The sequence below is a fragment of the Eretmochelys imbricata genome, chromosome 6 (genome assembly GCF_965152235.1).
Source record: "Eretmochelys imbricata isolate rEreImb1 chromosome 6, rEreImb1.hap1, whole genome shotgun sequence".
Classification (NCBI taxonomy): domain Eukaryota; kingdom Metazoa; phylum Chordata; order Testudines; family Cheloniidae; genus Eretmochelys; species Eretmochelys imbricata.
Window position 1 is genome coordinate 26,738,594 of NC_135577.1, and position 997,959 is coordinate 27,736,552.

The 997,959-nt window shown below is 42.0% G+C and overlaps 6 protein-coding genes, 1 long non-coding RNA gene and 1 pseudogene across 19 annotated transcripts; 5 read left to right on the forward strand and 3 right to left on the reverse strand.

Annotated features, from left to right (window-relative positions):
- Window positions 1–102,074: 102,074 nt before the first annotated feature.
- On the reverse strand, window positions 102,075–102,815 carry ASCL2 (achaete-scute family bHLH transcription factor 2). The gene has a single exon (XM_077820150.1). The coding sequence runs from the start codon at window positions 102,813–102,815 to the stop codon at window positions 102,075–102,077; it is 741 nt and encodes a 246-aa protein (XP_077676276.1).
- A 22,206-nt stretch (window positions 102,816–125,021) lies between these two features.
- TSPAN32 (tetraspanin 32) lies at window positions 125,022–197,761 on the forward strand. 6 transcript variants are annotated; one of them, XR_013346321.1, is made up of 9 exons: window positions 125,022–125,129; window positions 130,672–130,786; window positions 133,007–133,104; window positions 145,201–145,251; window positions 147,496–147,570; window positions 167,669–167,770; window positions 169,193–169,285; window positions 172,102–173,458; window positions 175,628–176,683. XR_013346321.1 is itself a non-coding variant. In XM_077818270.1 (9 exons), the coding sequence occupies exons 1-9, from the start codon at window positions 125,064–125,066 to the stop codon at window positions 197,063–197,065; spliced, it is 801 nt and encodes a 266-aa protein (XP_077674396.1). In that variant the 5' UTR covers window positions 125,022–125,063; the 3' UTR covers window positions 197,066–197,761. The 6 variants fall into 6 exon arrangements, 5 of the variants coding, with proteins under 5 accessions (XP_077674396.1, XP_077674400.1, XP_077674399.1 ...); XM_077818270.1 differs by lacking the exon at window positions 175,628–176,683 and adding an exon at window positions 196,949–197,761 and having other exon boundaries at window positions 172,102–172,185; XM_077818274.1 differs by having other exon boundaries at window positions 172,102–172,185; window positions 173,282–176,683.
- Window positions 197,762–198,782: 1,021 nt separating this feature from the next.
- On the forward strand, window positions 198,783–277,451 carry CD81 (CD81 molecule). Its single transcript, XM_077818275.1, has 8 exons — window positions 198,783–199,018; window positions 230,369–230,483; window positions 261,305–261,402; window positions 266,515–266,589; window positions 269,613–269,729; window positions 270,672–270,773; window positions 271,475–271,573; window positions 273,064–277,451. Exons 1-8 carry the CDS (start codon window positions 198,953–198,955, stop codon window positions 273,124–273,126), a joined length of 735 nt encoding a protein of 244 aa, XP_077674401.1. The 5' UTR covers window positions 198,783–198,952; the 3' UTR covers window positions 273,127–277,451.
- On the forward strand, window positions 224,625–224,829 carry LOC144267177 (small nucleolar RNA U3; annotated as a pseudogene).
- Window positions 277,452–289,256: 11,805 nt separating the features above from the next.
- Window positions 289,257–299,794, forward strand: TSSC4 (tumor suppressing subtransferable candidate 4). Of its 3 annotated transcripts, XM_077818278.1 has the most exons (5): window positions 289,257–289,397; window positions 290,162–290,288; window positions 293,889–294,007; window positions 296,924–296,996; window positions 297,643–299,794. In XM_077818278.1, exon 5 carries the CDS (start codon window positions 297,728–297,730, stop codon window positions 298,772–298,774), a length of 1,047 nt encoding a protein of 348 aa, XP_077674404.1. In that variant the 5' UTR covers window positions 289,257–289,397; window positions 290,162–290,288; window positions 293,889–294,007; window positions 296,924–296,996; window positions 297,643–297,727; the 3' UTR covers window positions 298,775–299,794. The 3 variants fall into 3 exon arrangements, with proteins under 3 accessions (XP_077674404.1, XP_077674403.1, XP_077674402.1); XM_077818277.1 differs by lacking the exon at window positions 293,889–294,007; XM_077818276.1 differs by lacking the exons at window positions 293,889–294,007; window positions 296,924–296,996.
- A 3,190-nt stretch (window positions 299,795–302,984) lies between these two features.
- TRPM5 (transient receptor potential cation channel subfamily M member 5) lies at window positions 302,985–357,917 on the reverse strand. The gene is made up of 24 exons (XM_077819948.1): window positions 357,801–357,917; window positions 350,315–350,495; window positions 348,327–348,493; window positions 345,852–346,032; window positions 342,330–342,394; window positions 339,172–339,363; window positions 337,687–337,789; window positions 335,314–335,432; window positions 334,336–334,686; window positions 333,075–333,206; window positions 332,106–332,229; window positions 329,333–329,478; window positions 328,043–328,155; window positions 327,118–327,213; window positions 323,700–323,958; window positions 321,919–322,037; window positions 320,977–321,109; window positions 316,289–316,463; window positions 313,589–313,754; window positions 312,590–312,768; window positions 309,714–309,846; window positions 306,001–306,073; window positions 304,409–304,499; window positions 302,985–303,088 (listed from the first exon to the last, which is right to left on the reverse strand). Exons 1-24 carry the CDS (start codon window positions 357,915–357,917, stop codon window positions 302,985–302,987), a joined length of 3,519 nt encoding a protein of 1,172 aa, XP_077676074.1.
- A 35,789-nt stretch (window positions 357,918–393,706) lies between these two features.
- LOC144266602 (uncharacterized) lies at window positions 393,707–406,039 on the reverse strand. Of its 4 annotated transcripts, XR_013346485.1 has the most exons (4): window positions 405,796–406,039; window positions 405,377–405,592; window positions 402,474–402,591; window positions 393,707–394,219 (listed from the first exon to the last, which is right to left on the reverse strand). It is a non-coding gene; the product is annotated as an uncharacterized LOC144266602 (long non-coding RNA). The 4 variants fall into 4 exon arrangements; XR_013346484.1 differs by lacking the exon at window positions 405,796–406,039 and having other exon boundaries at window positions 393,707–394,216; window positions 405,377–405,773; XR_013346483.1 differs by lacking the exon at window positions 405,796–406,039 and having other exon boundaries at window positions 405,377–405,773.
- KCNQ1 (potassium voltage-gated channel subfamily Q member 1) lies at window positions 405,917–940,642 on the forward strand. 3 transcript variants are annotated; one of them, XM_077820034.1, is made up of 16 exons: window positions 405,917–406,732; window positions 494,368–494,458; window positions 552,438–552,564; window positions 555,241–555,319; window positions 556,402–556,498; window positions 557,579–557,719; window positions 572,627–572,737; window positions 574,633–574,728; window positions 575,853–575,981; window positions 580,159–580,297; window positions 591,930–592,050; window positions 784,268–784,343; window positions 794,970–795,064; window positions 795,736–795,782; window positions 796,899–796,960; window positions 940,067–940,642. In XM_077820034.1, the coding sequence occupies exons 1-16, from the start codon at window positions 406,026–406,028 to the stop codon at window positions 940,265–940,267; spliced, it is 2,319 nt and encodes a 772-aa protein (XP_077676160.1). In that variant the 5' UTR covers window positions 405,917–406,025; the 3' UTR covers window positions 940,268–940,642. The 3 variants fall into 3 exon arrangements, with proteins under 3 accessions (XP_077676160.1, XP_077676161.1, XP_077676162.1); XM_077820035.1 differs by lacking the exon at window positions 574,633–574,728 and having other exon boundaries at window positions 406,291–406,732; XM_077820036.1 differs by lacking the exons at window positions 552,438–552,564; window positions 555,241–555,319; window positions 556,402–556,498; window positions 557,579–557,719; window positions 574,633–574,728 and having other exon boundaries at window positions 406,291–406,732.
- The last annotated feature ends 57,317 nt before the right edge of the window (window positions 940,643–997,959 follow it).

The window sequence follows — 997,959 nt, forward strand, 5'->3', positions numbered from 1 at the left end:
GTCTATGGTATCAAAGATTGCTGCCAGATTTAAAAGAATCCAATGAGGCATACATCAGCGAGCAAGGGAAACCCATACAATGCTATCAGCTCCACTCTCCAGAATTTCATTGCTCATAAGGTGTGAGGTGTTTTGAGAACGTTGTTATTTCAGAGCTCCCAGCCTAAAGGCAACCATCCTTACAACAACTCTCCCATTCCCTCAGAAATCTTAACTCTACCCCACCACCTGAAACTAACTCTCAACTGGGACTTGAATTGGGGGAAGAAAATAAGTGTGCTACTTTCATAAGCTCCACCCTACAAGCCAAGCTCCTCCTCCTTGAATCACCAGAATGAGGTTGTGTGCAAATGTTCAGCATATGATCATACCAGTTTATGCTGGGCTATACTAGGTTCCTCTGGTTTGGAACCTCCTCAGTGGGGTTCAGACACACCAGGGGCTCAGTTTGCCACCTCTTTCACTAGTCATTGACATTGGGATGGTTTCTAAAGAAAGAAATGACTTCCTGAAGCGACAGGGGCTTGGCTCCAGTCCCTTTCTTTGCAGTAAATGATAATTTGCTTAATGGAGAGAGGTGGGGGGGGAGGGGGCTGGGGAGGCTGTAGCCATGTTAAGGCCATCTTGTTCCCTCGTCAAATTTACAGGAAATTCAGCACATTGACCAAGGCTGGATGCCGAGTCTGAGCCCAGCGAGGCATCCTGTCCCTTGTCTGCTAATGACAACACGTTCTCTTTTTCCATTTCATTTGGCTGCTGTCTGGCCTCAGGGCTCTCTGTAAACTCTGCCAGTGAGTACCTGCCTCTCCCTATCCATTTCCATCTCATCCACCTGCAGCCCTGGAATATGTCACAGAGGGTGGTGGGCAACAGCTCACAGTCCAAATGTGCCCATTCACCTCCCCCTGCTCCCTAAGGCATAGCGGGGCTGTTGCAGTACCTGTGATGCCCCCTCCCCATCAGATCGGCTCTTATCAGTATTGGTCGGTGAAGCTGACACAGCCCCCAGTGCAGCAACAGAGGCTGTTTCATCAGGGGTTCCTGTCCTTCTATCCCCCTCTCTCTCGCTCTCCTTTTCTCTGTAATCTGTCCCTCTGGGGCATGGTATTTTCTGCACTTCTGACCTTTCCTGTTGTGTATGTGTGTGTATGAAGCAGCACACCAGCTCAAATACCTGCTGCCTTCTGCACTCATGCCCTTTAACAAACTAGGGATTGTTTGCAGCATGGTGAAAGGCTGGGGGGAGGAGGGAGAGGAGCAGTGGCTGGGGAGACGAAGACGGGGTAGAAAATAAACTCTCCCTCTGTTTGTCTGAACCCAAAAAATTGGAAAATAAGTACTAGGGGTTAAAAGCAGCCAGTGACAGCAAATTGGACAACAGAGTAATGCTAACTTCTGTGGCATAGAATAGACATAAGGGGCTACATTCTCACCTGCATCCAAACTCCACTTGGTTTAGGAAGTGGAGGGGGATCAAGGGGCAGATTACAGCTACCTGATCCCAGAGGCTGGTCTGGGCCAGTCCCAGCATAAATTAGGGTGGCATACAGGCTGCTGTAGAGCATGGGAGTCACTCTAGTATGTACTGCAGTGTCTTCACTCATGATTAGAAATGGAATGCCAATAGAATGGAAAGCACCAATGGAACCTATGTCACTTCCTAGTGATAAAAACTAAGAGGTTACTTTAAAACAAAATGTGTAAATCGTGAACTGTAATCTGACTATTACTTAAAATAGACACTCAATGGGTAAAATTCGAACAGCAAAGGAATTATTTAAACGTATTATGAATGGCCTCTGAATTGTGAGTGCTGAGCACTTTTAAAAATCTGGTCCTCAGAGAAATAAACCTGAAAACAACTCATCCAGTTTTTCACTATTTATGCTGCGTGTTTACTTTTTGTTTTGCACTGTCCTCCTCTTGGACTGCGAAACTAGACTGGACAGTGAAACTAGACTGGACAGTTTCCCTTTGGGTTTATAGTTAGTGTCACTTTCTGCCTCACAAGTTGCAATGTTTGGAAACAATGAATTCTCCCCCAAAGCCTTAGGACAATATATTCCAAACAGGGTGCCCAAAATTAGGCTCCGGAGTCCATATTTAGGCATCTATATAACTGACCTGGTTTTCAAAAGTACTCAGCATTTTTGAAGATCAGGCCACGAAACTAGGAGTTTCAATTTCAGCACCCAAGTTTGGAAAATCTTGTGGCTGATTTTCAGAAGAGCTAAAGCCCCAACTTCCCAATCAGATCAGCTGTTTTAATTAGAAACTCTTTATGAAAGGCCATGAAATTCTTTCTGTTCCTATTAATTTATACAGTAAAACCATCACTATTTTTTCTTTTGCAAACCTATTATTTTAGGGCAGTGTCTCTTTAACTACCCTGAATAGAAACCTAGTTAAGGATGACCTTCTAAAGGGAACCAGGGATGCTATGATACTAGTCTTTTATTTGGTATCAGTCCACATAGTAATGCTGAAGGAGCTTAACCGGTGAAATTGTCAGGAGGCGAGGAGCGGGGAAGGAAGTGTAATTGAGCTTTTAGACAGTACTTCACTGTGCGATGCATCTGCCATCAAAATCAGGCTGGTCTATTGATTTGTTTCTCAAGTGGTCTGTATTTCATATTAGTTATTTGGTGGGTGATGCACACATGGCACTGAAGGAGTATGGATTTTTGGTAATGCTTTGTAACGACATAGGAGGCTTCTGGAATCTGCCCAGCCTAGAAGCAATAAGGAGGATGAGATTTCTCTACAGGAAAGATACGGTATTGCTGCTGTTGTCACAGAGAACAAGCTCAGAGCTACGCGCACCAGACGGAAAGGAGCTATCACCACACTTTGAACCTTGGGTAGCCAAAGTCTTTGCCATTCATAGGGGACTCTGAAACCTGCCCAGGAACAATATGATCTTCATCTTTTCAAACCAATAGAAAATATCCAGCTGCTTCAGGAGTAGTAGACTAGTTACAGGAGGGGAGGACAAATGCATATCATATAGTGAAAGGACATCTCACCATTTTGTGTGATGGGACAAGGCATGGCGAAGAGAACAGGGACAAGGGACTACATGGACCTGAAAGGAGCTCATATGCTTAATCAGCCCTATAGACAGCTAAACCACTCTGTGTGTGTGTGTGTGCGTGTGCATATGCACAGAAGATGGTGCTGTGCAGGTGAATATCTCTTTTGCCCCAATCCATACCCATAAACTCCACTATGGAGTGCTGAGAATGGAATGGAAACTGGCAGCCCCATTCCATTTCCCCAGGATTCTGGCTAGGAGAGGGGAAGCCAGTGTTAAGGTCTTCTTTGTCTCCAGAAGTGAAGGGAGAAACTAAGGTGAAAGGCTTTTCCTTTTTACCACCATGGAGGGGAATGGGAAACAGCAAGGGGACAGATCTTCTGGTAGAAGAAAGATTGTAGATAGGAGAATCCCAGCATGGACAATTCTTCTTCTCTCCCATCAGGTGTTTATGCTGCTACCCAGTCAGACAATAGCTCTTCTTGTTACCCCCACTTCATAATTTGGAGCAAGAGTTTTAAAAGAATTAGCCGAGGTATTGTCTGAGCCACTGAAGTTGATATTTAACAAATCTTGGGACACTGGGAAAGTCCAGAGATCTGGAAAAAAGCTGATGTAGTGCCAATATTTAAAAAGGCTAAACAAGATGACTTGGGTAAATATCGGCTGCTTAGCCTGACACTGATGCCAAGCAAAATCACGGAAAGGCTGATACAGGATCAGTAAAGAATTAAAGGATGGTAACTTGATTAATGCCAGTCAACATGTATCTATGCACAACAGGTCTTGTCAAACAAATTTTATATTGTTTTTCTGATGAGATTAAAAGTTTGATTGACTAGGGTTCCTCTGGCAAAATGCTTAAATTTCTGTCCCTCAATCTGTGAAATGGGGGTACTAGCAGTTCCCTACCTCACAAAGGTGTTGCGAGGATAAATCTATTAAAGACTGTGAGGTTTTTCCGATACTACAGTGAAGTATAAGTATGATAGATAAAAAATGACTGCTGACAGAATATACTTAGACTTTTGTAAGCCATTTGACTTAGTATCACACAACAGTGATTAAAAATAGCAGTATATAAAATCAGTGTAGAACATATTAAATTGATTAAGATCTGGCTAACAGGTAGATCTGGAAAAATGGAGAATCATCATTTCTAGTGAGGTCCCACAGGTGCCGGGCCCAATGCTATTCAATGTCTTTATCAATGGTTTGGAAAAAACATTCTAAAAATCACTGCTGGGAAAGCTTGCAGATGACAAAAAATTGGTGTGGTGATAAATAATTATAAGGACAGGTCAGTTCTACAAAGTGATCTGGATTGTATGTTAATCTGTGCTCACTAGAACATGTGTTTTAATACAGCTAAATGTAAAGTCATACAGCTAGGAACAAAGAATGTAGGTCACACTTACAAGATTGGAGGCAGTATACAGGAAGGTAATGACACCAAAAGGTTCTTAGCAGTCATGGTGGATAACCAACTGAATATGAGCTGTTAGTGCAATGTGGCAGCTAAGGGTATGTCTACACTGCAATGTAAGCCCATTCTGGAGCCTGGGATCAAGACTAACTGCCCTTGCATCTGCACTGCAATTGTGGTAACTCAGGGCTTGGACATAGGGTTCCAGGAGGGCTGGAGAGTCCAAGCACGAGTCAAGCCTAGACCCAGGGTCTGAGCCCTATTGCTCTGCAGCATAGCTGCAACCCCACTTGATTCAGGTCCCAGGAGTCATCCAGAAGTATCCCACAATTCCATAGGACAAATTCCTTAGTCCTCTCTATCCCAACAATCTGCAATCTATACTATTGAAAATGGAAGCCACCCTCCTTTTGCAAACGGCAGCAGCTCAGACCAGCGTTAACCCATTCTGTTCTCATCACTGATCTGCAAGCACACTATCAGAGAACCTCCTGGGTGTGCAATGGAGAGAGAACCCGTCAAGCCTTTCACAAAGCGAGCTGCTGCTTCCTGGTAACATGCTGGGCATGCAGTAAAGTTTTTCCATGGAACACCATGGTCTTAGGGCTAGAGTGGCCACATTTTGGAGGGGCGGGGGGCGTGGGGGGCATTAGGGGCCCTGGGATATGATTATTTTGACTAGGGTCTGCACACTGCAGTGTGGAGGCCAGAGCCCTCGGTTCAAGCACGGGTTAGAAAATTCTTAACCTAGGGTTAAAATACAATGTAGATGCTCATGCCCAGGGTTCCCTAACATGGGTCAGCTGACTTGTGTTCACTAACCCTGGACTTACGTTGCAATGTAGACATACCTTAAGACAACAAAGACAATTCTTGGATGTATAAACAGGGAAATATCTAGTAGCAGTGTGTGTGTGTGCGGTGGGGAGGGGGGTGTTACTGCTGTATACAGCATTAATGAGACCATTACTGGAAAACTGTGACCAGTTCTGGTGTCCACACTTCAAAAATGATGTTGTCAAATTGGAAAGGGTTCAGAAAAGAGCTACAAGAATGACTGAGGGACTGGCAAATTTGCCTTATAGGGAGAGATTTTAAAAGCTCATTTTATTTAGCTTGGCCAATAAATGGTTAATAGGTGACTTGATCATTGTCTACAAGTCCCTACATGGGGAAAAGATTTCTGATAGTCAATGGTTCTTTAATTAATCAGACAAATGAATAATAATTCAATGTCAGGAAGATGAAGCTCGACAAATTCAGTCTAGAAATAAGCCACAAATGCTTAATATTGACTACAATTAACAATTGAAACCATTTACAGAGGGATGGGGTGGATTGTCCATCACTTGAACTCTTTAAATCAAGACTGGGTGTCTTTCTAAAGGAGATGCTGTAGCTCAGCCAGAAGTGGTAGGCATGATGCAGGCATAACTGGGTGAAATTGTAGTGTCTCTGTTATGCAGTAGGTCAGGCTACATGATCATTATGGTCTCCTTGGCCTTGCAGTCTATGAATCTATATTCTCCTGTGTGGTGTCTCTTTAGGTCACCAGCATGTGATAAGGCAGGAGGAGGTGGAGTCCTGAGGAGCTCCCCCAAGCTCAGGTGGGGGAGAGGAAGATGAACTTCATTCCCACACACTTTAACACCTGTTCAGCAACTCCAGGTTGCTCACTGATGTTCACTCACAGGCCACTGTGAGGGTACTAGCCAAGCAACTGCATTTGCTGGTCTGATGTAGAGGCTCAGCTTGCTCTGAGCTCGGTACCTCTGGCTTGCTAGTCCTGAGGTCAGGGTAGAGAACTCTCTGGGGTTACTGACTGAACTTCTTGCTTGCTGGATCAATGTCAAGGCATGGGTCTCTGTGAGCTCACTGGCTTAGCATCTCTAGCTTGCAAGCCAGATGTGAACACTCAGGTCTCTGTGAGGTTGTTGGCTCAGCAGCTGTATTGTGCTAGGCTGATGTCAAGGCCCAAACCACTCTGAGAGTAACTGGCTCAGCTGCTGCAATTGGCTGGGCTGATGTCAAGGATGAGGCCACTGTAAGTGTCACCAACTCAGCCCTTGAGCGTGCTGTGGCAATGTGAATGCAGCTATATCTTTGAGGTCTGTGGTTTTGCCTTTCTGGTTTGCTGGGATGATATCAAGGTAGAGGCTGCTGTGAGGTCACTGGCTCAGCCCCTTTAACTTGCTGGGCTTGTGTGAAAGCCCATGTTACTGTTAAGCGTCTGGCTCAGATCATCTGCCTGCCGAAACACAGATATTTGTGATGTTCCTGGCTCAGCAGCCTTAGTAGTTAAGCAGCAGAGGGAGCTCTCACCCCATTGTGGAGAGTAATTAACCAGGGGATTCTCCATCACTGACCATTCGTAAATCCAGATTGGATGTTTTCCTCAAAGATCTCCTCTAGGAATTATTTTGGGGAAGTTCTATGTCCTGTGTGCTACAGGAGCTCAGCCTAGATGATCACAATGGTGCCTTCTGACCTTGAGGTCTATGAAACCGACCAAGGAGAAGGGGGAGCTTTGTTTATACCAGCCAGTGGGAGGAGGGTGAACCACTCCCCATTGCTTTACCTCTTAGCATCCCTCATTTGCTGGGCAGATATGAAAGCACAGGTCTCTGTGAGGTTTGTGCTCAGCCCTTTCATGCTTTGCAGTGCTCTGGGGTGGAGTGAGTCACATACTTGCCCCTGCGATTCCTCTCTAGCTCATGGCAGCTGAAGTGTCACTCATGATGAGTAGGGATGCAGGCTGTGAGCAAGGTATCCCCTTCAGCTCTTCCTCCAACTACTAGAGGTTATTCCTGGAGATTCTGAGAGAGAGGGAATGAGAGGGAAAGAAATGCCACAGGGACAAATAGAGGAAGGATGCTTCTGTGGCTTCCGTGCAAGACTGCGAGTCGGGACTCCTGGGTTCCATTCCCAGCTTTGACACTGACTTGCAGTGGGACCCTGAGGAAATCATGTCACTGCTCAATGCCTCAGTTTCTCTCTCTGTAATGCTGACCTACCTTGCAGTGATGTGAAAGAACCTTAAGGTCCTCTGATTAAAGTGTTGGCGTTTATTTATTGCTACTAGAAAGGAGGAGTCAAGCTGAAACACAAAAAGACTCACAACCCACAAAAATGTCACTGAAGTAGCTGCTTTGAAATTGGCAGCAATATGTGCAAGGGACTTTAGATCAAGGAAGAATACCATTCCTCTTTGCCTGGTGCTTCTAAAAGTACACAGAGATCTCCTCCATGCTAGTGCCCCCTTCTTGTTTCACCACTTCTTAGATCCAACCCAGACCAGACCAAACATCTAAACACTTCAGGATCATTCGGATTCAGACCCAGATCTGAATTTTGCAGCCTGGGGCCATCTCTATGGGGAACAAAGGCCCAGATCCTCAAAGGTATTTAGATGCCATAGGAGTTAGGTTTCTAAATACCGCAGAGGATCTGGGCCTAAGAGCCCAATATCTCAGAATAGCTATGTTGGAAACGTTAGAAATGAAAATAAAGTTTGTGTTACAGGATATACTGAGAAAGAACAAGATTTTAAAAGCCGAGGTTGCTCATCAGAAATCTGGCAAATGTTGCCTTGTCCCTGAAACCCTAAACATTTTAAAACTGGCAGCTTGAGTGAAATCTTGGTGCCATCAAAGTCAATGGAAAAATTCTTATTGACTTCAATAGGGCCAGCATTTCACCCCAGGTGTCTAAATTTGGCTGATGGCACAAGCAAGGATAGCAAATTTCCAAAACCGCAGGGGCAATGAAGACAAACTGCCACACGATGGAGCTGTTAGGACTGTTTTTACTTCAAGAAAGTTCAGGGCTACCCAGCCCAATACTGCTTTGAAATTGCTTGTTCTGAAGCCCAGACTGATGGGAGTTTACCACAAAGTTTGGTACCTTTCAATTCTCCTTTTACCCTGCTCTTTCTCCTTTGCTGTGCCAGCAAAGACAGGCTGAGGAGAGCCCTTAAAAAAGCTCTATGTGATTTCGAAGCAAGATTTAAAAAAGCCTTTCCCCCATTATCTGCTTTAATAATGAAAGCTAAGGGCCTGATCCACTGAAGTCAGTTGGCTTTGGATCAGGCCCTCGTTGCTTTGGCCTTTGCTGTTCTTTTCATCTGAGGAACAGCAAGCGCCTCACAACATGAATTAAGACTCACCACATCCCTGTGAGGTAGATAAATGTTAATGCCCCTGTTTACAGATGGGGAAACTGAGGCACAGACCAAGTAAGCGATTTCGCCAACATCCCACAGTTAGTCAGTAGCAGAGCCAGGAATAGAAACCCAGGAGTCTTGACTACCAGTCCCTGCTCTCACCACTAAATACTCAGCAATATAGAGAAATGCTTCTGGGATAAAGATTCAAAAAAAAAAAAAGTTATCAGGCACTGCAGAGACCACAACAGGACAAAGAAATGTACCTTATGAAAAAATTATAAATCAGCAAGAGGGAAGCAAAGTCAGGGGTAATAGAAGTGGCACAGGGAGCCAGGAGACACATCCCACTAATATTAAAGTATAGAAGAGCTAAGCCCATCCTGTTCTTCCTTTATTACATCGGTCTCTCTATCAAGATCCTCTTTCTGCCCCAAACCTCTCCCAGTTTTCAGTAACCAAAAATGCCCTTGGAAGAAGGGTAGGAGGTTGCTGTCCAGAAGCTGAAACACACAGTAAGAGTCAGGAAATGCACCGTACAAGGCAAGGACTAGGGTACTATGAAGCTCATTACGGGTAGGTAAGGGCAGGTTGCCCTTTACACAGTCTTGCACCTTACCTTCCTCTGTAGAGCGCTCTGAGACCTGGTGAAAGAAAGTGCCTTAGAAGGGCTACAGTTATTATGATTAAAGCACGCCATATTCCAGCCAATACTTAAGAAACTGTCACTCTGTGCGACTGACTTTTCCATTTACCTCCCAGTTTCTCACCTCCCATTCCTAAGTGACCCAATGGAGAAGCTCACCAAGCATTCCCTCTGACTCTACCTAGAAGCTGCCAATCTCCTGATCCCTTCCCAATCAGTCTTCAGGCTGGGACTTGACAGAGATGGTGGTGGAGGTACTAGTGGATAATCTCCCATTGGCCATGGATGGTGCCTGCTCCAAAGAGTTTACAGCCTCTGTGATAACAATAATTTCCAAAGTAATGATAGTTCTTAGTTATTTAATGTATTACTTGCCCTCCTCTGTGGCACTGTTCAGTAATCCCAACAAAAACCCTAAAACATCACATGAAAAGTAAAATAAAACCCCCACCATCTTAAAATGTCAACCATATAGAACAGCCCAGGGAAGGAGAGGTCAGATAGAGCAAAATCAAATAGGGAGAAAGAATAAGGAGAAAGGGGTAATAAATACAGAGCTAACAACAGTCTTGCTAAAAAGCACAGGGGTAGCAAAGTTTAATGTGTTAAACATGGAGAGATATGAACGTAGGTGGCTGTCTAGTGGAAATGAGTCCTAAAACACCAAAAGCATGACCTCAGGCCAGGTTCTAATAGCTGACTATAGTATCTTCCTGTGGGACTTCTTGTCAATTAAGGTGCTATTGAACCTAAGTAAGAATGTCAGAATCTGACCCTTAATTGTGAGTTCTCTAAAAATCAATGGGGTCTGCGCATGGTTACCCATCAGGGTGAGGCTTAAGGAGGTCTCAAATACTACTTCTATTTATGTTATGGGTTATAAAAATGAACACTTGAAAAGATCTCAGAGCACATGTGCTAAATAACAACACACAAAAAATATTCCCTACCTGTTGTTGGCCAATGTCAATTCCAAGGAATTCCACGAAGACACTATCCAAAAATTCCATTGAAACATCACCCTCCTCAGGCAAAAGTGTGGTGACTTGATCTAGAGAATCCACAATTCCCATGATAACCTGGATAACTCCAGGTCCCCCCGACACCAGTCCCCCATGCCTCAAATTTATGGACTGTGAATAGAAGTGTCCCAGTGTACCTCAATTCCCAGGATGGAATGTAAGATAAGAGACAGTCTCCAAACCAGGACTACACCCATCTAACCAACAAGGCCAATTTTATGCTTGCATATTGTGTATCTCACCATGGATTCATTACTCTTCATCTGTACCACCTGAAGGTGTGGAGCAGATACCACTGCAGTCAAAGGAAGAAGAGACTAATCGTAATCCCAGAATCCAGGGGTGTAAAAGTTTAGTTAATTAGTTTAAGACTTTTTGTTGTGGCCAGTTAGCTACTAACTTGTGGAATGCTATTATCAGCACAGAAACTGAGGCAGAAATGCTTTTAGATTCTAGAAAGGTACTTCACAATGACACACCTTCTAAGGAGTTACAATTATTGAGCATCATGATCATTGGATTTGTATTGAGGTGCTCCTATTGAACACTTGTGTCTTGTCTGCATTATTAACAAAAATTCTACCATTTCCATCTATTAGAACCAATACCATTGTTCCTAATATATTTTAAAAACTCCTTCTAGTGTCCTTTCCTCAGCTGGCCTTGTGTCCCTCTGCTTTCCCTGTCAATTTTCAACAATTCCTAACTTCTGATTTATATTAATTACTATCACCTTCCCCTTTTTTCCATTGGTTGTATGTTTTATTTTTTATAGCTGCCTTCACTTCCCCTCTAAAACAGGTTGGCTTTTTAACCAGCATGGCCTTCATCCTCAATTGTGGAATAATGGCTGTTAGGGCATTCAGTAAGGTGTTCTTAAATTATTCCCAATTATCATTCACATTTTCTGATTAAATTCTCTGAACCATCAGGACAGACATGTTTGTGGTGGAGATTTATCAGGGACGTACATTGTCAGGATCTTTAACTTCCCCTCCCCCCCACACTCCGTGACCCCTAAATTAGCTCTGAAAGGGAAGATGTTCTTTTCATCACTCAAAGTCTCCCAAAGCGGCTGCCTCACTTCCCTCCCTCTCTCCCCAGTTGTCTTTGAGGAGCCAGTCGGAGGCAGTGACACCATGACAGTCAGCAGATGGTCTCCCAGCAGGGGGCAAATGTTAAACAGAGAGGGGAGAAGGATGCCGTCCCCCTCCCCCCGCCCACCATGCCGTCTCGCCTTGGAATCTGCACGGTCATTCTGAAACCCAGGGCTGGCAGCCACCTCCTGAAAGGTTGCTGGCCCAACTAGTCAGGATGATGCAGGTATTTCTAAGTTATCCCCCTTCTTCCCAGGGGTGGGTAAAGACTAAGTCGAAATGGATCCACCAAAAGCTGAGGGGCAGTGTGGGAGGCAAAACCAGTGGGCTACTTCTGGATGCTTTGATTTGCCTTTCTCAGGTTTCCACCCCAAAGGGAATCTTCTCCCTGTGTCCCACAGACACATCTTCCCTCCCTCTCAATGGAATCAGTTTTCCCACCATGTCCCTCATTCTCACTATTGTGTCAAGCCTCTTTAAACCAGGGGGCCCAGATCCTCAGTCTAAAACTCCTCTCTTAGTCTGGTCCAATCTGGGGCATGCCAAAATTCTCTTGACACAAGGACTTCTAGGGTACATCTACACAGCAATGAAACATCTGTGGCTGGCCTAAGTCAGCTGACTCAGGCTCGGGCTGTGGGACTGTAAAATTGGTGAGTACACATTTGGACTTGGACTGGAGCCTGAGCACTGGGACCTTGCAAGTGTGGGGCGGGTCCAGCACTCCCGTGCAAGCCTGAACACCTACACAACCATTTTCACTCCCGAGCCCTGTGAGCCCAAGGCAGGTGACCCAGGCCAGACACAACCCTGCCATGGTCTTTTATTCCAGGGTAGACATACCCCTACTTTCCCTACTGCAAAGGTTAATGCTTTCGGCTGCACACTGAAGGCGCACTTTCACTTAAGTCAGCGACTGAAGTGACTATCCTGAGCCTGTCCCATCATGTGCAATAGTGACATGGTCACATACTTGAGAGATGCACATGGAAAGAGGGGTAATTTCCACCACACCTGACATCTCATCACAGTCACCTTCTCCCACCCACTGGGGGTCCTTCCAACTCCTCTTGAAATCACATTTCCCCACTTTACTCCCTCACTGACAGAGGTCCTGCATCATGACCAAGCTCCCTCTTGCCTAGCAAGCTGGGCACTTGCTCCCACTGGAGCCAAGCACCACTGTATCACGTGACCAGATCCACTAGCAGGTGGAGGATCACCATTCGGGACCTCTCCCGGGTCTCTATTAAACATGCCAGCCTAATGATCCCCCTTGTTAATATCAGGCACTCCGCTCCCAACCTTCGGAGAGTGGCTGCTGCAAGGTAATCACCAAGTCATTCTGCCTTGGAACAACAAAATGGCCTATGTATTTTTAAACCTATAGTTTAGAGGTGGGCTCCTTTCTTGCCTCTCTTCTGCCCCTGCCTCCCCTTTAACTGGAAGATAAAGCTGCAGCTGCCTATTCGACTGTCCATTCCCAGGCTTACAGTCCTTTACGCATCTTCAAACCTATCTCATTATTCCAAAATGGCCTTGTCCTGGGGAGGGCATAGACACTAGCAAGGTGTATGTGGTATACAGACATTCTTGTATTGTTCCCTCCTTTGGCTAAATAGGATAGTAAGAAGCCAGTGTCACACCTTTTGGAAGATCTCCCTTCCACTAAAATAGAGATCCATACAACTGTCTATGCCATGGAAATGCATCAATCCAAACCCAAGGAGCATGTTTTCATTGATGCAGGCAGAGGCATGAGGGGAACTGTCTGCTTAAACAAACTGATTTCAATGGTATCATAAACAAACATGCCTGTCTGTGGTTGAGATGTTCGAAGTTCTCGAGAAGGGCTGGATGGGAACTGGGTGTCCAAATCCAGTAAGCAGCTTTGAAAATCTATCTATCTGGCTCTCATTACTATAAGATCTGAGCACCTTACACTCATTGGTGTATTTATCTTCACCACATTTCTACAAGGTAGGGAAGTGCTATATATCCCTGTGTTACCAACTGGGAACTGAATGCCATGCTGAATTTCAGCCTACATTACTACTAACACCACAGAAATCCCATTGGCTTTTCACTGTTAGGATGTTTCTTTACTTTGCATTTCTCTCACTTTATGAAGATCAGCAAAGTCAGTTTGTTTCGTTTATCATTTCAGTGCTGCAAAATCTGGGTTTCAAACATTCCAGGGGGAATATTTATTTGCTTAAAAAGCAACCATTCCCACTGGGATTTTTTCTGACTGCCATTATTTTCAGGCATGGTCACACACACTTCTATTAATCTTTGGGTTTATGACAGATTGTTTTTACAAAATCTAAATCAGAGGCCAAATTTTGAGTTCCTTTAAAACAAGTCCTCTGCCTTCAACAACTGCTTTCTTCTGGGCTCTCCAGAAAGGGAAAGAGGGGAGATGCTCAGAGAGAAATTCTTCCAACCGAGGAGAATGAAAAGAAGCAGGGAGTTGAATGTAGCCGCAGCAGCAGCAGACAACAACAACAACAACAAAAACCCAGAAGAAAGGAACAAAGGGGAAAGAAAGTAAAAGGAGTTGGGGGTGGGAGGGGAAGCAAGGAAGGGAAAACTACTTAAAGCTTGCCATGAATGCAACAGTGTCACGGTCTTTTATGCAGACCAAAGGGCCTGCTGGGAAGCATGCAGCTCCATTACCACATGCCGAGGAGGGGTGATAAATGGTCACAGCTCGGCATTGACTCTGGCTGATAAATGTTCCGTTCCTTTGGGAGGCGAAGCCAGGGGTCCCCACTACACCATAACCATTCAGGTCACTGACAATAGGAGGAAATTACAATGCATCTGCTTCGAGAGTGTGCAGGGAAGGGCGGGGTAGGGGCTTCCTAGCCTTTTCCTCCTCTTCTTCCTCCCTCCCACGTCAACGCAGTCTTTCCCCTATCTGCTTAGATGATGAAGTTCTTGCTGGGATTTCATGCCTGCCACATCCAGCTGCTCCTGCTCTGAGGATGATGACGTACACACAGTGCCTTCCTTGCATGCTCCCCTCAAACTCACTTTTCTTTCTCTCAGACATTGGACCAAAACTCATTGGAGAACAAAGAGCTCAAGTACTGCTGACAAGCTTTATTGACTGGGGCTTGGGGAGCCATGGCAAAAGTCAGTGAATTATACCATTGGCTGTGGCGCTTTGCTTTGCTTGGAACAGAATAGAAGAGTGGTGGGTTCAAAAGACGGCCATTGCCTTAGTCCTTCCTCTGCAGCAATCTGCATAAATACCATCAGTACCTTTCTGAGGGGCAGCTGAAGAAGAGCCAGATTAAAATTGCGTAGGTCTGGAAATACTTGGTTCCTAGGGATAATTTCTTTATTCCCCGGTGTACTCATGACTCATGGTGAGAATTCTGGGCTGGGATAAAGGAGTCATACATGTGGAAGACATTGCAAAGGGGGCCTCCAAAACAGGTACCCTCAACAAGCTGCCTTTAGGAATGAAGAGAGGTGAGAGGTACACATCACCACCCTTTCTTTTTCTAGACTCAAGACTCTCAGGCAGAGACTACATCATCCTGTGACTTAATACGTCATGTGACACAATGGATCCCTGCTTCTTGAAAGAGGCGTCTAGGTGCTACTGCAGTAAAAATAAATATTCTTGTTAATAATGATGATTAACCAAAGAAATAAATGCGATCCTAGAGTCTGAGGGAAGATGAGGTTTTCAGTCCCACAAAGGCTGAATGCATGGGTGACGGTGCAAGGCACCAAGAGCCTGATCCAAAGTCTATTTAAGTCGAAGGAAAGACTCCCACTGACTCCAGTGAGCTTGGAATCAGGCCCCAGCTTTTTATCTCTGGGTATCTGGATCCAAATTCTATTTAGATAATAAATAGAATGAGTTTGGGTGTCTCCTCCCAGTCCCCACGTGCCCACTTCACAAATTCATGCCACAAAAAATGGCAGGTTTTTTGCTCACGAGACAAGCAAGCCTGGAATTGTCCGGGACTGTCAGGATTGCGGTACCTTGGAAGAACTGTGTGCAGAAAGCTTTCCTGACAGCTGTCCCAACTTTGCTTGGATCTTGCTGTTAGACTTTTACTTACACGAGCAACATATTGACCCAAACATGCTAAGAAAAGACAAATGAAAGGCGAGAGGAAGAGTGATGCATGTGCATAGATGATCTATATGGTAGGAGCAAAGGGAGAATGTTTCAAAACTGGTCACATTCTGCAGCAGTGTGGGAAAATGAAATGGAGGAATGACTGACTAGAGAGATTGAAACCCATGCTCACCCCAGCAGCAGAGTGCCCCCTTTTGGTCAGGATAGAGGTACATCAGGAATCCTTAAACTGAGGGCAGATGTTCAGTGAAATACACTAAGAACTTCCTAACTTAAAGTGTGGATCTGCTCTGGAGAGTGAATATAATATGGGAACCCACATTTACTGAGTCACGATGAATTTCAGATCGAACACACCCACGTTATTAGTAACAAGATTATTTATCTATCCAACAGCCCTGCAAACTCAGCCGAGGATCTGAAGGTTAGGCTGGGTTATTTACAACTCCAACAATAGCAACAGGCCATATTAAGTCCTCCACTGCATTTTTGCGACCCAAATGTCTTCTAGTGCTGCCTTCACTTATGCCCTAGGCAATGCAGTTGTCCTCAAATTTTGCACCCAGTTACAATCACCTATTCTCTTTGTTCTTGTTGGTGTGCGAGAAGGAATAGAACCCAACTTGTCTTGTTTCTGCAGGACGAAGAGGAGTAAAATGTTATAAAGAATGATTTGTCACTAAAGTGAACAGCTCTGACTCTGGCAAACACTGGGAGCAAGATCTGTTGAGTAAGAAGGTTCCATTTTCTCACAGACACTTTTTCAGAGTGGAAATGCAGCTGAAGAAGGAATGCTGTAAACTCCCTGGAGTCTCAATTGGACGCTGGGGTGTGGGAAGGGGGGGATGTGATTAATATACAAATCTTGTCACCAGAGGAGAGAGATTGGGAGATAATGAAGATAATAAATGCACGAAGAAGCAAAAACAGGTTTTCCTTGCCTCCCTCATACGGTTTTTTTTAATTATTATTATTATCATTTTGTCTCAAGTCACAGTGACCCTATCACCTCTAAGTATGTCTGACATGGAGGAAAGGAAGCAGTGGAGGGAGGCCTTCCTAATGGACTGATTCAGAAATTCTCAGAATCCATGCTTCAAGCCACAAGGAATTAGACCTCATTGCCCTATTTATAGAAAGCTATACGGACTGAGCTCTGCTCCATGAGGCCTGTATGGGCAGCCGGACTGGCTAAGGAAGAAGGTGACGTTACTCTAGGAGGCAGTAGGAGAAACCCCTTTTTGTAGCCCCCTCCCCTCAGGCTCTTGTAAGCAGGAGGAGTTAAAGGTAAACTCAGTGACCTTTAGGGATCAATGGGAGGCTTGCCTTGAATGACAGGCCTTAGCAGGCCACACAAAGCACTGGGCCTTGATCTATTGTCCAGCTTCCAGGCTCCCAGTGAGGCCAAGGTTTGCTTAGCAACCAACAACTAGAGAACAGAAGGTCCGGTCTGGCTGTTAGCAACAGCACAGCATCATCAGAACCGACACACCCCCTCCGCTCTTAACAAACGTTTCTGCGCTCTCCATGGGACCAGTGAGTGAGCGCCTCGCATCTCCATCGCTAGCCAAAGTACTGGAGGCAGCTTGTCTGAAGGCAGAAGCCCGAGTAAGGGTCCGTGTACGCGTTTCAGAATTTGCACTTGGGCTTGGATGGATGAGGAAGAAGAAGCAGAAACTTCAGATGAGTTTTGTGTCAAGGAAAAGTGCCAGATTGTCAGCTGCAGATGAACTCCTTTATTACATTGCAGGGCAGCTGCAGCACACAAGGTGGAAATTTCCCCACCTCCCCAAAGTGATCCAACCCTGACTTGGAGAGGACCAAGAGGGTAGTTCACTCTCCATGCTATGTTAAGATACCATGGTGATGGGCCCACTATAAATCCATAAGACAAGGTAAATGGCCAATGAGTCCTTTGTTTCTCTGTTGACATAGCCAATAAGGTTGCCCGTTTGTGATGGCAGTCTTTGTGACATGGACACATGACCACTAAAGACTGGGTTGAGACCAACCTCATTTCACATGAGCCACCAGTTAAGATGTAGAGGGCAGCGACGTATTAATGCCTAGGCCGACAAGGCCTAGGCCTAGTGCGGCAAATTTACAGGCACGGCAAATTTATAATAGCAGCCAAAGGCTGCTTCCCCGGGTGCCGGTTCGCACCCGCCGCCCCCACCCCAACTCCACCCATTCCCCGCCCCCTCCCTGCCCCTATTGGTCCCCTTCCCCAAATCCCTGCCCTGGCCCGCCTCCTCTCCTGAGTGCGCCACGTTCCCCCCTCTTCCCCCTCCTTCGCGAAGCTGTTTTGCGCACAAGCACTGGCAGGGAGCGGGGAGAAGCAGGACCCGGGGGCGCGCTCGGGGAGGAGATGGAGGCGGAGCAGAGGTGAGCTGGTGGGGGGGCGGCAATTATTTCAGGGCCTAGGGGTGGCAAAATTTTTAATCCGCCACTGATAGAGGGGAATTACTTTCAGCCACAACAGTCCTGATGACCTATGTTAGGCTCTGATCCAAAGCCCTCTGAAGTCAATGAGAGTCTTTCAGTCTAGACACAGCATCACATACAGGTGGAAATCCTGTGGCTTGTGAGGTCACTCCAGCACCTGTAATAGATTCATATCCTGTTTTTTGCTGGCTTACACCCTGGGGTAAACCTTCATTTTGCTCAGAGAGTTTGTTAAAAGATTTTTCATGGGTTTCAGATTGGTTTTCTTGTTCACTACATTCTAATAGCCCAACTTGTCAGGTACGTCAGAGTTCCTAGGGGAAGGTGACTTGGAGCCATCTTTGTGCGCCCCCAATCCTGAGGGCAAATTCACTCCCCAGTGCAAAGTAAAGCAGACTTGGAATGGCTCTAACTTGTGTTAGCTTGAACGGCCCCCTTGGGGGCTGGTACACTGGTTAGGGATTGTACTCGAGCCATGCCCCCTCTCACTCCCCCACTCCACCATGATGAGCCTCACAGATACCATGCAGTGATTTCTCTGTACAAGGAGAATCCTCTGGTGCCATATAAGGTAGCTTTCTGGCCCATTTGCACCACTGGGACAGACCTAGAGCAGAGGATCTGGCTTATTACTTTTCTGGTTGGTGAAAGCAGCACTCTTGTCACCTGAAAGTGGACAGACAGACAGACACGTAAACCACACACACACACACACATTTTATATATATATATATATATATATATTAAAGCCTCATACTGAGATCTTGTGTGTGAAACAATCAGTCAAGGAAGAAATGTTTCTGTGAATCCTTAGAAATAGAGGTTAAGAACAGAATTGCTGACACATCCCTAGCTACAGTGACTCTTCTGTCTTCTGTTTATGAGTGATCCATACCTGTCATCTCTCTACAGCACTTTTCTTGGCTTCTTCCTACTTTGGGGGGTTGTTACACCAGCACTGACGATACTAACAAGGATCTTCATTTAAATTCAGATCTGTTCAGTTCCTCCAAGGGTTCTATGAAGCTCACATCTTGCATGGTGCTTTCAAGAAAGCTTTCAAATCATCTCTGAACAGCACTGTGCCAGCGTTCTTCCAACAGACTGCCTTCCACATGCATTTAAGCTCTGCAGGAAACCCACTGACCTCCCCTGCTCCACACAGATATCACACATTCTCCCTTTGGATCACTGTTCTGGAGGATTCCTTCAGGACTTGCAAATGCAGCACTGCAGCAACACTGCATGCGTAGATTGCCCCAGCTGCACTGTATGGAAGAAAAGAACATACCCATCCCCGGCTGGTTTGATGAGAGGGAGACCTGCTCACAGTTCACCTGGTAGACCATTTACCTTTGGATTTCAAGAGTTTCAACTGAGGTGTTGTACACATTGTGTAATGAGTGAGTCCAGCCAAAAAAATAGAGGGGGCTTTGTTAATTGGTTACACCTTTTCAGAGTGTCTAGTAGCTGCCACTTGACAAAGAGAACAACTACCTCAGTCAAAGGCACATTTCCTGAGTCTGTATGTTTCCTTCAGTTTTTTCTTCCACCTGCTGTAATCCAATTCACGTATGCAGTTTCAGGATCTGAGTTCATGAGTGCAGCTAAGGTTTAATTCAAAAGGACTTGTTTTTGTCTCTCTTTCTCCTTAGACCTGACCCAAATGAGGAGTCACTCCCTTTTTAGTCCACAGTATGTTCCCCAGCCACACCAGTCCTTTCTCCTTAGCATACATAGGGTTTCCCTAGGGACTGTCTCAATTCTTTCCCTTGATAACATTCCCATACTCTCCTTTCTCCTTCAGGGATTTCTTGATGAAACTGCAATACTGAGTCCCAGCTCCCACTGACTCCCCAAGCAGATATTCTGAGGAATGAGGATCTGTTCCTCATAAGAAAGAAGGGTACCATACAGTATTTTTTCCTAGAGCGATGGGAAGGTTTTAATAATCTGTAGATTGGGGAGGGTTATTTCACACATCCCACCAATCCAATTCTCTCTGGCCTTGACGCTTAAGACCTAAAGAAACCAGGAAGAAGGGGTCTAACTGAGACACAGAGAAAATATGTGCACTGAGATCTTGAGATTGGGAAGCCAGGGGCTTCTCTTACTTCCTTCCCCCAAGAAAGCAGAGAGGAGATTTCAGTGATGATGTCCATCCCTGAATCTTGCACCAGAGTGCCACTACAGGGTTAAATTCTCAGCGTCCTCAGAAAGAGCCCACATACTTGCCGAGAGTGCAGCATACACAGAAAATAAGATTAAATTAGCAAAATGACAGCTTGGTACTCGAGGGCTTCATAATGTAGAAGAACTGAAAGAAAAAAATGTAGATCCAAGAAAATGTTCCCAGAGTGACTCAGAATGAAAACCTGATTTGTTTGCAGGTTATTATTGTGTGTGTGCTGCATTCCCCGTCACACTCATTCCTAATGTCTGCGTTTGAGAAATTGTCTCCTTCAGGGCTCAAAGGCAGCTATCTTGACTGGTGCCCACTTAAATACCACAGGGGGAGTTGGAGCTTGGCAGCTCCTTGGGTATGCTAAGAAGTGACACTTGGGGAAAGAAAAAAAGAAGGGGAAAATGTCACCATGTCACCCTGTCACCCTGATGAGCTCGGGGACCCTTCAGCCAGCACAAGCCTCATCTGAAGGCACAGCTCTCTCCTTCAGGGAGAAGGGCAGAAGGAAGGAGCCAAAGCAGAGGTGCGGTTTTCCCTCTGCTTGCTCTTTTTATGGCTGTGGTCTAAGACAATCCTGGGGGCTCAGTGGTTGTTCCTGAATCAGGGAGACAGCTCTCTCTCTCTCTCTCTCTCTCTCTCTCTCTCTCTCTCTCTCTCTCTCAATAAAAGAGCTTTCTGTTCCAGGGAAACTCACCATAGAGCACACTTGACATTTCAAAGCCCAGAGTTATTGACTGTGAGCCAAGGACGCCCATCAAAGGAGAGACCCCTACCAGACCCTCTCTCCCCTCCACACCATCCACTGGCTAAGAAACCATCTTGAGTAGCCAAGCCTGGAATGATAAGCATTTAGTGAGCAACCTCCTCCTTCATTCTTACGTTTATCTAACTTATTCCTCTAAATGTTTCCATCCATAAGAACTCTCTCCCTCACTCGCGCTCTCTCTCTTCGTGGATGGCCTCCAGTGTGCGCCCTGCTGGAGGACATCAGTGAGGCTGAATCAGGATGACAAGGCTCTCAGACGATGGCGGGGCGCACATCGGTGTGGAAATAGGATGTCATTATGAAGAGTGAGTGTGCCAGAGGAGTATAGGGCACAAGATCAAGGGCCAAGTGCCTCCAGCACCTCCATCCTCCTCCAAACGCTTGAGTCACACAGATGCTTTGGCTTGGCTGCAATGCTTTATTCAGGAAGCACTTGCAGTCGTTTGGATCAGGGGCCTGGCTAGACATTCCAACTCCGGCCATTTTGCAGAGAGGGGCCTGGTGCTTTGGAATTCTCTATTCTTAGGCCAATCCTATGCATCTTGCTCAGGGCTTCTCTGTGCTGGTGTCATGACGTCACAATGGAAAAGTCGTCACATTCAGAGGCTTTGATGCGTGGCTCAGACTCTGTCCAGCCAGCGGGAAGTGAGCCACCCAGCCTGGGTCGAAAGACTTGGGCTAGTGGGACTCACACTCGTACCTAAAAATGGCTGTGTAGACAGTGGTCTGAAGTTGTGGCTCACGCCGAAGCTTGGGGAGAGGGGTGGGCTTCAGAATCCGAGCTCCAGCCCAAGCCACAACTTCACCGCATTATCTATGCAGCTATTTTTAGGCGAGGCCTACGCCATAGCTTATGTCAGCGTAACATATGTCGCTCAGGGGTGTAAATAAACCAGTGACATAGCTACTACCTCTCGCGGAGGTGGCTTTATTATGCCAATGGGAAAGCCCTCTCCCGTCAACATAGCGTGTCTGCACCAGACACGCTGCAGCGGTGCAGCTCCGTCAGTGCTGTATTGTAGACAAGCCCTTAGGGTGCTAGCCTGAGTCTGTCGACCCAGGCTGGGAGGCTTGATTCAATGGGCTGTGTAGATGTCCCGGAAGGGGCCCTAACAGCCATGTCGCACCCCCACACTGCTGTCTCTAACAAAGGGAAGTGACAGTGAGACAGACAGTGGGAGCCAGGGAGCGTCTCAGGCGAGATAAGAGAGAACAGTGGAGTCCTGCTGGAGCCTGCTTCATTAATGACATCAGCACTTCATTGTTACAGAAGGGACCTATAAAAAGGGGGAAGACCCTAACTTTCCCTCCATTCCCCTTCTGTAGTTTGTGGGAGGCGGTCCCTAGCCATGAATGACAGCCTTTTGAAGAAGGATGGTTAAAGAGTGGTTAAAGAGCTAGATGGGGATTCATGAGGTCGTGCTTCAGTTGCAAGTTCTGCTACAGCTTGATTGTGTGACCTTGGGCAAGTCACTTAATAATCTTTCTGTAACTCTGTTCTTCACCTGTAAAATGGAAATAAGAATAATCCTTCCTTTGTCTTGGCTGTTTCAATTGTAAGCACAATGAGGCAGGGACCGCCTCTTAGTCTGTGTTTGTACAGAACCTAACACAACAAGACTCTGGACGTAGTGGAGGTCTTTAGGCACTGCCATAATAATATGCTATGGATTCATTTCACTTATTCTTTGATTTATTTGTGTAGCCCTGGGCCCTTCCAATCTCTGTGTCATTTTGTGGGGGGTATTTTCTAAACTACTAACTAAACGTCTCTAAGAGAGTGGAATTATTCTGCTTCAGATAGTTCTTTGGTGACTTTTAGTGGGGGATTGGACTTTCACTCTATCCACAAATGCAACATCACAAAGTTCTGCCTGACAAGCCTGAACTCAAACAGATGGGTTTGTTCAGCCCATTTGAACAGGGAAGGTTGGGTTTGGATTGCATTCAAATCACTTACCTCGCTCTATCTTTGTCTCGACTATCTCAGCTATGCCTAGTATGCTCACTTGGCTATCATCTCTAACGCTCCCCCGCTGCCCCTCAGGGCGTTGTTTTCAGAGGAGTCAGGTTGTAGTGATGCCACAATGCCCAGTTTGTGAAATCATCGTCAGTTGTACATCGGTACTGGTGTCACAGTTATCACAGGCACTATTGGATCAAGCAAACTGAACAGCTAGAGCGGTTTCATTTAAACACTAAAAGCAATACAAATGCAGGAGAAACAACGTATTGGCTAACTATTCTCTTAATTTAAAATCGGCCAGGGGAAGTCCCGTCCTTCAAAGCACAGTCTTGTCTTGTGTATGTACAAGTGTGTACAAATCCTGTGCTTGCCAATCACTGTATCCCTTTGGTCCCTATAAAGTTGATAGTCTCTTTGTATGTAATGTTCCAAATGCGGGAGGGTTTTTTTTTTTCCCCCATTTGGCAGCACGACTGTTTACAATCCTGAAACTTTTCATTTTAATTCTAGCATTTAGGTACAAGTTTGGACTTATGCCCCTTTCCTGGCATCTGAGCTGGCATGAGAATGAGTCCACACCTTGTGCCCTAAAGCAAATAAAACCTACGACAGAGACATGCTTATTGTAACACCTTGCCTCCATTCCCTGGGCCTGCCTGTTATTCTTTTCCTGAGTTTCCTCTGAAACAAACTGCTCACTGTCCAAAGGGTATAGTCCTTGTTGTCTGGTGCCATGAGGCAGAGAAGTATTATAAGGCCACCACCTCACTTTACATGTGCGTCTTCTCCAGGGTCCAGTCACGTAAGTAATGGAGCCATGCCTGCGCGGCTCCACTAATTAGGTGGGTGGCCCTTCATTCTCTTGTGTGGCCACCCAGGTGCGTCCCTTAGAAGGAACTGTCGGACCACCGTTTGAGAACTTCTGCTCTAGAAAGATACAGTTCATGTTCAGGTTTCAGAGTAGCAGCCGTGTTAGTCTGTATTCGCAAAAAGAAAAGGAGGACTTGTGGCACCTTAGAGACTAACACATTTATTTGACCATAAGATTTCACTGAATGCATCCGATGAAGTGAGCTGTAGCTCACGAAAGCTTATGCTCAAATGAATTTGTTAGTCTCTAAGGTGCCACAAGTACTCCTTTTCTTTTTGAGTTCATGTTCAGACAACCATCAGCAATGTGGAGTGCTTACTCAGCAGCTAGGGCTAGTCAAAAACATTTCCATTGAAACTATTTTTTGATGGAAAATTAGACTTTCAACGAAACAAAATACAACTGCCATGAGGCACTGCGGTGGCATTTCCAAATGGCATTATTGCTGTTTTCAGCAGAAATACTTCATTTGGGGGTTTTGATATTTTTTTTAGTACAAAAAGCTGAAGTTTGCCATGAACGTTTTTGTTTTTTTTCCATTTTCATCAAAATTTTCCACAAGGGGAAAAAATAGTTTCTGACCAGCTCTAGTAGCATCCCTTAGTGTAAACCGACAGCTGGGTTTGAACCTGGCAACATCAGCACAAACTGCTATCATTTGAGCTAAATGATTGAGTTAATTAACAGGGTTGTTACTTTTACCAACAGGGTTGTTACCATTACTAGTCAACTCCCCCTCTGGCTCAGACATGGAGCTGTGGAGTACAATTGAAATAGCAGGTTACATTTGTCCTATACAAACCCAAACTGAAAACATTTTGAGCTTTGCTCTGCACTAGTTAAGACTAATATGAACATGCTTAGGTAATGATTTTTCACCTACTGTAGAGCAGTGATTGCAGAGAACTCCCTTAATGGCTTTTACTTTATTTTATTTGCCTGAACTGGATTCCACCCACTCTGTATATGCTGTGTAAAGTACTAAACATAAGTACAACCTGAAGTGGCTTCCCCCACTTGCCTCCTCAACTTGATTGTTTGGGCTGGTAACTATTAAAGCTCTATTATTCCATAGTATAAAGTTGCATCTTGCCTCTACTTCTTCGGAAAAGCCAGAAAAACAATCTGTAAAGTTTCCAGGTTCCTCATACTTTTCAGTCTCTCACAGCTTCAGCCTGTTCTCAGACACTAAGGGCCTTCATGCATTTCTCTCATCCAGCCAGGCCCAAGATTGTTGGCTGCAAATAACAGAACCAATTGGGTTCAGAGCCCCTGAACTATGCTGAGATCAAATTTGATTCACGAAGACAGAACTATTCTCTTTGGGAGATAACTAAACAGAGTAAGTGAGAGACATGCAGGTATGCATAGGTGTGGGAAGAAGCAGGGAAGACAGTGATTTTGAATTGCATTTGCACCTGCTCCATGTCTATGAGCCAGATCCTCAGGTCCATCCCAGGCTGTTCTGCTGGCCTTGGATTGTCAGAGTACAGTGTGTGCTTCAGACATGCCCAGCGAAATGCCCACTACCCAGTGTTGGGGACAGGAACAGTGCAACAGTTTGAGGGGACTAGGATATTGCTTCTTGAATACTGCCATGGCTTGTCTTCCTCTTAAAACTTTCTTTGCTTAAAATTCCGTGTAGGTTTTGGTGCTCATGCCTTCAGTCTAAAATGACTTTTTATTTTAGAGTAAGGAAAACTTACAAGAAAGGACGAAAATAAAGTCTCCAAGACAGGCCTCTCTGAGCGTGTATGTGTGTCTCCTTGTAACAAGTTGTAGCTACTTTGAGAACAAAAGGGCTACTCTTCTGCAGACTGCAGGCTCCTAGAAATGTAAAGGTGCAGCACACAGAAGAAGTTAATCATACAGAGTACATTCCTACCTACCCCACAGGGCAGACCAGCTTCCTCCACACCCACTGAACCTCGGCCTCAGCATCAGTGATTTCTCCAAGTCCTGGGCAACGTACCTCTCCCATTGACTTCCTTTCCTTCCAACACAGACACACATAACACTTCATTGTGCTTGCCTAGCCTGCATGTGCCCGTGAGGTTGGAAGGAGAGTCCCGGCACTAATGTCACATGGTGTGAATCCTAACATGGTAGGGTGCTGGAGCTTTGGTACATACACTATGGTCAGGGCTATCTGTGCATTCATCTTACTGCACACTCAGGCTAGGAGTGTAAATCACGACCTTTGGGATCTCATATGTATGGTTTTCACTGTGCTCGGAGGCAGGGGGTGTGGTTCCTGGCGCTGACAAGCTGGCCTGTGTGGATTCTGTTGCACTCAGTATGAAATCTGGCATGAATGTGAGGATTTTTGTTCATTCAAAGCCGTCCATTCTGAACCTGGATTAAAACCCAGCCCAAATCATTCAGGTTGTGGTAACAGAGAAACATGGCCTGGGGCAATGAGACTTCAGATCTGGCTACAGGTTGCCATGAATAATGAGCCCTGTGGCTGCCAAGATACAAAATTTCTCCAAGTTTGGGAGAGGAGGAGGGTGGAGAAAAGGCTTTCTTCTGAGCCAGCTGCTCTCCCGATCTGGAGAAATTCTGTCTGTATCAAATGTGAAAACATCCACTCCCCTTCTCTGGAGGCCTAAAGTGCCCCTGCATTAACCTCTCCTCTATTAGGAACCCCCCAGGTTTTGAAACTTTTATGTCATAACCTGTTTGTCCTGTTTAAAAGTGCAGGGTAGGGCTGGGGAGGTGACAGATTCTGACTAAGCTAAGCCTGCAGCAAACCAGCTCCTTTATGGCTCAACAAGGGGGGGTGGGGGGAACAACCCTTAAAGCCTCACATTTTGGTGTCTCATTTTCTTCAGAAATGGTGCTATGAAGCTTCTGCTGTTGGTGTGCACTTGTCTGTATGTGGGTACTTGTGTTAGCTGTGGGTATATGAGCTTATGAGCATATGTGTATATTCCGACTTCATGCATGAGTGCTTGTTACAGATGGTCCTGAGAGGCAAAGCTTTTATCCGCAGCTCCAAAATGCAAGGTACTTGGATCCGAGGTTATGGTTCAGGCCCATAACTAGTGTTTACATATCCTTGTTTGGTGCATGTGTGTGTTAGTTACATGGGTGTGAGTGTGTGTTAAACTATGGCTGTGTATGCATACGTGTCGGTGAGCATGTATGCATGTTCACTACTCGGAGCACGTAAGCATGTACAAAGAGGACAACATGATTCAGTAGCTGAGGTCCCGAGCCTGGAACTTGGAAGACCTGGGTTCAAGTTCTTGCTCCATTGCTAACTTTGTTTCTCTGAGCCTGTGTTCCTCATCTGTAAAATGAGGATAATAGCACTGCTGTATTGCCCTGGGTGTTGTGAGGATAAGTAAGATTGTGAGGTGCCATAATAGTGTGGTAATGGAGAGCATATAAGTACCACAGCTAGCTAGATACTTTGTGCATGTGAACATATGTGTGCGTGTACTGTATTCTGCACATTTGTTCTGGGTATATCTGTGTGAGCACCTGTAGAGTGTCCGTAAGTGTCCAGGCTACCTGCCTGAGTGTAAAACTAAAATAACCATTTGAGGGTGCACTCAGCCTTCCCCTCCCCTCCCTACACACGAGTGGTACATGAAACTCCTCATAGTTCCTTTCCCTCCCCCTTGAAAAATGTTGATCCCATCACAGGGAAGCCCATTCCTCTTCTAGAGAGAATCGAAACCCTGCAACTCCTCGTGCAGTATTATCCCAAGTGGTAAAAGGCTTGCTGAGGTGTGCTCTTGTGCAGGGATATTTCAGTCCTCATCGCTTTGCCAGATTAGCATGGCATGACAGCTGAAGCCAAGTGCAGGAATCCTTAGCTCTGAAATGAGTACACATGTAGTCATAAAAGTTGATTGCAAAGCAAACAGAGAATTCACTTGCATACAGGAAGGATAAAGAATGCCATGAGCCTGAGCAAAACAGAGCTGTCAATATAACAGAAGGTAAAAGCCAGACTGGCTCTGTCTTGTACTGGTGTAGAAAATGAGGCAAGGAGCTGCCCCTTCCTCTTGTGGTTCTGTAAAGTGACTGCATAAAATGAGACCTACACAAGCTAGTGCTGCTGCCCATGCTAGACCCTCTAGAGTGGATGGAAAGGAGCAGGATGAAGCTCTGAATTCAACCACGTTATTCTGGACAGACCTGCTGAGTTATTTTGTCCAGAAATGCTGAATCTCTGCAGAGTGTTTCAGTGACCATGCTCCTCCTATATTCCCGCAAGTGTCAGGTTCAGTCCATTACAGAAATAGGTCATCAATCACAATGTTCCAGTCCAGATCCTGGATTTTGGTTTGGCCCCAGATAGGTCTTGTAGCAGCTCCTTGGAGAGAAATAATTCCTCCAGGTTCTTGTTCCCTGAAAGGGTGATCTTAGTCATGATGACAGATGGGACAATCTCCTGCTTCCATCCCCTTTAAAGGGGGAGAGGGTCTCATCCTTTCCAATGAAAAAAGAGAGTCCTTTGGAAGAGGGTGATCCCTGATAAAGCTAGCTTCCCCAATAGGAATGAAATGGGAGTAACTTCAACCTAGGCCTAAGAAGTATAGTTTGGCATTTGGTGTGGTGGGGAAGATTAGACACTGAGAAGTAAGATTACAGATTTCGTGCCACCTGGGCCAATTAATTAAAAAAAAACAGACGTGAGTCATGTTTTTTTTTAAAACATACTAACTAACATATTCTGTATTCTAAAGTAACCTTAGACAATTTGGTAATACTTTATATAGCTACAGAGTTTGATTCTTAAAAGGGCTTTGAGCTAACCTCTTTTTGGTGGGTACATTTTTTTTTAATGGTGAATGCCTGAAGTGGCTCAGAAGTCTGAAATATCGTAAATTGCAGGGAAGATGGATTAGTGGGCAGAGCACAGGTGACATGATCCAAGTTATATGATATGGGCAATTTATCACATGGTTCTGCTATTTAAACCATGCATCTCACCCCCACCTATCCATGAGTATGAGTGTATATTTACACATACACAAACACACACACACCGAGTATATATTTTCCAATAAATTTTAAATATCTGCAAAATATACTTTATACGACAAAGCAGCAATTAACAGAATAATAGAGAGAGTTTTGCACATATTTAAAATTTACTGGAAAAATATATACTCGTGCGTGTGTATTTGTGGTGGTTTTTTTTAACTAATGAAAATTGTACCAGTTTAGTATTCTGTATCTCGTCCCTGGTGCCTAGACACACTACAGTGTGCTATGCTTTAAGCAGTGTGTAATTAGGCATGGTTATGCTTTGGAATTTTTAGATGTGTAGTGTGGGCCAGAGTCTGCTACCCTATGAAACCATTTTGGAGTTGGTACTGTTCACTCTGGGTATGAGTATCCGAACCCGGCCCTAACTTTCTATGAAGCAGAAGAGAGGGCCGTTAACCAATATATAGAATAGAAAACACGCTTGAAAAGGTGGGTTCTACTGCATAGAACTTGTGCTTACTTTTTCTAGCAGCTGCTGTGACTTTTGGATACCCTTCTTAGCCCCTGCAGCCTATGTGCAGATATGAAAATCCATTTCACCTCCTCCCAAGGGAATGCAAGCAAGGTGAATTCTCCCCAAGGGGCTTCATGGAAGCACCGGTGGCTCAGAAGTCACTAGACACATGCCCAGAGCAGTACTAGTGCCGACTGCTTCAGCTTTGCAGCGGAGAGCAGGGCACCACTGCTTCCCAACAGGAAACGTGCACAATCACTGAATCATAAAGAGAGCCGGTCATGTTTTATTCCTTTTTTATGACAAAAATAAAACAATAAGTTCACTTTGAAACTTGTTCTCCTCTTTAGTGCAGAGGAACTTAAAACAAACTAGTTTATGACCCGCCTGCTATCTTTGATTGCAGGTGGCAAAGGCAGGCCAAGCCTGATAAGATTACTGATATGGCACAAGTTGCCCCGCTGAGCGAATGTGCTCATTAAGCAAGAATCTTAAAAGTAGGGGACATTTGTCTGTGTTGCTCCTTCACTCCCCGCCCCCCTGCCCCCTTTCTTAGTGGCCACTACTTCAGCTGTACCCATCAGAGAAGATAAGCGCCGGCATAAGAGTCTGGGTGAAATCCCAGCTTCATTGGAACCACAATGGGAGTTTTGCCATTGACTTCAATGCGGGCAGGCGTTTCTCCTATTGCTGGTCTCTCTCTCCTCCTGAGCTCTCTATATTGTTCCACTCATTAACCTGCCTAATGCGAATACAGTGTGACTTCTGAGAGACTCTAAATTACGGGACAACTTATGAGGCCAACACAAAGAATCCTCAAATTTAGGGCCCTCCCTGCTCACACTGCGTAGTAACTTGGGATTGCTTGAAGAGTAAGGTACTAGTCAACATGATTAAGGATGGTAGAATTGGGCTTATTACAAGTACAGTTCTGCTCCACCTTTATTAGATCAACTGTGTTAAGCAGGAGGGAAGTCCTTCCTGTGGAGGAAGATTATTTCACAAGGAGAACTAATTTCACTGAGGTTCCTGCCTTTGTTCCCCGCATTTTCAGATGAGTGGATTAGGAACTTCCTGGTTCCTTATTTATTGTTAATAAAATAATAACTGATGGAAGTGGAATGGGGAATGACTGCCAGAGCTCACCATAAGGGACTGTCTCCTTTTTCCTTTCTGAACCCCCACCCAACAGTTCCTCTCACTGAGGTCTGGGACATTGCTGAGCACCTTTCACTTCCCTCCCCTCCACCTTTCCCCCAGTCTCATGCCTACTTGTCTCAGTAGGTCTTATTAAGTGAAGTCTTATTAAGTGAATCCCACAGACTCATAGACTTTAAGGTCAGAAAGGACCATCATGATCATCTAGTCTGACCTCCTGCACGTTGCAGGCCACAGAACTTCACCCACCCACTCCAGTAATAGACCCCTAACCTCTGGCTGAGTTATTGCAGTCCTCAAATCATGGTTTAAAGACTTCAAGTTACAGAGAATTCACCACTGACTCTAGTTTAAACCTGCAAGTGACCCATACCCCATGCTGCAGAGGAAGGCGAAAACCCCCCTAAGTCTCTGCCAATCTGACCCGGGGAGAAAATTCCTTCCTCATGCCAAATATAGCGATCAGTTAGACCCTGAGCATGTGGGCAAGACCCACCAGCCAGACACCTGGGAAAGAATTTGCTATATTATAATGGTACTAACACTTCCCTGTCTCTTTTGGAAATCCCTTAACTGCTGCATCCTAGGACTCTATTAGCCTTTTACACGGTTGCATCATAGAATCATAGAATATCAGGGTTGGAAGGGACCTCAGGAGGTCATCTAGTCCAAACCCCTGCTCAAAGCAGGACCAATCCCCAAATTTTTGCCCCAATCCCTAAATGGCCCCCTCAAGGATTGAACTCACAACTCTGGGTTTAGCAGGCCAAGGCTTAAACCACTGAGCTATCCCCCCCACCCCCCACATTAATGGTTCATCGTCATCCTGTGATCAACCAATACACCCAGGTCTTTCTCCTCCTCCGTTGCTCCAACTGGTAAGTCCCCACCTTATAGCAAAAATTCTTGTTGTTAGACCCTGAATGCATGACCCTGCACTTTGCACTATTACATTTCATCCCATTTCTATTCCTCTCCCCACCGTCCAATCTGTTGTGGCCATGGGAGTTCCTAGCTCTCTGGGGCTATCTGTGCCTCCCTTCCCTTTAAGATCTTTTTGTTCCCTCTATTAGTGAGGATCCTCTTTCTGCTGCCTCAGACATGTGCAAGGAGACCCACAGAAGGAAAGGCTCCTGAAGACAGGGAGCAGGCTGGCAAAGGAGCATGGGTCTTGGCACCCCACCCACTCTGGAGCACCTCATGCTGCCTGTCACAGTGAAAGGGCAGGGTGGGGGAGGGAGAGGCAGAGGAGGAGGAGGGCCCAAGGACAGACTATCCTTGGTCAGAATGAGAGGGAGGAGGGCAGAACTTCCTGCCAGCACATCCCGTTGCAGTTCTGCTACAATTCCAGCTCTGGCCATTTGTGCGCTCGGTGCTGTATACGCCCTAAAGGAAGACACTGTACCTGCACTGAGGAGTTCATTACACTGCAAGCCCCAGGGAGAATGGACTTGTCAGCTGTGGGATCTTGCACAACGTTAAGCACACCAGTATTCAATAACAAAGGAGTTCTGTGACATACCCAAAGTCACAAGAATGTCAGTGACTGAGGCAGGATTAGAACCCAGGGTCCTATGGCTATTCTACTAGGCAGAGGAGATAATGCCAGGTTCGACATACCTGGCTTCTAGGGAACCACAGCTTCAGAATCCCAGCAGGATTGACTCAGCCCCTTATTATTCCAAGGCAGTTGAAACTGAATCCCTGCATGGGCCTTTGAGATGAAATCTCCAGAACCAAGATCTCCCTGTCTGTTGAAGTCCAAGTTTTCAAAGGGGTCGTAAACTAATCTCTACATTTTCACTCACAAGTTTCCCCTGACTTTGCAGATGGCATTTGTCCTGCAATCCGGGGCAGTGGGCACCTCGCTAGTGGAGCTGGTGGGAGACACTTCGATGGAGCCATGCTCTGTCAGAATATCCCCTGTAGGTATTTTTGGCACAAAACATTTAGATTTTTCATTCTGAAATGACTTTTCAGCGGGTTACTTTTGCATTACGATATATGTTCCCATGTAATCGTACAAAACGTCCAGCGTGGAATGAAACGCTTTGAGTGAGACCTGATTTTTATTTTTTTATTCTCCTTTGTGGAGAATTGTGAAATTTTCAGGTTTTCACATCAGAGACACATTCTGAAAACTTGAAACCCTCTGTAAGGACAGAGCTTCCATCCTCTGCACCACCTGGCTCACTTCCCCATCTGAGCGCCCAAGGACAATAACCGCACAGCATGCAGGGGGAAAAAATGCATATGTAAATCTAGAGTCTGGTTTGTTTGGTTTTGTAATTTGGCCCTTGACAAATTTCGTTAAAGACAGAAATGGCCCGATTGTCCCTGCCCCAGATGTCCCCTCCCACCACCATAGGGCTGTGCCACAGTGCCTGCCACCCCCCCTAAATATGGTTGGTTGTGTGTGCAAGAAAAAGTGATTGCTCTCCATATATTGTCTTTCAAGTCCACTCAGGTTCCTTAGTGTGAAAGGTACTATGCAAATGTGTGGTTTCGTTATTCAAAATAATTGAAATATCAGATCACTTAACTGCTCTCCACCATGCGCACAGAATGCAAGCTATAGATAGTCACACTGACCATTAACTAGACCAGCCAGTTGCCCTGTGAAGCAACATGGCCTGTAAACACGGCATACAGAGGAGATAGATTTAATTAGCATATTAACTGATCAGCCAAAAGAATCATAGAATAGGTCAGGCTAGCTCTACATCCTGTGATTCGTCTGAGTACTCTAACAGCTGGCCCTGTGGGGTGTTCTGATTGATTTCTGGTGCAGGGGATTCCATCCTCTATGCTCTGGCTAAATTCTAGTGGGGGAATATGCCTCCTAATTCTCCCAACTGGGAAGGTTACTGAAAGCCAGCTGATGTCTGCGGTTATTTACAGGCATTTCATCTACTTGCTGTCTCTAGCACAGGATCAACCCCACAAACCTTGTCAGCGCCACCATCCTGTCACCATGTTCAACAGACTATATTATTCATGTCCATTGGCAATACATAACCTGACTGGGCTTATGTGATGGTAGGGAAAGACGCTTTGCCAAAAAAGCGGCATTTCCTAAAACGCCACGCGGAGTAGGATAATGAGTATCACAGATCCACAGGACAGGATGCCCTCTAGCATAACAGGATTCAATATCACAGCTACCTGAAATGAACAGGCAGGGAGGAGGGACATGTTGAAGACAGAGGGTAGGGGAGAGACAGACTTACATGATTGAGAGGGACAAGAAAAGAGATACAGAGACATAGAGAGATGGAAGGGAGAGACCAAGGGAAAGAGCACAAGGCGGAGCAGGATAGGCAGGACATAGGGGGAGGAAAGACTGAAACAGACATCTTCTCTTTTAATAGGTTCTACTGTGTCCTGTACAGATAAGGGCTTCTGCAGAGAAAAAGAAAGATACTATACTTCCTGCAGTGCAGGAGCAGTGGGGGCAGAGAGGCAGAGAAATAGAGGCATTTCCCATAAAAGAGCGAGCCGTCCTGGCCATAAACCTGGTATCAATTGTGCCTTTTTGTTTTGTAACAAGTGAAATTCATTGGACATTCCAGAAATAACCCAACTGCATCCCTGAATGTCTAAATCACAAGGCTGCGAGCTGAAGCGTCACAAGCTGCAACATGCTGGTTGCTTTTCCCTCTGTGCTGCATTTTAGCCAATTCTCCAAAGCAAACGGAAAGCATCAGCTCCTGCTAGCAAGGAGGCTAACAGAAGCAATAAGGAAATACGCCCTAAATTACTGAGAGAGAGAGAGAGAGGAGAGTCTTGCTCAAGGCAGCACTTTACATGAGCCTGGATCCATGTAAAGCAGCCAGCATGAGAGGACATGACACAACCTGCCGTAGGAATTGTACTAAAACTCCAAGCATGTCAGAGCAGGAAAGCATAGGAACAGTGACTGATGAAGATTAGTCTAGATAGGGAGGAGGAATGGTATGTAAAAGAGGGAGGGGGTAACTGTATGGCTATAGGGAAGGAAAGGCAGGGTGGAGCCAATGATTCTGCTTGGTGACCTGCCAAGGTACATATATGTTAATTGAGCAATCCTGTTTCACTGCTTTCCTTGAAGGTAACAAAAGGCCAGACTGTTGGGGGGGGGGCGGGGGAAGGGGGGGTAGTCGGGGGCGGAGATTAGGAATGCACCACTAGCAGTGTGGAACTATCTGCAACCAAAGTCTTCACCAGGCATAAGCCTGACTGCACTGGAATATTCCAGAGTTCATTTCAAAGGGCTCCAAACAATAGTACGTCTGGCTGAAAAGACCAGAAAACAGAGGGTCACACTGGTGTTCTGAATGACAAGGGTTTAAGGTCTCCCGCAAAAGATACCGAAGGGGAATGGGTCACCAGGCGTTTACTGAAAATGAGGGAGGATGCAGAAAGCGTCTCAAAAATTATTTTCTCTCATGCGCACACAGGCTGAAATCCCAACTTCATTGGCTTCATCAGGGCCAGAATCTTTAAATCAATATCCTCCTCCCCACACCCCAATACACCTCCACACCCACATTGTAAACCTTTCCACCAGTACTCCATGCCTCACCTGGTTTGCCCCTCCCATTCCCCATGCCACACTCCCCCCCGCCCACCCCAGCCTTTAGACTCCAAGTTTTTGATTGGGTGTATTAGGTTTCATTCACCAGCTCATAGTCAGGCTGGAAAGAACATTATTTTGATACTTCAAATTGGAAGAGGAAATGAAGACCATTCCCTCTGAGAACTAAATTAGGGCTAAATCCTCACTCTGCTGAAGAAGATTGATTAGATACTGTCTGTTGGCATAAAGCATGCTATCCTACAGGTTTTAGATATTGTGTTCCCTGAATTATTTGCATACATAAAAATATCTTGCCTTACAGAAATATCATTATCCAGAGTGTGCAGATGGGGAAACTGAGGCACAGAACAGTGAAGTGATTTGTCCAAGGTCATCCAGCAGGCCAGGGGCAGAGCCAGGAACAGAACCCATGTTTCTGGAGTCCCATGCCAAGGTTCCCTAGGCCAAACTGCCTCTCTTACAGTGTATGCCTTTATCTGTATTTTATTTCGGAATACGTTATTGGGAAATTTTAAAATGTGCAATTGCGTGTGTGACAAATGCAACCATTGGAATAGATGGGAATGCCCATAAAGCAAGCATAGGGCCAAAATAAATTTTATTTTCATCTTGATTTTAAGTGAATACTTAAAGGACGTTTTTAGTGGTTTTGCCCAGTTCTGGTTTTACATAGATGTAGGATATATAGTATTTGTGCCAATTCATCCAGTACAGAAGCTATGAATCTGGAACTGGTGACAAAACTGTGATTTGCAGCTGCTTAACAATGCACAGCAACTCCACAAACCAGTTCAGGCCGGGAACCAAAAGTAAAGAAGAATAAAGTCTCCCGTTGAAACGGCAGTGTGAATAATCTACATTTCAGTTTTTATGGGACTTTGGAGTTAGTCTATTCTTGTGCAATTTCAAAAATAACACCTCAGACACACAATGCCCCTGAGTACCAGGCTGTGCCACTGGTTCACACTGACTCAGAAGGAAGAGTGGTTTCAACTGAATCACCAATTTTTCTGGGAGGTTGTCTATCCAAGTACTATTGGCCCTGCTTTGCCTGCAAGAGCTGACTAGAACATGGAAAGGAAATTCTAGACAATAGAGATAAAATAATAGACAGACTGCAGAGCATGACCAATAAAGTCGCCTGCCCAAGCTTTGGAAATTTGATCTAGCAATAAAGATTCACAGATTTTCAGGTCAGCAGGGACCATTAGGATCATCTACCTGACCTCCTGTGTAACACCAGTACTGTCAACCCCAGGCATTCAAAAATCATGAGTCAGGTCAGAAATATATCATGAGGTTGGCTGCAAAAATGAGGGCTCTTTTTCATTTGCCTTCTGATTTTTCAGATGTTAGAGTGCACTCAGGTCACTTTTCCAAGTTTTTTCTGCACAATCATGATGAGGGCTAGAATAATATTTTGAAATGAAAGCTGAGATTCTTGTGTGATCACAAGATTCCAGGAGCTGGGGCTTTAAGGAAAAATACCAAATACCGTGAGATGCATGAGAGCTGGCAGCACTGTTACTCAGCATGTCACCCAGTGAATCCCTCTAGACACAAGGCCAGATCGTTGAGTTATACCCAAAATGCAGAGAGTGCAAGTTGGGGTGGTACTCAAAGCTGGCTTATGGTTCTCAATTGGATTGCTATAATACAAGGCTCCTCTGGGCACTTCTTCCTTCCCATGCTGTCTTAGAGCAGCCCTGAGGCTTTAATGACCGTAGAGGGCCAAAAACCTGGTTTGGGATTGGCCAGGTGTAGGAACATACTGACCATACCCCCATCTCCCCCGTGGGCAATAAGGAGGATGTGTGGCATGCAAGCCCATATGTCAGCTCTGTGACAGTACAGCCCTTGCACTGGGATGATCCTCACTTCAACTTAGCAGCACCGCACATAGTGGTTACATTGCACCTGGGCACCTGTCACATACGGGAAAATGGAATATCTAGAGCTGTGTGGCACATATCCAAGCTGCTCTGGTCTAATAATGCACTCAGGAAAAATATTACTGTTTGTATTATGGTAGCGCCAGGAGGCCAGGGCTCCATTGTACTAAGCATTGTGTAAACATATTGTTTGTTATTGTCCGAAGATGTCCCTGATGACAGTATTATGTCTTGTGGGTATGCCTGTGGCTGAAAATGCCATTGTGCGAATGGCAATCCTTTCCGCTTTGAGGGCATATGTAGCTCAATTTCAAGGAAGGGATTATAATTTGTGCCCACTGAATCTGCAACCATTTACGACTCAGCCTCTGTGCCTCAAGATCCACAGGGGTGATTAATCTTGAAGTGTGTAGACATATAGGACCTATTAACAAAGAGATCGTCCCTGCACCAAAGAGCTTACACTCAGCAAATAGCTGAGATAGCTCCATCACGTTCTTGGCTGGGAATTAGCATCCAGGAGAAGGACATAGCAGGAAAATTTAAGTGGGCACAAACAAGAGAAAAATAGGCAAGGGGGAGGGAGGGAGAAAAGGCCTATGTCACAGGCTTCTGCGTACATTTCACTGCCCTTCCCACAATACACTGCATACACATGTTTCATGCATGGGCTTAAATGTCTTTACTGGAAATGAGACCCTTGCTTGGACTGGGGCATCCCACACTGGTTTAAAAATATAAACAAATACAATTCCTTGTCATGGGAAACAAGTAAGGAATCAGACAAGACTATTGGCAAATGAGTCCCTCTTTAGTCTCCCTCGCTCCCAATCACCCCTATTAGCTTTCATCGTGCTGCTCAAGCATGGGTTTTAGAAGAGAGAGTGAGGTATAGGAGCAGAGCTCTCCCCACAGCCTGTCTCTTGGAATCTTGGGGCTTCACCTATTCGCTGGACTGGATGGAATCCAAGAGTTACTGATCCCCACACACATGTACACACCTACATTCCACCACAGAAAGCTCTGCCCTCCAGGGAGACGGGGAGGGAAGATGCTACAAACATGCAGCTGGGTGTTTTCACTCAGCCAAGTGTTTGGATACATACCCAAGGGGGCTTCCTCGTTTTATTTTAGTTTTTTAAACACAAACACTGATGACACCACTTTGGACCTAAGATGCTTTGAAACACTCATCCCTTGGAGGCAAAGAGAGGAGAGGAGAGAAGAAGTATTAATCTACTGTGTTATTTGCCTGCAGTCCACCCATAATAATTGATCCTTTATGATAGAAATACACCACTCCAGGCCATCATGCAATCCGGGGCAGGTCATTCTGTCAAGCAGCAAGCCACTCTGCATAATAAGTGCTATTGGGGCCAGCTGGTGGTTTAGCAAGAGTGTAAACCCTGGAAAGGGTCTATGGAACTGGACTCAAACTTTCATTCAAAAACTGGGGAGCCCTAACCATCTTATGCCGTGATCAGGAATGACTATGTGTGGGGTGGCATCCTTGAAAGTAGTCTAAGGATGCGGCAACACTGGTTGAAATTTCCCGTTGGCATTTTCATCTGGTATCTACTGGTTCTAATTGGCAAGTAGGTGCATTTAGCAAACAAGATGCATTTGTCACTCTCAAAAAGAGTGCCAAAGAAGAAAATCTACTCCCATGCTCCTATGTGAGCTTGGGGGGAATGTAAGGAACTATGCAGGTCTTACTGCCTTCTTTGGTGCCCTGTAGGAAGAGCCAGGCATAGTCTTTGAAGAGAGAGACAGAAAGAGGTGGTCAAGATTGCATCTCATCCTTGGTATGTTTCCCTCCAAAAGCAGGATAAAAGATTGTGAGCAAAAAATACAGGCAGTTTAAATTTGCCATGTTCCTGTGCTATACATAGTACCCAAAGCCCCTATAATAGGATGAGACAGCTGGTTGTAATATAGATGTCACGGGTGGAAGGATGGTCTCATTGTTACAATACTGGACTGAGACTAAGGTGATCTGGGGTCAATGCCTAGCTCTGCCACGGCTCGGTCTTTCTGTGTGACTTTGGGCAAGTCACTTCATTTTATGTGGCATCAGTTCCCAATCTTCTCTTTGTAAGTCCTATCCCTTTCTTTGACCCTTTCTCTGTCTTGTCTAGTTGGACTGTAAACTCTTTAGTGTAGGCCCTGCCTCTTTCTATGAGTAATACATTGTCTAGCACAACAGGGCCCTGGTGTTGGATGGGATCTCCAGGACCTACCATACTATTACTAATAAATATCTGGTGTCATGCTGATAATAAGCCTATGGTGGAGCCACAGTGGAATATGTGCTGAGGTTTAGGTGTATGGGACTGTATCTGGGGGCACTGTGTCCATGACAGATCTGTCTCCCAATGGGTCAGATGTCCACAGTGTATCTGATACAAATGTCACCATTAAAAAAACCAACATTGTCAACAGCAAACCAGTTAAATGTGTTTAAATCCCATTGATTTCAGTGGGCGTTAGTGTGTGAATTGGTGTTTTGTTGAATGTAGGCCTCGTTTCCTATCCTAAGCATAAGGGGATATTTAGTTCCTTGGATCCCGCTGTAGTAAGTGTTGGTTAATCCTGGTGACCACACTAACTGTTTACTTTTCTGGAGTGCCGCAGAAATTTATTTTAAATTTTGTACTGAATATGCCGTGTTCCCACAACATGTGCGTCAGTGAGAACTCCATTCCGGAGCTGAGAGGCATGCATGGGTGCAGTAAGACTGCTACTGTGTGACTACTGGACATCCGTCATAGCAGCTACTTTTCTCCATTGCCATCTGCGTCCGGAGAACATTTCTTCTCAGATAGCCCTGACTCACCCCAAACATTCAGAGTAATGAGCCTCCTTCAGGACTATGGACCGCATTCCCATTATCTATCCATCAGAAATGCACACGCTCCCTGCCTACCTGCTTCTGCTGATACCATCAGCTTCTCCCCCCGATCCGGGCAATGCAAAATAGAACTCTCACACACCTATTCCAATTGCTATGATGGCAGGCTGGTTCTTCGTGAGCCATAAACTGCGGGCACTTCCACACATTTAGGTAAACATTGCCTTGTCTGTACATGGAACAGCTGCCCTCACTGAACCCATTATACACAGCTTGCTGCTGACGCTGAATATTTGCATGGATTTGATTAGGTGACAGATTGCTGTTTGCACATTCCTGTTTAGAAGGAATATGGGGAGCATCTTTGTGCCCTGCCTGCCTTTTCACACTGGCTTCATGAGTTAAGGACCCACATTTTGTGTGATCATACAATGAAAGGTCTTATTGTAAGGTATAGGCAGGAGGGAGTTAAGATTGTTATGGGAATCACAATTCTGTGTTTCAAGACATTGCTTTAACATAGTGAGTTTTATTGAATTTCCTTTGTGATGGTCACAAAATAGCACAGCAGGGTTGAAACTAGGGTTAGAATGCAAGCCTCCTGGATCCTAGCCCCATGTTCAATCCACTAGGCCACATGCCTTCCAGGCAGCAGTATCTGCACTTCCTCCTTATTTAGCAGCAGATCACTGAGAAATTACTAGCCACAAATAATTGCATGAATTTTCATGAGTATATTTTTCCCTCCTCTTTTGCCCAGATCCAATATTAATCCTTAGGAAGAAGAATAGATGAAGTTCCTTATGGCACACGCGTCACTCTGATGAATCAATTCTGCCATCACCTCAGAAAACACGTGCTTTTGCATTAAGGGCAGTGAAATGCATTATTTCTCTTGCACCTCAATGAAGGAACAGAGCCCTTTTGAGCCTTCTGTTTTAAACAGCTGTACAGTATCAGGTGAGATAAAGTGGAACAAGTCCCCCGCATTGTCTATGCAAATTATGTGATAATGGTAAAACAGAAATGATTGTACAAGAATATAGTAACGGCTTGGCATAGCAAGTTACATGAGTAAGCATGTGCTGCTTGAGTAGATTTTGTGTGTGATTGTTTTTGTATTGGAGGGAAGTTTGTATGGTAGGGTATGAGTATGTGGCTGCAAAGGAGTATATGTAGGAGAGAGGATCGCTGTGTGAGTGTTTGTGTGGATGGTTGTTATGTGTTGTTATGTGAGAGAGAGCATGTAGAGGAGTATATTTGTGGGACTGCGGTCATATGAATTAGTGTATATGGTTGGAGCATGTTTCTGTAGGTGATTATAAGTGTGTGACGGAGAGAGGGCCGGTGTGTGACTGTGCAGAGGGACGCAAGTATGAGACTTCTGTGTGCAAGCTTCTTTTGGGTAGAGTGAGTGCATAAACACGAGCGCAGATGAAGGAGAAAGAGCAGGACTGGGAAACAGAAGCAGCTGGTGAGCCAATGGGTTGTGGTTCCAACTTCAGCCCTGCCAATTGAGTGTTTGGTTTATTACACACACACACACACACACACCCCTTTTGTTACTGCCCAATTTTCAGTTAAGATAAATAATGGCAAACGGTCATAAACCAACAAGGTGGGTGTGTTGCCGGGGGGGGGGGGGGCGGGGAGGGGATGATGGACCATGTAGGGAGTTACACGTGTGTTTGACTCATCTTAGAATGCAGGTACTTTTTTACAGCACTGAAGGCAAGCGGTTCAGCCAATCAGATTGCTGGGATGAGAAAACATTCTGAGCCCCTCTCACTTTGAACAGAACATGTGTCACTAGAGCAATAAAACAGCTGCTGTAACAAGGGATTGGTGAGTGCTGCTCGTAGCAGGGAAGTCTGTTCCAAATGTGAAACCACAGTACTTAATTAGTGTGGCCATCACAGCAGGGGGGGGTTCTGTTGGAATTAGAGGGAGTGAGGGGCCTTAGTCACAATTCTGACACAGAGAAACAGTTCAACATCCCCTATCAGTTTAGGCCTGGAAAGAGTTCACAAAGCAGCCCCTCTGATTCCTCAGTTCTAAAGTCCTCCCATTGCTACCCACACGTATCCTATTAACTGACAAAGACATGGGACTGAAGGAAGTGAAATAGCAGGTTTAGAACTCTCCTAGCAGCTACGGAAAAAGAGACGTGAAAATTAAGGAAGCTAATGTAAGAGGGATCACAGACTAGAGGGTGATCTTCAAATCAGAGAGGTTTTCTCCCAGTGCAGATAAGAACAATTCCAGCAAGCCATAGGTGCACAACACAAAGCACTCTGAGGTCAGCATTGTGAAAGTAGAATGAATTATATTGAAATTATAATTCATTCAAGAAATTCTCCTTGAAGGGTTTGTTGAAATATAGTTGTCAGGAAGAGAAACATTAAGGAGTGTGAGACAATGGGTCCTCAAACTAATTAACTTAGAGCGCCTACTGAGCTAGGAGATTGGTAAACGTTAGTATGCAAATAAGATATGTATGTATATTTGTTAGTTTCTGCTTCCTTTTGTCTCTTACGTTAAATTGGCTTTGGCTTATCTGTATAAATAAGTTAGCTTGAGCTTTTGCAGGGGCCTCACATATCTGGGTGCATTGGCAAAGCGCTTTGCTAATAAACAGAGTGGTCTGACAAATTATGTGAGTCCTGAATCTGACTTTGACAGCATGTAGGCTCTGGACTGTGTGAACATTAACTCTTTTATTTTGCAGGTAGAGAAGACATCTTGCTGTGGCACTAGTAGCTCTTGCACTGCTCTGTTACAGACCTGGTCACACAGCCATCTTCACCTATGCATACAAAACATATGGGCCTCCCCTAATGGAAATGTGGTACTGGGAGGATGAGGGGATGGCAAGAAAGAAGCCTTCACTAGACTAATATTGAACAAAACAGCACATTTTGAAAGTAAAGACATCTACACAGCAACCCGGTCGAGCAGCAGCCTCAAGCTGATTCATAAACAGATATTGGGAACAAAATTTCTGTAAACACAGGAGCCTAAATTGAATCCACAAAATAAGTGTGCACATGCAAACAAGTAATTGCACATGGAAACATGTATTTATATTTGTCATGTGAAAAGAGTACTTCTGTGTACAAGTCTTCATGCACATCTTTCTTTTTTTTTTTTTTTGGATGTGCATATTTTGTGGACATAACCTAAGCACCTGCATTTTGAAAATGTAGCCCCAGGCATTTATTTTGTAGTGGCATTAAAAGACAAACACTAACTTCAAACAGCATCAGAATACGGTTAGCTGTTATGTTCCTGCTAACCCTGCAGCTAGCAGGAACATAATAACTTATACATGCTCTTTATAGAGCACTTTTTATCCATAGATCTCAAAGCACTTTACAAAGGGGGCCAGTATCACCATCCCCATTTTACAGATGGGACAACTGAAGCACAGGGAAGTGAAATGACTTGCCCAAGATCACCCAGTAGGAGAGCTGGGAATAGAATCTAAATCTCCATCCAGGTGACCACTCTGCCTCACTTGTATTCCACACACATACAGCCAGCCAGCCATGAGACTAGAAGTGCAATCAGTATTCCAGCTACTATGGTTGGTAAGTAGGCTCTTGCTCTAACCATTTTCGCCATGCTCACCATCTAATGAAGGTAGCATATTACAGACACTGACTTTTCACCACCAGTTTACCCCTTTATATGTAAAGGTGCCTCCTATCAGAGCTTCGTTGGTGTTAGGTATGTTTTGAATTCAAATCCTGCAGTGGATAAGCTTTGTTGTTTTTTTCAGCTTTAATTACTTTTTAAAATTCTTCCCAAGAAGACATGTGACTGGAGAAAAGAGAGGGAGCTGGTGGGAGTGGGGATTGAGATACAGAATGGATTGTGGAGTACTGGGGTCAGTGAGGAAAGGGCCTGCATGGCTACCTTGTTAGCAGCTGGTCTCACACTTGGCTTCTGGAACATAAGTGACCAGATTCTCCAGAGAGTTTAGCAGCCACAATCAGGGCCAGATTTTCAAAGGAACTCAGGTCACATTTAGGCACCAAAATAAATGGGCATATCTGTCCATAAGTGTCCCAGGTCCTGAAAATTAACAAGGACAAGCTAAACCAATGTAAACCCATGCAGAGTGTCCACACGCAAATTGGCTCCAGGATCCAAATCTTTAGTTAAATGGTGCAACTTTGTGTGTAGACCAAGGTTATTTCAAACTCACCCAAATCAATCCAATTTAGAACTTCATCTCCCCTGCCCTTTAATTCACCATGCTGTGCCTACTTCAGATATGTGAGTGTGCACACGTCTTGCTTACCCCAGTAGTACACACACACACACACACACACGGAAATTTCATGCTTTTGTGTGGTTAAATGTCTAGCGAATATTGTTTAAAGTGTATCTGTTAATTGCGTAAATCTGAGTGGGGTAACACAGTATTTGTTGCATGGCAAACATGTGGAAAGGAAAAATCAACAATAGGAGAAGCATTCAGTGCATTGCAAAGAGACATAGGTCCAGATATTTAAATGTGTTTAGGCAACTAGTGGGATTTTCAAAAGCCCTTAGTTGCCTGTGCGCTTTTGAAAATACTACTGAGCACCTATCGGCATCTTTGGGTGCATAAATATATTTCCAAATCTGGCCCTTTGCCAAAATTGTACAAATTGGTTTACAGATACCTTTTTAGGTACACTCAGAGGAAATGCATCATATGGCTACTATAATGAAGCGATCCATTAAGGAAAGGCACTACAAGAATCAGAAAAATGTGCATATTATTGCAAAACAGAAAAACACAGTGTTGTGTAGTTTTAGCTGTCTTTCTTCACTTTCAATCATTGTCCATGTCAAGGTTGCTCAGTTTCCAAGGCAAAGGGCTATCTTTCTCACTGCCAGTGCTGCAAACATAGCTGAGGACCTGGGTTCCTCCTGCTTCTTTGATTATCTCCTGAAGTAACAAAGAGTTTTACAATCAGAATTTCAGGTGACATTTTTGATCTCAATGCATGAGGAAGAATAGAATTTGACCTTCATTTCCACAGATGTGGTTTGCTCTGCAGAGTTGTTAACAGGAAAGAGGTCTTGCTTTGGTTGGTAGATATGACTGAACAACACACAGGGAGTAAGAAAGGGCCATATTTCTGATCTTAATCAGGTTTCATGTGATTATTCCGGATGCAGAGAGGGCTCCCCTGATAGGTCAAAGTCCTGGGGCTTTCCATGAAAGTTCTATTTCACCTTCCTGAAGGATATGCAGACCTATATTTCCACGAGGGAAGCACAAATGATTCCCACTGGACTTGGGTGGACAGGCCACTTAATTGCATAGATATTCAGGTGAAGCAAATGCCAAGTAGCCCTCCTTTAGGTATCTTTGTTCAAGTTATGAGGTTGCCATTACTGTTATGTCATAAAGAAGGGGGATGCACTCAGAAGGTATGGAGAGAGAGAGAAAGATCCCTTTCCAACATAAAATAGGGAAGATTTGGTAGGATTTGTGGGAGCAGAAGGTTAGTAGTACAGAAAACAAATCTTCCCATTTTGGAGCAGATGCAGTTATGAGGTTAAAGTTGTGACAGAAGCCCCCTTCCCAAGTAATACAGGAGGGAGTTCTGAAGGTAAGGAGTATGAAGATAATTCCCCACTCCCAGTGTGAAACAGAGGGAAGGAAGGTACCGGGGGATGAGGGGCATGGAGAGAGAACACCCCCCCTTCAGAGTGTGGGACAGAGGGGAGCACTGTGGATTTAGGGACACCTGCCTCCTTGTGGGGAACAATGAGGAATGTGGGGGTTAATAAAAAAGGCACATTCCTCCAAACTAGAGACAGCTGGGGAGGGGAAGTTGATCCCACAGAGAATGGATGAACAATAGGAAGGTCAGAGCTAATGAGTTAAAAATATACATGCTCTCTCTCCAGTTTGATTCTGTTTCCTGGAAGACGTTTTATTGCCACTGAAACGCTGAGAGCTCTATGAAGCCTTTGCCAGCTGGAATAGCCTCTTTGCACCTGTCTTTTTGTTTACACAAATCCCTTCTCTAATAGAGCTAATCACTTCGCTTTGATAAATCTGCCAGGGCCCCCGATAGGAGTTCCTTTCTAGCTCTTGGCGCTAAACAAACAGACCATTGTCTCCATGGGGCTAGCCAGCCTGTTAATGGTTAAACTGGGGGGTCTTAGGACATGGCATCAGACTGCAGTTTGTCTGCAAAAGAGTTGGCTTGTTCATGTTATAATGTTTGCATGATGTCTGCAGTTTTATTATAACACATTAGGGCACCAGTGTACTCCTATGAGCTCATTCCGCACTCCTCACCTTGTGGCGGAAGAGTGGACACCTGGAGTAAGGGAAAAGAGGGATTGCGGGAAGGATGAATTCATTGGGAAATGCATTTAACAACCCTGAGCAATCAGGGAGTGACCCACATGAATTCACTGGGATTTCCCAAGTGTCTCCAGTGTAAACTATAGACTGACAACAAGCCCATAGTGGTTTGTAATTCCGTAGCCAAAGCAAATGCTGTGGAATCAGCCTCAGCTACAGAATCCTTTTGAGGCAGAAGCAATGATTCTGGAGGATGGATAGGGGCTTGTTACACACATTGGCTGTTGAATCCACAATTTTCTGCCATGGGGTTCCATTCGAACCTTTTACTGCAATGGACCTGCAGATTCCTTGGCGTCCTGACTGTCATTCTGCAGACTTTAACTGGAGGATCCAAGATGTCCTAAGGGAAGTCTTTTATGAATTATACTGAGAAGTTTTAGATGTAAGAATCTAAGGTATGATGTGAAAAATAAGGGCATCGTGCTATAGTGACCATTACCCAGCTAGTCAGAGATCATGTTCTAGCATCCTCTTTAGCACCTAGGCAGCACTTCTAACCCCTAGATCATAAGGCACTTTACAAATGGGGATTGCTCCATTTTTATATATGGCGAAATTGAGGCACAGAGAGGTTTTTCAAGTTGCTCAAGGTAACACAGGAAGTTAATGGCAGAGCCAGCGGCAGAGCCCAGTTCTCCTTAGGACCATTCTGGTGCCCTGTTCATTGAGTTCTGTTCACTGCTCTCAATTTGCCATCATGACTCAGGGCATGGCAGGAGGTTTCATTATAAAGAGTGAATTGGGGATTTCTTTGTTTCTTTTACATCCTGCAGACTAGACCAGCCTTACAGGGTGCATGCCAAACCCAAGAAAATGAAGACGCTAGACCATATCTCTCACCCTCCACACAGACATCACTCATTTTGTACCAGAGTTTATCTCCCGCTCACATAGACCTAGGGACATCTCACTTTGTTGCAAATTATTTTAACCAGCAATGCTGAATTGTGAAAATGAATTTATAAAGAATGTGATTTTAGGCTACAGAAATGAGTCCCTCATCATATTAATCTTCTGGTTTCCTTATAATTTTCCCACTAGCTTCTCTCTTGGGTCTTTGCCCGCCTTGTGTCCCACATCTGAGTCTCGGAAGCTTTAGAGAGATGATTAGAATTCCTCCACTGAATTCGGGGCTGGAGGATGCTAATGGCAGGCAGACTCCTAAAGGTCTGTTGTGTCATTTCTGAGCTTTATCCAATAAGCAAATTCTTTACTTTAGAAATCAAGTGAGAATCTCTTCTTGTGAGATTCCCTGAACTTTGATTAGCTAGCGGACTTGGGTTAAAATAGCAGTGAAGTCATGGCAACTCAGCTTTAACTCGGCTTAGCTGTTTGAGTTAAAGCCTACAGAGGGATCTGGGGTTAAATAAAGCTGCTAACCTGAGTTAAAAGCCAAGAAGCAATGTCATCACTAATATTTTCAGCTGAGTTAGCTAATGTGGATTAGCTAAACCGAGTTAAGAGCTCACCCCTTTTTTGCCATGTAGCCATACCCTGAGTTGAAAGTATCATTAGAAGAGTCTTTTCCTTTGCGGCAGAGAGATGGGCTGACCCTAATATGGCCACGTCTTCCTTCCTCCTTGCAACCTTTTAAGAGACCCTACAAGAGCCTTTCATCTCTTCTCAAATCTTCAGTAGGCCTCACCACTCTCCATTAACCTAGAAGATCTGGTTGCAGGGCACATATTTTCTAGCAGCTTCCAGCTAGCCCTGATTGCTTTTTGAGGGGGAAGTAAGGGGTATGCAATTCACTTTGGAGCATATAACCCCAGAATATATGGTAGGAAAGGTGACTATTGAAGGAAGAGTAAGAGAGACCAGAAAGGCATTACAAGGATGTGAAGAGTGCCATAAGATAAGATTAAAGTTCAAGCAGACTAGGAAATAAACCAAGAAAAGAAGATTTAGAGGATCCCAAGCATGAAGAGGGGGTAAAGTCGGCAAGGGAAGGGGGAGTTTAGAGTATGTCTCTTCAGCCAAAATACAGACCAGGTGAAAGAGAAGTGAGTAATAAGGAAGTTGGTCATTAAATCCTGGGAGTTTGTTCAAAGCAAGGGACAGGATACATTTGGTTTCAGCCACACAGTAGAAGCTCAGAGTTACAAACCCCAGAGTTATGAACTGACCAGTCAACCACACACCTCATTTGGAACTGGAAGTACGCAATCAGGCAGCAACAGCGACAAAAAAAAGCAAATACAATACAATACCATGTTAAACATAAACTACTAAAAAAAAAAAAGGAAAGCAGCATTTTTCTTCTGCATTGTAAAGTTTCAAAGCTGTATTAAGTCAATGTTCAGTTATAAAATTTTGAAAGAACCACCATCATGTTCTGGTCAGAGTTATGAACATTTCAGAGTTCTGATCAACCTCCATTCCCGAGGTGTCTGTAACTCTGAGGTTCTACTGTATTTTCCTTTGGCAGCTCTCTTCCCATCTCTAAGGTCTGTGATTCTATGCAAGGCCAGGTTTCCCCCCTAAAGTTTTGTTGTAGTAATATCAGTTAGGGGTGTGATTTCCTTTGAAATGACATAACAATGCTGGCAAAAGCCCAACAGTAGCCACAGTTATGCCCGCATAAAAGTGGTTTTGCTAGCATGCCTTATTTTGCTCACAGAACTGGTATAATCTATTCTGGCATTTTTAGTTGGTATAAGATGAATCCACACGAACAGGGGTTTGCCAGTATAGCCATAGCTGGCGGTATATAGCTATACTGGCAAAACGTAGAAGCGTACACTAACCCTAGCCTCCTGAAGGCCTGGAACACAGAGGGCCAACTCTTCAGTTAGTGTAAATCAGCACTATTCCATTAAAATCAAAGGCGCTACCCCCATTTCCAGCAGCTGAATGGCCTATAATTGTTGTTGGATGATTTCTGAATCTGGTACACAGGCTAGCTACTCACATACGCTGTACCTGCCCCATGTTATTCACGTTCTGTAGGAAGCCTTGGTGTGCCTTATGAGAAAGCTCTGTCTGCTCGGTTGTGTTGTCAGCTCTCCATAAACCTAGGTATTTTCCATGGTAATATGTTCAAAGTCAGAATTCAGTTTCATTTTGCAGTGTGGTGGATGGGACACCAGTTCGCAAGTCAGGAGACCTGGGTTCTGGTGTCATTTCAGTCATTGACTCACCATGTAACCTTGGGCAAGTCACATAACCCCCTCTGTGACTCAATTTCCCCCGCTGCAAAATGAATACAATAGTACTTAACCATCTTTGTGGGGTACTTTGAGATGGCTAGGTGCAAAGTGGTACAAGAATGCCAAGTATTTTATTGTCCATTGGAATCCCCTCTCCAGAATCTGCTCTCCATTGGAACCTTTCCAAGCGGACCATCATCATCTAATGAGACACACCTTGTTTGACTTCACCCTGTTATCACTGAGGGGGCCTTTTCTAAAGCAACTCATTTCTTTGGCAAAGCACGATCCCACCTGCAGACCTCCATTTTTTCAACAGAGGTGGTCGCTGCTTGATTCCACTTCACTTTCACGTACTCTTCCTGAGCAGCTTGGAATAGTTGGGTGCTGGATGAAATAGCAGAAGGAAAAATGACTGATTTCAAGAATTGCCCCCCACCCCAAAAGGCCAAATCTAGTTGCATATCAGGGGTCCACTTATGTGGAAAGGGCTATTGTCTCCTGCTGCAGCCTATGACATCAGCAGCAGCAGCACCAGCACCATACTGAAGTCTCGGAAATCACCATCCTCTGTAGACGTGCATGGGTGGATGACCTTTCATGGCTAGCCTTCAGAGTGATTCAAGATACAGCCAGCAGGAAAAGCAGCTCCCAAATTATTATGGCTTGGGAAGGCCATGCATTGCTGGGGCCCTCAGGGTTTCAATCTTGGAGTGAAGAAATGTGGATGCTCTCATCCCTCCCAGAAAAGCGCATCACAGATGATCAGAGCCCAGGGTATTAATTACAGGGATGGGAGTCCTTCTGCCCTTCCCCACCCTCACTCCTTGATTTACAGCAGCCTCTTTCATTATATCAAAGCCCTTAGGCCCCATTCCCTGAGCAGATACAGTATCTCAGCCTTGCTGTGCAATGCTGGCTCTCGGAAAGGCTGCCAAAGAATTATCTCCAAAAGGTGATTTACGCCCTGCCCACACTGGAAGAAGAACCTACCTGCAAGTATGTCTATAAACACACATACTGTCAACAAGGTTAACACTGATTCCATGACCAGGGTGGCCAGAAGAATTGTTTTTAGTCAGAGAGAACCACTTTAGAATTTCATTAACCGACAAACAGCTATGTTCAAATGCAGATGTAAGCTATCATGTTTCTGATCCCACTGTAGAAAGGATCTTCTTACATGCCTTGAGATAAAGAGAGAAATTGTGCCAGGTTTTGATGCGTATCCAAACACTAACTGGCCAAGATGTGCAATTGAAATTCTTGATGGCTAATGTTGCTCAGCGTGGAGCTCCAGAGAAGGAAACTTGCTATCCTACAAAAAGGTGAACAGATGAAACCTGGAGCAGAATTATCTATATCTGAAAATCCCATTTGCATTCTACATGGATCCCTGAAAAGTGCATTCCCCAGTCAGATAAAGCCCTAGAGAATGAGGTGATAAGCCTTGTGGTTGTCACTGGACTTGTTCTCCCTTGGGCTAACTCCTCTTCACTTATTTTTGAGAAGTAGGGACCCTCCAACTATTTTATTTCCAGCACAATTATAGGAAAAGTCTCACAAGTAGCCTGTGGAACTCATTGCCACATGATATAATTGAGGTCAAAGGCTTAGCAGGGTTCAACAAAGGATTAGACATTTATTCAGATAACAAGACTATCCAGAGTGATACTTGTAGGGATTTAAAAGAGTTTGGAAAGGGTAATAAAACCTCATGTTTTCAGACATAATCCAATATTTAAGTAATGGAGAGAAGGAAGAAACTTTGCCTGTGAGCAGGTTATCCCATACCTTTTAAAGGCACTGGGCTGACGCTTGGGATATCTGAGTTCAATTTTTGTTTCTGCCACAGAATTATTTCAGCAAGCCACTTAATCTGTGAGCCTTAGTTCACCCTCTATAAAATGGGGATAATAATACTTCCTTTGCCTGTCTTGCCTATTTAGATTGTAATTCTTCAGACTGGGACTGTCCATTACTACATGTGCATCAGCACTTAGGATAACAGGGTGGTGATCTTAGTTGGGATCTCTAGATATTACTGTAATACATAAGAATCCAGTATAACCATAGCAGTGCAGTCACCTAATAGTGACAGGATGGTATCTGTATGAAGGCTGTACCTGCATGACACCTCTAACTAGGCAGTGAGGACTGTGCTTTGGCCATTGAATAAAGGACCAGTTGGAACTGCCTACACTATGCCGTTCTATCACTGCAGCCAACCCCCCTCGACTCTCTCTCTCTCACACACACACACACAAATATACACAACAGAACAAAAGGGATTTTTTTTCTTCTTCCCCCAAACAATTAATGTCAATGCAATGAGAGGCAGGTGCTCCTGGCGTGATGCCGTCCTTTTTGTTTACAGAACACTCCTTGAAGATTATTTGTGTTGAAATCTTTTGCTCCCCCCCCCCCAAGTCTTGTTAACATTCTTTGAACCAGTTTTAGTGCCCTGAGGGCCCTCTGTGACAAGCCCAACTGCAGTCTGCAAAGTGAACTGGAGCTCAGGCAAGACCTCATCCCCCTGATCCTATTCCACCCCCTCCACACCGGAGCCACGGGGAAACAACAGTAGCATGCCGTCAACCTCCTGGTGAAGAATGGGGGCTCTCTCTTCCAGCAAACATCTTCTCTTCTCTCTCTTTGTCACTTGCTCTGAGCAGAGCTAACTGTGCATTGCCCTGTGCTGCTGACCCCACTATTTCCATTCGAAAAGCAGCATTAATGTGAAAAGGAACTGTATTAGGAGTCATGTTTAACTCTTCGTCTCCATATCTCTTGGTCCTCTACCCCTCTGTGACTCCCCCTTTGTTTCCCTCCAGCCTCTTCTGCCTTCTCCTTCAAGTTACTGTTCACTCTTCTTCTCCCCTTTCCTATTTTCTGTCCACACCTTTTCCTCTCTCCTCCTTTCTTTCTTGTTTGCTTTCTCTCTCTCTCTCTCTCTCTCTCTCTCTTCTCAACCTTTCTTTCCGTCTCAAACCTCTCCCTCTCCTTTTCTCCTTCTGTCTGTCCCTTCACCTCCCTTTCTCTGCTCCCCTGCTCTCCCATCAATACTAGTAAATTGTGCTCAGTATAATGTTTTGTGTGCCATTGAAAGTAAAAAATCTCTCAACCTGCAGAAGTCCTGGTAGTGTCCAGATAGGCAAACAGAGGAAGAGAAAGGAACATTGCAAGAATACACTGCATGTTCACAACCAAAATACTTATGAGAAGAGTACAACCATCTTCCCTCAGGAGTCTTGTGTTGTCCTCTGAAGCATGAAAAACCCTCTCATTGACTCCATTCAATCCTGCAATTCTTCTTCACATCCTATTTAAGCCTCATAAACATTTGAGTAACATTCCTAGCAAAAAGAAAGATAGGATTTCAAGTAATGAAGAGTTAATGTTAAAATGTGTTAGAAGTTGGACATTAGAGTTCATTCCTTTCCCCTTCAATTTTCCAAGGATTACATATATGAAGATTAGGGAATTATCAGAAGAATGGTCACAAATAAATTTTTTCCGTTATAATTACTCAAAAGCCATTTTCACTGAAGTGCAAATTTCCTCCTATTGCCCCACCAACCCACCCCAACCAGGGTGGGCTACCTCTTAACGGTCATTCATTCTCTGTCCATGTTCATACCTTGGCCTCTCCCCTGAGTCTGCTGACATGGGTACTAATTATTACCATTTATGGTGGTGTTTTCTGTTCTGTAGATACTTATCCAGGAGGAACTAGATTGAAAACAGCTCATTTCACAAAGGCCACCTAACAGCTCTTGCAAATTAACAAATTTTGGTCACCATTTTCCTGGACTGGATTTGAAGCAGAAACCTAAAAGTGAAAGTCTCTATACTCCATTGTCGATTCCTTCAGCCATGTATTCCAGTCAGACACGTTCATTATAACATGAACATGATTCTTAGCATCGTTGCTAATGAGTGAAATATTTCTTATGTTATACAGAGATTTGGCTCCCCAATGAGTTCGATTATATTTAACGAGAGACACTCTAACATTAATATTTGTAAATATTTTACCAAAACCTTATTTAACTGTCATGTAGATTTCCTGTATTTCCATTCATGCAGCTACTGCTGCTCACCTTGTTTGTGCATAATTGTAATGTGAAATCGGCTTCCTTCTCGTGCCTGATTCTTGAATTCAAGTCACAATCCAGGTCCATGAAAGTGATTGTGAAATCACAAATGCCAGATGATGATATCTCTGAATGAGTCAGGGAGGTGGAGCCAGAGCTAGCCGTAGAGAGCATTATAAAAGGTGACCATAATTTCAAAATCAATAAACGGGTTTGAGACAGCATTTTTTAGAGTTGCAAAATATTCAGGCAAAAGTTCACTTTAAAAAAAAGAAAAGGAGTACTTGTGGCACCTAAATTGGTTAGTCTCTAAGGTCCCACTAGTCCTCCTTTTCTTTTTGTGAATACAGACTAACACGGCTGCTACTCTGAAACTTAAAAAAAAAATGTCTGGCAAAATCCTGGTTCCCAAAGGTAATTTTACCATTGATATCACTGACTTCAGTGCCAGAATTTCTGCTGGGATTGCTACTGCCAACTTCTGACACAGTAACAATATTTATGTCTTTTTTGGAGTTCAGCGTTTTTTTGTTTGTTTGTTTCAAGTAAGTCTGAATGAGTCTATCATGAAATGCTGACTGTGTGTCATTAACATTCACTTAAAGCAAAAAAACACAGCATTGAATAATATCGACACTCATTCACCTTTTTCTTTTGACTCCAAACACTGTTCATTACCCTGAACTCTCATTCCACTGAACAGTTTGTTTCTGGTAAACAGAAGAAATTCTACTCAATAATGCAATATGTCTTGGCCAAACATTTTGTAGTCCCCTCCCACACCCCCACCCCCAAAAAAGCCCATTAAATGAAAAACTCGGACATTTCAGGTGTTCCACAATAAGTTGCTGGGGCATAAGGCATTATATGGAAAACTGTCCTGGTCACATTAGCTTTGTGCCATTTATACACATATCACAGGACACAGTAATAGTGGGGAAGAAGCTATGGGAAACATACATACAATTCAGCTGGGTTTTCATACTTTTAAAACTTGTGTGTGACAGGCCCATTAACAATTTTTTGTCATTTGTTTATAATATTAGTGTTAATGAAACCATCATTGCTGATGTCATATCTTTGATCCAGGAGCCAAAATCTCAGCTGAAGAAAATGGATTCAGCTGTATTGACTTCAGTAGCATTTTCTCCCATTTACACCAGCAGAGAATTTGACCCAACAACTAGAGCAGGTTGAATACTGCAAAATCATTTTCTGCCACCCCATCAGAGAACACCAACACAATATGTGACATAGATGACCTACCACGCACTATAAAACAACAAGTAGTGACGAGAGACGTCGAAGTGAAGAGTTTGGTTATTAGTGGCTAATTGCTTGTCCAAATGAGTCACTGGATGCTTATTCATAGCAAATACATTTTCAGAGGTCACGGTCAGTTAGCAAGTGATTCACTGTCAGGAAAAAAGGGTTAAAATCATCAGGACTAACTGATTCTCAATGAATTATTCAACCTGCTCTAACTGTAACCAGCCTGGTTGAGCACTAGACTGGGACTCAGTAAACCTGAGTAAACTCAGGGCTCTTCCTGGTTCTGCCACCAGCCTGCTGGATGACCTTGACCAAATTGCTTCACCTCTCTGTGCCTCAGTTTCTCAATCCATAAAATGGGGATATTGATACTGACCTCCCTTTGTAAAGCACTTTGAGACCTATTTATGAAAGAGCTAGTTATTATTAATAAAGCCAGTTTGGTCAAAGCATCATCCCTGCTTTTCCCTTGTGATTATAGGCCATGATCTGCCCTTTCTCTATAGTTCCCATGGGCTGCATGCGGTTCTGCTGTGGAAGGGGAGAGAGCATTTGAGGTCACCCCTTACATGCTGCGGTCTCTGCGTTGCCAGGGCTCCCTCGCTAGCAAGCACTAATAGTTTGGTCATTGCTGGTTTTTCTGGAGTGTGGACTCCTAAAGGGCCATACAGCAGCTGGCAAAGGAGAGAAATGACAGCAGTGCTCTGCCCTTGAAATGGCCATTCGCAGCCCAGCACTGTGTTGGGGATGGGAAGCAATTAGCACAAGAACTCTCTGCGCCAACTTTATGGGGAATTCTCAGCTAGCTACAGCCAGATTCCAGCTCCTATGTGCGACCTGGGAGTAAGAATCTGGCTCCACCTATTATCCTCCAGAGGAGTGACTACAATAACGCCTTCACACTGAGCTTCCGCTTCGTGTAGGCTTCAGTTAATTTTCAGAGCACATGGCAATATGAAGGGACGTGACTGGTGAAGACATGGCTACGGAATATTTCAGGGACAGTTGGAGAATTCTGATTGGCTCGTACTGAGGTTGCGCAGCTTCTAGGTGTATCATTTCAAGGGTCTGACTATTTTCCTTATTTTTAGATATGTTTCATTTCCTAATCGCAACAAAACCCTCCAGGCTGTACATTTGAAAAGGATTACTGAATGTCTCAGATGATAAAGTCACCCCCGTTGGCCTTATGCCTTATAACACCACCTGAGGCATGGTACAATCATCCAGCAATGCACTGCTTGTCAAGTCATATTGCTTACACAAAACATGCTGTGTTTTACCCGTCATGAGTGAATTTCCTTTAGCGAGATCAACGGTGCTTGAAGACACTGCATTCAGAAGCAAAATCTTTTCTCATACTGGAAGCGAGAGCCAAAGCTCCTTTCAATATATAAAAATTTTAAATAAGGTCAAAACTCATCTCATGGAGTGAGTTTCAACAGGACTGTAGCAACCTACAATTGCCTTGGCCAATCAGAAGTCACCGATGGGGACTCTCTGATAGCGTTCAATTAACCATGCAGGGCTCTGTTGTGTCTTCAAGGTACAGTCCCACACTGGAGGAGATATAGAGGCACAATCTCCAGTAAAATGCCTGTGTGGCATTATTTCTGAAACTAGCACAATGCCTCCCAGGGCTCCCGGGAGCACAGAAAAAGTGCAGCCACTGTGTATCCGTTCCTGTCTCTACCCAGCTGGTTGAGTGCGAAGGGAAGGTGAAGGCCTCGAAGGGCCCAAGAGAAGGGAGTATCCTTTCCAGCTTCTTCGTTCCCCTCATGGCACATCCAGGTGGGACCTAATCCTGCCCTCTGTGTACCAGAGCTAGCATGCTGACTGGCTAACTATGTATTGGTTTCAGTCCCAACAATGTGTACAGTCACAGCACTGGTCAGCTACCTGCCCTCAGAGCTGACCATAAACATGCACACAAGCACTCCGCCTGATCCCATAAGGCGCTTCTGGGGCAAGTAGCCGTTTGACTCCTTTTCTGTGTATATGTCTTTCGAGGAGAGGTGTGGTGTCTCTCCCTCTGCTTTTGCAGTGTGGGTGGGCAATGCTGTGAGGCATTTCAAGGTGGTTGCTCTTTCCGATGGAGAGGCTCACACCATGCTCTCTTCTAGAACAGGGGTTCTAATCCCCTAGCTCCTTGTAATACAATGAGAATAGTGGAAGGAAACATATCCCCTATTTTTATTCTGTTTGTAGGCAGATAGAATAAAGGTCCTGCTGTTCCCTCCTCTCTTCACTGCTGTAGGCATCATCACCACTGGGCAGGGGAACAGATTCAGGTCAGGATGGGGAGGGAGTTCAGGCGATATTCGTGCCGTCCCACCTCTTATTCCAAGTCCTAATTTCTTTTTGGGCAATTTCACCCTGGCCCCATATTCCGTGCTACTCAAAATTCTCATTAAATTCAATAGGGCTTTTGAGTGAGCAATTACTACAAGATGGCTTCGTATGCTGACCGTCTCTGCAGCAGCGGTTACATCCGCCTTCCTTAGATGTGCTGTGAAAAGGATGGAAATACTCTGAGGGTGACTAGAAGATGCTTCCTGTTTTCAAGATAATGAATCACAGCACATCTAAGGAAGGCGGATGTAACCGCTGCTGCAGAGACGGTCAGCATACGAAGCCATCTTGTAGTAATTGCCCACTCAAAAGCCCTATTGAATTTAATGAGAATTTTGAGTAGCACGGAATATGGGGCCAGGGTGAAATTGCCCAAAAAGAAATTAGGACTTGGAATAAGAGGTGGGACGGCACGAATATCGCCTGAACTCCCTCCCCATCCTGACCTGAATCTGTTCCCCTGCCCAGTGGTGATGATGCCTACAGCAGTGAAGAGAGGAGGGAACAGCAGGACCTTTATTCTATCTGCCTACAAACAGAATAAAAATAGGGGATATTTTTCCTTCCACTATTCTCATTGTATTACAAGGAGCTAGGGGATTAGAACCCCTGTTTCCAGAGCCTGCACCAGCTAACAGTCCCACATCACCACCAGGAGGCTATGTAGACTCTAGCCAAGGACCCCTGTGGCTATTAGGCATTGCAGGAAGTCCCACCCAAATGGTCCAGAGTGACACCACCCCGCAGCCCTCTAATTGGCCATGCACACTATTTAACCTTGGAAGGTAGCCCAGGAAGTTATTTAAGCACCCACATATATTTTTGGCTTGTGACTCCAGACCACACCTTGCATTTGATACCCAGTCTCTGACCCCAGCCTGACTCCCACCCTGATTCTTGCTTCCTGATTCCAGCCTGATATTATCTCTGACCGTGACTCTTGCTTATCAGTCCCAGCTTTAGTGATTGCTCTGATCCCTGCTCGCTGACTACTACGTGGCGGCTGTCTTTGACTGGTGGACATCAACCCAGCTGTGACTGCTAGGCCAGACCACTTATGCCCCAGTTCCTTACATACAGGAACCATTTACCCTCTGCAGACAGCTGGGGGAAAATTCCCTCAGTGGTACAGGCAGTTCATGGGACAGCCTATGGTTACACAGGCCTCCATGCAAGCCGCAGCGCAGGGGGCAATCCAGGAGTGGGACCATGGGCAGTACAGAAGTCCCCATAATGGATGCCCCTATGGGGATTCTGGGTTGCGGAGTAGCCTTAGGCAGTCCTAAATAACAGTCTCTGGCTGCGCTAACTTATGCCGAGAACAGACTACATCAGTCCCTGGAGCTGCCAGAATCCTGGGACTCCCAGGATGGCATAAAGCTGTTCTAGCTCCCCTACCAGTCCCCTCCCATCCCTGGGCTGTACTTTTCTATGCTGTGCACCCAAGGCATCCAATAGCTGTTACCGTGTCCACCCAGGTGCCCTCACATGCTCTCAAAACCCACCCCACCTGCTGGGGGAAATTTTGTTCTCTCTCTTTCTTGTTTCTCAAGTGTTTGCTTCTCCCCTTCGGAATCCCCTGGGAGATGAAGCTTCTGGATGGCAGATGGGAGCAGGCCAACACCGTCCCTGCAGTGAGATGTGCATCCGAGCTCTCCCTTCCTTTGAGCCGGAGCTGCTGAGGGAGGCTTCTCCACACCCCATCGCCTCCTGATTATTCCTCTTGGTTTTAGGCTCACATTCGACTAATTCAATGTTTTCTGACTGGTTTCTTTGTATTAGAAATGCCCTATCCAGAAGCAGAGAGCAAGGGAAACAATTTCTACTAGGGAAGTGGAGGTAGTATGGTTTCCAGGTTTTTCCTTAGCTATTCTTTGCTATGCTCTGTGTTGGGGCCTTTGCAAAGGATAAGGTTATTTTAGCAGTCCTTCGGCGTGGCAGAGACTTTCTCTAGAGATTAGAAAGAGGTTCATAAAAAAATCCCAAAAAATAAATACACCTTGCACACAGGGCCAAGCTGTTTCTTCTCATCTTCATTATGAGCCTGATCCAAGGGCCACTGAAGTTAACAGAAGAGCTTCTACTGACGTCAGTGGACACTGGATCAGACCCTGTTTTAGAGCCGGCTTGCATAAACGGCACACTCTGCTGACTGAGAAGCAGTGCCTACCTGCACCATGAATAGTCTCAGCTGCCTTGCGTATCCTTCTGGTCTGATTCGCTGTCTCAGGAGTTCTCAACCCCTGGAATGCTGGTTGCTGTATATGGGCAGTGGGTCAAGTTGCTGGTACAGGGCTGGTGAGGGTTGCTGATGCTGTAGAAGAGCTAGCTGCTAGGGGGCTGGCAGTGGGGTCTGAATGGAGGCCAATGCTAAGTTGGAACTGGTATGTGAAGTGGTCATTGGAAACAGCATGGAGCTGGGGGCTGGAAGTTCTAGACAATGACTGAGTTAGTGTAATATTAATCACAATTTACAATTTTTGTGGAAAGGATATTTTGTCAAAGTTTTGTAATTCTCTGAGCCGGTCTGACCACAGTCTACCCAGGGTGAGCAGCACACAACACATTTCTGGGCTGCACCCCCATAGGTTAGGCTATACTGCTCCACACACAAAGTGCAGAGAGCAGTATGTAATGACTGCAAAATTCATACTTCTTTTAATAGGTGCCTATACCCTCTCTCCTCCCCACATCTCCTTGTTCCACTGGGGGAGGGAAGGGAAAGAGCAGGAGACGACAACCAATGCCCATGATATGATATAGGGCTCCCAAAATAGGGAAATGATTGAGGCATATCCATAAACAATTTTCTTTTGAAGCCAAAGAAAGGGCACTTTAACTAATCTCTCCTTCTCCGTGTGTAAGGGGGAATGGTGGACAAAAAACAACAAAGCAAAACAGAAAAACAATCCTCCAACAGACAATTGAGACAGTTGGACAGTTGTTAGCTGAGCGCACTTTGCGAGATGAAGGCAGCTTTGCAAAGGACTTTAACTCGCAGAGTCCTAAGCATTCCATGTAAAAGTTTGCCAGGCTTGTTGCGACCTGCCCCTGGTGTGTAAGTGATGCCCTGCTTTATGCCTTTCACAGCTCAAAGCCCGAGGCTTAGGGGTGAGCAGGGAGGAGAAAAGAGAGGGAGAGGTTAGTGTGCTCAAATTAAATGGAGCAGAAAGAGAGAGCTGGAATCCGCACTGCCTCAGGCCCCTCTACCGAACAGGTTCAACCTGATACCAGGACAGCAGGGGCACTGGGAGAAGCCAGAGTGATCTTCGGATATCTAGACTGCAGTGTTGTGCTGATATTCAAGAGCATGCAGAGGGAGGCTCAGGAAATCAAGTTTGAGAAGCCAGCATTAAATTAATAAGGAACTGATCAAAGGGATATTGGGGGTGAGAGAGCATTTCAAATGAAGGGGCAAATTCTCTCTTAAGAAGACAGAGGGGCTAATGAAACCTGCCGGGGCCAGCCCAGAATAGGGGAATCACAAAAGTGGCAAAAGTCACCTATTATTAGTATTATTGTTTATTTGTATTGCAGTAGGACCTAGGAACCCCAAACAAGGGCCAGAACTCTACTGTGCTAGGAGCTGTACAAATACAGAACAAAAAGATGGTTCCTGCCCCGGAGAGTTAACAATCTAAATGTAAGCTTCCTCCCCCTCTACCCCCACAGCCCACCCTTGGGTCCTCTGCCAAACTGATCTTGGATGCGGTGATGCCTTGGCCCCCATATCTTTACTGTCAGGATGCACACTAATACACCATTGCAATCAGGGTTAGTCAAAAAGAGGATTTAGAGAGATCCGCTCTAGGGAGGATCGTTGTGCATTCTTTCTCCCAGAAAGCTTTAGATAATCAATGGGGGAAATAGAAAAGTCTTTGCCACTTTCATTTTTTCCCCATGAGACTTCATACACAGTCCACTGCTTTCTATAACCCCCTAAAGATTTAGGACTCACTTCATCTCTGAGCATACCCAGCGAGCAAAAAGATTAATTGCACTTTTCTGAATCTAGTTACTGAGGAAAGAGAACACAACATTTCCCTGCCCCTTGTTGATATGGAGAGTTAGAGTCAGGGCTAGAGTGAAGAATTCTGGTCCTTTGGGGAGAATACATTTGTATTTGTCTCAAAGTGGAAAATTATTATCACTTTTTACCATTTAATATATGGTGCTAGCCTCATTCATGATGTCATCCCATTCTGCAGCTGCAATTCCCATTGGTTTGGATGAGATGCTCCTCTCTGCACTCCCGGAATGAATGTTAAGTGGATAAGATGGTTCTTCTCCTATGATGTTAACCTCTGTTGCTGTGTCTCAGCAAGGTGCAGGGTAGCAAACTGGTGGTGGGTGTATGCTAGTGAGTTAAGTAGTGACACCCATAAAATTCAGTCCCCATTGTGGCCCTGTTTTGGTCTGTTGCTTAACTGCAATGTCTTAGGATTGTTATTTCTTGTTGTCTCCACTCACTGTGAAATTGCAAATTGACATTCTGCTTCTGGCCCTACTACCAGGCTGTGTCTTCTCAAAAGCTGTCACTGGTGGTATCAAATCACTGCCTTGAGTAGCTTCACATTCCTAGGTCTCCATTTGAACATGGGGTGTAGGGATTCTGGAACCTCTCTGAAAGCATCTGGATGCCACCATCATTCCAAGGGACAAGCAGGAGAGCATTCCTGAAAAGCATGAGATGCCTCCTTGTCCCTCACCACTCTCTCATGAAGAGAATGCCTGCACTTGGGCTTTTCTCCATAGGCTTTCAGCAGGAGAGGCCCCTCTTTCAACTTACAGATCACTATATTCCCACCCCAAGATGAGAGCTGGTGTCCAGCGATGTCAACTATTTGATCTGAAATGGTCTCCTGGAACGCTGGAGCCGCTCTTGTTTCAACTCCCCAGCCTTCGGCTGAATTTAGTCCTCACTGATAATACTTGGTGTCCTTGACTGTGACAAATGCACAGAATTTCAGCGTTTTTTCTCTATGAGCACCACAAGCTACATGTGATCAAAGTGAAGAGCTCTGTGGTGTATATAAAGAGTGATGTGGCATCAAGAAATGTAACTGCACTCCTTTGGGAAGTGCTGATAGAGAATCCATGGGACTGCCATGAAAGGTCTCCTTACCTAGTGGCAGCTTCCAGTGTTTTTAGCTGGTAAGCTCTTCAGGGCAATGACTGTGTCCTTGGATACACTTGTTCAACATCTAGCACAATGGAGCCCCAGACCTGGGCATAACTGCAATATAAATGTGAAATAACCATAATAAATAATACACATGCCACAACAAAACTTTCTCCTCATTATATTAATTTTGTTTTTTCACAACTTTAACTCCTGTATGCTGCAACTTTCTCAGGTCTTCTTCCTCCAACCCATATTTTACCCTCTGCACTGAGGATTGCAAATCCTTTCCATGCTACTTTGAAAGTCTCTCTTGATGCAGTTTCTCATCAAACCAATGGTGGTCAACAGCTTGCAGACTGCACTTATGCCTGTCTTAAAAAAAATAACACCTCTCTGTGCATTTTCTAGAGTGTATGGATCTGTAGCTGGCACAGGCAACCAAGAAGTCACCAAGCCTTTCTGGAGAGGCTCATATAGAATATCAAAAAGAGATTAGCAATGTATCTTACCTTGGTAGGGGGAAAAAGACAGAAAGCCATTAACCTGCTTGATTAGTTTCTGGACTGCAAAACAAAATTTTAGAGAGAGATGACTACCAACAGCAAGACTTCGTGCAATTGTCCTGTATGTTTGCCCACCAGACTGGGACTCCAAGACAAGTGCCCCAGCTGTATCGGTGTGTGACCCAGAGCCGTCTGCATGAAAAGTGGCATATGGGAGAAAGACAGGCTTCTGTTCAGGATACTAATGGCACGAGATCAGGTGTAACTACTCCTTAACTTTGAACCTAATCCTGTTCCAGATCTGAATGGTGCAGTTTCTCCAGCAGAGTACTAAGAATCCTCCAAACATGTAACACAACCCAGCCACATGGATCAACAACCTATTTTGGAGCATCACCTAAAAAAGAGACATTCAACTGTTTAATACAAGACGTTGTCTTCAAGACGGGGATGAAGTTGTGATAACGTATCTTGGTCAAAAGTTTCATACTTACCTATTTACAGATACAGGCACCTAAATCCATACTTAGACTCCAAAATAGGTGGCCTGATTTCAGAGGTCCTGAGCACTCTCAGGTCACACTTAAATCAATGGGAGTTTATGGATATTAAATTCAGAGTGCATGAGTTCATAGGTTCCCTTTCTAACATTTTCTGCAGAGCGCTAAACATAAGACAGCTTGCAGCAGACATGCAGTAGTAGAGTAGTTTTCTCCACATTTAAAAAAGAAACCTTTGAAAAAGAATTAACATGAGTTTAGAGAACATAATAACAGCCATACTGGGTCAGACCAATGGCCCATCTAGCCCAGTATCTCGTCTTCTGACAATGGCCAGTGCCAGATGCTTCAGAGGGAATGAACAGAGTTATCTATCTCCTGTCATCCAGTCCCACCTTCTGGTAGTCAGAGGTTTAGGGACACCCAGAGCATGTAGCTGCATCCCTGACGATCTTGGCTGGATGGATCATGGATGAAAATTTAATAGTCACAGAAAAAGAGAGTGAAACAGTGTGATTATTTTGGTTCAAAGAAAAGACAGAGGGAACGTGACTGAGTTATATAAAATTCTGAGTGGGATCAAGATGGGAAATCTGGCCCTCTGTTTTACCTTTTTTTATAATACATGAAGGGGACAACCAGTGAAACTGAAAAGCCATACATTTTAATATGGTAAAAGAAACAATACTTTTTTACACCATGTGTAATTAACCCATGAAATTCAGTGCTGCAAGATATAACTGAAGCCAAGAGTTTAATGGCATTTACAAATGGATTAGTCATTAGACAATGAGAACATCCACAGTTGCTTTATGATATCGGGCAATCATTTGCTTTTAAAAGGGATACAAACCCTCATTCTTCAAGGCAAGCCTGCAACAAACTGATGGGATTTAGGAAGAAGCCGGTTATTCCATAATTGTCCCTTAGAAGTTTCTTGCATCTGGTGCTAGCCACTGTTGGAGACTGGACTAGACAGACCATTGGGCTGATCCAGCATGACACATCCTATGTTCTTCTGTTCCTAATCTTGCATTGCTCTCCTGGCATCTCTAGTACTTATAGCTGGGACTTTCAAAGGAGCCTAAAGGAATCAGACATCCAACCCCACTGGCTTTCAACAGGTGGTACCTAACTCCTTTAGGCCACTTTGAAAGTGCCAGCCAAGGCGTCTTTAGTGGTTGGTACACACACAAATTTCTCTTTCTGGCTGTTTCAGGTTAGTATTGCAAACTAATTATGGCTGTGCTGATGTGAAGAAACCTTCAGTCCTTTCATTTACAAAGAAGAAGAGGTGAACTGGATGTAAGTCTGTTTGTCTGCTTTTATAAGGTCACCCATTACCATGATATCTGATCACCTTCCCTGAAAAGTAAACACCAGCATGTGCTTTCCCTGGAAAGGAAAAGAGCTGGAACTGGATTTCTGTGCCACTTTGCTCGCACCATTGTGGACTTCTGGGGGCTGCTTTTCACAAGGATTTCCCAGGTGTAGTGTTTAATGGTCTCAAACCCCCACATGCCTAACGGGTTCTCCTTTGCCCACCCTATCTTGTAACTCGCTGGTTGGGTATGGATGGTGTCTGTAACTTCCCAAGGGAGTAGCAGTGAAAGTGGAAAAGCAAACAATGAAACCTCACCCAAGTGAAATGATGGCACAATGCATCAGTGTGAGAGAGCCTCAACCAACAAGGCTCACTAGCAACCCCAGCTCTGCTTGATGAACACGCGAGCAGACAGCTTCGTCCTGGATCACCTTCTTAACAAAGGCTCACCCTGGGATCTGCCCAGAGCCAGGCCTGGCAGACAGATAACTGCACTAAGAGAGAGAAAGATTTTCTCTCTTTTACATCCTCAGCAATTTTCTTTCCATGCTCTTCTCCCAGCACCTTCCTACACAGGAGGGTGTCTGAATGGTTCCTCCCCTCTCCACCAGTACTAATCTGATAGTTTAAAAGAAGACTGTGAATGCTTATGCTGAGGCCATAAGGGCCTGAGGCCTTTGTTTACTTTTATTTAATCCCATTTATCGGCAAATTCCCTGCTATACTCAGGGCCAACTTTTCATGTATACACCCCACTTTAGAGCTGGATTTGCTAAGGGGATCTATCCAGGTTGAGGTTTTAGTGTGTGGATTATTGATGTATGCCCCTCTGTACGCTCAGCATAGGTGAAGGCTCCAGATCTTCATTAAGGGCTGAGTAAGTGTGTGTGTGACTGCACCATAAGTGTAAGCTCTCTGTCTGTGACAGCTCTGTATTGCTCCTAGATTGTGCAAATAAATTGTGCAACGCTTCCTCAGCTCTTGTCCCCTAACGCCCCTACTCTACTTGTGCTACATGGATGACATCTTCATCATCTGGACCCATGGAAAAGAAGCCCTTGAGGAATTCCACCATGATTTCAACAATTTCCATCCCACCATCAACCTCAGCCTGGACCAGTCCACACAAGAGATCCACTTCCTGGACACTACGGTGCTAATAAGTGATGGTCACATAAACACCACCCTATACCGGAAACCTACTGACTGCTATGCCTACCTACATGCCTCCAGCTTTCACCCTGACCACACCACACGATCCATTGTCTACAGCCAAATTCTACGATACAACCACATTTGCTCCAACCCCTCAGACAGAGACAAACACCTACAAGATCTCTATCAAGCATTCTTACAACTACAGTACCCACCTGCTGAAGTGAAGAAACAGATTGACAGAGCCAGAAGACTACCCAGAAGTTACCTACTACAGGACAGGCCCAACAAAAAAAGTAACAGAATGCCACTAGCCATCACCTTCAGCCCCCAACAAAAACCTCTCCAATGCATCACCAAGGATCTACAACCTATCCTGAAGGACGACCCATCACTCTCACAGATCTTGGGAGACAGTCCAGTCCTTGCTTACAGACAGCCCCCCAACCTGAAGCAAATACTTACCAGCAACCACACAACAGAACCACTAACCCAGGAACCTATGCTTGCAACAAAGACCTTTGCCAACTGTGTCCACATATCTATTCAGGGGACACCATTATAAGGCCTAATCACATCAGCCACACTATCAGAGGCTCATTCACCTGCACATCTACCAATGTGATATATGCCATCATGTGCCAGCAATGCCCCTCTGCCATGTACATTGGCCAAACCAGACAGTCTCTGCATAAAAGAATAAATGGACACAAATCAGACGTCAAGAATTACAACATTCAAAAACCAGTTGGAGAACACCTCAATCTCTCTGGTCACTCGATTACAGACCTAAAAGTCGCAATATTACAACAAAAAAACTTTAAAAACCGACTCCAATGAGAGACTGCTGAATTGGAATTAATTTGCAAACCAGACACCATTAAATTAGTCTTGAATAAAGACTGGGAGTGGATGTGTCATTACACAAAGTAAAACTATTTCCCCATGTTTATTTCCTGCCCCCTACTGTTCCGCACACGTTCTTGTCAACTGCTGGAAATGGCCAATCTTGATTATCACTACAAAAGGGGTGGTTTTGTTTGGCTTTTTTTCCTCTCCTGCTGATAATAGCTCACCTTAACTGATCACTCTCATTATAGTGTGCATGGTAACACCCATTGTTTCATGTTCTCTGTGTATATAAAATCGTCCTACTGTATTTTCCACTGCTTGCATCTGATGAAGTGGGCTGTAGCCCACAAATCTTATTTTCAAATAAATTTGTTTGTCTCTAAGATGCCACAAGTACTCCTGTTCTTTTTGCATGCTGTATGTGTCTATGGGGGCTCCGTGTGCTTTCCACATAATTGAGCATTCTCCTGATTAGGTTGTGATCTCCATTACACAAATAAACATTTGAAGCATCTCCACTGAAATTAGTGGCAGGACACCATATTTACAACAGTACAACTGAGATCAGAATCTGGCCAAGGGATCAATATCTGTGTTTGGAAGCTATGGCACACAGTGTATCGCTGTGTAACTGTTAGCTTGGCACCTGTGATAACTTCATGGCCTCTAGCATATCAGGTGCAATGTCCACATGGTCTAGGTCAGTGGCTCTCCCTGGGGATACTCAGAGGTCTTCCAGGCAGCACTCAACTCATCTAGATCAATGTTTCTCAACCTGGGGGTTGCAGCCCCCAGGAGGGTCATGAGACAGGTTTAGCGGGGAGGTTGCAAATTCAGGGCCAGCATTAGGGATTTGCAAGCAGGGCAATTGCCCGGCGTTCCACACCACAGGGGGGCCCCACAAAACTAAGTTACATGCTTCAGCCCTGCCTCCTGAGGCTCGAGCTTCAGACAAGGCTCACAAGTGAAAAACAGGCTCAAGTCTCATGCTGACATGTAAGTACAATATTTATATTCCAACTAATTTATTTTATAGTTATATGGTAAAAATGACAAATTCAACAATTTCTCAGTCATAGTGTGTTGTGACACTTCTGTATTTTTATATCTGATTTTGTAAGCAGGTAGTTTTTAAGTGAGATGAAACTTGGGGTAGGCAAGACAAAACAAACTCCTGAGAGGAGTACAGTAGTCTGGAAAGGTTGAGAACCCATGGTCTAGGGTGACAGCAGTGTGACCTCCAAAACGCTCCCACATAATGACAATTCTCTATATGTGTAATATCTCTTTGGCCCACACTGTCAATGCTGAACCCAACCCAGGCCATAATGGCACCCTGGGTTAGCTCCCCCACTAGTGAAGAGGGAGCAAACCATCATGCCCCTATGCACTTGCTACCTGTCTGCATTGTCCCCACATCTTGTCTTTAGGTGCGTGCTACTGGGACTGTGCCACGGTAGAGATTTACTCTCAGCCTGGAACGGAGTGTTCGTTGTGCTATGTGGTGTGTGTTTTGGGAGATGAGCAAAGTTCAGTTTTATTTGAAGCATTTAATAAGCACCAGCCTCACTAATGACTCCCTCCCACCCTATTTATCGCGTGTATGAAGGCCCAGCCCTTGACCCTTCATGAGCAGATGGATCTGAGAGGCCTCTCTGTGCTTCCGCACAGCCTTAGTGAGGGAGGGTGGGTGCGCGATTTCCCCACACTCCAATCTCTGCTGCTTTGAAGAAGTACATCTGTAATCTTTACAAGGCCTTGGAGATATGGGAGCTCTGGGTACACACACAGCAATGCTAGCCAGCTGTTGTGATTTTTTTAATGTTCTTTCCCGCCAAACCCCACCCCCTCCTAGGGACCCAATCCAAGTTAAAGTAATTTCCTTCACAGTAAAGATTTACAGAGTTTACCTGTAGCCAGAAAGGCAGCTAAACTCAAGGTCCTGGGTTCCTTCCAAAAGCAATCGGAAGAGAGCTAACGAAAGCAAGAGAGCGGTGCTATTGTTCTGGTGCCCAATAAAGTCCACTTTCAAAATGAAACAGGAATTGCTAACTGGAGAAGTGAGGACAAGAAACTGGTCCTTGGAGCTGAGAGAGAGAGGGGAGACCCCCCAGATTATTATTATTTATTATCATTCCACTAGCACCTGAAAGCCTCAACAGACATCAGGGCCCCCTTGGCTATTTCTTGCAGGAACACAGAGTAAGAGGCAGTCCCTGCCCTGGTATGTCATCAAAGCTGAGCCCAGTGGTCTCTTCCACAACTAGTCACTGGAGTGTATCTTTATTGCACAGCAGAATGGTAGTATGAAGGCATCTCAGGTGCCAATCCATACCTCAAGTCATTGAAGGCTGAGTGGGGAGGTGAGAATTTAGCATAAAACTAGGGATCTCCACCCAACACCATATGCATGCTCACGTTCGAGACGGGGCCTAAACCACAAACCCCAGGCTGGAGGCTGTAGACCCAAATCCTGGCACTTGTTCCTGTCACTCCAATTGATCGAAAACCCATTAAATGTAAGGAAATTGGGACCTTATCTTGTGTATACACTCATATGTACCCAAAACACATCCAAACACATAGGTACAATATACACATCTACAGGTATTTATACTCTTAGGGACAATGATGACAGCAGAAAGCCTCCTGACTGTGGAACTAGTGTTGGACAAAGGAAGGGTCATTGCAGGATTGTGGAGAGGATGTCACCGCACAGAATCTCTGGGGTAGGGGCACAGAAGCGGTGGAGAGCAGCTCAGCAGGCCTGGGGGAAGGATCCCATTCCTACTGATCCCCTGCTCATTTTAGCTCCCAGCCTAACTAGTCAGGCTAGGTGCTGGCAGGAGGGTTTTGGTATTGCTACACACATATATGTACATTAAATATACAAGCATACATGCACACACTTGCAGAGTCAGACATCTTGGTTTTACCTTGGCATCATTCTTTCTAATGGTTATTCTGAAATCTTCCCAGGATACTTGGAATGGGGGATTATTAATGTTTTGTTAATGGCTTTATTTCTATGGAAGCTGTAATAGAAGATCTGATGTATTGGGTTTTCTCATAAAAGCAGGAAATTGTCTGTAACCTGAAATAGTGCAGTCAAATGCTGTAAGAGAATCTCCCCCATGCACACACCTCTGACTGCCTGGCCTCAAATTCCATAGCCAAGACCCTCTGCAGGAAGGTGCCTGGTTTTATGCTGGCCCTTTAAGAGCTTTGTACCTGTGCCCAGTCAGTAATGCAGGAATGATAGCAGAGGTGCAAAAGTCCCTTCTGATGATTAATACACCTTGTGTACAAAGAAGCTCTGTGGTGAATGGAGGCCAGAGCCTGGATTAATTGCATACCTTGAAGTGGAAAGATTTATGTAAGGAAACAGACTTGGCAGGCTGCCCTACCAAAGGCTGTGTCTACCTGACAGAGTCTCCACACCTGTTGTGCTCCAACAGCAAAAATATTATTTCATAACATTTTAAGGGAGATTTTTAATAGTTAGGCTCTCCCTCACCCCCACCCCCTTCCACTGTGCTATGTCAAAGAACGAGTTTATTTTTCAGTTTCTTTGTAGGTTTCTTTGCATGTGCCTTTGAGATGAGTCAGCAGGCTTCATCAAAGAAGTTTTGATAACTTTGGAGGTTTCCACCCACTCACCTGGAGGACAGGTATCTGACTGCCGGGTATATGGCAACTGCTGTATGGCACAAAACGGATGTATCCAGCGTTTTGAATGTTGCCACTGTAGAAATGGGACTATTTTCAAAGCTACCTAAGGGATTTAGATGCCCAGGTCCCATTAACTGGGTGTCCAAATCCCCTATAAGGCTTTGAAAATCTCAACACAACCCCACAAGAAGGCTGCTGCCAGGAACCTTGTCATCACCGTGACAGATGTTGATTGGCTAACACAGCAACCTCACTTACGGAATTATCTCCGTCACAGGGGTGTTGTGCATGGAGTCAGTGTAATTAAAGAGTCCGGAGGCAAGCTGTGGTGGTAGGGGGAAATAACAATTGAGTTTATTAAAAGATGAAAGAGTCTGAACACAATTGAAATTGCATGAGCAGGCAAGAGCTATCTGCTGTGTTGCCTGACTCCACCCACGAAACCACACAAACCAGGATTTCGGGTGCCAGTATTCTGTCATCAGTAAGCACTCACGCCAAAACACTGGCAGAGCATAACCTGAGGGCATATCACACTGTTGCCAGCTGTCTGGGAGAGAAATAGCCACCCACAAAGACTTACATATTGTCCCTGGTCTTATACATGCATCTGCTGAAGTGTGGAAAATAAGGAACTTCCCCTGCTTACAAACACAGAAGAGGTCGGGCCCTTGGTTCACCCTTGTATCATCCCACAGAACTCTCTGGCCACTGGTAGGGAATTAGCCAGCACCACACCAAAAGATGATAGATCCTGCTCTGTCCAGCCCTGAACTCCCCAGAAGGCTCCACTCCAGCTCTGTGACTACCCTGCCACAATCTAATGCTTTTCATGGGTGCTATTTACAAAACAAGCTGGTACCTTCTGTCAGGAAGCCATTATCTGAGATGTCAACCCAGGTACCTTTCTGACCTCTGCACAGGCTAGAGATGCTTAGTGGGATACAGTACCCACAGGTAGCTGTGTGAGTTTATTTTCCTGTCCCTCAGCTCTTTGTCCCTGCAGCTTAATTGGCATGGCGAGTGGCAGGTTTAAAGCACCACATTAGAGGAGGCAAAGAACTGCCACTCTTTTTCCACGTGGTGGTAGATTTGGCAAGGTGAGGGATGGACGTTTGAAGGGAATTCTGCAAAAATGTAAGTGGAAACTGAGCCTTTGTCCTTCTCACACACACACAGATCTCCCTACTTGTCTCCTTTTCAACCCTCACCTCCTATTTTGGGCCCAGTTCACTGGTAAATGTTCAAGGAGAAAGTATGTCAGATTTCACCTTAAATGTGAATTTTGTTTTCTGCCACCTTCTCTCCACGTTTCCTATCCACCCATCCTCCTTTTTTCTCCTTTTGAGATTTTCAGCTTGTTCTGTTTGCTGTGACTTTCTCATATTATGGTTGGACTATCGAATAGACTATGGCTTTCAGTGTGCATCCTGGAAACAGGACAGGCAGTGTCTGTGCAGAGCAAGTGTCTCTTCACAGGAAGCACTTTGTGGAGTGCATCTAACGTACTGAAGGGCTCTGCAAGGTCCCCTATAATTGTCCCTCCCCCAGAAAAGTCCATTAGCCACCTCAAGGAGTCATTTTTACCTCACAAAGGGTTTGTCTGGAAACTCATTGACTTCAATGGGAATGGGATCAGGCCCTCGAGTCCTTAAAAGACTCTTGGGTTCTTTGAGAAAGAGAAATAAAAAACAGTTCTGCTTAACCCTAGACATTGAAAAAGCTCAGCTCTGTATACCACCCCATCCATGAATGGATCTCTGTGTCATACAAAGGCTCAGCATGTGTATGTACACCACAATGTGCAGCAGTAAAATAGGCTTACCCTAGGGGTGAAGGGTTAAAGGGTGATTTCTATAGTATGGTCTAGCAGATAGGGCATAGAACTGGGACTCAGAAGACCTGGATTCTAGTCCTACCTCTGCCACAGACCTGCTGTGTGACTTTGGGCCAGTCATTTCAGGTACATCTTCACTGCAGAGTTAACCTGGGTGATTGACAGCCAGGTGCAAGTAGCCATACTGTAAAGCCCTCGCTGAGGTATCGTATCCTCACTGGAGCTGCACTTCCCTGTGTGTATTGTAGTACTTCTCAGGGCACGTCCCATGGTTCTTTGCGTGGCTCCATGATTCTTGCCCAGTGAATTTTGGGACAACTTATCTGTACTTCTGGGCACACGGGGGAATTGTGGGAAGATGTTGGAGGACTAATGGCACTCACATGATTTAGCTTGAGTCTTCGTTGTGCAAAGTTGGCAAAACTGATGGTGAAGAGTTACAAAGGAATCTCACTAAACTGGGTGACAGGGCAACAAAATGGCCGATGAAATTCAATGCTGATAAATGCAAGTGATACACATAAGTAATGGAAAACATAATCCCAACTATGCATAAAAAATGATGGGGTCTTAGTCAGCTGTTACCACTCAAGACAGAGATCTTGGAGTCATTATGAATAGTTCTCTGAAAACATCCACTCAATGTGCAGCAGCAGTTAAAAAAGTGAACAGAATGTTAGGAACCATTAGGAAAGGGATAGAGAATGAGACAAAAAATATCATAATGCAACTGTATAAATCCATGGTGCACCACACCTTGAATACTGCATGCAGTTCTGGTTGCCCCATCTCAAAAAAGGTATATTAGAATTGGAAAAAGTACAGTGAAGGGCAACAAAATGATTAGGGGTATGGAACAGCTTTCATAAGAGGAGAGATTAAAAAGACTGGGAATTTTGCAGAGCTGTTCAGAGCACTCATCAAAGAGAAGCAATTAATACTCTCTGGATTCTGTTTTCTCCGCTGAAGAATGTATCCAGAATCCAGTTCAGATGGGCACAGAAATTCTGGTATATGACCCAGGGAATAGAAGGGATTGTTCCAGACCAGAATGAAGATCCTTTGGCTGAACTGAGATGCACTGGAGTTCAGAACTGGATTAGCATGGGTGTGGAGGTCAAAACTAAGATGCATTGGCAGAGCTCTAGGATTAGAATAGAAGGTAATATTTCAAGTCAGGACCAAGAAATGTTGGAGAACTGAGTGGAACCCAGTCTTGGACTTTAATAGCAAAGATGTGAGGTTGACTTAATAGAATTATTAGGGGAAAAGAAAATGAGAGAGACCCTACTGGTCTGAACTAGCATCGCTCCATCAGAGGCAGTGGAGCTATTACAATTCACAGCAACAGAGGATCTGTCCCTTTGTTAATTTTAAAACACAAACACCCACACAGCAATACACACCTCAATGTATGCAATAGTGACTGTCAACACATTTTTGGCACAGTTCAAAATGCTCTGAACATCCAGTAAACACAAGGCATTCAAATAAGAGAGAAATATTGGAAGCTGATAAAGTCGTAGTTCAGAAACGATGGTGTGTTCAGGCATTAGGGCGGCGATTTAATTGCTTTGGGTATTAATTGGATTTCGTTTGATAATTTGCATACTGATGAATGAGGTTCATGACTGGAAAGAACTCCATGGGCAAACAAAGCAAGCACATAAAACTTCATTTCTTATTTGAGACAAAGCATTTCAGTGATTATTCAGCAAATGAGAGGGGGCGGGGGGAAAAGACATTTATAGAGGGCAGGGTGTAAAACTGCTCTTCTACCTGTGTAGCAAAATCTCACAGCAAAGGCGTCACTCCCATTAAAACAATCCTGTGGCTTGATCTTGAAAATATTTGCAGTTTCACAAGCTCCTCTGGTGCTATGATTGGATACCTGAAGTGCTCTGACAATCAGGCAAAACCAATCAGTTTGCCTGCCTGTTTAAAGGAGAAATTCAAACAATGACAATGAGCTGAAGCCAAACACAAGAAAGAAAGAAAGAAAGAAAGAAAGAAAGAAAGAAAGAAAGAAAGAAAATTTTCTTCAGCACAGGTGTAAACTTTGGCCCTGTTCACTCTACAGTGGAAAATGTGTTAGGCAAAACCAGAGTTTGATAGCAACAAGGCTTGTTTAAATACAATTGTTGTTCACACATTCTAGCATGATTTCCCTGACTGGTGTAGCCAGGGAATATTTTTTAACCATGCTATAAAAGTGCTGTATAAGTAAGGCCCTTTGTTTTCCATTTTTACCAAAAATTTCCTGAGTTTTACAAAGCTATTACTTGGTTTTTACTGATTTTTCATCTGAATTTTGGACCCAAGTACTTGAAAATACTGATTATGTTTAAAAAGATCCAAAATATTACATAGGTAGATGTATTTATGTGAATATTAAATTAGCCTAAATATAAATGCAAGGCTGCCTGTTAAAGTAAGGCAATTTATTGAAAGGTACACACCCATGCACATGTGCGTGAATGTATATATACTGCTAATGTGCAGGTCGTGAAATAAACCACAGCATTAAACTGCTTTTACTTTGAATACTCTTTTCTCTATTCGTTGCTCTTCTCTGACCTCCCATCCCCGATGATTAAACCCAATATTTACCCAGAAAACTGTTATCTTTTCTGCCAATTTTCACCCATATTTTAATTTTTGTAATAAACATCAATAAATTCCTGGGAAATTTTAAATAAAATAAAAACTGAAAATGAAGGACCTTGTCTATAGGCTGTTGGCTTTGTATCCAGGGAACATAAGGATAATGGGGAAGAAAAGAATAAGAATCTTCCAGTGTTTATCCTTATTAATGTTTATTATTTGCATTGAGGTAGTGCCTAGAGTTACCCATCAAGATTGGTTTCCCATTCTGCTAGGTGTTCTACACACCAACAGTGAGAGACAGACCCTGCCCCAAACTGCTTACAATTAGGGCTGGGCAGGAAATGGTTTCCCATCCCATGAAAATTTTCAAAATATCGACAACAACAAAAAATTCCTGTCCCAAATTGGGACAAAAAGTCAAAATCTTGAAAATTTCCATGAACCAAAAATTTGAAAAATCATTTTGGTAGGGTCAGCTAAAGCATTTTACTTCAGATTTGACCATTTTTAAAAAAAAAAAAAAAAACATTTTTGTTAAGATTACACTTCAAAACCAAACATCATTTCAAATTAGAAAACCAGAATTTTTCATTTTGAAAATGTTGAAAAGAAATAGTTTGACAATTTCAAAAAATCTTTAAGTTGAAAAACTTTGTTGAAACTGAGCCTTTCCCACAAAATTATTCGGTTTTGACGAATTAGCATTTTCGAACCAAATACATTTTCATCAAAAAACTTCCTAACTAGCTCTACTTACAACCAAACAGACAAGACAGCCAAAGCATGGGAGGGGAAACAGACAGACAAAGAGGTGAAGTGATTTGCCCACAGTCATACACCCGTCAGTGGCAGAACTAAATCTAGAATGCACATCTACCGGGGCCCACTCCAGTGCCCTACCCACTGGACCATGCTCTGTATTCTCTGGTTAGGATTGCCCTAATAGGGAAAACTTGGCTGGGAATAAATCTTGTGGTATTTATTTTAGCAGTTCTTTCCCGCTTTACAGTATGGGCCCTAGGGGAAAGACCATTGGGAGAACCTATATTACTAACTATTATTTGTATTGCAGTAGTGCCTAGGAGTGCCATTTGTGCACCAGGACCCCACTGTGCTAGGCATGGTATCAAAGCAGAACAAAAAGATGGTCCCCGCACTTTCTATACTCCCCTTCCATTGTGAACTTCATCCATACTATGAGCCTGTCTGAACTATAAGAACCGCCATGTTCGGGAACCAAGTTACAGTTTGGCGTAATTCCTGGCCCATTTGAAACAGCCCCATCTTGTAATACAGGTGAGGCCTAACAGTGTTATAACTGTGTCCCCAAACTACACCAAAGCCTTGGACCACACCAAAGTCCAATAGGTCCCATTATGGAACCCTATTTTTACTGTGTGGAGAGACAACTGTATAGTAACGAGGTCTCCCAACACTGGTGTTCTTGCAGTGTACATGGACCAGTGGTTGAAACCAGGGACAGCAACAGCCATTTTACACTTATGATTCCCTAATGAGTGAGGACAGGAAGTTATTAATAAAAGAACCATGCTTGACAAATAATGCTATGAACTAACTCATAGGTAATCCCCACCATTGGTCCAACCGGAGTCCCTGTTCACCAGGGAATAAAATACCTAACAAAATCGCATGAGATTTTTATCCACCCATCTTTAACCTGGTAGCCCAGTTTTAGTCCCAGCTAGAGACTGAACTGACTGAACTGTTGGCTAGATTAGGGAAATCTGCACCTATGTAACTACATCAGCAAGGCAGGCCCCTTACATAGACATGCTGGACCAGTGCAAATTGGAGCTTGTGCTAGTCAGAGCTGAAAGTAAGCTGGTACAGTGTACCAGTAAGAAAGTGCGGCGGCGTACCAGTAAGAAAATGGTAGAAGCATTCAGTACCAGCTTACTTTCATCTCTGCTTAGCTTTTCACTTAAATTTAAAGTATCATTTTTGAGAGATCCATACATATATATACATTTAGAACACATATGGATCAGAGAGATAGATATATAGATCTGTCAAGCAAGAAGATTTTGTTTTCACATATGTCCATTTTTCACACTCAATTCTTTAAACAAATTCCATCCAAGACTCAGGACAGATTTTCTCATGCCTCCTTAACAAGAGCAGTCACTGATTTAATAAGCACTTTTGCTTTTCTGGCTTAGTGTAGTGCCCGCTTTTCAATGCTACTTTCCTTGGTGTTTCAATGTTCAAACTCCTACCAGTCTTGTTCTTTCCCTATGGCTTGCAGCGCTGAGCCAGTCCAATGCTGGGGGTCCCATTACAACTCTGGTAATTAGTAACTTGGTTGAGGGGGAGAGAGAACCCTTATTAGCAACCCCTAGCCTTACCCCAGCCATCCCTTCCTTACTGCTGAAGCCAACCCCATGAAGCGATTACCGCAAGGAGCAGTTTGTCAAAGGCTAATACACAAATTCCTAGCGAACACCTCAATGAGCAAGGTTCAGGAACAAACACCCAATTAAGAAATGTGGCTCCTGGTTGTTTTTTTGTGACAGTGGAAACAAGCTGGTATAGAAAGGGGGCTATTCAGCAAGGGCTCTAACTTCTAAGAGGTCTGTTTGCAGCTGGGCATTGTTGTCAGGGGCCAAATAAAAGTTCAGCTGGGGCGGGGGGAGGATGGAGGGGGGAGAGTGATTTAAAAACATTTCCCAGTGTTTCTCTCTCTCTCAATATACTATAAGGGTCATTGAAAACAATATATTTGTATCCAAAAGATGCTGAGTGCATTTTTTCTAAGCAGCAATTTTTTTTAAAAAAATGTAAGTTTCCAAATTATGTTAATGAACTGATTAACCAGTTTCCTGTTGCTTAATATGCCCCCTATGACCAATGGTGGCCTGACTCACTGCAAAAAGACATTGAGCAAGAAGCATTTTACTTCAGTATTGAAGAGGGCAACAAAATGCTCCCCTTCCGTTTTCAGTTTTTACTTCTCGTCATGTGGAAGCTGTTCACGTGGTTGTTCGGAACGTTAGCTTTTGAGTGCCATACTGCCATCATGTTAACCACGCTTGCTTCATATTGGTCAAGTCTGTCTTGTCAGGCACGCAATTTACAGTAGGACAATAAGTGAAAAAAAAGCCACCTAAGAAGATACACGTTCAACAGACCCTAAGGGCTACGTTTAAATGTAAAAGTGAGGAAATGGGGGATTGTCAGTCAAAAAGAACAGCAACACATGAAGAAGCTGAAAGTCATCCACAGGGAAAAAACGCACACACTTTTACACCTTTGTCATGCGGTGAGCCGCAGCCGCCACAAAGAGAGGAGACAAATGAAACTGCTGAATTGCCGGGCAAGAAAAGTGAAACTCAACATCACCTGCTGTGTGGTCAAAAATGCAATTTGAGGCATTCAAAAATAAAAACTACTGGCTTTTTGCTTCGGGCGGTAAACTTGGGTCCACAGTATGCCATGACATTTCCAATTTGAAGCTGCGTTCTGCAAGAAGGGTTAACTTCTCTCTAAACTGGGCCTCTTGTGAAGTATCCTCCTACGGAAAGAATAAAGAGACAGAGCTGTCTTCCCTTCGCAAAAAAATAAATGAACATAAGAAATCTGCAGCTCACATGGAGGCTAAAAAATTCAGGCCAGGGCTAAAAAAGAAACTCTTCTTAATCTGACTGCTAAAAGTGAAGAAGGGGCATTTGAAACTACTGCTCGTGTATTCTGAACAGCCTACTACATTGCCAAAACAAATCGACCACTCAGTGACCGCAAGAGCCTCATTGACCTACAGCAAATCAACGGAATTGAAATGGGGTGTTTATGTCTACACAAACTGTTCTACTATGCAACAAGCAATCGTATATCCACTGAAATGAAAAAGAGAATTGTCAACAAAATCATCGATAATAAATCAAAAATTACTGTACTTGTCGATGAATCGACTATTCTCACTGGAAATTCGACTCTCATCATTTTTTTGAAAGCCAGTACAGATGGAATTATGAGGCCACTTACATTTCTTCTGGACTCGATTGAGCTGCAAACCGCGAGAGCGGCAGCCATTAAAGAGGAAATTTTAAAATGCTTGCTGCATTGTGGGTTCACTAAAGACTATTATTGGAAGTATTGATCAGCTTTTGTAGTGACGGTGCAAATGTGATGTTAGGAGTCAAGGCTGGTGTTGGAAAACTACTCCAAATGAACTTTCCTAATGTGATATTATGGCATTGCCTCCACCATAGACTGGAACTTGCTGTTGATGAAGCTTTAGAAGTCACCAGAGGTACAAATGACTTTAAGGCGTTTTTGGATGCATTATATTCCTTGTCCAGTCAATCATCAAAAAACTCTAGTGAACTGAGTGCTCATGCCAATCAATTACACATTGTACTTCAAAAAATTGGCAAAGTGTTCAATTTCAGGTGGGTGGCGTCAACATGGAGAGCCATCAATGCAGTCTGGCAAAGATACCCTGCTTTGACAAAATATTTCAAGACCGCCTCACAAGACCCGTCGAGAGTCAGATGAGAACATCTTAAATTTGAAGAAGTACACTCAAAGCTGTGTTCTGTAAATTTTATCAGAAACCTTTCTTTAATGCTGGACGTACTGACAGAACTGAAGAACTTGTCTGAGATGTTACAAGAACAAGACATGAGTATTCCAAAAGCAGACAACCTAATGCAAATATACATCAAGAGAATCTAAAGTCTAAAAATAGTCCCAGGTCTTCCCTCTGAACAAGCTCAGAAGGCTGAACAATCCATGATGTTCCAAAAACAACATACTAAAGGGCACTGGAAAAAGCCCCAGAATCAGCTTGTCTCAAGTCCTTCAAGCAGCCGTTGACAACATGAAGACAAAACTATTCACAACTGCCTCAAACAAAGCCAATCAAAGCACACACGAAGAAAGGGCTTTTGATTATAAGAACTTAATTAACAATTTGTCAGTTTTGAATCCTGAAAAATGGCAAGAGAATCCCCACTTTGGAGAAAAGGAAATAAGAGCATTGGCTGATCAACTGAGAATCAATCAACAGGAAACACACTTGGGATTTGTGGAATTCAAGGCTTCTGGAGGAAAAAACGTTCCTGGAAAACTTAAAAAACTCATCCTTGCAGTGGACACCCTTGTTGCAAGCAACGCTGACTGTGAAAGGGGATTCAGTGCGATGAACAACATAATTACAGTGAAACGGACTGTACTTATCACTCGTCATGTAGCCGACTTGCTATTCATTTCATGTGTGGGACCTCCTTATACTCAGTGGAATCCCATGCCATATGTGAAATTGTGGCTTGGAAAGGGCCGACGTGCAGCACATTCATCTTGAGGCATGGCACGACAACAGGGAGAGTAGCGATAACAGCTGTACGGGCCAATGTGGGAGTTTCTATAAGGTTGCTCCAGTCTCTCCCCAGATGCCCCCGCTCACATCTTTCACGCGCCAGGACCGAGCCACTGGAGTGGGGCTGGGGCGGCTTTGCTGTGGGTTCCCCTTGCAGCTGCAGCTCCCACCCGCCACCCCCCATCACTGTGTGTGTTGCTGTTGCCCCCGGACCCTCCTTCCCTCCTCCCTCCCAGGCGGCTCTCGTGCACCTGGCAGAGCAGTAGCTGCTGAAGCTGTAAGTTTTCCTGGCAGCGCTGGGCTTCTCCACCAGCCAATCCCACTCCTCCCCGCCGCAAGCTGGAGAGGAGCTGCACCCGCTGCTGAGTGCGAGGCAGGGGTGAAGCATCGAGCCTAGCCGCCTTCCGCAGCCTGGCTGGAGGAGGAGGGAGCCACCAGCCGGAGTCCCAGCATGCTGGAACAAAGTCACCATGCCCTCCTCATCCTCCCTCCAGCTCCTCCACCAGGGGCAGGGCTGGGGGAGCAGCGCCATATTCCTGGATCAATGGCTCCAACAAAGACACCCTAGCTGCTAGCCCATTACTGCGAGCTGGAATCAGAGCTGGGATGGTAAGGGACAGACTGCTGCCACGGGCAAGGGGGCATTTCCTGGGCATCCTCTTGTAGCTAACCCGGCTCTGTCCCACAGCTGTGCAGAGTGGTGGAGCTGGTGGCTTTGGCCTGTGGCCACGATCGGAAAGGGTTGGGGCCGGGAGGACTGGCGCAGGATCCCATGCTGTGCAAACCAGTGTCAGAGCCTGCGGGGACTTTTCTCTTGCACCTGCAGAGCTTGGTGAGGTTGGCTGAGGCTCCCTCCCCCTCCCTCTGCCTGCTGCGTTTCCTTTGAGTCTGGTTCGTACACAGATTCTCTTCCCCTCCCCCTTATGCGGTCTTCTCTCCATGGGGGCTCCCTTCCATTGGAGGAGAGGAGAGAAATGTGACAGTGAGTTCAGGCTTTTATTCCAATAGAGACAGTATTGGTAGTAGTAGCTTTAATTTCTGTATTGAAGTCATGCAAAGGGATCCATGAAGTTAAGCGTGTAGGAGTGGAGGTGGGTTGCGATGCAACCATACCGCTAAGAAATTTAAGTTACTTTCACCGCTGGTGCTAGTGCAACATACCCCGAATAACTACACCAGTGCAAATTCTAACCTAGAATCTCGGCAGGCCCTAAATGAATAATGACCTGATGATTTCTACTCCGCCATCTCTGCTCCATTATCCTTATGCTCAAACAGATTCAAAACCAGTGAAAGAAATTCTGAGATAGCTCTTCTTTCTATCTCCCTGATATTTCATGGTTATTAGTACAAAGGGGGCCCAATCTTGGTTAAGACCTCTAGGCAGGATTGTAATACAATTAATAAGTCATCATCATGACCCTCATAAGCTCTTCAGGGCAAGAACCATCCATTACTCTGTTTGTATAGTGCCTGGCACAATTGGGGTCCCCAGGCTCTACTGTAGCACAAATAATCATCATAGTTCAGTGAAACACTGAACACTTTAATAGTCCTATGAAGAATTTGCACATGTTATTTTCAGTTATAATAAATTCCCTGTTCTATGCAGGGACCTTTAAGCAGGTTAATAAGGTTCCTTATGAGAACACAATTCCCTGTAACTCAGACTGTGCCATTAATGGTTCTCTTCCACGTTATCCAAAGACAATATTTTTGCCCTGTGGAACAAACTTCAAAGGAGCTATTGATACCTCCCCATTTCAATATGAAAAGAACAGGAGACCTGTTCTCCAGACACCCTGAATGAATCCTGGTTTATTTCATGCTATAATCTCAGCATGAGGTTTTAAAGGGGGAAAGGCAGGGGGAGCAGGGCTTTTAAAGGTTTATCGCAAACTGCCTATTGCATTTGTTGCAGGAATGGTTGATTGATGGTCACCATTAATCACTGACCAAAGGGGCTGGAGGTAACTCAGAAGCACCAGGGGGCCTGAGGAAACAGAGCGAGGGTTCCAGGACGCGAGCCAGGACCCAATCAGAAGCAACTCTGAACCTTAGCTGACAAAGAGACACGTGGCTACCGCATCTGCGCTCTGCTGGAAACTCTGAGATGCTGGGTAGTATATTTTTCATAGGGTTTTTTCTTCTTTTCTTTTCTTTTCTTTTCTTTTCTTTTCTTTTCTTTTCTTTTCTTTTCTTGTATTATTAATTCATCTATTCCTTCACTTCTCATGCCATATACATGATTGCCTTCAATGCAAAGAATAGATGGATAGACAAATAGAAGCAGCTTTATCTTGCATTTGGAAATCCACTATATACACACAGAGATCATGTGGATTTTAAATCTGGGGGTATGGCTGTGTGGGATACTGAGCTGTGGGGGTGGTGATTTTGTTTTGGTTTTTGTATTTCAGCTTTAAGGCAATTAAAAGAGTTTCCATTTAGTGTGTTGAATGAAATCCACTTGAGTTTTAAAAGGAACAATGAGGGCAGTAAAAGCCACCCAAGTGAGGTCAGGTGATGTGTCTGGGTGGGCTAGTAGGTCAATGTGGAAACTGGAATACAAGCATGTGTATTTTATCTCTTTCCTGAGGATTTAATCCACTTTTCCCATTTTCTGACCCATCCCAGCTCTGAGATTTCTGAGGACATTGAGGCCCTGTCTGCACTTGAGAAATCTGCACTAGTGTAGCTGCCATAGTGTTCTTACACCCCTGCAACCCCAGAGGCAAATAGGCGAACCAATATAAAACAGAGTTTACCCTAGATGTAATGTAATTTGGTATGTTACAGAAGCAAACCCTTCTTCACATTGGAATGACTCATCTACATCAGAGGTTTGTATTTTGCACCAGGGTAGCAACATTAATGTAGTTACACCTGTGCAAATTTCTCAGGTTCACTGGTTCTCAGGTTCACTGAATTATATATGAATCCTGACATTCCTTTCACTTACCCCTCTGCAAATCAGACGTGACTCCACTGTAGTCAATAGTTACACTGGTGTAACACCAGTGTAAAGGCCAGAACCTCAGCTGGTGCAAATGGGAATTCAATGAAGTCAATGGAACTATACCAATTTACATGAACTGGGAATCTGGCCCAAAGGAAGGGAACAATCAGATGTAGTGTTTTTAATATAATGGGTCTAATTCATCCCTTATGCAACCCATATAACTTAAGCATCAGCGGAGTTGCACAAGGGATTGATTTGGTCCATTGTGTTTCACTTTGTATCACCTGCAACACTCTACTTTGTCTCAAGAACACTTAAAAAATCCACCATAAAGCTTTCCTCCTCCTCCTGCCCCCCCCCCCAACCTTCCCCACTCCTTAATATCCCCATTCCAGGCCCACTTCAGCCGTCACTCACTATTCAACAAAGCACTTAAGCATGGATATAAGTCCCATTAACCTCAGTGTTCCCTTGGCCGGGGAGCAGGAATGGGTCGCATAAAGTCGGCCACACCAGCTTTACACCATTCAGGGATTTCCCTAGTCAAGAGGAATCCTCAGCTGCCTGCTTAGGGGAGCTTTCCAGCTGTTTAATGCAACTTGAACAATCAGCAAGACCGCAGTCCAAGGCTCTGGCCTATGGCTTTTAATGCCACCTCACTTGGCAACCCTTTCCCATGACCCTTCTTTCCCTATACTCAAGGTGCTAGACTCTCAGAGTCCTGTGCCCCAACAGTCTTCTTGAGCAGATCTTGGTCCTTTTGCTAAATGTTTTGCACAATGCAATGAGAAGAGAGGTTTAATTTAAAAGACCTAATATCCTGAAGCTTTGCTTTTCAAATTGTCACACATAAGATGATTGTGTTACGCATCCAGGTTTTATAGCTCTGCTGTCAAAATAATGGGATTTGAGTTTAATATGACCGCCAGAGGGAAAGACATGGCAATGCAGTTGTGGAACACATTTCCCTCTTTTACTATGTGAATTTAGTGCTTGTGAGAGGTGCGGGATTGACACCCATGGAAACTGAAGTCTGCCATTTATCCACAGAACAGATTCAGCACCAGGCAGCAATAAAGCAAGGTGCCTTTGGACCACCATTCAGAATGCCTCATTATGGGCTTGATCCAAAGCTCTTTGAAATCTATGGAAATGTGGACTTCAAAGGATTTTGGATCAGGTCCCTACAATTTGTAGAGACCAGCTCTAGAGCAAAATCGTGGTTCACTCTCCATGCCCTTTCAAATCAGTTAAGGCCCTTTGTGATGGGGATTATTTCATGGCAGGTCTGCCCAGTAGTAAATGGATTACAGCAACAAGCTATTATTTTGCCATTGGCAACTACTTTATCCTTGTAAGAGGAAGCTGCTGGGACATCCATTATTAGGAAAAAATCTAAATTAATTATTAAAATCTCCTGTTTTAGATCGATTTTTCAATATTTTTCCAGTAGTCAATACTGTAAATGTATATAAGGGGTACAGTTTGCTTTCCCGCAGCGGAGTGAATCCTATATTCCTGCAACAAGCTTGTGTTTCTCTGCTTGGTATTTGTTGAAGTGGGTTCCAGGGTGGATTAGCGCATGTGCACACGTGTGTGTATTGTGTGTGTGTGTTCACATAGGGACTGATCTAGCTCTCACTGAAATCAGTAGAAAGACTCCCATTGACTTCAATGGGCTTTGAATCCAGCGCACATTGGTGTGATCAAATGGCCTGACCCTGAGAGGTACTGATGGCTTCCTGAAATATACTGAGTACCCTCTATTCCCATGGAAGCCAATGGAAGGGGATGGTGCCCAGCAAAAAATTGCTAGTTTGGGGCCCAACACAGGGTCTTTTACATGCTTTGAAACTAGTTTTTATACATGCTTGGAAAAGGAATAAGGTAAATCCTTCTTAGACTGGAACCTGTCTTTACCAGATCAGATTGCCTTATAAAGAGGTCACCTTTTCAGCACTACTTTCTGTGTACCTTTGGATATTGTTCCTGCCTTTTGATATTTGTATGTTGAACTGAATCAATAGGGATGGGAGGAATTGGGGTTCCCTGAGCAGGGCAGCCACTGTATATAAGGGGCTAAGGCACAGTTCTTGGGCATGGAATCAGCTTTAACTAAAGATTGTTTTGCCATTCTGGATGCATGCTTCACCTGTAACATTATTGTAAAACAGTTTTGTGTTTACTTTGTGTACAGAAAAGATAAAATCAGCATTTATATGCAGACGTGAACCAACGAGGTATTTCAAAATCCTGCTATTTCACTCCTCTTAGAAAGAGAGCCAGAGTTATTGTGTAACCAGGACTGTCTGAAGGGAGGGAATTTTGTGGGTCTAAATTCAATTTTGATTATAAGTGCCTAAATTCGGTTCTGATTCTGTATCTGTTGGGTACCCAAAATGGGATTATAAACTCCTTCAGGCAAGGAATATTTTCTATATAAATAATAATTAATAATGGACAGATGTATTTCCTGAAAAATAAAAAGTGGTCCAGCTCCTCAGCTAGCATAAATCAAAAGAGCAGTATTGGAGGTAAGCCAAAGTACACCAAGTGAGGAACTGGACCAATGTGTTTGTTTATGTGCCATTAAGAAAAAACAGCACAAAATGCATATGACACTATTCTTCTGTTGGAGATGTTGGTGTTTTTTAAGTACCCTGGAGAAGAGTCATGAGGTCTTGGATGAGGTCTTGAACTTATAACATTTATTTCATGTAAAGCCCTTTTAGATATGAATTCAGCTTTATAAATAGTCAGGTTAATAATGTCACTGAAATAATAAGACACTTGTGTGTGTCTCTGTACCCCCAATATAAATAATATTATATTTAAATAACACCTGTCATCTCTAAGGATCCCAGAATGCTTTCTTAAAACTATATATAGGGATTGTGTCCTTCATGACTGAAGTTCAGACCCTGTTTGGGGTGAAAAATAACAATTAGTGAGGGCAATTCCAAAGTAGGTACATTTTGTTATTGTGTTTATAGCAGTGTAATTGAACTTGGTATTTGAGATGACCTACCTTCTGTCCAAATGGATATCTGCAGTCGCCTATGGATAGGGAGTTGCCTAGGGCAGCAAAATGTTTAGTGACTGTTTATTGCCAGAGTAATGGCAGAGCCCTGGGAGGACAGCGTGTTTCAGAGGCAGCTAAAGCTCTTGTGCTGGAACTGCTGGGTAGTAAAGAAGTGCTGTGTTCCTCCATGGAATACCTCTCCCACAGCACCTGCTGCATGGGAAATGAAGTAGGATCCATTGTCGTTTTTCTTAGAGCAGCAGCTGCCATGGGCAGAAATATGGCCCATGGATCTACTGCAGATGATGATCTGCAAAAGAAGTAAATAGAGACCAGAAAGAGAGACAGACAGGAATTAGAGGGAATCAATGAACAGAGAGAGAAAATGGAAGGGGACAAAGAGGAAGAAGGACATTACAGGGACAACTCTAGGTGTCTTGCTACTGTAGACAGCCCAGCAAATGTCCACCCAGTCTGCAAACAGCTGCTGAATGCTTTGCTATTTTAGGCTATAGGAGACTCTAGTCATGGTCCATAAATGTTCATGACAACCTAGTTAAGAAGCATTGGTTTTGCACCTACATGATTGTCACCCTAAGGAGAAGGCTTCTGCCAGCATTTACAATGAACAAAGTTGGGCTATGTTCTGGGGCCAGATGTGCAAAACACATCAGCAGCCCGCATCTCCCACTGTTCCCACGGGGACCTGCAAGTACTGAGTACCTTTGAAAATGTGGCCACTTATCTAGGTGGCCTAAATGGGAGCTGTTGAAAATCTCGGCTAATGTGCCTAAATTGAGATGTGGGCCAGTTCTGTTCTGTGGTGAGTGCTTTGAATTTATTATGGTTCCCAAGTTGGTCCTGACCCCTTGCCAGGAAATGGCTGCCCTAGGTCCATTGGAAAGTGCTCCACTGCCTGTCGCTGAGATTGCAGGTAGCCACAGCACAGGGCATGTTTGCAAACACACACACACACAGAGCTTTGTTATTATGTCCTGGACTGGTCCTCCCTGTACTTCCCTCCCTCTTCTCCCTTCCCATGTGTATTTGTTCCTCACTTTCTATTGCTGTTTGCCTAAATGACAGGTGGGGGGCAAAAAAAAGGCAAATCCCCCACCCTTCTCCTCCCAGCATCCCCGCCTCTCCCCTCCCCTTCCCATTCTCCCTGCCTTTCACTATAGAGTTTATTTACCAGAGGCGGGGCGGAATAATGGGGAACCCACAATGAGGATAATGAGGTGCAAAAAGCCACAACAATGGCTTCCACAAAAGGCTGCATTGTGCTATGCTGAAGGGGGAAGGGGAGCTGTAAGAAAGGGTAGGGGAGTGACTGGGGGGGCACTTTGATCCATCTTGAAAAAGAGAACTTGGGCGGGGTGGGGTGGGGGCGACGACAACAAAAAACAAAACACAACAAAACTTCTCCCAGCTGGGACACAAGTCAGGATTTTCCCTTCATTTAGATGGATAAGAGCCTGGCACAATGAGTATGCTGACCTGCTTTTATTGTTCCTCAGCTTGCTCTGAACTCTTTCAAACTCTCCTCCTCCTCCAAAGAGTCTCTCCCCTCCTCCCTACTTTTCCCCCCTCCCTTCCCTTCTCTCTCTTGATTTGTGAAAGGAAAAGAAAGAAAGATAAAGGGGGATGTTTTGGGGGAAAGGAGGGCGAAGGGTGATATATGATGTGAAATAAATTTAAAGGTGTGGGGGAGGAGGAGATGGAAGGCATCAGTGGAAAAAAATGGGATCTCAGAGGGAGAGCCAATAAAAGAGATCCCCTTTACACATATGAGCCACGGCTGCTATTGTGGAGTCCTTCAGAAAAGGCCTGGAACTTCATTGTGATCACAAGGGCTTTTCTTTAGGGCACAGAAAATCAACAGCTCCTGTCTGGTTGTTGTTGTTGTTTTTAGATATATTCCTATAAAGGATTCACTGTTGTAAATATATATATAGTATATGAGCCCTGTCAGGCTATTTATAAGGGAAGCCAGGAATGAAGGCAGGTGTTGTGCATGCAAAAGGGGGCAGAAAGAGGGTGGAGAGACAGAATGGAAAACAGGATACCTCATGGAAGCGGGCTGCCAGACAAGAAGGAAAGATACATGTAGGGGACAAAGGCAATAGGACAGACTGCTTTGCAGGCAATGGGTCTGATACAAAGGCCACTGAAGTCAATGACAACAAGAATCTTCTAAGCTCTGGATCAGGCTGTCGGAAAAAAAGAAATGTAAATGTAAAAATGCCATTGGCAGGTTAAAAACACAAGTGTTTACTAACAACAGAAAAGTGATATGTTTATTGCTATTATGCTAACTGCCTTTCCCCAGGACTTTGGGAAGTATTTTATTTATGGTGACTGGCTAGCAAGTGTACAAAACTGGGATGGGGGTGGGGGGGTAATAGGTGCCTAAAAAGAAAAAGCCCCCCAAATTGGGACTGTCCCTATAAAATCAGGACATCTGGTCACCCTAATTTTATTTGATGCAGTAAGATATTCATGGAGAATTTTAATTAGTCTTTGTCTTTCTAACCCTTCAGTGTATGCGTCTGTCATGTGTCGTGGGGGCTGTGTGATGGCTAGTTTGCAAGATTTTATTTGTATTCTGTTGTTTAAAACATATGAAAATATGAATTAGAAAGGAAACGCTCTTGGCCTGCATTTTGCGACCCTTCATGAGGCTACATTAACGCTTTTGCATCAGCCTTGGTACTGAATACATGTGCAATCTGGAGGAGCAGCACGCTGTTAGAGCCCCTGGCTCACACTGATCTAAGCCAGAGGGAGCCAAGCACCTCGCAGGATCAGACTTTAGATCTTATGCTTCTTGTTTCCATAGCATCCTCCAGTTCGTTTTAGACCTTGGTACAGTCCACGTGCTGTATAACCCACAGCATGGTCATACCCCACAACAGAGAGTGCTTGTGAATATCGTGTGTATTAGAGCAGTACCTAAAGAATCCAACTGAGATCCAACCCCAAGGCACTAGGTACTCGGCAAACTAATAGTAAGAGATAGTCCCTACCCCATTGAGCCTGCAGTCGAAATACACAAGACAAAAGTTGTCATTTCACCCATTTGCAGTGTTGCCAACCCTCACATTTTTCTTACATGCCAGCTGTTGCAGAGGAGGAATTATGTGACTGTCTCAGCTTTCTTCTTCTTTTTTAAAAAGTCAGTTTTCAGCCCTCTTTCTTGAGATTTAAGACTTGAAAACATGAACCCTGATGAATCAAAACCCAGAAGACAAAGAAACCGCAAACTTATTACTTGTTAAAAATCTGATAATGTTTAAACCAATTTCATAATTTTCAGAGCCTGAGTCATGATTTTTCAACGCTCGGGGTTGGTAGTATTACAGAAGGTCAATGGTGGAGCCAGGAAGCAAACGCCGGTTTCTTGGTTCCTTGTTAAACCACAAGAACATTCATTCTAACCACCTGTTCATTTCAAACAGGTTGATGCCCATTTTTAGTGACTGACTATGAACAGATTTTCTTTTGCACACGTTTTCTTTTGCACAGTTGAGTATTCACTATTTGTTATTCACTTGTTTGAAAAGAGTCTGTCTTTCAGCCACGGAGCAGAAACAATACCATGGGCTAGAGTCTCCGCAGCACTGGGGCAGCTTCGTGCCTGTCTGCCTCTTGGAGGATCGCCCTAGCATAAAGAGATCCTCAAGTGACATAGAGTTGTTGTAGTGACTCTTATGCCACCCCTACAGCAGGCTGTCCTCTCAGGGGATGTGGCTGGGATTCCTATGCCCTAGTAATCCCTCACTGCTGAAATGGCCCCTTTGCCAGCCACATCCCCCATTTCAGTGCTGAAATGGCCCCTTAGCCAGCCTTTCCGGAGTTTCAGCTTCTATAAATTGTCTGAGGGGACTGTGCCAAGATCAGAGGAGCATAGAGGTGGCTGAGGGCCATTTGTGTAACACTGCTCCTTCCTCTGCAGGCTGCACTGACCACTCTTCACATACTCCGCAGCATCTGTGCCCTTGCGTCCTAAAAGAGCAGCCACACCATGAATAGTGATAAGTGAACACTTTGTGGGCAACCCACCGATTGCCAAGTACCTCAGGTGATAGCCTCCCAGCTGGTTTTATTACAACCTGGGATTCAATTGCTTCATCTGTTGAGCTTGGAGGCATGCTTTGCACGTCCAGTGGCTTCACCGAAGTCTGGAAGTGTCTTTAGATCCACAACTCGTCTGCTGGAACCCACTAGCATTTTTCAGTACCACAGGCAGAGCCAAATTCAGCTTACACCAGGTCTGAACTTGGCCCATACATTTTTTCACCAACGGATCACTATGTTCGACCCCAATCAATAGTGACTCCCCATGATCATCAGCAATGGCTTTTCAGTAGTGTATATATGTGAAATGAATTTCGTTGTCTCAGTCCGGTTCCCAGCAAATGGGTGCCCACATCTCAAAAACCACTGTCACTGTTGGCACCAGTTCATAGCCTTGCTTGCTAGCTCTGTAGCGAGACCAAGGAGTGAATGGGCATAAAATATTCCTGTATTCTCCTGTAATGGTCCAGCGCATTGCAGTAACATCAGTGTAAAATGTTTGGGACCATTGATTTACAATGCTGGAGTGTTTTCTTCTGATTTAAATTATGTATGATTTCAAATCCTTACAAGGCACATATCGTCATATTATGGGGTGTATGCTTTCCAATGGTGCAAAACAACATCTTCCCCAGAATAACATACATTGAAACCCTCTGCAGAAACCAACCTAGTGTCCCTGGGAGGATCCATCACCCCAGTTCAGCAAGCTAGTGAAGCACGTCTCACTTTAAGCATAGAGAGACAAGGTGGGTGAGAGACAAGCTTTCTTACTAATATATATTGGTCCAATAAAAGGTATTTCCTCACCCATCTTGTTTTTCTAATATCCTGGGACCCACACGGCTACAACTTCACTTTCAGCATGTAAGTAATTCCATTGAAATCAATAGGCCCATGATAGGAGAGAGTGGCTAGTAGATTAAATGAATTTTTTTACATTTAATGTGTTGCTTGGGGTAGAGCAGGAGGGATTGTATCTACAAATACTTCTTTGATGTATGTTATTAATCTATGGGCAGCACCTGCTTCTGTTATAAATCATTTTGCCAAAGGGAATTTAAATCCTTCATAAAATCTTTAGGGAACTGTGTGTGTGTGTATATGTGCTAACGTGAAACCCCTTTCAGCAGATGTTATCTCTTTTAAACAACACAAAAGTGATTAAACCACATTCTCTTGCCAAATTAATTCTTTATTGTTTTTTTAAAAAGGTTGATACTGTTTTGCGTTATACGAGTGTTAACATTTCACCTATGAACTGGCCAGCTTGTGGCAGTGACTTTGAAGGAAAAAAGCTCACCTGAGGGCTATAATAACCATACATACTGTGGGTTTGTTTCTAGAGAAAGCCAAAGTTAAAAAGAAAGTACAATTTACTGTGTGCTATGATTGGATAATTATTATATTTATAGCTTTTAAATAGCTGAAGCTCAGTCCCTGAGGGAAAAGAGAACGAGGAGGAGAAAGACATGAGGATGCAAGAATGTTGAGGTAGATGCACCGAAGGGTCACGGCTTTTCTATAATTAAATCACAGACAATGTTCTTGCAAAGTAGTTCTTGCATCATGAGAACCAGAGTGTCTCTTCTTTCAGCACTTTGGACACATATGTGCTTATGTACTCCTGCTGTCTGGGCTCTAACCCTGCAAATACACATATCCCTAAGCAAGTGTGTAAGTGATTGGAGGATCAGGGTTTAGGGTTCTTTTCTTCCAACCTTCTACTTGTTCCCCTGGTTTCTACCCTCCCCATTCCAAACTACTGAAACAGCACTGGTCAAGGTCACTAAGACATCCTTCTAGCTAGTTCAAAGGGTTTACAGAATCATAGACTTTAAGGTCAGAAGGGACCATTATGATCATCTAGTCTGACCTCCTGCACAATGCAGGCCATAGAATCTCACTCACCCCCTCCTGTAACAAGCCCCTAACCTATGTCTGAGCTACTGAAATCCTAAAATCATGGTTTAAAGACTTCTAGGTGCAGAGAATACTCCAGCAAGTGACCCGTGCCCTATGCTGCAGAGGAAGGCAAAAGAACCCCAGGGCTTCTGCCAATCTGCCCTGGAGGAAAATTTCCTTCCCGACCCCAGATATGGTGATCAGCTAAACCCTGAGCATGTGGGCAAGACTCACCAGCCAGACACCCAGGAAAGAATTCTCTTTGACACTGTTAACCATTTTTTCCTCCACTTCCATCCCTCTTTTGACTCCAGTGGCTTTCTGCACTCCTCCATCTCCTCCTCCCTTTCTGAATGCTCCTTTAGTGTCTACTTTGGTGGCTCCAACCTTCTTTTCCTGTACCTGTTGGAGTTGACACTTCCTACAACAATGGAGGGGGGGTTTCTGTCCATGTAGGTAATCCACCGCCCCAAGCAGCAGTAGTTAGGTTGATGGAAGAATTCTTCCATCAACATAGGCATGTCTACACTAGAGGTTAGGTCAGTTTAACTATAATTAACTAAATTTTTCACACCTCTGAGAGTTGTGGCTATGTCCAGTTAACATTTCAGTGCAGAGGAGGCCTCAATCTTTCCAGAACTGGGGTACTTATCTATCTTCCTAATCTTTGTCCACTGCCCACCTTCTATAATACCTTTGACAATTCCACCCTTTTCCCCATTTCCCATGTTTTTAGCCTCAAAAGTGTCATCCTTGACTCTCTTTTTCACAACCTGACTCTCATGTAACTTAGTCCCAAAACGTAGGTGTTTTTAACATTATTTTACAAAACCCATTTCAAACAGACTCACTCCAAAAAAAGTGTGTATGTGTGCTGGAGATAAATAATAATAAATAATAAATCATGAAGATTTTTTCAAATTATTTTATGGCCTTTTCCAAATTTTGAATTTTTGTCAAAATTTCAAATAATTTCATCTTGCACTCTAGTAAGAAAAAAAGTGTTTAGAAAGCGGAGTCACTTTTTTCTAAATTTTGAAATTCCGAAATTAAAATTGCATCAAACTTTCAAAATTCAAAATATCTCATTAGAAATCTTCTCATGATTTTTTTTCATTTCAATTTAGAACTTTTTTGTTGTTACCTCAACACTGCAAGGGAGTGCTTGCAGCACAAAAGCAATGACAATAGGCGACATAATGAAAACTAAAAAGAGAAAATGTTTATAAATCAAAGTGAAAATGACCTGTCTCATTTGATTGTCTCAGCTGAGTGAAATGCAAAAAGTAAAAAAAACATATCCACACAGAAAAATAAATAAGAACATTTAATTTTTTCTCTTTAGCACTTCAAGTTATTATTCACACAGGTAGAGATATACTTTAATATACAATCATAGACCCCAGTCCTGCAATCAGATCTGTATGAATGGGCCTTTATGATCATGTGAAGGCCTACTGAAGGATCAAGGGTTCAGCAGCATGGATTGGGCTACGTGACCAGGACATGAACTGGTTGCAGTGCAGGGCTGTGGAGGTAGCTGTGGCCTTATGCATCGAGTGCTGTGTGGGGACTTGAAAGACCTGGGTTCTAATGCTCTGTTATGGGTTGCTTGTTGACCTTGAGCAAATCAGTTCATAAGGTTGTTTTCCCCTCTAACACCATCTCTAACCCAAATTCCCAATGATTTTTCTAATCTGCTTCACCCCAGTTACAAATTAAAAATCATCTTCCTTTTGTGCTTTTTTTCTTTAATAAAATTGGATCTAAAATGTCCACCTCACATTGATGGTGTTTCCCACCAACTGGCTGTGGCTTCCTTGAATATCCCTGTTGCCTGCTACAGCTGAACTAGGTCTCCCAAATTGTTTCACTTCACTAACAGCTATATTTATTTATGTATTCTGTGACAATGGTCATGCCCCAGGTGGAAGAGGAGTGGGAACAGAGATATGAGGTTATCAAACAGCTCTCAAGTGAAGGCTGAGTAAATTTTCTTCATGGCGATCCGTATCTACAGGACTTACATAGCACAGTGTAGTCTGCTGGGTTGCTCTAACTTCTCAAGACCAGAGAAAACTCTCTATCCAACATCCATATAGACTGAGACAGATACACCAGCCTCTAGTGACCCTTTCCTATAGCCCTTATGTTAGCTAAGGGTGGAACACAGGTGCTTTCCTTGTAGCTCCGCCTCTTGTCAGCCATAATAAAGGGCTAAAGCAGACCACCTGCCTCTCCCTAAGAGAAGATGTAGTGCTGGTTACATTGTTGCCATGACAGCATTCTCACTCTTTTCTCTCAAGTAAGGCTTGATCCTTTTCCTAGATGGGTCCCCTATGACCAGTAAGTTGGAAGAAATTATTTAAACCTGTTTATATATATAAAAGGGCTGCTGGTCACTTGTGGGGAGGGGGCATAAATAGACCACATCTATAAATCCAACTAAAGGGGTAGTAGCAGTTTCCCATAAAGCAATAAAAATTCCCAGTGAAATATTCAAACTGAATTGAGCTAAGGGTCTGCTGAATTCAGTCTGAGCATACCCTGCAGGGAACTCTTTAGTCACAGCTGTGCTGTGGGTATTATGGGCAGCCTAAAATGAGACTTAGGACAGCATCTCTAGAAGCCTTCTTGGCTGGATTTTTCAACTAGTTAATTTCTTTGTCACCTTATTGTATACTAGACTGTTAAGAATCATTTTTCTCATAGAGATCATAGTTTGTGGTCACACTCATTTCTGTTGTAATGTAGTTTGGTGCAGTGTTTCTATGTATGATTAACATACCCACTACTAAAATTTCCTTTGGTTCCAGAGCTAGAGTATTGTAGGTTGCTAGGCAGAAAATCAAATCCCCAGTCTCTGTTGATACCAACAAAGTGCTCAAAATCATTGGGAGAGTGCTTAAAATCAAATCCAATTTTACTTAATCTTGACAGTTCCAGGGAGTGGATAGCCCAGAGGATTAGTAACAAAATATATTTCTAGTCTCCTTGCTTAAATCCAGCCCAGATAAGTAGTGATTGAAAATTGTTATCATCCAGCTATTCAGCAGCCTATGTGAAAAGAATTAATGACCTCCGGTCTGTTCCTAGCATTCTGGTGTCCATGTCCCACAAACCACCACCATAACTGAAAGTCCTCAGCAGACACACCATTAATCTCCTAGAGACCATTTCTTTCAGGCTGGAGTAGAGGTAGAGGCAAAGTGGTGCGTGGGATCTTGTGTTGCTGCTTCCTGTGCCCTGCCTGGTCTGTAAGGAGATCTTTATTAGGTGTTATATAAATGGAAGTCATTGTAAATTGAAACCAACAGTTAATCATTCTCTGCAACAGACTCATTTGTAAACCAAATATTTACTACTTTGCAATCTGATCGGGACATGAGGAATACTATAAATCCCCCCTATTCTGGAACCTTTCTGGACTATTTTTCCAAAGTTTTTCCAGGAAAGCTCTATACTGAAAGCTGTTGTCAGAATCTTGGTCTCCTGCAGCACTCCATTCCACTTTAAAAATCTGAGGCACTGCAGAAGATTGCACTTTGTGTGTATCTGTTGTGGAGTAAAACCATGTGATTGTTTGAAATGTTCTTTGACTGGTAAATCTTTGGAATAGCCTGTACATCCTTTTTCTTACAAAGTCATTACTTTTCATTGGACATAGAAATAGTATTTATGGATTTTTCTCCTCTAAAAGGCTTTTTGGAGGGAGGGAGGCAGGCAATGGAGCCTGACAGCAAGTTACCCATGATATGTTGTAGTAGAACTCCAGAATTACAATGAAGTACAGTCTGTTGTGAAGGTATTTTTAACATTTATTAGGACTAATTTGCTTTGGGGAGCAAGAACAAAGCCCCATGCTGAGCAACTCAAAATGCCAAAGGAGAAGAATATGGGTGGAAAAATAGATGTTTCTCAGACCAGGAAGCACAAGCTGGGTCTGACATGGTCTTGCAATATGTTCCTGCCTCATTCCTAATTAGAAATGAGCGGGAGACATGTGAAATGCTGTGGAGGGGGTAGGGGGGAGGATGGGAACTTTGAACAACTTTGATGTAATGTCAGGGATGGAGAAGAATAGAAGGCATTTCTGTAAAAATTACTACTCTATAACTCACACTGAACAGAAGGAACAATATTGAGACCAGAGCAGAAGAAAATAAAATTGAATGTTTTGATATCCCATTCCCAATTGCTAAGTCCTGGTCCACACACAGTTTTCGAACTGGTATAATTATGTTGGTTAAGGATGTGAATTTGTTTTTTTACCAATGTAGTTATACCAGTACAACCCTTAATGTGGACACGATTGTATTGGTACAATGGTGCCTTTTACTCGTATAGTTTAGTTATTTCCCTTCCTGTTTGGGAATATGCTGTAAAATTGAGTCTAGATTATTGGGACTGTACCACTTTAACAATGCCAGTACAGTTGAAGCACCACTATATTTTTGTGTGTAGACAAGGACTAAGCCTTCCTGGACTCCTCTGTTCAATTCTCTTGCTTGAATCTGATTGCCTAAAAATCAATCCTTTGCCCTGGTGCTTTATTCCCTTGGTATGAGCTCTGAGCATTGGGTGCCTGAAGTTTGACGTCTATATTCCTCTTTAGAAACTTAAATAACAGTGACCTGCTAGTCAGAGAGGCACAATGCCCACAATTGCCATTGCAGTCCATGAGAATTGAGGGTGCTCATGGTGGTTATTTAGGAGTCTAGTTTTAGGCACTTACATTTCAAAATTCATAGAAACACTAACCAAGAGAATCAAGTATTGGGACAAAGGATTGAGATTCTGGGCAACTGGATTGCAAAGAATTATTATTATTTGTATAGGAGCCTAGTCATGGCCCAGGACCCCACTGTGCTAGATGTTGTACAAACACAGAACAAAAAGACTGTCCCACCCCAAAAAGCTTACAGTCTTACGGAACAGAGGTTGGAAGGCTCACGGCTTTGCTGATGGGAATATCCAGTCTCCTCTCTACATTGTCAGTTCAAGTCTAGCCCAGATCTGCAGTGACCAAAAGTTGTTTCCGAATTGTTCTGGGCCATTGCTGTTTCAAATACTTTAATGATCACAGTTCTATTTACAATGGACACAATACACAGAAGCACTGCACAGTTGGCACTAACTGGCACCCTTGATAGCAGTTTCAAGAGAAAAGCCAAATATTGAACTAACATGGAGACTGAATTCCCCCTTCACCTACAGAGATGAGACCTCCAGACTGGTGAGGGTGGGAGATTTTGTGCTGCTGCTACTGCCTTTGCCATGGGTGTCCAGTTTTCTCATTCTGGCACCCCCTTTCACTTCACATATGGAACTTTCAGGACCTGTGTTGATCTTTAAAGTCTAGAACACTCTGGGCAGGCAGAGTTCCAAAGACTTTCTCATTGGCATCAGAGCCTGAAATGTAGAATCAAGTGTGGTTGTACATAGCTAACAAAATCCCTTCCATTGTCCAGTTTACGTATAAATCACGTACACTGTCTTTTTGCCACCCCTGGAACCATCAGAGAACAAGAAATCTATTTTGTTCCCTCTCCCACACTAACTGATGACCCATGTCTTTTCAGTGCCTACGTAAAAGAGGGCAGATACAATGTATGGGACATATAAAGCTGTTAACATTTGAGTGAAGTCATCTTAGTACTTTGGTGCTTTTATATTTCCTGTATGGTTTGTGCATTTAAACTAAAAAGTACCTTGAGGTCTCATTTGAGATTAAAATGGCTGGCAGGAAAAAGGCTTAGAGGTGGCTTAATTTAGTTTGTTTGTTTGTTTTTTAATTTGGCACATTCTTTCCATCTTATTTCTTCAAAAATCTTATAAATAAAAGCATTCTTTAAAATCTTTGTACTACCCATAGTTCTTTCAAAATCAGTGTCTGATACTTCTTTCTTCTAATGCTGTTTTCTCAGCTTGCTACAGTGGGAAGTAAACTATACTCTCTTCTAATGATTCACATACTCTGACGCTGGGAAGAGAAATCTTTTCTCAATTCCCTGAAACTTTCTACAAGCCAGCAACAATGTATCTTTTTCCTCAACAGTAGAAAGACTTAGAACTATTTAGTTTGTTCAAGTAGCTTTATCTGGAGTTTCTTTATAGTAGCCAAACATAGAGGGACCCTTCTCACTTCAAATTCTGGCTCTTTCTTCTGCTTTTCATTTATGTTCAATATTATCTTCAAGATGGTTCTGTTGGATCATCTCGAAAATTACACGGGATGATTCTTGAGTAGATTCAATCATAGCTTACCCAGAAAATTGCTTTCTCCACTTAGTAGTTATTCAAATATTGGCCGACGGTATAAAAGTGAATGGGAGGTTGACCAAAGGCTCCGTTCATAATCCATGCCATTGAACAGCTACAGACTGCCTAAATAATTCATCATTTTAGCATCTCACCAGTTACAGTTTAAATAAATGTTGCTATCGTTACAGTTGATACAGCTTTAATACAGCTGCAGCAGTATCTCTGTGATCTAGTGTTTTAGAGGCAATGAATGACTTAATACTAAATTAACAATTCAAATATAACCTTTTGGTATCAATCACTTTAATGGCTGAGTATTATTTTTCTTCTTTAAACAGTATTAAAGTTGTCTAGACCAGTTGTTATCCACATTTTCCATGCTGGGACCCCTGCCAAGGATCTAGCTGGGACTCACCTTCCATTTAAGTAATATGAGGAGAGCAGGGTGTCTGTGATCCCCCTAAACCTGTCTTGGAGTTATTGTTTCAGGCTGTTTACAGGCATCCCTGCATCAGTTTATGCTTGGCTCATATTTTTGCGCTAACTGTAAGAGTTAGACATACAATTCTTTTTAAATGAAAGAGAGGAAAAGGGATGGAAGTTGTAAACCTTGGCCCTACAACTGATTCACAACCACCAGGTCTAGTTATGGGATTGGCGTGCCAGGCAAAGCTCTATTCTCTGTTCTACCACTGGTGTGCTGTGTGGTGCTGACAAGGCATAGGGGAAAAATTTCAAAAGTGCTTTAGGGATATAAGTCCCATTATATTTCCATGGTACTTAAGCTCCCAAGAGACTAAAATGTTTTTGAGATTTTTACATTAGGACCTGTTTGCTGTTTTGTTTATAAAAGATGCTAAAATACCCTTAGCTGTTGACTTTAAAAGCAGTTGTGGGTGCTCTGGCCTTCTGAAAGTTTAACCCAGGGATCGGCAACCTTTGGCACGCAGCCCGTCAGGGAAATCCACTGGCTGGCCGGGACAGTTTGTTTACCAGCAGCCTCCACAGGTTCCGCCGATCGCAGCTCCCACTGGCTGTGGTTCACCGTCCTAGGCCAATGGGGGCTGCGGGAAGGGGTGGCCAGCATATCCCTTGGCCTGCGCCACTTCTTGCAGCCCCCATTGGCCTGGCAGGGCGAACCACGGCCAGTGGGAGCTGCCATCAGCCCAACCTGTGGACGCTGCAGGTAAACAAACCATCCAGGCCCGCCAGCAGATTTCCCTGACAGGCCACATGCCAAAGGTTGCCGATCCCTGGTCTAACCCTTAACTTCACTGGGCTTTCATCTATTAGGACTGAGAGTAAAAGCACACATAGCCTTGGATGATGTGCTGTATGATACAAAGTATCCTAGTTAGTAGTTGAAATAAAATAGGGGAGAGGTGGAATGGTATCCTCCCATTGCTTTTTCCTTGAATCACAAGATGTATGCACTACTTACTCCAGTAGAGTAAGGAGGATCTATACACGTGGTCTTTGGAAAGTAAGTTAAATTTCTGTGGTTTGTTCTGTGTTCACTCAGCATATCCTGTTCCATTTTGCTACAGTTCGCTGAATTAAATTAGCTACCACTATATTTGGGAAATAAGGGCCTTTGTTTTCCCATTCATATTCTCCCTTCTTTTGTCATTGCTGATCCATAGTAATCTTCCCCAATAGCTGAAGGGAGCTGTAGCATGCTCCCACTGAAACATGCCTTTAGCATAAACCCAGAAGTCTTAAACCTCTTAAATGAGGTTATAAGAACCTGCAATACTTACTCAGCTGAAATTCTTAAATAATGGTGTTTATTACCTCTGAATAAGAGTATTAAGTAAATGGTATATTCATCCTTTTACATAACTTCAGTTAACATTGGGCCAGATTTGGATACCTCCACCCACCCTGAGCAGTGATTTCAAAGGTACTAATCAACCTGAATAAGGATATCAGATTCTAACCCTGAGAGTTGCAGGGTCAGGACAAATGGAAACCTCAGAAAACCACTGTCTCCAGTAGTTGCTTAGAGCTGTATTGTGCCTTTAGGCCAAACACCACAATGAAGGCTAGGCAGAGCTGCACCACTACATCTTGGGGAGATGGAAGTCATTCAGAGAGAACCCCCTTTGTATTACTTCATAAGAGGGTGGAGCACGCTGGCCCCTTCGTAATCTCACTTCCTTCCCATGCATGTTTGGCTGGCTAGTTCTCCTAGCAATATTAGTCATACAACATTCTTGCACTCAGCTGAGCACAAGGACTGTGAATATGTCTGGCCATAGTGTGCGCCATCTGGCCCCATATAATGATTTGCTACCATAAAAGTGTTCTCATGCTTAACAGGTCTTCCTCATGCAAAATGGAAAGAATTTGTAAGTAGACATGGTTGGAATGTGCATCCTATAACTAGAGAAGCCATTTATAAATAGATTTTATTTATAAAGTCAATTTACATAAAATACTCTTTAAAAACTGCATATGTACAACTTAAGAAACCCTTGCAAGTGCATACAAAATGCCTTCAAAACATTAAACTTCAGTTTTCAGATAAGTGAACCTTCACACCAGACAAGACTTGGACACCACATTTAAGACAAAACATAATTTTTACAGTCCTTAGTAGTATTGGAAAAAATATTCTCTAAATTGTATAAGTTCTCAAAACATTCTAGCTGGCAGTGTTAAGGAACAAGGGGATTGGATTTACTAGAACAACTCCTCCTCCCTTTCCCTGTTTCTACAGTTTCTTGTACAAAAATAAGTCTTCATATTGATAGCGTTCCCATAGGCAGTTCAAGTTACATATAAAATAGAATCTTTGACATTACAAAAATTCCCTCCCCCTTCAGAAAAGGAAGCATCAAGTGTTCATTTTTCACCCCTCCCAAATAAAAAAACAACAACATATGTGTTAAAAGTTGGAAGCCTGGTAGATTTCCATCACTTGAAACATGCGTATACCAAACCATTTCATTGGCAATTAAAGCCTTGGAGGGCACCATAAACTCCTGTACAACAGCAGTTAAAGATATTGGTCCCTATAACCTATTTACATAATTGCACTTTCAAAAAAAAAAAAATTAAGAGCCACAGTCTTTTGTTCCAAGTAAGAACCCTGCTAGGTAGGTTCCAAAGCCCAGTCCCTTAAAGACCTTGACAATAGGGCTCCTTGAAGGTAGAAAACATGTTGTAGTAAGAAGAGTCCGTTTTGCTCTTCTGCTGCATCATAATAGGCATCAAGGACAATGAGGTACTGAGGTCCCGCACATCTCTGCTTTCAAGGCTGCTACAAAGAAAAAGAAAAGGGCTATTAGCACTGCAGCATGTGACTAACAGACTCTGCCCAACCTCTGGGAGAGATGCACAGCTTCCTCCCTTGGCCACATTTCTACACTAATTAATGTCGGTGCAGTTTAAATCTCTTCCACAAAATGATGTGCCAGTGATTTATTGTCTTTATACTGTTCAAGTAGAACTTGCCCCACATGCCCATGTAGCTTCTCCACTCCACCCTTCCGTCCGAAAATGACTGCTATACATTTAGTTTCCTCATTTGTTTTGGGTTTTTGCCACCCAAATCTGAAAGTTTTTATTCTCTACTCCACCCCCAACTTTCAAAACCAGCCAGGTGTCTTATTCAGGTTGCAGCTATTTCCAGTGGTGACTCACCTGGGACCTAAAAGTTGGGGGAAAGTTTGTATGCAGTCGAACTCAAGGACAGCATTTGATTAAACTGGACTCCAACGTCTTCGTGTTAACGAGATGGCTGAAAGGCCACGTTCATTCACTTTTGCGACGAAACTTTATTATTTTTTGGCAGTGCAACCCAATCGCTCAATTAGATCATTCAGCCAGTGCAACCGACTAGCGTAGGGCAACTGATTCTTGCAACCGCGTAGGGCATTTGGGGCATCGCACCCACTAGCTCTTTGCAGCACCACTGCACCTATTGCAATGGGAGTGGGGGGAGGAGGGTACAGGGCAGGACACGCACCGGCCGCTTTACCTGCGGGGAGGGGACGCGGCGCGGGTCAGTAGCTCCCGATCCAGCTAGTGAAGTCCAGCAGCTCGCGCTCCTCGGGGCTCAGCGCCCCCTCGTAGCCGCTCTCATCCGAGGAATAAGCCGAGTGCGGGGAGCCCGGCACGGAGCTGCCCTCCCGGCCGCCGGAGGAGGAGGAGGCGGAGGCGAAGGAGGGCGACGCGGAGGAGTAGGAGCAGCCGCCGCCGGGGGCGGCCCGCGCGGGAGGCAGGAGGCCGTCGTGGAAGGCGGCGCGGACGGCGTCGTGCTCGTCCAGCAGCTGCTGCAGGGCTCGGATGTACTCCACGGCCGAGCGCAGCGTCTCCACCTTGCTCATCTTCTTGCTGGCGGCGCCGTTGGGCACGTGCTGGCGCAGGGTCTGGAAGCCCAGGTTGACCAGCTTCACCCGGTTCCTCTCGCGCTCGTTGCGCCGGGCCACGGCCGCTGCTCCCCCCGCCGGCGGCTGCGGCTGCCCGGCCAGCCCCGGGAAAGCCAGGCGCCTCTTGCAGCGCAGCAGCTCGGGCGAGCCGGAGCGCCGCTTGGAGCCTTTGCAGCGCGCCGCGGAGGAGCTGGGGTTCTGAGCCGGGCCCTTAGCGGCCACCAGCAGCTGCTGCTGCGGCACCGAGGAGGAGACTGCTCCTGGCATCGGCTGGAACTTCATCCCCAAGGAACCGGCGCCGCATCCGTGCAAGGGAAAACTTGTGCAAGGCGGGGGTGGCTGTTGCATGGCAGCTGCTATTGGCCCGCCGTTCATCTTGGGGCATCTACCCTACCTCAGCCTCCGGGGGGCAGGTGACCGGGGCAGGGCTGCAAGTGGGGGAAAGTTTGCAAGGAAGAAAAAAAAAACTTGCAAAAATAGTTTTTTGGGGGGGGAGAAAAAAAACCCCTGCCAAATATTTTCCCCTTCTCCTTAACTGCAAACAGTGGGAGCGTGCCCAGCGCGTGGAGCCGGGCGCTGCCCGCTCAGCCACAATCCCGGCCGCGGCTGCTTCAGTAACCCACCCCCTCCCCTTCTTTGCAGCCCTGCTCCCTTGCGCGCTGTCAATGCGCCTCTGCAGCAGGTTCCTCTGAGCGCTGCCCCTTATCAACACGCGCTGCTGCTGCCGCCGCTCGCGAGCCCCCGGGAACAGCACGCGACGCGCCGCGCGCCACACACACAACAGCCCCCCCCCGCTGCTCCCGAGCCTCCTCCCACCCAATGGGGAATTCGCTTGGCAGCTTCGTACGCCCGGCGCGTGGCTCCCGGCGGAGGTTCCATAAACAATCCCTCCCCCCGGAGAGGAGCACGCGCTCCGCCTTATTTGCATCCCAATGCAGCCAGCTTGGGGCCTAGGGAAGCTCCAGCTCTTGCACCTATGAGCAGTAGGCAGAGAAGGAGACCTTCCTTTCCTTCTGCCCCTGCACGCTTGCCCTGAGTGGAGTGTATCTCTCTCCCACACTGTTGCCCCAGAGAGAGAGAGAGACAGGGGAAGACCTTCCTTACCCTCAACTCCACCCAACACATGAAGGGACCCCTTCCCTAACTACCCACCCCACTGCACCCGCACTGTGATTCTCAGAACTGCTAAACAGTGATGCGCTGTGAAGCCACAAATATTCACACAATGCACCACAGCTTTATTTTATATACACAACAATGTTGTTTTTACAACACACTCTGTTTTGCAGCAGTTTCATAATAAACCCCCTTCCCCTCCCCACAAGCTGTGTAAATTTAAATGCTACAATATAAGATTATTTTGTATACCCATGTTTGTAGAAGAACAAACACCGTCTGTAACATGTTACCTGATTAACTGTCCTTTCAAACTTTCTACCCAAACATCACCTTTGGCCTGAGACCAAGAGTGGAAAATGTCAGCTCAGAAGAAATTTGAAAAAGGTATGAGGAAAAGAAGAGGTGGTCATGGAAGTCAGACTGTATTGCCAACCCCAAGCACTGGGAAATCATGCATCAGTCCCAGATAATCATAACATTAACAGTGAAAATCCTGAGAAATGATTTTAAATACTTTTTGGTTTCTTTTTGTCTTTTGCATCTGTTTTCTGTGCTTTTCAGGTGTATGTTTTCAAGCTTTTCTCTGCAACCATGAAGGCTACAAACCATTTTTAATGACCACTGAGATTCTCATTCTCTAAGACTAGATCTTTAAAAAAAATCCAAATATTGCTAGACTCGGAATAAAATTGTGAGAACTGGCAATACTGTTTGGCTCTCAGCCTTGATCAGCGCATGTGCTAACTGTGTCTGTTTAGTAAGTGTTTCTATAGAATCAGCTATATTTTCCCAACACGCTTGGCAGACAGATTTAAATGATACAGTAGAACCTTTTGAATTCATAATGCATTCATAATCTATGTAATGGTATAGCTATAATAAGCTACCATACAGTAGTTATAACAAAATGTATCCCTCAAAATGTTTTGCAGCTTTAAAATGGTACAACAGAACTTAGAGTAGCAGCCGTGTTAGTCTGTATTCACAAAAAGAAAAGGAGTACTTGTGGCACCTTAGAGACTAACCAATTTATTTGTGCATAAAGTGAGCTGTAACGCCCAAAAGCTTATGCACAATAAAGTTGTTAGTCTCTAAGGTGCCACAAGTACTCCTTTTCTTTTTACAATAGAACTTAGTTTTCTATAATTAACTTAAGAAATTGATGATATGGCAGTAATATAAACAAATTGCATATTGAACTCATTTGCTATATAATAAACTGCATCTCCCACAAGACACATTTTGCAGAATTGCATAATAATTTCAGAAATAAACAGTGCGGGGAGAGAAAAATGAAGTCCCTGGCAGTGCAAAGACCTATGCTCCTGTTTAACATTAAACCTGCAGTAGTTCCTTTTGACTACAAGTTAAGCATGTGTGTAAGTGATTGGAGGATAAGGGCAGGAGGGGAAAGATGATTTCAGAGACCTGAAATTAAGAGGTGGAGCTGATAAAATAGAGATAAAGAAAAGCATTTCTAGGTTCATTGGCGCTTCTGACAAGAAGGTCCTTGCACTATTAGTGTCAAGACTGTGTAAAGGGATAGAAGACTAGACAAGTAGTCTATAACAGAAACAATAATCTTGTGTTTAGGGAACTGGATTGGAAGAGAGGAGATTGTGGTTCTGTCTCCAGCTCTTCCACAGACTGAGATTTTGGGCAAATCACTTAATCTCTCTATGCTTCTGTTCCCCCTTTAAAAAAAAAAAAAGAGTGGGTGAGAGAGAGAATAGAAACTTCCCTACCTCACAGGGCTGAGGATAAATTAAGATGATTGAGTTATACATCAAAGGAAAATCATTATATATAAAAGAAGCTTCATGTGTTATGTTGGAGCAAGAGGATGGAAGGGGTAAGTGATTTTGAATTGGGCCCTGAAATGAAGGAGAAAGCAAATGGCAATGGCTGGGAAGTGTGATATGATTAGTCCTATTCTTCACGTAGTGGAATTATGATAGCTTTGGATGAAAGGGAAAGCTTTCAGGGCAGAAGGCAAGAACTCCCCTCTCCCATCTCTCTCTCTTCCTTCTTTTCCCACATACGCATGCTTTCTCTCAAAACAGTCTTCTTCTTTTAATTTTTTTGTACTGAAGCTACTTAACTAAAACCCAGTAGCCTAAATCCAAGCTCCAACCTTGGCAGCTTGGCAAATTTCAGAAAGATCATTATTTTCTGCAATGTCTAAAGAATATGAGCTTAAAAGGGAAGAAGTCAAAAAGTGTTAAAATTAGTAGCTAATACTCTTTAATACAGTAAGTGACTTTTATGGAAAAACTCTTCTGTTCTTGATTAAAACATAGTACTTAAATAAAAACATTTTTTTTCCAATCCTACCTTCCACTGGTTGAGAATCAGGAATTTTAAATAATTAGTCTATGCTCACTAATAGAACTAGATAAGTAACTTTATTCCATTTCACAATAATCATATATAGTGTCCACTTTCCTCTTTGTGATGTCACCATAATATTTTGCTTGATAGAGATGTGAGCACTACACTTCCATCTCACAGGCCATGGAAACCTGGTTCAATGCAGTTGCAACAAAACCAGTGTATAGCTTTGACTTTTATGCACTATTTGGCTGCCCTGTGTGGAGAGGGCCCACATTAAGGTCCATGTTAAAAAACAATGTTTGAGATTAGGTCTTCCAACATTTACCTGTGAATGATTAGAAACACTGTAGCAGTATGATCCATATTTAGTTCAGAAAACATAGAGGATGCTAGTTCTTTGGGAGGAGGATCCAGAAGAGAGATCAGGGATAGTTCTGTTCCCATTACTGGAGTATGCCCCTTCGTCCAAGAGATTCACAATTTGGGAGTCCTCTTGGTACCTCGTTTGCTTATAGAACTATAGGTGGCAATGTACTTTTAACTTGTATATGAGGCTAATTACTTCAGATTTTTTTTCAGATCTGCACCTTGCCATGTTAATCCTTGCCTTTAGCCTCCAGACTGGATTACTGCAATGTGGTGTAGATGGGGTTATGCTTAAAGACCACTCAGAACAAGTGAAAGCTGGTGGAAAATTCTACTGCCTGTTTCCCAGTGTTAGACGCTGGAAACATGTTGCACCTATTTGACAGCTGAAATGGTTTCCAGTGGCAATTCAGGTGCTGACTTTGAGCAGTAAGGCCTTCTGAGCATGATAGAAAGCCCATTGAAGTTTATGGGAGCTTTTACATTGACTTCTGTGGGATTTACTTAGATGCTGTCTGTCCGGTTCCTAGCTGTCTCATAGAGCTTTCTCCATATGCCATCACAGCACCTGAGATGGGATGCTTGAATTCATGGTCCTTAGATTTAGGCTCATGGGAGATGGTTTCATTGGGATCGTGCTCATCTGTTTTAGGGGTTTGTTCTGCTATCCGTCACTGTAGTATCTGAACACCTTCCATGTAAAACTATGAACATTTCTTTCCTCACTGCTCCAAACTCACTCTTGTTGTTGATCTTCCTAGCATGGTGCAGCATTTGACACCATGTTTCCCAGCTGTTTGCCAGAGTAAGGAGTGATGGAGTTCAATACTGGGTTCTATCTTTTGGGTAGGCCTTTTATTTGCTGTAGAAAGGTACTCAAGATTGTGTTATAGTAGATTTTGTATGTGCTCCCTGGAGCATGTTGTCTGTGGGATATACTTCTATAAATATTTGCTGTGAAGTTTTTTTGAGGGTGGGAAGGAAGGGGGCTGGGGGTTAGGGAGAACTGTGAAGAAGCCAGATAATGAAATGTGTCTTTCTTTACCCTTACACACAAGCCTGAAAATCTTAGGGAAGCACATTCTGAAGTTGACTTAAGGTACTGATTTGCCACTGCCTTACACCTTATGTCTTCATTCACACCTGTGTAAAGTGGGTGCGCAATGCTGCCAAATCACAGCAGCAACATTTTACACCCATTTGGCAGAGGGGCAAACAAAAACACAAAGTGGTGAATCAGGCCACAGTTTTCGCATACTGCCATTCTGGTGACCTCTTTCCCACTCGTGTCCCTTACATTTATGTCTTTATTTACAACATGCTGGGATACATTACATCTGAAAGATATTATGCAATATACATTGTAGGATCTACGGGTCAGGGACCATCTTTGTTATGCAGCTGCTAGTAGTGTGGAGTCCCTAGTCCACACACTGGGGCTCCTAGGCGCTACCATAGTAAAAATAATAATTTTATCTTGCTCTATGTATGGCTTCATTATTATTTATGATTTGTATTGTAGTAGCACTTAAGAACTCTAGTCATACACCACGACTCCAGAACGTAGCTGTAAAAAAACCATATTTTCTTTCACATCCTCTGTTAAATACTCACTAATACGTCCTACAAAGGGGGTATTCATAGGCATTATGGACATCTAGGCCAAATGCTTCAAAAGTGGCCACTGAATTTGGATGCTGAATCTGACACACCCTGGGCTTGACCTTTGGAATTGCTAAGCACCAGCCATCTGTCAGTTGGAGCTGCCAATGCTCGGCATTTCTGACAATCCGAGGCAAGGTGTGTCAGGTTCAGCGCCCAAACTCAGTGGCCACTGACGGACATTCTGTGCATCTTGAAGAAGCAAAGAAAGAAATATCACATGTGTTTAAGAGATTGGGTACTGTGAGCCACGTGAACAGCCCCCACTTGCAGCCCAATCTTGCAAATGCAAACGCATACGAGTAACTTTACTCATCATTAAGGCTATGTTTATGTCACGGAGGTCATGGAAGTCACGGAATCTGTGACTTCCAGAGACCTCCGTGACATTCTCTGCTTCGGCCCCAGGGAGTGCGGGGACTTCAGCTGGCAGCCAGCAGGGCCCTGGCAGGGTTACGGGGACAGAAGGCCCCCTGAAAGGTTCCAGCAACAGGTGACAGACTCTTGAGGGGGCCCTCCTCAGGGTTCCAGGGATGGTCGACAGCCTCGCACGGGGAGGAAGGGGAACACTTTGGGCGAGTGGCTGGGGGTGTTCCATTTTCTCTTTGTGAAATATGGTCACTCTGTGGTCAGCTCCCAGCCGCCGTTGGTGGAGGGGCCCCCCATGTAGCTTCCAGCTGCCCTGGGCAGAGGGGGAACCCCACAGCTCCCAGCCACCACGGTGGCAGGGGAAATCATGGAGCTGCAGCAGTAAAAGTCACAGACAGGTCACGGCTTCTGTGCATGTTTGTTTATTGCCCATGACCTGTCCCTGACTTTTACTAAAAATAACTATGACAAAATCTTAGCCTTACTCATTAATAGTCCAACTGACTCCAGTGGATCTACTTGCATTTGTAAAGTTACTCATGTGCATAAGTGTTTGCAGGATCAGTCCCTTAGGCCGAGCTGTTTGGAGCAGGGACCTGTTCTCTTACATGGTTTGCAAAGCTCCTAGCATGCTGTAAATAATTTTGGCTAATGTTGGGAGCATTATAGCTAGTATCTGCATAGAAATGTTTGCAGTATAGCAAAGTTTTATTTAAAAATGGGTTTCAATGCAAAAACAGAGCTTGTATTGAAAACTTTAGCTCTTTAGGAAAGAGGAAGGTCCTTTCTCCTGCACTCTGCCAAAGAGAGCCTTGTATATGAAAATTAATAACTCTGGATTTTTTTATGGTTTCCACAGGGAAATTAACATTAAGAATGCATATATTCAAAATTCAGTAAGTAGAGTGTTAAGGAAGGACATGCAACCTTAGGCCCAAATCATGCAAATCCTAATGTCCATGCTTAGCTCTACCCACAAGTAGATCCATTGACGTCAGTCCTGTTGCTCACAGTTGGTAAAGTTAAACAGATGTGTAAGTCTTCACAGGATTTGGACCTAAGTGGTGGGTACAAGTAAATTCAGTACACATTCTTATAGTAGTGAAGTTAGGTTCACAGTACCTTTAAGAAAGTACTTCCAGTGCTCTGAAACATTTCAATTTTAAATCTCTTTATAAAGTTGTAATATGAAAAATAAATTAGTTACACTGTAATGTAAGACATAGTAAAACAAGAAATCATAAAATACAGTATATTCTTATAATACAACTCCCTTGAATAATTAGCTGGAAAGACTGTTCAGAGATGTACTCTGTCTACAAATGGGGAAAATATTTTCCTTAAATAAACAGCAGATGTAAGATAAAATTAATATTTATCACTAGTATTACACTACACCTGGAGGTCACAAATAAATCAGGAGGTTGTTGTGCTAGGCACTGTACAATCACAGAGTAAACAATTGTGTACCTTATAGAGAGGGAAACTTATCTAGTAGAGGGTCTGATTCTCCATGAGCTTTCACTTTGTGTCATCATTTGCACCTGTCCAAAGTGAATGCACAACGCCACCATGTCATTTTGCACAAGTGCAAATGACAACATGCTGGGGAAGAGATCATGGGGAACCAGGCTTGCAATGACCTGATCATTATTTGTACTATGGTAGCACATAGGAGACCCAGTCTTCATGTAATACAAGCTCCTCAGAGTAATCCAGTTCACTTCAGCGGGGATCACTTGCATGAAAATTATTTGAGTTACTAAGGGCTGTAGAACCTGACATGACATCAGTAACAATGTACTGGACCGTTGTGATGAGACATTAGTTTAAGTGTCCAGGAATGAAAACAAATATAGTGCATGCTGTCAATGGGACTGTCAGTATGCTCAAAGTTAAACACATGCGTAAGTGTTGTAGTATTGAAGCCTATATTTCATGGTGCATTCTTTTGAGGGAGCAGAGTTAAAATTGTGCTCTCAAGTCTATCATTTGCATTTCTTGACTTTTGAGCAATTACATTTGTAACCTTAATGTTACTTGAATGTTTATCTATTTTAACAGGTGCTTGTGTTCTTATGGCTTTGGGGGTCTTTTTTCTGATTATATGTTTTTGTCCTTTACAATTTCAGCAAAAAAATGTTTTGTGTTTTTTAATTCTTGCCCCCCCCCAAAAAAAAAAAAAAAAAAGAGAGAGAGAGAAACATGGTTTGTTGTTCCACAGATTATGGTCTCTGAAGTTGATGAGGCTTTTAGCCATTTCCCTAGCACCCTTCTTACTCATTTTAAATTCATTTGAAAATGCCTGAGACTCAGTTTAGGGTTTCTAAGACACGTTTTGGAAATTTAAAAAAAAATCCTTTTGGAGGTTTTGTGGTTTCTCTTTGGTTTTGTTTCTTTTAAGACAGCTACAGGCAAACATTTCCATTCACTGCAGAGTCGCATCGTGAATTTTAAGCTTGGCAAACGCAATGCCCTCCCCCTTCGCTCTCCTCCTTCCCTTCCTGGAAAGAGACAGCCTGGGTTTAAAAGTTTATTTTAGCTTTGATTGTGTGTATGTGCTATATGCATGTTAATCAGCCTTCACAAAGCATCCTTCTGATGAGCCAAAGAATACAGACTTTGGCTGTGGGGTTTCTTTGTGTTTTTGTCCTCAGGTAATTGTGATGGGTGAAGGAGAGTTTGCTCTAATTAATTTAGCTTGTGTGTGTTTTGGTGAGGGCAGAGTTGGGTGATTTACAGTGTGGTACTTTTATTTACAAGCAAGTTCTAAAGGGAATATAACCATATTATAGACAGTAGGTGAAAGACTGAATGGGTTGAGCCAGAGCCAGCACCCTCTGTAATTCTGTCACATTTTGGGGCTAGTTTCTACAGCAAGGAGAAAGTATTTTGAGGAAACAATGCACTGGTTTGGCTGCCTGCAGTTCTGCATACAGAGCGTCTCATAATGACCATGAAATTATTTTTCTCCTTGTTTTCACTCCTGAAAGGAAGCCTAAGAGTTTCAAGCTCATGTTGGCCCCATAAGTAGTGGTTGTTCCCACTGGCAGCAAAATACCTCATTTGGGGGTGATGCCTCTGCCCCCACAAAAGCAAATCATTAAAGGAATAGGAGTTGTGTCTGAGGAGACAGGAGGCTGTAATCTCTTAATCACCCTGTTTGCTGCTTATATTAGGGGCAGCTTGACATAGGCCTTGATTATGCAGGGAAGGGTTCAACAAACCATCTTCCTCTCCTGCATGAGGATTGTTTTCTCCATGCACGGCAGGTGCTGCAGCTGCTCATCTCCTCTTCTGGGCCCTCTATCGCCAGCTCACAGAATGGCCAAGAAGCCACGGGGAGCCCTGTTTCACTCTCCCTGCGTCCCAGAGAGCTTGGTGAGGGATTGTGCCTCTCTGAAGTCCAGTCACTTCCCGAGCTTGCCTTGGAATGGCATGGCTCCTCCTTGTTCCCTACTGAGAGCAGTGCCCATGAGGCAGGATTTACCTCGTAATGTTAGGTGACATTGCTCTGGGTGACTGAGCTTCGTTTTCAGAAGGTGATGGCTGTGCCATTTATGGGTAGCCTATTGGATGTGTTACATGACCATGCCTCCAACTTCCCCCACACATATGCATGCAGTTCTTATCTGTGATGCCCTCTTTCTTGGCCGGCCTCCTTGCAGAGCATGAGCTGTCCTATCCTGACTTGGCTTTGCCATTCAGCAAGCCACAAGTAACCAGAATTCAATCATGTGCCTTTTGTCCTTATCTCTAGTTCCCAGTCTGAGTGGCACCATTCTACTGCCAAAGGCTAAAATTGCTACGGGGATCCTCCAGCTCCTCTTTAATCATTTCACTGCTACCTTGGACAGGGTGCAGCAGCCATTTTTCTGTTGAACCACCATTCATATAGAAGTGCATTCCTGGTAAGGCCAGCTGCACTGGAGTTGGAAGTATTTGCAACAGTCTCCAGCACAGAAGACCTAATTGTCTTTTGGTGTGCTGGTAACCTTTGAGTCTCCTGTTAAGTGTGTGAAGAATGGACACTGCCCGGACTGATGAGGTGCTATAAAATGCCAGTACAAAAGGAGGTTTAGTATTTCAGATACTAATGTTGTATTGGGAGAAGTGTGCCTCACTGACAATACATGCCTTTTAAATGAAGTTGGCTGCATACACTGACCTTTAATATCTTTTAATTTCCATTTATACCTTTACCTGTACAGTAAACTGTAACACACTAGAAGTGGCAGAAGCACCATCCATTGAGTCATTTAAAGTTAAATTGCACCACGGACTGGAGAATATAGTGTAGGGAAGAACCCTTGACAGTGGGATGGACAGGATAACCTCTACTCCTGCAATATGTATCACTGGCAGCCATTCTTTGCTAGTCCAAAGCACTGTCAACAACTCCTCACCAGGGTCCAGTCTCATTTAAACGCTATGTTGCTCAGATTATCCTCTGGTGGTTTATCAAAGAGATCAATTGGTGACTTATCCTGGTATGTTAGTACAGTGATTTTCAACCTGGGAGTCTGCAGACTGTCTGAGATTTCCAAAGGGTTCCACACCTCCTTTTGAAATTTTTTAGGGGCCCACAAATGTAAAGAGGTTGAAAACCACTGTGTTAGAACCTTCCGGGGGTGAAAATACTGGGTACTAAAGGGCAGAGAGAGGCAGAACAAGAACCAATGGCTGGAAGCTGAAGCTAGACGAATTCAAATTAGAAATTAGTCACACAGTTTTAACACCGGGGTGATTTAACCACTGTAACAAACTACCAAGGGAAGTGGTGGAGTCTTATCCCTTTATGTCTTCAAAAAGACTGGACGTTTTTCGGAATAGATGACCGAGTCTCACAAATTATTGGGCTCAATACAGGAGTGGGTGGGTGAAATGCTATGGCCTGTGCTGTGCAGCTGGTCAGTCTAGATGATCAAATGGTCCCTTCTGGCCTTAAAATCTATTAATCTAGGCTACATATGATAACTGGGGCAGATGTTATTTTTTATGTTTCCTCTTTAGCCTGAATGACTGAAGATGAAATTTGACAACGTGTTGGGAGAACAGCTCCTGTTGCTTTACAAACTGAAGCTACTTGTATTTCCTACTAATTGCACTGTGTAAGTAAAGCATAGCTGTAAGCCATAAGGGGCATCCATATTTTACAGTTAACCTGCAGGCCACATCTTTCTACAGCCCCACCCTCACCCGTGTCTCTGCTTGCATTTGAATAAGATGTGGTGCAGCTTCCCTCCCCCCCAATAGCGAATGAAGCACCTTATGCAAATGAAGCACCAGGAGTGCCCCAAAACTGCCAACCAGGTTAAGTAGCAGTCGGTGTTTCAGATGCATTTGAGGAAACAATAATAACTTTTCCCTGTGCACGCGTTTGAGGGTAATGTCCGTACAGCAGAAGCTGAGCATGGGCTGGAGTACCCACACTAGCTTGGATCCACTGAGCACAGGGAACAACAGCCGTGAAGACAACGCAGCGCAGACTTCAGAGCAGGTAGCACAAGCCCAGCAAGAATCCTGGGTTTATATCCGGTTTCTTGTCTGCCCTGAAGCCCATGCTGCTCTGTCTTCACTGGTGCTGTTACCCATGCTAGCTGGAGGCTAGACCATGCCACAGCTTCTTTTGTGTAGACATCCCAGAGAGCCTAATGCCCCAGTAAGAAAAGGAGGACTTGTGGCACCTTAGAGACCAACAAATTTATTTGAGCATAAGCTTTCGTGAGCTCCAGCTCACTTCATCGGATGCATACAGTGGGAAATACAGTGGGGAGATTTATATACACAGAGAACATGAAACAATGGGTGTTACCATGCACACTGTAACGAGAGTGATCAGGTAAGGTGAGCTATTACCAGCAGGAGAGAGAGAGGGGGGAAAAACAAAAACCTTTTGTAGTGATAATGAAGATGGGCCATTTCCAGCAGTTGACAAGAACGTGTGAGGAACAGGGGGTTGGGGGCGGGAAATAAACATGGGGAAATAGTTGTACTTTGTGTAATGACACATCCACTCCCAGTCTTTATTCAAGCCTAAGTTAATGGTGTCCAGTTTGCAAATGAATTCCAATTCAGTGGTCTCTCGTTGGAGTCTGGTTTTGAAGTTTTTTTGTTGAAGAATTGCCACTTTTAGATCTGTAATCAAGTGACCAGAGAGATTGAAGTGTTCTCCGACTAACATTTTTGAATGTTATTATTCTTGACGTCTGATTTGTGTCCATTTATTCTTTTACCCCAGTGTGAACTCTAACTGTTGGAGTGCTTTGGCATTTGAGCTAAGAGTTTCCGTGCACAGACTGCATGGTTGGTTTCTAGGCAGCTGATGAAATATTGCTATGCCACTGAGGCTAAGCATATCACCTTCTTGCTGTGATCCCATCAGCTATAAATTGAGCAAGTTCATACTTGGTTTTCTTTGGAGGTCTTCATCCCAGTTACTACAGGAAGTAGCATTGAAACGAGAGACACATTTTCCTTGTAATCTGGTTCTGGATGGCTAAGTTATACTGTGCTCAGGAAGGTGCCATCTCAGATGTAAAATCAAGATCCTTTCCACTGTGGCAATTTAAAATCCATGGCACTTATTACAAGACTTGTGCTGTTCACGCTAATGTCCTGACCAAAATTGCAGCTCTGATCATTACAAATCATTCTGCTCTTTTTAAAGATGATATACAAAAGATTTCTTTAAAATTGGATTTTGCCTTTTTTATGATGTATAAAGAATGCCTGGAAAACTTATTTTAGTGTTGGTTTAAGTTTAAAGCAGAAAAAAATAAAAAAGCATCTGTTTTCTCTGCTGGTTTTGCAGAAGAACTTTTTGGGTGGTATTGCGGAGGTCTAAAAATGTATGTTGTGGGCTCTAATACTTAATTCAAGGTTTAGGGGTTCTAGGTCTTTAATAGACCTCTTTCCCCCTGGAATCTGCATGCAGTGTTGGAGTTAAATAAGTGTTGTAAATGTCTGAAGAAAAATCCCTTCCCTTATCAATTGTTCAAGTTAAGTCCAGCTCATATGCTTAAATCCTATTGACTTCAATGGGATTTCTGCATGTGCTTAAATGCTTTCCTGAATCGGGGCCCAGTCCTTTGCAGTGTTACAATTTCACTAGTTCTCCAGTCAATAAAGTCTCATCCAGAATAGACATTTGTAATTTAAAAACAACCAGTAGAAAAAGCTTCTTGGACAAAAGCCTTTCTAGAGAAGATGGGATGGAAAAAAGGAAGTAGCCTAATCATTTTTATTTTATTTATATATAAATATATATGCACACTTGAGGATCACCTTTAAAGTTAGTGGAACAATTGATCAAGATAGCAAACATGGGGTTCATGCCAAACTCTGAAAAATAGCTAACTATGGTCCTTGTGTAGCAGAATCACTGGTGTAAGAGTTCAATTATTGGTACCAACTAGCACACCTAGATTTCTTCTTAAAGGCTTGAACTGATAAGCACATAAATGCCAGTTTTTACATCTCCTTATATAGATCTGGCAAACTTATTAAGGTGTCTACATCTGAAAGTCTGATTCAAAATATTTGATTTGTAGTAGCCACTCTTTTAATAGCCTTCATTTAAAAAAAAATACACACGCATACAGTACAGATGTTTTTGCTAAGTTCTGGTGCCTCTTGGGAATAGCCCATGAAAGAACAATACAAAATGATGTAGACAAAATATGGATATATTTCTGTTCAATAATTTAATTTCCCTCATGCCCTATTTGCAGTGGGAGAAAAAGCATATCTGAAGCAAAAGAGAGGGACAAGAGGCAATCTATACTAGAATCGCCGTTTGCAACAAAAACAAATTTCAATAGATTAAAAAAATCCAGGTGTTTGAAGCTCCGTCACTGCTGAGTGCTCTGAGGAACCCTGTGAGAGGTGTTCATGTGACTGTTTTAATGAGTGGAGATGGAGCATCTTCTCTGAAGAGACAAGGAATGCTTCAAAGGCAGGAGCATAGAAATGAATTAGTGACCTCTCAAGGGGCCTTTCAGTAAGTTATACACTCCCAGATGAACACAAACCTAGGTGGAAGGGAGCCAAACAGATGTATGATGATGTGGAAGCAGTGGGAGAGAGTTCTCAATCTATTCCAGGGGTCTCAAACTCAAATGACCATGAGGGCCACATGAGGACTAGTACATTGGCCCGAGGGCCGCACCACTGACCACCCCCCACCCGCTGCCCCGGCTCCGCCCCTACTCCACCCCTTCCCTGCCCCCATTCCAACCCCTTCCCTGAAAGGTACCTGGAGGAGCGGCCAGGGCAATACACAGACCCCTGTGCCCCCCGCCCATCCCCAGGTCCCGGCTGCTTCCTGGAGTGGCACGGGGGCAGGGCAGGAAGGCAGGGAGCCTGCCCTGCCCCTGGTGTGTGCCGGGCTGGAGCCTCTCTAGGTAAATGCTGGTGGGGGCAGGAGGGCTGCTCGGAGCTGGAGGACTGCAGAAAATAACCCCGCATGTTTGAGACCCCTGATCTGTTCTATGTAGGTTCTTATACCATGTTCATCACTGTAGTATCTAAGCATCTTCCAGTTGTGCATTAAGCAATGTGGCTAACATCTGTCTTGTGTGTGTTCTCTCATCCTCATCATCTCCATCCAGGGGGAGAATTGTGTCAGGTGTTTTGTTTTTTGATATTGTATAATACACAAACACATGTTACTATCTTTCTTAGAGAAGGCAGGTCAAAGGAAGTGCACCTGGTATTTGGAGTGGAAGGTGGTAGGGTTAATGATGGACCTTAGTTCCTGGGGGAGTTCATTCCACAGTCTTGAGCCAGCCCCTGAGAAAGCTCTGTCTCCTGCATGTGAGTTTTACCTTATGGTAGAAAATTCCACTGTGCCACAGGAGCAAAGGTGTTGATCATGGTCTTTATCCCAGAGCTTTAGTTGATCTTTTAGATACCTTGATCCAAGGCCATCGAGCATCTTAAAGATAAGGACTGAGACCTTGAAGCTGCTGACAGGAGTGGAGGACAGGTCTGGGGTGTCTGGGGTAGTCTGTGTGGCTGAGCAGACATGCTGTAGCATTTTCAGGATGCTATTCCCATGTGAGCTAGGTCAGGTGATTAGAGAGACCAGGTTAGAAATGTGTTAAATCGCCATGCACAAATCCAGTAACACACTCCCTCTTCACATCTGCTGTGCAATGTGTCATGGAAAACCATCATACCTTAATCAGTTGAATGCTTGAATTCTTAACTACCTCTGGTTATAAAGGACATCGCTCATTTCAGACCCAAACACACCTAAAATAAGCTAAGGTTACAGAAACATACTGATATGGTGAACAAAATAGTCACTCGTTATTTCAAGCCTTCTCTAGTACTGTGGTTTACAAATTATGGGTCATGACCCATGAGTGGATCATGGAATGTAAGGCACTGGGTCACGGCGGCTCTGATCAGCACCGCCGACGGGGCCATTAAAATCCCGTCGGCGGTGCTGCCCGGCTAAGCAGGCTAGTTCCTACCTGTTCTGACACCGTGCTGTGCCCTGGAAACGGCCAGCAGCAGGTCTGGCTCCCAGGTGGGGGGCCACGGGACTCTGTGCGCTGCCCCCTCCCGAGCACGAACACTGCACTCCCATTGGCCAGGAACGGAGGGCTGTGCCTGTGGGCGAGAGCCGCGTGGAGCCACTTGCATGCCTCCACCTAGGAGCCAGACCTGCTGCTGGGCCAGGGTACAGTGCGGTCTGCAGTACCAGGACAGGCAGGAAGCCTGCCTCTGCACCCCGGCTGCGCCGCTGACTGGGAGCCGCCAGAGGTAACCCTGTGCCCCAACCCCACGCCCCAATCCACTGCCCCAGCCCTGAGCCCCCCCTGAAACCTGGACCCCCCTCCCACACCCCAAACTCCTCATCCCCAACTCCACCCCAGAGCCCTGACTCCCTTCCGCACATCAAACCCCCCATCCCCGGCCCCACCCCTGAGACTGCACCCTCGGCCCACAGCCCTGTCCCTCTCCCGCACCCCAACTCCCTGCCCCAGCCCAGAGTCCCCTCCCACGCCCCAAACCCTTCATCCCTAGCTCCTTTGGGTCATGGGCATCAACAATTTTCTTCAACTGGGTCACCAGAAAAAAAGTTTGAAAACCACTGCTCTAGTACTCTCTGTCTTGGGATTCTCATTATGATTTCATTGCACAGTTGGACTGTATCACTTTATTTGGTGATAGGGTATACAAGATGGATAACACGAACAATACTTTATTCAGTATAATGTATAATAGGGGTGTGCATATATCTGTGTGGTATATCTTTAGCTAGATATTCAGCTGAAGTTCCTTAAGGTGCTTGTTACTGTCTTTCTAAAATGGGCAGCTCCAAACTTTTTAATCAAAACTCTAAGGACAGATTATGACTGTGCATGGTTATAACTGAACACAGCATTTTGAATAGAAGTTAAAATACTATTTACTGTAGACAAGCTAGGAAGGTATATGTTCAAGTATTCATGCCTTCTGTTTTGCTGGAATTGATCTGGTAGCAATGAAAGGCGTCCTATCTCATCTCAATCCCCTAAAGCCCTTTTACAGGAGCTGAACTGAAACCCTCAACTAAACTCGTATAGGCCACCAGTCAGCCAGTTGATGGTAACAGTTTTTATTAGTTTCTAAACCTGCAGGATTAGCCCTCCCCGATTCCTTTAATGTGGGAGGACAGAAGTTCCATTTCACAAAAGATTTCAAAACTTTGGCTTCAGTCCAAATTTGGAATGAAAACTGAAGATTTTGAAATTTGTCCAAGGAAAACTAAAAAAAAAAAAGTTTGGGTTCAATTGAAACATCTCAACTTCTTTATTTTTTGTGATCTCATAACCTATAATGCAAAATAAATTTTTTTCAAAACAAAGTAATTTCTGCATGAAAAATCAAACCATGTCATTCTGAAAATGCTTCAACCAAAACAAGAACCCCAGCAAGCCAGAGGGGAAAATTAAACAAAAAGCATTTTCTCTTTAGAATTTATATATTTTAAATCAACAACTCTAAGCTTCCGTATCCAGAATCAGAGAAAGAAAAGTGCACAAATCCCCTCATTTCATAGTTAATCCAGTCTTCATTTTTCTCTAGGGTTTAAAGCAGATTTCTCTCATTTCTCTCCAGGGCTGGAGAAAAAAAAGTACCAAACTCTTTTCCATATGACTTAAAATAAATAAAACTCACATTTGTTTCAGAAAGAGCCCCTTTGCAGGCAATCTTCCTCAGAGTTGTTAGCTTACCAGGCAGTTGATCATGTCTTCCTTGTTATCTTGTGTGCTCCGGGCTGGCTTCCTTGGGGGCTAGTGCTCCTTGCCATTAACCTTTGCTTCCCAGCATAGAACCTGAGCCTTGAACCCCAGGGCTTCTGGATTCCTAGGGAGGTAATAAACCCCATGAGGCCCAGTAAACTGGAGGGGGCTGAGTCAGGGAGCTCTCAACTCTGGTCCTTCACACAGGATCTGTAAGCTAGAACTGTTGAATCAGCAGCATCACAAAGGCCTATACCTTGACATCACCTTTAGCTTGCTGATGAGTCCGTGACCTCACAGTGGCTGTCCCTTGACTTCAGTTTAGCAAGTTAGAGGAGATGAGCCATTAACATCACAACAGCTTGTGCTTTGGTATCCTCCCAGCAAGCCACAGTTGCTGATGGAATGAGCACACAAGCTGGCCTCTCCCTTGAGGTGAATCCAGCAGGCTAGAAATGCTGAGCCAGTGACCTCACAGTGGCTTTTGACTTGTCATCACCTTGCAAGGTAGAGATACTGAACACAGGTTAATTAAGGGGGGAAGGTAGGAGTGCTGCTGCTCCTCCTCTGTTAAATGCCGAGGGAAAGTTCCTTTCCCCTTTCCTAGGCTTAGAGAAGCTCAGCTTCCGCTTTACTAACTGGTGCAATGAGAATTTATCTGGTAAGAGAATATGAAGCAGGAGTACTTGATAGCAGTTCTCGACAGCAGAGTTCATGGATCTCTGAGCCTTTCCCACCAATAGGCGGAGCAGCCTGGGAACCTGATGAGACAAGAAAAATGTCCAACTGGGATTCCCCTCTCTGCTTCCCTTCTACAGGAAGATCTGTTCCCCTGATGATTTTCCCCGTCTCCCCAAAGAAGCAGAGCCTTCTGCCTCCTGTTTTCCTTTCCGTCTGGTGGGAAAGGAAGATTCTGCCTTTGGCTTCCTTTCTGCAAGCCAGAATCCAGGGGAAACAACCAATTATTTCTGTCCTGTAAGAAAGTGTCTCTCTCCCTTGCTATCTTGTGGGAAAATCTAGTGGACAGGGGATGTGAATAAGGGCAAATACCTGCAAACTATCTTGTGCAGGAGCCCCACTAGAATCGAGATCAAGGATCTGTCCATGCAGAATGCGTACAGGATTTGGAGTCAATTGTCTACATAGAGGAAATGATGAAACTATCTACAAAATGCTCTCAAATGCAGAAAGTAAAGATTGAAAATAGCAGATGACAGTGTCCCCTCCCCATCTCATCCAGTTACAGTAATTGTAGGTGGTCTGTGACAATAGAAGGTAAGATTTTCACACAGGATTTTGACTTTTTTCCTCTCCTCTAAAGGGACACCACCAGTTTAAATGGATTATTTTTATATAATATATTAAAATCCCTGGTCTACAAGCAGCCTGCCCAATTGTCTGTATTTTTTAACTTTGACGTGTCTTTTGGCAGGTGAGCATCTCAGGCTCGTTTGTTAAAGACCCTGAGAGGATGCAGGTGCAGTGTCCCTTCCTAACCCAGGATGCTGCCACCTGCAGGACTTCCACAGAGAGACAACGTGAGCTGCTGGCTGGGTAAGCCACAGATAAGGAGTCTTCAAATAAGTTGTATGATTTCCATACTGGCCTGTATACTCCTCCCCTGTGAGATTAGGTGAAAGCATCAGATGGGTCAGGACTTCCCGCACTGCTGTGGGATGGGGCCAGGGAGAAGAAGAGGAAACTTACAGTAAGCTTTTGAACAAAAAATCTTGTGTGGTAGATGGAGTATAGATGCTATTGCAGGAGACCCTCTACCTCTTTCCCCAAAAGAAAAGGCTTTCTTAGGACAGGGCAGCCCCCAAAAGCTATTGTTGGGCAGGCTTTCCCAAAAACAAGCTATTGTGGGGAATCCCCTTACAGAACAAAGCGCTGTTGCAGTAAAATGCTGTTTCATAGCGACCTAGTGTAACATAATCGCAATCTAATGCCTCTTCTCACCTGCCCATCTGCAACACAAAGGCCTTGTCTACAGTAGGATATTTGAGGAAAAATTCCTACCAGCGCTACCAACTATTCAGCTGCAGTGGCCCCACGGCAGCCCTAATGTAGACAAAGCTTCATTGGTTTCTAGCATTTTTACCACGGTGTCATCTTGTAATTGAAATGCTGCATAGAACTGTGGGCAGCCAGCAAACCTCTCTCTATACTAGGGCTCCCAGCGTTAATAACACCGGTTGAGCTGAACCAGTATTAGCAATGGTGGGAAAGCTTTGAGAAATTGCCATAGGATAGATAGGGCCTCGGAAACGTCTTGTAGATAAAAGCAGTGTCTGCGGATAATGGAGGAAAGCAAGCAAGTTCTGTGTCAAGAAGTGAACTTGAAACCTTGGTTACTTCAGAATGCCAACCCATTCTCCTAGCCTGTGAGGACCTCTAGTGGGCAATGTGAATTTGCTGCTGGTTTTCTCTTTCTGTCCTTAATATGTATTATGGAATTTTGGTTACAGAAGGAAACTAAAGGATAGACAGGAAAAGCAGAGGGTTTTCTTTTTTAAAAAGAATAATACTAACATTCATTACCATGTAAAGTGCAGTTGGTTTGAAAAGTTACTGTGTAAAGATGTGTCAGAGGGGTAGCCGTGTTAGTCTGGATCTGTAAAAGCGGCAAAGAGTCCTGTGGCACCTTATAGACTAACAGACGTATTGGAGCATAAGCTTTCGTGAGTGAATACCCACTTCTTTGGATGCAACGTGTAAAGATGGGGTTGTGCGGTCCCTTATTGTCTCTGCATATTATTCTGTATTAAATATTTCATGATGTGTTAATCTCTAGCTGCCGTGCCTGTAAATTCAATTTGGGATGTGGCAGTCAGACTGGGTGCTATCCTTCTTATTCATTGTCACCTGCAATCAAACTTCTGCTGGTTAGATTACACCTGTGTGCAACTAAGTCTTCCAGTTATGCCCTCAAAGACATCTGTTTAACTGCCTTCAGTGGCTTTGCAGTGGTTGTATCATAGTAGCCATTTCTTTTGAGAATGTACAAGAAGGAATTGGAATAAAACTGTCTCTCTTTTGGCCCTACAATACTAAAAGGAATCAATATCAGTAAAAAATTAAATTTGGGTACCACCCACATCTTGCCTTAATCTTTTCCACCTTGTAAGTTGCTATATGTAGAGCTGGGGAAAATTTTCCAGCCAAAGCTCTTTAGCAAAAAAAATGCAATTTGGTGACATCAAAATGTTCCACAAATGTTCCAAACTGTTTTGGCGGGGGGAAGGGGGGAGAAATTAAAAATAAAAAAGGGGGGGGAAATCAATACATTTTATTTCAAAAATGTTGAAATGAACTGTTTTGGTTTTTCAGTTCAAAACAACTTTGTTTCAAAATTAATTTTATTTTAAAAATGTTTTTAAAATGGTCATAATCAAAAGGAAACATTTTTGATTTGGTCAAAACAAAATATTTCATTCAAACCAAAACAATTTTTTTGCTCTTTGAATCACCATAAATTTCAAAAAAACTTTGTTTGCAGTTCAACCCAAAACCAGAATTGCCAGGAAACCGAAAACTTGTACAGTTCTACTTATCTGGCCTCCACTAGCATTGTATCTGAGCACCAGGCAATCTTAATATATCTATCCTCACCCCGCTGCTGGCGGGGAAGTATCACCCCCATTTTATAGATAGGGAATGAGGCACAGAGAAATCAAGTGACTTGCCCAAAGCAGAGAATTAAACTCAATCTCCCACGTCTCAGTTTAGTGGTCTGACCACTGGACTGTCCTTCCTCTTGCAACCGCTGTGGTAGGAATGTCTTCTGATATAGGGAGTGCCCATATTTCCTCCAATTTATTTTCTTTCTCCAAAGATCATCTTCTCACAAACAGTGATGCAAGATTTGAATTAAATTTACCAACATTTCCTGGTTGCAAACCCACAAGAAAGCTTTCACTTTACTAAATACTGCTGCACTTGAGATGGTGTAACATCAGGTTGTTTTCCCCTGCAATCATTGTACAATCTGTTTTCTCTTTGATGTTCTTTCTCTTTGTATCATGTGGTTTCTATTCTTTCCCTATTTTGGTTCCTCCTCTCTGTCCTTTTCAGCCTTACCAACCGACGTAGATATTGTGCCACCTGTAAAACTAATGAGTAGAAAAGGAAGACATTGATTACATTCCCTTCTCTTCCATCAGTCTGGTCCTGAAGCTAAGGATTATTGTGAATGTCTGTGTTAATCAGTAAAGAGGATTCCTCTCAGACTCTCTGCACATGAGTCAATTTTATTCTGAATGCTTTGATTCCATCCTCTTTTGGTGTCACACTGCATCTAGATTGTCCTTACGGCTCATTATGATTTGCTTAGGGAAAATATAAACTTGGATTTACTGTTCGAAGTGCAGCACAACTGAGAGGTAACTCTGTGAAGATGGAAGTTTGTAGGGGGGAGTCCATGCTTGTCTCTAATTTCCATATCAAGTGTGCTCTGTTTTCAATTAGAAAGATATTGTGTATTTCTGCCAGCCATGCAAACACGACCACAGGTCTGAGAGTCAACCTGGATTCTTTCCTTCTCCCATATCATCAGCCCCAATAAAGGTTCTGTAGTTCAAATTCTACCCTCAGACATACTTGGGTAATTCTGTTTTTTTGGTTTTTTTTTCATATTCTGTTTCCAGTGACACCTCTGCAACATCCATTGCCTTCTGAGGGTTTGCACAGGTGCAACTGATTACAAAATTGTTTACCAAATTCCAGACAATGCACAAAAAGGATTAGAACCCAGCTCGCTTTCTCCTAGCTGTGTATGGGTCTGCAGCACTAATGGGAGTAAAAGAAAGTAGTCAACTTGCATTAGACACTAAGATAACCAGATATTACTCTGTATACACAGACAAAAGGTCTTTTGCATGAGACGGTACCACTTTTACACAATCACTTCTCAGAATAGAATTGCTCTTAAATGTTTTTCTCTCTCATTCAGAAATCTGGATGTTAATAGGTTCTTGAGTCAGAGAGGATTGTATTTTTGGGGCAAGGGAAGTAATATCTTGTTATCCAGAGCAGGCTGACATTTTTCATACAAAATGATTTTCTTCAATCAATGGATTTTTTTTTTTCAAAAACGCCAAAGCTTTTTGTGAAACTTTATTTTTTCAAAATTTTCCTTTTCCTGGTGACTTATTTTTACCAAAAACATTATAAAAATAGCTACTGAAAATTTTAATTTATCAAAGCACTGTATGTCAGTAAAATGACAAATTTCAATCACCATTTTTATAAGTATTTCAATAAATTTGACTTTAAAATCTCACGAATTTAAAAAAAAAAGATTCATTTCAAGCTCTCATATTCATAGCTAATAATAAAACTGTTATAAACACTGAGAGCCTTGGATGAAAAGTGCTGTTAATAATAATCCATTTTGCGGTAGGTGTGTCAGCGTGTAGTAGGACTACACTTCCCAAGATGCACTACTGACAGCTTCTCCTGTGAGCTGCCCCAGCTTAGCTGAAGCACTGTTCTCCAGGGACTGACTGCCAGTACTGAGTGAGAAGAGGATAACATGGGACAGAGACACTGGGTCAGGACCACCAAATGCCAGCTGATAGTGACCAGCCTCTTTGTCATGGTAACAACCAGAAGTGGAAACCTGGGATAAGTAAACTGACCACCTTAAAATTCTTTCTTAAAAAGGAACTGTAAAAGTTGTTTCTCTCATTTCAGTTTTAGGACAGAGAAAGTCTAGGGTGAAAGAAGCAGACTGTATGAATTACTGCATCCTGAACTGTTATCGCTACTCCCCAGCATTGCCTTCTGTCGCCGATAAGCTTTTGGTTTCTCAAGTGTCACTGTAATGCAACTCTTTCACAATTCTGAGCTAGCCTTTAAGTAAGAAATTTGTTGCTGCCATCAGACATGGTAGTTTTAAGATGAGGACAGGGATATCTTCTCATGCTTCTCTTTTTTAAAAAAAAAATTATTGCACTTGGATGAACAATTTCTTGAGGTGCGTGTGGTTTTAAATGTGTTGGATAAGCTAGAGCATCTTTGTAGTCTGACAGAAGCCTGTCTACTGGTACAGATATTGGATAGAATGTAACTTTTGGAATCTTCTGACTCTGTACTACAAACTCTATAGTTCTGGTTGAGCGGCTGTGGAGAAGCAAACGTGAGGAAATTTGGTGAACTCTTCCAAGGAGTTCTGGGAAAACTGCACTACAATTTGCTCCCCTTGAAAAAAAAGAGAGAGAGAGAGGAAAACAAGTGAATATTTAAGTGAATATAGCTCTATAGTTGGTTAAAAAGACTGGAGGGGGGGAAACGTGGGGAAAATTTCATTGAAAAAAATGTAAATTCAAAACTTAGTTGACTAGCTCTAATTGCAGTACATTGTTCTCCCTTCAGAGAAGGGCTGCCATTGTGCTTATGAAGTATACGACTTATTCAAGGTAGAATTGCACTCAAACCTGTTGAAGGGGGAGGTGCTTAGCTCAAGTTTAGTTTATTTGTATCCTTTACAAATGGATACAGACAATAACATGCATCAATAGTGAGGCCATGAGGATTTGTTTAGATTGGTATTTCTGCTGGAAATCTGAGCTGAATGAAGCTGGACCAAACCTTTTACTGTGTATGTATAAGTGTTTTAAGTTCTGTGGTACTGAAATTGGGCAAAACTACTACTGTCTACGTGGCACTCCCTCATGGCACCAGAGCTGTGAGACACCTCACTGCTACCTGCCCTTAGTGTGAATCAGCCTGTGCCTGACGTAGCTCACCTCCCTGAAATCACCAGCTTCTATCAACCCAAGCACTGCCTTGCAGGCCTTGCTGTCTCTGTGCAGGTTAGTAATAAGTACACTTCAACCCCTGAGTCCTTGGAGTACTCGCGCAGCGTCCAGCCCTTAACTAGTGAACACTCACAGAAATAGCAGGTTTGCTAGCCAAGGGGACAGTGTGTACACTAGCTTGTTCGATTCAGCTGAGGATCAACTCTTCTGTAACATCACAGCACTGAGATAGATTTCTAGTGAAAATAGTCATGAGTTTATTATCAAAGATTAAGATTTAAAAGATAACGAGTAAGGGTAATAATGGAAACAGAAATCGTTACATATTAAACAAAAAGTGTAACACACTTCTTAGAGTCTAAACTTAACAGACTAAATCCTTGTCTAAAGTAGTTTATCTCACCTAAAGTAACCTCCCAGCATCTCCAAGCAATGTGGCTGGGATCTCTCTTTCATGAATACAAAGTGTACTGCCTTTTGCCTTCTTCTTATAGTCCCCCAAAATCCATTGTTTCCTCCCCAGAGTCAGGATGACCCTTTGTGGTTCAGTTTAGTTTCTGGTGTCTTTTTGCAGTGTTTTAGTACCATGTTGGTCCCAGGATATTAGACAAGGTGGTCTCTTATGGAACCAGCTACTGTTGTTTGTGTCTCCAAAACCTGTTTATCAGCTCTACCTTGGACACAGATTTTAAAACATATTTTCAGTATTTATACACCACTCTGTGTCATCTCTACATACATCTCACAACGATTGAGGATCAATATGACATAAGCTTTTATTAGAGACCTTGCATGATATTCTTTACGGATAAATACTAGAAAGCGGTGTGCTAAGTGTAATGAGTGTGTCAGGACTGCTAAGTTGTTGTTCTAGAAGAGTGAACCCTTTACCAGTTGGCATTGAGGGGTTCTTAGGCTCACAGTATATTTAATCTACCAAACTATGCTTCTTAGGAAAAATCTGTTGGTCATCATCTGAAAAGGTAATAAGGTTACACTTAGAGGAATAGTTAACTGCAATGTTTAACACATACATGGTTACTTCTGATTCTCCACTATAGAGTTTGAATTTCCAGGATGTCCTTTTATGAGTGGAGGATTCTTCTCCTTGTGAATATGGAAAATATTGCAGATTCTAAAGGTTTTGTATGCATGTAATGCAGTTGTTGATGCCTCCCTAAACAAAGTTAATTGAACCTGGAGAGGAGGCATTCTGAGGGAAGCCTGAATTTAGAGGACCCCACCTCAGGAGATCAGGATGAATTCATGTCTTGCCTCTTTCAGATTTTCTACACTAGGGTTTTGTTTTATTTTAAATTTCCCCACTGTTGATATGCCTATTTCAGCTCTACTCTTGGTAGCAATGGTGGGAGCACTAGCATAGCTCAGACAGCCACTCAGGGCCGGCCCACAACATTTTGGCACCTAAGGCGGGGAGCTCAAATGATGCCCCCGTGCCCCCTCGCTTGGGCCAAAACTTTGAAAGGTCTCAATTCTGCCTTCTTCCTGCAGAGAAAAATACATAGATGCTTTGAATTACATTAAAGAATTCAGCAGCCTCACTGGAAGCTGATGCTCCATCACTGACCTGACCACCAAGTTCAGTGAATGAGAACTGCATGGGACAAAAAAAGCTTGAGGGTTTAACTCTCAGATCCGTGTCTGCACTCCTCCGTTCTTTCCTCTTATGTTGGCACCATTATTGTAGCCCTGACCTCTCATGTCAGCTATCGCAATTTCTGTATCTTCCAGTTTTTTAATAAGCACATTTGTCATACCAGCTCCTGTAGTATCATCAATGTCAATAAATTCTAGAAAATGCTCTCTGACAGTCATCGTTGCAGGGACATTTTCACTAGGTTCTGTCATTGTTACAAAATGCACCATTAAAGTCATTTGTTCCGTATGGCTGATGTCAGGTGTGCAGTCCAGAATAACAGAGTAATATCTTGCTGACTTCAGACCTGCCACAATCTTCTGTTTGACTTTTGTTGCCAGTAACTGTATGATCTCATATTGAATTGTTTTTCCAAGGTAGTGGTGTGTGTACATTTCTTGAGGGGTGACTCTTCTTAGTTGCTCCTGGAGTACAGCATCAAATTCAGCCACCAGCTCCACAATTTTAAGTAAGTTTCCATTGTCTGGCACATACAGCTGATCTGAAGTGCCACGCAGTGCTAGGTTTTGAGTAGCAACCATTCTCACAATGGCAATGAGCCTTTTCAGAGCATTTTGCCAGTAAAGAGACTCCGATACAATCTTCTCTTGTTGCTGATCATCTATGGTGGCCTTTAACCTTAGTCTCATCTCAAGCTCTTTCCACCTATGGAATGCTCTCTGGTGATGTGCTGTCTTCTCATGGCATGCCAGATTTCTAGCCAGATTTTTCCAGTCCTTTGTTCCTGTAGAACCCAATGTGGCTGGAACATTAGACTGGAAGAGTTTGCAACAAAAACAGTATGCAGCATTCTGGGTTTTTGAGTACATAAGCCATGGCCTCTCCACTTTGTCACCATTGGGGATTTCACACCAGTAATATGTTGGATGGAAACTTCTATTTTCATTGTCTTTGGGGAACATGAAGTTTTTCACTTGCTGTGGCCCATGCACTACAAGGAAGTCCCTCAGGCTCAAGTGGGTCCACAGTCCTGGATCATCTAGACTTAAGGAACTAAACTCAGCAGCAGCTGTTTCTTGCGCCTCCACCACACTCTTCTCTGATCTATACTTTCCTTCAGGAATGTGCATGGCTACGTCCATTTAAGATGGAGATATGGATGCCGCAGTAGCTGCCAGGTCACCTGCATTCTGACTAACTGGAAGATCAGGCATCTCCTCACCACTCACATCCTCACTGGGGCCGGAAGGCTCACCGTGGACATTTGTGTCTATGTATCTCAGGAGAGCTCCTTCCTGCTTAGATAGAAAAGCTTCCTTTGCTTTCTTTCTTTTTCTGAATGCTGCCCCAGAGGGGGGTTTTCTTCTTTCACTCATGGCTGCTGTTCTGTGCCAGCTATAGTGGCTCTCAACACTCAATTGAAGGGGACAAATAAGCAGGCTGGTAGCAGGGCCTGAGTGAGGGAAGATATCAGCGTCTTAAGGTATGTATCTGATGAAGTGAGCTGTAGCTCACGAAAGCTCATGCTCAAATAAATTGGTTAGTCTCTAAGGTGCCACAAGTACTCCTTTTCTTTTTGCGAATACAGACTAACACGGCTGTTACTCTGAAACCTGTCATTAAGGGCCTAACTGGCTCCTGTTACTTCAGCTGACTGCCTGTTCTCCTCAAGTGGGTTCAGGGAAGCAGCAGGAAACAGGAAGCTCCCTGAGAAGCTGGTGTTAATCAGTCCAGGATCCTGGGGGTGCCAGAGAGGTACATAAGAGGCTCCTCCTCTTCTCTCTCCCTGCAGCTCCTGCTGCTTTCTGTTATTCCCTCTCACCTTTTTTCTTGCCTGCTTGATATGTCTCTTGTGCCCTCCTTCCTCCAGCACAGCACTCCACCATCTCTGTGCATCTAGAGCAGAGAGAATACATATGCACCAGCAGCAGACACCATTTTCTACACTCTGGGTCCAAGTGCCCCCTCCCCGCCCCCCGTAGTCTGGCACCTGAGGCGGCCGTCTCAGTTCACCTCATGGTAAGGCCAGTCCTGCAGCCACCATCTAACAGGCTCTGAGCAGGTTAGACAACACAGTGGTTAAAACGTTGGTGGTCACTCAGTGTGTCGTCTACAGTAGCCCTATCATTGATGGAGCTGAAATGACAGCAACACTGGGAAATTTTAGAGGAAAAAGGCTAGTGCAGACAAAGCCTTAAAGCACAGTGCAAGACTCATCTATTTACACTGCCTTTTCCTTAGCAGAGATAACAGTACACCTAAGCCACCCTCCACTCCGCAGAAAACACTACAAATTGTTCAAGAGCAAGAGCAGAGAACGCAATCTGACCCAGGACCATTCTTGAAGTTAATAACATCCCTCTCACGCACACACGTCAGAATTTGCACCAATTCCTGTAGTATTTAGATATCAATGTTAATACATTGAAAGGGACGTCCGTGAAAATATGATTCCTCTGGTTTTTCCCAACGATTACAATTTCCTCTGGTAGCAGAGTCCAAGGGATTGAGTGAGTGGTTTTATATGCAGTAATTATACAGCATTGTCCAAAGAGTTTATTAATCTGCCCAGGGGTTCCCTTCACATGTGACTTTTAGGTATATACTGTAAACTAACTCTCTCAGGGAACAGGTTATTTTCCTTCGAGCATGGATTGAAGTATCTGAGGGTACCTGATAGCATTTCATAAGTTCTGCAGTAGTTTTTTTTGTGAATCCTGCACTTGCTACTTTCCTTCCTCAGTAAAATCTCTGTTTTTCAGCTGCTGGGGCTGGCAGTCACCATACTGACCATTATCACCCACTATGGGGCTCACTTCAGTGTAATCAGTGGGGTCTCCTCTGAGGCTAACCCCTATAGAATCTTCCACAATGTCGGTAAGTGCCGCATTTTTTAGACCAACTGAGATGTCCTGTGAGGGCCAGCAACTTTGGAGCTATGTAAAATTAGGATGCAGTGAAAGGAAATTCAGAGACTTCACATGAAGTGGGATCCCAGTTAGGTGTGTAGTGTGGCCACTACAGAGGCAAGGTACCTCTTTTCTGTATGAGAAACACTTGCTTGGCCTTTTGGTGGGGGAACACTGTTCGTTGTGCCTCAGCACTGCTGAGTCCACTGTTGTCCCCCATGCTTCTCCTATTACAGACAAAGCAGAGAGAGTTATAAATATTCTATAAGTAGGCCCAAAGGTATGGGAGGAGCTTAAGAAGAACTCACAGTGGAAGTGAGAGGCTGGATAGGACCACAGAAAGGAGCACATTATAAGACACAAGCCATGGGGCCCTTTAAAAGTGTGGACATTTATATTTGTGTGGGATAGAAGGGGGACATAGGTGAACAGAAAGTAAGATGTGAGCTCTGGGTTGAAGAGCTTTCAGCATCAGCGCAGCTCCTGAACTCTCCCATTGGGTGTCAGCTAGACTCTGCTCTGGCCAGGAAGTAGGAGGCGACTGTTGCACAAGATTAGCAATGCGTAAGCTCCTGATAGTGGGTACTGGAACACATGCTCCTGTTCAGCACTCTGTGATTCAGTAGGATCTTTATCTGAGCACAGAGATAATTGTAAAGGGGACTTGTGATCTTCTGGCAAAAATAACAAAGTGGCCTGGCATGTTTCCAGGGCACATGGTTCTGCTGGAACTATGGGAGCAAAGGGCGGGGATGACGACACTGCGCAAAGGTTTATAAACTTGGTGTGGTGGGGCAAGTTAGTCATATAAAGATGAACACTGGATAAGGTGAAAGTCTCTTGCATTCTCCTGCAACCCAATCCCTTTGTATCTTGTCCATTTTTAGACCCTGATCTAGCAATGCACTTAAGTATCTGCTTAGCTTCACATACAAAAATAGTCACATTGAAGTCAATGGAACGACTCGTGTGTAAAATTAAGCATATAGGCAAGAGTTTGTGGGAGCAGGGCCTTAGATTGTAAGGTCTTTGGGGCAGAGACTACCTCTTATTTTGTCTGTTCTGTACCCTGCAGAGCGAGGGTCTTCCATGATCTATATTACAGCCACATCCAATATGAGCATGCAGACTCCTTTATACTGCAATAGTTTAACTCCGATTAGTCTTCTCTGCACCCACAGGGCTTATCAATACGAATACTTAGTTCATGGCAAACTGGGGTATAAATCTACTCCATACTAATCTGCTGCGCTCTAAGTGTCCATGTGGACCCTGTTGCTGTGCACTAAAAGTTTCCTAGTGCACTATGATCTATCCCATTTCAAAGTGGCGTAGATCAAAGCTTTTAAGTGCACAGTATAAGAATGGCCATATTGAGTCAGAACACAGATCCATCTAGCCCAGTAACCTGTCTTCTGACAGTGGCCAATGCCAGGCTAGTGCTGAGTAGATTTACACCCCAGATTGCCACAAACTAAGTGTTCATACAGACAAGCCCAGAGAGAGGGCATTTTTCTGTTTTTTCTTGTCATTTTAGTATTAGAAAGTTTTAATAAAAAGATTAACTCAATTTACCAAGATTACTTCCATTACCCAAGATGGTCAGGGATGCAACCCAATGCTCTGGGTGTCCCTAGCCTCTGACTTCCAGAAGCTGGGAGTGGACAACAGGGGATGGATCACTCAGTTGCCTGTTCTGTTCATTCCCTCTGAAGCACCTGGGATTGGCCACTGCTGGAAGACAGGATACTGGACTAGATGGACCATTGGTCTGACCCAGTATGGCCGTTCTTGTGTACACCCTTTAACACAGTCCTTTCTTTTCAGGTTCAGCAGAGTAGAATGTCTTCAGTTTCTATATCTTAAATCTCTGTCCTGACACAAAATTATGTCACCCTCCTTAAGATTTCAGCAGATTTGGGCAGGATGGGGAAGGTTATTGTGCTTTTGCTGTGAGAGGGGACTGGCACTACCTGCCAAGATTTTGAGCTCTGTGGTGTTCTCAGACTTGCCAACCTCATAGCTTGAGAAGCAAAAATTCAGAAGTTCCTCATGAAAGGCAAGCTCTTCTGAGAGCTTTAGTTTATAAAGCTTGCTTGTCAAAGGGAGCCCAACCCTGCTTAAGGTGAAAGAAAGGCAGCTAGGGCTTCATGTCTTGCTAAAACTCCGATGTGCGTCTTTCCTCCAGCATTCTACAGCGGGATATGTCTGACCATGATTCTGGTCCTTGCAGCCCTGCTGAGTACTGTTGCCACAGTGAGAGAATCGGTGTGCCTCATGGCAATGGTAAGTGTTTGGTTAGACAGGCATGGGTGGGCAGGGAACAGCGTTTCCAAATTCAGTGATAACACCAAGATGTGGAGATACAGGGAACAGCCTTTGTCTGGATCCAGCTTGCTCCCCACACTTGGTTTATCGACTGTTAAATGTGGTGTTTGTAGTGTTGCCTTAGTTGTTTTGCTTAGTGCCCCAGAACACATGGGGGAGAAGACAGCCAACACTGAATGCACATCATGCCACAGTGGGGTAGAGGTTGCCTGCTGCTTTTCAAGGCATGGCTATGCCTAACCTCTCAAAGTGACTCCAGGTGATGATTTATCTATATGTGCCCTGATTTTTTGAGGTGCTATGTATATATGCCTCTGATTGGGGTCAAGGGGAGGTGCTTATCTGTCAAGATGATGCCAGTTATTGTTGGTTTGCTTTTGTAATGCCAACATTCTTCTTTGTGATGTTCTTAATGACGTATTTCTTCGTTTTTTTTCTGATATTTGGGTCAGATTTTGAAATCCCGTGTTCTGCCCCACGATAGCAACCTTAACTCCAATTTAATGAAGTATTTTGTAAATATATATATTCACAATGATTGTGAGCTTAGAACATTTGGTGGCACCAGCTCAGTTTTGACTGCATTACCAATTTTGGCATGCTGTCGAGGCTAGCTTTCTATCTAGCTCACGCTTTTAAGGAAAACTAATTGGAGTTCATCAGCTGGTATATGCATGAAATGGGTATTTTCTCCTCAAAATGTGTCAACTACATAGCCATATCGTTTGGGGCATTCCTGCCAACCTCCTCGAGCAAAACAACCCCCATCAGGCGACACATTTGAACCATCTGTTTTGCTTCGTTTGGGATTCCCAGTACATCCACTGTCTGCCTTTCATCTTTCAGGCATTAAGCTCTTCAAGGCATTCATCTTGTGTCTTGTAAAGCACCAAGCATATTAACAAATAACACTTCTGCACAAGGAGAAGGGAGGGAGACGAGAAGGCAGCTTTTGCCCTGGTGGTGGAGGCTGTGTGTGTTTCAGCAGCAGATTCTTAGACCCTCCCTTGTTGTTTGTTTTAAGCCTCACGCATGGAGTTGCCTTGGCATCAGACAGTCCTGCAGTGCTGGAGGCGAGAGCGGGTTGTGTGCATCTAGGACAGGGAAGAGGAAAGCAATGGAGTAAGTGCCTCGTAGAGTACAGGGACAGGGGGATGTGCTTTTTCTCCTGTTGTAGTAGAGTAATATAGTCGGTGAACTCAAGGGAAGCCTGAATGTGAACTGCAAAGGCTGGGAGGCACCAGTAAATTGGAGTAATCGTGTGTGTGTGTGTAGTAATCGCGTGCGTGCGTGTGTCTGCTGCTATAAGCCCTGCAGTGTGGGTGGAGTCCTTTGCACTACCCGTTCTCTCCTTGGAAGACAGAACAGCCCAGGGTCAGGGTGCCTCTTTTTACCTAGATCCACTGTGAGTGTGTCTGAAGTGGGGGAGGGGAGAGGTAAGGTCTAAGCTTCTTGTTGACCCAAACAAGAAACTAGAAATGCGTCTTCTAAGGAAGAAAAACTCCGGCAGTCCTACAGGTTTCCTTTGAACTGAACAAACTATGTACTAATCCTCTCTTCCCTGCTGCACCACTAGAGGGTGTCAAGTTCTCAAAATAAGAGAGAAGCTGCCTGCAATCTTGTTATGAGCTGCAGTGTTTTCATACACATTCTCACCACCATTTTGTCTGTCTTTCTCTCTAGTTGTCCCCCATAGTTCTAGTAGGAAGAACATTATCAGACAGGTCAGGTCAGATTGTTCTGCCATCCTTCTTGCCAGCCTCTTACGCAGCTACCGCTCTGCAAACCAGTTTACTGCTGTTCATTCTGTGGTGAACTTAAACTTGTCCTGTGTTTTAATTGTCAAAGTCTGAGTCCAGAGCCAGCTGCACTGGCCAGCATGTCTGCTGACTGACAGAAGGTAGGGGGATGTCATGTTCAATCAACTTCTTCAGATTTCGTACATTAGATACGTTATTTGTTATTTTTATTATGTTAGTACCTATGGATCTCGGAAGAGGGTTAGGACCCTAATGTACAATCTAATAACACAGTCTCTGCCCCAGAAAGCACACAATCTTGGATTTAGACAGTAAGCAGAAACTACTGGAAGCAAGCACAGGAGGGACGACGAGGGAACAGTAGAGACAGGTATGAGTGCATGGATTAGAAATCACAATAGTTTTTGTAGACACAGAGGGTTACCAGCCTAGCCAATGCCAAACTCTCAGTGCTGATCTCTCAGTCCTGCTAAATCTGCAAGAGCTTGGGAGCTCATTACTAGCAGCTAAGCCTTGAGGTCCTCTCGCTGAAGAAAGCCTCTATGACAGTAGCTAGTAGAAGAGTTTTCAGAAAAAGGTGCAAGAAATCCCCTAATAGTCAACCGTGGAATTATCTGTCCAAAGGGGAAATTCCTTGCTAATCCCCATAAATTAGTAGCTAGCTAACACCCTCCAGGGTTTGTGTCCCTTATACATTTTTATTCCATATGTATAATGTAGCAGGGGACGCTGTTGTTGTTTGTATAAATGTCCTATCCTGGTTTGAATGTTGCTTAACTGTTGGCCTTTATATCTTGTGACAGTGAGTCCCACAGGCTAATTCTCTGTGTGTGTGTGTGTGTTTGGTTTTTTGTTTATCCATGCAAGTGCTTTTCGGGAACTAATCCTCACAATACCTCTACTGATCCCAAATTTACCAGTAGGCAATTAAAGCAAATAGATTAAATGATTTACTTGTATCAGTAGAGGAGTTGTAAGGACTGGGATTAGAACTCAGGAGACTCTGGCTCCCAGACATGGTCTCAGAGCGCTGCAGCATGTTCCTGTGTTACAGTGTGTTTCACAGAAAGCCTAAAGTCCCTTTTCTGTAGCTTTTTTGTTGATGTACTGGACTTTTCTTTTTCATTAATTATTGATGTAAAGAGGTCTCTGTATAAAATGGATCTTGTTAAGAGTATTTCATTATGTAATCAAACAGATAGAGGAGGAAGCTATAGTATTGGTGTTCTTATAGCTGTGAAAGGCAAAGAAAAGGAATAGGGACCGCTCTACACATGCCCATTGTAGATGAACTGCTTTGATAGAATACTAACATGTGGTCCATTGGATAGCATGCTGGACTGAGAGCCAAGAGACCAGAGTTCTGTTCCTGTCGCTGATACTGTGTGACCCATGAGCAGGTCACTTTACCTCCCTGTGCTTCAATTTCCCCTCCTATGCTTTGGCTGTCATTTCTATTTAGATTGTAAACCCTGTACAGAATGGGCTGTCTGTTAGCATGTGTGGGTACAGTGCTTAGCATGATGTGGGGCCCCAGTCTTGGTTGGGGGGCCTCTCGGGGTATGTCTACACTGCCATAAAACACCTGCGGCTGACCTGTGTCAGCTGACTCAGGCTCGCAGGGGATCGGCTTTGGGGCTACAAAATTGCAGGGTAGATGTTTGGGCCCTGAGAGGCAGGAGGGTTCCAGACACAGCCTGGACTCCAGCTCTAGCCTGAATGTCTACACTGTAGTTTTATAGCCCCCCAGCCTCAGCCAACATGGGCCAGTTGCAGGTGTTTTACTGCAATGTAGACACACCCTAGGCTGTGGTGTAATACAAGTAATGATACAGGGCTTGCAGTAGTGTGGTTACCCTGGTTTGAAACCAGGGTAAGTCACATTGAAGGGAAGCCACATTTTATACTAGTGCAGCACATCTACAAAAGGGGTTTCTCTGTTGTATTTACATTACAAATATCCACAGTGTAGACAGGCCCTATGTAAGATACCCACTGACATTTACAAGTAGCGTGAATGAATCCTACAGCACAGGGTGGTGGTCAGATCTTCAACTAGGAGCTGTGTATGTAATTAGGTGAATATCCAGAGGCTCCTGTGATACCAGGGAACTGGAAATGGTGGTCTGAGGTACTGCACTAGTGTCCAAAAATCTTCTTTGACTGAGCGGCCTGTGAGAGTTTTATGGTCTGTCTCATCAACTGTGAGGGATAAGAACGGATACAGTATCCTTGGCAAAGCTTGAATTGTTGCTTTCCAATGGCATACTGCAGATCAGTGAATCTAAATGTCCTGTCATTCTGGTAGCGTCCGAAGCCATGTCAGAATTGAAATGAAGGAGGAAAGGAAATAGCAGTCTCTCTAGAAGGGCTAGTATAAAGTAAAAATCTCTGACTCTAGCAGTTCGAGATACTGGGTATTGAAGTTTTGTCAGAAGTGCAGAGGAAGGGAGAGAAAAATAAAGAAAGTAATATGGCAATGAGAACAGTGCATCTTAAAAATCCAATAACTGAACGTTCTAGGGCTGGAAACACTGCTAGACCAGAACAGAATGTTTTCAGGACCAGTAAACTGTATTCCAAAGACTGGTTCCAGCCCAGTGATCAAGAAGAAAAATCCTCAGTCCCTATCTGATCCAGCTCAGCTTTTCGGTGTAGTTCAGAGTGACGTACCACTATGGCAGGCATTTAGCATAAGCTGTTTGCTTTACTGCTCCCAGATGTGTAATTGTAGGCAAGTGTGTTAGGGATTCATAACAGTACAGCAGTGCACTTCGATGCCTTGCTTTAGCAGTCATCTGCTTCCTAGGCTGAGCCTGTACTTACATCAATTATGCACCAGTCAGCAATAAGAAATCAGTCTACCTGGGCTGATTTAAAGCTGCACAGCCTCCCTAAGAAACTGACACAGGTAGAGCCAGCACTACACAGAATTCTTGCTGCATTCAGTCGGAGAGCACTACATTGATTTCTCATGCAGACAGAGCTCATCAGCTTCTTAGGAGATATGGAGAAAGAGAAAAACAGAATACTGCTTCCTGTCAGTGGAAGAATGGGGGAGTAATTTTTTTCTTTTGCACACATTAAACAAGTCATGAAATAAAAGTCCGGTTAATGTAACTGTACCGTAAATATAGTGACTGTGGTCAAGGAGTGTTCAACCACAGTGCAGGAGGAAGAGTGCAAGGATAGTTTGAAGGCAGCCTACCCACTCCCCTGATCCTGGGCCACTGTGTTGGGCCCGGTCACCTGGCATAAGAGCAGCCTTCACGTCTAACTTACTATAGCTTCCAATATCCCCAAGGGGTTGTTACAGCTCTTGGGGATTGCTAGGGCATGGGGCAGCCCCTCTTCTGGCTACAGTGGGTTGTAGGAAGTTGAACGCAGTCTCTGCCACCAGAGGATTCTCCTTAATCCAGAGTGACCGTCCTGAGGCTGGTTCTGCCAGTTCTGGTGGTGTTTTGCGTTAGCTGAGTGGTGCAAAGCAGCCCCATCACAACTGAGGACAGGGCCACTAATTGTATGCAGCATAAGATCTGAGTTTGACTGCACTGAATGAGAAGTTAAGGTGAAGTCCAGTAAGCTTTGTATTTGAACGGGGAACGTGAGAAAGGTAGATAAAAAGATAGGCCAGTCAGGGGACTGGAAAACATTTCTATGGATTCTGCCAAGTCTACAGAAGACAAATTGTTCCTTGCAGCAAGAATGAAAACAAGGTAATTCATAAAGGAGTAATTGATTATTAGCTCAGTGACAGCATTTGATGGGGCTGAATGTGCTACATCTCATACAAGAAAATGTACTGCATCGTCTTGCAACAAGCTCATAGCATTCGTCTTAGATTCTGGGGGGTGTGAAGAAGAGGCAAACTTGGCTGTTTGTATTTAAGTACAGCTACTTGTTTTTAAGAATACCTTCTAATACAATTATAAACCCTCAAACCCTCTGGCTAGGAAATAAACAAGCAGCCTGTAATTCATTTACGAGTACTTCTAGGAGTCATGTAATTACAGATCTAGCCTGGATGGAGGGAGATCTCCCAACAGGGTACAAATTTCAGTACTGGCAACAAATTACATAAAATAAAGACTGGTAGAGCAGACACAGACAGGCAAAGGAGTGGGCAGACATGGTGGGAGATGTGGAGAAGGGTGTTAAACTACAAAATAATCTGATACATTTGAGAGATTTTTATGAGTAGTATAATAGTTTGGGGGGAAAGCAGAAACTGATTTTGTGCCACATTTTGAAATTATTTCCATTTGGCAGCATGGAAAATGTACCAATTTTGGCAGGGGTGGGGAGGTTATGAATTTTTTTCAGTATCTTTATTGAAATTTTTCATGAAACCTTTTTCATAATCTTTTTTTTTTTTTCATTTTCTGAAAACCATATTTTCATATTGGTACTGAGTAAAAATTTGAGTTAAAATACCTTGGAAAATGTCATAAAAAACAGGAAAAGCTGATAATCTTTCACGAAAAGTGTCGGTGGGTTGTTTAAAAAAAAAAAAGTGTCCTTTTTTCATTGTGGAAAAAAATGTGGAAAATGTGACCAGCTCTAGTGAGTAGTAATCGGAACAGGTCTTGGAACAGCCTCTCAATCTCTCCTCTAGATTTCATTCCTGACTTCGGTTCTCTTATACTTTCAAGGGTTAAAATTTCACCACTGTACAGTCGGTTTGTTGCTATGATCCAGTTGTGGGGAGTTGTGGAGAATTGTCCCTTCAGAAAGGAGAGCATAGAGGGGCAGTGTTGTCTTTGGCTCTGTCTCACAGCTATGACATCACTCCTCCGGGGCCCTACCCACATATTCTGCACACTGTTGCAGTTCCTTGGAGCCACTGTCAACAGATAGTGCAGTCACTGCTGTGATTCCCAGCTTTGATTCCACTAGCAAAGGGACACGCGTGGGTCACCCTCCCAGTGCAGGTTCTCTTGGCTCCTCTGTTAAAGCCTACAAAGAAATCAAGAACTAGTGGTGGCTAGTCCATAGGGAAGTTTAACTGCTATAGCTGAGCCTCCTTCTCCAAGCTATCACATTGTATAGCTTTTTGTATTGACACATGACAGCATTTCTGTCTACTTGCCTTATAGTTTTAGGCTTTGAAAGTCAGGTGTGTTATAATATTTCAGCGGCTTATTGGACACTGTGTGACCTCACAATCCATGGTGTCAGATAGTTGCCCTGGAGAGCCTGAAATATTGTCAGTAATACTGTGCATTTTCGACCTATTCTCATAGACTCATAAACTCTAAGGTCAGAAGGGATCATCATGGATCATCTCTAGTCTGACCTCTTGCACATCACAGGCCACAGAATCTGACGCCCCCCATTCTAGTAATAGACCCATAACTCTGGCTGAGTTACTGACATCCTCAAATCATGATTTAAAGCAGGGGTGAGCAAACTACGGCCCGGGGGTCACATCCAGCCCTCCAGATGTTTTAATTTGGCCCTCGAGCTCCTGCCGGGGAGCGGGGTCCGGGGCTTGCCCCGCTCTGGCGCTCCAACCAGGGAGCAGGGTCAGGGGCTTGTCCCACTCTGCGCGGCTCCCCGAAGCAGCAGCATGTCCCCACTGTGGCTCCTATGCATGGGGCAGCCAGGGGGCTCTGCATGCTGCCCCCGTCCCAAGCACTGCCCCCGCAGCTCCCATTGGCCAGGAACCGCAGCCAATGGGAGCTGCAGGGGCGGTGCCTGCAGATGGGGCAGTGTGCAGAGCCGCCTGGCTGTGCCTCTGCATAGGAGCCGGAGAGGGGACATGCCGCTGCTTCTGGGAGCTGCTTGAGGTAAGCACCACCCAGAGCCTGCACCCCTGACACCCTTCCACGCCCCAGCCCCCTGCCCCAGCCCTGATCCCCTTCCCGCCTTCTGAACCCCTCGGTCTCAGCCCACAGTATCCTCCCACACTGTGGACTCCTCATTTCTGGCCCCACCCCCGAGCCCTCACCCCCTCCCGCACCCCAGCCCCCAAATTTGTGAACATTCATGGCCCGCCATACAATTTCCATATCCAGATGTGGCCCTCAGGTCAGCAAGTTTGTCCACCCCTGATTTAAAGTCTTCAAGTTACAGAGAATCTGCCATCTCTAGGCCTGAAGGAGAAATGCAAGCAATTTGTGCAATATCCACTGTCCAGACTGACTCTAACTTGATCAAAGTGAAACATATAGATTGCATTTGTCCTATATCAAATTCTTTCAAAGTCCACTCCCTTCATCATCTTCTGCCATATTCATCCAGGTCAGTAGAGCACTGGATTGGTTTACAGAGGTGCATAGTCCTACCTGAACAAAGGTATGTACCTGTTTCTTGGAAGCCTTATTAATAACAAAATCAAGCCTCATCTGGCCAGTTCAAAGTGTGCTTGTTCCCTGAAAACTGACCATAAAACAGTGCATGAGTGATTCTGGCACTTTTGGGGGGAGCCGAAGCAGCATTCCAATACTCGGATAACTGTAAAGTAAACCAATGATTATTCATGCTAAAAATATTGGAATTTTCCTAAAAGCCTCTTTCAGGTACTGTTATAACGTATTCTTGTTGAAATCATGAGTTCTGGCTCTTCTTTTTTAGTGCTTGAGCCCTGCTGCAAAAACTGCTTTGAGGGCCGTTGTAGTCAACTGACTAGCTATTGCTAATGCACTGCATGGCTGAGGTTTAGAAAGGCTGGCTATCTTTCCCCCCCTTCTCCCCCATGATTATCGTTTAATTACTTAAAAACAAATGATGGCCCAGATTCTCTGCTGTACTGAATTTTCGCTCAGTGCAGAAGAGGGGAGGAAGCCACAATTGAACTAGTTATGGAAGGCTGCTCTTTCTACTAGCAGCTGGTAAGGGTCCCCAACGATGCTCTGGCCACAGCCTTCCCTGCTCACAGTGTGGTGACTGGCATAGGAACAGTTACACCAGCTCTGTACATACTGAGGGCTCCCCTACAGTCAAAGGGAATCTATTGTGTTGTAATCAGATTCCATCCCTGCAGCACAAAGCTAATGGAGTAAGCCAGAGAATCCAGCCTGATGTCTCTGAACTTGAACAGGCAGAGAAGAGTTGCAAGTCAGGAAACATAATCTCGTGAAAAACATTCCTGGGGTTATAACTGTCAAGCTGTCCTGCAGTAATTCAAAAGCATGAGTGCCAACCTCAGGGCAGACTCTTACAAACCAGGGCACAAACCCCAAATTTGATTGTAAGTTCTATACAAGATTTCACCAACCAGTGATCATGTGTAAACTCCTGAGGTGCTGTAACAGCCTAAACATGACACAGACCATTCCATACAGTACTCTTAACTGTCTTCACAAAAAGAAAAGGAGTACTTGTGGCACCTTCGAGACTAACCAATTTATTTGAGCATAAGCTTTCGTGAGCTATAGCATCCGATGAAGTGAGCTGTAGCTCACGAAAGCTTATGCTGAAATAAATTGGTTAGTCTCTAAGGTACCACAAGTCCTCCTTTTCTTTTTGCGAATACAGACTAACACAGCTGCTACTCTGAAACCTGTTAACTGTCTTGTCACTCAGGTAAGAAGCTTATATTTGTGATAGATGGTCACTTACACCAAGTATCACAGCAATAGTCAGGTTACTCCCAATCCCAAATGACCAGCCACTTACCCCAAGTCAATTGCACTTTAGATCTCACACCAGAGACAATGCTTGTAGCCAATCCTGTAATAAACTATCTAAAGATTTACTATATAGGAAAAGGAAATGAGAGTTATATACAGTGTTAAAGCAGGTAAACATACACACACACAAATGAGTTCCAATCTTAAATTTCAAAAAGAAATAGAAGTGTCTATGAAACCAAGCTCTATATCAGGGGTCAGCAACCTATGGCACGTGGCCAAAGGCGGCACTCAAGATGATTTTGAGTGGCACTCACACTGCCTGGGTCCTGGCCACCGGTCCCAGGGGCTCTGCTCTTGGCCTGGGGTCCTACTGCTGGCCCCCTGGCACCCGGGGTCCCGTCCACCGGCCCCCACTCAGCCCGCCTCCAGCCCCAGGTCCCAGACACTGGTCCCGGGCACTCCACTGCTGGCCCCAGGTCCTGGCCGCCAGCCCGGGGCTCTACAGCTGCCCCCAGCTATGGCCCACTGCCCCAGCCTGGGGCAGTGAGGGGTGCAGACAGGGGCAAGTGGGGGCGCAGCTCAGCACCCCCACCTTAAAATTTGCTGCAGTGCCACTGTACTGGGATATTTTTAAGTCCTGATTTGCTGCTTACATCACTATCACGTCACGTGGAACAGCCTGTTGCGTTTGATGTTGTGCGTGCCGTCTGTCACGATTTTTTTCTCACTCTAAGTTGAGGGGAACATTTGACAAAAAGTCAGCTCCTAAGAGAGCAAAGTTAGATGTCCGTTCATTTCACGTCACAGCAACATTTGGTGGCTAAGTTGTGGGCAAGGGTTTGGTGCGCTTTGTAAACTGTTTTGATGCAATCAAGGCCTTTTTGTCAGAAAAAGGACAAAACTACCCCGAACTGGATGATGACAAATGGCTGTGTAAGCTCATCTTTCTAACTGACATCACCGCTCACTTAAACGAACTCAACCTCCGTCTCCAGGGTTCAGGGCAAACGGTTCTGGATCTTTATGAAACCTGGAAGGCATGTGTTGTAAAACCAGCAGTTTTTTCTCGGGATATTCGAACTTTGACTTTCTGCTACTTCCAACACATAAAAGAGCTATTGACATGTTGCACTGTCAGTGTCGATGAGATTGGAATGTACATGCAAGAACTGGAATCAGAATTTTTTGACAGATTTCAAGATTTCCAGTGATTTGGCCCAATGCTTTCTTTTCTAATTAAACCTGAAAAGTTCAACGAAAGCCACTTGGATTTGTCTGTATTTGAGTGGAAGGGTGTTGAAGATTTTGAAATGTAGCTCATTCAGTTAAAAAGGTCAGAATTGTGGGCATCAAAGTTTGGAGATCTGCAGACTGCACTTAAAGCTACTGAGAGAGATCATGGGGCCGCTCTTCTGACCTGCTGAATGTCCCTGCCAGTGAAATTTAACTGTTTGAAGAAAATTGCGTTTGCAATGCTTTCAGCATTTGGATCCACATACCTGTGATAACAGGTATTTTCACACATGAAATCTGTCCTCTGTCCCTCGTGGAACCGATTAACAACTGATCACTCAGAAGCCTGTGTGCAACTTAAAGTATCCAAATACATGCCAGACATTGAAAAACTCAGCAAGGAAAAGCAAGGGCAAGGATCGTACTAAACTGATAAGAACTGCATTTGAATTTCCTTTTAAATGAAACTTCTGAAACATTTTAAAAACCTTATTTACTTTACATACAACAATAGTTTAGCTCTATATTATAGACTTATAGAGAGAGCCCTTCTAAAAACATTAAAATGTATTACTGGCTCACAAAACCTTAAATTAGAATGAATAAATGAAGACTTGGCACACCACTTCTGAAAGGTTGCTGACCCCTGCTCTATATAGTCCTTTAGGGCTAACCGAGGTTTTGCTTCTACCTAGTAATCCTTGCGCCACCCGCCGCCCTGAGTCCGAGCAGCATAAAGATACAGGCCTCATCTATATTAGGAAATTAGATCAGCATAACTGTCACTCTAACTGTGTCACTCAGGGATGGATTTTTCATACCTTTAACAGACCTAACCCACGGTGTAGACAGCGCTAGGTGGACAGGAGAATTCTCCTATCGATATAGCTATCACCTGTTTAGGAGGTGGATTACCTACGCTGATGGGAAAGTCTCCACTGAAACACCACGGTGGTGCAGCTGTAGAGGTGCTGCTGTAGCAGTTTATGTGCAGACAGGCCCAGAGTTCCTTCTTGTTAGGAGTTTTTATTTATTCCCTACCTTCTCTCCTGCTTTGAGCTGCAAACTCAGCTGATGGGAGGAATTCACTTGCAAGACTCATCTTCATGGTGGGGGGGTGGGGTGAAGGGATGAGAGTTAACAACAAATTTTTTTGTCCTCTTTAATGTTCCACTCTAATCCATCTGGTGTTGATGGGCCTCCTTGTTGGCCAGGATGTAACACATTCTGTTAGAGATCAGCACTTTACACTAGTTAATGTCTCTCTCCTGTCTGGTGATTGATACAGTTGCAGGGTTTACAATGCAACACTCAAATATTAGGTTATATAATATGGGATACAGATGTTAAGTGAAATTAATGCATGCAGTCAGCAATTGACAAGCATTCCATGAAGTCTAAACACATTCTTATAATTCTAATACCTGTTTTAACAATACTAACAGACAGGTGAGCCAGTCTGATTTCAATTATGTATTTGTCAGGATTCAACTGAGGCGGGGGACCTTGACTTAGGCTGTGTCTACACTACCATGGTAAGTCGACCTATGCTACGCTTCATGAATAACATAGCTGGCGTCGACGTACCTTAGGTCGACTTACCGCAGGGTCTACATCGCGGGGGGTCAATGGGAGAAAATCTCCCATCAACTTACCTTACTTTTCTCATTGCGGGTAGAGTACAGTGGTCGACTGGAGAGCGATCTGCAGTCGATTTGGCAGGTCTTTACTAGACCCGCTAAATTGACTGCCAGTGGATCGAGCTCAGAGCATTGATCCCTGCTGTAGTATAGACCTGCCCTTGGTCACAATAACAAACATATGAACTGGTTCACAAACCTTTAGTTCATTTCCCACAATATAGAAAAACAGACTTATGTCAACAGGGGAGGAAACAAAGGAAGAAACCTGTTCCTTTATGTCTATGTTGGTTTGAGCTTTTATTAATTTAGACAGGAGTGGCTTGGAAGAGTAGATACTCATGGTCCAGAATGAATTGAACTAAAAAGCTGGAATAGGAGGACAATATCCAAGTGCTGGATGGAGTTATCCCATAGTGAAGGAATTTTGGGGGAACCTGGCAAGCTCTAAGGTGTAGGTCAGTAATATCAAGTTGTTAGCACCAAAGCATACCACATATAAATAAGCAGGAAACTTAATTAGTTTTTTTGGCTTTTGTCAAAAACCAGAATTTTTTCATTTATTTTACAGAAAGGGCACTTGTCATCAAAGAAAACGTTTTGATCAGTTTTGAGTACAAAAAGAGGAGACTGGGCATGCACTAAACACATGGACCGTGTAAAGACAGTCCACATAGTCACTTTTGTATAACTGTACATAGAAAAATGCAAGCTGTTTCTTAATAATCTACGCCAATGTTTTCCTGGAGTCTCTCATACCCAAACAGGCCTAGCTTGTAAACAGGGAAATCTTGAGTCCAGAAACACAGGCACAGAAATCCTGTTCTCGGAACAAAACCCTGAGAATGTATGTGGTGCTTTCTCAATGTTATAGCATGAAGTACTTCACGCTAGAAAGGGTCAAAACACATGAAAATGATTTTGCAGAAAATGTCAGTGTTTTCATTTTTCAGGGTTCAAAATGGAAACATATCCCATTTTTTGCAAAAGTTTGTGACATTTTTAATCAATATTTTTTATCACATTGTATTGACAACATCGACTTTTTTTGTTTCTTCCTGAAAGCTGGGTTTTGGTAAACTAAAAATTTCAACATTTTTTAGGTATATTTTATAACATTTCAATTAAAACATCCATTTAATGAAGCCATAGAAAAATTTCCAAAAAAGAGAACAAATGTTTAAAATGTTGACAATTTTTCACAAAATGTTAGCTTTCAATGAAATTCTGGATTCAGCTTCAGGATCCATTGGGCTTTAAACATTTTACTGTCATGTTCCTTTTAGGTAAGCAGGATCCATTGGTCTCATCCTTATGACAGGCATCCCACATTTCACTCAATCTCCAAATAGTGTTGGTTTGGTTTGGTTTGGTTTCTACAACTAAAGAGATGGCTTTTCTAACAGCCAGCCCTGTAAACTTCATCAAGAATAGGAAAACCAGCCTGCATTCTTTCTGGCTTCTTTATCATTATCACTAGCCATACTATTCTGGGTCAGTTTCTGACCTTGATTACACCTGTGCAGTCCTACACCTGCACAACCCCGACTGAAGTCAGTAAGAATCAGCTTGGCTTTGCAGTTGGAACTTAGTTAACAACTCTGAAGCACAAGCCAGAATAGAATCCAGCTCATTCTCTCATAGCTGTTGGCTCTGCAGTGTTATTGAGGCAAAAAAACTGTTAATATTTTTCTCTCTCTACTGAGCGGACAGGCTCTGAACACACACGGGGAGTTTGGATCTCTTGAGTAGGAAGGTGCAGTTTTTCACATAGTCCCACTTCAGAATAGAACCATGTTTTAAATCTAATTTCTTAATTTCACTTTTTTTTTGGTAGAACCTAAAGCAATAGGTTAGCAACTTTATAGTACACAACATGCTCTTCCACTGAACATCCTTTAAAGGCCCTTGTGTAGTTATGGTCCCTGCCAGGGAATTTTAAAACCATTGTGTAGCTGGCTCCCTTTAAGTGACTGAGATTTTGAGGGTTGTTTAAAAGAAGTTAACTTTTAACTGTGACTTGCATTAAACCTGCCAAAGCCAATATAATTAACTATTCTCCTACTGCGTTTTCACATAAATATTTTCAGCCCCTAAGAGGAAATGCTGCAAGTAACAGTGCATTCTCTTTATCCTCAGGGATTCTTCTGTTTTGCCATTGTTTTCTGTGCACTGATACAGGCTGCGTTCTGGAGATACACCAACAACAGTGAGGTAAGTGTTTCTTACTAAGAAATACCAAGAATCAGTCATCAGATAGTGATCCTATAGCAATGACTGCTACCAAAAAGAAACACCTTGGGGGTGGGGGGGGGGAGGGGAGATTTTGTTTCAAATAATTTCTTTAAAAAACATAGACGAACATAAACATTTTGCCAAAATGTTTGCTCCTTTCAAAACCCATGTTTTGTCTCAAAAACTTTTCAATTTCAGCCAGTTCTACTTCCCACTAATGTCAATTGGGAGCTTTGCAAAAAGATTGAGGATAGGTTCTGGCCACTCTGAATTTTCCTTTATCGGCAATGATAGTCAGGAGATGGAAACATCCAGCTAATGTGTTTGTTAAAACTGTCAGCAATGAAATAGTGAAACCATCAACTTGAATATCATTCTTGGGTCGCCACCACATTGAAATGAATGAATCAGGGTCAGTTCACAGCTCTTGGAGTCGTCATTTCATGTTATCTGTAAACTCAGGAAGATATTGCACTGGGTCTCATTTGGAAGACCATCTTTACAAGAACAGTTGTTCTCAGACTGTGGACCATGAACCCACAGTGGTCTATGTGGAATGTACCATTTTGAGAATCAAGTAGTGGGATTGTCAGAGGGGGGAATGAGATCATCTTTCCCTTGCAAAGTGGTCTACTGACTGAAGAAGCTGACGAGTCAGAGTTTGATGCTTAGTTCCCCGTGGTACCTTTCACCTCTGCTTAATCCTTGTAATCCTGAAGTGCTCTAGACTGCAGTGGCACCTGGTCAATGAATTGAATGTGGGTGATATTAAACATTACGTTTTGTGGATTATGATCTGGTTGATTCTACTAGTTCTTCCCTTTAGGGCGATAATCATGGTGGGTGGTTTTAAAACTAGTTTGCCAGGAGAACAACACAGGATGAATGACCATGAGACTTTTTCCTGTAATGAGAGAGCACAGTTCACTCTTAAAGCAACAGAACACTTTTTGATAGATTATAAAGGCACGAGGGACTATTGTGATATTCGTCTAGCCTGACCTCCTGTAAACTGCACCACAGGATTTCATTGAAGTATATCTTTTTGGTTTTTTTCTAAATCTTGATTTTAAAATGTCTAGGTATGGAGGATTCACCATGATCCTTGGTAAATTGTTCCTGTGGTCCCTCACTGTTAAAAATTTGCACCTTATTTCCATTCCTTATTTGTCTAACTTCAATTTGCGGCCATTGAATCATCTTATACCTTAGTCTGCTAGACTGAGGAGTCCTCTATCAAATTTCATTCCCCAAGTAGGTATTTACAGACTGTGACCAAATCACTCCTTAACAGTCTCTTTGTTAAACTAAACAGATTGAGCTACTTGAGTGTATGCTTTCTTAATCCTTTAATGATTCTCGTGACTCTTCTCTGAACTTTCTCTAATTTATCAACATCCTTCTTGAATTGTGGATACGAGAACTGGACACAGTATTCCAGCAGTGGTCACTTCAGTGCCAGTTACAGAGGTAATGTAACCTCCCTCCTCTTACTGGATGTTCCCTTGTTCATATATCCAAGGATTTCATTAGCCCTTTTGCTCCTCATGTTGCACTGGGAGCTTTTAATTATCCACCGTGACTCCCAAGTCCTTTTCAAAGCCCACCATCCTGTATGTGCACCCTACATACTTTGTTCCTGGATGCATGAATATACATTTGGCCATATTCAAATAGATATAGTTTGCTTGAACCTAGCTTGCCAAACAATCCAGATATTTTAAAACCATAGTAATTAAGCTGTTAGTAACTCTATTTGGAACCAGCCTTTATTTCCTTAATGATTAAAGCCAACCAATGAAATGCAGAAGCTTCATTAAGAGTTATTGCTACCTGTAACATGAGCTCTGAAGAAGTCAAATGGAATAAGACTCCAATTAATAATTTCCCAGAACCTGGGTACGCAGAGTAATCATCAAAGCCTTTAAGTTAGTTCCATGTTAGAGATGAATGATTAGAATAATTCTGTGAGCAATCTTTTAGAGAACTCGTATGGTATTGGAAGAAATTGTTACCCTTCTGATGTGACACACAGAACAATTTCTTTAAATCCTGGCATGGTTGTTTTCTTCAGACCTCAAAATAGGACTGAAAAACTACCCTTTTTGGCAGGATTAGACTAGAGGGAAACAAAGACCCACGCTAGGTTAATGCAGGTTACAACTGGCCTGGGAAATGTGTTCTGAGCATCCCAAGTCTGCAGCAGTTCAAATTCCTGTGAGGGTCACCTGGATGGGTCATTAAAAGATGATCTATTAATATCACCACCCATTTGTCAGCCTGTATTTGAGAGGCCATTGCCTGCAATCGTGAATGTGTTGCCCATCAGTACTGAGTGCACTGAGAAGGCTGTAAGAAGGATTTTTGCATGGTCTTTGTATATTTTCCGTAGCTCTAGCTAAAGGTATTAACATTGCCACACAGTGACTTTTTCGTAAGAAAATGTTTAGCATTAATCAACGCAGAAAGGAGGCCAAGATCACAACATCCCAGCTTGGATGCCTTTGCAAAATATGCTTGTGATAAGAGATTTTAAAAAAAAACCAGTGTTATGAGACAAGAAATCATTCAGAGATGCATACCGTTGGCCTTGAGTAATTCCACTACATAAATAGGGTATTTTAAAGACATTTTTTATTTCAGACATAATGGGAGGGGGAAATTTAGATTTACAAGAAAAATAGTATATCAAATTAATATAGATATTTGTCACAAAAAAAACCCCAAATTGTTTTGATGAGCGTTGTGATGGGGTGGGGGGATTTTTCCTGCATATTTTCATGTCACTCTGTCACAGGATGACATGAAATAAATTAAGTAGGTCCAGCTCCCCTGTGCTAGAACAGGAGATCCCATTTGGCTATTTAAGAGGTCCTGGCAGTACATGGGGCTATACAGGACCAGAGAGAATCTGAGGGGCGAGACCCAGTGAGAGAGAGAGAGACAGGGACCTGCTGAATCAGAGCTGCCTCACTGGGAATCAGGGGCAGGTGAGAGCTGCCAGGTACCAGGGGTCTGTGGAAAGTCCCAGAAGGAAGCCGAAGGTGTTCCTTGGAGGAAGGTTGAAGGCACAGAGAGCAGCAAAAGGGTTTGTTGGCTGATTTCCGCAAGCCAGAGAGCCAGGGGCTGGAGGACATGAGAGGGCTGAAAGCAGGGAAGCAGCAAAGGGGCTTACCACCGGACATCTCCACACCAGAGAGCTGGACTCAGAGGAACAGTGAGAGGGCCAGAGGGAGTGAGGGATGCTCCCTAGTAAAGATGATCTCCCGGCAGAGAGGCAGAGGGGATTCCCACTGGGAAGAGTGGAATTGCACTCCAGCTGAATGGGCTGAAGTGGCTGCCCTGGCAGAGCGACAGAAGAAGAGGACAGATGAGGAGCCTAGGTGTAGTGGAAGATACTGGAGTGTGATATGGAAGAACTCCCGGCAGAGAAGGTGGTGGGGGTGCACTCTGGGAAGGGGTTTAAGGACTATATACGCTGGATGTGGGAAATGGACTATGTCTGGAACTTCTATCAGGAATTTAATGAACTGTATTTTGGTAATACACTGACCCCAGGGAGGGGTATTATTCAGGCAAGACAGCCTGAAGTGGATTTACTGGGGATTTTGCAAGGGGAAATTGAGATAGGTATGCATGTCATGCTGTGGTGTGGTGAAGGGGGTATGCCAGGCCAGACTGCTCTGACACACTTATCTTTTTTTTGCCCCAAGCCACCCTTTCAATAGGAATTGCCAGGCTTCTGCTCTGATGTCTGCTCAGTGAGGATTTTGAACCAAAAATGTTTTCATTGGATGAAATGACCTATTTTTTTTTCAAAATAGGTAATACATGTTTTCAGGAATTTTCAGTATTTTCAGATCAAATTGGAAAATGAAGGATTCAGTCCACCGTCCCCCTGCCCCCCCCCACCCAATTTTCACTTTTCCTCTGACCCATTTTCAGTAAGAAAAGGAATAGAAGGGGAGGTTGAGGGATGAAATGAAACAAAAAAAATCTCAAATGTGGAAAACATGCAGACTGAAAACTACTTCAGATTTTCTGAAATTCTCCCCTCTTCCTCTCATAGTTTGACCAGCTCTAAATTGTCTTTTCAGTGGTGTGAAAGAAAGGATCAGTTCCTTCTTATCAATCTAATATCTTCTCCATCGCTGAGACAGCTAGGCATAGTTGTTGCCAGGTAAGTTTATCTAATTGGCAAGTAAGAGAGCAGAAAGAAAGCATAGCTCTTTCTCCTCTACTAAAAGCAGTGAGGATCTACCCCTACTCTTCCTAGCTTGGGTCAGCACGCTCCCCCACGGCTCCCCCGATTCCTTGTCTGATGTAGTGAGCGTGCCCCCTCCTCCTTCAGTCTGTTATAATCACATTGTGAGGTGGCAGCTTCTTCTCTTTCCTCAATGGGCAGAACTGAATTTGTCAAAATGAACAAGTGTCCTAGGATAATGTACTGAGTCTGCTACTAGTGAAGTTCTCTGCTTTATGTGCTAATCACACAGTATCTGTGAGAAAAGGAAACAATCCTGCTTCCCACACAACATCCTTTAAAAAGCTTGGAGAGCTGAAACCTGGATTTACCAGACTCTTTATCCTTATAACATGGCCTTTCACACAAGACACATTGTAAAATCGTTCAACTGCACTGGCTTTGGTTTAATATTGAAAAGTAGGTGGCCGCACCATTTACTGTGCTCCGTGCCTTTCCCATCATACACAGCTTCCTACACCATTAAGGGAGAATCCAGTTTTCTCAGCAACACGGTGTAATCTATGGTAAATTTCAACATTTCCAAGATCCAATCTTGCTAGCAGTTTATGCATCACTATTGGATAACCTGTGCCTTAAAGGTAAAGATAGGTAAAGCAGCTGTTAAAAATGTGGAGTTGGTAAAAGGGATATTCAGGATAAAGGACATGACACATGGTAGAAGAGCGTCCTTTGAATGTATTTGTAACGAATACATGGTCAAATAGCGCTCGCTCTCTCCCAACAGTTACCCCCACAGATATAGTTACAGGTAGGTAGAGACTTTGCCTTCACACAACATACACTCCATAAGAGGACTTATTAAGAAATATGGTAACGCAATCCACTTTGTAGAAAATCTCCTAAATGGGCTGTACTTCCTGCAGTAGCCCGTTTGTGATGAGTATGAGAAAAATGGAGAAAAGAGCTCAGTCTGCCTATTTCAATGACAGACTGAACACAGAAGATACTTCGGGCTCATTCTCTTTCAGATATTCTCAAAACAAAATTTTAAATGGGTACTATTTGTTTCCTAAGAGCCTAGTCTAGGCTGATCTTATCAAACAGCAGATTTTGGAGGTGCAGACAAAAAAAAATGCCAAACCCAGATACTATGTCCATTTGTAAAAAGTTCCACAACTATTTAGAGCTATATTAAAAGCACTTTCCTCAAGGTTGGGCACTAACCTTTTATCCTTGCCCAGTTTGTATGTGCTTGGGGTATTAGATGAGTTGGTGCTACCGGTCAACATCAACAAATGGGTGTCAGAATACTTTAGTGGATAAAAGTAGAGCTGGCTGGAAAGTGGGGATTATCCACAAAATACATCAACTTTTCAGGGAAAAAACAAAATATTTTGATAGAAAGTCAAAATAGTTCAATTTGAAAAAGCCACAGCAGTGTCTCATGGAAGTTGTAGTTGAGGTACCTCACCCTCCTATTCTCCTTCATGAGCATGGTCAGACTACGTTTGCTGTGATGCACATTGGTCTCTCCTCTGCGTGAGGGGAGGCCATGCATCATGAGAGATAGTCTTCAAGAGGGGTACTTCAAGAGGGGTATAGAGAACTGAATTACAATTCACATGAGGCATGGTGACTCCATAGTCAAATCTAAATATTTTGGGTTTGGGGCCAAAAACTTTTCAGTTTTTAGGCATGTTGATTTTTGACAAAAAATTGAAATTTTCTGCAGAAAGCAGACACTTTACGTGAACATTTTCATTTAATAGAAAACTCCATTTCCATCGAAACATAGTTTCAACAGAAAATTTTGAAGCAGTCCTAGACAGAAGCCTCTTTCAAAGACTATAAAAAGAGGATGCTTTTTCTCCCTGTGCATCTTAAAGATCCATCTACAGAAAATGGAAATGATTCACATGTGATCAGGGAGTATTGTATCACCACAGTAACTCAGTTTGATGAACCTACCTCTTCCATATCTGCTTGGTTTTATATTTTTTCTACAAAGGATGACCCATACCTCTGAAATGTCCCTTATTTTGTCCCAAAGTTACATAAATTCCACACAGATTTGATGTTCCCTCTGCTTTTAAAGTTAAATCATTTACAAGGGTAATGTAGAATCATGAATCTGAGTTTATAGTGATTTATACTAAAGGGACGAATCCCTCAGTATTTTAAATTTCTTTCCTACATTTGGGTTGCCTTAGAGCCTTTCCGGACTGAGGTCTCTAACCTGTTTATATTCGTGTACTTCTAACAAGGAAAAAAGGAGTGTGAGAGAAGAAAACTGAAGTAACCAATCACCATAAAAATCCTCATGATGGACCCTCAAATACTAAAATCTTTACCTTGCTGCTTGCGCACTTATTGTAAATTTCCTGTTCCATGATTGCATAATCAGTAGTACTTAAACCATTGGCAAGCAATCCTAAAGATTGTTGGAAAATGGGAGCCGAATAAATCGCAGCTCTGCAGGGTTGTAGACTAGGAAGTCCTAATTATGACTGAAATAGGAAAACAGCAAAAGTTGATCCAATTAGCAGGAGATCTGTAAGCAAGATAAAGATGTATATGTCAGCCACACTACTGTCGATGGTATGTGGCTGTTTTTCTGTCTATGTTATACAAAGCGAGGGAAGGAGGGCCAGGAATGGGGATGAACTCCCAATCTGAACCTCATAAAAAACACCCATCTTTCTGAGAGCTCTACGAATTAAAGTACAGTATGTAGACCCATTATCTAGATTAACTCATACATGTTAGTACAATACAGACCCATTTTTTCCAAACAACTTCAGAGGAGCTCTGAAATCTCTGGGTGGAAATAAGGCTTTTAGTGAGCATGGATGCCATGCATACTCCATACGACTTTTGAGGGACATGACCAGGCTTTGGTTAACAAGCGAGTGGATGAGTGGTGGTATCCTGCATAATGGCATCTAGACTACAATGTCATGTGCTGAAGCTGCAGCTTTTCATACTTGTGACTTTTGAGGTCTTCCGCCTGGCAAAGGACTGCTCTGTCATTAGCCAATGATGTTGGATAGCCAGGGATTCTGATTTGCATAGAGAATTAGCTCCCAGAGGTTCCACTCCACAGCATCCCAAGTCATCAGTGGACTTTACGGCCCATCCCCACTAATTGCTAGGGGTTAAGAAATAGGCAATTGCTGTTGCCGAGCTGGGGTTTTCCTTATAGGGGTGCAACCTTTTCTCTACTGTTCTGCTGTGCAGCTACTGCTTGCTCACATGCGTCAGTACTAATGAGCCCTGGAAGGCTTTGAGTCTGTCCATCTCAGTGGAAACAGCACTTGGAGGCTTCTAGGTGTAGCAGCGTGCTTGCAGGGATCAGTCAGAGGACAGTAAAAAAAGGCTTGGTAATCATGGAGAAACAGGTAGTTCTCAACTTTGGCAGCTCCATTGTTGGGACTCACTTACAGGTTGGGCATTATTCTAGAATTTAGACGAGAGTTTTTTTGGTCCCTTCCCTGGCAAGTCGATAATATTTTGTCTGGGTATTTCAGTGTCTATCTTTTTTTTCAGATAATTCTCTTTTGAGTTGGTGGAAGGGGCTGTATGTGTAACACGAGCACAATGGAGGCCCTGAGTGGGGCCTCGGGGTGTTTTACCATGGCATAAATTGATAACAAGACATTGCATTAAAAATCTCCTCTGCTTGTTTCTGGTGGCTGTCCAGACAGAAGTTGAAAACTACATGGCCCTGTTCAGAAAAAGCCCTGCTGTCCTGCCCAGTATTTTGACTTTCAGTGACCGGTTCTGATGTAGCTGAGTATGAACTATTACTGAGTGCATAATGGCTGCTGTTTTGACTTATACAGGAACTGCTCTGCTAGGCTATAATTCATTATCAGTGGGCACTTTGAGTTAGAGCATGAAAACCATGTATATAGCAGAACCACATTAAGCCTCTTATAACCTATTTTTGACTTATATTAGTTCTGAACTATGCCTACCTTACAGTATCTACATGGGTATGTATTCTGCGTGTATGCATATGTAAGAAGGTCCATATGTGGGGGTGAGTCTGGAGGGAAGTATGTGTGTAGATATTTGTGAGTACTGTGACAATATTTTTCCTGTCACACTAGGGTGTTGAGGCTTAATTCATTAATGTGACTGAGCTGGTCAGAAATTGCACCAGGGTGCTGAGCACCATAGAAATGCTTGTAAAAATTAAAGCCTAATCCTTTTCAAATGTCACGAGTGATTTTGGGTGCCCCAAAATTATTGGTTGCCCAACATGAGACACCTTAAAGGGGTCTGATTTACAGAGGGCAGGTGGTGTTCAGCACTTTCTGAAAATTTTCTATGGTATCTCAGGTTAGACTCCCAAAAACAGAGGTATCCAAAATCACTAGTCACATCTGAAAATGGAGGCCTAAAACTAAATAGCATATAAGTGCTGCCTGTAGATATTGAGTGTGTATCTGTGGTACTGTCTGTGGAGGGGGGAGGGGTGGTCTGTATTTGTGTACATGCATATTATTACACTTCCGTTGATGGTGGCTATTCAATGCTGTTACTGTGTTCTTGGGAAGTCGGCTTGATAATTTCCAGTTTTTTCAGAACTCACTACCCTGTATCTTCACTTGAAAGCCTGGAAGTTCAGAGGAGACTTGCTATGGCTGTGCTGGTTTCCAGTGACTGTAAAGACCCCACATCAGACCATGTTTGCTCATTACACTTTTCTAGCCACTTACACAGTCCCAGAGTTGGATTTAAGGCTTTTGGGAGAGCCAGCAGCATGAGATTTTTGACCCACACCCCTAAACTTACCTGACTGGTTTTAGGTTAAAATAGTGGTGGTAGGGAAGGAACTTGAGACCGCCATAAAAGCTGGCCATAGAAGGGAAGTCCAGCTGTTTGTATCAAGGTCTCTGCCTGCATAGTGGCCAGCATCATTTTCCAGTGCACAATTCTCCTGTTGACTCTAGAACCCCCATGTGTTATCGGGTCTCGTGAGCCAAGGTGAGTGAGGATGGGTAATATCTTTTATTGGACTAACTTCTGTGGGTGAGGCCTTGTCTACACTACCACTTTACAGCGCTGAAACTTTCTCGCTCAGAGGTGTGAAAAAAACCTTGTGGGGGTGGTTTTTTTACAGCACTGGGAGACCTCTCTCCCAGTGCTGGTGCCATGACTACACAGCCACATTGCTAGTGAAGACATGCCCTGAGAGAGACAAGCTTTTGAGGTTTGGTGGGTGGGTGGGCATTCTGGTGATCCTTAGGACTTTTCTTTTCTTTCCTATTGTTTCATCACAGAATCTAGAGTAGTTAGTGATATTAACATAACAAGCACTCAGAATAACAATCCCATTCTTTTCTCTCAAGGCTAGGGAGGGAGTGGGGCGGGGATGTGTGCCAGGGAATTACAATATAATATAGGGAAACAAAGAGAGTTTTCCAACTTAAAAGTTGTTTTGGTCATTTGTTCCCCCCGGCCCCATCTTCCAATTCTTTCTCCTTGTTTTTTTTATTTTCATCTTCTCCCTCTCCAGATTATTTTCTCTCTTCCCACTTTTCCGCCTCCCGTCATCTGTCCTCTTCTTCTTTTTTAGAAAAGCAGCATCTTTCCTCTCATTCTTTGTCTCTTCCCCATTAGCTCCTTTTCACCCACCTCTTTCTCTCCTCTCTTATTTTCTCTGTGTCCTCCCATTTTTCCATTCTCTCCACTCTAGGTTCCTGTTTCTCCCCTCACCCACCTCTTTCTCTTCCCCACCAAAAGCCAGCTATTGCTGTGCGTGCTCATCCTCCTCCCTTTGTGAGGCTAACCTTTCTTCTAACTCCCACCTCCTGAGAGAACCCACTGTTCCTGGGAGAAGGGGGCCAAGTTCTTCCTTCCTCTTTTTCTGCCTACATTACCTCCTCTCTCTCACTACAGGAGAGCTGATGCCACTGATGGTAAGGAAAGCAGCATTCTCTCTCTCTCTGCACCCCCACCCCCAAATCCCCTCACTCGCCTCCACTGCACCAGGATCTGAACTAGCTCCTCTCTGAGATGTGACTTCTTGTGGCCAGAGGCCACACTGACAGTTAGGAGCTAGCTGGTAGCTAGGAGGGAAATCCTATTGGCCATGCAGTATAATCTGCAGAAGCCCAAGTATTAAATCATTCATGGCATAATTAAGGAACTTCTGCCAGGGACTTAGCAACTCTTGTAGATTGGCCCTGAGTGATTGCAACATGTGCCATGAATAGCCAATACTTTTCAAGAGATTCTTCCATTACCAGCTCCTGCCACAATCCATCAGTGTATAATTTGAAGGTGCTCTCTGCAGGAGAAGAGCTGGACTTGGCTTTCATTAAATGGAAGCTAAGATTAACATTAACCCTTACATCATCCCAAAATTCCAGGGGCCTGTGATCAAAATCTTTGAGTCCCAAAGGCCTATTTTAACATGTCTCCTGGTTTTCTTTGGATCAGTGTGTTGCTTGAATATGAACCTCCTCTCTTTATGTGGCAAACTCCTTTCATTGTTTAAATCAAGACCTGTATTTAATAAGTTGCTAAGTGTTTTCATAAGTAACAGTTTTCCCAAGTGCCTTCAGGTAGGTGAAAAGATTAGACCACTTCATTCTGTACTGTATTTTGCATATCTAGGGGATAAATTAATAGGTTAGCTTTTATAGAGCGGTGGATGCAGTACACACAAGATTTTTCACAGGAATTTGCACACAAATGCCTGTGATCTTCCTTTTCACTACATGATGACAAGAGATGCTGAACCTTTTACACTCCAGGACTTATAGCCAATAATGTAAGATTGTCCTCCCCTCCATTTATAAGATTTATAAGCCATCTTGATGTCTGTCCTCAGGAATATTGCAATCAGCTAACAGCCATCTGTTAATCTGTCAGCCTGCCATTCACTCCCCAACTCCCTCTGCCTACTGCATCCTCCTTTGTAGCTCGGGGGACCACTCAGCTTTTCTAAAGGGCAGAATCCAATTAAAGGCATCTCATAATAGATCAGCAGCTGATTACTTTGTTATTGAGCAGGGTGGCATATTTAAGACTGAAGCTTTAGGACAGCAAAATCCTGGCGTTTCAAATGTCAGAGCAAAGGCAAAATTAACGATTATATATAAATTTTGCAAATAATTTCCTACATTTGGGGCTTTTGATCAAAAATGTTCTAACTGGAAAAGAGCAAAGCCATTGGTTCCCTCTTCAGTTCATACTGGATTGAAATTAGCCTTGTTTTAGCCAAAACTTCAAGTGTAAAGATCAAATTTTCAAAGGAAGATGCAACAACAGGTGTATCAAAAATGTAAAACTGAGATTTGCATGCACAAAATAATGCTCCTTGCAGGTATACATGCTGGGACTGAAGCAGCTTTGAATTATCTGTGAACTCTCTCATAATTCCCATTTAAAGGCTCAGATCAGGAAAACAGTCCCATTCAGGACAGCACTTAAGCATATTCTCAAAGTTAAGCATGTTCCCTTATATTCATCAAGACGTGGGTTTTACATTTAGCTCTGAATGTAGCAAGGTTTTGGGTTTGCTGTGATTCCTTCTGGCAGGGGAATTTATACTCTTGGTCCAGCTACTGTGAAGGTTGAATCTCCCCTGTCAGAGTGTAGAATACTGTACTATATTTTTGAGAAGCATAGTGCCTTTCTCTGCTGCATTCCTGGGCATCGTCCATATCTTCTGTCACTAGACTGGATTTTTGCATTCATATACTTGGGCATTACCTCTTTCTCAACTATTTCAAATGTGGGCTGAATGTTTTTTAGAGAATTTCATTGACATGTTTGAGAAACTTCAGAATTTTATTTTTGCAAAAATGTTGCTGGATTTTCTTTCAACCAGCTCTATAACTGGTGAAATTTTTGTAAATTTTTTGTTTCAAGATTTCAATGAATATTTTCAAGTTTAAAAAAAATGTTGATTAAATATTCAAAAAAGGTGTGTATTAATTTATTTTTTATTTAGGAGTTTTTGAAGAGCTCAAGCTGCGTCTGAAGCTTGTGGCTGAAGAACATTCTTCCACTACTCAATCTTCAAATGTTTTTCATTCTGCTTCAACTTTATTTTTGGCTTCCACAGAAGCCACTGGACTTTGGGTAGGGTTCTGGGATCTTCCTGCATGGTGAGCATTGCAAGATTGGGCCTGAAATATAGTGCACCTTTCATCTCCCTGCTGCCTAGTACTGTATATTATAGCCACACCCATGGTTATGTCACTGCCATCTAGTAGGCATAAGAGGTGGGGAGGGGATATGTTCAATAATGGTTAAAAATCGTGTGCTATGCAAAGTCTCTGTTCCCTCAGTGGAAGGCAAAAGGAGTATGTGAGAGTAGAAGCCATGTGTGATTTCCTAGATGTTTAATTCCAAGTAGTGTTCTTAGACTGCGCCATTCAGAAAATGGAGCTGTATGTCTCAGCTGGAAAGTGATGCGGGTAACTATATCATGGAGGTTGGTGTCTGCTTAAGCACTTAGGACAGCTAGGTTGTTCCAGTTGTATCAACTGGGGGAGCAGTGTGCATTTTTTTGGAAGGAGGGGACGTGGGGAGACTACAACAGAAATGGCACGGACGGCAAAAAGGTGAACAGTTAAATTGGCTGCTGCTTATTTTCCTGCAGAAGATTTAATAGTTTCGTGCAGGAACCACTTGGAAAAAGCAATGTATAGTTACAAGACAGAAAGGTAGGTGTAAGAGAAGGTGAGCTGAGGGCCTTCTTTAATGGGATGCCTCTTTGACAGTCCCAAAACAATTGTTGCAGATTGAACACCATCTAGCCCGTTCCCCTTTGTGCTCCCATTAGTGGTGGCATGTGCCAAAAGGTGGGTTTTTAAATTATTTAATGTTTCTCATTTGTTTTTGATAATGGAACCAGTGGATCCCCTCGTCTTCCTATCAGCTGGCTCCATTGATTGCATGGCAACCTGGGGAAAACAACACCTGACTTCTGCAGCCTTTCACACGGGATGTGGTGCTGACCAGATTGCTACTGCTGCTGCTATTGACTGCCGTTGAGCAGAGCTAAAGCAAACTCTAAAACTCTAAAGCAAGAACCTATTCACACCAGTGGGAGAGGCGTGAACTCTTTAAAAGCAACCGGGAGCCTGATCTATGGCCCACTGAAGTCAGTAGGAGTCATTCCAGTGGCTTCAATGGGCTTTGAATCAGGCTTATAGATCAGTCCTTTTCCTCCTTCCTCAGCTGCGCTTTCCAATTCCTTGCTTCTGCTCCACCCACTCCTCTTATTGTCCACTTCCATCTTACTGTCTCTTATTCCTACCTTTCTCTCCCGCACCATTCTGCTTCCCGCTCCCTGCTTCTTGTCTCACTTCGCTTTGTGCTCCCCATTCCCTGCCTTCCCTGCTTTCTTCTCGCCCTCCCAGCCCCAGCTTTTGGAAGATCTTTTCTTGCCTGCTATACGTGAGAGCACAAGAGCCTGGGGAAAAAAAGAACCATTCCTTAAATAGAGCACCCTTATTTCTTTTCCTACAGCCCTCCACTGACAGACTCCTAATGCCCTGTCCACTCCGGACAATAGGAGTTTTTCCACTGACTTGAATGGGAGCCGGATCAAGTCCTTCAACCAACATTTTCAATACTTCTAGCCTAATCTAGATGCCTGGATAGATATATAGATTAACAATGTGGTAATTCTCAAGACCCCCTATATAAAGAATTCCTGTTGTGTTTCCATACAGTTGAAAATGAAGTACACTCGTGATACTATGTACAAAAGCCTAGGACTGAATAAATATAAAACCTTCCAAAGAGAAAGCTTCCTCCGCAGATTTTGTCTGGGGTCGATCAGTTAAGGCTGCCTGATCCCCAGGCTGCTTTAACTTACTGCAGCTGAGGACTGACATAGTGTAACTGCTCTACCAGACCCCTGGCCCTGCTGCTGGGCTCTCACATATCCTCTGGAGGGGTGGAGAAGCCAACTCTGTCCATGCCAGAGATAAGTCCCCTTCCACTGGGGTGATCCTTTGCTGGCTAGTTAAATGAGATTCTGGTCTGTTATCTGCTGTTCATAAACAAGGAAACTTGTGTTTAAGTGTACTGCTGCTGTAATTTATAAACAAGTCTGCTCACAGAGATGGAGCAGGGACTTTTCAATGAGCTTGAAGCTACGATTCTTGTGTGGGCCTCAGGTAGCCCCAGAGTTCTGGAAATCGCAAAAGGGGCTTTGTCTACTTCCTTCTTTTAAGCATTGTCAGAAACATTGGTGGTCTTTCAATCAGATGGCCTCGCTATTAATTAGGGCTCTGCTTGAATGATCAAGATCCATTATCCTAGATTCTCATCATGGCCTATCATGCATGACAATAGTAATTTCTGTCATTTCTGACTATGCGGGTTTATCAGCGTGAAAGATCAGTGCAGGACTACAGTGCTCCCATTGTTTACTTCTGTCTTCACTAACTCCTGCTTAAATTCCCTACCATCCTTCCCACCAGGTTCGGTTATGTTTTCAATCTACTGTAATTAGATCGTAAGCTCCACGGAGCAGGGAATTGGCTTTTTTTAATGATTCCAGGATTCTAAAGTGTCATGAATACACATGGCTTTACACCTTAAAAAACAGAAAAGATAAAAGATTGAGTCAAATGAAACTGTAAAAATCATTCACTTATTCAGATTATGAAGGAATAGAGTTGTTATCTGTTTATGACTTGAAAATGCAGTAAAACTGATAAACGTGCAGGTTAAAAAACCTGTGCTAAAGACAACTATGAGCTTGGAATGAGCATATCTGTTGAGGCCACTATGAATGATCTCAGTTGTGGCATATCAAAGACCCCCCCAAAAAGTAACCACTTTGTAGCAGAATGCTTCCATAACTCTGCCTTGGCACAACTTTTCAGATGAAATAGAAATAAGTGCAAGATCATCTTTTTAAATAAAATGGTCATTCAATTGATAATAAAACGTCTTGTAACTGCCCTCAAATTGCAGGTTTGCTAACAGATTATTTACTAAACAATCTTTGCTGAATGTGTTAGCTAAATTTAGGCTAGAACCATTCTTGGTGCTGTTCTAAACACATTACCTTTCCAATAAGCCTTCAGTTGACTTGCTTAGGTTGCCTAAATACTGATGTTCAGAGGCAGTTTCCCTTGACAATCTTTGGCATGACGGGGTGGGTAAACCAAGAAGGTAGACAGTTTTGTCTAATACATATATTCCAAATTTACCTAAAGATAAAATCCTCCTTTATAACTAACTTAACACTGGGAAGGTGCAATTTTTGACTTAGAGAAAGTAATAGATAAGGATGTGATTTAGTCTCTAGATGAGACAAAGAACTTAAACTCTAAAATTTCTAGGCAGAGTAAAAGCCCAGTTGTATTTAAACATCTTGCTCACTGGGGCAGCCTGATCAGGCCTGAGGGACACAGTGATGGGAGGGAATCTTGGAGAGTGGCAAGTCTGAAAGTGCAGAAAGTTTCAATAACATGTACCTCTTTGCAGTGAGCAATCTAGAAAGTGACCTGACCCCACTTGTGCTGATGTGTGTGCTTTTTGAAGCCTTTAGAATAAAGGCTGATACAAATCCATCCCAGGGATCTCTTCTCCCAATTGATCAATCCATTTTATGGTAGCTCCAGTCTGTGTCAAGGCGGTTAGCACATTTGTGTTTTTCTTAAAGCACATTACTAACAATATGAACATAACCACTCAAATAGGACATTAAAAGGCATCCTGTTTGCTGAACTGTGAGTGACTGCCTTGACTTCTCAGCACCTGGAGTGGGAAACCGAAGGAGGCTAATCATTAAGTTTAAGGTAATGTAATGGACCAATTACTGCCCTTCATTGCAACTGTCCCACTACTACGAATCCAGGGATCAAGAGAGAACAGTGCAATGGAAATTAAGCAAACTAGTTCTCCAGCATCCATCACTCCTTGCTTGAGAAAAATCCAGGGGTGAAACTCTGGCTCCATTTACATCAGTAAACTCTCATTGACATCAGTGGGTACAGAATTTCGGTGTGGTGTCTCAATCTCACATTTTCTTTGAGTCGCATTTTGTTTATTTTTTTTTATTTTTGTTCTTACACTATATCTTCCTTAGAGGGGAAGTTTCACATCTAAGAGTTTGCATCCCATTTTGAGCTGGATAGGAACAGCAACGCAGGACTGATATTTTTCAAAGCTCAACTGCATGACCAATTGCAAACAAATTTTTCAGCTACAGGAGCAAGGTGTCAAGTGATTGATTTCTCCTTGTCCAGTAATGGTATAGTCTGTAACTAAACAGTCTCCTACCCTAACACAGCTCCTTTTTGTTGGGGTTTATATAGTGCCTCCGATACAAACCATGACATGGTGCTTTAGAGGAAGAATGAATCCGTTCTCTATGCAGCTGTGACCATCATGTACCAGCCAACATGGCAGCAGCTGTACAATGTGTTCAGCAACAAATAGCTGTGAACATCTGGACTGCTGCACTTATTCTATGCTAGAATTGTTTGCATGCGGCATGAGTGCATGACATTCTGAAAAGGACTCTAGGGGTAAAGTTCATCACCAGTACAGAACGTGTATGAATGTCAATGTTACTTTTGAGCTGCCTGCATAATGCCACTCTTCTGGAAAATAACTATGGTCTGGTCACAGATTGTTCCATTGTCACCTGAGGTGCAGAGAGAGTTGGGGAGTTCTTTAATGATCCGTGCAATCTAAGCATCAGTTCATGCTTTCTCGTCTCACTGATGGTTCAGGATACACTGACTCATCACTATGGTAAACAACTAGCAGCTTTAGAACCTGATCCAAAAATAATTTAAGAGTCTTTCCATTGACTTTAATGGGTTTTGGGTGAGGCAATGATTGACTACATCCACCCAAACTGGAAGCCTCAGAATTAACTAAACTTCCCAAAGTATCGTCTCCAAATATTTACTAGATCTTAATATTAACACTTCTGGATTTTTCAGAAGTTCCCGGGTCAGTAACATGGATAGGATCTTTCCAGAACAATTAAGCCAAGATTTTCAAAATATCGGAACCTAAAGTTGAGTTTCAGTGGGTGTTGAGTGCTTAAGTCATTAGGTCCTTTTGAAAATCCCACTCTTAGAAGTCTCACTTGTGGCTCCTTTTTTAAAAAAAATAATAATCTTGGCCTAAGTTATTAAGTACTTACCTACTAAACTATAAATAAATATTAAATAGCATGATTATTGTATATAATACAAATTACATATACAGCACCATAAACCTACACAAGACTATGCAAATCTAGTTAAATACATTTTCTGTCCCAAAAATATAATTCATAGAGATGTGCTTCAGAGGGCTAGTCAAAGTCCAGGTTTCAAAAATAAGAGGTCACCATAGTCCCAGACCAGTTCTATATCTGTGTCTAACACTTGGTTTGGGAAAGTTCAGAAAAAGTTAACACACTTCATGGTATGAGAAGCAATTGACTTATATGGCTCTTCCTTCTCCTCTCATTCACGTCTTTGGCTTTTCCAAAAGTGTAAGACATTAATTGAGTGGGTCAGGAAATGAATGGAAGTTTTTTTTCAGGATTTTTGTTTTAAAATGTCTGATTTTCAACAAAAATAGGACCCTTTTCATGAGGATTTGTTTTGTTGAAAGGCCACTAAATTTGGGGAATGTAGACAAAAAGTTTTGACTAGCTCTAGAAGTCAGTATTAGAGGGCAGGCCAGGTAAAGGACAGTCGATATAGCCACTAATTAGTGTCTCATGTCAGGCTGCCAGTGGGTGATCTCTTCCTTTACGCTCACTGTTTGAAATCTAGTCTTTCCAGAGTAGCATGTCTGGGACTAATATACAGTTTGCTTAGGAAGAGCAATTGGTTGCTGTTTAGACAAGAGACTCAAGTTAATGGTCTGTTGATGGAGAGGCCAGTCAATCCTTAGGACTGTGGTAGTACTGTAAAGTAGTAATACCAAAGTCACAAAATGACCAACCTCCCTCAACTTTTCTGTCTTTGACAGGCAGACACAATGTGTGTCCCATGGTGCAAGTGGCAATTTTTAATTTCCTGGGAGCAGCTTGTTTTACTGCATTTGGCAGTTTTGTAACTTCATCAGACCATTTACTAGTGCATTGCTAGGTCTCTCTCTAATCACACCCGTTATGTTAATTGATTATGTTCTGTGTAACAGCAAAGCCCCATCACCCCAAGGAGATTAGAGGTATTCTGTGGATTAGAACCAATGGATCAACCAACTGGACTACAAATTGCCAGCTATTCCCTCTGCAACTCTCTGAATTCTGTGGCAGTGCTCACATGAAATTCTCTCATTCTACCACTTCTCGCTTTCAAAGGTCTATCAAGCCATTGCTACAAAATTAACAATCTCCTTAAAACGCCCTGTAACAACAAAAAGAGTCTCAAACTCCCTTTATATCTATTCCCTGTTTGATACTTATGGAGAAATATTTTGATACAGTACCAAAAGCCTAAAATCCATACCTACTGTGAATTAGGGCCAAAATGAAGTCATCTTTGCTTCTCCTCCCTCCTCCTTAGTTATAAGCCCCTGGTAGAGACTTTGCAGTTGGGACAGCCATGGAAAGTGGAATAATGTTACAGTAATGGCTGGCTAACACTTTCAATTGATCCCTGTTTCATCTCTGAGCTGCAAAGAATAACACACACAGTCTTTTTCTAAGTAACTTTCTAAGCAGAACCCTTAAGAGTTGATGTAAAACCTTGCTGAGAGATGGGTTTGCTCCAGCTGCACTTGTTCCCTCCCCTTCCCCTTGCTGTCTGTCTCACTGATTAATTTTCTGTTCTAAGTGCTAAGATTTGGTCTCAGACCCATTCAGATCAATATTGGAAGAAAAAGAGAAAATGAAAGAAAGAAATAGAATTTTACCAGCTGCCGGCTAGAACCAAGGCCAATTGAGAATTTTTTTTTCTTTTGAAAGCTGAACAAAGATTGGTTGAGATTTCTGAAGCTATGAGATTTCATATTTTCAGTGAATAGTTAGGGCCTGATTCACCAGTGCATTACTCTGGTTTTACACCAATGAAAGTCCATTGATTTAGAATAGAGTTACTTTTGTGTTATGCTGGTGTAACTATCTACCTAAGGTACTTATATGGCACCCATTATCTGAGTGTTTTAGTATCTCACCATCATTAATGTGTTTATCCTCACAACACACCTGTGAGTTGGAGAAGTGCTGTTATCCTCATGCTGCAGAAGGCAATTACAGGCTGTGAATTCCACTGGGTGGCAGGGTACCTAGGAGTTAGGCATTGCATTCTTGTGTGGATTTAGCCCTAAGTGACTTGTCCAAGGTCACACAAGAAGTCTGTGTCAGAGTAAAGAAGGGAAGTGCCTTAACCACTGGACCATCCTCCTTCTCTGGATTACATGGTAGTAAATTAGGCTGTTTTACTCAAACAAAACAGCTTAGAGCTGGTCAAAAATTGTGAACATTTTTCAAAATGTTTTGGGGAAATAATTTTGTCAAAAGACTTGTAGTAGAGCTAGTTAAATACTTTGAGTATAAAAATGTTGGTGTATAAAAACAAAAAGGCCTTTGTTCATATGGTTTAATGGTGTCACATAGAAGGGAATGTAGGAATTAAATATTCCTACAGTACCCATGTTCCATGTTAGTCAGGTAACTAAAATTAATTGTAGTAATGGAAACCAAACAGGTAATGTGCCATATATTATACTGAATATTTACCTCTTAGTACTAATCCCAGAAACAGCTGCAGTCTATTCCATGGAAGGTGTTCCAAAAATGTCCTCCCTAGAATTGTAGGAAAAATTCATTCCTGGCAAAACAAGAAATGCAGTTCAAATTCCTCTTGTCTATATTTGAGTTTCATTAATAGACCTGAGGTAGCCTGACCAGACATGTCTTTTTTGTAGGTAGAAGATGCCATGATGGATGTGTATGATTCTGTGTACGAGGAAGTGAGGAGGAACTTGTCCAGCTTCAGGAGGCAGGAACTAGCTACCATCCATGAAACAGTAAGTTACTTCCAGTCTTGGTATATCCAGGCTCAGGAGATCTTGCTCCAGGGTGTCTTTACATTGGCTTCAGTTAGCTTTGGATCAAGCCTATATTCTTCTATTGTCTGTACTTCCCAAACACCATAGTGGTTTTTTGTTCCTTAGGTCACAGAGCTCCTGCTCAGTTCTCCTGTGGCCATTTCTTTTCTTTTCTGAGCTTGGCACTGCCAGGTTTGGCTGGCTGAATTAGCAGCAGGATGAAAGGATTAGTAGGACTTGCATAGGACTATAGATAATGATGTACTACAAATATTAAAAGACTTCCAATCATCGTGCAGTGATTATGACATTTTCCCCCCCTTCACCTGCCACCCCCACCCAGTTCTCACTGAGGAGACCCGGGTTTCTGAGCATCACTTTCACCCAAATACCAAGAGGCGATCTCACCTCCCTGAGAGAGCATTTCACACCACACACCGTGTAGTCCCTTTGCCATTCCATGCCGGTTCCTTAATGGTGGCTGAAAGGTAGGAGCCCGCCTCCAACGTTGTTGTTGCCATTCCAGAATCAATAGCCTAGGGGTGCTCCAGAATGTAAATATGATTGAAGGCACAACTTCAACAATATGGCCAGCTGAAGGTAAATTTCCCACTGTGGAAGCATCAGGGCAAACAATGTCTGGTTTTTTGTTTTGTTTTTATTTTTCAAAGTTTTAAGCTGCTAACGTGACAAAGCAAGCCACGCAGCTCTGAGGAATCCTGACCTAGCAGTGCAGCGTGTAGGTATAAAGGAGAGCTATCATCCCAATTCTGTGGTGCAGTAGGTAGATTAATGTGATTGCACAGAGCCTAGGGATTGCTTCGCTTAGTGTGTGCAAGATGAGATAACACAGTGGCAGAGAGACTGTTTCTTATGGAGAGAAACACAGGAGTCCTCTCTAGACAGCTGAGTAAAGGAAATGCCGTATCCTTGCACAGCCAGGTCTGTTTGGATAGTGATCTAATGTCATGCTGTGGGACTAGAGGGGAAGGTCAGTACTGCTTATTTGTTTCTGGACTCCTCCCTCTAGCTCTGTATTTTCTGTCCTGATTTCTCAGCAGAGGGAATGGCAGATTAATTTATGGCTCTGTGAATGGACAATTTAGGGCCCAATACAAAGCCAATGGTAGTCAATGTAAAGGCTCCCACAGGTTTAATGGGGAATGGATCAGGCCTTAAGACGTTTTAACCTATGTTCTTAACTGCTAAAATGATATATTTATAATGCTACTTGCCCTCTGGAACCAGGGGATCATGAAATCCTGGCCCAGAGCAAGGAAGACAGAGAAAAATGTTCATCTCCCCCAGATGCAACTCATCCTGCAGCAGTCTGCCAGAGAGAAGGTTGGTAAGGGAAGAGGAACCCAGGCAGTGATGTAGTTTTTGTTTCTTCTGTTTCAGTTTCTGTGCTGTGGAAAGCAGTCACCCTTTGGAGAAACAGGAGGCATTGAAAAGGAGACATGTCCATCAGAACCTATGGGCACAGCCAGAGCGGTAAGGGAATCATCCAGGAGCCATTTGTACTGTCAGATGTCAAGGATGACCCATTAGCTTTTCAGCTACTACTTAAACTAGCTCAACTGACCTAACTCGAGTGTGGGGGGAAAGCACCTTTTGTCTCAGTCTAGACAAGACCTAAATGACTACATGTGGTGCAGAGAAGCAGTGAATTTGGGTCTCACTCTTTACCTTGGTCAGCATTTTCAACCCCAATCCAGCCCTACAACTGCTGCGGCTCCCATGTTGTTTCCTTCCCTCTGGATAACTGGATTGACTGGCCTCTCCATCAACAGACCATTAACTTGAGTCTTTTGTCTAAACAGCAGCCAACAGCCCTTTGGGCCAGTGCAGCAGCAGTATGATCATTATTCCCAAACTCTTTCCATGGAGATACTGACAAGACCTTCTTCCGTCTCACCTGCGCTCCAGGCTCCCAGCTCAAAGCCAGTTCCCCCCTTGCTCTCACCAGCGACCTCCATTTCCATTGCACCTTTGACTGTGTCTATTTGGAACTTTCTGAGCCATATTTTCACTTGCATTTTTGCCTACTATTGAAGGGAAACTCCAGGTGGGATGAGAGAAATGATGATCTTTTGAGGGATAAAATGAGGAAAGATTACTGCCCACGTCCCTTGCCATCACGCCTACTTCTACTTACTGGCTGCCAAGAGACACCTCCTCACATGTATCCATTAGAAGAAGGGCATTGATTTTTTTTTAATTAGAAATACAAACTGGCGTCTTGCTGACTGAAAACAGCAGCTAGGAGAAACTGCAGTAGATCGGTGGTTCCCTGAGCCACAGATACAATTCTATAGCTGTTCCTTTGCCCGGTTTGATGTTTGCCGCTCTAGAGAGCCTTGAAAATGCTGGATCTCTTCAATTTGTCATTTCTCAGATGCTTCTTTTCTTGTCCTCTGACTTTGCAGTGGACACATGATGTCACGCTTCTGTGTGATGTCAGATGCCCATCGGTCCAATCAGACATCTCTATTTGCAGTTAAATTATGAAGTTGGAGGTACTTTGCTTGCTGATAGCAACAAGCTGAGCATGCAGATTTTCATGTGTAAATTATACATACTGCCCTTTTCCAGGGTATTAGAGAATTACTAAGAATTCCCTGGGAAATACCCAGCTTCTAGGAACCCAGAAACCTGGGGTTTTTTCCATTCAAGGGCCTAAACCACTTTTCAGTAAGCTCTTCAGTTTTTTTGAGAAAGCAAATAAACAGAACCAATACCAGATGATCTCGGCTGCGAGACTGTAACTTGGATTTTTCCCAATAGATTTGCCTGGACTGTGTAATTTTGTTCTCCATTTGACCAGTTGTACTAATGAAAGTTGCCATCTTAATATGTGTATTTGTCCTAGGAGACAAAATGATTGTGTTGCTATGGTTCTGCAAAGACATGATGTATTAGTGCAATGTCAAGGAGGACTTGTGGCACCTTAGAGACTAACCAATTTATTTGAGCATAAGCTCCCTTTTCTTTTTGCGAATACAGACTAACACGGCTGTTACTCTGAAACCTGTCAGAGTGCAATGTCCTAACGCAGACTGTATAAATTCAGAACTTCTAATTATCCTGCTTGTCAGTTTGCAGGACCTGGGACAATTTCATGATGATTCAGGGTATTATGGGATAGCAACCTTTCTGGTATGTCCGCCTTTTGAAAACTGAATTCTGAAGTGTAACTTTCAAAACAGACTGCAACTGGTAATAATAGGGCTACAGGAAAAGAAGTGAGGGGAAGAAATGTGTCTGCTGCCTGGTAGTGCAGGAGCAGGGTGCTTACGTGGCGATTTATGCTTTGAATTCCCTCCGGCTGATGGTAAAGGGAGATAAACTGCAGTGATGCATTCTGTAGAATGTATGGGAATGGAGGAAGTGATCTTGTGTCATAGCAGCTGTGGCTCATTTTATCTTTGGGTTCAATTCTGCAAGGTTCTGAGTACTCTGGCCTGATCCAGCAAAGCATTTAAGCAAGTGCTTAACCTTAAGCATATGAATAGTCTGTCCCTCTGTCTGTCTGTCTCTCACTCACACTCACACACAGACTTCAGTAGGACTGTTCATATGCTTAAAATTAAGCTTGAGCTTAAGTGCTTTTGCTAGTTCCAGCCGGAGTGCTCAGCATCTTGCAGGATCGAGCCCTTTACTAGCATCGCATTGCAGACTTAAAGCACAGCATGTCAGAAGACCTGCGACAAACATTATTTTGCATTTCACATGCCTCCATTCCATCTTCCTTTTTTCTTCCCCTCTTTCCAAAATTCTCTCACTCACTCACACACACACACTCCCCAGAAATCTTGAAATATATTTTACCTGGCGCAGTTCCAAAAATATCACTGCAACGGCAGGTGTACTATAGGAACTGACTGTGGAGAGCACAGTAGGGCAACAGAACTAGGGAGACATAGACCCCATTCACTACCAAGCCAAGGCTCCATGGCTCAAAGTATAACACAATCTGCAGCAGAGCGCAGGTGCCAGAATTCATGCCGCATACAGTGACAGGTAAAGTCAAGAAGGAGGATTTGCACTATAGCTGCAGCTCTCTGCTGGTTGAGGAGGAGGAAAGCAGGATAGAGCAAACCTAACTTTGATTCCTGTTGTTTAGACAGAGGCTGTCTCTACAATAGAGGGTCTGTAAGAGACAGGGCTTGGAAACTGCTTCTGCTGTGAGGGATGATGATGATAAACCCTGTCAAGCAGAGAGAGATGGGGAAGCCTCTGCAGGGATAAAAGAGGTGAACTCCTCCAAGTTGTCACTGTGCTTTCATGGAATATCTCTGTCATTTCAGGATTGCCTCCAAGAGATCCAAGACTTCCTAAAAAAACATATGGACTTCGTCTCTGTGCTGCTGATCATCACAATCTGCTTCATGGTAGCTACCTTCCGTCCTTTGGTACCCTAATTTTCTGAACAAGCTGAGGCAGGGACAGTTCAGTGGCTTGAGAGGGCAGGTCACATTGAAAACCTTGCGTGCAGGAGTCAGGTTTCTTGATCTGGCGGTGATAAGCCAGCAGCCTGGAGTTTAGTAACAAAGGAAATAACCTTGATGATGTGATTCACCACAGAGACTAGGGGAGGAGCTATCCAGTAGGGCTGCCAGTCAGACTGAGGAATCACAGCCAGTTCTCTGCTGGAACAAGCTCGGTAAATTCCTGGCAGCCATAGGTTTTGTGCTGAGCTTGGGGAATAGGTCTGGAAATTGGCTTCCTCAGAATTTGAATCCCATTGTCTAGGGTGTTGAGTCTAAGCATTTTGTCCTGTGGCTGAGGATGTGCCATGGTCTAACCACCACATGATCTAACATTACTTTGTGGTGTTTAGAGCTGGTCAAAATATTGTCATCAAACATTTTTGGACCAAAAATATCTTTTCAACCAAAGGAAACATTGCCACAGAAAATGTTCATGTTGGTCAAAAATTTTCAGTGTTTTAAAGGAAAAACCAAAATTATTTTGGTAAAAGTTTGATCTCTTTGAAAACTTATATGAAAACCCAGATACTTTTACCAAAAATGTCTTTTTTTTAATGGCAAATTTTTTGTTGTTTAAAAAAAGTATAAATTGAAAACTCATCGTGGGAAATGTCTTTAAAAAAATTAAAATCTCCCAAAATCAAGTTTCCTACAAAAAAATAATCATTGGCAGTTGTAGCCAGCTGTGATGTTACTGTTAGATATGCAAGACAGCAGCTTCCTGCAGGAAGAAGTTGTGGAAGCTCGGCCTGTTATACACAGGACGTCAGCTGCCTCCCAGCTGAGGCAACGAGGCCAGGTATCAGGTGATAACTTGAAGATCATCTGGTATTAGGTGAGCCAGCAAGTAGCTCAGTTGAGCTGGAGAGCTGCAGGGAGTAGAAAGGCTGCTGCTGAGGACAGAACCCAGTTCATGAGACACTCTGGCAGATGGCCTGTGTAATCTTGTGGGGAACAGGCTAGGAAGAAGAAACCAGAGACTTGTCTTGACTCCCAGGCATTCTGTGAAGTGTAATCCTGTACGGAGTAGACTGGCCTCTGCAGAAGACCACAGGTCAGGAGAAAAGACGTGATTGGTGTGCTGAACAGTTATTTATTTTTGAATAACACTGAAGTCCTGTAGAAGAAGGGGCAGGAATCCTGTGGCTGGAGAGTGTTATTGGTGCATGAGCAGGTGAGATGGGAACCCACTGCCTTACAGATATGCAGACATGGTGCATCTGGCCAATGGTTGGAAAATGCTGCTAATAGAACAAGCCTGTTCTAGTGTCTAGTCACCACTTGGCAGACACAACATACATTAATTACTTTTACACAAAGGTCCCGCACTTGTAATAAGATATGCCAGAAGAGAATACTGACCTTCAGACCTGTTCCATGTACAGAATATTAAGTTCCACCTGCTCTAATAACTCTCGAGTTGAACTTCAGTTATTGAAGCAAGATTTTTCTGACCAGGTCTGTACGTATAGTTGGTTTCAGACTTGTCACGATCACCCTTAAATCTACCGAGGCTCACTGTGCAATGCGGAGTTATTATAGCTAACTTGCTAGACATGAGTGGATGACTCTGACCTAAATACATGGTTGTAATACACTCCAGGGGTCGCCTGGACTGTGAATGCTGTATGAAAGCAGCAAGAGTCCACAAAGTGAATCACACCTGCCTGCCAACTCCTGCATTGAATATCAGTTTGTCTTTTTAATAATGATGGAATAAATATTTGCCCTTTCTAAAGTTTACTGATTTGCCCAAGATGTTAGTCTTAGCTATTCTCCTCTGAATTGCTGTGTCAGAGGATGGAAGATCAGCAGCGGGTAGAACTTTGATACTATTGCGGGAAGATGGCACATGAAATCGTGGCACAGGAGCAGATGATGCCTGACCTGCTGAATTCTGATAGGCTGAGAAAACCCTTCTACTTCAGCCAATTAGAATACAAACATAACCATAAAATTGCAAATCATAAAGGTTAGTGTGCAACATTTCTGTTTTAAACTTTTATCGTTATGTTGGGAACAGCTGCTAAGCAATCTGACTTATAACAATTCCATGCAGGGTATTTCCTGATGCATAGAATTACATAGGAATATAGAATTCTAGCACTAATATTACAGTGGTTATGTTGATTCTCAATGTAGATTAGCTCCTCCCATGGAAGTATGCATGAGACATACCAGATGCATTATACAGTGTCACATCTTGGAATATTTGGGGTAGTGTTTTCACAGTTTGGGTATAGGAAAATCTCACTCCAACTCTACTGAAAGAAAGTTGTGGTTTTTATTTCATAGCTGTGAAATGGCAGCTATCAACTAAGACTGGTTTTGAAGAATATGGTGGGAGGAGCCTAGTCTATTTCTAAAATATTTTTACCATTATGATTGCAGGATGCAAAGAAAAGTGTACGATGGCTGCCTTAGTTATTGCAGGTGTTGCTGTCTTCCAGCTACCAATGAGCTGTTCATAAATGTTCAAAAATCAAACTATACATTCAAAGAGGCACTTTCATATTAAGGCAAACTTTTATAAGGAACATATTGTTACAGCCACCATTATTCCCACAGCAACCTGGCTTCTGATATGTTGCCCATGTAGGTTCTGATACAGCCTTCAATTATACGATCACACAGTTCTGGGCAACGTGATGTACCATGCAACAAATTAGTATACTACAGAACAAAGGAACTTCATTCCTTTGAATACGCAGAGGCACATATGTATGTGATGTATGTTGTATTACTCCAAACAGTACATACTGAGATTTTTTTCAATCAGAGACTATTGTAGTACAGACTGTTCACACACAGGAGCAGACTTAACTTGGTTGTGGGAATCTGAACCTTGCATTTCCTGACTTATTCTCACTTCTGATGTTACGGTATTGGAACTGAAATGAGAGCCCCATTGTGCTAGTTGCTGTATATTACACAGTCTCTGCCCCAAGTAACTTAGTCTAAGCAGACCAGACAGAGGATGGGAGAAAGGAAGTACCATTATCCCCATTTTACAGATGGAAAATTCAGGCACAGACAGATAGTGACTTGTCCCAGGGTCACACAGGAAGTCTGTGGCAGAGCAGTAATTGAATCCAGATCTTCTGAGTCCCAGTCAAGTGCCTCAATCATGATATTGTTCTCTCCCTCTCTGTTGAAATTTCAACCTTAGTATTTCACAGTAAAGTAACTTCTTTGTGTATACAACAGCCTGATACAGTAGCTCATTGATACCTGTGAATTATTTTCAGTATTGATATGTGTGTATCAGTACCTTTGCACTCAGGTGAAGTAATATCCAACAATCAGTACTGATATTTAATTCTTTGCCTCTCTGATTCCTTAGGTTTATGGAATGATTTTAACTTCATTCCTTTGGTTCTCCATCTGCTTCAGCAACAATCTGGACCGGAAAGGCAAATATATTTTCAGAGAGACCTAGAAAACAGTCGCCCAGCTTCCCCACAAGAGCAAGGATTTCCAACCCTTGAATTGGGAAACCATCCAAAAGTTATCCACAGAGTTCCCTGAGAAGCTGTGGCTAGGTGACTGGAGCTGGGCCTTAGACCTTCATGTTTCCCTTTACTGCATTACCTGCTTCTTCTGCATTGCCAGCTGACTAGTGGGAATGATCATCGGGCAGCACAGGAGAGGAAGATGTGACATTTTCTGTAAAGACCAACAGAGAGTGTGACAGGCAGCTAGCTGGAGAATCAGGGCCATGTAGAGACACAGATAGGCATGTTTAGCATTCTTGTGAGATGTGGATGGTAGCAAGGAACCAGCCAGCCCCTCACCCAGAAAACCACCCATCCCAGCTAGCCAAAAACCAAACCCTGATCCAGTCACTTCTGCCACTGCCTGAAAACTGACAGTTTAAAACTCCGTCAGAGTGCCAAAACATATCCCAGCAACAAAGAAACTAAAATACCATCAAGAAGGAAAAGAAGTCCAGTTAATACCCCTCAGCCAGGAGAATGTCCTCTCAGCCATAGCCAAAACAAATGCACCATGCCAATCAATCCCTCCACAAATCTTGGCAAAACAGCCACTTACATTTAATCCCTCACACACGCACACACACACAATCCACACAACACCACCAAATAACCAATTGCCCCTGGGAGAAAGAAATGCATTAGAGGACACACAGGATAAGTAACTTAATTCAACTAATTATCCACCAAGTTTCCCACAGTCCATTCTGTTCCTGAACTACAAACTGGAGAACTAATGTAAATTTATAAATGTGTTTGCCAAAACAAAATTTAAAAAACAAATAAGAAATTACGGAAAGCAAAATAAAGATGGTAGCATTTAAAAGAACTTCAACATGGGATGTTACAATGTATCACAAGATAACCAATCAAATAAATAAATTCATGCGGAGTACTCTGAAAAACTGGGCACTAGTTCTCTCAAAGAGGGCACCCAAAATTAGTTTACATTTCTGACAATTTGGCTTTAATCTCTGAGACTCAGTTAACTCAAGGTCCTATCAGTCATGTTACATGGACAAACTTTATCCTAAATCTACACTATTCTCACCATGTGACTACCACTGTGGAACTATGGATGCTTAAGTAAAGATCCTTATCAATCCACCAATATGCTTATGTGTCAATGAGATTATGGGACTGCCCATGGCAGTTCAACCAAATCTCTCTAGAGTTAGAATATAGAAATTTAAACAAGTTACGTATCAAAGTCAATTTGATTAAAAATTGCTTTGCCTTGGTGATATTCATAGCTAAACTCTTTCCATTATGCACATATTCAATTTATAATGCACCAAATCCCACATATATGTTTCATGGAATAATTTTAAAGCTATTTGTAATTTCTCTGGAAGCTCACAAATACTGTAAACCCTTTAACCAAATATTCAGCGGTGGCAAAAGTCTTGAGCTTAACTAGACAATTCAAAATTCTTTTTCTCTTCTCTAAGAAGTTGTCAGTTTCTTGTGACTGCAAAAGATGGACTAGGGCTTCTCCACATGACGACTTAGTGCACGGTAAACTGGGGTGTAAATCTACAATGGCACTAGCCTGCTGCTCACCAACTGGGTGTGTGGACACAGCTGCCATGCACTCTTTTTGCTGCGTGTGTCAAACAGCAGTAGTTCAAAGCACACTGCAGAACTTTTAATGGACGGTAGCAGGGTCCATACAGCCGGTTACTACACAGCAGGCTTGTACCCTGTGGATTTACACCCCAGCTTGCCATGCATGAAGACCTGGTCTACAGTGAAAAGTTACATCAGTATAGCTATGTCAGTGAAAAAAACCACACTCCTGATGGACATAGCTATGCCGACATACCCCCACCCCCGTGGACGCCACTAGTTGATGGAAGAGGTCTTCCATCAACATCACTAGCATTGGTTGGGGAGGAGGTGTTCCTACACCAGCAGAAAAACCCCTTCTGTCGCTGTAGGCTGGATTACATGACGAGGCTATGGTGCTATAGTCTGCGTAGTGTAGACATACCATCGGTCTCTGTGTGGACAAGCACCTAGGCTGATTGCTTTAACATGCTCTTAATCTTTCTGAGAGGCATCTTTGCTGTACCCAGGCATGATTTCCTGTTACAAATAATACTATGCTCAGTGTAATGAGTTCTTCTAGCCTCGACATTCTCAGTTACTTGTTGACTTAGGGCCAGATTTTTAAAGATAGTTAGGAGCCTAAAGATGCAGATAAGCACCTAGCGGGATTTTCAAAAGCACCTAGGTGCTGAATGCCCATTGATTTCCCATCTTTTGTTTCCCAAGACATCAGGTGTTAGCAAAGAGGGGGTGCTCTCAGTAGCCACCTGATGACAGTCCCACTCTCATGCAATCTCATCCAGATGTTTCGGTTTCTGTGAGCAAATTGCTGAACAGAGCTGTTTTGTACAGTTTCTGATGAGCCATGGGGCCTGGCTCCTCTTCCAGGTAAAGTTGATGTGGGCTAATTAGAAAGCAAACCTCATTTCTGATAGGTTTCAGAGTAGCAGCCGTGTTACTCTGTATTTGCAAAAAGAAAAGGAGGACTTGTGGCACCTTAGCGACTAACCAATTTATTTGAGCATAAGCTTTCGTGAGCTACAGCTGAATCAGATGAAGTGAGCTGTAGCTCATGAAAGCTTATGCTCAAATAAATTGGTTAGTCTCTAAGGTGCCACAAGTCCTCCTTTTCTTTTTGCTCATTTCTGATGACATTCTGAAACATCCAACCAGACAAGTAGCTTGGGACATACCAGTTTGCACTATACATTTTAGGACATATATCAGCTTGCAAGATCCTTTGCCACCAATTATGCCTTTAGTGTGATACTCTTTTAAGACAATTGTTAGTCCAGGCTCCAGTCAGCAATCTGCTTCCACAAACTGCTTTTGTAGGTTCCCCTTGCGGTGTATCTTGAACAACTTTGCACAGCACCACCTTCTTTCCCAGGCCACAGTTTCTCCATCAGCATATTTAGAAGTCTGCACAGATACCCACTTTCAAACTCCTGTCTTTATAGAGAGTCTCATGACATTCCTTGATAATTGTGTAGTTGTTTAGTTGGTCATTATGCAGCAATGTAAACTTACTTGACCCATTTTCTTGGTTCAACACCAATAATTTTGATGGTAATGAAACAATAAGACAAAACAGCTGTACATGTCTCTGTACCAATTTGTGTTTATTTCCCACACATCAGTGATAAGGTCGGTAAGGTCACTTTATCTGTTAAATCATTTCAGTTTATCTACTTGCTAAACTGTTTATCACACTTCTTGGTCATTTAGTCCTTATAACTATTTGGACAGGGTCACCATAAAGATTTTCACTTCACCTTGGCTGTTCAATATGCTAATTGACTGCATCATCTTTTTTTAGCATAAAATAACAAGGTGTTTGTATGTTTGTAAATTATTAGTTAGATATTTCTTATTAATTACATTCCTAATTTAAAAAGGAAGCATTGTCCTAACTATTTGAAATATCTTGTGATTACAGCTCCTTTTGGCAAGGAACTTGCTGAAACTGCAAGGGTCAATTTCAGAATGCTTTAGATTACTTTAAAGCTACAGATGGGGGCGTATCCTCAGCTGAGGATTTGCCCCATTGTTTGTTTCAGTCAACCTCTGATCTGTATGACAGACAATTATAATATTATGCTACCAAATTAAACATAAACTGATGTACTGTGTGTGTCACTGTCAAAGCTAATGCTATGGTTATCCCAAAGGCCAGCTGGAAAGTCATATGACTCTTGACTACTTCAATAAAAATTTATGTCATGGCAAAATGCTATCTTCCCCCACTCTTTCTGTGTGCACACAAGGCTGTTTGGGTAGCTGTGGTGTTTGTATAATGAAGTTTGGCAGTAATTCTTTCAGCGCTGGGAAGATGTATTCTACATACAGCTGGCAGTCGCTCTGGCATATAAGCATATCCTAGCAGTGAAGGGCAGATATGACTGAATCAAGCTTTGAAGAAGGGGAACCTACCAACCTGCTCATCTTCTGTTCCTTGTTGCTGCAGTCATCAGCCTCCCCTCACCAGTAACCAACTAGGATTAGATCAGGAACACAGTTTGCAAGGAATAAAACAAGGTAGGAAAGAACAAGTAAGCATCTAATCTATATATAAAGAACATGGTGTTCGGGTAAAAGAAATAACCAACATTTAACAGAATGCCTGAAAGGAAGGTTTCTGGGGGGGTCTGTTTAATTTTGGCTGCAAGACTCTGTGGTGACTGGAGAACTAGTGAAATTCTGACCTCACAAGAGGCTGAGCAAATGCAAGGGGAAGAGATTTTTGATTGGCCTACTTGTGTAATGAGCGGGATTAGTTCATTACTTGTTTTTTCACATCTATTTAACTCCCATATTTAATGAACATTTGCGTGTAAGGATGGCCTTATTAGATTCAGCACTGCCCCCAATCCCCGTCCATTAAGGTGGGAGAGTAGATAATGAACATCTCTGAGAGCCCTGAGAGGTCCTCCTGCCTACCCAGGGGGGACCAGTCTGGTATTTCTAATGTAAGGGGCTGAGGGTGAAATCATTTCAGGCCTTCTTTATATACCGTAAAAAAGCAAAAAAGGGCTCAAACCCAATGTTTGTTAGAAGTCTTTTACTGCCCACTAGATCTACATCGGGGGAAACAGGCAGGTATCCAGTATTTGTCACATCTGCAACTGCTGTGACACCTGTGCCTGGAAGGTGGGGAAGAGGAGTTGTCTGTGTTTTGGACTTTGTTGAGGCAGGAAAGAGGGCTGGTTGGGTTTTTTTGTTCTTTCTGAACAGTGCATGTTAAGCTTTTTCATTGTTGTGGTGGTAGAAGTGGGAACCTGGAATGCATCCTTTGTACAGCAAGCTAGTGCATCTGGAGTCCAGCCAGTTATTCGTCCAGTCAAGAAGCAGACTTATCGTGTAGACTTTCTTGCAATGAGGTGGCCAGTTCTCCCCTCCTTTCTGAGGTTGTGACATTCAGCCATGAGTCCTCACTGAGTTTTGCCCAAAATCTAGTATGACAAGAACAATATTTTAGATACACATCACACCAACAGCCTGGACAACCAAAAAAAGAGCATCCCAGCACCCCTTAAATACATCAAAAATACACTTTGGGGGTCTTCATCACAGCCCTACCAGTGCTGATAAAGTGATTTCCCCTGTTCCCAGCTTTTACCCAGCTTTAAATACCCCCTACTTTGCAGTCACAGTCTTCTATACACAGAAGAAGGACAGTAACTCCCTTTGCTGCTGCTCTTCATTCAGCACGTTGGGGTTAATGCTGGACTAGGTGTTTTTAAAAGGCAATGTCTGCTAGTGGTCCAAGCAGGTGACTGGGATTAAGGGCTCTTGGACACCCATTCTGTTCCCCCACCCTGGCCCCTGGATGCTATTCTGGCAACACACAAAGACTGTAAAGGCACTATAAGGGGCCAGGGACATACTCCTCAGTCCCTAAATGGCACTATGTTTCCTCCGCAGCACACGGGGGCTTGGAATGGCACCATCGCGGACATGCCTACACTGCAGCCCATAGGAAGCCTATGATGGGCTACTGTAACTTACAGCAACCAGTGACGGCTCTAACTTATGCCAGAGGCTGTTTTGGCCCCCAGAGTAGTTTATAATCTCCCCTTGTCCCTCAATTGTACCTACTGGAGACTCTATTCCTGGTCCTGGTTACCACTGACTTGGCTGGGTAGGGTTGGGCAAGTCATGTGATGCAACCCCTGTGTGCCTCAGTTTACACATTAGTATAATGGAGATAAATAACGCCTACCTCCCAAAGCTGGCAACTGGGAAGTCCTGATTGATTAATGACTAGAAAAGGCTTTTATATCCTTGGCTGAAAGACACTACAGGACAGCCCATTATTATCATTTATTAAAAAGCTTTGCACTATGAACTGGCTGTGCTGTGCACATAACAGAATCAATTTTATTTTTATGAGTGGTGATGAAAAACGGGAAGGCAGGATTATGAAAGAAAGTGATGCTGTGATTATAATGACTTTGTTTAGCATCCCAAGGGACAGAGTCACTTTGAGAACCCAGGAAGTGGTAGTGAGTGATAAAAGAAAGCAAGATACAAAGCACCAATTAATTTAATCATTGTTAATTATTAAAATGGCATTTTTATTTTAGGCACATGAAATCAGAGAACCTATTTAAGGTTGATTTTAGATATAAATGCAGGTGCCCCAGGCACAGAAGCAGAGAAATGAAATCAGATCTTAGGAGCTGCGAGTCTGCTCCCATCAGCCTAAGAGGATGTGCGGTTAAATATATCTGTCCTGTTTTGTGAATAAGAAAGAGTAGAGCAAAGGCAGTGCTCCAGTATTTGTCTTCACAGTTTCAGGGGTACAGTATGTGTATTCCCCCCTCTGAATTCTCATGTCACCTGTCTCTGGACAGGAACTCCTGTCCCCCTCCCTTCTGACCAGGGGATTATAATGCTGCACAGCCCCCGGCCTTACACTGTGATATTCGCAGCAAGCCAGTCTGCCTAATGGCTAGCAGCTGTGAATTGCTTTTTCTCCAAGGGCTATGACCAGGACCAGCTCTAGGCACCAGCAAAGCAAGCACATGCTTGGGGTGACACAATTCCAGGGGTGGCTTTTTTTTTGCTTGGGCAGTTGCGCTCTCAAATCTTGGGGTGGCAAAAAACATAGAGCCGGCCCTGGCTATGACCAGCGTATTGCCCGCCATCACCCATTATCCCATAGCTCTTTCAAAGCAAGCGCCTTGATTAACAGGGCAAAAGCATTACAGAGAAAACATATAAAAACAATAAACAGATTTAGACCCATACTAAACATACCAGAAATCACCCATGATCCACCTGGGAAGTCTGATAGACCACCATCCCTTCCAACCCTTCAGCGAGAGTTGGAGCTTCCCCTTGGACGGACAGTCGTGTCCATTTGCTGAATCAAAATGAAGACCACTAGTCAGGCCAAGCTCAGCATTTTATATATTGCTTCCAAGTATCTGGAAAACCCAGCCTGAACCAGTATATGCAAATCACCCCAGGGTGGAATACAATGTCAGGGGCAGTCACCCCCTTCTGTTTTAATTCCTGTAAGAGCTGTGGTAACCCTCCCCCCGAGAGTAGAATGCAATCACACATAACCGTTCATAAGTTTAATACCGTGCTCCCCAAAAATACTGCATGGGGTTGCAATATCTGTCACACTTGTCACTAGGGCCATGTCTGCACTGGCAAAAATGGGACCTAGAGTTACTGGTGCCAAACAGTGCAGCTCTCATGGTGACGACAGTACAAGCTATAGTGTGGACAGAGTCTAGACCTTTTGACCTCTACCGGTCATCAACGTTCATCAGCTCCATCTGCATTAGAGCCTCCACCCTTGTTGCTACTAGTCGCTAGTTGTGAATTACAGCTCCCGTTTTTGCCAGTCAGCCAGGCCTGGGGAGTTCTGACCCATTTGCAAGTGCTGCAGAAACAGACTCAGTGTTGTTGGGAGCACCAGAAAGAGCACGCCCCAATGTGGAGATGGGGATTAGAGCTTTCTGTGGCTGAAGAGGACAACGAACAAGGGAAAGCAGGTGGGTTAGATGGATGTGGTGTATGGCAGATTGCAGCTCCTGGACATGACTGGGTCACAAAGCTGTGGAGCTCAGTAATGGAAAGGCAAGGGTTAACCAGCAAGGCCCGGAAACAGCTGTGGTCTGTTAGGCTTCCTGGAGCCTGTAGGTCAGAGGAAGTCAGCTACTAGGAATGGATCAATCTCCAAACTGCTAACTGAAAGGACTTCCCCTTTTTGTGAGTTTCGGCTTTTATGCTATATTTCACCCATGCAAAACCAAATACGGGTTTAAAAAATAAAAATATTATCAAGGTTGCAAAGCCAAGCACTCCAAGTTAGGAAATGCCAGAATGAAGGTTGCCTGTGCAATCTTAATTTGGTCCTCTTGTGTGTATTCAGTCTTTAATTACATGATCGCATGCTATTTTTTTCCACAAGACCCCTGCCTCTTTCAGTGCATCAGGTAAAGTGTAGCTAGTCAATCATTTGTTTTCTCTTTGTTTTTCAATGTGTGGCTTTAGGCCTTATTAGCTGCATGTTATTCAAACCCTGCTCTGAATACAGAACGATTAATGTCCTATGGTGTTCATCACCAGCATATGTGAGTGCATCGCAAATGTTAATATGTTTATTTTCACACACCCCTGTGAGGTCACAGGATATTATTTTCTCTGTTTTTCAGAGAAGGAACTGAGGTACAACAAGATTAAGGTGCCTAACAGAGATGCTTAGGATCTGATTTTTCAGAGTATTTTGCATTATATAGCACTTTAGATGTTCAAAGCATAGCTTCCATTGACTTTAGAGACAGCTGTGAGCTCTCAGTGATTCTGCGCGTCTGGTTCCGGGGTTTCAAATCAGGCACCCAGAAAATGAGAAAAACATAAGTAGTGACCACCTGTGAAAGGTTTGGTGACTGACCCAGCATCACACAGTAACTCTCTGGCAAAGACAGGGATAGAATCCAATTCAGCTGTCTTAACAATGAGCCTATCCTTTCTCTTTCTGCAATCTCCTGTCTCATTCACTATACACCTTCCAATTTCTGCAATGAATGAAGCAGGATTCTACACACCACAACCTCCTACTCTATGCTTCTATATTAATTCCTAGAGCAGGGTCTCTAAAAATATCTCTGCTGAACATGTGTGAACTGTGATTTTTAAAAGGCTTATAACTTGGCCATATTTGGGCAGATTTTCAGTGGGATGACACAGGCCACCCCTGCCAAAGTTGAAGTCCCTGCTTCAAAGTATGGGGGAGCTAGAGCTTTTCAAAGAAAAGGCTGCCAGAGTATTTTTAAAATTGTAAAACAACATAGTTTTCCCCAGCCTTGTTCTTGGAAATAGCTGCACTGTTTTGGCTGAAATATTCCAGAAGAAGTCAGCCTGAGGCAGACACCAGGAATAGGAAATTTCAGCCCTAACAAGTAAAGTTTGGCAAAGTTATAAGCAGCTGAAAATGGTCTTGTAAAGGGAAATGTTGGGCAACCTTAATAACTGTCAGTGCTACCAGCTCCATCAATAATAATTGTATTTATTTCCCTTCTGGGACAAGAAAGGGTTTAAAAGACAAAACCTTCTCTGGAAGGATTAGCAACTAGAAGTAAATATCATATCTTCCGATCAGATTGTTACATCAGGTAGAACAGTGGAGAAGAGTGCTGGGAAAAATGGTGGGGTGATGAAGAAGTTTGAAGAGAGAGAGTCCACTTTGGAAAAATACACATAGCTTTAAGAATTGGCTATCCAAACCCACAATTAGTTGTAGGTAACAGGCCTACTGGGGAGACATTATTGACTGTACCCCAGGACAGCATGCTCTTTAGAGTGTCTTCTTCCCTCTCCCAACTACAAAATTTGGGACATACTACAAATGCACTGAGCTCCTAGGAAGGTCTCAAGGAGAACAGACCTTTGGATAGCTTGGTCTCATTTATCACTTATGGGGATAGGAAATGCTTTACACAATGAAGATCAGATTTTGGGAAAAAAAACTTTAGGGCAGACTTACGTTCCAATTCTGTGCTATCTTTAGCTCACTAATCTTTAGTCTGCTGACATCCTCCAGACTGCCGAACAAATGTGTGCTTAGGGAGAGCTTGATATATCCAGCATCAAAAGGGTTAAACGTAAGAGCACTTCTCTTTATATGGTAGACATATAAGACCATTGATCAGTCTGTGACAGTTCTGGAGTAGAATGCTCCTGAAGGAATGTATTAAACTGACCACAGACCTGTCCACCCGTCAGATATCTTTTCTTGTATAAAAGGTGCTGTCTCTTTGAGACCTGGGTAAATATAAAGGGAAAAGTGTTAATGATTATTCTTACCAATAAAATGAATATTCTTGTTTCACTATTTGCTTGTGATTCTCTTTATTTGCAGATGTCCGAGTGAGATTTTTATTTTCAGTCATGTTCATTGAAAGCAAAATCATCACCAATCCGAGCTCAAATATTTGTATGAGTATTTGGAGCAGATGTGTCTTCACAGCCACTTTGAAAAGGCAGATGGCTTTATTTGCACAAGAGTTATTGAACAGTTGTCAATGGTGAACATATTAGTGAAAATCACAGTTTCTTTGGGAAGCCTACTGTTTATAAAGCTTAGGTCCAAAAATTATACTAGATATTTAAAAAAGAAAGGAAAGGAAGAGATTTTAAGATACGATCTTCCTCTTGAACTACTAGTGCACTTTATGGTAGCCTTTTATATCAACTGCAAACTCCTTCGCACAGGGACTGTTTCTTTTTCTTGGACAAGGCTGAACATACTGCTTGTGCTTGCCAAGGAATAAACTTATATTCTTGACATCTGCTGTGTGTCAAATTCCAGGGTGCAATCTAGACCAGTCAGCAGTGGTGTTGCTGCCTGCCCCACAACCTAGGAGGCTTCACAGTGCTTTGCTGTTGTAGCTCCCAACCTGGGCTGCACGCAAATAGCCTGACAGCATGCAGCTCACACCCTGAGTGTCTGGGTAAAGGAGCAGCCCTGGTCTAGCAACTCTGACCCAGCAGCCTGTCAGCAACACACCAGTCACACTCTGGCTTCTACCAGCCTTGGTTGCTACTTGTAGGGTTTCAGAGTAGCAGCCGTGTTAGTCTGTATCCGCAAAAAGAAAAGGAGGACTGTGGCACCTTAGAGACTAACCAATTTATTTGAGCATAAGCTTTCGTGAGCTACAGCTCACTTCATCGGATGCATGCAGTGGAAAAGACAGTAGGGGGATTTTATATACACAGAAAACATGAAACAATGGGTGTAACCGTACACATTGTAATGAGAGTGATCAGGTAGTGAGCTGTAGCTCACGAAAGCTTATACTCAAATAAATGTGTTAGTCTCTAAGATGCCACAAGTCCTCTCCTGTTCTTTTTGCTTGCAGGGTGACTCCAACACTCTCTCAGTCCTGAATTTCCCCAAAACCTGTGTTCTACACTGTCCAGCCTTTCGCTGGGCAGTTCAGATATAAAAGGTGTGTTGCCCCTGTAAAGGGTCAATATTTAACAGTTTGCTATTTTGACTGGAGTTACCAAAGAGTTCGGTTTAAACACAATACTGGATTACTTTAGATTAAAAATAAAACAAGTTTATCTAACTACAAAGGGAGAGCGGTTTTAAGTGAGTACAAGTATAACATATTAAAGTCAGAAATGCTTACAAGAAAAATAAAGATTAAACCTTCCTAGTAGCTGAAACTTTACAAGCTAGACTTGGTTCAAGATAAAATCCTCACCATAGGGTCCCAGCAACAGAAAATGTTCAGGTCAGGATCCTCCCCAAAGTCAAAGGGTTGGTTCCTTTGTCATCATAGGTGAAAGAGAGAGCGAGAGAGAGAGCACTATAGTTTGGGGTGGTTTTGCCTCTCACTGTTATAGTCCAGTCACCTTTTGAAACACATTTTCCTGAAGGTTCCCCCCTAGATAAAGTTCATTCCAGCTGTGGGGACGGGGATGCGGAGTCCCCTGGTGAAAGCGGTTCCATGTTGTTAGCTAAAATGCAGTTGGCCCTGTTCCTGCGAATGGCCTCTTGACAGGTGATTGCCAATCGACTTTGATGACACCTAGCTAGAGGAGTCAGCTTGTCCTTTGACTTTGAGAAACCGGTTTACTCCCTCCCCAGACTTGTCTGGTAAACATTGTAGTCATAATTTCAGTTTATGTTCATAATTCTTAATATGTGTTTAGTACATACTTTAAATAAGAATATTGATTATCAGTGTGGTGTTAGTTTTTAAATAATACCTCACGAGGCATATTTTGCACAAAGATTATTACAATAACGTGCAGGGAGAGACTACAGGGGGTGCTTTCAGTCACTTTGTCTCCCAGAAATCCTCATATGGGATAACATCATGACACGCCTCCTCAGGTCAGCTAGTAGGAATAATGGACTGTGCTCTTGGCACATTTCCCTGCCTCCATGCTGACTCTCACTTTAACCTTCATTTAGATTATTTATATTACAATAAGGAGAAATCCCCTCCTTCCCTCCAAAGCATATCAGGAGTGTTCTCGTTTAACTCCTAAATTATCCCTAGTTGTTTGTGGGCATACTAATCCCTTTTTCAGCCACAACCTCTCTACGGTTCTGACATCAGCAATGATGACATCCCCTGTAGCCCTTAACGCCTACTGATTATACAACTGGGTTCCCTCCCATCTGGAGAACACTAGTGTTTTGAGTAGAGAAGGGTGAACCAGTTTGGATAATTTAAGAAACCCACATTGGATCCAAACCTTTGCTGAAATAGTGATGTAAGTGTTTCTCCCCCACCCCCTTTCTCCTTTCAATTGCAACTGGAATTAGAAGTGCCCGAGATCTCATGAGAAAGCTTGTGCTCCTGGGATTTCCAGCTTGATTTGTTGTTTTTTTTGCCAGACTCAAGCAATTCAGGTAGTTTTAGAGACTCGTCTGACCCTCTGGGGGTTCATTTCTCCCAGTATGGCAAACCACGGCTTTCCCCAATGGCCACTGCTTACTGAAAGCAGTTCTCCATTCATTTCAAAACTATCAGACGCAGTTTGTGACAGTAATTATACCTTAAAAAGAAGCCTCTAACCTCCTCCACCTTCCTCCGGTTGTTCTTCTCCAACACTCTCCCACTATTCATTATATAACTCGACTGGTCACCATAGAGACATGGATATAAATATTTAAATATAACTAGAGAGACAGATTGCACAGACGGCATCTAGTTGTTGTGTTTATTAGAAACCGAAAAAATTAGGCAGAGCGATGGGTTTTTTTCTTCCAAAAAACAATGCTGAAGATCAAATGGGGAGTGAGCTGAATGTGCAGATGAGGAACAAAAAGGGTTTTCCAAGCTCAGCTTGTGCTGAGGGAGGAACCAGCTGCTCCCTAGGGTTCACAGAAAACAAACTCTGGAAACTCCTTCCCGTTAGACACGTGAGGAGATTTTCCACTTGAAGGGAAAGTGTCAACTGAATCATGACAGCTGATGCATGCATGTAAAACATTACCTGTGCTAAGTCTCTGGTCCCTTTGTTGTTGTTATTGATGTCTTCATTCACCCTAGCTCTGTTGCTTGGGTGAGGATGGATGTAATTTTGACGGAATGTTATTTCCTAGGTTATCAAACAAAGGGCAGTTAGGTTTTTTGTTCTGTTTTGCTCTCTTGGCTTTCTCTTCAGTGTAACAGGTACTAACAAATTTGCCTGGCACTTACATGTGTGTGCAGGAGGAAAGGTTCAAGGCTTCTCTCCTCCCCCACACCCCCAACCTGTCTACCTTTCTGCACAGGGACCAGGCATAATTGGAACAGGGTCTACTCCCTGCCAGCACCCCAGGAGCAGCCAACTCCCCACAAAAGGAGGCGGCCACAGATGGGGTGAGGCAGACTATAGGTTCCTGATCCTCTGAACAGACACAAGGGCTGTGCAGACCTACTGAAAGAGTGTGCTGTGATGGTGCAGCAGGCATGCTCTTTAGGTGTGGGTGTGATGAGTGGAACTGGAGAAAGAGCGTCAGATTTCAGGAGGGATTTGGGAATGTAAACTGGGGCAAAGCTGCTACCAGAGAACCACAGGCCTCTCTGCATGTAACATTGACTTCCATGCATGCTCATAAAGATCTCTTTCCTATAATTCTGCCTGTTCACTGAATCACTTATTGCAAATGAAATAACCTGTGTATCTGCCCATTGTGGGATTTGTGATGCTTCCTAGATGTTATGATTTATGAAATCACAGTCTGTTTTAAAGCAGAGGCATTTATTAAAGAAAACCGCTACAACTTCAGACAAGCAAATAGGTTCCCCCTGACTCAAGCTCCAGCTTTGTCTCCTTTGTTTGCCAGTGACCAAAGATTATCTGGCACACAGGAACCCCTGGAGTCTGAATAATATATTTCAAGTAAACAGTAAGGCACCCTCAGTCTACCTTTAATGTCCAGTGTGTATCCTGTACAGTTTGCTCCTTGATATTAATCTCAAGCCTACTTACTCTGGCCAGACTCCAACATCTTAGTATTCTCTGCCTAGGTTCATTAGACTTTCTGTGGGATTTAGATCCATTTATTGCAATGTGAATTTCTGAGTCCAATACACACTCTTCTGATGTGATTCCAAGATGCCTTGTTTAAAGCTTTTCTGTGTTTGTGCTTTTTGTAAGATTGAAGGTAAATTGGAAATCCAAGTTATTTCATTCAACTTTCCCATAGCAAAGAAAATGTGACAGTCAAGCTAGTTGATTAGGAATTTAACCAAAAAGTCATCATAAATTTTATTCAGAAATTTTGCAACCCAGAATAGGCTTTTTCTGTGCAGATTAATGAGGGAAGGAAGGACAGAGTAAACAATGAGACTACCATCTGAACAAACAATGAATAATCATAATGTATTGCATTGAATTAGAATCCTATAATCTATAGCAGCCATGGAAAAGAATTTCCACCTGATGGTGCAGATCACCACGTTACATAGGCAAGTTTTCAATGTTTTGTGTTTATAGCCTGATCTTTGAGGGGCTTGATAATAGCTGGTCACATCCAGTTTCACTCTCTCTTACCCACTCCTCAGATATACACATGTGTGTGTATGTATGTGTGTGTGTGTGTATATATATATACACATACATGAGAGGGGAAGGGAGGAAGGCCTGTCCCTCTTGTCCATCTATGTCCTTGCATATTTATAATAGTCAATAATTTTCACAGATATTTTTGGTGTTGACTAGGAGGCAAAATTATGTTACCATCCGAAAATCATCAAGATTTTCAGAGTGACTAGTGATTTGGGCACCCAATTTGAGACATCTTAAAGAGGTCTGATTTTCAGAAAGTGGTAAGGACACACGCCCTGAAAATCAGGTCCCTTAAGGCATCTCAAATTGCATCCAAAATCATTAGTCTCTTTTAGCAATTTTAACCCAGCTGTTGCCAACACTGATCAGAAATACGGGAGAAACTCAGAGGTCCAGGGGCTGTATAGGCATGATGGAGAGGTCGCTGGGCCAAATTTGAGTGGCATTGTGACTCTGTGCACCAAGTCAAGTTGCAACCAATGGCACTATCCTGGTTGAAAAATATTGGATAAAAGGTGTCTTATGCTGATTTAGTGTGGGACAGACTATAGTTTATTTAAATAAGAAACATCCCTTATAATACGGGACTGTTGGCAACCCTACGTAAAAAGTGGGGTGCAAAGACTGCTAAACTCAGTGTTTGTTTTAACAGACGCTAATGAGCCATCACATTCATGCCAAGGCCCACATATGTGAGACTGGCTTTTGAACTCTAGCATAGAGGCCCAAAAATAATGGCAGAGGGGGGAATATTTGAAAGGTCTTAGGCTTCACTTCCTTACAGTGTTTAAAAAACATCAGAAGCACACTTTCAACTGCCATTAATTGTACATCTTAAATGTTTAGACTCTGGGCCTCAATGGAAATAGTATTTTTATACTGCAGGAATGAGTGCAGGGGTATGTATTATATGTAAGCTTCTGACAGAGTGCAGGGAATGATTGAAGTCCCAGGAGGGTCTTGCACCCGCCCACATCAGAGGCCCCTCCCTCAGCCTAAGGAGAGGAACTACTGAACCCAGTGCTCAAGCAGGTTCAGGGGGCAACAAATGCTAAAACAGGGACAGGAGTGAGGGTCACAGAGTCATAAGCAGAGAACCAGAGGGGGACACTGAGCAACGAAGCCCAGACAGCACCTGCTGCTCCTCGAAGATGTCTAGGGAGCCAGCAGACCCTGCCCAGAGGAGCTCTGCCTGGATGTGTGAGCAAAGCAAGGAGTGGAAATAGGTCTCACAGTCGCAGAGCACCTCCCCGTCCAACATCCGTTTCCTGGTATGATGGACGGCCACCTTGGACAGTGCCAGGAGGAGGTTGACGAGGAGGTCTCGCAACTTCGTGGGGCCATGGATGGGGTGTGCGTCAATTAGGAGGTGTGGGGAAAAGTGCATCCAGAACCTAAGGAGAAGGTTCTGGAGGAGCCAGAAAAGGTCCTGAGACCTGATGCACATGAGGTAGATGTGCGCCAGGGTCTCCCTCACACTGAAGAAGGGGGCATAGAATGAGCAGCCTGCACTCTGATTACTTCGAGGCTGATTAGTGCTCCAGTGGAAACTGTTTGGGGGTAATGATCTAATCAGGCTGGTGGGCTGGGTGTGGGGGAAAGCTTAATTGGCCCCATCAGCCCAACGCTGATAAAAGAGGCACAGGAAGGAAATACAAGAAGGAGAGAGAGAGGGCGAGGACTCGCTGAGCCTCGCTATAGAGAGACCTCAGAGTAGGGAGCCCTCTGTTCCCCTCAAGTCCTGCTGAGAGGGCCTAAAGCTTGGCAAAGGTTGTAAATAGGTGGGAGCATGGGGGACGGTGGTGATATCGGTGAAGGGAAATAGAAATAAAGTGTCACTAAGCACACACCTTGTGAAGCATGCGCAGTTTCTGCAGGGAAGAGGCCAGTGGCGGAGCTGGGCCTCTGTTACAAAGCCTTTGTGTACAGTATTGCCAGAATGTGCCTTAGTTGTAAATGTACGTTCTAGAGCAGGGGTGGGCAAGCTTTTTGGCTGTGGGGCCACATTGGGGTATGGAAATTGTATGGCGGGCCATGAATGCTCATGAAATTGGGGGTTGGGGTGTGGGAGGGGGTGAGGGCTCTGGCTGGGAGTGCAGGCTCTGGGATGGGGCTGAGGATGAGGGGTTTGGGGTGCAGGAGGGTGCTCTGGGCAGGGACCGAGGGGTTCGGAGGGTGGGAGGAGGATCAGGGCTGGGGTAGGGGATTGGGGTGCAGGAGGGGGTCAGGGGTGCAGGCTCCAGGCAGCGCTTACCTCAAGCAGCTCCCAGAAGCAGTGGCACGTCCCCCCCATGGCTCCTACGCAGTGGCGCGGCCAGGCAGCTCTGTGCACTACCCCGTCCGCAGGTGCCACCCCTGCAGCTCCCATTGGCTCTGGCCAATGGGAGCTGCAGGGGCGGCACTTGGGGTGGAGGTAGCGTGTGGAGTCCCATGGCTACCCGTACGCGTAGGAGCCAGAGCGAGGACACGCCGCTGCTTCCAGGAGCCACACAGAGCAGGGCAAGCCTCCGACCCTGCTCCTCGGCTGGAGCGGGAGCGAAGCAAGCCCCAGACCCTGCTCCCCAGCGGGAGCTCAAGGGCCAGATTAAAACGTCTGGAGGGCTGGATGCAGCTCCCAGGCCATAGTTTCCCTACCCATGTTCTATAGCCTGCATGTTGAGGAAAGAAGCGGTAAATTTGGACTGTAATTAGTGGCACACATATGTCTCAAAGAGGTTTCTGACATCCTTGCTACATCTGCCTGTTCCAAAGAACTTAGTTTAGTAGTTGTTATTTCAGAAAAGAGAACCCAAGCTGAACTCTTGAACCAAACTAATCAGAAATGACAGTCCCTTATCTTCCTACAGAAGGAATTATTGGAATTGAAAAAAGGTTCAGAAAAGGGCAACAAAAATTATTAGGTTTCAGAGTAGCAGCCGTGTTAGTCTGTATCTGCAAAAAGAAAAGAAGGACTTGTGGCACCTTAGAGACTAACCAATTTAAAAATGATTAGGGGTATGGAACAGCTTCCATGTGAGGAGAGTTTAATAAGACTGGGACTTTTCAGCTTGGAAAAGAGATGACTAAGGGGAGATATGATAGAGGTCTATAAAATCATGACTGGTGTGGAGAAAGTAATTAAGGAAGTGTTATTTACTCCTTCTCATAACACAAGAACTGGGGGTCACCAAATGATATTAATGCGCAGCAGGTTTAAAACAAACAAAAGGAAGTATTTCTTCACATAATGCACAGTTTACCTGGGGAACTCATTGCCAGGGGATGCTGAGAAGGCTAACACTATAACTGGATTAAAAAAAAAATTAGATCAATTCATGGAGGATAGGTCCATCAATGGCTATTAGCCAGGATAGACAGGGATGGTGTCCCTAGTCTCTGTTTGCCAGAAGCTGGGAATAGGCAACAGGGGATGGATCACTTGATCATTACCTGTTCTGTTCATTCCCTCTGAAGCACCTGGCATTGGCCATTGTCAGAAGACAGGATACTGGGCTAGATGGACCTTTGGTTTGACCCAGTATGGCCATTTTTATGTACATAGGGTGAATAATAGCATGTGACACAAATTGCCAGAGTAAATTTGTATACATTCATTTTACTTATTAATTCCAAAGTATTTTGCAGTGAATCCACAAAGCTGCAAAAGAGACTTTAAATCACATCTGATGGGATTAGATGCTTGCACATAGGTGGGAGCCGCCATGTACTGTACAGCAAGTTCCCTGACATAACTCATTAATACAACACATCACAAACTAAATGTAATTCTGGGAAACCATTTTTGTCATCTGTATCAGGCTTTTATTCTGTACATTCTGGCTAGAGGCAGATTAAGATTTACTGGGGCCCTGGGCACAAAGAACATTTGGGTCACCCCATTAAAAACACAAATGTATCAAAAATGCATCAGTACAAAGACTCTATTCAGTGTTTACACACTGTGTTAATAATAAAGCAAATCATATTACAGTTCATTATGCCTAAATTAACTGTTCAATTTTCCCACATAGAAATGAATTTTGCTAGATATTATCCATGCCATTACACAAAGGTGTTCACTGATAAATCTGGACAGCACTGATGTTACAAGAATCAGTGTTTCACAGGTCAACAAGTGGTTCTTTCATCTCCCCAATTTTCTTAACCCTGACCATTACAGCTTTTTCCCCACCTATTGAACCTCTTACAAAGTCCAGTTTTTTTACTGTGGAAGTAAAACTGTCTGAAAGACAACAGCTATAATTCCAGAAAGTAACTTAATTAAAAGAAATAATCTTCGCATGAAGTTAAATTACTCTATTATTAAGAACTTTGTTTTAAGCCAGTTCTCAACATTGGCTGAAACTTAAAGTTTGCAACTGATCACATAAGCTATGAAAAAATGTTGAAAGAATCTGATGTGTGCCAAAGTAACTCCTTTCGCTTTCTGCCAAAGGCAATTCATGTCAAACCACAAGAAAGTTTATATTTTATCAGTTAAGTTTTAGGACTAACTATTTCCCCTAATCAGAAACTAGCTTATAGATTTCAGAGTAGCAGCCATGTTAGTCTGTATTCGCAAAAAGAAAAGGAGTACTTGTGGCACCGTAGAGACTAACAAATTTATTTGAGCATAAGCTTTCGTGATTAGGCCCAATGATGGTGTCCCCTGAATAGATAAACCGCATTTGCTCCAACCCCTCAGACAGAGACAAACACCTACAAGATCTCTATCAAGCATTCTTACAACTACAATACCCACCTGCTGAAGTGAAGAAACAGATTGACAGAGCCAGAAGAGTACCCAGAAGTCACTTACTACAGGACAGGCCCAACAAAGAAAATAACAGAACGCCACTAGCCATCACCTTCAGCCCCCAACTAAAACTCTCCAACGCATCATCAAGGATCTACAACCTATCCTGAAGGATGACCCATCACTCTCATAGATCTTGGGAGACAGGCCAGTCCTTGCTTACAGACAGCCCCCCAACCTGAAGCAAATACTCACCAGCAACCACGCACCAGAACCACTAACCCAGGAACCTATCCTTGCAACAAAGCCCGTTGCCAACTCTGTCCGCATATGTATGCAGGGGACACCATCATAGGGCTTAATCACATCAGCCACAATATCAGAGGCTCGTTCACCTGCACATCTACCAATGTGATATATGCCATCATGTGCCAGCAATGCCCCTCTGCCATGTACATTGGTCAAACTGGACAGTCTCTACGTAAAAGAATAAATGGACACAAATCAGACGTCAAGAATTATAACATTCAAAAACCAGTTGGAGAACACTTCAATCTCTCTGGTCACTTGATTACAGACCTAAAAGTGGCAATACTTCAACAAAAAAACTTCAAAAACAGACTCCAACGAGAGACTGCTGAATTGGAATTAATTTGCAAACTGGATACAATTAACTTAGGTTTGAATAGAGACTGGGAGTGGAAGGGTCATTACACAAAGTAAAACTATTTCCCCATGTTTATCCCCCTCCCCCCGCTCCCCACTGTTCCTCAGACGTTCTTGTCAACTGCTGGAAATGGCCCACCTTGACTATCACTACAAAAGTTTTCTCCCTCCTCCCCCCCGCTCTCCTGCTGGTAATGGCTCACCTTACCTGATCACTCTTGTTACAGTGTGTATGGTAACACCCATTGTTTCATGTTCTCTATGTATATAAATCTCTCCACAGTATTTTCCACTGAATGCATCCGATGAAGTGAGCTGTAGCTCACAAAAGCTTATGCTCAAATAAATTTGTTAGTCTCTAAGGTGCCACAAGTACTCCTTTTCTTTTAGCTTATAGATATACATTAAATCACACTTCTAAGAATAGGCCAGGTTCTGATTAGCCAGAGCACACAACAGGATGTTCGGTTATTACTAAGCCAGGGAGAGAATAGTTTTTCTCATAATACTGCAGAGAGAAAATATTCATCACCCCATTATACCAGTGCCTCATCTTCAGTGTAATGGAGGGGAAAAAGTCATTGGAACTGAAGGTCCTCACAAGATAAATTTCTCCCACTTCTATAATTATCTGGGTTTGTCCTTTATGTTTTGTCCCCCAACCTGGCTGGGTTTTGGCAGTCACATAGCAACCGATCACTGTTAGTCCATGACAACAGTTGATTCCACTGACCATCTTTGTTAAGTACATTCAGATTTCATTTGTGAAATCCATAGTTGAGTCAGTTGGGTCTGGAAGCTGTGGACCAGTGTAAACAGTGCCACCTCAGTCCCATGCTGGATGAGGGGGAAAATACACACAAAGATCTTAAAAGTATGGTCTGGGGTAAATAGCACTATAGTCTTTCATCCAGTGCTAAGGTGAATGAACTATACTATGAAAGGCCTCATAGCAGCTGAACAGGTGGGTGACAAGAATCCACACTAAGATCCAAAGGCTGTGAACCACGTGCATGGGGAAGTAGAATCCACAAAGGTCTCAGGAGTGCAGGTGGGGGTAAATAGGGCTACATCATGATGTATTAGGATGGTGTAAATAATGCTACTTTGTGAGATGCAGGTATAGGGGCATCCAAAGGCCTTGAAACTGTAGGTGTATGATAACTGTCCTTTTTTTTAGGGAAGAGAAGTTAACAGAGATGGGCTGGAGCTGTTGTTAGAGTCCAATCCCATTTCCCAAAGGACAAGACAAGATGAACAGGCACAAGATGGGGAAAGAAAAGTACAGCAAAGATAGAAAAATGAAGCTTCTGTCACTTGCTGCCTAACTGCTGGAAAAAAGCTCCTGTATAAGAGTATGGACATTCTCGATGCATTCACAGTGAACCAAACCGATATCAGGCTAAACCTGTGGAAGGCTCTACATTGCAGTTCCAGAATACAGTGTCTGAAATGTTCATAAGGCAATACTTAATTCCAATAAAGCCAGTATCAGAAGACCAGATGAAGAATGTTGTTGCAGTTAAAGAACTGGACTAGGATCAGAGGTGTGTGAGTTCAATTCCTGGCTTTGCGACAGAATCTGTGTGTGAGAGGAGGATAGTCACTTGATCTCTCTGTGCCTCAGTTCCCCATCTGAAAAGAGGGATAATATTGCCTTTCTACATCTTGTCTAAATAAACTGTAAGCTCTTTGGAGCAAAGACTCTCTCGCCTAGGAATCAGTGGGAGGTACGTGTCCAAATACTTTTGAGGATCTGGATCTCCCTTACTATGTGTATGTAAAGTGCCTAGAACACTGGGACCTTGATCTTGGTTGGCACCTGTAGGTGCCCCTTTAATAAATAATTATTCTGTCACCTTCACTTTGAGAATTACTATTCTCCCTACACAGGCCCAATGGAATTCACAAACCTGTTTGCAGAGTACGGTACTCCTCAACATGAGTAAGAGTGGTAGGATCAGCACCAGAGCAAGAAATACATTTTATTAGGGATGAGCAAGTCAGCAGAACTTGGTTTCGGACAAAATTTTATTAAATTTAAAAATATGTATGTTGTCTGTTTTTATCTTTTTTTTTTCTGAATTTCATGTGCTGAAAGGTCAAATATAATTGTAATTCAGATCAAGTGTGTTTGCAGTTCAAACACAGCTGAACTGGATCTCTTCCTTGGATGCATTAAGGCCCAGAATCCTGCAAAGGTTTATGCAAGTGCTTAACTTTACTCCCATTGCTTTCAATGGGATTATTTCAGACAGTATAGTTTAGCATGAATATTAAGTGTTTTCAGCATCAGGGCCTAATACAAATTATACAGATTAGATGAGGGATGGGGAAATCGGTTTTTCCAAATTTAAAACTGCCGCATGTAAGCTGAAATCCAACCCTCTTACCCAAAATTCGGTGCAGCCCTCGAACTTCCAGTAGGCCCCCAGAAGAATCCCCAGGCACGGTAGCTGCTCCGCTGTTGAATTCCATGGCCATGTACACTTGAGCCTTTAAAAGAGCAATATATTTTTTTCAGGTTTCAGAGTAACAGCCATGTTAGTCTGTATTCGCAAAAAGAAAAGGAGTACTTGTGGCACCTTAGAGACTAACCGATTCATCTGAGCATAAGCTTTCGTGCATCCGATGAAGTGAGCTATAGCTCACGAAAGCTCATGCTCAAATAAATTGGTTAGTCTCTAAGGTGCCACAAGTACTCCTTATATTTTTTTCAGTAGTCACTTGTGGTTTGTGAATCTGGACATAGAGACTTTTAAGTAAGAGCTACTTACTTACATCAGTCTCATCCGTTAATAGTCGCCCAGTCGCTTGAGAACGTTGAGAACAGCTGTGCCCGGTATGATTGATGCCTGTTTCTGGGATCGTTCAGAAATGGTATAAAAGGCAGTGGGACGTTGGGGCCGCCTGCCCCCAGGAGGCGGTAGCCTCCTCTGTAAAAATGACCGGCTGCGGCTGAGTGGGAGGATCGTGGCTTAGCGACAGAGCTAGGGGGTGGGTGTCTGTAATTGAATGGGGGAGGAGATAACGAAGAGAAGCCGCCTAGCACCTCACCAGTCAGCGGAAATCCCAAAGGAAAACATAGAGGCTACCCTCCGCAATAGCTGCGGCTCCTTGTTCACACGCGCTGATTTAACAGGCCACCCCTCGCAGGCAGCTCTGCCCACAGAAATCCGCAGCAATGGGCGTGGAAGGCTGCACCAAGTGCATCAAATACCTGCTTTTTGTCTTTAATTTTGTCTTTTGGGTGAGTTGCGCTTTTTTTCCATTTCTCCCCCCCCCCAGGTCTCGGGCACGGATGTGTGTATCACACAACGCGGGGCGGCTGTGTTCGCTTTTCCTCCCCCTGGCTGCAGAGGGATTCCGACCCAAAACAATGCAGCGGGGAGCGGAGACTTGGCTTCCTCCCTGCACGAGAGGAGCAAAGCCCCCTCCTCTGAACAGCTGTGAGGGACGGGAAGGACGTTCGGTTTGGAAGATGGGGGAGGCTGAGCCCAGCGTAAAATGGTTGTTGCATTGAAAGAGCTTAAGGGCCTGAGCAGTGGGCTGATCCGCAAGCCCAGGCTGCGAGCTGTTCTTACCCCCCCCCCAGGTCTTTAAATTTTTTTTTAATTAAAAAAGAAAAGCAGCCCCATAAATCTGACGTGGTTCTTTAAATTCTGAAGGATTGCGTTGATCCCGGGTTAAAATGTACAGACGCTCGCCAAAGTTGATAAACCACCTGTAAACCGAATTGAAAAATGCTTGGGAGGCGCGGAGTGAGGAGCTCTGTCTGTCTGTCTGCGGGGTTGAGCGAGTACGCCTGTGGGTACAAATGCTGGTGCGTAGTTATATAATAGCTGAGGTGGTCAGCTGTAAAGGCATCTGCAGGCGGTGAAAGTGTTTTCTGGGGTTCTAGCAGGTGGGAACTAGAGAATTACTAAAACATGTAAATCCTGTGGTTAGACGCTGGAAATTAGAGTGTGATGTATTCTCTCCCCCCCCCCCCTTCTTTCTTAAAAATAAAAAAATAACTCTTCAGTAAACATACGTTTTTATCTTTGAAATTTGTTTTGATGCCAAATTTTCTAATATGTGCAGCGAAGTTGGCTCTGAAAACAAGGGTGCTGAAACAATTTGTATAGTGGGAGTGCTGAGAGTCGCTGAATCAAACTGTAAACCCTATATATGATAGACCCCACTTCAAGAAAAGGATTGCAGCAGCACCTATGGCCGAAAAACAAAAATAGTTAAAAATGAGGAGACATGTAAAACTGGATTTTTTTTTAAAAAAAAATTATTCACTTTATTTATTATTTTGTCTAGTGCTCCTGCTTCTCCTGTTTTACAAGTGGGGAATCTGGGCGGAGTTTGGGGGGAAATGTTAGGTTTCCCAGCCTTGGGATATGAATTGAAAACTCAGTGTTGCTGTTAGGTTAAGAAAGATGAGCTGATTGCTTGGAGAAAGAATGTACATGGGGAGGAAGGGGGAGTTAAAACATACTTGCTTAGTAGATGTCATAGACAAATGAGGACATTTAAAAGATAGGCGATGTGCATGGTTTTTCACACTCCTCCCATCATCTCATACTCCCTCCCTGCTTGGAGAATTTTGCAAGGACCACACCCTGAATCTCAGAAAAGTCTTTGCCTTAGTTTCTACAGCTCTGGATTTTAGAGGAGATTTGGTTTTGATTTTTTTTGGTTCTGTGGAGCTCGGACTTCCTGACTGTACAATTTGAGCACTGTTGCTTCATAGAATCATAGAATATCAGGGTTGGAAGGGACCTCAGGAGATCATCTAGTCCAACCCCCTGCTCAAAGCAGGACCAACCCCCAATTTCTGCCCCAGAACCGTAAATGGCCCCCTCAAGGATTGAACTCACAACCCTAGGTGTAACAGGCCAATGCTCAAACCACTGAGCTATCCCTACCCCTGAAAAAAGAAAAAGCTTCCATACTATTTAAGAAGCAAATCAAATCCTGTATGTAGTAAGAAGGTCTTCTAGCAGCTGCCTGCCATGAATAGTTAATCAGCTGTATAGCTGTATTAATTTAACAATAGGTTGTGTAGGCTAGCTTTCCCCTGTGTGTGTAATAAGGTCAGCCTGTTTGTCCCAGTTATGAGTCCCCCCAGGGTGACTGGGGTTTGTGCGTGAAAGGCAGTGCCCTTTGTTCTGTTTGGCTGCTTATTTCTCATGCCTTTTCCTCCCTGAGATGGAGCTGGTGTGGCTAGTTATCTTGCTGGACATTTTAGGGGCAGACAGTGATGCTTTGGTGTTGGGTTGGCCAGGCCTGTCTCGGATGATATGTGGTTCTTGCAGCTTTTTTAGAGACCAGAGTAGTAGCTGAACACCACTTCCCTGCCCTGCTTTGGTTACAGTTAATATTTTGCTGGCAGTTGAGAACGCCCGAAGGCTATATCAGTCTTCACCCTACTTTTAAACTGAGTTGACAACATGTATTTACACTAATCAGACACCAGAGTAGCACCATTTCAGAGAGGTGGTTTTAGATGGGGTAGCAGGAAGCCTCCCACGCTCAGGGCCTTGAACTCCTTTCCATTTCCTTGGAATTCTAGGTCATGGTCCCGGGTCCCTGCTGACTGCTAGAAAGAGCAGTGCTGGTGACAGTGAAGGAGGAGTTCAGTGAGGGTGAAGTCTGATGAAGGGAATATTTTTGCAACACTCAGTCCTCCTTGGTCATGAACGCACTGACGGCAGAGAATCTGTTTACATGAATGAACCCCCATCCCACCCCAGCTAGTGACAGATGATTATCTAAGAATGTGTTGTGTACTGATTTGCTGGTGATATAAACAGGAAATACCAATAGCTTCAACCAGTAGCTGATTCCGGTTCCTCAGAATTTCCTATTTTCTTTCCTGGGCTCTAATTCTCCTCACCTCACTGAGCCGGCAGCACTTTTAACTCAGGCCATGTCTACGCTAGGAGTGCTTGGCTGGTATAGCTACACCGCCAGAGCACTCCTAAAGTACATGCAGCTAGAGTGGAAAAGCTCTACTTTTATCAGTATCGCTTATTCCACACACCCGCACTACCCGAACAAAACACTATACCGGTAGAAGCACAGTTTTGCTGGTGTAACTGCATCTGTAGTAGGGGCTTCTGCTGGCATAGCTATGTCTGTCAGGGATCACGCCGCTGACTGACAACGACACCAGCAGACGCCTGTAGTGTAGACGTGATCTCATTTTGCAATGCAGTGAGCTTCTCTAGCGCCTTTCCTCAAGAGATCTCAAGCATTTACAAGCATGGATTGCTTAAACCTCACAACACCAGCATTGGCCATGTAAAGTATTAGTGCCATTTTACAGACAGGTAAAGTGATACCCAAGGGCATCCAGGGAGTCGGTCATCAATCTGGGAGTGGAACTCCAGACTCGGGGCTGCTCCAGCTGCTGGACCGTGTGCCTGCCCTCTGCTATCCACCCCCACGTATTCAGTACTCCTGTCTGGTCACCTTGGGGTGTTCTTGATTCCAGTTTAGAATAAGTTCAACTGCAACCACCCTTGCTGCACTGCCCCTTCTCCAGTCTGATGATATCTCCCTATGAAAAACATGACCAGAACTGAGGACAGTAGGCCAGGTTCATCCCTGGTGTAAATTCATGTTTAAAGAATGAGCGCCACACAATATTTCTCACATTCTCATTACCAACTCCTCCCTCAAAATAACAAGCAGATGTTAGAAAACGGTAGCATCTCCATCTAACCTCCTTACTTCGGGGTCACTGCACTTTCCTTCTCTTTGCTCCTTCCCAGTTATCTAGTTCATCCAGGAGCTCTCTTTCCTTTTTGTCCTAGTTTCCTGACTTTTTTTTTTTTTTTTTTTTGAGTGGGGGGAGTGGTTCTTTGTGGCGACACTAGGATCTAGCAGGAAGGATATATGGGAACTATACACACGCAGTTGCAGAGCAAGCCTGCCTGTTCACATCCACCCCTGTCTCCCTGGTAGGAAATGACTGTTTTCCTATCTGCAAAAACAACGAGGAGTCCTTGTGGCACCTTAGCGACTAACAAATTTATTTGGGCATAAGCTTTCGTGGGCTAAAACCCACTTCATAAGATGCATGGAGTGGAACATACAGTAGGGAGGTATAAATACACAGCATATGAAAAGATGGGAGTTGCCTTCCCAAGTGGGGGGTCAGTGCTAATGAGCCAGTTCAATTAAGGTGGAAGTGGGCTAAACTCCTACATGCCACAAGGGGCCACAACAATTTTTCCACGGTATGCATCTGATGAAGTGAGCTGTAGCTCACGAAAGCTCATGCTCAAATAAATTGGTTAGTCTCTAAGGTGCCACAAGTACTCCTTTTCTTTTTTCACCCAACAATATTGTTAATCTATCCAGCTATACTCTTAGGACAGACTCTTCTGCTGGGCTATCTCGGGGCCTCTCCTGCCCCACCACCCCCACGAACATGATACAGTTCTGCGGTGATCTAGAATCCTACTTTCAACGTTTCCGATTCAGGGAATATTTCCAAAACACCGCTGAACAGCTCACTAACCCACAGAAACGTTCCTACCAACACTACAAAAAGAAGGATTCTGCGTGGACTCCTCCTGAAGGTTGAAACAACAGACTGGACTTCTACAGAGGGTGCTTCCACCGACGTGCACGGGCTGAAATTGTGGAAAAACAGCATCATTTGCCCCATAACCTCAGCCGTGCAACAACGCCATCCGCAGCCTCAGAAACAACTCTGATATCCTAATCAAAAAGGCTGACAAAGGAGGTGCTGTCGTCATCATGAATAGGTTGGAATATGAATGAGAGGCTGTTAGGCAACTCTCTGACACCACATTCTACAGGCCATTACCCTCTGATCCCACTGAGGGTTATCAAAAGAAACTACACCATCTGCTCAAGAAACTCTCTGAAGAAGCACAGGAACAAATCTGCACAGACACACTCCTAGAGCCCCGACCAGGGGTATTCTATCTGTTACCCAAGATCCATAAACCTGGGAACCCTAGATGCCCCATCATCTCAGGCATTGGCACCCTGACAGCAGGATTATCTGGTTATGTAGACGCTCCCCTCAGTCCTGTGCTACCAGCACTCCTACCTATCTTCGAGACACCACTGACTTCTTGAGGAAACTACAGTCCTGAAAACATAGGCAGTGACTAGAAAGGAGGAAGACTGCTTAAGAGAAGGAATAGTAAGCCATCCTGTTTGTTCCATGAATAACAGAATGTTCAGACTATCAAAGGTGATCATGAGGGCAGTGATCTCTGTCCGAACTATGGGATGTCTAGTCTCAGAGCTGGAATCTCAGCCATGAAGAGAACACTCTTGTGTGTAAAGGGGCAGAGCAAACTGATCTGCACAAGTGTCCGCAACAGTGATTCTTCTGGCTGATTTGAGGAGTGGCATGAAGGGTTCAAAGGGTCCCTAGTAATTCTTTAGTGGAATGATGACCGCAACAGCATGGGAGCCTCATAGGTGGCAGAAGCTTCACCATATGAGCTGTTTCTAACCCAGTGCAGATGATAGACTACTTTTGGGACTGCTGGGCATCCATCCATCTCTGCCACCCCTGTTCCAGCTCAGGCCTAAGATTTGAGTACTACTCCTACCCATCATTCTGAAGGTTTTGGCGGGCATCTTTCCACAGCTAGCCAGTTGTGGCTAGGATTAGCCCATCAGCCATGTTGGACTCCACTAATGAACCTTGTTATCAAGCAGTTTCATCCCAGATGATGCTTGCTTAGAGGCTTCAAAGCTGGGAGGCCTTTTAGGGTGTCTCTACTCAGCCAGGAAAAAACCGCAGTGGGAGCAAGTCTCCTAGCCCTTGTCAATTGACACAGGCTTGCGGGGCTAAAAACAGCCATGTAGATGTTCAGGCTTGGGCTGGGCTCTGAGACCTGGGGAGGGTTACAGAGCCTGGGCTCCAGCTGGAGCCCGGGCTCTGAGACCTGGGGAGGGTCACAGAGCCTGGGCTCCAGCTGGAGCCTAAACATCTACCTGGTTATTTTTAACCCATGGCCCGGGTTACTGACTGAGGCACCGAGATGCACTGCCGTGGGTGTGTGGATTTTTGATATATAATTTTTTTTTAATTTCCTGTATAGACATACCTTTAGTCACTCCCCCTTAAGGGTATCTTGCAGCTTTCATAGCTGTGTTTTATTGGAACACTCAGGCTTGATATGGGATTAGAGGGATATCTTTAATTACCAGTTGAAATTTGAGCCTAGGCAGGAGGTAGCTAGCAGTATCTTAACATAAGGTGTCTTTACATTTGTATCTGAAGTTCTGCCACTCAGTCTAAGTCACTAACCCCTTGAGGGTGTCCATTCTCAGTGAACACAGGGCTAGATTTTTCAAATTACTTTTTAGAACCTACAGTTGGGGCCAGATTGTCAGAAGTGCTCCGTACCAATATGCTGTGTTCTCTTGAAAATCCAGCTCTAGTCGGGGGTGTGGAACCCTTGAAAATCTAGGTCAATATATACTGTAGTTTTTAGGATTTGTTAAGCTGTGGGAGGCACCAGGGCTGACACCAGACTAGCTTGTTAGTATGCAGAGCTGCTCGGTTCTTGCCCTTCCCTAGCGCCCTAGACTCACTTGCATATCTGCCCTGAATCCAGGTCAGGAGTTGTTGGCACAAAAGTGTGAGGGAGAGCAAGAAGTTTGGCAGAACTCTGCACTGTCATTGCATGTTAAAGAGAAGCTTGTTCTGAGGCTTCAGAAGAAGGAAGGAAGCAGTTTAAGCTTTAACTTAATTCACCAAACAAGGGGAAAAACTGTGTTATCTCTCTCCCCCCCCCCCCTTTAATGTTTGTTCCGCTGCAGTGTAAATAAATGACAACCTTCTTGACCCCCCAGCCACCAGTACATGTTGGAGTCTCATAAGGCAGCTATGCTGAGGAAATGGATGGAGAGACCTTCCTTTTCTGCCAACTTACCGGAGAGTGTCATACCAAAAAGTCTCCTCTTCCCTGTCCTTTTTCTTATTTTAGGTCCCTTAGCTCAAGACCTCATGTAGAAGATGCCAGACCAGCTAGTTATCCGGTAGGGTAGGCTAACAGGTTTGGCATAGTGTTAGTCTTCCTAATTATGATGGATGGGCACTATAAATTATAGTCCTAGTTTATATATGCATTGTGTATGCCATGTACACACAGTCAAATGGCTATATACCATTTATAGTTTGTAAAAGGTACGTGAGGTTCTCTCTTTTTGGACCAACAGAAGTTGGTCTAGCTGTGTAGGTGAACATTTGTCACAAAGTGACCATTCTATATTTGACCTTTCAGTCCTCATCCTCAAAGGAAACATGACCAACACCTTCAAAAGAGGAGTTTAAATTCACGATTCTGCTACACACCAAAAATCATGGACTCAGTAGAGACACTAGTTGTGTGTCTCATTACAACAATCCACTAACTCTCCTTTGTCCTATAACTGCAGAGATGTTAATTGTCCATTTTGAATGGTTTCTTGCAAGATTGTTAAGCATAAGGAGTTAACACATCTGCTCCACCTTGTGTGTTTCATATCCTGGGACCAGCATGGCTACAACAACACTGAAAACATTTATAGTTTGTAGGTATCATACATGGGGTTTCTTATGGGGATACATGTTTTGGAAGGGATAAGTGTCAGCATATTCAGTTCACTGTGCTTCAGAAAGGATTTTAGAATCTGCAGCTCCTTTTCTTAAAAAGAAATAACTCAAACCCTTTAAACTCTTGGTGTGAGATATGGGCGCTCTCACCAGCTCATGCTTGCATGTGCTGGTTTTTCTGGCAACATGGTAAGTGCTCCTTAAATCTGCAGCGAGGCTAGTGTCACTGAAGTTGATAGAATTGCATCTGCTCTTGTAAGGGCTGAATTGAGACAGAAATCCTTTCTCAGTGGTGGTCTCCTCAATTGGATTGACTTTCATTGTTGCAGCTGCAGATGAAACCAAGGCCAGAAACTTGAATGAATTGCCTAAATGTTGAAGCACAGGACTTGGAATTGGGAGTTCAGGGATCTGTTCTTAGCTTTGCTACGGACTTGCTGTGTAACCTTGGGAAGTTGCCTGACCTCTGCCTCCATTTCACTACAGGAAAGTCATAAAGTGCTTTGAGATCCTCTGAAGACAGGTATTCCAGAAGTGCAAAGACGTGTCTGGGCATCAAAAGAGACTGATATTGGCTACGATTAGATTGTGCCTTATTAGGTCATTAAGGGCCAGACTGCCAAATGCTCAGCACTTGGAGTTGGGGCAGGAGTTTCCAAAGCACTCTGCACGTGCTTCTCTGACGCTAATGGCCAGGTCTGCAGAGGAGCTCAGCTGCTGATGTTCTGAGCTCTTCTGAAAACCTGTCTCTGAAATGTGAAAGTACACAGTTGGTAATGCTAATTCCAATAGGCGCTTTGAAAGAAAAACAACTCCTCCTCCTCATATCGAAAGATTGGGAGTTACCGGCATCCGGTTTACTGAACTGAGCTTTCAGTTTTACTTGTAGATATGGCAGTTTTAGTTCTGGGTTTTTTTGTTTTTTTTTTAAATGACAGTTCAGTCATGGCTTGTTTTGGCTATGCACTTCATTGAATTGTGATTTACTCCCTCTCCTCCTTCCCCCTCACAACCTCATTTCTTGAATCTTGAGCAGACAATCAGATTTCAGCTTCTGTGCTAACTGAGCTGAATTGAAAGCAGAGTTCAGTCCAGTGTTTGGAGCTGTGCTGCCTTCATCCAGAACTGGATTGGCCCACACCAAGAAGTGACCCTGGAGAGACTACAGGAAGCCAGATAGCTTCGTTTAAAATATAATTAAACATAAAGAAGAAGAAATTGACTTGCTCTGAAAAGGATCAACCAACTTGGTGTCTAATGCAGCCTATGGCAGCCTTCCAGATCTAGAGCCCGCACTGACTGCATTACTAGGGAAGTGTCTAATTAGAAGGCATAACAGAGTTCCCTTTTAATTCCATTTTCCACACAGCAGATAGCTATTTTCTCTTGCCTGTGGTGGGTAAATATGGTATGGTTAGAGGTAGGGGAAAGCATGGTGAATGTATTATATGAAAGATCGCTTCTCTGTCTTGGGTTAGTAGCACTTTAGATTCTTGTCTCTAATAGGTTAGGGGATTTTTTGTTTGTTTGTTCTGTATTTCGTTTCCTTGGATGCTTCTGGACTTTCCTCCTTCCTTTGGTCATTTCCCCTCCAGACGTGGCTTAGGTTCCTTATTTATTCCTGTTTTAGGAGACTCGGAGTAAAATGAGAAACCACCTGGCATGGAAAGGATCAAGTTTAAAACAAACGAAGTGAAGTAAGCCTCCCATAACAAGCTGCCTATCTACCCTCATGCCCTTCCTTTCAAACGAGACATGAACCATGGCAGTCGAGTAAAGCAGAAGAAGAGCTGGCTTAAAAGGCAGAGGAATACTATTTTATTTGTGTACTGATGGCATATAGTGGTGGTGTAGCAAAGTTGGTCCCAGAATATTAGAGAGAGAAGGAGGGTGAGGTAATATCTTGACCTGAAGAAGAGCTCCATGTAAGTTCGGCAGCTTCTCTCTCACAAGCAGAAATTGGTCCAATTAAAGATATTACCTCACCCTCCTTGTCTCTCTACAGACATAATGGTCGGTATTGTTCCCCGAGGCTTCAGTGGGAGTAGTTTCTGAATGAGTGCAAAAGGCACATGCTGAGAGTTTTGGGGTTTTTTTCTTTCAAAGCAGTCTAGGAGATTTAGATGTATGACTACCCCTCAGATTAATGAGTTGTCTCTTAACCGTTTAGGGTTTTTTTAATCCTTTTTTTCATAATCCTTTGCCCCAAGGAATATACAGTAGAAACATGCTCTAAGATGCTCTGTGATATTAGTGCAGAGGGCCTATATTTAATACTCAGTTGGGTTCATTAGCGAGCCCTGTGTGTTTCTATTCTTGTCGTGGTGGCATCCGTTACGGTTAAGAGGGCTTTGTGGTTTGGCGTGACACAGGAAGGTAGAAAATGTAACTGCCTATGGTTATGTCTATACTGGCAATTGCATGACAAAACTTTTGCCTTTCAGAGGTGTTAACAAAGACAAAAGTTTTGCCTCAACAACTGCCAGTGTGAGCAGCGCCTTGTCGGCAGGAGAGCCAACAAACAGCAGCTACACTGCCCGACTTTTAGTGGCACGGCTGTAGCGACACAGACATGTTGCTAAAAGCTGCGTAGTGCAGACAAGCACTATATTTCTACTTCTACACCATGTTATGGAAACAAGGTTAAAATTGCTTTAATGTGGTCTGCGTCTGTGTGCCTTTTTGAAATGGCTCTGTAGATAATGCAAAACAGCTCGAAATCTGCTCAGGTTGCGGTGTTGTGCATGCACCTGTTGGAAACAGTTTGGTTTAAATTAAATTGCAGTATTGAAGGCAGCTTTACAGGATTTTCAGAGGGTGTGTGTGTGTCATTCTCCCTGAGAAATTCCACAGTGCCCGGCAGACACCTGCCAGGTAATAAAAAAGATTTGGTGTGATCAGATGCCAGTAGCTGTAGGTGTGGATATTTGAATAATTGTACATTCATACTGGCCTATGTATTAGAACGAGCAGTCATTTAATGCTCATTTTTGAGGGGAGGGCGGGGGAGGGAAATTCCCATAGCAGATGGTCCGTATAAACAGCTGAAACCAAAACCCAGTTCCAGGTACCCCTGAAGTTTGGTGTTTGTATCCAGCTCTGAATTCAGTTTCTGGGGCTTATCTCTAGTGAACGTGGTCACAAGTAGGGAATGTCATTTAGCGGCTGGAAGAGGAGAATGGATCTCTGTTTCTGCCTCTGGCACTGAATCATTGTGAGTCAAAGGAAGTCATGTGACCTTCGTGCCTAAAATTATCTTTCTGAAACACTTATCTTCCTCAGTGTTAAGATTTGGTGTATTATTTTGTAAAGAGACTTGATCCTGTGGTGAAAGGTGCTATATAAGTGCCAAGTATTTTGTGTGTGTTTAAAAGTAACCGCAATTATCTGACCCTAGTTAAATAAATACAGTTAAATGAAATTTTAAAGCAGTCTTTGGGAATACTGATCACTGTTTTCACTATATGTCTGGTGTGGCTCTTTATGTCTCAGTGATAGGTCTTAATTATATTGATACTTCCCAGCAGAGCAATTCTGCAAAGCAGGTGTGAGACCTAGGGAGTGCAACTCCTATTTGAATGCATGGGAGAATAGGGGACTTCCACAGAAATTGCCATATTGGGTCAGATCCAAGGTCCATCTAGTCCAGGTCCTGTCTCAAAAGAGTGGCCAGCAGCAGATGCATCAGAGGAAGGTGTAAGAGTTTTTTGCAATAGGCAGATGTGGGATAATCTCCTCCCTTCCTCCTCCTCCTCTCCCCCCAGGTTCAGTCTTATCCTGGTTTTTAATAGTTGGGGTTTAAGCCAAACTCTGAAGTATGAGGTTGAATATCCCTCCATATTATACTAGTTTTCCTTTTAAACTGTTTTCCAAACTAGTTAAATATTGTGTGCTTGGTGAGTACGGGTTCCACCTAAAACTCCTGACCTGTCCCTCTTGTTGTCATCCTGACAGATCCTCCTGATGCTCAGATAGCAGCCATCAGCCCTGGAATGTGGTGCTAATGAAAACAGCTCACCCAGCTCTAAAAGCATGCCATATATTTGCTAAGTTTAGCCCAATTTTCTGTTTGTGAATAGACTGATTCCCCCCCCCCCCCCCGAAAATATTCATTCTCTTTTTTTCTTCACTAATAGTGTCTGCAGACATTTAATCCTACGTGTCCTTGTAAGCTATTCACTGCAAATACTGCATTAAGTATTTGCAATGCGCTACATATGTGGCCTTTGGTCTCACCTAAACTTCCTTATTTCTGCTCTCTGAAGGGATGACTCTGAAATCTGAAAAGAGCTTTCAGGATGGCCATGCAAATACTCATGTGGCTGCACACCTGCACAAGTACTTGTATTTGAATACATGTTCACTTGCATAACTGTAAGGCTTTTCCTGTCCCCTGAATGTTCTAAAATATCTGTGCAAAGGCAGTCTAGTTCGTAAAAAGCAGATGGGAAATATCCACACGCCCTTTTAAGAAAATTTATTTCTATCCTGACAAGTGTTTTCAGATACTCAGCTCTACTCCTGAAGAAGAATCATTATTCTGTAGTATCTGGCTGATGAATCTTGCCCCTATGCTCAGGGTTTAGCTGATCGCCATATTTGGGGTTGGGAAGGAATTTTCCTCCAGGGCAGATTGGAAGAGGCCCTGGAGGTTTTTCGCCTTCCTCTGTAGCATGGGGCACGGGTCACTTGCTGGAGGATTCTCTGCTCCTTGAAATCTTTAAACTAAGTTTTGAGGACTTCAATAGCACAGATATAGGTGTGAGGTTTTTTGCAGGAGTGGTGGATGAAATTCTGTGGCCTGCGTTGTGCAGGAGGTCAGACTAGATGATCATAATGGTCCCTTCTGACCTAAATATCTATGAATCTATATAGCACGGTGTCTTCACCAGCCAATCAATATCCCGATTTCTTTGTTCATCTAAAGGACTCTTATTTTAAGTATAATTTCCTGATGGTTCTCAAAGCCTTGCATGACTCCTGATGGACTATTGAGGAGGTTAGCCTTTCCCATTATAACAAAGTGGACCTAAATCATAGTTGGGTGAAAAACAGGGACAGACTGAAGGGAGACCTCTGAGGCCATGGGAGTGATGGCTGTGGGAGCGGTCCATGAGCACTTGGGACGGAACCTTGTGAACTTGTTTAGTCTAATTTCAAACCTGTCAGAGTGATACAGACCTGGGAGAACTTCTATTTGAGAGAGGCTTTAGCTTATCTTGATCTAACAAGTGAACTTTGTTGGCATAAAATACTTTTCCTCCATGAAAATGTTCACTAATGTCCATTCAGATGCTAAAAACAACGAGGAGTCCTTGTGGCACCTTAGACTAACACATTTATTTGGGCATAAGCTTTTGTGGGCTAAAACCCACTTCATTAGATGCATGGAGTGAAAAAACACAGTAAGGTCTGTGTGTCTCTCTCTCTGTAATGTTATGTATGTATAAATATACACACACATACAATCACAGCACATGAAAAGATGGGAGTTGCCTCACTAAGTGGGGGGTCAGTGCTAATTAGGCCAATTCAATTAAGGTGGAAGTGGCCTGTTCTCAACAGTTGTCAGGAAGGGGTGACTATCAAGAGACAGGAAATTACTTTTGTAGTGCTAACGAGGCCACCTTGGTTGCATTGGCCTTGTTAGCACTACAAAAGTAAATTTTCCCTCTCTTGATAGTCACCCCTTCTTGACAACTGTTGAGAATAGGCCACTTCCACCTTAATTGAATGGCCTCGTTAGCACTGACCCCCAACTTGGTAAGGCAACTCCCATCTTTTCATGTGCTGTGATACACACACACACACACACACACACACACACACACACACCCCCCCCCCCCCCTTACTGTGTTTTTCACTCCATGCATCTGATGAAGTGGGTTTTAGCCCACGGAAGCTTATGCTCAAATAAATGTGTTAGTCTTGCCACAAGGGCTCCTCCATAGTCTGTATCAGCAAAAACAAACACGGCTACTACTCTGAAACCTGTCATTCAGACACTGTTATGGTTTCCTGGCATTTCCTGTCTGGTACATCTCTCTCAGAGCATTGTCCTTTCATTTCCATTGCCAGATTCCTTTACCCAGGAGATATTTATAGGCCTATCCCACATTTGTTTTTTTTTTTTTAAATCTGGGAGTGGCCAGCCCTGTGCATGTCTGCTGTCGTTTAAAATTTCAAACTGCTCAGCTGAGAGTGACTTCCTTCCCTTTCAACAGCATCTACGGTGGGGGCAGGGGGAAGAACTTGATGTAGCAGTTCGGAAGAACAAGAATAGGGATCCATTCACTGTTTTTTGCTCTGGAAGGATGCACACAATACCCAACATGGAGTAAGCATTAAGAGAGCTACTTAGAAAAGGAGACTGTACAAAACAGATCAATCTCGCAGTCTAGGACAGTAATGATCTAAACACAAATAGGCAAGTATGAAAAACACGCATTCTCTCACTGCACCTCCCCTCTCCCCCCCCCCCCCCCCCCAAAAAAAAATCATGATGCTTCACCATAAGTATCTGAGAACAAATTATGGAGTTCCTTTAGTCTATGTGATGTATGCTAATATTTATTTAGCACCTTTCTGCAGAAGCTCTCAAATCCCTATACAAACATGGTATAAGCCTCCAAACTCCCTTGTGAGGCAGGTAAGAATTATCCATTCCCATTTACATGTGGATAAAGTGTGGCACAGCAAGGCAGTATGGTGTAAAGCATTTGCCTATGTCCTCCAAACAAGTCTGTGGCAGAACCAACAATAGTAGCTAGGACTCTTGGCTTTGTCCTTCAATTTTAAAACCCTATGCATTCCCTCTGCTTTCCACTCTGGGTGCAGCTCAGCTGAAATGCTGCATGAATTGTTGAAGGTTGGCTTTCTGCAGCTCAGCCTGCAGCAGTTGCCGGGAATAGTGTGTTGATCCAGGGGCAGTGGCTGGATTCTCTTGGCAAATGCGGCATAGTCCAAAGATCAAGCCATATCTGTTCCTTTCTGGCTATATTGTGTTGGGTTTTTGTGACGGACTGTTCCCCTATATTCACCCCTGGCACCCTGTGTCGTAATAATCAATAGTGTACAAGATATGCTTTGTGCGGTATCATTTGAAAACTCAGTTCGATCGTTATTGTCCTGGTAAAATGTGTGGCTGTGTTGTATGTAAAGTTATAAAATTTAATTGCAGGGTGTTATGTAGGCTGTGTCTATCCTGCACTTTCGTCAGTAAAACCTTTTGTCAGTCAAGGGTGTGGGGGAAAAAAAAACCCACCTCCCTGACAAAAGTTTTACTGATGAAAAGCACCGGCATGCACAGCGCTTTGTCGGTAGGAGACGCTCTCCTGCCAACAAAGCTACCGCCCCTCGGTGATGGTGGTGGTTTTATTTTGTCTGCAGGAGAGCTCTCTCTTGCTGACAAAGAGCAGCTACACCGCTTGCCTTACAGCAGTCTGGCTATAGTGGCACAGCTGTGCTGCTGGAAGGTGCACAGTGTAGACGTAGCCTAAAACATGCCCCAAGTCCGGGGAGTGACCAAAGCAGATCCTCAGAGACAAAAGGCAAGCTGACACCTCAGCCAGGTGTAAACAAGATCAATGGGCCATTGCCGGCCAGTGAGTAGCCACTGAGCAGGAAAAGGGGCATGGGCAGACAATCTACCTTTTAGCAAAGAGACAGCATGGGCTTCCCGTCCACACAGTCTGCCTGTCACCATGCTCCCAGCTGGAAATACTTCTCAAAAGGACTGTATGAAAAGAAGGGCTAGTCACGCCCATGTACTCCTCCTCCTCCTTCTGTCCATCGATTCACTGCACAAGAAAGAACAGAGGAAGCAGCCATTACACAGAAGGGGTCCTAGCCTAAGGAGTTTGGCCAGTAAGACTGAGAACATGTGGTGAGAGAAACTTTGCTTTGAATTTAATATAGTGTGTTAAGTTAGGCACTTTATTTTTCTTTCAGAGTAGCAGCCGTGTTAGTCTGTATTCGCAAAAAGAAAAGGAGTACTTGTGGCACCTTAAAGACTAACCAATTTATTTGAGCATAAACTTTCGTGAGCTACAGCTCACTTCATCGGATGCATTTTTCTTATAACCATTTTTGGTTTTTATGCCTTTTTACCTATATTCACTTAAAATCTTGTTTTATTGTTTTATCTAAAGCAGTGTGTTTGGGGAAACTCCATTTGAGATAACAAGATTTGTGCTTCTAATGACAGACTTTATCTGACTTTATATGAGCTTGTATTGTCCAGGAGAGGGTTGGGAAGTATGAGATGTACGTTTTGGGCAAAGTCTGGGAGTGGGAGTGTGCTAGTGTCTCCCTGCAGTGTAATTCAGGCTCGTAAACACTTAAGTGTGACTGGCAGGTTACAAGTGCACACAGATACAGCTGGGAGCAATTTAAGTGCTGGAGGCTGTTTGTGAGCCGTCCAGGAGTGGAGGCAACAACAGTAAAGCAGTGTAAAGGGCAGCTCAGGTTAGACGGCAGGGTTGACACAGCTACTCATTAGTCTAAATCAGTGGTGGGCAACATGTGGCCCGTTAGAGTAATCCGTTGGAGAGCCGCAAGACCATTTGTTTGCATTGACCGTCCGCAAGCACGGCCGCCCGCAGCTCCCAGTGGCCGTGGTTCGCCGTTCCTGGCCAATGGGAGCTGCTGGAAGTGGCATCCAGCAGGTTGCTCACCACTGGTCTAAATAAATGGTTTTCAACTTTTTTTTTTTTTTTATTGGTGGTTCTCTAAAAAATGTTGAATGCAGAGGTGGACCCCTTTGGAAATTCCGCCAGTGGTCCACGGACCCCTACCATAGAAGTCTTGGGTTGAAAACTGGCTGAACAGAATTTAACGATAAATGTTTCACATGCTTGGCACGGTATTTGACGTAGCGTGAGAGAGAGTGCTAAACTGTGGGCTTCTAATGACAACACTTCCGGGTTTTGGCCTGTAGGTAGGGGTATTCACATACTTTTGATCAGCAAAAGGGAATGCCTTTTCTGGGATCTGAAACTTTATTTTCATTGTCACCTTTCATGGACCCCTTAGACCAGGGGTGGGAAAACTTTTTTTTTTTGGCCTGAGTGCCACATTGGGGTTCCGAAATGGTATGGAGGGTCAGGTAGGGAAGGCTGTGCTCCCCAAACGGATGGGGCAGGGCCCAAGCTGTTTGGGGAGCACAGCCTTCCCTACCTGACCCTCCATACCAACCCCTGCTGCTCCTTGTCCCCTGACCACCCCCTCCTGGAACCCCACCCCCCTACCCCGACAGGCCCCCAGGACCCTCTGCCCCCTATCCAACCTCCCCATCCCCTTACCATGCCGCTCAGCACCAGGACTGGCCGCCATGCCGTCTGGCCAGAGCCAGCCATGCAACCGCACAGTCTAGAGCACTGGGGCAGGCCGGCGGCTCTTGCAGCCATGCTGCCCGGCAGGAGCTCGCAGCCCCACCACCCAGAGCGCTGGCGGCACGGTGAGTTGAGTCTGTGGGGGTGGGGAGCTTAAGGGCCAGGCAGAACAGTCCAGCCTGCGGGCCGCAGTTTGCCCACCTCTGTCTTAGATGTTGCCTCCAGACCCCCAGGGTTGAAAAAGGCTAGTCTAGATGTACCTTAGATATGTCTTGCTCCAATATTCTGATTAATAATGAGCCACTTCCTCAGCTGGTATAAATCAGTATAGCTCCATGGACTTCAAATCTATGATGATTGGCCTAGTGTGTCTAGAATCTGTATCAAATAATTTCAGATGTGTATTCTTTCCCATAACAAATAGAAAAGTTTACTAACCTAAAGGTAGTAGTTAGCGTACTACTTAGTTTCTTCCTTTGGGTTTTTTGCCAATATTTTTAGTGCCTTGTTTTGGTTTTGTTTTATTCAGTGTGCGTAAATCGAGATTTGTTTCGGTGCCAAAGCATTCAACATGCTAATGCTCAATATCTATATTGTGGCCTAAGATCTCTTCCCATTCATTCTTTACTGGGAGGCTTCTCAGTTCTGCTTTCGGTATGTTTTGTTTTATCTGTTTTGGCAGAAATAACAGGATCTCTGTCTTCTTATTGTATTTTAATATACAAATAGTGTACTGTCATTTTTGAGATCTTTATGCTTTTAAATTGTAGATGTTCTCTGTATTTGATTTCCTGGTAAATTGCATTTGCCTTTCAGTATGGTTCAGTGCAGATAAATCACTGTTTCTCATGGGATAAACATAGATTACACTTGAACAGTCTATCCAGTATTGAAAATAGATCTGTCATGCATGTAATAATCTTGGGGTTCATTAAATAACAAACCATTGAATGAGTAAGGAATAAAACAAACTGGGGAGCTTCTGTAGTGAGTTGCTGCATGCAGTCAGATGGTGTTCCCAACCCCTGCCTTCAGAGCACATCTCCCAATTTCTATGTTCATAATACTGTCCTGTATGAGGGAGTATCTCTAAATTATAATCTTCTACAAACATCTCTTGACAGTGCTTGAGTTATCCTAAACTACTATAAAGCCCACAGCTATGTGTCAATGTCCTAGCTTTTGAATGGCTTCTGTGGTTTACCATTACCATATATGTTTGTTTACCCATAGAGGCTCCATGTGGGTGCACCTGCATGGAGATCATTGTAGAATCAAGGCCTTACGTAACTCCGTCCACTGTTTTCTGTGTATCGTGGGAGTAGTGCTTTCTCTGTGTGTACGTGAGGGAGGTACTTTGTACTGTGATAAGCAAACAGCTATCAACTGACCGGCCCAATAATGTAGTTCAGTATGTGGTTGTGGTTTCTGGTGTTTGTGTGGTAGCATTAATGGAGATGGTTTAATATAATGGGAGTTTTATCACTTGGTTGGGGGGGGGAGACTTTTTTTTTCCAAAGGCACAAATGCAGGTTTGGGTGTCCAATTCATGACTTTGAAATTGATGTATCATAATACTCGAACTAGAATGGTCCTGGTGACATTAATATTCCCTTCTGTATCTGCATTGGCTATGGCAGGAGGCTCTTTATTTTCTGTCTGAGTTCTCAGACCTTAAAATACAGGCTCTTCTTTGCTTAGGAGAAATCTGATGGCTCTGGGTGCACCCTGATAGTGCTGAGCATGCACCCTCTGAAAATCAGGCTTCACTCTGGAATCATGCAAAAAGAACAGGAGAGGACTTGTGTCACCTTAGAGACTAACCAATTTATTTGAGCATAAGCTTTCGTGGGCTACAGCTCACTTCATCGGATGCATGCAGTGGAAAATACAGTAGGAAGACTTTTATATACACAGAGAACATGAAACAATGGGTGTTACCATACACACTACAACGAGAGTGATTAGTTAAGGTGCGCTATTACCAGCGGGGGGACCTTTTGTCGTGATAATCAAGATGGGCCATTTCCAGCAGTTGAAAAGATCATGTGAGGAACAGTAGGGGGGAAAAATAAACATGGAGAAATAGTTTTACTTGGCACAGGCATCTTCCCTGGTGCTGTAGCATTTCATTGATGGTCCACTGAAATAGCAGTGGAAAGTTGTGATCCACCTGTTCCTTAAAGCAAGCCGATCCACAGGCTTGATGTGTCTGCCAGGGATGTAAAGTAGCTTATGAAAGTAGCTGACCCAGAAAATGGCTCTTGGTGTCCATCAGCTCTCATGACAGAGAGGCGTATGTCCACTATGAAAAAAGCTCAGTCTCTGCCCATGAAGCACTTGCAAATCCCTATAGTGGGAATCTTGCACTGTTGTTGGCCCACACGAGTCTTAAGTTACCAGTCTAGTACACAAGGTAATAAATAGCTAGTTTATCCCCTTCACTCCCACCATGTTTACTTTTCAGAGTGATTCTTGAGCTGCTTACTGGGGGGGGCGGAGAGTGTGTGTGTGTGTGTGTGTGTGTGTGTGTGTGTGTGTGCACGCACGCGCAAAGAGCATAATTGAGGGTCTGATCCTGAGAGGTGCCAGATCACTTGAACTGAAGTTAAATGCTGGGGGAGTAGTGGTGGTGGTATATTTTATCGTTCTCACTGGATTCTTTCTCTGCTACGAGGTGAATGGACTTCAACTCTCTGGCAAGTGTCGATGTCATTTAGGGAACATCTTGCTGCTTTTCCTGGAAGACATTTGCCCTCTCGGAGTTTGAGCCTCAGGGCGGGGAATTCACTACCTCATTCCATGCGTGATCTCAAGGGCCCTGTTAATTGCTTGCCCTCAGAAGAAATGTCGCTGGGCAACTTCTGCATTTTGTTGGCCTATCCAGCCCATGTAAACTGGGTGAATTTTGGATGGGTCACTGAAACAGTCAGTTAACAGCAACCCTTCAGCAGGTGAACATATCCAGTCAAGGTCCTACCAGCGGTCTGTGGCTGTTGCTGTCCCCAGGATAATGATGGGGAATCTGCTTAGCCTAACTGCCCAGGGTCACCCATAATAACTCTTGCAATTTTGCATGCAGCTTGAATCTCAGCTGGTTTGAGCCTTAATGGTAGGCATCCACGTAGGACACTTGAAGTGCCCTATCTCCCAAGGTTATGTGTCTGGGTGTAATTGAATGAGTAACTTTAATCTTTACAGCATATGGACCAAGTTTCTCTAATGAGCAGAACTAGGACATTACCGTCAAACTCCCACCCCCAGGCATCTGTGTCTGACATATCCACATACCCCAAACAGTCTACTTGGATTTCATGAAATAGGCCAAAGAACACACTACACCCTTTTTTCTTTAATAATTGGATCACAGCTGATTTGAAGTCACCTCACCAGACAACTCCTATCTTTTCAATTCCCACTGAAGCAGCTGGCACTTAGGTAGCCGGTTTTTATCCAGAATAGCTTTTGGTTTGGCGCCTGCTTCCTGGTCTCTGTGTACTCGCCAGGATATACATCACGTATTTGTCTGCCTTTTTTGAAGAGGGGGAGAGCAAAAGATACAAGCAGCTCACTAGTTACAGTGCTGACTGACTGGTATGTCACTTGCAAATGAGACATCCTGCTGGCAAATCAATTTTTAGAAACACTCCTCAATTTCCTGTGGATGAGATCAGACCTTGCTCAGAGAACTAACTTTTTCTGTCAGTGCCTCACATTAGCTCTTCTTGCACAAAGGCCCTGTCTACACTTCAGGGACTATACTGGCATTGCTAAGGCATTGTAGACTCATCCTACATTGGCAGAAGGATTATTTCCATTGCTGTAGAAAAACCACCATTCCAAGTGACAGTGAGCTAGGTCGATGGAAGCATTCTTCCGTCCACCAGCTGAATCTACGCTGGTGGTTAGGTCACCCCTGAGCACCATAGATAAGTAAACATAAATTTTAATTGTAGACCAGGCCAAAGACTAAAGCGTTGAAAGGGCTGCATTCCATCCTTGTTTTGTGGTGAATGTGCTGAGCGCTGCCAGTAGCTAACCTTAAAAAGACTCTCTTCAGGTGAGCATCAAGAACTTCCCCTTCAGGACACTTGGAAGCTGCCTCCCTCTTGTCATATGCATGGGCACATAGTTTTGTAGTTGTCATCCCAGGGCATGGCAACCCTGACAACCTCTCCCTGCCAAGGGCAGCAATGTCACTGAACTCTAATTTCCTGACTTTCAGGACGATGCACCCTGGAGTGCATGAGATTGCACGCTGGCAAGCATTGCGGTACTGTAATAGCTTATCAGCCATGTTTACTCTGTGGCTGAGACGTGCTAGCCACAAATGTGTCTAAACAGGACTGCTGCTAGCAGGGTTCTAACATGGCTTCCCTAACCAGCGTGGACAGGGACTTCAGTTTCTAGAAAACATGTTTTCTAACATGGTTATAAACCTACTTTGAGCCTAGTTCATGGTGTTCAAAAAGAAAAGTCTGCAACTTCAACACTGTCCTACCACTCCAAGCACCATGGCGACTCCACTGATGCTAGAGGAATGGTGGAGGAAACTGAAAATTCTGAACAGCACAGAGCATAGGACAATAATCTCTAACATAGTTTGACTCTGTCTGGGAGTAGCAATCTCTGTCCATGCTGGCCAGGGAAACTATATTAGCAATAGTCCTGTATGAATGTTATTGCTTGCACTAGACAGAGCCTCTGGGGTACGGTAAGTGAGCAGTGAGCCCCAGAGATGGAGCCCACTGAAGAAAGACGGGAATAACCACCACAGAGGTTTCCAAAGGCACTTTTCAGTTCCTTTTGGAGGGAGAAATAGGGAGTTCTTACCTAAATCTAAGAAAAGGCTTATACATACATTTTTCAAAAGGGGCCCCTGATTTTGAGGGGCTTCTCATCATGGATCTCCAGCCCTGGGCCTAACTTTGAGACTTTTTCTCAGCCCCAGCTACTATCAGACTTCAGCTGTTGAGCACCCAAAATCAGTGGCTACTCTTAATTTCTGGAACAGGAGAAAGACCCAAGTTCAGACCATTGTCTTTTTCTCCTTCCTCATCTCCCCTTTCCTCCCCCTGCCCCTCCCCCAATATATCTGTGCATCCCTCAGAATGTGACATGGAAATCCTCTTGACTAGTTGGCTTCAGTCTTCTGGGGAGTTCTGGAGCTAAAAGATGTTGAAAAATTGGAGACAGAGCTCAGAGAAGCTGAGGGATGCCTTAAATGAGGGATTTTGAGGAGCTCAATGTGCAGAGATTATTGAGGAGACGGGTGAGATGACTCGATTGGTCTAGCAGTATCCACACAGGAGCAAGAGTTAGAAGGATATTTACTCTAGAAGGCAAAGGCATTAAAAGATCCAACATCTGGAAGTTGGCACTAGAAGTTGTCATACTGGAAGTAAGATAAAAAGTTCTTAACCGTGAAGCTAACTAACCATTGGAACAGATTACCAAACAATTGGGTGATGGAGAATCTACCATATCTTGATTCAATGACTCCAGGTATCTTTGTAAAAGATGTGCTGCAGCTCAACCACCAGCTGTTGGGCACAATGCAGGGATCATTGCTATGCAGGAAGACAGGCTAGAATGTCATCATCTCTTCTGGCTTGAAAATCTATGGAAAAAACTTGTCTTGATCTCACTGATATTCAGTATGGTAACAGGCAAACTGTAGTTAAAATTAGAACCGTTCTGAACTAACATAAGATGAGTTCCTCTTACCAAATCCCAACTGTGAGCCTCTTGTGTACGCTGGGGAAAGGCATAGATGGGGCACGTTTTCTAGGATCAGGCACTTCCTTGTCCTGGATAGCCCTGCACTAATAATGTAAACGTGGGGGGAGTGCAGCAGTGTAGAATGGAATGTTGTAAAGTAGACTGGATTTCCCTCTGAATTTATAAAAGGGCGAGTGTAGGGAAGGGTAACTTTGAAAGCTGTTTGGCTCATAGTGGGGAAAGCTCAAGGTTATTTAAGTAACAATAAGAATAACTGTACTTTAGAAAAAAAAATCTGACTACAACAAATCATTCTGTGAACTCTTGTTCTAATTTTGAATAGTCATTCAGTTCAACTATGTCCACGACTAGTTTGCAAACATTTGTGCATATGACCTGGGATCATCACATGGTGCTGTTACAAATAGCTTTTACAAGTTATGTTCAACTGAATATATAGGCAGTTGGATCTAGGAGGAAACCGAGCACCAGCTTTGTACAACTCCTAATTTCCATTAGCATTTTTATTTGTATTACAGTAGTGCCTGAAGGTCTCAGCTGAGATCAGGTTCCCATAATGCTCGGTGCTGTGAATACACATAGTAAGAGACAGTCCCTGCCTGAAGAGCTTACAATCTAAACAGAACAGACAAAAGGTGGGAGGGAAAACAGATGCACAGAGAGGTGAAGTTTGGGTAAGTCACATTGTTTGTATTAAGCTTTCTTGGTTGTTAGATAGAAGTTATAGCAAACAGTCCTGATAGAGGAGCAACTTTCAGATATAGTCTAGTGCCATCTAGCTAACTCATCTGAAACACCTGTTCTGTTGCTCCACCCATTTCCAGGTGCTGTCACAATCCAGGTAGATCAGCAAAACTGGCCACCCCTAAAATTTTTGGTGCAGGACATAAGAGAAATGAACTGTTCGTACAGTCCTTGTCCCCTCAAACAGCTAACTGCAGCCTTGGTCTCCATTTTAAGTATCTGAAATAAGGATTCAATTTAGCTTTCATAAGTGCTATAATATGTTACGTTCCAATTAATTATTAAAAACATATTTTGAGGCCTAATTGTAGTCGGTCTCATTACAGAGAGATTAAAGTCTGTAAATATGCTTTTAGAAATTGGCTGCTAAAGTAAAATAGCTCTCCTATTAAGCTGAAATAAAGTGTGTAGTCTGATACATTGAGGTGTGTTTAATGTAGTGTTTGTGTGGTTTGCAGAACATCAGTCCAACAAGTGCTTGCATTGAAGTACCACTACGAAAGTATTCTAATGCAATACAGAACCTGGAAAGAACCTTCACTGTCGGAAGACAGGATACTGGGTTAGATGGACCTTTGGTCTGACCCAATATGGCTGTTCTTATGTATGAACTAGGTTAACCCCCAGTGGTGGATTTCTTGCCCCCTAGGAAGTGAAATGAAGGTTGTTTCCCTGCTGCTAACCAAATTAAAGGAATTGTACTCATGCCTCCCCGCTCCCCGCATCTCAAACTCTCATGAAACCTGGCCTTTTAAGGTCCAGACACGAGTACTGGCAGGAAGTTAAACCAGGGGGGAGGGGGAGGCTTCCTCTCTAAAGTTGATTAGCCAAATTTCATTCTGCATCTCCAATCTAAAAGCCATTCATTCAGTACCACAGGGAACGACACGTGGTGTTTACTGCTTTACAGACCACAAATTAATACCTTAGAGATTCAGTTTGATGAGAGGTGTGAAAGCACTTTCTTGTCCTCCATTAGTTTGCCCATTTTAACTGTGAATTAGGAAGTGCTAGACACAGCTTAGATTCTTCCCTGCCTCCACCCCGCCCAATTTACAATGTGTCTTTTACTATGTCTCCTATATAGTGACTAGCACAATGAGACTCTGATCTTGACTGGGGACTCCAGGCATTATTGTAATATAAATAATAGATAGCAGCTGGCTCACATCTTGGGCACTGTTGGACTGAAGTTCATATTTGAAGGCCCTCTTTGTTCTAGTGGAAAGGTAGAGAGAAACAGGTGGTCTGCAGAAGAAATGCTGAGGGGGCCGGGATAAGACCCAAACCTTCTTGAACCTCTTACATTTTGGATGGACTTTCATCCCTAGATCCAAATTGCGGTTGATGATCAGAGCGGACTTGGAACATAGCACACATAGGGAACAAGATGGTGGAAACTTTGCGAGAACAGCTTGCCAGGTGTTACTGAGATCAGTACTAGTCAATCCAAACCTCATCCAGGTTCATGTGCTGCTTCTAGGTCATCTCTGAGAGAGTGACAGTTACCACTTGCAGCCAGCTTACAGTATGTGAGTGAAGGTGCTACCGTGGTGGTGGTGGAGGACTGTTTACCATACTGGTGTTAAATCAGAGTGCTGAGGAATTGAGAGCAAGAGATGGCCGTCAGGGGAAGTGGTGAGACAGCAGGAGCAGTGCAGTGTGTTTTTGTTTTTCACTCTGCCAAAATTCCACGAACCCTGAAGGAAAAAGCAAATGGAGAAATTGCTGTCTGTGGAAGTGTCTAGCTCTCCTTTCAGGTTTTATGAGCTGTCGCTGGGCTGTTCTTTTAAAACTTTTTTTTTTTAAAAAAAAAAAAGGTTCTTCTAGTGGAAGCCAGGGTTACTATGGCAATCCAATGAGTTTTCTCCCTCCCGCTTCCTTCCCTTTGGAACCACAAGTGACCGGATTCCTCAACTATGTTTAATATATTTTTGGTGGTTATGAAGGATGTTTTTCAGGGAAATGATGATCCATAGTTCTGTCTTTAACTTTATAATGGGGAAAAAAGTGTTTAGAATCCTCTCTCTCTCGGTCTCACATAAGAGAACACTTTAAATACTCCCCTTTCTGTTCTTCAAAGCTCTGAGACAACTTGCTCCTGGACTCCTCCCAAATGTGATCTCATTTGCTGGTTCATAACCATGGTGAGATGGGTGAAGGCAGGGACTGAGCCAGCCAAAAGAGGCACAGAATTTCAACAGTCCAGTCAAAGTGAGCGCAGAAATCTTCTTTGGATGGTTCTCCTCCTAGGGGCTGCACACAGATTCCTGCTTTAGGAGTGGCATTGATTAATTATGGGCCCTTCTCTTTTTTCCAAGTGAATAAACAAATGTGGATTTTATTATCGTCCTAGACAACTAATGAGAAACTCCAGACTGGATTCTGGTTTCCCTTTTTTTTTTTTTGTTAAAGTCAGCTCCTAGCTACTTTACTTGGAGCTGAATTGGAAGACTATACTTTCAGGGATCATTTCTATAGTTTGTAACTAGAGAAGTGTAGCCGAAAGTGTCTGACCTCTCTTACCACGAGGAGTTAAAGTGTTCTCTTCTGAGCGTGAAGCCAGCAGACAGTGTTGCTTTAATGCAGCTGCTGTCTGTTATTGATGACTGTTACTTCTTTGCTTTTGGGAAGCTGGAAGGGAGAGAACACTGATTTTTTTCATTTTTTTTTCTTTTCCCCACAATCACTTTTTCCATAGCAAGTACTGGGAGATTGTTGGCCTGCCTGAAGCAAGTTCTGAGAGGGGCTTAGGTGCAATGTTTTTCCCTATTCATAATAAGCACTGAAAGCTCAGCTGAAGGGGAGGAGGATCAGGAAATTGACTTGGGCAAAATCTCTAGACCCTTACTGGGCTAAATTTTCAGAGGATCTACTTCCATGCTTGCATAATTTCTTTAATTGTATGCACAGATTGAGTGATTGTGCATGTGTGGACATAGGCTCTTAACTAGCAATTTACATGTGCAGTCATGCAGTTTGCATTCATAATGGCGTTTGCCATTGCACACCTGTGGTTCTGTGCGCTTTATTGTGCATTCAAGCTGACTCCAATCTCATTGAAAACTTGGTCTGCGTTCTTGTAATGTAATAAAATTATTTTGTTCTTTGTGTGGGTTTTTTTAATCTTGTCCTGTTATAAGAAGGCATTCCACTAAAACTGGCCAAAATGTTCCAAGTAAAATCATAAATTCTGCAGTTGTTAAAGGAGCTGGGGAGAAGCAAGTGATTAAGGGACCAGGCAAAGAGAACTGGAGAGGCAGCAAGGACAATTGACACTACTGGGGATGCTGGTACCAGTAAGTGGACAAGTCAAGCTTTCTTTAGTCTAGAGTACTCTTGTGCTATACACTCTCCCTATATGTTTGAGTCTAAGAATAAGTGGCTAGTTCCTTAAGAACCATAATGGCTGAGCTTTTCAAAACGACTCCATGTTGGTCTAACTTTCCCACTGAAGTGAATGGTAAAACGCCTATTGATTTCAGTGGGAGCCAAATTAGGCCAGTGCTGAATAACTTGAAAAAGCCCAGCTGACATTTGCTTATGCAGTGGTCCCAAGCATTAGACTCTGCCTGCAAATGTATAACTACAGTCTTCTGAACTATTACTAAAGAATCTCTTTATGGGACTGTCATATAACCTGTAGTCGATCCCTCATGTACTTATGACTAATTTAGGGATCCTGTCAAAAATCAGCCCTCTTTTTAAGAGCTGCTGTCTTTTTTTTAAATAAAAGTCATCCTTCTTTCACATGTATCCTTTAAAACAAGTTGGTACGAAGGCTATGACCTTTAAGATAAAATGGAGTTTGAGTAGGCCTCACCAGTGAAAGTGCCTTGGAAATCTCCCTTTAAATATATTAGATTTTCTTACTTCAGAAACCAATGTCTTATTTAAATAAGATTCTATTTGTTACAGTAGAATGGGTATGACTGTGTCAAATGGGTCAGAGAAAAGTCCTACTAGGAAACATTTAGCTTGAATAAGTCACTCCCAAAAAGAGAGGTTTGAAAAGGAGTCATTTAAGTAATCCCCCAGTTTTGCAGTATGAGTATTTCAATTCTATTGTATTTCAGTCTTAGCCGCCACCTTTTCAAGGAAGCATGTTGTGTTTTTTGTTTATTTATTAATTATTCCTCTTACCCCCAATAATACTCTTATCCAAGAAGGTTTTGTTCAGAGAATTGTCAGTGCTATAGTGGCATTAGGACTGGCACATCTTCCCTGTTAGCACAAAGTGACTACAAATGGTACCTCAATTCTAATGCAATCATGTGCCTGTTTATTTTATGGAGGCATGTGTTTATGTTACACCTTTAAACCCAATACAGCGAGTCTAGCTTTGCAGTCCACTCCTAGGTTCAACTTTTAATCCAGAGAATTTCATAGTTCATCCTCGGAGACCAAACAGAAACCCTTGGTGAGAGTGTGACAGGACTGAGTGCATTATTGTGCGTACAGGAAAGTGACTCCGCCTGTTGGCTGCTAATAAAGATTTCATAGCTGGAACTTGTGTGTGTGTGCATACATATGCATGCTCTAGTCCCTCTACTCTGCTGCTGTATAGTAGGCCTTTTTAGGTAGGGCAGCCCTTTCTGCCTAATCAGCTAGTTGTGCTGTTCCAGGGATGGTGTCCCTATCTAGCCTCTGTTTACCAGAAACTGGGAATGGGCGACAGGGGATGGATCACTTGATGATTACCTGTTCCGTTCATTTCCCTCAGGGGCACCTGGCACTGGCCTCTGTTGGAAGACAGGATACTGGGCTAGCTGGATCTTTGGTCTGACCCACTATGGCAGTTCTTATGTTCCTCTTAGTACGCACTTGTGGTGGTATCCATAGAAGCACTGGAGATTTAATGGCTTTTTTTTTAAAAAAAAAAAAAGGATCCCTCAGATTAGTTTCTTAAATCTATATTTAGGCACCTTAGAGCTTGTCGAGGCTGCGAAATTGTCAACAAAACTTTTGTCTTTCACGGGTAAAAAAGCTTCCTCCCCCCCACTAAAGATGAAAATTTTGCTGACGCAAGTGGCAATGTGAATGTGGCTCTGGACAAAGCTAACGCCGCTTGCAGGGCTGGAAGTATTTTGTTGGCAAAAGTGCCGAAAAAGAGCTTTACACAGCCTTGTCACTAAAAGCTGTGTGGCGTAGACAAGACCTAAATAAATGGCCTGATCTTCAGTAGTGCTGAGCATCCAGCAACTCCAATTGAGTTCAAACCCTCAAGTTAAGTACAAGAAATGCCTGTCAAAGAGAGAACTTGAGTTGATTTTGTTTGTCCAAACTGATTATTGTGATCTCCTGAATAAACAAGTAGTACGGATATAATAAATTAACTGGGAGATTTGCGTACTGCCCTTCCCTGCAAGGTGGCTTCATCATCCCAGAAGATTTTCTTCAGTGAAGGTGAGCATTGGACTGTCATCCCGTGTCTTGCCCTGTCCAATTAGTTACCGCTGATTCTTTTAAAATAAATACATAAATATATTTATTTTACTGAAATTCTCAAGGAACAATTGATGCCGAGTCATGTTTTGATGCTACTACGAATTAGATCAGAACAGTTTCTGAATAAGCAGGGAGGTGGCCTAAGTTACTGTCAGCCAAGTGCCATATTTGTTAAAGATGCAAGCTAACAAATGTTTTGTTTCTGATACTCATGGAATTCTCTATATACTTCCTCTCTGAATAACATCCATCAATGGGTTATGGGTCCTCAGGTTGCCTGCTGAACAAGATGATCTTCTTGTATGTGTTGAGGTAATCGCCATCTCTGTGGAGAAATGGAGTTGTTAACCATTATGTGTTTTGGAATGGGCTGAAGGAACACCTGATGCGGTTTTTGTTTGTTTTTTTTAAAATTACCTTGGAAAACTAGTTGCTAGAGAAATGACTATGGTTCTTAACAAAGACATTCCACAAGGGAGTGGGAAGGTGAGGAGTAAACAGGACTCTGGCTATCCCTGCTGGAGATCAGATATCCCAAAAATCTCTTGAAGAAAACAATGTCTGCTGTTTAGTGTGGCTACAGTCGGATCGATGCACAGGAAAAGCCTGGGGGCGGGGGGGAAGAGAGGGATTTTCAGACATACCTAAGTCACTTAAGCACTCTTCAAAATGCTACCTTAAATGCCTAGAGGGATGCTTACAGGGGAATATGCTTTTTGCCAAGTTCATATGGATCTTCTGATAACGTGTGCTACGCATGTGCAGGATGTTGGAGTTTTTGTTGTTACCTAGCATCAATATGCACCGGTTAAGCATGCTTCTATAAGGCTGATTGTCATCAAACCTTTTTCCTGTGGCAAGTGGTTTTTGGGAGTTCTAGAAAACTTGCTAGGCTGTGTTTGGTCAAATTCTAGATGCCACAAAACTAGATAAATGCAACTGTGCATTGGGAGTAGGAAAAGAATGCAGGTCTGAAGGAGAAATTGACAAACCTTAGAAACTGTTTTCTCGTAACTCCCTGTCACAACTGGTACACAACCAAAGGTGATGTGTGAAAGCATAACACATCCCAGTGTAGGATAACTTCACTATAAGCACAATGTTTAAAAATAGTGAATCCTGGGATGTGTAGCTAAAGATATCTAAAATAAACCTGGTTTCTGTCCCTACGTCATAGATGAGCAATACCATGTGTCTTCAGACTTACTACCTCCACTTCCAATGAGACAAAACTTAAATGGTACCTCAGTCTAAAAGCTACCTTTAAAGCTTCAGTTGCAGATGTTGCTCTCTTCCCCTCCTAAAAAATAATTTTGTAACAGCAGCCACTGCACATTAGCAATATTTTACCCTAGAATCCTCTGCCTGTTGCTAATAGGAAAGTGGTCCCTACAGACAAGTTGTAAAGCACTGTGGATATCTTCAGGATGAAAGGTGCTGTATAAAATATAAATGAAAAGTCCAAACAATTACACCTGCAATAGTGCGCACACGTCTGGTCTGGTCAACTTTATTGAGACGGAGATTGGTGCATTTTCCAGTTTAAACATACAGGAATGTAAGGAGCTAAATTATTGAGAGGTTGGAAAAATTACGCCTTTTTTTACAAAGAGGCGTACAACATTCTGAAGGGGCTCCAGAGGATTGTATGAGGCCAAACCCATAGGACGCACCTCTAACTTAGAGGCTTGGTGCTCTTGGGGATTTCTTATGCCAAATAGCTAACATCCAGGATAAATGTAAGGACAGCACTGGGAACAAAGTAATCAGAGGCAGGATGCTTCAGCTGCACTGAGCAGGAGTTAGCGAGGCAGAGAGTGAAGGAACCAGAGCTGGTGGTGTAACAAGTTTCCCGAATCTTCCTATCAAGAGCAGGATGGCTCAGAACTGTTGGGGAAATGTGCTGTGCAGCGCACTTTGCCCCTGTTCCTAACAGGAACCAGAGAGAGACTCTCCCTAGGGGGCACAATGCTAGACACCCCATTGTGACAGATCCTGGCCTTTGTGGCTTTGGAGAGCCAGAAGGCATGTTTGTCATTCTCTGGCCTAGCACTCAGGGAATCATTACACTGAAATACTACCCATGCGCTGCTGGGGTGGGAAATTCTCACTTCTCTTTTTCCTTCCAACCTCTAGCAAAAGAGAGAGCAGGACTTAGCCCATAGGTTTTGAAAAGTATTTAGACAAACATAAAAAGAAATGCATGGCTCTTGAGCAGCTACTAGTTGTGAGATGGACTGGGATAGGTATTCTGGAGCCACTCCTGTGCCTGGAACAGACCTGTCATTCAGCCTTGAAATCTGTCACTCTGCTCTTCAAACTTAGCCTGGATAGCCTAGTAATGAAGCCTATTGGAGATGAAGGGCCTTATTCTGCAACCCCTCATGTGTAACTCTCAGGGGATCTGGGGGAAGATCTATGTGCAGAGAGGCTGCAGAATCAATGGGAGAACTCATAATTGGAAACAGACAAGGCCATTAGGCGGGGAGGGTATGGTCAATATATTGGACAAAGGGCACCCAGAGTGAGCTGTTTTGATGCATTCTGTTTCTCTGTGTATATATGAGCCATATATTGGACAAGCTTAGTAGAAAGCGAGATGTCTCCTTATATGATTTGCCAGTGCCCTGCATGTTGGGTAAGGCCTCTGGAAGGACTTGTCTTCTATGTAAATAGACTGTATGATGGGACATGTGATGGAATGAGTGTTGCTAATTGTGTCCCCTTCTCTCTGGTTTCTACCCAGCTCGCAGGAGGAATCATTCTTGGTGTGGCACTCTGGCTCCGTCATGATTCGCAGACCACAAATATCCTGTACTTACATCTAGGTGACAAGCAGGCCCCTAACACATTCTATATTGGTAAGTAGTGCTGGGAGAGAAGTAGGTGGGTGGGTGTAGAGGGAGTGAGGTTTGTATGCATCTCCGTTGGTGATGGTACCTGCACAACTTGTCCTGTTCCAGTGAAGCATGACACACCCAGAAATGCAAACGGAAAGCATTGTTCATACGCAGGTGTGACCGGGCTCCTAGTGGAGAGCCAGCTATGGTCACTCAATTAGGGTGAACTGCAAGAATGGGGCAGCCAACCTCCCCAAAAAGCTGGTGGATATTCCAGTACTTAAATTTACCAAGCCAGCATAAAACAGCTTCTTTATTACCTTACTGGTTACTCAGAAGTCCAAACAACACAGTTCCCTTAAAGTGATCCAGCCTCAGGCCTCCATCCAGGTACCCACATCAAATATGATGAAAATTTCTGTAAATCTTCTTTAATCATATAAAAGAAAAGGTTCTATCAGTCCCAAAGAATCGGACTCATTACCTCCCAGGTTAATGAATGTTTCAGATCTTATCCAAATACATGCTACAGCCAATTCTTACTAACTAAACAAAATTTTTCTAAAAAACATAAGGGTATGGTTAAAATATCAATATACATACAGACGTGAGCTCAATTCATTGAGGTGCAGATTCACAGCAGAGATGGTGAGCTTCCTAGTTGCAAAGTGTTCCTTTAGAATTCAGTTCATAGGTCATAGTCTAATGACGAAATCTCATATTCACGGTGTACCAGCATAACTGGGACCTCAGTCTTGCGACTCAAACTTCCCCGATGAAGTCTAAGCAAATCTGAGATGACAGAATCAGGACCCAAGGATCTTTTATACAATTTCATGTCTTTTGACAAGTTGGAATTCCTCAGGGAACAAAAGGTAATCAGGATGACTTTGAAGGAGGTCCATCACTAGCACTTAGCTATATGAGTTAACATAAGGCCATTTGCTTGTTCCTCCACCATTCACAGTACATTTCAAAGAGAGATGAATACCAAGATATCCGGTGCTTACAATTCATTTACATAATAGGATGTTCTTTTGACCTCTGAATTATAAGAATACAGAACAGACAGGGACTGTTTTACATTGTCCACCCTACTCATACATATGTAAATACACAAAACCACAAGCATTATCTTCCCACATGTCTTCTCTGGGTTATTTATTTTGCAGGATGTTTAACCCTTTCTAGCCATGCATCACAGCAGGTGTCCTAAAAACATAATGTATGCTCATTATGGCAATATATGGAATAAAGTATAGACTAAAATATCTCATACTAGCAAGATATGACCTTGATGTGCAAATCCTGTTTGCTTAAATGTAACCTGTGTTGCATGTATCTCCAATCCTAGAGTCAAAGGGGTTAAAATGAAAAGCATCTTTAAAAAATATCCAGCTTTTCTGTGCAAGCAGTAAAGAGAATTTCCCCTGTCCCATTTCCACTAGTCTCCTTTAAAAACCTTTAATTTCAGGAGGGAGTTGTGTGGTGGGTTTGGACATAAGTGGGAGGAGGGATTGCTTGTTGTAGCTGTTTTTTGGGATTGTTGGTTCTCTGCTGCAGGGATATGGAGCAACTGAAGGAACAGTCGGCAATGGAAAATAAATTGTGGAGACCAGCATGACTCATGTTTTCCAGGCGTGTGAGGTTTAATGTGATTTCAATAATTGGTCAGCATTCTGACTTGTTGGAAATGGAAGACCCTTATTTGGCTGTGCTCGTCTGCACTCGAGCAGCAGCTCAAGCCTTGAAGCATTGGCTTGAGCAGGACGTCTGCTTTCCAAGGTCCCTTTTTTTATGAGGTTTGACCTCTGCACTGTGTATCTGAAACCAGCTGTCTCTCTGCAAGGGGAATGCTGAGGATGCTGTGTGCGGGGGAGGTGACGATTGCAGGGTACTGGGTGTGGACCAAGAATTCCTGCATTCTCAGGGGTAGACACAGGAAAGAAATGCTGTCATGGATGGGGACCTAGGGGAGGAGGACATCTGGAAAAATTATCCTCCATTCCTGTTCAAGACAAAACTGCGTATGAGTCTGATTCTCCACAGCTCTGCTCCAGTTTAACTCTGTTGATTTTAATGGAGGTTTACCTGATTTCTGCCTCCCACTGGTGTGAAAGGAAGATGAGCCCCATAGCTTCTTCCCCACCACTATCCATTCAGACCAGATGTCTTCAATATCTGCATATGCACTTCTCCACCAGGTGGAGACATTTTAAGGGGCAGTCCCCTTCCAAATGCTGAAGAAAGGGAAGGGTGAGGTGGCTGTCACCAGTATGGGATACTCGTAGAGCTCTGGGGTTTAGAGGTATGGAGATAATCCCTTCCTGTTTTGAGAACGAGAAGAGACTTGGAAATAAGAATGCTGTCCCCCTGTAGGTGGAGAATTGCTCCTAGAACCGCCATCCACTTCTCTCACAAGGCCCTCAGTAGACTGCATGTGACAACCCCAATATAATGGCAGGCTGTTGATCTGTATTGATTCAGTGAATACTAAAAACAGTCTCTGGTTGTGTTGATAAACTTCCATAACACCAGCACACGACTCTTCCTTGTCAAAACAATGGGTCATACAATCGCACTACAGCCATCTGGATAACTGGTGTACACTGGGACAATGGGGGATGCCTGGATTGTGATAACAGCTGCTCAGACTTGTGCTAGAGTTCATAAATGGATCCATGCACCTGGATATACGCGATACATGTGCCCTCAGTGCGCCCGCCTTTTCATAGAGCTCTGCAACCGACATGACATTCACGTTGGGTGCTGAGCTCTCTTGAAAATCTGGCCTGGTGTGCCCGGAGGCTGCAGAGATAGATTGGTTGTAAATGCGTGTAACAATAGCTTCAGTGTACTTGGATCCTTTCCCTTTCTACTGCATGTTGGGGGAATATTAAAAAGGCAGAACCTGCCATGCCAGGCTGGACCCAGTGGTCCATTTAGTCAGATATCCGGCTACCAGCAGTAGCCAATATGATCTGCTTCATAGCAAAGTGTCCCAGTTCAATTTCCACTCCCCCACCAAAATGACACACTTAGTCAGTTTGCTATTGATGTACATAGGGGTGGGAGGTGTTAATTCCTGAATCTACAAAGGGCCCTAGTCTTCCACCAGGGCCTCTATTCAGAGTATCCCCTCTTTCAATGTAAACTCCAACAAGGTGAGACTGAAAAGGCAGAGAGCCCAGGTCTCTAGATACCCCAGGGATTGGCCCAAAGATCAACTTCCTTCTCAAGGCAAAAAGTGAGTCTCTCATCTGCACTTCTGCCTGAGGTGAGGACCCAGAGGACAAGGAAACTGGGAGGAGCTGTTCATCTTCCTCCAAAATGGGAGAGAATCGAGCAATTGGACAGCTAAACTGTTTCCTCCAGGGTTTTGTCTCCCTCTTTTGAGCCTTTCTGCAAGGATGCATGTGCTCAGGATTGGCTCCAATAGCAGGTGCTTGTAATGTTTTAAAGTGACAGAATCAGCAATTCAACTTGGGCCTATCGGACTTTAAAGTAGGAGCACCTTACCATTGGCCTTCCTGACACTCAAGAATGGATGTGATCTCTTATTTAAAATTTCATGAATTATATTCAGAAACAGATCTGCCTAGCTTCCCCGTGATGACTGTAATTCCCATTCAGTAATATTAGCGGAGCATTTCCTTCAGCTGCTCTCTGCCACTCCCAGAGTCTGGAGCCTGGGATGACTTTTATAATTAAGACACATTCCCTTCTCAGTACACCATACCCTGCTTTTTCTCCCAAACCCTTCCCCCACAACATTTCCATTTCACAGTCGGGAGCTTCTGTAACGTGCCTTAGACTGGCTTGCTGTGTTCTTTCCCTTGCAGAATATTTTAGTGTCTAGTGTAAGGGTTTATTCCCAAAATTTGCTAGGGTATTTTTAACAAATGTTGGCATGACTATGGGACTGCAGGAAACCGTGGAGTTGTCTGGGGATGAAGCCCTGCTTAGTTGGTAGATCTGGTTAGGCTGCAGGGATTGGTAGGAGGCAGATAGGCCATTTTGTCTGCCTATGGAGATCTGTTCTGCAGAGGCCTTTATGCAGGGGAATGCATGTGAAGGAGGTAAAGTGACAACCAACTCAATCAGTTTTACCAAAGGTGGGGAGAGTGCTGAAACCAGCAAGGAGAGACTGTATGGGAAGCTGTAAGGGATATGGGGTGTAGCACTAGACATCTTTGCTCTCTGGGTGTGGTATGCCGGAAGGCTCCATTTTTCCTTCCGAGAAATGAAGCTGCTTTCCCCGTGACCAGGCTAGCGTTCATGCTCATTCCCAGTGTTTTGTTCTTCAAGTTTCTCCATTCCATGTTGGCAGAGGGAGTGCAGCAGCTGGATGTTGTTTTAATGTTAGGAGAGGGGAGAGTTTTGGTTGGGTCCCCCGCCCTTCAGTTGCTGCTTTGATTCAGTGGTGAGGCCAAAGCTTCAGAGTGCTTGTTAAACATCAGTTAAGAAAAGAGCTCCCTGGGGTGCTGCTGTGGGGAGGGGAGGAGCCTGCAGTGAAGCACAGTGGAAGGAGGGGGAGATTCTCACATGATGAAGGCCCTGGACCTTGACCGTTGGATGCACCTGTTGCTACAAATTCATGTGCCAACGGGCAGCTGCTGTCCCCATTCATGTTTTCATTCCTTCTTGAAAGCCATTTGAAGCTGGGGTTTTCCACAGGAAATATCCTTTTGATGTGCTTTAGCTTCCCACTGTCTCCAACCAGTTCAGTTTATCTGCTTGTTTTGAACTGGCTTCCCAGGACATGACATAAGCTTTTATTTGTTGGCTCTTTCGGTTTGTTGCTTTAAATCTATCTAATTGTGGCTGCTTTCTGCAACCTTCTTCATTTTGAGCCGCTGTTCTGATTGTGGACTTGACCATCCAGAAAATAGTGTTAACACTTTCAGCTCTTACAAAGATGACGAGGTTGTCTTTCAGCAGCTTAATAAGGCGGGGGGCACTTCCTGGGTAGCAGTTTGATACCTCTGTTGTGGAGCGGTAAGGCAGTATTTCTTTGCATTAGAGCTGGGCACACGGTCTGCCCATGCATCATATACACGTGCATGCCAGGCCTGTTTCTCCCTTACCTGGTGCTGTTTTTAAAGAGGGTGGTTGACTCATACCATCCTTCTCTGAAGAATAAAAATGGTGTGGGAGGTTAAGGTGATTTTCTCTCTCACATCCTCTAGTAGGGAAATGTTTCCATGAGCACCTACCCACCCAGTTCATAATTATAGTCTCTCATAGGGAGATTTTTGCAGCTGCATGCACTTTCACAAATCTCCTAGCAGTGAGATTTTTTTTTTCCAAAGGCGTACCACTATCTTTTGATAGGAGTTGGGTGCCTTGATTGCCTTCTCTGTCTTTCAAAAATCTCCCCCGGTATCTTGAAGGAGCAATTGGCTTGCTCCCAAATGCATCCTCCCCCCCTGCCCCCCTTATTGATAGCTGCAAAACCAGAAACACTGCTGCATGCCACCATTGCATCTGAAATGCCCCACTCTACACTGCAGATATAATATATGTTCATAGATAGTACAGATTAGGGCTGTCAAGCAATTAAAAAAATTAATCTCAATTAATCACGCTGTTAAACAATAATAGAAAACCATTTATCTAAATATTTTTGGATGTTTTCTACATTTTCAAATATTTTTATTTCAGTTACAACTCAATACAAAGTGTACAGTACTTTATATTTTATTACAAATATTTGCATTGTAAAAAAAAAATAGTATTTTTTCAATTCACCTAATACAAGTATTGCAGTGCAATCTCTTTATCATGAACTTACAAGTGTAGAATTATGTACAGAAAATAACTGCATTCAAAAATAAAACCATGTAAAACTTCAGCACCTAGAAAGTCCACTCAGTCCTACTTGTATGGCCAATTGCTCAGACAAACAAGTTTGTTTACAATTGCCGGAGATAACAGGAAGCTGGCAGCATTTACAATGTCATTTTGTTGGGGACACTGGGGCATGGCCACTAGGTAACTCGGGGGGATGGAAGACCATGAGTGTCAATGAAGCCCCCTCGCATAGGCCCAAGTGTCCTTTCCCCCCCACCTCCCCCCCGTTGCAGTTATGCTGAGTATCTGCAACAATATGTTGAGTCAGACTGCCTGAAACTAAACAAGGCCAAACAAGACAGATGTGGAAGAACAATGCTGATTAAAGCAGCTTTATGTATGGTTTAACAAATGGTACAGAGAACAAGGGAACTAGCTGGTAACTGGATTGGCTGGCTATATGGATACTTAGGGCAGCTTGCTATTGGATAAGTATGCTGAAGAAAGGATGTATAAAAGCCTGTGTAACTTCCTGCTCTGTGTGCAGGATTTGAGATTCTATTCTCCCTGTACCTTCTTTGAAGCTTCAAATAAACTTTTCTGCTTCTCCACTCCGTTGTGATTATTGGGTGACACACACCGGGCTGCGAACCCCTGCTGTTGCTCGCCTCTAGCACTGGGTGCCGGCAACAATTTGAAAGTGAGAACAGGCATTCGTATGGCACTGTTATAGCTGGCATCGCAAGATATTTATGTGCTAGATAAGCTAAAGATTCATATGTCCCTTCATGTTTCAACCACCATTCCAGAGGACATGCATCCATGCTGATGACAGGCTTTGCTCGATAACAATCCAAAGCAGTGTGAACCAACACATGTTCATTTTCATCATCTGAGTCAGATGCCATTAACACAAGATTGATTTTCCTTTTTGGAGGTTCAGGTGCTCTAGTTTCCACATCAGAGTGTTGCGCTTTTAAGACATCTGAAAGCATGCTCCGCACCTCATCCCTCTCAGATTTTGGGAGGCACTTCAGATTCTTAAACCTTGGGTCGAGTGCTGTAGCTATCTTTAGAAATCTCACATTGGTACCTTCTTTGCATTTTGTGAAATCCTGCAGTGAAAGTGTTCTTAAAATGAACGTGTGCTGGGTCATCATCCAAGACTGCTATAACATGAAATATATGGCAGAATGCGGGTAAAACAGAGTGGGAGACATACAATTCTCCCCCAAGGAGTTCAGTCACAAATTTAATGCATATATATATAATATATAATATTTTTATGAACATCGTTGGCATGGAAGCATGAAGGGACATATGGATGTTTAGCATATCTGGCACGTAAACACTTGCAATGCCGGCTACAAAAGTGTCACGTGAACACCTGTTCTCGTTTTCAGGTGACATTGTAAATAATACGCGGGCAGCATTATTTCCCGTAACAGTAAACAAACTTGTTTGTCTGAGTGATCGGTTGAACAAGAAGTAGGACTGAGTGGACTTGTAGGCGCTAAAGTTTTACATTGGTTTGTTTAGAGTGCAATTATGTCACAAACAATCAATCTACATTTGTAAGTTGCACTTTCATGATGGAGATCACGCTACAGTACTTGTATGAGGTGAATTGAAAAAATACTATTTCTTTTATCATTTTTACAGTGCAAATATTTGTAATAAAAATAATATAAAGTGAGCACTGTATTCTGTGTTGTAATTGAAATCCAAAATATTTGAAAATGTAGAATAACATCCAAAATATTTAATAAATTTCAATTGGTATTCTATTGTTTAACAGTGCGATTAAAATTGATTAATCATGACTAATTTTTTAAATCGCGATTAATTTTTTGTTAATTGTGATTAATCAACAGCCCTAGTACAGATACATAGTTTTTAGAAGCAACCTGTTGACCTGTCAGACTCTAACAATGGATTAACAATTGATTAAAATATCTATTAACCCTTAATTCAAAGTGTGACCAAACTAGTTACCAGTGCTTCTGGATAAAGAACTTTGTTGAGAGACACTTTCATCTCTCTACTTTGGCCTAGAGACTGTGAATGGTAATGTAATGGCAGGGGTGCTGGAACAATTTGTGTAGTGGGGGTGCGAACTAAACTGCAGACCCTGTATATGATGGAAACCACTTCAAGCCAGGGAGTGCAGCTGCACCCCTAGTTCCAGCGCCTATGTGTAATGGTGTTAATGTGTCCCAAGTTGCATACGCTGTAAGTACTAGAGTGACAGCATGTTCCTGCTGTTGCTGGTCCAACGCTCCCTCTCCTAAACTTTAGAGAGGCAGCAGTGCAGGGATGGACCAGAGGCAGACTGCTGCTGGGGCTCTTGAGGGGTTAGCTGACAAAGGGCTCATTGTTTAGTCCCAAATGAGATTAATCGGAGCTCGGTCCTGCTTGGTTGACTTAATCCAGCGGAGTAAAGCTAGAAGCCCTATCCTGCAAATATTTCATTGTGTGCTGTACCAGTAGTTCCACTGAGGGCAATGAGACTACTCGCAGGAGGAAGGATTTGTAGGGTTGGGCCCCCAGGTTGTAATCTTGTGACCCTGGCTGCCAAGGCTCACACAGTTCCTCTCCTCCTCCAAGCCCACCAGGGAAGGGATGCCGCAGTGTGTGAAGCGAAGCTGCTAGGAGTTTGCAGGGGAAAGGACTGTAAAGGAAGGGAAAGTGAGGGGCTCGCTCCTGGAGAAGAGCGGTCCACAGAGGCTGTGAGCCTTTAGCCATCTTTCCGCAGGCTTGTGGGGGTAGAGGCAAGAGGCTCGAAGTACGGAGGATGCGTCCCGCCTTCAGGGCAGGAATGGCTTGTGTGGGCTGTGGGGAAAACTCAAGGCCAGCGGTTGTGCTGCTGTGGGAGACTGAGCTACCTCAAGCATCCAGTACACCTTCAGAGGGCGGGAGGAGGGGACTAGATGTTTGGCGGCCCCTTAGGGGCTTGGCACTGGTTAAGTGCTGTGGAGGGGCTAAACTGAGACACCGATGGCATTTGGCATGGGCTGCTTGCTATTCCCATGTGCTGTGTGGGGCCGGGCTGGCTGCGGCACTGCTAGAGTTGGCTCTCCCGCACTGTTGGCTAGCTTGTAAGAGGCTATCGGGATCTTGGCAGATAACGTTTGTTTTTAAGGTAAAGAGTCACCCTCTCTTTTATCAGAGGGGTAGCCGTGTTAGTCTGGATTTATAAAAGCGGCAGAGAGTCCTGTGGCACCTTTATAGACTAACAGACGTATGGAGCATAAGCTTTCCTGGGTGAATACGAACCAGATCAGCCACACCATCACTGGTTCATTCACCTGCACGTCCACCAATGTAATATACGCCATCATGTGCCAGCAATGCCCCTCTGCCATGTACATCGGCCAAACTGGACAGTCCCTACTTAAAAGGATAAATGGACACACATTAAATCTTAGGAATGGCAATATACAAAAACTTGTAGGAGAACAGTTCAACCTCCCTGTACACACAATAGCAGTTTTAAAGGTAGCCATCCTGCAGCAAAAAAAACTTCAGGACCAGACTTCAAAGAGAAACTGCGGAGCTTCAGTTCATTTGCAAATTTGACACCACCAGCTCAGGATTAAACAAAGACTGTGAATGGCTAGCCAACTAGAAAAGCAGTTTCTCCTCCCTTGGTGTGCACACCTCAACTGCTAGAAGAGGGCCTCATCCCACCTGATTGAACTAACCTCATTATCCCTAGCCTAATTCTTGCTTGCATTTTTATACCTGCCTCTGGAAATTTCCACTACATGCATCTGACGAAGTGGGTATTCATCCACGAAAATTTATGCTCCAATACATCTGTTAGTTTATAAGGTGCCACGGGACTCTCTCTGTTTTGTCACCTTCTTCCAGTAAAATGGAAGCATTTCTGGAAAGGCTAGCTGTGTAACCTCACTGAGTTTCATTCTGTTGTCTGTCTGATGCCTCTTCTCCCTGTGTTATCTTTCTCCCAATCAGCACTTTCCCCAGTTTATCTCCTTACTCCAATCATCCCAAGCATTTGGGGAAGCGGGGGGAGCTGCTCATTTTCCTTCTCAACCCTCTGGTTCAGATTCTGCTCTAGGTCCCATCCGAGCAGCCCCTATTGTAGATAGTCAATGGGGATTGTACCGATGAAGCGGAGGGTAGAATTTGGCCTTTTGTCATCTTTGATCCCTATTTCCCCTGGAAAACAGGGTCAGGGAGGGTGCCATATTACTCCTTAACCTCTTAAATTCTAATAGGAAATCTGTACTGAGCACCTACGTATTTGTTTTGTTTCTTCCTACCTGTGAGACAGTCCAAACACTTTGACTAGAGGCTTGCCTGATCTTCTCCCTAGTCTGTGGAGAGGCAGCTCATGCTGTAAAAGGAAAGACTCCATTGTGTCAGTTTGCTGGGTGCTGACATCCTGCTTGCCCTGTGATTCCCACAGGAGTAGTCTTGGCCCTAGGTTACATCGGTGGAGCCAGCTGAGAGATTTAGCAGCTGAGCACAGTAACTCTAGGCATGCTGTCGGCACGTGTTTGGGTGCGGGATGTTCCAAGGTAGGTGCTGGGATGGGAGAGGTGGATGGCATAAGAATGATAGCAACTTATCTAGCCTCACGTGCCTAATTCGTTACCAGTGGCGGGCTGGTTCTGCTGAAAGAGCACTGACAGCAAGGAGTCCCAGATCCCAGCAACACTCCACGTTTTGGTCCTGCTGATTGGATGCAAACATCGGTGTCTGAGGCACAGACATCCTGTCCCTGCTTTGGCAGGATGAAGGAAAGCTTAGACTGGCGTCGAGCTAAAATCCAAAGCTTTTGGCTTACTGTACCACCCTCTCCCTCGTGGTTTTTATTTTCTCCCTTTCAGACTTCTCAAGGGATATTTGGTAATGTTGCTTTTACAGTGCTTGTCTACGACCCGCAGTATTTGTCATTTTATCCAAGTGAAAAACAGGGAGCACTCTGCATCACCTCCTCCTGGGTTTATTTTTTCTGTTTCTCATCCGACTGCCATTGAATGCTGCAGTCATATGGCTCTTGAAACATACTAACTCAGCAGATCCTAAATAGGATCTGTATGCACCTGTTAATAGCAAGCGATCAAATAACACCCTGCCGTGCGCTGTGATGATTTCTTCACTGGGGGCTGGGCTAGTGAAAAGGATACAATTTTCTGGCATGAAAATTTGTGTTCCTTCTCACTTCTTACAGTTATTCTCCTCCCTCACCCCATCAGCCAGTATACTCTAGACCAGGGGTCTCCAAACTCAAATGACCACGAGGGCCACATGAGGACTAGTACATTGGCCCGAGGGCTACATCACTGACCCGCTGCCCCAGTTCCACCCCTTCTATAAGGCCCCGCCCCTGCGCCACCTCTTCCCACCCCTTTCCTGCCCCCATTCCAACCCCTTCCCCGAAATCCCCACCCCAACTCTACCCCCTCCCTGCCCCCAGGGGGTGCAGAAGGGGGTCAGGGTGCAAGAGGGGTGTGGCCGAGGGCTCAGGGCAGGGAGTTGGGGTGCAGGAGGGTTTTGGGGGGCACGCACCGAGGGCAGGGCAGGCTCCCCGCCTGCCTGACTGCCCTGCCCCCGTGCCACTCCAGGAAGCGGCCAGAACCTGGGGGGGCGGAGAGGGATCTGTGTGTTGCCCTGGCCACGCCTCCAGGCACTGCCCCCCGCAGCTCTCATGGGCTGGGAACAGGGAACCGTGGCCAATGGGAGCTTTGGGGGAGGTACCTGGAGGCACAGCCCAGGCAACACACAGACCCCTGTGCGCACACACCCCTCTTACCCCTCCTCTTTTCCCCCCCCGCCCCCTTCCAGGTCCCAGCTGCTGGGCCGGAGCCGCTCTAGGTAAATGCTGGGGGGGCCACGGGGAGCTGGCGGGCCACAGAAAATAACCCCGCGGGCTGCGTGTTTGAGACCCCTGCTCTAGACTGTTGCTGTGTTAGGCTGGGGTTCCTCAGTATGTGCATCTAAGGATGCTCTCCCTGTAAAATACCATGTGAGACTGTCTGGCATGAGATATACTAGGTATGCCTAGACAAATTGCACACATCCCTCTAGTCATACTGCTTAGAAACCCTTTTCAAAATATAATACTGCTTCCTGCCAAGTATAGCTAAGAATAACACATATTTATTGCTAGGCAGTCAAAGTATGTGCTTTTTCTCTTTAGTGACTGATCCGTAAAACACCAGGTCAAAAAGAAAGCAGAACCAAGCGCCTGTTACCGGCATCACTTAAAGACTTTCTACACCAGCCCAGAGAGACAACACTTTAAGGACAAACTTGAGTGACTACAATCACCAGGGTGGCTCTAGTTTCATGTAGGGGGGTTTTGCTGCCCATCAATCTGCAAGTTTCAAAGACTGTCTTCAGCACCAAAGAAGTGTCCTCATAAGATCACACTTTTGTGGTGATGTGATCACACAATTGCACTGTTTGCAGTAAGAGTCTAGAGGCAGCAAAATAAAATAACTGAACTTCAGAAGAGCTTACATAGACTTCAAAGGGCAAAGAGAAATTTCCACTACCTTCCATAGAACTCCACCCCAAGACTTTCCAAGCTTATAAAGTGACAGAGCATCCGATGAATTAGACATATTACATCATCAGAACAGAGTCTTATTGGCTGATGATTTCTCAGGGGGCTGACACAGGTTCTAGCATCAATGAAAGCTGCCTTTCCAGATTAATCCTTCCATGGGTTTCTCATACACCAGCAACTTTCAAGAGATTGCAGTACTCTGATTTTGTTCCAGAGCCACCTTCTGGAATTTTGTTGAAGTTAGGGCTTGTAAAACCCCTGCAGATTGACTGTCATTTTCAAAAGTGACTATTGCTTTTTTTTTTTTTTTTGAGTGCCCAACTTGAAACCTTAAAAGGGCCTGAAAAATCAGGCTCCTTTTAAGGTGCGTCAGGTTGGGCGCCCAGAAATCAGTAGTCACCTTTTGAAAATGTTAGCCTAAAGTTTGCCCTATTTAGCAGCTGGGCATGTTTCCTCCCTCGCCGGTTCAGTCCTTGGCTTTTCTGTGCAATCTCACAGTAAGGATGCTAATGAACACAGGGCATGCTGATCAGAAACCACAGAAGTAATTTCACATTGGCCACTACCTACCTCTGGGAATGCTGACCTGGGCTAGATTCAGACTTGCAACCTAGAGTCTTGGATATGTATCCAATTAACATTCCCCGAGGCCAGCTTGCGTCTCCTGAGTGTCCGAATAAAGTATTAATAGAAGTAGTGCTACAGCCTGAAGGCCTATCGGGATATTTCCGGTAGTGTAGGAGGGACAGGCAGACAAAAATCAAACGGGTCAAACTTCTGAGGGTCAAGACTGTGTATTATCGTCTCTCTGTACTTCTCATCCTCATAGAAGAGGAAACTGGAAGCCTGACTAAGCTATTTCTCTGAAAACTAATATGGCTGAATCTGGTCAGGGCTGGAAATATAAAAGGGAACCTGTTGGCAGACAGCCTTCTAAATAAGGCTGCAGAGTCAACCATGGCAATTACAGGCCGGTAAGCCTGACTTCAGTACTGGGCAAATTGGTTGAAACTGTAGTAAAGAACGGATACGTTGGGGCAAGAGAGACGCAGCGCTTGTTAAGGGAAATCATGCCTCGCTAATCTATTAGACATCTATGAGAGAGTCCACAAACATGTGGACAAGGGTGTTCCAGTGGATATAGTGTACTTGGACTTTCAAAAACCCTTTGACAAAGTCTCTCACCAAACGCTCTTAAGGAAAGTAAGCAGTCATGAGATAAGAGGGAAGGTCCTTTCATGGATCAGTAACTGGTTAAAGGGTAGGAATAAATGGTCAGTTTTCAAAGTGGAGAGAGGTAAATATCCTTGGGGATCCCATTATAAACTGGGACTTGTGCTGTTCCATGTATTGATAAATTATCTGGAAAAGGGGGTGAACTGTAAGGTGGCAGAACCTGCACATGATGCAGAATTACTCGAGAGTTAAGTCCAAAGCTGACACTGAAGAGTCACAAAGGGATCTTACTAAACTGGGTGACTGGGCACCAAAATGGTAGATGAAATTCAGTGTTGATAATTGCAAAGTAATACAACTCAGAAAACATCATCCCAACTATACATATAAAATGATGGAGTCTAAATTAACAGTTACCAGTCAAGAAAGAGATCTTGGAGTCATCAGGGATAGTTCTCTGAACACATTCACTCAATATGCAGTGGCAGTCAAAAGCTAACAGAATGTTAGGAACCGTTAGGAAAGGGATAGATAATAAGAGAAAATATAACGCCACAATATGAATCCATAGTATGACCGCCCCATGAATACTGCATGCAGTTCTGGTTGCCCCATCTCAAAAAATATAATATATTTGAATTAGAAAAGGTATGGAGAAGGGTAACAAAAATGAGGGGTATGGAACAACTTCCATATGAGGAGAGGTTAAAAACACTGGGACTGCTCATCTTAGAAAAGAGGTTACTAAGTGGGGCTATGGTGGAGGCCTATTAAATTGTGAATAGAATGGAGAAAGTGAATAGGGAGTGTTATTTACCCCTTCACATAATACAAGAACCAGGGATCACCTGATGAAATTAATAGGCAGCAGGCTTAAAACAAATACAAGGAAGAACTACTTCCCACAACATACAGTCAACCTGTGAAACTCATTGCCTGGGTGTATCTGGGTTCAAGAACGAATTAGATGATTTCCTGGAGCATCAGTCCATCAGTGGCTACTAGCCAAGATGGTCAGGGACACAGTCCCATGGTCCGGGTGTCCCTAAACCTCTGACAGCCAGAAGTATCTGACCTTGTCAGAAGACGGGATACTGGGCTAGATGGACCATTGGTCTGACCCACTGTGGCCATTCTTATGTTTTATTTTTGCATTTGTGCAGCTGCTAGTCACTTCAGGAAAAGGGGATGGGTGGGAAGGAAGTTAGGGCTTTGTTCTCAGGGATGGCATAACTACACAGGCAGTCTGAAGATGAACCAGGCATTCAGTGCTCCAACTGCTAAGGGAGGAAGGAGCATGGAATCCTGCTGGGAGTGTCTCCCCACTCCCCCCGCAGTCCCGCTGCCGGAAGGGCGGTAGGGGAGGTACAATCAGACTTGTAGCTGCTTTTAGAATCCCCTTCACAGCTGCAGTAATTCAGGCCCTCAAATTGGAGGCACAGGTAACCGAGGCTCTCCAAAAGTGAGGAGTCCTAAACAGCTCTTTTATCTATTTTGTTTAAGAGCAGCCCTGCATTAATTCCTCTCAAACCACTTTTATTTTTCTCTGATCCTTTCCCACCAGTTGTCTGCTGTTGGGGATGCTACCCGGGTTATTTGTGTCCTTTCTGCTTTGTGAGGCTGCCAGCTGCTTAATGTAAAGTTCCCGTTGTTTTTAAGCTGTTGGTTTGTTTATTTTAAAACCTGCTGTGTATTCAGGCACCAGCTAAGCCTCCAGACTGGGTCTGGGCATCCTCCACAATGGGGACAACCTCAGAATATGTACCAACACCCACCTGCTTTGCAGTTCTGGCCAGCAGAGAATAGTCCAGTGAGTATTTTCAGACTGGATCTTCCATCTGTGCAGCTCGGATGATGATCTGTCCTGATTATAGAGGTGTGCAGCCAGCACATTATTCCTGCTGCTGCAGGCCATGTTCCTGGCTCCTCTTTGTTACGCATGCACTTCACGGTATAAGCTTAAACCCTCCTCCGCTTCCTGCACTCCCCAAGAGGCAGGATGGAAAAAACCTGAGTGTGGAATCTGTCATGTTGGGAGCTCAGGAAGCGTTTGGGGTGGGTACTTTGTTCTTTCTTTCATGAGGAAGGTGGGTAACTTGCCTCCCACTCCCTTCATCCCTCCCCACAAACGCGCTGTATGCTCTGTTTTGATCTCTCCCTGCATGTCCTCTGAAGCCGGATCCCTGGGAGTGTTCCTGGGGCTTTGCTCGCGGGCTTGTGCTGCTGCTGCATCTGGAAGTCATTAGTGACCCCTCAGCAGCAGCTCTGCTCTCAGGAAAGGGAAAAGAGAGGGAGGAGGGGCCAGACATGGGCTTTTCTATCCAATTCCACCACCACCAGTGCAAAAAAAAAAAGTGGGAGTGGCAAACCAGCTCCCGCCACCATGGAGGAACATGAATCAAAAATAACCCAGAGGTGGAGAGAGTGGCTGGCTTGGCTAATTCCACTGGGAAGCTCAACAAAAATAACATGGAGACTCTCCCTCCCTGTCTTTTCCTCTGTCTAAACTGGTACTGCTACCCCTCCCTTGTGTGTGAAGAGAGTTCCTACTCCCTCTCGTGCCTTCCCCCTAGTTTTAAAGGAAACACTGCTGTTGCCCTCTTGCTCTTCCAAACAAAACTCCTCCCAGCCCAGTGCTATGGGGCTCTCTTCCTCCCTCTGTACATGAGGGAGTGCCTTCACCCCAGCACCTCTAGGTTGTACAGCTCCTCCACAATACATATACAATATTCCATAAGTGGAGACGACTCCTCCCTGGCCTCTTTCCCGACCCGGGGCCCTCTAGTCTAGGCAATCCTGTGGCAGCGGGCAAGGCAGGATGTGCACCACCATCCGCCGTCTCAAGGTATTGCAGATGTCTAAAAGACTTGGACAAATGATCCCTGGGAGCTGGTCCTGAGGAAGGAGTGAGGACTGGCTAGAACTCCCTTTTTCCTTTGGGAGTAAATAAGTAAGGGCCCTGACCAGGAATTCCCATGCTGGCATGCCTCTGTTCTTGTCCTCTTTTTAAAGGGCATCCCAAGGGGAGGGGGCGAGCACTCAGGCAGACAGGACTTGGAATGTGTCCCAGGCTTCCTGTGAAGAATGCCTTGGTGCTGGGTTTTTTTGGAAACATTGCCATGGCAACCTGGTGGAAGAGACTGTATTCCATTAGCTAAACAAGTTAAAGCTGCTGAGAGAGAGAGAATCGAAAGGGGGAGTGGGGGAGGGGAGCAGAGGACATTGACAGAGAGAGCCCCATACCTGGAGCTGCATCTTATGTTGCACATTGTAGCGCTTGCTTGTGTGAGCAAGACTGAGCTGTTGGGTGGGGGGAAGGAGGGTCCTTGAGTTCTAGGATCTCTAGGTGCATGAGTCACTCCACCAGGAATGTGCTGGCCCCGGTTCCTCTGTGCTTCATCAAGGCCACTTTAAAAAGTGATGCTTGTTCGTTTTTTTTTTATTATTATTTTTGGTTTTTATTTTTAAAGTGAGCTTAGTGCAGACAAAAGATGCTGGATTGACTGACAGCCCTGCAGACTGGAGTTGTCTGTTAAACCATAGACCAAGCACACTGGCGTGGGTGTCCTCAAACAACTAGTATCATGCCTCATATCTGACCTGGCGAGACAACCTTTTAAGGTGCATCGACGCTGGAACAAGAGGTGTAACTTCCAGCTTGAGGAGACATACCCATGCTAGCTCCGCTCAAGCTCGTGCACTAAAAATAGAAGTCTAGTTGCAGCAGCGTGAACAGGGGGACAGGTTATCAGCCCAAAGTATAACACTGTGCGAGACCCCAGGTATTTACCCAAGCAGCTACCTACTCGTGCTGCTACAGCTACGCTTCTGTTTTCAGCGCTCTAACTTCTAGATCAGAGCTGGCACTTGTGTCTACCAGGGCTAGAAATTACACCCCCAGCTTCATTGTAGATAAGCATTGCTGTACTTTCTGATAAGGGCGTAGTAGTAGCTAGACTGACCCACACACACCCCCAAATTCTTTCTTGCATATAGCACTGTCGAGAGTGAAGGGCTCCTATTCCATTACCAATTTCCAGAGCCTTATCCACTCTGTCCTGCCTCTGCCTTTTCACGTGATTGCAGCCTTGGGTGGTCTCTGTGGCTTGAAACTAGCTTGTTCCCTGCACGCACCAAGCACTGTGTGTCGTGTGTCTCACGTCGTGCAGCTGTTTGCCTGAAGAGGCCTTTGCAAGCATCTGAAAATCCTCACCAGATGGTGGGGGCATAGAAAAGGGAAGACTATGTGTTTGTGTTGTCCCCTCATGTAAGGTTAGGAGGAGTCCCGTGTTCAAGCATGAGAAGAAAGACATGCCTGTCATCCTGCCACTCCTGGGGAGAGGCAGATCTCTTCCCTCTGACATGAGTGTATAGCAAAGCTGAATCCAGCAGAGACTGCACTGACAGCAAGAGGTACAGCTTTCTGTGCCTATACAACACCTAGCACTGGTGAGGGAGGAAAAGGCGATAACTTGTCCAGAACAACATCTGGAATGACTTCCTCTCAGACATTCTTCAGATACCAGGGTATGTCTCGCCACATCTGCCCCAGGAATCTTACAGGAGCTTGGTCCGGGAGAGGCACATCAGGCCAGGGATGAAAGTAAGTCGAGTGACTTACCGGTACGCTGGGGCCAGCTCTGGCCCCCGGAAGGGGCGGGGTTGAGGGGGTCAGAGCCAGCCCCAGCCCACCCTGTAAGGTAAGTGGGCCCCCCCCAGGGTAGCAGCAGCAGCCCAGGGCTCCGGGGGCTATTTAAAGGGCCTGGGGCTCCCCTCTTCTACTGCCCTGGCCCTTTAAATAGCCTTCGGAGCCCTGTGGAAGCGGCGGGGCTCCGGTGACTATTTAAAGGACCAGGACAGTAGAAGCAGGGGAGCTGCGGGCTCTTTAAATAGCCACCGGAGCTCTGCTGCCGCTACCCAAGGGCTCCAGCAGCGGGGCTCTGGAGGCAATTTAAAGGGCCTGGGGCTCCAGCCACTGTTGAGAGCCTCAGGCCCTTTAAATTGCCCCCTGGGGAAGCCGAGCTGCCCCAGTACGGTGCACTAGCTCTTGCCAGTACGCCGTATCAGGGCGTACCAGCTTACTTTCACCTCTGCATCAGGCCCACTTTTTGGTTCTATACTCTTTGCTTGCCTAGAGACTAGATTCTGAATTTCCCAGTATCATTTCTGCAGCTGAGAAGAGAAACTAGAGATATGTGGCTTTGATTCCCTAAGTGGTGCAAGCAAACCATTATATGGATAAGGTTGGTTTGGGATTCCCATTCTGTTCTGCGATTTCTTTTCTCCCCCCACCCCCTTTCAGAGAGGAAATCCTGCTGGTAGCCTAATCATCTAGGTTCTTTGCACTGTCCTAATTGCAATATTGTCTGAGAACTATGCCCTAGGATCCAACGCTACTGCTAGCAATGGCCAGAATAATGCCTAAAAGCGGAGGGTAGAGAATCGGTTGAAATTGCAAACAACAATGAGCTATTTGCTGGCTATTGTTACTCATGCAGCTCTGGCTTCTCACAGGGTTATATTCTTCAATTAGAAAAAATGCTCTGAGCACTGGGGTTCTGTTTGTTCTAAACATCTCTAATCAGAATCTTTAATTTAAAAAAAAGTAAGGATCCATAATTTTTAATCATGGAAAAGTTAAATGTGAAAAGCAGGCAAAACCATTATCTAAATGTAGCTTACGCTGAACGGTAACCATTGGTATTGCAGTACTGTATAACGCTATAAAGATGCGTGGGGCTTTATACGACTTCCAGTAGGATACAAACCCTGTTATGAAGCATTCACAACCTGAAACCGGCAAGACAAAACATGAGAACCCAGTCTCTGCCATATCTGAATGGGAAGACTAGAATAAATATGGGAAGGGGACTTGAAAGTAATGGGAGTTCCCTGGTAGAACAAGGGTGGTTTGCCTGATTTGAAGTGTGCTGCTTAAAATGTACATGGGTTTCACTCTCCGAGAGGCCAGGGTTAAGTGTGTCCACTTTATCTCTGTTCTCTGCCAGGATGGGTACACTGTTAGTGTGTCAGCCCTTTCCTTGGGAAAGGCTGCTCATTCCAGGTCAGGCTGCAGAGCACAATGCAAAGGGAATTCTCTTGACTGCATAGCTCCTGATCTGGAGAGAGGGCCACCCTTTCTCCCCCAGCCCCTTTGAGAGGGGCTTCAGAGCCTCTGATTGGGCTTGAGGAAAATATGCAAGGACACACCCTCCACCCCCACCCCCCCAAGTGGCTCGGTGGCTTGATTCTTGAACTTTTGGCACTGCCTTTCCCTCAGGAAAGCTGCTAATTTGGTCACTGTGGCGTCTCCAGTGTACAAGAAAGTATTGTCTGATAATTTTTTTTGTTTGGTTTAAATAAACTCTAGAGAAGCATCCCACTCTGTTGGCTTCCAGTAGCTTCCATTGCTCTGGCTCTCATAAAGGTCATTTGTTTGTGTCTTAGAAAGAAACTGGCTTGAGTCCCAAAAGCCTTTCAGTCTTTGTGTCGCTTTCCAAGTGCAGTCCAGCCATCCCAGTGCTTTGCCCGCAAGGCTATCCGCCCTCACTTCCCCTGAGGAACAACTTCCATCCTCTGGACTTCAGTTAGGAAACTCCAAGTAGGACATAGGGTCTGTTGTATTGAAAATTCAGCTTCTCCGGCGCCTGAATTTTCTCCCCTACCATGAGTTGATACAGAGCTTGGAAGTGGGGCTGCATCTGATTCCAGAGCCCTTTCCAGTGGGCTAGAATCCAGTTCAGGTATTTCTTTTTTCAGGGACTGGGCCTCGAGTACATTACAGGCAGACTCTGGCATCCTGCTCAGATTGTCCTTTTCATTCAAGAAAATGATCCGCATGCTAAAGGGAACCTCCTACACTTGCGGCAACTTCATTACCTACAGACAGCTTATTAGGGAGAGTGGAAGAGAAAGCAGGGGTTCTGTCCCTGCCGTCTGTCTGTCTGCCCATACTTCTCAGGACTGAGAGTGCTAGAGAAGCAGCCACACAACCAGCTTCTTCTGGCAGAGACCCAGGAGTTTGGCTTGGCCAGTTCTTAAATCTCCATGAGTGCAAAAAAAAAAAAAAAGTCTCCCTCCTGTTCCCACTGAAAATGGGAGAACTCTCCTCCTGGCTTTGCATCTGCAATCTGTCCAGAACAGAGCTGACCAAGTTTAACGGACTTTTGTTTGTTTGGGAACAGAACTGATTCTGAAACATGTGGCGGATGGAGGGAGGAATCCACTTTGCTTCAAGCCAAAACAATTTGTCAAACAAAAATCCTGAAAAACAAACATAATTTCAAATTGGCTAAAATATTTGGCAACTCAAAGCCAAATTTTTAAGCATTCCCCACCCCCCCACCATGTTTTGACTTGGCCATGTTCAGGTGTGTTGCACCCTTACTTTTTTAAAATTGGCCAAATTTTGAAACGCCATTTCTGGAGGAAATGTGTCAAAATGCAGCATGTTGGATTTTAAAAGTGGGGTTTTCCCCTCAGCCAAAACTATGCATTGAGTTCGACACAAACTTGTGAAAAGTTGCGGAGCACCAAAAATTGCATTCTTTTGACAAAAACAAATCTATTAGTCAAAAAAAGAAAAGGAGTACTTGTGGCACCTTAGAGACTAACCAGTTTATTTGAGCATAAGCTTTCGTGAGCTACAGCTCACTTCATCGGATGCAGAATGCAACTCAATTGGTTAGTCTCTAAGGTGCCACAAGTACTCCTTTTCTTTTTGCGAATACAGCCTAACACAGCTGCTACTCTGAAACTAGTCAAAAAAAAGTACTCCGTTCTAGTCCTGAATGATAAGCTGCCTTGACTAAAGACAAACCTCCACCTCTCCCCCTTCCCCCCGCCTCCGTTATTCCCTCCAAACACGCCCACAACACTTGCTAGGATTTTTGTTAATGGGGGAGTTACCCTCTTCCCTTTCTTCTCCCCTCATTGACACATCTTCCTCCTCCCATCCACCTTTATTTCCAATTCTCTTAATAAAAGGGTTTAGTGGAGTTTGTCTCCACAAATGCATGGTGTTCTGGTCTCTAACGTCCCCTACAGCACAAGCTGCTCTCCCACCTTCATTACTTTTTCCACAAAGTCTACAAGGTTGGGGGGTTTTTTTTTTTTTTTTTTTTTTTTCCAATTGACGTTTTGACTCTGAGGGCAGTGAGACAGGATTTGATCCACTGCAGAAAGGAATTTCTCCAGTCAGCTTGACTGTCTTTAAAAACCTTCCCTCTGTCCCTTCGATTAGTCCAGCTCAATAATACTTGAGTTGTCATAGCACATGCAAAGAGATGAGGGGGAGTCCAGAACCCTCCACTTTGTCACAGGTAGTTACAGTCTGCCGTGTGTAACTTTATCCCATGTCCATTTGTCATGATAGCTCTCTTCTCTTAATTTGATGGTAGTCTGTCATCAATCTGTGTCTGTGTGGAATTGTATGCTGGCCTCCTGCCAATCTTCATCTGACAAGATTGTGTTCCCATGCCTTCCCATCACCTCTTGCCCCTCTGTGCCCTCCTACCCATGCACACACCAAAACACTGCTTCCCCATCTCATTGGCTTCCTACCAATCTGCCATGGCACTTTCCTAGAACTAGCAATCCCCTCTGTCTGTTACTCCCTTTACAACAATCGTTCACCACTTGACCTGTGGCAGCTAAGCTGACGTCTGAATTGGAACAAACTCTCAGGCGCACAAAATTCTAACTATTGGCACGTCCCCATGGCCCCAAATCTTCCATGGTTTACAACTGCCACGAGCTTCATTGCCACCAGGAGTTGCTCTTGCCCCTTCCTGACTCCTGGTCCAGTTGACAAGTCTCTGTGACCACCTAGTTTTTCTGCATGTCCCTGTGTTAGAGTGTAAAGCAGACTGTCACCAGGGTTGGCAGGTCCTTGAAGCGCTTCAGCGGCAACACGCTAAGTTTTCCTGGTTGTGGGGGAATGGAGTAGTTCGCAATGGGAGCTGCGTGACTGCTCCAACCAGCCTGAGAATGGGTGGATGCAGGGGTACTCCGGTGTGAAGGAAGGAGGATGGATACCAAAAGAGTGTTTTTCTATTGCAGTAGCATCTAAGAGCCCCAGTCATGGACCAGGATCTCATTGTGCTAGGTGCTATATAAATACATCAAAGAACTTAAAAGCCCCATCCTCCAAGAACTACAAAGCTGACACCATAGGAGGGTTCCCTGAGCACTGTGGATTCGGATGGTAACCAGAATACTTGACGCTCAGAGGTTGTGGTCGGGGAGAGTGCAGAAAGAAAGTTGGCTTCCTCCCACAATTAATAACTTTGTCTTTCAGTTACCATTACCAGCCCATTGCCATGAGGAAGTCCATATCACTGACTGCAAATCCCATTGGGTTTCATGGAGTGGAACTTCCTTCTGCTCCAGACTGCCTCAGTACAACCCTTGTTGCCTTTGTTTCCCTTGCAGCTGGTTTCCTCCAGTTGCTGGTGGTTGTACATAGCAACAACATCTGTTGCATAAATGCAGCATTAACAATGAGACATTAAACACTCCTAAAGTTAGGCGAATCTAAACATTCAGGCTGCTCCCACAGTATTATCTCTGCCATAGAATGATAGAAATGTAAGACTGCACCAGGTCCCAAGAGGTCATCTCGTCCAGGGGTTCAACAAACTGGGGTGTGTTGATTACTACTGGGGGGAGGGATAGCTCAGTGGTTTGAGCACCGGCCTGCTAAACCCAGGGTTTTGAGTTCAATCCTTGAGGGGGCCATTTAGGGATCTGGGGCAAAAATTGGGGACTGGTCCTGCTTTGAGCAGGAGGTTGGACTAGATGACCTCCTAAGGTCCTTTCCAACCCTGATATTCTATGATTCTATTCGGGGGGGGGGGGGACAGGAAGGGAAACGTACTGGGCACATTCAGAGCTGGGTGGCCAGAGAGCAGCAACTGCTGGTCAGGCACCCAGCTCTGAAGGCAGTATCGTCGCCAGAAGCAGTGGAGAATTAAGGATGGTGTGGTATTGCCACCCTTCTCAGCACTGCTACTAGCGGGCAGCGCTGCCTTCAGAGCTGGGCACCCAGCCAGCGGCCACCACTCTACGTTTAGAGCTGGAGAGCAGTGGTGTGTGTGTGTGTGTGTGTGTGTGTGTGTGTGTGTGTAAACTACTACAGACACAAACTGGAGGGGGGGGGCATAGATCAAATAAGTTGGAGAACCACTGATCTAGTCCATATCCCCTGTGATGAGGCAGGACCAAGTATACCTCAATCATCCTTGACAGGTGTTTTTCTGACCTGTTCTTAAACCTCCAGTGACAAGGGGTATGTCTACACTACGAAATTAGGTCGAATTTATAGAAGTCGTTTTTTTAGAAATCTGTTTTATATATTCGAGTGTGTGTGTCCCCACAGAAAATGCTCTAAGTGCATTAACTCGGCGGAGTGCTTCCACAGTACCGAGGCTAGAGTCGACTTCCGGAGCATTGCACTGTGGGTAGCTATCCCACAGTTCCCGTAGTCTCCACTGCCCATTGGAATTCTGGGTTGAGATCCCAATGCCTTTTGGGGCTAAAACATTGCCGCGGGTGGTTCTGGGTATATATCGTTAGGCCCCCGTTCCCTCCCTCCCTCTGTGAAAGCAAGGGCAGACAATCCTTTCGCGCCTTTTTTCCTGAGTTACCTGTGCAGACGCCATACCACGGCAAGCATGGAGCCCGCTCAGGTAACCATCACCGTATGTCTCCTGGGTGCTGGCAGACATGGTACTGCATTGCTACACAGTAGCAGCAAGCCCTTGCCTTGTGGCAGCAGACGGTACAATACGACTGGTAGCCGTCAGCGTCATGTCCGAGGTGCTCCTGGCCACGTCGGCCAGGAGCGCCTGGGCAGACATGGGCACAGGGACTAAATTTGGAGTGACTTGACCAGGTCATTCTCTTTAGTCCTGCAGTGAGTCCTATTGAACCATCTTATGGTGAGCAGGCAGGCGATACGGATTGCTAGCAGTCCTATTGCATCATCTTCTGCCGGGCAGCCATGAGATGTGGATGGCATGCAGTCTTTCTGCACATTCTGCTGCCAGCCAAAGATGTAAAAGATAGATGGAGTGTATCAAAACAAGAAATAGACCAGATTTGTTTTGTACTCATTTGCTTCCCCTCCACCCCCATCTAGGGGACTCATTCCTCTAGGTCACACTGCAGTCACTCACACGGAAGGTGCAGCGAGGTAAATCTAGCCATGTATCAATCAGAGGCCAGACTAACCTCCTTTTTCCAATAAGAACAATAACTTAGGTGCACCATTTCTTATTGGAACCCTCCATGAAGTCCTGCCTGAAATACTCCTTGATGTAAAGCCACCCCCTTTGTTGATTTTAGCTCCCTGAAGCCAACCCTGTAAGCCGTGTTGTCAGTCGCCCCTCCCTCCGTCAGAGCAACGGCAGACAATCATTCCGCGCCTTTTTTCTGAGCGGACGCCATACCAAGGCACGCATGGAGGCCGCTCAGCTCACTTTGGCAATTAGGAGCACATAAACACCACACGCATTATCCAGCAGTATATGCAGCACCAGAACCTGGCAAAGCGATACCGGGCGAGGAGGCGACGTCAGCGCGGTCACGTGATTGACCAGGACATGGACACAGATTTTTCTGAAAGTATGGGCCCTGCCAATGCATGCATCATGGTGCTAATGGGGCAGGTTCATATTGTGGAACGCCAATTCTGGGCTCAGGAAACAAACACAGACTGGTGGGACCGCATAGTGTTGCAGGTCTGGGTCGGTTCCCAGTGGCTGTGAAACTTTCGCATGCGTAAGGGCACTTTCATGGAACTTTGTGACTTGCTTTCCCCTGCCCTGAAGCGCATGAATACCAAGATGAGAGCAGCCCTCACAGTTGAGAAGCGAGTGGCGATAGCTCTGTGGAAGCTTGCAACGCCAGACAGCTACCGGTCAGTTGGGAATCAATTTGGAGTGGGCAAATCTACTGTGGGGACTGCTGTGATGCAAGTAGCCCACGCAATCAAAGATCTGCTGATATCAAAGGTAGTGACTCTGGGAAATGTGCAGGTCATAGTGGATGGCTTTGCTACAATGGGATTCCCTAACTGTGGTGGGGCCATAGACGGAACCCATATCCCTATCTTGGCACGAGAGCACCAAGCTGGCGAGTACATAAACCGCAAGGGGTAATTTTCAATAGTGCTGCAAGCTCTGGTGGATCACAAGGGATGTTTCACCAACATCAATGTGGGATGGCCGGGAAAGGTACATGACGCTCGCATCTTCAGGAACTCTGGTCTGTTTCAAAAGCTGCAGGAAGGGACTTTATTCCCAGACCAGAAAATAACTGTTGGGGATGTTGAAATGCCTATAGTTATCCTTGGGGACCCAGCCTACCCCTTAATGCTATGGCTCATGAAGCCGTACACAGCCAGCCTGGACAGTAGTCAGGAGCTGTTCAACTACAGGCTGAGCAAGTGCAGAATGGTCATAGAATGTGCATTTGGATGTTTAAAGGTACGCTGGCGCAGTTTACTGACTCGCTTAGACCTCAGCGAAACCAATATTCCCACTGTTATTACTGCTTGCCATGTGCTCCACAATATCTGTGAGAGTAAGGGGGAGACGTTTATGGCAGGGTGGGAGGTTGAGGCAAATCGCCTGGCTGCTGGTTATGCGCAGCCAGACACCAGGGCGGTTAGAAGAGCACATGAGGGCGCGGTACGCATCAGAGAAGCTTTGAAAACCAGTTTCATGACTGGCCAGGCTACGGTGTGAAAGTTCTCTTTGTTTCTCCTTGATGAAAACCCCCGCCCCTCGGTTCACTCTACTTCCCTGTAAGCTAACCACCTTCCCCTCCTCCCTTCGATCACCGCTTGCAGAGGTAATAAAGTCATTGTTGCTTCACATTCATGCATTCTTTATTCATTCATCACACAAATAGGGGGATGACTACCAAGGTAGCCCAGGAGGGGTGGTGGAGGAGGGAAGGAAAATGCCACACAGCACTTTAAAACTTTACAACTTTAAAATGTATTGAATGCCAGCCTTCTTTTTTTTGGGCAATCCTCTGTGGTGGAGTCGCTGGTTGGCCGGTGGTCCCCTCACCGCGTTCTTAGGCGTCTGGGTGTGGAGGCTATGGAACTTGGGGAGGAGGGTGGTTGGTTACACAGGGGCTGTAGTGGCAGTCTGTGCTCCAGCTGCCTTTGCTGCAGCTCGAGCATGCTGGTTTGATCCTCCAGCAGCCTCAGCATTGAATCCTGCCTCCTCTCATCACGCTGCTGCCACATTTGAGCTTCAGCCCTCTCTTCAGCCCACCACTTACTCTCTTCAGCCCGCCACCTCTCCTCCCGGTCATTTTGTGCTTTCCTGCACTCTGACATTATTTGCCTCTACGCATTCTTCTGTGCTCTGTCAGTGTGGGAGGACAGCATGAGCTCAGAGAACATTTCATCACGAGTGCATTTTTTTTTTTTCTTTCTAAACTTCACTAGCCTCTGGGAAGGAGAAGATCCTGTGATCATTGAAACACATGCAGCTGGTGGAGAAAAAAAAGGGACAGCGGTATTTAAAAAGACACATTTAATAAAACAGTGGCTACAGTCTTTCAGGGTAAACATTGCTGTTAACATTACATACATAGCACGTGTGCTTTCGTTACAAGGTCGCATTTTGCCTCCCCCCACCGCGTGGCTACCCCCTCAACCCTCCCCCCTCCCCGTGGCTAACAGCGGGGAACATTTCTGTTCAGCCGCAGGCAAACAGCCCAGCAGGAACGGGCTCCTCTGTGTGTCCCCTGAAGAAAAGCACCCTATTTCAACCAGGTGACCATGAATGATATCTCACTCTCCTGAGGATAACACAGAGAGATAAAGAACGGATGTTGTTTGAACGCCAGCAAACATACACTGCAATGCTTTGTTGTACAGTGATTCCCGAGTACGTGTTACTGGCCTGGAGTGGTAAAGTGTCCTACCATGAAGGACACAATAAGGCTGCCCTTCCCAGAAACCTTTTGCAAAGGCTTTGGGAGTACATCCAAGAGAGCCGCGAATGCCAGGGCAAATTAATCCTTTCACACGCTTGCTTTTAAACCATGTATAGTATTTTAAAAGGTACACTCACCGGAGGTCCCTTCTCCACCTGCCGGGTCCAGGAGGCAGCCTTGGGTGGGTTCGGGGGGGTACTGGCTCCAGGTCCAGGGTGAGAAACAGTTCCTGGCTGTCGGGAAAACCGTTTTCTCTGCTTGTTTGCTGTGAGCTATCTACAACCTCATCATCATCATCTTCTTCTTCATCCCCAAAACCTGCTTCCGTGTTGCCTCCATCTCCATTGAAGGAGTCAAACAACACGGCTGGGATAGTGGTGGCTGAACCCCCTAAAATGGCATGCAGCTCATCACAGAAGCGGCATGTTTGGGGCTCTGACCCGGAGCGGCCATTCGCCCCTCTGGTTTTCTGGTAGGCTTGCCTCAGCTCCTTCAGTTTCACGCGGCACTGCTTCGGGTCCCTGTTATGGCCTCTGTCCTTCATGCCCTGGGAGATTTTGACAAAGGTTTTGGCATTTTGAAAACTGGAACGGAGTTCTGATAGCACGGATTCCTCTCCCCATACAGCGATCAGATCCCGTACCTCCTGTTCAGTCCATGCTGGAGCTTTTTTGTGATTCTGGGACTCCATCATGGTCACCTCTGCTGATGAGCTCTGCATGGTCTCCTGCAGCTTGCCACGCTGGCCAAACAGGAAATGAGATTCAAAAGTTCGCAGTTCTTTTCCTGTCTACCTGGCCAGTGCATCTGAGTTGAGAGCGCTGTCCAGAGCGGTCACAATGGAGCACTCTGGGATAGCTCCCAGAGGCTAATACCGTTGAATTGTGTCCACAGTACCCCAAATTCAACCCGGCAAAGCCGATTTAAGCGCTAATCCACTTGTCAGGGGTGGAGTACGGAAATCAATTTTAAGAGCCCTTTAAGTCGAAATAAAGGGCTTCATCATGTGGACGGGTGCAGGTTTACATCTATTTAACGCTGCTAAATTCGACCTAAAGTCCTAGTGTAGACCAGGGCAGGGATTCCATAGCCTAACTCAGTAATATATTCCAGTATTTAACTATCTTTATCGTTAGAAAGCTTTTTCCTAATTCCTAACCTAAATCTCCCTTACTGCTGATTAAGCAGATTACTTGTCCTGCCTTCAGTGGACACAGAGAATATTAATCATCATCCTCATCATAACATCCCTTGACATATTTGAAGACTGTTATGAGGTCCCTCTTCAGTCGTAGTCTCCCTCCCCCGCCCCCAAGACTAGACATGCTCTGTTTTGTTAACCTTTTCTCATTGGTCAGGTTTCCTAATCTTTTTATCATTTTTGTTGCTCTCCTCTGAACTCTCTCTAATTTGTCCACATCTTTCGTAAAGCGTGACACCCAGAACTGGACACAGTGCTCCAGCTGAGGCCTCACCAGTGCTGAATAAAGCAGGACAATGTCTCCTGTGTCTTACATATGACATTCCTGTTAATATACCCCAGAATATAAGCCTTTTTTGCAACTGCATCACACTGTTGATTCATTCAGTTTGTGATCCACTGTAACCCCCAGATCCTTTTCACCAATACTACCACCTAGACAGTTATTCCCCATTTTCTAGCTGTGCATTTGATTTTTTTTTCCTTCCTAAGTGAAGTATTTTGCATTTGTCTTTATTTAATTTCATCTTGTTGATTTCAGACCAATTCTCTTTGTCAAGGTTGTTTTAATTCTAATAATGTCCTCCAAAGTGCTTGCAAGCCCTCCCAGATTGGTGTAATCAGCAGATTTTATAAGCATGCTCTCCACTCCATTATCCAAGTCATTAATTAAAATATTTAATAGTACCAGACAAGGACAGACCTCTGGGAGTCCCCACTAGGTATGTCCTCCCAGTGAACCATTGATAACTACTCTTTTTGAGTAGGGTTTTCAACCAGTTGTGCATCCACCTTTATAGTAATTTCATGCAGACAACAATGTCCTGTGGGACTATCTCAAAAGCATTATTAAAATAAAGCTGCATCATGTGTACCGCTTCCCCACTATCTACTAGGCCAGTAAGCCTGTCAAAGAAAGAAATTAGGTTGGTTTGGCGTGACTTGTTCTTCACAAAGCTATGCTGGTGGCTGAGTTTTACTGAATCACGTGTCTTACTGAAGCATAGTTTAGTTACTGCTCTGTATTGCACAGTTGCTTCTGATTTGTTTAAGTAACATCTTAGGGTGCCTAGCGCTTGGGATGTCCACCTTTTTTGTTCTCAAAAATCCAAAGTGAAATAAATAAGTAAATACTGCAGAGAGGGTTGGATTTTCCAAAGTGCTCCACACTGACCTAATGTTGCTCCCATTGAAGTCAATGGTAGACTTTTTTGGTAGGAACAGAGTTAAGCCAATGATGTGCACTTCTGAAAAACCCACTCTTAAAACCAAACAATACATTTTAACGTTTACAAGGATAAAAGGAATCTAAACCACTACATCGTGGGAGCTACCTTCACTTCTAGGGTCTTCTGACTTTTGAGTGCTTGACTTCCCAACCTCAGCATTGCACTGCCTTAGTTATTTGGAGGGGTAACTATTTATTTGTTTGCTCGATTGATTTTGTTTGCATGATTTGCCTTTGATTTCACTGACTGAATTTATTTATTTATTTTATTTTATTTTTAATAAAGACTGACTTGGCTTGAGGTGCTTACAGAGATCATGGGCTTCTTCAATCTCTTAGTTTTTTTGTTTTTTTTTTTTTTTTAAAATAAGACCAGTTTGAAATTACTAGCTTCAGGCACTTTCAGATTCTGAGGTGTGTGTTCACACGCACATTTTTATACTCCAATGATCAAGCAGACATTGGTTCAAACTGAGAGATCGTCTTTGGGTATTTTCATCTGAAAAAGAAACCTCTCTGAGGCAATAATATGCAACTTCTTAATTTTTGTAAAGGATGGGCATTAGGAATGGCTTGAAGCAGACAGTGGAACTCAACCATAACTAGCAGTTCCTTACATTTATCTTCTATTCTATTTTTATTATGTCTGTTGAATTTTAGTGAGGGATGGGCTTTTTTGTTGGGGTATTTTTGTTTTTTTTTTTAAAGTAAAGTATTCGTAAGAGTGAATGGAGCCAGCCATAGTACCTTCTCTACAGGCTCTGCTCATATAGCACAATCTGGGCTTGCAGCACCTCCTGCTATGCTTCTCCTGGGCCATAGTTATCCAAACTTTGTAATTAGCTTTTCAGAGCGCTAAGGTCTAGTTAAATGCTAGAATGTTTCTGGTGAAGACTCTTCACTAACGTGTTTGTCCTGCCTGTGTGTCTCCCCTTTTGCAGGGATCTACATCCTGATTGCTGTTGGTGCAGTGATGATGTTTGTGGGGTTCCTGGGATGCTACGGTGCTATCCAGGAGTCCCAGTGCCTTCTGGGAACGGTAAGAGAGACAAATGCTTGAACACTACATGGTATCAGGCAGATCTTTTAACAGTCACCTAGCCAAATTTTGTGTGCAGAAAGTAGTGGGAGTAGTTTAAATCTGGACTGAATGGAGTACTGGAGAGCAGCACGTAGGGGAAGAATGTTGCATTGGCTACTGGATAAGACTAATTCTCACTCATCTTTAATAGTCGATGACGATGATGGGAACTAATCTTTCGGACACTGACTAAAGGTATAAATAGCTTCAGTGTTCTTGGAGGATGAGTGTAGTCTCCCTAGGTATCGCTCTTTCTCTACCACCCCCCACTCTTTTGGACGTGAGATTCCCTGTGCGTGTCAGGAGAGGAGCCGTCTCCCTTGCTCAGAAAGTTTGTGCTGCTAGTGAATGTCACCAGCCTCTTGCTGATTCCTGGCCTTAGGATGGGGGCAGGAGCTTAGAATGTAGAATGGGAGGGTGTAGGAAGCAGGGCACACTGAGATTCATTCCAGCAGTCACAGGGGAATGAGGCCAGTTGGGACTCACTGCATTTATTTGTCCCACTCTGGACACAGGGCCTCTAAGCAGTGACAGAGGACCCCCCCCGCCCCCTTTCTTACCTAGTGTCCTCTACAAACTGCCCAAACCCTGGAAATCAGTTTCTGCTTCAAGTGGATAACCCAGTTCCTTAAGGGTTAACTGACTGTGCTGTGGCCAAGAGTAAATGCTTGGCTTAAGCTTCCTACAGTACCACAGGGAGGCCTTCATGGTAAATGCTGGGACACTTTGTTATTCAAGCAAGCATTATCAGTGTGATCCAACAGTTCAGGACACTGGACAGGTTCTGTTCTATTAACATTTGTACAAACACCAAGCCCACACAATGCTGTTGTCCCCATTCACCTTGACCTCCACCGTATCTCTTTGTGTTTATTAACCATGGCATTCCAGTAGGGACTACTCAGCACCTAAAACTGAGCTAGGTGCTTTAGATATGTGGTAAACAGTTGCCAGTTTCTCAGTTTCTACGGTCCAGTATATATCTATCAACAGAGGAACCTGAATAATGGAGGCCCGGTAAACTAAACCATTGGAGCATGGAGATGATTGTGATGGTAGTAAAGAGAGGGACTCTTCGCCGGTCTTAGTGTTCAGAGTGGGAAGTACGTTTGGATTAATCATATGTCCAGTTTCCTGAGTTTTCACAATAGACTATTCCATGATATTTCCAGCTCATTCTTGTGACATTTTGGTACTTTCAGAATCCAGAACTACTAAAAATTTGAAAAATAGGAGGTGAATGAGGGAACTATTGATTTCTGAACTTTCTTTGACTCTTGCAAGTTTTGGTCTCAACTTTGGGTGAAAGTTCATGTTCACGTTGAATCCCAGTGCTGTAAAGGACTCTGGCTGGAGAAGTTCCAGCGCTCAAGTGTGTTCATGGACTGCCTGGAATTAAGACACATTGCAATGGTACATCCTGTGTATTCTGGGAAAGAAATCTATCCTTATGAGCCAGCTTCCTGTTGCCATCTCTTTGTGTTTGTCCTTAAAGAAAACACAGCACCCCAAAAGCCTCTACTTGTGCGGGAGTTTATTTGTTTAAAATTAGTCCTAGGCTGGGTTGTAATCTTAGACTAGACTCCAGTCTATCTGGCTTTCCAAGGGAAAATGTTTCACAGCACTCTCCAGTTAGGGGATTGAGCACCACACTGGGACTCAGAGCCAGGAACAGAACTCAGGTTTCCTGCCACCAGCCTGATGGGTGATCTTAAGCAAGTCATTTCTGTTCCCCGCCCCTCAGTTTCCCATCTATAAAAGGGTGATAATGATCCTGATCTCCTTTCTAGAACATTTTGAGCTCTCCTGATGAAAAGTGCTATCGAAGAGCTAGATATAATTACTAATAACAGTTGAAGGTGAGAGGAACCAACTGGCAAATATGGCAGTGGTTATCTGAGTGAGATCCTGAGGACCTTGGGAATATTCTGTCAGCAAGTTCTTGTAAAACCAAGGAACTACAGTAATTGAATACCCTGCCTCCCTTTGAAGTCTGGAAGGAGATTTAATGGGCAGATGATAGAATCTACATGAGACCTCATAGTGAAACTGATTGCTATGGCTGAGATTAGCAGTGTTTGACTGCATCCCTCCCTCCCACTTTTGTTTGCCAAGAGAAGGCTGAAGGCACCTTTTGAATGACACCTGATAAGCTGTGGTTACATGAGGAAACTGATGCTACTGTGCATTGAGTCATGGAGCTTTCAAGGCAAAGTGTTTTAACCCACCAGGTATTTATTTCCCCTCTGTGACCTCACTCCCCGTGTGGCCGAGGATAATGGGTGTTCATGGGAAAATGTTCATCACAAAGGAGTAATACAAGCCAGTCCACGGCATTTAAATTGTCCACAAAAGCCAGACTGGAGGTAGAGGCGCTAAAGACTAGGAACCACGGAAGTGATCTATTGAGAATATGTTCTAATGCCACAGACACTATTCTCGCTATGTAGCTGGTAGGAGGAAGGCTTTCCTCCCCTAGCACACCTTGAAAGTTCTGTACTGCTGCCATCTCCACGGATGTAACTTTGGGGAGCGTAAGAAGATGCATGAGGAAATGACTATTTGAATGGAGACTCAGGAAGAGAATAACACAAATAGGAGGCGTTGGTACTAAATGCGTACACCATTTGCATCATGAGCTTTGCTTCGAGGGATGCTGGGTAGCTTTTTGGACGGCAAGAAATAAAGCACTCCTTGTTTTGCAGTAATGTGACCTTCAAAAGATTAACAGGAGCCCCTGAAATGGAAGGGCAAGCTTTCCAGCTGGACCCTGGGAACGTGGCTTTTGCTATAAGGGAAGATGTAGTAAGGATCTTGGTTCTGGAGAAGGGTAAGGAATAGATTCTGTGAATTCCGTGTCACTAGGGAGCACTTTAAGTCAAGGCACTGAGCTTTGATATCACAGAGCCTGACTGGAGCTTTTTTGCTCCTGTTTTCAGTATGGCAGCACTGACCAAACTCCCTAAATCCTACCCCTGCTTGCACTGGGCTCTGTGTGAAATCTGGCCTGGGTTCTCTATGGGAGGAAGCTCCTTTGGAAGTATCAAGTGCCTGGTCAGGAATCTGGAGGGGGTGTCTCAGAACATTAACTTTATATAGGAAGAGTTTCATAACTTTCTTGCAAAAATTATTAAAAGTGCAGCTTTCCAAGAACATGTAAATAAACATCTTTTTCTCACCAAGGATACCAACTGCAAGAGTGAAACCTAGTGTCCAGTCTGGAAATTACAGCAGCCTTGCCCCAACTGTTTGGATTGTTACAATTGAAACTGCACGCACTGGCTACAAATGCCTCAAGTTCTGTCTTTTGTATAGAGCACCACTTCTACTTCTTGTAATCCCTTTCGTTTTACACATTGGAGTCTAGGCTCTGAAGTTCCAGATCAGAGGCCACAAAAACAGAATAATTTTGTTACAAGTACAGTTTAAAAACTCCTTTTTCCTGTCTTCCTGGTATCATTGTGCATGTGTGTGAGTGAAACTGGGAAAGAAATCCCAATTGCCAATAATATGGTGCTCCCTTTTGTGATGTATTCTTTCATCTGCACATCCACCTCTTCCCTTCCCTTCCATGAAGTTGGCTGCCAAACAACTAGGACAATAGCCTTTCCCAGCAGAGAGTTGGTCTAGGGAATGGTGTAACAGGACTGGCTATGGGAAATGCTCAGAGAACTCTCCACCCCATGCTTTCCCCACAGGAATGGTGTAGGAACACTTAGATGGCACTTGACTTGGACCAGTGTTATTTAGCTTCTCTTTCTTCTTTCATTAGTCTCCCAAAGCCAGAATAGAAAATTAACTCTCTGGTCCTCCTGGAAACCCAAAGGTCTGTCCCTGGCAGTGGTGGAACAGGAGTTCCCAGGGAAACGTTATGATCAAAAGGGCTAATACTATCTTTGGATGCATAAACAGAGGAATCTCAAGTAGGAGTAGGTTGGTTTTTATGTCTGTGTTTGGCACTGGTGCAACCACTGCTGGAATATTGTGTCCAGTTCTGTTGTCAACAATTGAAGAAGGACGTTGCTAAATTGGAGAGAGTTCAGAGAAGAGCCAAGAGAATGATTTAAAGGATTAGAAAATATGCCTCATAGATTGGGCTCCTGGAGCCTATCGCTATTTATCTTAACAAGGAGAAGCTTAAAGGGTGATTTGATTACAGTCTCTAAATACCTCCATGGGAAACAAATCTTGGATAATAGGCTCTTCAGTCAGACACAGAAAGGTACAACACAATTCAATGGAACTTGAAGTGAGACGAAATTCAGAGTGGAAAGAAGGCATACATTTATCGAGGGTCGGGGTGGATTCTCCACCACTGACAATTTTTAAATCAAGGCTGGATGTCTCTTTAAAAGATGTTTTCTAGGAATAATTTTGGGGAAGTTATATGGGCTGTGTTGTGCAGGTCAGACTAGACGATCACAGTGGGTCCCTTCTGGCACTGGAGTCTATTAATCTTGTAGAGGGAAGTTCTGGCTTGGCAGGAGTGGAGTATTCGGGTTAAGTGCTAATAAGGTGAGGCTGAGAGAGCCATGTGTGTTCATATTTATGCAAAAAACTGCAGTAGCTTTGCAGGGCTGCAACTGCCAAGAGAACCCTCCATAAATCACAGCCTGACGCACTGCCGCTCCTCAGCGGCTGGTACATGCTGTTATCCCCATGCTGACAAATCTAGAATGGCTTGTGTCAAAGCAGGAAGCTCGCACAACGTTCCCTGTAAGCCCAGGAAGGTTATCTTTTTTTTTCCCATAGAGCCCCTCCCTTCTCTCTTGTTCTGAGTGATGGACAGGTCTCTGATCTCTCCCCATCCCAGACCAGCCTGAATTGTTCCCAGAGTGGAATTGCTCAAGGGTCTCTCCAGGTGCCATGCATGTAGAATGTTTTTGCCACCAGATCCTTGAGCCATTGAAGCCACGTTGCTGTCCCCATCAGCTGAGCCATATTTTTCCCTGGTGGGACAATTCTGCCCCATTCTTCCTCCAGTGGAACTGTGAGCTGCCCTCCCCAAAGCCCCTTTCTCTGCCCTGTAGTCAAGCCTCTTAATGTCCCTCTCCTAATCTGTCTTCACAGTTCTTCACTTGCCTGGTGATCCTGTTTGCTTGTGAAGTGGCTGCTGGAATCTGGGGGTTCGTCAATAAAGATCTGGTAAGAAAAATATCCCTGAAACTCTTGTTCCTCTGCAATCATGCGGTTGTGCAAGAGTCTGCTACGGTTCTGTCCCAGCCGGTGGAATGATGGTCTTGTGCTTGAGGCATAGACTGAGACTCTGGAGTTGTGGGTTCAGTTCCTGGTTCTACCACAGACTCACTATGTGATCTTGGGTAAGTCACTTAACCTTTCTGTGCCTCACTTCCCCATCCATAAAATGGGGATAATACTTCCTTTGTTTAGTGCAGTAAGCATTTTGTGGCAGACTCCTCCTTATATATACACACACACAGTATGTATGTACAGTGCATAGAAGAATGGGGCCCTGATCTCAGCTTGGTTCTCTAGGTGCTATTGCAATACAAATAACACAAGTGGACCCTTGCATAGAGTCCTGGAGTGTAATGTGGGTGTGCATAGATATATGGTGGAAAAAAAAATAGCGCAAACCTGGCTGCATAGCACAAAGGGAATCTCTGGACTCTCACAGCACCAAACCCCAGTGAGTATTCTGGCTCAGGGACCAGGTTACATTATAAGAAGGGATCTCTTGGAAATTACTATTCCTCAAAAGTGCAGTGTACATGCTGTGAATTTTCATCATGCAAGGAGCAGAGTGCTGCTGTCTTAAATTCCAGGCATGCACAAGATGCAGAGACCGTATACAGGCCAGGCACTGGGTCCTGATCACTCACACATGAGATGGGAATGATGGACCTACTCCCTGGCAAGCCTATGTGGACTCTTCAGCCTGAAATCTCGGTATTCGATGTCTAATCCTTGGTGCCTCAGGATGAGTATATGTGTTCTGAGGAGCCAGAAATGAAGGACAGGACCTGAGTAAACTCCCTCCTTTTGCCTCCCCACAGAAGCACCACTTCCCTTTTCTGCCCTCTTCCCCACCCCTCCATGAAGACACACACAGCAGCTGCCTTGTGCTGATACCCACCTCCCAGGCACCAATTCACTTCCCTACATAACGTCACCAGTGTCTCCATGTTGATTTCTCCCTGTCTTCTGGATTGAGAGATGCTGGAGGGAAGATGTCTCATCAGGGACCAGAGTAGTGTTCCCTAAAGAGGGGTGGCAGGATAGGGCTGGCTCCACCTTTTGACTCTGTACCTGCCCCTACCTTTCTTCTGGCACAGCACTCCTCAGAAACTGGTGTAACATGCACGCATGCTCTGTCCTCCAAGGATCTACGGTCTCTGTGTGAGAACTTTGGCAATCCCACAGTGAGGCGGGAATTGGGCATTAATATTCTGGTCCCTTCACCATCGGGGGGCTCAAGAAGAGAAGGGGATTTACTGTGCTTGGAGAAACAGTTAGCATTGGGTGGGGTGGCGGTGAGAGTTGGAAAGTCAATTGCTTTATTAAGAAGTTTAATTAAACTACACAAGCAGGTGGTTGTCAGTTCCATTTGAGAGACCTCACTCACTTAGCTGTGGATGGAAACATTCAACCAATGATTCATAGGAGAAAAGCATTACTTCATTAGTAAAAGCTCTGTAGCTAAGGATAAGAACCCTTTCAGGATGGTTGTGGGCTATGTAAAATGTTACTTTTGTCTGGGTATTGTTGGTGAGAGGCCAAGAGGTGACAGAATAAAATCCAGTTAAGAATTTGATTTTGATTTTTATGCGGAAGACACTCCGATACCAAGGGGATGGGCAGCAGTATAAAACCCTAAAAGAGGACAAGGATTTGCCAACCTGATGAGAGCAGTGGTGTTCGCAACTTGTGATTTAATTTAACATTTGAATATGAATGGGGGTAATTCAGGCTCTTGCTTGATCACACTTGTTGTGTCTGTTCTCCCTGCGCTCAGGGGTGCAGTGGCTGGGGATCTTGGCTAATAATTCTGACAGTCTGTTTCTACCCTCCCCCCATCCACCCTGCTGATGCACCTCCTAACTAACATGGGAGGAGCTAGGGCTGATGGGGCCGTTCTGATCAAAGGAGAGGCTACTCTCTGTAAACTTCTCTGCTGAATGGCCCTGACTAAAGGTCACTTGCATTAATTGGTGCCGGTGGCATTGGAGCACATTGGAGTATTTCCTAAGATTCAGAGTATTTGCATTTCCCTCACCCCTGAGTATTTCCTAGGAAATCCACTTTACATATATTGTCCTAAAAAGTCCTTTGAAGTTCCTAATATCTCCTAGAGATTACATTAATCCGGTCTTCCTGCTAGAAGTCATTCTTCCGCTCTACTCTGGGCTGATTAGGCCTCAGCTGGCGTATTGTGTCCAGTTGTGGGCACCACATTTCAGGAAGGATGTGGACAAATTGGAGACAGTCCAGAGAAGAGCGACAAAAATGATTAGAGGTCTAGAAAACATGACCTATGAGGGAAGATTGAAAAAAAAATTGGCTTTGTTTAGTCTGGAAAAGAGAAGACTGAGAGAGGACATAACAGTTTTCAAGTACATAAAAGGTTGTTACAAGGAAGAGGGAGAGCAATTGTTCTTAACCTCTGAGGATAGGACAAGAGGCAATGGGCTTAAATTTCAGCAAGGGAGGTTTAGGTTGGACATTAGGAAAAACATCCTAACCAGGGTGGTTAAGCACTGGAATAAATTGCCTAAGGAGGTTGTGGAATCCCCATCATTGGAGCTGTTTAAGAGCAGGTTAGACAAACACCTGTCAGGGATGGTCTAGATAATATGTAGTCCTTCCATGGGTGCAGGGGACTGAACTGGATGACCTCTTGAGGTCCTTTCCAGTCCTATGATTCTAAAGAAGTTACATACGACCCCCCACATTTTTAATATAATGAACGCCAAGCATATCTGAATTAAGTTTAAGTTAGGTCAGCAAGGTTTATCCAGGATATTGCCATAATTGTCACAAATACAGCCCAGCTCTTCTTGCTCATCTGGGAATGACAGTGACTGGGGACTAGCTGGGCTGCCTGGCATCTGTGCCACTTTGTCGCTGCCTTGCAAAGCAGTTGGAAGGATCTGTTTAGGTTTATCTTCTGTGGCTGTAAGAGGGATTTTCTTGTTCTCCCACTGCAGGTTGCCAAAGACGTGAAGCAATTCTACGATCAAGCATTGCAACAAGCGTTGCAACAAGACCAGTCAGATTCTGATGCAACTAATGCGAAAACTGTGGTGAAGACCTTCCATGAAACGGTAAGGTGCCTGGGATAGCTATGTGGGGGCTCTCCACAGGGCATAAAAATAATCTACCCAGTCGCAGTACTACCTCCAAATGAAAGGTCCCCAGCTATCCACAGGGGATATGCACCTCAGAGTAATTTGACCGACCCATGTGTGATGAGCCCTCCTTCAGTTTGTGGGACTTTACAGAAGTGGTCAGGAATAAGCATTGTTGTGCATAAACTGCTCCTCCTGTGAAGGAAGAGGCAGTGAGGTTGAACAGCTGGTGCCTTGGACTTAGTGTAGCGAAGGCATTAGCATGATCAGGAGCTGGTATCAAGGCTTTCTCAGCACAGGATCTTTGCTGTGAAGATCTGAGTTAGCTCAACCCTAGCGATGGTCAGAGCTTGGTGCAAAAAACATCTCTTTTTTTCAGAAGGCTTGTGAAATAACAGGCAATGAGGAGCTGAAGGAATGGTGACAGGGAGATGCCCGGTCTGAGTATTTGAACCAAGGGATGGCAAGAGCAGGGCCCACTGGAAACAAAATTACATCCAGATCTCAATATTTTGCCCTGGATGCTTAGGCATGTTGTATAGCTACCTGAGATAGGTAGGATGATGGAGGTGCCCACACAGTATTCTGTCTAACATGGAGCCCATTAAGTCATGTCCGAGTTTAAATAAAAGCCCTTTTGTTTACCCTGAAGCTATCCCATACCTCCATTAAATAGAATCCAATGGAAGAGGAGCTCAGCTCCAATTAATTCGTCCAACATTTCCTCTGGCTCTAGCTAGATCTTCTGGAATCTCCAGGGGCCAGGAGTACACATCTCGTAGGATTATCCTATCCAGCCACTGCACTACATAGAAATCAGAACTTGAATTTGGAGGTTTGGTATTCTCCATACGAGCCAGGCTGGTACCTGTGACCTGGAAATGCAGCCTGCTAACCCTGTTTTCTCTCTACATATAGCTGGATTGCTGCGGTGCAAATACCATAATGGCCATAGGCACTGCGGTCATACGTAATGATCTCTGTCCAAAGGAACAAACCTTTGTGGAAACTGTTGTCCAGGTAGGGATGGCTGCTGTTTCTACCGTACAGTGTTGGGTGAGGGAGCAAGTCCATGGAGCCCTACTACAATCTTGACACACCCAGGAAACTTGCCCTTGCCCTGGCAGGGTAACAGGGGTTGCTCAGTCCCAATTCTTGAATTGGAGTTGACTTCCCCATCACTCTCCCATCAAGAAGGGGAAGAAAGCAATGCATCAGAATTAAACAATCCGTCTTCTGTCTTAATTTCCCCTCAGGAGCCAGCCCTCTCTGCTTGCTGGCAAAGGTGTGGGGGTGGGGGGAATAAGTGGGGATAGTAAAGGAATAAGGATAAGAAACTCATCTCCTCAGCATTGACAGCCCCACTGGAAATAGATTGGCTATTCAGCACCAAGCAAATCCTCCACAGGAAGTCAGTCCAGGGCATGGTGCTACTCTTGCATGCTATGGTTAGGGGATAGGGGTGACTCCAGCTTGGCTGTTCTTCAAAAATGTAGGAAATAAGATGCTGGAAGCTACCAAAGGGGTGAAATTTTCATTCCTACTGAAATCAATTGGACTTTTGATTTCACTGTGCCCAGGAAATTATGCCATGAAGTTGCATGGGAAGGGGGAGGGATAGTAGAAACACTGAACTCCACTTCTTCCTGTACAAATGTGCCTTGGTGTACAACTAGAGAGAGAGAGACCAAGCTGTCTGACATGCGTTCTCCTCTGCTTAGGGTCGCCTACCCCAGGATTGTCATAAGAAGATTGATGAGCTGTTCTCAGAGAAGTTGTACCTGATCGGTGTTGCAGCCATTGTGGTGGCTGTGATCATGGTAAGTGTGAATATTGGTGCAGCACATGAGAGTGTATGGTTTAAACTCTGACTTTCATCTGGATTTTTAAAGTGAAACCATAAATCTAGTGCTTGTGAAAGCACATGGCTACCACTGACTCACTAACACGGCATGGGCTATGTTACTCCATGTAGCTCTACTGCTAATACTGATCTGAAACTCCTACTGGCGTCCCCCAGAAAACTGACCTCTCCTGCCCTGTTTGCCAAGAAAGCTCTTCCCCAGCCTCTCCAGCTGTCCCAGTGCACCTCAATCCTGACAGATCCCAACTGTGCCGTGTTGAGTGTTGGCTCCATGACACAGACGGAGACTCACTAGAGAGTAGGGTCGGAGACATCAGACTTGGAGTATTGTAACCAGAATCATATTTAGAGGCAAGTCTCTGGAGCGTAAAGGCAAAATGACTTCATCTGTTGCCCCATCTCATCTCCCTTGAAAACCATTTTAATTCCAGCCTGCCTTTCAAGGCTTCGTGCTGGAAGGAATTTGTTTTCCTTCCCATGATGCACTCACTTCCCACCTCAGTGTAGATAGACTAGAGAGCTAGCCAGGAGCACAGTGCCCCTTTCCTTGTCCATTCCAATTCTCATGCCCATCAGTGCTCTGTCTTCTGTTGCCCCCTGTCCTGCAACCCAGACACTGAATACCACAGTAACAGTCTCCAGGCTTGCTGCTCTGCTCTGAGTTCTAACTCGTGAGGTCCACAGCAGAACGAGTGGTGATTATGAATTTTGCCAGGTGCCCCTTTTAGAAACTATGGCAATGTTTTTACTCAAAATACAACTAACCTGTAGTGCTCTCTGCTGCAGGGTATTACTGAGGTATATCATTTTAAATTTCACAAGGGGATTAGACACGAATTTTTAAAAACCACTCTAACTGAGATGAAGTTACAAGAGTGCTCTGTCCTGTTCTTCAGGGTGCACGTGGATCTCCCAGCTGGAGGCAGCAAGCAATTTTATTTCCCTCCTACATTTCAGAACTTCTTCAGTTAGTCTATATGAGATTTCTTCTTCCTCCAAAGCATCCATTGGCTACTTTCAGAGGCAATATACCAGGACTAGATGGGCCATTGTCCTGTTCTTGCATTGTAAATTATGAGCTGAATTCTCAACAATGTCCAGGCTCTGCTCTGACACAGTGGAGGTAGAGTGACCTCAGGAAACAGCCAGTTGCAGTGCCCCAATCCTGTTGTACCCAACACCAGATGAAGTTAGAGCAGCTGAGAGCCTAACTGGCTTACAGTCAGTGGAGGATAGGTATAGCATGGCTCTGCCTATGACATGACCCCCACTTCCTCTTGTGCCAGAAGTGGAGGAAGGATGATGGGGTCCTGGATTGGCACAGCAGACCAGTGAATCAAACTCTGTGTCCTTGAGCTCTGCCCAGGAGAAGATAATGGATGGGGCTGTCTTAGGTCATTGGGGCTTACAAATGAGAATTTCACTGGTAGCTTTGTCTCCTTACAGATCTTCGAAATGATCCTGAGCATGATACTGTGCTGTGGCATAAGGAATAGCACCGTGTATTGAGAAGTGGAGAGCTGGGGGAGGGGGGGGAAGGTTGGAGATGACCGTGCAAAAGGGACCCCAAGTGCCACCAAGTGACCAGGAGACATTTCAACAAAAGACAAAGAAAACTATGTATATAAATACTTCCAATATTACCATGCAGTACTTATCATTTTTACTTTAAACTACTTTTTTTTTTTTAAACAAGTAAAACTTTCCCATGATCTTGTGGCTGAGTTAGTTACACATCAGTTTTGTGTGGTAGGGAAAGCTACTGTACCAGCGATTCTGACCCCCCCCCCCTTTTTTTTTTGGTCCTCCCCATTATTTCAGTGATGATGTTTATGGTGCAGAAACACAGAGGTACAGAGCAGCGGGCTACAGCCTCTTGTGAGGACAATGAACACCTTTGCCTTGGTTTTTTGTTTTTTTTTTGTTTTAAGTTTATAACTGGAAACTGAAGCAGGGTTTTTTGTTTTCCTCTCTTTTCCCCATGGCCCTGACTCCATGGCATTCCCTAGCTGCTTATAGGAAAGTTTCACTTGGTGTGCAAAGCCTGGTAGAAATGAGAGGCCGGGGACATAGTCGTTCAAGTGGAGATAGCCTGTTCCAATCAGACCTCTTTATGTTGTTAAATAAACATGAGAGTTGAATAGTGACAATTTTAAATTCTAACTTTTGATTTTTTTTCCCATGGAGTTTGTAACTCATTTAAAAACAAAAAAACCAAATTGACCCATTCATTTAGAGCTGAAGCTGTCTCACGGGTTCATAGCCAAGGAGTGAATTCTTACCCTGATTTTTCTACCCCAAATTCTACAAATGACTGAAAAATAAATCTGCTTTATGTTCCTGGGGGCTTACTGTCCAGTCTGGTTTTGTTAGTTTCTAATTTGAACTAATACTTCCGTATAAATGATACCTTAAAAAGGGGAGGGTAGGTAAGCGCTGAGATTTGGAACACTCAGAATCCTCCACAAAACAAATGCAGGATGACTCTTGGGTGTATTCTCATGTTATTTCAAACTAATGTTGTCTTTGCATCATAATTCTCTTTGATACAGTTTTGCTTGCTCATTGCATATTGTCATATATGCTGTAATTATGCCAAAAATCCCGTAACCTATTAAAGAAACATTGTTTTTTAAAAGCCCTTAATTTAAAACCTACATTAAGAGTTGGAAACCAACTCGCTCAAGCTGGGAAATTCAGGATTTAAGAAGGCACCAGTTTGAACATACTTTTTTGTGTGGGTTAAAATCCAAGCTAGATGTTACCAACTAAATGTGTGTGGCTTTAACTGTATGCCACTCCATTGGACTAACAGAATCGCTATTGCCCTGTACATAGAGGATACTGTGTGCCTCAGATCCTATGTGATAAACCGTCTGTCTCTCTCAAAGATGTTCTATATGTATAGATAGATATATTTTAAACAAAACTATTTCACTTTTCCCTACCCCTTATGGGCACTTGAGTTGGGGACTACAGCATCTTGCAGCTGTTGGCTGAGCAGAAGCAGGATGTTTTTATTCTCAGCCCAGTAAAGATTTGAGGTTCCTCTTGCATTCTCTCTCTTCCCGCCCCCGTCCACCCTTTTAAGGGATGTTTCTGTTTCCCTGAAGTGTTTCTTTTGTAACTTTCAAAAGGAAGAGTGTTCCAAATCAGGTTTGGGGTGAGGGGGATCCTGTGTTCTTTCTAGGCCATACACGTCCCTTCACCATTGTGCGTTGGATACCACAGCCATTGCTACACGCTGAATGAGGGATTCCCACAAGTGGGCAAATTGATCAATCCAGAGGCTTATTTTTTCTCCTTGTTTCCCTTTCTTGCCTCTTTAAGCACATAAGGGCTTTAAAAAAAAAAAAAAAAAAAGTAACCTAAGGAAGAGATGTATCAACACAGGCTAGATTGATTGCGGGTTGGGCGGGAAGTAATTTAACCAGAGAAGCAGCCTTAAAGTAACATTGCTCTGAATGTCCATTTTGCATGCATTGGAAACAAGAACAGATTGTGCACCAGGTGCCTCCTCCACTGTACATTTTTTAGGGTCACCTCCTCTGATATGTGGCTAAATGTAAAATGTGATGCATCAGCTGAGCATGTGTGTTTACATATATGTGCATCAGGGCTGTTAGAATACAGAATGGATGTGTAACTCGCCACCTCTTTGTCGACTGTTGATAAATATGTATAAATATGCCATTAAGCATTTCAGTTTTGTTTTTTCCTATACCGTATATTTGATATTGTTCAGTATTCAGTTGATATTGTGTCAGTAGCTGGAGCTCTGTTTGAAGATTTGCTGGGTCTCCAAAGAAGCAAGTGCAGGTCAGGCACGTTCTTAGATGTAGCTTTAAGGTACTAGACTTGCCCTTTGCAGTAGCAAGTGGGAAGAAGCGACTATTGAGAAGCGTGCTGGGCTGAAGCCTGATAAGTGTGGGAGGAAAACAGAGAAGCAAAGTCTTTGGTCAAAAAGTGCTCTGGGATTGCTGGAATTTGTCATCTGCCCCCGAACTACATAACAGAAAGTAACTAGTCACTTCGAACTCTAGTGGTGGCCTTGTAGTTGTCAGCTACCTATGCAGCCTCCCGCCCTGGAGAAGAAGCCTGCATGGAAGAGATGCTGATGGAACTCGGAGCTCTAAAGGCTGGGGAAATGGCTTTTGAATGTGGTGGCGGCGGCAGTGATTTGGGACTAGGTTAGAGGGAATAGAGTCCTGAGAACACAGAGTGCTACTGGAGGTCACTGAAGGAAGCTGAAAGATGGGTTTCACTGGGTGGCATTAATGCCCTGTCCATTTCTCTTCAGGGTTAGTACAGGAGTGTTCCCATGTCCCATTGCTTGTTTGTCAGCCCGCCAGGCCAGGGGAGGGAAAGAAGGAGCTGCCATGCTTAAGAATGGACTGAGGAGTTGAGGAACAGCTGAGGAAAAACAACCCCCTTTGGTCTTCTCTGTCCTAAACTCCTGAGAAGGGGAGGCCTAAGCAGAATGGAGGCAGGGGTATGTGAAAATTTGAGAGTAGACTCCCCCCAAGTTATCCCTGAGAACTGCTCAGTATCCAAAGGGACATTGCCCTGTATCTGAATAACCAGTCCTAAAGCTAGATGAGGAGGAAGAGAAGCAGAACACAGGCCCCATGTTCCTGCTAAGTGACTATCCTGCCTATGTATGTGTACACACATGCAAGCATACAGACCCAGGGCCTGATCCTGGAGACCCCTTACAGACAGGATTGGTGTCCACTGCATAGGGCTTTGCAGGATCAGGGCTGTGGGCTATAAATACGCACAAACACTGCCTTTGAACAGAAACCAGAGGAAACGACCGGTCATTGAGAAAACAGTCATAAGGCAAAGGAAGAAGAGGAGAGCCCCATCTCACTGCGGGAGGCCAGGAGCAGGGAACTAACCAGGGCTGGGTTTGAAGACCCATGCTAGAAAGTCAAACAGAGCTGCTGCCAGCTGAACTGAATGCTTGGGATTCTTTTATATTGTGGAGCATGCCACAAAGCTGTGTGTTTAACTTCTTCCTCCAGATGCCTTGTTTTTTTGTTTTGTTTGTTTTTAAGAAAAAAAATCTAATGTTAATCATAGTGTGTATAGTGTGACCATGCTCTACGATTTACAACCAGTTCACCTTAACACCAGGATGCTTCATGAGCCAGGCTGTGGCAGCACGGGCAGAGCCAGGCCTCTGGAATGATGGAGGAGGAGGAGAAATGGGCAGGCTGGAGAGGGACATCCAGAATCAAGCTAAGTAAAGGCAAATGGCTCTTGCCAACAGCAGTTGCTGCCGCAGGTGCCCTCCTTTGGGAGGGGCAGCAGTGGGGGAGCTAGTATGTATTCCAAAATGACAAGAGGGTTAAAATTCAGAAAGGCCTGTGGTGGCTAAAAAGCAACTGAGAATATCCCAAAGAGCTCATTGTTCCCCGACCTAACGGAATGGCTTTCTGATGTGTCAGATGGTCCAGCCAAGGGGTAACTGACTGCTGCCATCTGCCCCATCTGATGAAGCTCCTGCAGTGAGCGAGAGGGGCAAGTACAGTGCTGTGATCCCACAACTGCCCTTCCCTACCCATCCCCTGTACCTTTCATGACCGGCAGTACAGGCATCCCAGGTTGGCTCCAGGCTCCCACCATTGCTTCTGCTGAAACAGGAACGGGAGGGAGAGGTGTCCTGTGTGACTGTCCCCAAAACACAAGCAGCCTCCATTCCTTGCTCCCTTTGGCTGTGCCTGTGCTAAGACATCATGTCCATCCATTGTCTTTTCACTTGTTTACCTGAATGTTAATGGAGTCCAACAATTACTTTACTTTACAAAATGGATATTTAAAAACAATAAACTTACCAAAAAAAGTGTTGTCAGCTTTTGTCTCTTTCCAAGGATGAGATCCCAGCCGCCTCTTCAAAGAGAAACAGGGGGCTCTGAATTCAAGCTTGGGTGAACCCTGTCTCCTTAACTTCCCTGAGTATTACTAAGTCTATATTTTGAGTCCTATTTTTGACAAGTTTCCCCTCCCACTTCCACACTTTCCAGGGCCCCTAGCTATCCTTTTAGACATGTGCATGTTGGTGGTGTTGGCCACTTTTGGGGGGGTGGGGTTGTTGTTTTTTTTTAAATCCTTATTGGAAGCATTACAAATAAATGAATACATATCAATGCCATGCCTTTTCCCTGGGTTAATCAGAAGCACTGCAGTACGTATCCCAGTGTGGTGATATTTAAAACACTCCAGGTACAAATTCACACAAATTTCTTTGGTTTTTTTCCCAGTTCAGTTCACACAGATATGGCTCCTCTGGTGTAGATAATCTGTGACGCAACTTTAAGAGTCCCCCATCAGCTTCTGGCTCAGATGGTGCTTAATAATTCCTTGCATGGCAGATCACTCAGTCATGCACATAATTGTTTTATGTCAGTCCACAATTGGACTGCAATGGGCTCAGTACTAAATTCTGTCCTCCAAAGTTAGATAATAAATGTCTATAGAATTAGCACCTCTCTCTCTCTGTGTGCATTGTTGAGCACCTGGTTTCAGATCTGGGCAAAAGCAGACTGGGCCAAATGCATTTGTTCCTTCAGGGCTATTGGTGTCCAGATTCTCCAAAGCCTCTGAAGAAACATCACTCAGCTGCTGAGAAATGTAAAATAGGAAGTACGCATAAGGCATACCTTAATAGCTTTATTTTGTGCATCAAGAGGCACCTTCAGCTCATTGCACTGAAAGGAAAAAGGTTGCCTTGGGATGGTGTCAATTCATTGACCTTAAACGCACATGCCAGCTGAGCTACCATGGATAGTTCTTAGTACCATTCCCCTCCACCAGTTCTACTCCAGCTTAAACAGTTAGCTGCACAACTTATCTCTGTCCTCCTTCTCTCCACACCCTCCCCACCCCCCGGATGTTTGAATCATTTGAAGTGTCCTGTTAGGGTTCTAGAGTCTCAAACAAAAGTTGGGTGAGTGGTCTGGCCTCATGCTCCTCTTTTGCACTTTGGTTCTGATCACATTCATCAGTAGCTATCCCCATTGTCCCGCGCTCTCCTGCCATGGTTCCGGTGTTGTGCCAATGGCATATTTGTTTCTTCGATTCCTATGGCTTTGTATAATGTCTCTTCATGAGCCACTTGATTATAGGGGGTGGCGGCGAGGCCTGATTCGAGGAACTTTGAGGTGCTTCCATAGTTAATCAAAACATGACATTCAAAAACAGGCCTTTTTGAATGTCATATTCTCCTTTATACAATGGTTGTGCAACACTTTCTTCGCCAACTATTCAGGGGCAATGCTGCAAAAGCTCATTTTTCTCTCTCCCAAGCTAAGAAGGACCTTCTGGTTTGGGTCGCAGCTGGATAGAAGCAGATTTTGAAAGGGAAGGAGGTAGGGTGAAGACATTTGAGCACATTTTTATATTTATACATGTAACGAGGTTTAGCAAAAACAGAGGTATATGGCCTGTTTGTGTGTGGTGGGTATATGGATGATGGGGCATCTACACGAGCACCAAGTACCTCGGAGTTACACAGCTCTCCTCTTAAATCAGACCCTTGTCCACTCAACTGTGCCTTTTAAATTTCCCTTCTGCATTAGGCCTTCCGTCACCATAACATCTGTTTTCAATAATTTCTCACTATCATCTTGTTTTATTTAGGGTTGTAAAGGATCTAGGGTTACAGCTGCTGTAGGTGTAAAATGAAAGTCTTATATACGAACAGGAAAAATCATTTTTTAGGGCCTCTTCATTGTGCTGGCACAGGCTGCATGGCCCTTTTAAAAGGGAATGCACCCAGTTCACCTGAGATGAGTTAGTTACCTCCCAATGGGCCCTAATTGGGGGTGCCTGACCTCTATGGATATACCTAAACTGGATCTGGGAGCGTGCTTCCAGCCTGGTTAGCCAGGCTTGCTCTAGCAGGGTTCAAGATAGAGTGTTTAAAAATAGCTGTGTGGATGTTCTGGTTCAAGGAGAAGTTTTAGGTCTCTCACACCCACCTGACCACCTAGGCTTGCAAGCCCGAGCTCCAGCTGGAGCTGGAACATCCACATTGAGGGTGTTTTGTTTTTTTTAAGCACACTAGCTTGAGCCCCACTAGCTCAAGTCTACCTGAGCTGGGAGACTCCCAATTGCGGTGTAGACCTATCCCATAAAGGCAGCAGTTGGAAAAAGGGGAGCAGGAAGAAGCTGGTGAGCATTGTCTGTAGACCGCCGTGTGACACCGAAGAGAGCAGTAGTTGAGAGCGGCTGGTGAAGAGGGAGAATTGGTGCACTGTTAGGTGACGGCTGTGGGTAGGAACTGTTGGAGAGAATTGACCAGAGCTGGGGAACCCAGCGGAACAGAGGGCTATGCAGAGGCCCCTAGGTAAGGGACAGAAGTAGATCAGCCAATGCCGGCTAAGCCTAGAAACAATAGGGTGGATTCTGGAGGGACGCTCCCATGAACGGGTAGGCTGTGCAGCCAAAGGTGCCTGGGGCATGGAAAGCTACAGGGAGCCCTCTCACAGGAGGCCTGAGTTAAGGGCAGCAAGAAGAGAGATGTAGACATCATGAAGTATTGCCAGAGATGGAGGCCCTGGAATAGGAGCAGAGGAACTGAGACCAGAGCGGTGGTTGACTCTTGGAACTATTGTGGCCTGGGGAATGGTCCGTGGAGCTGGAGCACAGCTGCATTTTAATCTGTTGTACCCGGGGGGGGTGGGGGGTTGAGCTCTCTGAGTCTGAGGGATTTCCTGAAGGTTGAAATTATATTAATAAAGCATGCCCAGCAGCAGGGCTTGATTTGAACTCAGAGGAACAACCTTCCTTGCCCAGGCAAATCAGATGGCTGTTCATGTGATCTGTGGTGGAGAAGAAAGGTTAACAATCCTTCCTGAGCAGATGAAGGGGAAACTGTGGCAGACTTGCTATGGTTGGCTATAGGAGGGTGCCTGGCAGGGACAAGCTCTGTTTAGAGCTGATAAGTGAAACAAACAAACAGAACCCTGTAATTGTTGCTTTGCAGGTACTGCAAGTAACTATCACTAACTACATACCCCTTCCAGTGCTTTTGTTAATGTTACTTACTATTTCTGATGCACCGTGAAAAAATGATTTGAAAGCTTGCCAAGACAATGGGAGGAAATCGTGCCTGACGACATTGGGGAGAGCAACTATGGGACAAGCGCTTACTAATGCTAAAGTATGACTCATCAAAGAATGGATACAAAACTGTTTTACTAAAAGTCATTCGCATTTAGAGAAGTTTTTGGGGTTTGCATGCGGGGCAAGTCATTTAGGCACAACTTTAAAAACAAGCCTTTTCTTTCTGTGGCTTTTTAAAGGTTCTTTCTTAGACCATCCCAACCTTTAAAAAACCCAACCTTTAAAGCCTTGTTGTCATTTTTATTTTGCTAGAGTCCGGTACTCACATGAAGGAGCTTTTCCATGCTGCCCAGGAATGGACCAACCTCATTGTTAGACCTGCTGTCCCCTGGTGGACCTGTAGTAGTTCACTAGCAGCCTACTGTTGAGGCTCCTGTGGCTGTCATTTCTGGGAGGAGCAGCACAAGGATCCTTCAGCAGCTATAGACCGAATAGGAGCCTATCTGTGAACAGCCTCAGCTGAGGGGAGGAAAGAACCAGTGGCTGATTTATTTCAGCTGGGCTTCCTGTGCGTGGGGAGTATGAGAGGGTGTATGTGTGAAAGAGAGAGGTTATTGTGGGCTCCAGTATGTGCAGGGTAGGGCTGGGGACTGGCGTGCACATGCCCTTCCTCTGCAGCTGTGTAAGGCTCTCTCTCTCTCCAGAGTCCCCCAGGCTGTGATATAACAACACTGCCTTCTTGGTTTGATGGTTTCCTGCATGGCTGCCTAGCTCTGTGTTTCCCCCCAGCCGTCTCAGCCTGAATTGGCTGGAGGAAACTGCTTTACCAACTGTTCATGCTTGGGTCATGCTTTTCTATTTTTATTTGTGTCGCCAAGCAATAAATAAAGTTCCAACACCCCGATGCAGCAGCCGGTACAAACTGGTCCACCATCAGTGATTTGGAAAGCATGCCCAGCCCTAGTTCTCCACAGCATGTGGACTAAAGTATCTGCAAAGAGGGAGGAAGAGGAATGGGGACAGTGGCCTCAGCCCTCAGACAGGCGTGAAACAGGCTGCAAAAGAGGGAACTACAGCAGCACATGCGATAGGCAAGAAGCCCTCTGTCAGCAGTGCTTGATTTAGAAATCATGCAGGGCCAGAGGTAGAGGTGGACGAGCCCTTCCTGTTATGCTGGCAACCAAAACCAGCAATAGTCTCATTAAAAAAAGCATTGCTCAGTCCATTTCCACTAAACCTCCACATCCACCCAGTTGTGCCCAATAGGGCGACCAGGTGTCCAGTTTTTGACTGGAAAGTGGGGAGATTTTTGTCTGCCTCGCATTTGCCCCTATACGCCATCTTGGATTCAACAACAACCTTGGAATCCATGTTGGGTACCCTTCTTCTCCACCACTTTTGGTTTTGGCGCCTTTTTCCATCCAAAGGCGGGAAACTGGCAGTTCACCTGACAGAGTCTGCCCAGCAACTGGGACAGTCTATAAGATCAGTTCACCAGTCAGGCGGGGCTGCCCATCCTGGAGGCAGAGTGTGCTGCTGTTCTAGGGAATAGTTAGTGCTGCTGTCTGCAGGATAGGTAGGCCTAGTACCATACTAGGGATGTAGGGAGGGTAACTCACCTTGCATGCGAGGATAGCTGTCATCCACTGTCCTGATTCTTCAACTCCCATCCACCCACGACGGTGCCAGGAGGAAGATCGGTAAAAGAAGGAGACAGAGTGATCATCTCACCGTCGGCGGTCCTGCTTCCCATACCTACCAGTGTCATCTGGATCCGGAGTCTAGTCAGTTGTGATAGTGCGAGCTGCTTCTCAAGCTGCAAGAGATGGCAAAGAAGCAACATCTTGTTCTTTACTAGGATTGATCTGGGTTTATCCTTGGGTCAGACCTTCAAGCCCTCTACCTTCTTACAGCCAAAGCCTGTCATATTCTGGTCCCCTTTTCTGTTACAATTGGGAGTCTCTTAGTGTTTACATAGCTGTACTTACCTGTGTTACTTACCTTGTCTTACCTACTTGTTTAACTTTTCCCTGTTAATAAAACTGTTCCTTTTGCACCTTATCCCTTTGTCAGCTTTCCTTGGGGTAAAACAAACTCGTTGATAGACACAGGGTAGGGAGACGAACCTCAGACTGGTTCCCCGGCCAAAGTATACAATCCAGTCAACAGTTTGGTGACCACGGCAGGACTTCCTTTTGTTTTTGTTTGCCTGCTTGGCTGTAACATACAAGGTATAAAATCCAGTCAACAGGAACACCTGGACAAAAAGGGATCCTGGCAGCTCTGGTCAGCACCGCTGACTGAGCCACTGACTATCCAGTTGGTTGCATTGCGCAGCGGGGCTGACAAGCTCCCTGCTAGTCTCCATGCCACACAACTCCCGGGAAGCTGTGGGCATGTCCTCCTCTGGCTCCTACGCGTAGCAGCAGCCAGGGGGCTCCGCACTCTGCCCCAGCAGCAAGCACTGCCCCTGAAGCTCCCATTGACCGGGAACTGTGGCCAATGGGAGCGGTGGGGGTGGCGCCTGCAGACAGGGCAGTATGGAGAGCCGCCTGGCCACGTTTCTGCGTAGGAGCCGGAGGTAGGACATGCCCGCTGCTTCCCGGGCAGTGCTTGAGGTAAGCGCTGCCTGAAGCCTGAGCCCCTGAGCCCCCCCATGCACCCCAACCCCCTGCCCCAGCCCTGATCCCCCTCCCTCCCTCTGAACACCTTGCTCCCAGCCCGGAGCATCCTCCTGCACCCCAAACCCCTCATCTCCAGCTCCACCCCAGAGCCTGCACGCCCAGCCAGAGCCCTCACTCCCCATCACACCCTAACCTCCTGCCCCAGCCCTGATCCCCCTCCTGGCCTCCGAACCCCTCAGTCCCAGCCCAGAGCATCCTCCTGCACGCCAAACCTCTCATCCCTGGCCCCACTCCAGAGCCCACACCTCCAGCTGGAGCCCTCACCCCCTCCCACACCCCAGCCCCCTGAGCCAACCCAGTGAAAATGAGCGAGTGAGTGAGGGTGGGGAGAGCGAGCGATGGGGGGGAGGGGGATGGAGTGAGCAGGGGCAGGGCCTCGGAGAAGGGTTGAGGAAGGGGTGGGGCAAGACTGTTCGGTTTTGTGAGAGTAGAAGGTTGGCAACCCCCAGTGCCCATCCTTGCAAAATGGGATGAGCTGCTGCTTTCTCCCCATCTCTGCTGGGTTTTTTTGCCATCTCCCACCCACTCCTTAGTATATCACCTGCTTTGCCCCCATTGTCACCCACACATACGCTTTAGTGTAATATTATTCACCCTGTTCCGCTAGGTTGGTTTGTTCTTCTCTCTCCTTTCTAATGCCTCCTTTCCCCCACTCTCCCCTCTGTATTCAGTATTGCTACCTTTGGCGTCCTCTAGGGGAGACTTCACACATAAGCCCACTGACCAGAAAACGCTGACCTAGGCGTGTTTCCATGGGAATGTTATAAAGATCCCCGAACGGGAAAGCCTGTTGTGTTTTAAAACTCCAACCCAATCCCAGCCAGATGAAAGACATTTTGTTCTAACCTTGCCTGTTATTGCTGCCAAATGTATTCCAAACACAGCTCCCTTGTCATAAATTACTGTTGTTAGCAACACTCCAGAAGGCAGAGATACATATTAAAAAATGGACAGTGCAAATGAAATAGCAGCTGTTCATATTACAGATGACTCACCATGAGGCCCCTCTTAAAGGGATTCAGTGAAGTATTTTAGACCGCAAACATAACTGATCTTTAACACTGCATGTTCTCATAGGAGTTATAGCTGCCACAGCACTGGAGGCCCTGAAGAAAGACATCTCCAAGTGCCCAGAGACAGAGGAACAAGGATTACAGCACAGTCCTTATTCCATTTGGCTATGATAGCAGGTGGTGCACATAGCCATTGAGACACTGATAGCGGCTTTGTTTATATGTGGAACCTAGAATGTGCAATGTTTGTTTCTTAATTGTTCAGGATTGGGAGGATTGATTAAATAAATTCTTCTAAGGCTATGTCCACGCTTTCAGTGGCATGTAGGGTATGCGTAGCTGCATACCACAGTGAAAAGCAGGCCACGTCCACACTGTGGTGCATAGCTACACACATCTGGCAGGCCTCCTCCTAGTGGAGCCTTTTCCTGCTGCTGGAGCCTTTCCTTTCAGGGTGTGGGGAGGAATGCTCCAGCCGCAGGAAAACAGCAGGATGCTACACTGCTAAAGATAGAATAGACAGGGGAGACACTGGTTGTGGAAGTAGAGAGCCATGTAGGATACATACTCACTGTCATGTTCTTCTGTACCAGATATGGACTGGTCAGAGAGCCTGCTTATACATACCAGATGTGTTCATCATAAGCTCCTTTAATGCTCTGCCAGGTATGACTCCAGATTAGCTTAAAGTATTTTACATACAGTGCTACCTAGTGGCTGATACATATAATGCAGTTTAACATTCCATTACATGTCCCCATTTTAAGTCCTACATTCCTACCATTTACACTATCACACTGTCTTTGAAGTTCAGTATTGCATCAGTCTGTTAAGTGTCTCTGAATTGTACTGGTTTTGTAATTACGTTATCTGAACACGTAACAACATGGTCATCTAGCTGTTCATTAGTTGCAATGACAAGCTATGGTCAGTTTGGAATCCTTGGCTCTTGTCATCTCGTTCTGCATCCACCATCTGTAGAGTTGTTCTGTTGAGTGTTTCTCAACATTTTTGACACCAGGGACTGGCTTGCTGCCTTCCTAAAATATGTCAGGGAGATCTCAGGGAGTGACCAGCCCACAGACTGGTTGTTGAGAAACATTGCTGTGCATTGTTCTTTCTGAGGAACAAACTGTAAATGATGATGGTTTCTGTTGAACTCTCCACTGTTGGTCTTGATCACATACAATCTGGGCACTGAATTCTTTTTCTTTACAACAGCTGGAGTTGTCCATCCTTTTTCTCCATCCAATTTGACACAAAACATGGTCATCAGGTTCTACACCTGGTAATTCTCTGAGGGACGCCTGTTGTAAAAGTGTACATAGGTCTATTAGCCTTTCTAGCTGATTTGGCTCCTCTCTTCACATCTAGCCACTTTGGAAATAGGGTATTTTCCAAAGCTGGAACAGTTGTTCTGAGTTGTCCTCCCCTCAGGTGTTGTGCTAGACTATATCCAGTAGCTGTTATTGTTATTGATCTGTAACTCAGAAGAGCAAGGAAAGGATTTTCTTGGTTGTCTCTACAGTTCTCAATTTGTGTGTGTGTAATATGGGCTGCAAGTAATATGATCAAAACTATATTTTGATCAAAATTACAAATTCTGCTACAGTGAATTGTGGTCTGTTGTCCATCATTAGTTATTCTGGAATACCAAAATGAGCAAGAATGCTTTTCAGTTTCTCAACAATACTGCAACATGTTATGTCTTTCAAGTACATTATTTCTATATACCTGGAAAAATAATCCACAATGACCAGGTAATGATGTCCTCTGAATTTACATAAATCTGCAGCTACTCTCTTCCAAGGTCTGTCTGGTAAAGGTGTTTGTACACTGCATGATTCAGCATTGTCTCTTAAATTGATTTGTACTATTGTTGTTCTACAAACTACTGTACTGTTTCTCAATAGGCCCATCATGGCTGCCATACTACAGCTGAGAAGGTTGTTCGTCTTTGATCCTTTGATCACCTGCACTCAATGCATAGCTTTTGTCTTTGTAAGTTGTTTCTGTGGTCAACTGGCCCATGCAGTTCTGAATACCTGCAGGGCGACCTAGAGCTGTCAGGTGACTTCATCTCTGGGAGGGGTTGGAGGTGATTGTTAGTCCCTGCTGAGATGACTGTGATGTCAGCTCCTGAGCCAATTTTAAAGTTAATAGTCTTGCCATGAATATTCAGTTTCACTCTCCAGGCAGGCTCTGGCATCACAAGTGATAGATCCCAGAAACAATGGCTTTTGATTGTAATATGCGCAAATTTCCTGACTGCTTTGATGTGACACAGATGCAAAATGTCCATATGTCATGCATTTATTACACCATGTGCCTTTAGCTGGACATGCATCATCTCTTGGGACATGACTTTTTCCACACCTCATGCATGCTAACTGGAATTTCCCTGTAAGGGGGCAGGACTCACCACCGCAGCGCCTCTTGCTGGCCGTCCTGGGAATTAGCTCTCGTTTCACCAAAGCACCCTCACCTAGCAGTGTCTGGCCCGTCGTCAATCTCGCCTCCACCTCTAGGATCCATGTTGTTCCCTGGACTGCAGCAGCCTCTTCTGGACACAGCTGTGCCTCATTCAGTTCTCTCCCCCATTCCGGGGGGACCCGACAGATCTCAGTCCAGCCATTTGCCTTGGTGGCAAACTGCGGTCTCTGGTCTAGCCACTCCCCTCTGTGGCAAACTGCAGTCTATGCTCTGGCCACTCCCTTAGGTGGCAAATGGCAGGGGGTGCAAAGAGGGGACCCAGGCCCACCCACTTCTCTGGGTCCCAGCCCAGGGACCCTATAGCCGGCAGCCACATATGCCCCTCCTCCTACACCAGTTTCTTTGTGGAGTTTGTTTGCAATGTGAAATCTTGAGTGGCATGCTCATGAAATCCTGCAACCATTTTTCCTTTTTCTTTCTATCTGCAGCCTTTGTTGCTGTTTCACTTCTGTTCTGTTCTTAGTTTACTCCTGACACCATATCCAGATATGTTTCAGAGTAGCAGCTGTGTTGGTCTGTATCCGCAAAAAGAAAAGGAGTACTTGTGGCACCTTAGAGACTAACCAATTTATTTGAGCATAAGCTTTCGTGAGCTACAGCTCACTTCATCGGATGCATTCAATGGAAAATACAGTGGGGAGATTTATATGCACAGAGAACATGAAACAATGGGTGTTACCATACACACTGTAATGAGAGTGATCAGGTAAGGTGAGCTATTACCAGCAGGAGAGCGGGGGGGGGGAAAAACTTTTGTAGTCCCGATGTGGACTCAGAGCTTGCTTATACACACCAGATGTGTTCATCATAAGATCCTGTAATGCTCAATTTAGTTTAAAGAGGGTATTTACACATACTGCCCCTCATGACTGAATAACATAATACAGTTTAACATTCCATTACACCCACATGGTTCAAGCATGTCTTTACTCAGCCAAGCAGTGCCTCACTGTCCACACAGCTATTCATACCCGTACTAAGGGGGTATGTAGTGCATGTACGCTACACACTTCTGTAAGGAGTGTGCAGTGTAGCCATACCCTCAGTTAAAATAAAGGCCCTATTTCCTTACAGCCTCATCCTACTGAAAGACTTCCATTGACTTCAACTGGCTTTGAATCAAGCTCATAGAGCAGGGGTAGTCAATTATTTTTTTTAAGGTCCAAATTTCTTTGTTAAGGTACAGTCAAGATCCAGACTCCAGAGAAAATATTAAAAAAAAAAAAAAAACTAGTAACAATAATGATAACAATAAGTAAAGAAAAATATTTCAGGGTCTGTTCAAAAATATGTGGCTGTTCAGATTTGGCACGCGGTCCGCCTATTAACTACCCCTGTCATAGAGTGATGTTAAACATCAGGCCTAAAGGCCTTTTTGCGTGTCCTGCTAAGCAAAAGCAAAGCTACTGTGTGAGACTAGAGCTCCATTCTAAATGTTCCCATTGGGCTCACTCAAAATTGCTCTTAGGCAGAAATTACGGACTTGTGATTTGGAATTGTGATTTTTTCCCCCCTACCAGCCCTACTATGAATTATTGCTCACTTCACAAGGGTGGCATTGCAAACATTAGTTAGTTTGTAAACGGTTCTTTGGATGAAAGAAGCACTAGAAATGAATATTTATTTTAGATAATAAGCTCTGGAATAGATTCTGGGTTATCTGTGTTCTGGTCCCAGTGTTACTACCAAACTTCGGAGTGATCTTCACCTCCCTGTGCCTCAGTTTTCTCATCCGTAAACTGGGGCTAGTTGGTACCAACCACCCATGTAAGAGCTTTGAGATCTGTGGATGAAAAATGCTCTGTATGCGCTCAATAGGATGGAGGCTCAGTTAGCAGACTGCTGGGTGTAGGCCTAAGAGCAGACTAGAAGGGGCCCCATCCTCAGGCTGGGCCTCTGGTTGCTACTCTAATAGAGGTGATAAGTGACTACAGTGGTTGGGCACCTTGCACTTTGCCCTGTAGCTGTGCAGGCCGCGCTCGCTGCAAGATCACTGTGGGGAGCAGCAATGGGCACGTTGCATTCACCGTACCCCAGCCGGTTCCTCGGGCCCTGTAACACGGGGCGGTGCAGTACCAGTGCCGGCCAGCAGGAGGCAGTGTGCCAGCCGGCGCCCGCTCTCCCAGGCCTGGGGGTGGAGCCTTATGCCCTGATCAGCCCCACCCCGTCGCTAACGCCCGCCCTGCCCCCTCCCGCCGCTCCGGCCTGGCGTGGCCTGGCCTCTCAAGCTGGCCCCAGCCCGGCGCACTGGGGACTACAACTCCCAGGGGGCAAAGCGGCTGGGTGTTTCTTCCCCCCTCCCGCTTTGCCTCATGGGAATAGCAGCTCCAAGGGCTGGGAGCTGTCGCTCAGGAGTGGCTCAGTAGGCGGTGGGGACTCGGCTTCCCAGCGTGCTCCGCGCGGGCCGCCGTGGTGGACCGTTCCCTTCCTGTGCGCGCGCCGCGCTGCGGGGAGCGGCCGGATGTACCCGCCTGGTCCGCGCGCTGCGAGGAGGAGCGGTGGGGCCGCGCTCCGTGAGGTACGGGCCGCGCTTCCTCCCGCCGTGCCCGCAACGGGCTCGGCCTCGCGGCGAGCACCGCGGGGCCTGGGGCCTGGGCCGGTCGGTTCCCTTGTCGGCCGGGGGCTGCCCGTCCGCCCCGGGGAATTGCCCCCTGGCTAGCCCCGCGGTCACAGCCCCCTGGCGCCCCCCCCCCGCCGTCACGGCCCCCCTGAACCGAGCCCCGGCCCCTCGTTGGGATCACAGCCTCACCTCCCCCGGGGTCATAAGTCCCCGAGGTCTGCCCCCATCCCAGTGTCGCAGCCCCAGCGTCCCAGGCCCAGAGCCTCCTTCCCGCTCCACCGTCTCAGCCCTGCCTGTGGGTCGCAGCCCCCCCTCTCCTGCGTCGCAGCCCCTCCCCAGTGCCTCCCCCCATTAAAACCTTGTTGGGGTGGGGCGGGGTGTCACAGCCCCTCCCCAGTATCATAGCCCTGCTTGGGTGTGTGGGGGGGTCACAGCCCCCTGACCCGCCTTACCATAGCCCTGGCTGGGGGCCACAGCCCCGCTCTGTGTTGTGGGATCACTGCCTTGCCCTGGGGAGCTGTGAGCTCAGCACATGACATGCAGTGAAGCTGTCGGACACGGCTGTCTGTCTAAAATACTGACGTGACCCCTTAGTGCTAGGGTATCTGAGATCCATCACCGACAGCTGTCCCCTCTAAAGCCTGGCCCTGGAGGCGTGGGTGTGGGAACAGCTGACCTGCTGCAGCTGTCTGGGGTGACTGTGATCTTTATCTCCATCACAGGCAGCAGGAGGAGGAGGAGAGCCTGACTAACTGAGAGCAGCATGGAAGATTGTCCTGGGGACCTGTCCATTCAGAGAGATGCCATCCTGTCTGAGTTGTACCATATTCAGATCACCACCAAGAAACTGTGAGTCTCCTTGGGATGTAGGGGTCCCTGCTCTTGGCCTTTGTTGTCAAGGTGAAAGAGGTTTTTCAAAGCTTGGGAACTTTTCCTTTCTGTCTTTCTGCCAGTCCCAGCTGTGGTGAACTGCCAATTTGAAAGCACACCTTATGCAGGTACATTTGCTCCTTTCTCCTTCATTTAGTTTGGAGGATTGCAGGTCTGCAAAAGCTATTGAACCATGTGCTATGATTGTAAAGTGTTATAGGGCCAGAATTTCAAGTGCTCATCTTTCACTTCACCCAACTAAAGGCCATATTTTCAAATGTGCCCATTGTGACATATGTCCAGGTTTTAATTCTGGGGCTGTTCAGTGCCAAACAATTAAAAATGCTGCACACAAAATTCTGCAGATTTTGTCAAAATAACATTACATAATAACACCAGTTTCAGGGTATGTCTAGACTACGGAATAAGGTCGAATTTATAGAAGTCGGTTTTTTAGAAATCGGTTTTATATATTCAAGTGTGTGTGTCCCCACAGAAAATGCTCTAAGTGCATTAACTCGGCGGAGTGCTTCCACAGTACCGAGGCTAGAATCGACTTCTGGAGCATTGCACTGTGGGTAGCTATCCCACAGTTCCTGCAGTCTCCACTGCCCATTGGAATTCTGGGTTGAGATCCCAATGCCTGATGGGGCTAAAACATTGTCGCGGGTGGTTCTGGGTATATATCGTCAGGCCCCCATTCCCTCCCTCCGTGAAAGCAAGGGCAGACAGTTGTTTCGCACCTTTTTTCCTGAGTTACCTGTGCAGACGCCATACCACGGCAAGCATGGAGCCCGTTCAGGTAACCGTCACTGTATGTCTCCTGGGTGCTGGCAGACGCGGTACTGCATTGCTACACAGTAGCAGCAAGCCCTTGCCTTGTGGCAGCAGACGGTACAGTATGACTGGTAGCCGTCATCGTCATGTCCGAGGTGCTCCTGGCCACGTCGGCCAGGAGCGCCTGGCCACACATGGGCGCAGGGACTAAATTTGGAGTGACTTGACCAGGTCATTCTCTTTAGTCCTGCAGTCAGTCCTATTGAACAGTCTTATGGTGAGCAGGCAGGCGATACGGATTGCTAGCAGTCCTATTGCACCATCTTCTGCCGAGCAGCCATGAGATGTGGATGGCATGCAGTCCTTCTGCACCGTCTCCTGCCAGCCAAAGATGTAAAAGATAGATGGAGTGGATCAAAACAAGAAATAGACCAGATTTGTTTTGTACTCATTTGCCTCCTCCCCCGTCTAGGGGACTCATTCCTCTAGGTCACACTGCAGTCACTCACAGGAAAGGTGCAGCGAGGTAAATCTAGCCATGGATCAATCAGAGGCCAGACTAACCTCCTTGTTCCAATAAGAACAATAACTTAGGTGCACCATTTCTTATTGGAACCCTCTGTGAAGTCCTGCCTGAAATACTCCTTGATGTAAAGCCGCCCCCTTTGTTGATTTTAGCTCCCTGAAGCCAACCCTGTAAGCCATGTCGTCAGTCGCCCCTCCCTCTGTCAGAGCAACGGCAGACAATCGTTCCGCGCCTTTTTTCAGAGCGGACGCCATACCAAGGCAAGCATGGAGGCCGCTCAGCTCACTTTGGCAATTAGGAGCACATAAACACCACACGCATTATCCAGCAGTATATGCAGCACCAGAACCTGGCAAAGCGATACCGGGCGAGGAGGCGACATCAGCGTGGTCACGTGAGTGATCAGGACATGGACACAGATTTCTCTGAAAGCATGGGCCCTGCCAATGTATGCATCATGGTGCTAATGGGGCAGGTTCATGCTGTGGAACGCCGATTCAGGGCTCGGGAAACAAGCACAAACTGGTGGGACCACATAGTGTTGCAGGTCTGGGACGATTCCCAGTGGCTGCGAAACTTTCGCATGCGTAAGGGCACTTTCATGGAATTTTGTGACTTGCTTTCCCCTGCCCTGAAGCACATGAATACCAAGATGAGAGCAGCCCTCACAGTTGAGAAGCGAGTGGCGATAGCCCTGTGGAAGTTTGCAACGCCAGACAGCTACCGGTCAGTTGGGAATCAATTTGGAGTGGGTAAATCTACTGTGGGGGCTGCTGTGATGCAAGTAGCCCACGCAATCAAAGATCTGCTGATGTCAAGGGTAGTGACCCTGGGAAATGTGCAGGTCATAGTGGATGGCTTTGCTGCAATGGGATTCCGTAACTGTGGTGGGGCCATAGACGGAACACATATCCCTATCTCGGCACCAGAGCACCAAGCCGGCGAGTACATAAACCGCAAGGGGTACTTTTCAATAGTGCTGCAAGCTCTGGTGGATCACAAGGGACGTTTCACCAACATCAACGTGGGATGGCCGGGAAAGGTACATGACGCTCGCGTCTTCAGGAACTCTGGTCTGTTTCAAAAGCTGCAGGAAGGGTCTTTATTCCCAGACCAGAAAATAACTGTTGGGGATGTTGAAATGCCTATAGTTATCCTTGGGGACCCAGCCTGCCTTAATGCCATGGCTCATGAAGCCGTACACAGCCAGCCTGGACAGTAGTCAGGAGCTGTTCAACTACAGGCTGAGCAAGTGCAGAATGGTGGTAGAATGTGCATTTGGACGTTTAAAGGCACGCTGGCGCAGTTTACTGACTCGCTTAGACCTCAGCGAAACCAATATTCCCACTGTTATTACTGCTTGCCATGTGCTCCACAATATCTGTGAGAGTAAGGGGGAGACGTTTATGGCGGGGTGGGAGGTTGAGGCAAATTGCCTGGCTGCTGGTTACGTGCAGCCAGACACCAGGGCGGTTAGAAGAGCACAGGAGGGCGCGGTACGCATCAGAGAAGCTTTGAAAACCAGTTTCATGACTGGCCAGGCTACGGTGTGAAAGTTCTTTGTTTCTCCTTGATGAAACCCCCCGCCCCTTGGTTCACTCTACTTCCCTGTAAGCTAACCACCCTCCCCTCCTCCCTTCGATCACCTCTTGCAGAGGCAGTAAAGTCATTGTTGCTTCACATTCATGCATTCTTTATTCATTCATCACACAAATAGGGGGATGACTACCAAGGTAGCCCAGGAGGGGTGGTGGAGGAGGGAAGGAAAATGCCACACAGCACTTTAAAACTTTACAACTTTAAAATTTATTGAATGCCAGCCTTCTTTTTTTTGGGCAGTCCTCTGTGGCGGAGTGGCTGGTTGGCTGGTGGCCCCCCCACCGCGTTGTTGGGCGTCTGGGTGTGGAGGCTATGGAACTTGGGGAGGAGGGCGGTTGGTTACACGGGGGCTGTAGTGGCAGTCTGTGCTCCAGCTGCCTTTGCTGCAGCTCAACCATACATTGGAGCATACTGGTTTGATCCTGCAGCAGCCTCAGCATTGAATCCTGCCTCCTCTCATCACACTGCCACCACATTTGAGCTTCAGCCCTCTCTTCAGCCCGCCGCTTACTCTCTTCAGCCCGCCACCTCTCCTCCCGGTCATTTTGCTCTTTCCTGCACTCTGACATTATTTGCCTCCACGCATTCGTCTGTGCTTTGTCAGTGCGGGAGGACAGCATGAGCTCGGAGAACATTTCATCTTGAGTGTGTTTTTTTTCCTTTCTTATCTTCACTAGCCTCTGGGAAGGAGAAGATCCTATGATCATTGAAACACATGCAGCTGGTGGAGAAAAAAAAAGGGACAGCGGTATTTAAAAAGACACATTTTATAAAACAGTGGCTACACTCTTTCAGGGTAAACCTTGCTGTTAACATTACATACATAGCACATGTGCTTTTGTTACAAGGTCGCATTTTGCCCCCCCCCTCCACCGCGTGGCTACCCCCTCAACCCTCCCCCCTCCCCGTGGCTAACAGCGGGGAACATTTCTGTTCAGCCGCAGGCAAACAGCCCAGCAGGAACGGGCTCCTCTGAGTGTCCCCTGAAGAAAAGCACTCTATTTCAACCAGGTGACCATGAATTATATCTCACTCTCCTGAGGATAGCACAGAGAGATAAAGAACGGATGTTTGAACGCCAGCAAACATACACTGCAATGCTTTGTTGTACAATGATTCCCGAGTACGTGTTACTGGCCCGGAGTGGTAAAGTGTCCTACCATGAAGGACGCAATAAGGCTGCCCTCCCCAGAAACCTTTTGTAAAGGCTTTGGGAGTACATCCAGGAGAGCCGCGAATGCCAGGGCAAAGTAATCCTTTCACATGCTTGCTTTTAAACCATGTATAGTATTTTAAAAGGTACACTCACCGGAGGTCCCTTCTCCGCCTGCCGGGTCCAGAAAGCAGCCTTGGGTGGGTTCAGGGGGTACTGGCTCCAGGTCCAGGGTGAGAAACAGTTCCTGGCTGTCGGGAAAACCGGTTTCTCCACTTGCTTGCTGTGAGCTATCTACAACCTCATCATCATCATCATCTTCTTCGTCCCCAAAACCTGCTTCCGTGTTGCCTCCATCTCCATTGAAGGAGTCAAACAACACGGCTGGGGTAGTGGTGGCTGAACCCCCTAAAATGGCATGCAGCTCATCATAGAAGCGGCATGTTTTGGGCTCTGACCAGGAGCGGCCGTTCGCCTCTCTGGTTTTCTGGTAGGCTTGCCTCAGCTCCTTCAGTTTCACGCGGCACTGCTTCGGGTCCCTGTTATGGCCTCTGTCCTTCATGCCCTGGGAGATTTTGACAAAGGTTTTGGCATTTTGAAAACTGGAACGGAGTTCTGATAGCACGGATTCCTCTCCCCAAACAGCGATCAGATTCCGTACCTCCCGTTTCGTCCATGCTGGAGCTGTTTTGCGATTCTGGGACTCCATCATGGTCCCCTCTGCTGATGAGCTCTGCATGGTCACCTGCAGCTTGCCACACTGGCCAAACAGGAAATGAGATTCAAAAGTTCACGGTTCTTTTCCTGTCTACCTGGCCAGTGCATCTGAGTTGAGAGTATTGTCCAGAGCGGTCACAATGGAGCACTCTGGGATAGCTCCCGGAGGCCAATACTGTCGAATTGTGTCCACAGTACCCCAAATTCAACCCGGCAAGGCTGATTTAAGCGCTAATCCACTTGTCAGGGGTGGAGTAAGTAAATCGATTTTAAGAGCCCTTTAAGTCGAAGAAAAGGGCTTCATCGTGTGGACGGGTGCAGGTTTACATCGATTTAACACTGCTAAATTCGACCTAAATAGTGTAGACCAGGGCTCAGTTATTTTGGTAATTGATTTCAAAATATCTGTCAGCAAGTATGTCTAACAATACAGACACAAAATTTCCCCCAGGAGTAGAGAGTTAAAGAAACCCCTAATACAACCCAGTTCCTGTTTCTCTGCCACTTCCCCCCCCACCTCCCTCTTAGCCCAGCCCTGGGCGCCCCCCACCCAATACACCTTTCCCCCTCCCACCCAGTCCAGCTGTGGCCTCTCCCCTCCTGAAAACCCAGGGGTCCAGCGGGAGAAACAGCCTGATGCTCAGTCCCAGGCTTTCACAGAGTTTTCTGCGTGCTGCCTTCTCCTTCCCTCTGGGCATGCTGGGACTGCAGCTGCCAGGAACCCTCTAGCTCCCTCTCCCTCCTCTCAGCTGTATATTCAGTGTGTGAGCTGGGCTTTGCCAGGTCCAGGACCCTACTGGCAGCTAGCAGCACTGGAGCCCATTTTGTGGGGGAATGGAAATTCTGTGCGCACAACGTTAATTTCTGCAAAATTCTGCATTGCACAGTGGTGCAGAATTTCCTCAAGCATAGGCATCGACTCTGTGGGTGCTTCGGGGCCCCGAGGATCAGTGCCTCCCCCTCGTGCTTCCTCCTCCTGCCTGCCATGAAACAGCTGTCTTGCGGTGTGGAGGAGGCTGGGAGGGAGGGGGAGGAGCGAGCACACGACACACTTGGGGATGGGGGGAACTGAGTGGGGCGGGAAGAGGTGGGGCGGGGGTGGAGCAGGAGAGGGACGAGGTGGTGGGGGAGTGGGGCCTTGGGGGAAGGGGTGGAGTGGGGCAGGGCCTGGGACAGTTCTGGGGGGTCAAGCACCCCCTGGCACTTCGAAAAGTTGGTGCCTGTGTCCCCAGGAGTAAGATTTTTAAAGGAGTTCAGGACCCAATGTAAAAAATCTTGTTCTCTTATTTTGGTGCCTAGCTGGTTGCAGGTTTTCAAGATTTGGCCCCGACTGTGAGTGCTCAGCTCTTTTGAAATCTGGCCATAGTTTTCTCCCCTCTCTGTCCTGCAAATTTTACCACCATGGGTGTAGTGTGCAATGCTGTTCATGATTACTATTATTTATCAGTTATTCTTGTTGACCACACTGATTTTGACACTCCTCTGCTAAAATTCTCTTTTCATTTTGTCAAATTCAGTTCTCGATGGGGTATTTTGTAGCCACTGGAAACTAAAGAGAAAATTTTTAAAACATCTGTTGTTTTTCTTTCCCATTGAACTCAGGCTGGGACCATGAATTTTGGCATTATGTCCTGAGTGGCTTCATTGGTGTGTGTTTCAGTGGAAAGTGCAGAGTTTTTTCCAACCTAAATCCCAGAAATGTCTGCAGAGTTTTTATTAGCACAGGCTCGTGTCAAAAAGTAAGAATCAGTGCCACAGTTGGAGATGACTGAGAAATGTGCTAACAGTTCCTTTTAAAATACCTTTTTTTGCTACCTTGTGATGTAGATATTTGTTTTCTAGGGTGCAGGAGCTGAGATCCTTGGTGGCTTTAACTGACCCAGAGGAAGGGAAATTGTTTCAGTCTCAAGAGACAGTGAGTGACTAGCACACTTTCCATGCCTATTTACAGTCTTTATTGAAAACCTATATTTATATAGTTTAGGCTCATATTTTTTCTACCTTAACATTTTACAGTGTATTCGTGTATTTATATATTAGGGGGAAAAACCGTGAATTGTTAATTAAAACTGGTGTACTGGTAATAGCAAAAACCTATTTTAACTAGTTCTGTATTCAGAAATAAGCCCTGTATATGTGCATTAATTGCTCACATTCATTCACAAAAGAATGATTTTATTTCAAACAAAAATTTATCAAGTGACAGAATGAGGTACATGTACCTGAGATTTGTAGTAATATGACTTGACACAGTGCATAATGTCAGTCATGTACAACATCAGTTGAAATAGGGACAATCACAGTTTTTTTTTTTTTTAAATAACACAGTGGATGCTGCAACCCCTTCCTCAGTGAGCCCTGAGAATGTTGAGCTCAGAATATAGTAGGGGTCGTCTCCTCACACTAGCTCTTTTCTGTTTCATTTGCAGAACTTCTTAAGTCACACAGTTTTCCATGGCCTTGAATTGCTGTGATGTGAACAGATGAGTCTCTCAGGACATCCTGTTCTGATGTGATTCTCATTTCACAGATGAATTTATTTTTGTTCTTTCTCATTCCAGGCTTTAAAGTCACTGGATATTTGGAAGACCTTATTTGCTGTAGCTGGGCCTAAGCCAGAGAGCACAGTTGAGTAACAGCCCAAAGATGGGAGATGAAGGTGCTGGTGAGCCCTTTATGGGTATAGTGGCTGGCCAGGCCAAAGACTATGAGGGCACCCTACCTTCTGACACAGTTTCGCTCAGTGATTCAGACTCTGAAGACTTTGGCTTAGTGGATGAAGCAGAAGTTGATACGATTTCTCCAGAGGAACCACCGTCTTTGGATGACATAGGTTATGGATCAGATGAGATCCCTGATTCTTCAAACAACAACCTTAAGTCTCCTGTCCAGCCATTCCATCTGAAAGGCATGAGCTCTACTTTCTCGCTGCGGAGCCAGAGCATATTTGACGGCCTGGAAGGGGCAGCCAAATTAGCGGTACCTTCTATGGCTGAAGATAACATTATTGATGGGAGGTTTAAGCGCCCTCTGCCCCCACCCACTCCTTTAAGCAAGATGGCTGCAGAAAGCCTTGGAAGGCAAAGCAAGCCACCCCCAGCTCCCAAAAGCTCTCCAGGAGTCCCAGACTACGTGGCACACCCAGAACGCTGGACAAAGTACAGTCTGGAGGGAGTTTCAGAGTCTAGTGATAAGACCAACAGGATGGCTGCCATGGAGTTCCTAGAGGGCTTGAAGAAGAAAGGAGGAGAACAAAGCTCAGCTACCCAAGACAGCTACACCCCATATTTCAACCAGGACCCCTCCAGCCATGGTGCTGGAAGGATAATATTTACCAAACCCACAAAGATAGGCATGCGTAGTTTGGAAAGGAAAAGACCAGCAGAGGAGGATGGTAAGAAGCTCATGAACACAAAGCAAGGTCTGAATGAGAAATCTCCCAAGAAGGGCAATGACTTGAGTGAAGAGGATGAAGTTGAGCTGGGCCATTTAGACACTGAAGGGAAGAAGACGGTGGAGGAAGAGGAGTGGCTGAAGTTGGAGGACCTGAGTACAAAAAGAGAACTTGGCACAGGTTCCACTCACACAGGTGAAGATGCTTTGGTGGAAACCGTAGGGTTTCACGGTAGTAAGAAAAGGAGTAGGAAGCATTTCCGTCTCAAAGCAGACGATGAAGAGGCTGAAGAATCTTAAGAGAGAAACTAATTATACCCATCCAGAGGCTTCAGTGTTATTCCAGAAGGCTACCTTTGTTTGCTCTCTCTCAGCTCAGATCTCACTAGCCAGGCAGGTGGCAGGTTTTTTGTCTAGCACTCAGTTTTGTGGTCTCCAAATATACTATTTTTAGTACGTTTGTCAGAAATTAAAGTACAAAAACCCTATACCTGCAGGGAACAGTGTTGACACAGCACCTGGAGGGGTAGGGAGTGGGGTTTGTTTTCTTGAGCAAGCCCCTCTGACTGACGCTGGCACAGCATCAAGGCCTTGACCACAGAGAATCCTAACACAAGTACTTCAGCAGGGAGAATGAGGGATCCAGGAGGACCCCCTGCCTGTCCCTACTCTTCCACCCTCTTAAAAAAATTAGAACCCCCTGGCCAGTGCTGTAGAAGTCTGGAATCAAAAGGGATCAGGATTGAAGAGGAGTATAGAAGGTAGAGTTTTAAAGTATTAAAAACCAAACCCAGTAGGATTAAGTCAATATCCTGATTCCCCTTAATGTGTATGTCCCTAATTGGGAACAGGTGGGACAAGGATTGAGCCATGCTTCCCGCACTGCCACTGAAAATAGAAACATAGTAAGTGACTGGCCATGAGCTGAGAGGGCACAATCAGGAGTGGCCCATTAAATGGGTTTTAAGGTAGTCTGAGTATTTTCCATTGGTTACATATCTTATTTGGTAAAAGTTTAAAAGAAACTTGAGGCCTGTTGAGACAAAACATCTTTGGAAACATTTAGCAAAGACCTGCGTGAGAGCCTCAGCCGCTTCTCAGCATGCTGTGCGTGCAACTGAAATATATGTGACAGCCGACTGATTGGTCAAGCAGCCACAAGCTTCCCCCTGTGTGCGTGTAATGTGCTGTGCTGATGTCTCACCTCCATAAGATGCAGTGCTTCCATTTTGACTCTTAAGTAGACTAATTGGAAGGGAAGGACTTGTACTAAGAGATTCTCTTTATACTTTGGATGTCAATAAAAACATTTAGTTGTAATTTGGTTTCTGGGTCTGTTTTCCACCTGTAAGTATATTAGCATCAAATAACTATGAATATTAGCAGAGAAGTACAGATATGGTTTCATTTGGCAAGGTGGGATTTCAGGTAAGAATCTGAGAGGATTTTACTCTAAATATGTAGAGAGGCTTTTCCCCCTCTCTTGGTCTTACCACTTTGTTTTTTTGTAACACTGGAATAGTTTACAAGTGCAAATGGAATCATTAACAGAACTACAATGAATGTTGAACTTTTACATAGCACTTTGCAAACATTCTTGTGAGGCAGGTTAGTAAGTACTGACATTGCCCTTGGTTAGATGAAGGAAAACTGAGGTTGAAAGGTTATGTTCTTGGAATGGATATTCATACTATGTTTCTTAGCGACTGGTCCATGGACTAGCACCAGTCCCTGAGATCTCCCTGACAGGAAGGCAGCAAGCCAGTCTCTGGTATCAAAAAGACTGAGAAACACTGCTATAAAAGACAGCATATTGCTTAGGCCTTTTGGCTTGATTTATCATGGCCAGTGTTCTAGATTAACAATTTAATAATATACAGTTAATCAGCCAAATTGTAATATTTGTAACTGGACAGTAAAAGGCCATCTCTTCTTTCCTTGGAATGTGCAACTTCACTAAATTAATTCATTGTAGCTAGAGATCCATCGCTTAAACCCTCATGCAAACTTGGGAACATTACTGATAGGGTGCTTGAAATCTCTAGAGAGAGAATTATTGGCTGCAGGACAGGAACTATGGCTGCTTTTTTGCTTGTGCAGTCCAGAGCGCCTGGTGGTTGCTTCCAGAAACCTATAATGTACAATGGGTAGAGGATGGGGCAATAGTGCCAGTCTTGTGAAACCGACCTTGTCCAGGACAGATTGGCTTGGAGTGCAACAATGAGGAACAATTCGTCTATGGATATTCATAGGACATACCTAGATACATAAATCCTGCTGGTTTGAAGGGGACATACAAAAATTCAGATGAGGTATAACTTCCAGAGTTGTCACCATATATTTTGCTTTCAAATAAGGATCTGAATTCACTGATGACATCAGTAATGACAGGAAGTGTTTTGGTTTGACAAACTGACTACTTCCTAAACACACAATGGCCTTAAAGCAGTAGCCATTGGTTCCACCTCTCTGTGCCTAAAGGTGAATGAACTTGTAGCATGGATGCCAAAACTACTCCCCTGTGTAGGCCACAGTGATATGGCACAGCTGACTTGAAAATAAAATGAGCAAATTCCTATAGTAGGAGGAAGTCCTCAACAGCTTTCTTTCCATTAACAAGAACCTCTTGCTTCTGAGCATAAAAGGCATTATGACCCGATCTTCCTTTTTTGTGGGTGAGTGTGGTGATGGTGGTTTTCTGAGATCAATAAACCTGACTGGGGAGGTGTGTAACTTACCAGGATCAGTATTTATGATACATAGGAGCCTACAGGTATAATATTTTCAAGGAAATCCAATTTAATTGAGGCCTGTCCATCCAAGAAAGACAGAAGTCCAGTACATTTTGCTAATAGTAGTGTTATTTCCATGAATCCAAAAGGTTGGGCACTATCTGTATAAAATTACAGGAAGAGAACCTTTTAAGTAGTAAAATTCGGTTTATTTGTGTATGCTGTCTCATACAAAAGTATAACAAGGTTTCACAGCCTATATATACAAATAAAGTCATAATGTCAACTATACAAGTGTAATATTTGTAGCTACTGTAATGAAAAGACAAACGGTGAAATGTTCATAGATCTAGTTTCTCGGAAAAACCATTGTGGGGTAGGATTTGATTTTTCAGAGTCAGACAAGAAGATGAGAAAAGTCGGAAGATTTCTTGGAGGTAAGGGAGCTGTTCCAACTTCTGGGGCTGCGTTGGGAGAGTTTCTGTTGCCCACTACTAAAGCAACACAGACAGCAGGCAGAAGTCTGGCACTCAGGGAGCGTAGTGGATAGAACCAAGGGGGTGAGGGTAGTAGAACAATTATGTACTTTGGGTTTTGAAATGGACATTAAGTCAGTGAAGACTTGAGGACAAAAGATGTTTCAGTTTCTGCATATGAGAGAAGTTAGGATTAAGGAAAGGCCATAAAGGAGGAAATTACCGTAGTCAAGATGAGGAGGAGATGCTGGAAAGTATAACCATTTGGGGATGAGAAAAACTATATCAGTGCAAAAATCTGGCCTCTATGCTGTTGAAGTCCTGAGTTATTTCCTGATTAGCTTTTGATTAACGATCTCTAGAGAAGTAAAGAGCCCATGAAACTGAGCTTTCTTCAGCAAACAGATGAGACGACTAATTTTACTGCGGTAAGTATCACGCTCTTTGTCAGAGTAATTCCTCTGGGAAGAATACAGGGAATAATAATCAAGAAATGAAGTCCGCAGTTAAAAAAAAAAGGGGGGGGGGGATTTGAGATGGGGATGGTATCTGGAAGGGACTGGAAGGCACAGAAGTGTTTTAGAAAATACAGTGATGGTATCAGTCTGGAGGGCATCAGAGAATGTACCGGGGGCAGTGAATATGTTTATTATCATGACTGATGAAGTAAAAGCTTGGAGGAAGTACACAGGCTACAAGAGTAGGGTAGAGGAGAGAGCCTTTATATGGCTAAAACAGGAGCTGCCAGTATGGATTAGATGGGAGGATAAGAACCAGGAAACGGGAGGTGGAGGAGAAGCTAGGAAAGGAGGATGCAACAAAGAGCGCATGCACGCAGATGTTACAGGAGATGAAGTGGTTCTGGAGTGTAGTGTGGGCCCTGTCTGGCAGCATGGCAGGCTTTTTGAGGATCCAGAGATTCATGCAGGACACGGTTGCAGGGCAAAGGAGGATGGAAGTCTGACATGGACAGAGAAGAGTTTTATATATCACAGGTGATTGCCTCTAACAATTGATCTGCTTTTCCTTAATGTGGGTAAATAGGTTAAGAGAAATATGGTAGGCACTCTGTGCGTAAGGGCAGGGGATGAAGTGGGGGAAAAAAAATCTCACTGCCCTGTTAACTACATATATAAATACAGTGAGAAGGAAATAGAAGACCTCTGATACAAAAATACATCAGTGGTGAAATCCTGGCCCCGCAACTTAATGGCAGTTTTGCCACTGACTTCAGTGGGGTTGGGATTTCACCCCAGAAGTACTTCAAAATGGCAAACTAATCTGAGGAAATGAGAACTTAATTTAATTATCAATGTACATCATGTCATTTTCAGACTCTTCTGTATGCTCTTTACTTTTGCTTCTTTCTGGTAGGATTGTTTGATTTGTGCTGGTATTCATAAAACCTAGCAGGATTTAAAAAAAAAATGCATTAGTTTAAAGTATTCTGAAAATAAGCTCTTACAATAACTTTTGGGGTCTTTGGGGAGCTCTACAAAATGTAAGCAGTTGGTGAAAAGCTATACTAGGCTGCACCATTTTTGCATTTTCCACTTCAGACAATAAAAACCTTTGTTTTAGTTTCTGGTCAATTTCAATTTCTGATTCTCATGCAGTGATAGTACTACAATGGTTGGGTAGAAAATGCTGCAAGGGAATTCTTGAAAAAGAATGGAAATATTTTTACATAATCTAATCTTGGGGTGTGTGGGGGGGTGGAATTTGCTATTACTGCCACTTTTAACAACGGTCCATTATTGCAAACTCTGTTGAGAGAAATAGAGGTATATGGACTTAGACTCAACCATCTCATGACTTTGTGTCGAGTGATCTGTGCTTTACTCCAGAAGTTGAACACTGAAAACTACTTTTAATGTTTGGAGAATCTTATGCTTTACTATGCAGATATTCTTGTGTGTTCCACATTACCACTTACATGACTGGGAAAATTTCAGTCAGTTGTGTTTATATTAGCTAGGATTGTGTAGTTTGTCATGGTAAACTTTGGGAAAAATCAGGGAGGAGAGATGGCAAAAAAGTCACAAGTCATAGATAGAGGCCCAGGCCCAGACAGCCGTTAAATGAGTAATCTGTAATGTTTTGAGACCTTTCCATGTCAAGACCTTGTGGAGTTCTTAGTTACCTCCCCTGATAGTATCAATTTTATTTATTTTATTTATTGACAGACAAGAAAGATTGGACATGGAAAACATCTATTAGGTCAGACTGTCCGCAGCCACAGTGCAAGATTGTTAATGTGTATTGCCTATTTCTTAGTCTGGACAAAATTTAAATGTCTCAAACAGTGAGGCTTCCCCTTCCAGTGTTACGAGGTCAGATCCTAAATTGGTGGAAGCAGGTATAACTTGGTTGAAGTCAATGGAGCGACACTGATTTACATCCTTTGATAATCTGGACAATTACTATTCTATTACAATTATTAAACATATTATGGTAATGCCTAGGGTTCAGCCAGGTTCGGGGCCCATTGTCCTAGGTACTGGATAAACCTGTAATAAATGAAAATCCCAGCCCCAAAGAGTCCATGTTGTAATATGTCTTGCTGTTGGGAAGCTTTTGCAGATCTGCAGTCAAAATGCTCCTTTTCATAATTTCATCCCCATTACCTCCCTACATAATTCCTCTTCCTCTTTGCCATTTACACCCTTTTACTGAATTGTTCACTTGCACTATTTTGCTTTGCAATTATCGTTTCAAATACTCACTTGTATATTTTGGAACTGGTCTATTGCACAAGAGGTTATTTTTGCTTAAAGTATCTGCCATGGAAGAAATAACAGCTGAACAGTAGTTAACCTACAAAACAAGTAGTGATTGCTATGTTAATTCAATTTCTGTAATCCTTCAGATTAATTATCCTTTGCAAGTCTAAAACGTTGAAAATCTAAGCAGTAATAATTAAACTTCATAAATAGCATTTCTATTTAATCAAATAGTCTGAGCCATAAATATCTACATTTCTATTCTTATATATACACAGATATCATCTGTAGGTGGCACAAACTTTCAACCAGAAAAACAGATGGCTGAATGTATCTAGCTTAAAATATTTCTTGAGTGTTGCTGTTGAATTTGGCCATCTAGCTTTACATGTGGTGTCAACATTGTTTATTGAATACAGAGTATTTTTAAGGAGCAGTGAAAAATGTATTGAAAAAAATTTCTGCAATAAAAGTAATAAGATAAGTCACAAGGCCAAAAGTCCACTGGGGAGCTCTAGTGACATGGAAAACAATAAATGTACTACTTAGTACGTGGATAGTGCTTAACATTTTAAAGCTGTTTTACAAATGTTAATGTTTATTTAAACACCAGCTGCTTGTCATCAGAAACTTAAGATGGAATTTCCTTGTATTATTAGTGTGGCATATTTGTAGGTTAGAATATCTCTTTGAAATGTCTTGAATTCAATATGCTAACAAGTCAGTGTAGATCATATCAGTGAAAATATAACTTATGTCAGCGGATGTGGGCATTTTCATAAACTATGTAGAATTTTAACATATGACACTGGCTGGCAGTTGGATTTTTTTTATATCTAAATAGTTAATTTTTATCTCTCTCAGAGCCATGATATTCAGCCTTAGGATAACACTGCAGGCATGAGCCTTTTTTTTTTTTTTAAACCAGCTGGAAATGGCATTTATGCTTTATATACAGTAGAATTTGGATTTATCAATATGCACTTTGAGTGACCATTGAGATCCGTGGATCAAATCTTACTTTCCAAAAGCTGATGCCCATGTGTTGTCCCCTTGCTTAAACTGCTCCATAGGGTCTTTGATTGCATGGAAGTGATTTCAGTTTCCCTATTTTCAAAGACTGGAAAATAGTTTCATGGGTTTTTGAATGTCACTTGACTGCTGTTAAGAGATTTAACAGTTCAATGGAGGGCTTCAAGGGTTAGGTTTAGGCAGAAAGCTACTTGAAGAGAATTGAACCGGCATTTACCTCAAGAGAACAGTCCACTGGAGGGAGAGGTTGGTGTGGCAGGACCAGCAGAATGAGAGAAATGCAGTTACCCTCCCCCTTGTCTCTAACATTTGGCTGGCCAGTGAAGATTTTCTCTCTCTCTCTCTCTCTCTCTTTTTCCACAGAAATAAACAATAAGGCCACCAGGGGCCCTAATGGTGACAGAATCCTCTTTCCTTTTGCCGTTGTAATGTAAAGTGAACCAGCTAAGGCCTACATGTCAACACCACCCCCTCCTTGTAGAGAAGGTCAAGGTCCAGTCCAAACAAAAAATGAAGAGAATATTAGCAAAAGCTCAACAAAGTATATAAAAAGTGTTACTTACTTGTGATTCTAGAGATCTAAGCCGTTTCTCTTGCTCTTTCATTCCACTAAAATATTTAGACAGGTTGTCCACCCTAATACAAATAAAGCAGAGACACGTACTGAGCAAAGACATCTGCAAATTACAGCTACGTAACTCTTAACAGACATAGAGCTAGACGCACAGCCCCACTTCTGCCTGCTTTGCACTGCTGAGGTAGGACCAAGCACCCAGAAGCCTGCCCTAAAGGGTCATTTGGGGATTCCCTGTGGCATAGAGAGAGGGTATAGTGAGAATGCAGGGGGTAGGGCTGGAGTACATTGCATTCTGGCCAGTCCTCACTGGGCTAATTGCCCCTAGGGAATCATTATATACTGGCATGAGTTAAAGCAGTCGTTAGGTTACTAGGACTTGTGCCATGACCCATTCAGTTTCCAACTGCTTCAGGAATCCAGGAAGGTGTAAAGCCAGCTGTAATTCCTTATCCCTCTTTCCACAGCAGCACCCCATGTGAGTTCAGAACTTGGAAGGATTGCACCTATAATATTTTTATCACCAGCGAAGAAGTACTAGCTGTTTCTTGGAACTTTTTCGAAGTGTTCTGTTTCCAGAAACTAGTTTCATACTTCTAATTAGTAATAATAAACCGCAAAATATCCATGCTAGCTCTTCCTTCCCCCATGAAGTCCAAAAGCTTCTTCTGAGCTCACGCGAATGTATCCAAACTATTTTAGGCCTCCCTGTCTGTACCCACTTCACCCGATGGCCCTTTCCCCAGACAGCTTCTTCCTCTCTTTCACCCTATACACACATATGCCTCAACGCAATCCCTAAAGGGTCCCCTGACTTCTAAATCCCTCTTCTGAATTCAGCTCTTTCAAATCTCTTCCTTCATTGGTGATATTCCTTGAGTATCTACATGGGAGGGTTCTTACTGACTGCTGGGTTTGGATCTAATGTATTCTGGCCTGGGGCTTCTGCCACTCAGGGGTCCAGAAATATGTTGCTGGTCTATGCTTCTTGGGAAGCTATGGATTTGATGAGATTTTTGGAGACAGGAGAATGGCCCTTTCAGTACAGCCAGAATTACTGCCAGCCACCAGCAAGGGTAGAAAGCCGAAAATGTGGTATTTATCTGAACCTTTACCAACTTCATAAAGTTTCTGGTTCTGTTTCAGATCAGGAGCTGAGAGGTTAAAACTGGTTCTTACTTATTCTCTCTTCCCCTCCACCCCCCAACAACCCCGACCCCACAAACCAGTAACTTTATCCCTAATTTACAATATTTAAAACTAACAATGGCATTATCAAAAAAAGGCTCTTTTAGGAGGCAATTAGATGCATTTTTATTGTTTGCTATAAGAGCTATTTGGCTCTGCTTGTCCATCTTGCTTATTCTCAGGGCCACAGTTCTAAAGTAAGTCTGTGATTCTTTGATGCCTCTGAAGTAAAAATAATCTAGTTGTTCTAAATTATTATGAATAAACAATCAAATCAGGCAGTTTTTTGATATAGATTAGGTGGAGGGGAAGATATTTCCCCTGCATATTCAAGTAGGCTGTTCTAGGCTCTGGCTATGATATAAATTAGGCCAAGGCTTGTTTGGAAAGAGCACTCAAAGCAAAACCATTAGACAGCATAGCTAATTGATTTCACTGCGGTCTGCTTATGCCAAAACTGAAGTTTGAATGAAACTTTTGCAACATGCTGGCTATCTTTCACAATAATAGTTATATGAAAGTTTCACAAGATACTGCATTTGAGTCATGTTATTAAATGCCTCCCCAAAGAAGGCTTACTCATGTTGCCTTAGGTGTTGCTTTACATGTATAGCTTACTTCTCCCTTAAAATAATGTGGTATACTTTTGGATAATAACTTAGTACTTCCCATCTTCAGAATGCTATATAAAAATCAACTCATCCTTACAATAGTCCTGTCAGATAATGTTCTCCTCCTCCTTTCATGTGGTGTAAATGGAGACTCAGCTAGGTTTAAAAAACACTATAGAACTAACATGACATTTGCTGCAATCATATTGTTCTGCCCTTGTTTGTTATACTGCTTCCCCCACCCCAGGCCTGTTTTCACTGTAAGATCTTTGGGGTAGAGGGTCTCTGTTACTCTGTTTGTACAATACCTAGTGCATTGAGGCCCCTTTCTTGACTGGTCCTTATGCACTACTGCAATAAATGTGATTAATAATTCCCTTGTGATAACAATGGGGAGCCGGTGTGAAAGTCAGGATCAGGAGTTCCTGACTTCAAGTCATATCCTCAGACCACTCGGCTACAGTGGTATTCATCAGAGGCAAGTCAAAGATCTTCACTCACAGGCAGGGACTCCGGGCGGCAGGAGCTGGTGCTCGCGCCACCCACCTGGTGTTTGGGGACTGCGGGGGGGCTGTGCTGCCCACCCTCTGGGATTGAGGCGGGCGGGCCATGCCACCCGGGGCTCCAGGGCTGGTGGAGCTCAGGCAGCCAGGGGCTGGGGAAGGGGCGGGCAAGGGCCTCTGGGCTCCGGCGGGGCCTTGGGCAAAAGGGGTGGGCTCGGTTGGGGCTAGCCTTCCTGAGTCCAGGGTTCACCTTCCCCCTAACTGTGAACATGGCCAGAATCAGAAGAACCACGGTTAAAGTACCATGTAAAAGCCTGTTCTTTTAGCATTTCCAGATTATGGATATGAGTTAACAGTGGGCCCTCATTGCCAAGAAGGCCAATGGCATATTGGGCTGTATTAGTAGGAGCATTGCCAGCAGATCGAGGGATGTGATCATTCCCCTCTATTCAGCATTTGTGAGGCCACACCTGGAATATTGCATCCAGTTTTGGTCCCCCCACTACAGAAGGGATGTGGACAAATTGAAGGGAGTCCAGCGGAAGGCAACGAAAATGATTAGAGGGCTGGAGCATATGACTTACGAGGAGAGGCTGAGGGAACTGGGCTTGTTTAGTCTGCAGAAGAGAAGAGTGAGGGAGGATTTGATAGCAGCCTTCAATTACCTGAAGGGGGGTTCCAAAGAGGATGGAGCTAGGCTGTTCTCAGTGGTGGCAGATGACGGAACAAGAAGCAATGGTCTCAAGTTGCAGTGGGGGAGGTCTAGGTTGGATATTAGGAAACACTATTTCACGAGGAGGGTGGTGAAGTACTGGAATGGGTTACCTAGGGAGGTGGTGGAATCTCCATCCTTTGCCCTGGTCTACACTGGTCTATGCGAATAGCGTAGCTGAAGTTGGCGTATCTTAGGTCGACCTACCTGGCCGTGAGGACGGCGGCAAGTCGACCGCTGCCACTCCCCATCGACTCCGCTTCCACCTCTCACGAGCTGGAGTTCCAGAGTCGACAGGGAGTGCGCTCGGGAATCGATTTATCGCGTCCAGATGAGATGCGATAAATCGATCCCTGATAGACTGATCACTACCCGTCGATCCAGCAGGTAGTGAAGACCTGTCCTTAGAGGTTTTTAAGGCCCGGCTTGACAAAGCCTTGGCTGGGATGATTTTGTTGGTGTTGGTCCTGCTTCGAGCAGGGGATTGGATTAGATTGACCTCCTGAGGTCTCTTCCAACCCTAGTATTTTATGATTCTATGGGGCGGGGCAGGGGTGGGGCAAGGGTGTTTGGTTTAGTGCAATTAGAAAGTTGGCAACCCTAATCCAAACCTTCAGAGCAACAAAGTTCACCGATCACTGCATCAAAAAGCAGGTTCAGAAGTGTTGAAAGATGAATAGAAATGTACTTGTTAAATGTTTTCTTTAGTCTCTCTTCGTTACTTTCTTTTTCCTTTTGTTCCAGGTTTGCAAGATAATTTTCCTTTTGGACCACCTCCCATGTTATGATTTTTTGATCCAGGCTGTCTGGCAGATCTCTTTCTGTGGAAAAAGACATAAAAAACACACCTTTATCAAAACACGTATGTGTGTTGGGGGCGGGGGGGGAAGAGATGTGTGTGTACAGGAAGGAAGGTTAGTGAGTTGCAGGTTTGCCATGCTAAAATTTGGGGGATAAATTGTGCATGTACTATGGCAGAAGTGTCAGGTTATAGTGTAAAGAATTGTGCCTTACCAGTTTTCCTTTAATTGCAAAGTTTAGAGTCATTTCTTCATTGTAAGGGTGTTGACCTTTCTAAAAAACTGTCTTTCCTTAGCCCAGATGTGACCTCATTCAAGACTGCTTTTATGAATGCCCCAGGCTTACTGATGCACAAATACTGCAGTTCTAAGCTATTAACAAATATTTTAGGTTGGTTACTCATTGACCGTCAGACCTTACCGATGCTCCCCAAATAGCAGTGAAGGAAAAAGAAAGACTCCAAGAGAGGAGTGAGCTGACTGGCAGTTAGAAATAGAGGCAGGACAGTCAGAAGCCCAGTCCTTCATTTACTTATTTGAGGTTTTACTTTGAAGGCAGGAAGCCCAGAAATACGCAGAGGCTCAAAGGTGTTAGGGAGAAAGAGCAGAAATGATCAAAAGAACTGGGAGGAAGGTTCTACAAAGAGAAAGTCTAAATACCTTTCCTTAGTTCCTAACTCCTCTTCTTCTCGCTCTAATCCCATCTATAAGGGGTTGACTCTTTGATTCCTTCTCCACTCCAGTCTGTCTTGAAGCACTTCCTCAAAGTCTGCAGCTAATTGAATCCTTTTGTATAACATCCAAGCCTCTAGTTACAGATCTTTCAACCCTTCCGTTACCCTCCATTTCTAAGTTTAACACCTTGTTTCCTATATAGTCTTATATGATCTTGTTTTCACATGCCCAAACCATCTAAGCCTGATTTCCTTCAGCTTTTCTGTATTTGGTACCACCTTTACGCTTTCCATAATTCATTTGCTCCAAACATGGTCCGCCCTTGTAACTCCAGGCATCCATCTCAACATTTTCATTTCCACTGTATTCAAGATTTGCTCCGGTCTGTTCCTCAGTTGTGCAGCATTCAGAGCCATACAAAGGCACAGGCCTAATTACCATCTTGTGGATCTTCACTTTGATAGATGTTCTCCTATTGCAAATAACTCTGCTCACTTCTCCCTGTTTGGTCCATGCGTTTCCTGTTCTGTTTCTACTGCCATTATCCTGTACTACCAAACTTGGGTACTTCCCCAGCTCCTAACATCCTTTACAAACTCAACACCCTGCTCTTGATGTGTGAGTGCTGATCACTTTAGCTGAAATTTATGTCAGGCTTTCTATTATAACCCCCGAACCCCCCATTGCAATTTTAGCCATACAACCACTGACAGTGAAACAATGGATACTAGTCTCTCTTGTATGGTTTGAGCATTGTTTTAAAGTAAAGAAACAATGTTTCAGTTACATTAACAGCAACAGAAAAGGAGGAGGAATCTGTTTTTTCAGGTTTGTTTAGTATATAGTATTGCTATTTCAACAGTGGAATTTTGCATGCAGCCAGTTGTTAAATGTTTAGTCTTTTTATACAATGTCCATTTCCTTCCATGATTTAAATGGGATTTAACCTGTGGAGATCTGGGTTCAAATGCACTTTATTGTCTAGGCTATAATAATAATTAATAAGCAGTATTCAAGCACTGCAAATAAAACATCATAAGCTCAGCCTCCTAATACTCAAATATAAATGCATTTATTTATTTGATTTATAAAGACAAATAGATGGCCATGGAAACCTCTGGGGAACTGGACATCCTTTAATTTCATAACAACATTTTAAATGCAGTGGACAGCTCACACAACTTCCACAAATGCCTGGGTAAAAAATGGACCTTGAGGGCTCACTTCTCTGGGCTCTGGCCCACCAGGGGAAGGAGTGAATTCAAAAGAGAATTCTTGCAGAGAATGCTCCGCAAGCAGCCCCCTCCTGTTTGACAGAGCTCCAGCTACCGTGGCACTACTGACCTTGACTACAGCAGTACGCCAAAGGATGGGAGAGGTGGTCTCTCAGGGAGCCAGGTCCCAAAACAATTTAGAGCATCACAGGTCAAACCCACCACCTGGAATTCTACTCCAAAGCACATTGGCAACCTGCACAAATGGAATGGGAGGGGTCTACTACAGGAGAAACATTAAATATTATTAAATTGTATGCACTCTTTATTAATAGAGGACACTGCAAAATGAGCATTAGAAGTTGAAGTATAGTGACTGCATATAAAAATATCTACCTTTAAAAATAATAAAGATGCTACCATTTCTGGCAATGTTCCCTCTTTTGCTCTCTAATGGGAAATTCCACTGGAGACAGTAGAACCCATACATGGTTTTAAGGATGCCCCCCTTTACACTATTTGCTAAAATTCAGAAGCAGATTAATAACAGAAATAGCAGCTTATTCATTAAAATTCTCCAATTTAAAAACATTATTACCAGCCTATTTACTCACCTTTAAAAGTACAAATGTGGCCATTTAATTATATTGTAGAAAGAAAAGTTGATGCCTTGTGGAAAACTCTAAACCCTCTTATTTTAGAAGCGAGATTATAAATCATATGTATTCGCACACTGTTTATGACTAAAGACATATCAATGAAAACAGAAGCTTTTGTTTTTTGAAAGTTTATTTGCTCTCCTCTGTTTCTTATTCACCACCTGTGGTCAGGCTCCTCTGAATCACCTGGTTGCTAGCTGTTTGTTAACAACTCACCCAGATGTTCCTTTTTGTGCTCCATCTTTTTAAAGATTCTTCGGAGAATCAGATGCATGTGGCTAATAATGATAAATGGCGGTGCCAAGGCTGGACGGCCATGGTATTCCACAATCAGGTTGTAACGCTGAAATTTCCAGAAGATGTCTGCGTTGCCTTGAACAACTTGAAAAGTATAACTTTAACCAAACAAAAAAAGTATGTTAAACTTTTCCCCCCATAATCCTAAAATTCATTGCTAAAAAATCAAAAGTATCATTTTCCCTTCAGTCTGAGTGAATGCCACCCCACTGCCATCACTCTCTCGTTGTTCCTCTTTAAAATAAAAGATAAAGTATGTGCACCTCATTAGAGATTACATTATTTGCAGTAATTGCCTTCAGACAGTAGACAATAAGACACAAGCCTTTTTAAAGGTGGTAACTGCAGTTTGCCAGAGTAAGGCTGTGGCCTGGTCTACACTTAAAAGTTAGCTTGGTATAACTATGTCGGTCAGGGCCATGAAAAATTCACATTCCATAGCTATGCCAACCTAACTTTTAAGTGTAGACCAAACCTATATCAGGCAACCATACTGAGCCAGATCTTCAGCTGGTGTAAATCAGCACAGATCCATTGACTTCAAGGGACTATGTCGGCCCCTAAACCAGTCAAGGGATTCCCCTATGAGAGGATCCTCTAGGGGCAAGTCTGCCAGGTTTACAGCTGCTTTCACCTGCAGATTTGTATATATGTAGATTTTAGCTGATTTTTTTTGGTAAAAAGGAGAACGTTTCTTTTGGTTTTTTTTCCTTTGAGGGAGATAGTGAAAGGGGGAGGGGAAATTAAAACCTGTGTGATCATAAAAGGACAAACTGAAGATTACCACTAATTAGTAGAATTGCTAATAGAGACAAAATGCTTAGATAAGCATTTATGTATATGTATGCATGCATTCTTAATAACCCTTCTCTTCCCACCCCACAATCCCCATCTCAGAATTAATTAATTGACACTTGCCTGAACATTGCAATCAGGAGATTCATAAGTAGCACATTGGTGACCAATAAGAAAATGACCAACAGAAGTATGACAAGCCAGTTGGCATAGGTATTAGAACATAATGGTGAATTTTCTTGTGGACTCTTCAGGGTAGAGGTACAGTTCTGAAGACGCATGCGAGATGCTGCAAATGGCGGGAGGTAGGAGGAAATAAAACAATAGTTTTATACGTCTACATTGCAATTTAAGCTGTAATTGTAGCGTGGGTAGGTATACCCACACTAGCTTTAACTGAGCTAGTACAAATAGCAGAAGCAGTGAAGATACTGTGGCACAAAGCCTGGTGCAAGCTAGGAACTTGAGTTACGTATCCAGCATCCCTGGTGGGCTTGTTCATCCCATTCAGATTTAATTTATGCCACCAGATCTTCACTATAATTGTCACCTGTGCAAGCCAGATTAAAGCTAGCATGGGTCTTCTTACCCCTACAACTATACCTTAAATGGCAGGGTGGACATACTCAGTGTGTTCTGCTGCCATGTTTAATCACTAAAATGGTCATGACAGCCTCTCAGTTTGTTTGCCATCAAGCTGATGGATTTTGCTCAGGAATTTAACATTATGCTTGAAGTTCGAGGTACTATATGTCATAGATAAGTAGAGTGTGAACAACGACTGAATTAGCATCCCTTAACCTGTCTTCTTTTAAGAATGAGAAACTCAGACAACAAACAATGCATTTTCTGTTAAGATACAAATCAAAAGCAGTGACTATTGATTACTTAATATGAGATATAATCTCTACTAGATGTAACCACCTGGGGAAACTCATTCTGAATGTATCAGGTTTACTAGACTTCAAGCCCCACTGAGGGTGCTTACATCAAGAGCCAGGTTTGTAGCTTCAGCTCTTAGAAGAATGACTCTCTACTGCTTGAGCTACAGGAATAATTCCTTCATCTGAAAGCAGCAGATGACTCAGCTTTTTAGGTGGACTAGAAGGTAACAAAGAGCCAATGTTTCTAGTGTGGGTTCAATATACACATCCATAATGTGCCTTTACTTTAGAAATGTGAGGGATATGCAGCTACAGCAGGACTTAATTGTCAGAGCTACAGATCTTTGCTGCTCCTCCAGTGCCAAGATGGCCTTCACAACTGGCCATTAGGAGATGTCCAAAAAGAGGTTTTCAGAGTCTACTGAGCCCTATTGACTATTCTCTTCATCTTAAACAAACCCCCTCTGAGTGCCTCAGCAATGTTTACCACCTTGGAATTTCGCCTTTCAGGAAAACGTGCTTGAAGCTCTTTTGTTATTTATTGAACATCTAAGCAAGTTCTCAAACTTCAATTTTCTTTCAGGAATCCTGCAAATAGATACTTGCACTTGTCATTTCTATCATACCCAGCCTGTCCTTTAAATCTTCTAATCTCTTATCAATTAGTTTTGAGTTAGTTTTAGCAGCTGTGATCTCCCACACTCTTGCCTCCTAGCTGGCACCTCTTGGGTATGCATTTAACAAGAGAAAACTCTCCACAGGAACCTGCTGTCTTGACTTTCATGCTGTCTCTGACAGCTTCTCCAAGACATCATTTCATCTGCTAATAAACAGAGTGAATGTGAGGAAAGGCTGACTTGCTTTGTTTATTCCATTATACCTCTTGGATCACCTCTATTTCCTCATGCTTGATTTGGATTTAAATATTGTTAATGTTTGGCACTGCTGAGAATGAGGATTCTGTAGCATTCTATCAGACTTCCTTAGAATATGGCCTACTCTGGATTTACTCTGTTTCTCCATGGGTAATGCCACAATAGTGCTCTTATGTTCATGTACTTCTATTTCTGGTAGGTCAATTGGTTTGTTTTTGTATATTGTTTGAAATGCCTGACCATATAGCTACCAGCCTCATTCAATTTTGGATAATTCACTGTGAATGTAAGGTGGTGCTGCCTCCTGATTGTGACTTTGAAGTACAAGAACTTGTCTACATGCAAAGTTGCACTGGTTTAACTAAAGCTGTGATTTTTCTTAAAGTTGATTTAGTTAAACTGGTGCAAAAGGTTGTGTAAATGCTCTGATTTCAGTTTACACTAGGCTTATTTGGGTTTAGGTTCAGTCAATTAGGAACAGGTTTAATAAAATAAGTCATTGAAATAAGGTATCAACCCAAGGTTTGCACCAGCTTAACTAAGGGTATGTCTATGCTACCCGCTGGATCGGCAGGCAGCAATCGATCCAGCAGGGGTCGATTTATTGCGTCTAGATGCAATAAATCGACCCCCGAGCACTCTCCTGTCGACTCCTGTACTCCACTGCTGTGAGAGGTGCAGGCAGAGTCAACGGGGGAGCGTCAGCCGTTGACTCACCGCAGTGAAGACACCACAGTGAGTAGATCTAAGTACGTCGACTTTAGTTACGTTATTCAGGTAGCTGAAGTTGCATAACTTAGATTGATTCCCTCCCCGCCCAGCGTAGACCAGGCTTAACTCAGTTTAACTGTGTAGAGAAGACCTGCATTAATGCTGCAGCACAACTTGACAATATACAGTATAACATCCAGATATTGCAGTGCAAAATGTCATTACATCATAACATGCAGACTTTTTCCTACAGGACAAAGATAAGAAAGTGACAACCCCAGTATGGATACCCGTGCTCTGATTAATGGTACTTATTCTATGGTAGTCTGATCAGTTAAAAAACAATTTCTCACTGTCTATTTCATCCAGTGGAATCTGCCCAAATATCTGAAGGTAGGGACGATAAAGCACCCTTCTGAATATCCATTCCACTCGGCTGTCATCAGGATGGAGTAAGGCTTGAGTCGTCACACCATAGGCAATGAGCCACACACTCAGGAAAAAGAGAAAGAAGAAAACATCCTTCATCTAAAGGAGAGAAAAAAATGTTGACTGAAATTAATATACAGAGCAGGCAGAAAGTTTCTCTCGTTTCTTTAAGAGCCTATTTTCTGAGGTGGAATGAGAGAAATTCTTGTGCACACTTTTCTTTTTAACCCTCTGCCATCATACTATTCTTGTTTTGTGATCAAGATTCCCTTTTGTGACCTCTTTGCCCACCATTCGAGCTAAGGGCATGTTTTAATTCAGACTCTTACCCTTACGTGATTAAAAATGTGCCTTATTGAGGTTTTCAGACACAGGTTCTCTGTGAGATTTTACAGTAGGATGCATCCGATGACGTGAGCTGTAGCTCACAAAAGCTTATGCTCAAATACATTTGTTAGTCTCTAAGGTGCCACAAGTACTCCTTTTCTTTTTGCGAATACAGACTAACACGGCTGTTACTCTGAAACCTGCAGTAGGATTGACAGCCTTGCTGAAAACAGGATAACCTGAATCATAGAATATCAGGGTTGGAAGGGACCTCAGGAGGTCATCTAGTCCAACCCCCTGCTCAAAGCAGGACCAATCCCCAATTAAATCATCCCAGCCAGGGCTTTGTCAAGCCTGATCTTAAAAACCTCAAAGGAAGGAGATTCCACCACCACCAAAGGTCTATCTAGCCACAGTCTTCCGACAGTGGCCAATGCCAGGTGCCCCAGAGGGAATGAACAGAACAAGCAATTATCAAGTGATCCATCCCCTGTTGCCCATTCCCAGCTTCTGGCAAATAGAGGCTAGGGACACCATCCCTGCCTATCCTGGCTAATAGCTATTGATGAACCTATTCTCCATGAATTTATCTAGTTCTTTTTTGAACCCTATTATAGTCTTGGCCTTCACAACATCCTCTGGCAAGGAGTTCCAGAGGTTGACTGGGTGTTGTGTGAAAAAATACTTCCTTTTGTTTGGTTTAAACCTGCTTCCTATTAATTTCATTTGGTGACTGTAGATTCATTTTAATTAGATTTTATGATTGGACAGCTAGCTGAAAGCCTAGGTGTATTAATCCTGCAGGAGATCATTTGAAATTCCAGTTAGTAAAACAAACAAGAGATAGTGGGAGTATCTCAGACTTTTGCCAATTTACTTTGTGGTCTGAGATCATTCCAAATTTGTCTATACATGGGGACTGTGATGTTGCAGTTGTTAAAAAGGAGCGGTTGATGATCTGGAAATATTTTTGTGATCTTCATTTGCTATTTGAATTTCATTAAATAAGTGGATTTGCCCTATTTTAGAAACCACTAGTGCTACAGCAAGATGAAAAAGGAGTTAATAGGCAGTTTTGGCTTGCCTTTCTATTCAAGGGAAAAGTCTGATGTTATCCCATTTGATATACCGTTGTAGCCAATATCATTTAGTGAAATACAGTTCTCTTTCTTTGATGTAGGGCTCAGTCCTGTACCACTGAAGATATTGGGAGTTTTTTGCATTGACTTGGATTGGGAGCAGGATTAAGTTCATATTTTATGGCCTTCTCTAGACTAGAGCTTTTGTTCACTTTGTAAAATGTTAATTGATTGTGTGACTTAACACAGTGATAAATTAGGGCTGTTGATTAATCGCAGTTAACTCATGCAATTAACTCAAAAAAATTAATTGCAATAAAAAATTAATTGTAATTAATCACAGTTTAAACTGCATTGTTAAACAATAGAATACCAATTGAAATTTATTAAATATTTTTGGATGTTTTTCTACATTTTCAGATATATTGATTTCAATTACAACACAATACAAAGTGCACACTGCTTACTTTATATTATTTTTATTACAAATATTTGCACTGTAAAAATGATAAACAAAAGAAATAATATTTTTCAATTCGCCTCCTACAAATACTAGAGTGCAATCTCTTTATTGTGAAAATGTAACTTACAAATGTAGAATTTTTTTTGGTTACATAACTGCACTCAGACAAAACAATGCAAAACTTTAGAGCCTACAAGCCACTCAGTCCTACTTCTTGTTCAGCCAACTGCTAAGAGAAACAAGTTTATTTACATTTCCAGGAGATAATGCTTCCCGCCTTTTATTTACAATGTCACCTGAAAGTGAGAGGCATTCACATGGGACTTTTGTAGCCAGCATTGCAAGGTATTTACATGACAGGTATGCTAAACATTCATATGCCCATTCATGCTTTGGCCACCATTCCAAAGAACATGCTTCCATGCTGATGCTGCTCGTTATAAAATAATTCATTAATTAAATTTGTGACTGAACTCCTTGGGGGAGAATTGTAGGTCTCGGGCTCTTTTACCCGCATTCTGCCATATATTTCATGTTATAGTAGTCTCGGATGATGACTCAGCACATATTGTTCATTTTAAGAACACTTTCACTGCAGATTTGACAAAACGAAAAGAAGGTACCAATGTGAGATTGCTAAAGATAGCTACAGCACTCGACCCAAGGTTTAAGAACCTGAAGTGCCTTCCAAAGTCTGAGAGGGACAAGGTGTGGAGCATGCTTTCAGAAGTCTTAAAAAAGCTACACTCCAATGTGGAAACTACAGAACCCGAACCGCCAGAAGAGAAAATCAACCTTCTGTTGGTGGCATCTGACTCAGAACATAAAAATGAACATGTGTCGGTCTGCACTGCTTTGAATTGTTATCGAGCAGAACCCATCAGTAGGGCAGAAGCATGAAGGGACATATGAATCTTTAGCACATCTGGCATGTAAATATCTTGTGACGCCGGCCACAACAGTGCCATGAGAACACCTGTTCTCACTTTCAGGTGACATTGTGAAGAAGAAGTGGGCAGCATTATCTCCTGCAAATATAACCAAAATTGTTTGTCTGAGTGATTGGCTGAACAAGAAATAGGACTGAGTGGACTTGTAGGCTCAAAAGTTTTATGTTGTTTTATTTTTGAATGCAGTTATTTTTTGTACATAATTCTACATTTGTAAATTCAACTTTCCATGATAAAAAGATTGAATGCAGTACTTGTATGAGGTGAATTGAAAAATACTGTTTCTTTTGGGTTTTTTACAGTGCAAATATTTGTAATAAAAAATAAATATAAAGTGAGCTTTGTACACTTTGTATTCTGTGTTGTAATTGAAATCAATATATTTGAAAATGTAGAAAACATCCACAAATATTTAAATAAATGGTATTCTATTATTGTTTTACAGTGTGATAAATCACGTGATTAATTTTTTTTAATTGCTTGACAGCTCTATTATAAATGTAGTAGAAGCTGCACAAACACTTGTTCATAGTGATGGTTTAGCCTAGTGCTCAGCCTGGAGGAGGTGGGAGCTGCAGCTGTAAGTTACTCACTTGCATTCTGTAAGCATAATTTGCAATAAAAACCTATGAGTACTGTGTATGTGATACTACACAAGCATGAATACGTGGTTTTCATTTATCCTCTTGGTACTTCAAGCAATGGGACATAAGTATTCCAGTTATTCCACTGGTGCACAGATGTGAACAGTCTGGTAGCTTTTAAGTTTATTAATCTTAAGCCTTGTCTAGAATAGAGTTTCTGCTGAGCCCTGGGGTGAGCTAGGATGGGAAACAAATGTTTGTAGATGGCTATATTAGTATTTGCAGTCAGATTAACTCCATGTTAATTATTAACATGTGCTGTTTGACCTATATGATTAACATACCCAAATAAAAATCACCAGACTGTTCAAGTCTGTACCCACGTGTGGTAACTGGAACTCTTGTACATTTCCTGCAGCTGTAGGGTAGTAAATGAAAACACTGTATCAACACTTCTGCCTTATAAACACATTTTCATTATAAATTATGGTTAGAAAGCAGCTCCTACCTCTGCCAGGCACTAACCCAGATTATCTCTTCAGGGCTATGTGCCTCCCTGCCACTGACATAATGGTAGAGTTCTTCTGTAACTGGCTTGTCTCCCATTTCAGATTCTTTGCTCCAAAAGAACACAGGCCGAGCTCCTCAAAAGTATATAAACACCTAACTCACATTGAAATCAACAGGACTCAGAAGCCAAAATACCTCTGAGGATTGGAGCCCCAACTCCTGAACCAGACAAGCAGTTATGTTTAAACCGAAAGGGAACAGGAAAAGAGAGACCAGGACAGTGGGGAAGGAGAAAGAAATGACAATCTCACTGCACAGCCTCCCAAATTGTAAAGGAGTAAAGCAGGGTAGAACAAAGAAGAAAGAAACAAAGGGCTCGATTAACAGTTGCCCTGCACTTTTGTATAATCACTTACAGCTGTGCTAACTGGGTGTAAAATGCATTGGGGTAAATGACTATACAAGGTGCAAGGCAATGCTGAATTGGATCCAAAATGTATGTGCTACAGACCTCTTTGAGAGGAGCCACATCTGGCTGATAATAACTCTTAATGATGCTACAATATAAGCCAAACTAGAGCACTTTAAAAAAGAAGAGTTATACACTGACTTCCTTAAAATTATAATGCTCAAATTTTTGTTTTGTTTGTTTCACTGCAGAATCCTCAAGAATTTCTCTTTGAGAGAGCTTATACTCACCATTCTTTCCACAATTATGATCTTTGGCCCTAGTTGCTTGTGAATGGCAAAAATATGTATCAGTCTCAGAGCGAACACCATGAAATCAATGGCAAGTACTGTACGGCCAGCTTGAAATGTTGAGTTCAGCATTCTGCAAAACAGACCGAATGAAACAGCCTCAAACACCACCCAGATACCTTGTTTATAGAGTTATACATCTTGATTCAATGTAGAATCCAGGCAAGGAAAGGATGTGTGCTTAGGGCTTGTATCTCACATGAGCCACAACCATCCCACTGTAAAAAGAATGTAACATCTGCCAATGAGAAGCACCCAGCCACTGCAGGAACACCAGCCTCCCCATGTCAGCTGTGTGAGGCCATATAAACCACTAGGACTACAGAGAGGTGAGACAAGAGAGTACATCGATTTGATGTTGTCTCAAAGAGGAAATGATGTTTCCCTGTGCAAGTGTTTCTATGTTCCAGATACGTTTTTCTGTAGTCTGTGTGACAGCCTCTTTAGCCCAGTGGAAGTTTAGAGCTCACAGAGGGGTGCTTTCAGCCCAACTTACCACCAATATAGACTCTACTGTCTCAAAACTGATGAAAAATAAAAGCCACCAGAGCCTTCCCTTAGATGCATGCATGAGCCTCCCATGGACGGTGGCAGGAATAGTTTAGTGAAGAGGGATAGCTCAGTGGTTTGAGCATTGGTCTGCTAAGCCCAGAGTTGTGAGTTCAATCCTTTTGAGGGGGCCATTTAGGGATCTGGGGTAAAAATTGGGGATTGGTCCTGCTTTGAGCAGGGGGTTGGACTAGATGATCTCCTGAGGTCCCGTCCAACCCTGATATTCTATGATCTCTTGTTATAGTACATGCCTACCTGGCTTCATATTAGAGATATCTGACCATGTCACATGAAACAGATACAGGGGCAAAACTCTTGAAAGATACCAACCTGCAGGTCACTCCAATTATAAACAGAAAGATGGCCACCATATCACACTTATTCCAGTTATCCTCCACATACAGTTTAAATTTCTTAATTAAATTCATGTCTTCATCTGTAAAGAAACTCTGCAAGGGAGCAACAATTGTCCGTGTTAGCTTGCCAGCTCTTGTGATTTTAGTGTGAGTCCTGTGATGTTTGCTGTTTTTCTGCAAGCCCCAGCTCCTCAAGTCAAGTGATTACATGAGCATCTCAGCTTTTTCTTTTTTTGAAAAAGAAGGTATGTATCTGACCCCCATGGTAATTGAGAAAAGCTTGAAAACATGACCCAGCTGCACACTAGAAGCTCTAGCTCCAGAAAGCAAATGAAAATAACCCAACATTTATTATTTTTAAAAAAATTCATGATATTTAAGTTAATATCATTAGTTTTTTGGAGGCTGACTCATAATTTTTTTCAGCACTGGGGGTTGGCCATATCTGTTTCTGTTTTATAAAAATCTTTTCAATCAGACTGATCTCAATTTCCAGGTATGGGTGCCTAAACTGCGTATTTAAACCCTGGATGCTTAAACTGCCACTAACTAGCTTTGAGTATCCAGACAGCAGCTGGTTCTCTTACTTAGGTGTCCATGTCTACAACATTGGGCTCTTGATGTTTTACGGATGTATTACAAACAATCCTCAGCCCAAACATCCTCTCTGATCACCTCAGTGTGACAGGATACAACAGTCCAACATAACCTCTATAAAATATGCTCATCTGATTTGTGACAAATTGGTGGCTACCCTCTGAGCTTTCACCATGTTGCAAGCCCTGGCCATTCAGAACTTCCTAGTAAAAGTGGGGCTATAACCCTTATCCTCATACTTCAGGAGCACTGGCCCCCTACTTCTTGAGCTAAAGGAGAAGGCCCACTAATTCTTTTAGGGTCAGGGTCTATGACAACAAGGTAAGCAGTCCAGGTACTCCCCGATAGAGGCCATTTGTGTATATACAAACTAGGCAGTTCCCTACAGTATTGTGGACACACCATTTCAGCTGCTAAACCAGGCAGCTGAAGATATTCTAAAAACAATTGCAAGATTAATGGAGAAATCTTTAAAAAATCTGAACATAGCCTAATGGACTGAACTGAAAAGCATTTTAGAAAAACAAAAGTTAAACTGTTTAAGAGGCAAACTCATTAACCTCTTCACACGAAAGCTCATGCTCAAATAAATTGGTTAGTCTCTAAGGTGCCACAAGTACTCCTTTTCTTTTTGCGAATACAGACTAACACGGCTGTTACTCTGAAACCTAAATATATATAAAATTCTGGAGGAAGTGGGAGGCACAACAGTGGTAGATGGGATCGCTCCATGAGGAGGAAGTAGGGCGGATTAACCATTCGGCGGGAACGGAGCTTGGTTGTGGTGAGTGGAACTGGATAGGTAAACAGATAGCTGTTAGCCCAGAGGAAGGACTCACCAATCCCAGAGCATCAGCAAACTACCTAGAATATTGGTAGCAGCTGTAGCTTCTCCTGGAAGAACAAGTGTAGAGCTGCAGCTCTGTGTGATGGAGGACCGGCATGTCAGCTGGGTGTATGTGAGGAGGAAATACACAGGCTGCTCTGGGTAATGAAAAGGTGCAGAGCAATGAAAAAATTTCAGTGCTTTCCTACATGAAGCTGCCCTTGACATTCCACCTCTTGAAGACAATGGGATTACATAGCCTGTAAATCAACTCTGAATCTTACTACCTGAATTTAGCACACTATTGTGAAGGTATGTAGGAGGTTACTGACCTGTCGGATTTCTTCCAAGACCAATGTAAAAACCCAAAAGTAAAGTATAATCTCCTTAACAGAAGGACCCTCAGGTGGTGCTGGTTTAAAATCCAGTAACAAGACATAGGTAAATAGAAACAGAAAAGCAAAATACATGATAACGTTCCCCATAAACACTGTTACAGGGGCACTCCAAAACTTTTTCCAGCGAGTAAACATGAATGTTGCCCATGCTACGTTTTCAGCAGACCTCTGCTTCTCTACTTTGACATCTACCCTGTAAAACAAAGAGAGCAAATTATAGTGACAGTTTCCTAAAATCTGTTTGTAAAAGAACACTGGGCCTGATCCTGTGCAGTGCCGAGGGTCTCCCCAGAGCTAGTGAGGGCCAGATCTGCAGCTGGTGCATGTTAGAGGAGCTCCATTGAAACCAGTGGAACAATACTGATTTATGCCAGCTGAGGATCTGGCTCTGGATAGTCTAAGTTCTCCTTGAAGTCATTGGAAGCACCTTGTCATAGTAGAAACACTGACAGGCAGCATTTACGCTTTGTATGTTTTAAAACAAAACTGTACCAAACCTATTACATATTTTCATTCCTTTAGCTTGGTATTTCCTTTTCAGTACAGTGGAATAGGTTTGCTTAGTGTTTGTTTTGTTTTTTGGTTTTGTGTGTGTGTGTTTGGGTTTTGTTTTTGTTTTTTTGGAGGAGGGCTAGGATTTAAACATACCCCTTGAGCATTTGCAACACAAACATTGCAGCATCATACTAGTGCATGAGGACCAAAAGGGAAACAGATTAGTTACTATTCATTGTTCAAAATGAGAGCGAGATGTGAAAAGTGAACAGACACCATCAATGCTGACAAGTAAATGTATATTCTAAACATTATTTTGTTTCTGATAAACCCAGGTACTATTTTTCACACAGGTGAGGACTTTCTTTTAAAATATAGGATTTTAAACATGTGTGTTCCTTTAGGACCAGACTGAAATACCCTTTTTCACACTGAGTAGTGCCTTATTTCTCAAGTAGTGCTGCTGAAATCAATGGAACTATTCAAGAAGTGAGGTACTACTCAATACGAGTAAGAGTATTTCAGTCTGGTCCTAAGCTTAAAGTTATAGTGAATCACTAAAAAGTATGACAGGAGTTCTCAGTAAAGAAGTCAGGCTTGTGAGTTATTAATGTAAGCGCTGACTGTATTGTGGTTGACTGAGTGTTATGGTAACTGATGGAAAATCTGGCCATATACCTGCAAAACATGCCACAGTTCTTTAGTATATAAAGTGCTATACAGTGTAAAAGTAAGTTATTCTGTGCATATAATGCAAAACCCTCATATTTGGCAGCAATCTGATTCAGTAAAATTTCTCTCTCTCTCTTTTTTTTTTTTAACTTTAGTGTCTCCCCTGGCTGTGCTTGTTTCCATCTAAGTTGCGGTCTATAGACTAAGGATGTTATTGCACCTTTAAGTTTGTGTTCCTTGACGTGAAGGAGATCACTCTTTAAACAGAGATGTGTTCACTAAGGGAAAACTTCCTCTGCATCTCAAACAAATTACAAAGCAATTGATTCTACATGAGGTTTTTATTTCTCCTGGTACTATTTCTAACTTCAAAATATTTTAATTCATAGCCAGCCTGTTCTCCCTTGATTCTCTAGGGAGCAGTTGTCATAACACTAAATTTATTACATGAGCACAGCCATTCCCATGGCAACAGGCAGATGTCGTAAACAAATAATTATGACTTGGGATTCAGAAAAAGAAAAAGACCTGGGAGGGAGAGAAATCCCATATTAACATAAACTCTTGAGACAATAACACATGGAACAGAAAACATACTGGCCAAGAACAATATACCTCCCTTTAATATGAGGACATCAAAACATTTCATAGACATGAATTAATAACTGCTTTCTTGAGAGAGATAGAGGTGCTATTATACCCATTTTATGGATGATGAAGCAGAGAAACTAGTGACTTTTCCCCAAAGTGTCATCAATTCAATGTCAAAATTAAGAATAGAAACAAAGAGTTCTGACTCTGTCCACTATATGACATTCCCTCAACTTCAGTTGTTCAGACCTTTCAAAGAATGCTAGTGAAACAAAATCAAATATATGGATGATTTAATCACGTTTGTTGAATTTCATGTGTCTGATCCAGGCATTCAGCTCCCTTTAGCATCCGTGGGAGTTGTGTACTTATCACAGGGAGAATATCTCTTTCCTGATGTATGGTGAAAACCTCTTGGCCACCTTCAGATCTAAAACAGATGGTTTTTTGATTAAGACACTAGACTGGGACTCGGAAGATCTGGGTCCAATCACTGGCTCCGCTGTAAGAAAAGGAGTACTTGTGGCACCTTAGAGACTAACCAATTTATTTGAGCATAAGCTTTCGTGAGCTACAGCTCACGCTCACGAAAGCTTATGCTCAAATAAATTGGTTAGTCTCTAAGGTGCCACAAGTCCTCCTTTTCTTTTTGCGAATACAGACTAACACGGCTGCTGCTCTGAAACCTGGCTGTGCTGTGGAATTGATGTGTGTCTGTGGCCAAGTTAAATCATCTCCCTCTGCCTGGATCCCATTTGCAGAATGGGGATGATAATACTTGCTTTCTCCAGTCCTCCATCTTGTCTATTTATAAATAAAGGATATGCCTATGCTATAAGGGCAGGTGTGACTGTAGCACAGGTAGACATACTTGTCCTAGGTTTAATCTAGCTAGCATGGGCAACAACAGCAGGGTAGAGATGGTGGCATGAGTTCAGCATGGGCTAACAATCAATCACAGCCTTCCCTTGCAGTGTAGCTATACCCTCAGCATCTCAGAGCAAGGCCTGTCTCTGATGATATGTATGTCTATCACCTAGCCTGAGAGGATTCTGATTGGGATAGAAATGCTAGGTGCTACTATACTAAACATAATTATTGTGGATTTGGCTGTGAAGACCTGGGTACAGAGGGATAAAGTATCAGAAAGTTCAGATCCCAAAGTTGAATGAGTTCAGAGTCTGCTTTCTGCATGTCTTTCAGCAGCTCGCTACTCAGGCCTGTGCAGTTTTAGGCCTTAAATCCAATACACAGCAGCTGTAATTCTCTGAATGAAATGCTAAGAGGAGACTTGAGAGAATCTGGCTAATACGCCAGCCATCAGCTCTGTGGGTATGAGCTGTATAGACTGACTGAAGTTGCTTTGTTCATTTAAAAATAACTCCATGCTCCTATTTATCTCCCCATTTCCCTTTATGCAGTAATAATTATAACGACCTTGGCAGGGCATTTCCTGAGGATTGACTGACAAGGGCACCTCAGCTGCCCTTTGGGTTATCAGCTAGTCATTAATCCCTGAGAAATGTCCTGTGCTTTGACTGTTGTTGTCTTAATTCAACTTCCAAACGATATCAACGGATTGACTCAGACTTACCTATCCCCCTCCTTGGAAAAAAGCAAAGTCCTTTCTGTGTCTAGGCTGTCTAGCTCTCTGAATGTCTCTGGCTCATTCTTTGATTGTACTTGCTCACTGTAAGAAAATATAATTATTATTGAAAGATGATGGAAGGCAGCTCTTCACTGCTGAACTGAGGGCTATGCAGCTATATTACAGCAGCCTGGCCTGGGATCTCTCCCCAGTAAGAGGCTCTTATGTGGCTAGAGAGAACTTGCCAGGCTATGTATTTCACACCCTGTAGGGGGCAAGCTGGAGATCCAGCACAGAAGGGAACCTACAGAAACAGTGAGGAGTCCGGTGGCACCTTAAAGACTAACAGATTTATTTGGGTATAAGCTTTTGTGAGTAAAAAAAACCCACTTCTTCAGATGCATGGAGTGAAAATTACAGATGCAGGCATTATTATACATGAAGAAAAGGGAGTTACCTTACAAGTGGAGAATACATTCACGTTTTAAGCATAGTAAGGGGCTGCACGAGGCCCGTGCAACCATTAAATATCACTTAAGGCTTCTTAGGTTATGTTGACACTGCAGCTGGGAGGTGTGATTCCCAGACTCACGCTAGCTTCCCTGGAGATTGCAGCACAGGTGGTGGCTTGAGCTAGTTGCCTGAGTTCAAGTCTGCCTGCCCGTCCTGCGACATCTACGCTACTTTTAGCACACTAGCACGAGCAGAACTAGCATGAGTCTCTTTACCCACGCTGGGAATGACATCTCACAGCAGCAGTGAAGACGTACCCCTAGGGCTTAATGGCTGGCTCCTCTGCCCAGAGGGAACTTCACCCTCATTTCTTTCTGTGATTATTTCTGTGTGTGCAATATATTTTTCATTTGTCTCTTACTGATTCTTTTCCTACCCTCTGGGGCAGCTTTTACACACACACACGTTTTGTTTATACCTGAATGCTATTAGATTAGTGTAGATTAGAAGAGGACACCAGAACCCGCAGATTAATTTCAGGATTGGCGTGCTTGTTGACATGTCTCCCCACCAGATTTTTGTCAAGAAGGCCTGAAAGTCAAAGAAAAAGAACAGAAAGTAAGCCTGGCTTTGACACAAAGCAAGTGAACGTGCAGCTAAATCACATTTTTCTTCTATGGAATCTTGAAGGGTGGGACAAGAAACACTATCTAAAACTAGATTGTGGGCACGTCTTCACTGCAGAGTTAACTCCAGTTGTCGACACTCTCTTACTCCTCTCAAGATAACCTAGCCCAAGGGAAAGCAGCTGTGTCCAGGCTGGCACGGCTCTTGTTCATGTATGGCACTAAGACTTCGGGGGACATATCCCATGGTTCTTTGCGCGGCAGTAAGCTGATCTGATCTATGAATTCTTTCACGGCAAATTGCAGGAGAATGTATCTCCTTTCTGGGCACATGTGAGGAAGGGACAGGATGGGGGATTGTAGGAAGACATTGGAGGACTTAGCGGCACTGGAGCGGAGCTAGCCTGTGTCCATGCTACAGAGTGACTGTGACAGTCGCTGATGAGTTGGGCTGTTGAGTTGTAGCCAACACACCCTGATGGGCAGCAAACTTGAGATAAAAGCATCACCACACTTCACTTTTTGGTTTTGTGGGTGGACAGGACCTCAAGTTAAGGGTAACGCTTAAGTTATAATTAGGGTTATCAGCACTCTAGGATTGCCCTGGAGTCTCCAGGAATTAAAAAATAATCTTTCATTAAAGATTGTGTCATGTGATGAAACCTCCAGGAATATGTCCAACCAAAATAGGCACCCCGAGTTATAATTCGAGTTAACTTTGTCATGAAGAAACTTTGTTTGGCCTAACTCAGCCATGTGATGGAGTCACCCCACACCTCTGTACAGCTTCATTCAATCCTTTCAGATCCTGGCTTCAGTTGTGAAATGGAGAATAGCAGATGCATTCCCAGTGCTCTTCTGTGAGCAACTGGGTGGGAGAAAGCAGGGAGTGGGTGGAGCCAGAGCTTTGACCTCTTCTCCACTGATGGCCTGACTGGACACAAGGAGGTGAGTAATGCACTGCAGAAGAATACTCCCATCTCCTGTTGCTTCAGGGGAGCACTGGAGGAATTGTGCCTCAGCGAGATGTTTCTTGGGGGGTTGCAGTTTATCCATGAACTCCTCTTTTGTTCAGGGCTCTGCCTAAAAGTACAATCCTGCCCCTAGAAAGTCACAAGGGAATCTCCTTGCATTTTGCTCACCTGGACACCATCATGTGCAAAGAAAGACTTAGCGTCTGCTTCTGTAGCCAAGTGGAGACAGGTGGTTTTGCTCCAGTATTGGTTTTTCCTCACCAGTAAAGCAAAAGCTCGTTCCTCACTGTTGTGATAGCATTCACTGAATAGCTCTGCCAAGCGAAGGAAATGTAGAGCTGTGGATCTGTCATGGAAAATACATCTGTGCATACACACCGGGGCAGGAGAGAGAACTTGTATATTTCTCTTGGGAAAAGAGTCAATATTCAGGGAATTGTGGTAAAAATGCTTTTGAAAATGTCTCCTTAAATGTAAGTGTTTACAAAAAGCTATTGCAGAAATCGTTCATCCCCCTTAGGTGCCCATTCATTGCCCCTTTCTTGACTACATGATTTCTTCTCAACCTTTAGTCTGTTTAATTTTTTTCACACCTACTTGACTTTTTATTGATATACTGAACCTCAGTTCTTCCACAGGTGACATAAAAGCCCATTTTACAAGCACACAAATACACATTAAAGGCCCAACTGTGAAGCCGCTTCATATGCAGAATTTAATGCAGTACCCAGCACAAACCAAACTCTGGTAGGTTTTCTTACACACTGAAGAACCTGATTCTTTAAGGTGCCAAGCACCCTCCACTCCCATGGGTAATCCAAGGGAAATGAAGGTGCTCAATATTAGGCCTTACCCAACTAACCATGGTTTCAAGCCACAGACATGTTGCACACCAACATTGGCCCTTTTAGGGCAAAATTCTTTAACAGGAGCTGGCCTTTGGTCTTAGTGCTTGGTTGCTATGGCAATGAGCGCACCAGCAGAAGTAAGTCACAGTGTGCTCATTGTGTCTGGGTTGGTTACTGTGTCTGTCATTCTACTGATCTCTCATCCCTTCCCCCCCACCACCACCACTCTAGAGCATTTCCTATCCCAGCCTTCATCATCTCAATCACTTTGGCTTTGCAATGTCACTGTTTTTTGAAGTTGCCTTTCTATAGTTTGATATGAGTTTATTTTGCAGCATCCCTTGAATATGCTCACTGAAGTACATATCGTTGTCAGGACCAGATTAAGACTTCTAGGCACTGTTGGTCTGATCCCGGGCCAATGAAGTTAATCGAAAGACTTTCATTGATTTCAGTGGCCCTACAGTCCTTTGTCTAGGACTCCAGCATTCATGTGATTGCCCCAGAGTCTCTGTTCTGATTTTAGAAACAAAAAATGTCTAGCCCTCATGATTGCAAAGGCAACCTGGAAAATGTGACCCTTGTGTAAATGGATTCAGTGTTGTTTGCCAGACCGTGCTCATGCTCGCACCCAGCTGAACACACTAAAAACAGCAGTATAACTATGATAGCACAGGCAATGGCCTCCCAGACTAGCTGCCCGCAGTACGTACCAAAGGGGTCTGGGCAGGTTTTTCACTTGGCACGGCTAGTCCAGGCCACCACCACTGCCCAGGCTACTGGGGTTATGGGGCTATTTTTCTTGTGCTGGCTCAGGCAGAGCTAGTGTCAGTACATCTACGCAACCCGCAAATCCTACCCCCAGATCCAAGTGCAGATGCAGCCAAAGCCTTGTTGCTCTAGGGCCCTGCCAACACAACCTAACAGAGAACTCTGTGGAGGAGAAGAGTGCAGCAGACCTGGCTCACCCCCCGTCAGACAAACCCAGCTGCTGGCGGAAGTTCCAGGGGACCCATGTGAATCCACCCTCATCTTTCCCCTGCTGCCACCACAGATGCTGCTGAAGGAAGGGGGACGTCTCCCTATGGCACTCCTGCCATCAAGGCTGCAACTAGAAGGTCAAAGCCATGGGCAACATTGTGTGCCAGGGTGTGCCTGGGGCCCTGGATTGCTTAATCTGGTCCTGGCTTTTGCTGGGATCTGTCGTGTATCCTTGATGGTGATTATTTTAATTCTGGCTGCCATTTGGAACGTTAAATTAAAATCTAGCAAGCTGGTTGGTTTCACGTGTTCAAAATCTTTGCCTTGGCATCTATGCAGCTGCCACAAGGCTGGGGAGTAAATCTACAGGGCACTTGAACTGGTTTGAATAATGAACTGACCCAAGCTATCGAATAGACTTCCAAATCCATACTTAAAGCTTTTTTGAGGTTTGAAAGTGTTTCAGCTACCTCTTTATTTCATCTGCCACTTCCACACACCTCTGTACTTCCTGCTTTCGTCTAGGATCAGGAGCTTTAAGTTATCAAAATGCAGTGAGAGAGGATGTTCTTACGGTAATTCAGCTTGGGCAATACCAGCAAGCACTGGAAATCTTGAGAGTCTAATTTTGTGAGGGCCTTGGGAGCATGATTTAGAGAGACAGAGACACAATGATAAAGCCAGGGTTAGAAGGGAGAGGCAGCTTCCCCACCCTGGAGATTAGGAAGGGCTAGTGGGTGTACCCATTTCAAGTGCCCAGCAGGGGTCCGGCATTTTTGTGTGTGTATTTCAGAGAGTACTTTGAACCTGAAATGGTCCCACTTAAATTGGGGCTGGCCAGTTTCCTCTAAAGCCTTAAAAATCACAGGGTAGAGCAAAAATAATGGTTTAAAATCTTATAATTTATACGTTACTCTTGTGACTTTGGTGGGGAGGGAGGTGGTTCTGACTTGTGATATCTGAATGCTTGGGATTGGCAAAGCTTCAAAAGGGCTGGGGTACTCCTAGGAGCATGTCTGTTATTACTTTAAGATGTTTTTTGCTAGCTGGTCTTCCAGTGCCATTCACATCTTAAATATTTGATAATGATCTTAAAGACTGCAGTTGCTTACCCAGAGCGAGCTGATCATACTTGGCTTCTTTCATCCTACGGGCTACTTCAGCCTCTGTCTCCAGTCGGGACATGTCCTTGAGAATCTTACAAGCTGCCAAAGCTGCAGCTACACCTTCTTGTCCCTAGAAAATGGAAAGGGGATGGGGGCAGCCTACGATAAATATTAATGATTCTGAATGATGGGAATGTCACCGTTAGAGCTGGTTGAAAAATGGGGAGGGGATTCTGTGGAAAACTTTAAGTTTGTTTGTTTGGTTGGTTTGGTTTGTTTGGGTAGGCGGCAGAAATACAAGCAACAGAAAACTTGGGCTGAATTACTTGATTTGGAAATGCTGTTGCAGTGCCTCATGGGAGTTGTAGTTCTAGTACCTCTTTCAGACTAGTGATTTTTGGGGTCATCTCCATGGTTGGGAACCCAGCTGGAGACCCTTTAAAGGGCTCTGACTTTCAGACAGCAGGGAAGGGCCAAGAGGAGAAGAGTGACTGGTGGAAACAGAGAAACACATTTCCTCACAGATGCAGAGCATGAGTAATGGGTATGCTGTTGTGCCTCTACCTTCCCCATGGTGCGAAAACCAAACACACAATTAACCCACTGGGAAAGGAACCAAATGTGAGGTCAGAGGCAAAGGGTCACTGACTACCCAGAAGACAGTGATTAAAATCAAGGGCCAGATGCTCATATTGTGTTAATCAGCAGAGCTTAATGGAAGCCAATGAAGCTGCATTGATTTATACCAGCTGTGGCTCCCACCATGTTTATGTAACTTCTGGCCACTACCAGCCTGAGCTACATTCACACTAAAGCAATTCTGAGGTGAAAGACTCCATAAAAGTCATATCTCATGTCTTGAGGGACAAACATATATATCTTCACTTCCTAACTGCAAGACTGAATATACTAATATTTCAGATCTAAAACAAATGGCTAATAAGTGGCCTAAAGTAGTTATATTTTGAAGCTTACCATAGCCCAGAAATAGTTTGCCATCTTGTGCCGGTTTTGAAGTACTGCCCATAAAAATAAATCCCTCCAGGGATTCTCACTCTTCTGGTTCATATCCAGGAGCCCAGGTAATCGTTTTGCATTTGTTTTATCCTAAAATACATTTTTAGAAAAACTTAAAATCTGATTTTATAATTTCATTTTATATTTTTAATATATTGTCAGATATGTCTGTGCCAACTACATGATCCAAGCAGCAAATCAGCAGTGTGAGCACTTTCAAATCCTTTTGATTTTCCTTAGGATCAAGAAGTAATTAATTCATTCTGTATACTGAATAAAAGGGGCCTTGTATCCAGGATACAACCTAATATGTGTGAGAACATTTGGGGTGAAATCCTGGCCACACTGAAGTCTATGGCAAAAATTCCCACTGATTTCACTGGAGCAAGGATTTCACCCTCTGTGTGTAATATCATCCAAAAACCCCCCCTGTGATTAGCTCATCTAAACTGGATTTGAATTATACCAGGATCTGCATAACTGGGGCAAAGAACTCAGTTTCAGGGTAAACCAACAAAAGGTATTTTTATTTAAACATAAAACCACTCTCAACATGGCCCTGTACACAACAAGAATGAGCGCTGGAGTGCTCCTTCTTTTTTTAGTCCAAGCACCAGCTGCTCAGCCTCACTGCTTCTTACTCACATGAAGAATAGCTTAAAATAAAATGCAGTTTATTCTTCAAATATTTTGAGGATTTAGTCTATATAAATAATCATGCTGAAATTGGGGTGGACAAGGTCTGTTAGCTATTTTTGTTCCCCCATCCATAAAAGAACTGGGAAGTTGTTGGCATATCTACTTGAAATTCTGCTAGAATTTGTAGTTTAGCGATCTGAGACCTACAGAATTACTGATAAACCTGAATCACTGATCATATTTTTTGAATCCCTGCATTCCCTTCTATGAATCCACCCCTACACTTTGAACTTAATTCAAGATACAATACCTTGTAGCGGGTGGGAGGGAGGGATGGGGGCATAAAGAGGAATCACAAAATGTTTTGCAAAAAATCCCTCCCTTTTTTTAGTCAAAAATTAAAAATTGGAAGATTCAAAACATTTTAACAAATTTTATAGCTGGTTGAAGAAAAGAGAAAACTGTCTAGTTTCTCCAATTCTCTGCCCTGCCCTCATTTTCAAAATGCTGGACAGCTGTACATAAAATCAGAAAACAGAGAGAACAGCGGTTTAATATGTGAATCTTGACTGTAACTCACAGCTTTCTTCTTGCTTCCTGGCTTGACCTCTTGATAGAAACCTTTACATGCATCATGAAGAAAATCCTTGAGAACTCTAGAAACTTCATGAAGGCTAAAGAGCGGGCAGACGTCCATCATTTCCTTCTGTTGTTGACCCGTGATCCCTGCTAGTGTCAGCCTGCTTTCCTCGTGTTTCTTCAGCAGGAGTGCATAGAGGAGGCATTTCCGAGAGATAGAGCAGTAGAGCCTCTGAAGCCGGCTGTACGTCAGGAAGTCGTACACGTTGGCCCCATTGTCGATAAATAACTTTACGAATTCTGGCTTATCATTCACCAGAGCATCCATCATCACTTCCTCTAGGTCGCAGGACTAGATTTCCATGAAACACAAAAGGGAATATTTCTATTTTACAAGTACTGCTGAAAGCCATGGGGGATTAGGGTTGGGAAATTAGACTTTCACCCACTGTTTAAATCCAGACCAGATCAGCACTCGTTGAAATTTGCTACCACCAGACTGATGTGAAATGAAAGAACGGCCTCAAATCAGGTCTTTGAGCATAAGTGTGTGCATAATGGAAAAACTCCATCACAATTAGTATTTATGGGCGCCCTGTTACTATTGTACGTATATTTGTAATGCGGCAGTGTGTAAGAGCCCGTCATGGACCAGGACCCCATTCTGTTAGTTGCTAGACGAATACAAAACAAAAGGATGCCTGAAGGGCTGTTGGCAGTTTCGGTGCAGTAGTCAAAGACAGAAGGGGTACGGCAGCTGAATTTTCCTTGGCTCTTTAGATATAATCCTCTGTGGTCAAGAAAGACAGAGGCAGTGTGAGGACAAGGCGCACTGCCACTTCCTGTGCTTACATGGGGAATAAGAGAGGGCTTTAGTTTCTAGTACTACTGATTGGGTATGTTTCACAAGCTACATGAAAATCTTGTCTGTCCACAATAGGATTTATGCAACTACAATCTGAGAAGTAGAGTCTGGTACCTTCCATTCCACGTCTCCATTGAATATTTCACTTTTAGCTATGTCCACTCTATTCCAGGCCACTGCCAGCTTCAGTTCATCCAGGTATTCCTGAGCTTCCTGACTGTGACTTTTACAGGCTGCCAACAACAGGAAACACACATACATTCAGCAGTTGACTCTACGTTAAATTGGACGTTACATAAAGTTTAATCAAAGTGTGACTATAATGAGACCTCTTGTTCAGTTATATCAGATTTGCGGGTTACCTACATGGAAATCCCTCACATTTTTATTTCCCCCCCTTACCGGACAGACAGTGGTCTGAAAGTTTACATCCACCTCACATTTTGAATGTTGTTTTCTAGCCAAAAATCTCTCTCACACATGTTCTTGGGCCTTTAAACTGAATCATGTTCTTCAGAAGAGGGTATGTTTGGGAATTTTTTAATATATTAACTCACAGGATATGGAACCCCTCCCTCCCCATGTTGAATCTGGGATGATCCAACACAAACTGCAATGGATGGCAATGCTGCTATAGAACTCTTTCAGAAGAGAGAGTGCAGGCTTCTTGTTGTAAAACTGGAAGCTTCACTATGGAAGCTGAGTTTGATGTGTGGCTTCTTAAAATGTCTTTAATCAGAATATACAATCGCCAACACATTTCAGTTCCTCCGTAGCCTATTATTTCTAAGAGGCGTGAACAGCAACCATGGATCAGTTAATATACTACACAATATGATAGCGAGCATTACATAAAAAAATTCCACCACATCTAGTGTGATCTGATAAAACCTATACCCAATTGTCCCTGTTGCATCATCTACAAGCAAGCTGAAGACTGTACATCAAACAGGAACACTGCCCTGATCAAGCTGCCCACTTTGCTTGCTCCTGTCTTCAAGAATAAGATACACTTGATATTAGTTCTCTATTTCCCTGGCCATTGTTGCCATTTCACTATTGGTCTGAGTTAGTGGAAATGAGATTTTTGTAAATACGGAACCCAAGTCCTGCATGTGAAAATTGATCAGGCTTTTCTTTGATGAAAGCTGCTATTTGTGCCACTGGATTATCACATTAATTTTGTGTAACTGTTTCCTTATTGGAAGAGTGTTTTTGGCTCTGAATGGAGGCAATAGCATGTTTATAAGTGAATTTTTGGTTTGTGGTTTTTTCCTCAATTTGAACATCGGTGTAAAAACCACATCCCAGCTTTTTGGATGTTCGTGCCATTCAGCCATCGTGCAGAGCATCCTGATTGCACAGAGTTTGTAGGAAGATTTTGCTCAGACTAAACTGCATAGTTAATTTAGAATGAGATTGTGGCTTGCTTTTAAGCACTCATGCAAAGAGGCATGGGTATGTCAAACGCCCTGCTCCCTTGTGTAGACTTAGACTACCCACATCATGGCTTGCCCCATGGGAGGGAAAGCAGCTTCCATTGAGCTGTCCCTTCCCCTCCAGGTAGGCTGAGAGTGGGTAGAGCCTCCTTGACTCAGTTGCCTGTCATGTGCCCGTGAGTGTTTCTAAGCAGGTAAGGAGGGGGAGCTGGTAAACTGTGCCATGGAAATGGGGGAGGGGGAAAGGGGTGCAGACTACTGTACTTTTCCACTGGAGACCCAGTTGTGAGCCTGAGGCACAGGTTGGTCTCTGGCCTGTTCCTGGAGCAGTGCCACTATGAACTGCCCCTTATTTAAGGCTTATGGTAACTTCACCCTCTTTCCCTTAACTTCTTATACAATTTAACCTCCCTCAAACTGTAACTCCTTGTCCATCTAAATTTAAATGAAAAATCCTTCCATTTAAAATATGTAGCTACAAAAATAACCCCCATCATCTGAAACAAACTCATCTGAACAGATTGTTTTATGAGTGAGAGAATTGGCTTGTCTATTTCTTCCATTAGAGTATTTTGAAAAAACTGAAATATAAGTTTTTTTAATCATTTTTTTTTGTTGATTGGGAGACTTTCTTTATCATGCTATTATTAGCATTGAAGGTCTGACCTAAAGCCTACTGAAGTAAATGAGAGCCTTTGTATATATTTCAGTGGGTTTTGGATCAGACACTTAGGGATTTTACTGTATCACATTGGAAGCTTGACTTTTTCATAATTCACTTTCTGGCCAAATTTTGTCATTTCAAATTTAAAATATATTCTGAAAATGCTTCCTCTCACTCTAGTCTTAACATTGTAGTCTCCTGACCTCTTAGTACATACAAAGTGCACTTGGTGGAGGAATAACACAGGCACAATTAGCTCTCAGGGATGAACACTGAAAATTATCATGCAGATAATCTCAGGTTAGAAAACAAAATGTGAGCAAATCTCAAATATAGAGTTAACAGATCTAGTAACTATAAAGACCAGCCAAAAGAGATTCTTACCTTTGACCAAAGCTTTCAAAATGACTGTGTCTAATTCATCTGAACCTTCTTGCTCAAAACTGTGCACTGTTAAAAGATGCTGCTGGGAAACAATGTTCTGAATCTATGGGGTTGAAACAAATGGTTTTATTCTTCATCCTATCATTACTGTTATTATAGTTAGGCCTAGAGGCCCCAGCTGAGTTGACATACATACATGCATACACTCTTTGCCCCAAAGAGCTCACATCTTAAATAGAAAAGGCAGATTGTGTGGAAGGAAGGGAGAAATTTTTATCCCAATTTTACAGATGGGGGAACGGAGGCACAGAGAGAACAAGTGTCTTGCCGAAAAGGTCCTACAGCAAGTCTGGAACAGGAAAGCTGGTTCTGTTCCCAACTCTGAGTCCCAGTGCAGTAAGTACAAGACCCTTCTTCTCTCCCATTCTTGACTGATGACAGCAGTTCTGTAGCTCGTACATATAGTTCAGTGGGTTTTAACCATTCCAATCCATGACTTGCCATCTTTCCTCCCATTAGCTCTTTCCTTTCTTTAAGGCCACAATCTCTAAAATTGCTCTGTGGAAAAGCTATCACATGTTGATATGCAGTCAGCGGGTCAACAAAATGCTTTCTTTTCCTCCTCCCCTGAGCTTCTTTGCCTCTCGAGTTTCCTACAGTGCTGCTACCAAGACTTGAAGACATTATGCTACTGCATGCATCCTATGGTGATGATGCCCTAGCAAGCTTCTGCCTGACAGGACAGACATGTAGAACTTTAAAACTGTGGATTACAGTAGAGGAGGTGATCTGAAGATCAGATTCAGCTGAATTATACACTTACTAGTTTATTTGGGAAAGAACATTGAAGTACATACTATCCCCCACATCTTGATTGTAAAGCTCACTGTCCCTGCAAGCAGAACAGTGAAATTGTCCCTCTGATCTATGAATTTATATGCCTTGTGGGTTTTAGTCTTTTTTTTTAATTTATTTTTAAGAGTAACTGTCATTGTTGCTGTTGGAAAAGAATGGGGATGGTGGGAGTAAAAAGGAGTGGTGAGAAGCAATGGTCCATTCACACACATCCAGAATCTAGGCTTCCACTCGGCAGCTGCAGGTCATGAATTGGGTCTCGTCTTCCACAGCTGCAGAACGTCTGCAGCTGCAGAGCTTGAATCATGTGTCTCGTCCTCCAGAAGGACGGTGGGGGTCCCATGCAGTGGCTGTTACTTGCAGAAACTATTTAGTGGAGGATAGAGCCCTAAGTGTTCAACTGAATTACTAAGCCAAAATAAGTATGCTCTCAATTGAATGCCTGATTCTGATCTCAGATACCTTTTTGTGTGCCATTAATCTCAGAGCATTTGTATCTCTCTAGCATATTTCTGAGCAGCCTCCCAGCCATTCTGAATATGGGCAGTGGGTACCAGATGAACTACCTGAAGTACAAATATCAGAGTTTGTGAGCGTGATACATTTAATATATTAAACCAGTTCACTTACTGTTGCTGTCCACTGGAGAATGTCCTTCCATAAAAAGTTTTCCGTAGGGAATTTCTCTTTAAGTTGCTTTTCAACAACTTGTGGCACAATAAGCTGTGGCTCATTCACTACTGCAGCTAAGATGTCAGCTGTACCCCCAGATCCTGCTAAGATAAGCCAGGGAGCAGAGTTTTCCAAGCCCCTGCAAATTCTCTGTGGTTTTAAAAATACATTTTAGAATGCAATTATGGAAAGACAAACATAGCCACTTAACTATACCCTGTTCCACCATTCTCTTCCCAGCTAGCTAAGCATCCTGATTTGGGTAACCAAGGTTTAAAAACATTCACTCTCTGGTAGCTTGATGTAAAATCCCCATTTTTTAATCTTGGGGCCAGAATTCGCAAGAAAAAGAGAAGCATTCCATGGGAACTCCTCAGTGAGGCACAGTAATCCTGCTGAGGTTGACTGCAAGTTCTGTAAAGCAGAAATTTCTTGAGGGAACACTACATCTGGCTACTCAGCATCAGCTATGAAACCTGGCAACTGGAAGTTTTTAAGAAGACTGCTGAAAACATCCACCAAGAGTGGCCTTTATGCTGAGTTTCACAATATCAGTAGATGGGAAGAGCCATGTAATCACAATGAGGTGCAGGGGAGGCCATGGAAGTTGTATCCTTTAGAGGTTTATAACCATATTATCCTAGCTGAAATAATGGTAATTCATTACCAGCCGTTTTATATTGTGGGGTATGTGACAATCTCATTAGATGTTCAGACCTCAGTGCCAGCTCTCCTCCTGCACTTAAAAAAAAACACATGAGAATCTCTGACATACATGATTGTCTACAAGTGATAGTGATGTTAAAAACAACAATCGGCTATTCATTCCCAGCACATAGGTGAGCCCAGAGCAACACCATCCAGTCTTTTCTTGGTCTCTCAGTCTTGTTCTCTAAAGATTTCAAAAGAAGATCAATAGGTTTGCACTGCAAGGCTTTCAACAGCAACAGCAACCATGCAGGAATTGCTGCCATATTAAGCTTATAAAAGAGAAGGTTAAGAGTTGACTTGATCAGTGTATATGGAGTGAAGATCTTGGATACTTGAGGGTACTTTAATGTAGCAGATAAGGGCTTAACAAAATCCTGTGGCTGGAAATTGAAACAAGAAAAGTTCAAATAGGAAACAAGGCAAAGACACACCGCCAAGGCTGATTCCCCACTTCGGCACTTTGAGTGCAGAAGTTGGGGTCTCACAAGGATTTTTAAAAATTAATACTGGCCACTCCAGGCTTATATTAAACTTCCAATCTTACAGCTTTTCTCTGACCTTCGGTGGTGGCAGCATCTACCCATCCAAGTGCAAAAACCCCTTTGAGGACCCAGGAATGTTCCCCTCAGAATTCCTTCCTATGGGGTACCCTCAAACCCTTTCTTCCCCCACCCACTGGGAAGAGCTGAGAAAGAAAAACAAAGGAAATCAGCTGTTGCTACCAGCTAATTAAACAACATGTGCACAAACCTCTTAGGACACAGAACTCCAATCCTGTCCTTAAAAAAGGTAAATTTTTATTAAAAAAAAAAAAGAAAAAAAATCTGACAACTCAGGCTATTGCTAGATTTAAAAAGAGCAAATACAAAAATTAAGAATCAAGAATAGCTTTTCTGAGGTCCAGCTTAAAGGTTACAAGCAAAACAAAAGCACCTGAGGTTACCACAGAGGAATCCCACAAGTCATAAAGAAATAAACCTAATCGCGTCTTCCTAGACATTTCCTGATCTACTTACATTTCTGGGGTTTTAAATGAGAAGTTCCTAGGTATGATCTAATGATTTTTCATACCTGGCCCAAAGCTTCTTACAGCATAGTTCCAGCCCTGTCTCTCCTCCAGGAGAACAACACAGACAAACAAAGGGGAAGTTTTCCCCCCCAATTTTAAAAGGTTCTACCCTTCCCATTGTCCCTTTTGGTTAGGTGCCCACTCCCTTCCTTTTACCTATCCAGAGAGATTTTTTAACACTTTACAGGTTAAGCAAGTAGAGAACAACTACTAACGGGGATTTTATAGCTAACTGGCTGGCTTTTTGCTTTCAAAAAAAAAAAAAAAGTGAGGGTCATTCACCACTGCAACAGATTTACAAAGTATCTGGTAGATCCTCCATCACTTGGAATCTTTAAATCAAGGCTAGCTGTCTTATTAAAGTGAGATGCTCTAGTTCAAACAATCTGTTGGGCTCAATGTAGGAATTACTGGGTGAAATTCTATGGTCTGTTATGCAGGAAGTCAGTGAAGATAAAATGGAAATTGAAGAAAAACCATGTCACCCAGCTAGAAAGTCTGTTTCCAAACATAATGTGTGGAGCTGTTGGGGAAAAGATCAAAGCTGAATCTTCTGGTCAATTTACAAACGCTGCTAAGACAGAGTTGGCAGTGTACCGCACTGAGCCCACTGTTCCATAAAGAGAAGATCTGGTGGAAATATGATGCTATGAGACCAGCACATACTGGTCTCATAGCACTGCAAATCTGCCATTGTGTTTCCCTGAGTTCTGAGAGGCAGCATTGAATATGCAATGTCTGATCATTGCCAGGAAAAGCTGCCTGGCTACAGGGGTGCTGGAACAATTTGTACAGTGGGGATGCTGAGAGCTATTGAACCAAACTGTAGACCCTGTATATGATGGAAACCACTTCAAGCCCACGGGTGTGGGAGCACCTCTAGTTCCAGCACCTATGCCTGAATAATCTGTTTTTACTTGCTTTGTAAGTAATGGCTAGTATTTCTAATTCACCAGATTTTTTTTCAGATTTCCACTACTCACTTCCTACGGTGTTAACTAGATGTGTAGTCAGATAGGAAACTTAAGTGATCTGAGGATACTTTTAAAACTAAGCAATATTTCTGTTGAATTTGTTCAAACTGCACTATTTCTTGCAGCAAAGGATGTACTGGTGAAGCTAATGAATATAAGTTGAATTTTTAATTTTTTTGTACTAAAACATTAACTGTTATACAAATTGTATAATATCTTACTACTTGGATTTGTAGTTGGCACCCAGCAAAACGTTCTGCTAAGTATTTTATTTAATATTTGACAGTTACAAAACATGGATTTGTTTACCTCCTTGGGGTATTTTTAGAATGAATTTTTAAATATCACAAGTAGCTTCTTACCTCAAGTGTTTTTGGTCCTCCATTTACCAGTAAACAAAGCACAGGGATTTCAATGCTACCTGTTCCTGTGAAATAGATGAGAAAATGTTTACATTCCTAACATTCATAAAGATGATGATGTGTTGCTGCCATCTTCTGGAAAGCATTGTGCCATCATATTGTCCATGGGCTGAAACAAGAGCAATGGACCCTGAGAACACAGGCAATAGGATGGTTGACAGCAAAGGCTGTGAAAAGCACTATCGTCCAGTGGTTAGCGTGTTAGCCACGGGCTTGGGACAAGGGTTCAATTCCTTGCTGTGCCACAGACTTCCTGTGTGACCTTGGACAATCAGTTAGTGTCTTTGTGCACCTGTCTGTAAAACAGGAATAATAGCCCTGCCCACCTCACAGGCATGTTGTGAGGATAAATGCATTAATGACTGTGAGGTGTTAATGACTCTGAGGTGGCACCCATACTACCGTGATGCGTGCCATCTAAGTACCTAGGATGGATGGCGAGGCCCTGGGAGAACCAGTATTTGGAATGCTAGGTTGAATACAATTAGAACATACACAGCAAATGGATTCTAACTATTGTCCACTTGTCCTGACTTAAAAAGCTGTCAGTGTCCTAGATGCTAGAAAAACAAGATGGTGGTGGCTGTTCCTCTGTTTCCAATAGGATCATGAATGCTTCATATGGAATTAGGGTGATCCTGTTTAACTTTCTGATCCATAGCCTCTGAGCAGATGTTGGGCCCCCAATCCTGAAGGGATCTCTCTGTAGCCAGACTCCTCACTGCATCTATGCACACGGTTACCATTATAGATGCATAAAGCTGTTTTTTGGTTTTAATTTTTAAAAAATGTACTTCAAACTTTCAACTAAAACTTTTTATAGTGGGAAGTTTTGATGAGTGGTATTGTTAAAAAATGCTGAACTTTTGAGAAAAATGTTTTTTTTCATTGAAAAATTGTAATTTTGACCATTTCTCCTGATGTGGAGCCATCACATGGGATAAGTCATGTGCATCAAGTTAATCATGTCAGTACATGTTTGCCGGATCTGGGACTAAACTATGCAGAAAAATGTGAAGACAGAATGCAGGAAAAGGGAAAATAAATGGAAAAGTGATATGAATGAGAGGACTATGTAATTCTGTTAAGGACAGATGACTCAGATCTGAGCCAGAATTAACCATACATTTCTTTCTTAATGTTCTGTTAGGTTGCTTCACATCAGCCTACAGTGTGATGCAACTTTACATGATGCAATAACTTTGACCATTTAAAAGTCTGCAGACATGAATTTTTAACCATTTTCACAGCAGCATGCAAAGAAGCTGAAATAGTCATCCTTCACAGTTCCCCAACAGCTGCTGCATTTATTTCTAGAGATAGCACAACTACAGTTCATACTGTAAAATCTACCAAGTGCATTTCAAATGGGCCTGCAAGTATGTCTAAAAATAGTGGCTCCCACCAAAAAAACCCAAAAAAACAAAAAAACCCTCTGTAGAGTCAAGTGATGAATGCACCAATAAATAGCAAGGGGAAGAGGAGTATTTGGATCAAGTGATTTTTAAACGTCTTTTATTTATTTATCTTTTTTTATTATTAGGTTGCCTGAAATAATGTATAGATCACCAATTCCCTCTCCATGAGATATCCCAGAATAACCGGTGCAGGTGGTGACAGAACTAACCCAGAACTCAGCTGGAGCATGAAGATGACATATAGTGGGGTCAGTTGTGACTTTGTCTTGTACTGTGTGACATGTCTTTGCTATTTGTCTTTAAAATAAAATTCTAGTCTGCAAAGTGACTCTTGCTTAGTTTACAAGTAAAAAGAGGTTATTTCTAAATGCCAGCCCTGCAAACTCAGCCTGAGATTTGAGTCAAACTGGGTTCTTTCCTATATGAATATCATCACCCTTAACAAACATTCTTTAGGCTCATTCTCATTCCCTGTTAGGTTTCAGAGTAGCAGCTGTGTTAGTCTGTATCCGCAAAAAGAACGGGAGTACTTGTGGCACCTTAGAGACTAACAAACTTGTTTGAGTATAAGCTTAAACTTATGCTCAAATAAATTTGTTAGTCTCTAAGGTGCCACAAGTACTCCTATTCTCTGTTAGTCAATGCAGCCGCATTGAGGGCAGAATTTGGAGTTTAGTTAACAATTCTGATGAGTGAGAAGAGAGATTATCTAGCTCACTTTCTGCTAGCTACGTTAGCTCTGCAGATATAGAAGCAAGAAGAAGTGAAAACACTTTCCACTATGGATGGAATTCCCCCTGTGCGGATGATTGGTATGGGGCCTTATGTAACACTTAAGTCCCATTTTAAACAGGGCTTAAGTAGTTTTAAGTGGTGCATGGACCTTGCACTGTCTTTACAGGGTTGAATTTCTCCCTCAAGTAAATGGACATGACTGAGCATTTCAGCGAGCCCCTCGTTCCATGATGGAGGTCATGTCTCCTGGAGTGAGAGCCAGCAATCCATGAATTTGGGGGGATCTAAAATGATAGTACAGTATGCTGAATGCCCCTCTCTGATAGCTGTTATTTGGGGGCACTTAATCTACATTTATTTTCAGTTCTTTAAAGCTTCTTGCATGTCAGCTTTGAGCATTGAAGGATAGCCTTGTGCTTAAGGAGCTAGATTGGGATGTGGGAGTTCAGTTCCCAGCTCTGTGTGTCACCTTGAGTAAGTCACTTAATCCCTTTTTGACCTCAATTTCCCAACAATTAAAAGTGGATAATAATACTTCCTTTATGTCTTGTCTGTTTAGACAGTCCCTGCCCCTAGGAGTTTACCGTCTCTTACTATATGTATGTATGTATAGTGCTTGGCACAATGGTCCCTGATTTCAGCTGGAGGTTCTAGGTGTTACTAGAGTATGAATATTGTGATAACTTGATTGACTAAAAGGTGTAGCCAGTTGTTTGACTACACTTGTGGTTTGTTCCTAAAAAAGTTCAAGAGACCAAATAACCGAACTTAAGCAGATGTATTGTCTAAAGTCAAAGCAGTACAATATGAAGAGGAGACATAAGTACCCTCCTTCCAAGAACCAATCCTTACCTCCCAGCATGGTCACTTACACAGAAGGTGTGCATCAAAGATATGCATTTCAGCTAGTATCTATAATATGTTTTTAAGAATTACAAAATTCTTTGCACGTCACTAAAATCCAACCCACCAGTTTGTAACAGTTGCTCAACTTGTTTTTGTTCTGTACTTTTTTTATCTTATCTCTGTTTTGGATACTATATTCCAAACCAGTTTCCATGAAGATACCTATAGTAGGACATAGATTGAATGTATTTTGATTCTGACAGATTTTGCATTTGCTAATACCAAAGCTGACTTAGCTTTACAAAGAGTTATGGGATACTTAGCATGAATGAACAAACATGAGCATAATATCATTCAAATATAAAACTTTGCTAATATTTAATGCATATTGATATGGTGTGCAATTTGTATAACATATACATATTGGCTAACAACTTAATTAATTTCTTTTGCATCTACCTACCTCCATACCCAGTGCGCTGTTCTGAAATGTGTTTCTCCAAGGTGAGCCGTAGTTTAGTAGTTCCATCTGGCTCATCTGGATTTATCTGATCCACCAAAATAAAATGGGAGTGATTGTTGTCAAGGGAGTACAGTGGCCCTTGGCCGTTATCATCTGACTTGTAGCATACAAGATTTTCATTCTAGAAAAGAGAGAGGTTAATCTTTATAAAATAGATTTTATATTTTTATCTGATTTTAGTGGTTTTGCGCTATGTCATAGAAGAAAATAAATATTCAGACACTTCCAATAAAGTCTCTTTTATAAGTTGGGAGAAAGAGAATGGCATCTGTGTGAAAGGTGCCAGGTTGGGCTCCAGTAGAAAAATGAAGTCTTCTGAGTCTCCCTTTTGGATTCTGCAAAATATATTGACACCAAACATCTTGTTTGTGATGGGGGCATCAGTTCAGAACTCCTGGAAATATGTTTTTTCTGATCTTAGACAAATGACAAGGGCTACAAACCCTGATGACTGGGGAATAGAGCCTGAAGGGTTCCAAGGACCAAAGTCTCTGCTAATTGAAATACCCCCATTTACATGGACTTCCATTGCATTAGGTCTGTCTTTACACCAGCAATTAATTTAGTGCACTATGTGTACATACTAATTCAAACTATGCAGCATTACTTTGTTGGCAAGACTATGCATGGTCTAATCGATCAGTTCTGAACTTAGGAGTTGCACTCTCTGGGGAATGGGTCACAAAAAGTGTGTGTGTGTGTTTGGGGAGGGCGTAACCCTTCCTCTTTCTCCCTCTTCCCCTCTCCCATGACCAGATGGGTGGGATATCCTGAAACTTTTTTTTGTTGCAACATGGAGTCACTGCCCAGAAAAGGTTGAGAACCACTGTCTAGGCACAAAGGCTTTATATACACACATATAATTTGCCCCATTCCGGCAATAAATCCCTTCTTCCTGGTGTCCATCTGTTTATTATTTGGGTGTATTGTCAGTGGCAACTCAAACTAGGATTGCCCACCTCTCTTGTCTTCTCTCATCATGATCCTTTCATTTAGCTCACATTGCAGTAGGATGGTTTTCAATAAATAAACAAACACGCCTCTTCCCATTCCCCTTCCTCCCCACTGACACTTAACACTGGGCTCTAGCAAGATACAGCCAATTTGTCTGCTCAGTTGTTTTGCTTGTGTGTTGTTTTCCTTTTCCCTTCCCTCCTGCTGTCTTTTTGTTTTGTATGTTTAGACTGTAAGATCCTCTGGGTAGAGATGTCATGTTATGTGTCTGGACAGTTCTGTGCACAGCACTGGTACCATATAAATAATTTAATGACTGGGGCCTGAGGGTTAGGAGCACATTTCAGTAGCCAAGGGCCAAATCCTAGGCCTAGGGGCCCTCTGCAACACCAAGCCCTCTAATGACACAGTTTGGCCAGGGGTCACAAGGAACTGTTGAGGTGTATTCCTGAAGAGCCCAGATCCTTCTTGTTCTCTGGGGCCAAGGATGAGGCACTGAGCACATCTGTGACACTAACTGATAAATAAAAACACGAAGAATTAGCCCCAGGATCAAGGATCTGCAACTGGCTCTCTTGTGCTGTCTTCTTCTGTGTATACACAGAAACATTACCGTATAGATCTAGATTTTTGCTCATTATCATAAACACATCTACCTTGTTGTTGTTACACTCAGACTATAATAGATACGGCAGTTGTGTGGTCAGAACAGCAGAATTGGAACCCTGATTAAATTCTGGACTCTGCTTTTGGGTCACTTATGATCTTGGGCAAGTAATTTGGGCCAACATTTTCAAAAGAGGTCACTGACTTTATATGCTCAAATTGGGACCATTTGGACCTAATTGTGGAAGAGCTTTGCACCCAGAGCTCCCACTGACTGCCGATAAAACAAGGGTTGCTCAGTACTTCTGAAATTCAGATCCAAAGTATATTAAGCGTGGCACCAAAAATCACAGCATTGAAATTCAACGACCACTTAATGACAACTTCAGCTTTAAACCTGCCTGGCTCAGGTTCCCTATCATATAGAACTGTTTGTTTAACAAACTTCATAAGGGGAAAAATTTTTTTTTGAGATCTTCAGATAAAAGGTGACATAAGCAAAAAGTATTAGTGGTATCCTATTAATATATAAAAAAGTTCTTCCTCCAAGTTCTTCTTAAGTCAGCATTTTTCTCCTGGACTCTGTACTAATCAAATGTATAATACCGACACCTGTTGGATATTTGCAGCATTGCTTGTTAAGCAGGGGGAGATATCTATGGATTGCCTGCACATGGTGCAAAATCATTATAATCGTAATATAATTTCAGATCTTTCCTGTTCATTCTCATTTTGCTCCTTGGGTTTGTCATCTAGGGCAGCTCAATTGTTTTGCTGCCTATTATTAGTAATTATTTTTGGAGAGGCAGTTCATATTTAAATGACCCCATACTGTAAGTGTTATGAGAAAAATACCTTCACATTGTCCAGAATCTCTCTGTGCTGAATTTTTCCCAGTGAAGTTATTCCTATTGCAATCACTCTTACTCTGGCTGAAGTACTAGCCAGCATGTGATTTTGGACTGCTTGCCCTATATGCCTCGTTATTCCAACACGCAGAGCGCTGGTAAAGATCCAGGCACCTGAAATTAATTCAATAAGAACATTATGGAGTTAGTTGCTTTACCATTTGGTATATAAGTACCTCTAACTATGTGTCTGTCCAGGCTGGCTCTAGATATTTTTCGGGCCTCTGAGAAGTCAGATCTTTGAGGCCTCTAGTGGATATCGATAATTTGTGTCATTACATATAGAATCACAGTCTGTACTAAACAGGACACTTTTATTAAAGAAAGCAATGACAAACGATAGGTACAAACAAACATGTTCCAGCTTTGTCATCTTGGTTTAGCAGGGACCATACTCCCATCTGGGATGTTCAATGGAGCACAGAGAATCATCTAGTGGCGGAATGATATTACTGGAAGTACAGATATGACAGTCTGCATATCTGAGGCAGTACTAGTTCTTGGGGCAAGGAGTGGAGGGTGGGAACTGGGGAGGTGACATCTTGCAGTTGGGATGAAGAACTAAATTGGGAGGACTGATTGTGTGATGTTGGAAATGGCTGTTAGATGAGTTTGCTGGGTTGCAGCTCTATGGGAAAGTATCTGACACTCTTTTTGCCTTGCTCTCTGGCGTACTGGAGAGCGGACTCTGCAAAAGAGCCGGGCTCTGTTCATTCTTCATGTGCCTAGGGCAAGCCACGGTGATTACCAGACCTGGATGCTGTAGTGACAACTAAACCACTTGAGGTCCCCCTCACTAAATGATTTAGCATATTCCCCAAACTGTGTCAGTAGACAAAAAAGAAAGTAAAATAAAAATAAGCCTTAGCAGTGTCCACTTGTAGGTACTGAGATGACTTGCAGCATAGGAAGTTTACACTAAGCATAAATAGAAGCTGCAATGATCTCAATAACTATTTCTGTTTATGGTACTTTTGATACTACCTTAGTACTTGGCTTTTTTTAGTAATGAAAAGCAAAACGGCACTGTGACTTTTTTTCCCCCTTTGAACCAGCAAAGCACTATGAACCGAGTATATACTATATTGAGCACTAAAGTATGCTTTAAGCACTTCATAAACTTCAAAATGCAGTTATGCTCATAGGGGCCAAGAAAAAATGGCCTCTTAACTGACAGATGTGTATTCAGAGTCCTGTTTGCCAATTATTGTGTCAATGTTTCAAATTCTTTTCATTCCTGTTAGCCCTGCAGTGAACACCAGGTAAAGTGAGCCAGATTCTCTTCTGGTTTCTGCATCACTTAACAAAATTGTCAATCAGTTCCAATAAAAAATTCTTTGAATGGTGAGGATGTGATACCCACAATAGGTCAGTTTGACTTTCAGATTCCAGGTTGAGTTTGACAGGCTGCCAGTTGAGACACAAACACACACTTTTAATTATAAGGTGAAGAGATTCAGGTGGTATTTTTCAGAAGTGCTCTCTTGTCTCAACTCTGTTCCCACTGCAGCCAAGACTGACTTCAATGGAAGTGTAGTTAGGCCAATGCTGAGTGCTTTTGAAAATCCTACCACTACTAGGGAGCTGGAGAGAGAAAACTGATATGGATCCCACTGTGACACTTTTTTCCCCATCACCTTTTAGAGCACAACTGCACTTCAGATGTTTATCAGTTGCAAGAACCACTGTCTGAAGTAATTTGGATGAAGTAGTAAATAATTGAGATAGTCATACTGCAGTAACTTGTATCATTAATAAATATCTTAATACAGGTGTAGGCCACCATCCAGCAAAGCCCTTAAGCATGTGTTTAATTGTTATGCATATGAGCTGTTCCACTGAAATTAATGATGAAAGATTGGCAAATGCTGGATGGGGACTCTTTAGGGCGGAGGTAGAAGAAATTACGTTCCCAATTTTAGAAGTTGAACCAACCAGTGCTTTCTGCAGCCTTTACAAGTCCTTTTCTTAAGGTGTCCCGTAACCAAGGTTTCATTTGGAAGTTTTCTTCTTCTCCAACTAAAGAGACAACCAAGTTGGGAGCAGGTAGGTTCCATTTGTTGATCATAATATCAAATATAACTCCAGGATGGATGGCACATGGAACTTTAACAAACTGTAATGAACAAAAGGGCACTGAGTAACAAGATAGCAGTACAGTATAACCCCTATCTTTACAAACTAATTGGTAAAATGATACCTCTCAAAATCACAGCAAATACAGAGCATAAGTTGCAGTGTGGTACACTTCATTTCTTTCTTCTTGTCCTTCAAACCACCGTAAAGTGATTTCCAATGCATTGGAGGCATCAGAACATGAAGAGATGCTGACTTGTTCTTCCTCAACATCATTTTTATGTGATTTCCCTCTCTCTCCCCTCTGTCCTCCCATTAGTGGAAATGGTTCATATACCTGGTCATTAGCAAGATTGGTGTTGATCAAATTACAGTTTTACTGTAGAGGATGGGTCAGAGATGTTCTGTATATAATTGGAACAGATGGGAAAAATCCTTCACTATAACAGTGAAATACTTTACTGATAGACCTTAATATTAAAAAAAAGAAGAAGTTTGTCTCCAAGAAGAGCAAGACTTGGCATATCAGGTAAAGGTGGTGTAGGATGTAAAACCTTTTGTGGACAGGAAGCCTGTGCTGGGGTGTACAAACCCCACACCGGCAGTGACAGAGTTTAAGGGGAGCTTGACAACTCAATTAGCCCAATCTGTGTCACTTGCAGGGGAGACAGGTCATTAAGGACTAGACCTAGCTGGGGAGAACCAGACTGGATGTTTCCTGTAAATATAGGGCAAGAAAGAGGTGACCCCGGAGAGAGGTAGTTGTGAGTTTGTGCTTTCTGGGAAAGGAACCACAGAGGGGTCTGTAGGAAGGAGTTTGTACCCTGGGTCTCTCCTTGAAGGGAGAAGGCAGCTGGGGAGAAGGAGACTTCAGAAGCAGGCCTGGGAGAAGAGAGACTCCAGGAGAGAGGCCTTGAGGGTCAGCAGCTTGAGAGGAACCAGGCGTCCAGTGAGAAAGCCCTGTGAAGTTGTGCTCTGTAAAAGAGGAAGGAAGAAATCTGCAGAGGCTGGCAGAGGGGGAAAGAGACTGCAGAGAATTGCGACTGGGGAGGGCAGAAGAGATTTTGTTCCCTTGAGTTTAGACACCCTGTGTCACAGAGTAACAGTAACATTGGCCCTTTAAGGGTTATGTCTACACAGCGATTAAATACCCATGGTTGGCCTGGGTCACCTGAGTCGGGCTCGGGCAGCAGGGCCGTAAAACTGCAGTATAAATGTTCAGGATCAGACTGGTGCCCGAGCTCTAGGACCCTGTGAGAGGAGAGGGCCCCAGAGCCCAGGCTCCAGCTTGAGCCTGAATGTCTACACAGCGATTTTATTTATTTTATTTTATTTTTAGCCCTGCAGCCCAATCATCATGAGTCCAACCCCGCTGACCTGGGCCAGCTGCAGCCAGGCCATGGGTCTTTTATTCCAGTGTAGACGTACCCTTAGAAGGAAAAGGTTAATGTGCCTGTGGCTGGTCAATTTAGGCTTGAGAGGGCACCTGGCCCTAGAGGGAAGGAGACCTGGAGAGTCAGAGCCTGAGAAGAGTCAGACGCAGGAGGTGGTGTGGTGAGAGCTGCCTCAGACTCTGAGGCAGGGAACAGCCAGGAAGAGCTGGCAGGAGCTTCTTGGGAGAGAGCTTCAGGAGATCTAGTAGAGAAAGCTGAGCTCCTATGGGAGCTGCAACAGGAGTGTTGGAGAGAATCCGAAGAAAATTGGCTTGGTCAGAAGAGCTGAACCCAGAAGCAAGAAAGCTGTTGTGGGTGCCCCTGAGCAGGGATAGGACTTGCAGGCAGGTCTGCAGGAGTAAAACATTGCAGGAGTGGGGGGCCCTCTGCGTGAAGAAGTGAATGAAAGGTAGGAAGAAATTGGTCACTGTCCGATAGGGATGGCTGGAGAGTGGGGCCCTTGATCGGGGGCAAATGGAAATGGGAACAAAGTGCTGCTGGTTTTGACTCTTGAGTGGGTGCTGTGAGGGCAATCTCCCTGGAGAGAGGAATGGGAAAATCCCACTTTGTATGTTTATTACAGAAATTGGAGAATGGTTTGACTTACAAGATTTTAGGGTATTACCGCACTGGTGTATGTGAATAAATTTATGCCCAGGGCAGGCTTCGTATTGGACACTGAAGGACTATGCCTCTCTTACGGATGAAAAGAAGCAAAAATTGAGGCAGGTGCCTCTGCCAGAAGCTGGTGGGTGTCCCAGGCAGGGCTGACCTATCAAACTCTGGAGGATGTGATTCTCTTTGTGTGACCTGGCTGGAGGGCCATGTCACAGCCCAGACCACTGAAGTCTGGAGGGGATAGTGAAGCAGAGGGTCTGCAATGCTGAGTCTTGCCATGAGGAAGCACTTTAGGACAGTGAGTCTGACAGAGCCACATGTTAGGACTGATCCTGCAGACCTTGCTGAGGCAGTTCTGCCATAGGAATTACCAGATCAGATCAATGCATGGGTAGCCATCACCATAGTCCCTGAGCACCTCAAAATCTTCAGGTTTCAGAGTGGCAGCCGTGTTTAGTCTGTATTCGCAAAAAGAAAAGGAGTACTTGTGGCACCTTAGAGACTAACAAATTTATTTGAGCATAAGCTTTCGTGAGCTACAGCTCTCTCCACTGAATGCATCCAATGAAGTGAGCTGTAGCTCACGAAAGCTTATGCTCAAATAAATTTGTTAGTCTCTAAGGTGCCACAAGTACTCCTTTTCTTTTCTCAAAATCTTCAGTGTATTTATCCTCACCACACCCCTTTTGAGGTAGGGAAGTGCTATTATCCCCATTTCATAGATGGGGAACTGAGAATGAGAGACTAAGTGATGCCCAAAGTCACAAGTTTTAGTTTCATACTCTTCATGACACTGGCCCGTACAAAATACTTCAGAAGAAGGTGCAGAAGACCCTGTAATGGACAATTATGGAAAAACTAGCCAATAGAGGGAAGTGTCTGCCCAACCTCCGTCACCTAGTAGTTGACTTTTTTTGTACAGAAAGAATGAGGCTTTATATTCCTTAAAAAAAACAAAATAAACAAATGTTGGATGTTATCCATATAAATATCTAGTTATGTCTTTTAATCCTGTTAAGTTCCTGACCTCACTGGCTTCCTATGGCAATGAGTCCTACTGGTTAATTATTCATTGTGTATCTCCCCAATATCCACAGTGGTGAGGACTGATGCATTATTTAGTTCTTCTTCTTCTTCAATGCCCTTGTCCTCTTCAACCACAGTCTTGACTCCTGTGGAGTCCAGTAGGCTTAACCATTTTGTCACAGACTTCTTGTTTCTGCACTACCTAAATTATTTCTTGTCTATTTTTATGTCTTTAGCTATTTGCTCTTCAAATACTTTCTTAGCCTTCCTAATTTTCATGACCTGCCTTAGTTTATGCTCTTTTCCACTGGTTTCACTTGAGCTGGATTTCTACTTTCTGTTGAATAATCTGTTGATAATTCAGTGATGCAGAGTTCAATAATGGACAAAGATTTCTCTGATGATGTATTTACTGAATATGATACATGGTTTTCGTCATTGGATTGGCATTAAATGTCTAAAACAGATCAGTGATGTCAATAGGATCAGCCAGAGGAAATAAACCGAAGAGCCTCAGCTCTTAAAATATTTAACAGAAGAGTATAGTACATACAAGTCTACTAGACCATTGTTATAAACTAAAACTAAGGACTGCAACCACATATCCCCATTGTACTAAGCTTTCCCAGCCACCATTCAACTGTGGACATACTCTGATATATAATTATGATCTAATTTCCTAGGGGTATTCATGTGTGTTGTCTTCATTCTATAGCAATGTGCTTTGGAAGTACCAGTGACTTAACATTTATTTATGGCACTTTAAATCACATACTGTTTTGCTTCCAATAAGGCTTCCTTTTGTTATATACTATAGAAGGTATTGTTTTTTACATAAGGATGGGTACAAATTACAAAACAACAGAAACAAAAGAAAAAGTGTTCAAACCATCTATTTATACATATTCCCTCCAACAAAATATGCTTCTTCAAGGAAGCCGAAACCTGTTTTAAAAAATCTACTGAACAGTAACCTATATAACTCTCAACATGTGCACCATTCACACAAGCCATTGTGTGATCTTATCATTAACACCCTTTATCATTGCCTCCATGAATCTGATGCTTCCTTCTCTTTTTATCTTAATTTTGTTATAAGGTTTTCTGGGTGCAGACTCCAAGAGGGACTCCAGCCCCTACATGCTATTCTGATGGTGTATTAGGATGGTAAAGAAGCCCACAAGAGGCCAGGGAGGATTCCCCAGGGATAAACTTTGTATCGGACCACCTGTCCTTGCCTTGTGCTGGCCTGTTGGCATACTGTTGCGTGCTGGGGATAGAACCAAGGATGGGGAAACAAATCAAACCACTGTGGCTGGTCTGGTAATGCTGTGGAGGCTGCTATAACTGAGAGCATCTCCTATGGCTGCCTAAATAACATCAGGGAATGTTTGTTTTGGTCCTGCAGCAGCCTACAGTCTGAAAGGCAGAAGTTTCCTACCTACAAGTCCCCTGGGCTGTGCCTTCCAGAGAGATGCAGCATAGAATTTGATCATCCGGTTTAATTTATTTTGTATTGCACATTTATAGCGAGCTATGCATAGGCCAAGATTTTAAAAGTGCCTTGTGATTTCTGGGAACCTGTTTGGTGTGTGTGTATGATTTTGTGTTTTTGTTTTTTGTTTTGTTTTTTTTAATGCCCAACTTGAGACATCTTAAAGGTGCTTGACGTTTCAGAGAATGGGTGCTCAGCCCTTTCTGAAAATCAGGCCCCTTAAAAGTCATAGCAATTTTTTAATCACTAGTCACGTTTTTTAATCTTGGCTGCTAGTAACCACTTTAAAAGTATATTTGTGGTTGGAGTTTAGATAGGAAATCCCACTGTACTTTTGTATCTTTCCTCCCTTTTCTTTTGCATCTGCCTATTTTGAATGCATGAGTTTGTTACCTCTGTATGGTCACTAAACCACACACTGCTGTGGCATCTGAGCACCTTCCAAAGTTTAAAAAATAAATAGGTGACTGACATAGATGACAGGTTTCAAATCAGATGTCAAGAATTATAACATTCATAAACCAGTCGGAGAACACTTCAATCTCTCTGGTCACGCAATCACAGACATGAAGGTCGCTATCTTAAAACAAAAAAAACTTCAAATCCAGACTCCAGCGAGAAACTGCTGAATTGGAATTCATTTGCAAATTGGATACTATTAATTTAGGCTTAAATAGAGACTGGGAGTGGCTAAGTCATTATGCAAGGTAGCCTATTTCCCCTTGTTTTTTCCAGGAGAGTGAGTTTGTGTGTGTGTGTGTGTCCCCGGGAAAAAGGGGGGGGGGGTGAGAAAGCCTGGATTTGTGCTGGACATGGCCCACCTTGATTACCATGCACATTGTAGGGAGAGTGGTCACTTTGGATGAGCTATTACCAGCAGGAGAGTGAGTTTGTGTGTGTGGTTTTTGGAGGGGGGTGAGGGGGTGAGAGAACCTGGATTTGTGCAGGAAATGGCCCACCTTGATTATCATGCACATTGTGAAGAGAGTTGTCATTTTGGATAGGCTATTACCAGCAGGAGAGTGAGTTTGTGTGTGGGGGGGTGGAGGGTGAGAAAACCTGGATTTGTGCTGGAAATGGCCCAACTTGATGATCACTTTAGATAAGCTATTACCAGCAGGACAGTGGGGTGGGAGGAGGTATTGTTTCATGATCTCTGTGTGTATATAATGTCTGCTGCAGTTTCCACGGTATGCATCCGATGAAGTGAGCTGTAGCTCACGAAAGCTCATGCTCAAATAAATTGGTTAGTCTCTAAGGTGCCACAAGTACTCCTTTTCTTTTGACATAGATGAGGTTGTCTCCTTCTCTGTGTTGTATATTGGGTAATAAGTGACACCTGAGTCTTGAAGATGTCATTTGGCTGATTATGATTGTGAATGCAAATGCATGTGTGCGTCCTGTAGCGAAGTGGCTCTCAACCTTTCCAGACTACGGTACCCCTTTCAGGAGTCTGATTTTGTCTTGCCTACCCCCCAAGTTTCACTTCACTTAAAAACTACTTGCTTACAGAATCAGACACAAAAATACAAAGTCACAGCACACTATTACTGAAAAATTGCTGACTTTCTCATTTTACCACATAATTATCAAATCAATTGGAATATAAATATTGTACTTACATATCCGTGTATGTATATAGAGCAGTATAAACCAGTCCTTGTCTGCATGAAATTTTAGTTTGTACTGACTTTGCTAGTGCTTTTTATGTAGCCTGTTGTAAAACTAGGTAACTATCTCGGTGAGTTGACATACCCGCTGGAAGGCCTCTGTGTACCCCTGGTTGAGAACCACTGCCCTAGAGGCAGTGGTGTCTAGTGGTTTGAATACAGGGCTGGGAGCCTGGGATGCTTGAATTCTCTTCCCACCTTCGCCACTGATTCACCTTAACATTACTTTGCACTTTACACATTTTGGGGCAGATCCTCAGCTAGTGTAAATCAGTATAGCTTCATTAGGTCAAAGTAGCTATGCTGACTTACAGCAGCTAAGGATCTGCTCAGAATCCCATGCCTTCATCAGCACAAGGCTTGTTGAATGTCTAAGAGGAGAGGCGTTCTGGAGTCTCAGTGACTGTGGAGGACTTGACTCGGGGGAGTTTTACTAGGTAGCATCCAAGACCAAGATTATGGATATGGGATGGGCAGAAGGTAACAGAAACTTCTTCTGGAAGTGCAGGGGGATGAAGTCAGGGTAGAATTTCAATAAATAAATAGGCAAAGGGTACATTTAAAAATGTTTTAAATAAGTAGAAGTTTAAAAAATAGATTGATTGGGCAGAAGCTGAAATAGGCAAATGATATGCAAATAAACAAAGCTGGGAAGGGTAAAATAAACTAAAAGTGTAAATGGTTCAAAGCCATCCAGTTGTGCATGATGCTTGTTTATGTAGCTAAGTGATCTTATTACTGTCACCCCCCCTCCTTTCTTCTGGTTTGTTGCATTTATTTGTGTCTTATTTTAAATTAGATTGTAAGCTCTTTGGGGCACGAACCATGACTTCACATGGGCTTGTACAGCACATAGCACTGATGTAGGGTGACCAGATAGAAAGTGTGAAAAATTGGGGTGGGGGCGGGGTAATAGGTCCCTATATAAGAAAAAGCCCTGAATATCGGGACTGTCCCTATAAAATTGGGACATCTGGTCACCCTACACTGATGCCCTGCTCCTGTTTTTGACCTTTGCACACTACTGTAATGCAAACCAAATAATTTGACAATAGGAATAGAAGTCAAGAGCCTGAAGTTCCTTAATGGGAGAAGTATCATACCTTCCCTCGTTTCTTTCCGGAAGCCATGAAGTCAATTTCTCCTGTACAGTATGGCAATTCCCTTCTGAATGCTTCTTCTTTGACATTACTGCAAAGTTTGGCTTCTGTGTCTTCCATTGGAGCAGTGGTATGATAATAATTGTAGATAGATTCTCTGAAATAATGGAGCACTTAAAGATGAGAGTTCAAAAATATTCAGGTTAGATTGGGAAAGTCAAAAAATGTACCAAAGTTAATAAATGACAATTAATCTTCATTCAAAGTGTTCATATGTATTCCCCTATTTTACCCTTTAGCACAGGAGTAGTCAGTTATTTTTTTGTTGAGGTCCACATTTCTTGGTCAAGGTCCAGACCAGAGAAAATAATTAAAAAATTAATAACAATAATTATAAGATTTTGGAGTCTGTTCAAAAGCATCTGGCTGTCTGGATTTGGCCCGCTGTCCGCCTATTGACTACCCCTGCTTTAGCATTTTGTCTTAATGTTAATATGTTACTGTAGTAGCATAACATTATGTTACAGCTAAGACTGGAGTCCGATTTGCTAAGTGGCGTGAGGGCTGCCTCCTATTGTGCATATATATAGCAGAGTTTAGGATCAAATTAGAGGAGACAAAGGAAGTACTATTATACTCATCTTGCAGCTAGGGAACCAAAGCACAAAGATTTGAAGTGAGTTGCCCAAGGTCACATGGGAAATCTATGGCAGAGCCAGGAATTGAACCAAGATCTCACAAGCTGAAAAGAGGGGCCTTGGCATGAAACCACAGCTGTGGTGGTGGCAGCAACTAGCAATGTTTGTGTTGCAACTTCTTGGTGTTATCATCCCATTGTGCTACCCTGATGCTACGCTGTTGTGTAGCAACCCAAAACAACAAAGTTGATGCTTTTGTACTGGCCTGAAGCTACTTGTGGGGAGGTTCAGCCCTGCTGTTCATGAGAATGACTCACTGATTGCATGTGTCTCATTTGCAGTCTGTGAGACTTGAATGGTCTATAGTTGTTGGGCACAACATAACAGTCCTACACTCCCATCCGTACGTGGATGTAGATATGCATCTGCAGAAGAGGGAAAGCGCACCAAGACAGCATGCTCCCAACGTTGCAGAAATTCACCTATAACCAAAATCCATGAGACGTCTCTAAATGCATTAACCTGTGTGAATCTAATGGAACCATGCTATGTAGTGGGGTTTAAACCAACAATGCAGTCAGTGCAATCTGTTTGTCATGTGTCTGCTACTCTCCCACAGACTGGCTAAAGATGATTAATAATCTATCATGCTAGGGTTGAAAAAAGCAAAACCACCCTACACCTGTGTGAAAATTGTGTCTAAGTGTATCCCTCAAATACCTAGGCACGCCTCAACCTGTCCTCCCTTTTTGTATTGTCATCCTCTTGGAAGTTTCTGTTTGTGAATGAGCATTTTCCTCACAACTACTGCTTATTCCAATGAAACACTTGCCAGCCCATCTGTGAGTGACTTCAAGAAACAAGCAGTCAAACTATCAGTTATTAAAAGTGAATATGCCCAAATCTTGTGCGTATATCCATGACAAAAACAAACAACTTCCCCAGTGCTTTTAACAAGACTTTGCCAGAGTCCACAAGCCCCAAAAACTGACTGAAAAATCCAGGTCTCCTTTTTTATATGGAATGTGGATTATTTTTTTTTACTAAACAAATGTTTCCATGTTCTTCATCCTTTTAAAAAATTAGGTCTGTGCCAGCAAGTCAGCACTCATGAGTGCCTCTAGAATAACAGGCTAGAGTGGTTAGAGAGTAAAAATCCTGTAAATGAACAGATTCTGTTTCAAGGTGACATGCCTTACCACATCAGATGTAAGCATGCTGTCCTCCTCTTCAAATCCCATGCACAGCCTGCATGATATCTATTTCTCTGCTTTCTCCTTTTACATTCCCTCTTTCTATTCTCTCCACCTTTAGTAACTGTCCCTTCCGCAGCCTGCTCCCACTCTTGACTTCTCAACAGCTTTGCAACCCTTCCTTCATACAGATTGCCATGCTTCTACCTTCTCTGTGAAGTCCCTCATCCCACACAGTGAAGTGTTTTCTGATACATAACTCATTTTTAAAAAAGCATGGGACCTACAAGCTATATGCTCTTCTTCATTCTTCAGTCCTGCTGCTTTTCCAAACTTTCTCCCTCATCTGTATGTTATCTGTTTAGATGATGAGATTTTTGTAGCATGGGCCTTGTCTTCATGCCCTTCTGTCAAGCTCCTAGCACTCTGTTGGCTCTAGACAAATAATAAATAATCACAGTAACTGATTGCCAGACAAATAATGGTAAAATTCAGGCTATATAATGAATTAACAGGAGAGAGTTGTGGATGGGGGAGGAATATGAGAACTATGTCTGGCCACATGCATATGGATTTCCCTCAAGTGTGGAGGTATCTGGATCTGAGGGTTTTGGTTCAGGTCCATCGCTACCTGTGAAGTTATAAAATCTCCATTGTAGACGAATTATATTTACCTTAAATAATGGGATTTCAGATTCACTCCCTTTTTAGATCATCACCATATTACCACCAAACTCCTATTTTATTTAAATCCACTTTGTCATTGGAGATTCTGTTCTCTCTTCTAACTTTGAGGACAATATTCTGGAAAAGAATACATTTGGTTTAGAATACTCTGTAATTTGCTTTTGGCAATTATCCTTTTACAATGGAATTTTATTCACTGAACAAAAGATTCTGATGAGAATACAGGTTTGAACTAATAATGTGAATTTAAGGCCGCATTCACTATGGCCCTGGACAGTTATTGATACCTGGGCAAAGTACTACCAAATCAGAAAGGGTAACATGTGACGTTCATTTTGCACTGGTGCAAATGACTGCACAGGGTATTGGTAGATTGGGCCCAATAAATTTTATATAAACAAGGAAGTAAAACGTGATTATGAGAAATTTTATTGTTAAAAGCTCACCTACAATCCTTTACCCATGGACAAAGTCTTACTAGTGTCCATAGTAGATGCAGGCAAGGAAGTAAGGCAGGATATAGCCCCAAGGCTAGATGGAAATCTGTTAATCAAAAGTATCTGCTATATTTTATGGCATTGTAGTAAGACTCCTCCTTGGACTCATCTTGAAAGTTTGAATCTGAATTCAAACTTGACCAAAGTTTGGGGATATTTCGATCTGGAGGGTTGGTTTGGGCCTTAGAGATGGGCCTACATCACAAATTTCAGGTCTGGAACCAGATCTAAATTTATCCAAACTCTGGGCATGTTCTATCCAGCATTTTTTTCCAGGACAAAGATGCTCAGATGGTGAGACGTATACTTTCTGGGTATCCACTGATTAACCCTATTAACAACCTCTGGTTATATACAGACGTTTCTGTCTGGCATTTGGATAGTTATTTTTACAGGTACAATCCCCTAGACTGACACTAATTCTGTGACCCTACATCTGACCTGCTCTTCTGGAGACTAGATAGGTAACAGTGGGGCAATAATAAAGGACATTCATACAGTGATCAAGACATGGGGGCTTCAATCACTGGCCTGGTTTTTGATAATTCTGGAGCCAATGTTAGTAATAACCAGTACAGCTGCCCAGCAGATACGGTTGTGATCCAGGAAGGCATGCCTGCATTATACAAAGCAGGAAAGGTGGTTCTGACAGCAGAGTGGCAAAACATCAACCCTGAAATTGGGCACAATTCAGGATGGCATCCATGCAAGTACCTCCTGCAGTCATATATAGAGTGGGCAATCAGATTAGATGAGACATTGAGCTATTCTGGTATGGAATGTCTTAGCTTCCTGTACATCTTGTCCAGGTGATATTGCAGATAATTCCAACAGATGGCACTGCATTTCTTAGTAAGAACTGACTCTAGTTCCAGTGTTTACTTATTCCCATTGTATCTATTCTCTAATCACCCAGGAATAAATAGTCAGTTGGACTCTTAATATGGTTGCACTTAAATGCTGATTCTGTTGCGTGTCTGGCATAGCACTGTGACAAGAAGTAACTGATGAAACTAGTAAATGTTGCTTTTGTATTTAATCCTTTTTGGAGGGGACATTCATAGATTCTAAGGCCAGAAAGGACCATTGTGATCATCTAGTCCTATATAACAGAGGCCATAGAACTTCAACATTGTAAGGGGCACTCTGTGCATTCAGCAAAAACATGAAAACAAACTCCATGAAAATAGCATGACTCATTTGCCATAAAGATCATATCCAAACGATTTGCAGATATTGCCTTCAAATGCAAATGTCAAACCCTGGTTTTGCGCCACTGCTGTTTTGCATTTGTCGTTCCAGGCAGCTATGGAATGGAATCCATGTGATTCACAGAACAATGCAAACATCCTAGCATCCAGATCACTTGCACTTGTTTCCATTTTCAAAATGGAGATGGACTTACACTGAAATACCTACCAGAAGCCTCAGGTTTTCTTCACCTTCCCTAAAGTTTTCTAAATGAGTACAGATTATCTTTATTTTAAAGTTTCCGCTGTCATGGTCAGCCATCACTGTGCTGAGCTAGAACACAACATTGTTCTTTTAAGTGCCTGCTTTTTATTTGAAACTATGCACTGCAATGGGACTCTAGGAGGTATTGAACATAGAGCAGCAAATGAGTTGCATTTTCGCCTAGGTATTTAATATGCTAGGCAGCAGTGAAGAGGAGAAACAAAAATAAATTCTGTTATTTCCTCCTGGATTGGTCGGTGTTTGTTCTTTACAAAACAAACCTTGCATTGACAATGTTTTGATTAATGATCTATTACAATTAATTGTAATTTCATTGGGCTCCTCTTATTCTTGGACCTCCTTGAAATGCTTCCCTTTGAAGTCAGTGGAAAGACTCTCATTGGTTTCAGTAGGCATTGGATCCAGCCCTAAAACTGCACTGGACTCCAAGTGCACCATGTTACCGCTGTTGGGCCAGATCTTCACATGGTATAAGTCAGCATATTCCACAGAAGTCAGCTGAGCTTTGTTGATTTGCATCATCTTAGGATGAGGTCCATTGTTTGATTGTAAGGATCCAGGAAAAGTATTAATCAGAAAAGGCAGACAGTGGCAAATGGGAGATTAGCCCATGTACTGATGGGGAAAATTAAAAACATGTCCTTCCAAGAAGGAGAGAGGAATTTGCCATAAGCAGAACTGATTGAAAAACCTGGGGGAAAATATTTTGCTTTTTCTCCCCTCCTAAAATTTCAATTAAAATTTCATTGTAAAATCAAATTTTCAGAAAATTTCAATGAGCTCTAATTCTGAGCTTTTCTACTCTCTGTGAGGCCAACAGATGCCCAAATCTAAACAAAAATAACTGATTTTAAAAGGTGAGCAGTAGGGGGGAAAAAGTGAAATGAGACTTTCCCACCAATCTGTGTGTGTGTGTAATTTAAAAACCAACCAACCCCAAAGCCCAAACACGCTGTATTTGACAGCCTTACTTTAGGTATGGATCAGGTCTAGGTAAATAAATCTTTTTAGAACTTTACTATCTATATAAAAATATAGGTGGTATTAATATTAGTGGGTCAAATCCTGACCTGGATACTCCCATTGTCTTTAGTTTCCAATGTCCATGGAAAGAATGTGACTAATTAGACTGTAATCGAAACACAATAGCCCAGAAAACTATTTCAAACTAGCCTAGCAAGTTAATACAATTTAAAAAAAAACAACAACAAATGTCAGTGCCACCTACACATAAATAAACATCATTTATACCTAGTGATGGCCTAAGTGTGAATGATTCACTGTGTGATCCAGTCTCATGAGTCACTATCTCTGTGAAAAGTTTCAGAGTGAAGTAGTTTTTTAAAGGCACGCTGTCAGGACTGGGCCATTATAAGATTGGGGCCTGTAATACCATGGCCTAATACTATAGCACAATTTGTTACCACCCAGACTGCCAGTCCTGAACCATGATTTACCTGTGTTGGGGGCTTCTACGTTGTGACTGGTCCCTACCACAGCGGACGCTGAAGCTCAGACAGGACCCAAACTAGATCTGTCTTGGTCCAAGCAAGCTGTTGGCCGGAACTATGTTTTCTGAATGGCGCCGGTGGCTGGTGTAGACAAGGCCCAGACATGTTATGGTATCCCATGATGATGTAAATTATTCCATAAGTACTACCAGCACACCCAGCATACCTGGGCTATAGCACACTTTTAGGTGTCATTATAATGTATTTGTGTGTAGGCAGGGCCAGATTGTTATATAATGGTGTATACAATCATGTAATAGTCCAAGCCAGTTGGATTTACTGGTAGAACCCAGGCTGTCACACAGGGTTGTGTAAGCCATTTCTTAATATGGGTTAAGACAGTGCCCATTTAAGCCCTGATTCAGTACAGCACTTATGCATATGCTTGTTGAACTAAGGCCTAAATCCAGGTGGAAAGGGGTCCCGCTCCCACATGGAAAGGGGGTAGGAAGTGGGGAGGACTCAAATGCACCTTCCCTCCTATTACAGAATCAGAGAAATGTAGGGATGGAAGACACCTCAAGAAGTCATCCAGTCCATTGCCCTGTGCTGAGGCAGGATTAAGTATATCTAGGCCATCCCTGATAGGTATTTGTATAACCTGTTCTTAAAAGCCTCCAAGGACAAAGATGATATTAACCATCCCAGGTAACATGTTCCAGTGCTTAACTATCCTTATAATTAGAAGCCTAATATCCAACCTAAATCTCCATTGCTTCATATTAAGCTGATTATTTCCTGTCTTACCTTAGGTGGACAAGGATAACAACTGATCACCTTTTACATACTTGAAGACTATTACCATGTCCCCCTCCAGTCTTTTTCTCTCTAGACTAAACACGCCCAATTAATTCCACCTTTCCTCAGAGGCCATGTTTTCTAAATCTCTTATTTTTGTTGCTCTTCTCTGGATTCTCCTCAATTTGTTAACATCTTTCTTGAGGTGTGGCATCCAAAACTGGACAGAGTACTCCAGCTGAGGCCTCACCAGTTCTGAGTAGAGTAGAACAATTAGCTCCCATGTTTTACATGTGACATTCATGTTAACACATCCCAGGATGAGATTTGCCGTCTTTGCAACAGCATCACACTTGTTGACTCACCATTCAGTTTGTGAACCGCTATAACCCCCAGATACTTTTCAGAAGTACTACTGCCTCGCCTGTTTGTTCCCCATTTTGTATGTGTCCACTTCCTGCAGAAGGTGCTCCATGCAAGTTGTGATCCTCACCAGCAAGTGGGAGATGGGGAGTGGGTAGTCAGCATCCTTCCCCTGCTGGTATCATTGGGATTCCCTAGGCATCAGGCTGCAATAGCTTTCCCAGAGAGCCCGCTTCATACTGGGGATCCTCCTCTGAAGGGGGTCCTAGGAGTAAGGAGTCCAAATAGAACAGCTCCATTGGAGCCCCAGCAACAGGGAGTTGGCAGTTGGGGAGGGGTGTGGGTCCTGGGACTCCAGAGCTGGCGCAGAGGCTTGGGTCTGAATGTAGATGGTTCTGACCTCCTGCAAATCCTGTGGGATTTGGGGATCAATCCAGCTTCATTCTGTAGAGGGAATGCCCTGCTCCCTCAAAGGAACAATGTGTGTGTGTGGATCTATGATGGGGATGCCTACAAAGATTCCTTTTTGTGGATTTTACTTCAGGAGTGGACGATGTAGCCCGTGGTTGGGTTATCTCCATGGTGGGATCTGAGCATGTGTTGGAGTCATTTGAGCATGAACCATTTTTACACATGGTCCTAGGTAACTTTGGGCTTGTCTACATGAACATGTAGTTCGCGATAAGTTAGCATATGAATCTACCCCACACTAGCCTGCCTCAGACCAACTCTCTGTGTGGAGCATGCTGACGAGCACTAACCTTTCTTTAGGTTAGGGCTCTCCAGCAGGGGCCACATGAACAGCTATTGCCTGGCAGATTTACACCCAAGCTTGCCATACACTAAATGTTCATGGAAACAAATCCTTAGTCTGAACTTTAATGAAGATGGAGTCAGCCAGGCAATAGTCACAACAAGGCCTACAGATGTCACCTGAAAGCTGTATCCTTTTTATTATACAGTCTTTCCCCCTGCTGTTTGTTAGCTGCCCACAAGGGAATTGTCTGGAGTTGTTTGACTGAAAGAGTAGGAGTGTGCTGGTCATTAGTTCACAGTGTCTAATTGTAGTATTAACTCCTCCTATATACCAGTGCAGAGTGAGAGCGTAGGACACTGCTCTCACCTACACCCCCACTCTGACTCAGTCCTTGTTAGATTCCCCGCCCTACTCAGAAGCGGAGTTAATTGGACATGTAAGTGCGTACAAATACCTTAGACCCAATCCTGTTGCACTGAAGTTAATGGAAGTTTTGCCATGACTTCAATGAGAGCAGGAGCTATCCCATCAATTTTATTTGGCTCATAGTTTCATTGGGTCATAGCTTTTAATTAACGGCTTTCCAGGCCATGAGGAGGAAGAGGGATAGATAAGTAAGCCATGTCCCCATTGGTTTAGGTTTTGATAGCAAGGCCAGCCAACCCTGACCTTTACTTTTGTTCAGAAAGTATTCCCTGTGGAAGGATATTGCCTAAAATATAGCAGAGGTGGTTCCCCTAAACCTCATTTTGGTTGATGACCCAGAAGAATGGATAGCTCCTATGGTCTTGTCTGCACTATACACATTTTCTAAATCTTGCTCGCCAGTGCTAACACTGGTGCAGCTTCTGTAAACAAAGCTCCTATGGCTGCAGCTCTTTTTAATAGTGTTTCACTTAAATCTGCTGAGAGCAGTGATAACGAGCCAATAGATGGGGGTGGAGGAAACTTTGTTGAGATGTGGAGAGTAGAGCTACAACAGAAAGGGAATGCCTGAAAGTCCAAATTGCTTTGAATTTGACTTTTTAGAAGACTCTGATTAAAGTAGACCCTGAAGATAGATATGCACTTCCCCTCCCCTCACTTCATCATAACCCTCTTTACTTACTTTGTGTATTATGATGAATCTGGTATGTTGGTACATTTGTTGTATTTGGAAAAAATAATAAATATGAACAAGTGTATCTATTCTAGTCAGCTCCTCTGCGTCATCTAAAAATCCAATTTAAATACTGTTCTAGTTATACCATAAATGCAGTGCAACAGTTGCTGAGCTCAGCCGACATAACTGCAGCCCTATAGATCTGGATTCAAATCCTAGATAAAAAGGCTATGGTTTAAACTGGCAATGACTGTGAAAATACAGTCTCTAACTAGGGAAGTTGACAAAGACAGTTCCAGAAAATATACCAAGCCCAGAAATCTTCTGATGGCAAACATCAGCTGAAGCAAGGGACTCAAAACAAGACTACATGAAGTGGCAGATCAATCAAGTAGCAAATTCAGAAACCATGGTTAACATTTTCAAACATCCCTAAGTGATTTGGAGTTACTACACACCTTTGAAAATTTTAACTTATGTTGTTAATTGAAATTATTCAGTCTCCGTTATAGGAAGATTGATATTATGGAATTTATGTAAAAGATAGCTGTAGTGTTTGTGTATGCGTAGATAGTTACTACAGAGAGCACCCAAAAATAGGGGGGAGGGAAGGAAGGGGAAGATCAACAGGAAATAACCCAAGAACAGAAAAAGATATAGAAGCTGAGAGGTTTGTTATTGAACCAAATGAGGTTTTAAATTTTTGATACAGAACATGTTGCATGGCATTTTGCTTCCTTTTTGTAGATAAATTTTGAGGTTTAAGGCTAGATCCAACATTCACTAAAGTCTTCCTGTTGATTTCAGGGAGCTCGGGATTGGATTCTTAAGCAGTTTGACATCATCCCTTTAAAAGTTCCCTTCCTTTTGAACAAACTAGTGTGCAAAATGCTAATGCAAATACATATACTTTGCCTTTTCATTTCCAACATCATCAGCTGAAAGCAACTAAACAAAACCCGTGGATATTTGAATATTGTAATTTTAGTGAGTCGACAAACATTTGCGTGTGGACTTTAACCAGCTTGTTTCACATGTGAATCAATGCTGGGGAAAAAGCTGGAAAGAGAAAATGGAAAGAAGAAAGGGCAGGGTAGTAAAGAATGGAAGAAGCGGAGGAAGTAGGAGGTCAGAGGAAGAGAATGACAGAGAGGCACAGCCAAACCATAATATTGTTGGTAAAGTTGGTAAAGTTGGTAAAGCCATTTGTCATATTGGGGTGTGGGAGGGGAAGTGTTACATTTGCTTTAGTACGCTGTGGGAACTTTTATTTAACCCCTTTCAGTGGTGGGTTCTTCAGCTCCACACAGAATCACCAGTATGGGGTGGAGTGGGGTTAGATCTCATACAAAATCTTACTGGAAAAATTTAGTTGAAGTTGACTTATATATGAGCACTGTCATATGGAAGGAATATTGGAGGAAGGGCCATAAGATAAATAAAAACAACAATTCAGAATTAGGAAAGGCCTGAAGTAGTCTGCTGTGGCTATGCTCAGATCTGTCTTTTGTTGTTAATCTATTAGATCTTTATACTTCCAGAACTTAAGAGTAGAATTTTCAAAAGTTCCCAGCACTGGCCTAACTCTGTTCCAATTGAAACCAACCATTGACTTCAATGGAAACAGACTTAGGCCAAGGCAAAGGAATTTAGAAAAATCCCACCCTAAAAGTGATGCTAAGTCCATCTTTTAAAAATACCTTGTTTCACATTTAAAACGGATAAAATAATTTTGCCTAAACTCTTTACTCCCACAAAATCTTTCCTTATGTCTAGGTCTCTTGTCAGGGCAATTATCACAAAAAACATTCCCTTTGCCTTTATTGTTAGACTGATTTTTTTTCCACAACTTCCCTTATTTTATAGCATTAACTTGTTTACTAAACTAAGCAAATTTTATGTGCAGTTCAAAGAGGAAGTATATGCAAAAGTGAGCATCCCTTTTGCATAAAGCAGAAACACTGTGGGCTTTAAAATGCCAGACTTCAGGAAAATAATCTGTTTTGTTTCTAAAATAAAGCAAAACTGCAGAAACGTTGATCTGGTTTTATGCACGCCTTGATATTGAAATATTTTATTATGCAGGCATGGTAATGACTCCATAATTAGTCTTATGTTAAGCTTTTGCCTTTGAGACTTTAAATCCTCATAGAATCATAGAATCATAGAATATCAGGGTTGGAAGGGACCTCAGGAGGTCATCTAGTCCAACCCCCTGCTCAAAGCAGGACCAATCCCCAATTAAATCATCCCAGCCAGGGCTTTGTCAAGCCTGACCTTAAAAACTTCTAAGGTAGGAGATTCTACCACCTCCCTAGGTAACACATTCCAGTGTTTCACCACCCTCCTAGTGAAAATTTTTTTCCTAATATCCAACCTAAACCTCCCCCACTGCAACTTGAGACCATTACTCCTTGTTCTGTCATCTGCCACCACTGAGAACAGTCTAGAGCCATTCTCTTTGGAACCACCTCTCAGGTAGTTTAAAGCAGCTATCAAATACTGCTCACTGTAGCTCAGACCTCTAGCACAAGTTGGAAGAGGATGTCTGAGTTTTTCTGAAGGTTGGACCTGAGAATGTGCAGCTCCCATTGACTTCAGTTGGCACTTTGTGTGCTCAGCTCCTTTAAAAGTCAGAGCCATTGAATGCACTAAAAAGTGTTCCTGGAATAATTATATAAACATCCCAAAGTCCTTCTTTTCTAAAATTTGGGCTGGTGAGTCTCACCTTTGTCCAGATCTCATTTGCAAATAAACAGCCATCTGTGCAAGCTTTAAGCTCAGAGACACACCTGTCCGTCACAGATGCACTACAATGAAGTTTGCACTGTTCTACATGTAATTTTTTTTCTAACTTTGCCCATGAAGTAGTTCTTCTAACAGCAGCTGCCAGCACACCTACACTCAGTTACTGCTGTTCTCTGGCACTGTCTCTCAACGTACTTGACTCACCAGGAGGCTGAGCACAGAACCAGGTGAACCAGGGAAGAACATTGGGTAACAGTGGGATCTGTGAGTAAGAGTCTGACTGTAGCCAGCATAAAGGTGAATGATCAGATTTAGGGGTGCAGATGGATGCTTAAATATTTGGGGAACAGAGGGAGAGAACTGGTCTGAGAGTCATCTTTTACCCCTAGTCACAACATCCATCTGAAATACCACTATTACTAATGCCCCCTGGAATTGGGGAACATGTTTCTCCTCCACACTTTACAGCGCTGGTCTACTGATCATTCTTTGGTGTATCAGATCAGGACTTCCCCAAAGCAGACTAGAGGTCCAGTTCTGGCAGAGGAAGTCATGCAAGGACTCACCAAATTCCTCTAACTCCATACTGCAAGTAATGTAAAACCTTATAGTTGATCTCATACTGTCCCCATGTCCACTCAACACACTGTCCAATTCACCAAGGCATCCATATCCCAACTAACGCAATGGTCAGAATGCAGGTTCTGTGGTAGTCTGACTTAGAGGAACTGGTTAAGGTGATGCGTAAGGGTGAAGGAACGTTACAGAAACTTCCGCTAATTTGACATTTCTTTGCTTTAAAGGGCTAGCCTCACTGGGTTTCTCATGCCAGCAACCTTTAACTGGGTTTTATTGAGGGTGGGATTTTTGGGGTGTGAGGGAGGAAAACACCTATTTAGAATCTGTCATCCCTTAAGGCCTGATCCAAAACCCACTGAAGTGTTTTACAAACTATGGGCTAGAATCAGCCCCATTTGCAGTGGGTGAAAACCAGCTGTGTGCAACAGAAGATTCCCCCCTGCTGAGAGGTAGGCAGGGATTTGGGATTTATTTTTTTATATTCTTACAATTCAGGGGTTCCACTGAGGGAGGGTGTTTAAATGTATGGCTGGGCTGCTGTAGAGGCTGCCAGTAGGGACTGCCCAGATAGTACACTAGAAGCAGCATGTTTCCTGGGTAGCCTGGCTATGTTCCCTCTACAGCCTAGCTTGCCCACTTTCTGGGCTGTGGTACCTGGCTCCTGGTCTGCCCACAGAGATGACGTGGTGGGCACCTTGTGCCATGGTGACCAATTATGGGGAGCACTTTATATTAAGTGGGATTCACAGGTCTAGTTTCCATGGGTGAAACCTGGCCGAAAATGGATTATATAATCCACACACCCAGCTTCAGGAAAGAAATGCATCCATTTCTTGGGTGGAGTGTGAGAGATATTTGCATTGGGAATATTTGTACAGTTGTAGCTACGCAGCTGCAATCCCCACTGTAGATGTGTTGCATCAGTGCAAGCCCCATATTGCATTGCAACAATACTGGGGAGTTGCATTGGTGCAATAGTGGTACAAATATTCCCAGTACAGACAAGCTGTTAGGCAGGCAAGCAGTACATAGCACATTGTAGAAAAATGATGAGAAGGATTTATTTTATTTTTTTTTTGGCCAAGGATACAGCTTCAAATCCCTGCTGCTACAAGTAGTTCTGTGGAATCTTAACGTTCGTGTAGAACAAATAGAAACTCTGCTGTTAGTCTAATCCTGAGTACACCCACCCATCCTCAGTTGGTGCCAATCACCAAAGCTCCATTGAATTCCATGGAGATATGTTCATTTACACCAGCTGAGGAGAATCTGGCCCAGTAAAGCTTGGTATGATCTCTGAACTCTTTCAGGTGGCTGTTTTCCAAAACAAAACCTATCAATTGTTTTCTGCCTTTGAAGATGTCAGTAACTGCTACAATACTTGCGTTATCCTTACAAAGGGAAGAAATGTAAAGTTGATACTGCTGCCATTTGCTTTCAGGGAGTCAAAATATTTCAACTAAGCCATCTCCTCTGTGGAGGTGGTTTTGCATTGTGCAGGCAGAGAGATGCAAGAGTAGGGACACTGTTGGAGCTTCAGTTATACTGAAATGGGCTAAAGTCAGTACCGGGCAAATTACTTGAAACAATAGTAAAGAATAAAATTGTCAGACACCTAGAAGAACATAAATTGTTGTGCAAAAGTCAAGATGGTTTCTGTAAAGGGAGATCATGTCTTACTAATCTATTAGAGTTCTTTGAAGGGATCAACAAACATGTGGACAAGAGGGATCCAGTGGACATAGTGTACTTAGATTTCCAGAAGCCTTTGACATGGTCCCTCACCAAAGGCTCTTATAAATTAAGTTGTCATGGGATAAGAGGGAAGATCCTTTCATGGACTGAGAACTGGTTAAAAGACAGAGAACAAAGGGTAGGAATAAATGGTAAATTTTCAGAATGGAGAGGGGTAACTAGTGGTGTTCCCCAAGGGTCAGTCCTAGGACCAATCCTATTCAACTTATTCATTAGTGATCTGGAGAAAGGGGTAAACAGTGAGGTGGCAAAGTTTGCACACGATACTAACCTGCTCAAGACAGTTAAGACCAAAGCAGACTGTGAAGAACTTCAAAAAGATCTCACAAAACTAAGTGATTGGGCAACAAATTGGCAAATGAAATTTAATGTGGATAAATGTAAATAATGCACACTGGAAAAAATAACCCCAGCTATACATACAATATGATGGGGGCTAATTTAGCTACAGCTAATCAGGAGAAAGATCTTGGAGTCATCATGGATAGTTCTCTGAAGACGTCCACGCAGTGTGCAGCAGCAGTCAAAAAAGCGAACAGGATGTTAGGAATCATTAAAAAGGGGATAGAGAATAAGATGGAGAATATTTTATTGCCCTTATCTAAATTCATGGCACGCCCACATCTTGAATACTGCGTACGATGTGGTCTTCTCATCTCAAAAAAGATACAATGGCATTAGAAAAGGTTCAGAGAAGGGCAACTAAAATGATTAGGGGTTTGGATCAGGTCCCATATGAGGAGAGATTAAAGAGACTAGGACTTTTCAGCTTGAAAAAGAGGAGACTAAGAAGGGATATGATAGAGGCATATAAAATCATGAGTGGTGTGGAGAAAGTGAATACGGAAAAGTTATTTACTTGTTCCCATAATATAAGAACTAGGGGCCACCAAATGAAGTTAATGGGCAGCAGGTTTAAAACAAATAAAAGGAAGTTCTTCTTCAACCCGTGGAACTCCTTGCCTGAGGAGGTTGTGAAGGCTAGGACTATAACAGGGTTTAAAAGAGAACTGGATAAATTCATGGAGGCTAAGTCCATTAATGGCTATTAGCCAGGATGGGTAAGGAATGGTGTCCCTAGCCTCTGTTTGTCAGAGAGTGGAGATGGATGGCAGGAAAGAGATCACTTGATCATTACCTGTTAGGTTCACTCCCTCTGGGGCACCTGGCATTGGCCACTGTTGGCAGACAGGATACTGGGCTGAATGGACCTTTGGTCTGACCCAGTATGGCCGTTCTTATGTGCTTGATTATGCAGTCAGAAAGCAGAGAAATATTCACCCTCACAACAGACAGCCAATCTGTTTGTGGAGAATGAGGGGGAATAGCTGTTGTTGTTTTTTATGAATAGTACATGCACCTCAGTTTATGAGCTTGACATTTTCTGTCTGACTGCAGGAAGGTGAATTAAAAGGGGCTGTTAGGAAGCAAGCTGGAAGTGAACAATGGTCAGAGATGAGACCTCCCTGGGTAAACAATTTCAAGCGAGCTAGGGGAACAATGGCTGTACTATTAATTGAGAAGTTGCTCTTTCCAGGCACCAGCCAAAAGTTACGCAGCCATTTTGCCAAGGCTAGAGTCTAGTGATCAAAAGGACTCTCAGCACTTAAAAGCACCCCCTCGGAGAAAGGACGAGGGGAGTTACCACCAGCTGTGGAAGGTGAGACACTAACAGAAAGACTCAAAGAGGCAGAGAATACAGCAGGGCAGTCAGAGGCTGTACGGGATGTATCTGAGGCAGATAAGTTTGCTTAAGGTTTGAGAGAAGTACTAAGGTATAGGCAAGACCCAGACATGGGACTTTTGTGGTTTTTAACCCTTTTCTATGCTTGACATGTACCTTTGCGTGGATAGACAATACCTTTGTTTAGAAGGAGTTGTCCTGAGACCCTTTGATCAGCTGTTGATCACATGCACCCAGAGAGAAGTTACTTGCAGGTGCCCGATTCATTTGGGTCTGTCATGTTAATGTGGCTGGAATTGGGAGGTTGCCATTCCAGGATCCTGTCTAAGAGTGATAGAACCATGCGGACCCACCCAAAGAGGGATGAAAGTAGCAAAACCTGTCACCTGAGAAACGTACTCATAAGGGACTGTAAAGGGGTATAAGGCACTGCTTGCCCTGTAACTATGATAGTATGGTGGGAATAAAGTATGTAAAATATTATTTCTCCCTTAACTTCAGCAGAGCTATGTCAATTTACATAGCTGATGACCTGGACCCCTTTCTTGAAAAATATTCAGATAAGAAAAAGTGACTTTTATCAATTATAGGTTTCAGAGTAGCAGTCGTGTTAGTCTGTATTCGCAAAAAGAAAAGGAGAACTTGTGGCACCTTAGAGACTAACAAATTTATTTGAGCATAAGCTTTCGTGAGCTACAGCTCACTTCATCGGATGCAATTATGTAGTGCAAAATCTAGAAAAATGTGAAAAGTCATGCTTCACCCATCACAAAAGTGTTGTGAAGCTTATCACTTATTAATTTTTGCAAAGCATTTTTGGGTCCTGGAATGTTAGCAATGGAAATGCAAAGTTCGAATAGAGCTGTAGAAATACAAAGTTTTATTATTACTGGTATATTAATTATTGCTGGTACATTGTAGGTTTCATCTAAATTTATTTTTGATTTCAGTGTACATAAAATATACCTCACCTAAAATGCTGACTCTTATCAATTATAAAATTGCCATGCAAGTCTATCACTTCTTAATTTCCATGATGTCAGGAGCATTTAAAAGTACAGTAAGCAGCCACAGTGCATAGTCTAGAAAATTTTTGTTTGGATTTGTTGGATTCTCCCTGCAATAGGGGGATTTTCTCATGGTCAGGTAAACTGGCTTTAGAGTTTGTGTTGTACCACACTGCCAACACAAAGCAGCTGCATCATAGCAGAATCTGGGCCCTGGAGAGGATGCGGGCCCCATCCAGAGTTTTGATTTGTCCCATTACAAAGATAAATTTTGAGATGTTCAGATCCAGGATTTTGTTTTTGTCCCACATCTAATATAGAGTTCACATATGCAGTGGGGAGTGCAATAGTAGACTTCTGTTGAGGTCTAAAGAAGCTCAGACAATCATAGTAAACAATCCTTAATTCATAAAACAACAACACTGAAGCAGAAATGTCCCATGGCTTGTTTCAACAGCTGAACAAAACAGTGATGAATATAACCCTGCATTGTATGGAAGGGAATTTTGTGCATGGACAAAGAACATTATACCCGTAAAAGCTCATGTCCCAGAAATATTCCCAGGAAGTACTGCACACACTCCCAGTGCTCAAACGGAGAGGAGGGCAGTAGTGGATATTCTATATCTTCTCTACTCACTACTGCCCAGTGAAGAAAGGAGAAAAAACAATGGAGCATGTCATTGGTTTCCTCCTCAACCTCAGCACCAATGTCACTTCCAAAGGCTTGCCAAGAGCAGTAATAAGAGGGAACCCCTTTCCTTTTCCGGAAAAGGAAAAGTTTTAAAGGCAAGAGATGAATTCATTTAACAATCTGAATGACTTCTGCAGAGTCTGCAAAAGATTTATTGTGCATGTGATAATTTATATATTATAAATGAACTTACCTGCTGGCTATCCTTTGCAATGGGCATGACTGGCCACCTGTGCTATTGAAGTTGCTATGCAGTGTGTCAGGTTAAAAGGCATTGAATGCTGCTTCCTTTTCCTATTGTGAAAGGACACATTTCTTGTATAGCCAGTGCACCCTTCCTATTAAACCTATAAAAAGAAAAGAAAACAGCAGTAGCACCTGCTGAAACCAATCGCTGTACTCAGGGAATGAATAGGAGCCTAGTCAAGCAAATGTGTATGCAAATAATAGATATGAATGTCTCTGCACCAGTAAGGGGTAAATGACCATCAGAATCTGACATCTAAAAGGATGCGTTCTAGGTGATGTGTTCAACTAAATGCACCAGAGTGGATGCGGAATAAATGTATCAGTGAAGCTAGTTAACCCTCTGAATGTCCTTGCCAAGAGACAAGTGACCTACATGGACTTCTCCCCAGCTGCAGAAAACCTGGTACACCCTCCTCAGGGCACCGATGCACAATCCAAGTCCTCTCTTAACTCTCTGCTCATTAGATTCCAAATCAAAACCTCTTCAAGCTGCAGAAACTCTCCCTCAAGATAAGTAACTTCAATAAGTAATACATAGACCTTCCCTACATAAAAGCAGTATTATGGCTGGTGTTATTTTGCATTTCTTTTACCACCAACAGATTATACGTTGCATCAAAATCCTTCCTTTCAGTGTCACAATACTGCTGCCTCCTTGAGCAGCTTCCTGAATGGGGTTGTTGGATACCTAGGGCCAGAGCCTCAGTTGGTACAAATCAGCATAGTTCCATTGACTTCCATGGAGTTATTCCATTTTACACCAGCTGAGAAGGATCTGGCCCAATAAAGCTTGGTGTGAATGTTGAACTCTTTCAGATGGCTGTTTTCTATGACGCATCCCTTCAATTGTTTTCTGCCTTCTGAGATGGTATTAACTGCCATGGTTTGTATTTTTTTTTTTTTTTTTGGATTTGGTGAGCTTCAGGCCTTTCAGGGTTAAGATAATTTATGTTCTAAATACCCGGTGTCCTTGATATAGATCTTGCTATTTTCCTTAGGCTCTAAATTCACCTGTCTTGCCTCTGCCAGACTGGATTCCTTTCCTTTATTTGGGTGGGGCAAGGGGGAGTAATTTTGGAGAATGAATTCCCCTGTGTCACACCAGGTCAAAAATTAATATGAAAGCAGGAAGACATCCATACCCTGTCTGTTGAGGAGAACAGCAGGTTTTGTTTCTCTCATGGGGGCCTGCATAATTCTTCTGGATTGCTTTAAAATTGTGTGTGTGTGTGTGTGTGTGTGTGTGTGTGTGTGTGTGTGTGTGTGTGTGTGTGTGTGTGTGTGTGTGTGTGTGTGTGTGTGTGCACATTTGTCTGTTTTTCTTCCTCTGACTATTTTGACTGTAATCCTGTTTCTGTTAACGTTTAAATTCCCATATCAGGAATCGTGTTGAATTTCATTATGTCATAATAGAAAGTTATTTATTTTTTCTCTGTTATAACTACAGTAAAACTTACTTTAAGCAACCAAGCAAGCAACCAAGGGATTAGTGGAAAAATATGGTCACCTACAGCTGTGCTCTAACAGCTCGTCTAGATAGCATACTAGAGCTCTCTTCGTGCATGGTTCCAGGGTCCATGTGGCTTGCTGTAAATTTACACCCTCGCTTACCACGCACTAAATCACCATCTAGACAAGCCCTAAAAGCTGAACTAAATTGTTATGCAATTTTGAAGATACTAGTCATTTTTTTTTCAAAAATGCCTAGAGATTTTGTGTTCTTCCACTTTGAGGGCCCCTGCTTGAGGCACCTAGAAGACAGGCTTTAACATCTCAACCTGGGCTCCCAAAAGTGGAGACAGGTGAAATCACTAGTCACTTGAAGAGCTTGGTTACTGTACATCACAATAGTCACTTAAACTAGGGAGTTGCTTCTGAAAGGAATGTGCCCTTCAGCCCCAATGTACTCTCTGTCTACGGGGAGTTGGGAGGGGATGGCATGTAGCTGAACACGCCAGCTTTATGGTAGCTGAGCTTTCCCCTCACAATAGGGGAATCATCAGCTGAACTTTTAAGGAAAGTTTCAAGTCATTTTGCTGCACACAGGAGAGCATTTTGCAACAGCAGCAGGACCAAGGATTGGGTCTCCTATGTTTGAAGAAAAGCATGATTTGCCTGTTATACCTGTCAAAGTTCTGATTGTGGATTATGCTTTGTTGTGCTCACACGCTGGCACAACAAACCTGCCAGTCTAATAGGGTATGAAATGTACATCCCTTTCCCTTGGATAACAAACATCAGAATCTTTAAACGAGGCATTCTAAAATGTAATACATTTAGTTGAACTTCTGACATGATCTCTTGGCAACAAAGTTCTCTTGCTGGAACTCCTTGAGCACTTCAGATGGAAACAGATGCATTTCTGCAATTGTAGATGGCACTCCACCTTGCAGAGTTTTTGTGGTCATGGCTCATGAAGATTGGCCGCAGACACTTGAAGGTGAAGAGATGCAGCTCCCAATTTCCTTCTCTCTGGGCACAGCTGAATGTGAGCCGTAGGGCTACTTTTCCACGTACTGCCACCAAAACCTGAGGTTCACACGACCTTCACCTTTGCTGTTCACAAACGCGGAGGGTGAGATTTCAAAATCTTTGTGAGGCATGAACTGAACTGAGCTCACCATAAGAATGTGACTGATCAGCTTTGATGTTATCCTCTTTGAGCTCTTGATCATAAGCTGCTATAAAGTCCAAGAGTTGTAGAAGAAGCAGCCTCCACCATGCTTGAAATGTCAGTGTGTGGATCCGCATCACCCTGGCATATGATTGGCCATTCATATCTTGTTCTGTTGGAATTGGTCCATGAGCTCCACTTTCAGTACAGGCATCTGCTAACCCTGAAGCCTGTGTGTGCTGGCCTATACATTTTTGAAAGTTCATTGAGATATGGAGCCTTATTGTGGAATAAGCCACTCCCTCTGCTCCGATGTGGCCCATTTTAGTTCCATCAGAGCTTCACCAATATTAGAACCACATACTTCTGCCCAAGCATGGATAATATGTTTGCAAGAGTATTAAGGGTGTATAGCTCATGGGCAGGGGTTTGAATGATTGACAAGTATCCAATGGTGGTTGTTTCTGCTTCTGCTGTCACGTGCAAGTGGTTGAAATGTGTCCATCCACATTTTGGGTTCTCATTTTGATGTTTAATGATAAAGGCCACAACAGAAACTCTTGCCGGCACTGCAGCTTTGCAGTTTTCTTCAGATTCAGAGGACCATTCTCTGCAAACACAGTCCTTGAATACTGATTCTGTTGTATTATTTCTTACATTGGGTGGTATGATGGTGTCAACTGCATCAGGAATGCTGTGCTGCTGTTTGTTGCCTTTAGATCATCCAGCATCAGCTCAGAGGCAGGTCCTCTTTGCCAAGCAGTGATCTGGGTTTCATGGAACGGGCGCTTGCCATCCAGAGAAGCATCATGTACGTCAGTATTGTCAGCTGGGAGTCAGGTTGGAAGGAATTACAGCACTGTTTCTAGCATCCATAGTTTATAGGATTTTCTCTGCTAGGGCTGTCCCCACCTTTAGGATTCCTTCATAACTAGTGCAGTGGCCACCCCTATGGAAAGTTAAAAGATAAACAAGTTGTTTTGACTTTGTTGGCTAATGAAGGGTGTACTCAAGGCCTATATGCTTTGATGGCCATTCCTTTGCACCACTCACACCATATATATTGTCTTGAGCCATACTAAACACATTGAATTGCACTGATTCTTGTTTCTCAAAGTTCTCTTCATCACATTGTCCTCAAGAAGAGACTACCCCTCATACAGTGGGCGGGGGAACATGCAGGACTTAATTTGTAATGAAAGAGGTGCTGGGGCTCAATCAATTAGGTGCTGGGGCTCTAGCGATTATTTTACATTCATAACTGATGTGGCAAGCCCAGACACGCCAGGGCTATAAACTGCCAAGCCTTGAGTTACTGGAACTCAGCCCTGGCATAAATTAAGGCAGTGGGAACATGTACATGCTATTTGGAATGAAAGCAGCTACATTATCCTCACTGACACTGAAAGCTCTATAGCAAAGTATTTCCCTGAATTTTCAATGCAAACATGTACCAGTGACAGAAATATGTCTTCCTGGAGGTGGTAAATGGGGATGGCCATCTCCTCATGTTGGTGAGAATCTGTTATTTGTGAGATAGGTACATATTTATACTTGGCTAGAACTAAGAGTGTTTATCTCTCAGCAGGAGACCCATCAGGCAATGAAATGAAATGAAATGAAATGAACTAAATCCCTAATATGAGTTTGGAGTTTTTCCTTGAATGATGATCTTTGATTGATTGTCAGAGTGTGGAAGAATTTCAATTTCAGTTTCCTTTGCAATTTTGCAGTAATGATGCCAAACATCAGATAGCTCATTTTGAAGCCAAAGCATTGCTGTGTCAGTAATTTTAGTGCCCTCACTCTTTTTCATCACAGACCTCATAAATGGGATTTAACAAGTCAGGTGATACTTGTCTTCAGCAGCTATGAGGTCATTTACTCCAGATACACAAACACTAATTTTGTGATCCAATACAGTTGCCTTCATTAACTGTTAACTCATGTTGATTGTAGTTAAAGAGATGAGTCTCTGTTTAGGATGCACTTCCTCACAAAACACGTATCATCTCCAGTCTATCTTCACAGTACTGTACTGTCTTGCATTATGGACACTGGTGTCTTTATTGGGATCACTACAGCTTGCCACACATGAGACATCAGTTACAGATGTTTACGTCTGCATTTTGCCTTTGTTAGTGTATTGGGCATAGCAATTTCTGTGACACACAACTGATACTGTCTGTTCTGAATGAAAGATGGCTCAATTCTGTCAATGGCCTCTCTGTATTTGACGTCTTGCTGTTTTTTTCTGGTGACCATTGCCTCCCTTACTCTGAGCAATCCTTGTTCACCTGCTTCACTCACATTTTCTTTACTTAATTCTGGGCAAATAATGCAGACACTGTAGGAAACTGGTGTGGCTCTCTTGAGACTTACTACCAATTCCATAGTTTAGCTACACTCTAACCAATATGAAAAGAAAAGGAGTACTTATGGCACCTTAGAGACTAACAAATTTATTTGAGCATAAGCTTTCATGAGCTATGCATCCGATGAAATGAGCTGTAGCTCACAAAAGCTTATGCTCAAATAAATTTGTTAGTCTCTAAGGTGCCACAAGTACCCCTTTGCGGATACAGACTAACACAGCTGCTACTCTGAAACTCTAACCAATATGAGTGTCCTAAATCACTGTCTCATCTAACTACTGTTGTGCTCTCTCTTTGTATCACCATTACTTCTATGTTAATTCTATTCTAATTACAAAGCATTATGTACCATAAAACAAATACTAAGTATTCAAGAAAAGGAGAAAACTATGTGTTATTGTAACTTATTTCTAATATCCTGATACATAGATGACTAGATGCCATAAGAAGTTGAATATGGTGCAATAGGTGGTAAAACAATGATGTGTTCTCATTTTCTGTTCTTAATAGACTGAAAAGGAATTAAGCCAAATAGTTTGATGCTGACAAATTCACACACGTGCTGTTGGTATGTCAAACGTTTCTGGTGAATTTTGGTGGCCATATTTGTTTGCAAGTTTGAAGATCTAAACATCAAAATTCAGCTTGGTAACAACTATTTTCGAAATCAGAAGGTTCAAATTATGTTAGAAAAAGTTGTTACCTGCCTTTAACAAAAGATGACTCTAGACCCCTCATAGAGGATTGATTTCTGAGATTTTTGCCTAGTCTTTTGGCTCATTTGGGAGGCAGGAAACTAAGTGCTAAGAATTTATTCTTTCATGTCCTACTCTGAGAAAAACCTCAGTAGTTTCTCTCTGGGTGAAAACACGATGAGACAGAAGATAGTAAACCCACCTGCAGCCCACTCTATGGTCTACGTGGCTATGCTAAATTAGCCTGCTGTGTTAGCCACTAGAGGGACCCCTAGGAATATAATATGCAACTGTATTGACAATGGCAATTTTTAAATTTTAGACATTCAACAAAAGAACTGCATAGTTCAAACAAAACATGTTTTCTTTAGTTTATAGTGAGCTCTGAAATAGCAGGAAAATCAAAATTAACTGGCTCCATGTTTTGCTGCTTCAGGCAGGAAATGAAATTTCCATGCTGCTTGGATTTCCCAGCAAACTACAAAGCCTATTTTAAAAAGTGTTTTGTTTTTTAATGTGAAGTGAGTGGTTAAATATAATATAATAAAATTCTAGGGTGAAATCCAAGATCCATTGAAATCAATGGCAAGACTTCCATTGTATCTCCAATAGGGTCAGGATTTCACTCCTAGTGTTTGGAGGTGTTGAGGGCAAATACTCCGTGTTACCCATCAAGCTGAGTTCTGTTCAGGCAATTAATAAGATAGTGAGGATTTTTTTTAAAATTTATTTTTTTTAATTAACTAGAATAATTACCGTGGCCCTCAATTTCATCTGAATTTTAATAGCTCTTCACAAGCCTAGGAGACCAAAGCAACCACAGATACCATGATATGCTTGCCAAAATTGATTTCAAATTTGTCGTTGTTACATGCCCTGCCAATTACTGTGAATGTTATTTCAGTATTTCCAGTACGCATCTGGAGAGCTTTGACTTCCGAGTTCTCTGCCTTTTCAGTTCTCTATCAACATACAGAATATATGGGGAAAGACTATGAACCTGATTCTGACCTCACACCAGTCAGTGTAATATCACTGACCTCAGCGGAGTCACTCCTGATTCACACCAGTATAGTGGACAGCAGAATCCATCTGTGTTCTTCAGTCAAAAAGAAACTGAGATGATTGTAAGCTCTTTTGCGGCAGGGGCCATCTCCTTGTTAAATGTGCTAGAAGCTGTACATATAATGGGGCTTGAATTCCTTACCGTAGGTGCTATCACAGTACAGATAAATAATAGCAGCATCAATTTGGGATACACTTTTAACTTGTAATACAGCTGTGGAATGTAGAGGTGGTTTCGGGAACTCAGAGTATTGTAATTGAAGCTCCTTGTTTCCTTTTTCGGTTCAGAAACTCTTTGACATAGTTAATGCAAACTTCCACAGACTCACAATTATATCTTGGGGCCTAGCACCAATATCTTTGGGCTGCTCAAGGCCACGCCTTTTAAAATCACAGATAGCTTTAAATGAGCATTTCTGAAGGTAAAACTGTGTGGTCCCTTCACAAAGCAAGTCAAAGACCAGAGTGAAAGGGCTTTGCAGGAGAGAAATGTATGTGTAATAGGTGCACAGAGTCCTTCCCTTATCCTAGAGGTACAAGGCACCCACAGAACAGCTCTCCTATGGCACTCTGGGCCAGTAGGTCTGTACTGTGTGTGGCAATGGGCCCACTGGCAATAGGCAAGGGCAGTGACAAGGGTACTCATAAATTCCCCTTCACATTGCTGCACAGAACCACTGCAGAGCCACACAAGAGGTTGGGGAGTTTACCCAGCGAAAAGCTTCACGTGGTCCAATTCCCTTCAGAAGACTAACATGGTAGGCCTGATTCTGATCTCACATATACATGTTTTACAGTGGTGTAACCCCACTGACTCAGTGGAGATATCCCAGATTTGATTTTCTCCAGTGAACCGAGAGAAGGATTAGAACGGACATTTCCATTGAGTTTGAACCTCTTTTCCCCACAAAGGAGGCAGGAGCAGGAATTTATGTAAAAATACAAATATACAGTGAATGCAGAGAATGTTTTCAACCCCAGTATTACCTCTGTTGTCATATTACATCTCATTTCTTGGCAAAGTTCTTTTGAATACCTGTCTGAAAGGCATCATAGAAAATCAAATCTTATTGTATTTAAACTAACCAGAAATTCCAGCTTGGTGGAGCTGGCCATTGTTATAGGTCAGCTCTGACTTACCTGTTTTGTTTGTTTTGGTTTTTAGTATAGCTTTCTCACAGGTTCTCTTGTTAAAGCTGGATTTACAAAAGTCTCTTTTTGAAGTGCTGGTATACAGCAAAGAGAGTTAGAGGCATGTGCCCCCTCTCAGTACCTGTGCATAATTCCCATTACAGTTAACTGGACAGCCACATACATTTCAAAGGTCGAATAAACCACTGAGTATTCTAGGCTGACATGGGGTCTGATCACCCCTGGGTTTGACAGTGGGTTGCTAAATGATCTGAGGAAGGGGAAATCATCCTTCCCTATCTTTACTTTGGAGGAATTGGATGAGGGGCTTCATGATCAGTGGAAGAGCCATTGTATTTGCTAATTCAAAGGCTTGTCAACAGTGTTTACTTTCTTTTTATTTCACAGCACCAAGGAAACTGGATTGTTTGAGGGTATGAAGAACAGTTAGTGATTCAGTAGCTACTACTCTGCGTCCATACTGTGCCAGTGCTCAGGTAACTATGTTCTCCCTGCCTAAAATTCTCTCTGCACATTCACTTTGCGCTATCATTCTTCTTCAGTTTCTGTTCTGGATTGGTCTGCAGTGTTGCAGTGCACTGTTAGGCCAGGTCTACTCTACAAAGCTTTGTTGGCATAGCTATGTCAGTCAGGGATATGAAAAACCCTAGAGACATAGCTCTGATGACAAAACCCCAGTGTAGATGCAGCTATGCCAGCAGAAGAATGCAGGACTAAGACTTTGAGCAGGACTAAGATTGTTTTGAGAAGTGGTGTTGCTATGTCAACAGTAAAACTCCTTGTTGGTATCTGCTACATCTACACTAGGGGGCTTTGCTGGTGTACCTATACTAGCAAAGCTTTTGTCATGTAGACAAGGCCTTAGCAGCCGCTGCATTTCACCCCAATTGCGGGTTGCATTTCAGTGGTGGGCAAACAATCCGTGTGTACTGTACACATTCTACAAAATTGCTTTGGGATTTCTCAGGATGAAATGTGCTCGAACAATGTAAGATTGCTATTGGTATTAATATATATGCGGGGTAATAGCATTCACTACTAAATTTTAGTATGAGAGTCAAAGGTCCCAAATACCTTAGTTCAACTTTATTATTTATTTGTATTGCAATAGCATGTGATAGTTCAGGATCAAGGCCCTACTATGCTAACCACTATGTACACACCAGAGACTATTCCTATTCCACAGATTTTATCATCTAAATATAAGATGAGGCAACAGGTGGGTAAAACACACAGGTCAGGGGAGCACACGGGTAACAGTGAGACTGTTATGATTAGTGTAATAAGCAAGACAAGGTGGGTGAGGGAATATCTTTTACTGAACCAACTTCTGTTGGTGAGAGAGACAAGGTTTTGAGCCACAGAGAGTTCTTCTTCAGGCCTGGGAAAGGTACTCTGATATTACCTCACCCACCTTGTCGCTCTGATATCCTGGGACTGACATGACTACAACTCCACAGCATAGTGTAATAAGCAGCAGTCAGGGCATACTAGCCACCTAACTATTATCAATTGCTTATTTTTTCTCCCCACTTCGGTTACTAGAGATTTTATGATTGACACTGGTAGAGAAAGAGAAGGCCTACTTTACTAACTTGTTTCCTGATGGAAAAATGATACTGCATTTGACCAGATGGAATCAGGTTACTTTACTCTATAATGAATGCTCATTGTTTCCCAAATGACTGGACATTTTTTAACATGCCGGTCTAGTAAACAGGCTCTTTAAATACCAAAAATACATTTAAAAAAAACATGGACTGGAAAAATGCACCTCCTTCTCTGTTCCATATAGATTTAACTGTGAGGAAAAGAATTTTGTTCCTTGTGCCCATAAGTGGTCCACACAATGTGTGTGATAAGACCTACTGGCATATCAGTGGTCCAGCCAAAGCACCAATTTCAGCTAGCTATTAGGTGCATGATTTAGCACTCAGTATGAACAGGGGCTCTCATGTTCAACTCCTTGTCAGCTGGTTGTGCGTGGACGTTAGGGATAACTACAACCAGCTGACGTGAAGTTGAACATGAGTCCCTGTCTACAATGTGTATTTAACATTGTATTAATTATGACTCCACATAGTTTGTGTTCTATCAGTTTGTCTATAGAAAGTCCTAAAAAGTCTGATTTTTTTCAGTACTACAGAACACTTGCAGCTCCTATAGATCTCTATGAGAAATGTACATGCTGAGAACTATTAAAAGTCAAGCTCTTTCTGTGCCTCATTTTTCTCATTTGCATAATGGGGCTAACAATACTGTCCTATCTCAAAGAACTGTTGTGAAGCTTCATTCATTCATATTTGTAAAGTGCTTTGAGTGACACTGATTCAAGTTGGACCTTAGAGTTATATTTTATATTTCTAGTTTTCGATACAAGAATGATACATTTATACAACTAGTATGACCACATTCAGTAGATTATAAGCTTTGTAATAATACCTTACAATAGACCTTTTGCATGAAGCATATTTCAGTTACATTATAATCACACTCATTAGCATATTTTCATAAAATCATATGGAGTGCAACATCACAGGTAGCATCAAGCCTCCCCAAGGAGCTGGCCTGGAAGACACTTGGGCCATTGCTAAACTGCCAGCCCCTCCTCCAGCTGGGCTCCCACCCAGTTAACCCTCTAAGGGCTTGGTTTGCTCATCCTGTCCCTGAGCTTTTGGCACCGGGCCCACCTGTGGTTCCTCTGCCCACAATAATTACACCTCAGGTCCCGTTGGTCCCCGGGGCTGGTCGGTCAGCTCTGGTATTGGCTGTGCCTCTCGGGAGGGATTTATCTGAGGCTCCCTTCAGGGAAGCCCCTGGGTGACCCCGCTTCTGCACTGATGTGGGCCTGTCCTCCTGGGATTCCATTCCATGTCCCGACCTGCTGTTTACAAACTCCTCAGCCAGCAGCCCTGCGTGGTGCAGGTCCTTCGGCCTCTTGTCCACCAGCCACATCCTCAGGTCAGGGGGACAGAGTTCATTATAGTCGCTCCAGGCCCATCAGTTCAATCATGTCCTCCTTGGTCTGGGCCTCAGCCCCATTCACCCACTTGCAAGTGTATTCCCCCATCAGCGTGACCAGTTCCAGACAGGTCATCCCCTAGGTCTTCTGCATACTCCGGAACTTTTTCCTGTACGTCTCGGGGGTCAGCTCAAACTTGCGCAGCAGGGCTTATTTGAACAGTTCCTAGTCCCCTGCTTCTACCTCATCCATCTGGCTGAACATCTCTATGGCTTTGGGACCAGTAAGGGGGTGAAATGCCGAAGCCTGTCTGCAGGGTCAAACTGGTGCACGTTGCAGGCCTTCTCAAAGGCAGTGAGGAAGGCGTCTCTATCATCCCCTTCCTTAAACTGAGGCAGCACTTTTATATTGGAGTTCCCTGTGGGCTTTAGCCACCCTGGGCCCATCCCCACTCACCACGGCAGGGGTCTCTCTGCTTCTCCGCTCCGCCATCGCCAGTTCATGTTGTCTCTGTCTCTCACGGTCCTGCCGTTCCTTCTCACGGTCCTCCAGCGCTTTCAATTTCAGTTCCATTTCCAACTCCAACCATCTCAGCTCCACCAATGGGAAACCTCTTACGAAGAGAGGGAAGAGCATCTTTGCAAGCAGGCTGGCTAACCTAGTGAGGAGGGCTTTAAACTAGGTTCACCGGGGGAAGGAGACCAAAGCCCTGAGGTAAGTGGGAAAGCGGGATACCGGGAGGAAGCACAGGCAGGAACGTCTGTGAGGGGAGGGCTCCTGCCTCATACTGAGAATGAGGGGCGATCAGCAGGTTATCTCAAGTGCTTATATACGAATGCACAAAGTCTTGGAAACAAGCAGGGAGAACTGGAGGTCCTGGTGATGTCAAGGAATTATGACGTGATTGGAATAACAGAGACTTGGTGGGATAACTCACATGACTGGAGTACTGTCATGGATGGTTATAAACTGTTCAGGAAGGACAGGCAAGGCAGAAAAGGTGGGGGAGTAGCACTGTATGTAAGGGAGCAGTATGACTGCTCAGAGCTCCAGTACAAAACTGCAGAAAAACCTGAGTGTCTCTGGATTAAGTTTAGAAGTGTGAGCAACAAGAGTGATGTAGTGGTGGGAGTCTGCTATAGACCACCGGACCAGGGGGATGAGGTGGATGAGGCTTTCTTCCGGCAACTCGCAGAAGCTACTAGATCGCACGCCCTGGTTCTCATGGGTGACTTGAATTTTCCTGATATCTGCTGGGAGAGCAATACAGCGGTGCATAGACAATCCAGAAAGTTTTTGGAAAGCGTAGGGGACAATTTCCTGGTGCAAGTGCTAGACGAGCCAACTGCGGGGGAGCTTTTCTTGACCTGCTGCTCACAAACAGGGAAGAATTAGTGGGGGAAGCAAAAGTGGACGGGAATCTGGGAGGCAGTGACCATGAGTTGGTTGAGTTCAGGATCCTGACACAGGGAAGAAAGGTAAGCAGCAGGATACGGACCCTGGACTTCAGGAAAGCAGACTTCGACTCCCTCAGGGAACGGATGGGTAGGATCCCCTGGGGGACTAACATGAAGGGGAAAGGAGTCCAGGAGAGCTGGCTGTATTTCAACGAATCCCTGTTGAGGTTACAGGGACAAACCATCCCGATGAGTCGAAAGAATAGTAAATATGGCAGGCGACCAGCTTGGCTTAACGGTGAAATCCTAGCGGATCTTAAACATAAAAAAGAAGCTCACAAGAAGTGGAAGGTTGGACATATGACCAGGGAAGAGTATAAAGATATTGCTTGGGCATGTAGGAATGAAATCAGGAGGGCGAAATCGCACCTGGAGCTGCAGCTAGCAAGAGATGTCAAGAGTAACAAGAAGGGTTTCTTCAGGTATGTTGGCAACAAGAAGAAAGCCAAGGAAAGTGTGGGCCCCTTACTGAATGAGGGAGGCAACCTAGTGACAGAGGATGTGGAAAAAGCTAATGTGCTCAATGCTTTTTTTGCCTCTGTCTTCACTAACAAGGACAGCTCCCAGACTGCTGCGCTGGGCATCACAACATGGGGAGTAGATGGCCAGCCCTCTGTGGAGAAAAAGGTGGTTAGGGACTATTTAGAAAAGCTGGACGTGCACAAGTCCATGGGGCCGGACGAGTTGCATCTGAGAGTGCTAAAGGAATTGGCAGCTGTGATTGCAGAGCCATTGGCCATTATCTTTGAAAACTCATGGCGAACAGGGGAAGTCCCAGATGACTGGAAAAAGGCTCATGTAGTGACAATCTTTAAAAAAGGGAAGAAGGAGGATCCTGGGAACTACAGGCCAGTCAGCCTCACCTCAATCCCCGGAAAAATCATGGAGCAGGTCCTCAAGGAATCAATCCTGAAGTACTTACATGAGAGGAAAGTGATCAGGAACAGTCAGCATGGATTCACCAAGGGAAGGTCATGCCTGACTAATCTAATCGCCTTCTATGATGAGATTACTGGTTCTGTGGATGAAGGGAAAGCAGTGGATGTATTGTTTCTTGACTTTATCAAAGCTTTTTTTGTTCAATATCTTCATAAATGATCTGGGTGAGGAACTGGCTCCTTAGAGCAATCATTCTCTTTCAACCGAGCAATCAGCTGTGCCTTGGTGAATCTTCCAATGCGCAGCCTTCTCTCTCTGCACAGCTCTACAATGTCCTTTTTCAGGAGGTGGTTATAGGCCATCTCCATGCTGTTCCCAAGTGGTCACGGACTCACAGGCCTGTGCTCTCTCAGTTCCCCACGATCTCTGGGAGGAACCCCTTCAGTGCTACACCCCTTCCCGGGGGGTCCACTCTCACTTGGGGGTTAAGCTGTAGGCTCCTCCGCCTCCTGGAACTGCACCTCTTGGAGCCTCCAGCACTCCTGTCTCTCGCTAATCCCCCTTTGTTTTACTGCTCCCCAGTCACTTACTGCAGGATGCCCTGTCCATGGAGTGCAGTTTGATCCTACTTCTGCCACCAGTTGTCACGGAGTCACCGAGTGATGTGCTGGAACTACTCCATATGAAGCCAGTCAGGACTCTGGGGGAGCATGCCTCCTCCCCCTGAGCATAATGTCTCCAGGGCAAGAAGCTTACACAGCTTCGACCTTCCTGGGTCTGCCCTCGGAGCATTCAGCATTCCCTTTTCACACCGTGTACTTCCCACAGCGAGTCTGCACAGGCAGGGCTCCTAGAGAAGCCAGAGGGCCCTGCACCCCAACTCCACAGTCAGACGTGACTCTCAGCCAGCGTCAAACAGAAGGTTTTTTCGTTGACAGGACCACAGCATAGAACAGAGCTTGCTATTACAGACATCAGTGACTTTCAGCCAAGTCTATCTTGGGAATCCTGGGCCAGATGCCCTGGATTCCCCCTCTTCCAGTCCCCCCATGCAGACTGCCAGCCTCCAGCCACTCGACCTCCGACACCCCCCTTCATGCCCCTCCTCCTCTTTGTCTCACTTCCTGGGCCAAAGGTGTCACCTGGTCGCACCCCCATCCTGGGTCTCAGATTACATAGGTGCAAATAGCTGGGCAGTCTCACCTGCCCTGAGGGCCTCAGCAAAGTCACACACCCAATTCCCACCACCCAAGTATTGGTGCAATACACAGGGAAACTAAGGTACACACAGTATTAGTATAGGACAGTAAGACTCACATGCAACATAACAAGTTACTTATATAATATCATAATTTGCACATATGTTATTGAATCAGAAGGTTTGAGGCAGAAAGAATTCCTGGAGCTGCGGTTTTAGGAAGACCTACTGGAAGTCATCAGGCAAGGGACTTAAGCAACCTCTCTTTTGTTGGTGCACCTTTGTGCCAAAGCAATTTCTGAATTTGCTTCAGCCAGCAAGAGCAAACCTGTTCCCAGAAATATTGTAATATCCTTCTGGCAGCCACAGATGCTGCCAGTATCCAATATCCAAGTGCAGAAGTTAAGGTGTTTGTAGAATTCCGATGTTTGGAAAGAGCAGCTAATTTCTTTGGAGCTCAGTCAGACATGCTGATTACAGTGTGGAGGGGAGAGAGAGAGAATGTGACCTATATAAAGAAGAGAGTTTTGACAAATGTGTGATGCAATTAGATTTTGTAATGATAAAGAATGAAGTCAGATGCTAATTTCAGATGCCTCTGCATTCACGCATACATGCATATAGTGTCACACATGGCACTGTACACAACATCAAGATACTGGCTAAGTCCTAGCAGATGAGACTAGAATCTGGCCGAAGTGCATTAATGAAGAACATAGCTGTGTTGCAGGTGCTGTCGAGGTTTCTGGTTCCTCTTCTGGAAATATTTTCAGAGGAGCCATTGTGAAAATTGCTGGATAGTTAAATAAACAAACCAAACCAAAGGGCAGTGGGGAAAACAGGCTGGCATTTGCCAAAACAGGCTTGAGACACAAATAGAGCGCCTAGCTCAGAGATTGGTTTCCTCTTGCCTAGTAAAGGCTGAGTGTCTCCCTTAGAGCTTAGACAGGGTTTTATAATATTTTACTTAACTATTCACCTTTTGTCCCACCAGCTCTTGCTTTAATCCCAAAGAAAAAAAAATTAACAAAACCTGATGCAACACAGGAGGTGCTCTTCTGCTACAGGCATTTCCAGCTCCCTTATTCATACAGAAATGTACCCTCTGAGCAGTGCTCTTGGATAAAACAAGCTCCTCCTCTTAAATAGGCAAATATTTAGGGCTTTTTAAAATTAAATAGAAGCTCTCAGTCACACTGATAACAACAGGAACTAGTACTGGGCAAACAATGTAGAAACCATTTGCGAACCTTTGTTGAATATAACTCAGAATGTTGCCTGGATGGTATTCACAGCCTTCTGTGTGGATTTTCCATTCACATTTGTACAAGTGAATGTTCATTTCCAAGAACAGACCTAGAAAGCAAGGCCACTACAAAATTAGGTCGAATTTATAGAATTCGGTTTTGCAGAAAGCGTTTTTATACAGTCGATTGTGTGTGTGTCCCCACACAAATGGTCTAAGTGCATTTAGTCGGCGGAATGCATCCACAGTACCGAGGCAACCGTCGACTTCCGGAGCGTTGCACTGTGGGTAGCTATCCCACAATTCCCGCAGTCTCCGCCGCCCATTTGAATTCTGGGTAGAAATCCCAATGCCTGATGGGGCAAAAACATTGTTGTGGGTGGTTCTGGGTACATATCATCAGTCCCCCCCTTCCCTCCCTCCCTCTGTGAAAGCAACGGCAGACAATCGTTTCGTGCCTTTTTTCCTGAGTAACCTGTGCAGATGCCATACCACGGCAAGCATGGAGCCCGCTCAGCTCACCATCACCATATGTCTCCTGGGTGCTGGCAGACGTGGTACTGCATTGCTGCACAGCAGCAGCTCATTGCCTTTTGGCAGCAGACAGTGTAGTATGACTGGTAGCCATTGTCGCCGTACTGCAGGGTGCTCTTTTAGCCGACCTCAGTAGGTAGGTCAGGGGCGCCTGGGCAAACATGGGAATGACTCCGCCAGGTCATTTCCCTTTTAAGTTTCGTCTCATGGCAATTCAGTCCTGCTGGCAGTCCTACTGCACCGTCTTCTAATGAGCAGCCAGGAGATGATAATGGCCAGCAGTCGTAATGCACCGTCTGCTGCCAGCAAGATGTATAAAGATAGATGAAGTGGATCAAAACAAGAAATAGACCAGATTTGTTTTGTATTCATTTTCTCCTCCCTTCCTCCCTCCCTCCGTGAAATCAATGCCTGCTAAACCTAGGGTTTTGAGTTCTATCCTTGAGAGGGCCATTCTGTTTCTCCTTGATGCAAAGCCACCCCCTTTGTTGATTTTAATTCCCTGCAAGCCAATCCTATAAGCCATGTTGTCAGCCGCCCCTCCCTCCTTCAGAGCAATGGCAGACAATTGTTTTGCGCCCTTTTCCCTGGATTGCTCGAGCAGACGCCATAGCACAGCAAGCATGGAGCCCGTTCAGCTCACCGCAGCAGTTATGACCATTGTAAACACCTCGCACATTATTGTGCAGTTTATGCAGAACCAGCACCTGAAAAACCAGGTGAGGAGGTGATGGCAGTGCAGTGATGAGGACATGAACATAGATTTCTCTAAAACTGCGATCCCCAGCAATTTGGAGATCATGGTGTTACTGGGGCAGGCTCATGCCGTGGAACGCCGATTCTGGGCCTGGGAAACAAGCACCGACTGGTGGGACCGCATAGTGTTGCAGGTTTGGGATGATTCCCAGTGGCTCCGAAACTTTCGCATGCGAAAGGGCACTTTTATGGAACTTGGTGACTTGCTTTCCCCTGCCGTGAAGCACAAGAATACCAAGATGAGAGCAGCCCTCACAATTCACAAGTGAGTGGCAATAGCTCTGTGGAAGCTTGCAACGCCAGACAGCTACCGGTCTGTGGGGAATCAATTTGGAGTGGGCAAATCTACTGTGGGGATTGCTGTGATCCAAGTAGCCAATGCAATCATTGAGCTGCTGCTATCAAAGGTAGTGACTCTGGAAAATGTGCAGGGGGGATTCCCTAACTGTGGTGGGGCTATAGACGGAACGCATATCCCTATCTTGGGACCGGACCACCAGGGCAGCCAGTACATAAACCACAAGGGGTACTTTTCAATGGTGCTGCAAGCACTAGTGGATCACAAGGGACGTTTCACCAACATCAACGTGGGATGGCCGGGAAAGGTTCATGACGCTCGCGTCTTCAGGAACTCTGGTCTGTTTAAATGGCTGCAGGAAGGGATTTACTTCTCAGACCAGAAAATAACTGTTGGGGATGTTGAAATGCCTATAGTTATCCTTGGGGACCCAGCCTACCCCTTAATGCCCTGGCTCATGAAGCTGTACACAGGCACCCTGGACAGTAGTCAGGAGCTGTTCAACTATAGGCTGAGCAAGTACAGAATGGTGGTAGCGTGCGCATTTGGACGTTTAAAGGGTCGCTGGCACAATTTACTGACTCGCTCAGACTTCAGCGAAACCAATATTCCCATTGTTATTGCTGCTTCTGTATGCTTCACAATCTCTGTGAGAGTAAGGGGGGGACGTTTATGGAGGGGTGGGAGGTTGATTCAAATAGCCTGGCCACTGAACACGTGCAGCCAGACACCAGGGCGGTTAGAAGAGCACAGCAGGAAGCGCTGCGCATCAGAGAAGCTTTGAAAACCAGTTTCATGACTGGCCAGGGTACTGTGTGACACTCCTGTTTGTTTCTCCTTGATGAAAACCCGCCCCCTTGGTTGCCTCTGAATTCCCTGTAAGCCACCCGCCCTCCCCCCTTCGATCACAGCTTGCTTGCAAAGGAAATAAAGTCACTATCGTTTAAAAAACATGTATTCTTTATTAATTTATTATAAAAATAGGGAGATAACTCACAAGATAGCCCGGGTTGGGTGTGATAGGAGGGAAGGAAAAGGCCACTTTAAAACTTCTTGAATGACAGCCTTCTGTTGCTTGGGCTGTCCACTGAGGTGGAGTGGTTGGGTGCCCGGAGCCTCCTCCCCTGCCCCCGTGTTCTTGGGCGTCTGGGTGAGGATGCTATGGAGCTTGGAGAGGAGGGAGAGCAGTTAAGCAGGGTCTGCAGCGGCAGTCTGTGATCCTGCTGCCATTCATGAACCTCCACCAGACGCTGGAGCATGTCTGTTTGATCCTGCAGTAGCCCCAGCGTTGCCTCATGCCTCCTCTGATCTTCCTGCCACCACCTCTCCTCACGTTCATCGGCCACTTTCCTGTACTCTGCTATTGTGTCCCTCCACACATTTTGCTGAGCTCTGTCAGTGCCGGACGACTGCATGAACTCAGAGAACATTTCATCGCGCGTGCCTTTTTTTCGCCGCCTTATCTGAGATGGCCTTTGGGACGGAGGAGGGAGGCTTGAAACATTTGCAGCTGCTGGAGGAAAAAAAGGGAGTATAGTATTTTAAAAGATACATTTTACAGAACAATCTTTCACGGTGAACAACACTATTCACATTATATAGCACATGTGATTTTGGTACAAGGTCGCATTTTCATCTTATATTGAGTGCCTGTGGCTTTGGGGTTCGAGATCACACACGCAGGGCTGGGCAACAGAATTTGGCTTGCAGGTGGCCATGGTAAGCCATAGTCTTTCGGCTTCTGCAACCTTCATAACAGCAGCGCCCTCCTCTCCCATACCAAGCAAAGCACGTTGAGTTGGCCATTTAGTGCTGCGGTTTTCCTGTTAACGTGCAGCAGCAGAAACCAAACTAACCCCCCGCCCCATCCAATTCTCTGGGATGATCGCTTTACCCCTCCCCACACCGCGTGGCTGGTATCAGGGAAGATCCCTGCTAGCCAAACGCGAACAGCTCAGCGCCAATGCCCCCACCACCACCGCGTGGCTAACTGCGGGGAGGATTTCTTTTCAGCCGCAGGCAAACAGCCCAGTAGGAAAGGCCACCTCTGAATGTCCCCTTAATTAAATTCCCCTATTTCAACCAGGTTACCATGAACGATATCACTCTCCTGAGGATAACACAGAGAGATAAAGAACGGCTGTTGCTTGAATGGCAGCAAACACCGGAACCATACGCTGCCAGACTTTGTCATGCAATGATACCAGATTACTTGCTACTAGCATGGCGTGGTAAAGTGTCCTTCCATGGAGGACAGAATAAGGCTGCTCTCCCCAGAAACCTTCTGCAAAGGCTTCATAGAGATGTCCCTGGCGGATTTCCACTCCATCCACAGACACGTTAACAGACTTTTCCAATAGCTGTAATGGCCACGAATGCATCCCAAGTCCTCAGGGCTACTTAATCATTAAAAACGCTTGCTTTTATAACCTGTATTATATTTTAAAAGGTACACTCACCAGAGGTCCCTTCTCTGGCTTCGTTGTGTTGGGAGGGTATTTCAGTCAGGGTGATAAAAAGATCCTGGCCGTTGGGGAGAACAGTGTGCTGTGTGCTCTCCTCAAGCTCGTCCTCCTCCTCCCCATCTTCCCTGTCTGCAAAATCCTCAGGCATAGTGGAGAGTACCCCATCATCGGAATCCACGGACAGGGGTGGGGTAGTGGTGGCAGCCCCCCCTAGAATGGCATGCAGCTCAGCGTAGAAGCAGCATGTCTGGGGCTCTGTCCCGGAGCATCCATTTGATTCTTTGCTTTTCTGGTACACTTATCTGAGCTCCTTAAGTTTCACGCGGCACTGTGTTGTGTCCCTGCTGTAGCCTCTGTCCCTCATGGCCTCGGAGATTTTTTTAAATGTTTTGGCATTTTGTCTTTTGGAACGTAGTTCTGATAGCACGGATTCCTCTCCCTGTACAGTGATCAGATCCAGTACCTCCTGTTCAGTCCATGCTGGAGCTCTTTTTTGATTCTGGGACTGCATGGTCACCTGTGCTGATGAGCTCGCCTGGCCAAACAGGAAATGAGATTCAAAAGTTCCCGGGGCTTTTCCTGTACTCCTGGCCAGTGCATCCGAGTTCAGAGTGCTGTCCAGAGCGGTCACAGTGGTGCACTGTGGGATAGCTCCCGGAGGCCAATACCTTCGAATTGCATCCACACTAACCCTAATTCGAAACGGCGATGTCGATTTCAGCGCTAATCCCCTCGTTGGGGAGGAGTACAGAAATCGGTTTTAAGAGTCCTTTATGCCAAAAAAAATGGCTTCGTTGTGTGGACGGGTGCAGGGTTAATTCGATTTAGCGCTGCTAAATCCGACATAAACTCGTAGTGTATTTGCAGAGATGTTTGCAAGGCTCACTTGATCGAAAGTTTGAACCGGAAGTGACTTGTTTGGTATATTCTCCTGTTGATAACCGTTTCAGTCATTCAGTCTGGGAACTGAAGCATTAATTCATATGTGAATGAGGGGACTAAGCAGACAGCACAAATAGCAAATATTAAAATGCTTTTCATCATAAAAATGTAGGCCCCAATCTAACAAAGCTTTTTGGCATATACTTAACTGGAAGCACATGAAGCCAGTGGGAATACTCATAAGCTTAAATGCTTTGTTTGGTCTGTGCTTTATGGCCTAAAACCTGGGCACTTTGTAAGCCCTAGAATTCCTGAAAAGAAAAAAAAAAAAAAAAAAAGAATTGCGCGCATCCCCCAATACGTGTAACCCAGTGAAGAATCATAAAGAGTAAGAGCTGGTCTCAAGGATGAAATGTGTATAAAGGTAGATGTGTACTTCATGTGTTTAGGCAGGATATGTTAGGGGGTGTGGGCATGAAGCTCTTAAAAATTGATAATCGTCGTAGGTCAATCTTCTGGTTGCTTATCCAAACAGCCTCCAGAGTCAGGTTTATCGGCTATCTCTGGTACATGCTAAATAATATGTTTCTCTTTGTTTCCTGTAACTGACCTACTTATCTCTACCAATCATAGTCCCAACCTCACCGCTATAGCTGCAGACAAATTAACTCTTAGCAAAAATGTTTGCTCAAACCAATTTCAACCCTCTAAATTGTAAGCTATTTTCTGTGTCATTTTTCTTTAAATAAATTAACAAAAGATCATACTAACAAACATTTAAAAGCTGTTCTATTCTTTTCAGACAATGTCTATTTATGAGCCTAGTGAGCAGTTGATGTGAACTTCAAGTACTGACACATGCATGTTTGGCCCGCTCACACTTTGCTCAGTCATGTCAGGAACTATTCTCTCTAATACAGTTGTTAAACCCTTAAGCAGCCACAAGAAGGTGATGTTTCAGAACAGGCAGATATATGTTGTTTGCCTATCCGCCTTCTATTGTTGTATTTCCAGGGTTGAAGGCCAGCAGTGATAATATGCTCTAGAACTGTAGTCTACACCGGCCATTTCACCCTACTATTTCCCAGTGTTGCTATCACTGATTCTACTGAGAGCTGTGCTAGATGTTGCAGTGGTTAAAATTCTGGTGACTGGTGTTGCCTTGTCTCCACTAGCACTCCTACCAGTGGAGCGGAACTGGTGGGAAGAGTTAGTAAAAGAGTAACAGTGTAGATTAGGCCTAGGAAGGCTATTAAAACGAAACTGATAGCACACTCTTGTGGTGTTATGTATTGAGTGCACATGAATGTTTCAGGTCAAGTAACTACCTTGTGTCTGTAACTGGGGTTGCTAGTCATAACATCCATGTTATAATGACTGCTGTAATGTGAGTCATTCTTTCCCTGACAATAATATGAGTAAGATACTAGTAGTGTGATGCTGCCATCACTTAGCATAGACCAGGAAAGCCTAGTTACAATAAACTGACTAAAAGGTAAAAACAGAGATTTGTCATAAGATTCCAGCCACCTGTGTAACTATGCTAAAACAAAACTTTAGTGTACATGGACAAAGCCACTATTTTGCACCAGTGGAGCCAAACACTTGATACTGGGGTAAACTACACTGATATAAATGATAGCTAATACTGGTTTCCTTGTCTAAACTTGGAGTTTGCATTGGTACAGTTACAGCAATAGCTGGCCAGCAGTGGCTGAAATCAGGGCAAATACCCAGTGGGTAGACAAGGCAGAAAGAAGCAGGAATTTCTTTAACAAGCCTTCCTTTCCTTCCTCAAGCATGTGTAACAAAATAAGGCCTAGTCCAGCAAATACTTAAAATTAAGCACACATGTACGCATGCAAGTCATTCCATTGACTTCAATGGGAAGTCAGTGGAATGACTTTCATGCTTAAAGTAAAGCATATGCATAAGTTTCTGCAGGACCATAGCCTAAAATTCTGAAACAGTAGCAGGGAGCCCAAATCCTAATATTCCAAGAACAGTAAAGTAAGTTATTGGGTTCTTGAATGGAATAGAATACATACCAATGAGGACTGTTCTTAAATTGATAGGTGCAATAACAACAATTATAGGTGCATATAAAGGGGAGAAATGTATAAGGCCTGGTCTATATTTGGGCTTAGCTCTGATTCAGCCATCAGAGGCCAGCAACAAGTGTAGCTGCACTGGTAAAAATTTCATGGCTCGACAAAGGAAGCCATAGTATGTACAGGTAGCAGTTATCCATGATTGAAACCAGAGTAAATTCAATTGGTATAAATTGAGTCTTTCTTTGTCATCTTCAGAGTAGCGATGATGCAGGCCTGCAATGTGTAGGAGGGAATCATGGTGAGTAGGAGATGATCATGGTGGTCCCTTCTGACATTAAAGTCTATGAGTCTGAGCTACACCAGCTGTTTGCTGAATACCAAGTAAAAGCAGGGCCTCTGTGCTAAACTATGACAGAAAGAAAAGAAGAAGAAAAAGAAACCTAATATCTCAACTCCTCTTCATTATCAAATTTAGGCCTTCTCTGCACTTAAAAAGTTTGCTGGAAGAGCTATACGAGCAACAGCCCCCTCCCCTTGGGAAACACAGCTTATATCAGCAAAAGCTTCTTTTTTCCTCGCTTTTTGTTTGTAGGTTAAACTAGCTCCCTGAACGGAATGATCTATGTCAGCAAAAGGGTGTTTTTTGTTTTTCTTTTTGGGGCCAGTATAATTGCGTCCACACTTGGGCTTTGCTAGCAGAGCTGTTAGTTAGGGGTGTGATTTCCACCCACCCCTCCCCCCATTCCTAACTGCCATAGCTATGCTGGTAAAACTTTCTAGGCCTTAGTTAAAATAGTTCATTCTGATACATTTTCTTTTAATTATTCAGTATTATAATAATTATATTTATGATGCACCCCACTGCTGAGATCCTCAGGTGCTGCACAGTTTAAAATACATTGAAGACTGGGACAAATTCTAAATCACCTAGAGTATCTGGACACTCAGTCCTCATTAGTTTTAATGGGATTTGGGTGACCCAATATTGTAGGTAGCTTTAAAAATCTCAGCTTTTGATTCTAGTAGTGTGGTATGAGGGCATATTGTGACTTATTAACAATTTAAAACAATGTCTAATTCATTCACATGTGCACTGAAAACTCCAAGCAGTAGCCTGTATATACTTTTGCCCACCCTAAGCATTTAAAAATAAGTCAATTCCTCAAAAATCATGATACTGACTTAAAACTAATGAGAGTTAAAAACAGTAAATAAAGAAATTTAGGATTCTTTTTATTTGCTTTCTGGTTTTTGATCCTTTAGAGTCTTGTTCTCAAGCTTTACTTTGCAACTGTGATGGCTAGAAACATTTTTTTCCCTGAAAGCTGAGATTCTCATGTAATTACTTGCCTCCAGGAGTTGGGGCATTAAGAAAAACGGTGAATATTGTGAGAGTTTGAAAAACTGTGCATATGTTAATGTATGAAAGTGTCTGAAACATTCTGTATTTCACTGAACCATAGTTCACTACGGACAATACTTCTCAGTTCCTTACTGAGTCACAGTTATCTATTTCTTTGGTTGGCTTTTTAAACAGACTTCTTACAGAATAATTAACCAAGGGACTCTACAGTGAGTGGAATTCAGGTAAGCACTATCACTGATTTTAAGCGAGGAGTTGTTGTTGTTAAAACGTATTTTGCTGTTTCTCCATGGAAAGTTTGTTTACATCAAAAACTTCTCTCCCCACCCCCATCTCCACAGCTGCAAAGAAGTTTTCATTAAACAGGAAGTAGCACCAAAAAAAAAAAAAGAGAGAGAGAGAAGAAAACGGAAAAAACCCTTAGCAGCAACAGTTAGAATGCAGATATCGAAGTCAAACTTAGTTATGTTGAAAAACTGTCTGACACGGAAGTCTGTAATTGCCAGTGTAAGTGCTTTGGTTTTCAGGACACACAGAGCACCCATATGCTTTCAAACTGCAAGACTCTTACATTAGATACAGGGAACTAATTACACAAAGAAAGCGTGTTCCTCTTCTGTAACTCACTGCACCAACTCTGCCTTATAAATGTTCAGTAATGATGAAAGATGTGACTCTGCATTTTTATGCTATATAATATATAAAACTCAAAAGATCAGAAAGATCTTAAAAATACATCTCACATTCAACTATATACATGGGTGATGAATATAAAAGCAGCCCCAAGGCGGGACAAAAATTCACGATCTACCATAGACTCAGGGTGTGATTTTTAAGAGTGCTGAATGATGGACTCGCTCTGCTCCTATCAACGTCAATGGAGCTGGGAATTTTGCCATAGACTTTAATGGGAGCAGAATTAGGCCAATGCTGCTCACCTTTTAAAATCCAATTCCAAATGTACCATCTTCCTCCAGATGCAAATGTATAACATGGTACCTTGTTATAATAAGTTAACAATATCATATCTTATTAACCTTTCCTTTCTGATTATTAAATATTTACTGTGTCCTTCATAGATTGTAAATTGTAATTACTACTGAGCAGCAGTGACCATGTTGACTGTATTACAGTTCCTCCTTAATTTTTAATTCCCTGTATCCTCCTTATCCAAAGCATTTCACTACTGTCTTCGGTATCAAAGCATTGCTGCCTGACTTGGTATGCATTTTTGACACTCTTCCCCCTCTTCTTTCTATTCCTAGTTCTTTTATCTATACAGTGCTCCTCAGAGTTTTTATTTTCTTCTGTTTTAAATTATTTTTTTCTTTTGTAAAATAGAAACAAAATACAAAAGGTTTATATATAAATGAATAGAGAGACAAGAATAACTTGTATGATGAGAAACTGGAATTGGTGCATACATATTATATAATTGTTTATATTTGAAAATGTTGCATGCTGTACATAAAATACCAGGTACTTAATGACTCTTCTGCATTATAATTAAAGTAATTATTCTCTGGATTCACAAAAAGAAAAGGAGGACTTGTGGCACCTTAGAGACTAACCAATTTATTTGAGCATAAGCTTTCGTGAGCTACAGCTCACTTCATCGGATGCATAAAGTGGAAAGTACAGTGAGGAGATTTAAATACACACAGACCATGAAAAAACGGGTGTTTATCATACACATTATAAGGAGAGTGATCACTTAAGATGAGCTATTACCAGCAGGAGATTAGGGTGGGGGGAGAGAAAACCTTTTGAAGTGATAATCAAGGTGGGCCATTTCCAGCACATTTCCAGGAGTTAACAAGAACGTCTGAGGAACAGTGGGCGGGGGGGAGGGGGAATAAACAAGGGGAAATAGTTTTACTTTGTATAATGACTCAACCACTCCCAGTCTCTGTTCAAGCCTAAGTTAATTGTATCCAATTTGTAAATTAATTCCAATTCAGCAGTCTCTCGTTGGAGTCTGTTTTTTAAGTTTTTTTGTTGAAGAATAGTCACTTTTAGATAAGAAATCGAGTGACCAGAGAGATTGAAGTGTTCTCCGACTGGTTTATGAATGTTATAATTCTTGACATCTGATTTGTGTCCATTTATTCTTTTACGTAGAGACTGTCCAGTTTGACCAATGTACATGGCAGGGGAGCATTGCTGGCACATGATGGCATATATCACATTGGTAGATGTGCAGGTGAACGAGCCTCTGATAGCATGGCTGATGTGATTAGGCTCTATGATGGTGTCCCCTGAATAGAAATGTGGACACAGTTGGCAACGGGCTTTGATGCAAGGATAGGTTCCTGGGTTAGTGGTTCTGTTGTATGGTGTGTGGTTGCTGGTGAGTATTTGCTTCAGGTTGGGGGGCTGTCTGTAGGCAAGGACTGGCCTGTCTCCCAAGATTTGTGAGAGTGATGGGTCGTCCTTCAGGATAGGTTGTAGATCCTTGATAATGCGTTGGAGAGGTTTTAGTTGGGGGCTGAAGGTGACAGCTAGTGGCGTTCTGTTATTTTCTTTGTTGGGCCTGTCCTGTAGTAGGTGACTTCTGTGTACTCTTCTAGCTCTGTCAATCTGTGGATTCAGGTGCTAAGAACTCAATTTTGACATTTCATTTGAGAGAATCATCCCACTAGCTTTCAGTTATGTCATACTCTCCATCATTTAGATCACTTTTAATTCTTCTTATTTGTTCACCTTGCTGTATTTGTTTACTTAGGTACAAATATATTCCTCAATTTTTTTAACCTTTAATTTTCTTCTTTTACTTCTTTAACTGGATGAGTCCATCTTCTGTCTTGTTTTGTATGCTGAAAATAATGTATTTGAGTTATGTAAAAGTTTCCTCTCTTCAAGTCTAAAACCTGTCTCAGAATTCCGACCATCTCTTTTGTCATCATCTCATGTTTTAATTAAGAAAATATAAAACCATGTCACAGTATCCGTAAAACAATTACTCAGGTTTCCAAGAGCATCCTACTCAAATTTAAAGTTTACCTTTCAGGCATCTTTGTTGTCCCTTATTTTTCTTGATTCTTCAATCTTCTTCTCTGTATCTCCGGGGATCGGTTACTGTCTTGTCCAAAAAAATATGCCTTGCTTTTATAGAAATGTCCTATTTTATTTAAAAAACAAATAGATTAGCTTTTCCATATCAAAACATTATTAATATTATCATCATAGGGCCCAGGAGTCCTGGTCAAGGACCAGAACCCCAGTGTGGTAGGCCTCAACCAATGGAGGATAATAATTGAATTTGTTCATTTTTCACACTGGGCTTACGTGTGAAACCCCATAACAAAAGAGATTGGCAATATACAAAAAGTTAGTTTGTGAGTACACTTCTCATATGGGTAACTGCTCATCTCATATAAATAAAGGTGAGGGACCCTTGCAATCTGCCCCAAAGAGTCACACGGATGGTCTTGCTGGCTGCCAAGCACACCACAATCAGACATTACTAAAATCCCTGCTAATTCAGAGCCCAGGAAGTTGGTACTGGTGGCCAGAGAGAAGGCATCATTTTATTTCTACTGAAATCCAAAACTTTCCTCTTTGCGTTATCAGCAATTCCATTGGCTAATCCAAAAACCAAATTATCATTTTGACTAGATTAGAAACAAAAACCTTGTTATTAAATCATACAATTGGTTATAATAAGGGGCAGATTTTTCATGGCCTTTGTACAGGTGCACAGGGTCTGGAGAGGTACTCTCTTTCCCCTTACATCCTATGCACAAGGACCGAGCACAATTACAGTCTGTGCACTTGAGAGAGCACAAGGTCTATTCTCTTCTAGCAAACCCAGAGGCACAAGGTACCCAGACATGCCAAACCCACCAAAAAAGGGGGGGGGCAGAAATTGGGCTTGTTTTTGGCTTAACTGGCTTGTGAGTTGTTTGTTGGCTAGTTTTTGGCTTGTTGCTTGTTTGGCTTGTAGCTTGTTGCTTTTTTTTTTTTTTTTTTGTAATTGGCTCCTGGCAAGCAGGGGCAAGGGGGAGATAGCAGGGGTAAGGGACAAGCAGGGGCAAGGGGGGGAGAGTCAGGGGTGCACAGCAGGCCCACTGCAGGCCCAGACTGCACGCCGGAGGGATCTAGTCACACAGAGTGTTGGGGTTCTTAGGGATTGGCTTGTTTTGGCCTTGTTTTGAAATGGGATTAGCTTGATTTTTGGCTTATTGTGAAAGTCGGGGTGCTTATTTACCACGTTAAAGTTGGCAGCTGTGAAGGTATCACAAAGGAGACAGTAAGGAGGCATGGCCATGATCTCCAACACCCATGTACTGGTCAGCGGAGCTGGCTGGGTACAGAAAGGGTGGTATGCTACACCACAGTGCAGCATGTGAATTCTCCCTATCTGGCACAGAAAGCTCTTGACAGATAGTGATTTCATACCACACCCAACATGGGTCAGTGCCAATTAGGCACAATCTGGCTGGCTGTAGATTAGATGAAAGGCAGACCTTACCTCTTCTGGCATGCTGTTTTGCTAACGTGACTTGCTAATTATATTTGTTTTTTCTCATGAAAAACAATCACTGCCAGCTTATTTTTCAAACAGATGTATTTAGTCTTTATTGTTTGAAAGACCAATGTTTTACTTTTCTTCATTTAAAAGACAAGGGGCCAGATCATAAAATCATGCTCATTTACACCACCTGTGGATCTGGCCCAATCCCGCTCTATAGCTCTCTCTGGTTTGAATGGAGCTGCAATTAGTAAGGCTGTTTTTGTTTAACTTTATATAGCCCCTTATCTTACCACAACATTTTTGTTTAAGCACAAGTATCGCCCATGAACTCAGCATAGCTATGCTTGTTAACTAGTTCTATTCTATTCTGGGCTAGAAGAAAAAAAACAGCTCTCCAGACCAAAGATAATCTCCCTTTTAGGTCTGGGAATAGAAATGGTTAGCTAATTGCTGCAGCATAGGCTCTTGTGACTGTGGCGTGAAACAATTTGTCATAGTAAAGTAAGTCATTGCTTAAAACAGTAGACAAAAAAACTAGGCCAAGCCCTCATATAACCTAACAGTACTGGCCAAACACATACAGCAGCAGCCTCCACAAAAGCAAACATATTTTAAAGGTAGTCAACTATAGTCTGAGAGCTGAGGGGCAAAACTTATTACTCTCTAGTTCAATCACCGATTCATCGTTTATTTATATCATGGTAGCACCTAGAACCCACAATGAAAAACTAGGGCCCCATTGTGAAAGGCACTGTTACAGAGAAATAACAAGGAAGACAGTCCCTGCACCAGTAACCTCACAATTAGAGTTGTGGGGAGAAAGGTAATTCCATTTCACAGAGGATTTCAATATTTCAAAATATGGTTTGATTCTACTTTGGAATGAAAATCAAACTTTTTTAATTACTGTGGGAAAGCGAATGGCCCTGTCTCTGACCTTGTACCCCCTGGGATCTCTGGCTTATGGGCAGTCTGCCTAGTGGGCTGCCCTGGAGCTGTGGACCTTGGGAGCCTGGCGTGCTGAAGAGCTGACAGCCTGGGAACTTGGGGGCTGGCTTTCCCAGAGCTTCCACACTCTCAGCTCTCCATCAGCCTGCCAGGTTAGGCTGCCAAAGAGTTGGGGGAGAATTTCTGCCCCCAAACCTTCTGGGGGAGAATTTCTGACAAGTCCTACTCAGAGTCTGCATGTCAGATAGGATGCAACCAGTGGAGGAAATGGACAGATGCAGTGTGCGTGGGAGGCGGTGAGATAATAAAAAGAACAGTTTAACACCAAAGTCTAAGACACAAATTATTATTTACACCTAGAGATCTAGTTGAGGACATTGTGTCTGTAGACACAGCCCTGCACCAGCATCAACAACATATGAATAAGGCCCTGCAAAGGGCTTGTTCCTTAGAAAGACCCTTCTGAGGTAAAGCCCCTCACCTGCTCTTACATGCACCTTGGAAAAAGTTACTGCAGGCTTGAAAGGATGCAGCTGCTTTCTCCCCTGGAGGCTGGCCAGTGAGCCACGGTGCTGTCCTCTCTTCCCAATCCTCCTTTACTCCAGAAAGAAGAGGCTGCTCTCTGCACTAGCGTTGGACCCAATCTCCACAGAAGGGATAGTCACCTGAACAGAGGTTGGCTAGGGCCTTTTCTCCCCTGCTTGGTTGAAACAAGGACACAAGCGAAACCCCTCTGGAAATTGCCCCTTAATGTAAGCCCCACCAATCATCCATTACAAAAAACAAACAAAAAACAAACAAACAAAAAACAATCCAACCCAAAGAGTGGCTTTTTCCTTTCCCTTCCCAGGGCTGGCGTCTGGCTCATCCGTCCCACAGAGACAATCCGGTCCCCATTACCTGCTCCAACCCCAAGGCAGCACCCGAGCCCCATCTCCGCTGCCACCGACCGGCAGGCAGGCGGGCGAGGCTGCGCGCGGCGGGGCAGTGTCTGACCTGCCCCGGCCCCGTGGAGCGGGCAGTGCCCAGGGCGGGCTTTCTGCTTTACACCCTCCTCCAACCGAGCGAGCCTGGCGCGAGCTTGGACGCGCGCCAAGAGGAACGAGCCGTCCGTGCCAACTGTCCGGGGAATGCCCCGGGCGGGGACCAGGCAGCTCCCGCTGTCCCCGGGGCTCGGGTGGCAGCCGGGCAGGGAGGCGGAGACCTCGTACCTTTCCCGGCGGGGGCCGTCCCCCGGGGTGGGCCGGGCTAGGAGCGCTGCGGGAGCGGCGGAGGGAGTGTGTGAGAGACGCCCCGGCGGTGGCTGGCTGTCCCTCTCCCGCCTTCCTTCCCCGGGGCAGCGCCGGGGTTGCATCCCTGCCTCCCGTCCCTGCAGCGGCTGCCCCTTTCCCTCCTTCGTCGCGCACACTCCTCCTCCGCCTTCCCCTTACGCCCCTCCGGCCATGACCTCCTCCCCCAAGCCTGAGAAGAGACGCTGGAGCTTGGGACGGCTGCCTGGGTCCCGGAAAGGGAGCATGACTCCCAGCAAGAAGCCCTCCGCCCTGGAGCTGGCCGAAAGCACCCCCAATGCCCACTACGCCCCTATGGCCCCCGACCAGGAGCAGATGCAGCAGGGCTCCAGCCAGCCGGCGGATCCGGATCGGGGCGAGCCGCCCTACAAGAGAGAGATGGTGGTGGTGAACACGGACTGCCCCCGGCCACACATCAACTTGGACCCTCGGGTCTCCATCTACAGCATCCGCAGACCGCTGCTGAGCAGGACCAACATCCAAGGCAGGGTCTATAACTTCCTAGAGAGACCCACCGGCTGGAAGTGCTTCGTGTATCACTTCACTGTGTGAGTAGTAAACTTCGCTTCCCCCTGGGGTCTCCGCTGCTGGCAGTGCCCTTGTGGGGCTATGAGCCACCACTTCGTGCAGCCCGCCCTCTGCCCTCCAATGTCCTTCTTCCCTGATGTCCTGACAGCTGCTTGGGGTCAAATGCTGCTGCCATAAGGCACCACTCTGGAGGGAGGGGGAGCAGGGGGTTGCCTGCGTCCTAGGCTTTGACACTGTGATTACAGCCAGTTGTTGAAGGATCTGACTTATTCTTGGAAAGGACAAACTGCACTGAGCTGAGGTGCCTTCCAGACTCCAGGCAGACTGATTTACAGAGCAATCTGTGGTAAATTTCACATCCCTGGTTGTGGTGTTGGTTAATAGTTTGTTGTTGCTCTCCCTCTGTCAGAGCAAACATTTACTTTGCTGGGTCAGGTGTATATGCGCCCATGTAGGTCTTATGCAGATTCAAAACTGCTCTTATTTAAGGTTTTACAAACAAAATCTACCTAGCCAAGTAAATGTAAATCTTCTTATCTAGTCTGGCCTGTATCTATTTTTAATGAATGTGTTTGACCTATGTGTGTTCCATTCATTCATTCCTGTTCTTGGTGACCAAGGCATGAAGTGTTGAGAACTCCTCATTCCAGCCATATTACCAGAGCAAATAAATTTTGTTTTTCAGAGGGCAGTTTAATCTATCTGTTAATGTTTGTTTGAAAAATTATTCTGGGCCTGATTCTGTTATCCTTTCTCACATTGCATAGTGCCTCACTCTGCAAGTAGTCCCACTGAAATCAGTGGGACTGTTAATTAACTAATTAACTCATGGCCTGCAGGGGGAGGAGGAGGAAAATGTTAGTGTAGGTAAGGGCATCAGAATCTGGTTCAAAGTGAGTAAGGGTGGTAGAATTAGGCCCTCAGTACCTTTAAATAGTGCATCAAACATCTTACTAATGACTGAAATGAGCACTAACAACGCCTGTATTGAAAGTCTAGCTTGTTAGCCCACCTCCTCACTTTACATGGTGTCTACCTCTTTCCCCAGAACCTACATATTGGCAGGAGGTTTCCTGAATTTCTTTAATTATGAAGTATTGCAACAGTTAACTTATGGTTTTCTGGTTGGCATAATAAGCATTGAACATCAAACTTTTGCCCATGTGTATCTTATTCCAGATTATGTATAAGGAAACCAAAGCAGCCCTATAGATGTGTCAGAGTGGGCTTTTATTAAAAAAAGAAAAAAATCCAAGAACCTGAAGACATCTTACATATTTACTAGAATAAGAACATAGAATCAGGTGCCTTTCATAACAGGGCATTCTCTTATGGTTGACACAAATTATTTGTTTCCTCTTGTTGGTATAGAAAGAGATAAAGTAGGTTACATCTTAAATGGTTCATTCTTTGATGCAAATAAGGATTTTAAATAATTAATTCTTAATTATTCAGTTACAGTATATTATTTATTTCACCATCCCCTTCACATTAGGCAACTCCATTATTCTGCTGCTGTAGCTCCATTGGAGGAAGATAGATGATGGTTATGTTGTAGTGGCAACTATAGCTTTACCAGGCCTGATTCTATTGTAGAGACAGTGCTTCACTACATTCCTTCAAGCTGATAATACTTCTGGTGATTGTAGGCAAGAGAGAAGATGAGTTCTGGAGTATGCTAGAGCTTCTGTGCTGTAACTGTGTTCAGGTGCTGAATTATGTACAATGTCTATAGTGTCCTTTCACATGGAGCAATGTGCCAGTCCTGAACGAGCACAGTGGCAGATCAGTGCTGTTGTTCATCAGCAGCTTACAAATGTATGCATGAAAAATTAATGCTTTTTAATCTCTATGTTATAAAGGGTTTACATCGCCTTTGAGCAATTTGCAATATTACTTCCAGGTAATAAGATCCAGAAGAAATGTTATGGATTGATGTTAGCATGTCATAAAATCACTTTTGAAAGCTGAATAATACAGAAGTTTCTCTGTCTGATCAGGCCGGTTCTATCTGACCTAGCATCTTTGGCATTTTAAGGGCCCAGTCCTAGGAACAGGACCCAAGTCAGTTCTGGTGACTTTTTTTTTTTAATTCTGATGATCAAAGCAATTATTTGAAATAAAGAATAAGGTTATAAATAGTATTATACAGTAAATACAGAATCTTTCATCTGTAGAAATAAGTGCTGTTTGTGCCCAAAATTGAGGCGCCCAAAATAACTTTTGAAAATCTTTGCTAATATCTTCTAAAATTATTAGGAGTTTTACCTTAATGCTGAGTGTATGAAAGATACACATGAAGAATAGAAGTCATGGCCAAGTGTGTCCTCAATAGACAACACGCCAGTAACATTCATGCTACTGTTTTATGGGCATGTCCATTTTCAGATTGTAAACCTACATCCAGGGGTTTAAATAGTAGTTGTGCCACATCAGTTCTCTCCTCAGTGAAAAATAGAACAATTCTGTTCTAGGGGGAGAACAATTTGGCCCTAATTTTTCAAATAGAATTTTGCAGGTATGCTAGTAGGTAGTATGGACTGGTCTTGTTTGCTTGGTTACTTTTTGAGGGGTGGGACAGATAAATTAAGATCCTGTAATTCTGTTTTAGGAATGGAATTATAGGGTGCACAGAAAACTTTTTATTTTTTTTCAAAGGACCGTGAGCGCACAAATGCATGGTATTAGCATTGACCCCAGTGAGCATCCACTGCTCCAAAAGAACTGTTCAGGTGAATTGATGAGTGACAGTGATACTAAATATTCTCAAACACTTCAATGTGCATGGCTAAATGTCTGGTGTGTGGCTGTGAGGAGACAAGAGCAGAGTGCTATCTCCCCAGTGCACTTCCATTGCCTCCCCAGACTGACATTCAGAAGTAAAGGTTTTTTGGTTTTGTTTTTTTTAGAAACCTGCCACTTGCTGCCTTCTACCAGCAGGGGGAGCTGAACTTATCTTTTCTTCTGTATGCTGTGGCCAGCAGACTCTACTCTCTTTGCACCATCTCCAGCATTCTTGCCCCCATCCTGGGGTTCCTACAGGATTTTTGGTCTGCAGTGTGTGCCCCTCCAGCTCTCTTGCCTCTCTCCCTGTGATTCCTTGGAGTCCTTGAGGCTCTCATCCTTCCCAAACCAAACCCCTAGTGTGCTAGTTCTCTACTGAGCGGCTTGGCCAAGGATAGGGTTTTTTTAGATGACTACCTCCAGCAACCGGAGGAGACCGCACCTCTTATCAGTGGCTGAGAGGAAAAAGTCTCCCATGACTCCACAGAGCAAAAAACCTGGCTAGGAGCTAGAATAGCTGGAAGCAGCAGTGAGTTGTCATTGAGCTGCAGAAAAGAGCAGAAGGCCAGTATCTCTGACCGAAAGCCGGAGGTTTTTAGGCAGTTCTGTTAGGGGTGTTGGATAATGGACTAGGTGGACTTTTGGCTTGATCGAGTATGGCCATTGGTCTGTTCCAGTTTCTAGCAACTAAGGTTGCCACCTTTCTAATTACTGGTAACCAGACCCCTGAGGCTCCACCCCTGCCCCGCCTCTCCTCAAAGTCCCGCCCCAGCTCCACTTCTTCCCTTGAGGCCCTGCCCCTGTTCCATCTCTTCCCCCCTAGGCCCAGCTCCCTTTGTTTGCTCCTCTCCCCTGTTACCCCTGTTGCTCACTTGATCATCTGAAGGAGCCTGCCTGCAGGTAGGAGATGGTCCTGGCTGAGCAGGAGCTGGAGCAAGTTAATGACCTAGAATCATAGAATCATAGAATATCAGGGTTGGAAGGGACCTCAGGAGGTCATCTAGTCCAACCCCCCTGCTCAAAGCAGGACCAATCCCCAACTAAATCATCCCAGCCAGGGCTTTGTCAAGCCTGACCTTAAAAACTTCTAAGGAAGGAGATTCCACCACCTCCCTAGGTAACGCATTCCAGTGTTTCACCACCCTCCTAGTGAAAAAGTTTTTCCTAATATCCAACCTAAATCTCCCCCCACTGTGACTTGAGACCATTACTCCTTGTTCTGTCATCTGCTACCACTGAGAACAGTCTAGAGCCATCCTTTTTGGAACCCCCTTTCAGGTAGTTGAAAGCAGCTATCAAATCCTCCCTCATTCTTCTCTTCCGTAGACAAAACATCCCCAGTTCCCTCAGCCTCTTCTCATAAGTCATGTGTTCCAGTCCCCTAATCATTTTTGTTGCCCTCCGCTGGACGTTTTCCAATTTTTCCACAACTTCTTGTAGTGTGGGGCCCAAAACTGGACTCAGTACTCCAGATGAGGCCTCACCAATGTCGAATAGAGGGGAACGAGCACGTCCCTTGATCTGCTGGCAATTCCCCTACTTATACATCCCAAAATGCTATTGGCTTTCTTGGCAACAAGGGCACACTGTTGACTCATATCCAGCTTCTCGTCCACTGTAACCCCTAGGTCCTTTTCTGCAGAACTGCTACCTAGCCATTTGGTCTCTAGTCTGTAGCGGTGCATGGGATTCTTCCGTCCTAAGTGCAGGACTCTGCACTTGGCCTTCTTGAGCTTCATCAGATTTCTTTTGGCCCAATCCTCTAATTTGTCTAGGTCCCTCTGTATCCTATCCCTACCCTCCAGCGTATCTACCTCTCCTCCCAGTTTAATGTCATCTGCAAACTTGCTGAAGGTACAATCAACACCATCCTCCAGATCATTTACTTTGTGCCTCTTCCCACCCCATGGTAACTGGACTTTTGGTTCGGGTGCCATTTAGGGTTCCCCTGTCCCCAAAAACTGGGCACCTGGCAACCTAAGTCACCCGGACACAGAAGCCAAAAACTGGACTCTCCGGGTAAAAACTGGATGGGTGGCAACCCTAGTTTCTACACTGGAGGAAGTGGGACACTGAATAGACAAGCTGAGGTTCTTTGATAGAATTGGATGTACTGTGGGTGAGCTGCAGAGCTATTGTTAGTCAGGGACTTTAGTAGACTTAGATGTGAGGTGTGCTGTGTCTTTTTATATGGCCCCCATCATCATCTGCATGTCCTTCAAATATTTAAAAATAGAAATATCAATCTCTCTCTCTGCCTTTCCAGCTTGTAGGAGAAATAGCTTCATTAGTTTATTGTTTTGGGGTGTTTTGTGCACAAAGAACTGACTGAGAGAAAGCAAAGTTGAAAGAAAGAGTTCTGCATTTAGCTGTGCATGTGCTGAGTGCCTTGGTTATGGTTTGTCTTGTGGGAGTGAGTTCCGCAGCCTCAGTTTCTGTTGAAGTTCTGTCTCCTCCACTTTTGAGCCTCCCTCTACTACTGAACAACAATTTCATTGTTGTGTTGGACTGTAGCTATCTGGGACATTGGGAGGTCACTGTCATGGAGGGAGAGATGCCCTCTCAGAGATCTAGGGCCAATCCCATGGAGAGCTGTGAATAGCAGGTCACAGAGGCCTTGAACAGGACTCCATATTCAGGGTCAGGTGCACTGAGGCCATGTTTTCATAGTAACTTGTGTTATTAAGTAGGCAGGCTGCTGCATTTTGCACAAAATGGTGCATTTTCAGAGAGTGTGGCTTTGTTTCAAGTTATAATTTGCAATAATCAAATGTGGAGATAACAAATGTATAGATCATTCTGGCCCGTCTGTGCCTCAGGAGATGGGATCAATCTTCGGGCCAATCACAGATAGAAAGAGGGTATTTTTTGCTGTCATGGCTATTTGGGTATGCAATAGCACCGAGAAGTCAGAAAGGATCCCATGGCTGAGGGCAGGTGAAGGATGTTACAGAAGGATGTCATGATGGAAGGGTTGTCAGCACTGTTCCCTCTAAGCTGTGCGCGTGTGTGCACGCACACAGATCCTAAACCCCGCGCACACGGCGAAACACCACGTGCACAAAAATTTGCACAGAAGTACAAAAATTTGCACAGAAGAAATTTTTTGCGCACACGGCCTGTCAAAAATTAGAGAGAACATTGGTTGTCAGGCCACATCTGTCACCGGAGTCAGCTGCCTAGCTTGCCTCTAGCTAGAGTGGCCTCTTTATATGGTGCTATTTACATTTGACATAAAGGAAATGTAGAGCTGGATGTTGTCTGCATACTGCTGGCACTTCAGCCTGTGTTGCTTCACCAGCTTCCAATGGCTTCTTAGAGATGTTGAATAACATCAGGAGAGGTTTGAGCCCTGTGGGACTGCACCGGTGAGGGCTGTGGAGGTGAAGGAACAGCTCCCATAACGAACCCTCTGGGTTCAGTTTGAAAGGAAAAACATGAGGCATTTCAGGGCATTTCCATTCAAACCTACAGCCTCTTGAAGGTAGGACAGGAATATTTGGTGCTCAGTGGTGTCAAGTGCTGTGAAGAGCTGCAGCAGGATGACTGTGGAGGTGCTTGGCTTGCCTGTGAACAGGAGGAGGTCAGAGACAGCACCTGTTGCATTGATGGATTGGCCCGAAGCCTGATTGAGAGGGATGCTGGCAGCTGACAGTTGGCATTAGAGACTATTTGTCACTAACTTCTCAATTAGCTTGTTTAGAAAAGGGGTGTTAGACACTGGACAGTAGTTTGCAAAGTCTCCAGCACTGAGTAATTTGTTTCTTTAGTACTGATCAGACTACTGCATGTTCTATAATGTGGCAATTCCTTTCATGAAAAGAGGTGTTGATAGTTTCTGTTTTTAGAGGTTCCAGGTGTTCTCTCTTTCTTTTTTTTTTTATCATCCAGGATAAGCAGAAGTGGCAGCCGCTGGTTAAGACAATTGGACTCTGTCCAGGCCATTTGAAGGATCCATGTCTTATTTCGCCCAGGCCAAGGAAGGGAACCATCTCAAAGGAGACAGAATGAGCAACAAGACTTTGTACCCAAGCAATATTGTATTTTGTATTCATTAGTCATAGGTGATGGGCACAGTTTGTCAGGAGAGTTGAACTGGGAATCATCTATTCATTTACCACCAAGTAAGCTGTACATTTACATAAAAATGCTGAATCATGAGCCAGAGGTGACAAAAAATGTTATTTCTTCTAGGTAAAGTGTTTTAAGTTTAATCGTTTTAATTTATCCCTTGTTCTTTGCTTGGCAGGTAAGTTGGTTAGAGTGCATACTCTAAACACTACTAATGCAAATAAAACTTAGCTCAGTAATTGAAGATTAAGATGTATGGCTTCTATGAATACAGGGGGAGATTATTTGGGGAATCAGTTCTCACATATCCGCATGAGAACATACTCAGTAGCTTTGGTATATGTTAGGGAAGATCCTACCATTAGTACCAAACCCATGGCTGTAGCACTTGCCACAACTGAGAAAAGGAAGACAGTGCTATAGAGAAACTTCCCAACATTTTGTAGAGTTGGTGTGGTCCCATGGGCCTCCCAGCATCTGCATCTGTTGTCAAAGACACCCGCTTCCTAAACATCAGTTTCAAGAGGTAAGATGGATGTGTGTGGCAGTAGTTGTTTGTGCTCCCTATGAGGAAAAGGAACTGGAAGGGCTTAAATGGATTCTTTGCAGAGGGCCTCTGAAGTCCTATCACTATCTTTGCCCCTATGTTGGAACTGACTTTTCATAACCAACGAAAAGTTGCAGAACCATGTGAGGCAAAGAATGAATTAATTAAATCTATTGAAAATACATGAGGAAAGAACCCCTTTTTACTTTAGTAATTTAAAATCTGATAAGCCCCTGGAATTAAGAAACTTTTGTTGCTGTGGGGTTTTTTTTGTTTTTTTTTTTTTGGGGGAGGGGGGTAATTTCAGGTGCTTTTAGTATTATATGTTGTAAGTACTTTTTTGTGGCTAGGTGAATTGCATTTTTAGTTTGCATTTTCCTCTGAGGCACAGTGTATTGGCCATTACCAGAGACAACAATCTAGAATAGTTGGAACACTGGCCTGCTGTGGTATGGCAGCTCTTGTGTTCCTGTGTACAATAACCAGCTCCTATCTTATCTTCATTCTGTTGCATGTACCTGGCTCAATTTACTTTGCCTTTGTATACTTCAGGTTTAATTAGTCACGATTATGACTTAGTTTATTTGAAATCTAAGATGCTTACACGGATTTGGATTGGCCAGCAGATATGAACCAAGAGGCTAGTTTTAAAACTCTGCAATGCAGATTCAATGTTTGCTAATTTTTCATAGCAGTGTGGGTGTGTGTATGCATAAAAGATAAGAAACAATGGCAGATAGGGTATTCTTATTACATTGTGGGTCAAACCTTTTAATAATGAATTATTAAAGATGTAGTGTTTTCACACAGTACTATGAAGAAAGACATTTAACCACAAACCAACCCAATATCGAAATTACTGCTTCCAAGTGTATTTCCGGAATGCTGGCCTGTGTACGCAGCACAGATGGTGAAAACACATTTTCAAAGAAAGAACCCATCCATTTGTTTACTTCTACTCATGCATATGCAGCACATATACTCCCCCTATGCTCTTGACAAATATGTTTGTTTCCCATAAGTGTGAATCTGGGTTTGTAAATCAAAGGAGGTGAGAGATAGACAGCATTCTGGACTTCACTACTAGTGTCTTTGGATTTTGTGGTTTGAAGTCAGTTCCTAAACATTTTAATACTTTTATATTAAAAAGGAAAGCCATATAATAAGTGACACATTCAAATTTTTTAAATGTAAGAAATTGTAAAAAAAAAAAATAAAAAAAGAAAGATCCCCACCAAAACCAAACAAATCAAGAAACAGAAACAAGCAAACAAAAAAGGATTGATTGATATATCTAGGCCATAGTAGAGCTGTGTGAAAGAATTCAGTTTTGCTCTGAGACTATTTGTAAAGAGGAAATTTTATTTTCATTTTTGCCAGCAGATATAGCTTTTCTCTGGAAACTTGGTGATGGGAGGCAAAAGGTGTCCAGAAATGAAGTTTTTTCTTTGTCTGCCAAAAATTTCTGTTATTTGCCATGTTGTTGTAGACTTGTTGGTCCCAGGATATGAGAGAGACAGGTGGGTGAGGTAATATCTTTTATTGGACTACCTTCTGTTAGTGAAAGAGAGAAACTTTCGAGCTCCACAGACCTGAAAAAGAGCTCTGTGCAGCCTGAAAGCTTGTCTCTTTCACCAACAGAAGTTGGTCCAATAAAAGATATTACCCTCCCCAGCCTTGTTGCTCTAAATTATCATTGTCAGTTAGCTGGGACATAGTCAAAGTTCCTCTCTCCCTCCAGTCTCTCCACCTTGAGGTTTGGTCACCAATTTTAAGAAAAGGCTTGCTTTTTGACCACACTTCTGTGTGCTTCTTATGCTTATAGCAAATGATAGAAATGCATGGAGGAAAAATAAAAACAACAGCACTGAGTTAAACAAAACATGGAGCGTGGTTCAAAACAAACAGAACTCCACACACTTGCTCTTATGCTGATGCCCTTTTCTAAATGTTTGGAATAAACACATAAGTCAAAACTCCCCATAGCCACCCTTTATTAAACCTCAGAAACGTTTGGGTTGAGTATGAGATTGGGTCAGTTTTTCCTTTATCCAGATGACTTTGCTTAAAATTACTGTGAATTTGCAAGCAGTGAAACTAGTAGATATTTTGTTTTAAAAAATAACTCCAGATCACCTAGTGAACGGAGCTCTTGGTTCAGGCTTGAGTACGTTTTTCTGTTGACATGTTACAACTTTCTGATTAAAAAATGGTTTAAGGGAAATTCTGACGTATTCATAGTTGGTACAGGTGGGATTGGGTGTAATTTTAACAGAACTGTAATAATAATACAGAATTATATACTACATAATAATACAATTTGCACTGTACTATGTCTCCAGTGTTCTTTATTTTAAAAAATATATGCTATCACTGGGCTCCACTGCATTTCAGTAGACCTAATATTTAAAGCTGAAACCTACATTTCCTTTCCTTTCCATTCATGATCTTGAGTCCCAGTTCTAATGCTTTATATTCGTAATAAATTTTAATTGCTAAATTGTCTTGCTCTTAAAGATGAACTGTGTTTCTCCCATTTATTTATAGTGTACACCTGTTACATTATGCTGCCTGCAATTTGAAAGAAATACTATTGGTTTCTTTGCTTAGGTCAATTATGTAGAATTGAAAACAGAGTTCTGTGTACAAACCCCTGTGGGAAACCATTGTTGCGTTAGTTAATTGTTTTTTAAAACTCCCTTGCAACAGAGTTTTCTTCAGTTTCAACCAGCACTCAACATAGGTTGTATTTTAAAAAGGAGCTTATCAGGTGAGACATTATCGAAGGCTTTTGCAGGAGCCAAATGAAATGAATTATTCTTATGAACTTTGTCTGTACCTATGGATGAAGTCAAAAAGATTAACAAAGCAGGACCTTCCACTTTGTAATATAATATGAATCCATAAATGCACAGTGAAGCCTTCTGTTAATTATAGTATTTTTTGTAAGCACGCTTATCTTGGAGATGAGTAGTGTTTTTACATACTTATAGGCTTGTAAGTCACCATGTCATTTAAAAAAATGTTGCCAATCGGGGGGCTAGTACCACATTCAAATTTTGTGTTTGTTTGGAGTATAGGTAAGGTTGTTTATTCTTTTGGAGAATACCCAGTGTATCTGCATGTATCTACTGAGAGGCAGGTTATTCTTTCTGTCAAGCAGGGGATGGAGTGGATAGGTCTGTTTCTTTCCTCCCTACATGTCTGGGTGGGTTGATGCTGGTTTTAAGCACTAGTGGTAATGGGTATGTAATTGTGTTACTGTAGTGCCTGGGAGACCTGGTCATAGACCAGGACCCTATTGTGCTACATGCTGTTGTAATACCTTCTAGTAGAAAACTGATACCTGTCTTTCCTACCGGTACAGAGAATTTGTTTTTCACGTCACATCTTTCCCATCAGGGGGTTATTCTTGTGCAGTGGCCACACATTTATATTTTGGACAGCACCGATGAGAAGGGGTACATGTGTGGAAGGATGAGGATGAAGGGGAGACAAAGTGGTATTGTCTCTTGGTTCCATGTTGGCTCAGGCCCTCCCTCTCCTTTTTGCTCTCTCCCTAGTCTACAGTCTAATTTGTTGGCTGTGTGGTGAAGATGGCTCAGCAGAGGGTCCCTGTCTAATGTACAGGAGCACCTTACCCTGACTGTATTGTCTAGAATAGAGGGCATTAAAAGCAAACCTTACTCACTGCTCCCAAATAAGTCTTCCGTGCTTGGCCCAATGCCCTAGTCAACTAGGTCTGAATGCAGCTCAATCTCTCATTGTTTACATAGTGACAAGAATACCTCTTCATACCAAGTTAATGGGCCCTAGCCACTGCTGTTTGGTTTGCACTCTCCCAGACTCTGCAATACTGTAACATCATCCAGACTGCTGCTACAGCAATGTGAAGTTGCTGATACTTCCTCTTGTTCTGTATCCAGCATTGTGGATGAGATAGAGGAGAAACAGTCCAGCAAAAGAACACCACTTGAAGATCGAGTACTATGGGGTCAGGGCCATTTGCTATGCTAAAACGACCAGTTATACTTCTTGCAAAGGCAGTGTCTGAGCATGTGACTTGCGTGGTTGCAACTAACATGATTTTAAAATTTGTTGAATACCTGTTTTCTCACTAATTCTTATTACTGCTGTAAACTCAAACCCAATCTGAGCAGGAACCAATCCGAAAAGGCTTTAGACATGTTTACAAGAAGGTGTGAAACTGAACAAAAGGCTATAATGATTATGTGCACTAAGGAAGTGTGTACTTATGCTGCTTAGATGTTAATGTATGTTTCAGAGAAGGCAAATGCATTGTTTATCCTAAACTCATATCCCAGACCTAAACTGTTTCATTTTGTTAATGAGAGCAGATTTCCTATGATAGACATGGCCACTGTGTGGGTAAGTAGAAAGAAACAAGAAGCATCCAAACCAGATTTAAACAGCTTTTAATTCTTCTGATCAGGGAATGAATAATGCAGTATGTTAACACTTGGCAAACAAGATGGGGACTATAAAACAAACACAAATTGGAGACATTTTGAGGGAACATCTAATGACAGAGAGAGGTTTTTGTTGTTCCTGTGTCAGATAGAATAAAGACTTTTCTCTCAACTACAATATGGTGTAATTCAAGTTTAGACCCTCCCTCACAAAAATTTATATAGGATTTAACAAGGCATGTGGGTGATTTTTGCCTTTATCCCCTTGTTCTATTTTTCTTTCATTCTTTTTGTAATTTTTAATAACATCTGCTTTCATTTAAGGTAATCAGACTCTTAATTCAGCAGAAACCAGTGATTTCCAGTGACTAAGAGAGAAACTGAACTCTGGCCTCCTGGAAGTTCAGAAATAACAGATTTATTACAAGCTCAAGGGTGTTCCAATTCTTCTTTCCAAATGGTACTGAATAAGACACTGGCAGGAACCAGGATGGGGAATGGGAGACACTACTAAGCCATGTAAATAGGCTTGATTTTACTACTACCTTTTCCTTTGTTAGCTAATTATTAAAAGAATGCTATCAGGGAGAACAACAACAAGACATTAGATATTGTACAGTGAGGGAATGAGATCGCTCGCTGCTGCAGCAAAACGTGCTTTAGTCTTGCTCAACATTGGCTGGTGCCATTGTGCCAGTGGCTGTTATATTACCAGTTTCTATTGTATTAAATGAGGAAGCAGTGGAAATGGCTTTTGCACAAAGGACAGTCCAGGGAAGGAAGGTGGAAGCCTGGAGGTTTTGTAATTAAAATGCTTTTTGAGAGGAAACTCCGGCTTTAGCAGTAGTTGTGAAGATTAAAGGAGCAATGTCAGAATCGACTGTATTCCTGCTTTAAGACATCTGCCTGAAGCAGTCACATGGAAAAACCCACACCCTGCCATGTTGTGCTGTGATTTCTTGGCTCTGACAAGCTAAGGAGGGCCATACTGCATCAGAAATGGGGCGTATGTGGTGGTGGGGGTTCTGTGGAAAAATAATAGTCTAATTAAAGACTGTGTCGTAAGGCATATGCACAAGCAGATCAAATTCATTCTGGCATTTCCTAATTGTTCAATACTGGACTTTGCAACTTTAATAATGTTCTTTTAACAAGGTTGTTTTGTGAGTAACTGGTAGCAGTAGTAGCTTGTCATCCTCTGTGTGGATCAGCACGAGAGGGGGATGGGACCCTTTTTTGATGGGTTTCACAGATGTTTGCCAATAGCAGAGGAATGGTGAGACGCAGGAATCCAGGGTTCCATTCTAGGCTCATGAGGAATGTGTGCTCTAGTGGGCAAAGGCTCTTCGGTCCATTCTCTCCCAGGCTTGACCTTTCTGCCTCATTCCCTCCATCTTGTCTCTTCCCAACCCCTGGCTCCTCATCCTATTTTCCTCATCTAGCCAGACCTAGTGTCCACTCCTGAAGCTCCCAGCCTCCTTGCTCAGCAAGCAGTAGTCTGAACCCTTGGCTTGCCACTCCCAGTCTTACCCCTGCCCACCGGCTCAATCTCTATGCCAAGCCATTCCCAGTCCCAGCCTCCCCACCCCCCAGCTCCTCATTTGATCGGTCTCTTCCTTTCTGAGCCTCTGTGCCCACACCTCACTGTCTCATCCTCCGTCCCATGCTCCTTGTTCATTCCCCCCCCCCACGTCTTGTCCCAGTTTATTTGCCCAGCCAATCCCAGGTCTACCCCTGCAGCCTTGCTCCTTGTCAGATCTACCACTCCTCCCCTGACTCGTTCACACTCATAGAATGATAGGGCTAGAAGGGAACTCAAGAGGTCCTCTAATCCAGTCCCCTGCACTCATGGAAGGACTACATATTATCTAGACCATCCCCGACAGGGTCTAACCTGCTCTTAAAAATCTCCAATGATGGAGATTTCACAACCTCCCTAGGCAATTTATTCCAGTGCTTAGCCACACTGACAGGAAGTTTTTCCTAATGTTCAACCTAAACCTCCCTTGCTGCAATTTAAACCCATTGTTTCTTGTCCTGTCCTATCCTCCGAGGTTAAGAAGAACAACTCTTCTCCCTCCTCCTTGTAACAACCTTTTATGTATCTGAAAACTTATGTCCCCTCTCAGTCTTCTCTTTTCCAGACTAAACAAACCCAATTTTTTCAATCTTCCCTCATAGGTCATGTTTTCTAGACCTTTAATTTTTTTTGTTGCTCTTCTCTGGACTCTCTCCAATTTGTCCATATCTTTTCTGAAATGTGGCGCCCAGAACTGGACACAATACTCTAGTTGAGGTCTAATCAGCACAGAGTAGAGCAGAAGAATTACTTCTTGTGTCTTGCTTACAACACTCCTGCTATACATCCCAGAATGATGTTTGCTTTTTTGGCAACAGTGTTGGCTCATATTTAGCTTGTGGTCCACCATGACCCCCAGATCCCTTTCCACAGTACTCCTTCTTAGGCAGTCATTTCCCATTTTGTATGTGTGCAACTGATTGTTGCTTCCTAAATTAAGTATTTTGCATTTGTCCTTATTGAATTTTATCCTATTTACTTCAGACCATTTCTCCAGTTTGTCAGATCATTTTGAATTTTAATCCTATCCTCCAAAGCACTTGCAACCCCTCCCAGCTTGGTATTGTCTGCAAACTTGAAGATATTGAACAGAACCAGACCCAGAACTGATCCCTGCGGGACCCCACAGTCCTAATCTTTGTGTTCAGTCTCCCCCCAGCAACTAATACAGTCTTCATCTCCATACACACTGGCTCCCCCAGTCACACCACTGTTTCTCTCCCTGGCTGGGAGTCCCAATCGTCTTGTCTATCCAGTTCCAGATTCCCTCTTACCCCAACTCCCAGTCCAGCTTTCCCTCCATTCCCCCTCCCCCTGAGCCTGCAGTCCCAGTCTCCTCCCACCAACCTTCCTCCCCAGATCCAGCTCTTGTTCCTGCTGCATTCGAATCAGGCAGATTTCTCCTCCATTGCACCTGGACCCAGCAGTGGGGTCATTGAGAGCACGGATGGGGGGGCAGGCTTCTGATTTTCATTGCAGTGCCTGGAACTGAGCATCCAGAAACTGCAATCACAAGGAAAGTCCTGCTTGGCCCCAGTCTGGAGCATGCTCAATTCCAACAAATTCTGTCTGCAACTTAGCTGCAAAGCTCTAGCAAGTCTCTACTGACCATGAGGGAACAGGAATTTGTCTAAGGTATCTAACAAGCAAATTAGAGCAGATTTTCACAGGGATAGGCACATACCTCACACATAGGCCACTCCTTGCCAAATTTCAAGTCCCCGTTCAAAAGCAGAGCTAGAACTTCTCAAAGAAAGTCCCTTGAATTTTCAAAAATGGGCAAAACAATGTATTTTCCACTAACCTCATTCTTGGAAATGGCTGCACTGTTTGGCTGAAATTTCCCCTCCCCCAAAAAATTAGCCTGAGGCAGACACCCAGCATGGACAATTTCAGCCCAAACCATTCAAGTCTGGTGTACTTTTATGCAATGGAAAACTTGGTCTTATGATGAGAAGTGTTGGGCAACCTTATTAATAGACGGCTTGACCAATCCTACCTGTAACAAGGTCCTTCAAACTGAAAGTGGCTGGAAAAGTGTAGGATGATTATAGTATCTCAAAGTCTGCCTATTATCACAGTCCATATATCAGTTTTCTGGGCTTAGCATAAGAGTTTGAAAAAAATAGTCTACGCTTGTCTCTTTTGTGTGTGAGAGCGTTTTTTGGAATACCTGTCCTCTAATTCCAATGGAGCAGCCGATGAACGTTATCATCCATACAAAGCATGCACGCAGTGGTGTTATATTTGTTAAGCGTTCTGCTCCAGAAAAACTATTCTGCCAGCCTTCCAAAGAGTCAGACATGAATGATCTTAAGAAAACCAATGGGCATCATGTAGACATTACCCCAGGTATGTCAAATGGTTGGTTGGGCAAGTCTGGCAGCTTTACTCTATGCAGCTCCACAAGAACTAGTAAATAGGCAATGCTCTATAGATAGGCCTCTTTGAAAACCTTCATAGCAATCGAATCACAGCAAAAATTGTGACTCAGTTGTAATTAAACAATTTGGCTTAGTTCCAGGTATCTGAGCCCTGGATTTATTGTGGCAAACCGTGCCAACGTATGCAATAGAAGACACATGCACTGTGCTTTGCAGACAATTTAAACTGTGCAGTAACTGACTTTTGTGATTAATGGACAATTGAAAGTACATTAGTGGCTTGATGTAAAGCCTGTGGATGCTTGGCTATTCAGTTCCAGCTAGAAAAACACTGTCTCAGCTGCAGGAAGAAAACATCTTGCCCCTATCAAGAGGTTAAATGGGAGATTCAGATACACTGGAATGCTGACAGTTGCAGTATAGGCTCATGGGGCTTGTTGAAACGCAGAAAAATGAATAGCAGTCTCTTGATTAGATTGTACTCTTCATACAGTAAAACAGGATCTTCCTATACATTTGTGCAGTGCCTAGCACAATGTGCCTTCACTGTAATACAAATAATTATGTGCTTGAGGCACACACCAGTTGAAGCATGGAAAACCACAGCCCAAAAAATTAAAGTTTGCAAAAGTTGTAAGGAACTGAAAACAGAGTTACAGGGTAATTGTCCGCAGCTTTAATAATAGGCATTGCTACTGTTGTGCCAGTACTATGCAGTTTTATGTAATTAATTACATAATTTAGGTATCTGTTTTATATATTCCTGCTTATCAAAGTGAGATTTTTTTATAAAACTTGAAAATTTTGAACAAAACCAAAATAGATGTATCATGCTGAATATCTGCATCTCTTCCATTGTATTTTCTCTTGCTTACACAAAGATTGATTCAGATCTTTTTATGTTTCATATTGATAATTTTAGTGGCAATAGGAGTCTCATCCATTCTTCTCACTATTATCTATTGAGTTGTTATGATATAAATGTGTCATTTGATAATTCAATTCTGTAACACTGATAATATGAAATTGAAAGCTGCTATCTCATTACTAGTGGAATCCAATGACTGAAATGGAATGTCTAGGTGTCTAGTTTTTTCTCTTCTTTTTTGTGTATGGATAACTCCTACTAGCACTCTTTGGAATTAATGTGTACACTGAGTGGAGAAGAGACCGTAGTGTTTCCAGGTTCATTTTAGACAATGTGTTTTTTGGCCTTCATACTTACACATAGCATCAGATGACTGCTTAACAAAACCGCCCCAAACTGGCTCACTGTCTCCAAGACCAAATGAAGAGGAGAAAGCACCTGCCATTATAGTTTCCCCTGCTTGGCTTCTTTTGAGACAACTTGCTGAAAAAAAATCAAAAAAGATGTCATACAGTTATTCTTTTCTTAAATATTCTTCTGGTGAATTGCTTAATTGAAAGAGAAACTCTCAATATATATATATTTTTAAAGTGAATTTTTATACCCAGCATCACTAGGCACCATAAATATAACATACTTATTCTGTTTGCATGGTAAACTGTTGCTGAACGGTCTTGTTTCTACAGTAAAAGCTGCTTTATCTGGCATGTTGGGGAAATGGGGGGTGCCGGTAAATGAAAAATGCTGGTTAACTAAGAGGGAGGGAGTTTGGGTGTGGGAGGAGGCTTGGGCGCGGGAGCAGGTGCTGGGTGAGCTTTTCCTGACCTTCACAAATTTAAGCAAATCCTCTCTTCCACAGACCGTTTCATAGGATCTTTCAGGGTTATTTCACTTGTTGCTCATTCACCTGTGTCCTAGAAGATGCAGAAATGTAGGTAAACGTCACTAGGATATAAAAAAAAAGAGTGTATATTTGTATAACAGTCGTGAGAATAAATTCCATGTGATCATATGCTGTTATCTTATCAGTGGTCCAGAAAGTACAGATGATATCTCAACACTTTCCATGGAGTAAACCTGTTGGCTCAGCAATTTCTAAGATATCAGGGCATCTGACATCTACTGCTCAACAATCTCTTTGAGTTTTCTGTTTTGACTTTGTTTTACATATGGAAGGCACATGTGTATATGACTCACCAATGCGGCACCTCCTGCTGGGAATTAGCTCTTTTCCAGCCTCGGGGCACCCTCTGCTGGACAGTGGCTTGCCTGCCTCAGGCTCCCCGTGTCCCTCCCAGACCCCGGTGCCCTTTATCTCAGGGTTCTGCCTTAGCAGGACCCCCCCCCCCCGGGTCTCCCTTCCCAAGGGAACCCCCAACCCTCTAAGCCCATCTTGCCTCAATGGCTACTGCCAGTCATCATCTAGCCCCCTTTCACTAGGGCAGACTGCATCATTGGCAAGGGGGTTGGACCGGCTGCCTCTGCCTAACTCCAGGCTGTACCTCTGTATCCCCAGTACCTTCGTACTCCTTCAACAAGGCCTGCAGCCTGGGGTTTTACCAGGCTGGAGCTCCGCCTTTCCTTTCCTTTCCTTTCCTTTCCTTTCCTGCCCTGCCCTGCCCTGCCCTGCCCTGCCCTGCGTACCTTGCTCCCAGATGGCTAGCCCTTCCCACTCCAGGGCTAGAATAAGACTTCTCTGTCTCCTGCCCCCACAGCCCTTTTATCCAGGCCAGCTGTGTCCTGATTAAGCCAGCCACATCTGGGGCCAACTGCCTCGCCAGCCTCCCTCAGCTGCTCTTAATCCCTTTTACCTTGGGGTGGGACAGCCGCCCCACTACACAGAGCGTAAATATTCAAATTAAACACATGATACCTGCATAGGTCTTGTCAGATTCATGTGCATTAGGGATTACAGTCTTTCATGGCTCTTATTTTTTCTGCCTGTTATGAACTGTGATATCTCTTAGCTTGGATAATTATTATTTAATCATAATTCTATTTAGTATTTCATGCTAAAATCATGTTAAAAGGAATGTTGAGATTGCATAAAGCGGTCCTCAGATTTAGCAAATGGCGTAATGAAGGTAGCCTCGCTACCTTAATTTTACTTCCCCCGGTGCATAGGCATTACTCATCCAGTGCATAGGATGGATGATGGTTTCTGTGGCACTTATCACCTTAGTATCTGACTGCCTCACAAACATTATGGAAATTATCTTCACAACAACTCAGAGGATGGTCCATTTTATCTGTGGCTCATATGTAGCTGTAACTCCGTACATTCATTTGAAACTGATGCAAGAGACTGTGCGAGGTGTGGGAGAATGTATGATGCACAATGACAGGTGTATGAACTTTGTAAAATATGTAGCTATGAAACTCCCCTGCAAATGCACGAATGGTGACTTTTTTGGTTTTAGCTCTGTCAAATGATCAGATTTCTCTGGGGACAGCAAAAGACACCTTTTTTGACCTCAGTAAAAATACTCTACCAAATTTTCAACTTCCTACTCCAAACTTCTGGGGCACTAGAGCTGTTAAAAAAGAAAAAGTAAAAAATAATAATAACAAAACTGGCTTTGTGAATTCCTATATCTATTAGAATAAATATAGTCGGTATTTTTTTTAATTTAAAATTGTTTAATGGTGCTTTTGACTAATAATACAGAGCCTGATCCAACCCCTGTCTTTCTATTGACTGCAATGGGCACTGAGTAAGTAAAATATCTCTTTTAAGAACAGAATTGCTTTCAGAATAGAAGTAGTCTGATGGTGCTAATTTTAATATTCAATATTCTAGCAAATGCACTTTCCTAGTAACATGTCCAACCAGGTCACCTCCATGCATCTGTTATACCTGCCAGCACATAGGCAAAAGTAGGGAGTGGAGATTTACAGTTCTGATGGATACCTGCCTGCATTTCATCGGAAGCTTGCTGAAACTGAAATGTTCCCAAAAAACATTTTGGTTTTGACAAATTGGCATTTCTGATGTAAATCTCCAACCAGCTTTCCTTCTGAGATAATCCTATAGCAAGACTGGAGCAGAAGGAATTTTTGAGCAATGGTGGCTATGGGATGTTACAGCATTCTTGCTTGCTTGGAGCACAGTAAGTGGAATGTATGACTGCACTATGAAACAGAAATTACAAAGGGAGAAGAGATTTATTTATGTATTTATTTCTTTTTAAAAGCCTTGGCTAAACTGGGGGTTTGCTGTGATTTCAACCATCCAGGGCCTGTCATGGGTACAGCAAAGTCAGTGGTGCAAAATCCACTGTAAATGGCAATATAACTCTTTGGGACCGGTATCATCTTTGCAGTTTGCACATCGCCTAGCTCAATGAGGTCCTGATCCATGACCAGGGCTCTTGGGTGCTACCACAGAACTAATAAATAATAATAATAACTTGCATCAGTGCCATGTACCCATTTTGATTAAGTGGCACTAGTACAAATCATGGGTGATGGCAGTTTATTTTGTGTACACAATAGTTTGCACAGAGGCCATTCAAGCCAATCCGCGGTCCTAAACAAAAGTTCAGTCTGCGGCCTCCTCATATCCTCCTATAAGTTAATGGCAGACCCCCATCACCTCCGTGCAGTCAGGTTGGAGGCTGACAGCGTAGACTCCAGTTTGGGGCTGCAGAGGCAGCTGGACCCCAGTGATAGACCCTGCAAGGTGAGAATAATCCAATACCTGGGCACTGGCAGGGTGAAGCTGTCAGCCTGTAGGGCCCCAGTTAACAGGCAGCATGACTCCCTGCCAGGCACGAAGCAACCCAGCCTGGGGACACTGATCCCCCTGCTGCCAATCTGTCACTCTCAGAAATCTGTTGCCTTTGGCAGCTGTCTTTTCTAAAGCAGCCTCTGCTGGTGCAGTAACATCAGTGGCTGGCCAGCAACGGCTGAAATCTCCAGTGTACTTTCAGCTGCATTTTTTCCCCAGTTGATCAGGAGTTCTCATATGTTGTTAGAGTTCTAGAATGAGTAAAACAATCTCTTTCTCCCAACCTCCAAGAATCAAAGTCTAAAGTCATTATCAGCTCAGCTGAGGATCTGTGAAATCATGGTGTTGTGTGATTTAGTGGGAAATTGCCACCTCTATGACAAGTGTTGGAATGTCCCAGGCTGTCCTTGGGGTGCTGTTGGTGTCTTTCACAACAATAAACCCCCTGTCAACAGTCTTGGCCATTTGCAAACACCAGTAAAACGTACACAAGCGCTTATCAGCTCCCATAAGACTGTGCGTTCATAAGAAGCAATGTCATAAAAACCTTCAGTGGTTGGCAATTCCAGAGCTCACTGTTAGTTGAAAAGAATTCCAGAAGAACACAGGGCTCTTATCAATTTTAATTGCTAGGCAGTGGAGAGTTGCTGTTTGTTTAACGTCATCTGGTGTTGGCAACTCTGCTCTGTGCTGTGCTTTATAGATATTGTTTCTGGCAAGTAGTGTTTCCACGGGATATAGAATTAGATGTAAAAAAAATGTGTTCAGGCGTAGCTGAGATTGAGATTGATGGTAGAGAAATACAGAAATTGTGGTTTCCGGGAAGATGTTGACTGGGCTCTATTGCTCAATTTTATGGCATACCATCCTGGACAGGAAGTCAGCGTTAAACTACATATTCAACCAGAAGAGGAGGAATAGGCAGTGGTGAGCTGGAGCTGGTTCGCACTGGTTCGCTGGAACCGGTTGTTAAATTTAGAAGCCCTTTTAGAACTGGTTGTTCCGCGAGGGACAACTGGTTCTAAAAGGGCTTCTAAATTTAACTGGCCAAAAATGGCGCCTTAGGCGCTGACTCCACAGGTGCTCCAGGGGAAAATTTGGTGGGTGCAGAGCACCCACTGGCAGCTCCCTGTCTCACCCTCAGCCCCAGCTCACCTCCGCTCTGGCTCCGCCTCCTCCCCTGAACGTGCTGCCCCTCCCCCGCTTCTCCGCCCCGCCGCCTGGCCCCAGCTCACCTCCGCCTCCTCCCCAACACACTGCCCCGCTCTGCTTCTCCGCCCCCCCCCCCCAGGCTTCCCGTGAATCAGCTGTTCACGCGGGAAGCCGGGGCTGGCTGAGAAGCAAGCGGCGGCTTCCCGCTCAGACCCAGGGAGGCGGAGGTGAGCTTGGGTGGGGGGAGGGTGCGAGGAGGGCCGCCAGCGCCGCAGCAGGTAACCCGGGGGGGAGACGCAGGGGAACCGCTCCCCGCCCCAGCTCACCTCTGCCACCCTCGGCCTGAGTGTGAAGCCGCCGCCTGTTCTCAGCCCTCCCAAGCTTGCCGCCGAACAGCTGATTCGTGGGAAGCCGGGGGAGGGGGCGGAGAAGCAGAGCAGGACAGTGCATTCAGGGGAGCAGGCAGAGGCAGAGGCAGAGCGGAGATGAGCTGGGGCCGGGTGCGGGTGGGGAGCTGCCAGTGAGTGCTCTGCACCCACCAAATTTCCCCATGGGTGCTCCAGCCCCAGAGCACCCAGGGAGTCGGCGCCTAAGGCGCCACTTTTGATGTGATCAGTGCGGGAGCGGCCGCTCTCCCTGCTCCCCCCCAGCTATGCTCCCCCGCCCCTAGGAGCCAGAGGGACCTGCCAGATGCTTCCTGGGAGCTGCCCCAGATAAGCACCGCTGGGACTCCCCACCTCGCCCCCCGGCAGGTGCCTCTGGCTCTTAGGGGTGGGGTGGGCACCCACTACAGTGGCCCACGAGACCCTCCTGACCGGTTCTGGGGGCAGTCAGGGGACAGGGGAGGGGGATGGATGGGGCAGGGGTCCTGGGGGGGGCGTCAAGGGTGGGGGGATTGGATGGGGCAGGAGTCCTGGGGGACAGGGGTGGGCAACGACCCCCTCGTGGGGTGAGGATGGAACCCGTTGTTAAGATTTTGGCAGCTTATCACTGGGAATAGGTATTACTGAATTTGTGAAATATCACAGTTTCAAGGCAGCTGCACCTGTATTTCCCCCTCCATGGTCCACCAAGGGCACCCACTTAAGGCTTCTGGCTCCTAGCTGTCACTTTTCATGGGCAGAGACCCACATCTCACTCCCTCCTCCATGGGGAATTAAGTCTGCACAGCTCTCTACCTTACAGTGTGATTATCCCCAGCAAGCCAGACTGCCTGAAAGGTCAGCTCTTGCGCTTTCCTTTCTCTCTGAGGGCTATGACCACACAGCTCCTGTTGAGCAAGCACATTTATTCTTAAGGTGAACGTGTTACAGAGAAAACATATTAAAACAATAAAAGAACCTACATGCATGCTAAAAGGCTTATTAGAGATCACCCCAACTCCAACCTTAGACTTTCAAACCCCACAACTGGGTTTTCCCTATGGTTACAAATCAGTCTAAGACCCAGAACCAAGACTGGACAGATCAACCATTCCTTTCTATTGCTTGGGCCTTCGATCTCTGCTTTCTGCAACAGGTAATCAGCAAACAATGACCTTCTCTCAGGGCCTAGGTTAGAAAGGCTGGGTTTTTTTTGCATAACCAGAGTTGGGTATTTGTATTAACCTCCCTCTAGGAATTCCCACTTAACACTTGTCCCAAACATTCTTAGTTGTCTGGCCCATTTTCAGCGTGGTCTCTTGAACTCTCAGGTCTCACATCTGTTGTATCTTCCCTCTAGAGAGGTTACTTACAATCCCAATTCCCGGCCCACAATAGTATATACATTTAATACAATAAGGCCTTCCAAGGATATTTCAGGAAACTGCCATACCTGTCACATCTCTCCCCTAAAGAAGTGTGTGTAAGTAGGGTGCTTGACAGATATCCTTGGGGAATGCATTGACTTGTTTCTTGAGGGCTATGACTAGTATATTGCTTGCAGTTATAAGTTACCACACAGCTCTTTCTAAACAAGTACACTATTCTTAAGCTAAAGGCATTATAGAGACAACATATTAAAACAGTAAAAAACCTACACACATGCTAAAAAGTTTATCAGAGGTCACTCCCCTCTCGAACCTAAGGCTCTGGTAGGTTTTACATCCTCAAAACCCACAGTTGGGTTCTTCCCAAGGGTACAAATTCATCCATCTTAGATCTAGAACCAGAACTGAGACATGGCTGATCAGCCCTTCCTTTATATGGCTTGGGCCATTGATCTTGGCTTTCTGTAACAGATAATCAGCATACAATGGCCCTCTCCTCAGGGAAAAGCTTCAAAAGCCTGGGAGTTGGGGTATTGGCATTAACCTCTACCAAGGAATTCCCCAAGAAATCCACTTAACGCATATTGTCCCAAAATTTTTTACTTGTCTAGCGTATTTACAATATGGTCTTTATCTGTCGCACCTCTCCCCCAGAGAGGTTAAATACAATCCAAGTCCACAATAATGCATAAACTTACTCAGGGGTGAAAGTAACTTAAAGGACTTACCGGTACGCCGGAGTCCTGAGCAGGGGGCGTGGCCTCAACCAGAAGAGGTAGGGCCTTAAATCCCTGGGCCCTTTAAATCTTGGTTTAAAGGGCCCGGGGCTCCAGCTGCGGTAGTAGTGGCTGGGAGCCCTGGGCACTTTAAATCACCCCGGAGCTACCAGCTGCAGAGGCGGCTGGGAGCCCCGGGGCTCGGGGGTGATTGAAAGGGCCCAGGGCTCCGCTGCCGGAGCCCCGGGCCCTTTAAATCACTGAGGAGCCCTGGAGGCTCCCAGCTGCCACCGCTACCCCGGGGCTCTGGCAGAGCTTTAAAGGGCCTGGGGCTCCGCTGTGGTAGTGGCTTCCGGAGACCCGAGCCCTTTACATCCCCGCCTAAGCCCTGCTGCCTGAGCCCCAGAGGTAGCGGTGGCCGGGCTCTGTCGGGAATTTAAAGGGCCCCGGGGCTCCAGCCGTCGCTACCACCCTGGCCCTTTAAATCCCATCTGGAGCCCCGATGCCGCTACCCTAGGGCTTTGGCAGCAGGGCTTCAGCGGGGATTTAATAGGGCCCAGGCGGTAGCAGTGGCTGGAGCTCCGGGACCCTTTAAATCCATGCCGGAGCCCCGCCGCCGCTACCCCAGGGCTTTAAATTGCCGTCTGGGAAAGTTGGTCCCGGTACGGTGCACGGGCGTACTTTCACTTATGAACTTACTACAGTATGGTCTTCCAAGGATATTGCAGGAAGCTGCCATATCTGTCACAGTAACCACATTAGTGTTTCTGTGAGAACCTTAACATTTGCATTTCTTGATTTTTGTGATTTGTAGCTGCACGTCTCTAGCATTGCATTAATGTGTAGATATTTAAATATAATTTCCTCACTTTCTTTTAAAGAAAAGGAAAACAAAAAGAAATGACTTGTGTTTAATAGATGATCCCATCTGTATACACCATATGTCAATAATTGAAATTCACACCTCATTTAGCTGAGTGGGGTGGAGTTAGAGTAATTTTCCATGTTTGTTGGTGCATCTTTTGGCTGGGAGACAGTTTTCAATGGTTGTAGTCCCTGTTCCTGCAACTTGCTGCTTGTGGGAAGACCCCTATGTCCACAAAGAGCCCCATTGACTTCAGTGGGAGCTGCTGAGCAGGTACTCAGTACTTTTTTGGAATACTAGGCAGGTGCCTAAACATGGCTGAAGTAGCCCAATTTTATAAAAGTTGTAGTGCACTCTGAAACTAATTCTGAATCTGATCCGTATGTCATAGATTAGAGAAGTTTGCACCTTTCAAAAATGTGTAGCTTATAAAGCCAGAAGGGACCACTGTGATCATAACACAGGCCTTAGAGCTTCCCTGAATTAATTCCTGTTTGGACTAGAACATATCTTTTTGAAAAACATCCAATATCGATTAGAAAATTTACACTGATGGAGAAGCTACTTGGGTTTGACTGAAACTATTAAAATGGCTGTAACCATATGTGTGTCTATCCACACAGATGGAATCAGTATGACATGACAAGCAAGTGAAATTGTACCCAAAATAACAATATGAATTAGGTCTTTTGAATCCAAAGAGGTAAATTTCTTCTGCCGCTCAATGTGGGTATTTCTACCTTACTTCAGGTCTTGACATGCATTTGCCACACAAAATATGGCTTCTGTATAATTCCCCAGCCCTTCCTTGAAATAAACAGAGTAGGAATTAACAAATTCCTCAACTATATGAGTATAATGAATATTATGTTGCTTATACAGTACCCCTAAATGTTCTAGTTGGTTTATAGACCTATAAGAGAGGTTGCTGCCCAAAGATCTTGTAGTCTAGACAATATGCAAATAAACATGAGGAAGAAAAGGAGGGGGGAAAGATGTACAGAATAAATTAGTTTTAAAAATATCTTGCCTACATATTACTTTGTATTGCTTTTTACTCCTGGCCTGTGTGCTGCATATTTGGATACCTGCACAGGTTTGACATTTTGCTAAATTTGTTGTGCCTGCTCCTCCTGCTCTCATTTTTACCCCATCCCATCCATTTTATTTTTAAAGTATTTTTGTCTGCAAACTGAGTGCGTGTAACAGAAAGGCTTACCCTGTGGGCATGGGCCTAAGCCAACCTGATTACAGAATGAGCCTTACCTGAGGTGAGTCAGGCAATTCCCAATAAGGAGCCAAAGGTGAAGTAAAGAGGGAGAGCCTGGTTTAAGTGGTATTAAAGCCCATCTGGGGGAAAGAGCAGGAGGGAGAGGCTCTGAGTTGCCTGCAGTAAAGAAAGCTCTCCAGACAGGGAGGACTAGTGGAAACCCTGACTTATCAGGGAAGAGACTGGGAAACCCAGAGGGGAACTTAAGAGGCTGGGTACTGCAGCAAAGAAGCAGACCTAATTGGTTAGTACAGGGCTCTGGGCCAGAACCCAGGGTAGATGGTGGGACTGGGTTCCCCTACTGGCCCCAATGAAGGGGGCATAGAAGCCTGTCCTAAGGGTTGTCAAGCCCAGCTATGGGGACTGTAGACTGCAGTAAGACAGAGTGAGGAAGTGCCTACAGAGGGCAGAAGGTTTTTATTCCTGTTAGACACTTTTGGACTTTCAGTTTGGATGCCTGTGATCCCCAGAAGGGGTGGACTGAAAATGGTGACCTGGCCAGAGGGATGAGTTACTTCTGGAGAAACAGCCACAGTGCAGGAGTGCCCATGGGCAGGGAGTGCTAGCCCAGTGAGACAGCTGCTATGGCACACCTAGACATGATGACGTGCCTAGCAGTGAGTGGACTCATTTGCTGCGGTCATGAAAAGTACCATAGTGATCTGTTTACATTAAAGGTAGGGCATGGGCAGTTGCACTCCAAGTCTCCCCCTTGCACCCACCAGTGTGCCTCAGGCAGCATGTGGGAACCAGAGTTGTCATGTGTATGATTGATTTATTACACATGCCTAGGGGAGGTAAGTGCTCTGCTCCCATTGACTTTAAATAGAAGTTGGGTGCCTAGTTCCCACTAGTGTTTTAGGATAAGATTTTCAATATTTAAATATAATAGTCTATATCCTGACGCTTTACAGATGAGTTGTTGGCTTCCAAAAGAGGAGATAACCAGAACATCCTTAACTTTGGCATCCCACTTAATACTTGGTAGAATAAATTTCTGGGATACAATTGTTACTTCTACTACTAGTACATTAACCCTTTTAATAACAATACATATATAGCAATGGGCATTCTGAAAGCACTCTCCAAATATTAATCACTGTCTGCCTCTGCCCTATCTTGGTCTGTTTCTTCTCCTTTGTTTTTTCTGCATTTCTCTTAACCTTTTTTCCCCTTTAGCATCTCTTTCTACTTCTTTCCTTTTTCTGTCTCTTCCTTTCTTTGCAGGTGTAATAGCATGTTATGTATGGAAAAGCAGCAGTGGGAAGCTAGAGTAGATATTTGATTTCACTCGCCAGTCCTTGTGTCTATACTTGATGCAGAAGGAAGCTGACTTTTGCTGCCTGGGATTAATCAGTTATTTTTCTGCAATCAAGGATTTTACACATGGAGCTGACTGCAGAGGGAAGCTGCCTGGGATTACACAATCCTAAACCATTTCCCTTTTTCAGATGTCCTGTGGTAAAAAGCACTTCTCTATTGGAACACTATGTAGACAGCTGTTGTTGCCCCTACTACCACTAAAAGTGAATGTAGGCAGATGGCAGAAGATAGACCAGGCAATATACGATGGCCAACAATTTAGAATTGCTATACTTGAGTGTTTTGAGAGGCAACCTTGCTATGCCAATTTCTTTTCTTAAACTAATTTAGGAGGAGGGAAAGAACAGGGGTATCTTTCACTGTGCCCCCTTTATCTCTTTCTTTATTGTGCCCTTAACTTTTCTAACTTCATTTCTCTGATTTTTAAATAAGCATACATTCACACTGTCCTGCAAATTCTTGTCCAGCTTTCACACTTCTAGTGGAAGGAACTGACCTATATTTTTGGTTTGGTTTTTAAATGAGCAGTTCAATTAATCATAGAACAGGAGCCGTCCTTTATAAAGGCACACTACCTACATTAAGTAAATAGTGCAATTACATAAAACTACAGGTAGTACCAATAAGATAACCAACACAGCCCTTCTGCATTGTCAAACCATTAACAACCAAATAATCTGTGGATTGCACACACAATTTATGATCAGTTGAACTCTGTGGCACCCACTAGTTCTTTACAAACACAATCTCCTTTGGAGATTCTGTATCTGTTGATAGACAAGTTAGAGGATTTTTCCACAACAGAACATGCTATGCAAACTCATCAATGTAGCCAATCTTTTTACTCCTGGGGGCTAACTGAGAGTGCTAGTTATTTGTGCTATAGAGAAGCAATGATAGACTTAATTACAAGTGTCTAACTGTGTATACTGAGAATTCTCTTGTTGAAAGAGAAGCTGTCCCTTTTAAAAGCCACAAGTTCTTAACTTTTTCAGCACTGTGCTAAATCAGTAGATTAACATTAATATGTTCTGAATATGACTGATCTAGTCTTGAGACTGCTTTAGTAGAGTTGCTGTCCTTTTGGTTTTCAAGCACACCACTCTTGGTTTTTATTTAGTTTTTTGTAATAGTTTTCAACTAGAAAGCTTTTTTTGTTGTTCTTTTCTGACTTTTTGTTCAGATTTTGTCTAAAGTGAAAGAGTGGGGCTTAAAGTGTGATGCAGTTCTGAAGAACACTTTAAAAATGAAATAAAGGAAAGGGTCCCAAACTGTGGTGCATAGAGAACTTGTTGCCAATACAGCACCAGCAGGGCAAAAGGAGAAAGCAGGTTGGTCACGAGGATTGGGCTCTCTATGTATCTAGCTGAGGGAAAGGGAACAGATGAAAGGGGGGTAGGGGAGCAATGAAATGAAGAGCAGAAGTTGTAGACACTGTGATTAACCTAATTCCCCAAAGGACAAAACACTTTATCATGGAAAAGACAGTAAACATAATGCACACATACTTTCCTATACAACATTTTCGTGTAGGCACTTGCTGTAGTTGTGACAGGAATATTATGCAGTTGAGAGTGTGAGGTTAGGTAACATGCATGACTGCAAAGGTAAAATGGTGTGTGTGTGACAATCTTTGAATTAGGATGTGGTCCATCCTGTGAAAACAACGGAGAGGACCTATAATAGAGCAAAGATGTGCTTGTGCGCTGTCCCTACTCAGGCAATTCAGCCCTGAACTAGAGGAAACCGAACTATTTCAGGCCTATGCTCAGCCTGCCAAGAGCCAAAGGATCTGTAGTTCTGTTGCACTCTATACCCTATGAGGTATGGAAGTGCTGTTATCTTCATTTTACAGATAGGAACTGAGGCAGCAGGAGACTGACTTGCCCAAGGTTATACAGCAAGTCTATGGCACACTTTGGAAATGATCTGAACTGTTGTCTTCCAAGTCCCAAGCTAGCATTCAAACCATTTGTCAATCCTTCCTCTATAATCCTGTCTTTTCTAAGGCTCCCATGCCTCCACATGAAGGCTGTCCTCTTTCCCCATACCACATGCCCGGTCTGTTGCAAGAAGTCTCCAGGATGTATTGGCCATATTTCTCTCTGCACCTATTGTGCAGAAGTACACAGCATTTGGAAAATTTACTAATCCCTACTGGCCCAAGGAGTAATCCTACTCCCCAGGCTAAAATATAAGCCATGACCCCTCCATCTCTTGCCCAGTCCCCTTCTGGTCCTGTGCCCCCACTGCTTCAGTTTGAAGAACCCAGTCTTCCCCAGCTGAATTCTGAGCCTGCTGTACAAAAAACAAATGTCCATTCATGTTGCTTCTCTGCTCTGTTAATGATGAGCCATTCAGTGATGTTTTTATAGTGAGCTCCCTTTTTGCCCCCAAATACAATAATGCTGCCTCACATGTGATGGATTTGTGTTGGGCAGCCTCCTCCAAAAGCAAATTGATTGATGCTATCCTTAGACTGGAAGCTCTTTGGGGTAGGGACTGTTGTGCAAAGGGGCCAGAAAGCTGCCTTAAGAGGCTAGCTGGGGATTCCCCTGCATGTCTGAGTTTATACCACCCAACACTCCCACTCAGTGTAGAAGGCATGTCAGGCGTGAGAGGAGGTGTGGCTTGAAGGCACTACATTCTAAGAACCTTGGCTAGTGTATCAGCCCCTAGGGGCTCCCTTGAGGTTGCTCTAATGTGGACTGAATGGAGGTCTGGCACACCTGAGGTTCTGTGTCCATATTCTTTCATAGTTCTCCAGTTTATTAAGTCTTTTTATAAGCCACCTTCTCCAGAGCTTCATTGCTTCACCAGTGTATAGCTATAGCTCTTGTTGCAGTAGTATTTCAATACCTTTTCCCAGCAGCCAGCAGGAGCCATCTCTCTGAGTCTGTAGGTTCAGTAGCTAAGGAAACTGTTTCCAATTTACCAAAAAACCTCCAGTTAGGTTTAAGCAGAATAGTACCTGTAGTGAATGTTTTGCATGTACAGTGTCTGAGACCTCCTTAAAGACCAGACACTTATACAACATCCATACCAAGGAGCAGCCCTGTGCCCAAAATCTCCTATAGTCATCTATATCATTGGTCCCAACTTGGTGTATTTTGTATATGTAGTATAACTTTCTTGTATGGCACTATTGCATAGTTAATGCCCAATACTGCAAGATGTATTACTGATTCCCTCCTGGACGGTGCTGAGTACCCTCCACGCAACACTGAATTCTATTCCTTGGAAAACATTTTTACTGAACAACAAACATTTGAATATGTGCATAGTGACCTTTCAGCTATTTACAAGGAAACACTTCTGTACACCTAGGTGGATGCATCTGATGGCAACTTTGATTCAATTGGGACTTGATTCAAATTTTGAAGCATGCATGCACACGCACAAACTCCCCTTTCCCCAAATGTCCTGTCCAGCATAGCTGGACCAGTATGCAGGGGAAGGCAATCTGAGCCAGGTAAAAGACTGCTACAGATTACACCCCACAGTCCCTGAAGCAAGGAAAGAACAGGACCAAATTGTGTTAGAACTTATTCACAGTAGTCTGGTCCTTGGTCTGCTCCAGGAGCAGCTCGGCTGTGCTGCCTCATATTCCGGGATTATGATAACTCCACCATTGAGCCCTAAGTTGTTCCTTCACACACCATAAAGAAGCTGAGTCTGAATATGCAGGTTGTAAGCAGTTCATTGCTGTTACTATTTACAGGGAACAAGGTTTTTTAATAGATTTCTGCTAACCAAAGGTGAAATTTTCAAAAATGCCTCTGACTTGTGAGCATAAATCTTCTTGAAAGTTAATGGGACTGTCATCCTAAAAAACTCAGGTGGTTTTGGAAATTTCATCCCAAATCATTAAAAATAAGACACTTCAGACATTGTTTCGCATTACAGCTGATATGGCAACACTCTTTTAAGTGCTAGCATTACTAACAACATCTCTAGTATATCCTAAATAATTCAGTGTGCTCTAATATTACTGAGCGTTGATTTTAGTTGTCAAGCTGCTGCAGGGTTAAAACTAATTGTTAAAGTTATTAATTTAAAGCCACACAATTAAGATGTTGGTGGCTACCTGTCGTCGCATAAGCCTGCAACAGTAACTTATTGCTTTCATTTGTTTGTGGGTGATGGTAAGCAAATAGATTTAGCTCCAGTTACAGAGTCTACAATGTTCAGGTGACAAAGTTGGAAGAGGGAGAGAATTAAAATTAACTCCTAATTTTAAAAAAAAATCACAACAAAACAACTGGTTATTGCCTATAAGGACAAACCACTGATTTCAGCCCCAGCACTCCTGAGTCATTCTACAGTAACAAAGCAGAGTACATGCGCAATGGAAGGATTTAAAAACATAAACACCCCCCTAACAATTTTGCTGAATGACCAAAAAAATTAGAAACTAATAGGGACATATCCCAAGACTCCCCATTTTGTCAAATTCAGCAAAGTCAAACTGTCCAAATGAACAATAAATTAGCAATTAACATTCTAATTTGGGAGAATGTACTTTAATGTACATGTATAGAAGTCCCATATTGTTGAAGGTCCTAGGGTACCCTTATACCTTACAGTTACTCTTTTGCATCTTTCAGCCATTCAGCGACAGAAAGGCAATGGTTTTATATTTGACTCTAGGGCTTTTATTGTTTCAGATAAAGATATTTTTGTAAGAGAACACATTTCATTTTCAGTCATCCATAGATTCATCGGGAGTAAAATACATTAATCATCCAGAAAACTACCTGATTATCCCCCTTCAAATTGCTTCTTAAAACTCTCCTTTGCTGCGATGCCTAGAAAAAAATTGACCATGGTTAGGCTGAAGATGCATTGAGTCCACTGCCTATCATACTGACAAGTACTGTCACATTGTTTCCTTATGCTCCCCATCTTGTCTTTATCTCTCTGTTACCTTGTTTTATGCTGAGATTGTAAGCTCTTTGAGACAGGGTCCGTATTTTTGTTTTGTCTTTATACAGCACCTAGCACAATGAGGCCCTAGCTCCTAGGCAATATGGTAATATAAATAAATAATAATCTGTGAAATCATGACAAATAACTAGATGGTGTAGTTTTAAAAGCAAGCCTGTAACAAATCCATAACCATCTCCAAGCTTGTTTCTTCCACTTAGATACTCAAACCTGTTTCTGTATTGTTTAAAATGTTCTTTTACTGTCACCCTGGCCTTTTTTGTCTGCCATATATTGGTTTGTATATATAGTTACCAATAGTTTGACACATGCAACAACAGAGAGGTGCCTTCATTATCTAACCTATTCTGTGTTGAAGGCTACATTCTTCAACAGTTACACACCGAATGAACACACCTATAAGTCACACTGCAAAATTTTCTGAAGTGTTTGCTACTTTTGGGATGCCTGCTTGAAACATCTTTTGCCAGATTTCCAGAGGTGCTGATAACTTTCGTCCCTGGAGCTCTGAAAATCAAGGAAAATGTGTCTGAGATCAGGCACCTAAAATTCAAGTCCATTTCTGAAAACATTGGCCATACTGAATAGACCTGGTATTCACTTCTGTGGATAAATCGCATGGAAGATGCTTGGTTTCCCTCCCTCAAGGTGGAAAAACTCGAAGAGTTACAAACAGTGATGCAAATCCACACATTTGCAGTGGACCTGAATATGTTCTGTGTGTTTCCTTGCCTATTTTTGGAACTCCTAGTGAAAAGTCACTCCGACACAGCACAATTTTTGAAGCTGTATCTCAATAAAAGGAGGCGTGCATTGGTTTGAGAAAAACAATGTTGGGAGTTGTGCATTAAATACTTATAGGTCAATGAGTTCATGTTACAAATCTGTTACAAAAGAAACAAAGGTTGCTTGCATCAGAGTTTTCACTGTTGTATATTTGAATAGCACTAGGAAGAACTCTGACGTGAACTATAAAACACGATGACAGTATAGGTGTTCATCTGCTGAACGCTCACCTGAGCTGGATAGTTGAGTGCCAACAGCATTCCTGAGTGTGTCTATATGTATGGCAAATGGACACCCTAGAGAGTTATGTTTTTGTATTTTAGGTTTTATATCTTTAAGGACAGTATGTACTTTACTATTTTTCATTTAAAAAAGAACAGGAGGACTTGTGGCACCTTAGAGACTAACAAATTTATTTGAGCATAAGCTTTCGTGAGCTACAGCTCACTTCATCGGATGCATTGGATTGCCACAAGTCCTCCTTTTCTTTTTGTGGATACAGATTAACACGGCTGCTACTCTGAAACGTATTTTTCATTTGTATCTGGAAAGCTAAGAGCTTACCATAGTTTCTTAGATTTAGTGGGGTAATCCATTGTGGTTGTCTTTTCGTATTCCAAAGTGTGAAATTTCAGGGGATGCTTTGAGCCTGATCTTATTTGAACCATGCAGTGTGGCGTTTCTATGAAATCGATACCACATACCTTTAAATGTAAGGGCAGCTCTCATTTAGAACTGAGCAGTTTTTTAAAATAGATTAGTTGTTTTTGATATTTTTGGTGCCTTTTTTATCCTCAATAAAAGGTTCAATGAAGCCTCAGAAGCTGCCTTCACATAAAGGTCAAACATCCCTACCTTGACGGCAGGGCCAAACCAAATCCATTAAAAAAATAGTTTTATACATATCTATGGACTTCATTAGACTTCCATATCTATGGGATATATTTATAGCTGATGCCAAAGATTAAACATTCAAAAGGGCCTGGAAGACCTTTATGAAATTTATTGTACTCTGTGCTAAAAATTTGTGAAATCTATAATAGCACTTTTAAAGGTAGAAATAGCAGAAGAGTCGGTTCAAATTTTTGAACAATTTTTCTGTTGCAGGAAAAAGTGGCCTTTTTTCAAAACTGGAAATGTTCATGAAAAAGTTGGGTTTTCTGGAAAACTTTCCACTTTTGTTGACAAAACTAGAAAAGGGGGGTGGGGGAAGTATTTTCAGTTTATCCTCTTTTCTTACTCACATTCCTTTTACAGTGGCAAAATGAGGATAAAAGTGGGGGAAGGGGAAAAAATAGGAATAAGAAGAATATTGGGAAATGATTTTTTTTAAAGTAACAAAATCAATTCTTTTTCAGAATCTGCTGACCCCAAATGACTTTAGAAATGTTATAAATTTTTTCCCAAAAGGTATTTTACATTTTCAATCAGCCCTGGTATTCTGAAGCACTTAGGTTTCCTGCCACTAGAATATGACTTTCTTGCCCATGTAATAGAATTAACTTTGGTACCAGTGTCAGTCTGCTGAAGAGAAGCCCATAATTATCATATGATAGTGATTCTTATTTCTAATTTCATACATTGAATAGTGGTGTAGTCAACCTGGTACAAGCTTCATAAGGAAGGAAAAATCAAACACATAACTGTAAAACGGGGAATAACAGGCTAGGTGGTAGTATGGCTGAAAAGGATCCTTCTGGGGGTTATAGTGGATCACAGATTGAATGAGCCAGCAATGTGATGCAGTTGTGAAAAAGGCTAATATTTTGGGGCTTATTAACAGGAGTGTCATATGTAAGACACAGGAGACATTTATCCCACTCTACTTGGCAATGGTGAGGCGTCAGCTGGAGTTCTGGGTGCCATACTTTTGGCAAGAGGTGTATAAATTGGAGAGAGTTTAGAGGAAAGCAACAAGAATGAAAAATGGTTTAGAAAATCTGACCTAGGAGGAAAGACTGAAAAAAGTGGGCATATTGAGGTTCCATGCAGAGGACTTGATAAGTCTTCAAATATGTTAAGGGCTGTTATAAAGCGGGCTGTGATCAGTGGACATGGAAAACAATTGGAGGTAGGACAAGAAGTAATAGGCTTAATCTGGAGCAAGGGAGTTTTAGGTTAGATATTAGGAACATCTTTCTAGCTATGAGGGTAGTGAAGCTCTGGAATAGGCTTCTAAGAGAGGTGGTAGAACCACAGTCATTAGAGGTTTCTAAGAACAGGTTGGACAAATACCTGTCCGGGATTGTCTAGGTTTACTTGGTCCCATCTCAAGGTCCCTTCCAGCCCTACCATTTCTATGATTCTTTGACTGTTAACACCACAGAGCTACTTTTCAAGACCTCTTGGAAACTTCTGCTGCTACAGAGGCCTGCATGATCAATGGTGTACTTGTGGAGTATCATACCTTTGCTTTGTAGATGGAACACTGTCTTGCTAACAGTCCCTAGATTTGAGGTCTGTGGTGTGGCAGGCTGGGACTTTTCAGGGTGTGTGAGCTGGAAGTTAGGCATGCTTGATTTTGGAATTCATTCTCCCATTATTTGACAGAGCCAGAGATTGTTGACCTACAGGGCATATTGCAAAGCTTGTCTGTTGACACAGGCTTTTCCGGAGCTCAATTACCTCGAGTGGGTTGACTGGTTTCTGTGGGGTGGGGTTTAAGTTTTACGCATATTGTTATTTCTATTGTTTTTAAATTATAAATGCACCCAGATTGAGATGATCTCCTACTATTGAATGGTGCCATCATTTGAAAAGCCAAAGCATTTCCTTGGGAATTCATGCAGGATTTTTCTGGGTCCTATGAGGGCTCCCAAATATTACTTCAGAATCCAAGAGGAGCAAATATGACTTTCTGCTATTAGTTGCTTTGGTTTTATGCCCAAAGCACTGACTGGTGGGATCACATTGTAATGCAGGTTTGGGATGACAAGCAGTGACTGCAGAACTTTCAGATGCACAAGGCCATATCCCTGGATCTGTGTGCAGAGATCACCCCAGCCCTCCAACACAGGGACACCAGACCGAGAGCTGCACTGACAGTGGAGAAGTGAGTGGCAATCACACTGTGGAAATTTGCAGTGACAGATTACTATCAGTCAGTAGGAAGTCATTTTGGAGTTGGAAAAATCCACAGTGGGGGCTGTAGTCATGCAAGTGTGCAGAGCCATTTATTGTCTCCTGCTACTCAGGGCTGTGACTCTCAGCAATGTGCAAGACACAGTGGATGGCTATGAGGTTCCCAAACAGCAGAGGAGCAGTAGATGGCATGTGCATCCCTATTTTTGCCCCTGAGCACCTTGCCACAGAGAATATCAACAGGAAGGGCTATTTTTCAATGGTTATGCAAGTACTGGTAGATCGCTGGGGACTCTTCACTGACTTGTCTGGTCCGAGAAAGTGCATGTTACTTGCATCTTTAAGATCACAGGACTGTTCAGAAAGCAACAGTCAGGGATTTTCTTTCCTGACAGGTGGATTAGCATTGGCAATGTTGAAATACTAATAGTGTTACTGGGGGATCCTGCCTACCCATTACTCTTCTGGCTAATGAAGCCGTACGTTGGCCACCTTGACACGAAGGAGAGATTCAACTACAGGCTCCACAGGTGCAGAATGACTGTTGAATGTGCTTTTGGTAGACTGAAAGGGTGATGGCATTGTTTATTCACCAGATAAGAACTCAGTGTGAAAAATATCCCAGGGTTATAGCTGCCTGTTGTGTCCTGCATAATATCTGAGAAGCAAAGGGGGAAAAACTTACCACAGGGATGGAGGGTGGAGCGGTTTTCTGCTGAGTTTCAACAGCCAAGCACAAGGCCCCCTCTAAGCCATTGAGCACTGAAAGGTCACTGTAAGAGCAAGCCCCAGTAAAGTGCTGTGGTGTTGTGTGGTCAACCTGGCACTGCAGTTTGAGGGCCTGTTAGGAATTGTGTGGTGTTTGGTATACATCTGTGCCTATATCACATGCAGTGCACCTATTCATGTTGGGGTGCTTGTTGTATGTGTATGATGACTGTGCTGTTTGGCACTGATCCTATGGGTTGTGAGTGGACAACACCATTACTTTCACTGCCAGCAGGCATTATAAACCATGCATTTTAAACTAATAAAGATTAATCACTTTCAAAATAAGGTTTTTTTTATTCAATTTAGAAAACAGCCACCGAACAAGCAATCTGAAGAACATAACAGTAAATGCATTTTCACTTTAAACTTTTCTGGAACCCTAATAAATAAATAAATAAGGGAAAGGAACACTGATGTCCATAGTTGCAACGCATGCATCAACTGTGGCTCTCAGAGGTCAGTGTATGTGAAGCTGCAGGGTGATCTCCCACTTTCATGCCACCAGTAGCTTGTGCTCCCTGCTGCCATGCTGGAGGCACCACATTCATTTATTGACAAGAAAAATATGCAGAATTTTAAAACACTGTGCACAAAATTTTTATTTTTTGGCACAGAATTCCCTCAGGAGTAACAGGAGGTCCAATATCTCCGGTCTACTCCAGGCAGGAGTGCGTCTGGAGTGTGTAGCCAGCATGGTTGGCTGGGCAATTGCCCACAACAGTGGAGAACCGCTAGGTGTACTCACTCAGCTGGACAATAAGGAAAAAGCATTTCAAAATTTTCAGCATCTTAAAGGGGGGTCGGGGTGCTTCCGGTATGCATGACCCTTGGAAAGTAGAAGTCACAATTGTGACCAGAGTAGTCAGTGTCAAGCATTGTGGGACAGCAGCTGGAGGACTGTTTGGGTCGACATGGGTAACGCAGTGTCTACATTTGCTCTCCATTGACCTGTATACGTTCACTGTGGCTCAACACAGCTCGCGGAGGTGTGATTGTGTTGGTGGGAGGGCATTCATGTTGGTGGGAGCAGGGCTGGATTTCCAATTAGGCACAGTAGGCACATGCCTAGGGGTGTTGGTGTTCTAGAGGCAGGCCTAAGGTTGCCAAGTATGCAATTTTTCTAGCCCAATTGGGCTATTTTTAGCTGTCATTTGCCAGGGTTTTTTAGGAGTTGTGGTATTTTGGGCTATTTTGCTGCCCTGCTGCCACTGGCAGCACTGCTCGGTAGTTCTCAGGATGGAGGGAGCCTCCTAGTCTGGCCCACCCCCTGCCGAGATGCCCCACATGCTGCTTGTCTCATGTCGTGTCCCCTCCCCTTAGGTGACATTGCAGCATGCGTAGAATTCTTGTTTGAGGGAGGCAGAATTTTTTTTTCCTGCAGAAAATGTGTTGCAGTTCCGCCTTTTGCCCACCAGAGGCTGCTGTGGTGCCAGAACAGTTTGAGCTGGCTGTGGCTGACTGGTCTGGCGGGCAGTAGCAAACAGCTATCATGCGGGTGGTGGGTGCATTTTTTCCCCTCAAGTGAAAAGTCACAGCAGCCTTCTTGGAGCCAGGTTAGAAGGCAGAGCAGGCCACGCAGGGTTGCTGCGGTGTCACGGGGCCACATGGGGATGTGGGAGTGGGGCTCCAGGCAGGGTCATGTAGGGAGGAGATGGGGAGGTCCAGGCAGGGCCATATGGGGAGGTGTGTGTGTGTGTGTGTGTGAAGATGCTGTGCCTAGGGCCACGTAAGGTGTAAATCCAGCCATGGGTGGGTGAGAAACTAATTGTTCATAGGTCTAAACTGAAAGTTGACACAAGATGGCTTACGTCGACTTAACCTTGTAGTGTAGACCAGGCCAAAGTGAATGCAAGAGTTGTAGGTACTGTCTGTGCCTGGAAACTTTTGGCTGTCACTTAACTCTTCTCCTGTTTTGTACCAGGCACAAGGAGGATATTCAAGTCTATTCTGGGTCGTCAAAGCCCAGGAAGTTTTGCTTGTATTTTTTTTAAGTGAAGTAGACTGTGAACTTTATATTCTGAAAAACACAACTTGCAGACGGTTTCAGGCAAATGGATCTTATGATGCAAGGGATTTCCTTTTTCCTGGTTTGCTTGAGGATTGGCTTCTTGCCCTAGAGCATTTTGGCTTCGTGGATATAGCTGTTGGGGACGAGTATCCAAAAGTTGTTAGTGGGGGGTGGGTGGGGTTTGCTTTCATATTGTTATGTGAGATGTGTATGATGGCTGGACCACATGGCTATCCCAGCAGAAAGTTTAAAATGAGTTGACACAAATCTTCAGTCTTCCAAACCTAGTTGGTAAGTGGAAAAAACAGTCTTTGTTGTAAAGTTACTCCTTTCAGTATTTAAATAGACTATACAACAGCTAGGTTTTGATATTCATAACCTAAGCACTCCTTTAAAATATCTCTGATTTGACTGATTGGCATGCTAAAGTCTCTTAGATTGACAAGGTGAAGCCAGGAGCATATGAAATATGCTGCTGTCTTCTTGAACTGGAGCTCAGTTGTTCCTATGGTCCCTTGTAGTCGGCTAGGGTTTTGTGCTGTGTACCCCAACCAGGCTAAAGCTATGAAATATGAGTAGCATTGAGCCCATTTCACAAATTAAAAGCCTGGTTGTAACTGGGTATTATAACCAGATTCCCTGATATGGTTGTACTGAGGATGGACAAGCCCATAATCTCTCTGAATCAAGTTAACCTGCAAGTGTTTCTTGTATTTCTCCTTGTTTACTTTTATACCTCCCCAATCCTGGTTCCTTCTCGTCTTTTCTCCCATTTTCATCATGGAAGACTCTTCCACTTCATGTTTAATTGCCTTGTTTCACTTTTTTCAAATCTTTGTTTGGCATGCACTCACCACCAGAGCGCCCCCTTTGTGTCAGGATGTGGTATTGCAAGAGTCTTTCACTCTAGCACCACAAAGGTCTACTGTTTCTGTGGCCTAGTCCTCCAGCTAGGTCAGCACTCAATCCAGTCCCCTTCTGGGGTTTACAGAAAACAAATAAAATCTCAACTCAGAATAGTCCCTGGGCATTAAAGTCCATAATATGAACACCAGTCCTTCATAGGTATCCAAGGCCCGTGTTGTCAAGATTGGGCCTCTGACTAGGCCAGGTCACTTGGTTAGAACAAGGAGAGCTTTCCTTACCTGTCCTGACTTCGCTTAGCACAGACCCCTAGTAAAAGTTGCCTGTCCTTTTTTAATCTGGCCTGCTGGTCACTGATTGGTATCTGCCTGCTCCTGGCCCTTTCGAGGTGCCAGAAGACTAACTGTCGCTGGTTCTGTCTGCAGTTGATCATGATAAGCTGGTAAGCATGCCCTGAGGTCTGAACTCATTGCTCGTCTCTTCCGGCAGTATACCTTTTTAAGGCAGGGTGTGCCAAGGCATTGTGGCTTCCAGTAGGAGGCAGCTGATGCCTGATGCATCACACTGTCCTTAAAGCCCACTTCTCCTATGAAGCCTTCGTATGTCATTGTCCTTACTGTCTCCATGTCCTCCTGTCCCTGAACAGTTACTCTCTTTTTATGTTTGAATTAGATTGTAAACTCAGACAGGCACTCTTTCCTATAATTGTGTTTTGTAAAGTACTGTTAACAATGTTATATGAATAAATAATATACTCCAAATGATGCCATATATTTAGTGACATATAAGATTTTATCGATTCCGCTACTGGAACGGAATCCTTTCTGCACTGTCAAATCTCACTTAAGGCATGAACTGGAGGGAATAAAAATAAATAAAATGGGAGAACCTAATAAAGGGAGGTGGGAGAGCAGAAACTGCAGTAAAATAGATGAGGGGGTTTGCTACAAATAAGGATTCTCTTGCTTTGGTTTCAGTTAGTCAGTCTGAACAGTCCATTGGGCCCACACTTCAGACGAATCCTTGCAAACTATTTCTCTAAGTCTACCTCTTACTCATGCATCAAAGACTTGAGCCAGCCAGACAAATCTCAAGGTAATTTCCTATGCAACATAAACATCTGGCAGGCGAGACCACAGCTGCCACCTCCTCTCCCAATCAGCAACATGGCTCTCAGCAGTTCTATCTGGTTCCTTTGGCTCCTCTCCACAGCAGCACCGTCTACAAATCTCTCTCCTACACATGGTGCTGGAACAATTTGTATTGTAGGAGTGCTGCGAGTTATTGAAGCAAACTGTAAACCCTGTATATGATGGAAACTATGTGAAGCTGCCGCACCCCCAGCACCTATGCCTACACAGTGAAGGTTGCAGAGCTCTGCTTATATTATACCTGAAGAATCTGAGCCAAAAGTAATCTATACCAGAGTACTAGATGCAATATTTTATTTTATATATATGTAGACCTATATATATAGGTTTCAACAGTATTGCCAACTCTCACAATTTTATCATGAGTCTGTCAATATTTAATGTGTTTCTTAAAGTTCCAGCTCCTGAAGGTTTGTGAATGGATGAGAATCTGTTTCCATTTTTTAAGACCTAAGTTCCTAGCCCTTGTCTTTGCAAAGAAGACCTTTAAACTGTAACTGGACTGTACATTAAAGGCTCAGAAGCCAGAAAGCAAATGTAAATGGCCCAACACTTGTTATCTTAAAAATCTAATGGGGGGGGTGGTGATTCAAGATTTTCAAATACTATGTATTGGGAACAATCTGGGAGAGAAACCTTATCTCATTGGGTAGAGATTGATGATCACTTCCCTGGTTGCATTGGGAGTGCTGCCTCCTAGGTCAGAAGTTCTGCCTAAAACAGGAAATGGAGGCAGGAGCTGTTGACTCCCCAGCTTAGCCTTGAATGTAAAAAGCATGGGTTGGACTAACTGTAAGCCTTTTTTATCATTAAGGCTTAGTAAAAAGACTGTTCTTTCTGCAGAGCCAGGGTGCTGAACTACCTGTCTGTGACGCTCTGACTAGTACTTCTCTGGAAGTTGCTTACTAGAACAATTGCTAATCACTCAAACTTTCTGCTTCAGAAAATATACCGATAATTGCTGCTAACAATTCCTGGCTTGTCACTTACTGCTCTCCCCCTTGTGGCCTTGTACAATAGGCATGATATTCATCTACCTGGCTCCTAGATACCCAGACCAAGTTAATACCCATATATTTGATGTCTTTTGTTTCATGTGGTGGTCCATTTGTTACTGTTTTTCAATGACCTTTTCTTTCTGAATGGCTTTATTTTTGCTGTGGATCAGGACTCGAGAAGTTCTTTTTCTTTGCATGGCCACACCTGGTACAACTGGTTTTTGCTAGCTCTGGGGAAGCAGGATTCTTAAAGCCCATTGGGAATTCAAATATTGTGATTGTTACTTATATAGCACAATAGTGTGCTGGGTACTTTGCTAACAAGTTACGAAGACAAGGTCCCTGCCTAGAGGAGTTTAAAATCTAAAGAGGCTAGCCACTTTTGTACTTCTTTGTGAAAGGATTTCATGAGCTTCAGGTATGAACCAAGTGTTGCAATTCTCAGATCTAAACATGACAACCTAAATTTTGCATTAAAAAAATCATACAAAGTCATCAGATAATCTATGATATTGTGGCAACTAGATGTTTCTTTTGTTCCATTTCCATTGGGGTCTTTGTAAAGAGATATGAGGAGGGAGAATTCACTTTGAAAACCTTGGTTTGTATAGCTAGGACAACTTTTTTATTTTTTTTTTACTGCTGAAAGTTGGTCCAGCACTGGATTGTCACATTTTCTTCACCACGAATACAGACACTTAGAATAAAGTTTCTTTTTAATTATTCTGGAAACCATGCCTCCGGTGCCCTTATTTAATGCTTATATGTGACCTCTTAACTGCTTGCAATCATAACCATGCTGAGGCCTGCAGGCAATCTTGTATTTGACAATGGTATTGCACCAGGAAGAATCTCAACAACGAGACAGTGAATGGGATAGAGGTTGAGGCACTTATTCTGATTGAGCCCAAGTGTATAATTTTGGAGGTTGCTCTGAGGTTGAGAGTTGGTATCAACAGAGGAGTGGGAGGGACTCTGAGGTGAGAGTTGGTGTCAAGCAGGGCTGAGGTGAGAGATTTGCAAATATTTTCTATTGCTGGAGATGGGACACTAGATGGGGAAGGGTCTGAGTTACTACAGAGAATTCTTTGCTCAGTGTGTGTCTGGTGGGTCTCGCTCACACACGCTCAGGGTCTTACTGATTCCTTTCCAATCCAAAATATGGCAATTTCCTCCAGGTCAGATGGGCCTGGAGAAAACCCTGGAGGTTTTTCACCTTTCTTCGCATCATGGGGCACAGGTTAGTTTCTGGTTTGAACTAGAGTGAATGGTGGATTCTCTGTAACCTGAAGTCTTAAATCAAGATTTGAGGACTTGAGTAACTCAGCCAGAGCTTATGGGCCTATTACAGGAGTGGGTGAGTGAGGTTCTGTGGTCGGTGATGTACAGGAGGTCAGACTAGATGATCATGGTGATCCCTTCAGGTCTTAAAGTCTAAGAGTCTCAGGGCTTATCTTCACCACCGGGGAGATCGATTCAGCGGGTGTCGATTTTAGCGGGTCTAGTGAAGACCTGCTAAATCAATGGCAGAGCGCTATCTGGTCAGCTCCGGTACTCCAGATCCCTGAGAAGAGTAAGGTAAGTCGACCGGAGAGTGTCTTCCATTGACACATTGCAGTGAAGACACTGGGGTAAGTCGACCTAAGCTATGTAGATTCCAGCTATATTGTTCATGTAGCTGGAGTAGCGTAACTTAGGTCAACTTACCCTGGCAGCGAAGACAAGCCCTAAGTGCATAACTGGCTGAAGGAGTAAAACTTTGGTTGGAAAATCTATTTGGGCAAAGCATGAACCAGGCCAAATTTTGTACAGTACCTTGACTTGTCAGTTTTGATCAAAAGTGAATGTATAACACTATCATGAGAATAAACCTTTATTGTGGTATTTTCGATCTAGATAAAACCAGGAGACACTGGAAGTCTCAAAAGACAACTTGACTTTGTACATTAGGTCAATCTGTAACTCCATATTTAGCCAAGTAGTTTGTCATTTTGGATTGTATATGGATAGGAAAAGATAAATGCCCTACAGAATATTAACTCTGATGCCAACATGGATGACAGACTTCACTTTAGGATTTATATGGAGGAAAAAGAATTACCAGCCCATTCATCAGTAAATATAACGTTGGGCTTTGGAGTTAAGAAGCATCCACACCTTTAAAGTAAAGTGGTACAGTATATTGAAAGGCTGCACAGAAAACACTTTGTTCTGTCACAATAAGCACATTGTTAAAGGTATTTAGGAAAACATTTACTAGCTGAGACTAGTAAACCACAGGTGGATGGGTAAATGCAGGCTGACATTTGATGGGTGTAATTGTGGGGCTGTGAGTGGTTATGGACTGCAGTGATGCAGTCCTAGTGCTGAAAAGAACAGGTTCTGAAGTGCCGAAAGTCAATATCACTAGCAGCGAATTTCTATTTAGAATGAAGCCTGTTCAACTTTAAAAGGTCTGTCCCATCCCACACTCAAAGTTATAGTTTAACTAAGTTTACAATCAAACGCTTGGTGAAAAGCACCTTATACTTCAGAAGTTTTTTTTTCCCAAAAATACCATAGCCATATACAGATTTCCTTAAAAAATAAATTTGACAAAGGCTATACAAAAATGAGTTATGCAAGTAGATTTGGATATTTGTACTGAATAGCACTGTACTCTTCAAATGCTCTCACTGGCTTCATGAAGACAACTGGTGGCATAAGGGACTATTCCACATGCGTAAGGGTATCCGAATCTGACCCTAAGATAATATTTATAAAGTGGTAAGAAAGGGGGAAAGGGATATACTATATTACAACTCCAAACAAAAATAATTTCAAGTCTTCAACCTCAGAGGATAGGATAATACCTTGTCCTAAGCGGCTTCAGAAAGCATCTCTTTATAATATATGTTTACCTAGTACCTTGCTTTTCAGAGTGCTCTTCAAATGATATACAGGTCTCACCAATTAAATGTCCCTTGAGGACGGAGGGCAGCAACCAACTGGCTCAGAGTCTAAGGCCCAGTGAATGAGGAAAAATAAATTTTGGCTAAGGCAAATGACTAATCTTACAAAAATGACTTGAGATCTTTAATGTCCATGTAGGAAGGCAGACATGACTTCCACACAACATCTTAAAATTGTAAGACACCTCCCAGACCCCCACACTAACTACATGGAACAAAGTCAAGTTGACCATAACAGGATTTGAGCCAACGGTTCCAGGGGGACATAGTTATTTTGTATGAGGCTTAACCTTTGATAGTGGAGGTAAGTCTTGTCAAAGTCTTTACTGTCTCCATTGCTTCTACCCTTAAAGCAGGCGGGGCTATGGGCTGTCAGTGTCCCACAATGCCCCACACTGTCAGTTAAATTGATGGAAGCACTCCTGGTGGGGATGCATACCACTGACGCGGGGGCATAGTGTGGACATGAAAAAATGCAGTAATTACTGTGGCGGTTGTACGTCGACCTGACTTAGGTTGACTTAATTTTGTAGCATAGACTTGTCCGCAGTTAGACTAGCCACTACACACCAATCCAGAGTTAAGATAAGATTGTGGCTAATTAGTCAGTGTTTGTACTTCACGGTGTTTTAAAAAAGCAGAATGCTATATGATATAATCCTTTTCATGGCCTGAGCTGGAAGTGCTCCCACCCTGCTCTGTACAGAGTATACTCGTGTTGTGTGAAAATTCATACTTACCCATTTCTGTCGTTTGGTTTTATTGGTGACTCAGATACCAATAACTGAACTTTCATGACTTCTCGGATGCTGCTTCTAGTTCCAGCTGTATTTTTTTTAATTCATTTCCTGCTTCACATATACTCTAAGATTAGAGCTAATTTGGTGTACCTGCCCTAGGTTTAGAGTGACTCAGCACTGTGCATCTCTCTGGAGAGTTCAAGCACTAGACTAATTTAGCAGAAGAGTCCATACAGTGTCCTAGAAGCTGCCACCCTCTTATAAAGATTGAGGTAAATAATTTATGCATCTCAAGGTCTTGGAGCTCATAGATAAAAACAATATACAATTAATATAACAGATCTTGGTTCAGTGGAAGACCCATAAGAGGGGAAATTCGCTTTCGTGCCGAATGCTCATGCTGGGCCCTATTTTACTCAGGAACCTAAGTGGCGCATATGGTTCTGTGCATACCCTGTGTGCTGAGATGACTTTCACTCTGGCTCTGTTTTATACCTGCAGGATAAGTGGACTCCAGGTTTGAGGGTCCTCTGTTGAGATAACCCTGCCTCCAGCTTTTATCTAGTTCAAGCAAGGGACTGTTAGTAAGAGATCATGAACTGACCTTAACTAAGTCTTTTTTTTATGCCGTCATCTAAAGTGCTCATTTTCCGGCATTGTCCCCAGAAGCTTTTGCTTTGTGGTAATTCCTGTGCTGATTCCACATCTCCTAATTAGAGCTGTGTGAATATTTTAAGCTGAAGCTTTTTTGGGTGAAAAATGCAGATTTGCTGACCCTGAAATGTTGTTCATTTTATGGGGGGAACCCCAAAATTCTGAAAAAAAGCAAATTGTTTCTTTTCAACATTTTCCACATGCAACGTTTTTTATTTCTAATTTTGTAATGCCTTTGTTTCAAAATTTATTTTCCTAATTGTTTAAAAAAAGGTAAGAAATGGTCAAAATTGAAATAAAATGTTTAGCTTGACCCCAAACAATTTTTTTTAAAAAAAATTCCAACGAACCAGCTCTACTTCTGATATAGGTTTCCAGGGGTCATAATAGGGAAAGATGGAGTGAGGCTTTCTCTTCACGTTCCTTATCAAAATTCTGTTCAAATAAGCTATTGTGCAGATACAGTCCTGAAAATACCAATTATTTATTTATGCCCCCAAAATCTCTTCTTCACTTGGGGAAAATAGAATCAATAAATTTTGTCCTTGTTGCCTACAGAGGAGGAGAGACAGCAGTCTTGCCTGTTCCCCTAGCACGTGATAGAAGCATGTTGAAGGGCATAGGACTGCAGACTCTATCTTAAATACCATGTCTCAAGGAAGAAGCAGGAATGCTAGACAACCACTCCCAATGTGCATCATACCTTGGATGATGTACATTCTGTTCAGGTTCCTTAGAGCTTACATAAGGTAACTTGAGAAATACGGTTAAGATAACTTCCTGCCAGCTAGAAGTTGCTACATTGCTGGGAATTCTGTGAGGAAGGGTTGTCTCGTGTGAATCTTGGCATCGAGAGTCAGGACTAGAGCTGTGTGAATTACTGATTTTTATTTTGGTGGCTGACCTGAAAAAGTCAGGGGAAAAATATTTTGGATCCAATGAAATGCTTAGTTCAGGCCAACCCAAAACATTTCATTTTTGAGGGATTTTTACTTTTTTAGAAATTAAAACGAAGTAACATTCAAAATGAAAAGTCATTTTGAATCCAAATCATTCACTTTGAAAATATCAAAACGAAATGTTTCAAATTTTTTGTAACTTTTTTTGTTCTTTTACTGAAATAATTTGGGATATCTGACATGAATTCATGAAATGTTTTGGTTGACCTGAATCTGCATTTGTGTCACCCAGCTTTAGTCAGGACCCCTGGGTTCTGAGCTCTGCGACAAATTTCCTGTGTGACTTTGGGCAAGTCATTTAACCTTGCTGCATCTCAGCTTTCCTCACCGGTAAAATGAGGAAGATCATTTTTGCCTGCCTATTGGGATGTCCTCAGACTACATGTATTAATGTAAAATAATGCCTGTGTGTAACTGTAGAACTGCAACATGTTTTTGTTTTATTATTAGCTTCCATTTATGGAATTAATTAACTTTGAATTGGTTAATATCCCTATTTTATGACTGAAGTACGATGATAAAAATTACCCTGATCGGTTGAAAAGATCTCGTGCATTTGAGATTTGACTTTTAGCCTCCAAATATTTTTTGATTTTAGTTGATCATAAGCTATGAGACTTAAGGTCTGTGACTATAGACTTGCAATATCCAGTATATAATAGTAACCTTTCAATAATCTTGCAGACTGTTAAAACAAAGGACATTATCTGAACCCTGGGAACTAGATAGAAAGATATGCATTCCAACTAGCTTATTGGATGTTAGTATTTTTTTTTTCTTGTGATATTTTGAGTGACAGCCTTGGAGTATCTTCCCAGGTAAATTCATTGTTCTACCGGTCGACTGTTTAGATGTTACTATGCTAGATGCCAGCTGGTCGACAATGAGATGGTAACATTTAAGAAAGTAGGATAATAAGGTTAGGTAATGTTGATTTTAGTTAAAATATTAAATAGGGGGCAGGCATAGAGTTTGAAATGCAGCACTGTAGATTCAAGCATCTTGAACAAAATCTGACCTGTTAACATATATTTTGTGAAGCCTGGAAAAGGTGACCATTCCTCAATTTACATTAGCTCCCATATAAGGCTTTTGGAGGTTTGTGGAAAGCCTTTGAGCCAGTCAATAAATACACATTTATCTAAAATCATGTCTGTTGCACATCTCTGAGATGTACATGATTCTTTATTAATAGGATTCCAGTTTTGTTGGCCGTCAATTTGATGGGCAGTTGTGGGAACAAAATCCTCTAATGTAACCTGGTCTGGTTGCTAACAACTAGTCAAAGTTCAACTATCTGTAATATAAACAGACTGACTACTGTATGTTGAGTAAACTTGTAAAAAAGCTTTCCGGGGTCTAAAAGCTTATATAAACATTATTTTTACCTGGTTCAGTGCTACATTGGCCATTTTACTTTGTTCTTATTAATCTGTGTGACTAGGGTGACCAGATGTCCTGTTTTTATAGGGACAGTCCCGATATTTGATGCTTTTTCTTATATAGAGGCCTATTACCCCTCAACCTGTCCCAATTTTTCACACTTGCTATCTGGTCACCCTATGTGTGACACACTTGCCTGCAGTAGGGTTATATGGAAATACACAATTCTGTTTAATGTCTGCTGTTCTCCATCCCACTTTCATTTTTTTTTAAATTAGAAAATTTCAAACGTTGTTATGAAAAGACTTTCTTCTATTTATTTCCTTAGGCAGACATTTCATTAATCAGCATAGCTGATGTTTGGCCAAACAGGCCTTCCTGAAAGCTGAGGAAGGCCAGTTTGGTGCAGTTGTCAGCTATGCCGATTAATGGGATGGTTTCTCTAAAGAAATAAATACAGGGAAAGCCTATTCATAACAGAATTACAAACCCATTCGGGGCAGAGTGCAACAGAAACTATTCAGAAAAAATGATGATTTTTAAAAATTTTTTGTTTGTATAGAGGGCGACAAGTTGTCTTTATTAGTGCCCTATTACAAATCTTGACATGAATAATTTTACAACAGCACTGAGTGAATGATGTATACTGCAATATATGCAGTCCCTTGTCCAACTCATTATTCCTGGATAATATGTGCTTTTCTCATTATAGCCCAAAACACGATCTACAGAGACTGCTCGTCAATTACTAAGGGATAAGAATTCAAAAAGATGTGCAGCATTGTAGTCAACATTTATACACCATCCAACATTTTGAGTAGATTCGGTTGGAATTTTAATTTTTTACAGGAAATTGCAAAATTCTAAAATATAATCTTTATTTGGAATGTAAAGCCTGACTGTTTTTTGACCAGCTCTAGTTTTTGAATATTCTTACACAACCAAAAGCTTTTGTTCACTTTACTATAGCTAGGAAACCTTCTCAAAGGCTCTCATGGCTGAAGGTCAAAACTTTAGCTGAGATTCCAACTCACCTTGGCTGTATCTATGTATGTTAACTTTTTTTAAAAAAAATTGACGCTCCATCTCCTGCCGTGCTGTTAAGCTTTTCAAAGAAAACTTGCTGTTGCTTTGGAGCCCTCTACTGGAGTATTTCCCCTGGAGCAGTTATCATCCATAGGGAACTTTCATCTGGAGGAGTTGCCATATTTTTTTGTTGTTGTTGTTTTAACAGTTGTAAATGTTATGTGGGCTAGGGGTGAAAGTAAATTTACTGTTTTATTTTTTATGCTTTTTATGAATGGTGGGATCTGTCCCAGGTGATAGATCTGTTACTGCTCAAAGGTTCCAATCATTTTCATCCTCTTAGAACTCTTGGCTCTTTCAATGCTGCTAAATGTGCTATACAATAGAACCTCAGATTTACAAACACCTCAGGGAATAGAGGTTGTTCATAAGTCTGAACAAAACGTTATAGTAATTCTTTCAAAAGTTTACAACTGAACATTGACTTACTACAGCTTTAAAATTTTACTATACAGAAGAAAAATGCTGCTTTTAACCATCTTAATTTAAATGAAACAAGCACAGAAACAAGAGTACTTGTGGCACCTTAGAGACTAACAAATTTATTTGGGCATAAGCTTTCGTGGGCTAAACCCCACTTCATCAGACGTACGCACTGGAAAATACAGTAGGAAGATATATATACACAGAGAACATGAAAAAATGGGTGTTGCCAAACCAACTCTAATGAGACTAATCAATTAAGGTGGGCTATTATCAGCAGGAGAAAAAAAAAACTTTTGTAGTGATAATCAGGATGGCCCATTTCAAACAGTTGACAAGAAGGTGTGAGTAACAGTAGAGGAAAAAATTAGTATGGGGAAATAGTTTTTACTTTGTGTAATGACCCATCCACTCCCAGTCTTTATTCAAGCCTAACTTAATGGTGTCCAGTTTACAAATTCATTCCAGTTCTGCAGTTTCTCGTTGGAGTCTGCTTGTGAAGTTTTTTGTTGAAGAATTGCGACTTTTAGGTCTGTAATTGAGTGACCAGGGAGGTTGAAGTGTTCTCCAACTGGTTTTTGAATGTTATAATTCTTGACGTCTAATTTGTGTCCATTTATTCTTTTACGTAGAGACTGTCCGGTTTGGCCAATGTACATGGCAGAGGGGCATTGCTGGCACATGATGGCATATATCACATTGGTAGATGTGCAGGTGAACGAACCTCTGATGGTGTGACTGATGTGATTAGGCCCTATTATGGTGTCCCTTGAATAGATATATGGACAGAGTTGGCAACGGGCTTTGTTGCAAGGATAGGTTCCTGGGTTAGTATTTTTGTTTTATGGTGTGTGGTTACAGACTACAACGAGAAACTGCAGGCAAGAACTTAAATTTTGCTACTTCAGATGATCAACAGTTCTGTCATTTTGTATGCTGTGCATCTGAGAGTTTCTCACTTTGTCATTTTCCAAGACAGCTGCCAAAGGTTTCCAGAGGGAGAACAAAGCCTTCACTTGTAATGGAAAAGGTGCAGTCACATTGAAGGATATTATTACCCACTGATATGGTGCCATTTCAACGGTGCCCATGGATTAAGTAATGTCACCCAAAGCAGATTCCCTAAGTGATATGGCTGCTGACTCTTCTACTATTTACTGTATGTTCAGTATCACAGGTGTTCTTCAGCTTTCAGCACATTACAATACATCTTTAAGAAAGATTTGCTAACCCGAGGAAGCTACTAGTTAAAAACTAGACTGTAATACCCTTACTCACAATGAGTAGCACCTTCCTCTATAAGTAGGCCCATTGACTTCAAGGGCATAGTGTAAAGTACTATTCAAGGCAAGGAGAGAGATCACAATCTGACCCTACATTTTGAAATCCCAAAGCCTCTTTAAGATATGTTGTAGAAATATGTAAAAGAAACAAATTCCCTGTAATTTAAAAAGCTTGTTTCTAAAACTTGGAAATTAAATGTTAATCTTTCTTTAAAATCACTACCCAAAAAATATGGCTCAAATAGTGTGTCGAGACCATTATTTTCTATTATGAAGCTTGTAAGGTGGCTGGCGGTCTAATATCATGACAACCTTCACCCATTTTAGTTAACATAGAAGGAGTTAATTGATTAGAACAGATGCCAGTAGTGGAACTAAAATCCTTACTGCGTGGTCTGGTGCAAGTCACTAAGGGCCAGATTTTCAAACATGCTCAGCATCTTCCCTCAGTGCAGATTTTCCAAAGAGCTCAGCACTTTGGTGGAAAACCTGGTCCAAAGGGGAGCTGCTGGTGCCTGAGAATCCAGCCCTCATTTAGGGTTTGACTACACAGGGATGTTGCATCAAATTACTTTGTTCACTCTAGGTAGAGTGATTTTAACTTTATCAAACAGAAGTGCAGCCACATTGCTTTGTTATTTCGGGTTAAGGTATTTTCCTTGTTAATCACTGTATCCACACAGCTATGTGCTTGTTTGAATTAACTGCTCAGATTTCTGGGAGGATATCCCATGGTGCAATGGTCCACCATCCAGCTCTTTGCTTCGTGACCCTTTTTTTTTCTTGTACGTTGTGAGATGCTTACCAGAATCTACAGGAATTCTGGGTGTGGCAGGGGGTGGGGTCAAACTAACAAACTCTCTCGATTTCTTTCCTGGCATTCATTCATTTTGCCAGTGCCATTTTCGAACTGATGTTGAGTAGCATGGAGGTCACACTGCTGAGTGCCTTGATCATGACCAATGGTTAATATGAACAGGATGATGCACATCCATTGACAGGAATGCAGGCAGGCAGATGGATTTATTATTTATCATGTTAGAGTAATATCAAGTGCCAACCAAGCATTAGGCCCCATTGTGCTAGGCGCTGTACAAACAGAATAATAGACCATTCCTGCTGGAGCAATTGGACTACAGAGGAAGGAAGAGCAGGAGGGTGAAATTAGATAGTTTTTCACTTTTCTGGAGCAGCTGTACTTGGTGGCGTCCCATTTCTGGGCTTGGTCAACTCACGGTGACTGGTGGGCCAGGATAGTGATGCAGAACTGGGATGACCAACAGTGGTGATCAAACTTCAGGATGACAAAAGGCTATTTTTCTAGAAATCTGCACAGAGCTCACCCTAGAGTTGCGGGAGCAGAAAAATGACGTGAGAGTGTTCCCATCAGCATGGAGAAGTGTGATGTCATCACTATGTGGAAGCTTGCCACCCTAGCTGCTACTGGCCAGTAGCTAATCAGTTTGGTGCTGGTAGATCAGCTGTCAGGAATGTTGTTATGGATGTTTCTGATGCTATTAAGATGGCGCTATCATGCAGTTGTAACCTACCAGGAGGGGAGGTAAGACCATGTACCTCAGAGTTACTGACACCTGGAATGGAGGTAGTTCATAACTCTGAAATGTTCGTAACACAGAACAAAACATGATTGTTCTTTCAAAAGTTTACAGCTGAACATTGACTAATAAAGCTTTAAAACTTTACTAGGCAGAAGAAAAATGCTGCTGTTAACCATCTTAATTTACATGAAAAAAGCAGTTTGTGCTTGTCAAATCTTTTTTCAAATTTCCCTTTATTTTTTTTAGAAGTTTACATTTAACAAAGTACTGTACCGTATTTACATTTTTTTGGTCTCAGCTGTTGCCTGATTGCATACTTCCGGTTCCAAATGAGATGTGTGGTTGACTGCTCAGTTCGTAACTCTGAGGTTCTACTGTACTTACCAATTCTGTGCCCCACAACTCCTCTGTCTGACTTAAGGTATTTTCACAGACCGTATTACTTAAGGTATTTGCAAGAGACTACAGCTGGATTTTCTACAGGAACCCTCTAAATACTGAAAGAGGAAATTTATAATAGGATTCACTTTTCTTATTCGGAATTCAGTAATAGTTTAGACCATAGTTACATATTTAGCATTTTCAAAATTATTTTTAGTGAATAACACTCAAAAGATAAATCGCCACAGCACAGCAGTTAGAAGCACCCTAGCTAGACCAACATTTCCAACTGAAGATTGGTTGTTTTCCTTTAAAATGAAGACTATAACACAGGGCCTAACCCCTGATATAATATAATTTAAATCTCACAAAATAAGTACAGAGATTGGGATTTCTGACAACCTGAGATCTTCTGCTTTTACATAGGCTCACCCTGGATACTAAAGTGACAACTAGATAAGAGCTTTAGTTGTAACACATAACCAGTTGTTTCAGCATCAGTGATATTGCGTGCACACACAGCTTCAAATAAGAATGACAATTGCTGTGGCGGCTAGGCTCACATGATGTCTTTGAGGTGTATTTATATCACTGAACCAAAGACATTTGGAGGTCAGAATCCCAAGAAACTCAAACCTGTTTGCTGGAATGAGTAAAGGGATCTTTGTTCCCAAGCCCACTATGGACAATGTAGTTATGATTCCTCCTCTCATTTTGGAACACACAGTTTACTGTCTGCTTCTCTGATTTATGAAACCTTACTCTGGACATTGGACAAGAGAAAGGACCTATGTAACTATACTGCAAGTATCTGTAGAATATCAGTGGAATGTGCAAAAATTTTGGATGACTGAAGGGAAGGTGGAGGGGCCCAATGTCAAGGCTAGATTCTTCTCATCATTATGTACCTCATGCAATAAATGCCTGCTGTATTTTGCATGAAATCTGTGAGTGCCAGGGAAGGATCCTGGACAATAGGTGGATCGGGGGATAGAGAGACTTTCTGAATGTTATGGACAGATGGAGGGGGTGTCTCTGCAAAATGCCCCCAACTGGTCAGGAAAACAGGGTGTGATTTGTGTTGTGCTCTTACTTTGAGGCCAGGGGGAAGTTGTGGGAAATGACTATACTGTACGCAAGGAACTGAATGAAATACGTTGATTTTGTTAGGAAATGACACTATAGTGCAGGGGATGCTCTACAATGAATGAGTTGAGTTGTACCTCGGTGAAATTTTTCATCCAAGATTTCAAAATAAATGTATGAAGTTAACACATAACATAGGGAACAATATTATTGGGTGAATAAAATCAAAACCAATTCACCAAGAATGTAATGTGAACTTAAGACCCATGGAACTGATGCATGGCCAAAATAAGGAGTTCTCACAAACTTTATGTGATACAGTAGAAAGGATTCTCTTTCTCTGTCTTTGGTGGGGTTGATTGTTGTAGGAAGGGCCTGTAATTAGAATGGTTGAAATGGTGATCCTACTATGGTGCATTCTTTATAGTCTGCAGGACATTGAGGTCTCAGGCTGACCTTTGTAACAAAAGGTTCTCCATCACAGCTGTTGGCCTTTCCAGGGCCATGCACTCCAGGAAATCGTCCTTCCACACTTCTGCCTTTGACTATCTGTTGAGATGCATTTGCTAGTTCCTGCAGCGTAGCCTCTTATCTTTCTCTCCCATCCTCAATCAGTTTTTCTGCAGGAGATATTGCTCCTCTTTGCGCAGGCCATGGCAGTGCAGGTGCTAAGCAAAATTGAAAGGAGAGTACTTATTACCTTAATCCCAGTTTCCATGCCAACAATGATAAAATACTTTCCCCCTGGAATTTTGGAATGCCGTTCCCATCTTCTCTTTCCACTTTGTTGTTCACTTCAAGATGGTAAGACATTTTCCAAATCATTCCTCTCACCCCCCGATAAGACCCCTTTAACAAAGACTGGGTGGTTGTGAAACTGTTGTGGTTTTCGGGGAGAAAGGGGCAGGCTGCAGGGACAGGTTAGTAATCACATGTACACCCCTGCAGACTCTCCTTATGTTGGAGAATGTTACCCTCAGGCAAAAGGGTCTTGTTCAAAAAGGTAGTGGGCAAAGCAGGAAGATATGCAGCACTGCTATTTAGCAGGATGTTGTCCCCCGAGTTGTTACAGAAGTAGAAGGTGAACACTAGTTATATGGAAAGCCTTAAGGGAGCTTCTTTGCCTTGCTGTGTGCATACCAAAATAGAGCACTATCTTTGCTTTAAGTTCTCTTGTATGACACCTACAGCTCAGCATAAAGTACACTGTAAATTTAATAGAATTCCGCAGTAACCTTTCTGAACCACACAGGCATTCAGATATCCATGAATGCCTTATAATGCCCTAAAATCTCTATGCCCTTTTAAATGTCTCTGTAGCCTGATTTGGGCCATTTAGCTCACAAAAATCTCAATTTAACTAAAAGCTGAGTACATTAATTTAACTGTGAACCAACGTACATTTTCTATTGATTTTTCCCCTCTTTCAGTATCTACCATGCAAATTGTTTGACTTTTTTTTTTAAAAAAAGAAAACCCTGTGGCCCTTACATTTTGAGCAGTGGGTGAGAGGGGTCATAGTGGGTAGATGAGGGCATATGGAATAGTTCACGAAGCAGGGTATGGAGGTGGTAAGTGTGGTTGCCATAATGTGACTCTGAATGTGTGAGCTCACTGCTACTTGGTATCATAAAGGGACACTCTTGGTTGTCCTTGGCACTTAGATGAAGAGGTCTCATCCAATCAAGATGGTTCCAGAGCAGCAGAGGACCCACAGGAACAAAGACCCAGGTGTAAAGCAATACAGCGTAGCGATAGTAATGCGAACACTGCCAGAAGCAGAGCAGTTAGGAATGCATCCATGTGAACCTTAAAGCAAACAGAAAAGGATACATCCGATGAAGTGAGCTGTAGCTCACGAAAGCTTATGCTCAAATAAATTGGTTAGTCTCTAAGGTGCCACAAGTACTCCTTTTCTTTTTGCGAATACAGACTAACACGGCTGTTACTCTGAAACCTGTCTTAAAGCAAACAAACTCACTGCGAAGGGGAGTTGCTCCTGTTCCAATGAGGATTACTTACTGTGACCTAAGATGCCAAATAATTTGCTTTTTAAAAAAGATGGTGTGTGGATGCAAGGCACTTTAAGGCTAACAAACTATAGTTAATCTGGGCCATAAATAGCAGTATGGAAGTTGAGGCTCAGGCTCTCAAGCCCACCCAGTCTCCTGCGCTTGAGAGGCCAAGCTGCAGCCTGAGCTACAATGTCCACACTGCTTTTCAATGCACTAGATCGAGCCCTGCCAGTGTGAGTCTGCCTGCCCAGGCTGTGAGACAGCCTACTGTAAATAAAAGAATAAATGGACAGAAATCAGACATCAGGAATGGTAACATACAAAAGCCAGTAGGAGAACACTTCAATCCACCCTGATTGAATTGGCCCTGTCAGCACTGGTTCGCCACTTGTAAGGTAACTGTCTTCTCTTCGTGTGTCAGTATAATAATGCCTGCATCTGTAATTTTCACTCCATGCATCTGAAGAAGTGGGTTTTTTACCGATGAAAGCTTATGACCAAATAAATCTGTTAGTCTTTAAGGTGCCACCGGACTCCTAATTGTTTTTGTGGATACACACTAACACGGCTGCCCCTCTGATACAGGGTGTGAGGTTTGCTTCCAGCTGCAGTATAGACGTACCCATTCTACCTGTCTCAGTTTTTCCAAATGGATAATTATGCTTGCTTCTGAGGTGTTGAGAGGCAGAAATGATTTAATGTCTTCAAAATTCTTTGAGACTTTAATTGGAGATCCTATTAGAAGTGCAGGATTTTCAAAAGATCGTGTAGTTTTTATCTTGATGCAGATATCTGAGAGAAACTCCACATGGGAGGTGTAAAATTGACCTTGACTAACTCCATAGAGATAAAATTTACCAGTGCCTCAGCTCCACTCGGATTTTACCTCAGGTTAGCTATCTGTTTAAAAAAAACTCACTTTCTTGAAGTGAAGATATAGAGTTGGCCTTTGAAACCAATGGAATTTTCAAAAGTGCTCAGCATTGGCCTAACTCTGTAACGACAGTGGGAATGAACACAGGCCAATGCTGAGCCTTTTGAAAATTGCAAATTTTGAAAATTAGGTCTAGGGACTTCCTTTATTTTGAATGAGTTATCAGAGATGTCATAATCCCATTGCAAACACTAAATATGAAATGTTGGTGGACTTTCCAGTGGTGCAGTCTTCAGATTTGGTTTCCTTTCCTAGTGCTGACTGTTTTTTCTTAATTTCTCTATGATGAAGTATGAATGAATTATGCTCTTTGTGACAGCAGTTCACTATATTGCCTGTATGCGCTATTATTTTAAGGACTTGGTACTGATTAGTATGTCTAGTATTTCAGGACCCTCCAAGAATAGCTTTGAAATGTATATCTTAAAGCATAATTAGCTTACATTGAAGACGTGTTGCTCAAACAGATGTTCTTGGTATGTTGGCAGATCATTTCAATACATTCTACTAACACTTTCTAAATATACATCCTGAAGTAGCTGCTTAACCTCAGGGGCTTTGAACCGCGACACAAATTCAACATTTTATATTTCCTGATAATATAGCCATGACAACGCAATTTGCTAGGGACAGATCTGTAAGGTCTTGATCCTGCAAAGACTTATGCATCTGCTTAACATTGTGGATGGGTAGTAGTGCCTCTGAAGTAAATGGGGTTATTTGCAATGTATAAAATTAAGCACATGCATAAATTTTGACAAGGTTGGGTCTTAAAAGAATAGAAGTGTATTTAAAGTCATTATGTATTGACATACTGTAAGGACTGGGACACATTGAGACTATTTTATTCAAAATACCTAAATAAGGTGGATTTTGTTTTTAGTCAGTTCTTAAATGATTTATTTAAGTTCACGTAAAACAGAGTTTCTTTGGAAACCTCAGAGATGAGATCTTTGACAATGGATGAGGATTTCATTTATTATTCAAGTTCATTAGTGTGCTAAAATAATTGAATTATTGTATTCCTTTTTTCTTGTCTTGTATCATTCTGTTATCAAAAATTCATTTCGTTCTTTCAACAAGTACATACTAATTTTAGTCTGAAAGCCTTAATGAGCCTGGAGATTTCTAGTAGTTATAAGAGCTATAAGATTTTCCGCACCCCCTGCATATGGAAGGTAGCAATAGGATACGTTGACTATACTGGGTACTTACCACAGACCCCTCTCTCTCCTCTGAAATCCTCCTGCCTCCACCACCCCCCAACAACTAAACTATTCATCACAATTAAAACTAATCTCAACAAAAGCATGGACAATGTTGAAGGGTTTTCGCAGCCTGGACTTAATTTGACTGCTAAACTAATCTGCCATTATCTTCTTTGGTTACTTTGGGCCCAATTCTCCTATCATTAAGGCCCCAATTCAGAAAAGCACTTAAGCTCCTTTGAAGTCGGTTAAATTAAGGCACATGTTTAGGCCACAGTTCAGCAATCCACTTAACCATGATATAAATCAGCAGTAACTACATTGAAGTTAGTGGAGTCAGAGTGGTGTAGGTCTGGTCAGAGATACTGTCTACATTAGACATTTCTTTGCTCAGTTCCCCACAGTTGCTTTTAGCTCCAGGTGGATAAAATCCCGGCAACAATTCCATCACCAGTGCTCTGACTTTTGCTACTAACTAATGGAGATAATCCAATGGCAACAATGGTTGGAAATTTAAGGAAAAAAACTAGAGTAAATACAGCCCCAGAGAAAGTAGAATCCGAAATCCAGATTCCAGCTGGTATAAATCAGTGTAGTGAAGACCGGCTAAATCGACGGCAGAATGCCCTCCGGTACTTCACCAGAATGAGACAAGGAAGGTAAGTCGACGGGAGAGCATCTCCCATTGACGCAGCATGGTGTAGCACCGCGGTAAGTCGACCTAAATTACGCTATTCCAGTTACATGAATAAAGTAACTGGAATAGACATAGATTATATTATTCACATAACTGGAGTAGCGTAACTGAGATTGACTTACCATGGTAGTGTAGACAAGGATGCAGTCTTTCAGGCCAGCTATTTCATATTGGTGAATGTTAGGTGCAGGGCTAAAATCCACATAATAGGCTAGTTTTGAGTTAAGTGAAAAAATAACGGAAATTAGTATTTTAAGACTCTTCTTTTTTTAGGAACCTTATAGCAGATATTGCAGAAAAAATTCAGTGGACTAAGGGGAAGAGGATGAAGGCAACTAGTTCGGTTGTTTTCCTTTATTCTCTTTATGGGGTGGCTGAAGTGGGTCTTTCTCTTCCCAAAAATAAAATATACCATGTTTACAAAAGATGATGACAATGACACATAACAGCCTTAATAAGTCACAAATGACTGTTCTGGAAGAAAGATTTATTAACTGTTAGTTTGAGAAGTTGCTAATGGCTTTTTGATTTTTAAGGTCCTAAAAATCACATTGACGAAAAATATTTGACCTGCTCCAATACCTAAAATTACTATAACCGTTTAGCTAAAGATCTTTTTCCAGTTTGTTCTATTTTTCGCCTTGAGACCATTAGGTACGGTTTCACTGCTTATGCTGAATCACTAGTTTGTCAGTTTCCTTGTAGCGTTGGGTGGGTTTTTCACACAGCAACAACGAAAAAGAAATGTTTTTAACGAAGTAGGAAAATGTGGTGGATGTAAAACAACACAAATTGGCATGAGGGCTAATGCTTTTAACTCAATTTTTTTTTTAAATAGACCAGATTTCAAACATAAAGTTTCTGTTTTAAAACTGGTTTTCCCATGAAGTGTAAAATTTTCAAAAGTGCCTAAGATCTTGTCTGCATAGGGACGTTCGGGAAAGTTAAGGTGACTTAACTAAAGGTGTGAAGTTAAAGTGCATTAAACCCCTGTGTGGATGCTCACAGTCAGAAGTAAAGTGGCCTAAATTCACCATCGCTTTATCTTCCTTAAAGGTCACTTTAATTCTGAATGAAAGTACCCACCCAAGACTCTCTTGAATATTTTACCCCTAGTCTGTTATCATTTAGAGGAGAGTCTAGTAGTTTTCCTTGCTTGAAAATTTCCTACCTCCTATTAGTTCCATTTATTTTTATCTAATTTTATTTTTTTAACTAACATAAATATAAGCAGTTAAATCAGTGTTTCACTGACACAGGTTCCTCATTGTAAACCGATATTAATGTTGTGCATGACTCTGAAGATGAGAAAGTACTATTGAAATGCTCAGTGTTTCGGATTAAGATTCAAATATTTTATACTGAACTTTTTGCTCCTTCTATATTTGGCACTTCCTCAACTGTGTCCACACCAAACTTGTGCAGGTACAATGTCTCTTTTGGCTCAGAAGAAAAAAAAAAGAGTACTGTCATTACTCTGTTGGGACTTGGTTTAACATTACTGCTTACAGAAGTTCTTATTTTTTTATTTTTCCTATTTTGGTATGATTTTCAGACAATAATTTTAATAAACCACTCAAGTGGAGGACAGTAGGCTCTTAGGGGAATCCATAGAGATTTTCCCATACACGGTCATAGTTAATCAGATCTTTAGTCTTGAACTAGTGATATTTATTAATAAAGAACAACTTTTCCAGGTTATACAATTCACACCCGCACAGGAAGTCCCTTTCCTTCTCTTGATGCAATCAAACTCAATTTGGTTTAATTTCATCTGCACATTTTTATTACCACAGCAAGAAGTAAACAAATGAACAAGGTGACCTAAGCTATTAATAGGGCACAGGATATTGTGCGGATGTGGTAGGTTTTGTTAACGGATAGACCCAATTTTAGATCACAGACTTGAATTATTTGGAAATATTTTTAAATGTGATCACTGCTAGCACAGTATTACACAAATGGAATTTCTTTGAAAGTGACAAAAGGTAGCATTAGAATAATAAAATGAGTGGACTCAAACACTTTTAGGTTGAAAAACGATCGAGGAAAACCATTTATTGCATGGTTTTACAAAAATTAAAAACTACTTGCTGTTATAGGGAGATGAGATGTTGGGAGACTTATGCAATTTAGGCTTTTAGTTACACAAAAGAAGAAAAAATTTCAGTTTTCCAGATTTGTCCTCAAATCTGTCAAGTTTCTCTCATTTGGGAGGAGATGCCATCATTTTAGATTTAAAAACTGCCTAGCTCTCTCTAAAGACAAAGGATTCTTTCCACTTTCTTCCCTGAGATACTTAAAATCTCAGTTTTGAGAAACAAACAAGCAAAAACCTCTCCCATGGTTAAATTGTCATAGTTTCCTATCCCCCTCTCTCTCTAGAGAGGAGAAAAAGTGTTAGATACACTTCCTTTTCCTTTAGCAATCTGTGCTAGCCGCCTCCTGCGTTTTGCATCATGAATTTTAACCTGTGGCATAACAACACTTCCTCATTACTAAACAGGGATTGCTTTAAGGACTCTGAGTTTTTTGTGCCTTTGTAAAAATGTGCAGACGTTGAAAAATTATTCAGAACCCCGACCCCCTTTTTTTGAGGTGCTATTGCACCACAACTACATGGATCTGAACCTTTGAAATATACAAAGCTTGAAAAATGTATCCGTCATCTGCGAGGCAGATCCAAAAGTTGGAGCCTCATTTGTGAAGTGACACCCTGGTGGGAATTCCAGCCCCCTGCCTCGCTCTAGCAGGTTGGCATGGTCCAGGGATTTGTATAAGGTGCTGTCCCTGCAATCCATTCAGGGTCTCCAATTCTTCCTTGGCAACCAGCACTGATCCGGGACTTTTATTTCAACATACTGTATAGCTGTTCCAGAAGAAAAAAATGTGTCCTCCTGGGGCTATATTTTAATGTGACCGTTTCCAGCGTGGGTAGATGGGCTTTGCACACAAGATCTAATATTGCCCTGGAGATTTTTGAAGTGGAATAAAATTTGTAAGTTTTCCCCCCAAAGAAAGGCTTAAAAAAGCAACTAAAATATAACCCCCATACTTTCACCTCTCCCCAGTGCTACACCTCATAGTAATGTCTCATCATGCCACATTCTTAAATATTGTGGTGGTTTTAAAAAAAAAAACCAACAACCTTCAAGGTTGCACTAAAAACATATAATTAGCTCCACGATTGGGCATGTGGGGAGAAAATGGTTAAATCTGAATTACTTTAGAATTTGACATTATCCACTCATGTCATTTTTAAATGGACTGTTACCACTTTACTGAAATATATAGGCAGATTCTCTGCCCTGATCCAACTCCCTTTGTGCTCTTTAGATCATGCCTAGGAAGCGGAAACCTCGTCTGGCATGGGGGAGTTCCCAACAAGTGTAGAGCTAGCATAGTTGGCTTTGATGCCTCCCTCTGTGTAGCCCCCAGTGCAGTAAACATTTTGGGGATGAAGAGTGATTGGAACGCAATGTGTTGCAGCCATTCCCCTGCTGGAGTATGGTTCCTAGAGGACAATATCCAGTTGGTGCAAGGTAGATCAGTCCCCAGGCTGCTCTGGACTGAAGCTGGGACAGAGAATCTGGGAGCTATATCCGGTTTAACATACATTATGTTAAACCGATGTTGAGGACTCTGAACTTTGTTATGGGATGTGTGTTCACCTGTTTGCTTTGGGAATGTAGAGCGCTCAGATTTGTGAACACAGAGATACACGTATTCTGTATCTGGACAGGTGAAGTTGAGGATATTCTCATTTCCACAGCCTAGACAAGGAACAGAGTCTACCCAGGTCATACTCAGTGCCAGAGTTCTGTAACCCAGTTTCTAGCCCATTTGATATATTTATATTCCCTTAGTGAAGTGTATGTTTATCTGTGGTCTCTTTCACAATCCTTTTCATTATAGATCTAGGCTTTATTTTTAAAGAAGCAATCCAGTTTGTATTTTCCATCCTCCCATGGCCAAAAGTCCGTAAACCTAGTTCTGTCTGGGAATACTAGTGCTTTCCTGCTATTTTAGTCTTTGTGTTAGAAATATGCTGCTGTTAAAGCTCAGCAGAGGCAATGGGTAATCTTTTTGAATGTACTGAATTGGCACACTTTGTTCTGTAGACAGCAAATACCTTCCAAAAAGTCTGTAGCTGCCTTACTATTATTAAGTATTTTATAGAGCTGTACATGTACATGGTGCTTTATAAAACATAGACAAATGTAATCACTGCTTTGAAAGCTTTTTATTGCAATAAAAAACTAGTTCCCAGTCGACCTGCTCTCGTGCATAAACAAGCCACTTGTACAACATTGCAACATATAGTCCAAATGAATAGTCACAAGACTAGATCATACTTCCTTCTCCAAGTGGCGAAATCTGACTTCACCTCAGTTTCTAGATTTAATAAAACCAGCAATGCTTAGATGAAGGATGGTATGTTAGAGTGAAGGCTCTCAAAGCACTTCTCAGATACTTATCACGCTTCTTGGTGCTTCAGTCTAGCTATTTTACGGCAGTGGATGAATTGAGCATTGCTACTCTGTGCGCAGAATTCATGTCCCCTACAGATTTCTTTGCTTCCCTGCAGAAAAATGACTTTCTGACAGGGTAGTAAAGGGAAGCTGCAAGAGCAGTCACGCACGACTCCCTAACTGCGCAGGTACATCATTTCATGCACCCGGAGCAGCCAGCAGAGAGGTAAATCACTCCAGGGCTGGGGACACCCCAACCAGTTGTTCCTACCCTGAGCCAGGATCAGCTGCTAGTCCCAGTTGGGCTGGAGGCCGAGAGGACTGGACTTCTCTTCCCATGCAAATAGTGGCTAAGACTGTGTCAGACGTACCGACAGAAACCTCCCCCAGCTGCAGGAAGCTCCGCAGCCTCCCCTGCTTCCTACTCCCATTGCTCCTCAGCTGTGGGGGGAGAGTTCACAGTATGGGGAGCTGTTCCCCCATTCACCCAACCACCATGCGTCTGGACCTCCCAAATATACCCACCAAGTCTCACCCCATACACCCAGAACCCCCCTAGCCCTCCATACCTGAGCCCTACCTTATTGAACCTCAACCCCTGCATCAGAAGCCTCCTGCCTCCGGGGACACACGCCTGCCCCCAGACCACCCCCCACTGAACTCCCTGCACTCAAACCTCCACCCTGAAAAGCCCAATTCCCCTGCACCACCCTGAGCCCCCACATCCAGACCCCCATGCCACTAACCCCCAATTAGCTGACCCAGACCTCCACCCCACCAAGCCCCACTCCCCCAGCCCCCAGACCTCCCTGCTAAGAACCCCGCAGCCCTCTGCTGAGCCCCAACTACTTTCACCTGGAAGCCCCTGCAGAGTCCCATTGCACCTGGAACCCCCTCAAATGAGTCTCTGTGCATCCAGACCCCGCACTGAGCCGCCTGCATCCAGATTGTTCCACACAGACTTCTCTCACCCCACACCTGGATCCCCCCCACACTGAGCCCCTCCACACTTGGATCCTGCCTGGTTGAGCCTGCCTACCCCATACCTGATGTGCCTGGTGCAGAGGTGCAGGACACCAGGTTCTGTGGCAGGCCCAGGCCTTGTACTGTGTCAGGATCAGGTGCAACCTCACCACTGAGTCCGTGTCCCCAGGGCAGGGGGTGGGGAGGATCTCCCAACTTCATGCAATCAGTGGCCTGTGCTCCCCACTGTCATGCTGGAGCTTCTGCGTTTATTTATTGACAAATAAAACTTGCAGAATTTTAAAATATTGTGTGCAGAATTTTTAATTTTTTGTCACAGAATGCCCTCAGGAGTAGAGCATATACTGAAGACTTGTCCTCATGTTGTACAGCAGGCAAGTGGAAAAAACTGAAATAAAGGGCTAGATCCTCTGTCCTGCTCAAGTTGCTTTTGGCTACTCTGCCAGTACAAAGCAACCATAAAGCAGGCACCTTGAAGACAGGAGAACCCTTGGGTGGTGTAGAGCAACTACAGCAGCTCCTACCCCGACTCCGTCCAGGTCAGCCTTTGATGTAAAGAATGTGGCAGAGGGAATCCAAAATCATCTCTGCACCCCATTATGTTAATTCCTGGCTTCTGAAACAGACCCTTAGGGCTGTGGCATTCAGGGTGCCCTACCACCAAGGACTGACTGAGTGCATAGCTAAGTCCCAGGCTCAGGGAAGTGTAAAGGTGGTGACTGATTGTTCCTGGATTATGTAAAACCAATAATGCTACATATTCTTGAGTGCCATCTACTGGCCCTTTATCTATTAACTATTTACATATAGAGAGCATTCTTGAAACATAGACTCCCCTGTGCCACCCCTCTATTCCTCCATTAAATGCAGCTCCGCTGAACAAGAAGAGCTGAGCTATAAAGGCTTGAAGTCTGCACTTCTAGTCCCTTGCTCTAACCCTACATCATGCTATTCTTTCAGCGGCCAGGCCTTCTGGCATAGATAATTTAATGAATGTTTACCTCCGAGCAACTTCAGGGGAAAGACTCTGCCACAGAGTATTAGTCATGTTTGTTTCTTAAAGGTGTATGTAGGTAATATTTTGGTGCATAGACGTATTTATTATTGAAGTTATTAGGAAAATCTGCATTTTAATAGTTACAGTTATTACCTCAAAGTTTATTTTAATGAAGAAAGACACACATTTAGAGATAAATCTATTAGAGGATATTACTGTAATTTGAAGAATGGGACAGAGTGTTATCTTCCTTTCCTGATTTCTTGTAGTGCTGCAAGAGGGGGATTGCAGTGGATACCAGTTGTTGCCTCCCAGCATCATTTGTTCACTTAATCCTGCCACAGCATTTTAATGGTTGGATTGCAGTGCTAAACACATAGCATGTTACAAAGTTCCTTGCAATTGGTAGGTATAATGAGAGAGATTTAACCAGTCACTGTATCTGTAACAGGCAGTGCCATGGGAGCGTTGAATGCCGATCCACTAGGGTGAGAGGTGAAAAATTCTCCAGCTGTCGTGAAAGTGCAGTAATATGTGGGTGGAGCAACATTGGAGATTGGTATCTGTGTTACCTGGGGTGCAATTAAAAACTTGAATTGTGGGGCTGTCTTTCTGTTTTGGGGCTACATGATCCATTCAAACTAGAATGATCTTGAAAGCAGGAAGATGGTCTTACGATTAAGGCACTGGACTTAAAGAGATCTCAGCTCAATTTCTGGGTTTAATGCAGACTTCCTGTGTGATCCAGGCAAGTGATTTTGTATCTCTGGGCCAGATTTTCAAAGGTATTTAGGTGCCTAATGTTAGATAGTTGCCTGCTAAGATTTTGAAAAGCATCTGAACAGTGTTAGGCACCTAATTCCAATTCATTTCAAAGGGAGTTAGGCACCTAACCTGCTTAATGGGATTTTCAAAAGCTCCTAAGTACCCGTTTGCACCTTGAGGAGCCTAGGCACCTTTGCTAGGTACCTCTGTGCTTCAGTTCTACACCTGTAACATGGGGATAATATTTCCTTTTTCTGCCTTGTCAAAGGTGTTTTAAACAGGAACTTATTCTTGCCAGGTGCACATTGAGCACCCAGTCTCTAGGTGCCTACCATAATAAAATAAAAAGCAAGCAAGCAAATCTCCACATACCCTTTATTGGAACTATATCTTTTTATGGAACAGTTACTTTTTGATGTTTCTAGGAGCATAGAATATAATCTTTGTTGTTTGTATTAGGGTAGCACCCAAGAAACCCAGTCATGGACAAGGACCCTATTGCGCTAGGTGCTGTACAAATACAACAAAATGTATTGTACATTTCAACAACCCCTCTCTGGAGTATTTATTTAGTCATGATCCAGTGTCCTTGAATTTGTAATCAAAGAGAGAAAACACTTTGTAATAGCCACCTCTTGCTCCAACAAAACAAAAATATCAGAGAACTGTAGTACACATTATTATTATTAAAACTACTTCCCAAAATTGTTACCTAAATTATGTCTAACATGCCAAAAAGATATCTCTGTGTGTGCGCATGTAGAGTGGAAACCCTTAATTTTCATTTTTAAAAAATCAGGTCCTATTAGGTTTTATAAGTTAAGATACTTTATTTTATTTAAAAACAAAACAGAACAGTAGACTAAGCTTGGCAGTTTTTCAGAAGCTGGTTCCAAACAGACATAAAGAAGATGGAATGTTTGTTTAATATTCAGATGCTAAAACATCTTGAACTCCGTTACCTTGAACTTACTTTAAAAAGAGGAGGAGAGGAGTAGACTAAGGAGCCCTGAAATCAACCGTACTATGTCAGTGCTGGAAAACCAGTTTTACAAGTACTGCAGCACTGGATTTCTAGGAAACGCCTTTCCCTCCTCCCTGTGCCCCCGAAAACTAACCTTCTCTTAGTCTGTTACTGTGTAAGTTCTGTTTTGTGTCTTGCAGTAAGAACAAAGTGTAGGTTTTCTCCTGGATTGTGCAATTTAACATACATTGTTTATGCCCCTGTTTCCATCTATCATGTTTGTTCAAGCCTAGTTCTGCTTGTTGTGATAAACGGGGCAGACAGATGTTCCCATATACTTGGCAACATTTTGCAAATTTGCTGCTGACTCAGACTTTTTAGCCCATTGGTTTTGTCCAAGGACTAGCAGAATCTTGGTAGTGTTAGAAGTGTGGTTTCCCAGAATGGGCATTATCCTTCTGCCTCAATTCCCTTATGAATAGGGGAAAGAGTGTGCATAATTAACCATGTGCATTCTTTCCTCGTGTTCCCACTTCAGCAATGTACTTAAGCACATGCGTGATTCCTAAGCACGTGCTTAAATCTCATTTGAAGTCAGTGGGACTTAAGCAAGTGCTGAAATTTTGTCATGTGTTTAACAGCTTTACTGAACTGAAAGGCCTATATCAGAGCTGTGTAAGGTGGGAGATATACCACTGAGTTAATTCTAGCATTGACACAGCCTGTTTTAGTAACATGCATTCCACTTCACTCTTTGCCAAGTGTTGAACAAGTGTAACTGTATTAAACCCTGTACACTTCTCTCTCCATGTGGCTGAGTTGCTTCTAGACTAACTCTACCCACTCCATGTTCCCTGGTGTTCCCTCAATAACCGCTCCAGGGAATATGGACCTTCTGACTTCAGTTCTGCTGATCATCATACACAGACTACTATAGTAGTATGAATGCTGAGTTTTGCTTTGTATTGTTCAAGGAGAACCTAATCAAATATGAGTTTGACATTCAGAGGGACAGAAGAAAATAAGCAATCACAGCGCTCATAGTTGTGTGTTTGGATCCTCAAGCAATCCAGGGAAGATCTGTATTAGGTAAAATAAACAATACTAGTAAAAAGCAGTTTTCTGCATATCTTGCATTGCTTTATGGACCCAGGGGCTAATGAGAGAATTAGTGTGTGAAACCTATCACTGCATCTGCTGTGCTTCCTTAGCCATTAAGTTAGTACGTATCAGCTATATTTCCACCTGGGTAAGCCTGAAACATTTATACAAAGAAATGCTGAAAAAATGTATTTTCCCCCTCCTCTTCACTTTTTGTGACTGTCTCCATTTTCCACTGTGGTTCCATGCTGGCTGTGCTATAATAGCACAGTACATGCTGGGATGTCGAATCGGAGTGAGAGAAAAGAAAAAACAAACCCAGAGCTTTTGGTTTATCATATTCAGAATTTCCCAAATGGCCTAGCTTCTGAAGGCACTGAACACATACTGGTGAAGTTTCTGTAATTTGATATTTAACCTTTCCTGGGTCATCTTTTAATATTCTATTTTGACGTATTTCGACTTCACTGCACAACACTACTTTGTAATCAACTTGCTGCCCTATCTTGCCTTCTCCTCAGGCCATTGATGTCATCCTTACGGTGTGCAATACCTTTTTTATTTTTAAATAAAGTAAAGCATCTTGATATCTGGTTTGCATTTCTACTCCAGTCATACACTCTGCTAAGGCCTTTCCTGTAATAATTGCAACTCTGTGTAGTGGATGACTTAGATTCATTGTGTGCTCTGTGTTTTGGTGTTTCTCCCAGACTTAAATATTTTTATAGTCACTGTTCTAATCTTCCAGAAGATCCAAATAATCCTAAATCTGGTGCTAGTATTGCTTATCATTTTCTGCATGTCTTATTTCAGTATTGGCAGTGGATGACCTCATCTGCTGGATATTTTCATTCAGATCCTTCATGTCTGATCAAGTCTCTCTGCTTTCATACACAAAATCTAGAAGAAGGAGCTTCTCTGCCTAAAAATGCAGCAGATAGTTTAAAAGTGCCATTGTTTCCTTCAGGAAGCAGAAACTGTAGTTTGCTTTACAATTGGAACAAATACAAATTAACAGGAAGCTCCATCTGCCAGTCCTAAGATAACACACACAAGCAGAGGATATTCTCACTTTGTTTATCTGGTTAAGGCTTCTTGATGAAAGTGACATCAAGTGACTGGTACAGTAATCTCTGTTAGCTTGACCTCCATTGGACATTTTGGACACTATACTCCTCCACACTGCACAGTGGAGAGGGAGAGCAAATCCATGAAAAAGAGCTCTGGTATGTCCCTACAGACTGGATGGCAGCTATGTAAGATGCTGTTTCACCTGACTACAAGGCTACTTTTGCCTCTACTAAATACCAGTTGTGCCCCCAACTATGTTGGTGAAGGGGGAGGAGTGACATTAAGCAGTATGAAAAGGAGTACCTGTGGCACCTTAGAGACTAACAAATTTATTTGAGCATAAGCTTTCGTGAGCTACAGCTCACTTCGTCGGATGCCGGTGCATCCGATGAAGTGAGCTGTAGCTCACGAAAGCTTATGCTCAAATAAATTTGTTAGTCTCTAAGGTGCCACAAGTACTCCTTTTCTTTTTGCGAATACAGACTAACACGGCTGCTACTCTGAAACCTGTCATTAAGCAGTATGTTTCCCCACCCTGACTCCACACATACATTTCCCAATAAAACACATGGCAGAGCCATAGGTAAAATCAGTGGAAGAATTAGCGCTGCCTGATGCTTAACTTGTCTCCTTTTTTGTAAAGACTAACCTATTTACTAAGCATTAGCGATTTATCCTTGGAGACTTCCTGCTGAAGCTGCCTTTGGCTGCAGATCTTTGCAAGTGATTGCTCTTCTCTAAGCCCTTGCTATAGTAATTCATGCTTTGCCACTTCTGCAGTCATCTACTGTAGGTTCTGTTTAATTTGCAGCATTTTAACAGCCCTCAAATTAATTGGTTCTCTGCTGAGTCTGTTCGGTGTGTTTGTTAAGCAGTATACTATGGTATCTGCAATTAGCTAGCACTTTTCATTCAAGGATTTCAAAGTTGAATGACTACAATGAGCTTAATTGGCATAACTAAACTGATAAAGGTCCCCAAAACAGTCCAAAGGTAAAACATAGGAGTCTTTTCTTGCAGTCTTTTGTTTTCACCCCAGCCCAATTCTATTTTTAAAAGAAATCCTTTTAATAAAGAAGCACATTAAAGTTCTGGAGAACCTCTGATATCCATCACTTCCATAACTGAGTACTCATTTACTGTTATGTATATAGACTGTATAATGTCCCATTGATCCACACTGATCATAGGACAAGTTTTCCAATACATGCCCCAGGTCAGATAAAGAATACAGCACCACGTGGTCTTTTAAGTGCATATTGCTGTCTTATTATAAGTCAAAATTTTCTTAGAACACAGAAAAATGTTTCTTTTTAAGAGGGTGAATTGATTTAAATCATGGTTAAATTCAAGGGGAAAGCCTAGATTTTAATCAGCTTTCCTATTTGTTTTCCTTCTTATTTTCTAAAGAAGATGAATTTTCATTAGTTGATAGAACCATTCAAACATGTTGATTTACAGCTAAACTGAGCCTTTACATTAGACTTGGTAGCCACCCCAACCCTACCCCCCAGAAAAAAACAAACAAACAATTCAAGACTTCTGCTCATGTAACCCACATGCCTTTTGCTCTGCAGTATTTTATTTGTTTAGAGACCGAGAGGGAGGCAGTTAAGAAATTAACGGATTTCTGTTTGTTTGTTTTTGTTTTTATGTGTCTATGTACACGTGCAAGGAGACAGAGTAAGGCCATTTACTTGAAGTGCCCAGAACCATCCAGAAGCCAGGGCTGGTAGTTGCTGGGCATATCTGTCTTCTTCCATGAGTTGGAGAGTAAGTTTCCATAATGGGTGGAGTCATAAATATTCATAATTTTGAGAACTGAGCCAATCAGAGCTCAGGTAGGGAAAAGATATAAAATAGGAGTAAGGGACCACCCAAGTGGACTACATGATGATCATGATGAGATATATGATGGTGTCTCCTGGAGTCAGAGGTTTCAGAGTAGCAGCCGTGTTAGTCTGTATCCGCAAAAAGAAAAGGAGTACTCCTTTCCTTTTTGTGGAGTCAGAGGCTGAGTCCCAGTGCTTGTGATGCCTGCTTGTCTCTTGCACCCATAGTACAGCCCCCGCTGCTCCCCAAGGATCAAGCCCTTAATTTTGTACCTGACCTATTATGCCATGTTTATAAAGCTTGATTTGAAAAGTTAAATGTTTTGCCCCTTATTCTTTATACAGAAAAGTAGCCCCTTTAATTCATGTTTGGATTTAGCATATTCATTTTTATTTAAATGTTTTAAGATTATAATATAAGTTTAGGCCTTAATATATTTTGTATTCAAATCAGATTTCATTTTAAAGATGTTTATTTTTTAAAAAAGAAAAACTTACTACAATTTAAATAACTAAATTAAAAAATTACAACATATTAGATTTTATCTATTTTTTGTCTGCACTGCTTTTAACAAGGCAAAGTTTCTCACCCACCCCACTATTCAAACCACTGGTTGGTATATCCAGAATATATGCACTTAATCCTATATCCCTGACATTCCACTTCAATGACACATTGCAAATAGCTCTATAAACAGAGGGTTGCAGAGCTCATGTCATCCTTTGACGCCTAGCTTACACAAACCTGTCCGTCCCTCAAACTCTCTTACTCCATCATCCTCTTCTCCCAGCATGTCATCCTCTTTAGCTCCTGCTCTAGCTTGCTACCAATCTTTCTATCTGTGCTTTGGGCCCCCTTCCTTCTTGCTCCCAGTGGCTGCTACCTCCATCCACAGAAACTCTACCTTTTTCTCTCTCCCAGATGTTGCTATGTACCTGAATTTTCATCCCCGGAACGATCCAAAAATATTAGCCAGAAAGAGATTGACAGTCCAGGGAAAGATGTGTTGGTGTAATGTTAATTAGACACCCAAGCTAAATTATATCACAGACTTTGCTGTGCACTAGCATAGTAATGAAACCAGTGTGGAAACCCAGCAAAGTGTGGGGTAGAGCATGAAATAACTTGTTAGGCAAACAATATCCCATTTTTCCTGTACACTTTGCAATGCAATGTATTTTTAATTAGAGATCTACTTTATTATAGCTTGTGATATTCAGTATAATCTTTTTTTACTGTCTGCAAACTGAGAATACCTTTTTTATATACCACTATCTAATAAAATCTGAAAACTAAATGTTAGTTTATGGAAACTTTAAGACGTTAAAACCACAAAGATATATGAGATTAAATAATGATGCTGTCATGCATTTTTAATGAACTAACATACTCTGTATATGTAAATACCTTATGAATCATGGATGTTGATGAATGTGATAGGAATCTGCCAGCATTTAATCTGAGCAGTACAATGTACTTCCAATTTGTGTCACCCTTTCATAGCTATCAAAGCTGTATCCTCAGTAGAGGTTAAACTTTGCTTTAATAAAATTGTTGACTACTAAAAAGCTGTTTAGCAAAACATGATTTCATCAAAAGTTTGAGGCTACAGCACTAGTATTTGCATTATACAGCTGCATATTGGACAGACTGGTGACTCGGAAAGCTTTACATACACTTGCCCACCGGTGAGTTGCAGACAAACAGAATCCAATGGTGAGGGTTTGTGGGAATGGCACTTGGGGGAGAAGGTATGAAGCCCAGCAGAGATGAGGGTTTATTTTATTTAACACACACATTTAGAAGACTTTTTTGGAGAGGCTTTTTCTCCAGCAGGCAGAAAGGGTTAACAAGTTCATCTGCTACCACAAGAAAGCACAAGTCAAATGTTGTTCTTGGTTAAAACAAAGGGAGCTGCTGGTATGTGATATAACACTTCCTGAAAGTCTGACACCTCCAACTTTATAACACATTAATCAGAAGCTGTTGTGAAAATACAGAGCAGACCTACCTGAAAGTATCATTAATGCATTATCGCTTATGCTTCATTCACACACAGAAAAACTAGTTATCTGTTTGACAGCTTGAGCCCATTTGTGTTTCATAATATTATGAATTTTGGATTTCCTTTGCCCACCATGGTCTGTAAAGTTTGAGCAAAATCACTATGAAAATAAGGCCTGATCCAAAGCTCATTCAAATCAATGGAAAGACTCCCATATGAGAGAATCAAGTTTTGGTCAGATCCCAGAGTAGAGTTAGGCTACTGGTCGGGGTCATGCCAAGGATCAAACCAGAGTCAGTCGCACCAAGGCTCAAGCCAGAGCCAATAACTGGAGTTAGGGTGAGGGAGTGGGAACCAGCTGAGGAGGCAGGAATTTGGTCTCAGGGGTGTGATCAGCAGCAGACCTAGTGACTAGTTGCTCAGAAAAGGGGTGTGGCAGGAGTAGGAAGCTTTATGATAAGTGACCAATTGGCAATCTATTGCTACTCAGCTGATCCCATCAAGTCAGTAGGTGTAGCCCCTGTTTGTGGGGTTTCAGCTGTAGTTCCCCTGCCTGGTCTTCCAGTGCAGTGGTGCGGAGCATAAGGCTGTCACTCAAACTCTACAGGCTTGGCTTCAAGACCTGCAGCGCCGATTACCTCCAAGCGGCAAAAGTCTGTGCTGTGGCTCTAAGGGTTCTAATCCTGCTGCTGACATATGTGAGTGTCAATATGATAGCAGGTCTCTTTTTTCAATTTGCTTTTTTTAAAAATATAAGAAATTATAAATACAGTATCTATTATATGTGTATCTGTATATTCACACACAAACGACAATAAAATAATATTAAGATTACAAAGTCAAACACTCAAAAGTTAGGAAATGCCTGAGTTAAAATTGCCTGGGCAACTTTCTCTGCCTCCTTGTGTGTATGTGTTATGATAGTATTTACTTACATGCTCACATACTATTTTCTCCACAGGACCTCTGCCTCATTCAGTATACAGAATCGACTTGCTCTGGGAGTGAATTAAAGTTGGGTAGTGAAAGAGACTTGTCTATAGGTCCTCTGCTTCCATTTGTTCGGATGTTGGAATGTGTATAGTGAATGAGGCGGGAGATTGTAGGAAGAGAAAGGATGGTCTCATGCTTAAGACAATTGAATGCTGCCTTGGAGAATTGGATTCTGTCCCTGTCTCCATCACAGAGTTCCTGTGTGGTGTTGAGCAAGGCACTTGAACCAAACTTTTTGCAGGTGGTTACTAATAGTGCGTTCTCATTTTCTGAAAACCACTTGAGACCCTGGAACCTGATTTGCAGAAGTGCTGAGCACTCAATATGCAGCTGAAATAATTGTGAGTCGTGCTTTGAACATATTAAGTGCTGTATGATGCTAAGAACTCTGAAAAATCAGGTCCTAGGTATTTCAAATTGGGTACCCACTCATTTTGGGTACTTTTGACTTTAATTTCTCTCTGCCTCAGTTCGTAAAATAGGGATACTTCTTCTTCATCTCACAAGGGTGTTGTGAAAATAAATAAATTGTTTGCCAAAAAACCTTAGGTACTATAGTAACGAGCACCATAGAAAAGCCTATGAGAAAATTAATTTATTCTGGTTTCAGAGCAGGGTTTGAATAGTGTTTGGTAAATAAAGCATGGGGGTCACACCGAACTATGAGGAGAAAACAATATTGAATAGCTGCTCGTTAACTGAAATCCATCCATCATGTGCACTGAATGAGGCAGGGTCCTATGGAACAAAATAGCATGTGATCATGTAATTAAAGACTGTATCCTAATGCATGTACACAGGGTGTCAAATTACAGTTGCACAGGCAACCTTAATTTTAGCATTTCTTTACTTCGGAGTGCTTGACTTAGCAGTGTTAATGATCTTTTAACATAGGTTTCTTGAGTGTAATATATTTATATATGTGGGACTGTGTGTGAGAGAGTAATATATTTATTTCACACTATCATTCATCCTTGTGATGAGGAGACTTACTGAAAAATATCCGGAAAGGAAAAAGAAGCAATGCAGAAAAGAATGGGTATCTGAGATGTTCCCCTTTTGTACTCAAAACCACTAACTTCGTTTTTTTTATATTTGAGCTTTTTAATTTCTAAGAATTTGTCCCAAGAACCTTTGTCAAATTATTATTTAAATTGCTGTATGTGCTTGTCATTAGATGCTTTCCTTACATGTCTTCTATTCTTAATGATAGGTAGATGTGGGTTTTGCCATTGGCATGGCAGTAGTCTTTCCAGGTCTCAACCAAAGCCCAATGAAATCTAAAGGACTTTTATTGATGGGGCCTTGGATCAGGTCCTTTGCGTGCAGAATTGCTAAAGCAGCCTGATTCTTGACAGAATGTTGAAGAACATCTCAATCCTTATGATCATGCACCAATAACTTGTCAGAGCTAGGTGGTATTTTCCCTTTGGCCTTGTTTATTACTTGTAACATTTCCTGTGATACTGGCTGCATGCACAGATTAAGGCACATGATTTATAAGAATTCATTTGTTAATATTTTGATAGCACTTTGAACATGTAAAGTGCTATATAAAAACTAAGTATTGTGGTTATAAAGCAGCAGTCAAAGAGCTTGAGCCTGGAAAGACTGCTTTGGCCCCCATCCAGAAATGCACTTAAGGGTATGCCTTCCTTTCAGTGTAGGGGTAGTCCCTCTGACTGGGAATCCCTAGCTGATACGTAGTCCTGAAGCTGCTCTAACTTGTGCCAGGGACTCTTAGACTAGGCACCCCCCCGCCCCCACCAGCAGCTTATGGTGTAAGTGACATCTTTGTCCCCAACACTCTGGTCCTGCATTAAGTATGGCTTGGCCAAACTTGAAGATTGATCCTATAAGTGGGGCATGTAAAAAAATGTGTTTACCCTTCAGAACACTATTGAGGCTTTCCTAGGATTAGTTATTTGAAGTTGAGTATTAGAAGTTAGTTGACTTTGAGGACAAAGGCATATACCAGATGATTAATTTGTTTTCTGAATTTATATTTTGTTACTGTAAAGAATATCCTCCTTGCTCCCAGAGGAATCTGGCTCTAGTATTTTTCTTCTTCTACCTCTAAAGGAAGTAGTAATTTTGTATCACCAAAAATGTGATTTAGCAAGTCTGAAATGGGCCATGAACTGCTTCTTGGAAAAGGTGGTGGTAATTTGCGTTACATTGTAACACTAGCCATTAGCATTTGGACGTTGTTCCAGGGATGCTCCATAAATAACTGGCATTCAGTATGATTTATGAAAAAACAATTTGGCAGGATGCATTTATTCAAGTTATTTAAAAATGTTGCTGAATTGCTCAACTGGGGTGTAACCCATAAATTATGTCTGTCTGGAGGTCAGGAGAACATTTTGATACCTTTGTTGAACTGTACATTAGATCCAGTTACAAATCCAGACAGCATGCTATACACAGGAAAAAAATATTGGAAAAAGTTAATTAAGTGAACACTGTAGTTATGTATGTTGTTGGAGTATCTTCTTTAGATCAAAGAATAAATCCTTGTATTTATTAGCCCTGAGCTCCGTGTGAGCAGACAGATGTGGCTGTGCAGAGCCAGTTCAATGGAGCTTTGTATGGATCCAGTGATCTCTTAGAGGCTGTTACAGGGTGAGAGCCTTAGAATATAAACTACTTGGAATTGGCATGCAAAGAGCTATGTTAATGTCATGTTGACACTTCAGTCACAGAAAGGCAGGAAAAAATTTGTAACGAAGACTTTCCCTTATTTTGTGAAAACATTGCAGACTTTCATTACAGGATCAAATGGCTTTGTGGATATTTTATTTTCCTACAAAGCATCACTCAGTAGTCTTGCTCCAAGGACTGGAGAAGTGCAAAATGTAGCAGGAATTTGCATATGGAAAGTGATGTTTCTGGAGTATTACAGAATTAGATTCAGGGCATTATTTTCGTCTTATCTATTAGCAAGCACGACTTTTGCAGTGAATATGGAAACATGTTTCTCTGATAATGACATTTTTTTTCATGGAACAAATTTGCTCTTCATTATCAGGGGAAATTCAGGTACAACATTCTCAAAGCAAAAACTGATTTGCATGACAAAAAATGGTGTACAAGTGTTTCCCTTTTTATGAAAAATTTAAATGGAGAATGAAGCAAGTGAAAAAAACCCATGAATACGAATTTTCATTAACACTGATGTTTTTTCACCCAGCTATGCTCTGAATGCATCCAATGCTGCCAAGTGACCTACCCTCCTACCCAAACTCTCTCAATAGGGCAAAGTTGTTAATAATATTGTGTATTCCAGAACAGAAACTAGACTTAAAACAATCCTTTGATCTGCATGTGTACAGCATGTGTGCTGAGATGTAAATAAACGTCAGGCTTGCGTCCAAACTGTGATTGACTATATCTTTGTTTCCTATTGTTTATATCTTTTTATTAAGAACACTTTCTTGCAAACAATGTCTGTGTAGAGCCATGCTCACAATTCTAGTCCCTATAAATTTTTCTTACGTTTGTTACCTGATAAAATTATGGCCTAGGTTCTCTGTCTGGTTTTATACTTGAAGGCTGCTCTAAACCCTAGTAGCTAATACAGTTTACAAGGAGCTCACCAACATCTGGGGATTGCCAAAGCAAAGCATCCTCTGCCCACTCCCCTCCTTGTTTTGCTGTGTTGGGGTGGTGGTGGAGGAGCTAGTTAAGCCAGCTTTATGCCTGCAGGGGATTCCTCCACACCAGAGAAATCCTCAGCTGAATAGATTTCTTTCCCTTTGTGCTCTTTGAGTGGCACGCAGGAAAGAGAACATGCCAGAGAATATGGCCCTTCATTTCTGACTGAAATGATGCATTAAAAGAATAGGGAGGGGTGTGTGTGTGTGTGTGTGTGTGAGAGAGAGAGAGAGAGTGAGAAACATCCTGAAAATATTTTCATAAACATGTTATGGAAATTGTTAGCAAACTTAGAAAATGTGTGACCGTCATCAGAGGGCACAAACCAAAGTTCTCATTGAAATACAGATGTTGATCATTTGGCAGCATAATGGTAGTTAATGATATGGTGGCAAAACATTATCTTCAGCAGTGAGCCTTCCTGCATTTGAAAGGCAATAGACACGATGACCTAAGAGATTTCTTCAACCTCTAATTTTTTTGCACTGCACTAGGCCATGATTGACAATGTGCTGCTGCCAGGACTGAGTTGCTATTCTACCTGTGATGGTAGGAGTCCCTTTCCTTATTAATGGAGTTGTGTGTTAGTATTAACAGGGAGAGCTGGGGAATAAGTTTCCCCTCAGATAAATTCCTGGATAGCATAGATGACTTTCTCTAAGGTTGCAGTTTCAGATTTTTTTTCAGGTTTTTTTTCTTTCTACTAATAATAGCTCACCTTAATTGATTGGTCTCATTAGAGTTGGTATGGCAACACCCATTTTTTCACGTTCTCCATGTATATATATTTTCCTACTGTATTTTCCACTGCATGCATCCAGTGAAGTGGGTTTTAGCCAACAAAAGCTTTGCCCAAATAAATTTGTTAGTCTCTAAGGTGCCACAAGTACTCCTCGTTTTTTTTTTCTCTAAGGTTGCACATCGCATCCTTTCATCTGACATTCAGGACACTGCTTGCACAAGAGACTGGTGCTACATGGGTATGTTTGTGGGAAAGCAGTATGTAACTGAAAAGATAGGTACATCTCAAGCTCTCTTTCAGGTGGGAGATCCTGCACAAAATTAACGTTTATGCATGTGTAAATATCCAATATACAGTAGTTATTTCAGTCAGGGCTTTGTATAGCAATAACTTACAAAAGTTCCTCTTCCTGGAAGCAGAATAAGTGCTTGTTAATGTTTATTTTAAAAATAAAGATTTTAGATAGTTGGAAATGCACTGTTATCTGAGCAGGGTTCGACTGAATGTCAGTACAAGTTTTACATATAGGCATAGGTTTTAAAGCAGAATTGCCAATATAGGGATTTTCCTGCCAGTGCATTAGCATTTGCTCTTGCCACTTCAAAAACAGGTGGCACCTTTGCAAGTATCTTCCCATGCCAACCTGAGAGAAATTTATTTCCATCCCTAAGATATGGAACTTGAGGTGATGACTAAATCTTTATTTATTTATTTATTTATCTTTAACCTCATACGTTCCTGGTGTTGAAAGAAAACCTCTTGTTTAAGAACAGTTTGTCTTTCACTGCCCTTGTAATGCTGCCAAGATGACTTGGGTTTTGTGTTGCTTCAGCTAGACCTGCCCTGAGACTCTGAATCAGCATTTTGTGCTTGTTTATGCCAGTTCTGTGCACCTCTCTCCGTTCTCTAAGTACCAGATAAATCTCCCACATGAAGGCATGAAAAAATCTTCCTTGAATGCCATGGTTGTATAATTTACACAAGACAAATGCAGAAACAAGATTGTATGGCCTGGTGGAAGAGCACTGGACTGGGATTTGGGAGGCCTGGGTTCTAGTCATGACTCTGCCACTGAGCCTGCTGGGTGACTTGGGCAAGTCACATTTATTTGTGCCTCAGTTGCCCTGTCTGTAAATTGGGGATAAGGCTACTGACCGCCTTTGAGATCTGCGATAAAAAGCAATATATGACAGGTAGGTGGTGGTGGTAATGATAATAATAATATAAAATAGCATACAGGTGGACAGTGGGATCTTCCAGCCCCCCTTATAACTTACAAAGAACTTTTACATAGATCAAAGCCCTTCAAATGGTGTTTGGGATACTCTTCCTTGAGTCTCAAAGGACTCAGTTATCAGAAGGAAAGCATTCTTTATACAGTAAAAACCACCTTCATTTTAAATCTCCTTTTAAAAAATAGTTTTAAACATTAGAAAAGCATGTTTTAAAAAACACAAAATTAATTCAAGCCACCACTCAAGAGGAGGGCTTAGAACTTGCTCTTGCTGGTTATTGTAGACCATTAGTGCATATTCTAGTATCCCACTACCACCGCTTAATTGGTGGTTGAGCAGGCATTGCCATGAGAAGCCTGTATTTTCAGGAGCCTTTATCTTTCCTATCAAATTATCCTTTAGTCTGCAATTTCTTTTATTGCTTCTCAGCCTCGTGGTGAATTTTCTTTGTGGGTGCAGGGAGAAGTTGGGTAACATTCCATTCAATCATGTGTGAGCTGTCCGAATGTAAGAGAAGCTCTGTGTTACACCAGATCTGAAATAAAGATACTTCTATTTTTTTCTTTGCTGATATAACTCACAGGGTTCCTTCTGCTTCTTTAATCATCCCAATGGCAAATTCCCAGCCAGCTCAAATTCTGATATGTTTGAAGAAATTTGCCTTTTGTTTCACAAAGGACTTAATTTATAAGTATTTGAAACTTTCATACTGTGCAGGTGTGTGAATTTTTGTTAGCACCGTGCTCATTGTGAATCATGCATCCAGTTTTCCATATACAAATAATGCATTTGCATTTTATTTTTGCATCTGTAATCCCATAGAAATGTGAATGCATTCCCATCAAAGCAGTTGGTACATTCTGTATGTCCATTCAATATGCATTCTGATATCTCATGCATAATAAGCACACATGCCTTCTCTGCCCCATTTTTAAACATGGGTGCCTAAACAAGCTGTTCATCTGTTGTTTTTAACACAGACTGGCGCTTAGGCATTCTTTTAAATGTCAAACTGAACCCCCCTATTTTGGTCTGATCAGTTTTCTTTTCTTTCCTTTTTTGGAAATAGTGCAAGGGGAGAAGAGTCACAGTGGTGATTGCATCCGTTACTCTGTGTACATCTGCACTGCAGCTGGGAGAGAGCTTCCCAGCTTGGATAGACAAACTCATATTCGCTCTGCTTGAGCTAGCATGCTAAAAATAGCAATATAGCTAGGGGTGGCACTGGCGGCAGCTCAGGCTAGCTACCCAAGGGCATACACAGGGGGTCCGGATGGGTTTGTACTCGGGAAGCTAGCCCAAGCTACTGCTACCCCTGGCTACACTGCTATTTTTAGCATAGTAGCTTGAGCAGAGCTAGTGCCGGGTTGTCTACCTGAGCTGGGAAGCACAATCTGATGCAGTGTAGATGTGCGGTCTGAACACCTTGACTTTTAGGCACTGGAAAACTGTAACTTCCATGCTTGATTAATATATTTCTAGTGCATTTGATACAATATGAATGAAGAGAAAAAGGGTCAAACTTCTGTGCACTTATGGCCTAAGCACCTATAAGAACGTTATGCCTCCTCATCACTCCCTGGTCCCTCCCGAGCAGTAACCTATGTAGTCTTCTATTTGTATCATTTCCTGATTCAAAAAGGTTTGTACTCAGTTCTGTACCACGACAAAGGAAGACTTAGATCAGCAAAGATTCTTCAGGCATCAGAGTGATTCAGGACTGCCATGGTTGGGACCGACTACAGTGTTCCCCTGGGGTGCCCACCTGGATGTAGAATCCTAGGCCCTGATACAGAGCTCATTAAAGTCAATCAAAAGACTCCAATGGGCATTGGATTGGGCCCTTTAGTCTATGCCTAGAGCTGACCCTGGAGAAAAACTGGTACATCAGGCAAATGCAGAAAAAGTGCTTCTGTGCTGTGCAATTAATTGAGACAATGACCCACAGGGAGTATTATTTCTCACGCATAGCTGTCCTTAACCCTGATGTGTTCTGCTTCACAGCAATATGAAACAACACCTATTTTCTACCCTTTCTTGCTAGGGTGTGCTCAGTCATAATCCAAAATTAACTCCTTGCTGACTACCATGAGCTACTGTATGGAAAAAATTCTCATCGGATAGGAGTTTTCTTTTCACTGACTGTATGTAATAGATGCAGATTTGCACCATTTCTCATTGACTAGCTTTTGCTGGTGTTTATTGCTGTTTGGAAAAAGTCAAATAATAACCTTTTCTGAAAGAGGAAAGTGATGTGCTGCCATCTGGTGGTCAAATTTATTAACTGGGTAAATCTTGACAGGTTTCAGAGTAGCAGCCGTGTTAGTCTGTATTTGCAAAAAGAAAAGGAGTACTTGTGGCACCTTAGAGACTAACAAATTTATTTGAGCATAAGCTTTTGTGAGCTATAGTTCACTTTTCATCGGATGCATTCAGTGGAATATACAGTGGGGAGATTTATATACATAGAGAACATGAAACAATGGGGATGGGTGTGGGGTGGGTTTTTGGAGGGGGGTGAGGGAGTGAGAGAACCTGGATTTGTGCAGGAAATGGCCTAACTTCATTATCATGCACATTGTGTAAAGAGTTGTCACCTTGGATGGGCTATCACCAGCAGGAGAGTGAATTTGTGTGGGGGGGTGGAGGGTGAGAAAACCTGGATTTGTGCTGGAAATGGCCTAACCTGACGATTACTTTAGATAAGCTATTACCAGCAGGACAGTGGGGTGGGAGGAGGTATTGTTTCATATTCTCTGTGTATATATAAAGTCTGCTGCAGTTTCCACGGTATGTATCTGATGAAGTGAGCTGTAGCTCACGAAAGCTCATGCTCAAATAAATTGGTTAGTCTCTAAGGTGCCACAAGTACTCCTTTTCTTTTTGCGAATACAGACTAACACGGCTGTTACTCTGAAACCTGTCACAATGGGGAAATAGTTTACTTTGTGTAATGACCAACCATTCCCAGTCTCTATTCAAGCCTAAGTTAATTGTATCCAGTTTGCAAATTCATTCCAATTCAGCAGTCTCTCGTTGGAGACTGTTTTCAAAGTTTTTTTGTTGAAGTATTGCCACTTTTAGGTCTGTAATCGAGTGACCAAAGAGATTGAAGTGTTCTCCGACTGGTTTTTGAATGTTATAATTCTTAACGTCTGATTTGTGTCCATTTATTCTTTTACATAGAGACTGTAACTCTAGTTACAGTGTGTATGGTAACACCTATTGTTTCATGTTCTCTATGTATATAAATCTCCCCACTGTATTTTCCACGGAATGCATCCGATGAAGCGCGCTGTAGCTCATGAAAGCTTATGCTCAAATAAATTTGTTAGTCTCTAAGGTGCCACAAGTCCTCCTTTTCTTTTTGGGTAAATCTTGTAACCGGTGAGTCAACCAGTGGTGGTTGTTCTTGTTATTCTCAGTCATGGATGCTGGCAGGAATATGCCATGTACAACACTGCATTCAACTTCAGTTTTCTTGAAGGCAACTCTTTAGCATTTGTCAGGCTTTTTACTAAGACACCATTAGATATTTATATGTATCTGCACCCACTTGTATGAGCTAGTGACTGTGCTATTTCTCATGGCATGTCTTCCCTGGGAGACTCTAGAGAGTACAAATGGGGTGAACAGCTGCTTGGGTAATGTGTGTACAGATTTCAAACTATTAGCTGCATCCTGGTCCCAAACAATCTTCTCTGTGCATCTGTTATTTCTAGTTAGGAGGAACAAAACATATAGCTATCGCAAAGAACATTTTTTTTTTTGGTAGACAAGTAAAATATCATTAGTTTTTCTTTATCATCCATTGTTACGACAAGCAACAGGTGAGCAGATTTTCTGCCTGAACTGGTAAATTTTCATCACTTCTGTGGGAGACCTTTGTTTAAAATACTGGCAGCCGTTCCCTGTATTAACCTCTTTGCCTGTACAGCTCCTCACCATGTACATGTGTGTCTCTCATATATATTGACACAACTACATGGGAAAGTTTTTATGATTCCTTATTCCATTTGGTTCAAGCCAGTGCTCTAAATCCTTCATTTTCAATAACATGAATTTCATTTGCAAATTTGAACAAACCAAAAGGAAAACCAGAGGGTTAGGGTTGCTTGGAGGAAGTAAATAAATCTGTTATATCAAAGGTATTGTGATGTCAGCAGGAAGATAAATAACAGCAGTGAGGGAAAAGAAAAACTTGAATGAGACAGGTTGAGCAAGATGTGTGGAATTTATAAAAAGCCTTCTGCAAGAATCCTAGGTGAACTTGCATTTATATTTCATCCATAACCATATGTTCTCCATTACTACATGTCTGATATATATCTTAAAACCTGCAATCAACACTGGGTATATATGGGATGAAATGCAAACTGCTCTCTGCATACATCTGAATTGTGATTTTTTTTTCTTTTAAACAGAGAAGTTCAAATTCCTTTTTCTCTGCTTATTAGCCTAATCCGTGTGAAACGAGAAAGAAAAGTCTAAACACAAACATCCCTCCCCGTGCCCTTAGAAGAGTTTCATAATAGTATCCATAACGCCTGAGAGGTGGCAGGAGAAATCCTTTCTCCCCATCAGGCAGAAGGGGGTGGGGGGATTTAAGCTTGCTCTCGGACATCCAAGGTAAGTGCTCTACCCACTGGACTATAAGTTAAAGGTGGGCACCAGCACCACCACCACTTCTTCCTCCTTCACACTCAGCCATTTTTTGTGGAGTGAGGTCGCCTAACTCACTCTCACAAAAACCAACTTAAGTGCCTAAGCAGCTTGACTCCAGGAGACAGGTTCCCATTCATGAATTGCCAGCAGAGATAGGCACCTCCCTCCAGCCCTAACTTAGGTGCCTATTTCCATAAGGGGAAGGGGTTTAGGACATACCCCTCTCATTGGCATCTTCCATTGGCTAGCTTAAGTGGCTCCCTGCCTAGTGTGCTGGCTTTTGTGGATGGCATTCTAAGATGCCCATCTCTTCCATTCATTGTATAGGGAGCCTGGGCTACCTCAGTCTTTGTGGATCTGCGTTTTAGCCTCTCTGTCTTGGTTCCTCATCTGTAAAATGGGGATAATAGCACTGCCTTACCTCTCAGGGGTGTCATGAGGATAAATATATTAAAGAGTGTGGGGTGCTCAGATATTATTGTAATGAGGGTCTTATAGTACTCTGGATAAATTAGAAATACTTATACTATAACTACTAGTATCTCAAATATGTTTTATGTTGCCAGTCCTCATTTGTTTACACTTAATATTTTATAACTTATCTACTTGTGATGACTAGTGAGATTATTTTTGATTAAGATATTTAGCCAGCGTCTTCCTCTAAATGTATTGATCCAAGTCCATCTCTTCCTACTAAAAGAGGGAGGAAGTCTCCAAGGAACATCCTCATATTATCCCATTGGATGGGTGTAATCAGTGTGTGCGTGCACACAGCTCAGCCCCATGGCAAACGCGATAGGATCTGCCCCACAAACTTGGGGGGTCTCCCAGTCTATGTGAGAGCCAGGGCTATCTAGATAGTGGCCCTATGGTGTTACACCAGGTCTGTTTTCCAGTGGACTGGCTTTCCTGGACCAAGCTACCCCTCTGTTTCCCAGCATCAGTTCCCCCAAGCTGTGTTATCTGATCTGGAGGTTCTGCATGGGATCAAACAGCAACTACATCTAACTAGCCCCCATGTCACCCCCCACCCCACACCAACACACACACAGTTTTAGCGCCTTATTCCTGATCTGTGTAGTCTCAACTTTCTCTCACCTCCAGAGTGGACCCTGAAATGCATGGAGAGGCTTCCACTGGGTCTAATGGTGGGAATGAGGGTGATGGGGATGTGGTGCTGCCTCCCTTTTGTGTGTCATGGTCTTCTCTGTGATTGGTTTTGTGGAGGACCATCTGGGCCATTATTATGTACTAATTAACCTAATTAAAATTTTACATTAATTAAAATAAATATAGAGCCACTGATCTCGTCACATACCATTGAATACTGTACTGCCCTGTATTCTTAACAGATTATATATAATCTAAATCTACTTTATTTATAATTTCTATAACAGTACTACATTGAAGCATGCTAGGGAACTTCTTGTGCCTGCCAGCAGGCTCTACGCAGGCCAGTTAGTGTGCAACACTCTAGGGCAGACTAGAATTTACTTCCCACCCCTGTGCAGACAAGCCCTAGCAGTTAGTTGAGCAACAGAAAATATGCAGATGGATAGTATGAAACTGTAGCTGCCGTGGAACATTTGTAATTTGATCAGTTCTTTGGGATTCAAAAATGACATACAATTTACAATAGAATCCCAGTTCTCTGAATGCCCATTTTCCAACTCTCTGACCCCTTCTAACCTAATGCTGAAGATGTTTAGTGTCATCCACTTGGTTTACTTAAACGAAAATTTGACTGCCCTATTAACTCTCCCATTAGATGTCAACTAAAACCATTACTAGAATTAGAGATTAATTCTTTTCCACAACTTGATAAAACTCTAGAGGGAATCTTTGAATTCAGAGCTACGCTTGTGACTGCTTTCCTCCATGAATCAGATATATATTTGTCAGTCACTGGGAAATCTAATTAATTAATTAAACAAAGATTTTAAAAATAAAATTATTTATTCAAATATAGTCAAGAGGGACACTGTAAACCTGTATAAAATAAATAAATTACCTTATAGGTTTTGATCTATAGACCAAAAAAGGCTGATGGGTCATTCTAACCTTACTCCTTGTATGTCAAAAGATATATGCCAAATGACTTGCAAAATGTATAAAACGACAATCTGGTAGGAATGTATATAATCCTATGACAATATTTAAATGTCACAATTTTAAAAAAACAAAACAGATGTAAATGGAATAAATAGTTTTCAAAAAATGAGTTTCTTAAAATAATTGTTGAAAGACCAAAAGCTTTCGTAAAATACAGATTGAAATATTCCTGTGGCTCCCCCTGGAAATCAGTTTTAAGTAATGCAAAGGGTATGCCAAAAGCAGGACTATAACACAAGTGCAGTGTCCAAAACAGGTTAGGGTTTGAAGAGGTTTGACTTACCACATGGAATTTCCTGGTCTTCCTGATAAAAATGTCCAAACATTCTTTTTTCTTAACCAGTGGCATTCTTGTAAGGACTTCCCCAGACAAGTTTAAACTAAATAAAACAAATTTACTCCATGTTTGAAAATAAATAAAGAAATAAATAGTTCCACAAAAAGAAAAATGGCTTCCAAATTGTTACAATTATGTTTAAAAGAAATTATTTCTGTAGGTACAAAGGAAATAAAAGAAATAATTAAATTAAAATTTAGCTTATTTTGCCTGCCCTTCCTCCCCTCCAATCGTTTTTTTACTAATATAGGATAAGATATTTAGTAATGTTTACAATTTTTTTTTCAGTTTCCTTATAGTGCTGATCTGCCTCATATTCAGTGTGCTTTCTACAATTGAACAATATGCAACTCTGGCCACCGGGACATTATTTTGGATGGTATGTACATTTATGTTCATTGGATTAATATGTCTCTGCGTATGTGTTTTCTCCTATTTTTTCTTAATTCTCATTTGCTGAATCTGTATTTTTGTGACTTGTTAAAATTCTGCCCTGTTACCTGGAATTTAAAACATTCATTTCCTGTATGTGCTTATTCATTATTCATGTGTTTCTTCTTTTCCTTACACCAGTGTACATCCAGAATAACCCCATAGAAATGAATGAAGCCACACAGGTGCAAATTCAGGATGAGAGGGCAGTCAGACCCTGTATTCTGAACACCCAGAATTTCTGATGCAGCATGTCTGAACCATTTGAGACTGTTTCAGATAAGACTGCACCACTTCTCTTCCTGGAGTTTGACCTTTCTTTAACCTCTCTTAGGACCTAAACCAAAGTCCACTGAAAACAATGGAAGGGCTCCCATTGACTTCAATGGGAGATGAATCTTCACAGGAGGATAATTCATTTGTTGTCACAATACTGCCAAGCTTCTTCAAAAATAAGTGTAGGTGTGCTGTCATAGGTGACTGGTCCCTTTAAAAGGGAACAGGTCCAGCTGAGGATCTGCCCAGGGGCTTTCTCTTCAATAGATACCGCTTTCTCCAGGGCCCATCAAAGCTGCTACGTGCGTTTGCCAAGGGGATGGCTAAAGACAAATGCAAAGCTCAGGGCAATATCTCCACCACACTCTAAGCACCTGTTGTCTTGAACTTGTGGATCCATATTCAAGGCCTAGATTCTAATTCTCAGGGAGGCAATTCATTTGTTGTCACAATATTGCCAAGCTTCTTCAAGAATAAGTGTAGGTGTGCTGTCATAGGGTGACTGGTCCCTTTAAAAGGGAACAAGTCCAATTCTCCTTTACCTAACTACAGTAGCTGCCTCCCAGCAGGATCAGATAGACAAGACCTAGCAGCATCTATAAAAAACAGAGGGTGAGTGCTGTGCTTGAGAAGTGCTGGAATGCCAGTGCCAAAAGGACTGGAAATGCCATAAGATACCATTCCAGCTCCCCCAGAAAGTGCCATAATAGCATCCCAGAGTGTTCTGGCAGGACATGAGCACTGATAAAAAGCCAGGAAGTAGTTAAGAGAAGGAGAAAGAAGAAGCAAGCGGCAGCGAGATGGTGAGGGTTCCCTGAAGTGAGCTGCATGAGCCCCCTCAGAGAACAGGAGTGGGGAGGGGATGAGCTGGTGCAGAGGAAGAACTGTAGAGAGTTGGTGGGACAGGACTGACTGGAGCAGGGGAAACCCTACCGGGTTGAAGACTCATATGGCAGTCTTTAGGTAAAAGGAAAGATCCAGGGCAGGGCAAACCCAAGAGAAGAGGGTGATTCTGCAGGAACTCAGCAGTCATAGGCATGGAGAGCACAAGGCTGTGGGGAGCCCACTCAGAGAAGACCAGAGATGAGGATTATGGCAGAAGAGTTGCAAGAAAATCGAAAAGGCCAGTGCGGCGTAGACTCTGGAATAGGGACACACACAGGAATCATGGAACAGGGATTGTGACCTTCTAGGTACGTGACTTGGAGAGTGGAGATCCCAAGATAGGAATGGCAGAGCTGGTGAATTGCTGTCTTTTATCTTGTTTTACTTTGGGGTTTGTGAGCTGTTTCACTTGGTGGGACCTGCGAATGGCTGCACTTAAAGTAATAAATGATTCCTGGAAATTGGGATTTTATTGAACTCTGAGAGGGACAGCATTCCATTCCTGGACACATGAGATGGCTGCTGGTCTGGTCTCGGGAAAGAATGGGCAAGTTGGTTGACTGAAGAAAGGGAAACTAAGGTAGGATGTACCTGTCACTCTGTGGTTGGCTACTTAAGGAAAAAGCTGCCATAATGGGCCTTATGATAGATGGGTAATAAGACAAATTGTGATTTTTGCCCCCCATTTGAGCAGTAACTAGTTAAAGCATTGCATTCAGGACAGAAAATATGATGATCCGTTTTCAACACTATGGACTTCAGTCCATTCTCACTTCCATAAGTATTACACTAGTATAAACCCAGAGATATCAATGGAGTTATTTCTGAGTTCACTGTGCATTTGTGTACATGAGATAATTGGGCCCTATGTCATAATCTCTAATTCTTCTGTATTCATCTGCTAGTATTTTACTGGTATTGGGCTCAGAACCAGTCATCATGTACTATATCATGATAACACTGTACTTCATATTTATGTAGTGCCTTTTGTCAAAGATCTCAAAGCATTTTACAAAGTTAATGGGGGTGCATAACATTATCCCCACCTATGGCTGGGGAAAATCAGAGACGGAAACATTATTTGTCCAAGATTGCATGCTGAGCCAGAGTCCAGAGTGAATGTGGGTCTCCTGACACCCAAACTCTTCCTTTCACCACTAGCCATATTGCATCCTTGCATATATCTGGGTATATTAATGAATATATTAAACTGTCCTGCAAGTTCATGTTCCTTTTTTGTTAGGTAAGTGGAGTTTCCCTTGATAAAGATATTTTAGTACACACTGTTATCTCTTAAACCTCACTTGTGCTATTAAGCTTCCAAATGCCCTTGCTTTAAGGGTGTGCCCATTAATTTAAGCGTATAACCATTATGTTATATAGAACTTTTACCTTCCTATAGGCAGCAAAAGGAGCCCCTCTTATACTCATACATATTTGTACTCTGGAGCAATCTGGGATGCACCGCTACAGACTAGGGACCGAATGGTTAGGCAGCAGTTCTACAGAAAAGGACCTAGGGGTTACAGTGGACGAGACGCTGGTTATGAGTCAACAGTGTGCCATTGTTGCCAAGAAGGCCAATGGCATTTTGGGAGTATAAGTAGGGGCATTGCCAGCAGATTGAGGGCCGTGATCATTCCCCTCTATTTGACATTGGTGAGGCCTCATCTGGAGTACTGTGTCCAGTTTTAGGCCCCACACTACAAGAAGGATGTGGAAAAATTGGAAAACGTCCAGCGGAGGGCAACAAAAATGATTAGGGGACTGGAACACATGACTTATGAGGAGAGGCTGAGGGAACTGGGATTGTTTAGTCTGTGGAAGAGAAGAATGAGGGGGGATTTGATAGCTGCTTTCAACTACCTGAAAGGGGGTTCCAAAGAGGATGGATCTAGACTGTTCTCAGTGGTAGCAGATGACAGAACAAGGAGTGATGGTCGCAAGTTGCTGTGGGGGAGGTTTAGGTTGGATATTAGGAAAAGCTTTTTCACTAGGAGGGTGGTGAAACACTGGAATGCGTTACCTAGGGAGGTGGTGGAATCTCCTTTCTTAGAAGTTTTTAAGGTCAGGCTTGACAAAGCCCTGGCTGGGATGATTTAGTTGGGGATTGGTCCTGCTTTGAGCAGGGGGTTGGACTAGATGACCTCCTGAGGTCCCTTCCAACCCTGATATTCTATGATTCTATGTCTAGTAAAAGTGTATCTTTCCATGATGTTTCTAATCTGGAATGTGTTTTAAACCACTAGTAAGACAGTGAAGTTAATTCTTCCCCTTTTAATGTTATTTGCTAATGTCTCTCTCTCTCTCTCTCTCTCTCTCTCTCTCTCTCCCTATTATCACCTCTAATGCCTGAGGAAGCATTTTCAGGATCTTTGACAGAAACCTCTGTCTTCAAACTGTAGCAAGAAAACTTTTTCAAAGAATTATTCAAGTTGTTGAATCACAGAAAAGAAATTAAAACTTAAATCACCCACTTGACTCAAAAACAAGTAACACTTACGCATTTGCTGTATGTTTCTGTACACCTTATTCAACTGTCTGCTGTGCCGAAAACTATTATCAAGAGATGGTCTATATTTTACAGCACCGGTTTTCCCAGCATGTTTAATTGTTTGCAACCACAGAAGCTGGATATGATATTGAATATTGATAGCTGCTGTAGGGAAATTTGGGAGGTGTATACTCTTCTGCTAATACTCACTACAGAATCTTTGTAGCTTATGCTTCAACCAATACAGCACTCAAGTGCAATCTTAATATGATTTTTAAAAATGGGAAATTTAAAATTCTTCTCAGTTTGTAAAAATATTCTCTATAGTGAGAGAATTCTCTATAGTTAAAATTAATATTAGAAAAGCTCCTCAACAGTATTCAGACATATACCAGTTGTTTAAAAATATACTGCTTCTATATACAGTGATCACTTAAAAAGTAAAAAATGGCCAAGTAGTATCTGAGAGATCAATTTTTCATATACTAAGACTAGTGTTAGTATTACAGTAATGGGCATATGATATATTCCTAAACTAGATTTTAATGGCAACCACTATGTACATGACACCATTTATAAGTTTAATTTCATGCTTAGTAGGCTGCTTCTGTGAGAGGGAGGGAGGGAGGGAGAGAGAGGGGTTTGAGTCCATCTACAATCCTACAATCCTCCTTTTCAATAAATGGAATTTTGTATTAGTTGTAGACATTTCTGCAATAACAATAACATTCACTTTTTATAATATCTCCTTCAAAATTATAGTGCACTTAGTGTGACCAGTCATAAGTGTAATATTTCATATTGGGTGCGTGGTACCAAATTCAGTGAAACCCCTCCTGTCAACATAACCAGTTGTATTTGATACGTTTGTTTCATGCTATCTTGGAACATAAAACTGATCATCACTGGCATTGTATTACCTTACTTGCCTGCTAGAACAAATCTGCATTTCTCTTGTATCTGATGACAAAAGCTATGGTTAATTTATAAGCAGTTAATCCTGCATTGGGAATTCCCACTACAATATGAATCAATATCTAGCAATGGTAAATCCTGACTTTCTTTTCCTAAAGGGTTAATTTTGGAAGTTCACATGATATATAAAGTAGGGTTAAGTGCCTGTTTAAAACAAAAGACTATGTACTGGCAGTCAGTTCAATAAAGAAATGTATTCTGCATTCATTGAAGTTGTTTGCACAGAAACTTTTATATGGAGGTTTAGGTGCACCCATGCATGTGATGCAAAAGCAAATATTAGTCTGAGTTTATATTTCAGTTTGCAGGGAAGGGCTGAGTCAGCTGGCAGATGTTTAATGAAATCTCTACGGTAAATAAATGAGAAATTGTTCCTTATTTATATATTTTATATGGGAGACTCTTCTTGAGAGCATCTTCATCAATGACTGACTTGACTGTCAACATGGAACAATTTTACGTTAAATGATCAAATGTGTGTCCCCACAGGCTATGATTAAGGAGCTGGTTATTGAACAATCCCCTCCATGCTGTCTGACTTGCGTTGGCCCTAGACAGTTTATCTGACTGCAGTGGAACTATTCATGGACTTAAGGTGCCATTAAACATCATAAGTAAGGGCATCAGAATGTGACTCATATTAGTATCTGCCTAGGAAAGCTTTCTCTGCTGATCCTTTTGTGATATTTTTATGTAATATGTTTGTCTGACCATGGGAACTAGACTTGGGACACTCTTAGATGGGAAGTCATGGAAGAGCTCCTCAGAGAGAAACTGCGGTATGACTTCAAGGATGGAAGAAATAGAAATGAGTAGCTACATTCAAAGGTCAAGGAGTGCAAAAATAGGAGTGCAAGCCACTGCCCCAAACAAAGATGTAAGAAGGCTGATAAGGGCCAGCGCAGGCATGGGGAGAGTTCAGACAGACCTGGGTGGCAGTGCTTATACACATATTTTAAATGTAAACTTCTGTCATTCCCTGACCCAAAGAAGTATATCTTTTTGTTCTGTGTCAGTACAATCCACCTAGCATAATGGAGGCCTGGTCCAGGTCTAGGACTTGTAGGAGTATTGCAATGAAAATGAATAATACTGATTTGGGGGAAAACAATGAATACAGGTGACATTGCTGTTGCCACCATGTGCCTAGCATGGATGAAGGAAGAAAAACTAGGTACATAATAAGAAGGGCAGACAAGTTAACTTACCAACTAGTATTAATCAAAGAGAGGCCTCAAAGGCCAGCTATGTAGAAACAGTGTATCAGAAGTGGAATAAGATGCTGGAGGAAGTTGTTGCTGTCTGGATATAGCTGGGATAACAGGAAGAGTTAAAATTAGACCTGAGTGAACCTTGTGGAGTCTGAGGGTCATGAGGCCTCTCAAACTATTGTATAAAATGTTGGGTTTCACAACAGAAGCGTGTTTTGTGAGCCCAAAATTTAAATAAGTGTCTCATCCTCATTTGAACTCTGTAAAATTGGGTCCCCATATCCATTTCTTTTTCCCAAGAGGGCAAGTACCAGTGCGTTGCCCAAGGCAGGTTTTCCCTTGACCTTGGACAGTGGGGTCCTTCATTTAGGATAGAGTTCTCCATAAATCCAACGTGCAATGTGGTGGATTTGGAGGCAAAGACTGTCCCTCAGCTTGTACCCCAGTAAATATGAGACTGTCCGCTGACGAGCTAATCAACAGAACTTTTGCAAAATTGCATTATGTATATAGTAACTCTCACATTTCCAAAGTGATTTATGTAGAAGAAGTGTTGACTAACTGATACCGAGCCAGATACTGCCTGACCCTTGCATGTGAAATGTGGGGAAAAGGCACAAGAAGCCTTCCTTCCACCTTGCATGGCCTATATAAAGGCCACCTAAAATTGCAGTCCCTATGTTCAGGAAAGCACAGGGACTCTACTCCCCTGGGGTATACAGCCACTCAAAGGGAGTGGGGAATTGGGGCCCTCCCCCGATCCCAAGCCTGCAGAGTGGGACCAGCACACAAGGGGAATATATTGCACCATCCTTGCACTATCTGATCCACTATCTCTGCCTTATGCCTCCCATAACTGCCCCGGAAGTGGCATACATCTGTATTGTCCCTGACTTCTGGGCTGCCCTTAAAAGGGATGATCCATCTATCTACCTATGTAATTATCTAGGTTTTGATAAGGTCACCAATCGCCACATGTCTGAGCACCTTCCACAAGAAGAAAATTCAAAAAGTTCTTTTCTATCTTTGTTGGCAGAAATATTCTTAAAGTCGTTGTTGTTTTTCTTACGAGTGTGTATATAGTCTGAAAATGCTGTTGTGTTTGAGATGGTTACTGAGTGAAAGCTCGTGATCTGGCCCATTATGAACGTGTAACACCTAGAGCTGGTTGAAAATATTTTCACCCAGACATTTTTTTTCAAGAAAATGATTGGCTTTTCAACTGAACCAAAAATTGGTATTTTGGTTAAAATGTTCAGGTTTGTTTGTTTGGTTTTTTTTACTGAAACCCAAACTTTTTTTGCAGGAGTGGGGGGGGGGTGATTGGTCACCCTTTTTCTCTTTGCACCCTTCTTTTTTAGTGTAAAAAGTTGGGAAAATGGGAAAAGATGGAGGTGAGAGGGAATTAAAAAAAAACTGAAAAAATTTGCAAAAAACAACAACACCTGAATAAAACACACAATTTTCATTTCATTCCAAAACTTTTGCAGAAAACATATTGCATTTTTCAATCAGCTCCTATAACACTGTAGGTGTGCAGGATACTTTGAAGGCAAATAAGAAGACAATGGCTCTTCCCATAGGATCTTACAATCTCAGAGCTTGTGTGCATGAGGAAATTGCCTGGCATAGCTATTCTGGACTAACTGTTTCCCAGGAGCTATTCTAAAATAGCTCCCTGTCTGCCCAATCTATTCTAAAATAAAAGTGACTTAATTCTGGAATAATTAAAGTTTGTCTACTCTTGAAAGTTAATTCAGTTTAAGGCGGGGTGTGAATTTAAAGCACAAAACTGTTCTTGAATAACTCTGTCTCTGGACTCTTATTCTACACACTGAGTATGTAGAATAAGAGAGTCCAAAGAATTATTAAAGAACAGGTTTGTACTTTAAATAGCTATTCCAGAGTAGCTCCATGTGTAAACAAGCCCTTACTCTGCTCACAAAGTGAAATGAAATCTATTATATTCTAGATCAGTGTCTCTAGGCGGAGGAGTCACACAGGCATAGCATTTCTGGAATAGTATAGCCTTTCCACTACAAACTAAGGAATAGAGGATTCTTGCGTCATAGATGGTGACTTACCAAGAAGCATTTACAAATTCTAATATTTTCCTAAATATTTTCCTTTGAGCAGGAGGTTGGACTAGATGACCTCCTAAGGTCCCTTCCAACCCTGATACTCTATGATTCTAAAACTACCTTTTCATTACAAGAATAAATGAGGGGAAACTATTCCACATGAAATATAAACATATCCCTGAAGTGTTTTCCAGCCTGCAATGTTAAACGAGAAAACTCTAATTAGCTGAGTCATTTCCTGTGCTTTATCACAACCTGTAGCTGTAAAGAAGGCTGAGGGAAGCCATGTCTAAGGATATGTCTACACAGCACGGAGTAGCCTACCCGAGATAACATGAATCCAGCTAATGCAGGTAACAGTAGTAGTGAAGAGATTGCACCATGGGCTTCAGAGCAGGCTAGCAAGCCAAATTCATACCCAGGATCCATGCCAAGCGTGTAGTACCCACCGTGAAACCCATGCTGCACAGTCTTCACTGTTGTTACCCACACTAGCTAGATTCCAGCTAGCTTGGGAAGGCTCGCCCAAGTACAGCTTTTGCTGTGTAGACATGCCCTGAGTATAGTTGTGATGAGTGATTAGGGGAGAAGTAGTTTTTTCTCAGTTTCCAAATAATCACAATTTTCAGCCTGCTGTTTTCACTTTGCCTCACTAGATGGTGCTCTTGTAGGGTTTTGACTCCCTGGTTGCACATTGGCAATTAGCCAACATGAGCTCAGGTCAGAGCCAAGCCTCTAAAAGGATCATCATTTTGAAGGGTACATGTACACTTGGCCTGTTTAAAGTACTGGTGCGGGAGAGTTTTTGCCATGACTCATGAAGAAAATGTGGTGTATTTGTGTAAAAATTGATTTTGAGAGTACAATATTTAAACTGGGTGGGGGTGGGGGGAGAGGGGGAAAGTAATTCAGAGAATATGTTCCCAGAGAGACCATATTTTTTCTTTTACTTTCATAAGCAAGGATTTTATGGTGCCAGAACGCAGCAAAATGCTGTCAGCATGATCTAAGAAAATCCAAGTGCCTGATCCAGGAGGATTAAATATTCTGCTGAACTGGAGGTTATTCAGTGTGCCTGAAAAAGCTATTTTCGTGGAAGAATCTCACTTCAATATTGCTTCCACCCCAGAATTTTTTTTAATGCACACTTTTATGGGGAGTGTATGTCATTTTCAACTTTGTATGTTCTGGGTTCTTTTTCCTACTCTTCTTAAATATTACTCATACAAATAGTTGTATTTATATATATTTAAAAGACCCTCAGGTTCTACACATTAGATTTTTTTAATATTAATATTGCTGGCAGGGGAATTTATTCTCAATTTTTTAAGAGAAACTGGGTTGCAATCAAGGCCTAAGTGAAGTCTAGGCTTTATTCTCCAGCTTTTACATATTTATGTTTTTTAAAAAAAAAAAGGGAGAGAGGGAAATATCTAAATCTTTTCACTGTGAAGACAGTTTTCACAATGCTATCTTGTTGCATCTGCTGTCAGTAAGAGGAAAAGAATAGCATCGAGAGAGTTTATCCCAGTATTTATATGGGGGTGGCTGGGGACTTGGGAGATGAACTTTTATTGTTTTTTTAATATATAAATTGTGAGCTTCTTGTATGTGAAAGGTGGCAGAGTGAAGGGGCCAGAAGCCCTAGCGATCAATGTACTCACTCCAAAAAACACATACAATACAGGCTACGTGTTGTCCCAACAGCAGACCTCTGTCTTGATCCAAAAGGGCCAGGGTTGAATAGTTCAGCCTCCATGCCCATTCAATCCTTTCCCTCTGCTGTGACTGCCAACGAAGATGTCCTAACTTTCATGATATTGAATGCTTCTCTTAAAGCCCCAGCTCTTGGAGCTTAGAATCTCAGCTTTCATTTGGGGGAGGGGAAAAAATTGTCCCTCATGATTGTGGGGAAAATTATGAACTGAGTGTAATCTGAAGTCCCAGAAACCAAGAAGGCAAATTAAAAGAGCCCCAAATAATTTTTTTTTAAAAAAATCTTGTGATTTGAGGGGTCTGATTTTGAATGTTTTGGGGGTTGGCAGTACTGTGTCAATTCATTCTAACTGTGTTGGGGGAACAGATTTACAATGTGGACAGATTTTCCCAAGAATTCGAATAAGGCCAACAACTCACTGGGACAGCTGTGATTCAAGGGAGAGTTGGGTTCTATTAACAAAATCCACTGACTTGCTGTGTGGCCTTGGACAAAATCATTTCTATTCTTTTATGCTTTAGTCCGCCATCTGCAAAATGGGAATAAAGCACTTTGAGTGCTGTTGATTCAAATCACTATTTAAATTCAAGGTATAATTATTCTTAATTTCATGTAAGCCACCAAACAACCATCAGGGTTAATGACTTTCATCCATTATTCACATAACCTGGATTTGGACCAGTATAATAAGAATTTACCCCTGATACTAGAAATGAAAGATCTAGTTTCCTGTTTCGAATACCAGTGAGCCATCTGGCGGTGATTTCAGGAATATATCTGGCTTGTATCCTCATAGGACATCACACTGCAGAGAGGGCTAAAAATTCTGCACAGGCTCCAGCTGTCCCCACTCCTCCATGCCTTGCTGTTACCTAGAGCCTGTTTTAAATCCAGCCCTTTGGATGTGTAAATCAAACAAGCACTTTTCTGCTGTGTAGTTCTTCTGGTGATAGCTGTTCCGCCAGCTGCTTCCCCCCTGCCAGCTGTCTGTTTCTTACCATCTCTATGCTGGGGAGCAAAATGTTCATTCTCTCCTGTGTAGGACCCTGAGGATAAGCACTGCACAAGGAACCTCAGCAGCCATTCACAGCCAGCCCCACTTCTGCATCACAATGTTATTTGTAGCCCAGACCAGTGGATCGGTGTATGTCTGTACTGCAATCGCAGGGTATGAGTGCAGCGCGTTTAGATGTACCCAAGCTAGCCGTCATCTAGCTAGCTTTGGGGCCTGTATTGGTGAAACTATGGCAGTGTGCACTTCCATGTGGGCTGTACAAGCTTGTCTGGAATCATGGGTAATGACACGTGGGCATAGCCTATGCTGAAGCTTGAGCTCCAGTAGCTTCACTGCTCTGGGACCCCAGCCAATTAGATTAAAGCTAGCTCAGGTATACCTTTAGAGGCTGCAGTCATGTTCCACAACTACTGTATAGATATACACTCAGTCATGGCAAGAGAAGTAAAAAGCCCAAAAAAGGGAGGGAAAAAGGAAGGAAAAGAGAGAGCACTTGTCTACATTAAGAAAGTAGTACCATTTAACTTTGGATGGATTTTAAATGTTAGTTAAACCAGTGCCAAAGTCTGTGTGAATACTATTATTTCAGTTCGTACCAAGCCAATTACAAATAGGTTTAAGCTAAACCAAAATAAGCCACTTTTAAATGGAAATAAGAGAGCCCACAGAGGGGATTGCGCTAGTATAACTAAATTGGAAAATTATTTAATCTGGTTTAGTGCATAAAATGGGATCCTGATTATGAGTGTTTCCCCACCCCCTCCTGTTTTTTATTTTTTACACTTTGCTCAGTAGAAGTGCTTGACACATGGAAGTGGTGCAGGGGAAACTGATGAGGGAAAGAATTGGAGAGATGGGAGCAAGGTCCGGAGGAGTAATAGAGAGAAAATGTGTCCAGACCAGTAGCTACACAAGAAAATGTAGCTGTATTAAAGGTCTTTTACACCACTTTTGTGCCCAGAGTCAAACTGCAGAGAAAAGAAGGGCCATTGGTCCTTGTGGTTAATTAAGGTTATGTTTAAAATAAACATGTATGGTAGGGAGGAGTAGTTCTGATCTGCAATCTATAGGGGGCAGCATTGAACCATGATGAGAGGAGACTTTCATTGGGGTGAATAAATTCAGCACATAATTGAATCTGATATCACTGAGTTCTCAAGTAGATAAAATTTGATCCAGAATGATCTAGATATTAATAAATAGATGCTCTTTCAAATAAGATTAAAACTTTCAGACTAGATCAGTTTTTTGTAATATTCTTGGTAAACAAAAAACCCACAACCCAATTATTTCTGAGAGGGATGTAAAGGTAGCTGTCAGAGACTGCTGTAGCCACACTGTGGTTATTACCACAAAATCCTTGTAACTCATCCTGCTGGATTCCTTGACCCTGTGTATTTTGGTACTTAGTTTCTCCAATCTTCCTCCCTTCAAAAAGAAACCTGCCATTAAAATGAACTGGGCACATGTCACCTCAGCACTCCCAAATATCTACTCCCCCTCTAAAACCTTTAATGGGAAAACAAGCTCACGTGGTTAAATTGGTCTAATGTTACTTCAAAAAAATGTGTTCTAGGAATATGAGGTAACTGCTAAGCAGCAACTTCATAGATACCAATGTTATGAAGGCTAGTATTGTAATAGGGACCGTGATAGAAAGAAATATGGACACTCACTGCTTTAACTCTCAATGGCCACACTTCAGAGCACAGAGCGAGGTTGTAAGAAAGAGTACTATATCTTTTGCTTAAATAAGAAAAAAATAGTCACTCCTTCTACCACCAGATAGGCAGACCTAAGGTGTTATACATCTTAGGATGGGTAGATCCTTGTTACAATGTTATAGTTATTGGTATTGCCAACCCCAAGCATTAAGGGGCGAGACTGAAAAAATAATAAATTGCATTCTGGTTTTTAAGCCGTTAGGGTTTGTGTATTCAAGCTTTTCCCTTCAGACATAAGGGATAGGATTTTTTTAATGAAGGCTGAGATTCATGTACTCACCTGACTCTGGAAGTTGGGGCTTTAAGAAAAACACCAAGTATCGGAAGACCCGTGATAAAATTGCTAGAGTAGGCAACACTGAGTTACCAGCTTGCTTCTCACACAGATATTTTCACTTGCTTATTTATCATATATCTCTAGCTTGCTAGCAGTGCACTCATTTGCTGTGGAGTGTGTGTCTACGTCTGCTTCTTAGGTGCAGATGGTTGTAGGTTTGGATGCTAATTTTAGTCTGGAGCATTGGACTGGCCATCTGAAGAGAAGAAGGTTCCTTGAGAAAATTCTGGCACTTCTATTTTTGCTCACAGTAGGAATTACAGACAGAAGAGCCTTTCCTCTAGTATTGCTGTATCTGTGGTTCTTGTCTTGGCCAATGATAGATAATTATGTGTCCAAACCCCCCAAAAAATTTGGTTCAAGTTCAGTTCTAGAAATGGGGAGAGGCTTTTAATATTTCTGAGCCAGCTTGCCTATGCCTGTTCAAAAATAATTTTGCATCTTTGTTCTGCATGGTTTGTATACTGTCTGATAAATTCATAGGCCAGATTCTGCTACCCTTTGTGCACAGTGAGGGGTAGTTTACTCTGCCTCTAGTTCCACTGATTTCAGCAGGGCTACTCTTGGAGTAAGGTACTTGCCAACTTGAATAAGGGTGGCAGAATTTGGCCTTTATATCTCTGTTAACATGGAACTGAATGATTGTAAAGTGACTGGGATTTAGTGGGACTGAGATTTGAGGACTAGGATTGAATGACTCATGGAAGAAAGGCCTTCCTAGTAATGCTGTTGAGTTGGTGACTGATTGCAATCCAGAACAGGTCAATAGTGATACATTGTTGCCATCTGCTGGCTGTTTGGTGGGTGACATGCTATGACATGGTGATCTCGATATGGACTGTGACGGAGGATCCATGTTATGTACATGCTGCCACCACCAGTGCTCTTGTTGGCAATCTTGGCACAAAGGAAGGCCTGGATGGGCATGGAGATTGAATTGTCTTCTCACTCTTAGAGCAAGCTCCTTCAACTATTTATATACGAGGCATACTGGAAGGGCAGGGTTGGACTGTCTATATTGCACTGCCTATATTGCACCTTTTCTGTAGAAAAATGGAGGACTTCAATTTCCAGTGCTGTCAGTCCAGCACTTTTCTCATTTATATTTGCTTTTATAAATCCGTATATGCCATGTGTTTGGTTTGGTTTGTTTTTTTTTTTTTCATTTGTTTGGTGCAGCTGAACTTTAGTGAGTCAGCAACTTTTGTTAGGGTCAGTATAAGAAAATCGACCTAAGAATTGTATAATTTATTTTCTGTTGTATCTTGTTTTTTGGGGTGTACTCTACCAGAGAGCTCATGTTGAGCCAGCTGGTGTTAATCCTCAGCTGGTGTCAATCAGCATAGCTCTGACCAGTGACTCAAAACCAAACCCAGAATAGTAAACATGTTTTCCATATAATTACAAACTCCATAAAATGTATAACATTTTTAATAAATAGAAGAAGAAGAAGAAGAAGAAGAAATAAAAGTACCACCTTGGAAAAAAAAATCTAAGTCTGTGAAATGCTGGCATACGGTAGAGGCAAGCAATGAAAAGAAAGATTTTTAAATTTAGGATTTATCAGGATTAGTGTGTAATGTTTGCAGTGACAGGTGTTTCCTTTATGCCTTGCCCAAATGTCTGGAAAGTAGTTTGTCATTAAGTGCTACATGGAGTATGTATCTCAATTTCAGTATAACTGGAGGGCCTGTGGCTTTGTTAGGTCCTTGTTTTTACATCTGACCTCAGCCAGCTGGAGTCTATTGTTTTAAGCGTAATGTAACAGCTGACATAACATAACGGATATCAAGCTGAAAAGCCAAAGCAGTGTAGTGAACTGATGCAAAGGGAGGGGATGGGAGAAGGTGGGTATTACTAGCATCATGATTCAAAGTGGAGGGTTGCTGGCTTGTTTTCCCTGAGGGAATTAGCCAGGAAATAATAGGATGAGTCTGTTGAAGCTCTATTTGCAATTGATTACATATGATAGACTACCGGAGACAGGCTTGGGTTTGCCAGCTGTCACTAGTTGGTGGCTGTTGAATTGCTTTAAGTGGCCCTTGGTGTGGATAGCTGGGTAGACTCTGCAGGTGTGGTATAATTGCATAACTGCAGTGAGTGCCAATGATTTATAAGAAAGGCGAATCCATGAGTTAGTAGAGAGAGAGAGAGAGAGAGCATTTTATTTTGCAACTAATACTGGATTAAGTAAAGTGGTTTCAATTAACTTGCTAAAAATAAAATGGCTGGATTTCTTGGTGGCTTTCCTTCTGGCAACTGATAAAATAGATTGCAGACTATTTTGTAAATAGTAATTTATTTCCATGTCTTGATTTCCTATTTTCATGCTGGAGGGGAAATGCACAGAGAAAATTCAAATTGTGAGAATTCTGCTAGACTCTTGTCTAAATCTTGCAACTGTAAGGCGCCTGCATCTTTGCAGAAGATCTGGGCCCTACAGGATCTTGTACATTTCATTTTGCTGCCTATACATAAGAATGGAACAAACACAGCATATATATGTACTTAAGTCAAAGATCAAAGAGGCCTTATTAGTGAAGATCATTCCAGCCTAGTCTTGGATATGTCAGATAGGGCCTCCACCTTCTCCACTGAGAGTTTATTCCACAGGCTAAAGATAACATAGAAACAATTTTTGAAAGCCCAATGTACAGCCTTTACCTAGGTGAATAAGGGCAATAGGATCAGGCCCTACATTTTAACTGTCCTTTTAAGACCCCAAACCTGCAAACACGCGTGTTTAACTTTACGTATGTGAGTAGTCCAATTTATTTCAGTGGGATTACTCACGTCCATAAGTATTAACAGGATCAGGGCCCAAGTTCATAATTATCAAAGAAAAGTGCATTTTCATGAACATTGTGTGGTTATAATCCCCCCCCACCCGCAAAAAGGGGGTGGGTAGAGGGGGGGGAGAGTGTGTTGTTATGGGTTGGGTTAAACCCTCATTGAAGAAACTAAGGAGTGTGAATGCTCTTCATTTAAGATAGCTGTAAGAGACAGTTTAGGAGCCCCATCTAAAACACAGCTATGCAACCGAAGTTTTAAGTGTAGACCAGGCCAGAAAGAGAGAGAGAGAGGGAGGATGTGTACAAGCTGGAACAGGACAGAATGTGGGGGAGAGAAGGGAACAGCCTGGATAAGCATCGTGCATGACCATGAAAGAACCTAGAAAGAGGGCTTCTGGATCTGGTGCTGGCTAAAGAGGCTAGGGGATATAAGCAAAGAAACTTCTGCATTCAGAGCAGCAGGACTATGTACATTCCTTGTTATAAACAAGACGGCATCAAGGAAACAACCAGACTCCTAAATTTCTCCTCCTAGTAACTTCTGCTTGGTCTTAAAAATCTGACCTTTGGCCATAAATACCTGACATGTTGAATCTATTTTTTCAACTACTTCACTTTTATTCTGATACCATTAAAGACAATATATACTTGCCAAAGCCATTTTTTAACAGTCACTAAAGCAACAATCCTTCGAGCCCTTCTTTTGCAGAACTCCCTGTGAGTTCTGAGCAGATAGCTCTAGCAGGATCAGACCCTATGACAAAATATTTGGTATAAATATGTAGTAGTCTGAACTCAAATGTTTACGACCAGATCCGCCTGTTCCAGCAGCACCAAGCTGCCCTAAGTCTGGCTTACCCAGCCACTGGAGGAACCCAGGTAGTTTAGAGAGAGTACCTATTCCATCCTCTTTTTGCAGCCAGTGCAGGGGTCATTGCAAAGAGAAAGAGATATGAACAGTGTGTACCTATGTCCTGGAGATCACAGGGCTGCTGTGACAGGCCTAGAAGTCCTGAGTTAGAATGACCTATGTAGGATTCTGTAAGTTGCTCCTGGAGGCCAAATGACTCAGACTCCTTTGCACTCCGCCTGCTAAGCTGAGTGCTCCTCGGCTGCAGCACATACAAATAAATGTCAGGTATTTCCACATAGTCCACTGAACACCAGAATATTTTTAGGATCATGGAAACTTAAGAATTCTGACTAGGTCCCAGAAACTGCAGGAGTTTAAAGAGTAACTATTACAAAAAATAAACACACAGCCTGATCACACAAGATCTGTGAAAGAAAGTTATGTATTTCTTCACTTTGATGGTTTCCTCTATGCTAATGACTTTGAGGCTGTCTTACGTACAACGCTAAAGTACACAGAGGATGTCTAGCAGCTGTCAGCGGGTCCGTGTAGCATTTGAATTTTCAGGTGGACTTAATCGGAAACTGAGAAAAGTTACTGGTGCTTAAAAACAAGCCGTAGGCAGTTGTTGATTCAGTGGCTCTGTACTTTCAGTGCTAGTCCTAGTTCTATGTACTGAAGTAATAGGTTTGAGAAATATCTTCTGTAACAAATATAGCAGCACATAAGTCGTGAATTCAGCTGTGTGCTGGGGAAATTCTGGCAGTGGAGAGCCCTTTCCTTAGACTTGTTTATCTTCTGTATTTTGTTCCTTGTTCCTGCCTTGGCCCTCATTTTAGATGACCCATCTTCCTTTTTTCTCCAGCTCATAGTCAATGTTCCCATTTATGAGCCTTTTCCCAAATCCTTCCTGATTTTTGTTTTTGTCTCAGCTTGGTAGAAGTGCTTTACTCCTGGAAGGGTACAGGAGAAATTGATTTACTTATCCCTGCAGCCACTCCATGTGTAAAGGTGAGAGAGGGGGATCTGCTGTAAAGGGAAGCTCCCTAGCATAATCCTCGCTGGTTTCTCATCAGAGCAAAATCTCCATGTAACATACTAGAGTGCTATTTTGGCTGCAAAATTGCAGTGCAGGTTTAAAATGGGCCAGATGTATGTGGTGATTGCACTGCACCTGGCCAACAAGCGGGGAGCTTGGATGCCTGTATTCCAGGTGGTGTTTGAACTCCTAGCTTTAGCAGAAGGAACTTTGAATGGAGTATATGTGGTGGTGGTGGCGGTGGGGAAATAAAATACTTACTAATCCTGCCTCTGTAGTGCTTTGCGAACATGCATGTGTTTAACCTCCCAACACACTTGATTTGCCCAATGCCACACAGCAGGATGGTGGGACAATTCCAGCCTTCAAGGAAACTTGGAATTCTTAGGTTTTACCACACAAAATTTCAACTGGCAGATTTTCCCTTCACTATGATTTACAAGTAGAGCTGCATGCTGCCCTGCTGAGGGAGGGTATTAATGTTATTTACATTACAGTAGGGCCCAACTGTGAGATCGGGGCCCTGTTGTGCTACGTACTGCATATACATGTAGTGAGAGACAGCAACTGCCTTGAAGAGCTTACAATCTAAATAGATAAGATAGGTAAAGAAGTAGTAGTATCCTCATTTTACAGATGGGGAACTGAGGCAGGAAGTAAATGACTTACCAAAGTGGGAGTTTGTGGCAGAGCTGAGAACGAGACGCATACTTCCGGAGTTCTAGTTCAGTACCTTTAACCACACAACCATCTTTCCTTTCTATAACATGTGCCTCAAATTCCACATGCTAAATAATCATCAGACTGTGCCACCACAAAGAGAGAAGGCAGCATGTCTAATAAAACCTGTGCCAAACCACATGCACCCTGTACTAGTTCCACAGAGAGCCGCTCATTCTGTGTGGTTGTCAGGGCTACCCGTCCATGCTTTCCCTTTAGGAGCTGAACTGCCAAGTATTGTGTTCTTCAGGCGTGGTGCTGCTTCTGTGGTGGGCAAAGAGCTGCTGGTGCAACAGCAATTCCTCTACAGGCCTCTGTGTAGATCTCTATATGGCCCTGAGTGGCTGCTCTCCAGCTCCACTACCTCCCACCCCTGCAATGACCTCCACTCTCCTCCCCACTGTGGAGCACTGGACCTTGGCAGTCTGTGTGGTCTCTTGAGGGAAAGGAAAAGCATGTCACTAAGGCACACCTTGCTCCCTTTTGATTAGTTCAGTAGTTTCCCAACCCCCTTTTTTTTTGCTTCCATTTGCACCATCTAGTACGTGTCCCACAATGTATTGCTTTGATAGAAAAATCTACAGGCCATGATTCTTCAGGGGCTGTAAATCAGAGTAGCTCCACTGAAGTATAAGTTGATTTTGCTGATTCACACTGGCTGAAGGATCTGGCACACAGTATCTTATTTGGCAACTAGAAGATTTAAAGAAAATAAGTAGGGTAATAGAACAGCTTCTGCAAATGTGGTTGGATCCTAGTCCAACAGTATGTTTTTCATGGCATCTTCTCTGGCATTGTGTACTCCAGGAAACAAACTTCTGAGCCACTGGGAGCCATAATCTAGACAAGGCTCCTACAGCTTCTGGTGATTTTACCACCATGTTACTTCCTCGCTGGTAAAGCAGCAGGTTTGTTTTTAACCAAAGCCTGTCTAACACAAAAGTTGCATTGGTTTAATTAAAACACACACTTGGTTTTTAAGACAGTGCTGTTTATTTTTAAGCCATGTTTAAATCTGTTCGTGTCATACTGATTTAGCTTAATTCTGATTTGGCAGCATATTACACTAGTTTTTCAAGGGGCAACAGAGTCAGTCCTCTGGGCTCGTAAGTTTAGATTGAAATAATCTTCATGCTGCAAGTCCTGAACACTTCTATTGTAGCCCAGGGCAAGTTATTGAACTTGAATAGGCATGTAGGGCTTATCTCCACACACAGGTTGTATTGCTTTAACTATACTGGTATAAGTGCTACCAGTACTTACAATGCTTTTACCAGTATATGTTATTCCTCTGAGAGAAGGGGATTAACTATGCTGGCATAAATCACTTTTGACCCAGTATAACTGCATCCATACTAGGAGTTGTACTGCTATAACTATATTTTTTTAAAATGTGCACCCAATTTGCCTTGTAAATCACCTAATGTGGATGCAAATATAAGAGGCTGCTTGTACATGAGTATGATTTCAGATTGTCACATGTCACACTTGGGCGCTCCTGAATTTTAGGATCAAAGGTGTCAGTAAAACATTTAAATAGTTTGGGCCATATGTTCCCCTTGTGCAGGGAAAAGAAAAGGGTAGAATGAGCTGAAAATGAATTATAAAAACAATATTTGTAAAACAGAGGTAAGTTGCTGTGTAGCATGCTGTCTGTTCCATTAGGAAAACATGCGGCGATATTCTGGCTCCATTGAAGTCAATGGCAAAACTCCCCTAACTTCAGTGTGGCCAGGATTTCATCCATGGATTATAGCTCAAAAAATGCACTGTAAAAAGAGAAATCCCACAGAAACCAGCCTCACGAATTAGCAGAGCACAATGCGTCTATGGTGGACATAGCAAGGATTCTCAAACCCCTTGCCTTTTGAAATGAACACACACATCCACACTTTCAGATACCACCTTTTGCTTTTGGAAATTCACTAACAAGATGTTAGCTCTTAAAACTAATACATAACCAGTTAAAGATCCTATACATACAATATATGCATGTGTATCTTCCACTACCATTAGTATACACAGGTTTCAGAGTAGCAGCCGTGTTAGTCTGTATTCGCAAAAAGAAAAGGAGTACTTGTGGCACCTTAGAGACTAACAAATTTATTTGAGCACAAGCTTTCGTGAGCTACAGCTCACTTCATCCGATGAAGTGAGCTGTAGCTCACAAAAGCTTGTGCTCAAATAAATTTGTTAGTCTCTAAGGTGCCACAAGTACTCCTTTTCTTATTAGTATACACAGTTAGGCCCAAACACTGAGTATGCTGCTACACTTAAAGGAGATTAGGGCGGGTGCACTTAAATTTGTTGCAGTTCTAGAGGTATTACTGGTTCTAGCAGTATTTCCCATTTTAAATGTAGGGAATAGATCCTGGAACATTTACTATCCCTTACACCAAAATGAAATTAAGTTCACCCAGTGTACTTGATAATAAGCACAAAGCTGAGTAAGAGAGTTGGGCCCTTGGTTTGCACTTTGTTAGCATGTTGTTGTACAAAATGGTCAACGTGACTTGTGACACTAGAGAAAAGTGATTTCTTAGGTACTGTACTCTAGGTAGTATGTCAATAGCATAAAATACACTTTACAAACATTTCCTTTTTAGTTTTAAAAATGTGTCCATTGTTATATATCAGGTTAGGTGGCTAATATCATCTAAAGATGAGAAACCTTGACTACACATTCAGGTATACACAAAAATACACCTTGCTGTACCTCTCTCAAAGGAAAAAAGCCTGAATAAGTAGGTAGGCTTTACCAGTTAAACAGATTTTACCAATCCCGGAGGTCAGCACACTTGGGTCCTGAAATGGCTTTTAGACCAGTAGAAGGGGAAAGCAACTTAAGAGCTAATAACACTGCTAAAAGCAACCAACCTCTGGCCCCCATGTTTAAACATAAGGAACCATTAGGTTTAGCACCCAGCTGATCATATCTGTTATGACAGCTCACGGGAGAGAGACTTCCAGATATATAGGAAACAAACCAGGATTTTTATTGACATTTACCAAAATTTATGATCAGTATCAATACCTTGAGCTGACGCCTCATAACTCCACATATGGTATATGTTGTTAACACCTATCTGGGAATGAGAGAGAGAGTTGTTGGTAAATGCACAGTGCCGATCTATTACTCTATGCACCTGGTTCACTGCGGTGTTACTCTAGTGTTATGCCAAAGTACAGTTCTATCAGCATAGAAACCCTTCATCCAGGTGCTGATTTTGGCTAGGAATTGAAAAAAGTTGCTATGAAGGAGCTGTAGACTGGGCGTTTCCCTCAGAGTGCTTGCCCTGCTGTGTGTTGTCTCATCTGCTCTCCCAGTGGCTTCACAGACATGTGGAATAATAATGAGGGAGAGGACTGAGCCTGTGGGAACCTTTAGGGGAAGGCTTCATAGGTGAAGAAATAGTGGCTTATAATGGCTCTCTGACCTAGGACAGAGAGGCAGGATCTGAGCCATTTCAGGGCATTTCCCTTTCACCCCTGTAGTTTCTTGGAGCAAGGGTTTCTTTAGCACTGGTCAGACTGTTGCATGTTCCATAATGAGTTAGAGATTCCAGTCATCAAAGGAACTCTGTTAGTACTTGTCTCTGGTGTTCTCCACTCTCTCTTCCCATTCAGAGAGGGAAGGAGTTAGTCAGAGGTGGAACCTTATTTCTGTAAGTGCTTCCAAGAGTAGTTCTTGTGTAAATGGCTAAAAATTCTTGGTTTCAGAGTGGCCGCCGTGTTAGTCTGTATCCGCAAAAAGAAAAGGAGTACTTGTGGCACCTTAGAGACTAACCAATTTATTGATCACTCTCGTTACAGTGTGTATGGTAACACCCATTGTTTCATGTTCTCTGTGTATATAAATCTCCCCACTGTATTTTCCACTGCATGCATCCGATGAAGTGAGCTGTAGCTCAGGAAAGCTTATGCTCAGATAAATTTGTTAGTCTCTAAGGTGCCACAAGTACTTCTTTTGAAAACAATTCTTGAAAGAACTTATGGCTGATTGTTCTTGATGGAATCAATTCTGAAGCACTTAGAGGAGAGGAAAGTGATCAGGAACAGTCAGCATGGATTCACTAAGGGCAAGTCATGCCTGACTAATCTAATTGCCTTCTATGACGAGATAACTGGCTCTGTGGATGAGGGGAAAGCAGTGGATTTGTTATTCCTTGACTTTAGCAAAGCTTTTAATACAGCCTCCCACGGTATTCTTGCCAGCAAGTTACAGAAGTATGGGCTGGATGAATGGACTATAAGGTGGATAGAAAGCTGGCTAGATTGTCGGGCTCAACGGGTAGTGATCAATGGCTCCATGTCTAGTTGGCAGCCGGTATCAAGCAGAATGCCCCAAGGGTTGGTCCTGGGGCCGATTTTGTTCAATATTTTCATTAATGATCTGGAGGATGGTGTGGATTGCACCCTCAGCAAGTTTGCAGATGACACTAAACTGGGAGGAGAGGTAGATACGCTGGAGTGTAGGAATAGGATACAGAGGGCCCTAGACGAATTAGAGGATTGGGCCAAAAGAAATCTGATGAGGTTCAACAAGGACAAGTGCAGAGTCCTGCACTTAGGACAGAAGAATCCCATGCACCACTACAGACTAGGGACTGAATGGCTAGGCAGCAGTTCTGCAGAAAAGGACCTAGGGATTACAGTGGATGAGCTGGATATGAGTCAACAGTGTGCCCTTGTTGCCAACAAGGCTAATGGCATTTTGGGATGTATAAGTTGGGGCATTGCCAGCAGATCAACATTGGTGAGGCCTCATCTGGAGTACTGTGTCCAGTTTTGGGCCACACACTACAAGAAGGATGTGGAAAAATTGGAAAACGTCCAGTGGAGGACAACAAAAATGATTAGGGGACTGGAACACATGACTTATGAGGAGAAGCTGAGGGAGCTGGGATTGTTTAGTCTGCAGAAGAGAAGAATGAGGGGGCATTTGAAAGGGGGTTCCAAAGGGGATGGATCTAGACTGTTCTCAGTGGTAGTAGATGACAGAACAAGGAGTGATGGTCTCAAGTTACAGTGGGGGAGGTTTAGGTTGGATATTAAGAAGAACTTTTTCACTAGGAGGGTGGTGAAACACTGGAATGCATTACCTAGGGAGGTGGTGGAATCTTCTTCCTTTGAGGTTTTTAAAGTCAGGATTGACAAAGCCGTGGCTTGGATGCTTTAGTTGGGGATTGGTCCTGCTTTGAACAGGGGGTTGGAAGGGACCTCAGGAGGTCATGATGACCTCCTGAGGTCCCTTCCAACCCTGATATTCTATGATTCTATACGAGACCATCCAGATGTGGATGATCTCTGTGAAATAAGACAATTCCTTGCAGGTGGAGGTGCTATGGTCTGGGGTGGCATGGAGGCATTTTGGATTTATGAAGCAATTAATGGTCCTAGGGGTGGCATATCTAACAGAACTCCCTAGTATAGTAGAACCTTAGAGTTACGAACACCTCAGGAAGGGAGATTGTTTGTAACTCTGAACAAAACATTATGGTTGTTCTTTCAAAAGTTTACAGCTGAACATTGACTTAATACAGCTTTGAAACTTCACTAGGCAGAAGAAAAATGCTGTTTTCCCTTTATTTATTTTTTTAGTAGTTTACATTTAACACAGAACTGTACTGCATTTGCTTTTTTTTGTTTGTTTGTTTGTGCTGCTGCCTGATTGCGTACTTCCCGTTCCAAATGAGGTGTGTGGTTGATTGGTCAGTTTGTAACTCTGGGGTTCTACTGTGCTATACTGAATTGTTAGTGCTGGGGTATGGGGAACTGATCATGCACACCCATCCTGCCCACAAGCAAAACTGTTACCCACTGAGCCATCCACTATATTTTCCCTATGAAACAATAAAGGATCACTCCAGTTCACTCTTAGTTGAGACTTTCAGTAAATAATGATTTAAGTGTATGTAATTAAAGGTGCCATATGTTTTGGGGCTCTGGCCAGGATCAGTCCTTTAAAGTCTGTGCATGGCTCACATCCCTGATTGGGGATTGTGATCATCTGCCTCAGTTGCACTTTTTCACTTGGCTGGCATCTACATGTGGAGAGGTGGCATGATGTATTATCATTGGTGTTGTAGCAGCTAGGGAACACTCTTCAATGGGAGTTCCGGGTTCAGCTACTTGGGAAGCATAGCGTTCCCTGGTGACCTGGCCTCACTGGCGCCATGCTGCCAGGCAGCTTTGGTATTAGGTGGCCATGGAGTCAGTACAGAGACACATGGCCTTGTGCCTCTGGCAGAAAGCTGGTTGCATGTAAAATCCTGTTGTTTAAAATTTGAACAGACCCTGACTGAAGCAACGTGGAAGATGCAATTAATGATGCATGCCACCTTTTTTGAGTTAGAAATATATTTTTAATTATTTTAGTTCCTTCAACAAATAACCAGCTTTTATATAAAAACCCTGCTCCCTCTACCAAAAACAAACAACCCCCAGCTTGAACATTTTAAAAATGCAAATACAAATGATTATTTTTTTAGCCTGGTGAGGAGGAACCTTAAAAATTATTTTATTTTTCTTGAATTTTTTTTAGACCTGAATTTCAGTGGTGAAAACAAAACAATTCAGGAAAATACTCTTCTGTTTCTACTTCCATTTGTTTTATTTCCCAGCAAGATAACATTTATGTGCAGTGGGACTAGAAAGAACAATGGCATTACAATGACCAGCACAGCGGAAGTGATATACACAACAAAGAGGGCTTTTGCTCTGTAATCTCTATTTTTTTTCCCTCGTCTCAGTTCATAAACACAAGAAATCAATAATTTTTGTTGCTGTGATAAAGTAATACTAGGTCTAAGTCAGACAGTCCTTTATCAAATGAACCTATTATAATATTGCTGGTTGTAGGGCTTAAAGTTTTAAAGCAGCATGGCTTTTAATTTGATTTATTTATTGTCAGTAGCTTGCCCAGCCTTTGTTTGAATTAAGATCCACTGCAGACAGCCAGAAGCTGAACTTTACATAATATAATCTATCTGTCACTTAGTATCAGTTCTTGAACAATGATGCTACCACATTCAAACTATAGCATCTGGACCCTGGACTTGAGTTTTCAGGCATTAGGTAAACTCTAATGTGTCAGTGCTTCCTTGTAGTTCCTTCCCAGCTATTTCCCATCTGTGTAGTGACTATCCCACTGCCCTAGGGGTCGGTCACCAATGCTGCTTATGTCATTAGACAGGCCTTTTCCCAGGAGAAAATGTCTCTTACTGTGTCACTTGTAAATTGTAATAGACCAGTAGATGCATTTAACATGCCCTCCCGTGCCAAATAAGGACAAAAATATTCAGTAAAGCAGAAAGATTAAGGGACAATATGGGTATGTATCTCTGGGATTATGTTGTGGCCTTGTCTTTTATAATACGGTAAAAATTTGTCTCAACATTTTCCTTTTTTAAAAATGCAACTCTCCCATAAGACTGTAAGGTCTGTCTGCAGAGTATGTTCAATGTAGGGCCAGATTTTCAAGGGCGCAACACTCACCAAAAGTGCAGAGTGCTTTTAAAAATCTGGCATCTTATTTTGGTGCCTAAATGGGAGCTGAGCTTTTCTGGAAAATTTAGCCCCAGGTTTCCACCTTACTGAGGAAATCTTTTGGCAAATGTGCCCTGGGGAAAGGAAAAAAACAGCAAAAGGGGGGATAACACATGAAGGATGTGCTTAAATGCCAAACAGAGCTTTAAGTTACACTTCAAAGCGCAGAGTGTTAATTTGTTGCAGAAAAGATGCTCTGCCTGCACATGCCCCAAATTTTGCTCTTATTCCCACTTGGGCACCTTATTTGGCAGAATTTGGCCCAGTCTCTCAGAAGGCTGCTTCTCTGGCATGCTGTCATAGAAATGGATTGATGCCTCAGAAGCTGTCAGTTCATTCTTGATGATCAGTTGCATTTAAGATGGTGATAACTGAGAATAATGTCCAAAAGTCTGCTTGCCATAGTAACAAAATGTCCACAGGACACCAAGCACAACTTGGATTTAGAGGTTACCCCAGTTTTTTCTCAGTGTGATGCCAAATTGTCCCTGGCCCCTGTGCATATGGCAGAAAGGTGGTGAGAGTTCAAAGAGCTTTCCTCTCACTACTGTGCTGGTGGTAAGGGCTTGGAGTTACCCCCTTGCTAGCCAGATCCCCAAAATTAGAGAGACAAGGTGATTGAGGTGATATCTTTTATTGGACCAACTTCTGTTGGTGAGAGAGACAAGCTTGCTCTGTTTAACCTTGAAAGCTTGTCTCTCTCTCCGACAGAAGTTGGTCCAATAAAAGATATTACCTCACTCACCTTGTGTCTCTCATATCCTGAGACCAACATGGCTACAACAATACTTCATACAAAAAGCACAATGACAGAAGTGGGATCATTCACACCGGCCTGTGAAAGTGGCCAGGCTCATGAGGGAATAGGCTAAATGCTGGGAATCTGGGGGAGAGCTTGTTCTTCTTTCTGTCTTGCCAGTAATCACCACTAATGAGGCCTGTATACCCCTGACCTATATGGTCTTTATCCAAAATGCTACACGATCTCTTCAAAAATCTATCAGGCTTCAACTCCTTCAGAACTTTTGTTAGTGGTATACCAAGTCTCTGATGGAACTTAGCTGCTGTTTGTGCCAAAGCCATGAACAGAAGACTGTGCTGCACCCACCGAACTTTGGGAGCGGGACTCCCTCTCTCTGCCTTGGTTCTCCCATATGGCTTGGGATAAAAGTACTTCCCTACTTTGCAGGGCTGTTGGGACGATAAATACATTACAGACAGTGAGGTGCTCAGAAACTGCTGTGTTGCTATTTTATTTGTATTACTGTAGTGCCTAGGAGCCTCAATCATGGACAAGGACCCATTTGTGCTAGACGTTCAAACAGTAATGGGGACTATATAAGTACCTAGAGCTAGAAGCAATAAATGGAATAACCCAGTCCTTCAGTGGGCAAAAGGAAATATTTCTACAGTGTAATAACACTCTCATCAGCCCCATCACATGCCTCCAAATATCCAAACTAACAGGATATCTTTGTTCTTGTGTCCCCGTCTTTCTTCAGTGAATTGGAGCTTTGTATTACTGATACATGCATTGGAGACCTCCTCTTGGAGTTGGTGTGGGTAAAGCTCAGATCTGTGCTCCTCTTTAGCTACTTGAGCACATGGGGAGAAGAGGGGTGAGACTTCCCTTGAAACATCTGGCTATGCCAGTATATTCTCCTCAGGGGAAGTTGATTGATTCATGGGGTGGGGTCAGATGGGAAAAAAAAGGGGAGTGAAGGGGAACTTGCAGTCAAAAAGAATGCTGAAAAGTGAAAATATCGTTATTGCATATAAACCAGCTGTCTAGCCCCTATTTGTAAAATAAATTTTATGAAAGATGCACTTATTTATATTAGTCTGCAATGTGTAGGTCTAGACCAACCAGCATATTTAAAAAAAAAACACTTGGACACACTCTTTGCTTCAAGGTAATTCAGTCTACAAATCTTTGATGTAAAAATAAACATTGTATTTTAAGTAGCCGAAGGAATTTACTATATTTGCAAAGGCCTTTGCTCTTTGCACTATGATACCAGGAGACATTTTGGTCTGGATGTAAAAATAGAAATGTTTGCTTGCCTGAATTTAACTCTTTAGTTGCCAACGGAGTCCTTCTGTGCTACAGAGAAAACACAAGAGGGTTCTGTGTTATGAGGTATTCTGTTAATTTGACCCCTAAGCAGAGATGGCCCCATTAAAAGGATCTGCTGCAGTAGCAACAACAAAATCCTGTTGTTTCAGACAGCCCCCTGTGATGATTTTTCCCTGCAGTTACTGTTTCCAAGAATGATGGATCAGATTTGTGGTGTGGTGGTTTCCTTCCTTCCAGTGCCACTATTGAGGATGGCGCTAGTGATGAGGGGGCAAAGATGTTAACACTCTTCAGAGAGATTGGTGCTCAACATTCAACAGCCCCTACTGCAGGTCTCCAGCTATCCCTTAAACTCGCCTTTCTGGGGATTCTGCTTTGAACCTGAAATTTAGGTCAGGTTTCTGAGGCTGTAGACTGAATTTGGGTGAACCTGGGATTCATTTTGCATTTCAGGTGCTAAGGAACGGTTTGTGGTTTTGGGTGAAATCATGTAAAATATGCCAAATTTTGCATAATTTAAATCTTGTAGTTAGGTAAAACTTGGCAGTTTCAGCTGAGTTTTGCTTTGTTTTTTTTTTTTACATTTAGTCTTACTCAAAATGCTGTAAACCCACACAAACTGTATCTGAAGAACACATTTGCATGAACACCTTGTAAATCTAAATAACCAGGTTTCTTATAGCACTAGTATTAAGTTCTATTGACTATCTTCTCGGTGTTTGGTCTACAAACAGTTAAGCAGATCTGACATTCCATTGGAAGGCTCTGGTACACGTGCATAAAACACTAGCCACAATGTTGTTACTTGTGTCACCTATTTCATAGTCTCATAGGTTATGGGCGATCTATGACAATTTTTTCTTCGGTCCACAGGCTCTGAATATTTATGGTGGTTGCTATAAGCACCACTTTCCTTAATGTTGAATCTGCTGCTTTCAGTGGAAAGAGATGCAGAATCACTTGTCTGATTTATTTGCTTCGAAGTGTACACTGAGAAAATCCTCACTGTGTCACCTGTACTGGAAATAATAACAATAAAATCATCTCTTCTTCACCTATCGTGTATGTGGGGGAGTGTAGCTTCTCTTCGTGATTCCATCGTCTGACAATAACAATGATTTTGAATATTTCCAAGGCTTGATGTTTGGTGGTGTTGGAGCTAGTTAGTTAGCTAGCTACTTATAAGGCACCTGTTGACTTGGCATCAGGCACCTCCCATTCAGTTTGAAATGAAAAAAACTAATACCCAAATGGGTAGGAATCTATCTTCCTTTAACATTCTTTTCCTTAGAGGAGAGCCCATGTGACATAGTGCTTGTTAATTCCATTCCTTCTCTTGCATGCACTCAAGGAAGAGAGTGACTGACCAAATGACTTGAGAGAAAAACAGGAGGAAAGTTCAGAGTAGAAAGGAAGAAAAAGCAAAAACTGAAAAGAAATGTAAGTGGAGACTGACAATTTGACCAATTACTGTAATAAAATCCTCAGTGAAACCACTTGTCAAGAGTTTGGATTTGGGAAGAATATGAATATTGAGTGTATATCCTGTTCCCAAATAAGGCCCCAGTCTTGCAAATTCTTATGTATGTGCTTAAATGGGAATATTCACTATTCTTAAAGTTAAGAACATGCATAAGTGTCTGTTGGATCAGGGTCTAAGGTTGTAAAACACAATCATTTAAATGTGAATGAGAGAGACACGCTTTTTTCAAGACCATTTTAAATCTTGATTTGATACTTCTCATTTATATTTTTGGGTTGCTGGGTTCAAGTTACAGACTCCTATAACTTCATGTCCTCAAAGATCTTGCCACAGTCCTTCGCCAAAGAGAAATATTCCTGATAACTGAAACATAAAGAAACAAGTAGAAAAATGCTTTAAAAGAATTTGAGCTCATCTTTCTACACAATAAAGCTGTAAACAATTTTTTCGTTTTGCCTCATAATTTACCATTAATAATTTTGACCTTTGTTCTTCCTTTAAGTACAAAAGCACAAAACACTCTGCACGCATGTATGTGTACACACTTCACTGTAGCATATATGATTTTTTTTTTTTTTTTTTTTTTTGCTGTGTTCATAACCCAACCTACCCTTATTTCCAAAAAGCTGGGATAGGAGCAATTGAAAAGATGGGTTCTAATGCGGTGATGTTTACTCTGAGCATCAGTTAAAATTCACTACCAACCAGTGGCCAATCTTCATGGTGCTTTTTTATTTGATATAGTTGCCTACTTACCAGTTTACCTACTATAGTCACCAGGTTTCTTAAAAGAAGTATAGGAGCTTTATTCTGGCCTCAAACCATTGGTCTTGAGTGTAACTTTCAGAAAATCATCAGGAAGACTCAGTCTCAAGAAAACAGTTCTGCAGAATTCAGTGAAAAGAATTTCCACTATTGTGAAGCTTTTTTTCCTCTATAAATGTCAAACTTAAACTCTTCTAAAGTTGTTCACAGAATCCTTAAAATAGCAAACTCAATGAAAATTTCCACCAGGCCATCTTAAGAAAAAATGTTTAAATTTGCAGTTTCTGCCATTTCAATCTTTAAACCCAGTGAATAAGATTAAATTTCTGAAAGAATAAACAGGACACCTTTCCTAGTCTTTTAGAAAAACAGGGGGTTTCCTCTTTCAAATGATTTCTGGCCCACTTAAACAGTTTGCGCTTGTCAAAGCTTTTAACCTTCACTGAAAGTAAGCTGCTGTATTTGTTTAAAAGTCCATGTAAAACCTTGTCAAAGCTTTGGTAGTTGAGTAAAGGTGTCAATCTCTTGCCTTCTATACAGGTTTTGTTAGATTATAGTTTTGGGGTAACCTTATAAATTGTTATACACTATGGCACTATAGAAATAAAATATGGCATTATAAACTGAGACCAACTTCATATCCATCACCATGTAATGGCCAAAACCAAGCAGCCTTTGATATGTGTTACATCTACATCTCTCTCTCTCTCCAGTAAGTAGTAATAGTAATGGGGTTATTGACTTGTTTTGACTTAAAATAGCACAATACCACATTTCTTTTGATGGACATTAAAAAAACAAAACCCACAACACTTTGCAGTCAGCGCATCTTAAAATGATTACAAAACTGACAGCAAAAGATGTTAGCAGCAGTTTGAATAAGTTAACGATATCACTTATGAAAATACCTTTCCTTTTCTGTTTATATTTGTGATAGTTTAAATACTGTTACCAAAGCTAGTATAACCAATACATTAATGTAAGGGATGGAGTAAGAGGAGTGTTGTTTTAATGTGATCACAGTCATAAGTTTCAGAAATAACATCTACACTGAAGTGTTGTTATAAAAACTCTCATTTTGCCTAATACACATTCTAAAGATGGGTGCAAGGCGTGTATTGTGATATGGATCTAGACTTCTAAGTTCTTTGCTGCATGTTAAGAAGAAGGCCTATCTGGGACAGCTGCCCGTTTTAATTTACTGGAACTAAGCGTGTAACAACATGTGCACTTCAGGGTGATCATGGTTGGGGCTTGTTTTTTCACGTGCTGCATATAAGTAACTCACTGGCTACACACCATCTCTCTTTGCAAATACCATATACCCTGAATGTGAATTTCCTCTCTGGCAGAAGAGAGGTAGCTGCGGATACTAAGCAGGAGAAAGCCTTTATCATTGTACAAACATTTTTAAATAGCTTTCAGAGACCAAAGAGGAGTTATAATAATTTTTCTGGACAAAGCTGCTCCATATTTTGGCACACTGTGTGATAAACCAGCACTACTAGATTAAAATGGTCCTTATACACTAAAACACAATTCCCAGAAAACATATCCTCCAAACCTTCTGGGCCTTTTAGCTTTCTAAAGTGTGAACTGTGTATTGTTGATCTGTAAGTATCAATTGGCACATTTAGGGGCTACACTTTTACGAGTACTGGTATACGCAAGGGTTTTGTGGTCAGTACTGCATGTGAAGGCGCTGGGTGATGCTGGTGGCCTGTGATACACAGAAGGTCAAACTAGATGAACTAATGGTCCCTTCTGGCCTTTAACTCTGACTCTGTGCTCTCTCCCCATCCCATTCCATCCTTAATAGTACGTCATTCTTTTGAAACTTGACATGCTGCAGCTGTTGCAAAGGTCCCATTTACCTGTGCACATTCTAACCTGCCTTGGAGTTAGGATTGATCCAGAGCTCTGCCCTTCAAATCTATTGGGTTGTAATACATGTCAAATGAGAGGCAGTCACTGTCTGATACAACTATTTGGTGTTAGGACTTGTTTACATGGTGAATTTGTGTGTGGCAAGCCAGGGTGTGAATCTACACTGCACTAACTTGCTGCATGCTAACTGGCCGTGTGGACCCTGCTACCATGCACTAACTATTTTGTAGTATGACCATATTTCTCATAGTGAGTGGGGCTTGCTTGAGCGCCCCCCGCCCCACGCAGGGCTGGCCTGGCCTGAGCTGCATGGTGTTGCTGCTTCTTCCCCCCACCTACCCTGCGCCCCCAGAATGTTCCTCCACACCCACTGAGGGGCGCATCCCACTTTTTGGGCAAAACTGGGCATTTGTTCCATTTGGTTTTGCCATCTGATCATCATTCTTGCCAAGAGCAAACAGGACAAATGTCCAGTTTTGCCAAAAAAAAAAAGTCTGGACAGGGCTTAAAAAGGGGACTGTCCCAGCCAATATGTTCACCCTAGTCAAAGCGCACTCTGGGCTTGTCTACACCTGAATTAGCATGCAGCAAGCCAGGGTGTGAATCTACAGCACACAAGCTTGCGGCACACAGTAACTGGCAGTGTGGACCCTGCTACAGTGCACTAAAAATTCCAAAGTCCCATTTTCAAAGGAGACATAGGCACATTGACTTTCAATGAGACTTGGGCACTCATGACAGTTTTATCGTAAAGTGTTTTATATTCAGCTGTTGGATGATTAACAGTAATCTTTTGCCAAGGGATGCCCACAAAAGTGTTCTGCCATAATCTTTGATAATCCTGCCGTACAGGGGGGTTGTACATGCTTTCAGAGAGCAGGACCGAGGAACCTATTCACTTATTTCCCATTTAAACAAAACACTTTTTAATAATCATAGCCAAGGCCTGGGCGGCCTTTGGCAAACAAACTTAATATTTGAGTACATTTTGCTGGAAATGTTTATACTTTGTGCTTGAAAAATATAGTGAGTCTGTTGTTGGCATAGCACGATGTTCAGGTTGTGTAATTTGAAACAGGTGATGATGGTGAGTTAGGGGGATGGCTAGGTGAAAGGCCATTAGGTTTGTTCTGTTGATCTTCTTCCAGGATTTTTTTAAATATACCTTGGAATAATCTGTTCTTCCCAAAGGCAAAATCTTACTCTTCCTGAGTGTTTTTATGAGCCCCAAGGCTCTCATCTCTGAAAGGGGACAGCTCAATGTTCTTGGAGAGGGGGTGAACTCCATCAGAAATGGGAAAGCACCTTACCCTCCCTTCAGTTTGGTGGCAAAATTTAACATGGCATCCATCCCCTAAGAGCCCTCTCCAGCATGCTGCTAGATTGACATTTACAATAATTTGTGAGTGGCAGGGGGGTGCTCAGCCTCCTATCAAAATACTGACCTGTAGACCTGAGCATCCGCAAGCCTTTGCCATGGAAAAGGTGCAGTTATAAGGAACTGAATGTTATGAGCTGAGAAAATAACTGATCATTTTGCTTTGGTGGCAGAACTGAGTAATCCCCCCGAATAATTGTTCTGTGTTGAACTGAAGCTGAAAATGTTACACTGAAAAAATTTTCATTTGGAGTCCGATCCCAAACAATTTTTTTCTGTTTCACTTTGCTATGTTTTTGGGTAGGTTTTACACTTTTATGGGGTTTTTTTTTTTAACAAATCTAGCTAACTTTTTAAACAAAATGTCATTTCAAAAAGAAAAGTCAAAACATTATGTTCTGAAAATGTCAGTGAACAATTCTGACTTTTTGTAAAATTAAATAAATAAATAAATTTTTGGTGGACTGAAATTATCCACTTCAGAAATTAGAGTTCAACCTGAATTTGCTAATAGTCTCCTTTGACTGAAAAATGCATTTTTCGGCAAATAAACTCTTTGCCAAAAAAAATTTCCCAGCTCTAAGCATAAAGAAATGCATCATGAGTTAAAAATCATGTAGCATTAAGATAAAATCTAAGGAAGTAATCAAGTTATGATTTAACATAAAACAATAAGGAGTAATCTCCTAGATATGAAAAGAAATCAAAAGGAACTTTGTAAATTATTCAAGGAAAGAAAATCAATTTTCTCAAATGAGTCTTGGTAATTAATTAACATTATTTGTCTCACTACTAAGTAGTCTGGATGTGTCCTCTCAATCATAATGCGCTGTTGTATTCCTACATATGCCATTTTGCAGGACCAGTAAAACAAAGACAAAAATCAGTGTTTTGTGTCTGGTTTTAATGTTTTCTAACAAATGTTTCATATCAAAATACTCTTTGTTTACAAGTTCTTTGATATAAGCTAATTTTTTTAAGAGCTTTAAAGTGTATGTCAGTTTTGAATGGTCTGGTCTGCAAATTATTCCACATATGGCACAAATTTTAAATTGGATAATGAAACTGTCTTTGGTCTTGTTGATTTGGATGGAAGCCTTGATCACCAGTTATTCTCTTGCTAGCAGAGCATGCATGAGGAACGTACAGCATAACAAATGTCACAATATAGTCTGCATTCTGAGCCAGATTCTGAGGTTCTTACTTGAGCAGAACTCCCATTAAAGTCAGGATGTTGGATTCAAAGCCAACTGGCCAGGCTGAAGATGGATTTTTATGGAATTTTGAACATTAATTTCATCGGTTTTACTGCTGAATGCTCTTCTTTAGCAGAGCTAGAGGAGCAATGAGCATACCATGTCTTGTACTTTAGCTCTACGTGAAAATCTTGAAATACGTGAAAATCCATTCCAACGGTCTCTGGCTTACAAATGAAACCAGGCCACTATCTTTCTTTAGATGTGCATGCAATATTTCGGTTAAAGGCAACGGGAAATGTGCTTGCTAAGCCAAAGGAAGAGGTTGACCCAATAGTTACATCTTTGATATACATAAACACATTGGGCTAAATGGGGGGGGGGGGTTCTACTGTAAATATTTAATCAGTACTGAAATTCAAATTTTTGAATGCTGTGTACCATTCACATACTTAGGCCATGTCTACACTTACAAGCTTACAGCACCACATCTGTACCAATACAGCTATGCTGCTGTAAGAGCGCTCGTGTTTCAGAAATATGATTGCTCTGCTTTACAACTGAGCTTCCATAGAAATAAACTTGAAGTTTAATCCAGTTGGCCCACTTAGTGAGAAACAAGAAGCTCCTTTAACTGAGGACAAAATCTAGCCCTATGCTGCAAAGAGGTGCAAAGGAAGGATAAAGATGTAGCTGGATCTCGTGCAAACAGCAAGATTTCTCCATAACACCCAAGAGAGTGTCACATAGGACGAGCCCCACCAGCTGATGTCAGTCCATTCACAGCCCCATGTTTATGCTGTCTGTGATTCAAGGGCCATCTCCAGACCTGTTCCTCCCCATTTCCCACTCAGTGGGCTAGCTTCTGTCTAGTCAGCAGCAGCAAATGCCACCTGGGGATGCAAAATCCTCTGCAGAATGTGTCCCCTTGGCTTGACTGGCAGGATTCCTGTGACAAGAGTGGTGCATGTCTTTGCACACTCAGTGCACTGGCTAGGGCAGGACTCGACCTCATATGTTATAATTCCTGGCCAATATAGAAAGCTTAAAATGTGCTGGAGCTGCAAAGTTCAGATTTGGCTCTGGATCCAAACAGTTTTGGGAATGTTTTTATCTGGGAGGTTGGTTTGCATCTGTTTCTGGTGCAAGCTTTCTGTGCACTTGTGAGGAAAAGAGTAAAACATCAAGAGATCCATAACTTTGAAACAACTCAAAAGCCTTTAGATTAGAAGGCAGAGCACACAAGGCAACGCAATAGTTCCTCTATTTAATAAACCTCAGTACTGATTCAGTGTCCCTACAGCCTATAATATATACAAAATTTATGAGATGCTACATATGTCAGATCAACAAAATAAACCGGTCAAAAAATGCCCTCCAATGTGTGCATTTGCAGCTCTCACAGACGTCAGCAGGAGCTGCATGTGTGCAACTGAAGGAAGAATTCAACTCTGATGATGAAAAAAGTTCACCTTCAGCAAAGGGAGTGAAGGCTGCATATCTTAGACATCAGTGAATGTGATCATTAATAACTATATGGATACACATCCCACTTAGAATGTGTACCTAACATCAACAATTACCGGCCTTGCAAAGTGCCTGTTACATAGAGCTTGTCACCACATTTAAACTTGTTTGCAGTCACTTAAAGATTACAAATACGCCTTGCTGAGTAGGTGAAGGGCATTGAATTAAACATGCTTGAATTAATAGGGTAATGATCAGCCTTGTTAAGAGCTATAAAATAAACATTTGTTGGAGATTTGTGCTATGCAACAACCAGACAGAGCCATGGGGTCTATGAAAGTGGTATTCTGAAATTACTTGACTTCGTCTCTTTTAGCTAACACAATCTTAAGAAAGCTCTCTGTAGGCTCCCTGCACAGTTAATATTATAAACCCCCTTTGGATTGTTGTTCTGACTTCAAAGATACTCTAAAGCCTTTGTTAAATTGATCATTAACTCGGCAAAGTTATAATTAGACATTTGAACTTGGCTGCATTCAAAAGGAAAAGGCAAGAATGAAAATCCTAACCAATGTTGTTTTCTGTAGCTCATCATCATGCCCAGAGAGGGATTAATGTTCTGTAGAGGTTAAAAAGCAATGGAAATCTAAGGCATTAACCAGCCTGGCAGGAAGGATAGGGAGTCATTAATCCACAGAGCTTTGTTTGAAAGTGTGGAGTGAGAATAATGTCAGCAACCTGAAATTGACAAGTATCGGAGACTTGGAATTAAGCTTATAAAACCATTTAGATTGGAATGCTGGTGTAGAATCCTTTGTCAGGAAAACCTGAGCCTGGAGCATGTTATACCCAGCAGTTGTCTGCTGATGCTGACCAATTATGAATCTGTGAAATAGAGCAGGGGAAATGCTGTACCCCGTAAAACAGCTTTAAGCAATAGCAATCAGCCAAAGTGGCGGTTAAGTAGACTGAAGGTTGGAAACTGTGGTTAAAGTTTATGGGTCTAAGGCTGGGAGAAGATCAGTCCTAGGACTCCCACTTTTCCTTAGTCTCTCCCGATGGACTGTGAGACTAGACAACAGCTGGTAGCTACTATAAGCAGGGCTGCATAGTGGATGGGAAAACCTATCTCCATGGTAACAGAGAAGGCATTGCATGTGCCTCTCCCTGCTCATTCTGGGGAATAGCTGGCTAAAGACATCTGGTCAGTGTAGCTAATTCTCAAGGGAAATCAGCTTGTTTCATCTGATAGTAACCACAGAAACTTTTGACTGAGTTTAATACTATGATGGTGAACATGAGAAATAACTGACTCATTTAGCAGTTTGGAAAATGAGAGATTATCTAATTACTTTTAGACAAAACTATTTTTTTAACCATAGACTATTGTTTTTAATCTATTTTATTCTAAATTATGCCTTTTTCTTTCCATAATCTTTGTTGGATTTTAAGAATTCAAATAAGATTGTTCTGTTCTAAAATAATTTTCTATTTTTTGTGATGGTTTTCCATTGAACTCATTTGGGATTTTTTTTAATCTTTAAATTCCTTGGAGGTTAAGTTTACTGAGAGAGGTTGTGTCTGTGTAAACCAGCTAGTGTTTGTTCTCTATGTAGAAAAGACCAGAGAAAAATCTGAAGTCAGTGACCTTTACAAATTCTGTTTCAGCAAGAAATTGCTCTAAACAGGTCAGAAGAGAACATTTTAATTTTCAAATATAAAATATTATGGAATGTTTAAATATTGTTTAAATCTATTAAAGTTCAAATTGTACGTACAACACAGGAACGTAGTGGACGGATTTCTATAGAACACATTCTGAAAGCTTCTTTTTACTGTAGATGGAGAATATAGTGTGCACATGGTAGCTGATGGGTTTCCTGCTATTGCTGTTACTTTAATTTTTCCACAAGATCTTGTGGGCTCAGGATATGATATTTGATTGTAGCATGCCACTTGAAACCTTGGGGGTAAATTAGCTCCTTTTCAGTTTGCTAGCAAAACTGGTATTTGAACATGTTTTTTAGTCTGCACACAAGGAAATCATTACAATTTTGTGGGTGTCGATACATGCTATGTGTAACAGGAATGTACTGTGCACAGCTATAATGTGTGCAAGCAAGCAAGTGTCCTACTAGGGCCCCAGAGCAACATCCTGAATGTGTGGGGTATAGATAAATGCATGGTTCATTTTTCTCACAGCTACAGCCAGCCACTGGTTGTAAATAGTTCAACTCTGTGGGTTGTTGTGACCATCATAAACCAGAAAATGAAAATGCCTGGTCAGGCAAAAGACCAAACCGTATGTCTCTCCCTTTGAGGTTGATCAGCTGAGTTGTCAGCCTTTGAGAAACCCGCCCCATGAGTTCTGTTTGAGCATACTTAGTTGAATCAGACATCTGATATCATCAGGGCAGGACATCTTTGATAAATGTTTATGCGGAGAGGACAGACCCCTTGCTTCATGGTACTTAGAGGACAGTACCAAGAGCTGCAGTACTGAGATTCTATTACAATATATATTTGAAACTTTTTCCTTAGTCATGATGAAACTGTATGAGTTTTCTGCAATAAACTTAATAAACGCTGCAGAATTTCTGGGACTCAAAATGAGGAAATCAAATGTTATTGTAGACAGACCCCCATAAATCAAACCAGAGCTGAAATCTGGAAGTGAAAGATATTTAATCGATCTGAAATTATTCAGGAAGAGAAAGGATGAACCCAGCATGGGAAGGTTCAGAAGGACTGTTCTGTTTTATCCTCCTGGGAACTTTTATTTTCCACTCCATGAAGACCTTTCAGGTCTTTGCTTTTCTGGAGGCTCCATACCTGGGGCCCTACCAAATTCAGGGTCAATTTCATGGTCACAGGATTTTTAAAATAATAAATTTCATGATTTCAGCTATTTAACTCTGAAATTTCACGGTGTTGTAATTGTAGGGGTCCTGACCCAAAAAGGAGTTGTGGGGGTTGCGGTGTTGCTACCCCTACTTCTGTGAGGCTGCAGGCAGCGGCGCTGCCTTCAGAGCTGGGCAGCTGGAGAGCGGCCGCTGCTGGCCGGGAGCCCAGCCCTGAAGGCAGGGTTGCTGTCAGCAGCAGCGCAGGAGTAAGGACGTCATGGTGTGGGATGACCACCCTTCTGTGCTGCTGCTGGCGGGGCGCTGCCTTCAGAGCTGGGCGACTGGCCAACAGCCGCCGTTCTCCGGCCACCCAGCTCTGAAGGCAGCACAGAAGTAAGGGTGGCAATACTGCGACCCTCCTAAAATAACCTTGCGACCCCCCCCTACCAACACCCTTTTGGGTCAGGACCCCCAATTTGAGAAATGCTGGTCTCCCCCGTGAAATCTGTATAGTATAGGGTAAAAGCACACAAGACCAAATTTCACAGGCGGGGACCAGATTTCACAGTCCGTGACGTGTTCTTCATGGCCGGGAATTTGGTAGGGCACTATCCATACCATAGGGCATTGAGACCAATGTGGTGTTATGCCTGCAGTACCTGCTACACATTTCTCCCAGAGCTGCACCCCTTTCCTGCCCAATCAGGCTGATCATCCAGTTTAGAGTCTGCACAATATCGCTTATAAATATGGAAAAACAAACTGCCTTGTTTCACTGTTCTTGTAACTGCACCATGACCTCCACATGCAGAGCTCTTGTATGTGAGACTATATTGAAACTGAGTAGAAGCCTCTTGGTTCCACAGTTCCAAACATGTAGATTTGGGTTAGCAGCTAGTTGATGCTCATTTGTTTCTTTTATCAAGACAGGAACATAGATCACAGGCACCTGGGGGCCAAAATCCTATTGGGTCATCTAGTTCATCCTCCTGCCAATGCAAAATAGCTCCCTGTAATTATAGTCTTCAGCATGCTGGCAGTTTCACTGTTAACCATTTATCGGGGGGATGGAGGGGGGAATCACCCTATCCAATAAACCTCACTCTCCGGGCATGCCTTCTGATAGCCTATATTTTATTTTACTCCATTTTATCCCACTACTCCAAGCTAATAGGACAACTGTCAACAATCACCCCATGCCACCCCAGATGTTTACAATACTCAAGTACTTATAGACAGTTTTCATATTTCGTATTTGGTCACCGTTTAGCCAACAATTTAATGTTAAGTCATGTGGTATAACTGTCATGTTCTTTTTGCCCACACAACGTGAATGAAATGTATTACATGTGCTGTAAGTGAGAATTTTAACATTTTAGTTAGTATTTCGAATAGTGAGGGGGAGGGTGTTAATGGATATATGGATACAAACTTATGAAAAAATTTCATAGTGCTACACATTAAGTAGTATGTTCTCCCATCCATTCTTGGGGATTTACATGTGTAACCATCCCCTCCCCACATACAGGGCTTGATTCTGATGTACTTACTCATGACTGATAGTACCTGACCTAAAGGGTATTTCCATTGACCTCAGTGGGATTGTTCATGGAATACGGTGACATTTGGTGTGAATAAGGAGGTCAGAATTTAGCTTGCTGTGGTGACTGCAGAATAGACCATATAGTGTTGAAGTTTTACAGCCAAATTTTAGCCCTGTGACCCAGATAAAACAAAATGCCAGAAATATTCTTCCTACCAGAATTGAGTAAATTCTGCTACATAGTCATATAATCATATTGTCTGTGATTCAGTAATACACATTGTACTGAACAACAGTAAAATGTAATAACCTGAACGGTACAAACTGACACCTTGAAACAGGGTAAACTTTCAAACCTCTCCTTATTTTTCTCTCTCCTTGTCATGAGGCCTTCTTAGACCAAGTACATAAAACTACTGGAAATTTTAGAGATTCCGAGAAAAGCATCTGAGCTCTCAAAATAAAGAGAAATAGCATACCTGTGTAGAGTTTCTATGTGCCCTGCTTTTGGCTGGTTTATCTATTTAATTTTTCTAACACTAAAATGAGTTGAAGGTAAGGTGAAACCAGCCTGCTTTTATTGCTTTAATTAATAAAAATAAAGTCACAGGGCATGAATAAAAGTTGAAAGGCACTCCTGGATGTTTTTAAAGATTCCAGAAAGAGTCTTTAATTGCTGCCAAAGCTAACACAGCCAGAATTTCCATGGAAAACATCAGTATAGGGGTGTATGAGCCAGCTAGAGTGTACGAATATCTCCAGTTTTGTAATGGCCTCTTTCTTTCTTTTTTTCTTTCTTTCTTAGATTACCCTCCCTCTATTCAACATGGAATTAAATAAGATCCATCCTTCTGAGTTACCTTCTAGCACAGTGCTGGTTTAGTCAGCAACATGTGACTCCTGGTACTAACAGGACTCCCATAATGGTTCCTATTGCACTGAAAACTAAACACTTAGCATATAACCACCAGTCTTTTCTAGCTCATAGACTAAAGAGTATTATACAAACTGATAGAAGATATCATTCCAACAGTCTGCAACTCATGCATAAAATGTGTTTAAAATCAGGGCTTTTGTGGCTTTCTTCATGGTAAATGATATAACACCTGATAGGAAGTAATTTTGTTTCTTCCGAGCACAAAGTGTTTGTTGCTAGTACTCACAGACTGCAAACTCCAGGACAGTATTATCCTATATAAACTACTTTTTGAGTGCTACAAAACCTGTCATTTAAAAAGATGCTTCATTGCTAGCTTTAGGAATTTGTCAATTGTGACAAAAATATGATGTCATGATAATGGAATGCTGTTAGAGCAGATTACATACATGGCGCGATGACGGTTTCTACCATCTAAGGGTCCGCCCCCATCAGCTCTCCAAGGATGCGAGGACATGCAACAATATTTCAAAAACATGCACCAAGCTTTATGACTATATACATTAAACATCAGGACAAGTAAAGTGAGATGATTTGCCTTCTCCACCTCAGTTCCAATTGGACGTGATTCAGACAAGTGAAAACTTGGGATGCGTGGTAGGCAATTTCTGTTGGATAAATATTTAGGGCAACATTTACTGCAGGCTGAAGGTTTTTAGGTTGACTGCAGTTGCAACGTTCATCCACTAGAGGTCTGTATTATTTGAAGGGAAAACACTTTGCACTTCTAACCCAGTTGTGTGGCATAAAACTGAAGGATTGGAAGGGAGATAAGACTCTGTCCTGATTCTCATTTATACTTTCCTTAAAATAGATGTAAATGTAACTTATGCCCACTCTAAAGCCCCTGTACATTGTCAGAACAGTGCAAAAGAACCTTAATGTAAATCAGTCCTCAGTATATATGAAGCCCTTTCCTTATGGAATCTTAATGAAAGCCTGTAGGTTCAACAGAGTAATGCTTCTATTCCCTTGTCAGTTAGGGAAAAAATATGCTGCCTGCTCTGAATTGTTCTGTTTAGGGATTAAGGTTGGCTAAGTGTGATATACCACCCCATGCAAACCCTAAAAAGCATGGAAATGCCAAATTATGGGATGCTGCTTTACTATACCCTCATGCCTAGCATGTTTCCACTAATTAGACTTTGCATTGACCCATGGAACTTCTCCATCCAGCTGATAAGGAAACACCTAGTACACACTATCAATCTCTCTCCTAGTAAAATACAAAACCTGTTCAATTACAATCTCAGCAAAATAGCAATTGATATTTGTGTACAAGGTAAGTATGCAGTGTATTACATGTTTGTGGGAAAGCAGAAATTGTAATTAAGGCCCTTCAACAAGGTTGTTTTTAGCAGAGTTGAAAATAGAGCCCATGCCCTAAATATGTCAGATCCTACTGTTATCCACTGAGAAAGAAATTGCCAAATCGATGTGCTTGGCAATGCTGTCTGTAACCACTAGACATACTGTACTCCTCTCCCAGAGTCAAGAATGGAAAACAGGGGCTCTCTGACTGTGTTGCCCCATTCTAACTACTGGACTACATTCTCATCCCAGACCTGGGAATTAATCCAAGAAGCCCTGATGCCCAACCACCTAATTCTAGTGGCTTTCTGTAAAGGATAATTAGCTCAAGTTACAAAGGCCTGCACATATGTGTCGTATATGATACAATACAACATACACGAGATCCATATTTCAGTCATTTGTCTCACATTTTCATTGTTTTTGTCACAAATTTGGTTTGAAGGTTGAGAAGTATGATGGTGGGCATTAGAGAATAGGCAGTCATCTTTCTTGAGGGTAGCCTGTGGCTTCAGTTTTACTCAAAACAATTGGAAACAGTGACCGTCTTTAGTAGGGGCACAATCCTACACTCCCCTACTTGTGTAGTAGTAGTATCTTTAGTGAGAGTATGCGTGGCTTCAACCCCCCTACTTAGATTGGTAAGCTCTTTGGGGCAGGGGCCATCTTTTTGTTCTGTGTTTGTACATCACCTAGCACACTGAGGTCCTGCTCCATGAGTGGGGCTCCTGGACATTACAAATAACAAATAGTAAATTATGGGAACAGTGACTGGTTTTGAGTAAAGGAAAATTGTGAATATAATGTACAGAGAGAGGCAAAAAATAATAAATGTGCTTAATTATAAACTAGTATCTTTAAATATACGCTCCAAAGGAACTGGCAATGAGTTTTAACTGGATATAAAGTTTGAAGGCTAATAATCCATCCATTTCATTGCAAAAGAGTTTTGGAAAAAGGTCAGACGTTGGAAATTCCTTAAAGGTCCACTTTTCTGAAATTTAACTCCTAAACTAAGTAACAGATTTAGTTTAAAATCCCCAGAGGATTCAGCTATTCCATACAGAAGACATACTATACATTTGGGGAAGATACACATTAAAACAAAGAGGGAATCCCTGCTTTAAGTGAAAAACTGAACCCAAACTTAATAATAATGCAGTAATATAGAGGTACCATTGCACCGCTATAATTTAATGGCACAACAGATTAGTATAGTTCGACAACGTCACTGCTGTTTCTGCTATCCCAGTAATAGCAGTGATTTTGAGACTCTAATGAAAACTTCTGAATCTGAATAATTCCGGTGTCTTCTAACGTCGCTTAAGGCATATCTGTCGTAGGCCACTCTTTGCATATCCTCTGCTAAATCCCATAATTTTTCCATCTCTGAGTAATTTTTGACAGAGAGGTTCTTTTGTTCAGCCCTTTTTATATATTCCTCCAGCTACCCAATGCACGCCTGCCATAGCAGATACTCTGGCTTCATTCTTAACACACGTGCCAGGTATTTTCATCACATTTTCTGGATAACTTTGTTGATAAGGGGTTGTTGATCTCTCTGACGAATCTTGGCATTTATTTGGCATTTATTATAAATTCATTCCATTTAAGACCTGGTATTTTCTTGAGGCATATGTTATCTTGGAAGTCTCTCCAACTGTCATTGAGAGAGGCCGCAGGGTTTTCAGGGAACTTTTTTTCCAGCAATGAATGGTGCATTTGTCCTTTGTTTGGAAGGGGGAAAATGTGATTGTGAATTAAGGGAGTTCCACAAAACTAGCATACTCATTCCGTAACTCTGAATTCTGCAAAGAGCTGCCTCTGTTGCACTATTTATTTATGTTGGACCTGAGACTGATAGAAACATGAATCTGACTAAAAATATAAGTCTTTGCACGTAACGGTAGTTTGGTTAATGGGGTATATAACTTCAGAGAGATCTGGCCAAAATCTTCATTTTGGAAATGGAAGTGTAGTTTGGTCTGTTTGGAACATTATCAAAGCTCTAGGGAGAATGTGTACTGGGTAAGTCGTGTGCTTTGACTGGTATAAATTAACCATCCTGATGCGCTGAATGATAGCCGCAATCATTTTACTGTTACTGACTGGAACTCACCCGATAAATCAGAGTGAGAAGGAAGCTATTTGCCTTCAGTATGTGAAGCTTATTTGCCACTTAGCTGCAATGCTGACTTTGTTGCCTTCAGTGAGGTTTATTTGTATGTCAAATAATTCTCCTCTCCTCCTTCACAAACTTTAGAAGCAACATTAAAATGTTGACTGAATGGGCTCTGCACATATGGCATTTGGGAGGGTTTTTTATTAGCTTAAACTAGCACATGTGTTTTCCTGTGAGGTGTATTAAGTGCCTGGACTACAGGTTTAGTGTGTGACTGTTATTGCAGCTGTGTGGAAGAGCATGATGCATATTCCCTGGAGTAGACCTGGGAGAGAATTCAAGTATGTTGAGGCACAAGCAAGTTGTGTTTATGGAAATGTCAAATAGAAATATGGTGCATGAACTCTTATCATCAGGGAGTGCGATACCAATAACTGACCAGTGATTGCCCACATGTGTAAAAAGAATGCCTGACTTCTGATCACGTTGCATTTTTGTTTAAAAGCTTAACAGTGTTCTCTCACCTCCCCTTCTGCGGATTCTGAAAAAGAACCTATTCAAAATTCACTTTCTCCTTTGGCAGAAATCTGGTGATGGTTGAAATAAAAATCAATCCATTTGAAATTTAATAGTAGCTAAATTTTTATTGAAGAATATTGTCATTACTTGGGATAGAAATCTAGCTCTGTGTTAGCTGATAATCTGTTTAAATCACATCCTGCTATTGGTGACCAACCTCATTGTTGGAGTCATCTCATTTTCAAAATTTATTTTGACTCAAAATATGAGTTGCCATCTAGCCTCACACAATACAGGATGATGAGAGAGGAGATGCTGCTGAAGTATAAAAATATGAATTGGCAACCAAAGTGTGCAGGTATTAAATACTACTATGAAAAATAAAATCCTTTGGCCAGTAATAGTGCAAATTCCTGTCTGATTAAAACAGAAGATAGAAAGGGAAAGGACCTGGTAGGTGACCTATTTTATCCACTGCCAGTGTAGGACTGTTCCCAACAGCACATTTACTAGTGTTACATCTGGTCTAGTTTTTAATGTCACAGTGATGGAGCTTCCACCACTTCCTTGGTAGACCATTCCACAGGCTAATAATATTATTTTTCCTTACAGTGTGCTAAATAAATCCTCTCCCTCCTTTGGGTTTACTGCCTTCAGTACTACATAGACTATTATGATGTCAGTCCATCTTAGGCATCTCTTAGGGCTTGCCGTCTTCCAGATTTCTTGTCTACACTGAGCAGCAATGTGCACTACTGGGTAGGGAGAGGGATTTCTAAAGTGCATACTAATTGGTCCATATAAACCCTGCTGGTGCCAACTAAAAGTTCCCTAGTGCATTTTAATATAGCATTGTTTCAAACAGCACTACATTATAGAACACTAGAGAACTTTTAGTTTGCCCTCCAGTAGGGTCTGCACTGACCAATTAATGGGCAGCACGCTAGCGCGCTTTAGAAATCCCTTCTGTGGTATGGATTACTGTGCCGTGTAGACAAACCTTTAGGTGAATTATACACGTAGAACCTTTTAATTTTTCTTCATATATCTTCTTTGAACTCCACCCCCAAATCTGTCAATGCTACTGCTGTTTGGTGCTCAAAGCTGAGTACAGACATTGTCTTGGCTTGTTGCACCAGAGTCTTATATCAGTGGCTCTAAAACGTCTTGACTCTAAAGACCTCTTCCCTTATCTATCTTAGAATTCATGCAGGCAGGTCCTTTTCAGTAACTGAAATAAAGATGGATTTTCTTCCCCGTCAACTTGCTGGGGTCTGTTGCAGAAACTGAGGTGCTACTTGGCATTTTTTTATGCCAAAAATGGCAGATACACATTGCTCTGAGTGAGAGTTTCTGAGCAGCCTAAATAATACCAAAGAATTATTAGGGGAAGGGATGAATTATTTGCGTGGGATTTGGGGGCAGGAGACGGAGGATCAAATCTGTCTAATCAATTTTAATATCAGCTATTTCTGGTGCAATCTGTTTCATTCCAGTGGTAGTGAGAAACTTGCTGGGATGTTAGCAGCCAAGTCAGCTGAACTTTACTAGAGGAAAGGAAACTCTGTGTGTGTGTGGGTGGGGTGGGGGTGTATACCTACACACACTGGCGGTATGTCTACCCTGCAGTTGGAGCTGTGATTGCCTCACATACACTGGTGGTAGCTTCAATCTACCGAGCAGAAATACCAATAGCAGTGGAGTTGTGGCAGCACAGACTTCAGTGCAGGCTGGAGGCGCCTGCTGCCAGGCCCTGGGGTAATTACTGAAACGCCATTGCTTCTTTTGTTCTTATTTCCCCTTTCCCGTTGCTGCACTTCTCTCTTTCTGCTGTATCTCTTTTTCCCTCTCCCATCCTGTTTTCAGTGGTGGTGCTTCTCTTTCCTTGTCTCTCCCTCTTTTGGCCTAGCTCTCCCCTCCCCATACAGTGATGTGTTCTCTCCCTTTGCACCCCAGTGTTTTAAGGGCTCAGTCCTGCAAGGTGCTGAGTACCCTCCGCTCCCACTGAAGTCAGTAGGAGTTGAAGGCTCTCAGTGTCTCACAGGCCAAGTCCGAAGTTGTTGCTGGGTTTTTTATTATGTTAACGCCTAGATGCCCCATTTGAGATTGTAGCTCCATTGTGCTAGATGAAGTATAGAAGAGCAGTCCCTTCCCCTCCCTTTCAATGTGTCCTTTTCTATCTAATTTCCCACCCCCTTAGGTTTTTTCCCCCACCCTTAATCCCCCAAATCTCCTCTGGTCATCTGCCTCTTCTACCCACCCTCAAACTCATTCATCCCCAACAACATTCTTCTCCAGCAGCTCCAGGCCCACTGTTCCCTCCTGTCCTTCATTTGGAGAAGAAATGGTGGTGGGTACTAGGAGCTATCTTGATCTCAGTTCTTCCTGCCACCTACTTGCAAAGAGGTGCAAGAGCGGAGCTGGGGCCTGGCCTAGCTCTCCACAGCACAAGGAACCAGAAGCCGTGTTTACTTTCTTCAGGGGCTGCATTGCGGCTGGAAATGTGACACTGAGGAGTACCATGGACCCACGGCATTTCCTAGCAAACCCTCAGGAGGCTCTGGTCATGATCTTCACTCCTGCCCTACACAGTAGAGAGGGACAATACCTACATATCCTGTGGCCTGATGCCTATATGTAGGGCCCTACCAAATTCAGGGTCCATTTTGGTCAATTTCATGGTTATAGGATTTTAAAAACCGTAAATTTCATTATTTCAGATATTTAAATCTGAAATTTCACGGTGTTGTGGCTTAACCCAACTCTGGAGGCAGCAGCGCAGAAGTAAGGGTGGCATGTATGGTATGGTGTTGCCACCCTTACTTCTGTGCTGCTGCTGGAGGGGCACTGCCTTCAAAACTGGGAGCCTGGTCAACAGCCACTGCTCTCTGGCCACCCAGCTCTGAAGGCAGCGCAGAAGTAAGGGTGACAATACCACGACGCTCCTAAAATAACCTTGCAACCCCCCGCAAATTACTTTTGGGTCAGGACCCCCAATTTGAGAAATGCTGGCCTCCCCCGTGGAATCTGTATAGTATAAAGTAAAAGTATACAAAAAGACCAGATTTCACGGGGGAGACCAGATTTCATGGTCCATGACACGTTTTTCACAGTCATGAATTTGGTAGGGCCCTACCTATATGCAAGAAGACCAGATTGCATCTACCTTTTTGCTGCTTTATAGTTCTGCAAACTGAGGGCTAATTTTCTGTCCACTATATCACCCTTCATTCTCTTCCAGTGCTACTGCTTCCCAAACTTCTTCCTCCTGTTGAATAGTGATTTTTCCTTTGACATATTAACCTGCATTTGTCTAATTTCATTTTCTACTCATTTTTCTAATAACTTTTCGTTCTTTGTCTTATTTTTCAGTCCCCATTGATGTTTGCAACTCCTCTCTATTTAGTATCATCTGCAGATTTAGTTAACATCTGTAATGATGCTGTACAAAACTTAAGGGAGATGCTGAGAGCCATGTCCCCAGCTCAATATTTTACTCCTTTTATTTTACAGGCCTTCAGCAAGGTTTCAAACCATTTGGTATTCTGCAGATTCAAGCCCTGTTAAATTAATTTTGAGGGGAGTTTGTGGCAGACTATCAACTGATTAACTAAAATTTAGATATATATATGCACACACAACGTGCTTTAAGTGTAATACTCAATGCCTTAACTATGGAGCTGTGACAGACACTTCCATAATTACCTCTGCTGCTCATCATGTTAGAGTACCATAAATTTAATCAAACTAAAGGTAAATGTTGAAATGACAAACCAGTAATCTAGTGTGAGGGGGAAATGTAGACTTTTTCCTCTTTAAATTTAAAAATGTAGGGTCAGATTTTGGCCCAGTTTAGTGGCTGTGCAAGGGCATAAGGCACCTCCTTACCCCCCTCCTCCCAACTGTGGGAAGGAGAGCAGCATCTGCTATGTGTCCTTCTTCCCCCTGTGCAAGTGGACAGGGACTATCCCGATGCATTGGCTAGCATACCTAAGTACAAGGGATAGTACACTGTGTCAGGCATAGGCCTGGAAAAGTCTACTTCTCTTTGTGAGCAGAGGTAAACCGGGAAACAGTGTGACTTGTGTTGCCTGAGGCTTATAACAAAACCATGAGTGAGGTCTAAACAGAAAACTTAATGACAATTAATTGTAATGAATTCTAGGATAAATGTTCCTTTTTGGTTGTTGTTTAATTTCATCCCAAACAACCAATAATTCCAAGCACAGCTGCTGTATGGTGTCTGTCTTATATGTTCATGTGTCATTGGTTTTGCTTGACTTGAGTAGTAATCAGTCCTAAGATGTGGATGAAATAGTTTGACCAACATGGACAGGGGGTTTGTTCTGCTTGAGGACAACTCCCCAGATGCATCTATAGCACAGCTTTATCCCTCCGTTATCTGAGAAAAATATCCCTGTCCTCACCAAGTAGGGAAATCATGCTAGAACTTTGCTAGGAAGAACCACTCTTCAACATAGTCATTGTTAGCATAATTTTTTAATTGTAGCATGGACCGTAGTTCTGTGGAACCAAGTTGCTTAGCATACCCATTTGGAGGGAGGCAAGTATTTTTGGGCCTGCTGGTATCCCCTACATCCATCTATCCATCCAGGCATGGTAACTATATGGCCTTTATTACAGCAGTGTCTGAGCATCTCTCAATATCCTCTTCAGATAGGGAACTGCTGTCACGCACATTTTACAGATGGGGATCTGAGGCACAGAGAGATTAAGTGATTTGCCCGAAGTCATGAAGGATGTCTGTAGTGGAGGACGGAATTGAACCCTGGTCTCCTAGAAACCAGGCTAGCACCTTAACCAAACTTATCTACATGTGGAGGATCCCCTAAAATGCTAAAGGGAGGGCTTCAGCTAGCACCCTTTTCTTGTCCTCTGTGGAGGGTGCACAGGCCAGAGTGAGCAGGCCTGGAGTAAGGCTAAGGGAGTGTGTGGGAAATACACATTCCACTTCCTGCTCTGGAGCTCAAGGTGAAGAAGGATGTCCTGTGGCTATAATACTTTTCCACGCTCCCCCTTCCATGCAGGGTTCCTTTTTTAAGTTGGAGAAGGGTCCTGAAGACATCAGAGGTCTGGGGACTTCCTGGCAGCACCATTCTAGTCAAGTCGTCCTTGAAGGATATAGGACCTGAGCTGCAGAGATCATGTCTGCTGCAGAACCACAGAGCTTATGTGTGGAAGTTCCTGCTCTCCCACAGTCTATTTTTATAGGGAGAAGAGGGAGGGGACCAACCTTGTCTCTTCAAAGGGATAACCAGGGAGATATCTATTCAAGGGAAAAGAACTTAATGGAGATTTCCTCCCCTATAGGGCCCCATCTTGCAAGTTTTCTACAGAAGGAGAAATCCGGCCCTAAATTTTCTACATGGCACATTCAAAATATCCCCCCTTACTGCCTTAAATCTGCAGATAATTCAACAGATGTGCATATACAAAATGTACCAAAAATCCCTAGCAATTATTTAAAATTAGAGCTGTTCAAAATTTGCAAAATGAAAAATTCATCTATTGAAAAACAGCATTTTTCTCAAAAACCATTGTATTTGAAATTTTCCATTGCTTTAATGAAAAGTGAAAAATGAAAATATTCAAGATTTCATTTTTTCCTTCTTCCCCCTTTTCCTCTGTATTTCCTATTTTCTTTCCCCTCTTTTAGTCATAAAATGGAAAAGGGGAAAAAAGGGACGGAGAAGAGGCAAAAGTGAAAATTAACAGTTTTTGAAAAAAAAATTCACAAATAAAAAATTGTTCCTTTTTGAAACCCATGGAATAAAACATATTTTTAAATTTTTCATGAAAACTCTTTACAAATTTTCGACCAGCCCTGTTTAAAATGAAGCCTGCACTGAATTTTGTTTACCTCCTCAACCTGGCTTCAAACACAAAAGCCCCACATTAATTAGTATATTTGAAACTACTGATTTCTAATGATCTTTCTGCTGTTTTTGCCAGACTAGGTGTTTGTACACAGTAGGGGCCAGAATTTGGCCCTTAACTGATACTTTTAAGATCTATCTTCATATTTCACTCTTAGTGCATAAAATGAAGCTTTTGCAGGGTAAGTTATAATATTTAGGCTGATAATGGACAGATCCTTCCTTATAAATGGTGATGCTGGAGTTTGGGTAAGCCAGATAATGGTGGGTGGTTTTTTTTCCTTTCTGAAAGGAATGGCACATTTAATAAATTGGATGTCCATTGTGAAAGAGAGGGAAGATTTATGAAGTGTACAATGCAGGATGAGGAGGAGGTGAATCAGCTTTTTATGAAAATGCATGAGGAAGGCTGTTGAATAAATACCATAAGATGAAGCAGCAGATAGGGCAAAAAGAATCAGTTATGGGAAAATGGTTAGCCTCTGTGTAAACCTTGTTAACGGTGCAAAGTTTCCTATAGAAAAAAATATAGACTGCAGGGCTTACCCTGAATCTTTAATGGTTTCTGACTGACTCTTCCTTTCCACTCTGGATCTGCAGCAAGGGAGATTTAGGTTAGATATTAAGAAAAACTTTCTAACTATAAGGATAGTTAAGCACTGGAATATGCTTCCAAGGGAGGGGGTGGAATCCCCATCATTGGAAGTTTTTATAAACAGGTTGGACAAACACCTGTGAGAAGTGACTTCTTGAAGTCCCTTCCAGCCCTACATTTCTGTGATTCTGTAATAACATATTGTCTATACTAAGAAAGGGGTGCGTGTGTGTGCGGAATAGAGAGAGGGGTAAAATACACACACACACACATTCTGGGGTTGAAATCCTGCCCAATAGAAATCAATGGGAGCTCTGTCATTAACTTCACTGAGGCCAGGATTTCACCCCTGTGTCTTTGAAATACTGTGAACTGAAACCAGCAAGGTGCTGAGCGCACACTGGCATTTATCCAACAAAAGCACTTAAGCATGTGCTTAAAGTTACGTATGTGAGTAGTGCTGTTGAATTCAATGGGATTTAAGTTGTGTGCGCCCTTAGGTACTTTCCTGGATTGGAGCCATACTGCTCCACCCTCTTCTGCGGGATAGAGCCCTGTATGAATTTCTTCCAGGGACTTTTATGAAGCCCTGGAGTACATGTTCCTGAAATATACAGAAAGGAGTTATTTTATCATTTTGGCAGACATGAGGAGGTTGAAGCTTCCTCTTGCTTGCCAAATACTCCAGTTTTAAAGGCAAGTTAATAGAACATTCTGTGTGTCGGGGGGGTGGGGAGGGGAAGATGTCGCTTATGAATAACTGAGTAACTCCAAACTAAAATAAGTACCATAAACTAAATGTGAAGGCTTGGTGTCATTTGTGTGTGCAAATTCCTGCTGAATCTCATCTTTAACCTTTTGGATTTTGTTGCAGAATACACTGTATTAATAGGAGAGGCTTGCCAAAGATGACTGTATGTGAAAACTCCAGTCAGAAACACAGGTTCTCAGAGAATGTGCCTTGACATGAAAAGTTATGCCTCAGAACTGACACACCTGAGGCCTGATCCAGTGTCTTTTGAAGTCAGTGGAGAAACTCCCATTGCCTTCACTGGGATTTGGATTAAGCTAGTGAGAAGAAAACTAAGGATATCAAGGCTCAGGTTTTCAAAGGTGCCTAAGGGAGTTAGGTGCCCAACTCCTATTGAAATTCAATAAGATTTGATTGTCTGTTTCCTTTTGAAAATTCCAGTCTAAAAATACATACCAGCAGGATTTTCGTGGGCTCCAGAGTTATTGTACTATGCTCCCAGTTGTGATTAAAAGGAAAATAGAAAGGCAAAACAATCAGCTTTTCCAACTCTCTTTCATCATAAGCTTCACTTATTCAAAACATGAGTAGGTCTGTGTAAATATTATTTCATTCTAATTAAAAACATTTATAAAAGGCTTTACTGATGTCCAGTAACTTAGGACTAATTTATGGAACTCTGAAGATAGAAGCGTGATACGATTACCCTGTTTTTAATGTTTTCCATTGCTATTAGTTTAACCCACATCAGTCAGTGCCAAATATGCTAGATAAGGAATTTTGGCAAAGAACACTTAAACTTTCTAAAGTAAAGATAAAGGCTCTGCAAGAGAAGCTAAAATATTTTGGCTTTTAACGTTTTTTAAAAAAATTGTTTTTAACTTGTAAAGATTTAGTGTAAGATATTTGAAAAAACAAGAATTAAATTGAAACCTCCTACATATTATATAGCAGTTTTTGGCACTTTCAGTTTCTCAATATGCATTCTGAGTATGAGGAAAACATAATTTTCTTTTTTCTTTTTTTTAAAATCTCTGCTACAGTCAAGTCAGGACTTTTACCTTCTTGTTGACTTTGTCTCCAAGTCTGTGTGCTTACCTGTTTGCCTAGGCTATCTGATCTTGCTGCATTCTATATATTTCAGCTAACATAGTGCAACTTCAAGGGAAAAACCTGCATTCCTTAAGAGAACAATGAGGGGACTGTCTATACTAGGTGGAAAAAGTTACATGAAACAGTGGCCGGGCCTGCCCAAGACTATGCATCCAAATGCATGCAGGTGCTTTCTCAGTCATTTTGCAAGCATTGCGTGTGTCATTTTAATGGTACATCTGTAATGAAGTCTCCAGGTCAGGTCAGGCTGATATGCTATAATCTACAATGGTTTCCCCTTCATGTGGAAGGAGAGCCATAATAATTACAGCTGCAATGGTTCAGCAGGCACTCCCAACTCCATTCCATAATGCAGTGCCTTGTGTTTGCAGCAAAAAGTCTCTTCTTCCAAATCAACCATTCTTTCTCGTCTTCCATGTTCGTCCTACCCCTTACCCTTCCATTTTTCTTTCTCCTCCCTTGTTTTCTTTCACTCTGCTGGTTTTGTTTGAGATCTTCTTGTATTCTTGTTCCATTATTGCTGGTTTATGGGTCACATTGGCTGAAACACATTGGCCTTTTCTAGACAATGCATTCAGTGGACGTGTGCTAACCAAACAGCCAGAAAAAGTATTTTCAATAAATAATGGGCCAAATTCATCCCTAGTGTAACTCAGATTTATTAAAAGTCTCAGGTGTGAGATGTGAACTACGGTCCTGTTTCATACAAGTGTAACTCTTTGTTTCATTGGTTTGACACCTGATTGACAACAGTGTGAGATGAGCATCAAGCCCCCAGCATTTGCTCATTTGGCTTTTGTAAAATAGCGCATATTATTTTAGAAAATTACCGTAAAAATCACCAAAACCTCAGCTACTGAGGGATTGTGAAGGGACTATTCCAGTAGTTCATGAGGACAGCTAAATTTGTCTTTGTAATGACTGTCCTGAGTTATTTTAAATATCAGTAACTTTTCTCACTCCTGTCTGCAACTTATCGGGCAACTAACGTATAAATGTAGTGACAAAAATTCATCCGTCTCCTCCTCCCCCACTAGATTACTTATTAGGCTTATACAAGGCAAGATATTAAAAACACTTTTGTCTGTCACACCGCCACGGGTAGGGGAGGGGGAATTTGCCAGTTGCTAATGGATACCTGGAGTTTTTGTGTATGACCATGAAGAACAGCTTGTGCACTTTCACCCCTGATGTTCCCTGAATAACTTGGGTCTCATTTAGGTCAATAAGCCTTTATCAAAATGTCAGGAGTGAAAAATGTGTCTTGGTGTAAGCCGACTGGTCGTTCCCTCCAGTCACAGGAGTCTATAGAACAATCAATGTTCTCTAAGCTTGTCTGCATGTCACGCAAAGAACTGGATGACAGTAACCATTGACTACATGTCTGTTTCATTGTCTTTGGGACAGCCCACATTTGCATACTTGCCAGTGTTCCTGTTATCCAATGAACCATGGAGAGTCTTAAAAAAAAAAAAAAAAAAAAACAAAAAACAACCCACACAACTCTAATGCAAATTTTGCACACACAAAACACACATTTTAAAAAAAAACCAACATAGCCAAGGCTTTGGTTTCCCCCTTCTTGTTATAATAATGAAACTATAATCTTGATAATCCTACAGTTTTTGATCCAAAAATTGCATTTGTTATTGTGCATAACATTTAACTTTCCCATTTTTCCTTCCAAGAAAATCTTTTCTTTTTTGTTTTGTTAATCCCCATTGGGCAGTCTGAACACTATTGTGTGCACAGCACATATGAGTTGAGGCCATAGATTTGTTGCTCAAATAACTTCTTTTGTATGAAAGAAGCAGCTAGCTCTCTGCTTAATGATTTGTCATTGTCTTTCACTGAGGGAGTTTCCTTCATATTAGTGATGAAAGAAGCTATATTAGCCTGCTACAATACAGAAATGTACTAATATATTAGAGCTTGTTGATTATATTTTTATAAATCAGTACAGTGTCATAAACAAAATAGACAACAGTCTTGTGTTAGTACTAATCACTATTTTAATAGACAGGCTCGTGTTCTCATTTGCATTTCAGTGTAGGTTTAAATGTATTTAATTAAGCTAAACAAAAGGGGAATCATACTGCATGTGAAGTTACTGTGTTAGGCATAGTATATTGTATCGTTTTCTATTGTGTTACAAATGAATGTCCATTAGGTTTTCAAAAAATGTTGTTGTAACAAATGTTTCTGAATAAAATTCTTCCAAGGTTTCCGTTTATTCCTTTCACACATTATAATAGACTCTGGACCAGATCCTCAGCTGATGTAAGTTGGCTTATTTCCATCTTTGTAGCAGCCAAGGACCCAGCCAATATCATTTAATTTTCTTGAACCTGGAAACCTCTCGGGAGCACAGTAACTTTGTAGACAATTGTGATAGCTATCCTGATGCACCTGGCAACAACTTACAGAAAGCCCGGGATATTAGAGCCCATCACGTTAAGAGAAAGAATGTTGGCTGATGTCCTCCTGCCTTCTGAAAAATGTTGTAGTGTCTTTAACTTGCACCTGCACATCTTAGCTACCAGACATGAGGAGTTTAATGCATCATCAGAATGCTGGAATTTTAGAGCCCAGTCCAACTTCCGTTAAAGTCAGCAGACTGGGCCCATGATTAATAAGAATCATTACTCTTTTTTTTCTCAGTAGCCCTATTGCTCTTTTAGCTTCTAAGGCAATACTCCAATTGACATCAGTGGGACCAGTATTTCGACTTAAGTATTTTAATTAATTAAAAATACACTCGTGTGTAAGCTAAAAGTGGTCACTTTCTTCAGCGCTTTTCTCACCATCCTCCTCCTCCTCCAGTGGTGCAATATCGTGACATACAGGCATAGATGTCACAGACTAGTAATATTATTTAGCCTTAGAGGACAAATGTTGATTAGTGGCATGCCCTGTTCTCTTCAGCAACAGTTGGGATCCTCAGTTGCTGAAGAACTGCTTGGCTTTTGTCATTCTAGTTTACTCAGACACCAAACTTCTCCAACAAACCATTGGTGTGTGCAGTGTTGTTGTCACCGTGTCAGTCTCAGGATATTAGAGAGGCAAGGTGGGTGAGGTATTATTTTTTATTGGACCAACTTCAGCTTGTCTCTCTCACCAACAGAATTTGGTCCAATAAAAAATATTACCTCACCCATCTTGTCTCTCAAACAAACCAAACAGTTTGTTCTACGCCTTTTAATTATATTTTAGAACTGTTATATCTCATGAACATTTTAATGTGTTACATGCCAGGTCCTGGGTATTTTCATTTAGAAGCCACAGCTTCTATTAAAGGTGGTTATTTTCCCTTTTTGCTCTAAATAGGGGATGATTTCTATGTAGAGCTAAGATCGGCTATTCAGTGAAACCAGATACTAATTGAATGTGGCTTTTAAATAAAAGAAATATGGGATTGCAACTCTGTCACTTTGAAAAAATATAATCAAAACTCCTTCACCTGCTAATTGACAAAAAGCTACTGTCTGAGGATTTAAAACACAGATAAAAGTGCATTGAAAATCACACTAAGTTCCAATTTTGTATTGTTATTTCTCTGACAGACGCAGATGGATATTAGACCCTTCCATTCCATTCACTGTACACTTTGGAAACTCCTGGGTCAGTCCCCTGAAACGTTTAAATGTTCAGTCTGGCAGCATAGTTGCTACAGAACTGTGTTTTAACCAAATTCCTGAACCATATTCTTGTACATTTCTTACAAAAGCTCAGAAATTTAGCCCAGTTTTGGACCATGGTTATCAACCCTTACTTCACTTTGTTCCATAGGCGAACACCTAACCCTGCTCAAGACTCCCATTGACTTTAGGGGCTGGGGACAGGATTTCACCCCATGTTTTAAAACTGCCTGGAAACTATCAAGCTGTAACCTGGTACCAGAAATATTACTTTTAAAAGTGTGGGTTGCACTTAGGCTATAAATGAGTGGGTAAATGGCTGGCTAAGATGATACTGCAAATGGTGTGTACAGTGTACTTTTTCTGGAAATGAGATATACTAGCAAAATATTTGTCTTGTGAATGCAGAGTCTGCTTGTTTTCTTTGGCTGTCAAACAACTTTCTGTTTGAATTATTGAAGCCAAGTAAATTTATGCAGAATGGTTTCAGTTTTAGCACATAGAGAAGATCCAAACAGCATGCCATTCTGGTATTTAAACTTATTCTTTATCATACATTTCCCATTGCTTACACAGTTTTCCTGAGGTTTTGTAGTTTGGATCTTCTTGGCATATTGCATATTTTTCTTCTTCCCAAGTTTTACGTTTCGTTTTCTGTGTTCCTTAATGTCATCTGAAAGAAGAGAGAGAATATGTAAACTAGAAAATTAATCTAGTTCCCTGTCTGTTTCCCCTAGGAAATTGTATTAGTGGTGTTTTTTGGAACGGAGTATGTGATTCGCTTATGGTCAGCAGGATGCCGTAGTAAATATGTTGGATTATGGGGAAGGCTTCGTTTTGCTAGGAAGCCTATTTCTATCATTGGTAAGTATACATGGTTTGAACAATTGTCATAATTACTAAAAAAAAAGCCACATTCCTATAAACACCTTGAACATTTAAAAAGAAATGGAGTTTCCCTAAAGATTCCAGCCAAGTTAGAATAAGAACATTTGTCTCTAGTATCTGCGCAGAACTGAACATTCTGAGGAATCTGTGGCATTGTTAGTTCCTTCTTTAAAAAAAAAAATCTTTCAACTTGATTCTCTTTTCCAGAAAAGAGAGACTTTCCTTTTGCAGTTGAACTGAAGTTTTGCCAGAAATAACAGGCTTGCATATAAGCCTGTCTCCCGAAATGGCTTCTATAACTTCAGCATTGCGCACATCTCGTAATAGCTGCAACTGTCTATTTTTAAACAAAACCAAATGACCTCTATATGTTTGGTCCATCTTAATATTTTAATGTTAGTTTGCTCTGCTTTTTGATTGAGCTACCTAGAGCACACTGGTGTGTGGCAGGTGACATGTAATTATAAACTATTATTTTCATGCTCGTAGGGTGAGGTTTTTTTTTCCAAAGGCATGTATGGAAGTTAGGCACCCAGCTGCCTTTGACTTTCAGTGGAAATTGGGTGTTTAACTGGCCTATGTGGCTTTTAAAATCTCCTTCTTAATTCCTTGAATGTTCTAGCTAGTAAAGATTTTCAGAATACTTGCCCTGCAGTTGTTATTTTTGCTATTATTTATCATATTTCTTATGGTAGCGCCTAGGAACCGTAGAAAATCAGGGTCCCACTCTGCTAGACACTGTACAAAGAGTAATAGACAGTGCTTTCCCTGAAGAATTTACAATCTAAATAGACAAGACAGAGAAAGGGGTTTAGTTATACTGGTGGGCATCCATATCTTCATGGGGATGACTGCAAAATTTTTATAGGCAATGGACAAAAATGCTGCACCCTAGTAATTCATAAGAGCACAGAATTGTTCATTTGTCCATGGTGGCTTAGCCTCTCTATGTCTATATTATGTAACTGTATTCCATATGTGACTGTAAGTGTCATGCGCCTTTGACTGCTTCCCCTGTACTCTGTCTGTTAATCCATCTCTCCTGAAATTACTACTAGCATTCCAAATCCCTGAGCAGCTTCAAACGGTGGCCATTTTTAAAAAGAACATGCTGTACAGTTGTTTCCTTCTTTTTCCAAAATGTGTACTTTTTCCCAAAATTACCCTTGCCTGAGCCCAAGCTTTACAGTGTCCTGCCCTAGAGCAATTACACTTTTAAGATACTTTAAGGATAGATATCTCTCAAACTGTGAGGATTTTATATGCCAGTTGTCGCAATCCAGGGCAACTGACCCTGTATTCTCCCTTCCGTGATCCAACTAGGGCACTCAATCTAGGATCTGGCTCCTCAGCTGTCATCTCTCTTGGGTAGAGACCGATGTCTCTCTCTTTTCTGAGCTGGGGTTTTCCAGGCAGCACAGTTCCCAGTCTACACTGTGATATCCCCAGCAAGACAGACTGCTTGCACTTTGCTTTCTCTCCAAAGGCTATGAACAGTGTAATTGCCAACGGTTACAAGTTACCCCACAGGTCTTTCTAAGCAAGCACCTTTGTTCTTAAGGTAAAAGTTTTACAGAGAAAGCAATAAAAGAACCTACACACATACTAAAAGGCTTACCAGAGGTCACCCTAACTCTAACTTTGGACTCAGGTAGGTGTCATTCCTTCCAAACCTTCCCCAAGGATTGCCCCCCTCTTAGGACAGAAGGTCCAGTCCGTTTGCTGGATCAGAAGGAATGCCCGCAGTCAGTTTAAACTCAGGCTGTTAATCCACAATCCTTTTTGTCTGTTGCTCCTTGGAAAATCCATTTTAAACTATATAAATATATGTGAGCCTCTCCAGGTGGTGGTTCCTCTCTGGACGTGTTACAACCTTAGTGAATTTGCCTAATCACCTCCCTCTTTTCTTAGTTCCTGGAGGAGCTGTGGTCATCCTCACCCAGGGAATTACATACAGTTTCTGGCCCACAATGATACATAAAGTAAGATCTCACAAAGATATCACAGGTAACTGCCTATCTGCCACACCAGATAGAGCTTTATGCTATCAGAAGGGGACGATTCCCAACTTGCTATTGGTATGCAGGACTTGTTTCTATCCCGGGTAGGCTCCAAGATATCAGAACTTACATCCTGCCAATATTCTGTATAGTAAAGCTATTTTAGTTAGATTTTACAAGCCTCTAAAAAGCTATTAGTTACACTTTTCACTCTCTTCCAGGTCTCAACAGTTGGATTCATGTAACTAAGTCACCTGATTTTATAGATGAGAGAAGTGAACTGTGCCAGTACATTTTAAAAACAGCTATTAGAAAACACTGTAAAATACGTAGGGTATACAGAACATATCGTTAGGTTTTTTGACACACCATTGGAATGATCTGTCACATCTAGTTTTGCTGCTAATTAAAAGTTCAGCCATCCCTGACTCATGACAATAAAACCATTTTTATTACACCATTATGTATTTTCTTTCTACGTTACACCAGAGGCGTTGGGATATATAATCCTAAAACTTTATTTGGATGACTATCTAAAAATGTCACACTTCTCACAGGTAAAATAATATCAGTGTTGAATTTAAATCACAATCTTATCAAAGCATTGCACGAAGCCTTGAACTCATTATCTTCACTTATTTTTATTTTCCAGATTTAATTGTAGTTGTTGCTTCAATGATTGTTCTTTGTGTGGGCTCCAAAGGTCAAGTCTTTGCAACCTCAGCTATCAGGTAATAATTTATCAATAATTGAAGAGAATGTTGTCTGTTTTGATAAAGGTTTATTATTCCGCTCTCTCCTCTCCCTGTAACAGTTCTTAAATTCTAGAAGTGATCGCCGCTTTGGCATCTCTGTTGACACAACAGATCAGATTTTGATCTCAGTTACCATGCACCAGAGTAGATCAGAGTAATCCCCTCACATCTTCCCACTTATAATAATGAAATTGTATATAATAAAACTAGAGCTTCACAAAAACTTAATCAACAAAGTAGCAATGATACACTCACATTTTGTTCATGTTTGCCAGCTAGTTGTATGGTTTTTACCAACTTTTTTTGCTTTTTGGATATCTACTGACTTTTTTAGGCTGTTCTTCGTAGTATATTTGGAGTTAGAGGTTGACTGTTGGAAAAGATATTGAGGGAATTTCCATGTGCCGACAATTGACTGAACATATCTCATGTGTTCAGGTGGGTCAGCCTGGCTGGTTTCTCTGAATGATGGGTTGAATTTTAGTTGCAGTGATGCTCTGTGCCTGTGGTGGCTCTCTATTACAAAGCATATCCTGTAGTTGCTTGCTTAGAGCAATATTTCCATGATCAACTATGTAAAAGTTTCTGCAAACTCAAATTGTTCTCTTGCCCAGTAGATGAAAAGACCAAAGAAAATGTGGCTTTCTAGCTGTGGAAAGTCATCTGTTTCTGCCCATTCTGCTTCCCTTTTGGAACTCTTAAAAGATAGCACCAGATATATGAAGATCAGCCAGGGATCAGCCCTCTCCATAAAATCAGCCATCTCCATAATATTCACAATCTGTTTCTAGAATTCCTGAATCACTGGGAATTCCTGCCAACCATACAAGTGAAAGCCTATTCTCCTTCCCCCACAGCTGCTCACATTTGTCTAATAGGCTGAGCTGAATAAAAGATGGGGGAAAGAGAGGAACCTGTAAGCTTAATGTAGTAACCTGACAGTGATGTAATCAATGTCTTTTAATTTGTCATTTAAAAAAAGCTTCCCCTCCCCCTGTATCACTTCTCTTGTATCCTCAGACCCTTGTAGCTTCACTTATTTAAAATTTGTATTCCAGGGGTATCCGCTTTCTGCAGATCCTACGAATGCTACATGTTGACCGACAGGGTGGCACATGGAGACTGTTGGGATCAGTAGTTTTCATACACAGACAAGTAAGTTAGATCTGACATAGGGACAATGCTTGAACAGAATAAGAAAACAATTTTTCTCGGTTAAAACCATTTTCAGGTCTTCTGTGTCACACCAGTGTACCTGAATTTGGTCATTATACTGCTACAGCATAGACAGCTATTATTCTTGAAAAAAAAAACATATTGCAGGTTTGCAAAATAGAGGTCTGTGATTTGCCAGGAGCATTTAATATTAAGCTAAATTAACGGAGGGCTTGAGCTGCTGACCGTTATTGAACTCAAGTTCCCTTGTGATATGGCTCTAAAGAGAGAAACTGCAGAGGTTTGATGCATCAGGAATTAGTTCTGATCCCCTTCTCTTTTGATTCCTTTCTGTGTCCAATACTGTGTCATCTGTGTGCCCAATTGCTGTGCAGGAGGAAATAGATTATAATTCACAGGTAATCACAGGGACATGTTTTTAACCAACTTATTTATTTCAAATATTATCCTATCATGTAAACACTATTATATAAAAGCATGGAATGTAGGCAGATGTCTTCTTGTTGCTAAATATATGAACTTAGGAACATGTGATGATTGGTTCAATTAATCAAACACTGTTGCTTTACTGTGTTTAAAGGACAACAGGTAAGTTCCCCAAGTGTAAAATTTTCACCTAAGTCCCATTTTCAAAAATGATTTGGGCACTTGGTAGCCTAACTTTCACTGAATTTCATTGACTTTCAGTGAGACTTAAGCTTCTAAGTGCCCCGATCTCTCAAAATTTTTACCTAACAGCTAATTTTCAATTGCAACACCACCAGCACTTACCAGGTTTATTGCAAAAGTCATGAACAGTTAGTTTGAAATCCAATATCTGTGACTGAAGCACACATACACTTCTGTAAAACACTGGGCCAGGTCCTCAGCTGAGTTCTACTGAGCTCACTGGAGCTAGGCTGATTTGCATCAGATGAAAAGTCTGATGATCTATTTGAATAAACTGCGGTAATTAACTTTTTTTTTTAACCATTTTAATTATTTTGTGCAAAAACTCCAGTGTCACATAGTTCAAAGCTCTTTAACAGTGGTTTTTATTTGTTTTTATTCTGCTTTCAGGAATTAATAACTACCTTGTATATTGGGTTTCTGGGCCTGATTTTTTCATCTTATTTTGTGTATTTGGCTGAAAAAGACGCTGTGAATGATTCAGGACAAACAGAGTTTGGCAGCTATGCAGATGCCCTGTGGTGGGGAGTCGTAAGTATGAAATATTTTGTAATATAAAATGACAGCGAACATCCTACATTGTTTACTAATAAAAAAAGTTCCAGTAAGTGTGGGAGAACAGAAGCCAAATTAAAATTGCCTCATTGCTACATTGTCATTCTTTTGATATCATGTGAGGTCAGCAGATAATGGTGCAGAAACAGTAAATTGTGGATATTTTATTTATTTTTAGAGTAGCAGCCGTGTAGGTTTGTATTTGCAAAAAGAAAAGGAGTACTTGTGGCCCTTAGAGACTAACAATGAAGTTGTAGCTCACGAAAGCTTATGCTCAAATAAATTTGTTAGTCTCTAAGGTGCCACAAGTACTCCTTTTATTTATTTTTATTAGTAAAGGGGAGTGAACTCTTTAAAATGATTTGGAACAATCAAGCCATGCACATAACTAACCTATACATGTGTTCTCATTACTTTTACCTTTCTGGTACCCTCGTATTGTTTGTTACATTAATTTGTTGTAACTTCTCTTAACATAGAGTTAGTTCCTTTTAGGTGTTGAGCACTCAAGCCCTAGCTTAGCTTTAAGCACGTTGGGTAATCCTTTTGAAGCCAGTAAGGCTACTCACATGCTGAAAATTAAGCATGTGTATTGGGGACAGTGTACTCAACACCTCTTAGGATCAAGCCCAGGCATTGTAAGCACTTTGGAGCAGGGAACATCCCTCTTCCTTTGTGTTTATACAGTGTCTAGCACAATGATACCCCGGTCTTGACCACCTAGTATCCTCTTGCATGTCTAATATATGGTATTTATAAGGTGCTACTTACCCTTATGTAAAAATAGTATCTAGGTGCTGCATAATTGGTATGAACATTTTAGAACACCCCTAAATACATGTTCTGCTGCTCTTGTGTTCTAAACATCATTCATTAGGCTGTGAAAGATGGGAAACTTTGTTCTTTTCAGCTACCTTAATGGTATGATTGATGGAATGATTCCATGGCACCTCTCAGCTAAGGCAAGAGTCAGAACTTAGGCCTACTGACTCCAGAGTTGTCCATTTGTTTGTCCCAATAAATGCACTAATTTTGTTGCATCTACTAATGATGATCTCTCTCTCGCTCTCTTTTTTATTGTCCTTTCACATCACATATTAAATTGTTTATCAGCCATATTCTGAGAGTTCTATTTTGTACTTTCCTTTCTTTTCCCTCTCTGAATTATAAGAGTCTAGACTGAATTAGCAGACTGTCACAGTGGTTGCACTGTATGTCAAAAAGTACCTTTTTACCTGGTGGTACTTATCAGAAGGCTATAAAAGTGAGAGATGGAAATAACCTTTTAGATTATCCATGCCCTCTCTCTTTATTTCCTGGATGTGTCTTTGCTATTGCTGCATGACTGTTCTTAGTAAACGGAACCATCCTCATTAAGCATTCCAAATCCTTAAAAGGAATACATTGAATGGACATCACCAGCGATTCAGCATATGCATTTTCATAATGCCCTTTATTTTTGGATTCTTATCTTTTGAGGCTTTAAATCACATGGCAGACTTAGATTTTTAACAATAGAGAGACTAAGAAACTAGGGGTCACAGGAAGAAAAAATGTAGCACTGTATTTGTCTGACCTGTAATCTTGACCAGGAGGACAGGTTCTTTCTTGAGATATATTTTTTTAAAAAATTGTTTTTGCTTGCGTTTTGTTTCCCAAATTTCTGCACATGGTACCACTTGCTTTTCCAGCACTAAAACATGTATTGATGAGCATGTCAACTGCAGGTCTCCTGCTGCTGAAGTGTATCCCTCTCATGAGTATCCGTGAAGTGTATCCCTCTCATGAGTCCACCAATTTATTATGCTACTTAGGCAGCTATTGCAAACTTTATAGCTTTTTCTCTTCCTGTCCACCAAGGCTACAACCTCTTCTAGGATCAGAAAACTTGCCATTCAGCACAAGGAAGTGGCAATTTGGCAAGTAATTTTTTTCAGGGCTTTCCTGACAATAAAGCATGTTTTTCTCCTCCTTCAGTGCCAGGTTCACATGACACTTAAATTAACACTTAAATTAACAGTGTCAGATGCAGCGACATCTCAATACATTCACCTTGATCTTAGCAATGGAAGTTGTACCTCTGCCAGGCATGACTGGTTCGCTAAAATTAGAGTAAAGCTTTTCTTAGCTGGAATGAGACCAATAAGCTTATAAAAATGTCGGCAGGCCTTGCTTTAGGGAATAAGATGATCAGCTGTGGGAGTAATACATACTGCTTCTCCCCCATCACCCCGATTATAACAAAGTTATGTATTTGGTACATTTCATAATGGGGAAATTCTTCTGCTGAAACCCCCATCAAAGTGCAGGACGTTGCTGGAGATATGGTTCTAGATTAGATGAATTCCCCAGTCCAAGTATTTTAATTTAACATATACGTTTCAATACCCTACTTAATCTCTAGTTGGAGAATGCTATAGTAATCTAGATTAGTTTTGGTAGAAATAAGGATAACAGTCAAGAGGTCTTAATCAAAGAGGAACAGTTGTAATTGCCTGGCCAGCCATATATGAAAAATACATCAGAGAACCCTGGCTGCTGACCGGTATGGCAAAGTAAAGCACAGGCATAGTCCTTGCATAATTGATAAGGACACTTCCCTTTTTCCCACTCCTCTGGATGCTTCCACCTACTTGTATGATGCATACATCTGCTTCCATATAGTCACCACTGAATTGCAGTCTTTCATCCCAGGCCCTGTCCCAGCGAGGCAAGGGACTGGAAAAAGAATAAAATTATAAAAGCTGGGTCTGATGGGTAGGGCATGCAAAGGAGATGAGTCACATCACCATACTGATGTCTACAACCCAGCGGAAGGACAATCCAACAGAGAGGAAAGATTGTCCAGTGGAAAAGTGGTCCCAGGCACGATCCCAAGCACTATCTATAGTTTTATGTGATCTCAGTAGCTATGCATCCTTGTTTTAAAACCAATAAAGGCAATGAAAGAAAAATATATGTTAAATACATTTTATAGACACCTGGTTCAGGTGAATTGTTAGGAGGTAATTGCTGGGCACAGTATCGGTACAGGCTTAGGGCTTATCTATTTAAACACTTAGTTCACAGCGAGCTGGTATGTAAACCTGCCCCATACTAATCTGCTGCGCATTGTGTCCATGTGAAGCTCCCTAATGTGCTTTAATCCACTCCCGTTTCAAAGTGGGGTGGATTCCAGATGGCAATGCTTGCTGTGAACTAAGCGTTCACCTAGGCAAGCCCGTAGTTCCATGGCCTGGTTGGGGGAAAAAACAAGACCGAGAGGGATCTGGGAAACCTGGTTTCCATCACCGTGTTCTTGATGCCTTCAATAAAAAAAAACCTATGGAGTCAGGATGATGATCAGGGAGGCTGATGAAGAGAGATGATAGTCTGAGCATGTGAGGCCAGATTTCCAAGCGCTCAGCACACAGTAGTTCCAGCTGGGACACTCACAGCCAGTTTTTCAAAGCAGTTCAGTACCCCACCTTCTGAGCTCCTTTGAAAATTTGACCCCATCTATTTAAAACAGGGCAGCACTTCCCCTGCACGAGAGAAGCATTCACAATCGGTGTTTCTCATGAGCCAATAGTCTTTGCTTTGGCTAGCCATCAAGGATCTGGGTCATCTCACACGTAGTTGTCACCTTTCTGAACACATGCAAATACAACGCTGGTGCACTTGAGAAGACTCTTCATGGCAAGTGCTGGGTAAGAGGTGCTCTGGTTTTATCACAGCCAGGATTTTTTTCCTTTTGACAAAAATAAGGCAAGAATGCACAATGTTGCTATTTTAGGGTGAATACTTTTCATTGGGCCTTCTGCTGAAAAACCTTCCTCAATTTGAATTTATTTTAGCATTTCATACTGTACCTGTTAGTCTGTGGCCTCCCTAGAGCAGCCTGAAGGTAATGTCCAGTATTATATAAAATTTTTGTGTCAGTTCAGCTTTGGAGGCAAGCAGATGCCGTTTAAGTTACCTTCTGCCAATTAACTTACGTTCTGACAGAAAAGTACTGTCATTTATGTATTACCAATGATTTATTATCTACATATAAAATACAAATACTGTGATCTAGAACAAAGAGAAAAATGGAGGAGGAGGGGGAAATCTAAACTATTGTGGCTAAGCTATTGTTCCTATCCCGATTTGTAATCTTGAAGATTTAATATATGGCTTCAAGAAAATGCTGAAAAAAATGTTCTCACAAATCTCACTTTCAGGAAACCTGTTTGTGTATTTCTTCCTTAGCCATTAAACTGAACCCAGCCTGGGGCAGATTTAGGGAGCCCTGCTTTTCATATCTGTTCCATGATACAGTATTTCCATCTCCCACATCTGAGCAAACCTCCTTCAGGGAAACCATGATGTAGATTGCCTTGGCTACCCCCACTGATCATGAACACTATTTGCCCTGATCGACTACTGAACATACTTCTGCATGGATAATACAGTGCACCGATTCCTTTGAACTGCATTCTTAACGATTGTCTGCCAGGGGTCTCATTTAGTTGCAAAACGATTTCTGTCCTTTCTGTAAAATTCTTAGATATCTGCCTGCCTACTGTCTTCCTCTACACTGAGGGCCCAGTTCAGCATAACCATGTAAGTAATACCATCTGTTTAGCCATACGCATAAGCATTTGCTTAAATTCCATTGAAAGTCAGTTGGACTTAAGCACTCGCTTAAGTGCTTTTGCTAAACTAGGGTGGGAATTCCTTGCAGATTTAACTTTAAGCCATGCATAAAAGGTTTGCTGAATCAGGGCATAAGGTCTTCACAGATCAAGTTGGTTTCATCCATTTTAGTCATTTAATGGCAGGTACACATACGTTTTGGAACATTGCTTCACAAAAGGGAGCGTACATCATTTGGGGGCCTTCTTAAATACAATCTTAAAATCCAGAGTAGACTGTAACTTGAGTTCACTTTTGGACATGTAAGGAAAAACAAGTCTGTTTGTTATTTGCAGACTGTACTAAGGGGGGAGACTGGGCTCACCTCCACCCCCCTCTAATCTTCTCTGGGTGTTGTAGGTTCTTTGAGCATGAGTTTAGATTTCAAAATGCTGCTTACTTGGGATTTATGCATCTTGTCTCTGAACTTTGATTTTATGGGCAGTTCAAGTGGCCTTTAATCCTCACTTAGTAAAGACCTGTGGTGTGGGATTGGTTTTCTCTGTTTCTTTCAGAATTCTTGCGAGCAAAATATCGATAAAGGAACTTTTGTATGTAATGAGCATCACCTTTCTTCCAAGATCTTTGCAATTGTGTTAAAAAGATACCAAAGAGCTAGAAGACAATTCTGGCTAGTAACATTCAAATAGTTTTTAGAAACTGATCTTCCATTTCAATGAAAAATAAAGAAATGCTTTATAACTAGAAATTGATCACCTTTTAGGCCAGATTTTAAACTGTCATAACTTCATAGACTTCAGCTGAGCCAAGACAATTTATATAAATTGAGTATCTGGATGTACATGGTTAGCTTTTCCAATTGAATGAACTGTTTTTACAAGGTGCTATGTAGGGTCTAGATGTTTGTACTAGGTTGAAATGAACCACATTGCATTTTCAGTGTGACCTAGCTAGAATTCTAACAGGGCTGCTTTAATATATTTCACAAGCAGGTCCCTGAATTCTAGGCATGGCTCCCGTACCCCTTCTGCAAGGCATTTGACTTGGTGCCATTTTGGTTAAAAACTAGAATGATATAAAATTAACTTGTCCCATAGATTAAAAGCTGGCTAACTGATAGGTCTCAAAATATAACTGTAAACGTGAAATCACCAATGAGCGGGTTCTAATGGGGTCTGGTAGGGTTCAATCTTTGGCTCTCTTATTTAACATTTTTATCAATGCCCTGGAAGAAAACAAATTCATCACTGATAAAGTTTCCAGGTGATACAAAAATTGGGAGAATGGTAAATAATGAAGAGGGCATTTCACTGATACAAAGTGATCTGAATCACTTGGTACACTGGGCACAAGCACATGCTATGCATTTTAATAGGGCTAAATGTAAATGTATATCTCTAGAAACAAAAAATGTAGGCTGTATATGTTTGGGTGCTCTATCCTGAGAAGCAGTGACTCTGAAAAAAGCTTTGAGGATTGTGGTGGATAATCAGCTGAACATGAGTTCCCAGTGTGATGCACTGGCCGAAAGGACTAATGCAATCATAACCTTGAATAGCAGTAGAGAGGTTATTTTATCTCTTTGTCACTGGTAAGACTGCTACTGGGATACCATGTCCAATTCTGGCTCCCACAGTTCATGAAGGATGTTGATAAACTGGAGAGGGTTCAGAGAAGAGCCACAAGAATGGTTAAAGGATTAGAAAAAATGCTTTATACTGATAGATTCAAGGAGATCAGTCTATTTAGCTTAACAACGTGAAGGTTAAGGGGTGACTAGATTGCAGTCTGTAAATATCTACATGGGGAACAAATATTTAATAATGGGCTCTTCAGTCTAGTAGAGAAAAGGTATGATACGATCCAGTGACTGGAAGCTGATGCGAGACAAATACAGGCTGGAAATGAAGTGTATATTTTCAACAATGAGGGTAATTAACCATTGAAACAATTTACCAAGTGTTGTAGTGGATTCTCCATCAGAGACCATTTTTAAATCAAGAATGGACATTTTTCTAAAAGATCTACTCTAGGAATTATTTTGGAGAAGTTCTGTGACCTGTGTTATACAGATCAGATTAGTTGATCACAATGTTTGCCTTCGGCCTTGGGAATCCATGAATCCATGACTATATGATACTTGACTATCTTGCATAAATAAAACTGCCCTTTTCTCTTGTTTCTCTTAACTCTGAGTCATTTATATAGTGCCTTTTCTTTTCACTATAAATATTATTACATCATTAAGTATAGTAAAGTAAAAATATGGAATGGAAGAAATTATCTGTAGAATTTTCCCCACACCCTTCACAAACTATTATCAGAATCTTTTCATATGTAGGTTTCAGAGTAGCAGCCATGTTAGTCTGTATCCGCAAAAAGAAAAGGAGGACTTGTGGCACCTTAGAGACTAACAAATTCATATGTAGCAAACTTTTTCTCAAACTTTTCCTTTGATCGTGCAGATGAGATTTAGAAGATACTACTCGGATTGGCTGCTTTACTTTCTGTTTGTGGGTCATGCCAGTAGAACCATGCCAGAGAGAGATTAAATGCAGTTATTCACAGGTCTTTCATGCAGAAACTGGGCTTTGCACAAAATCATCAAAGTTAGGTAATAGAAACTCTCTGTTACTTGTAGATTTCAAGAATCATGTGCTCAAATTCAACACTGGAGAATTCAAATCCAGTATATGGTGCTAGCTGTTGACTTTGTGCATATACGCTGATTAATGGTGGTCAGCAGATATCCACTGTTTCCCATTTATTTGATTAGTAACTGTGGGTTGGCATGCTGTAGTCTCTCAAACAATGAAAGTGGATATCTGTGTACTATTAAAATCTAAACAAGTAACAATGGATTAATTATCCAGCTTGGATACAAAGCTGCCTGTATTCCCTGTGGGTTTTACTGCCTGTGTGTGTGCACAGCCATAAGATCATTTGTGTGTGTGTGTATTAGAATCAAGCCATTTACTTCTGAATAAAAATAATCGTAACACTGCAAGCAATAAATCATCAATGCATTTTTGCAAAATTTTCTTTTAAAGAATATGGATTTATAAATCTGAAACCTGCTGGGAGGTTTTAAAATCTTTGTTAAGATTAATTTCCTTTAGTTTAGTCACCCTATATTCTGGGGCGGAGGGGGAACAAACAAAAAAAATACCCTGAATGTTTCCTCACATCATTATTAATACAGTACAATGAAACTTACTTTTCTGTGATGTCTTTCATTACAAATAATAAGGAAAAAAATCAGGTCTTTCTCAAGCTCTGTGACTCTTGAAGGTAAGGTGGTGAAACCTTGTACCAGCCTCTCTTTCACAGTGCAGAGAAAATAACTTTGGTGCATGCACAGACAAGCCCAAAGCTTTTATCTAGTTTCCAGCATGCAGACTCTAGCATACCTCTTTGTGCTGCCAGATCTCCCAAGCTAAGTAGTTTCAGACTTGGTCGCTATTTGGATAGGAGACCTACAAACAACAGCTAGGTTTTGTACGAAGTGATGTAGATAATTGATAAGGTGACACACTTTCCTCTGAGTCAGCTCTGAATTCATGCCAAGTTTGATGTTAGGGGACACTGAGGCACTGTCTTTTGGAAGAGACATAAAATCAGACTGATGAAATTAAGCTATTGTTTGAACAGAGATTTTTGCTTATTTGCTTGCCTGCAGATTAGAGAGTTAGAACCAGTTTGCTGCGAAATTTAAAATGGGATGCGTGAATCTCTGTACTTATAATTAAGCCATAGACTTCTTCAGTTCCACATCTACATTCAAAAATATTTTTATTTGTTTTGTGATGGGATTTTTAAATTAGGACTTTATAAAATGGTCAATGGCTTTATCGTTCAGCCTTTGATCCAGTTCATGATCAAAGGATCTTGTGATCATCTTAATGAAAGTCACATAATTCATGTATCAGAGTAGCAACCGTGTTAGTCTGTATTTGCAAAAAGAACAGGAGTACTTGTGGCACCTTAGAGACTAACAAATTTATTTGAGCATAAGCTTTCGTGGGCTAAAACCCACTTCGTCGGATGCATGCAGTGGAAAATAACAGTAGGAAGATATATATATATATATATATATACACACACACAAAGAGAACTTGAAACAATGGGTGTTATCATACACACTATAACGAGAGTGATCAGTTAAGGTGAGCTATTACCGGCAGGAGAGAAAAAAAACCCTTTTGTAGTGATAATCAAGATAGGCCATTTCCAGCAGCTGACAAGAAGGTGTGAGGAACAGTATGGGGGGAAAATAAACATGGGTAAATAGTTTTACTTTGTGTAATGACACATCCACTCCCAGTCTTTATTCAAGCCTAATTTAATGGTGTCCAGTTTGCAAATTAATTCCAATTCAGCAGTCTCTCGTTGGAGTCGGTTTTTGAAGTTTTTTTGTTGTAATATTGCGACTTTTAGGTCTGTAATAGAGTACCAAGGACACTGAAGTGTTCTCCAACTGGTTTTTGAATGTTATAATTTTTGACGTCTGATTTGTGTCCATTTATTCTTTTACATAGAGACTGTCCACTTTGACCAATGTACATGGCAGAGGGGCATTGCTGGTACATGGTGGCATATATCACATTGGTAGATGTGCAGGTGAACGAGCCTCTGATAGTGTGGCTGATGTGATTAGGCCCTATGATGGTGTCCCCTGAATAGATATGTGGACACAGTTGGCAACGGGCTTTGTTGCAAGCATAGGTCCCTGGGTTACTGTTTTTGTTGTGTAGTGTGCGGTTGCTGGTGAGTATTTGCTTCAGGTTGGGGGGCTGTCTGTAAGCAAGGACTGGCCTGTCTCCCAAGATCTGTGAGAGTAATAGGTCGTCCTTCAGGATAGATTGTAGATCCTTGATGATGTGCTGGAGAGGTTTTAGTTGGGGGCTGAAGGTGATGGCTAGTGGCGTTCTGTTATTTTCTTTGTTGGGCCTGTCCTGGAGTAGGTGACTTCTGGGTACTTTTCTGGCTCTGTCAATCTATTTCTTCTCTTCAGCAGGTGGGTATTGTAGTTGTAAGAATGCTTGATAGAGATCTTGTAGGTGTTTGTCTCTGTCTGAGGGGTTGGAGCAAATGCGGTTGTATCGCAGAGCTTGGCTGTAGAGAATGGATCGTGTGGTGTGGTCTGGATGAAAGCTGGAGGCATGTAGGTCAGAACAGCGGCCAGTAGGTTTCCAGTATAGGGTGGTGTTTATGTGACTATCGCTTATTAGCACTGTAGTGTCTAGGAAGTGGATCTCTTGTGTGGACTGGTCCAGGCTGAGGTTGATGGTGGGATGGAAATTCATGTAGACCATTTGATATTTTGGAACTGCTACACAGATCGCTGACAATCAGCTATGCTGGGTTATAGATCTGCTGAGTCTGGAGAATTTTTTTTCTTCATGACATCTGCTGAGTTGGGATAAAACCCCTGATTTTCATCAGAGATTACTTAATCAAACCTAGGTGAAAGGCCTAGCAAGGAATGCCAACTTTCTAATTGCACAAACCCAAACACCCTTGCCATGCCCCTGTACCTCCCCTTCTCTGAGGCCCTGCCCCTCGCTCTCCCCCACCCTCACTCACTTTCACTGGGATGGGGCAGGGGGTTGGGGTGAGGGTGCCCGCTCTGGGCTGAGAGGTGGGGCTGAGGGGCTTGGAGTGTGGGAGAGGGATCCAGGCTGGGGCAGGGGGTTGGGGTTCAGGCTATGGGAGGGAGTTTGGGTGTGGGAGGGGGCTCAGGGCTGGAGGTGAGGGCTCTGCCTGCGGGTGCGGGATTTGGGGTGGGCCAGGGATGAGGGGTTTGGGGTACAGGAGGAGGCTCCGGGCTGAGGCCAAGAGGTTTGGAGTGAGGGAGGGGGTGCAGAAAGGAGTGTGGGCTCTGGCAGGGGGTTTGGGTGCTGGAGGGGGCTCAGGGCTAGGACAGGAGGTTGGGGTGCAGGAGAGGGTGGGGGCAGTGTGAAGAGATCCCCTGGCCATCCCGCACCTAGGAGCCAGAGGGACATGCCCATCACTTCCGGGAGCTGTGCGGAGCCAGGGGATGCAGGGAGCCTGCCTTAGCCCCGCTGTGCCACAACCGGACTTTTAGCAGCCTCATATCTCCCTGATTGCTTTCAATAGCCACTGGGAGATCGACGCCGATTGCAGTAGACTACCGGCCAATCCAGGAGGGTTGGCAACCCTACTTATAACTCTGATGGGAAGTACCTTATTCATGGAACTTCACTACAAGAGGAGCTGCTAGGGAGAGGCATGACCATGAAAAGTGGCAACAGGAGCTGATTCAGTGTCCTTTCCTGTACCACCACAGTGATAGCAGCCTTGTCTCAATTCTGAGATTACTCCATGAATGTTAGCTTCATTTTGGCTCTGAGTCCCACACTGTTTTCCAAAGGGTGATGATGGCAGACTGATTTGTGTTCCTGAGGGAGAGACTAGAAAAAGTCTACAATTAACTTGTTTTGTGCCTATTAAAATTACTTTGATGCATTTCTTACCTGAGGATTTTTCTCTGAGACTGCAAATGTGCTTGAAACACTTTTTAATGAAGAGAAGAATTATCTGTTTATACATCCTTGCTCAAAGAAAGACACCTTTAGTCAGTGTTTTAACATTGACCAGTTCCTCTCCTTAGCATATGTCCTTAATACTGGCTTTAACCAATTGGATATTAGGAACTTATCAACTGAACTTAACTAAGTAAGTCTTTCCTGTGAAGCAATGTAATTATGCCTGAGATAAAGCCATATCCTCAGGCCCTAAGTTAGCAGCAGAGCAGGTCTCAGTCGTTCTACCTATAACAGTGCTGTAAAACTAACAAGCTGACAGTTATTAAAACATTGCCTTCACTTTTAGTATCATATTACAATACCAATTTTGAGTGAACAAAGTATAATTCACACACTACCAGGAGGTGGATATAAATATTTTCTGCAGTTGAAAAATGTGCTCATTTGTATTTTTACCATGAGTTTTTAAAAACAAAAAGATACACTTGAAATATCTAGAAGAGTATACTTTGCCTTACACGCAAACCAAGCCTGATTCCCATAGTTGATTTCAACAAAGTTTGAGTGCTCAGCAAGAGGAGCTAGAGTGCTCAGAACTTTTTAAAATCAAGTAATTTATGCTTAGTATAATTTTCATTCTAGCATTTTTATATATTAATACAGTACAATGTAATAATTATGCAGATACTACTCTGAACTTTGTTTAACTGTGTAATGTTGGACAGTTAGAGGGTTACGCTAACATCTTTACCCATTTATTCCATCAAAATTAACACAACAGCATCTAACCTGCTTGGGTCCTTTTGAAAATCTCACTGAGACCCTATCTGCATTATTAAGCAACTAAATACTTTTGAAAATCTGGCACAAGTTCCTTGCCCATCTTTGATGTTACTCCTGTTACAAGACAGGAATTACCTGATGAATGCATAACAGCAATGTCATTAATGCAAGATCAGGTTCCCCTGAGTTCTGTCCAGCACACTACCTTTTACCTTGCATTTGTTAATACACCTTGCATTGTTCAGGGATAACCCCTTAATGTATTTTTGCAGAGGTGGGAACAAGTTTGGAAATATGCTACATTTCTGTTTAGTTAAATATTGGGTATTTTGTGGGTTTTTATAAATTTTTTTAAAATAAGTATATTTTAGGGATTGTGTAGTTGTGACCTGCAGTGAATCTGAAGCATAAGTGAGTTGCTAAATGCTCATTTCTATAATGCATCTTTTACCTAGGTAAAAACATTAAGAAATTGCATTCTCAGATGTCATAATTCAGTTCATAATTGAATTCATTTTGGGGAGCAAATATGATCGTTGGCATAAAGTACAGTTAATAGCTGGCAACCACTGACACAAAAATACAGCACATTTCCATTTGGAGTTTATTACTTATCATTATTTGTCTTAAAGATGACAGGACAGACAAAGGATGGGAGGGGAAGCAAGGCAGGGGGAGGTGAAGTGACTTGTTGAAGGTCATTGCCCAAGTTAATGGTATAGCTTGGATTAGGACCCACATCCCCAGTTTTCCAGTCCAGTGACATATCATGAGAACATGTAGCCTACAGATAAAAGTAGCCGACAGAATGCCAAATATCCAAACTTGGAAGTGGTTTGTGACCTGCGAGAATTTTAATTGCTCTTGGAGGCTGAATTTACACCTACTGCACTGTTGTTGTTGTATTAGATACCATTATTTCTGCAGCGCACAGGAGAAAGCCTTGACTTCCTGTAAACAATGACTTGGTGCAGACTTAATAAGCCTCACTATGCTACATCAGTATTGTGGTAATCTTCACATCAGTGTTGTGAAAACCTAACTTCCAGGTGTTTCCTCTGTGTTGCGTGTTGTTTGTAGTTAGTACTGATGTACTAAGTGAATTAGGCTGCGTTTTAGGGATTTGTTGCTGTACAGAAATCACTCCAGTTTGGCCCTTGCTGCTTACATCAATACTATGTGCTAATAAATCTCACAATTACCTCGTGTGGTATTGTACAAATTCACTGCATGTGTCCTTAGCATGAGCCATGAAGTAATCTTAGCAGATGTCTCCTGCATGTAAATAAAATCAGCAGTTCAGTCTTGAGCAGAACTGGGCTGGCAGTGTTTCCTGAAGGAAGAGCAAGCCCATGGCCCAGCAATTTCATGTACTGTAAAGTTTTCCAAGTCATGAAGACTTAAATTAATGCTTGTACTTTGCAACATGTTAACATGTACTTTGTTGTAATTCAATTTCCTGTACCTTTTCATTCTTCTGTGAATGAGGAAGCAGGCACAGAGAGGTAAATTGACTTCCCTAAGATCACACAGATAGTGGGAAAGATGGGAGTAGATCCAATGTCTAATGACTTCCAGTTGCTTTCTCTGCCCAAAATAAGGGGTCTTCCTGTCTAAAAATATATAATAAATAGCAATGTCATTTTACAATGCCAAAACATAGTCTCCCTTAGAGGTTAAGAAATCTGAGCATCAAACATCCCAGTTTCTCAAGGGTGGAGGGATAGCTCAGTGGTTTGAGTATTGGCCTGCTAAACCCAGGGTTGTGAGTTCAATCCTTGAAGGGGTCATTTAGGGATTGGGGGAAAAATTGGGGGTTGGTCCTGTTTTGAGCAGGGGGTTAGACTAGATGATCTCCTGAGGTCCCTTCCAACCCTGATATTCTATGATTCAACCAGGTTGATATCACAACCACCATAGGTTGGAATGACCATCTGAATCTTTCAGGGCACTCCACTGCTTCTATATACAACTCTGTTAGTATATATTAAAATAAGAACCCGTGACTGAGGACAAGTTTATTGAGAGATCCTGTCAAAGCCCAATGAAAATATTAGAAGCAGTTTAGAACCCAATCCTGCAACTTGTTGCATGTGGATAGACAGCTGCAGCCTCATGAAGCCCTATTGTTTTGCATATCCTGTGTGTGACAAGCCCCAGGATTATGACCTTAATTTGAAAATATGCTTTATTTAAGAGTACCAAATATTAGTTTCAAATATTTATAACCCTGAAAAATGCCCTAGACAGGTTTTATATAAACACCTAGATAGAAAAAATTTAGTACATTTGGTTGAAGAAATGGAGGAAAAAAATGCTATTGGAAGTTACAGTGTTGGAAGTGTTTCTGTACTATTGTCCGTCCAAGCTGACTGGGTTTTTCCATTCAAACTTTTCGTGGGCATTATCTTTTTATAGACTTTTTTCCCCAAAACAAGAATTTTCACAAATGAAAAGCTTCAATTTGGAAAAATCCTACAATGTGTGACTAAGCTAATCCATTAAACATGGCAATGCAACCTTTTTTCCCCTTCCCCCAAAAAACAAAACAAAAAGCCTTGAAAATGAAAAAATGAAAACAACTCCCCCAAAACAGCAAACACACACCAAAAAATAGCAGAGAGAGTGAGAGAAGAAAAAACTGAAGAACAGACTAAATTCTCATCAAATTTCCATCCATATTTTTTTAAATGAAAATTTTCAAATGAAACCAAAATAGTTTTGCAGAAATTTTCATTTTTTTAAAGAAGGGTACTTTCTTACATTTTTTGTGTGTGTGGAAAAACTTTTGATCAGAGCTACAATTTAATGGCAACATAGTATAGTTCTTAATGTAAATAAATGCTTTGTGCAAAAAATAGACTTGTGCATAATTTTGTACCTCTGATTGTAACCAACTGGCTATGCATGTCAAAAAAATGAATGAAGGCTATGTTAATATTTTTTGTAATGCCATATGTACTTCTTTTTACAGGTGACTGTTACAACTATTGGTTATGGGGATAAGGTACCTCAGACATGGATAGGAAAGACCATTGCATCTTGTTTTTCCGTGTTTGCTATCTCATTTTTTGCCCTTCCTGCGGTAGGTTCTCTTGTGGGTTTTTTTCTGACAGTTTGTTCTTAAATGAATTAATGGACCATTGCATCTTTTATGAATAATATCTTCAGCTTGCCAACATTTTTTTTAAAATATCAAAAGTAGCTAAAAAGAATTTTTATGCTTCCTTATCAATTTTATATAGTATTCTATTTACTGCAGTCTACATTTGCTAGAGTTCTCTTCTAAACAGTTTTTTTAGCCTGAAAATGAAAGTTTAAATGAGAATACCTTTCTCTTCAGGTTTTAGAGGTGTACAATACATTGAATTCACATGGTAATCATTTTTGTGAGTGCACTAATGCTGATGTTTTAGTTTTGTAAAGCCCCAGTACATCATAAGCACTTCAGCATGTGCTTAAGTGTCATTGAAGTCAATGGGTTTAAATACTCTGCTGAATAGGGATGAATTTAAGCATGTGCTTTGCTGAATCACGAAATTTAAACCTTTATTAGAATATACATAGAAGTGTCTTAACAGGTATAAACTTGCATTATTTTTGTCTGTTCTTTTCCATTCTTACCTTCACCCCCCTTTCTACTACTGAGAAATGACCTTTGATAAATAAATGCTAAGTAAAGCTATTTCTTTGATCTTGATTTTTTTCTGAATTTAATGTCTTCAGGGATGTTTTTAAAGTAATTATTCTGACGTCTTTATCTCCACGAACATGCTTATAACTTGCCTGTCAGTTTTCCCAGTTAGTTGTAGCTGTAAAATAAACTTATTTTCAGTGTTGTTTTGATACAAAGGAGAAATAATTAATCTGTTTTTTGCATAGGACAACTAACAAAAGTTAGGTGTTGTCCTCCCAGTAATAATAATTGGTTCATAATAAGCATTTTATGCGTCTACCTTGTCCTAAGAGTGTGGTCAAAAAGAAATACTAATGCAGCTAAACACAACTGGAATGGGTCTTTGGGTCTAGTGCAAACCCTTAATAATTCCAAAACTAAATGTAGCATGGGTCACTTGTTTAATCGTCATTGCCTCTGTGACCTCCGTTAAATGAATTTCAGAGAGAACAAAATGCATTTCCTATTAATTTCTAACTGGAACATTTGATGAGCGGCAGAGTTCAGTACAGTAAAGCCAAGGTAGCCAGCTGCCCTGTTGTCTTACATTGGCTTAATTAGAACCCACTATTCTCTAGTGGTGTAGTTCCAGGTGTAACAGTGGTAGAGGCCATAGTGTAAACAGGTCTCAGTTGTATTTACCACTGTGTTGATAAACCTGACATTAAATGTCTCCACAGAGGAGGTGATAACTAAACAAGTGAACTGGACTATGCTTACTTTTGGAATGGTTTACTAGACCTCATATATTAATTGCTCTTGAGTCGGGTCAGATGACATGGCGGTAAACTCACCTGAGTCCTGAAAACACTTCAGCGTCCACCGTTGCTACCACTGGTGGAGAATCATAGGCCCCAATTTCCCTACTATAGGCGCATCCAAAGAGGCTTGCTTATGACTTAATAATACATGGACTTTTCATCACACTGAAGGGGTAGGCAAATCAGGGTAAAAACACGCTTTCAGATTTGACTCTTCATCTGCACAAGGATTTATGTGGTTTTCAGACTGTGTAATACCATCTACACTTATTCTCTAGAGGGTTGATCCAAAGCTGAAAGATTCCCATTGACTTGTATGGGCTTTGGATCAGGCCACAAAAAAACTATCATTTTAAGTTCCAAGAAGAAATACTAACCGAGACTGAAAATATGTCTGTTTGCATATTAAGTCATTTCCCCTGAATAATTAGCTAAGTTGTTTATGATGCTGAATAAAACTTTATTAATATGATGTAATTTGGCCAGAGTGTTGAAATATTTTTTTTTCTGAACGTTAGATCTTTATTTTCTTTTTTCCCTTAGGGAATTCTCGGTTCAGGCTTTGCCTTGAAGGTACAACAGAAACAAAGACAGAAACACTTTAACCGTCAAATCCCAGCTGCTGCGTCTCTCATTCAGGTACCTGGACTGCTATATTTTAAATGCATTAATTTTCTCCCTTTTATTTCAGGCTGTTTTTTTTTTCAAAGCTGCCTGAAGGATTTGGACACCAAATTCCCATTAAAAATTAATTGGGAATCCAGATCTCCTAGGTGACTCTGAAAATTCCATCCTTAAAGGGAAAATCGTGGCCAGAGCAATTGGAACTATTCTTCACAAAAGACAGTGCAAACAGTTCAGATCAGCTGTTTTGAATTTCTTGCAGAAAAATATCCTGTGATGGTGGTTTGTTTGATACAAGAGTTGTTAGAGCTGATCACCAGTACTCTCATACATCTTGCAGCAACTACAAAGTAGAGCTCTGCAGTTCCCAAAATTTCTATCCTGCAGAAAATTTTGCATTTCAATAAAAAAACAAAATGAACAAACCAAAACCTATTACAAATCCAAACAAAAGGTCAGTTATGCAAAATTTTCCATGGGACGAACACTTTCAAAAAATTCCAATTTGGAGGAACTAAAATGGAATTTTTCAAAAATTTCTGGTCTGAGCTCTCTGGGCTCCTGGGAACCCAGCTCATCTGGGGAGCCCAGACAGCCTACCAGGTAAATTGTCATGGAGATTGGGAACTCCAGCTTACAAGAGCCTTGCCAAGTGGACTTTTGGGGAGTCAGCTTCTCAGGGAGTTGACTTCCTGGGAGGTCAGGAAGACCAAGAAGTCCCATTTTACAGATAGTGACCTGAGAAGTTAGGTGATGTGCCCAACCAAGGTCACGAAGGGAGTCCATGAAGAGCAGGGAATTCAACTGAGGTCTCTTGAGTCCCACCCCAGAGGGCTTCCTACCAGGCCATCCTTCCCTCTTCGTGTTGTGCTGACCCTGCTTATTGCAAATAAAACACATAGTTAAATAAAGAACATTTCTCCCCCTTTTTTGTTTATCAAGCAATTTAAAATTAGATGGACTGAATTTACTAAATGAGGATTTTCCATAATGCGAAATGATAAATTATCCTTCATTTCTGAAGGAACCTGAACACATCAATAATTTTTAATATCCTCTTTAACTTTCAGGAAAATCACATTTTAGAAGCTTTAACAATGAATCTATTGTAATAATTGTACTGCTAACGTTTATTTTAGACTGCATGGAGGTGCTATGCAGCAGAAAACCCAGACTCTTCTACGTGGAAAATATACATAAGAAAACCTGCCAAAAATTATCATTTGATGTCACCTAGTCCAAAACCAAAGAAATCAGTAATGGTATCGGTAAGTAACCCTGGTTTTCTTTCCCATTTTGGTTGTTCAGTGAATACATATGCTTGGTAGATTGATTGGAATTTGCTCATTCTCCAGAGGCTATAAATTGTATTGGTATTACAGGATATTGCTTGGTCTTAAAGTTTTGCTTTTCAAATGAACATTGGGGTTTTCCAGATAGAAACATTTATATCTGCAGTTTACTTTGCTGCAATTCCCTGGTTTGATTTTGATGGACATGAGAGTTTTGAGGGACACAGCAGTGACATAACGCATTTCTATCAACCAGTAATTGAATGCAGGACACTGTGAAATAATGAGCAATGGAAAGGTAAAACAATATATTGCAATGGTAAAATACTGTGCTACTCTCAAATATTATTCTTATAGCTCAATCTGCCCCTCTGGTAGTAACACGGGTTTACATACAGTAGTATTTCATGTCACATGATTTCAAATAATATATGTTGTTATGCAAACACAACTGTGTATATACAGTATAATTAAAATAAATACCTGGTAGGTAGACTGAACTGTGCTAGGCAGATAAAATTGAGTTCCACTTGATTTATATGATTTGGGTGTGTTGGATGAAAAATGAGGTCCTATTTGCTTTGCCTCAAGCATGAGGATCAAATTTCCAAAGAGCCAGAGGCCCTCCTAAACTTGCATTATGCAAGCGTGCACACACCCACATTCAAGTAATTGTATCTGCAAATATCCATTTGTGTGTCCAGCTACGCAGTTTGCATATTTGTTCTTAAAGGCACAGGGAGGTTCCTCTTCTTAAGGAATTGCCATGAATGGTCCCAGGGTACTACTTTATAAGAATTTTGTCTTTGTGTCCTTGGCTAAAATGTCCCTTTCCCCCAACTTTGTGGAGTATGCAAGAGGCTAGTTAGCTGCATGTTTCTCTCCCTCCACCCCAGAATTAGTTATACCTCAGTATTAGTCTATGTAAATGCCTTGTAAAGCACTTTAGAATATTTTGCTATGAAAGGCACTTTGCAAATATAAATTTATATTATGTATTACTTCACCAATTCCGGTTGCAGCTGTTTAACAGTACGTGGCAGAAGTATGTAACAGGCTTGCCGAGGAAATGAAAAAGAATATTGGGCCAGATCCTTACCTGGACTAGATAGGCATAGGTCAATTAATGTCAATAGAGCTATATCTGTTTGTAGCAGTTGAGGATCTGGCCCATCGTAGCCATGAAACCACAAGTGATTTATGTAGGCAGTATGATAATCTTGTTTTACCTTCCGAAAAATTATTTTGATTACCTTTCCTAATTTGCCTTTATCAGGCCACTTTTGTCTAGTATATAATAGCTGAATTAGGAGGGTACTATGATTCTTCAGCACAGAAGCCAGTACCTGTTTATTTTAAATGTGTTATCGAATAAAGTTTGTAACATATATAACTCATTGCTGAATTAGCAGGGTTTTTTTTTTACTACAAGTCAGTGTTTCAGTAATTATTCCAATATGTATGATCCTAGGAATTATCCTGTTTTAAAAAAAAATCATCTTGCGAAATGAGCTAGCAATGATAATGAGAATACCAATCTAATATTTATAGTGCCTTTTCTTGAAGAACCCTAAACCACTCTGCATCCTTTTACTGTGGGAATTTTGCAAACTACATACTAGAGAGAAGCTGAAATCTCAATCTGAAATCAGAGCTCCTTCAGATTTCAAAGAGGGATTGGATTTCAGTCCTGACTTCCTGTCTTTACAGTTTTAGTTGCAGGGTAATTCTATGGTTCTGATGAAGCCAAAATCAAAAAGGTGATTTTGTGAGATTTCTTTCATTTGTGACTGAGTGAATCTAAAACCATTAGATATGAACCCCAAACCTTTATTAAACCTTAACTGCATCTGAATACTGCTTATCTCCACTAAATATATAAAAGGTGAACGCCAGTAGAAAAACTCAGATTCAGGTTTGGATTTGGTTGTGAAAGTTCAAGAAGTTTCAGATCTGATGTTCTGTTTTGGATTTTTCTCTAATAATATATACTACACACCTATACCTACACACATACACAAATATAGAAAGTATTTAAGGTTGCAAAATCAAACACTCAAAACTCAGGAAATGCTAGAATTAAAAGTACTTGTTCAACCTTAATTCTGCACCCTTGCAAATATGTATTATTGTATAATCTATGACCACATAATATTATTTCCATAGACCCCTGCCTGATTCAGTGCACAGGATAATGCTCAGTGAATGCAGGCAGGGTTGTGTATGAATGAAGAGGCTAAGAAGTGTAGTGTGGAGTATGAGGCTTGGCTCAACAAACGAGTTGTGAAGGGCATAGAATTCTTAACACCAGCTAGTAAAAGGAGATATGTCTACAACTCATCCTCTCCTGGCTTCTAGCCCAGTGCACCTTCCCATAGATAAAAGGGAATTTTGTTGGGAGAAAGCAATGGGAAAATTCATTTTGTCTGTGTCCTGCCTGTTTGATGGTTCTGTTCTATGTGGCATGCTGAAGAAAGACCCTGGAGAGCATGCTCAGTGTGGGTAGAAGCTTGGATGATATGATATAACAAGCCTCTGGCAAGTTCTGTTGATCAAAACAGACTGCTGGTGGAAATATTCAATATCTTGGAACTCTGCCAAATCTGAATGGATTTTTGTGCACACATCAAAAGATACCTACTTGACCTCAGGACTACCCCTTTGCTAAATTTCAAAGTTGTGCCGTACACTACTAGAAGCATTAGAGTTCAATAAAATCTTATCTTGACTCTCTTTAAAAAAAAAAACACAGGGGAGATGTTAGGCAATCTTCATATATAGGAATAACATCTCAGCTGAAATACAGCTGTTTCTGAAGTGAAATGTCATCACCATTTTAACAATGGAAAGTAACACAGATGTTGAGGACCATGAAGCATGTCCCCCGTGGTGTAGCATGGCACTGCAGTCAACCTGCCACAGTATCCCTCCTGAGTTTTCAGTGACTTCCTTGGATATCAGCATGGTTTCATTTGCTGAGGTGAGTTGGCCCTCCAGCTAAGTCACTCTGAATGCCCAGCTTCTGGGGCATTCAGAGTCCAAAGGAAAATGCTAATCTTCCATCATGGATCTGTGCCAGGCACACAGTAGTCTCTAACCCTTCTTTTCCCAAGCTCAACTTCCAGCCCTCCTGTGCTCTGGTTAGTCCTTTCCTCCTCCCCTTAACAACAAGGCTCATTGCACCCTCTACAATGGTGGCAGCATAGAGGAAATCCAGACCCTCCACCTTCTACAATGGGTTCCAGGCTCTGGGAGCCCTAAAAAAAAGGTCTTTCTGCTCCCTGTAGCCAAGACCTGATTTACACCTTCTGCGCTGCGAGGCAGAGCATCTTCAGCACCCCTCCTGCCTACAGCTGACCTTCGTGTTTTCCTTAAAAAAATGAAACTTTTAACCCACTTTTAACTTTTAGGCACCCCTAGAACTCCGGCGCCTCTAGGCATGTGCCTATTGTGTCTAATTGGAAATCTGGCCCTGCCTGTAGTCACAAGCTGCCCTGCTTCTTCTTCCCAGACCTCTTATCCTCCCTGGGCTCAACCTTCTTTGCCCCTAAGACAGGGTGACCACAGCCCTCCTTCCTGGGGCTGTGCTGTAACCCTTATCGACTTTCCTGGCTTACCCTCATGGGGGTTCAATTTCTGCTCCAGGGAGCCTCCCTCTGAGTCTTCCTGGACTCTAGATTCATGAGTACTATTGGTTACTCCCTTCAACGATCCCATGACTGCGCTCAATACAGTTGTTCTATGAGCTGAGTGTTAGTCACCTGACTAAACACCTGGCCTCCATTCCCAGCTTGCCATCTGATTCTCCCATAGAACACTTTTCCTTAAAGGGCCATACATTAGAACAGGATTTTGCTGATACAGGCCCCACTGCCCTTAAAGGTGACAGACTACAGATGGGAAATGAAAGATAGTACTGTAATCCAGCTGGAAGGAGAATTCAGGTGCGCAGACTGCATTTACTCATCTTAGAATTTGGCCAGGACACCAGGATTATTATCCTACTCTTGTGTACATTGTCTTGCGAGTTTTTAATGAAAACAAATGGTCAGACTCCCCTCTGTGGTTAATCTAATCAAGTAAATTTCATTATTGAGGAGGCACTCGAGTGTGTGTTCTTACAAGAGATCTAATTTGTGTTAATATTTTTTAGGTGAAGAAGAAGTTTAAGACAGAGAAGGACAATGGACCTTCTTCTCCAGATAAAATGTTAACTGTTCCACAGATCACTTATGACCACGTGATGGATGATAGGAAGTCTGACTTTAATATTGATGCATATGAAAATTCTGGTAAGAAATTCCTTTATAACATACATTAAAATACTGGGCTATGTATTAATTATACAAAGGATCCTAGTTACGATGGTTAAAAGCGTGTATGTGTAGGAGAGGGGATTGTGGTACTACCTGCTCCCTCCCCCCTTCCTTAGGAGTCCAAACAAGGATTATTTTCTGTTTGGCTTTGTCCACTGGCTAGTCTTGATGAGGCCCAGTAGCTCTCCTCATGAAAATGCTCCACTGCAGATAGGCCAAGGTTAAAGGTTTCTCCTATCTGACAGGAGAGCTAAATTCTCTGCAACTGTTACCAGAGCCACCTGGTACTTAAGTCAATAGGAGGTACTATAGTTGGCCACCAACTCATCCTCCTCATCCCCCATGCAGGAGACTGGACTAGATGACCTCTTGAGGTCCCTTCCAGTCCTACGATTCTATGATCTCTTCCCAGAATAAATTCAAGTGAGCGATATCCACAGTATGCTTACACCCAAACTTTAAACAATGACCCATGGCTGCTCTTGAAATCTGGTTTGTCACTGCAAACCATGTATGCCCTCTTCCCCCTCCTGGCGTTGGTTTTGGAGTTAGAAAGCTATTAGTTCAAGTTCATATAATGTAGTATTATAATATCATTTAACTGTTATATATAGCACTTTTCATAAATGCAGATGGTCTTCTGTGTAATGCATCAGTGTAGGTTTCTTTTGTGGGATGGAGCCATACAGAAGGAGAATAGAACCTGTTTTATAGTCCTGTTGCAATTAGAATCTTGTTGCTTTTAAAGTTACATTGTAAATTCATCAGTTATTTTACATATGATTTCTTAAAGTTACTAGCATATTGTATTAAAAGCTGTTAACTTATGTGTTTTAATTCTGGCCAAAAGAACGTTAACTGAAGCAAATGAGGTATAATTTTTAAAGGTACGTTTTACAGATCATATAGATTTTTAAGCTCTTAAATTTTTCTTCAGAAAGTTGGCTGACTTTGTTTAAATTTAATGGTCATTAAAATGAGGAGGCGATTGCAGTGTTTATTGAAACCAGGCATATTTTAGTTCAGGCAGGAAGTCTAATCTCCTCATGTAATTCTGGTGCACTACAGTCCTGATATGCATCTTTCCTGCTTTTTCATTCCTCCTGGGCTTCTCCTGAGTAGCAACTGCCACTTAAACTCTGTTGTGCCAAACACTATTGTCGTTAGCAGGTGAACAAGGATAAAGTTGACTCTGTGGATCAACCATTGAGAAATATCTTCCTGCGAAACAGCACAGTGTGAGAGCTTTATGAATGCCTACATTTGCCAAGACCCATCTTTGAGGTTTTTTGAGTCCCTAAATCTACTAAGGGGCCATATGATTTACAGGCAAATACTGGAGCCCCTTCAGTATCAACTCTTTAGCTGTCAATCAAAAGTTTTCCTCTTATTTCTTCTGACACTTATTTTCTCTCCTTTTTATCTGTGTTCTGTCCTCTCAAAACTCTTACAAGTATACAGGACAAACAGGAATGTTCAAGTGGCTTGGTAAGTTCAGGAAAATAATTTTATATACAGCATGCCAGACTTTGACCATGTAACATAGTTTGCAGTGCCCTTTATGTGTGTAGTAGCTTGCTATAATCCCTTCATTACGCAAGACACAGTGCCAGACAAAAATGTGCATTCTCACACATCTGGTCACAATCACAATTTAATTAAAAAGCAGAATATCATGATGCTCTTTCATAAAATATTTGTTTATTAAGTGGCAGACACCCTCCATTCCCTTGCATCATTCATGACCAAGTTATACGCCTTTCTAAAGATGAATAAACAACCAGCGATTGCACCCAAACCATTTCCTACAATATAATGGGGCACTGGCAGAATTTCCAGGCACAACCTCCTGTGTCATTCATACATAAATGCATGCGTGAGTGTTGCATCTATAAAAATGCACTTAGGCATTGGCGAAGATGGATGGGCTCTTAATAATTAAATAATCCACTTTATCTTTTTTACAGAAAATAGCTGCGGTCTGGATTCTTTGTCACTTTAAGTCATTTTGTCCATGTGCTTTTTCTAAGTATGCTCATGGTAGAGCTTTCTTATGAGTGTTTCCTTATAACCGTTTCAATGAGTGATTCTGACATACTTATAGGGTTAGAGCAAGGGCTGTGCCAAACCATCAAGGCTTTAGTGAGAGTACCGTGAGGCCCCACTTACAGTGGGGGCTGTCTCTGCAACCATTGAAGACAATGGCAAACAGCCATTATTGACTTATTGACAAAGAATTGAGTCCAAGTACTCCAGAACTTGGATTATGCTGTCCAAAAATGTACAGGGCTGAATTCTCTACCTGGCCCATACAGAACTCAGGCACAGTGGTGATGAAGGGCCAGTGGGGAGATGACAGGGAGCTAATTGTAACTCCCTGATTTTCCTCTGCCCAGCCCTGGTGCAACTTAAAGATGTAGGGAGGATGGAGATGTATATTTAATTTGCACCCACAAAGAATCCTCATAACAGAGCCTCTCTCCCATACCTTTTCCCTCTTTATCCCAAGCTGTGCAATTCTGGTGGTCGAATAGGCAGAGGAGAAGAGGAATAGGAACAGCATTGCTTTAAGTCACAAAGAGATTCCGCCAACAAGGGGAATTCTCAGAGAGGGATCTCCAGGAAGTATAAAATCATTTTGTTTTTCCTATGCAGGCATAAAGTGAACTCAGTAGACCTGAGAATCTGGCCCCCAGTGTCTTCAAAATGGTTTTTAGGGAAAAAAGGAAGAAAGAGAGAAGAGAAGTATATATTTTGTACCTGAGTCTAGCATGGATACAATTATACACAAAAAACCCTACATTACAATAACATTAAGGTTGCAAAGTGAAGCATTCCAAAGGTAGGAAATGCCAGAATTAAGGTTGCCTGTGCAACCTTAAATCAGCCCCCTTATGTGTATGCATTGTGATGCAGTCTTTCATTACATGATCACATACCATTTTTCCAAGCCCAACCAGTTCCAATTCCTGCTTCTGGGCTCCTTGCCTGAGTCCTAATCTTCAACCCACACTGACTCACAGTACTAATCTCCCTACCAGTCTCCTTGCCTGATCTTTGTCCAGCTTGTCATCTTCCCGGTTTCCCACTCCCTGATGTCATTCTTCACCCTGTGTCCTTGGCTCCCAGTCTCTTTGCACAACCAGTCGTAGTCTGCCCCCTCCCCTCCAGCCCCCCTATGCCTTGACTCTTTTCCTACTGCATTTGAGTCATGCTGCTTCCTCTTCCACACTGCCAAGTGCCAGCAGGGGGAGCTTTGACAGCTTGGGAAAGACAGTGCTTTTAGTTCCAATGCCCAGCATTCACAGCAGCCCCTGGCAGCTACAAGATAGTCGTGCTCAGATAGTCGTGCTTAGAACCAGGCTTCAGCATGCTGAATTGTTCTGTGGGATGGTGCATGTGCAGTCCGGTCACCACGTAGGAGCAGTGAGGGAATGGAGCATGCTACGTGCAGATGGAATCTTTGGAGAATTTAGCTGCCAAACGTCTCTACTGTGTCTGTGAGCATGACTGAGATTTTGGTGGAGTCTTATCAATTGGGCAGGTTTTCAAGGGAACAGCAAAAGACACGACCCTAGCACTAGGAGGACATACCACGGCAAAGCATGGGAGGTGCCACAGCTTCTTAACAAAACAACTGTAAGAATGGTTTGAAATATGGCAAAACAACATATTTTTTTAGCTAATCTCATTCTTGGAAACAACTGAAACATTTTGGCTGAAATTTCCCCAAGAAATTCAGCCTGAGGCAGACACCTAGTATAGGAAATTTCAGCCCAAGTGGTTAAAGTTTGGCAAGGCTATAAGCAATTGAGAGTGGGTAGTTATAATGGGAAATGCCCACCTATAATATAATTTACTAAAGAGGCAAAAAAATGACAGGAAGTTACACTATGACCTCCAAGGGCCAGATTGAGTCTGGTCCTTATTTGGTTATACAGTTGTGAGAGGTAGCGCACAAGGAGACTTATCTTGCTGGCACTTGTATGTACTGCGGAAATGTCAGGCAGAATTACCTTCCTGTGCTCAGGGGAATAGAAGGGAGGCTCCATCCCTATCCCCTGGGGGCACATGGCTCCACAAAGGGGACAAGGAGAAGGCATAGCTATGACCACACCATGCTGCAGAACAGGCTAGGTGCATGAGGGAATATTAATCTCCAACCCACAAGAGTTCAGTAGTAGATCTTCTTCCACTGTGCATGGGGAGCTAAAGGGAGGCAGAATGCCTCCCCTTGTGGGGACTTAGTTTCAAATGATACTAAAAAGAGGCAGAAAATACTTATCAAAGCATTTTACTTATATTTAATCAATAGTAAATGAAAAGACTTGCGTTAAAACTCCTTTCCTCAGTGGTTTTCCCTTTTTAATTTTAAAGATGACACGTGCCACACAGTCTCTGCATTAAAGACAAACATGTTGCCATCTCTCCAGCTGTCTCTTTTTTTCTCCTCCTTTCTTTCTGTCTCTTGTGTGCATCTTTGCTGTGACTCAGACCGTCAGCAATCCTGGGCATCTCTTTCCGCAGAGCAGTCGTCCTCCAGTGCTCCTCCTTCTCCAGGTAACGCTCCCATTTCCGTGATCCATCTCCTTTGCAACTGCCAGTAATTCAATCTTTGCATTGCAAAGTTTGGACTTTGCCTATTATCTCAGGTAAAATTATGTTTTTTCCTTTCTTCCCCCCTGAAATTTTGATTTTTTTCCCCATTGGAAATTTTAATATTGAAAAATTTCAGCTGAAAACCAAAAAATGGAAATGTTACACAGAAAGCAGACACTTTTAATTTAGTTGAAAAACAGTTAAAATGAAAAAATTTTCAACCAGCCCTATAAAAGAGTAAACCTATTTCCCTGTTATATGTAAGCTGGTGGTAAAATCGTGAAACCCAAGTTGATTTCTTAAAATATCCTCTATTAGTAATATATTTTAAAACATTTTTACTACAGTACTTAGGTATCCCTATGCAAATACCAGACTGTTGGAAAAATTCCTGTATAAATCTACCGCTTGCTCCTCCAAACATTGGGACATTTAGGGTGGTGAAAAGTTGTAAATTTTCCAATTCTAATGGTTATAATGTTTTCCCTACAGCTTAGACTAAATGTTCCTTGCTGCCTCTCTTGTCTATTTTGTGCTCTTGTTAATTCATGAACATTGATTCCTTTCTTTACAAAAACATCCTCTTTCTTTTTTTACATATCTGTAGAGAGTAATATCTAATACCTGAGAGGAAGGGTGTCCAATGGTTAGAACCTAGGATTTTGAGAGACCTGGGTTTCAAGTCCCTGCTTCTCCATAGATTTTTCTATGTGACTTTGGGCAAGTCGTTTAGCCTTTCTGGGCTTCCATTCCTCATTTGTAAAATGGGGGTACCATCTATTTCACAGTGAGAATAAGTACATTAAAGATTGTGAAGTGATGAGAGATTGCCATATAATTTCCTCACATACGAAGATCAAGAGACAACCATTTATTGATTTACTCTCACACTAGGCTTGTAAGTGTCCATACCATGGGGGAGTTTGAGCAGGGGAGACAGTAATTCATGGTTTTGTTACAGATTTTTTTTAATTTTTTTTTTTAATTTATCTGACCTTCTCCAGAGTTCTTTGGTCTGGAATTCAGGACAGTTTTTTCACTAGATCAGGTTTGCTTCTCCCTGCTTAGAGGGAGCAGTGGTAGGGCTAGGGAGTAGAAGTAGGTGCTTCAGACCAGGACTGGCCATGACCTGTCCCTAAGTAGTTTCCAGAAAATTACAGGGGAAAGAAACAGGCAATAGCTCCACTTTAAAGCAAATATAATGCTCGTGTTACTATCTTCTTGTTACTCTCAGGAGAGAATATATTCTTGTATTTTTCAAATCAGTTGGAGCTCCTAAATTTCTTCTTTCCTTTTTCATCTGTCATTTCTGTCCCTCTCTGTCTTTAACAGAAAAGCAATAATTGTAACAATCCAACAATTGCAAATCCTCTTGCAAGCAATATCTCATGGGGGTACAGTATAATGAGTGCTTGGCAAGCACCGCATGTGGCTTTAAGTTCGATAGCATTGTCGTTAGTAATCAGAATGTGTGAAGAGTCTTTTAGACTTCTTAGGAAACTGGTGAGTTTTCATCCCCACCTGGCAGAACACTGAATGTTCAGTATTTATTTAGTAACAGCCAAAGGAGTCAATTTAACAAAAAATATTTAAGGCCCTGTAAAGTTGTACATTTTCAGCTGGAATTCTTCTGCTCTTTTTCATAACCTTTGTCCTGAATGTGGCTGTGTTAATCCAACGGATATTACTCAGAATAAAAAGCTGATGCTCAAGTTTGCTATTATTTGCTATAGAATTCTCATTGCCTTAGTGCTAAAATTGGCCCTAGAGTAGTACTGTGGTCAAGGAATCCTGCTTTTAGGAAGCTAGTAAAACCTTGCTGTATTTTTTGAATTTTTCCAGATGTTCCCAATCTTGCTCCCATTGAAGTCATTGAAAGCAAAACCCTCTCTAAATTCATTGGGAGCAGGATTGTGCATTTGATCTACTCCTTACAAATAAAATGGTCAAAAAGTATGAGTTGATCCCTCCCTACACCACCTGATTTGGGCTAAAAACACAATAGTCAACGTTGTACAGTCATCAAAGGAGGAGTAAATTGACATCATACATTAATTTCAGGGTTATAAATCTTCCAAGGCCTGTGTGCATTGTGAAATGTTTATGAATTCTGGGATACAAGGCATAGTGGACCTGTGCCTTTAGTTAATGCTCTAAAAAAACTGCATTTGTGTTTAGTTATGTATTTCTGTGTTGTTCATTTTTCTTTGTGTTTTAATCTTATTTCTGTGTGTTACTGTCTGACTGTAAAGTACCTTGACAAGTATGAGAGATGCTCTGTAAATGAATAAAGAAATGTTTCATAGAATGATATAGCTACTTGCCCAGGATACAGTTGCTGTAAAGTGGCCACCACTATCAACATTTATACAGTTATTAAAGAATGTTGTTTGATGTTATTTACTATTATTTGTTTGTATAATGTCGTGCACATTTATAGTGCTGTATAAATATAATAATAATGAAATGTGACATATAGGGAAATTCCATCACTGAGTGTTAACCATGGGTAAACATTCACTTTGTAATGTCTGCCATTGTAATTATACTCTAGAAAGTTGTTTTAAGGAAGAAATGTGAGGTAGAAATTACTTTGAGAGAATTAAATTCTGCCATTGATTATGCTCATCTATTGTTGCCTGAGCATAAATAAGATTGGGAAATAGTCCATAGTGTGTCAGACAGTATTTCTTGGTATCACATCTAAAATGCCCATCGCTGTAGCATCTCAGTGTTCTTTATTTAAATGCTCAAATATGAGGGATGCACACAAATGGAAAGTAGGTCTCTACTTCCCTCCTTCCCAGAACAATGATCATTTTAATATAAATGGGCCTGAGCTCCACCAAAGAAAAAATTTGTATTAGCTACGTGAACTGGAGGTTCTTGCACAGCAGCTTCTCCTTTGCTGTAGGATTGGGCATTAGGGTGTCACATGAAGGAGAATCCGGGGAACTACAGACTGGTCGGCCTCACCTCAGTCCCTAGAAAAATCATGGAGCAGGTCCTCAAGGAATCTACAGTAACTCCTCACTTAAAGTTGTTCCTGTTAACGTTGTTACATTGCTGATCAATTAGGGAACATGCTCATTTAAAGTTGTGCAATGCTCCTTTATAAGGTTGTTTGGCAGCCACCTGCTTTGTCCATGGCTTGCAGGAAGAGCAGCCCATTGCTTCTAGCTGGTGGGGGCTTGAAATCAGGGTGGACCGGCAGCCCCCCTCTCAGCTTCCCGCTCCCCTAAGTTCCCTGTGCGGCAGCCGCCCAGCAGGATATCAATTGCCGGCAGTTCAGCTGTCCCTCCCCTCACTGCCCTGTGCTGCTCCTGCCCTCTGCCTTGGAGCTGCTCCCGGGAGCCTCCTGCTTGCTGTGCAGGGGAAGGGGGGGAAGAAGGGGACCAATGTCACAGTGTCCCTCTTCCCCCTTCTCCCACCTTGCACTTACCGTTTCTCCATATAGAGCAAGGTGGGGACAGGCAGAGGTGAAAGTAAGCCGGTATGCCCTGGTACGGCATACCGGCAAGAGCCGGTACACCATACTGGAGCAGCCTGCCTTCCCCAGGCAGGGCCGCTCTAGGCACCAGCAACACAAGCAGGTGCTTGGGGCGGTACATTTCTAGGGGCAGCATTCCAGCGCCGGCCATGCCGCCCCTAGAAATGTGCCCCCGCCGCCCCAGCTCGCCTCCGCTCCGCCTCCGCCTGCTCCCCTGAGCGCTCCGCCACCTCTCCATTTCTCCCCGCTCCCTCCCAGGCTTGCCACATGCGATGCAGCTGTTTGGCGCAGCAAGCCTGGGAGGTAGGGAGAAGAAGCCAAGCGGCAGTGCACTCGGGGGAGGCGGCAGTGGTGGAGCGGAGGTGAGCTGGGGCGGGGAGCGGTTCCTTTACCCACCCAGTTACTTCCTGCGCGGCCCCCCCACCACTCTCCTCCGCTCCGCCTGCTCCCCTGAATGCACTGCCTCTCCCTCGCCTGAGAGGGAGGGGGAGAAGCGGAGTGGGGGCATGTTCAGGGGAGCAAGCGGAGCGGAGGTGAGCTAGGGCGCAGAGGGGGTTGCAGGGGTGGGGAGCCGCAGGAAGCAATGGGGTGGGAATGCTGCATTGCCCGGGGGGAGGAGGCGGGGCCAGGGATTTGGGGAAGGGGCAGAGTTGGGGCAGAGCCAGGGGCACGAAAAAAATGTGGGGGCAGCCATAAATTTTTTTGCTTGGGGCGGCAAAAATCCTAAAGCTGGCCCTGTCCCTAGGGGGGCAATTTAAAGGGCCTGGGGCTCCCAGCAGTGGCTGGAGCCTGAGGCCCTTTAAATTGCTTCCAGAGCCCTGCTACTCCATGGCTCCGGGGGCTATTTAAAGGACTGGGGGGAGGGGTAGAAGCAGGGGAGCCGCAGGCCCTTTAAATAGCCCCCAGAGCCTGAGGTAGCGGGCTCCAGGGGCTATTTAGAAGGTCGGGGCTCCAGCTGCCTCTGCCACCCTGGTCCTTTAAATAGCTGCTGGAGCCCCGCCACTTCCCCAGGGCTCTGGCGACTAATTAAAGGACGGGGCAATAGAAGCAGGGGAGCCCTGGGCCCTTTAACTAGCCCCCGGAGCCCCAAGCTGTTGCTGCTACCCTGGTGGAGTGAGGGGAGGAGGAAAAGGGGGCGGCACTTACCTTACAGAGTGGGCTGGGTCTGGCTCTGACCCCCTAGCCCCGCCCTTCTGCTCTAGGCCCCGCCCCTTCTGGGGGCCAGAGCTGGCCCCAGCGTACCGGTAACTCACTTGACTTACTTTCACCCCTGGGGACAGGACAGGGCTCAGGACAGAGAGAGCTGGCTGCAGCTGCTATCTCAACTTCCTGATCTTTTTAAAGGCAATGTACTTAGAATAGTGTCAGTGTACTTAAAGGGGCAATGCGCATCTCTCTCTCTCTCTCTCTCCCACACACATGGTGTGTCTCTCTGTCCCTGTCTGCCATATATATATACACATACATACACACACACAGAGTATAAGTTTTAAACAAACAATTTAATACCGTACACAGCAATGGTGATTGTGAAGCTTGATTGAGGTGGTGAAGTTAGAGGGTGGATGAGGGTGGGATATTCCCTAGGGGTTGCCTTATTGCTAAATGATGAACTAGCATTTGGCTGAGCCCTCAAGGGTTAACACGTTGTTAATGTAGCCTCACACTCTACAAGGCAGCATGAATGGAAGGAGGGGAGACAGCATGGCAGACAGAGAGACACACCCTGTGTGTGTGAGAGAGAGAGAGAGAGAGAGAGAGATGCGCATTGCCCAAAGTGTCAGCGTACTTAAAGGAGCAATGCGCATCTCTCTTTCCCTCCCACACACAGGGTGTGTCTCTCTGTCTCTGTATATATAGTTTTTTTGTATGGTGAAAAAAATTTCCCTGGAACCTAACCCCCCCATGTTTACATGCATTCTTATGGGGAAATTGGATTCACTTAACATCGTTTTGCTTAAAGTCACATTTTTTACATTTAGTGAGGAGTTACTGTATTTTGAAGCACTTGGAGGAGAGGAAGGTGATCAGGAACTGTCAACATGGATTCACCAAGGGCAAGTCATGCCTGACCAACCTGATTGCCTTCTATGATGAGATAACTGTGTTCTGTGGATGAGTTCTGTGGATATGGGGAAAGCGTGGACATGATATATTTTGACTTTAGCAAAGCTTTTGATATGGTCTCCCACAGTTAAAAAAGCAAGTTAAAAAACTATGGATTGGATGAATGGACTATAAGGTGGATAGAAAGCTGGCTAGATTGCTGGGCTCAATGGGTAGTGATCAACGGCTCAATGTCTAGTTGGCAGCTGGTTATCAAGTGGAGTGCCCCAGTGGTCGGTCCTGGGGCCGGTTTTGTTCAACATCTTCATTAATTATCTGGGTGATGGGATGCATTGCACCCTCAATAAGTTCACGGATGACACTAAGATTGGGGGAGAGGTAGATACGCTGGAAGGTAGGGATAGGGTCCAGAGTGACCTAGATAAATTGGAGGATTGGGCCAAAAGAAATCTGATGAGGTTCAACATGGACAAGTACAGAGTTCTGCACTTAGGACAGAAGAATCACATGCACTGTTACAGGCTGGGGACCAACTGGCTAAGCAACTGTTCTGCAGAAAAGGACCTGGGGATTACAGTGGACGAGAAGCTGGATATGAGTCAACAGTGTGCCCTTGTTGCCAAGAAGGCTAATGGCATATTGGGCTGCATTAGCAGGAGCACTGCCAACAGATTGAAGGAAGTGATTATTCTGCTGTATTTGGCACTGGTGAGGCCACCTGTGGAGTACTCGTTCAGTTTTGAGCACCCCACTACAGAAAGGATGTGGACAAATTGGAGAGAGTCCAGTGGAGGGCAAAGAAAATGATTAGGGGTCTGGGGCACATGACTTATGAGGAGATGCTGATGGAACTGGGCTTGTTTAGTCTGCAGAGGAGAAGAGTGTGGGGGGGGGATTTGATCGCAGCCCCCAACTGCCTGAAGGGGGATTCCAAAGAGAATGGAGCTAGGCTGTTCTCAGTGGTAGCAGATGATGGAACAAGAAGCAGTGGTCTCAAGTTGCAGTGCGGGAGGATATTGGTTGGATATTAGGAAAAACTATTTCACTAAGCGGGTGGTGAAGCACTGGAATGGGTTACCTAGGAAGGTGATGGAATCTCCTGTCTTGTCAAAGCCCTGGCTGGGATGATTTAGTTGGTGTTGGTCCTGCTTTGAGGAGGGGGTTGGACTAGATGACCTCCCGAGGTCTCTACCAATCCTAATCTTCTATGATTCTATGAGCAGATACTGAAATTCTTGTGCAAGAAGAGACTTTCTAAGTCTCAATTTACTTTCATTGCACCCTTATCTTGTTTACAGATTTATTCTAGTATCCTTATTTTGTTTTTAAGTCTATCTTGTTTGTACCTTTTGAAATATTACATGTCCTCACAAGCAGTAAACCTCTTGTACAGCCTTTTTAAAAACTGCTACATGATACTGCTCTAACCCTTATCTGCTTATTTCCTCACAGTGAAAAAGAGTCCTGCATTTTTAGATGTGAACACAGTACCCTTCATCAGGACCAACAGCTTTGCAGATGAGCTTGACCTGGAGGGTGAAACATTGCTGACCCCAATAACTCACATCTCACAGTAAGTCACTAACTATTGAATCATGCCGTCACTGACTTTAGACAAGTGCAGTTGGAGGAGCTGAAATATGGCACTGATAGGGCTATCTCAGATATTTGTGTCAAACTGTTTTACCTTGAAGTTGGTATATTCTGTCCTGAGTGCCAATAAATCTTAATGTTGACTTAAAGAATAGTTCATTCTTCTGTGACATGAGGTTCTGGTTTTTAGCTAATGTCTGTGGACAGCTGGTGGTTGATAGCCTCAAGATTTTCCTAGAAAGATACTTTGTGAAGCACTCTTCTATTGAGAATTATGTTACACTCAACACCATTCTCCAGAGAAATGTCCCCAAAATGTGTGTCTTCAAATGTTTCTTTCCTGAAATACAGGCCCTTTGTTTTCAACTGTAACCCCGTAAATGTGAATCTTTCAAGGTGACACACAGTAGAGAAAATTATCGTTTGTGCCCTTTATTGCTGCTTTGTGATGTGTAAAGATAGCCAGAAAAAGAGTTGCACTTTTTGTTTGTTTCTTTTTTAAAGGGTTCTGTTTGTTGGCTATGTTAGAAATATTAGTCCCGGACTTCCTATTTTGTGCTGGAGGATTCCTCAGAAGAGTGGATATCCAGTAGGATTATGATACTACAAGAGAAAATGGATTGAAACCTGAGCAGTTTGAGATGGGAAGGGATTTTTAGTGAGAGGGTTTAAAACTCTTCACATTGTTTTTTGTTTTTATTAGTACCTATTTAACTCAAACTCCTGCCAGATGCTTGGGAGAAGTCTTTGCAGTAGAGGACTGAGAGATTCTCCCACTCCAGTTCACAGAGTACTTTAGCAAAACCAGGCAAGAAAATTAGTAACTACTACTTTGCCTGCTGGTCTCTGTGTATTCCATGGTGGGTGTACACCTGTACTCCATGTGCCTGGAGTCGGAGAATTCTTGAAAGCAGTGTCCGTTGGTCTGCACTTGTGACTTCGTTCTCCTTGTGCCTCCAACTGAGGAGGTAAAGGACAGAGCGGACTGACCTCCTCTCCAGTTCCATCTTAACCACTGCATGGCCTGAGTCAGAACAGTCAGATCCAGGTTGGGGGGACCTGGCCTGACTCAGCAAGGAGTCTGCCTCCTGTGCCATGAGGTTTGACTTAGGAGCGAGGGAATCTACTCCCACAGATCCCCCCTTGGGATCTTATCGGGAAGGCAGGGAATGCTCTGATAAGGAAGAGAAAGACCTTTGTCTAAGTTGACTTCAAAGAGGTCTGATCCAACCCAGCCTAAGTTGAGCACCTTGAAGTCTTTAAACCATGATTTGAGGACTTCAATAGCTCAGACATAGGTTAGGAGTTTATTACAGGAGTGGGTAGGTGAGATTCTGTGGCCTGCTTTGTGCAGGAAGTCAGACTAGACGATCATAATGGTCCTTTCTGACCTTAGAGTCTATGATTCTATGAAGATCTTCCTGTTTAGCCCATGAGGATTTAGAAAATCTTAAGTCTCAGGGTCATGACAAGAAAGTCCACAAATCCAGGGCTTTGTCAGAACCGGACTGTGCTCTGGCAGCAACACTGGAACTGATGGCACCAATGAAAGGTGACCATTGGGAGAGTCAACCACTGATGGTACTGGCACTGCTTCTCCCGACTGTCACGCAACAAACTCTAACTGCTCCCCTTCCCCCACTAAGTAACCTCTTTTGCAAGAATGGTAGAATGTTACTGCAAACAAAAGGTCTACATTGTCAGCTGAAGTGTTAAACACTTATGTACTTGTGGGAGGAGAAATGTGAGAATCTTGTGCCGAAAGATTTCTTATTCGCTCAATCAGAAGGAGGAAGTAATAAATTTTCATAGGCCTTCAGACAGGAATAACTGCGGAGCAAAACCAGATCTGACATTTTCCTTTGCATATTTTGTTCTAATTCACCACATGAGTCATGGACTTGTTTCTTTTAAAATAAGCTTTGGTGTCAAGATCTTCTGAGTATCCTCCTTGGACTTGGGAGTCACTCAGCAATAAAATGCTATGCTTATAATTAGATCACTTAACTGGTGTTACATTTCAGAAAGTTTTTGTACTTTATGAAAACTTGCAGCAGAATTCCTTTGCACGTATATGTTCATCAGCTGAAGATCCTCTCATTACATCGGTATCCTCCTTTGTTAGCAGCATGCTTGTTTCTCATTTTTTACTCCCTAATTCCTCAATCAGAATCTGTGGTATAATCCTGCAGATGCTCTAGTTGTGAGTGCCAAAGTTTTGCAAAATATACCTCTTTATATAGATTATGATATTGAACTTCTCTAATGTTAACAATGAAAGACGGTTTTCTAAAGAGAGATACAAATGGGTAGGATTTATTTTTTCTTTAAAAAAAATCTTGTTTCAAAGTACAAAGGAGGTAATAGACAATGGATGTTAACAGATCTTTAAAGTTCTGTTTTACTTAGACATTGCACATATCACTTATAATGCAATGCATATATGTCCTGAAAAACATAATGTAGTCCTAAAAATGAGAGGGCATCGGACCAGGAGGATGATTTGTACATTGAAACGTTCATGGTTTTGTACTATCAAGTAATGTGTTGTGTATGTCAAGTAATGGATCTGGTCAAACATTTTGGGGGGGACACCCAAAGTATTTACGCTTGGCTTTGCTAGTGAAACAAGTGGTGTGCTTATGTGGATTTTATTGAAAAACAAGCTGCTGTGTTGCATTTCAGTATGTATGTGATACTATGATCCTAAGGCAAGTTATGGTACTACTAAACTTTTGATTGGACTTTTCCTTGTGTTATTTGGACTCATGCTTCTTTCTCATGCTTCCCTTCAAAGACTGTAAGGAGCAAATGTATACAAAATTGTTACATATCTTCCATTCCATGTGTACGACCTGAAAGTTCGGCATCCGGATATAATGTTAGACATGAAATTTAGGACTGCGCAATATACATACTGTCTAACAAGTGCCCACTCCACACCCATTATACAATAAAAACAAAAGTGGTTTGTGGTCACAGATTTTTGGCATGTGTATGTCTTAAGTTGCTAGAGTTGAAAATTATGATTTATTTCCCAAGGGAATCCAGAGATGTGCTTTTTTTATGTATTTGTGACTGTGGTTGTGAATGTGTCTTTTACTTCCTTAAAGTCCATTTTCTTTAACATATATTAAAAAAGTAGTGCTTCATATTTAACCGTCTGTATTGATATAGCACCTATCATGCAATTATATACTCCAGAATACATTACAAAAGTATCTAACTATGAAAACTAATTAGTGCGGAAAAGTCAGATCAAATGAAACTGCAGCTTAGACTTTAATAGCAATCCATATTCTGAAGAAGAAACAGCGGTGTGAAGACCATTTCAGAGCCCAGGTGCATAACAAATAGCATCTCTTGATCCAGGGATGAATGGATTTGGAATTAGTAAGAATATGTGCTGTTGAATTATAGACCCCTCATAACATATGAGTTAGTTTCTCCAGAAGACTCTGGAAATGAGCCCCAGAATAAATTTTGATTCTATAAGCCACAAAAGCATGAGTAAGACTTGCCCTCTTAATTGGAGACATATGATTGGCAACATACCTGGAAATTGATTTTACCTCAGAGTATAAAAATACTTCCTTTTGACAGGCAATGTAAATCCTGTGGCAAAAAATGTAGGTTACCTACTGTACTATTAGCAGAAGTACTTGGCAACATTCATATTAAAAAGAATATGGCTACATTTCTATTTGTCTCATTTACTTTGGATGGATAGAAAGATTTTGTAACCTTTTATACCTCAGAATCTCTAGTATTGCATTTTTTAGGATGCTAGGCATATCCTTAAAAATCTCTTTACAATTCATAAATATCTACGGTCCTGGCCCTGCAAAGATTTATGCACTTAGTTAACTTTAAGCAAGTGAGCAGCCCCACTGAACTTAATAGGACTATTCATGTGCATAAAGTTAGTTGTGTGTAAATCTTTGTGGGATTAAGGCCTAAATATATATTATAAAAGTATTTCTCTGGAGAGGAATAAGCTAATTACTGATGCCCAATTCTATGATCTTTCCGGGGGGGGCATTGCATGGGGAAGGACTTCTGTATCAGACTATTTGTTTAGAAAACTCTAATTGAAAAATTCATAAATACTTCAGAAAACAGGTATACAAGGTTCAGTGTGAGCCTCAGTCTTCAACCAAGTACATGGTTAACAAACTGAAAATATAGACCTATAACCAGGCATAGAAATGTACAATATGATTGCAAGGGACAGTGATTCCATTGCTTGTCTCCATCTTTTCATACCTTGAGAACAAGAAAGACTTCATAAGCAGGAACATGCAGTCTGAGATGCCACAGTCCCTGTGTGTGTGTGTAGCTGTAAAATCTCACCTGTAAAATGAACCTACTGAGCATCATAGCAATGTATTAAATAGAATATTGTTCAAAAGTGTGTGTCTCTTGGATATTTTGACTGTTTACTTAACTTTGTGGGCAGTGGCTCTTCTATTTAAAAAAATGTAAATCTCAGCAATAGTAATACAATAGTTCTTCTTTGGACCTGTCCTTTTCTTTTCCTCTCTAATTGGCTCATTTCCCTATCCTCTTCTGCTCCCCTTTGTACCCAGTGATTTGTTTTGTTTTAATTGTACTTTAAAAGGGGGGAAAACAATGACAAAAACATTGTTACTTATAGTTGAGTCTCTCCCACAAAGGGATTTGTTCTTCTCATGTCAATTTCAAATGTAAATGTCATTGTAATGCTTTTTTTACCTTCACAAATCACATTAATTGAAACTATAAAAATAAATTTATAAAACTAAGCATACACAGGAAAATAACCCAAATGAGTGAAACAGATGGGCAGCAGGGAAACTGGTTGTTTTGGGTATTTCTTCCCCTTTTAAATTCCATATGCATCCTGATATAGTTATCATTCGTGACCTTATTTAGGGTTAAAACAAACAAAAATGGTGCTGTGAGTTATCTCTGAAGTGGTTTTCAATTCCAAATGATGTGAAAAATAAGATCATTTCCCTCATGTATTTCTTCATGCTTCTATTTGTTCTAGCTTCCCTCCCCTGCACCCTCCATTCAGCAGCTAATCAGCTAATGGACCATGTGTACCCAGTTCTGAGTGTGTAAATAGTCAGTGATTTTCCAGATGTTAATTATAATCTTTAGGTAGCTGACAATAAGTCCTCAGTCTTTTCACAGAAGAGCCTGTATTAATGGGGGAAAGGGATGATTTATATACTCTTTAAATATATAGGCAACTGCAGGTGAGGTTGAATGACTTGTGAAGAACGTTGTCTGATTGCAAGAGGAAATATAAATGTTACTTGGATGCTAGTTTGTGTCGAGTGCTAGTTCTGTAGTCGGCATATAATGTATTGGCTAATAGAGCTTGGATTGATAAGTAGAAAAAAAGTGCAGAAAATTTCATCTGTTTTTATTGAAATTTAGGCTACTGGATTACTTGATCCAGTCTCCTTTTTGTGACTGGTCTGTACATGGCTGAGGTACTACTGACTCTCTCTCTTTTACATCAAGAAGAGTAGGCTTATATTTTTGGAGCCAAACATCTTGGGTTCCTTCCCTGATGCTGCATGTGCCTAGTTTAGCTGATGACCAGTCTGTGTGTGTATAGGACATATTGCTGGATTTGAAATCCTGTGAACCTCAGATACTTGGGATGGCCTATATATAACTGTCTCTCTCTGTGATCATATTATTTCTAGGGGCTGCTCCATAAATTATACAGGATCATGGAGATCTCTATTAGGCCACAGTGAAGACTTTTCATTGAAACTAAAAGTCCAGGGTTCTACCTTCTTTAATGTGTGTGAGCAGATGACTATTATATATGTGTCTACAGCACATGGATTCAATACAAGTGGAATTCTCATTGCTAGACACGTTCAAACATCCTTAAATGTCAATTTCTGAGCTAGTGGTCATGTGATAGCTGTAAGAGTAATTTTTGTTAACAAAAACATCCTGTGTTTAAATGTGAAGTAAAACCTAATATTAATATTATATGTATAAGTATATAGTGACTACAGGTGAGCAGGAAACAGTTTTCCAATCCCATGAATATTTTTGAGATCTAGAAAAATGCGTGCCTGTCCCAAATTGGGATAAAAGGTCAAAATCTCAAATTTTTTCCACAAACTGAAAATAAATAAATAATTGGTTCAGGACAATTAAGAGGCTTTGTTTTGATAATTTTGGTTTTTATATCTATCAATTTTTGAAAAAATAATTTTTTACTATAGCTTAAATTTCAAAGCAAAAACTCATTTTGAACCGGAAAACCAGAAATTTTTGTTTTGAAAATATCAGAGTGAAACATTCCAGCCATTTCAAAACTTTTATTTTTAACTGAAATTTTTGTTAAAAATAGTCCTTTCCTATGAAAAATTTCAGATTTGGATAGGCGGTGTTTACTGATGCAGAAACATTTTTGTCAAAAAATTCCATACCAGCACTAATAAAGACCATGATTTTCAAACGTTGGAGCCTAAACCTAGGCTGCTCAGTCTCATTTAGACACCTGAAATAAATGGCCTGATTTTCAAAGCTCCTGTTGGTCTCAGTGGGACTTCTAGAATAGTAACGTGCTCGTCAACATGAGTAAGGATTTTAGAAAAGAGCATAAAATGAACACCAACTGTCATAAGAATGTATGACCTAACTTTACACTAATATAAGGTTAGTTTACTTAAATCTTAGTCTCCGAATTGTGAATATGGTTGTTAATATAATTCTTTGACATTTCTCCCCCTCCCTCTTCATTTTGGAAAGATTATCACAGACATAGAAGACATTAACGAATGGCTTACTGCAGTTGTTACTTAAAGCAGTTTCCAAACTTAACCATCCATGTTATTAATAATGCCTTGCTTTATTAAATAGTGATAATTCTAAAAAACCTGCATGAATTTTTTAACTCCTATTTTGCATTTCTCTCAATTTGGACAATGAAAATGATTTGTCAGTTTCACTTCCTAGTTCCTCCTTATAGAGTACTCAATATAATGTTTTGGTTTTCATGCACTAGTATTTTATTAGACGTATTCTAGTACATAACATTGCAGTGTTTGGGTTGGTGGTAATATAGGAGAATGTTTTTATTTTAAAAAGAAAATGTACAACTCTTCCATTAGAATTATGTTAAAAAAAAGTAACGTTATGGAAACATTTCTGTTGTTCTGAGCATTAGTAAAAGTTTATTTTTTACAAAATCTACGTTTTAGACCAAATGTGACCTGCCATAATCTCTTTAAATAATCAGTGTCTCAGATATGAAAGTGTACTTGTATGCATAATTTTATAAATAAATAACTGTTGTTCACACTTCAACTATAGGCATGACTTTTTAAAATCCCTACGTACTGAACAGTGCAATACATACAATAATTACATATTTTAATAAAGTAGTTTTATCATTTTAATACCAAACATCATGAAATAAAGATGAAACAAGAATAAAAATTGAATTGTGAATAATCCAAATACATTTTTATTTCAGTAAAATACATTTGTTAAAAAAATCTGGGGTTGGACATTTCAAAATATAATTAAAATTAAAATAAAAAATAGTGCTTGTAATGTTGATGGTGGCGTAGTTACCGTTGTTCTGTCGTTATATTATTTTTTTGCACTCATGTCTTTGCCATTTTTTATTATTAGTTGGCTCTGTTTTCACAACCAGTATTTTGTCTGCTCCTTCATTTGAGAAGTAAGTGCATAGTGTCCAGAACAAACAGTGCTGAACTTAGTCTTATATCTGTCTCTTTTCTATAGGTTTATCAGTGAGTGGAAACCCTATTTGCATTGATTTGATAGTTCATATTGTAAAAGATTCCTGCTTTTATCTTCCTCTTTTATTTCCAAGCGTCCTTGTGAAGTCTGAGCAAATATTGCTTTTTTCACTTTCGAGTGGTCAGAGCTCATGGCAGACTTCTTCTGTCACAGGAATTCTGTTTGAAATGCAGCTAACAATATTTAAACCAGGATTTGCACAGGGCCTGTTTTATCACTAATTGCGGGGCAGTCTGAAGAGCAGCAAGCACAGCAGTCACATGTAATAGACATTATAGTAGTAAGAGCAGGGCCTCATTTTTTCTTATAAGCATGGCTGGTAATTATTCTTTGCCTTTATGCCTCCCCCTATTTTATTTCCTTTCTAAAGACGCGTCTTTTGTGTGCTTATGTGTATGTGTTGGCCAGTTTTCTTTTTCTCAGCTGTTTGATAGAAAGAATCACTTTGTATCGCAATCTCAAACTCTGCCCTAAATATTGCTAACAACTTCCACGTATTTAGTAATCAGCCACAAAGGGGGAGATACGTTTCATTCGAGATATTCTGTCTGCCTAGAAAAAAATCTGGATGGGCCTGTGCTTTGGTTAGAAATCATGAGAAATATCTCACATATGTAAGACTCCAGCCGCACTAGGGATGTGATCCTCTGGTCTGTTCCAACTGCTTTGGGGCCATTCCAGGATATGAAGTATCCTTAGAGCTGGCTTAACAACCCATTTGAGGATTTCCCTTGAATTAGGGGATCTCTGAGCAGAGTACCACCATTGTAGTAGCTGGTGCACCCCATTCCTTCCTGGCCCTCAGTGCAGGGGGTTTGATGGAGGAAAAAGATGGAGAAAGTACCCCAATATCGTAGTGACCCCCGGCTGCCAAATCAGAGTGGCCCTGAGGTGTCTCTAATTTAACTTGGAGACTGTTGGTTGCATCCCCCTGATCTGGCGGCTCTCTGGCCTTGGTGGCTTAAAGCCACTTGTCAGTCCTCCCCTTGAGCTGCCCTGAGTGCAGCTTGTCTGCAGCTCAAAAACTGGGCCTAAAACTTGAAATAATAAAATATGAATTTTTAAATAATTGTGCAATGAAAACATGTCAGCATTTTCTACTAGTATTAGTCACAACAAATTGTTTGCTCCTCAGTATCAGAAATCACCATCTGGAAATGTAGTTAAAGATCAAGGTTGAAATCTAAGCCCCATTGAGGTAAGTGGGAGTTTTGTCATGGACTTTAGTAGGGTCAGGATTTCACTCCATGGTTTGAAAACCTTTTCCATGAAAACAGGGTTGGTTGGGGTGGGCTGAGGGGTTGGTTGAAGAGATTTACCAACTTTTGTAGCTTTAACTGCAGAAGTATATTTGGAGCCTGCTACATGTTGCACAGCTGTATCAGAGTGTTTTAATTCTGTCTTATCCCAAGTTTACTAATGCTTTCACTTATTTGAGATCTGTCATCTAAAATCTTTTATATATTTTGTTAAACTTTGTTTAATTAAGCCTTTTGGGAGGTAAGAAGTAATTATCCCCTGTTTACAGATGGGTAAACTGAGACATAGAGATGTTAGCATTTATATGCAATTTTTTATAAATTATTATATTCACCCTCAGCATTGGGGTATCTGAGGCCCTTCCAGTAGAGCAATAAGAAACATGACTAATGTGTTACAGGAGGGTTGATCTTTCTCTCATCCTCTACAAAGGGGGAAAATTGTATGTGCAGTGTGGTGGTTGGTTGGTTTATACGTACACTGTGCTATAAGGACCATTAGATACTCTAGTCGGACTTTGTGCATAAAGCAGGTCATGGAATTTTATTGAGTCATTCCTGTACTGAGCCCAGTGCATTTATGATCAAAGAAATATGCCTTGCACTTGGACTTTTCTTCAGAAAGCTTTACAGGGGAAAGAGCCAGGACAAGAACCCAGCATGCATGACTTCCAGTCATTCGCTCTAACACTTACTGTACCTTTTTCCATCATGTGGGCAATGGAGATCATTTTGTTTGGGCACCTTGATATTATTTATCAACGCTCAATAAAACAATGGATGCATATATTTCTGTCTTTTACAATGCAAGCTATTGTGAAATCAAAACTTTGTGGGGAAAATGCTAGAAATTTGCCACATATAAATTAAAGAACAGCACAAGAGAATATTAGTTCCCCTGTGTTGTGCTCACTTAGTAAAATATGCACTTTTTCCTATGTACAAACAGTCTAGGCAGAAGTAAAGATAGCTTAGCTATTTCTTTTGTGTTGCAGCTGAATGTTACATTCCCTAGTCTCCTAGTGCTGGTATACATCTTGATTGATGTTAAGTAATTAAACCAGACTCCAGCTGCTTAGTGATTCAGAAGCACAGGGCTCCTGTGATGTAATAACAATGAGCAGCTCCACACTTACTAACTTTTATCATTTTGTTTTTCACTCCATGCAGAGTAATAAGTGCAAAAACTTTTTGTGGGGACTCAATAAAAGTGTTCCATTTTTATTTAGTATTTTACTGAGTTAAATGTATGACTGTCTTGATCTGTCTCCAGAATTAAAATTAAAAGCATAAATAAAGACACTTCTCATTTTAGTTATAAAGATAACTTTATTTGTCCTTTAGATGTGACGGATACAACAGACTATTTAAAATACTGCATGGTTTATAGCTTTAAGATCTGTTAGGGGCTAAACACTTTTGAAAAAACATGCTTGCTGTGTTCATAAAAAGTTACTTCAAATAAATTGAGCAGGAGGTTTTAAAATGTTGTATTAATTATACAATAAATAGCAGCTTACCAAGCTTGTGACCATAAAATACATATTCTGAAGTTACAAAATATGACAAGCAATTAAGTAGTGTTAATACGAATGCTGTGTTGTATGAATTGGTGTATATGAGCATATGCTATAAGTACCAAATTAAAATAATGTAACAAAGATACGTGGAATGGCTGTCAAGGCTCTGTAATAGGAGTATCTCTTGGATATCAATACAAGATGTAGGAATCCAAATCAATATCAAAATCAGAATATAAACCAAAAGATATACTTGACCAGCAGCACTTTCGTTTACTATCAGATACAGAACTAGTTAGTAACAAAAATTGTTGAGTAAAAATTCTCATCTGTCTAATCTGATTGAATAAAAAACACGTGATGTGGATTGGAGAGGAGAGTTTTGCCCCTAGTAGTGAACATTTTAAAAAATATTTTAAAAAGTATTGTCAAGGTTCCTCCCCCACTCTGAACTCTAGGGTACAGATGTGGGGACCTGCATGAAAAACCTCCTAAGCTTATCTTTACCAGCTTAGGTCAAAACTTCCCCAAGGTACAAAATATTCCACCCGTTGTCCTTGGACTGGCCGCTACCACCACCAAACTAATACTGGTCACTGGGGAAGAGCTGTTTGGATGCGTCCTTCCCCCCAAAATACTTCCCAAAACCTTGCACCCCACTTCCTGGACAAGGTTTGGTAAACAGCCTCACCAATTTGCCTAGGTGACTACAGACCCAGACCCTTGGATCTTAAAAACAATGAATAATCCTCCCAACACTTGCACCCCCCCTTTCCTGGGAAATGTTGGATAAAAAGCCTCACCAATTTGCATAGGCGATCACAGACCCAAACCCTTGGATCTGAGAACAATGAAAAAGCATTCAGTTTTTTACAAGAAGACTTTTAATAAAAAATAGAAGTAAATAGAAATAAAGAAATCCCCCCTGTAAAATCAGGATGGTAGATATCTTACAGGGTAATTAGATTCAAAAACATAGAGGACCCCTCTAGGCAAAACCTTAAGTTACAAAAAAGATACACAGACAGAAATAGTTATTCTATTCAGCACAATTCTTTTCTCAGCCATTTAAAGAAATCATAATCTAACACATACGTAGCTAGATTACTTACTAAAAGTTCTAAGACTCCATTCCTGGTCTATCCCTGGCCAAGACCCAGCATACAGACAGACACAGACCCTTTGTTTCTCTCCCTCCTCCCAGCTTTTGAAAGTATCTTGTCTCCTCATTGGTCATTTTGGTCAGGTGCCAGCGAGGTTACCTTTAGCTTCTTAACCCTTTACAGGTGAGAGGAGCTTTCCCCTGGCCAGGAGGGATTTCAAAGGGGTTTACCCTTCCCTTTATATTTATGACAAGTATCTTCTCAGAGAACAAGAAGGATGAGGAATATGGGCAACAGTGTAAATATAAGAAAAGGAGGACTTGTGGCACCTTAGAGACTAATAAATCTATTTGAGCATAAGCTTTTGTGAACTACAGCTCACTTCATCGGATGCATTCAGAGGAAAATACAGTGGGGACACTGCATCCGATGAAGTGAGCTGTAGCTCACAAAAGCTTATGCTCAAATAAATTTGTAAACTCGTACAGTGTAAATATAGACATGTTTGTGACATAGCTGGAAAACAAAGCATAACATGTCACCATACAGTGAGAATAGTACATTTAACATATTATTATGCAAACCATCTAATTCAGTGACCAAATCTGGACTTGAAACTGTGTGATAATAAACGGTGATAGTATGAGTGGCCCAAGAGATCTTTATCTTATAATACTTGGACTACATTTCATTTCAAATGTATTCTACCAGAGAGCATCGTTTGTAGCAAAGTGCAATATGTTGAAAAATGGAAAGGAATGGCTGATTTAAATATTGCTAAATAGTATAATGAATAGAACGGAAATGTTAAAGAAATAATAAACAGTACTCGTAATACTACTGTAGGTAAAGTTAATGTAAACAACAGTGTAATCTTGAAAGAAATTGCCAACTGTGAAATCTGTGCATGGAACAGGGCTAAAACTAGCTAAAATATCTTACATAAAAGTTGTGAGTTTTCTACAAATTGCATCCCACTGTGTTTTACAGAGATAAATACTGTCATTACAGAGTTTTTTTTTTTTCATTTTTCTTCCAAAATGTATTTGAAGAGGTACCAGCAAGAGAGAAGAAATATGAACACAAGTTGATACTTAAAACTTCATCCAAAAAAAATCCTTTTTTTCTAAATCTACTTCTTGGATAAACACAATTGCATAAGAGCCCACTTCCTAGTACATAAGTATTATGCCAAAATACAGCCAAATAACATAGGTCTCTGTGACATAGAGGTAAAATAATATTTGTCAAACCTGAAAGCAATGTTTCAATTTCCTTTATTTCACTTCCAAAATTTTGTTTCCTCTATTGCATCAAGCATTACATATTACCCAAATATCATCTAAGCATTATCTGATTTGCCATCCCATAGTTGCATTGGCCTGCCACAGAATATGCCATCTTCTTCATATGTTTGTACTGTTCCCAGTAGGACGGGGCCATAATGCTAAATTTATGAAATAAAGAAAGGAATACATTGAACACCTCCTCTTGCACTACTCCACCAGAAATCCCCTTGTCATGCTGTCTGGAGTAGTTCACAATCAAGAGGGCCATTCTCAGGGCAGACTGTCAAAAGCCGGGCAGACACCCCAAACTGGTTGTGTGGTCTATAATATTTCACTAACCCAGTAATACATGTGAATTCTAAGATCACTGTAGCAGTCTTACCATAGAGTCACAGGCAGTCCACTTGGGCTCCCCAGTCTATCTTGCCACCCACCCAGGCAAGCTGGACTTAATGATAAATGATCACTTACACCAAAAATCACAGGTTGCTTCCAGTCCCAAGGGACCCATCGCTTACCCCAGGTCTCTGACCAAAGAGAATGCCTGTAGCCAATCCTATAGTAAACTAACCAAAGGTTTATTAACTAGGAAAAAGAAATGAATGTTATTTCCAAGTTAAAGCAGACAACATATATGCACAAATGAGTTTAATCTATGGTTCTAAAAGGTGACAGATGTGGTGATCAGTCAGTATTGAATGTCTTTTCAGGGCTTAACCCAGGTCAACCCTAGGGATCTCTGCTTTTTTTCTGTTTTGTTTCTTAGCTCCAGCCCTTGCAAGAGTGCAAAGGACAAAGATGAAAAATCTTCATGTCAACTATTTTTTATTTCCCTCTTCCAGCATTCAAACAGATGGGACGTACTTCTCCATGGGTGGATGGGGCAATCAAAAAAGCTTTTGTCTTCTGATGGTCCACTTAATTTTTGATAGTTCTCTTGGATGGGCATGGAGAGCCACTCTTCCTATCTGAGTTCAGAGCAGGCATTTTTATAATTTGTAAAACAAACTTATGTTTTACCTTGTAGCATGGAAGACATTACATGTGAGATTAATGCATGTAGCAACTTACAAGCATTTCGTAGAGTCTAAACACTAAGTACATTCTTATAAGACTAATATCTATTTTGAACAACCCGAACATACATGTGAGCTGGTTTGGTTTCCAGCTATGAGTTTGTCAGTTCTTAGCTAATGTCTACAGCCCTGACCAGAGCTGGCACGTGATTTACCAGCATCATACCCCTCACAATACTGACATTTTTTGGAGTGTCCTTTTTCCGCTATTGTTTGTTCAATTGTTTCTAATGTTGAAATCTCCAGTATTCTGAATTCAAACAGCATCATGGTTACTAATCCATTCCACCCTGCTCTCTCAGAGATCCCAGGGGCTGCCTTTAAGCAGTTTCTCATCTGTCCAGAAGGCACACTCGTGTCAGGTTCTGCACATGTCTATCATGTCACTGGTCCTAACCAACCAGTTACAGCAACTGTGTGGATTGCCGTGGTATCCCTCCTCTGATGATGCTCAGATGGAAACCTCTTTGGCATCACACCCAGCTAGTATGGTATGTTTTTCTCTGCTTTCCTAATGCTTGGCTAAAATGAGGTCTTGGACAAGAGCGATTGAGCCGAAGTTTAGTCCCGACATGACCAAACTGACGCTGGTATGTATGGAAAATTTGTGGAAGGTGAGCTAGAGGTGATATGCTCGCTCCTTGTCCAGGAGTTCTGAATGTTGGGAAAGCTTCTGAACCGTTAAATACTTCTGGATTCAAAGGTTAGTGCTGGCAGTTTCCAGAAATGTTTTCCCATCTTCTGGCAAGTAGGTTGTAATATTTTCTCTCCAATATGGAGTTTTCCATAGTTTATGGTCTCCCAGTTAGGCTGCTGTAATGGAGATATTCTTGGAGAAAACTTGGCAGCATCAGCTTGTGCAGAGTATAGTTGCCTGCTCACTTAGCAGCGTTAATGTGATTTAACATATTACACCTGTTTTCTGAACTGTGTGCTGGCTTTCAAATTGTTTCCAGGTGCAATTCTAGTTATTGATTTTTGATCTCAAAAGCCCTCTGTAATTTGGCTCCTGGCTACCTGAGACAACAGCTTTCTTTCATGCATCTGATGCATCTGATGAAGTGAGCTGTAGCTCACGAAAGCTCATGCTCAAATAAATTGGTTAGTCTCTAAGGTGCCACAAGTACTCCTTTTCTTTTTGCGAATACAGACTAACACGGCTGTTACTCTGAAAGCTTTCTTTCAGTGTACTATAAGGGCAACTAATATAATCTTTTGAGCATTTTGACCACTCATGTGTAGCTTTGAACTATGGGAAAAGAAGGCAAGATATTTTCAGTTGAGGGCCTTTGATTTTGCATTTATTTTTTCCTACTTGACCAACAAAACCTAAACTTAATATTATCCTAGAAATGGAGGGCTGGAAGGGACCTTGATAAGTCATCAAGTCCAGTCCCCTGTGCTGAGATGGGATCAAATAAACCTAAGTCATTCCTGGCAGGAGTTTGTCCAATCCATTCTTAAAACCCTCCAATAACAGAGATTCCTCCATTGGAAGCCTATTCCAGAGTTTAACTACCCTTATAGTTAGAAAGATTTTTCTAATGTATAACCTAAATTTCACTTGCTGCAGATTAAGCCCACTATTTCTTATCCTACCTTCATTGGCTGTGGAGAAAATTGATCATTGTCCTCTTTATAAAGTATCTGAAGGCTGTTAGCCATTTTTTTAACCTTTCCTCAGGTAATGTTTTCTAAACCTTTATCATTTTTGTTGCTCTCCTCTGGTCTCTCTCCAATTTGTCTTCATCTTTCCTACAGTGTGGCACTGAAAATTGGACAGAGTTCTTCAACTGAGGCTTCAGCAGTGCTGAGTAGAGCAGGACAATTACTTCTTGTGTCTTGCATATGACATTCCTGTTAAAACACTCCAGAATATTAGAAATTACATATTTTTCACAACTGCATCATATTGTTGACTCATAATTAATGGGTGATCTACTGTAACCCCCAGATCCTTTCCAGTAGTACTACCAACTCATCAGTTATTCCCAATTTCATAGTTGTGCATTTAATTTTTCCTTCCTAAATGAAGTCATTTGCACTTGTTTTCATTGATTTTAATCATGTCAATTTCAGACCAATTCTCCAATTTGTCAAGGTTGTTTTGAATTCTAATCTTGTTCTCCAAAGTGCTAGCAACCCTTCCCAATATGGTGCATCCAAAAATTTTATAAGCATAATCTCCACTCCATTATCCAAGTTATTGATGAAAATGTAGGATATACTGGCCCCAGGATTGATGCCTGCCAGATCCCACTAGATATGCCCTCCCAGTATGAAGGAAAGCCATGGATAACATTCTTTGAGTCTTTCAAACATCTATGAACCCATCTTATCAGTATTTCATCTAGAGCACATTTTCCTAGTTTGCTTATGGGAATGTCATGTGGGACTGTGTCAAAAGCCTTGCTAAAATCAAGATATATCACATCTACTGCTTAACTCCCATCTAATAGGCAACCAACCCTGGCATTCAGGACGCAGCATAGAGCACAGCTTTAATCTCAGAAGGTTAATAGAAAGATACACTGAGATGGCATTAAACAAGTTTGCTTTAGTTGACATTGGTCACCGCATGGTTTTCTTTATTGTATTTGTACCTGAACAGAGACTTGGTTATGGCTGCATTTTATACATCATACTTCCTCTATTGAGCCAATACATTCAAGTTTCTTTTTTCTGCAGAGGCCATTGTATCCTGGATCACATCTAGTTCATTACTAATGTTGTCTGAATTTTACATTTTTCTTCAAAAGATAGCTTCATGCCTTACAAAAATGGGGAACTAAATGTAGAGAGATTTGCAGATGTATGCAAGTTAAAGCCTTCAGTCTTCCTAGTCTCTCCTCTCCTTCCCTCCCCGCCTCCCCCCCCCGGGCTTTAAATATTTTTACGCCTTTCTTGCAGGCGGGGGGTTTTCAAGCCCCATGTTTGAATAAGATGATTTATAATGAGCTACTTTTCCTCTGCTCTCTAAATATGCTCTTTTGTATTTACTGTCAATCACCATATCAGGTAAGAACAGAAGCTAAAAATCACCAACAAGAGATCTACCTGCTCAGGTGTCTTACCTTTGGCAGTTGTTAGGTGATGTTTGGAAGAGGTGCAAAAAAATAAAACAGACCAAAAATATAGTTGTGACGGGTTGGATCACAGAAACCCCCTTGGAGGCTGCCAGCTGATGTGCCAAGACTACTTCTGCTCCTGCTTTCCTCCCCTGTCAGCTTAGGACTCCAGAGCCCTGCCTGGTTTGAGCCAGACCCGCTAGCCTGCTGCAAACCCAGACCCAGGTCTGAACCACATCCCCAAACAGCTGTAGGCTTAACTGAAAGCAGCTTACAGAAGTGTTCCTGTCTTTAACACTCAGATGCCCAACTCCCAATGGGGTCCGAACCCTAAATAAATCCGTTTTACCCTGTATAAAGCTTATACAGGGTAAACTCATAAATTGTTTGCCCTCTATAACACTGACAGAGAGATATGCAGAGCTGTTTGCCCCCCCACACACACATTCCCGGGTATTAATACATACTCTGGGTTAATTAATAAGTAAAAAGTGATTTTATTAAATACAGAAAGTAGGATTTAAGTGGTTCCAAGTAGTAACAGACAGAACAAAGTGAATTACCAAGCAAAATAAAATAAAACATGCAAGTCTAAGTCTTGTACAGTAATAAAACTGAATACAGATAAAATCTCACCCTCAGAGATGTTTCAATAAGTTTCTTTCACAGACTGGATGCCTTCCTAGTCTGGGCACAATCCTTTCCCCTGGTACAGCCCTTGTTCCGGCTCAGGTGGTAGCTAGGGGATTTCTCATGATGGCTGCCCTCCCTTGTTCTGTTCCACCTACTTATATATCTTTTGCATAAGGCGGGAATCCTTTGTCCCTCTGGGTTCCCACTCCTCCTTCTCAGTGGAAAAGCACCAGGTTAAAGATGGAGTCCAGTTCAGGTGATATGATCACATGTCACTGTAAGACCCCAAGCCTTCATTCCTCCCAGCCTGACTCACAGGAAGGCCTGCCTGCAAACAGAGCCATCCACAGTCAGTTGTCCTGGTTGATGGGAGCCATCAGGATTCGAAACCACCATTAATAGCCCACACTTTGCATAATTACAATAGGCCCTCAGAGTTATATTTCATATTTCTAGTTTCAGATACAAGAGTGATACATTTATACAAATAGGATGACCACAATCAGTAGATTATAAGCTTTGTAAGCTTACAAGAGACCTTTTGCATGAAGCATATTTTAGTTACATTATATTTACACTCATCAGCATACTTTCATAAAATCATATAGAGTGCAACGTCACAATAGTGCACTTGGCCAGTTGTGTGATATTGTAGGTTAGTTTCTGTTCTATTTAGGGTCTTGTACAATGCCTATCACTGTTGTATCCAAGCATCTTCCAGAGTAAGAATAAACCAGGAGACTAACCTCTGTTCTGCTAGACTTGCTCGCTGCAGCTCCCTGCAGAGGGCAAAGTTTAATGTAGATGTGCACTTCTTAATTCATTAAACTGAAGATACTCTGTGTTTCTCAGAAGGAAAGTGCATTTGTACCAGGAAGTGGTGAGGTTTGTGGTTGTTCTTGGCTTGTGTGGGAGTGACTTCAGCAGTCTGGGGCTTGCCATCAAGAAAGCTCCTTCTCCTGTACAAACAAGTTTAATCCTTGATGTAGACATTTCATTGTTCCTTGGAATGGTGGTGTTAGGGGTAGTTGGGGCCCCAGAAGGGAAGTTCATCTTTTAGGAATCTTGAGCCCAGGCCAGTTAGAGCCTTGAAAATAAAGACTGAAGCACTTAATTTGGTACAATATTTTACAGGGAGCCAATGAAGTGAGCAGACACTTGCTCTTGGTAATCTGTGTTGCTGAGGAGGCATGATACTGCATTCTTCACCAGGGTGCAATATTTTTCCTCAGAGCTAGGACTTCCAAGTAGGCTCCATTAAAATGATAAAATGAAGGCACACATGAGTATGAGCTGAAAATATTTCCTGATCCCTGCAAAAAATCAGCTTATGTCATGGAGTAGGGAGGGAGATGAATACAGTACACTGTCTGGTGGTCCCTTTGTGGTGGCAATTACATATGGCAGGGAGATACGTGACAGTAAGCCCGTCTTTTTGACAATTTGGGCTCTGAAACATCAGTCAACTTTTTCCCATTACGTTTAATTTCTGAGTAACTCTGCTATTACAGCATCTTCCTTGCAGCATTTTTTAAAATGTGAGATGCATTTAGACAGTGCATATAATTTAGAAAATGGTACTTTGGGTCCCTGCGCTTGTCCTCTACACTGTGGGGCGTTTCACCCCAAGCAAATAGTTTAATTAGGAAAACTTTGTGAAATTTGCCCTACAGATTATATAACCAGCTCTAGTGGTACACTTAGAAGTTAAACTACAGCCTGCAATGATAATTTTTGCTTTAACTAGAATGCTTGGCTTTTGGGGAAACTGTTGCTTTCAGAATGAGAGGCAGAGGTTGGCACACATACTTCCTCCCAGAGGGTCTTATTGTGTAGCCAGTTGTACACACGGAACCTGCACTGAATCCAACAGAAGTGGGAAACTCCACGCAAGAAGCAGCTGCACATTTGAGCCCTAAAATGGCTGCAGGTGAAATCAGTGGAAAAATGCTACCAAAGTGTACTAGCCCTTTAGTAAGTTTAACAGTAATTCTGCATCTGTTTTTTATTTTTGAAATTTAAACCAGTCCTGTCCATATATGATTTTAGATACTCATTTGATTCACATTATTGGAATGCATCTTAATCTACACCCTTTGTTGTTTGCTCTGGAACTAAGTTTTATTTTCCCCTTTGTTATAATAAGGACTGTTTATAATTTTCCCTTATCTTGCTTTTATGCTAACCACATTAGGACACCTGTCAGGCTTCAAGGACACTTTCTTTCCCACCACACTATGTGAGGTTTTGTTGAGGTGTGTGAGGTTCCACACAGCCATTCTTCAATATTGTATCTGGATTCAGGTCTCAAATTTGCTAAATTATATTACATCACTTCCATTTTGAAACACAAAAATAATCTTAAAATTACCATACACTAATAGAGAGCAAATCTGAATGATCAGAGCTTATCAGTGTTTTTGCATTTCAGTTTACTTGGGTTCTGGAATTATATATTGACAAATATTATTTATAATTGGCATTTCACTCTTAGTATACACAGCACTGTAAGGATGTGATGTATGACACACTTCACAAGTCCCACCCTTTTAAGAGCTTGTAATCTAAAGGCAGGAATATAAATAAAACAGTCCAATATTAAACATACCTATTAGGTTTATCACCAGTGTAGCTTGGACTGCATCTTAGAAAAGACACGCTATTACAAATACTTTAATAGAATCATAGAACTGGAAGGGACCTCGAGAGGTCGTCTAGTCCAGTCCTCAGCACTCAAGGCAGGACTAAGTATTGTCTAGATCATCCCTGACAAATGTTTGTCCAACCTGCTCTTAAAAATCCCTAATGATCGAGATTCCACAACCTCCTTAGGCAATTTATTCAAGTGCTTAACCACTCTGACAGTTAGTAAGTTTTTCCTAATGTCCAACCTAAACTGCCCTTGCTGCAATTTAAGCCTATTGCTTCTTGTGCTATCATCTGAGGTTAAGAAGAACAATTTTTCTCTCTCCTCCTTGTAACAACCTTTTATGTACTTAAAAATTGTCATGTCACCTCTCAGTCTTCTCTTCTCCAGACTAAACAAACCCAATTTGTTCAGTCTTCCCTCATAGGTCGTGTTTTCTAGACCTTTAATCATTTTTGTTGCTCTTCTCTGGACTTTCTCCAATTTGTCCACATCTTTTGAGTGCCAGGGGAGGAGTTTGCCATACATTAGTAGCGTAGCCACAGTAGCATGGGCAGCGATGATACGGCTAAGTCATGCCAAGTATGTACACAGGGGTTTCAGGCAGGTTTGTACTTGTCATGGTTAAGCTGGGCCCCTGCTGCTGCTGCTACCTGAGCTACTGCAGCTACACTACTATTTATACTCGCACTAGCTCTTGTCAAGTTAGTGCAAGGATGTGTGCATGAGCTGGAAATCACACCCCTGGCTTGTAGTGTAGCTGTAGCCTGTGTCTCGTTGGCAAAGGGGGAGGAGCTGAGGGCAAGAAGTATGGTGATTGGCTGGCACAAGGAGGATATGATGGGAGTTTTTCCACAAAGAACCTAGAGGGGAAACTGAGGATAAGACCAGAAAGTCAGAACCTTTGCTGAAGAGTAAAGGTTAGGCCTGTCTGCACGCTGCATAACAGTGCAGAGAAAGTATGTTTGCTATTGGGGCTGAGCAAAATTCAGGATTTCCATCCTGTGAGAAAGTCTGACATTTCAGAGGTTTGTTCTCATCCTAAGTCAGGCTGAGAAATAGAAAATTTGAAGTTTTTAATAGAAAGGAAATTAAAAAGAATAATTCAGAAATGTTGAAACATTTTATTTCAAAATTTTTCATCTAAACAAAACATTTAAACACTCCCAAAGTCAAAATGTTTGATTTTTGGTTGGTTAGATGTCTTCAAGTCACCAGGGCCTGATGAAATGCATCCTAGAATACTCAAGGAGCTGACTGAGAAGATATCTGAGCCATTAGTGATTACTTTGAAAAAGTAATGGAAGATGGGAGAGATTGCAGAAGACTGGAAAAGGGCAAATATAGTGCCCATCAATAAAAAGGGAAATAAGGACAAGCTGGGGAATTACAGACCAGTCAGCTTAACTTCTGTATACAGAAAGATAAGGAAGCAAATAATTAAGCATTCAGTTTACAAACATCTAGAAGATAATAAAGTGATAAGTAACAGTCAGCATGGATTTGTCAAGAATAAATTGCATCAAACCAATCTGATAGCTTTCTTTGATATGGTAGTAAACCTTGTGGATGGGGGGTGTGCAAATTGCCAGTAGGATTATGATGGGTCCCACGCTTCCGCTTCTTGGGTGGGGGTTCAGGGCACAGTTTCCTGCCCCTGAACTAGGGTATCTACTGTCCCACTAGTAACCTAGAGAAGGGTAGTGGAGAGGGAGGGACCCAGGCCCGCCCTCTACTCCGGGTCCCAGCCCAGGGGCCCTAGGGATAGTGGTAAACCACTTGAACTAGTGCTTCCTTCCCCTGGGCTACTTCCTTCTCTTCAGCTTGTGGGGCATCCTGCCCCCCCCCTCTCTGCACAAGCCAGGTGTCTCTTTACCTAGGGTCTTTGTCTTCCAGCCAGCCATAGCACTTCTCCAAACTCTCCTCTACTTCAACTCCTTCAAATTGCTCTCTGCTCCAACTCCTTCCCCTGGCTGATTGAAGCAGGGGGTTTTTATCAGGTGACTAGCTTCAGGTGCTCTAATTGGCTTCAGGTGCTTTTAATTAATCTATAGAAACCTTTCTTCCCTTTACAGGGAATAAGGCTGCTCCTCATTCTAGGACTTACATATCTCTTCTATATCACTCTCCTGCTGCCTTCTGGCCATGCTGTATCACAGAGGAAGCAGTCAAGGTGGTATATCTTGACTTTTTGGTAAAGCTTTTGATACTGTCTTGCATGATCTTCTCCATAAACAAACTAGGGAAATGCAATCTAGATGGAGCTACTATAACATGGGTGCATAATTGGTTGGAAAACCGTTCCCAGAGAGTAGTTATCAGTGATTCACAATCATGCTGGAAGGGCATAATGAGTGGGGTCCCGCGGGGATCAGTTCTGGGTCCGGTTCTGTTCAATATCTTGATCAATGGTTTAGATAATGGCATAGAGAGTACACTTATAAAGTTTGTGGATGATACCAAGCTAGGAGGGCTTGCAAGTGCTTTGGAGGATAGGATGAAAATTCAAAATGATCTGGACAAACTGGAGAAGCTGTCTGAAGTAAATAGGATGAAATTCAATAAGGACAAATGGAAACTGTAGGGAACAATTTCCTGGTGCAAGTCCTGGAGGAACCAACTAAGGGCAGAACTCTTCTTGACCTGTTGCTCACAAACCAGGAAGAATTAGTAGGGGAAGCTAAAGTGGATGGGAACCTGGGAGGCAGTGACCATGAGATGGTCGAGTTCAGGATCCTGACACAGGGAAGAAAGGAGAGCAGCAGAATATGGATGCTGGATTTCAGAAAAGCAGACTTTGACTCCCTCAGGGAACAGATGGGCAGGATCCCCTGGGAGAATAACATGAGGGGGAAAAGAGTCCAGGAGAGCTGGCTGTATTTTAAAGAATCCTTATTGAGGTTACAGGGACAAACCATCCCGATGTGTAGAAAGAATAGTAAATATGGCAGGCGACCAGCTTGGCTTAACAGTGAAATCCTTGCTGATCTTAAACACAAAAAAGAAGCTTACAAGAAGTGGAAGATTGGACAAATGACCGGGGAAGAATATAAAAATATTGCTCGGGCATGCATGAGTGAAATCAGGAAGGCCAAATCACGTCTGAAGTTGCAGCTAGCAAGAGATGTTAAGAATAACAAGAAGGGTTTCTTCAGGTATGTTAGCAACAAGAAGAAAGTCAAGGAAAGTGTGGGCCCCTTACTGAATGAGGGAGGCAACTAGTGACAGAGGATGTGGAAAAAGCTAATGTACTCAATGCTTTTTTTGCCTCTGTCTTCATGAACAAGGTCAGCTCCCAGACTACTGCACTGGTCAGCACAGCATGGGGAGGAGGGTGACCAGCCCTCTGTGGAGAAAGAAGTGGTTCGGGACTATTTAGAAAAGCTGGACGAGCACAAGTCCATGGGGCCGGATGCGCTGCATCCGAGAGTGCTAAAGGAGTTGGCGGATGTGATTGCAGAGCCGTTGGCCATTATCTTTGAAAACTCATGGTGATCAGGGGAGGTCCCGGACGACTGGAAAAAGGCTAATGTAGTGCCCATCTTTAAAAAAGGGAAGAAGGAGGATCCTGGGAACTACAGGCCAGTTAGCCTCACCTCAGTCCCTGGAAAAATCATGGAGCAGGTCCTCAAGGAATCAATTCTGAAGCACTTAGAGGAGAGGAAAGTGATCAGGAAGAGTCAGAATGGAGTCACCAAGGGCAAGTCATGCCTGACTAATCTAATTGCCTTCTATGACGAGATAACTGGCTCTGTGGATGAGGGGAAAGCAGTGGACGTGTTGTTCCTTGACTTTAGCAAAGCTTTTGACACGGTCTCCCACTGTATTCTTGCCAGTAAGTTAAAGAAGTATGGGCTGGATGAATGGACTATAAGGTGGATAGAAAGCTGACTAGATTGTCGGGCTCAACGGGTAGTGATCAATGGCTCCATGTTTAGTTGGCAGCCGGTATCAAGTGGAGTGCCCCAAGGGTCAGTCCTGGGGCTGGTTTTGTTCAATATCTTCATTAATGATCTGGAGGATGGTGTGGATTGCACCCTCAGCAAGTTTGCAGATGACACTAAACTGGGAGGAGAGGTAGATATGCTGGAGGGTAGGGATAGGATACAGAGGGTCCTAGACAAATTGGAGGATTGGGCCAAAAGAAATCTGATGAGGTTCAAGAAGGACAAGTGCAGAGTCCTGCACTTAGGACGGAAGAACCCCATGCACCGCTACAGACTAGGGACCGAATGGCTCAGCAGCAGTTCTGCAGAAAAGGACCTAGGGATTACAGTGGACGAGAAGCTGGATATGAGTCAACAGTGTGCCCTTGTTGCCAAGAAGACCAATGGCATTTTGGGATGTATATGTAGGGGCATTGCCAGCAGATCGAGGAACGTGATCATTCCCCTCTATTCGACATTGGTGAGGCCTCATCTGGAGTACTGTGTCCAGTTTTGGGCCCCACACTACAAGAAGGATGTGGAAAAATTGGAAAGAGTCCAGCGAAGGGCAACAAAAATGATTAGGGGACTGGAACACATGACTTATGAGGAGAGGCTGAGGGAACTGGGGATGTTTAGTCTACGGAAGAGAAGAATGAGGGGGGATTTGATAGCTGTTTTCAACTACCTGAAAGGGGGTTCCAAACAGGATGGATCTAGACAGTTCTCAGTGGTAGCTGATGACAGAACAAGGAGTAATGGTCTCAAGTTGCAGTGGGGGAGGTTTAGGTTGGATATTAGGAAAAACTTTTTCACTAGGATGGTGGTGAAACACTGGAATGCGTTACCTAGGGAGGTGGTGGAATCGCCTTCCTTAGATATTTTTAAGGTCAGGCTTGACAAAGCCCTGGCTGGGATGATTTAGTTGGGGATTGGTCCTGCTTTGAGCAGGGGCTTGGACTAGATGACCTCCTGAGGTCCATTCCAACCCTGATATTCTATGTATATGAGAATGTATGAGAAAATGCAAAGTACTCCACTTAGGAAGGAACAATCAATTCCCACACATACAAAATGGGAAATGACTGCCTAGGAAGGAGTACTACAGAAAGGGATCTGGGGGTGATAGTGGACCACAAGTTAAATATGAGTCAACAGTGTAACACTGCTGTAAGAAAAGCAAATAAGAAAAGCAAATTCTGGGATGTATAGCAGGAGTATTGTAAGCAAGACACGAGAAGTAATTCTTCTGCTCTACTCTGTGCTGATTAGGCCTCTACTGGAGTATTGTGTCCAGTTCTGGGTGCCACATTTCAGAAAAGATATGGACAAATTGGAGAGAGTCCAGAGAAGAGCAAAAAAAAAAGATTAAAGGTCTAGAAAACATGACCTATGAGTCAAGATTTTAAAAATTGGATTTGTTTGGTCTGGAAAAGAGAAGACTGAGAGGGGACAAGATAACAGTTTTCAAGTACATAAAAGGTTGTTACAAGGAGGAGGGAGAAAAAATATTGTTCTTAATCGTTGAGGATAGGACAAGAAGCAATGGGCTTAAATTGCAGCAAGGGCGGTTTAGGTTGGACATGAGGAAAAAATTCCTAACTGTCAGGGTGGTTAAGCACTAGAATAAATTGACTAAGGAGGTTGTGGGATCTCAATCACTGGAGATTTTTAAGAACAGGTTAGACAAACACCTGCCATGAGTGCAGGGGACTGGACTAGATGACCTCTTGAGGTCCCTTCCAGTCCTATAATTCTGTGAACTGATCAGAAACTTTCTTTTGAGGCAGTTCAACTTTAAACTGCATTTTCTAATTGTGGCACATTGCCGCATGGGAGTTGTAGCTTGGAAGGCTGATGCTTCTGCTCTTCCCTACAAGCCAGGCTCCATGACTGGACTACGTCTCCCATGATGCATCCAGATGACTCCCATGGTGCATGACTCCCATGATGCAGCTTGGTCAGAGGGAAATTCATATTGCAGCATAGGAGATATTTTCCAAGGAGCCTGGCCCATAAGATGGAATTGGGGGACCAAACTACAACTTCCGCAAGGCAATGCACTGATAAAGAAATACAACTCAATGTTTTGTTGAAGTGATTTGAAATGAAACATTTTGGATCAGTCCCACAAAGCAAAATATTTTGATACTGACCCAAAACAAAATATTTCATTTTGGCAAAATCAAAACGTTCCCCATGGAAAACGTTGATTATGTGCAAACGCACTTTTGGTGGAAAATCCCTGACCAGATCTACTTTCTATGACAGCCTTGCAGCAGCCCTACAGGTGGACTAGACAAACACTTATGTGAAAATTAGAGACATTTTTATCACAAGTGTGTGATCACACAGGGTCCTTGCATTTTGGGAGGTTCTGATGTGTCAGAACTTCCAATACTCCGCTACTGTATTATCTCCCTTGCCTGCAGTGCCCCTTCCCATTCCCCTTTCCCGCATTGTGAAACATGAACACGGGGGCTGATGCCTCCCTGGGTTCTCAGTGACAAACCTCTTGGTCCAAGCCCATCCATCTGCTGCAACCTTCCACAGACGGTCATTGACTTTCACCTTGCCAGCAGAAGAAATCCTCCTTTATCCCCCTAATGACATTTCCCTCCTATCTGGCCAGATACTAGACTCTTCTGTCCCCCGTCAAATGTGGTACAAAGGTTACCAAAGCCTGCCTGGGTCCTGCATGTCCAACTTGGGACAGGACCCATAGTACCTGAGACCAGATCTCAGTATTCCATAACCCGTTTGAAGTAATTTCTACATTTTTTTAAAACATGAAAATTTGGGTAAATTATTCAGAGGGCCTAATTTTTCTATAATGAAAAAAAAGCTTATAAATATACATCTCCCAAAAAAGCAGACTTGCAAATCTGAGATATTTAGCAAATTAGTTGTTTTGCCTGTGCAAATGATGTCACATGCATAGTGCAGGTATAAATTTGAAACAAATATATACTTTCTTACATGTTATGTATCTAGATGCACATTTCCACACTTAAACCTGTTAAGTAGATGTGTATTAAATTATAATTTTAATATGCTCAAGGAGTGTATATTCAGCTATGTCATTGATTTATCGGGGTTAGCTCAAGCAAAGCAGCACAGTGATAACAGCTATTATAGGTTAGTCTCTAAGGTGCCACAAGGACTCCGTGTTGTTTTTGGATCTTTTCTGTTTTTACTCTTAATGAAACTATCTGTGCTTTCAGTTTGGTGATCACCATTTTTAATAGTGTTGACATTTGCTGAATTGAAAAGTTTCTTTTAAATATCCAAACCAACTTTTTTTGTTTGTAATCGTGTCAGACACTATAAGTTTCTCGCATTTCATACAGGACTTTTTTTAATATAGGAAAGGAGTAAATGAGGAATTTTAGGTATAGTGGATAGTACACCAAATGGTCTATATGTACCAATTTTTTCTATAAAGAGCTCTTCAAGTATTCAGTTTATGCAAAAGATGTAGTTTAACACAAGAGGGCAGTCAAGTTATATATGAGACTGTAGCTACGCTTTCATTTTATTGACCACAGGTTAATAGGCAACTGGATGACAAAATGAACCTAGTAGGACTGTATTTTTATAAGTACATTCTTCTTATACTTCTGTAAAATTCATTGATGTTAGATGTAGAGAGGAGCAAAATAAGCTGGGAAATGCTTGGTTGCTTCCATGCTAAGGGAGATTTATATACCTGACCTGAGGGCTAAATGGGTTCTTTAAGGAAAAAATTATTGAATCGATCACTGATACGTCAGGTAGTTCAGACTACAGTATGTTCCATACTTGTCACCCTCAAAAATCCCATTGAAATATCGATAGCACCTCATGGCAGGGGGATGACAGGAAACTTGCACATAAATCATCCTTGGTGCAGTTTTAATGTTAAAGACAAAAGATTTTAGCTGGAAAGCAAACTTGGTTTAAGGATTGTTGATTTTTGTGAAAGGCTTCTGAAGGGGTTGCGCAAGAGATCTCTCTCTATTTATTTTGGATGAGATGTATGATAGCACTGGGGAAAGCTCATTTCAGTTTCTTTCCTCACTGTTTGGCAGCACGTCATATTATATCCTTGAGAAGGCCAGTTGGGTAATGCCTGGTACGATAATTGTGGGAGGTGTACAAAGCTTGGTGGAAAAGAACAGAATTCTAAAGTTGCTATGTCCAAGGTGGTGTAATAATATTTTACCTGAATTTAAAGTCCTCTCCCATTCTTATTTCAAAGGGCCATCTGCACCTAGCATAGCGCTGTGTTTAAAAACTGTATTAAAACACGACTCATACACAGCACCCACAGAGCCATTTTTTCATTTGGTTTGGCTGTTGAGTGAGGCTGGAGCCAAAAGGCTTGAGAAGAGTCTTCCAAAACTCTGACGTAGGGTAGGGGATTTGATGGCAACAAAACCACTTTAGAAGGTGGTACAACAGTGGTGTTTGAACCATAATTTAACAAGGTTTTGCAAATATAAGAATAGGCCGGGCAGGAGGTGCGGGCGGGGCTAATATACTCAATCTCTGCTCACAGTCCCATGTGCCACTAGCAGTCCGCATATGGTAGGAAGTTCCTTCAGAGATAATCAGCAGTGAATAAGCTTAGTATTTCAGGCATTTTTACTATCATTAAGTTCAGAGTTAATATCCCAACCAATTGGGTAGAACATCTGAGAACTAACAGCCCCCGTTCTCAGTTGCTTTGCTACACTGCTGCCAACCACGAGAATGAGAAATAGGCACCTCTAGTATGCTAGGACTGTCCCTGGAGCTGACTGGTTCATAGTGTAAACTAAAGTACCTTTGGGCTGCTATATGGTCAAAGAGCTTAAAGCTCCGAAGGGGCTCTGGATCATCAAGAATCGTCATGGTGCACCATGCTCCAGGCTAGTCTTCTGAAGAAAGTGAAGTCAGACAGGATGGTCATAACAGTCCCCTTTGGTCTCTGAATTCTGAAAATATAAGCTGGTGGGGCAGATTGGACATGCATAATGAGAGAAACCTGACCCAGTTCAAAATGGTATTTGAAGAGCAGTTGTCAGCTTTTCCTGATGGTTGCCAATGTGTGTATTTTTTCTTTCTTCCTTGGTCTCTGTCCATGTATCTTACATTGATTTCATATAGTATTTGATTAGTGTTTATGTGAACACTAGCTGCAAGTAATGAACACCTCATTCTCACTGTTTGAACTCTGAAACTTATATGTCCTTCATAACTGTAAAAAGAAAAGGAGTACTTGTGGCACCTCAGAGACTAACAAATTTATTTGAGCATAAGCTTTCATGAGCTACAGCTCACTTCATCGGATGCATTCAGTGGAAAATACAGTGGGGAGATTTATATACATAGAGAACATTAAACAATGGGTGTTACCGTACACACTGTAAGGAGAGTGATCACTTAAGGTGAGCTATTACCAGCAGGAGAGCGGGGGGAGGGCGAACCTTTTGTAGTGATAATCAAGGTGGGCCATTTCCAGCAGTTGACAAGAACATCTGAGGAACAGTGTGGGGGGGGAAATAGTTTACTTTGTGTAATGACCCATCCACTCCCAGGCGCTATTCAAGCCTAAATTAATTTGACCAATGTACATGGCAGAGGGGCATTGCTGGCACAGGACAGTCTCTACGTAAAAGAATAAATGGACACAAATCAGATGTCAAGAATTATAACATTCATAAACCAGTCGGAGAGCACTTCAATCTCTTTGGTCACTCGATTACAGACCTAAAAGTTTCAATTCTTCAACAAAAAAACTTCAAAAACAGACTCCAACGAGAGACTGCTGAATTGGAATTAATTTGCAAACTGGATACAATTAACTTAGGCTTGAATAGAGACTGGGAGTGGATGGGTCATTACAGAAAGTAAACTATTTCCCCATTGTTTCATGTTCTCTATGTATGTAAATCTCCCCACTGTATTTTCCACAGAATGCATCCGATGAAGTGAGCTGTAGCTCACGAAAGCTTATGCTCAAATAAATTTGTTAGTCTCTAAGGTGCCACTAGTACTCCTTTTCTTTTTGCAGATACAGATGAACATGGCTGCTACTCTGAAACCTGTAGTATCTGAGCAAGTTACACTCTTTAATGTATGTATCCTCCCTGTGACACAAGGAAGGACTGTTAGCCCCATTTTACGGATGGGGAACTGAATCACAGAGAGACCAAGTTACTTGCCCAAAATCAAAGAGCAAGTCTGTGATGAAGCTGGAAATTTAATTGAGGTTTCCTGAATCCCAGGCTAGCACCCTAACCGTTAGACCATTTTTTATCCGGGCATGGACTGCATCCCTAGCACAAATCAAAGCTCTGACCCTGATCTGGCCTTCTCAATTATTTTGTGATATTAAGTAGTATTAGTATTGAACTATTGTACCTCCAATATTCTTGACAGGTAAGTGCTCTGAGGCATGTTGATGGAATTCTACAGCCTGTATCATGAAGGAGTCCAGACTGTATAATCAAAGTGGTCCCAATCTGTGAAGACTGCTGGCTGTCTTGTTCAGTTTATTTAATTTCTCTATCTGTAAAGGGTGGATGATAATATCTACCACACAGCCGTATGGTGAAACTTCATTAATGTTTGTAAAGTGCTTTGAGATCTTTTAGGTGGAAAGTATTATGAATATTATTGACCTTCCAAGTTTTTGTATAGCTTTTCTCAGGGATGTATAGCAGCAGTACTGGAAAGGATTTGTAAACTTACAAGGAAAACAAGACTGTGGGCTGTAAAGGGCCTCCAAGTAGCAGGTACACCTGTGAAAATCCATGAGCAACTATTGTGTACACAACAACTTCATTTGCACATGCAATCTAATCATAGGTCAGCATAAACAAATGCAGGTTTTGCACGTGTAACAGGTGCTCAGACAGTTTTGCAGGTGAACCCGTTGCATGGAGCCCTGAAAGTTAGACTTATAAGCTTAATTAGTAGCTTTGTGGCAACTGCCTACTCGATGCTGCCAGTTCCGATGGAAAGGGCTGGTAAGTGAAATTCTGATTCTGACTGTAGAATCATTCAGAATAGACAGAGCCTTTTTCATTGTCTTGCGAGTTTCTTTTCTCACTTTTCCTTTGTCTCTCCTACTCTTCAGATTTGCTCCTCTGTTAGCTCTTTCCTGTTTGTCACCCCCAACCACACCCTTCTCTTTTCCTTTCCCCCCCCTTCCATGTTCCTTTCCCTCTTTTTATTATGTGTATACTTTAGGTGAGCCTGTTTCTGCTGCACTGCATTGGTTCTTGTGCAGCAGACGGTGCTTCTAGCAAAGGACCAATAGCAGACAAGATTTCGTACCATGCTGATTAAGGCTATGTCTACACTAGTGAGCTCACAGCGGCACAGCTATACCTATGCGACTGCTCTCCTGTGAGATCGCTCTATGCTCTAAACAGGAGAGAGAGCTTTCCTGTTGATATAATAAAATCACCTCAGTGAGCAACGGTAGCTATGGCGGCAGCAGAAGCTCTCCCACCGACGTAGTGCGATGCCACTTATTCTGGTGAAACTTACGTCACTCAGGGGTGTTTTTTCTGCAACCCTCAGCAACATAAATGTTGCTGACATAAGTGGTAGTGTAGACATGGCCTTAGTGTGGCTTTGGGTGCTATCAGATAAGGAGTATCTGTAAGGGGAGGGATCAAAAGCTAATGTTTCCAGCCCCCAGTACATATCATGGGGTGGGCAATGGGGATGGACGGTTACTTGTCCCTCCTTAATAGTTGATGCATGCAATTTATCTCTCATGTACTTGCACAGCTTTGTACACCTTGATTTTCAAATTTTGAGTGGGGAATGGATTTTACCTTATTGCAGTTTATATAGGGTCTTGTTTTCAGTGCAGCAGTTATCTTGAGTCACTCCACTTGAGCAAGCCTCTCTCCAGTGAGACCAACCACACTGCATAAGAGTACTCCCCTACACATTGATTATCTTACCAGCACAGTTTGATTGGATTAGCAGTTGATGAGTTGTGCTAACTCGAGCTGTCGCTGAGTCTCTGCTGTATGTCACTCAAACTTGGTCTACACTATGTACTTACTGTGGTATAATCATGTCACTCAGGGGTGTGAAAAATCTATACCCACAAGCAAAATGTAGCAATACTGACCTTAGCCCTCCCAGGTAAACAGCACTATGTTGGCGAGAGAGCTTCTCCAGTCAACATAGCTACCGCCTCTCGTGGAGAACTCTCTCCCATCGGCTTAGAACGTCATCACCAGATGCACTACAGTGGCACAGCTGCCTGATGTAAACTTGTAGTGTAGACCTGCCCTCAATGTCAGCAGTACTCAAGCTTCAAACCCCTTCTCCCCCACTTCCTCCGCCCATCTGGCCAGCTAGCTCTGAGTTTAAAGCATTATAAGAGTCAGGTGAGGGGCAACACTTGAAATCTACCTCAAGTTAACACTTCATGTTAGCTGGCTTCCCCAGTCTGCTTATGGTTCATGCAACAGTCTGGGCAAGGTGAGGACATTTAGACCATTTAAAACATTGTTTAAAAGTGAAGGAGAAAAGAATCTTTATAAACAGTGTGTGTGTGTATATGTGTGTGTGTATATATATATGTATATAAATAGGTTAGGGGGAGAAATAGATTACATGAATATAAGAAACATTAGGAAGAGGAAAGGCCTATCTGGAGATTTATTTTAATCCAGCCTAAACTGAAAACTAGTGTTAATTGTTTATTTTGATCAAATAGATGACATTAAGTTGTACTGGGCAGTTTGAGCTCATTTCAGTGTCTTGTTAGGTGCCAAATCAACAAAATCCTTCAGCATGTGCCTAACTTTAAATATAGGAGTAGTCCCATTAAATTCAGTGGGGCTACTCACATGCTCACAGGTAGGCACATACTCATGCACCTTGCTGTATCAGGGCCTAAGCGCTCTTCTATAGGTACTAACAAACTTTTAGCAAAGGGATTAAGAAAATTAAAAAGAACAGAATCTTTATTATCCTTGGTTTGTGCGTCAGCTTTGTGCTAGAGCTGGCAAATTAGTGTGTAATTCTAGAGGACAAGAGAAGGACTCTGGCAATTGTCTCTTCTGTTTCATTAGATGGTAGACTATGAAATTACACACTTTATCTTATGGTTACATATGATTATGGAAATGTCTTTTTATCTTGTAGTTCTTTTTTCTTGGATAAAAGTTGTCAGGGATGTAATTCCAAGTGCCAGAATGTGTGGTTTTGGAAGTTTGGTTTTAATGTTGGGCATGTGCTCATTTATAATCCTGTTTGGACAATGCATTTGTTCTGTTCGACAGATGAATAAGGGGAGAAGACATTTTGAAAAATGTGTTCCTGTCTTCTCTCTTTCTTGCATCTTTCGCTGCATCTGTGCCAAGAAGAATCCCTCAGGGTGTCATGGGTTGTATTTCCAGGAAGAAAGAATACCTGACTAGACTAGCATTTACTAGTATTACCCTTCATGATTACTGTGTCATCAATTAGCCTATATGACTTAAAAGTGAATCTTGCCAGTCATTTTAAGACTTTGGATAATTAAACTCAAGAATTTCCAATGGCAAATTTCTTCTGCCTTTGTTTAAAATAGTATAAAAGAACTTTCTTTAATTGTATAAGTATATTGTTGGCAAAAAAGAAGGGCAACTCTAACTCCTTAAACACTAGAAAAACATGAGACCATCATATTTGACAGGTTAAAACTGGTTTCCCACTACTTTCAATAACAGACACATTGCTACGCATAATAATTAAAGCTTAGTCCATGTAGTTGTAGGCTATTATAAGTAATTACAGCTATTGAAGCTTATGGATTTTAACATTTTTCTTTTCTTATCTTTTAAACATCTCCCTCCCCACCAAGCAAAAGCCTCAATGTTTTAGAAAGGACTTTCTGAAGGCCTCGCAGTACAGCTTGGCTGTTAGTTATGTAAGCAGCTGTCTGCAGAAATTCATTAAATGTCTGATTGTGCATAGCCACGTCTGACCCTTGGTGTTCATGCTGAGCTTTCCCCCTGCAGGCTACCTTCTTGTCTCTAGCTGACATAATAGATGTTCATTACAGAGGTGCAGGCTTTACTGATCCTCATCCCAGTAAAGCATGAAGTCATCACTTGGAACTTTATATACAAAGGTTTACAGTTTTGTGTGGAAAGATTAAAAATACCAAGCCAGGTTTCACCTGGGCTGGTCCAGCATTTTAGGGAAAGTTCATGTGGCATCTGCTTTGCTGCCTTCCATTTTCACATCACGGATAGAGGACCTTCAAAGTGCCCAGGGCTCTTTCAATTTTCTCATGTTTATCTCCTATAATGTAATGTCCGTGCAATGTTTTGTTTTAAAGTTGACTTAAATCCCAAGATATTTGATTTTTGAAAGAGTACAGTATAGCTGTACCTTAGGAGTCCAGTCCTGAAAGTTCTGAATGTCTCCTGGAAGAAGCAGAAGTCCCTAAAGTCAGTGCAAACTGAGGGTGCTTAGTATCTCTAAGGGGTACTCGGTAGCTTGCAGGATTGGAACTTGGAACTTCACTTTCTTCTAGAGATCTCAGCTGCCTATTTTCCACTTGTTCTATTTCAACCTTCTTTCTCTGCCACCTCCCTGAACAGTGGTAAGTTTTCAAACCATACACTTCTGCAAAGTCATTGTTATATTTAACTCCACACTTTTACTTTATAAAAGGGGGGTCACAGATCAGACATAGTCTAGTTATGCTAACCTGTTGATTTACATGATTTACAGTCAAACATAAACAGGAATGTTAAATTCTGTGAGGAGCCCTTCAGTTCACTTTTGTTTTTTTCTGTTTTTCATATTGAACCTTAAAAGGTGGTAGTGATGAACCCTACCCGTGCTATAGCCACAAGCTACAATGCCAAAGGTTACAAGGCTGGGTACAATGGCCGGAATATGTAGGCCTTAGGAGGCCCCTTCTCATTGACAGTTATCCATACGGCTAAACTAAACTGATGCTTATTAGCATCATTATGACTATACGTTTCAGTCATCATATCCCACATGGATTCTACTGTCAACTTGGGGCTTCCACTCTGTACCTTTGTGTTCTGCTTTCCAAGTATATGTGCTGCAAATGCATAATTGATAATAGGATTGTTAGCTATTAAAACAAAATATTATAATAATAATAATATAGCACAACACAAGGTGCAATAATCCTTGGCATTGACCAGTTGAACAAACCTCCTGTCCCCCCAAATGCTGCATCCTAAAAATTAGCTGACTCAGTAATGGAGAGAGGTCAAATAACTGAGTTTTGGAAGTAGCTTTCTCAATCCACATAGACAAAAAGTGCTTAAGTATGTGCTTAATTTTAAGTTCCTTCAAAGTCCCTATTGTTGACTTCTGTGGGGCTTAAATTTTTGCTTAAAGTTAAGCATGTGCTTAAGTGCTTTACTGATTCCTGGCCAGAGTGGGTATGTAAAAGAGCAGGGAGTAGAACACAGATCCTTTCATTCACTCATTTGGACCATGCATGTTTATTATGGACCAGATTGAATAATCATAGTATTGCCAATCCCACATGTTGAAAAATCATGAGTCAGTCCCCTCAAAATCACGAGATTTAAAAAATAAATAAATGTTGGGTTCTTTTTTTACCTTTTGGTTGTTGAGATTTTAAGGTGCACTTGAGTCATGTTTTCAAGCATTTCTTCACAACAATGAAGGCTAGAAACATATTTTGAGATGAAATCTGATATTTTCATGTCATCACATGACTCCAGGAGCTGGGGCTTTTAGAAGAAGACCAAATAACATGAGACTCATGATAAAATGATGAGAGCTGGCAACACTGTGGGCTCTATGCACTTTGGTATCATCAGGGGACTAGCGATGGGGCAGGAATCTCCCTGCCATCCACATTTTGTAGCTGCATCCATCTCTTTTGTTCTTTCTCCTCTGCAGGAGGAAATAGCCATTGGTCCCTCACAGTTTCTCCCTGACTGGTTTGACTAATTCACTGATCTGTCTAGACACAAAATAATTGCAGTACACAGGTGCACATGGGGGGATACTTTATACTGCCTGAAGATATTATACAGTGTTGGGAAAGTAATCGTATACCAAAAGTACTTTCACTCGATAGACGATACCTACAGGAAGCTGACACTGGCAAAGTAAATTCTATATAACCACCCAGAAAATGAGGAAGTGACAACTGTATATTGTTATTTCTACACAGTATATATGCTGCCAGTATCACCTGAGGATTGGTGCACATTGGGACTGACTAAGTACTGCTGCACAGTCACTCCATAGAGGTTTTGTTAAAATGGCAGAATACCGCACTCCCCAAGTTTATTAAAATGCCTTTTTGAGTTTCTGTTTCTTGAACTTCATTTTTCCCCTACTCTGTTTGTTTCTCTAGACCTACATCCCTGTTCCCGCCCCAATTCCCAGTGAGACTTCTTTGTACAGTATGGTTTTTATAAAGTGTTCACAAATCTCAGACCTAATTTCTTCCAGCGAACATCAGTCCTCCCAAAAGGTGCATTCTTACTTTTTAATGCATTTTTTCAGTCTATTCTACTCTTTAAACAGTGTCTGAGGCTCTCAATCTGTTTCTGTCCTTAAATGAAGCTGCTACTGCTCCATACCATCATTTTACCCACACTTCATAATCTTTTTATTTCAATTTTTTAAAATTTTCAGACGGGGAAGGAGGGAAGTCTTTCAACAGTCTTATCAATAAAAAATATTAATGTGCTTAAGATAGAATTTTCTCTTTAACTAATAGCACTGTATCCACTTCAACTCCCGCTCCACTTGCACACTCCTTAAACAGTGGTTGTGGTCTCTCATATAAGATCGATAGATGTTTCCCAATCAGCTGCTACCAGGTTTTTCATATGTAAAAACTGGAAAACAGCAACAAGACAAATGATAACATTATTAGGACTTATTAAGATAGGTGCATAAGAAAACTATATATACATGTATCTTGAAAACGGTAGGAGTGAAATCAGAAAACTTGCATGTGGGTGCCTACATATGTGTTTGTGTCCATACACACATCTACATAGTCATTAATCCAAGGGAGAACTGTACTTTTTCCACATCATTACTCAGCTCTCCTTTTAAGATGATTTGTGCTCCTTAATTGCTGTTGTACTTTTAGCAGTTCAGATACCCTTTGTGTAAGGAAACCTGATTCAGTTCTCTCTAATCCGTGGCTTCTTGTTTTAGAGTTAGTTGATATTATGAACAGCTTCTTGCCAGCAATCCATTCCTTCCTTTACAAGATTGTACGTCTCTGACATATTTCTGCCCACACCCTTCTTTTCTTTTTATCTAAGCCACAGCAAATGGTTTAACCACATCTTGCCTAATAACTACCTCTCGACTGTACACCCAGATCCCGTTATGTAAAGCGTAGATTAAGTATAAAAAAGTCATTGTCATAACTCTTTTCGTTTCTTAAATAGTCCACTGATAGTTTATGCCTGCTGCTCACAACCTACGCACACTTTTGTAGTTTCAGGTAAAAGAACTATCACTAAAGACTGAAACAAAAGTGTTTGTGAATTTGAGCTGAAGGTGTAGCGTGTACAGCTCACTTCCCGCCAAAACTCTAAGGTTTGCTCAGCATTCCATTGCTGTTCCATATATTTGTCATCAGAGTGCAGACACATGTTCAGTCTAGCAGCTCCTCTTTCAGCCAGTGTTTGAGCAGCGGTTAAAAGAAGATGCACTCATGTGGAAAATCCTGGCAGCAGGCACCATGGATTGTATTACAGCAGCTGCCCTCAACGGGAAAACACCGATGTTTACAGTGTGTGTTTTTCCATGGAATTTTATTGTCTGTGTATATATATATAATAAGAATGTTCTTCTGGATGTGTATTCCATCTTTTTTTATAAAATATTATGTATAGCAATACATAAATATAGTTATATATTACATTTAGTTCATGTGTAATTTTAGCATGAACATAAGGTGCTGGTTTAGAAACTGACTTTCACAACTATGGTAGATTCTTAGCAAATAAGCGAAAGCAGTATTTGAATTTCTATGTATTAGCCTTCATGGTCTTAGATATCTCCATGCATTTTGAAAAATCAGCTTGTGTGTGTGTGTGTGTATGTGAGTGAGTGAGTGAGTGAGAGAGAGAGATATGTGCTGTTTAGTTCAAGCTTTTATCTAGGGTTGCCAATTTTCTACTCACACAAAACTGAACGCCCTGCCCTGCCCCTTCTCTGTGGCCCTGCCCCTGCTCACTCCATTCCCCTTCCCTCCCCCCATTGCTCTCTCTTCCCACCCTCACTCACTCACTCACTCATTTTCACTGGGCTGGCTCAGGGTGTTGGGGAGCAGGAGGATGCTCCGGGCTGGGACCCAGGGGTTCGGAGGGCTGGAGGAGGATCAGGGCTAGGAGTTGGGGTGAGGGGTGCGGCTGGGGCTGAGAGGATTGGGGTGCAGGAGGGTGCTCCAGGCTGGGACCGAGGGGTTCGAAGGGTGGGAGGGGGTTCAGGGCTGGGGCAGGGTGTTGGGGTGCAGGGGGGGGTGAGGGCTCTGGCTGGGGGTGCGGGCTCTGGGGTGGGGCTGGGAATGAGGAGTTTGGGATGAAGGACGGTGCTCCGGGCTTCAATCAAGGGGTTCAGAGGGTGGGAGGGGGATCAGGGCTGGGACAGGGGGTTGGGATGTAGGACAGGATTCGGGGTGCAGGCTCCAGGCAGCTCCCAGAAGCAGTGGCATGTCCCCCCTTCAGCTCCTACGCGGAAGCACAGCCAGGCAGCTCTGCATGCTGCCCTGTCCACAGACGCTGCCCCCGCATTGGTTCCCAGGCAAGGGGAGCAGTGGAGCCGGCACTTGGGCTGGGGGCAGCGTGCGGAGCCCCCTGGCAGCTCCTACGCGTAGGAGCTGGAGAGGGGACATGCTGCTGCTTCTGGGAGCTGCACAGAGCCAGGACCAGTAGGGAGGCTGCCTTAGCCCTGGGCGGCCGCTGCGCCACCAACCAGACTTTTAATGGCCCAGTTGGCAGTGCCAACCGGAGTCGACAGGGTCCCTTTTAAACCGGATATTCCGGTCAAAAACCGGACAACTGGCAACCCTGCTTTTATCATTCTTAGTTTTACTAATATAAACATGGCAGCTAGTAAGCTGTCCAGAATAGTTACTATATTTATACAGAGCCCAGAACTTCTAGCTTAGGCCCCTGCGTGTTACTTTTATATAAAATTGCCAGTGATTAATAATTATTAATAAAGTTTTGATGCAAAATGAAGAAACCTTCTTTCTATTTATCTCAGTGCTAGCACGTGTTAATGTAATATGATAGCACCTGTTTACAGCTCTCTATTTTTAATATGCCCATCATGTTCGTATATGGGCTATAATTACCTTAGCTGCATGATTATGAACTCCTGCCTCTGTCAAGTCAAATTTCTATTAGTTATTGTAGGGGGAAAGATAGCATGAGGAAATAAAAAATGTCCCTAGCCATTTTATATTCTTCTTTACTGAAGGAAGGTCTACACAAACAGGTATGCCTTCCATTGTTCTCTAAGGACCCGATTCAACAAAGCACTTAAGTACACGATTAAATTAAAGCATGAACGGAGTCTCATCCCTATTCAGCAAGGCATTTAAGCACATATTTAATTCATAGCACGTGTTTGAGTCCCTTTGGCTTCAACAGCACTTAAGCATGTGTTTACGTATTTTGCTAAATATGGATGAACTTCAGCAGATACGTAAGTGTTTTTCTGAGTGTTTGAGAGATGAATTCCCCTAAGGGATAGGAGATAAACGATCTGATCGAGACAATGATAGGGCAATGGTTTAAACACCTTTTTTTCTGCCCTCAGAACAGAGAGTTCCACAGTTGTGTGGTTCCTCCAGGGCTCTACCAATCATAACATTCCTGTTGATCATAGTATTCTTGGATGTGCAAAAAGAGAGGTGGTCCTTGGGGCGACCGGACCCTAGCTCACTGAGTGTCCTGGGAGAGAGTGGATGCAAAATTGGATGGGCATCACCAGTATGGTATGCTCTCATTGATCTGTCCCACTGAAGAGTTTTTTCATGTTGGGCCATCTGATGCTTTAGCATAGTCTTCCTGGCTAGGCATAGATGGACTGTGGTAATCTAGGCCACCTGTGATAATTGTATGCACTGTAAATACCATGGAACAAATTTGCATCTGAATATTTACCCACAGTCTTGGATGTGCAAGTTTTTGTGCCCCTCAGTACTTGAGATTTCCACAAACAGCATTTGTGCATGTAAATTGGATATATATCCAATAGACATTCATAAAATTATGGCCTGAAGGTTACAGACTGCTGCAAAGATGAATGAGCTGTGACTAAAGAAAACTAGAACAGACTACATAACTTGTGAAAAAGACTGTGAAAATCAAGGTGGTGGAGGTTCTTTATTGTTTGTATTGCAGTAATGCCATGAAGCCCCAGTTGTAGACCAGGACCCTGTTGTGCTAGGTTCTGTACAAACATACAGAGGCGGTACGTACCACGAAGCGCTCACAATCCTTCCCTCTCCTTTTTGATTATGTGCTAAGAAAACTTCTTCAGTTTAGCAGTTTTCTCAGTTTAAATATAAAGTAACGCCCTTCCTACACTGCTGCTCAGAAGTTTTATCAGACACATGTGCCAGCAAGAGGCTTTTACAGCTGCAAGAAAATACAAAGCAGCATGAAAAGTGTGAGGATGAGCCTTCAGTTCAGACAATCCCAGTCTTTTTCCTAAGGCAGCAAAAGGAGCTCTAATTTTTTTTTTTAATTTTATTTTTTTACAAGTACCTCACACAGTTGGGCAGTCCTAGCTAGTTCCAGCCAATTCTTCTTTCTCTTTGATCTGTGCTGTCTGCTAGCATGAGATACTGAATTATCACTACATCCCTCAGGCTGTCTCACAAGTTTACAGATGCAAACCTTCAAATCAAACAGTTTATATTCGGCTGGTTTCTCTCTCCTCCTTCCTACTGTTGCAGACCAGCCAAAGCAAACAGAAAACAGCAGTGCACATTATTTAATTAATTAAAATGACCCAATTTAAAAAAAAAATTCCAGATTTTCATCTACATTTAGTCTTTAGTACTGGTCATTGATGATGGCAAAACCCCTTGGTGACATAAATAGAGAACCTCATTTCAGACATGATGCTTATACATTTTCATCACTAACATTAACTGCTAATTGGTTGATGATTTGGTATTATGATGTGTTTGTGATTGCGCGTAGCTCTTACCTGTGCCATGAGCTTTTGCCTCAGCACTAACCCAGCAATAGTAATATTAACTGTGAAATCAGACCTTGAAGGATTTATCTACCAGCATTTGCACCTGATAGCTTAAATCTGTAAAGAAGTTGTAACTCCCTAGCCCACCTTACAAAGTGCAAGTCTGCCCCATTCTCAGATTGTAGTGCCTTTCTTTGGTTGTCCTGGTAATAAATAGTAAACCTTCAGTTTTGGAGTTTAGTAACAAAATAAGAGTCTTTTAAATTTCAGAGAGAGAAGTTGACTGGTATTTCCTTCCACTGTCTGGGATTCAAAGTCAGCTAAAGCAATAACTCAGATTTTTTTTAAAATCCCAAAGTACTTATGTGCATAATTACAAACGACACTTCTAAACTTGTTGCTGAACCTTCTAATCTTCAGTGTTATGTGAGTGTATAAAACTGCCTGAAAAACACTGTATAATCTAGTGATGGGAATCATGCCTGATACACTGACCTTATTTATTATACAAGTATCTCTGAAGCTCCTAGGGACAGTAATCCCAATGTTAAGCATTGATGGTAAATCAGTGATCTCATCCAAGGAGTAGGATAATGGTTACTGCATGATAGTACAGAATCTTTCAGCATAATAGACAAGTGTTGTGACAAACTGCTTTTTTCATGTAATGTAGTTTATCAAGCAGCCCATTGTTACTGGTTCATTCTGAAAAGAAGCTTGAAGATAAAATACTTTTGTGGATCCAATTTTGTCCTTTCCCTTTTGGCAAATATTTTCTCTCTCTCCCCGCCCCCTTCCACACCCCCCCCCCATTTTGTTTCTGTTCCATTAAACTAATTTAATTAAACAGATGCTCAGGAAAGCATGAGACTCACAGCACATGTTACAGGCACAGGCTGCCTAAGCCTCCCACACATAGCTCCACTAATGTGCCGCAGTAGTAACCTGCGTATTCCAGTCCTTGGCCTCTTCTGAACAGACAGAGTCAATTGCGCCAAACAGTGACAAACTGTGCTGTGGTTTTGTGAAGATGACAAATGACAGCTGGAGACGAGACAACACCAACCAAATTTCTTTTCACTTGTAACATAATCCAGGTTTCGTTCCTAATGGAGGGAGGGGGGACAGCAAAGGGGTGGAGGAGATGAAGCATGACTGCTGTTTGTTTACCATCGTGTTTTGCAGTATTGCTGTAGTCTGTTGGTCCCAGGATATTAAAGAGACAAGATGCGTGAGGAAATATCTTTCATTGGGCCAACTTCTGTCAGTGAAAGAGACAAGCTTTTGAGTAGGGATGTAAAATGTTAACTGATAAGCATCTGTCTTATCGTAAGGTATTCCGGTTAACATTTAATCTCCAACTGCGGGATTCTGCTGCTGCCATGCCCCAGGGATCCTGGTTGCCACCCCCTCCCCAGATCCCAGTGCTCCCACACACCATGGGGTCCCAGCTGGCAGCCAGGTCCCCAGCACGGGGCCGGCAGCCAGGATCCCTTGCGCGTGAGGAGACAGCAGAGCCTAACGGTTAAACATTTTAATAAAAATTTAATACTTTAAATGTTTACTTTTTAAAAAAAGCTAGTTACATCCCTACTTGCGAGTTTATACTGAACAGGCAGAAGTTGGTCCAATAAAAGATATTACCTCACCCACCTGGTCTTTCTAATTTTGTTAACCAGGACTTCTGTCGAAAGGATCACAATTTTCAATAAGACTATACACTGCTCTGGAAATAATCTGGCTGCTGCAGCAAAGGTATATTTTAGTGTACCACACAAAAATGGCAGTTACCATATTTTGATGGTGGTTTAATTTCCCACTCAGTATTTAACTAAATAATTTACAACATTTCCTTACATGGGGGGCTAAAGGGAGGTGAGTAAATGCTGTCCTCCCAAAGTCAATGGGAGTTTTGCCATTGACTTCAGGGGGATCAGTGTTCGATCCCACTACGTTGTTTCATTTCTAGGCTTCGTCCGAGACTACAAACTGTCTGGGGCAGGGACTGTCTTTATGCTGTTTGTTTGTACAACACCTAGTACAAATGGAACCTAATCCCTGTTTGGGGTTTCAGGCTCTGTTTCATAGGTAATGACTATGACAAAAATCTAAACAGAAACTGAACTTGTATTGGTATGGCACAGTGAACTGACTCAAGAGCAACATAAAACATTTTAGGACTGTAACTTGAACACAAATCCTATTACCAGGACCCTAATTTACAAACCTCTGTTTTGAAATTTAACATACCAGAAGCCAGTCCAGCCGCTGTTGTGAAATAATGAATGGTGCTGCTAGAAGAAGGCAGCTGATATTAGCTGGGAAGACGGGCAGGTAATTGTGATGGATGCAGTAAGCCAGGCTGGAGAAAGCTGGGTATGAAGATACCAGTCCAAAAGAAAAAGCTTCACATACACTCCTTAGAGAAAATTTAAAATGCCAATAGATTCATGCTGCTGAATCAGGATTTGGCACATTCTCATGTGCCACAGCATAGAAGCATATGTTGAAGTCTATGTAAGCAGCAAAATAGGACAGTTCAAAAGACTGAGTTCCCAGTTCAGCAAAGCACTTCAGCACATGCTTAATTTTAAGTAAAGCATGTGCTTATTTGCTTCACTGAATTGGGCCTTAGGTGAAGTGAAGTTCAATATTCGTACAAGTCTTTATTTGTGGTAAGTCTGTGGGGAAATTGTGGCAAAACTATGTTGTCAATCTAGATCAACCCTAAGTTAGACAAGTTAGATGTCTTCAAGTGACCAGGACCTGATGAAATACATCCTAGAATACTCAAGGAGCTGCCTGAGGGGATATCTGAGCCATTAGCGATTATCTTCAAAAAGCCATGGAAGACAGGTGAGATTCCAGAGGACTGGGAAAGGGCAAATTTAGTGCCCATCTATAAAAAGGGGACTAAGGACAACCCAGGGAATTACAGACCAGTCAGCTTAACTTCTGTACCCGGAAAGATAATGGAGCAAATAATTAAGTAATAAGTTTGCAGACACCTAGAAAATAATAAAGTGCTAAATAACAGCATGGATTTGTTAAGAACAAATCATGTCAAACCAACCCAATAGCTTTCTTTGACAGAATAACAAGCCTGGGGGATAGGAGGGAAGTGGTAGATGTGACTTTAATAAGGCTTTTGATACTGTCTCACAGACCTTCTCCGTAAACAAACTAGGGAAATGCAACCTAGATGGAGCTATTATAAGGTGGGTGCATAACTGATGGGAAAATTGTTCCCAAAGTAGCTATCAGTGGTTCATAGTGAAACCACCCACAGGGATCAGTTGTGGGTCCTGTTCTGTTCAATATCTTCATCAAGGATTTAGACAATGGCATAGAGAGTACACTTATAAAGTTGTGGATGATATCATGCTGGGAGGGGTTTCAAGTGCTTTGGAGGGTAGGATTAAAATTCAAAATGATCTGGATGAACTGGAGAAATGGTCTGAAGTAAACAGGATGAAATTCAATATAGACAAATGCAAAGTACTCCACTTAGTAACAGTCAGTTGCACACATACGAAATGGGAAATGACTGCCTAGGAAGGAGTACTGTGAAAAGAGACCTGGGGGTCATCGTGGATCACAAGCTAAATATGAGTTAACAGTGTAACACTGTTGCAAACAAAAGCAAACATCATTCTGGAATGTATTAGCAGGAGTATTGTAAGCAAGACACAAGAAGTCATCCTGCTGTACTCCACGCTGATTAGGCTTCAACTGGAGTATCCTCTCCAGTTCTGGGCACCACATTTCAGGAAAGATGTGGACAAATTGGAGAAAGTCCAGAGAAGAGCAACAAAAATGATTGAAGGTCTAGAAAAACATGACCAAATTTACGGCCATGGAAAACGCACCATGGATCATGAAATCTGGTCTCCCCTGGTGAAATCTGGTCTTTTGTGTGCTTTTACCCTATACTATACCGATTTCACAAGGAAGACCAGGGTTTCTCAAATTGGGGGTCCTGCCCCAAAAGGGAGTTGCAGGGGGGTCACAAGGTTATTTTAGGAGGAACTGTGGTATTGCCACCCTTCTGCATTGTCCTCAGAGCTGGGCAGCACCCCACCAGCAGCAGTGCAGAAGTAAGGGTGGCAATACCATACCAGGCCATCCTTACTTCTGTGCTGATGCTGGCAGCGGCTCTGCCTTCAGAGCTGGGCTCCCAGACAGCAGCCACTGGAGCAGTAAGGGTGGCAGTATCACAGCCCTCCTACAATAACCTTGCAAACCCCCCAGAACTCCTTTTTGGGTCCGAACCCCTACAATTACAACACCATGAAATTTCAGATTTTAATAGCTGGAATCATGAAATTTACGATTTTAAAAATCCTATGACAGTGGAATTGACTAAAATGGACTGTGAATTTGGTGGGACCCTACCTATGAGGAAAGATTGAAAAGATTGGGTTTGTTTAATCTGGAAAAGAGAAGACTGACTGGGGACATAATGGTTTTCAAGAACATAAAAGGTTGTTACAAGGAGAAGGGAAAATTGTTGTGCTTAACCTTGGAGGATAGGACAAGAAGCAATGATCTTAAATTGCAGCAAGGGCAGTTTAGGTTGGACATTAGGAAAAGCTTCCTGTCAGGATAGTTAAGCACTAGAATAAATTGCCTAGGGAGGTTGTGGAATCTGTCATTGGAGATTTTTAAGAGCATATTAGACAAATAACTATCAGGGATGGTCTAGAATAATACTTAGTCCTGCCTTGAGTGCAGGGGACTGGACTAGAAGAACTCTTGAGGTCCCTTCCAGTCCTACAATTCTATTATTCTATTTTTCTTATTTTCATGACAACTGCGTCATGTGTTGGATCTTATTCCTGTCATTTATGTTTGGTTTTGTTAAATATTATTGAAAATAATTGTTAATACATATACATTTAAAAATTTCACTTTTTAAACATTTTTGTATTTGAAATTCCCCCATACAGTTTTCTTTCTGCACGCCAGATGGAACAGTGGTTTGCTACTGTATGAAAACCAAGACACAAAATTGACCACACTGAAAACAGTGCAAAATATAAACAGCTTAAATGGGGAAAATGAATGGGCTTTTAAAAAAATATTTAACCTTTAATTTAATTTAAGTTATAAATCAATTTCTAAACATGATTTTTTAAAAAAAAAATGGAATGACCCTTAAATAGAAATTTGATTCAAAATATAGCCTTTAAGATTATTGGATGAAAGACTTGGGGTGGGAAATTGTCTGTAGCCCTTGGCTATCTAAGTGTAAGGAGAATGCCCTTTTTTATTATCTTTTTATGTCTTGATAATGAAAAATATTGCAAAACCATCAAAAGATCCTAAACTCTTAGAAAGAGCTGGTGGCAAAAGCAAAAACCATCCAGGGTTATTTTACTGTGTGCTTTGACAAAAACTGTTTGATGTTTACCATTTGTTATGTAATAGAATCAGGTTTTATACCCGCAGGCAGAGAATTGTACCTGGACTACTTTTTTTTTCCTGGTAAGAAATAGCTGACGAGTCACCTGTGGCCCACTATGGCATTATCACTTTTTATAAAGCTGTTCTTGTGAGCAAATTAAGTTGCCTAATATAAATGAAATAAAAATAATCTTCCGATCTATTCTGGAAAGACTTTCCTGTGTGTAGCCAAACATCAGTGTTCTCTGAATATGTGCTTGTCATTGTTCATTACTGTATTTTTAGGGAGATTTATTTCATGGGATCCTATGTACCCTTGGTGGAAAATTTCCAAAGTGGCATACATGGATTTCACCTTTTGAGACTCTCAAACTTTTGACTTTTAACAACATCACTAGAGATTTGTGAGACTCAGGCCCCCATTCCACAAAGCACTCAAGCATGTGCTTAACTTAAAGCACGTGAGTAATCCATCTCTGTTCAGCAAACTACTTGTGCACTTTCTGAAATCTCACTGAAGTCAATGGGGATTGGTCATGTGCTTAATTTTTTGGACAAGTTTAAGTGCCTTGCTGAAGTGGGGCCTTATTCTTTAGAGTTGATTCTTTCAGTAAATTCTGCAAGCAGCTTTAAGTGAAAGGTTTATTAGAATATATGGGAGAATGATAAATAGTACTACATGGTTTAACGGAGATTAAAAATGTGTCTTAATTCAATAGATAAACCTGTTTTGGTTTTTTTTGTGTTTTGTTTTTTTGTTGTTGTTTGGACAAAATCAAGATTAAATTAAATATTTTCTTGAAAATACTATAAAAATATCTCCATCTATACCTTGTCAAATCATTCTCTTTTTAAATGTTTGTTCTGAACTATTGTGCTGATTTACAGACTTCATAGTTCAGAAATGGTCCACTGAATGCTGGATAGGAGACAGGCAAACCAAAGCTGCTTTTCCTGTTGCACATACTTATGTTAATCCTAGTACAAGGGACCAAACAGAGGCAGAGTTTGTGTTAAGACTTGTTGAAAAGTTCAAAGTTTTCACACTCTGTAGGGTGCAGTCCATGCCAGGGTGCACAGACTTTGAAAGGGATGGTACTAGCGCCCAGCAAAAAAGCCTCCATGCCTGGTGGATCCCTTCAAATGCGCTATTAAGTTTGGAAGGGAGAACATGGGGGGAATCTTAAAAAGGGGGAATTGCTAGCCAATGTGTGTGGGAGGTCCAGACCATTTTATTTTCCTGTGGTACCCAACAATCCCATTTAAAGACAATTCCACACTTCATAGAAAGTGAAAGAAAAAAATTCCTCATAGATCATCTTTAAACTCTTGCCAATGCAGGATTGTACCCTACAGTATTTTCTCGACTGCTTTGTACTGTCCAGTTTTATCTGACTCAAGTGATGATGGATCTCTTGAGAGACTGTTCCACAGCTTAACAGATGTCACTGTTAGGAAATTTGCTGTTGCCATTTAGTCTAAATTTTGCTTTGCTTAATTTCAGACCATTACTCCCAGGCAAGCCTCCATGAACCATGCTAAATAATTCCTCTCTCTCTCTCCTTGGTGTTTTCACCATTCAGATATCTGTAGATCTAATGATTGTACAATTAAATATACACCACCAATGCTTCTATGTCTCAACATAATCTTAATTGACCTGCTCTTTTTGCATTGAATCAACACAAAAGTCACAGCACATGCTATTTGTATTAAAGCACTAAAGTGAAAAACATCAACAGTAACAAAAAAATACTGAGTATGCACAAGGGGCTCCAATTATGATTGTTTTTGGAACCATGCATTTGAATTTCCTGACTTGGGGCCAAATCTTCAACCTCACTCCAGCCCCTTGACATCACATTGGCAACACAAAAAGGCTGTGAAGCTAACTTAACTGGCTACCTGCAGATTTCCCATTGTACAGAGACTTTATACGGGTTCTGTAGCATCCCTCTGACCGCTTGCTGAGGGAAAAAAGGGATACCGCTGGAATGCCCTTTTTGGAGCTCTAGGCAGCCAGGCCCAATTTAGAGCAACTTTAAAGCAGCTCTGAGGAGTTGTACTAGGGACCACTCCAGTCCCCAATCAGCTTCAGAATCAACAGCAGCAAAGATGTCACAAAGCCATTTTTACTATACCCTCCTTTTCTGGTCCCTCACTGAGCAGTGCACTGTCCAGCCAGACTGGAACAACTAGCCTTCCGTTGTAATTTTTTTTAATTGCCTTAATGTTGTTGTACTAATATAATTTTTGTCTTCAAAAGCTTACAGTGAGCGGTTTTTAAACAGTAAAACAATTGTGTTAATGGCAGGATTGTATCTCTGTGATGAATTTCTATGTGCAGATAGGCAGCTTATCAAACCCCAGGTAACATCTTATGCATCATGAATATTTGTTTTAATAACAAGTGAAATGTCAGTGAGCAGTCTATGGATGAAAAGCTGCATTAAAACCTCTGTGTCTATGTCTACACTTATGATCGTATGTAGAGCAGGGTTTCTCAACCTGCTTCTTTCTGAGTCCCCCTACCCCCCGCAACATGCTATAAAAATTCCACAGCCCACTTGTGCCACAACAACTGCTTCTCTGCATATCCAGTAGATTAAAAGCCAGGGCCAGCGTTAGGGGGTGGCAAGCAGGGCAATTGCCCAGGGCCCCACACCACAGTAGGCAGTAAGCTAACTTTCTCAGGCTTCAACTTTAGCCCTGGGCAGCAGCGCTCAAGCTTCGGCTTTCTGCCCCGGGCCCCAGTGAGTCTAACGCTGGCCCTGCTCTCTGCTTTATTTTGATGGGCCCCCTGAAACCTGCTCAGGAACCGCAAGGGCAGGGCCGGCTGTAGGTTTTTTGCTGCCCCAAGCAAAAAATTTGCCGCCCCAAGCACCGAGAGCGCAAAAAAAAAAGGGGGTGGGGGGATGGGTGGACGGAATTGTGCCACCCCAAGCATGTGCTTGCTTTGCTGGTGGCTAGAGCCGGTCCTGCGCAAGGGATCCCAGACCCCTGGTTGAGAATCACTGATGTAGAGTGTACACTCTGCACGCCCTGCTAGCTTGGGTATAAATAGCAGGATAGTAGTATTTTTTTAGCAGTGTAGTGTCCCATTGCCAGAGCCCTTTGCTGGCCTGTATAGCTACACACAGCACTATGGATGTAGCCTGGTTTTCACTGTAGCGTGTAGCTACTTGTACCCTACTGGCCATCACCAGTGTAGATTAGGCTGGAGGAGGAGGGCACAGTGGGACAGTTTAAACTAATCTGAATTGTAATCATTGTTTTAATTATTGCATATTTACGTTTTTATTTTCCTACTCTGCCTCAAGCTACACATTTTACAGGTGCAGCTATTTACATTAATATATTATTGGGGCATACAGCAGATGCCCTGAATCCAAATGAGGGGCTTTTGTCAAATATAATCTGCAGGAGTGAGATTCGCCCAGATGTAGGAGGCCAGCGTAAAGACCCCGCCCCACTTAAGTCTGCTCTCCACTATGTCATAAATGAGGCAGACTGGCCACACCAGAAGACCTTTGTTTCATGGAAGGGATTTGTGCATCACACCTGTATATAGAGGTGTAGAGGGCAGCAGCGGGATAAGCCAGCGTAAGGATCCAACTAGCACCTGGTCAGGAATTTTTTGACTAAACATTTTTCCACTGGAAAATGCTGATTCATTGAAACCAAAACTGTTTCTGAAACAGTTTGGGATTCAGCAGAACACAAGATTTAAAACAAAAAATGGCTTACCAAAAAAAGTAGTTTTGAGATTGTTGAAACATCTTGTGGTGACACTGTTGAAACAGAAAGTTTTGGGGGGGGGGTTGAGTCAAAACAACTTTTTGTTTACAAATTTTAGTACATTTATTCCTTAAAAAAACCTGTAAAAACCAGGAGGGAGGGAGGGAAATGTCTAAATTGAAACAAAATGTTTCCGAATGATCACAATGAAATGTTTCAATGGACCCAGGCTGATGATGATGATTATTATTATTATTTAGATTTTCATTTTGCAAAAAATATTGAGATTGCCCCCATTATAATATTCATGTATGCATTGATCCAGTAGCCTCAACTCCCTGTGCAAGTTCTGCAGAAGTGATGTTGCCACTAATCCAGCAGACTGGCTGAGAGTGGCTGGGCTGCCATGGCTGTGAGTGGGCGAGGGACCTCTAGAGGAGGGCTGCACTATTTGACAGCCTGACATACCCACCTGTGCCAATGTTGTTGCGGGGGATGTTATTTTGTAACTCCATAATGACTAGGGTGACCAGATGTCGCCATTTTATAGGGACAGTCCTGATTTTTGGGTCTTTTCCTTATAGAGGCTCCTATTACCACCCACCCCCTGTCCCAGTTTTTCACATTTGCTGTCTGGTCACCCTAATAATGACTGCTTCTCCAGGAAGTTAAAGCAGGGCCATGATCCATGAGGCAACAGATCTAAGGGGGATTCTGCTTGCCTAAAGAACTCAGTCTCCAAATGGGCCATGTTCTGTAGCACAGGCCTCAGCATAAGGTAGAGATTCTGGCGTGAAGAAACTCCTTTGCAGATGGGCAAGATCTCAGAGCACAAGGAGAATCAAGGGGTGGAGGGGGACTAAGAAAAAGGAACAAAGAAAGAAAAGTTTTAAAATGCAATGGAAAAACAGAAAAAAGAAAGAAAATGGTAGGGGTGATATTTATAGAAGTATTCAGTGTTGGCCTAACTGCTTCCAATGAAGTCAATGAGTAATTTACCATGGATTTAAAGCAGAATTCTGACATTTAAAGTTGTTGTTTCTACATTGTATTGTATTTCTCCTGACAAAAAGGAGAGAAAGGACCATTGTGGGGTTGGAATGGAGAATATCTGATTAATCACTAAGGCTAAGATTTTATCATGGATATTTTTGGTAAAAGTCAGGGACAGGTCATCGGCTTCTGTGATTTTTTTTTTTTTTTGCCTCCCATGACCTGTCCACGACTTCTACTAAAATTATCCATGATAAAATGGGAAGGGGCTGGGCAGCTCCGGGGTGGCTGGGAGCTCCAGGGCCTCCACCACATGGGGGTGCTCAGAGCTCCAGGTCCCCGTGAGCTCCACTCACGGCTGAGCTCCGCTCACAGGGAGCTGCCGGGTACACCCCTGGCCATGGCAGTTCACAGCTTGGGGGTCTGCTGCCTCATGCAGCAGGAGTACCTCACAGCTTCCTGCCGCTGCGGGAGCTGCAGGGTCCAGCCGCCATCAGGGCTGAAGTCACGGAGGTCTTTGAAAGTCACAGATTCTGTGACTTCTGTGACCTCCGTGACAAAATCATAGCCTTGCTAACCACAGTCCTGGAGATAGAAAGGCAGCATGGTAGCATTTCCCCCTTGTCTCTTGTCCGAGCATTGGCTGAAATGGCTTATCTTAATTAGAAGCGTCTCTGCAGCTGTGGATAAACCTGCACAGTTTCAATGCCTCATTTTTATGACCTTTGGCTCTCCACTACATTGTAAACAATGTGTCTCATTATAAAATGAAATGCTTTGTCTTCCAGAATTAGTTTTATAAAAAGTCTGTGCTCCACATCCTGAACTGTCTCTAGCTGAAGCGTATGATCTGGTGCGTGTGTGTGTTTGTTAAATGTCCTCACTGGAATTACTGTTCTTGGTTTAGCTGTTTGACTTCTGCGGGAACTTCTTAGTGCCTGTATTTAATAGCACTATTTCTGGAAGGAAAAACCAGTTATTGAAAAAACCCTATTGAAATTAGACTGCAGAGGAAATATTTCTACCGGTAGAAATGCAAGATTGAATGGTTGAGTGTATACTGGAAAATATGAAGTGCAAGTCACTGTGGGTTATAGTGATAGGATTTTATTAGTGCTACAAATGGCCATTTGTTTGAAAAAGCAAGAACATTGCAGTAAAAAATACAGTAGGTACAGAGGATGGTGCATGAACTTTTGTCTTATCAAGATGGCATTTATTATAGTGGTGCCTGCTAGCACTGTTTTAGTTAAGCATCTGTTAGTATATTCATTATAAACCCTTATTTTCATAACTTTATAGCTTAACCATAGACATTTGCCTTAGGCAAAATCTTGGCATGCAAGGACTGCTCTCAACAGAGGAATATGTTTTTAAGTTATGTATTTATTATATTTTTAATCTTAAATTTGATTACTTTTATTTAGAGATGGGCTTGAGATGCAAAATTCAGAGCCAGACTTTGAAAACACCTAAATTTGGGGGGTGCATAGATATGGCATTTAGTTTAGGCCCACTTTTAATGGAAAATTCTGTTGGTAACGATTAGTTAAGCAGTGATATTATTGGAGCATCTGATCATTTCTATGTTTCTACAACTCAAAAAATTCCTATTTTCCTTCAAACAAATTAATATTTTGCAAGTACTTTGTGCATAGTGCAGTATGGAATAATGTCTTCAGGAATCTTTTAATTATTTTTAAATGACTTATTGTGGGTAAACGTCAAATGGCTCAGAGGTTTAATTCTGTTTAGATGAGACTCAAAAGCTGGAATGCTTATGTCACAACCAGGCCCAGGCCTGTTTTCTGGATGGACTACAGTCTGTTGTGACTGGATCCAAATGCTGGATCCCATATGCTTCTAAATCCCCTGAATCTGGACAGTTGACTTGTCACTCTTCCTAGCTTTGACTTTCTCCGGCACACTCCCTGGTGCAGATGCCATGTCTAACGCTGTTCTTGGGCAGAGGACAAATTGAAGAAAGGGGAGGTTGATAGTAATGAATATAAATCAGAAGCTAATTGTAGAAAATTGATATGGATAGCAAAGGATCATAAGGAGAAATCTATGGGAAGCAGAGTTAAGAACAATAAGGAGTTTTTCACGTATTTTAGGAACAAAAACTATCCTAATAATGATACTGGTCTATTACTAGATGGAAATGGTAGAATTATCAATAATGCTGAAAAGGCAGAAGAGTTGGATAAATATTTCTATTCTGTATTGGGGGGAAAAAAACAGATGTCATACCATATAATGCTCTTTCCATTCTACTAATGTCTCAGGTGAACATGAACAGTAGCTGCTAAATACAGACATTTTTAAATCAGCAGGTCCAATAACTTGCATCCAAGAGTTTGAGAAGAGCTGGCTGAGGCTCGCTCATCCACTGCCATATAAATCCTCCTTTTGGCAAGAGTAATCTGCACAGAGGGCCATTGCTAACCAGAATACAGATACACAGTAATGCTGCTTTTGTACCAGATGCATAGACTCATTTTTGGAGCTATCGTCAGCGAGAATTTAGCTCTCTTTCTGAATTATCCAGAAGGGTTTAAAGAACTGCTTTCTTGCCAGATATCCAGTAAGGCAGGAAATACCTAGAATTGGTCCCACATTTGCAGCTCTCATCTTCTACTTTTGGACGTGCAAAATTGTGTAAGCATTAACTCAAGCCTGCACTTTGAAGGTATCAGTTGTAAGCATTCTGTGTAGCTGTATCTAACTTATCTAATTTACTTATTCATATGGTGTCTATCAATGGGTCTCAGAACACAAGTCATGACTCCTGGATCTGGTAAATGCAAATGCCTGCAAGTGTTAGGCTATTTAAAGGATGTTGGCACTTGCAAAATGTAGGTACGAGTTTGTCTCCACCCAGTAGTTAGATAGATATAAAGGACTGGGAATTTCAGTTCTTCCCCTAGTGACTGGAACCAGATTGCAAACATAATTGTCTTTTATTTTTAAACTGATTTTTTTTTTAACCTTCGAAGGGATTCAGTTCATGTTCAAGTTTTGGCAAAGGTTTGGCCAACTTCTTTATCTCATGCAGCAGGGCTTTCCAGGTAACCAACCCAGATGGATGCATAGAATTCAGAATGTGAAGCAGGTACCTGAGGATTTATCACATTCTTTCATAAGAACTTTACTTCCCTCCCCACCCATCCCCAGCCTCTATTTTAAAATCTTCAGTTAGGATTAAGCTGTGCTCCATTTCTCCTCCACTTTGGAAGTTTGGGCTGAATTCCCTGTGGAACACTTGAAATGTTTCTCTAAGCTCAAGTGGCAGAGATACTTGGTGACAGTATGTGATGGATTGGCCAATTGTAAGGTCAGTTGAGCAACCATCCTGTAAAGTGTTTGTGTGTGTTTGTCTTGTCTGAAAAAGGGGGGAAGTAGCTCAGAAAATATGAGAGAGAGAATTGTTATTATTTTTTTCTCTGGGTAGCAAACTGAATTGTTGTTGTCTAAGGGTTTGTAAGAATGGAGTCACAGAATTGGTTTCTTCCTTCCATTTTTGACCACTCATTGGGGCTGTTTCCTCCCCTAGTACTTCACCCCTACCTTTTATCGAGTTCAGAACTTGCGTAAATAAGGAAGAAGAAACTTCTTTCTTCCTTTAGGTGGACTGCCTTCTCCTCTCTAATTGCTCGCCAGCAAACTGCTCTTATTCATTACTAGGGCTGTCGATTAATTGCAGTCAACTCATGGAATTAACTCAAAAAAATTAATCATGATTAAAAAAAAATTAACCTTGATTAATCACAGTTTTAATCGCACAGTTAAACAATAGAATACTAATTGAAATGTATTAAATATTTTGGATGTTTTTCTACATTTTTAGATATATTGATTTAAATTACAACACAGAATATGAAGTGTACAGTGTTCACTTAATATTATTCTTTTTATTACAAATATTTGCACTGTAAATGATAAACAAAAGAAATAGTATTTTTCAATTCACCTCATACAAGTACCGTAATGCAATCTCTTTATCGTCAAAGTGCAACTTACAATGTAGAAATTTTTTTTGTTACATAACTGCCATGAGAACGTCTGTTCTCACTTTCAGGTGACATTGTAAACAAGAAGCGGGCAGCATTATGTCTTGCAAATGTAAACAAACTTGTCTGTCTGAGTGACTGGCTGAACAAGAAGTAGGACTGAGTGGACTTGTAGGCTCTAAAGTTTTACATTGTTTTATTTTTGAATGCAGGGTTTTTTTGTACATGAACTTACAAATGTAGAATTAACTTTCATGATAAAGAGATTGCATTAGAGTACTTGTATGAGGTGAATTGAAAAATACTATTTCTTTTGTTTTTTACAGCACAAATCTTCGTAATCAAAAATAATATAAAGTGACCACTGTACACTTTGTATTCTGTGCTGTAATTAAAATCAATATATTTAAAAATGTAGAAAACATCAAAAATATTGAAATAAATGGCATTCTATTATTGTTTAACAGTGCAATTAATTTTTTTAATCACACAATTAATTGTGATTAATTTTTTTAATTGCTTGACATTTGTTCCTTTTCATCTATGGATATGACTGCCAATCCTTGTAGACAGTATCCTCTAAGACTCACAGAAGTTGACTTGTTGCATTTTGGGGTGACAGTCCTTTCCATTTGGTTGGCTTGTAGCTAGTGAGCTGGGAGCACACTAAGATGAGATGAGCATCGAGTTACCCCGGGTCAGCTTTGTGCCTCATAGCACTCTGACCTGACTAGATAGCTCCAAGCTATAAAATCCTAACATTTTCATGACAACATGTTTTATTTTGAGATGACTGGTGCACACCATGGTGCTCTTAGAGAGACTCGAATAGATGACTTGAGCCTGAGGATTTACCTCCCGTACTCAAGGATGAGTGTATCCCCAATGTCTCCCCCCCCTCTTTTAAAAATAAATCTTTTTGAAAATGTATACACTTGATCTCAGGACTGTTACTTACCAGAACACTGATATCACATCTTCAAAGAGTATGCAGTTCACCTTCCTTCTTTGGGATGGTCGGGCTCCCCTCTGCAGCTCTCCGTCTGCTGCTTGAATAGAGAACAAGGTGCTGGGTCTTATTATCAATATGTTTGGTTATCACTCTGGTCATGCAGGGTTAGATAATTACACGCATCTTTTTGAGGAACTCGTGGAACTTCATAGGCCACACAATAGTTCCCTATTTTAACTTAGTTATTTTAATATCAAAATGTTAACAGTTGTGATTAAAATCAGAGGGAGTCTTTTTTATGTTCTTTATTCAAGAATCCTGGCAGGCTGAATATACAGAGTATGGCAGTGATATGGTTAAAGAGAAACCGATAATCACAAATAGGCCAGATCTTCATCAGCATAGCTATGTTGACTTCACTACCGATTTCTGGCCTAAAATGTATATGCCTTCCCTACTACCTGCTCAAATGTGTCTTCATTGTATGGGTTCTTTATTCAGTGAAGTCCTGTTGTCTTTAGCCCAGTTTACCTTGGAGGTATAGGTGAGTAGTTTAAAGAGATGGGGGACACACACAATGATCCTGTGCTTTAGATAATGATAAGGACTTTCTTTGATTTTTTCCCCCTAGCTTTACATCATATCAGTGCAAATACTATATTTAAAAGGCTGCTATAGCTTCATGAAAGAATTTAAAAATAAATCAGACATATTCCGACAATAACAGGTGTATTATGTATTTCTCATCTTACATCCTTAATTACTGTACTAAGGATATTTACATAAAAACATGATTGCTCAGAACAGTTTTAGTATTGCTGCTTATTCCTTCCTTGAATTTCCACTCCTGCTTTTAGGTCATCACAACTGGTTGGTTTGCTGATGTGCTTATGAGCTCAGAGGATTTTTTTTAAGTGAGGGGGAAAGCTGTAAGATGAAGGTAGCTGTTGTTAATATTAATGAAGAAAAAAATACACTAAAATGTGTCTGAGCCAAGTTGTTTCTAAAAGAAAATTTTCTGTTTTTCTGAGGCCTCGGATGCCCTTTTACTATTGAGGAGTTTCAGCAGGGGTGAAAGTAATTTAAAGGACTTACCGATACGCCTGAGTCCTGAGCAGAGGGCGGGGCCTCAACTGGAAGGGGCAGGGCCTTTGGAGCCCCAGGCCCTTTACATCATTGATGGAGCCCCGGGGGCTCCCAGCTGCCGCTACTATTCTGGGGCTCTGGCAGCGGGGCTCTGGTGGCGATTTATAGGGCCCAGGCTCTGGCCACTGCCAGGAGCCCCGTGCCCTTTAAATTGTCAGCCTGGGGAAGCTGGTACGCCGTACCGGACAGAACCAGCTTCCTTTCACCTTTGAGTTTCAGAGACATTTCCCAAAACAAAATTTCAGAGATGATGACTTAACCTAACTAAGCAAATACCCAAGAGTAACACCCAAAACCCAATTTACACAAATATGATCTGTGTCCTGGGCATAGGTTATATATTCTAATTAATAAAGCCAAGTAACATATAGCTGAACTTGGGCTTTTTTATTCCACTAACTTCTAACCAGCAAAAGAATTGTACTTGGTACATTCACAGTTAATATAATAACACTTAGATATGCTTTAGCATCAACTAGCAAACTGCCAGGATTAACCACAATGTCAAGTCATATCATTAAGTATGCCAGCTATCAATGGGTCAAACTGCAGGCACTATCTAAACATCACTCTTGTACCCTTGAAAGAAATCCTTATTCTCTCATTTCAGGATTTTTTAAACTATATCAGTGTTGCATGACATATCCAGATGGTGATTAGGAGAGTACTAATGTTCTGCACAGCAAAGTAAGCTCTACATTTTCCTCTTAATTATAATGACATATATCCAGAATAACTTACTTAAAGCCAGGAGAGTTGCTCCAGGTTTACACTAAGGTAAAGAAGATCAAAATTTTTCCCTATTTTTGTTGGAGGTTATCAGCTAGTGCATGAATTAAGTGATAATACTTTATTTGTTACAGACATCTGTGACTTACAGTGGGTGGTTGCAAAATGTTGTTTTTGGAACATTAGTTAGATTGAAGTAGTTAATGACTTACTCTTATTGTTTCAGCCCTTGCTTCAATAACATGTGGTCACTAGGGTTAATGAGGTTTTGTTTGTGCAGTGCTCCACTCTGTGGGTGTCCATTGCTAATATGTATTTTTATGAACATTATAAGCAACTTTTTCTTCCCTGGGCTATCAGTCAGGTTGTTTTCTTTACATTTTTTTTGTATAAGTAGCTTAACGGAGCAAGAAATTGTAGTGCTGTTATCCACCTATAGTCATTTATGCAGCCATTTTGACTGATTCAGCAGGTGTGGCTGAATGCCCTATCCAGAGACTAGTTGAGATTGAGACATGAGTGAGAGCTATCTGTTAGGAACCAGTGTGTAGGTAGTCTTGCCTAAGGGGTGGGTCTGGGATAAGTGATTGGGAGTCAAGTCGGAATCAGTAGCTGGGACTGGAGCTGGGACTATTTGCCAATGGTCAGGAGTGGAGAGGCAGGAGCCAGAGGCAAGGCAAGGGTCAGACACTAAGAAGGAGCAAGGCAGGAACCAAGAAAAGGATGGGAGTAGAGCAGGAAATGGGAAAGGGTCTGAATGCAGATCACAGGAGACAAGCAAGAGTGGGGTCTGATACAACAGCAACAGAGAGTCTGTGCAGTTGCTCAGACAACCTACCCGAGTCACTTCCTGGCTTAGGTAGTGGGTGCGAGCCAGTCAGGCAACGACATGCCTTGGGTAGGACTTCCTGTGGCACCTGACCTCACAGGATTAATGACATGCTGCTTCCTCTATTTCGCTTGGTGGTGACGAGGGAGTTTTAGAGACTCTGGGCCCACACAGATCTTTGCTCCCTCCCCTGCCCCTTCCCTTCGCTCCCGTGAGAACAAAGGAGAGACTTCTGCTAGCTTCTGGCAGCCACAGGGCTGAACTTTGTGAGGGGTTGGAGCTTCTCAGGATGACACAAGATGAGCTCCAGTTTGGGCCAAAATCTTATCACCTGCGGAAAAATTAAAGGAGTTGTCAACGTCACCACAAATATTTAGTGTCTAGTATTTTTCGGTTCAACTTCAAATTAAGTTTGGAATGCACTCACACTTCTAAACTTGGCCTATTTTTCATGGAGTTAAATTCCATCTCTCGCTGCACAAAGGCCAGTTTTTATTGTGCTCTGAAAGGGCTGTAGGTGTAACAGCCAAAAAAACCAGAAGAGAGGAAACCTCCGGGTATAAGAGGTGAAACTGGCCAAAACACATGGTTTACGTTACAGAATTCTGTCATGTTTGAATACGACAGAGCGGTCAGTGTAGACCAGGATATATAATAATCAGTGTCATGTCCGCTAACTGTGATTGAACCTCCCAGATAACAAAGACCTACATGAAATAGCACAATATGCAATATTTGCTGTTTCTTTCCCTAAAAGGCCTTTTCTCTGGGGAAAAAAAAAATCTCCACCTGTGGAATTTAAGCCACATAAACTCTGCCACAAACATATATGTAAAATCCTATGTACAAAAATGTAAATTATAGGGCACCTTTCAGTGGTTAAATTATTAGCAAACATATTGCTCTCATGACTCTAGAGCCTAAATATATTGATTATCAAAATACTGAAATTTCTATTAGAATTCTTCCTTCCCTCCCCACCCACTCACAAACACTCTTCCCAAAATGTTTTCATGTTGCTAACCTAGAATGATTGTGAACACTGCAGGAAAATGGGGCAAGAAGATAATACAGGAAAATGTGTCTTTGTTTCAAGTATAACTTAATTGTGAAGGACACCTTTTATTAGGCTGGGACTTCTCAGATAATTCATTAAAGATGCTAGCAAAGATGTTAGTGAATTTTCAAGCCACTGTGAGCCTCAAGTTGGCAGTACAACGCTTCTATTCGGTAAAAGGAAAATATCTGTATTGCGTCCTCCTCCAGATTGTAACTAGATATATTTTGTGTTGTTTTTACTTTTCAGACAGCTGTTCTTGATGTACAGCCAAATAGTACACGCTCATATGCTTAACAGTTGGACAGAAATGGGACTTGCATTTAGCACAGTTGCCTTTGCACACACAGAAGCATTAACTGTTTGGATCGTAATTCACTACTGTACCTGAAAGTTGTAAATATTCTTTTAGATGTTGTTTTTTTGAGTAATTTGGGGACAGGAGTTCACGATGGAGACTAGCAAAACAAACTTGAACGGAGTTCCATTTAGGTTTGCTGCAAGGTTCCTTTGTTTGTTAGTGTTTTGGATATAAAACCCTTTCCTTGTAAAGTGCAAACTCTGAAGTCACATTCTGAAATAAAGTCATGGGAAGAATGATGGTTAATAGTTCAACTCATACTCTATCAGGGTGTTTCCCACTACAGCTCAGTGACACTAATTGCTCACAAAAAGTTCTGGAAATGAACACTCAGATGAGTTTTTGGAAATAGTGTGCCCTTTAGAAAAATAATTTAAATGTCATGATTTTCTTACCTCAAATTTTCCCAGGGAAGGATCGTAAAATTAATTGCACTTTATTTTTGTTTTTAATGGAAGTGAGGTTGAATTAACTAAACATAGAAACTACCTTATGCAATATTTTTTTTTAGCATGACAAATATGCCAACCAGCTATTAACAGGAACATTTTTATACCCAGAGGCCTAAATTAATCTTCTGTCATTGAAAGACACATTGTAATAGTATTTATTATAAAACTGCCATATCATCATCACATTGTCCCTTCCATGGTATAAGCGGTTCCAGGACTCTTGCCAATATTATTACTTTTCAGCCAAATAGGAAGTTCTCAGAGCGGGGTCCGGTTCTCTTTTGGATGGTACTGAAATTAGTTCTTCAACCTGAGTTTAGTTAGTGACTCATAACCTGATTCTCCGATACAGTGTAGCCAGCTGCTTTCTGCTGTGCTGCTGGTTCAATATGGCCATGAAGTCTATTTAATCAACCCAAGGAAGATGACTCCAGGGCAAGGGTTATCCTCTGGCATAGAGCTAATACATAGGTTCTTACTCCAATCCATCTCCTTGCGGCTGGCACACCAGAGGAAAGTGTTTGTGGCAGGAATACCACTCTTGTGGTCAGTCAATTCTGGGCTGTGTTATGGGCCTTTGGGGCATTGCAGTCCAGCATAAGTTAAAGCAGTCCTCAGGTTGCTCTAAATCAGCCTGGGGAAAACAGCCTCCATAGAGCAGCACCAGAAGGAAGGAAGTGCAACGGTGAGTTTTAAGTCTCTTTTGTACACCCACCCCAACCTGCTAGCTGCAGACCCAAGATCTGGCCCCCTGTGTTTACTGACACTGTATTATTAAATACAACTTTATTCTGGGAAAGATAACTTTAAATGGAGCTCAATAAGCTTTGAAGTGTTAGATTTTGTATTGCTTGCCAAAGTTCAATTAATAACAAGCTACAAAACTGAATCCTTGTCTTAATTAAATGGCAGATAGGTCTTAAAGCATTTTCAACTTGAAAGCATTATGGCAGATATCCGAAATGTTATTTTGGTTAGTTCCCAAGCATTTTGGTTAGCTCCCAAGCATTATTGAATAATCTAGGAAATAGTCGTACATATTGGGAGGTGAAATTCACCTCTTTTGAATTTAGTGATTTTTAAATGTACATTGCGTCATTTTATTCCATGAAAGAAAGCTCCTGTATCGTGAGAGACATTTAAGAATGCTATAGTTAAATACAAACACAGTGTATTCCTTTAGGAAATCACTTCAGAATAGAGCAGAAAAGTCTGAGTTTGCTTTTGCCAGATGTGTTGCATTTTTAATTAGAGATTCACTTATGTAACATGTATTGAACATATTCCTTTTATGGACACAGTTTAATTTAATCTGGAATCCTTTTTACTGACTCTATTAAATGATTTAGTTCTGACAATATTGGAGAAACAAATAGGACTGGATAATGCTACTCCCTTATGGAAATATTTAAAGTATAATAAGCTTTTCCATTCAGGACTTGGTGACTACTATTTAGTAGAAGTATGCTTGAACTCGGACTTGAATAAATCATGTGTGAGCTGCTCATGGACCACGATCTGACAGCTTTGCTGAAGTTATGCCATGTGGTGGGGTGATTTTAGTATGTGCCAAAAGCTGCCAGCAACTGATCTGATAACCTATCCAACAATTATTATGACTTTAGTATTATGTGGTAGAAACAATAATTCTTTCCATTCATTACAAAGGCAGGATTATAATTAGATGAATTAGGATGCCAGTGATATTAACTAAGCGCCTGAGACACGCAAACACAAAGCACAGTTCTAGCAAAATATATAGTAATTCCTGCTTTGCTAAGGGTGCTGGTGGTAGGGGTGGAGGTTGTGATTAAGGTACGGTACTGGAGTCAAAGACACGGGCTGTTCCTAGTATGCCTTGAGGAAGATGCTTGGGAGGAGAGAGATTTTCAAGGCACAAAAGGAAGCTAGATGCCAAATTTCCATTGAAAATAATGGGGTTTAGGTGCCTAACTCCTGTTTGTGCCTTTGAAAATATCCCCTTTAACTTCTCTGTCTTGTATGCTAAAAGGAGACGATACATACCTCCCACTCAGGCATTTTGTTGAGACTAAATTAATTAAAATGCACAACGAAAAGTAACTGTAAAAATAGCATTATGAGGCTCTGTGTGTAAGAATTTGCTTGGTTTACAATCAAATGACGTTTACTCTGTCAACACTGCAAATGGAGCCTGGAATCAGGCTATGTTATGTCTGGCTCACACATCATCGCTAGCAATACATAAGAGTTGGGATCTTAATTAAAAGTTCTGGTGAGGGTATATAAACCAGAATAGAATCAAGTTCAAACTCCCACAGCTCTGTTGGCTCTGCACCAGGAGTGATGGAAGGTCCCTAAAAATGCAGGGGCAACCGGCGCCCAAATTGTGGCCCTGCCCCCATGCAGCCCCTTGTCCCCGAGCCTCTGCCCTTGTGCCACCCATACCCTAGAGGCTCCGCTCCCATTCCGCCTCTCCCCCCAACCCAAGACCTCACCCCCTGCTCGCTCCTCTCCGCCCCCATCGCTTGCCTTTATGGCTAATAAAATGTGGGAGGGCATAGCACTCCCATTTTTAAAAACGATGGGGCCATGCCGTCTGGTCCCCCTTGCTGGTTCCAGTGCCCCTACTCCGCACCACTAGCCAGAGTAAAAGGTTGTAAACACTTCTTTTCATCATTAAAGCTAGGAGATAGGACACTGAATATACAAAGCGCTAGGCCAAGGGTGACCAACCTGAGCCTGAGAAGCAGCCAGAATTTGGCAATGTACATTGCCAAAGAGTCACAGTAATACATCAGCAGCCCCCTATCAGCTTCCCCCCGCTCCCAGTGCCTCCTACCCACCGGCCGCTCCACCAATCAGCGCCTCCCCCTCCCTCCCAGCACCTCCCGATCTGCTGTTTCGTGGCTTTTAGGAGGCTCTACAGAGGTGGGGGAGGAGCGAGGATACGGCAGGCTCAGGGGAGGGGGCGGGAAGGGGTGGAGTGGGGGCAGGGCCTGTGGCAGAGCCAGGGGCTGAGCAGTGAGCACCCCCCGGCACATTGGAAAGGTGTCGCCTGTAGCTCCAGCCCCGGAGTCGGTGCCGGTACAAGGAGCCGCGTATTAACTTCTGAAGAGCCACACGTGGCCCCCGAGCCACAGGTTGGCCACCCCTGGGCTAGACTGCAAATTGCACATAGTTTGTACTAAGGGGCAGCACCTCCCAGAGGGAACATTAAGGAGCATCCTGCCTTGTGGAGCACTCTAGTGTACAAAGCATGTATTCCTTCAAGGGATGCAGGATGGTACCTTTGTGCCCAGCCAGATTCACTAGCATGTGAGGATCACTGGAAATCTGGCCCCTTTACTTAAGAGTCTGAAGGGGAGATGAACTCTAATGAAAATGTGGCCCTTTGGGTTCAATTCACCAATATGATTCAGCTGTTTAACTGGCCTCAGGAGAATTCCCCTTAGGTAAGGGAGGTGGTAGAGTGGTTTTTACACCACCCCATCCCCTCCTGAAAGCTCACAGGCTGAGGCCAGGAAAAGGCAACTTGGCCTGGGTGTCCCTGTGTTCTGCTGTTCCTCTTCAGCTGGCTCAAGGTAGAGCAGCTTTGGGCTGGCACCCAGCAGCCCCAGTGTCTTAGCACCAACTTTCTCATCTTTCTGCACCTACCTGCCCATTGACTTGTCAGGAGTTCTCAGGAACACTGTGAAAAGTGTTTTATGGTGAGAGAAAAAAAGAGTCTGAAAACCAGATCCCACAGACTAAAGCTGGCCTTGGAGAAATTAAACCTGTTCTACAACCTGACCTCTATGTACCTTTAATATATGTTCGTTTCTAGACTGAGGAGGAGATCATCAAGAGCATCTAACAGATACAGGGACAAACCCCGTTGAAACTCCCCATCCATAAGAGTTTTTTAAAACAACCTTGAGGAAACAGTTCCCAAAATATTCTCTTTACTTATTGGATATCATTTCCTGGCATGGCTACTGGAAAAGCTCAGGTCATGGGCAGGCCATTGCTGAACCTATGAGCTAGTGTTTTCCAAGAAAAACATTGTGAATTGTATTTTTAAAGGGAAATGTTATTAGACATGCAGTTAATTAAACTGGATTAGCTATGCAGCAGCTCCTCACTCTCCAACAGATTCACCGGGCTTGCACTGCCGTTGGGTCGAGATAAACCAGACTGGTTTGACAAAATTCACACTATCCCAGACACATTGCTGTATCTTTGTACCAAGAGTAGTAGGCTAAGGCATTATATCTGGAAATGACAGCATTGATTTGTCAGTATTGTATGTGCTACACTTTAGGGGGTATCTGCTTTTACCAGCAAACACTAAGTACTTTCTTGTTGTCTCCACTGAACTGTTGAATGCAGAATTGCAACCACAGTTAACTGTGATGATAATTATATTTTGTGCCAAGTGCTTAGTACTTTCTTTGTGTGGATGGGAACTGACGATACTCAACATCTTTTACCTTCAGGCACATGAACCCCAATTCAGCAAACCACTTCAGTGTGTTCCTATGCAGTCCTTAAATGCTTGGCTGAATCAGATCTGAAAGACAAATAGAAACACCCATTTTGTGTATAGTTTTGAACTGGGTAACTAATGAAAACTGTCTAATTTATTTGAAAACTTGTCTTTCCAATTATTGAAAGACCAGCTCCAGTATATTTTCTTCCTATATTAGGAGACTTCAGCTTGTGTATCCCACTTGTTAAGCTGGGCAAACCTGCCTATGTTGTGCTGTAAAACAACTCTTCTGGTGTTGGCAGGTGACAATGACCATTTCCAAATATGCAGTAAATAGCATGGTAAATGTTTGTAGGCATGTTACTGAGGTAGAAGTTTAAAAGTAGGGTGACATTTCATTGCCAGAAAGCAAATACTTAATTTTAAAAGATCTATTTCAATGCAATGTTAATGAAATTATTTACTTTCTGTGTATATTTGAGAAAAAATCTATTGTAATTCTCAAATCTTGTGAGTAAAATGTTAGCATTTTATTTGTACAAATGTTTATTCAGGTCACTGATGGCTAAAATGCCAATCTCTTGGTTACATTATTAGCAATGTTTTTAGATCTGTCCTTCATATTTTGATCATAATTTGCATAGTTGCATTCAAATAATTGGATATTCAAGGGTTTGAATATCTAGTGGATTAATATGAATTTGACTGCAAAAATTAAAATACATTTTTCTAGGACTCAGCATTGTCTGCCTTGTCTATTAAAGAATAAGAAAACAAAAAATCCCTCAAAATACTGCTTGAATCTAGATCTGTTTAACCCTTAATTCCCATCCTCTAGCCAAACAATTCAGTAGAAAAAATATATAATTTTTATCTTTACATTTGTTGCAGTTTTCCTTCTATTTAGTGTCAGACAAACCTGAGGTCTAAAGTTACATGAATTTGGTCAAACTGACCCTGAATTCTTGACTGTAAACACCATAAATCTTCTTTGCAGTAATTAGTTTCACATTGTAAAGGCCACGCTGTGAAGGATGATCCCTCATGCAACAAGTTGAGTTTCTAATTTGTTTTCCATAGCACAGTGAATTCAAAAAGCTTTCACCATGTTTCTGGCGAGCCATTTATCAGCTTTATAATACAGCACCAAAGGAACATCACAGATCATCTGCAACAGAAACCAAGTTGTCAATAATAGGCAACAATGCACAGGGGCTGCATTGTTTAACTTACATTTTTGCTTTTCTTTATCATTCAGTTTGTTTATTTTATAATTCTTGCAAATTGAAAATTGTAAAACAAAGGAATGTTTAGAATCTCCAAACTGAGTCTAAAGATGCAGTTCAGCTTCTGACCTCTTCCCCATTGAAATCTGAATTGCTTTGTACTGAGGTTCTGCCACTGCCAAGATATATCAGTACCTTATATATTGACTAGAAATCATACGTATACATCAGTGGTACAGAGAAAGAACCCTTGCAACCTTATTAGCTGAATTAGATTAACATTTTTATAGTATGTAGGTGTGAAATGCTATATAAGTGCTTAGTAATATGGGAAAGAATCATCACTCTGCCCCCAAACACATGTAACCCCCAACGAGCTCACCTTGGTTCTTGGATGTATCTGTGCTGGTAACTCAGAGAGAGGCACACTGTCCCTGTGAGGAAAGGGGGCCAACAGCAGATTCAGAGTCTACTATGCAACTGAGAGCAGAAGCACTGTTTAGAGCGATAGGGTGCCCCTGTCAGCTCAGGGGAGTGAAAGCCGGTATGCCTGGGTGGCCACCAGCGCTCCTGCTCTGGAGGAATCTGGAGCCAGGCACTGAAAGGGTGGGACTTGCTGTTCGGTGAACTTGAGAGTCCCAGGCCTGTATGCAGGGTTCCCCCTGAGAACTGGCCTCTGGGTACCTGGAAGCTAAAGCCCTTAACTTGTTCCTTTCCCTGTTCAAGGTAACTCCCAGTTTATAGAGTTTTGTTGGGAAAACTCCCTACACTGTCAGGCTGCGTTAGTCCTTCAGCTCTCTAGATAAAGTCAGGTACCAAGTGGCAAGTACTGCTCTTGCTGCTAGTTCAGGGATGCCTGCCTGCTGTAATTATATCTGAGCTCTAGGGTAGGAGATTAGGAGCTAGGATTTTTAATATAGTTGTAATTTGCACTCAGTCCCTGCATCCCTTGATGGTGAGAGGAAAACTTGGGAACAGAAGAAGCCTGATTCTTGAATGAAGAGGTTGCCTGCCAACTAAGATTGTCAGCCTCTCTGCAGTTGCTAAGGGGTGCAGATTCATCTCAGAACCTGTAGATCATTCGTGGAGTTGTGAGTGCACCATCTTTTAGTTAGCTAGTCAGAGAAATTGTTTGGGAGACCACCAGTTCCCAGAACTGTGACCTCAAGCCAGGGGCTAAGGGTTTCGGGATTTTATTATCTACTGTTTATTAAACATGTGGATGGACTAACCCTCTTATCCCACATGTGAGTTTTGTGGGTTGTACTTAACCAAGTCAACAAAGTTGCTAATTGCTGGACAGAAGATATTGTCACAGGTCATCAAGGGCCCCTACGAAGTATGCCTACTAACAGGACACTAAATTTTACTCCTGCTCTATCAGGTTATTTGACTTGGAAAATTCATGGGGAGGGCACTGATGAGGCTGAGAGGATTGTTTTATCCTGCTATGCTATATTTACTTCCTGTATAACAGTTACTCTTTTGAATATATTGTGGGTGTTGTGTTATTCCTTGGGAGTCTCGAGCTATCTAGCAAGAAACTGGGGGTTATCCTATTATTAAAATTTTCCTTCCAAACTGCCCTGGTGATTCTGCCAGGAAGGAGCGAGGGGACGGAGAAAATTCTTATGGAAAGAGAATAAGGAAGTTACACCCTGCTGAACGAGAGACGGGATCCAGATGAACCCTGTCCATCAAACCTGTAAGGAGATTGGCATTAAAAGTAGTCAGCTTGGTAGGGATGCTACATAGGCACCCATGCGCACACGCATACACACCTGACTGGGTCCTCAGATCCCAACACAGTTGGCTAGTCATGAAGAATCCTGAAAGCTGTCGCACATCCTTCTTCCTTCTGCTTAAATACTAATGCCAGTCTCAGAAGTTAGGAAACCTACATGGTCCATAAGATTTCAGAGCACCTGTGACCCAAGTTTGAAACGTGAAAGTGCATCAACTTTCCAGAATTCAGGGCATTGGAACTGGGAAATCAGGCAGTCCTTCATCTCCAAATCCCACCAGCCATGGCAAGACTGGTTAACGGGACTGTGATAATTTATGTGGATACCAATGTGGAACTAACAGCTCCCTCCATCTGGGCAGGACAATTTGTATTTTCTCCAGCACTCAAAAAGATCCACCTCATGAGGTGGACTCGGTATGTCTATGACAAACCAAATCAACAGGCAGACTTACTCCAGAGGAGAATGTGGCTGCAAAGGGTTGGGAGCTCAGTATCATAGTTGTGCAACAGGAGTTTGCCAAATATGCGCCCTCTCTTCATGTCCCTCTCCGTTCGCAATCTCCTGATGAACTGTTAGAGTTCAGGATCTAAACGTCTGAAAGACAGGCACAGGATGTGTGAATTTTCCAACGGTTAGCTCCAGACGCAGTGCTGCCCTAGAATTGGTTGGAAATGTTTGTATGCAATCCCAGGCCTTCCTGTTAGCCAGAGATCTTCTCCACCAAGGCCCAGTTCTCTCTGTTCACATATGTTCCAGAATGTAAATCGTTTCAAATTGTTACATTTGTATTGACATATGAAACAAAATACCCAATATACCTTCAAACTTTTTTTAAAAAAACAAAAACTTTAATCTGTAACAGGAATGTTAATAATAGAGTGATAAATCAAATAGTATATTATTGTTGATTATTTATATAAAGTTGCATGATGCTGTGCACACACACAGTAAGATAACTTCCCTGTTTCGGATATCTTACAAAGTCAGGACCCAGTTTTGCAGTTACAATGCTGTGCAATTACTCTGTGGGACTCTTAAAATAGAAGAACTTTGTAAATCTGCATTATATAATGTTATTTAAAAATTGCCTAATCCTTATAGGGCCTGTTTTAGAAGGGCTCAGTGGTTGTAGGTTGGACATCACTAGGATAGTGCATCTTGGATCATCCCTTGGGACTGATGATTTTGGTCACTACTGAACTGAACTGTCCAGTATTTGAATTGGTAGCCTAGAGGTGGGTCACTATATCTCCTCTCCAATCCAGTAATCCATTTTGCCTTCCATTCCCCTGTTTCAAGTGTTTTGTTTGTTTTTTTTGATAGGATTGTTCATAAGTGTCTACGATTTTTTTTTAAAGGAGAAGTTCAGCACACTTCAAACTCCCCTTCTCACAAATATGGAATCATTATGTTAACGTTTTAATTAAATGTATGGGAGCTCAGGGGGAAAGCTGGTCTGTTTTTTTGTTTTTTTGTTTTTTGACCTGCCAACCTTGGCATTGTCCATTTTAAACATCACTTTGTTTTTGTGGTGGAGCAAAAGTCAGCTCTGCCAAACAGTTCTAAAAGGAGCCTGTAAAATACAGCATCATTCATGACAAGAGGTCATTATGTATGTGGTTTTTAGAACAATTTGGTTAGGTCAAAAATATCTCCCCTTCTGCTTCAGCACATACTAATCAAGAATTCCAGGCCACACTCCCATTCTGTCACCCTTGGATATTAGCTTGACATTCAACAGCATGTCAAGGATGTTTATAGAAGAGGCCTGCCAATGCCAGCCATGAACTCATCTGTGTGGCTCATCTCTACAGTGAATGGTGACTGTTGTTGTTTCATTATGAGCTTTGTCAGACCCACAGGGAGCCTCTCTGAATACAGTCCTTTGTTCTAAATGCTGAGTTTGAGAAATACACTATTCTGGCTTAACCAGTGTAAGGGATATTACTAGGGCCCTAATAGTAGCTTCTCATGTGCAGTTAAATAGATGGGATCCGATTCGCCACTGGCTTGCACCTTGCTTAGATACTTATATCTTTGTATGCCACCATTCTGATGTACACACGGGACTCAGAGTGACCTGGATAGATGGAAATCAGAGAATGAAGCTACTTGTTCAACATTTTTATCCTCATCATTTATGAGGTGGCCCTTCCCTTATTTAATGCAGACTACAATTATTAATTTCCCCATAGTTTTTTATACAGTGCTCATCATTCTAGTGTGGGAGTGCCTCACAGACATTAATGAATTTATCTCCATCAGAAGATGAGAGATTTATTATCCCCTTTGTACAGGTAGGAGAGAGAGAGAGAGGCTACCCAGTGAATCAGTAGCAGAGCAAGGATTAGAACTCAAGATGGGCTGACTCCCAGTCCTGTGCTCTTTCCTACAGACTATACTGGCTTTCTACCAGAAGTGCTGAGCATTCACAAATCATATTCATTTCTCAAAAAGAAAAGGAGTACTAGTGGCACCTTAGAGACTAACCAATTTATTTGAGCATAAGCTCAACATTCATTTCTGTTGGAGTTGTAAGTTCTTGGCATTTCTGCATATCAGACTCCAGATGTTTCAAGTTGGGTATGCAGAAAATGAGGAACACATAATGGGTGATGCAAGCTGAATTTTTTGTTTCTTAATCAGTATCACATAGGGAGACCATGGCACAGGTGGGGTACAATGGAGTTATCCAGCATGATATACGCCTACCTTAACCCATAAGACCATCCTTTCTCTTCCTGCAGTCCTCTGCCTTATTCTCTATACACCCTACAGCAAATGAAGCAGGGATCCTGCAAACAGCCTCATTCACTGCACAGTCCTGATGCATTCCCTGAACACCACCCATTCTGTGCAGTGAATGAGGCAGGAGTCCTGTAGAAAATAATAGTACGTGAGTATTAAAGTCATTATTATAGCACACTCCCAAGGGGACTGGAATAAGGCTGTATAGATAATCTTAATTTTGGCATTTCCTAACTTCTAAGTGCTTGATTTTCAACCTATAGTTTAACAAAACAAAACAAAAAAAGTAGGGGATTTTTCAGTATGGCATGCTTTAGTACTGGGCCATAAGATGTTTGTTTAATAAGTAAGAGACAGCATTAATTTTGTATCTGGGTTTAAAATTGAGTTACAAAATTTTCAAGAACAACAAGAAATAACTACCATGTGAATACTTGCTTCCATTGTTAATGATTAAGGCCTGAGTTCAGGAAAGCACTGAAACAGGTGCCTATGTCCCTTCCTAAATAGGGTTGCTTTTCTGAATAAGGGCCTACATGAGTTAATAAATTACACATACATTAAAAGTACAGTATTATTATTACTTTTGCTCCTAAGGTCTCTGCAAGTGCTTTAAAATTATTAAATAATCAATCCTTATACCATGCTAAGGTAAGCATTATTGTCCCCATTTTACAGATAGGGAAACTAAAGCAAGAGAGACCAAGTTACTTGATTAATGTCTGTTTTAGATCACATGGCAAATCAGTGGCAGAGTTTAGGACTAGAGCTCTGGTCTCCTGACTCCATGCCTTATGCTCTGATATCTTTCTGATCCGTTTTATCTGTGTGGGGTTTTTCAATGACTCTTGTTCCTTGAGTGAACTATCAGGCAGTTCTCCCAATGTAGTGTTTTAGGTTAACAAGAAGCTTTTTGCCAGCACTGCCATAGCAGTGCAAAGCAGCCTTAGTGTAAATGAGAATCAGACCCTTGTTGTTCAAGTAGTAAACTATCAGCTTTATTGAACAATAGAGGTGGTCGGAAAATGGAATTTCTATTCCATGTGAAATTTCCTGCAGAATGTAAATTCTGAAAAAAATCAATTCAGAACCATTGAATCAATTTGCTTCCATAATGTCAAAATGTTGTAATAGAATATTAAATATAATATACGCATAATATAAAATAGTAATTTAATAATAGAAAAGTCAGAACAAAATGAATAAAAAAAATAAATTAGAAACAAAACACTTTAGCCTTATCAAAACAGGGTTTTGACATATCAAAATTAAATGTTTTGACGTTATCAAAACAAAATTATTTGTTTTGAGTTTTTCCATCAAATTTTGCAAAACATTTAGATTTTGACAAAATTGAATTTTCGAACACAAAACTCTTCGGCCAAAATTTTTTCAACCAGTTCTGTTGACCATATCTGAATCACATGGACACCTGCATAGTCATACGTAAATTCCCATAGTCATGTCCCAGTATTCACTATGCAATCTGTGTGAAATCTATTCTCCCTTTGGGGGGGGGAAGGGGATTCTCTTCTTTGGTTGTTTTTAAAATGTTGGGGTAAAATTTGCAAAAATGCCTACTTGATGTGAAGTTTAAGTATCCTTTCAAAAGGCACTAAGGAGCCCAAGTCCCATTGACTTTTGAAAATGGGACTTTGGCTCAGAACTTAATTTGTAATGAAGGAGGTGCCGGGGCTCAATCAATGTTTTTTACTTTTATAACTGACATGGAAAGCCCAGGGCTGCCGGGGCTAAGAGCTCCCAAGCATAGAGGTGACAGAGCTCAGTTCTGGCACAAATTAAGCACTGCTTTGGCTTCTATGTCATTTAGGTGCTTTTTCAAATGTTACCCTTGGACATGCATTTCCAGGATATGACATCTCTCCTTTTGTACAGAAAAGAAAATTATCTCCTTCTGTTCATAGTATGTAATCATGTAAATGTCTTGTTGGCCATTGGTCTTTCAAATGAGTATGTTTTTGGAGATTTTTCTAAGTTACAAAATTGATTGGTTTGCAGTGAGGTGTTTGAGACTCAAATTATAATTTATTTTAGATTTAGTACTTTTGTCCTAAAATAAACCAGAAAATTTACTCTGTAGAAATACTGTTTCTCTACCATACATTGTTTAAAGAGAGAGAGAGAATATTGATTTTCCTTCATACCATAAATCATATTAGGTATTAGGCCATAAATAAAACACCAAATAATCAAATCCACTATTATTATTAGGAAAATGAAAGCTGGTAGCCAAGTGTATCTAATTCGTTTTCATTCCCATGCAAATAATAATCTGACTACTTCAGTTATTTGTATATGGCAACTGAACTGGCCTCATTAATTCTCTTGTCTGATTGAGAGGGCAGATCCTTAGCTTGTATAAATGGTCATGGCTCCATGAGAGTTCTTAGTCCCTATAAGCCTCACTGTGTTGAAGAGTGATTTAGCCTTATCAATTTCAAAGGAAACAAGGAGATTTAGGGCTACAGTGTGATACACATACTTACAATGAGTAGTACCTTACTCTACAAAGGTATTCCGTTGATTTCATTGGAACTATTCATGGCATAAGGTTTTAATCACCATGGAAAAGTGTATTGGAATCTAGCCCTTGGTGATATAAATCCTTGTGTGATTTGCTACATAGCTCACACTGGAACAAAAAGTCTAAGAGGTTTGTTTTTATTTTAACAATCAAAAATAGCAAGAAAAGTTAGAGCTCTACTTCCCTCCACCACCCCCATTGATATATGATTAGTGCCTTTAAAAGGAGGCGAACCTGACATGTGAAAAGGTAGATTTGAAGTGTTTAATTTACCCGTGGATTAAGATCAAACTGATTTTAATTGTACTGAAAATAGGTCACAATCTTTTAGCATCACTGACAGTGCTATGTATTCTGGAGTTTAGTAGACTCATTAAAGAAACTTCTGAATTTCGCAGTATACTCTGACTTCTAGTTATGGGCGATAGTGCAGGGTGATAGGTGGCCTCTTTCAGTGCTATCTCTGCTAGGAGACTGGTGCACTTGTGCAGACTCCTTGGAGAGCAGGTCACGAATAGTACACAAATGTCTCCCTGGCACACTGTGTGTATATTTTGCTGGTCACACACCAACTTGCAAAAATCTGCTAAAATCCAGTAAACTCGCTATGTGTGAAAAGCTTGTATCATTGAACTCATTTTAGGGAATTTTATGATGATTTTTTGAATGTCAAGTTTTTTCAAGCTTTTTGATATATTTAGGTTTCTTTAAATTAGATTGACAGTGGTATGTTAAAACCGTGCAAAAAGCTTCAGTTTATAGTATGATTTAGTTCACCTTATTATGCTTTGAATGTAATCTTTTTTTGGAAGCATAGCTGGAAAAATTGAATCTACTGTAGTACATCAGCTGTTTACAATCAAAGAAACATGTTTAAAGAGCTACAGGGCCTTTATAAACTATGCGTGCAAATTACCTTTGGAATTGGTTTATTACATACAGTTGTGGCTGCCATTGCATTGTTATGAATTAATTACAACCATGATATAGCCTTTTGATACATTTAACTTTACTTACATCACCTAATCAAAGGCAGATGTATACTATGCTGCCACAGACCATGGAATAATTAATTTTAATGCCCTATTTATTTCCCTAGTGAGTTTTTTCTAAAAATAGACTACAACTTCAGCAATAATAATTTTTAAAAGATACATTTGTTATCTAAGCACATTTCTGCTCCTTCTGCAAAAACAAGAACTAATGAAACATTTGAAATTGTCAAGAAAAAAATTGGCAAGGAAGTGAACTTCTGATCCCTGTGCTTCATTCCCCAGGCAGTGTGCTGTTCATTTGCTAATATGCATAACACATAATTTGTATGGAAGATGCCAATTCCTGACATGTTTCTCTATTTTTCTTTCATTTGCGTGTAAACATGCAGAATTTGAGTTCTATAAATTTAACTGCATTGATCCTTGGACAAACTTGCAGCATTTGCACACTTAAATATCAAGTGACACTAATTAGGTAGGCTTATGTTAATATTTTAAATGTGTATACGTATGTGCACACACAGAGTTATAACTAAACTAATGTAAAAATTATAGTCTGTATCAGCTTTTTATTTATTTATTAATTTAATAAATTACATTTTATATATATATATAGCTTCAAGATGAATATTTCTGCCATTATTACTTAGCATATATAAAATGCATTACTTGCATGGCTGCAGGTATAGTTAGTAAGCAGTGCTAATTATTTTATACGCTGAGGTACTACCAGAATCACCCAGCTGTGCCTTGTATATGTATTGTGTGGGTAGATATTCTATTTAACAGAGAGAGAAAGCTAGTTTATGACTATTTCTTTTCGTAAGTTAATGCTTTATTTAAAAGCTGTAATAAAATGCTGCTTTGGGCAATTTTTGTCTAATACCATTATAATAATAAGCAACCCGATGTGGCTCTTTGGGTTCTCTCCTGCAATCCATGTGGTTGGCTGGAGAATCTTCCACTCTGCCTGCTCTAAGGCAAAGTGAATAGAATGCTGATCAGAAAGCTGCAGTCATCACTGCGTGGCATACTCACAACAATAGTGGCTGGGTGAAAAAGCTGAGGAAACAGACCAGTCACCAGGGCGCCTTATAGCAGCTAGAAAGTGACCAAAAGTCAATGGAGTTGCAGAGATATACAAAACTGTTGTGATGCTATGTCCTGACATTGGATTGTGGGTTCCTTCCCACGAGATGTTGCAATGCCAAAATCCAGATATGTCACTGGAAGTGTTGAACGAAAGATCAGACTGTGATCCAATTTGAGAACCTGCTTAGAATGCATGGAGATGCTGAGAAAATATGTTAATTCAGGCTCAGACTCCATTATCCGACAGGCCGAACTGGCATTTTACTTCACTGAGTCCACTATTTCATGTTCAGGGAACCTTGGGAAGGGGATATGCTCCATTAGGAATCCAAGGGGAAGCAGTTTTATTGCTGACTCTCACAATTTTATTGCATGCAGGTCTTGCAATATTTGGTGTTTTTTCTTAAAGCTCCAGCTGCAGCAATCATGTAATTATGTCAGGATCTCAGCTTTCATTTTAAAAAAAACTAAGTTTCTAGTCCTCCCGGTTGCAGAGAAAAGCTGAAAAATGGAACTCTAAAGGCTCAAAAACCAAAAGGCAAATAAGACTCAAAATGTATTTTTTAAAAAAATCTTACGGTTCTTAAACTAATCTTGTCCTTTTGGGATCTGACTCATGATATTTGAGTGTCTGGAGTTGCAAATACTGCTGTCATCTGACTCTTGATATTCTGAGGGGAATAGGCTTACTGCTCATCATCAAAAATATCAGACAAGAGGACAGAAGGTCACCAGGACTCCCTAAAAACGATGAAAACTAGCCAAGGTCTGTTGGACTGAAAAATAGAAGATCATGGGGCCTGCTTATAGCCTCCATACGGTCAAATAAATACCCAGTTTTTTAGATTATTTTTTTAACTAGTCCTGAACTTTTTTAAACCTTTTGAGTTTTCCCTGCACTGCGCCTGATTTTCATTTACATTAAAACCCCTTCACACCATTCTGATAATGTAAAAAGAGACTTTAAAATAATTGGCAGTGTAAAGCAGCCTTAATTGTAAAGTTGTGGTGTACATGCGGTTGTGTGTGCTCTTGCACTTTTTGCAAAGTTGTGTTATGTAAAAGCATCACATGTGATGACTATCACAACTTCTGCATCTATGGGACAGGGAATGTAAGATCTAATGGGGTTCTTCCTATGATAGGAGACATGATTTTTAAGAACTACCTGAAAATTGTATGAGTTTTGAGGTCCTGGTTATTACAATATCCAAGTACAAACTGAAAATACACAAAAATGGATAAACAAAAATGCATAAACACTCCAGCTGTTAGATTTGTGGAAAATTTTCATTTGAGGGTAGCTATGTTTTGGACAAGTTGAGTATGTTTTACTTTCCTCCAGGTCTACTGTCTCAATACATTATTGTACAAAACAGATTGTACTGCAGATCACTTATGGGTGGATTCTGGTGAAATTTTTCACATCTAAGGGTGCAATGTTATGACCATAAAGGAGACACTTGCTTTTCAGAAGTGAGGCGCACCTGCAGCTCATGTTGACATCACTGGGACTGTCATGGTTAAAAGGTTATCTATATCTTTCTCTGTATAATTCATAACACCTCTCAGGTGTCAGGTGTTACTTGTTCATCCCTTTACTTCTTATGGGGTGGAATCCCATGATTATCCCACTTTCAGATGGGCCTTGGGTTACAGAACCCTGTGTCAATTGTGCTTATGCAGCTGGTCCAAATGAGTTCAGACGTGGCAGTTCTTCCTTTTGGGAGTCTGTGATCGGTAGTGTATACAGTGACCAGACAGCCTTCATAAAACCAAACGAATGTTTGTTTTAACAGTAGGAACAAGCCATTTAGAGAAAAAGGATTTTAAAACAATAATCTAAAGTAAACTCATGTCTATCTTACCTATAGGCCCTAGGCAGGCTTAACTTCTTCAGATGCCCCAGCAGGTGTCTGGGCCTCATCCTGGTTCCTCTGAACAACTCCCCCACCCTCATTCAACCAAAAGGGGTTTTCCTTTAAAACTGCAATACACATTTCATTCTCCAGTGTGCCTGGGCCTGTTCCCCTCCCTGCCTTGTCTTGTAAAAACCCTCAAGTATTTGCAGAGAAATGGCTTATCTTGAGCCATTGCAGCTTGGTTTTCCCCCATTAAACTAACTACAAACACTCAAATAGTAAATAGTAAACTACGAACACTCAAATCCCTATAACCAGGTCAACACATTCTATTCATACATTTTTACAGAGCAGCTCTAATTACGTCACATCGACACTCCTGAAAATCAGATTGCATATTGACATGAGTAAACTAAAATTAAATGTTTAAATTCAGGCACCAAAGTTTGAGCATTTTGGCCTAAGGGTAAAATTTTAAAATAAGTGTCTGAGGCATTTAGGAGCCAAAGTCCCATTTGACTTTCAATTAATCTTAGGCTCCTAAGTCCTTTTTGAAAACAGGACTTAGGTACCAAAGTCACTTAAGGTAAAATTTTCAAAAGCACTTAAGTCTCTTCTGTTTCTGTCTGCAGCATTGTAAAATCGATGTCATCATACTTAAAGAATATAAAGGAAGATAAATTTTCTCTTCCCTAATGCCTTTGCTGTCAGTTAAGAAAGACTGAGTTGCTGTATTGCATTGGTCATAGGTGTGTACTCTGTCTGAGTCAGCATATGTAGTGTATTGTACATTATGCTCCATGCAGTAGGTTCAGAGGATGGAAATAAACAACTGGATTGAGGCTTCAGAAAAAAAGAAAGGAAAGCAGATGTGTGAAAGCAAAATATATCTCTCAGCAGCCATAGACTCCTCCCAGAAACTGTCCTCACACCACCCAGATTTAAGGAACGGCTCTACTCATGAGAGCAATAGCAACACAGTTAAACAATGGTTCAATTTCATGCCTCATTTCAGACATCATTAAAAATACTTTGTTTCACCTCATCCTCATTAAAATCCCCAAATAAGAGACAGGATCCTTGATTAATGTGAGCTTCAGGAAAAGGAAAGAAGGGAACTTCATAAATCATTTTTCCGTTTTTTTTCTCATCTCCTCCTCCCCACATTGTCTCCTTTTCTCCTGAGAGTATCCCTTCCTCTTGATTACCCCTCTTGTTGTTGGAGAGGGCATAGCATAACTCCTATATCAGTGGCAAACATCAGCGCAATCATGCAAAGCAGGGCAGATTAAGGCTTATTGGGGCCCTGGGCACAAAAAAATATTGCATCCCTCCCCCCCCCCGGGGCTCAAGGGTGCCAGAACTGGGGTGGGGGGGCAGGAGGGCCATGCCCGCCCACTTTTTTCTATGGGTGTAGTAGCCTCGGGCAGGCACAGAGCAGTGAAAGCAGGGACTGCACTTCATGGAGGAGTAATCATCTCTCCTGCTGCAAAGCACAGCCCCTGCTCAGCCTCTTCCTGGTGGGCGGCTCAGGTGGGCCTTAGACCCCCTCACCATGCCCCTCCCCCTGCTCCTCCTCTTCCCTGCAAGGCCCCATTCCCTGGCCAGGCTGGATGTCAGAGCTGGGCCATGGTAAGGGTCACCCAGGGAGTCCTGGCCACTGTGGGGAGCCCTGGACCCTCCACCTGCCTTCCCCTTCTACACAGGTTCTGGCTCTCCTGCGGGAGCCCCCGGGCCTGGGCCCCATGGGCTCATGTGTTAATCCATCACTGGATTAAGTCACCCATTGTTGTCTTCACTTGGGATTAGTGCTCTGAGCAAAATCTCTACAGTGCCAGCTAAACTCTTTGGTTTTATTCCTACTCACTCTGATTGTTTGGGGGAAGAAAAAAACATCTAGAATAAAATATTAAATGTGGTTGACTTCGTTCTCACAGCTGGAAGAAGGAAACATTAATACTCTGTTTTTCATTATGAGCGGCTTCTGATATTCTTCTTCAATATGGGCATGTGGAGTGCGGTGGGGGTAGGGATGAAGTCTGTGCATGAAACCCTGGTTCTATTTAAATCAGTGGTAAAATTATTGACTTTGATGGGGCCTAGATTTCACCATGTGGGCATTAGTGATGGGATAAAACCAGGACCCCATTTTTCCACTGCCCAAAACTTATAAACTGGATGACTATTCACATAAAATAGGACCCAGATCCAAACCACCCCTGGTTTTAGGGATATAGGAATTGCCACACTGTGTCAAATTACTCGTCCATAAATTCCAGTATTCTGTCTCCAACAGAAGCTAGCATTACATGGGGGAAGTGTAAAATCCCTGTAATAGACAATTCTGCAATAACATGACTCCAGTAACATAGAGGAAGACTGCAAATCCAAAACTTGACCAGCACAAGATTTTGTTCATAAAAAGCCTTCCTAGGTTTGCCCATCATTAGGGGATGTCAATTTCAGGTATCCACTGGATTCAACATTTCTCCCACTAAACCAGCTTTGTTAGTGCCATTGGCTTGATCAGCAAAACGGTAGAAGCAAAGAGTTAGAACTCGCATATTTGTGGAAAGGAAGTGAAGGCTGGCATGGCTGTCCTATAGTGCCCCTTGCTGGTAAAGCATGGCACAGCTGGCACTCCAGGCCTCAGTTTCTCTCCCCAAAGTTAGTCTCCTCAACTTTCCAGATAGTGGTCTGTGCTGAAGATGTGGTTTAGCCCTCCGGCCAAATAACAACAAACATAAGCCTCTAGGGTAGCAAAAGTCCAAAACAAACAAAAAGGTTCTTCTGCCCTTTGGGGCTTCTCCTCAGCACACCTTCTGGGCCCTGTTTCCAGCCCCTTTCTGAGCTACCTTTGAGAGTCTCTTCCTCTCTCCTGGCCTAGAGTGCTGGCCTGCCCCAGGCTGGTTCCCTGGAGTAAGTACCCTTTCCTCTGCATACCCTGGCTCATGGGCCTTCCACGGGACCCAGCCAGCCTGTGATTCCAACTCTAAACTGATCTCACTCCTAATCCTTTTATAAGATCTAGGTATCCATTAATCTATCACCTGACCCTCTTTCAACCTACCCTCTCAGGCTGGAAAGGGGTTAATTCATTATGGAAAAGGTGTGGCTGGTCCCATTTCACCTTAAAGGGGCTAGTCATCCTATGACAGGAACTCATCACAAATTTGTCAGCATTCAGATGAAAAAAAGTAGAGCAATCCACCACCATTTACCTTTTAGTCCATATGCACTGCCAGTAGATCTGCGCAGAAAACTTGTACTTCAGAGAATAACAAAAACTTGGTACCAGATACCATCTACAGCATTGGCCATAATCATAAAACAAGGCATTGCTCAAAAGAATTGTATCCTTAGAGTTGTCAGAAACTGCCTTATTCTCCTCTTATCACCTCTACAAAATGGGATTTTTGGCTTCTCTTCCTTTCCATTTCAGTTCTATTTCTTATCTCCTTTCCCCTTCCCCTCCTCTCTCTCCCTAGCCCTTAATTAACTTTGTTCGCTTTCCCTTTAGCCTTGATTCTTTTCCCTACAATCTTGTTCTACCGCTTTTTAGACTTGCTCCATCCCTTTCTCTCTCCAGTGGCCACGTTCCACATGATAGATTGCTGTCTGCTTCAGGCCTTGTTTATATGAAAGCAGTTGATAGTGCTGCAAACAGCTGTGCTGGCAGGTCACTTTGAAAGACCATTCATGTGTGCTGCAACTGCAGCCTCAGGGGGTCAATGGCTGTAACCCAGGTACCTAGATGAAATTCTTGCCTCTGTTATTTAAAGGTGGTGGAACTAATTTGTTGTTGACTGTACCTGCTATTTTCCAATGAACATTTTTTTAACATAGAGCTTTTAAATGTCAATTGAATTTTTAAGCATCTGGAAAAATCTTAATTTCAGGCGGTTACGTGGCAGCATAATCTTGAAGTGAATTTTAGATTTATTTATACAAAGCGAGAAGAAAAGAGCTAGGCAAGGCCTTTTCTAAAGGGCATTGTATCTGATATCAAAAACATAAGCTAACTTTGATGATTTACATAAATGCTACAACATGTCATATAAATGAAAGTTAGCATTTCATATTTTAGGCTCAACCTCTTGGCTGTATCATGTGGAGATTTAAAGTAAGTCTTGCAAAAATTCCTCTGCTCAGCAGGCTCACTCTTAAGCTAACAGCTAATACAGTGCAAAGATCAAATGGGTTGATTCAGGGTTTTTTGTTTTTTTTTTTTAAACCTTGCACACTGAGATAAGATCTACATAGGACCAAGCTGAATATTTTTCATGTTACATCTGTGGTTTACCAAAAGTGACACTATCACATAATTAGTGATGTAACCTTTGAAACATTTAGTATACATGTGGATCTAATCATGCCTAATAGAGTTGTTATGTATTTGTATAGACTGTAGCTTCTTGTCCTTAATGTCTTTTTTGTGCATGGTTTATTGGAGTGAGGTTTATTATAATAATTTTGGGCAAAAGTGCAAAACTGACTGAACATTTATAAAACTAGTATTTCTTGAATCCTGTTTGATCTTGCACTGATAGAAAGGTTGGAAAATAGGCATAATCTCTACATGCTCATTAAATAGCCTACATAACTCATGTGGTCCGTGTTCTCTCTTCCTATAAATGGCAACCTATGTTCCTTTATTTATCAGTTACATACATAATAATTAAATAGCTGGGTTAGAAAGACCCTAAATACCAAAATAGAAAGTGAATTGGTAACTTTTGTCAATTTTCTTTGACATAAAGAAAAGGAGTACTTGTGGCACCTTAGAGACTAACCAATTTATTTGAGCATGAGCTTTCGTGAGCTACAGCTCACTTGCCGATGAAGTGAGGTGTAGCTCACGAAAGCTCATGCTCAAATAAATTGGTTAGTCTCTAAGGTGCCACAAGTACTCCTTTTCTTTTTGTGAATACAGACTAACACGGCTGTTACTCTGAAACCTTTCTTTGACATGTTACTCTTGTGCCATATGTTTTCTGTAGCATATTCAAAAGTGCCTGGCTTTTTTTCTAGGCAGTATTAGAATATTCATTTGCAACTATTGTTCCCCACTCTGTGGCCACAGAGGGCCTTGATACATCAGAACTGGAATGGTTCCACTGCATACGGGGACAGAAAGATGCCAGGAACCTGCACCTTTGGAATGAACGCTGTTGCTCCCACCACCACCCCCTGAACTCCAGCACGCAGTGGGAGATTGGAGTTTGATAAGAGCAGTACTTCTGTGACTTGTGAAGCCACAAGCCATTCCCTCCTAAGGAGTAGGTGTACAGGAGCTTCTGGAGCTCCTGTAAACCTGCAGCTACAATAGCAGTTGAGAGCCTAAGGGCCTGTCTACACTTACATTTTATAGCGCTCTAACTTGCTGGCTCGGGGGTGTAAAAGATCACCCCCCTGAGCACAGCAAGTCTGAGCGCTTTAAAGCACTAGCGTAGACAGGCTCCGAGCTCTGGGAGCCGTGCTCCCATGCTCGGAGCTAATCCCCTCATGGAGGTGGATTACCAGGAGCACTGGGAGAGCTCTCTCCCAGCGCTCGCGCACGACCACACTCGCACTTCAAAGCGCTGCCTCGGAGCGTTCCCCCAACAGTGCTTTGAAGTTTCCAGTGTAGCCACGCCCTAAGGCTATGTCTACACTACGGACCTTACAGTGGCACAGCTATACCGCTGCAGCTGCACCACTGTCAGGTCTCCTGTGTAGCCACTCTATGCTGGCGGGACAGAGCTAGTCCCACTGCCATAATTAAACCACCCCCAACGAGCATCTCCTGTCAACATAGCGCTGTCCACACCAGTGTTTTTGTTGGTGAAACTTATGTCGGTTAGGGGTGTTAATATTTTTTCCCCACACCCCTGACCAACAAAAATGTTCATGTAGATGAAGCCTGAGTCAGTCAGCCTTCTTCTCAGCCGCTGCAGAACTCTCAGTGCGTTGCCTGTTAACTCCAATTGTGCAGCAAGCCAAGGATTGTTCTTAATGTTCAGATTTCTCCAGAACTTCCTCCTCCATATTTAACAATCATGTATGTCGCATGCACTGTTAGCCTCCTGTGTTTACTGTACACCAATGACATCTAGTGATTATTAAGATATTGGAAAACAACTTATCTTTATCTTCTAAATGCAGCAATATTTTCATCAGCCGTACCACTGATTTGCAAACAATTGCTTAGGGCTCGTGATGGGCGAGGTTTCAAAAGGTTTGGAAAGTCGGTGTGAATATGCAACCAGAAGTTTCAGTCCTTTTCCCGATCTCTAAAATGGGACTAATGATATGGACCTCCCTTGTTAAAGTGCTTTGAGATCTGCTGATGAAAAACCCTACATAGGATTGAGGTATTGGTTAGCAGCAGCAGCAGAGTCTAGTCATCTTTGGTTTGCCGAAAGAGCAGCCTCTTTCATGGTATTTTTCATTCTACTGCATTTGCTGGAACATGGAAGTGAAGAGAGATTAAAAGATTGAAAAATTCAATTAACATTCAATATTTATTTTGTTCACTGTTTATGCCCCAGGGCAGTAGCACTTGAAATAGAATTCAGCAGAAGTCTGTATCTGCTTAATTAGTTTCTCTCTCCATATTCTTATGAGAGAGAGAAGCTCCAACGCCTACAGTCTCTTGCAATTGCTTATTAAACTACAGTCAGATTTAAGCCATTTGGAAATGTAACATAAGCAGCACAGGCATGGGTGGCGGGTGGAGCCCCTTTGGGGAGGCTAACCCCTGGCTCTGCCCCTTCCACCTGTGCCTTCCCCAAGGCCAGAGCCCCGAGACACCCCACCCCCGGCACACACACACAGGGAGAAGCCCAGAGCACCCCCCCGCCCCCCCCCCGGCTGGAGGAGCTCCGAGCCCACCCTGCCCGAGACTTCCCCCTCCCTTTCCCCCACCCCCACCTGTCCCCTCCCCGGACCCAACCCGCCCAGGGGAAAAGCATCTGTTAGAAGATGCTTTTGATATGCCCCATGCAGGTTCCGGAGTGGCTGAGAAGGCGGTATGTGCCTCCTCAGCCATCCCGGAACCTGCATGGGGCATAATAAAGCAAAAACTTCACCGCCAAACCCAGCAATCAGGGGTTGAACAGCTGCGGCAGCACCGGACGAGGCAGAGCCTCCCCTGGCCTATTTTACCCACTGCCCATGAGCACAGGCATTGGCTATGATCATATGCTAAAACATATGGGAAATCTCAGAGTGGGAGAAGCTTGTAATTCAAGACTGTTGTAAATAGGGTGACCAGATAGCAAGTGTGAAAAATCAGGACACGGTTTTTGGGAGGACAGTGATGGGAGGTATAGTTGCATATATAAGAGAGAGCCCCCAATATTGGGACGGTCCTATCTGGTCACCCTAGCTGTAAACCACACTGTACACATTTTCAGCCATCCTAGGAATGTTCTTGGAGTCTGTTAACCTGTGGCCTTTTCCTGGGAGCCTCCTTGTGGCCTCACGGCAGCCTGCAAGTGGTCTCTTGCCTTAGTTTCCCTCTTGATTCTTCAAATAAACTCAGGACAGCTTTAGGAGTATATAAAGAGCCTTTTTTTTTTTTTGGTGGAATTCATTTCGTGCCAAAACTCCCACTACCCTAAACCAGAATCCCTCCAGAACAAGCCTAACAATTCAACACCAAGTATGGCTCAGGTGTCTCTCACCGCGCCCCAGCTCCCAGGCACCATACGTCGCTCCAGCCCCTCTAGCTGGGGTGTTTCTCCACCTTGTTTCCTTCCAAGCTAGGATTCCAGCTCTTTCTTGGAGACAATAGCAAACTCCCCACTCCATCATTTCCCAGCCTTTGGCCCTCTCTGGCCCTCCAGCTTCAACTCTCCAGCTCAGAGAGCCAGCGACATCTTCAGCCCTCTCTGGCCTGGGGAAGTGAAGTTTGTAGGTGACCCCTCAACTGCCTTCTGCGTTCCCCAGCCTGATCTGGCTCCAGTGGTTAACCAAAGAACTCTCACTGCTCCCTCCTTCAGGGCATCTCCTCCCTGAAGCTCTCAAACCTGCTCTGCTCTTCCTCTGAGCTCTCTTTACTCTCAGGAGTCTTTACTCTCTCCTTCTCTAAACTCTGGGTTCTGAGCTAAGCTAAGCTCTCTCTGAGCTTACCCCTAAGCTCTCTCTGACTCCTGGCCTCCCATCTCAGGATTCTGGACTCATTTATATCTCCCAGAGGCAGCCCCATCCTCCTCATTACACCAAATTAGTGTGCACCTGGACTGGAACAGGAGAGCTGAGCCCAATTTCATTTAATGGGCCAGCTATCCTGTTCAGAGTCATTTCACTAAATAAGTTAGAAGGGCATAGCTACCAAAAAAAGATGGAAAATAAAGACAGTCTGAATTGTGCATGAGATGCACAGAGAGGGGCACTCCATAACTGACTGCTTGTTGGAAATCAGAGCTGTCAAACAAATTACAATGATTACCTTAGAGAGCCATCCTCCAAGTTTTGTCAGACATAGTGACTTCAGTGAGACCACTCATGGTAGTGAGCCCTGTGCCCAGTAGTAAATGTTTGCATGATCAGGCCCTTACTGTCGAAGCTCTTTGGCCAGAAAATATCGCTTAACACGTTTATACAGTGTTACATAAATTTAATAGCACTCTGTGATCTTTGATAAGGAGAACAGATTGATATTACTTTATTGTACCACAGGTTACACAATCAAACATGCAATACAATTGTCTGCAAGCATTAGAAGGGTGTAAATACTGAGGGGCCAGTTCTGTAATTCTTTTTCATGATAAACAGCACTTATTCATGTGAGCAGTCTAAAGGGACCTGTTCCTACAAGGGTGTCCTGAAGAACTATAACTGCAGGTCTAAATACACTGGGATGAAACTGACAAAATTCAGGAATGGTGGAATTTGAGTTAGGAAAAAATATTTTGTAATATTGAGGTCTCTTTATGTCTACATTAAGAAATTAGGTCGATTTTATAGAAGTCGATCTTTAGAAAGTGATTTTATACAGTCGATTGTTATGTCCCCACTAAATGCATTAAGTCAGCAGAGTGCGTCCTCAATACCATGGCTAGCATCGACTCACGGAGTGGTGCACTGTGGATAGCTGTCCCACAGTTCCTGAAGTCTCCGCTGCCCATTGGAATTCTGGAATTGGTTAATTCTGCCAATGCCTGATGGGGCAAAAACATTGTCATGGGTGGTTTTGGGTACATGTCATCAGTCTCCCCTCCTTCCCTGCCTCCTTCCCTCCGTGAAAGCAACGGCTAGTGCATTGGATTCAAAGTGCTGTCCAGGGCGGTCACATTGGAGCACTCTGGGATAGCTCCCGAAGGCCAATACTGTTAAATTGTGTCTGTACTACACCAAATTTGACCCAGCAAGGTCGATTTTATCACTACTCCCCCCACCAGGGAGGAGTACAGAAATCGATTTTAAGAGCCTTTTAGGTCGATGGAACAGGGTTGGTTGTGTAGATGCATTCATTTTAAAATCGACCTAACGCGGCTAAATGCAACCTAACCTGTAGTGTAGACCAGGGCACTAGAGAGTAGTCCCCCTCAAAGCAAGCTGTGGAACTCCTATAACTTGAGTAATTTAAAACTGAACAGGATAACATGCTGACAAATACTCTGTATAGGGGAATTCAGCACTGGCAGGGAGATGAACATAATGGCTTAATAGATATTTTCCATCTCTGATGTCTGATTCAATTATTTCCCATATTATATATTTATGCATAGCCTGTCTAATATTCATTACTTGTATATGCATGATTTTAACGTTGATCAAAACTTAGGCACTAATTTGATCTCAGACCTAAAAAGCCAGATTCTGATACCCCAAAGCAGTAGATCCTTGTACCTCTAGCAAGCTCACTGAAATTAATTGAAAGGAACAAACTACTTAGTGGGAATGAAGTTGCATAATCTGGCTGTATGGAATTTCTGTGTGTACAAGATACTTGCTGGTAAGGAAATAGACACTTCTGTTTCCCTTTTGTCTTTAAGAGACGGCCCAATAACAAGTAAATGAAGATCCATCTCTAAATTATTTCAGAATGTTTGAGTATCATGGCTGTGCATGCAGTATGCAGGAGGTACTTGTACAGGACATTGCCTAGTGCCCATGCATATTGGGGGACTAGAAAAAAGCAGGAGCCATGCCAGCAAGACTGAAATGAGTTTCTGCTATCCTGTGTTTGACCTAGGGTGGTACAGCACCCACACATTCTTTTTATCATTTAATACTGTGTGAGAAACTCTAACCCCATTGAAGTCAATAGCAGAATTCCCACTGTCTTCAATAGGGCTAGGATTTCATCCAGCAAGTATATAAGGCTAAGCGTGAATACAGAATGTAAATTGGGGACCCTGAGCCCATGAGATTCTGGGTTAACAAACGGAGAAAGGGACTGACTTGATAACAAGGCAGCGTTTATCTGAGATAGAGATTTGATTACAATATGACATACTGTAGGCAATATTTCCATGTTTCTTAAAGCAAGTATTGTACCAGTCTATTGGTGTTTAGTGTAGTATCCAACTCCATCTCTTTATTTCCAATTATCTTTGGCTTTGGGTTCCTCTCTCTACCTCAATAATTTACCAATAAACCTCTTTTAAACAGTAACTGGGGACTATGTTGGACCTTTTGGAGAAGAAAACCTCAAGTCTGACCTCAGGTGTGGGATAAGGGTTTGCGCATCAGGTTACAGATCTTGGACTCTTGTGATTTCACTCTCTCACAAAACTGCCGAAGATGGAGGGTGACTAGGCTTGTCACATCCCCTGGCATGCTGAGAACACATAAGCAGCAGATATTTTTAAAGTACTGCAATCATGGTTTATTTGGATGAGCAGGCATTTCTAATTTGGCACCAGTCTAATGAAAAGATGTATTCCATTCCAGATTCCAGCAGCTGCAGACTTCATCGACGACAAAGATAATTTTTTGAATTTGGCCATAGAACTTACTTACAGTGATACGTCAAGTAACTGCCTCTAAGTCCAGTTTTTGTTGTACTTAAAGAAAAAAATGGCCAGAAAATAGTTGTGATTTAAATAAACTCTCCCATATTTCAGCTTTCATTTGGTGTGTTGGTATGTTTTATATATACTGTAATACATTAAAATAAGAAGCTTGTTCTTAAAAATTAATATAGCATGATCTACTCACAAAGAATGAAAGTGGGATTGTGACAGAGAAATGAAGGGCTCCTCAGTCTGTCAGAGAAAGGTATAATATGATCCAATGGCTGGAAGTTGAAGCTAAACAAGTTCAGACTGGAAATAAGGTGTACATTTTTAACAGTGAGGGTAATTAACCATTGGAACAGTTCACCACAGATCGTGGTGGATTCTCCATCACTGGCAATTTTTAAATCAAGATTGGATGTTTTTCTAAAAGATTTGCTCTAGGAATTATTTGGGGGAAGTTCTATGGCCTGTGTTATATGGGAAATCAGACTAGATTATTGCAATGGTCCTGTCTGACCTTGGAATCTATGAATTCCTGACAGAAGTCCTATTAAATAGATAAACAATAAGCAGTTTTTCAGAGAGCTGGGAAGGGTGTGTGCATTTTGCTTCTGTATTTCATTGGATGATGAGGTGGGAAAGAAAGCAAACAGACCCAGATGAGGACCATTATTTGCATGGCATACTGGGAGGCAATCTGAGTGAATAGTTAAAAAAATAAATTAAAAAAAAAAAGCCTGAAAGCGTAACTGGAAGTCATTAAAACAAATACAGAAGTTAAGAATCTGGGAGTCCAAGAAGAGATCTGAAATGAAGAGATTAATTTATAGGAAAGTGAAAGAGAATGTTTCCCTTATAAGTCTGATTTCATCTTTCACTCTTTCAAAATGCTGAAAGGTCTACTTCGAAACTGGGAGGTGAAGTCTGTTGCTGAGGTAAACACTCTGCCCAATTTAAATAAAATCAAATTAAGGGGTTCCTAATTTATGATAGTGGAGGTTTTCACCTATCAGTCTTTTTTTATTATTATTGGGGGGGGGGGTGTTTTTTTATTTTAGCCACTATGTAGCAAAATATAAAAAGAGAAGGAAAGTTTGCATTCATCATCTAGTTAAGTTGATTATCTATATTCAAAAGATATTAACAATTAAAATAGGATGGGATGTCAGGATTGGCTCAGGGCATCAATCGGGGAATGTTACCCTTCTGTCAAGGTTCCTCCCCCACTCTGAACTCTAGGGTACAGATGTGGGGACCTGCATGAAAAACCTCCTAAACTTATCTTTACCAGCTTAGGTCAAAACTTCCCCAAGGTACAAAATATTCCACCCGTCGTCCTTGGATTGGCCGCTACCACCACCAAACTAATACTGGTTACTGGGGAAGAGCTGTTTGGACACGTCTTTACCCCCAAAATACTTCCCAAAACCTTGCACCCCACTTCCTGGACAAGGTTTGGTAAAAAGCCTCACCAATTTGCCTAGGTGACTACAGACCCAGACCCTTGGATCTTAAGAACAATGAACAATCCTCCCAACACTTGCACCCCCCCTTTCCTGGGAAGTGTTGGATAAAAAGCCTCACCAATTTGCATAGGTGACCACAGACCCAAACCCTGAGAACAATGAAAAAGCATTCCGTTTTCTTACAAGAAGACTTTTAATAAAAATAGAAGTAAATAGAAATAAAGAAATCCCCCCTGTAAAATCAGGATGATAGATATCTTACAGGGTAATTAGATTTAAAAAACATAGAGAACCCCTCTAGGCAAAACCTTAAGTTACAAAAAAGATACACAGACAGAAATAGTTATTCTATTCAGCACAATTCTTTTCTCAGCCATTTAAAGAAATCATAATCTAACACATACCTAGCTAGATTACTTACTAAAAGTTCTAAGACTCCATTCCTGGTCTATCCCTGGCAGAAACCAGCATATAGACAGACACACAGACCCTTTGTTTCTCTCCCTCCTCCCAGCTTTTGAAAGTATCTTGTCTCCTCATTGGTCATTTTGGTCAGGTGCCAGCGAGGTTACCTTTAGCTTCTTAACCCTTTACAGGTGAGAGGAGCTTTCCCCTGTCCAGGAGGGATTTCAAAGGGGTTTACCCTTCCCTTTATATTTATGACACCTTCCTTTTCTGTAAAAAAAAAACTAAAGCTCACATGAGTGGATCCCCCAGTCATTAGGGTCTTGGAAGTTGTGAAGGCATGTGGGGAGTAGGAAGAGAGTCCGATTAGCTCTTTAGTGCCTGACTTCCCTTTCTGAAGCTCCTATTTAAAATGTAAATAGCTTTTTAAATAATTTCCACAGTTTTATGTTTCCTGTGTAGTTAACCTTAACTCTGATTTCCTGGCTTTTAAACTATATTGTTTTATTTTCACTGCAGTGTTTTTGGTAAGCATTTTTTACTCTTAAACTGTTAAGTCCTCTCAAGCTTAACTTTGTCTTAATTTTGTTGTTTGCCTGGGAATGATAGGGAAGTTTGGACACCGTAAATGTCAGTGCAGTAGACACAATCCAAGACATAAGCTGTACAGTTGACCCCAACCGTCCTAAAGCTTGTAAAACAAAGTGGGTTGTGTTTTTTGTTTTTTAGGGATCAGGGTGTGCAGAGCTTCTTCATATACAACAAAATGAAAAATGAGATTTTGCGTGGACCCCGTAGAGTGATAGATGCCTCTCATATTAATGAAGACAGGCACAGGAGAGAGCAGAGAAAATGAATTCATTGTGTGGTTTCAAGCCGTTGCAGTTGGTTCACTGGCTGAAGGAGAATGATACAGCAGGGCACTCCCCTGAGACAATAGTACTTGGAAATGGCTATTAGAGCAGCTCATAATATAAGCAACAGAACCACCATTTTCAAACCTGGTTGCCTAAAATTAGCTTAGTAAATCCATATTTAGATACTTATCCTGATTTTCAAAAGTGCATTTTCTATTGACCTCATTGGGATTTACATATGCCCAGCACTTCTGAAAATCAGACCCCTTCTTCTAAGTGCCTATATCTGAATTTAAGAGCTTATTTTTAAACACCCAGGTTTGAAAACCTTGATTCAGGGTCAGTGGCAACAATTAGGGGCAGGGGTTAGTAAGAGTGAATGCCCCACCCCCGTGTTGTTGCTTAAAATTCTGTTGGTTGTGGAGCCATGGCTTGACCGTGTTAAAGAAGTGGTCCCATACTAAATTAGTATGGCTGCTGACAGAGCAGTCCGGAGCATCACTCTTGCTGCGTTGTCACAAAACCACTGAAATTTGACTCAGCCACCCCCTTGTTCAGCTGCAGGGGCATCCGGATGAAATTTCAGTGAGCGGTGTTATGATCTGGAGCGTGGAGTTGCAGCGCCACCCAAATTTGGCCCAGCTGCCCCTCTGTTCAGATGGAGGGATAGCTGGGCCAAATTGTGTTTTGATCTGGTGCATGGGGAGTCTGTTCTTGTACAGAGGAGCATAGGAGAGTCCATCAAGAACTCAGCTCCTGTTGGCACTGCCTCATGTATTATATAGATAAGAGAGCGGGGAGACTCCCTGGGTAAGGGAGACCTGGGGTCCTTCTAGGAGGAGGGGACGGGATAAGTGGGAATGGGAACACAGTCCCTGCTGGTGGGAGGATGGAGGAGGACCGTAATTTAGCTCTCTGCCCCCACCCCCACAAGTATCTGAATCGGTGCTCCTGCTCAGGATATGCCTGCACAGCAGTCAGAGGTGTGATTGCAGCTCAGGTAGGCATGCCCGTACTGGGTTTAATTTAGCTTGCATCGCTAAAAATAGCAGTCAAGACGTGGTAGCACAGATTCTGGTGTGGTCTAGCAACATGAGTACGTACCCAGGGTTCCAGACGGGCTTGTACAACCTGCACTGGGAACTGTGCCACTGAATCTTCACTGCTCTTTTTAGTTAGTTTAAAGCTAGCTAAGCTTACACGAGACACAATCACACCTCTGGTTGCAGTGTAGATGTCCCCTGAGATTATTTGCCTTTGAGATCAATTCATTTGAGGAGGGTAGTGTTAACACTAGAAAGTCTTCCCTTTGAGTACTATTAGCATGGTTTATTTTCATATCAAGTAGGCTAACTTTTGTAGACTGGGCATGATAGTGAGTATAGGAAGACTTCTGCCTTCCTTCGGTCCTCAGCCTTATTCAAGGTGTTGCAAAAAGAGTGTGTCCAATTTTTTCAGGTGCTGTGAAGAGAGACTGTTGGCTCAGCGAGAGTTGAACCATAGTTGCCTGTGGAAGTTCTGAAGTCAAAATTGCTTAACACTGACATTTTTCTGAATATTGCCTTTAGAGAATCTTGGCAGTTTCTGCAGATATTATCTATTGGAAATTATTCAAGGACTAAGTTGAGGAGGTAGTTCTGGTTTATAATAATGAGGAGGGTAATCTAAATTCATCACTGTTTTTATAGGCATTCATTGAGAGTAAGTAGTATGGACTGGAAAAAAAATCAAATCATAAATGTGAAATCCAGACCTCGCTAAGAGAAATGGAGAGCCAAAAATATGCTTTTAAAGAACACAGAAATAGCAATTACACCGAAAGTATAAAAATTTAGGCATTATCACTAGTGAATAGATTTCATTAATCTGCTTAAAGGTTTGGGTTTTTTTAAATTACACATGTACAGAGTGCCCATGAGGTTGCATGCTAATTTAATACAATGAAATTAATGACTGAATAAAGAATTTAGTCTTTAGAGGATTTCCATAGTAAGCAAGGATTAATGAGATTTTGAAATTAGCAGTGAATTAATTGCCAGGATTCTGCACAGCGTAAACCTATTTTAGATTAAATGACTAAATACAGGCCTGCATTTTGTGAAAATCCCCCACTCATTACTTAGTTCCTCATATTCTGTTTGGTCAGCACTACATTCCTAACCCCCTTTAGAAAGCTTTCAATAAATCCTATTGTTCGCCATCCAAATAATTGCCTCTAATGATTATTTATCATTTTTGTGTAATTCCTCTTAAAGAATTGCCTATAATGCAATCACATCTTTGCTCATATTTTATTACTTAAACTATATTAACCAATATAGAAATAGAGAAATGCTTTCAAATTCCTGAACAAAATATGGCAGATGTGGCTTTTATTAGATTTTTTTTTAAACCAGATTTTCATATTAAAGAAATCCGAGTCCGGTAAAGAACAATCTGTATTTTCGATACAGTTATCAAAAGTCCTTTGATCTCTTTTGTCATATTATTTGAAATATTATTGACCTGAAAATATACTCCTTTATTTATTTTATGCTTTTAAAAAGAGAATGTTTAGAGTGCCATAGTGCATTAAATAGAACTTGGGTTTATTTTGTTTGATAAAATTATTCAAATCTAAATTCTTAGATGGTAGGGGTACATTTATTCATATAATATAATATAAAATATAAAATTACTACTACAGTATACTGTTTCCATTTGAACAAGCATATGCTTTAGGATAGTACACACACAAAACGTTAGAAGTACGTTACGGTTGCAAAGTCAAGTACTCAAAACGAGTTGGATATGGGCATTGGAACAATTTTTATAGTGGGGGTGCTGAAAGCCATTGAACCAAACTGTAAACCCTGTATATGATGGAAACCACTTCAAGCCACAGGGCGCTGTTGCACCCCCAGCACTCCTAGTTCCAGCACCCCTGGTTGAATGCTGCTCTGGAGAACTGTATTCTATCCCTGCCTGTGCCACAGATTCTTATGTGATGCTGGGTAAATCACTTAAATTTAGCTGTCCACAGGTGGCTGCTACTTGCATGTTACCCATTTTCTGGGTGCCCAGCTTGAGACGCTGGTGTCTAATTTGCAGAAATGCTGAGCACTTTCAGCTGTGTTTGAAACCAGTGGGAGCTGGGCTTTAAACATATAAACGGTTATAGAATGCTAAGTACTCTGAAAAATTATGCCCTATGCATTTTGACTTGCGCATCCAAAATTAATAGATGAGTTTGACCTTAATCCCTGTCCCTCCATTCACCATCTCGAAAATGGGGATAATGATACCAGCTCACCTCACTGGGGTATTTTAAAAATGTCCATTCATGCTTTTGAAGCATTCTGATACTATTGTGGTGAGTGCCATAGAAAAGCCCATGAGGAAATGAATAATTCTGTCTTCAGAGCAGAGTCTGAATAGTGTGCAGTAAGTAAGGGAGGGAGGCCCACACTGAATGATGAGGGTAAAACAAAATACTAAGTATCATCCACCCTGAGCACAGAATGAGGCAGGGATCCTGTGAAAAAAATAGTATGTGATCATGTAATTAATGATTATATCATAATGCATGTGCACAAGGAAAATGAATGAAGGTTGCACAAACATTTCCTAACTTTTGAATGTTTACTTTGCAACCTTAGCTTTATCTTAATGTAGATTTTTGTGTGTAATACTATATGAGGTTGCATATAATATAGTATCCTTTGCCCTAAATCAAAGGCTCTAACAAAAACATTTAGTTGCACTTAATTTAGCAATCTAGCTGAAATTTTTATTTTAACAAAAACAATTTGGTGTTTTTCTAAGCATTTACACTATGAAATCCACATTTCTATTAATGACAGGTTTCAGAGTAGGAGCCGTGTTAGTCTGTATTCGCAAAAAGAAAAGGAGTACTCGTGGCACCTTAGAGACTAACAAATTTATTTGAGAATAAGCTTTTGTGAGCTACAGCTCACTTCATCGGATGCATTCAGTGGAAAATACAGTGGGCAGCTTTATATACATAGAGAACATGAAACAATGGGTGTTACCATACACACTGTAACGAGAGTGATCACTTAAGGTGAGCTATTTCCAGCAGGAGAGCCGGGGGGTGGGGGGGTGAGGGGGCGGGACCTTTTGTAGTGATAATCAAGGTGGGCCATTTCCAGCAGTTGACAAGAACGTCTGAGGAACAGTGGGGGGTGGAAGGGGAAATAGTTTTACTTTGTGTAATGACCCATCCACTCCCAGTCTCTATTCAAGCCTAAATTAATTGTATCCAGTTTGCAAATTAATTCCAATTCAGCAGTCTCTCCTTGGAGTCTGTTGCATCCAGTGAAGTGAGCTGTAGCTCACGAAAGCTTATGCTCAAATAAATTGGTTAGTCTCTAAGGTGCCACAAGTACTCCTTTTCTTTTTGCAAATACAGACTAACACGGCTGCTACTCTGAAACCTGTCATTATGCAAGGCACTGAATTTAGCCGTATGGAGTGGAAATCTATCAACTTCATGAAAAAACTCATACAGATACAGACAGACATCATCTTCCTTTCCAAATGCAAACAGATGGACATCATACCAAAAGGACTGAAGGTACAAAATCCATTACAATCTACATACCACACAGGCTATGCTGACAGCTTGTGCCACACGCTCTCAAAGAAACTGCGGAATCACCTGATCAACATCCTCTACAGCAAACAGGGAAAGCTTAAGAGTGAGCTCTCAAAACCGGATACTCTCATAAAAAACCAACCTTCCACACAAACTTCCTCATGGCTGGACTTTACAAAAACTAGACAAGCCATTTACAACACACACTTTTCTTCTCTACAAAAGAAAAATGACACTAAACTATCTAAACCACTACGTGCCACAAGGGGCCACAACAGTGGTTCCCTTAACCCACCCAGCAATACTGTTAATCTATCCAACTATACTCTTAGCCCAGCAGAAGAATCTGTCCTATCTCGGGGCCTCTCCTTCTGCCCCTCCACCCCCACGAACATGATACAGTTCTGTGGTGACCTAGAATCCTATTTTCGACGTCTCCAACTCAAGGAATATTTCCAACACACCTCTGAACAATATACTAACCCACAGAGATCTTCCTACCAAGACTACAAAAAGAAGGATTCTGGGTGGACTCCTCCTGAAGGTTGAAACAACAGACTGGACTTCGACATAGAGTGCTTCCGCCGACATGCACGGGCTAAAATTGTGGAAAAGCAGCATCACTTGCCCCATAACCTCAGCCATGCAGAACACAATGCCATCCACAGCCTCAGAAACAACTCTGACATCATAATCAAAAAGGCTGACAAAGGAGGTGCTGTTGTCATCATGAATAGGTCGGAATATGAACAAGAGGCTGCTAGGCAGCTCTCCAACACCACTTTCTACAAGCCATTACCCTCTGATCCGACTGTGGGTTACCAAAAGAAACTACAGCATTTGCTCAAGAAACTCCCTGAAAAAGCACAAGAACAAATCTGCACAGACACACCCCTGGAACCCCAACTAGGGGTATTCTATCTGCTACCCAAGATCCAAAAACCTGGAAATCCTGGACGCCCCATCATCTCAGGCGTTGGCACCCTGACAGCAGGATTGTCTGGCTATGTAGACTCCCTCCTCAGGCCCTATGCTACCAGCACTCCCAACTATCTTTGAGACACCACTGACTTCCTGAGGAAACTACAATCCATCGGTGATCTTCCTGAAAACACCATCCTGGTCACTATGGATGTAGGAGCCCTCTACACAATTTCCACACAAAGATGGACTACAAGCCATCAGAAACAGTATCTCTGATAATATCACGGCAAACCTGGTAGCTGAACTTTGTGACTTTGTCCTCACCCATAACTATTTCACATTTGGGGACAATGTATACCTTCAAATCAGCGGCACTGCTATGGGTACCCGCATGGCCCCACAGTATGCCAACATGTTTATGGCTGACTTAGAACAACGCTTCCTCAGCTCTCGTCCCCTAATGCCCCTACTCTACTTGTGCTACATTGATGACATCTTCATCATCTGGACCCATGGAAAAGAAGCCCTTGAGGAATTCCACCATGATTTCAACAATTTCCATCCCACAATCAACCTCAGCCTGGACCAGTCCACACAAGAGATCCACTTCCTGGACACTACAGTGCTAATAAGCGATGGTCACATAAACACCACCTTATACCGGAAACCTACTGGCCGCTATTCCTACCTACATGCCTCCAGCTTTCATCCAGACCACACCACACAATCCATTGTCTGCAGCCAAGCTCTATGATACAACCGCATTTGCTCCAACCCCTCAGACAGAGACAAACACCTACAAGATCTCTATCAAGCATTCTTACAACTACAATACCTACCTGCTGAAGTGAAGAAACAGATTGACAGAGCCAGAAGACTACCCAGAAGTCACCTACTACAAGGCAGGCCCAACAAAGAATATAACAGAATGCCACTACCCATCACCTTCATCCCCCAACTAAAACCTCTCCAACACATCATCAAGGATCTACAACCTATCCTGAAGGACGACCCATCACTCTCACAGATCTTGGGAGACAGGCCAGTCTTTGCTTACAGACAGCCCCCCAACCTGAAGCAAATACTCACCAGCAACCACACACCACACAACAGAACCACTAACCCACTATCCTTGCAACAAAGCCTGTTGCCAACTGTGTCCACATATCTACTCAGGGGACACCGTCATAGGGCCTAATCACATCAGCCACACTATGAGAGGCTCGTTCACCTGCACATCTACCAATGTGATATATGCCATCATGTGCCAGCAATGCCCCTCTGCCATGTACATTGGTCAAACTGGACAGTCTCTACGTAAAAGAATAAATGGACACAAATCAGACGTCAAGAATTATAACATTCAAAAACCAGTTGGAGAACACTTCAATCTCTCTGGTCACTGATTACAGACCTAAAAGTGGCAACACTTCAACAAAAAAACTTCAAAAACAGACTCCAGTGAGAGACTGCTGAATTGGAATTAATTTGCAAACTGCATACAATTAACTTAGGCTTGAATAGAGACTGGGAATGGATGGGTCATTATACAAAGTAAAACTATCTCCCCATGTTTATTCCCCCCCTCCACCCCCCACTGTTCCTAGGACGTTTTTGTCAACTGCTGGAAATGGCCCACCTTGATTATCACTACAAAAGGTCCCCCCAGCCCCCGGGCTCTCCTGCTGGTAATAGCTCACCTTAAGTGATCACTCTTGTTACAGTGTGTATGGTAACACCCATTGTTTCATGTTCTCTATGTATATAAATCTCCCCACTGTATTTTCCAGTGAATGCATCCAATGAAGTGAGCTGTAGCTCACGAAAGCTTATGCTCAAATAAATTTGTTAGTCTCTAAGGTGCCACAAGTACTCCTTTTATTTCTATTAATATTACACCTCATTAACACATATTTAGGCCCAACCCGGCAAACACTTACGTGCTTAACTTTCAGCATGTAAGTAGTCCCATAATTTAAAAATAAAACAAAAAACACTTAAAAACAAATGTACAGTCTTAAAAAATGTTTGCAACTTCCATAAAAAAACATCATGACCCAGCTTGGATCCAGGATCTATGTGATAAGAACATTTTCCTGTCAGTAAGAGTTAAATTGTCCTTTTATCATTCAGTTAGGTACAGTCCTTTTAAATTAAAGGACACCAGCTGAAGATAATTTATCAGATCACGTTTTCATCTGCTCGTGAAAAACTGAATACAATGGCTTGAGACAGGTGTGGTTTGGGCAAGTTTCCCTCACACATCAATGCGTATCTGCTTTATCTCTGATATTCCAGCCATAGGTCTTTCCCGCGCACACGCTTCCAGTCATGCCAAATAGTGTTGTGGTTTTGTACAAAGGTCCACAGCGTAACGTAACACTCTCAAAAACCCATAGTAATTTCTATTTGTCAGGATTTGAACCTAGGTCTCTAGAGGTAGAAGCCAAAGACGTCACTAAACCCACTGCACCAACCAGCCCTGACATATTACATTTAAATTCAATACTTATAGATATTAGTGAAAATCATTAAATAATAGTTATGGACTCTGACAGATTTTCACCTTGCTGAAAACACAATTTTCAGCATGTTCTGTGATTGATTACCCAGTAGTGAGTCTCACTAACAAGATGAACAAATTTCTTATTTTATTACCTGAAAAAAGAACAGAGCTTCTACCTAAATATTAATGCAGCAGCTGCCAGTACTAATTCTACCTCAGGAAAACCAAATTTCAGATAGGTTAAGTAGTCCCTATGGACTCATTACAACTTATCTTTTTTTAACACACTATGAGTTTATAACAATAAATGTTGTCAAAAAAGATAAGGAGTACTTGTGGCACCTTAGAGACTAACCAATTTATTTGCTCAAATGCTCAAATAAATTGGTTAGTCTCTAAGGTGCCACAAGTACTCCTTTTCTTTTTGCGAATACAGACTAACACGGCTGTTACTCTGAAACCTGTCAAAAAAGATATATTTCTTCCTAAGACCAAAGATACCAAAGCAATAATTGTTTACCTAGTTTCTGAGAGCTATATTTCAGTGACTATATAAATGTGATTTTGATCAGTTTACAGTTTTTTGCTTTTAATGATTCTTACATTTTAAAAAAGAAAGCAATGTCTGTTATCTTCCTTAAATTGAAGCAAAAAATAGCCGAACAACAAATATAGTGCAACTCAGCCAGATCACTAGTATGTGCTTTGTGTTATTCATTGCATTATCAGGAGATAACTAGGTTGAGGTAACATGTTACTGTATAGTTTTTATTAGGGCTTGTCTAGACATGGAGTTATCCAATGCCAGCTATTCAGGAACAGCTATTCCTGAATAACTCCATGTATTCTGGAATAAGAATGCCTTGTTCCTGATTAGTTTAGCACACTTTGGGCTTGCATACACATGGAGTCGTTCCTTACTAATTGTTCCTGGCCAGCTCTATTTGTGGACACACTTATTCCAAAATAAGAGCCCACACATGAAGTTAATTGGGAATAGTTATTCCTGAATAGCCCCATGTAGAAACAAGCTTTCAGATTCCTAAGTAGAGCTGGTTGGGAATTTTCCAATAAAATGGGTTTTCGATGGAAATGTATCAGTTTAGATGAACTTCTGATGAAACACAGGCAGGGTTCCATCAGAATCCTGCCTGGTTTCCTGCCAGCTTACCTGTTGGGCTAGTGGGGAGTATAGACTTCCACAGTCTGCAGCACTGCAGGAGCCTCTGTATGTGGGGGCTGCCTTGGAGTTAGGGACCTCAGGACTTCCAGCGTCTGCAGCTCCAGGACACCCTCACGTTGAGGTGCTCAGGGCGTCCAGCCTCCCTGTCAGCTCCGAAGCCCTCAAGGTCCCAGCTCAGCTCCTTACAGCTTTTAGGCTTCCAGTTCCCCATCAGTCCACTAGGGTTGATAGGGGAGTCAGGAGCCTTAAAGCCGCAGGTGCCACAGCCCAGCTGGGAGCCTCAGAGCTTTGGCTCCCAGGCTCAATTTCATTGTGAAAGTTTCAAAACAAAATATGCTGATTATTTTGACTTTTTCCCCTAGATTCTTCCTTCTGCAGGAAATTTCAAAATTTCCATTTTTTGTTCCAAAACAGAACAATTTTTGTTTCAGAATTTTGGAATGTCCTGCGGAATGGGAAATTCCAATTTTTAACCAGCTCTACTCCTAAGTCACTTCTGAAAATGGGATGAAGGCTCTTAAATCATGTACAGTAAAAATTTCAAAACTGCCTAAGTGACTTAAGAGCCTTCATCCCATTTTCAAAAGTGACTTAGGAACTTCAGAGCATTTTTGAAAATTTTAACCTATATAAGTAATTTTTTTAAACAAAAGCAGTTTGATGTAGAGTGAATAAATGTGCAGCAAAATAACTATTCTTGGTGCAAAATGAAGTATATATTCCCAATGAAATAGTTATGTAGCATGTTTGTTAAGAAAGGGACCCTCAAGGGGTTATTGTAAGCAATAAACACTGAAGCTAGAGACTGGTGAATATTTACATTTAAAAATAGAGGCAGACGTAGAGGGCAAGAAATACTGATTTCTGTCAATGACAGAATAAAATTCTAAATGATACAGTTTCACTCTACAGTAGAAACTTCTTATAATGATGGATTTTTTTCATATTAAACAGGTACATGGAAATTCATTACAACCAGAGTTGCAGTCCACCCTTCGCAGTCCAGTTAAACAATTCAGGAATTGTGTTCTACTTTACTATAACTATATTCTGATGTATCTGAATTCACCTTGAGCCAGTGGACTTGTACAAGGCACTAGTACAAGTCTGCCTAACTACTTAGAACACTGTGTTCCGTTTGGGTATTGTAAAAGATATATTGCCTTGAAAACGGACTATCTAGGAAGAGTCAGTGTGTTTTGAGGAAGGCTCAGTAGATTATCTGTTCTTGTCAGAGCTGAATGATCTGAAATAAGCACAGAGTAATATCAGAATTTCTGTTTTCAGGGGTCTGCTGTGCAATAGAGTAAGCTGAATAATTTATACTGTCCTGGGGCAGAATATGAAAATAATGAACTGAGTCTGAATGATTTTGTATACACCACAGTAAACGTACAGCATGATGTACTATACATTATCAAGTCAGGTCAATGACGCAATTACAGTACATCCACTTGATTAAAGGGACAGCTAGACATTTAGGAGCAGAGGAGGAGTGATGCATACCGAGATGAAACATGGAATTAGTGTGAACACAGTGGCAAAATGGGGGCTGACACATGCATGGAATTAAGAGGCAGGCAGCAACTTTTATTAAACTTTAACACGGGGGGGGGGGCATTACCCAGCCATCACCCCTACTCTCCTATACCAGAAATTTAACAGGTTCCAGAGCAGGGAGTACAGGGCTCCTTACCATATAACCCATTAACTGGTGCCAGGGCTCCTTACCATATAACCTGCAACTAGCACCATGGTTATAGGGCTCCTTACCTTATAATCCAGAACGCATGGTGGCTCTCAGCCTGCCCCCCCAGCATTCTGCCCTCTCTGAGTCCTGCAGGAGGGCGGGATAGAGGGTGCACCAGAGTGGGGACCTCGGCCTCAAGAGCCACAAGGTCAGATCATGGCCCGCGAATGCCACAATGTCTCACTCTATCACCTGAGCTCAAGGCCCATCACCAAAAGCCCAAGTCTTTTACCTCTGGGAACCATTCATTTTATTCTCAGAACTGCACTGGAAACTGGCTGCAAGTTGTACTGAATAAATATCAGGCCCCCAGTACTTTAGTTAGGTACCACTTAACCCACCGTGGCTTGAAGGTGCTGCAAGGAAGGCAAAAAACTCCCTGGTCCCCTGCCAATTGGCCCATGAGAGAAAAAATTACTTCCTGACCCCATTAAACAGGCAATCGTCTAGACCTGCATCTGTCAGGCCAGGTTCCCATTCCTAGTTCAGGTGGGTAGGGTGGGGCTGCTGGAACACAGCTGAAGGAGGCTCCACATGGCTGCTGCACTGGACTAAATCCTGGGAGCTGGGGAATGCTGGCCAATCAGCACTCATCTCTCCTAGCGGGCCAATGGGTGCCAGAAACTCCCAAGGAAGGAGTTACCTATTGTTCCTTGGCAAGTGTCTCCCTCCCATGCTATTGGGACTGTCCCCCTTTTATAACCTGCCCCATCAATTCCCTCCACTTGTTGGGTGGGTGGCATCTGAGATTGTATCAAAAGGGATGGAGATGTTGGTCATTTCCTGTTAAGCATTTCCTGGCAATTGTAAGTAAAATAAAAAGTATGTGCTTTCTCGCTCTCTCTCTCTCTCATATACAAATCTTCTATTTTGTGTGCACACAGAAAAATGTAGATCTCAGTACATTAGTTTCTCCCACTCACATGAGTCACATTCTTCACAGAGGGCAGCCAAACTAGCCTTCAATATAAGTCTTTCTCCTCAACAACAACCTCAAATTATACTGCTATGAGATCATAGCTGACTTAATTAAAACAAGTCTAATGTGGAGCAGAATTGTACCTGATTTGCCTACCCATATCCTACTCTTTTCTCTGATTATCACAATCAAGTTGTCTATGAAGAGAGATTTGACTGTCCCATTTCCCACCCATAAACTTCAGTGAACTTTGGCAAGATCAAGACATTGAGCTGTACTGCAAAGTCACAAATGGGATTTTTCTAGATTCTTTAAATGCCCTTTTTCAGATTACAATTGGGCTCTTTACTTTGCTAAGGAACTTTAACATAAGGACTTGAATGAACAGCAAAATTGCTGCTATGCTAACATTTAAACAGAATTAATTTTTGTATCTTAATTATTTATACTTTTACAATCGCAACCTATTGAGGTGAGTGGGCTGAAAAATGTGTGCCGTTCTTTGTGGCCTCCGTACATTCCCATTTGTGGAGTATGGCACCCTGACATCCAGCTGCAGAGCCACCTTGAAAAGCCATGTCTGTTATGAGGAGCATGAGAGATCTCACACAAGGCTGACATCATCACCCTTCTCTAACTAAGTTCGACTCCTCGCCAGTTTGAATGTCCATAACCTGTTCTATCTCTCCATGCCTGAATGGGGGTCCACTATCAAGTCTAGACACCTCACTACATGCTGTTCCCATGCTAGGCTCTGCACCAGTACCAACTCTTCCAGTCCAATTCAGCACCACTTCAGAGCTCCTTCAGTGATGACTTTGGAGGGGTTCCCCCAGCTCAGTCACATCATAACCCAGAAACACTCCATTTTGCAGTGTGGAGGATTATCTGTTGGCTAGTATTGATTGTTTTTGCTCTTACAGAGTCAAAGCCATCTTCTTGCAATCCAGGAAGGGCTTCACCCTGAAATGCTATAAACAGAATTGGAAATGGTTTTCTGTCTGGGTCACTAGAAAAGGACTCATTCTGTCTCAAGATGGGATCCCTACATTGCTAAAGAACCTTGTACATCTAAATCAAAAGGCTTAGCTTTAGCCTCGTCAAGTCTATGTTGCAGCAATATTTGCTCATAACAATTATTTTAAAGACAAAACTTTTCTCACCATCTTTTCTCACCCTCCAGTCTCCAGGTTCCTTAAGGGTATGTTAAATATATCCCCCCTCCCCTACCCCGCACGTGCATACTCATTAGGGAGCTTCCAGACTCATTGGCACTAAGTCTTGTCTTAACAAAGCTGGAGGGCCCTCTTTGCAAGCCTCTGATTATCACAATCAAGTTGTCTGTGAAGAGAGATTGACTGTCTCATTTCCCACCCATAAACTTCAGTGAACTTTAGCAAGATCAAGACATTGAGCTGTACTGCAATGTCACGAATATCACAAGCATTTTTCAATATACTTCCTGACAGCAATTTCATCTGCTAGAAGGGTGAGTGAGCTTCGTGTTTTGATGGTTACTCTACCTTATACTGTGGTCCACAAGGAGAAAGTCACCATGAGGCCCTAACCTAGCTTCATGCTTATGATGATCTCAGATTTCCACCTGCCTCAATGTGGTTTTCTTCACAGCTCGTTCCCCTCTATGGGAAACTTGTGTACAAACCCAAGATGTAAAGAGGGTGTATGCACTTTGTTTTTACCTGGAGAAGACCAAACCCTTTAGAAAATCCAGTAAATTATTTGTAGCATGTGGGGAGAGATGCCACCAGAAACCCATTCCCAAAAGAGAGAGAGAGAGAGAGAGAGAGAGAGAGAGAGAGAGAGACTGGGTTAGGTGTATAAAACATTGTTACATTTAGCTAGGAAACCAGTACTCCCGGGTGTATAGACCACTCCTTGAGAGCCTCCACAGCATTAGTGCCCTGCCTTAGGCAAACCAACAGTTTGGAATTCATTGAACACTTTCACCAGGCACTACTCTTTGTATTTAGCATCATGCTCCAATGCCTAGTTTGGGAAAGCATTGCAAGAGTCCATATTTAACTAAGAACTCCTACCCACCTTCCACCTGGTGAAACACTGCCTACTGATCTTCCACAAGTGGGAACACAGAGAGACCTTCAAAGAAGAAAAAGAGATTACTTACCAGTAACTGTTGTTCTTTGAGAGCCACCTCTGTATATTTAAACTACCCACCCACCTTCCTCTATACGTTGCAGTGCTGTATAACATCAGGACTCTGTAGTTAGGGAGCAGGAAATAAGGTGGTTGTGGAAGTGCACTCTCTTATATAGCGTAGAGTAATGATGTCACCCTCACATGAGATTTCTCATGCATCCCACATCGAACATGGCTTTTTCATATCACTTCTGGATTTTGACACCGGGGCACCATATTCCACAGCTGGGAATGCACAGAAGAACTTTTGCAGAACAACAAGAGTTACTTGTAATGAACTTTTGTTTAATTTTTCTGGCAGTTTTGGGGGAAAATTTGGTTTGTTTGTTTTTTAATTTCCCATAAAAAATTGCCAAAAATTGTTTTTGGTGAAATGTTTTGGTTTTCAGTTGAAATTTTCTATTATTAAAAATCAAATCAAAAAAATATTTACTGGAAACTGAAAACTTTTTACTAATTTTTTTTGGCTATTAAGTCCTGTGTATTCATTGAAAAAATATGGCAATTTTCTATGAAGATTTTGTTGGTTTTCACTGAAGAATGTTTTTTAAAAAATGTTTTGAGAAGCTCACCTCGTGGATGAAGGTTTGTGGTTTGTAAAACTAATCTAGATGCAGGGAAAGAAATACACATGCAGCATTTCAATAGGATTTGGGGTTTTGTGTAATAGTAAAACTAACCACAGTCAGTTGTGTGTGGAGAAAAAAAAACAATCCTCAGAGTCCAACCCTTTATAATATTAATGAATGCTCCCGGACAGAGGGGAGAACAGGAAGTTATCTGAAAAACACTTGCATGCAGTATTATGGCTCCAGAAGAAAATGAACCATATGTACTGGCATGTCAGACTGACCCAACTTTTCTGTGTAAACAGGGTTAATGAACCTTGCAGAGCACAGGATTAATTTTTAAAAAGGACTGTAAAGAGTAGTGAAAATGGCTTCTCTACATGAACTGGGGAAATGTGTTACTACCCAAAGGAGGTCAATCTGACAGCATATAAGGGCAGCAACATAATATTTCCTATTTTTTCTTCATTTCTTTCCTTGTACTCATTCTTCTCACCCTACCAGCCATTTAAGAAACTGACTTTATTCCAATGTCTCAAAGGCAGAGTTTAAAGATATCTCCTTGTTCTTTTTAAATATTCATTCCAGGACCATACAAAGCAAAAAATCAAATAATTGGGAGTTTAGCATCTCTGGCTTCTCTGAGAATGTATGTGATGACTGTTGCAAGAGAAGGGGAGACACAGACAGGCGGTGGTGGTTGTTCTTGCATGGTTTCCTTGCAGGTCTTCTTGGCCAGTGGTTCTCAAAGCCGGTCTGCCACTTGTTCAGGGAAAGCCCCTGGCACACCTGACTGGTTTGTTTACCTGCCGCGTCCGCAGGTTCAGCTGATCGTGGCTCCCAGTGGCCGCAGTTCGCTACTCCAGGCCAATGGGGGCTGCAGGAAGCAGCATCCAGCACGTCCCTTGGCCCGCACGGCTTCCAGCAGCTCCCATTGGCCTGGAGCAGCGAACTGCGGCCACTGGGAGCCGCGATCAGCCAAACCTGTGGACGCGGCAGGTAAACAAACTCGTCCAGCGTGCAAGGGGCTTTCCCTGGACAAGCAGCGGACTGGCTTTGAGAACCACTGTTCTAGGCAACCTTTGTGACATGTTCCTGCATGAATACATGAAAAATTAGTATTGGTCCTTCATTGTAGGCACTTACTTTAAGAGCCAAAATTTTGCTGCATTGTGATGCTATGATTTATAGAATAGAAATATAAAAAAGAAGAAAATACCACTATTTAAAAAATTACCTTTCTTCCACCTTAGTTTTACATTTTCCACACCAACCCTCCCTCTCCCCCACAAAAAAACTTTTCTGATTAAGGATCATGTTGAAAACTCAGCAGTTTTTAATCCAGCTCTCTACAGGATGCAGTTCATGCTTCATTTAACTGATCAGTTCCACTCTACATTACCAGAAGAAATCACAGTTTGGAGAGAGAAGCAATTACAGTGAGTCATAAAAATGGAAGACCACACATCTCAAGAAATGAAATTCAATTTATGAACTCTGCTTTTTTTGTCTTTCTTATGGGGGGAGGAGGGGGAGGATTGCATTTGACCATGTGAGTGGTACACTTTCTATTGCTTTATTATGTCCTAGATAATCTGTTACTCGAAACTTAGAAACATGTGCTAACTTTTCAGCAGAGACTGTTTAAAATTGCTCTTCTAAATGCCTTGAAGTAACAACATGGACTAAATGTAAAAGGTTCATGCAATAATTAAAAGCTAATTGAATTAAAAGCCCCCAATGGTAATTAAAGTTTAGTGGTGATGTGGACTGCAGGCAGCAGACTTGCACAATCACTTTAATGTGAGTCTTGGAGTAACTCTAACTGGAGGACCTCAATTCTTCAAAATTGAAGGTGGGGGGGGTGTGTGTGTGTGTGTATGGGAGAAAGGTGGGCAGTGGGACTGCTGGAAAATAAGTGCATGAACAAATGAAGTGCTGGGAACAACAAATGAGATAGTGAGGTGGTGCTGCTGGAAAATAAATTCCATGTCTTCATAGGGAAAAAAAACAAAACAAAAAAGGAGTGATAGCTTTGGAATGTTAAAGGCTCCTATAGACTACAGTATGGGGCTAGTTTAGCCTGTTCATTCTATTCTGTCTTAATTCTCTCCTCCCAGTGACGAGTCTTTGCCACTACGATGTTCTTGACCTAAATTTTCATGGGTTCCAGTATAGTTTTAACTGATGCTTTGGAAGGTCAGGAAGAAGCATCCCTGTTTTTATGGGCGTTTCTCTCAAGTGATCTCTTTGACTACAAAGAGTGAGTGCACATTAATCTATCTCTAGATGTGGATATATAGGACATATATCTAGATGTGTGGAGCAGGGGCCCCCCTACCCCACACTCAGACACAGTTGAAAAAGATATTTCCCCTCCCCTTTTTTTTTGTTGATACAATTTTTCATGGGAATAATTAGGCACAAGTAAAAGGTGCTGGATGGTCCTTTCTTTGCCACCCTTTGCCCAGAGGCAGCATCAGTTTATCTCTGCGCCCATTCTCCACCACTTGTGCCTCATTTCTGAGTTGGAGGAGCTACCCCTAGTGTTTCAGTCTCTAATCCTATTCAGTCTCGAGCCTCTCTTTCTGAGAGTGCCAGCAAGGCTGCCAATTAACTCCCATCGACACTAGGATAAAGCACCATGGGGTGAGAGACCTCCTTCCTCAAGCACATTAACTCTGGGTGCTTGGGGTATGGGACGTGCTGTATCAATGTATAATTCCACCTGTATTTGTTTAATAACTATCCCAGTGATTCCAAAAGTATACATCTGCACTTACCTTCCTTTTATGGTCCTGTATTGAAGAAACAAGTTATTTATTTTATTTTTTTGGTATGACACATTTTGACATTCAGCTCACTGTATCAGGTTTAGTCACATGTTGTCTTTTGATGTTAGTCTCACAAATCCCTGTTTACCACTTTGAATAGTTATTTGCTTGAGATAACTCTGATACTCTGGTGAGGGGAATGGTGTAAGAACTTGCAGGATCGAGGGGGAATCAGATCATCAGATATTCACAGGATTTCCACCATTTTAGGTTATTTTTTCACCACGTTGGGCCAGTGGAAATCTATTGGAACAAAGTAAAGAGCTAGTCTTGACACATTTATCTGGTGCTTTGCAGGTGAAAAATTAATTGAACAGACAGTTTGAGGACTAAGTGCAAAAATACTCCTATGACTGTGTGACACTTGACAATGTAGCATTATACAGCTAGTTCTACTGCGTAGGCCAAGTACCTAAAGTCCCTCGTGAATGTGGGTTGAAGTTCCCTGACCTTGATTATCACAGCGTAGGAGTCATTGTGTGGCAATACAATGTGAGCAGCATAAAACCAAACACTGTTTTGTTCCTTTTGTTTTCTTTCTTTAATAAATAGAGATGTAAAACATACGTATGTAGTTTTTTATATATTGTGTGCCAAATTCTGCTCTTGTTATAGCAAGTTATATTCCATTGGTATGTCCATATTTTGTATCTGTACCTATTTCATATAGCAAGAAGGAATGTGTGTATGTATAGGTATATTACTTATCACATGAAGTACTGTGCTAATTTTTCTTTATGTCCAACATTCCTGTGATAACATTTTAATATGTCAGGATTGCATAAGGGAATTTTGCTGTATGTTATCCATCACCTGGAGCGAGAGATCTCAGTTCCCTCTAAAGAATTTCTAATACCATACAAGCATGAGAAGTTTTCAGGCATAAAAAAAGTGAGGGGAGGGTCCATTGGATAATTTTGTTATTTGTTATGACATTTTGTCATTTAAATGTAACAATCTCTTCAGATTGATTTTGCAAGGAGTTGTAGAGTTTCCTTAGCTCCATAGGAGTGTTGAGACTACTTCAACTTCTGGGGAGCCACTGATTACAACTAAAGCATTTTATAACCAGAGTGAGTTATTTATTTTTTATCCCACTGTGTCACTGATGGCCATATTATAGCACCACAGAAAGATGGTGGCACAGTAAGTGGGGAGTGATTTGTCTCAAGGCCAGAGATGAAAGTCCTTGTACAAAGTTTGAGATCAAATTCTGCTGCCCCACACATTCAGAACTCCCATTAATGTGTAAGGATTGTGGACATATCTAAATGCCATTTTGTCCAATAAGGGCACCAGGCTGCCTGAGGAATGTTTAGTAATTTGCCCTTTGGGGGAAGTTCTCCAATTACCTTTGATCAGTTAAAAAAAAAACACCCAAAAACATTAACCCTTTCTTTTCCCCTACTAGAAAGATGGTAATTGAAGTTGAGCAGTGAATATTAATTCACTGAGTGATCTAGCAGGGGAGACTGCTTTTCTGGCTTACTAACTTAGAGAGCTGGGAACCTTTAGTAACCTGAAGGAGCTTTTAATATTTTTGTGCTCCCAGACTGTAGGAAGATAACAGTTGATTGGGTGGGTTCAGCATTAGCATGTAGGGAGAGATTACCACTAAATCCAGGAATGATCATTTGGCCATCTAATAATACTGTATTTATTTGGGCGGGGTTAAATGCTATATATATTTTTAATAAAAGATACTTCGGGTTAATCTATGCTGATTGCCAAGAGGATAAATTGAACAGGAGTCATAACAAGTCCAGTGGGACTAACACTACAAGTTACCAAATATCTAACATTGTCTAAGAATAATTCTTTCTCCTGTTTATTCCACTGTGGAGGGAGAGTTAAAAGGCAATACTTGGGGAGCTGAAAGACTCCATGATAGGGCTCCTCACTCTTAGTGAGTAACACTGCTTTGTGGTCTTTGTCTTGAGACTGCTAATAAACCATCCCATGCTGTGAAGCTTTGAGTTCACTCTTAATTCAGCTTCAGTCAAGCTTCCATCAGCTTTGGTTTCCCTGGGTTTGTAGGGTGGAGAGGATGGGAGTGTATACTCTATGTCAAACTCATATTTTAGCTTTTTCATTCATTGCACAAGTTTCCAAATATGCCAGCTTCATGACATACTGAATTAGCAATTCTTATAAAAGCATATGGAGCTATTTATAGCATTTCAGTGTCTGAGGTCCTGGTGGTGTTATATTTTTTATTTATTTATTTTGTTGGGAGAGGAGAGGATCGTCAAACATTTAAGGGCACAAATCCAGACATCCTTGTGAATCTTCCTTTGGGTCAGCCACTGCTTTGATTCATCTGAGGATTTTTACAAGGATGCATTTTACTCTGTGCAACATGAGATCTAGCCAAAAAACAAAATAAAAATAACCCCAAATATTCAGCCAATTTCTTAATTAAGTATTTTGTTGCTTTGCTATCCAAAGCGTGCTGTTACTTTTCCTTAAGAGATTACAGCGTAGTACCTGGACTTTTAGGGCCCAACTATTTACATTTGTATACAGTACACCTTGGAAAGACATGATTTATGGTTTTTAAATCACTTTACCTGGCATTGCTACACATTCTCCATTGCTTAACCTGTAGAACACTCTACTTCCCAGCAGAATGACAAGTACTCTGAGACCTAGGGTGACCAGACAGGAAGTGTGAAAAATCGGGACGGGGTGGAGGGTAATAGGCACCTATATAAGACACAGCCCCAAATATCGGGACTGTCCCTATAAAATCGGGACATCTGGTCATCTTACTGACACCTGTGAGTTGGTGGCACAGAGGAGCATGTCCCATTCCTGGCAGCTGCAAGGAAAATACCAGTAGGGAAGGATCTAGAGCTGTCCAAAACATTTCATTTCGGATTTTGTTACCAAGGTGAAATTCAGGCCATGTTCACTGTTCAAGTGAGCCTGAGCAGACTGATGGTTTCCATTGCAAACCATGGGAAATCCAGCCATTTGGCAATTTCAGCTGAGTGTTGGGTAAGTGTGGTACAGGCACATCTCCAGGGTGACAGGGAGCAGAAAGGAACTAGCTGATGGCAGCATGGGGTAGAGATTTTGTTTGGGAAGGGGCAAGGAAAGGAGCCAGCATATAGGAGATCGTATTTGTCAGGCTGGGTGGAGCAGGAGGGAGCCAGCAACTTAGCAGTGCTTTGGGTTTGGGGTGAGCGTATGTCAGGAAAGGAACAGCATGGTATGTGATAATATTTGTTGGGAGAACAGTGTGGAGAACTAGCAGCTGGGTCTGGATATCTGGTTTAGGGGGTCTTTCAGGAAGACTTTGGGGACGGCTTGGCAGCTGGCTAGCGTCAGGGAACTTGTTCGTTGCTGCTTTTCTCTCCTGCTACCCAAAAAATATACCCATTCTCAATATGTCAGTGCACATAACTAATTATGGAGTGTACCCATCTCCAGCGTTCTGAGGAGTTAGGTTTTGATAGGGTCAAAGTCACAACAGCACAGGTCATCCATTTTCCTCTTGCCATCCTGCAAAATTGTGAAATGAGCAAGTGGATTTTTAAAACAGGAAACACCCTTGCCTTTGTTTACCCTACCCTGCAAGTTACCTTTGTATATGTATATATATTTTTAAATGAAGCATGGTCTGATTGTTGGGTCACAAGACTGGGAGTCAGGAATTCTGGGATCGGTTCCTGATCTTGCCACTGGCTTGCTGCATGCCTTTGGGCAAGTCACTTTTCACCTCTCCTGGCCTTGATTTTTCCCCATCTGTGAGATGGGGATAATAATGCTTACGTACCTCAGAGAGGAGCTGATGCTTCATTAATGTTTCTCAAGTGCTTTGAGAAGGTGCTATTGAAGTGCAGAATATTCTTTGTTTATTGATAGTAAGTTCTTGAACTGTTTCATATCAGATATCACGGAAGCGGAAGATAGCCAAGTAAACATTCCATTTTCCTTGAAAAGTAGTACTTGCTTACTGATCTTCCATAACCAACTTGAGAAGTGGAGCAAGCATTGTATATACTTATCTTAAAATCGAGATTCAGTCTGTCTTATAGTTACTGATAAACTAAGGCGTCAAAAAGTATTATCTATGCTCCCATTCAACAGTATTTGAATCACATAAATGTGTTTGCAAAAAGAAAAGGAGTACTTGTGGCACCTTAGAGACTAACAAATTTATTTGAGCATAAGCCTTCGTGAGCTACAGCTCACTTCATCGGATGCATTCAGTGGAAAATACAGTGGGGAGTTTTATATACACAGAGAACATGAAACCATGGGTGTTACCATACACACTGTAACGAGAGTGATCAGGTAAGGTGAGCTATTACCAGCAGAAGAGCGGGGGCAGGGGAGGACCTTTTGCAGTGATAATCAAGGTGGACCATTTCCAGCAGTTGACAAGAACTTCTGAGGAACAGTCGGAGGTGGAGGGGGGGGAATAAACATGGGGAAATAGTTTTACTTTGTGTAATGACCCATCCACTCCAAGTCTTTATTTAAGCCTAAGTTAATTGTATCCAGTTTGCAAATTAATTCCAATTCAGCAGTCTCTCGTTGGAGTCTGTTTTTGAAGGTTTTTTGTTGAACAGTTGCAACTTTTAGGTCTGTAATGGAGTGACCAAAGAGATTGAAGTGTTCTCCAACTGGTTTTTGAATGTTATAATTCTTAACGTCTGATTTGCGTCCATTTATTCTTTTACGTAGAGACTGTCCAGTTTGACCAATGTACATGGCAGAGGGGCATTGCTGGCACATGATGGCATATATCACATTGGTAGATGTGCAGGTGAACGAGCCTCTGATAGTGTGGCTGATGTGATTAGGCCCTATGATGGCGTCCCCTGAGTAGATATGTGGACACAGTTGGCAACGGGCTTTGTTGCAAGAATAGGTTCCTGGGTTAGTGGTTCTGTTGTGTGGTGTGTGGTTGCTGATGAGTATTTGCTTCAGGTTGGGGGGCTGTCTGTAAGCAAGGATTGGCCTGTCTCCCAAGATCTGTGAGAGTGATGGGTCATCCTTCAGGATAGGTTGTAGATCCTTGATGATGTGTTGGAGAGGTTTTAGTTGGGGGCTGAAGGTGATGGCTAGTGGCATTCTGGTATTTTCTTTGTTGGGCCTGTCTTGTAGTAGGTAACTTTGGATACTCTTCTGGCTCTGTCAATCTGTTTCTTCACTTCAGCAGGTGGGTACTGTAGATGTAAGAATGCTTGATAGAGATCTTGTAGGTGTTTGTCTCCGTCTGAGGGGTTGGAGCAAATGCGGTTGTATCGTAGAGCTTGGCTGTAGACAATGAATCGTGTGGTGTGGTCTGGATGAAAGCTTATGCTCAAATAAATTTGTTAGTCTCTAAGGTGCCACAGGTACTCCTTTTCTTTTTACGGGTACAGACTAACATGGCTGCTACTCTGAAACCTGTCATAAATGTGTTTGTTACTCAGGTACAGCTGTGAACTCTGTAGACTTCAGTTTGTGTATGTGTTGGAATGCAAGACTCTTTTCCCCTTTGGTCCTTTGTTGATTTTCTGCATTTTGTGTGTGAATTGAACAGCAAAATGTACTAAAATCCCAGCTCTGAAAGTAAGATCCTGTTAAATTTCACTGGGTTGCTAACAGATAGAACAAAGCAGAGTAACACAAGAATTTGTGAATGGTAGAAGTTTGGAGTGATGGCAGGGGATGCTGAGATAAAAGCAGAGAAGATAGAACATAGATCGAAAAAAACCTGGCAATGGTAAAGAGAGGCAGAAAACACAAGAGATGGAAGATCAGGTTGAGAATTCTTCTAGGAGAAAAAATTGAGAGAGGCAGAAGGAGGAACATGAGAAGGAACTCAGAAAGGATCACTACCTGGAAACAGCACACAGTGTGAAATTACGTATTGACATTTTATATTCATTTGAGTGCTTTTTCCACATGTAGAGCATTTTAAAAACCAACATTTAGAAATATTCAGTGTATGATTCCTGTATTCTTAAATCAGATTCTGAAATAATCTGGTTTTTTTTATTTCTCTGAATCACAAATTTAATTAAACTAATGAGACTACTTGCAAACAAATATTACTTTTTAGTTTTATTACATTCAAAATTTCAACCATCACCCTTTATTTTTGGAACCAAATGTCAAGCCGACCTTCATCAGTCACCCTCATGCAGCCTAGTGCACATGTTGAGGGGCAAAGGCTTGCACACGTAAATGTGATTTTGTGTCCTTGGTTCGTGGCAAAAGAAAGTACAATTATTCTCTACTCGGAAGTCTCAGTGGGAATCCTGGCCATTGTCAGATGGGTGCTTTGTGCTCATCTGCTGCCTTGCCTACTGCTTGACTTGACTGCTCACCCTTTCACTGAGAATAAAAAGTGAAATAGAAGCTCCCACTTGTGTAACTAAAAGGATATGTGCTTGTTCAAGGCATTCTAGCAAAGTGCAGTCTTGCTTGCAACAAATACAGAGGAACAAGATGTGTGTGTACTTTACCAGGTCAGTTCATGTGATACAAGCTGCTACAGCCACATGAAAAATAATGCAAGGCTATGCATGAGTACCCATAGTACTAAGGATAAATAAAAGTACTTTGCTTTTACTCAAAACCCCTTTTAAGTATTTACATCCAAATCCTGAAGCTTTCTGAGAGGAAATCACTAGACAAATGAATACAGACATGGTTGCCATTAGAATAGTAATCCCCTGGACTAAAATGTTCATATTTAAATTTAATTTAATAAAGGATATTGTGAAATCTCAGGAAAGCCAGTTTCCACGTATGCTGGCTGCTCAAGTAGAATGGAGAAATGCCAACAGATTTAAAAGGACTTGGGGCCAATTTTTTTTAAAAAGCCCACTTTTTGTTCCCACAAACTGTAGTCATAAATAGCTGCGGATGCAATTGATGCCATTTATGTGGATGCAGTTCATGCTGTTATGTGCGCATATTCCAGTAGTTAGAGGTCTAAATGACATCAGTTACACCTGTGACCCATTGTGAGTGTAGAATTGCTCATTTATCCTTTGTGCCTGTAAAACAGTAGGCACGAGAAAGAGATGTTGAGCTTATTCTGGGCTGAAAATCAGTATCTAAATTACAGCAAGGAACAGAAAGATTAAGTAGGATGGGAAAATGTGTGTGTGCACAAAACAGTAAGAGGAGTTTATTTTTTCAATGAAACAAGCACTAACTCAACCGAACAGATAAAGAGCAACTTAATAAAAACTGCTCAATTCCTAACAGGGCGATGGTGCATAATTAGGGGAGGGAAATAAAAAGCTCAGCCAGAACTTGGCAAGATTAAAGGTAAGCAGATAGTCTGCCAATAATAACTGTAAGGAAAGGGTAGACCTAGATACAATGCATGCTGTCAGTGGGCTCCCTTTGTGTATCTTGCGATGCTTCTAGTCCCCCTTTCACCAAATCTCCCCTTCTGTCTCATGCCAGAACCCACCATTATCTCATAACCCTTTCCCACTGAGGGAGGCCAACTGTCCAGTATGTGAAGGGACCTCTCCTATTTGGTGCCTAATATCCTGCAATCCTAGCCCGGTGGGGAAAAGATTTAAAAGTGCTATTTGAAAACATACTTATGCAAAGGATTATACTCTGATACACTGATACAGTGTGTGACTTTGCATCATGAATAAAATCTTGTGGACTGGGGTCCCTTAAGAATAAACTTGGTCCCCTATCTTTCATACACTGCTCCTTTATTTTCTTGAAATGTAGGTAGTCACTCTACTTCCACCTCTCAGTTGCCAGGACCTTTCACCCTCCTGGCATCAGGCTCCTTTCAACACCAGTCTCTGTTGCCAGCCCCCACTCCCTTTTTCATCTCTCTGTGCTGCCAAGGACAGAGAAGATAACATAGCCGCTCCATTTTCACACAGCATAAATGGCTCCAAATTCTGGCAGCAGGCAAGCCTCATCTCATACTCTCCCTTTATATGCACAGTAACCTCTTTTTAAAAAAAAAAAAAAACAGAAAACCTCTATTAACAGACTTAGCTAACTGTGATAATGTCACTGGAGAGCGTCATTGTTAAAGCAATGTAGAATTATGACACGCTGTTGTTCTGTTTTGGATTCACCTTGCAGGCAGTGGCAAAGTGCCTTGAAAAATAGCCACATTTTTTTTTGGTTTACAGATATATGGAAACCACTTTCATGGGCTACACCCAAACTTTCTTCAGACAGTGATCTTGACAGATTTGACAAGCTAAACAGGGTCATGCTGAGTGGAGACCTAGATGGAAAACCGCTACGGTTCAGTAGGAGGCACTTTTCCCTGTGAGTCACTATTAAACCAGTGCTCCAACGTGGTATTAAAGGGTACTGTGCTACTGAAGGTGTCATCTTGTGGATGAGACTTGAAAGTGAAGTTCTGACCACTTGTTGTCCTTAAAAGTGTCTCAAGGCTTTTTTTCAAGAGATGCAGACAGAGGTAAAGAGAGTGCCCAGAATAGTGACTTTGTAACTTAGGTTTCATCTCTGTTCACTGTGTGTTTTCTAACAAAAAATAAAACAGTGTACTCCTGCTAGCCAGAGGGCCAATTAAATTATTATTATGTAGTTATTTAATTTGTACTGTGGTGGGGCTGGTTGTGCCTAGGCACTGTGCAAACACACAGGGCCAGATTGTGAACCCCTTACTCATAGTTGTGAGAAGTTACTTGCACAAGTAATCCCACTGCAGTCAGTGGCACAACTCGTGTGAGCAGCTTTTCACCAATGTGAATAAAGGGATCACAATCTGACTCTAGTGGTTGTATAAGCAGTATGTAGCAGCGTAGACACCTGCTCGAGCCCAGAGGGGTTAAAACATCCCTGAGAGAGGGCTGTTGCAGAAGAAAGGCAGCAGGGCTGATGGAGGAAGCAGCCTCAGCTGCGGGGGCCATGCCCCAATCAGGGCCCAGCTGGCTCTATAAAGGCTGTGAGCCAGAGGCCTAGAAAACTTTCTCTCTAGCTCTGAGAGGGAGGGATGTGGCTGCAGAGACTTGAATAGAGGACCTAGTTTGGAGCAGGGCTGGGGAAAGGCCAAGGGAGCTGGAGAGCTCTGGCCTAGGAAAGCCCAAGGCTGCAGGACTAGGAAGGTCTGTTAGGTATGGGGGTTGCAGGGGCAGCCATGGGTAGGCAGAGGCAGCAGATCCAAACCCAACCTTGCTGGTGATGAGTTGCTCATACTGCAGTCTGCCCCAGGGTGCAGGGGCTAGCTGGTGACTGGCAGGAGCCTACTACTGAGGTGAGGTAGGGATAGTGGGTGGGGGGTTTCCCCTGGGAGGAGGAGACCCAGAACTGTGGCGTACTGCCAGGGGACAAGGCGAGACACCGGCCTGAAGAGGGTGCTCTGGAGGCTGGTGAGCTAATTCCCAGAGATGACCAGCAGGCGGCGCTGCTGGTGAGTCTGCACCCCGTTACACAGTAGTTGTATTCATTCAATCCAGATTTCCTTAACAAGAAGTATAATAGCAGTGCTGCATTAGGACCCAAACTCTTTATGGCTTTGACCGAGACCCCCTGCAAAGCAAAAATATATAACAAAGACATGCTTGGTCCTGGGCATAGGCAAAGATGGGATAGCTGCATCAGCATCACACTCTCTTTCCTTTGAAAGAAGGAGCTATCCGTGTCATGTTTGTACAACTCCTCCTGCCAACTGCCTGATGGGATCCAGAGTCGTGGCCGGCACTTAGCCAGAAGACTGTTTATTGCCATCTTCTGCCTTTTTGGGGAACAAAGGAAAGAATAATAGGGGATATATGGAGTTGGATTTGGAAGACCTCTTGTGAAATGGGAGTCAAGGAAAGAGATTTTTCTTTTTATGAAGTTTACAGAGCTTTCGCTAGTAAGATTTTAAAGCAAGTTGTGTGTGTCTGTCAAGCAGTTCCCTCTATTGTGCCTTAGTCTGAATCAAACACAGAAGCTGCTTAGACCAGAACCATGCCAAGCATATTATTAAAAGAGGCCTTTCCTTTACAGAATATTCAGTTACACAGCCTAATTTTCCGTCCACCATAGCAACAGTTTGTCCTCATAATTTACCTACCAGAGTTTACCTCCTGTTGGTTACAGAACATCACTTGATAATGCTTTCACCAATAAAAGCTATTATTGACAAAGAACAGCCATACTAGGTCAGACCAAAGGTCCATCTTGCCCAGTATCTGTCTTCTGACAGCAGCCACCAATGTCAGGTGCCCCACAGGGAATGAACAGAACAGGTAAACATCCAGTGATCCATCCCCCATTCTCAGCTTCTGGCAAACCAAGGCTAGGTTAAATCTCAGTTTAGTCAAAGGTTTAAGCACAGTTAACTTTGTCAGCTATCAACTTCATGCCTTTTGTACCTAGGTTGTTTCCCTGCAATGTGCAATTTGTGCATGGTTATTTCATTTTAGTTAGTGGCTTCCCAGTTCAGCCTGGTTTCCTTGCATCTCCGAATTAAAATTTTGCAAACCTTGCAGCCAATTTTTCAGCGGGCATAAATGGGCGCATCTGGCCAATTTATGCCAGTAGAGAATCTGACCTTAAATCCATAGGACCAAATTCAGCTTTCAGCTGAATTTCATTCAGAAACTGGCGAGGAGAGGCACAGGGAGTCAATTGTGGCTTCCTGATCCTGAACTGCCTAGTCCCCACATAATTTGGAGCTGCCAAGGAGCAGCTCTTCCGTACTCCACTGGTATAAGGTTCCCAAATTACCTCATGCTAATGGAGGATCAGTGCTCCATCCTGCCCCCTCCTTCCCTAACCCATCCTCTGCACCGGGGTGAGAACAACTGGTACAGGAGTCAGTTAAGCTGATTCTACCAGCTGTATGCCAGCAGAGATTTCGCACCCACTTTGCGCCACTTGAGCAGTGCACCATGAATGTAGCTGGCCAGAAAATTCAGCCCATAGGATCTAAAGGGCAAGACAACTTACTGTCTCCTAGATAGGATTTTCAAAGCAAGTAATAGTGTTAGTCCTTAACTAATTACCTTCACCTAGACACAGTGCCCTTGTCACTTGGCCAGTTAATTGTTTCAAGACCTTTTTTAAAAAAAAATATACACTTCTGATATGGAAATTCATCAGGAGGAGTGCAGTCCAGTTTAGCCCATTCCATAGCAGATTCTGCTGAACAAACGGAAAGTTCAACCGTTAAGATTTTGCCACTACTTTGAGATAACAACACTGGACTTTAAAATAATGCCCAGCCCTGCCTTGTGCTTGAATTCCAGAAAATGACCTAATTTCGTCATCAGAGTAATTCGATCATGCAAAGAGATCGTATCCTACGCCCTGAAAATATTAACTGCTTTATCAGATACGTGCTATAGCCAGAAGTTTGGCCTTCCCAGGATTATATCTCATTGAAGTTGCAGGTCTTCTGTAGTTTCTCCAGACTCTTTCATTTACATGGGAAAATGCCCAGAACTGCAAACAGCTTTATGTTCTATTGTGCCTGACAGATGGACTCAGGCCTGCTTTATCCAAGATAATTTACCACAGTTATCTCAGAGAAGGGAGCTGTGTATTTTTGAGAGAAGATTAAGATAATTCTCCTGTTCAGTTTGCTTCAGGATAAATTCAGGAACAAAAAGTAGCTCTATTTTTCTTTTAAAAAAGCTTAAAAAAAAAACCCTATGGTCCTCGTTCTAGCAATGTTTTATTGAGGATCTAGAGCAATTTTTTTCCAGTAAATTTAAGCAGCTGCCAGAGCTGAAAGATCTTTAATTATCTGTTTTAAGCAAAAGTCTCAGCTTTCAGGATGGTCATTGTTTGTGCTCCCAGCACAAGCTACCACAGTGGATTTGCAGGAGATTCCTCCAGAGTGGTTTTACAACTTAAACTCTTATTTCACCAGTCTGTGGCTGTCTGCCTCTCCCTTTTCAGCCCAGTGAGTGAATCTACAGTGAGTTCTGCTGTAGTGCTGATGGACATTACTTCAAGACATTCTTGCTCTGACACTAGTTTTAACCTGCTTTCGTTGCTGCTGGAACTGACTGCTGGAGGAAGAGACGTACCAAAGATGTTTTGAAGTTGGCTGGACAAAATATTGGGGACTTGATGATCTGCAAAATGTAGAGTACTGGTTAGAGCTACTACTAACTCTCTGTTCTTATAAAATACCTTTCCACGGGGAAGCATTTTCCATTTATAACCACATTTTGCACTAATATAGCGCTCTTTCATCTGCACATCTCATATCTTTACAGTGACAGAGGTAGGTAAGCTTTATTTCCCATGCATCATGGAGAGGTAAAGTTACTTGCCCAGTTACTATTAGAGAGAAATAGAATCCCAGCCTGACTTGTAGTTCTGTGTCTGAACCACCATCTTTCCTCTTTTGTTAACAATTGAAGATATTGAGGTAATGCTCCAAGTCTGCAGATGTCTGAACGTGCAGGGAGATAATATCCCTTATGGCTAATGCCTGCTAGGGGCTTGCAGCTGTGTCCCTTTCCAAATGGCTGCTGCAGCAGTGAGGATGCAATTAAGAACAAGAGGCTCAGGGAGCCAGTGCAGCAAGCCAGAAGCTATTATGCTCTCACGAACATGGGCAACCAACAGAGCTGTGTGAATAGTGAGAGGGTGGGGGATTCTGTATTTTGTTTAATTTAATAATGAATTCATTTGGGGTGTATCCACACCTGGTTTGTGATCACTTGCAACCAGAAGTATGTGCACAAATGCAGGATGCGATTTAAGCTTACACTCTTCAGACATTTGCAGAGATTCGCCTTGGGATGAGGAAACACTGCTAGGGCTGGCCCCTTGCTTTGGCCCAGCAGCTAAACATGTCTGTTTGGCAGGCAGATTTCTATGTACACTCCTGCTGTGACTATTTCTCTTCAAAGTGTGCTGATGACCAGACAAGGCAGTTAGAATCTTATCTATGAGATGAGACACTTCTTAACACAGCGGGGGCGGGACAGGGTTGGGTTGCTGTCATACACGCCAGCTGCCAATGGTTCTGAGGGGTTGTTACAGCAGCCAGGTATTGGCAGGGCATAGGGGAACCCCGGCCATAACTCCTTTACCTGGCCACAGAGAGTGGGGCTTGGCATAGGAACTCTTCTGTACTGGCGAATCCTCTGTGCATTGGGATGATCCTCCCTATTGGCTATGTACTTTTGCACCACATGAATGCGCAGAACAATCTGGTCCAAAAGCTTTAATATGGTGGGAGGGGAGAAAACTCTCTCTATCTCTCTCTCTCTCTCGGTGGTATTTTTAAAGGTGCTCAGCATTGCCCTAAAACAGCCACTGACTTCAGATGGGCTGACACTGTCCATTTTTGAAAACATCACCCCAAGGCAAAAATCAAAATGTGACATAATTTACAATGTTCACAAGTAATGGAAATTAGACCAGAGAATTTGCTGCTGGAGACTTCAGAGAATAACTATTGCATACGAGTATATTACAAAAGGCAAAGCTGATCACACAATACAGAATTAGACTCAGGAACTGATTTGTTACAAGGTATTTGAGAAAAGAGTTTAGCCAGATTAAAAAATGAGTTGAACATTTGTATGAAGAACAAAATTAAACAGTTGTAATAGGAAATTTTTAAAGAAGAAACAAACCAAGAACTTTGAAAGGGATATAAAACTTCATGCTTTAGGGCATAAGTCATCTTTTAACTCTTGGGGGTTAGGAGGAGATTGTTCCTTGGAGCAAGCTATCCCATAACTGCGTACTGCAGCATTTCTTCCTCTGAAGCATCTGGTAATGTCTGCTGTCAGAGACCGGATACTAGTCTGATCCAATAGGGCAGTTCCCATTTTTCTAAAACAGAAAAACAAATCACAACCTTCTATCTTTTAATAGTTTAAGATGAGACAAGGTGCGCAAGGAAATATCGTGTATTGGTCCAACTTCTGTTAGTGAGACAAGCTTTTGATCTTACACAGAGCTCTTCTTTAGGTCTGGGAAAGGGACTCAGAATGTCAGAGAAAAAGCTTCTCTCTTTCACCAACAGAAGTTGGTCCAATAAAAAATATTACTTCATCCACCTTATCTCTCTCATATCCTGGAAACAGCCGGCTACAACAACACCGCAAACAGTAGTTTAAGAGGTTTATTACAAATACTTCCTAAGGAAAGAGTTAACTATAATAATATTGCCAGCTTCTGACTGGTAAACAAAACACTTCTAAGAATTAACTGTTATGGAAATGGCATTATGATTCTCTGTGACGTATGACAAGAATAGGGCCATTGATACATTGCCTGATATGGTTTATCATTGTCATTTTATCACGTTTGTTTCAAGGAAGTGTCTCTAAATTTTTAAATAGCTTTATGTAATTTTTAATCATTAAAATGAATTCCATTGTACGTGGATACAGTTGCACATGTTTAAATCTAATCTGTTATTACACCGAAACTTTTCTGAAGTCAAAGTTTGAACTCTCCAGAAGTGTTTGTTTGATCTTGGGGAAGATATCCTAGTGATTAATGTTAACGATAAGGTGTTGATTGGTGCTTGGGAGAACCTATTCATAGAAACAATAGTCTATTATACTCCACTTTAACTACCATATAGCAATATTTAAGCTTTAGTCTTTAGAAACAATAGTCTTATTTATATGTCCCTGTCTGCTTCTAAACCAGCATTAAAGTTCCTGGCTAGCAATTAGGTTCAAAGTGCACAGTAGAATTTTCAGTGCTTGCATAGTTCAGGTCTATGCTCATTTGCAGAAAAACACAACTGGCATTTTTAGGCCTGAATATCACAATGGAGTTTACCGTAAAAAAACAACAAACAAGATTATAGAAGAGCTAGCCCGTAGTTTGAAATATATCACATTATTCTTAATATTAAAATTATATTACGATTTGAGATATTAAGTGTGCTAAATCTTTTTATTTTTTTTTGACCTGGCCTATATTAACCTTTCTTCCCTTGAAGTTTGTTTCCAGTGGTGGGAACTTTAATGTAGACAAGAGCTGCAGCCAGTGTTTCTCAGTTCTGGCCAGTAGGATTTTGAGAAGATCAAATGTACTAGTGAGAAGAGCCTTGTAATAAGTAACCCATCTCGTGAACTCCCACAGGGGAGTACTTGGATCTGGGATCACAGACGTCACAAACTTGGGAAAGTAGTTTTACATTATTCTCACTCTGTTTGTTAAGTGTCGACAGTGTCTTCGGTGCCATATAGCGCATAAAGACACTCCTACCTTACCACAAACGGCCCCAAAGAGTTTACATTTGATTGCAACAGCCAGATACCAAGTGTGTGAAGTGCAGAGAGTGCATTTATCATAGAAGGTGCAGGACCTTTTAGAATAAAGAAGCAGCCTTGCACCTAGGCCAGGAGGAAGTCATGGATACCTTATCAAGGATGTCTTCCAATGCGTGGTGGGTGTAATGCATCTCTGGATACAGAAAAAAGACAGAATTAGTAGTAAATCATGCATAACACACACTTGGGGCACTGGGACTAGAACGCTCATCATTCAGTTTCAAAAACATCAATTTCTACCACTTAAACTAACAGAGAATTTGTTTTGGTAGCACGTAGTAAGCTATTTATCCTCTTCTTGGGTCAGCTCCTACCGGGCACCCTCTCTCTGGATCATCTGCACACACATGTGCATACACAGAGAGCCAATACAGTAGTATCTCCCCTCCCATACACGCTTATCCTGAGCACCTCAGGTTCACAGGAGTTCAAATCCAACAGCCAGGCAAAAACTTCTCCTCATACCATATTGCCCAGCTGTGGTCGTGATAACCGCTTGAGCTGCCTGGAGCTCACTTGCTACTGAAGAGAGGGAGCTGCCAGGAAGCTACTGGAGCCTATTCCTCCCCTTCAGTAGCCCTGGTGTGTTGAGCTGCAGGGCCCAGCTGTTTACTCGGGCTTTAGAGCAGGGAGCCGGCACTTCAAAGCCTAGTACTTGTGGTAAGGTGGCAGTGTATTGTTTGGGTTTATGTTTAATCTCTAGTTAATTATTTTGGGGCTTGGAGATGAGGTGCAACCACTGGTCCCATTATTTTTATATAACTTTGTAATTTATGGCAAAGGCATAGGCTCCTACAACCTAAGATAGGTGTTTTATTAAATGTGTATTATAAACATAAATAATCTGTAATGAATCCATGTGCTATAAACAGCAGGCAAAATTGCTAGCTAAATATACACACACATACTTTTGGTGGTGGAAATACAAACCTGGTCCTTTAGTTATAATAAAAATACAGATTTCTACTGCAACAGTTAAAGGACCTTTTCTCTAGTTGACAGTAGTAAGTCCCTAGAGTTCTGTCTCTCACACACACTGACAAACAAAGTGGACAGGCGCCGATTGGAGGGACTCCAGGACAGAATGTGGAAGCAGTCAAGGCAGGTGGTGTGGAAGTTTGCTCATCAAATTGGGAGATAGATAGGCTCTAGAGATGTCAGGGTAAATGGTTGCACATTTGAAGACTGAGGGAAAGGCCCTCAGTGTGAGAGATTGAAACTTGGGTTCAGAAGAGATAGGATCAGAGGTAAAGAGATGGAGAGATACCACTGAGCCAGAGACTGTAATGAAGATGGAGGGGGTAACGTAGGAGGAAGGGCATGAGGAGGATGGCAGAGAAAGTGAAAATAGGATGACAGGTTGAGACAGATTGCCTTCTTTGGGTTTTTTTGTTTGGTTTGTTTTGGGTTTTTTTGAGGTAAATGGTAAGGACCTGAGCAAAAGAAAATAATTTGATGGTGTGAGGAGAAAGGTAACAGTGGAAAAATAAATACCATGGATTTGTGCTTACTCACGTTTAAATTGACTTCCATATTGCTTTGTACTTTAGTTTGAAGTGGGGGAGGGGAGAAATATCAAGAAAAAGGATTGTTATAATGTAAATGGAACCCAAAAGAGGAGGCTTGTTTTCTGTATGCCAAAAAATGCAGCTGGACCAAAAAGAAAAGAAAACTGTAAATGAAACCAGACATTTATGTATTTATTTGAATTTATTAGCTGCCCACATTGTCAGACAAAAGTGGAATTGGATACTTTATATTCCTGGTTGTAAATATTTTACTCCTACTGAAACTCCTTTGAGAGAGGGTTTGTTTTAATGGTATTTTTTGTAATCGGAATATAGAGTAACAACAAGGAGGGAAATACTTTTTTGGTGATGAGAGAGAGAGGGCAGCTTAGAAGTCTCTGTAAACCATGTTATAACAATGATTTCTGTTTCCTCACAGTAACATTTGATTATCCATCTGTTGGTGAATTTGAAGGTGTCAGATTATGGTTTAAAGTGATTTAAAGGGGTTGAGTTTTTTTAAACCCTCAGAAATAATGTGTAAATATTTTTTAAAAAATAACGGAGCCAGAAAGTCTAAAATTATATCTTTATAATGGGAAATAAAATGGATGAAACCCTTGGCATGAGGAGAAAGAAGATTCAGCATTTAGGATTCAATTCCCCCACCACACCACAAAAAACCTTGCAGGTTGGAATAGCAGCTGCTGCCACTTTTGCATCTCCAGTCGGGCATCCCTGGATCTGGGTAATGGGGATCCTGTGACCCCAGCCTGTCCAAAACCTTGTTTATATGCTGGCCCATTCAGGATTTGCATTGTGCTTCCTCTGGACATGTGGAAGGTGCAGAGATTCCCCTGCACAGCCTCCCCATGTGAAGACTCCTCCAGTGGAATTGAAAAGAGGTGGAGAGGCTCTTGTCAGCCCTCCACACCTGGACCACACCTGGACCACACCAGCACCAAATATGTATTATGATCCCTCAGTTTTTTATGCCTTAAGCACATCCTTAAGTGCTTTTGCTGAATCAGGGCCTGCCTGCATATTCTGGATCCAGGAGTGAATTTCACCTTTCTATCTCTTTAGGCCTCAGATATATTTAGAGAAAATGATTAATTAGTTGATTATGTAAATTACAGTGAACTCTCCTTAGGGAGAATTTTTTTTCCCCACAGAAGAAATTCACTGTAATCAAAATGATTATTTGCACATTGCAATGTATTGAGGCAACATGGGACTTTTCTTCTCTTAAGCTATACACAGTTTTTCGCTATAGTTGGGTTTCACTATGCAAAAATTTTCACTTGCACAAATCAATCTCACCTGTCTACCTAATCTTTCATAAACCTCTGAGAGACGGTACACCCTCTAGCCTGGTATATTTATGTTCTGGCTAAAGAACTGTTCTATTAGATTGTTGGTTGATCGGCTGCCGGATTGGTTGCTCTGGTACATTGTATGTGTTGGTTTGTTTTATAAAATGTAAATCACTCTTGACTACAACACATACTTGCTTGTACATGACCCACCTTCATCTTTTCCTTAGAATATATTTCGGCGGTGTTAGTGTGATGTGCTCATTTCCTGTCCTTTTTGTGATCAGGTTCATTCTTTTTTTGATCTTAGGAACTTCAGTTAGTAACATAGAGTCTGTTAAGACCAGACAATGAAAGGCACCACCACGTTTTTTTGCTAAAGAAGTGGTGTGAGGATGACATCATTCATCTCTGCTAGACACTGACTCATAGGCATTTGACCCGAGGATGGAACCCAGTAACGGGTTAACATGATGTCATCTGTGGTTGCACAATGCATTTCACAGTCCCCTCTCTTTTTTCTTTCTTTTTTTTTTTTTAAACAATCTAAATAATTGCAGAGTGCACAAGATATCAAAGTACAGCAATATGGGCAAACATTGCTGTTGGTCCTTTTCCAGGATGCTCTGCAGACAATGAAAAGGTTAGGAAAAAATTATCATTAAAAAGATTGGATTTTTCATTTTGATGTTGAAATGGTGTGTTCGTTCAGTAGCCAGAGAATGAAAAACAAACGAAAACCACCATGAAATTGTACCACCTATAATCACTTTGAATCGGTTCTTTTGTTAATTTCATTCTGAAATAATTAATCTGTTCTTTGATTGTAGCTGATTGATTTATTTGTTTGAATTAACTTTTTAAATTTAGTTGAAGTTTTCTTACCTAAAATGTGTTTTAATTTGTACTTTGTTTTGCCCTGACATCTTTTGGTCATATTTTCAACTTGTCTGAAATCACTTTTTTTCCCCTTTGCTTCATATTCTGGCAGAGGGTCTTGTTCTTATGAAATAGAGTATGAATGTGTATTTACTAGCTGAGAATCACAAATGACATCAGCTGCAGGAATATCTGTGATATATAAAGAATTTTGAAAAGCGAATTACCTGTCAGGCTCTATTGATTTTTACAAAACTATGAAATTGAAGCTTTGGCAGAATCTGATGTGCAGGAATATTCTGGAACACAGAAACTAAGGCCAGATCCTGAGCCTGGTATAAATCAAGCAATTCTAATTTACTAGAGCTGGTCAAGAATTTTCTGACAAAATATTTTTTCTTTGAAAAACATCAGTTCTTTGAAACTGAAGCTGTTCATTAGAAAGTGTCAGTTTTGACGAATCTCCTGAGTCAAAATATTTGAAAAAACATTTCAAAATTGTTAAAATGCCCCATTTTGACATTTTCTAAACAAAAAGTTTCATTTCTTTTATTTGAAATGACCTTTGGTTTCAAAATTTTAGTTAATTTATACTTCGAAAAGGGTTTTAAAAATTAAAAGGTGAAAGTCTAAATGCAACACTTTGAAATTATTAAAATGAAAAGTTTGATTGACGTGATCCAAAAAAAATGTTGGATTATTGGTTCACAATAACTTTGGAGATTTTGACTTCTCAACAAGTATCGAGATGGGGGAGATTCAAAATCTCAAACTTTTGTGGGATGGGAAACTTTTTTTTCCTCACAGCTCTGCATTTTATATCAGTTGAAGATCTGTCCCAAGTACTTTCTGTCTTTATTACAGTCCTCACCAAGGACAAAATTACCTAGCTTTATGGGTTGGTTATTTATGGGCCAGGTTTTCAACAGAGCATAAAAGTACCCTCATCCAATCTAAGAGAATCAGGTGCTCTTGTAAGCATGCATAACTCTGTGCTCTCACAAATCTTGATTTGTGACTGTGCACCAGGGTTTTTCTGTGACTAGGCTGAGCATGTGCAAACGTATATATGCTTTTGCACAGGCCTATTCGGAAATCTGTCCCTATGTTTTCTACACATAACTTTTATCTTCTGTGTAAAATGAGATTTAATGAAACCTAATCAGAATATCATCTAAATGCTGTTTAATAAGCATAAACTTGTTTCAAAATTAAGAAGTTGGCTGAAACTTTAACAATCTAATATTATTCTATCAGAGCTATTTAAGAGTTGTCTGCACACCAAGTTTATTATTTTTTTAATCCAAATGATTTGCAAATTTTCATTTGTAATTTTCAATTCCCAAGTGGATTTTCTTCCGTACATGCTTTGAGAAATGATACAGGCAAGGAAAACCGGAGGGAGTGTCCCTGTGTTTCTAATTTTCATTTCATTATATCTGCTTAGTTGGAAAAATACACCAATTCCCAATTAAAATTTAGGGGTCATATCCAGCACTAAATATCTGAAATCGAAGCAATCATATGGGCTTCCCAAGCTCTGGAAGGCCATAGATGCTAGATTAGCAACAGCCCTTGCCTGTTCAGTAGAACTAGTAGAAAAATTTCTGTTGAAATATGCTTTCAATGAATTCTTTTTAACAAAATAGCAAATTTTGTGGAATTATTTTGTCTTTGAAATCCTTCAGTTTTAATCTGAAAATGTTTAAATGCTTCTACATGGAACATATGAGTTCAAGGGGAATTTTAGATTGGGTCAGAAGGGATCAGGGAGATAGACATGCAGAGAGTTCCTACTCTGATCATTTCTCCGCTAGAGCCATACAAGAATCAAGGACACCTGAATTACCGTTACCTTGTACCTCACCATTTAAAGCCCCCTCCTGCAAACACTGAAGCACAAGAGTAACTTCACATTTGGGAGTAGTCCGTTGAACTCAGTGGAACTAATTTCATGAAGAAAATTATAGCAGTCTTTCAAATAAAATAATGTTTTTCAAATAAAACACAGACTTCTACAGTTTTCATCCAAGGGCTAGTCTACACTAGAAGCGCTACAGCTGGTGAAGACCCTGTGTGCTGGCAGGAGAGCTCTCTCCCACTAGCATAATAAAACTACCTCCCGTCGACATAGCACCATCCACACCAGCGCTTAAGTCAATGTAATTTACGTCGCTCAGGGGGGTGGCTTAGTCACATTCCTGAGTGACATAAGTTATACCGACATAAGTGATAGTGCATACAAGCCCCCAGTTTCAGCTGGGCACAGACCTGCCCCAGAGGGACTGTCTTTCTGCTTCCCATCCCCTCCTGCCTGGAGTTTTCCCTTTCCTCAGGCGGTCTCAGTTGGTGCCTTCCCCCTGCTGACTCACAAGCCGTGCAGGAGCCTTTTTACTACTCCCTGCAGTGTCCTCAAGCATAGCTGTACTTCCCTGGTTATCCTTGGTGTATGTTTCCAGGATCAGCCTTTAATTGATCAAGTAACAGCAGATTGCTGTCAAAAATATTGACTTCAGCTGGTGAGGCTTTGCTTGAATAAGGAACACAGGATTGACTCCTTAAAATACTTTAGAATACCTGGAACAAGGCTCTATCTTATTATCCACTTTGCAAGGGATCATGTGTAGTTATGTGTCTATCAGTCATGTACCCATCACAGTATTATCTGAGCACCTTTTTATACATTTGAGATATCCTACTCTTATCTGAAAGGAGATGCTATAGGATGTTTTGGTTCTTGGAGTATGCTATTCTGGAATACGACAAACTTGGAAACCACATTTAGATGTTGAACTTGACCATAAAATAAGGAGGAAAAAATTAAATGGCTTTTGTACAAGTTTAAACTGCCCCCAGGCGTCATTCACTTCTGATGCAAATAAATCCATGCAGACACTGACCTTGGCAGCATTATGGGGGCAATCTTTACGTAAGCAGGAACAAGTTCTCCAGTGTACTAAGGCATAAATAGTCTTTTCTTTGGCATCAGGCTTGCAGGGTTTTGTTCCAATTATATATTTCTTGAACAAATATGTTTGTTGTAGACAATGCACAGAAATCTGTCTCACAATTTACTGTTATGTATCCTTTCCCGTAAGAACTTACTTGTAGTTCCCCTAAGAACTTCTAGTAGTCCCAGGATAGCCTGTTTTGAGTATTAATTTTTACCTGAACACTGAAAGAGACATATAAAGTTGCAGCTTCTACAAGATCTACGTACTGTTGGTAGAACTGTCTCGTTTTCAGCAATGGAGCAATCTGTACATTCTGGATGATCTCACAAAATGGGGAAAAATCTATGCCCAAAAAACAGAATTACACTACTTAAGATCCTTAAACACTTCATCTGCATGCAAGAGTGCTGGAACAATTTGTATAGTGGGGGTACTGCGAGCCATTGAACCAAACTGTAAACCCTGTATGTGATGGAAACCACCTCAAGCCACGGAGTACAGCAGCACCCCTACTTCCACACCTATGTCTGCATGTTCTTCTCTCTACTTCATATCTCAGTTTTTCACAGTAAAACATATATTTAGAAGTATGTGTGCATATCAATAGTATTTGGGGTATTATTCAAGTCATCCAATCATTATATTTTAAACAATTTGGGAGGGATAAATTTATTCTCTTTATAAATTCAGTGCAAGATCATGGTCTGCCCTACATGCCTGAGTAGGGAGGTAAAGGGGGCATAAGGCACCTCCTGACCCATTAGCATGGAATACTGGCATCATGGAAAACAGAAGGGTGGGGTAAGGGAGACCAGCCTCTGTGGAGTCCACTACTCCCCCCTCCCATAGATGTTGGGGAGGTGTTGACAGGCAGTGGTTGGGAATGCTCAGAGCCTTGACTCCACCCTCTCCTCTCCCAGTCAGCTAGCGGAGCAGAGACTGACATAAACTGCTACTTGTATAGAGCAATATTTGATTAGTTTTCCTCTGGAGTAAGCAAGGAGCTTAAGCCACAGTCGCAGAGCTCCCTCCCTGGTCTTCTCCTGGAGCAGTGCAGTTACATGCTGGCCCCTGCCTTATTGCAGATTGTAAATTACTCTCTAGCCTTAATTGCCAATGAAAACAAGGACAAGAAAAAGCTAATTTTAAAAACAAAACTATCTTTTCAAATCTAGGAGCACAAAGCTTCATAAAGTTGTTTAGAGTTTTTTGTTTGTTTTCTGTATGGGGGAGGGGAAGCATTTGTTCCAGAATCCTTAGAATCCAAATGCCTTTTCCAGGATTCATCCTAGAGTTATAACCCCTTGAAAATGTAAATTTATAAAGGAGAGTCTGTCAGAACCTTAATTGCAGTGGCACTGTAATTTCATATGTGTTTCATTATATGTTATATATAATTTCAGTATATGATATACACATTCCTAAACATTAAGTATATCCCATGAAATAACACCACCTCATAAAAAGGGATCATTTTCATACTAATGATATATTTAAACTGTGCAGAAACTAACTGAACAAGAAATTTATTTCCTGAGGCAGGAATAGGGATATTTTTAATTTAGATTAGGCTGCTCTAATGCATTGTGAGAAGAACAATATGTTTAATGCGAAAGAAGTGAGAAATTACTTGATTTGTGAAGTATCCCTGGCTGGAAATGTTTTTCTAGTGATGTGTGATGATGTCCACTTCAGTTACACTTACAAATCAGTCTCTATGTATTTTGAAACAGACTTTTTTGGAGCTGAAGTTTTGTCTCTCTGTCCAAAAGTTACTGTTTAAAAATTTGAGCAGTTTCTCTAACAATGGGAAAGTGTGGAGTTTGAAACTTGGCACATATAGGGTATGTCTTCACTGCACAGTTAACCCAGGCTCCTACATGGGATTTAGCCTGGCCTTCCCTACTATCCACACAGGAAACCTTGTGACTGAGCTTTGGAGATGCTGTAGGTCTGGGCTAGCTTACCCGACTGGGGGTATGGGTTAGAGCCCATGCTACACTTTAACTTGGGCTGGAAACCACCAATTCTGCAGAGGGGTTGCAGGCAATGCCCTCCACACAATTAACCTTGAAGGACAGACAAGTTCTCCTGCAATTGTCACAATTAACAGGGAAGGAATCATAGAGCTTCTCAGCACAAAGAACCATGGGATATGGCCCCAGACACACATGTGCAAGTGTGGAATCAGTGATGACACAGTTCCGCGGGTAGGGTTGTGCTGTGCGACCCTTGCACCTGAGTTAGACTAACTGTGCTGTGAAGACATACTCATATACTCCTCGTTGAGGTCTAATGTTTCAATTGTTTGAGGTAAAATTATTTTAAAACAAATGAGTTCTAAGTGACTAAACAGTCACTTCTGAAAATCCTCCAAGTCTCTCCTTAAATCTCACTTTCCTCCTTAGTCCTCTCTTCCAAACAGTGTTCAGCTAGAAGCATGAAAAAAATAATTCTTAAACAAAACAATGAAAAAAGTAGAATGACTAAGACTCGTACGACACTTCACTGCTTGATCACATTTAATTTATTGATTCCAATTCACTCCTTCCTCCCTTTCTTTTGTTTGTACAGTAAGTTATCTATTCAGGTTGTAGATCTAGATTGTTAACTCTTTGGGGAACCGACCTTGTGGACAAATAATTCAATTTTCTGTTATTGAACAGATGTCTCAATGTAATCTACAGACAACTTCAGTTCTCCTAATTTCTACGTAATGTCTGGGGCAGAATATCCAGCATGCTATGGTTCTAGATCATAACTTGCAAACCAGTGTTGCCAACTCTCAAGTTTTTATTGCAAATCTTGCAAAGTTAGTTGTTTTTCTTAGAGTCCCAGCTCCTGGACTCAGGTGATTACATGACCTCTCAGCTTTTATATTTAAAAAAGGTAACATTTTTAGCCTATATGGTTTTGGAGACAAGCTAGCCAAGTTAGAAACTTACTTTGTGAATTGCTGAGGTTCTCACATCATTCCATGACTCCAAAAACTGACGCATTACTAAAAATTCCAAATATAGCAAGACAGCAATAAAATCCCAAGACTTAGCAAGACTATATGCATAAAGGGGAAGGATACATTTTCTTCACCTGAGCTTTACCCTCACATTTAACTGAGTTGCAGTTGATTACAAGGAGTGAAAGAGAGATTACTCTGAGGATAGTATTTGTTGGATAGTTGCCTGTAGGGTGTGTCTGCACAGCGCAGTATTACCTACTAAGGGGATATGATTTCTAAAGTGCTCTGAAGAGTTTTCGTGAATTGGTCCACGTAGACATTGCTGGTGCACACTAAATGTTCCCTAGCGCGCTTTAATGTAATGCTATTTGAAACAATACTATATTAAAGCGCACCAGCACGGTCTACATGGACCAATTAATGCACAACACATTAGTGCTCTTTAGAAATCAGACCCTCATAATGCTCATTGCCCCAAAGTGTGGACAAGCCCATAGTTTCCATGCATTTGAAGAGACTCCTCATAAAACAGGTTGAACAGAGTGTTGACACAAGCAAATATCAAAAACTTCTGGGGTTATGAAATTGTTACTTTTCAAATCACCCTCCATTTCTCTGAGATTGTTTTGAATTGAAGCGCTATTCTCTGTAAATCAAAGGATTGTTGTAAAGCAGTGAGACTGCTAAATTTTTATGACTATGAGAGAGTGTATGGCCCAGAAGGTAGGCACAATTGGAGAAAAATGAAATCTAAAGTAAATGACAGAAAAACAACTGAGAGAAGTTAAACTGAGAGAAGCAAGGAAATTCTGACTGAAAAGTAGAACTGAATCATTAGTCAACCCTATTTGGTTTGTCATTTTGGATATCAGATTTACAGCAGTGCAAAGACACAATAAGGCTGGTTAAGGATAGAATTTCAAACTCAGTTCTGAATTTCCTGTTTCTTTTTCTGAATCAAGCCAGAATGTTAATGCTATTTCAATGTAGATATTTTTGTACAACATTTCCTTAGGGTGATTTTTTGTGGTTAACATATAGTATTTTTTAAAAGCAGGCAACAAAAAATCACTTTACATAAGAAGAATCTTCCAGGATCTCTTCTGGTCTATCACACATGAAGTTAAGAGTTCTCTGATATAGTGTGCAGCATGTTTACTTTCATATTTAACTTTCCTTGCTTGTTTAAGTAACATGTTTAAATTGGCTTTTTACTCGTGTTTCCATCATGCATTTACGCAATGAGACTTGACCGGGAGTGTATTATGGTCTAATAATGACATGCCTGAGTATTCTGACCTTGTGCCATTCACAACCAAAGTGGATCATTACTGGATCATGATACACAACCCATCACGTCTTACTGTGATGAGAAAACATTTATTTCTAAAGGGGGAAACACATGCAGTGTGCAAGAAAATTCTTGTAAAATAAAGAAATCACCTTTTAAATGTGGCAAAAGTAATCCATAGTAGTTTAAAAGATGTAATGAGAAACATTTTAAAAGGTAATTAAAAAAAGCAAATGATTTATTTTATAAAGTTGAATTAGAAATGGCTAAGAGAAGGGCATAGGGACCCTTTTGTTTTCAGAAGCTCTTCCTGCCCCTCCCACTTTCTCTTTGCACAGAGGTCTGGTATCTAGGTGAGTGTAGCCTCATGTGACAGATCGGTACTCTGACTGAAGGACACTGTTGTTTTCTCCCCACTCATCCTGCAGGCTAGAGATAGAGCATAGAATGGAGCATCAAACCCCCATGAAGGATTGCACTAAACCACTCACCAGTTTGAGACAAGCAGCCCAAGGTCTCTTGGAACCCTGCTGTATAATATTGTCTGGCTCTTGAATAGAGTTTCTTCATCTTCTTACAGAGCAGATCTCTAGATTCACTGCTATCTGGTGTTGTTGCAATAAGTATACTAGTGACCTTTAAAAAGAAAATTGATAGGGAATTTAATGCTCATGAAAGTAACTACCGTGGAGGATGTAGCCCTCTGTTTATCCATAGAACAGATATATCATTGCCAGCTTTGCCAAACTGACGATACTTCAGCCCTTATCTACAGGAACCATCTCGAAGGGTGAGAAGGGAGTTCAGTTTCTACACCCATTCAGCCCTTAGCCTGTCTCCTGAGAGTGCAAGGAAGCGTGCCAGCCGTGCTGCTCTATGTGATCTAAACTCACATCCTCTCGGAATAAAGCATTTACAAAACTGTACCTAAGTGAGTTAGTCACCTAACTGCCATTGACTTCCAATGGGAGTTAAGCACCTAACTTGTTAAGGTGCTTTTGAAAATCCCAGTAAACATCTTATCTGTATCTTTAGGCACCTAAATACCTTTGTGGTGTCCCTGAGACTTCCAGTTTATTTCACATACCATCAAATAATGCATCAGTAGCTTTCAGTGAAACTAATGTTTGTTAAAAACTTTGAGGGAATATAATGTCTAGCATAATCCTGAATGCACATACTGCTGTTTCATTTCTATTCTTCAATGGAGAGGATTTTCACAGCAGTACTTTAGAATATAGGTCTAGGAGCATAGAATAAAAATTTTCAGAAATTCACATTAACTAAAATCATATGTATTGAGTTAGTGGAATCCTGTCATCACCTGTAAAATTTCTGTCAGCAAACATCTGGGTTAGATTGAACTTTCCAATAAAATGTGTTAAAACTGACAAAGGAGTAAAAGGATTTGTATGTGAAAACTTGAGAAGAGAGCTTTTAATTGTGACGTTCTTCAGATTGTCATCTCAGCTAATTAACATTTCCTCAACAGGGAGACGGTTTAATTATGTGGAACTGGGCTCAGCCCCGGCATTCTGAATGGCCACCAGCTTCTACAAAAATATGTTTTTAAAGAACTTCAAACCACTCCAGATGTGTCAGCTCATGGAAAAGGACCGTGTCTTTGAGTTAAACAAGGATCCATAGCATTCCAAATGTTTTGTTAATATAAAGGGTAATCTGGATAGAAGAGAAGCATTTTTTTCTAGCATTTCACAAATAGTCTAAGGTTAAATAAGAACCTTCTCCATTTGACTTCCTTATGTCATTTCCTTTTCCAAAAATAGATCATTAGAATGTCACATGGTTTTTTTCAATGATTTAGGAGGCAGTTGCTTGGGCATCTCCCACTTTTTTTTCTGATTTTGTAATGGCGACAAAGGACTCGAGTTTTATGGACTATAAGAACTAAGTTATGAGTCTAGAAAAATGTAGACCATACTTACAGGTAAAATGATTGTATTCTGGAAAGCAATGAATGTAAAAGATATAGAGGCCATGTTGGCTAACTGAGTATGGGCTCCCACTGCAGTGCTGTTGCCAAGAGTGCTAATGTGATCCTTGGATGGATAATCAGGGGAATATCAAGTTTAAGCAGGGAAACCGTATGATCTTTGTATACAGTGCTGGTGAGAGACCACTGTTGGAATATTGTGCCTAGTTCTGGTGTCCAGATTTCAAAAAGGACCAAAGTCTGGAAGCTGAATTTAGACAAAATCAAACTGGAAATAATGTGTACTTATTTTGAACACTAAGAGAAATTAACCATTAAAACACTTTACCGAGGCTTGGGGTGGATTTTCAATCACTGGAAGTCTTTAAAACAAGATTAGACATCTTTCTAAAAGACACTCCAGTTCACCTGTAAGTTACTGGGCTTGATGCTGGAATCACTAAGTGAAATTCTGTGGTTTGTGCTATGCAGGAGGTCTGACTAGACGCTCACCATGCCCCCTCCTGGCCTTAAAATCTATTAATCTATTAATTGTAAACAGGAGAATACAGTAGTTGTAACGGTGGCCCCATTGACTTCAGTAGGACTTAAGTACCTGCTTAATGTTCTGAAATTGTTATTTTTGTAAAAAACAAGAAAAAATTCATATTTCACACACGTAAAATTTGGTATTTGAATGTCAGCCACCTTTTACTCAAGAAAAGGAACATTATCACTAGAAAAGAGACACTATGTAGGCCAATCAGTTGTTAAATGTGACACACATTTCAGCAAAATGGGCCCATTATTGAGTTTGCCAAAACAAGAAAAGGGCGAGGGGGGGTTTCCAATTGCCTTTTGTTGTGTTTTGCCTGCCTTGACTTACTGGACTCTCTCCATGAATTGTCAGAAATCATAAAATTTTAACACGAGACAGCACATTTGGAACAGTTTGTGATGAGCACCTGAAGAGTTTGTATCCCTGCTATGTTGCTTACTAACCTAACAATTGTTTCATTGCAATGAAACAAGGTCATTCATGTACCAGGAAGATTTTTTTTTTTTTTAAACATCCCATCCATAGTTTCCTACAATGCTATTCCCTCAGGCATAGTGAGCAGGCTTCACTCTGTCACTTTTTTTCCTATTAATTTTCAATTTCCAAATTTCCCTCCTTATTGTCAGATGTCTCCATGAGCTTGCTGCATCCTGCTTGTTTTCTGTTCTATCTAATTCTCATGTGCTCATCAGTGTAGCATCTGAGTAACTGTCTGGCTTCCTTCACTTTCTCCACTGCCAGCTCATTTTGTTCCTCCAGTTCTGGTCTCTTCCCTGTCTCCTGCCCAGGAACTCCCCATAGGTGGTAAATCATTCACTTTGGCTTGCCTCATCCATCTGGAACACTCTCCTTCAACCCTGAGTTCCCTCAAAAACACTTTCCTTGTATTAAATCTTGCCTTGCATTAAATCTTCTCTGTTTTTTCTCCCTACTTTGGCTTCTAGTTGACTATGTAAATCATCTTGTGGTTCTGTATCTTATCGACACCGTATGAAAATAAAAACTATTGTTTCATGACGAATTAAATTATAATGTCCTCAGCTCCTTAACTGGCTAAACTGGGAGGTAGCATGAATAACCTAGTCACTATAAATCAGCTGTTAGTCTGCATGTCACTTGTTAATGAGTACAGAAATTATTTTTTCCTCTTCCCAATGTTATTAATGACCGAATCCCACATTTCCACTTCTACTGCAGTTGAAAGAGGAAGCTCCTGACATTCAGATACTCCCAAAATCCTTTAAAAGGAGCCTTCATCATTTTGCTTTTTGAACAAAAACCAAAACAAAACACAGTAATTACCTAATATCTGTATTGTTTTGTTGTTTTAAGTTTAATAAGGGCGTTAAAAGCATCTCGCTATGATGTACAAGACAGCACTCTCTGAGGATAGCAGCAAGAGGTGAGCAAAAGAAGGCAGCCTCTCCAGGGCTCCCTGCAGCTGGCTACTGAAAAGTCAGCGTAACCCTGACTGCAATGAGAAGGAGGAGGAAAGATCAGAGTGGGTGTCAGGAAGGAATAGACCTCCTCTAGGTCTTCCTGTCAGCTGTTCCATCCCAGCAGCCTCATGTTGTCTCCCCTCTGTGGCTGCCACAAGAGAGCTGTAGGGGGCACCATCTCAGATATTATGGCATTGGGCAAGGTTAATTCCTGTTTTCTCAAGGCCACCCCCAGAAATGTATTACTTAATTTTTTTACAGTGTTCTAAATTCTATTTAATTGCATTTTATTTATGGTTGCTAGCTTTACAAAATGAGGGTCAGAATTAAAGCAACACCTCGGCTTCTTTTAGACCCATGAGAAATACGTGAAGCTGAATAAAGCGTCCAAGGAACTCTCACCCCTCCACTTCCCCCTGCTTTCTTTCATATCAATAAGAAGTGTCATCTGTGCCTGACCTGGTGCAGGTGTTTCTTGTGAACTCCTTAAATAAACCGTATAAAAAGATATTGATGTCAGTTTACACAGGTGCAGACATCATTCAGTAGAATGCTATTTGCACACAAACACGCTGCTGTTTACTGTCGGTGCTGCAATCAGAGCGCAGTGCCAACAAGTCACTGAAGCAAGATTGAACACGGTTTCCTTTTCTGTTGTTGTTGTTTGACATTACTTTCATAAATTTCTTTCCCAGTAGGCTAGGAGGCTCTCTTGCCCTGGTGAGAAGTGTGTGTTTGTTTATTCAAAGAGTGAGTTATAGGAAGAGAGGGGCCATTTCTAAACGTTATATATGAAAAAACAGAAAAGGAAATAAATGAGTAATTGTCATGTTGGCTTTGCCTAGTGATCTAGCTGCAGTTTTTGTTGTATTTAAGCTTGGACAAGGTAACCCTCTGACAGAGAATGGAAGCTCAACATAGAGCATATATTGTGTGGCACAGCACCTATATGGCCTTTGGACATGCGTAGTCTGCTCTATTGAAAATGTCAGTAAAGTGTGCTTGGCACATGATGAGGAGTGTGTGAGAAAGAGGGGAGTGCAAAGGCAGCTTAATGCCACCTCGGCAGCCTCCTGATTCCTGGAGCTGGTCAAAGATTGGACTAGTATCCAGCATACGTTAGAGCAAGGAACTTCTGAAAGGGTTGGCTGCACCAGCTGGGGTTAGTTAGAATGCAGAGGCATGTTCCAAGGAGCACACAGCACAAAAGATACAGCCTGGGGGAGTGGGCATAAGTTCTGGCATCTGAGGGGGGCAAAACAGCATAAGTTTTACAGCAGCCTCCCCAGGGCTGCTTATGGGCTGCAAAACTGCCCAAAGTCCCTCTCTTCCCCTGCTGTGCCTTCTTCCACTCCCAGCCCTGCCCCCTGCACACCATTTATAACATGTGTAGAGAGGCAGAAGATAGCACTAGAATTGGTCCAGGATATCAAATTCTAGGCACACCTCTGGTAGAGAAGAGAAATTGGAGGTTTATCAGCATGCATTTATTTTTGATGTATATAGTCCAATTTCATAATGAAGGACACACACAGAAAATACACACATTTCTCCTCCAGGAAATCCCACAAGCTTTTCATATCAGCTAACTTTCCATTAATTAGGCTTTCTGGCTGGGAAGATATGCTTTTGCTAGTCTACCACACCCTCTCACATTTGTAAACCTAAGCAATATTGACACCAAAAAGAGCTCTCGTTATTTTTTTCACCAACAAAGGTCAGAGGACAATGGTGTGTGAGCAAACTTTTTAAAAAGCAAATGAAGAACAGAGGGAACTTAGCAGTATTCTTTAACCTAGGAGTAGTAAATGTTTGGAATGGACTGCCATGAAGGTTATTAAGACTGTAACACTGGGGTCACTCAAGAAACAGTTAAGAGGGCGTCCAAGTGGATGGATTTAGAGTTTGTAATAAGGGAATAAAGTTTGAGCACTTCCACCCTGTTCTTGAAAATGTGTAACAAAATATGTACTTGTTTCCTGTCAGAGAATTGGAAAATGTACCTGACCTGCTTAAAAATGGGCTAAGAATTATACCTATCTTTTCAGCAATTGTAAAGCACTAGTAAAAGTAGCAAATGCCAGCAGGCTAGTTTCTGGACCATAGGATTTGGGGAAAGTTGCCTCAGCAGAAAAGCTGTTTGTTTCATTCTTCAGCTGGGCTCCTGGAGGATGTAGATGTGACAGTGTAACGCCGACAGACCCTGGTTTAGTGTATAAACCTCTACAGCATAAGCTAAAAGCTAACTGGCTGTTAGCTAAGGTTGTAGAGCAGACTCATTTAACTCTCTCCAAGTGGTCTTGGTGCCTCTAGATGGGAAAGAACACCACACCCAGAAGGTGTGTGGGTTACAACAGCTTGAAATGTTTAGAGACCTTTTTAAATTTCATCATGAGTTGTAGTTACATTGGAGACATTTGATATGATGGGAGTAAGATCAGCGTTCCAGGGAAAAAGTAATGTTCTAACTAGAATTTACTCCATGTTGAAAAGATCACCATAAGGATAGGCAATTGAGGCTTAATGAAGATTCAAAATGGAGGCATGTAAGCAGCCCCGAAAGTGTTACACTCTGCACTCATATCTGTTGCTCATGGAATACTGTCAGATGCTTGTATTCAATCCAGTGCTGTGAAGGAAATCACCCATGCATTAATGTTGCAGGTGCCTGACATTCTGACACCTATCTCTTTCCAGGATGCTGACTATCATTTTAGTGCAATTTTTTTTTCCTCTGCCATGACATTAGGAGCTACTGGGTCATGCTCAGCACTTTTGAAAATCAGTCCATTTATTTGAGTGACTGAAAATTTGAGCCTAGGAGCCTGACCTTAAGCACCTGCTTTTGAAAATCTTGCCCTTAGCAGTTTGATGCAAATATCATTGAGTATTTAAGGGACAGGAGCACACATTGATTCTGAACTTTCATGCAAAAGAGGCATGCTGGGGAACTTCACTTTGCACTTCATTTTGCAGGACAAAATATATGACACTTGAATTTACAGGATATTGATTTAACTGAGAGAAAATATTTGAGCTGTTAGTGAAACGAGAAATAAGATGGCTTTTAATTATTAAAAAAATAAAAACCTAAATCTATAATTAAATATTGTTAAATGTATCAGTGGGTTCAATTTCGTATTCTGAAAAATGAAAAATAGTGGCTAGCAGGCACAAAATTGTGGCAAATCATTTACTTATCCATAAGTTACATTGGGCACAGTGGGATAGTAAGTGTGGGCTGTAATACTTTGTTCATCTATGATCTGTTTGTCCAAAGATTCTAAAGTGTGTTACACATTAATTAAACCTCAATAGTCTTACGTAGTAGTCAATTGTAGTTATGCCTGTTTTATCAAATGGTGAATCACAGGCACAGCAAATAAAATGATTTGCCCAAAGTTACGTAACTCAGTGACAGAGTTGGCCATAGAAGGCAGTAGTTTGGGTTCCCAGTCCCTTGCTCTGATCAGTAGGCCACACTGCTTTCCTGCAGTGGGAGAGGATGAAATAAATATTTCTTAAGTGTGAAAGGTGTTCATTTTGAAAAATAAGTTTCACTTTCCAAACAGTAATATTGTGCCATAAAGTATGTGCCTGTAGACTATCATGTATGTTTTATATGCCAAACCTTGACTAACTTGCATAAATAATTTCAGTACAGTGGAACATTGTCAAACCCTCACGCTTCCAACAATCTAGTTTAGTTGTCCTCAGTGTTGTTGTAAAACAAAGGATAGCTTACCGTTTTATTGTCTGACAAATGTCTCATTGCCTACTAGGGACCTGAACTTTCACCTTGTAGGCTGTTGTCCTTAAAAATTATAAAATATTTATGAGTGGCTAAGAGACATAGGCTTTTTGTTTTGTCACAAAGTCCTCATAGTGTAGTACATTGGCAGAGATTTTACCCTGAATTGTGAGGGTTCATGATGTATTTCAATGACTCATTCTGTTGCTAATGATTGCTCTTGTAAAAGATAGCACAAAACAAAGACTTACAAATTGCATGAGGCCTCATCAACTGGAGAATACATTGGAGACCACCCATTATATGTTAACGAGAATACTATTCTGACAGTTTGGGAACAGCCTCCATTCTGGTTACAGTATTGTTCATAGATTAGATCTATAAACACTAGTGGTGTTTGGTTACAGATGGGTACATTGCAAATGTATTCCATCTGTGATAAAAATGAAGACTACAGTGTTATAATACTCTTTCTTCTTATGCACATTTTAGCCTGGAGCCACTGGTCAAGTCTGTCTTAACTGATGGCAATCTACCAGGTGCTTTGTTGATCTTAATCTTGCTGGCTCAACCAGAGTCCTAACATGGTAGGCTATAAATCTCACTAGGTCACGAAGAAGTCTGCTGGTGTTATCTCTAATTGCCTTCAGGGCGAAGAAACTGGATTAATTCATAGTTGCCTAGTTTTACAGTTTCACAGGCTATTATTTCCAAAGCAGTGCTCATCATTAGTCAGTAATAAATTAAGCTGCAAAACCGATGACTGTAATTTACAATATTTCTTCTATTCTTATAACACAGGATAATTGGAGGAAAAATTATGTGTAGAAAGTCTCCTTTTCAATGCAATATTGGAAAAATGCAGCACTGGAGAACCTCTTATTCCCTAACAACTGAATAACTTTTATTTTAAGCAAACATAATTAGCATTTTCCCGTCATGAGTTAGAAAAAGATTTCAATATTAGAGGAAAAGGGGAAGAATTTAGCTAATTGTCAGAAAATTGGATACTTTGCAATATATTACATTGATGTCATATCTGCATGGTAATAGCTTCACTTTTCCATCACTCATTTAAATGCAGTGGGCCAGATCTTCAGCTAGGATAAAAGGGCATAGCTCTATCAACTATGATGGAGTCATACCAGCTTATGCCAACTGAGAATGTGGCTCAGGTTTTTTTTTCCTCCTACATATGATTAAAGTGAATGAGTACGGGGAAAGATTTAAACAGCTAAAGAAAAAGAAATATTTTCTCTTTCACAGTTTTACATTAACGAATCTTTTCATTCAGTTTAGAATAAATAAACTTGTTCCTCTGTCCATTATCCTAATGGAATGTGAACAGGAGTTAGGGCTGAATCCAGACCTATTGAAGGATCCACAATGACTTTGGTGGGCTTTGTATCAGGGCTATAATCATTAAAATATGGCAATATAATCTTGATGCTATATAGGCTTAATAAAAATGACAGAAGCACATGTGGAGATAAAGGTGTTACATAGTGCTTGGCAGATATGCTACCCTGAGTTTTCTTTAATCTCTTCTACTTGGTACATGCACAAGATCTTGAAGTATATTTATTTACTTATTTAGAAAAAAAAACAAGGAGTACTTGTGGCACCATAAGATACCACAAGTACCCCTTGTTTTTTTTGCTGATACCGACTAACACGGCTACCACTCTGAAACCTGTTACTTATTCAGAGTGTTTCTAATTGTATCCCTCAAAATTTTTCTATTCGCCTGGGATAAAATTCATCCCCAATAGGGCATAGCTTAATGAACCCCATCAGCAGCAGGGAAAGCCCCCATTTAAAACCGTTATTTCAAACATCACCTTTTATCTCTCTGCTCACACTTTAAATTCACAAAAATTTACAATTTGCTACATGGAATTTTGATTGGATAGAAGGAATTGGCCAAATTCTGCTTTTGTTTAACTGATTGCAAAATCTGGGCAATAGTCTTTTACTTCCTTACAATTCCTGGAAAAATTTCAAAATGTTCAGCTTTAGTTCCGGAGAAGTCGGACTTGGAGCCAACACTAGGTAACCAGGGTCTCTTCCTGCCCTTCTTCAGCTGTAATCCGGATCTAAGTACTGCTTCAGAGGCAACCCTCTCCAGGATTATTTTGTAATCTTCCCAAAATCCTTTAGAAATTCTTCCAGAAGGCTCCTTGGGAAAATTGTATTAAATAAACATTGCAAAGGAAAAAGCAAAGTGATTTTCCTCACATTTTTGAAGAACAAAATACCAAACATAAACATAATAGTTTTGTCCATTTATGTAAGACTCAGAGATGTTAGTAAAGCACACTGGAAAGCTGCCTTTTGTCTGTTTTATTTTCCAGTGTCTATTTTTAGATATTTTAGAATGTAATTTAGTGCCTTTCATAAATAAAAAATTAATTTCCTGAAGTTTTAAAATTAATTGGCAAAATTAATTTTATCATCAGGTTTGATTTAGGAGGAGCGACTCATTTGCTGGATACACTGCTACGGGCTGGTTTTCATCTGTTCCACTGATTCCTTAGAGATTTTTTAAATCACTAGTTATTTCTTAAGAATTGGACATTAATATGGCATTTCTGACCATTATTTAATATGTGAAGCTTCAGATTTAGGATATTTGTATTCATCAGCAATCAGTCTATTCTCATGCTCCTAGATTAGATGTATTATCCGACAAGTACTGCTGGGCTAGTCTACAGTCATACTAGGCCAAACAAAAAATAAACTTGGTAGTCAACTTCTATGCAGTATGGTCATCTTTTAATGTGTTAATCCCTTAACAAATTTTCAAGAGAAATATACAGTAGAGAGCAGTCATTATCCCACATCTGAGCAATGGAAGGTGGCATGGAATCAGCACACATTTACAGAATGTTAATTAATGGCATTCTATGAAGTAAACCCGCATGGCCCCTCTTCATAAATTCTACTCAGTATGTTGATCCTAAGCATTCCATGGAATTTAAATCTTTCAAAGTAAATTTGAAGCTTCCCCTTTCATTTTCTTCAAATATCTGCACAATGTTAATATTCATCCAATCCAGCTTTGTATGAAAATATCAGATGTTTCCCTCCTAAAACTGTTAAGTATAAAAAACATTCAGGAAGCCAGATTAGACCTTTATTTATTGTCATACAGCCCCATTGTTTTCCATTTATGCCCAAAGTGACACCTGGAAATTAAATACAGGCAGTTCTGTACTTACAACATTTACAACAAACGGCACTTATGAGGTTTATAAATTGTCATCGTGTTTTGATTTTATGACGCCAGTTTCAACTTTGACGCTCATTCTGACATTGTTCCTATGGGAAATTCAAGTTACAATATTTTTGACGTAAGACGCGATTTTCAGGAACCAGTTGTGTCGTAAGTCTGAAGATTGTCCGTATGAAGTAATAGTGCAGAAATTAATGAAGAACGTTGCAAGTGTTACAGGGGGATCTCACAAAAGTGGGTGACTGGGCGACAAAATATCAGAAGAAATTTCACACTGATAAGTGCAAAGTAATGCACATTGGGAAAAATAACTACACGTATATGATGATGGGGTCTAAATTAGCTGTTACCACTCTAGAAAGAGATCCAGGAGTCATTGTGGATAATTCTCTGAAAACTTCAGCACAGCGAGCAGCAGGAGTCAAAAAGTTTAACAATTATACAAACTGTTAGAAAAGGGACAGAAAATAAGTCAGAAAATATCATAATGCCCCTATATAAATCCATGGTGTTCCTGCGCCTTGAATGCTGTGTCCAGTTCTGGTTGCCCCATCTCAAAAATGATATAGTGGAACTAGAAAAGGTTCAGAGAAGGATAATGGCTTCCATATAATGAAAGACTAAAAAGATTAAGGCTGTTCATCTTAGAAAAGAGATGATGGGGGGGGGGAATATGATAGGGGTCTGTAAAATCATGAATGGTGTGAAAAAAGTGAATATAGAAGTGTTATTTACCCTTTCCAATACAAAGGCCAGAGATCACCTGAAGAAATTAATACGCAGCAGGTTTAATGCAAACAAGAGGAAGTATTTTTTCACGCAATGCACAATTAACCTGTGGAACTCACTGCTATGGGATGTTGTGATGGCCAAAAGCATAACAGGGTTCAAAAAAGAACTAGATAAGTTTATGGAGTATAGGTCCATCGATGGCTATTAGCTAAGATGGCCAGGGATAGAACTCCATGCTTGGAGTGACCCTAAACCATTGCCTGCCAGAAGCTGGGAGAGGAAGATGGGTGGAGCTCTCCAAAATTTCCATATTCTGTATGCTCCCCCTGATGCTCTGGTGCTGACCACTGTCAGTGACAGTGGGTTAGATATACCATTGGTCTGATGCAGTGTGGCAGTTCTTATGTTCTTAACCCCTCTCCTTCAATAGTTTTAATCCTTAAATTTGTTTACTAAAGTTCTAATTAACAAATAGTTTTCTTGATGGCAGTGATGCTGCACCAAAAAAAAAATAAAGAAAGAAAGAAAGAAATGCAGCTTACTCGCCTCTAGCACTGGAAACAGGAGTTAAAAAAAAATTGTAAAAAATGTACTTTAGTCATCAATCTCAGCAGATGTGACTCCAAATATACAAAAGAAAGAGATCTGATGAGTACAGAGATGCCATTTTCACAGTGGTTTTCCAGGTGAGAATCACACTTTAATCGGTATGCTTCCTTGCTTTTTAGAAACTTGCGTGCGCAAACAAATATTCTTCAACTGTCTCCTCTGTTCCATTTCTGAATCTCTGGATGGTAGTCCACATTCCAATCCAGGTAGCAAGTCTTCAAAGTTCCCTGAATATAGACCCTTTTGACTAGATTTTCAAAGGTAGTTAGAAATAAGTTAGTTATAGTTAGTAATAGAAATAAGTTAGAAATAGTTATCTAAAACTGAAGATAAGCACCTAGTGGGATTTTCAAAATTTTTCCACTTTAGCAGGTTAGGTGCTTACATAACATAAGAATGGCCATACTTGGTCAGTCCAATGGTCCATCTAAATCAATGTCAGTGGCCAGTGCCAGATGATTTAGAGTGAATGAATGGAACAGGGCAAATTTGAGTAATCTAACCTCTGTCCTCCACTTCTAGCTTCTGGCAGTTGGAGGCTTAATTTCTGTTGAAATCACTGAAATGCAGACAGCAGTATGCAACACGAGTTGGAGTCTCCATGTTTCTTACACATTCAGCTCCACATGTGGTGAGCTACGGTAATCTAGTCTGGAGGTTTCAAACACATGAATCACTGTGGCCAAATCCTCATCATTGAGGAAGGAATGGATTTTCCTACAAAGTTGAAGATGGAAGAATGTTGAGGGTTTTTAGCCATTGGTGCAACCATTTAGTGTTGAAGAGTCAAACAAGGCCCTGAGGCTCCACTTTGACTAACAGGGGAGAGACAAGCTCTATGAGAAGGGAGGACTGTATCCTGGCTGTCTCCTCAAAGCATCTTCCCATCTAACTGCATCATTTTAGCCTTGCCTGGCCTGAAGTTAAGCAAATTGTTCTTCATCCAGAAGCTAATTTCTTCAAGGCATTGTGACTTCACTGGTTGCATTTATGGAAAATGTAGGATGAAGGGGGCATTCTCCATTTCCCCCTAAGACAACAAGCTCCACTAAAATCTTCCGGCTCTGACTTCCTCTGTTGCATGTAGTTTGGGAGTCTGAGAACAAGCCTCCTCTCCATCAGACCTTAGGACCATTAAAAAAAAACAGCAACAAAAACATAACTCCACCCTTTTCAGGGAATTTCCTTAATGAAATTTTGATGCCTTGATTGAGAAATGCAACCTTAATTCTGCATTTCCTGGATTCTAATAACATTTGGGGAAGGCGGGGTTAGCTCTAACTTTATTGAGCGGTAGTATGTATTCAAGCCACTGAAATGTAACTTTATCTTCACCTGAACAAAGTGTTTTGTGTGGTTGTATGATGATTCTGCTTCTAAGACTTCAGGAAAAGGATATGTCTATTTTGTTCTCATTTAAAATTTCTATGAAAGACATAAGATTATACAAGAAGGCCCATTTCACTGTGCTCCTACCAATAGTCTTCAACTCACTGCTATCTCATAACACTTGCTTATCTAACAAGTGAGCTACAGACCAATGCAGAAACAAGAACCATATTCGATATTTCTGAATGGTGGGGAAGAATGGCATAATGTGATGGGGGATGTAATTGTGTACAGGCATACTTCTTATCTCATTAACAGACATGCTACAGAATTCATGTATCCGTTTAAACATTGTTCACGTGATCTGTTGGCATACTTAGTGTTGCTACCATGCACCATATTATATATCTTTTACTGAGTCTTCCTTCCCTACAGCCAGCTATTTACAAAGTGTGTCCCCCCCGCTTCCCTCAGTCCTGGGTAGCGTATACATACTAGACACCACAATTTAAATTATAGAATAATCCAGATATACTTTGAAAAGTTGAAAGTCAATTCAAAAGCATTAACTGAAACCAAGGGAAAATATTACTTATTTTTGCTGCAATAAGCTGAAGGACAAATTTTACTCTTTAGTTGCAGTAGCATGAGTCTGGAGTAATTCCATTTACACGAGTTAAGTAACTCCAGATTTAAAATGCTAGAGAAGAATTTGGAATATAGCATCATTAGTAATAAATATTGTAGAAACTTGGAAACACTCATTAACAGAGAATTTTTTTAATATGCAAGAAAACTCATCTGAAGAAATTACAATATTAAAACATTTGTAGAACTGATAGCGCTTAAGTCATGTTTAATTTGGTGGGATTTTGTATTTATTTCTGTGAAGTATATTTCTCCTTTTACAATACAAAAAGTTTAGTTCGTCCCTGTACTTCTTTTAGTTTTAGTAAAATCTTGCATTGGGATGAGATGTTTTTCATTATTGCATTGCATAGGTATACTTAAAAAAAAAATCTCTCGTGTAAAATTGAACCTGCCAATTGTAGCTGAGAAACTTAACACAAGAGGCTTGTTTGTAAACGTTATGAATAGTTCTCAATGAAAACTTTGTTTGATTTCACTTATGTTTAGTATAATTTGTTCTGCTCTAGGGCATCCTGAGAATAGGAGATTGTACGCAAATGAATACTGAGTGAAGCAAAGATCATTAAGAGAGGAATCAGGGGAACCACACATGCTGGACACAATTGTGTGTGTGTATGTTATATTATGCTATCTTGGACACATCGGCACTGACTGCTTTGTTCCTAAGAATGACCTTTGATCAAGAGAGACTGCGTGTGTCTTTGGTCATTCCCACATCCTAGGCTACTGTAGATGAAGGGAATTTCTGTGGTGTCTTAACTATAATCTCACTGGGAGCTGCCTCATTGTGTGCAAACACTCTGGTAGATGTCTGCCTTGTTGGGAGTTTACAATTGGAGGAAAGGACGGTGGCATTACCTCGAGCATACTAGGCATTGTGCCAGTGTAACTGAGCAGATGGTGACCCTTGGGTCATGGGACTATATTTCTGAGATAGATGGGAAAGGAAATTCTACAGTTTGCAGACCAGATGGGGAGTTCTCACAGCACTGACTATAAGGAACGTACATATAGATATGTGTGTAAGAGAATGTCAAATTGGAATAAGAAAGTGGCAAGTGAATATTATTAAATTTAAGGAAAATGTACCACTGGCTTGTACACAAATGAGTATGAAGTTGTAAAGGTGCTTTATGTACAAGTCATCTACTAACATCAGTAATGTACTTGGTTGTTTTAATGAAACAGCGTTAATTATGTGGTCTATCATTTAAAATAATATTAATAAATATCAGTTACAGCTTTTATTCCAACAAAACCTGTGATTTACTTGCTTTGAAATGTTCCTTTTATCTGGATTTTTTCTTTCAAAGTATCAAATTTCCAGATAAATTATTTTTTTTAAAGGTTTGCTGCTATATGAAGCAAAGAACCATGTCAGAGTTTAGTTATCTAAAATGACACTCTATTGCCACTAAAATCGGTGCCTTTCCCCATAATTATTTTAAAAAGACTTGTTGCTGGGCTAATCAGCAGAAGCCAATAAAGCAGAACCGATTGTACACAAATGATAAGGACCCTTTGGCTGCCAAAAAGCCACCAGTCGTGTAGTCGCTAATTTGCAGGCTATATGGGTGTTAAAAAGTTCTAAGTTTACTTATGTGGAAATACGGAAACTTTCAAACTCTGAGGTGTAGAAATTAACTGCTAGCACTAATTAGTGCCTCTGTGTGTGAGAGAGAGAACTGTGTATCTTGATATAATGTATGCAGGCTCATAACAAGGAGGGAAGTGTTTTGAGAAGTTTTCCCTTCCCCCTGTTGTAATGAATCCGTTTGGCCATACGTTACATTGTAACCCATTCCAGAAAAGAAAGTTCAGTTAGTCTCTTTCTAGAGACGAAAATTAAATATAAATTGTTAAAAAGAACCTCCTCCCTTTTTTTTCTCTCTATGGTCCTTGTTACGGGAGAAAGGCGGCTTCTTTGCATGGTTTAGTGAAAGGTCTTATCTTGAGTTCTTTTTGGCTTCTGATTTGTTTTCTGTCTTGAATATAAACTGTACAGGCAAAGATGAATCTAAGTCCTTCTATATAGAATGAAAAGTACAAAAGTAAGAAATAAAATTGAGCAACAGAAAATATCTCCTGGAAAAACATGGAATACAGAACATATTATCAAGTGCAGATTGGTTTTACATTTCATGTTTAATCAAAGCAACCAGGGTAAGTGTTGATTGAGTTATCTGTGGTTTCAAACTAGTGATAAAATATGTACAATTACTTCACATCAGAAATTGTACTTACTATCTGAATTACTGCAGGATTCAGTCTGGATAACTTTATATTTCTTTAAATTCTGACAGGTTTCAGAGTGGTAGCCATGTTAATCTGTATCAGCAAAAAGAATGAGGAGTACTTGTGGCACCTTAGAGACTAACAAATTTATTTGAGCATAAGCTTTTGTGGGTTAAAACCCACTTCATCAGATGCATGCAGTGGAAAATACAGTAGGAAGATAGATATATGTACACAGAGAACATGAAAAAATGGGTGTTGCCATACACACTATAATGAGAGTGATCAATTAAGGTGAGCAGCAGAAGAAAAAAACCTTTTGTAGTGATAATCAGGATGGCCCAACCTTCCACACAAACTTCCTTGTGGCTGGACTTTACAAAAACTAGACAAGCCGTTTACAACACACACTTTGCTTCTCTACAAAGGAAAAAGGACACTAAACTATCTAAACTACTACATGCCACAAGGGGCCACAACAGTGGTTCCCTTAACCAACCCAGCAATATGGTTAATCTATCCAGCTGTACTCTTAGCCCAGCAGAAGAATCTGTCCCATCTCGGGGCCTCTACTACTGCTCCTCCACCCCCACAAACATAATACAGTTTGGTGGTAACCTAGAAACCTATTTTTGACATCTCCGACTCAGGAATACTTCCAACACACCTCTGAACAGCACACTAACCCACAGAAAGCTTCCAACCAACACTACAAAAAGAAGGATTCTGGGTGGACTCCTCCTGAAGGTTGAAACAACAGACTGGACTTCGACATAGAGTGCTTCCGCCGACATGCATGGGCTAAAATTGTGGAAAAGCAGCATCACTTGCCCCATAACCTCAGCCATGCAGAACACAATGCCATCCACAGCCTCAGAAATAACTCTGACATCATAATAAAAAAGGCTGACAAAAGAGGTGCTGTCGTCATCATGAATAGGTCTGAATATGAACAAGAGGCTGCTGGTCAGCTCTCCAACACCACATTCTACAAGCCATTATCCTCTGATCCCACTGAGGGTTGCCAAAAGAAACTACACCATCTGCTCAAGAAACTCCCTGAAGAAGCACAAGAACAAATCTGCACAGACACAACCCCTAGAATCCCGACCAGGGGTATTCTGTCTGCTACCCAAGATCCATAAACCTGGAAATCCTGGACTTCCCATCATCTCAGGCATTGGCACCCTGACAGCAGGATTGTCTGGCTACGTAGACTCCGTCCTCAGGCCCTACGCTACCAGCACTCCTAGCTGTCTTCAGGACACCACTGACTTCCTGAGGAAACTACAATCCATCGGTGATCTTCCTGAAAACACCATCCTGGCCACTATGGATGTAGAAGCCCTCTACACCAACATTCCACACAAAGATGGACTACAAGCCATCAGGAACAGTATCCCTGATAATGTCATGGCAAACCTGGTAGCTGAACTTTGTGACTTTGTCCTCACCCATAACTATTTCATATTTGGGGACAATGTATACCTTCAAATCAGCGGCACTGCTATGGGTACGCGCATGGCCCCACAGTATACCCACATTTTTATTGCTGACTTAGAATAACGCTTCCTCAGCTCTCGTCCCCTCATGCCCTTACACTACTTGCACTACATTGATGATATCTTCATCATCTGGACCCATGGAAAAGAAGCCCTTGAGGAATTCCACCATGATTTCAACAATTTCCATCCCACCATCAACCTCAGCCTGGATCAGTCCACACAAGAGATCCACTTCCTGGACACTACAGTGCTAATAAGCAATGGTCACATAAACACCACCTTATACCGGAAACCTACTGACCGCTATGCTTACCTACCTGCCTCCAGCTTTCATCCAGACCACACCACACGATCCATTCTCTATAGCCAAGCTCTATGATACAACCGCATTTGCTCCAACCCCTCAGACAGAGACAAACACCTACAAGATCTCTATCAAGCATTCTTACAACTACAATACCTACCTGCTGAAGTGACGAAACAGACTGACAGAGCCAGAAGAGTACCCAGAATTCACCTACTACAGGACAGGCCCAACAAAGAAACTAACAGAACGCCACTAGCCATCACCTTCAGCCCCCAACTAAAACCTCTCCAGCGCATCATCAAGGATCTACAACCTATCCTGAAGGACGATCCCTCACTCTCACAGATCTTGGGAGACAGGCCAGTCCTTGCTTACAGACAGCCCCCCAACCTAAAGCAAATACTCACCAGCAACCACACACCACACAACAGAACCACTGACCCAGGAACTATCCTTGCAACAAAGCCCGTTGCCAACTGTGTCCACATATCTACTCAGGGGACACCTTCATAGGGCCTAATCACATCAGCCACACTATCAGAGGCTCGTTCACCTGCACATCTACCAATGTGATATATGCCAGCAATGCCCCTCTGTCATGTACATTGGTCAAACTGGACAGTCTCTACGTAAAAGAATAAATGGACACAAATCAGACGTCAAGAATTATAAAATTCAAAAACCAGCCGGAGAACACTTCAGTGTCCCTGGTCACTCTATTACAGACCTAAAAGTCGCAATATTACAACAAAAAACCTTCAAAAGCCGACTCCAACGAGAGACTGCTGAATTGAAATTAATTTGCAAACTGGACACCATTAAATTAGGCTTGAATAAAGGCTGGGAGTGGATGTGTCATTACACAAAGTAAAACTATTTCCCCATACTTATTCCCTCCCCCCCACACTGTTACTCTCACCTTCTTGTCAACTGTTGGAAATGAGCCATCCTGATTATCAGTACAAAAGGTGTTTTTCTCCTGCTGATAATAGTTCACCTTAATTGATCACTCTCATTATAGTGTGTATGGCAACACCCATTTTTTCATGTTCTCTGTGTGTGTATATATATCTTTCTACTGTATTTTCCACTGCATGCATCTGATGCAGTGGGTTTTAGCCCACAAAAGCTTATGCTCAAATAAATGTGTTAGTCTCTAAGGTGCCACAAGTACTCCTCATTCTTTTTAAATTCTGAGTCACTGGTGTGAATTCATCTAATACATAGTGAGGTGGCATTTTTCATTTAAGGAATTGTAATTAAAACAAATTATTCCTTATCCTGACTCATCAATTTATGAATTTTAGCATATACAGGACTTCCAGTAATAAAGACCAAAGCCCTGATTCAATAAAGCACTTAAGTATGGCCTGGATCCACAAAGGGACTTAAGAACAACATGATCACATCATCACAAGAACATGATCCACAAATCCTGAGAATGGGATCCACAAAAGCCAGCACGTTAGGCAAGGAGCCACCTAAGCGAAACACAGCCCTGTCCCTGTCACAGAAATGGGTGCCTGTGGTGGGTTGGACACCCGCTTGGGCCCCGAGAGGTTTAAAACAGAGAGAGGGGTGCTGCAGAAGAAAGGCAGTGGGGCTGATTGGGGAAGCAGCCTCAGCTGGGGGCCCAGCTGGCTCTATAAAGGCTGTGAGCCACAGGCGCAGAGAGACTCAGTCTCTCTGCCTAGAGAGAGAGAAGGGCCTGGCTGGCTCAGATTTTGAATGGGATCTGATCCAGTAGGTGGCCTCTGACGGCACCTACTGGATTGGGCCCTGTAGGAAAGATAGGCGAATGCCTATCTTCCCCTGGTTCACGGATCACACTGGGGCTTTGGTGGGAGATTAGCGTCTGGATGCCTAGAGTGAGACAACAGTGTATATGTTCAGAAGCAGAGACATAGGCACCTAGGAAACATTCACCCTGAAAATTTGGACACCAAGTGAGTCTAGACACCTATAGGGTTGTGTGGCAGCTGAACAGGGGTTTTGTGGATTGCTGTGGCACCTGAAACTGGGATATAGACATCTAAGTCTGGGATTTAGGCACCTAAGTACCTTTATGGATCTGGGCCTATTGAGCCTAACTTTAAGCAAGTAAATGGTCTGTCTAACTTCAGTGGGACTACTCATATACTTAAATGTTTGGCATGTGTTAACTGCTTGGCTGATTTGGGGCTGAAATTTCTGTTTTTATGGAAAACTCACATGTGTGAAAAGTACAGTAATAGCATAATTAATCTCTCTTCATGAAGTGTTGGTTTTAATAATTGTACTAAGAACTTTATGTATATAGCACTTTTCCTCTTCAAGGCTTTTCACAAACATTAACTCGGAGATTTGAATTAGAGGTATGATTTTGGGAATATAGTGCAGCCTTACATCTGACTTTGCAATTCGCTACCTCCACATTATTGGCAAGAGGTTCCTGCCCTGCAGCTGGGTTTGCTGAACAAAGAACTTTGGATCTGTCTGCACTTAATACGTTGGCAAATCATCTCCCAGGTGGAACTCTGGAGGCTGTGTGTGGTTTCAGAGCCGCTTCCTGATCCAGGTTCCCCAGCTAATGGCTTTATTGGCCACTGAACTGAGCAGGGGTGGAGTTATGGCACAGGCTTAGCATGTTTGGCACTTCACCCTTGATTCTCTTCACCTGGAGTTGCTCTGAAGCAGTTGAAATATGGGGGAAGGGGGATCTAATGGTGATAGGGAAAAGGAACTGGAAAATTCAATGGGTCATAATCTGCCCTGAGATACTGAAGCAACTCCTGTTGACTTTAAGAGCACTGGAGATGTGTGCACACAACTCAGGACTACCTGTATACTAACCCATCTTGGGTGTATACTTCATTACAGGATCTGAATATGTGGGTCATCAAACAATAGAATTCTGACTGTACATCTGAGTCAGTGAGGAACAGGTGGGGGATTTATTGGTGTGCACCGTTGATTTGGTTCAGATTATATTTCCACAGAGATTATTGTGCAGTGCAGGAGACATGGATTGCAGGGAAACCTTGAGTTTCCCTTATTTGTGCTGGAGGAAACCAGGCATTTTGTGGTTTTGTTTGCTTGATTAGCCTGAGGTGGGAAGGTTTCTCATTACTCTAGTTACACTACTGGGTCAGTGCCTCCTAACTGCCGATTACGATGGTGCCTCATTATCAGTGACCTTGGTTAAAGCTGAGGTATGCGAGTCTCCTCTGTCACAACTGAGGTGAGGGAGCCTGGTTATTGTCATGGAATAAGTTTTCCTTTTAAAAGATTTTAACTTTGCTTGAAGTGTTCTCAGTTAAAGAGCTCCTCCTATTGCTGTGATTTCCTTCTCACAGGAAAATGTTCACACTATTAACCTTATTCTCCTTCACAGAGAGGATGTGTTTATCCATCATTGTAAGTGGGGGGAAGGGTGTCTTCTTTTCCTACCCCACTCATTTACCATATCACTAGCAAAATATTTTCATTTACCTTGGGGCAAAAAAGATGCCGTAAGTTCTTCCCTCTAAAACGTATTAACTACTGGGAAATAGCCTTTCTTTTTTTTTTTTTTCTGGTTGGATGGCATAAAAGGACTTGAATGGTTATGGTCCATATAAATATTAGTATCGTTTGCACAACTGTCCAAAAGACTGACACCCTTATTTACCATCCCTAAAGGAAGGCCAGGAATTCAGTGGAAATATGGAACAGTCAAACCAGCACACTTCAAAAGCACTAAATTAACAAAAATATTAAATGGGGGGGGGGTGTTTGACTAGCTAGCATGCTGCAATCAAAAACTGAAAAGTATGGAAGGGAGATGAGTTCTAGGTTATAGCAACCCTGGGTTTAACCGAATGGTATTGTTCATCATTAGTGTGTGGGTGTGCGCGTGCGCAACTGCACAACATTTAAATGCTATACGTGGGAACTCATGAAAGACCCTCTTCACATAACTAGTAAGCAACCAGAAATTCCTGAAAGGATCACACCCTTTAAATAAAAGTATTGCTCATTAAGAATATCAGAAAACAGGGCTTCTGAACTGAGATGAAAATCGAGTTTGTGACTTTAGGGTTGAAATGCAAATCTAATTAGCCTGGCATTGAGCCTTTTTAAAAAAGAGTATTAACAGGGACCCATAAGTAAGATGTTGGATTTGGATGAAGAAACTGGTTGTAAAGAAATTACTGGATAGTGACAAAGGCCCAATTTATTAACACACTATGATGTGGAAACAATAAAAAGGGTATTAATTACTTTACTAGTACTTATTTTAATTGGTTTATTGACCTCTTTTTAGTCCTGTATGGTTCCTTAAAAAATGCTGAATATTAAATGCTGAAGTGGCATTTTAGTAAAAATATTTAAGCCCCATGTGTGCACTATATTATATTTTCTTGAAGATAGGTGTTACAGTGCTGCAAAATTCCCTGGCAGCATGAAAACAATTTTCTTGATATGATTTTGACATGTTCCTAGATATTGTTAGAGTGGGTTTTTTTCTGTTTAATAATAGCAAATGGTTTTGGAAAAAGTCCACCATAAAATATACATTTCTGACAGTCTTGTGTTTCCCCTTTAATTGTAAGTATCTTTAGCTACATGCATATCAAAGAACCCAATTCTGTGAAAGGTTCTCTATTTATAATCCTAGAAAAGAACTGAGTCTGCTTTAAGTCTCATGGAAAGTCTTCTCCAAATTTCCAATCTTGTATGGAAGAATGTATGCACCACTTTCAAAATGCATCTCCCATGACCTTTAATGGACTCTCAATCTGTGTTGTTTTATTTAAAATGCAATTAGTAAAGCAGACAAGTTATTTAATGCTGTAAAGATACCACCAGGCATAGTTTGTTAAAGTTTCATATTCTTGTTCATTGTTGTGTCTTAAAAATAAAAATTGTGAATGGAATTAAAGGATATATGGAAACTGACTGGAGCAGTTTGTAATGAAAATGTGGTATCCACAAAATCAAAACTTTCCATAGAAAAACATCCTTTTTCACCAAATTTTTTAAATTTTCCATTGGGAAAATCTAAACAAAACATTTTGTGTTGGTTTGACAAAAAACTGTCCATTTGAGCCACTGTGGGAGCTGTAGTTGAGAGACAGTAGCTAGGTCAATGGAAGAATTCTTCTGTCAACTAAGGCTATGTTTACACTAGAGACCTTCCAGTGGCACAGCTGTGCCACTGTCAGATCTCTCATGTAGGCGATCTATGCCAATGGGAGACAGCTCTTAATTAAACCACCTCTGACAAGCATCAGGAGTTATGTTGGCAAGAGCTGTCCTGCCAACGTAGTGTACACAGCACTATCACTTATGAGGGCGAAGCTATGTCACTCGGGTGTGTTTTTCACACTCCAGAGCAACATAAGTTTTGCCGACATAAGTGGTAGTGTAGACATGGCCTTAGCAGTGTCTACACTGGGCCTTAGGTGGGCTTACCTACATCTCTCAGAGGTGTGAATTATTCACATCCCTGAGCGGCATAGCTAGAACAATCTAAGTTTTACATGTAGATCAGGCTTGATTGCTTGGCTGGACTACATCTCTCATGATATACTGTTGTCTACCTATTGTCTGAGCCACAGTGCTTCATTAAAGACGTAGATCGGGCAGGGAGCCCAGCCTACAGGGGACCATGAGGCACCACAGTAACTGACGCACAAATAAATTGTTTTTACATTTCTGAATTTAAAATTTTTGGGAACTCTTAATTCCATGAAAAGTTTCAATATTTTGGCTTTTCATCCCAAATCTGGATGAAAAGAAATGTCAAAAATATCAGAATTTCCCATGCAGTGGAAATTCTGGGTTGTTTCTTTTATTAGCTTTAATAATAACAACAATTATCAGGAGAGAGATTCACACACAAGGACAGTTATTGAAAGTCCATAAGTGAAATGCTAGTCCTACTGAAGTCAATGAGTTTTGCCACTGGCTAGGATTTCAGCGTAGCTCATAACTGGGGCACTCTTCTACAGTCACATTCTCTAACTAAAATTACACGTGTTTAAAACAAAACAAAAAAAACTCCTGACAACTAAAATTATCCTTTTGAATTATGAATTTGACTTAGCGAGATAGCCCAGGTTCAAATTTCATGCTATCTATCTCATCTATAGCTATAGATATCTATTTATATCTAAATATATATATTTCGTATACCTGTATGTAATCAGTAGTTTGTCACTAAGAAAAGAAAATGTGTGTTGTTAGCAGGCCCAATGGCAGGGCGGGGGAGGCAGGCAAAGGGGACAATTGCCCAGGGCCCCAGGCGGGCCGCAGGGCTCCTTGGCATGCATGGGGTGGCACCGGCTGTGGCGAAGGCAGCCGGGCGGGCATGTGGGAGCCCTGGCCGTGCCGGAACAGCGTGCTCTGAAACACAGCTGGCAGCTCGCTGAGCACCAGCCGCATAGCCGGCAGCAGCTTGCTCCATTGACCGTTCTGCCCTGGGGCCCGGAATTGCTGTCGGCAGGCCTGGTTGTTAGGTTTTTTTGTGTTCCCTCCATGGCCCCTGTAGTAGTAGTTAACGAGCATGACTTTTTATCGTGCATTGTTGGTGTCGTTCTTGATACTAATGCAAAAGAAAGTGAATAAACAAAAAACAAACCATGTTGGCTCCTGTTTTACTTAGAAATGCATGGGGGAGGAAAAGTTAATACTTGCCAGTTGGAAATGGGTGAAATCAGTATGGAAATAAATGAGGTTTAAAGGCTTCCACAACTGCAAACAGAAGAGACTCAAAATAGAAAAGTATTTGAGGATTGTGCTTTTAATATATCCATATAGGAAAATGACTTATGCAGTACTATTATATACATGGTTATAGATTAATATATAAATTAATTCAGTGAAATTATGTTTAATTAAAATTTTTGAAAATGAAAGAATTATAACTTGGATATAATAAATAACAGTCCCTTCAACTGGATTTTATTTTCTATAGAACACCTTGCCTCCAGACCTGGAAGTTTGGTGTGTACCTTGAACTGATTGTCTCCTTATGGAAGTCAGTTCATGCATGCTGTCTTAGACTGATTCAGGAAAGTAGTTAAGGGCACGGTTAAATTAATCCCTATCAATTGGTTTTAAATGGGACTACTCATCTACTTGAAGTTAGGCAGGTGCTGAAGGGCCTTGGTTCAACAAGCTCAAAATTATCATCTTAGTGTGTTCATCTTCCATCCCACCTACCTGTTTCTCAATGTAATTTATGGCTGCCCTGTTGTTTAAATACTGTAGTGCTAGTATTTAACTCATATCTTTCGGCTCTCTTCAGCTCCAAATGCTGCTGTAGCTGCTAACCTTCAGAGGCTCCTTAATCTGAGTGGTTTGCATCTCCTTTTGAAAGTGCCATGAAAAGCTAATGTTGGGCTTACATACCATCCTAAAGCATGCCCTTTCTTCCTCTGGCCAGGGTTGGCAGACTCTGCTTCATCCAACTACTATATATATTTCAGGGAATTATTAAAGAGGTGATATCTTTTATTGGACCAACTTGTGTTGGTGAGACACAAGCTTTCCAGTTTACACAGAGCACTTTTGCAGGTAGTCATTCAGGGAATGATTTCAGGACTCCGAGATAATTCAGTGCCATCTGTGCTGTACTGGGGCTTTCTTGCCTCAGGAAGCATGTGTATTTTCCTGGATAGGACCCTCTCTTAATTACTTAGGGAGATCTCAGTGATATGGCTGTATGAACCCCAAATCTATTGTTAAGGATATAAGTTTGCATAGGGAGAGAATTAATGAACCATCGTACTTGAAAAAGGACAAGTGGGAGGTGATACGAAAAATTATTTTCTTGCATTGTTCTGTAGGAACTAGAGGTAGGAACCAAGAAATCGAATCTCTTTGCACAACACCTATTTTTTTGCATGCTTAACTATTCAAGATTATAACTATTAAAGTAAAATATTACCAGTCTGTCTTCTCTGTGTTGGTTAGCAAGTGAAAGGGCCTGAAAGATTAAGAAAAGAAAAAAAATTCACATGGTTTGGCAGTGAATACACCATTTTAAGTATACTTTTCAATCTGTGACAAATTAATTATAGATTTTACAATGTTGTGGGGTGGGTGGTTGTGGTGCATTTTTTATTTTTATTTTTATTTTATTTATTTTGCTTCTCTCCTCAATGGGGATTAAGCAAGACGGATTATTTTTCCCTTCTAAACAGCTGTTTCGGAAAATCGTTTTTTAGTATGATCATGTACATTTTCCTTAAGGACACAGAGGACTATTTTTCTACCTGAGTGTATTGTGTATACTGTAAACAGCATAATTTGGTGCCATTTTCATGGATCAAGTTTCGGAGTAGTGAAGTTCAGATCTTTCCTAGTGGTTATTCCTCTGGAGACATTTCCACATTGCATATTGCTGCCTGCAGGAGATAAAGTATGCTTGAAGGATTTTTTTCTTTTAACTTTCTTTTTCACTCTTTCTTGACAACCATGTCAGTTGTCACATTTCCAGAACACTGTATTAGGCATGCTTAAATACCTGACTTAACTCTTCAAAGTGACACCTCAGAAGCATCAGAACATGATTGGCATTCTTAGTGTCTTGGATAAATTGCTCTTCCAGGACTCTGTTGAAAGTGTTGCATGTTAGTGCACTTATGTATCTTTTTTCACATTTAGCTCAGCTGGTTACTGGAGGCAGCCTCTCATTTGCAGAAATCCTATGGCAGAATAAAGGTTCCATTCATAAGCAGGGGACCTGATATTTACTTTTTTTGGCAGAATTCACAAATCAGTCACCAGTAAACCTAAAGTAAAACCAGACATGCACAGATATTGAAATGCCTACATACCCAGTAGGGCTGGATGCCTGGGGGAATTGGTAATATGTAGGTAACTGGTTTGAATGTGGCCCAGATCAGTATGAAGTAAAAGTCACTATTATCAGTCAGCTGACAAGTGGCCTATGGGAAATGAGTTGGTGATTTTATTCTTGTTTTAAGATTACAGGTGTCTGCATCTCTTTCACTCTGCCTCTGTCATTCACACCTACTCACACGCTAAAGCAGTGGTTCTGAACCAGGAGGACACGTTCCGCTGAGGGTACACAGAGGTCTTTCAGGGCGTACATCAAATCACCAAGATATTTGCCTACTTTTACAACAGGCTACGTAAAAAGCACTAGCAAAGTCAGTACAAACTAAAATTTCATACAGACAATGACTTGTTTATACTGCTCTATATACTATACACTGAAATGTAAGAACAATGTTTATATTCCAATTGCTTTATTTAATAATTATATGATAAAAATGAAAGTAAGCAATTTTTCAGTAATAGTGTACTGTGACACTTTTGTATTTTTATGTCTGGTTTTGTAAACAAGTAGTTGAGGTAAAACTTGCGATACGCAAGACAAATCAGACTCCTGCCAGGGGTACAGTAGTCTGTAAAGGCTGACAGCCACTGCATCAAAGTATCATCATTGTTGGTAGCTTCATAAAACAAGACAGACAAACAAAATGATAGGGGTGCCTCCTGGACTAAGACTGAGGTACAATATTGAACTGCTGTTGCCAATGTTAAACATTATAATTAGGGCTTCATTTTGCAGTCCTGTGAGTCAGCACCTTTCACAAGCACTTAAAAGAATACTTCCCCATCTTGAAAGTCAAGATAAGCTTGAATTAAAAAAAACCCTCAGCTCCAAATCCAAAACCCAGAGGATGTTTGAAATGCAAACCCAGATCTGGATCTGAATTCTGTAGATCTCTCCAGGACCCTGGATCTGAATACTCCCAAAACTTTGGTGTGTTGAAATTCTGACACATGGACTGCTGCTAACTTTGCTAAATCTCAATTTAAAAGCTTTGTTGGTAGTGTGGAAGCACCCATTTCTGATAGGATTACTGACATGGGCAAGGCTCATGCCCTTTTTGTGGTGAGTTCTTCTGACATAAGGAACTTGAAAATGTGGAAGGTGAAGTGAGTTGATGTGCTATTATCAAATGAAAAGTATTTTGGTTTTGTCCCTTTTAATGACAGTTGAGAGCATACTCCTTAAACTTTTATTTGTGCAAATACTTATGTTACTACCAAAGACTGCTTGCACAAGTAAGGTTTACCAAATCTATTCATATCAATTAATTGAAGTAAACATACCCAGTGTACTGTTCACCCGAAGGCAGTTTTTAGACTCAGAAACTGGAAATGTAAAAGCCCTATTAAGCTATCCTGCCCATCTCTCTGCCAAAGCAGGAAGTTCTCTGCAGGATAATCTTGAGTGTTTTGTCTAGTATTAATCACTCAAGCAGTGAAGCTTCCACGTTTTCCTCTGGGAAACTATTCCACCGTCTAATAGTTCCCACTGTTAGGAATTTTTTCATAGGCCTATTCGGCCTAAAATTTCCTTGCTTTTTATATTAGTCTTCTTAATTATATCCCCTTGAATCAACTAAATCATTCATTTTGCCTCATTCTCAAACACAGACCAGTTGTTAAAGATGCATGTAAGATTTAAAGATTAAATATTGCCTCATAAACAGTTCCTCCAACACATTAATAATTGTTCCTCTCTGGATTCCCTCCAGTTTATTGACATCTTTAATAGAGAGGCATCTTTAATTTTTAAGAGAGGCATTTAGAACTCTCTGCAATATTCCAGAAGCGGGTATCACCAATACTAGAAACTAGAAAAAGATTATCTCTAGGGTGCACGACTAGATGTCTCAACATATAGGTTTAATAATCAATATTCAAATCCATTTTCTCTGTGGAATTCTATGTCCATATCAGGTTGGGGGTTTTCTCATTTCTATGTGTAAATTAAATAGTAGTAAAGCTTTTTAAGAAGATATTAATTTTTTTTAATTAGTAGTGCTTTTAAAGAAAAATGTATACAAATAACTTTTCTCAGCTAAAATCAACAAGGAGCCTGCATAATTCATTGTAAATCTTTTGGGTTTTGTATACCCCCCCCCCTTTCAGTTTAATCAAGCAATCCCATATAAGTCATTTCAGTGCAGCCATTATTTATAGCTAATAATCTCTCTGAGCTGCCAAAGCGAAACTGGATCACCTTCGCTCTTTGGCTGAAAACACTTTTCTTTCTACAATGTGCTGGAAATGAGCCAATTTACCAGTTCCATTAACTTAATGAAGTCTGACAGCCTGCAGCAAATTTTCTCATAATCTCTCTTGGATTTAAATTTGGTGCGCCACAATCATCCAAATAAGACCTAGTGGTTACTTTTTAACTCTGTGTGTTCTAAACAAAATTTCCAACTCCACTAACAAAACAAAGATGCCTTGTTGAGTCTTTGGTCAGTGACCAGTAATAATTAGATCAATCAAAAAATTTAATATACTTTTTAATCTTAGCCTCTTAGCTAACATATTTGTGTCACCCTGTAAAGCATCAAAGTATTGAGTGATTTTAATAACATTAACCCATGATGATATTTTTGTTTGCTAATGAACATAAATAATTATATGAACTGTGAGGCTTGGACAAGTTTTTCATTGACTAATAATTGTTCTCATAAGGTCAACAGTAGTTTTAATGAAAGATTAATCCTTAGCCTCTGTTTTCTGATATATTCAATGACTTCTGGTCACTAAAGTCTTTGTTATGACACTAAATTTGCATGAAACCACCACCATAGAGGTCCCTTGGTCAAGGCTTAGCAAGACTATGTCCTACAAACTGCAGAAAAATTTAGATTTGGTAGAAAGAGGTAAGGCCCCAAACGCAGTCAAAATTAGAATCTTTTCTTTTACCCCTCCTCTTCCCCAGTACAGAGTCTTGCTCTGTATTGTACCAGTAGCTGTATATAGTACTAAAACTGAACTACAGAGAACCAGTACTTTATCAATTCAACTCTATAAACTTCCTGAAAGGACACCTCTCCCCAATTAAGAGTATTATGCAGAAGGCAATCAACATGACAGCTGGAATAAAATAGAATAGTATTATTTACTGCAATAAAAATTAAAAATAATTATTTTTCTATATGCAGAGTGCAGGAATTCTGATAAAAACATATTCTCACACCCTGGTATTCCAAAGAAAACTGGATTGGATTAAAATCAACATTTGCTAAATGTACAGACTTACAATAGGTTTCAGAGTAGCAGCTGTGTTAGTCTGTATTCGCAAAAAGAAAAGGAGTACTTGTGGCACCTTAGAGACTAACCAATTTAACCAATAATAAATTGGTTAGTCTCTAAGGTGCCACAAGTACTCCTTTTCTTTTAGACTTACTATAGGGTTGTTTAAAAATGGGTTTGAAGCACAATGTTCTGATCTCAATCCAGACTTGCCAGTGTTCAGGAATACTTGGTTTCAACCTATTAAAGATTCATCGGTGAAGTCTGGATTCACATGAGAAATAGTCCCATGGCTGAGCAGTTTCTTGTGTAGCATTTTGGTTCAGGCCTTTCTGATACTTGGATGGACAGATGGATGTAAAGTGTGTGTGTGTGTATGATGTTCATTTTGAAAAGCTATTTCGGCAAACTTTTTCTTAAACAAAGTAACTCATAACTCCCAGGAGAAGTAGAGCAGTTCTTGATACTGCCTTGATTGGGAAGGATGTCTTATTGGCATTGGCCTTGTATATCCTCGAGCATTTAAATTGCAATATGCTGAAAGCTTGTATGCTTTCATCTAATCAGTGACCAACTAACCTCAATTTGGCTGGGTTTGGTGGAATGTGGATAGTTCTTAAAAAATTATTTTGGGGAGTCAAGATCAGTGGTCAGACTTTGATCATCCATTTGGTAATATGCCATTCAACTAATAATTAGGGTACTAGCCCTGCATTTAGTTTTAAATATCAACATTCTTCTAAAGCTTTGCTTTAATAAGCTAATTTCCTGCTATTTGAGTAACTGGGAAGAAAGAAGAAGTTTAGGTCCCAATCCTGCAACCATTTATGCACGTGCTTTACTTTACTCACATGAAATATTGTCAGCTGGGACTAGTCAGATGCTTAAAGTTAAGATTTTGTGTTTGCAAGATCAGGGCTTTAATAGTTAAATTGTGAAACAGATTATGTTTCTGAATCTGATATGAACTCTCCTAATTTAAATACAGCAAACTTTAATTAGCTCAAAGTCAACAGAAGTTGGCATGTTCATTTGAGGTAAAAAGTTAGTTCTAGGGAATACGGGTAAAAACTCTAGCCTCTAGCCTATGAAACATGCTACAGGACTAAAAGCCCTGGTTGTGAGAAGTGCATTACAACATGAGCCAATTGAATGTGAGCAGAATCCTGCCCTATATTCAGAGCAATGCTTTACAGGAGAGAACAGTGGTGTCAGCTATATGCCGGGGCCCAAAGTCATCCTGCTGGCCCTGAACCAGATGACATAGGGTGCCCTGAGGTGTATGTCATGCTGGCCACATACGGCTGCAAACCACAACAAGCTATACTTGCTAAATGGCAGACTTTGCCACCTTGTAGTGATGGTGCAATAGAAGGACCCAGTGTAGCAGTGTGGGTATATCCTGCCTTGCTGCTACTTAGGTCCACTAGGTGGTAGGGAAGGAAGGAAGAGGTACCCTGTAGCCTTTCTCCTAACCAACCACACCCATGTGACAGATGACTGGATCTGGCCCTGTGTTTCCAACTAATCAGTGTTCCCAACTCTTATGATTTATCACAAATCTTATGATATTTGATAGTTCAATTAAAGCCCCATTTCCTACAGATAAGTACTTATGTGACAATTTCAGCTTTCATTTAAAAAAAATGATTGTGGAGAAAAGCCTACAAATGTAACCAGAGTGTACCCTAATGTCTTAAAAGCCAGAAAGCAAATACTACCATCATTCCTCCCCCGACCCCCATAAATATATATTTTTAAATCGCATGGTTTTTAAGCCAATCTTATAGGGTGGGGAGGGCCTTATTCATGATTTTTGAATATTTAGGGTTGGTAAACTTTCAAAAGTTTAGTCCTGTTTAGTGGTCTAAAATAGTTACTCAAACTATAAAATTTTTCTATGTGCACAACATCACATTTTTACTCTTGGCAATAAGGTCTTAAAGGAAGAGTTTTTTATAAAAGCAAGGTAATGCTGAATGTTAGGAATTAACAGTGTCTTTTGTTACCATTGTTATCCTTCATACCCTTAGTAGGAGAATAGTTATACATTCCAACTGCATATTTGTAGCCTGTTAAAGAATTGGACAAGGGTCTTGTAGCAAGGTTGTATTCCATCACTTGTGCATTTGTGAAGTTCTGTCAAACTACTCATTCAGGTAATCTTAATTCAATGCAAATTGTATACAATGATAATAAGTGAAGTAAATTGTTCAACAGAATCTTCAAGCTACTAATGTTTGAGAAAAGTGGATACAGTAAATTCTGTGTGAACATCTACAGAAGAAAAACACATGGCTGAACCATTGTTACTTTCATTCAGTGTCAGCTATAGGCTAATGAACATAGTCTGCACCCATTATTTATTTATTTTACATCTTGGTGAGCCTAACAATGCTGTTCTCCTGCCAATTACAGTCTCGTTCATTTTTAAAAAAGCAGAATCTTGTTAGGAAAAGTTGTTAATTGTTTGCATGGGAACACTACAATTACAGGAAAAAAATCCATATAATTTCAGGAGCTCATAGGAGACTAAAGTAACTACATTAAATACAAGGAGTAAGTCACTAAAGTAAAATACGGAGTGACTGTCGTAAGAGACGAATCTGTAGAAATTATGAAAAGACAAATTAGCAAATGTATAGAAAGCTTCTGTCGGAACTAATTTTTAAATAGATTTTGCATTCTCTGCCTCGTCATTTTGGAGCTCATGCTAGGAATTAACGTTAAAAGGTTAACAATTCACATCTAAGGAGATCATTGGTGTGACGGGGGTGGGAGGGAGTAGCCAGTCTGTATATCTAAAAGTGGTCTGGAAATTTTGTTGGCAGAGTTAGAAATACAGCCTGTGCCTCCTGACTCCCAGTCACTGGCTCCCACTACATAGCACTTTCTTCCCTTATAATGCACTTCCCTCTTTTTCTAGTCTTCAAGGAAGAAAATTGCTCAGCTCCTGAAATACCGCTATGAGCAGAAAATACATCCGATGAAGTGAGCTGTAGCTCACGAAAGCTTATGCTCAAATAAATTGGTTAGTCTCTAAGGTGCCACAAGTCCTCCTTTTCTTTTTGCGGATACAGACTAACCCAGCTGCTACTCTGAAACCTATAAATGTGTGGTGGCTCATTTGAGTCAGCAGTTGATTTTATACTGGGGAAGGTATAGTTTTTTGTCTTGGTTTCAGAATATACTTTCTTTGACCTTAGCAGCAATGTGACCATATGATACGTGGTCAGGAAATACTCATGTTCTTTTTCCTACTGATTAGTCTTCAAGTGTCATCCTTCAGGCCACGTGTTTCTTCAGGGGAAAACTTAAGGGGTATAAATGGAAAAACATTTTTGCATGCACAGTCAATCCATTAGTCTGAAATAGCCTTCTCCATTCCTAACAGTCTGTTCCAGACTAATGAGGGTTTTATTATGAGAGAGAGAGAGAGAGACCCAGGAAAAATTGCCTGTTATGTGGGCAAAGTATTCAAGGATATTATAACTTTTACAAATACAGATTTAAATACAAACTTTGTTTAAAAAAAATTTAGACAATGTACCGAACAAAGGTAGGGACCACCACATTTTATGATGCTTAATTTTCGGGGTGGGATGTACTGGAAGTATCTTCACCAGCAGTTAAGATTTTTTTGGAAATACTCAGATTTTGTTGTTAGACACATTCTGCAGAAGTTGAGACAATCATCCAGGTACCTGAAGATAATAGGTGATATTCTATCCCATTTAAGTTAATTGCAAAAATCCTATGAACTTCAGTAAGATCAGGGTTGGGAGAGAACACTAACTCACATGGAAGAGTTGTTCTTCACTGAATGGATAAAAGTGAGAAATCACTTTAGCATGTCTTCTTTTTGCCAGGATTTCCCTGCCTTTCTACTGTTTAAGAGCTGGCTAGCACAAGTGGTTAAGCACTTGCTTCAAGATGTGTGGAAAAACAAAATGCAAGCACACTCCAAGCATCCTATAAGTTCATTTTTTGACTGGAAGGTGATTTGTATTATTGATATATTTCAAAGGATTTGTTTTCCTCCTTGGCCACACCAGCCGTTCAGTTAATGTTCAGCTAACACCACCTCAGACAACTCAGATCTCTTCTCTAAACTCCGATATAATTCCAAGAGCTTCCTTAACCATGTCTTGATCACACTGATCAGAATAATTGTTTTGTCAAAAATTCATTACCACTGTAAATTGTTTACATAAAAGTCTTAAGAGAAGGAAGAGTTCTTATTGAATTTAATACCACCAAATCCCTCCCCATTTAGAGTATTGGACACAGTATCCTGTGGACATCCCTCCAGATGCTTGACTAGGACTTCGAAACAACCAAATCTGTTTAGATAATTTTATGGGAATCTGGGTTCTTATCTTGGCTCTGTTGCAGACTTCCTAAGGGACCTTGCATGAGTAAATTAATTTCTCAGCTCCTTAGATCTTCATCTGTAAAATGGGAATAACAATACTTCCCTAGCCCACAGACGTGCCGGGAAGTAAAATTTGTTGAAGTTGTTGTGAGGAGTCCCATAGAAAATTCTATAAAACCATTAAAGAGACTACCCCTAGGGAATCCATCCCAGGTTTTCTTTTCAGCCCAGGGCATGCTGGATCAGGACTTTGGAAGTTTCATTGGTTCTGTGTAAATAGACTTATTGTAATGCAGGCATCATCCACGGGTACACAGTATGACTCTTCCTCCCTCTCTAGTGGCTGGACCCACTTAGAGATTTATGAGTCAGCTACTGGCTTGGGCTAACAGACCTGCTGTATCCTTTAGCTCAGACGATACAGGATCATGCTTTTAGATCCAAAAGTCCCAGGTTTTCCATCCTTGCTGCCAGTCAACCACTTGGGGATTGGGGGGTTGTGTTACAAAGACATGATGAATAATGTTTATACTTCGGTATGAAATCTCAGTGCCTTAATTTAAGGCTTTCTTTGTAACTGGGGATGTAATATAGCAGATGTTATAGAATATTTTTAAACGGAAAGGCTACAGAATATTTATGCAGTGGTTTTACACACACACACACACACACACACACACACACACACTTTACAAGCATCTCAGACTTTAAAAAGAGTACAAAGGTAGCCCAGAATTTAGCCTAATTTTGTCTCCTCATTTACAAAATGCAAAATTTCATCTATCACTTGTCTGCTTTTTCTCTTCAAAACAAATAGCCCAATATACTGTTGTTGTTAAAAACAAACAAAATAATCAACAGCTCAGTGCAAGCAACCATACACGAATCAAGCAAGGGTATATGCACAATGATGGGAAATCAATTGATTTCCAGTTAAAACTGTGAACAGTGAAATATTAACTGTAACTTTTTATATGAAAGAAAAAAAGTCCACTTTTATTTGAAAGGTGCCTCATTTTGATGAAAATAATCACTATATTTTATACTGAAAACCAAACAGGTAGTCTTGTCTTGATGATTTTATTTACACTGCAGAAAACTAACGTAGTAAAAGCATATTTATAAAGTTTGATTAACTTTTATGGAACAGGCCATAATTGGGTAGGAAATTAGTGGCCATTAGGCTAGTGAGAAGGGAGGGGGGAAAATCTGGTCTGTAAGTAGTCTACATATGCTGCTAACTCTGTGTACCACATGGAAATACCAACTGTTGTGATCAGAACTGAACTTTTGCAAGCCTTTATTTTAACTATCCTGCATATTGAAGAGAATAAAAATGCAGTTCTCAAACAGTTCTTTGTACTCTAAATAGCTGGCCTCAGTTGTGCAATAGTTGCCTGGAATACTTATTATTAATGTATGGCACTTTAATGCTGTCATTTATCAACGTACAATATCTTAAGCTGAACCTTACACAACTGACTGTGTCTGTTCCACTGCTGTACTTGTCCAATACATGCGACACCATGGTCTCCAGTTGGCCCCAGATACAGGAAAGCATTTAATCATGTGCTTAAGTGCGTTCCTGATTCCAGACCTGGCTGCACACAAGCCATCCTCCTCAGGGCTCGGTATCTTTGTTTGGTAAGACAGCAGTTTAGAAGTTTTTCAGTCCGGTCTGCAGTGAGGGGAGAGAGCACTTCAAGAACTTTTCTCCTGTTAGACTAGTAAAATAAATTCACACAGAAACACAAATATAGCTTAACCACATAATTACACAAGTCATCTTTTGCCCATCTTTACTGTTACTTTATTTTTATACACATACATTCCGAGAGATGAGCATAGTGAAACTAGGGGAAAAGGAAAGGGGTGGGGGGAATAAGCTGAGGCATATTCAAACTTGCACTTTTAATAAATTATATAAATAAATGAAAAATCAGATATGGTGTAGGCAGGCCAATTGCAGGATATATCGAACCATGCCATTTACTAACCTTTAAACCTGGGACTAGTGATAGGCAAACATTCAAAGCTTCAGGTAAACATCCTAAGGTATGGAGTCTTTCAGAATCATCTAAACCTCTTGAGTTTGCAAACTTGGGCTGGGAGTCTTGTGGGAACAGGGTTTCACATGAATTTTCTGGTTCTTCCTGCCTTTGACTAGGGCTGGAAATTCCACAGGAACAGTCTTTCTTGTGGCATTTCAGCACTTGAACTTCAAGTCTTGGCTTGCACACACACAAAAATTAGCTTGAAGAAAGTTATCTGAAACTTCTCAAACTAAAAATGTGTTCGTTTCTGGTTTGGTTTGAGGTTATTTCAAATTATTTCGGTATGAATGTAGGGTCCGATTTTTAAAGGTGTTTAGGCACCTACTGGGATTTACAAACGAGCTTTTCAGAATCCCCCTAGGTTCCTGTCTGCTTTGTTAGGTGCTTAAATACCTTTAAAAGCCTGGCCTCTAGCCCTGTTGAGAGGTGCTAGAGGCTGAAGTTCTGTATTTATCCACAGAGGGAGCAATTCACCATCACATTAAGACCTGTTTTGAACAGGATGTAATTAATGCATTGACCTTGTGTTGGCTCTTGGCACAAGGGTGAATTGCACCCAAAATGAGCAGAAGAGTAAGCTTGCCTGTAAGGCTCATATAACTCTGACCTTAAGGATAAGGACATTATCATTCAGTCCTTGATTTCTGAGACAGCCAACTGGGTTGCCAATTAGCACCCTTTGTGGTGGTGTGTTTTTCTATCCATTAAGAACTCTGACAGTTCATTTTGCATAAGGCACCTACCAACCATCGGTTTGTAGCAACTTTCAGTTACTATGTGTCTGGGTGGCATCCAAGCTCCTGTAGCAGCCTCAAGGTGAAAGGCCATTACCCAGTTTCCTGAGGCATTTGGTCAACTTTTGGTTTGAAAGCTAGATGATGTTTCAGATTGGCTCTTCTTTTATCCTAACTGGTTTGTCCATTTGTATTTAAATCATTGGTAACATAATTCATTTGCTCACAACATGATGAAATTGCATCAAAATATTATGACATGTTCATGGCTCTTCACATAGTCTCAACATGAGAACATTTCATGGGCCTCAAAAGAAAATTTCAGGGTCCCTGAATTGCTCATAAGCAGTTCCCCCAAAAAGTAGGACAATCTTACAAATAGTAGGACAGATGGGAACCACAGTTTTCCTTTAATATTCCTCCTGCAGTTCATAAATGTACATTATATGAAACCTGAATAATCAGGAAAAAGAAACATACAATCCACTCTAGGAAGAATTATACCACTTTCCAACATGGTGAAGGTGAGTCATTGATAATTACTAATGTGCAAGAAATATCTATAGCATTATGCATATCCTGACTAATGGCCTCAATAAATTAATTGAGTTGACAGTAAGTTTAAGAAACCAGGTGGAAGAGTAATGCAAATTAAAAGGGTATGCAGGGAAAGGCAAACGTCCCCTATGTGTCTCAATCTTCTGAAGCCATTTCATCCATGGCTTATGTACATTCTGCTTGCTTTCTCGCTCTCTCCAGATATATCATCCCACTCCCGGGAAAAGAAATGCACGTTTGACCTGTACTGTGAACCCATAGCCTGGCAGGGTAAAGCCAATTATATTCCAAGCCTATATTTTTCAGCCTTACTGGAACCTCTCCCATTGGCTCTAATGCCGAAGGATAATAGTGCTACAATAATAAGGATTCAAATAAAATACTTGTGTCATAAAAACTAGATTTAAAATCAGATACCAATATCAAAACTCTGTATATTTACTATTTATTTAAATATTTACTAGCAAGTTGAGGTCACTGAGGTTGAGTCTGAGAGACTGAAGAGAGAAAGAGCCTAGAGTCAAAATCAGAGAGGAAGGCTGATGGGGAGACGCTGGGTCATGAATAACAGCAACGTGGAGGGGCAGAGGAGAAAAGAGTCAGATGCAGTGTTGCTCAAAAGAGAGGAGATGTCATCTGCCACCTTGGCCTGCCTATTGAAGTAAAATAAGCTATGCCAATTTGTAACAGCTGGGTATTTATGTAAGTGGGGGAATAGTCCCGCTATTGTGGGGAACTTTCCTGGCTTCTGCACTACCCCGGTGAAGTGGGCTAGTGAAAGGATCTGAGTCCTCGCTCCCACTTCCTTTACCCAGTGGCCTCCCTGCCTTTGAGGACTCCCCTTCCACTCTCCTGTCTGGCAGAGTCCTCGTAACCCCAACAAGGCTGGGCCCAGGATTCCTGGGGGGCTCGACCCCCAACCCTGCTGTGGTCACCTAGGACGGGCTAAGGTGTCCCCACTCCAGCGTACACTCTCTGCACTGGGCACTTCTCTGACCCACTGACCATTACATACAATTTGAAGCAAATGCAAGTTATTTAATCAACAATTAATTTTAAAAAGAATAAGAGGAAATGGGAAAGGTTAAAGGAAACACATCAACCCACTCTGTGGCAGGGAACATCACAAACAGTGTCTCTCGACTGTCAGGGCAGTTCACAGTCTGTTCCTTGTAAGTCCCAGGCCTTCTTCTCAGGCCCTGGCTGTGCTGCAGGGATGCTGTGGATTGGACACTCGCTCTGGTGGTGGCCACAGGCTCTAGGTGACAGGGCCCTTCTTCCCAGCGTTGCCCCCACCCTGTCGGGGTTACCAATCCTCCTTCGAGTCTGGCCTGCAGAGCCTCCTGGCTGAGGTATTGAGCCCACTGCTCAGGGTCCCACCTTGCTCTCCCCAGCTGCTCACAACACCCGGCTCCGGACTGCTCCAGCCGCAGCTCCAACTCCAGCTCTAGCTCCACTCTGTCTTAGCTCCTGCTCCACTCTGCCTCCAGCTCCCTGGGCTGCTTCTCTGGCCCCTCTGGCTCTGGTTGCTGCAGCTCTGCTCCCAAGACAGGTCTGCTCTGCAGGCTGCTTCTGTGACTCTGCTCCCAGCACTGACCTGCTTCATGGGCTCCTTTTCTGGCCCCTCTGGCTCTGGTTGCTGCAGCTCTCCTCCCAAGGCAAGTCTGCTCTCTCTGGGCTGCGCCTCTGGCTTTGGGGCTGCAGCTCTGCCCCCAGGACAGGGTCTGCTCTTTCCGGATCTGGCCCAGCTCTGCTCCCCAGCTCAGCTTGGGCCCCTGCTTTCTCCTTAGCTCGTCCCCACTCTGTCTGACCCAGGGAATTCCAGCTCCCACAGGGGACGGGACCTCCCTGGCCTCCTGACTCCCTGATTAACCTGCCTGCCCTGTCATTCAGGCTGACCTGGAGCATTGGCCTCTCCCATTGTTCCTAGGGACTGTCAGTCTCAGGGTCCTGATTATCCATCGACCCTTCCCCTTTGAGTACTGGGAGCTAGCAAATAAAACACCCCCATTGAATGTTAGTAAGGGGGCAACAGCTATAGCTCAAAAGATTATATTTATTTCTGTCAGGGTCTTGCTATTTTTGGTTAAGGCAACCTGGGCAAACCTGGTTGTAGTCATGGATATGTCTACTTGGTACATGAAAAGAGTAAAACAAAATGCCAGCTGAGGTGTCACTCCGGGTCTATGTAATATTTTGCAGTACATTTTGTGTCAATGAAAAGTACATGTTGATAGTCCTGAGTAAGAAGTCTTCTATTGATTCACACAACAAGTGTAGCATGGACAGTACCAGTGCAAGCCCCATGTTTCTCGGCTGATGTGCCTCCATCCTGAGCTCAAGTGACTTTCTTTAGGCACAAGAGGTGGTTAATCTTCATACCCAGAAACTGAGACTGCCAAGAAAAATGTTAGTTGAATTATTTCTTTGAACATCAGCTTTCCTCAGATGTATATATACCACTAGAAAATAATATTATAAGTACATTGTCTCAAGATGAAAAGCCCCATCCCACGTTGACCACAAGAGTCAACAGAAAGACTCCCATTGACTACTGTGGGTATTGGATAGGGCCTTAATGAGTACTGAATTAAGTTTTGTAGTAATGCTGATTGTGAAACTGTGAAGTCACTAAGTATACCAATTTTTAAGAAATATTTCACTATGTAGCCCTGTTACAAGTTAATTGTCATTGGTATTAATGATGATTTATTGTATACAGATCACAGAGTTACACAGCACCTTTCAAACATTGAGAACAACACTTTTCCTGTCAGAGAAACTTACAGCCTAAGTTATATAGGGTTTTTATAAATTCAGTTCTGGGATCATCTGATTCGAGAGGGAGAGTGGTTACAGAAGAGACAGTAATTAAAATGATGCTGGTTTCCATATAAAACTTACTACAGAACAACTTATAGTCCTACAATACATTGTTTGAACTAAACATGTGCTTTAAAGCCATAGAATGAAATAGAGTCACATACCAGAATAGTTAACACTAGCCAGCTTCTGTCTCAGGCGTATCAGCTCACAAAGTTTCCCCTCTCCTTTTGCAATAGCATTAACACAGCATTTTCTTCAACCGTTAGATTACACAGGCAAAATTAGACATTTGGGGCCAATTCAAAAAAAAATTGTTTTTTCGACCAGGTCTGTAAGTTTATGCCTGAAATTTTGCTCAAGTGAATACTCAGTTTTGCTGCCTAAAAGCTTCGTGAATACAAATTCAGACCCTGATCATGCAATGACCTCAGTACGCGCAGAACTTTGAGTACATGAGTACTCCCCTTGACTTTTTGGATCTGGATCCAAACTTCCTTAAAGTATGGGTGTGTTCAAATTCAGAGTTTAGGTTTGAGTTTTTCTCTGATAAAGTACATGATGATTTTTGTACTAGTTGAAAAACCTGCTGAAGCATTATTTGGTGTGGCAAAAGTTATATTTGGGTGCTACTTTATTTAAATCTTTCTCCTCACCCCCAGTTTTCTAAATTAGCACTTGCAAAGGAAGTGCAAATTTTACAGAACTGTCTCAGAAGACTTCAGCCTGTGTAGTCTTGGGAGCGAGGACTATGTCTGCCTATATGTCTGTACTATGATAATCACAGCATGCAGTCTCAATCACAACTGGGACCTTTGGGTGCTACTGTAACACACACACTAACTCACACTAATCAGTTTATCCCACTGTACACTTCTGATATGATCAGGTATTGTATATGTAATATCAAAGACATTTAGACATGTGAACATCATTCTGTGTTCAAGGCTTCAGTTCAGAAAAACATCCCTTATCAGGAAAGCACACAAACGTGTGCTCATCTGCTTCATCAACAGAGATGGATTAAAAATCACATTAAGCTTTCCTTAAATCAAGGCTAATAAAGGGACAAAGGTTTGATTACAACTGATGAGCATTGTCAACATGTGTACATGGAGGGAGTTATGTTAGAGCTAGCCAAAAAAATTCTTTGTCTTTCTTTTCCTTCTCTTCAGCTGCCCTGTTTCAGGCACTAGGTTGGTTGGTTAGGGTTTCCTCATTCCCTTGAGGATGCTTTGTTGGTACAGAGGCTTGTCTTGACATAGTATCATGCTTTATTTTAGTCCTGGTCCATTTCTACATTTCAGCATGTGATTGTACCTAAAAACGAATGTAAGCAGGGCTCAAGTCATGTTGGAGCACTACAGAATGCCATTCCAGCACTTTGGTGAGTAGGGGGAGCTGGAACAGCATCCCAGCACTTCTGATCACTGTAAAGTAAACCAATGAATATTCATGCTAAAAATATTGGAATTTTCAAAAATCTTACATCGTGCCCCTCCATTCCAGCACTTTTTTTTTTTTTTTTTTTTTTTTTAGGACTCAGGCACTGAATCTGAGTGAGTGTGGTGCTAAAACTCCTCCCCTGACACCATTTAAAGTGAAGTTTCTTTGCAGATCTGATAATTCAATTAAGTTAATTTTGTTATGTTTTTTCTTATGTGGACCTTATCCATTTAAGTACTTATTTCCAATAAGCAGCATTATATTCTTTCATCAAATACACTATGGGGACGGACCGAATGAAAAGCCAAAATAAACACCAGGGTACTAGGTGGAGGACCTAAAAGACAATAAATAAGCCCTCCTTATACTGTGCAAGTGCTATTACAAATTTCTTTGGAGAAATTATTGCTAATGTGTTGGTATTAGTTCTCCTTTTGCCTGATTAAGTAGCTTATAACCTTATGGTGAGACGACAAGCTTCTAGTTAGAGCTTTCCCAGTGAAATATGGCCTGACATTCAAAACCAGAGGCTTGCATTTGCTGTTCATTCTTTATAAAAGAGATCCTAATCTCCACAAGATAAACTGCTTAAATAAAAGTTGATGAAAGAACAGTCCGAATAGTGGATTATGCTCTAACTATTTTACAATACTCTGCTTTAGGACAATTCTTTGCTTGTACCCTAAGGGAAGCTAGTCAAACAGCTGAGGTTTTAGACATTTTCAGGATTGTATTGATCTTATTTTTTACCATGTTAATTTTCATTCAGACCTTGTGTATTAGTGTTCATTTTGTACATGGAAGAAATTATAAGGAAAGGGTTAAGAGCAAGTTTTTTCTTCATCTGTTTTAAATCCATAAATGTGAGCCCCTGTACTGTTTCTAGGTTTCAGATTACTCTGTGATTTATAGGGAAAGGCTGTTCTCCACAAGTTGAAATCCCATGTGTTTCTCCACCATTATAAAGCAACAAATCTTTGAAAGCGCTTCCAGTTTTAAAAGTTTCAGTTTTGAGCTAAGATTCTAACTATCTTTTGCTCTTATGATGGTATTAAAATGGAAAACAAAGCCCCAATATCACAGTCCCATCTAACCTGGCTTTTAAGGTACTTGTTTCAGCTTTCACAAACTAAACCACTTGTTTGCAAGAAATTTATTTTATTGTCCTCTATCACTCCACCCCCCCACCAATGGATACACCCACCAAAAAGTGTAGCTGCAAGGCGACACATTTATCATTCATTCTGTGTAAGCTATACCCAAATTCCCATAGAGAGAGTGTGCCAAAATCTGGGCTAACCTAATAACCCATGCAATCCCACTGAATTCTGACATTGCACGAGATGTAAATCAGTGCAGATTTTGGCCTTGTGTGGTGGGTGTTTTTTTTTTTTTTAAAAACACAGGACATGTTTCACACAGCCATGAAATAGCACATGGGTTCTCAGTCTAGGGGTTGCAGAGAGGCTTCAATGGGGTTGCAACACCCTCCCTGTTTTATGGCTAAATGGAAGAAGGGATCCCAACGCTTCATTGTGTGTGTGGAGAAGGTTGAGAACCCCTGAAATAGCATTATCCATGTTCCTTTCCATTTTTTTTAAGGTGACTGTGACCATTTAAAGTGATGGTCATTTTCTTTCTGATGTTTTTCCTCTTATGATTCCTCTCATTATAACAGCAAAGCTGGCTGTGGGGCAAGGTGGTGGCAGGAGGAACGGGGGTGAGACCATAGTCAATCATAATTTTATGAGTAGTTTCATTTGTCTAGAACTGCTGGGTATAGTCAAGCCTTCAACTGCTGTGTCTTGCTGAAGCAGCACAAAGAAGCTAGAGTGTACCAATGAATCTGGCCACTTGCCTGTCATTTCTTTGTATGAAGTAGGAAATCCCTTTGCCTCACTATTCGCCACAACTAAAAGGAAAAAAAAATTATTGGGGCAGGAGGAATAAAATTGAAAGAGGCTCTGACTGGAGCCATTATGTGTAATTTAATAAGAAGTAACGCAGTATTGTTTTGACCTAGCACAGCTCCCCAGTGAACTACTTTCACTGTTGATACAATAAAAAATTCCTCCTTTTGTCGCAAAGCAAGAAAAGTTAAATAAGATTTTAACTGGAAGTAGCATTACATGGCAAGTCTTAAGATGTGGGATGCAGTGTATTTTTGGGGAAAAAAACAGTTAAAATAAACTACAATATGCAGCAAAAGCAAACATCCAAAGCCCTTTTGATGAGTTTGGTTCAAAATCTTGGTGAGATAAGGCCAGCATTCACTGTGTATTACAGGTTTCAGTTAAATAGTTTATGTAATGTGTTGAGCCCTGCACAGATACAAAATTTCTATCCGCATCCAATTCGTGGTCCACAAACATGGTTCATGGATATAAAGTGAGTATCCACAGATTTGCAGGGCTCCAATAATGTGGTCAGTGTATGGTAGGTGTTCTAGACCATCCAATTTAAGATTAAACACAATGGGCCAAATTCGGACTTGGGGTGAGTGGGTACAACACTCATGGAAAGCTCAGGGACAAATTCAACTGAGAGCTAGGTTGTCATATAAGCTACATATTGTGTAGTAAAGTTGTGTCACTTGCACTAATTTGGCATTCAAATGATACTCAATTCAAGTGGGCCAAGGCCATAGGTGAAGCATCAAACCAGGGGGTATAAAACAATACGAAATGGAAGGCTGCTTTCTCTTATGCTGGTACCTTCCTATTAGTTTTTCTGCTACATACCTTCTATTCCCTGGATATGGAAGTTGCACTCATTGTGCACAATCACTGGATGCCAGATAGGTGCAAGCTATACTGCTTTACTACTTATACCATTTTTTCTGACCAATTTCTGCAACCTTTTTTTATCACCACTGATTTTGGCCTATTGTGTTCCCATATAAGTAAAATCTAGGAGTCACCATTTCTCCTGGAGGAGGAAGTGAAATGTACTCTTAGCCAGTAGATGCAAAATAATGTGTGTAGTCAGAAAGTTCTCATGCAAGGAAGTTACAGCCCTGTTGCATTCTATCCTATGTGTCTGGAGAAAAGGAGCTTAATTTTGTCAGACCAAGGTTGTAAGAGTGCCATGAACTATTTACTTATCTATAATTGCACTCGTGTCCAGTTAGTGTAGAACTTTTTGGCCTTGAAACAATGTAAAAAAAAAAAAAAAAAAAGTCTTTCTTCTGACTTAACATGTTAGAGACAGAGAAGACATGAGGGCATGGTGTGATTTGATATTAGGAAACTTGTCTGAATAGGAATGAGTGAACTATTATCTCTGATAAAATAAGATCTGGTTCATATCTTTACCCCAAACCCTAACTCTGTGGCGTTAAAAAAAAAATTGATTATTTTCTTTTCAACTTTTAGTTTGTTTTGTGCAACTTAGCAAATCCTGGTGCCAGGAGTGGAAGCAGCAGTGTCAAAATATATACCAGAGACTGTTCAGGAAGTACAAGAAATCTCATGAGAGAGTCTGCTCTCACCAGATTTCCAGCCCAAGCGTTCACAGAGGGGGCCACTGTTTTCTCCTGGTGTAATTGGGTGGAACTCCAATGAAATCAGTGAAGCTGCATCCAGCAGAGGGTTTGGCCCTGAAAGACTGTATATGACCTTAACTATGGTGTTTGCACCTCATCAGCGCTTAAATTAGTCAGCTATCCTTCCTTAAATATACAAGAACTAATGAAGGCAGAGCAGATAAATTAAGGCTAATTTTAAAATGCAGCCTATTTTTAATCTGTTTAAAGCCCCATATGATATGAAGAATCTTCAGTAAAATACAACAGAGCTTGTGCTTTCTAGTTGGTTTTAAAATATTTTGCATTCTTTATAAATGTATCCCCCACTGAGCAGTTAAAGAACTGTAACAGTGAGCTTTGATAGGATTCCTGTTCTATTCTCTTTTAGCTAGGAGATGGTGATTGTAATACAGGACTTTGAAGGTGTGCTGTAATAATAGAGGGACAGCTGAGTGGGATCCACAAGGACTTGGGAAGAGGCAGAAGACACCCACAGAACACTATAGTTGAGAACAGTCATCAGGTGGATTTATCCTGTGTGAGCCGTTGCCCAACCTCTCAGTTCCATGAAAATATTTCTCAGAACTTTGTTTTTGGAAGATCCAACTGTAAAATGACCAGGACTTGAGTTCTTTACCCAATTCTGTCAGTGTTCTGCAGTATAAATGAGATGCTGCATTGTAAAGAGAGATTATGCTTCAGTCTTGAGACATTAAACCGCGGTCCCCAGTGTCCTGGCCAGCATTCCCTTACAAATACCTTTTGTGCTTCATGTTACCTATTGCTGAGCTCATACTGGCTGTTACATTTGCATAGAATCAGAGAAGATTAGGGTTGGAAGAGACCTCAGGAGGTCATCTAGTCCAACCCCCTGCTTAAAGCAGGACCGATCCCCAGCAAAATCATGTCTAGGCGTAGATTCAGAAAAGCACTTCAGCACGTGCTTTAACATCCCTGTTCTAGACAGCAGTCAGGCATATGCTTAAGTGGCATTGAGTTAAATAAATCTTAAATTCTGTTCTAAATAGTTATGTTCTCCTGAATCACTGTCATAGTCACCAACTATCATTAATACCATATAAATCATTTTATAACCTTCAGTGTGAAAGATGCTCTACACATTTTTGTTCTCTTCTGAAAATGCTTTTTATTAGCAAGTAATCTGTTTTTACTACTAACCAAACACATTAAACACATTTCTTTATTAGGTTTCAAAAGACATTATACTATACATTTCATGTATGTGGTGCTGCTTTGTCCCCACATCTGTAAAGAAACCACAAATCAAGCTAATGATTTTGTATCTAAAGCAAAGGGGGATGGAGATTGATAAATTACATAGGTGATTTCTAATTTAAATCCATGTTAGGTTTGGTTTGGTTTTTAAGGGAGCAGAAGTGAAGGTTGGTGTCAAACAGAAGTAGGAGTACATTGAAGGGACACGGTTGGGTTTAAAATTCATATATTTAAAAAAACAGATTTCCTTATCTGTTACTAATGGAACTGAGAGAAATCTGGGAAAAATCCCACAAATATTAATTCAAATTTTATCTAATATCCTTTGGCTATGTTCACATTCAGTGAATATTATAGCCAAATAATTTATTGGTGGAAATGATAACCAAAAGATTGAGTTTGAAATGAATATGGCAGAGTATTCTCGGAGAGCTTGAATTTTGAATTTGTAATCTGTAGTATTCATGTGGAAAGCCTAAACATTTACCTTCCCATAATCAGGGAACAGAAATAATGTTATGCAATCTATACATCTGGTCATATTTCTAACATTAGGTATGTGCAACAAACAACTCATGTGCAAACTACAAACCAGGAATTCATCACAGAAATTATTTAATGGTGAACGGAATGATTCAGTATTTGGAATAATGAATACATTTAAGAAAATCATAAGTTGTTCATGGGCAATTTGCAAAGAGAAAAAGGCTAAGTTAAATAAATACTTTATTCATGACAAAATTACTTGCCCGGATCTAATTACTAATAACAGTTGATTATTAAAACTGAAAGAATTTTAAAAATCTTGTCACCACTTATGCAAAAAATAAACAGTGCATTTAACCCAGTGTGGTCATTGAAAAAATAAACTAATCAATTTCATTTGTGTTTGCAGTCAGTTTCTAATCACATATTAGCAGGAGACTGGAATGTTTGGGTTGCAAACACTAGAGGGAAAATTGTTTCTTTAAAAATAAGCATTTTCTATATGTTCGAAAAGACTATAGAAACATTTCATTTAATGTTAAGCTTTGGTCAAGATATTTTCACTGACTCTAAATTTTGGACCCATATTGTCCAGACAGTGTCATTGTACTTTTCCAACACTTAGGGACAGCTTTCAGTAATACATCTTCAAGATGTTTTAATGAATCATTTATGGGTGAGGTTCTTTTCCTGAGCACTCTCAGTAAATCATAAAGTTTCTTACAAAAGTCTACTTTCTTAAATATCTGAAGTAAATAATGATTGCCAAGTTCCAACCACTAATAATAATAATATAATAAATAAAAGAAAGCCGGGTAGGACACATTGTTTTCAATAGCCAGTTACTCTGATTTCAGTCTCTAGTACTGTGGTCAAGCATTTCCTGTTATATAATGTATGAAGATGCAACTTAATCCATTTCAACCCATCGCATTTAAAACATTGCTCAATAATGAGCAGCTCCTTCAAGCATAATGCTCAAGGAATGACAGAAGGTGTGAAAAGACAAGAATAACCTTGGCCTATAGCAAATTCTATACTGAAAGCCTCTAGAGAACAAATGATGAAAGATTTCATTAGACTTAATGCACTAATGAAATGGCTTAATGTAGGTATTCGGAATCTCTTCCACCAGATTTTGTTACAAGGAACAATTTTCTGTGCCTGTGTGGAAAATGGCCAGTTCACTTGCAAAGTGTATTATTAAAATCTGATGTGTTAAAGATAAAGTTCAAGTCTAAATAAAGATTAGTGCCAAAAACTTCAAGCCAACCCACTTCAGACTTCGTTCTTAGTGCTTTATTTCTGTCTAAGGTCAAAAATCCAAGAAGACTGCAGAGAATTTAAACATGCTTGAAAACTGAGCTCAACTTCAACTCAGTGACAGATTTATAGAAAAATGGGCATTTTGCACAAGATATAAATCTGTGACTCTCTCCTGCTAAGCTTCAGAGTTCTCATAGAGCTCATTCAGAATAGATAATGTTGAGCTTTAACTTCAGATAATATCAGTGTCTGTGTACCTTGGACGGACTGTGGCAAACATGATGGTCCTGGTGATAATATATTGTGCAAGTGAACAAAAAATACAAACAGTATCAACAGGAAATTAGCACCACCTTTCCTTTGCCTCATTGCTATAATATTTATATTAGTACTAAATCAGTATGTGAAGCATTTTCCTGAAACAAGCATATGAGCCAGTGTTTAATGCAATTACTTAAAGAATGTATATGAAATTAAGGAAGATTTTTAAATATAATAAATGCTGCCTCTTAGTGAATTATGCAACTTTTAAAAAATAAACAAATAGACAAGCAAAATGCAAATTCAGAGAATGTGTTCCAAATACGTATGTCATGAAGACAGTGACACAAATCAACAAAAGGCAGGAAATTCAAAGTTTAGGCTGCCAATCCATCTCTGAGCCCATGTTATTATGAAAAACAAACAAACAAGGAAACCACATTGACGTGCACTCGGAATGGAGTGACAGCTTTAAATTTGGAATTTCCTGGCTTTTTTTCTGAGTAGGGTATGACAACCTATTTTAAATAGGAACAAAAAAGGGAAAGAAATCTCTTGAGAAACATTGAAAGTTGTATATATTTTACCAGTTTACTACATATTTAGTCACCATTTCTAAGAACATATTACAGCAGGTACCTAATGAATTGTAGCTGTTTAAATTAATTATGTAGATAATTTTCTGTATCTCAATTATGATGCATATTATTAAATTAGTAGAACACTGCACATATGCAGTGGCCAATTCCATAGCATTGAATAATTCTCTAATTGTTCATTTTTAATGCCAGTATTGTCTACTCTGTTATGGACTAACAACCTTTTGAAATTTTCCTTTTGTCCAGAAAAATTGTTGCAATTTTTCTTGGAGTACAAAAATAGGCAAACCATTTAGCTTGCTTTCTTCCTGCATCTAAGAAACCCATTTAGAGATTGCATTCAAAAATATATCTTCATGGAGATTCTTTTTTAGACCTTGATCCTGCAAAGCAACATCTTATGGGGAGTTCCACTGGCTCATTTGCTGTACTGGGACCGTAGTCCCCAAACGTGCAATCTGAATTGCTGGTGTGGACTCTTGCATCTGTGCAGAATCCCATAAACTTCCCTGTTGGTCTGTGTAAATTTAGGATTACAGGATGGGGACATACCTTTGTAAATGCACTGAAATTCTAGGGAACTATGTTATAAAAAAGATCATTTGGTCAAAGACATGTTTGATCTCTCTTCGAGCAAATGGCTCCACCACAGTATTTGCTGAGCATTATAAATGTCTCACTAGTGAATCAGCATATGCTGTAGGATTATCTAAAGAACTGCAGCTCTGATGTTTTACTAAAGGGGTAAGGATATCATTTCAGATTCATAATTCAGATTGGCCGGTGAAGAGTTTATTGTTCCTCCAAGTGGAACTTTCCATTATAGCTGAGTAAACTAATTGCAAAAGAGGAAAAGAAAGAAATAATTAAGAAAGCCCAACAACAGAGATTGTATGGTATGAATTTCATCTCATGTTGACAAAGCCCGTTGCCAAATGTGTCCACATATCTATTCAGGAGACACCATCATTAGGGCCTAATCACATCAGCCACACTATCAGAGGCTCGTTCACCTGCACATCCACCAATGTGATATATGCCATCATGTGCCAGGAATGCCCCTCTGCCATGTACATTGGTCAAACTGGACAGTCTCTATGTAAAAGAATAAATGGACACAAATCAGAGGTCAAGAATTATAACATTCAAAAACCAGTCGGAGAACACTTCAATCTCTCTGGTCACTCGATTAGAGACCTAAAAGTTGCAATTCTTCAACAAAAAAACTTCAGAAACAGACTCCAACGAGAGACTGCTGAATTGGAATTAATTTGCAAACTGGATACAATTAACTTAGGCTTGAATAGAGACTGGGAGTGGATGGGTCATTACACAAAGTAAAACTATTTCCCCATGTTTATTCCCCCCCTCCACCTCCCACTGTTCCTCAGACGTTCTTGTCAACTGTTCTTGTCAAACCCCCCCCAACCCCCCCGCTGGTATTAGCTCATCCTAAGTGATCACTCTCCTTACAGTGTGTATGGTAACACCCATTGTTTCATGTTCTCTGTGTATATAAATCTCCCCACTGTATTTTCCACTGAATGCATCCGATGAAATGAGCTATAGCTCACGAAAGCTTATGCTCAAACAAATTTGTTAGTCTAAGGTGCCACAAGTACTCCTTTCTTTTTGCGAATACAGACTAACACAGCTGCTACTCTGAAACGTCTCATGTGTGATATGGATGCTTGACTGAAAGTTTAGCGTTAGGCTTTTCTCGCCCCTGCCTCTGATATTATTAGGAGTGCCTCCAACAGCCTTGTATTATTACTTGATGTTAGAGTGCAAATCAAAAGCCTTGTCTGTAAATGTCAGAATATAAATGCTCTTGATTTGTGTTACTCCATTGGCCCTACTGGCCTAGTATTGCTGTCAGCTCTCAAGAGATTATTAAAACTGCCCCTCTAAGGATATATACCCCAGTCAATTCGGAAGCATAATTCCCATGACATTAACAATTCCGATGTTATATTTGTTGTTCCAGAGCTCCATTCCATGTATTAAAGCCCACTGAAAATCTCATGTGATCTGTATACAGTGTTTGTGAGTGTCAGAATATATATTACTGAATGCAGCTGTGCTTCCATTACATTTAAAGGATTACAGTCAAATTGACATGACTGAATGTGGTGTAACATATTGTTCATCAACTATTTGTCAAGGGTAAACTGATTCTGATCTATCTCAGCAAAATGCACACATGGTTTTCACTGATAAGCATAAATCCTTTAAAGAATACCAAGTGTGCCTGTCATTGTTATGCACTTGCTTTCCACTATCATAATCTGTGTATGTGGACCTTGTACACAATTGTCAGCTCTGTTGAAACATGGGTGACATTTTCATTTGTTTTGGTTTTTAAATGTCCCTTGTTTTTATGTGCTTTTTATAATGAAAAAAAAAACATTAGTGTCTGGCATGGGACAGATAACACTGATTTTTTTTTTTAATTTTAACTGAGCGCTGATAACATGCCCCTAGATGTACAAAGCACAGAGAGAGAAGAATGTCTGTCTGTGTAAGCGGCATGCAATCTAAAACCCAAATCCTGCAAACATTTAGGCACATGCTTAACTTTACAGAGGTGAGCAGTTTCATTGAAGTTCAAGTTAGTCAGCTACAGTCAATGGGATTATTCACATCTGTAAAGTAAAGCATGTGAATAAAAGTTTGCAATATCAGGGACTATGTTAAACAGATCTGTTTGTAATTGTCAAAGACATTCCTTTTTGTTGCAAACTCTTGCAATTTCCTTAAAGCCCCAGTTGCTGAAATCATGACACTGCATGAGAATCTCCGCTTTCATTTAAAAAAAAAGTTTCTGGCCCTCATGGTTGCAGAGAGGCTTGAAAACATGAAGCAAGTGCACCCTTAAAGACTCAGAAAGTTAGAAGGAACCAACATTTATTTTACTTATTTATTTTAATCTAATGATTTTTAAGCCAGTCTAATTATTCTGGGGGGATGGACTCAATTTTTGACCCGTTGGGTGGACAATACTGAGACTATTGTGCTTTTTTCTAACATGTGTGGTTGTTTTTTTTTATTATAGCCTTTTAAATTAGGAACATATTTACAAAGGTGGCTCAGGGGATTGTTAGAGGGATACAGAGTCTTTCATCTCTAAAGCATGGAGCCAATTCATTTCAAACTAGATTGACAGTGACTTCATTAGCTTGCTGATGGTTGCTCAGTCAGCTATATGAAATAAATTCTGGGTTCAGATCCAAGACAATTGTCACAACTGATACCAATGGACAGTCCCAATTTTATTATGGCCGAAAACAAAATGGACATTAGAACTATGATATCCTTCCCACCTCCTGAGATGATTGCGACAACAAGCCTGAGGTTCATTGCAAGCTTTCCATGTGGAAAGAACACTTGAGCTATTAGGGTTGTCTTTCACCAACATTAAATTCACTTAAATAAAGAAGGGGGAGAGTTCAGAGAGTGAAATAACTGTGAAACATTGCTGGGAAAGAAAAAAAAGCCTTGCATGGCTTCTGTCCAGCAAAATGCATGCTGGGATGTCACCTGAAGCCACAGTCAGTGATTCTCTGTGGGTCTAGATTTTACAGGCATAAAAATGTTTAAGCTTAATTTTAAGAAGATGATGTGTTGACCACTTCTCTTGATTATTAGGAGCACTGAGATATTTACTTGCAGGTCACCTCAGAGATATCCATCAAGTTCATAACAGTATATCATAGAGTCTACTGCATGGTTTTATGTAAATATACTTACGAAAGGAAAATGTGTGTGGTTTTTTTTTTAATAACTCAGCTTTCCCTCCCCCTGACCCTACCAATGAAATATTTATAAAACTTTTGCCAAAGCTAAGCAAGTCCAAACCTGTGAAATTTAAGGGCTAGATTTTCAAGAGTGCTGAGCTCCCAGTTAAAAATGGTCAGATTTTCAGGAGTGTGCAGCTAGTCATGAAAATATTGCTTAGAGAATGAAAATGTACTGTACAGCTGGTTGGCAAATATGCACATAGGACGAAGTCCCTGAAATGATAGATTTGTTAATACATCCACTGTCTGCCTAGAGACTACAGGTGTGTCACAAATGGTCATACAATCAAATATTGCGAGTTAATGTTTAAACTCTAAATTTACTAAAGCATTTGTTACCAGTTTGCAGAAGATATCAAACAACCAAGAATCATAACCTTGGCTACTAATTAAAATCTTATTACTTTCTTTCCCTCCAAAAACATTTAATCTCTGGGAAGTAGGAGAGCCTTGTATGCAGGGACGTTTGTTTTTTTTCAGTGTCAGCAAAACAACAAGTGTTATGTGGGAGTTTCTAAAGGGGTTGTGGTATAGAAGAATAAAAGAAATGTGTCAATTTTCTGTTTTCCTTTCATAGAAGTAAACATTAGCATTAAACAAAGAGTGATTAAAAACAGATGCATTGGAAAACCTTATGTGGTTGGATGGAGAAGGGGTTATGAAAACAAGAGGCAATTTTTACCAGGTTAAAAACTAGCATTTTTCTGGGGAAAGCTATTTTAACTGATAAATTGAACAGTAATACATCACCAGGACCAGATGGTGTTCACCCAAGAGTTCTGAAGGAACTCAAATATGAAATTGCAGAACTACTAACTGTGCTATGTAACCTGTTGCTTAATTCTGCCTCTGTACCAGATGACCTGAGGGTAATTAATATAACACCTATTTTTTTAAAAAGTTTCCAGAGACAATCCTGGCAATTACAGGCCAGTAAGCCTAACTTTGGTACCAGGCAAATTGGTTGAAACTATAGTAAAGAACAGAGTTATCAGACTCCTAAATAAACACAGTAAGTTGGGGAAGAATCAACGCCACTTTTGTAAAGGGAAATCATGCTTCGCCTATCTATTAGAATTCTTTGATGGGGTCAACAAATGTGGACAATGGTGATCAATTTATTATAGTGTACTTGGACTTTAAGAAAGCCTTTGACAAGGTCCCTCACCAAAGACTCTTAAGCAAAATACGCAGGCCTGGGATAAGAGGGAAGGTCCTCCCATGGATCAGTAACTGATTAAAAGACAGGAAACAAAAGGTAGGAATAAATGGTCAGTTTTCACAATGAAGAGAGAGGTAAATAGCAGAGCCCTCCCAAGGATTTGTACTGGGACCAGTGTTGTTGAAAATAGTCATAAATGGTTTGGAAAAGGGTGAGGTGGCAAAATTTGCAGATGATCCAAAATTACTTAAAATAGTTAAGTCCAAAGCAGATGGCAAAGAGATACAAAGGGATCTCACTAAACTGGGTGACTGGAGAACAAAATGGCAAATGAAATTCAATGTTAAGTGCAAAATAAAGCACACTGGAAAACAATCACAATTATACATACAAAATGATGGGGTCAAAATTAGCTGTTACCACTCAAGAGAGATCTTGGAGTCATTGTGGATAGTTTCCCTGAAAACATCTGTTCAATTTGCAACTGTAGTCAAAAAAGCTAACAGAATATTACGAACCAGTAGGAAAGTGGTAAATAATAAGACAGAAAATATCATAATGCTACTGTATAAATCCATGGTGCACCCACACCTTGAATACAGTGTGCAGTTCTAGTTGCCCCCCCTCAAAAACGTATATATGAATTGGAAAAGGTGCAGAGTAAGGCAACAAAATTGATTAGGTATAAAAAAACTTCCATATGAGGCTAGATCAAAAAGACTGAGACTGTTCTGCTTAGAAAAGAGATGAGTAGGGGGGCTATGACAGAGGTCTATAAAACTATGAATGATGTGGAGAAAGTGAATAGGGAAGTATTATTCACCCCTTCACACAAGATCAAGAGGTCTCCCAATGAAATTAATAGGCGACATATTTAAAACAAACATAAGGAAGTACTTCACACAATGCATTGTCAACCTGTGGAACTCATTGCCATGGGATGTTGTGATGGCCAGAAATATAACTGGGTTCAAAAAAGAATTAGATAATTCCCTGGAGCATAGATCCATCAATAGTTATTAGCCAAGACGGTCAGGATGCAACCCTGTGCTTCAGGTGTCTATAACCCTCCAACTGCCCAGAAGGTGGAATTTCACCAATTACACCGTGGAAAGACTGTTTGCTGGAGGAAATGTGTGGCTACTCAGGAAAAAAAATCAGATTATGTGTAGGGTTGACAATACTGCTGAGCTGTGTTCTGCAAGAGACCTAAACATATAAAGGACCTTGTTGTGAGAGATTCCCATCCCAGGGAGGGTACAAAGGCTGTCAGCTCAGTACAAACAGAATGCACTATTTAGCAGCAAATGAAGTCTTCATGTGTGTAAATATGGCTTTGTAAACAACCATTACTGATAATAAGTTACAAAGAAAATACATTTGGAAAATCTAAGTAAGGTCAGCGCTGCTCTACTGCTTGTGCCCTTTAGTAGTTAGTAGAAGCATTGACTAGTACTGGAATAAAAGTCAAAGTAGCCCAGTTTTAAATTATGTATTCATAGTGGGTAAGAACCTTTGTATATTAAATTCACTCAAATGTGTGTCTATGTAACACTAAGTGTTTTTCATTTGTTATAGCTGAAGAATGACCATTAAGAAAAAATAATTTGAATAAATCATAAACACAGCTTTATCTGATTATAATTTTAAGAAAATATATATCACATTTAAAATATTTTAACATATAATTAAAAGTATAAAGAAAAACCTGTCATTTTTATAATCTATTTTAAATAAAGTATAATGTTTAACACTATGTGTTGTGAAAAGCAAAAGCTTTATGGTAATTGGTTATTATAAAGTACTTAGCATTTCTCAATTCTATTTGTAGTTTATAGGGGACTTGTTTTGTTTTTTGATCTTCCATATGTTACTTATTGTTAATGTTTCATATACTGCTATAGTACCATTCATGCAGTTGACCACTCAAAGATATTTTACAGCGATGGTTTTCCTAAAAGAACAAATTAGTGCAAGTGGAGGAAAACTTGCAAAAGATCTGGAAAGGAAAAGTTATACTATAGGCTACAATACTGGGGTGCTTGTATATAAAAAAGAAACCTGAGAACTAATGTTCTAAGTGCTCATGTCTGGGGCTTTTGAGAGAAAGCAGGAGAGATGGGAGGGGGCTCACCTGACACAGGGAGAGATTCATATGGTCACCACTTAACATTGTGCAATACATTACGTCCTAGCATAAATCGTAGAGATAAAATTTCAGATTTTAAAAGCTTTGGGTTTTTTTAGCTATGTGTGGTCCCAATAATGGTGTGTTGTGTTCACAGAAGGAATTGTCGCTTCTTGCATAAACATCCACTTGTCACTGAAGCACTTACTGAAGGTTGTTATCCTTATTATATGGGTGGAGATGATCTCTCTCACCCAACTCACTCGTCTCATTTTTCCTACAGGCTGCGAGAACACCACCGTGCTGCCATTAAGGTGATACGACGGATGCAGTACTTTGTGGCAAAGAAAAAATTTCAGGTAAGTTTTGAACAGAGGGCTAGTTTTCTAAATAAGCCCTTTTATACTCCTGGCTTATTGTTTCTTTTATAAATATAAGAAACAGACTAGCACAATTCATATCAGTAATGGTGAGTCACAGCCACTATTCTCTCCCTCCTTGAATAGGGTGGTTGTTTAGCAGCAGGTTAGTCCACTGTGGACACACTGGGAATAGGCTAAGCTGCTGAAATGCAGCCTGAATTAAAATGTTGTTTTCTGCTAATGGACTTGACCTTTCACCTGCTGTTATCTTCATCTCCTTCTTGCAATGCAAACATTCTCATATGTCTTCATTAATTCTGAGTTGTATGTTACTGTCATGCTGACTCAGTAGGCTTAGAGATTAAAATACTACTTTAACCTTGTTTTCTATCTCATACTCAATGTTAATGAAGTCCTGATAAGGGACAGGGATGGAAATTTGTTAGCATACTGGAAGGTTTCTACTTCTTTTCTCTTACCTCTCCTAGAGAGGTAAGAAACCCCCTTCGAAGTTCATAAGATAATCAGTTATCTCTACTCCTATAGCCTACATTGACATTTCTGTCTCATTTCAGTTGCTGGTATTTTGGATACATACACATTTAACAGTAGCCAATTAACTTTGGCCTTGTCAACATAAAAAATTACACCTGTCTGTCAAAACTATGGGTTTTTTTTAAACCAATTTAGTTAACCCAATAGAAACCCCTGTATCAACACTCTGTTTGATTTAGAATAGCTTATATCAGTGCAGCTTGTATCCGTAATTCACTAATGGAAGTCAGTGGGCTTTGTGCCTTTATATTCCTTTGACCCTTTTGCAAATCTCCCCCTATATGATTTAGTTTTACATTTAAAAATATAGGGCCTGAAATGCTGTAAATGAGCTTAGCTCCATTCATTGTACTTGCTACTCTAATTAATAAATATATGGTAATACATTCAATTAATAAATTTGAAAATTCTTGCACAATAGGCATAATACATAAAATTTTCAAAAGTGCTTAAGTGGCTTAGGAGCCTAAGTCCCATTTTCAAAAGTGAGTTAGGCACCATTATTAATAATCATAATACATTTCCCACCTTCAATCCACTTCGTCTAAAATGAGTTTGTTACTCCTTCCCTTTAAATATTTAAAGGGGATGGAGACTACCAAAAGTGAAAAGTAGTTGGTCAACAATTATTAGCAATCCTTAGCAGCACCATTTGTTAATAAGAAATAAAATGAGACATTTATTTCCTGCAACCACGAAACCTGGGCCCTCATTTCACCACTGAAATTTATAAACATTATAAAGATGTTTTACTACTTAGATACTGTTTAATTATTTTGAAAACAAAATCTCATCTGGAATATTTTTTATTATTGGTGTAGCTGGTAGTGCCGCTCATAAGTTAGACTTGCCTGACACTTCCCACTATAAGGCCCTGTCTCCAGTTGCTTATAACATTACCAAACCTTAACTGTTCAAGCTGAAATTTTCTATGCTGGGTCTTTGCCACAGGTCACATTTTTGTGGAAAGTTTCAACTTAAATGGTGTAGCTGTTTCTGAGAACAAGTTTAAGGAAATATCCAGTGTTTTGCCATATTAAAAATAATTCTTACAACCATTTAGTTGAGAAAATCTGGTTCCTCCATGTTTTGGGGCAGGGACTTGAAATTTGAAGGGGGTTCATACTGGTGTCAAAGATTGGTCATGGTATTAACAAAGAGACTTAGAAACAATACTTTCACATCTTATATCTACTTCCCACCCGGAATTTGTCAAAAACAGATTTTGAAAATGCCTGAATACCTTGTACAACATTATCCTCCTGGTGAGTAAACTAAAGTTCCTTGCGGCAGATCGCTTGATAGATAGAAGCTGAAAAACCATTGGACTGAATAGAATGGGACTATTCCCTTCATACTTAAAACTTGTTTGTGCTTGGTACTCGATTTGCTAAATTGGCTCCCAATTCTGCTGTATGTTTTCCCATCTACAAGAAAACATGTTCCAGGCCGTCTATCTAAATCCCATAAGGATGTTCTCTGTCTTTCTCAGCATTTGTAATTATTCTTGAACAATTAGTCTTAGCCATTCAAAATGAACCAAAAGTTGTAAGTTTACATCTAAATGAAATATACCACAAAGCCATTCTATATGCTAATGATATGTTGCAGAATCTTCCAATAAAGTTCTATTTGCAGTTATCCAAATAACTTCCCAATAATCTCGGATTACAAAGTTAGGAGTCGATTTTCAAAAAAGTTCTAAGGTATTCAAGGTAAAATTTTCAAAAAAGCCAACGTGACTTAAAGACCACAAATACCATTGAATTTCAGTGGGATTTATGCTCCTAAATTTACCAGGTGCTTTTGAAAACCTCCCACTGAATTGGGAGAAATCAGACATTCTTCCTTTGAATGTACAGTATATTGCAAATCTACTTTGTTCTATTGTATGCCCACAAAGTGGATCCCTAAGGGAATAAAATGTTTAGAGTTAAAAGATATACCAGCTATTGACTCTCCAGTTTCTATTAGCCAGTCCAACCCAATGTTTAAATTAATCCAATGTTGAATGATGGCACTCCTGAAGGCGAACATGGTAAGCATGTTTAGAATTAGGGTTGGCAAAAAAATTTCATAGAAACAGTTTTTGTGAAATTTTTCTGCCAAAAGTGTCTGCTTTCTGTGGAAAATGTATGTTTTTTGTTGTTGAAAATAAAAATGTTAGAAAATAAAAAAAAATCAGCTCAGGTCAATAGGCCTACTTGTGCTTAAAGTTAAGTGCTTACAAGATCAGTGCCTAAATATTTATTTTTTTAAGGGTGCATCCATAAATAGGATGTTGGAATAATAAAGAATGTCCCAAATTTATCCAAAATAGGTCTCAATGCAGCAAGGTTCTTTAACTGCACCAGATGTATTCAGGATACACCTGTTTATCAAATTCTGTCTAGCTACATGTTGTTTTTGAAAAAAAAGTATCAGTCAACAATAGATGGTTGGACTGCCAAAGACAAATGTCAACCAGAGCCCAGTTACAAAGACTTCTTGTTAAAAAGTTATAATGAGAAACCTAATGGAGTCCACACAGATATTTCTAATGGCATGAAAAGTAACAGTGTGAAATATTACGCTAAAGGACCCCTTCCTTTTTGAGTAAAGCAGAAACGTATGCACAATTCTGAGGCCATTTTATAACACAACCCTTTAAACATAATGGCATCATTAGGCACCACCACAGAGAGTAATACTCTTTCCATGGACGTTTTTAAACCATTCTGTAGAACTCTCTATAACAAGGATATTATTCACTAATAAAGTCTGTAGGATTGTTTAAAATTGTGTAGAAATTTTTTCACCCCTTAGCAGAGAACCAGCGCAAGTCCTGTGCACTGCTTACGTGCTGTATTGTTTGCACAGGGGTGAATACATCACTGTTGAGGAAAGGTTCTATAGAATCTAGTAGACAATGGTATTTTGAGAGATTAAAAGGATCGTGGGTGGTGCCTTAAGTCTTACTTTACCCCTCTGCACAAGAGTGAATTTCATGCATCAGGAATAAATCACTTCTAGTACAGCCTAGTTTATCCACCCTATAATTTACTTTCAAAGCAGAGTACCATTCTTGAATGTCCTGTTTAATTAATTCACTAGCATAATAACATTTTTACATTCTCTTACAATTGTGAATGCTTTTAAACTCTTGGACTCAAATTTATGTACACTGGTACAAATCTCATGCACACAAACCTACAGGAGAGCAGGACATGATCCCTGAGTCCTCAATCTAATTTAATATATATATATATATATATATATATATATATATTTCATTCCAAGTAAATTTTCTGTTGACTACATTAGTTGTCTGCAAAAATATCTTTCATTCATGCACTGTAGTATCTAAAATTAAAAATCTGCTGTACATGGTGTACAAAGCTAAAAATACAGCTTGGGGTCGCAGTGATGACATGAGGAACTAGTGTCTCTGTTGTGGTTTATAGTGATGTCACCAGAAGCTCTTGATGTATTTATAGCCTTATAATTCAAAGTCTTACTACTTACTGGACTGTATTTTATATGTAATTCAGTTACCTTGCTATCAATCAGGAATTGTGTGTGTAATCTTCTATAATCACTGCAGAGGTCTCTAGAAAACAAAATAGTTCAAAGCAACTTGTACTTCAAAGGATGTTGCACACATTTGTACGGTTTGGTTGTATTTCCCAGAAATGTCCTTTGCATTCGCTTCTCTCTCCCTTTCCCTAGTCTGACTCCTGGAGAACTGCTGGGTGCGTACAGCTGCTGCACATTCAGCTAATAAGGAACAACAATATGTGCCCATATTGAATGTTTGGCATTCACTCTTGTGCCTTCTGAAAACTCTGTTCTTGAATTTGATGCAAAAATCCTTCCTGACTGTGGCATTCCAGGGTACAATCCAGACTAGTGAGTAGCTCTGTCACCCCTGCCCTGTAACCTGGGGCACCCTTTGCAGTACCTTGCTGCTCACAAACAGCCTCCGGCATGTAAATTACTCCCAGCTATGTCTGTGTGTGTGCTGCAGCCGGCTAGCCACAACTTGGCTCTTACCAACCTCAAAAATGACCACAGGGTGACCCCAATACATTTCCACTCTTAGATTTTCCCCCAGAAATGTATGTCCTGTACTGTCAAACCCTCTCCTGGGCAGTACAAATACATTCAGTCTGTTACTCCTTTAAGGGAATTATATGCACACAACTTGTTACCCCAAATGCAGTTATCCAGACACTTCAACTTGAACACATCTGATTAGATAAAACAGGAAAACAAGTTTATTAACTTCAATGAGAGAGATTTTAAGTGAGTACAAGCAATGAGGCATAAAAGTTAGAAATGGTTACAGGAAAAATAAAGATGTTCACTAATGCCTAACTTAACAAACCTATTAGATTGAAGCAAAATTTCTCACCACATGCTCCAGCAGATTACTGATCAAACTCTCAGGTCAGGACCCTTCCCCAAGAGTCCAGTGCCTGCTTTCTTTGTCTCTTCAGGTGCAGTGAATGTGATAGGCAGGGAAGTGCCTTGGGGGGTTTTTCCCTCTTTTTTTATAGCTTCAGTCCCCCTCTTGAAAAACATTTCCAGCTGAGACCCAGGATGCAGAGTGTTTATGTGGAAGGATATTTCCTGTTGTTTTTTTTCACCTGTTTAAACTTCCTTTGTCTTCCTTTCCTTCCGGATGACTCTGTTTACTGCTCAAATGCAAATTAAGCAGAGCACACATCCCTTTGTTTAGGACAGACCTGTTTGCCAACTTCTGTTCGGACAGGGCTGTGGAACATGTGTTAATAATATCATACAGGGAAATCTTATAACTTCACAGTGTTGCCACACATTTTACCAGGACAGTGCTGACCAGCATATTATGAGTTTTTAGATGATACCTTACAAAGCATACTTTGTACAAAGATTATTACAGTACTGTGTTGGGTGTGAATACAGGGTGTATTCTGTCACACTAACCCATTTAGATTATTATCATCATCAGTAATGGTCCTAATTAGCAAAGGGATGAAACAGGCAATGTCATTGAAAGCTATTGGAACTGGCTTATATATTTGCTTTTCCAATACTGTAGGGCCTGGTTATTCTGTTCCAACTTGCAAATTCTCTTTTCTCAACCAAGCTAACAAACCTTCCGAATACTAAGTTATAATCATGATAAGTATTTCCTCCTGAAAGATCATTTAGTGTGTAAATTTTTCACATGCCCATCCTAATTAGATAAAGTAAGCTCAAGATAATCAGCTCTGACTGTTAAATACACATTCCTAGACATGACAGGTTTCAGAGTAGCAGCTGTATTAGTCTGTATTCGCAAAAAGAAAAGGAGGACTTGTGGCACCTTAGAGACTAACCAATTTATTTGAGCATAAGCTTTTGTGAGCTACAGCTCACTTCATCGGATGCATTCAGTGGAAAAACTAACCCGTTTAGTGGATGCATTTCCACTGAATGCATCCGATGAAGTGAGCTGTAGCTCACGAAAGCTTATGCTCAAATAAATTTGTTAGTCTCTAAGGTGCCACAAGTACTCATTTTCTTATTCCTAGAAATGCAACTTAACTTTATGCACACAATCTAAGCTCTCCAAGCCTCCAACTTTATTATTCCTTAGCTGAGAGAAGCAGCAGGGTAACTTAAAAAGCAGGCTATAACATACCTACTCATTTTGTTTTCAGGCCTCCACATCCCATCCCTGTGAGTGCAAGGAACCCAAGACCGGGCCTATTGTTTTCATTTCTGTTAAATTAGACTTGTCTTGTAGCTAAGCAGTTCTGAGTTTAGAGTTTTCAGCCTTATTTTACAAGACTCTATTGTGTAAGGTCATAGTCGTGTATTCACATTTTTTGATAGTATTGTGTTCAGAATATCAGTCCATGGGCAAGATTATTGGCTAGTGCAAATTGGTGGTACACGAATTTATACCAGCTGAGGAACTTGCCCCTTTCTTTGTGGAATCTGGGTACGTCTACATTGCAATAAAAAGCCTTTGGCAACAAGTCTGAGTCCAGGTCAATTGACCTCGGGCTTGCAGGGCTTGGCCTGCTGGGCTGAAAATTACCATGTAGATGCTCAAGCTCAGACTAGAGTCCATGCTCTGAGACCACCCCGCTCCAGCCTGAGCCCAAACATGTACATTGCAAATTTTAGTCCTGCAGCCCAAGTCAGCTGACCTGGCCAGTCACGGCCATGCTGGGGGGTCTTTTATTGCAATATAGATGTATCCTAACTAAAGGATTTTTTTTAAAGAGCCAGGTTTGCTGTGATTTTTTCCATCCCTCTGTCCATGCTCATATGTAGATGTCAATATACTCATCCCTGCTACTTCCACAATTCTGAAGTGACCCAAAGCTACATGAGTTTGTGATTTGCTCTGGGGGTATCTGATGGACTGAACTACAATTCCCTTAATGATGTGATTGAACTGAAAAAAGTAAATATGTTAAGAGAGAGATCTGAACTGTAGTAATTTGATTAGTTTATGGACTAAGAGAGAAAACATTCAGGATGGTATGGGAAACGAGTTTGCTGAAGGTGTCTGACTTTGAAGACAGCTAAAAGCACTTAAGCGTGAACTTCTGCCCCTGACTAGCAGTCCAGCCCAAGCCCTATACAGCACTTAAGTCTCACTTAAACTCTCCAACTAGAGCTTAAGTGGAACTGAATCAGTGCATAGGTTGTGCTGTCCCTCTGCATAGGGGTGAATTGCAGCAGAGAAAAGCTAAGAACTGCTCTGTAGCGAAACCTGCACCTGAGAGACACTTGAGAAGTCTGGAAATCAGTTCTCTCTCCAGAAAAGGTCATTCTATTTCCAACATCAGCTCTTAAAAACTTCAGCTGTTTGAGTGTATTTCTTCTTTAAGAAGGCTGTTATGATGGTCCTCAAGAAGGCTGTACATATTGGGCGTGCCATTGTATTAAAATACTATGTTCTTATTTGATGGCTGAGAACAAGCTGAGTCAATTTTCTCCAAAACAGGTGGGTAGTAATTAGGGTAGTGTGTCCCCAAATGTGCTTTGTACTCCTGTAAGAGGACCCAAAGTACTAGCTGGGGGCCTGCAAATTGTCTTAAGCTTTCCTGTGGTTTAAAACTGAAGTATTTGATGTTAGGGTGTGAGGAAAGCTTTCAGAATGTGAAATGAACATAACCAAAGCAGAGATGTCAGCCTGAGTTTGCAGAGAGCCTGAAACAATAGCTCTAAAGTGTGTATTGTCCCATTCATTTGAATGGGTGCTTACTCAGATGCTAGCAATGATACTTTAAAAGTAACATCGTAAAATATTTCCTTGCTGATCAAAGCACATAAGAAAGGCGAGGAAGATCTATGCCACTATTTTATCAGAAGGGAGTGTATGGAGGATTAACTGGAAGCGTGTGGCAGTCTCGTACATTAAGAGGTGTCGGCTTTAACAGCACATGGAAAGTGTGTGTGTGTTGGCAGGGAGAGCACAACTGATTTCATTTTTCTGAAAGAGGATCAGCTTTCAAAAGTTTGGGAAACACTGAATTGGAGTAAGAAACATATCTGTGAGGGTTTATTGTATTTTATTGCATTATTTATTTATAGGCATTCCTCCAGCATTCATCACTGTAGTAACTCTTTAGTGCAACGATGTTTCTTTTACCAGGGGATTTGTTCATTGTGTCTCAGCAGACTGGAACTTTTGAGAACTATTTAAGAGTTGCTGAACTTCACCATTACTAATAAATCTTACCAGAAGCTTTGAAAATGGATGCTATTTAAACTGCAACTTTTAAAAGAATAAACTCTACCATTGTTTCCCTATTCCATGCACATGCCTTGGGTCTGATTCCCAAGGGTAAGCCTGTTGGATTCTCGCTTTATAGAAACAGTAAGGGCTGTGTTATGCAGCCTAACAGAAAATGTATACATGGTAAACAAGCTTGAAAACAAGAACTGCCTAATGCGTATATGGAATAGAAACATTTCACACAAGCCTAGGCAACGTTACTAATACTTTTAAGGAGAATGACTTTATGACAATTTGGGGTAATATTGCTGAATCATGAGAGCCCATCTCTTCATACTGAAAGTACCGCAACTGTGCAGAATGATAGAAATTTAAATTAGCAGGCTTTTGATATTGGTAGTCAAATGGCAGCGGTGTAAAGGGGAACAGAGGTTTGGAATAAACCCCAGGGGGAAAGAATTAGTGGTTAGAAGGCAGATGAAGTGCCCAAAAGCAGGAGAATAAATGAATGTATTCCATGGGTATCACCTCCATATGTGTGGATACAGCATCCATTTCATTTTCATTAAATCTTGGAACACTGGGGAAGTTCCAGAAGACTGGAAGAAACCTGATGTTGTGCCAATATTTATAAAGGGTAGACAGGATGATTCAGGTAATCATAGGCCTGTCAGTCTGACATTGATCCTAGGCAAGATAATGGAGCGACTGATACAGGACTCGATTAATAAATATCAAGGGAGGGTAATATAATTAATGCCAATCAAAATGGGTTTATGGAAAATAAATCCTGTCAAACTAACTTGATATCTTTTTTTTTTTGGTAGATTACAAGTTTGCATGATAAAGATGATAGTGTTGATGTACAATATTTAGACTTCTGGTACCGCATGACATTTTGATTAAAAAAAGATATAAAATTAACATGGCAGACATTCAGTGGTTTTAAAGTTGGCTAACTGATAGGTCTCAACATGTAATCATAAATGGGCAATCACCATGAAGTGGGTATGTTTCTATTAAGGTCCTGCATAGATTGGTTCTTGGGCCTACCCCGTTTAACATTTTTGCCAATGACCTGGAAGAAAACATAAAATCATCACTGATAAAGTTTGCAGATGACACACAAGTGGGGGAGTGGTAAATAATGAACAGGGCACTTCACTGATACAGAGCGATCTTGATCACTTGGTAAACAAGTCACAAGCAAACGATGTGTTTTAAGACAGCTAAATATAAATGTGTACATCTAGGAACAAAGAATGTCAGCCATACTTACACACTGGGGGACTCTATCCTGGGAAGCAGTGACTCTGAAAAAGATTTAGGGATTGTGGTGGATAATCAGCTGAACACGAGCTCCCAGTGCGACGTTGTGGCAAAGGGCTAGTGCAATTCTTGGCTGTATAAACAGGGGAATCTTGAGTAGGGGTAGAGAGGTTATTTCACCTCTGTATTTGGAACTGGTGTGATGGGTGCTGAAATACTGTATCCATTTTGGTGTCAACAATTCAAGAAGATTGTTGATAAATTTGAGAGGGTTCAGAGAAGAGGCAAGATGATCACAGTGGTCCCATCTGGTTTTGGAATCTGTGAATATATATTACTGGACTTGTGTCAAAATTGCTTGCACAGCACATCTTGTTTTCTGTGTTTGTCTGCTTACAGGCCTAAAGGAGCTTTTATGCAACAGCTAATCTAGAATACTGGGTTGATGCGAAGGCCCAGATTTCAGGGAGGTCTCTAGTTCGACACATGTTGCTTGCTGGGCTGATGTCAAGGCACAGCGCTCCGTAAGGTCACTAGTACAGCAACATTAACACACTGGGCTGATGTTAAGGTTACTTGTCACATGTCAAGGGACTGGCCTCAGTGACACCAGTGGCTCCGTACTTTTAGCATGGGCTGACGTGAAATTGCTGGTCTTCTGGTTACTGGCTCAGAAGAGTGAAATCTGTGTGTGCGAGAGAGAGAGAGAGTTTATGGCAACTGGCCTGTGACCATGAAGCTAACTTCCAGAAGAGCCCAAGATAACCACAAACCTCAGAGCAAAATGCAAACTCTCTTCTTTGACCTCTCAATTCCTCAATAACCTGTCCAAAAGTACATATCCCTACAGTATGGAGAGGGAAGGCACAAGAGAGAAACAGAGACTTTCATGAACACATTTCAATAAATGTGTAAGGTCCTGGCCATGGTAAAAAAAAAAAAAAAACCCTGGAAAATCTCAATATTCTCTCATGAATGTAATAGGGTAGAAAATCATCTGTGTGAGTTGTCTGAAAAATCTGTTATTGAGGCAAATCACTGGCATGTCTTTGCTGTGGTGTTTGTCAGGCGCTTCATTTTTTGGTTTTATTTTGCAGCAAGCCAGAAAACCTTATGATGTACGAGATGTTATTGAACAGTATTCTCAGGGTCATCTCAACTTGATGGTACGAATCAAAGAGTTGCAAAGAAGGTATGGCATAAAGTTCACTATCCTAAATGGTAAATGTCTGTGAAGAGGATTCTGATAAGCAGGGCAGTCGGGTGGGGATGAAACAATTTAAAGGATTGTAAATGGCAAGTAGGACTGCAAAATTAAAGAAATATTGTTTGATATAATTCACAGTAAAGGTTTCTATTTTGAGAATTAAAAAAAAAAAACTTAAATCATTAAGAACCATTGATCAGAACCTAGTTATTTGTATTGCTGTAGTGGCTACAGAGCCCAATTATAGACCAGTATCCCCACTGTGCTAGGCACTATACAAACATAGAATAAAAAGACAGTGCCTGCCCCAAGGATCTTATAATCTAAGAAAAGATACTACAGATGGATACAACAAAACAAGCATCAGGAAACTATGAGACAGTACTGATCATCATAAAAAGCAGTGGTCATTGCTAGAATCTATAAAATAGCTAAAGCACTAAGATACTCATAGAGGGCTGATATTTTCCTAACTTCCAAGGCCAACTTTGGATCAAATGAAGTTGTTCATTTGTACTGCAAAGCAGAATTACTTGAATATTGCAACCTGTTATTTGGAGAAGAGGTTTTTCAACCAAAGAAAGTGAATATTCTGTTTAAATCTGAGGAAAGAGTTATCTTCTGCTACGAAAAATATAATTTCTTTCTGTTTACAGGTTGGACCAATCTATAGGGAAGCCATCTCTTTTTATTTCTGTCTCAGGTAAGATAATACATTTTAATTCCTGTAATTATATGTAGACTATCAGAGACATGCTTGAATTAAAAAATGTCTGCTGCATAAATATATGACTAAGAACCACAAGAATGTGTAAGGTGCTCAGGTACTATGGTGATGTGTGATATATTTTTCTTTATTTTACACATGTGGGAGTTGAACCATAGAAAGGTTTAGTGGACTTGCCCAAGGCAGCACCATAAATCAGGAGCCCTGACTCCTCGCCCCCTGCTTTAATCATTATACTACACTAAATAACAGGCTACAATTAAACCTCAAAATGTGAGAGAGATGCCTGGAATAAAGCTGATTAGAACATATTTTTGTGAAAATATTGATGAAAAATACTTTTCATTACTTGTCAAAGTTTCAGAAATTGCCAGCCAGTTCCAGCCTGAAGTTAGGCACCTGAATTCATATTTAGCCACTAGCACCTCTGAAAACTTGGTGATTTTTATTTAGGCACCTAATATTAGGCATCCAGTTTTTGAAAATGTTGGTTTTTAATCTCCGTCTGCCTCAATTACTTCAGCCTTAAATTGGAGATTATTTTCAGAGGGGTGTTATGAAGCTAAAATCGAACATCGTCATATAGAGCTTTGACTGGAAATCATAATAGAAGTGCAAAGTATTAATAGTATTTCTTTGTTTTGAGATGTGGTTCACATACATAGATATCATCTGCTTGGCTGCTGAGAGCTATTTGTTAATGTCATTTCCAGTTTTAAATGTCTAGAAAAAATGCAGATAAAACATCCTCCATGAACATTATCAACATGGCTGTAGAGCTTTACATTGTGCCAGGTTGTTTTTTCAACTGTAATTAGAAACATACACTAAATTAGGAACAGTTTAATTCTCTCAGTTAAAAGCATAAAATTAAGGTTGAAAGTGCTCTAGACTAAACAGCTATTAAAAACCTTGGCTTGGACTAATGCTATAAAAGAAACAAAAGCTACTTTTATGAAATAAAACTATCATTCTAGCAAAGGTGTTCAATTAGTCTGCACTGGTGAGCTAGTTAGACACCTTGTGTTGTGGCTTAATGCTATATTGTTATAACACTGTGTATTCATTTGAAAAATATGCCTTGCTCCACAGAAAAAAGCAAAGACCGAGGGACTAACACGATTGGTGCAAGGCTGAACAGAGTGGAAGACAAGGTAGGCCTGAGTTAGTAGTGGTAGTGGATGGAGATGGTCCATTACTGAACAGTGCTGTGTTTCATAGTATTCAGGAAAAACGTATGGCTTAAATTGGAGTAACATGCTGGCTTTTCCAAGTGATGGAAAATAATTTTAACACTGAAAGTTGCATTTTCTTCATGATTGTTTTAACAGCACAGATGAAGAAATCAGGCTTTTTAATTGATCTCAGTCTCTTTTGTTACTCACTTGGTTTTTGATTTTTAATGGTATGTATTACACATGTCTCAATGTTCTACTTCCTTCCTTCCTCCATGATAGATAAAAGGCTCTGTTCCTTTAATACTCTGGTATATTACAGTCCCAAGATTTCTCTTTGATCATTGCTCTGTTGTTTATATAACTCCACCTACTATTCCTTAGAGAGAGTGGGAGCAAATGTTGTTCTGTCCTGGTTTTCATTCTTTATGACAAATGGAGTTTTTCCTTTCAAGAGATGTGAAGCCAGGGGAGAAAAAGCTGTTCTATAATCACAAATTAACAGTTAAGTGCTTTGCTGCAGCCCTTTATTTCAATGCTAGCTGCGCTTGATGAGCTAGACAGAAAGATAGAGATTTATGTCAAATTCAGAAATATAGAATTGCCTATGTTTGTTTTAAGGATAGACACAGAGTTAAGAGAATCACTGATTGGAGCCTTCACCCGTCTCTCATAATAAATCTGTTTGAGGTTTTGCAAGGGTTCTTTTAATTTTATGATCATTTTCACTCACTTGTTCAGTTTTCTGGTTTGGTTAAGACTAGAAGTACAATTTGTGAAGTATCTTGAGCAAAGAAGCTCTCACGGTACTTCTAGCACAATTGGAAACAAGATAGACTAATTATCTCATGAGAGAACTTGGTTTTGCTTTAATTTCCAGTCCACTTTTGCAGACCAAAGTGGTTTGGTCAAGGCATCCAAACTTCCAGGTTGCTTAGGCAACACCTAATCTGTGGAGATTCACCAATGACTTGTTTGTTTCTCACATGGTTCTCCATCATGCACTACATAAATGTAAATGATCGTGCTCAGAGATTTACTTCTGCATAGTGTTAGTAAATGGTGTTTTAAAGAAAATATGTGGATTGAAGACTTAGGGGTCGGATTCGGAGACGATGCATGACAAGGTGTGTACTAAGCAATGATAAGGGAGTGTAAGGTTGCATAGGCACCCAAACAGGTTTTGCACATTTATGTGCTGTGCAGTGCTCATTCAAGGATTTGTACTTGGAAATTATACATGCAAATGGAGCTCATTTCTCAAAAAGCTGGCATGCTACTTATGTTGTATCCTTGAGGTGGATTAAAAATGTTGAACATGACAAACGTTGAACATTTCTCACCTTGGCAACTAGCTTTTGACCAAAAGATAAAGTAGATTCTGTGTGGTGGTGTTTGGAAATGTACAATAAAAAGATTTTGAGTTGTAGCTGGTTCAGGGAACAGAAATCCACTTTCTAAATCAGTGATACTCAGACTGAGGCTTGCAAGCCACAAGTGACTCTTAAAAATGTCCCCGGCAGCTCTTTGCAGCACATGATATTAAAATACTGTGTGATTTAATTATTAACCAATCTAAGTTAACCAATCTGGATGGTTTTACTTTGTAATTAAGTAATTAAGTTACTAACTTGCACTGTTATTAACCAATAAAAACCTAAATATATTGGTCTCATGTTACACTTAGAATAAAATTTTCAAAAGCACCTAAATGACGTAGAAGACTAATTGCCATTTTCACAAGTGACTTAAGCACATAAGGGGAGATTATCAAAGGCACAAATGGCAGGTGCCTAACTCTTCTTGAAAATTAAAGTTACCACTTGTGCCTTTGTTCTGTTTCACTGAAAGTCAGTAGGACTTCGGAACCTTTGTCCCATTTTCAAAAGTGACGTAGGCTCCTTAGATGCTTTAGAAAATTTTACCCTGGATCTTTATTTTTTTAGACAGTATTCTGTAAGGATTCCATTTTGTTTTGAAATCTGTCTTCAGCATGTTATTTAGCATTTGCTTAAGAGAAAGGCAGAAGATAATCTCAAAGACTAGAGTAACAAAGTAACTTTAGACCTTCTGCAGCTGCAGTTAAAAAATTGATTTCACCATAGTCAAGGTATTGACATAGATACTGCTATATTCAACAGAATATTTGTACTGTCCAAATGAAATTTCCTTATTTTTTTTGTCTCACAGCTACTTTCAGATAAAGTTTTTGTACATAGGACTAGCTGTATTGATTAGATAACGTGCATCTCTGAAACCACAGATGACCTAATAAACTACAAAGAAACTAGCATCTGATACTTAAAAACAAGGCTAAAATTTAACCCAGATATGCCAAAATTAAATAGGCAGTATTTTTATACTTCTATGACAAGATATAACAGTCATAAATTCAAGGTGTACTGATTTGTAAGGATGGACAAATAGTAATTAATTATTTAAACAGTGATACTCAGACCTCAGAGGTTCAGGAGCCAAACTGGCGATCAACATTACCCAAAAGAGCCCCAGTAGTGTGAATTCATTGTTTCATTTACTATTGTACTATGTATTCATATTTAAACAGTATGACGGGAAATGTGATACTTCCTACGTAGGGCGGATAAATACTCCATCTAATACATCTGGTTTCATAGGTAACTAAAATGCTTTTATAAAGAGATTCAGACCCAGATGCTCTGCTGCACCCGAGCACAGTGGAGGCAATGGCTGGTGTAGGGCTGTCGCGAAGCTTGTTACGGTTCTCTGATTCTCAGGTTGTTCCAATGGTCCTATAGGCTGTCCTCCAGCTGGGCATATAAACTGGGCATATATCCCCTCCAATATAGCTTGCTCACACACTCCTAGTCTGGCCACAAACAGGCATATAAGTTTGTGGCCATATAAGTGGCATATAAGTTGGCTCTACCCCAAATGAGGATTCTCCATGCCAAGCAAATTCTCAGTGGCTAGTTTCCAGCTTCTTTGCACCAGCAGGAAGGGACCAAGGCATTTCAGATGCATCCATTTATCAGTCTGCCAGCAGAACAGTTATTCAAAGTTACTACTTGCAGACGGCATAACAATAGCCAAAGGACTGGGGTGAAATCATTGCCCCATTGAAATCAATGGCAAAATTCCCATAGACTTCAGCAGGACCAGGATTTCACTCCAGGTAGCTTGCTTTTTTCAAAGCTTCTCCTCACCTTGTGAACCACTTCCTTCATTATTGGATCTTTCTCGGCCTTTCCATCACTGTTGGCAAAGCATTTACACTTGTTTGTAATAGTGAGAGAAGCAAATCTGTTCTAGAGCTACATGTATCATGGCTAGCAGTGGCCACTTCACAAACAATGGTATGTGAAAGAGAAAATTTTCTGTTTTATTAATAAGTGGTTTTTATCCAGAGTTAAATGTCACTATTTTTCCCAGCAATCATGGTGTGTTATAGAAAAATTCTGCCCTCTCAGAAAATTTCTGAATTTTCATGCATTTGCCCCCCACTCCCCCCAATACACTATTTTCTAGAAATTAGGAACAGTTTGGGGGAGGAGGGTGGTTTCTGCCAGCAAAAACTACCTTTTAATTTTCACATGAAACACACCTTTGTTTCCACTGAAAGAGGAACATTTTTTCTTCCTGTGGTGGAATTTGGCACCTCTCATTAGATCTTGAAGGGGAAAATAAATGCCCCTTACTATTTCTGTATAAAATATCACCCAGATACCTGTGTACTGAATGAGGCAGGGTCCTGTGGAAAATATAGTATGTGATCATATGTGGCATAATGCATGTGCACACGGGGGCCAAATTAAAGAAGAAAAGGTAAAAAATTCATCCCAAACACTTTAAATTTGTCAAAGTTACAGGCAACTGAAAAAACAGTCTTATAATAGCGTCGAGCAACCTTAACTATAGGTGTCACTACCTGAGTGGCCTATAATAAGAGCTACAACACTCACTATCTAGTATGTATTCAGAACACATTTTAGTTCTGCCATGGTTCTGTGCTGTGTAAGAGTCAGTATCGTGTGCCTTGTTCTTTGAAAGATGAAGCTAAGTCAAGAACCACACCCTGCCCATCTGTTCCTCTAACATGCACCTCAGAGGATGTGGCTGAGCAGGAATGTAGCAAGAACAAATCAATTTATTTGCTGTGCCCAGACCTTTCTTTTCATCCTGTAACATCTGTGAAGGTCCAGCCCCCCTGACATCCAACCCATGAAATCTGGCTGCTGCTGGCTGGCTACCAAATGCAAAATCAAAAGCAGTTTTCCAGATCTGCACAGCTGTTTTATGTGCCACTGTTGATCGAACTGCAGAACACACCACATGCCAGTGGTTTAACTCTCAGAATTCTTTAGAATCATAGAAGATTAGGGTTAGAGGAGACCTCATGAGGTCATCTAGTCCAGTCCCCTGCTCAAAGCAGGACCAACACCAACTAAATTATCCCAGCCAAGGCTTTGTCAAGCCAGGCCTTAAAAACCTCTAAGGATGGAGATTCCACCACCTCCCTACATAACCCATTCCAGTGCTTTACCACCCTCCTACTGAAATAGTGTTTTCTAATCTCTAATCTAGACCTCCCCCACTTGCAACTTGAGACCATTGCTCCTTGTTCTGTCATCTGCCACCACTGAGAACAGCCGAGCTCCATCCTCTTTGGAACCCCCCTTCAGGTAGTTGTAGGCTGCTATCAAACCTTTATTTGTCACGGATCCTTTCTTCTCTCCACAATGTGACATTTTTGTCTTGTGACTGTCATGATAATTGCTGATACTAAAATTAATATAACCATATCCAACCACTTTCTAATCATTATTTTAGGTATGGTATGCCTAATCTTCATTTTTTTTTTATTTTTTTTTTGGGTACAGGTGGACCCATTACTTAATTTCCCATAGATATTTTGATGTCAAAATATGTTATCCTGGGAGATCAGCTGGATCGTACAGCTTGGGCAAAATTTATCAGTCCTGGATTCTGATATTCTGCTCTACCTCTGTGCCAAAACTCCCACTGAGGTCAGTAAAAGTTCTGTCTGAATGTGAAGAGCAGAATATCACAATCCATGTTCACGAGAAATTAAAGTAGACTTCTCCCACATAAGATCTTTGCTGTAATCATTGCTATATTAAAATTAGATTCTGCTTTCTTAAGAATCACTACTATAATTCAAAGTAGTTTTCTGGGTGTACACTTATCTGTGCAAACATGAATAACTGATTTCACTGAAATCATCAATACCGTTGAGTAGTTAGCATGGTCACCATTAAAATCTTTACAACACCTTTTATAACTATAAAGAATACTGTGAATAACCTGGTACTGTTATCTGTTTCTAAAAATAAAGTTGTAAAGACTTAAATGGGAACTCTATAAATAAGTGGAAGCCTTGTTGTAGGGAACCACACAACACATTCAGAAGTGGGCATGCTAGTCATGCAAGTGAGTATGGTCCCTAAGTGTGCAGACTGCACATGTATTTTTGAAAATGTAGATTCACAAGTCAAATTGAAAATAAATTTGTTGTGGGAAGTAGTTTATAATTCTTGAAATATTTATAAATTCTCTGAATAAAAAGAATCATACAGTGGTTTATTCAGTTGCCCATTGGTATGATGGAAAACAGAACTGTTTCTTAAAGGTAAAACTCTTTGAGAAGTTGTTCCTACATGTTACTACCCAATGGACAAATGTGTAGCAGTATTTTGACCCCTTGGTGGTGGTCTTATGCACTTCTGTACAAATTGGAACCAATTCCTCCATTCTTCTTCATTTTATAATGCCTAGTTCTCTAAAAAGGTGTTTGATTGTTAAATGTATAGGTTCCCTATAAAGAATCTATTGTAAATACATGACCTGCTCTCAATACGTTAGCTAAGTATGGAATTTACTTATATTCAACAAGAGCAGTGACACTTCAACGGCCTTCCGTGCACTGGGCTTTAAACTGAGTCTGAAAATCATATATAAAATGTGTCTAAATGCTGTTCTGGCAAAATTGGTTTCTACTGTGGTTTGACCACTAGTTTAGAAATTATCCATACTAGATGTATTAGTTCCAGCTAAGCCAGTTTCTATCTTTAAGCCTGGTTCCTTCACTCAGTTTGAGCCTTAATATGGATGGAACCTAAGATCCAGTTGCTGACTGCTACTATTTTTTCTTTGCCTGGATTTTGCTGTTGGGCCCTTCATCAAATAGTTCCCTGTTATGCAGATTTCATACTTAACTTTGGGTTTTTGCATCTGTTACTGTTTAAAAGCCTGCTAGACTGGATAAGGAATATAAATTTCTGTAGTTACATACTGTGAGAGGTATCTAACTGATCAAATATGTAATCTGCAAGGATTTGATTACATATTTAAGACAGCACATGCTTTTTAAAAAAAAATCCTCTTAGTGCCTCTTTGGACAGGATGTAAAATTGAAGTCCTGGCCACTTTACATCATCATAGAATGTCTGTGCCCTTTCATAATAATACAGGTGTACCTCATGTCCTGGGTAAATTTGAACTCTGGTATATTAGAGTCTTCCTACCAAATTTCACTGTGTTTGAAATTAATGCAATTTACCCCTCATTTCCTGCCCTAAACTCTTTTATAATTTTGCTGTGCACTGATAAATAGCTTCTGGGTGTTACAGCAGTGGTAGCTGCTTTTCAGTGGTAAATGACGCGTTATCCTATATCTACCTCACAGGGGTGCTGCAAGGTTTAATTATTGAATGTTTGGAAGATACTTTTGGATGCTTGTAAAAAACACACTATAGAAGTCTATAGTGTTATCAACATAATCATTACCCCATGCTGCTACTATGCACTTACAGTAGTAGCACTTTAAAAAAAAAAGAAAAAGAAAAAGTTTTCTGCATGGAGCATCTCTTGCACATCGAGCAGCCAGTCCTGTGAGGTGCTGAGCACCTTCTGTTAGTTTCATTGTAGTCAGTCGGAGGTTGTGAATATGCAGCATGTCAAAGAATCAGGCCCAAATGCTGACATTTTCTTAGTTCCAAACACAGGGCATCTATACAATTTTAAATGTTAAATAATGTAATTCCAAGAACATATTCCATCATTCCCCACTCTTAAAATAAATTCAAAGTGAACAACTTTTTTTTCCTGTGCTTCGTCACTGCAAACATTTAGCATCATGTGAAACAATCCAGTGCTGAGGAAACCCCTAGAACTATCATTCTTTGCTAAACTCTAGTTTTCCCATCGAAAGCTTGCTTTAGGTTCAGATCATCCATCATACTTAATTCAAAAGGTGGGGGATATTTTTGTTTGCCTTTTTTATGTTTAGAGTGTTTCATTCCTCTCTGGCATCAATGGACAGAAATTAGACACTGAACTGTAATCAGCAGAGTCAACATCCCCCATCTGTCCCCTCCTATTTTCCAAAGATGAAAGCTTCCCCACTAAAACATATCCCGCCCAATACATAACACACTAATCAGCCCATAACATAGTTTCTTTTCCAAACTCTCTTATTATTGAATAGTTTCTGTTTTGATACCATGCTTAATAGGCTTATGCTCAAATGTCTATATAGTTGTATTCAATTCCAACTGCGCTTGCACCAAATTCCCCTAAGCAGCCCATCCAGTGGGCATTTATTAAAGTTGATGTTTTATAGTATCATAAGGTAAATGATAAATCATGCCACTAGTAATACAAAATCCAAGTATACATCCAGTGCAAAAAGATTTAGGACCTGTGCCAAAGTCCATTAAAGTCAGTCAGAGTCTTTCCCTTGACTTGGTGGACTTTGAAGCAGGCCTTTAATCACCACATAATACAGTCACAATGATCCAAAATTTGAATCTTCCCTGATCAGGAAGGGCTGAATCACTGAACCCTTTTATAGTCATATAATATTGAAATTCATTTTTCCACTGTATTGTGTGATCCCAGCTTACTCAGTAATGTATGTGTTGTGATAATTATCCATGAAAGTACTTCATTGAACCTATGTGTCTTTCTCTCAGTATTAGAGCCTCTGGCTGTGCACACTGATGTTGGACATTGAAAGTGGCCAATCAATGTGTGTAAATAGCAAAAGAAAAAAAAAGTCCAGAAGAGGAAAACGGCTTCCTTTAGTGTATGTGATGAGATCAACCTGAGCAGAACTTGCACTGTTTATTTTATTTTTAGTGTTACTAGATAAGCTAATACCACTAATGCCCTGGGTATAGAAGAGTGTCTTTCTTCTTTGTTTTTATCAGACACATATGTGGCAAGAAATCATAGATGCTCCTTTATTCATCTGAACAAGATTCTTGCCATTAATACCTTTGTCTCCATTCTTTGTAATGCCAGTTCACAGACAAAAGTTGGCAGCATTTGATATTGATTCCCATATGCTCCTGTGTGGGTATGATTCATGTCTTCAGAGTCTGCGGTGCAGAGGCATAGGAAATAATAAGGCTTGTAGGGCTAGCATATGAGGAAGTGATATGCAGTAATTTTTTTCATGTTGGGTGCTTGTCTGAGAGAGAAGCTGCAATATTAATTGAGCTGTCATTTTTCTAAGCCAGTATGTTCTGACAATGATCATCATTAAAAAAGACCACATTTCCCAAAAGGTACAGTACCATGCACCTAACGCAGTAATTTCCCATTTTAAATACCGGAGAAAACTGTGGTATCTCAGATACTCCTCAAGCTATTGGCAAATGCTGGTGTTAATGTTGACAGCTGTACACCTGAAAAGAATCCTTCACATGTTGCTCACCTTTCTGTTTTCCTTGAGGTGTCTGCTTTCCTTAACACACAGCCATTCATAGTGCCTTTTAAAAGTGCAGCAACACACCACCCTGTACTCCTTTTGGGAATGTTTACTCTACTTCCTGCTGCACCATAAAAAGCAGCACACCCTTGAAAGGCAAGTCTTTGAACCTGCCAGGCAGACGATGGCTGTCTTTCACACGGGTATGCAGCAGCAGTAGAGCAAACGTTGAAGTTATTTTTAATTGACTATTAATGCTGAAAAGTTGGCGTGATACTGTAATAATTAATTTTTTTTTTTAACGTGCCATGGCTTCCCGGACAGCAAAAAGAGGCACAGAAGGAAATGTTCAGCATTTTGCAGGTTGGATCTATGTTTGTACTAGCCAGTTTTGGCAGTTATTAAATATCAGCATCCTGCAGAAGGCAGATATAAATCTGACAATTTATATTCTAGCTGCCCAGAAATCTAACTAAAAATGATCTGTTTGGAACCTTAATTTAGAAAGACCTATCAAATCAATAATACAAATACAGCTACTAGCAAGTATTGACTGATCCGCTATCCAATTTTTTTGCAACCACACAGAGGATGAATTTTTTTTAAAAAATAGCTGTATAAGAGATTAATCACTACCCCTTCAATCTTTGGCTTCTGTCCAGAGACTGGGGTACAAGAGTAGGGTAGCAGTTTTGGTGCTGTATTATGTGATGTGAGATACCTGTTTTCTATAAACAGGACTAAAATCACATCTCACTTTCACATAAAATTTGCAGATGACACCAAGTTTGGAGGACAGGATTAGAATTCAAAATTACCTCGATAAATTGGAGAATTGGTCTGAAATCAACAAAGACAAGTGCAAAGACAATAAGTGCAAAGACAACAAGTGCAAGTGAAAAGTACAAGTGCAAAGTATTACACTTTAGAAGGAAAAATCAAACGCACAACTACAAAATGGGACATAACTGGCTAGGTAGTAGGTAATATTGCTGAAGAGGATGTGGGGGTTATAATGGATCATAAATTGAATATGAGTCAACAATGTGATGCAAAAAAAGCTAATATTGTTCTGGCATGTATTAATAGGAATGTGTAATGTAAGACATGGGAGGTAATTGCCTCGCTCTGCTCAGCATTGGTGAGGTCTCAGCTGGAGTACTGTGTCCAATTCGGGCTTTAAGAAAGATGTGGATAAATTTGAAATGCAGAGGAGAGCAACAAACATGGTAAATTCAGATTTTCTAAGCTTTTTATGAGGAAAGGTTTAAAAAAAACTGGGTATGTTTAGTTTTGAGGTGATAAGTTGTTTTCCATGCCTTACACAATGAGCATCCAATAACTGAGTGAGGCTTGTAGGTCCTGCTGCAATACAAATAAATAAGATGAATAATTGAATTTTATTTTTATTAAATAAATGTTATTTTCACTAATACTTCATTAAACGTCGTGTGCCTAGGTACTACAGTGATGGGGCACAAAAGAAGTGAGTAGTGTTGCCAAGTCTCACAATATTGGGTGTTTTTCCTGAAAGCCTGGGCTCTTAAAGTCATGAGATTATGTGAGAGCCTCGGTTTTCATGTTTTAAAATAAAAAAAAACAAAGGTGAAGTCCTAACCTCATTGACGTTAATGGGAGTTTTGTCATTTCAGTGAGGTGCCAGGTTTTTATCCAAGTTTCTAGCTCTCATGGTTGCAGAGAAAAGATGGAAAACATGATTCAAATCTATCCTGAAGCCTCAAAAACCAGAAGGTAAATAAAAAATACAAAATGTATTTTTAAAAATCCTGGTTTTAAGCCAACTCTGTGATTTTGGGGTGCCTGACTCATCATTTTTGAATGTTTGGGACTAGCAATAATGAATGAGTTGTTATATACAGGCTTAAAGTTCTGTCACTTGTGATTCAAATACCTGTATACTTACTTTAAGTAAGTAGAAATTCAGGAAAAAAATTATATAACAAGCTGTGTGTGTGTTTATTTTTTTTAAAAAAAATCCCTGTTTGGTAACTCATGAACAGCAAGGTTTGAAGGAGGAACCATCAGGAATTTATCAGCTGATCAAACAAATAATCCAATAAACGGTCTTCAAATTAGCTACTATTCTGGGAATCTGTTTTTGTGTTTATATTTGAGTAGAGATGTGAGTGGATACAAGGTCTGCAAATCGAAATGACTGATCTTCCGTTAAACCACACAAATCCTGTTTTGTCTAGCATTTCAAAGATAAACTTAAGATGAAAGCAAGGCTTGAAACTCAACCCACACCATTCTAGTGTGTAGGCCGTTTACATCTGATGTGGAGTGGAAATGCACAGTGACTTTGCATACAGAGCATGTAGTGCAGTTGTCTGGAGTAAATACCCTACAGAAAAGAAAACAGAAAAAAGTTCTATTAAAAAAATTACAAGAAGGGCTTTTTCCCTCAAAGCTAGATAAGAGGCCATAAGACCCTCTTCCAGCTTTGTTTAATTTGTTTGTAGCACTAAATTGTTGTAGATAAAAAAAAATCAATAAATATTTTAACACGGTGGGCTAAATTCAACTCTGGTGTAAGAAGGTGCAACTGCAGTGAAATCAGATGCATCTGGACTGAGTTTGGCCCAGTGTCCTTGTTTGTTGACAGAACAACCTCATTAGAATTAAAATAATTGATCCTTATATTAATTTGAAATTGGTATCAGGGAGGAACGTGCATTAAAGTCAAGAGGAAACATTTTAGTTTGGAGTCTTTTTGGGTGCATGCAATATACAGGCAAAAGGGAAATATATCTCCTCTCCTCCCCGCTTTAGCCGCCACAGGAGAGTAACTACATTGTGATTAGGAAAACACGGGGATGCAACCCCTGTAGTGCAACTGCTCTCCCATTCAGGCAGAGGTGGGGAATGGGTTTCGCCTTAATGCCAGGAATAGGGCTGCTGTATGGTGGATTCCACCTAGGGAAGGGGAGGGCAAGAGAGAATCATAAACTGCTTCCATCGCTGCTCCTGAGTCAGCATAACAACACACTGCCTCATTCACAGAGCTTGTGCCACAACCACAGCTTATCGTCGTATGTGCAAATCAAAGACCTCTATTCATTTATAAAAATATGACACACACGTAATCAGAATTGCTTTGCAAATGCCTTTATTTTACACACCATGATATTAGTTTCTGTCTGTTACGTAAACTGATTTTATTACTGGGCTTGATGGAACTATGTGAGGAGAGGCAATTTGTTGTTGTTCATTATTTGTGATACAATAGTGGCTAAAGGGCTCACCCACAGTCAGGGCCCACTGTGCTTAGTGCTGTATGAATTCGTAGCAGGAGAGAATCTTACAGTCTAAATATATAAGACAGAAATTTTACAGAGAGAAAACTAAGGTACAGAGAGATCAAGTGACTTGCCCAAGGTCACACAGGAAGACTGGCAGAGCCAGGAATTTACCTTGAATCACCTGAATCCCAATCCAGTGCCTTAACTACAAACCATCCTTCCTCTCACTTAGTCCCATCCTTCCTCTTAAAGCCACTTCAGCCTCACCTGATGGTATTGATCAGTGTGGACTAGGGCATTAATTTTAAAAAGCATTCAGTACCCGAGAAGAGTTTATAAAAACCCATAACAATCCAAGCCAGCCAATATAAACATACTGAAACTATGTTATACAGAAACCTTTAAGCCATCTGGGAACTGACCTCCAAACATAGTTCCCCCACTCTCATGTAGAGGGGGTTAGGAGAGATGTTATATATGCCTTTTGGAAAATGCTATTTATATATTTAAGGAGACAGTAAGGGAGTTACTATTAAAAAGTCTTGGACCATCTGTTACTCTTGGGTTTGCTTTGGTTTCTCTCTCTCTCTCTCTCTCTCTCTCAACAAATGACTCCACTTAATGCAACACTTGATTTCCATTAAACAGATAGGCGGTAATTCACTTAGTAACATCCGCATCTTAACCCAATTAAATCCTAATAGCTTTAATATATCAAGGAAGCTGGTGTGATTAACAATACTGAAGGCTTTGTCAGAAGCTACACCTAATAAATATTGCCCCTTGTCCAGTACTGCAAAAGGAGTGAATAAATACATTGTGTCTCCAAAGTGAAAATGCCCCAAGCAACATAAATACTCTAAAATGCTGACCTACAAAAAAAGGGTTGTTAAAGAATAATAGAAATGATATTTGTGTGTGCATGCACGTGATTGTGTGTATAGCCCTTTTCCATGAACATCTGAAGATGGGGCTAGCCTTTAGCCCTGCGTGGATGGGAACAAAGACTATTCTTGAAAAGTTTCTTTGGTTTTCATTTATCCTTTCATTATGGAGCCACCATTCATTCCAGCTCCTTCCCAGCACCCACCCATCCCACTCTTCACTGCATCTTCCTGCATATACATTTCTTTAGTGGCATTTTCTCTCCAGTCACCGTAGAGTTCAGCCCTTACAGGTCTTGTCTGCACTTGGATGTTTGGAGCTGTAATTCCCAATGGGTGCAGTTCTATGGCTGGTACCAATGTAAAAATGTCTAAACCCAACAGCTGCCACTGATGGAGCTGCACCTATTGGGAATTATGAGCCTGTAAAATCCTAGTGTAGAAAAGGCTCCGGATGCAAATGGGCAGCAATGGTCATGGGTGACACACGCCCCCAGATGAGGTATACTGGACAAGTAAAAAGCAATAGAGAAGTCAACTTGCAGTGAGGTAGAGCTTCTTGCTTTACCATGTTTGAAATTTTTTGTCAATCAATTGTGGAGACAGGGATTTTTGTAATCCCAGGCCTTGTGTGTGAGGAAGGTGAAGAGGTGATTCTTTCCCTCCATTATAGTTTCTGCAAAGTTCTAAACAGAGGAAATTTACAGGAAAATACCTTGGGGATGGATGGTCAACAATAATCAGTTCCTTTGTTCGGAGCAGAGACTTCACAATGACGCTGGCCCTTTGCCAGTGACTCTCCTCTTCCACGCTCACCTCAGACTGCATTGTTTTTGCCAGGTTCTAAGATCAAAGGGTACCCAGCCCTGCTAAAACAGTAAATTAAATATGGGTAGCATAGAAAAGTGGGAAGAGGCAGAGATACTCAGCCTAGCTGGACAGAGTGTTGGTGGACTGATCCAAGATATTGACTTACAAACCCTCAAACATCCTTAATCTGACTGAAGGGTGGAACGCTTGAATATTGGGGGTTTGTGATCAGGTGCTAGAGGCAGGATAGAGTAAATCAGTTTCATTTAATCTAGATGAAGGGGGAAATGCCGAGTTAAATTAAAGGAGCTACGTTAAAGAACAAAAAAGCAGCGACTCCTCTACAGCTGGTCACCATAATTTCTGTGTGCATGTGCTGGCTGTACAATTTAGGTTTAAAATGGAGGTACAACTAAAGCAAGGATCAACAAGTCAGGCTTTGAAATAGAGACCTTTATCGTGGCTTTTTTTTAAAAAAAAGAAAAGTTGGGATAAATCCAGGAAAACTGTATGTGGCTCGGCCTGGTGTATATTATTTTGTGTTAAACCCAAAACAAATAACTTCTTTTTTTCTTGATCCCTTTCATATGTATTATCAATGAGGAACGCAGGCCATCTGTCAGTTAGTCATGAGACTGCTGCAGTAATAAAAACACACCCATTTACTGCACATGCATAGCTGTTGTTAACAAATGCTTCACTGATTTTGATGACTAAAGGATTGGCTTGTTCCCCCACCCCGCCTCTATGGGTGGATGGGGGTGGGAGGAGAAACTCTTGACACACCAATGTTACTGCATAATGCCATGATAACTGTAAATAAATTAGGTTTCAAGGAAATTCTGTGTACGTAGTCTACCGACTGCCTAGATATATATTATTACACACACACACACAAACTATGTTAAGCAAATATTATTGAGGTTGCAAAGTTAAACACTCAGAAGTTAGGAAATGCCAGTATTAATGCCAGGCTACCTTAATTTGGTAAACTTGTGCGTGTGCATGATGATCGTCTTTAATTACATGAGCACATACAATTTTTTCCCCACAGGATCCATGCCTCTTCTAGTGTGCAGAATGGACCTGCTCTGGGAGTGAATCTGGGTTGAATAGGGAAATAGACTGCTGTCTGTAGAACCTTGGTTCATTTGTTACAGAACCTGGAAGGTGTATAGTTAATGAAGCCGGGGCATGTGGTCACATATTGAACAATGAGGAGAAAACAAAATATTGAATAGTTGCACTTTAAGTAAGCATTCATTGCCCATTCTGTGCACTGGCTCCGAGTCCCAGTCTCCCTCTCCAGCCTCCTTCTCTGAGCTCAGTCTCTCCTCTCCATCCTGTCCCTGGTTCCTTGTCCTAATCTCCCCCCGTCCGTGGCTCCTCTTCCCATTTTCTTTGCCCAGCCAGGCCCAGCTCTTCTCCTGCATCTGGGCTCTTTGTCAGGCCAGTTCTTGTCCCCTTTGCATTCTACTCATGTAGTTTCCTCCGCCATGCTGAGAGCACAAGCCCTTTTTTTTTTTTTTTTTTCTCCAGATGCTGGACCTGGACCTGGCCCAGCCCCCAGCAGCTCAGAGCTGCAATTGCAGGGAAAGTCTTGCTCAGCTCTAGGCTGGAGCATGCCCAGTACAGATGGAATCCTCAAAGATTTTTAACTGCTAAGGTTTAGCAATTCTGTACTGAGCATGTGCACATTGTGATTTTACCCCCAAAAGACGTATAACTTGGCCGAATTTGAGTGGATTTTCAGAGACCTAACAGGGCATATCCCTGACACACAAGTTTCTCCCCTGCCAAAGTTCAAGTCTCCAAACCATGGGTGCATAAGATCTTGTCAAAGAAAAAGTTACCAAGAATTCTTTAATGTGACAAAACAATGTATTTTTTCCCTAGCTTCATTCTCAGGAAGAGCTGGACTGTTTGATCTGAAATTTTCCAGGGGGCAAAAACAGCCTGAGGCAGATAACTGGCATACAGATTTTCACTGTAGACAGTTAACGTTTGGCAAAATTATAAGTAATTTTTAAACAATTTAATGGGAAGTGTCAGGCAACCATAATAATAACAGGTGCTACCAGAACCACTTATCATGCATCAAAGCCTGGTTTGTCTGTCCCTGCACTCCTCTGCTAAGCCCATTGAGGCACCTGATTGAGGGTAATTACTTCAGCACTGAACTGGAAAGGGGGAGGGAGGAGGAGGAGGAGAATAATATTTAGCTCTCTATTTTCCAAGCACTCTATAAACATTAGGGTTGAGATTTTCGAAGCTGCCTAAGGGATTTAAAGAGATGGGTGAGGTAATATCATTTACTGGACCATTTTCTGTTGGTGAGAGATAGCAGCTTTCGAAGTACCCAGAGCTCTTCTTCAGGTAAGGGACTGAGACACCCTAATTAATGGGAGTTAATTAAAATTAATGGGAATTAGTTGTCCAAGGCTCTGATCCTGCAAAGGACATGCTTAACTCTGTGCTGGGAAGAGTCCCATTGAAGTCAATTGGAGTCCTCATACTAATTGGGGCCCAAATCCCCTAAGCAGCTTTGAGACTCTGTCTAATACTCACCTTCTCCCCTTTATACTCTATTCTCTACCTTGGACTGCAGGTACTTCCATGTGTTATGGTATGCCACCCCCTTCCCGCCCCCCGCCCAGCTGCCCTAATTTACTCATTTGCCTATGGCCCTCAGGGGCTATGCCAGAAGCCATGAAGAGCCAGAACACAGAACCTCTCTAGCCATGCTCCCTTCCCATGGCCTTGCCTTCTGTGCCAGAGCCTGAGAGAGGCATTGCATAGAACCATTTTGGCAGCTCTTCACCACCCAAGGTATCCCTCTATCCCAGTGGTACTCCTGATGGCCAGATCTTCTAGCTCTATGTCTCCTTTCTGCCTCTGCAACTGTGTAACGAGGATGTAATGGAGAATCTGTCCCCCACAGTGGAAAGTTTCAACCCATTTATAAGGATTTGGAAACAGGGAATATAGTCTAACAGAGCCTGGGTTCTTTTCCCGGCTCTGCCACTGACCGGCTATGTGTAGAGCCCTACCAAATTCACGGTCCATTTTGGTTAATTTCACGGTCATAGGATTGTAAAGATCATACATTTCATGATTTCAGCTATTTCAATCTGAAATTTCAGACTCGAGAAGGAGTTGGGGGGGTCACAAGATTATTGTGGGGGGTGTTGAGGTGCTGCTACCCTTACTTCTGCGCGGCTGCTGGCGGCCGCGCTGCCTTCAGAGCAGGGCGGCTGGAGCGCGGTGGCTGCTGGCTGGGAGCCCAGCTCTGAAGGCAGAGCCACCGCCGGCACAGAAGTAAGGAGGGCCTGGTATGGTGTTGCCACCCTTATTTCTGCGCTGCTGTTGGCGGGGCGCTGCCTTCAGAGCTGGGCACCCGCCCAACAGCCACTGCTCTCTGGCCGCCCAGCTCTGAAGGCAGCGCAGAAGTAAGGGTGGCAATACCGCAACCCCCTAAAATAACCTTGTGACCCCCCCTTTCCTCCCCCTGCAACTCCCTTTTGGGTCAGGACCCCGAATTTGAGAAACACTGGTCTCCCCCAGTGAAATCTGTATACTATAGGGTAAAAGCACACCAAAAGACCAGATTTCACAGGGAGAGACCAGATTTCAAGGTCTGTGACACATTTTTCATGGCCGTGAATTTGGTAAGGCCCTACCTATGTGACCTTAAGCAAGTCACTTCACCTCTCTGTGCTTCTGTTTCCACTTCCACCCTTTCTCTTATCCATTTAGACTGTAAACTCTTCACACTCTTCCCTGTAAGCAGGGACTGTCTCTTATTATGTGCCTAGAAAGTTTCCTGGTGTTGCCACAATTTGGACATTCTATACGGCAAATAATAAAAAATTGTCCTTCCAGCCCAGAAGGATCTGGATTCTGTGGGTGCCTAGACTATTAAACATAAAATAAAACAACGTATGACCAGCAGCAGCAAATTAAAACAGACACACTAGCACCTGAAACATGGGTATTTTCCAGATTGCCATACCAGATAAATACCTGGTAGGACATACAATTAATTCACAATCTCCAAATGGTTCTAAAGAACAAGAAAATTATCAACAAGGGAAAGGGATTCAGGACTTGTTATAGAAAATTCCATGGTGTCGTCAACTTCTAGGATGACTGCAATATTTTTTAAAGAAGGAAACAAGCTTACCAAAATGTATTGATAGAGGTAAATGAGACTGAATGTAAATCCAAAGAAGTACCATACTGCACATGTGGTAATACTTTCAAAAAGTACTATGTAATGTTTTGATCACTGTTTCTTCTGTAGGAAACTATTGCCATGGAAGGAGTGGAACTTTTGGCAGCCAGGATCATTTTAAATTCAAATTGTTTTGGGTGGAAAAGTCTTAGAGGTCAGTCTTACTCTCCTGACAACATTCAGACATCAGAGTAATTCATATGATCTCTTCAAAAATGTGTAAGAGAAGTAAGCCAAGTTCTATGGTACGAGATTTATACTGTTCACACCTGTGAAGGATTTAAAACCCAGGGAACATAGTATAAAAATTAGAAAATTATAGGAACAATGTGAATATTTTACTCTGAAGACACGGGACACTGTTTATTGACATAGAAATTTACTGGAAGGAGTTAATACATAGCAGATTGAGACAGACAAATATTTCCTTGAAATGACTGAAGAAAGCTGACATAAATGAAGGTGTGGCGATAAAGTCAAAGAAGACTACTTGGTTGGGCCAAGTGGTCTTTTCCTGCCCTGAAGTATCTTGTCTTTATGGTAGAGTCAATGTCTTGGTAACAGAACAGTGTTAGATGTTCCACTCCATGTGATAAAGGGATTCTAACTGTCCAGAAAAGGCTAACCAGATAGAATAGCAGAGATAAATACAGGAGCTCAGCACTAAGTAGCTACTAGTGCTGATAAGCAGCCTCTGCCAATGCTCAAGATGTTGTCTCTGCTACTGACAAGGGGTTTCCTCTTCCACCCACTTTGCAATTTAACATCAGGACTCTGTGAGCAGTCTGTGTTGAATAATAATGAGGGTCATTTTGAGATATCCAGTTTGTTTCCACCTTTCCTTCTGTGCTGCTTTCCTTTCCCTACCTCTTCCATTACTTTGTACCAAAAAGATGCTGTTAGTTGCACATGTTATACAGAGAACATAATGGCACTTAGAGTCCATGAGCTAGCTGGTGCCTTTGCTATTAAGGGTACTCAGTCACCTTGTGCCAGAGTACAGTAGTGTTATGACTTGGAGAGCCAGCTATTCTAAACCTTAATAATGGCACAATGCACATGTTTTCTTTGAGGGAGCCTAGGCAAAGTATACTGTGTTGATTTTTCTTGGCATGCTATGTACCTATAATTTAGTCTAACATTTTGTACTGTATGTAACTGGGCACAGGATCAAGAAGCTCCACCCAAAAGTTAAGCAAAATATAACCAAACTTTTTTAAAAATGGTTAAAGGGATACTGTCAAGTTAAAAGTAATGTACATGTTTAAAAACAAACATGGTTACTTATATTACAGCCTATATAGTAGATAATTAAAACCAAAAGGAGTTTTAAAATCTTCATTTACTTCTTGCAATTATCTTTGGCGTTTGGACAGTGAAAAAGACTGGCCAGTTTTGCTTTCAGATCTCATGATAACCTGCTCCAGCTACTGTGTTGCAATTTGAGTTGGGAGCAGGAGACTGTCCTTTGTGGAGAGAGCAAAAAGCCATTTAAACGCAGTCATGTTGTTCTGCTGAGGTGCCTTGCTCCACCTATCTCAACTTCCTCCACCCTTTGTCAGCCTGTAGTGCTGCCAAAGGACAGGGAGGAGAGATGAGACACTGGCTCCACCACTCCCCTTCCTTTTCCTTCCCTTCCCTTTCACTGTTTACCTGATTTTCAGAGTTGCTGAGTCCCTGCAATTCCCATTTATGCCCATGGGACCTCTGAGTGCTCAGCACCACTGAAAATCGGGCTATGTGCGTATTATGAGAAGGAGTGTGTCACAACTCCTACACACACGGGTGCGCGCTCGCGCGCACTCGCTCTCTCACTCACACACACACACACACACACCCCAGTAGATCTTGCCATGGCTATTGTGTGATCTAAAAACAGCCAGTCTTCTGAAAAACTATGTTAAAAGCACCCCAGCTTTATTTGTGTGGAAGCAGGAAGAAGAGCAGACTTAGACAAGTGCTGAAAACTATCTCAAGTTAGTAGCAGTAATAAATATATTATGGTAATGCCATGGGATCAGACTTAGGGCCCCATTGTGCTAGGTGCTCTACAAACACAAAGAGACAGCTTTCTATATTTTTAAAGTAAAAAAAAAAGGACCTAGATTTTTCCTTCATTCTGACTCTCCCTTCTTTAACATGTGAGGTCAATGATACTAGCCACATTTTAAGGACTGAGGCAGAGGAGGAATCTGACATTGCTCGTAGTACTGCAGTATTATTTCTTTCATGGGCAAGCAGAGTACATGGTTTAGGCCTGCATAAAGGAATACTTTGGCCAACAATTTTTAATTTGCTTATTACAAGTATTTATAAGGTGTCATCACCATAATATTTGACCATCATAAATGGAGAATTTATGTGTGGGTGTGGGTGTATGGGTGTATATATATTTGTGTGTGTGTGTAGAAAACAACCAAAAATATTTAAATAAATGGTATTCTATTATTTGTTTAATAGTGCAATTAATCACGATTAATTTTTATATATATATATGGGCTGTCACATGATTAAAAATTAATCACAATTAATTTCACTGTTAATAATAGAATACCATTTATTTAAATATTTTGGATGTTTTCTACATTTTCAAATATATTGATTTCAGTCACAACACAGAAATACAAAGTGTACAGTGCTCACTATATTTATTTTTGATTACAAATTTTTGCACTGTAAAGAACAAAAGAAATAGTATTTTCAATTCACCTAATATAAGTACTGTAATGCAATCTCTTTATCATGAAAGTTGAACTTACAAATGTCAAATTATGTACAAAAAATAAAACAATGTAAAACTTTAGAGACTACAAGTCTATTCAGTCCTACTTCAGCCAATTGCTCAGACAAACAAGTCTGTTTACATTTGTAGAAGATAATGCTGCCCGCTTCCTATTTACAATGTCACCTGAAAGTGAGAACAGGCATTCTCATGTCTCTTTGTAACCGGCATTGCAAAATATTTACGTGCCAGATGCAAAAGAGTCATACATCCCTTCATGCTTCAATCACCATTCCAGGGGACATGCGTCCATGCTGATGACAGGTTCTGCTCGATAACGATCCAAAGCAGTGCAGACTGACACATGTTCATTTTCATCATCTGAGTCAGATGCCACCAGCAGAAGGTTGATTTTCTTTTTTAGTGGTTTGGGTTCTGTAGTTTCCGCATCGGAATGTTGCTCTTTTAAGACTTCTGAAAGCATGCTCCACACCTCGTCCCTCTCAGATTTTGGAAGGCACTTCAGATTCTTAAACCTTAAGTCAGTGCTGTAGCTATTTTTAGAAATCTCACATTGGTACCTTCTTTGCATTTTCTCAAATCTGCAGTGACAGTGTTCGTAAATCAAACAACATGTGCTGGGTCATCATCCGACGCAGCTATAACATTAAATATATGGCAGAATGTGAGTAAAACAGAGCAGAGGACATACAATTCTCCCCCAAGAAGTTCAGTCGCAAATTTAATTAATGCACTATTTTTTTAATGAGCATCATCAACATGGAACTATGTCCTCAAGAATGGTGGCTGAAGCCTGAAGGGGCATATGAAAGTTTACCATTTCTGGCACGTAATACCTTGCAACGCCTGCTACAAAAGTGTCATGCGAACACCTGTTCTCACTTTCAGGTGACATTGTAAATAAGAAGCAGGCAGCAATATCTCCCACAAATGTAAAGAAATTTGTTTGTCTTTGCAATTGGCTGAACAAGAAGTAGGACTGAGTGGACTTTGTTTTGTTTTTGAGTGCAATTATGTAACAAAAATCTACATTTTAAGTTACACTTACAGGATAGAGATTGCATTACAGTACTTGTATGAGATGAACTGAAAAATACTATTTCTTTTGTTTATCATTTTTACAGTGCAAATATTTGTAATAAAAATAATATAAAGTGAGCACTGTATACTTTGTGTTCTGTGTTGTAATAGAAATCATATATTTAAAAATGTAGAAAAACATCCAAAAATATTTAATAAATTTCAGTTGGTATTTTATTGTTTAACAGTGCGATTAACAGCGATTAATTTTTTTAATCACAGTTAATTTTTTGAGTTAATCGCATGAGTTAACTGTGATTAATTGACAGTCCTTGTGTGTGTGTGTATATAATATCAATCTGCATGTCTCAGGACTACTAAAGCACATATTACCATGGTATCTAACACTGTGGTATATAACAATTAAGTATTGAGCATGCCCACAAAGAGCTATGATCAGATGGCCTACCACTGACTTTCCTAGTGACTTTTTTTTCCTTCTCTCTTTGAGGAGGGGAATGGTTACTGGTATTTTCAAAAATATAACACGTATCTTTCCATGTGTTTTCTTTTTCTCTTCCTCTCCTCCTTCTCAAGTTTATTCTTTCCTTCTTGCCTAAGACAAGTTGATTGCTTGCTGAGGGTTTAAACTTCTGTCTGATGCCCTCTGATGTCCCCATGGCAGAAAAGGGTAACCAGGGGAGAGGAAGAGGAGAACCTTATTTGGCTCATGCAAGTCTTTAAGCCGAGAGACCTTCCAGGAATGTACTGTTTTCTTCTGAGGTGGGAGGGGGCAAGAAGATTTAATTTCAGAAAATCAGGCTCTCTAGCCAGACATAGGAAGGCAGGTTGGTTAAAGTTTACAGCCCCTTTTTGTTTGGCATTTGGAACAGTGCCAAGATGTTTCAGGTTTCTTATATAATGAGTGATCTGTATTCAGTCAGAAGGTAACCAGGCTAGGTGCATGAAGTCTGCAGGAGAGGGTGAATAGCTCTTTCAACAATGAAATCAATTTTTTGTCTCTCAGGTCCCACCCATTCCCAGTCTCAGAGAAAATCCTGATGCAGGAAAAATCTCCATAGAAATCAATGGGGGGAGAGGCTCTGGAGGCCAGAATACTCTCCCTCATATGGTAAATATCTTGGAAAAGGGATGGAAATATCCCACAAACCCTGAAGATCCCCATGTGTCCATGTGGATATCAGGGAATCTGCAAGAGGCCAGGGCCATACATGCCAACTGCTTCCTTCCTACTGGACCACTTATGTCTTCACTTAGTCAAGTTGATTACATTTGAGCTTTGAACTTCCACAGGTACATCATGAGAAAGTCTATCCATGAAAAATATCTTGATACAATATAGCTCTGTGACAGGCAGTTGGGGTAATTCTGATAGTTAAGGGATTTTGAATGGTTTTTCCTGTAAATATAAGATCAACCTTGCTCTCTTCTGTCTAAACTAAACTAAAGATGTTGCTAGAAAATAAGTCTCATGTTGCATGGTGATATATCATAGAGTAATAAAAATGTTCAAGGGAGCTTGGAAGGCATAAGCCCTGTTCTGACAACCTTAGTCTATGCAATTAGAACCTGTGTGAGGAAAACAGTGATAAATGATTGCTATTCCATTTGGTTATTCCTAGATCTGCACATAGGCATAAAGACTGCACATAGGCATAAAGGTTGTGCTCGGTAGTGATTTGAGCAAGGAGCTGGCAGTAAATTTCCCATAGATTTGTTGTATTCCACGAAGGACTTGTCTACACAGACAGTTATTCTAGAATAACACTGCCTGATGAATTATTCCAGAGATTAAGCTAATTCAGAATAAACAGATGCTCGTATTGTAGAATAAGAAGAGTGTCTACACATGGAGTTAATTAGGAATAGTTAATCTATTTAAAATTCACACCCTGTTTTATTCCAGATCGATTTTCATGTGTAGACAAACCCTATGTAAATTAGGCCAAGAGCGTAAAACCTGTGTGCCTTAAAGTTAGTCACCTAAATCCATAACAATGAACATACGTTAAATCAGGGGTAGACTACCTATGGCATGTGTGCCAAAGGCGGCACGGGAGCTGATTTTCAGTGGCACTCACACTGCCCAGGTCCTGGCCACCGGGCCGGGAGGGTGGGGGGGCTCTGCATTTTAATTTAATTTAAAATGAAGCTTCTTAAACATTTTAAAAACCTTATTTACTTTATACAACAATAGTTTAGTTCTATATTATAGACTTATAGAAAGAGACCTTCTAAAAACATTAAAATGTATTACTGACACGCAAAACCTTAAATTAGAGTGAATAAATGAAGACTCGGCACACCACTTCTGAAAGGTTGCCGACCCCTGCATTAAATGAATGGCCTGATTTTCAGAGGTGAAGAGCACCCACAATCCTCATGGTGTTCAGTGGCCATATAGAAAACATCTTTAACAATGATGGCTCATTTAGAAAGCTAAAACCAGTAGTGATTGGGCAATTTCATGATGATGTTTTTGGTAAAAACCATGAGACTCTAGCTATTTCTAGAGTGGAACTGGGTGTTGAGTTGCTCTGCCAGGTAACATTGCAGGGGCCTTAAAGTGTTTGCTTTTGTTCGTGTTACAGCTATGCTGAGAGGTGATTGGCCAGTTCTGATCTGTGTTTTGCACAGCAATTGCCAGAGGTTGAGATTCATCATGAAACTTTCTCAAGAGATGATGAAATAAGGCTCTCTTTCTCTCACTGTTTCTTGCTTTCCCAATAATATGTTAGGAAGATGTTACTTGTCTTTACATGTAATGCTAACAGTCAATGTGAGTGACACTTGCATTTATTCTGGTGCTGTGTGTGTGAGAGAGAGAGAGAGAGAGAGAGAGAGAGAGAGAGGGAGAGCTAGTTATGTCCTCTGAAACTAGGCAAGAAATATGAAATTAAATGTAGAGTCTCAGTTGCTAAATATATGAGGTGATGTTAAGAGGTGTCAAATAATCCTCCTCTAGAAACAATAGGCTATTGTTCAATATTCTCACCTAGGGTAACCACAGAGTTGTTTCTAAGAATCTTTCTGATTTATGACAACATTGCTAGCAACAATGAAAGTTCTCTAGCAGTATTTTGCAGTGTGCATTGTCATCAGTTTAAAAAAATATTTTTACAGCAAAGAACTCTATTCTGATTCTGATTTTCAACATGTTCTTCTATGCACCACATCTCGAGGGCTGTTTTGCAACTATTTGTATCTCAGTTTAATATTTTGGTTACAATTCTAGCATATAAAAGTATGCTGGTCAGAATAGGATGAAAGAATTAATTATTTGACCTAATATTGCAAACTTTGTTTCTTGGACTTTCTGGGGCGGGGGGGGGAAGCAGTTATTTCGTTTCTGGGGCAAGCTACACTTGTCTTTCATAAAGCTGTTGCCACAGAGGTAGAAAAGATTGTCCGAATTCACAGACAATAGCAATAAAAAGTAAGTGGAATTTTCACCAGGTTTTTTTTTTTTGCATTTTTCTGCTCTGGAAAAGGCACAGGTTTTTTCAGGTGAAAACTGCCTCATGCCTACATTTAACAGAGCTACATGGAAACGTGTTGGCCTCAAAGAAAAACTGCTCAGTGCTACTTTGAACACAGTATATTCCTAATTCTGTGTACCAATGATGGCTCTTAGTCCGCTTCTCTTGCTGGGCAGAAACCAAACCAAACAAAAATGACACAAGACCTCGAATTTATGAGACTCAGGTCCAAACAAGACTCTCTCGAAACTAATTTATTACACATCCTTTCCCCTGCTTTCCCTTAACATGCTACCCATCCCGTCTTTGTGGATCCTTGAATAAATTTGGTAGGTCCCTGTCTCGCGAGTGGAATCTAATTAGACAGTGATTCTGACACTTTTCTCAGGTAGACTCATTTCAGCCATTGGTTTGCATCTTTTGTGCAGCCTTGTTCTGCATGATTTAACACAATAGTTCCTATACAGTGGTCTGTGGGTCTCTAGAGAGCTTGGTGGTCACATTGTACTGGAACCCTGCTTCTCAGTAAACTGCATTCAAAGAAGCTAAAAGTACATTAAATACTTTGCTAAAATTATATTGATTTACGCTTGCAATTGGAGTAGTTATGACAGGAATTGTAAGCACTCACCAGCAGAAAGGTAGATAGTCCACATGATTATAAATGAGAGGGAAAGTGTCTGCAAGACAATCCTTCTGTTAACATTTGAAAATGCCTGGACTGTATTGCATTTAGGGCCAAATTCTGCCTTTGGATGCACATGCCAAAGGGAATAACGTAGACACCAAAGAGGAAAATTTGGCTCTTACAGTGCTACTCCCAGGTGCTACAGTGCTGCCTCCAGGCTCAATAGACTTGTTTAAACAATATTAGGTAAAAGAACTTGGTATTACCTGTTGAAAGAACATTTCCTGCTTAATTTTGCAAAGTGGATTACAGTTAATACCCAGAAGCTAAGCTGTTGTGGTGGGTGAGTGTGTGTTTTGTTAAGATGATTTTATAGCTTATGAGTTATTAATAAAAAATCTGTTACTTTAGAGAAGAAAAGCATTTGAATAATTGCATTATATCACTCCACCTCCCTTTTATTTGTTACAGGTTTAGGGGTTATTTTGGAAGGGAAAAATAATTTTACACTGTAGAGTTTTGCATCTTCACTTCCTTAAAAAAGAAACTTTGCATTTTGGTGGAACTTAAAAAGCTATTCCTTTCATGTCTTTTGTAGGATAAAGTCAAATATTCTTGATCCACCAAATATAAATACAATGTAGCAACTAAGCATGTTAGAAGGATTAATTTGAACTACTCATATACATTGCTGGCTTCTGAATTAATTAACCTTGGATATCCTTGTGTAGAGCCCAATGAGAACTTCTGCTCAGTACCCTGCAGCGGTCATAAACACTAACAAAATCTTGGGATGCTTAATGAAGGGATAAAGAATAATAATGAAAATATGATGATGTTGTCATATAAATCTATAATATCCCTCTTTTGGAATACTCTCACCCTGTCTCATTATAGATATAGCAGCAATAGAGAGGGTAACAGAAATGGGCTACAAATATAACTTAATGCAAGGAAAACCTTCCATTTGAGCAGCAACTGTAAAGCTTAGGACTGTTTAGTTTACAGAAGCGATAAAGATGGAACATGATACAGTTACACAAAATAATGAATGGCATAGAGAAAATGAATTGGATGCACTTATTTATCCTCTCTCCTAATACAAGAAGACAGTAACAGCCAATGAAACTCACAGGCAATAAATATAAAAACGGTAAAAGGAAAATCTTTTTTACAGAACTCATAATTAACCTGTGGAACTCATTGCCAACTATATTATTGCAACCAAGAAGGATTTTAAAAGGGCTAGACATTTATTTAGATAATGAAGGCATCCACCAGAATATTAGCTATATTATGTTAGACCCTTTTATTTATATATATTCCTGTAGCTATAGATAGATATTTTATATTACACACACACCACCTACCTTAAAAGAACATTATGAAGGCTGTAAAATCAACTATGTAAAAGTTAGAAACACCAGAATTAAGGCTGTCTGTGTAATCTTCATTCAGCTCTCTTGTGAGTATGTGTTATTTTAGAGTCTCAAGTTAAGTGACTATGTATTTTTTTTCCCCACAGGACGTTAGCCTAATTCAGTGCACAGAATGGATTGTTCTCACTTAATGAGCAGCTGTTGTATTTTTTTCTCTTCATTGTTCAATGTGTGGCCCCCATGCTTTATTTACTGTGCACTATTCAAACCCTGCTCTGATGATAGAATTATTAATTTCCTTACTGGCTTTTCTATGGCACACATCTCTGTAGTATGTGAGTGATTCACAAATACTAACACATTTATTTTTATAATATCCCTGTGAGAAGAGAGAGAGTATTATTATCCCCATTTTAGTTGTGAGAAACTGAGACACCCAGAGATTTGGGTCAAAAGTATTCATTATTTTGGGGTTCCCAGTATGAAACACCTAGGAATTGATTTTTTAGAGTACATAGCATTATACAGCACTTTATATATTCGAAGCACAGGTCACATTGACTTCAGTTGCAGTTGTGAGTGCTCAGCACGTCGGCAAATCAGAACCCCGAATTTCAAGTCAGGCCCTCAGAAAATGAGGAACATATAATTAATGATCACCTGTGAAAAGTTTGATTTAAGTGACTTAACAAGTGTCACATAGAAACTCTGTGGCAGAGGCAGGGATAGAATCCAGTTCTCCAGGGAAGCATTCTGCTGACTTAATCATTACAGCATCTTTTCTCTTACTGCAATCCCCTGCCTCACTTACTACACACCTTCCGACTTCAGTAGAAATGAACTGGTGTGTGACACACAGCAGTTTGCTTCACTACACAACCCTGATTCACTCCCAGAGCAGGTCCATTCTGTACACTAGAAAAGGCATGGAATCCTATGGGGAAAAATAGTATGCAATTGAAGACCATATTATAATGCATACACACAAAGGAGCCATTTTAAGGTTGCAAAGGCAACACTAATTCTGGCATTTCCTAACTTTTGAATATTTGACTTTGTAACCTTGGTAATGTTCTTTTAACCTAGTTCTTTAGTCTTTTATTTCCTAGGTTTTTTAATAAGTCAAACTGAATCAACAAAAATTTCATCCTGTGGCATTATATTGACACCCCCATGGTCATCACCAGGGTTGGGATCTTTAGATTCCCTGCACAAATCTGTCACTTGTGCTAATGAAGTAACTGATAGCTGTACTATGTTGTCATTCTCTATGCGGCCCAGCACTATAGGGAATGGGACACCTTGCCTTTAGGTTTCACAGGTATTTGGTGAAAATAGAGCAATGGTGAGACTCAGGAATCTTGGGTTCCTTTCCATGCACTAGAGGGGTGTGTGCTCTAGTGGGCACAGAGTCTTCTGCCTGTTCTTCACCAGACTTGACCCTTTTTCCCTGTCCCCTCCAACCTGACTCTGTCTCTTCCCAGTCTTATTCTTCTCACCTAGCTAGTCCAAGTCTCCCCTCCTCAGGCTTCTCATCCCAGTCCAAGTGTTCTTGTCCAGCCAGTGCCAGTCTTCCACCTACCCCAACTCCCTGACCCAGCTTCCCTCCTCTCTATTCGCTCCAGCCTCCAGTCCCAGGCTCCTTGTCCCACTCTATATCTTCCATCTCCTCTATATGTCCATCTTTTGACCCCACTGCATTCAAATAAGGCAACTTTCTCCTCCAGGCTGCTTGGATTCAACATGGGAGTCATTAAGAGCACAAGAGAAACAGGCCCCTTGCTCTCAGTTCAGGTGCCTTGGGTTGGTATGGTCTGTGGTGGCAAAGAGGTGTGGTTGCAGGGAGAGTTCTGCTTGGCTCCAGGCTGAAGCATGCTTAGTGCAGACAGACTCTTCTGGGAATCTAGCTGCTAAAATCTAAGAAGTCTTTACTGAGCATGTGTGAACTGCAAAGTTTTGAAGGCTTATAACTTGGCCAAATTTCAGTTCATAAGGCTTATAACTTGGCCAAATTTCAGTTCATTTTCATGGAGATGGCAAAAGTCACATCCCTGACACACAGCCATCTATCTCCCTGCCAAATTTCAAGTCCCTGCTCCAAAAAGCAAGCCACTAAAGATCACCAGAATTTTTTAATATGGCAAAAAATATGATTTTCCCTAGCCTTGCTCTCAGAAACAGCTGAAGTTTTCCAGATCAAGTCAACCTGAGACAGATACCAGGCATGGAAAAGTTCAGCCCAAATGGTAGAAGTTTGGCCAAGTTTTAGACACATCTGAAAACAGGATCTTATAATAGGAAACATTCAGCAACCTTAATAATAGGCAACACTACCAACCCTGCCTAGAATTCTATATATATATAATTTTACATTAAGGCATATGCTAATCAGTAACAGATAGGGGATGTTTCTTCCTAGATGCTATAGGGAGGTCATTCTATAATTGTACGTTATGGGGTTTCTTATATTGTGGGCTGAGGCATGTAATACTGGATACTGTCAAAGAAAGGATGCTGGACTGGATGGATCATTGGCCTGATCAGATGTGGTAATTCCTATGTTTTTGTAACATAACCTGTGAAGGCTGAGTGAGATAAAGAAGGAAATGTTCCAGCACCAGAAATGTGGGGGAAGGGGAAAAGCGAGTAGGGGTGGTGTCTTTTTTTTCTTCAGGAGATTTTAAAAAGTAAGCAGGGGGACAAAGAATGCTATAGTTGGAAATGCCTTGAACCTGTCATGGTCCTCTTGGACTGTGTCAGGCAGCACATTTCCTTAGTAAGTGCTGTAGACTATACACATCGTGATTCAGAGTCCTTGTGCCTCATTATAACCAGCCAGATAGTATCTTCAAAGAATGGTGAGCTGAAATTAAATGAAAAAGCAAAGAGATAAAAAGAAACTTACCATGTTCTGTGGTTTTAGGTACCTTTAGAACAATCCAGTTAAGTAAAATTGCTAGGTTTTTTCCTCTTTATTAATGATTATGGCCCAGTGCACCAGCCCTTAAAAACCAGTCATCCGTTTAGGAGATTGATTTCTCTTTGCCTTCATGTGTATAACTCTCATTAATGGCATTAGGAGTTACATGCACGTGGGGGGAAAAGGCATTAAGTTCTTTGAATCTGCTCTGTAAGGCAGCAGGAACTGAGCATCAGGAGTTGTTTTTAACCCTTAATTTAAAACTGACAAACACCATTTTCTCTTTTAAAAACTTTCCTGAAATAAGGAAAAATAAAACACGCACAAAAGGACAAAACTGACAATGAAGGAGGACAAGAAACTAGCATATAACAGAATTGTTGAATATTTATTTGTGAGTCTGCATGGAACTACTCTGCAACATTTCACACCCTTCTTAATTATGCTGCTTTAGCACGCTGAGTTCTGCTCCAACCTTCAGCACAGCAGACTACATACCCATTTTGTGTTCCTCTGAAAGCACTGTCTGGAACCGTAGCACATTTTGGGTCACTTGCTTATTGTGTAATGCATTGTTAGAAAATGGCTGCCTACAAGTTGAATAATACACACGTGGCCCTATATTAGTAAGTTACTTAAGCATAGGGTGACCAGATGTTCCGTTTTTAAAGGGACAGTCCCGTTTCTGGGGACTTTTTCTTACATAGGCGCCTATTACCCCCCACCCCCTGGCACGTTTTTTCACAGTTGCTATTTGGTAACCCTACTTAAGCACATGCTTAACTTTAAGCACAAGTGAATGCTGACTCCTGCAATGGGACTGCTCTCTTGCTTAAAGTTAGCTATGTGCTTAAGTATCTTCCTGAATCAATGGCCTGATCTGAATTTTATTATCTCTTTTTTTGGCCTAAAGTGACTATAGTACTTTGAGGAAACTTCCATTTTTATGGGGAAATTTGGATCACAATTAATATCCCATTTTGTGAGTTAGTGTATAAATGCTATTGGGTGTGTGAAAGCGAAGGACTCCAACCACATGTCTTGAAATCCATGTAACACTAGAAAATTTCAGCTCCCTTATCTCCAGGGTGAGGACTAGACAATCTGCCAGTATGAAAACTTCAGATTCCCAGAGATTCAGAGCACCACAGAGAAAACAGGACTAAGAACTTCCAAAGTTTTCTTTATTTGCCAGTAAGTTACATATTATGGTGCTGACTGCTGAAAAGTAGTGAAGTCCCATGTGTCCCATTCATTTACACAGGACTCCCGAGGTTTCCTTCCAGCGCTTTACTCCTTTTCAGCAGTCGGCACTGTTGTATAGCGTTTAGGAAGTCACTGATAAATCTCATATGGCAGTGCAGATTAGGGGAAACAGGGTATGATTAGAGCTGTAAATGCTTTTGAAAAGCCTGCAAAGTAGGCAAGTTTTATTTTCTCATTTGCTGCTATGAAAAACGTCCCAAATCCTTACTAGCTGAGCCTAGTCAGGAGACTGGATCCCTAATATAGAAAGTTACTCTGAAGGCCACTGACAGCCTTACGGTATGTCTACACCACAAATTAAGGTGTAATTGTAGTGTGGGAATGCCTGCCTTCCATAGCTCGAATCTAGCTATTGCAGTTAACAATAGCAATGAAGATATGGGGGGATCATGTATTATGATCACATGCTGTAGCACCTATGTCATCTACACAACAGTAATTTTTAGCAATCTGAATCCTGCACTGGTGGACAGAATTGAACGATGATAAGAAATGGGCTTTTTTTTTTTTTTTTTAGGCCTGGAATGGTTCAATTTTTTTTTTGCACACACCTAGTTGATGTTGATTATTGCAAAGTAGAGCTGGTTGGGAATTTTCTGTCTCAACTGGGTTTTTTTTGGGGGGGGGGGGGCTAGCAGGTGGGGAGCTTGGCATAAAATGTGGTTTCTGCAAAATCCAAATTTTCTACAGGAGAACATCAGTTGTGCTGAAATGTTAAGATTATTCCATCAGAAAAATTGAAACAGAACGTCGGTTTTGGGTCAGGTTGAATCAAAATGTCTGTGATCAAATCAAATTGAAACTTTTCATTTTGGGTTGGTTTGACATTAATTTGTGTGCCTGAGTTTGTTGTGGTGCCTTGTTGTAGTTTAGGCTCATCGAGTCCCTGTTCTCACCTATGGGCCAGGCTCCCTGACTGGACTACATCTTCCATGAGGCTCTATGATCGGGGAACTCATGTGATGCACAGGGGTGGCTCAGCCAGAGAGGAGGAAACCTCATTGCATCCTGGGACATGTAGTCCAGCTGGGAAGCCTGCCTATTTCAGAGCATGGGGGCCTGAGGCACCTGAACTTCTATTCCAATGAGGCACTGGTAGTGTTTAGGTGGATACAGTTTAATAACATACTGACATAAAATGTAATATTTTGACATTTTAAAGTAAATTTTTTTGGAATTTTTTATTCCACAAAAATTTTCAATATTTCAACTTTTCACCACAATTTGAGAGGAAAACCCATGTTGAAATATCAGAATTTCTTACAGGGTGGAAATTCTGATTTTCAATCACCTCTATTTCCAAGTATATTTTTGTTGATCTATTTTTTGGCTGAATTTTGCACCAGGAGGAAATTTTTAAAAAAGCAAACATGCAAATTGTTCAATATTTGATTACTGAAAAAAGTCTAGAGTCAAAAGATTCAGAAATAATATGAGCCCAGATTACCCACTACTGTGGAGAAACCCTCTGGAAAGAGTTTGAGGGGCAGGAAATCAATAAGTGAAATTCTATGGCCTGTGTTGTGCAAGAATCTAAGAAAACTATGAACTTCCTCTCACAATCACTAATGAAGAATCATAACCAGCCACATGCCCTGCCAAAACTGGGGGTGGAGAGAGGTGTGTGTTCATAGACAAGATCTTTACATCATTCATATATATATATATATGGAAGTATTTTTAATATTTAACTAAATATAGCAGTTGTCTTCTTAAAATGGATTCTGTTCAGTGGATTCTTGGGCATTTGTTTGGAAGGTATAAAAATCAATAACATTAGTTTCTTTTTCCGTTTTGAAACCTTCATGAAGTGACTTTAGGAAGCTACATTTATCAAAGCAATGATACGTTTTATACAAGAAAGTATAAGAGCATTTGAAAGTATTGGCTGCTATGATGCTGTACAATGCTAGGATCAGAAAGCAACTTACTAGGGCAAATAAGGGCTTGCTCTGGTTCTCATTAAGGAGTTCAGTGGGGCAGGATTGGATCCTAAAAGCACAGAACAATAAAGAAAAAAGTTTCCACCAAAGCAATGTGCTCTTTAGATATGGATTTATATGGAATACTTATACTTACCTCTTTTTTTTCTCTGTTTGAAATTACATTTTTTCCAATGGACAGCTACCGCTCAGAAGACCAATGATTTACTGTTTGTCCTATACCTTCCTTTGTGTTACAAAAAGTTTCATTAGCCATGGTCATGTTACTGTGCCTTTGAAACAAGTTCTGAATCTTTCTGACAGCTGCCATTTTTTATGTGCCGATACCATTACCTGCAGCAAATCTCTGTTGCTCGATCTTGCGTCCCTCTGATTATACTCAAGTCACGGAAGGGGGTGGAGTCTCCCAGCACAGCACTGGCTTTGCTTAGGTTTCTTGAGCAAGCCAGATGGTACGTGCCACATGCAATTTATGTCAAAATCAGTTAATGCTGAACTGCTTCACGATTTTTTTTTATGATATAGTGGATTTCATCTCGTAACAGTTGATGCATTTCACAGCTGTTTTATTTAAAGGATAGTAAGTGCACTTGGAGTAAGGGAGCAGATATACCATTAGATAAGTCAGCTATAATCGTATACTATCTGTATACAAATACTATTTGACCTAGATATGGTTAACATTGAATTCTTTCTGTTGGACCAATATAGATAACTTTACTAAGAGCTGGTAAGTGATTTTAAAAAACAAACAGATTTATAGCATCTGCAGTAAACAACAGCATGTGAATAAAAGGGGTTTGTTTCAGTTGAAGAACACAAGTAATGAAATACACGTTTTCACTGTTTGTTAGTCATCTATTTAATTTTGATAACATGAGAAGTAATCCAGTTCAAGAAATAATTTTAGAGTAAAGTGAACCATAACAAATGCAAAAACGTATGTTGAATATGTTTGTTTGGGGCAGAAGTTTCATAAGGGGGGCAATATACATTACATGGCCTCAACCCTTTTGAGCCAAGAAATCTCATTCATGTCAAAGGAAAAAGTTATGTTATAACACATTTAATATATTAAAGCAGATTACATCCCTTAATAGCAACTGCTTTGATAAGAAATTAAACTCCTTTCAGATGATAAAGAGAGAAGTGTTCACGGCATTAGAGAATACAAAGCAACAGTTTCTTTTGCAGGTGTTTAAATATCACTATGTGTTAGGTCACAGAAAAGCCCACTTTGGTTACATCAATAATTAATTTAGGTTCACCAGAATCTGAACAAGATGTATTATGAAAACAAGGCATTGATTATGTAAGTACTATGTGGTGAATTTAGAATACCTTCCATGCTGAACAAACCCACATAATATTTTCTGTTCAATCTTGTATATAATTTATCCATCCAGACTCCTCTACAAAGGGGCATATTCTCAGCTATTGTATATGCAAGAGTAAAATGTTATATTGTATGGGGCTGCTTTGTATAAAGTAATTTGCCAGTTTCATTGGGTGGAGGATAGACTCTAGTGACTTTGATTAAAATAATGGGTCCTGAAAGATGCCATCTGTTCGATCTCTCAGCTCCTTAATCACATTAAATATGAATCTTTGTTACATAGGGTTTATCAGAAAAAGGGCCTTTTCACTGCTTAATATGTCAGCAGATAAAACCAGCAAATTAAATATCCTCATTGCAACAGCTAAAGAAGTTACTCAAAAAATAAAAACACCCTAAAATAGGCAAAACAAACAGCCTTCTGGCAATGGAGAAAATGAATATGTGTCTTGGCACCTGTAACATCACCCAAATAGAAATGTTTTTGTCTTCCCTATTCCAGAGGAGATTCACATGTTAAAATTAATGGGTGAAATCCTGGCCCCACTAAACTCAGTGCCAGTATGTAAGCTAATAAATACATAATAATAATGTGTAATAATAAATACATTATGGTATTGCCCACACAGTCGTTCCAATCAGGAACAGAGGCCCACATTGTGCTGTACATATACATATTATGATGCAGTCCCTGCCCTGAACAGTTTACAATTAAAGCTCATGATTGCCTCAGAAATTAAGATGACACTCTAATATTGACAAATGAGTGGAGGAATTATGAGGAAGAACTGGTGAAAAGAGAAGTGTTGGTATTTTTTGTAAAAAAAAAAAAATTATAAAAAAAAAAGAGCCAAAAATTAAGGATCTGACCCTTTAATCCTTATTTATACTAATAGTCCTATTCATGTCAATGGGAATAATAATCCTGAGCATTTCTACAGTCCTTTCCATGTTAATGTCTGTACAGTGCTTTGAACTATTTAATCCACACAACATTAGTGAGTAAGCATTATTTATCTCTATTTTACTTGCCCAAGACCACACAGCAAGTCATTGGCAGAGCCCCAGAGTACAAATTCAGGATACCCTCATTCCTAGCCCAGCACTCATTCCTCCAAACCACACTACCTTTCACTGTGTCTGCTTGTGTGCATAAGTGTTTGCAGGATTGGGTCCTCTAGGATTAATCTGATAGTTTATTGGTGAAGGACATGGAGGACTTAAAAAACAAGTACATTTTTTGTATTATCTATATAATGTCATAAGTGTGCATGATGCTGCTTTTTTGAATCCTCATGTAAAGTATATAAAGTTGGCCTAAATGTTATATTATAGAAAGATGCATACAAACAACATAGAATATTTGGCGGGCAGCAGGAATACAGTAGCCATTAATTGCAGAGATTTATAAAAACATAACTTTGGACATTCTGTTTGAATGATTGATCTTGAACTCCTAGAAAATTATTAGGATTTAATGGTTGTGCAGTAGAAAGGTTATTTATCCTAGATGTACAATTAGGTCTTGGATTTGACCTTGATGCCATGAGATATTGGTGATTTCCATATAGATAAAATATAGGCATCTTATATACATCTTATTCTTTGAAGACTTAGTCGTTTTTGTTTTTAAATTTTATGGATAAAATCTCTTAGTAGAAATCATTCTGGTTTGAAATTAACTGAATCTGAACACCTGGGGTGATATTTCTCTGAACGTATTTTGTATGCTTACACATATTTCTTTCCAAAACTGGATCAATAAAATTTGAGAGAGAGAAAATCAAGCTTTCCTTTCAAAAGTACTTTTCCCTTTCTTTTTACATTTTTAGACTGTTTTATTGCACTTTGTTGTAGTATGTTTTATGTTACATTAATTATGTGCTTTAATGTGAATATCTGGAAGATGCATTCCCTGATAGCTCTAACTTGCATTTGGAAGGTCAACAGAAGAGATCAGCAGAACAGTAATAAAAAACAGACATTATAGTAAATTTATTTCTGACACATCTGTGAGCAGTAAAGAGACATGGGGTTTTACCAGCTTGAACATTCAATCATAAGTGAAACTTTACAACTTCAGTAACAACAGCACTGTGAAAACATTCATTCATCTGCCACAAACTCTGGACTTACTACTGAAATCCTTAAATAAATATTGAATGAAATTTCTTATTGCATGGCATGTCAAAGTAAAACAAACACACTTTCATATCCACTTCTTTCTCCTCAGAGGTGCCTCAGGTGACATAGAGGCATGTTAATTGAAGTTGATTTTTAAAGGATTGGTTTCCAGGTTCTGAGTTGCTACAGGTGCATCTCTCTTGTGGTAAATGGTTATGCAGCACTGCATTCTTTGCCACAGTAAATGTACAAGAACGGTCTCTGTGACCAAAGACTACTGTATTTTTCTCTCTAACTTAGCATCTATCAGATGCTGACAAATTATTTAAAGACAGAAGCTTTTTGTGTTTCCAGAGTCCTGGAATTAGGTTTTTTGGGTGCTCTATAAGATGGGTATTAAAAGTTGCTGACACTTCTTTAGAGTTTAAAGGTTAGATTCTGTAATCCCAGGTAACTTGGTGTTTCACAACATGGGAAAGCAGTGCATTATTTAGCAGTGTTATTTATGTGAATTTTGGTTTCTGCTGTTCAGTAAGTTATAAGGTATCGAATATGTTTCCAGTTATACCAAAGTGGTATGCAGCCTTGATATGGGATTAAAATAATTTCTCGTAAAAGAGAGACATAAACCAATGCTGATATGTAAAAGTTCCCCTCTTGTGACGGATAGCTACCTTCTTTTAGTCACTTTTTTTTCAATACCTGTTATAATCTATACAACAGAATCCAGAAAGGATGCATACATGGAAAGGTTTGTATTATTTTGTCTTTGGGGAAGCAGAACACTGATTCTGTGCTTAGAGCATTCATATTTCTTCATGTCAGGAAAATCAGATATGCTCACCGGCAGGATAACAAACAGCTGGTCAGATGGAGGAAAACGTAACCAGTTTTTCCAGCATTTTGCAGAGTATACTTTTTTTTATCTACAAAGACTATTGGACAATGGCCTTTCACATACAGCTTCTGAATCGTGAGGAAGAAGGGATTTTAATGTAGGTGTTTCTAGACCAGAAGCAAGTCACACAATGGTAGAAAATATATAAAATAAGAAATAGGAAGGCCATAAATATCATTCCTATGCATTAGGGCTGGGATTTGCAAAGGGGTCGAACAGACTTAGATGCATAAATCCCACTGGAAGCTGGGCACCTAGCTCCTATCTATCTAAGCTACTTCTATGGCCCCCGTTACCATAGTAACTGAGCACCTCACAACCTTTGATATAATTACCCTCACAACACTGGAAATGGAGGCAGAGAGACCAAGTGACTTGCCCAACGTCCCACAGGAAACCTGTACTGGAGCAGGGAGTTGAATCCTGGTATCCTGACTTTCAGGCTAGCACACTAACCACTTAGGGTATGTCTACACTGCAAAGAAAAACCTGTGGTCCTGGGTCTCAGAGCCCAGGTCACTTGATTGCAGCTTGCAGGTCTCGGGCTGCTGGGTTTAAAATTGCAGTATAGATGCTCAGTCTGGAGCCTGGGCTCTGAAACCCGGTGAGAGAGGAGAGTCTCAGAGCCCAGACTCCTGCCTGAGCCCAAATATCTACCCTGCTATTTTTAGCGAGCCAGAGTTAATTGACCAATTGAATGTTACCAGACCAATTTCACACGGGAAAATGGCTCGACTCTCACTCTTACTAAAAATAAATAAATAAGCCAATGGTATGGATAGTCTAGTCATTTTAGCAAAACCTCAACTTCTTATTTTGAAACATATTTACTCAGGAAACGGTAGCTCAGATTCAGCACCAGGATTTCAGTAACATATCCTGCCTTTTACCTGTTTTTCATCCCTCCTCAGCTATAATGAGATGAAGTGACTTGCCCAAATAGCACAGGGAGTCAGAGGCTCATCTGTCATTTGGACCCAGAACCCTCATTTTTAGGGAACTTGATTTAGTAATGTTCCAAAAGGCACAGTAGCTAATTCATGGTGTTAAATGCTTATATATTGAACTTGGAAGCAAGCCCTGTGCCTAAAACCATATGGGCTTCCCAAGGTTTAATGTATAACAAAAACATCATATCAAGAATAAAATCAACACATCTCAGTCAAGTCACATTTAAAACTATTGCATGGGAGCAGTGCAGGAATGTAACAGTGTGTAGCATTTTATTTTATTCAGCGGAGATATGTGAAAAGAAATCGATTTTTGTTTTCTCTTTGCTGTAATGTTAACCTTCTAATGTGCTTGTGGAAAAAAACAACTCTAAAGAAAGTGAATATTTTGCCTCCACAAACCCTTGGTCCAGCCTAGCTTGAAGTGTTTGATAAACTGTTAGCTCATCCCCTTATGTAGATAAGCTGTTTTCAAAGTCCTAGGGGGATATTGAATGCTTTGGATGTTTGCGGGAGAAAGTCTTTTTGCAAAGCCCAAAAACAGCTCTGGGAAAGAAATGGAACAGAACATATAAGCAGGAGCCTGGAAACAGCAGGAGTCTACATTCTGTGAGGCCTTCTGGTGAGAAAAATCCTTCCTCATCTTATAGTTCTTTTAAAATTCCTGACCTAAGAGATGAGGGCCAAGATACCATTATTATAATATAAAGAATGTTTACTTTAGGAGTAGACAGGTAATGTTTACACTAGAAAGGGTGTGAAGTCCAAACTCTGTTTCTTCAGTCAGTAAGGTGCAATCAGCAGCAAGTATAGCCGAGGTGTGCAATAAACTACCACATGCAAACATTGCCTGACAGATGAGAGGTCAACTCAGAAGGACACTTCTTCATGGTGTAACAACAAAATCTTTCATAAGACCTGGCTTTGCTTTTACCAGCTGCACAGCAGCGAAAGAGCAGGGGCAATGTACTCTAAGGCCCTGATCCTGGGGTCAGCCAAGCTCTGCTAGATGTTGTGTCAAGACCCAATAAGAGGGCAAAGGCTGCTGTACACCGCTGCTGTGCTCCCCAACCCCAGGTCAGTCATGGGTTGGTTCAGCCCTTTCATAAGTTATAGACACTTGGCGTCTACTCTAACTTTTGTGCGTAATGGCCCCTGAGGAGCTGTTGCTCCAGCTAGAGATCACCATTATGTCTGACCATCCCCCCTCTCTCTACCCCTTAGCATGCTCTGTACCCCAGGGTTGGGCTGGCAAAGAAAGATGTAGAGCCAGCCATGCTAGAGACATCCTGAGCAGCCCCTTAGCACCACCAGAGTGGCACACAGTCAACGACTGAATAGTGCGGGTGTGCTCTGGGTTTGTCAGAATGCATTTGCAGGCAGGAATCTGCCCCTTATATTCTTGGCCTTCATTCATGGGGTAAGGAAACAAGTGAAACACAAACATTTTATCTACAAGAAATTTAATTTTAAAAGGAGCATTTGCCTGAGAGAGAGAGACACAGACACACACATATCCCATCGGGTGCTACTGTGATGTAACATTTTTGAAGGGTCAGTAGAAAGCAGTATTTCTCAAGCTTATTTTTGTTGCCAGCCTTAAGATTTCTTGTTAAATTGAGTCAGAACATCAGGCTAATTTTCAGTATAGTAACCAATAAGTGTCACCTCAACACCATCATGTCCCCATGCTGACCTCCCCTGTTGGTTATGAGTCATGGTTTCATCAAAGAGAAAATGTCTATTTTGTTCTGAATTCTTTTAATAGAGTGCACATTTACTGACATCAAAGAGACCAATAAAGAAACCAAGGCAGGCACTTTTAGTCAGATGAAGAGATTGTGTTATTGTGAATTAAATCTGATTTTGTGTAATGACTTTCAGTTTTCTCCTGTTATGGTCCTTTATCTCTCATGTTTTTGTGGCCAGGGTTATTTTTATATTATATGGCAGATCAATTAGTAAATAGGGGGTATCTAGTTATATTTTATGGGCTAAATTTGGGGAACTTATTCCACAGCCCTACATAAGGGGCAGTGCAGGGCTGAACCACCCCAGGACAAACAGTTGGAGAGACTGTAACTCAAGCAGGCACAAAGGTCACTGTGCCTTTTGCACTAGCCATTCAAGTGGCATGGATTCTTCCTCCCCCGCTACTCCAACCCAGCTCCTTGAGCCTAGAAGGAGTGTGGCAACAGTGATGGTCCTGCCTTCTCCCTGCCTCCACTTCCTGTGTCAGGTAAATTTTTCCCAGGGGAAGGGGGGAAAGTAATGAGCTGTCCCTGTTCTTCCAGAGCTCAAGGATTGCTATCATGGGAAGCCTTGAGTGGTGGCTTCCTACCCCAGTTCCTACTCCAGCCCCCTCCAGCAGGCTAGGCATGGCTCATCACAGTCTAGTCCTAACTACTCTGAAGTGTCTAGAGATTAGGCTAGGGTCTGCAGGGAAATAGAAATAAATAAATATATACATCCATATTGCCAATCCTAGATAGTCAAAACCTTTGAGTCAGGCCCCAACAAATCATGACATTAGCTTAAAAACCATGAGATTTAAGAAAACAGTACATTTTGGGGTTCTTTTTATTTACCTTGTGAATCCTGGGGTGATCTCTTTTTTAAAAAAACTTAGAAAGGTTTCCATTGTGGGATGGGAAAACCATTTCCTGTTCTGCCAGGAGATCAGCATCTCCTGTGAGTTTGATCAGTGCCTTCAAGTCCCATTGATGTCAATGGCAACGAGGGGCATCCATTATCCGACTGGCTCAGGATCATAAGCAATGAATAAATACAAACAGATTTAATAGCAGAAGATGCAAACAAAACTCTAGCCAAGTATGTGCAGTATTAATGAATGAGACCCTCAGAGCTTATCGCCTTGCTGCCAAAGAAGTTTGTTTGGCTGCGGCAGAGACTAATGGCTAAAGACATTAGACATTGATCCATTTCTGGCCTTGCTCTGACCTGCTGTTTGGCATTGGGAAAGTCACTTCCCTTCTCTGTGCCCCAATCTGTAAAATCGGGATAGTGACGTAGTGTCTTTTATGAAGTGCTTTGAGATCGACGGACGAAAAGAGCTATGCATCAGGGAAATGTTGTTGCTGTTAATTCTTTCTTTAAAAAGTTTACAAACTCGGACTGGCAAGCAATTCACACTTTTGAAGTCAAGGCTATTGTATGCCAAGGGAACGGTGAAAAGTATCCCAACGTCACTTGGAATAGGATTTGTTTTGGGGTTGTGTAAAGGGTGAAGTTTTGTAAGCACTTTCTGCAAAGTGCTAATCACCCTCTTTTCCTACCGAGGACATAGGAATTAAGGGTACTGAGCACCATGCAGGATTGGGCCCACATAATGTATTGTGTGCACTGAAGGCCACTTCCCAACTGTGGTGTAACTTACCATACCAATAGCAGAAATACACAGCAGAATATGCTGCACTTGTTTGCACAGTGGTTAGGCGTCTTCATTGTTAATGTATAGTAGTAATTCAACAGGTGATAAAGTGCTAAATCCAAGACTTACCCCAGTGTTGGCATTAATAACAGAGGACACAGGATTGAATGCACAAAATTGGAGGCCTTGTTTTGCAAAGGGACCTGTAGTGTCCTGTAGTAAACATGCATCTGCTTCTCCATCCATTTTACCCTTGCTTTCCCAAACTCTGTCCTTTTTTTTAACTTTAATTTCCCCAAGAATAGCAATTAATTGGAAAAGCAACTGCCAAATGCACTGGGGCTGTGCCGTCACCCCCTTGCATGATGATACATAGATCTCTGCAACTGTAGTTTGCTGTTTGATTTGGGTGTTTCTCTAGGCAGCGTGGTCCAGATACTTTGGCATCTGGCACAGGATGGGGGGAGGAGAGCAAAGGTGGTTTTTATGCTGCCATTGGGTGTTTGCCTGATTGTGCAGCCACTCACCAAAATAAATTAGAACAGCTTTATGTTGCTGTAGCTTATACCTGGGTTCCAACAAGCCCAAGATGCAACTGCAGCAACCAGGGATTGCCAAAACGTAAAGATATATTGGTCATGCTCCCATCTGCACCACTTGACACCATACAACAGGAGTGCAGGAGGGTGACCTGAGAGAATACTGTAGGGCCCAGACCCACAGGTCTTTCTGAAATTTTAATTTAAAAAAAAAATCCTGTGGGAGGAAGTTCTCAGCCTCTGTAGACAAATTCTTTCAACCCCCATGTGCAAAGAGTTAGTCCTGTTACCAGAGAGAGTTGTGCTGAGCACCAAACCAGCATGTTGAAGCACTGAAAGAAAAACTAAGAACACCTAACACATGGAGAGGAGGGGTGAGAGGGAAGGAATTTTTATTTACAAAACAAATCTAGCCGTACATAACTGAACTGCACATGAGTGAGCATTTCATATTTTGACTTATTATTAAACTTATTATTAAACTTTTGTTAGGCTCCTTCTAAAAACTATTTAAGTGCTTAAATTTTAACCTCATGTCACTCTTGTTCAGTTCTGCCTTGTTTCTATGCATTAAGCTTGTGAGTGAAGTGAACATAGAGAGCCTTTACCTTGCTTGGGGTTTGTTACCAAGCTAGCCCCAGCCTAGTAAATATTAACTGTCATTCCACTGAGGGACTGTAATCACAGGAAATAAAATCAACAGGAATGTTACACTACTGTGCATACATACCAGTTCTCCGAGTGACTTATTTATAGTCCAAGCCTTAATGTCTGTTCATTAAAACCTCACTGGAGAGACCCCCTCCCTGCTTTTAAAGCTACAAAGGTCTATTTTATACACTCTATTTCTAAGAAATCAGCAGTTCTGTAGTAGAATGGGGTCTGGAGAAGTTATGACAAAAACTTTCAGTCTCTCATTCTCATGGTTTGGGTTTCAGTGTTATTAGTTTTGTCAGCTTAACTGTTGGGGGTCGGTGTGCAGCTTGGTGGCATTGTTGTTTGTTTTTCCTTGTAGAAATAGAGTAACATTTTATAAAATGGATTGAGCTGACAGTATTTTGGTGGGTGATTGGCCAGGCCATATGGGATTGTAACAGCATGCACTGGGTCTTGCTAGCCTAAGCACATACTACATCATTGTCCCATTTCCAAACCAGTAAAATGCGAATGGCAAAATATAAAAGGATTTTTAAATGCTATTTCTTGATTTTTGGTGGCTTTGGACTAGAGAAGGCAAATACCTGTTTTGGATGGGTAAGCACATAGAGGCTGGGTGGAAGGAGAAGGAAAGGTGACAAATGTTTTTTAGATTTAAAAAAAAATAAATATTAAATCATCCATAAGAATTCAAAACAGGTGTTTCATAGACTTTAAGGCCAGAAAGATCCATTATGAACCCTAAGCCCAACAGCTTACTCTGTTGTTCAACCATATCTTTTAGAAAGACATCCCACTTTGATTTAACATCTGCAAGTGATGGAGAATTTATCATCTCCCTTGTGTCACGGTTGCAGAGCTAGCTACACCTCTGTCCCCCATTTGATCTCTCTGAGTGTCAGACCTCATGCCCTTATGTCTCCTTGGGTGAAATTCCACAATTCTCCCACTTTTAGCCCTGGGCTACAGTACCCTGTGTATTGACCATTCTCAGCCTGCAAGTCCATTTGCGTTCAGACACCTGGGTTCTTCCCTTAAGGCGTCTGTGACCAGTGGTGTACAATGACAAAACAGCCTTCTTAAAACCAAAGTACTATTTATTTTAACAGTAGGAACCGTGTGTTTAGAGAAAAAGGATTTTAAAACAACAAAGATGGTCCAGCTGCATATCTGTCTTACCTAAAGGCTTACCATCCCCTAATGGCAGCCTAAGCAGGCCTAACTTCCTCAGTCACCCTCAGTGGTTACTCTCAGCCTAATTCCCCAAAACAAGTACACCTCTCTCAAGAGAGAGTGTAATTTCTTAAACCTGCCACCATTCTTTTGATCTCCTATGTTCACAGGCCTTTTTCTTTCCTAACATTGTCTCTTAACAACTCTCAAGTGTTTGCTGAGAAATGGCTTATCTTGTGCCATTCTTTCTTGTCTACTTGTTTTTCTGACAATCATCAGGTCAGTAGACTGTATTCATCAATTATTACAGAGCAGCTTCAAATCCTCACATCTTGGTAATCTGTTCCAGTGGTTAATTACCCTGTCTGTGCATTTATGTCCCATTTGAACTTTCTTCAGTTCAACTTACAGCCACTGACTTTTGTTATGCCTTTGTCTGTAAATTTGTAAATTGAGGAGCCCTCTAGTATCAGATACCAGGTATTTATTGGGGAAAGTTAATTTCAGTCCCAAAATCATTACAAATCAAAGAATGACAGTATGAAGAAAACCCAGTATATTCTTCTTCTTGCTTCTGACTCCCAGCTTGCTAAATGCCTTCTTTTTTCCTCCCCACAGAGAGATATTGAAGGGACACTATCAGCTTGAAATTAATCAGTTTTTTTTTTCTAAAGTCAAAAGTATTTTCAGGGTCTGAAATACCTGATTGGCTCTTTGCAAGACAAGGTGCAAAAAAACGGGTGCTAGAAAGAGTGGTGGAAGCAGAAAAGTTAGATCTAAAGATATCACATGAAAAGACCAAGCAAATGGTGACATCTCTAAGTCAGTTGAAAAAGCAAAGATATTCCTACCTAAATCTGAGGAGGCATTGGAGTGCGTGAGAACTTCAGATACCTGGCTGGTATGACTACAAGGTAAGCTAAACATCCCTTAGAGATCCAACCTAGAATTGAACTCCTAACTGCTGCGCCAGCAACACTCAGTCATATTTGGAGAAGCACAGGTATTACCATGAAGTGTAAAATGAAATGGCTGCAGTTTATTGCCTTCAGCATCTTGCTTTATTTGAGACCAGGACATTAAGAGGCTTTTCTGCCTTTGAACTGAAATGCTGAGGCAACACTGCATAACTGGAGGAACTCAGGATAGCGAGATGATTAGACAAAGAAAACTTGAGTGTTTGCGGGACTCGTGGGTTGGACAAGTGGCAGAAGATTGCCAGAGCAAGTTTTGCAGGGATTGGTGCCAGGGATGACTGTGGTATGATGATATGGTTGACTGGATGGGATGCAGTAGGTGAACGTCTCAAAGCTTTGTGAAGACTGTGAAATGTGGAGGAAGATTGCTGGCCAATGACTCCTGTGTATTTTGTTTACAGTCCATTGTGATGTGATTCTAGAGTGCTTTGCATTATGAGATAATATATGTGTTTTCAGGGACTATGCTTGCCCCAGAGCTCCTCTACCAATTTTGGGGTTTTTCAATCACATGTTCCTATTTGTTACTGTGTGAAAGACTCTCACAGATTTCAGGGGAAAGGCCCCAATCCTGCAATCAGGTGTCCAAGCCTAACTGACTCTTCAGAGGAACACTGAAACTGTTTGTACACAAAGACCTTATTCAGCAAAGCGTTCAAGCATAATGATACTTGTCACGTTTAAGTGTGTGCATGAGTGTTTTTGCTGAATCAGAGACAAAGTGCTGCCAGATGCACAAAAGAACTCAACTGATAAATGGAAAGATGTATTTTTCTCAAACCTCTTTGTTTTGTACAAACTTAAGTACTGTTTGTAACAGTAGCAGGTAACAATTTTCATACGAAAGTGTCATTTCTTTTAAATTGACTGTCACTTGAACTTTGTTCCTCAATTACTATAATATTATTTTATAATAACCTATGTTGTGTTGGCTGGATTTATGCAAAATGTCACCTAAAGAGAGAATAGAAGATTTTAAGTGGGACAAAAATATTTTAAGGATGGAGGGATAATTAGTCTCAATAGTTCCATTTATTAGCCATAATCCATACCTGTGCATGGTGTGACAATTCTTCTAAGGTTCTGAAAGCTGCTCAGTCCACACAAGAGTTGCTATTTGGGCATAATGCTCATCCAGTCATTTACTTCGGTTTATATAGTCACATGTTGGTACGGGCTACATGTTGCAGAATAGGAAAAAAGCTGTGAAATATTAGAACTAGTCTTCCAGAGGAAATGGTGGAAACCCAGAAGCTCAATCTCTTCAGATATTTAAAATGACACTGAACAAAGCACTGGAGAATGTACTGTAGGGCACAATCATGCACTTGCTAGTGGGTGGATTAGATGACCAAATATGTCTTTTGTCAGACTCAAATTTCTATGATTCTGTAATTGGAAATGTATAGGAGGATAATTATTGTAGACCTAAGGAATAAGCTGGATCTCAGTGGCTTTAGAGCATAACATTTTTCTGTACTTGATCTGCATTGGGAATAGCTGAGGTGTGTGTTCCCTGGCCAAGGGGAAGGAAAATAATTATTTGTATTTTCAGTAGAACCTAAAATGCTGGCACTGGTACCGTCCTTGTGTCTAGTCCAGTGCCCGGGAGGATTGATTTTTTTAAGGCAGTGCCCTGTGTCTGAGTCATGGGCGTTTTGGCATTCTCTGGTGGAAGACTTTTAATAATAGTTATCAACTTGGAATCATGGATTAAAATATCTCTTGGGTTATTCATGGTGTCTGAATAGTCAATTGTTGACTTGAGGAAAACAAAAGAGAATATCCAGGTGGCTTTTCCAAAGAGCAACATTAGCATCCATCACAGAGAATGCCATTTATTCTCTTGGCTGTACAAAATATAAACATCTGGATGGAGGCCAGCCCTCCTCCACAACCCCTTCAAATGGGAGAGGGACACTTGTTTAGATGTTAAAGGGAAATTACTCACAAAAAATTAACCCCAGTTCCCTTCTGTACTACACACAAGTACTCACCAGTCCAAAACTTAATCTGGTTTATGACAATACCCTGATAGACCAAAGGAATGGCATAGTGTGAGGGGAAGGGCTGTAAAATGGCAATCTATGAAATGACACACTGAGAATAGACTTTGTAATTCTTAAAGATTTGTTGCCTAAGGCAAGGAAGTATAGATTGCCAGTGTATTGGAGGATAATTACTATAGACCCAAGGAGTAAGCTCACATTTAAAGATTTAGAGAGTTTTGTTCAGACATGCCTCTACTTGTTAATATTATGAATCAGAGGGGTATCCGTGTTAGTCTGGATCTGTAAAAGCAGCAAAGAGTCCTGTGGCACCTTATAGACTAACAGACGTATTGGAGTATAAGCTTTCGTGGGTGAATACCCACTTCATCGGACGCATGTCACCCACATATTCACCCACGAAAGCATATGCTGCAATACATCTGTTAGTCTAGAAGGTGCCACAGGACTCTTTGTTGCCTAATATTATGAAGTGTCTAAACCAATAATCTGACCTGGACTAGATCCATACATGATACTTCATATTCAGAAATGTCTCAGTTTGACTATTGTTCACATGAATAGTTAAAAGAGAGAGAGCGCGCGAACAAAACAAGCAAAAGAAAAGCTTTACTCTAGTTACTTCCTATCTCATTACAAAACCTGCCCTGGCTTGCTTTATGAAGTATGAGATCTCAGTTTCTTTACAAGCTAGAAATGTACAATAAAAGTATTTTTTAAAGCTAAAAGTGCCATTTACTTTTGCAGAATCTTTCCAGTAAGATTTCATAATTTCTTAGAATTTAAGACCAAAAGGAGTCATTAGTCTGATCTCCTGGCCAGTTTGTATATCACAGACTATTACATTTTATCTGGCTACCTCTATATTAAACCCAAAGACTTTACTTAAACTCAAGCATTTCAGTCCTCAGGAGACTTAAGCTGTGTGCCACAGTTTGGAGAACAAGAGAGACCAAAGTGCCCCCAGTGCCCAAGGTCCAGCAATGGCAGGAAATTGATTAGGTGGGATATACCCAGATGGTCCTAGGAGGCAATCTGTGCCCCATGCTGGAGAGGAAGGTGTGGGGGGAAACATAGTCCAGGCCAATCTGACTTGGGGGAAAATTCCTTGCCAACACCAAATCTGGTGATCAGCTGGATCCCAAGATCCTATTTTTTTGTTTAAGAAGATATTTGTGTTTTAATACATTAAGTCTCTATTTATTTTTTGTTAAAGATGCTTATTCGATAATACACAAAGTATGCATTGAAGTTATACATGCAAACTTTGAACCTTAAAGTATCATTACAAATAAACCTCACAATGAGCAGGTGAATGCACACAATTGTATTCATTGCTCTAGCTGTAAATCACTACTCATTATCGTCCTTCCTTTTATCCAAATACTTCGTTATAGCTGTTTTCAGTAATCACAGGCTCCTCCAGTTTGTTCTTATTAGTACCTACAAACATAACCTTCATGGATGTAATCCATATCCCCTATATCAAATACAGATGTAAAGAAATCATTTAAGTTTTCTTCTGTTCCTTTGTCAGTAACCAGCTATTCCTTCATTGCTCTGTTAGGATCTGATCCAAAGCCTACTGAAGTCAATAGGAGTCTTGTCACTGTCTTCAGAGTGCTCTGGATCTGGCCCTTAATAGCCCCACTGAATTCATTTTATTTTGCAGTCTTCCAATATGTTTTAAGGTTTTTGTTTCTATCTAAGTATGCTTGGCTACTTGTGCTTCATTTTCTTTTTTCTCTTTGACTACCCTCTTTACATTCCCTTTGCTTCTTCTGATAAAATTCTAACAATACTGCAGCTTTTTGCTCCCTCTAACTTTTTAGAACTCTGTTTTCACTTACAATTAACTTAAACAACTTACCAATGATCTGCACTGGTTTTTATGTTTTACATTTCATTCTGCATAATGGTATGTACTCCCCCTGAGCCAACTATGACGCCACTTGCTAATAAACATTGCCACGGTATTTCACTTCATGTGTTCCTCCTTTTTGTCAAATTGAGCGTTTTACAAGTTGAATTTTCCTTTATTTGTATCCAGAATACTTCCAGTGCTTGAAATGTGAAACCTTATTAAATAGTGATTGCTTGTCCCAAACTATCCTTAACGGTCACCTCACTTGGTGGTATTTATGTTTTGTACTGCCATAGCATGAAGAGGCCTCAGATCAGAGCTGTTAGCAATTATCTTTGAGCACTTTCGAAGGATGAGTAAGGTCCCACAGCCTGGAGAAGGGTAAAAATAGTACCTATCTTTAAAAAGGGAAACAAAAAGGACCTGAGGAATTATAGGCCTGTCAGACTAACTTTGATACCTGGAAAGATACTGGAAAAAAATTTAAACAATCCATTTGTAAGCACCTAGAGGATAACAAGGTTATGAGGAATAGCCAGCGTGGATGTGTCAAGAATAAATGATGCTAAAACAACCTTCTTTGACAAGGTTACTGGCCTAGTGGATGGGGAGGAAGAAGTAGACATGATATATCTTGATTTTAGTAAGGCTTTTGACACAGTCCAACATGATGCACTCATGCAAACGAGGGAAATGTGATCTAGATGAGATAACTATAAGGAGAGTGCAGAAATATTTGAGAGAGAGTAGTTATCAATGACTCACTGTCAAACTGGGAGGGTGTCCCTAGTGTGGTCCCACAGGGTTCAGTTTCTGTGTCTGTTACTAGACAATATTTTCCTTAATGACTTGGCTTACAGAGTTGAGAGTATATTTATAAAATCTGTGGATGATTCCAAGTTGGGAGGCAATGCATGCACTTTGGAGGACAGGATTAGAATTCAAGATGACCTGGACAAATTGGAGAATTGGTCTGAAATCAACAAGATTAAATTCAAAAAAGACAGTTGCAAAGTAGTTTACTTAGGAAGGAAAAATCAAATGCACAACTACAAAATGGGGAATAACTAGCTGGGTGGTGCTACTGCTGAAAAGGATTTGGGGATTATAATGGATCATAAGTTGAATGCGAATCAACAATGTGGCAGTTGCAAAAAAGGCTAGTATCTGGGATATTATCTGGGGTGTATTAACAGACATGTTGTATGTAAGACAAAAAAGGAAATTGTGCCACATTACTCAGCACTAGTGGGCCTCACCTGGAGTCCTGTGCTCCGTTCTGGGAGCCACACTTTACAAAAGATGTAGACAAATTGGAGAGTGTGCGGAGGAAAGTAACAAAAATGATAAAAGGTTTAGAAAACCTGACCTATGAGGAAAGGTTAAAAAAAAAAACTGGGCATGTTTAGTCTTGAGAAAAGAAGACCGAGGGGAGACCTAATAACTGCCTTCAAATATGTTAAGGGCTGTTAGAAACAGATGGTGATCAATTGTTCCCCATGTCCACTGGGGTAGGATAAGAAATAATGGTCTTAATCTGCAGCAAAGAGATTTAGGTTAGATATTAGGGGAAACTTCCTAAGTAACTACAAGGATAGTTAAGTTCTGAAATAAGCTTCCAAGGGAAGGTGTCGAATCCCCATCATAGGAGGTTTTTGAGAAGAGGTTGGACAAACACCTGTCAGGGATGGTGTAGGTTTACTCCTGCCTCAGTGTAGGGGCTAGAATTGATGACCGCTCTAGGCCCCGTCCAGCCCTGCATTTCTGTGATCAGTGCCCCATTGTGCTAGGTACTGTACAAACACGTGAGAGCCAGTTTCTGCCCCAAGGAGCTTACAATCTAAACAGACACGGCAGCCAAAGAGAGAGAGAGGAAACAGAGGCACAGAGAAATGAAGAGTGCCCTAAGTCACAGAACAGATGGGTGTAGGATAAATCCTTACCGTATACCCTTATAGTGCAAATGGTCTGTATCCGATTAAAATCTGTGGCTACTACAGCAGTTCTTTACCAAGTGGTGTTGATCCTTTCTTCCTCCTCAGTTAACATAAAACCTTTTAAAATCTTAACCCAACAACATCCGTTATCTCCTACCAAGTCTCAGGGCTTGTCTAGATGAACATTTAGTGCAAAGCAAACTGGGTGTATAACTGTCGCACACAGCATGTTTTGCAACACCTGTCTGTGTGGACCCTGCCACCATGCACTAAAGGTTCTCTAATGCAGATTGACCTACTTTGTAATGCTTTCATATGGGAGTAGATCAATATGCTCTAGGGCAGTGGTTCTCAAAGCCGGTCTGCCGCTTGTTCAGGGAAAGCCCCTGGCTCGCCGGACCGGTTTGTTTACCTGCCGCGTCTGCAGGTTCAGCCGATCACGGGTGCCACTGGCCATGGATGGCCACTCTAGGCCAATGGGGGCTGCGGGAAGGGTGGCCAGCACGTCCCTTGGCCTGCACCGCTTCCCACAACCCCCATTGGCCTGGAGTGGCGAACCGCAGCCAGTGCAAGCCGCGATTGGCCAAACCTGCAGACGCAGCAGGTAAACAAACCAGTCCGGCGCGCCAGGGGCTTTCCCTGAACAAGCGGCAGACCGGCTTTGAGAACCACTGCTCTAGGGAACTTTTAATCCTGAGCACCAAGGTCCACATGGACAGTTAGTGCACAGCACATTAATTCTGTGTAGCTTTACAACCCAGTGCACTAACTGCTCATCTAGACAAGCCCGAAGTGCTACATATAATATGCAGCTTTTCCCTATGTGCCACTCTAGCTGAATTCCATTGATTTCCAGGGGCTTTGGATCAGGGCCTAAAAGAGCACATTCTAATTCTTGAAGACTCCTAGGCTGCTAGAAAAAATGTACACAAAATGCTAAATGTGTAGAGTGTTTGTTTTAATTATTTCATGAATATCATACACTTTGATGTTGTGGATTAGATAAAGACTTCCAGGAAAGATCTGTTAACTAATAACTATGTTTATGCTGTAGCAGGCAAATGCTAAAACTGTATTTGGCCTCTTTCCCCTTGGATTGAATCCAAATAGATGTCATGAGGTAACTGCACAAACAGTACTGACTGGAAAAAAAATAGGGTTTTGTTTCACTAATAAGCTCTTTTTGGAACAGTACATACAGTTTCTGAGTTTTCCGTGTATCTGACAAAATAAATATGCAAGAATTTCATTTTAAATCTGTTTGAATGAAAACAGTTACAGATAGGGTTTGTTACAAAGGTATTTATTGAATAACAATTCATTGTGTTTAAAAACAAAATCTAAGAAATGATACTAGAATTCTATCCAAGAAATCTCATATTCGCATTAGGTTTTTTGTTTGGTTTGGTTAGTTGGTAAATTACATTGTATTTCATCCTAATATTGTACGTTGAGAAGATTACGTAGTCAAAAAACAGACACCAGGCTCTTTTGATGAGAAAAATAATCCATTGGAGCTTTTGCTTGTTGTGAGTTGTAATACAGTAATAGTCTACTACCACCTTGATATTGGGTCTTGTTTACTACAGGTTCTGTACTTAATTCTCCTGCTACTAATAAGTAATATCCTCCCATTGGGACAAATTCTCTTTGAATGTGATTTTGCAGCTCCTCACGAAGTTACAATCATACCTAATAGAAGAATTTGATCTACTGGCAGGTAACTCTGTCTGCTAAGCACGAAATGTCCTTTATTAGTAGAGCTGATCAAAATTTTCCAACCAAAATATTTCCTTATCGGAACATGAGATTTCATTGAAATTTTCTGTGGAGAAAAAGATGGTTTCAACAAAATATTGTGATTTTTCCAACAGGAAAATTCCAAACAAAAATAGTTCATTTCAGAATGAAATGAAAAATTTATTTTGTTTTGACTTAAAAGGCCATTTCATTTCAGTTTTTGGAAACAAAAAAATTGAGTTTTAGATTTTTGGGTCTCTTCCCCTTTCTATTTTTTTAAACCTCTTTCCCTCCCCCTCCTGTCCCCCCGCCCCACTTCTTTTACACTCCAAAAAGTTGGGAAACAATAAGAAAGTTTGAAAAATGAGTTTTTCTCCACTTTCTCATAGTTTTTAAACCCCACCCCTTTTCAGTGAAAAAGAGGGGTGGGGAGTAAAAAGGGGTGTGGGTGTCAGGAAGGAGGAATCCAGAAACTGAAAATGGAAAATACCTGAATGAAACATTTTAGAATGAAATAAAGGGTGCAACCCTGGCCCCACTGAAGTCAATGGGAGTTTTGCCACAAACTTTTAAAGGGTCAATATTTCACCCAGAAAATCATTTCAAAATTTCCCATGAAAAACCAAAAGAATTTCAATTGAAAGATTTTGAGCGGGCATTTTCCCTGCAAAATTTTTCATGGGAATAATGTTGGTTTCTCAACCAGTTCTATTTGTTAACAATCACAAAGCCAGAAAAATTCAAAGGGCCAGATTCTGTTCTGACTTACACCCATGCAATCTCAGCACAGAATTAGACCCAGAGAGTTTAACTAACAAGCTGTATTGTGATACAGAAAGAGATAAATACACATGTAAGGGCTAGATTGTGGGTGCTAAGTCCCAGCCTGTAGCAAGGTGTGATACAGAGTAGAACCTCCCTCAGATGAAGCCGATGGAGGCATTGTACTTCACAGGCACTATGAGCTTCAAGGTTCCATATTTGTACTGACTGGGCAGGAAGTACTTTGCATCATCTCTTTTTGTGGTTCAGCATATTCTCTCCCCACCCACAAGTTCCTCAACACCATCCCATGGCATCAGCTGCTTTGCTCAGACAATGGAGCTATGGCTCCAACCTTCCCTACTTGCTCAGTGTGGGAGCATCTGAGGCACAATCTCTGCTCTGACCCCCTGGGCCTGATGCCTCAATCCAGGAAGCTCTCATGTGAATGCACAAGTGGTATATTAGCCTAACTCCCCCCTACTCTTCTGCATGGCTGCATTACACCAGGGGAAAGTCTAACCCATAATGCGTGCCTACATACAGACAGTTGTGTGTGTGTTTGTTCTCTTTATTGTATTCAGATCCTAGCACTGTATCTGGGATTTTTATATATAAACAAAAAACACACACACTCAGTCGCAAATATGTAATATGAATGTTCGTTCAGTAACTCCACGTCATGTAAACTGACCTTCAGTTTTCACAAGCTTACTGAAGTAGCTTAGTAGACATGGAAAAGGCATCTATAAGTACCTTTCTGTGTTGTTTAAAAATATTTTTGAGGCAAATACGTATTCCACATTTAGAGTATGTGTTTTAACCAATTACAGAGGACTAGTCCTCACTGAGGACTTAAGTCCTTGGCAAGTTTCAATGGTTTTTTATTTTTTTTGGTTTTTTTTTTTAATTACGTAGTTTTTGGTGCAGGGAAGAAATTATGAAAACATCCCTACCTAGTGAAAGATATCCTGGTTGGCCATCAAAAATGGCCAACTAGAATCTTACAAACTTTCAAAATCAATTCACCTTTTGGATAAAAATATGAGAAAAGGGATTTTTTTTTTATTTTGTCTTTTCTTCCTTGAACTGCAAGCACCAGCAAACAGCATTCGCAAAATGAAATTGTCTTTATAGTCTTAACTATAATGTTGCGAGCACAGTGCTGTAATTGTAAGGATGTTTTCAGCTAAAATGTATGCTATGCAAAACAAACAAGAAATGTCGTACGATTGGTGTCTGTTAAAACAGGAAAACGCATAATTGAAGGATCAGTATGTTAATGTTTTGTAAGCTTGTTTTTAGCTATATTGCTTTGCCTGAATATACTAAAATTGTAAAGTAATATCAATGGAAAATTGTAACAGAATGATTTGTTTTCATAGCTCATTTATAGTTAATTTCCTGTACTAGTAGTACAGGGGAAATGATTTATCAGTGAGTCTAGTGTGAATTCCTTACAAGAAACCAAAAGATAAATAGCTCACGCCCTACTGCCTAAAGGTTTGAGAACATGGATGTAACTGAATTAATAAAATCTTGGAAACTTTGTGTGCTCCAGTAAGAAAAGCATGAAAAGTATTTATCTGGCCTGCAGCTTACTTTATCTACATGGTGTCCAAGAAGGGAGATTTAGATATAATACTGGGCAAGTGGTCTTCAACTTTTAAAATTCCACTCTGCTTATAAAATTCTCTGCGGAGCCAGCAGAGGGCTGTGGATTTTATGGAACCAAGGAACTGGGAAAAACTTAAAATACACACACAGAAAAAAAGAAACCTTTCAGTAAAAGTAAAATGTGGAAAACGGCTCCTACTTGCAGCCCCAGTTCAGCAAAGTACTTACATATCTGCTCAGTTCAAGCACAAGCTAAAATCCATCATTGTTCAGAACACTTGAATATCCTTAAGGTAAAGCATGAGCTTAAGTTCTTTACTGACTACAGAAGAATGTGTGCTGAAGTACTTTGCAAAATCAGGGCTTTAAATAAGGGAGATATGTGTGCATATAACTGAGGACAACACTTGGCCCTAACCATGTTGTTTACAAGACTGATTTTTTTCCCCAGCCTTATCCTAACCAGTAATTTCACACTGGCAAGCTGGCAATGTTCATTTTAGGGAGAGAAGAGAAGTAGGAAAGGGGACAGAGTTCTCAGAAGAGCTTGACAGGATTTTTATTTTGATATAAGTTAACTTTCTTTATTGTTTAAAATGGAATAAATAGGTTAAATGTGCACTGCATAAAGGAAGTATTCGTATTTCCCACTTGATGTTCTTTAGTGGTCTGATTAGAATTATAAATCATTATGGCCCATTGACTGATCACCAGTCAGCACTGCCGTCCAGAGGGAACCTTTGGAGAGTCCTCTTGAACTACTCCCCAAATATCTGGAAATAAAAGGTTGACCCTCCCAGGTGCTAAGCACCTCTGACAAGGCAGGGTGGGACCAGAGATTGCTGGTACACTATTGATATATCTTTGAAAATCAGACAAACTCATATCATCACTCATTCACCTCCCTTCCATTTACTTTCGCCAAGAGAATGGTACTCTGTACACAGAGTACATATGGGCCTGATTCTGATCTCATACTAGTTTAGCTGCTATTTTTCAATTTCAGTTCCTATTTTTTTTAAGTAAAATACATATTTTTCTTTCTAGTCTACTTAAAGTTCTCCTTCTCCTACATTTAAAGGGAGTTAAGGATGTACATCTTCCCCAGATATCTTTCTTTATTGATTTTTGAAGTAACGTGGCAAACAAGTCGCTCCATTGTTAACAGTCAACACTTATTTATCTTATTGTACCTTGATTGTAAATTCAGATCTTTGTTACTGCTTTTATATAAATTGTTACTGCTTTTATATAAAAATTGAACAACAGCTACTCATGACTGAAATTATGTGAAATTCAGTAGATTTAATTTACAAGGAGGTCATGCAAACTCCCACCTCCCACCCCCACCCCCCATATCCTGAATTTCATATTGAGCAAAAGTCAGAGGAAACCTCCAAGTTTCAGCTGGTTTCACATCATACCCTTGTGAAGCCTTGTGAAGTTTCAAGAGTTTTAAGTGAGAAATGATATTCCAGCCCAAGTTTGCCTGAAAAGCCAATGGAACTTAGCGAAACTGTTGATAAGCTGAGGCTGTTTGTGTAACAAAACCACATACTCTGGATGTGTTTAGTTTTATAATGAAACTGCAACTGCGAAATAAGAGGACCTGCGAGCCTCATATAAGTGGAAAGGGTAAAGATTGGGAATAGTTTAGTCATGCAAAAACTAACCTATACAAACAGCAGCATTCTGAAGTATTAGCTGCCCATCCCAAAACACATGCAGAAAGGACATAAAGGGATTAGAAAACTGAAAGACCTCAATTATTGTTTATTTCACAAATGCTAAATGCATGCAGAATATTGTCCACACAACTAAAACACCATCACTAAGACTGATCTAATTACAAACTCATCAGCCAAGGAAATGGTGGAAAATATTTTGATACAACAATGAAAAATCAACTATTCCTTGTATTTTTTTATTAATATATTTTTCAACTTGACAATATTCTAAGTTATTTCAACGATACACCCTTGTAAATGGCCTACTTCTTATTATTTGTATTACCATAGCACCTAGGAACCCCAGTCATGAACCAGGGCCCCATAGAGTCAATCCTGCCTCACTCTGGCCCAGTCAACAATGGTCTTGAATTAGACCACTCAGATGTTTAAATTTAAGCACCTGGGGCTTGATCCTGCTCCCATTCAGATCAGTGGGAAAGCTCCCATTGATTTGTATAGTGCATGATCAAGCCCATGGCCCCTGATTCAACAAAGTACTTAGGCATGAAATTAATTCCCATTAAAGTCAGTGGGACTTTAAAATGTGCTTAAGTGCTTGCATAGATGGTGGTTTGTTGAATCGGAGCCATGCTTATGTAAGGACTTTGCTGGATCAGTGCCAGAGTGCTCAAGACCTTGCATGACTGAGTCCTATATATGATCATATAAAAAAAATTAAAACAGCGTTTAAACTACAGACATGAAGACAAGTGGAGCATATGTGCAAATAAACACATTTTTTAAAAACCGCTAGCTACTTTTTAATAGTACAGAAACAGATGCCACTGCTATTTATAAATTAATGTAAGCATTCAGTGGATTAAGTTATTGATGTATTAATAGTGAAGGTCCAAAAAAACTTGGAAAGCTTGGATTTTCAGGCAGCTGGAGAAGGTTATCTGATTTGCACTGTTTCTGCACATATATAACTGTTAAATTGCCTACTGCTTCAGTCTGTAGCACTCCCCTTGATTCACTTTAGAAGTGTGAAATTGACATTTATGTTATGGTAGTGGACAGAATTTTAATCACTTTCCTACCAAGAAATATTATAACAGTACATACTTCTGCAAATACGGCATGCTGTAGCGGCTGATTTTAAATCAATTTACAAACACAAAGACTCTATTACTGAAAGGCCAAAACCAGGAAATCTTATTTAGACAAATCTATTCCGTTTCTGTTTCCAATGATATGTTCAACAGGTTTCCTCTTCCTTCTGAGGAGAAACTCAGATGCCCAGCAAACTTTGATACTGAGAGCATGACAAGTATCTCGGCTCATTTACAGTTGGTGATATTTGGCATGCACCTATATAGCATGTTACAGCTTCAAGACACTATAGACATTAACTAATTAATCTTCACAACACCTCTGTTTGTTAGTATGACTAGTCCTGTTTTATACCAATGCACAGAGGAACTGATGCACAGAGAAATGAAGTTATGTGCTTTGCTCAAGGTCACACAGCCAGTCAGTGGCTATTCTGCGACCGATGCTCAGGAAGAGTATAGCTTCCCACTCCATACTCAAACCACTAACGAAACCATACTACTACTTATGATAAACCGCTGTTTTTCCAGGTTATATAATTGACCTTTTCCAATCCCTCAGTAGCTGAGTAGAGTTTAAAGATGGATGTAAGTGCTGCTAAACATTGAGTATTAATTTATTTGAAAAATAAACTGCTGTGTTCAGACTAAGAGTTCGACAATCTGCCTCTTAGATTTTCCTTTACTCTGAAAAAAATAAAAACTAGGGGCAACACTTTCACACCTAAGTATTTAGACGTCTAAGGCCTATTTTCCAAAGCAATTTTGACTTTCAGTGAGACTTAAGCATCCAGATCTCTAAATCACTTTTGATGATGGAATCTTGGCTCCTAAATCACCTAGACACACCTGAAATGTTTACCCTAGGTTTTTATATATATATTAAAGTAAATTCCACTCTGACACCACCTTTATATAAAAGATATATATTAAAAATTATGTACATTGCATAGCAATTGTATGCACTTTGTTTACTAAAAATGTTGTCCTGGACTGAATTACAGCAAGTAGTACTCTTTCTTCTGAGTCAGTGCTGAACCAGGGCCCGAGGACGGTGCTCAGGTGTACTGTGTTGGTGGAGGCCAAGCCAAGCTTTTGACCATTTGAGATTCAAAACACCAGAGCACTTTTCAGCTAGAGGAGGGCTATTAAAGCTAAAGCTGATTGAATAATTTACTAGATGAATTTTCTCAATAAGCTATTTTAATTTTTAATTTTAATTAGTACAGTAAAGACCCAGTAGTGTTCTGGCTACATTCCAGGATATTTATATTCTGTGACCTAAAAATGTCCCTGTTTCTCAACTAGATAAGACAGCCTTCTCCTTCTCTCCTATTTGGTTTATGCTGTTTAAAAGCTTCTTCCATCCACCCCAGATTCAGCTGCATTTCAGTGATGGATCAAAAGATCTCTGTTCAGATAGGGTACAATTCTACACTCTCAGCTAAGGCAAAATTCCCTTTGAAGCTACTGGTGGATTGCCTGTATAAAGGGTGAAGGGTGAGGGCCATAGCTGGTAGTTACAGTACTTTATAAAGTCTGAGTGTTTATGGTACTCTGGCTGAAAGATGTCATAGAAATAGTAGTGGTAATTAATATTTTATATCTTAGGTACGTTTTGTGCTATTCATAAGAAAATAAAAACAATCAGAGTACCTTAACCTTCAAGCTTCTAAATGTAATTCATTCCGAGGGTTAACTGTACTAGCAGTTTACTGTATTAGTCCCAGTTATATTTGACATAAAAATGTTTTTATAGCACAGCTAAATACCAGCATATTTGTGGTTGGAGTCAGATGTTTTTAACTATATTGGATGTAACCCACAATGGTTTCAGAAAGATATTTCCATTGTTTTAGCCAGTTTTAGAGAGATTGGATTAAGCTATGGCACACCAACCCCAATGATGTTTACATATATCGGTATCAGTCTTAAAGGGCAAAGAATATGATGTTCCATAAACTTTTATACAGAAATAAATCCCTAGCAGCAAAAATATTATTCTAAGATCAGTTAATATTTCAACTATAATTACCTGTTTCAATAAGGTCAGGGAGCCGAATTCTCTTATTTACACTAGTGTAAATTCACAGTGAATTTGGGCCTGAGCAGTGTAAATATTCTGTAGCTAGTTTTCCCAGGAACACCAAATTTTAATACAATCTGTTCTGTTTGCCTTGTTAATTTAGCAAATTCTTCCATGGGATAAGATACTTCCTGATAAACCACGTAATGCTAAAAATGAATTAAACCAGAGCTTCAGCACAAGGCAGAGTTATAGCCATAACTTACATGACTCTGTTCTCTCCTTCTGAAAAGAAAACTGCACTCATTTTGCTCAGTCCAAAAGCCTGTTCTGGTAAGAAATCTTCATCATCATGTACAGCTGTATATGTTTTGGGTTTTGATAGACATGGGCCTAAAGCATTACCCCAGAATTGAAACCTTTCTCTCCACACTTTAATATTCGGATCTGTACTTCACAGCTGAATGGGTTGTAGCAAAGCCCCCTGAGGAGATCAAATCACAACCCAAAAATCTGAACACCCCCAAACTGCTTGTCTAGCTGTTTAATTAACCAAACCAAAATTGGGGTTCTGAACCTTCCCGGTTTTTCAAGTTTGGTTACAGATTTGAATTTTGTGGAGTGGTCCCATTCGCTCTTTAGCTTTCAGTTACAATTAGTATTTCTGATCTCCTGGCCTCTTGATGAAAGGCTGCTTTCATACTGGTTTAAAAGTAGAGGGGGGGAAATGTTTATGGTTAATATTTAAACATTAAGGCCCAGTTCTTTACAACCACATACCTGACTTCTGTGAGTGCAGTTCAAGTCTGGGGGTGGGGGAGGAGAGAAAGAGAGATTGAAGGAGGCATTGCACATGCACCTTGAGTTAGAAAAGCTGTATTAAATTATTGTGTTTAAATATGATTAGTTCTTCTTCAAGACACTTAAACTTGGAAACTGGCTTACAAAGTCTAGTTTTAGGTTTCCCCCACTGTCAGCATCACTAATGGCATCAAAATGTACTCAGGACAGGAGCCCCAATCCAAACACCAGCTACCAAATCTCACATGTCGTCGTTCAGTGACTCCAGCTGCCAAAATATTGCAAAGTCCCTATAGCCCCGATCTGTGCTAACAAACCATTCTGCGTGCCCCTGAGAAAACCCCAGCTTGATCCCTCACTCACCTGCCAAATTGTACTCGAATGCTCGTTCCCTTAACAGGATCTCTCTCCTAGATGTCAAATGCTCCAGAACTCCCCACCTCGAGTAACAAATACCCATAACCTGACCTTTGTCCAATCACCTGCTACCCTTTCTTCTTAGCTCTCAGAACAGTCCATAAAGCTTCCTTTCTCTCTCTAACTATATTTAAGGAAGGTATCCTATCCTTTAGAAGATTTTCCAATTGTGTATTTCTTCTGAACCACGTCGTATGCTGGCCACAGGAAGAGAAAAGTGTGAACCTGGGCCCGATTCTGCAACTCGTCACTCTAAATCTCAGTAGGACCGACTCCCATGCGTTGTCTCCGGGCTTGTCTACACTTGAAATGCTACAGTGGCAAAGCTGCAGTGCTGCTGCTGCATAGGGTGACCAGGTGTCCAGTTTGGGACTGGAGCACCCGGTCCAAAAGGGATCCTGTCAGCTTCTGTCAGCACCGCTGACCAGGCCGCTGACTGTCTGGCTCGCAGGGTGCCGCAGCGGGGCTGACAGGCTCCCTGCTCATGCCGTGCCGTGGCCTGTGTGCCTCCCAGGTTGCAGAGCAGCCGGCACGTCCAGCTCCTAGCCTTAGGGGCTGCCTGGAGGGGGGGCTGCTCCACCCCGCACCCTAAGGTCCAGCTCCTATTGGCTGGGGCAGGGCAGGGGAGGAACTAGCGTCGCTCCAGCACTCAGCAGGTGGCTGTTGAGAGGGGTCGCGTGGCACGCGCCTCTCCCACTGTTGCCCGGCCAGCCCTCTTCTCCTCACGTAGCTGGGCTCGAGTTGCAGCTCGTGCCCTGTGGCGAATCACGGTCTGTTGCCCCATTGCTGGCACCCAGCAGTTGGAGGAATGTGTATCCCCGTCTCTGAATGCTGGTAATGGGGCGGCATCCCCCGCCCCCCCCCCACTGCATCCCTCCCCATCCCAACCACCCCCCCACTGCATCCCTCCCCGTCCCATCCCAGCCCTGTATCCCTTACAGCGCTCTCCCACCCATCCTTTCCACCTCCCAGAGCCGCCACCCGCATGTCCCTCACCCCCACACCCCTGCACCCCATTCACTGCTGCACTCCCATTATGTCTCTATACACCCCATGCCCCCCACATCCTCATGCATCTGTAGCCTTCTGCTTCCACCTGCATCCCCATCCACCCCACATACCTCCTCCTCTCTCCTTCACTGCCCCGTCTCACCCCCATCCTGCTCTCATCCTTGGCCTCTTTTCCTCCCCATCCTCTCTCCTCCACCCCCACCCCGTCTTTTCCCTTCCAGCCCACCCTGCTCCCTTGCCGGCTGGGTGATTTAGGCAGCCCCTGGAAAAGTGTATGAAAAAGTGTTTCTGTGTAGGCAAGTGTGTGCATGCATGCATTGTATGTGTGTAAGAGATTGTCTCTTTGTGTAGGGAAGTGCCGTGTATACCTGTGTGAATAAAATTTGCAGCCTAACTCTTTGACTTTTATCCTATTTTCTGGCTTACGCACACAAAAATTGATGACATAAAATATGTGTGTATTCATTTCGTAACAAGTTTTTAAAAGGAAGGGAACTCTAAAAGAAACTTATTATTTCTTAAAAAGTGAATGTTGTTGACTAGTAATTGCAGAAGAGCCAATGTATCATACATTTCTCCCCACCTTTGTCTAGCTACATTACAAACTCTCTCTTTTCACCTACCCCCCTGGAGCCCTGATCTTAGTTGGGGTCTCTAGGCATTAAACAACAATTGTAATAATAAATAGTGTGGAAGTATATGTGTTAGTGCATGCTAGATGTGGAGGAGGCAGCGGGCAGGGAAAGGGTGTTTGGTTTTCTGGAATTAGAAAATTGGCAACCCTACTGCTGCGCCGGTGTAGCACGTCAGTGTAGACACTATCTAAGCTGATGGGTAGTACTCTACCTCCCAGAGAGGCAGTAGCTAGGTGGAAGAATTCTTCCATCAACCTAGCACTATCTACACTGGGGGTTAGGTTGGCTTCCTTATGTTGCTCACGGGTATGAATTTTTCACACCCCTGAGCAACATAGATGGGTCAACCTAACTTTTTAGTGTAGACCAGGCCTTACTCATCTGGGCTCTATATTAGAGAGAGAGGTTTTGTTTTGTTTTTAGATTAAAACCTGATGTTCCTTGGAAATGGATTTGATTAGATTCTCTCAAATAACCATTCATGTTGAATTTGCACATTACACAAATACAGTAACAAGTGAGAGGATTTGTATTGTAGTATTAATTCAATACAGAGGTAGAACACAGTATATGTCACCATTGAAAATACAACCGCAGTTCAGAAGACTCAGATCTGACTTTTTTCTAATCCTCTGAGCCCAATGCTACACTGGAAAAATACACAGAAGGGGATGGAAAAAATCAAATTAAAATATCTACAGTTCTTTGGCAATATTCTCCCCTTCAGGCGGGAGGGGTGACTGGCCTTGTGGAAGAAGTGGAGAGTTTGTGCTCAAGATCCTGTGAGGAGTTAGGGGCTTTCCTCTACAATATCAAAGCCTCTATGCTGAGAAGCATGGCTTGTTTCTGAACCACCATGCTCCCGTTTGATGTGCATACCACTGTGCAGAAGAAGCCACAGAGGGGACTCCCCCGGCAGTTAATTCTGAAAGTCCCAGATGGATTTCTATTCAGATCTCCTATGGGTTGCTAAAGAGGCATGCTGCAGAGACTCGCCGCTTCCCAGTTACCCAGTGGAGCCCCTATGTGCAGAGAAGGCATGGAAGAACATCAGCAGGTTTAAAATTACAGGAATAATGTGTGCCCTAATTCTTTCTCCTCTCCAGGCCACATAGCTGAGGGAAGCCCCCCTGTTCCTTATTTCTAGTTTTCTGATCCAATCTTACTTTGGAATCCTAGATGTGACATGGAAATAGTACAGCTGTAGCTTCTCCATATCATCAAAAGTCATTTTGTGTGTTGGCTGGTTTTGTAAAATGTGTAAATCATGCTCCTCGTGAAAAGTTCATTGGGGCATTTCATAAGCTATTCATTTTTCTTCTTCCCACTTCACACATCACTAAAGGGCACAAATGGTGTGGTGGTGGTTGTGGAGTATGTATAAACATCTGGAGTAAAATCCTAACCCCCCCCAACTCAAGTCAATGGCAAAGCCCCATTGTCTGCAATTCGCCCTTGAGCGTCTTTTCAGTGCAGTAAGCCATGACAATGGCTTTATTTTGGTATATAAAGTCTTCCCAATGGGTCATATTGTCTTGTAGCTAAGAAAAGGTGTTAAACTCCTGAGTGTATTTTAACAGCTGTCTTATACTTGGAGACCTTGAGGAGAACTCAAGATTCTGGAAGTCTTGCATGGTGCCACCTGTGCTTTGATTCTGTGGAGATCTTTGTGGACAGATCCCTGAGTGGACCCCCAGTAAAGACAATGGGTCTATGCCCAGGTATAGGGGTCCGTCTAAATAGTTCCTTTTGCAGCATTGAGGCCGAACCGTAAACTTCTGTTGTGGGCCGAACTATGTTTTTATGGACACAGACATGCAAGGAGAGAATTTAGTACATTTCCACTGAGTTCTTACTTTTTCTGAATAACTAATGCTTTGAAAAAAGTTTTATATGGAAAAATCTACAGCATAGCCAAACTGTTCAAACTTGGGTGCCTAAGATTAGGCGCCTCAATCCAAATAAAATGTCCTGATCTTTAGAGGTGGTGAGCACTCATTGGCAGCTTCACTTGAAGTCAGTGGACCTGCTCACAGAGAAAGGTGTTTTTGGAAGGGTTCAACAGCCAGGAAAGGCTTAAGGCCAGTCATATAATGCAGCAAGGGATTTAGGGTAAGGTCATGTCCTCTTTCTAGGGACTAGGAGAGGCAAAGGGAAGCCCATGTTGGCCGAGGAAAGTTTTGTTTTTTTGTCTTTGAATAATAAATCGTATTCTGAGACAAGGTTCTTAAATGAACTCAGATGTGGCACTGCTTCTTTCGTGGGTTGGTGAGAGAGCTCACCACCTTACAGTGCTACTCAGCCCAAGTAAGGGTGGCAAATTTGGCCCTTTAATGAGTAGTGGAGATGGGCAAAGTCCAGTGGTGCGTTTTGATTTGACTTTGCAATATGGTAGCAGCAGTGGGTATGATTTGGAGTCAGATTCCTAAAATCAAATATATTTGGATAAATGGTCCCAGTTTAATTATTGTAATAGCACCCAGACTCCCCAGTCAAGATCGGGGCCCTGTTGTGCTAGATGTTGTACAAACGTGCACACAAAAGAGTTTACAATATTGATTGATCTCTTGCTGCGAGTAGCCTCTTCACTTGCATATAACATATAAAATTGTTTGGTGTGTGAATATAAAACCTGCTGTCCTATCCCTAATGAGACGTGATTTCAGAACAAGCATGTGTTTTTGGAACTGCTTTGATGAAATAACCAACTTTATACAGAACATTCAGCTATAACTGTACAGTATGTTACAGTTCCTGTGTTCCATTATTCACTGCATTTTTTTCAGAATAAACAAGTAGCAACAGCTGTACTGAAAACGTGTGTTTACCAGAGAAATGTGCTGCTATTGCTCTTGCTCCGTACAACAGCAGCTTTAAAAACAAATCCCACTGAAAGAGTTATACATGACCGTTTTGCTCCATGACCATGAGCTGATCCAGCTTTAGTTTCTGAATGTGCTGATAACGTAAAGAAACATGGAACTTCTGCCAAATCCAATTAACAAATGGCTCTGATATGAGCTGAGTATTTTCCATAGAAAATCACAACTCCCTGATCTTTTTGAAACTTCTGCCTAAAATTACTTATCTGACTGGTGTCAGTCTGTGTTCACCTCATTAAGGTTAAGTGCCCTGACCATACCTTTCTGGTGATAACTTTGGTTTAGTTTCTATTACTAGTTCACATCATGTTTCACTGTGTGAATACATTCAAACATCAACATCTTGAAATGAGCTGGCAGTACCAAAGAGCTTACAATCTAGAATTTAGACTAGTGAGAGTAATGTGGCCAAAAAAAGAGAAGGGATAAGGTAGGACAAGGTTTATAACACTCAAATCATAGGTTTGCTTTGTCTAGACGTGCACATCTTGATAGTTTGGTCATATAATAAGGGGATCAAAATTATAGCATAGTTACATTGCAGATATAGTATAATCACACTGTTTCCAGTGTGGATACCACTAATTCACAAACCCAAATAGTTAACTACATGCCTGGTTTACTTACTGTTACCCCTTAGGCAGTGATGTTAATACACATATTATTAGAATCCAGGTACATTAACTACTTTGTATGTACACTGTAATTGTTCTTGGTCATGTATTTAACTTTCTGGCTAAATGAATTAGTTGGTTAATTACAGATTTCAAAAATGAAATTGTTCTGCAATTACCTTAGCTTTGCCATGAGCCCCAAGCAAGGAGCAGCATGTAGCTGACAGAGTCGATATCTGACTTCCAGATTCCCCCTTGCTCCAAGGAGAAAAATATCCTGTGTCAAGTCAAAGTCCATCCCTGGCATAGTGTACTTCCCTTGGTCCACTGGCATAGCTATGTACCCAAAGCTCTACCCATTCCCTGCACCATCCTGCCCGCTTGTACGAGGGAACATAACGGCCCAACAGAGGCTGCTCTCCTCCCCACACTGCTGTCTGTGATTTAAGTAGCCAACACATGGGAGTAAGGGGGTGCCTTATGGCAAGGGCCGGGAGAAGGGGGCTATTTATGCTCCCATTCTTGTGTATTTTGGAGACCCTCCCTATGATTTCAGCTGGGTATGAAATTACATTTTGGGCCAAGTCTTCAAATATGTCACCTGCAGAAAATGCACATGCACTGACTGACTGTGCAGAATGCCTATTTTCATGCACAAAAAGGAGCAGTTAGGTATGCTGTTGTTTGTTTTACATAACAAGTGTCTATTTGCATGTACAAGTTCAGGTTCCAAAAGTACCAGAGCTGCTTGAGTGACAAGTTATGGCCCAGTCCTACTCCTGTTAAAATCAGTGTCAAAGCTTCCATTGCCTGGATATGTTGCTTAGCCATTAGGCTCAGTTGCTGTTGGATGTTATGGTAAATAATGTCGTACATTTGAAAAATCCAGATTAATTCGATGTGAACGTCATGCAGGTCATGTGAGATTTGTGTTACATGTTGTTTACTGAGACAGGGCAGAATTACCAAAAGAAGTTGTACATTCTATACTCTAACATACTGGTTCATTTGGCACTCTATAATGGAAAACATGGAACAATTATATACAGACAATGCTGTAATGGAAAATAATTGAAGACAGACATGGTTTGTTGTTTTTTTTTTTAACAGTGCATGCCAGGTTCTGCATGCAAGCGTCTTCTCCTTTTTTTTCCAACATAAATTCAGCCAACACTTGTACCATATACTAAACCACAGTTCTGGGGCTCTAAATTCACAGCCAGCTGGAAGTGACCAAAACAACATCTGCTACATTTAGAGTTTGAAAGTACATTTTCACTTTGTCAAGTTCCTTTCCTTCCCCAGATCAGATACAAATAAATCACCCTCAGTAGAGTTAATATTTTCAAACCATTTTAACTGAGTGAATGGCCGGCTATCTTGTTTCAACAATGGATTTGTGTGTGTGTGTGTGTGTGTGTGTGTGTGTGTGTGTGTGTGTGTAAAATATATGGTACTTAACCATTTCTTATGTCTAATACAGTAGTCTGAAAGTTCAAATCAGATCCTTCTAAGTTAGTTTAGGCATGATGTTCTCATTGATTTTTAAATACATAAAAACTATTTTTCTCTGCTTAAATGAGGTGGTCAGCAAAGTGCTTCTTATTTTAAAGTGAAACACATATTGATGCTTTTTATTTGTTAATGTAATTTGTATTATGGTAGCACCCAAAGGCCCAATCCTCATCACACTAAACTCATTACAAACACAGAGTAAGAGACAGCTCCTGTAGAGAAGAGCTCATCAATGAAATAGACAAAACAGATGAAGAGCGGGAGGGGAAGCAGGCACAGAGAGGTGAAAATGTGTCCAAAGTTACACAGCATGTCTGTGAAAGAACTAGTCAAAGAACCTGGTCCCTGAGCCCCAGTCCAGTTCCCTATCCATACTGCCTTGTCTAAAATGTAGTTCATTTGAAAATACAAATACATCTGAATATAGCCAGCTGTATACAGTAGCAAAGTGGATGGATCCTTAAAGGAGCTACTATTGTAGTTATATTGAACTCATCTCCCTACCCATTCTTTCCTGCCACCCCAAAGAAACAATGAAGTAGTCCTAAAGTTCTCTAGACTCATGCGCTTTCTCTGCTTGCCAGATTTGAGGAACAGAGGTGAGGTGTTCTAGAGCTAAGAGGTAGACTAGAGTAGATGAAACCAGGAGGATATTAAAACAAAGGGAAAGAACCTCAGCTGGTGTAAACTGGTGTAGCTCTTTTGATTTAATGGAGCTAGATCAATTTACACCAACTTAGGTTTTGACCCAGAGTTCTTGATCATAGCATAAACAAATTCAAGTAATCTGCACTGATGTTCTCATCTCTGCAGCGATACCTGCCCTGCCTTCCCAACAAGAGGCTGATCTGACCCACAATGGTGATACTGCAGTTTCTTCCCTACACAGAAAGCCTCAAAACAAACACAGCTTCCCCTCCCCCCTGTAAGAGCCTCTTGCTATATCCTATTTGAACTGCCTCCAAGTCCTGTTTTCCCCCCTGGATCTTAGTCATACCAACAAATGTACACCTGCTCCTGACTGCCCATCCCTTAGGAAGCACTCTGTTTCTAGGGCTAATCCAAAGAAATCCCTACAGGTCTGGTTTGGGTTTACAATTATAGGGATCTGGTCTGAAACACCTGGTGTCAAATTCAGAGCAGATGTAAATGTTGGTGTTACATGTGAGTAAGTCTGCATGAGTGTAAGCTGGAGTAATTTATACAACAAAGGGGCAAAAAGGTAGGAAAAGCAACCAACAGGAGCCTGTAAAATAAACCAGCCTCACCCTCTACTAGATCTTACACTTTTTATCTATTGTGCACCAGTCACCGTGATAACAAGGCACCATCCTTTTGACTCCTTTGTGCGTCACCAGTGAACTTGGTCCTTAGATTTCCTGAAACCATGGTACTGATTTAACCCATTACCCTTATGAGGTCAAAACACTGGGCCTGCTGCAGTTCACTGTGGCAGTAATTTTCATGGCCACGGAAATATATTCACAAGATATTCCTCTTTGCTCCAGCATTTAATCACCCACAAGAGCAATGTATTGCCTTGTATAATCCTATGCAAGAAATGTTATCCCTTAGGTTGGCATGAGACGCTCAAGAGCTTGGCATTCTTCCAGCTGTCAAGAGTAGATTGGCACCAGCAGCAAAAGGCAGAAAGCTCTTCGGGTGTAAAAAGAGGCCTTGATATGAATAGAATTTGGTGTAGTTTTCGCAACCACTTTCCATAGCTCAGAGCCATTCCTGTAAACTACCCTCAGCTGAAAAATATTGTGTAAAGTATAAACTGTGTGTTAATTTATGATCCATGAGAAGAAAGGATGCTGGTATGGATAAAACACTTAATTAGGAGTCAGGAGACCTGGGATCTTCTCCTTGTACTCTGACTGTATGTGATCTTGGGACAGTTTCTGCCTTAGTTTCCCCATCTGTAAAACATGAACAATAATACTTTTCCTCCCCCTCTGCCCCCAATGTGTTATGAGGGTACATTTATGTTTGTAAAGTATTTTGTGAGACATAAATACAAGGTGCTCTGTAAATTCAATGCATTTTTATTATACTGTTTCTTTCAATGGTTAAAAGAAAGGAATTTGTATGCCCATATTTGAATCCTCCCTTTGTCTAAATCACATACAGCTAGTACAATTTTTCTCATTCAGGACAGTCTATAGACAGAATACCGTGTGGCAAATGTATCTGCTCTTCACTGTCACAAGAAATATCGGAATAAAAAGCAATGCAGGTACTAAACAAAAGCTTCCAGTAATAAGCTTGTATTGCCATGTATTGGTGAAAATGAGAGGCAGGAAACCCCACATCTTCTAGCATCAGACTAATCTATCAGAATTTGATTTTTGTACCGGTAAACCTATGCATCTTCTTTCACTTCTATGGCTAGTTTTTTACCTGGCAATTGAAGAGAATAATGCAGCTTTATAATGTATGACTAAATGGCACAACTCCAATGAGCTGATGCATCTTAAAATTGTGCACAAACCGCAAAATAAACAATGTAAAATGTGCATTAGAGGCTTTTGGAAATAGTTTCATATGGAGGTTAATAATGTGTTCCAGTTTGTAGCTATCTCAGGGATGATATATACATCTATTCTTCACATGAAGTCATAGTAAGGACACGTGATTAGTAACTTGCAAACATGGCAACTGGTAGCCTCCTTGTTGACATTGGCTTTGACTGATTTTATACCGCACTGAGAGACTCCATGTTCAGGATCATAAAGTCAGAGATGGTGGAAGGCAGAGGTGGCATGATGTCTTAATTGCTGTAAGGAAAGGAGCCAGCTATGCTGAACATCAGTGCTACTCCAGTAGCAGTTTCATTGGCATCAACTCCTCAGACACAAGATTGCCAAGCATTTTGGCAAGATGTGGATGTTTTTGGCAATTGCAGGCAAGAGAAGAAAGGTAAACAATTAAATTAAATGAATTCTATGAATACAGAAATAATTCAGATTTTAGGGTCTGGTCCTCTAACACCAGCTCATATGAGTAATCCCATTAACTTCATTAGGACTACTCAGATCGACAAAGTTTGCAGGATTGGACCCTTATAAATTAGTTTGAGAGTACAGAGGATATTATTAAAACAAAATTATTTGCCAGGTTATAACATGGTTGTATCTGTGATGCCCACAGTGTTTGGAACATAAGTATCTCCAGTTAGTGTGTGGTAATGGTTGGTAAATAGCGACTTTTCTATGGTTTCTAGTATACATGTGTGTATATTATGTCAGGATGAAGAGAGCACATTACGACAGTGCTCTGTACTAGTCCCCATCCAATATGTGGAGGAACTTCAAAGGCCTAGTCTGGATTTGCAAAGCACTCAGTGGACTGGGTCTGGCTTATCCCAGGAACTCTCTCTCTCTCTCTGTGACCTGTCTTCATTCAGGATTCTGAAGCTCACTGTGCCAAAGTGAGGCCTGCAAGAGTCAGGCTTTTTCTTGGCTGTGGCATTCCTTTCCACCATAGATCAGGATGATCCTGGATCTCACTACTTTCAGAGCTTTAATAAAATCTTCCCACAGCAACACTCAAACAGTCCACCACTGCTTCCCCAACATGAGACCTCAATGAGACCTCACCTAAATACATATACAAAACTGGTCCATAGTATCTGTCAAGGTTCCTCCCCAACTCTGAACTCTAGGGTACAGATGTGGGGACCTGCATGAAAACCTCTTAAGCTTATTTTTACCAGCTTAGGTTAAAACTTCCCCAAGGTACAAATTAATTTTGTCCTTTGTCCTTGGAATAACCACTGCCACCACCAAATTCTAACTGGGTTTACTGGGAAACGTAGTTTGGACACTTCTTTCCCCCAAAATCCTCCCAACCCTTGCACCCCACTTCCTGGGAAAGGTTTGGTAAAAATCCTCACCAATTTGCATAGATGACCACAGACCCAAACCCTTGGATCTGAGAACAATGAAAAAGCATTCAGTTTTCTTACAAGAAGACTTTTAATAGAAATAGAAGTAAATAGAAGTAAAGGAATCACCCCTGTAAAATCAGGATGGTAGATACCTTACAGGGTAATTAGATTCAAAACATAGAGAATCCCTCTAGGCAAAACCTTAAGTTACAAAAAAGACACACAGACAGAAATAGTCATTCTATTCAGCACAATTCTTTTCTCAGCCATTTAAATAAATCATAATCTAACACATACCTAGCTAGATTACTTACTAAAAGTTCTAAGACTCCATTCCTGGTCTATCCCCGGCAAAAGCAGCATATAGACAGACAGACCCAGATCCTTTGTTTCTCTCCCTCCTCCCAGCTTTTGAAAGTATCTTGTCTCCTCATTGGTCATTTTGGTCAGGTGCCAGCGAGGTTACCTTTAGCTTCTTAACCCTTTACAGGTGAGAGGATTTTTCCTCTGGCCAGGAGGGATTTTAAAGGGGTTTCCCCTTCCCTTTATATTTATGACAGTATCTTTACACAGGCTGGCTCTAGCAATGTGACAGTGTTGGAAAATACAGGCCCAGCAAATTGTTTGTTGATTGATGTAATTTTGGTGGAAACCAAATATGACAACGACAGATAGACTAGAAATATCTAATTAGACAGTAGATTGTATAGTATCTAATTCACAGTGCTGTGCTATAATACTATGAAGTATATCAAATATTTTGTGCCAGATGAGCTGCAAATGTGATACCACATCATGCAATTTGAGGTACCATATATATTTATTCTTCATCGCTGAAATATGAAATAATGCAAATAATTCAATAACTGAAGTTCATTTTATTAAGATGAAAAGTGTTCTCCAACATCTCTTGAAATCTTGTAAATAGATCTGGTCAAAGCTGTTGGTTGTTGTTGGGATTTGGGTTTTTTCATGAAATGTTTTTTAAACCTAAAAGATTTCGTTTTTCAGTTTTTGTATTTTTCATTTAATTTTCGTGGGGAAAATTACACTTTACCTTCCTTTAAAATGTTTTCCCTTCTTTTGCCACTGGAAAAATGTGGGGGGAAATAAAATAAAAAGTGAAACAAAAGTGGGAGGGAAAAGATACTTTCTCCCACCTTTTTACTTTTCTTCCTATCCCTGTTTTTTTCAGGGGGGATTAAAACATAATGGGGGACAGGGAGATTAAAACATAAAAGAAAGTGTGGTTTAAATAAGCCTCTTTCACTCACTTTTTAATTATTTTTTCAACTGGAAAAATGTCAGTGTTACTTTCCTGTGTTTAAAGAGAAAGGGCTAAAAAGTGAGATAAATGCTTACCACTTAAAAATGAAAGTGCTCTGTTCTCTGAAAGTAGTTGTCTTTCTCTCACTTAACCTTTTTTTAAAAAAAACTCCCCCCACCCCCTTTTCTAATGGAAAAAGGGAGGGGATTGCCTCCAGAGCCCCACTGCTACCCCAGGGTTCTGGCAGCAGGGCTTGGGAGGCAATTTAAATGGCCCGGGGCTCTGGCCACTGCGGGGAGCCCCAGGCCCTTTAAATCGCCAGCCTGGGGAAGCCAGTCCAGTCCAGCACGGCGTACTGGCTCTTGCCGGTACACCAGACCAGCTTACTTTCACCTCTGTGTGGACATGTCCCCTCCCACTGGGAGTGAACACTGAAAGGGGAGCACACCACCATCCTGATGCACATTTCTCTCTGAGATAGTGTCTCCCTCAGCCAAAGTTCCTGAAACGTTTCCAGTGGGCTGTGTAGCTCTGCACCACCCCCAAGGTGTAATCTGAACCCCTCCTTTCCCCCCATTGACTTGCCTGAAGTCTCTCCGTGATTCAGCAGCAGCCAGGAATAGAATCTAGATCTGCTGGTTCCCAGTGTGCATCTATAACCACTAAATAACACTTCCCATCTCCCTAAAAGTCTGGTGATATTTTGTATGGAAGGCTATGAAGTTCACAGTGTCATAGCAAGAGCAGAAATATCAGTGCAAAACGGGGTCGTGTTTGTTGCTGTTTCCAAACTAGAAAACCAGTAAAGGGCTTTTGGCTAAGCTGCACATGTCGAAATTCAGTAAGGAAAACAACCGGTCTAAAAGCTAATCACCATGTACAGCCCTGATTGGGATTGAAAAATGTTAGCTAATATTTTAAATGTGAGTGAAGGGTCAACAGATGAACCGTATTGTAAACATACATGTCAGCATGAGGGCAGGGTTGAAGATAAAATTAGAACCATGTGCTTCTCCATTTCTCATAAGGCAGAGAGGTGATGACCCCAGGACTTAAAAGTCCCTCAACAGGGAAAAATATAATAATGTCGTATGTCGTGCAGGGAGATGCTGTGCTTAGAAATTGTATGTACCTTACAAAATTTATAAGAATAATGTTTTGTACTGTGAAGGAGAGAGTCTCTTTCAAGAACATCTGTTTTTTATCAAATATAACTACTTCTGAATCAGGCCTTAACACACTACATGGAAATACAGTTAGAACTTACAGTGAACTGTAACTAATCCCACAAACTGAAGAATCAGCACAAATCACAAAATATGATATTTAGGGCAAATTAATAAAGTCAGGTATAAACCTCGCAACTGCCTCACTACTCCTGTTTACCCAGTCCATTAACAGTCTGTGCCCAAGATGTTCCATCTGGATTCACCCATTCCCATCCTAAAATATCTGGAAGCCATGGATTTCATTTCACGGGTTGTCTTGTTAAGGCAATCAAACGTAGCTGTTAAAATATAATAGTAGTAACTTAACTGTTTCTTCATCCTGAGATATCCCTGTGTGCTCTGCAAACAATAGCCCCAGATATAGCCTTACACCCATGCAGAGCGCTGTCGACTTCAGTGGGGCTCTGTACAGGCACAGGGGTCTGCCTTCATGGATCTGATGGTAGGACTGGGGCCTAGATATGTACAACACTGATGACAGCCAGCTCTGGGATGGAAGCCAGCATCAAACCGTTGCACAGCCAAATCCACGACAGTGGAGGGAGGAGAAATGAGTTACACAAATATGCGTCCCCAATAAAGATCTGGAAACTGTGGGCCTGATCATGATGGAGCTACACTAATTGACATCCATTGAAGAGCTGCCTACACTAACCTGTTTTCTCTTTAAAAAAAAAAATCCTTCCACTATCACTCACACCAGGGTAGCTCCACTGTTGACAGCACTCCTATTGACAGGGCTCCAGGAAAGCTGACAGGCATTTCAAGCACAGTGTCATCCAAACCTGCCCAGAACAGGTGTATATGGCATGGTGCTTAAAATGCTGGCAGCTGCAGGCACCTTGTCTCCACTGACTTGCAACCATTGCTGCCATCGGTGGAGCTGAACTGGTGGTGGCAACAGTGGAAACTTTCAATGAAAAATTCCAAATGTAGAGAAGTTCAAGGATTAGGGGGAACCCTGGCACAATCTTTGTGCCAAATAGACAAGAGGGTAAAATTGTCAAAAGCACCTGAGTCCCACTGAAAGTCTATGGGACTTGGACACTTAAGTCACGTAGGCGCTGTAAGAAAAACATTTTTACCCAAGAGTTCTGAACACAGCTAACTGAAAGGTTTGGGCATGACTGTGCACAGGGTTTATTTGCAGTGAGGGAAAAGCACAAAACAGAACACCTTTTCTGAGTTCGCTTGCAGTAAGAATACTACAATATTCCTGAACTCCCTGTATGATCCTATCTATTTGAGCAAGAATACTGCAACTCACAGCATATTGGTGATTCAAATTAATATCTTTGGTTGTTTGCAGTTGCTATTACTTGCTGTGTAAAGCAAGATATTGGGCTCTTCAGAGGCAGCAGGTTTATTTGTTGGAATGATCTTTGGTGTAAATAGGGCATGAAGGAGATGCTTATATACTCTAACTTAATATCATACCTTTCATAAGAAGATCTCAACAAACTTTATGCCACACAGTACCCCTGTAAGATATAAAAGTTTCTGCTTTACAGATAGGGAAATGACTTGTCCCCGGTCACACAGCAATTCACTAGCAAATTCACCAACTGGGAAGAGAACCCTTATTTTTTTCACTCCTGCTCTAATTCCTAAGCCAAGGCCCCTCCCTGCCACATGCACACTGAAGAGTTTCAAAGTGGGTGAGGTGAGTGTCTGCTCTCTTGATCATAGTTAATAGCCCAATGGAGAAACTAACCACAAATGGAAAGGGAGAGCACCATAAAACATGGCCTTCCCGCAGGAATAAGAGGGTTCTGTGTTCCTATACCCAACCCCACCCATTTTTAGAATTGTTTCAAATCCAATCCAAACAAAAAATGGATCCAAAACCAAACCTCAGATTCACTGCTGGTACTTTAGATGGTTTTATTTAGGTGCCACCCAACTATGGAGACCCCCACAAAACCAAACTTGTATTATTATCATAATTTTGTTTACTTTTATTACTGCCTCTGGCACCATGTAGGGCAATTTGAAACACAATTAGCAGGTTGAGAGGCAATGGAATTTAAATTGGAAATGCCCTATTATGGGGAGGCCATAGTCTCTCCACAGTGAAGGCTGTGACAAAGTTTTCCATTATAAACCCAATTTTCCCCAGCCGACCCTACCCCAACTCCCTTTAAATTTCTCCCTCAGAAATCAATCCATGTGACATTTTGCATATGCAGCCCCTTGCCATAAGAGCTTTTTTTTTTTTTTTCAAACTTGCTGTGAATCAGACAAGATGTTTTAGGGAGTTTGAGAAAACAGGAGACGTCTTTCCCTTTTTTTTTTACCCCTCCTTTTCTTTTTTTAAACAACTTATCTCAAAAATGTCTGTTCCTTGAACTTCCACATTTGTTCTGTTCACCAAAGGGTTTAAGATGTTCACAGCTCTGGAAGCCAGATCCTTGTAGATAGTAAGAGGTGTTACAAGGGTTGCTAATTTTCCAGTTGCTGGAATGAAGGGAGGTGGGATTGGAAACTCGCTACATCTGTGTTGTGTATTTAAGAACATAAGAACAGCCATACTGGGTCAGACCAATGGTCCATCTAGCCCAGTATCCTATTTTTCGACAGTGGCCAGTGACATATGCTTAAAAGAGAATGAACAGAACAGAGCAATCATTGAGTGATCCATCCCCTGTTGTCCAGTCCGAGCTTTTGGCAGTCATAGGTTTAGGAACACCTGGAGCATGGGGTTGCCTCCCTGATTATTTTCACTAATACCCACTGATGGACCTATCCTCTGTGAATTTATCTAATTCTTTTTTGAACCCACTTATACTTTTTGCCTTCACAACATCCCCTAGCAACAAGTTCCACAGGTTGATGTTGAAATGGTGAATTATTTTGTGTTTCTTCCTTACCAAAGTGGGATAAAATAGTGGACTGTCTGTGTAGGTGCTACAGTAATACAAATAATAAATAATAATAATCATGAAGATGACACAAAAGTAACTGTTAGCCTGGGACCAGCACTTCCCCCAGTTCAGTCTTTGTTTCTCAGATGTTTCCAGGAGTGTCCTTGTGTGGGGAGTGAGGCTGCGAAGCTGGGGGTATCTTGGCTGTGGGCTCTCTATTGTTGGTTCATGCAGTGGTGAGTCAGCCTGCATGCAACTGCAGCTATGTGTGTCCCAGCCTGTGCAAATGCTGTTGGGAGTATAGGACCAGGAGCGGTCTGCAGCTTGTCACAGCAGCACAGTGTGAGAGGGAGCCCAGGCTGGTGAGTCAGGGGGCTCAGTGGTACCCCAGTCCCAAAAGGCACCCTGGGGGGAACCCATCACAGTGGCCTTTCAGGTACAACAATGAAGAAGCCAGAATGCGCTAATGGCTCATCAGCAAAGACAATGGACTGTGAAAAAGCTTAGCTTTCCTGTAAATGTTTCGGCTGGCCTGTAAGTAATGGCTGCTATGACTCAGCAAGGGTATGTGACCAGGCCACATGATAATTAACTCCATTTTAGGTACCTGTATTTTTCCACAAACTGTGTTGGGAACTGGTTTTGGGCCTGAGTGAAAAATTGCTAATTCGTATCCAATCTATCCAGTATCTTAGGCTTAGTTTGTGGTGTTGTTTATTTACTAGGTAATCTGCTTTGATCTGTTTGCTATCACTTATAATCACTTAAAATCTATCTTTTTGTAGTTAATAAAGTTGGTTTTTGCTTTATCTAAACCAGTGTGCCTTTAAGTGAAGTGTCTAGGAAAAATCTCAGCTTGATTAACACAGGCTTGCTGCATATTCCTCTCCACATTGAGGGAGAGGCAAACTGGGTAATAAATTCATACTGGTCAGGATTTTCACCAGGACAGGACAACTCTGGGGTCCTAGACTGGGAACCTGGGGGTATCTTGGCTGTGGGCTCTCTATTGTTGCTTCATACAGTGGCTGGTCAGCCTGCATGTAACTGCAGCTGGGTTTGTCCCTGCCTGTGCGAATGCCGGTGGGAGTGTAGGACCGGGAGCGGTGTGCCGCTTGTCATAAAACCACAGTGCTGAGAGGGAGTCCAGGCTGGGGAATCAGAGGGGTCAGTGGTACCCCATTCCCAGGTGGCACCAAAGAGGGAACCGGGCACAACCTGATTTTCCCGGTGTCCTTGCCAAAACTAGAAGACAGGTTTTGCTGTCTATATAACTGTCTCTTTCTCCTGCCAGCCCCAAGCCTTAGGTGAGAGCAGAATATTAGAGTGAATCTCTGTGATGGTCTGCTTATGAAGGCGAAGAGATGTTTTCCTATTGTTTCAGTAATCCATGATGCCTGGCTCTTTAATGTCTTCCATTTCATTACTCCTGCTTTCTCCAACAGCTTTTGCACCATTAGCTGCACTGCATGTGTTGCCTCTGAAGTGTCTGATGTCTCAGACAAATCTCAACAAGAGGATGTATTTTTGTATTTGAGGTTTTGTAAGACCTGAAGGAATAGTTGCTGCTGCCCTGTCTGTTCCTCGCAGCATTGTTTTTGGGGTACGGCCAGACCCAATACACTTAGGCTTTGCTTCTGCTGTTGAGTCTTTATTTGCATGACTTGCTTTTACTAGCATTCTTCTCCTCTCATTTTTGGATTTGTTTCCAAAACAAGGATAAAAATAGGTTTTGAAAAAGTAGTAGACAGTCCCCAATCACTCTGTCTCTCCCACTCACACACACACACACACAAAACGGTGAGAACTTCTTTTTCCTGTTCTCCCTCCCTTCCCTCCCCAAACACGTTACTACTTGACTCGCTGAGAACAAACCTTTCCTGTTTCCTTGCTATTCCTGTGTAATAACCCTTGTTGTCTTGGAAGATTCCCCTCATAGGAAATCTCTGTATCCATTTGGCCTCAAACTGCAAAATTCCAAGCTAAATCCAGATTGTGAACAACCAGAGTTGGAGTCTTCGGGCTCAGCAGTTCAGTCTGGTATAGAAGGAGAAACTGGCCGTGAAATTCAGATCAAGACTTTTCCCTGTCCACAAAGCCCAGAAATGTTAATCTGTAGGATTTTGTTGCAGGCCTATCTGGACAGTAAGTATCTGGAAGACACATCAAGCTGTTGGTCTCACAGGGTACAGTACTACAGCTGACAACTTTAAAGCTTTATAGTAGATCTCTCATCCCTTCACTTGCTTTCTTTGCCTTTTTCTCCTGCATTGACTGTGTGATCCCCTCTTCCCCCGCAAAGCTGAATCACCCTGGTCATGTGGAGAAGCCTAAGCTCGCAAAGACTTTTTGCAACAAGTGGAATTTACCCTTTGACCTCTTCCCCTGTTGCGGACCTAACTTCTGTGCAAAGCGGTTGTGCTGCTGAAAGCTGCTTGGCGCTTAGAGGGAAGGGAACACGCAAAAGCAGACTGGCATGAAAGGTTTATTTTTCCCTTTCTGTGTTTTGCCAGTTGGACAAAATTCAGTGGTTTCACTTTGCATATGAAACATCCTAGCTACCTTTTCCATAGGAGTTTTGCTGGCTATTGTATGTCCGTCCTTTCCTGTGTGTTTGGAAGCTCAGAGTCAGTGTATTTCTACTGGACTGGACCCAGATTCTATTGCTAAGAAAAGCATAGAATTCTTACGTGTTTCATTATTAATGAGTAGTGAAAATGAAGAGATAATTAAGATGGATAATATACAAGTGAATACTACAGAGTCCTGCAGGATGCAAAGTACATAGGTCCCTTTAACAATGGAGCTTTTTATGTAATTTGCTAAATTGTCAATAATTGCACTAGAAAATAAATACAGGATTAATAATTGCAGAAGTCCACAGGTTGAAAACCTCAAATGAGCGACAGTAAAAGGGTTTTCAGAATGGCTGAGAATGTTGATGTATCTAGCCATAAAGTCTTTCCATATTCATATTGGTTTTTTGGCTGAAAAAGTTAAACAGTGGTCTGGCTGCTAGTACAAAGTGTTCTGTCTCTCTTCCCCTCCTGACTTCCTGTATTTCCATGGCTCCAAAGTGAGGGAGGAGTCAGAGACTGAGTAGAATCAAATGCAGGTGGGGAGTTTGTGCTAGCCAGCCAAGACAAACAACAATCATTCTGTCTTCTATCTTTTTTTTTTTTTTAAGAATGTCCTACATTTGAAGCTATCAGTCTATCCTTATAACTACTGGGCCCGTTGTGGTGATATTTACTCATATGCTGCAATTTTGCATCTTACTCTTGGACGGAAACCAGCATTGTTCCTTTTTTGTTTTTTTTACATTTACCCCTCCCCTCAAAAATCAAACAAACATTTTTTTCTAATTGCTCATTTTTAAAGGAAACAAATGTGGTGTCTTACAATGCTCCTAATTGTAGATCTGGGCAAAAGCCTGGCAACAAAGCCAGGAGAAACTTGGCTCGTTTTCAGTTTCATTACAAACTCAAAGCCCAGTCCAGGTGCATGGAAAGTTTTGTTACAATTCTCCAGCCTGCCAAGCAAACCTGGGCCCAGTTTCACTCAAACTTGGGCTGGTTTCTGGTTTTGCATGGGCACAAAGTGAAGCTCAGCTCCCAGATAACACACGGGTCCAAAGCAGCCCCCCATAAAGCCAACCCAAAGAAAAGATTCACACAAACCCCGGGGTCCTGATGTGCTGAGTGTGGCACAGTGCTACTGGATTTCCCCTTTTACAAACTGGGGTTTGTATATTTTTATTCAAACACCAATATCTGTGAAATTTGCATTAGGCCTAGGGAGACGATTCAGCAAAATATAGTGAAATTTTGCACCTGAGCACAAATCTCCCATTTGGTTTCTCTTCCTCCCTCACCCCAAACACACCTGGAACGGAGAAAAATATTACACAAGATGGGAAGAAAATAAAATAAATCTCCTTCTTCTTGGTATCTACTGCTCCTTCTCTCCTGGGTGGCATTTCACCACCTGGCCCATCCTCTTGGGTTCTACTCTGCTGTTTCAGAAGCTCCCTTTCAGGATTCTTCCAGCAGGCTGTTTTCCTAGGAGAGACCTGAACTGGAGAGAAATGCAGTTCCTTATGTGGCGCATGTAGATGTTTGGTTGTTCTTTATATGCTGCACCTTTAAAACAGTCCCCTTGGTCTGCCCACAGGGCACTCCCTGTAAGACAACAGAAGGTTGCTGCAGTGAGAGAGAGTTTGAAGGATATTTGCTCTTTATTTCGTAGAGTTCCTTTGAATCTAAAATGCAAGTCACAGTGACTGAAAATACACGCAACAGCCAATAAGGCTTCTTTTGCTTCCATGAAGCGTCACTGAAATAGTCAACTGGACTTCAGGGCAAGTTTTGTGGCTGGTGGGATTTAGTTCCACGCATTGTACCTCCATCCCTTAAAGACCTCTGCCTAGTAGAGTTCCACAGAATATCCTGCTAGGTCACTGTGGAATTTCGGACCCCCAAAAGGATTACACGAAGCCCAAGATCACCTCAGAGGAAAGGGGTTGTTGGGTTTTTTTTGAAAACTTTGGTTTTTGTCTGATCCTAGAACTCCCTGGAGCTTGCGTATTTTCTGCTGGATAAAATTAGGTGGATTTCGGACAGAAAAGCCAGTTTTCACCTGGAAGAAAAGCCCTTCTGACATGACTAAATGCTCACCAAAAGCAGCTGCAGGTTTAACTTTTGCAGACCGGGAGGAAAATTTTTCCATTACTGGTTTGTTGGGTTTTTTTTAATCTAGTGCAGTTTCTTCATACAGCTAACAAAATTTCATGACACCATAAGAGAACTTTAAGGCCCTGATCTTCTGCTCTGGCTGAGGAGAGTTCAGCGTAACTCAGGAGAAGGGGAGGTAAAGTGGCTCTTTGTGCAAACATACCCTTCTCTGACCCTTGCTGCCAACAACATTAATTATCAAAAACTGTCCTCCCCCAGCCCAAAGAGAGAACCCAATGCCTCAGGGGACAGCCCCACCCTTCAACATGAGCCATTGCCTATTGCAGCACCAAATCTCTGATCCAACATCCACAGATTACCCAAGTTTCTTGCCATGACTCAGATGTCAACTACCTTTGTGGCTGCAAAGGACTGAGAGACAGGGAGGTCACAGGACAATTTTTGTCCTATTATTTTTAATCAACAGGCCAAAAAAAGCGAAGCACTGCTCATTGCTCTGAGGTACTGTAGCCATTCAGAACTGTATAAATCAAAGTCAATACCCTAAAATGCATCCACAAAATGTTTCATGCATGAAATACTTCTCAATAAGCATGCAGCTGTTTCCAGCACTAGTAAAAGCTTCCAAGTGGTCTAAAGGTGTAGTCACAATTAGAACACATTGCACCTATACACCCTGGAGATAGCATTGGTTATATTGCCTGTGGCATGGTCCTCATGCAAAAAGTATAGCTGCACTATGCCAAACAGGTGCAGACAGAAGAAAGTGCCTTTAATTGCTACTCCTATAAGAATATCCAGGGATCTAACATGATGATACGCAGAGAGCAAACCTCAGTAACAAAGGGAAGAAAAGTCCTCTCAGGTAAGATAGCCAATGACTCTTCTGCAAAGTCTTGTAACTTGTTCTACAGATCACTCTCAATGGGATATTAGAAAAGGCAATAAGCTCACTATCAGCATCTGATGAAGTAAAGATGCAGACGTTTTACTAATACTAGCAGAGGCAGCTAGTGCAGGTATCCTGGACGTGTGTGCTTTCTTTGAAAGAGTTACGTCCAAGAGTTATTAAAGGGACACAGTCAGGATAAAAATAACATTCTATAAAAAACATTATCAGCTTAGTTAAAATAATAACACATTTGGTTAATAAAGTATTTTGAAAAGCAACATTATTGGATCCTGTTTAACTTTGTTCCCGTTGCTCAGTTTGGAGAATCAAACTTGGCAGTTGTTTTTATGGTGAAATTATACTTCCTGCAGGCATTTGCATGGCATTGTTGTAGCTGGCGTCACAAGATATTTACTTGCCATATGTGCTAAAAATTCATATATCCCTTCATGCTTCAGCCACCATTCCAGAGGACATGTGTCTGTGCTGATGACGGCTTCTGCTCAATCCAAAGCAGTGCGGACCCAATGCATGTTCATTTTCATCATCTGAGTCAGATGCCACCAGCAGAAGGTTGGTTTTCTTTTTTGGTGGTTCGAGTTCTGTAGTTTCTGCATCAGAGTGTTGCTCTTTTAAGACTTCTGAAAGCATGCTCCTCACCTCGTCCCTCTCAGATTTTGGAAAACACTTCAGATTCTTAAACCTTGGGTCAAGTGCTGTAGCTATCTTTGGGAATCTGATATTGGAACCTTCTTTGTGTTTTGTCAAATCTGCAGTGAAAGTGTTCTTAAATCAAACAACATATGCTGGGTTGTCACCCGAGACTACCATAATACAAAATATATGGCAGAATGCGGGTAAAACCATGGACATACAATTCTCCTCCAAGGAGTTCAGTCACAAATTTAATTAATGCCTTTATTTTAACAAGCATCATCAGCATGGAAGCATGTTCTCTGGAATGGTGGTCAAAGCATGAAGAAGCATACGAATGTTTAGCATATCTGGCTAAATACCTTGCAACGCCAGTTACAACAGTGCCATGTGAACGCCTGTTCACACTTTCAGGTGACATAAATAAGAAGCGGGCAACACTGTCTCCCATAAATGTAAATAAACTTGTTTCTCTTAGTGATTGGTTGAACAAGAAGTAGGACTGAATGGACTTGTAGGCTCTAAAGTTTTACATTGTTTTGGTTTTGAGTGCAGTTATTTAACAAAAAAATCTACATTTGTAAGTTGCACTTTCATGATAAAGAGGTTGCACTACAGTACTTGTATGAGGTGAATTGAAAAATATTGTTTCTTTTGCTTGTCATTTTTACGGTGCAAATATTTGTAATCAACAGTAATATAAAGTGAGGACTGTACACTTTGTATTCTGTGTTGTAATTGAAATCAATATATTTGAAAATGTAAAAAAAATCCAAAAATATTTAATAAATTTCAGTTGGTTTTCTATTGTTTAGCAGTGCAATTAAAGCTACAATTAATCACGATTAAATTTTTTGAGTTAATCACGTGAGTTAACTGATTAATCGACAGCCCTAAAAATAATACTTTAATTCTAACATTTTTTTCCTAAACTTTAAAGGGCTGGAATTTTACACACACATGCCTGCATCTGCTGAATATTTTTATGAAAACATGATATAGATACCATGGACTGGAAGGTGAAGGAAGAGCATACAGGCCAAATATTCAGATTCAGCTTAATACTAAATGCTGCATATAGCAGTCCAAATTCAGAACAATTGGTGAAGAGGGTATAAAGTGCACTTCCCACCTCCGCAGTGAACCTTGCAGTCACAAAACACTGGAGAGAGGAGGTGCTTCTGGCTTTGCCCAGTTGAGTTTACGCTGGGTTAGGTATTGTGGGCAGAAGAGCTTTAACTTAGTGTGACACGCCCATCAGTAGGAGCTTCCTCACAAAACCACATGGCCTCTTTGGTCAAATCCCCTTTTGTATTAGCTTTGCCCACATTTCCTGTTGCTTTGACCATGACAGCGCTCCATCTCCCACAAGTGCAAATGTTGCTGCTTTCCTCCAGCACACCTTGGATCCCCAGGCTCAGTTTGTGTCCCAAGGGACTTTCACCACTAATTACACTAGCATAAACCATTATAAAGCATTCTGCTTGTATCTGTGCTGCTAGTGAATTTGGCTCAGTAGCTATCGTTGTAGGAAAATGTGCACTCCGATTACAGAATGGTGAGTTGCTCTTACATTTCTTAAGGTCCCAGTAAGTGAATTAACAGGGCAGCTGTTTATTTGGAGAGAGGGCATGGTCTAGCTAGTGGAAAAGTACTGGACTGGGACCTGGGTTCTATTCCTAGCCCTGCCAGGGACCTGATGTGTGACCTTGGGCAAGTCACTTCACCTCTCTATTCTGTTTCACCTCACTCCTTTGTCTGTCTTGTCTCTGTAGGTTTAAGAGCAGGGACCATCTCTTACAATGTGCTTGTACAGCATCTAGCGTAGTGGGACCCTGATCTTTGTTGGTTTCTACTGTTGCTACTGTAATGCTAATAATAATAATAATGTGGAAGAATCAGACCCAGCTCACCAGTACCACACTGTTTTTCTATGACACAATGTTGTAATGAAGAAACATGGCCAAATGATAAGAGGTGGGACCATTTATCAGTATTCCTAGGTTCTGTTCCTGGTTATGTCACTGACATACTTTGTAACCTTCAGCAAGTCAGCTTAATCTCTGTATCCTGGTATACACACTGGTAAATGATGTACTAATACACACCTCACTGGAATTATGTGAAGCTCAGTTAACTAAAAAGAAAAGGAGGACTTGTGGCACCTTAGAGACTAACAAATTTATTTGAGCATAAGCTTTCGTGAGCTACATGCATCCGATGAAGTGAGCTGTAGCTCACGAAAGCTTACGCTCAGATAAATTTGTTAGTCTCTAAGGTGCCACAAGTACTCCTTTTCTTTTTGCGCATACAGACTAACATGGCTGCTACTCTGAAACCTGTCAGATAACTAACATTTGTAAAGCGCGTTGAGATCCTCACTTGAAAAAAAGGTTATGCCATATGAAACAGTTCTTCACCAGTGCAAGAACTTCACTTAGCATAGTTGGGAGTGAGGGAAAAGTGGGTTTAAGCCACCTTTGCTCTCCCCCTTTCTCTAGGGCTAGGTCATCTCTGGAATTATTTAGAGCAGGCTCAGAGTTGTTCTAAATTATATCTAGCTGCAAAAGGCATCCAAGGATCTTTTGCACAACAGGGACTCACTTGGTTCTGGCCACACCTTCGCCCCACTGACATGCTCCTGGTACCAGTGTCTGGTGGAATACAGCTAGAGTTTGGAAGAGAACAGTAATTTCATTTTGTGGAGGATTTTGGAATTTAGTTGCATTCCACTTAGGAGTGAAAACAAAAAATTTTGAAATTCTCAGTGAAAGGGAATGGTGCCCCAGAACCAGGACAGTCCACCCAATGGGCTTCCGCAGAACCATGGACACTGAAAGATCTGAGGTCCCTGTTATTACCTGAGGTAGTCTGCCTGGGAGGCTGCCCCTGAGATGTGGACCCAGGTGGCCCTGGGCTGTACAGCAGCCTTCCAGATAGCCTACCAAAGTTGAACAGGCAAGCTGGGAAGAAACCAGGCAGGTTTGCATAAGAACTTTGGCAAAATAGAACCAGCTCCATGAAACATTTTGATGTGACCTGAATCAGCAAATTCCAACGAAACAGAGTTTTTGTAGGATCAGCTCTATGTACAATCAGCTCTGCCAGCTCTACACCCCCTGATGATTCCCCTACACCAAAGGAATGCCCACCTAGGTGGTTGATGCAGGTGGCAAGCCAGTGATGTGCTGCTACCTGAGAGGCCAGAAATCTGGCATTGTAAGAGTAAAGTATTATTAAATATTATTAATTTAGATAAAGTCTTTCCACATTGACTTTTAAAAATGTGCTTTGCTTTAAGTCATCGTCCTTCACTTGTTTTAGCTAATTCTCTCTTATTCACTGGGAACAACTTTGTTTAATGAGATGAAACAAATGGATTCATAAAACTATATAAAGGAAATCCATATTTAGAAGTGAAACTCCTGCATTTATGAATGTAACCAGAAGCCTGATTTACTTCAATGAATGCTGATTATATTAATTACACCACTGAATTACCATATTACTTCCATATATCTGGAAAAAACTACTTTTCCTGGAAAAGGCTCACTTGACAAACAGATGTTTCCTTCTAAGATCATAATCATGTAGAAACATGGGTAGCTTGAAGCTGTGACATTTCCACCAAAAGTATTTTGTTACCATTATGTTTATGTCGACATCCACTTAGTCAGATTTCTGTAGATCATGAGACCCACTTAGTATGTCCTTAACCCTGTAATGATATGAAATGGTACTCTGGACTGCCAGATTGATTTCTCTCATGAGGGCTATAATGTTAGAGCTTGCTTTCCAAAACTAAGAGCCATATGTTGCCACATGGAACTGCTACTGGTTGCTTGTTTGCTTGTGTGAATCACTGCACTTTGCTTTACAATAACTGGAATGACTACTGTGTAAATCGAATAGAAGCTTTGCAACTTCAGGTGTCGCGATCACAAAGAAGGCTAGTGTCTGAAGTGAAGTGTGCTGATAAGCTCATTTCCTAAAGTCATAGCTGTCATTTCTTCTACAGAAGAAGGAAGAGGATTTTCATCTGTTCCTTCTGGTCTGGGGGAAGTGAAAGTGTATTAACTACTACAAAATAAAGGGCCCAGAAATCTTGAGCTGCAATAGTGCCCAGCAAAGATCAGCCACTCCAGTTTGCAAGATGCAGCTCAGTGAATCCTGCTAACACTGCAAATTCTCAGGGGAGAGTTAGAGGGAAAGGACAGAAGGAATTTTAGTCATATGCTGCCCTGGATCTGCATTGTTATCAAACAGAAATATCATGGAAGTGAACAAATAGACATCATGGAAATTTCACACATACAGATTCAAGGCAGTTTTGTCAGAATGAAGCAGTAATTCCAGGAAGAAATAGGAGAAGTAAAGAAATTTTTTTCAAGTTATATGAAGCTAGCAGAACTGTGTCTCCAATCCTAGCCCAGGATTCTTGGATACTGTAGAAAGAAAAGAAAGAAATCCTTCAGAATACATAAACTTGCCTTTTTATTTCCAAGACACATGCTACCTATTCATATGAACTGTCAGATGACATTTAGAATCTATTCACTAATAAAATAATAAACAATTTAGATCCTCCTCTTTTTTCTAGTAATTAATACAATTGTTTTATTCCTTTATGTTTATAAGGCTTAACTGAATCCCTAAATGGAGGAAAAAATAAACCTTCCTAAACATCACAGCTGCTGGAACCTAAGAGAAAACAGTTTTATGCAATGTTTGCCGGTTAGGTTTTTGGTATGTGACATCTAACGTGATATTTCTGATAGTGGTTTGTTACAGAGCAGTGATTCATTACTGATCTGGGTCATTCATCATGACATCAGAACCTTAATTCAATTGTATTGATTCATTGCCAAACCCAGATTGCTGTAGATTGCAAAAAAAGAACCAAATGAAATGCACCAATGCTTTCTTCAATCCTGCTGAGTTCTTGATCTCAAGAATATCCCAGTACATTTATGTAAAGGGTCATCATTAATTATTTTACTCTATATGACGGCACTCTCTCATATGTTTCAGGCTATTTGGGCTTTTTTTCCCCTGATCGCTCACACAGTCTAATATGCATGGTGTTAGGCAATCTAACAGTGTATCGGTTTTTGACATATGTCATGGGGGCTTAAACTAGGGGTCATGACTGCTCCCTCTCCCTCCCCCCATCTTTATGGCTAGATGGTATGGGGATCCTGAAATATTTTCTCTTGTAACATAGGATGATAGTATGGAAAAGTTTGAGAACCACTGGCCTATATGTAACCAGTGGAATGGTCCCATTATTGTGGGGAACCTTCCTGGCTTATACACTACCCTGGTGAATGGGCTAGTGAAAGGATCCAAGTCCTCACGCCTACTTCCTTTACCCAGAGCCCTGCCTCACCCAGAGGACTCCCCTTCCACTCTCCTGTGTAGCAGAGTCCTCGTAACCCCAACAAGGGTGGGCCCAGGATTCCTGTGGGGCTTGACCCCCAACCTTGTCTTGGTCACTTAGGGCAGGGGCTAGGGTGTCCCCACTCCGGGATGCTCTCTCTGTGGCACGGGGACGTCACAGCCAGCGTCTCTGGAATGTCAGGGCACTTCAGTCTGTTCCTCACAAGTCTCAGGCCCTGGCTGTGCTGCAGCGATGCTGCGGGTTGGACACTTGCCCTGGCAGTGGCCACACACCCTCAGGCTCTTGGTGGCAGGACCCTTTTTCCCAGCGTCGCCCCTACCCTGTTGGGGTTACGATCCCCCTCCAAGTCTGGTCTGCCAGGTATCTTGGCTGGGGGGCATCTCCCTGTGCTGCGCCCACTGCCCAGGGTCCCCCTTGCTCTCCCCAGCTGCTCACCACACCCGGCTCCGGACTGCCCCAGCTCCAGCTCCAGCTCCACCACTCTGCCTCAGCACGGCTGCTGCTTCTCTGGTCCCTCTGGCTCTGGTTGCTGCAGCTTTGCTCCCAGGACAGGTCTGCTTTCTGGGCTGCTTCTGTGACTCTGGTCCCAGCACTGACCTGCTTCCTGGGCCGCTTTTCTGGCCCTTCTGGATCTGGCACAGCTCTGCTCCCCAGCTCAGCTTGGGCCCCTGCTTTCTCCTTAGCTTGGCCCCACTCTGTCTGACCCAGACAAATCCAGCTCACACGGAGGACAGGACCGCCCCGGCCTCCTTACTCCCTGATGAACCTGCCTGCCCTGTCATTCAGGCTGACCTGGAGCATTGGCCTCTCCCCATTTCCCCTAGGGACCGTCAGTCTCAGGGTTCTGATTTCCCATCTGATTTCCCTTCCCCTTTCTTTTGGTCCTGGGAGCTAGCCAACCAAAACACCCCCACTGAGTTTTAGTAAGGGAACAAGAGTCCCCTTATATATATATATATATATATATATATATGAGATGAACTTGATGTTTTCGGTCCAGTCCCCACAAAAACCCAACACCAGCGTTACTGTCAGCAGAAAGATCAGGGATTGATGCCCAGGCAGATTAATCAATCTAACCGCTCAATGGGTCTGATCCAAAACCCACTTAAGTCAGGAGAAAGACTCCCATTGACTTCAGTCAGGCTTTGGATCAGGCCCTTTCTGAGACTCTGTAGCATCTTAAATATGATTTTAAAACAAACTTCATCAATTAAAGATGACCCTGAGACACACAATTTCAAACTGAACTTTTCCAGAATTTGGGGGTATTCAGAGCTGGCTGTTTAGTCTGGCCCATTATAGGCAAGAGCTAGCAGCAGAGTTTGATTCTTTATCTGAACTTTACCCACTTTCGGAGCTGTTGAGCTCCAGGGTTTGGTTCAGAGCCATTTCTTGTATTAAAACAGTAGGAACATACAATGCTAAGTCATTATGAACACACTGTTTTAGAAAATGAATGAAAACCATTCCACCTCAAAAACAGTTTTCCTAGTTAAGGACAAAGGGCCTGATTTTGATCTCACTTAAATCAGCTTTAACCAGGAGTAACCGCCATTGATTTCAGCTGTGTTGTTACTCTCACTGGTGCGTGCGAGGGTAAAATTAGATGCAGTAGGACTGATTCTCCATTGCCCTACACCTTGCACAGCCATTTACACAGGTAAAAAAGGTGGGGGTAAAATGCTATTCTGTTTCCATAGCATTTCAACCCACTTTGCACTCAGTTTGCACTGAAGTAATGACTACATAAGATGCAGGGCAATGGAGAATCAAGCACAGTATGTTCCTTTTTCTCATAGCCTGGGACGTTTTGAAGTCCTCCCTCTTAAAAGCACTTTATTTTTGAAAAATCTGTCTTTATTTTGTTTCATACAGGATGAGCAGGAAGAGGAAGAACTCTCTCTTATACCCACCTACTCAGAATGTAGTGTTTTGTTACTATGCATTTTAAGGGCTTAAGTGGGACTTAAAGAGGGAATGGGGCGACTTTCCCCCTAAAAGAGAGAGGTAATATGCATACTGTATGTAGGTTATATTTCTGATTCAGCGTGGTTCATAGAATCCTGGGACTGGAAGGGACCTTGAGAGGTCATCTAGTCCAGTCTCCTGCACGCAAGGATTCCCTGCAGGATCAAGTATTATCCAGACCATCCCTGGCTGGTGTTTGTCTAACCTGCTTTTAAGAATCTCCAGTGATGGAGATTCCACAACATGAGAGCACTTGTTGAAAAGCAATATGAAAATACATGCATTGTTACATTTGTTTTGTGTGCAGATTTACGTATACTGTATCAATTTAAAAATCACACTTCTGTCTACGGCCAACTATTGTTACAAGTAACATCTAAAGGTATGTCTACACTGCAATAAAACTCCCACAGCTGGCCCACGTCAGCTGACTCAGGCTTGCAGCTGTGGGTCTATAAAACTGCAGTGTAGATATCTCAGCTAAGGCTGGAGCACACCATTGTTGGTCTGTAAAGCTATAGTCCTATACAATGAACTGGTGGTCTACAGAGCTGGCTAGTCACATAGTGCTGGCTGGCCTCCTTGTTTGCTGCTGCTAAATTTCAGTAAAAGAGCACATTACTTTCCTAATGTTAATTTTCCATGTGAGCAATTGTTGTTGCTGACACAGGATTGAAATGTGATCATGCAACTGGAGCCAAGGTTGTTCAAAAGACAGTCTCTCTATTAGGACGTGGTCCACAAAATGAAATGTTTGAGAATTTCTGTTATAACTGAAAGATCAGAGTAAAACATTATTTTGTCTATCCTTTTAACTTGTGCATTATTTGTCAGAACTTTGTCTATAGTCTGTTTCATTGTTTCCATGGAATATAGTCAATTAGTTAGTGTCCCCTGTTGCTTGCATAGGTCTCAGCAAAAAGGAGAGAAAAACATTTTAAAAATAGGATAATGTGGTTATACAATCACACAATTTTCAGCAAGATTTAGGGGCAGTGATAGCGGTGGAAAACATTTCTATGTGTCCAAAATGCAGAATTTTGAGTTGGTGGTGTACCTTGAAAATGAATTTAGGGTCCTCTGTAATGACGATTATTTTCACTTACTATGTTGGACATTTTTTAATATTATGGTACAGCAGTAACTATACCATGGGTGAGTTTGCATTACAGAGTTTCTGTTTGACAATGGAAAGAATGGTGTCTGAGTTTTAGTAAAATGAAATTTGGATTGTAATCCTTGGCTAATTATGGAACTTGTGTTTATTGCAAATGCAATTTTAGGTTTCATTAGCAGAAGCATATCATGCAAGTCACGGGAGGTGATAGTACCACTCTATTCGGCACTGGTTAAGGCTCAGCTGGAGTACTGTGTGCAATTTTGGTTACTAATGTATAGAAAGAATGTAGAGAAACTGGAAACGATCCAGAGGTGAGTGTCAAAGATGATCAACGGGTTGGAATACAAGCCATAGGAGCAAAGGCTGAAGGAACTGGGTATGTTTAGTTTGGAAAAGAGGAGATTAAGAGGGGAGATGATAGTGATCTTCAAATACTTGAAAGGCTGCTACAAAAAAGATGGAGAAAAGTTGTTCTCTCTTGCCACTAAGGGCAGGACAAGAGGCAATGGGTTCAAACCACAGCACAGCAGATTTAGACAAAAATCTCAGGAAAAACTTCTTACCTGTAAGAGCAGTAGGACAATGGAACAGACTGTTTAGGGAGGTCATGGAAGTTCCTTCAGTGGAGGTTTTCAAAAGGTTGCTGGATAGCCACCTGTCTTGAAGGGTTAAGACACAACAAATCCTGCATCTTGGCAGGGGTTTAGGCTAGATGATCTTTGTGGTCCCTGCTAACCCTATGGTTCTACTGTTTGTACAGTTTTAAATTCTGTAAAGTTCATAATAAGTATTGAAAAATAGGCATATTTGCAAATTTTGCTAGGGAGTGTCTGACTTTTTTTTGGTAACCCTTTAACAAGAAAGGTAAAACGCGCTTGGAACTCTTCTTTGGCTACATTATTGCTCCTCATGTACTTGAGTCCTAGAATATCAGTCATACATTTGTACAGTTTGCCTATAAAGTATATTGGAATTATTTCACCTCAATGGCAAATTTGTGCACCAAACTCAAGCTGCCAAATTTTATTTGACAACAAAACCTTAACAGTGTCTTCAGTAATATAAGTAAAATAATATAAGTTATTTTTAACTTTCCTAACAGCTGGGGTATGAGACAGTCAGTACGGATCTATATGATATAAAGGTTATTGTTAAGAGTTTTCATTAGAGCAAAAGTTTGATTAAGTTGGGATACGTATTGCTTTTGGAATCTGTTAGAGTTGAAAGTGAAAGCCTTGTGGAATATTGGAGTGTGATATCAACAGTGTTTATGTTGTGGAAAGGAATGCATAAGTCTTTCCCCGTAATGTCTTATTTCCCTGCTTTAAGTGTTTAGATGGATGGGGTGTGTCCTGCCACAACTCTAACAGTCACTAAGCATAATTTTTGTTTGGTAATAAAATTTTTAATTTGGTTCTCAAAGTACTCAACCATCTTACCTTATTGGTTTAATTTTTTTCTAAGTTTTATATCACTTAAAGATTTTAATCAGTTTTTGTTTTAAAACAGATCTTTGTCATTCAGTAAGTTTTAAGTTTAAATTATAATATATATATATATATATATATATATATATATCTCCCCCATTAATAATATCTATAGAAGCTAAAACTTGATTCATATGGTTATAATACCAGGATTTCACATTGCACATACTGTACTGAGACAGGAAGACAACATATTCTTGAAACTCGATAATTCATAAATAATTTTCATTGCTTGGCACAAACCAAAAGACATTTGAAGAGTCTGGTAAAGTCAGCAATTAAACTTCCAAGTTGTCAGGATTACGTCTGAACTTTTCCCACTGAAAACCAAGTCGTTATGACTTGAGAAGCATTTTGTGGAAGTAATAAATCTTTATATTTTCATGTTGTCTTGCTAGTTTTCAAGTAACTAACCCTCATTTGAAATAACTGTCAGACACTGGATAAGTTAAAGATGATGAAAACGCTATTTATCTTGCTGCTTTTTGCTGGCATTGTTGGTATAAATCCATTCTTTGTAAGAATTGTAAAGTAAATAGAAGTAACTGTAAACCATTGTTACATGAGTTCTGGATATGCGATGCCAGCATTTACAAAGGGTTTGTTTGTTTTCTGAACAGTGTAACATTTTTGTATAAAAAAATCAGTATAGTGATATTTTGAGTGACACAAGGCAAACCACTGTGACTTCTATTAATTGAAACTGAATTATGTTAAAAGCTATGGTACCTTTATTCACCTTACCCCTTCTCTAACAAGACAGAGTAATGTCTTTGAAAACTAGATGACTCCTTTGAAAGTTATTGATCTGACTAAACAATAGGGGCTCAAATCCTCAGCTAGTGTAAATTGGCATAATTCCATTTACTCAGTTGAGTCACAGAGATTTACATTAGCTGAGAATCCAACCCAGAATTTTATTTTTAGTTGTATTGCACATTAATGGTGCTGGCTGTTGCAAATGAAATCACACTGTAGTAATTTCTTGTAACTTACACTCATACAGCATCTTCATGCCATTTTTTTCTCCATAGGCTTGTTAAACCTCTTTAGCTTCACTCCTACTGGAAATAGAATTCCTATCTCCATAAGAAGAGTTTGGCTCATTGCCTCCATAGGAAATGAACTTATCCAGAAGAGGGCTAGACCAGATACTAACACATCTGATGTGCACACTTACGAAATCAAACATTAAGAAAGGGTTGAAAAGGAAAAATGTGCATTTCTGTGGGCCCAGGACATTTTGTAACTCCACTTATGAATCATGATTTAGGGGGTGGGAGGGAGGTGGTACCTATTAATTAACAAGAAATTAAAGTATCCTTGCATATGACTATCATGGCACCTGAGTGATTTCTGAGCTATAGGCTGCTTCCTTCAGAAATTACATACGCTGATGTAACGTGCATGTTAGTACCTGTTACTGAATACACATTATTTTAAGCAGTGTAATAGCACATTTTCCTACCTTTCTACTGATAACTGCCAAGTGGTTTTGTTTTTCTTTCAGAGGTATTTTCTTTTCCTTCCAAGACCTAACGGCCCAATCCAACTCCCTTCAAAATCAATGGACGCCTGATCAGGCCCTAAACTGGTCAGTTAAAAAGTCCTTATAAAAAGGAGAATGAATTTACTGCTAGCCAAATTGAAATTGTAAGTGGAAGTGACAGCTGGCCCATGCTTGTATGTGGCTGTCGCCTTCTTTAGGCTTTGGGAAAAGATTAGCTAGAGGCTACTATTTATCTGAATAATTCCCTTCATAAATTCCAGCCCTTAACTATGTGAGAAGGGAACTTAGGGGGCTATTTCCAAGTATTTATATTATTTAATGCAAAAATCCTCACCAAGTCCCAGTCTACACAGCAGTATGTTCACTAAGTATAAATATGTAGGACATCTTGCTTGGTGAAATATGTGAACATTTCTCTGAATCGTGTGTGTTAAATAAACCTCAACAAACAAATGCCATTTCAAGAAGATTTCAAGTGTTAGAAATTACCTCCCTTAGTCTCTGAATCACAATAAATTCTGGATCCTCTTGTAACAAGCCATGACTGTGTAATAATCTGTTTACTGAAGAGTTTCCATAGTTATGAAATTAAACATAAAGCACATGCCGGGAAATGAACAACACATCATTAATAAAATCAATGTAAAAAAAAAATCTGAAAAGGTTTTAAAGCTTTCACCACCACTCCTGCGTCTGACAAACTTGTCAAGAGGCCATAGACAGGCTTTCAGAACTGGAAATCACCACAAAAAACAGAAGTTAGTTTTGGGATCAGCGATTTATCATCTGTAAAACTAGCACCATACTGGCCACATCTGTTAATTTGGACATATTGTATGACTTGTTTCAGCAAACGCAAAATTAGGGAACGTTATGGGCTCTTTTGAGCCTTTTTATTCACGGAACCATGTTTGGGCAATATGGAGATGCACTGTCCAAAGAGGTGCTCCATTAGCATTGTGTCTTACATTAGCATGGTGTCCCCCAAAGCTCTGGGCTGCACGTGGGAAGGACAGTCATTGGGGTGGGTTTACTATCCGCTTACTGTCCCGCTAAATTCTGTTGACCACTGTAGAGGGGGCCAGCTCAATACTCTCATACCAGCTCCTTTGGACAGACTAGTGTTTTGGACAACAGTAATCTTCAGCATTTTTTGTGCTCTCTAAACGTGGGCATTACTATTAGCCCCACCTCCTGTGCTTGTGGCGAAGGCTTGCCGAGGCCAGGTGCAATCTTGCCCTAAACATGAAAGGCGCCAAAGGAATATCTACTACATGCACCCTGGAGAAAATGTTCCGTATTTGTTTGTTTATTAGTAAAGAAAATAAATGCAAATGAAAAATTGTATTTAACTGATTTAGAAACGCCGAAGCAAATGGAAGCAGGGCGCAGGGTTTTGTTTTGTTGTTTAAGAGCGTGCTCTTAACACTCCTCAACCCTCTGAATCTCCCCAAGGCCTGAGACATATACTGTCAAAGGAATACTGTGTCAGGTTCCTCGATGATGAGGTAGCGATTTTTACCTGTATGAGGAGCACTACTTCAGGAAACATTTGGTACATTTTGAAATGCCTGATGGTTCTTTTACACTATTTAATACCTAATGTTTATATAAAAAGGTTGGCAACTGTCTGAGGCATGTTGAAAGGATATCTAGTGTTGTGCAAGCTTTCATATGCCCACCTTAGATTAAGTCTGGACTTATTCATACATAGTTTTGAACTCTAACTTAGCTCACATTAGGTCTGCCAGCAAAATGTTAAAACCTTTTTTAAGGTTTCTTTTTACATATAAAAATAACTGTCTCCCTTCTCTGGGCCTCTGAATATTTTTTTTTATTTTATTTTATTTTTTATTTTTTTTTAAGAATAATCATCTATGTGCAAAAAGAAAAGGAGTACTTGTGGCACCTTAGAGACTAACCAATTTATTTGAGCATGAGCTTTCGTGAGCTACAGCTCACTTCATCGGATGCATACTGTGGATGAAGTGAGCTGTAGCTCACGAAAGCTCATGCTCAAATAAATTGGTTAGTCTCTAAGGTGCCACAAGTACTCCTTTTCTTTTTGCGAATACAGACTAACACGGCTGTTACTCTGACATCTATGTGCAGTTACGATTACTCCTCAAAATATACAGCATCTATTTTTCTTCTTCCTTTTTTTTCTTTTGTTGACTCAAAGATGAAGGGTCCTTGTGAGAAGAAGGGAGGGGGAGTCATGCATCCAGAAAAGGGATTTCTTAATACCCACAGTCCACTATTGAGGGAATAGGGTGCTGGAGCCCAAACTGTGGTCTATGGACAGTAAAAAGGTTGCAGAGCAGTTTTTAAACTGAGAGATGGGGGGGAAGCCGATGGCTGCAGAGGCGCCCGTGGATGGGACAGAGACGTCTCTTAGAGGAGAGTCTATTGATAGAGATACTCTCGGTTTTAGTGAGGAGGAGAGGATGGAAGAGGATAAAGTATGGGCCAGATCAGACGAGAAACGTTCATGTAAAGAATCTGACACATCACAAAAGGGCAGACAAATAAACAGTGACAAGTTTTTAAAGTGCTTGTACACAAATGCGAGAAGTCTAAATAATAAGATGGGTGAACTAGAGTTGCATCAGGTTAAAGGAGGATATTGATATAAGAGGCATCACAGAAACCTGGTGGAGTGAGGACAATCAATGGGACACAATCATTCCGGGGTACAAAATATATCAGAAGGACTGAACAGGTTGGGGGGGGGGGGAGTGGCACTATACGTGAAAGAAAATGTAGAATCAGATGAAATAAAAATCTTAAATGAATCCACATGTTCCATAGAATCTCTATGGATAGTAATTCCATGCTCTAATAAGAATATAACAGTAGGGATCTATGATCGACCACCTGACCAGGACAGTGATAGCGACTATGAAATGCTAAGGGAGATTAGCGGAGGCTATCAAAATAAAGAACTCAGTAATAGTGGGGGATTTCAATTATCCCCAGATTGACTGGGTACATGTCACCTCAGGATGAAATGCAAAGACAAAATTTCTCAATACTTTAAGTGACTGCTTCTTGGAGTAGCTGGAACAGGAACCCACAAGGGGAGAGGCAACTCTCGGTCTAGTCCTGAGTGGAGCGCAGGATCTGGTCCAAGAAGTAACTATAACAGGACTGCTTGGAAATAGTGACCATAATATAATAACATTTAACATTCCTGTGGTGGGAAGAACACCTCAACAGCCCAACACTGTGGCATTTAATATCAGAAAGGGGAACTATGCAAAAATGAGGAGGTTAGTTAAACAGAAATTAAAAGGTACAGTGACTAGAGTGAAATGCCTGCAAGCTGCATGGACACTTTTCAAAGACACCATATTAGAGGCTCAACTTAAATGTATACCCCAAATTAAAAAATACAGTAAAAGAACTAAAAAAGAGCCACCGTGGCTTAACAACCATTTAAACGAAGCAGTGAGAGATAAAAAGGCATCTTTTAAAAAGTGGAAGTCAAATCCTAGTGAGGTAAGTAGAAAGGAGCATAAACACTGCCAAATTAAATGTAAAAATGTAATAAGAAAAGGCAAAAAAGAGTTTGAAGAACAGCTAACCAAATACTCAAAAGATAATAACAAAACGTTTTTTACGTACATCAGAAGCAGGAAGCCTGCTAAACAACCAGTGGGGCCCCTGGATGACTGAGATACAAAAGGAGCACTTAAAGACGATAAAGTCATCGCAGAGAAACTAAATGAATTCTTTGCTTCAGTCTTCAAGGCTGAGGATGTTAGGGAGATTCCCAAACCTGAGCCGTCTTTTGTAGGTGACAAATCTGAGGAATTGTCACAGATTGAAGTGTCACTAGAGGAGGTTTTGGAATTAATTGAGCAACTTAAAGTCACCAGGACCAGATGGCATTCACCCAAGAGTTCTGGAAGAACTCAAATGTGAAATTGTGGAACTGTTAACTGTGTTTTGTAAACTGTCCTTTAAATCAGCTACTGTACCCAATGACTGGAAGATAGCTAATGTAACATCAATATTTAAGAAGGGCTCTAGAGGTGATCCCTGCAATTACAGACCGGTAAGTCTAACAACAGTACTGGGCAAATTAGTTGAAACAATAGTAAAGAATAAAATCGTCAGACACCTAGAAGAACATAAATTGTTGCGCAAAAGTCAAGATGGTTTCTGTAAAGGGAGATCATGTCTTACTAATCTATTAGAGTTCTTTGAGGGGGTCAACAAACATGTGCACAAGGCAGATCCAGTGGACGTAGTGTACTTAGATTTCCAGAAAGCCTTTGACAAGGTCCCACACCAAAGGCTCTTACGTAAATTAAGTTGTCATGGGATAAGAGGGAAGATCCTTTCATGGATTGAGAACTGGTGAAAAGACAGGGAACAAAGGGTAGGAATAAATGGTAAATTTTCAGAATGGAGAGGGGTAACTAGTGGTGTTCCCCAAGGGTCAGTCCTAGGACCAATCCTATTTAACTTATTCATAAATGATCTGGAGAAAGGGGTAAACAGTGTGGTGGCAAAGTTTGCAGATGATACTAAACTGCTCATGATAAGACCAAAGCAGACTGTGAAGAACTTCAAAAAGATCTCACAAAACTAAGTGATTGAGCAACAAAATGGCAAATGAAATTTAATGTGGATAAATGTAAAGTAATGCACATTGCAAAAATAACCCCAACTATACATACAATACGATGGGGGGCTAATTTAGCTATAAGTAATCAGGGGAAAGATCTTGGAGTCATCGTGGATAGTTCTCTGAAGATGTCCACTCAGTATGCAGCAGCAGTCAAAAAAGCAAATGGGATGGTAGGAATCATTAAAAAAGGGATAGAGAATAAGACAGAGAATATCTTATTGCCCTTATATAAATCCATGGTGCCTCCACATCTTGAATACTGCATACAGCTGTGGTCCCCTCAACTAAAAAAAATATATACTGACATTAGAAAAGGTTCAGAGAAGGGCAACTAAAATGATTAGGGGTTTGGAAGAGTCCCATATGAGGAGACATTAAAGAGGCTAGGACTTTTTAGCTTGGAAAAGAGGACACTAAGGGGGGATATGATAGAGGTATATAAAATCTTGAGTGGGGTGGAGAAAGTGAATAAGGAAAAGTTATTTATTTGTTCCCATAATATAAGAACTAGGGGCCACCAAATGAAATTAATAGGCAGCAGGTTTAAAACAAATAAAAGGAAGTTCTTCTTCACTCAGCACACAGTCAGCCTGTAGAACTCCTTGCCTGAGGCGGTTGTGACGGCTAGGACTATAACAGGGTTTAAAAGAGAACGGGATACCTTATGGAGGTTAAGTCCATTAATGGCTATTAGCCAGGATGGGTAAGGAATGGTGTCCCTAGCCTCTGTTTGTCAGAGGGTGGAGACGGATGGCAGGAGAGACATCACTTGATCATTACCTGTTAGGTTCACTCCCTCTGGGGCACCTGGCATTGGCCACTGTTGGTAGACAGGATTCTGGGCTGGATGGACCTTTGGTCTGACCCATTATGGCCGTTCTTATGACTACCTGTAGTTTGTGAAGAACTCACTACAGGCAGATGGCTGGTGCTTTGAGTGGGCTATCTTGCTTGTTTGCAAATGCTATATTGCATTAAAATAAAGTAAGAACATTATGGTCAATATTTTGAAAAATGGCTAGTGATTTTGGGTGCCTCCATTTTGGGGTTTTCAAGTTGAGATACTTTAAAGGGGCTTGATTTTTCCAAGGTGGGTGCTCAGCACCTTCTGGAAATCAGGCCTCCTTAAAGTGTCTCAAGTTGGGTATTCAAAACTGAAGGCATCCAAAATAACTAGTCACTTTTGAAAAAGGACTTTGCCTATCTACTTTCCATATATTACTGGTCCATGAAAACAACTGGTCAGTGTGGTCATGAATGGCAGGGAAAGTATCCCTGAGACAATTTCTCTGACCTATGCTAAAGTTTCAGTAACCCTTGGAACACATGATACTCACTTCTAACCGAGTGAAGAGGCAATGCTTCTGTCCTTTGCACAAACAGCTTTCTAAAAACGTTCTTTTTTTCTTTTCACATGAATTTAGTGCTGGTGGATTTGACTGGACTAGAGACTAAAATCTTATGTTATTCTGTTAATTCAAGCTTCCTCTCCATATCCTACCAATGTTCTTCAACCCAAAGTTGGAGGGACCAACTCTGAGTCATCCTCCATGTCTAAGGTTCTAATTAGTGCAAATTGTGATGTTGGCACCTGTCCACTGGTTACTGGACTGAGACCACCAAACTCATTACATAGATAAGCCACTGAACAACCATCAGATGAGGATAATTTTTAGATATACTTAACCTGGACTAGATTGAAACAAGCACCTTAGAACTGAAAAGTTTCACCCTCCCATTACCAATTTCCTGAGCCGTTCAGCTCTCAGGAAATTACTGTTGCACTAAAATAGAGGCATAATACAGCTTGTGCATCCAATTAATTCCCAATCTAACAGGTCTAATAATACAGCTTAACAGAACCCTGGAAAAAACCCTGGTGATCCCATTACATAAATAAATCCTGGGTATTTGTTTGATGTGGGCCATTATAAGTAGCAAAATGCTACAAAAATCAGTGGCTCCCCAGCTTTGTACCCAGAACTTACTACAGTGTATGTTCCAATTGCTTCTTTCAGTGTGTTTCTTCTTGAAATATTGACCTTCTGGTACGTTCCTAAGGAAGAATAAAAGCTGGGGTTTTGGCTTAAAAATTAGAGTAACATAGCAAGACACACAATCAGCTTCATTGCTGGGCTTAGCCGCAAGGGACCTATACAGTTTATGCGCATTTTCTTTCTCTGAGAAGTGGCCAACATACCTGTATGAACTGATCCAGTATCTGTCACAGGAGGGTTAAGTCAAGATCATTCCCAGAACATGCATGGACAAAACCAGTCTCTCTCTCCCCCTCCCCTTTTCTCTCTGTTGCCTGTAAAAAGATTGATCAGATGTGTGTATTTGTATCATGTATTACAATGGTCGCAAGCTTGAAAATTCACTCACAAGCGATGTTTTAGGTTTTTCTTAAAGGTAAACAAGAATGGACAGGAACCACATTCCTGGGTTGATCCAGTATGAACATGTTACACCCAGACTTAAAGTTAGCGGCAAGGTTTTGGCAAGAGGTTTTTAATTTTTTTAGTTTGTGTGTAAAAGAACAATGAGGTTTGTTTTATCTCTTTTCTTGGGTTGGAAAAGCCTTTGCATATTGGATGATACATACTCTCTGATTCTTATCTATTGCTTTTGAGATTCCCCCTCCCTCCCTTTTTTTTTTAATACATCCCGTCTTTCCCTCTCCACTGCCAACCCAGCCAAATCTTTTTAGCTTCCTAGCTCGCTCGCTCGCTCTGATTCAGAGCTTTGGTGATAGTCCATTAAGAGACTTTTAAATCTAACAGTCTCTGTGCTGGCTTTTAGCCAGCTGCAGTTCTCACAGCTCATGAGTTTCAGAGTCTCTCTGGATAGGAGAGGCCCCGAAAAAAGTATTGTCCCTCCCCTTTCCCTGGGAAGCCGTGCAATCCATAAAATTTGAAGACAGCAGCCAAGCCAGCAAAGATTGTCATATACACGGAGTCACCCCATCGATTTAATGTGAAGACAGAAGGTCTTTTGGAAGCCAAGGGTGGGGGGAATTCACCAAATGTTATAAAACCGAAGAAAAGGCATGTGTTCAGTTTGCTGATCTGGATTGTGGTTTGGGACACCTCTTTTCTGAAGAGTTAACTCATCCATAATGGGACCAGGAGCAAAGAAAGTTCCTAGAGAAGAGGGCAGTGCAAGCAAAGGAAATCACTGTACAGTTTTCTCTCTTATCACTTTTGTAACTTAAAAATACACTGAAGAGACATGTTTGGACACAGTTGTTCTCACTTGCAAACAAAGAGCTTCTCCCTCTCCCCCATTTCAGTGTGGGGCTTTAAAAAATGACTGCAGTCATTGCTTGGCAACAACAGACCCAGATTCTCTGGAAACAAGTTGGGTCAGGTTTGTAAGTGTGTACAGAGAGAAAAAATAAAGAGAGTTCTCTGGTCTGATAAATAACTCCGGTTTGGAAAATGCTTCGCCAGTGTTCCTGTTATACAACAACCTGAGCTGAGATCCAATTCTTTCATATTTGTTTAGACAACAGAGTCATACAGTGAAAACATTACTGTGCTACCTTAATTGTTTATTCACTGATACTTGAAGAGATGATATGCTAACAGAAATATGCCGGAACAAGCATCGACCACGTGATATTTTATTAGGCTTCTACTAAACAACATGAAGACATTAACCACTAAATTCTGCATTCAGCTAATTTCATTTGGGTTGCAACCATGGAAATGAGGGCAGAATTTTTTCTCCACAGGTATGTCTTCACTGCAGGGGGAAAAAAGTTCATTGTTTACTTGCTAACATCCAGTTAAAATAGCAGTGAAGACATGGCAACTCAGCTATTAACTCAGGTTAGCAGCTTTAGTTCAACCCCAGATTCTCCCCTGGGGGTTCTCAAACTGGGAGTCGTGACCCCTCTGGGGGTCGCAAGGTGGTTACATGGGGGTTGCGAGCTGTCAGCTCTGTGGGGCAGCCCCCATTACATTAATCCCCCCCCATTTTTAATTTATAAGGGAGGTCACACTCAGGGGTTTGTGATGTGAAAGGGGTCACCAATACAAAAAGTATGAAAACTACTGTCCTACTGGCTCTAACTTGAGTTGCCAGCCTGAGTTGAAAGCCAAGTTACCATGTCTTCACCGCCATTTTAATCCAAGTTAGTTAATGCAGGTTAGCTAACCTGAGTTAAGAAGACTTTTATTTTTTTGCAGTGATGACGTATCCTAAGGGCACTGCAATTAAAGACCCACAGCTGGCCTGGGTCAACTGACTTGGGCTCATGGGGCTCAGGCTACTATAAAATTGCAGTGTAGACGTTTGGGTTCAGGCTGGAGTCCAAGCTCTGGGACCCTGCAAGAGGGGCAAGTCCCAGAGCACAGGCTCCAGTCCGAGCCTAAACGTCTACACCGCAATTTTACAGCCCTTCAGCCTGAGCCCCGTGAGCCTGAGTCACCTGAGGGAGCCCAGCCACAGGTGTTAAATTGCAGTATAGACATACCCTAAGTATCTCTCCATTGGTGTGCTTAAGCAAAGGAATCGAAATTTCCTTCCACACATTCCTGGACAACTAATTAATCTATAGATTTATCATGGTAAAGGGACTTGATGTGACAGATCTTAGGAATGCCAATGGCTGTAAATAATCAAATGCTAAGATTGTCTTGTACTACATTGTGTAGTGTCGGCCTGCTCGGGACTGGGAGTCCATCCAGCTAGCGTTGTATTTCCATCCACTCACGCTGTGTGACTCTGGCTAAATCATTAAACTTTGTAGTGCTTCAGTTAGCCCATCTGTAGAATATGAATAATATGCCCTATCTCATAAAAGTGTCGTGAGTAGATTGTACATTTTTTGGCGCAGGGACCATCTTTTTGTTCTGTGTTTGTATAGCACTTTGCACCAAGGGTTCTGGTCCGTGACTGGGGCTCGTAGGTGCCACTGCAGTAAGAATAATAAATAGTAAAAGTAGAGATGGGGCAGAAACATACAGTCTGGATACAGAACTGAACTTCTTCAAGTTTGTTTCAAGTTCATCATCTATATTTGTGGGGCTTAGCTCCTTAACGTTTATGACTGTCTAGATAGATAGGCCCTGTACTCCTAAATCCCTTACATGCTTTTGAAAATCTCCTTCCAGGTGATTAGTCCAAGGTCCCACTGAAGTCTATGTCACAGTCAGGAACTGAATTGAGATCCTCTGAGTCATAGTCCAGTATCTTATCCACAAGAGCTTCATATGTGTAAAGCTGTTTTCAGACCCTGAGATAGAATATGCACTAAAGTCCAGATCCTGCAATAACTTCTGCATGTACTAAACTTCAGGGACTATAAGAAGTCCCACTGAAGTCAATGGGGACTACTCACAGTGCGTGTGAGTCAAGCATATAGGTAAGTCCTTGCCAGATGGGAGGCCTAAATGTGCAAAATAATATAGGGATGGATCAGTCAGTTGAAATATTAGTCGACCCTGACCTAGACACTTTTTAGAGGTTTGAAAAAAAATTAGAACTTTTTTTTTAATTTTCTTTTAACTTATATCTGTGCTTCTGTTTCTAAGTAGAATCTAGAAGTGCTGAAATGCCATAAGAAAGCCAGACTTCCTTATATACTGAGCCCAATTTTGCAGGCTCAGGAGGTTCAGATGAGCTCCAGAAAAGATTCTGTTTGCTTGCTTATTGAACCCAGCTTCCAAACCCTTTGACATTCACAAGCTGAAACAGTCAATTACAAAACTAAAAGCTTAAAAAAAAAACCAACCCCATACATTCCCAGCTTGGCTGATCATATAGAATTTTTCAAGGTTCTGAAGAGATGAGAGGATTCAGCTGAATATGGTAAGTGGCAAAAAATCTATTGTTTGGGTAAAAATTGCAAACTTCTACATATTTGTTGAAAATTAAATTCTCCCCTTTTGCACTGGAAAAAGATATTGTATAAAGAAATGGAAAAATGAAAGTGCATTGCTTTTTGCTGATTTTGGCTAGATGTGAGAATTTTTTCAGACAGTCCTCATTGTAAGTCTGCTGCAAGGGAAGAGTTTACAGGGTATTGTAAACAGCAAGTTCAAATCAAGGCTAACCTAGTGCTCTCAGTCCAGCCAAAGCCACAGGGTGCTAGAAACTCCAGTCTATTGCAATATTGGAAGCAAATTGTTCTGCACCACGAGGGGATGAGTAAATGGGAAGGTCTGTGTTTTCACATTGTACTCCTATTTGAATTCACTTTCTTTTAGCTACAAAATGGTCTTAGGGATTTTTCTTTTCAATCACAGAAAAGTTCAATTTTTTGCAACATTCTGGATTTTTTTTTCATTAACCAAGTAAAAGCTAGATTCTGAGATTGTTTCTCTGTACACTTTAGGTCTATTTGCTTCTGAAAAGGGGTTTAAAATGTGATATATATTCTAGCTTACATTTGGCAAGGCATCGTGCTCAGCCCTGAAATGTGTCTTTTTCATTTAGCTTCCCAAATATAATTTTTTCAAATAAAATTCTGAAATTTTTTGCATGCTTTCTTCTTTTGATTTACCATTCAGAGCTTGATCTTGCAGTCTACACATGCACATACTGTAACTCTAAAGGAACCCATAGCAGTTTGTATACGCTAAAGGCTACAGGCAGAAAATGGAGATTCCCATACTGTACAGAAAAGTAAAATTTTGCCTTATCTGTATTATGGTCGTATGGATAAAAAATAAAGTCTGAACTTTTCTTCTTTTCAAGTGGTAAACGTTAAATATTCAGTCATAACAAGGAACCATTGACAAGTTCAGGAAATATCAAGGCTAGCAATTTCCTAACCTACTGTATCCTTCCTAGCTTAGATTTAAAAAACTTTACTATCATCTGATTGACTGTTTTTCAGTTTATGTCTTGGTCACTGAGAGAGCTCCCTGCATCCTCAGTATTACAGTGGCAGGGCTCCAAGGCAGTATTTGGCTATCAGTCTATTCACTAAATGTTTCATTCAGAAATCCTCCGGAGCTTTGCAATATGGTTCAAATAAATTATTAGTTGGCTTTGAGTGCTGGCTGTAAACGTTTGGGCCTTTATTTTGGAATAAAAACAGCCATGGGAACTATTGCAAGGAAAATATTAGTAACAAATTGTATATGATGAAAATTTACTATTTGTTTTGTTTTCAACCAGGAACTTTTGTGGAAAAAAATCATACAATGTCAGAAGCAATTGCATAATTTCCATGGGTAAAGGATTAGCTAGTCTAGAATCCAGGACTTAACCAATGATATACAGAGATCTGAGACTAGAGAGGGAGATGCAGGGGCAGGGAATGGATGCAGGAGGAACTCACTGCACCAGCCAGGTGGAAGATACCTTGCAGGAAACAGGGATAGAAGCCTTAATGCGGGGAGGCTGTAGGAAAAATTAGGCAGCAAATCCTGGGATTCAGGAAAGGTATTCTCTGCTTTGCAATAAAAGACCCATGGCATGTCTGCAGCTGGCCTGGGTCAGCTGACTCAGGCTTGTGGGGCTCAGGGTGAGGGGCTACAATTGCAATGTTGATGCTCAGGCTGGACCCTGGGTTCTGAGACCTGCAAGGGAAGTGGGTCTCAGAGCCTGGTCTCCAGCCCGAGCTCAAACATCTATCTTGCTGTTTTCAGTCCTGCAGCCTGAGGCCTGAAAGCCTGAATCCGCTGACCTGAGCTCTGAAACTCGGCGCTGCGCGTTTTTTATCGCAGTGTAGAGTCTGTGAAAAGATTTGTGTTGAGTTGAACTGATGCTGAACTGTTTTTTTAAATTATGAAAATATTGAAGAAAGGGGCTAAAATTTGGCCACTGTTGGGAGTTCTGTTCAATGCAGTGACCAATGTTTTGGCCCACCAGCCAATAGAGATTAATTGCCCTACTCCACCTGCCAGCCAATCCGCAGAGTTGCACTGAAACTGGGGTCTTGTAGAAGGTTGCTGCAAACCTTGCCGTACTAGTGGGAGGGAAAGAGTGACCGCCACATGGAGATGAGTAATGGAGAGCCACAGGGCAAAGGAGTGATCAGTGAGCCTTGTTTGAATACTTAGGGAGGAGGCAAAACATTTACACATTTTGGGAAATTAAGACATGTAATTCACCACCAGTTCAGTTCCACTAGTGAAGAGAGAGTATGGGTCTTTTAACCACCTTTACCACAGCTCCAAGTACGGTTTGACGACAAGGTGGTAAAAATGCCTGAGTCTTGTTGACACTACAGCTTCTACCATGCTGCTACCTGCTGGTGGTGCCTCGCTAGTAGAGAATTACAGCTCCAGTGTTTACCATTTTGGATCCAGCCTTGGCCTTTCCAAAGCTACCTAATGGAATGTGAAGCATGACAAATGGCTTGTGAGTTTGGAAGGACTGGGAGCTTCTAGCAACAATGTGGAACAAACTAGAGATGGACCCATACTAAACCGGAAAATCAATTGGAGTCTCCCTAGACTTCAGTATGTTTCAGATTCTGGTCCAGATCACTTCCCAGGTCAGACCAATGGGATCAAACCAGAATCCTGAACGCGAAGGTTTGTGAATGTGGGGGAAGATGCAATTTAGGTCTGTGTGCCGATTTTAACTCTGTGGCTTGAAGTTATATCTATCACCAGCATGACACTGGGTTTCTTAGCTGTAACAACTCCCTAAAGATGCATTAAATTATAAACAGATATTTAAAATATATAAAACACACTGGAATCTGTGGGGGGAGACTTTCAAAGGCACAAATGGGAAGTAGATGCCAAACTCCCCTTGAAAGTCAGTTCTCCTTGTACTTCTGAAAATCTCACCACACAGCCATACTTTTTATGTAATGAACATCTAAAAATAATGTTTCTTTAAATTAAAACAGCCCTGTGCATGGTCTTGCTGGTCATGTCTTAGTCTCATCAGGATGCAGTTATGGATGAGACCCTTGCTGATGATGTTTGTTAAGCATTGAAGATCAGTGTTATCAAGAATATGTTGTCCCTGAGGACCCATAAAAGGGTCAAGGTTACCTTTGGGATTTCCACATCATCAGGTGGTGGAGATTAAGCAAGCTTGACCTTTTGTCCAGTGATACCCTGACTGAGCCAGAATTTGCCACATCCCCCACAAAGACAATTAGGGATAAGTGTTCAGCCATAGTTCCCGCTCTCCCTACAAAGCATTGCCCTTACAATTAGGGGTGGGCCTGCAGGACTTTTCTCTGCCCCTGTATTCCCCTGTGATCAGACCAATATATGCATATTGTCCTTAAGATTTTGAGGTGGTCTTCAAGACAATCTTTGCATCCCCCAAATCAAACATGGAAAACTTTCAGTCCTAATAATTGCTTCACACTGATTTACATTTCCCTACTAAAAGGCCTGGAGAGACCCCCTTTTTTTAACCAAAAAAAAAAAAAGAAAACTGATTTTAGCATTGACATTAATAGACTCCCAGGATCAAAGGCCTCAACGGTCAGCTCTGACCTGAGTTGCTGACCCTTAGGATTGGCCTCAAGAGTAACTATGTTTTGGATAAGAGAGAGCACTTTTGGACCTGATCCTTCTCCCTTTAGGAGTTTTGCCATAGATTTCACTGACTTTACTGATGCAGAATATGTAGCTAGGAATAGAAAGTATCATCCATTCTAGTTAATAACATCCTCAGGGCTGGTCTACACTGGGAACTTCCATCAGAATAGCTACATCTCTCAGGAGTGTGAAAAATCCATGGTCCTGAGAGATGTCGCTATGCTGACTTAGCTCCTGGTGTAAACGGTGCTAGGTCGATGGAAGAACTTTTCTGTTCACATAGCAACCACCTGTCAGGGAGGTGGATTTTCTGCCCTGATGGTCAAACCCCTCCACTCAGTGGAGGTAGTGTCTACACTGAATCACTTCAGCAGCGCAGCTGCAGCTGTGCCATTGTAGCATTTTCAGTGTAGACATACACCCAGACAGCTGATCCAAAACACAGTATGCTTTAGGGAAACCCCAGGCAGATCATGTTACTTCATTACCCATGGTGGAATTCAGAGTGGAGAGGTATATTTCTCTGCTCAGGGATCACTCCTATTTTATTTCCAGTCACATTATTCACAGCATCAGTAGTTACAATTCTGTGCAGGGTGAAACAAATCCCTCTCCAGGGATTCCTGCTAGAAAGAGCCAGCTGGACAAAATGACAGAAACAGGAAATTCTCCAGCTTTGTAAAAGATTTTAAAACTGATAGCCCTGATGGCAGACATTTCTTCACAGGCCAACTCCCTCAGATAGTGATTCCCAAATGAGCAGACTCTTGTAATGTCAAAATCATAGACGAGGCACCCTGATGGCAAGACAGGAATAAGAATTGGTCATAAAAACTAAAAGAGTCCTAATTGTTCAACCGTCATAACCACAGCTGGTTGAAAAACTTTCAACACAACCATTTTCCATTGGAAAATGCTATTTTCTCAAAATCAAAACATTTCATGGGAATGTGTAGATTTTCAAACATTGTTGGCAAATTTTCAAAATAATTTGTGTTGAGTTTCTCATTTCATTTCACTAATGCCAAAATATTTAATTTAGACTTTGTTTTGTTTCATTTCATTTTATTTAGACTTTAATAATATTCTGACATGAGTGAAACACAACATTTCAGCATTATCCAAATGAAATGTTTTGATATCATTTAGATGCTTCTGAATCAAAAGAGTTGGGAATTTCCACTCCACAGAATCTTTTGAGATTTTGACAGGATGAAAAGAAATTTCAAAATGTTGACATTTCCTGGGGATGGAAGTTCCATTTTCCAGCCAGGTCTGGTAATAACCATAGTATCGTCTGTGGAGCTAACCAATGATGTTATATTGAAGGCAAATAATGAAACATGTTGTCTTCTATGGAAATATGTTTGGGGACTTGTTATGTTTACTCGATTGTTATTGAGTGTTGAGAAGCATTACCAAAGCATTTTCATCAATTATTGATCATTTTCTATGCCCCAAATCTGTTAATTCAGGATGCTGATCTGATATGTAGAATGTAGAACTGAATATAGAAGGCTGCAGAAGAATGTCATTATCAAAAATAAAATATATGTAACTATTATCATTCTATATTATTTATTACTTGTTTTGCAGTAGTATCTAGAAGCCACAGTCGTGGAATAGAACCCCATTGCTAGGCAATGTATGAACACAGGACAAAAAGTCCCTGCCCCAAAGAACTTACAGTCCAGATATAAGACAAATGACTACAGATGGAGACAAACACACAGGGGAGCACAAGGAAGCCATGCGATAATAATGGTCCATAAGATCATCAGTGGACTCAGCATACCAGCCTATTCGTTGTCAAGATTTTTGTAGGCATCGCAGCAGAGAGAGTTTTAAGGAGTGATTTGAAGGAGGACAAGGTGGTGGCTTTACGGGTGTTTTACGGGTGTGAGAGAGGGGCAGATTGGGAAAAACAATGGAGGTGCTTGTTTGAAAGTTTCACAAGTGGGCAACGAAGGTTGGCATCATGGGCCAATCACAGGCCATAGGCAATGTCTGTGCCGCTGCAGCCGTGCCGTTGTAAGGTGCGCTGTGTGGCCGTGCTTTAATAATAAATTTATTATTAAATAAAACAAAATAAAATAAAACCACCCCGAATGAGCTTCGTCAATGGGAGTGCGTCTTCCACCTCTGAAGCACTATCCACACCGGTGCTTTTCATCGCTAAAACTTTTGTCTTTCAGGGGGGTGTTTTTTCATACCCCTGAGCGACAAAAAGTTTTAGCAACGAAAGTGCTGGTGTAGTCATAGCCTTTGAGATGACAGGGAGGGTAGAGACAGACGGGGAAGGGCCTTGGAAGTTAAGATGGGTAGTTTGGGTTTGCTGCGATGGAGGAAGATGAGCCAGTGGAGGGATGCAAAGAGAAGATTGGCTTGGTTAAAGCGACAAGCCAGGTCAGTCATCTTTGTAGCAGCCTTATGAATGATCAAAGTGTTTTCTCAGCATGTGATTAGGATGTCTATTTGACTGACAAGTGACTAAACCACAAATGAGTTTTGCAGGCTATCCCAAATGAGTGCAATAAAATCTTTATGCAGTGGCATCATATTTTCTTCATGGTCCCATAATTAATGGGAAAACTGACTAATTTTTAAAACTCTATAAAAAATAATTAAAATACCTTTCCTGTACACACACACATCACCACTTTTAAAGTCAAATATCCTGATACCTTCTAGGGATAGAAGCAAGTACTGTGACCTCCTGTCACCCCCACCCCCACTGGAAATCTGGGATTGCTTCTCTTTCCAGTAATATGTAAAGCTCCCGTTTCTAGTTCTGCAGGTTCACAAGATATTGTACCTTAAACTAGTCATTACTCCAGGGCATCAGACCAGCAACACAGTGGAAGAATGATGACATTTCTGAGGCAGGTGACTTGAAAAGCAAACTGGCAGCTATTTAAAGCGGGGCAGTGGTTTGGAATGTTAGAATTTGAACTTGGGAACATGGGTTAGTGAGCAGAGGGCAAGTGATGTGGCCAGAGGCATATTACAGATGTGTTTTGCAATTATTACAGGCCTATCACTACCACTGAGGTAAAGTGATTTGTTTGAGTGTATGTGTGTGTATATAACGGGGCTGGGCAAACTGTGGCCCGGGGGCCACATACGGCCCTCCACACATTTTAATCCAGGCCTCAAACTTACACCAAGAAGCGGGGTCCGGGGCTTGCCTTGCTCCAGCGCTCCAGCCGGGGAGCAGGTCGGGGTCTTGCCCCACTTGGCACGGTTCCTGGAAGCAGCAGCATGTCCCCGCTCCAGCTCCTATGCATAGGGGCAGCCAGGGGGCTCTTCATGCTGCCCCTGTCCCAAGTGCTGCCCCACAGCTCCCATTGGCCGGGAACTGCAGCCAATGGGAGCTGCAGGGACGGCGCCTGCAGACAGGGCAGCGCGCAGAGCCGCCTGGTTGCATCTCCACGTAGGTGCTGGAGGGGGGACATGTCGCTGTTTCTGGGAGCTGCTTGAGGTAAGTGCCACCTGGAGTCTGCCCCCCAATCCTCCTCCTGCCCTCCAAACCCCTCGATCCCTGGCCCGCACCCCCAGACAGAGCCCTCCCGCACCCCAACGCAATTTTGTGAGCATTAATGGCTCGTCATAAGATTTCCATACGCAGATGTGGCCCTCAGGCCAAAAAGTTTGCCCACCCCGGTATATATAATATGTACACACACAGATGGAGAGAACGATGTTCTGTGTGTTTAGAGGACACGTGCGTTCTCTTGATCCAAATGATGTAAAATATGAAGGGGATACACATTCTCTGCCACGTTTCGGTCACTTTTTCCACACTGCCAACACAAAGCAGCCCCGAAGCCAGTAGAGTATCACCTCTGTGTGGGGGTATCCCCAAGTAATACAGAGCCCTTGTGCCACTGCCCCTAAAGCCTGCATAAAGGACATGGCAGGGCCTTCCCAGCACCCCAATGATATGTGGCTGCCATAACAAACCTTTGGGGCCATCATTTTTCACTCCCTACCCCCCAAGTAACACTCTGTGTGCTGCTCAGCCTCAGCTGCACCAACGTAATGCATGACCAGTACGTGAAGTGTGACTGTATGTAACTGGAAGTTAATCCAATTCACACTAAATTGGATTCCCCTCATCCCTTGTATCATATAGTATATGTGTCTATGTGTAAATGCATGGAGAGCGTATGCATGTGTGTACATGGAGTGTGTGTGTATGTGTACGCGCATTATAGGTGGCCCATATGGTGAAACCGATAGTTAAGGTTGCCCGACACTTCCCACTATAAGACCCTATTTTTAGTTGCTTATAACTTTAATTGTTTGACCTGAATTTTTCCATGCTGGGTGTCTGCTTAAAGCTGAAATTTTTTGGAAATTTTTTGGAAGTTCAGTCAATTCTGAGAATATGGCTAAAAGAATACGTTTTGCCCAAGTTTAAAAAAAAATGTACAGCTGTTTCATAGAGAAGCTCTGTCGGGTCCATGCTTTATAGCAGAGACTTGAAATGTGACAGGGAGTCACCCTGACATCAGGAGTGTGTCTTTTCCTGTTCTCCTGAAAAAACATCCATATTTGATCAAATTGTAAGCCTCTGACAAATTGCAGTTCTCACATGTTCCATAAGAAAATCACGATGGTTATAAGAACGAAGAGTACTTGTGGCACCTTAGAGATTAAATTTGTTAGTCTCTAACACAAGTACTCCTCGTTCTTTTTGCTGATACAGACTAACATGGCTACCACTCTGAAAACTATGGCTATAAGAATTCTTTTAACATTGGCAAAATGATGTATTTTTCCTTAACTTTATTCTCAGAAATCGCTGAACCATTTTAAATTAAACTTTAAAAAAAAGAAATCACCACCAACAGCCTGAGGCAGACAGCCAGAATGGAGAAGTATCAGCCAGAACAGGTAAAGTTTAGCAAACTTAAAAGCAACTGAAACAGGGTCTTATAATGAGAAGCATTGGTCAACTCCAAGTGTAGGCAGTGCAACCAGTTTCCCCTATGATATGTACATGCTCATTGAGAAACATGCACTTATACTTCATACTAAATGATATGACTGGTGGGTGGAAGAGAGAGATGGGAGGAAATGGAGTGAGAACTGGCTTAACAACCAGTATGAATTTCTTGTTGTTTTTCTCTTTCCCCCTCTCCCTCCAACTTCTGCTGTATAATTTAACCTTTTTTCCAATCTCTATCCACTTTTCAGGTTTTTTGGGTATGACTATTTAGTATGGGATCCAGACTATTTCTGCTCAGAGCAAGAGACATTTTACACTGATGTTTCCCAAATAACAAGGGACATCTAAACGGTGATGACGGACATGACAGTTGTTTGGAGAAATCCATTATAAGATTACTTCCATGTTGATTTTTTCCTAAGTATGACATAGTCCATAGTTGCTGTGGCTGTTTGCAGCACAAATTCTCGTGAGAAATGGTGGAATCTAGATTTCATTTGCCAAAGAAGGAAGCAAAAAAAATGAACAGAGGCAAAGTTTTTTCAGTTTTGGTTTTTTTAAAACCTTGAACAGTGACCCACAATCGTCTCTTTGTATATTAACCTGGATGTTTTGACAGAGCTATTGCCAGGTTCTTCCCTTGCTGTGTCCAGGCCTGTAGTGTGCATATCCTAGGGCAGAATTTGGCCCCTGAGTATTTCACTTATAACTAATAGTGTTTGCAGAGTCCGTCTCTTGCAGTAAGTGACTGTAAGGCTAGAGAGGAAAGATTGTCTTGATGGTTAAGGGCACTGAACTTGGATTTAAGAGATCTGGGTTCAACTGTCAGTTCTGCTACAGATTTCCTATGTGACTGTGGGCAAGTTGTGTGTGCCTCAGTTCCTCATCTGTAAAATGGGGAATAAAATACTACCTTTCTTACATCCCTTGTCTGTCTGATCTATTGTAAGTTTTATCCAGGCAGAGATGGTCTCTTACTGTGTGTATGTACAGTACCCAGCACAATAGGGCCCTGATCACAGATGCACCTTCTAGCTTCTGCTGTAATACCTATAATATTTGACAATAATACATCAAGTTGGAGTTCTAATAGACAGCTCTGAGCTATTGCAGATTCTTGAGTATGAAAGGAAATTGAACCCAAGATGGTGGTTGTTATTACAAACAAAAGCTAGTAGTTTGGCAGAGCAGCTGAACATGGTGTTATGTAAGCTAGACTTACAACATTACTCCAGATTTTGTTTTTATTTACACATCTGGGTTATTTTTTTCTGTCTTTGTACAGTTCAGTCCATGATTGGCACTCTCTTAGAACTGGTTCATTGTAGTACCTAACCTGCTGCAAACAGAGCTTAGAAATCTGAAAAAAAGGCTTCTTTAATTAACTGAAAACTAGCACACACAGTCTGCTTGATATGAAAAATAGTCCAAATTATAGTGGTATTCATAGCCTGCTGGAATGGTCAGTTGTTTTGGAAAAATTTTTGTTTTCAAAGGAGCTTTGCCAAGAAACTGTTCTCTCGGGAAGTGATAAATGGCGGGTTTGAGTCATGAGAGGCCTGTACTGTATGAATGTATCTTAGTAACTGCTGACTCAATCATGTATACTCCTGATGTCTGTCACATTCTGAAAATAGGCAATTTACAGTCCTAATTCACAAGCCAATTATTGTTCTGCAGTTTGGAGCTTTTACATATAGTCTCAGGAGTGTGTGTTTAAACACATCGCAAACAAATTTTGAAAATTATACTTCAAATAACCTTACACTTATTAATTTTACAGTACATTCTAAAGTCCTTGTAATTTTCTATCTGAAACTTTAGTAGTTTAGAAGTTATTCAGCCAGGTTTGTTTTGCTCTTTTACAGCATATTTATGGACCATGTGCTTTTCTAAAAAATGAAATCTGCAATTTTAAATAACAAAAGAATGAAATAAAAATGTCATATAAAGTGGTTGTGCTTTTCTGTACATTGCAATTTTTCTAACAGTGTAAAAAGGGATCACTGTTCTCCTTGTACCCCTGACGAAAGAATTGCTTAACAAATATCAGTGACAGCGATATGAAATTGTCATTACTGGTGGGGGCTATGGTGTGTCTTCGGAATGGACTGTTCTAGGAAGTACTAAAAGTGGGCCTAATTTTCAGCTCACTTAAACTAGTTTAACTCCATTGACATCAATGGATTTACTCCTGATTCAATCCAGTGTAAAAACAAATGGAGCAGGCCCATTGTGTGTTTCGGATACATTGTTGGAAAGCTCATTTCGCTGATGAGTAATGATGAGCTGTTTCATGGCACTCCAGAAAGCAGGATACACTGAGCTATGAGGGAACTTTCTTCTAATGCTGTTTAATTAATCTGATTGAGAAAGATCATATAAATAGTATGAGAATTGTGTATCCACATTTTTCATTAAAATTTTAAGCCATCTGCTTATCAACTATAAATATTTCACAGGATTAAGTATAGTATAGATTAAAGGATTTAGAGGTAATTTGCTATAAAACGTAATTTTCTAGGTCTTGCTGGAAAGGTGTTAGCAGCATTTCAGGGCCTACTGTGTAGATTTTTGTGATTCTGGGATTTGGGTCCTTTTGGATTTTTAGCATCCACATTTTAGGTGGGTGGCTCCCCCTGTCAATCATTCTGCCTCCCTACCCCCTGCTTTCAGTTTCGGTTGGAGAAATTATTCTCCACATTCTACCCCTTGCATGATGCTGCTGGTGTAAGATGGCTCCTGCATTTCTGTAGAGATCCCTGTGTCAGTCACTTTGGGTTCTCTCTAGGTGACAGGAATTATGTAATTACTGTATTTAAGGGAAAAAAAAGTTTCGAGGTGTATTAAACTGGAGCAAGCATGAAGCTGAAGTAGCCGTTCAACTATGTGTATGAATTGCCAGGTTGGAGATCCACTGTTAAACTTTGATCCCTGATTGACAGAGCGATTGTGAGAGAAATTGGTAGAATACAGGTCGCTCTGAACCTCACTCACATCTTTTTGGGTATGTCTATACAGTGTGTGGCAGCGAGTCTCTGAGCCCGACAGACTCGGTCTCATGCTACAGCGCTAAAGATAGCTGTGTAGAGGTTGAGACTTAAACGCTGACCCCCGTTCCCCCTTCGCTAGGCAGCAAAGCCCAAGCTCTAGTCTGAGCCGCAACATCGACACAGCTATTTTTAGTGCAGGAGCGCAAACCCCACGAGCCCGAGTTTGTCAACCCACGGCTGAAGACTCCCTGCCCTGAACTGGGTAGGCATACCCTTAGAGGCTGGTTTCCAGATTAAATACCATGGACCATGCTGTCTATCTCCAGACTTGGAACACCATTGTTTGAATGCCATTATTTCCAGAATATAATACCTTCTGATAACAGAGCATCAATGACTAGAAATACGGTACAGGACGAGGCTTATTTGTCAAAGTTGTGGAATGGAATCATTCTTGTCAATAACCATGAGTTGACAAGCCTGGGAGTATGTAGGGTACCAGAGACATACAAACTGACACCCGCATATTGTGTGTTGGTCGCTCAACCCCGCTGCACCAGAAATAGCTGGGGGAAGAATAGTGAAGAAAGTCACACAGGGCCTAGGAAGCAGAAGCAGTCACAGAGCAATGGCTGAGGATAGGTGCGTGCAATAGGCAAGGGAGAGGCCAAGAACTAACAATGGCTTGTTTAGCTAAGGAGCGTTATGGTGTTGACTAGTGTCACCTGAAAAGGGGGGAGGCTAATGGGGAAAATTGAAGAATGTTGCAATGGCTAGAGAGGACTTCAAAAATGGAACTCCATATAGGCAATAGTCATAAGTTTATTATTATTTATTATTTGTTTTATCGTAGTGCCTGGGGGCCTCAGTCAGAGGGTCAGAGTTGACTCTTAAGCATGAAGCACGTGTAACAATAGGTGCACGAGGGGTCCCCATGAATCACACAGTGAGTGAAATTATATCATTTGGCATTACTCACATGTTTACAAGCTTTGTTGGGTCAGGGCTTTACTGTACGCTGATATGCTATGAAAAAAGTAGTCAGCGTGAAAGTTTAAAGGATTGTTTGATTTTTTAATCCAAAAATAATACTAAATTTTAGATTTTGACAATAACTTCTAATTTCTCCTTTAATCTTCACCCATTATTTAGGCTTTGTCTACTCTGGCGAGTGAAAGACAAAACTTTTGTCGTTAAAAAAAAAAACCGCATACCCCCGAAAGACAAAAGTTCTGCCGATGACAAGTGCCAGTGTGAACAGTGCTTTGTCGGCAGGAGCGCTCTCCTGCCAACAAAGCTAATGCTGCTCTTTGGGGATGGAATGTTTTTGTTGGCAGGAGAGCTCTCTCCCGAGGACAAACAGCAGCTACACTGCCCTCCTTTTAGCAGCACGGCTGTGTCGCTAAAAGCTGTGTAGCGTAGACATGGCCTTAGATTCTCGAAAGACACAGTCTCAACCTGCCTTATGGTGGGATATTTCAGTCTTTCAATAGGCAAACTTTAGCTATAGATACTTTGTTGTTTGGTACGTTGTTGAGTTTGCTTGGTTTGAGGTTTGGTTGGGATGGTTTATTTTTTATTTTTGGCGGTTTTGGAATGGCTGCTGTAGTGATATTATAATGTCTGTCCCCTGTGGTGGCTGATATAAACCTTTGTCAGAAGCAGTGACCTCAAGTTAGTGAAGTGCGTAATTAGTACAGGTGCTCACTGTACAAACAAAAGTCCTTGCAGGCTGTGGGACTGTTGGCAAAGGTCAAGTTCAAGTAATTTTCTACACATGGAAAGCTTCTTTGTCCAGCTTTGATATACAAGCCTCTTGCAATAATGAAATTATCCATAGAATTGTAAATAGGCCGTGGTTACAATACGCAAGGAGAGAAACCTTGTTTTGACCTCTACTATTGTGCAATCACCGCTATGCACAGAAGGTATAGACTCAGCTTTGATTGGCAGTTCGTGGATTGTTACTGGTAATTTAGCCTGCAGATGGTCTAAAACATCCTGAAGAAATAGGCAACAGATATTAGCAAATTCTATAACAAGCTGAAAATCAAGGACTGTTGTTCAAAAGAAGAAACCTGCACTGAAAGGAGAGGGCTGTGTAGGGAAGTAACACATCCCAAGTGATGACACGGTTGAGAGGTCAAATCACATTCAAGACCCACTGTGTGTTTTCACATATAGTTAGTTTTTCTTGAATGCATACGTCTTAATAATTCAATTCAGTGAGAGTGGAGGACACCTTCGAGGAAGTGTTCTGCACATTGCAATATTGGACCCCAAACATGTAGAAGTCAAAGTTTTATCTATATGAAGCATTCATATAAAAATGCTAGCCTGGAAAATGACACTTATTCACAGGCCATGTCAATTTTTCAGATTGAGAAAGGGACTACAGTACTATGATTTAAATCAAACTTCCATTTGCTTCAGCCTCTTCTTCAGCTTTAAGTTTACTTGACTTTACTTTTTTAATGCCTGCATAAATGTGCAGAAGTAGAGATGGAAAGGGAACGAAATGATTAACTCCATAGTAACCCCTTTCAATTTTTCAAGGAAAACACGAGGGAAAAATAAGAACTGCCTGCAGCTCAGCCAGTTTTGTGCTGTGACCCTCTCCTATCTTACAACCTAAGGCAGTTCAACTGTGTGAGAACATGAAAGCGACACTTCCAGGAAGTTCGGGCTGCTGCTTGCCATGGAAAGTGGTGGCATTGATGCAGTAAGTGGTACCTTACCCCCAAGTCAGTAATGAACCAGTGCCCAGCACGGAGTTAAGGGACCCTGTTTTGGAGAAGGTGCCATATTTTGGATGAGATGTAAAATAGAGCAGAATCTTCCGCCAAATATGACGTTTACACTTGACTTGCCAGAGTTTATGCTCCTTTCTATTTTCTTCCGCAGGATGTCACTTCCAGTTTTTAAAGGATGTATTTTTGTCTCTAACGGCCTCTTTTACTCTGTTGTTTAGCCGTGATGGCATTTTTTGGACCTCTTACTTTCTTTTTTAACTTGGGGTACACATTTAGTTTGAGCCTCTATTATAATGTTTTTAAAAAGTTTCCATGCAGCTTGCAGCCATTTCCCTCTTGTGACTGTTCCTTTTAATTTCCGTTTAACTAGCTTCCTCATTTTTGTGTCATTCCCTTTTTGAAGTTAAATGCGACTGTGGTGAGTCTCTTTGGTATTTTTCCCTCTACAAGGATGATAAATGCAATTACATTATGGTTCCTATTACTGAGCGATTCAACTCTAGTCATCTCTGGGACCAGATCCTGTGTGCCATTTGGGAGAGAAAATTCTTGATTTAGTCCTCTTGTGGGTTCCAGGACTAGCTGCTCTAAGAAGCAGTCATTAATGGTGTCTAGAAATGTTATCTCTCCATCCCATTCTGAGGTGACATGTTCCCAGTCAATATGGGGATAGTTGAAATCCCCCATTATTACTGGGTTTTCTATTTTTGTAGCCTCCTTAATCTCCCTGAGCATTTTACAGTCATCACCACCACCATCACCATCAGGTGACTGGTAGACTATTCATATTGCTATTATTATTCAAGCATGGAATTTCTATCCATAATGATTCTGTGGTACAGTTTGATCCTTTTTTTTTTTTTACTGTGTTTGACTCTGTGCTTTCTTTCACATGTAGTGCCATTCCCACACACAGCAACCTGCTCTGTCATTCCTATATATTTTGTACCCTGGTATTACTATGCCCCATTGATTATCATTGTTTTACCAAGTTTCTGTGATGCCTATTATATCAATACCCTCATTTAATACCAGGCACTCAAGTTCACCTATCTTAGTATTTAGACTTCTTGCATTTGTACACAAGCACTTACAAAATGTATTTAGTTGTCTCCCTTCATGTGATATAATTGAATGGGACTCTCTTTAATTTGACTGTTTCCCTTCAGTTCTTACTTGTACTTTATCAAGTTTTATTCTCTCCTTTTTACTAGAATATAGAATATACCCTTTAATAAATCCTCTCCTGAGGGATTTGTCTGTCCAAATCACATGCTCCTTCGCACCTGTTGGCTTTCCTCCAGCCCTGACTTAAAAAGGTCTTAAGGAGTTTTTAAATTGTACATGCCAGCAGTCTGGTTCCATTTTGGTTTAGGTGGAGCCCATCCTTCCTGTACAGGCTCTTTCTTTCTCAAAAAGTTCCCCAGTTCCTAATAAACCTAAATCCTTCCTCCCAGCATCGTTGTCTCATCCATGCATTGAGATCCTGTAGTTCTGCCCGACTAACTGGCCTGCATGTACAACTGAAAGCATTTCAGAGAATGGCACCATATTTTAAAACTTTTTAAAAACACTTTTCTTTGCAACAATGTGGGCTATAATTTTACTTTTTTAATAATGGAACTTGAGATTCTCATGTAATCAGTTGACTCCAGGAGCTGGGACTTTGAGAGGGGGGGAAGTATAGTATCATGATACTCATGATAAATTCATGAGGACTGGCAACCCTGCAATTTTTTATTATTGTTGTTATTCAACCCAAATTCCACAGGTAAATTTTAGTGCTGCTTTTGTGACTGACTGCTGGTGTGGCTAATCTAATGTCTTTGCATGTGTCAGGGAAATGGGCCCCAAAACTCTCCTCAGTAGACAATCAACTGCCTCTGTTGTAACTTTTCTACTGCTTTGCATAAGTTTCTCTGTGTCTCCCCTGTGAGAGAGCCCATCAGAATGATTCTGCTGCTTCCAGACACGGGATGCTCATTGACTGATGTGTTCAGTCCATCTCACTGGCTGGCTGCTTCCTGGCCCTGGTCTTACCTGCCTCAGCCATGATGCCACTTGAAATGTCCAGCAAGTAACTGTGATGGCCAGAATTTCAAAGGTGTTGAGCACCTGCATCTCCCATTGACTTCAGTGGGTTGTGGGACTCAGAACATCTGAAAAATGAGGCCATTGTTTTCAGATCTGGAGCCTTCTGGAGGTAGTACTTCCAGCAATACCATTTCATTAAAGGTGTTAGCAGTTAGGAGGCAGTGGAGTAGACCTTGCTTTCAGACATTTTATCACAAATTTCTCCTCTGAACTTTGTGCAAGCCCCTGGTAAGAAAAAATGTGCCTTTGGAATTCTATGTGGTTTCCTTTCATTGCACTGAGATTTCCCACTGCAGTTTTTTGTCTTGCATCTGTTTGTTTGTAAAAGTGAATGCAGTAGAAAAGAATACAGGCAGCCTCTTTACGTACCATGCAATTTATGTGTGTTCAAAAGGAGTGTGTGCTTGTCACTTTGTCACTGGGATTGCTAACCTTCCTATGCCACCAGCTCATAAATGACCTCTTCATTGTCATAATATTTATCAAAGTATTTCTGGTCCAATTATGTCGCTGAGCTTGCTCTGCAAAAATTTCTCTTGAAAGAACCCTTTTCAAAAATTTTCTTTTGAAAACAAATTTGTGACCACATCAAACACAGATTCTATGTTGGTGTTAGTTTAATCACCAGTGCCCCCCAGGGAATCTCAAAACTAGCTGTTATTCTAATTGCTTTTTTCTTTCTCTCTCTCTTTTGATTGCTCAGAAGTCATCGTATGGTTATTAATTTTGTGTGGTGATTTAAGGTATAAAAGAGCTTTTGTCTTTTTTACCCATTTAATAACTATCAAATTGCAAATAATGAGTAGATCACAGATGCTAAAAAATGAACTGGCAGAAAGTCTTTTTGAAAAACTAACTGAAGTCATCCTTGATGTTTTATGCTGAAAAGGAAATGTTAAAAGTCAATGGTCTTTCCCTCCCACAATAATCTAATGATTATACTCTGTACTCCTAGAGTACCTCCCACGCAGAGAACTCAGTGCACCTTACAAATATTTAATGGATTTATCCTCACAGCCCTTTCCCCCCAACTATAGGGTCAGGGTTCCACACCGGGAGATCCAGTCCTCTCCCTCTCATCCTGTACCAGCAGCACTTGCTCCCATGCTACATAACACCCATCCTCTCCCTCTGCCCAGCATTTTGGTGTCACCCACCCTCAGCCTCAAGACATACGTTCAGCCAGACAAAATGTATGGAAAAGAACTGAGTATTATCCCTCTTGTTACCATCACAGTAGCAGCAGCCAAAGCTGTGAAAAGTGGCTAGTGATTTTTGGGTGCCCAACTTGAGCCATCTTAAAGGGTCCTGATTTCCTGAGAACAGGAGCTCAACACTTTCTGAAAACCAGGCCCCTTCACGGTGTCTCAAGCTGAGCACCCCAAGCACTCAAAATCACTAGTCATTTTTGAAAATCTTGTCCATTATGCATTTCTTCCAACCCATGACATTTCCTGCAGGTCAGAAGGGAACTGGAAGATTAGGGGTGTCTCCCTGATCCAGATCTGAGAAGCGGGAGGGAAGCTAAGGAGTAAAAAAAAAAAAAAAAAAAAGTCCCCTTTAGAAAGGTCATCAAACAGACTCTGCGAGAGTTTCTAGCGCTCCTATTGTTCTCAGAGGTAGGCAGGCTCTCTCTCTCTTTCCCTTAGGCTTCAGGTCAGAGAAGGAGCGGCTTAATCAATTCATAATGCCCTTCCTCAGAGCCTTGAGTCAGAGCAGCCAAACTTAAAAACAAAGTCTTTAAGGGTCAGGTCAGGCTAGTGTCCTGGAGCCTAAGGGAGCCCTTAAGAAACTTTCTCTTGCTCAGCTTCCTTTTCTTGTTTATATATTTTCCCCAGGCACAGGACAGGCAGGGTGCTCCTTGATTGCACCCAGGCTGTTTTGACTGTAAGGTCCAGATTGGAAGTACACCCTGCCACACTCTTGGAACAATTTATCAAGAGTTGCCATCATTGGCAATTTTTAAATCAAGATTGGATATTTTTTTAAAGGATGGCCTAGGAATTATTGTGGGGAAGTTCTATGACCTGTGTTATTCAGGAGGTCAGACCAGATGATCACAGTGGTCCCTTCTGGCCTTGGAATCCAGGAATCTATGAAAGCAAAAAGTGTCTAAAGCAGAGGTGGGCAAACTACGGCCCGCAAGCCACATCCGGCCTGCGGGACCGTCCTACCCGGCCCCTGAGCTCCCAGCCGGGGAGGCTCGCCCCCAGCTCCTCCCCCGCAGCTCTGGCCCGCTGCTCCTACCGGGCAGCGCAGGGAGCGCAGCTGGCTCCGGCCAGGTGGCGCACTCCTGCTGCTCTGAGCAGCATGGCAAGGGGGCAGGAGGTCCCAGGGGGCAGTCAGGGAGCAGAGGGTGGTAGGATGGGGCAGAGGTTCTGGAGGGGCAGTCAGGGGACGGGGAACAGGGAGGGTTGGGAGTGGGAGTCCCGGGGGGCTGTCAGGAGGCGGGGGTGTGGATAGGGGTCAGGGCAATCAGGGGACAGGGAGCAGGGGGGGTTGGATATGGGGTGGGAGTCCTGGGGAACCTGTCAGAGGATGGGGGTGTGGATAGGAGTCGGGGGGGCAGTCAGGGGACAAGGAGCAGTGGGGGTTGGATAAGGGAGTGGGATCCCGGGGGGCAGTTGGGGGTGGGGAGTCCTGGGAGAGGGTGGTCAGGGGAAGAAGAGCAGAGGGCCGTTAGATAGGGGGTGGGAGTCCCAGGCAGGCTGTCAGGGGGTGGGCGTGGATAGAGGTCGGGGCAGTCAGGGGACAGGGAGAAGGAGCGGTTGGATAAGGGGGTGGGATCCTGGGGGATGGTTAGGGGCGGGGGTCCCTGGAGGGGGTGGTCAGGGGACAAGGAGCAGAGGGGGTTGGATGGGTTGGCGGTTCTGAGGGGGGCAGTCATGGGGAGGGAAGTGGGAGGGGGCAGATAGGGGGCAGGGGCCAGGCTGTTTGGGGGGCACAGCCTTCCCTACCCAGCCCTCTATATAGTTTTGCAACCCCGATGTGGCCCTCGGGCCAAAAAGTTTGCCCATCCCTGGTCTAAAGCTTTGGAGAGTGTTTGTGCAACAAAATAATTGCTTATTGATTAGCTTAGTTTGTTCTTTTTTCCCTCTGTTTTATTTTGTTTTATGGAGTGGTGCTGGTGGTATCATAGTAAATGTTGCAACTGAGTTTCCATTGTAAGCCAGATTTGGGGCCTCTTATGCAATGCACAAAATGTCGGTCTCCCTCACCTTCCCCTCCAATTAGAAAACCAAGTCTGGTTTTATCTCCTTTCAAAAGGAATATGGCTGGCTCATCTGGGCAAAGCGTGAAACATAACATAAGCAAAGCTGACCTAACCCAATGTGATACATGGCATGTTTGCTTAAAATAAATAGAAGCCGTTTCAAACCTGTTTTGAATTAAGAAATGTGTGTGCGTCAGAGACAGAAAGAGAGAACCACAGTCTTTGTAGGCATCTGAAAAATAACTATTGGGGGGTAGGGTGGGAAATGTCTTGTAACAGCATAGAAGCTAAATGCATTGACTGAAAAATGTATTTATAACACTAGGGACCTGTGAGTGTGTATCTCATTCTTTGTTTTTTTTTAATAAAATCTTGGCAACATCAGTGCATGCTATGGTGAACCAGGACAGCTACTCAACTGTGAAATTATCAGCAGTATTCAGGCAGGGGGTTATTAGTCATAGTCCTAGTATCACACTGGGCTAAGAGCCAAGGATGCAAGAAGCGTAACAGTCCACTTTGGAAAGAAGTCAATTTTTTTTTAAGTTGGGGAGTTTTTGGAGGTTTTTTTATTCTAATTCAAGTCTTTTGCTTGTTTAACCCTAAAATATCTACCTATTCCTCTGTTCCACATTCACAATGGAAAGCAGCAACTGGGAAAATGCTGCTGTCTAATATCCAAAGTCAGCAAGACATGTGAGAGAGATGTGGTCCAGTGATCTGAGCATATGACTGGGAACCACGAATTGCTAAATTCTAATCTTTCCTCTGTCACTGACGGGTTCTGTGGCCTTGAGCTAGTTATTTATAATATGACTTCTCACCTGTGCTGAGCACACACAACTCCTATTCAAATGTGACAGCCAGTGCATAATGCTTTGCATACAGGCAGCGGAGCAGAAATACTGCCCAAGGAAACCAGGGCATAACTCCCCACCCTGCTCCTATGGAAAGTGCTCTTGGGATCTTTGAGGTCAACCCAGAACAGAGAAGACCTATTTTTAAGGTCTCATTTGAGTAGTTCACTGGGAGTTGAGTGCTCAGCACTCCTGAAAATGCCATTAACTGCTTTGCTAAATGTTCCTGTCTTTGAGACAGGAATAATGATACTCCGCTACCTCACAGTGGCAGTGTGAGAATCAATTAGTTAATGTTACTTCATCGCTTTGAAGATGCTATCAATTATTATTTTTTCCATCTCTCATGAATTAGGGGCCAATGCATAACCAGTGGAAATAAATGTCATTGTATATTCCTTCCCGTTCAGAGATATACGTGCCTATACATGTCTGTTAAATCACAGCAGGGTTGACTCTGCCCTTCATGAGAGCTATCTACATTGAGTTCCATGCAATTAGCTGTGAGCCAGTCATTCAAATCAGGTCTTTAAAAACTGAGAATCTACTCACTGTCTGTAGACACTGAGGGTCCCGTGGTACATTTCTTCAAAGAAGAGTCTTCCAGTTTCTCTGGCCAATATTTCCTTTCTCCCATCCTGTTATGCCATGCCCTGGCTGTCACCCTATGCACAGCTGTTTTTCAGTGATGTATAGTTTGTAAAGCACTTTGAAATTAAAAAGAAAAGGAGTACTTGTGGCACCTTAGAGACTAACCAATTTATTTGAGCATAAGCTTTCGTGAGCTACAGCTCACTTCATCAGATGCATTCAGTGGAGTGAGCTGTAGCTCACGAAAGCTTATGCTCAAATAAATTTGTTAGTCTCTAAGGTGCCACAAGTACTCCTTTTCTTTTTGCGAATACAGACTAACACGGCTGTTACTCTGAAACCTTTGAAATTAAAGGCTCTTGGTAGATGTGAGATGATATTGTCTATAAATTGGTAGTGGTTTTGTTGTCATTCCCTTATCGTAAAGATGATGATCTCTCAGTTTTAAAGGTAAGGTCCACATTTGGAAGGGAAGATGTGATTGGTCAAGGAGAGACTATTCCTTCATATTTTACTGACCAAACTTTTTAGGTCCGGACCCCTTCCCCCAGTACCCAATCATTGCTTCCTTTGTCGCTTCAGGTGCCATCAGTGCGATGGGCTGGGGGCGTGGGTGCTTTGGGGTATTTGTCCCTCCTTTTTATAGAGTCAGTGCCCTTCTTGAAAAACATTTGCAGCTGAGATTCAGGAGACAGAATCTATGTGAAAGGATGTTCCCTGCTACTTTTTCCTCACCTGTTTGAGCTTCCTTTGTTTCCCTTCCTGCTTAATGACTCCGTTTACTGCTTAAATGCAAATTAAGCAGAGCACACATTCCTTTGTCTGAGCCAGACCTGTCTGCTAATCTCAGTTTGGAATATGTGTTAACACCACCATACCACCATCTTTTAACTTCACATACATATCAGGATGATACCGATCAGCAAATTATGAGCTTTCAGATGATACCTTACAAGGTATACTTTGTACAAAGATTATTACAATAGTGTGTAGGGTGTGAATACAGGGGTACATTCTGTCACAGTAAATTACAGAAAAATCCTAGATTTTCTATTGGCAGTGGAGGGGAATTTTATCTTCCTTGGTAGGATCTGATAAAGGCTACTGTTGGAAACAGGACACTACATTCAGTGAACCATTGGTCTGTTTCAGCATGACAATTGCTATATCTCTGTAGACAAAAGGTGGGGTTTTCAAAAGTATCTAAGTAATTTAGAAGAACAAGTTCCACTAAATATCCCATACTTTTAACATTCCCTAACTTTATGAACAAGAAAAGCAGCACTTTAAATCCTAGCTCTACTTTCTATCTACAGTCTATCTGTTTTCAATCTTCTGGTTATGACGTGTGTCAGAAGAAAGGGTTTACAAAGGTCAGAGATTTTTTTAATTTCTCTGTAGAGTAGGCTGCATCTTGAGGCTTGTGCTCAGTCCAAAGACTGCAGATTTGGGACAGTGTCCTAGCCTGAGAATTTCCATGTATTTTAAGTCATGTCTGATTTATCTACAACAAAACTCAATCACAAATTTTAATTGCATGGTTGTAACCCTCTGATTGCCCATTAACTTTGTAAGCATTTGGGCATTTGTTTGGGGCTGTGAGACCAGTTATCGGCTGGTGTCAGAGGGATTCCCTCCCCCAAACTCCAGTTTAGGGATAGTCAAAAAATTCTATCTAAATTGTTTTTCAACAGAAAATTGGGTTTTTGATAAGCCAAATGTTTTCACAAAAAATTGGAATTTCAACTTTTTGTCAAAACCAGACAACTTCCAGCTTTTTCAACAAAGTTGAAATTTAAATGTCAGCAAAAACACATTTTTGTTAGCTTTCTTTGAAATTTTTGGGGAATAGGTGAGGAAATGCCCATTTTTCCAACCTGCTTTACCGAATTGTGCTGTGAGGCAAGGTTGCAATATTTGCATCTCTATGCCAGGGCCCTACATTGGTGCATGGTGATGTATTGTCTTCACAGTTCCTGAGGTCTCCTGGTTCTCCCACCCGTTTTTCATCAGGATCCTCAACCTATGCCAGTTCAACCTATGCCTGTCTCCTCCCCAGTGCAGAGCTGTGCCCTTTTATTGCCACAGCATGCTCAGCAGTCCTCATCTCTGCAGAAGGGAGACATCAGATACATAGGAACCTATTAACCCTACTACTGATTTTAGTCTTGCTTTTTCTTTCCATTTCCCATTCCTTAATTCCCTTCTTTTTCTCCTTCTGTCCTCTGTTTTTCTTATTTTCCCTTTTCTCCATTCTGGTTTTTTTTTTTTCTTCTCACTTTTCTACCTGCTTTCTTTCCCCATTTTTATTATTTCTGTTCTTTCTCCCACCCTGGCTATCCTGTCACTATTCCTTATTCTTCCCCATGTCTCTTTCATTCCAAGGAGAACTTTAATGTCCTCACCAATCCTCCAGCTCTCTTTCCCCGACCACTTCTCTCTTTCCTGAGTTTCTCCCATCCCTCTCCTGCTTACTGATATCACTTGGTACTCAGATCCCCCATCATGCCCATCTCCTCCTTCCATTTACCTCCCAGTCCTCATTCTTATATCCGCCTTTTGGTCCTTTGGGTCTCCCTACATTCATCCACTTCTCATCCTTTTTATCCCTTTGGCCTCCTGAGTCCCTTCCTATCCCTGATAAAAACGCCCCCAAGATCACTTTCACTCTAGCAATCCCAGTCCCAAATGTATTTCACCCTCCCATGACTGTCCCTCTTTCCCCAGTAATGTCCCACTGACCTGCTCATTAGAAGGGGGATCTTTACACCAGGAGACCTTCTGATCTTGCTTGCTCTCAGTTGGATAGAAGGTACTTTTGGAGCCCAGATGGCTTCTGCCGCTGTGATGGCATTTTGATTGGGGGTTTCTTCTGAGCCAGGACACCACTATCTTTTACCTCTCCTGTCCCTGTGACTGTGAGAACAGATCTCTGGCACAGGATAGCCCCTTCTTCTTCTGATTCTCTGGACCAAGAGGACCCCTTGTGTGGTGAAAGAGCCCCATTCCTCATACTGAGCGCTGTGTGGTAGCTTTTGAATCCTCTGCTTTTATTAGGGCAGGAAGCTTTAATAGCCCTTTGCATGCAATGGAGAGGCTACATGTGATCCACCAGTAGCCAAGAGGGAGTTCTTAGTGCTGGCCCCATTTGGGTACCCTTCATATTTGCGTGAGTGAATCCATCCCCCACCCCCTTGATAGGAATTGGGGAGGAAAAGCAAACTGCCATCTTCTTGGGCTACCAAAGTGGTTCTGTCTGTAAGGCTGTGCTTGAGAAATAAATGCATGAGGAGCTCAGCTTTAAAAATCAGCCCACTGATGTTGGATGGATTTGAAATTATGGACCATTTTAGGGTGTAAAATCACTTTAGTCTGAAAATAGTTCTGCACATTTGCAATAGCTATAGGTGGGAGCAATAATTCCTAACGCACATCAGGTTCCTCTTAGAATCAGTTCAATTTAAAGATGATTAAGATGCTGCAATATGTTAAATCATTTTCATTGTGTCATATTTTCAGAGACTCTTATAAAAGCAACCTGCAAATTATGTGTTTGTACCTTTTAAAATTTTTATTAGGGCTGTTAATTCATCGCAGTTAACTCACATGATTAACTCAAAAAATTAATCGTGATTTAAAAAATTATTTGCAATTCATTGCACTTATAGCAATAGAATATGAATTGAAATTTATTAAATATTTTTGGATGTTGATTTCAATTACAATACAAAGTGCACAATGGTTACTTTATATTATTATTTTTTATTACAAATATTTGCACTGTAAAAATGATAAACAAAAGAAATAGTATTTTTCAATTCACCTCATATAAGTACTGAAGTGCAATCTCTTTATCATGAAAGTGTAACTTGCAAATGCAGATTTTTTTTTGGTTACATAACTGCACTCAAAAACAAAACAGTGTAAAACTTTGGCGCCTACAAGTCCACTCAGTCCCACCTCTTATTCTGCCAATCACTAAGTCAAACAAGTTTGTTTACATTGACAGGAGATACTGATGCCTGCTTCTTATTTACATCACCTGAAAGTGAGAACAGGCATTCACATGGCACTTTTGTAGCCGGCGTTGCAAGATATTTACGTGCCAGATATGCCCGTTCATGCTTCGGCCACCATTCCAGAGGACATGCTTCCATGCTAATGATGCTCGTTAAAAAAATAATGCATCAATTAATTTTGCGACTGTACTCCTTGGGGGGAAAATAGTATGTCTCCTGATCTGTTTTACCCGCATTCTACATATATTTCATGTTATAGCAGACTCAGATGATGACCCAGTGCATGTTCATTTTCAGAACACTTTGACAAAATGCAAAGAAGGTACCGATGTGAGATTTCTAAAAATAGCTACAGTACTCAACCCAGGGTTTAAGAATCTGAAGTGCCGTCCAAAATCTGAAAGGGATGAGATGTGGACTTTTAGAAGTCTTAAAAGAGCAACACTCTGATGTGGAAACTACAGAACCCAAACCACCAAAAAAGAAAATCATCCTTTTGCTGGTGGCGTCTGACTCAGATGACGAAAATGAACATGGTCAGTCCGCACCACTTTGGATCGTTATCAAGTAGAACGCATCATCAGCATGGAAGCATGTCCTCTAGAATGGTGGTTGAAGCATGAAGGGGACATATGAATCTTTAGCGCATCTGGCATGTAAATATCTTGCAACGCCAGCTACAACAGTGCCATGTGAATGCCTGTTCTCACTTTCAGATGACATTGTAAACAAGAAACAGGCAGCATTATCTCCTCCAAATTGTAACCAACCTTGTTTGTTGGAGTGAATGGCTGATCAAGAAGTCGGACTGAATGGGCTTGTAGACACTAAAGTTTCACATTGTTTTATTTTTATTTCAGGGTTTTTTTGTACATAATTCTACATTTGTAAGTTCAACTTTCATGGTGAAGAGATTGCACTACAGTGGATTGCACTACAGAGGTGAAATGAAGAATACTTTTTTTTTTGGTTTTTACAGTGCAAATATTTGTAATCAAAAATAAATATAAAGAGAGCACTGCACACTTTGTATTCTGTGTTGTAATTTAAATGAATATATTTGAAAATGTAGTAAACATCCAAAAATATTTAAAATAAATGGCATTCTATTGTTTAATAGTGCGATTAATCGAGATTAATTTTTTTAATCGCTTGACAACCCTAATTTTTATTTTTATTTTTTTACAACATATGAAGAAGGTTTTAAAGGAATCTTCTTTAAAGGAAAAAAAAAGTTTCTACGGACTATTAGTTGTTCCCTGGTTTTGTTGGAACCCTTCTTAAATGACCTAGACATGTGAACTGGGAGTTTTGCTCAGTCATTAACAAAAGACAGAGATTTTTAGATCCTTAACAAACATAACATCCTTAACAAAGCCAAACATAAAACTAAACCTTATTAAAAATCACATCCCATCTCAGTTAACCACGTTTTCCTCTTCTGTATATGTCATGCCATAGCCCTGCCAGTTTGAGTCATCCAGGCTTTGGGGCCTTTTTTCTACATGATCAAGAAGCCACAAACACACATACAAAAAGACAGATTTCTTCTCAGATCTCTGTGACAGTTGGACCCACCCTGATGATACCTGATGTACTGATGTACTAAAAACCTGATGGGGTTTTACTGAGCCTCTCCTGCTCCACCAGCCTGGATTCTCTCTTCCTGTTTTTCTGAATTAGGATCTCCGGTCTCTTGCAGCACACACACACAGGTAGGGCCACACCCAGCTGCAGACACAGACTGAAGTCAGCTCTGTGTGAGAGGATTCACCCTGTACTCGCATGCACACCACTTTTGGGAGATAAACCCAAACGTATATTGTATTGCGCTGTATAGAAAAATCTGCACAGCACAAGCTCATAAAAATTTGCCCTCTTCCTCAGTGTGAAGAGAAATATGCACACCTTCTTGTCCCCTCCAGTTATAAGTTGCACAAACTGGGTTTAATAATAAACAAAACAAATTTTATTAACTATGAAAGGCAGATTTTAAGTGGTCAAAGGTTACAAGCAGATTACTAAGCAAATAAAACAAAACACACAAACTAAGCTTGATTCACGAAAGAAATTGGCTACAAATAGCAATTTCTCATCCTAAATATTGTCACAGGCAGCTTACAGAGAGTCTTGAAAGCCAGCTGCACTGGCCTGCAGCTTGAAACTTCAGGTATTATTACTCACAGGCTAGACATCCTTCCAGCTTGGGCTCAACTTTTCTCCCCCCAGTTCAGTTCTTGCTTCCAGGTGTCTCCCCGTGTCTCTTTGGGCGGGGAGGCAGAGGAGAACCATGATGATGTCCATCCCCTGCCTTTTATAGCTTTTGTGTATGGCGGGAACCCTTTGTCTGCCAGTGGAAAAACACTGGCATTCCAACATGGGGGTGGTGGGCAAGGTGGAGGGGTCTAGTACTAGGTGGCTCAGTCACATGTCTCTGCAGGGTCGTAGCAGCCATTACTCGTAGGCTGTGTGGAGCATCCACAGGAAGACTAAACTCTTTCACAGTCCATTGTCTTTGCTGATGGGCCATCAGCCCTGTCTAGCTTTTCATTGTTGTACCTGAAGGGCTAGTTGTGGGTGTCACCCAAAGTAACACATCTGAAATACAGCTACATGGTCAATATTCCTAACGTCAGATACAGAAATGATACAAGCATACAAATTGGATAATCATATTCAGTAAATCATAACCTTTCCAATGATACCTTACATGACACATCTTGCATAAACTATATCTGTTATGCCATATCTATATCATAAGCATATTTCCATAAAGAATATGTAGTACAGCATCACAGTCTCTTTTAACAGTTACATGTTGTGCTTGCCATTCCAACCATTGTCAGAAACATGCACACATAAAGGAGTGTAGATGAATTTGTGTGGGTGGCCAGAAAGGATCAAAGATAGTCTATGAAGGACTTCTATTCCATTGTACAATATTCCTTATTCTCGTACTATATAAAGTGCTTTATCTGATTGTGCATCATGGGGAAGAGCACATGTCATTCCTCTAGCTTTCCTGATGAGTTATTTACCTCCTGGAAATTGCAGAGATCAGTGTTTAAAAGGTGCAGTCATTCAAACATGCTACACATGTTCAGTGCTGGTTTCCATGCAAGTCACAGATTCTGAGGGTGCAGCATTTAATTTTTTTTGTCAAAGTGATTTTGTGTGTTTAATTTGTCAGAGCAAGTCTTTTATTATTTGTCACGTAGCTGAACAAAATTAAAGAGGAATCTCATATGGCTCTCCGAAAAATAGCATCAAAATAGCTCTCTATCCTCTCCCAAAAATATTGCACAAATCTGTCCATGTTAAATAAACTGTGCTGAATTACTACTATGTAACAAATAAGAATTGGATTATTTAGCATAAACTTGTGGAGTTTGTTTTTCCCTTGGGGTTTCTGAATAAAGGCCTCAAGCAGTTGTGATTTTAGTTCACATAAAACCTGCAAGGTCAAAGCTATGAGGCATTTTTATTTAGTAAAGAAATGTAAGTGTAAGAGATCATATCAGTGTTAAACACAGGGCTAACTCCATTGGTTTCATTCAGTTCAGCATTTGGGAGAGTAGGAATTGTGGTTAGGGCATAAGCCTAGGTTGGGGGACCCCTGGGAGACCTTGGTTCAAGACGCTGCTTTGCCACAGACTTCCTGTGTGACTGTGGGCAACTTTTTACTTAGTCTCTCTGTGCCTCAGTTTCCCATGTGTAAAATGGAGAGGACAGTGCTTACCTACCTCACAGAAGAGTTGAGGATAAACACATTAAAGATTGTGAAGCACTCCAGTACTGTGGTGATGGGGACCATGTAAAGTACCTTAGATATATTTACGCTTTAGTAAGTGAGATCACAATCAGTGACTCTTATTTTTCAATAGCCTTTCTTATGACTAAAACCCATCTTACTAAGATTTCCTTTTTCCTACTCCTCCCTCAATTTTAATAAAGCTAAACATCTCATTTTAAAATATTACCCTATTTGCTCTTTACCCGTAGCTTGAATATCAGGCGCCTTAAAGATTTTACTGGAGAAGCTGAACAGTACATCTGAGTCAAGAAAACATTATTTTAAAATGCTAAGAGCCCTACAGCCATTGATCAAATGGCCAGATGTTGGTGTTGGATATAGTGTGTGGTACCATCCAAGAAAATCGGGTGTTGGTTCTCAGAAACTGGTTTATCAATTTGTTAACTTTGTGCCAAAGTTAAGAAAAGTATGTGACAAAACTTAATTTCCTTAGAGTGCGTGAGGAATTTATAGTATCAAGTCAAGTCCTTTTTAACAGCTCGGCAGTTCAGCCTGTTATCCAGATAAGTCCCTAGGAACCAGAGCCAATGTTTGGCTTATATGTACAGAAAATACCTCACTGTAATCCAAGTTGTGTTTGAGCTCTGATCCACACCTGGTGAGTTGGAAGTTTCTTTCCACTCCACAGTCACCATTGCACACTTGAAAACACACGTTGTCATGCACTGATTAATGGAGACTTGGTAGCAGTGATTTAACAGTTACTAATAAAAAAAAAAACCTGCATTCAGGCGTTCCTATTTTAGAGCTATAAAATTGTGGAGCGAGACTGGAGCAACACCAGTCTCCCTTTACTGACAAAACTGTTAGTATCCTCAAAGTGAGGGAGAGATTGACACTGATAGCTTTGTACAGGAGGGTTACCTTTAGGCCTTAGAGTAACAGCCGTATTAGTCTGTATTCGCAAAAAGAAAAGGAGTACTTGTGGCACCTTAGAGACTAACCAATTTATTTGAGCATGAGCTTTCATGAGCTACAGCTCACTTCATCGGATGCATACTGTGGAAACTGCAGAAGACATTATATACACAGAGACCATGAAACAATACCTCCTCCCACCCCACTCTCCTGCTGGTAATAGCTTATCTAAAGTGATCATCAAGTTGGGCCATTTCCAGCACAAATCCAGGTTTTCTCACCCTCCGCCCCCCCCCCCCCCCAAACTCACTCTCCTGCTGGTAATAGCCCATCCAAAGCGACCACTCTCTTTAAAATGTGTATGATAATCAAGGTGGGCCATTTCCAGCACAAATCCAGGTTTTCTCACCCCCCCCCACACACACACAAACTCACTCTCCTGCTGGCAATAGCTCATCCAAACTGACCACTCTCCTTACAACGTGCATGATAATCAAGGTGGGCCATTTCCAGCATAAATCCAAGTTTAACCAGAACGTCGGGGGGGGGGGGGGGTAGAAAAAAACAAGGGGAAGGCTTTCCCCTTGTTTTTTTCTAACCCCTCCCCCCCCGACGTTCTGGTTAAACTTGGATTTATGCTGGAAATGGCCCACCTTGATTATCATGCACGTTGTAAGGAGAGTGGTCAGTCTGGATGAGCTATTGCCAGCAGGAGAGTGAGTTTGTGTGTGTGGGGGGGGGGGTGAGAAAACCTGGATTTGTGCTGGAAATGGCCCACCTTGATTATCATGCACATTGTAGGGAGAGTGGTCGCTTTGGATAAGCTATTACCAGCAGGAAAGTGAGTTTTTGTGTGTGTGTTTTTTTGAAGAAAAAAAAAGGGGGGGGTGGGGGGGTGAGAAAACCTGTATTTGTGCTGGAAATGGCCCACCTTGATTTTCATACACATTGTGAGGAGAGTGGTCACTTTGGATAAGCTATTACCAGCAGGAGAGTGAGTTTGTATGTGTGGTTTTTGGAGGGGGGTGGGGGGTGAGAAAACCTGGATTTGTGCTGGAAATGGCCCACCTTGATTATCATACACATTTTAAAAAGAGTGGTCACTTTGGATGGGCTATTACCAGCAGGAGAGTGAGTTTGTGGGTGGGCGGGCAGAGGGTGAGAAAACCTGGATTTGTGCTGGAAATGGCCCAATTTGATTATCATACACATTGTAAGGAGAGTGATCACTTTAGATAAGCTATTACCAGCAGGAGAGTGGGGTGGGAGGAGGTATTGTTTCATGGTCTCTGTGTATATAATGTCTTCTGCAATTTCCACAGTATGCATCCGATGAAGTGAGCTGTAGCTCACGAAAGCTCATGCTCAAATAAATTGGTTAGTCTCTAAGGTGCCACAAGTACTCCTTTTCTTTAGGCCTTGTGAGTTTTATAAAATCCAACATGGTATGTAGCAAGCGTCTTTATTTCTGAAGGTGCTTTCTTTTTCGAAGGTAGCATTTTTATGTGGCAGTTGCTATGGTGACTATTATTTTTATTGACTAGCAAAGAAACATGTTACGTAAAGCACATAAAACTTCCTAATTTTTGCTCAAATGTTCAGGTGTTTCTTTTTCTAAGGCCAAGATTTGTGTATCAAGGGAGAGGGTTTCCGCTTCGGTCTGACTTCCCCGGTCCCCCACCCACCCCACACAGACCACCCTTCTTTGGACAACTCCTCTCAGGGGAAAGTATAGATGGTCTGGAGAAGAAAATCTCTCTTCATGCAGATGATATTCTCCTATAAATGCCTCAGTGACTGGCGTTAGCCTACTACAAGCATTCAACCTAATCTCTGACTACAAAGTAAACAAATCTAAATCAGGAGCTCTGATAAGAGGGCACGAGTTCTCTGGAATCTTGAGTCCTGTAACTGGAATAAAGAAGGTTTCTGATGTCTTGGAACCACAACTGATCAATAAGAACCTCTATAATAATACTGAAACCATTAAACAAATTAAATCAGATTTCTACCACTAGTTGCCACAGGTAGAATAGAAGGAATGAAATTAATGTGCTACCAAGATTTCTATTACTTTTCCATTTCCTACCCCTGATATAACCAAAAAACTGTACTGGAAACCCAAGTTTCCATTGTCATTTGGATGGGAGCAAATGCAGAATTAAACACAAGCTTCTTTATGTGCTCAGATACTACAAACGGTGAAATAGATAAGAAAGGAACTAGAGAACTGGGTCTCTGGAACTTCTCCATGTATTATCGAGAAACCTACATAAAATATGTAACAGACTAGACATCTGATACCACAAAATAATTTAGCCAGTTAGAACAATGGCTTGCAAAAGGAAGTTTAGCTCCAGATATACCATTCCTTTTCCACAGGGCAGTATAGAAAGCTTTACAGTTTGATGCAGGATCCTTTCCACATGTGCTTGCATAAACTAATTTAAGGAATCCTGTGAGTCTTGCTGTTGCGATCTTCCCTTCAATTGAGAATCTTGCCCATCTGAATATGATTGCGTGATTCCCAAAGTGAACAGAAAAGTTTGATTTTTGTCAGAGAAAATGTTGGATTATTCCAGAATTTGGTATTGAGTGAAGAATGGAGAGAGGATTCTGCAGTGAAACAGAAAGGCACAAGGAGCAACTAAAAGTGGAGTTTCTCTTCAGAGGACCAAAGAATTAGGAGTAAATCATGGCTGTGAGATACAGCACAATAAAGAACAGTGAGCTACTTTTCAATAGGAAGCCATAAGGGAGTATAAGACCTACCGACCTCTTCCAGAACCCTTGAACACATTGACTAGTACTTACATGGGTAGTCTATAGTCCCATTAAACTCAGGGCTTGTCTACACTGCGAAGTTGTAGACAAAACTTTTATCTTTCATGGGTACTTTAAAAAGCTCCCCCTCCCACCCCCGCGAAAGACAAAAGTTTTGCCGACACACTTGTGAACGCAGCTTTGTCGGCAGAAGCGCTCTCCTACCAACAAAGCTAATGCTGCTCACGGACTAGAAGTATTTTGTTGGCAAAAGTGCCAACAAAGTACCAAAAAAGAGCGTTTACACTCCCTGACTTTTAGCGACAAGGCTGTGTCGACACAGCCTTGTCTCTAAAAACTGCGTGGTGTAGATAAGCCCTCAGTGACTATTCTCACAAAATAATTACTACTCAAAATAAGTAAGGGTTGCAGAATCAGGACGCTGGTCTTTAGAAACCATCGGATATTTGGTATTAAGATCCAAGTGTTCATTTAGCAATGTGTAGCCTACATTCTGCTACTACTGTGTGTCTGTTTACACTTTTCCTGTGTTCCTGTTCTAAGCACAAATGCAGTCACTAGATTTAACTGAATAGCATTATGCAGATACTGTGTATGCTGAACATTTCTGCTGTGTCAATCCAAGAATAATTTCTGTCTTGTTCACCTTGTTCACTAACACCTCCTGGAATGCTTTTTGGTACCTTTTTGAAAGGTGGCATGTCATTTTATTTCTGACTATGTAGAACAAAACAGCTTTTTCTGAAAACATGCTATAAGAGTACCTTGTGGTTCATAGTGAAGAGTACTTGTGATTCATGGTGAATCACACACCCCTATAACTTCTTCAGAGTGAGAGAGTAAATATAGTTGTAACATTTGCTCATGATGAGTGATCCCAGATTTGCTCTCTGAACCATCAGTCTTTGAGCAAAGCTATTATTGTACGATTTCAGTTTAATGTATCTTCATGAAGATTTAGATTTGTTTCTATGAGCTAGATCCTAAAATGGTATAAATCTGCTTAACTTGATTGAAGTCAATTTATGAATCTTGGTCACATGACTTTTTTAAGGAGAGGGCATTTATTCTTGTGGGAGGGAATGCTGCTTTCATCCATAGAAACTCCTGTGTGTGACTTCAGATTAATGTCAGTGTGTAATTTCCAAAAAAAGATTTCAAACCACTGCTTGCCTGCTCCCAGCGACTCTCCAGAATGCAAACATACAAACAGTGAAAATGAGTTGCATCTAGAGCATCTGATCACATACACTTTGCATATTCTTTTTCTATAAAACTCTAGCCTGCCAATAGCACTTTCTTTGGTATTTACATAAAAGAAACAAAATCAGTGTGAGTTATTTTTCAGTTTTACGAGCACAGTTTGCTGTTTTAAGTAAAAGGATCAGAGTTGTCCAGAGGAGTTGAGATTACACTAACGTCAGCAGTTTTTCTGTTTGCTTTGGTTTTATTACACTTTTTGGCACCATAGTTAATTTCTAATCAAGTAAATGTGTTTGAAAGTATGGTTCAAGGGGAAATCTTACATTTCTATACAAGATATGTTAAATGTATTGAAATCCAGTTTCATAAGTAAGGCACTATTCCTACTACTTCACTGTAATAGTTTTGTAACTAGTGCAATTCTCTTTGACGGAAGCAAATGAATAGTAGTTTGCAGAGATACATTATGGATTAATATTTGGATGAAAACAGGAAGACTGAGGAAAGCTAGCATGTGAGTCTTTCGCCACAGGGCCGCTGGTTCCAATACATCATAGGCTAGTGGCAACACAAAACTTTCACCTTCTGATGGGTGTTCTTTAGCTTTCATGAAATATATTGTTGGTCTTAGCCAAGTTCCTCATGGAAGACACTCATTGGCAGACTCAACAGAGGGTAAAGGTTGACAGGGATGAGCCACATGCGTGAAGCAGCACAGGGAAACTTAAATCTCCCCATTCCCTGCAATATCTGAAGGAAGGGGTTAGCCGCTGGAGCGGTCAACCCAGCTGTTTATGAGTCTGATCCAAAGCCCACTGAAGTCAGTGGAAAGTTATGACTTCCAAAGACTTCCATTGACTTCAATGGGCTTTGGATCAAGCCCTTCACGGGCACTAAAGTCACTTAGGAAAAGTTTTTCTTTATTTAAAAATAGAACAGATTAAAGGCCAATAAATAAAACCAACTAGCCCCACCTCATTTTACAAACTCTGTCCTGTGGTTCTAAAGGCTTACACAGATAAGCAGGGGCATGGAGTAAGGACTTTATTTTTAATCTCATATGACTCAGCTCAATAATAATTAGCCTTTCTTCTGCTTCTGTGGGCCTCCTGCACTGCACAGCTGCAGCAGCTAACCTTGGTTCCTTAGAGAAAATTATCTCCAGGAATTGATTCCGAGCAAGGGTATTCATATTTCACTTACTCTTCTGTATCTTCATTCCTGGGATGCACAGCTGTTGAAGAACCTCAGTCCAATCCACTGTCGTGCTGAATAGCTCACCATTTCAAGAGCACCATCAATTTAGGGGGGAGGGATAGCTCAGTGGTTTGAGCATTGGCCTGCTAAACCCAGGGTTGTGATTTCAATCCTTGAGGGGGCCATTTAGGGTTCTGGGGCACAATTGGGGATTGGTCCTGCTTTGAGCAGGGGGTTGGACTAGATGACCTCCTGAGGTCCCTTCCAACTCTGATATTCTATGAATCTATACTGTTCTGTACATTTTTTATCAGAGTTTCCTCTGTTGAGATCCCTGTTTGAGGAGAGGGAGTATGGGGGAGGAGAGAGAGAGAAGTCTGTGCACAGTTCTCAGAAATTAGGATACTTAAGTAAATGACATTTCTGTTTATAGAAATAGTTATCCCTTAGCATCTTAAGACGGCTATTAGACTGTAGCTTTCGGTAATGACTTCTTCAAAGTTTAATCAAATGGGCCAGGGAAAGTGATAGAAATATCCTACAAGTGATATTCAGGCAGTGGGGGATGCGGGATTGAGATATTATGCACGCCAACTCTGTGCTTTCTATCATGCCCTGAAGCATCCTCAATGGACCGTCCACAATGGATGCATTTCGGAGAAGATACACCTTTCTCTGAGGGAATGTACCAGTGTTTAATAGATTGAAACCAAAGCTTAGTAAAACTCCACCATTTTCCATCTCTGCTTCCTTCTAGAAGTTTTTCATAATATGTTCTTGAACTTCTTCATTTTAAGGATCTCATCTTTCAACTGCCATTTCCATCCAGTCTTTCCAGTGTTTTCTGTACCAGCTAGGATGCATTGACTAATATTTTCAAAAACAGCTGCAAAGTATAAATCCCTGGCACCTCATATTTTTGAATTTTCTATATCTGCTTCCCCACTCGTTGTACAAAGCATTTGATTAAAAACAGCACTTTCTCTACAGTGGAAAAACATTGTAGCGTCTTTTGAAATTATCCAGGTATATTGGTGTTTTACTCAGTCTTATTGTCGTTTACCATCCTGTTTGCTACTTGGATGATAGCCAGACATACATAGATTGCTTCACCTTGTGCTGGTTTAAATACCTTTCACTACTTTCCAGCAGATATTCTGAGCAATAATTTTTCTGTCATCATTCATCAAGTTATTTTTTTCTTTTCTTTTTCTAAAATCTGCTACATCTTTTTGTGTATAATTGTATCTCTTCTTAGTATCTTAGGACTGCTATGATCTCTGGATCCAAATAGGGCAATATTGTGGTTTGTTTCTTGCTGCCCTAAGCAGGCTACTTGTGTTGCAGAACAGCAGCCTCTATAGGACTATTACTCTGCTGCTTATGTAGGTGGGCAGGGGGTGGGTGTAGCTTTGAATCTGCCCCCTCAATGCACAGCCAGCACAGCTGATGTGAAACAGAGGGGAAAGTATTTTATCCATGTAAAGGGTTGCTACAGATTACTTTCTCACTGAAGAAAGGGGGAAACCAGACTCTCAAATTGTAGCTCTGTGAGGGTACGTCTGTACTGCAATTAGACACCTGCGGCCAGCCCATGCCAGCTGACTTGCAATCATGGGGCTTGGGATAAGGGGCTGTTTAAGGGACTTCCTGTTTAAGGGATCCTTTCACCTTGCAGAGTCCTAGAGACCGGGCTTCACTTTGAGCCCAAATGTCTACATCACAAATAAACAGCCTCTTAGCCCGAGCCCTGCGAGTCCAAGTCACCTGGCATGGGCCAGCCATTATATTTCTTGAAACAGCAGATTCTCTTTTTTAAATATTTTTTGAAATAAAAGTAGAAGAAATTTATGTACAGTGGAGCTATGAGGTGGGGCGGGAAGGGGCAGTAGGGAGCTAGTTATTTCTCCCTGATTCTGAGGCTAGCCCTGGCCCCAGTGCAAACTAAAGCAGCTACGGGGCTGCTCTAAAATGCACCATTGACAAAGAGCCTTTAATGGACCCAATGCCAATGGAGGATTGGTTTGTCAAAACAGAGTTCCACAACACCCTGTGCACCCCCCTCTCTACCACCCCAATAAACCTACTAAGTTGGACTGGGAGTGGGCACAGACGTAGGACCTGGCTACCATGCATTTGCACCAGCAGGGATTTCCCCTCAGGCAGGGGACTGCTTGGCATTTTGTGGCCTGGGGTCACATCAAGGGGTTGTTATGCCATTGGGAATCTGGCCCAAAGAACACAATACAAGTTTCAGTTACAAGTTGTGTCTGACAAAAAGATAATTCCAAGTAGAGCAGGAATTTGCATATTAAAGCAGTTAGCACAGACAGACATTTTAGAAGTTTGTCTTTTTTTTAAAAAAAAAACACTTTTAATTATGCTCTTCAGCACTAAGTTCTGCTTCCCAGTTCCCTTTTGACATGTGGATCTTGCTCTTTAAGAACCTGATTCCTCTAGCACTTGTACATTCCTAGCTAGAATATTAACAAGCCTCTCTCAAACCAACACTTGGATATGCTCCTATCATAATGAATGGATTCAGTATCTTGGTTTTCTTTCAGTAACAGAAGTTTACATGAATAGGAGGGAGTCGGGCCAGTGCTAATTATGAAAAAGCTATTTTTCATATGTCATACTTATGCCATGTCTTCTTATTACTTTCTCAGATTCTGACACTGAACAATGTTTTGCTTTGTTTTTGTAGGTAATGCAAATGGACCAGAAATTGAACCTCATTACAGATATGCTGCATCACCTGGTTTCCAATCAGCAGGCTGGCCAAAGCAGTAATGAATCATCTCAGAGAAGCAACCCTGTTAACTCAGATCACTTCCTCCCTAACAACACCCTCCCCACTTATGAACAACTGACAATACCAAGAAGAATCCAAGACGACATATCCTGATATGGTAGAAATACAGGTGGTTGTTTTTCCCCTTTTTAAATGGAACTGAAGGTTGTGAATCTGGAAAGAGTTAAATTTCTCAGCCACATGGAACACACATGACTACTGAATCAATGTTTCTAGCCTCCGAAACACTCCTTCCAATGACAGTCACTCATATCAGATGAAGGTTTATCAACCTAACACACCTCAAGGCCTCTGTGCTGTGTTGTACAGCACAGTACACTCTTAAGTTCCATTTTTATTTTGTTCAAGAACAGTCGAGTGCAATTCATCATGGCACTGCAAGACCAAAACAATATAAAAGGCAGGCAAAATTGCAAGGAATTTGTGGCTCCTTTTAAAGAAAAATAGTAATACTTGAACTTAGATAGCAATGTGTGCATTCTGTTTATGAATCTACTGATAGCAATATAGTTTTACTAGTTAGATTTTAAAGCAAAATGGGGTAACATGTTGATTTTATTGTATAAACATACCACTGACATTCTAGAGAATGACAAACCGCACAGTTAATTATTTTCTTTTTCCTGTTACATGAACACTTACCAGATAACAACTAGATTTTCTTTTTAATCTGTTTTTCTTCAGGGAAGAAGTAGTGGTTAATCTGAAACAATACTATTTATAGAGGACAGTGCTATAGATTTTTTAAGATACGAAGTTTTCATGGGAGAAGGATAAAATATTGCAATGAAAAAAAATAATTATGCTTTCTAGAAAACTGCTGCCAAAGAGTTTATATATAAATGTTAACACAACTATCTAAATGTGCTTGTCCAGAAAGATCTTTCAAAAACGAGTGTTCGCTGCTTTTATATTTTTCTATATCTAATTTCTGTAGCATTATTTCCAAAAATGTTACAAGTAAATACATGCAAAAGTCTAAAGCAACTGGATCTTGCTGGTCAAGTGCTTGAATCCACCAGTTATTGGGCATCCACAGCTTCCATAGGAACCAAGGCCCCAATCAGAAATGCATCTCTAGTCGGTACAGCATGTAAGCACATACATTAAGTCCTTAAGCAAGTTTTTTCCTGACTAGGGATAGACTTAAGCACATGCCTAAGTGCTTTCCTGAATCAGGGACTCAAATCACTCAGCTCTCAACAGGAAATACTCAACACCCCCAAAGCCTTAGGCCGTAATGTAGGGGACCACGGCCATTAAAACCAAAGACTCATATTGACTTGGTCATTCAGGCTCCAAATCCCTCTTGTCACACTCATACAAGTAGTCCCTGCTGAAGTCAGTGGGCCAAATTCTGCCCTCATTTATGCCAGTGTAAATCTGGAGTAACTCCACTGAAGTTAATGGAGTTCCTCCACATTTATTTTTGTATTAATGAGAGCAGAATTTGGCCCAGTGTGACTACTCACATGAGTGAGGTGAGCAGGATTTGGACTTAGGTGACTTAGAGTGAAATTCACCCCGTTCAGAAAGCCAGCACAAAGCCTATCCACTTGGAAGGCTTCAGTAGGACTTAAATGGTGCACAAGTCTTGTATTGGCTCTCTAAATATGGATGAAGTTCACCCTGGTTGAGAGAGTGACCGAAAATGGTGATTACAAAACAAATATTTAGGCCAAATTAATGACTAGGTTTATTGCAGGTAAATGAAGAGGAGGGTAGATGGGTCACAAACTCTTCTACTGTTGTAGCAATAGATATAAAAATCAAAGATCTGAATATTTAGTCCTGTACATTTGAAAGGAATTGGACTGTATTGCAAAACTGATGCCCCACTTAATATTACATAGTTAACCTCACCACACTTTAACATATGAGTAATATGAAATACTTGTGCATATCAATTGAATTGAGCTCACAGGGTAGTATAGGTAATAGGTCTGGGCTTTGTTTTAAACATTTCATCTTCTAACATGTTTTATCTCAGTTGGATTATAGAGCAAAGCATACTGTATCTCCTTATACCGATTGTTAAAATTATTCAGTCTTGCTGCTATACAGTAGATCATTTTAAGGGTTTAGAAATTTACAGATGTAAACAGGGACTATTTCTGGGCATTATGTTTTATAGAAATCAAAAATAATTGTGATGATTTTGAATTTGTTTTTTTAATGAGGTTCACTGTGTAATTTCAGGTTATTAATCTGACTGTTAATTTCCTAATAAAATACAGGACAGAGATGCTATGCCTTTGATTTGTTCTGAACTCCACAGACGTGGTACATTCCAGAAAGACTGGTATTTTTTCTGGGTCTGTCACCATGGTGTGTGCATGCCTTATTTGAAACACAAGATCTCAGTAAGAGTGACCAACTTCCATCCTCCTGTTCTGCCTGCATCTTAAGTAGAGAGCTGTGAAAACAGGATTTAATACGTTGAGAAGACACAGGCAAAGAGACGTGTCCTGTTGCTCTTTCTAAAAGCAACCAGGTTCGTGCTTACACATATTTCCAGAGGCACAGGGCTGCTACCAAGAAAGCTCTGCCACCAGCACCCAAACCTTCCAAGATCATATCTTCATTTTCTTTCTGGCAGGTAAACCTCAGTACTAATAACATTGAACACAACACATTTCATGCCAAAGGATCTAAAAGCCATCACTTTACACACTGATGTGTGAATGTATACATTTCAGAAACCACGTTCACCAAAATCCTGTTCTAAACTCTTCCTAAAAGATTTCAAACCTTGCAATGGTTATTTCTCAGGTCTACAACTAGCTATTCCAGATCTGGATCCAGTCATTCCTTTCAGAAACATGGTACCAGCTCCTAAATCCTTTCTGACTTAACTCTTCATTCTGCAGGAGAGTGTGTCCTTCTAGGAGGAAGACTGATATCTTTTCCAAAGGAAGCATGGGGTCAAATAACCATTGACATTTAGGGTCCTAGTCATTCTTGAAAGATTGCTCTGCCAGTGTAAAGAGGCCTTAAAGGCCGGAGGCAAGTAAAGGGGATTAGTGTAAAAGAGGATCATGTCCAATTTCTCCTCCATTTTCCCCACATCTGATTTTTTTTTTATTCCTTCAGAAGAACCACCCAAGAAAGAAGAGATCATATTTTGCTGTCAGTTATGCCAATGTAAATCTAGAGCAACTCCTTTTCAGTGAAGTTACTTTGGATTTACACTGCTGTAACTGACAGGAAAGTGTCGCCTGACAGTTCAGGATAATTTGGATCTCTTTATGATTTAAACCATCTATCTTGGTTCTTGGGCCAAAAAAAAAGGTTCAAAGACCCAAACTCATCATTGAACTTCGTATAGACCAAGTATTTTGGAGGATTGTCTTCATGTTGAAAGGGAGTAGCAGGAGCAGATGAACTTTTATGAAACAATTTGTTGATATCTTTAGTAATAATAAGGAAAATTACAGGCAGTACTCTAATCATATGATTGCATATAATCATTGAGACGTCTGAACTGTTTTTATTAATGATTTGATAACTTGAAGTGACTTCTTTATTTGCCATAGTTCATACATTTTCTGATAAGTCCCCAAGATCAGTATTACAAACTACTCTGGATAACAAAAAATACACTCAGATTGCTTAGAATTTGTATAGGACCTTATGCTTTTTCAAAGTCCAAGATGAGTTTCCTCCTCAGGAATGGGCCACAATCTGGCCAGTCAGAGTCCCCTTTTGTAAAGATGGTCAAAATTGTGACAAGTTGTTCCTGAAAAGGGCACATTTACAGGACTTGTGATCCCAAAGATAGGCACTGCAGTTCTTACTGAAGTATACTACAGTTGCCCCGATCCACCCATTATTCTTAATTCAGAGCCACAGTAAACGTGATTTTTATGCCCACTGGCCAGCTGTACACATTCTGGATGGGAACCTCTTTTCACTTGCCATGCATAACTTATTCTAGCTGTGGTTTGGAATAAGGAAGTGAGCATCCTGACGGCAAAAATGGACTCACCAGATGAGTACTTTCACCAATGTTATTCATGGTATGGTTGGAGAATGCAAGTGGAGGATGGGCATGGCCTTCAGTAGCTGGCCACAATATTCTGGAGTGTTCTCTCCGATACTGAGACCTCTGCCTCAGATCTCCAGCTGAAACAGATAGGTAAGTGGCAAAGCAGGAAGAATGTGAGTGTGTGGAAATTCCTGTACTATCCACATTGGTTCTACATATTCAGGGAAAATAGCACCACTTGAGCAGAATACAAATGCGTTATGTCAGAGGGTTCCACCTATTTCATTTATAGGTGTTTGAGGTGCATACAAATGAAAATTTACCTGTGGTTTTTAGGTCGTGTAAGAGTTCTTCACCTCAGCCATGGCTCTGCCCCAACTTTTCCCTTTTCAGAAAGCCTCTTTGTCACTTTGTGTTCAACTGGCCAAAATTCAGGACTGATTCTAATTGGGAAGATTTCCAACATAATCTTCCCTATCTGATATGACTATTGTTGAATGTGATTTATTTGTTTCTGAGCAAATAGTGACAGATTTTGAAAGGAACATGGATATTAGTTGAAAAAACACACCTATCTCCCAATACTGAATCTGCCTTTATCTCTGGTCCTGGACTTAATGCGGGGGCATAAGAGAAAATCTTAACCAGCTCTGTTTAAACTGATTAAACTCCAGTTTAATCTGTGCTACCAGTATATATGTAAGCAGGGTCTGAATGAACTTCCCTCCTCCTCCCCCTGACAGCAAGTTGGGGAGGAGGAAAGACTTCTGGAGCAAACTGTATTTACCTGAACACATCTAGTCTGCATAGGTATCTAGCAGACAGGAGCTGCACAGCTCCTAGTAATCAACCTTGGCTGGTGTTGGGTAACAAATCACTTGGGGTTGCCTTCAGCTGTGCCCTCTGCAGCCTGCCCTTTGAGACGCAGAAGCAATGCAAGACGCACCAAGTCGCCTGCAGGAAACGCCTCAAGGGAACAACACAGTCTCCTGCCCCAGCTCCCAGCCCTCCTGCTGCGCGCCGGGCCGCTGCTTCTGAGCCTCAACAAAGAAAAGCGATTGTGCAAGCTGCCGTCAAGAAACCTGCCCCCATCGCCAGACCAGCACAACGGGGTGCTGCGATTGAGAAGGTACCTGCTGCCGCGGGGAACACCACCCAGGTCCTCGCAAGCAGGAGGCCCGTCTCACCCTCTCACGTCGCCAAGCAAATCTCCATACTGAGACGACTCAGTACTACCTTGCCCCCTGCCCAGCACGTCCCCATCCCCAGAAGGATCAGCGCCCCATCGCGCATCGCTGCTCGAGATCCTGTCGCTGGAAGAGTCAGCACCGCCCCTCAGACCGCCCCACGAACTCCAACCGCCGGAGGAGCCAGAGCCTCACCTCAGACCGCCCCACGAACCCCAACCGCCGGAGGAGCCAGAGCCACACCTCAGACCGCCCCACGAACTCCAACCGCCGGAGGAGCCAGAGCCACACCTCAGACCGCCCCGCGAACTCCAACCGCCGGAGGAGCCAGAGCCTCACCTCAGACCGCCCCACGAACCCCAACCGCCGGAGGAGCCAGAGCCTCACCTCAGACCGCCCCACGAACCCCAACCGCCGGAGGAGCCAGAGCCTCACCTCAGACCGCCCCACGAACCCCAACCGCCGGAGGAGCCAGAGCCTCACCTCAGACCGCCCTGCGAACTCCAGCAGCAGGGGGAGCCAGTGCCAAGCCTCAGACCGCCCCACGAACCCCAACTGCCAGAGGAGCCAGAGCCTCACCTCAGACCGCCCCGCGAACTCCAACCGCCGGAGGAGCCAGAGCCTCACCTCAGACCGCCCTGCGAACTCCAGCAGCAGGGGGAGCCAGTGCCAAGCCTCAGACCGCCCCACGAACCCCAACTGCCAGAGGAGCCAGAGCCTCACCTCAGACCGCCCCACGAACCCCAACCGCCGGAGGAGCCAGAGCCTCACCTCAGACCGCCCCACGAACCCCAACCGCCGGAGGAGCCAGAGCCTCACCTCAGACCGCCCTGCGAACTCCAGCAGCAGGGGGAGCCAGTGCCAAGCCTCAGACCGCCCCGCGAACTCCAACCGCCGGAGGAGCCAGAGCCACACCTCAGACCGCCCCACGAACTCCAGCAGCAGGGGGAGCCAGTGCCAAGCCTCAGACCGCCCCGCGAACTCCAACCGCCGGAGGAGCCAGAGCCTCACCTCAGACCGCCCCGCGAACTCCAGCAGCAGGGGGAGCCAGTGCCAAGCCTCAGACTGCCCCACGAACCCCAACTGCCGGAGGAGCCAGAGCCTCACCTCAGACCGCCCCGCGAACTCCAACTGCCGGAGGAGCCAGAGCCACACCTCAGACCGCCCCACGAACTCCAACCGCCGGAGGAGCCAGAGCCACACCTCAGACCGCCCCACGAACCCCAACTGCCGGAGGAGCCAGAGCCTCACCTCAGACCGCCCCACGAACCCCAACCGCCGGAGGAGCCAGAGCCTCACCTCAGACCGCCCTGCGAACTCCAGCAGCAGGGGGAGCCAGTGCCAAGCCTCAGACCGCCCCACGAACCCCAACCGCCGGAGGAGCCAGAGCCTCACCTCAGACCGCCCTGCTAACTCCAGCAGCAGGGGGAGCCAGTGCCAAGCCTCAGACTGCCCCGCGAGCTCCAGACGTTACTGGAGGAACCAGCCCCGCAGCCACAGGAAAGCACCGAGCCCTCATCGCCAGACGGTCCAACATGGCCCCCGAGTCCATTCTGCGGGACGCTGCCTACGGCAGATCTCACGCTCCAGCAGCAACCGCCCAGGCAGCAGCCACTCATAGAAGGACCAGCGGTGTCCCAGCAACCCCCGAGCCGGACCGCGGCTCTCCGACCACTAGCAACGCCAGCATCCCACCAGAGATCCCGCCCCAGCACCCACCCGAAGGGAATCCTGACTCACGAGATAAACGGCAGGCCGACCACGCAGGCTTTGAGCCTGCACCAGACGAGGTCGAGGACCATGAGGGCCAGCAGCCGATGGTGAGGGCTGCCACTCCATGCCTGGACTGAGGAGCTACAAGCAACAGCTTCCTTTGACGATTTCAACCTCCTCGTAGACAGGCTCACCCAAGAACTGTCTGCAGAAACCGCTCGCAGGAGAAGTTCGAACCAGGAGAACGCCCCGCCTGCCCACAGAACGCCTGCTCCAAACCTCAACACCACCACCAGGGGAGCCAGAAGTAGAGACGCCAGCCGCCACTACGATCCAGCAGCGGCTTCAAGGATCCAAAAGCTGTACCGGGCAAACCTCTCCAAAGCCATGAGGGAGATCCTCGACGGGCCCTCGCCCTACTGCATGATCCCATCTGAGCGTCTCTACAGCTACTTCAAGGATGTATCCGACCGCACAGCCCAGGATGACGCGCAGCGCCCGGAGCGCCTCCGCCCCCTGCCCCGTGTCGACGAAGCAGGTGCCCTGGAAACTGACTTCACGCCCAAGGAAATGGTGGCCAGACTCTCAAAAACAAAAAACACAGCTTGTGGGAAAGACGGCATCCCCTATAGCCTCCTGAAAAAGTGAGATCCCAGCTGCCTGGTCCTCGCCACAGTCTTCAACCAGTGCAAACAATTCTACCGGACTCCCAGCTCCTGGAAGAAGGTCATGATGGTACTGGTGTACAAGAAGGGTGAGCAGGATGACCCCAGCAACTGGAGGCCCATCTCCCTCTGCTCCACGATGTACAAGCTCTATGCCAGCTGCCTGGCGTCGAGGATCACAGAGTGGTCGGTGAGAGGGGAGCCATCAGCTCCACCCAGAAAGGCTTCATGTCCTGCGAGGGCTGCTATGAACACAACTTTGTCCTCCAAACCACCATCGAAACAGCCAGAAGGGCGTGGAGGCAGTGCACTGTAGCATGGCTCGACCTGGCTGACACCTTTGGGTCCATGTCCCACCACCACATCTTTGCCGTGCTCCAGGAGTTTGGGATGCCAGAGAACTTCCTCCGTGTGATCCGAGAGGTGTACGAGGGATGCAGCACCACCATTCGCTCGGTCGAAGGGGAGACCGCCGAGATCCTGATCCGGAGAGGAGTTAAACAGGGCTGTCCTCTCAGCCCCATCATCTTTAACCTCGCCATGGAGCCATTGCTGTGAGCGATCTCCAATGGCGCAGATGGCTTCTCAACCTCCACGGTGAGAGGGTGAGTCTCCTGGCTTACGCGGATGACCTGGTCCTGACCGCGGACGACCCAGAGAACCTCCAACATATGCTAGATGCCACCAGTCGAGCTGCCGATTGGATGGGCCTCCGCTTCAATGCAAAGAAGTGCGCATCTCTCCACATTGACGGCAGCAAAAGGGACTCGGTGCAGACGACAGGGTTCCAGATCCAGGGCGAGCCCATCATCCCCCTGGCAGAGGGGCAGGCCTACCGGCACCTCGGCACGCCGACGGGTTTCCGTGTCCAGCAGACACCCGAGGACACCATCCAGGAGATCTTGCAGGATGCCGCCAAGATCGACACCTCCCTGCTAGCACCGTGGCAGAAGATCAAACGCCCTGAACACCTTCCTGATCCCCCGCATTTCGTTCATCCTAAGGGGATCCGCCATGGCGAAGGTACCCCTCAACAAGGCAGACAAGTTCGTCCGCCAGCTGGTGAAGAAGTGGCTGTTCCTTCCCCAGAGAGCCAGCAACGAGCTGGTCTATATCACCCACAGGCATGGCTGTACCAATGTCCCCCGCATGGGTGACCTGTGTGACATCGCGGTGATCACCCACGTCTTCCACTTGCTGATGTGTCCCGACACTATGGTAAGGAACATTGCAGCAAACGCCCTCCATGACGCAACAAAGAAGCGGATCGGCAGAGCCCCCTCCAACCAAGACACCGCCAGCTTCCTGAGCGGTTCCCTGGATGGCGAATTGGGACAGGACGGGTGCAACATCGCTTCACTGTGGTCCCGCGCTCGCAATGCCACGCGTCGCCTGGGGAAGCACATCGGCTGCCGCTGGGAGTGGTGCGAGGAGCACCAGGAGCTGGCAGTCCTGGTGCCGCAGATCAGGTCTGAGGATAACACCATCGTCACCCCGAGCACCAGGGGCATGCTGGAGAGGACCCTGAAGGCAGCCATCCACTCGCTGTACATGGAAGCCCTGAAGCGTAAACCAGACCAGGGTAAAGCCTTCGAACTGACCAGCAAGTGGGACGCCAGCAACCACTTCCTCGCCGGTGGCGGCTTCACCCCTTTCGCCGACTGGCGGTTCATCCACCACGCCCGGCTCAAATGCGTCCCGCTCAACGGAGCCGTCCGCCACAGGAACCTAGACAAGCGTTGCAGGAAGTGCGACTACTCCAACGAGACCCTGCCCCACGTCCTGTGCAGCTGCAAGCCCCATTCCGGAGCCTGGCAGCTGCGCCACAACACCATCCAGAACCGCCTAGTGAAAGCCATCGCACCACGCCTAGGAGAGGTCGCCGTAAAGTGCGACATCCCCAGTACTGACAGCCAGCTGCGACCCAACGTGGTAGTCACCGACGAGGCCCAGAAAAAGATCATCCTCATTGACATCACAGTCTCCTTCAAGAACAGGATCCCGGCCTTCCGCGAAGTCCGAGCTTGTAAGCTGGAAAAATACACCCCCCTGGCCGACACCCTGAGAGCAAAGGGCTATGAGGTGCAGATGGATGCCCTGATCGTAGGAGCCCTGGGCGCTTGGGACCCCTGCAATGAGCGTGTGCTGCGGACCTGTGGGATCGGTCAATGCTACACACGGCTCATGCGGCACCTCATGGTCTCGGACACCATCCGATGGTCCAGGGACATCTACATCAAACACATCACCGGCCACCGACAGTACCAGGCGGTGTGAGCCGGTACGACATCGTGCATCCACTATGGGAAAGGGACTGAGAGGCTTTTTCCATTGGACCATATGAACTGGAACCATAAACTCACTGAATTTTAAATCCCACCAAATGAGGGTAGATCCATCCCCATCATCATATCCGCTCATTATACCCCACACCTGAACATAGCCATTATATGGACAGCATATCCCCATATCTCAATGTCTGTACTTTGACCAGTTAAACTTTTACCCCCAGTCAGGGAGATTGCAGATTATGTATTCCTTACGCCACCAGCTCCTAAACCGAATTTCGCACCCCTTGATAATCTGTACCTTATTCCCTGATAACCAGAAACTTTTATGCTTGAACTCTGTACCGTTTTCTTTTTATTTCAACATTATCTTAATAAAATTATTAAATCTGAATGCAGGGGTAGTGAAATGTTTTTATCAGTGGTGTTGTCTTTATTGTCTGAGTAAAGGGAAGCAGAACTGTGTTGTCTCAAATGAGGAGGTCACCCTCAGCTAAAAGGGCCTCATTAAGCCAGGGGCTTGAATGCCAGACCCTTGTGAAAGTAGAGAGGGGTGGGAACAGGTATCCCAGCCAGGAGGAGTGGACTCTCCCTAAGGGTTCCCAGTCTGGTTTAACCTGTTCTTCCCCACTAATCAAAGATCGAGATAAATAGGCTCCATTAGGAGTCTTTTGTTATTTTAAGTGCTCAAAAGACCTGATAATCACTTGTGGTGGGACAGTGTCTCTGTCCAGCCTCAGAGCTGAAAATCACTAAGAGACTGACCTGCAGAGGTCACAGCAGAGAGACAGGTGGCAGAAGGTGACCAGCGAGTTGAACAGTGGCTGGCGAGGCAGCCAGCAGAGAAGAACCGTGGCTGGTGCAGTGGTCAGCCAGAGTAAGTGCTCAGATGGCAGAGCAAGCAAGATGCCTTCTTCCCCGGGTCGGAGGTGAACTCACACAACTGCACCTCTGAACCCTGGGTCCTCACTGACCAAGGACAACTGCCATGAGTGGGGTATGGTGAGGGAGCAGAGGGGGGCACAGAAAAGGAACTTTTGCTGGTAGAACTCAAGAACACAAGGCCATACACACTTAGTCTGGGGTGGGTGTCCTGCTCATAGTTTAATGATTATGAATCTTGCTTGTGGCATTTCCCTAATTAATGTTGGGTGACTTCCCTCCTTTCATTAAAAGTTTCTTTTCTAGACTCGGACTCTGTGCTTGCGAGTGGGGAAGTATTGCCTCTCAGAGGCGCTCAGGGGTGGTGTGGTAATTTTCCCAGGTTACTGGATTGGGGCTCGAACTGGTTCTGTGTTGTATTGTTGAAAAGGAACTCTTAGATATTGAACCCGGCCCTGGTTGCTGCCGACTCCACCTGGCAGAAGGGTAACATATATAATCTATGCTACCTATAAGAGACCTTTGTTACAACAAAAAGCAGGTTTAGATCTATAACACTATATCACACTTTCCTCTTGTATTTCTGGCTGCCAAGGCGTGCCATATTCCTCATCAGTTAATTTGTTGATATAATCTTAGATATGCTATAGAAAAATGCACTTTTTGCAGATTCAATTACAAGGAAGTAGCACCCAATGTGATTAAAACATGGTTTGATCCTTCATATACTACAAAACCGAACCGTGTTTCATAAATTCATAGAGTTTAAGGCCAGAAGGGACCATCATATCAGCTTGTCTGACCTCTTGTATATCACAGGCCATTACATTTCACCCAGTTACCCTGCATTGAGCCCAATAATATGTTCGACTAAAGGTTGTCTTCCAGAAAGGCATTCAGTCTTAATCTGAAGACATGAAGAACTGGACAATCCACCACTTCCCTTGCTCATATATCTTTCCTGCTCTCTGTTAGCTTGATTTTTTAACGTATTTCCAAAGAGTGGTTTTTAAAAATAAGAGGGGAATGAGTATAGAGACATTTCATAGTCTTCTGCCCTATGTTTGAACTCTGTTGGCTGCTGTCTTGTTGTAACCGACTCCCATAATAGATGGGGCTGAACAGCTTGTGGTTGTAAGGGACTCTGGGTCCTTATCTCAACTAGCGAGCAGTAATGACTGTGGTTGAACTAATTGTATAAGATTGGTTTAAGCAAAAATGGTTCGTTGCATTCATGCTAGCCAAAGTGAATTGTGTTAAGAATGCTTGCAGATTTGCCTCATGGCTACACTAGCTCTGTCTTAAACCATATTAGCTGAAATGCCCTGTGGGTTCTTATCCCACATTTCTAGCTCAGTTTCAAGAAGCAATGCATGGTGGAAGATTTTCAAGATCACTGGTGCATTGTGGGAAAGTAGTACATAAGAATAGCCATACTGGGTCACACCAATGGACCGTCTAGCCCACTATCCTGTCTTCCGACAGTGGCTAATGCCAGATGCTTCAAAGGGAATGAATAGTACAGGGCAATCATTAAGTGATCAATCCCCTGTCATCCAGTCCCAGCATCTGGCAATCAGAGACTTAAGAACACCCTGAGCATGGGGTTGCATCCTTGACTATCTTGGCTAATAGCCATTGATGGATCTATTCTCCATGAATGTATCTAATTCTTTTTTTAATCCAGTTATAGTTTTGGCCTTCACGACATCCCCTGGCAATGAATTGCACAGGTTGACTGTGTTGTACTTTCTTTTATTTGTTTTAAACCTGGTGGCCATTAATTTCATTGAGTGACCCCTGGCTCTTGTGTTATGTGTAGGGGTAAATAACACTTCCTTATTGGCTTTCTCCACACCATTCATGATTTTTTATGAATCTCTATATCCCGCCCCCGCTTAGTCATCTCTTTTCCAGCTCAATAGTCCCAGTTTTTTTAATCTATCCTCAAATAGATGCTGTTCCATACACTGAATCATTTTTGTTGCCCTAATCTACCTTTTCTATTTCTGATGTATCTTTTTTGAGAAGGACGTCCAGAACTGCATGTAGTATTCAAGGTGTGGGCATTCCACAGATGTATATAGTGGCATTATGTTGTTTTCTGTCATATTATCTATCCCTTTCCTAATGGTTCCTAACACTCTGTTAGCTATTTTGATTGCTGCTGCATATTGAGCAGATGTTTTCAGAGAACTATCCACAATGACTCCAAGATCTCATTCTTGAGTGGTAATAGCTAATTTAGACTCCATCATTTTGCATGTGTAGTTGGGATTATGTTGTCCAATGTGCATTACTTTGCATTTATCAACATTGAATTTCATCGGCCATTTTGTTGCCCAGTCAGCCAGTTTGAGAGATCCTTTTGTAACTCTTTGCAATCAGCTTTGGACTTAGTAGAGGACTAGTTGAACTGTGGCAGCTAATCCGTCTCCATGCTGGCACTGAAACAATGGCAGTTCAATCATTATTAATCCCCGTTGAAGCGTTATTAGAATGGTAGTTAGTACCCTTGTAAACTATTTGGAGCACTTTTTGTAAGTGGACACAACATGTTTTAAAATAGTTTGGGGAAGTAAATGTTACGTGGAAAGCTGCTCTAGCGTAGACAAGGCCTTGGTTGTATACTGTTCTTCCCCATTTTTTAAAGAAATTCAACAGAAAGTTCATACATGACAGAAAAGAGTGGTTTTGGTTTTGTTTCCCTTGAAAAGGTAACAGTATAATCTAGCAGATGGGGGACTATACTTTGACTCAGGACACCTGGGTTCTATTCTTGGTTTGACCACTGTGTGATTTTTGGGGCAAATCATTTTGTTGTTTACCTTTGTTGCCCTTCCCACCCTTTATCTTGTCTGCTTAGATTACAAACCCTTCAAATCAGAGATCGTTTCTTACTATATAGTTATTCAGTGTTTAGCAAAATGAGGTCCTGATTTCAGGGCTTTTACGCACTACTGTAAGACAAATAATAAAGCAAAAGGCAATTCAGGGCCTTGCTCCATGCAAAGTCCCTATTATTTTGAGATTTGGTAGTTGCAGAGTTAGAAGTGCTTCTGTCAAGATGACCATTTTTTCCCCTTCCCTTTGACAGAAGAATCACAAAAAAGAACAAAATCTAGACATTTTCACCTGGAAAGTTTTCCCCGTTATAAACTGGGCCCATCTCAAATAAATTAATGGGCAAATGCAGTGTTCAAATACTAGAAACAGCAGAAATAGCTTGATATATTAGTCAACAGATTAAATAGCCATTTGACTGCAGCAAGTTAACACCTATTGTTGCTAGCAGGCACCTACTGTTGTTTTATCATCAGTTCTGAGGAAGATGGAGATATTCCAAGGCCTCCACTCCCACCGCACCTGGCTGGAAAGTTTTGGGCAAGCAAATTGCTTCTTAAAAACAAACAAAAAAGGTAGAACAAAGGAAGAATTTTTTCAGGAATTTTAAGAGTAAAACTGAAAGTAGTTTTAAAATAACTAATGCTCATATCCCCCTGCTGAGGTAGATAAGTATTATTCTTTCCAGTTTACTGATGGGGGCGGTGTGAGGGGAGAAAAAAAGATGCAGAGAGACTAAGGGCCTGATCCAATTCCTGTCTGTGGCCCCAAATCTGCAAAAATTTAAACATGTGCTTAATTTATTACGCTTGCGTAGTCCCACTGACTTCAGTGAGATTATACACAAGCATAAATTAAGCATGTGTGTAAATCTTCGCAGTTTCAAGGCCTATGACCACAGGCACTGGCTTCTAATTTTCCCTGGGGGTGCTCACCCCCCGCTCAGCCCCAGGCTCTTCCTCCACTTCACCCCTTCCCCCAAGTCTCCACCGCTGCCTCTTCCCGCCCTCACTCCACCCCCCAGGCCTGCCCTATCCTCCGCCCCACCTCTTTTCGCCCCCTCCCCTGAGTGCACCCCATCCCTGCTCCTTCATCTCCCTTCCAGTGCCTCCTGCATGCCACTGAACAGCTGTTCCGCAGCATGCAGGAGTCACTGGGAGGGAGAGGGAGGAGTTGATCAGCAGGGGCCAGCAGCAGGTGGAAGTAGGGGGTAGGGGGGAGTTTGGTTGCCAGTGGGTGTTAAGCACCCACTAATTTTTCTCCATGGGTGCTCCAGGTCTGAGCACCCACTGAGTCAGCGCCTATGCCTATGACGATAAGTGTCTTTCCATAGATTTAATGGAAATTGGATCTGGCCCTACATGACTTCCCCAAGGCGACAGAGAGATGTGAACTCATAGGTACAGTAACTCATCACTTAACGTTGTAGTTATGTTCCTGAAAAATGCTACTTTAAGTGAAACGATGTTAAGCTAATCCAATTTCCCCATAAGAAATGTAAATAGGGGAGGGGGGTAGGTTCCAGGGAACTTTTTTTCACCAGACAAAAGACATTATATGCATATACAGTATAAGTTTTTAAATAATGTTAAACAAACAATTTAATACTGTACTCACCAATGATGATTGTGAAGCTTGGTTGAGGCAGGGGCGTAGCAAAGTTGGGGCACAGGGTCTTGCCACGCTCTCCCGCCCAGCACTCCTGCTGGGGAGTGGGGTCAGGGGCTTGCCTGCTCCCTGGCTGGAACGCCAGGCAAGAGGAGCAGGTCAAGCCCCCGAGCCCTGACCCCGCTGCCTGGCAGGAGCGCCGGGTGGGCGGATGGAGAAGGGCAAGCCAAACAATCTCATAACGGAACATTGCACAACTTTAAACAAGTATGTTCTCTAATAGATCAGCAACCTAATAACAAAACAATGTTAACCAGGACGACTTTAAGTGAGGAGTTACTGTATTTGGCTCCCAGTCCTGTGTTCAGACTATTAGATCACACCACCCTCATGGACCTTCAGCACTCTCAAGCTGTGGCAATTAGAAGCAGAGATATTTTCTTTCCAGCCTCCCTGATCTCTCATTGGTCCATTCAAGTCTATCAAAATAAACATGGGAAAATAGATCCTCTCAAACTAACTTGATACCTTTTTTTATGAAATTCCAAGTTTGACTGATAAAAGTAACAGTGTTGACATAATAGACTTCTGTAAGGCATTTGACTTTGGTACCATATGACGTTTTGATTAAAAAGCTAGAATGATATAAAATTAACATGACACGCATTAAATGGATTAAAAATTGGCTAACTGATGGGTCTCAAAATGTAACTGTAAATGGAGAATTGTCATTGAGCAGGTGTGTTTCCAGTGGGTTCTGGAGACATTGGTTCTTGGCCGCACGCTATTTAATATTTTTATCAATGACTGAGAAGAAAACACAAATTCATCACTTATAAAGTTTGCAGATGACACAAAAACCGGGGGAGTGGTAAATAACGAAGAGGGCAGGTCACTGATTCAGAGTGATCTGGATTGCTTGGTAAACTGGGCACAAGCAAACAATATATATTTTAATATGGCTAACTATAAATGTATACATCTAGGAATAAAGAATGAGGGCCATGCTTACAGAGTAGTGGACTCTATCCTGGGAAGCCGTGACTCTGAAAAAGATTTGGGGATCATGGTGAATAATCAGCTGAACATAAACTTCCAGTGTGACGCACTGGCCAAAAGAGCTAATGCAATCCTGGGATGCATAAACAGGGGAATCTCGAGTAAGAATAGAGAGGTTATTTTACCTCTATATTTGGCACCAGTGCAACTGCTGCTGGAATACTGTGTCCAGTTCTGGTGCCCACAATTCAAGAAAGATGTCGGTAAGTTAGAGAGGCTTCAGAGAAGAGCCACAAGCACAGGCGCTGACCGTGGGCAGTGAGTATAATAGGCCAGGGGAAGTTCTGCCTCCCCTGGCACTGCCGCGGCCACCAGACGCCAGGTTGCAGGGTTTTGGGGGGAAGTTTTTGCTTTATTATGCCCTGTGCAGGTTCCGGGGTGGGTGAGGAGGCGATATGTGCTATTCAGCTTCCCAGGTTCATCAGTAATCTCCCTGGACTCCAGAGAAATTACTGATGAACCCAGGAAGCTGAGTAGCAAATACTGCCTCCTCAGCCACCCTGGAACCTGGATGGGGAATATGAAAAGCTTCTTTGGACGAGAGCGAAAGGCTTTTCCCTGCAGCGGCTTGGGGTCTGGGGTGGAGAGGCGTGCCGCGGCTGCAGCTGACCCAGGGCTCCTCCGGGGGGGGGGGGGCCTTGGGGCACCTCCGAGCGGGGAGGCTCTGGGCTTTGGCTGGCCCAGGGCTCCTCCAGCTGAGGGTGCGGGGGTCGGGGTGCTTGGGACTCCTCCAGGGGGTGGGACTTTTGGCCCTAGCCACAGGGGAGGGGTAGTAAGTCTCAGGGCTTCAGCTGCGGGGGTGGGGTTGCAGACGGAAGGGGTAGAGCCAGGGCCTAGCCTCTGTGAAGGGGGGCTCCACCTGACACCCATGGCACTGACTTTTGTTTTTGTCAATAGGTGCTCCAACCCCGCTCTGCCCTGAGGCCTCGCTTCTGCTCGCCCTTTTCCCCCAAAGACCCCACCCCTGCTCCGCCCCCACCCCACCACCTCTTGCTCCTTTCCGCCCCCTCTCTCAAGGCCCCTCTGCCCATCGCTCCTCTCTGCCCCCTCCCCTGAGTGCCTCATGCCTGCTCCTCTCTGCCCTCTCCCCCAAGACTTTCCCCACCTGCCCACCGCTCACTCCTCTCCGCCCCAAAGGCCCTGTCCGCCCACTGCTCGCTCCTTTCTGTCCCCTCCTGCCTTAAGGGCGAGTGACAGGGGAGGGAGTGGAGAGGAGCAAGTAGCAGGGGGCCTCAGAGGGAAGAGGCAGAGTGGGGTGGGGGTAGGAAGAAGTGCGGCATGGGTGGGGCCATGGGGAAGGAGGCCGAGTGGGGTCAGGGTGGAGCATGGGTAGGGCCAGAGTCCGTGAGTGCTTGAACCCCAGAGCACCCATGGAGTTGGTGTTTATGGCCACAAGAATTATTAAAGGATTAAAAAACATGTTTTATGGTGATCGACTAAAGGAGCTCAGTCTATTTAGCTCAACAAAGTGGTGACTTGATTACAGTCTATATGTTTCTACTTGGGAAACAAATATTTAATAATGGGCTCTTCAGTCTAGCAGAGATTATCCAGTGGCTGGAAGTTGAAGCTAGGCCACTTCAGACCAGAAATAAGGCATACATTTTTAACAGTGAGAGTAATAAACCATTGGAACAATTATCAAAGGTTGTAGTGGAGTCTCCATCACTAATACGTTTTAAATCAGGATTGCATGTTTTCTTTAAAAATATGCTTTAGGAATTATTTCGGGGAAGTTCTATGGCCTGCGTTATGCAGGAGGTCAGACTAGATGATCACAATGGTCCCTTCTGGCCTTGGACTCTATAAATGACTGGAGTGCACACAACAAAATCCTTCAGCACAAAAGGGAGGTATTTTTAAAACTGCTTAAAAATTCATCCAGAATCAGGCAATCTCCCGCCAAATCAGTGAGATGAGCTAATCTGCACCTTGCCTACAGGGGTACGTAACCTTAGGAACCTTCTCTTCCCAGGAAACATGAGCACTAAGCAAAACGAATGTCCAACTGCCCTACTGTTAAAATCCCTGATCCACCTATTCAGCTCTAAGCCTGAGTACTAGCAGGACCGGCTCTAGGCACCAGCAACACAAGCAGGTGCTTGGGGGGGCACATGTCTAGGGGCAGCATTCCGGCGCCGGCCATGCTGCCCCTAGAAATGTGCCCCCGCCGCCCCAGCTCGCCTCCACCCGCTCCCCTGAGCACGCCGCCGCCGCTCCGCTTCTCCCCCCTCCCTCCCAGGCTTGCTGCGCACCAAACAGCTGTTTTGCGCAGCAAGCCTGGGAGGGAGGGAGGAGAAGCCAAGCGGCAGCACACTCGGGGGAGGCAGCGGTGGTGGAGCGGAGGCGAGCTGGGGCGGGGAGCGGTTCCTCTACCCGCCCCTTACTTCCTGTGCTCCCCCCAACCCTCACTCATGTCCGCTCCTCCTGCTCCCCTGAATGCGCTGCCTCTCCCTCGTCTGATAGGCAGGGGGGAGAAGCGGAGCAGCAGCGTTTTTCAGGGGAGCAGGCGGAGCGGAGGTGAGCGAGGGCGGGGGGGGTTGCGGAGCCGCAGGAAGCGGGGGGGGGGAAATGTGGCATGCCCGGGGAAGGAGGCAGGGCCGGGGATTTGGGGAAGGGGTTGGGAAGGGGTGGAGCAAGGGGCGGGGGGCACAAAAAAAAAGCGGGGGCGGCCAAAAATTTTGTTGCTTGGGGCTGCAAAAATGCTAGAGCTGGCCCTGAATACTAGACCATCCCTCTTCTCCCCAGCCTCCCTGATCTCACATCACACTCCCTTCAAGTCTATCAAAAGAAATCAATGTGAGTTTGGTGCCTAGGTGCTTTTGAAAATCCCACTATGCACATTCACTCATTAAATTATGTGCATAAAATGTCACACATTGAACTGCATAGAACATGGCAGCTGTGACTAGGGGACAGTCATTGCACATGAAAGGAGGCAAATTCAAAACGGGTGAAAGTACTTTTTCCACATAGCTCTCAACCTGGAACTCATTGCTCCAGGATATCATTGAAACTTAGATTCAAAAAGGGATTAGCCACTTACAGGAGCCATAAGAATATGCAGAAGAAGAATAGAAAAAACTAAAATAAACCTCCAAAAATAGAGGTTTGGAAGGGATGCAAACCTGCATACTTCAGGGCATAAGCCACACTCTGGATACTAGGGGTTAGGAAGAAACTTTCTGTTGTGGGAGGTTAGCCCATGGCTGTCTACTGCAGAATTTCTTGCACCTGCCTCTGAAGCATCTGGTGGAAGACACTCATCTAGATGGCCGATAGGTCTAATCCAGTATGGTGGTTCTTACCCCTTTTTGATACAAGTGGCTACGCGCAGTTCAGGGCCCCAGGGATGTTCCAGTTGGGAGTAGAAATTTATGATGGAATCTGGCATTTTCTTTGTTGCAATCTTGTTTATTTACAAGGAATGTATGAAGTCCTGATTCTCCAAATGCAAGAGATTCCAAAATCAGGATAGCTGCTTTGCTTACAGCCCCAAGCTTCTTTAGCCAAAAGCTCTCTTTAGGCTTCTCCCAAAGACACCCTACAATTACAGGCTCCTGCTTAGCTTTCTTGCTCTCCCTCAGTCTCTCTGTTTGTAGTCTGCCCTCCCCCACTAGACTTTTCTACACCCATAGACACCCCTGCCCACCTGGGCAGAACAATACCCAGTGGAACCTGTTGCCTATATAGTGCTAGTTTCTGGGCAGACTCCATTATGCCTTGTTTTAGCTGTGACCCTCAACTGTCTCTTACAACTATCTTAAGTGAAAGGTCTGTTCACACATCAGTTTTAACAAGGTTTTAACTCAGCCGACAACAAGGTTTAACCCAGATTGGAGCACTATGAATGACAGTGTGCTAAAAGTGGACATGGCACTGCTAGGAGTTCCCGAATCAAAATGGCTATGCTAGCAAGAAAGAAAATGGAGGCACGGGTTAGGCATGTTAGACATGTCCATGCACATTATCCTAAAACAGTATGTTCTTCAGTGTGAAGACACCTATATTACTAGTGATGGAGTGCTGCCAGAGAAAGGAATTGGCCCAAAGAAAAAGCATTGTCCAAGGTAGGCAGAATGCTCACATAACTCTCACACTGGCAAACCCTATGGGGAAAAGCTTATCAGCTTGACATGAGGCATTATACTCTCTTCCCATGGTTTTTGAACATAGGAAGAACGAATACATAGAACTGGTCCTGAAATCATTCCGGGAAGTTCCATTTTCTTCAGCATAAGCATTGCTCTGGCAAACTGCCCAGGGATTTAGAATCAGTTAATCCAGCCTTGGCTCTCCATGGCAGGCACCCATGGAACAAAGAAAATAAAGCTTCCACGACCCTGTCAAGTTTCTGGTAAATCACTCAGCCAGGTGCAGAAGTAGAATCTGCAATCTTCCACAGGCTTTGCTTGGAACACAGAGCAGCAAATCTTTTAGGGGTGAATAATAAGAGTCTTTAGTAATTTCCTTGCCATAATTTACCATATGCATAAATATAACTAAGGCTCTATTGTCTCCACATTTTGCCTAGTTTTTTTAAAAGCCACTTGTGCGGAAATATTTTGTAGATGTTTTCTATTCCTAATAGTTTATCGTGTCAATATGTGGCAGCTCTAAAAGCTTCTGCTATTCAGCAGGGTTTTTTTGTACATTCATTTCCTTGGTCTAGCTTCCAGAACCAGAAAAGTTGACATCTATCTTTTGGGTTTTGCTCTGAAAACAAACTCTCTATCATTCCCCTGGATGTTATTTGTCCGTTTTATTAATTATAATGGAACACGTTTTATTATTATTAACTATTCTATTCAAACCAACTTAACAATTCCTCTGCACATTGTTTTCATTTGGGAGAGGAGTTGGACACTGACCATCTTGTGGATGGTGTTACAAAGACATTGCTGGGGGGAAAAGCCATTCAGTTTAGTCCCACTTTACATTTAGGCTTGAAAATATATTTTTATTGGTAAATGTGAGTAAATTTCACCATACACATGCAAACCGAGAAAATATTTCCATCAGTGATCACTGAAATTTACGGATAGGCAAAGTAAGCGAAATGCTGCTTGAGAACTTTGAGTTTGATTTGAGGATATTTTCTTTATATATTTTGACATGTGATGTTGACAATTTGTGTTTTAACAGTTATAATGCTTAAACTTTTTGAATCTCAACATTTAGTGTCATTTAATAATTATTGTCTCACTCTTTCCCCCACAATTTCCCATAACTGAACATTTAAATAAATAAAAATCAAAAAAGCTTAAAATCCATAATTTTGCACAGTTGTGAACATTTTAATTGATAACAAAAAGTGCTGACATATAAACATCAACAGTATCTATCAAAATTATACAAAAGTAAAAACTGAATTCTGCTAAGCCTATTTATATTAAGCGTACCCCGATAAATGATTTAGAAAGAGTTAATAAATAGGAAATAGATGATATAAACATACTATAGACATGAGCAGTGTTATAGTTGTCCCTAAGCACATGAGTAGAAAGTGCTATAGATGATTATAAACCATGATCAAGAGCAATCTGTAGGATTCTACCATCAATTACTATAGATTAGCTGTTTATTAAGAAATCTGTTAGTTTCTAAAAGTTTAATAAATGATATCTATAAATGTATTCTCCATAGAAAGTGTGACCCAGTTTTTTCTTGTGGCCCTTATGCTACACATCCAACCATTGCCCTCCTTAAAACTCTCCTGTGATGCCTACAAAAAACTTGACAGCAGTTGGGTTGCTGGTGTGCAGAGACCACTGCCCATCATGCTGACCAATATTGTCTCATTGTTTTCTTGTACTCCCCTGTCTGTCTGTATCCTTCTGTTGTCTCATGTCCTATACTTAGACTGCAAACCCTGTGGGGTAGGGACCATCTTTTTGTTCTGTGCCTATGCAGCAGCACTACGAAGTCCTGGTCCATAGGTGCCAACTCTATGGGTGCTCTGGGGCTGCAGCACCTGCAGGGAAAAAATGATGGGTGCTGAGCACCCACCGGCAGGCCCCCTATAGGCACCTCCCCCTCTCTCCAGCACCTCCTGCCTGCCGGCGAGCCCCACCATTCAGTGCTTCCCCCTCCCTCCCTCCCTCCGCAATCAGCTGTTTCGCAGCGTGCAGGAGGCTGGGGTAGTGGGGAAGGAGCCAGGATGCAGTGCGCTCGGGGGAGGGGGCAGAACTGGGCAGGAAAGGGGTGGGAGCAGGAAGAGACAGCGTGGGGGGTGGAGCCTTGGGGGAAGGGTGGAGTGGGGGCGGGGCCTGGGGCAGAGCCAGGGGTTGAGCATCCCCTTGCACAATGGAAAGTGGGTGTCTGTGTCCTGGTCTATGACTGGCGCTATAGTAAATGATAATTTCATCCCATTTCTCTTTTTTTATCACCTCATAGATGTTATTTCCCCATGGTGACTTTTTTAAGTGTTAATTCAAAATATTCCTTCTCGTCCTGGCTTATCTGAGTAGTGTAATGCATAGTATATAAGTGGAAGAAAATGCTTAACCTACATGTGTGTACAGTAATCATAAATAGCTGGATGAAGACTTGCCAAGCTGTATGGGTCCAGGTGAGCACAGCAGCCATGCATAGAAATGGCACATGCATAAAAGCGTGCATGGAAATCAAATAATTGTGCAGGATGCTCCCCTGCCCTCAGGAATATGGAAGCTTCACAGGCATTAGATGGAGCACAAAGTAGAGCAGACAGCAGCAGCTCTGAAGTACACACCTAGGCCACCTTTGCACTAGCAAGCCTCGTATCTGTAATTCTCCACCAGTGGTAGCTAATGGAAGCTGTAGTGTAGATAGGCAGCGTAATGTGGCTGCGGCATAATGGTAGCAGGTATAACTGAGGTGGAGATAGGTAGTGTAGCATGGCTGTAGTATAGCGGTGGTTGATGCAGTGTAGATAAATCATGTTGTGGTAACTGGTAGAAACTATCGGGTAGATAAATCTCAGGCATTTTTCACTACCTACAGAACTTCAGGGTCAATCACTCTCATGGAAAGGAGCAGCAGAATGCCACAGGGGCAGTTGCAACCATGCAGCGTCTCCTCTATCTCTCTACAACCTAAAAAGAGGGCTCTTTCCCCTTTAGCTCCTGTGGAGATCTCCAGCATGCAACCCAGCCAGCCAGTGTATCCAGGGTCCAGGATTTGGCCGATAGTGAGTATATAGAAATTTTAGATACTGAAATGTCCACATTTCCAGACATAAGCAAAACAGAGGTTGAGGATATTAATTATTGTAAGTTAGTGGTTAGTGAAAAAGAAGTTAGTAGAAATGATGAGTTGATACTACTGCAGTATTGAGGTCAGTTCCACAACAGTCAAGCATTAGCAGCACATAAAACTTGTGGTGAACGAGGCCTTTCGAGTCAGATTGAAGTTAAGCATAAGTGCTTTGCTGAACACAGATGGATTTAAGCATGAGCTTTACTGCTTTCCTAAACTGAGACGTTTCACTTCTGTAGGGAATGTTGTAGGTAGGGCTGAGATGGTCTTTCCATAGTAAATCTGACTTTCAAGTACTTGGAATGTTCTTAGTACATTTCCTTTGGGGCTGCAGTTTTTCAGGCTCGTGTTCTCAGACCAAAGGGGCTTTTGTTTTTTAATGTTTGGTAAAAATACATCCAGATTTTTTTTTTTAATCTACTGAGTTTGGGGCGTGCAAGAGGAGACTTCCGTGATTTAAAAATTGTTCACGCTATTTTTGTTGTTGTTTTTGATGTTTGAATAACACAAGAATGGTTGTGTTTTAAAACTTCACACTTCACATGTGCATAGTCCTCCATGAGGAGCATTTGTTTAAAAAAATATAGCTGAGAAATAAAGACGTTTTGGGCCACTAGCACACATTGGGCCTGGTATCACAAGGGGCCTTGATCGAAAGCCCATTGAAGTCAATGGAAGGATTCCAATTGATTTCAGTGAATCTTGATGTTCAGATCCATTTTGTCATGCACACTACATTCCTCATTGATAATTAAACAAGCATGCTGTGGGGAGCAAACCCTGTCCCCAAAGGCTTTGCCTGCAATGGAGCCAGTGTGATCAAGCTGTTCAGGAGGAAACAGAATATAGGGGTTGTACATCCCTTGTCCACCATGAGACCTACCTCTGTCAGGGTTCCCTGCTCACCACCATGCAGCAGGGATATGGGGACAGCCCAGAAGAAGCATGTGGGTATGACCAACGGATCCACTTCTGTGTGGATCCAGTGGCTCTTTCCCTGTTCAGAGTAAGAGGAGTAGGAAGTTTTACAGAGACTACTGTAGTCTTGAGGCTAGCTGTGGATTCCTCCCTCTCCCACCCCTGGAGATCTCCAGTGTACACAACCCAGCTGCTCAGGCAGGGTCCAGGGAGAGGACGTGTGGCAGTTATCCAGATGTAGGAAGCTGCATTTTTCTCTCCTGGGCCCTGATTATATTCTGCTGGGTTATTAATCATAGTTGCTGCCTTTTAAAGTCCAAATCACCCGAATGTACATTTATTCAAACCCAGAAGTCCTTCCATAAGGGCCTGCATGCAGCTCCAGACTCATAACTGCCCCAGCCTGTGTGCACCTGCAGCCATTATTTCAAAGATTTTAAACACATTTATTTCAGTGGTTTCAAATGTGTGTCTGTTATTTCAATGTGCAATCCAGCAGGCATTTTATTCTCCCAATTTTTTCCATATTTGGGGGGAGGGCAATGTATGGATGGGTTGCATATATATAAATATATCTCCAGCAGGCATTTTATTTGAGTTATAGATAGCCTGAATAGATTAGATACACCCACCAGAAACACCTAAAATGTAAGTTATTGCAGCCTTAAGGCAAAGAATGTCAAGGAGAAAATATAATTCATTTTTTTGTAAGTTAAAGGTCCCACCCACCAGCACAACCATAGCGTGGCGAAGCTGTGTGCTGGGGATCCCTTTGGGGACTGAGAAAAAGAATCCTCTCCTTCCAGGATTCCACAGGATCCACTCTGTGGTTGCGACCTCATCTTCAGAACTGCACCACAACTGGCATAACAGCTCTGGAGGACTTTGTTAAATGGTATAATTTACAGCAGCCCAGGGACTGGGGTCAGAACTGGGAGGCAGAAAGGTGGTTTTAAGTCCCTTTTCCCTGCCCTCTTCCTCCACTCAACACAGAACCAGAAGAACAGAGAATCTGGCCCACAGAGAAGAGAGAAGGATCTGCTGCATAGGATTTTTAAGAGTATTACAAACCACTGAGAGCTAAATTTCATTCTAGGATGACTTGTGTGTGATTAACTCCCACTGAGTGTGTCAGAGGGCAAAAATGCCCCATATTATGTGAATATGGAGCCAAATTCAGGTTTCCTACAACTTTCCACTGTCCTGACTTCTTTGCACTGAAGCTCTCAGCTTTACTGTAACATTAAAGCACATTTTAAGTACTGAATCTTAATTTTCCTTCAGGTTTCCCCACGCCCATGAGTTCACAGGGACCTGATCCTTAGCCCATTGAAGTCAGTGATTCTTTCCATTGACTTTAGTGGGCTTTGGAGCAGGCTCATGTGGGATTATTCCTCTGCCCACGCCTATTTGCACCTTACCTACCAGACATGTTAGTCATCGCTGCTTGGTATTACACATACCCTAATTAAAATTTCCTTCCTCCATCAGTCACCCAAACTACGATTCTGATTTTTTTGTGTGCCTCCTCCCTCCCCCACCCTGCCCGCTCCTGGCTGAAATATAGAACAATTCCTGGAAAGGAAGAATTATTCCCCCCCCACCACCATCACCCCGCATGTTGTATAAACATTGGTACACAACTAACGGGAGGAGGAGAGAGACTTTAAAGAACATATGGCTAAAATTGTTTTGAGGGCTTCAGATAGTAAAGGAGTGATGAGGTCTCCAGAGGGTTTTATTTATAAATGATAGACTCCTGAGAGAGAAATAATTGCTGCTCTTCCATGCGTAAAAATGCAATTCACCTGACATAAAACCCAAGGATAAAATTAGCTAAATGAAAGTCAAATATGGTGACTGTATCAGGAATTTTTTTTTCTGAATAGTGAATCATTTTAAATGTGGTCTCCCCCCTTTCTTGGGGTTGGGGGGGAGTGCCTTCAGTCTGAAAGAACAGATGGTGCCCTGCTCTGCCTTCTGAAGTGATCTGTAGTGCACATTCCTTTACTCTGTCCTCTCAGATAACTGAGTTATACAGCACACGACCATCTGGTGTATGACACATCTTGTGTCCCACAAACAATGCCCCAGCAAACCTCTTCAGGGGAGAGGTTAGTTTCTACGGTAACAGCAGCATGTGCAGCTCTAGGCCTTATTCAGATTCAGGCCTCCTCACTTGTCTCTATTCTTTTCCTTGCTATTGTTGTCACTTGGGCTTTTGCTGCTTGGTTACTCAGAGACTGACAATATCCGTGAGTATTTTGTCCCCAGCCCAGATACTATTGTCTCCAAATTTTGTTTCATTATTTATGTTTTCAATATCCAATGGTTGACTGAAGCATCTGCTGTAGAGTGATAAGGCAAGTGCCTTTTTAGAACGAGGACTTTGCTGCTGCCTAATGACAATGCTTTGAATTATTTAGGTTGTGGTTGGACAAGCCTTTGCGAAAGGCAGCATTTCCATGAAACACTGAGGTGGCTTATTTTAAAAACTTTTATTTGCTGTATTTTTAGGGACTTGCACTATTTATCCAGAACAAAAATAAAAGCAGATGATGTATTTTCATAAGTTTCCTGTGGAAACAGGTCAGTTCACTGACTATGAGGTCCCCAGATTTCTAATTATTCGTGACTCTGTTTGACACAGATTTTTTTTCCCCTTTCTTTCTGTTTTTTTAGCTTCTTCAGAATAACCTTTTTTTAACGCTGTTATCCTTCGGTTGCTTAAATAACCAATCTCTAGGTTATCATCAAATGCAAACGCCATAAATAATACATGACCCTGCCCTATGAAAATCCAATTTTAGCAAAGTACTCCAGAAAGGTTTGCCAACAACATTAGCAATAGCAAATAAAAGCTTTTGCTGTCAATAAGAGCCCGGTGTCCCACACTTTCCTTTATATTGTTGCAGATTAGTTGCATTACCATCATTGGCTGTCCCTAACTTGCCCCAATTAAGTAGACTCCAAGTAACTTCCTAAATCCAGATGGACTCCACTACTTATTTCATATGGCAAACTGAATGTAGTTGTTTTTAAAAAATTAAAACATTGGAGATGAGGCCTTGATTCAAGAAAGCACTTAACCTCATGTTTAACTTGATGTCAGTGGAACTTAAGCCTATCTTAAAGTTAAGCATATGAAATTATGTGCTTTCCTGAATCAGGGCCTGAGTGACTTTAAAAAAATATTCTATACTATCTGTCTCAGTTTAAGACAGTGCATATTAAAGCAAAGTGACTAAGTCAAGGAAATATTATTAGAAACCTAACAATGGACGAGAGAGGTTCTCTTCATCGGTGTTAAAGAATAGTTATCTCCATCCTCTAGATAGATAGTACAGCAAGAGTGGCAGCTGTGTGCATACTGGTTCCATTTTAATTCCCTATTTTCAGTCATTCACAAATTTCTAAAGCTTTTGCCTCTCAAAGTGAGATGTTCACACTGGTTTACTTGCGTAAAGGCTTTACTTAATTTTATTTTTTAAAGTTTGGGCCAAAATGTTTCAGTCAAATTCTTAATATGAGGCGGGCGGAAAAAAAAATAATTTTCCTGTCAAGAAAAAATCTTTGCAATCGTGTTTAGAACAACTCTACAGCCATGAGAGTTGGGAGGCAGAAAGTTAGACTATGGTGTGGGGATAGTCTTCTTTGAAGGGAAGTGCCTTTGAGTATTCCAGTGAGATCTGGTTTTAATTTGATTAGTTTGGAGTCTTTTGGACATTGCATGTTGCACACATGCCATGCCTTTTTCACTCCTTTTGTTTTATTTTATTTTTATTTTTGCTAGGCTCACAAAATAAACAGCTAGAGAAATATTGTGGCAATTGAGAAAAGGCATGTGATCATGAAAGTAAAGACTGTATCAGAATGTATATGCAGGAAGGGGTAGAGATAAGTATGGACAGGATCTTTGTTTATGAGTTGATCAGAGATATTCAATGGAAGGAAGAAAGGGCTGGAAATATATCAGGCTTCTATAGAGTTGAACAGAATTTTTTTTTTTTTTTTTTTTTTGCTAATTGCAAAATGTGCTTAGCATTTGTGTTGATAAAGGGAGATTTGGAAATGTCCATGTAGGGGTGATGGCTTCCATATTGGCCAACACACCAGGGATTCAACGGGGGACCTACTGCTACCGCTTCAGCTAAAGAGCGAAGACTCTGTAGCTGGGACTGTAACAAATGTGTATCCTCTGTGGATTGGGCACAGCAGGGAACCTGGAAAACAAACTCACCAATGGGTTACGCAAGTACAGTTATGTCTGCTGGATGGTAGCCAGATACTAGAAAGGAATTAATTAGTTAGCAGAGTCTTCTCCTTCTCACTGCCTTGACTGTGTGTGTGTGTGTCCTTCCCACATCCTTGACTTCTCGGTAGGTGGGGTTGTCCTTCCCACTGCCTTGACTTTCTGGGTATGTGCGTGCATGAGAGAGGGTTCCGTACATTATCACAGTTCCAGTTTGAGCTGGGGACCTGGTGGTGCATAAGCGATGAAAGGTGAGTCAAAACAGAGCCTTTTTTGATCAACTGGTAGGAGCAGAGTCAGCCTTGACTTTGATGGAACCTGTGCCAAGTGAAATACAATGGGCTGAGCCAAACCCTGGTTCCAAACACTGGAAGGTTCAGAATCCAATTCCCAACATAAATGTTGCTGCTCAAGCCTGTTATTGTGTTTTGCCGTAGTTTAGAACTTGTTGCAATTTTCCAAATTTTGATTTTTAATGGCACGTTTTGTTGAAATTTCAATGAAGAACAAGAAGAAAATGTCAGGATTTTTGTAAATGTTTTTTTTTCAGCTCTACTATTAGTTAATCACTGTGATTCTTAATTGCAGTACTTCACATTTGTAAATGACTGCAGTGCTTTTGCCACTCTTTACTGCCCTGATCTCTCTGAACCATACCAGTGTCTGAGAGACTGATTCTGATCTCACTTAAACCAGCATATGTCAAGAGTGGATCTGCTGGGGTTAAACCAGTGTGAGAGAGATCAAAATCCAGCCAAAGAGGTTTTTTAACACTGTACCTCAAATTGCTGCTGTTCTTTAAACTGTAAAAGTTTTCTGTAACCTACAGACTCATTTTTCATTCTTCCCAACTCCCAATTACTGCAATCTTAATAAAACGGAGAGGGGCTATTATCATTATTATTAATTATTCATAACACAGTTGCACTGATCAGTCCCAGCTAAGAATGAAGACTCCATTGTGATAGGCACACATAATAAGAGACAGTCCTGGCCTCTATAACTTTACTGTCTAAACAGAAAAGGTAGACAAAGGAATTATCATTATCCCATTTTACGGGTGGGGAACTGAGTCTCAGAGAGATTATGTGGCTTGCCCAAAATCACACAGTAAACCTTGTGGCACAGCCAGGGATAGAAGCCAGCTCTCCCAAAGACTAGTCTAATGCCTTAACCCAAAGGCCAACCTTCCTCACTCTTCCCAGGCTCTGGGGCAGATGATCAGTGTAGGGAAAGGAACAAGCAGCCTTTCCTGCCTCCTATGTGCCTTGTTCAAGGGCCAAGGACAATTGTAGTCCATGTACTCAGGAGTGCACAGGGACTGCCACTTCTGTGCACAAGTAGGAAGCAACTTGCCCAGTCAGGGACAGAGATATGATCCTGCCCCTCTTCCCTTAGCACTTTCCCAAATAATTAACATGGCAGAGGCGTGCATACGGACAATCTTCCTGAGGCACAATCCCTCCCCCTAGTTCCCCTGTGGCAGTGCGGCTCTGCACTGCCCTCAACATGGGCCTTTGTGTTTGGCACACAATGTGGTTGGGTGTGATTATAAAAGTAGGTCCATTTTGGTCTCAGTTCAATAGAGAAGGAAGCTCCTTTGATTGGAAATCTGCTGCATTCTTCCTCTTCCATGAATATAAAGGAGACAGCAATAAACCATCCAGTATCAAATTAGTATGGTCATCTGATCTGTGTTCGTCACTAGGAAGAGGTGATCACTCAGCAAGATCAGGGTAATCCCAAAATGAATGCCAGATTGAGGGGAGGTGAAGAATATCAGAGAACTTCGTACATCACCCAAGATGCTTTGCCCATAATTATCTCTAGGATTAGAGAAAAGATGATAACTGGTAAGATCACTAAATTTTTTACCATGAACCTAACATATGCTTCTTTGTGGGGAACTGGCACCCTCTCCCTTTATCTGAAAGGGAGATATTAGCAATCTCCACCACCACCAGACCAAGCACCTCCCCCCATTTACTAGCCAGGAGGAGGATGGGTCTGACTTGCAAACCACAGATCAAAGCTTCCTCAGCACCTCTAGAACTTCATGAAAGTGACTAAAGGTGACCTAGAGTACATGTTCCCTTTGTCCCCTCCAGATAAAGAATTGCCATGGTGAGGATGCTGTATCAATCTAGTCCGACTCAAGTTGAACTTGTTTCACAGTTCAATAGATTCCAAGACCAGAAGGGCCCATTTAATCTGATCTTCCTGTGTAACGTAGGCCATAGAACTTCTTTCCGTTAACTCTGTATTGAGACCAATAATTTGGGATTGACTAACACATAACTTGTGTTCATCTAAAGCATATTCTCCAGAAAGGCATTCAGTCTTGATTTGAGGACTACAAGAGAGTGAGAATCCATCAGTTACACTCTTGTTGCTAAAAATTTGTGCCTTATTTCTAATTTGAGTTTGACTGTCTTTAACCCCCAGCCATTGATTCTGATTCTGGTTATGCCTTTCTCCACTAGGTTAAAGAGCCTTTTGGTGTAGGTAATAATCCTGTACTAGCAACAATATGGAGCATATAACCTAATAAGGGCATTGTTCTGTCTGCAAAGAATTCCTTGTGGTGAGAAAAAGGCAAAGGTAGACACATGATGTGATACAGGAAGATACAAGTTTAATTATCTCTTCTGACCAATATTGTACCTGCAAATTCTAGATGTCTGTTTGAAACCCTGGTAACTTTAGCCGCTAGGCCTTGTTATTGCAGAATCAGGTAGGTGTTTCTCACAAGGAACTTGCATTGGTAATTTTTTTGGGAGGGAGGGGGGGTTCAAGCATTGCTGATAAAGCATTGTGGTCCTTAAACTTTGTCCATATGTATTGAGGGTAGGGTGGGGTGGACAAAAGGGGAGCTTACACTGCAGTGCAGCTGCCTACGTTCTATACATGCAGTGCACAAAGGACTCCAGTGACCAGGGCTGTCAATCAAGCACCTTTTGCTAGCCCTAAATTCACTTTAAAAATATATATAAAAAAGAGTGTCGAGCAATCAGCTATCTAACAAGACACACCATGGGATTTCTGCATTAGAATGAGTCTCTTTGCTCTGCTTAAAGAAAAACAAGACTGGAATGGCTGTTGTCCCTGTTCACTGACCAGAGGAGGATGCTGCTAAGAGCACAACACTTGCCCTGCTCTTTTGTTTTGTGTAATGTTATCAAGAGTCCCTGGTCCACTTTTAAGCCAAGTGTGCTTACGGAGAGTGTCAATCAAGTTGACTTAAACTTTGGCACCTAAGATAGTGCGGAGGGTCATGTATATCAGCTACTTCCAAAGAAGGCCAACTGCTGATCTGAGTAAGGTTTTTGTGATTTTTAACAAGAGGAATTTGAGAGCCAAAAAAAAGAAGACTCAGGCATCAGTGTGGAAGAGAATCTCTCTAAAGAAATCATTTAAAATTTACCTCATCTTTAGTACAAATGCTCATCCAGGTTCTGAGTCCAAAAATATCTATTGCCAATGGAAACATTTTTATTTCTCCTGTGGGAAAGGAGAGACCAGCTATTTTCCTGAGTCAGACAAATCCTGAATCTCACAGGTAAACTGTGGGGGCTTTAACAGTATGTTACAGGTCTGTCATTCTTATTTCTACATATATCATCCTAACAGCTTCAGAGCGGCTGTTGAGAAAGTGACAGAGATGAGAGCCAGGTGCATCAGGCAAAGAACAAGAAATCACAATCTGAGGAAGCAAGTGCTATTTATTGCAAAACTCTTAATCCAGTGGGCTGAGTTTTCAGTCTGTCAGTACTGCATTGTGGGGCATCTGAGTTTGAGGGTAGTCTCCATCCCTAGACTCCAGGCAGGATGCTCATCTTTAGTGGAGTGCTTTGCTTTGCTCTTGAGTGGCCCCCTCTAGTCAGCTCAGGAGTGGTATTGCTGGCCTCTAGCTCAGTGGTTCTCAACCAGGGGTACGTGTATCCCTGGGAGTACGCAGAGCTCTTCCAGAGGGTACATCAACTCATCTAGATATTTGCTTAGTTTTACAACAGGCTGCATAAAAAGCACTAGAAAAGTCAGTACAAACTAAAATTTCATACAGACAATGGCTTGTTTATACTGCTCTATATACACTATACACTGAAATGTAAGTGCAATATTTATATTCCAGTTGATTTATTTTATAATTATGATCAAAATGAAAGTACGCAATTTTTCAGTAATAGTATGCTGTGACACTTTTGTATTTTTATGTCTGATTTTGTAAGTTTTTAAGTGATGCGTAACTTGGGGGTACACAAGACAAATCAGACTCCTGGAAAGGAGTACCGTAGTCTGCAAAGGTTGAGAGCCACTGAGTTAGCTCTTCTGGCTGGAGGAGTAGGCTGCCCCAAGCTGGAATCTTTGAGAGAAGGAATAATGGTGTAGTCTAGATTCAAGACTGCCCTTGCAAAAATCAAGCCCAGCCATTTCTGCTGCAAATCCAATTCCAAAGAGTGTTTCTGTGTGCGCACTCTTTCTCTCTCAGTCAAGGCCATAAGAACCTTCATGAGCTGCCTGTGAAGATCGCACAGTTCTTAGCACACTCCACCTTCAAAGTGCTGCATAGACGTTACTCACGACATCTCTGCGAGGTAGGTAAGGAGGTGTGATCATCCCCATCATACAGACAGGAAAACTAACACACAAGGAAATTAAATGACTTACCCAAGGTCACATGGGTAGTCAGTGGCAAAACTGGGATTTGATCTTAGAAGTTCCCGGTGCTGTAATCAGTCATCACTAGACCATGCTTCTGTTCACTTGACCAGACCACTTCTCACATGCAGATGAAATATTGGCCAGTTGTATATAGCATCAGCTTTAACTAAGCGCACAGCAAATGGATTCTAAGTAGAAGAGTTTATTTTTTAGGTTGTCTGGGGGACATGGATCACTGAAGGATGGGAAAGGCAAATTAGATTAGGGAGAATAAAACAGACTGCCATGCACAGAAGGCAGGAGAAGGCATTGAGATACATACATAGGGGACAGACTCCCTTTTTAAAAGCCAGATACACAATTTTATTTTTACAAAGCCTGAATGTTCCTGTTTTCATATTTACACCAAAGAGTCAAGAGCACAGTCTGTTTAATGGGGGGTGGAGGGACAAGCCATGACATGAGGCAGGATGCAATTTGCATCTAAATAGGTTTTAGAGATGAGAACGTGTTCAGAGGAAAAACAGTTATTGCCAGTTCACAAGACTTATTTTCTGATATCATTGTGGGAACCAAATGAATTGCAAAACATCTGCAAGGTCCAAAGTGTCAATTATGCCTTTATGTACATGGGGGAAACGTCACATGATTGAGTCAGTCATTGGACATGGTTGATTGTAAGTTTTTATCCACTGCATAGCTTTAAAGCTTCAGTCAACAGTCAGGTTAGACAATGGGACTGTCAGAGAGAGATGGATCAGTTCGGCCACTCATAGAAGGAGTTGCTTATTGGCACAGAATACGTCCACAGTGGTGGACAGCTTTGTCATTTTGTTTGTGCATATCCTGGCTGGCTGGTGCTTCTAAAGGTCTGTTTGAGATCTACACATCTGTAAGTGTCCAAACTAAAAGCTATGAGCACACAAAGAAAGCACAGATATCGCTTGGGATTTTTAAAGGTAATTGCCACTGGAGTTGTCTTTAGAAGATTCTTAATTTTATTAAGCAAAGTGCAGGTCCTTAATCAGATTTCTTTCCCAGTTCACTGGCAACAAATTCAAGGAGTAAAAACAAACAAAAAGCAAACCTCACAAAAGGATCTTCTAGAAACATATAAAACAAACTCAGATGACCAACTTTCATGTTTCATAGGAGCTCCCGAGCCGGAGATTGGTTTTGAAAGATCCATATGGGTACTGTATGTGCCAGACGATATCTTTGTTTGAATGGCTTGTGTGCTACAGTTTATGCTGAGCAGCTCAACAAGTCTCAACAATGTTCTTTCTGGATTTGCAAAACTTGCATTGCTTCTTAAGAAGACTTTCAAATCCAGCGAAGTATGAACCAAAAATAATTGTGTTACTACAGTTAGCATCTGCAACAACAAAAATCTGTAGCCTGAGAAATTGCATTGAAATACCATTGGCACATTTTCCAGCTGTGCATTGTGCTTAACTATTAAGTATTTTGATTCCTATCACCAGTTTTTGTTGCATTGCACTGAACTTTAGCTAATAATAGCAAAGTTCCAAAGCACATTGGCATATTCTGTAGAGTCCATGAAGCTCGGGTCGCCCTTCCTCAGCTAGGGGAAGTATGTAACCCACACACCTCCTGAGTGTCCCATCTAGTGGCACTGAGAGAGAGATTAATGAGTCTGCTCTACAGCTTTAGCTAAGGGGCATATGGCTTTTAGCTCATGCCGCAGAGGCTCATGCATTTAGCTCCAAAGGTCCCAGGTTCAATCTCACCCGCCGACAACCGGAGATCTGTCGGTGTTACACTACTGCACTTGATCCAACTCCCACAGCAGCCACTAATCTTCTTCTTTCACTGCTATATATTCCTGTCTAAAGTTTGAGACCTGCAATACACAACTCTAGGTGGACTGTCAGGATGCACTCTGAACTGGTATCCCATCCAGTAGGAATCACTTTCAAGTGCAGACTGGACTGGGTAAGAAAGAAAAAAATGACACTTTGAGATGAAGGGAATACAGCTCTGTGTAAGCTTGAAAGCTTGTCTTTTTCACCAACAGCAGTTGGTCCAATAAAAATGTTACCTCACCCATCTTGTCTCTCTAATATCCTGGAACCGACATGGCTACAACGTTGTATATGGGCGGCGGGTATCATAGGCAGGGAGCGGCCTAGCGGGGCCCCTACCCATGCTCCTCCCCCAAGCCAGGCCCCTCCTGCAATTCCCAGCGCTCTGCCCTGGCTGGCTCAGGCTGGCTGGGGCTGGCCAGTCTGCATCCCATAGAGACTCAGGGCGGCTGGTGCTGGGGCTGCGCTACCCACCAGGTGCTCCGACCGCGCTGCCCAGTGCTCTGGGGCTGGCCACCCGGTGCACAGGGGCAGGGGACGCTGCGGCTGTGCCGCTGGGGGCATGGGTGCCCAGTGCACTGGGGCTGGGGCCACCCGGTGCACTGGGGCCGGGGACCACGGTGGGGGTGCTCTGGTGGGGGGGGGGGAAGGGGTCTAGCCTCCCCCAGTGGCTGGGTCACCGGCTGCCCATTACACTGTATACAACGATTACCAATGTATTTGTTACCCAACACACATCTGTGGTAAAGATATAACTTAACTGTTAATACCAATGCCATACAACATTGTTTTTTTAAAATGGGGGGGGGAGCAATGGAAAATAAAACAATTTTATTTGTTAATACTGTTGTGCATCCTTAGGTCTTGGCCTTCTTCCCCACCCCCACCCCCGACTCCCCTGACTCATTCAGCAGCCCCCACCTCAAAGACCTGAACTGGTACTCTGATTTGTTATTGGTGAAAGGCCGATGGTATTGATTTACTCTGCTGTATCAGCAATATCAGTGAATCAATGTAAGTATCAACATTAACTATTTCACTGCTGATCACATAGCAGAAATAATGTGTTGATGCCACAAACCTAAACGGCCTGCCATGGCTTCCCAGCTGTCAAATGCCTCCAACTTCTATCTGGCAATGTCTGCAAATCTAGTTAGGTACTGATAATATAAAAATATATGGTATGTGGAAAACTGGAAATGGGGGTGGACAGGGTAGGACACTGAATTTAATATAATAAAAGCACTACTGTAAATTATTTTATACTTTTTTTTCATCTCTAACTCATTGAAAACCTGCTGCAGAATTAAAGACCAGTTTGCTGTAAAGTGCACAGAGCCTTGATTACAACACACTGAGAAGCAATAGCTTGACTGTATGGAAACTGAAACAAATCAGTACATTTCCCTTAAAAATAACTGTCCCTGTATGACATCCTTAGGGATGGAAATGTGGGTCATCACACAATTCTAGATGATTGGTCCAAGCAAAGAGACAGTTGATCTGAAAACTAGAGAGCCAGAGCAAGTGTCTTTAATTGTTTTAGAAAGTATGCAGCCAAAGCTGTAAATTATATTGTATTATAATTATAAAAGATAAAATCTGTTATCAATTGCATGAACTTTCATGTTAGTTTAACCTAGTCTTTTGTGTTCCGTGGATATATAGATAGACAGATATATATAGATAGATAGATATAGATATATTCATTAATGAAGTTTCAGATACACTTTCTAACAGATTTTATCTTTAGAGAAGCTAATGCCCATAATGAAATTACTGATGACTTTCCCCACCCTCCCACTCTGGACTCTCTCGTTATTGGCCAACAAGGAATTTCCTACCCTGCAAACCAATTATATACTGAAATATAATTCATGTGCACACACATGAAAACAAGACAGTTCATTCTGCATTAAAATAACAACAAGGGCCTGGCTTAAATTTATAAAAGTCAGGAAATTCAGAATAAAGGGTAGGACTTTGCCCTTACATCTGCTGTGGCTAGTTATCATCGTCAATGGGTTATGTATAAAGCCAACTGAAAAAAAGCTTTGGGGTTAGTTGTTTTGTGGCGACAAAATTAGCTTAAGAACCAAAATGAAATAAATTGCCTGCAGTGGGAGGGAGCCAAATAAATCTTCAAGACCGAGTAAAAAGATCGTACTATCAAAATGTAGAGGTAATCTATACTACTGAACAAAAATAGGTCACCCCAAAGCATATGGAAGCACTTGGGTAGATTGCACTCCCAAAAAAGCATAGACAGGGATTGTGTGACATGGATTTATGTATAGCATGCACTTATGTGTATCATACTGGTTGGGATACCATCATGAGATGAATACACTGGCTTAGTCTTTAGTGTGAGTGCATGGGCTTACACCAGTGATGAATTTGGCTCCTCATTTTCCAGGGGTTCCCAGTATCCAGAAGTCATAGCATCACTGTAGTATACTATTCTTCAAACCAACACAGACCATGAAAGGTACCAATCCTGCTAATATTACCTACTAGAAGTGATCCTGCTGAACCCAATGATATTGTTCGTGCAAGTAAGGGTGTTGAAGGACTGGGCCCTAATGCTGGATAAAAATCTAAAACTGCTGACAGTATTTAACAGTTAAAACTCTATTGCACTGACAGGCTTCTTAACATGAACAATTACCATGCCTTATGTCCATGTTCTGCCACTTATGAAAGGTCAACAGAAGTCTCCAGTTCTGGTGTGTGGGACAGTTTTCTGTCATAGACATGCTGTATGTAGGAATATAGGAGTTGCCATGTTGGTTCAGACCAGTGGTCCATCCACTCCAGTATCCTGGCTCAGACAGTGGTCAGTGCCAGATGCTTCAGCAGCAGGTGCAAGAAGCACCACTGTATGAGATTATGGAATAAACTGCCCATAGAGACTTTTTGTGATGATTCTCTCTGTGTTAGAGGTTGGCTTCTGTTCCTTCCATACTTTTTGTTTAATACTTCTATCTCATGTCCTGTAACTGCAAATGTTCTCATTATCCATATCCAGTGCCTTTTGGACTCCTGCTAAACTCTTGGCCTCAGTAGCGTAACATAGCATTAAATTTCACAGGCTAATTTGTGTTGTGTTTAAAAAAAAGAAAAGTGGTGGGGGGCGGGGGGAATCTGCAGCAGAAGTCTCTGTGCAGCTATGTGATAGTGGTGGGGTACAGTAGGAGCGTAGCCAATGGATCAACAGCTACTTAGATCCACTGGCCAAAACCCACTGTGGTGGGACGGTCAGGGATAGTAGCAGAGTGATTTGAACCTCTGTGACATTCTGAATCACACAGTCAGCTAGATCTTAGTTCTGGATTCCCTGCATTAAGTGGGAGTTTTGACTAAGGTAAGAACTGTAGGACTGAGGGAACTTTGGGACACTTTCATCAGGAAAACTGGCAGCAAATTTTCCGTGGTTATTTTGCTCACTGAAGTCTTTGCTTTGGATGTGCTCTATTTTGTAAACCTACGTAATAAATAGCTTCTATGTAATAGGCTTCTCTGGAATGTGGGCCTGTGTTTACATTAAAATCACTTGCCTCTAACTAAACATACAGAGAAAATGCTGATGCCTGACATGTATAGACAATGACCCCCTGTTAACCTTTGTGCTTAGTTAGAGTTTCATTGGCCAGCTCATCTGTATGCTGCCTTAAGTACTACCATGGAAAAGGTAATAAACACATTAGTGCACCAGAGATAACGCATTGTCAGCAAAATAAAAAAAGTGACCTTTCCTGCTGCTGCTAGTTTAGCACTTGTCTGAAGGAGGAACATCTGTTTCCCAGTCACAGGTAACTTAGTATGAAAGGGGAGAAATAGAATACACCTTTCAGTGTCAGTGCAATGGGGCTGGGGGTTCATTTAATTTATGAAAATGCAGTGTTGTTCACTATGGCAGTTTCCTCGTCTTAATGGTCCTTGGGAGCTGTCCGCCAGGGATGTTTGCCCCAGGCAGTGCAGCTCATTCAGTTTCCTTAGGAGAAAAACACACTCTGGGATGTTAAAGAAGCACTGCTATCCCTGATGTCATCCCCCAGTAACCTAGTGTAGTATATGGTAGAATCACACACTTTGCCCTTAGGCAAGGGTTTGGTGGTCCCATAAGTGCGATATGAGCTGTTGCTGAGGGTGAGACTGTTGGTGAGGATTAGACTATGTCTCAGCAACTGCAGAGCAAAGCTAGGCCAGGCTGCAGGACAGGAGCAGGGTGATAGTTTGGTCTTTTTCGTAGAACTTCTGTTTTTCTAAATATTGGAACAGTATTGTAGTTAACGGTGCAACTATTTGATCCTTAATCTCGTATCACGATGAGTATATAATCCATCACTACCTGGTGCTTTACCATCTCCAGAAACTTGCTTCCCATTGGTTCAGTAACTGAAGGTTCCTCCAAGTCACTGTCATTAGGACACAGAAACGCTGTCGTCATAAACATATTAATATTTCTCCTTTTCATATCGAGATGCACAGATACAATTTAGGTCAAGATTTTCAGAAGTGACTAGTGATTTGGGGTGTTTCAATTTTTGGGAGCCCAGCATGAGACAAATGATTTTTAGAAAGTGCTGAGCATGTACCCTCTGAAAAGCAGGCCAATTTGAGAAGTCCCAAATGAGGCAACCAAAATCACTGGTCACTTCTGAAAATCTAGGCCTTCATTTTTCCACCATTTCTTTGTAAATAACCAATTAGTCCTCAGCAATCCTGCTATTGGCCTCACTCATTCTCCGGTATTTTTCAGGCCTCTAATATGTTTAAAGAATCTCTTATTTTTTATCTTAATAGATTTTGCAATTATTTCTGCTTTATTTTTCTTCTTTATTCTTTGAATACCCTTTTGATATCCTCTCTTTTTACTCTCTTTTATTATCAGTGTCGCTGTTTTTTACTCTCTGTTGTGTTATTGTTTTCTTTTCATTCATAATTCACTTAAGTGATCACAGATCCACGCTAGTTTTAGAAAATATTTGTTTCATTTTACAAAACTGTATATACTCCCCCTGGATCAACTCTGCTACCTGTCTTAAACTTTAGCCAGATTTAATCTGTAACACCTTTTACTAATAAATATTGTCTAATATAGCCTTCATTTTAACAAAATAGGTCTTAAAAGTTTAAAATTCCTGTATTTCTATCAAAATCCATCCAAAGATCAAAATGTGGAGTCTTATTAAATTGTGATAATTATTTCCCATATATCCATCATAGTATTAGCATTACATTCATTTCTAAGTCAGTTCACTTATCTTCTCTAAACGACTAAATTAAATTTAAATTCTGAAGTTTAGGTATGACGAGACTCCCTCGCTATAATGGCATATAGCCTATCTGTGACTGCTAGCAGCAAATATCTCCAACGGCCAGTGATGGGACACAAGATGGGGAGGGCTCTGAGTTACTATAGCAGATTCTTTCCCAGGTGTCTGCCTGGTGGGTCTGTCCACATGCTCAGGGTCTAACGGATCACCATATTTGGGGTCAGGAAGGAATTTTTCCCCCAGGTCAGACTGGCAGAGACCCTGGGGTTTTTGCCTTCCTCTGCAACATGGGGCCTGTCTGGGTCACTTACAGGTTTAAACTAGTGTAAATGGTGGATTCTCTGTAACTTGAAGTCTTTAAATCTTGATTTGGGGACTTCAGTAACTCAGCCAGAGGTTAGGGGTCTATTATATGAGTAGGTGGGTGAGCTTCTGTGGCCTGCAATGAGCAGGAGGTCAGACTAGATGATCATGATGGTCTCTTCTGGCCTTAAAGTCTATGAGTTGCCTTCAACACATATTTATATAAAAATGGATCGTCCCTAAGGGTTACTAATTCTTTTCTCTTTTAATTAGTAGATGCTTAAATATTCTACTTGATCTATGGCAAATTAAAGTCCTCAGATACTTCTGTGGTTTCTATACCAATGTGAGGTGCCCAATTATTTTTTCTGTACTCCTGAACTTGTCTGGTGGTACCAGTAGTTTCTGCAAAATTTAGGCTTCCAATAATCCATTAAAAAAAGAGGACAGGGGTATTTCTAGCCCTGTAATTTGAACGTGACATTCCAAATATGAAATGAGTGTGAACCAATGCAGCGCTGTCTTGAGTCTGCTGAAGGCAGACAGAAAGAAATGGTTGAATTTTCAAAGTAGTCCAGGGTTCTTAGCCACACATCATTCACTAACGGTACAATGTGGCTAAGTCCCCTGGACTGCTTTGAAAATCTCAAGCAGTAGTTTTAATATTAATGCAGACTTGCCCCCTTATCTCAATGGTGAGTTAATTCTGAAGAGCAGTGGTGAAAATGTAGTGTTAACATTAACCATTTCACTGCTGATCATTTCAGCAGAAAAATCCAGCTACTGTGAGAACACAGACAGCACACGTACTTTTATTTTTCCCATTCTAATGGCACCAGCCGTTCCCTTCAGCATTTTGTAACTGTTATTAAAATCCGCTGTGTTCAGGTCAGCACTGAAATAAAAACTATATCTTTCCAGCACCGAAAGGATCATCTAACCTGCAGTATTATATAGGTGTTTTTAGGCATTGTGGCTCAGTTGAGAGACTGACTAATTATTTCTTTTTCTATGTTTTTGCCTGATGCACAACTTATACTGGATGATAATTGGAAGATCCTTAATAAGAGAACGGTTCTATTTGCAGATCAGTTACTTTTTTGCCTTGCTCATAATCAAAGGTGGCGTTGACTGACTGGAGGGGGTCAAGTCTAAAATGGCCACTAGTAACAACAACACTTAAACTTTTTTCTCAGACATTAAGGTCCCTAGTTCTGCAATTGACAGTTCATGCACGGACTGCAGGGCTGTGCATAGAACTCATTGAGAAGCAGCATGGTCTAGTTAGTGGATAGGGCACTAGATTGAGAAGCAGGATACCTGGGTTCTGTTATTGTTCCTGGCACTGAGCTGCTCTGTGATCTTAACAAAGTGTCTTTTCCTCTCTCCCTCTGTTCTTCTGTTTCCCCTCACACGCTTTGCCAGTCTTGTCTGTTTAAATTGCAAGTTCTTAGGGGCAGAGACTGTCTCTCATTCTGTGTATATACAGTGCCTAACATAACGAGGCTCCAGTCTTGATTGTAGCCTCTAGGTGCTACTACAAAACAAATAATATTAAATAAATAACTGCTTGGAGCTCTGTGCAGGAGCAGCTGTCTGCACACGGGATTGGGGGTGGGTATCATTTTGTTTTTCTTTTCTTTGTTTGTAAAGCCAGCAGAAATTGCAATGTTTTCCATACTGAGTTTGTGCTCTTCCATGCTGCAAATGTTCCATTTCCCCTTATCTTCTGAACAAAGCTCATGTTAGCATTTGGGGACGGGGTGTTTGCTTTCAAATTCAGATGGCATTATTGTTTTATCTCCAAACACTGGGCTTCTACATCATCAGATGTCAGTGTGACTCCATGTATATTTTTAGACAGCTGCTGTGGCAGAGCCAGTAGAGGGAGCACATACAACATTGTGTTTTTGTGGACCCCGGAACTGCACTGGCATTTCCCATCTCAGTGATGAATCTGGTAGATTTAAATTTAAAATAGAAGTGAAATATTTTTAATCTGAAGAACATTAGTCTGTAACAGTTTTTGTAGGGGTCATATTTGGCCCTATAAACCTTAATCTATATATTTTATCTTTGTTTAATTTTCCATGATGTCTTACCTTGTGACGTAGTTATGATGACCACTCATATAACAGGATTCATCTTTTGTATTTTGGCTAAGAATTGAAAAAGGGATTTCTTTGTTTTCTTTAACTGCATTGAAAATATTTGTGAATAAACATGTTGCTTTAAATAGACTCTCCTTTCTAAGAATATTATTATGGAGGTTTGAATCCCGTTTTGTGTAGATAGGTTTACATTTACATATTTGACTTAGAATGCGATAGATGACATCACCATTGTCCCTACTTGGCATGTATAGTAACTTTCTAGAAAGTCTATCAAACTGCCTTGAGTGATGGGGAATGGGGAGTGCTAAACAACAATCTTGTGTCCAGTTCTTGTGTGCTCTTATTATAAATTGTGGCTATTGAATGCAAGTGAGAGTGATCAAAATAAAACCAGACCGGATAATACAATTAAAAGTTATTACTATAGACCTGGCTATTATCTATACATCTAGCAGTCGAAGTGCGGTAGGTGCTTTACAGACACAAAATAAGACCTGCCCCAAACAGTTTATGATCTGAGGCCCCAGACCTGCAAGCTGCTCCATGTGGGCAAACCCCTCTATCTGCACAGAGACCCACTGACATTAGTGGGACTCTGCACAAATCCATTTTGCAGGATTAAGGCCTAAAAAAAACAATACGGGTGACATCATTTCTATTGCATTTGTCTGTTTTCCTTTATTATGTTCTATCCAGCCCTTATCTATTCTTTATTTTCTATATGCAATTAAAAAGTGTTAGTTGGGATCTCTCTCTCCAGAATACAACTCAGATTTTCTGGCTGCTTTCTGTAGAAGGCTCCAGGTGTTCCCCCTAATTAATTATGAGTGTGCAAGTATCTTAATGTATAAATTGCCTGTCCTCCATTCTGACACTCTTTTCTCCAAGCAACTGCAGCTTGCAACAGTGAAAGAGCTAGAAGCAGGTAAGTCTAAATAAACATTTTAAAAGGAATAAGGAAAGAAATAAAAGAGGGAAGAGGGCAAGAGCTCTAGGGAAGGGAGTGGGCGTTCTTAGTGGTGGATTAAGACTAATGGGTTTTAGATCCAGCCAGAGTCCTTTTTCTCTTCCCTCTCAACAAACAAACCAAAGACTCTGCCTCCCCTGTCAATGCTAATTCCTGCTCTCTAGTTCTCTCATGTAACTCCTCACCCTCTTCCCCACCTCTCCAAATCTTCCTTTGTGGATTCAAGGGCCCTTTCTAACCCAGGCTTCAGACCCATGGATCCTACCATAATTTTATTCCTCAGCCAGCCTCCTCAGGCTATCCTGCTCACTCTCATATTAGAAAAAAAAGTAGTGATGCCATGACTCCATTATGATTTCTGAGATGGGAATAATTTCTGACACAGGACGCCAAGGAGTGAATGAACATGGAGACTTCATTAGCTTGTACTGTTGCTGTCTTGTCCTGTCCTGTGGCTGAATAGATATCTTCAGTCTCCAGGATATCCTGGTGTCCAACACAGAGTGAGACAGAAATTTAATTCCTTTGGAGATGGTCTCCTACCACGGATCCCATTGATACTGTAATTCCTACTATGGTGTGGGTCTTGTTTATAATACTGTTCTCCTGAAGTAGCTAAAACACAAAAGTTTACACTATTCCACAGTTCAGGATTCTAGAATCCTAGAAATGTACAGCTGGAAGCCTGGTTCAACCAGGGTTTGGGCCCATCTACCCTGGAAGACTGAACAGGTAAACACTATCAGGTTGTTACTGATGGTATTTACAGCAAAGATGGGACCATTCTGTCACCTGTATTTACTCTGGGCAGGAGTGCAAGCAGGTTGGGTTCAGATTTCCAATCTGTATTGGGAACAGAAGTAAAAAGAAAAGCTTTGAGGCACACTTCCACCTGTACAGTTTATCTTTAGAGTTTGCTGTTCAGCCCCTGTTTAGTACTACAAGTAACACAGGATAAACAATGAACCATGTTAAACTCGATATAACTATACAGAATCTTGGAACACTGGAGTTCAAATAGACTGCTGTATCTGTTCTCCCCCTTCTGCTTCAATTATTATTCAACCACACGTACACATCTTTGAACGTTTCCTTATTGTTATAAAAAATCCAGATTCACCTCTGTCTAAAGTCTCTAAGTCACTTCTTTGTCAGTTTTACTGTAATTCTTGCCCTATTGTATAGTACTTGCTAATTAATAAGATGCAATCAACTAACTGGTTACAGGCTGTGTTACAAATCAGATTACCCAGTGGGTTAGTCTATAGCATTTCGCACAACTGTTGGGGGAAAAAAATCTGGTACATATTTGACAGATAAATTATGCTAACAACCATGCTGGCAAATAGTCCTCTCAGATCCGTGCTTGATAACTGGTCTTAGAAGTGTCTGTTGCTAGTTCATCAACAACTAGCATGTACAGGGCATCTAAGCCAATGCCTTCAATAAGGCGATCCAATAAGTGAGTAGCTACTGCTGTGTTTAACAACCCTTAACATTTGTCTTGTACAGATAGTATATTTTCTCATGCCCTTAGAATCAGGTTTTTTTACACAAGAAAATTATCCTGTGTCCAATATAGTCAAAATCCCATCAGGCATACCATAGACCTTGCTGCACCCTCTTACAAAGAGACTACTTCTTTCCCCTTGCTATAGCCCAGCAAGGTTACCTAGCTTTTCTCTTGAGGGATTGTCAGCCTAACAGCTAACCAAACCATCTTAGACCTATTTTACATTAACATGAAGTAAACACAAGGACATGGTGAAAAGACAATTAAGATCCCATCCTCATTATGAAAAGCTACCAGGTTGTGGGACTCAGTTACACAACAAGCGGTAGTGCTCACTGTGGTTAAAATATTTCGACTTTAGTGCATAGAAAGGACCAAGCCATACATTTACCGTGTTCCTGAATTGGGCGCTAGTCTTGGACATTGCAAACAAGGGCGCTACTAACATGGTTTCAAGTGTAGTACAGAAAGAGACTCAGAAAGGAAAAGCAGGAAAGAGAGCTTATGCTTGGATGTCTAGAGCCATCTGCCACCACAAAAGTACAATACTGGATTCTTGAAATGTAAAAATAGATCTCAAAAGAGACATGTTTTAATGAACTGAAGACAAAGAAACATGTTTGAAATAAACTGAAAACAGAAGCAAGGTTCAAGGATCTGTTTGTTAAATGAACACCCAAAGCCAGAATATGTTTTTACTGCTGGAGAATGCTGTCTGTCTGGTTTGTGCTAAAGACCCGGTCTCTCTTTGGGATGCATGTGGGAGAAGGAGGGGGTGAATGGCAGTTCTTGTTTGTCCTTTCTTGAGGAATCTAATTATGTATTAATTGATTTCAAAGACTGGAATAGTAATTCCCTAGCAAACACTGGCTTGGCGACATTGTTCAATTGTATCCTCTTTGTTCTTGTTTATAATTTATTCACCTCTGCGTAAAACGTGTTTGTGATTTTTATTTCTATTTAGACTGAAAATCACAAGTATGGAGGTTTTTTTTTAAATGTAAACAACAAAACAAAGTTGCAGCACAAGAGGGAGGTATCTGGAGCACCGGGATGGGCCTTTGATTTTAGATTGTATGCTTATAAAGAAGGAAATGGGAAATAATAAATAGCTGGACTTGCATATTCAACCATGTTTATCAGCATCTGTAACTGAAAGAATTACTTTTTAACTTGCAACTTGCTGCCAGAATGAATTGGAATAACCTGAAGCATAAAAGGTTTCCACATTGCCACTGTGTGCCTTAACCTTATTCATGCTTCAGTCTCCCCGTCTGTGAAATAGGAGTGTCATGAAGTTTAACTAACAGGGATGAAAGGCGCTAGATAAATTCAGGTGGTTATTTATTACTCTCATGGCTGGCCTTAGCAGTTTTTGCCAGACAAGCCTTTGAAATATTTTGCCACTCACCCTCTCCACTCCAGCAGGGTCATCATCCTCCACCTCAGATTTATCCATTTCTCTCTCAACTATCTCTTCTGCTTTCTTCCACAGCAGCGCGGACACCTGAAATACCCTCTTTATGTTGATCCCATAAGATCACTATCCTCTGCTTCAAATGCTTCCTCCAGACCTACTTCTAATGTGTCTATGAGCAATTAGCCAAGTTGGGGGACACATTTATTTATGGGGGAATGGGAAATGTCAGCTGTAAAATTAGATCTGGGGTCTTCCTAAAAATCAAGAAACCTATAGCAATGTTTTTTCTGTACGCCTAAGTCCAGCCTTTGGGGGGAGCACGGGAAGGTACAATGTGACCTCTTAGGAAAAATCAGCGCCAGGCTTTAAGCCTTGCGGATGGGTTTGTACCGGTTATGTTTTGGAGGCTTTTTATAGGGGGGGCTAAAAATCTGTTTTTAAATGAAAGCTGAGATTCTCTTTTATGTTTCTTGGTCCATCCTATTAGAAAACTTGGGGCAGAGGAATGTGTGCCTCTGCTTAAACTCCAGGGCAAGCCCAGCTCAGATCAACCTGCAATGTGTCTGAACTGCTGCCTGGAGTAGTTCCTTACCCCGCCTCTGTAGGGCAGTGTGTACACACACACCAAGGCAGAGGAGTTTGGGGACTCGCCTCCATCCCCTTGCCTTTCCCCCTCCCAGAGCGGCTGAGCCACGAGTCTCCTGTCATTCAGCCTTCTGCCCGGCTGATCACTGTGAAAAGAGCCACCCTGGTGACAGAAACACATGAATATTGACTGCAAACAAACCCAGGGAGAGCGGCACCTGGGAGCGCCAAACACGGCCCCGGGGGGGCGGAGAGCGCCGGAGAGGCAGTGACTGAGCGCTCCCACCTGCAGGGCGAGCCAAGGGGGCAGAGACATGCGGATCCCAGACCCATCTCCGTCGGGGGGTGGGGGACGCCCCAGGGGCTGCGGCACGCTGGCTGGGGCTTCTTGGGTGGAAGCAAGCTCGGTGCTCTGGGGGAGGAACCCTGCCTGACTATTAATCCGCGTGGGGCATTTCCATGAGGCTGCGAGTTGCAATAAGGCAGGGGATTGGGATCGTCTAAATCCAAACCTCCCGCTTCACAAGCGGAGGCGGCCTGCTTACGATCTGCCCCGTTTTACGGAGGCGGCTTGTTCCTGCCCTGCACATTTCTGACTTTCTCGAGATCTTTATTTTATCGATGAATGGCGGAGTGGGGGGGGGGGGGGGGAGCCGAGAGCTGTCACTTTTTATTTCCTCTGTGTGCTCGAATCAGTGCTGGTAGCTGAATCTCAAGGCCCCTCCGAGTGATTGATGATTTCTATGGACGGCTCCTCTTGAATTGCTTGCAGGAGTAAATTGCCTGCTATGGCCATTTGCTTTTGTTTCTCGGCCCGATCTGGAGACAGACAGCGCTTCTGCCTCCCCTCCCCCCTCCTGTTCTTTAATCTACCTGCTGCAGCCCCGGAGTAACAGCAGCTGAGTATATATTGCTGATGGGTTATAATGGGGCTATTCCCCAGGGGGAGGAGGGTAATAAAGAAACACGTTGTATTTACAAGTTTCCCTCTTCTGGCCCCCTTCATCTCTGGGGAGAGGGTCTGTTTTGAAATTATTTTTCTCCCTTGCACCTTACCAAGTTGTCAGTGTCAGGAGCTTTGATTTAACTTTTGAAATAACTTAAAGGTTTCTTTAGCTTGCAGGCAGGAGCCATGGCGGTGGGGCAGTTGTTTGCCAGCCCTGAGGGTTTCAGACTTCTCTTTGGAATATGAAAATTCCCCGGCCCCCTTTTTTTTCCCCCTAGCTCCAGTTGCTTTTACAAACTTCCACACATTGTCCTAGGGAAATGATTCTTGTTTGCTTTAGAAATACACTTTCAAGCCACCACTACCCCCACAACAGATCAAAACTTTAATAAACAGCATCTGGAGGCTAATAGATCACCAACTGCCCTCCCACTTCCCCTCTGTCTCCCCCATTTGTATTGTTTGGTGGTGGGGCTATAAATTAGGCCTCGGATGGGTTATATTTTTCCTCTTGTAAAAATTAAATTAATTCCTAAAACCCAGCAGTATCCCAGAGCATTTCCCTGGGGGAGGGGGGAAGGCCCCAGGCTAGAAATTGTAGCAGGTTTATCAGAACCTTAGAGCTCATTTAAGCCAACCCACTATTAACCGCCTATTACAGAGAGGTTTAGTCGGGGGGGGGGGCGCGTTAGTGCATATTTAAATGGTTGGCGTTTCCTCCCTCCCCCCAATCGCAGACAATTTTGATGAGTGGGTTTTTGTCCGGATGGTTTGTAATGGTGCCTGTTTTGGGGTGTCCCGGGGGGTCCGGGAAGCTTTAATTCGCTCACAAAGGCTCATTTGCAGGTCAATGCCATGGCACACTCGCCTCTCCCCTTTGCCTAAATCTCCTTTTGTTCCCCATCGCCTGCTCCTCATGCCAGATGGCCGCGGAAAATGCTAATTTTTTCTCTCCCCCCCCCCTTTGCATTTAATTGCGGCCCTTTGCAGATGGGGGCTCCGGAGTGTGTGCTTCATTCAAATGAAGTTTGCTTTTTGGTTTCCAGGCACATTTCTTAAAGTCCAATCCGAGTCAGGCAGGGATTAGTTTGACAGGGAAGTGACCAGATTAAAATCAGCACATGAGATCTGCTTATTCCCTCCCCCTTCCCTTTTTAGCCTCCCCCCCCAAAAAAAATCCTCTCCCTGAATTGGTGCGGATGGTTGTGGTTGGGAACCAAAGAGAACCCAGCCGACCCTTGAAAGCAAGGCAAACGTCCATGAAGAATTCACTTTCCTGGGATGGGAAAAGTGAAACTTTTTTGCTTAATTTGTTTATTATTATTGGCACCTTAGATGCCATGACTGACCAATGCATCTGATGAAGTGAGCTGTAGCTCACGAAAGCTTATGCTCAAATAAATTGGTTAGTCTCTAAGGTGCCACTAGTACTCCTTTTCTTTTTGCGAATACAGACTAACACGGCTGCTACGCTGAAACCTTTATTATTATTATTTATTATTATTCTACAAAATTAGGTTCTGAATGAAAATAAATGATCTGGCTCTTTAAAAAATATTCTTCCAAGAAACAGGATTGTTTCTTTCCTCTTGCTGAGAAAAGGGAAGGATAACCAGCAAATTTGATAACCGCTGCTTTGGATACATAGCTGAGATTTTTAAGATTTGGGGTGCTTCCATTTTTGAGTGCTCAGTGTGAGACACTTTGTCTGTATCACAGGGTTGGAAGGGACCTCAGGAGATCATCTAATCCAACCCCCTGCTCAAAGCAGGACCAATCCCCATTTTTTTGTCCCAGATCAACTTAACAGCCCCCTCAAGGACTGAACTCGCAACCCTGGGTTTAGCAGGCCAATGCTCAAACCACTGACTTTAAAGCAGTGTGCTTCGCAGAGGGTGGGTGTTCAGCACGTACTTTTAAAAGGGGTGTAAATTTTCAGAATCTCAGTTTGGGCTCCCAAAATCACTTAGGCCCAGGTCTTCAAAGGTATTTAGGCACCTAACTTATATTGAAATCAATGGGAGTTAGGCACCTAAATATCTTTGAGGATCTGAGCCTTTCTCTGTTGGAGAATCTCAGCCATCCTTGTCCACTATATTAGAAACAGAAGGGTCAGGTCCTCCTTTTATGACAGTGTAAATGCACTGGCTTCAATAGAGTTGCTCTTGATTTATACCAGTAGAAGGGCCTGATCCAAAACCTTTAAGTCTTTCAATTAACTTCAGGAGGCTTTGAATCAGGCCCTAAATGAGAAGACAACTGGTCCAAAGATGCCAGTGGAAAAAGGCTAAATTATGGCAGAGACTAAGGCTTGGTCTACACTACCAATTTGTCAGTATTACTACATAGTTATACTGACTTAACCCCCGGTGTAGACAGGGGGGCTTCTCCTGTCGACATAGGTACTCTACCTCCCCAAAAGGCAGTAGCTATGTTGACGGGAGAAGGTCTCCTGTCGGTGTAAGTAGCATCTTCACTGAGCGCTGTAGGTCGTAGGCAAGCCCTAACTCTCCAGTTTAGGTGCCTAAATCCCAGTTTGGGCTACACCATGAGCCACAAAACTCCTGTGAAACCAACAGATACCTAAACTTTCTCAGAGCCTACATTGTCAGAGTAAAATTTCTCTAGGAGCCTATGTTCCTGCCTCTGGGCATGCACAGTGCTGATTCCCTGTAGAAAGATGCCCATCTCCTGTCTAAGCCACAGAGCAATTCATGAACTAGGGGAAGATTGGAATTCACCTGCCTAAATTGTGTGCAGCCCAATCCGGTAGACCTGTTCTGAGGCTACCAACAAATTGCACCCCATTCAAAATCTGGGGAGAGGAGGAGAAGGTGGTGATGGTGCCCATCTTACCACTCTTAGCTCGATGATCAGAGCACTCATCTGGAATATGGGAAACCTAGGTTCAACTATCCCCTCAGGCAAAGGGGAGAAAGGATTTGAGCAGGGGTCTCTCACCTCTCAGGAGAGTGCTTTAAGCACTGAGATATTCTCCTGTAGGGCTCCCTGAATCTCTCCTGTTGAGGCTATTCCACTGTGAATAAAGAAATGAAGCAAGGGGACCAGACCTGGGGTCTCCCATCTCCCAGGTGGGTGCCCTAACCACTGAGCTATAAATTGATTTTCACCCAATGAAATGCTTTCTTAGGTACCTATCTCTCCCCATTAATTGTATGGGGAATGTAGGTGCCTAACTAGGCTTTGTGGGTCACAGTGTTGTTCCCGTGAATTTTTAGGCTCTTAAAAGTTAGGCACTGTGACATTCAGTTTTCCAATGCTTACGTTGTTTAGTGGATCCAAACCTTAACTTCTCTAAATTCTCCAATCTGAAATGGGCTAATACTTATCCATTTCACATGGGAGTTGACTTAATTAGATCCTCAGCCTCAAAACACATACGCAGGTGTTTGAGTATGAGTAGTCCCAATGACTACTTAGGCTTAAAGCTAAACACCTGTGCACATGTTTGCAGAACCAGGGGTAGTTAGTTTGTAAAGCGCTTTGGATTCAAGGTCTAACAAAAGTGTAAAATGTTATTTGGTTCTATTATCATCCTTTGGGTACTAAAACTCCTGCTACAGTGATTTTGTGTGGTGTGGATTGCACTCTCAGCAAATTTGCGGATGATACTAAACTGGGAGGAGTGGTAGATACGCTGGAGGGGAGGGATAGGATACAGAAGGACCTAGACAAATTGGAGGATTGGGCCAAAAGAAATCTGATGAGGTTCAATAAGGATAAGTGCAGGGTCCTGCACTTAGGATGGAAGAATCCAATGCACCGCTACAGACTAGGGACCGAATGGCTAGGCAGCAGTTCTGCGGAAAAGGACCTAGGGGTGACAGTGGACGAGAAGCTGGATATGAGTCAGCAGTGTGCCCTTGTTGCCAAGAAGGCCAATGGCATTTTGGGATGTATAAGTAGGGGCATAGCGAGCAGATCGAGGGACATGATCGTTCCCCTCTATTCGACATTATTGGGGCTTCATCTGGAGTACTGTGTCCAGTTTTGGGCCCCACACTACAAGAAGGATGTGGATAAATTGGAGAGAGTCCAGCGAAGGGCAACAAAAATGATTAGGGGTCTAGAACACATGACTTATGAGGAGAGGCTGAGGGCGCTGGGATTGTTTAGTCTGCAGAAGAGAAGAATGAGGGGGGATTTGATAGCTGCTTTCAACTACCTGAAAGGGGGTTCCAAAGAGGATGGCTCTAGACTGTTCTCAATGGTAGCAGATGACAGAACGAGGAGTAATGGTCTCAAGTTGCAGTGGGGGAGGTTTAGATTGGATATTAGGAAAAACTTTTTCACTAAGAGGGTGGTGAAACACTGGAATGCGTTACCTAGGGAGGTGGTAGAATCTCCTTCCTTAGAGGTTTTTAAGGTCAGGCTTGACAAAGCCCTGGCTGGGATGATTTAACTGGGAATTGGTCCTGCTTCGAGCAGGGAGTTGGACTAGATGACCTTCAGGGGTCCCTTCCAACCCTGATATTCTATGATTCTATGATTCTATTTATGGCAATGGGTTGGATTTAAGAAAAATGGCAGTGTTTCCATCATCCACTAAGAGGGAAAAAATGTACTTTTACTTCATTGGGGTAAGGATTTGGCCCAAAGGGACTGTTGTTTAGTGAGGTTATTGCTATGTAATAAAATTTTGAATCTTAGTACTAAAATATGTTGCCCTTGAGTGTAACCCCTCCCTCCGTCATCATCCTCATTGCTGCTAGTGGTTGAGAATCAGGCCTTCATTGAATAGATATGTTAAAAATGAATGTTCAAATATCATTCAATATTAGTGCTATGTATATGTATGTTTTAATGTCTAAATACCTATGCCCTCAGGAATAATTAACAGAAATAATTAAAAGCAGAGAAGTACAGCAAACAAAGTTTTAACCCTATGTTCCCCCAAATCTTTACTGAAATATTTTGCATTGATTTGTTTACTATTTCGTTTGGGAGAATACTGCTTATTTTAAGTTACAATTCTCTCTCTAAGAATTCAAGAACATTTATTTGCTTAAAGGCTGGCCGGTAAAAAGGCCCCAAGTCTAATCCCTTTTCTGCTACACACCAATGAAACTTAGCAAACTCTTTGACGATTGACTTCTTCACGTGGAAACCAATCTACTGCGACTGAAAGTGAAAAGAGACCATTGCTTGAAGGGGGGAAGGGGGAAAAACCTCTGAAACTCTGTTGTGAAGAAGTCGTTGTCCTTGGCCTGTGTAGTAGCGGCAACAGCAAAGGCTTTTTGATCCTCAGATTTGTAAACTTGTAGACATAATAATGCCATTTCTCTAGTGTTAGCAGGTGTCCTGTCTGGAAGTTGCTGCCTCAGCCTCCAGCAGAGCTGGGAATTAGAAAATTGTCTGTCTTTTCTGAACCGTGAAGTGCTTCTCTAAAATAAAGGCCAGGTCAGATGTTAAAGGGACATTCTTGTCTTCTGAAGCCGAAATAATCTACAGTCACGTAGAGAAATGAAGGCATCCTCCTCCCAAAATGGTCAATCTCTTTATCTGCCATTATATTTCCTTGAGTTGGGGAAAACTCTTTCCATTCTCTGCCATTTCAGAATATTTCCCTTCAACCAATAATCATCCTCCAGCTCGGTATTTATTTGTCATAGAGAAATTATTATTTTTCCTATTGGGCTTCCTCCATCCCTGGCAGGATATTTCACGGAATATAGACTGCTTTTATTTTTAATCATTTTTTTCTGTCTTCTTTTCCCCCTCACCAACTTCTATCGAATCCATGAAAAGATTTGTGTTTCATGTGGTGGTTAAAGGGATTTTCATAGTACATTTTCAGAGCTGCCACAGATAAACTCCAAAAAACTAAACAAAAACAAACCCCACCCTGTTATTTGCACTTAATTTAAGTTGCAACAAATGTTGTTTGACAAGATACCTTTGCCATAGGAAGGCTGCCCAACATTTTGCATCAGAAGACCCTGTTTTCAGCTGCTTATAAATTTGCTTTAGAGCAGAGACTTGAAATTTGGTGGTGGCCTTTGTGTCAAGGATGTACATTTTGCTGTCCTCATGAAAATGAAAGACTGTATCATAATGCATATGCACAGGGGGAGAAATTAAAGTTGCATGGACAACCTTAATTCTGGCATTTCCTAACTTTTAACTGCTTGACTTTGCAACCTTAATAATATTCTTTTAATGTTGCTTGTTTGTGCATGTGCACTATATCATGCAAATAGGGTTGGCAGAAAAATCCATTTTTATAACTTCAATGCAAAATATCAATGTTTATTTTTAAGCATTTTTTCTATCTTTTTAAATGCACAAAATTATCAGTTTTAAGCTTTAATTTGTTTTTCTTTATTTTAAATTTTCACAGTTGTGGGAACTTATGCAGGGTGCCAATAATTTAATGACCAGACACTGAGATTCAAAAAGTTAAAGCATTATAAATGTTAAAACACAAATTGTCAACATCATATGTCAAAATATACAAAGTAAATAGCATTAAATCAAATGCTGATAAGTTCTGAAGCAGCATTTTTCTTTCTTTTCCTATCTGTAAATGTTGATGATTATTGATGGAAATATTTTTTTTGGCTTGTGTGTGTACAGTGAAATAGACATTAACAGATAAATATCTAATTCTTCCAAGCCTATGTATAAACATTCTCTTTTGGGTTTGCATACGTGAAGTGGTGTGGTTATCTCTGACCAAGGTCTTCAACTCAAATGCTGCAGAATCACCCCCACAAGGAATAGCTCAAAAACGCATCTGTAAAGAGCAACACAGCACTGTAGAAAAATACTTGACACTTTACATACTGCAGTACCTTCCATCTGAGGATCTCAAAATACTTTGCAAATATTAATGAATTAATCCTCACAATACCCATATAAAGTCACTAAGTATTATTACCTCTATTTTACAGACTGGGAAATTGAGGCACAAAGGGTACTTCCAGCAGTAAAAATCTGGGGTATATCTATTTATTTTGAAAAATTCCTCTGAATGTAGCCCCTGGCACTGAGAAGTCACATGCACAAGATCATACAGAAAGTCAGAGCTGGGGTTAGAACTAGAGCTGAGTTAAATTCATTGACCAGAACTTTTTTTAGTGAAAAATGCAGATGTGGCAACACTAAAATGGTTTTTGCTGTATTGTTAGTCCTGAAAAGAAACTTTATTAACAGAAGTTGAAATATTTTATATTGACTTTTTCAAAACTAAACATTTCAATTTTTTTATTCAAAACTACTTTTTGTTTAAAAATTTCCTTTCATTCTATTCATTTGTATTTTAGTGTTAAATTGCTTGAAATCTAAATGAAATATTTGGGCTTGGGTTGAACAATTTTTTTTACTATTTTGAAGGGCTGTCAAGCGATTAAAAGAATCCTGATTAATCGTGCAATTAAAAAAATGCGCTGTTAAACAATAATAGAATACCATTTATTTAAATATTTTTGGCTGTTTTCTACATTTTCAAATATATTGATTTCAATTACAACACAGAATACAAAGTGTACAGTGCTCACTATATATTTTTATTACAAATATTTGCACTGTAAAAAAACAAAAGAAATAGTATTTTTCAATTCACCTAGTACAAGTACTGTAGTGCAATCTCTTTATCATGAAAGTTGAACTTACAAATGTAGAATTATGTACCAAAAAAACCCCTGCATTCAAAAATAAAACAATGTAAAACTGTAGAGCCTACAAGTCCACTCAGTCCTACTTCAGCTAATTGCTCAGACAAGCAAGTTTGGTTACAATTTGCAGGATGCTGTCTACTTCGTATTTACAACATCACCTGAAAGTGAGAACAGACTTTCACATGGCACTGTTGTAGCCGGCGTCACAAGATATTTATGTGCCAGATGTGTAAAGGTTCATATGTCCCTTCATGCTTCAACCACCATTCCCGAGGACATGAATCCATGTTGATGGTGGATTCTGCTTGTTAACAATCCAAAGCATAATGAACCAATGCATGTTCATTTTCATCCTCTGAGTCAGAGGCCACCAGCAGAAGGTTGATTTTTCTTTTTTGGTGATTCGAATTCTGTAGTTTCTGTATCTGAGTGGTTTCAGAGTAGCCGCCGTGTTAGTCTGTATTCGCAAAAAGAAAAGGAGTACTAGTGGCACCTTAGAGACTAACCAATGTATTTGAGCATGAGCTTTCGTGAGCTATAGCTCACTTCATCAGATGTTAGTCTCTAAGGTGCCACTAGTACTCCTTTTCTTTTTGTATCTGAGAGTTGCTCTTTTAAAATTTTTGAAAGCATGCTCCACACCTCCTCCCTCTCAAATTTTGGACTGCCTTCAGATTCTGAAACCTTGTGTCGAGTGCTGTATTTATTTTTAGAAATCTCATTGTACCTTCTTTGCATTTTGTCAAATCTGCTGTGAAAGTGTTCTTAAAATGAATACGTACATGAAAGGCTGTTACAAGGAAAAGAGAGAACAATTGTTTTTAACCACTGAGGATAGGACAAGAAGCAATGGGCTTAAATTGCTGCAAGGGAGGTCTAGGTTGGACATCAGGAAAAGCTTCCTAACTGTCAGGGTAGTTAAGCACTGGAATAAATTGCCTAAGGAGGTTGTCTAACCTGCTCTTAAAAATCTCCAATGATGGAGATTTCACAAACACCTGTCAGGGATGGTCTAGATAATACTTTGTCCTGCCATGAGTGCAGAGGACTGGACCAGCTGACCTCTCGTGGTCCCTTCCAGTCCTACGATTCTATGTACTGGGTCATCATCCAACACTGCTATAACATGAAATATATGGCAGAATGCAGGTAAAACAGAACAGGAGACATACAATTCTCCGGCCAAGAAGTTGTCACACATTTAATTAACGCATTATTTTTTTAACAAGCATCATTAGCATGGAAGCATGTCCTCTGGAATGGTGGCCGAAGCATAAAAGGGTGTACAAATGTTTAGCATATCTGGCACATAAATACCTTGCAATACCGGCTACAAATGTGATAGGCGAATGCCTGTTCTCACTTTCAGGTGACATTGTAAATAAGAAGCAGGCAGCAGTATCTCCCATAAATGTAAACAAACGTGTTTGTCTTAGCAATTTGCTGAACAAGAAGTAGGACTTAATGGATTATTGTTTTGTTTTCGAGTGCAGTTATGTAACAAAAAAATCTACGTTTGTAAGTTACACTTTCACAATAAAGAGATTGCACTACAGTACTTGTATGAGGTAAATTGAAAAATACTATTTCTTTTGTTTCATTTTTACAGTGCAATATTTGTAATAAAAAATAAAGTGAGCACCGTGCACTTTGTATTGTGTTATAATAGAAATCAATGTATTTGAAAATGTAGAAGAACATCCAAAAATATTTAATAAATTTCAGTTGGTATTCTGTTGTTTAACAGTGTGATTAATTGTGATTAATTTACAGCCGTACTGTTTTGACTTGCTGAAAATTTTGAAAAATTCCAATTTCAGGTTGACCCAAAAATCAGTTAGTTGTGTAGCTCTAGTTAGAATCCAGGGACTAAATTCCACTCTTGAT

What these genes read in the sequence shown, in the direction of transcription:
- TSPAN32 (XM_077818270.1), top strand. Translation starts at nt 125,064, where the DNA reads ATGGGACAGAGACACTGGGTCAGGACCACCAAATGCCAGCTGATAGTG. An exon ending in TAGAATCTTCCACAATGTCG is followed by an intron (nt 130,787 to 133,006) that starts GTAAGTGCCGCA and finishes TCTTTCCTCCAG; the next exon opens with CATTCTACAGCGGGATATGT. An exon ending in TAGCTACCATCCATGAAACA is followed by an intron (nt 167,771 to 169,192) that starts GTAAGTTACTTC and finishes CTTCTGTTTCAG; the next exon opens with TTTCTGTGCTGTGGAAAGCA.
- TRPM5 (XM_077819948.1), bottom strand. Translation starts at nt 357,917, where the DNA reads ATGGAAGACACAGAAGCCAAACTTTGCAGTAATGTCAAAGAAGAAGCA. An exon ending in AGATTCTGGACAATGTGAAG is followed by an intron (nt 346,033 to 348,326) that starts GTATTTTTCTCA and finishes TCTCTTTTCTAG; the next exon opens with AATGAAAATCTTGTATGCTA. An exon ending in TTAGATCTCTAGAATCACAA is followed by an intron (nt 304,500 to 306,000) that starts GTAAGTAACACT and finishes CTTGTTTTGTAG; the next exon opens with GTTAACTACTGTTCAGCTGT.
- TSSC4 (XM_077818278.1), top strand. Translation starts at nt 297,728, where the DNA reads ATGGGAGATGAAGGTGCTGGTGAGCCCTTTATGGGTATAGTGGCTGGC.
- CD81 (XM_077818275.1), top strand. Translation starts at nt 198,953, where the DNA reads ATGGGCGTGGAAGGCTGCACCAAGTGCATCAAATACCTGCTTTTTGTC. An exon ending in CCCTAACACATTCTATATTG is followed by an intron (nt 230,484 to 261,304) that starts GTAAGTAGTGCT and finishes CCCCTTTTGCAG; the next exon opens with GGATCTACATCCTGATTGCT. An exon ending in TGAAGACCTTCCATGAAACG is followed by an intron (nt 269,730 to 270,671) that starts GTAAGGTGCCTG and finishes CTCTACATATAG; the next exon opens with CTGGATTGCTGCGGTGCAAA.
- KCNQ1 (XM_077820034.1), top strand. Translation starts at nt 406,026, where the DNA reads ATGCCCCGGGCGGGGACCAGGCAGCTCCCGCTGTCCCCGGGGCTCGGG. An exon ending in CCGGGACATTATTTTGGATG is followed by an intron (nt 494,459 to 552,437) that starts GTATGTACATTT and finishes TGTTTCCCCTAG; the next exon opens with GAAATTGTATTAGTGGTGTT. An exon ending in ATGCCCTGTGGTGGGGAGTC is followed by an intron (nt 557,720 to 572,626) that starts GTAAGTATGAAA and finishes TTCTTTTTACAG; the next exon opens with GTGACTGTTACAACTATTGG.
- ASCL2 (XM_077820150.1), bottom strand. Translation starts at nt 102,815, where the DNA reads ATGAACGGCGGGCCAATAGCAGCTGCCATGCAACAGCCACCCCCGCCT.